The sequence below is a fragment of the Schistocerca serialis genome, chromosome 9 (genome assembly GCF_023864345.2).
Source record: "Schistocerca serialis cubense isolate TAMUIC-IGC-003099 chromosome 9, iqSchSeri2.2, whole genome shotgun sequence".
Taxonomy (NCBI): domain Eukaryota; kingdom Metazoa; phylum Arthropoda; class Insecta; order Orthoptera; family Acrididae; genus Schistocerca; species Schistocerca serialis.
The window spans coordinates 70,538,195-71,691,627 of NC_064646.1; the positions used below are offsets into that span (position 1 = coordinate 70,538,195).

The 1,153,433-nt window shown below is 43.5% G+C and overlaps 3 protein-coding genes, 2 non-coding genes and 1 pseudogene across 5 annotated transcripts; 4 read left to right on the forward strand and 2 right to left on the reverse strand.

The window, feature by feature from the left end:
• Nucleotides 1–14,094: 14,094 nt before the first annotated feature.
• Nucleotides 14,095–188,121, forward strand: LOC126418937 (sarcoplasmic calcium-binding protein). The gene is made up of 6 exons (XM_050085973.1): nt 14,095–14,268; nt 151,545–151,664; nt 168,747–168,914; nt 169,108–169,248; nt 180,051–180,131; nt 186,471–188,121. Exons 1-6 carry the CDS (start codon nt 14,155–14,157, stop codon nt 186,618–186,620), a joined length of 774 nt encoding a protein of 257 aa, XP_049941930.1. The 5' UTR covers nt 14,095–14,154; the 3' UTR covers nt 186,621–188,121.
• Nucleotides 65,607–65,723, forward strand: LOC126419957 (5S ribosomal RNA; annotated as a pseudogene).
• An 82,805-nt stretch (nt 188,122–270,926) lies between the features above and the next one.
• Trnal-caa (transfer RNA leucine (anticodon CAA)) lies at nt 270,927–271,000 on the forward strand. Its single transcript has one exon. It is a non-coding gene; the product is annotated as a tRNA-Leu (tRNA).
• A 19,526-nt stretch (nt 271,001–290,526) lies between these two features.
• On the reverse strand, nt 290,527–836,368 carry LOC126419212 (nuclear pore complex protein Nup88). The gene is made up of 15 exons (XM_050086347.1): nt 836,126–836,368; nt 539,715–539,884; nt 332,875–333,000; nt 327,196–327,328; nt 310,102–310,220; nt 307,207–307,399; nt 306,417–306,580; nt 305,650–305,735; nt 304,708–304,997; nt 304,231–304,344; nt 303,024–303,103; nt 298,161–298,307; nt 295,950–296,109; nt 295,571–295,659; nt 290,527–290,755 (listed from the first exon to the last, which is right to left on the reverse strand). Exons 1-15 carry the CDS (start codon nt 836,336–836,338, stop codon nt 290,692–290,694), a joined length of 2,148 nt encoding a protein of 715 aa, XP_049942304.1. The 5' UTR covers nt 836,339–836,368; the 3' UTR covers nt 290,527–290,691.
• On the forward strand, nt 540,507–540,581 carry Trnat-ugu (transfer RNA threonine (anticodon UGU)). The gene has a single exon. It is a non-coding gene; the product is annotated as a tRNA-Thr (tRNA).
• Nucleotides 836,369–896,643: 60,275 nt separating the features above from the next.
• Nucleotides 896,644–900,912, reverse strand: LOC126419376 (uncharacterized). The gene is made up of 2 exons (XM_050086563.1): nt 900,839–900,912; nt 896,644–896,947 (listed from the first exon to the last, which is right to left on the reverse strand). Exons 1-2 carry the CDS (start codon nt 900,910–900,912, stop codon nt 896,644–896,646), a joined length of 378 nt encoding a protein of 125 aa, XP_049942520.1.
• Between the last annotated feature and the right edge of the window lie 252,521 nt (nt 900,913–1,153,433).

Genomic DNA, 1,153,433 nt, shown 5'->3' on the forward strand with positions numbered 1-1,153,433 from the left:
CACATTGCCAACTTAGATGATCCTGTGATTGGACTGGACTTTTTACACCACTACGAACTTTCGCCACACCTGCAGGCTGAAAGGCTCCGCCATGTGTCTGGTTCTACCGTTCCGTGCTCAAATGAGTTCAGCATGACTCCGCTCTCCAATTTGCCACTACGCTTTTCATTTGTGTATCTCTGCCCGAAGGTATTACTGGATGTCTCTCTGACTTGGGGGACATCTGCAAGTAGATCGATAACAATTTGAGTTATTGTGATTGCATCTTAGTTTTGGTTATTGATAACTTGACACCAGTGTCTGAGTTTAATGTGTACATCACCAAAGGTGATCACTACGTGATCGAAAATCGATTCTGCTATTAATAAAACATCAATATTACGACCAACGCTGACCTTCCTTTTTAATTTAACATACATGGTCGTTGCGCACACAGCACTCCATGGAGTCGCCAATCAATAACTCCTTAGGTTAGTCAGGTTTAAGTAGTTCTAAGTCTAGGGGACTGATGACCTCAGATGTTAAGTCCCATAGTGCTTAGAGCCATTTGAACCATTTGAAATTCCACAGTGGATTTCAAGTGGCGGTACTCACACTGATTATCAATGGTGCGTGAAAACATTCCACAACACATTTCAAGTAGGACCATTCACACGGAGGGAGACGTGACAGTGTGTCGTTTGCTAACACAAGAAGTTAGGCTATTGCCGCCGTGCTCACACACTTTGTAGCCGTGGATTTTGTGCACTTGTGTATCTTTACCTTGCATTTTATTATTTACTTCGTTTTCTTGACACATTTCAAAAGTTTCAAGATGAGTCGGTTATTTTCTCAGTGAGTGTACTTCCACAAAAGAGGCCAGTTACATGAAAGCGAAAAATGACTGAAGTTTTACAATAGCTGGTCAAATAAAATGCCTACCGTTTGCCTAAATAAGAACATAAATTGATCACATAATTTTCAGTAAATAACATTTTTTTAACAATGGTATAATCAGCTTTACTGAAGGAGAAAAATACAGTTGTTTTTCAGCTAATCTGGTATCAGGTACTGAGAATGAAAGAAAAAAATTGAAGGGCAGTCAAATGAAAATCGAATACCCGCCATAATGGAACCACGGAATGGTTCCGTTCAGAAATAATCACCACACACGTTAAGACATTTATTCACTGGGAGACAATACGATCAATTCCTGTTTGGTAGAATGCAGTTGGCTGCTGTCGGTCGGATTTATCCTGTTGTGCTATAACACCTGCCCCCATGCTGCCAATTGGACGAAGACTACACCTCACCGATTTGGTTAGGGAACACTCCATACTTCCTCCTTACAGCCTGGATCTTTCACAGGGTGATGTTTATATCTTTGGCGACCCGAAGAAAGAGACGCATGGACGTCGATTTCAGTCATAAGAGGAAGTGCAAGAGTGGTGCAGTTATGGGATGAGTCAGAGGCTGACTGCGTTCTCCCAAAAGGAACTGATCGTCTCGTGTGTTAGTGAGGATGTTCGGTTTTCGTTTGACTGTCCCTTGTTGTGTACATAGTTCCGCGTAGTCAGCGCGTACACAACTTTCCCTCTAGAGCGCGCCCCGCTAAGCACAACAGCACAGGCGCAGCACTCGTCCGTCTCCGCACTACGAGATGGCGCTGCCATAGAGACGGACCAAATTCTGCTTCTGCCGATCTGCGTATTAATATGTAATGCAGCCAATGAGATTGCTGCTAACGTAGAACCTTTTCTCCTCGCGGATCACACTTGCGCAGTGATACATGAACGCGCGAGGTATTATAATGAGTGTACAGACCTCCGATTAGTCAGTGTGCATTTGTCTGCACCAGTTTGTACCAGTCTGCATTAGTCTGTACCAGTCTGTACGAGTTCTACATTTGTCTGTACCAGTCTATAGTCAAGTTTCAGTCTGCGCCTAATAAGATTACCATATTCCTGTACATAACCATGAAGATAAATGTATAGACACTCTTGTCAAGTATCAGAGATATATGTGAGAATAAGATTAACGTACCAATACCAAAGGAACTTCAGATTGTCAATTGTAAATAGCATCCAGAACCAAGTTAAGTAATTTTTATGCTTGTTATTATTTTAATAAATGTGTGTGAAAATTAATCAAGTTCTGTTTAAAGTTGGTCACTGTCAATCTGCTACTCTAAGCATGCAAGTGGCATTTCTATCATCTGACCTAACGGCAGAAGATAGACATGCCACGATAAGACCACGAGACATATTGTTGACACTCGCCTACTTCGTTGGATCAACAAGTCAAATAATCTGATGGTGTGTGTACTGAAGGTCTTACACTACGCACATCACATCCTAACACACTGGTGTGCAAAATTAAAGCAACAAACTGAAATTTTGCAAGGTCGCGTTTATTTTGCCACAGAACAGTATAAAAAAGGTGAGAGTAAAGTAGAAAGAACGTAAAGAATACACAACGTAGTCAACTGCAACATGCATAACGGTAGACAAAAATGATCTTCGGTCCCCCCCCCCCCCCCCCCTCAACTTACAGGATTTGCTCACACAACTGGTTAATGTGCTCAGCATGGGGTGTGACCACCTCTGGCATCAATACAGGCCTGGCAACGATGGGACATGCTGTGAATAACGTCATCAATCTCATGTTGAGGCAATTACGGCCATTATTACCGCAGAGCTGCTCACAAGTCTTGGAAAGTGGTTGGTGGATGCTGACATGATGCAACCCGTCTCTCTAGTGCATCCCAAACGTGCTCTATGGGATTCAAATCGAGAGAGTGAACAGGCCACGTCAAGCGTGCAATATCTTCTGTTAAGAAAAAAAAGAAAAAAAAACATCGACCACCTGTGCTCTATGAGGTCGTCGAGCATTATCGTCCATTAACACGGAGTCTGGGCGCACAGCACCTCACAACAACAGTGCATGAGATCCCAAGATCTCCTCACGGTACCTGAAAGCAGTGAAATCTTGCCGACTCAACTGTATAATTTCCTGAAGAGGTATTTGAGTGGTCAGCATAATCCCTGCCCACGCCATTAGAGATTCTCCTTGATATCGGTCTCTTTCCACAATGTTTGGGTCCCGAAATCGTTTTCCATGTGTCCTCCAGATGCGAGTCCATTGAGAATCACTCTTCAGACCAAATCGGGACTCATCTGTGAAAAGAACATTGGCGCACCGTTCGATCGTTCAGGTGCCATGTTGACCGTTCCACTTTAGACGTTCCCTTCTGTGAAGACTTGTCATCCTGCTGAAGCCTTCTGGACACTGTTTTCCTCGATACAGCACGTCGAGGGGATGCTGCGAGCTCACATGCAGTAGTAGGCGCTAATGTCGTGTCCTTACACCCAAACAAAGATCCACTCGTTCTGATGTCAGACGTTGTCGGCCCTGTCCTGGTCTCCGGGATACAGTTGCAGTCTCTAGAAACTGTTGCCTTATCCGAGAAACAACAGAACGACCCACATTAAGCCAAGGGCCACATCAGATAGCGACTGTCCTGCTTCCATTCTTCCTACGGCCCTCCACAGCAGAGTCTGTAGGCATCTTCTGTATGCCACGATACACCGTCTGTGACTGTGTACACAGCGAATGTGAATGTGGGACTACCCTGCAAACACTACCCTGCTTGAAAAGTGACCTGACATCATTGCTGGCGTGGTTGTCCCTTGATCGGAATCCCATCTTCCACGCAGAACACGATCGGGACGATATCTGTTGACAGTCTGTATTATTATGTCGTGAATTAGATACAGGACGGGGAAATAGCAGTTTGTTGTTTTATTTTTGGACGCCAGTGTATATATTTTTCCCAGCAAGTAAATGTCGATTAATGGTGTGTTTCCGGGTATTCAGCCAAGTTGTTTCCATTGTCTGCACAATATTTCCGACACCGACGCAATCATATTCTTGAGGAGCTGCGAGTTTTACTGTTAATGTGCACTCGCTGCCTCACTGGCAAAATACTCGTAGCACCTGAAGAAGGTGACTACGGCGGTGTCCGAAATACTGTGAATAAAAAGAAAACAAAAACTTGGCTGAACACCCCGAAGCACACGAGTAATTAATTATCCCGAGAAAACCCGAGCTACCACAAATTAATATGGATGTTTTGAAATCTTTGGGTAATATTTCGCTTCTCAACAGTTTACTATACAAAATGTGTCACGAGCGATCATTATGAGTTTTCCTTTGGCCATTAATATACGTTATCATTGCTAGTTGCTCAAAGATACTATATTGCGGCTTTGCGTATGAATGTGGCCATTTCGTCATCTCACTTTCACCATTCGGTACTGGACAACGGGAAGTGATGTTGTGTTGACGCTGCATCTAGTACCTCCATTTGATGGTACTCCATTGTTCCCAGAACAGATATGGAGTCGCCCTGGTTCTGAGTAGAGTGGAAAGCTTGGGCCAGAGACCCCGAGGGATCTGTCACAAGCTACGCTGTGACTTCATAGATCTTCGCCATAGGGTTGATAGTTGTAGCTCCCCCTTCCCCCCCCCCCCCCCAAATGGGTCAGGTGTGCACTACACATCAGAGGCAGCACCCAAGTAGCTAACTGTGTCTGGGCTGGGATGCACTGTTTTTTTTTTTTTTTTTTTTTTTAGTTAGGTGAGTTTCCATCCAATCCAATCCATATAACGATAGCTGCAAGAATCCCAGAAGCGTCAGGATAAGATCCAAAGAAATGCCTTCCATAGGTGAATAGCGGATAACTGTCGGAGCATTCGCAACAGTGCCAGAGTTTGAAGGGCCCATAAAAAGCACTGTAGCTCACATAACACTAGGCCCAGAAAGCTCGTTAAAGTCTGAAGTTGATGGTAGTGAGATCTTCAGAGAAAATTTAAGCGTATACCGAAAGGATATGGATATGAGTAATGGAATATTTGTCTCAGTAGACAAGAAACTCAAAAAAATGGTTCAAATGGCTCTGAGCACTATGGGACTTAACATCTATGGTCATCAGTCCCCTAGAATTTAGAACTACTTAAACCTAACTAACCTAAGGACAGCACACAACACCCAGCCATCACGAGGCAGAGAAAATCCCTGACCCCGCCGGGAATCGAACCCGGGAACCCGGGCTTGGGAAGCGAGAACGCTACCGCACGACCACGAGATGCGGGAAAGAAACTCAAATCAAACGAGATAAAAATTGTGCTAAACGCATTCTCTGAAAGTTATTTCGAGCAGTTAGTTCATGAGCCCACGCGAATAGTAAACGGTTGTGAAAACACACTTGACCTCTTAGCAACAAATAAACCTGGGTTAATAACCAGCATCAAAACCGATAAAGGGATTAGTGAACACAGGGTTGTCGTAGCGAGGTTGAATATTGTAATCACCAATTACTCGAAAAATAAGCGAAAAAATATACCTATTCAAAAAAAGCAGATAAAAATTCACTTGAAGTCTTCCTGAGAGACAATTTTCACTCATTCCAACTTATATTATTAAGTGTAGACCAGATGTGGCTTAAATTCGAGGAAATAGTATCGGCAGGTTTATACCAAAAAACTAACAAACGATGGAGCTGATCCTCCTTGGTACACAAAACTGTTGCAGAAACAACGAAACAAACATGCCAAATTTAAACAGACGCAAAATCCCCAAGATTGGCGATCCTTTACAAAAGCTCGAAACTTAGCGCGGAATTCAATGCGAGACGCCTATAACAGTTTCCACAACGAAACTTTCGAAACCTGGCAGAAAATCCAAAGAGACTCTGGTCGTATGCGAAGCATGTTAGCGGCAAGAAACAATCAATGCCTTCTCTGCGCGATACCAATGGAGATACTATCTGAATTGCCCCCTCTTTTTATTGATTGTATAGCCACTGAAGTGCTATTTATTTATTTAATGGGATAATAATATTATTAAAAGGTGTCAATTTTATTTAAGCATTGATTTTACTCTTTCGATTGTTGCGAGTCAGCGATGTGCAGTGCTGCTCGCTTTGGAAAATACACATTTTATAAGAATTATTTGGTCCAGGAACCACTTTTGCGATCACGGTTGCGATTTAGACGGTATTCGCGTAATTGTACTGATTAAAAGTTAGCGTTTCCGAAAGACGCAGGTTCGATTAAAGCTGTGTGCACTTTTGCGCGTATAATGAAAATATTCATAAAACGTCGCGTAACAAAAAGAAACATGCGAATCACAACCGTGGTCAAACGAAGAAAATATATGATAACATAAATGTTCTTCGCTGTTATTCTGGACACGCTCAGATTAGACCTTGCAATTTTTAGTTAAAGGAAATGACAAGACGTTACACTTGGGAGATATTTGTTTTGAATAACTTGTATTTACCTTCTCTCCCTGTTCTTTTTACAGCCTTTCTACCTTCACATCGATTAAGGAACTTTTCCTTCTCTACCGACCAGTACGAAAACAAAATTCAGACTCAACAAAAATGTCTTACATCGAATTATTACATGCTTAACCCTTAACGATCATATATAGTTTCGTAGTACAAACAATACTAATTTATTCCGTGCACTAGAAAGCCTTTGATATACTGAGCACAAAAATGAAAATAATAAAATTATAATTACATTTTTAATATCATGAATACTTCTTTAAATCATGAAAATAAGGTTTGCCATCGTAATATTAATTTTCATCGTTGTAGCACTACATTTACTATCGAAGACAGTACTGCCAAAGCAGATTTACTAAACACAGCCTTCCGAAATGCCTTCACAAAAGAAGACGAAGTAAATATTCCAGAATTCTAATCGAGAACAGCTGCCAACGTGAGTAACGTGGAAGTAAATATCCTCGGAGTACTGAAGCAACTCAAATCACTTAATAAAAGCAAGTCTTCTGGTCCAGACTGTATACCAATTAGGTTCTTTTCGGAGTATGCTGATGCATTAGCTCTATACTTAACAATCATTTACAACCGTTCGCTCGACGAAAGATCCGTACCCAAAGACGAAAGTTGCACAGGTCACACCAATATTCAAGAAAGGCAGTAGGAGTAATCCATCAAATTACAGGCCCATGTCGTTAACGTCGATATGTAGCAGGATTTTAGAACACATATTGTGTTCGAACATTATGAATTACCTCCAAGGAAACGGTCTATTGACACACAGTCAACATGGGTTTAGAAAACATTGTTCCTGTGAAACACAACTAGCTCTTTATTCACATGAAGTGCTGAGTGCTATTGACAAGGGATTTCAGATCGATTCCGTCTTCCTGGAATTCCGGAAAGCTTTTGACACTGTGCCACACAAGCGGCTCGTAGTACAATTGCGTTCTTATGGAATATCGTCTCAGTTATGTGACTGGATTTGAGATTTCCTGTCAAAGAGGTCACAGTTCGTAGTTATTGACGGAAAGTCATCGAATAAAACAAATGATTTCAGGAGTTCCCCGAGTTAGTGTTATAGGCCCTTTGCTGTTTCTTATCTATATAAACGATTTGGGAGACAATCTGAGCAGCCGTCTTCAGTTATTTGCAGATGACGCTGTCGTTTATCGACTAATAAAGTCATCAGAAGATCAAAACAAACTGCAAAACGATTTAGAAAAAATATATGAATGGTGCGAAAAGTGGCCGTTGACCCTATATAACGAAAAATGTGAGGTCATCCACATGAGTATTAAAAGGAACTCGTTAAACTTCGGTTACACGATAAATCAGTCTAATCTAAAAGCAGTAAATTCAACCAAATACCTAGGTGTTACAATTACGAACAACTTAAATTGTAAAGAACACACGGAAAATGTTGTGGGGAAGGCTGCGTTTTATTGGCGGGGTACTTAGAAAATGTAACAGACCTACTGAGGAGACTGCCTACACTACGCTTGTCCGTCCTCTTTTAGAATACTGCTCCGCGGTGTGGGATCCTTACCAGTTAGGACTGACGGAGTACATTGAAAAAGTTCAAAGACAGGCAGCACGTTTTGTATTATCGCGAAATATAGGAGAGAGTGTCACAGAAATGATACAGGATTTGGGCTGGAAATCATTAAAAGAAATGCGTTTTTCGTTGCGACGGAATCTTCTCACTAAATTCCAATCACCAACTTTCTCCTCCGAATGCGAAAATATTTCGTTGACACCGACCTACATAGGGCGGAACGATCACCACGATAAAATATGGGAAATCAGAGCTCGTACGGAAAGATAAAGGTGTTCATTCTTTCCGCGCGCTATACGAGATTGGAATAATAGAGAATTGTGAAGGTGGTTCGATGAACCCTCTGCCAGGCACTTAAATGTGATTTGCAGAGTATCGATGTAGATGTAGAAGTAGAAAGCTGCATGTGAGATTGTTTGAGTAAGATACAGTATAAAGTGTGGTCATAAAATTACCATAGGGTCCTACTGACAACACCACTCACCTCCTAATGTAACCGAAAACTTCAGAGAAAGCCTTATTTCGCTTGTACTGTCATTACTGAGGAGACTTTAATCCTCCAAAAACCAACTGGGATAATTACAGTTAGTCGTGGGCGTGACAAGACATCCTGTGAAAAATTACTAAATGCCCTCTCTGAAAACTATCTAGAACAAATAGATCAGAACCCCACTCATGATATAAATATATTAGATCTGAGGGCAACAGACCTGATCTCTTTGAGGAAGTTCATATAGAACTGGTATCAGTGACCCTGATGCAGTTATTGCAAGAATGAATACCAAAGTACAAAAGGCTACTAAAACGAGCAAAAGTTATAAGTTCAGCAAACTAGATATAGAAGCAGCAACGTCATATCTCAATGAGGAACTTGAAACTTTTGGCTTAGGCAAGGAACTTGTAGAAAAACTATGGCTCAAGTTTAAAAGAATAGTCGAAACAATAGTTGAACATGCACTACATAGATATGTACCTCTTAGAACAGTTCAGGGCGGGACAGATCGTCCATGGTAAGCAGTCACTGTAAAGAAACTTCTACGAAACAGAGACTACTGCATAATAGGTATAAAACAAATCACTCGGCTATAGATAGACAGATGCCGAATGAAACGCGTTTGGCAGTCAAGAGAAAAATGCGTGAACCCTTCAGTGACTACCGTAACAGAATATTCTCGAAAGGTCTTTCACAAAACCCAAAGAAATACTAGACGTATGCAACGGCTGTTAGTGGCACCAAAGTTAGCATCACCCACTCATGGACAAGGAAGAAACTGAAATTGAGAGTGACAAAGCGAAAGCAGAAATGCTTAACTCTGTTTCCGACTGTATCTTTACAAAGATAAACTCAAGAGTATCTCCCCATTTTAATTCTCACACCACTAAAAACAAGAGTGAAATAGATATTAGTCTCAATGGCGTTGAGAAATAGCTGAAATGATTAAAATACATGGCGTACAACTTTGCTTCCGCCGTTTTTTCCCCAACATTTGAGGCTTTAATGAAACAAATTGGTTACACATGTATTTTCCATCGCTGGACACTACTTTCTCCCATCTTTCGGGCAGAGTACGAATCCCGCGTCGGAAAATTGTTCTTCTTTTGAAGCGATCCACGAATCGATTCAATTTGTGACTTCTTCATGATCGGAAGTGGTGGTCAGCCAAGCCATGCGCCATTGATCTAAACAGGTGATAGTCAGAGGGAGCAATGTCTGGAGAATAAGGCGGGTGGGGTAGGACTTCCCATTTTAGCGTTTCCAAGTACGTTCTGACCACTTTTGCAACGTGGGGTCGAGCATTGTCGTGCTGCAAAATCACTTTATCGTGCCTCTCGCTGTATTGTGGCCTTTTGTCTTTTAATGCTCTGCTCAGACGCATTAATTGCGTTCGATAACGAGCACCTGTGATCGTTTCACTTGGTTTTAACACCACATAGTACACGACGCCGAGCTGGTCCCACCAAATGCAGAGTATGAACTTGGAGCCGTGAATATTGGGTTTCACCGTCGACGTGGAAGAATGGCCGGGATATCCCCATGATTTTTTGCGTTTAGGGTTATCGTAATGAACCCATTTTTCATCCCCGATCACAGTGCGATGCAGAAATCCCTTCCGTTTTGGCCTCTGAAGCAACTGTTCACAAACACACAAACGCCGTTCAACGTCTCTTGCTTTTAGCTCACACGGGACCCAAGTTCCTTCTTTCTGAATCATGGCCATAGCCTTGAGTCGTTTCTAAATGGCTTGCTGTGTCACTCCCACTAATCGTGCCAATTCTTCTTGAGCTTGACGCGAGTCTTCAGTCAGCAATGTCCCCAATTCTGCATCTTCGAAAACATTCTCTCTTCCACCACTATGCCGGTCTACGACGTCAAAATCACCCTTCTTGAAGCGTTAAAACCACTCACGACACGTTCTTTCACCAATAGCGTCCTTACCATACGTACTTGAGAGCATTCGATGAGACTCAGACGCTGTTTTCTTCATACTGAAACAAAACAGAAACACCTCCCGCAAATAACGATAATTAGGCTCGTAAACCGACGTTTTCAATCAAGAGCAACTTTATGTTGCAGACACAAATCGACTAATGTTTGAATTAGATTATGTTGACCGAGGTCCAAGCTAACTGCCTGACATCTGCGATCTGTTTCTTTCGACCACTACTTACAGTTGTCACCACCTATCGGCAAACGGCGGAAGCAAAATTGTACACCTTGTACAATAAAGCATCAGTGCCTGATGGAATCCCTATCAAATTCTACACCTAATTTGCAGCTGAGTTAGCCCTTATGTAAACTATAATCTATCGTAGATCCCTCGAACAAAAAAAGAAGAAAGCATAGGTCACACTTGTTTACAAGAAGGGTAGCAGAAGTGATCCACATAACTACCGTCCAATATCCTTGACAGCTATTTGTTGTAAAATCTTAGTACACATTCTTAGCACAAACATAATGAGATACATCTAACAGAAGGACCTCCTCCACGCTAAACGGCGTGTGCTCGTAGAAGTAACGCCGGGTGTACCCCAGAGAAATGTTTTGGATCCCTTGCTGTTCATTTTGTATTTTAAATGCTCTTGCGGACAATATTAACAGTAACCTCAGCTTTTTCGCAGGTGTCGCAGTTATGTACAACGAAGTACAGTATGAACAAGACTTACAAATATTCAGTCATACCTTGACAAGATTTCAAAGTGGTGCAAAATTGGCAGCTTGCTTTAAATGTTCAGAGATGTAAAACACTGCACTTCACAAAAAGGAAAAAAAAGCTTAGTATGCTATGAATATAATATCAGTGAGACACAGTAGGAATCTTTATACTCATAGAAATACCTGAGTGGAACTCTTAGTAGGGACATGCAATAAATAATAATAATGACGTGTGGCTAGGGCCTCCCGTCGGGTAGACCGTTCGCCTGGTGCAGGTCTTTCGATCTGTCGCCACTTCGGCGACCTGCGCGTCGATGGGGATGAAATGATGATGATTAGGACAACACGACATCCAGTCCCTGAGCGGAGAAAAATCTCCGACCCATCCGGGAACCGAACCCGGGCCCTTAGGATTGACATTCTGTCGCGCTGACCACTTTTTTTTTTTAATTTAATTTTGTTCGTTTTTTCGTTCGTTGCATCTGATCGGGCCGGACGTCGTAAGACACCCTTTTAAGTTCGTTGTTGATCTATTAACTCAGTTTTTTTTATTACAGAGGGCAGCTACCCCTCTGACGGAACACGCTGAGCTACCGTGCCGGCAACGCGCTGACCACTCAGCTACCGGGGGCGGACAGAGATGCAATGGAACGACCGCATAGGGTCCGTGGATAAAGCAGGTAGCAGAGTCTGGTTTATTGGTGGAATAATATGGAAATACAATCAGTCTACAAAAGAGATTGCTCAGAAATCAGTCGTGAGACCGGTTCTAGAATATTGCTCAAATGTGTGGGACCCGTACCAAATAGGACTAGCACGGGATATTGAACGTATACAGAGAAAGGCAACACAAACGGTCAAAGGTTTGTTCGACGTGCGGAAGAGTGCGACAGAAATGATGAACGAGCTGAACTGGCAGAGTCTTGAGGGTAGACGGAAACTTATCCCGAGAAAGTCTGTTTACAATATTTCGAGGACCAGCTTTAAATGACGACTCTGAGTATGTACTATAACCCCCTCGCTGCCGTAGGGACAGTGAGCACAAGATTAGCTTAACTACAGCACCCACAGAGGCATGTAAAACAACCATTCTTCCCGCGCTTCGTACGTGGATTGGATGGGATAGACCCTAATAACTGGTACGGTGCGATGTAGCTTCTGCCAGGCTCTTCACATTGGTTCGTAGAGTATAAATGTAGATGTAGAAGTCCCGTTCCGCTATGTTCCATTGATGTCCAGTGTGAATCGGCCTTTAACACTTTCGCTGCGGCATCGGTGCAGGCGCACAAGTCTCCAGTGCGACCTGGCAATGTGCGAGTGAGTGCGGGCCGGTAACACTCCGAAAGGGCAGCTACCGCTCGTAACCGACGCTCCTAAGCACACCTGAGCTACAGGCTGGCGTCAAGGCCTTGTAAGATCTGTAGGATCATGTTCTATACCGACTTAATGGCTCTGAGCACTATGGGACTTAACATCTATGGTCATCAGTCCCCTAGAACTTAGAACTACTTAAACCTAACTAACCTAAGGACAGCACACAACGCCCAGCCATCACGAGGCAGAGAAAATCCCTGACCCCGCCGGGAATCGAACCCGGGAACCCGGGCGTGGGAAGCGAGAACGCTACCGCACGACCACGAGATGCGGGCATACCGACTTAATGATGACACCTTAGATGCATTACTTCAAATAAGCGTGGACTGTACTGTGGTTATGTTTTAAAGTCTGTTTGCTGTCTGACACCTACAGGGGTCACAGGCGTCATTCAAATGTTCGTGATTTGTTGATAATGTAACAAAAAATACAGTTCAAACAAGCAAAAAATCCACTGCATTCAGGAAAAATTTGGATTCCAAACGCAAATTCTTAAGAAAGAAAAAAAGGAAAACAGGAAACTGGATTCGTTTGAAATTATATTTACTTCAAATGCGCATTTTTAAGATTGTCTCTGACAGAGGTCTTCAGTTTAGTAGTATGTTTGCTCCTGGTATGAGAGAATTAGCCGTCTACATTTATCATAGACGCCCAGGGGACGCCCGGATGTGTAGAAATTAGTAAGCGAAACATACACTACGTGGAGGCTTCTCTCGTGTCCCCCATCACTTCAATTGCGGTGCTATTAAAACAAATTTAGCACAACAAATTCTTTCGCAAAAATCTGGGAAATTATAAAACTGTTCAAGCAGTATCCAGGTTTGTCTGGGCAGGTTGTACACTCGTATGGTGTATCAGGGTGCTTGCCCTGTTCCGCGCACTTCTTACACCGCTTCCTCATAAGTTGCTTCTTCCCTGCAGTAGCTTCCCGCTTTTGCACAACGTGTGTTTGTTTGTGATGTTTCTTGCTCACATTTCGTGGAACGTCCATTGGTGGAAGGAAGCCCTTTATAATGTTCATTCTGTAATCGATCAAAGTAATTTTATTTCCTGAGTATTTGTTGTACAGATATAGAGAATTGAAAACTAGCATGTCACTGACATGAAAGAATAGCTTTTTCGGCCAGCGGATAGTGTTTAGTTCACATAAACAATACGATAACATCTGATCTTGTTTATGAGTCCCAGACATACACGCATTCAGCCGGCCAGAGTGGCCGAGCGGTTCTAGGCACTACAGTCTGGAACCGCGCGAAAGCTACGGTCGCAGGTTCGAATCCTGCCTCGGGGATGGATGTGTGTGACGTCCTTAGGTTAGTTAGGTTTAAGTAGTTCTAAGTTCTAGGGGACTGATGACCTCAGATGTTCAGTCCCATAGTGCTCAGAGCCATTTGAAAAAGAATGTAACGTGTATCGTAGGAGACGTTGACCCGAAGTCACAAAAAATTAAGCTGGAATTGTTAAGCATCGATACTCATGCCCTTGTGATCTGGGCTGACGCGTTTGATTCGTTTGCCCCCCAATAATAAGACGACGCTGTACTGCTTCCCTCCCCCTTCCGCTGGTTCCCGCCGCTCGGCGTGTTGATCGCGCATGCGCTCTGGTGGCTGCGGCGGGGTTGGTAGCTTAGCCGGCGCGGGTCCGCTGGCCAGGCTTCATTCCAGCGTTGCGTCCTGACACAGACGCTACAGGTATCGCGCGTGTTAGGTGTGGTGGTGAACTCGTGACTCCCTGCAACAATGGCGTCCTTCCTGGTGAGGTCCGGCGTGCGGGCGGTGTTGGAGGCGGCGGCGTCGGCGGGCGTCGTGACGCCCAGGCGTCTGGTGGTGGAGCAGCAGTGCCTCTTCAGCAAGGTAAGTCTGCAGTCATCTACTTTGCGACGCGTATTTTGTACCCGGGCGATTGCTGCCTTTCAGAAAGAGAGTGTGAGTAAACAGGTTTTTCAGGGACCGTTACTCGTTACAGTTTCCAACATGTTTTCAATTACGGCCCTACCTTCAAACACAAAAAAGAAGTACAAAAAATTTGACATGAAACCACACAGATCTTTGTTTTCTATGTAGGCACGTATTTTGAACTTCTCTGTGCATCATAGATATTTGTCCTCTTGCAGCGTACTCTGTGTGTTCTTCACAAGTTTGTAAACAGATAGCCACAGCGAATGGAAGAAACTCAATACGACACAAGAATACAGCAATTTCTGATTAACAGAGTAGACCAGAATACTTGCCAAGATAAAACCATGTATTTTCATGTTAAATGTTTTTATATTACCTTTTTTTTGCCTGATGATGGGATCGTACTTCAAAATATGTCGCAATATTAAATAACTAGCGTAGCGCCCGGTGTTTCGCTCACGCAGACTGTACGGTTTGCACAGATTTGCTTTTTTTATCGAATTTTTATGTTGTTTACAAACTGCAACACGTTTTAAACTTTACACGCTAATTAAAGCCATAGTACAAGGGTCTTTTCCGAATGAACTTCTGACCAAAAAGCAGTTCTGGTAGGTGGAGTCCAAGGTTTTCGTTGATCATGTCTTTTGCGTTCTTGTCGTGATATTTCCATAGAAACATTCAACCCCTAACGCAGATTTCTTTATATCCAACCAAGAAGTCAAATACCAATTTTCGTAGTTGTATCTTTAAAATGCTTAGTGGTTCTTTAATAATGATTTATTTTCGAAGAATCTTTCACTTTCGTAAAATCCTTCTTAAACAACGCCTACAGTACAAGATCAACACTCTCTCCAAAGTTCAAGACTCTGTCTTGAACGGTTTGGGCTGGGCCTTGATGAGTCAGTCAATCAGTCAGGACATTGCCATATATAAGCAAGTTAACAACAAATTGTGATTGATAGCGGCTCTCAGTATACTGCCACTCCATCGCCTTGTATCTCTTCTAGTACGGTATGTGTCAGTATTATAGCAGTCGGGCAACAGTACCTCCGTTTCAATAAACTTGCGACTAGATTCCTCTTCACTTTCGGCTACGACTGACTTGTCATCAGTGTGCAAAGGCGGCCACACACATGACTGCAAGTCTGACAAACATGCACGAGCAAGCATTCTTGACTGTCTGTGGCGCAATTTTGTGCATTATATAGGACTGTTTAAGCTGCTTGACGCTTCATCGATTTTAAATCATGCAAGCGTATTAAAATACGTAGCAAAGGTTAGTTCCAATGCAACCTTCCTAGCGCTCTTATTTCGAGAAACTTGAAGCAAATCAAGGTGGACAAGTTTATTCGTGTATACGAAAACTAGCCCTCCTTCAACAGCCGGCCAGAGTGGCCGAGGGGTTCTAGGCGCTTCAGTCTGGGACTGCTACGGTCGCAGGTTCGAATCCTGCCTCGGGCATGGATGTATGTGATGTCCTTAGGTTAGTTGGGTTTAAGTAGTTCTAAGTTCTACGGGACTGATGACCTCAGCTGTTAAGTCCCATAGTGCTCAGAGCCATTTGAACCATTTAACCCTCCTTCACAACATGAAATCGAAAGGCTATCACGGCAATTCAAAGAGGAGTGTTGCATATGCTAAACTTTTCACAAAATACCATCCATTCTTAAAGAAACTTGTCATTATTAAACCGATAAATTCTCCTGGAATCGATTGCAGTACGGGAAAAATTGAAGGACGAGCGAAATTACTCAAATAAACAACCGCGTATTACAGATGTGTATAGGTGAAAACACCCAAAGGCAATGGGACGGAAATCGCGAGATTTGATGTACATATACAGACAAAGAAATGATGACAGTTTCGGAAAACTGGATAATTTATTCAAAAGAATGAAATTAAGCAAGTCAGTAACGTGTTGATCCACCTCTGGTCCTTACGCAAGCAGTTATTCGTCTTGCCATTGATTGATAGAGTAGTTGGATGTCGTTCTGAGGGATATAGTGCCAGATTCTGTCCAGTAGGGCACGTTAGATAGCCAGAATCCCGTGATGGTTGGAGGGCGTTGCCCATAATACTCCAAAGGTTCTCAATTGGGAAGAGATCCGCTTGCCTAGCTGGCCAAGGTAGAGTTTGGCAAGCACGAAGAGAAGTAGTAGAAACTCTCGCCGTATGGGGGCGGCCATTATCTTGCTGAAATGTAAGCCCAGGGTGCCTTGCCGCGGAGGGCATCAAAACGGGGCTGTAAAGGCGCCGCGGGTGCCAAGCAAAGAGGTCCCACTATGAAAAGAAATGGCACCCCAAACCATCATTCCTGGCTGTAGGTCCGTATGGCGGCCGACGGTCAGGTTGGTATCCCGCTGTCCAGGGTCTCGATAAATGTCTTCAACCTGGAATCTTATTGAGTGTAGTAGAATTGTCCTCTGTGACGAGTCCTGCTTCGGAATGGCGAAACGTTTCTGGAGATGCCCCGAACAGCAGTGGGATGTCAGCCTAACTGTCGCCACCACTACGGCACGACAACAGGGAGTAATGGTCTTGGGTGCCATTTCTTTTCAGGCCTCCTTCGGTTATCATCCACGAAGCCCCTACAGCATATCGGTATGGCGACGATATTCTACGCCCTGGTCTGTTGTCCTTCGTGGCAAGCCGTCCTGGGCTTACATTTCAACAAGATAATGCCCGGCCGCACATGGTCAAAGCTTCTACTGCTTGTTTTCGTGTTTTCCAAATCCTACTTTGGGCAGCAATTTCATCTGATCTCTCCCCAGTTGAGAACGTTTGGAGCATTATGGGCAGGGCCTCCAACCATCACGGGATATTCACAATCTCATGTCCCTATTGGACAGAATTTGGCACGATTGAATAATAGCTTTTATAAGGGCGAGAGGTGGACCAACGCGTTACTGAGTTGCTCAGTTTTTGAAGCTCTTTGTCTTGGATAAATCATCCCATTTTTGTGAAATTGTAATCATATGTTTTTCTGTACATGTAAATCACATCTAAGGATATCCGTTCCATTCTTTAATTCCTTCGTCGTGCGTTGCTCTTTTATTATTTGGTGTCATGATAGAGATTGTTCTGTTTACCCCGAAATAACTATGAGTCATATAGTCATGTGGATACATCTTGAAAGCAGACTCTTTGTTTTTTCTTCTTCTATTCTTTTTTTTCGTACCGGAAAGGGAAAACCAGCCGAAACTAGCAAATCAAAATGGTTCAAATGGCTCTGAGCACTATGGGACTTAACATCTATGGTCATAAGTCCCCTAGAACTTAGAACTACTTAAACCTAACTAACCTAAGGACAGCACACAACACCCAGTCATCACGAGGCAGAGAAAATCCCTAGCCCCGCCGGGAATCGAACCCGGGGGCGGGAAGCGAGAACGCTACCGCACGACCACGAGCTGCGGAGTAGCAGATCATCTTCCTTCGAGCTCTACGTATTGCTAGCACAGGTTGATATTTGAGCGAGCTTGCTTGGACTGTGTAGAAGAGTATTCGTACATGCTCGCACAAAACGCTTAACAATGCCTGCTTGTCAAGTTTGCAGTTATCTGTCTGGCCACCTTAACACACCATTTGCTGTAAACCTCTGTCGGCTCGTGCTGGACGCAGTTGTAAAAGCCAACGGGTCCTGATCAGAAGCGGCTTCAACTGAATTCTATTAGTCAGAAATGGAATGGGCCATTGAAAGTGTTTGAATTCTGCCCCTTCACTCTGATTGGTTCGAAGGCCTAAATGTTGAACAATTTCGTGGAGCGGTTTTAGAGCTCTTGAAATCAAAGTGTCGGCGGGGGACGTGTTTTCGCCGAATATTTCAGGTGTCGGGGGAAGGCGACCGTGCTCGCCGAGTTATTTCTTGCAGTAAGCAAGGAGTGAGAGGTTTTCATCGAAGATAATGAATCATAAGCGTTTCCTTGGACATTTGAGGGTTTTTCTCGCGAGGCACGGAAGGAAGGTTTCAAGTGACCCGTTATCATGCTAGCGCTTGCGGCTGCGAGACGTCGAACCCTAATCTTGCTCCCTTTTCTTTGAGCACACAAGGAGCGTCAAAGCTGTTAAGAGAGCCAAAGCGGGGGCTGCCGCCTGTAAACAATGCTTGTCTACTCGGTGACAGATAACACTTGCTGAGGCGAACGTCCGCTGGCTCCTATAAACACACTGCTGGGTGGCCGCTGCACTCACTTCCTGCATCGGAACCGTTGGCCGGTTTGGGGGGGGGGGGGGGGCTGGGATGCAGTCCCAGCAGCAGTTACGGGCCGTGTCCGCTGTCAGCGGGGGACAGGGGTGGCCAAGGAAGGCGTGTAGACCGCAGCATTCATCCTGGCCAGATGGCCTAGACAAAGACCCTGTGGCGGCGGTCAGAGAGCGCCTGTCTGACGGAGCTCCCTCCACATTGTTAAGCCATCAGGTTCATTCGAGTAGAGCCGTCGGCACACGGACCGTGCTGTCGAACGTTAACGTTGAGCGTGCCAAGTTCAACGTGCTGCTGAACGCTACGCTCAGGAACGATGCGACTTGTGTATACCGTACGTGGGCCCCAACGTGGTATACGCGATCGCAACGCACTCCAGCGGTAGTTGAGGGATGTTTCTAGTTTGTAAATCACACTGTTTACTCAACAGGCGTGCCTAAAATTCCCATGCTAGCTCTATTAAACCCACATTTACTCCATCGTCCACGAAAAGGAAAGTACCATGTCCAGTCAATAAGGACATAGGCTTATAAAAGTTCCATTACAAACAGTGCATTACAAATTTGGAATACTTCTCCGCATAAGATAAACATTATTTCATCATTCCCACATTTTAGTGAAACCCCAAGGTCAGTCTTGCTTGATCACTGTTCCTACCCAGTAGCAGAATCTTTGCAACATGTGAATTACGAAGCGTAAAAGAAAAAGGAGCAAAATATCTTTATGTAAGTAGCACAAGCTGTCCTCTAGATTAAGCCAATCAAACAGTCACCCCTCAAAAAAAGGTGAACTTATATTTACATAACATCAAATATTATAGTATATATTTATATTAACCTAATATTAAAGTATCAGAACCTAATAAAAACGCGAATGTTAGGGGGGAAAAAAATTGGTAGCGTCAAGGGCGCGAACCACCGCCTCAACTAACAGCTGAGTACAGGACCGTGACGTCATTACGCTAAACCAACATCAAACTGTATGCGTCTAATCATATTGTGTTACGCCTTGCTGAAAACCATAATGGTAGATATGTTACTAATTGAAATTTAATTATAACAAATTGTACCAAGAACAATACGTTTTGGGTGCATCTTCAGTTTGTCGCTGCCTTCAAATAGCCTACTCTCAATACGCAAATTACAGTAATTCTTTTGCCACGAATATGATGTTTCTCATTATTTTATTGGAACGAATCACACTGTTAACAATGGGTTTTCCAGTGATTCTCAATTTGCTGGTGCTCAGAAACGGCATATATACATACACCTATAGGCTTGAAATGAATGCCAATATGGCACCTCAGAACTCTGTACTGAAGGGAGACGGCGTGCTTGCGGCGTAGGTGGCGTTGTGCTCTCTCATTGGTCAACGCTCAGACGCACGCTCAGAATATCTGACATGCCAGATAGTGCTCTGCACATTCGGAGAGACTCCCGAACGTGCTGTTCCACGCTATGACGTCAGAAACTCGGCACGCTCAACGTTCGGATGCACGGTCCGTGTGCCGACGGCTTAAGGCTATCGAAGCCGAATGGAATCGTTTTCAAACTGACTCTACTGCACATGCGCAGAACTCTTACTCGGAAGCATGATTTGCGCGTTTCGTTGCCTGACCACCTGTAGCATTAGTTGAACCTCTGGTCTCTTCGCTTTGCTCAAATGTTTCTGATGTAAATAATGAAACAGTGCACCAGGTACGTATTTTTTTTCCATACATTTACGTAAGTATGTTGTGTGGTGTTTGTAAGTGTGGCCGAAATACTAAATGTCTTCTTCCAAAGCTGTTTCACAGAGGAAGACTGCACTGTAGTTCCTTCTCTAGATTGTCGCACAGATGACAAAGTGGTAGATATCGAAATACATGACAGAGGGATAGAAAAACAATTAAAATCGCTCAAAAGAGGAAAGGCCGCTGGACCTGATGGGATACCAGTTCGATTTTACACAGAGTACGCGAAGGAACTTGCCCCCCTTCTTGCAGGGGTGGACCGTAGGTCTCTAGAAGAGCGTAGCGTTCGAAAAGATTGGAAAAGGGCACAGGTCATCCCCGTTTTCAAGAAGGGACATCGAACACATGTGCAGAACTATAGACCTATATCTCAAATGTCGATCAGTTGTAGAATTTCGCCGGCCGGGGTGGCCAAGCGGTTAAAGGCGCTACAGTCTGGAACCGCGCGACCGCTGCGGTCGCAGGTTCGAATCCTGCCTCGGGCATGGACGTGTGTGATGTCCTCAGGTTAGTTAGGTTTAAGTAGTTCTAAGTTCTAGGGGACTAATGACCATAGAAGTTAAGTCCCATATTGCTCAGAGCCATTTGAACCATTTTTTTTTTTTTTTTTTGTAGAATTTTGGAACACGTATTATGTTCGAGTATTATGACCTTTCTGGAGACTAGAAATCTACTCTGTAGGAATCAGCATGGCTTCCGAAAAAGGCTTTCGTGTGAAACCCAGCTCGCACTATTCGTCCACGAGACTCAGAGGGCCATAGACACGGGTTCCCAGGTAGATGCCGTTTCTCTTGACTCCCGCAAGGCGTTTGATACAGTTCCCCACAGTCGTTTAATGAACAAAGTAAGAGCATATGGACTATCAGACCAATTGTGCGACTGGATTGAAGAGTTCCTAGATAACAGAACGCAGCATGTCATTCTCAATGGAGAGAAGTCTTCTGAAGCAAGAGTGTTTTCAGGTGTGCCGCAGGGGAGTGTCGTACGACCGTTGCTATTCACTATATATATATATATATATATATATATATATATATATATATATATATATATACTCCTGGAAATTGAAATAAGAACACCGTGAATTCATTGTCCCAGGAAGGGGAAACTTTATTGACACATTCCTGGGGTCAGATACATCACATGATCACACTGACAGAACCACAGGCACATAGACACAGGCAACAGAGCATGCACAATGTCGGCACTAGTACAGTGTATATCCACCTTTCGCAGCAATGCAGGCTGCTATTCTCCCATGGAGACGATCGTGGAGATGCTGGATGTAGTCCTGTGGAACGGCTTGCCATGCCATTTCCACCTGGCGCCTCAGTTGGACCAGCGTTCGTGCTGGACGTGCAGACCGCGCGAGACGACGCTTCATCCAGTCCCAAACATGCTCAATGGGGGACAGATCCGGAGATCTTGCTGGCCAGGGTAGTTGACTTACACCTTCTAGAGCACGTTGGGTGGCACGGGATACATGCGGACGTGCATTGTCCTGTTGGAACAGCAAGTTCCCTTGCCGGTCTAGGAATGGTAGAACGATGGGTTCGATGACGGTTCGGATGTACCGTGCACTATTCAGTGTCCCCTCGACGATCACCAGTGGTGTACGGCCAGTGTAGGAGATCGCTCCCCACACCATGATGCCGGGTGTTGGCCCTGTGTGCCTCGGTCGTATGCAGTCCTGATTGTGGCGCTCACCTGCACGGCGCCAAACACGCATACGACCATCATTGGCACCAAGGCAGAAGCGACTCTCATCGCTGAAGACGACACGTCTCCATTCGTCCCTCCATTCACGCCTGTCGCGACACCACTGGAGGCGGGCTGCACGATGTTGGGGCGTGAGCGGAAGACGGCCTAACGGTGTGCGGGACCGTAGCCCAGCTTCATGGAGACGGTTGCGAATGGTCCTCGCCGATACCCCAGGAGCAACAGTGTCCCTAATTTGCTGGGAAGTGGCGGTGCGGTCCCCTATGGCACTGCGTAGGATCCTACGGTCTTGGCGTGCATCCGTGCGTCGCTGCGGTCCGGTCCCAGGTCGACGGGCACGTGCACCTTCCGCCGACCACTGGCGACAACATCGATGTACTGTGGAGACCTCACGCCCCACGTGTTGAGCAATTCGGCGGTACGTCCACCCGGCCTCCCGCATGCCCACTATACGCCCTCGCTCAAAGTCCGTCAACTGCACATACGGTTCACGTCCACGCTGTCGCGGCATGCTACCAGTGTTAAAGACAGCGATGGAGCTCCGTATGCCACGGCAAACTGGCTGACACTGACGGCGGCGGTGCACAAATGCTGCGCAGCTAGCGCCATTCGACGGCCAACACCGCGGTTCCTGGTGTGTCCGCTGTGCCGTGCGTGTGATCATTGCTTGTACAGCCCTCTCGCAGTGTCCGGAGCAAGTATGGTGGGTCTGACACACCGGTGTCAATGTGTTCTTTTTTCCATTTCCAGGAGTGTATATATAACCTCGTGGATAAAAACTGAAGTTCACTCAGGCTTTTTGCGGATGATGCTGTAGTATCTCGAGAGGAAAATTGTACTGTAATGCAGGAGTATCTGCAACGAATTGACGCATGGTACAGGGAATGGCAATTGAGTCTCAGTGTAGACAAGTGTAATGTGCTGCGAATACATAGAAAGAAAGATCCTTTATCATTTAGCTACAGTACAGCAGGTCGCAACTGGAAGAGTTAATTCCATAAACTATCTGGGAGTAGGCATTAGGAGTGATTTAAAATGGAATGACCATATAAAATTAATCGTCGGTAAAGCAGATGGCAAACTGAGATTCATTGGAAGAATCCTAAGGAAATGCAGTCCGAAAACAAAGGAAGTAGGTTACAGTACACTTGTTCGCCCGCAGCTTGAATACTGCTCACCGGTGTGGGATCCGTTCCAGATAGGGTTGATAGAAGAGATAGAGAAGGTCCAACGGAGAGCAGCGCGCTTCGTTACAGGATCATTTAGTAATCGCGAAAGCGTTACAGAGATGATAGATAAACTCCAGTGGAAGACTCTGCAAGAGAGACGCTCATTAGCTCGGTACGCGCTTTTGTTGAAGTTTCTAGAACATACCTTCACCGAGGGGTCAAGCAGTATATTGCTCCCTCCTACGTATATCTCGAGAAGAGACCATGAGGATAAAATCAGAGAGATTAGAGCTCACACAGAGGCATACCGACAATCTTTCTTTCCACGAGCAATACGAGACTGGAACAGAAGGGAGAACCAATAGAGGTACTCAAGGTACCCTCCGCCACAGACCGTCAGGTGGCTTGCAGAGTGTGGATGTAGATGTGTTGTGCCTCTCTGGCGCTGTATTGTGTTTTTGACGTTAATGTACAGTACTGTGCCTACTACATTATGCAGCACACACACACACACACACACACACACACACACACACACACACACACACACACACTGTGAAATTTCACTAACAGCAAGAATGGGGGCTGCATGTGTCTTGTTTTCTGCATAATGGAGAAGACAAAGTATCTTATAACCATAAAAAGACGGCTACAGCACAAGACAGGCAGCACGACACAAAAATACTAATGTAAATATTTGATCATGATGATGTGCAATCCTCGAATTGCGTCGTGCGAAACATGAAAAAATACGTAAGTGGTGCAGTGTTGCATTACCACATTTAAAGAGTGAATGACAGTTGCAGTCTTAACAAAAAACATCTAATACACTACTGGCCATTAAAACAGCTACACCAAGAAGAAATCCAGATAATAAGCGGGTATTCATTGGACAAATATATTATACTAGAACTGACATGTGATTACATTTTCACGCAATTTGGGTGGACAGATCCTGAGAAATCAGTACCAAGAACAACCACTTCTGGCCGTAATAACGGCCTTGATACGCCTGGGCATTGAGTCAAACACAACTTGGATGGCGTGTACAGGTACAGCTGCCCATGCAGCTTCAACACGATACTACAGTTCATCAAGAGTAGGGACTGGCGTATTGTGACGAGCCAGTTCCTCAGCCACCATTGACCAGACGTTTTCAATTGGTGAGAGATCTAGAGAATGTGCTGGCCAGGGCAGCAGGCAAACTTTTCTGTATCCAGAAAGGCCCGTACAGGTCCTGCAACATGCGGTCGTGCATTATCCCGCTGAAATGTAGAGTTTCGCAGGGATCGAATGAAGGGTAGAGCCACGGGTCGTAACACGTCTGAAATGTAACGTCGACTGTTCAAAGTGCCGTCAATGCGAACGAGAGGTGACCGAGACGTGTAACCAATGACACCCCGTACCATCACGCCGGGTAATACGCCAGTATGGCGATGAAGAATACACGCTTCCAATGTGCGTTCACAGCGAAGTCGCCAAACACGGATGCGACCATTATACATATGACGTTTTGCCATTCGTGCACCCAGGTTCATCGTTGAGTACACCATCGCAGGCGCTCCTGTCTGTGATGCAACGTCAAGGGTAACCGCAGCCATGGTCTCCGAGCTGATAGTCCATGCTGCTGCAAACGTCGTCGAACTGTTCGTGCAGATGATTGTTGTCTTGTAAACGTCCCCATCTGTTGACTCAGGGATCGAGACGTGGCTGCACGATCCGTTACAGCCATGCGGATAAGATGCCTGTCATCTCGACTGCTAGTGATACGAGGCCGTTGGGATCCAGCACGGCGTTCCGTATTACCCTCCTGAACCCACCGATTCCATATTCTGCTAACAGTCATTGGCTCTCGACCAACGCGAGCAGCAATGCCGCGATAGGATAAACCGCAGTCGCTGTAGGCTACGATCCGACCTTTATCAAAGTCGGTAACGTGATGGTTCGCATTTCTCCTCCTTACACGAGGCATCACAATAACGTTTCACCAGGCAACGCCGGTCAACTGCTGTTTGTATATGAGAAATCGGTTGGAAACTTTCCTCATGTCCGCAAGTTACAGGTGTCGCCACCGGCGCCAACCTTGTGTGAATGCTCTGAAAAACTAATCATTTGCATATCACAGCATCTTCCTCCTGTCGGTTAAATTTCGCGTATGTAGCACGTCATCTTCGTGGTGTAGCAATTTTAATGGCCAGTAGTGTTTGATAAATCAAATTGTGTGAAACGGTCCTTTTCCCCACATGTGGTCAGCATTTCTTGGAGAACCAGTGATAGAAAGTGTTGACTGAAGACGTTCGTAATTACTCGTGACACCGCTTTCCTCATCAACATACTGTTTTCTTTGACATATTTTGATTATATGTATATGATCATAAAATTTGATCAGCTTATCTCATTTATTACCAATTAGTACCAATATTAACAAACAATAATTTAGTAAATGTCCAAACGTTACAAATGCCGGAAATTATGTAATTTGAAGAAAAATTATCGTTGGTTTAATTGGTGGGGAGTGGCCGCAGTGTACCCACTGATTAAGAATTTGGTATGCAGCTTAATTCTACTAATATACAGGGTGAGTCAAGAGGAAAGGTACAAGCTTTGAGGTGCGATGGTATTAGTGATTCTGAACAAAAAGTTTATGTGGACATATGCCTATTGCGAATGGTTTCCGAGATAAAACACGTTTAATATCACTTTCATAAGCTTTTCTTTAATAACTCGAAAACCGCACGTGTCTCAGAACGCAATTAAATTAAATTTGCTACATTTAATTTGTCGAAGAGACCACGAGAATACTGAAAATCTCGCGCGACGCGAGTGCGCCGTAGCTTAGCTGCTTTTTGTAGGCCAGTTAGAGGTAGTTTTCCGACTTGATAGACCACAAGCGTCCTGTATCAAAATGTTCGTCTCAGCTTCCTCTATATTACTGCAGTACTTTGTAAACAATGACAATGAATAATGCAGAAAATAAATAGAAATGCACATTAAAAGTGTTCTATCTCGGAAACCATTCGGAATAGGGCATATATCCACATCAACCTTTATGCTCAGAATCACTAATGCTATCACCCGTCAAAACACGTACCTTTCCTCCTGATTCACCCTGTATGTGTATCAATCAGCATAGCATGCTTATTTCTCCGAGCGTCACCTCTCCCGTAAAGGGAGCCAACTTAATGTGCGAGTGTCATTTATAGTAATGAGTGTAGTATGTGCCCCCCAATTATCGGCTATTCTGATTGTATCCTTATATGGAAGAGAGAAAATTAAAAGATAGTAAGATCCTTTTGATTGTGACACCCCAGGCTTTAAGCGAGAACTCCGGGTTCGAGACCTTGTCCAGCATAAATTTTCACTGACGTCATTCCATTCTTCATCTGATGGTTGTCCGTACTGTGAATACATGTAATGTTTCATAACGGCTGTAGTCGCACTGCCTGTTCCTTTGGACACGCTCGCTCGTCGAAAGGAACACTGCATCGTAATCAGAATAACACAGGCACTGCAATATCGCAGCACGTGTAGGTTTACTGACGAAGAGTTAGCCGATGTGTACCTGGTTTATGCTTCACCAAATCCAATGCAAGCATGGCATGACGACACTTTGCTGAGCTTTCCCCACAGCGACGGCAACCACATCACGCTACTTTTGCACCTGAGAGTTTTCTCATTGCTTTCTGTTTAGTGTTGTACGTTTTGGTAATTGCATACTTTTTGTTGGTCGTTGATTGATTCGGGAGAGGGGACCAAACAGCGCGGTCTCTGTCCAAACGTATTAGAGAAGAATGGGGAAGGAAGTCGGCCGTCCTCTTTGGAACGAACCTTCCCGGCATATGTCTGAAGCGGTTTAGGGAATTCACGGAAAACCTGAATGGGATGGTCGGACGCGGGATTGAACCGTCGTCCTCCCGAATGCTAGTTCTGTGTGCTAACCACTGCACCATCTCGCTCGGTGAGACTGCTCTGCACATGCGCGCGCTGATCTCTGGAACAGGCTTATTAAAGGCTTGGGAGCCAGTCACAAGAATTTCCTGTGATCAGTCGAAACTAGTTGCAACCGTCCATTGGCCGCAGCTCGATTAGTTTTCTCCCAATCACAAACCACGGAAACTGTGAGAATGCCCGCGTCGAAAGTATTCGCGTGGATGCAACAGTATCTCGAACGAACCTGATCGTCACACGGGACAACGCAGCTAACATTGACGTGACGCGGACGGGAAATCCAGCGTCTCGTGTCATGGATCGTGTTTGTTAACCCTCTCACGGGCGGATTTTTTGTAGCAATTCAATGAAGATAATTTTTTTGCTATCCTCTTAGAATTGTGATCACTATATTTATTTTTTGATAATTTTCTTGTAATTTAGGTCCAAAAACTGTGGTTGTACATCCATCACCCTGGTACTTTTGTGGGGTATTAAAAATATGGTGGTAAATGGATTCTCCACTTTTTGTGGGCTGCCATGTGTTGCCACTATACGTAAAACAATAATGAAAAGTGTGTTCTGTTTTTATTTTATATTTTCTTTTACTTTATTGTAAAAAATAATGTTGCCGATATTAAAATTCACTTTCTACAACGTGAAAAGAAAGCTAGAAACTTTATCATGCAATAAAGGTAAGAGCTGATACATGTCACAATAATGTATATTGCATAAGCGAAGCAATGTGTCCCGACAACAGTAGTGATCCTACAACAAACAGAAACTGATTGTTGTATCAGTTTTCATACACCAGGTGCAGTATACTACCACAAGATTTCAGGCATAGACAGAGGTGGTAAGAAGTACCCCTAAGTTGGTGGTAAGTACGCTTCGCAAAGACCACAAATGACATTAATTTTGTGGTAAGCATACTTCCCAAGCCCCTTCCGGAAACTACTTTGCTGGTAACCATACTTTCCTAGAACCATTAAAACATTTTTTGGAGGGATACATACTTCCCACAGTCCTGAAGGCTGTATTTCACAGCAAACAGAAAGAATGTACGGCGGACTGCCACTAGATGCCAAGAGCATACAGAAGCGGTAACCCATGTCCCGTAAACGTTGTAAAGAAATGCATGTAGTGGGAAGTACAGTATATCCCCCAGGGCCAGCGAAAGCGAAGCGTTATCCTGCTTTGCCATTGTAGCGCTACCCAGCGGCAGCCGTCGGCTGTATCTGGCTCGCAAGTCACACATATTGTTTATCTGTTACACAATGGACACGCGTAAAATTTCTACGTCAGCTCTATTAAAACGCACAGTTCCTCGCATGTCCACACGCTGGTTATGTTGTTCCGTAGTATACATAACGGAAAACTTCAATATCCATGAACGTCTTATAAGACACAAAGGAAAGTTGTCTGCATCGAGCCGGCCGGTGTGGCCGTGCGGTTCTAGGCGCGTCAGTCTGGAACCGCGTGACCGCTACGGTCGCAGGTTCGAATCCTGCCTGGGGCATGGATGTGTGTGATGTCCTTAGGTTAGTTAGGTTTAAGTAATTCTAAGTTCTAGGGGACTGATGACCACAGATGTTGAGTCCCATAATGCTCAGAGCCGTTTGTCTGCATCGACAGTGAGGACGTGAGCTTATAGTACTTCACAGCATCGGACAAGCTCACTCCCGAGAGAGAGGTCTCAAACTTAGCTCCCGCCGTGATTTCTCAAAGTTTGAGGCTTTATTATGAGAAACTTACAATAACTTTTCAATGCAGAGTACTGACCATCATTGGCCACTACTTCCTTCTGTCATTCGAGTAGCATACGAATCCTGCGAGAGAAGAACTGGGCGTCTTTTGAGGAGATCCATGAATAGATCCAATTTTGCACTTGTTCGAACAACCGGAAGTGGTTGTCGGTCAGGTCGTGTGGTATTGATCGAAAAACGTGGTAGTCAGAGTAATGTCTGGAGAATACGACGGGTGGGGTAAGACGTACCATTTCAATGTTTCCAAGTATGTTTTGACGAGTTTTGTGACCTGCCGTCGAGCACCGTCACGCTGCAAAATCACCTATCGCTGTAGTGTGGCCCTTTGTCTTTCAGTGGTCGGCTGAAACGCATCAGTTGCTTTTGATAGCGATCTCGTGTGATTTATGGAATATTCCGTCGGTCGTTGGAGGAACATAGACATATTAAAACTTGAATAAACAGTATTAATGTTCCACTATAATAATTATTTAATGGTTCATTATAAACCGGCTTTATGCTTCATAGGCTATCGTCAGACAATTTAATACTAAACAGATAGTCGACACAACTTCAGCGTGAGCTTATCATCTCCTGTAATTGTTTCCATCGGATTCACTAGCTTTGGAAACTTTCTCTTTCCCACAGCATTTTCTGAGCCTCAGTCGCAGATTTCTTCATGTTAACCCTTAACTACTATCGACTGTCTCTCAGACCGCTACTAATTTTTGTGTCGAGACATTTCTCACACCCCTGCAAAGCCAAATGGACTCTTCCATGTACCTTCCTATTGCCTGTCAAGCTACACGTGCCAGCATTCTTGCTGCTCTTTGTTTCGTAATTATTAGCCTTCAGAGGTCTCACAGACTTACCATAGTGTTTGCGTGCCGCGTTTTTATTGCATGCTACTGTTTCTCCATGGCGGGGAAAGCTGGGCCTTCTGCACAACGTGTGTTATGCGAGACAGATGTCTTCACATGTAAGATGAGCCTCAGACACTGAAAGAAGAATTCGAAAATCGAAAAACGTGCACCTTTTGCCCTCCTCGTCTGAAGAGGAAAACGAGGTATCCATGTCAACAGCGTGGTGTTACGATTTGTTTGGAGTGTTCCAGGAAGGTCTGCGTGAAGTGTTTGCAGGTGGAAATTGACTAAAATATGATTCAGTGGCACATGAGAACAAGTATTTAGTTTTTACTTGTAATTTTAGAAGTAAAATGGTGGCAAAGTTTCTCCATTCACTTATGGACTGAAATATTCGCTCTACGTCGCAAAGTGAGTCGTAAACCGAAAGCTGACTTCGCACACAATTTATCGTAAGTCATGTCGGATTTTTCCACCTAGTTATATTGCCTATTTGTAATATAATACCTCTTATGAAAATCTGTATGTGAGTAGAGAGCTAACTATTTGCTGTTATTTTCGTAGCTCATAAAATAAAAATACACTCCAGTTTTCGCTTTGTTTTAATTGTCGAAGTGTTTAAAATACCGCAGTGTTTAAAAAAAATCAAATTTCTACAAAAGCCACCTCTAAGAAGTGTAATGAATGACTGGAAGACAAGAAACTATATATTCAGCAAAATTCTGGGTTGATGTATAAAATAGAAAAATGCGGTCTGTGAGACCCCTCCATAGTAATTGTGTTCCTGTGAATGAACATAGTAGTTCAGGGTTTAAGCAGAAAATTAAAATTTCCGCCAATGACAAGAATTTGGCTCGTAAATTGGCAAAATCAATCGACAATAACTTTACGATGCAATCACAAATCGACTAATATTTTCATGGCGCTTTGTTTGCAAATATTTGTACTAATTTAATAAGAAAGACCCACACCTTCTAGAAAACGTAGGGGCGAAAAAATATTCGACAGAGCAAAACGAGAAACCTTTACCCATTGCTTCATAGCTCGGCATCTCGACCAATAATGCTACGCTGAACTTCTACATAACGATTTTGCAATTTAGGTTACGATGTTTTGGAGGCTTTAATCGACGATATGTTATTAACTGGCATTTGATCATAAATCCTACGAAGAACGACGCAGCAATAGGAAGGCGTAGTGTGGCACAAGCGAAAGTTGGTAGGCCTAATTCTACATCTGAAACATGATGTCTATTCACATTTTGCGCCAGTCGCGTAAGAGTGGCGCTTGTACTGCCGCTATGAGGATGTAAACCATGTTTGATTTAAATACACGCTCGAAGGGCCGTGAGCGTTAGTTAGCTTTGCGATTGGACGTGGTGAGTTGATCTTACTCAAGAATGCCTTTAAGGCAACAAAGATGCCTTTACGAACACCTCACTGAGTTGAATAAGGTCGTGTAATAGGGCTACGAGAAGCTGGGAGTTCCTCCTACAATAGGGTCATTGCAAATTTTGGCGATATACGTCTGAGTAAATTAGCTTACCACGCCTATTTTCATTCTCTGCTTTCCTATGGCATCATATTCTGGGGTAGCTCATCATTGAGTAAAAGAGTGTTCATTGCACAAAATCGTATAATCAGAATAATTGCTGGAGCTCATCCTGCAGACACTTGTTTAAAGAGCTAGAAATCTTCACTGTAGCCTCACAATATAGATATTCACTTATGAAATTAGTTATTAACAATCCGAACGAATTCAAAAGTAATAGCAGTGTACATGGCTACAACACTAGGAGAAAGGATGATCTTCACTATCAAGGTTAAATCTAACTTTGGCTCAGAAGGGGGGAAATTACGCTGCCAAAAAAGTCTTTGGTCACTTACCTAATAGCATCAAAAGTCTGACAGATAGCCATATAGCATTTAAAAGGAAATTAAAAGAATTTCATAATGGCAACTCCTTCTGCTCATTAGATGAATTTTTGGATATAGTAAGTGGGTAATTTCCCAAACTCCACAAAAAAAAATTGAGTGTCATGTTACGAAGTGTCGTATTCATGATCTATGGAACAAGTACTAATATAATCTACTCCAGAAAGACTTGGCAGGAATGAACCACTGTTCATGATTGCTGGCAGCGGTGATCACGAGAATGTACAATCGCAAGAAGAGGGCTCCGAACCACCACATGTCACTACCGAGAGGGAAGACCATCGTGTCTCGAAGTGGAAAGCTTTACATTTATATACATTTGTATACAGTTGCGTATTTTTAATACCAGACCGACTGGAAAGATTTGATGGGGGATTCAATGCTGGAATGTTGGAAGCTTGCGTTTCGAGGGACACACGACTGCGTATCGTGAAGGTATCCCAGTACGTCGTCAAAGATTTTATAAACCATATTTTATTAAAAAAGTATTTAAGGTTACTTAAATGTATAATAAATACATTATATACATTAAACTGACGGAGCCTTGCAAGTGTACTCACAACCTTCACAAAGCATGCTCCAGTGCGTGTTGAAATATTCTGTCAAGAGTATTACTAGTACGAGGTACTCCAGAACAGCTTCCGTACAGTTTGGAAAACAGGATAGAGACCCTTGTAAGCGGTGGTCAGCACAAAACTGTCCAGAAGAACACTGCCCAAGGCTGGAGAGAATCCAGGTACGAGTCACAGTCCGGCACACAGTTTTAATCAACCTTTCTTAACTCGGATTCACAGTCATGTAAACTTTTTGAAAGACATGTTTACGCTAGTGACTGTTAAACTTTTTATTTCCAGTATTGCAATTTCCGCCTTAGGCCATTATCAAGTGTAGATGTTTTGGATTTAAGCCATGTCAACTTTACACACGCTGGCACATTTATATGTCGTTGTCGTCTGCTGTTACATACATTCGTAACGCTGCGAAGTAGTATTTGTGGACATGTGTGCTCGCACTACTTCGCAGCGTTACGAATGTATGTAACAGCAGACGACAACGACATATAAATGTGCCAGCGTGTGTAAAGTTGACATGGCTTAAAGCCAAAACATCTGCACTTGATAATGGCCTAAGGCCGAAATTGCAATAGTGGAAATAAAAAGTTTAACAGACACAGTCGTTAACATGATGTCTTTCACAAAAAAAGGAAAAGAAAAACAGTTTTAATTCACAAGAAAAATTCTAAATAGCGTACACTCCCTCTCAGACGGAAGGATTTATTTCAGCCAAGAGCAGATTACATACAGCACGATACCTATTAATAGTGCCCTCCTATTACATCTTTCTGGCGCAGACGGTATGAAGTCAAACTAATTAGAGCACCCATAAAGGTATACAAGCGAAATGGCCTTATCACACTCGCTGTAGCCGACCGGTGTGGCAGAGTGGTTCTAGGCGCTTCAGTCTGGGACCGCGCGACCGCTACGGTCGCAGGTTCGAATCCTGCCTCGGGCATGGAAGTGTGTGATGTCCTTAGGTTAGCCAGGTTTAAGTAGTTCTGAGATCTAGGGGACTGATGACCTCAAATGTTAAATCCCACAGTGCTCAGAGCCATTTGAACACTCGCTGTATATAAAACGGAAAGAAAATTTAATATATGATTTCATGAGAAAGTACCTCCGTCGCCGACTTAACAGTGATATGTGGATTTGGAGAACAGTTTCTGGGACCCATTACAAAAGCAGCATCCCCCGTTCCCCTCTCTGAATTGTGCCACCCGGTCACGTCTTGTCATTCGATAACGTTATCTTGTCCGCTATGTGAGCTCTTCCAAGTCCTACTGTTCCGCTATGTCTATAAACAGACGGCTGCTGCAACTCCGTTTCTACGTGAGCGTTCAACACGTCACTGAGCCGTTTACAAAGCAGTTTACGCTTTGCTCATCATTCTGAAACGAACACGGGGAATGTATAGTAAACTAAATTTGAGCCAAACTTAGAAGAGACAATGACTTAATCATTTTCTTAAACCGTTTCTGCTTCGATCTTTTCGGCCACCTCTGCTTTGGGCGTGCTATGGCAACGCTGTATGGTTTCACAGCACTGTCAGTTTACAAAATAGTCATCTTTTTATGCTTGTCTGTTACTAACAGTGGTGGTGGTTGTGAAGGAAAGAAGATTAGAGTTTAACGTCTTGTCGACATCGAGGTCACTAGACAGAACACGAGCTAGAAATGTTTCAAGGATGGGGAAGGAAATTGGTCGTGTCCTTTCAAAACAACCACGCCAGCAATCGCCTGGTGCGATTTAGGGAAATCACGGGGAATTTAAATCAGGCTGGCAGGACGCGGATTTTAGCGGTCGTCCTCACGATTGATGACGGGGACATAGAAATGTCATATTTCATACAAATTCGCGTGACCGATGCTGTTACTAGGTCTAAAGCCTTGTGTGACAGTGGTTAAAACAACTGAATTTATATCCACTGATCCTTAAAACTCTGTATGAGTCTGATATAGTGCCCAGAAAACTTAACGATTTTTTAAAAATAAATAAATGTATATTCGTTCGGCTTCATGGGCCCATATGTTCCTGTACCATACATTAAATACATCCCTGCAAGTTTCTCTAATAAGAAGTACCCCATTTTCAACAACCAGACATGAACTTTGAACAGCTGTAAAATGCACCGTGGACACCTCAGTGAAAATTTGTTTCGTTTTTCAAGATGTTGTCGTCAGCACCGTTGCGACAGGCATCTGTTTATGCGGAAACACAAGTGCTTTATAAAACTTTTTTTCTACTTCAGTTACTTGTTTTATTAATATTTTTTAGCACGACGCGCTCTGATAGCATGCTGCAATCATCAGATAGTTTACAGCTACATTTGGCAGTGAGGTTATGGATCGAATTTTACCGCTTGACAGAAAGATTAATTTATTTCAGTGTATGCTTTAAGTGGTAGTTTTAAATTATCTCACTGGTGTCCTTACTTACATTTTTGCTGAATTCCCACGCCCGGGTTCCCGGGTTCGATTCCCGGCGGGGTCAGGGATTTTCTCTACCTCGTGATGGCTGGGTGTTGTGTGCTGTCCTTAGGTTAGTTAGGTTTAAGTAGTTCTAAGTTCTAGGGGACTGATGACCATAGATGTTAAGTCCCATAGTGCTCAGAGCCATTTGAACCATTTTTTTGCTGAATGTGAATTTGTCTGGCACACAGAGCACAGTATTTAAAACAACATCACCTAAAGCACTTTCACATTCAGTTGTTTCCATTCCAAAGATTCTTAACTGTTAAGATAACACTCATTTCAGTTGCTAAGCTAGCACAAACAATAAAAATATAATAAGACTTTTACTAAGGGGCTCGTACAATTCATTCATGTATGACCTCCTAACACCTGAAATATTCATAGTAGGCCATTTGTTTCCTACGCATAAGTACTCATTTTAGAATGGTCTGCTGTCCGTTTATTTTTGATCACGCTTTGGGATGTACTGTACGTTCCAATATCGTACTTCCTTTACCAGGCAGGTTAGTGAGTCAACAAATGGACCCAAAATGTATCTAGCTCAACAGAACTATTTACGCTTACAGTGCCTGCTTTACTGCTGTTACAGCTGAGGCTATTTAACACATCAGAAAAGTCTGAATGAACATCTGCCGTTCTTGAAAGTGACGTTCTGGATAATCGTATGGACGTTTCGATCATTTCCTAGCTCGACTGATCACTCTAAAATTTATATATCAACCATTTACCCCAACTCATCTGAAAGTACTCTTCAATGATTTTGCACTGGTATTGTCACTACTAAGTTAAATTAAATAGAAGAGGAAAACGGAGAAACTGAGAGAAACTTCCTTTTACAGATAGGAAATAAACTTGTACACAGATTATTGAACTACTGTGTTTCAAGGCTTCCGTTCCACTAGGTAAAAATATAAATAAAAATCTCTGGAGTACTGCTTCTTTCGTCATTATCAAGTGGACGTCTTCTCCAAAGAAAAAATAAATCTTTCACAAATGCTACATTGCTGACAGAATTGCGTATAGGATACAGGCCAACTGCGCGTTTTGTTGGAAGTCCCCTGCTTTGCCGCGGGGAGAACTGTACTGTGTACTGCTGGAAGTAGGTGGCCGATGTCAACAGGTTGTTCCGCGTCCGGTACCAGTCCTTTGTAGCAACAGGTAGCAGACGTCTGACGTCTCACCAGGGGAGGGAACTTCAACGTGGCAACAGGGGAAGTGGTGTTCCTTAAGCTTCCCCAAGGCCTCTGGTGCACCGGCGGTGTCAAGTAGTCCCGTCTGGTAACAGTTCTCCAGTCCAGCAAGACACAGAGCAAATGCCGTTCTTGAAACACGCGAACGATTCTCTCTAATCCTTGTCAGGAATTTGGTAAGTTTTTGTTGAAGGGGGAGGGAAGACAGGGCGAGTTGTTGAGGCGATGAACATTACAACTGAGTCACCTGTGGTTCATCTTGCATTCATCTCTTGGTCCCCCTGTACCATTTTTAACCCCCACACTTCCCTCCATTTCTAAATTGATGATCCCTGACATCCCATACTGTGTCAGAGCAACCGAACCCGGCAAAGCAAAAGCAGAAACGCTGAAGTCCGTTTTCAAATGTTCCTTTACATACGAAAATCCAATTTAATAATCGCATCACTGCAAACTACCACCGTCATACCTTAGCAAAAGATCTTGTTGAAAACTCAAGGAAATTCTGGTCTTACGTAAAATCGGTAAGCAGGTCGAAGGCTTCCATCCAGTCACTCATTGATCAGTCTGGCCTGGTAACGGAAGACAGCAAACCGAAAGCTGAAATTGTAAATTTAGCATTTGAGAAATCTTTCACGCAGGAGGATCGTACAAACATACCGCCGTTTGAGTCTCGTACAGATTCCCGTATGGAGGACATAGTGATAGTCATACCTGGGGTTGTGAAGCAGCTAAATGGGTTGAAAATAAATAAATCGCCAGGTTCTGGTGGGATTCCAATTCGGTTTTACAGAGAGTACTCTACTGCATTGGCTCCTTACTTAGCTTGCATTTATCGCGAATCTCTTGCCCAACGTAAAGTCCCGAGCGACTGGAAAAAAGCGTAGGCGACGCCTGTATATAAGAAGGGTAGAAGGACGGATCCTCAAAATTACAGACAATATCCTTAAGATCGGTTTGTTGCAGGATTCTCGAACATATTCTCAGTTCGAATATAATGAATTTCCTTGAGACAGAGAAGTTGCTGTCCATGCATCAGCACGGCTTTAGAAAGCATCGCTCCTGCGAAACGCAACTCGCCCTTTTTTCACATGATATCTTGCGAACCATGGGTGAAGGGTATCAGGCGGATGCTATATTCCTTGACTTCCGGAAAGCGTTTGACTCGGTGCCCCACTGCAGACTCCTAACTAAGGTACGAGCATATGGGATTGGTTGCCAAGTATGTGAGTGGCTCGAAGACTTCTTAAGTAATAGAACCCATTACGTTGTCCTCGATGGTGAGTGTTCATCGGAGGTGAGGGTATCATCTGGAGTGCCCCAGGGAAGTGTGGTAGGTCCGCTGTTGTTTTCTATCTACATAAATGATCTTTTGGATAGGGTGGATAGCAATGTGCGGCTGTTTGCTGATGCTGTTTTGTACGGGAAGGTGTCGTCGTTGAGTGACTGTAGGAGGATACAAGATGACTTGGACATGATTTGTGATTGGTGTAAAGAATGGCAGCTAACTATAAATATAGATAAATGTAAATTAATGCAGATTAATACGAAAAAGAATCCTCTAATGTTTGAAAACTCCATTAGTAGTGTAGCGCTTGACACAGTCACGTCGATTAAATATTTGGGCGCAACATTGCAGAGCGATATGAAGTGGGACAAGCCTGTAATGGCAGTTGTGGGGAAGGCGGATAGTCGTCTTCGGTTCATTGGTAGAATTTTTGGAAGATGTGGTTCATCTGTAAAGGAGACCGCTTATAAAACACTAATACGACCTATTCTCGAGTACTGCTCGAGCGTTTGGGATCCCTATCAGGTCGGATTGAGGGAGGACATAGAAGCAATTCAGAGGCGGGCTGCTAGATTTGTTACTGGTAGGTTTGATCATCACGCGAGTGTTACGGAAATGCTTCAGGAACTCGGGTGGGAGTCTCTAGAGGAAAGGAGGTGTTCTTTTCGTGAATCGCTACTGAGGGAATTTAGAGAACCAGCATTTGAGGCTGACTGCAGTACAATTTTACTGCCGCCAACTTACATTTCGCGGAAAGACCACATCCATGCCCGAGGCAGGATTCGAACCTGCGACCGTAGCAGTCGCGCGGTTCCAGACTGAAGCGCCTAGAACCACTCGGCCACACCGGCCGGCATTGTACAATATAATACGCTTGACATCCACTTATTTTACAATATGAGAGTATGTTCTGAGCTCAAACATAATGAGATATCTCGAACACAATGGCATCCTCCTTGCTAGCCAGCATGGATTGAGAAAACTTCGATCATGTGAAAGCGAGCTCACACAGCTTTTCTTACGTGATATCATGAATACTATGGATCAAGGCAGTCAGGCAGATGCACAACTGTGCTTATTATCAAAACTACACTATCACGTGGTATCAAGCGAAAGTTGTGACGGGGTTGAGGATTTTTTGGTGAGGAAGACTGCTTGTTGTTTTGGGTGGATACATAGCGGCAAGTGTAGAAGCAACGTAGGGTGTGTTGAGGTTCTTGCTGTTGATGTTGTAAATTAATGCTCCTGTAGACAATATTAACAGTACCCTCAGACGTTTAGCAATGATGCAGTTTTCTGTAACCAAGTAGTGCCTGACAAAAAGTTGCAAAAATATTGTCGGATCTTAACAAGATTTGAAACTGGCGCGCGGACTGGCAACTTGCTTTAAACATTCAGAAATGTAAATTTGTGCACTTCACCAAACGGAAAAACATAGTGCCCGCGCGGTCTGGGGCGTCCTATCACGGTTCGGGCGGCTCCCCCCGTCGGAGGTTCGAGTCCTCCCTCGGGCATGTGTGTGTGTGTGTGTGTGTGTGTGTGTGTGTGTGTGTGTGTGTTGTCCTTAGCGTAAGTTAGTTAAAGTTAGATTAAGTAGTGTGTGAGCCTAGAGACTGGTGACCTCAGCAGCTTGGTTCTGTAAGATCTTATCACAAATTTCCAAAAACATAATATCCTATGACTGGAATATCAATGAGTCACAGTTGGAATCGGTCAACTTATACAAATACCTCGGCTTAAAACTTTGTAGAGATAGGAAATGGAACAATCACATACGCTCGGTAGTAAGTAATGCAGGTGACAGACTTCGGTCCATTGATAGAATACTAGGAAAAAAAACAGTCTACAAAAGGGATCGCTTACAAATTATTCGATCGGCCTATCCTAGAATATTGCTCAACTGTGTGTTACCAGTACCAAGTACCACTAACAGAGGTATTTAACTTATACATAGAAGGCCAGCGAGCGTGGTCACATGGTAGCTTGTGCCACAGAGATGATGAATAAACAGAACTGGCAGACAGTTGAAGACAGGCGCAAACTATCCCTAAAGTTTCATGAGCCAGCATTAAATGGTGAATCTAGGAACTTGCTATAACTCCTTACGTGTCGCCCCCATTGGGATCGTGAGGAAAAGATTAGATTAATTACTGTCCGTACGTCGGCTGTAGTGGCCGAGCGGTTCTAGGCGCTACAGTCTGGAACTGCGTGACCGCTACGGTCGCAGGTTCGAATCCTGCCTCGGGCATGGCTGTTTGTGATGGCCTTAGGTTAGTTCGGTTTAAGTAGTTCTAAGTTCTAGGGGACTGATGACCACAGCAGTTAAGTCCCATAGTGCTCAGAGCCATTTTGAACAGTCCGTACAGAGGCATTTAAACAATCATTTATCCTGCGCTCCATAAGTGAATGGAACGGGGAGAAACCCTAACTACTGGTACTGTAGTCTGTACCTTCTGCTATGCGCTTCACACTGGTTTGTAAAGCATAGATGTACATGTAATTGGTGTGAAGCTGTGGTAAGAAGTGTACACTACATGACGTAAATGCTGCATGGGCGGAGATGTGACTACATTTGTTATTTAAAATTATGTACTATACAGTTTGATTTGCTTTGAAGCCAACCCAGTACAGAGAAAGTACAACGCTTTACGCATCGTGCACGGGTGGAGATTGACACGCCGGTAAGGCTGCTAGTCTCACTTTCAGGATGAGCTGGGTTCAGATCCCATCGTCGTCCGCCCACATTTCGCTTTCATGGTGTCTCCCAAGTTTTCTTCTCCCATCCAAGTCCAACCTGGATGGTTGTCAGCCTTTAATGGCTTCGCTGTTGATGAGATGTTTAATTCTCCCCTTGCTTCCTATTCGTCGCCCCTAATTATACAATATTGCAATCAGGTTTTTTCTGTAGCAACTTGACAACTCATTACACGAAAACTGGAGTGAAGTTAATTACTTTAAAATTAATAATAGTGTTTAAAATTTCTCTTGGAAATTGGAAATTTGTGGTAAGGACTGTGGGACCAAACTACTGAGGTCATCGGTCCCTAGGCTTACGCACTACTTATTCTAACTTAAACTAACTTACACTAAGGACAACACACACAAACGCGCACACACACACACACACACACACGCGCACACACGCCCGAGGGAGGACTCGAACCTCCGGCAATTTTTCTTGTAAGCGCGTTATTTAGCTTGTGAAAGACTCCAACAACACTGTAAAACATAACAATATTTTCCGAAATTTCTAACGGTTATTTCGGTTAACGCTATTGTTAGTAGTGTGGCTTCCTCGTCGAATGTCATACAGATGCAAAGCTTACTCGGTGGTTTGTAGTCACTGCGAAGGAGTAGTACTAAACGTAACAGGATAGTGAACCGGTGAGTAGGTCGGAAGAACCAAAGAAGTATACCAACTCGAGTACCGTAGAATAGTTACGGTTCTGGATTCGCATTCGGGGAAACGGTAGCGCAAACACCCGTGCGTTAATCCTGAATCAGGTTTTCCGTGATTTACGTCAAATGCCTTTGAAATGATTCCCTTTGCCATCTTTGTTCACTCCGAACTTGTTTTCTGCCTCTGATGACCTCGTTATCGACGGGACGTTAAATACTAATCGGCTTTCCGTTCTTCCTTTCAACAGAGTCACACGTTATGCAGCTCTGTGTACCTTTTACCAGCCATCGTTTTCATTACTAAGTAACGTATCTTATTGGGAGCCAAACTTCCTGTACCAAAAACTTGTAACACAAGAATTGTAGTCATGACTAGACAGAACTTGATGAAGACTTGAAACTAGCTGCTGGTGGAGTTCATTACGCGATTAATGCGGCTCAGCTGCAGCCAGTAATGCTACACAAATAGTTGGGAATGAAACAATTGAAAGACAGCAGGTAAAGAAACCTGATGAGAGATGCATTGGGAGAGTCCGGATGACACTGTCACTGCAAAACATTTGTAGGCCTAGATTGATAATGACGTGTTTGGGATCAGTGAGATAGAAATAACATACACAAATAGGGTGTAGAAAAAACAGTTTGAGCAGAAGTGTAGGGCAGAATGACTCCATAAAACGAAGGGCTTTGAGTATTTGAGCTAGAAGTCTGAACTAAACTCCGCCCGAACAGGCCAACGGTACCGACCGGCCGCCGGGTCATCCTCAGCCCACAGTCGTTACTAGATGTGGATATGGAGGGGCATGTGGTCAGCACACCACTCTCCCGGCCATTTTGTCAGTTTACGAGACCAGAGCCGCTACTTCTCAGTCAAGCAGCCTCACAAGGGCTGAGCGCACGTCGCTTGCAAACAGCGCTCGGCAGACCCATCCAAGTGCAGGCCCAGCCCGACAGCGCCCAACTTCGATGATCCGACGAGAATCGGTGTCGCCACTGCGACAAGGCCGTTGGCATTGAACTATGGGTCTCAGTTGCATATTTTCGGCGCCACATGAACGTAACTGAAACCTGAAATATGGACATCTTTACTTAAAATGGAAAAGTAATACAGACAAAATGTATACGTAAACAAAATGTTTGGACCAACTAATCGTCAGGATGAGAATAAGAAAAACTTCATCACATACTCGTGCACGTGTTTCGTACTTAGCTGACGACCCATACACCACTTATTTAGAAAGGAAGACAATCGTCCATGTGAAATGGTGAAAGTAAATGGAAGAGGAGTATGTTCTTGTATACAGGCTGGCCACGATTTAACTGACACGAGTATGTTGCAGCAAATGTTCAAACTGACCACCGTTTCCACTCTGGCGTATAACGCTACGGCTATGAAGGGATTGGTGTTTTCTCTGAAATACACCAGGTATAGTATGAATCACTTATGCTGCTACCACAGTGCGATCCACCAACTACCGTCCACTCGCAGCTGATGGTGCACACGAGCAGTTTTTCATGGTATCCCAGAGGAAAAATTCCAGCGGTGTCAAGTCTGGCGAACGTAGAGGCCACCGCGTTTTCTACCGTGTCCGATCCATGTGCCAGCAAATCTTCTCGAACAGCATGTGCAACATGTGGAGTTGCGCCGTCATGTTGGAACCAAAGGTTCTGCCTAACTCCAAGCGGTACATCCTCCAGGATTGCAGGCAAAACTTGCAACAACACAAGGTACGTGTGAGCACTCAACCTTTGAGATTACGTATAGGGCTCAGTGAGAGGAAGAAGAGAAGGAGATCGGTATTTAACGCCCCGTCGATAAAGAGTTCATTAGAGAGGGAGCAATCTCAGATTAGGGAAGGATGGTGAAGCAAATCGGCCGTGCCCTTTCAAAGGAACCATCCCGGAATTTGCATGAAGCGACTCAGGGAAATGACGGAAAACCTAAATCAGGATGGCCGGGTGCGGGTTTGAACCGCCGTCCTTCCGAATGCGAGTCCAGTGTGCTGAACACTGCGCCACCTCGCTCGGTCCCAATGAACGAGTCATTCACAATTCCCGCATATGTGTTTGACCACGGACATTCGTTGCGTGACGTTAATGTAGTGCCCAAACATAGCTGTTGTGTGACTTGAAAATGCCTTCACGGGTAAAGAGAGCCTCTTACAAAAACTCCACACCTTCAGGGAAATGCGGCTGTGATGCTACTCGTTGTAAGAAGCAGTTAACAAATTCAAGACGACTAGGGAAATCGTCCGGACCCTTAGCTTGTGCCTTCCGTCGCTGGAGAGGATGTACGCCAATCTCATGAACGACATTCCACATGTGACACCGATCCACGTCAAGTTCAAGCGCGATTCGACTGCTATCTGTCGTTGGATCTTGCTCTACGCGATCTTCGTCAAGCTCAACTGTAGCCCTCAGAGATCCTTTCTCTCATTCTTCTGTCAACTGACACAAAAGTGTTTTTTTCTGAGGAAGCCTGCATTGTGGATAACATTCCTTGTAAATCCTCTGAGCCTCCCTTGAATTGCCATGAGCAGTGCCTTAGGCCAAATGCACATCACTTAGCTCATTTCAGGTGAAACCGTATTCCATGTTGTTTCTTCACAAAATTCACTCAGTCGTTGGTACCTACTCTAGTCGGACCACTGCAGTTACTGTGTACGATGGAAGGGTACTTAAAACCGACATTCTGCTCTGCACATCAATCTTACCCAGTGACAGTGAGTAGAGTGCAGTTTATTTACATTTGAAACGTCCCCTTAGAAAAATTACTGACAGACAATATTTTTTTGTGCAACGCAATCTGACTTTCAATAATCCACACAAAAGAATGGCCCTGACTAACATTAACCTATACCTTTCACAAATCACTTATCTCACAAAAATCTTCATTACTCGAACTACTGCAATACAGCGTGCGCCAATACTGCAAGCTGAATAAAAGATTCCAACTTAATAGTCATAATATATATAGCAGTTCATGACATCCAGTCTTACAAATTTCAAAACTCCGCCATTTCTCTCCCCACATCCACCACTGCTGGCGGCTCACCTCCAACTGTGCAACGCTACGCGCTGTTAACATCCAGCTGCCCAACGCTACAATGGCAGATATTCCAACAACAATGCAAACCAGCCACAGACTGCACACAGCACATACAGAGCGCTACGTGGCGTTACCAATATAAAAACTTAAACAGCCTATTTACATAGCCCCCATGCTCCCCACAAAAAATTTTACAAATTGTTTTGGGCAGTGGCCAATACAGATTTGAAAAAATTTTTCATAATTACAATAACAAAGAAATCAAATGCACACACTTATTGATACAATGTTGGTCAAAAGCTAAAATTTTCTCACAGTCCATAAAGACAGTCCTGATCGTTCATCACAGTAAAATAGCAGTGTTTTTCTCAAAGTCTGAGCAGTAGAAGAAAATGCACACGGAAGTAGTGGATTTCCATGCAGTCTTGAAGAAATAGTGTTGTCCTTCCAACGAAAAGACAATGCTGACTCTTGACATGCAGACAGATAATGGGCCACAACAGAGCAAACCCACCGCAGAGTCAGTCGAAGTTTTGAAGAATATTGGTAGGTAGGCCATCACAGAGCAGACCCACTGTAGTCCTGGTAGAGATTACGGTACTGGTGGGCCACCAGAGGTGGAGACCCACTGTAGTCCTTGTAGAGATGGCCAGCAGCCATCTGCTAAGACTGTGCAGGTGCACAATCACCATCGAAGAGTCTTGCAGACAATATAGCAAGTCCATAACCACCACTCGTGCACTCACAAAGTTTTTAGAATTGTCCTTAGAACCAGCAATGCTGTTATCCAGTCCCTTGCTGAATTTTTAACACACATGCAAACGCTAACAGTCCCTACTTCTCACATATTGTCCATGTACTATGACCAACAGAAACGTGTGCAGTGAAATGTAACTTACAAGTTACTTAATTTGATGAACTGGTGTCAATTACAATTTTATAACATAAGAATACACTAACAAAGGTACAAAATACATCATTAAAGAACATAATAGTACAGATAACATTTGTAGTAAAACAGGCTTTACAAAAGAATAGAAATAAACATGCACATCAGTGTTACAAGAATTATGACATAAGTTCATACATAAAAGATCAGAATAACTTTCGAAACATCAACTTCACACATGAGCATTAAAACAGAACAGAATAAATAATGTCTAAACATCTTTACAAAGAAAATAACATATTATCAGAAAAATTCTACAACATAACTCTTATTAGCTAAACACGTTAAGACAGGAAAAACACAAATTCACATAGTGTAATAACACAAAAATACAGGACAGGGTTTGTTTTCAGTGTGACATTTGGTACTGCAGTCCACCCCAAAACTTCATTCCATATATCTTTCCTCTTATTTCAACATTTGTTTCCACCAAAAAAGTTCTATCCAAGCATGCTTTCTGTTTTTATATGTTCACACATTTCTTACCTCATTATTTATTTTCCATTACCTACCTCATCATTTATTTCCAAGAAAATCCTACCTAAACCTGTTGTCCCTAAACCCTATTTTTCTGGTTCATATCCTCTTTCAAAATACCTTTTTGGCCAAACCATTTTCTTATAGCTTCTCAATGCATTTCTTCCAATTCATCACAACTTGTTCTCTTATATGGCCTACCCCATCTTAAGCTAACTTAAATCTACTGAGCTCAGATGCTAAACTAAGGAACGAGGCAATGCAGCAGCACAAAACAATTAACACAAACAGCAATGATAAAAACTACAAATGGCAAAGCAAGCAGCATAAATTAGCAAAGCAAATGCAATATTACAACTAATATAAGGCAATGTGCAGCAAACAAGAAAAATAAATCAGTAGTAAAACTAGATTAACAGAGTAATACAAAGTGAAATTTAATAACACTATGCCTGGCAAACAGCAGCAGCAAATGCAGTAACTTACATCTAATCATGAAAAAGTTCAAGCAGAAAAAATATTACAGTAAAGATGGCCATGTCTAATACCTACGTCACATCTTAACACTAGAGTGATGCTTCACTGTAACTTGATCTAGCATACAAGTTACCAAGTCACTGACAAAAATTGTGTATGCAATTCCTGTGAAGTGAAAATATCTCTCTGTGCTCCCTCATTTTTTGGGAGTAGATCCATCATAAAGTTATTTTTTACTGGGTCTGTAGGCATAAAATATCTATATTAGTACATCTATTAAATTTTATTTTAACCAATGCTGCAGTACAGCTAGAAACTAGATATCAAACAAAATGAGCAATCTCTCAACTAGAAAGACAATAGATGTAAAATGCTTCTCATCATTTCATTAGGCATTTTAGTAAATATCATAAATTAAGAGCTCCACAGTGTAAGCATATATTTTCAAGTTTGAGCGTGTCGTATTTGTGATGCTTTCTACAAAGAGATGTCAATAGCGAGGATAATGCCTGTGCCTCTGAAAGGCACACACTAATGGCTTTTTTTGAGGCGACTGTTGCGCAGCTGCCCACATAATGCATCGTGACCACGACGCATTATGTGAAAGTCACTTAACTTTCTTACCGAAATATTTACAACACCAGTTTGCACTACAGTGGCAGTCTCATAAACAAAATTTCACGGGTCGAGAATTTGCATTGCAATTGCAAATGTGGAGAAACAAAATCTTATGAATATAACAGTGTCCAAAAAATTTTCGCCGGCATTGTGATACATTCACACACATTTCATAACTCTTAAATTACGATTCTTGGTTTCCAACATCCTTTTCCACAAATCAGAGTCCCTAACCACTACTCATTAGTCATATACGTATTCATCGACACTTCTTCAATATTTCATCAAAATAAATACGTAGCATAATCAAATTCCTCATTTACGGTAGCATCATCTTATTGATCATAAACATACATCAACACCATAATACACATCGTTGTCGTAAAAATAATGTCATAACACCTCAGTCAAATCTCAAAATCGTCGTAGCTTTCTGCAATAATTTCAAAACCTAAAAACAATTCTCTGCTCATTTCAATAGTGTCATCTGCCTCAAACTTACTTTAAAAATCATGATCTCATACCAAATACATCATTCAAAGCTCTCATAGTATCACAATGGTTCTGAAAAAATATGAACAGTTCACACAGTACAGACAAAATACAGTTTCATAAGTGTGACGTTATCCAACTGTGTAATTGTCTACACATGTGTCACTGATGTAGTAAAAAAAATGTTTATCTCTCAGTTAAATGATCAGATAGCTGTGTAATTTATGTGTTAGAGAAATATGGCACTGGTGTGTAAAGTTGTATAAGCAAATACCATATTAGGTAGGGCTCCTTGTGCTTGCCAAACACATGGTACACAAAGTAAACGTTTACTCCCCTGAGGATTAATGTAATTATACCCTCAGGTGTTACAGATTACAGCAATGGATTGAAATGTATCACGGAAAACCTTTGTATCATGTAATTCAAAAATCTTTAAAAATAAATGTTTTAAGTACAAAATTAATCACTCAAATACATGTACTGTAGCGCTAAACTGTGCGTCTTGTTGTAAGATAATTCTGTGGAAGTGTCGTAGTTATCGTCGTCTGTAAGCAAAGTTCTGCTGAAGTCAATGTACTCAACTCATCGTAAACAAAAGTGAAATGTTTTGCGTATAGATATCTTAGTTATTACGTACCTTACCGTGATCAATAAAGTACTATAATGTAACGTATTGTTGTGCCACGGAAAAGGCTGTCTCATTGTAGCTATACCACAAAAGTTACTAATAAAACATGTTTTACTTTCCAGAGTAATTCAGAAAAACTGTGCAGATATAAAACAGGAACACCGCAAAAGCAACATTGTAAATTGTCACTCATTAGTAGTGTCGTGATTTTCATGAACAATAGTTTGCAGTTTTTTTATGGCTGCTTCGTGATTCTGTAATACATTTTCATGACGCGAAAAAATAGGTTGGAAATGCTCACAAATTTGTGTTTTTACGTCATTACACACATTTTGACATTTCGATTCAATGTTATGTAACTCTGTAGTTAAATCTTCAGGTGTTTGTTCAAGTGTGGTGTCTAACTTTTGAAGCTTTTGCTGTGTTTGTCTCTGATTTTGTTCCATTGTGTCTAACTGTTGCTGTGTTTGTCTCTGATGTTTTCCGTGGTGTCTAACTTTTGAGATTTTGTCCCATTTGTTTCTGATTTTGTTCAAGCATTGTGTCTATCTTTTGTAGCCTTTGTCCCATTTGTTGCATTAACTGTAATAACAATGCTCTGGTGTCTGAAACATGTTCCTCAGTGCTTTTCGGCAGTGAAGTTGCACCGGCAACGTTCACATTTTGACAAGCAGAAAATGTGTCTTGGCTTATTTGAGAAAACGGTGAGGACCCAAACCTGAATCTGCAGTATTTGCAAGATTGTGTCCTGTCATTCCCGATTCCTAGGGCGAGCTGTTGCCGACCGATCGATCGATAATGCTTCCCTGTTCACTAATTGTTTCACTGTCTACACCATTATTTGCCGCCCGCTCCATTTCCCTATGCACAATTACCAAATTACTACTTTGAACATTAGTTAATTCATTACTCGGTGGCGCTAATACACTGCTTTCGTCTTCACTGTCATTTCTCAGTTTACTTTGGAGCCTAGTATTACGTTTTTCACACGCTATTATTGTCACAATAACACAGAAAAACACAATTGGAAGAGTAAAATAAGAAAACACATTAACATAGCACTGAAAATAATATCTAGTTAATTGCAAGCGCAGCTGCGAAATATTTGGTGCAAATCTACATGCATGCCACAACTGTTTTGCTGTACAAGAATGAAAGACTGCAACTACAAAGGAGATTCTCTCTACAATTACGTGCTAGCAATAAACAAAATCTACACTAATTACACAAACTACAAGAAAAAATCAGAAGATTCCAGTGAGGTATCCTCGGCTAAGGGTCGCCATATGAAACGTCCCCTTAGAAAAATTACTGACAGACAATATTTTTTTGCGCAACGCAATCTGACTTTCAATAATCCCTACAAAAGAATGGCCCTGACAAACATTAACCTATACCTTTCACAAATCACTTACCTCACAAAAATCTTCGTTACTCGAACTACTGCAATACAGCGTGCGCCAATACTGCCAGCTGGATAAAAGATTCCAACTTAATAGTCATAATATATATAGCAGTTCATGACATCCAGTCTTACAAATTTCAAAACACCGCCATTTCTCTCCCCACATCCACCACTGCTGGCGGCTCACCTCCAACTGTGCAACGCTACACGCTGTTAACATCCAGCTGCCCAACGCTACAATGGCAGATATTCCAACAACAATGCAAACCAGCCACAGACTGCATACAGCACATACAGAGCGCTACGTGGCGTTACCAATATAAAAACTTAAACAGCCTACTTACACATTTAGCAAACACGAACACGTTTCAGACTTGAAGACCGTGACGCAGCCGGAGTTGATGTTGATGCATGTAAATAGTAAATATGCTACAGCGACCCCTAGTTCTTATACTCAGATTCCTTTGCTTGATGCTGTCTTTCTGTCCTGCATTGCAGGCCTTTGTGGCCGAGCGGTTCTAGGCGCTTCAGTCTGGAACCGCGCGACTGCTACGGTCGCAAGTTCGAATCCTGCTTCGGGCATGGATGTGCGTGATGCCCTTAGGTTAGTTAGGTTTAAGTAGTTCTGAGTTCCAGGGGACTGATGACCCCAGATGTTAAGTCCCATACTGCTCAGAGCTATTTGAGCCTTTTTTTTTTTTTTTTTTTTTTTTTTTTTTTTTTTTTTTTTTTTGTCCTGCATTTCTGGTCAAATTGCTTTTCCGCGCACTGCAGAAGATCCGCGCGAATGATCACAGGATTGGAGGTGCCGTGTGTTTACTCTTTAGTAGAGGATAAACTGCATGTAAATTTAGGAGAGTTAAAACTGTATACCAGCAGAGGGTTCGAACTCCAGTTAGCTGCTTCGTGTTTATTCTTCTACTAGCTGCGCTATCAGACTATACCTCACGGACTGACTCTTAACTTTCCTCCATCAGTCTCTGCAAACCTTTAGAATACCACGGGGCTCACCGCGTTGTTCTCATGGGAGAGTGATGCATAAATGATCCACAATCGGATTAAAAAAGGGCGTAAAGCAGTGTTCAATTCCTTCTCCTCTGCTACTTCAACTGTATGTTGAAGAAACGACGAAGTAAAAACGAGAAAGATTCTGAAGTGGGATTAAAATTCGTGACATCAATAGTGACGTTCGCTGACGACAAGGGTATCTTCGTGAAACTAGGTAAGAATTCAAGACCTGTGGAATGGAAAGCACAACCTGCAGAGTACATACACTCAGGTGGTAAAAATCATGTATGCGCATGTACAGATAGCGGTAGTATCGCGTGCACAAGCTATAAGAGGGCACTGCATTGGCGGAGTAGTCATTTGAACTCGGTAAAATCATGTGAACAGGTTTCCGACGTGATTATGGCCACATGACTAGAATTAACAGACTTTGAAAGCAGAATGGTAGTTGGAGCTAAACACATGGGACATTCCATTTCGGAAATTGTTAGCCAATTTAATTGTTCCGCGATCCACAGTGACAAGAGCGTATCGAGGATACCAAATGTCAGACATTACCTCTCACCACAGATTGCGCAGTGGCCGACAGCCTTCACTTAACGACCGAGAGCAGTGGCGTCTGCGTAGAATTGTCAGTGCTAACAGACAAGCAACATTGCGTGAAATAACCGCAGAAGTCAATGGGGGACGTACGACGGAACGTATCCGGTAGGACAATGAGGCGAAAATTAGGCTTTAATGGGCTATGGCAGCCGACGACGGATGCGAGTGCCTTTGCTAACTGTACGACATCACCTGCAGCGGCTCTCCTTGGTTCGTCACTGTATCGGTTGGACACTAGACGACAGGAAAATCGCGACCTGGTCAGATGATTTCCGATTTTAGTTGGTAAGAGCTGATAGTAGGGTTCCACTGTGCCGTAGGCCCCAGAAGCCATGGACCGTAACGTGCGCGTCATTTACGAAGGCGGCCGAGTTTAGGTTCGTTCTGCGCATCTGACGTCACAAAACACAGTCAGCCAATGAACAGAGAACGACGTTGCCAGAGCTCGACTGCAGTGCAGAGCACGGACGAGTGTCTTCAGTTTTAGAAACGTTCAGTCATGAATAAAGTAATTGAACAAAAGCAATGTCTTGATAGCAGACTTTCTTTTATAGAAAGTTTGGAAAAAGCATTCCTTATGGCAGTTGCTTCATAATCTACTAATTAATTAAACAAAACAAGCAATAAGCCTCCTAATTCAGGCGATAGCAAGGAAAGGCGTTTGCATCATTCTCACTAACCGCCTTTTCGCAATAAAGAGCATCGGTAATTGTTTATTTCCTATTGTACTTCGACGAAACGTCATACCAACAGCGTTTATCGTTTTTTTGCGTGATATTTTAAAGTCCTCCGGTTCATACATTGAATGACGAGCTGTGTTAGTGTAATGGTTAAAGTGTATGGCTGCTAAGCGAAAGGTTCTGAGTTCAAACCTTGTTCGATGCTGAATATTTTTAAAAACAATATCGAAGTGTCTTACTTCATGAATTTTATTCGTTTGAATGTAATTTTTTGAAATTTCTAGTGTCAGCTAAAATCGACCATATGGAAAGTATACGCTATGGACTTTTACCTCTGCAAACTCTTCAAAATTTCGTGCAGTGGTTTACTGCATCTAATGCTGCACAATAACTGCGTTGAACATCGAAACAAATTAAGTCATTTATGGGGGGAAGGTATCAGTCAAGAAAATGTGTACAAATCAAATTTTTGGGCCAAATAGTTTTTATGAAATCGAATGATAAAGTGTGTCAAAGCAGTCGAAACACCATGTGTCTGCGCAGGCGAGCAGTGCAGTGATCACAAAATTGCGCACAGCGCGCAATACGGGCAGCACGTCTCTGTAGCAGCGAAAGGGTTAATGCGGCCGTGGTGGCTTTACTTCATGAACTGCGCGCTCCCCCCTAAACCTAAGTTTGCGAACTATACTATACTATGGCGCTGCTTCTCTTGGCGCGTGCAACTGGCAACGCAGCAATCTCCCGCGTCTGGGAGGGCATGCGCGAACCGCCAAGATAAAAGAATTGAACTATAGTTGCTAACAAGGCGGTATGCAAGCGGATGGTAGCTCAATAATGGTACGGGGTGTGTTTACATGGAATAGACTGGGTTCTCTGGTTTGACTGAGCCGATCATTGACTGTAAACGGCTGGGTTGGGCTACTTGGAGACCATTTGCAGCCATTCGTGGACTTCAAGTTCTCAAACAACGATGGAACTTTTTATAGACGACAGCACGTCATGTCACCAGGCCACAATTGTTCACGATTAGTTTGAAGAATATGCTGGACAATTCAAGCGAATATTTTGACCACCCAGATCGACCTACATGAATCCCGCCGAACATTTATGGGGCATAGTCGAGAGGTCAGCTCGCGCGGAAAATCCTGCACCGGCAACACTTTCGCAGTTATGGCCGGCTATAGAGGCAGCATGGCTCAGTATTTCTGCAGATGACTTCCAACGACTTGTTGAGTCCATGCTAAATCCAGTTGCTGCAATATGTCGGGCAAAAGGAGGTGCGACCCGATGTTTGTAGGTATCACGTGACTTTTGTCTCCTCACTGTATATGGATTCAGCGTAAACCAATGAAGAAGTAATTGAAGACCACCAGAAATGAGATTAGCGAGAAATTTTGCATCGAAATTTGGGACCATTTGGTGGGCTATATGAAGGAATTTTGCAACCTTGGAAACAAAATCAGTCGTGGCAGACCAACCAATCAGGACATAAGAGGCAGACTAGTGCAGACAAAGAGAGTACTCCTCGCCAGAAGAAGTCTAATAGTACCAAGCATAAACCCTAACCTGAGAGCCGGCTGCTGTGGCCGAGCGGTTCTAGGAGCTTCAGTCCAGAACCGCGCTGCTGCTACGGTCGCAGGTTCGAATCCTGCCTCGGGCACGGATGTGTGTGCTGTCCTTAGGTTAGTGAAGTCCCATAGTGCTTAGAGCCATTTGAAACATTTTTTGAACCTAACTTGATAAAGAAAATGACCGGAACGTACGTTTGGGGCACAGCATTGTATGGAAGTCGATCATGAATTTTGGGGGCACCGGTAAAGGAGAGAATCGTTGCGTTTGAAATGCTGCCTATTCAAAAAAAAAAAAAAAAAGTTTGCACCACACACACACAACTACCTTGATAACAGCCTCTGATGATTAGTGCTCACCTGACTCGTTTTGGGAGAGCCTATAGTTTTCATTCCAATGGCACGCGTCAAAGAAATAACACCTTAGCATGTCACAAAACTTTAAAGCGTAAGTCTGGGCAGGTTAAATAAGCGAATAAACAAGTACAGTTAATTAGGTTACTGGTATAGTCATTAATGTTGTTCCTAATGATATATAATCGAGATTAACCTCGACAGCATACAGGTTGCAACATTTCTTTCTGAAATCGACAGTACAAGAAATCTGTTGTCGTCTTGCCACAAAAAAAAAAAAAAAAAAAAAAAAAAAAAAACTAAGGTCCAGCTTTCTTATGGTGCGATTTGTCGTTATTAACATAGGCTAAAATCAGAAGAGCACTATAGGCATTTGAGCTCGGTTCCTCCGTAATGCGAGCGCAGAGCTTTGGACCGGTGGGCACTAACAGGTTGAGTGTAATCTCCCATGTAGCCGGTTCCTGCCTTGCAATAGAGAACGGCGAAAACTTCCACGCTTCTTACAAGACCAGTCCACTGGTTGCGCTAGTGGTGCTGTTATTAAGGCCGCATTGTTGGGTAATTAAAGACTCCGGCCTCCCATTCGAGAATTTGCCCTAGAATTTCAACGAGCCTTAATAACATCGTTTGCTGTGACATTTAACTGCGTCCCGGCCAGGTGCAGTGGAATCGGTACGGCGCAACTTTCTCTGCAACTCGCGAAGGCATTGCAGTGTGTGTGTATCGAATAGCGCACGCCGACGCAAAAATTGAGTCTGGCTAACTGCGTCCTCCATGGCTATCAAGACTGCCGTAGCTGTAGGGCCAACGCGTAGCGAATGAAGGTCGAGTCACAATAGGGACGCATACACTGAGGTGACATGAGTCATGGAATAATTCCTAATATCATGTCCGCCTCCGTAGCGCAGCGGTAGCGTTACCGTCTACCAAGCAAGGAGGCCCGGGTTCGATTCCTGGCAGGTGACTGGGTGTTGTGTGTCTTTCATCATCATTGACACGCAACTCGCCGAAGTGGCGTCAACTAAAATAAGACTTGCAATATGTCGGTCGAATCCCGAAGGGGATATCCTGGCCAATAAATGCCATACGATCATTTTATTCTGTAGTGGACTGACAAGACAGCCAGTCCACAGTGATGGGTAACCGAAAGGCACGCGCTTAAACTCACGCAGGCTGGCGTGAGGTCTGAAACAGGATACGTAATGAATGCTATAAAGAAAAGTACGTAGCTTCTGGAATACTTAACTTTAATCCACAATTGGTGAACATTGGTCTTGTTACTGTACATGCTTCATTAGATACATACCAACGGATAATTGGCGCCTTGCTAGGTCGTAGCAATTGACTTAGCTGAAGGCTATGCTAACTATCGTCTCGGCAAATGAGAGCGTAATTCTCAGTGAACCATGGCTAGCAACGTAGGCTGTACAACTTGGGCGACTGCTAGTAAGTCTCTCTAGACCTGCCGTGTGGCAGCGCTCGGTCTGCAATTACTGACATTGGAGACACGCGGGTCCGTCGTATACTAGCGGACCGCGGCCGATTTAAAAGCTACCACCTAGCAAGTGTGGTGTCTGGCGGTGACACCACATATTCCATGTCGAGCCTCCTTTTGCCCTGCATAGTGCAGAAACTCGGCGTGGCAAGGACTCAACAAGTCGCTGAAAGTCCCCTGCAGAAATACTGACCCATGCTGCCTCTGTAGCCGTTAATAATAGCGAAAGTTCCGCCGGTGCAGGATTTTGTGCACGAACTGACTTCTCGATTATGTCCCACAAATGTTCAATGTGGTCCAATCTGGGCTGCCAAATCATTCACTCGAATTGTCAGGAATGTTCTTCAAATCAATTGCGAGCAGCTGTGGCCTGGTGACATGGCGCATTGTCATCCATAAAAATTCCATCGTTGAATGGCTGCAGATGGTCCGCAGGTAGCCGAACATAACCATTTTCGGTCAATAATCGGTTCAGTTGGACCAGAGGACCCAGTGAATTGCTTGCAAACACAGCCCACACCATTGGGCAGTTAGCACAGTGCCTTGTCGACAACTTGTGTCCATGGCTTCGTGGGGTCTGAACCACAATGGAATCCCACTGTCATCTCTTATCAACTGAAATCAGCACTCATCTGACCAGGCCACGGTTTTCCAGTCCTCTAGAGTCCAACCGAAATGGTCACGAGCCCAGGAGAGACGCTGCAGGCTATGTCGTGCTGTTAGCAAAGGCACTCGCGTCGGTCGTTTGCTGCCATAGCACATTAACGCGAAATTACGCCGCTTTGTCCTAACAGATACGTTTGTCGTACGTCCCACATTGAATTCTGCCGTTATCAACGCAGTGTTGCTTGTCTCTTAGCACTGACAACGCCACGGAAACGCCGCTGGTTTCGGTCGTTAAGTGAAGGCTGTCGGCCACTGCGTCGTCCGGAGTGAGCCATGATTCCTGAAATGTGGTATTCTTCACACGCTCTTGACAGTGTGGATCTTGGAATATTGAGTTCCCTAATGATTTCCGGAATGGAATTTACCATATACACTACTGGCCATTAAAATTGCTACACCACGAAGATGACGTGCTACAGACGTGAAATTTAACCGACAGGAAGAAGATGCTGTGATATGCAAATGATTAGCTTTTCAGAGAATTAACACAAGGTTGGCGCCGGTGGCGACACCTACAAGGTGCTGACGTGAGGAAAGTTTCCAACCGATTTCTCATACACAAACAGCAGTTGACCGGCGTTGCCTGGTGAAACGTTGTTGTGATGCTTCGTGGAAGGAGGAGAAATGCGTACATCACGTTTCCGACTTTGATAAAGGTCGGATTGTAGCCTATCGCGATTGCGGTTTATCGTATCGCGACATTGCTGCTCGCGTTGGTCGAGATCCAATGACTGTTAGCAGAATATGGAATCGGTGGGATCAGGATGGTAATAAGGAACGCCGCACTGGATCCCAACGGCCTCGTATCACTAGCAGTCGAGATGAAAGGCATCTTATCCGCATGGCTGTAACGGATCGTGCGGCCACGACTCGATCCCTGAGTCAACAGATGGGGACTTTTGCAAGACAACAACCATCTGCACGAACAGTTCGACGACGTTTGCAGCAGCATGGACTATCAGCTCGGAGACCGTGGCTGCGGTTATCCTTGACGCTGCATCACATACAGGAGCGCCTGCGATGGTGTACTCGACGATGAACCTGGGTGCACGAATGGCAAAACGTCATTTTTTTCGGATGAATCCAGGTTCTGTTTACAGTATCGTGATGGTCGCATCGGTTTTTGCGACATCGCGGTGAACGCACATTGGAAGCGCGTATTCGTCGTCACCATAGTGGCGTATCACCCGGCGTGATGCTATGGGGGGCCATTGGTTAGGGTCACCTCTTGTTCGCATTGATGGCACTTTGAACAGTGGACGTTACATTTCAGATGTGTTACGACCCGTGGCTCTACCCTTCATTGGATCTCTGTGAAACCCTACATTTCAGCAGGATAATGCACGACCGCATGTTGCAGGTCCAGTACGGGCCTTTCTGGATACAAAAAATGTTGGACTGCTGCCCTGGCTAGCACATTCTCCAGATCGCTCACCAATTGAAAACGTCTGGTCAATGGTGGCCGAGCAACTGGCTCGTCACAATACGCCAGTCACTACTGTTGATGAACTGTGGTATCGTGTTGAAGCTGAATGGTCAGCTGTACCTGTACACACCATCCAAGGTCTTTTTGGCTCAATGCCCAGACGTATCAAGGCCATTATTACGGGCAGAGGTGGTTGTTCTGCGCACTGATTTCTCAGGATCTATGCACCCAAATTGCGTGAAAATGTAATCAAATGTCAGTTCTAGTATAATAAACTTGTCCAATGAATACCCTTTTATCATCTGCATTTCTTCTTGGTGTAGCAAATTTAATGGCCAGTAGTGTATTTAGCTCCAACTACCATTCTGCGCTCAAAGTATGTTAATTCCCTTCGTGCGACCGTCTTCACGTCGGAAACCTTTTTACGTGAATCACCTGAGTACAAATGACAATTCTGCTAGTACGTTGTGTACATATACTACCGCCATCTGTATGTGTCCCATGAATTTTGACACTCCAAAAGGGTCACAGAGTTTGCTCATATTTCGCTCTATTCTGGTACATACTTGGGTGTAACAAACGCTACTGTTATTTGATGCGCTTCTCAAGCATTTGCGAGAAATCGACGTCCTAAGGCTCGCGGGTTTATTGAGTTCCACGAGAGCGCCAGCCGTCGTGCAGAGGCTATAGCTCAACGGGCTGAAGATGCGAGTAGATTCACACTTCAAGGAACGGAACACCAAAAAATCCACAGTGCATTCACATTCACTCAGGCGGCCAACGGAACGGAACGGAAAATCGACGTCAAGGTTGAATTGTCGACGATGAGGGACAGTGCCGTCGTATACTGACATCGCGTCCCTTTGCGTCTTCCTAGTCTTTATTTTTCATTATTCTGCTTTGTTTTTGCAACAGTTCCATGGAACTAGCACCTTTTTCCACTGACTGTTCGCCCAGAAGACAAATCAAAATTTGAAAGCGAAGTATGATTTAGGTTGTCCAACAGATCAGATAAACAGAGCGAAAGCCTACCCGGTGTGTAATACAGGACATTAATTCATTATGTAATTTTCATTAGATAACATTTTTTAATGGTGAAAAAGGAGTAAATTACAGTTTTTTACGTTATTTTCTTTATAAAAAAGTCTGTTGTGAGCATGTTCTTTTCCTAAGAACAATTTCTCATTACAATATTAATAAAGTTTCATCTGCATCACAATTTTTGTATGATCCATTACGCCTTGTGAAGGAGGCAATTTGAAAATTGTCGAAACTAGCTCAAATGTTCAAATAAACCTTTAGTGGCAAATTGTTGGCTAATTTTCTCAGCCTCCCCAAATTTCCCTTTCATTATTTTCTCTATGTATTGCCTTACAGCTTACAAATACGTTTTGCTGTTCGCATATACGAGGGTTCCAACTTTAACAGTATCAACCATTTATTTACAGCTCGTACAAAATAGAAACGTGTTTCAAAGTTTTACTGACCTTCAAAGTAGTCACTAGCATTGTGTATAACCCGTTGCCAGCGATGTGGAAGTCGTAGGATACTCTTAGCAGTGCCACTTGTGTTGACAGTTCGAGTAGCGCGACGAATTTGTAGCAGTTCTGAAGCGAATGCCGTAAAGTGTTTCCTTCAGTTTAGAAATCGAGTTGAACTCACGAGGAATTATGTCAGGGGAGTGCAGTAGGTGGTACAGGCACTTACCAGCCCGATCAGTCAAATAAATCAGTAACAGCTTGCACTGTATGTGCTTGAGCATTGTCCTGCAAAATGATGGTCAAGTCCTGCAGAAAGTGTCATCACTTCTGTCTCTAAGCTGGTCGTAGGCTGTGTTCCAACAATAAATAGCATAGAGACAACAGCATAGAGACAGAAGTGATGACACTTTCTGCGGGACCTGACCATCTTTTTGCAAGACAATGCTCAAGCATCAATTACTGATTTGTTTTGACTGATGGGGCTGCTAAGTGCTGTACCACGTACTGCACTTCCCTGACTTAAGCCCTCGTGAGCTCAACTAGATTTCTAAACTGAAGGAAACACTTCACGGCATTCGCTTCAGAACTGCTACAAATTCGTCGGGCAATAGACCGCGCCGCTCGAACTGTCAACACAACTGGCACTGCTAAGAGTATCCTACGACTTCCACATCGCTGGCAACTGGGTATACTCATTGCTGGTGGCTACTTTGAAGGTCAGTAAAACTTTGAAACACGTATCTATTTTGTACGAGCTGTAAATAAACAGTTGCCACTATTAAAGGCCCAACCCTCGTATTTTCCCTAGCAAACGAACGTCAGTGTACTGAAACGTCTGGATGACACTTTTCTTGTTGCTTCGCTTCTCAGCAGTTTACAATAAAAATTGTGTCAAAAAGAATTGTTATGAATTGTGCTTTGTTCCTTAATATACTTTGTCATCCCTAATCCTTAATTCTGATACTAGATGCGCAACAGAAAGGATGACTTCTTTGAAACCGGTAATTGTCCCCCATTACGACACATAAGTCGAAGGTGCCTACAAACTTCGCCTGTTAGAGGTAAAAGCGTGACGTGTTGCGACGTCACCCTCGGGTTCGGCGACGCAGCAGACAGTAAGGGGTCGACACACGCTGGCATGTGGAATGTAAGGGGTGTCGAAGTGGTTACCCGGCCTCAGACGCTGCAAGACTCAAGTTTCACACGGAATTTGCAGTCTCCCCTCCACAACGGACACGTGATTCCACCTCCACACGGACAGGAGGCGCAGCAGTTCAAATGGTTCAAATGGCTCTGAGCACTATGGGACTCAACTGCTGAGGTCATTAGTCCCCTAGAACTTCGAACTAGTTAAACCTAACTAACCTAAGGACATCACAAACCATCCATGCCCGAGGCAGGAGTCGAACCTGCGACCGTAGCGGTCTCGCGGTTCCGGACTGCAGCGCCTTTAACCGCACGGCCACTTCGGCCGGCTGGCGCAGCAGTGGAACGCCCGTTACCTGAATGGATATCGTAGCACATTCTTAATGTTGTCAACGAAGGTGAGCGAGTTGTAACAAGAGCGTTGAAGAACTGGGGGTACTTAGAGAGCCCTTCACCGTTTTATTGACGCACATGTCAATGTGCGCGTCTCTGTGATCACACCACAGAAGAGCGCGAAATGTGAGGGCTGAAAAGGCTCAAATACCCTTTGCTGCTTCGGATTATGTTCGAATTTTGTCGAATGGTTTTGAAAGGTCACTAGTGGTTCCAAACTGTGCAGTCTGTTTGAAAAAGAAGTGTCCTAGAATCTGTAAAAAGTGACATACGCTATTCTAGTTTGTGGTGCTTGATTCATCAACTCTGTAAGTTTGGACCGCCTGCAGTTGGCAGGTCTGCTTGACCTTGAGACGACACCAGCGCTGTTATTTCCTCTGTTCCCTCAGTTCAGTCCAATCGTGCGTGCAATGCAGTGCAGTGCAGTGCAGAGTAACTCAGCAACAATGTGTACTCCGCAACAGAAAGAGCAGTGTGTTATTTGGCTTATGAAAACTGAGTCAGTTATAACAGTGCAACGTAATTTTAGACGTCAGTACGATGGTGAACCACCCACATCAAAAACTATCCGTCATTGGCTAAAGTCTTTCAAGGGACCAAACGGGACGTTTACTGTGACATGTTGAGAGAGTACGTTTTTCTCCACATGGACGATATTGAGGCGGAAAAGGGGCTTGTGTTTTTCCAACAAGATGGCGCCCCCACAGCAACCATGTGCATGCGGCTCTTGACACTCGCTTCCCAGAAAGGTGGATAGGCAGGACTGGCCCAATACCTTGGCCACCACGAAGCACAGTCTTAACCCCACTGGACTTTTCCTTTTGTGGCCACATAAAAAAATGTTGTGTACAGTAAAAAAAATCAGACTTAAACCATTTATTAGAAAGAATCGTCGCGGCAGTTGGGACAGTTACACATCAAGTGTTGGTGAACACGTGGCGAGAAGTGGAATATCGTCTCGATGTGTGCAGGGCAGCAAATGCATCTCACGTTGAAGTCTACTAATACGAAACAAAACTTGAAGGAATTCTCTTTCGCGATATGTACCCACTGATGTAATTTTTCATGAATTTCCCCATTAAATTTATACTGAAAACTACGGAGTTTTTTTAAACACCCCGTATATCAGAGCAACAATTACGACCCTTCTCCAAAATGGTCAGATGACATTCGATAGGACTGTAGCCCCGATGTCCTGAGAGGAGTGTTGAATCGTCCGGGAGTCTCAGCAGTGCTGCAAATTGTCATCAACGTCGGCTTATTGCTCATCACACGTAAAGTGCCCTCCGCTACACACCGTTGGGTGGCTTGCGAAGTATAAATGTAGATGTAGACACATTGTGAAATGTTTTCAACGGCGAAATATGTGGGTACCAACGCTCCAAATAAAGAGGTGGATTCATTCACACCCTATACGCCACCCGTGAGGACTTTTTGGGTGGACTCAGAGGGGGCAGAATGCCACCTTCAGGTCCACGGTAGCGTTGGGCAGCATTGTTGAGAAATTTGGCATGAATCTGACGTCATTAACCTATCTTATACGTCACGTGAACTTTTGAGCTTTGGCCTTTTTTTCCGCATAAGTCAACATAGAGCTGTCTGAAGCGTCAGCGAGACCGAGGGTGACGTCGGAGGGCTCCACCCTTTTGCACCATTACAGCGGAAGATTGTACACACCTTTCAGCCAAATTTCAATCTTACCCGTTGTAATGCGATACAATTACTGGCTTCCAAAAAAGTGATCCTTTGGTTGTGCCTCGCAACGTATATTCCGGAAATCAGTCATAAAACCTACTCATCTAACATGTTCTCGCCAGAAATAACAAAGAGTGACATAATTTCCTGTTCCCTTTCCATATGTGACAATTTAATAACTGAAAGGTAGTGGTAACATCGAGAGTGCAATGGGAATTCCACTGATAAATGCGGAGGAGAGAGCGGATAGGAGACGATAGTGAAGAGATAGCATTAGAGTCTGATCATAGAATGAAGGCTTTCACGACCAGGTGACACAGCTGCTGGTAAACCTTTCGGGGTGTGAGTTCGTGGTCCAAGAAAATCTTCTGTTCCTGACCGTCAGGAACAGAAGAGTTCCTTGGACCACGACCTCATATCCCGAAAGGTTTTACCAGCAGCTATTAGAGTCAGAATTTAAAAGATAGTTGGGAACCCTAATATCGGATAAGGCAGAAGGGACAGATAACATTCCATTGGATTTTCTAAAATTATTAGAGAAGTGGCAACAAAACGACTATTAACGTTGGTGAGTATTGTGTATGAGACTGGCGATATAGCATCATACTTTCGGAAAAAAGTCACTCGCACAATTCCGAAGATTGCAAGAGCCGACAGTTGTCAGAATTATCGCACAATCAGCTTAGCAGCTCATGCAGCCTAGTTGCTGGTAAGAATAATATACAGAGAAATGGAAAAGAAAACTGAGGATCTGTTAGATGACGACCAGTTTGGAGTTGTTGCCCGCCGCGGTGGTCTCGCGGTTCTAGGCGCGCAGTTCGGAACCGTGCGACTGCTACGGTCGCAGGTTCGAATCCTGCCTCGGGCATGGATGTGTGTGATGTCCTTAGGTTAGTTAGGTTTAAGTAGTTCTAAGTTCTAGGGGACTGATGACCAAAGCAGTTGAGTCCCATAGTGCTCAGAGCCATTTGAACCATTTTGGAGTTGTTGTTGTTATTGCTGTTGTTTTCCGAAGACTGGTTTGATGCAGCTCTCTATGCTGCTCTATCCTCTGCAAGCATCTTCATCTGCGAATAACTACAATAACTTCCATTCTTCTGGATCTGCTTACTGTATTCGTCTCTAGGTCTCCTACGAGTCCCCCCCCCCAACACACACACACACACACACACACACACACACACACTCTTCCCTTCAATACTAAATTGGCGATCCCTTGATGTCTCAGAATGTGTCCTATCATCCGATCCCTTCTGGCAGGGCTGTGCCACAAATTTGTTTTCTCCCCAGTTCTATTCAGTACCTCCTCATTAGTTATGTGATCTGCAATCTGATCTAATCTAATCTTCAGCATTCTTCTGTCGCACCTTATTTTAAAACTTTTGTTCTCTTCTTGCCCAGCTGCCTACCGTCCGTGTTTCACTTCCATACATTACTAGACTCCACACAAATACTTTCAGTAAAGAGTTAGTAACACTGAGTAAATTTAATTTTAACAAATTTATTTTCTCAAGAAACGCTTTTCTTGCCATTGCCAGTCTACATTTTATATCCTCTCTATTTCGGCCATCATCATTTACATTACTGTCCAAATAGCAAAAGTCATCCACTATTTTAAGTCCAAATAGCAAAAGTCATCCACTATTTTAAGTGTCTCGTTTCCTAACCTCACCTGATTTAACTGGACTACAATTTCATTATTTTTGTTTCGCTTTCGTTGATATTCATTTTATATCCTCCTTCCACGACAGTGCCCATTCCGTTCAACTGCTGTTCAAGTGTTTTGTTGTCTGTGACAGAATTACAATGTCATCAGCAAATCTCAAAGTTTATATTTCTTCTCCCTGAACTTCAACTCCTTGTCTAAATTTTTCTTTGGATCCCTTTACTGCTTGCACAATGCGCAGATTGAATAATATCGGTGCTAGGCTACAACCATGTCTCACACCTCTCTCAATCACTGCTTCGCTTTCATGTCCCTCGACTCTTATAACTGCCGTCTGCTTTCCGTACAAGTTGTAAATAGCCTTTCGCTCCCTATATTTTGCACCTGCTAACTTCAGAATTACAAAAAGAGTATTCGAGTCAACATTGTCAAAAGCATTCTCTAAGTCTAAAAATGCTATAAACGTAGCTTTGCCTTTCCTCAACCAAGAAGAATGGGTAGCTCTGAGGGATGAAGTAGTGAAGGCAGCAGAGGATCAAGTAGGTAAAAAGACGAGGGCTAGTAGAACTCCTTGGGTGACAGAAGAAATATTGAACTTAATTGACGAAAGGAGAAAATATAAAAATGCAGTAAATGAAGAAGGCAAAAAGGAATACAGACGACTCAAAAATGAGATCGACAGGAAGTGCAAAATTGCTAAGCAGGGATGGCTAGAGGACAAATGTAAGGATGTAGAGGCTTATCTCACTAGGGGTAAGATAGATACTGCCTACAGGAAAATTAAAGAGACCTTTGGAGAAAAGAGAACCACTTATATGAATATCAAGAGCTCAGATGGAAACCCAGTTCTAAGCAAAGAAGGGAAAGCAGAAAGGTGGAAGGAGTATATAGAGGGTCTGTACAAGGGCGATGTACTTGAGGACAATATTATGGAAATAGAAGAGGATGTAGATGAAGATGAAACGGGAGATATGATACTGCGTGAAGAGTTTGACAGAGCACTGAAAGACCTGAGTCGAAACAAGGCCCCGGGAGTAGACAACATTCCATTAGAACTACTGACGGCCTTGGCAGAGCCAGTCCTGACAAAACTCTACCATCTGGTGAGCAAAATGTATGAGACAGGCGAAATACCCTCAGACTTCAAGAAGAATATAATAATTCCAATTCTAAAGAAAGCAGGTGTTGACAGATGGGAAAATTACCGAACTATCAGTTTAATAAGTCACGGCTGCAAAATACTAACGCGAATTATTTACAGACGAATGGAAAATCTGGTAGAAGCCGACCTCGGGTAAGATCAGTTTGGATTCCGTAGAACTGTTGGAACACGAGAGGCAATACTGACCTTACCACTTATCTTAGAAGAAAGATTAAGGAAAGGCAAACCTACGTTATTCAATCTGTATATTGAGCAAGCAATAAAGGAAACAAAAGAAAAATTCGGAGTAGGTATTAAAATCCATGGAGAAGAAATAAAAACTTTGAGGTTCGCCGATGACATTGTAATTCTGTCAGAGACAGAAAGAGGATATATCAGAAATGTAGCAAATGAAGCAGCCGAAAGGGAATACAAACATCTAAAAAATGAGACTGATGGGAAGTGCAAAATGGCTAAGCAGGAATGATTAGAGGACAAATGTATAGATGTAGAAGCATATATTACTAGGCGAAAGGTAGATGCTGTCTACAGAAAAATTAAAGAGCTCAGATGGAAAACCGTGCCTTAAGAAAAGAAGGGAAAGCTGATAGGTGGAAGGAGTTTATAGGTCTATACAAGGCTGGTAAATTTAACGTTTTTGGGTCTGATGGTGGTTACAGTCACAAATATTGAACCGACTGTAAAGCACGAAGGTGGCAGCGTTCTTGTCTGGGGCTGTATGTCAATATTTGGACCGGGCGAATTGGCGTTCATCGACAATATTATGGACAAATATGTCTGATTGAACATATTAAAGAACAATTTACGAAAAAGTGCTGAAATTATGGGGATATGTGCGGCTGGTCCCGGCGGAGGTTCGAGTCCTCCCTCGGGCATGGGTGTGTGTGTTTGTCCGTAGGATGATTAAGGTCAAGTAAATGGTTCAAATGGCTCTGAGCACTATGGGACCTAACTTCTGAGGTCATCAGTCCCCTAGAACTTAGAACTACTTAAATCAAACTAACCTAACATCACACACATACATGTCCGAGGCAGGATTCGAACCTGCGACCGTAGCTGTAGCGCCTAGAACCGCTTGGCCACACCGGCCCGCTAGGTTAAGTAGTGTGTAAGCTTAGGGACTGATTAACTTAGCAGTTACGTCCCCTAAGATTTCACACATTTGAACATTTTGAACGTGGGGATATCAAACACGTTTAAGTTTTAACAGTACAATGACCCGAAACATATGGCTCGCATTGTGCAGGAATATTTGTTGTACAATTGCCCCAAAGTATGACAGCCACCACCTCAATCACCAGATCTCAACCCCATTGAGAATGTGTGGGAAGAACTGGAGCGACGTATTAGAAAACACCAGTATCGTCCAAGGAAACTCTGAAGCGATTAAAAGAAGGGACAGTCTACATGCGGACTATTTAAAAAAGATCATTTCCAGTATGCCGCAGGGTTTGAAAGAAGTGATAAAACAGAATGGCTACCCGACAAGATACTGAAACATTTAATGTTCCACAAAATCTTGTCTTGGAATGATTAGTTCTGCAAAGTGTCCGAATATTAAAGTAACGTGAATATAGGATTGAGTTATATTTAAACTGTATTATAAAAGAACTTATGTACGAAATCTTAATAAAGTTTATGCTATTAATTACAAGGGGGCAACGGCCTTGCCGCAGTGGATACACCGGTTCCCGTGAGATCACCGAAGTTAAGCACTGTCGGGCGTGGCCGGCACTTGGATGGGAGACCATCCAGGCGTCATGCGCTGTTGCCATTTTTCGGGGTGCACTCAGCCTCGTGATGCCAATTGAGGAGCTACTCGACCGTATTGTAGCGGCTCCGGTCAAAGAAAACCATCACGACGACCGGGAGAGCGGTGTGCTGACCACACGCCCCTCCTATCCGCATCCTCTACTGAGGATGACACGGCTGTCGGATGGTCCCGATGGGCCACTTGTGGCCTGAAGACGGAATGCTTTTATTAATTACAAGGCACATCACGGAATATAATACTTGGTTATATGTTTTGTTACGAATAAAGCTGTGATGCTACAAGGTTAACATACCATGGTGTTCGAATATTAAAGTGACTAACTGTATATCATGATTGCCCTATTTTGTGCGAATGCGTAACACCAAGCCAAGCGTATAGAGTCAACAAAGTGTGGTATTTACCTTTATATAAATACGATGAACTTTGTATGGCTTATTACTTTGACTGTATCATTTTTACATGTGGCGACTCGGTGTGATTAAAAAAAAAAATGTGGAGTCAGGTCTGAAGATGGTCATTACTGACGGAATGTAATAACTTGATACTAAAATTTTGTGATCCGTAACCATAATAAATATGTAAACATATAGCTGGAAATGGCCCTTGTATGGTTTGGGAATACTGCGATCTGATATCCAAAACGTTGGGACATTCAGCTCAAACGTACCGCCGGAAACCGCTAAAATGATAATGACCAGATGAGGTCTGCGTCCTGTGATAATTTGTCCATAAGGGGAGAACAATACACAGGCAAATGGGTGGAGGAGGGGTGGAATTAGTCTCGGCTCTGAAAGATATTATTAAGGAATCCATATTGGTTCTAATAGAGTTTTAAGCTGTTTTTAAAAAGCTGTCTGTTGACAGCAGTTCGGTAGATTAGGTGTGGAACATCCTTCTGATCATCCACTTATCACTTTGTAACACGCTCGGAAGTACAAATGGGTGGGGTACTTTAAACTGACTTCTCGTTTCGTGACCGTTGCTTTTCTTGACCGTGCGCCCTGTCCACACCACGTACCTGATAATCCCGCGGCGGTCGTACTGTTCTGCTCCACACTGCTGTTGGCTTGCCTGGAATTATCTATCGAAATATGCAAGCGGGTTTAGGGGAGCCACTCAACGTTAAAACACAACACTGTGCTATGTCTTGGTATGAACATCTATATTCTGAGACCATAAGAAATCACATGTTGCACTGCTTACACTCTAATTCGTAAATGTTTATCCCAATTAACAATCTTGATGAGTAACAGTCCAATAAGATCATTCGGACGAGCGTACGCGTAACCGACACGACGCCGGTGACTGTTGATGATGCGGAAGCCGAATGATCGAACGGAAGTTCTTACGCTCGTCACACATACAGATATCTGGTAATAGTCCTCCTTGTCACACTGTTCGTAAAGTTAATTTTTCAGTTCTCTGTTCTCACTTGTACGAGCGTGCGCGTAACCGTCCCGGCGCGGCTGATCGTTGATAATGCGGAAACGCGATGATCGAACGCACGTCCTCACGCTCGCTACAACACGCTGGCATTTGACTACACTCTTTTATGCTAACTGATTTCTACTGATTCACATGAGTTCATTCTGGGAGACCGAACACGGCGCGGGTGATTGATGCAGTGCGGCACGCAACTAGAGGATACACAAATACGTTATCGGCGGCACTGCCCATTTTTAATTACATCTTGACGCGCTTTTCTCTGAATTACTTCCATATTTAACACTTTCCTGTAGTAGCACTTGTAGCAACACTTCAACCTGAATACTAACAATGCTTCTTGCATGCATAGCTACACACTACACAACATAACAGTTCCGTGTCCCGTGCTCGACTCTCTACAGACGCGGCTGCCCGCAAAGATACTCCACAACTAAGCCAGCGATATGACAATACGCTTACAACTTCAGCTCTACATGATGCCCCAACTGTATAGGATGACTCGTTGCTTGTGACAAACGAAAAGTTTTGGTAGACGTGATAGTGTTTCATATGTCTGCTACTGACTTTTCCCTGTCCTTCCTCGCTCTTCACGCGGCCTGTAAACATCTGCTTCAGTTTTATTGTTTAGTTACAGCTGCCATACCTTTCTATCCACCCGTCTCCGTCGCTGATCGGTAATCGCTTCTGACTGCCATGCTGCTTCAGTTCCCGGTGGAAGTAGGGACTTTTCCTTGGTGGGAGGAATGGAACGGGGTGCCTTCAGCCTGGGGTCGCTCACTGAGGAGAAGTGGCGGCTTAAATGTCTGGACAGCCGACAACGGCTGGTAGACCAGGATAACACACCATGTGCCTCCATACCGCATCCTAATGACGCTATTTGGCAAAGACTGACACGGCGGTCGGTCAGCATCGCACTGCCTTATGGGTCTCTTTGCCTTGTTTATTATAATTTCTTTTTATTTGTAGATCTGTTAACTCGCCTGCGCAGCCAAAGTCGCTAAAGTACGTTCGGGCGGTGGCGCTCGATTCAGAGATGCGCCGGTTCGAACCCTAGTGTTGGAAAATATTCACTGCCAGTATTCGGTGGCGTAAAGTTCCTGATCACCAGTCTTTGCGCCAATGTCCTGGATTAAATTTCAACCCTCTTCGCAGTGAAGTGAGGGCATGTGACGATACTGATGTGATCCGTCCGTGGCTGTTGGTTGGCTATGACCCAGCGTCAGGTTTCACGCTCTGCCTTTTTCATACATAACACAGCAGCCCAACACTACACCGTACAGACACTCACCACAGCCGTCCACACGACACAGATACATGCTTGACACTTCAAAACAGACCAGAGGAAGACAATGGCTAACCTCCCCTACGCCATTGCCTATAACTGCGATGCAGGATTCGTGCAACCGCTCCCCTGCGTTAATTCTCCGAGTATGGGGTTACGCTGGATTTGACCTGTCTGTTATTACATCATTATTCGTTTGATAGAAATGTTTTGAGAGAAATATGCTCAACAACATGTTAATACAACAGAAATTATAATACTTAATTTCTTCTTCTTCGCAGATGGATCACTTAAGACCACGCGTAATCAACATTTGTTGGCCTTCCTTTTCGCCCAGTATTCCTTCATAACCAACGAATGGGCTAGCTTTCGTTGCATAGACCACGTATGTCGGTTAGTTTTTCTCTCTTCTTCCTCAAAACCCCGTCTGTTCGTGATTTTTCTGATTTCATTTCTATCATGTAGATTTGGAGACCCTAATTCTCTCAGGTCTTTTTCCGTGTGTTTGTACCAGTTCTTTAAAAATGTATGGATTATGTGCGTACACCTGTTTGAGTCCATTCTTTCTAAATGCCCCATGAATTGGATTCTTCTCATGCGCATTGTGTCTGTTATTTTGGAGATATTTTTTATATATTCCTGCATTGGGTTTTGGATAATGCACACCATTTTTAGTTCTTGGTCCTAGGATTTTCCTCATTATTTTACGTTCTTTCACTTCCAATTATTATTATTAGTTATATTTGTAATTATTTTACAGAGAATCTTTAAGGATTCTTAATTATGGGGATGAAGAGGGCTTGAGGGCCCTGATTTATTCAGTTATCAGAAAGCATAAATAAATAATTGGGTGAGTCCTGGGACAGCACGTCCAACACTACTTGCGTCCTGTATCTATCCACGGCGCGAGAAACTGAAACCACCATCAGGGCCCTAAGGGAAATAGTCTTCACGCCTTGCTGGAGAGTTGACTCGGATTCTGTGTGTTCGTCAGGATACGTCGCGCGCCTTGGTATCTTCATCACTGTCATAAACGTATGATGTAACGAAGGTTTCGAATTTGCTTTTGATGTGTATTTGTTCATCATAGGAGCTTTGGTGAAGGTGGCAGGGGTAAAATACAGGGAGCGAAAGGCTATTTACAATTTGTACAGAAACCAGATGGCAGTTATAAGAGGCGAGGGGTATGAAAGGGAAGCAGTGGTTGGGAAGGGAGTGAGACAGGGTTGTAGCCCCTCCCCGATATTATTCAATCTGTATATTGAGCAAGACATAAAGGAAACATAAGAAAAGTTCGGACTAGGTATTAAAATCAATGGAAAAGAAATAAAAACTTTGAGGTTCGCCGATGACATTGTAATTCTGTCAGAGACAGCAAAGGACTTGGAAGAGCAGTTGAACGGAATGGACAGTGTCTTGAAAGGAGGGTATAAGATGAACATCAACAAGAGCAAAACGAGGATCATGGAAGTCGTCGAATTAAGTCAAGTGATGCTGAGGGAATTAGATTAGGAAATAAGACACTTAAAGTAGTAAAGGAGTTTTGCTATTTGGGGAGCAAAATAACTGATGATGGTCGAAGCAGAGAGGATATAAAATGTAGACTGGCAACGGCAAGAGAAATTTGTTAACATCGAGTATTGATTTAAGTGCCAGGAAGTCGTTTTTGAAAGTATTTGTATGGAGTGTAGCCATGTATGGAAGTGAATCATGGACGATAAATAGTTTGGACAAGAAGAGAATAGAAGCTTTCGAAATGTGGTGCTACAGAATAATGCTGAAGATTAGATGGGTGGATCACATAACTAATGAGGAGGTATTGAATAGAATTGGGGAGAAGAGGAGTTTGTGGCACAACTTGACTAGAAGAAGGGATCATTTGGTAGGACATGTTCTGAGGCATCAAGGGCTCACCAATTTAGTATTGGAGGGCAGCGTGGAGGGCAAAAATCGTAGAGGGAGACCAAGAGATGAATACACTAAGCAGATTCAGAAGGATGTAGGTTGCAGTAAGTACTGGGAGATGAAGAAGCTTGCACAGGATAGGGTACCATGGATAGCCGCATCAAACCAATCTCAAGACTGAAGACCACAACAACAACAACAACGATGTATGAACATAACCGATGTAATGATTCATGGAGCGAGTGGACGAAGCTTGTGCCAGGAAGAGAAACGTCTTCAGCAGGTACATACAGTATTAACTCTCCCTTGTAGCAGCACTTTCGACACTACGTCATACTGCGGCTACGCATAGTCAATGTGGAAAATATACGGAGAGATAACACAAGTCATGGGATACCTCCTAATATCGTGTCGGATATCCTTTTGCCGGGCGTAGTGCAGCATAAATGTTCGACGGGATGCATGTCAGGCGATCTGGGTGGACAAATCATTCGCTCGAATTGTCTGGCATGTTCCTCAAACCAATTGCAAACAACTGTGGTTTGGTGACATACCGTACAAATTTCATCGTTGTATGGGAATATGAGATCTGTGTGTGGCTGAAAATGGTTTCCAAGTAGCCGAACATAACCATTTCCAGTCAATGCTCTGTTTAGCTCGACCAGAGGATCCAGCCGATTCCACGTAAATATAGCCCACATCATTACGGAGCAACCACCAACTTGCGCAAATTGGCCTCATGGCTTCATGGGATCTGCGTTACATTCGAGCCCTATCATCAGCTCTTTCTAAGTGAAATCGGCTCACATCTGAGCAGGTCAAGGTTTTCCAATCGTCTAGGGTCCAACCGATATGGTCACGAGTCCAGGAGATGGTCTGTAGGCAATGTCGCGTTGTCAGCAAAGGCACCAGGGTCAGTCGTCTGATCCCAAAGCCCATTAATGTCAAATTTCGCCGCACTCTCTTAACGGACGCGTTTCGTCGTACGTTCCACATTGATTACTGCTGTTCTTTCACTCGCCGTTGCTTGTCTGTTAGCACTGACAAGTCTACACAAAAACCGCTGCTCTCGGTCGCTAAGTGAAGGCCATCGACCAGTGCGTTGCCGTGGTGAGAGGTAATGTCTGAAACTTTGGTATTCTCGGCACACTCTTAGCACTGTGGATCTCGGAATGTTGAATTCCCGAACGATTTCCGAAATGAAATATCCCACGCGTCTAGTTCCAACTACAATCCGCGTTCAAAGTCTGTTGACTCTCGCCGTGCGACCATAATTACGTCGGAAACCTGTTCACATGATTTAGCTGAGTTCAAATGACTGCTTCACCAATGCACTGCCTTTTTGTACCTTGTGTCCGCGACACTACCGCCATTTTGCATGTGCAAATCGCCATTCCAAGACTGTTGTTACCTCAGTGAACAGTAAAGCGTCAGGTTTAAAAGTACTTCTCCGATGGGATATAAAACTGGAATCTCATTGGGTCACGTGTATAGTAAAAATCGACGATTTCAACATGAGAAAGGTGACTGTTTTCTTTCAGAATGGTAGAAAATGAACTGTGTCGAAATTGCAATCGCAATAAATAATTTTTTAACAGTAATTGCACTAAGGATTTTGACTCAGGCATTTGTTGATTTTTACCACCTCGTAATGACGGGCCGTGCTTGTAGCGTTTAAAACTTCTTATTTGCATTCTTCACAGACGATTCTAAGGAACTGGAAAAGAACTTCATTTCTATCGTGTACATAACCTTCACAAGCGAGGCAGAACAAGCATGCAACGTTCGCAGATAGGAATCATCTGAGCACCTACGCCAGCGGTTTCGCGAATCGAAACGAAAGTGAGATTGCTAGCCTTTACGTCTCCGGTGCTACGGCACGCATGCCTTCGCCGTTCGCCTCTCGCTAGCAGCAAAAGTCACATTGTGTGCATATCGAGGTTAATCGCTGCAATTTCAGCGTCGCTCGTGCAAAAAGAAGGTGTCGACACGGCTGTGAAACCGGGTGGGGTAGCCGCGAGTGTGCCTGACATCGAACCTAGGATGGCGCTTGGCGGAGAGGGGACTGTTTTCAGTATTTACACTTTATCGAGACCCTATGTGTAATGAGATGCTACATTCTTGCCAAGCGCTCTCTGGCAGATCGGGTGCGATATACTCGGTGACTGCAGTAGTACGCATCCTGAATTCTGCCTAAGTTCGACGTTGTTAAGAACTATAACCTGTAACAAAACGCCATCCTCCTTACAGTTATAGGTATGGGTTTACGAAACTACTGAAAAAAACAGGTGATCACCATCGACACTAAATACCTGTATTCTCTCCCCTGACCTCTCAATTCCTGCTAAACCTGCCTGACATCTTTTTCTGTCTTGACCGTGAACAAGTCTTCGCCTCCCATTTCCTACTGGCAGGTGTAATTAACCCCAGACTTTTGCTTAGTCGCAATTAACACAGTTCAAGCTAATATTAGAGATAAAGGACATGTGAGGAGCTTACAATACTACTCAGATAAAAGTCTTAAATCGCAGAAAGACGAAGGTGATGAGAAGTAGTAGAAATGAGAACAGCGAGAATCTTAACATAAGGATTGATGGTCACGAAGTCAGTGAAGTTAAGGAATTCTGCTACCTAGGCAGTAAAATAACCAATGACGGACGGAGCAAGGAGGACATCAAAAGCAGACTCGCTATGGCAAAAAAGGCATTTCTGGCCAAGAGAAGTCTACTAATATCAAATACCGGCCTTAATTTGAGGAAGAAATTTCTGAGGATGTACGTCTGGAGTACAGCATTGTATGGTAGTGAAACATGGACTGTGGGAAAACCGGAACAGAAGAGAATCGAAGCATTTGAGATGTGGTGCTATAGACGAATGTTGAAAATTAGGTGGACTGATAAGGTAAGGAATGAGGAGGTTCTACGCAGAATCGGAGAGGAAAGGAATATGTGGAAAACACTGTTAAGGAGAAGGGACATGATGATAGGACATCTGCTAAGACATGAGGGAATGACTCCCATGGTACTAGAGGGAGCTGTAGAGGGCAAAAACTGTAGAGGAAGACAGAGATTGGAATACGTCAAGCAAATAATTGAGGACGTAGGTTGCAAGTGCTACTTTGAGATGAAGAGTTTAGCACAGGAAAGGAATTCGTGGCGGGCCGCATCAAACCAGTCAGTAGACTGATGACCAAAAAAAAAGTCTTATTCAGAGTAGAATCAACAGATACATTTATATCTTCAGCTGAATTTACAATCCTGATCACTTTTTGACAAATGCAAGCACAACACGATAGATAGCAAAGCGTTCTTAAGTTAATCAACATTTCAGCAGACATTTTTCGGGTAAATGGAGGATAAAATTCCAAAGAGGTGAAGAAAACGACAGATAATGGGGCAAGATACAACAACAGTAGAACATTTTGCATTACCTGAGCGGCGGCACGGATGAAACAAGTTGGCACGACTAGCGAGCAATAAAATTATAAAACAACTGCGAATTGTAAATCGACAGCCTTTCTTTAGCTTGTGAGGCTTCAGCACTGAGGTAAACTTCTACAGATACGACATATAAGCTGCTATACGAATTGCAGAAGCGCGTGTGGTGTTCTCTCGAAGCCAGCTAAAAAGTAGGGACGACAGCTCTTCTCTGGTTATTTGAAACCTCATCATAGTGATCCTACTTTTTTTTGTCTGACATAATTGAGTCTTTGAAGCACGTTCTGAAAGGACCATTTTGGATTTTAGGTTGGCAGGCTCCAGTGACTTTTCACCAACCATGTCACCTTGCAAGTGTATCACTGCATATGAAGTCAGGTTTGTATCGCATAAACTCTTCATTTTAACGGAAATCGTCACCTTTTAGATCATTAAGAACTGACCCGATGAAATTGTGGAAAAGTGCTTCTTTGCCTGTTGAACAGCATTATACCCTAATTATCATCGCCCACGAAGCACAAGCGAAATTAATATCAAACTTTTCTACCCATTAATTAATAAACATTTTCATTAGTCTCGGTGGCTTCTCTTACTTAATTCTATGCAATTGAAGAATCCTGATATAACCGCTCATTGAGGTTGTAGCAGCAGACGACGAGCCAGAAAGCTCGAGAACTGACATCCTACAACAGCTCTCTAGGCGAAGAAAAACGAAGCAGACACATGTCATTTAGACATTACACAGAACACACTACATTTAGATTGTCACATTCGATCACAACTGCTCGGAATTTCCAAGATCCTCATATCCTGTCCATATACCTATTGTCTTCCCCAGATAAGAGAAATGTTGTTTCACTTTTTCAGTACACTAATCGTGTTGGGTAATGACCATCAGAACCTCATAAATTACCTCCCCCCACCCCCGTTTCAAAGAATCACTAGGCTGCATTATGTGTACCACTTCTTAATGTGCATATCCATCATCCAGCAACTTGAAATCATCCAGTACAAAGCACATTTTTGTGAAGCGTTTACTATTCCCATGAATGCAGAGGTTCTCCAGGTTGTGGGAATTGAGATATAAATAAATAACATACTGAAACTAGATAAAAGGCCGACATGCACTCGATCTTTCTCTATAGTGATCAAATAATCTACTGGATCGATCTGGTAAGATGGAAATGAACCGTATCTACCATCCACTCTATGGGGCTTACGGTACATAGTATTTCTAACACTGACTGAGGGTAATAATATATTACTTTGCTTCTGCCTGTGGGCTTTTTAAAAGCGTCTTGCCTAAATTATCTTTCTGGCCTTACTTTCCTGTAATTTTGGATCAAACTCCCAAATTTCTAAGTTTGTTTGCGTCACCATCTTCCGCAGCAGCTGTTAAACTCTGTTACTATAGGTTATTCGTCTTGAGCTGACTGCAGTTTAATTAAAAAGAATCACACCAGACGCGTTTCGGTTTTATTAAAACAAATAGTTTCACAAGTTGGCGACACTCACAACGTGAACGAAAACAAACGGACAGACATAAACACTGTTGCAAGCAGATTATGCAAAAAAACACCGTAAGTAGCTTGCAGACTGACTTTATAAGGAAAACGCTGTTGTTAATTTAAAACAATCAAAAAATGTACGAACGTATGTATCCAATTTACAGAATAACCACGAAAGATGCTTTGTAAATAAAAGCGAAACGCGTCTGGTGTAACTCTTTTTAATTAAAATTGCAGTCAGCTCAAGGCGGATAACCCATATTAACAGATGCCAAAATTCTAAACGATCAGCGTTAATACTGACGCCACAGTGCAAAATTTCCGGTTTCGTGTCACACTGATCTCTGATGTCCATTTTCTGCAGTGTTCTACCGACGATTCTTCACCAGTTTCGTGCCCACCTCGTATATTTTTCTCTTCAGTCTCATCCGTAACGAATACATGTCGAAAATTGTCTGTTATGGACATAACGTCGACGTTTGAAAAGAACCTGATCTTGTTCTCGCTACAAACTGCTCTTAACTACTGTTTTACCTCTGCCTCTGGTCGGTAGGCCTCATCATTGGCTGTTGCTTGATTTGTAACAATTTACGATATAATCGCTTGCTTTGTACATTGTTTCGTTTCAGTTGATTACTTTTGGGTAATTTTCTAATTGTTCGTAGCACTTCCAATGCGTTTTTCTGTTCGTTAGACTGGAATCCTTGCTAATCATTTTCAGCGTAAGAACTTAGGGCCACGTAGTTCCGAAGTCGTTGCTGGAGTAGAGAAGCTATCATCAATCCGAACGTTCGTTTAGCCAGCACAGAGCTTTACTAGGCATCATTTGGCAGCATTAGTGGCAGAACAACTGAGAGAAAATTTGGAATACATTTCACATAAATTTTCTCAGCATGTTATAGTCTTAGGTGGAGATTTCAATTTACCAGATATAGACTGGGACACTCAGATGTTTAGGACGGGTGGTAGGGACAGAGCATCGAGTGACATTATACTGGGTGCACTATACGAAAATTACCTAGAGCAATTAAACAGAGAACCGACTCGTGGAGATAACATCTTGGACCTACTGATAACAAACAGACCCGAACTTTTCGACTCTGTATGTACAGAACAGGGAATCAGTGATCATAAGGCCGTTGCAGCATCCCTGAATATGGAAGTTAATAGGAATATAAAAAAAGGGAGGAAGGTTTATCTGTTTAGCAAGAGTAATAGAAGGCAGATTTCAGACTACCTAACAGATCAAAACGAAAATATCTGTTCCGACACTGACAATGTTGAGTGTTTATGGAAAAAGTTCAAGGCAATCGTAAAATGCGTTTTAGACAGGTACGTGCCGAGTAAAACTGTGAGGGACGGGAAAAACCTACCGTGGTACAACAACAAAGTTAGGAAACTACTGCGAAAGCAAAGAGAGCTCCACTCCAAGTTTAAACGCAGCCAAAACCTCTCAGACAAACAGAAGCTAAACGATGTCAAAGTTAGCGTAAGGAGGGCTATGCGTGAAGCGTTCATTGAATTCGAAAGTAAAATTCTATGTACCGACTTGACAGAAAATCCTAGGAAGTTCTGGTCTTACGGTAAATCAGTAAGTGGCTCGAAACAGCATATCCAGACACTACGGGATGATGATGGCATTGAAACAGAGGATGACACGCGTAAAGCTGAAATACTAAACACCTTTTTCCAAAGCTGTTTCACAGAGGAAGACCGCACTGCAATTCCTTCTCTAAATCCTCGCACAAACGAAAAAATGGCTGACATCGAAATAAGTGTCCAAGGAATAGAAAAGCAACTGGAATCACTCAATAGAGCAAAGTCCACTGGACCTGACGGGATACCAATTCGATTCTACACAGAGTACGCGAAAGAACTTGCCCCCCTTCTAACAGCCGTGTACCGCAAGTCTCTAGAGGAACGGAGGGTTCCAAATGATTGGAAAAGAGCACAGATAGTCCCAGTCTTCAAGAAGGGTCGTCGATCAGATGCGCAAAACTATAGACCTATATCTCTGACGTCGATCTGTTGTAGAATTTTAGAACATGTTTTTTGCTCGCGTATCATGTCATTTCTGGAAACCCAGAATCTACTATGTAGGAATCAACATGGATTCCGGAAACAGCGATCGTGTGAGACCCAACTCGCTTTATTTGTTCATGAGACCCAGAAAATATTAGATACAGGCTCCCAGGTAGATGCTATTTTTCTTGACTTCCGGAAGGCGTTCGATACAGTTCCGCACTGTCGCCTGATAAACAAAGTAAGAGCCTACGGAATATCAGACCAGCTGTGTGGCTGGATTGAAGAGTTTTTAGCAAACAGAACACAGCATGTTGTTATCAATGGAGAGACGTCTACAGACGTTAAAGTAACCTCTGGCGTGCCACAGGGGAGTGTTATGGGACCATTGCTTTTCACAATATATATAAATGACCTAGTAGATGGTGTCGGAAGTTCCATGCGGCTTTTCGCGGATGATGCTGCAGTATACAGAGAAGTTGCAGCATTAGAGAATTGTAGCGAAATGCAGGAAGATCTGCAGCAGATAGGCACTTGGTGCAGGGAGTGGCAACTGTCCCTTAACATAGACAATTGTAATATATTGCGAATACATAGAAAGAAGGATCCTTTATTGTATGATTATATGATAGCGGAACAAACACTGGTAGCAGTTACTTCTGTAAAATATCTGGGAGTATGCGTGCGGAACGATTTGAAGTGGAATGATCATATAAAATTAATTGTTGGTAAGGCGGGTACCAGGTTGAGATTCATTGGGAGAGTGCTTAGAAAATGTAGTCCATCAACAAAGGAGATGGCTTACAAAAACACTCGTTCGACCTATACTTGAGTATTGCTCATCAGTGTGGGATCCGTACCAGATCGGTCTGACGGAGGAGATAGAGAAGATCCAAAGAAGAGCGGCGCATTTCGTCACAGGGTTATTTGGTAACTGTGATAGCGTTACGGAGATGTTTAATAAACTCAAGTGGCAGACTCTGCAAGAGAGGCGCTCTGCATCGCGGTGTAGCTTGCTCGTCAGGTTTCGAGAGGGTGCGTTTGTGGATGAGGTATCGAATATATTGCTTCCCCCTACTTATACCTCCCGAGGAGATCACGAATGTAAAATTAGAGAGATTAGAGCGCGCACGGAGGCTTTCAGACAGTCGTTCTTCCCGCGAACCATACGCGACTGGAAAAGGAAAGGGAGGTAATGACAGTGGCACGCAAAGTGCCCTCCGCCACACACCGTTGGGTGGCTTGCGGAGTATAAATGTAGATGTAGATGTAGATGTCCTGTTCGACACGATATATCTTTGCCTTCCTGCGATCTTTGAACTGTTTTGTTCGACCAGTTATAGGAAGATCAACGTTTTAACATGGTCTCTGCAGCGCGATGCAGTTGGACACTGACAGATCATTGACGTTGTGAAAAAACGGAAAGCTGCATGCACCACATGATTGTATTTGCTGCCTGGTACGTATCCACCGAGCAGCACCCAAGCGCCCGAAAAGACTTTCTTTTTCCTAAGGCTCAATTTTTCGCAAGCTGTTTTTCAGTAGGTACATATTTTTAGCTCTTAAACCATTTATTTTCTAAACCCTACTTTAGTTTTCACTGAGTAGTGGTCCGTGTCATTGTAGCTTCTCCTCTATACTCCTGTACCTGTAATCCAGTTCCACAAATTTTAATCTGTTACTGACCTAATTTTTAAGCATATTTGCGTGCATCTGTGCTGGAAGAACGAGCTTTCTACCCAAGACCAGTTAAAACTTCAACGAAATAACCGCACATGTTAATTTACAGCTAGTTTTTCGTTAACGGCAATTAAATTTACCAGTTGATTCTTTAAAATCTGGCGTTGAAAGTTCTTTCTGTTGGCACGTAGCAAATTTGATTAGAATCTTTGATCTTCCTGAGTTGTTTGTAAAAATTTGGTTTTTCTTACGACTTTCCTCTGGTGTAGTCACGTAGTTGCTCCACGATTTTTCATTCCCCCCTCAAAAATAATGAAAAAAGAACAAATTAATTTTCTCTGATTCTCACTTAAAGGAGCTACAACCTCAAAATGTACTGCAAATGGACGAGTGTGGAATATTTATTGACTTAATAAGCCATAGTTTTAGTCAACTCCCACCTAATCATAACTATAGTCACCCGTCCGGTTCCATAAGAGTGATTTTTCACAGCCAAAAAGTAGAAGCGGCATTAATTACGGGCCCACATTATTTTGCCGAACTGCTAAGAAATCACGTGCAACAGGAACAACTCTTATTTGTTTCTCACCATCACATTATATTCCGTATTAGTATGCCAGGAATGCTGAGAAAAGGATAGATGATCAGAATTAATTTGTATAATGAAAATTTTTTCATATTGATATGGTCACCCGAAAGTCTTCAGCTAACACACAAAATTTGCTGTATGCTTCCAACTGTACCAAACAGCAAAAGCGGTGCAGGCTCCCAGTTGCACGTTGCCTGTCTAACCGCAAAGATTTGTTTTTTATTATTTCATGTAATTGATGATGATGATGATGATGAAGTCCCATACTCCGTGACGGAGCGTAGGGGAACGATGCAGGAGATCCGCACCGCCGTACTAGGCAAGGTCCTAGTGGAGGTGGTTTGCCATTGCCTTCCTCCGACCGTAATGGGGATGAATGATGATGAAGACGACACATCAACACCCAGTCATCTCGAGGCAGGAAAAATCCCTGACCCCGCCGGGAATCGAACCCGGGACCCCCTGCTCGGGAAGCGAGAACGCTACCGCGAGACCACGATCAGTGGACTTCATATAATTAGGGATATTTAGGACTCCGCTGCGGTCGCAGGTTCGAATCCTGCCTCGGGCATGGATGTATGTGATGTCCTTAGGTTAGTTAGGTTTAATTAGTTCTAAGTTCTAGGCGACTGATGACCTCAGAAGTTAAGTCGCATAGTGCTCAGAGCCATTTGAACAATTTAGGACTCCTGACACTCCTGAGCAAAAGAATATGTGCTGCCTCATCCCGCCCCCCCCCCCTCTCCCCTCCCCCAGTGGACCTGAAATATAGATAATTACAAAAATTTACTCATTAAGATGTCTTGAGGCATCCTAATTCACCGCGCGCAGATTACTCAGGCTGTATTATACAGTATTTCGGAATGAGAGCAGTTGGCGACACTTACACGTCATTTCAAAGCTTTTCGAAACATTTTCTCGTTGACAACCTCCACAAAATAATGAAGACTTCATCGGTTTCTACATTTTCGCTGTTCATACCGTTTTAATTTATTATTTCTTTACTACCAACTCTTCATTTCCCATTTTGTTGGCAGCATCCACATATATCCCTGAATGTACCTCAAAAATTGTATCATTGCACGACACATAATCCAGGAAATATGACGTCATAACGTTTCAAGCGGTTTTACACGGGGAAGTGCGCTTCTTTAAGTTTAAAGAATCCATTCGGGAGGACAACGGTTCAAATCCGCGTCCCGCTATCCAAATTTAGGTTTCCTGTGATCTTCCTAAATTGATCCAGGCAAATGCCACGATGGTTCATTTGAAAGAGCAAGGCCGGTTTCCTTCCCAATCCTTGAAACTTTCCGAGTTTGTGCTCCACCTCTAATCACCTCAGTGTCGACGGGACGTTAAATCCTTCCCTCCAATTTTAAATAATCAGGGGTGTAGCGCGGGGGGGGGGGGGGGTCACTGATTGATTACTGAATGCGTACATTATCATGCTACCTACTTCTCTCGAGTTTTAAACGGAGTATTGTGTATACACTCGGCATGAATATTCATACGGAGAGTGTTGCGGCTAATGCATGTGCTTACCAAGCGAAAGATCTTGGAGGCTCGTTAGCGTTCTATCTGGCATTTTACGTAGCATCAGGCGAGCTGCTTTTGAAGAACGAGAACTGAGACTTGTAAACAGCCCGAAACCTTTGGTAACAACAAGGTATTCAGCATGTGCCCTGGCAGCGTGTTTACATACATATTCTTAACTGTTCATTAATCTTCTTGCTGGTGACTTTGAAAAAAGCTGTGTGGCAGTTTGAGGAGATCCTAGAGTCTACATTCAGGCTCATCTGATTCTAATCCACAAATTAGGGCAAAATAAAGTCTGGCCTTCAGGTAGTATTTTATTGGTATTCTTTTTGTACCCATATGGAGTCGAACGTTGAAATGGTCCGCTTGTATGACAGAAATACAGCTTTTGGCTGAGCACTTGCCCGCGAAAGGCAAAGTCCCGAGTTCGAGTCTCGGTCCGGCACAGCCGGCCGGAGTGGCCGAGCGGTTAAAGGCGCTCCAGTCTGGAATCGCACGACCGCTACGGTCGCAGGTTCGAATCCTGCCTCGGCCACGGGTGTGTGTGATGTCCTTAGGTTAGTTAGGTTTAAGTAGTTCTAAGTTCTAGGGGACTTATGACCACAGCAGTTGAGTCCCATAGTGCTCAGAGCCATATGAACCATTTTTTTTCGGTCCGGCACACGGTTTTAATCTGCCAGGAAGTTTCATATCAGCGCACACTCCGCTGCAGAGTGAAAATCTCATTCTGGAAACATCCTCCAGGCTGTGGCTAAGCTATGTCTCCGCAATATCCTTTCTTTCAGAAGTGCTAGTTCTGCAAGGTTCGCAGGAGAGCTTCTGTAAAGTTTGGAAGGTAGGAGACGAGGTACTGGCAGAAGTGAAGCTGTGAGGACGGGCCGTGAGTCGTGCTTGGGTAGCTCAGTTGGTAGAGCACTTGCCCTCGGAAGGCAAAAATCCCGTGTTCGAGTCTCGGTCCGGCACGCAGTTTTAATCTGCCAGGAAATTTCATATCAGCGCACACTCCGCTGCAGAGTGAAATCTCATTCTGGTCAATGAGAAATATTTGTCATAGCATTTTCACTTCGTGGGAGTGACTGATACGCTACGAGTGTGCATGGTCATATAGGCAAAAAACAGTAACTTTAAATTAAAGGTCCTACTCGTTAAACATGAAAGTATATTGTATTTCCTTTAACCTTACCAAGGCATATTCCAACAGAAGGGCAATGGAAGGTCGCCACTCATCGGATATGCGCTGTATGGTAACCTCGTCCCCACTGCCAGTCCAATCGTAGGCACTGAATTAATATTTTCTTGAGTAGTAGGAACGTTGCAAGCATCGTTTATGAAGGTGGAAACGGTAGTCGTGGGGCTATGCATGTGATCCCCGCGTGTGCGTCGGTGATGTGCATTGACTAGTTACATGAGATGAAATAGGGGTCTGGCTCTTAATTCTCGAAATACTATAACTCATAATGAGAAAACCGCGGTACGCTAAATGAACACTGCATGAAGAAGTAATTTGTCATTTTATCCTCGCTTTCCTCCAACGTGCCTAACGGTTCTGTTAGTCCATTCTTGGCGTCAGTTACGAACTATCGGGAGCGGCAAGAACTGAATATGTCACCAAAAAATTCTCACAAGGGGACAGTAAGAACTTTCACCAATTTGATTCATATTCACAGGGTGTGTAGTGCACGACTAGGAATTCAAAATTTGTACTCAGGAAGACGCAACTCGCAAGCGTTTTCGAGAAAATCGAGTTCGAAAAATTTATGCGTGCTAATAAGGGAGACGTCTGTTTATCCAATCCCTTTGCAGGTAACTGCTTTTGTTTTTCATTCCACTTAAACTTTTCAGAAAGGAGATGTTCTGACCAGTGCAGTATTAAAGTAATTCCACCAAAACGTCCAAAACGTCCGCTATGTAGCCCTGCGAGGTTTATGTATACGGTCATAAAAAGTACCTTATAAAACGATTACAAAAATGCGCGTACGGCATCGAAAAGAATAGAGAGACACCTTCTAGAGAAGGCAGTATAAAAATTCAATCAATAGTACGCCATCGGTTGTATGTACCAATATTTGGTGAATTGCTTCGATATGCGTGGTTCACCGCGAAATTATGTGTTGAAAAAGAAAAGCTTGTCTGGCAATAGAAAAAACACGAACATGCAAAAATTCGGTGTTCATTACATACACTCCTGGAAATTGAAATAAGAACACCGTGAATTCATTGTCCCAGGAAGGGGAAACTTTATTGACACATTCCTGGGGTCAGATACATCACATGATCACACTGACAGAACCACAGGCACATAGACACAGGCAACAGAGCATGCACAATGTCGGCACTAGTACAGTGTATATCCACCTTTCGCAGCAATGCAGGCTGCTATTCTCCCATGGAGACGATCGTAGAGATGCTGGATGTAGTCCTGTGGAACGGCTTGCCATGCCATTTCCACCTGGCGCCTCAGTTGGACCAGCGTTCGTGCTGGACGTGCAGACCGCGTGAGACGACGCTTCATCCAGTCCCAAACATGCTCAATGGGGGACAGATCCGGAGATCTTGCTGGCCAGGGTAGTTGACTTACACCTTCTAGAGCACGTTGGGTGGCACGGGATACATGTGGACGTGCATTGTCCTGTTGGAACAGCAAGTTCCTTTGCCGGTCTAGGAATGGTAGAACGATGGGTTCGATGACGGTTTGGATGTACCGTGCACTATTCAGTGTCCCCTCGACGATCACCAGTTGTGTACGGCCAGTGTGGGAGATCGCTCCCCACACCATGATGCCGGATGTTGGCCCTGTGTGCCTCGGTCGTATGCAGTCCTGATTGTGGCGCTCACCTGCACGGCGCCAAACACGCATACGACCATCATTGGCACCAAGGCAGAAGCGACTCTCATCGCTGAAGACGACACGTCTCCATTCGTCCCTCCATTCACGCCTGTCGCGACACCACTGGAGGCGGGCTGCACGATGTTGGGGCGTGAGCGGAAGACGGCCTAACGGTGTGCGGGACCGTAGCCCAGCTTCATGGAAACGGTTGCGAATGGTCCTCGCCGATACCCCAGGAGCAACAGTGTCCCTAATTTGCTGGGAAGTGGCGGTGCGGTCCCCTACGGCACTGCGTAGGATCCTACGGTCTTGGCGTGCATCCGTGCGTCGCTGCGGTCCGGTCCCAGGTCGACGGGCACGTGCACCTTCCGCCGACCACTGGCGACAACATCGATGTACTGTGGAGACCTCACGCCCCACGTGTTGAGCAATTCGGCGGTACGTCCACCCGGCCTCCCGCATGCCCACTATACGCCCTCGCTCAAAGTCCGTCAACTGCACATACGGTTCACGTCCACGCTGTCGCGGCATGCTACCAGTGTTAAAGACTGCGATGGAGCTCCGTATGCCACGGCAAACGCTGACACTGACGGCGGCGGTGCACAAATGCTGCGCAGCTAGCGCCATTCGACGGCCAACACCGCGGTTCCTGGTGTGTCCGCTGTGCCGTGCGTGTGATCATTGCTTGTACAGCCCTCTCGCAGTGTCTGGAGCAATTATGGTGGGTCTGACACACCGGTGTCAATGTGTTCTTTTTTCCATTTCCAGGAGTGTATGTTGTACGCCGGTTGGGAGTTGTTAGCGGGAAGAGACCAAACAGCGAGGTTATCGGTCGTTGTTCGCCGGAATAATTATTGTTTTCCATGTTTCTGCGATCATGGTTGGTTGGTTTTGGGGAAGGAGACCAGACAGCGTGGTCATCGGTCTTATCGGATTAGGGAAGGATGGGGAAGGAAGTCGGCCGTGCCCTTTCTGAGGAACCATCCCGGCATTTGCCTGGAGTGATTTAGGGAAATCACGGAAAATCTAAATCAGGATGGCCGGACGCGGGATTGAACCGTCGTCCTCCCGAACGCGAGTCCAGTGTCTAACCACTGCGCCACCTCGCTCGGTCTGCGATCATGATGATTCATGCAGTGCTCCATAGGTTACAGTAATGTAAATAAAATGAGTGTAGTGATTTGATTGGAAGTTCTCGTGTATCCTTTTTTAATTCCATTTTACATAGTAAAAGTTGTTTTCTCCTTTTTTCAGGATGTTGTTGTTGTTGTTGTTGTTCTTGTGGTCTTCAGTCCTGAGACTGGTTTGATGCAGCTCTCCATGCTACTCTATCCTGTGCAAGCTCCTTCATCTCCCAGTACTTACTGCAACCTACATCCTTCTGAATCTGCTTAGTATATTCATCTCCTGGTCTCCCTCTACGATTTTTACCCTCCACGCTGCCTTCCAATGCTAAATTTGTGATCCCTTGATGCCTCAGAACATGCCCTACCAACCGGTCCCTTCTTCTTGTCAAGTTTTGCCACAAACTCCTCTTCTCCCCTATTCTGTTCAATACCTCCTCATTAGTTATGTGATCTACCCATCTAATCTTCAGCATTCTTCTGTAGCACCACATTTCGAAAGCTTCTATTCTCTTCTTGTCCAAACTATTTATCGTCCATGTTTCACTTCCATAAATGGCTACACTCCGTACAAATACTTTCAGAAACGACTTCCTGACACACAAATCTATACTCGATGTTAACAAATTTCTCTTCTTCAGAAACGCTTTCCTTGCCATTGCCAGTCTACATTTTATATCCTCTCTACTTCGACCATTATCAGTTATTTTGCTCCCCAAATAGCAAAATTCCTTTAGCACTTCAAGTGTCTCGTTTCCTAATCTAATTCCCTCAGCATCACCCGACTTAATTCGACTACATTCCATGATCCTCGTTGATGTTCATCTTATATCCTCCTTTCAAGACACTGTCCATTCCGTTCAACTGCTTTTCCAAGTCCTTTGCTGTCTCCGACAGAATTACAACGTCATCGGCGAACCTCAAAGTTTTTATTTCTTCTCCATGGATATTAATACCTACTCCGAATTTTTCTTTTGTTTCCTTTACTGCGTGCTCAATATACAGATTGAATAACATCGGGGAGAGGCTACAACCCTGTCTCACTCCCTTCCCAACCACTGCTTCCCTTTCCTGCCCCTCGACTTTTATAACTGCCATCTGGTTTCTGTACAAATTGTAAATAGCCTTTCGCTCCCTCTATTTTACCCCTGCCACCTTTAGAATTTGAAAGAGAGTTTTCCAGTCAACATTGTCAAAAGCTTTCTTTAAGTCTACAAATGCTACAAACGTAGGTTTGCTTTTCCTTAATCCTTCTTCTAAGATAACGCGGGATCAGTATTGCCTCACGTGTTCCAATATTTCTACGGAATCCAAACTGATCTTCCCCGAGGTCGACTTCAACCAGTTTTTCCATGCGTCTGTAAAGAATTCGCGTTAGTATTTTGCAGCTGTGACTTATTAAACTGATAGTTCGGTAATTTTCACATCTGTCAACACCTGCTTTCTTTGGGATTGGAATTATTATATTCTTCTTGAAGTCTGAGGTTATTTCGCCTGTCTCATACATCTTGCTCACCAGATGGTGGAGTTTTGTCATGACTGGCTCTCCCAAGGCCGTCAGTAGTTCTAATGGAATGTTGTCTACTCCCGGGGCCTTGTTTCGACTCAGGTCTTTCAGTGCTCTGTCAAACTCTTCACGCAGTATCGTATCTCCCATTTCATCTTCATCTACATCCTCTTCCATTACCATAATATTGTCCTCAAGCTCTTGACATTCATACAAGTGGTTCTATTTTCTCCAAAGGTCTCTTTAATTTTCCTGTAGGCAGGATCTATCTTACCCCTAGTGAGATAAGCCTCTACATCCTTATATTTGTCCTCTAGCCATCCCTGCTTAGCAGTTTTGCACTTCCTGTCGATCTCATTTTTGAGACGTTTGTATTCCTTTTTGCCTGCTTCATTTACTGCATTTTTATATTTTCTCCTTTCCTGAATTAAATTCCATATTTCTTCTGTTACCCAAGAATTTCTACCAGCCCTCGTCTTTTTACCTACTTGATCGTCTGCTACCTTCACTACTTCATCCCTCAAAGCTACCCATTCTCCTTCTACTGTATTTCTTTCCCCCATTCCTGTCAATTGTTCCCTTATGCTCTCCTTGAAACTCTGTACAACCTCTGGTTTAGTCAGTTTATCCAAGTCCCATCTCCTTAAATTCCCAACTTTTTGCAGTTTCTTCAGTTTTAATCTACAGTTCATAACCAATAGATTGTGGTCAGAGTCCACATCTGCCCCTGGAAATGTCTTACAATTTAAAACCTGGTTCCTAAATCTCTGTCTTACCATTATATAATCAATCTGATACCTTTTAGTATCTCCAGGGTTCTTCCATGTATACAACCTCCTTTCATGATTCTTGAACCAGGTGTCAGGATACAGATTGTGAAAATAAAAAATGTTTCATTAGATATTGATGTATGAAGAGTCGCAATAAACGTGTTGTTAGCATTACGTCGTAATCAAAAAAATAAGTACCAGCAGCTAGATTCACCCAGAGAACTCGCACTTACAGAACTACGTGCTTACTCGCTTGGGTGCTGGGGACTCCTGTGATACAAGTGACTGTACGGAGCTTATACGTAAGTCTTAAATTTTCAAATTCGATTTTTTCAAAAACAGTTGAGAGTTGCGTCACCCGCCAGGATAGCCGAGAGCGCTAACGCGCTGCTTCCTGGACTCGGGTAGGCGCGCCTGCCCCGGATCGAATCCGCCGGCGCATTAACGACGAGGGCCGGTGTGCCGGCCAGCCTGGATGTGGTTTTTAGGCGGTTTTCCACATCCCGCTGGGTGAATACCGGGCTGGGCCCCACGTTCCGCCTCAGCTACACGACTCACAGTCATCTGAACACATGCACACTATTCCATGGATTACACTAGACACAGAAAGTTGGGGTACACTCATTCCTTCCTGGGTGGTACCGGGTGGCGACGGGAAGGGCATGCGTCCACCCCTTAAAATTAACATGCCACATCCGATTAATCAGCAGACCCCGGCAGTCGGACTAATGCTTGGAAAGAGAGAGAGAGAGAGAGAGAGAGAGAGAGAGAGAGAGAGAGAGAGAGAGTTGAGAGTTGCGTCATCTTTTTTACCCATGTTGAAGTTCTAGCCATGCACGCCACACCTTGTCTATACGGATCAAATCAGCAAGTGGAAGTTCGTACAGTCTCCGTGCCCGAAGCAACTTTTTTCAAACGTGAAGTATTAGTTTCATACTTCAGCGCGTAACAGCAGCATCATGCTCTTTGATTCTGAAAAGAACGAGGTGATGCTGTAAAGGCACTGGACTCTCATTTGTGAAGACAGTATCTCATATGCCAATCCTACAGCTAGATTTAAATTCTACGTATGTTCAAATGGTTCAAATGGCTCTGAGCACTATGGGACTTATTTTCTGAGGTCATCAGTCCCCTAGAACGTAGAACTACTTAAACCTAACCAACCTAAGGACATCACACACATCAAGGCCCGAGGGAGGATTCGGAACCTCCGACCGTAGCGATCGCGCGGTTCCAGACTGTAGCGCCTAGAACCGCTCGTCCACTGCGGCCGGCTACGTATGTTCCCTAAACAGCTTAAGCTAAGTACAGGGATGGTGCCTTTGAAAAGACGTCCTCCTCATCTTTCCCCACGCCTAGTTTGTGCTCCATGTCTGTCAGATCCCGTCGTCTTTGGAAATTAAAACCTAATATTTTTTTTTCCTGGCCGTAGCCAGGAAAATAATGGGTGGAAGACCGAAATACTTGCGATTTTTTGACAGAGCGGAAAAAGTTCTTCTGTAAGGACGTTCTCATTCTGAAACTCGTGATCGGAAAACAAGGTGAGCTGAATTTCTTAGCAATAAGAATGCAGCATACCGCAGTCGTTTTTAAAGGCCTTTACAATATGAAGAGGACTTTAAACTGGAAGCTCCTTTGACTTGAAATTTTGTTTACTTTTAACAGCTATCCTGCGAGAATTTGCTTATAAACCTTTGAACGGAGGAAACTAAGAATATACTAAACCCTCTACGTGTCGATGAACATAAATACAAAAATAAGCTTTAATGAGAGTAGTTAGGAGGCAGGTAAAACGGTATTAGACCAGATGCATCGGACACTCCTATGCGATGCGAAATTGACCTCACCTCTAGGCGTTAAGAGAGGGGGACCCGCCAGCATAAGAGGTGGCGGGGGGGGGGGGGGGGGAGGGGGGGGGGTTGTGAGCATACAAGCAGGAACAGCAGAATGGGTCGGCAAAGAGAGCTCAGTGAATTCGAACGTGGACTAGTCACTGGATGTCACCTGAGTTACAAATCCATCAGGGCCATCTCACCACTTCTAAAGTTGTCCTGGTCGATTGTTGATGATCTGATTGTGAAGTTAAAACACGAGGGAACAACCACAGCTAAAGCAAGACCAGCCTCGCCTCACGTACCGACGGTCAGGGACCACTGAGCATTGCCGGGGGCAGTTGTAAACAATGGCACGAAATCAGCGCAAGGAATCACTCCTCGGTTCCAAGGTGCTACCAGCAGCCAGCTAGCACAGTGACCCTGAAGAGCGAGGTAAAAAGAACGGGGTACACTGGTGGAGCAGCTCCTCATAAACCACACATTTTGTCTAGTCAGTGCTAGGCGACGCTTGCGGTGGTGCCAAGAGCGACGCCAATGGACAGCGGATGACTATTGTAGAAACGAGTGATTTCGGTGATGAAACGCGGCATCTACATCTACATGGATACTCTGCAAATCACATTTAAGTGCCTGGCAGAGGGTTCATCGAACCACCTTCACTATTCTCTATTATTCCAATCTCGTATAGCGCGCGAAAAGAATGAACACCTATATATTTCCGTACGAGCTCTAATTTCCCTTATTTTATCGTGGTGATCGTTCCGCCCTATGTAGGTCGGTGTCAACAAAATATTTTCGCATTCGGAGGAGAAGTTGGTGATTGGAATTTCGTGAGAAGATTCCGTCGCAACGAAAAACGCCTTTCTTTGAATGATTTCCAACCCAAATGCTGTATCATTTCTGTGACACTCTCTCCCATATTTCGCGATAATACTAAACGTGCTGCCTTTCTTTGAACTTTTTCGATGTACTCAGTCAGTCCTACTTGGTAAGGATCCCACACCGCGCAGCAATATTCTAAAAGAGGACGGACAAGCGTAGTGTAGGCAGCCTCCTTAGTAGGTTTGTTACATTTTCTAAGTGTCCTGCCAATAAAACGCAGCCTGTGGTTAGCCTTCCCCACAACATTTTCCATGTGTTCTTTCCACTTTAAGTTGTTCGTAATTGTAACACGTAGGTATTTAGTTAAATGTACGGCTTTTAGATTAGACTGATTTATCGTGTAACCGAAGTTTGAGTTCCTTTTAGCACTCATGTGGATGACCTCACACTTTTCGTTATTTAGGGTCAACTGCCACATTTCGCACCATTCAGATATTTTTTTTTCTAATTCGTTTTGGAATTTGTTTTGATCTTCTGATGACTTTATTAGTCGATAAACGACAGCGTCATCTGCAAACAACCGAAGACGGCTGCTCAGATTGTCTCCCAAATCGTTTATATAGATAAGGAACAGCAAACGGCCTATAACACTATCTTGGGAAACGCCTGAAATCACATCCGTTTTACTCCAGGACTTACCGTCAATTACTACGAACTGTGACCTCTCTGACAGGAAATCGCAAATCCAGTCACATAACTAAGACGATATTTCCATAAGCACGCAATTTTACTACGAGCCGCTTGTGTGGTACAGTGTCAAAAACCTTCCGGAAATCCAATTATACGGAATCGATCTGAAATCCCTTGTCAATAGCACTCAGCGCTTCATGTGAATAAAGAGCTAGTTGTGTTTCACAGGAACTATGTTTTCTAAACCCATATTGACTGTGTGTCAATAGACAGTTTCCTTCGAGGTAATTCATAATGTTCGAACACAATATATGTTTTAAAATCCTGCTGCATATCGACGTTAACGATATGGGCCTGTAATTTAGTGGATTAGTCCTACTACATTTCTTGAATATTGGTGTGACCTGCGCAACTTTCCAGTCATTGGGCAATCTGATGGGAGGGGTTTGGATTTGGCATATGATTGGAGAACGTTATCTGCCATCACGTGTAGCGGCAAGAGCGAAGTGTGGAGGAAGTGGTGTTATATTATGGGGGTGTTTCCCAAGGTTAGGGTGTGGTCCCCTTATTGTGCTTAAGAAAACGCTACGTGCTGAAGGTCATGAAGAAGTCTTACAGCGCTGTGTACTGCGTCCACTAGAGGAACAGTTCGAAGACGGTGATTATTTGTCTCAGGATGACAATGCACCCCGTCAGAAAGCACTAAATCTGACGCAATGGTCTGTGAACAATATCATTCCTTTAATGGGTTAGCCGCCCAGAGTTCCAACTTGAACCCCATGGAACGTATTTGGAATGAGTTAGAGCGTTTCCTTCCTTCCAGATACCAAGGGCCAGCCGGCCGGAGTGGCCGAGCGATTCTAAGCGCTACAGTCTGGAACCGCGTGACCGCTACGGTCGCTGGTTCGAATCCTGCCTCGGGCATGGATGTGTGTGATGTCCTTAGGTTAGTTTAGTTTAAGTAGTTCTAAGTTCTAGGGGACTGATAATCTCAGATGTTAAGTCCCATAGTGCTCAGAGCCATTTGAACCAAGGGCCAACATCACCATCTTCTCTGGTTGCGGCTCTCGAAAAAGAATAGTCTACGATTCCTCCATTGAGACACCTCATTAAAACTGTCCCCAGCAGAGCTTAAGCCGTCATAAAGGTGAAGGGTGGGACACACCCCACATTAATGTCCGCTCATAGCTGTCCAGATACTTTTGTTCGTAGTTTCGTTACTGTATAGGCCGTGCATCTGCTGCCCCGTTTAAAGCGGATTTCTGTGCTTTATTCGGCCCTTCTCGACTTCCGCAGTAAGTGCCGCTTATCTCGATCACCTCTGGACCTGTAGGATACGAGATAGTGCGTCTGCCTGGGACCTGGGAGAAAAATACTGCAGCAGAAACTTCTTCGAAGATAGAGCAGTAATGGCGACTTGAGGCTGTACGGAAAACAGTTTCGGTTCAGTCACAGGGTAAGTTCCCGTTCCAACTACAATCCGCTGCAAGTTTTTCCTGTTAAACTGCCCTACAAATGCTTCAGTATTTTTTCTGCTAAGAGACATTTGTTAAGATCGATGCCCGTATGTACAATGTGATATTGTCTTCGGGCATCATGCTACAAATAAAGGTTTGGGCTTGTAATCATGCTTGGCAGAAAGAACTCTTCCCCCCTCCCCTCTTTCTAAACTATCTTCCATCTATGGTACAACTTTTACTTGTATTTAAAAAGTGTGAACGTCCACGCTGATTTGGTTATCACGTCAGAAATGAGCGGGGTGAACCTGTCCACAGTTTGGAGGAAGACCAGGGCATACCATGCCATCTCGTCTACAACAGCGCCTACAAAAAGCAGAAAATTTGGAGTCCGCCGGAATATTGTAATAATCAGTGAAACATCTGGACCGATAACTCCTTTAAGCAAATAAACTTATGTTCGATGATAATTGTGGAAACTGCTAGCGTTAAGTTTTCTTTTTCCATAAAATAAAAATATTCTTGTTATGAGATTTGAGCTTTTATGTATGTCCTGCAGTGCTTGTCTTGAGTAAGCGTAGAATTGTCATTCTAAAAGCAGTATTTCTCTTGAGAAACGCACGCATATGATTCGAAACAGCTTGTGTGGAACGCACACCTTGTAATGCTGCAAACTATGCTGATATCTCTTATTACCAATAGCATATACGTACCTAAAAATAAACCAACAATGATTTTTCCAGTGAAAAGACAAATGACACCATTCTGTTAGCACGTTATTCAACATCGGTTGAGTGCTGTGCTTGTGTTGATTACTTGCATCTTTATACCTGGCTACCTGTTAAAATTTATCATTCTCAGAGCTCTCAGTACCATTGCAAATCTGTTACTTCGAGCAAATGCAGAGTCTGGAAAGTCGCGGATTCCTTTTTCTGCACATCCCTTGTTCTGTATTTCAGCTTGTGAAATGATCAACCACGTTTCCTCCAGAATATTCGAGACTCCGCTGTGGATAATCAGGTACACTACTGGCCATTAAAATTGCTACACCAAGAAGAAATGTAGACGATAAACGGGTATTCATGAGACAAATATATTATAGTAGAACTGATATGTGATTGCATTTTCACGCAATTTGGGTGCATAGATCCTGAGAAATCAGTACCCAGAACAACCACCTCTGGCCGTAATAACGGCCTTGATACACCTGGGCATTGAGTCAAACAGAGCTTGGATGGCGTGTACAGGTACAGCTGCCCATGCAGCTTGAACAGGACACCACAGTTCATCAAGAGTAGTGACTGGCGTATTGTGACGAGCCAGTTGCTCGGCCACCATTGACCAGACGTTTTCAATTGGTGAGAGATCTGGAGAATGTGCTGGCCAGGGCAGCAGTCAAACATTTTCTGTATCCAGAAAGGCCAGTACAGGACCTGCAACATGCGGTCGTGCATTATCCTGCTGAAATGTAGCATTTCGCAGGGATCGAATGAAGGGTAGAGCCACGGGTCGTAACACATCTGAAATGCAACGTCCACTGTTCAGAGTGCCGTCAATACGAACAAGAGGTGACCGAGACGTGTAACCAATGGCACCTCATACCATCACGCTGGGTGATACGCCAGTATGGCGATGACGAATACACGTTTCCAATGTGCATTCACCGTGATGTCGCCAAACACGGATGCGACCATCGTGATGCTGTAAACAGAACCTGGATTCATCCGAAAAAATGACGTTTTGACATTCGTGCACCCAGGTTCGTCGTTGAGTACACCATCGCAGGCGCTCCTGTCTGTGATGCAGCGTCAAGGGTAACCGCAGTCGTGGTCTCCGAGCTGATAGTCCACGCTGCTGCAATCGTCCCAATCTGTTGACTCAGAGATCGAGACGTGGTTGCACGATCCGTTACAGTCATGCGGATAAGATGCCTGTCATCTCGACTGCTAGTGATACGAGGCCATTGGGATCCAGCACGGCGTTCCGTATTACCCTCCTGAACCCACCGATTCCATATTCTGCTAACAGTCATTAGATCGCGAACAACGCGAACAGCAATGTCGCGATACGATAAACCGCAACCGCGATAGGCTACAATCCGACCTTTATCAAAGTCGGAAACGTGATGGTACGCATTTCTCCTCCTTACACGAGGCATCACAACAACGTTTCACCAGGCAACGCCGGTCAGGTGCTGTTTGTGTATGAGAAATTGGTTGGAAACTTTCCTCATGTCAGCACGTTGTAGGTGTCGCGACCGGCGCCAACCTTGTGTGAATGCTCTGAAAAGCTAATCATTTGCATATCACAGCATCTTCTTCCTGTCGGTTAAATTTCGCGTCTGAAGCACATCATCTTCGTGGTGTAGCAATTTTAATGGCCAGTAGTGTACCATGTCTTTCGTGATTTACTTCCGTGTTCATCACGTCCGATCGGGAGGACGTCACAGATAATTATTCGAGAAGATACATTCCAAACGCTGTTAACGTAGACCCAAGCATGGGACCGGGTTGCCACATCTGTGAGTGGCTCGAAGACTATTTAGTATTTAGGTCCCGGACTGTGACTGTTCAGCAGAGACGAGGGTATCGTCAGGAGTGCCCGGGGGAAGATAGGATCGCTCTTGTTCTCAATGTACACTAACGATCTGACGAACAGGGTGAGCAGCTGTCTGCGACTATGCAAGTTTGTCATATGATGACATGGTTGGAGACCGTGGCCGTTATTTGAAGACAAATGTTGACGTTGTTGGGACAGCAACCAGCCACAAATTTACTTTCAGTTCCTTTATTCAAAGGGTACCGTTACCGGTTTCGAATCGTTGTGATTCATCTTCTGACGGTTTACACGTTTTCTTTATAACATGTGGTGTGTTTTTTACAGATTAATTGTCCTAAAATATAAATAATACATAATTGTAAGCACGCCACACACAGATGGTTGCGTTACAGATTTTCGTTGCATGTGACTTGCGTGAAATGTCGGTTTGGAGTGATTGTTGTCATAACATTCGCCCAACAGATGTGAATACATTCCCACTGCATTCGTATTGTTGCACACGTAAATTTTCTCGTTGAACACTTTAGATTTGTCACTGAGAAGATTTCTACCACGCACCACGTATTTAGATACATACAAAGAGCTTAAAAACATATGAATATCAAAGATGCTATGATATATCGTAACATTTGAAGATGTCCTACGTTTGGAAAGGATCATATTTTCAATTACGCAACTGAAATGCATTTTACACTAGTATAGAGACATTGATTTTTTGAGTTGATGCTGTTACATTAATTATAAAGTTGTTCCTTTTTTTGTTACTGTATAGGTAAGATAGTACATTATTTAATTACATTTAGCATCATGAGAATTGTAGTAACATACAAATTTGCTACTTGATCTGCAGATAGGCGTACTAATATTATTTGCTTTGGAGGTTGGAAAATAATTTTTGGAAGTTTTTCAGCCGGCCGCTGGTGGCCGAGCGGTTCTAGGCGCTTCAGTCTGGAACCGCGCTACCGCTACGGTCGCAGATTCGAATCCTGCCTCGGGCATGGATGTGTGTGACGTTCTTAGGTTAGTTAGGTTTAAGTAGTTCTAAGTTCTACGGGACTGACGACCTGAGATGTTAAGTCCCATAGTGCTCAGAGCCATTTGAACCATTTTTTTGAAGTTTTTCCGGAAAGGGGTGTTAGGTAACTCTGTTTGTTCATTAAGGATATAGTCTGGGGTGCTGTTTTTGTATGTATGTATTTCTATTTCTTCTAATATATTCATGGTGGCTCCTTTTTCTGCTAGACGTAAAAATTTTAAGTTGTTCTCAATGTTTCTCACTGAAAGGTTTTCTTCAGCAATATGGGCTGCAAATGCAGATTTGTTCAATTTACCAAGTCTGCGACTGCTTACTGATGACGCTGTTAGTGTACGTCAAATTGTCGTGGAGTGACTGTGGGAAGATAGAGAATGACTGGGCAGAATTTTTATTTCGTGTAATGGAAGTAGGTTATTCTAAATATGGAAAACGTAAGTTATTGCAGATGGGAAGAAAAACAATCCTGCAATGTTCGAAAACAGTTTGACACTGTCATATCTATTACATATCTAGCCATAAAGTTGCAAAGCTATATGAAAAGGAGCGTGGGCCTAAGGTCCGAAGTAAGGCAGGCGAATGGCCGACTTGAGTTTACTGGGAGAATTCTTGGAAAATGTAGCTCATTTGTAAGGAAGAGCGCATACAGAACGCTTGCGCGACCCATTCCTGAGTATTGTTAGAGTATTTGGGATCCCCACTAGATCGGATTTAAGGGAGACATCGAAGCAATCGGCGGCTGGCTTCTAGATTTGTTACTGGTCGTTTCGATCAGCACACGACTATTACATAAATGCTCCATGAACTCAAATGGGAATCCGTGGAGGGAAGAAGGCATTCTGTTCCGAAACACCGTTGACAAAGTTTAGAGAAACATCATTTGCGACAGACTGTAGAACGAATCTACTGCCACTAATATCATGTAAGGACCGCGAAGCCAAGACGAGAGGAATCACGACTCGTGCGGAAACACACGTGTTAGGCTACAGTAGCGACGTGTAACGAGCTTATGATACAACCACATTTTTGTGCTAACTGTACCTCACTTTATGAACATTAATGTTGTTCACAGGATGACTTGCCGGTAACTTGGCTTAGTTTACATCCTATCTTAAGTATGTCCGACGTTGCTGTAACCTCCCAACAGTTTATTTCCGTAACCTCGGAATACAAATGGTGACTAACCTCGCAATAAAAATGTGACTAATATAAAACCTTTCAATAATTAACTAACTGTGAATCTAAACTGGTAAATCTAGACGTCAGCAATGCTGCGTCTCATGGCCCTGAAAAGTCATTCTGAATAAACTGAAAATTCTTACCTCAATTATGTCGCCGGATAACGCGTATATATCTGCTCCTATAAGAAATTTTCCATGGCACAGGCCAGTGCAATGCTGGCCACTGGATTTTGTTGTGTATGAAAAACAACTGATTTTATTTAAGATAATTGGCATGACTATGGATAGGAGAAATTAGTAAAAACTTTAAATTCAGATAAATGACTGTCAAAAGTTATGTGTATAAGAAAGATTATTATTGAAAAATTATTTACATGTGACTTTGATATAAGAATAGTACAAAATGAGTTGCTGCAAATTACGTATGCGCGCGGCAATAAATAATAATTTTTGCTTTTACCGTTTACTACATCGCTCAGGCACCGCCATCGTTCTCTGCGACCGGCCTTGGTAATTCCATACAGGACACAAGTGCTCTCTGTGAGCTGTACAACTAGACAACTGCTCTCTACGAGCGACCTAACCCAACCGCCCGACTGAAAGCTACTACCACTACTGCTGCCGACCCTGCTCTCTGGTTTGCGATTCTATTGTAGCTTACATATCGCAGGCAACGCGTGATCTATCCATCAAAGTTACATCTGCTCGAGTGCACCAGCAATAAATACCTTAGTCATGGACCTCTTACAACGCTAAGCTGATTTTATGTGTATTTTTTGACGATAACGCGACGGCTTTATTACACACTCTAAGAGAAAAAAAGGGGCGCACCACGAACGAATTACTCGAATGGGGTGGAAATAGGTGGATGTGATGTTACATGTATAAACAAACAAATGATTAAAGTTTCAGAAAAATTGGATGATTTATTCTAGAGAAAAATTGGTTCAGAAATTGAGCAAGTCAGTAAAGCGTTGATCCATGGAGGATGCTAAGTTCACCCAACCTGGATATGATGTGACGTCATTAACACATCTATCGACTTTTACGAACGTTCGAGATTCTAAACTGTCGTCAGCTAGTGGCTTGTTTTGACACGTGCGATTCTGAAAGCAGCTCAGTGTGGTGGCGTATATGTATTTCACCAAAATAAAAGAGCTGGATATTAACAGAAATATTCCTGACCGTGGCCTTGAAAACACCACGTAAAAAAGTGAAGTCTTCTTATGTCCCAACCAGATTAGATTGTGTGATTGTTGTACTGAATGCTTACGCCGAAAATAATATTTATTTATTATCAACATTTTAGTATGGTTTCATACAATTGGTCTTGTCAGTACATATTAGATTGTAGCAGCATACTCTTGCCGACTTTTTTTCTTAATTTATATAGCTGAAAGAGAACTCGTGCAAGTTTGTTAGCTAAGTAATTTACATGTCCATACCAAGATAGTCTTTTATCAACCATAATTCCAACTAATTTTACACTCGGACCGCAGAGACAGGTACCTTAGTGTCCAGTAATTACTGATGTGTAGAATGATTGAATTTCGAACTTAAAAAGAAAAATATGAGGCATTGTTGAAGAAAAATCGTCGACCGGAGATGAAATACGAGGGGAAGTGGATTTCTCCATGTAATCTTAACCAAAGGTTGGTGTCTAGTACTGATTGACGTATGAAATGATTGAACGCAGTGTCAAAGCATTCCATGGTGGTAAGCTATTCTCTCATTAGACTCTCGAATGCTGAACACATAATTAGAGACGAGCAAACGAAAAACAACGCACATGACACAAACACAGTACAATACACGATTTAAACGCAAGGAACGCAAAACACATTTAAACGAATGGCGCAGAGCACAGCTCTACCCTGTCACAATCTCTCGAAAGTTCACAAAAGTCGAATAGTCGATATACCGTTTCTATCGTTTTCGATGTAGCGTGTATACGTCATAATGACGTCACATCGTATCCAAGTCCGGTGAACTTAGCATCCTCCTTGATCCATCACTGGCCTTTATGCAAGCAGTTATTCGGCTTGGCATTGATTGCTAGCGTTGTCGGATATCCCCCTGAGGGGTATGGTGCCAAATTCTGTCCAATTGGCGCGTTAGATCATCAAAATCTCGGGATGGTTGTAGAGCCCTGCCTACAATGCTCCGAACGTTCTCAACTGGAGAGAGATCCGGCGGCATTGCTGGCCAAGGTAGGGTTTGGCAAGCACGGGGGCAAGCAGTAGAAACTCTAGCCGTGTGCGGGCGAGCGTTATCTTGCTGAAACGTAAGCCTAGGATGTCTTGCCATGATGGGCAAGAAAACGCGCGTGCAATATCGTTGTGCTACAACGACGCCGCGGATGACATCCAAAGGGGTCCTGGTCTGAAAAGAAATGGCACCCCACACCACCAACCACTCCTGGTTGCCGTGCAGTATGCCAGGTGAGTCAGGTTGGTATCCCACCAATGTCCGGGGATCTCCAGGCACCCCTTAGTCCTGGAATCTCACTGACTGCGTTAGAATTGCCTTCAGTGATGAGTTCCGCTTCGAAATGAGTCCCAGTGACCAGCTGATAACATTCAAAGTAAGGTTGCCGGAATCATGCTAGTTTAGAAATTTCGTAAAACATCAGATGGCAGACAGACACTGGCAGTAGGGCGTTTGTCGTTGCTCGAAAGCTTGCTTAAGAGAACGCGTTAACATCAGATGGCAGACAGACACTGGCAGTAGGGCGTTTGTTGTCGCTCAAAAGCTTGCTTAAGAGAACGCGTTATCCGGAATGAATCTACGAATATACCGGGTGATCAAAAAAGTCAGTATAAATTTGAAAACTGAATAAATCACGGAATAATGTAGATAGAGAGGTACAAATTCACACATGCTTGGAATGACATGGGGTTTTATTAGAACAAAAAAAAATACAAAAGTTCAAAAAATGTACGACAGATGGCGCTTCATCTGATCAGAAGAGCAATAATTAGCATAACAAAGTAAGACAAAGCAAAGATGTTCTTTACAGGAAATGGTCAATATGTCCACCGTCATTCCTCAACAATAGCTGTAGTCGAAGAATAATGTTGTGAACAGCACTGTAAAGCATGTCCGGCGTTATAGTGAGGCAGTGGCGTCGGATGTTGTCTTTCAGCATCCCTAGAGATGTCGGTCGATCACGATACACTTGCGACTTCAGGTAACCCCAAAGCCAATAATCGCACCGACTGAGGTCTGGGGACCTGGAAGGCGAAGCATGACGAAAGTGACGGCTGAATACACGATCATCACCAAACGACGCGCGCAAGAGATCTTTCACGCGTCTAGCAATATGGGGTGGAGCGCCATGCTGCATAAACATCATACGTTCCAGCAGGCGTTTATCAGCCAGGCTGTGGATGATACGATTCTGTAACATATCGGCGTACCTCTCACCCGTCACGGTAGCAGTTACAAAACCAGAATCACGCATTTCCTCGAAGAAAAATGGCCCGATAACGGTAGATGTGGTAAATCCAACCCATACCGTGACTTCCTTGTCGTGCAAAGGAGTTTCCACGACAGTTCTAGGATTTTCGGTAGTCCAAATTCTGCAGTTGTGGGCGTTGACAGACCCTCGGAGCGTGAAATGAGCTTCGTCGGTCCAAAACACGTTACTCAACCAATCGTCCTCTTCCGCCATCTTTTGAAGCGCCCACACCGCAAATGCCCCCCGCTTCACTAAATCGCCAGATAACAGTTCATGATGCCGATGGATTTTGTACGGATAGCATCGGAGGGTACGCCTAAGTGCCAACCAAAAAGTAGTGTAGGGAATGCCGGTGCGACGTGCGACTGCACGAGCGCTGACTTCCCCGTGCATAGATGAACCCGCTACAGTCTCCATTTCTTCCTGAACTGTCTCAGCAGCGTTACGCCTTGTGCTGCGTCGGCCACTACGGGCTCTATCGTCTAAACAACCCGTGGCTTCGAACTTCGAAATCATTCTCGCCACAGCTGCATTTGTCAACGGACCTTTACCCGTTCGAATCCCCTTCCTATAGCGATAGGATCGTAACGCTGAACTACCACATTCCCCATTCTGATAATACAGCTTCACTAAAAGAGCGCCTTTTCAGGTAACGTCAACATGCTGCGACTGCTGGCGCATCTGATTCTCTCTCTCATTACAGCTCCTTTTATACACGATTGTCATGCGCAGTCACTGACGTTTTGCTGTCCAGCGCCATCTGTCGGACATTTTGTGAACTCTGTTTTTTTTTTTTTTTTTTGTTCTAATAAAACCCCATGTCATTCCAAGCATGTGTGTCAATTTTTACCGCTCTGTCTACATTATTCCGTGGTTTATTAGGTTTTCAAATTTATACTGACTTTTTGATCACCCGGTACTTCAGCTCCTTACAGTCAACGGCTGTGGTGGTTACACCAGTTTCCGTTGAATCACCGAATTTGAGCAGCGTCGGGCGCGGTTATTGTTTGAAAGGTTGACCATCCGGGTATGCCGTGCGCCGTTGACAATTTTCCCTTTTCCTTTACGGTAGAGGGGACAGGAGAGGTGGCGGCTTAAAGTTCCTGGTCACCAGTCTTTGCGGCAATATCCTGGATTAAATTCCAAACCTCTCCGCAGCGCCTCATGAAGTGAAGGTATGCGACACAGTCGACGGTGATCCGTCCGTCGGAAGGGGACGTTAAGCTGAGCTGCCCCTTTGGCGCTATTCAGAAGAGTAGGCAGGTGCCGGTAATAGGTTTCATCTTTCCCTTCTATTCATCATCTCAAACAAGAACATCACACTACACTACACATACACACCATTAAAGTAATCTCACATAAAAATGAATATGAAGTCACAACTGCAATAAATTTTTTATGTAAGGTTAGCAGTTTCGCTCTGTTCTAGACCATCTTCAGTCCCACACCATGGTGGCTGTGAACGGAGCCAACATCTACCACCATAGTGTAGGTCTGAAGATGGTCTAAAACAGACCGAAACTGGTAACCTTATATAAAAAAAACGTTTATTGCGGTTGTGACTGTTCATATTCGTGCGGTAGCGTTCTCGCTTCCCGCGCCCGAGTTCCCGGGTTCGATTCCCGGCGGGGTCAGGGATTTTCTCTGCCTCGTGATGACTGGGTGTTGTGTGATGTCCTTAGGTTAGTTAGGTTTAAGTAGTTCTAAGTTCTAGGGGACTGATGACCATAGATGTTAAGTCCCTTAGTGCTCAGAGCCATTTGAACCATTTGTTCATATTCATTTTAAGTAATAAATAAACCGCTGTATTCCAGAGAGACATGTCCTCAAAAATTACAAGGTCATCTACACTTAACCGAGACACCTCTCATATTTTGCGAAGGAAAGGTGCCTGCGAAGGCAGAGGATAGGGATAACTTTTCGAATTAGGCAGCTGAAACTGTCCTTTGTGGTCTTCCAGCAATTCGGGCTGTACGACTTTACTTACTAGCTCATTACACGTCTAGCTCGCGGAGACCATCAAGGTAGAACTGAGCTGACAATATGTCACATAGGTGCCAAGACAACCATTCTACTTACGCCCCATCTGTGAACTGAACGCCCGGCTTCCCGGGTTCGATTCCCGGCGGGGTCAGGGATTTCCTCTGCCTCGTGCTGACTGGGTGTTGTGTGATGTCCTTAGGTTAGTTAGGTTTAAGTAGTTCTAAGTTCTAGGGGACTGATGACCATGAATGTTAAGTCCCATAGTGCTCAGAGCCATCTGATCCATTTTTGTGAACTGAACGAGGTGAAACCTAAATACACAGCACAATGAAAAACACACTCTACCGCGCACTTCTTAGTCATTTGCAGAGTAAATATGTAGCTCTGATAGTATTAACCCGAAACTTCGTCTTTCATTTAGTAGCACTTTGTCATGTGTGGCTTTAATTATCAGCTTCGCCGATGATTACTTCATGATACGCAAATATTTCTTCTCTGCAGTCCAGTCCTTGCTAATCTATAGCAGTAATACGGCAAGTTCGTATTTTAAAAATGTCTCTCCTAAACTGATTTCAATAGTATCAAATCTTGCGGCTGATCGCTTCTTCCAAACTACTCTCAGACTGAGTCGTCTTCATATATGCATTTTTAGGGTTCCGTCCACAATCGGTAAAAGCAGAACCCTTATAGGAACACTTTGTAAAGTGTCCAAGTTTTCAAAACCCTTTTTCTCACGAACGCGTAGACGTCTCACGTTGAAATTTATGTCACGTCTTAAGATCTACACACCCTGGCGATGCAAGAAAGTGAAGCTTCTAAGTCAATGCAATCAAAAGATACGCCTTTTATTTCACATATGTTGATACTTGCAAACTCACTCATTAAAAACGTATGGGTACTTCCCCTTGACGTAGAATCATAAAATTTGGCAACAAGAAAGGTTTCACAGTACAAGCAAAGGGAAAAAATTAAGAAATTGTTTATTTGTAGTAGTATCACACGAAAAAATATTTCTTTTGTCATCCGTTATTCGACTTCAAACTTGTAATTAAAACATTCTCGAAAGGCTTGGAATCTGTGGGACGATATCTTGCCAGTATCAATGTCGATGACAAGTAAAAATTGTCGAGATTCTCGATTCCCGGAGTGTATGAACTGTCTAGATACCGGTACATAATTAAGTACGGAACCCTCAGTGCTCGAGTACTACTTGCACGTGGACAGTTTTTCTATTTTCGAACCTCACTGCTTCCACCAACACCGGCGCTATCAGAGAAACTTGTCGATGGATAGTATCATTGTTCTTTGTTCTTCGGGACCTCTTCAGACAAGAAACACTGTCCGAGCTTCTCAACCGTCAAATGCGCTTGGCGCCTGAAAGGCTTGTCGAGGAGGGGGGGGATTCTGGAAATTCTGTTGATTTTTTCCACTGGTCCTCCAGTGGCTCGTTCCTCTGCCCTCAACCTGCCGTCAGAAAGGAAATGTGAGCCGTCAGCTCAAGGGATTAGGGACCAAACCGTGTACCCCACTAAGTGTTTTTTTTCACCCATGTCCCGCCCCAGTCCCAGAGCGTATTGTTCCGTGCCCAAGAATGTGGTCGGCTCCTTCGTTCAGTAGGCCTGCAAGGTGGCCACCTACCTTTGTATGAAAATACGACAGTAACGCTGTCTCTGGTGGAGGGGTTTATGCTTCCTGAAAGCTTTGCCTCAATAAGTTGAATCCGAAGACCACTGACAAATTTCGAAGGCTGTTCAAGGATGCGTTCTTAGTGTTTTGGCGTGGTCTCCGGTGGCGCGTTACAGACTAACAACATTTCGATTGATTTCTTACCCCCTCTGTCCTTGTATCCGTGTTGCACTGAAAATAACTTCACAACATTGTAAATGTCGACCACGCCGCTATGTATCTTGCTTGGCAACAAAATTTTGAAAAGTGGATATTTCGTTTTTGATATGTGGTAATATATGGTTATATTTATTGGTATTTTGCATGCCTGGTAATATGAAGTTGAACTCGTGATTAGAGAAGCAGTTAAGCTCGTATTCAAGTTCGTAAGTAATATGGTAATTCTTGAAAAGTGATCAGCAATGCGTAAGTTTATGGGAAATGCAACATTAAACGTGTACTGCAGAGCTCATGGCGAGAGTACAGTCTGTTCTGTTAAATTTAAGAAAACTGTCCTGTTAGCAATAATACAAGCAATCTGACTACGAGAAAAATAGAAATATAAATAATACCACAAATGCCCTGTCTGAAATGTATGTCAGTGTTGAAATGTTGGTTGTATCAGACGAAGATTATTAACGGCCTACCTGTTTGCGCAACGAACAGATTATGTGCTGCTGCTATCTCCAAAATACTGCGGCTGCTGCTGCTATTCTAGTTAAAAAATAAAAATTTAAACTACTAGAAACGTGATGTGCAATGCGTGCTTTAAACTATAGAGACATCCACAAAACTTCTGTACCAATAAATCTCATTACTACAATGATCATTGTCAATTAAAGTTCTGTTACTGGGAAACCCAGGAAAGCTAAATTATATATGTGAAACTCGAAATAAAGAGACAAATGCTGATTTATGGGAAAACAGCCAAGTAACTGTACTAACCAAACTTTACATCACTAAGACAAATTGTTTTAACACTTGGAATATTAAAAATTCAACTTTTCGTTAATAGTGGAACAACGTGAATAAATTTTACTTTCTTACAAACACGAATGATATCCATCTTTGAAGAAATATCATTAAATCACACATTGTTACGTTATCACAAAAATCTCCAATTCTAAATCCCTGACTAGATAATTACTACGTTTTGATGGCTCGGCAAATGTGCTATTAAAGTACCTTTCAAAGTCTTCTGAATGAGTCTACAAAATATCTCTCCATAAATGAAAAATAATGTAAGAAAATTATTCTTATCACACAGCACCGCCTAAACACATCATACTCAATCACAAGATACAACTCGACTCCTCTCTCTCTCTCTCTCTCTCTCTCTCTCTTTCTTTCTTTCTTTCTTTCCAAGACTGACTGCACTCACCAGCGAAGGTCTCTCGCACTCGCAGCACAACCTCTTTGGCAGAGATGTTGCCCGTTATTGCTCAGATGCTATTGAAGTGAAACTTTTCCTTGTGGCGTCCAAAATATTACCAAAATCACAATTTTCAGTATGAAACAAAACTCTTACAACTGTTCCATTCAGTCACGGTACTTGTTGCCAGCAGTAATCCCTCACTTAACATGTCGCCCTCAAACATGCAGTTAGTACTCTTCGTTTCTGTCTCGGGCTTGTTTAACCGGCAGTGTCACTTCTGCGTAAACAGTAACAGACAGCAGTACGGGCGTATTAAATGTATTCGCAGTTGCGAATATCGACGTCCATCAGCTGCAGAATGGAATGACGACAGTGAAGATTTGTGCCGGATCGGGTATCGAACCCGGATTTCCCGCTTAGCGCGAGCGGTTGCCTTACCATTTGGCTATCCGTGCACAACTCAGGGCCAGGCCGAAACTTCCATATGTCGCCAACAATGCGTCTACAACGCACGCGTACATCCATTGTGTGTATTCCCTTACAGGTGGGACATTTTAATTGAAAGTCGCTTGCTCGGTATCAGCACGTCCGAAGGAACATTGGGTCGTAATTCGGAATAACACAGACACTGCAATACCTTACTTATCTGCCGACACCGGCCGAGGGTGATTGAAGTAAAATGTCTCACCTTTACGGGAATATACGAGGTGCATTCAAGTTCTAAGGCCTCCGATTTTTTTCTCTGGACTGGAAAGAGATAGAAACATGCGCATTATTTTAGATTGAGGCCGCGTTCATTGTCAATACGCCCCTGAGACGGCAGCACCGTACGGCAGATGGAATTTTACCGCCAGCGGCGAGAATGAGAACTGCTTTAAATACTGAAAATGGCGACGTTTTCCTTACTTGAACAGCGTGCAATCATTCGTTTTCTGAATTTTCGTGGTCTTAAACCAATTGAAATTCATCGACAGTTGAAGGAGACATGTGGTGATGGAGTTATGGATGTGTCGAAAGTTCGTTCGTGGGTGCGACAGTTTAATGAAGGCAGAACATCGTGTGACAACAAACCGAAACAACCTCGGGCTCGCACAAGCCGGTCTGACCACATGATCGAGAAAGTAGAGAGAATTGTTTTGGGGGATCGCCGAATGACTGTTGAACAGATCGCCTCCAGAGTTGGCATTTTAGTGGGTTCTGTGCACACAATCCTGCATGACGACCTGAAAATGCGAAAAGTGTCATCCAGGTGGGTGCTACGAATGCTGACGGATGACCACATGGCTGCCCGTGTGGCATGTTGCCAAGCAATGTTGACACGCAACGACAGCATGAATGGGACTTTCTTTTCGTCGGTTGTGACAATGGATGAGACGTGGATGCCATTTTGCAATCCAGAGACAAAGCGCCAGTCAGCTCAATGGAAGCACACAGATTCACCGCCACCAAAAAAATTTCGGGTAACTGCCAGTGCTGAAAAAATGATGGTGTCCATGTTCTGGGACAGCGAGGGCGTAATCCTTACCCATTGCGTTCCAAAGGGCACTACGGTAACAGTTGCATCCTACGAAAATGTTTTGAAGAACAAATTCCTTCCTGCACTTCAACAAAAACGTCCGGGAAGTGCTGCGCGTGTGCTGTTTCACCAATGCAACGCACCCGCACATCGAGCTACCGTTACGCAACAGTTTCTTCGTGATAACAACTTTGAATTGATTCCTCATGCTCCATACTCACCTGACGTGGCTCCTAATGACTTTTGGATTTTTCCAACAATGAAAGACACTCTCCGTGGCCGCACATTTACCAGCCGTGCTGCTATTGCCTCAGCGATTTTCCAGTGGTCAAAACAGACTCCTAAAGAAGCCTTCGTCGCTGCCATGGAATCATGGCGTCAGCGTTGTGAAAAATGTGTACGTCTGCAGGGCGATTACGTCGTGAAGTAACGCCAGTTTCATCGATTTCGGGTGAGTAGTTAATAAGAAAAAAAATCGGAGGCCTTAGAACTTGAATGCACCTCGTACATAATGGATGTACAAGTTGTGGGTGCATGGTTGACGACATATGGAAGTTTGGGTGTGGCCCTGAGAGGTGCACGGATACCCAAATGGTAAGGAGACCACTCTCGATGAGAGGAAAATCTAGCTTATAGTCCTGGCCCAGCAAAAATTTTCAATGTCGTCATTCCATTCACAGCTGATGGTTGTCCCTATTGACAATTGCAAATACATTTAATGTGTTTCATAACGGCTGTAGTCGCAGCGTCTGTTCCTTCCGACATGCATGAACGTCCAAAGGAACTTTGCATCGTATTCAGAATCACACAGCCACTGCAATATCTACTAAGGGTAGGTCTACTGATGAACGCGTTAGTCAATGTGTACCTGGTTCACGGCTTCACCGAATCCAATGCAAGCATGGCACGACGACACTTTGACGAGGTCTTCCCGCAGCGACGGCAACCACGTCACAGTACTTTTGCACCTGAGAGTTTTTTCATTATTTTCTGTTTTGTGCTGTACGTTTTGGTGATTGCAAATTGTAGACTTCTTCACAACTGTTAAGTTGTTCACAGGAATAAAGGTAATAAGGATAACAAACCGCCGGCCGGCGTGGCCGAGCGGTTCTAGGCGCTTCAGTTTGAAACCGCGCGACCGCTACGGTCGCAGGTTCGAATCCTGTCTCGGGTATGGATGTGTGTGATGTCCTTCGGTTTTTTAGGTTTAAGTAGTTCTAAGTTCTAGGGGACTGATGACCTCAGAAGTTAAGTCCCATAGTGCTCAGAGCCATTTGAACCATTTGATAACAAACCGAACAAATCGATGTTACATTATCACTTTGGAACGATTTGCTGGAGATTAAGGAGTCCCCATAGCAAAGTATCCCTAACAACCTCCAGAATTTTGTGGGTGGTGTTCACCCTGTACACTTTACTTCCGAGGTGTAATGGATTAGTTACAGATTCCAAATTCAACAATTCGAAATTCTTTGGCCTGCTAAATTTTTTCTGGCCCTCGACGTAGGTTTTGCCTCTGGCAGCCTACATGTTTGGATTTCAGATCCTCTGTAACTAATAGGCCAGGTCGGTCGATTCGTTAGATGGAATATGGTAAGAACACACTACGAAGGATCACTTCCAGTAAAGCACCGTGTAGTTTAACCCGTTCTTAGGCTGGTGACAGCTTTACGTAATGGGGTACTACTATTACTTCTTGTTTAGAGCAGGGAACAAATACGCGGATTTTATATTACTCTTTAGTTTCTAGTGGAGCAGTGTGTCCAGTGCTCCAGTCCAGTATATAAATAAAGATATTTCTCGATCTGCTCTGATAGTAAGAAAATCCCTATTTCTAAAATTGGCGGTCGTTTACTTGCTTCAACAAATGGCGAGCAGAGAAAGCTTCTTGAGTGGCGAGAGTAAACAGGCTGGTTTGGTTCAAATGGCTCAGAGCACTATGGGACTCAACTGCTGAGGTCATTAGTCCCCTAGAACTTAGAACTAGTTAAACCTAACTAACCTAAGGACATCACAAACATCCATGCCCGAGGCAGGATTCGAACCTGCGACCGTAGCGGTCTTGCGGTTCCAGACTGCAGCGCCTTTAACAGCACGGCCACTTCGGCCGGCGGCTGGTTTGGTTTCCGCCTCGTGTCGTAACTCCGTAGTTTACGGTATGAAACAACAAAAACGTTCAAATATGTGTGAAATCTTATGGGACTTAACTGCTAAGGTCATCAGTCCCTAAGCTTACACACTACTTAACCTAAATTATCCTAAGGACAAACACACACACCCATGCCCGAGGGAGGACTCGAACCTCCGCCGGGACCAGCCGCACAGTCCGTGACTGCAGCGCCTTAGACCGAATGAAACAACAGGTTTACTGTAGCCAGTCACTGCTGATTTATTTCCACAATGCGTTTCGGAAGGTTAATAAACTTCCATCATCATGTGGATTAATAATACAGGTATGTGTCGTGTTAAGACAGAGGGTAACCTGAGTCACAGTCGCCAATGGCCAGGGACTCCTTTTCCTGTCGTCACGTCACACACACACACACACACACACACACACACACACACACACACACGCCATCATCACCATACTTTTTAAACCCTATAACTGTTACAAAGTGTGATGTGCGTATGATGTGACACGACAGGAAAAGGAGCATCTGACCAGTGGCGACGGTGTCTCAGGTTACCCCACAGTCCTAAAATTACACATACACGCCATATTAATCCACATAAATCCACCTATTAATCCACATGGTGACGCAGGTTTATTAACCTTTCGAAAAGAGTTGTGGAAATGATGGTGTCTGGTAACAGGAAACGTGTTACTTCATTCGAATATCAATAACAGTCACGGTAAAGCCCAATCAAAAATGTTCGCATTCTGTTATTTACTTAGAGTGTGAGAGTAAAATAATTAAAATGTTACTATGGTTTCTTTCAACAACCTGTCCGTAACGCGTAGCACGCTATCTTGTGACACTGAGGGTGGACCGGGCACGTATCCAATCCATACGTCGGCTAAACGACCGTTGGTCTGGTACGCTTGCGAGCTGGAGTGTTGTTTTAATCGGTTTCCCACGCTCGTTTACGCAAATTCTCGGCTGGTCCTCCAATCTTCAAAATGGTTCTAATGGCTCTAAGCACTATGGGACTTTACATCTTAGGTCATCAGTCCCCTGGACTTGGAACTACTTAAACCTAATTAACTTAAGGAATCTCACACATCCAAGCCCGAGGTAGGATTCGAAACTGCGACCGTAGCACCCCAGTCTTCGTCTCAGAAAATACGATAACTACTACTACTACTACTACTACTACTACTACGTGATCAGGCCCAGTGGACCGCACGTATCTACAAGTTTCCTCCTCCACTGTATTCTGTTCATTGCTGCTATCCGCCATCCGTTCACATCTATTGACACTTGGTTTAAATCTTCATGGAGTCCATCCCTCCAACGCTTCTTGGGTCTTCCTGGCGGTCTCTTTCCTGTAGGTGTGAAATCCAGGAGCTTCCGAGGCCATCTGTGATCCTCCATCCGGGCCACATGGCCGGCCCACTGCATTCGTTTGGCTTTGACATTTCCTGCTATGTTGGGCTGCTGGTATAGTTCCTCAAGCTCTTGGTTGTGTCTGATCCTCCATTCCCCTGTACCTGCATCCAGAACCGGACCGAAGATCTTCTGAAGCACTTTTCTCTCAAAAACAAGGAGCTTATGGAAGTCCTGTTTCCGGATACGCCATGTCTCACAGCCATATAGAACAACAGGCTGGATCAGGGTTTTGTACAGTCGAATCTTCAACTGTCTGGAGAGATATCTGGACCAAAGCAGTTGTGCTAGGCTGTGGTAAGATCGGTTTCCTGCTTGTATTCTGGCATTGATATCTGCTTCACATGACGAGTTCTCAGTGAAAAGTACCCCTAGGTGTTTGAATCCTTTCACTCTCTTGTAGGACTGGTCCCCAACCTGCAGTGATTGTAGATGATCAGCAATCTGACAATGACCACGCGTTATAAAGAGGTACTCTGTCTTGGCTTCGTTTATGTTTAGCCCAAATTTGCTGGCAGCCTCTTTTAGTGCTTTGGTCATTTGCTCCAACTCCTCTTCCGACCTAGAGAGTAAACAAATGTCGTCTGCATAAGCTAAGTATGCCAGTCTCTTTCCTTCGATTTCAATCCCTTCGTTCTCTTGGAAGGTCTCGCGTACGATCTTCTCGAGGGCAAAATTGAATAGGATAGGGGACAACCCATCTCCTTGCCTGAGTCCTATCACAATTTCAAACTCCTCAGTTACGCGATTTCCCATCTTCACCTTTGCACGTGTTTCGTTCAGTTCAGACAGTTCTTTATCAGACTGATGAGTTTCTCTGCTATGCCAAACGATAACTCGCACAAAAAATTTTTACACGTTTCACACAGATGACGCACACGATTTCCGTTCCCCCCCCCCCTCCCTCTCCCCACCTACCACCCTTCCAAACCCAATGTTAACTGAGGACTGTAGCAACACGAAGGTGATCCGACCCCCCAAATTAAAATAAAAAGTAATTTGACAAACTCTGAAAACAGCGGCCCCTTCCGACGGGACAAGCTATAGGAAACAAATATTACGTTTTGCTGTCAGTAGCAGTTGTGTATTCTCAACAAATGGTTATTCTTAGTAAATTGTCTGCCTGAGTATTTGAAGATTGTAATTTGAACGTTATATGAAAATAAGTGAAGTGAAAGATAACGACCCACCGATGTTGAGGTCATCAGAGACGGCGACAGTGTCGACAGGAAATAAACTGCAGTGCTTCTCAAGGAACCGTGAAGGTATTCCCTTAGCTTATGATGAATGGTGCAGGCTCTGGCAGTTAACACTGAACGTAAATAAATGTGACATATTGTGCATACATAGGAAAAGAAAGTCACTACTGTACAACTACGCTATTCATCAGAAACTGAAGGAAACAGTATCTACCGTAAAATATCTAGAAGGAACGATCCAGAGCGATCGTAAGTGGAATGACCACGTGAAGCAAATAGTAGGAAAAGTAGATCCCAGATTGAGATTCGTAGCAAGAATCTTGGGGAAATGTAATTCATGCACGAAGGAACTGGCATGCAAAGCACTTGTTCGACTAATTCTTGAGCATTATGCATCAATCTGGGATCCTTACCAGACAGGACTGATAGAAGAGACAGAGAAGGTCCAACGAAGAGCGGCGTGTTTCGTCACGGTATCGTTCAGTCTGCGCGAGAGCGTTATCAAGTTGCTCAGCGAACTCCACTGAAGCAATGTGCATCACGGAGAGGTTCAGTGTTGAAATTTCTAGCGAGTACTTTCCGGGAAGAATCGAACAACATATTACTTCCTCCCACATACATCTCGCGTAATGACCACAACGAGAAAATTCGAGGGATTAGAGCCAATACAGAAGCTTACCGACAATCATTCCTCCCACGAGCCATTCACGAGTGGAACAGGGTGGGGGGCCAGTTGGTAGTGCCAGTAGTACCTTTCGCCACACACCATTAAGTGGCTGGCGGAGTGTGACGTAGATGTAGAACGTCGGTTCCCGTCAGATCACCATAGTTACGCGCTGCCGGGCTTGGCTAGTACTTGGTTGGGTGACCGTCTGGATCTGCTGAGCGCTGTTGGCAAGTGGGTTGCCCTCAGCCCTTGAGGCCTATTGAGGAGGCACTTGACCGCGAAGTGGCGATTCCGGTGACGAAAACGGACAACGGCCGGGAGAGTGGTGAGCTGGCCACATGCCCCTTCATATCCGCCATCACCCGGAGTAGACAACATTCCATTAGAACTACTGACAGCCTTGGGAGAGCCAGTCCTGACAAAACTCTACCATCTGGTGAGCAAGAGGTATGAGACAGGTGAAATACCCTCAGACTTCAAGAAGAATATAATAATTGCAATTCCAAAGAAAGCAGGTGTTGACAGATGTGAAAATTACCGAACTATCAGTTTAATAAGTCACGGATGCAAAATACTAACGCGAATTCTTTACAGACGAATGGAAAAACTGATAGAAGCCGACCTCGGGGAAGATCAGTTTGGATTCCGTAGAAATGTTGGAACATGTGAGGCAATGCTGACCCTACGACTTATCTTAGAAGAAAGATTAAGGAAAGGCAAACCTACGTTTCTAGCATTTGTAGATTTAGAGAAAGCTTTTGACAATGTTGACTGGAATGCTCTCTTTCAAATTCTAAAGGTGGCAGGGGTAAAATACAGGGAGCGAAAGGCTATTTACAATTTGTACAGAAACCAGATGGCAGTTATAAGAGTCGAGGGGTATGAAAGGGAAGCAGTGGTTGGGAAGGGAGTGAGACAGGGTTTTATCCTATCCCCGATGTTATTCAATCTGTATATTGAGCAAGGAATAAAGGAAACAAAAGAAAAGTTCGGGGTAGGTATGAAAATACATGGAGAAGAAATAAAAACTTTGAGGTTCGCCAATGACATTGTAATTCTGTCAGGGACAGCAAAGGACTTGGAAGAGCAGTTGAACGGAATGGACAGTCTCTTGAAAGGAGGGTATAAGATGAACATCAACAAAAGCAAAACAAGGGTAATGGAATGTAGTCGGATTAAGTCGGGTGATGCTGAGGGAATTAGATTAGGATATGAGACACTTAAAGTAGTAAAGGAGTTTTGCTATTTGGGGAGCAAAATAACTGATGATGGTCGAAGTAGAGAGGATATAAAATGTAGAATGGCAATGGCAAGGAAAGCGTTTCTGAAGAAGAGAAATTTGTTAACATCGAGTATAGATTTATATGTCAGGAAGTCGTTTCTGAAAGTACTTGTATGGAGTGTAGCCATGTATGGAAGTGAAACATGGACGATAAATAGTTTAGACAAGAAGAGAATAGAAGCTTTCGAAATGTGGTGCTACAGAAGAATGCTGAAGATTAGATGGGTAGATCCTTTAACTAATGAGGAGGTATTGAATAGAATTGGGGAGAAGGAGTTCGTGGCACAACTTGACTAGAAGAAGGGATCGGTTGGTACGACATGTTCTGAGACATCGAGGGATCACCAATTTAGTATTGGAGGGCAGCGTGGAGGGTAAAAATCGTAGAGGGAGACCAAGAGATGAATACACTAAGCAGATTCAGAAGGATGTAGGCTGCAGTAAGTACTGGGAGATGAAGAAGCTTGCACAGGATAGAGTAGCATGGAGAGCTGCATCAAACCAGTCTCAGGACTGAAGACCACAACATTCGCTATCAGCGACGCATATACGCTGGGACGACACGTGCTCGATCGGTACACTTGGGCCTTAAGGCTTGGTGGGAAGGAAGTTTTTATTTTCGGTGTAGCTACCCTTTCAGCACATCCCACCAGTCTTCTTTCAGACCTACAGCGAACGAAAGTGTAATTCTGTAGCAACGCCAACACTGTCACAGCTTTTCTTATCCCAATATTTTTTTTTCTCGTTATTCACGTCCTCTGCTAACTTGATTCTATTTCTACTCACCCTTCGCGAGATTAGTTAACTTCTAAAGATGTTATTTGTTCTGCGCTGCTGCCATGCATTTCTGTTCATATATCATTGTTCGCATTCAATAATGATATTATATCATGAGGAAGTTACTTGACACTGTATTGACGATATTGCAATACCGGTTATACACTGCTATACTACTACTACTACTACTACTACTGTTACAGTTTTTTAAATCTTTCTAGCGGGTGTGATGAATCAACATGTTTCTGCCTCATTGTTTTCAGCTGCTATTTACTTTGGGCCCACATTTCTTTTATTTTTCGAGATCGAGAATGTTGTTTCCTCTTTTCTTCTGTCCAGTTTCTTTCTGTCTTGAAAACGTTTCTGTTGCGTCTACACAAAGTGTCCTGTTTCTTATTGTGTCTATGTCGACTCCCACATTTTTTATCTCTCTTCCAACTCCTATCAGTCACGTGATTTTCGATTTATAATTCTTTATTAAATCAAACATTTTTGTTTAGTTATTCTGTGATTATTCATCGTGTCTGTGTGTCCATATAATTTTAATCTTCTTTTTCTCATTACCTCTCCTAATTTTTAAACTTTCAGCTATAGTTGAGTATTAGATCTTAATCTGTATTCTCATTCACTGCTGCTTTTATTTATGCATTGCTTAGCCCTCTCTTACTTCTGACCAGGAACAACACGTACCAAAGATATTACAAAACTTTCCCAATAATAATAATAATAATAATAATAATAATCCTTCCTGGTTCTGTCTTGCTCTGAACCCACTATCCAACATGCTAAATAATACAAATTATGGATATAATATTACTGGAACATACCAACACAAAATCACACCTTTGCTGTACGTGGATGATCTAAAACTACTGGCAGCAACAAATCAACAACTCAATCAATTATTAAGGATAACAGAAGTATTCAGCAATGATATAAATATGGCTTTCGGAACAGACAAATGTAATAAAAATAGCATAGTCAAGGGAAAGCACACTAAACAAGAAGATTACTTATTGGATAACCACAGCGACTGCGTAGAAGCGATGAAAAAAAACAGATGCCTATAAATATCTAGGATACAGGCAAAAAATAGGAATAGATAATACAAATATTAAAGAACAACTAAAAGAAAAATATAGACAAAGACTAACAAAAATACTGAAAACAGAATTGACAGCAAGAAACAAGACAAAAGCTATAAATACGTATGCTATACCAATATTGACCTATTCATTTGGAATAGTGAAACGGAGTAACACAGAACTAGAAGCACTCAATACACTTACACGATCACAATGCCACAAATATAGAATACATCACGTACATTCAGCAACAGAAAGATTCACATTAAGCAGAAAGGACGGAGGAAGGGGATTTATCGACATAAAAAACCTACATGATGGACAGGTAGACAATTTAAGAAAATTCTTTATAGGACGAGCAGAAAGTAGCAAAATACACAAAGCAATCACTCATATAAATACATCGGCTACACCATTGCAATTTCATAACCACTTCTACAACCCTTTATATCACATAACATCAACAGATACAAAGAAAGTAAATTGGAAAAAGAAAACACTACATGGCAAGCACCAGTATCATCTAACACAGCCATACATCGATCAAGACGCATCGAACACATCGCTAAGAAAAGGCAATATATACAGTGAGACGGAAGGATTCATGATTGCAATACAGGATCAAACATTAAACACCAGATATTACAGCAAGTATATTATTAAAGATCCCAGTACCACAACAGATAAATGCAGACGTTGCAAACAACAAATGAAACAGTAGATCACATCATAAGCGGATGTACAATACTAGCAAATACAGAATACACCAGAAGACATGGCAATGTAGCAAAAATAATACATTAACAACTTGTCATACAACATAAACTAATAAAACAACGCGTTCCCACATACAGGTATGCACCACAAAATGTACTGGAGAATGATGAATACAAATTATACTGGAACAGAACCATATAACAGATAAAACAACAGCACATAACAAACCTGACATCATACTCACCAATAAAAAGAAGAAATCAACACAACTAATCGAAATATCCATACCCAATACAACAAATATACAGAAGAAAACAAGAGAAAAAATTGAAAAATACATCCAACTGGCTGAGGAAGTCAAGGACATATGGCATCAGGATAAAGTTGACGTTATACCAATTGTACTATCAACTACAGGAGTCGTACCACACAATATCCACCAGTACATCAACGCAATACAGCTACATCCAAACGTATGTATACAACTACTGAAATCTGTAATTATTGATACATGTTCAATTACCCGAAAGTTCCTAAATGCAATGTAACATATACCGTACAGTTAAAAGGAAGTCACGCTTGATCTAGGTCCGCGTCACTTTCCATTTTTAAGCAGACATAACGTCTGAGAAAGGAAAGAATAATAATAATAGTAGTAGTAGTATAGGGCATTTAGAGTGATACAGATTAGCTTAGCACATCTGTAGTCATGGTCAGTATTACCTGAAGCGGAATGGATAAAGGAAGAGAAGATTGAAATGACAGTGACAGTGGCTGTTAGGAAATAAAAGAATATGCATAGAGAACTCTGCAGATAAGGGGTAGAGAAAAGTTCTGGGGGAGGGAGACTGGCGAAAATGAGCTGCAGGAGGAGAGGGCTACTGTGATAGAAGGTGGACCTCTAGCTGTCTTTTGGACTTGAACGAACTTTAATTTCCCTGCTACTATGAGAAATATTGTTCCAAAGCCTGGTTTTTGATACAGAAAGTGATTTACAGAACATGGCCGTGCTGTGCGATAGTACAGAAAGATGTCACGTTGTCGAGAACGAGTTTTTCTGCCGTGCTGTTGATGTAGTAAAGTAAGAGTTGAAGACAAATAGGAGGGGGTGCAATAATTGAGAAGAGGACAGAGCAGATATAGAGTATGATAGTCTCTACACTTATCGGCACGTAGCCATGATAACCATTCGTAGGCTGCTGTGATATGGCCGAGAAACTGTACACAAGTTCCAGCCTGCGTGCGTGTTTTTACAAAAGTCCTTTGAGGATAGAATCAGCTTACTCAACTATGGTGAGTATTAGTGTCTCCACCAGGTGCTATTTAAGCTCGAAAAGAAATACTTTACTTTTTATATTTCTGTAGTGAGTGAAGTGACGCTGACACCTTCTTACAGACTCCAGTTGCGTGTTCAGTCCAGTCTAAATGATGGTCTAGTATTATTCCCAAGTTCTTTGCTGAAGAAGAGGAAGAGGTTATTTCTGTGACGTTTAGGATAAATTCTGGAAGATATTCTCCGAACTGGGTGGTAATAAGTCTTTTATGAGCAACTGAGATTGCTTGTGTTTCAGATGGGTTAAGTTTCAAACGTCTGCTCTGCGGCCGAATTGACAGGGCAAGCAAATCGAGATTTACATGCCGATTGGCTGTGTACAGGTTCGGTGGACTTGCAATTAGATATAACTGAATATCGTCTGCGTATATCTGCAGTGGCGGAGAATAATGGACACACCATTAACAAATAATTAGTAGAGTAATAGGCCCAGTACTGATCCTTGTGGGATCCGTGATGCTGCAACCCTCCATTGGGACCTTCTTTTTCCAGCCATTAAATACTTTTGGCGAGATGTAAGGTATAAGAGAACAGCAATTTAAGACAAATTTCGACTTCTTGATCCTAGTATTTTTCTGAGACTTCTTCTGTCAGTCTTTCCTAATATTTAGAACTCTCATTTCGTGGTCAGTTCAAGAGTTTCCACGACACAGAATATTTCTGTTCTGACCGTTGTTTCAAGGTGTTTCGCGTTTGCGATCCAAGATTTTTTTAGTCTACCTGTTTCTTATTATTTGAAGGATCCTCTCCATTTTATGTATTTTGTGGTCTATTGCTGTCTTTCTTTCATTTGTTTGCGTCCATCCTCCTCCTAGATATTTAAAAGAGTACATTTTAGACGTTGTGTTGTTATTGCGCTAACGATGGTGTGCGGAAGGGGTGGTGTTACGGTAAGAGGATGTTTTTCGTGGTTAGTGTGGTCCCCTTATTACTCTTATGGAAACCCTCAATACGAAAGGATATGAACACATTATACGGCACTGTGTTCTGCGTACAGTACAGAGACAGTTCGGAAACAATGACTGGCTGTATCGATATAGACAATGCAGCCTCCTTTAAAGCAGCATCTTTGACGCAATAGTTTGTGGACAATATCAGTCCTGAAATGGATAGTCTCTGCGTAGAGTCCCGATCTGAACCTAGTTGGAGACCTTAGCGATGAGTTAGAACGTTGACTTTGTTCTAGACCCCAGATCCCAACCTTCTCTGATTTAGACTCTCGAGAAAGAATGGGCTGCCATTCTTCCACAAACATTGAGAGACCTGACTCAAACTGTCCCCTGCGGAGGTGAAGCCGTCGTAAATGCCAAGGGTGGGCACACCCATATCAATGTCTACTAAAATGTATCAGAGCAGTCTTTATCAGATAGTGTACCTTAAACGACTTTAGTAAACCACGGGGAATCTAAATGTGGATATCCAGGTGGGGTCTGAAGCCACGCCTGCCCAAATGCCCTAAATCTGGAGACCCGGCCGGGAATCTGAACAGCAGTCCTCCGTAGTGCGAGTCCAGCTTCTTGACCACCGTGCCACCTGGGTCGGTGCGATCACGGCACTGTAGACGTCGACCTTGACACGGCCGCTGCTGCTGCCGCCACGGTGGGACCCTCTGCGTGGCGGCCACTGGGGGTCACTGAACCCCGGTCCCACGCGGCAGACACGTGGACGCGAGCACCAGCCTTTATCGGCTCCAATCTCGTCTGACCTACATCATGAGGGACGCCAGCATCTTCTCCCAGACGCGTTTTCTACTTTGAGCTGGATCCTGTCTCCCTACGACGCCACGTTCTTCACCTCAGCGAAAAAATGATGTTACGCGGCTCATCAATATAAGTGACAAATTATGTGCGAAGAGGGAACGTCGCACTAGATTTGACCATATTTTCGCCCAAGTTGTTTGTTTTAAAGCAATGACAATATGACGGAAGCTTTTGTTTGTCTGAGAAATCTCATAATACGCCTTCTGTCGTAAGTTATGGACATTTTTCTGTCGTCGAAGGTGTTTGGTGACACATAGCGAAAACGAATTCGTGAGGGGAAACCGTTTCGTCTTACCTCCAGTCGGTATGATTGAGCCTTACTTGGTTTCCAAACACCTGTCTGGGTAAACGCGGGAATTGTCCCTGCAAAAGGTGCACTGTGTGTTTACAAAGAGGTAGTAAATTAGCCGTAGAATAAGAACATCCAGACACTAGCTCTTCTGAACACGCACATTACGAAACAGCAATTTATTTTCGACAGTACAGGTTCTAACAACCCTACCACAACAAACGTGAAAAATTAATTATGATTGTAGTGTTGCTCACGCTGCTAAATAGTGCATTTTCGGACAACAACAAAGTTATATTATGTAGCAGGTGTCATTAGAGCACAGTTAATAAAGTCATTTCTTGGAATAATGGATAAACTAGGCACTCATTTTTTCGTGTTTCCCACGCTGGTCTCGTTGTGAACTCATGGCTCAGCCGTCGAAAATCTAGGTAGTGATGATTCCAAGCTCGGATGCAAAGAGGCCTAGGTGTTATTCTGCGATATTCAAAAGTTTTATAGATATGTTTCATAAACTATTCTTGAAGATTAAACTTTTGCAACTTAGGACAATGGTGATGTAAAAAAAGTAATCAGCACTCCGAATTTAAGTTACACTTCTTTTTTTATTACTTTTGTTGCAACATCACGTAACTCGTTCCAAAACATCACTTCACAACATTAAACATGCTTGAAAATATCTTCCTCACTGTTAAAGTTCACATTTCATTAACTGACTACAATTTGCGTCTTTTTAACATGACGACCAAAGCTTGACTCTTTAATAACCGCTTACGCGCCCAAAAATCAGAGTTACAAGTACGTCAATGATCATAGTGACAAAAGAAAGAATACACATAAGGATAATATCATTGCAATACATACATATCGATGTATCGAAGTACCTCTACATTAATGAAATCAAATCTGGATGTTGTCACACAAATATGTTAACTATTTTACGGAAACACAGTAGAATATTGCTGGTATCGAGAGGTTGAGGTGAGGTGCCGTAATGGTTACGTAATTCAAGTACCATTACAAGGTGCTTATACAAGAAACAATTCATTTCGCTTTTGCTCTAATGCAAGGCTTGCGAGATAACAAAATAAGCGCAACCAGCAGTTAGTTGCTACTTTGTTGCGATCGTGCAAACAGACGTCACGATTTTTGGGAAAATTTTGAATTAAGAGTTGTGATACTGCACTTAGTTTTGAAAGATTGAGCTCCAGCAGTATACAGGACCAAACAGGTTCCACATTAAGTGAAGAATCCATTATTTTCTGTAGGCAGCTGAATTTGAGTGATCGCGCATCCACTGAAGCGCCCGAATCCTCCTTAAACCCAGGAAATCCCTCAGTGACATCTTCTCTTGCGAATCAGTCAACGTCTCCTCGGTGTTGGGCAGAATCAATTCTCTCCCACGGCAACCATGAACACGTACATGTGCACACCTCTCCCCCTGTCAATTAGAGTGGCTTTGACCAACTCCTAACCAACTTCATCTGTCTCCCGTCCCATCATCTCAGTAACAGGAAATTCTCAATCTATGTGCACCTTGATGTCGAGCAGGCTATTAAGATACGTGGCATTCCGGTCCGTTCTTCAATCTCCAGACAAATGCTTTTTCAATCAAATTTTCGTCTTATTGCTCCCTTCCAATCCAACCACCAACGTACGTAATCATAAGTAACACCGATTCTCACATACTACATCCCATTCGATGTGTGTCCCCAACGCCATTTCTTTTTTCTACTCTGTATATTCTCTACACTGTTGATATGCTGGAATTTCCCGTAGCCAGTTTGACATGGACTGCTAACTAAAACAAGCAAACTGTTTTATTAGGTCACTGAATATTATAAATGCCCACACTTTTTCATTGGTGGAGTTCAAAATATAAAGCAATTATTGCATTTTTCGTTGACAAGCTCTTTTTGAAACCATATTAAATTTTTCTGATTATGATAATGATGAATTCTGACATTCATTAGTTCCTCCAAGAGCTTGTGAGGCTGGACAAGTAGTTACGAACTCGTCCCTCATCTTCGCTGTTATACAATGATTTTACAGCTGTGCGCTTGAGGCGTTCAGGAATTATTCCTTATTTAAGTGACGCATCAAAAATATGGTTCAAATGGCTCTGAGCACTATGGGACTCACTATCTGAGGTCATCAGTCCCCTAGAACTTAGAATTACTTAAACCTAACTATCCTAAGGACATCACACTCATCCATACCCGAGGCAGGATTCGAACCTGCGACCGTAGCGGTCGCGCGGTTCCAGACTGAAGCGCCTAGAACCGCTCGGCCACACCGGCCGGCAATTACTTACTTAGAAAACAAAATGGCCGCTAATAAAAGTGAAATATGGCAGTGTTTTGATAAACTGGACAATAATTAAGTGAAGTGCAAAATCTGTTCCTAAAGTTTGAAATCCTCGCGAAATACAACAAACGTGAATAAGCATTTGAGAAAACACTACAGCAGCAACAAGCTAACGTTATCTGTTTAACAAGATAATAGGAGACTGCATAGAGCTTAGCATATTTGTTAGAATAAAGTTCCAAAATTTAAAAAAAAACGTAATTTGTAACGAAAAGAAAAACACTGACTGATTATTCTACTTAAAACTTGTGAAAATGGACTAGCTCTCTCTGTTATATAGGGCTAACATCAACAAAACCGACGAACTGCACGGATAGATTCCTGACTAGAAATGAAGGATTAAAGGTCATATGGACATGTGTCCAGAAATCATCCCAGAACACAGTGGAGAGCTGCATCGCATTCACGTCACAACATACGTTCAAAGTGCTCTCTGTGGTATCGGTTATCATGCAAGATACACATAATCGTACTTTGGCTTGCGCTATGTTGGCGGGCCACTTCCCTGGAGCTTTCACTAGGATTCGTCTCAACATCCTGTAGGACCAGGTCCTCCATACCCGGTGTACGCACTATCCGCCGCCTCCTTGCCCGTTCATCTGTCTGAGAGGACCCATGATCACACAAACGCCCAAAAAGGGCTCCGAATGTTGTGTGATGTGGTTGGTGTCTATGAGGTTACTTGTTTTGGTATAGCCGTGTTGCCTCTCGACCGTTTCCATCTGCTTGGCCGTACACAAATATCATCTCGGCTTGTTCCCAACATGAATACCGGGCCCTTCTGCTGCTTAGAGTACGCCGCGTCAATCACACAGTCGGCGACACCCATGGAACCATGGAGGTAAAAATAAGAGGAGTTGTCATGACGTCACAAACTTTTGTTAGCTACCCCAAAACATTCGCTTCGGGTAGTTTGATTCCGTGTAGTCGTGAAATGTTTTGATTAACTGGTGTACTAATCGTTCTGAATGTAGTCTAAATTTTAACAAATCACATTTCATTCGTAAGTGGACTTATTTAAGCGCTATTTTCTTATATATACTTGAAATTCTGATGCACTGTAAAGTTTTACAGTATGGTTTTATTTCTGTGATTTGACTTTAGATTTCCTATCAATCCAACGCGAAGAGCTCTCTGGAGGTGAGTAATACAGTTGGTTTTCATTGTTTGGGTATTCCCAAATAACTGAAAAGTCCTGGCAAGAAATATCCTGGAAATGAGGACTAATGTTTTAAAATGGGATAATTTTATATATAAGTAATGTAACTACATGTAGTTAATTAAATACTCAGTAAAATGTGTGGAACACCTGTCTCAGTGGTTAAATTACAAGTACTTAAAGGGTTACATATTTGTTAAAGCACAGTTCCCTATCTCCAGGCTATTTAGATCATTACATTAATCACTGTGCTGTCGTGTTACCCTGTAACTTGCTGTTATCTGCCACACTGAATGTCACTTGGTAGGTACAGTTTAAAAACAAAACAGACGGGCCTCGCAATCTTAAATTCAGTTCTTTTCCTTCGTAATTTAACGAATCTTTCACTTTGTTGACATGACAGCTGGCTTGTTTATATCATCCCTGCATACCTCAAAGGGACACCAAAGGAAATAATGCAAGTTTCTTGCAAACTTGAACATTTAAAATTTGCATTTGACTTGAAAATGCAACGAATACAAATCGGTGCCTCTAAACTATCAATCAATGCTTTTGGAGTTCTGGTTTTATCAATTATCGACACAAACCCAATGAATGTGAAGAGAAATGAATTACGAAAGCACGCTTTTCATAGCACATACTTCTCTTCTCGGTTATTCAAAGTGTATAAACAAAAAAAGAATTGCAGTACTGAGGCCAGAAACGTCATATTTTCGTGTCGTATTACTGTATCGAATACGCGTTTAAGACCAGAAAAACGTTTGAAGTTTCGTTCCTTATGCTGTGTTGTTCCTTAAAACAGTGTAGCATTTACTATGTAAAATAAATATCGCGTGCACACGACAGAAATAACGAACAAGTAGGAATTGTAAACACTAAGGAACACACGGCACGTGGTCAGAGGAACTTGCAGTCGTCAGCGCCATCTACCGTGGTAACGATGCATTTCCGGACTCATGTTCATAGGACCAATTTTTCTCCATTTCCAGCCAGGAATCCGTCCCTGCAGCTTGTCGGTTTATTAATATACACCCTGTAGATACATTTTTCAAAACAGTGATGGAGAAATTGAAGCCGCTAGAATCTACCCTAATATTTTTATTAAAGAATCGATACTTTTCGTTTGGTACCGTGTCCCCATGTGACTAGCGCCAGTGGAGTCGCGCACGTATTAAGTGAGCCAAACTGACGCCTTTAACGGTAGTTTCACTTCAGTACGAAGCAACGTTGCGGAGGTCGTAAGGAGAATCCACTGGCAGTGAAGCTGGTTGGTCAGCCATTCGGTGCTGTAATGCACCGCAGAGCGCAGCGTATATTGAAACACGTAGTCCGCCTGTGGTGTAAGACGGCGTGGAATGAAATGCTTTCCTGCGGGTTGCAGCAGCGGCGCCGGTTGTGGCTGCAGAGGGGGAAGCGCTTTCAGCTGGGACCGGCTGACCTTGGACTGCACCCTCCTCTTCCTCCGCTGACCCACTGTCCTTTGTACGTTCGCCCCGTCCCTCGCGTTCCGTAGCTCTGCCTGGCCGACAATACTAACAAATCAGTTTTGTTTACTAGCGCACAGTTACTTCACACTAATTTTCCACTCATCTGAGTGTTTACTTACCATATTTGCGATCGATTTTTCACCTTTGTATTACTTCATCTTGTAACGGAACCTATTAAAGGCTTTACTTTACCGAAGTATGCGATACCCTCCAAATTCAACCGGTTTAACGAGTATTTATGATTATAGAAAAGTTATTGTGTATGTTAACAATGATTGCATAACATGTCTCCATAAACAGTCAATCCATTAAATTATACTGAATAACTGACCCACACAAAAGTTAATATCACTTGATCACTGATACAGCAAATGTCATCATGTAAAAACACTAAGTTCATCTTAAATAATTAATATGAAGTACGAAAAATAGTGGCCAACTTACGTATTTTAGATCTCCTTAAATAAAAATCTCCCAGTGGAACCTATTTGTTCACTAGGACCGTTTTCACTCAGTATTCACGTAAACACTCCTATTTTAGACGAAAACCAGCGTAATTCTTAATAATTCATGTTATTTACTTATTTATGCAAATTACAGAAGTCAATTGACAAACTTCTAAAAAAACGTCCTTTTTGTAACAAAGATTTATTCTGTCAAGTCAACAAATCTGTCTGTCATTTTAATAACCTGTTAAATTATGTCACTCGATATAAATTAATAACTTTTCTGCACAAATTACGATAACAGATGTACATGTGACTTATAAACTATATCTCTTTTTAGTAGTTCTTTGACAAGGTTATAAATACAAGCTGCAAGAAGGGTCGGGAGCGGAGTCTGAATGTCACTTTGGTAAAGTGTATGTGTGTTATTGTTCGAGGTGGATAAACATTGCAAAGAACATGTAAAAGAAGTGCTACATTGTGTTGTGTCATTGTCTTTGGTGGACAGTGGATTTAAGATGGCCTCCAGAGTAAGAAATATTTGAAGTTTAAATATTTGTTGGTTTCGCTCATTGTTCATCATCAAAAGCACATCAAAAACACGGGACCTCATCTTTTTACCCCTAGACAACCAGATTTAGAGCCAGCATTAGCATCGAGACACAGCAGCGATCCAGCAAGCAGCAGCGATTACCACAATGCATTTTAATGGCGCCAACCTAACATCAAGTGCTAACAAGCTCCGTAAATGGGAGTGAAATAGTGCGATTATAGAAATATCTACGACTAGGCGAACATTATAATCTTAAGGTAGAAAAGGCTTCGAAATTATGTGCAAATAAAGAAAACAACAGACACAGTAGAGTGGACAATATGTATAAAAGCAGCCTTCTTGCTCCAGCACAAAATCTACCGAAAACCAGCGAAGCAACAACAAAACACAGGTACTGGCACCGGTTGAGGACTGCCACGAACAACTAAACACGTATAAATTTCTACATCTGTATACATATTCCGCAAGCCACCATACGATGCTTAGCGGGGGCTTCCTTGTACCACTGCTACCCATTTCTAAACTTGTCCCACTCGCAAGGAGATGAGGTTAAAACGACTGTCTATATGGCTCTGTGCGAGCCCTAATTTCTCTTATCTTGTCTCGGCGGTCCTTACGTGAGATGTTGAGATGTACGTCTTCGGCGGTGGGATCGTTGTGCAATCAGCCGCAAGTGCCAGTTCAGTAAATTTCCCCGTTTCATTTCACTAAACGTCTCCTTAATACTCGCTTGTTGATCGAACCTGCCGGTAACAAATCTAGCAGCACACTTCTGAAATACTTCGATGTCTTCCTTTAATGCGACCTCCTGGGGCTCCCCGACACTGGAGAGGTACCCAGGAATGGGTCGTACTAGCGTCCTAAACGAGAGCTCCTTTATAGAAGAGTTCTACTTCCCTAAAATTCGGCCAATAAACTCAAGTCGACCATTCGACTTCCCTCCTACCGAGATTACGTGCCCGTTCCATTACATACCGCTTTGCAATGTTACGCCTAGATATTTAAGCGACGTATTAAATAGCACAGCACCAGTAATACATATTCCAACATTTAGGTTTGTTTTCTGAGTGAGGGGAGACGGGGGAAATACCGTCGTACCAGCCAACACCGAAAGCAACATTTTCTCAGTTGAGTAGCGCTGCAGTCAATGGGAGACAGTGCTGCAGCGTAGCGGAAGATGGTAGGAGGCAGAAGCGACGAGTTCACATAACGACAGTCGTCTTATGGCGCTGTAAGTGTTAAGGATTTTTTTGTTGTTGTTATTTTAGGTTTATACTTATCTCGAAGTACAAACCAAAAATAAATATACGTATACCAAAAGTAAATATACGTATACCAAAAATAAATACACGTATACCAAAAATAAATATACTTCGAGTTAAGTCTTTCAATACTTTTTAACTCTAATGTAGGTAGATAGTATGTTTTCTAGTCTTTTAGCATGGAATTTGTAATTTTTCGAGCCTTAGCAAAGCCATTGAAGTCTGATCTCATTGGGTTAATACTGACAGACGAATTTGGAGCAATGTCGACACCTTTAAGGGAAGTTTGCAGGGTCTATGCAGGCAATGTTAAATTAGCCTACTTCATGTACCTTTATCTCTAGAACAAATGAAGATAACAGTGTACAATTTTTACAGCTGTCTTATCCATGTTATTTATGTCTGCTGAACCAGAATTAAGAGATGAGGTACAAAAGAAGGAGAGATATGTATGTATTTTCAGTTATGCTATTTTTTATTAGAAATAATTGTACATATAATGCCCTAGATGGCCTTCTATTCAAGTTATTGCTATGGTTGTGCTTCAGTAGGTACAATATATTATAATGAAATAGGTTGCCAAAGTTTCAAATAGCTATCACAAGTAGGTTTTAATATAAAGGAACATAAAGCATAAAAACGTCGTTTTGAGAAAATCGCATTTAAAGCATAAAATGATAAAAATTGACTTGTAATTTTAAATTAAGCCTCAAAAACACCCAGCAGCATAGTCAGCATCACCATCTTTGCCAGCTTCTTTCTCCAAAAGATTCTTTCTTCTGATTGATCTTGCTTCTTTGGTGGTGAACAGAACTGTACACTGTGCCTTGGTGAGTCTTATCTTCTCCAATAACTTCAAGCCCTTTCCAGTGTGGTAGCCTGGAGTGATGATGTTTTAGAACCCTTATTCTTCCCATATATCCATCATTAAATGTTAATACAGCATCGCCAACTCCCCATTTTAGTGTACTGAGGCCTAAAAAAAACATTTTTGGGCACTCGTGTCCAGATAATGTTATGGAATGATTCATTAGGATTCTGTGTTCGTCCATGTAGACACTTTTGGAGGAGGTCTGAATGAGCTAGGTCCCTATAAATTGGTTTTATTGCTTCCATAACAGCTTCAGGAATAGAGTTCTTGTGTTCAAAAGACACTCCTGAAATTTTAGGCTCACGGAATTTACACCTCGATTCAGGTCCAGGTGGGAAGAGTGCATGTGTTAGTTTTCTGTCGATTGAAAGTTTGTGGAAGTATGTGGCCCAGACTGCTTTTCTCATACTTTCTAAATCATTTCCGTTATTTCTGATGACCATTCCATAATACTTCTGGAGCTGGTCTATTGTTTTACCAGTCACCCGACCTCTAAGTGGCTTGCCATCAGACAGTGTGGTGGTGCGAAGAGATAGTTTTAATTTTCTGAGACGTGTACCCATCCTCTTTTGCACATGCCCAACACATTCCAATTTCTTTATCACAATATTTTCATATGGATTTGCTTCAACAATACACTTATACGCCTTAGAATCTCCATCACCAAGGAACTGGGTGTATCGTACACCCCCTTCCTGCAGTGATCTGCTAAACATTTTCATTGCGGCATCAGCTTCCATTCCTCCGCTAGTTCCTTCATAATTTTTCTGGCAGTTTTCATGTTCAAAAATGGTTCAAATGGCTCTGAGCACTATTGGACTTAACATCTGTGGTCATCAGTCCCCTAGAACTTAGAACTACTTAAACCTAACCAACCTAAGGACATCACACACATCCATGCCCGAGGCAGGATTCGAACCTGCGACCGTTTCATGTTCATTTTTTCCATTTTTGTCACAGGAGCTATAGCAATGTTTTGTAAGTGCCTCAAAGTCAATTACTTTGCTCGTGTCTACACTTGTGATTGTGGCAACTGAGTTTTTCGACGTGTGACCACGCTTTTGACATGCCCCATCAAACGCAACTGGTATATCAATGTTGCCTTCGTTCACTTTAACAGCTTCATTTGTTGCAGCCTTCATTGACAGGGAAGCGACAGATTCAACAGCTTCTCCTATAATTTCAGTATACCTCTGATTTTTTGTAGGTGGTGGTGGTAGATTCATAACCGAACAGGAACACTGAGCTGCACTAAGACTTTTTCTGATAGCTCTCATGGCATAGAAAAGTCTTACATTTACCTCATAAAGATTTTTCTTGCATTCATTTGACGTTACTAATGACTATTTGTTGTCACAGCCAGTGCCAATAATTACTGTTGTCGTAGTGAGTCCTATTCTTGCAGAAAAATCTTCTTCAAAAATTACTTTCCTACCACAAATATTGCAGCACAATGTATCACGCAATTATTGAATTAGAACGTTCATATCACACAAAACATAGCCCAGACCAGAAGTACTATTTTCTAAATTATTCTGCAGCAATCCTAGTTCCTCGAATTGTTTATGTAATGTAGTTTTACTTGCATTGGGTGAGGTCGCATCTCCCTTGTTCTCTGGTGGCACATCAAGGTTATTTGAGTTTACACTGCTTGTGGGTACCAACTCTTGAACAGCACACGGTTTTACACTTCTAGTGTGTTGGTTTCCACTAAACTAACGTTTCTTGAATAGACTAGCACTTCTAGGCATGTTTATACTACGTCAAACTACACCAGATTACGTCGAAAGTCTGTTTTACTCCAAACAAACAAACAATTGCCAAGCTACTGCGAAACAGCAGTGTGACTAACATCGAGCGTCACGTGTTTTCTGTCAGAGATGAAAATCACAGCCTTCTATCAAATGTAGTTTCCGATATATTCACATATAAACAGATGCACGTCCGAAATTTGGTGATCTTGCAGATACGCATGTAAGACTTCAAAATTAAAAATAAAATACTTCTAAACGTCACACACAGATAATTTATGCACTATTTTGTGCAGGAAAGAGTACATAATATTCTATGGCATGTTTTGTAAAATGTGAAAATTTTCGAATTTTTGCCTGCAAACTCCCCTTAAGTTTAGCAATGTCAAGGAGACGCGCACAGTTTACAAACGTAGCCATTTCGGAAATGCTTCAACTTTTGGCCCGAAAGCAGATGATCATATGGTTCTGGACGTCAGATAAATCGCTTCGTTCCCGCATTATGGCAGCAACAGCACTGTTATCCACATCACCCCGACAGGCTTTCTACATTCTCCACTACTGGTGTTATGCACGTTGACGTTGAACATAGACGGTGGTCACATTAATATAATTGGGCCGTGTACATCAGTAATGTATTTTAGTCGATGCATTCGCACCTAGTGCTAAGTATGTGTGATAGTTAACGCGACTGTTTTATTAAGTCCATTATAACTTATCTCTGTAACCAGCTAAAAATACCGCACAAAATTTTCGCTTATAAGAAAGCACTGTATACATATAAGTACAAATATCTCTGGATTCTTTGTTTGTGGGAAAATATGTAATTTTATGCACTTCTCCACCTACTGCAAAAGTCAACGTGATACCAAAGACTAATTATTTAGAATAACTGAATTTCCTAGTATTTCACAAACTACCTTCTACGAAATTTCCGTCGAATTTATTCTCTTCTACTCTATTTATATCGAAGTAACGTGACAGAGAGTAACACAATGAAGTGACCACAATGCACCATCTGAAGACGGAAATTTCTCACCGAAATGCGCTGTTAACATTGAAAATGGATTCAACAGTGACTGATCGCTGTTTGTGAATAAAAAGTTATAAACCTTATATGTTGTCTTCTATGTTTTACGGCCTCTTTCTGCTGTCATATGCCTTGTCACAGACCTTGGATGTACATCATTATTATTTTTATTAAAAAAGTATGTGGAGTCATAGGTGACCGCAAAGGGTGGCTAATGGGGGCTCTTGCCTCTCCTGGAATCTGAAAATATAGGAGTACCTTACAAGATCCTCTAGCAATGATTTGATTGTAATTCTTATCAAATTTATTTCCATTTTTGCGCCCAGGGGAGTATTAATTTGCCAGCATTAACTCGTTTGTTTTATTACATTTCAATACAATTTTCTCCAGCGTTCTGATTGTTTTGATTTCAGGTTATTTTCAACGACAACCTAACATAACTGGTGTATTAATACAAAAATGTCTGCGTAAATAGCTCGAATACACTGAAATTAATCATAAAAATCATGTAGTTTGAGATCGGTAAACCAAAACGATAGCTTTCATTTTCATATTAATAATTTAGATATACACTCTTCGCTTGAAATTGGCTTACTATTTTGTTTTCAAACTATTCTACTTCAAAACGTCGAATGGATGTCTATTAATCGTTTAAGACACGCTAAGGTTTTAGTAATTCCTGTTAAATTTAGTTCTTGGGGAAATATACTTTCTCATATTAAGTGTATCAGTTCTATAAGGAAGCAGCAATTTTAGAATATTGCCCCCCTCTTGGAAAAATTTCTGTGGACACCCATGTGTGGAATCCCATTTTGATGAAGTGATTATTGCTTAATCCCAGTCGTAATCTCATCACAAAACTGCCGCGTTTTTACTTATTACAGTGTTTCTTCTCTTGCTAGTTTTGCATTTGTGTAATGTTATTTTGTAAAATACTCCATGACGCCGAAAGCGTATGGACTCTGGTGAGTTATCGTAGCAAAGAAGCCGTGCATGTAAGAAAGAACTTACTTTCCGGCAACATTACAGCGTGTGTCGTTATAACCAGGAAAGCACTTGGGCCCTAACAAACAGATCTGTATGAACGTTTGGTTACAGAACCATTATGTACCTCTGAATGTGCTGGTGGGTGTCGTTTTTCTGCAAAACTCTGCAGTCATGCTCCAGATATCACTGTAGATGTAATTGTAGAGGCCATACGCAATGCAGCAATCTTAACTATAAATGTAATTGCGGAATGTCAATAAAATGCTCCGAGCAATACGAACGACTGCAAAACGCACAGTGAAGAAATGCAAGTTGATCGCATGGCGTATTTGCACGTTCTATAATATCATTGTTGAACGCCACGTCAATGACACTTTTGAAGTTATTCACTGGTTCACCAATATCGTAGCCAGCGTTCTGCCACGCGTAACGAATCAATGGTCTGTATAGTCCCGCAGATAACTGATGGTAAATGACAGAACGCATATTCATGATAAAGAATCTGTCGTGCAATTTCGGCTGCATATTACTGGAACGCAGTTTAATGAAGTCTGTTATTCTCTTGGCATATATTTTATATTGCCTGAAGAAATACACATCCAGAGGTTGTGCATATTTTGTAGTTTTAGGCGGAATGATTTTTAAATCTACATGTTTTCCGCCAGATGCTTGCAGTAGTACTCGTTCATCCTTATGTCCAGACCAGGAGTCACAAAGTACTAATGACTTTCTCGACAAATGTGGATTCAAAGCTGACAGAAAAAACTTCTTCAGATGTTGTTTCGTCATCTTCCCACTCACACTTGCATCGACGACGACATTTGGAGGGCACCGCGTTTCTATTTCCCTTGACAAGCGGGGTCCAAACTTTCCACTGGATTCTTGGAAGCAAATATAGAGTTTGTCTGCCAATCGTCCGTCCACTGATATAGCAACATCGATCGTGTAACTATGTGTTGCACAGTAATCTGATTGCAACATCGCGACAGTGTTTCTCTCCCCTTTCATGGGCAGTGTTCTGTCACAAGAAAGTTCATAGTTGAACTGCCTCTGATCACAGTTCCATACAGAACTAATATCGATGTTTTCTCTCTTGATATGCTCATTGACGTCAGCAACAAACGTTTGAGCTCTTTCAATCAGCTCTTCTTCGTCATCCTTATCTTTTGGTGCTTGGAGCATAGTGATACGGCGTGATGTTATCCTAAACTTCTTTTTCAAATTAGTAATAAATCCTAGTGAAGCTCTAAAGTTTGTACACCCGAGATTTCTGGCTACATCCAATGCCCAATGTTGAAAATGCCAAAATGAACGGCGGAACCGCATTCTCGCGCTTCATCGAATTTCGCCATTACACGCTCCTTGGTAGTCTTGAACAGCAGTGTACGATTTTCTTTGAACACTGTATTTCCTTCTCCTTTCTTTGCCACTTAATCCAGTATGTTTTTAATATTGCTTTTACACTTTAGTTTAGGGTATCTTTTCAAAATGGCTCTGAGCACTATGGGACTTAACTTCTGTGGTCGTCAGTCCCCTAGAACTTAGAACTACTTAAACCTAACTAACCTAAGGACATAACACATCCATGCCCGGGGCAGGATTCGAACCTGCGACTGTAGCAGTCGCGCTGTTCCGGACTGAGCGCCTTAACCGCGAGACCACCGCGGCCGGCGGTATCTTTTCATAAGCTTGCCGTATGTGTCGAAACCTCTTACGTAATAATCATCGTACATGTTCTCCAGTGTGTTGTCCTCAAACGCCGTGATGATACTTGCAACTTTAACCTTCTTCTTGGGAGACGGTTGGTATTCACTGTCACTGCTTCCATCACCTCTTACCGCACTTGCCGTAGCACTACCGTTTGCAATGAGTTGCTCGTCATTATCATCCCTATCATTCCTATCATCATCATCATTATGTGTTACAACAGTATCTGTTTCTAACTTATGCTCATATTTCTCCACTACAATAGATGCCAGAAAACATGCGAATGATTCGTCTTCTACACCAATACCATCTTCACGAAGAAGGGTTCTTCGTAACTTCATCTCAACCAATCACAGTACATTAGCAGGATTTATTACCAATCGCCGAGGCATCTGACACTTCAATACACAAATAATGTCACAAAACACAACTTCAGAGGCACACTGCACTGTCCCCTACCGGTCCCGACTGGCGTACCGGCAGGTCGGTGTGCAATGCGGCAGGGCATACGCAGAGGCCTCTAACGGACGACTGCAGAGTTTTGCAGATGCGGGAGTATCACTAGTGCAATAAGAGACCTTTACATTATTTCTCACACGATTTTGGTGTATTTGTGTTTGTTCGAGCCCAAGTATTTCCTGGTAAGTAGTTTTCGTTCTACGTTCTGATACACTGAAGGCTGAGTTTCCTTCCGTTCTACGTAGCATGTGCAAAATGCCCATAGCTTTAGTTGAATTTTCGAGTGTACTGGTATCCCAAGCAAATGATATCCGAGCAATGGAGGTCAGGGCTTTCTGTAGCAAATCTCAATGGTTTGCTTACACTGCAGTTCAGTAAACCTAAGCAATTTCATGGTGATACAGGAGAGGCCATGTTGTCCGTATGGGAAGTATGGTGTTGTATCAAGTCCTTTCCTAAACGTCTGCCAGTAGTCGGAGTCCAAGCCAAGGAAGACATTGTCATTCCATAACATCACCGCCCTCTACTGAATATCCCTGTCGCCTAAACTTTCTTCCCCTGGCATCCGCCCGTCTGATTGTGGGTGCGTCATAGGCGGTGACTCACCGCTCCACAAAACCTTGATCCGCTTCTCCACAAATCATTGACAGCATTGTTTGCACCACTTAAAACGAAGTCGCGCATTCGTTCTCGTGATTAATGCTTTCTGGGCAATAGACCGACCAAGAAAACATTGTCCTAACGGCTCTCGATGGATCGTTCAGTCACTGACCCCTTTTTCTGACATACGTCACATCCTCTTCGTATACATTTGCGACGTTTTTACATAATTACAGTGAGCTGTTTAACCAGGCCGCTAATAAATTCTCCTCTAACGGTAGACCTGTGCTTTGACGAGAGAGATACCTTACTCTGTGGAAATTATTCGAGTCTCAGATGTACCATCAATGACCATTTACTTATTTATTTTGCTATAGTTACATGCTCCCACCATATAATGATGTAAGGCGCGCGATAAACGTCATACATTTAGCAGTGTTAAAGTACAAAATTGAAGGTGATGCTGGGTGTTCATAAATTAAAGTGCAGTTATTCTCAGAAGCCCAGTGTGGGCTGCAATTATCGTATGGCAGCGAAACTCGTTAGATACGTCAGCGCATTAAATCGGAACCGATTTACCCTGGAAAAAACTTATTTCCAATTTTGACCACCAGGTACAAATCTGTGGATGTACAGCATCTCGTCGACGCCTGTGATGCTCATACTGAAATGAACCAATTGTGTAAGAAGCTATTATCAATGAAAAACATTATTATGCACTTCTGACTTGTTTGACCTTTTCTACCCATGTCCCTTTTACAGTCCATCAGATACGGAAACATTTATGTTCGTACTTCTTGCATTCGCGGTGCCAGGTTTGCCCTTGGTTGCCAAAACTGGGACTATTTTTTTTTTTCCTAGCATAAATAGGTTCCGCATTAACGCATTAGAATACCTACCAACTTTCTCTGCCATTTGATAAATACAACCCACTCTGGACCTCTCTGAGCAGCTGCGCTTTAATTATAACCACCCACTATGTATGATTCGTTTTCTTCGAACAGGGGTCCACATTTACTAAAATTTCTTGAATGATTGCACACTATCACACCGCAACGTTTGGTATTTTTATCTGCTATCGTACAGCTTCGCGGCACAATTTCCAAGTGCCTAGATACTGCAGGACATCAAAAATGTGTGATGGCAAATACTGCCACACTTTAATCCAGCGCCGGCCGAAGTGGCCGCGCGGTTCTGGCGCTGCAGTCTGGAACCGCGAGACCGCTACGGTCGCAGGTTCGAATCCTGCCTCGGGCATGGATGTGTGTGATGTCCTTAGGTTAGTTAGGTTTAACTAGTTCTAAGTTCTAGGGGACTAATGACCTCAGCAGTTGAGTCCCATAGTGCTCAGAGCCATTTGAACCAATCTTTAATCCAGCGACTGTGTTTCCCGTGGAGAGCGGGGAACAGCAGTCAAGCTCGCTCTCAATCCCCGTGTCGTTCATGCTACAAAACACAAACAAATTCTTTGTACTTTCACTTTATTACTATTAAAAATCATTAACGTATAGTGTCGAAAATTCGTGATACAAACTTCTAGGGCTTGTAGAGGGGAGTGAGTAGATAGTATTCTGAATTGGAATCCACGTCCGGAAACGTACCGTTTTCGTGCTACAACTATTTGAAAAATTTTTTGTAACGCGACTATTTTTACAAGTAATTGACTAGGTGTGACTCAGTAGAGCACTTGTTTTACAATTACACGCATTAATAGCGAAAGACACTGGGCGTGTACTGGTTGACTGGTTATCTTCAGCGTGATGCAGTACGACCTCTTCAAATGCGTCTCCTTGGAGCACCACAGTCGCGCCTGATAACCGTGAAGTTACTCTACGTGTGGCAAAAACGATCTCGATAAAGGCGACGAGCAGCTCTTACATTAATGTGAGCTTCGCCGTTGAGGAGATTCACGTCGGTGTTGCTCTGACGCTCACACATGAATGAGGCTCGAATCAAGTCAGAGGGGTAGGAGGGACGTCAAATGACGTCAGGTGGTCCGACGTAGCCACCCTGCCACTATGACTATCCTGTTGCATATCTACCCAGAGTGGCCGAGCAGTTCTAGGCGCTACAGTTTGGAACCGCGCGACCGCTAAGGTCGCAGGTTCGAATCCTGCCTCGGGCATGGATGTATGTGATGTCCTTAGGCTAATTAGGTTTAAGTAGTTCTAAGTTCTAGGGGACTGATGACCTCAGAAGTTAAGTCCCATAGTGCTCAGAGCCATTTGAACCTACCCAGAAAACATGTTTTCAAACGGCTGTAGCACAGAAACGGTACGTTTTCGGGCATGGGTCCCAATTCAAAATGTGATGCGTTCATTCCGCTCTAGACGTCTGAAACGAGAATTTCAGGATACCCTGTATATCGCGCAGACGGCCAATTTTTCCGTGGTACAATACAAATATCTGTATCGCTACAGATTATGATTTAACTGTACCAAAAACGATGTTGAAAATAATTTTCTCGTACTTCCGGAGGCACTGTATGCATCTGAAACAACGCAAATAAGGGGCAAACTAAAATCAAAGAAATAGAGAAACAAGAAAGGAAAATTCTCAGGATAATTTTTGGGCCAATACAAGAGCAAGGAATCTGGAAGAAGAGACCAACATCAGAATTATATAAATAACCAGACATGATTACAGATACAATAAGGAAAAGAAGAATGCAGTTCTACGGACATATCCACACGATGAATGAAAACAGAATTTCAAAGCGAATTCTTAGTCATCAACTCAGGCAGGGGAAAAACAAAATGGATAAAAGAAGTTGAAGAGGACCTCAGACAAGCACACATAACAATAAACGATGCAGAAAATAGAACTGAATTCAGGAACATCATCAAAAAACATAAATTTGACACCACAACACAGAAGAGACCAGGATGCAAATGGACAGCGGAGCGAAAGAAACAACACAGTGAACACATGAAGAAAATTTGGGCTCAGAAAAAACATAAACAATCATCATAAAGGAATTCAAGTTCAGACGCTCTCTTTAAATGGGAATAATCGAAAATAATAATAATAATAATAATAATTTTCTCAACAGTTTTAACGCGTGAACGTAATAGTTGCCATATTGTTTGTGTTATGGATTTTTTTTTTTTTTAATTTGTAGTAAGTTCCTATGGGACCAAACTGCTGAGGTCATCGATCCCTAGGCTTACACACTACTTAATCTAACTTAAACTAACTTAGGCCAAGGACAACACACACACACCCATGCCCGAGGGAGGACTCGAACCTCCGACCGGCGGGAGCCGAGCGAACCGTGGCAAGACGCCCACGACCGCACGGCTAGCCCGCGCGACTCTTGTTATGGAAGTAACACTTCTACATTAGCAGTCGATCTGCAACAAGTATTGTTTGTTACAGTTCTTACACACTCGAATATGCTCTTTCTATGACTTCCGTTTTCATGCTCATGACAACACTGAGGCAATAATGTAATAGAGGCATGAGGGCGAAGCATCTCTTGGAGCTAACAAATAGCATCACATCTGCTCTATGTTCTGAATTGCGCTGCAAACACCGTTAGTGTAACTAGTAACAAACGGAAACTTGTGATTGGGATGACAGCTGCTGTGGACAAAACAATAACTGTATGTTCACTTAAGAGCCAAAGAAACTGGTATGGGCATACGTATTCAAATACAGAGATATGTAAACAGGCAGAATACGGCGCTGCTCGGCAGCACCTAAATAAGACAAGAAGTGTCTGGCGAAGTTGTTAGATCGGTTACTGCTGCTACAACGCCAGGTTATGGGACACAGCATCTCCGAGGTAGCGAGGAATCCGGTAAAACATCAACTATCCAACATCGCTGCAGCCGAAAAAAGTTTCTGCAAGAACGGGACCAACGACAACTGAAGAGAATCGTTCAACGTGACAGAAGTGCAACCCTTCCGCAAATTGCTGCAGATTTCAATGCTGGGCCATCAACAAGTGTCAGTCATTGATATGGGCTTTCTCAGCCGAAGGCCGGCTCGTGTACCCTTGATGACTACACGACACCGTCAACAACGACATTAGACTGTTGATGGCTGGGAACATGTTGCTTGGTCGGACGAGTCTCGATTCAAATTGTATCGAGCGGATGGACGTGTACGGGTATGGAGACCGTGCATGTCATCAGGGGGCTATTAAAGCTGGTGGAGGCTCTGTAATGGTCTAGGACGTGTGCAAGTGGAATGGTACGGGACCAGTGATACGTCTAGAAACGAGTGTGACAGGTGACAAGCACGTAAGCATCCTATCTGATGACCTGCATCCATTCATGTCCATTGTGCATTCCGGCAGACAATGCGACACCGCACACATCCAGAATTGCTACAGAGTGGCTCCAGGAATACTCTTCTGAGTTTAAACACTTCCGCTGGCCACCAAATTCTCCAGACATGAACGTTATTGAGCATATCTGGGATGCTTTGCAACGTGCTGTTCAGAAGAGATCTCCATCCCCCCCCGTACTCTTATGGATTTATGGACAGCCCTGCAGGATTCATGGTGCCAATTCCCTCCAGCACTACTTCAGACATCAGTCTAGTCCATGCCGCATCGTGTTGGGTACTTCTGCGTGCTCGCGAGAGCCCTACACGATATTAGGCAGGTGTACTAGTTTCTTTGGCTCTTCGGTGTTTATACACTCATGTTCAGAAGAAATAGAAACCTTGAACGACTAGAGATAGGACGTTCATAGTCAGGACATGTACATCAGTACGTTCTGCAGACATGATTAACGCTTCAGTCACCTCCGTTCAGCATGTGTCCTGTTGCCTAGTAAGTACAGTCATTTTTAACTTTCCTGAGTTTGATGAAATTGTTATTCGGTCTATGGAGGAAGGTATCAGTGATATAGATCAAGAAATAAACAAAAAAGACGACGATTTTACATTAGCCAGTGATCACAGTTCTGCTATCGAACAAGAGTGTAATTCGGAGGAAGAGCTCCAGGAAAGGTGTGATGGGAATCTGTCTGTTTCTTCAATGAAATACTTGAAGTGTCGGTTAAAATCGAATGTGTTCTGAGTGGCGATAAAAATCTAGTTCCCAGCAATGAATGTCAGTTTTACAGACTTTCTTTTTGTACCTTTCGAGTGGAATTTTTTATGCGCAAATTTAAACCCTGGAATTTAGTTTTATTTGGAAATTTATTTGCTACAGAGATTGTATAATTTTTCAGAATGTAAAATTCAATACTCTAACCGTCCATTTATGTGTACTATTTAAAATAACCACACAAAATTATGTGCTTTTGCGTGATAAATAGTAAAATGCTGCAGGCTTTGTTTAGTGCAATAAAATAAACTAGAAAGATTTAAACAACACTTAAATAATTGTAAAAATAAATGTTATGTAGCATAAATTAAAAAATTCGAATGATTTTTGCCTTAAATCTAGGTGTAAACATAGAGGACCCAGAGACCCCACCTCGTAGTATACGTTACAGGAAAGTCACCTCGCGAGTTAACGGTTAAAAGAAAAACGCCTTTTTGCTTGCTGCATGCCAAGTTTTTTATTTAATTTGTTCGCCTAGACGCGTTCCACCTTATTTACAAGGCATTTTCAGTGAATGGCCTGAAATATTAGACGATTTTTTTCGTTTGCAGATATAGGCTGTCGTATGCACATACAGGTTGTAGATGGTTGTAGATTTAAAACAGTTCATTGTTATAATAAAAGGGAAAGAGCTGTACAGTTTGGTGCCTGCTGCACTGTTTATAAGCCAAACAACTTTGTCTGATGTGTCAAACTGGCTGGAAGTTTGCAGTTTTCCTTGTGGTCACTCTGTTTACGAAATATAGCACTGTAACTGCCATTTTCTTCGTCTAGAATGTACTCGTTTAAGCGTTGCCAACTTTCTGAGCTTTTGCTTTGAGTTTTATTGTTTTTGTTTGTGTGTGTACTTTTCCTATTTTTATTTATTTTTTATTTACTTATTTATACATTTTTGAGTTTACGTATGTATATATTCTTGATTTGATTACCATTGTTACCGTGTTCCGACCATTGTCTGCAGAGGCTTGGTGATTACATACAAAAAAATAGTCTCATTCGTTTGCGTCACCTTGAAATGTAGTGCAGCATTCAATAAATGTTGTTTGGCTTATCATGGTGACGTGTAACTTACTTTTTGAAGTCTCCTCGTAGTTGGAGATTTTACTACAGGGAAAACTCCAGAGCAGAGCTTTATCCAGCAGTGGACATCGAATTGCTGAGAATGACGGTGTAGTGATCCAATCTGATGTAGTGAACGAAGCTGTATATCGTTACAGAATTGTTTCCGTTAAGATTTGTGCAACGGAGAACGTCTACTCAGCATCCCATGGGAAGCGCCAATAGCTTTTATTATCTACCACTGGACATGATGCGCGGAAAGGAGAATCAATACAATGACAATCGGAGTTTCAGTGGACATGTGTGGTAACAGAAAACAAAATTTGTTAGTAGCCTAAGACTGCCGAAGTGAGGACTTGGTTATCTGTTGTTAAACAGCGTGTGTGCGTCACGGAAGACCACGCCGTGGTCTGAGGCACGTCAAACGCCGGAGTTCTGTTTGCCTACGGATCCTGAACTCGTTTTATCAAACAGCTGCGGCTCCTTATTTACAAACAATAGAACGCAGCCCGAAGAAGTGTGTGCGTGGCGATACGGACAGCACTGTGCTGCTGTCCATTACAAATAAACCAAATAGGAAGAGGTCTGCGCCGATGCAGATATGCTCAATAATAAATGCTTTGTGGTTAAATGTTAGATACGGAGAAGTCAAAGAAATGGCTTACCATAAGGAATTTTTTTTTCAACAATGTTATTAACACGTATACCAATGACTAACTAACTACTTCCGGCGAACATAAGGGGTGTCCTTTACGCCGGCGATTTGGCATTAGAGAGTCAAGGGAAACCTTCTGAAGATGTTGAAGCTCATCTGAAAGATGCGTTGAGAGAGTTGTGTGTCTACTGCTTAAACAATCAACTTCTCCCAAACCCATCTAAAACTTAATTTCATCTTAACCACAATGAGGCACGTCGCAAACTTAACATCACATGGCAGGGGATACAGTTGAGTCGCCTAGATGCAAAACTGTCCATGTCCTCCATAACCGGTTTTGAGATAAAGTGGAAAAACTGTTTTCACTGATAAACACAAACTGACCTACACTGTATGTTGTGTACATATATATGGATTAGTACAAAACCATTTGGGCTATTGAAAAAAAAAAATCAGGAACTCAATGCATGTAAGATATAAGCAAAATAAAAATGGACTTGGACAGTTTTGCATCTGACTTTGCAGATGGCCACTTTTGCATGCAACTGAAATGGACATGGACAGTTTTGAACCTGACTAGCTGTACATGAGGAGAGGATATGGGGTGAACATAAAACTGTGTATTCAGTTTTAATTTCTTTTAATATTTCTGAAGGTACATGGTGTAACAACTGACAAACTGCAATCCACTTAATACATCATATCTGGAGCAATGTCTTCATCTTCTCCTGCTAGGCATTCTGATTCAACTGATGCCCCTCACCCGCTGAAACCTAGTAATGTCATGTACCGCGACAGGGATTTACGTTCCCTCCAGGACTCACCATAGTGTTTCTCGAGGAGTTTTGAAACATCCTCCAGTTTCTTTTCATTAATAGGAACAACCATGTTCGTAATGCAGCTCGAGTTTATGTGTCCCAAGTTTTTCCCACGTTTGCATACGGACACTGGTAGGTTGATTTCAGAATTATAATTAGGCTCCCCTTGGACTTTTATAGCATTCTGAGAATGTGTATAACTTTCAGAATAAACAGCTGTAAGAGACCACACAAGTACAATGTTTACATGCTTATTGCAGCCATCTTGTATTACAGTCACATGACCCCAGCCTTCAATGCGATTCGTCAAAAGGGACAAGGCAAGTTTTGCACCCAACTTACTGATGGACATGGACAGTTTTGAATCTAACCACACTTTTCTTGAGCTGTTTTCCACAGGACATGGAGAGCTTTGAGCATAAATAGCATTTCAAGCATGTGTAAAATGTCACGCTCTACAATCCAGAGTTGCCAACTCATTTTCTTTTAAAAGTGGACATGGACAGTTTTGCATCTAAGCGACTCAGTTAAAAACTACGCCCCATCCGGAATATCTAGGAGTCACTCTGGACCGAACTCTGACCTACAGGCAGCACTGCGGGAATACAAGAATGAAGGTGGAAGCCAGAAACAATAATCTCGCAAGATCACTGGGTATCTCGACCACAAACCCAGAGGACGACGGCACTAGCGACATGTTACAGTGCTGCAGAGTATGTGTGCCCAATCTGGCACCAATCTATCCACGTAAACATAGTTGTATCCACATAAACATGGTTGACAGGGCGCTGAACGAAACGTGGAGGCTTGTGACATGGTGTCTGAAACCCACGCCACTTGTAAAATTCTTACATTTAGCTGGCATATCGGCACCAGATGCTCGTCGTGAAGTTGCTGCGAACGGGGAAAGAACAAACCTGGAAAGCTATCCCTTCTATAGGCACGTTGCGGAACCCCCGAGGTTGAGGTACAAAAGTAGTTCCCTCAAGACCAATTCAATCTTGTGAGGAGCAGCAACTACAGCAAGGAAGCAATTGTGGATTTCTCATCTTGAGAATAACACTACCTGGCGTCTCCATTCGAAACCTCCTCCCACCTGGGCACGAACATAAATGATCGTCTGGAGGTCACTCAACAGTTTTGGTTCTGGAGCTGGAATTGGTAGATCCAAGAGTAGCCTCCAAAATGGCACTTCCCTGTGGATACCAACTGCGACTGCGGGGAACCACACACCATGGAGCACCTTGTGGGTTGTCGACTGAGTCCTGCATCTCACACAGATGATGTACTGCGTGCAACTCCGAGCGCAGTTGTAGTTGCAAAATTCTGGCGGACAGTAGAGTAACTTGATTATTCTTCCTTTCATATGCTTTTAATGATAATAATCATGTATTGTTTATGACTCGAATAAAAAAATTATCCATTTGGGTCGGAGGGCCATTATGTTGGATGGAAAGCACAATGTCCCGCCACTAGAAAGAGTGGGCGAAACATGGTGACGTCCCCTTTTTCCTGCCTTTCCGTACATTTGTTCGTGCAGGGTCGCTATAATTAAACTTTCTCTACTTGAGAGGGCCCCCCATGACAAACGAGTGATCCTCGGAGGATGAAACTTTGTGGAAACATTTGTAAGAACAGGCGGAAGAGACATGAACAAACTATTGAAAGAAACACATTTTAATTTCCACATGAGAGGGTAACGTTTGTTAGTACTATGCTTACGTTCCGTGTTACAAATGTTGCTTAATGTGACGCCTACCTGCATCCACGACAGCTGGAACCGCACAACAGGTACCGTTTAACAACCGTTAGCGGCACTTCTCGAACGGTGAACCTTGGAAGCTTCAGCTGCCGTGACACTGCTCGAGCACTGCTTCAAGATCGTACGTTGCTTCCAGCATTCTCAGCCGTTGTAACAGTAACTTCTTCAACGATCTGTGGCGCAGTTGGACGTCGGCCTCTTCCAGGAGCAATTCCCCAACCGCTAGTTAATTCGAACTTCCAAATCCTGTTCTTAAACCCTGGTGCGGATAGAAGACCTCTCCGTGTCGTTTACGGTCTCTATACTCGCGAGGAGTAGCAGTAGTAATGCTATTGTTTTGATAAAACAGCTTTATGGGTATGTCCCTGCTCACGTTGTCCAGACCCACGTTGACTGCTTGTAACTGCAATGAACACTCATGCTTGTGTTCCAACCACACATCGCCGTTCCAGTACTGGCACCTAACATCAAGTCGTGACACTAATGCTATTAACAACGCAAATCCTGCAGCGCACATTCTGAACATCAGAGTACCATGTAGCTGTAGATGTGGATGTAGATGAAAAGTCCCTACATGTAGGGCATGTCCTTACGGTTGGCAGCTGTGAGTCGAACTCATCACAGACTCGACTGATTGTCTCTCTACCCGTTTAGCGCTAGCTATGTGCCTACCATCGACCTGTGTAAGGCAAAAAAAAAAAAAAAAAAAAAAAAAAAAAAAGAGTGTATCGTCGGGTAAGGGATCGCAGACCCTTTGCAGCACTGAGATGAAAACCGTAAATCATGGAAAAGTCCAGAGCAGTGGATGTCTAAGGCTGACCACGATGATGATGAATACCAGAGCCAACTGTGTGATGGCCTGGGTGTTCTCTCCCAGTTTTGAATCCACACGAAATTTTCGTCATTTTCCTCAGAATGAATTTTTCACGAACATTTTAAACAATAACACATAAGATGCAACAAAAAAGAAAACGAGCAGGAGAATGTGAATTGAAAACTTCTGAAAGGATCGCAATGTCGTTGTGGAAGAGGGTTCCACCCCTATAAGACCGCTCAGTTTCCACACTTGCCGCTAGAGGACACAGCCGCAAACCCATGTGACTACAAGAGTGAACACGCTCAAGCGTTGATCGTCCACTGCATTCAGTCGTGCTGAAAGTAGCGTAACGGGGGCTTCATAAGAAGGGCAACTGGCGTGTAGTGCGTTTCTTGACGGCGGAAGGACTCCAGGAAACGGAAATTCCATCAAATAATGGCACAAGCATACGGAGAGCACTGTATGTCCGTTGCAGGGAAGAATGGATGTCGTTGGCTTATAATGCACGATCTGCATTGCCGGTGCCATTATACAGAACATCGGTGCAATCATTATTCAAGAGCGGCGAGTTACTGCAACAATAATTGTCGCAGAGATCGGATTGAACACCAGAAATGTTCTCGCGTCCAATGGATGCCTCACAGTCTTGAATCAGCGCAGGACCGAGCAAGATAGCGCAGTGGTTAGCACACTGGAATCGCATTCGGGCGGACGATGGTTCAAACCTGCGCCCTGAAATCCTGGTTTATATTTTCTGTGATTTCCCTAAATCGGTTCAGGCAAATGCCAAGATGGTTCCTTTGAAAGGGCACGACGGACTTCCTTCCCATCCTTCCCTAATCCGATGGGACCGACGACTTCACTGCTTGGTCCGTCTCCCCGGAACGTACCTACCTACCAACTAGCGCAGAAAGCATGTCGAATGGGACACTGTCTCGAACATCTTCCGGCGCTATGCTACGGATGGGGATGATTTCCTGGCTCGAGTAGTCACTGGAGACGAGATATGATGTCATCACTTTGAGCCCAGCTGAAGCATGCAGGGTCACTGCCGCCCAGCGATCCAACAATGAAGCATAATTTATTACAGTTATGGTTATGCCTTTTCCCAAGTAATCCACGAGAATTATTCCTTGGGAATCAAAAAGAAGAAAAAGAAAAAAAGACTGGCCATCGTTTCACCAGCTGACAAAACGGGCTTGTCTTCCTCAGTGTACTTTCATCAGCATTTGTCCTTGTTTTGAGTGCCGTTTTGACTCTGGTGTGGAATGATGGATCCATGTTTTTTCAACTGTCACAAATCGGCGTAAAAAGCCTTGCAGATTGCGATTAAACATCGCCAGACATTGCGTGAAATGTTGTACCGGATGCGCTTTTGGTCGACAGTGAGCATTGACAGCACCCACCTGGCAAACAGCTTTTTCCTAGCCGATTCTCGGTGCAGGATATTATGCTCTCGCTTAGTTGAGATGCCTGCAGTCTTAGCAATTTCACGAACTTTTGTTGGGGAGTCTTCCATTACCATACCACGGATTTTGTCAGTGGTTTTCTTCGTGGTGACCTCAATTGGACGGCTTGAGTACGTTTCGTGATTGGTGTTTGTCCGACCACGTTTAAATTCATTAATCAAAAAGTGAACAGTCTTCACCGATGGTGCAGACTCTGCTTGAACCTCATTCAAATCTGTTTTGATTTGTGCGGCAGTTCACCCTCCAAATGAAATTGTTGAAAACCAGTCGACACACTGACAAATTCCGATAGCTGTCAGCAATGAACGCTGTACATTATTGTAATTTTTAATCGATCCTGGAAATAATCAAACTTACCAACGAAGAAGGCGCAACAAAAATGTTCAGTTCTTTCATGGGAATTTGCCTTATCAAAACATCCCTGTACAAGTTCCTGTGTACAGGTCTCCAGCTCGACCTTTTTCTTCTTTTTCTGCCCCACATACTACCCATAACAGTGTGGAATGGGACCTTTTCCACATCATCTTGATAACGCTACAGTCCGCAACGGAAGCGCTACTGCAAAGTGCTTGGAATAAAATATGGCGCATTGAATCAACTGGCCGCTTCACAATCCCGACCCGAACTGCATCTTTTTGAGCCGAACTAGACAATTGGTCGCTGGCCGCATAAATTCAAAACGACTACAACTCTTCACCACGTTTCAGAAAAAACTGAATAATTATCCCATTCACTGTGTCAGAACTCAATAAGCATTCGCCGTAGAGAAAACACTGTAAAAAATAATGAAAGCTCGTTCTTCATCGTCGACAATGTCTTCACCATTTTGAGTATATGGGGTAGTCAGTATTTGCAGAGTATCAACATACAATTACAGTTTCGTCTGTCCTAACAGTTTAAACCAATGTTCTTTCGACATTACAAGAACATGAGTTGACAGAGGACTAAAAAAAATAACCTTTCCATTTAAGTGTGCGTGCTTGTGCAAACTTTCAGTCTTGTTGATATGCTTTCACATTCAAAGAACGATTGTACATTCTGCAGCTCGGACAAGTATACCTCGCGATGTTGAAACATACTTGCATCAAGTGCTCGACCACTATCAGTCCCTTCTCGTGTGACAGCCAGTATTAAAGCGACATATACACTCCTGGAAATGGAAAAAAGAACACATTGTCACCGGTGTGTCAGACCCACCATACTTGCTCCGGACACTGCGAGAGGGCTGTACAAGCAATGATCACACGCGCGGCACAGCGGACACACCAGGAACCGTGGTGTTGGCCGTGGAATGGCGCTAGCTGCGCAGCATTTGTGCACCGCCGCCGTCAGTGTCAGCCAGTTTGCCGTGGCATACGGAGCTCCATCGCAGTCTTTAACACTGGTAGCATGCCGCGACAGCGTGGACGTGAACCGTATGTGCAGTTGACGGTCTTTGAGCGAGGGCGTATAGTGGGCATGCGGGAGGCCGGGTGGACGTACCGCCGAATTGCTCAACACGTGGGGCGTGAGGTCTCCACAGTACATCGATGTTGTCGCCAGTGGTCGGCGGAAGGTGCACGTGCCCGTCGACCTGGGACCGGACCGCAGCGACGCACGGATGCACGCCAAGACCGTAGGATCCTACGCAGTGCCGTAGGGGACCGCACCGCCACTTCCCAGCAAATTAGGGACACTGTTGCTCCTGGGATATCGGCGAGGACCATTCGCAACCGTCTCCATGAAGCTGGGCTACGGTCCCGCACACCGTTAGGCCGTCTTCCGCTCACGCCCCAACATCGTGCAGCCCGCCTCCAGTGGTGTCGCGACAGGCGTGAATGGAGGGACGAATGGAGACGTGTCGTCTTCAGCGATGAGAGTCGCTTCTGCCTTGGTGCCAATGATGGTCGTATGCGTGTTTGGCGCCGTGCAGGTGAGCGCCACAATCAGGACTGCATAGGACCGAGGCACACAGGGCCAACACCCGGCATCATGGTGTGGGGAGCGATCTCCTACACTGGCCGTACACCACTGGTGATCGTCGAGGGGACACTGAATAGTGCACGGTACATCCAAACCGTCATCGAACCCATCGTTCTACCATTCCTAGACCGGCAAGGGAACTTGCTGTTCCAACAGGACAATGCACATCCGCATGTATCCCGTGCCACCCAACGTGCTCTAGAAGGTGTAAGTCAACTACCCTGGCCAGCAAGATCTCCGGATCTGTCCCCCATTGAGCATGTTTGGGACTGGATGAAGCGTCGTCTCACGCGGTCTGCACGTCCAGCACGAACGCTGGTCCAACTGAGGCGCCAGGTGGAAATGGCATGGCAAGCCGTTCCACAGGACTACATCCAGCATCTCTACGATCGTCTCCATGGGAGAATAGCAGCTTGCATTGCTGCGAAAGGTGGATATACACTGTACTAGTGCCGACATTGTGCATGCTCTGTTGCCTGTGTCTATGTGCCTGTGGTTCTGTCAGTGTGATCATGTGATGTATCTGACCCCAGGAATGTGTCAATAAAGTTTCCCCTTCCTGGGACAATGAATTCACGGTGTTCTTATTTCAATTTCCAGGAGTGTATGAATGGATCTCTGAAGAACGATCTACACTGAAGAGTCAAGGAAACTGTTACACCTGCCTAATATCGCTTAGGGCCTCCGCGAGAAAGCAGAAGCGCCGCAATACGACGTGGCATGAACTCGACTAAAGTCTGAAGTAGTGCTGGAGGGAATGGACACCATGAATCTTGCAGGGCTGTCCATAAATCCGTAAGAGTACGAGGGGGTGGAGATCTCTTCTCAACAGCACGTTGCAAAGCATCCCATATATGCTCAGTAATGTTAGTGTCTGGGAAGTTTGGTGGCCAGTGGAAGTGTTTAAACTCAGAAGAGTGTTCGTGGAGCCACTCTGTAACAAGTCCGAACGTGCTGGAATGGCCCAAGTCCGCAGGATGCACAATGGACGTGAACGGATGCAGGTGATCAGACAGGATGATGACATACGTGTCACCGGTCATCGGCACATCGAGACGTATCAGGGCTCCCATATTACCCCAACTGCACACGTCCCACACCATTACAGAGCCTCCACCAGCTTAAAAAGTCCTCTACTGACATGCAGCGTCCATGGAGTCATGAAGTTCTCTCTATACCCGTACAATTCCATCCCCTCGATACAATTTCAAACGAGACTCGTCCGACTAGATAACATGTCTCGAGTCATCAACAATCCAATATCGGTGTTGACGGGCCCAGGTGAGGCGTAAAGCTTTGTGTCGAGCTGGCCTTCGGCTGAGAAAACCCATATCGATGATTGACAATTGTTGATGGCCTAGTATTGAAATCTGCAGCAATTTGCGGAAGGGTTGCACTTGTGTCACGTTGAACGATTCTCTTCAGTCGTTGTTGGTCCCGTTCTTGCAGGATCTTTTACCGGCCGCAGCGATGTCGGAGATTTGATGTATTACCGGATTCGTGATATTCACGGTACACTCGTGAAATGGTCGTAAGGGAAAACCCCCACTTATTCACTACCTCGGAGATGCTGTGTCACATCGCTCGTGCGCCGCCTAAAACACCACGTACAGACTCACTCAAATCTTGATATTCTGCCATTGTAGCAACAGTAACCGATCTAACAACTGTGCCAGACACTTGTCTTATATAGGCGTTGCCGACCGCAACGTCTTCTGCCTGTTTACATACTCCGTATTTGGATACACATGCCTATACCAATTTCTTTGGGTCCTCAGTGTATATGTATATTTGTTCACGTGTTTCTAGAATAATACGCGAAATTACTGGGGCATGTGAGTAGTATATTGCAAGCTGGAATAGCTTTCGCCTGTTGCTAAGAATTTTAACTGAACCATAAGATGATATTTAGCAGACATGGCATTCATGATTTAAATAATGAAACGCTGCCCCAATTACGTATTTGATAAAACTTGGTATGACACGTTTCAAGAATTACTCGTACTATCAACTGGTGATATTTTCTTAGGTAGTTTATGCGATATTTGGATGTGCGTTGTTCTCTCTCTCCCCCTGCCGTCGTCTTTTTGTGGTTTACTGCAATCGGAAAATGGGACAAAATAACACCTATCCACAGTTTTACCAACAATTGTTTCCATTTCTTTTTCACTTTAAGAAACGCGCTCACTAGCATTTATTAAGTGATGCTGTATTGACGAGTAACTGTCCGGCATCCATTCCGGAGCAACAACGACGAAAAATTTTACAGTAATGTGAAGTAGTTTAGATTAGTTTTTCGATCCATAGATCCGTGCTGAGGAGATCCTCGTGGATGTAGAACATGTCAAAATTTTTTTTTGAAAAAGCTGAAATAACAATACTAATAGTATGAATATATACAATACATCATTTGTTTCTATTAAAAAATTCGTCAACGGAGTAGAAGGAGTTGGCCACTAGTAAGTCCCTCAGGTTCCTTTTAAACTGATCTTTATTTGTAACTAAATTTTTTATGTTTACTGGCAAATAATTGAAGATGAGTGTTCCTAAGTAGTGGACCCCTTTTTGAACTAAAGTAAGTGCTTTTAAGTCTTTGTGCAGATCATTTTTGTTCCTGGTATTGTTTGTATGAACAGAGCTGTTTGTTGGAAAAAGAGATATATTATGTTGGACAAATTTCTTTAAGGAGTAAATATACTGAGAGGCAGTAGTTAGTATACCCAGTTCTTTGAAGAGGTTTCTACAGGACGGCCGTGAATTTACTCCACAAATAATACGTATTACACGCTTTTGGACTCTCAAAACTTTTGTTTGACTTGAAGAGTTACCCCAAAATATTATACCATATGACATTATGGAATGAAAGTAGGCAAAGTATGCAAGCTATTTCATTTTTATGTCGCCTATGTCTGCTAACACTCAAATTGCTAATACAGATTTGTTAAGGCGTTTTCTGCAGTTCTGTGGTGTGCTCCTTCCTCCCAACTGAATTTATTATCAAGTTGTAATCCCAGGAATTTAAGAGTGTCAACCTCTTCTACCTGCTCTTCTTCATACTTTATGCATATGCTGGGTGGAAACCTTTCACAGGTTCTGAATTGCATATAGTGAGTCTTTTCGAAGTTTAATGTCAGTGAGTTGGCTTTAAACCATTTATTAATATCCATGAAAATATCATTAGTACATCTTTCTAAAACTACACTCGACATACTATTTATTGCAATACTTGTGTCATCTGCAAACAAAACGAACTCTGCTTCTGGCAGTGTAACTGGTGAGAAATCATTAATGTACACAAGAAAAAGCAATGGCCCTAAGATGGATCCTTGTGGGACACCACATGTAATTTCTTCCCATTCTGATGATGACTGATGACTTAATTCACTAGTCCCTTGCACTGACACCCTTTTTTTCCTGTTAGCGAGGTATGACGTGAACTATTTTGCAGCACTGCCCGTGACACAATAGAATTCTAATTTATTTAAAAGGATGTTGTGGTTCACACAATCGAATGCCTTTGACAAATCACAGAAAATACCTCGAAGAAGTCTGACGATACCTTTGACAAAGACGTTTGCCGATAATCTTTTACAGCGTAATACGGACGTTAAGCCGATGACGATGCAGCAGACAAGAAGTTTCACGTATTGCCTACCTTTTTTGTTGCAGAGCTTCCCGGCGCGGCTGTACCGGAAGGAGGCGGCTGGCCGGCCCAGCGCCCTAGAGCGCCACCTCTCAGACTCGGAGTCCGACAGCGACTCCGATGATGAGCACCGGCCCAGGGAAAAGGTAACCACAGCTGTCGATACGAAACAGTCCTTGTGGCAACAGATACGAGCGTGCTTAAAGATTTACACTGTCCAGTCACGTTAATGTGGCCACCCTGAATAACCAACTTTCGCAGCTCGGACTGTTGCGAGACTTGAAGGAAGAGAGAATGACCTGGAAGGTGCCAACAGAGGTGGTTCCACTCCTGAATCTTCCGTTTATTTCCATCATTGCTTCTTCGATGTACCGATTGAACAGTAGGAAGAGGGGGGGGGGGACTACATCCATGTCTTACACCTGTTTTAATCCGATCACTTCGTTTTGGTCGTCCACTCATATTATTCCTTCTTGGCTCTTGTATACAGGGTGAAAAGTATTTTAACCGACAAACTCTGGGAGGTTTCAGGGGACATCAAAACAAATATTTTTCCCTAATGTCATTTTTTCCTATGAGGATTATTTAAACCGGTGGAGGGCGTATTACGCTCTTCTGTTGTTAGAGGCCGTATTACGATCTTCAGTTGTTAGAGGGCGTATTACGCTCTTCAGTTGTAGGCAACTGCTGTTCACCAATGTAGCAGTGCATTGTCTCTGTTTACTAATGGAGCGATACACCTGGAGTGAGTACACTGATATGGTTGGTGCGTACTGCGTAGCGCACCACAACGGATGAGCTGCACAGCGGGTTTATCAACAACAATATCCGAATCGCTGTATCCCGGATCATACGACCTTTGCTACTGTGTGCCAACGTCTGCTTGAGACTGGGTCATTTAGCAGATTACCTGGACAGGGACACCGTCGCACGGTAAGAGCGCTGCAATTTGAGGAAGCTGTCTTGCAGCATGTGGAGTGGGATCTTTCAATCAGCACTCGTGCAAATGCACGTGACATTGGGACGAATCAGACGAATGTAAGAACAGTCCTTCGAGAGCAATTGTTACGTCCATTTCACTTACAGTGTGTCCATAACCTGGAACCAGTTGAATATCCACCCAGAGCACAGTTCCTCTACCGGTTTAAATACTCCGCATAGGAAAAAATGACATTAGGGGAAAATATTTGTTTTCATGTCCCCTACAACCTCCCAGAGTTTGTCGGTTTAAATACTTTTCACCCTGTATATTGTATATTACCAGTCCCTCCCTATAGCTTATCACTATTCTTCTCGGAATTTCGAACATCTTGCACCATTTTACATTGTCGAATGCTTTTTCCGGGTCAACAAATCCTATGAACGTGTCTTGATTTTATTTGGTCTTGCTTCCATTATCAACGGCAACGTCAGAATTGCCCCTCTGGTTCCTTTCCATTTTCTAAAGCCAAACTGATCGTCATCTAGCACATCCTCAATTTTCTTTTCCATTTTCTGTGTGTTGTTCTTGTCAACAACTTGGATGCGTGAGCTGTAAGCTGATTCTGCGGTAATTCTCGCACTTGTCAGCTCTTTCTGCGGTAATTCTTGCACTTGTTAGCTCTTTCAGTCTTCGGGATTGTGTAGATAATATTTTTCAGAAAGTCAGATGGTATGTCCCCAGACTCGTACATTCTACAACCAACGTGAATAGTTGTATTGTTGCCACTTCCCCCAATAATTTTGGGAACTCTGATGGAATGTTATCTATCCCTTCTGCCTTATTTGATCTTAAGTCTTCCAAAGGTCTCTTAAATTCTGGTTCTAAGTTACTTCAAACCCGTCTTTGCAACTACTAAAATGCGTGTTTACCATGACGAATCAAAACATTATGGCCATCAGTGTAAGAGTTTGTTGATCCGCCTTTGGAGTGAAGTACAGTAGCGAATCTCCGTGGCACAGTTTCGACAAGTCCTTGGTAGGTTTCCGGAGGTATGTGGCTCCAGATAGCTACATCTACGCAAAGGTCACGCAATCCTCGTAAATTACGGGCAGGTGGTTTGTGACCGTGGAGCTGGTGCCCAGCAACGTGCCCGATGAGTTCCATCAAATTCAGATCAGGCGGATTGGGTGGCCGAGACATAATCATGAGTTTGCAGTGACGATCCTCGAGCCACTGCTGCTTTGTGACACAAGAAGTTACCTTCCTGAAACTTCCTGGCAGATTAAAACTGTGTGCCGGACCGAGACTCAAACTCGGGACCTTTGCCTTCCGCGGGCAACTGCTCTACCAACTCAGCTACCCAAGCACGACTCACACCCGTCCTCACAGCTTTACATCTGCCAGTACCTCGTCTCCTACCTTCCAAACTTTACAGAAGCTCTCCTGCGAACCTTGCAGAACTAGCAGTCCTGAAAGAGTCTCGGTCCGGCACACAGTTTTATTCTGCCAGGAAGCTTCATATCAGCGCACACTCCGCTGCAGAGTGAAAATCTCATTCTAGTTACCTTCCTGCAAGATGCCATCGTCGCCTGAGAAAACGTTAATCGGCTAAAAGCGCATCTGGCAAACGTTCCAACACAATGTCTGGCGATGTTTAATCGCAATTCACTAGACATTTTGCGCCGATTTGTGACTTTTGATGAAACTTGCAGCCACCATTACACAACAGAGTAAAAGCGTCTGTCAAAGCAACGGACAAAGGCTGCTGAAAGAGCATCGAAGAAGGCAAAGACCGCTTCATTAACTGGTAAGATAAATTTTCAGTAAGGTAATGGTCAGTACTTTTTGGGACTCCGAAGGAGTAAACCTCATAGATTACTTGCAAAAAGGAAAAATTATAACTGGACCCTCTTATGTTTTATTGTTGGACCGCTTGAAACTTACGTTGACTGAAAAAAAGACTAAGGTTGGCACGCAAAAAAGTGATCCTTTACGAGGATAATGCACCATCCCACACATCAGCGACAACAATGGCGAAAGTGCATGAACTGGACTTTGAATTGGATCCTCATCAACCCTATTCAACAGACTTAGCCTCAAGTGACTTCTTTCTGTACTCTGACTTGAACTTTTGGCATGCTGGGAAGAAATTTTCATCAAATGGGAAAATGATAGTGGCAGTTAACGATGAGATGAAAAATCTGGAGGATCGCTGAACAAAGTATGTATCCCTCGAAGGAAACTATGCCGAGAAGTAAAGTGAGTTGCTTAAGAAACAACATTTTTCTTGCTTTTTTTTTATCAGAATTATATAACTAACCAGGTATGAAGGGTGATTCACGAATATATGCAAATATTTTACTACGTTATCCTACAAGTAAAACTAAAGAAGAAAGTTCATATAAACATAGGTCTGCAAATGTTTAGTTACGGAGTTACGGCTAATAAAAGATTTTGCATGACGTTTCGCTAGTATGAAGCCATCACAAAACTGTACAAGGTTAAAGTAAAGCACGATTTCCATTTATTTTGTTGTTATTGGTCTGGTGACTCTAATAAAACACGTCCCAGACGTGTATCTGCAGTAGTTTTCCAGAATATCCAGGGAAAGAAAGATTATTACTTGCTCGAATTAGCCGAGCGGTTCTAGGCGCTTCAGTTCGGAACCGCGCGACTGCTACGGTCGCAGGTTCAAATTCTGCCTCGGGCACGGATGTGTGTGATGCCCTTAGGTTAGTTAGGTTTAAGTAGTTCTAAGTTCTATGGGACTGATGACCTCAGAAGTTAAGTCCCATAGTGCTCAGAGCCATTTGAACCATTTGCTCGCATTATGAATGCAACAGATGAAATTAAGAACAGCCCTGTGAAACTGAAACAAGCAACAAAATCTGTTCAGACACGTGCAGCTGAATGCATTGAACGCGGTGGAGGCATTTTTGAACATTTATTGTGAATGTATTGTGAAACTGTATGCACACTGTACAACTTCCTTAACACTGAGCTTTCTTTTTTCCGATTTAACACGAATTCAGATATGTGCTGTGGTATTAATAAAAGCAGATTATCTGACACATTCATACAGTATCAGTTAACGTTATTGCCATCATTTTTCCAAAATTAAATTCTCTACAACTTATTTTGAAAACTTTGTGCAGTTGTCTGGAATTTAAAAAAGCAATTGGGCCAAGTAGTTAATAAATTAAAAAATTTACGAAATTACGTCTTTGCTTCTATGGATGTTCAGGGAAACTACTGCAGATAATCAATAACAACAAAATAAATGGAAATCGTGCTTTACTTTAACCTTGTACGGTTTTGCGATGGCTTCATATTAGCGAAGTTGCTAAGTTCCAAGCAAAATCTTTTATTAGCCGTAACTCTTTAACTAAACATTTGCGGACCTATGTTTATATGAACTTTTTTCTTTAGTTTTACTTGTACAATAACATATTAAAATATTTGCATGTCTTAGTACATCACACTGTATGTTCAAAGTAATTCCAGCAGAAATTGTGTTACATTTCTCAGTGTCTTCTGTTGCTACCAATGCAGATTTGTGCCGCATTAAACATAGTGTCTGTTTGACTTGTTTTGTTGAATTTTCTCAAAATAACTTTGATCGGCCAGAAAATTAAAATGGTGCTGTTTTCTCAGAAGTAACATGAGCAGTTGTGTAAGAACAGTTATAACAATTTGTGGAATGGCATTTGACATCATACATACTGCCTGCGTGCAGAAGGCCAGAATAAGTAAGCGTGAAAAAGTTTTGTGTTACCCTGTAAAATTTGCTTTCTGTTAGGTACAACAGTGTTTGGGTGAACGATTCAGTTCTAGGCTGTGAAGATGGGTGATTATCTGCAGGTGACGCGCAGCAGACTTGGTGGAGGGACGCCCTCAGCAGCACGCGGGCCCCGGCACGTACGCCGCGCGGCACAACGGGAAGTGAATAACAGGGGGCGCGGAGCTGCGTGAACCGCTGCAGGGGGAAAGCGTCTAGCAAGTAGGACAACGCTGCAGCTAGATGGTCGTGGTGGTTAGTGTTTAACGTCCCGTCGACAACGAGGTCATTAGAGACGGAGCGCAAGCTCGGGTTAGGGAAGGATTGGGAAGGAAATCGGCCGTGCCCTTTCAAAGGAACCATCCCGGCATTTGCCTGAAACGATTTAGGGAAATCACGGAAAACCTAAATCAGGATGGTCGGAGACGGGATTGAACCGTCGTCCTCCCGAATGCGAGTCCAGTGTGCTAACCACTGCGCCACCTCGCTCGGTGCTGCAGCTAGAACAAGGAAGTTTAGGTGCAAAGATCTGACGGAAAAGGTGCTAAAAAGTTGTCAGTTCAAAAAGCGAAAACTTTGTTATGCCTCTGCCCAGTGTTTAACAGTGATTTGCGAAGTATGTATGCAGATAGGTCGAGAAGTAATTACGTCACAAACCGCCCAAGGGAATGCGCTCGTGCATTGAAAAAAATACCGGGCGATCAAATAGTCAGTATAAATTTGAAAACTTAATAAACCACGGAATAATGTAGATAGAGAGGTAAAAATTGACACACATGCTTGGAATGACGTGGGGTTTTATTAGAACAAAAAAAAAGTTCACAAAATGTCCGACAGATGGCGCTGGACAGCAAAACTGCTACCGTGACGGGTCAGAGGTATGCCGACATGTTACAGAATCGCATCATCCCCAGCCTGGCTGATGAACACCTGCTGGAACGTACGATGTTTATGCAGGATGGCGCTCCATATTGCTAGACGCGTGAAAGATCTCTTGCGCGCGCATCGTTTGGTGGTGATCGTGTGCTCAGCCGCCACTTCCGTCATGCTTGGCCTCCCAGGTCCCCAGACCTCAGTCCGTGCGATTATTGGCTTCGGGGTTACCTGAAGTCGCAAGTGTATCGTGATCGAACGACATCTCTAGGGATGCTGAAAGACAACATCCGACGCCAATGCCTCACCATAACTCCGGACATGCTTTACAGTGCTGTTCACAACATGATTCCTCGACTACAGCTATTGTGGAGGAATGATGGTGGAATATTGAGCATTTCCTGTAAAGAACATCATCTTTGCTTTGTCTTACTTTGTTATGCTAATTATTGCTATTCTGATCAGATGAAGCGACATCTGTCGGACATTTTTTGAACTTTTGTATGTTTTTGGTTCTAATAAAACCCCATGTCATTCCAAGCATGTGTGTCAATTTGTACCTCTCTACCTACATTATTCCGTGAATTATTCAGGTTTCAAATTTATACTGACTTTTTGATTACCCGGTATATTCAAACACGTCACTGAAGACCCTGGCCAACTTCAGTCACTCATTCTGAAAGCTATAAACAAAAAACTTTCAGAATATTGCTTCTCCAGTTTTCTCACGACTGTTTTCAGGTTGGAGCGACCGTGTACGAAATGAAGTTCATCTGGCAGAACATCTAAAAATGTGCAAGCAGCCTGAAAACTAATACAGAAACACGACAGCTTTCAACCGAGTACTCATCTCCCCATCAAGTGCAGATGAGCGAAGGTGGTAACGGAAGACGCTATAGTGTGTGATAGTTTTGTATTCTCCCAGCAGATTTTTCGATATTTTTAACGCAAAATTCAAAATCGTTCACCTATCAAAAGAATCAGCACAGATATTTGAAGTTATATGTCACTGACTTCTGATTTAAAATTGCAAATAACATGTGAGACCTGTGTGACTTTTGATACGTAAGCATTAGCCATACTCGGACCACAACACACTTTGTTGAAATTTTTTATCATGGTGACACTAACAGCCAAATTCCTTGAGAAAAGGGGCAAAAACATTGGCTTCACTTGTTCTTCATCCAGGGTTTCCACTACCATATTCCAAACATACCTCCTTCGCGGCACCCACCTCACACACACCTTCGTAGACAGTTCTGCGTGCAGGATATTATGCACTCGCCCAGGTGAGATGCCTACAGTCTCAGAAGTTCCACGAATTTTTATTCTGTGATCTTGCGTTACCATGCCATGGATTTTGTCAGTGATTCGCTTTGTGGCGACCTCACTTGGACGGCCGGAGCGCGCTTCGTCTTTGGTGCTTTTAAATTCATTTAATCCAAAAGTAAATGGTCGTCAGTGATGTTGCAGAGTCCGCGTGAACTTGCAGTTCTGTTTTGATATGCGTGGCAGTTCAACCCTTCAAATGAAAATGTTTAATTACAGCATAAAACTCCGTATTTCCAAGTGCAGTCGACACACATACCAATTGATATGGCTGACAACAATGACCTGTACGCTGTATTTTGTTGAACTTCTTTATACGGTCCTTGGAATAATCAAGCGCGACAAAAATGTTCCATTCTCTTAAGGAAATTAACAGACTCAACCAAACCATCCTCGAACATTCAGCATCGCGTACCTTACCGATTCCTAAATGGAAATGGGGACGAGATACACTTTCTTCTATTGTTCATCTCTTCGTGTCAGACATATCAGTGCACTGGAGAACCAAGAATTGTGTCTGCTGTCACAGTTAAGTGCGTAAAATCTCCGAAACAGCTATGCTTTATGATCTGCCGATACATCTCCAAATGAAACTGTCAGTGGCAAATTTCTTCCTTAAAAAAGTCCAATCGTATTGATTTGAATATCCCTCTCAAAAAACTGCGATATTTAGGGAATTCAGGGATACGTTCGAATGACAGCATAGGGGAAAAAAAATCAGAATTTTGGTCAAAACATACCAGTTTCGGCTTAGTGCTCCATTACTATAGTAAAATTCAACAAATTCAAGTTCTTTTGGCCTTCTCTCGTTACCACGACGTTCAGTGCATCTGCCTTAAACATTGTTCGCCGCAACAAACAGCTTAATACCTCGACAATGGTACCAAAAATAACGCTAGGCCTAATCAGTTTAACCCTTCACTTCGCACTTTGTTTAGAACACCACATAATTTTTTGTTGTATTTGAAATTGTCCAGTGACGTCAGGAAAAATGTTGAAAAAATTATACATTATTAATTTTGGGGGAAAACATGCACTGCCCAAGAGAATCAAAAGACTATTTTTTTCGAAATCCTGTAATTGTCTCCAACTGCTACGCATAAGTTTGAAATTTGGCTCATAGGTGCCTACAACATTCTTCTTTAGTGCTGCAAACGCGAGGCACCCTGCGACGCCGCCTTCGAGCTCGGCGATGCTTCGAACAACAATGTGTCGACATGCGAAAAAAGATCAGGGCTCAGAAGTTATTGTGATGTGTAAAGTGGGTGGCAACGTTGGCACCAAATTTCAATGCAATTCTGCCTAACTCCACCGTGGACGTGCCATGCGATAGGAATGTCGTCACATACCCTCTTACCCACATTTCACACCTTTTTTGACGCTTCTGTGATGGAGATCTGAAACGCGACACCCAGAACTGAAATCAAACCACTTTGTTATGAGTGGCTGAAGGAAATGTTTGAGACACACTGCTGCTCAGCATCCATACAAGAAAGGCCTTAGGCGATGGTATAAAGGGCGTCAATGAAGCCACCCCTTTCCTTGGGACGTTCATTCCCTTTCGTGGTCGAGAATGACAGTTTGCTGTTTTACGAGCAACAGGAAGACATTCTTGACAGTCTTGGATACTGCTGACATCACCGTGATGCTTCAGCCATTCTGTAAAGGACGTAGTGTGCTAGCAATACTATTGAATGAGATTTCACCTCTTTGTGGCTCTGTGTGATCGGAGTTTTCGGTCTGGTGTGAGGGTGGAAACTTAAGTGACAGTTGAAAACCGTTCAACGGAATTTGAATCAGTTATTCAATACTCCCGTTTCACGCCATCCTGTGAGATGATCATGGAGGAGTGCGAGATCGACACACGTCTGAAAATAACAGCAAGGTGTCCCTCTAACACTGCCCAGTTCGGCAAAACCATCAGTGGTACCTAACCACTTTTATTGAGAATTTTAAAAATGCATCTTTACAGAGAAAATCTGTGAAGTAGCACTAGGCTCCTGCAGGTAGGCAACCAATTAGCACCCATCCAATGCTAGTTGCTTGCCTGCAGGCATCTGTGACTGCTTCTCAGTTTTTTCCTCAACAAGGTGCGGGTTGCGGACAGCAAAAATGAGCTTGATGGTGAGACAATACAGTCCATAATGAAGGACAGAAAAAACCTTAGACAGATTTAAGAAAAAGAACAACAAAGAGGAAAGAACTATCAACTCAATTGCTGTGCATATCACATATACTACTTGTTGCCATATTTTTATGTATCTTAGAATTTTGCAACCTGAGGTTTAATATTGGTCAGCCATTCTGTCTCCTTTTAATTATAGTTTATCCAAGTGAATTTTTCTTTTGATGTAATACACAGAGAACATGAGGAACTGATGAAATGTGTGAGAGGGAATGGGAGTCTGATGGTCTTGGAAAGCTGGAATGCTGTAACATAAATATCAATAATGTGGTGTTGAAGAAAAACATGACATAGGAGAAAGATTTCTGAAGTAATGTGGGGTAAATCTCATGTGGTTGTCCCTGATGTATGCAAAATGACTCATGTGAGAGTGGAAATTGTAAAATGTTAAGAATAAGGCCGTTGAAGAGATGGTGCTGTCAAAATGCATCATGTTAATTTTAATTAGTGACAGTATTACGGAAAGGACAGATGGCTAATGACCACAGTCTCTGGCTGCTGAGACCAGATTGTGAGCAACAGCACATGATGGGAGAAGCAGTCTGGGTGTTGTGGGTAAGGAGGAGGCTAGGATGGAGAGGGGGAGAGATAGCAGGGTAGTGGTGGAGGATGGTGAAGTGCTGCTTGCGGAAAAATACAGGGGTGAGGTGGGGAGAGGGTACGGCAGCTAGATGCAGTCAGTAGGTTAGACAGAGGGTGGTAGAGTGGGGAGAGGGGGGAGGGGAGGGGAAGGAGAGAAGTAAAAAGATTGTGGTTCCATTAGTGGAATAGAGGACCATGTAAGGATGAAGTAGGAACAGGGAAGTACTACACAGTCGCTATGCCACTAACAGACCCACAGTCTTTTTACTTCTCCCCATTTCCTTGAAAGAAACGTGTTAGGTAACTGAAGTAATGCACGCACACTTGAAAGCTGTGCACATTAGCAGTGTGTTGTCATCCCCGAGAATGTGCCACAAAAGAGCAATACTGTGAACTTTCAATAGAGCCCGCCATGGGCAAGTGCCTATTTGAACCCTGCTGCACTATGCTCGCACTCAGTTATCATGGTATTACTGCTTGCATACATTTGCCTTATCTTACTGTGTTCAGTGTATGTTAAGGTGATTGGCATATGTGCCACAGTCCAATAAAGTTGTTCTAACATTTGTGGTTGCGTTGTGTGTCCAAGTTACAACACAAGTGACAATGAGAGTGGTTTTGTTCTCTGGGCGGTTTGCAGTCTCTGGTTGGCCCTCCCTTGCACCTATGATGTCTGACAGTGCTGCTGATGAGTTTTTATGCTGGCTGGTTGATCAACAAGTGGTTCTTACTGTGGCGTTTCAGCATCTCAGTCAACAGGGGGAGTCAAACCCAGGTATTGCAAATGCATGCCTCTGTTTTGGCCTGTTCCGGTCTGTCTCTGTCTACATTACCTGCCGCGTCACCCCTTGCACCTTCTGTTTTGCCTGTCATTACCCCAGTCATTTATCCCCCAACTATTTACAGCTTATGATGAGTCTGGTGAAGATTGGGAAGCCTATGAAAAATGGTTGCAGCAGTATTTTCATGTATTTGGATTGACTGATGTTGCCTTATGCCATGCTTTCTTTTTGTTTTGGTTATCACCTCACATGTATCAACTCCTTTGCGAATTGGCCCGCTTGCAGGAACAGTCTTCACTCTCATTTGATAACATGTGCAACCTTCTTTTGAAATACTAATGTAAACAGACACACATCTGCTGCTCATGTCAAGTTTTAATGGTGTCGCAAGAAACTAGAACATTCGTATAAGACTTGGGCAGCTGAGCTTCACGGTTTAAGCCATTGTTGTCACTTTGTCACTGATAGACATAAGGAGTCATATGCCAACCAAATGGTTGATGATGCAATCATTTGTTTGGCTCTCAATCATGAGGTGAACGGACCCTTCAATGCGAAACCCCCTCCAATGTTCTGACCGTTGCACAATCTGAGATATCGAAGGCTGCAGGTGCTCAAATTGAATTGTGGTACAAGGTTGCAGAAGTTTAACCCACTTGCTGTTGCTGTTTGTCAGACGATCCACAGGGGAACAATATAGTGGCAGCGGTCCGTGCATGAGCAAAACATCCAGCCAGCTGACCCAACTCACTGCAGCAGCCACGGTCACAGCAGCAGCACAGAAAGCCTGAAAATAAACAACAATGCAAGCGCTCCATGCTTCCCTTTTGTCCATTGTGTTTTGTCAGTCATGATAGGCTGGATTTCCTAAGTGGTGGGCTGTTTACTGCCAGTGCAACAAAATGGGCCACATTGCTCCTGTTTGTAATGCAAAATTCCAACAGCCTATTACAGATGTCGAGATGGATTTCAGTTGTGTGTCATGAATCTTTGTTGCACCCAATAAGCTTTTTATTGATATCAAAGTTTATCAGAGAATTTTGCAGATGCAAGTTGATATTGGTGCTGCCGTGTCATTATTCAACTTTCAAATGTACATGGACTTTGGTTCTCCCCCTTTAGTGCCATTGTCACATACATTAGTCACCTACAATAAACAAATCATTCTGATGTTAGGTAGTTTCTTGGCCCCAGTCACATACAAATCTGTGGTTCGTCCACTGACTTTTCAGGTGGTGAATAATCACTCACTGAAAATTTGTTAGGTTTGGACATCTTTAATCTTTTTGGATTTCCCATTTCTGATGAAATTAATCTTGTCTCTGGTCATGTGCCTTATACACAACTTGACACTTAATTCTCTGAATTTTCTTCCCTGTTTTCTGCAGGTTTGGATTGTGCCGATAATTTCAAAGCCCACATCACCATGAAACCTTCAGCCACAGACCCCATTTCTTTCAGGCTTGTCCAGTGCAGATGGCTCTCCGTGACCAGGTCAAGGCAGAGCTCGACCACCTCTGGGCCTCTGGGTCATCCAACCAATTGCATCCAGCAAATGAGCTACCCTCTTAGTCATTGTCAAGATGATGTTGGGATGGTTACTCCTTTGCACTGATTTCAAAGTTTCTGTCAATGCTCAGTCTACCATTGACACATATCTCTTGCTGCACCCTGATGAACTTTTTGCTGAGCTCATTGTTGGCCAATATTTTTCCAAGATTGACCTCTCCAATGTATATTTGCAGCTTACCGTTGATGCTGACTCTCAATGGCTCTTGGACATTAACATGTCTTTTGGCTTGTATCAATACCTGTGGTTACCATTTTGTGTGGCCAGCACCCTGGCAATTTTTCAACCGTTTCTCGAACAACTCACAGGGTCTGTGCCTGTTCGTGCTAACTATGTTGATGATATTGTGGTGTCTGGCTCCTCCACTGCTGAATATCTCAACAGCTCACATATGCTCTTTTCAATGTTACAGGCTGCCAGGTTAAAACAGAATTTGGAAAAGTGCTGCTTCTCTCACCCTTCTATTGTTTATCTTGGGTTCTAGGTGTCTAGTGCTGGTATCAGACCCCCTTTGTCAGAATGTCCGTTCTGTGTCCTACATCGGTCAAGGAACTCCAGGTCTTTTTAGGTAAGAATGCTTATTATCATCAGTTTTTACCAGGGGTAGTGTTGGTTGCACAACTGTTACATGCCTTGCTGCCTGAGGGGATATCTTTCCACTGGTCACTGGTGTGTGAAATGGCATTTTCCAAACTGAAATCTATGTTACAATCTGTATCTTGCCTGGTAACGTACCTACCGGGTCAATATTTAGTGATAACAACAGATTTAGCCCAGCATGGGATGGGGGGCAGTGTTAGCTCATAAATATTCTGATGGCTCTGAGCGGTCTATTGCATATGCATCAGAGATGCTTAAATTGGCTCACACTAAATATTCACAAACAGAGAAAGAAGCCCTCACCGTTATTTATGCCTTAAAGAAGTTTCATGTTTTCCTGTACGGTGTAAAATTCCATCTCCTCACAGATCACAAGCTGTTAGTTTTGCTCTTTAACTCCTCAGCGTCATTTCCAGACAAAGCAGTGCATCACCTTCAACGTCAGGTGTTGTTCCTCTCTCGGTACAACTGCTATGTATTGCTAAACATGTGGACCCTGCCGTTCTCTCCCATCTTCCAGCCAGTCTGAGCCAGTTTTTGATCAGGAGGAGTTACTCTGTTTCCACTTGATGAACGCGCTCAGTGAACTGTTGTCAGTTTCCCAATCACTTGGTCATGCAGGCTAGTGCTACTGATCTGATTTTACGGAAAGTGGTACACTGCATATAACATGGCTGGCCTGAGGCCCTAACCACCATGCGTTTCAGCATTGTTTCTCTGTCACTGGTGGTGTTCTATTTCTTTATATGGATTATTCAGCTCCTCACATAGTGGTTCCCTCTGCTCTCCATTCGGAGATCCTGCAATTGCTGCATGCTGATCACTGGGGGTGTCACACACCAAGGCATTAACCCACTGTCATGTTTTTTGGACTGGTTTGGACAGTGACATCACTCATTTGGTAATGACATGTTCTCAACGAGCATCACAGCAAGCTGCCCTGTGAGCAACAGTGTCTCTGTGGGTGCAGCCTTTGCAGGTCCGGGACTGTATCCACATCTATTTTGCCGACCCTTTCCTTAAGGCATGCTGGCAAATAGTAACTGATGCAGTCTCTCGGTTCCCACATGCTGTTCATTACCTGTCCACTTTGGCCTCTGCCACCATGGCAGCCCTGTCAAAATTTTTTTCCATCAAAAGACTTTCAGCAACATTGGTCTCTCATAACAGGCCTCAGTTTGTGTCGGAGGAGTTTGCCTGTTTCTGCAATGCCCACGTGTTTTGCCACATTTTCCCCCCGCTTTTCTACCCACAGTCCAACTGTGAGGCCAAAAGGTTAGTTAGAACATTCAAAATGCAAATCAAAAAATGCATTACTCAGTCCCTGCCTGATGTTGCCTGAGATCAGTTTCTGTCTTCCTGTCAGTTCATGCCATTCGGCAACAACAGCCCAGCAGAAATGCTCAAAGATTGTCAACCCTGGCCACTCCTGCATCTCCTGTGGTCCTGCCACGGACTCCAACCTGTGCAACCATCATCCTGTTTCCAGCCTGGGGTGGCTGTCTGGGCACATGGGTTTGGTCATCACCCAAAATGGATTCCTGCCATCATCTCCTGATGCCGTGGCCACTGTCTCTATGATGTCCATATGGAGGAGGGTCTCTGTGCACATCATCACAACCAGATGCACCTGCACATGGACGACCAGACAACCCTGGCTGGGGCACTGACGGTGCCACGCCAGCCTCCATCACCCAATGGGTCATCTGAGTCTACTGGGTCTCTGCTGTGACATATGAGGGGTCCTCCATCACCAGTGGATGAACATGGCACAGCTTCTCCAATACCGTTATCAGTACCAGAACCGTCTCCCCTGCCTGCTCAGTCAACTGCAGGGGCATCCTACTGTATGGGTTGTTACGAAAAGATGGACTGCACTGCTGCCTACCCATGCCCCAAGTACTTTCAGCCATATCCCCTCGTATCAGCACATCATCTCAGTGAGAGCCTCACAGAAAAAGAAGTCATGGACATCTTGTGAATCTGAGCTGTTCCCCAAGGGGAGAGGAATGTGAATGTGCGCACATTGGAAAGTCATGCACATTAGCAGTTTGTTGTCTTCCATGAGAGTGTGCTGTGAAAGAGCAAATAGTAACTGATGCATTCTCTCGGTACCCCCCACCCCCCACCCATGGGCAAGTGTCTATTTAAACCCTGCCATGCTATACTCATGCTCAGTTATTATGTTATTACTGCTTGCATACATTTGCCTTATCTTATTATGTTCAGTGTATATTACGGTGATTGGTGTACATGCTACAGTCCAATAAAGTTGTACTATCATTCTAGGTCATTTGTGTGTGGAAGTTACAACAGTAACATTTCAGCTTACTGCCACTGTTGTTTAGTATGTATGTTACAGAAAAAATGGTGGAAAGGAAACAACATTTCAAATTAGAAATAGATATTTCAAAAGAAGCATGTCCCAGTGCTAAGATTAACAGACAAAATAGTCCTGCTGGTAAAAACTAAAGAAACTTTATGGGAACTGTGTAACGGTTAGAATACTTGGCACAGGATTTTGATTAATGATTAACAAAGCAAATACAGAGCTAGTGAAAAATAGTAGCAAGGAGTGATTTATTAAGTAATCGATATTAGGGAAGGCATTGTAGATAAATTCACCCATCTGAGATGCAAGATAACAGAAAATTGCCGAAACAAAGGAACATGAAAAGCAAATAGGGACCATCAGATAACGATTTTGTCAGTAAGTATTCTGCTGGTTTCAAATACTGACATATAATCAAAAGAGAAGTTTCTGAATCTTTATGTCTGGTGCATCATATGGAAATGAAATAGGGATTGTGTGAAAAGTGGTGAAGCAGAAGCCAAAAGCAATTAAATTTTGATACTAGAAATTAATTGAACAAACACAGTGTGAAATAAAATGAAGGGTTAGTCAGAAAAGGGACAGGGGGAGCAGTCTAAATAAAACACATTAGCAAATGATGCATCAGGAATAAGATTAAATGTACCACAAGGCTTGGTAATTGGGCTGTTTCTGTTCTTGTCTACATAAATTATTCATCCAGGACAATTGGGGATCCTTCAAAAACAATGATGTTTGCTGTTAACGTAAGTGTATTAATAATCTGCCTAAACAGACTGCCTAGACAGACTGGAGAATAATGGAACAGGCTTAGGATTGATTCACAGACAACAGCTTACCTCTTAATAATATAAAAAATGGCATTATCCAATTCCAAGCAAATCGAAATGATTTACAGATGACAGAAGTAGAGGTCAATGGGCAAACATCAAATGAGGCTTTGTGTATGATGTTTATAGGCATCCAGATGAATAATAAATTTTGGTGATGCCGGCTTGTGAATAAGTTGACTAAAAAACGTGATTACCATCTGTTGTTAAGTCATGCGAAGATAGCTCAGCTGCTAAGAGCTTTGCCAGAGAAAGGCAAGGTTTGGGTTTATGTCCTGGTCTGTCTCACAGTTTTAATCTGATAAGAAATTTCAAAAACAGCACACACTTCACTGCAGAGAGAAAGGTCCATTGTGCAAAAAACATGTTCCAACATTAATTTTGTATAATTGTACTGATAATCAATAAATTTGTATCTTTTCCAATCAATATATTAATAAACACGAAAAAAAGTTTAATTTGGTACAGGAAAGGCAGTTGTTGTCATGGCTTCCAATGGCTCTTCAAACATATCTAAGCAGTATTGTACTTCACTGATTGCGCAACACACTATTACAAAATGTTAATTTATAAGGTGCTAATATGTGAAATAAGGGAAAGAAACCATGGTGAGACTCGTAGCCACAGGATTATGCATTTGGGTTTTTGTGTGTGTGAATGTGTGTACCTTTTTTTAGAAAAAGAGCAAGAGCTCAAAAACAAGTGTCATTAGTGCTTTCTGTTCATACACATGTGTGCCACACATCAGTCTACTGTAGGTGAGTGGTTGCCTTTCCCCTATTTTACAATTTCTTTTAGAAAGGTATGTGGCAGAACAGTCTTTATTATTACTGGAATGCAAATGCTTATGTAACAGGACAGATTATGAGGAATTTGGCTTTTATTGCCATAAATAATGTGTGTTTGCTATCAAATACATCAGCATTAATGAGCCTGTTTTTCTCTTACAGGAATTATATAGCCATTCATTTTTTATTTTTTACAAATTCAGATACTTAGTTTTTTCTGTAACAGGATATATTAATGATGGTTAGAGCCTCTTTGCTACTCTCGTTAGCCCATTCTTGACTGTTTTGTACTACTTAAATGCACAGAAAATGCTGAAATGTCAGAAAGAAGTTGTATCCTACAAAGAAAAGCAGGGCAGATTAACTAAATGCATAAATTACTGTATTTTTCCAGTCCAAAGTGCAGTAAATCTTATTTTTTTATATTGTCCTATGGTAAAAATAAAGTCTTGCTCATTCACAGCTTTGTATAGATTTGAGCGCATGGAAATATATTACAAAGTCTGTATTTGTTCACAGTCACATTTATCATTTTCAATGTAACCCATTTCACAATATTTCTCTTGTATTGTCCACTCAGACAAATTTCTTAAAAATTATGTAACTTATATTCTCTTAACATTTCAAAATAAAACTTTCATTATTTTTTTGCTGTAGGGTAACACAGAATTTTGGCGAAGAAAAATTCGGACGTTTCATGGACTCATTGATTTGAATCATGATGGTGTAGTATCAATGGATGACTTTAATATTTTGGCAGACAGATTCATTAACCTGGGACACCTGACAAAGAAACAGGAAGAAGAGTTCAGAGCAGCTCTTCAGGTATTATAAAGTATTTTTAACAATATTCAACACAAAGCTAGTCAAACAATTGACTTTAGATACTTTTTCACTGCAATCCCATGAAACTACAGATGCTATTAGCATTACAGAAATACATCTGGAAATAACTTAAGACTGTTTGTATGGAGTAAAATGCTGTTGTTATTGCTGATACTAAATCTGTTTTTCCCAGGTGGTGTGGGAAGAGCAATGGGGTATTGCACACCCATATAACTTGGTTACCACAGAACAATATTTGGAGAATATGCATCATGTGATCAATGACAAGTCCCTTAAAAGGAAATCACATCATTTTCTTCCGCATCTCTTCAAGGTACGTTATGCACTAACACATTTTCATGTGCTGGTTGCATAATTTGCAACTTTTTAATTACAAAAATAATCCATTTGCACAATTTTCTGTTCTGAAATTTTTCATAAATGTTTGTTATCTACAGTAGGCATACCTTGGTACTTGATACAGTAACTGACTGTAATGTCAACATTCTAGTCAGAGAACACTTAGACGCTTTCCTTATATTTTGTGAAAAGGTTTACAGATACACTGTGAATTAAATTGCTTCATGAAAATGAATACTGTATAAGAAGAAGACTGAGTTACTGACCAATACTTACCTTAAAGAGGTGGAAAAAGGTAGGAAATTGTGTCGTATGAGTGGTGTCTGGAAAGTAGTACCGGTTTGTTCCAACACCACCACAGCACTGATGTTGCTCTTCTGCATATTCACAGTCATCTCTCTGGATCATTTCCTTCGATTGACACCATTACAGCTGGATTCTGTTGTGTTTACATTTGTTGCTGATTTTTCAAAATGTTTAAGATGGTCTCTGAGCCCACAGACAGTGAAGTGCATTCTGTAATATGATTTTTGAGTGCAAAGAATTTTAAGCCTGCTGAACTTCATCTTGTAAAGATTTATGGTGAAAATGTAATGACTGGTGGAATGGTGAGAAAGTGGGTGAGACAATTCAATTATAGATGAACCAATGTTTATAGGGTGGGTGGCCTTCTGTCATCAATGACAGTTTGGTTGAGAAAGTGAATGACAAAATTAGTAAAGTATGGTTCACAATAAGAATGCTTTGTGATCAGTTTCCACAAATTTCATAAACAGTTTTGGATAAGATTGTCAATCACTTAAATTTTCAGAAATTGTGTTCCCGTTGAGTTCTGAAAATGCTTAAGTGTGTCCACAAAAATGAAGCGACTTGGCAGTGCTTTGACATTTCTTACCCAATGCAGTGATGAGGGAGACGAATTCGTAACAAAACTGTGACCAGTGATGAAACTTGGATTGCTCATGTCACTCCAGACTCAAAACAACAGTCAGTTGAGTGGCGGTACTGATTATGCACCAAAAGACAAAAATTCAAAACAATTTTGTCAGCACAAAAAACATGTGCACTGTGTTCTGGGACAGGCAGGGTATTCTGCTTAATGAGTTCTTTCCCATAGGTCAAATTGTCAGTGTAATATTATTATGAAAAAAATGAGAAAATTCCAGCATACAGTTCAAAACAAAAGGCATGAAAAAAATTGAGAAAATTCCAGCATACAGTTCAAAACAAAAGGCATGGAATGCTGAGTCAAGACGTGTTGCTTCATGACAATGCACGTTCTCATTGTGCTTGTGTCATTCAAAAGATTACTCAGCAATTCGGTTGGGAGCAGTTCAATAACCCATCATAAAGCCCCCATCTCACACCTTCCAGCTACCACTTTTTCTTGAACTGGAAGAGTGATTTTGGAGGAAGACACTTTGACAGCTATGATGGTGCAAAAAACTGTTTTCAGAAGTGGCTGTCTTCACTGGTGGCATCTTTCTATGAAGAGGATATAAAAAAGTTGGTGTCCTGCTGTGACAAATGCCTGAACGATGGTGACAAATATATAGAAAAACAGTTTAAGAAGTTCTCTTTCTTCTGGAAATAAGTTTTTGTTTAAAAATGTTTTACGAGCTTTTTTTCCAAAATGGTGCTTACATTCCAGACATGCCTTTCACTTGGGATTTTGCCTCTCAGCGATTTATACTTATCATCCATTCTGTCTCCTTGAGAGTTTATAACTTTTTCAGATGATATTTCCTTCTTAATTATAATAATTACAAAGTGAACCAGAACTCCACTGATAAACTTTCAGAAACTGTTCAGGGACTCCTTATGAATATCTTGGTCTAAGGGACCCATGGTCTCAGTCAGCTCATTGCAGAATTACTGCATTTCTTTTTGTTTCTCTTCCCAGTCAACTTTGTTCTGTATCACACTGACAATATCTGCAAAAGATTGAAAATGATTATATTATGCACTGTGTGTCTCTTCACTCTCAAACTTGTGTTCAGTAATGAGCTGTTCTTCCAGTGACACTAATTACACTGAGGTACTTATGCATCTGAGGATTGTTGCATAACTCTGTATTGTGCGTTATACATTTTGGTTATTGCCTATAACAGGCTTCTTCACATTTTTAAAGGTATTTTCACTGGAAAAAGGGTGATCATGGTAACAAACCAAATAAATAATAATCACGCTCTGTAATATGCTGCCAGAGACCAAAGGCCCTTGCACCAAAATACTCAGAAGGTACCCCTGAGCAACCTCTGAAGTTTTCAGTGGAATTCTGGCTCACTCTGTATAAAATTATGACACAGAATTGCTGGCCAGTACTTAATTTCAAGACAAATTTCAGTACCACTTATAAATACATACACTATGTGATCAAAAGTATCTGGACATCTGGCTGAAAATGACTTACATGTTTGTGGCACCCTCCATTGGTAATACTGGAATTCAGTATGATGTTGGTCCATCCTCAGCCTTGATGACAGCTTCCACTCTCGCATGCATACATTCAATCAGGTGCTGGAAGGTTGCTTGGGGAATGGCAGCCCATTCTTCATGGAGTACTGCACTGAGGAGAGGTATCAATGTCGGTCGGTGAGGCCTGGGATAAAGTTGGCATTCCAAAACATCCCAAAGATGTTTTATAGGATTCAGGTCAGGACTCTGTGCAAACCAGTCCATTACAGGGATGTTATTGTCGTGTAACCACTCCACCAAAGGTCGTGCATTATGAACAGCTGCTCGATTGTGCTGAAAGATGCAGTCGCCATCCCTGAATTGCTCTTCAACAGTGGGAGGCAAGAAGGAGTTTAAAAAATCAATGTTGGCCTGTATTGTGGTAGCGTCACACAAAACAACAAAGGTTCAAGCCCCCTCCATGAAAACACAACCACACCATAACACCACCACCTCTGACTTTTACTGTTGGCAGATGACGTTCACCAGGCATTTGCCATACCCACACCCTGCCATTGGATCACCACATTGTGTACCATGATTTGTCACTCTACACAACATTTTTGTACTGTTCAGTCGACCAGTATTTATGCTCCTTACACCAAGTGAGACATCGTTTGGCATTTACTGGCATGATGTGTGGCTTGTGAGCAGCCGCTTGACCATGACATCAAAGTTTTCTCACCTCCCACCTAACTGTCGTGTACCTGCAGTGGATCCTGATGCAGTTTGGAATTCCTGTGTGATGGTCTGGATAGGTGTCTACCCATTACTCTGTCAGTCAACAGATGAGGTCGGCCTGTACGCTTTTGTGCTGTATGTGTCCCTTCAAGTTTCCTCTTCAATATCACATTGGAAACAGTGGACCTAGGGATGTTTAGGAGTCTGGAAATCTTGCATACAGACATATGATACAAGTAACCATGTTCTAAATCTGTTAGTTCCGCGGAGTGCCCCATTCCGCTCACTCATTATGTCTAATGACTACTGAGGTTGCTGAAATGGAGTACCTGGCAGTAGGTGGCAGGACAATGCAGCTAATATGAAAAACATATGTTTTTGGGGGTGTCAAGATACTTTTGATCACATAGTGTATAAAAGTACACACAGTTACCAAGCCTTCAGGATTAATACACTCCTGGAAATTGAAATAAGAACACCGTGAATTCATTTTCCCAGGAAGGGGAAACTTTATTGACACATTCCTGGGGTCAGATACATCACATGATCACACTGACAGAACCACAGGCACATAGACACAGGCAACAGAGCATGCACAATGTCGGCACTAGTACAGTGTATATCCACCTTTCGCAGCAATGCAGGCTGCTATTCTCCCATGGAGACGATCGTAGAGATGCTGGATGTAGTCCTGTGGAACGGCTTGCCTGGCGCCTCAGTTGGACCAGCGTTCGTGCTGGACGTGCAGACCGCGCGAGACGACGCTTCATCCAGTCCCAAACATGCTCAATGGGGGACAGATCCGGAGATCTTGCTGGCCAGGGTAGTTGACTTACACCTTCTAGAGCACGTTGGGTGGCACGGGATACATGCGGACGTGCATTGTCCTGTTGGAACAGCAAGTTCCCTTGCTGGTCTAGGAATGGTAGAACGATGGGTTCGATGACTATTCAGTGTCCCCTCGACGATCACCAGTGGTGTACGGCCAGTGTAGGAGATCGCTCCCCACACCGTGATGCCGGGTGTTGGCCCTGTGTGCCTCGGTCGTATGCAGTCCTGATTGTGGCGCTCACCTGCACGGCGCCAAACACGCATACGACCATCATTGACACCAAGGCAGAAGCGACTCTCATCGCTGAAGACGACACGTCTCCATTCGTCCCTCCATTCACGCCTGTCGCGACACCACTGGAGGCGGGCTGCACAATGTTGGGGCGTGAGCGGAAGACGGCCTAACGGTGTGCGGGACCGTAGCCCAGCTTCATGGAGACGGTTGCGAATGGTCCTCGCCGATACCCCAGGAGCAACAGTGTCCCTAATTTGCTGGGAAGTGGCGGTGCGGTCCCCTACGGCACTGCGTAGGATCCTACGGTCTTGGCGTGCATCCGTGCGTCGCTGCGGTCCGGTCCCAGGTCGACGGGCACGTGCACCTTCCGCCGACCACTGGCGACAACATCGATGTACTGTGGAGACCTCACGCCCCACGTGTTGAGCAATTCGGCGGTACGTCCACCCGGCCTCCCGCATGCCCACTATACGCCCTCGCTCAAAGTCCGTCAACTGCACATACGGTTCACGTCCACGCTGTCGCGGCATGCTACCAGTGTTAAAGACTGCGATGGAGCTCCGTATGCCACGGCAAACTGGCTGACACTGACGGCGGCGGTGCACAAATGCTGCGCAGCTAGCGCCATTCGACGGCCAACACCGCGGTTCCTGGTGTGTCCGCTGTGCCGTGCGTGTGATCATTGCTTGTACAGCCCTCTCGCAGTGTCCGGAGCAAGTATGGTGGGTCTGACACACCGGTGTCAATGTGTTCTTTTTTCCATTTCCAGGAGTGTAGTTCCGTCCTTAGGGAGAAGAGAGTTCTTCACTTGTCCTCAAAATATGTGGATCCCTGTTGTCCCGTGGCCTGAGTAACCTGCCCTCACTTTTTAACTTTCCCCAGGCTACAACTCTCTCCTTCCCAACAAATGCAATATTAGTTCTGAAAGCAAGGATAATGCATGTACTGCTTGTTATACATATCTATTGACAGTACTGACAACTAGCCTGAAGGTAAGTACAGGGTAGCAATTTTGTTTCATAAATTTAGTTTCCTCAAGAGACTCTTCCTTTTGATACGTTGTACCAGCTGTCCTCCAGTAATAAGAGATTTGAAACAGTCAAGCTATGAGATAAAGAAGTCATTTTCTTGTTGTTCATAGTTTGTATTTCCATTTCACAACTGCCTGTTTGATTATATGTTGCCTCTTGATGTGTTGCGCATCCTGAGGCCATGCAAGAAGTAATTGTGTTAAATAAAAATCAACACCACTAAGCTACAGCAAGTCTTAAAAAATATTAACTGTCAAAATTTGAGACAAACTTGAAAACTGTAAGCTAATTAATCTTTACAGTAGCAAATAAATACAACCCTTTGCCACTGCTGATGAACTTAACTATATTTTAAAAAAATTATAGTTGTTGAATATTTTTATCTCCTTTTTGTCTACAACCATGTTCAAAAATTTATATCATTGAATACAGTGTGTTTTAATATATCAGGGGAGTATGATATTCATGAAGAAAAGCTGTTTGACTATTACTAGGAAGGTTGTGCCACTTTGTACCCTATAAGAATATACGAAGACACATAACACGCAGGAAAGGAATATAAAATAACTTTCTTCTATGCTTGACAATGTGCCTTATCAATAATACTGTTGAAGATGTGACCTTGTCACAGTTTATTACACCTGTTCTTTATCTCTAACAAAAACCACTAAACAAACAAATTACCATGGTAAAGCAAACAATATGTCAATAATGATGTGATTGTTCGCCTGTCCTAGCCCTTTTATAGTTGGTTAATGGAACAGTTACAGAAGCTGATCAAAAGAAAATTTACTTTGAGCCTTACAGACTTGTGCAGTATACAACAACATTTCTAATTATTGTAACATCCAAAAAGACTGGCCTGAAAGAAGTAAAATTCAACTCTATTTCTGCAGAAATGTCTGCTATCTAGCAGTGTTTCTGGACTCGAGCATTACATACAAGAATGTTGCTCTCCCAGTGGCAAGACATTAAAGTAACAAAATATGCCTCATGGTTTTACAGAATGGTTATTGTCTTTTATCTCTGACTGCTTCCTGTCATATGAATCAAAAGGCATATACAAGAACTAAGAACATAGATTTCCTGAAAGTTACAGTTTTGGTGTCCCTCTTGTTCAATGTTTACACTCCTGACACACTTAGTATATTCTTAGAGAAGGTGAAAGTTCTTCAGTATGATGCATGTTTCTACTTCAAGGGTGTACCTCCAGAAGGGTGTGGGATTCAAATGATTACTACAATATCTGCACTCAAAAAATGCCTTACAAGAAAGATGCCTATGGAACATCCCTGCAGCTAACTTTTCCTGTAGTTTTCTTTCCAATTTGCACTGACTCTTTCTAAGGTAGTTGAACTGTGCCATGTCCCTGTAAAGAAATTGTGAAATAGGACTCATGATCTATTAATGTGGGAGATGCACATAAGTCACATGCTGACAGAGTGGTTACCAACGTAATCATATCAGTGATAAGATTTCGGTGGTGCTGAGCATCTGGTCAGCTCCATAGCCCCACCAGTAGATGGTACACCCAGTCATTCATTAACCCTTGAGCGAGTGTGCCTATATATAAAGTGAGCCAGTCACAAATGACATTGTCTTGTACTGTTCCATTGTTGTTTTACAATTGCAAGCCTGTACCTATTCTTTCATTATTGCTTCACCCAACATACTGCTATGTTATGCTATCAAATGTCCAAGTGAGCAGCAGCAGTGTAAAATAAACAGTGAGGTAGATGAGAAAATATTTATGGTCCGTGCAAGAAAATGACTCAGAATCCAAGCTAGCAGTGCAGTCCCACAGTGAGGCAGTTGTCTGTGAGATAATAAGCAATTGAATAAACAGCTGGCTGGGATCTGATGCAACTGCACTGTTTAATGCTGCGAATGGGTCATTAATATGGGATAACACTTGTATGTATAGTGAACTATTGTATGTATAATGAACTATTTATATAATTAATTTTAATTTTACTATTGTTTAGTGAAATAGTGATTTAGCTCGCATAATGTAAGTTTATTTCATCATTGTTTGATTAAATTAAGATTAAACTGTGATTCTGTTCTTATTTGTTTACCTTGGTAACATAACAGATGGCGCACCTGTCCAAGGGTTAAAGGAGTATCTGTTATGGACCTGCATTGGAAAATTGTTTTGAGAGAATTAACAACTGTCAATACAGAGTGGCAGGTTTCTGTGGGGGCAATCCAGTCCAGTCCACTCCTCTCCAGCCAATGCACAGTTAGTTTAAGCACCCAAAACTCCAACTGTAACTCCAAGCCAATTTTCTTTTTAAAAGAGCTCCAAATGTATAAAATAACCTCAGACCAATTATTTCAAATTTGACTAAAAATGCTTCACTGGACACTTTGAGATAGCTAGGATTATTACTCCTCTAGTATAAACACATTTACACATTCAGGAGATCTCTGGGAAAGCTAACTCAACTAAAAATCTTTAATATACCATTCCAACTAATATCTGTCGTTTCTTCTGAATATTGTGCCGACATAAATAGCAGCATTATGGTGCAGTCTTTAAGACAGAATCCACAAATAGTCAATATCCTCACTAAAGGCTTTGAAACTACCAGCTCTATTGGAAGGGCATTCTACAACCCAAAGTTGTTTTATTCAACAGACACAGACCTCATGAATGAGGAATTTGTAGCCATACTAGAAGCTGTACATTTATGTTTGTTAAGACAACAGCTCCATAAATTAAACTCAGTGATTCGCTGTTGGCCCTAAGAGTTCTAAAGAAGTAATTCTTGACCCTTCCTGATTTACACTGCGAGATGTTGGGTGTTCTGCCAGACATCAGTGTCATCCTTGCACAATGTCTCGACAACGTGGTTCATTTCCTTCATCAATCCTTTCCTTTGTCATAGCTTGCCCAGCTTCTTGATATTCCTGTACCTCTTCTGCCCATAGTGTCTCAACCCTTTGCTTTGTCAGAGTTCTTCTGCTTCTTAAAATGTCAATATATTGTCACCATAGAGTCTCTACTGCCTGGCGAACACAAGTCACACTGTTTAAGTATTGTACATGGATGACACATATCTGGCAGAACACCTGATGCCGCAAGATTTCATTTCTAAAGAACTTTAGTGCCAGGAGATAGAAAACCTTATTGTATACAGGATCAGTGAAGTGCTGCTACCAATGTGTGAAAAAGACATATTTGTTATCATCACCTGGAAGAAACCACATATTGGAATTATCAGTAATGAATTGTTGATCATGGAGCCAAAGAAACTGCTCTTGCAGCAGATGTCACTTGGATTGAATTTCTAATTATGGATTATAGGCATGCATTATTTAGAGATATGATACAAGATGTCACTGTAGATAATCACATCTAGCGCAATACATCCAAGATGTGTACAAAAAGCAATTATCCATGATGTGCAAGATTTGTGTACTGGCCATATGAATAAACTGGCAGTATGTTGCAAACTAAAAGTTATAAAATGAAAAGAAACCCTACTTGAAAGGTGTGCACAACTCTGGGGCCATAAAAGTGACTGTTAGGTAAACCTTAGTCACTAGCAACCTATTAAAAAAATGCAGAAAGGTGAAAGAAAATGCCAGTATGCTCCATCATCAAAGGTGTGTTCAAGTGGCACTGAACAAATGGCCTACAGGAATGAACTTGCAATACCATTATAATTCGGACTGTAAAGGGAATACTGCTTGCAAGTGATGTGTGTGTGGAATCAGTGGCCTCGGTTTTCCTCAGATTATTCCAAGTATTTGCTGTAATGATTTCTAACAATAGGCTGTGGTTGCCAGCTTTCCCATTTTGTGCCCATTCTTAGTACTTTCAAGTTAACATATTATAGAGATACTTTATAATGATTGTTATTATTGTTATTATCACAATAATAATACTAAATAATAAATGATCTACCAAAGTATCAGAAATAATGGCAAAGTTAAGCTTACTATTCTTGGGTACCTCTTCTGAATGAATGAGAACATGCTTACAAAGCAAATATTGTTCTATATCTGGAAAAAAGAAGTTGACAATAGCATAGATTACACAGTATTACAAGAACTAGAATGAAACACTATCAAATAATTGTATATGACATAAAGAACCTTTTTAGGATATAATAACAAGGCTTTCAAGGACAAAAGTGCCATAAGAAATGGGAACAATATAAAGCATGGTCTACATTCCTGTGCAATAACATGATACCCATAGTCAAGACTAAGTGTAGCTTATTTTCTTCTCAGTTTTCTTAATAGCTCACAGTAAGATTCGGTATTGATTGTCCTTTCACATCCCATAAAACACACATACAGTAAAGAATTACTGTTTCAAAAAATTGTATCCATATGGACTTATAAAGCTTGGCTTGTGGGTTTTGGTTTGATGTGTGAGGCAATAGAAACACACACCACTGACTGACATTGTGTCTCCATGTTACCATTGGTAAACTACCTCTCACCATCAGTCATAATTCTGTTCAGTAGGGCTTTTCCTTCCACATCATAAAGGAGAAGAAAATCTAGACAAGCAGTAATTCATTGACATTGCAGTTTTCTGAAAGGATGCTTGGAACCCAACAAGCAAGGAACTTATGGTATACTAATTATTTAGTCACAACCTCATTCAAAACACCCATAGAAAACTGCAGAAAGTTGTGTGGCACTAAAGATATCATGTAATACAGGTTTTCACAAGGTTTTCATCAATTTTCTGTAGTAGTTCATAGTTGACAACAAACAGATACACGCTTGATGTCTTCTTGAATTTTCATCCTTTCTTTTAACACCTTCACGGAACACTTAGTTCACATACAACGCAAACTTCATGATAAATTTCAATAGATGAGAGTAAGTTGTTCTTTTTTTCCACTGAAAACTATACTACAGAACAAATTTCACAATTGGTGGGATTTGCAATTGCAACATTAAATTTGAAAGGCTGTTGCAGGCGACTGGGAAGAAATGTGGCTTTCTCACTATCACAAGTCTAAGCACACTGACCTACTGCATGAGTCAGTGTACAGTGTATTGAATGTCTCCTGCCCCCCCCCCCCCCCCCTCCCCAGCTACTTCTCTTGCTACATAAAAATGGATTTTACTTTCCAGAGAGCTCTCATAACATCCCATTGGATCTTCAACCACAAGCTGTGCTTCTCTACAGCTCGGAATAAAAACTGACCAGAAGCAAGATCGAAACTGAACTCTCTCTAATTACCTCACAATCTAATTACAGATGACCAGTCTTACAACTGTTGTTGCATTTTTCCTATTCTTCTACTGATTACACATGGTAACTTCTCACATATTGATGCAGCTATGGTTTGTAAGTGGATCAAATGTAGCTAGAAATTTTTATCCCACTGTAGTACTTATGTATCATTTATCATTGCAGAATGCTTTACCAAATCTGCCATAATTATTCTGTAATTCTGTTTTCAGTAGTGCAAGCTCAGAACACTGATTGTCTAATTGAGTGAACAGCTTGAATGTAAACAATTCAATGAAATTCCATCAGAGGAAATTTAACAACACTTCTTGTTTCAGGCTATTGACAAGGACAAGAGTGGTGACATATCTGTTGAAGAATTCAAATTGTTCTTTCAGTGCTTGAACCTAGGACCAGAGGTAAGAAACTGATGGTGGCTGGTTGTGTTGAACACCACAGATATTCATGTATTGAGCAATAGTCACTCTATTGTGATTCGTTATGTTTCCTCAAACTGAGAGTTATGGATGACATGCTTCACATTTCCTCTGGAATTGATAATTCCAGTATAGTAAGAAACAGATTTATCAACCGCCTGGAAGACTGGGAAGATACAGTCAACTGTTTCTGTTCTTTTTCAAAATCTAATTATATTCTGTTTTTATTCTGTATGTAAACTCATCCAGTAGGACATGAGAAATGTACATAATGAATATTTATTTAAGAATAAACCAGATTAAAGTAAGGAACAAGCTAGCATTTCAGGAATCATTTAACAAAAATTCTTTAGTAAACTGCAAAAGATGAGAAAAGTCAAACAGAACAAGGCAACTACTAAAGTGAAGACCAGAATTTCTAGTGAACAATAACAGGAGTTTTTTGAAAGACATTATGTAGAAATTATTTATTTTCATAATTGGACTTACCATACTTATAAAATGTTATATTGCAAAAGACTGCTTCAGCATGTGTCAAACTTTAAAAATCCACTCAATGTACATATGTCATTGTTGTACCAAGCCTGTTAACAGTGTCAACACCCGCAACACAAATCATAGTAAACCACTGTTCTTATACACAGTTTACAAGTTAATTGTGCATTTGGTGTCAGCTGCCACAATTAAGATGTAAACAGTGTACAAGAACAGTGGTTGGGATTTGTGTTAAGGGAGCTGACATTCTTAAAAGGCTCAGATATGACAATGAAATAATATTCAGAATGGAGTGTTACAACATTGTGCAAGAGTCTGCAGCACATTACCAACAGACATCAGTCAGAAAATTGAAAATCCCTGAATATTCAAAACTAAAGTAAAAGAATACATTATTAGCCAACCCTACAATATCTTATCAGAATATCTGGATTCTAGTACTTAACTTAACCATACAATTCATAAAGAAGTGAAGATTTTAAAAGAATATAAATATATCTTGACTTTTTCAATATGTAGACAGCCGATAGTGGTCTGTATAGTGTTACATAAATGCTCTGAATGTTTAGGTGATAACAGCTGCTGAGTAGTAGGAGAAGAAGAGCCTTGGCTTTTTTTCAAAGTAGCTGCTTTTTTTCAAAGTAGGTGCTTTTTTGCCAATATGTATAACTGTACATGGAAGCAATTCCCTTAATTATTAGTGTGGTAGATGAGCACTATCATAATTTGTTGCTAGCCTCCTTTACAGAAGTATTCTGCTGCACCTGTTTCTGCTTATTAACCCTTTCACTGCTGTGGGTGTGTATACATATCCTGTTACTCCCTTCCCCAGGTGTTAAGGATGTGTATCTGCATGCCTCTTGGGTTTTCCTACAGTGCTATGAACATCTGAATGCATCCTCATTGCTGACCTGTCACAACTGCAGCAAGTTACTTCCATATCTGAATGAAAAAGTTTTGAGTATTTTAAATATTTATCATACAATATATGTGTATCATTGTGTTCTAACATTTGCAAAAAAAAAAAAAAAAAAAAAAAAAAAAAAAAAAAAAAAAAAAAAAAAAAAAAAAAAAACTCATTTCAACACCTTGAGTATTTTATAAGATATGATTTTTACGATCACATGATTCTTGGTGTGCAAGGATGTGAGTAGATGCATTGCACCTGACCACCCCTCAGATATAAAACCCCATAACTCGAGAGCAAAATGAGATATCCTTCTGCTGTCAATTTTAAATAAAATTTAAATATCTTATCTATATTAGATTTACTGCAATATACTAACTAAAATCAACCATACACAAAGTTTATGCCATGTATTTTTCCTCTGTGAGATCTTTAAAATTTTGTGCAATATTTTATGTAATTTGATGCAGCACAATAAGTATGATCGATAATGAAAAGAAATTCAGTTAAAGAAATTCAGTTCTTTATCAATTGAAGGCCCCCCATGAACCATTGACCTTGCGGTTGGTGGGGAGGATTGCGTGCCTCAATGATACAGATAGCTGTACCGTAGGTGCAACCACAACAGAGGGGTATCTGTTGACAGGCCAGACAAATGTGTGGTTCCTGAAGAGGGGCAGCAGCCTTTTCAGTAGTTGCAGGGGCAACAGTCTGAATGATTGAGTGATCTGGCCTTGTAACACTAACCAAAACAGCCTTGCTGTGCTGGTACTGTGAACGGCTGAAAGCAAGGGGAAACTACAGCCGTAATTTTACTCGAGGGCATGCAGCTTTACTGTATGGTTAAATGATGATGGCGTCCTCTTTGGTAAAATATTCCGGAGGTAAAATAGTCCCCCATTTGGATCTCCGGGCGGGGACTGCTAAGGAGGATGTTGTTATCAGGAGAAAGAAAACTGGCGTTCTACGGGTCGGAGCGTGGAATGCCTGATCACTTAATCGGGCAGGTTAGTTAGAAAATTTCAAAAGGGAAATGGACAGGTTAAAGTTAGATATAGTGGGAATTAGTGAGGTTCGGTGGCAGGGTGAACAAGAGTTCTGGTCTGGTGGATACAGAGTTATAAATACAAAATCAAATAGGGGTAATGCAGGAGTAGGTTTAATGATGAATAAAAAAAATAGGAATGCGGGTAAGCTACTACAAACAGCATAGTGAATGCATTATTGTGGCCAAGATTGATATGAAGCCCACGCCTACCACAGTAGTACGAGTTTATATGCCAACTAGCTCCGCAGATGAAGAAGAGATTGATGAAATGTATGATGAGATAAAAGAAATTATTCAGATAGTGAAGGGAGATGAAAATTTAATAGTCATAGGTGACTGGAATTCGATAGTAGGAAAAGGAAGAGGAGGAAGTGTAGTAGGTGAATATGGAATGGGGTTAAGGAATGAAAGAGGAAGCCACCTGGTAGAATTTTGCACAGAGCATAACTTAATCATAGCTAACACTTGGTTCAAGAATCATAAAAGAAGGTTGTATGCATGGAAGAGGCCTGGAGATTTCCAGGGGCAGATGTGGACTCTGACCACAATCTATTGGTTATGAACTGTAGATTAAAACTGAAGAAACTGCATAACAGTGGGAATTTAAGAAGATGGGACCAAGATAAATTGAAAGAACCAAAAGTTGTAGAGAGTTTCAGGGAGAGCATTAGGGAATGATTGACAAGAATGGGGGAAAGAAATATGGTAGAAGAAGAATGGGTACTTTAAGAGATGAAATAGTGAAAGCAGCAGAGGATCGAGTAGGTAAAAAGATGAGGGCTAATAGAAATCCTTGGGTAACAGAAGAGATATTCAATTTAATTGATGAAAGGAGAAAATAAAAAAAAGTGCAGTAGATGAAGCAGGCAAAAAGGAATACAAATGTCTCAAAAATGAGATCGACAGGAAGTGCAAAATGGCTAAGCAGGATTGGCTATAGGACAAATGTAAGGATGTAGAGGGTTATCTCACTAGGGGTAAGATAGATACTGCCTACAGGAAAATTAAAGAGACCTTTGGAGAAAAAAGAACCACTTGCATGAATATCAAGAGCTCAGATGGAAACCCAGTTCTAAGGAAAGAAGGAAAAGCAGAAAGGTGGAAGTAGTATATAAAGGGTCTATACAAGGGCGATGTTCTTGAGGACAATATTATGGAAATGGAAGAGGAGGTAGAAGAAGATGAAATGGGAGATATGATACTGCTTGAAGAGTTTGACAGAGCACTGAAAGACCTAAGTCAAAACAAGGCCCGGGACTAGACAACATTCCATTAGAACTACTGATAGCCTCGGGAGAGCCAGCCCTGACAAAACTCTACCATCTGATGAGCAAGATGTATGAGACAGGTGAAATAACCTCATCTTCAAGAAGAATATAAAAATTGCAATCCCAAACAAAGCAAGTGTTGACAACTGTGAAAATTACCGAACTATCAGTTTCATTAGTCACAGCTGCAAAATACTAACACGAATTCTTTACAGACGAATGGAAAAACTGATAGAAGCCAACCTCGGGGAAGATCAGTTTGGATTCCGTAGAAATGTTGGAACACGTAAGGCAATACTGACCCTACGACTTATCTTATAGAATAGATTAAGGAAAGGCAAACCTACATTTCTAGCATTTGTAGACTTAGAGAAAGTTTTTGACAATGTTGATTGGAATACTCTCTTTCAAATTCTGAAGGTGGCAGGGGTAACATACAGGGAGCAAAAGGGTATTTACAATTTGTACAGAAACCAGATGGCAATTACAGGAGTCGAGCGGCATGAAAGGGAAGCAGTCGTTGGGAAGGGAGTACGACAGGGTTGTAGCCTCTCCCCAATGTTATTCAATCTGTATATTGAGCAAGCAGTAAAGGAAACAAAAGAAAAATTTGGAGTAGGAATTAAAATCCGTGGAGAAGAAATAAAAACTTTGAGGTTCACCAGTGACATTGTAATTCTGTCAGAGACAGTAAAGGACCTGGAAGAGCAGCTGAACAGAATGGACAGTGTCTTGAAAGGAGGATATGAGATGAACATAAAAAAAAGCAAAACGAGGATAATGGAATGTAGTCATGTTAAATTGGGTGATGCTGTGGTAATTAGATTAGGAAATGAGATGCTTAAAGTAGTAAATGAGTTTAGCTATTTGGGGAGCAAAATAACTGATGATGGTCGAAGTAGAGAGGATATAAAATGTAGACTGGCAATGGCAAGGAAAGCGTTTCTGAAGAAGAGAAATTTGTTTACATCGAGTATAGATTTAAGTGTCAGGAAGACATTTCTGAAAGTATTTGTATGGAGTGTAGCCATGTATGGAAGTGAAACATGGATGATAAGTAGTTTGGACAAGAAGAGAATAGAAGCTTTTGAAATGTAGTGTTACAGAAGAATGCTGAAGATTAGATGGGTAGATCACATAACTAATGAGGAGGTATTGAATAGAATTGGGGAGAAGAGAAATTTGTGGCACAACTTGACTAGAAGAAGGGATCAGTTGGTAGGACATATTCTGAGGCATCAAGGGATCACCAATTTAGTATTGGAGGGCAGTGTGGAGGGTAAAAATCGTAGAGGGAGACCAAGAGATGAATACACTGAACAGATTCAGAAGGATGTAGGTTGTAGTAGGTACAGGGAGATGATGAAGCTTGCACGGGATAGAGTAGCACGGAGAGGTGCATCAAACCAGTCTCTGGACTGAAGACCGCAACAACAACATCACTTGAAGATAACCAGATTGTAAGATGAGCCAAAATCACAATTTTTCATGTAATAGTTGTTGAAAAATGAGATGATGAGTATTTTTTACTGGCCAGAATGCCATCTCTCAGCACAGGAACTGGCATTTGGCGAGCAGTACAGCCATCACAAAAGACGCCTCAGCACAGAATGCAAAGAGCATGTCTGAAGCAGTGAGAGGGTTAATGCATTAACATGACTCATTCCACATCCCTGATTGCTTCTGTTCTCCATGATGTGATGTGTGGGATGTGATGTATGTATGTATGTATGTATGTATGTATGGATGGATGGATGGATGGATGAATGAATGAATGAACTGCAACAAATATTTATTTGTGGACTGGAAATTGGAGCGCCTGAGGTATTATTGAATACTGCATTAAATGAAATTATCTACAATATACCATGAAAGTATTTTGACATTTCAGGTAACTGTTGTACATACATAGTATATGAGGTAGAAAAAGCCAAAAAAATACTATTTGCACTAAGCGTGTTATCAAGTAATGTTGATTTGTTCCACCTTTCTGTGTTTCACATTTCTTCTATATCCATGCCATATAGAAACTCGACCCCCCCCCCCCCCCCAGCCCTCTCCCACCTGTCATTACACACTCCTAAATTGTAAGCTACTAACTCCTCTGAACTGTGCAAGTGGAAACTGATACTCCAGCACACTTGGCCTAAGACTGTGTTAAGTCACTTCCTCAGTCACCCATTTACCTCTCCTTTACCACTTTGTCACTATCTTTGTACTCACTTTTTTCTCATTTCTCATTAGTTTTGGAATCATTGCCGACATTTTCAGCAGTTGCTGAGAGCCTTCAATCTTTCCATCTCAAAATACTTCGCTATCCATAGTTTTACCTCAGCACCTCCCCTTCTTCTTGCTGCCCCAATCCTCAGTCATTTCCTTTCTCTGCCCCCTCCCTATCCCCACAACCCCACAACACACATATGTTCAGCAACCACTCCTAGACAGTGTTATTCCATGCAAGGACACACACACACACACACACACACACACACACACGGAGAGAAAAAGAGAGCGAGAGAGAGAGAGAGAGAGAGAGAGAGAGAGAGAGAGAGAGAGAAGCTTTGAAGACCTTACAGAAGAAAATATTATTTGTTTTGTTTCAGAAAGCAATTGAGAGCTTCACTGCTATTGATCTGAACCATGATGGACATCTTAGTGATGAGGAATTTATTAGGCTTGGAAGGGAGTATTTTATCACAGAAGATGAGTCAAAGCCAAGTAAATACTTCTGGGGTCCTCTCATCAAGCCTTAATATGCTGAAATATCTGGCAAGAACTGATAATGATGGTGGTAATAACTTTAATAATGCAAACCTGAACATTCGACAAGCTTGTCATTGATGAATGTACTTTTGTCATGCTGAGTTTTTATTCAGCTAATAATAGAGAGAAGTTACTGTTGCCTTGTGACAACAAATATGACACCAGAAAATTACTACATTGTAGAGGCAGAGTAAAGTGAAGAGACTGTGATCTTCACACTGTGGGATATATGTTAAAATGTAGGATAATGTTTTATAGTGTAATGAACTACAGAGTAACTAATTTTTAGTTGTTTAATTTCAAGACGCTGTTCAGCAATGAATTCAGAGGGATATTACATTCTGCAAATTTTGGGATAAGAAAATTACACAACATTTTTTTTCTGAAAACGTAATTGGATCATCAGAGACTAAGGAATAAAAACTGTTCAGAGCATCAATTACATCTTATTCAGAAAATGTGTTGAAATAGTGTGACTGCCATGATAAATTTTCTGTCATTACCAAAGTAAAAGTCTCAACCAGATCCGTATATATTAAATGTATTTTCTTTTATAATCTATAAAATTATGTTTGATAAAGAAATTGTGTTAATCAGGATATTCTAACTGCATAATTCACATGCAATATATTAATAATATGGACAATACTAGGAGATGTTACAAATTTTATTTTAATGTGAAGATGGTGTAGGACTTCTAATAATAGTGTGTAATTATTACGATAGTGGACAATTTTGGATGGGGTGAAATTATGATTGAGGGAATAGACCTTAAAGTGATGAATGATGAACAGGCACGTTAAAAAGGAAGTGAGTAATGCAGAGCAGTGTAAATTTCATAAACCAGCAATATTCACATATTTGTAATGTCTGTCTCTCATTTGAAAAGAGGAATGATTCATCTTCTCAGTCATTATTAAGTACATACATTAATGTGTGTTTGAAGACAGGTGAGGCATTTTTGGGTTACTGGATGATTGGCTGTGGCGAATTAAGGTATGTTATACCTTAATATTTAATGAGCTGTATTCACTGCCATTTGCATTTAAGTGCAAAGTGATCATTTATGTCAAAGTGGACACCATCTCTAATATTTGGTAAAGAGATTGTCCTGCACTCACAGCTTAACTCTTTTAGTTTGATCTGTTAGGGTGGGCAGTCATTTCCCATCTGAGGCTTTTAGACACTTTATGTGTGTAATACTTTTTGAGTGAATCATCACCTTGTATTGCAGTAATTAAAAAGAGATATTTACACAGAAGCTGAAGCTGTTGATAAGCAAAACCAACATTTTATATACAGTTTTAAATATTTTATGCCTTGAGTAAAATACAGTAAGCAACACATTACGTGGAAAAAAAATCTGTCTTCCAATATATTGGGTGTATTTCCTATTTTTATATATTTTGTAATTTCATGTTTTGTAAGACATAGAGATAATGGATGGTCTGTAAGTGACAAAGAGACTAAATAAAGTATATAGTCCATGTTTTATTTCAGTGCTCATGGAGAACAATTTCTTGTTTTTGTTATTGTTATTGTTAATATATGACTTTACTCAAATCATTTAGATGACATTTTTCATGAATATTAACATAAAAATTAACAAGTGCTGAAACTCACCAACTAAACCATAAAACCCTACATACTGGTAGCGACTTGTTCAGTGGTGAAATATGTTTTTTCCTGAATGTTTTGGCTTACTAGGTTTTGTCACTGCTTATGTGTTGTGCAGAACTCATCAAAATAATAATTTTTTCCCTTTTTTACAAACTACTCCTATGTTGCTAATAAAAAATCACCAATTATTCTTGTGCACTTTATTGGAAATAATATTGCTAAGTTTGTACAACCATTTTAAGCAAGAAGGAAGTTCAAAATAGTACTTAAGTCTAGAAATATACTCAAGTGTTTCTCATGAATCTTTGTTGAAAATATGGCTCATTGAAAACAATGATGTCTTGGTGTATGATTGGGTTCTTTTGAGTTTGGCAGTTTGGACACTGCATAATTAAATTTGTTCATCAGCACTTTTATTTTATTCACCTCACGTTTCAGTAAAATGTCGCAAATTCGGTTTCCATTCTGATACAATACTTTTGTTTGAGTATAATAATTTCATATCAATTCATGAAAGCCACTTCACAACAGCTCAGGCCATAACTCACTAACAACTTGTTATGCGAATCAACAGGTACAAAGACATAGAAGTCACAGTTCAACGATTTTATAATACATAAATCTTTCACATCCAAGGAGCTCCATACACAACTGAATACTTCTTTTATAAATTTTTCAGAATAAATTATTATACAAATAGTAATAATGACAGTAATTTTTAAAATATAATTACAATTTCAAATTAAGCTGGAAATTAATCTTCTGTTTCCAGAATGAGATTTTCACTCTGCAGCGGAGTGTGCGCTGATATGAAACTTCCTGGCAGATTAAAACTGTGTGCCCGACCGAGACTCGAACTCGGGACCTTTGCCTTTCGCGGGCAAGTGCTCTACCATCTGAGCTACCGAAGCACGACTCATGCCCGGTCCTCACAGCTTTACTTCTGCCAGTACCTCGTCTCCTACCTTCCAAACTTTACAGAAGCTCTTCTGCGAACCTGGAGAACTAGCACTCCTGAAAGAAAGGATACTGCGGAGACATGGCTTAGCCACAGCCTGGGGGATGTTTCCAGAATGAGATTTTCACTCTGCAGCGGAGTGTGTGCTGATATGAAACTTCCTGGCAGATTAAAACTGTGTGCCCGACCGAGACTCGAACTCGGGACCTTTGCCTTTCGCGGGCAAGTGCTCTACCATCTGAGCTACCGAAGCACGACTCACGCCCGGTCCTCACAGCTTTACTTCTGCCAGTACCTCGTCTCCTACCTTCCAAACTTTACAGAAGCTCTTCTGCGAACACATTGCAAAGGTCCCGAGTTCGAGTCTCGGTCGGGCACACAGTTTTAATCTAATCTTCTGTTAATTTTATATATTATTTCTGTGTATGAAACAATATAAGTGTGGATTATGTTATCAGATTTATGATTTTGATTTCATTGATTGTGTTTTGAATTTAATGTGAATATCATAGTCTACAATACATGAGAGAGATAGTAGCGCTGACCGGTTCCATTACACCTTATTGACTGAAAGAAAATGCTTAATAACATACACCCTGATTTACACAGCCAGAAACTTGACCTGGGGAGAGGAACTGTACAGAGTTAGCAAGCCCTGTCTTCTTCTTGTGGTGCAGCCACTACTTGTATGCTTTGTGTTTCATATGAAGCATTTACACTCTCTGTGGGAAGTGTTATATATGAGTCATAGGTAGAACCTGTGATTGACAAGGAACTCTTGCATCATTCCAGTAGAAACAATCATAACACTAGCCAGGAAAGTAGAACATGCTGGTCAACAACATCTGCTGCTGTGTTTCTATAGATTGCTTGGTTGGATCACTGAGAGTGGCAGTGAATAGACATAAACACAAAGGTCCTGAAGTTATCTGAGTTTTACTGATTCATAAGTAGGGATCCTGATATACAGGAAACAGTTTACAAGACAGTATTAGAACAAGTGCACATGTAAAATGGAGTCTCTCATAATTTTACAGCTATTTTCTGCGCCCTCTATGACAAAAGTACTGTGCTAAGTCACTAGCTTTCTTTAATTATAACTATTATTGACAATTAAACAATTGTTAATTGCAGTTAACTACATAGATGGTAATTAATACATAGTACAATCTGATCGACACTCTAAGGAAATTGTTTTCCATTAAGACCACATTCTTTAAACTATACACTTTTACATCAGAATAGTTGTAACATTTCTATCTGTTGTGTTGGCTGAAGAGCCAACACTGTGTTACTAGAGGAGGCCGAAATGCACGCGTTCTAGCTCACGCAGGCTGGCGTGAGGAGGGAAGAACTATACTGACGTGAGGTCTGGAACATGACAAGGAATTAGAATTCAGAAATCGGACTTAATTAGTTTGATACTTAACTGTAATCCACTAATGATGAACATCACTCTTGACGGTACATGATTCACAATATTATCTGTTCAGAATTCATTCTAATTACTGAATATGGTGCCTTGCTAGGTCGTAGCAAATGACGTAGCTGAAGGCTATGCTAAACTATCGTCTCTGCAAATGAGAGCGTATGTAGGCAGTGAACCATCGCTAGCAAAGTCGGCTGTACAACTGGGGCGAGTGCTAGGGAGTCTCTCTAGAGATGCCGCGTGGCGGCGCTTGGTCTGCAGTCACTGACAGTGGCAAAACACGGGTCCGACGTATACTAACGGACTGCGGCCGATTTAAAGGCTACCACCTAGCAAGTGTGGTGTCTGGCGGTGACACCACACTATCTTTCCCCATTCTCATGCATTTATTCCAGTAGCTAATTTCTTTAAACAAACTTCTGTCGAGATCGACTGTTCTCCCATCCAAGAAGCAAAATAGATATATCTCAATTTTACAATGACTCAACTAAATTTGTTTCCAAACCAACTTCAAATATGTAGAGGTCCAGGACCACATAGCCCAACAATCCCTGAGTTATTAATATTCTCATGCGAGGATCACATCTGTGCTTCAGATTACATCAAAACACCATCTATGCTCAGCAGAATTCCCAGTACACTCATAGTTGAGAATTACTCTACACTCTTGTTAATCCAGCCATTCCCTGCACATATGGATGCCATTTCATTGGAAGTGCTGAATTATTGAGTGTCTGTAATTTAGCTCAGACACCTTCGGGGCATACTTTATTAAACCCAAAGGCACATTGCTTTTCACATAAAACTTAAGTCATGAGTGTGTACATCTACGATAGTATTAATCACTATGGAACATGTCCTGAACTTATAGTTGTCAGAATGATGATAGATGATGGCAGCATTCTTTATCACACAAATGCTTTAAAAACATTACTTTGGTACTGCATGTATGTGGTTATTGCATTATATACTCCAGAGAGATGCCTGCAGCTTCAGCACTAGCAGTGTGAGAAATCTTCACACTCTCTCCTCCCCTTTCTTCTTATTCTTTATTCTGATCATTACTTTTGTGCAAACTTTTGATTGTTTTTCATGTGTTAAAAGTTTTAACTATCTCACAGTTTACTTTGTCTGGCCATTTAGCAGCACGTTCTTCATTAATTTCTCCTTCTGGAAACTTACGGAACATGTCAATCCACAAAGTGTCAGCAATCAATGATTTCAAATCGACTGATTCATAACTGTCACTCAGTACTGGCTTCATGACTTCATGAGGGAATGGCCACATTTTCCTCCAGCTCCTCATTATGGTACCATCCTCCACTTTATCCCCATACTTCTGCTGTTTGGAAAGCAACATCAGATAGTTAATTGCTTTCCACACCTTCAGTATAGTCTCAGTAGAGTCGTTTTCGTATTCATTCAGCTAGGTGCCAAAAAGGTGGCATTTGATAATATGTTTCAATGACTTCAACATCCCCTGGTCCATGGCCTGAAATGATAGCTGTCACATTGGGTGGAAGAAAGAGTGCTTGTAAACCACTGTACACTTACAGAGACACATTAAAGAATGACTGGTAGCATTCAGAACATACTAATTTGGACTTATTCCATCTGTTATGATTTCAACTCCTGATAATAATTAGATTTTCTTTTTCTTTACTTGTTGTTGTGGTCTTCAGTCCTGAGACTGGTTTGATGCAGCTCTCCATGCTACTCTACCCTGTGCAAGCTTCTTCATCTCCCAGTACCTACTGCAGCCTACATCCTTCTGAATCTGCTTAGTGTATTCATCTCTTTGTCTCCCTCTACGATTTTTACCCTCCATGCTGCCCTCCAATACTAAATTGGTGATCCCTCGATGTCTCAGAACATGTCCTACCAACCGATCCCTTCTTCTGGTCAAGTTGCGCCACAAACGTCTCTTCTCCCCAGTCCTATTCAATACTTCCTCACTAGTTATGTGATCTACCATTCTAATTTTCAGCATTCTTCTGTAGCACCACATTTCGAAAGCTTCTATTCTCCTCTTGTCCAAACTATTTATTGTCCATGTTTCACTTCCATACATGGCTACACTCCATACAAATACTTTCAGAAATGACTTCCTGACACTTAAATCTATACTCGATGTTAACAAATTTCTCTTCTTCAGAAACGATTTCCTTGCCATTGCCAGTCTACATTTTATATCCTCTCTACTTCGACCATTATCAGTTACTTTGCTCCCCAAATAGCAAAACTCATTTACTACTTTAAGTGTCTCATTTCCTAATCTAATTCCCTCAGCATCACCCGACTTAATTCGACTACATTCGATTATCCTCGTTTTGCTTTTGTTGATGTTCATCTTATATCCTCCTTTCATGACACTGTCCATTCCATTCAACTGCTCTTTCAAGTCCTTTGCTGTCTCTGACAGAATTACAATGTCATCGGCAAACCTCAAAGTTTTTATTTCTTCTCCATGGATTTTAATACCTACTCCGAACTTTTCTTTTGTTTCCTTTACTGCTTGCTCAATATACAGATTGAATAACATCGGGGAGAGGCTACAACCCTGTCGTACTCCCTTCCCAACGACTGCTTCCGTTTCATGCCACTCGACTCTTATAATTGGCATTGTAAATAGCCTTTCACTCCCTGTATGTTACCCCTGCCACCTTCAGAATTTGAAAGAGAGTATTCCAGTTAACATTGTCAAAAGCTTTCTCTAAGTCTACAAATGCTAGAAACGTAGGTTTGCCTTTCCTTAATCTTTCTTCTAAGATAAGTCGTAAGGTCAGTATTGCCTCACGTGTTCCTGTATTTCTACAGAATCCAAACTGATCTTCCCCGAGGTCAGCTTCTACTAGTTTTTCCATTCATCTGTAAAGGATTGGTGTTAGTATTTTGCAGCTGTGGCATATTAAAGTGATTGTTCAGTAATTTTCACATCTGTCAACACCTGCTTTCTTTGGGATTGGAATTATTATATTCTTCTTGAAGTCTGAGGGTATTTCAACTGTTTCATACATCTTGCTCACCAGATGGTAGAGTTTTGTCAGGACTGGCTCTCCCAAGGGCGTCAGTAGTTCCAATGGAATGTTGTCTACTCCGGGTACCTTGTTTCGACTCAGGTCTTTCAGTGCTCTGTCAACCTCTTCACGCAGTATCGTATCTCCTATTTCATCTTCATCTACATCCTCTTCCATTTCCATAATACTGTCCTCAAGTACATTGCCCTTGTATAGTCCCTCTATATATTCCTTCCACCTTTCTGCTTTTCCTTCTTTGCTTAGAACTGGGTTTCCATCTGAGCCCTTGATATTCATACAAGTGGTTCTCTTTTCTCCAAAGGTCTCTTTAATTTTCCTGTAGGCAGTATCTATCTCACCCCTGGTGAGGTAAGCCTCTACGTCCTTACATTTGCCCTCTAGCCATGCCTGCTTAGCCATTTTGCACTTCCTGTCGATCTCATTTTTGAGACGTTTGTATTCCTTTTTGCCTGCTTCATTTACTGCACTTTTATATTTTCTCCTTTCATCAATTAAATTCAATATTTCTTCTGTTACCCAAGGATTTCTACTAGCCCTCGTCTTTTTACATACTTGATCCTCTGGTACCTTCACCACTTCATCTCTCAAAGCCATCCATTCTTCTTCTACTGTACTTCTTTCCCCCATTCTTGTCAATTGTTCCTTTATGCTCTTCCTGAAGCTCTCTACAACCTCTGGTTCTTTCAGTTTATCCAGGTCCCATCTCCTCAAATTCCCACCTTTTTGCAGTTTCTTCAGTTTTAATCTACAGTTCATAACCAATAGATTGTGGTCAGAGTCCACATCTGCCCCTGGAAATGTCTTACAATTTAAAACCTGGTTCCTAAATCTCTGTCTTACCATTATATAATCTATCTGATATCTTCTAGTATCTCCAGGGGTCTTCCATGTATACAACCTTCTTTCATGATTCTTGAACCAAGTGTTAGCTATGATTAAGTTATGCTCTGTGCAAAATTCTACCAGGCAGCTTCCTCTTTCATTTCTTAGCCCCAATCCATATTCCCCCACTATGTTTCCTTCTCTCCCTTTTCCTACTCTCGAATTCTAATCACCCATGACTATTAAATTTTTGTCTCCCTTCACTACCTGAATAATTTCTTTTATCTCATCATACATTTCATCAATTTCTTCGTCATCTGCAGAGCTAGTTGGCATTTAGACTTGTACTACTGTTGTAGGCGTGGGCTTCGTGTCTATCTTGGCCACACTAGTGTGTTCACTATGTTGTTTGTAGTAGCTTACCCGGACTCCTATTTTTTTATTCATTATTAAACCTACTCCTGCATTACCCCTATTTGATTTTGTATTTATAACCCTGTATTCACCAGACCAAAAGTCTTGTTCCTCCTGCCACCGAACTTCACTAATTCTGACTGTATCTAACTTTAACCTATCCATTTCCCTTTTTAAATTTTCTAATCTACCTGCCCGATTAAGGGATCTGACATTCCACACTCCGATCCGTAGAACGCCAGTTTTCTTTCTCTAAATTGCTGCCAATATTTATAGTCCTTCTGAGTAGCAAAATCTAACCCAGTCATTTTTCCGATGATTATGTAATTTCTGGAATCACTAAACATCTTTATGCCAGTGTTTAAATATTCAAACCCCACCCAAAATCCTCAGTACTTGTCAATCTGATAATCTGATTTTTGTCAAGTCTGTTGCCAGAATTAACTCAAGTAAATCTGTGTAGTGGAAAAGTCTGTGACTGGCAAGCACTGATGTAATGCCTATGTAACAATTCCGTGTATTTGCAAAGTATGTGTCCGATTAGCTACCATGTAAAATCTGAATATGTACAGTGATTAATTTACCTATTGATTCTTTCTTTATTGAAAACATTATCAAGTGCACTTTTTCCATTTGTCATGCTATGACTGTGTCAAGCTGTTATTGTGTTCACTGATTATCTTGTCACTTTACTGAGATTATGTCATTAAGGTTACGTTTGGAGATAGAAGTATAAGACTTCTGAGTGTGAAACGAACTGTTCATTGCATTATTTACAGTGGTAATAAATGGGAAAGAGCCACTTAACCATAAAAAAATATGTAGTGTACATCACTTATTTGATCATAGAAACCAGTTTTCAGCTATTTCACTAGCATCAAGCTATGAAACACTGACTCGACAGGATATGCAAGCAGGAACACTGTTCCAAATAGTCAGTTATGATGGTAGCTTTTAGTGAAAGGTTCTCCTTCTACAGCTCTTTTCTCACGCCTGGTAAAAATGTTTCATGGAATCACTAAAAGAATATTTATCTGTCCATACACGTTTTCTTCTGAACACAATGTTGCACTGGTAGAGTAGTTCTGTCACTGTGTTGAAAACAGCATGGATGTTTGGATTTCCCAGTCACCATGAGTTGTGGTTTATGACTCCCATTTGTGTTACAACACTCATTAATGTCAGGTGATGTTTTTTGTACCTATGAACTTCCTTCTCAGTCTTGGCTGCTAATATTTTTGTATGAACCAACTTGTAAAAGAGGCCAGTTTCATCAGCATTGTACAAGGCATCTGCAGCTAAATCATCTTCCTCTCTTAACTTCTGTATCATCATTAAAAATGCTTCTGCTGCATTTTTTCATCAACTGTGCATCTTTTCCCAGTGACTGTAGCTGCCACATGCCCATGATTTTTTTTTTTTTTTTTTCAGTTGGTAGCCAACCCTTGCTTGGTGCAAACAAGTGACTGCTGCCAAGTTGTTTATTAAATGTAACTTCTTTATTATCAGACCACTGACTGAAAATCCTTTACTGCGATGTCATATGAACCACCTATATATAACTACATTCAGTTCTTCATTCTCATTCTTTCACATAACCTTCTGTTTTCCCAACTCACTCTCCATTTTGGTTGTGTACCATTGAATAACATCACCTTTATTTCCATTGTCATAAATAGTTGCTTGTCTGACATTGTAATCAGCAGTAATGTCTTTCTGTAAAAAACCATGGTTCGTGGTACCAAAAATTTTGAGTTTATGCTTGAGGTTTAGTGTAACAAGTTTCCTTTTAGAAGTAATGATAAGGAACTGAAAATAAAGACTGAATTTCAGATACGATATGTATAGCATTTTGAACATTGTAATTAATTAGCAACACTCTTGTGCACAATAATTATATTCAATACACAGTGCTTGCACATGCCCACATCTCTTGGGGTTCCCTGCAAAGCTCAACTCTACACTTTTTTTTGTGATAAAGTTTCTTCTCCACCCCCCCCCCCCCCCCCCCCCCCCCCGCCTCCCTCACTCTCTCTCTCGCTTTCGCTCGCTCTCTCTCTCTGCAATGACAAATAGTAACCCTCAAACTCCGTACTAGATAGAATTGCTATACTGCTATACATCAATGCCGAACATGAACTGTTCATTACTGCCTGCAGCTGCCGTGTATCATGACGTGGAAGTCCATCTCATTGGTGATAGTATGTGGAGATTGCTGATTGAGCTACGCTTGTGGTTAGCAGTGAACTTCAAAGTGCTGCCCATGGTGCTGAAACATGGACGTATACAGGTGTATTGTACATCTATTTGTGAATAGATTTAGAATGAGTGTAAATTTCATGTTACAAGAGTGAAGCAGTCACATGTGACATCTGTGGAATAGTCACCTTATGTCAGTGACTGTAGTATCTCTGAACTTGTGTATTTTTGACTAAGTTTTAGAGTGGAGAGTGGTTGAATGCTGGACATGTAGTAAGCTGGAGGAACTTTTTTCATAGTGGGTATTGGAGGAGGATTTCGCTAAGGAAAATTGTTAGGACTTACTACTCTGATGGAAGGACTTACTGATGTCATCCATTCATAGACATTTACTCATTAATGAGTATGAAATGTCTTATGGTAATGTTATCTGTACATTCTTTGGTGGCTAAATAGTCCTATTCTGGAGCCACAGATTCTCCCGCAGTAATGGCATACCCAGTTGGTGTTGACTGAATCATGTAACAGGTTTGTTCCTCTCAAGAGCTCCTGTTCTCTTCTGCAATCTGTCTTCCTGTTGTTCTGCAATTGTCTCTACTTTTAAAAATTAAGTGTTCCTTGGTGAACAATTTGTCACCATTTGGATGTATCCAGGGCTGCAGTTTCCCGATCATTTGTGTTTATTTTACATTTTGTCATTTTTTACTTGGGGACATCTTCATATTGTTTTGTTTACCTTCCCTGATTGTGTCGGCTATTCTTCAGATGGGGTGAACGTGATTTGATTAGGGAGACAGGAGTTTGGCATGCAGATGATATGACCAGCCCAGTGAAGTTGATGTTTGACAATTTTTGCTTCAATGCTGTTGTTCATTCATCAATACTGCCACTTTACTTTCAGTATCCTCCTTAGGCAGCGTTGGTGGTATTTTTCTAAGGACTTTAAGTGATGCCTATACGTGGTCCAGGTTTCACATCCATAAAGAAGTGTAGGCATGGTAATGGCATTGTAGACTATAAGCTCAGTTTTAACACTCAAATCATGGTTATCAAATACTCTTGTCAAAAGACGAGCATATGCAGTACTTGCACACTTTAGTCAGTGTAGAATTTCTGCATCTATGTCTGAATTTGTAGAAAGATGGCTTCCCAGGTATGGAAAATACTCTACGATCTCTAGAGGTGTTCCATCAACTGTGACAACTGGAGCTGCTGCAGTGGGATTTGGGACTGGCTGATAGAGGACTTTCATTTTGTCTAGCTCTATACCAGTGGATTTGTATGCCAAACTGAATGCATTTGGGTAATTTGTAGATCCTCACCTGTGTTTGCCAAGATAATGTTATCATCAGCGTACTGAAGTTCGGTGGCAGCTGTTATGGTTATTTTGCTTTTAGCTCAGAGTCTGCTAAGGTTGAATAGCTTACCATCAGCCTTATAAGCTATTTCCACACCCAACTGTAGGTTTTCCTTAACAAGGTGAAGTATGGTTCCCACAAATAATGAGAATAACACATCCCTGCTTGACTTCTGTGGTAATCTTAAACGTTTCTCCAGGTCCGTTGCAGGCAAGGACAGCGGCATTCATGTTGTCATGTAGAAGCTGAAGCATTTTGATGTATTTTTCAGGACATCCATTTGATGCCAGAATTTTCCAGAGTGTTTGTCAATTAACAGAGTCAAAGGCTTTAACAAGGTCTATGCATACCATGTACAGGGATTGGTTCTGTTCTTTAGATTTTTCTTGCAATTGCCTTGCACAGAAAATCATATCCAATGTTTCTCGATTATCTCTAGAGCCACACTGAGTTTCAGGTTGAGTTTTTTCAGCCAGAGGAAGTAGTCGGTTGGAGAGAATCCTAGAATGGATCTTTCCAGCTGTTGAGAATAGTGATATTCCTTGATAATTTCCACAATGGGTCTTATCATCGTTTTTAAATATAATAATAACAGCAGTGACATGGAGATCTGCAGGTATCGTCACTTATCTTGGTGATAAGGATACGAAAGTTTTTGGTTAGTTCGGTGCTGCCATTTTTAAATAGTTCAGCTGGGATTCAATCCAGTCCAGGTGCTTTGTCATTCCTCAGTTGGTGGATAGCTTCCTCAACCTCTTGAAGGGAAGGGTCATCACTCATATGGTCCTGAATGGGTTTCTGTGGTATTTCTGTAAAAATGCCGTCATGCACCTCTGAATCTCTGTTTATTTCTTCAAAGTGCTCCTTCCACCAAGAGCTGTTAGATGCTGAGTTTTAAAAAAGTTGTGTACCGTCTTTAGATCAAAGGGGGTTTAGGCTTTTTGTGGAGGGACCATAGGTCACTTTTGTGGCAGTGAAAAAGGCTCTGAAGTTGTTGGTTGCTGCTAAGTTTTCCATTTTGGCTGATTTTTAGTCCATCATTGGTTTTTGAGAGCTCTGGTTTTCCCTTGAATATTAGCTTTGACATGGAGATAAACTTGTTTTCTGTGAACTGATTTTGGATCATTTTGCCAGGCGTTGTAGGCCTTTCTTTTTTTATATCTAACATGCTTTGAATTTCATCGTCATTTACATCAAACCAGTCTTGAAGTTTCCTTTCAATGAATCCAGTTGATTCTTGGCAAGCCGAAAGCATGATGGTTATCAGTATTGACCAGTGTTCTTCAACACTGTCAGAGTACTCAGTAGGCAACTTTTGGTCCACAGTGTTCTGGAACTTCTTTTGGACCTCTATCTTTTAGTTGCAGATGTTTTGCTTGTTTCTTTTGCTTCCACCATTCGAGTGGCACTTGTAGAGCCATTGCTGAACGGACCATTTGATGATCTGTCCAGAAATCATCAGCCTCAGCTACAGTTCTTGTGATCCTCACATCACATTGATCTCTAGACCACACAATCACATAATCTATGAGATGCCAGTGTTTTGATCTGGGGTGTTGCCAAGTGGCAAACTCTTACTGCAGAACTACTTCAAGGGATGGAGGATCATGCATTTATATCAGAAAAAAAACACAGTTCAAATCAAGGCATGACCTCAGTACAGTAAGTGAAGACATAAACTTTGAAATATCAGCTATTGAATTAACAGTGCTTGATATCACCAAGAAATTAATCATTTTGTGCGTGTATAGTTCTTCCAGTGGTAGTGTGGACACTTTTTTCAATAAATTAACAGAAGTTCTAGATAAAGTCTCAAGTACAAGGGTCATCATAATTCCATGTGGAGACATTAACATACCAGCCGGTTTGGCCGTGCAGTTCTAGGCGCTTCAGTCTGGAACCGCGTGACTGCTACGGTTGCAGGTTCGAATCCTGCCTCAGGCATGGATGTGTGTGATGTCCTTAGGTTCATTAGGTTTAATTAGTTCTAAGTTCTAGGTGACTGATGACCTCAGAAGTTAAGTCCCATAGTGCTCAGAGCCGTTTGAACCATTTGACATTAACATCAACACAAATATTGTAAATAAATCCAGCAGCACCCTCATGAATATCCTTCGAAGTTTTGGCATGTCCCTATTGGTCAATAGTGCAACAAGAGTTACTACAATGACTGTGTAAGTAATTGACCATGTGACCACAAATGTGGACAGGGAAAAACATGACATAGCTGTAAAAGATCTTGGACTATCAGACCATCTCTGTCAAATAACCACAGTAAAATCAGGCATCAAATCATTCCCTAAACTACAAGCCCTCAAGTGACATCTACCAGAAATCAAAATAAAAGATTTTTCAAAAGGGCTAGAAAAGCAAAGCTGGGATAAAGCATATAAGGAAACCAATGTGAATACGAAATTCTCCACATTGTTTAAATTGAACTTCGAAAAGGCATTTCCAAAAGTATCCGTGTCTGTATCAATATCTCACAAAAACATATGAATAACAGCAGGTATTAAGAAGTCCTCCCAAACACCTCAGTTCCATGAAAAAGATTCACAATGATCCAGAATTCTTAAATTTCTATCATAGATACAAAAAGATCTATAGGAAGATGCTGATTGCTGTAAAAAATTCATTTAATGACAAAATAATATATAATGCAGAGAGTAAAAGCAAAGCCGTCTGGGATGTTATAAAAAAGGAAATGGGGATAGGCAAACAAATGCAGAATAACATACTGCTAAGGGAGGGAAGATAAGGTAATAAATGAGCCACAACACTTAGCAAACTATGTAAATGAGCATTTTTCAAGTATTGTAGAGAAGTTACAGCAAATGTAACACCTGTAAATAATGTTGCACTAAATACAATGATGTTACTTCTAACCACAGAGAATGAAGCCAATAAAACTGTTCAAAAACTAAGAAAATAAAAAGTCAGTAGGCTTAGATGAAGTTCCAATGTGTGTACTGAAACAATGCATAGCGATTGTACAAGATCCCTTAACAAATATAATAAGTGAATCCTTCATCAGGGACATTTCCAGAGCAGTTAAAACAGGCAAAAGTTGTACCTTTGCTTAAGAAAGGTAATGCAGAAGACACAGAAAATTACCAGTCCATTTCCCTGCTGTCAGTATTCTCAAAAATAATAGAAGCAAGTATGAAAGACAGATTAATGAATTACCTAATTAAATACAATCTTTTAAGCAAATCACAGTTTGGTTTCCTAAGTGGCAAAAATATGAAGTCAGCCATAGTAGAATTCACAAAAGTTGTACTTGATGCTCTTGATAAAGATGAGTGTGGATCTTTTTAAGGCATTTGATACAGTCTACCACAAGATTCTATTAAATAAATTAGAAGCATTATAATAACAGCGGTAGCTAATGACTGGTTTCAATCATACCTAACAGATAGCGTACAAAGAGTAAAGATAACACATACTTCAAAATACTAGTAAAATACTTATCAGAATCAAAATACATTAATATAGGGGTTCCACAAGGTAGCATATTAGGGCCAATACTGTTCCTGATATACATCAATGACTTTCCCAGTGGTGTTACTCATGGTGAAAAAATTATCTTCGCTGATGACCGCAATATTATAATCACTGAGAAAACAAGCGAACTCCTTGCTGAGAAAGCAAATGAAACTCTCAAGGAAGTTTGTGATTGGTCAATAAGCAATAAAGTGATATTGAACATAAAGAAAACTAATGCCATGAATTTCAGCTTGAAGAGGAAGAATGACAATGTTAAATTAAATGTAGATGGCACCTTTATAGACTGTGTAACAGATGCAAATTTCTAGGAATGAATATTGATTCTCAATTGAAGTGCTGTGAAGGTACTTGCAAACAGAATGTCATCAGCATGTTATGGCCTTAGAATCCTATCATCAGTGTGTAATATGCAGTGTCTTTTAGTTACATATTATACATACGTACACTTAATTCTTAGCTATGGCATTCTTTTTTTGGGGAACAAGCACACAGAATATGAACACAATTTTCAAATTCCAGAAAAGAGCCATAAGAATAACAACCAAAAATACTAGTTGAGCTCATTGTAAAGATCCATCCAAAACACTTGGGATTTTAACTGCTCCATGTGAATACATTTACCAGTCAGTTGTACACATCAAAAATAACATTTGTAATTACTGCACAACAGGTCTGTCCATGACCATGCAACAAGAGATAGGCTCAACTTAATTTACCAAGAAAAAATAAACACGAAACTCAAAACAGCATTTTCTACCAAGGAATAAAATTGTCCAATAAATTACCAAAAGAGATTAAAGAAATTGCACACAGCTGCATTTCCTGTCAATGAAACAAAATAGGACGTCACACCTCTCCACCACTCTGCAAGTTTGACATCCCTAAGGGACGTTTCTGTCATGTACATATCAACCTTATTGGTCCCCTGCCTCTGTCAGAGGGCCACAGGTATATCCTGTCCACAATAGACCGAATGTTGGAAGCTGTCCCCTTACCCAACGTCACAGCAGAAACTGTGGCCAAGGGATTCGTTTCTTCTTGGATCACTAAGTTTGGCTGCCCATCCACCATCACAACCAACCAGGGTCGACAGTTCTAATCTGCACTTTTTACGATTCTCTGTAATCTTTGTGGTGTTAAAAAGATCCATACAACAGCCTACCACTCGTGAAGCAATGGGTTGGTGGAACGATGGCACCGCACCCTTAAAACTGCACTCATGTACCATGACTGTCTCTGGTCTGAGGCACTTCCGTGGGTGTTGCTGGGCCTACGTTCTACATTTAAACTAGATTGACAGGGGACGATTTCCGAATTCGTTTTCGGCAAAAATGCAGTTTTACCTGGGGAACTAATTCTCCCCCAAAATCCCGGGGATTCTCCCTCCTTCCCGGACTTTATCGGAAGGATGCGTGCACACTTTAGAAACACCTGACTACACCCACCTATCAGCCATTCCCCACTTGACACGTGCCTACCGCACTCTTCATTTGCTCACACTTCATGCTCAGGGATGACTCTGTCAGACAACCCCTACAACTACCTTTCTCGGCCCCTTCGAAGTACTCCGGAGGGGCGAGACGAAGTTCGACATTATGATAAAAAATCACCCGCAAACCATTACTCTACACAGGCTCAAGCCTGCCTTCATAGACTCCGACACCCCTCTGCCATCCCAGTCGGACTGTCCGAGCACATGTTATTTTGACAAACCCACTAATGAGTCCTTTCAACCTATGGTTGGGTTTTCTCCATCCAACAAGTCACCACCACAGTTCACGGGTTCCTCAGGCATGTCATCATCATCCCCATTCACAGGTTTTGAAGACATTTCAGGCACTAGAGACATGGATGCCCCAACCTTCATTTTGTGCTGCAATGTACCACCTGACTGCATCAACAAAGTGTCGATTATAGTGTTAGATAATTGTGTGCTTGTACTGCTCACCGACAGCACAAACCCAACCCTCACCGAGGAACTCAACGTCAAGATAGTGCACAGCTTGTCCCTCCCACAAGAGTGTGACCCATGATGTGTTCGAGCTTTCATTTCTTCGGACAGCTCAGTATGCATTCGGGGAAGGCACACTCACACACTGCCTCCTTTCCCATACCGCTACTCCTGAGTTGGCCAACTCATCATCCCCCCTGCTGGTTTTGAGATTATGAGTGGGACCAGTGACCACCCGCCGCACCTTCACACGCCGACCCAATGGAGGTGGAACTTCCGCCGACGCTGACACTCACACGACACCCCCTCAGGGCTCATAGGCCACGGCCATACTCTGTACTGCGGGGGGGGGGGGGGGGGGGGGGGGGGTTGTGTGGCATCGATAGGTCACATTGACCACACAAATTATAATCTTTGGAACATTAACTGCTCTGATCAGCTGCCATGTTTAATTCAGTCTACCTTTGTACTTCATGCAGTTTTCTTGTGTATCAGTCTTTATGGTAAAATATATGTGTATATAGAAAACTTGGGAACTGTTTATTACGTATATTATGATCCGTATCCAGAATCCCATAATGTTCTTGTGAAATAAGAGTTTAAAATACAACATTGTCATTATAAGAAATGGATTAATATTTTCATTTGAAGTAAGAAGTTTTTTTTAGTCTTTCTCCCAGTCATTTAGTTTTACTGTAGCATATTTTAGCTGGCATGATTTCTTCATTCTGTGCTGTTGCTTTGGATTATACTGTAATTTTCTGGTGAAATTCTTTCCAAATTCCATTGTTGCTTTTGTTTCTTGTCCCATGTTTCCATTGTGCAAGCTCTAAGCATTTCCATTGTAATTCAGATTTTTAATGGCTCAATGAACAGTGTGAATTTCATAGTGTTGCTGCATAATTTCAGTGTTCCAAATTATATATATATATATATATATATATATAATTTGGAACACTGAAATTATGCAGCAACACTATGAAATTCACACTGTTCATATATATATATATATATATATATATATATATATATATATATATATATATATATATATATATATATATATTTTTCTATGTTTTCGTGTACTTGGCATGTGACGGATATTTATTATGTGTGACAAATATTCAGTACATGTGACAATGTTTCATCATGTGTTTCATTGCCATTATTCAATGGTTACATCATTTTTTAGAAATTTATTCTGCATGATAAACCATATTACAATTTTAACATTTGTAGTATAATGGTTGTCAATCTCACTTCGTTACGACAATGAATACCAGATGCGTCAGCGCATGACAAACAGCAACAGATCCTGATGCAACACAACAAAAGTATGTCATCTAACTCAGTTAATAATGATCAGTTACCATTTAGAATCAATACAGTAAATGACGTGGAATGTAATCTAATTATACAAATACAGGGAAATGTGCCGATACCTGAAACAGAAAAAAAATTCTGAAACAAGTGATAATAGTCAAACTGAACAAGAATCACTAGCTGACAAGTTGCTATTCTATAATACGCAAACCGGGCTGGAAACAGTGAATAACACAGATATGAAACTTCCTGGCAGATTAAAACAGTGCGCCTGACAAAGACCCGAAGTTGGGACCTTTGCCTTTTGCAGGCAAGTGCTCTACTGACTGGGCTAGCCTTACTTCTACCAGTACCTCATCTCCTCCTGGAATCTTGTCTCATTCTGGAAACACAGATATGGATATGCAGTTGCATAACACAGATTCAGGTCTTGCATCATTTGTTTCCAGCAGATTGGATGTTTGATGGTATTACTAACTGATTAGTTTTAGAAACTGACATTAAGCAAATTAAAAACACACAAAATACTGACCGCGCAGAAATAATGGCAAAAATTAGCAAGGTCATCCCCAATGAGATAGTTATCAAGGTAAAAGAGCAGACTACATTATTACAACAGAATGTCAAAGAAATTACCGAAAAAATCAAACCCTTACACTTACGATTTGAAGTACAGGAAGAATAAACAAGTAACATCTCCAAAAAAAAAAAAAAAGATGGAATATGCACAAAAATGACAAATTTGGCTGCCGACTGTGATTGAGATTCCAATGACTCAGGGACTGTGCACTTTGTGGACACAGCTGAATACCAATATCTGAAACATTTCAAGAAAATAAGGTAAAAATCAATAAACAACAAAAGAATGACATTGCAACTGTACACTCACAGTTTTTGTCTATTGAAAAAAAATTGAACAATAATAGCTGTAGACAAGAGTTTATACCTAATAACACATGTCCACACATGAAAACCTAGATGACAATAATAAATTATGGCACCTGGGAGATTACCAACATGAACCATTTCATACGTCAGGACATGACAAGGAACAGAGCACTTGGTGCAACTGTGAAAACACTGCGCAAAGGTGCCAAGATACATTTGATTATATGCAATTCCACAAAATGTGAAAGTTCAAGGTTTTCGAAAATTTCACTAACGAAATGCATCCTAGGGCATAGCTTGTTCAATTTATCTGTGTGTTACCACTAAATCGGCCCCTTGAACACAAGCTAGAATCATACATGGATACCTAGAAAATGAACCAGCAGTCAGAATGTGATCAATTATAAGAGTTTGTTAATCAGAAGAGGACATTTACCAGGCATTTTTAACTGATAATGGTTTACATCAAAACAGGATAGAATCAAACACAGTATAATTATGTTGAACAGCTTTGAACAATCGGAATTCTCAAGTCCAGTACAGTATTTTGAGGAAATGATAGTGCAGAATCAATACCTGTACCATCCGCTCAGCCCACCTGAGTAAATTAGAATTTGCCTCATGAAATTACCTGCCCCTTTGTGTCAAATTATCTAGGCAAGCAGGTGTAAGGACGATTTAGAAGAATTTTTGAGCCTTTTGCAAGAGTTAGAATTAGACAATGATCATACTCAAACAGGAAAATCAGCTGATTACAAGTTTGATAATTATGATTGCTTATACTCACAACATGATGATAGTAGATCATATAATAAATTTCATGATAAAAACAGTCACAAACATGACCATAGACACCATCCTTACGGCAAGCAAATCGGACACCAAAACAACTACAAAGACAGCCACAGTTTCAGAAGCCACGATTTGAATTCTTATTCTGGAAATAAACATTGTTTTGGAAAAAAAAACCAGTTGTAAATATAATAACAAACACAATAATTATCATGGACATTCATGTAATCAGCAGTGTAATAAGTTGGGTCAAAACAACACCTGGCATAGCTATGGAAATTCAGGCAACAACAAATATCAGAATAAAAGTCAGCAAAACAAGTCTATATGGTAGAACTCCAGTAGACCACCATCACACTGGCAGGTAGAAATAGTTGGAATTAGATCACCAATACCTAATGACCGTTAGTGACAGGGTAAAAGGAATGAACAATGACTTCAGGTCCTGGCAGCTGAAGGGAAAAGGCAGCGAACAGATGACTCTGCTGCTAAACTATTAACTTTATGCAATTCGAAGATGTTAGGGCCATTCTGCTTCAGGAAAATGAAGTTGGACCAAAACAAATTATACAACTTGTAATCAGTATGTGCAGTGCTAATAATATTTTTGCTGCAGTTTTGGACTCAGAGCGATATCAGTTATCAGTGAGTCAGCATACAATAAATGTACAAAAACAATATTTTTCCCTAAACTACCTCCTAGGAAAATTAAAATGCAAGTTGCATTTTGGGAAAAACTGTTGATGTTAAACATGAGACCTTTCTAGAATTTACTTGTCAGGGAAATAGTTTTGCTATTAACTTTCTCTTTGTGCCATTGATATCTACTTAAATAATTTTAGGTGTCAGTTTCTGTAATCATTTCTAACCAATAATGAACTTTAATGATGCAGAAATCAATCTAACAATTTTGAATCAACATGTTGTTTTAAAATGTCATTTAAGATTGGTTAAGTCCACAAGAAGAGATTAACCATTTATGTTTGTTGTATAATGATTCTTTTCAATGCTCACCCAATTTTGTTGATACTAATACAGCTTATCATTGTACAAACAATGACAGTTACTATCAGGAAATCGGTTTAAGTACATTAATCCAGCAAAAGATTGAGGAACCAGAGCATTTTGATGAACATGACGGGAAAAAACTAAGCAAATTTTTACAAGTAGACCTGGCACCATCAAGGGATTTCAGTACTGGTTTCAGGTTAGCAAGCACAACAAATTCTATGTAAGACTTTATGTAACATTGGTTCATTACTGAGAAAAGGTGAAGGTTGAGATACAGTTAATGTTAGAAAATGGTGCTATTGAGCCAGTTGCCGCCTCCTACAACAGTCCATTGCACATCATTGACTAAAGAGATGGTTTAATTAGGTTGGCCCTGGACTCAAGTCAGATCAGTACTATCATTCTTCTGGAAACAGTCCGACCCCAGACACTTGACGAATTGTTACAAAATTTCTGTGGCATACAAGTATTGTCGTCTACAGATTTACGGTCCAGTTTTTAGCAGATAGAGTTACATCCTGACTGCAGGAAGTACACAACCTTTTTATGCTTGGGTCATGGTACCAGTTCTGTAAATTGCCTTTTGGTTTAAATATTTCATCAGTAGCATTCATTCATGGACTAAACACTGTTCTTCCAGACCAACTAAAGAGACAAATTATCACCTAGGTTAATGATATTTTGATAGCAGAACCATCTTGATCAACAGATACCAAAATATTAGAAAATTTGTTGCACATTTCTGAAGATTCAGGTTTGACAGTAAACTTAGATAAATTACATTTTGGTAAGATGTGTGTAAAATTTTTAGGCCATAATCTTTTCACCAGAAGGTATTGCACCTGACGCTGCAAAACTTGAAGCAATCAGAGCAATCCCACCGCCTACTACTAAATGATAAGTCAGAAGCTTTTTAGGAATAGTAAATTTTTTCCATAGATTTTCAAATTTGAAAATTTTGACTGCACCATGATTATGTTCTTCAACAGACAAAATACACCATTTGACACTGGAATGACCAAGCTCAATTAGAGTTTGATATACTGAAAGAGGCACTGCTTACCATACCTATTTTAGCTCATCCTGAGCTCTTGAATGATTTCTGGTTATCTACAAATTCTTCCAAAATAGGACTTGTAGGCCACCTTTCCCAAGAGCATATTGATGATAGAATCATTGTCCAAAAGAGTATTGCATTTGCCAGTAGAGTGTTAAGTAAATCAGAAAGAAATTACTCCAGTCACAGAATTAGAGGCCTTAGCCATTGTCTAGGATTTTAAAAAATTTAGGTTTTTTTACTTGGCAAGCATACAAAAGTTTTATTTAGACCACAAAGCGTTACAGTTTTTAATGACCTCCAAGTTAGACCATGAAAAATTACATCAATGCACACTAACCATGCAGGAATATAATTTCACTATCTGTTACATTCCAGGAAAAGGTAACATCATTGCTGATATTTTATCTCGTACCCCAATTGGTTTAACTGTTAACAACATAGATACTTCACAAGATGCAAATTTTAGCTTGCTTTATCAACAAAAAGTAGCTTTTGAAAATTTTATCTCAGTTTCATTACTCAACATAGCAGAAGAACAAAATCAAGATCCCATTTAGAATGGTGTTAAATAAAAATAGAAATCGAGGAGAAGTACAGCCATCAGACAATTTTGTTTGGTCAGAAATGGTATTTTCTTTGAATGTAGCATTGTAGACACTTTGGGTGATGTGTATTCCAGAGGAATTTGTCAACAAGCTGATATGGAACATGCACTTAAGCTATGCATATTTCGGTCCACAGAACTGTTTCCACAAATTATGGACCACATGCTATTTTAACAACATGGAAAAAAGAATATGAAAATTACTTGCAAAATCTAAACACTGTCAAAAGGCCAAACCTTCCACCATTTCACATTTTGCCACAGTGTTTCCAATCATCTATCCAAGTAAGCTAACAGAATTAGTAGCCATAGATTTATTAGGGCTACTAGTTAGATCAAGAAATGGTTTTTCTTATGTCTTTGTTGCAAAGGAGTTGACGTATAAATTTGTATCACTCGCCACTTTGTGTAAGGCAACAGCTTGACACTGCCTAAAGCTTTCATTAAGAACTTTTTACAGCATGTAGGACATGTTGGCAAGGTCATATCAGACAACAGTCCTCAGTTTCGATTCAACATTTGGCTATGTACATTAAAGAGAAACAAGATCAAGCCAATATTTATTTTATTATATTCTCCACATTCGTATCGATCAGAAAATGTAATGAAAGAGATTAACAAGTTGTGCAGACTGTACTGCCACTGTCAACGCACAAACTGGGACAAATATATCACTTGATTTCAAGATGTCTTAAATGAGCTTCCTTGTGACTCAACTTCTTTGCCACCAGTCTTAGTATTAAAATACCAACAGCCACCAGGCAAAATCAAATAACAACATACAGTTCCCTCTCACCAGAAAATTATGGCACAAAGATATCATACAACTGTTGTTGTTGTCTTCAATCCTGAGACTGGTTTGATGCAGCACTTCATGCAAGCTTCTTCATATCCCAGTACTTACTACAACCTACATCCTTCTGACTCTGCTTAGTGTATTCATCTCTTGGTCTCCCTCTACGATTTTTATCCTCCACACTGCCCTCCAATGCTAAATTTGTGATCCCTTGATGCCTCAGAACATGTCCTGTTAACCGGTCCCTTCTTTTTGTCAAGTTGTGCCACTTACTCCTCTTCTCCCCAATTCTATTCAATACTTCATCATTAGTTACGTGATCTACCCATCTAATCTTCAGCATTCTTCTGTAGCACCACATTTCAAAAGCTTCTATTCTCTTCTTGTCCAAACTATTTATCGTCCATGTTTCACTTCCATACATGGCTACACTCCACACAAATACTTTCAGAAAAGACTTCCTGACACTTAAATCTATACTCGATGTTAACAAATTTCTCTTCTTCAGAAACGCTTTCCTTGCCATTGCCAGTCTACATTTTATATCCTCTCTACTTCGACCATCATCAGTTATTTTGCTCCCCAAATAGCTAAACTCATTTACTACTTTAAGCGTCTCATTTCCTAATCTAATCCCCCCGGCATCACCCGACTTAATTAGACTACATTCCATTATCCTTGTTTTGCTTTTGTTGATGATTGTCTTATATCCTCCTTTCAAGACACTGTCCATTCCGTTCAACTGCTCTTCCAAGTCCTTTGCTGTCTCTGACAGAATTACAATGTCATCGGCGAACCTCAAAGTTTTTATTTCTTCTCCCTGGACTTTAATACCAACTCCGAATTTTTCTTTTGTTTCCTTTACTGCTTGCTCAATATACAGATTGAATAACATTGGGGAGAGGCTACAACCCTGTCTCACTCCCTTCCCAACCACTACTTCCCTTTCATGCCCCTCGACTCTTATAACTGCCATCTGGTTTCTGTACAAATTGTAAATAGCCTTTTGCTCCCTGTATTTTACCCCTGCCACCTTCAGAATTTGAAAGAGAGTATTCCAGTCAACATTGTCAAAAGCTTTCTCTAAGTCTACAAATGCTAGAAATGTAGGTTTGCCTTTCCTTAATCTATTTTCTAAGATAAGTCATAGGGTCAGTATTGCCTCACGTGTTCCAGTATTTCTACAGAATCCAAACTGATCTTCCCCGAGGTCGGCTTCTACTAGTTTTTCCATTCATCTGTAAAGGATTGGTGTTAGTATTTTGCAGCTGTGGCATATTAAAGTGATTGTTCAGTAATTTTCACATCTGTCAACACCTGCTTTCTTTGGGATTGGAATTATTATATTCTTCTTGAAGTCTGAGGGTATTTGGCCTGTCTCATACATCTTGCTCACCAGATGGTAGAGTTTTGTCAGGACTGGCTCTCCCAAGGCCGTCAGTAGTTCCAATGGCATGTTGTCTACTCCTTGGGCCTTGTTTCGACTCAGGTCTTTCAGTGCTCTGTCAAACTCTTCACACAGTATCGTATCTCCCATTTCATCTTCTTCTACATCCTCTTCCATTTCCATAATATTGCCCTCAAGTACATCGCCCTTGTATAGACCCTCTATATACTCCTTCCATCTTTCTGCTTTCCCTTCTTTGCTTAGAACTGGGTTTCCATCTGAGCTCTTGATATTCATACAAGTGGCTCTCTTTTCTCCAAAGGTCTCTTTAATTTTCCTGTAGGCAGTATCTATCTTACCCCTAGTGAGATAAGCCTCTACATCCTTACATTTGTCCTCTAGCCATCCCTGCTTAGCCATTTTGCACTTTCTGTCGATCTCATTTTTGAGACGTTTGTATTCCCTTTTGCCTGCTTCATTTACTGCATTTTTATATTTTCTCCTATCATCAATTAAATTCAATATTTCTTCTGTTACCCAAGGATTTCTACTAGCCCTTGTCTTTTTACCTACTTGATCCTCTGCTGCTTTCACTACTTCATCCCTCAGAGCTACCCATTCTTCTTCTACTGTATTTCTTTCCCCCATTCCTGTCAATTGTTCCCTTATGCTCTCCCTGAAACTCTGTACAACCTCTGGTTTAGTCAGTTTATCCAGGTTCCATCTCCTTAAATTCCCACCTTTTTGCAGTTTCTTCAGTTTTAATCTACAGTTCATAACCAATAGATTGTGGTCAGAGTCCACATCTGCCCTTGGAAATGTCTTACAATTTAAAACCTGGTTCCTAAATCTCTGTCTTACCATTATATAATCTATCTGATACCTTTTAGTATCTCCAGGATTCTTCCACATATACAACCTTCTTTTATGATTCTTGAACCAAGTGTTAGCTATAATTAAGTTATGCTCTGTGCAAAATTCTACCAGACGGCTTGCTCTTTCATTTCTTTCCCCCAATCCATATTCACCCACTATGTTTCCTTCTCTCCCTTTTCCTACTCTCAAATTCCAGTCACCCATGACTATTAAATTTTCATCTCCCTTGACTACCTGAATAATTTCTTTTATCTCATCATACATTTCATCAATTTCTTCATCATCTGCAGAGCTAGTTGGTTTATAAACTTGTACTACTGTAGTAGGCATGGGCTTCGTGTCTATCTTGGCCACAATAATGCGTTCACTATGCTGTTTGTAGTAGCTTACCCGCATTCCTATTTTCCTATTCATTATTAAACCTACTCCTGCATTACCCCGATTTGATTTTGTGTTTATAACCCTGTAGTCACCTGACCAAAAGTCTTGTTCCTCCTGCCACCAAACCTCACTAATTCCCACTATATCTAACTTCAATCTATCCATTTCCCTTTTTAAATTTTCTAACCTACCTGCCCGATTAAGGGATCTGACATTCCACGCTCCGATCCGTAGAACGCTAGTTTTCTTTCTCCTGATAACGACGTCCTTCTGAGTAGTCCCCGCCCGGAGATCCGAATAGGGGACTATTTTACCTCCGGAATATTTTACCCAAGAGGACGCCATCATCATACAACTAGCCTTAACAAATATTGCAAACACAGCTGAATAGTGCAGGAAATCTCATAAGATGAAGACACAGATCAGGAAATTCCATGTAGGACAACAAGTTTTGGTCAGATCTCATCTGATTTCAAGTAAAGGTAAGTCTCTTCATTTAATTCTTCCTTCTCTACAATGGGCCCTTCAGAATTAAAAACAAAAATAGCACACAAGCAGGTAACTGAAGTTGAAACACCACGTACACAGAAATTCAAAGGAATGCATCACATATCACACAGAAAGCAATTTGTTCAGTACGAGGACAGTTCAATAAGTAATGCAACACATTTTTTTTCTCGGCCAATTTTGGTTGAAAAAACCGGAAATTTCTTGTGGAATATTTTCAAACATTCCTGCTTCATCTTGTATAGTTTCATTGACTTCCCACAGGTGGCAGCGCTGTATGGAGCTGTTAAAATGGCGTCTGTAACGGATGTGCGTTGCAAACAACGGGCAGTGATCGAGTTTCTTTTGGTGGAAAACCAGGGCATCTCAGATATTCATAGGCGCTTGCAGAATGTCTACTGTGATCTGGCAGTGGACAAAAGCATGGTGAGTCGTTGGGCAAAGCGTGTGTCATCATCGCCGCAAGGTCAAGCAAGACTGTCTGATCTCCCGCGTGCGGGCCGGCCGTGCACAGCTGTGACTCCTGCAATGGCGGAGCGTGCGAACACACTCGTTCGAGATGATCGACGGATCACCATCAAACAACTCAGTGCTCAACTTGACATCTCTGTTGGTAGTGCTGTCACAATTGTTCACCAGTTGGGATATTCAAAGGTTTGTTCCCGCTGGGTCCCTCGTTGTCTAACCGAACACCATAAAGAGCAAAGGAGAACCATATGTGCGGAATTGCTTGCTCGTCATGTGGCTGAGGGTGACAATTTCTTGTCAAAGATTGTTACAGGTGATGAAACATGGGTTCATCACTTCGAACCTGAAACAAAACGGCAATCAATGGAGTGGCGCCACACCCACTCCCCTACCAAGAAAAAGTTTAAAGCCATACCCTCAGCCGGTAAAGTCATGGTTACAGTCTTCTGGGACGCTGAAGGGGTTATTCTGTTCGATGTCCTTCCCCATGGTCAAACGATCAACTCTGAAGTGTATTGTGCAACTCTTCAGAAATTGAAGAAACGACTTCAGCGTGTCCGTAGGCACAAAAATCTGAACGAACTTCTCCTTCTTCATGACAACGCAAGACCTCACACAAGTCTTCGCACCTGAGAGGAGCTCACAAAACGTCGGTGGACTGTTCTTCCTCATGCACCCTACAGCCCCGATCTCACACCGTCGGATTTCCATATGTTTGGCCCAATGAAGGACGCAATCCGTGGGAGGCACTACGCGGATGATGAAGAAGTTATTCATGCAGTACAACGTTGGCTCCGACATCAACCAGTGGAATGGTACCGTGCAGGCATACAGGCCCTCATTTCAAGGTGGCGTAAGGCCGTAGCATTGAATGGAGATTATGTTGAAAAATAGTGTTGTGTAGCTAAAAGATTGGGGAATAACCTGGTGTATTTCAATGCTGAATAAAACAACCCCTGTTTCAGAAAAAAAATGTATTGCATTACTTATTGAACTGCCCTCGTAAATACTATGTTGGCAATACCCGATACTGTAGATAGTGATATGTATGAAATTTTATGTAGCTCATTATGCAGCGAATGAAATTTTGTCTTCTGCTAAGTTGGTACACGGTAAACAAGTATACTGAGAGTGTTGTATACAATTCCATGAAATATGTTAGGTAACAGCAGTAAACATTATTCAGATTTCTTGGTTTAGAATGATGAATGGAAGTATTACTGTAAGTAATTTTCTTAGCAAGCAGCTAATGACATAACTTTTCTAGTGTTGTATTGGAAAAGTGATGAAGTTTTATGAGATATGAGGTTATTTGTGCATTGAAACCAATGTGGCTATATTTTGGTGGTGATGTATGATGAAGTTTATGATGAGTAGTATGATGATATACATTATGATATTTGAGGTAATGATGGTTAGGGACTTTGTTTTGTGTTGGCACACGTTGTTGGAAGAATGGTGCATTTAGTAGGTTGCAAGCTAAGAAGTGAGTAAGCGTTGATGTCATATGAAATAAATGACGTGAAATGTTTTACACACTCTACATGAAAATTTTTGCTTGAACACCTGGAAGAGTTAATGTATGAGTTAGTAAAATGTTAAATGGAATTTGGTTTGCCACTTAGTTGTTTTTACTGACCACATTTCTTGTGGATGATGTTTTGTTTGCATGACAGCAGTATTTCCTGCAATTTTCCTTTAGATACTTTTGTAAACTTAAAAATAATTTTATCACTTGGTACTGATATTCTACCTTTTCTTTTTGCCAGACATTGTGAAAGTTCATGATGATAAAATTTTTCTGAAAAATGATCACATTCTGAAAGATCATGGGGCAGACTTACTCAAAAACTATGAAAAATGAGAGAGGAAATCTGTCACAAAGATAAAGAGCAAAATTCTAGTAATTACTAACAGTAGTTTTCAAAAAACACTTTTAACTTATTATACAACACATATTTAGTATAGGCAGCACCTTGGGGCACCAATCTAATTAAGCTAGCATAGATAATCAAATATTTATTGTTTACTTTTCAATGTCATCTTTCTTTTCTTGACAGGGAGATTGATTTATGATGGTATGCACTACATTTTGCTCTGGATAAACCAAGTTTTGCTATGATGTGATACACTTATGGGAAACGGGAATACGGATAACTGTATATGCAACAAACTGTTCCCGTAATGTCTATACATACATATATTCAGCACAAAGAAAGATACATGTGTACACTGTACAAGGTAAAAAGGCTTACTGGAACATTAACATGGCGGCTCGTCAGAGCAGTTAGAGTTCAAAAATCATGCTTTACGTTGTCGATGTGACCTATTGACGCCACACAGTCACACAGTCGTCCCCCCACCCCCCACCCACACTACGGAGTATGGCCTGTGATGAGGCCTGAGGGGAGGCCATGTGGGCATCGGCGTTGGAGTGAGTAGTGTGAGGTGGCAGGTGCACATCCAGAAGCTCCATGTCAGTCAGAGCAGCGTGCGAAGTTGCGGTGACGGGCTGCAGGTCCATATCATAATTAGACAGCCAGTGGGGGTGGACTATGTGTTGGCCGGCCCGGGAGTAGAGGTGTGGGGAGGGGGGTGCAGTGTGCGAGCGTACGTGCCCCTAATGCAGATCGAGCCATCCGAGGAGTTGAATGCACAAACTCTTGATGGATTGCACTCTCGGGGGAGAGACAGGCTATGCACTATCTTGACATCTAGTTCCTTGTTGACTGTTGAGTTCGCAGTATCTGTAAGGAGCATGAGCACACAGTTGTCAAAAGTGACAATCGACACATAGTTGATGCGGTTAGGTGGTACAGTGCAGAGCAAGTTGAAAGTCGGGGAGCATGTCTCCCCAGTAGATGAAACATCACCAAAACCTGCATGTGGGGTTTTTGACAACATGCTTGGGAAACCTGCAAACTGCGGTGACGAATCATTAGAAGGAGAAGACCCAACCATGGGATGAGCTAACTCATTATTGGGCTCGGCAATTGAAAATTTGTCTGGATGGTCCGACTGGGATGGTAGAGGGGCACCGGAGTCCACAAAAGCAGGCTTGAGCCTGTGTAGCAAAAAGGTCTGCGGGCGATCTTTAACCATAATGTTGAACATCATCTCGCCCCTCCAGACTACTTCAAAGGGGCCGAGGTAAGGGGGTTTCAGGGGTTGTCTAACGGAATCATCCCTGAGCATAAAGTGGGAGCATGTGTTGAGTGTGGCTGGCACGTAAGTGTCTGGTGGGGAATGACTGACAGGTAGGTGTAGCCATGTGTGTCTAAAGTGGGTGCGCATACTATAACAAAGTCTGGGGAGGTGGGGAAATCCTCAGGTGCTTGAGGCAGAATAAGTTCCCCAGGTAGAACCAGGTTCTTGCTGAAAACGAATTCAGAGATGGTTTCCTGTAAGTCAGGTTTAAAGGATGAATGGAGACTGAGTAACACCCAAGGAAGCGCCTCAGACCAGAGGCAGTCATGGCATCTGAGTGCTGTTTTAAGGGTGCGGTGCGATCGTTCCACTAAACTGTTGCTTTGTGGGAGGTAGGCTGTCATATGGATCTTTTTAATACCTCAAAGATTACAGAGAATTGTAAAAAGTGCAGATTCGAACTGTCGACCCTGGTTGGTTGTGATGGTGGATGGACAGCCGAACCTAGTGATCCAAGAAGAAACGAATCCTTTGGCCACAGTTTCTGCTGTGATGTTGGGTAAGAAGACAGCTTCCACCCAAAGAGACATTCCGTATATAGTGGACAGGATATCGACAATGCATGAGACTGTATTGATCTGCAAAAAGAAATCAGCGGGGATGTTAACCGTGCCTTTGATGTAGCGTACATCTGTAGTAAATTGAGAGACCAGGTCGAAGTGGCAGAAACACTGAGGGAGTGGGTCCTCGGGAGGGTTGCAGAAGGCGTCTGCCAGTGGTTTGTGGTCAGTAAGGATGAAGAAAGAACAGCCCTCGATGTCAGGGTGAAAGTATTTGACGGCTTCATAGACCACCAGAAGTTCTCTATCAAAAGTGGAGTATTTCTTCTGTGCTGTAGACAGTTTTTTAGAGAAGAAATGAAGGGGTGAAACTGTGTTGCCTTTGCGTTGCTGTAATACTACCCTGACCGTGATGTCGCTGGCATCCGTAGTGATGAACAGCCCAGCAGATGGATCGGAGTGGGCGAGTACAACGGTATGAGCTAACGCTGTCTTTAGAGCCCTGAAGGCCTCTAGCATAGGTTCAGAGGTTCAGTCCAATGAACTGGCTTAAGGCCCGAAGTCTCTTTGCTGGACAGTGAGTCCATCAGAGGCGTCTGCCTGGCGGAGGCAGAAGGTAGATGTCGGCGGTAGTAATTTATAGTACCCAGGAAACGTTGGAGTTCTTTGTAAGTAGCTGGGAGTGGGAATGACGTGATAGCCTGCACGCAGGGTTTGGGAGGCTGTATTCTATCTGTGGAGACAGTGTAACCCAGAAATTTCACAGAAGTCTGGCACAATTGAAATTTATCTTTGTTGACCTCGACACCGTAGGAGTTCAAGGTCTGGAAGACCTGGGATAAATGATCTTCGTGGTCCTCAGTTGACTTGCTGAAAATGAGGACGTCATCCAGGTATGCAAAGCAGAACTTGAACTGTCGTAAGATTGAGCCAATGAAACGTTACCACGTTTGTGCCACATTCTTTAAGCTGAATGGCAAGAAGTTGTACTGGAACAAACTGAGCAGCATGATGATAGCAGTCTTTGGAATGTCTTCCGGCGCTAAGGGAATCTGGTGATAGGCACATTTACAGTCAATCACACTGAAGATTGTGGCGCCCGATAACATATGGGTGAAATCGTTTATGTTTGGCATGGGGTAATTGTTCATGACGGTATGAGTGTTTAAGCATCTGTAATCACCACACATTTGAAAAGACCCATCATGTTTGGTGACGAGGTCAATTGGTGAATACCAATTGCTGTCTGATGGCTGCAGAATGCCTGCCTCCAGAAGTTCGTTAATTTGCTGCCAGGCCGCGCACAACTTAATGGGGTTGAGGTGTCTAACCTTGTGCCTAACAGGAGGGCCGGCAGTGGTGATTATCTTGTGTGTTGTTCTGTCAGTGATGGAAGAGACTGAGAACTGCACACGAGGCTGAGTAACTTCCTGACATGAAGTTTTGGGACGAGTGGGGTGCGATGAGGCATAACCGTTAGCGCGAGTGGGAAAAGGCAGCATGAAAGTCGCATGCCTATTACACGAGTGTGGCGAGCACTTGTTTGTAGAGGTCAGCTGTGCATGCAGCACGGAGCGGATCAGAGCCCGCAGCAGCGGTCTGTTGTTAGCTTCGCCTTAAGTAACAGGCGCGGGTGAGAGAGGCGTTGGCATCAAACGAGGCATGGTGATGGCTGCTGAATCACGTGGTTGGCACGCGAGAGAGGGGGAATGTTTACCAACATGTGGGCCAGCTGCCTGCCTGGTGGGCGTGTTCGCATCGTGCACGCCACTGTCATTAGAAGCACTGTTTGAAACACATGGCACTGCACGTAGCGGGTGTGTGGCGGGCACAGAGATCACTGAACGTGAATTATCACACGCAATGAATGTTTCTGAACTAACCTGATGTGTGTCTGTGCTGGTGTCTGCTGATGAAGGTTGATCAGTTGAAGGAACTGTGGATTGCAGTTGCAGCAGCAAGGTATGGGCCGCAGTGAGCTCGTCGAAAGTGTGAGCAATGCGTTCTTTCAACTCGTCGTTTTGCTGACAGAGTTGCACCACTACACTGTACTCTGATAGTGGATTAATGATGCAGGTCACAATTTTGTATGTGAGGGTGGAGCACTCACGAACCAAATCACGTGTCGCGATGGAAACAGAACGACGAGCATAAGTGCCTGAGCACGGTATCTGAGGGTCAGAAGAGTGGTGAAGCACTGAACCTTGGACTGTGTTTGGGGAGAGTTTGTAATGGGACAAGAAATCCATACCAAGAATTGGTTCATCAATGTCAGCGATGTAAAAAGTCCACGGGAAACATAGAGAAGTAGATAGATACACCATAACTTTAGCACAGCCAACAGTTTGTAATGTTGATTCGTTGACAGTGCGTAGAAGCGACTTCATCAGTGAAAAATTGGGAGGAGCCAATGAAGTAGGTATGATGGACACATCAGCACCTGTGTTGACTAGGAAAACAAGCCACGACAAAATGTTGGTCATGTATAAACGACCCCATGGCCAAGAGGACGAGTGGACGGAGTGCAATGTTTGAGGACGCCTGTGAAGATCCCCGCAGGGCTCGGCATCTTTTAGATCCTGCGGTCAGTGTTTGGGTGCTGGCAATGTGATCTGGACTTCTTGGCCTGATCCCAGAAAATCTTGTGGTACCAACACTATGAATGAGCTGGATGTGGCGGTAGTGGTGATTGTGACAATGGAGGAGGTTTGTCCTCATTGATTTGTTCCGGAATGTAAACCAGGACGTATGGTGCATGTGCGATTCTTGAGTGCTCGGAAAGAGGAGAGAGTGAACAAGTACTGCCTGGTGGTGTAGATGGCGTGGAGGCAGAATGAGCCCTGCCTCTCCCCACAGATAGCCGGTAAACAGGTGGCATAGCGCCAACCAGTAGTGAGAGGTGTGCTGGTTGATTTTGTCGCAGTAGTGCATAGAGCTGATCTGCAATATGAAGGCGAGAGCCGATAGACTCAAAGGAGTGTGGTAGAAATTTAGAGTTGTCATCGGTCACCTGATGTAACTCAACTCGAAAAGATGCTCCACAAGAGCGAACCATGAAACAGGGTTGTCCTCATTCTCATTTAAAGGAGGTAGCTTCGGCTGATGGCCATGGGGGGGGGGGGGGGGTGTGTTGAGGTGGCTTCGGCATATCATGGAAGGCCTGCTGTCCCGTGGTGGTAGAGTAGGCTGTCCTGTAGCCCGGCACTACTGGCGTGAGCGTGTTACTAGCAAACACGTCCCGAACAATGGCCGATTGCAATGTCCCTGATGAGTCACCGAAGCATGACGTGGCAGGCACGGTTGGTACCGTGGGAACAAACAGATGAGCGGCGCATGTGGTAGGCCCGTAAACTGGACCGGAGGTTAAAGGCACTTAAGTTGTCCACCTCAGAAATGACGCTGAAGGCCAGCAGGGCAGGTGCAGATGGTACTGTGGAAGGAGCGAGCTGCTGTATGGTCGGAATCAGGGGCTGTGACTGAGGGAGGAGGGGGTGGGGGGTGGGGGGTGGCTTGGTACTTGGTGTGGCAACAGCGAGAGTTGTCTGTGCTCATTGGGAATGCACCCCATGTGGTAGGACCATAAATCACTGGTGAAACCTGCTGGCTGTCACATTGTCATGGTACAACATTTCTGGATGTCAAAGCACCATCAGGTTGTGCTCAAACCCACGTGGTCGAGAAACTGGGAGACTGATCTGGTGGTTGAGCCTGGTGAACTTTATATATAAAAATGTCCATTATTAAATTGTGATGAAGGCAAAACTGGCATAGCTTGATAGCAGTTGACCGCATGTGCATTTTGCACGAATGGTGGCGTTGTACACAGCACTACTGTAACCGACATTGTGGTGCATAGAGGATCAAAGCACATGTGCGAATTTGGGTCTCTTTGAACACTACACGAGCGATTGATCGTTACACAATTCTGGAAAACGTCCACTTCACCTTTCACATGTTGGCGTGCATAGTCCAGCGACATGAAACATAAGTCCATTGTTTGAGGTAAGGGCATAACACTCAGCCATTGTAGAGCTGCAAAGTTTGATGTTAATTTTATTGGAGATCACGAATCACTGTCCGTTAGTGGTGAAACAACTGTTGGCAGGGGATTGGTGGCCTGGTAGTAGTAGCTGAGCCTCCACATCCTCATATAAAACATTGGATGAGGCAGCCATGGCGTTGAACATAAAACCTGTTGATTCCACACAGCTGGCACGGAAGTCACGGAAGACGTAGAAACTTTGGGGTCACCAATATGGGAAATGGGAATACGGATAACTGTATATGCAACAAACTGTTCCCATAATGTCTATACATACATATATTTCAGTACAAAGAAGATACACGTGTACACTGTACAAGGTACAAAGGCTGACTGGAACATTAACACGGCAGCTCGTCAGAGCAGTTAGAGTTCAAAGATCATGCTTTACGTGGTCGATGTGACCTGTCAATGCCACACACTGTTGCACGTGCTATGACAACTTACTTTTCTATGATTTTGTGTTTTTCAGTGTTTCTTTGTGTCCAGTTGCATTAATAATGAAATTTTTTAAGATGCCATTCTGTATAGTTTTGCTTGGCACTTCTTTTTCTTGTAGTTAGATGCTTTGCTCTTTTTTTATGTTGTGTGAATGAGTCTGATGTGCTACTCTGTCAGTGAGATCTCCATACTTAAAGTAATAGATGTAATTTAGAAAATCATGAGTTACCAATAAGCTACAGGGGTATAAGTTAAGATGATGGTTAAACACGGTTGAGAAAATGAGAGGTAATGAAATGATTTGAAGTGATGATGCAAGATTTAAGGTTTGAGAAAAGAATTTGGTTTTACATGAGGTAATGATCTGAGAATTGCATGGGTAGCAAAAAAAGGTTTTGAGTTTATGGTTCTAATAATGTGGATATCCTGAAGTCTACGTATGAAGTTTGAGCAATATTTTAGGTCTAATTTGAGTACTATGGAAGTTATATGATTGAAAAATGAAATTTTAGGAAAATGTAAGTGATGAGAGGTTTTAGAAGTAAGTTCTGCGAGATTTAAGAAGTTGAAGGATGGAAATAATTTGATGAATTTTTGAAGTGATGAAATACGTATTTGATGCATGCATGGGGAAGTCTGACAATTTTGGGTGAACATGACTTGTTGACACATGACTATATGACAGCTCCCTTTCCCCTTCCCTAAACACATGATGATGAATCCAAGGCAGATATCTGAAATTTTATAGTAAAGATAATTTTGGTGCCAAAGAATAAATGTTTCTAATGATAAGTTATATTTCATTGATTTTCATGGATTGATGTAAAGCTGCTGAGTTGTAATATGTTTTTGATTTCTTCAGAACACGTGTGAATTTGTTGTTATTGCACTACTACATTTCTTATTTTGTAGATTTCTTATTTGTATCCTATGTGATTTCTTTGCTTGTTTATTATTAACAGTTTATTCTCAATGTTTGAATTTTCATGATTATCTATGTCTAGCATAAGTGTATATACCATTTTTATGTAAATTATTATATATCTTTGTGTATTCTTTTTTTGTGGATGTAATTCTGTATCGTGTAAAAAGGCTGTACATCATTTTCATATTTTGAAATATTTTTGCAAGTCCCAGTGTGACAAAGCAAGCTGGGGTCTTTTTACTTCTTCTCTTGTTTTGTCATTTGCCTCCTTAAATTCATTTTATTTTCGTTTTTGCCTAATTACTTTAATATAAATGAGTATATTCTAAAGGTGGCAGGGGTAAAATACAGGGAGCGAAAGGCTATTTACAATTTGTACAGAAGCCAGATGCCAGTTATAAGAGTCGAGGGGCATGAAAGGGAAGCAGTCGTTGGGAAGGGAGTGAGACAGGGTTGTAGCCTATCCCCGATGTTATTCAATCTGTATATTGAGCAAGCAATAAAGGAAACAAAAGAAAAATTTGGAGTAGGTATTAAAATCCATGGAGAAGAAATAAAAACTTTGAGGTTTGCCGATGACATTGTAATTCTATCAGAGACAGCAAAGGACTTGGAAGAGCAGTTGAACGGAATGGACAGTGTCTTGAAAGGAGGATATAAGATGAACATCAACAAAAACAAAATGAGGATAATGGAATGTAGTCGAATTAAGTCAGGTGATGCTGAGGGAATTAGATTAGGAAATGAGACACTTAAAGTAGTAAAGGAGTTTTGCTATTTGGGGAGCAAAATAACTGATGATGGTCGAAGTAGAGAAGATAAAAAATGTAGACTGGCAATGGCAAGGAAAGCGTTTCTGAAGAAGAGAAATTTGTTACCATCGGGTATAGATTTACGTGTCAGGAAGTCATTTCTGAAAGTATTTGTATGGAGTGTAGCCATGTATGGAAGTGAAACATGGACGATAAATAGTTTAGACAAGAAGAGAATAGAAGCTTTTGAAATGTGGTGCTACAGAAGAATGCTGAAGATTAGATGGGTAGATCATGTAACTAATGGTGAAGTATTGAATAGAATTGGGGAGAAGAGGAGTAAGTGGCACAACTTGACAAAAACAAGGGACCGGTTAACAGGGCATGTTCTGAGGCATCAAGGGATCACAATTTTAGCATTGGAGGGCAGCGTGGATGGTAAAAATCATAGAGGGAGACCAAGAGATGAAGACACTAAGCAGATTCAGATGGATGTGGGATGCAGTAAGTACTGCGAGATGAAGAAGCTTGCACAGGATAGGGTAGCATGGAGAGCTGCATCAAACCAGTCTCAGGACTGAAGACCACAACAACAACAACATGAGTATAATCTACATTTTCATAAAACAGAAAGGTTGGCCCTCAGTCTTAAGAAATATTGCTCCAGATCTAATTTTGTGGTTAGTTTTGTGTATGTAATAAATTTCCTAATTTATTTTGACTATTCCTAGTTAATATCTTTTGTTATAGGCTGAAATCAGTAATGGTTTCATGACTTAAATTCTATTGTTTGTGGGAAGATGAAGAATGAGTGAGACCTGAAAAGGAAAGAAGATCTCACACAGCTGGGACTGCACAGCTGCCATACTGTGTAGAGGTTACAGAACAACCTCCTCCCTACAGAATTCATTCACTATCTATGAACTTCTTTAGGTCGATCACGTTCCTGAGACCAAATAGCTTTTTACTCTTAGGGTACTCTAGCCTATATGCATTGGCATGTGGTTTTCCTATGATCCTGAAAGGTCCTTGGTATACAAACATGAATTTCTTTGTTTCTGCATTTATTTTCTTTGATTTTTCCTTGGTTTTGACAAGGACTAACTGACCTATTTCAAAACTGGTGGGTACAGCTTTTGCGTCATGACGCTTCTTTCTTTCTAATGTTCTTTTCTTAGAATAGGGAATTCTACCATATCTGCAATCACATTGTGTGGTTCTTGGCCAAACATCAATTTGCAAGGCGCAAAACCAGTTGCATCATGCCTTAAGTTGTTAATTACATTCTCAAAATACTTTATGTGCTCTGCCCAACTTGAGTGTTTCCGAGCACAATAAGTCCTGCAAAGCCTATTCAATTCTCTCATAATACGTTCACTCATATTTCCTTGGGGGAAATTCGCAGATATTTTCAGATGTTTCACTCCGGCCTTATCCAGACCTTCTTTAAAACTATCAGAAGTAAATTGAGGCCCATTGTCTGACAGCAAATTCTTCAGAACACCAACGTTCATGAAGAAATCTTTTTCCAACTTTTCTACGTTATTGCATTTGCTCTTTTAATTGGGTATAGCTTAACATATTTACTAAATCCATCCACAACAACAAAAACATGGGTGCACCCACCTCTCGAAGCAGGAAGAGGGCCAAACAAATCACAAGCCAGTAATTCTAGGGTTTCCAGTTGGCTCTACTAAATGCATATCCCTTTGTATTCTGGTGTTAACAGCACGGACTTTCTGGCACACTACACAAGATGCTAGACGCTTGGCAACACGGCGGTACATGTTGTCAAACACAACCTTCTCTTTTAATTTGGCAATGCACTTCTTTGCACCATAGTGCCCATACCTCAGGTGTACATAGTCGATTAGTAAGTCTACATGTTGTGAGGGAAAGCACAGCTTCCACTCTGAAAATCCTACATTTTTCCTTCTAAACAGAATACCTTTATGCAGACAATAGTATTGTGAAACCTTAGGATAGTTCGCATTTCCTAAATAGCTCTTCACTAATTTCAGCTGGTCATCTGCATTCTGCTCACGTCTCAAGTTCTTAATCACCCTGTTTAATGCACTTTCTCCCTTTACTTCGTGCAACGCAAACATTCGTACTTCACTTAGGTCAGTTGCTATAATTCCCATGTCATCACATAGCTCCGCACTTCTAGATAACCCATCAGCTACCAGATTGTCTTTCCCTTGAATATATCTAACCTCAAGGCCAAACTGCTGAGGATACAATGACCATCTTACCAAACAATCATTCCTCAACTTACAGGTCTTTAAAAAGGTCAACGCCTTATGGTCACTGTAAACAATTATCTTGTGACCTAATAGATACTGCTCAAATTTCTGTACCCCAAATACAATTGCCAATGCTTCCAGTTCTGAGATGCCATAATTTCTCTCTGCTGCTTGTAAAGATCGACTTAAAAGTCTTGTGCACTTCTTCTTCGTTCTCTATTTCTACTTGGAATATCTCCACAGCTATACCATAGCCACTAGCATCAACAGACATACAGAATGGTTTTTCAAAATCAGGATGATGTAAAATAGGACTATTAATTAAAGATTGTTTAAGCACCTCGAGCGCCTGTTGGCATTCTGCTGTCCAAACCCAAGGGGTATTTTTTTTCAGCAGGAGGTGAAGACAGGGTGCATTAAAAGCTTGATCACTAACAAAATGCCCATAGAAGCCTAAAAGACTGAACATCGATCTCAACTGCTTCTTGTTTCTGGGAGCCTCAAATTTTTCATTGACTGCTAGCTTGCCTGGGTCTGGCAGAATACCTTTTCCACTTATCATATATCCCAAGAAACCTATTTCCTCTTTAATGCACTCTGTCTTTTCAATCTTTAGTTTCATGCCACCTCTCTCAATAGCCTCTAACACTTCCTCTAATAAAACTGTGTGTTCTTCCCAGGTAGGAGTTGCTATTAACAGATCATCTATGTAGACTGTGATTTTATTAATTAAGGCTGGTCCTAAGACATGGCACATCATACATATGAAGGCACAAACAGAGATATTAAGTCCGAAAGGTACCACATGGTATTGGTAAAAAACTCCTTCGTACAAGAAAGCTGTGTACTTCCTTGAACTTTCTGCCAGTGGCCAATGCCAATATCCAAACGTGATGTCCATAGAAGTTAAGAATTTTGCTCCCCAGAACTTTTGCAATAACCCGTCCATGTTCTGCGGTCTATCGCTTTCCCTAACCACTATTTCATTCAACCAACGAGCGTCCAAGACCACTCTGACACTCCCGTCTCTTTTTGGTACAACAACAAGAGGATTATTGTACTCACTGACTGCTTTTTCAATCACACCCCACTCTAGCATTCTCTGTATCTCCTTTCAAACCGCCTCCTTCCTAGCTACATGTATTTGGTACGACTTCCTAAAAAACACTTGGCCAGGTTTCACCTTTAATTGACATTCATAACCTTTGACCACGCCAGGTCGATTTGAAAATACCTTATTATGCCTTTTTAAAACCTGTCTCAGTTCTTCCTTCTGATTAGCTGAAATTTTATCAATTTCCTGCAATTTAGCATCTATCTTGTCCAAAATAATTGCTTCTTCTTCTGTGTTTAGCTTACTTTTACTAAGATTAACACCTTCGTCCCAATATCTCCCATTTTTCAGAACTCGTATAGGCAGCTCCCAAGTTTCATCATTAGTTACTACATGTTTATCAATGAAAGGTACCGTAATTACTCTGGTTATCGGCAAGACCATTTTTAACTGGCTTCTTTCAAAGTCAACAACACTCTGATATTTTGACAAGAAATCTATGCCAATTAAAACCTCAATACTGAGATTATTTACAATTAAGCATGGATGATCAATTAAATTACCATTAATGTTAAAGGGCAGTAAAGCTTCTTGCTTTACCATTTTTGACACCTTGCCAGTAGCACCAATTATTCTTAGTCCTGATACCCTCATTACTGTAAGCTTGTCTTTACCAGGTAATGCATCAAAGAAGGACTGAGATATCGCACTCACCTCACTTCCACTGTCTAAGAGACAACGTACATTGATACCCGACATATTCACTATTATTATAGGATGGCTTATTCTAGGTTGTACAGGTGGTTCCTCAAACTCATCCAATAGTTCCTTTTGGATTTGTCTCCAACGAAAGTGATCAACATCTGCCTTCATTACATTTAGGTCAAAGTGTGTAGGGGTTTCCTGAACTACATTTTCAGCTGCCTTTTCCAGTCGGTCTATTAATTTTAAATCGAAACAACGCATGACTTTATTACATTTAGTTTGCTGAACATGACCCTAACTACTGTAGTCTGAGCAATTCTGCACCTCCAGACCGGGCATAACACTAGTTACATCTAAACCACTTTCACTATTATCGTCGGGTTCCTTCTCCAGTGACAACTGGTCACAGCTGCTGGGTTCATCGACCCCCAACAGGCTATCCTCTACATTCTCACTTACCTCCTGTCCTAAATCTGTTAGTACAGTGTCAACATCCTGCACAGGCACTTTAGATAAGAGCACATCATCCTCACCGTAAATATGAGCATGAATTTCTTCTGCGTCTTCACGTGACAATTCAGTATTTTGTAGCTCTTCCCTACCGTTACACTGCTGCGCCTTCTCTTTCTCTTCCCACTTAGAAAGCGTCTCTAACACAGTATCTATCAAATACTGTGAGTGGTTGAATATTTCTGCAGTATCATTGGGTGCTACCGACCCATCATCCAAATCCTCAGTTTGAGTATTCTGATCTGTCATACTAATTACTGAAATTACTAGCTTAGGAAAAGCAACCGCCTGGTGAGCGCCAGTATCCTCATAGACAGGAACTAGTTTTCCAGCCTCTGCCTACTACTGTTACCTTTATTTGCATTATAGTTAACTGGCACAGCATTGCTTTCAACATTGTTGTTTACTTGCATATTTTTGTTAGGAACAAAATTACTATCATTTGGATGCCATTGTTGGTTCTGGTAATTATTTCTCCAATTCCTACCTTTCTTAGGATGGCGAACACCTACTGTTCTGATGTTTACATTGCCATTCTGCTCGTTCTTAAAATTACTACTAGTGTTATTAGCATTTCTTTTATTACATGCTTGCTCCTCATTGGCAGCCACATGCTCTACATGCTCCAAATATTCAATGAAACGATCCAGATTGTCTCTAGGGGCAGATATAATTCTAGTTTGCCTATACCATGGCAGTTTGGTTTCAAGACCTAGTATTATCATTTCAGGTTTTAGCTTTTCGGCCAAATGTGACAAACGTGAGATCCATGACCTAGCAAACTTTTTAATAGATTCCTTGCCTGCATTGAAGCGTTTTCCACTCCAAAATTCTCTCAACACTTCATTTTGCTTATTGCTAGACCAATACTCATTAATGAAAGCTGTTTTAAATTCCGCTAATGTTTTACACTTCAACATAATATCAGCTGACCAACGCATGGTGTCACCTGCTAAATGGCTTCTAATAAATGAGATTTTCTCTCGTTCAGACCAAGTTGGTGGAATCACATCTTCAAAATCGTTCCAGAAATCTAGTGAGTGGATTTTTTTTATCTGGATCGAACCACAAGAACTGCCGACATCCAATAAATGCGGCGTTTGCAGCTACAGCTTGTTGTATACTACCATTACCAGAAGTTACTGAAGCTACTTTACTCTCAATGTTAGCAATGTTAGTACTAATATTTTCTACTCTCATTTCAACATTATACTCTTTGCACAATATGAGTAGTATCAGTTTTGATTGCATCTACTTCTGCTTGACATATGTTTACTTTTATATTAACATCTTTAAACCTATCTGAACACAGTTCAGATTCCGCCTTGATCTTTTCTGTTAACTCGTGCTCCAGCTTCGCATCTTCCATTTGGAAGTCTTTGCGAACCTGAGCAACTTCAGATTTTACTGTTTTATACATCTCAGATAACTGTTGGGCAACCTTTTTCTTAATATCCTCATGGTTGTAATCAATTTTATAATTTAAACTGTCCAGATCCTCTTTCAACTTACTGCAGCCAGTCTTGAAGGAAGTTTCTAATCCAGCTTTATTGGATTCTAATTTATTGTCCATTGCCTCAAACTGTTTATTAAAATTGGTTTGGCTGGCCACAATCCTGTTATTTACCTCAATTATACCAGATTTTAACTCGGCTGTCATTCTAGCATTACTGGCTGACACTTTTGCATTACTGGCAGCTATTGCTTGTAATATTACATTTAAATCAATAGCACCAGTATCTTTGGGTTGCTCACTAGCGGGCTTTTTATCACACTCAGGTGACAAAAAACTAGCTCCAACACCAGAATCATCAAAACTAAATGAAACTTCTGATTGATCAGTCATATCTAACTTTTCCTTTTTAAACTCTACCATCTCTGATGACTGTTTCATTTTCAATTCATCAGAGAAACTATCATCCAATAACTTAACACTTTCTGATTTCTGCTTTACTACAGGGGTCTCTACTATTGAATCGTTGCCCTTTTTCACACTACTGTCAGGAGACACTAGTTCGGATTTCACTTTAACATAACTATTTTCATGCATATTTACACTTGAACCGTTGTCTGGATTTACAGTTCCTTCCATCGCCGACAGTCTTTTAGTGCAGGTTAGTAAAAGTTTTAACAGATTTTCACTTAACTTAGTTCCTTCTGCACGACATATGGTGTTGCCGGCGCGGTGTACCAGGATTACTGATGTGATGCGGCACGTTGAACTGCAGACGGCACCTCAACAACTGCTGTGTTGTGGGTGTAGCCCGCAACAGCAGACGCAGCTCCGGTCGCTCCGACGGATAACTGCGGTGCGGCGAGACTGACTTCTCGCGATGCCAGCAGTGCATCAAGACTCAGCGCCAGCCCTGTCAATCCAGATGCATTGTTAATCCAATTGCATCATCAACATGCACACGTAACACTGTCTATCACTGTTCCATTGCTCAGTTGCATGTCGCATTTCACTTCCGAATCCGAATATTTAAAAATCACTTTCACTTTTACTCAGTTTGTTTCCCGGCCGATTAGCAACATATGTGGGGCCGCGGGTGGAATAATAGAATAAATGTTTTGTATTTATGCTGTTTGCTGTTCTCAACACTGGCTCTCTAACTACAATATTGGCAACCAGAAAGTGATTAGCAAAACGTGAAGCCTGTAAATAGAATTCCTAGTGCCCACTTCATCTGAGAAATACATTTATAGCTACAGCTTATAGCTCTGAGGAATTAGGAGATTGTCTGGGATTCATAATCAAAAACCATTCTCTCTAAAATGTTCACTATATTCTGAAAGTCACAGACGAAAAAGAATCCACACAATCCAACTACCAGAGCAGTTCAGAGTCTAATGCACTGATGCAGCTACAACTGTTCAAATTAAATGTTTAAGTGAATGATCACCATAATTTGATGATAATGTTCATCAAACGCCACGCTAATAATAGTAGAATGTCTGTCCTGTGGCGGCACGTGAAAATACAACATACGCAAACTAAAGATAGATCATTAACATCATCCCAAAATTAACACTTCACTCAAAAATGATTTCATGGTTACGCATATCCCGAGTAACTTATTACTGCATCCGAGGCTGTTTATATCAACGATATCGACGCGACGCGACGCGACGCGACACGACGCGACTCCCGGCACAGGTGGTGCGCTAATCAGCATCTGGAGAGAACTGGGGCCTTCCTTTTCCCACGCAGCGTTCTTACATATAAAGCCACGGTGCGGACGGCTAAGGGAACGCCTGATCAAATCTGCTCTCCCGACTAGCCGCTGGGCTAGTAATGCACCACTTCAAGTTATCGAATAAATCATTGCTTCCTTTGCTGATGGCCGATGAAGCTTTCAATTTAATTGTGCAATCAGCACACAAGTAAGTAATCATAATAAAAGTCTGATGTGGCTAAGTCAAATATTTTGGGTGAGAGAATTAATTTAATTACACTACATGCAGTAGACGAGCTCTGAACTTGCTCTTTGGAGATACGCTATAGCTATAGTTTTATAGTTAATCTGTTGAAACTTCTCACATCTTTATGATTATAGCGGATCTCCCTTCTACTGAAATTTAAACATCCTAGCTTTGTTTATTTGCCTACTTAATCTATCTTGCTTCCTTAATTTCTAAGACAAAAACCAGAAAATCATGAATTTCAACTAAAATTTTAATTTGTGAGATCCAGAATACTGTTTCTACTAAATTATTATGCAAAAGGAATCTAAATATAAATTTTTAAGTTTCTAGCTCTTTTCTGTTGCGCCAATGATTTTTACAGAAAAACATCCAAATTTTGAAAATGGTTAAAGTTATTGAACTGATATCCAACACATATTGATTTTGTATTACTCCTGACATGCTAGAAATGTTTCAGGTTATTTACTTCATTTTAAAGTATTGCGCAATATTTATGACGTCAGAGCTAGTTACAGCGGACTAGGCAGGCACACAATGGAAAGACTGATGTGAATTTTATAAGGCTTGAGTATGCTGCTTCCCTACATGTTGACTTACAAACAACTATAAATTCTGTCCTAATTATAAACATTTTGAAGAAGAACTACTAGGATTCTTTAAGTATTTATTTGGCTCTATTCAAAAACATATTAGCAAAGCCAGCCAAAAGCATTGTTTGCATAACTATATCTTTTAATTTCATTATTCAAACAAATAATTCAGCCTAACCTTTGTGATAGAAGGAACTGTTAAAAAGGAGGCATTTCTCAATGTACTCAGTTAATTGAATGAGTCATGTTTTAATTGTAATTTCTGTAACTTAAACATCGAACAATATATAGTTTCAGTGCCTATTATTGTAGGATATATAAAGGACAGTCAGTCCATGGCCAATTTTCAGATGGGAAGTCTCTATCAATTAGAGTAATGTGCCAACTGAACAGTGCAATTAGTGTAACATGAATAGGCCATGTGTTAAAACAATGACAGTGTCTGTTCAGTGTATTTGAGAAATAGTGAACTGTGTGGTTAGGTATTTACTGCTCATAGATGTTCAACAGAAACTATTGTAGCAGTCTGCTGATGTTTGCCTGCAAGCTATTAATGAGGCTTATCTAAGTTTACCGATAGTGAACTGGCCATATATCTGTTTAATATTGGTGGGTTGTGAACATGAGAGCAAAGAACTGTGAAGCACAACTGTGCAACTGTCAGCTACATCATTAATAGCAGTCAGTGTTGCACTTCCACCCCCCCATTTTTCAGCCAGTACAAAAATGCAGTACGTCAACACTGAGGACTATCAATGAAGAAATAGAGCAGGCAAACACCACACCAGGGGTAAAACAATTAATGCACACTTTTCTCAGATTAGGTGTAACATTCTGTTTGGTTAGCGAATGAAGGACTGTGTTGTTATCAGCACTGTGATTTTCTGTGCATCACTTAGTTTTTCCACCAGAATGTGCTGTTAGCAGGCAAAAACATCATTTGGCACTGGTATGTCCTCCAAAAGGTGCCTGTGCATGTATTTTTTAATGAGAAAATGTTCCTGCACAACAACAATCACATGGTCCCTGACAGCTTTGTAATCTTGTCCCAGTAGCATAGTGTCTAGGACAACTGGAGATGTGCAAAGTGCTGAGGTGTTTCAGCCCCTGGGACAGGTTGAAGCAGAAGGAAGTAGGGATGGGTAAGGAAAGGAAAGAAAGACAGGTTGTTGTAAGGCACATTTGGTCTGGCTTCTCTGCTGAGGCCTGTCTGGTTAGGTTGCACCTGCCAGTAGCTACGCTACCACTGGCATAACTCCCTGCTTCACTGAAGCACACAAACTCTCCCGCTTGCACAGACAGTGCTACGATAAGGCGGTGCCTCCTGGGAGAGGACTTACTGATACAGCATTTATGGAACAGAGAGAATTGATTTGGATTATGGATATGTTTTTGAGGTGATAATTTTTGCTGGTGTGTACTGATAATGTTAGCAATTCTTGCAATGGAGCAGTTCACCTCCCCACCTCAGTTTAGGTCAGTTCAGTTTAATTCATTTCAATTTGCATAATCGTAAAAGCATTCCCTTGTAAGACTTTTGTAAAGAAAGTAAAATTTTTGGTTTTCTGTGAGTTTTATGTTCTTGTGAAATAAGAGTTAAAATACAGCATTATCATTACAATGAATGGATTTATATCTTCATTTCAAGTAAGAAGTTTTTTTTTAGTATGAGAAAATCAATCTTTCTGCTAGTTGTTTAGTTTTTCTTTAGCATATTTTAGCTGGTGTGATTTCTTCATTCTGTGCTGTTGCTGCTGATTATGGTGTAATTTTTTGGGTGAAATTCTTTCCATATTTTGTTGTTTCTTTCATTTCTCATCTCGTGTTTCCATCACGCAAATTGTAAGCACTTTCTTTGTAATTCAGATTTTAATCAGTGTGTGTGTATCATAGTGTTGCTATTTAATTTCAAAATTTCAATTTTTTGGCAAGGCACTGTTTGTTTTTGGTAGTGGTTTTTGAGTAACATTTTTGATCTAATTTCCTGCACAGTGAAAGCCAGTTAGTTTTGTCTCTATGTAAATGTATACACTGAGACACATTGTTTGCATTAGTAATTTCAGTTCAACTTTTTATAACAGAGAACAGTACATTCAGTTTTGAGTAAAAGCAGGCAAACATTTTAATGCTCTTGAACAAACAAACCATCAAGCTAGAGAAAATAAGTTTCAGCGCATGTTGAAAACTGTCTCAGGGCATCAGCTCCGGTTGCATCCAATGATGAGGACACAACAATGCACAGATACAAGACCTGTCCAATCCACTCAGCACATCCTACATCCTACTCTATTTCTATGACAGGCTTAGCCTATTTCATCAGTGGTAGTGCAATCTGTGAAAGTAATGTCATATACAAGCTCTGCTGCAATTTTTGCACAGCATTTCATGTGAGCATGCCTACCAACCAATCCCTCATCAAAATGAATGGCCACTGCCAAACGATGGCCAAGAGCAGAGTGGACCACCCAATGGCAAAACAAGCTGCTGAGCACAACATGATCATAGTCATTGGGTGCTTCACATCTCATGTCATCTGAATCCTCCTCCCAGTACTATATTTTCTGAACTACATAGATGGGAGCTATACTTGCAAAGTGCTCTTTGTTCCCATAATTCTCCTGGCCTCAATCTCTTTGGCACTCATACACTCTTCCCCTCAGTCTCTCCTTTGGACTCTGTTCTGTCAACCTGCCCTAATCCACTATTGCATGTCATCATCATTGTGTGCTGCACAAACTAAACAGTTCTGGCACCAGTATGTCAAATTGCTAGCCATTACATCTGTTGTCTTCCTTGAAGTTTGAGTCACCAGCCACCGTTCCTCCCCAACCCTCCCTCTGCTCCTCAATTTCTTTCTTCCTCTCCCCCCCCCCCTCCCCTCCAACTGACACAACTCTCCCCCCCCCCCCCCCCAGTCTACCTGCAGAACTGCAGTTCCGGCATTGTGTATTAAGCCAGCATAGTGGAGCTGTGCAGAGTGTGTGGAGCTGTGCAAAGAGTGTGTGTGGGGAAGGGGGGGGGGGAGGGGGGGAGGAGGGGGGGGGTCATGCACGGGCACATGTGCATGTGCGCCCACCAATAGCATGTTTTCACATTTGACAATACAATGAAATTCTGTTAATTTTTGTTGAAATTCCTGATTTAACTCCTACTGTAATATAGTATTACAGCATTCACAAACAGGAAATGTGGCTGTTGGAAGATTACATATAACCAAAAGGTAGTGAAGCATGTTTGCTTGCACTTTCTATGAGTGCTCTTTCACCATCTTTTCCTGCCACCTTTGCAACTGCATTTACAGACTCGAAAAATGTGATCTCCTGTACTGCCTCTCGATAACCTGCTGATATGTCCTACTGTAATGACTCAAAATAATCGGAAGCATGTACATTCACATCTGTACTCCGTAAGATATCTTACAGAGCATAGCTGAGTTGAGGGTAATTTGTGCTCCCCCCCCCCCCCCCCCCCCCCCAAAATCCCAATGACGTAGCAAGCTGGGATATTTTTACTTCCCCTCTTGTTTTGCCATCTGCCTCCTTAAATTCATTTTTTTCACTTTTAAGTAATTACCATTAACATATGTGAGTATAACCTGCATTTTCATAAAAGAGAAAGGTTGGCTCTCAGTTTTAAAGAATATAACCAGATCTAATTTTGGGCTTAGTTTTATGTATGTATTTGATTTTTCTAATTTATTCTGATTATTCCCAGTTAATACTTTCATTATAGGGTGAAATCAGTGATTGTTTCATAAATTAAATTCTATTGTTGATGTATAAACAAATATAAATTCTGTACTAATTATAAACATTTGCGGGAACAATTAACAGTATTCTTAATGGATCTATTTGGCTCAGTTCGAAAACATGTTAGCAAAGCCTACCCTTAATTAATTCCAAAGTAATTAACAGTTTGTCAAAAGTATTGTTAGCATAACGATATATGTTAATTTCATGATTTAAACAAATAATTCGGCCTATCTCTTGTAGTGGAAGAAACTGTTAAAAAGAATCAATTTTTCAATGTATTTGGTTAATTTAATGAGTTAAGTTTTAATTGTAATTTCTGTAAATTAAACTTTGAACCGGCTGGTCCCGGCGGAGATTCGAATCCTCCCTCAGGCATGGGTGTGTGTGTTTGTCCTTAGGATAATTTAGGTTAAGTAGTGTGTAAGCTTAGGGACTGATGACCTTATCAGTTGAGTCCCATAAGATTTCACACACATTTGAACATTTTTTAAACTCCGAACAAGCTGTAGTTTCAGGATCTACTATTGTGAGGACATATAAGCGCCCGATTTTTGGTCCCGAGACAGTCAGTCAACAGCTGAGTTTCAGACGAGAAACCTACATTGGTTAGAACAACAACACAGCTTCAACTTAACTGTGAAATAAGTGATACATAATTAGGCTGAGTGTTAAAACAATGACAGTGTCTGCTACATATGTACCTGATTATTCTTCAAGAACTGTGAACTTCATGGTTAGGTTTTCACTGCTCATAGGCGTTCAATAGTGAACTATTGTAGCAGAATGTGGTGGTTTGCCTGCAAACTATTAATGAGGCTCTTGGAAAGTTAAAACAATAGTGCACTGGCCATATAGAACTGTGTTTTATTGGGGGGGGGGGGGGGGGGGGTGAACAGTGAAAGTAAAGTACTGTGAAACACAAGTGTGTACCCGTCAGCTACATTATTTAAAGTAGTCAGTGTTGTACTTCCACATCCCATTTTTCAGCGAGTATCACAATGTAGTACATCTACACTGAGGCTCCAGTCCCAAATAATCCATGGGAGAAGAAACTGCTGCTGAGATACATCTATTTTATCTTGATGAAATTTTAGCAAGATATACGGAATAGGAAACAATGCAATGATTAACTCTCTTCTAGGAACATATGATTTCATAATTTTAACAATGAACCACACCACAATGCACAGTGCTTTTCTTTGTAGTATTTGCCACTGGAGTTGGATGAGTATCTCTTTTGCACTTGCTTAATTATTGTATCCCGTGGGATCTACCATTAATCAATATAGATGTGACCTGTAGACTGCCACCTCTCCATGCCGCTGGCAACACCACCGCGGGAGATGCAGGATAAACAATATGATGGCAATGTAAGCACACCATGTTTGTCATCAACAACATCTACACAGCTGACACGGTAACAAGGAGCACCAGGTCCCTTGCTAGAGGCATCAGAGGTGCCATAAATAGTGCTGTCTTTACAAGCATCAATTCTTCGCCAGTGATCTGATGCTCACTGACCACCACTAGTATTCTTCCACTAGGCACTATAAATGATGTCACCCAGCCACCCAGAGGAAGTTCACATCAGGAGTTGCTCTGAGACAAATGCCAATCAAAATATACAGTCCCTTAATCGGAGCTTCCTTTGCCTCAGAGCAGTCCTTTGCATAGAATTGCAACCAAATCTACACTCTGTATCTCATCCAGTTCCTCCATGCTGGGCCAGACATTGGCCACACCAGTGGGCCCCTAGCACTCAACTCACCATCACTCCTGGGTCATGCTGGCTGTGTCTCCCACCTGTCTGACAGAGCCATCACTCTACAGTAGCCAAACTATGTCCAGCAGCTATGAGCTTCCACCTCGCTGGGCCCCCTCTCCTGAACCATTCTCAAGCCCTACCACTCTGCACTCTTCATCGATTTGGCCACACTGATTCTTAAAGTAATCAGTGAAATGCAGTGAATAATGAGGATAATGGGCAAGGGGCACTAAATTAGTAGTGTGTGGATAAGTTGAGTGCTTGGTTCTGATGGGCAGTGTGCTGGGGTTGTCTATGCAGTTGTGATGATTGCTGAATCTGGCTCAATGGTAAGAGCATCATCCTAGTAAGTAGGAGACCTGGGTTTGAATCCCAGTCTGGCGCAAATGTTCAACTTTCCCCACTGATTTCAATTGATGCCTGCTTGCAACCCAGATCACCTGTTTACTAGTTAGACACTCTGACCACCGAGCCATTGATTGCAATCACTGCCTGTGTGCAGCCAATATCTGCACTTCTTTTGTGTCTATAGTGGAGGTAAAACATTAATAGTACATATTTTTATTTGTATAAAAATATGGTTAACATATATCATTACTATACATGTTTTTCTTTCTTTTGGGGTGGGGGGGATGCATGGCCTGATTTTGCTGTGCTGAGGACCCTGATCAACCTAAATCTGCCACAATACTAATCACTCTGTTGAGGGTTACTTGAGGCATGTCATATGCCCCCTGACAACAAAATAGTTATTAATTCACCCATGAGCATCTTCGCTTGGATTAGAATAGGAGGAAAGACTATGGTTTAACAACCTGTCAACAGCTTCACTACAGCACAATCTATGTGAACTTCTGTATCTCTTGATGTATAAAGTATTCAAACAGCTTATGGGAACACAGTCAGGTGGCCTCTCTGATAAGCACTGATATTCTGACAGATGCATGCCCTGTCATTTTCATGGCACAGATGTATGCAGGGCATCCACTGGCATGTGACATGCTCACTGTGAACAGCTATCACCTCCAAATGGCCAAAGATGACCAACATCAAAAGTTATTGAAAGCTGATATTAATCACCAATTGGTGAGCAAGTGGCATTGTGGCTGTCTCTCTGTTGTTTGATCATGAGAGAGTAGGATTCAAGGCAGAATTTAAGCAAAACTTCCTGTAATTAGAAGGTCACTTCTTTAATAACACAATCCCATTAGCTAGAACTGCATGCTAGAATCTCTGTGTTATTATGTTCCCTAGGATGACCAATACCAAGGCAATGTTCTTCAATAGCACATTTTCTCAGCTGTTGTAAGCAGGTGTGACACTTACACTCAGTACATCAGTGCCTTGCAGTTGATGGTCTAACCAACGTATGACAACACAACTCCAAGACACCCGCCTTAACACAAATCATGTCACCCTTTACTTATCCTAAGAAGCCTTCTTCTTTGATGGGAATTGAAAAACACACTTCATGTGTTTCTGCAGAATATGACCAATCACGCTGGAAATGCTAGCTCTGTAAGGCAAACATCCCATAGACTTGGGTGCCACCTTGTTATTTTCATCGCTTACCCAATTCACAGTTGATTGATTGAATGATGAATGTGTGATCTGTCATTCACTGTAACTATTCTGGTAAAAGATGATTTTGAGATGAGATAACTCAGCTAAAAAACTTTCAGGGTCTGAGATGATGTGGGCTCTATGAACCAAGGTTCGAAGTGCCCTCTCATGATGGGCTGGATGATGTCAACTGTCAACTGCTAGCCTGAAGATATGAACCAGTGAGAGTTAGCTTCCTACATATTATTTGCTCACTCACTGGTGACTAATATTCATCACTGTGTGTGTGTGTGTGTGTGTGTGTGTGTGTGTGTGTGTGTGTGTGTGTGTCAAAAAGAAAAGAGAGAGAGAGAGAGAGAGAGAGAGAGAGAGAGAGAGTTTTGCTTGTGCTTGTGTGAATGTCTTTTCTGTTTCTGAAGGAGGACTGTCTGCAACTCAGTGTTTTCTCTTTGTGGTGAGTAGCAATCTTTCATTTTCACAATATTGTTGTTATAATTTATTCATAGATAATTTATCAATCGTACAGTAACTAAATGTTTTAGAAAAATTGCTATACACTAGTTGGTTATAATTAAACTGATGGTGTTCTGAGTGCTGCAATGCTGTCTGTATACATCACAGAATCCTGAAACATTATAGGTATGTTCATTAATTGGTGAGCTCACAGAGTATGCTGGGAAAAATAAGTGTTCCACTTTCTGCCACGAGGGGAAAATATGGCACTGTAAGCAGTCAGAATGTGAAATGTTTCCTGTTTTGACATCAATATGCTGTTTGTCTCTTGATGACACATGTTGATATCTTTTGTGAAATGACTGTTAACGTAAAGGGTTAATGAAGGCAGAAGTTTTCCATATGAAACAAAATTGCTATTGAGAAGAAAGACCATCCACTGCTGGTAAAGGTGTTTTATTGCAATAGCAGCAATGTGTGGCAAGAATAAATAGAAAAGGCTGATAAGAGGCCTCATGTTAATAAATGGCCTAATGAATATGATCAAGAAATTTGAAGAAACAGGTGAATTAGGTAGTACAACAGGGAGAGGGAAGCGGCACATTCCCATGGCAGTTGTCTTCGAAGTTGCTGAAGCTATAACCAACCAGGCAGCACATGCCTCACTTTCTGCAGCCAGTGCTTGAGCTGTGTAACGGGAATTGTCCCTCCCCTAGTCATCAGTTCAAAAGACTTTGTGGTGCATTTTACATTGGTATCCCTGCAAGATACAGAAAGTTCACCAAATGAAGCCTCAAGATACACTAAAACACCATGACTCTGCCCTTCATTTTTTGGCATGCATAGAAGTGGATAACATGTGGCTGGGAAATATTATTAGGAGGGACAAGGCACATTATACTCTGCACTGTCCATGAATGTACAGAACTGTTTTACATGGGGTTTTACTACACCGCATGTTTTCTAGGAACATTCATTGTACTCAGCTTTTCCTATGGTGTGGTGTGGATGCACGTGCTCCTTCATTCTCAGTCTACTTTTCTTTTGAGGAGGTGATGCCTCACTGGCTTGTTACATGTATAGTGACATCTGCAACACTTTATAAGGACCTCCTAGTGCAATACATGATCCCAGCTTTGTAAGAACACAACTGTATCCACAGCACTATTTTCATGCAAGATGTGACACCACATGTTGCTTGCCAGGTGAAAGATTTGCTTTGAGAAACCTGTGGGAATGACTGCATCACCTGTAGGCAGTTTCAAGATGTGTGGTCTTCCAGATCTTTGACCTAAATTCATGTGACTTTTGGTTGTGGGGATATCTGAAAGACTGTGTTTGTTAGGGATGTATCTGGACTTTTCTTGGTCTGAAGGATAACATACAACAACATATCACTCTGTTTACACTGGATATGCAGTGAGCAACTGTCGACCATGAAGTGGTATGGGTGCAGCATGTTGCTAAGTTGGGAGACCATATTGACCCCATGTTGTAACTTGTGACCATATCCTAATAAATATACCAGAACCACTGTTATAATGTGTTTGATCATTCCTCTCCTTTCCCTGCAGCCACACCACATTCTGACTACTTGCAGTGTCACTTTTTTCACCTGGTGGTAAAAAGTGGAACTATTATTTTGTGCAACCTACTCCATGATTCATCAATTAATGGACGTTAAACCATGAATTTACGTTCAAAATCTTTTCTTAAAGAATTTATTTTATTTACTATTGATTCATCAAGAACATTAGCACATTTAATCGCACTAGGTGAGCATGGAAGTAGTTGCCCGGAAGTAACTGATGGAAAATGAAATTACTTTTAACAAATTTGAATTTTATTCCTAAAAACTTTTTCAAAAACAGATTTAAAATTATAAGCAGAAAAGCACCCTCAAAATATCAAGTTTTATTTAGAGGCGGAAAGAACAATATTAACAGTATGAGCCTTCGGGCTGAGAAGTTTGCATGCTCCCTTTCAACATGGCTGTAGTTATGACCGCTCACAACAACCTCTGAAAGAGTGCACTGGTGCAAATCTGCAACACTTTACTTTAAATAAAATAATTTTTAACAATTAACACAAACATGTAAACTATGCACCCCGTAAGAGGGATGGAAATGGTACAACTCTCAAATTATTTGCCACCGAAAGTGCATTTATTTATTTATTTATTTATTTTTTTTTTTTTAGGGACTCTTATGGTGGAAGGGTGGCAACCTTATAACCTAAAATGACTATGTAAATAAAACCCATAAAATGCAGACTTATATAAAATGTACAACATGCTCTACATTAACACCTATACCACCTCACAAAATGATAGGCAAGATAAAAACATATTTCAAGAATTCGGCCTTTAAGCAATAAATTCATTAACACCGAATTTGACAAACATGACAGAGGCACCTATTAACGTATGGCAGACCGACAGACAGACAGACACTAACTGCCAAACAAATGCAGACGAGAGACAAACGAGCAAAAACAAGTAGAATTTAACAAGTAACTGAAACAACATATCACAGATCACTTAACTTCTAATAACTGTAATTTCTGGTGAAGACCTGGTGCAGCACCCCCAATGTTCTCCCGAACCGTCCGCTGCCAGCTGCTTCAACGGACGCAGGAATGCGCGCCGATCTCCCGTCTCACAGTGTCGCAGCTCACCCTGGCCAGACCGATGTCATGGGTTGACTCCTGTTGCTCTCATGTTGGCCACAAAGCCACTACCCCTTTCGATATGGCGCTGCCCACAGGACTCACATGGTGACCTCACATGCGCCGATGCTCCAGGCAGACAAGTCATCTTGTGTCCCAGTGCGCGACCGACCAACCGATCGATCCAACTGCTGATGCCCATTGCCTGAGCAAACTCGAGCAGACTGGCGGCCTAACATATACTAACACCCCAGACAACCGACAGACACTAACCGCCTCACCAATGCAGACGAGAGACAGACCCAGACTAACTTGGCTGACCAACTGACCAGACTCGCCCAGACTGACAGACTGCTCTGGCTGACCAACTGCCTCCGACTACTGACTGGCGAGCTCATAGCCCCCTTAAATGCGCGTGAACAGGCAACCTTTCCTGTTTCCCACCAGAGGGAGGCACCAAAGCTGTGATTGCCTTAGTGGTGCCACCGCCAGAAACGGAGGGCGACTGCTTCACATTATGCGCTGCGGAGTGCTCTTCAAAACAGCAATTTTTACCACAGCTCAGACGTAACTAAAATGTATCTCAGAACATCATCAATTTAATTATAATCACTTGTTACCAAAACTTATGTAATGAACATTCTTCATCATTACCATAATTATCAGCATTTGGCATCATCTAATTGATAATTGCTTCCTCCAGACTTCTCCGTGCATTATAGTCTTCAGCTGCATGGATAAAAGGTGCTCTGAATGGACAAAAATTGTCAGGTTGCCAACCAGTCATATTCCAGATATGTTCAATGGGCAACACATCAGGTGGACATTCAGGCCAGGGAAGCAACGATAATGATTGACTTCAAAGGAGGCGTGCACATTCCTTGCCACATGTGTCCTGCTGAAATATGGTATGTGGAATTGCCTAAGGAGGGGCCTTGCCTCAGGCTCAAAAACCTGCTTAGGGCAGAGGCTGCTGTTTGGGGTGTCAGTAAAAGTTTTATGTGAGTGTCTTTTAATTGTGCCTGTCTGCAACTTGACATGTCTTCTTTACAGTAAGTAGCAACCTGTCTTTTCCTACAATGTTGATATTCCTAGTTGATATTCCTACCTGGAGTTCCCATTAATTGATTCTATTTTTAGTATTGCTCTTTTAATTTTAACTATGTAGTGTTACCTTATGAGTATTCATCTCACTTACTTCTTCTGTTTATCTAATACAGTATGACCACTCTTTTTACAAAGGTAGATATATCATTTTAATATGTATATGAATGTTCTTGACAAGAATTAAATAAAATAGTTGTTAAAACTTGTTATTGTGGTTTGTGTATTTATGCTATTAGCTGTGGTATCTAGATTTCTTTTCATTTATCTATTACTGGAGAATTACAGTCTTATTTGATTTGAAATTATTATGTGTATGTGAGTTTCAACGTACTTTCCAAAACTTTCTTATGTTGTTGTTACCTGGGGAGTTGCCTGTCGGACATATGTCTGCTATACGATCTTCAGAGTCAAGTCTCAGAACAGACTCTTGTTAACTTGTGTGTAACATCTCTGCTCCAAACCATCCTTTTACTTGGTTATTGGGTAGGTCTATTCAGTTTCATAGCTAATTAGGAGAAAACTTCCATATCATGACAATCAGTCACTATCAACTTCACACTTATGTATTAACTGTACTTTCACTCATTCTAAGGCCAGACACTATGTCAAACACACACACACACACACACACACACACACACACACACACACACACACACACAAATGGTGCAGGTCATTCCCCCAATGACTAAGCTATAGACCATCCCTTCCATGGGTTTGCCTATCCTTACACCTTTCGTACAGTACCTACATAAATCAGTACAAGTCATTCTGCCCATGGATTCACCTGATCAAGGATCTGCCTGTTCTTTTCTTCTCCTAAACCTATTTTGCGATTTTGGGTATGCTTCACCTTAATTTCATCATTAAACACAGCTACTAGCCTTTTTCTACAATCTTTATTCACTTTAAATGAGAAGTTTCCCCATAACAATTTTACATTGACTTTACCTGATTACTCTTTACCTCTGCATTTTAACTCCTTTTTTATTTATTTATTTCTCTCCTTTTCTGCTTCTTCCACCCCCCTCCCCCTCCTGCCCCACCTCTCCCCTACCCGTTGCCCAACCTGCAGCACTTCACTGTCCACCATCCCCACCATACTATCCTTCCTCTTCCCTGCCCCAGCCGCCTCCTTTCTCCCACCCAGTCGCCACTCCCATAACGCACTGGTGCTTCTGGTTGCAGTGTGGTTGCAGCTACTTGAGACTGCAGTCGTGTGTGTGAGTTGCATTTGCATTTGCGTGTGTGTGTGTGTGTGTGTGTGTGTGTGTGTGTGTGTGTGTGTGTGTGTGTTTACCTATTGGAAGCTTTAAGTGTGAAAATCTTTTTGTTGTGCCTATCTGCGACTCAGCATCTCTGCTACATGATGAGTGGCAACTTTCCTTCCCATAATATTTTTTAAAATTTATATTTTTTTACTTGTTAGTCTTGTTCATAACATGTGTAACAACACCACATACACGTAATTCTCACCCCTGTGTATTCTGCTTCTGCTTACTGATACATACTTTCTTATCTTTCGCTCTCTCATATCTACCAGATTTAGATAAAACTTGATTATTTGAGTGTATTCAACATACTTCCTTTTAATATGCTAGTAGAACGTTAGCATATCATCTCCTCTTCTGTATAATACTTCATTGTGAACATATGTGTGTTGTAACGTCAAGTTGAACAAATATATTTCTAGGACGACACAATACATGTAAGTCACAGATCAAGTAAACAAAGTAAGTTCTGTGTACACTGTAACAGTCAAAGCAGCACTGAGTCCAAGTCTAGCGGCCGCTGGCTGGCTGGCCGCTTAGGTGGCATGGCCGCTGCACGATTGGCAGACAGCGCCGACTGTAGAGGACGCGCGTAACTGCACGGCGGCACTTTGAAAGATCGGCGAGTCACAACACTTTTCCCCCCCCTTTGAATTTTTTGCACTGATCTTGATGGAGGTGGCCTGTAGATTGCTAATGTCCATAGGTATTGTTTGACTGGCCGTAAAGTCTCAAGCAGGAGTCTTCCCGTACAGACGGAAGTGTCCCCGATGATAACGGGTCGAGATGACAGGAGACGTGGGGGTCGAATCTGCTGGGGCCCCGTGCCCACAATCTCCCCATTGCGGCAAGTCTGGTTGTTATAACAGGAGACATGGGTGATGTGTCGGCGTCTGTAGGAGAAGGAGGCGAGTAGATTGGCTCCGACAGATGATGGTCATCTGGTTCCTGCATGGGCATGTCTTCTGGTGGCATCAGTTCTTGTGCTGGGACTGAGATGATGGATAGAGGATTGCATTGTGAGTAATGAGAGATTCCCAGATCCCGAGCATCAGGTAGAGCCGAAGGTGGTGTAGCGGCATTCAGAACAGGTGGTGCCGGCACATGAGGCTGAAGCTGGTCTGAATGATGCACTGCAACACCCGTGTACGTCTGGATTTCATACAGGCGTCGGCCACGGTGTCGTAAGATGCGGCCAGGACTCCATTTTGGCCGCCTGCCATATCCCCGTACCCATACAAGGTCGCTAGAGGTGAACCGGCCAAGCGAAGGCACCCACAGCCATGAGGTGGAAGGCCACAGAAGATGAAGTAGTCTGCGGGGCTGTCAGCCATGCAAGAACTCAGTCGGGCTGTGGTCGCCCATGAGGGTGAAACGGTAAGAAGCCAGAAATTGGAGAAGCGCATCATCAGCAGCAGAAGAAGTCAGGAGTTTCCTCATCTGAGCCTTAAACGTGCAGATCAGTCATTCAGCCTCACCGTTTGACTGTGGATGGAACGAAGGGGCCGTGACATGCATGACGCCGTGATGGGCACAAAAACCCACAAAATTGGAAGAGGCAAATTGTGGACCATTATCAGTAACAAGAGTAGAGGGAAGGCCTTCCAAAGAGAAAATGCGAGCTAGAGCATTGGTGGTTGCCGCGGTGGTAGGCGATGAGCAACGCACAATGAAAGGAAAGTTAGAGTAGGCGTCAATAACGAGAAGCCAATAAGTACCTAAAAAAGGTCCCGCGAAGTCAGCATGAATACGCTCCGAGGGCTTATCAGGCGAAGGCCACGGTGACAGAGATGACTTTGGGGCAGCAGCCTGTGATGCACAAGGGCCACAGGCAGCGACCATATGTGCGATTCCAGAGTCGATGCCGGGCCAGAACACATGACGGCGTGCCAGAGATTTTGTGCGAGAGACACCCCAGTGCACTTGGTGAAGGAGGCGCAAGACCGAAGCACGTAAAGATGCAGGTACCACAACACACGGCGAAGCATTGTCGGTGGAAAGGAGGATAACACCATCCCTAGCCGTGAGGCGGTAGCACAAAGCGTAGTAGTTCCACAATGGATCAGAAGTCTTAGCAGACAGACGATCTGGTCAACCCTTCTGAATACAGTGTAAAACCCGGGAGAGGGTAGGATCAGAACCCGTAGCAGCCGCCAGCCGGTCCCCAGTGATGGGGAACCCGTCCACAACCCGCTGCTTGGCAACATCCAGGTGGAAACACAAAAGTTTGTCCCTATCGAATGCCAGATCAGGACCCATGGGAAGGCGAGACAGTGGATCAGCATTCACATGTTGAACCGTCGGCCGGAAATGAATCTCATAATTGAAACGAGACAACACTGGAGGCGATGTGCAGCCTTGTCAGGAAGCGACGTTGATGGGTGAAACAAGGAAACAAGTGGTTTGTGGTCCGTAACAAGATGAAATTTGGAGCCATAGAGAAAAACACCAAACTTATGAAGAGCATAAATAATGGCCAAAGCTTCTTTTTCAATTTGAGAATATTTTCGTTGGGCATCCGTGAGCGTTTTCGAGGCATAACCAATGGGTTGTTCAGAACCGTCAGAAAAATGGTGTGCAAGGACTACACCAAACCCGTATTGAGAGGTGTCCATGTCAAGAGCAAGATGTTGGCCAGGTCAATAAGTAGCCTGGCACGGGGCCTTTTTCAGCATAGTCTTCAATTTCTGGAAAGCCGCATCGCATGATGCGGACCAGTGAAAAGGCACGTTTTTATGCAACAGGCGATGCAACGGCTGAGCCATCGAAGCCGCAGATGGTAAAAACTTGTGATAGTATGCTATTTTCCCCAAGAAGGCCTGCAGCTTCTTAACAGATGTAGGGCGATGAAGGGCATCGATCACAGCGACAGTTTGCTGAAGCAGACAAATACCACCCCGAGAGCATTGAAACCCCAAGTATGTGATAGATGAGTGAAAAAGTTTTGATTTCTGAAGATTACACTTAAGACCGGCAGTCTGTAAGACATGAAAAAGTGTGCGGAGATTCTGAAGATGTTCTTGAGTGGTGGAGCCAGTGACAACAATGTCGTCCATGTAATTTATACACCCAGGGACAGGGAGAAATGATTGTTCCAAGAATCGCTGAAAGAGAGCAGGGGCGCTGGCAACCCCGAATGGCAATCATTGGTATTGATAGAGACTGAAAGGTGTGTTAAGGACCAGGAACTGCCGGGAAGCAGCGTTGAGAGGAAGTTGATGATAAGCTTCTGACAGGTCAAGTTTAGAAAAATACTGGCTTCCAGCAAGTTTAGTGAACAATTCTTCAGGTCGGGGCACAGGGTAAGTGTCTATGGGGCATTGAGCATTTACAGTGGCTTTGAAATCGCCACAGAGATGAATATCACCATTGGGCTTAGCAATGGCAACAACAGGAGAGGACCACTCACTGGAGGTGACAGGAAGCAAGACCCCTGAAGCAGTGAGATGATCCAGCTCCCATTTGATCTGATCACAAAGGGCCACAGGAATGGGCCGAGCCCGAAAAACATAGGCCAAGCAGTGGGTTTGAGCGTGATATGAGCTTCAAAGTTGTCTGCACGGCCTAACCCAGGAGGAAAAAAGGGACAAAAACATCGTTGACAAGGAATCCAATTGAGCACAAGGAATAGCATCAGAGACGACATTGACAGAGTCATCTATGGAGAACCCAAAAACGTGAAAGGCATCGAAACCGAAAAGATTCTCCACATTACTATGATCGACCAAAAATATGGGAACAGTGCGAACAATGGATTTGTAAGATACCTCAGCATTAAATTGTCCCAAGAGAGAAATCTTCTGTTTATTGTACGTTCGTAATTGCCTAGTGACAGGTGATAGGAGTGGAGAACCCAACTGAAGATACATCTTAGAATTGATGATAGTGGCAGCAGAACCAGTATCCACCTGCATGCGAACATCCCAACCAAGGATTTGGACAGTGAGGAATAACTTCCCTGAAAGGGAAGTAGTACCATTGACAGACAACACAGAAGCAGAATCAGTATCACATTCATGAATGTCAGGTATGTGGTCAGACTTGCAATCGGATGACACATGACCCTTCTTTTTGCATGTGTAACACATGGCCCAACGTTGGGGACAATCCTCCCGTGAATGTTTCGTAAAACACCGCGGACATGAAGGAAGTTGCCATGGGTTTTGCTGCAGTTTCTTAGAGGTTTGTTTATGGTTAGGCCGAGGCTGCACTTGGGAGCATACTGCGGCCTCGTCGGTCAGCGGGAACAAGCCGCACGCTTTGTCAACAGCGCACAGAGGTTGTACTTCCCCGATGTCACCCCATGCCTCTATTTGTGCTACAGCGGTGTGAGAAATTTCAAAAGACTGAGCGATGGATAGGACTTCATCTAGAGTCAGATTTGCCAATTGAAGGGCACGTTGACTAACTTCTTTGACGGGCGCCGACCGGATAATAGCATCCCGTACCATGGAATTGGCGTAGGATTCTTTGTGAATGTCAGTAACAAATTGACACTTTCGACTGAGGCTGTGACGAGGCTGTGACGTTCAGCAGCCCAAGCGCAATAGGATTGATTCGGTTGTTTTTGACAATGATAAAAGACAACATGAGAGGCTACCACATGCGTATGCTTTTGAAAATATACGGACAGAAGTGAGCACATTTCAGCAAAGGACAAAGATGCAGGATCTTTCAAAGGAGCCAATTGCGACAACAACTGATACATTTGAGGGGAAATCCATGAAAGGAACAGAGACTTACATGTTTGGTCATCCGCAACATGAAATGCCAAGAAGTGCTGTCGAAGACGTTTTTCGTAATCAGACCAGTCTTCCGCTATCTCGTCGTAAGGAGGAAAGGAGGTAGAGACAACGATGAAAGATGCCCTGCATTGGATGCCGTGACAAAATCACTAATCGCAGATGTGAGAAGCGTTTGCTGTTCAACGAGACCTTGCAATAGTTGCTCTAAAGTAGCCATGGAAACCTATGGTTCAACGATGAAAAAGAAAAATTCACTACCTCGTCACCAATTGTTGTAACGTCAAGTTGAACAAATATATTTCTAGGACGACACAATACATGTAAATCACAGATCAAGTAAACAAAGTAAGATGTGTGTACACTGTAACAGTCAAATCAGCACTGAGTCCAAGTCTAGCGGCATCTGGCTGGCTGGCCGCTTAGGTGGCGCAGCTGCTGCATGGCTGGCGCAGCGGCTCTTTGAAAGATCGGTGAGTCACAACAATGTGAATGGTCTAACTCCTACCCTGCATAACATACTTTTTGGTGAAGGTAGCTCAGTACACCTTCTCGTTAGCTTGTGACTCTTTAGCATACCATTTCTTATTCTGTTACACATGGTAGCATGCCATCAATTTTCCTAGCCTTCTATGTCGTCCATGGACTCTCCTCCCCTACAGCATGTGGTGTGACTAACACCATACTCCATAAAATTCTGTCAGTCAGTTGTTGTCATCATACGTGAAATACTCTCCAGTGCAGTCCTAGTGTTGTAGGCTGTAACTTCAATTATGTGAACTGTAAAGAGAAAGGATCCTGCAATTGGGATTTCACATATGGACAGAGGGATGATAGATTTGATACTCCTGAGGGAGAAATAAGAAAAGGAAACAAAAAGACAGGTATGTTAGGATTGAAGAAAAAAATATGACAAAAGTGCCCCATAGACGGATTCCCTTACCACCTCCTATACCACTTTTCTGTATATTTTAAAGTAGTATATATTCCTCCAACTCCTAATACTATCATATGAGAATAAAACTAAAATCGTTCTTATTCTTAGTTTTTCATGTAGCACGTGTACATGGTAACATGCAGTTAAATAAATGGCATGGAAATATTACCTGTCATATGTTAATGATAAATTTAATCTGTGGTACAGTTAAGTTTATGGACTAATTGATTGTCTGTTATCTTAAAAAAATAGTTCAGTAGTCACGAAACAAACACTGGAGGCTACACATATAGCTACTGTAGAAGTAGGGGCCTACATGATTGTTTTCACGTCAAGCTTAGTCCTCTTTCATCTTCTTACTATCGTTTTTGTGGAAGAAGTGATAGCAGAAGATATTTATTAAAAGATATTTAAAACATATTTATTAAAAGATACCAGAACAGTTGAGGAAGAAAAAAATTGTTTCCTAGGAAACTAGAGAGAGAAATATGGAAACAGTTTAACTGGGACAACTGATGGTAATCATTCCACTGAATTCATAAAGGACATGAACCCTCCTGAGGCCTTGAATGTTTTAAGCATGTCTATATTATACGCTCCCTTATTTTGTACTGTCAGTGTCTACCAAATATACTGTTTTCGGGGTGGTATGTCTTATACTTTGAATGGTCCACCGTAAGGAGGGAAAGCTTTATTTGTGTCCTCCTCTAAGTTTGAGCTATGATGAAAATCATGCACTAATACCAGATCATCCATTCGGAAACTAGATGTAATAGCTTTAATATTAAAAGCCTTGATTCTTTTCTGTGCCTATGTATGAAGGTTCTGCTGCACCCTCTCATGCATATCAGTCTCTGGTGATAATGGCCAGGTAAACATTTTCAACAAGGGTTCTGCTATAAATGTTTATGTCATAATCTCTACTGGAGCTAATCCCATTGACATATGCCGCAGTTCATTTAGGATTACCTGAAATTCTGCTACTAGCTGTGCCCATGTAGTATACCATGTTGACATTTATTTATTTATCCTTTGACAAAGTACATTTTATGGATCAAGATATATTTTCATTTCATGCACCGACTGGTACATTTTTTTACTGTCTACTGTTTAACAAAAATATAGTTTATTACAAAATTATTCTAGGGCAATTTATATTAAATTAGATTTGTACAATTTTTCTTTTAATACAATAATGGTATGGCAATTGTCTTCAACTGTAGTGCACATAAATTCAGTAACACTCTGTCTGCCCCCCAGTAGCTGAGTGGTCAGTGCAACAGAATGTCAATCCTATGGGCCCAGGTTCAATTCCCAGCTGGGTTGGAGATTTTCTCCATTCAGGGACTGGGTGTTGTGTTGTCCTAATCGTCATAATTTCACCCCATCAACATGCAAGTTGCTGAAGTGACATCAAATTGAAAGACATGCACCTGGCTAACGGTCTACCCAACAGGAGGTCCTAGTCACATGACATTTCCATCTCCGTTAACACTGTAATAACAACTTTCTATTAGAAAATTTTTGAGACATTTTTTGAAAATATTTTTATTGCATATTTCTCTCAAGCTTGAAGGAAGTCTTTCAAGCGCTTTTGGTCCAGTGTATGAAGACTTTTTTTTGTATTTTGTGGTGTTGTGTGTAGGCTCATGGAAGAGATTCTGTTTTCTTGCGTCATGGTTGTGTTGTGTGTTGTCATCTCTAGTATTGGCAGAATATTTGAATTTTGTCCAACAGAGGAGTTTGTATAGGTATGTTCTGGGTAATGTTAGTATTTTGAGAGCGTTAAAGGCTGGTTAACATGAATCTTTACATTTAAGGTTGGCTATCATTCTTATGGCTCTTTTTTGTAATTTAAATGCTTTATTAATGTTTTTTTTCGAGGTACCTCCCCACAAAATTATGCCACAACTTAATGTCATATGAATTAATGCATAGTATATTGTTTTCATAAGGCCTGCCTCTTTTAGGCAGCTGAATTTGTGCACGACATATAGGTTTGTGCTGAGTTTCTCCCTTATATATTAATCATGCTTATCCCAGTTTACATTTTCGTCAATAATTATTCCAAGGAATTTTGTACATTTGGTGTTCTCTGCTATGCACTCATCTATGCATACATTGATATCTTCACTGTGAAAGTTTCAAAGTCTGAAGTTTACACAAAGTGTTTTAGTAATATTGTCGTGCAGGTTTAATTCAGTAAATCTTTGTATGGCATTATTTACTTCTACATTGGCTTTTATTTCTAGCTTTTCTGTGTCTTTATCCTTGAACAGAAGAGTTGTGTCGTCTGCATAGGTAACTATACTACCATACCTAATCATATTTGGGATGTGATTTGTGTGTACAATGAAGAGTATTGGGCCAAGAAAGGAGCCTTGTGGCACAGAGTAGTGCAAAATTCTTGTTTTAGATCTTATTTTTTCACCAACAGTTTTTGTAATTTCAGTATATTGGCTTCTGTTTGTCAGGTATGAGAGAATCCAGTCTCTTGCATTTCCTCTTATGCCATATATAGTCCTAATACTTCTACTAAAGTTTTGTGGTCCACACAGTTGACTGCCTTTGTTAGATACATAAATACTCCTACACATTTATTTTTAGAGTCCAAGTTTGTTATGACATTTTCAGTGAGATCTATTACTGCCTCTATGGTGCATTTATCTTTCTGGAAGCCAAACTGATTCTTGTTGATTATTTCATATTTCTTCAGAAAAGCAACAAGTCTCTGTGCATAAGCTCGTTCAAATATTTTTTATATGACTGGTAAAAGAGCTATATGCCTATAATTTTCTGGATTGTATTCTTTCCCATTTTTATGTATTGGTTTTATCAGCACTTTGGAAATGTGCCTTCCAGGAATGATGAGTTGATTAGTTGTGTAAGAGGTTTGTTGAATTCCTGCATACAGTGTCTAATTTCTTTACTTGATATTCCGTCAATTCCAAATGACTTTGTTTGTTTTAGGTTTTTTATTATCTTTAGTGTTTCTTCTTCTGTCACTGAGAAAAGTGCCATTGTTATTCCATGGTGATTAATAAATGTTTTCCATGTGTTTTTGTAATTTTTGCTATTTCTTTTTTTTTCTTTTAGTTTTTAGCCTACTGTGGCAAAATAGTCTATGGGATTCTGGATACAGATCGTAATATATGTAATAAACAGTTCTCAAGTTTTCTATATACACATATATTTTACTATAAAGAATGATGCACATGACTGCTGCATGAAGTACAAAGGCAGACTGACTTAAACTTGGCAGCTCGTCAGAGCAGTTAATGTTCCAAAGATTGTAATTTGTGTGGTCAATGTGACCTACCAATGCCATACAGCTCGCCCCCCCCCCCCCCAAGCAGCACGGAGTGGAGACTATGAGCCCTGAGGGGGGGGGGGGTGTCATGTGTGTGTTGACATCAATGTGAGTGGTGCGAGGAGGCAGGCGCACGACCTGAAGCTCTATCTCCATCAGGTCAGCATGCGAAGGTGCGGCAGGCGGCCGCCAGTTCAACTCATTGTCCGAAAACCAGTGGGTGGGGGAGGAATGATGCGCTGGCCAACTCAGGAGTAGCGCTATGGTTAGAGGAGGCAGTGTGTGAATGTGCCTTCCCTGAATGTATACTGAGCTGTCCGAAGAAATGAAAGCTCGAACACATGATGGGTCACACTCTTGTGGAGGGACAAGCTGTGCACTATCTTGACGTTGAGTTCCTTGGTGAGGGTCGGGTATGTGCTGTCAGTGAGCAGTACAAGCACACAATTATCTAACACCATAATTGACAGTTCATCGGTCAGCTGGTATGTTGCAGCGTAAAACGAAGTCTGTGTCTCTAGTATCTGAAATGTCTTCAAAACCTGTGAATGGGGACGATGATGACATGCCTGAGGAACCTGTGCACTGCGGTGGTGGCTCATTGGATGGAGAAAACCCAACCGTAGGTTGAATGGACTCATTGGCAGGTTCGTCAAAAGAACATGTGCTCAGGCAGTCCGACTGGGATGGCAGAGGGGTGTCGGAGTCTACGAAGGCAGGCTTGAGCCTGTGTAGAGAAACAGTTTGCGGGCGACCTTTATCATAATGTCGAACATCGTCTCGCCCCTCAGGAGAAATTCGAAGGGGCCGAGGTAAGTGGGTGTAAGGGTTGTCTGACGGAGTCGTTCCTGAGCATGACGTGTGAGCAAGTGCTGAGTGGGGTCGGCATGTAACTGTCAGGTGGGGAATGGCTGACAAGTGGGTGTAGCCAGGTGTTTCTAAAGTGTGCACGTATGCTTTCGATAAAGTCTGGGAAAGAGGGCGATTCCCCGGATCTTGGTGGAGAATTAGTTCCCCAGGTAAAACTGGGTTTTCGCCGAAAACGAATTCGGAAATTGTCCCATGTAAATCTAGTTTAAATGTAGAACGTAGGCCCAGAAACACCCAAGGAAGTGCCTCAGACCAGAGACAGTCGTAGCACCTGAGTGCAGTTTTAAGGGTGTGGTGCCATCATTCCACCAACCTGTTGCTTTGCAGGTGGTAGGCTGTCATATGGATCTTTTTAATACCTCAAAGATTACAGAGAATTGTAAAAAGTGCAGATTCGAACTGTCGACCCTGGTTGGTTGTGATGGTGGATGGACAGCCGAACCTAGTGATCCAAGAAGAAACGAATCCTTTGGCCACAGTTTCTGCTGTGATGTTGGGTAAGAAGACAGCTTCCACCCAAAGAGACATTACGTATATAGTGGACAGGATATACCTGTGGCCCTCCGAGGGAGGCGGGGGACCGATAAGGTTGATATGTACATGACGGAAACGTCCCTTAGGGATGTCAAACTTGCCGAGTGGTGGAGACGTGTGACGTCCTATTTTGTTTTGTTGACAGGAAATGCAGCTGCGTGCCCATGTTTGACAGTCCTGTTTCACATCTTTCCACACAAAACGCTTGGTGATGAGATGAGTGGTGGCTCGGTCGCCGGGGTGGGCGAGATTATGCAAGGTGTCGAAAACCTATCGGCGCAGCGTGGGTGGGAGCAAAGGCCCCAGAATGCCCGTAGAAGAGACGCACCACACTTCATCCGAAATGCCAGGGAACTTAGCCTTGGTAAACACGAGTGAAGACTGCGGGTCCATGAGTAGAACCTGAGTGTCCATGTCTGAAGCCTATAGAGCGGCAAGGTCGGGTAAATCGACGATTCTTGAAATGGCACAGATCTGTGAGAGGAAATCAGCGGGGATGTTGTCTGTGCCTTTGATGTAGCGTACGTCCGTAGTAAACTGAGAGACCAGGTCAAAGTGGAGGAAACATCGGTGGAGTCGGGGGAGGATGGGGGGGGGGGGGGGGGAGGGACTCCTCTGGCGGGTTGCATAAGACATCCGCCAGCGGTTTGTGATCAGTAAGAATGAAGAAAGGACGGCCCAAGATGTCAGTACGGAAATGTTTGATGGCCTCGTACACTGCCAGAAGCTCTGTATCAAAAGCAGAACATTTCTTCTGTGCTGTAGACAGTTTTATGGAGAAGAAATGAAGCAGTGAAACTGTTGAAACTGTGTCACCTTTGCTCTGTTCTAATACTGCCCCAACTGTGACGTCGCTGGCGTCCATAGTGATGAACAAATCGTCAGACGGATCAGGGTGGGCGAGTACGACTGTATGAGCTAAAGCTGTTTTAAGAGCCCTGAAAGCCTCTAGCATGGGTTCAGTCCAACGGACTGGTTTAACACCTGAAGTTTGTTTGCCGGAGAGCGAATTTGTCAGTGGGGCCTGCACGGCAGCGGCAGAAGGTTTTTGCCGGCAGTAGTAATTTATAGTACCTAGCAAATGTCTGAGTTCTTTGTACATAGCTAGGGGTGGCAATGACGTGATAGCCTGCACGAGGGATTTGGGAAGCTGTATTCCATCTGCGGAGACAGTGTAACCGAAGACCGATGCAATTGGAACTTGTCTTTGTTGACCTCGACACTGTTGGATGCCAAAGTTTGGAGGACCTGGGATAAATGATCTTCATGGTCTTCAGTCGATTTGTTGAAAATGAATATGTCATCCAGGTATGCGAAGCAGAACACGAATCGTCGTAAGATTGAGTCAATGAAAAGTTGCCACATTTGTGCTGCATTCTTTAAACCGAATGGCATGAAGTTTTACTGGAACAAACCGAGCGGCGTGATGATCGCAGCCTTTGGAACGTCTTCCGGCGCTATGGGAATCTGGTGATAAGCACGTTTGCAGTCAATCACACTGAAGATTGTGGAGCCAGATAACATGTGGGTGAAATCGTTTATGTTTGGCATGGCGTAATTGTCCATGACAGGGCGAGCATTTAAACATCTGTAATCGCCACACATTCGAAAAGAACCGTCATGTTTGGTGATGAGGTGAATTGGTGAAGACCGATTGCTGTCCAATTGGCTGTAGAATGCCTGCCTCCAGAAGCTCGTTAATTTGCTGCCATGCCGTGCGCAACTTAATGGGGTTGAGATGTCCAACCATGTGTCTAATAGGAGGGCTGGCAGTGGTGATTATCTTGTTTGTTGTTCCGTCAGTGACGGAAGAGACTGAGAACTGCACATGAGACTGAGTAATGTTCTGACGTGGAGTTTTGGGACGAGTGGGACGCGATGAGGCATAGCCATTAGCGCAAGTAGGAAAAGGCAGCATGAAAGTCACATGCCTATTACGTGAGCACAACGTGCACTTGTTTGTAGGGGTCAGCTACGCACGCAGCGGAGTGGGGCGCGTAGTGACTGTCTGTTGTTAACTTTGCCTTGGGCAACTGGCGCTGGCGAGAGAGGCGCTGGCGTCGCGCAAGTGACAGTGATGGCCGCCGAGTTGCATGGCTGGTGCGCGGGAGACGGGGAATGTTTATCAACAAGCGGGGCGGCTTCCTGCGTAGTGGGCGTCATCGTGCTGTGCGAGTGGCTGTTATTAGAGACACTGTTTGAAACACGAGGTACTGCGCGTAGTGGATGCTTGGGCAGTGCGGAGGTCACTGAACACGAATAGTCACAAGCAATGAATGTTTTTAACTAACCTGATGAGTGTTCGAACTGATGCTTGATGATGAAGTTCGATCCAGTGAAGGAACTGCAGACTGCAGTTTCAACAGTGAGGTGCGGGATGCAGCGAGCTCGCTGTAAGTGTGAGCAATGTGTTGTTTCAGCTCGTCATTCTCCTGGCGGAGGTGCACCGCTGAGTTGTATTCTGAAAGTAGGTTAGTGACACAGGTCACAATCTTGCCTGCAAGGGTGGAACACTTGCAAACTAAATCCCATGTTGCAGCAGAAACAGAACGAGGAGAATGGGTACCGTAGCAAGGTATCTGAGTGTTGGACGGGTGGTGTAACACTGAACACTGGACTACGTTTGGAGAGAGCTTGTAATGGGACAAAAAATCCATACCGAGAATTGGTTCATCGATGTTGGCGATGTAGAAGGTCCATGCAGAGAAGGGGATAGGTGCACCATCACTTTCACAGAACCAACAGTTTGTAACGTTGATGTGTTGACAGCTCGTAGGAGAGACTTCGTCAGTGAAAAGTCAGTAGGAGCCAACGATCGAGGTATGATAGATACGTCAGCACCAGTGTCAATTAGGTAGATAAATTGTAATGAAATGTCTGTCACGTATAAATGACCGCTCAGCCGAGGGGATGAGTGGACGGAGCGCAATGTTAGGGGACGCCTGTGAAGTTCCCCCCAGGACTCAGCGTCACTTACTTCCTGCGGGGGCATTTAGGTGTTGGCAAGGTAATCTGCACTTCTTGGCCTCAGCCCCAAAAATCTTGTCGATGAGTCGGATGTGGCGGTGGCGGTGATTGTGATAGCGGGGGAGGCTTGTCCTTATTGATCTGTTCTGGGACATAAATCAGGACGTACTGAGCGTGGGCGATTCTTGAGTGCTCGGAAAAAGGAGAGAGTGAATGAGTACTGCCTGGTGGCTTAGAAGGCATGGAAGCGGAACGGGCCCTGTCCCTGCCTGATGACTCCTGGTAACAGGAGGAGTAGTGTCACACAGCGATGGTGGATGAGCTGGGTGTTTCTGGCGCAGGAGCGCATACAGCTGATCTGCGATGTGTAGGCGAGAACCGATAGACTCGAAAGAGTGTGGCAGTAAGTGTATCGTTGGTCACTAGGTAACTTGACAGACCATACCGCCCACAGGGTGACATCTGGCATCATGTATTCACTCATGAGTAACCTGAGGCGGCACCAAAGTTGTGACAGAGTGCTGTCCTCCAGGTGCTCCTTGTACAGAATCTTGATTATCAATTCCTGTGGCGAGCAGGAAAGTCAGTCCAATATCGTTTTCTTGGCGAACTCATACTTCGGTGGTAGTGGAGGCGAAAGTAGGAGATCACAAATTAAATCCGAGTGGTCGTGAAGGTGTGTGACCAAACATAGGAACTTGGAGTTGTCATCAGTCACTTGATGCAGCTCAAAGAGGTGCTCCACCAGTGCAAACCATGAAACTGGATTGTCCTCGTATAGGGGAGGTAGCTTGGGTAGGCGGCCTGGATGTGGAGACAAAGGTGGCTTTGGCATGTCTTGGAAGGCCTGCGGTCCCACTGCACAAGAGGTCATGCTGCGATCCGGCATCACCGGAGCGGAAATGTTACTAGCACACACATTCAGAACAATGGCTGGTTGTTATGTCTCTGAAGACCCCTCAAAACACGACGCGGCAGGCACGGTCAGTACCGTGGGAGTGAACGAGTGAGGAGTGGCGCGTAATGAGGGCCCGTAAACTGGACTGGAAATTGTAGGAACAGCACTGACATTGTCCAACTCAGAAATGATGTGGAAGCCGGCGTGGCAGATGCAGACAGTACTGTGGAAGGAGTGAGCGGTCGAGCAGTTGTACGGTTGGAATTGAGGCCCCCGCCGTGGGTGAGGGGGGGTATGGGGCATGGCCTGGAGCTTAAAGTGACAACAATGAGCGTTTTCTGTGCACACTGGCCTGGCCATGCACCCTTTGTGGTGGGACCATAAAACACTGGTGAAACCTGTTGGCGGTCGCACTGTTGTAGTATAACGTTGCCGGGTGAAGAGGCTATGTTGGATGCACTCATACCCATGTGGTTGTGAAACTGGGCCGCCGATCCAGTGGTTTGTTGTGGCGAACTGGATGCATAAAAATGTCTGTTACTGATCTGTGAGGAAGGCGAGGCTGGCATAGCTTGGTAATAGTTGACTGCATGTGTGTTTTGCACAAATGGCAGTGTTGCATATGGAACTATTGTAACTGACATCATGGCATGTAGAGGATCAAAGCACATGTGCAAATTTCGGTCCCTTTGAACTTCGTGCGAGTGATCAATTGTCACACTATTTAGTAGATTGTCCACTTCACTTTTCACTTGTTGTGTGTAATCCGGTGAAATAAAGCCTGAGTCCATTGTTTGAGGTAACTGCATAACACTCAGTCATTGTGGAGTTGCTAAAGTAGAGTCTGTCCTCATTGAAGATCATAGATCATTGTCTGTTGGCTGCAAAGTAACCAACGGTGGAAGGTTGTGTTGGCCTGGTCGTAAGAGCTGGGCCTCCAAATCTTCATAAAGAATGTTCAGTGATGTAGCCATGGCATTGGACATGAAACCTGTTGATTCTATACGGCTGGCGTGGAAGTCGCGGAAGACACAGAGCTTTTTTGTCCAGGATCACCAATATGGTATTCTGGATACAGATCGTAATATACAGTTCCCAAGTTTTCTATATACACATATATCTTACCATAAAAAATTGTATATGTCTGCTTGTGTCTGTATATGTGCAGATGGATATGTAGTGTGTGTGTGTATACCTGTCCCTTTTTCCCCCTAAGGTAAGTCTTTCCACTCCCGGGATTGGAATGACCCCTTACCCTCTCCCTTAAAACCCACATCCTTTCGTCTTTCCCTCTCCTTCCCTCTTTCCTGATGAAGCAACCGTTGATTGCGAAAGCTTGAATTTTGTGTGTTCGTTTGATAAGTTACATCATCTTTGTTTTTAGATATATTTTTACCATAAAAACTGATACACATGAACACTGTGTGAAGTGCAAAGGCAGACTGACTTAAACATGGCAGATCGTCAGAGCAGTCAATGTTCCAAAGATTGTAATTTGTGTGGTCGATGTGACCTATCAACGCCACAAGTCATTGAAGAGATTTATGATTTTATTCTGTTCAGTTATAGTTTTTTTGCTGATCATGAACTGTATTTTACTCTGTTCCTGTGAGTTAGAGGGTTTGCGATTTGTATTTATAATAGACCAACAAGCCTTGCTTTTATTGGTTCAAATGGCTCTGAGCACTATGGGACTTAACATCTGAGGTCATCAGTCCTCTAGAACTTAGAACTACTTAATCCTAACTAACCTAAGGACATCACACACATCCGTGCCCAAGGCAGGATTCGAACCTACGACTGTAGCGGTCGTGCGGTTCCAGACTGAAGCGCTAGAACCGCTTGGCCACATTGGCCAGCTGCTTTTATTATCAGCACTATTTATGTACTTTTTTGCTTCCAGTCGTTTGGCTGCTTGCAGTACTTTAGCATACATTCTTTTATATTTTCTGTAGTACTCTTTACAGTTTTCATCAATGCTAGTTTTATATATCCTGTGCATCATTTTTATCTTGTTCCTAGAGACCAAAATGCCTTTTGTTATTGATTTTTTGTTTTTATTTATGGTTTTGGCTTTATTTTTTATTACTGGGCATGTAATATTGAGATGATAGGAAAGTGTGTCAATAAAATAGGTCACTTTATGATCCATTGATGGTGAGTCTTTTTCCAATATTTCCCATCCTTTTCCAAGTTTAATCCTACGGAGTTTTAAGTTTTGCTCATTTAAACTTCTTTTTTCCCACATTTTTTGTGTCTTGTCATTTGTGGTGATATGATTTAGACATATTTTTATTGCATCATGGTCTGACAGGGCAGTTTCTATAACTACACTTTTGTACTGAAAGTCCATTAAGTCTGTGAAGATGTGATCTATTTGAGTGCAGAAGTTTGCAGTTATTCATGTTGGAGTAGCTATTGCACTGTATAAGCCGTATGTTTTCATTGTGTTTAGGAGCTCCCTGTGCACAGTTCTTGCTTAGGATGATGTGTAAGTGCTCTCCTATGTTGTCAATGAATGTTTCTATGCACCCATTTGGCGGTCTGTAGATGTTTAAGATGTACAGTGAGGAACTACTTAAAACTATTTTTTGTCCTGTTACTTCGACTACATTTTCAATGTTATATTTTTTACAAAAGTCAAGGCTGTTTATAATGGTTTCTGTTTATATTGTTATGGGTTAGTATAGCAGCTCCACCACCCTTACTATTCCTCCTGCATGAACTAGCTGTTACATTGTAATTTGCCACAGTAAGATTCAGAATTTCATGCTCATTTAGACCATGTTCCGTCAGAGCTAGAATGTCAAGAGTTTCTTCATTTAACATTATTTGTAATTGGGTTACCTTATTTTTTATGTATTTTATATTTTGGTGCATTATTCTTATAACTGAATATCCTGATTCTATGTTTGTTTTTGTCCTATATTCTTTTTTGTTATCACTGTTTTTTGTGGATATCCCATTTCCTGATTTTTCACCCCCACTACACAATGTTAGTTTCCCTTGTTCCTAATAATTTTACATACATCTGCATACATTCTGATGAGTGTTACCAAACCTAATCTATTTAAATGTGTAGCACCGAGACAATCACACTGTTGTTTGATGGCACTGTTTATTTTGGATATGTATTTGTCACTCACTGACCTCCTTTTTACAAGTATGAGCCTGGATTCTTCACAAAGACTTCTTGCTGCACGAATCATGTTTGTTGTTTCATTCACCAATTCATCTTCGCTGTTGCTTTTAAGTGAGTTTGTTCCAATATGTATAAAAACACCTTTGTGATTTCGTTTGTGTACCCCCTGTTCTGTGGCCGCTTGTTTTGCAATATTTTTGAAATGTTTGTCGAGTTGTTGCACTCTAATCCCAGGTTGCACGTCGTTTTCACAGTTGGGGACAGCAATATTTTTCAATAGCGAATCTCCTATTACTAGAAACTCGCTATCTTGTACAGCTCTGGGCTTGTTTCTTCTTTTGGTGTATGTCACCGTCTTCCACTTATATTTATCTGCTGATGTTTGGCCTGTTGACTTTTTTGTGTCTTTTCACTTATAAACCTATTATTTTCTTTCTTTGTGTTTATATTTTTTGTTTTTAACACCTCAATATCCTGTTGTAGGAATTTTATAACTTCATTTTTTGAGTCTACTGTATTTAAAAGTTTCAGTGCGTAAACAAACTTGGCATGTCCATGAAATATCGTCGCTGATGAACTTCAGGTTTACCTTCACGCACTTTTCGTGTAGCCAGTAGTTGCGCTTTATACACAATATACCTTTCATCACTCGCTTTTTGAATTCTCTACACAAATAACTGTTTGTTTTTTGCTTTTTTGATGAGAGCAAAGTGTCACTACACTTTCCTAATGATGCCATGAAGAAGTATCCGGATACCTGGCTGAAAATGACTGACAAGTTCGTGGTGCCCTCCATTGGTACTTCTGGAATTCAGTATAGTGTTGGCCCACCCTTAACATTGATGATAGCTTCCACTCTCGCAGGCATATATTCAGTCAGGTGATGGAAGGTTTGTTGGGGAATGGCAGCCTATTCTTCACGGAGTGCTGCACTGGGGAGAGGTATTGAAGTCGGTCGGCGAGGCCTGGCATGAAATAAGCGTTCCAAAACATCCCAAAGTTGTTCAGTAGGATTCAGGTCAGGACTTTGCAGGCCAGTCCGTTACAGGTTTGTTATTGTCGAGTAACCACTCTGCCATAGGCTGTGCATTATGAACAGGTGTTTGATCATGTTGAAAGATGCAATCGCCATCCCTGAATTGCTTTTCAACAGCAGGAAGTAAGAAGGTGTTTAAAACACCAATGTAAGCCTGTGCTGTGATAATGCCATGCAAAACAGTAAAAGGTGCAAGCGTCCTACATGAAAAACACGACCACATCATAACATCACCGCCTTCGAGTTTTACTGTTGGCACTACACACACTGGTAGATGTCATTCACTGGGCATTCACCATACCCATCTCCTGCCAGAGATCACCACATTGTGTACCGTGATTCATCACTCCGCACAAAATTTTTCCACTGTTCAATTGTCCAATGTTTACGCTCCTTACACTAGGTGAGGCATCGTTTGACATATACTGGGGTGATGTGTGGCTTATGAGCAGCCGCTCGACCATGAAATCCAAGTTTTCTCACCTCCCGCCTCACTGCCATAGTACTTGCAGTGGATCCTGAAGCAGTTTGGAATTCCTGTGTGATGGCCTGGATAGATGTCAGCCTGTTACACATAAAAAACCTCTTCAACTGTTGGTGGTCTCTGTCAGTCAACAGAAGAGGTCAGCCTGTACGCTTTTGTGCTGTAGGTGTCCCTTCACGTTTCCACTTCACTATCACATCACAAACAGTGGATCTAGGGATGTTTAGGAGTGTAGAAATCTCGCATACAGATGTATGGCACAAGTGACACCCAATCACCTGACCATGTTCGAAGTCTGTGAGTTCTGTGGAGCACTCCATTCTGATCTCTCATGATGTCTAATGACTACGGAGGTTGCTGATATGGAGTACCTGGTTTGGTAAAACAATGCACCTAATATGAAAAATGTATGTTTTTGGTGGTGTCCGGACACTTTTGATCACATAGTGTATGTATCATAGGACAGTAAGTTCTACACAATGATCCTAATTCCTTTTGTTGTCTGCTGGAGCTTCCTTAGAATGAGGGCTAGTGTTAGTTAATTCTACTTCTCTCATATTGTATGATTTACAAATTCCTGTAACCATTCCTCCAAATTAGATGAAGCCTTTGGTGTTCTGATTATTTCCCCAAATTCTTTGCATTTTTCTAATGCCATAACATGTAATTTGGTCTCTGAGATTTGATCCTTTACCTGTTTAAATTCCTTTAAGGCAAACTGACCTAAGTTATTTATCTTGCCAGCTATTTCCTGAAGCTGCTCTTTGACTTCCTCTCGAACTTAATCACATTGGTTATCTACTTCATTCTTCAGCTCCTTAGGTATCTTTGTCAAAGTGTTTTCTAAATTCATTAACTTGATTTCTACTGTATTAATTAATTTGTCCTTAGTTGACTTTAACTTGGTATTTAAATCCTTAACTTTCTGCATCAGGGCTTGTAGGCAATCAGGAGCCTCTGCAGCCATGCTGCATGTGCCTACTGGCATGTAACACAAATATACCCTTTCTTTTGTTCAGCTACTACTCTTCTTCTTCTTTTGGTGCCTGGTAGACATGTTGGCTATTCTTCTCTTGTTGGTTGCAAATATGGAATAGTTCTGTTGGAGACATAATGAACCAGCATGTAAGGTTGTCAAACCAAGAGATTCGTCTTCTTTCAGGGCCTCTTTTGCTGTCGATTTTCCCTTTAAGTGTTTTTTTTGTAGCAAATTATATCTGTTTGTATTACACATTATATGTCCTAGATGTTGCAACTTATTACTACATTGCAACTTTTGGCATTTCACTATCTTGATTAATTTAGGTGTTGTGTTCATTCTTCTCAAAACTTCTACATTTGTCATTCTCTGGGTCCAAGGTATTCTCAGAATCCACCAATAAAGCCACAATTCAAAGGCCTCCAGCTTCTTATCCATGACTTTACTTAAGGTCTGCGTCTCCACACCATAAAGGAGGACAGAATATACATAGCAGTGCAAAAGTCTGATTTTTGTTCTTAGAGTTAGGTTATGGCTTTTGAAGACAGCACTCATTTTCTGAAACACACTTCTTGCTTGGTTTCCTGAGTACAATCCTAGATTTCTTGAGTTACCCCAATTCCATACTGACTGCTGATTCTTATAATTCTAACCATTAATAATTGTGACACTTGAATAGGATCAACAAATATAAAAGTATCAACAGCATATTGAATGTTGCTTAATCTTATTACATTTATCAAAATTCCTTCTTCTGCTTCTTCCAGGGCTTCTTTAAATATGAATTTTGAGTACATATTAAATACTATGGATGACAAGATACATCCCTATCTTACTCCTATGAGAATTTTGACTCCTTCACTGTGTACTCCATTAACAAACAACACCAGTGTTTGATTCCAGTACAGGTTCTTGATGATTCACATTCAAGATAGTGTGCTCCCTGCCGCCGTTGGATAAGCAGCTGCAGCAGCAAGTCGTATACTCCTAGCTCACTCATTTGTTACATAGTTTAATTCTTAATTTCTTTGCGTGTTTTTGGTTCTTGCATTGTTTAATTCATAAATTTCGGGAGTATTATAGTATTTGAGAGTGTAGCATCGCGTTTTAGTACCTGAATAGTGTAAATTCGCGTAGTCGTTTGTCTTCTGTTTTGTTTTGAACGGCCAGTGTCGGTTGGTCAGTCAGTGTGCTCCCTGCCGCCGTTGGATAAGCAGCTGAGCAGCAAGTCGTATACTCCAAGCTCACTCATTTGTTACATAGTTTAATTCTTAATTTCTTTGCGTGTTTTTGGTTCTTGCATTGTTTAATTCATAAATTTCGGGCGTATTATAGTATTTGAGAGTTGTAGCATCGCGTTTTAGTACCTGAATAGTGTAAATTCGCGTAGTCGTTTGTCTACTGTTTTGTTTTGAACGGCCAGTGTCGGTTGGTCGCAGTCAGTGTGCTCCCTGCCGCCGTTGGATAAGCAGCTGCAGCAGCAAGTCATATACTCCTAGCTCACTCATTTGTTACATAGTTTAATTCTTAATTTCTTTGCATGTTTTTGGTTCTTGCATTGTTTAATTCTTAATTTCGGGCGTATTATAGTATTTGAGAGTGTAGCATCGTGTTTTAGTACCTGAATAGTGTAATTTCGCTTAGTCTCCTTCCGCCGCCGAGCAGTGTTAGCAGTGCGCAAGTAGCAGCATTTACTAGGCAATCTTGTATTTTAATAACCGTTTAAATTTTGTCAATTTGTTTGCGCTCTCTGTAGATTAGTTCAGACGTTCTTTGCAAAACAGTTTTTAGCATGGATAGGGACTGCAACTGCTGTGTTCGGATGCAGGCTGAGTTGGCATCCCTTCGCTCCCAGCTTCAGGCAGTGTTGGCTTCGGTCACACAGCTTGAGGCTGTTGCCAATGGGCATCACTGTGGGGGTCCGGATGGGGGTTTGTCGGGGACGGCCAGCTCGTCCCACGCATCCCCTGATCGGACTATGACTGTGGTTGCCCGGGATACTGCCCGCATTGAGGCTGATCCCTCACCTGTGGTAGAGTGGGAGGTCGTTTCAAGGTGTGGCAGGGGGCGAAAGACATTCCGGAGAGCTGAACGGAAAGCCTCTCCAGTTTGTCTGACGAACCGGTTTCAGGCTCTGTCTCAGGCTGATACTGATCTTCGGCCTGACATGGCTGCTTGTCCTGTTCCAGAGGTTGCCCCTCAGTCTGCAAGATCCGGGCAGTCGCAGAGGGTGGGCTTACTGGTAGTTGGGAGCTCCAACGTCAGGCGCGTAATGGGGCCCCTTAGGGAAATGGCAGCAAGAGAGGGGAAGAAAACCAATGTGCACTCCGTGTGCATACCAGGGGGAGTCATTCCAGATGTGGAAAGGGTCCTTCCGGATGCCATGAAGGGTACAGGGTGCACCCATCTGCAGGTGGTCGCTCATGTCGGCACCAATGATGTGTGTCGCTATGGATCGGAGGAAATCCTCTCTGGCTTCCGGCGGCTATCTGATTTGGTGAAGACTGCCAGTCTCGCCAGCGGGATGAAAGCAGAGCTCACCATCTGCAGCATCGTCGACAGGACTGACTGCGGACCTTTGGTACAGAGCCGAGTGGAGGGTCTGAATCAGAGGCTGAGACGGTTCTGCGACCGTGTGGGCTGCAGATTCCTCGACTTGCGCCATAGAGTGGTGGGGTTTCGGGTTCCGCTGGATAGGTCAGGAGTCCACTACACGCAACAAGCGGCTACACGGGTAGCAGGGGTTGTGTGGCGTGGGCTGGGCGGTTTTTTAGGTTAGATGGCCTTGGGCAAGTACAGAAAGGGCAACAGCCTCAACGGGTGCGGGGCAAAGTCAGGACATGCGGGGACCAAGCAGCAATCGGTATTGTAATTGTCAACTGTCGAAGCTGCGTTGGTAAAGTACCGGAACTTCAAGCGCTGATAGAAAGCACCGAAGCTGAAATCGTTATAGGTACAGAAAGCTGGCTTAAGCCAGAGATAAATTCTGCCGAAATTTTTACAAAGGTACAGACGGTGTTTAGAAAGGATAGATTGCATGCAACTGGTGGTGGAGTGTTCGTCGCTGTTAGTAGTAGTTTATCCTGTAGTGAAGTAGAAGTGGATAGTTCCTGTGAATTATTATGGGTGGAGGTTACACTAAACAACCGAACTAGGTTAATAATTGGCTCCTTTTACCGACCTCCCGACTCAGCAGCATTAGTGGCAGAACAACTGAGAGAAAATTTGGAATACATTTCACATAAATTTTCTCAGCATGTTATAGTCTTAGGTGGAGATTTCAATTTACCAGATATAGACTGGGACACTCAGATGTTTAGGACGGGTGGTAGGGACAGAGCATCGAGTGACATTATACTGAGTGCACTATCCGAAAATTACCTCGAGCAATTAAACAGAGAACCGACTCATGGAGATAACATCTTGGACCTACTGATAACAAACAGACCCGAACTTTTCGACTCTGTATGTACAGAACAGGGAATCAGTGATCATAAGGCCGTTGCAGCATCCCTGAATATGGAAGTTAATAGGAATATAAAAAAAGGGAGGAAGGTTTATCTGTTTAGCAAGAGTAATAGAAGGCAGATTTCAGACTACCTAACAGATCAAAACGAAAATTTCTGTTCCGACACTGACAATGTTGAGTGTTTATGGAAAAAGTTCAAGGCAATCGTAAAATGCGTTTTAGACAGGTACGTGCCGAGTAAAACTGTGAGGGACGGGAAAAACCCACCGTGGTACAACAACAAAGTTAGGAAACTACTGCGAAAGCAAAGAGAGCTCCACTCCAAGTTTAAACGCAGCCAAAACCTCTCAGACAAACAGAAGCTAAACGATGTCAAAGTTAGCGTAAGGAGGGCTATGCGTGAAGCGTTCATTGAATTCGAAAGTAAAATTCTATGTACCAACTTGACAGAAAATCCTAGGAAGTTCTGGTCTTACGTTAAATCAGTAAGTGGCTCGAAACAGCATATCCAGACACTACGGGATGATGATGGCATTGAAACAGAGGATGACACGCGTAAAGCTGAAATACTAAACACCTTTTTCCAAAGCTGTTTCACAGAGGAAGACCGCACTGCAGTTCCTTCTCTAAATCCTCGCACAAACGAAAAAATGGCTGACATCGAAATAAGTGTCCAAGGAATAGAAAAGCAACTGGAATCACTCAATAGAGGAAAGTCCACTGGACCTGACGGGATACCAATTCGATTCTACACAGAGTACGCGAAAGAACTTGCCCCCCTTCTAACAGCTGTGTACCGCAAGTCTCTAGAGGAACGGAGGGTTCCAAATGATTGGAAAAGAGCACAGATAGTCCCAGTCTTCAAGAAGGGTCGTCGAGCAGATGCGCAAAACTATAGACCTATATCTCTTACGTCGATCTCTTGTAGAATTTTAGAACATGTTTTTTGCTCGCGTATCATGTCATTTCTGGAAACCCAGAATCTACTATGTAGGAATCAACATGGATTCCGGAAACAGCGATCGTGTGAGACCCAACTCGCCTTATTTGTTCATGAGACCCAGAAAATATTAGATACAGGCTCCCAGGTAGATGCTATTTTTCTTGACTTCCGGAAGGCGTTCGATGCAGCTCCGCACTGTCGCCTGATAAACAAAGTAAGAGCCTACGGAATATCAGACCAGCTGTGTGGCTGGATTGAAGAGTTTTTAGCAAACAGAACACAGCATGTTGTTATCAATGGAGAGACGTCTACAGACGTTAAAGTAACCTCTGGCGTGCCACAGGGGAGTGTTATGGGACCATTGCTTTTCACAATATATATAAATGACTTAGTAGATAGTGTCGGAAGTTCCATGCGGCTTTTCGCGGATGATGCTGTAGTATACAGAGAAGTTGCTGCATTAGAAAATTGTAGCGAAATACAGGAAGATCTGCAGCGGATAGGCACTTGGTGCAGGGAGTGGCAACTGACCCTTAACATAGACAAATGTAATGTATTGCGAATACATAGAAAGAAGGATCCTTTATTGTATGATTATATGATAGCGGAACAAACACTGGTAGCAGTTACTTCTGTAAAATATCTGGGAGTATGCGTAAGGAACGATTTGAAGTGGAATGATCATATAAAATTAATTGTTGGTAAGGCGGGTACCAGGTTGAGATTCATTGGGAGAGTGCTTAGAAAATGTAGTCCATCAACAAAGGAGGTGGCTTACAAAACACTCGTTCGACCTATACTTGAGTATTGCTCATCAGTGTGGGATCCGTACCAGGTCGGGTTGACGGAGGAGATAGAGAAGATCCAAAGAAGAGCGGCGCATTTCGTCACCGGGTTATTTGGTAACCGTGATAGCGTTACGGAGATGTTTAATAAACTCAAGTGGCAGACTCTGCAAGAGAGGCGCTCTGCATCGCGGTGTGGCTTGCTCGCCAGGTTTCGAGAGGGTGCGTTTCTGGATGAGGTATCGAATATATTGCTTCCCCCTACTTATACCGCCCGAGGAGATCACGAATGTAAAATTAGAGAGATTAGAGCGCGCACGGAGGCTTTCAGACAGTTGTTCTTCCCGCGAACCATACACGACTGGAACAGGAAAGGGAGGTAATGACAGTGGCACGTAAAGTGCCCTCCGCCACACACCGTTGGGTGGCTTGCGGAGTATCAATGTAGATGTAGATGTAGATGTAGATGTCTTGTGATGAGGAAAGCTGGGATATTTTTAATTCCTCTCTTGTTTTGCCATCTGCTTAATTAAATTTGTTTTGATACTTTTAGCTATTTACCATTAGTATATGTGAATAGAATCTGCATTTTCATAAAAGAAAAAGATTGGCCCTCAGTACTGAAGAATATAGCACCAGATCTAATTTTGTGCTTAGTTTTGTGTATGTAATTGATTTTCTAAATTATTTTACTATTACTAGTTAGTATCTTTTGTTAAAGGGTGAAATCAGTGATTGTTTCAGAAGCTCTCATACAGGAGAGCTTCTGTAAAGTTTGGAAGGTAGGAGACGAGGTACTGGCAGAAGTAAAGTTATGAGGATGGGGCGTGAGTTGTGCTGGGTAGCTCAGTTGGTAGAGCACTTGCCCGCAAAAGGCAAAGGTCCCGAGTTCGAGTCTCGGCCTGGCATACAGTTTTAATCTGCCAGGAAGTTTCAATTCTGAGATATGGCTCATTAAAGAACTGAATTTCTGCATTGTTTGGCATTTGGCTTTTTGGGCAGAACTTTGATTTCAGGCACTCCAATGGAATTTTCCCTTATTTTACATGATTTTCATCCATCAATTTTAAGAACTCTAAAAATCAATAAAAACAGTCTTGAATGTGTTTTCAGTTTTTTAATTTGCTACCAACCAGTTTTAGCCCTTTCCTCAGACCATCCTCCAGCTTATTACCGCCATTATGGCTGCTGGTGGTGGCAGACAGAGCGAGACCCATAGTACTGTCACTGCACTTATATGGATCTCCCTCCGTCTGCCACCTCCAGCAGCTGTAATGGCAGTGATAAGCCTGAAGATGGTCTGAGGAAAGGGCCGAAACCGGTTGCTAGCAAATAAAAATTCTGAAAACATGATTGAGATTGTTTTTATTGATTTTTAGCATTTTATGCAGATCACTGTGCTCCAATCACGAATGGTTTCTAAAATTTTAAGAACTCTGCTTCTGCTTTATCTGGTCCCACAGTCTTTCCATCCTTCATCTAACTGATGGCTGTTTGAACCTCTACTTGTAGTATATCTGTGCCAATTATTTCATTTGTACTTGAATTAAAAGCACATCTAGTGCCATGAAATAAATTTTCTATGTATTTTTTCCATGTCTTGTAATTCCTCCATCAAGTTCCCTGCTTTGTAAGGTGACTGGTTTCAGTCTGTTTTAGACCATTTTCAGACTCACACCATGATGGTAGAAGGTGGCTGTGAATGGAGCAGGTGCCACACTTCCACAAATGCTAACTGCAGTTAGCATTCATGGAGGTGTAGTCCCTGCTCTGTTCACAGCCACCATCTGCCATCATGGTGTGTGTCTGAAGATGGTCTAAAACAGACTGAATCTGGTTCAAATGGCTCTGAGCACTATGGGACTTAACATCAGTGGTCATCAGTCCCCTAGAACTTAGAACTACTTAAACCTAACTAACCTAAGGACATCACACACATCCATGCACGAGGCAGGATTCGAACCTGCGACCGTAGCGGTCATGCGGTTCCAGACTGAAGCGCCCAGAACCGCACGGCCACACCGGCCGGCAGACCGAATCTGGTAACCTTATATATATAAAAAGGACACTTATTGAAGCTGTGACTGTTCATACTCATTTCTATCATATTTACTTTGATAAAACTCAATTTCCTTGCATTGCTCCACTTTTTCCATTTTCTTTTCCCTCCCTTACTTTCCTTCTGATGTTCATATTTATCTTCCTGTATTCCATTGGATTGCCCTTATTTAATCTCTTTTCCTCCATTAGATTCAGCATCTCATCTGTCATCCATGACTTTCTCTTCTTTCTCTCTGGTTTCATGTACTTTTCTTTTATTTGCTGTACAATATTCTGTAGTTTGTTCAATTCTAAACTGACATTGTTGCTTGAGATCTGTTTGTATATTCTATTTGACTATTGGGTCTTCCATTTTCCTCAAATTGTAGATCTGCTACTCAGCTAGGCAAATTGTCACCTCACAGAGTTTACACTAACCCAATAACACAAAAACAATGTCACACTATCTCCACAAAATATTTAACAGATTCAAATTTAAACAGCTCATCATTTCTGTCAAACCACACCCTTCAGTTGCATAGCGAATGCAACAGCATGTATAATGTGATGCACCATGATGTGTTAAGGAGATGGGATCTGGATAAACTGAAAGAACCAGAGGTTGTAACATGTTTCAGAGAGAGTATTAGGGAACAATTGACTAAAATGGGGGAAATAAATACAGTAGAAGAGGAATGGGTGGCTTTCGGAGATGATATAGAGGAGGCAGCAGAGAATCAAGTAGGTAAAAACATGAGGGCTAGTAGAAATCTTTCTGTTACAGAAGAGATTTTGAATTTAATTGATGAAAGGGGAAAATATAAAAATGCAGTAAATGAAGCAGGCAAAAAGGAATACAAACATCTCAAAAATGAGATTGACAGGAAGTGCAAAATGCCTATGCAGGTATGGCTACAGGGCAAGTGTAAGGACGTAAAGGCATATATCACTAGGGGTAAGATAGATACTGCCTACAGGAAAATTAATGAGACCTTTGGAGAGAAGAGAACACTTGTACGAATATCAAGAGCTCAGATGGAAAACTAGTTCTAAGCAAATAAGGGAAGGCAGAAAGGTATAAGTAGTATACTGAGGGTCTATAAACAGGAGTTGTAGTTGAGGGCAATATTAAGGAAATGGAAGAGGACATAGATGAAGATGAAATGGGAGATATGATGCTGTGTGAAGAGTTTGACAGAGCACTGAAAGACGTAAGTCGAAACAAGGCCCCGGGAGTTTACAACATTCCATTAGAACTACTGATAGCTTTGGGAGAGCCAGCCCTGACAAAACTCGTACCATATCATGAGCAAGATGTATGAGACAGGCGAAATAACCTCAGCTTCAAGAAGAATATAATAATTCGAATCCCAAAGAAAGCAAGTGTTGACAGCTGTGAAAATTACTGAACTATCAGTTTAATAAGTCACAGCTGCAAAATACTAACACGAATTCTTTACAGACGAATGGAAAAACTGGTAGAAGCCGACCTCGGGGAAAGATCAGTTTGGATTCCGTGGAAATGTTTGAACACGTGAGGCAATACTGAGTCTAAGACTTATCTTAGAAGATAGATTAAGGAAAGGCAAAGCTATGTTTCTAGCATTTGTAGACTTAAGAGACAGCTTTTGACAATGTTGGCTGGAATACTCTGAAGGTGGAACGGGTCAAATATAGGGAGTGGAAGGCTATTTATAGTTTGTACAGAAACCAGATGGCAGTTATAAGAGTCGAGGGGCACGAAAGGGGAGCAGTGGTTGACAAGGGAGTGAGACAGGGTTGTAGCCTATCCCTGATGTTTTTCAGTCTGTATATTGAGCAAGAGGTAAAGGAAAGAAAAGAAAAGAAAAATTTGGAGTAGGAATTAAAATCCATGGAGAAGAAATAAAAACTTTGCAATTTGCCGATGATATTGTAATTCTGTCAGAGACAGCAAAGGACCTGGAAGAGCTGTTAAACAGAATGAACAGTATCTTCAAAAGAGGGTATGAGATGAACATCAACTAAACAAAATTAAGATAATGGAATTTAGTCGAATTAAATAACGTGATGCTGAGGGAATTAGATTAAGAAATGAGACACTTAAAGTAGTACATGAGTTTTGCTATTTGAGGAGCAAAATAACTGATGATGGTCAAAATAGAGAGGATATAAAATGTAGACAGGCAATGGCAAGGAAATCATTTCTGAAGAAGAGAAATTTGTTAACATCGAGTACAGATTTAAGTGTCAGAAAGTCATTTCTGAAAGTATTTGTATGGAGTGTAACCATGTATGGAAGTGAAACATGGACAATAACTAGTTTAGACAAGAAGAGAATAGAAGCTTTCTAAATGTGGTGCTACACAAGAATGCTGAAGATTAGATGGGAAGATCATGTAACTAATGAGGAGGTACTGAATGGAATTGGGGAGAAGACGAATTTGTGGCACAACTTGACTAGAAGAAGGGATCGGTTTTGGTAGGACATGTTCTGAGGATTGAAGGGATCATCAATTTAGTATTGGAGGGAAGCATGGTGGGTAAAAATTGTAGACGGAGACCAAGAGATGAATACATTAAGCAGATTCAGAAGGATGTAGGTTGCAGTCATTACTTGGAGGTGATGAAGCTTGCACAGGCCATGCCTATTTTATCGTAGACAAAATGGAAATAGCCTTTATGTGGCAATCTACGTTGATGATGGCCTGATTGTCGGCAGTAACAAGAAAGAAATTGCTGTTTTTATGGATGTTTTACAACATGAATTCGAAATAACAACTGGCAGTCTTGACAATTTTCTTGGCATAAAAATAAAGCAATATGAAGATGGAGCAATAATGATAAGTCAAGAGAAATACACAGAAGAAATTCTGCAAAGATTTCGAATGGCAGAATGCAATACAATCTCAACTCCTATTGGACGTGAGGACAATAATCAAAACGAAGAAGTTTCGTCATCTGTACCCTACCGTGAAGCAATTGGTTGTCTCATGTACCTTTCAACAGTAACTCGTCCAGACATCACTTTTGCAGTCAATAAAGCTGCTCGAGCTATGGAGAAACCAACCACTGAAGACTGGAATAGAGTAAAGCGCATTTTCCGGTATTGGAAAGGGACCTTAAATTTTGGTTTTTGTATATAATAAAAAAGAAGAGTTAAAGATTTACGCTGATGCAGATTTCGCAGGTGATAACCGGACAAGGCGCTCAACAACTGGAATTCTTGCAAAGTACTCAGGTGGTGCAGTGTCATGGACAAGTCAGTTGCAGAAAGTAGTGGCCACATCCACAACCGAGGCGGAAATAGTTGCAGCTCGTGAAGGAGCAAAAGAGTTAGTTTGGTTACGTCGTCTGCTATCAGAATTAGTGGAAATGTCGGGGCAGCCTCCAGTTCTTTACATTGACAATGCTAGTGCATTGAAGTTGGCAAAAAATCCAGAATATCATCGACGTTCTAAACATATAGAGGTCCGACATTTCTATGTTCGTGAAAGATATCTGAACGGTGAGATTTTCTTGGAACACATTGATGGACACAACCAGTTGGCAGATATTTTGACGAAACCTCTTGAACGAGTTCGATTTAATTTTCTATGTTCAGAAATTGGCATGCAAGAGACAAAGCAATAATTTCATGATTTTTTCTTTTGGAGGAAGTGTTAAAAGAAAAGAAAAAAATCCTTGACATCTATATTTATGTGCTGCTCCATGACTCTGCTGTCAATATCTTTATTCTTGGCTTGTGTGTAACTTCTGTGTTTTTTCTTACAGTAAATGTGTTTTTTTTTTGTATCCAGGGTGTAATTACAAAGCCAACAAAATGTTTTCTTGCCTTTAAATAATATTTTTCAGTAGCATGGAGAGTTGCACCAAACCAGTCTCTGGACTGAAGACCACAACAACAACAATTCTTTTATGGCCCCCTTCAGTTGTAGTCCATTTTTCAGCTCCATAAAGAAAAACTGAAACATCAGAGATTTCACCACTCTCAATTTAGTAAGTCTAGAGTTTGATCTTTCCAAATCACTGTCAGTTGCAATAAAGCATCTCTACCCAGAGCAATTATATGGGATATTTCTTGTGGAGAACAACCCTGTTTCTGAACCACAGAGCCTACGTAGACAAAGTGGTCAACTCTTTCATACTCTGATAGTTCATCAGTAGCTGGCTGTGACTCACCTCTATCAATTATCATGATCTTGGTTTTTTTCTTTTTCACTGACAACCAAAGTTTCTCACTTTCTCTTTTCACCATAGTCAGTAGTTTGTTCATATCCAACAGTGATTCTGCACATAGAGTGGTGTTATCAGCACTTCTTTAATCGCTGGTTCTTCATCGTCCAATGTGGATTCCACCAGTCCAGCCTTGAAGACTTTTTCTCACAAAATATTCTTCAAGATGTTAAATGATAAATGATAAAATGCACCATTGTCTAACTCCTTTACATGGTTCAAAATAACCTGAAATTGTCTTTCCTAGTCTAATTACTGCCTTGCTATTAGAACACAGATTTCTGATAAGGGTAACAAGGTGAACAGGAACACCCATTTCTGCTAGTACACCCCACAGTACATTCCATCAAACACGGTCGAAAGTCTTGCTATAGTCCAAGAAACAAAGAAATAAAGGGATACTGAATTCTCTACATTTCTCTATCTGCCATTGAGAATCTGCTCCCACGGTCCTTTACTGCGCACAAACCCAGCTTTCTCTGGTGGTATTTCTTTATCTACGTACAATCTCAGGCATTAATGGACGACATTTAGAAGAATCCTACTTGCATATGAAACCAAAGAAATTGTTTTGTAGTTTCTCACAATGCTGTTATCATTACCAACAATGTTCAGTTTTCTATCCATGTTCCATTTCCCCATGCATTGTTACATGTGTCATGCACACCCCAAACCTAGATCTCCAGACACTTTGATCATTTCGGCAGTAATAAGGTGAAGTCCAAATTATTTTTGAATTTAGCTACAGCTTTTTGAACTTCTGCTTCAAAATTTTAAGTTCCTTCTCTTCTGGAATGTTTGCATGGCCAAGTTCTCCATTGTTATCCGTGTAAAACTTTTTGCAGTATTTCTCCACCAGTCAGCTGCTAGTTCCATATTGGTTAGAGGTGTGCCACTTTCGTTTTCTATAACCCACATTCTTGATCTGAAGGATCTTGTGGATTCCTTTATTACACTGAACATGCTCCTGGTCTCATTGCAGTCCTAGAATTTCTCAATACTCTTACGTTTCACTGACATAATTATTCTTGTCTCTCCAGCAACTTTTCCGCATCAACTCAGATAACTTGCAGTCCAGGCAGTTCTTTTGTCTTCAGAACTTTTCTGTATTCAATGATTTTTTATGGTCTCATCAGTAAGTCAGTTACTTTCATTCTTCACTTTTCTGCTACTCTTGACTGCTTCCTGAGCAGTTTTAACTAATGTCTCCTCCAGGAAGTTCCATACCTCTGGGGATGTCATATTATTTGACTGGTTGAAATTTTTTTCTTGCACTCAATTCCGAAAAATTTCATTTTCAGCCATTTGCTCTAGTCTTCTTGTCTTTGGAGGTGTACCTCTACATTTTGACAGTTTCATTCTTGGTTCAAGACACAGAGGCTAATTGTCAGAAGCCCAGTCGGCATCTGGAAGATTCCTAATGTTTTCAATGCATAATTTCCATCTTAGACTAAGCAAAGAATCATCATACTGATAACAGTAAGTTCCAGATGCAAAGTCTTCATGGATGTTGTTGGAAGCAGGTGTCGCTGATAAAAAACTTTTTTTCCTGACAGAAAAGAGTCAATCAATATCCTTTTGCCTAAACCTTGACAGAAAAGTACTTCATCTGCTAAGTCACCTCAGCTTAAAAATGTTCTTGCACTGTGGTACTTTTTGGCTAGTGATTAAAGATGGTTGAAAAGCGACTCATAAAACTCTTCCAAATCTTAATGATCAGCTGCTGAAGTTGGTGCATATGCCTGTGTGACATTTAACTTGAAAGATCTACAGTTTTGACCATCGCTGTTAGCAACAATCCTAAGTAAGTTTCCGATTAATAAAGTAACCAGCCAATCAGTTGTCCAAAGGCCTACTGTTGAATTTTGGCTCGTATTATTTGGTGGCTGACAGGTTTGTATTCAATCACTGCAGCATTCCAAGGTAATAGCATTAATGGAATTATCTCATCTACTAGAAAAATGTACTGTGTTGTCATTCACTCTCCTGATATGTCCACTGCCTTTCCAATTAGTTTCTGCTAATCCTAGTATTTTGATTTTAGTTTGTTAGTATTCCCTTCCCAAAATCTGTAATTTTCGATTTGGCACAATCCTTATATGTTCCAAGTCACAGTCTTGTGTATATTCCTTTGGATGCTCATAGTTTTGTACCACTGGAATGGTTTCCTATTGCTTTCTCCTGTTGGTTGGGACTATAAAGGAAAATGTAAAGGATTTAGTAAATGTGGATAGGATCAGTGGTAAGGTCATGGTTGATCCTGGATAAGGAGATAGGATAAACCAAGAGGTTGTGTAGGTACGCTCACTAACTCTCTGAAACAGGATTGTCCTTCATGGGATTGTGAAGCAGTTGATATCTGCTACCAGATGTATGTTATACATATTACGTATACATACTACACTAATAACATTATATCAACCTCAGAATTCTGAGATAATGTCTGTCCTATCCTATTGCTTCGACACTTTTCACTACTGTTGTGACTTGAAGGGATTCTCCCCATCTTTGCCAGACTCTGATAGCGCTGAACAATTCTAGGTGTACATGGTGAGGTGAGGCCACATCTGTCCACTAGGCAGAATCAGCTTTGATAAAACTCCTGAACATTCAAAATGTGTTCTAGCAGAGCACCTCCAAGATATGACCCAATGGAGTACTTATTTTTTACAGAATGACAGGGTAATGAAGCTACATTATATTCTTTGTTCAAAATTCAACCAGTGGGGCTCAATAACATTAAAATTATGTGCAGAATGGTTGCAGACTATTCGTAAACTCACAACAGAGCAGTGCTGCTGTTAGGGGATGTGGCCTCTTGCGACTGCACTACAGGGGCACTAAAAATCAGTTGTCCATTTCATGTCTAGCTGCGTAGGGTAGTGTATGGTGAATTACATTGGTTCTGGTTATGTGATTTTAGTTACTAACATCAGTCAGCTCAGTTTATATATTTAGTGATGGATAAGCATACTACATTGCTGAAAAATGTGCACCATATGAAGAAGATCAAACAATGGAAAATCCAGGATGGAATGTATCAATACGAGAGAAGGAAAGTTGCTACTCACCATATAGCGGAGATGCTGAGCCGCGATAGGTACAACAAAAAGATTCACACAATCAGCTTTCGGCCATTAAGGCCTTTGTCAGCAGTACACACACATACACACATGCACACACACTCACGCAAGAGCAACTTGCACACACATCTTCAGTCTCAGAGAGCTGAAACTACACTGCGAGCGGCAGCACCAGTGCATGATGGGAGTGGCGACTGGGTGGGGGTAAGGAGGAGGCTGGGGCGGGGAGGAGGAGGGATAATATATTGGGAGTGGCAGACAGTGAAGTGTTGCAGTTTAGACGGAGGGTAGGAGAGAACGTGCGGAGGGGGGAGGGGGTAAGAAGCGGAAAGGAGAGAAATAAAAATAAAAATAAAAGAAATTAAAAGACTGGGTGTGGCAGTGAAATGATGGCTGTGTAGTGCTGGAATGGGAACAGGGAGGGGGCTGGATGGGTGAGGACAGTGAGTAACTAACGAAGGTTGAGACCAGGAGGGTTACGCAGTCCACCATCTAAAAACTGATGCCGATCTTATAATCCCACCTGCAGACAAAGGCTCCACCACCGTAGGATCTCCAGTCACTACTCAAATCCTTAGGCCCATCCCAGAACCTCTCCCCAGAGTCCTTCTCTCTACTTCCCCAACCACTCCTCACACTCCCACCTTCTACATGCTTCCTAAAGTCCATAAACCCAACCACCCAGGACGCCCCATTGTGGCCGGTTACTGTGCCCCCATTGAGAGAATCTCTGGTCTCGTAGACCAACACCTTCAACCTACCGGTATTACCAAGAACCTATCCTCCTATATAAAAGATACCAACCATTTCCTCGACCAACTCTCCACAGTTCCTCTCCCTTTACCACACGGTGCCCTGCTCGTCACTATTGACGCTACCTCCCTGTACATTAACATTCCTAATGTCCATGGCCTTACTGCTATCAGACACTACCTTTCCAGACACCCTATGGATTCCAAACCAACAACCTCCTTCCTAGTCTCCATGACCAACTATATCCTCACCCACAATTGCTTCTCCTTTGAAGGCATTACCTACAAACAAATTCGTGGTATGGCTGTGGGCACCCGCATGGCACCATTCTATGCTGACCTATTCATGGGCCATCTAGAGGAATCCTTCCCAAAAACCTAGAATCCTAAACCCCTCACCTGGTTCAGATTCATTGATGACATTTTTGCTATCTGGATTGAAGGCGAGGACACCTTATTCACATTCCACCAGAACCTCAACAACTTCTCCCCCATTTGCTTCACCTGGTCCTACTCAACCCAACAAGCCACCTTCCTAGATGTTGATTCCGCCTCAGAGATGGCCACATCAGTACCTCCGTCCATATCAAACCTACTAACCACCAGCAATACCTCCACTTCGACAGCTGCCACCCGTTTCATACCAAGAAGTCCCTTCCGTACAGCCTAGCCACCTGTGGTCATCGCATCTGCAGTGATGAGCAGGCCCTCTCTAAATATACCGAGGGTCTCACTGAAGCCTTCAGTGACCATGATTATCCTCCCATCCTTGTACAAAAACTAATCTCCTGTGCCTTATCTTTCCAGTCTCCCACCACCTCCCAAAGTCCCACAGTCGGCCGCAGAGGAGCATTCCCCTCGTAACTCAGTACCATCCAGGACTGGAGCAACTGAATTACGTTCTCCGCCAGGGTTTCGATTACCTCTCGTTGTGCCCTGAAATGAGAAATGTCCTACCCACTGTCCTTCTCACCCCTCCTACCGTGGTATTCCACCGTCCAATGAACCTACACTATATACTTGTCCATCCTTACACAATCCCTGCTCCCAGTCCATTGCATCATGGCTCATACCCCTGTAATAGACCTAGATGCAAGACCTGTCCCACACATCTACCACCACCTACGCCAGTCTGGTCACTAACATTACCTATCACATCAAAGGCAGGGCTACTTGTGAAACCAGTCATGTGATCTACAAGCTAAGCTGCAACAACTGTGCAGCATTCTATGTAGGCATGACAACCAACAAGCTGTCTGTCCGCGTGAATGGCCACCGACAAACTGGCCAAAAAACAAGTGGACCACCCTGTAGCTGAACACGCTGCCAAACATGATACCCCTCATCTCAATGACTGCTTCACAGCCTGTGCCATATGGATTCTTCCCAGCAACACAAGCTTTTCTGAATTGCGCTAGTGGGAACTTTCCCTGCAATACATCCTACATTCCCGTAACCCTCCTGGCCTCATCCTTCGTTAGTCACTGTCCTCACCCATCCAGCCCCATCCCAGTACCCATTCCAGCACTACACAGCCATCATTTCACTGCCACACCCAGTCTTTTAATTTCATTTTTATTTCTCTCCTTTCCACTACTTACCCCCTCCCCCCCTCCGCACCTTCTCTCCTACTCTATGTCTAAACTGCAACACTTCACTGCCTGCCACTCCCACCACACTATCCCTCCCCCTCCCCACCCCAGCCTCCTCCTTACCCCCACCCAGTCGCCACTCCCATCATGCACTGGTGCTGCCGCTCGCAGTGTAGTTTCAGCTCTCTGAGACTGCAGATGTGTGTGCTAGTTGTGCTTGCATGAGTGTGTGTGTGTGCACGTGTGTGTATGTGTGTCTACTGCTGACAAAGGCCTTAATGGCCAAAAGCTATGATTGTCTGAATCTTTTTATTGTGCCTATCATGGCTCAACATCTCTGCTATACGGTGAGTAGCAACTTTCCTTCTCTCATATTGTTACAATATGAAGAAGAGATACTTGTAGAGTAAAGAGTGTTTGGTCATCTCTAATGTGACCACAACTTGTATTAAAGAGTTGACACAAAAAGAACTGTTGGATAATATTGCCAGTCCCAATAAAAGCACTGCAATTTATACAAAAGTCAGCCTTGCCACAACAGCATGTATTGGAAAGGAAGACAAATATAAACTGTATGGTTTAATGAAATTGCTAAAAAAAAAAAGAGATTTGAGAATTTTGAGAGAAAACCGTTTGTTACAGACAGCTATAAAAAAATGGTAATTTGATAAATGGTGGAGGACTTTTACATAAGTAACAAAATAGTGGTGATATTCTGCAAATTACTTATTTCAGTAAAATAAAAAATACATTTTCCTCAGCACAAGGGTGTTTTGCACAAGACTCTGTATGGAATAGGATTAATGAGGACAACATCTATGACAGAACTGATGTAACTGACTGGCAACGCAAACAGTTGATACAAATAAGGAAATTGAGGGAGAAAGACAGTTTTTTTTTTTTTTTTTTGTAACTATGAAACTTGGGTGGATCATTTTACCTTGTGGCAAGAGCTCTTGGTGCACTATACTTTTCAAATTGAAGAACACAATGAGGATAAGCTTCTCATTTGACTGCACTTTTCAAACATTTTTCAGCGTTAACAATCCAAAATACTTCCACTGGGTCGATTGAGCTCTATTTTCAACATCATATCCATAAACTCACGTTTCATCATCTGTTATGATCCAATTTAGTAGTTCTGCATTGTTCTTGATTTCATCTGGTGACTCCTGAGCAACTTGTATTAATCTCTGTTTTTGTCATAAATTCAACAATTTTGATGCAAAATTTACCCAAAACATCTGAACCAATTTCATGGCACAAGGCAGCTTGATGCAGTGCTCGCATGCTTTATTTATTTCTTCGTTTGTTGTCCTTGGTGTTGACGTACTGCGTTGCTACACTGGCTGAAAAATGGGTTGTGGAAGTACAACACAGATTGCTTTAAATGATGTAGCCAACAGAGGCATGCTTGCGTTTCACTGTCTTTTACTTTAACTTTTCACAACCCCCAATATTACACAGTTATTTGACCAATGCACTATTGTTTAACTTTCAAAAAGCCTCATGACTTCTAAGGAGGCAGATGGTAAAACAAGAGGGAAATTAAAATTATTCCAGCTTGCTTCTTCACAAGCTGATATGCAAACATCATCAGCCACTTCCCTGAATGTAATTTGGTGATCGATCATAATCATTTCTTTACCTTTTTCCACAATTTCATTGGCTCATATGCTGGAGTGTCCATGGGGCTTGTCACCTCCAATGTCTTCATGACCTCCTTTGTAATGCTTAAACCACTCATAAGCCATTTATTCATAACAGACTCAGAAAAAGCAATATGTAACAGTTCTAAAACTTTGATAAACTATATTCCCTTCTTATCGCAAAATTTAATACAAATTCTATGATCCATTTCTATATAAAATAAATAATCATTGAAACTACCAAAACACGTGTAAACCTTCTGATAGTGACAATAAGACTAAATATCTGATATGCCTAATTTTGAACAAATACTTTTAAAACTTATTTACTAACTCAGTGACAAAAAGTTGTGCAAATTGGACTAACGCAGTATGTGAAATTACCATTTTTCCATGTTTTTAACACTCTTCGTATAGAAAGAATTATTGCATTTCAACACAGTGCAGCTCATCAAAGGAAACTTTTACCTCTTAGAGGAAACACAACAAAGGAATAAGCCTTTAATTCTACAGATTATTTTGTTGAAAATCCTATTGAAATATATCCATCAGTTTAAAAGGAGATGGTACATGAACTTGTGTTCAGATGAACACTCATTCTGTTCCATATTTACAGTAGACGTATGAATCCTGATGGATGACTTTCAATTCTACATTAATGTAATTTACTTTACAACACTGTGTTTCATAAGAAGGGAACTGTCTTCTACATGCCATATAGTATTGACTCACTTATTTAAAAACAAATGCTGCCCATATGTATCTGCACATTGTGCCACTGCTAATTTAAAGTGCATGTCACAGAAGGGCCAGTGCAACATTGTGAAACAGCTTGTAGAAGCACCTTGTCATGTGACTGCTTGTTCACAAGTTTAGTAACAGACTATACTGTGTACCGAGAGAATTCATAGAAATCACCCCTGTTAGACAGCAACATCTCACCATAATATCCATTCCGATAACTGAAACCCTTCCCATTTCAAAAAATACCTTCATCATATTAGCCTGGCACCCATGGATACTGCATCTGCAGTGAAAAACAGGAGTTATCTAAATTGTTGACAATCTTGGTACAACTGTTAGTGATGACAACACACTGTCCAGCAGCACATAAACAGATTTCCTGTTTCCACTACTATCCAGCCACTGATTGTGGCTCACATTCCCCACAGCTTTCACAAATTCTTGTCATGCCTATTATTGAGGAATACCCACACAAGATATTGTCTCCACTCCCAAAGTGGTATTACACCATTTATCCAAATTATACAATATCCTAGTGGATTCTTATATTCACTCCTGTTCCAAATCTTGGGCACCAAGTGTCCTCAAAGTAAGTTTATAGCCCAGCAGGGGCAAGGTGACATGTGAAAGCAGACAAGTCATCCACCAGCTGTGCTATAGCTACTGTAGAGATGTTTATATGGATGTTACAGCTAACCAGATTTCCACTCTCATGAAAGGCCGCCACCAATTTGTGGCTAACCACAAACTCAACCACTCCATAGTTCCACACGTTGCACATAACATCTACAAGTTCAACAGATATTTCAGCACCCATGCCATTTGGATCCCCCTCCACCCAGCATCAGCTCCTTTGAATGGAATGGGTGTGAACTATCTTTCAGACATCCTTAACATATCCTACCATCCTGCAACCCCCCCCCCCCCCCCCCCAGACTGAGCCTTTAACAGTCCTATTTTCAGCCACCCTCTTTCCATTCCCTTGCCATCATCATTTCCTCTCTGGACATTTTTTAGCCCATTCCTCTGCATCCCAACATTGTACACTCCATTTTGCCCTCTCCACACCCAGTGTTACCACACCAGTGCAGATGAGCATTTACATGTTTATATTTGCATGTATATACACTAAAGATAGAAGAGGAGCAGTAGTTAGTGAGCTGACACCATTTGTGAGTGAGTCTCTGCTTCAACATACATCTGCATTTTTACTCTCCCAGTCACCTTATGAACTTATGCCATGTGTCAGAGAGTGCTTGGTTAATCCTCCCCCCACCCCCCTTTCTTGTTCCAGTTGTGAATGGTGTGCAGGAAGACTGACAGTTGGCAGGACACCATCTCAAGATATACTTAGGAGGAAGTTGGTTGATCCTTCTAGGAACATACGCTTTTGAAATTTTAACAGTAAACCACACTGTGTCACATATCATCTATATTGTAGTCTGCCTTTTCCATGATTAGTGTTATATGGTGACTCTACTTTAAATCACTCTGTACTCCCACATATTTAATGCATGCAATGGTTTCCAACAACTATATGGAAATCATAAAGTACTGTTTCTTTGTTTTACCCCCACCTATTAATGGTCAATATGTTACATTTGTTTACACTGGGTTAATTACCAATCCCTGTACCAAGTGTCAATCCTCAACAAGTCCTCCTGCATTTTGTCATAGTGTTTCCATATCCGGCAGCATCATCCATAAAGTGCCATGCAGCTTCGAATGTTATGCACATCATCATTTATGTACAGAGGAGTCCAAAAAAATGTATCCACTGTTTAAAAGTCCATAACTGGCAAACTAACTGACGGAGTTGTCTCATCTTTGGTAGTGTAATAGTTTGTAGTTCTGGCAATCGCCACACAAGTGTTGTATTTTGTTGTTTTGTTTTGTCAGATGACAGTCACCAGATAGTCAATGTTTTGTTCTTAGTTGCACTTAGTTACCTGAGTAAACATGGCTGGCGCAAGGCTTACATTCGATGAAAGGAAGTCAGTTTTGAAGTGATATTTTAAGTACGAAAACGTTAATGAGGTACAACAGCAATAGCGAAATGAGTATAAAACAGAGCCACTGATACGTTTAACAATTCGTCGCATTCGAGACAAATTTGAAGCCGAGGGCTGTGTTAAAGATGTACACAAACAACGATCTGGACAACCTGTAACAGTAACATATCCAGCTAACTCCCATCGTGTATTACAACAATTCACTCGCTCACCACAGAAGTCTGTGAGACAGTGTGCCTGTGAAACTGGAGTGAGTCGCTCAAGTGTTCGGCGAATTTTGAAGACAGCAAAGTGGAAGTGCTACATCCTACGATTGCTACAAGCAATGAACAAGGATGACCCAGATTGTAGAATGGAGTACTGCGAGTGGTTTACTAACATGGTGCGCAACGATGAAGAGTTTGCAGAGATGATTGTGTGGTCTGATAAGGCACAATTCAAACTCAATGGTACAGTAAATCGCCACAATTGCATCTACTGCACCACCAAAAATCTGAACATCCATGTAGACAAAGCCGTGAATTTGCCAGGAGTAAATGTGAGTTGTGGGTTGTCTTACTGGGGCTTGACTGGGCCATTCTTCTTTGACGGCATCACCAGTGAGGTGTACCTTCAGAAGCTTCAGACATTACACTTTACCTGCCATCCGAGACTTGTATGGAGATGGAAGAGTTTTCTTTCAACAAGATGGTGCCCCAGTCCACTACCAAAATCGTGTTAGGGCGTATCTCGACGAAAATCTACCAGGAAGATGGATAGGCCATAGAGGTGCTGTGGAGTATCCACCACGTTCCCCAGACCTAACTCCTCTGGACTTTTACCTGTAGGGAACACTAAAGGACATCATTTATCAATAAAAATCATGCACATTGGATGAACTTCAAGAATCCATCGTACATTCATGTGCAAATATGCAACTGAACACGTTGCAGCCAGTAGTTTGTGCTGCAGTTTGGCAGCATCGTTTGTGTGTGGATGTTAATCGTGACCATTTTGAACAACTACAGTGATATCTTCAAGTTGGATTTTAAGCTACACCAGTTTCACCAAAAATGAGACAACTCTGTCAATTAGTTTGCAAGTTATGGACTTTTAAACAGTGGATACATTTTTTTGGATCCCTCTGTGTAATGTGAAGAGTAATGGTTCCGTAACACTCTCTAGGGGCATCCCAAAATCTAATTCTATGCCTAACAATTTCTCTCTGTTGCGAATGATAGGCTGTGTTCCATTTGCCAGGAACTCCTAAATCCAGTTACAAAGCTGGTCCTGTATTCTGTATGCTTGTACGCTGATCTTTAGACAAACCTACTGCATTGTGTCAGACATCTTCTGGAAGTCTAAGAAAATGATATCAACCTGGGTGTCGGTATGTATTCAGTTCTGCTCCTTGTGGACTATTCATTTGCAGGCAAGAGGGCAATCCTTACTTTCATATATTGTCTCATCTAAAATATCTGCATGATTCTTGATAGCATAGCACCTGTAAAACCAAGAGAAATAAATAAAAGGAAGCAGAGACTCACCCAATTAGAGCCCCTCTTCGTGTGTAACAGGACAAAGTTGGCAGTCCTCTTCCAACCACCCTTGATTCATGCTGAATGGTCTCGGTATCATTTACACTATGACAAAACTTAACAGACTCTTGGTGGTGATCATGATTTTGGGAAATGACACCCCAACATTGATGTTCAAGTCTGTGCAGCTCCCTTTGGTCTGTGATTATAAAGTTGGCGGAAGCATGAACACATTCTAATGCCACTTGAGTTGCATTATGCGCACAGTTCATTGCTGCCATCTTCTCCCATATTCAGAAATAATGAAAAATTTGTTTTCAACCATTATTGCCCTCTGCTGCTGATGTATTTTAGGAATAAGTATCCCTTCATCACCTGGTATGTTGTTGCTCTTGATACATGTAATACGATGATATTTTTTATTGAATCATTGCAAGCAAAAGCACTTTAACAACATGCCATCATTGGAACATGTAAGAGGTTACCTATTTTGCACCACTTCTGTGTAATAACAGTACACCAAAATGTGTAATAGATCATTTCACATTCTGTAGACTTACTTCCTTTGCAGCAATAGATAGTGAGAATCAAATGGCACAAATTTCCATTAAACAAAATAGCTGTTTCCATCAGACTTATTGATGAAACTGCACTGTGAAATATTAGCTGCTGCTTAATTTGGTTTAGCTCAGTTTAGTTATGATGTTATGCATGAGCTTATTAGCAACAACTCACTATGGTTTGAAGCGCATTCGTGGGTTTACAAACATTACACATTTTGTCAGCGAAATATAGTTAGCTGTTGATAATTTAAAATCTTGGATTTTTTGTTTAGTCTTGAGCTATAATAAAATTTTATAAACGTAATCTAATGACACACAGGTATTAGTTATTCAGAAACTGATATCAGCAGGAGGAGGAGGAGGAGGACGAGTTGTCTACCAGAAATGATTGCAACTAATTTTTAAAATTGTTTTCACTGTCTAACCAGCATCTCTAATTCATAAAGGAGATAGTCAAATTCTTTGTGGCTGGATAATTTGCTCCTTTCTGGGCAACAGTAAGTTTTGCTTGTCAATAGTGGAGATCACTTTTTGTCCTAATGTTATATTTGTGAATGCTACCATTATTTTCAAACTGTGACTGATTCATCACAACAAATTTCATAGAAGAGCAAATGTGCTGTCAGTTATTTCAAAGATAAAAGTTTTTCAGAAAACTATGAACTTATAAGACACAATTTCTGGTAAGTACTTGCCTTCAGGCGAAGTATCAATACAGCCAACAGACACACGTAAAAGTACATATCCTATCCTAGCTTTCAGAATAAATAGTTCCTTCCTCAGGGAGGAGAAAGCCTGTCCTTCTCCTGACAACAGGTGGGAACTTCTCATTTTTGAGGTCTGGGTGACCAGCCCTTCCTTTTACGTCTTCCTCAATCTATCCTCTCTCTTTCCTGAGGAAGGACATGGAACTATTAGTTTCAAAAACTAGGATAGTGTATGCCCTTTTACATATGTCTATTGATTGTAATGGCATTTCTCCTAAAGATAAGTGCTGGTCAGCAATCCAGTTTCACAATTTTATATTTTTTAAATGTATTGTCAGGCTGTTGTTGTTAGGTTAGATTTTTTTACAACAAACAATCCTGTTGTAGGAATTTACAACTGAAGTGGTATTTTCAACCTCTGCTAGATTTTTTTGTTTAAGTAGCTGTTTATATGAGGTTTTAGGGTGGACTCTAGATGATATCTTTGCACAACATTTCCTTGTAAGGAATACTTCGAGTCTAATGCAGAAGTGCTGCGGAAATTTTTTTCTGTCTTAGTATGGTAAAGGAGAATGCAAAGAAAGCCCACTTTCAGATACTTTTAATAGAAAAATAAACAATCATGCACAGAGAATATGTCATTGAACTTGAGCATTTCAGATCTATAATACATAATCTCCAATTCAACTACTGGTCAAAATGCAAATCCATGCATTGTGAATATGCAGTTTTACATAAAGTAATTCCTCTGAATGCTTGTATTAAATCTGATGTTCCTTCTGTTGTTGCACCTCTATTGGGTTTGATATGACACCAGCATCACTGACAAAGACCACCATTTCTGCATTATCAGTGCAAAATTGAAAATCATTTGCAAAGATACTCTTTTTTATACCTTTGGACCAAACTGTATTTGGCAACCCTGAAGAGGTTGTTTTAACTTCTGTCGTAGAATTTAAATTATCATGTCATGACAGTTACCTGTAACTTATGTCTCAGATAAGAATAGTATTACATGGCCAAGATGTACATTTTACCACTGAAATTAATTCTCTTGCCATTCTTGATGGTCAAAGGAGTCCTTATTGGCAAGATGATCAGTCCAAGGAAAATGAACATTCTGCAGTGGAGCACATTTAAATAGAAGCCAAGAAATTTATTTTGAAGGCACATGTCGCCACTCTGTACAAAAATATGGCCTGAACAGAATATCCAGCCATTCAATGTCTCAGATTAATATTTAAGTTTTTACTCCATGACAGCATTCTTCCTTTTACAAATTCAGACTTTATCACTTCGATATGGCTATTAGGGAGTTATCTGAGTTATGTGAGAATGTATTATCATGTCTTTGTGTAATTTACTGAACAGGATAGAAAGGAAAAAATGAATACAGAAGATGGTATACCTGTAATACAGAAAAAAAGCAAGGTACAATGTGACTCATTTGCAAGACACTTTGAAAATATTTGTCGACATTTCACTGTGTCTGAGAAAAGAAGCAGCCAAGAACATTTGCTTTCACAATACAAAACAACTGCATTTTATTTCTTAGAAAAATAATTTAATACAATTGGTACAAAATCAGTGTGCCATACAAAATAGGAAATACGTTGCACTTTAGTAATGCTTTCAACCACACAACATACTATTAGTACTAAAATAAATATTTTCACAGCAATTCTTTGCACACCACAGAAATTTCATTAACAGTAAAAACTAGCAATCATGTATTCAATTCCTTCTTGATAAAATTAATTGTCTTGACTAGTTCTCCAATGCTATCTTCCCTGTAATGAAAACAAAGTGTCCAATGAGCCAAACTCAGATAGTATAATAATAAATTCCATCTGCTCACACAAAAACATTGTCAAAGAAAGGTAATTGAGCTGCGTTATATAGTATCTGAAGGTAATTAATTAATAATGAAAAGCTAATACACTGAACAATCTATTATTTTTCTAGTACAATTACTTGAAAATCAGGCTAAAGCTCACTCTTTTATTGATTTACATTTTTTTGTATTTGTTCATTAAGCTAATGATATGGTCAAATTTTACACTTATCAGTAACAGTAACTTCGCTGTCTTCTGAATAAAGGAAGGGAAAAAGGGAGTCAGCTACAAAATAGGTCACACATTTCTGCTTGGAATAAAATAACTTTTTGACAGACAGACTGCTATAGCAGGAAGCAGTGTTGTTAGTGTGCAGCCAGCCAAGCTTGACAAGGATCTGCATTTGTGCACGACACAGGCAACACAGCAGACACCTGGCTCTCAAGCAAGAACTATGCTTGGCTAGCAGTTGTCTCCTACCACTCGACTCAATGAAAGGTGAATCACATCAAGCTGTAATAACCTCGTCTGTCTCTACGTATATATTATAGAGCAGCTACAGGGGTATGTTCTGAAATGAAACATAAGATGATACGCATTAGATGTAAAAACAATGAGATTGCTTTGGCAGCTGTTAGTTGTGGTGGCCTAGAGGGACTGGCAGACATGTGACACCAGTGTTTGATGAGTGCATAGGGCAATTATAATTATTTTCGTGCACACAAAGCTTTCTGGAGGTGAAACTATTTAATGTTGCCTTGGGTGTCTAAGTGATGCTGGCAACTTTCCTCCAGCAAATACTTCACAAGCAGAGGAGTGTGGGAAATTAATGTGGGAGTTGCTGGTTTCTTTCCGTAAACTACTGAGATGTAATTACATCATATAGTGAATTTCCATGGGACCTATCTTGTCTGAAGAATGTGGACTGCAGCACCAGACACTCCTTTCATGATAATAGGGATGAAATGAACATTTTTAAACACACACTCACTCTTAATAGAAAAGAGAGAGAGGTGCATAGAATGAATGATAAACTGCTTAACTTCTAGACAATGACTTTTTTCAGATGTTGTGGAAAAAAACCACACACACACACACACACACACACACACACACACACACACACACACACAATTATCACATGTTAACAAGGGTGCTTAACTTTAACACTGCAGTGAGCTCGGCTGAGGTGGTGGCAGGGAAATAGGAACAAAAGACTCTCACAGCTTATGTTGCTGTGACCATATGTAGCCCAAAGATGGCTTCTGATTGGTCAGCGTACATCATCATTACATCCCGTCTGCACTGATGGTGAGACTGTGAAGGTGATGGAAGATTTCACTGAAAGCTTGAGATTTCACCCAGATTTGACATAACAAGTAAACTGAGTGTGTTTTATATATTGATGTCACTGATGAAACTTCAGTCACATTAAAAATTTCTGATTTTCATTCTTCGTACTGTCTTTCTTTCACACGTGCTCTTTGTATAATAAAATTAATATGATGTCGTACCCGCAACAAAGCGGGGCGCACACGTGTGCGTCACGCAAGAAGACACCCGACAGTCGTAACGATTCGTATACTGTAGGTAATATCAGAGCACTGTCGGAGGAATCACTTTTTCGTAAACTGCTTCAAGACTTTCCAGCACTTACTGAACCCGTCAACGCAACCAGGAAATGCAGACACAATACTCAACACCACATCAGCACGACACAAGGTCAACCCGTTGCTTTCCGCCCGCAGCATCTGCCTCCAGAGAAGCTGCTCGCGGTGCGAGCTGAGCTCGACAGACTTCTAAAAACAGGTATTGTAAGTAGGTCTGATAGTTCATGGGCATCTCCAATTCACATGTTCCGTAAAAAAGACAATTCATGGAGAGTATGTGGAGACTACAGGGCGCTCAATGCCTGCACAATTCCCGACCGCTACCCAGTACCCAATGTGACTGATTTTAACAGTACGATTAGCAATGCCAAAATATTTAGTGTGATTGATTGCGCCAAAGCATTTTCCCAGATTCCCATGGAGGCCAAAGAAACAGTAGAGTCTCGCCGAGCCCTTGGTTTCAGAAGAGGACAACGAAGCAGCAAGTGCAGAACAGGAGCAGCCATTTCCTGCACCAGATGTTTTCACGAGAGCTGGTAGAAAAATCAAGTGCAAGTTTCCCCACATACCTGGTGCACACGGTTTCAAAAGGAGTGGGGCTGATGTGGCGACGTCATTTATCCACTGCGCCAAAAACAGCGGGCGAAAGCTGCAGCTGATAGATATTTATCTTTGCCGTAGTCGGCTTGGTTACGAGTTGTTTATTCTTGTTAGTTTTTTATCTGTGCTTAGGAAATAAAATGTTTTCTCATCTCATGAAAAAGCTGTTACTTCATAAACATGCCAGCGTAATAAAATCAGCAGACATATCTTTGCACCTATTGCTGACTTCCCGACGCCATCTGCAAGATTTTCACATATACATGTGGACATTGTGGGCCCGCTATCATGCTCTTCAGAACAACGCTATTTGCTCACAATCATTGATCGTTTTACCAGGTGGCCAGAAGTAGTTGTAATACAAGACATTTCTGCGGAGTCGGTTGCAAAAGCACTGTTGCATTCATGGTTCTCCAGGTTTGGCGTTCTGCAAAACATAACAACAGATCGCGGAAGGCAGTTTGAAAGCCAACTTTTCAATGAACTTTTACTACTGTGCAGGTGCAACCACCTACGCACCACAAGCTATCATCCATCTAGTAATGGAATGGTGGAACGACTACACCGCACGCTCAAAGCTGCATTAATGTGTAGTTCCACTTCATGGCCTAAAGCACTACCACTGGTCCTACTCGGATTGAGAACGGCCGTGAAGGAGGACTTACAATGCTTTTCCGCAGAATTGGTTTATGGCGAGCAATTGAGGGTTCCTGGAGAATTTATCGTTCCGACATCTACACAGCCGTTCGCCCCTGAGCTATGCACGCAATTCGCGAGACAACTCAGCGTTAGAATGAGAAACATCAAACCCACTAACCCTGTCAGACACGGAGAACGGAGAGTGTTTGTACATAAAGACCTGCAAGCAACGTGCCACGTGTGACTTAGGGATGATACGGTGCACCCGCCGCTTGTTTCGTCTTACTCTGGACCATACAGGGTAATCACAAGAGGAAGCCACAGCTTCAAAATCGATAAGGATGGTAAAGAAGAGACAGTCTCAATTGGGTGGCTTAAACCTGCTTACACCGAAGAGGGTACACTCCTTCCTCGGTCTGCAAAATCACCCTAAAACGTGGAGGCCAAAGAAACAGCAGAGAGTCTCGCCGAGCCTTTGGTTTCAGAAGAGGACAACGAAGCAGCAAGTGCAGAACAGGAGCAGCCATTGCCTGCACCAGATGTTTTCACGAGAGCTGGTAGAAAAATCAAGTGCAAGTCGTAAGGAAGAACTGTCAATTGGAAATCCTCACATGATAACATGACATTCATGAATTTATGTGCAAGCAGGGTGACCCAAAAGCCAGTTAACATTTGGAAATGCATTAATTCATGGAACAATGTAAGACGAGATGTAAAAATTGACACATGCCTGAAATGAAATGGGGTTTTACTGAAACCAAAAACGAGAGCAAACACTGGAAAACAGATGGACCTAGATAGCAACGTGTCAGTGATGCCACATGAGAATCACGTCAGCATGACAAGTGTTACAGAACTGCATTACCCCTCGCCTGGCTGACGAACACCTGCTTGAAGGTATGACTCTTATGTTACACTTAACAGGGAGTAAATGATACCCTAACCCCATATTTTACACATAAAATAACTATTGATTTACATGAATTTGGTATGTGTAGTCATCCATGGAACACACCTACTGCGTATAATGAAATTTATCTGTACACGTACAGACAAACAAATCATTATAATTTCAGAAAAATTAGATGATTTATTCAAGGAAAGAACTTCACAAATTGAGCATGTCAGTAACATGTTGATCCACGCAAGTAGTTATTCAGCTTGGAATGGATTGATAGTGTTATGGGATGTCCTCCTGAGGGATATTGTGCAAATTCTATCCACCTGGTGCAACAGGTCATCAAAATCCCGAGATGGTTGGAGGGCCCTGCCCATAATGCTCCAACTGTTTTCAGTTGGAGAGATCTGGCAACCTTGCTGGCCAAGATAGGGTTTGCCATGTGTGGGCGGACATTGCCTTGCTGAAATGTAAAACTCGGATGACTTGCCATGAAAGGCAATGAAATGGAGTGTGGAATAATGACCTATCACTGTGCTGTAAGAGTGCCATGAATGACAACCAAGTGGATCCTGCTATGAAAAGAAATGGCACCATAGACAATTACTCCCGGTTTTCGGGCTGTATGACAGGCGATAGTCAGGTTTGTATCCCTCCACTGGCAGGGGCTTCTCCAGTCATGTGTATGACCTGGAATCTCATTGGCTGGTGTAGAACTGTCTTCAGTCCATTTCAAATTGAGCTCCGATGACCAGTGAAGATGTGTCTATTTTTATGCGATCACGACTGTTTTAATTTAAAAAAAATAACATTACTAAATACCAAAACTTAATACATTATGTCCAACCTAAGAAATTGGTTTTGGAAAAAGTATTCCACCAAATTTTAGAAAAAAAGGAGAATGATGAAATAAAAAGATAAACATGTTTTCTTCTTTGGTTTATCAAATAGCAATTCACACTGGAGGCTGTGATTCATTTACAGTTAATTGTATTTTATATCACGTAGAGGGATGACACTTACATTTGCTTGAGAGTTACTTTCAGATTATTTATTCGGCCTGGTCCTAGTTGAATTTCCTTCTCCTTCAGCTGGGCTTGCCACTGCAACACCTGAAATCATTAATATATTTTAAAGCATGCATATGAAATGCATTTTAGTGCTATTAATCTCAGCTACTATTAGATCTGTGAAATTATTGTACAGTGTCCACTTTTAATAAACTATGTGGCTCAGTCCGTATGTGCCAGACTACAAATCCAAAGTACTGGGATCTGAGAACAACTTTACTACATCACATCAATAAATTATACTTTTTAGAGAGTACATGACCACTGATGAAAGCATCCAGAAATAAGTTTATCTTGATTTTTAAAAGCTTACAAAGCTTAACAATAACAACCTGCTCTTTGTGATAGGCTTCCTTTGCTTTTACTTGCTTCATTGCTCTCTTGTAAACCTTGAGTTTCTCTTCCACTTCTTTAAGTTGTCTCTCTAATTTTTTCTCAGCAGCAGACACCAAAGGCTGACATCGGACAACCTGACGAAGAATCTTTTCTGCCCTGAAAATGGAACAGTAATTATTTTTATAACAGAAAAATTTAGTAACACTATCATTCCACATGAACATCCAGGGCGTTACATAATGAATTATTAGTTAAGAGAAAATATGGCAGTTCTAAGTGCAAAATAAATTTCTGATTGGAAAGACAGAAGTTTATCATAATAAACAAAAATAAGAAAATGCAGCCATAACCTTGTAAGGAACCAGTAACACTTTTACATGCATATAATGTTTAGTGAGTTTTGCTTGTCATCTGCACGTATTTTTGCCAGCAAGAAATGCAGTTACTTCCTCAGCACCCAAATGAAATCATAATTTAAGTCAAAAGCTTTTTATTTTTTAAGTTATGTAGAAAAAGAGGGAGTAGAAGTTAATTATGTTTTTCTTTGTGTTTGCATGTTACAAAGATGTTTGTTATATGTTTTTGAGAGAGAGAGGGATAGTGGGGGGATGGGAGGTGGGGGAGAGGGAAGGGGAGGGGGAAGGGGAGGGGTGAGAGGGGGTGAGAGAGAGAGAGAGAGAGAGAATGGTGTTGCACCTGCAACACAACAACTCTATTATTGCCTCCCAGAAGCATTAATATTTTTGTAAAACTTGGACACACATTTTTAGCAGACTGCAGCTTGTTACTCTCTTAAGGCCATCACACCAATATCACAAAACAAAAAGGGTATTTCTCATAAAATGTGTATAGTACAATGTACGAGCATCATTGATAATGAGCTTTGTAACCACAAACTTGTCTTATTTTTTGGATAATACAGGTCTATTGGCCTGCTATCCTGGTGACTGAATTTTCCTGATATTTTACAGCATACAGTACTTTGTTCACTTCACAAACGAAGTCTGATTTACATGGTTACCACGGTTGGACTGTTACTGCTACAAACACAACAGTACCAGCACAACCTGCAATTGACTGATGTGACATACGTAGACCCATGCAACAGTACAGAGACTTTATTAGCTTTCACGCCATCACTCTTTTTCCAGTTCATGCAAGTTCTCCCACATGTGTAACAGACACTCACACCCATGCACCCATTCATGACCATAGTGGCACTGACCACTTATGAGTGGTTTCTCTCTCTCTCTTTCTCTAACCCCCATCCCCTCCCTTGCCCGGCCCTCTGCATTGAAAAATCTTCACAATGTGCTGCATTTAAGAGATCAAGTGGTAAACAGGAAGCAGAACACCAGCTATAAGAATACACTACCACATTGCTAGAGTATGACCCACCATTTATTAAAGTAACACAAAGTTATTTCACTTAAAGTAAATCTGCTCAATCTACTCAGAGGATGTCAGTTTTTCACTTTGGTATACCTTCATAAGTAGGAGATTCGCAGTGTTATTGCAGTACCTCGCTTATGTGTCAGAAAATTTTTTATGACAATTCCCGATTATCAGCAGACATTAGTCTGCTCTCGGTAGCTGAGTGGTCAGCACGACAGAACGTCAATCCTAAGGGCCCAGGTTCAATTCCCAGCTTGGTTGGAGATTTTCTCTGATCAGGGACTGGGTGTTGTGTTGTCCTAATCATCATCATTTCATCCCCATCGACGCGCAAGTCGCCAAAGTGGCATCAAATTGAAAGACTTGCACTCGGCGAACAGTCTACCCGACAGGAGGCCCTCATCACACGACATTTACATTATTTAGCAGACACTAGTAATTAGTCATTTTGAGAATTCTTTTCAGCTTTAGTACTTGGTTGTCTCAACGGTGGTACCAAAGTAAATTTCATTTAGGTTTTAACAATATAATGAAAAGGACAGTTGCTACTCATCATAAAGCCGAAATACTGAGCTGCAGAAGGGTCTTTCTGCAACCCAGCATCTCTGCTATATGGTGAGTAGCAACTATTCTTTTCATTGCATTCTTACATTCTATCCTGGATTTTCCATGTTTCATTTTGGTTTTAACAGTTATCACCAAGGCTGGTTGAAATACTGAGAATAATAACAACAACATATTAGACTGACGCTACAATTTAATTCCAAATCATTACTAACTCGTCCAGAATATAAGGTTTTTTTTTATTTTACCTTTTACTGAGCTCCTCCTGTTTGTCCTTTGTGTCCTCATACTTTTCAGCTAACTGTTCTGCAGCTTGTTTTAGCTGTGTTTTTTCTTGTTCAAGATTTTCAAGTTCTTTTAACTGTCTTTCCTTCATCAAACGCAGTGTTCGTGCCCTGCATGTAAACAAGTATTATGAAATATCTTTGTTTACTACTACTAATAATAATAATGTTTCTGAATAAGGTTTAAATTTTGTATTATCTATAAGGACAGGGTAATGTGAATGGCTTATTATTAACAGCAAGGTAGCATATGTCAGCATTTGGAAAAAACCAACAGAAAATACATATTAGTAAGGCTGGTTGCCATTTTCATTACAACAATATTCCACAGTTTTTATTCATGTTTAGTAAATAACAATAGTAATAATAAAGTTAAAAGAAGCTTAGTTACTCATATGTAGAACAGAAGTAGTTTCCTGATAAAAAAAGAACTTATAGTGTCAATGATCATCTTCAATTCTTGGAAAATTCTGTTAAAAATAGGTACTGCACAGTTACAAATACTTTTTAGAATGGTAGTGAAGGATGTGGTTCCCATACAGAGACTGCCTTGTACTCAGCTGTTACATTTAGCTCAAATGGTTTATAGTAGTGTAACAATAATCATTAAATAGTTTCAGACAAACACTTTGTTGATGTGTGCCTTGACTCATTCCACATCACCGGAGAATCTTCTTCAAGGTGGGATCTATGAACATGATGAATGAATGGGGGATGAATTGTGAACTGAATAGATTCTGCTGTTCCTGCTATACAAAGTATAACAGGAAATTGTCAACAGCAAATTGCATAATGCGGAGACTAGATGAAACACAATATCAGTGTTAAATAGTAGTCTACATGAAGTTCATGAAGTAACATGCTTATGGCTGGATGACACATTTTATTACAGAACATTGCTATAACAGAATAGTCTAATGCTCAGAATATTTCTAGTGTTTGCAAGAGATGGGATAATTATAATTTTATGGAGTAATATTGCAATAGAAGTGTTAAAGTGCTATTGAGATCATGATGATTACAGTGTTATGCAGTTATAAAGTTATTAGTCAAACACCAATACAGTTCGGAATTATAGGAAAATAATGTTGTTGGAGACATGATGCTTAAGGATCTGATGTGCCCGATGGACAGCTAAAGGCAAATTCAGTTTGCAGAAAAATAGAAGAGGGAGGAGGAATTCATCCTGCAACTATATGTCAACAATAACCTCTACCATATTTACCCAAATGTAAGTAGACCTCAAATGCAAGCTGAACCTCAGAAATGAAACTTCGTGGGGGGGATTTATATTTAGCCTATTACAGTTACATTAAAAATGCTGACAGCAGTTAGAATTCATGATATCTCTCAAAATATTCTGAGCAGAACTAGGGTAGCTGGGGCCACTAAGAATTTTACAGATGATAGCGCTACATGTGTAAGTCATATGTCAGTCTTCCCATATTACATTAATGTCATACAATGTATTTCTTTATTTTAATGAAATATAGTGTTTTCATCCAAGAAAGTTGCAGTTTGGCTTGACAGAGGATCACTACTGATTTAGAGAATATAAATTTGGTGAAGAGCAGACTACATATTCAAGACACTGATTTGTATAGTTTTTTGTTAGATGTCAAACAGTGTGCTTTATTAGATTACCTTTTTTTAACATTCTAAACAATATAATTTGTCTACACAGAATCATTTCCAACACAAGTGGTCAGTACAAACGGCGAACTGTAAGTTTTGTTATAATGCAGAAAATCTTTCCCCAGCCGTGTCTCCTATGTCTATCCATGTTGTTCGACAAACAAGTTAGGGCACGGCCACCTAGAAAACAGGTGGCCATAATTAGCAACCACATACAGTTAGAAGGTGAGTGGCAATATTATGCGAGTCTCCCTCTGCCGCATGCTTAAAAACAGTTGGTATTTTTCAAGATTTCTTATATGCTTGGTGAAATGCCAGTACAAATCCTCCCTCCTAAGGACATCAGCCAACAAGAAGAGCACATCCCCCCTCCCTCCATCCCCGGAGAAGATGCTCAAACAGGCTTACGGTAGACCAAACTGACAGAGAAACCTCAAATAATGTGGCAAACATGAATGCAAATTTACAACACATAACAAACAAAAAGACGTAAATAGCTACCACATACACATGCACATAAGAAACATACATCATAACTTCTCATTTGTAGTAGCACAGGCTCATTGACTGGCAGGATACCATCAAATATCTACAAAGAAAATAACTTAGAAATGGAAAGTGAACTATCATAAACGCATCTAGGGTGTTCAGAAATTCCTGGTACAAACTTCTTGGAATTGTAGAGCAATGTGTGTAAATAATATTTTTGGAAGCCATGTCCAGAAACGTACCACTTTTACAAGTAACTGATTAGGTGTGACCCAGTACATCACTTGTTTTACAATTTCACTCATTAATAGCCAAAGAAATTGCTTCTGGACTTGCTGACAGGCTCTCTTCAATGTGATGCAGTATGGTACCTTCTGATTCAGGTATGCAGCGTCTTCTTGTAGCACCTCAGTCAAGCCTGCTGACAGTGAAGTACCCCTCCTCAAAGCTGTTGGATGCTGTGATGAACGATCTTGATAAAGGCGACGAGCATTTCTTCTGTTATTGTAAGCTTTGCCATTTCAAAGGATCTTGTCAGTGTATTCTGCATATATGTACTGAAACATGTTGCTCTAACACTCACAGACACATGAAAGAGGCTCAAACTAGGTCAGAGAGATAGGATAGACACCAAATGGCATCATCTGATCCAATGTAACTGATGTCATGTTGCATACCTACCTAGCAAACATGTTTTCAAATGGCTCTATGTTTTTAGACATGAGTTCCCCTCTACAAGTTCTAGAAGTTCGTGGTAGGAATTTCTGAATATTCTTTAATTATTAGCAGATGATTCTGAGTCATCACCACTTGATTCCTTGTCACTATTCTCCTCATAGAGAGCATCATCCTTTGTGGTATCAAGCATGTTAGAAACACAACATTTAAAAAAAATGTGTGATAGATAGTTTTATTCGAGATAAATTTCCACGCTTGGTCAATCCACTTGCAAACCTGAGACAAACAGCCTTGGGATCAGTAGAAGAAACACAAATGAAGTTAGGAGGGATTTGCTGCTGTGGAAAGGTTTCACCCACTGTTTGCAGTGTGGCTAACATATGACTCATATCAGTCATTTGCTATGGCAGAAATCTCTCATGGAAGTAACATGGTTTCATAAAAGTTCACTTTTAAGAGCACTTATGTTCAAATGTGGAACTTATTTGTACTCATGAATACATAATTAAATTACGGCAATGAAACACTTATTATTATTACGTAGAAAACAATGGCAGCACTGTTAAAGGGCTTGATGTACATTGAAGTGTGCTGACAGCTTAAGAACAGAGCTGGAACTGTCAAAATGTAAAACTGTACTTATCATGCTTGCCAACTTGTGAAAGTTTCTTAAGAGCACCTGTTTTGATAGTGTGTAGGTAAAGAATTTTTTTTTGTTTTGCTATGAGTATTTGAAAAACTGCTAATTTCAGAGATAAGCAACATTAAATTTGAATTTTCCCCATGATAAAAAATAAAAAAGATGCAACACTCTAAAAACGAACACAACAGCATATGTGGCAAAATAACTACTTACGGCAGCTTCTAGTACATTGTCTGGAATTGCCTTAGGCTCTGATCTTGACTCTAAGCTGCAGTCGCATTTCTGGACCATGAAAATTGGGAAAAAAGGTCGGATTTGATTTGGGTACAGGATAGTCTGAAGCAAGAATTAAGAATCACAAATGCCTTTCTCCATTTTGGAAGTTGTCGTTCTTTCTGTGCTTCTCAAACTTGTAGCATTTTTCTGATACAGTTTTGTCTTTTACATTGCTGTTGTCTCATAACACAGGAATCTTGGTTTTAAAATTTTAAGGTGGATCCTCTGTTGATACTTCTACACAACTGTTTGCCATGTTCTTGTTTCTTTGGCAACTCTTACGCACATGATTTTTCACAGTCTGTATTTAGTATATAATGTCATTCCTGGGACTCATGTTTTCAAAGCTAAATTGACAGTTTTATAAGAAATGAATCTGATTTTATAGTAAAGAGCAGTATGACTACCAAGCAATAAACAAGCAATAACTGATAAGTACAGTGCAAAGTATTTTAACATTATCTTGAAGCCATTAGCCAGATGCATTTGTATAGAAAACAGTGAAAGAAATATTATAACTATATTATCCCATAAATAACAAGGGCCGACACTGAAAAAGAAGTTTGGAATGAGAGACAAGTATGTACTTCAGAAATAAAATAAAAGTCCTGAAAACACTAAATTAATTTTAACATATAGTACTCTCGATAGAAATAATTAAAAGTGGAAAAAAATCCTTGCTTTTGGAGCTATTAGCTCCCTCCTCCTATGGGAAAGAGGGATAGGTCAGCAAAGGTGAAGAGGAGTTTCATGACTCTCGTACTTGACGATGGAGGAGCCCACCTGTGGTGGAATCAAGGGGAAACAAGCAACCTTTACCAACCTGCACCTTTTTCCTTCCTCAAGAAGGAAATAATAGGTCCAAAAGATATAGTTTTTCTCACTTTTAAAAGTGTCTATTGGTGGTACAGCAATTTTGCATCCTAAAGGTAAGTACTAGCCAAGCAGCAAGTTACAAGTGTGTCTTTATGAAATGCTAATAATATCACATCAGTTCTCATTACATTAACTTGAAAACATAGTGGTAAATTAACTTGAATACTGTTTTATCTTTTTCACTTCACAGAGCTAAAGTGACTTGAAATGGGCCGATAAATGCAACATACCGTTTATCAATTTCTTCTCGGACTTGGTCATGCTTCAAAAAATATTCTTCTCGCAACAGCTGTGTACTCTGGTTTACAAGCTGTAATTGCGAAAAGCATGTATGTTGATATTATAAATTTAAATGGAATAGTTTTGTCGAGATAAATCTACAAAATAATACTGAAAATTGCTGAAATAAACCAGCAATGTCAACTATGAAGTAAGTTTCAATAACACAACTGCTCCAACTGGCCATTAATCCCAACAGAATGTGTGTTTTATCAAATAAAATTTTAGGTATAGAGGAACAATGGAAAAATTGGGAAAAGAATTGCAGGTCACAAAGGCTGAAACTGAATGTAACATACAATACACAGAATATTTGGATTGTTTCAGACTGGAGCTAGTGGAAATATTTACACAGGGTGTAAAAAAACTATATATATGAAATTTGAATACATTCAGACGAGATAAAAAGAAACACTGTTTTCACTGTTTTATAGGACAGAAATGTCACAGGTCCACCAGCCCCCCCTCCCCCCCAAGCTAGTGGTCTATGAAAGGTCTGACACAATTGATGTTCAGACATGGTGTTTGAACTGCTGCAGCATGAATATTGTTTTAGAGATGTTGCTTACCTCCTGTGGATTTCTTTATATGGTGAGTTTGGGATAGGTGACACCAACAGACACTCCAGAAGAGTGGACTACCTGTTTGACTTAAGCTGTAGCCATTATTCATGAAACATCTGGTTGTTTCAAGCAGCAAAATCTCTAAAACAATATTCATCACACAGTTAGAACACTGACTCTGAACATGTCTAGCAGCAAAATCTTGTGGACCCCTAGTTTGGAAATAGTGCACCTGTGACTTTTTGTAACATTAAAAAAATTATCTTTTTATCTCCTCTAAATACTCTAAAATTTTGTACTCATAGTTTTTTTGCACACTGCATGTTACATGACACAACAGGCTACTTTAAACACCCTGGTAAATATGCATAAATAAAAAGTAAACTCAACTAGTGCAGCATATATTTAAGTTTATAACTTTATAATAACAAGTTAAAGCACACTCAACCGTGCAATAGCCATATTTCTAATACAGAACCAAGATTCTACATTGGTGAACAAGTAATGCCTTCATATTAGTAATAAAGCTGGTTGTCAGTTACATTAAGCAATAAAAACTTTAATTTGTGTATCAAAACTGTGAATTAGTAAATACCTCCATATACTTTTGAGGTGTAGTGTTTGCTTGAGGTCCCAGTTTCAGGATTGGCTGTGTTACATCATGTTTTAACATATTTGTAATACGCATGTTGAAAGGTTCTTTCAGCATCTATAAATGAGAGAAAACGTTGAAATTACAATTAAAAGGACAGGCTAATTGGTGATCAAGTTCAGGGGCATTATAAGCTACATACGTAACTACACCTACTAGAAAAATAACCAATACATCCTTTTCACTAAGCTTAACCAAATAAATCAAGTGATACATGTTGTAGGTATGCAACGAACTATCATATTTAAATTGTAAATACATAACTATAATATATTTTTTTTCTTTTCATACAATTTTCTCTTGCTTAAGGATTCAGTAACAAAGGTTTACAGCCTTGTGCCAAAAGACTGATGAAACAAAACAAAGAGACACAATACATATAACAAGCTGTCTATTGTGTCCTAAGATGTATAAACTTACTGCTTTGAGTGGTGATTCAGTTTTTTCTTTTGTAGATTCCAGTCTATCTGCAGACTCTAGTGGAAGTGGCAGGGGAATCGAGGCCAAAGTAAGGCTGATAACCTCTCCACTAGCCAGAAGGGCAACAAGCATAACTGGTGTTCCAGGTGTCTGCACCAACCCAAGAACAGGCAACACTGACCCTTCCTGTGGTATGCCTGTTTCTGACGAGGAAGCTGCAGCCCGAGTGCACACTGCGTACTCCACCACAGCATTTTGTGACAATATTGATGTGCACAGATGCAGTTTGTCTGACAAAAGTTTTGGACATCATTAAAGAAATGAAAATCAAATTTCAGATACATTCACTACACAAAATATGCCAGGTTTTAGCTTATTAACACATAATTTTTAAATTTAGTGTTAAGAGTAAATCAAAGTATGTTATGAAGTAATTTTATTTTTATGGAAAAAGTCACTGGACTTTTGTAGGATTTGTATTTTAAGAGGTTTAGAGTTTCCAAACACAACTGCAACCATTTTACTATTTTATGATATGAGGAAACTGTGCAACATCAAGTTAAAATAAAAAAGACCAACAGAAACACAATGACTGTCTTGAAAACAAAATTCTCTTATTGTATCTTTACAGCCAGCCAGTTCAGACAACTTAGCAAACTATCATCTTTTGGTATGAAAATGTTACACAGTAATTCATCAAAAGGATGCATACTAAAGTAATTGTAATCATAACTGCACAAACCAGGCAAGACATTCACTCATCAAATCATTTAATGATTTCTTTTTAAGGGACGATACCAATTAGGTGACCCAAGGCTGGAAAAAATAGAGTAACAGAATTTTGTTACAAGCTTCCATAGCTACCTATGCACAAATAATGTAATAAAATATTACTGGCGAATCACCTATAACAAAAGCAGATTATTGACTGAAGGTTCTTACCATCATCACAATCTAGAAACTGATCAAGCTGAGAAACAGTAGGTATGAAGACAACATGGACTCCAGTATCATGACTGCAAAAGTATCTGAAACAGAAAAATATCACTTCTGTAAGCTTGTTTCAGCAAATAAGAATAGATCCCAAAATCTTGAAAAACAACCTTAATAACCATATGATCACGAAATGGGTAAAAAATTTACCCAGGTTTTTAAATATAATATCACCAAGCCAAAACCAACTGCTGCAGTCACTAACTTACGTTTTCGCTGCTGTGGCTAAATGGGTCTGAGCACTATGGGACTTAACATCGGAGGTCCCCTAGAACTTAGAACTACTTAAACCTAACTAACCTAAGGACATCACACACATCCATGCCTGAGGCAGGATTCGAACCTGCGACCATAGCGGTTGCGTGGTTCTAGACTGAAGTGCCTAGAACTGCTTGGTCACTGTGGCCGGCGCTGCTGTGGCTTCCTGAAATTTTTTCGTTACAACTAAAGGGAAAAAACCATCCTATACTCTACACTCATGTAACAGTGGGACATTTACAAGTGGTATGATTATCTATGAAGCATAAGACTAAACAGTAATTAATAACACTTACATATTATGTAAGAATTCATGGTTGCGGCCTGTTATTCAAAAATTAAATTTCGCAGTTTAAATGCTTCACATTCAGTAAATCTCTGTTCATATACGACAGTAACATTTTCTACTTTCACATTATAATCTGAAGAATTATTAAACACAGGCAGTAAGAAATCACCTTGAAGCTGAGATACAGTCAGCATGTAAGTAGATGGGGCATGTGTAGGTATCAGTAGAGTCATTCAGTGCCAATCCAAGCTCTAATTCAACAGCCTCAAACACATGCAGACTCACATCAGCAGGATGAATGGTGTATGCCGAGCTCTCCTGTGACACCAGTGACTGTAACATAATTAAACAGGATTATTTACATTTTCCAGCAATGATTTTTTTTTTATTTCAGTAAATGTCCCAACTATCTTATTTTTACAAAATGCACATAATCCAAGGATGAGCCACAGTATGCATTTAAACATATTACTAGTCAACTTTGTGAGAATATTGTTCATACTTTCTAAACACGTTCTGTGCCAGACACAGCAACACACTAACGACATACAAAATGCAAAAATTCCACTACTTGTGCTTTTTGACAGAGTTTCAAAGTTTGGTGTCCAACCATTAATATTGCTACCAGTTCCAGCAAGTAATTCTTTCTATCTTAGTTGGCAGCGTTCTCCTGCATCCAGCCATTTTAATCATCAATTATTGTCTGAACTGAGAATGTACCAAACAATTCTGCACAGAAGAAAATCACCATGGGCTTATAGACTGGGACTGGCACTCTCACCTTTCTTTTGCTGACTGATAAGTTATTTTAAGTTTGTTTTGTGAGTATTTTACATTATTATTCTTGTTACTATTTTTATTTTGATGATCCACATGTAAGCACCTTCTTTGATACATTCAATCAATGGAACAAACTAAGAAATTAAAAGAAGGACAGAGAAATTAGAACAACAAATTACCTTGTCATCTTCATTATCAGATTCTGCATCATTATTCAGCAGAAAACAGTGATACAAGGTTCCAGAGCATGATGCAATCACGACAACTGGAGGCACACATTGGAGACAAAGAATGGAACAGGAGTCCACACCATAATTATCATCAGCAGGTGGAAACATTGATATTGGACCTTGCAGCAATGGTTTTTTGAAGCTGAAAATAAGATCAAGTAATCAATGATTACACAAATAGATTCAGGAAGAGCAACATAAATAAAACAAAGAAGCATGGATTGGGAAGCAAGAGTTCACATTTTATTTCTTTCAATTTTTCTCCTTCTCCAATATCTACATGAAGTATACTGATTACACTGTCTACCATATGTTTTGTATTTTTTTCTTTTCCTTACTCTTCCAAGCAAAATGTCTTTGCTGTAATTGTTCCACCTAATTATCTCTCTATTACTACTTATCAGTTATTGCCTGTAGTTTATACAAAGGGCTTTCATTAAGACTACACCTTTGGGTGGAGGGAGGGGGGGGGAGGGAAAGGGAGAAATTTCAACTTTTATTACTTATTTGTCTTCATCACATAAGTTCCCTGCAAATTTACATAACTTTACAGTGATCTACAATCTGAAAGTTCACCACTCAGCTCTGGAAAAAGTTTTCCACTCCAACAGTCACCTCATCACTGCCAAAATGTTGTCAACATGATCGTTACTTCTCTTTCTGAACTCAAAAAAAATTGTGGGTGCCAGGTATGGTGAAAAAGAACGATTTCACTGTCTAGATATGAACAAAGACCAACTGTTCATTGAGCAGTGAGAGCAAAAACACTGTCAAGCAAGAGTCAGGAGTTGCACACCTCTCGCTATCATTCCTCACCTATTTTGCTACATCTTAGGCAACAGACTGGGCTGAAGATTTTGATAATTCTTCAAATAATGGACAGTTCCTTTTGTGTGTAGTCGCCAAGACAGACACCATAACTTCCGACAAGTCAGCGCACCTTTGTCTTCTTAGGTGGAGGGAAATTTGCTTATTCCTATAGTTTACTTCATCCATTGTGATTAGTAGGCTTCCTTCAAACAGTAGTTAACAAACAGGGATTCATCAGACCAACACTTTGTCATGTGAAGTTATTCAGGAGCTTGAAGGCCAATTATACACTAATATCAGTCTGTCTAACTATTTCTTGGATAGTAAGGCAAATGTTTTGTAAATGCTGGGTTGTCATTTCTACTTTTTATTTCACCATAGATTACGAATGATGAAGGGCACATGTAGCAAAACAAATTGTGAATCTAGCCTAAAATCATTTCTTCAGGACAACTCCTTGTATTCCATATCTGAATTTTTGATTAAAAACCGGTAGCTTATGTTGCTTAGTGAAAGTGGAGTGTATTTAAAACTGAAATGTTCATTATTATCAAATTTAAGCCAGTGTTCATATAACTAATCTGTAAATGGTGAAATTACAAACAAGTTGTTTATACCTAGCTTGTAAGCTGACTCATTCCACATCATTTTACAAAAAAATTATGGAAATGATCAATGGCTCATATAACGTCTACTTTAGGAGAAGACATTGTGGTCAAAAGCTCAAATGTCTAACAGTCTTTTTGTTGTGTCTATCTTAAACTCAACATACCCTTTATGTGAACATTGCATTACAGGCTGATATTTCCGGAAGCAAATCAACAGTGAAAGAAAACCAAGATTCAGAAAGCAGTCACAAATATAGATATAGCATAAATTGTTTGACAATACTGCAGCTGAAAACTGTGATGCAGAAACAAACACAACAATAAATATATTTGAAATGGGAAAAAAAAGTGAATGGGCAGAAGAGGGACTCTGATACAGACTTGGAAATTTATATGGGCAAGGGGAAGGAGTGGGAGGAGAGGAAGAGGGAATTGGGGAGGAGGGGTGGGGGGTGGGGTGGGGTGGAGATGTGGCTTTTCGTTAAGTATGAACCACAATTTTAATTATTTAATATTCAGAGTAATCACTTTCACATAACAGATTGTATGTTATGGCACCTGTTGCTTTTTTTTTCACAACAGAACATTTCCCTTTGGAAATGTTGTATTTACCTTAACTTTGTTCATTATGTGTTAGCCATGGGAAACTCTGTGACAATGTGAATATATCATCATTTCACACAAAGAATAAAAGTAGTTACTTGTACAAGAAATGTTGATTCTCAAAAAGAATTAACCTACAAAATAGTTGCTAATATATTCTACAAACGTTTCATTAGAAAGTAACAGTGTAAAGAGTGTGTTTCTTACAATGATAAGATAGTTAATAGGGCCTCTTGTTGAAACAAAGAAAGGAAAATATTTACAAATACAACAACAATATGAAATATGAGAGATTGTTACCAACCATGAAGAGGGGGCATCAAATGGCAGGGAGTAGACTAAGCTATCGGACAAAGACCTTTAGAGATGTATTACCTATGAAGTGGTTGTATCTGAATCTCTGAATTTTCCCCTACAGCAATGAAAGAGTTAGGTATTAAAAATACTACCAAGAAACCTTTCCTTATAACAAATATTTTCATAACTAATTTCAAAATATGACTGCAAGATAAGATTCAGAATGACTAAATAAAGAAAGACTCAAGTGTCTGACATGTGGAGGAACCAAAGCCTGTTGATGTTAGTGAGTCAATATATTATCTCTTTATTCCTAGCTGAGCTAACAATGAAAGAGATCCAAAACATTATCTTTCAAGATTTCTTAACAAAACTGTTTGTACGCTCAGATAACATCAATTCAGGTATAAACTTGGAAATATCATGATTTCAAAAATATTTTTATGTGATGCAATACACACACTGTACTGTGCAGGACTGACTATGTAACAATGATCATGTAATTCATCTGAATGATTTCAGTCACCTTTCTGAGTCCACTGAAGTTACAACATAATACACATCTCCATTGCCATATAAAACAAGGATGGGCCACTGAAGAGAAGGAGATGTATTGCGACCACTAGTTATCTGTGAGGTAGTTTCCTGAAACAAAGGATTGAAAACCATGATAACATGTCATTTCTTAGCAAAATACAAGACAAAATAAGCACCATTATATTAACTGAGATACAACCACAGACACTACCTACTGCCAGTCTAAAGATAGTTAAAGAGCTGGCCACAAAAACACCACCATTTGTTGTGTAATAAATATTAGCATTTACAAACTGATTAGTTTTCAAGCTGAACCCATCCAAAAGCTTATAGAATTTTCAAGTCTTGGAACCACAGGATGACTGCAACAGGGTTTGTGTATTCATATAATTACACATGTGGTATGGAACAGGAAGCTTGTGGAAGATAAGGGATATGTGGTATGGAGTATGTAATGCAGCATGATCACTGAGTGTAGAAAATTCTCATGACTGTCAGTAGCTGAATATTTTCCTATATAACTGTTGCCTCTTCCCACACCACAATAGGAAGAAATACTAAGATGTCTTTGGAAAACATAATCATTACAATAAATCTTAACTGACAGAATTGCCCTAAAGCATTTCCAATATTTTGCACTCTCAATAATCATTTCATGAAGTGTGAAATTTCCATCATTTCTGAGGATGAATAATCTATGAAACAGTTTGTTTTCCCTGAAACACCATCTTGTTCATAAAAATTCCTAACCAATATTAGTCTGTGTGCAAAGTATTAAAAGAAAATTATATTGCTAACCTTTAGTACGGGAGACAGCAACTATAACATATATATGTCATACTTTAAATTATATAACATTCTTTGGAGAAAACAACAAACAAGCAGCTTTATGTGACATAACAGCTGCCTTAAAACCCTATAATACAAATTTAAAGGATATAAAAAATTGGACAGAAATCATTCTGACAATGTAGTTTTACAATTTTTCAAAATTATTTCATATAGGTTTAGGGTTTCTGTGATTTCCTCGAATCTGCAAGGTGAATCCCAGGTAGGCTCAATTTCCACAAATCTTGCCCAACTGAGCAAGTGTTCTTCCTATACTAACTATTCTGCCAGAGGAATGTTACACATTAACCTTCCTTAGCCTACTACTCTCTCCAGGACAAAAAATTATGAAATATAAGGAGGGAATGTCTTCTCAACACTGGAAATGTAAAACATACAGAATGCATTAGTGCAATAAAACACTGAGTCTCTGTGTACTATGGAAAGCTACAAAATTGTTTAGGGCACTGGAATCATATTCGAGAGGACCTGCTCTGAACTGGTTTTCTCGATTTGGAATTTGCATCGAGTAAAAGCACATCAACTGAATGATGGTAAGATTCCTCAAGGGAGGCAACACTTATCATTCCTTCCAAATGATATAATTCAGGGGTCCTAGTTAGTGAAACAGCCTAGCAGCAGATTGTTGCAATAATTTCCTAAGGGGCATTTCTAAAAAGATAAAGGATTACACATTTACATATTATATTCTAAGTTAGCTACCATACAGTAAATGGAGGAGGATGTTTTGTACTAATATTAGCTACTCCTGATCAGGTTCTACCAGTAAAACAGTCTAAGGAAGAATGGTGGATAACAAAAGTGCCTTAATATTTCTTATAAAGAACATCTGTAAAAAGTTAAAATTGCGCACTGAACTGGGTTTCAAACCTGGATACCTGCACATTTTATGCATTATCAGGTATCTCATTTGTGCATACTTCAAGGACCAAATCAAAGTTTAAATCTGTAACTAGTTTTCATTCATGTTTCATGTGCACTGATAGTGCAGTTATTCAGTGTTATGAATGCCAGGAATCTGAGTTCCAGAGACAGTTCAGCACACAGTTTTAACTTGTCATATTCAGTTTTTTTTAGGTGCTGGGTATCATATTTGTAACTGGTTGCTATAATGTGGAATTTGTCAGTAGGTTTACAAACAATGAAAGTTTTGTCAAATAAAATGTGACAATATGTTCATCATTTATGGAAGTGGACTTTCAATTCTAATTTATAATAAAATTTAATAACATTACTCAATCACTTAAAACAGAAATTAATCTATGAAATTTGAGTACTTCTCAAACAAAAATGATTTCCATTTGTTTTTAAGACTGTTTTCATTGTCTGTGAAAACCTTTAATTCACTACGGAGGCAACAATTTTTTTTTTTTACTGCCCATTTTGGTCCCTTTGTGGCAGAAAAATTAAGTTGTGGATAGTGGAAGCTCATTTTGTGCCTACTGTTGTATTAATGAATGCTCATTTCAAAATATGGCTATTCACAACAAACTTCATAAGAGGAAGCTCTCATATGAGCATGTTGTTAGTATGCCTGGTTTCTCCGGTTTGAGGGTGAACTCCAGATGATACACTTGCAACATGCAGTATATCAGTAGAATGAATAGTTTGTGTTTATGGGTGGAAATGTCCCAGAAAATTATTCCATTTGACATTAATAAGTGGAAGTTGCTTTTACCAGCAGACTCGCCAATAGCACTGTAGAATAGAGCACAACAGTTTTTTGTGTCTCTTGCTAAAAATTTGAACTGCATTTTATCATAGTTCTTCAGAAAAATGCGTCTTACATTAATTTTCTGCACTGCTGATCTCAGGTGGTCCTTCAATTTCATATCATTTTATAGCCTTACCTCTACCTATTTGAATGCCATCACATGCTTTAGAATTTTACCACCATTGTTGTAAATTGTTACACTTCAGTTCTTTCTGTTGTTTATGTACACTGCCTGATGTTTATCGAAGTCAAGCTGCTATTCAACAGACCAAAGGGTAATTGTCTGAGTCCATTCTCCATTTCAATAAAATAGAGGAGGCGTCGAGTTGCCGACAGACACAATGATCCTGGACTGTAAATCGTTTGTTCTGGATTTTGTTACAAAAGTCCAGTGGCGTTGCCTTCCAGCAAGTAATAAGATCACCAGTGAACAATCTGGGTGTTTTGCTGACTCACTCTGATAGACTGTTTATGTATACTGAGAACATTAGTGGTCCTACTACAGTTTCTTATAGTACCGTTTCAGATAATTTTGTTTCTTTTGGAAATCCCTCCTCCAGGGTACCATTTTGGGTTGTGTCAGTCAGTAAATTTTCAAATTAGTTACATATTTGGTGAAATACTGTAGCTGCTACAAGAGCGAAGCTGGGTTCGCACACAAAAGTAATGTGATGCCACCGCTCATGGCATTCTGTAGTGGCACCATGTGTTACCATTCACACAGGAGACTACTAATTCTATACTGTTGAACAGCTTTCAGTATGGTGGCAAATGAAATCACATTAGTATTTAATGTCCTGTCGACAACTCGTTCGTTAGAGATGGTGCACAAGTTCGGATTAGGGAAGGATGGAGAAGGAAATTGGCCACGCTATTTTGAAGCAACCATCCTGGTACTGACTTAAACAATTTAGGTCTATAATAGAAAACATAAATCAGGATGGCTGGATGCGGATTAGAACTGTCGTCCACCTCAATGTGAGTCCATCGTGCTAACCACTGTGCTATCGTGCTCAATTATTAATGTTATAGAACAGGTTATGGCGTTAGAGCTGTGACAAAAGTTAACTACAAGGAATTCGAAAACCAAATGTTGGATCCGAAGACAGACTTCATGCAGTATTAAATTATATGCCACAAACACTTTTACAACAGAAATAACACTATAAGATGAAAATACTGTCAACTATGACAAACCAACCAACAACTGGCATGTAAATTCATCTGCAGACACACCACTCTCCAGGATTTTAGAATCTTACTGTAATCCTGATGTAGGCAGTTCGAATAAGGCTAACATCACGCTCCGGGGCATTTCCTGCATAAATCCACAATGTATACAGTGCTCAGTCGCTCAGGCCAGAATCACCCTTTTGGTCACATTTTCGAGACTGTGGGATACATCTTTCATTTGCAAATACAGCATGCAACCCCCCCCCCCCCCCCTCCCAAATATCTCTCTCTCTCTCTCTCTCTCTCTCTCTCTCTCACACACACACACACACACACACACACACACACACACACACACACACACACACACACACACACACTTTTCTAGATGAAAAAGCTGTGAAGAAAGTGTGTAACTGCTGACCACTGTTTCGACCTTTTTCACACTGAAATCGAATTGGGTACAGCAGCAATTACTCCACAATAACTGCGACAGAATACTCTTGTTTCCAAATACAGTCACTAGGGAGCAGTCGAATGGTGCTATTCAATGGCAGGGAAAGGCCAGAGGCGTCACAAAGTAGAACCAAGTTGAACTTGTGGCATGACCGAAGTTGCATCACCTGAGTAACACCATGCTGTGACGTCACTTCAGTTACATGTGTGAACCTGGCTTAACAAAGAAAGATGAAGCTTCACATGTACGCTGAAGCAATGGGTTTGATATTTTGCGAAAAAAATGCACAGGAAAGTATTCGGAAAGCCTGGAACTCGCAGCCCTTGGCACGCTCGATCGGATGCGCTGGGAATAATGACGGAAACATTTTCGGACCGCAAGGCGTGAAGCTCGCGTTCCCTTTCTTCATCCTGGCGCAAACAGATCGCCGTTTCTGCGAGTTATAAATAACGCCCTTTATGGCAGCGGAAGGAAGCGGGAATAGAAGCGATAAAAATGCACGCCACGGCCAGGGCGGAGGAGGGGGCACCGCGACTGTTACCAGGCAATCAATTAGACAAAATATTTCAAAGATTAATAAATTCAAAACTAATGGCGCATGGACTTAATGGCGTTGAAAATCTCCCTTCCTCCTCCTGCTACCCACCCTTTCCGACTTTCGTCTGGAGGAGTTGCCAGCGAAGTGTTTCAGAGCGTGGTGGTGGGGGGTTCCAGGCGGGCGAGTTGCCGGCCGTTGCCTTATTGATAGAATTATAAGGCGCGCCAGAAGGCTGCGGCGGACTTTTTAAGACCCGTAAAGTTGGGACTTTTCAATAACTCTGCCGGTATCCGGGAGGGGAGGAGCCGGGCTCGAGGACCCGTGCGGTGCATGGCTAATCAGGAAGAAAATTAATATGTTTCAATTGGAGAATTCTGGTTTAAGATCGCGGGGGCGGGGAGGCGGAGGTGTCGTCAGCGCGCTCGCGAGGGGCAGCGCCGCCGAGGAAACCGACCGACAAGGGAATTGGACGGCACAGAAAATTAGGGCGGTTGGGGGGCGGGGACTCGGGTGGAATATAGATATCAGGAGATGATGGCGTTTTTATCTTGTTTTACGCCGCTTATTTCTTCGGGGGAAGGTCCTCGAGACATCGTAATTTTTAAATCAGACGTCCTCCTCGATCCAATACAAACGAAAATAGATGACGCGGCCAGAGTTTAGCGGTCGGGTCGGCGCGGTCGGGGGGTGGGGGCGAGCGGTGGGAAAAGGTGGGGGCGGCTGGATTGGGAGAAGAGTGGATGGAAAGAAGAGGGAGGCACGGGAGAAGCTTATTGCGATTGAACTTTTTCTAAATGCAACTTTTACAATTTCCTCTGCAAATGAGTTTTCTCCCATAATTGGCAATTATGGTCGAGAGATCCGAATTGCGCTGTCGCTCTAATGTTATAAAAAGACACGCACACTTCTCTTTAATACAAGGCGGGGCCGAAGTCTGCTCGCGAGGGCGGCGGACGTTTGAAGTTCTCTCTTTCTGTTCGTTAACGGTCACAGAATACAACTCGCCGGCCAGGGGACATTTCGTTTCTTACACTACCGGTCCTTAACGACTCTGTTTCAACTAGTGTCTCCCCCCCCCCCCCCCCCCCGCTCACAGACATTAATTGTTCTCTCTACGAAAATACGGCGCGTTGGCTCTGACGGGAGCAGCTGTTTCGATAAAAGTCGGAAGACTTTATTTGACTGTGGGCCCATATTCACACTTTTCACTCGCAACCTTTCTTAGATTTTATGTCTGCTAGCACACTGACATTGTCGTAGCCATATTGTTAGTGGCGGCAGCCGTGTAAGGGCACAAGTGCATGTGAACACCCTAACCTTCCACACCTTGCGGATTTATTGGTTATTTTTCTTTGAATGCTGTTAAACGTAACGTAGATGCTGCAATCTGAAAGATACGGCACTTAAATCTATCGCGCTACTGCTCCTCTAGACTCGGGGCCGCGAGCAAACCCTCAGTTGTGAACGTTTTAAGTAGCTTATGGCCGGCCGAAGTGGCCGTGCGGTTAAAGGCGCTGCAGTCTGGAACCGCAAGACCGCTACGGTCGCAGGTTCGAATCCTGCCTCGGGCATGGTTGTTTGTGATGTCCTTAGGTTAGTTAGGTTTAACTAGTTCTAAGTTCTAGGGGACTAATGACCTCAGCAGTTGAGTCCCATAGTGCTCAGAGCCATTTGAACCAAGTAGCTTATGTGGATGCGCAACTCGTGTGACGTAATTGCCTCACGGGCCAAATACATACAGATTTGATAAAACTTGCACAGTTCACTCAACTAAAAGTTTACGCCAGTGCTACCAGGTGGCAGCAAGCTGCGGCGGACGTTTAGCCCCCTTAACTCGGTATAAATCCTGCTCGATGATGGCACACGCTTATTCACTCACTATATAATGCTGTAAAATAAGACAGGACGTCAGTACATGTCAAAGTTGTACTGGCAGTAAACTTATTTTGTGGGTTTCTGAATGAGTTGTCGTGTATTAAGTTATGAATTTTATCACACAGTACTCCAATCGAGGTGCTGAGACTCGTAAGGGCCTAAAGCACATCACCGTCGATTGTGAGATGGCATTTATTCATGCTTCTGAAATATGTTGGTCTTATGATCAGTCAGGTTTATCCGTGCCGTAGGCCCACACTGTATACATGAAAGCACATGAATAGCTGTATCACTGGTTTCTCTGATATTCACTTAAATGTGGGATCGACAGCGGTGCGCTTTAAGCCCTTATGGATCTCGGCGCCTCATTTGTATTCTAGTCAAGTGACCATGTTTGTAGAAATTTCTACTTGAGTTTCATTATTTCCACAAATGGCACTTTGTGTGCAGTGTAAACATGAACTATGTTGAATGCTAACAAAAAAAGTATAGCTGTCAGGACGGATCGTGACTCCTGCTTGGATAACTCAGTTCGTAGAGCACTTGCCTGCGAAAGGCAAAGGTCCCGAGTTCGAGTCTCGGTCCGGCAGACGGCTTTAATCTGTCAGGAAGTTTAATCTCAGCGCACACCCCAATGCAGATTGAAATTATTATTCTGGGAACAGAAAAGTAAATTACCAGGGAAAGTTAGCCGCAAAGGGGCTAGCGCCTCCGAGAACGCATCCTTGGCTTGAGAGCGACGAAATCAAACGAGTGTGACTACAAGCTAACCTTTAACAAGGAAGTGTACAGTTAGCACAAGTTGTTCTGTGGATGCAGCGTAAGAATATCTGACTTTTAAGCCCGGAAGTAAATTCGTGAACTAATAGATCTGTTAGGAATCTTGTACATTTGGCCGGCCGGTGTGGGCGAGCGGTTCTAGGCGCTTCAGTGTGGGACCGTGCGACCGCTACGGTCGCAGGTTCGAATCCTGCCTCGGGCATGGATGTGTGTGGTGTCCTTCGGTTAGTTAGGTTTAAGTAGTTCTAAGTTCTAGGGGACTGATGACCACGGATGTCAAGTCCCATAGTGCTCAGAGACATTTGAACCATTTTGTACATGTGTCCGAAAAAAATGGAAAGCCACGAAAACTCCCACTTACACGGAAGTTCGAAATGGAGAGTTGCGAAAGCTTACACATTATTTCGTTATTGCCCTAAACTGTACTTAATTATGTACAAAACAACAAACTTCCACAAAAACAGTTGTTCCTTTTGTTAGATAATTTATGGGTTTCATTATTACTGTTGTTATTGTTACTGGCAGTGGCTGTACCTGTATAAACTTATTGATAATCATAACATATAGGAGACTCTCAAATTTATCCGAATCTAAAAATTTGTGAACACCCAGAATGTACACTCATGAGCAGCCACTGCATATTGTTTACGTGTAAACGTCGAACAGTGGCTATGTTCATATGCGGAGCACACCCACTTCCCAATACTTTAATAACACAGTTTCCTTTATCTGTGCGGAGGCGCGCTGAACTGGGTGAGCATGATGAAGATGACTACGTTAACTGCGACCGAGGCCGGCGCCTTGTATCGTAGCAACCTTCTTTGGTTGGACACTTCAGTACGTTGCGCGGTATCGTCTGCAACCTCGTCGGACAATTTTGTCTGATACGCGACGAATCGTGCCTGAGTGCGTGGAAATAACTACGTTCTTTTATACGTTGAATATAGCGTTATTTAAATCCTCTAATGTGTCACACTGGAGGTTGTATAATATTTCTCTTGGCACCCTCGTGCCAACTTGACAAATGAGTATCCGTCTGCAATTTTCCTCTTCCGTTAATCTAACTTCAGGTTACGAGACTTATAAAAAACATGCTAGAAGCTGTAGACGAAAGTTTTTCTAGGTACTCCCCCCCTCTGTTCATACGGTCTGTCGAAACGGCCTTCTTTCGACACTATTTCTGAGTTTTGAAACAAAATGAAGCTACACTGCATGGCCTGAAAACAGTGGCCGCTGGGGGCACATGTCGTGTCCATTGAGAATTATCTCGTTCTCGTTCATCATTTTCAAAACAACTGCATAAAATGTTCAAATGTGTGTGAAATCTTATGGGACTTAACTGCTAAGGTCATCAGTCCCGAAGCTTACACACTACTTAACCTAAATTAGCCTAAGGACGAACACACACACACACACACACACACACACACACACACACACATATCTAAGTTTTATGATATTTTGTAAAGATACTGAAATATTCTGACCGTGTTGTAGAATACGATAAAATATCAACCAAAAGTATAAACTACTGACACTAAAAAAATCGTACCAGCATTCACTGAAATAAAACCTCGTAAGCTCGATGAGATACGAAGCGACCTAAACAGTGGTACCAACACCACGTTGCTAGGACGCTTTGTCGCTGTCTAAGAGAAGTCAGTATTTTTTAAACGGACCTCGTACGTGTGGCAACGCTTTAAAGTTCTCACTTTTAATCTCCTTAAAAACTATCATGTTTCATAGTATGTATTTTTCACTTTGATTCTATTAGCTCGTTATTTATATACGACGAGTCTCATTTCCGCTATTATGCCTATTTCAAGTGATGGTTTTAGATGTCATAACATAGCGCCCTGGAGTGTTTTGCTGCGAATTTTTGTCAGTTTTTGTGCTGTTGGAGTACGTTAGAACTTGACCTATGGTATTCACTTTTTATCTGCACTTACCTTGATTTGACAGGAAACTTACTTCCGCATTAAGAAGTAGCTGAACACTCAGGGCGAAGGGAAAAAAGGGGGGGGGGCGAACTTTTAAGACATGGAAAGCTCTGTTTGATCATTTACAATCAAGTAAGCACTGTGTGCCAGGCGTTAACTGATCCTGTTTCTTATTACGTTAAGGAAAGGCAAACCTACGTTTATAGAATTTGTTGACTTAAGAGAAACCTTTGACAATGTCGACTGGAATACTCTCTTTCAAATTCTAAAGGTGGCAGGGGTAAAATACAGGGAGCGAAAGGCTGTTTACAATTTGAACAGAAACCAATGGCAATTGTATGAGCACGAAAGAGAAGCAGCGGTTGAGAAGGGAGTGAGATAAGGTTGTAGCCTGTCTCCGCTGTTATTCAATATGTATATTGAGCAAGCAGTAAAGGAAACAAAAGAAAAATTTAGAGTACGAATTAAAATCCAGGGAGAACAAATAAAAACTTTAGAGATATGCCGATGACATTGTAATTCTGTCAGATACAGCAAAGGACTTGGAAGAGCAGTTGAACGGAATGGACAGTGTCTTGAAATGAGGATATAAGATGAACATCAACAAAAGCAAAGCGAGGATAATGGAATGTGGTCGATTTAAATCAGGTGATGCTGAGGGGCTTAATTAGGAAATGAGAAACTTAAGGTAGTAAATGATTTTTGCTATTTGGGAAGCTAAATAACTGATGTTGGTCGAAGTAGGAAGGATATAAAATGCAGACTGGCGATGGCAAGAAAAGCGTTTCTAAGGAAGAGAACTTTGTTAACGTCGAGTATAGATTTAAGCGTCAGGAAGTCCTTTTTGAAACATGGTGCTACAGAAGAATGGTGAATATGAGATTGGTAGATCACATACCAATTAATGAGGAGGTACTGAATAGAAATGTGGTACAACCTGGCTAAAAGAAGGGATCGTTTGGTAGGACGCTTTCTGAGGCATCAAGGGATCACCAGTTTAGTACTGGAGGGAAGCGTGGGGGTAAAAATCGTAGAGGGAGACCAGGAGATGAATACAGTAATCAAATTGAGAGGAATGTACGTTGCAGTAGTTACTAGGAGATGAAGAGGCTTGTACAGGATAGTTTAGCATGGAGAGCTGCATCAAACCAGTCTTTGGACTGAAGAGCACAACAACGACAACAACATCATGAAGAGTCTGAAAATGGCTCTGAGCACAATGGGACTTAACATCTATGGTCATCAGTCCCCTAGAACTTAGAACTACTTACACCTAACTAACCTAAGGACATCACACAACACCCAGTCATCACGAGGCCATGAAGAGTCTATCAGAGAGCCTAGCATCATACACGTTGAAGTTGTTCACTGTAAGGGCGCGAGAAAACTGACCGCTCTTTTAATTCTAATCCTCTGGTAAACGACCGGTCTCTAAGAGACAAAAAAGAACGCTCGACGTTTGTGTGACGACTGTCGGAAAGTACTGCCTCGTACAGCGAGCGCTAGGCGAGAAAACAGGCGGCGAGGAAACGCAGACAGGGAAATCCGTGTGGCGGTGGGCGTCTATAAACAGGGGGCTTTTATTTTTTCTATCTGGCGCACCTATCGGCGCCTGGTGGCCTACCTACGCCGCGGCCCTTTGCCTGCCTGCCTGCCTGCGTTCCGGTCCCTCGCAAAGGGCCAAGGAGGCCGCAGCAGAGAGCCCGCGGGCCCTGCTGTTTAATTCATCAATCCGTCTCTGACGGCCAGAAAAACACGCCCGCGGCGGCCGCAGCAGCCACGCTAAAACGCCCCTTCGATTGGAGCGCTGGCACAGACTCCCGCCAGACAACCAGCGGCAACTCTCCCTCCCTATCCCTCCTGTGAGCAACCGCACCGAAAAAAAAAAAGAGTAGGGGAAAAAAAAGACGAGCGCGGAACGTGCTGCCGATCACTGCTGCAGCAAACGCTCATCATTAGCACTCGTGAATGGGCGTAAAAGAAAGAAAAACAACGGAGGGGCCAGAATAAAGACAGACTAGGCAGGTAGGTAACTGAGCCTGGACGGTTAGGGAGACAGAGAGGAATTAACTGAGGTGCTTTGGTGCTTGCAAATTGGGGCTCCCCCTCCTCTCTCTCTCTCTCTCTCTCTCTCTCTCTCTCTCTCTCTCTCTCCATAGCGAGCACGATTTCCCACACCGCGTCCGTTGCTGTCGCCCTCCGTCCAGCCAGCACCACTTCTGACTCATTCGTAATTTGAATAAACAAAGCGGCGTCACAATTGACAGCGAAGCAATGCGCTTGTTGTTCGGCCGGCATTCGATACTCTTTCCGCAGTCGGTCAAAGCCGGCTGAAATCTTCGAATTACGAGGGGACAGCTGTATAAATGGCCAGTCGATGCACAACGCTGGTGCCGTCGTAAGCGATGAGGCGCTTCCGTGGTTGACTTTATACTCTTTTCCGCTTCTAATCTTTGTAATACAGTGTCCATTCAGACAGTTAACAATATCAGACCCAGCTGCTTTTGCTTTTAAGCGCAGATGATTAATACGAGGGGAGATAAAAGAGTAATGCCTCATGCGTCATAAAAAAAAATTAATAATCGACGTGTAACAGCGGAATTAGTACAGATCATAACCTGAACTGCCCGCTACACAGCACTACATCTACATACATACTCCGCAACACATTGTATTGCGCGTGTTGGAGGGAACCCTGTACCAATCGTTTCCTTTCCTGTTCCACTCACCGACAGAGCGAGGGAAAAAGACTGTCAATATCCCTCCGTATGAGCGCTAATTTGGTGTATCTTATCTTCGTAGTTCTCAAGTGAAATGTATGTTGGCGGCAGTAGGATCGTTCTTGTAGCCAGCTTCAAATGGCGGTCTTCTAAATTTTCTCAATAGTGTTCTTCGAAAAGAATGTCGTCTTCCTTCCAGACATTCCCATTTGAGATCCCGAAGCATCTCCGCATACTTGCGTGTTGTTCGAACCCACAGGTAAGGAATCTAGCAACCCGCTTATATATTGCTTCCGTGTCTTCTCTTTAATACGATGTGATGCGGATCGCAAACAGTCGAGAACAGGTGGCACTAGCGTCCTACACAATGCGATCAAAAGTATTCGGACACCTGGCTGAAAATGACTTACGAGTTCGTGGCGCCCTCCATCGTTAATGCTGGAATTTAGTATGGTGTTGGCCCAACATTAGTCTTCATGACAGCTTCCACTCTCGCAGGCATATGTTCAATCAGGTGGCGGAAGTTTTCTTGGGGAATGGCAGCCCATTCTTCACGGAGTGCTGCACCGAGGAGAGGTACCGATGTCGGTCGGTGAGGCCTGGCACGAGGTCGGCGTTCCAAAACATCCCAAAGGTGTTCTATAGGATTCAGGTCAGGACTCTGTGCAGGCCAGTCCACTACAGGGGTGTTATTGTTGTGCAGCCACTCTGCCACAGGCCGTGCATTATAATCGGGTGCCCGATCGTGTTGAAAGACGAAATCGCCATCCCCGAATTGCTTTTCAGCAGTGAGAAGCAAGAAGGTGCTTAATACATCAATATACGCCTGTGCGGTGATAGTGCCACGCGAAACAACATGGGGTGCAAGCCCCCTCCATGAAAAACACAACCACACCATAACACCACCGCCTCCGAATTTTACTGTTGGCGCTACACACGCTAGCAGATGACGTTCATCGGGCATTCGCCATACCCGCACCCTGCCATCGGATCGCCACATTGTACACCGTGATTCGTCACTCCACACGTTTTTCCACTGTTCAGTCATCCAATTTTTACGCTCCTTACACAAAGCAAGGCGTCGTTTGGCAATTAACGGCGTGATGTGTGGCTTATGAGCAGCCGCTCGACCATGAAATCCAAGTTTTCTCACCTCCAGCCTAGTTGTCATAGTATTTGCGGTGGATCCTCATGCTGTTTGGAATTCCTGTGTGATGGCCTGGATAGATGTTTGCTTATTACACATCACGACCCTTTTCAACTGTCGGCGGTCTGTCAGTTAACAGACGAGGTCGGCCTGTACGCTTTTGACCCGTACGTGTCCCTTCACGTCTCCAATTCACTATCATATCGGAAATAGTAGACCTAGGGATGTTTAGGAGTGTGGAAATCTCGCTTACAGACGTATGACACAAGTGACACCCAATCACCTGACCACGTTCGAAGTCAGTTGAGTTCGGCGGAGCGCCCCATTCTGTTCTCTCACCATGTCTAATGACTACTGAGGTCGCTGATATCGAGTAGCTAGCAGTAGGTGGCAGCACAATGCACGTAATATGAAAAACATATGTTTTTGGGGGTGTCCGGATACTTTTGAACACCTAGTGTATTGCGATCTGCTTTACAGATGTACCACACTTTCGTAAAATTCTCCAAGTAAACCGAAGTAGACCATTCGCCTTCCGTACCACAATCCTCGAATGCTCTTTCCATTTCATATCGCTTAGCAATGTTAGGCACAGATATTTAAAAGACCTGACTTGTGTCACGCAGAACACTACTAATGCTATATCCCATCGTTACGAGTTTGTTTTTCCTACTCATCCTCACTGACTGACATTTTTGTACATTAAGAGCCACATGCATGCATTATACCAACTAGAAATTTTGTCTGACATCTTGAATCATCCTACTATTTCTTATGGAGCTGGTCGTCTTCTAGTAAAAAAATGTGGATGCAAAGTTGCCTTTACTACTAACAATAACTTGTACATAAATGTTATTCACAATCTCAAGTCCACAGTTGCTCTTAAACGCAGTTCAGGAATTTATAAAAACACTTGTGATACGTGTCCTGTTTATTATATAAGATAAACTGGAAGATCTTTCTATGTCAGGTATAAGATACATTTATTCGAAAAAAAAAGAGGCATTAATGTACATAATTCCATGTTTGCTGATCAGCTGTCACAAACCGAAAATTGTTGAAGAAATTCATTTTACATAGGGAAAAGAAATGTTACATTCTCGACGTGCTCGAAGAGCTCTAGATTTTTAAGCACATTTCGAAGAACGATGGCCTCATCCTCAACGAACAGTCACAATTAGCTAATAAAAATTTTTTCAGTGTCTTTAATCCACTACTCGTGAGTTTTTGATTCCTGTATTTTTTACTATGTTTTCTTGCCTGTAGTTTCGACACCTCTTTTTTTCACATCTCATATAGATGTGTACTACTAAAGTTTCCTTCATGCAGATGCGTTTGGACCGTGCAGCTGTTTGTGCAAATATTCTTCAATGCTCTGCACTTTATGTAATGGGCATTTCATTAAAGCCTAATAGATGGCTCTCAGCTGTACTTCATTTGTATTTTCAAAAATACGTTACGCTCTCACCCATTGAATTTTGTTTTTATAATTAACAATTGTTTAATTAAATTATTTGTAATGTAATGTCTAAAGTGGGCACACGTCACTCTCCGCGAACGATAAACAGCGCAACTTCGTGGCAGCAATGTAAGCCACGGGCCGCTCAGCCTGAGGTTCCTTGCAGAATGTACGTACCAACGGCTGGAACGTTTTTAATTTTTGACTTCAGCATGTCTGCTCTAAACTTTGACTACTGCCTTCCCGCAAAATAACTTTACGTAAGTAACCTTTCTATGTTATAACATTTTTTCATCTTGGTTAATGTTCTGTCGAACTCATTTTTCTATGCATTATTTTATAAGACTTTTAAATGTTCATTCTGATGACATCCTTAGAGGTGTCGAAACCTAGGTAGTAAACGTACTGAACAATTATTTGCAACCGGTTGGCTGTGTTGTTTCTCCATTGAAACTTATGCACGGTTGCTGCAAGACAGAAATGTTCAAAACTGTAAACTTTCGGTAGAGCATACAGCCCGATGAAGCCAGCAGACTGTTTCATTACAGGCCTGTGCAGATCATCAATACATACTTGTACTAACTGGTAGTAAGTGAAAGTACAGCCTAGTCACATATGTCACTAAAGCATAATTACATACATTTCTCTTACAAGTAATCTCACATCAACAAGGTTAGTACAACAGACACATCTTCATGGGTTATAGACAGTTTAATCGTTGTTGTTGTTGTGGTCTTCAGTCCTGAGGCTGGTTTGATGCAGCTCTCCATGCTACCCTATCCTGTGCAAGCTTCTTCATCTCCCAGTACCTACTGCAGCCTACATCCTTCTGAATCTGCTTAGTGTATTCATCTCTTGGTCTCCCTCTACGATTTTTACCCTCCACGCTGCCCTCCAATACTAAATTGGTGATCCCTCGATGCCTCAGAACATGTCCTACCAACTGATCCCTTCTTCTAGTCAAGTTGTGTCACAAACTCCTCTTCTCCCCTATTCTATTCAATACCTCCTCATTAGTTATGTGATCTACCCATCTAATCTTCAGCATTCTTCTGTAGCACCACATTTCGAAAGCTTCTATTCTCTTCTTGTCGAAACTATTTAGCGTCCATGTTTCACTTCCATACATGGCTACACTCCATACAAATAATTTCAGAAACGACTTCCTGACACTTAAATCAATACTCGATGTTAACAAATTTCTCTTGTTCAGAAACGCTTTCCTTGTCATTGCCAGTCTACATATTATATCCTCTCTACTTCGACCATCATCAGTTGTTTTGCTCCCCAAATAGCAAAACTCCTTTACTACTTTAAGTGTCTCATTTCCTAATCTAATTCCCTCAGCATCACCCGACTTAATTCGACTACATTCCATTATCTTCGCTTTGCTTTTGTTGATGTTCATCTTATATCCTCCTTTCAAGACAATGTCCATTCCGTTCAACCGCTATTCCAAGTCCTTTGCTGTCTCTGACAGAATTACAATGTCATCGGCGAACCTCAACGTTTTTATTTCTTCTCCATGGATTTTAATACCTACTCCTAACTTTTCTTTTGTTTCCTTTACTGCTTGCTCAATATACAGATTGAATAACATCGGGGAGAGGCTACAACCCTGTCTCACTCCCTTCCCTCTCATGCCCCTCGGCTCTTATAACTGCCATCTGATTTCTGTACAAATTGTAAATAGCCTTTCGCTCCCTGTATTTTACCCCTGCCACCTTCAGAATTTGAAAGAAAGTATTCCAGTCACCATCGTCAAAAGCTTTCTCTAAGTCTACAAATGCTAGAAACGTAGGTTTGCCTTTCCTTAATCTAGCTGCTAAGATAAGTCGTAGGGTCAGTATTGCCTCACGTGTTCCAACATTTCTACGGAATCCAAACTGATCTTCCCCGAGGTCGGCTTCTACCAGTTTTTCCATTCGTCTGTAAAGAATTCGCGTTAGTATTTTGCAGCCGTGACTTATTAAACTGATAGTTCGGTAATTTTTGCATCTGTTAACACCTGCTTTCTTTGGGTTTGGAATTATTTTATTCTTCTTGATGTCTGAGGGTATTTCGCCTGTCTCATACATCTTGCTCACCAGATGGTAGAGTTTGTCAGGACTGGCTCTCCCAAGGCCGTCAGTAGTTCTAATGGAATGTTGTCTACTCACTAAAGCATAATTACATACATTTCTCTTACATGTAATCTCACACCAACAAGGTTAGTACAGCAGACACATCTGCATGGGTTATAGACAGTTTAATCGTAACAGGCCGTTAAGAAAAACAACATACTTTATTCATTATAGTTCCAATCTCACGTCCACCTTACGTGAGATACGCTGCTAGCTTAAGCTCACGAGCTTTTAACGCCATGCGAAGCGACGTACGTAACTATGAACGACAATTTATGTTTAGCAGAAGCGTTGCTACTGAGGCTTACCTCGGGCGGGGTAAACGTGAAGTCGACGGCGGTGTCTCCCAGGGCGGCGAGGAACGGCAGCGAAGAGGCGGGCATCCGGCCCACGACCCACACGTTGTGCAGGGCCGGCTCTCCTTCCAGCGTGTCGTAGACCCTAAAACCACGTGCGAGCAAAATCTGTGATTCAACGACTGTCCGCCGACAAGGTAATACGCATGGAGGTAAGAATAAGGGGAGATGACTCTACGTATCCCAGCAGTACTACGTTTTGAAGCCATGGGGGCGTGGCTCGCTGCCATGACACTCTGACCAAAACATTGCCAGTGTGCTATAACGCTGTGTGTATTAAAGTCGCTAATTGCACCATATACGCATGTAACATCATCAAATTGGTTGTTTCAAAGTTTTTGTTTAAAATAAAATTTTGTAAAGGCGAAATTCCGCGTTTCTTCTGATTAAAAATAGTTTTTAATGTAATATTACGAATAGTATATGGCGGTCTTCAATGTAATCGATACAATTTTGTTAATTCAGTAATAAACGTGTATCACAATCTCGGGCTCTTTCTTTACTTATTCTTCCGATCATCTGATACAACCATCTGATTGGACGAAGCAATGCCAGCTTTACGAAAAGTGACGACGTTTTTTCCGATTTTCGTGACATACAAACCAAAACTTTTCAGTTGTTTGAGTTCAGAATGATGTATTGGAACACTGTTATACTGCCTTGGCTAACAGACATGTCATGTAGGTGCTGCTGGCGCAGTTGATTTGTTAGTTACTAAAAAAAAGTGCCCTAGTCTCATACTAGAGCTGCTGAATACCACTTAAGAGAAGAAATGTGGGTATGTGTTGAAGTGTGTATGAACTGTATGGCAAAGAGTTTTGTTTTCTTCCTCAGGGTCAATGTTATCCAAACTGAAAGTACCTTTTTTGTGTATAACAAACATCTAATTTATATTTCTTGGGATTCTCCGCAGTTCTATTCCACTTGATAACAGAATAAAGTTGTGCACAATGTGACAGGTTGTTGACTAAACATTAACTCACACTGAGTTATTTTATCAGACTTATTTATCTGCTGCTTCATTGTTTAAATAATTAACAACAAAGACAGATCATTTGGTTACCCCTTCAGATATGTGTGGTGGTCAGAACCGCAATCAGTCTGTTACACATTAGTAAATAGCTGCTACAATAGTTGTAAAATCACACTTAGCGAGACAACTTACACATGAAATGTTATTCCCTTCGATTTCGCATCACAATCAGAACGATTCGTACACCCGAACACAACACAAGTCACCATAATAGCGCAAAAATCCTTCCAAAAGCGAGCGACAAGCCTATGCACACAAGCTTACAGCAGCAATGTTTTGGTCGGATTGAGATCGCCACCCTCAGCTTCACATAGCTTCGCAGCTGTGACGTCACGGCGTCTCCCTCTATTCTTACTTCCATGGTAATACGTTCCACTCTCTCTGAGGGAATCTAATGCTCTCACTAACCGTACTCCAGCGAAGCTCTCCTGCTAGCAGGTAACGCTTTTAATTTTCTCACCTGATAGTTCACGCTGTGCTTTTATACGGCCCAGTCGCATTAATGTGATTACCTGCCAGATGCCTAAATAACCACATTTAGCGTCGCGCACGTGCAGTAAGAGAGTCAGTGATGTTCTGGAAGGTACCTACACGGATTTGGAGCCACGCCGACAGCAGCGCAGTGTGGTCTCACAGATTCTCGACTGGGTTTAAATCCGGTGAGGTTGCGGCCAGGGGTAATCTCATCCTGGTGCTATTGGAACCACGCACGTACACTGCGAGCTGAGCGACACGTTGCATTGTCCTGCTGGTAGATGCCATAGTTCGGCGAAAAAACAAACCCCATGCAGAAGTGGACATAGTCCTCAAGGATAGATAAGTACTTGTGTTGACCTTTTATGCGTACCAGAATGACGAGATCACCCAGGGAATGCCACGAAAACATTCCCATACCAGAAAGCACCGACGATTGTTGCGATCCCTACGGACGTGGCACCGGAGGGGGAGGGCGGCAACTGGAGTACTTTTTCAGAGTGTTCACTTCATACTGCGACTTGGAAGAGCAGTTGAACGGAATGGACAGTGTTTTGAAGGGAGGATATAAGATGAACATCAACAAAAGCGAATCGAGGATAATGGAATGTAGTCGAATTAAATCGGGTGATGCTGAGGGAATTAGATTAGGAAATGAGACGCTTAAAGTAGTAAATGGGTTTTGCTATTTGGGGAGCAAAATAACTGATGGTGGTCGAAGTAGAGAGGATATAAAATGTAGACTGGCAGTGGCAAGGAAAGCGTTTCTGAACAAGAGAAATTTGTTAACATCGAGTATTGATTTAAGTGTCAGGAAGTCGTTTCTGAAAGTATTTGTATGGAGTGAAGCTATGTATGGATGTGAAACATGGACGATAAATAGTTTCGACAAGAAGAGAATAGAAGCTTTCGAAATGTGGTGCTACAGAAGAATGCTGAAGGTTAGATGGGTAGATCACATAACTAATGAGGAGGTACTGAATAGGACTGGGGAGAAGTTTGTGGCACAACTTGACTAGAAGAAGGGATCGGTTGGTAGGACATGTTGTGAGGCATCAAGGGATCACCCATTTAGTATTGGAGGGCGGCGTGGAGGGTAAAAATCGTAGAGGGAGACCAAGAGATGAATACACTAAGCAGATTCAGAAGGATGTAGGCTGCAGTAGGTACTGGGAGATGAAGCAGTTTGCACAGGATAGATTAGCATGGAGAGCTGCATCAAACCAGTCTCAGGACTGAAGACCACAACAACAACAACAACACTTCATACTGCTTCTTAAAATTTTGTAAGTAGGCTTCTGCGGGTTAACTGCGTCTGCCGATCTAGGTTCTCCAGTATCTCTGCGACGCTCTCGCGTGTGTCAAACAAATCTGAGACTATTCGTTTCGTCCTCCTTTGTATACGTCCAATGTATCCTGTTAGTCCCCTTCGGTGCGCGTTCAATACACTTGAACAATCTTCTGAAATTGGACGCACGTTTTGTGAGCGGACTGCTTTCTAGACTGACTACATTTTCGCAGTATCCTGCCAATCAACCTACGTCTGACACCTGCTTTAGCTACGGTTGAGCCTATGCTGTCATTCCATTTCGTATACATACAAACTATTACACTCAGGATTCTAACTGTGCATCACTGTTAGCGTACTCAGAGGAATTTATATTTTTTTCCCTTTTGAAAAATGCACAATATAACATTTCTGAACGTTTAACGCACGTTGCGAATCTCTGCACCACTCAGAAAAGAGATGCACAAATATTCAATCACGTGATGAGAAGTATTCAGACAATACTTCAACAGAGAAAACTGTTTCAAATGCGAAAAGGCTGACGTTATTAATACTGTCTGGCAGGTCGTTGGTACACGAGGGTTCAAATGAAAAGGCGCGGAAAGCCTTAACAACCAAACCGGTTGAAATTTGAATATGCCGCTTTGGGATAATGTAGTGATGTATGCATGCAGTGGAAGCAAGCGTCGTCACCTCCCTCTAAAAAATTCAAATCTGTCGCCTCAACAGCTTTTTTCGAAGTCCGATACTCGTCGAATTACTCGAACAAAAAACACACTAACGGTGAAGTGTACTGTGAGACACACTGTAGCTTGCTCAAGTCCATCAAGGGTAAACGACAGCCAGGGCTGTTCACGGAGAGAGTGGTTGTGATCAGAGTCTCCAACGTAACACAAAGTGTAACGGTCAAGTTCAAGTTCGGGCAGCTCGAACGTCCGCTCTACAGCCCGGAAATGTCGCCTGCGACTCACATGTGTTTGGTTCACTAAAAGAAAGAAAAAAGATCTCAAAGGGAATAGCTTCAACTCTGACGAGGAACTGAAGGACAGTGGAGAATTAGTTCCAGGGATTCGGAAACAGGGAATCCTTCGGCTGGTGAAACAGTGGAATAGCCGTGCTGAGGCCTCTAGGGATTACTTTCCAATGAAGATTTCAAACATATCCACATTATTGCTTCGTACCTTTTCCTTTGAACATTCCTCGTAGGGACTGAACAGCAAGTATCCCAAGACACTTTCCCAGGGCGCGCCTGAGGTTACATCTACCGCTGTCGATGTAACACTATCTGTCCTCCTTACTAAAAAAAACCTCAATCCGGTCGCAAATCTCGCCTGATACCTCATACAATCTTACTTTCGATACCAAGTGTATGTACGGTAATGAGTGAAGTGTTTTTCGGAAGTTCGGAAATACTGCGACCACCTGACTGGCTTCATCAATGGCTTTCAGGATATCACGTGAGAAAAGCGCGACTTGGGTTTCACATATCGATGTTTTAGAAATCGATGCTGGTTGGCATGAGACCGTTCCATTCGAGATACTTCATTATGTTTGTTATCAATTATGCGATAACGGTACAAAGTAGCCTAGTAAAATTTCTCAGATACACCAAACGACATAGTTCTGTAACCAGATAGCGAACTTTTGGAAGCTGTCGTCGTCTCCGTGCCCACATGTCATACAGTAAAGACTCCCACCCCCGTCCTCGTTTTCTTTTTCCACCATATCGCAGTAAACGTTATTGTCGTGTACGGCCTCAGTTCTGTTGGTTCCATGCTTTGACCATATTTCTTCTCTCTCTTTCTGTTACACACACACACACACACACACACACACACACAGACACAGAGAGAGAGAGAGAGAGAGAGAGAGAGAGAGAGAGAGAGCTACGAGGTGTGTGAAAAAAGTAATGAGACTTGTTTTTTATCTACCGAAGTTTTCATTTTCCAAACAACAATACTGTCCCCTTCAAAGTAGTCCGCTTCCGCAGCTATACATCGGCGGAGTCGTCGTTCCTAGTTTTGGTAACAGAGCTATTTGTGTTAAATGGTAGGGCCTATAACATGTCAGTCACATTCTTTTTAATGTTCTTCAGAATTCTAAAATGACGTCCTTTTAAGCCCTTTTTCAATTTCGGGAAAACAAAAAAGTCACAAGGACTCAGATCAGGTGAATAGGGGGGCTGTGGAAAAAGGGGAATGCCTTTTGAGGTCAAAAGGTCTGTGCTGGAAGTGGCTGTGTGACAAGGGGGGGTTATCATGATGCAGAATCTACACGTCTACAATTTCCGGTCTCACTCGATTCACCCTTTTCCTGAGCCTTTCAAGGGCATCTGGGTAAAACACTTGGTTGACCGTTTGTCTTGGACGAACAAATTAGGTCTGATCTCACAAAAGCACAGACACGTTTTCGTCGGTTTTTGAAGGCTTCCCTGAGCGAGGTTCATCTTCACCGTGTTCTCGGCCTTCGAAAAATTATTTCTTCCGGCGAAAAACTTGTGCTCTTGACAAGGAATGTTCCCCATAGGGTTGTTTCAACTTTTCAAAGGTGTCATACTAGTGGACTCGCCAAGTTTAACACAAAACTTGATGGGATACCGTTGCTCTAAATTCCGCTGTTCCATTTTCGTAACACACAACAAAAACACATCTTCGCTGAGGGCTCTCTGAAAAGTCAGGTGATGACTGTACGGAGCTGAAACTCGGACCGACCATGTAGAGGACACGATCACACCGGTCTACAGTAACAGAATAGCGCAGCCCTGCCGGGTCCGCCACAGTGTTGTCGGCCTGATTACTATTGTCCGAGACGGCTGGGCTAGCGGCGGGCGCCTTACCTGATGGTGTTGTTGGAGGCGAGCACGACGAGCAGCGAGTCCGCGTCGGAACCGGGGTGCCACTGCGCGGAGCGCACCTCCACGTGCTGGTTGCACAGCCAGTGCCGCTGGTCCACGCCGCGGCACCTGAAACACGTCGCACAGCTGGTCAGCCGATCCAAGGCGCGGTGAGGAGGCCGTGGGACCCCCTCGCAAAATACTGAAACAGCTTATGTCAAATTACTAAATTTCTCACCTAAGTTTAGGAGAATACAGTAACACGAAAACTAAGAATCTCGACAATGGCAAGGAACTCTACACAATCGAGTTCGGTTTCTAGTCGACGGGGATGGGCGTCAGGCAGCCTACTGCTGCTGCTGCTGGCAACGATACGGTTCCTGAGTCCACAGTCAGAACCGGCAAGGCACAGGAGCTCGAGTGAGCCACGACCAAAAGGGAAAGACCCCTCCCCTTCACCGCCTCCCCAATAACAGAAAAAGTTTTTTTAGAGGTTAACATGTAACAACAGTTTTGCAGAAACGAAATAAACAAATCCAGTGAAGAAAAGAAAACTACCGAATGTCTTGCATAAGGCGCAATTCCTCATCACGTAACACACGCAGGTTACCTGAACGTAGCAGAAAATGACTGAAGGAAACAGTATTTCCAACCATTTACAACTATCGCAAGGCCATAGTCTACAGACCTATATTCACAGTCGTACTGCAGAGCGACACTGAGAAACTGGTGAATGAGAGTTTCCATTTTAATTTGTGTACATTCTGATGATGTCAAACTTCTGAGAGATTGTTGCTATTGTAGTTCTTAAATCAATTCTATGACACTTCTCAAATGTACAGACGAATGCTTTTGAAATGCTGTAGGCCGTTTCTCTGAAATTAAAGTTCTTGGCAGTTACGCTAATGCGATACACTAACAAGGGGAGGCCACGTACTAGTCCGCCCCCGGTAGCTGAGTGGTCAGCGCGACAGACTGTCAATCCTAAGGGCCCGGGTTCGATTCCCGGCTGCTTCGGACATTTTCTCCGCTCAGGCACTGGGTGTTGTGTTGTCCAAATCATCATCATTTCCTCCCCATCGACGCGCAAGTCGCCGAAGTGGCGTCAAATCGAAAGACTTGCACCAGGCGAGCGGTCTACCCGACGGGAGGCCCTCGTCACACGACATTATTATTATTATAATACCGATTTACTTCCAACGTTGTACACCTTTAGTAGGCAATTAAAACAACATAATGCAGTAGGTACGGGGAGATGAAGAAGCTTGCACAGGATAGAGTAGCATGGAGAGCTGCATCAAACCAATCTCTGGACTGAAGACCACAACAACAACAATGTGGAAGTAGTAACGTGTACTCCACTGGCAATTCCGAAAAAATTGCAAGAGAAGTTTTACGCGTCTATGATGTAAACCATGTACCGCTGAAAAGGTGCAGACCGTAATAATTCCTTGTGGTCACGCGGTTAGCGTTCGCCCATGGGTCATGGACAAAGCGGCGGTTCGAATCCTGGTAGCACTTATTTTTTCCATCACTGGTCTCATTACTAGAATGACATTTGAGAGGTAATGTAATGAAACAAAACCCACCAACATTTTCATGAAGTTGTAGTGAATTCCATATGTTACTTGACTATTTACTATTGGTAATTACATTTTCAAAGACGAAGGACCGGCCTGGAAAGCCCAAGTGCAAACGCGATGTATAATGATGCGAATGACGTTATTCACAATCAGTAATACAGTACGTCACAGTGTGCCAGTGTAATGTAGAATTACTTGTGCTCTCCACATCACACGTTGAAGGATGTTATTTGTCATATAGACATGGAAAACATAAATTTAACTTTCATGCAAATATACGTGTTTTTTACATTATAGTACTTTTCAACTGTCAACGAGGCCAGTGATGAAAAAAATATAGATTAAAAAATAAGTGTTTGCGGATTCGAACCATTACATCGTCCACGACAGTCTTGCCACGCGCCAACGCCAACCACGTGACCACAAGGGATTCTTACGGCCTGCATCTTTCCACGGGTACATGATTTACATAACAGACGCGTAGAACTTCTCTTGCGATTCTCTGGAAATTGGCGGAGTAGTGCACATAACTACTTTCAAATCATGTTGTTTTACTGGCCTATTAAATATGCACAAAGTTTGAAGCAAATCGGCGATCCCAACGTCGTGGCCTCCCCCTCTGTAAGCACTGATGTGGACAAATTATTATTATTGCTACTTCTATCATAGGCATGCGAGGCCAGTTAAAATTGGGGGTGGCCGGAGCGACTGTCCCCCGTACTGCCGTAGGGATCGACGAGTATTCGGAGCAGAGGATGGGGGCACTCATCTCACTGGAGCACAGCTAGTTAGCGGGCCCGATTAACTGCCGAGTAAATCGGAGCTTCTAACTAGAGTGCTGCCCAGTCCCCCTTCCGCCTCCACGCAGCTGCATCTAAGTAACCTATTTAACTACTGGCTTAAAATTATACAGATCACGTCGTTTCAAGGAGAATGGGATGATATTTACAAACACTTGTCGGCAGAAAACGTTATGTTGTGTATCTTGCGCACAATTAACAAGCCTCGTTGTGTATTTAACAAGAGGTACCTAACTGTTACTACCAAAATCTACTTACAAATGCTTAACGAGTGTATCTGTGAGTTAAGGCAAATGTAATACATTAATATGATCAAAAACATCACGTTAAGACAGGTGCAGTAAAGTTGTGGGATACCGTTTGTTGGCTGGGCGGTTCACAGCGATACTTCAGTCGTCGAAAAGCAAGAAAGTTTTCTTCACTTGAGCCCACTGGAAACTTTCCTTGGCGAGTGTAACTGTAGCTTCTTAATGTAACTGTTTTCAGTGTAACTGACTGCGATAAGTAATTGTTGAGCGAACTGTCTTGTCTCTTCTTCTTGATTAGAGTGGAGGCGAGAAGACGACAACAGCCACCACACAGTCCAATCCTAACGTAAAAGTGCCAGGAAGCAGCCATTACCGACTGTCGCATCGTAATCTACAGTGACTTCCGAGATGACTGCCTGGAACACTACGGAGAAGTTTGGAATTCAAGTAAGATTCTGGTGGAAAATCAAAAACTGTGCTCCATATCGCCTACCGCCCATAGTTAACGTTATTCTTGTAACGAAATTTCGTCACTGGGAAGGATACTCACCACTTTCCATGCCGAGCGGCATCGAGTTCAGCGACCGCGGACTCAATAAGGATCACTTTTTAAATAGGAAGATTACTGATATTGATATTTTTTCACGCGAAAGAATTTTGAAAGTGTCTCAGCCTAGAACACTTTCCCGGCCAAGTCCGCCTCGGTAGCTGCAGTGCGGCAGATTGCTAACCGAAAGGGCCCTGTTCGAGTCCCAAACCGATAGAGAATGCCGTTGGTCCATATGCGAGGACTATCCATTAGCCTGGTAAATCTCTGCTTCACTTGCGTCACCGTCATAACAACATCTTCCACTCCAGTCTGTTCCGTGATTCACTTGTTTTCCTGTCTCTTCTACTAATTCCTATTGTGCATCTGTCTATAGCTCGCTGAACAACCCTCAGCTTTTGCAGTAAAGGTTGCGACTTTTTCTATACTTCAGGTCGTCAAAAAATCAAATTCTGAGTCCTCACTCAATGAAACCACAAATTCAACTTATAGATTATATCCATAACGTATAACGAATTAAACTGGCTGCAGTTCATTCGAGGATTTTGGTCCCAGAGTTCACTCATTTCGTAAATACAGTTCACAGTAACAACATGCATCGGCCATGTTCTCACACTGTTGCCAACCTACATTTGTGTTACATTCATAGGATTAAAAGTGAAGTAGGTCTACACGGCCTACCTAGTGTCGACATATTCTGAACTGCTTTTGCGCGCGTCTCAAGAATCTACTTATAGACATACCTCGCCTCACCAGTTTAAAGGGTGTGAAGTCACAAAGAAAGTATAAATATGTCCTCCACAGTATAATTAAACTGCCTGAAGGCTTGCGCTATTTACATTAGTATTAGCTTAAAAGAGTTTTTCTCTGATATATTAAATTAGTCGGAAAGTATATTAATATGCTAGCATTGCACTATTCTTTCCACAAGTAGTTGTACCATCGTAGCAAAATAAAATAAATTAATTTGTACAACATTTAAAATGACTGCGAATTTGTGAGTAAAGTGACTCATATTCGAGGAATTTTTGAGCTGATTCCAAAACTCATCTTAGATTTAGCAAGCCTGTAACATATTTGAATTTACTGAGGACTTAATATTATAATTAATATTTACTAATATTAATTCATCTGATGCGTTTGTGTTACAGCAGCATGTGTGACACATGTTCCAAACAAAGTGGCCTGACACGTTTACAAACTAAAACGTCCTTAGAAGAATGGGTGAGAAGAAATGCCTGTGGAAATCAGCTATCCAAAGAAGTGTGCAACGTATTGGACGTCTGAAGAGACATCAGGGACTCAGGTACATAGACCACATTATGAAAGAAGAATGGAGTTCCGCAGCGAACTTGACTGCTGCCGATCAGTCCCGGCACTGATCATCACGGAAGGGAAAAAGGCGCACCTGTGCAGTCAAAGGTAAGCTATGTTCATATTTTCACGTTTTTACCTGCCAAATATCAGCGGATTCAGGTGCCCTCGACAGACTAAACGAGGGGGTGCAGTGTCTGAGAGTCTTGTGAAGTATACAGGAAAGGTGGTTCAAATCCACGACCGACCATCCTGATTTAGAGAATTCGTGATTTCCATTGTATTTTCAGGCGAATGCCGAGACAGTTCCTTGACGAATTTCAACTATGAATTTCTTCGTCAACCTTGTCCAAGGGATTAAGGGTTCTTGTCAGCAACGAGCCCGATGTTTAAAGAGGCAATAAACCGTAATCTTGTTTCTTTCTCTGCTTATCGCTGAGACACACCACTGCCTGCGCTTCGACAACAGTTTAAGAGGCAATGCGCTACAGCGAGTACTTAGGCACTAGAGAGGTCCAGAGGGTATCGGCTGAGAACTGCAGCTCGACGGGTGTAAATAGCGACCGGTCGTGAATCCCACGGAACGGTCTCGAACTGCCGGAGCCCCCACCGGCAGTAGCGGACCGGATTAAAAACCAAACTCTGCAGGGTCCCCCTCGGGCCGGCGGCCGATCTCGGTCGAAATGCGATACACTTGGCGCCCTAATTCTTTCCCGGTGCGCAATTAACGTGCCACCGAATAAGAAATACAGCTACGGCGTTTTATTGCCCAAGGTAGCGAGTGTACGTTTACCGTCACGGGCAGTCAAGTATTCGGCGCATTTTATTTTCAAGATTAGCCCGGCGCGCTCCGCCGCTATCCCGAGAGCAACTGTATATCCTCGGCAATAAAACGAGCCACTGCACCATAAATCGAGGTTTCCCCTCGGTCGGCTGCCGCGCCGGCCAGACTCGAATCCCAATCCAATTTCCGCTAAATACCGCAATAACCAAATATAAAATCAATTCGCCGAACGCTCTCCTGTTCTTTTTTTTCGCCACCCCTTTCCTCGTCCCGCCTAACCCCTTGTGTGTGTGTGTGTGTGTGTGTGTGTGTGTGTGTGTGTGTGCGCGCTGAGCCGACCGACTTCTCTTGCGGACTCAGACCGCACAATACCGCGGTGTTCTCCTCCTTTTCTGCGACCTCCCCTCTCCCCGCCTGCCGCAGTCCGTCCAACCCCTGGAGAATTCGCCGGCAGAAACACACGCGAGTGGAGCCGCAAAAATCCGAATAAAAATCGCGCAGACTCGGGGATGGGGCGCCTGCCTGTACGGGAAGGGGGGAAGAGAGGGTTTGGGAGGGGGGGGGGGCGGTGTAGCTGTGGCCGACCGTAGCTTAATCCTTGATCCCCGAACGAACGCTTCCTCGGGGCGAGCGAGGACGTCGGACGGGGAGCAGGGTGGGGGTGGGGTGGCAGCGGAAAAAAAGGGAAAGACCGACCGAGGGTGGAGGAACGGCAGCGGCGGCCCTTTAGCCGGTAGCGGCTATAAAAATTGAAATGGTCTCCGGCGCTGGGTCCGGGCCGTGAAATACGTCTCGGGCGAACGCTGGCCGCAGCAAAGCTACATTAGTAGGCATTCCGCGCAGCCGGCCCGGGCTCTCAATCCGGGAGAGGAAGAATATTTAACTGCGCGGGATCCGGGGCGATTGGACGCGGCCTACTGCACGCCGCGTTTGTTTCGTGACGCCTGGCTACAATCACTGTCCAGTCCGTTCGTGTGCGGCAAGTTCTGCGGCAATTCAGTTGGCATCCGTCTGATTTCCCCCTACGATCAATAACGGTACACAGCGTGTACACGATAAGCGTTTACAATACACCACAGTGAACTAGCTTCAAATGGTTCAAATGGCTCTGAGCACTATGGGACTCAACTGCTGTGGTCATAAGTCCCCTAGAACTTAGAACTACTTAAACCTAACTAACCTAAGGACATCACACACATCCATGCCCGAGGCAGGATTCGAACCTGCGACCGTAGCGGTCGTGCGGTTCCAGACTGTAGCGCCTTTAACCGCTCGGCCACTCCGGCCGGCTACAGTGAACTAGGGCAGGTCGAGAACAACAATTTGATACATAACATTTGTGGTCTGTAAATCCGCGAAACTAGACTGAAATTTTCAGTCTGCAGCGGAGTGTGCGCTGATATGAAACTGTGTGCCGGACCGAGATTCGAATTCGGGACCTTTGGTTTTCGCGGGCAAGTGCTCTACCGACTGAGCTACACAAGCACGACTAACGACCCGTCATCACTCCTTTACTTCTGCCGGTACCTCATCATCTCCTACCTTCCAAACTTCACAGAGCCTCTCCTGCGAAACTTGCAAGACTGTACAGCACCTGCCCACGAAACGCAAAGGCTCAGAGTTCGAGTCTCGGTTCGGCACACAGTTTTGATCTTCCAGGATGTTTAAACGTCAAGCTGCCCTACAAATGACGCCAAAGCTATGTCGCTTGCTCGCGAAATTTTGAAAACCCTCCCGACTTTTAAGTGGTCCTCACGCGCTCAGTATTTATTGCACAGTAATATTGTGTCAATATAATGAACGGAAGTGCGAGACCAAGAACGGCACAATATTATTGAGCATATGTATTGCGACTGAGTTGTTTGCCTTGCAGAACACAGCTAAAATATTGTACAGAACGGGCTCAGAAAGTCTGAGAAGCTTCCAGTAAACATTTAAATGGACCAGCGGGTTAATCAATGCTAAATAAGATTCGTAAACTAAAACAAATTGCAAATTAAACGAATGAACTGTGCGATTTATAGTGTACATGTACTGTTTTCTGCGTATTTTCCTACTGTAAAAATTATCGCAAACTAAATGAAACAATTATTTACTGATTACTGATTGAGAGCTTACCTGATAATATGTCCGTGGCGTCACAAATGTAGTAAGAAATAAAAAACATGTATGCTCACTGTCACGACACCATGATCTTCAGATTTCTGTTGCTATTGTGCGCAACGAGATATTAAGGGTGGCTACTCCAACTTGGAAAAGAAAAAGAAGTCCCTGAGAATTCCAGCCGTATGTAGGAAGATGGTATCAAGAACCTCCTGATAAATTAATGGTAAACGGGGAGGTGATTGGGGGGAGTGCATATCACAATAATGACTTTTCTTTCTTTCCTCTCAGCTGAGATATACTAGCCACAAGCAATAGTTTACTCGTAGTTTTTAAACATAGTTAATTTGTATGGAATAATATTCACACAATTAAGAGACTTTGGAACATTTAATATTTTAAAACTTGTGGTTTATAAAGCTCAAAATTTCAGTGCTAAGTTAAAAACACAGAATTCCCTCAGGTTTTACAAAAATCCTGAAATTCCCTGAGATTTACCGTATTTTTCCAGTTAAAATGTACTTCCCAGAGAATTTCAGGTTTTCCAGAAGAATCGCCGTCACGTATTTGGTGTTTCCTAAACAGCTGGGAATTTCATTTCTCACAGTACCGCATGGTGCTTTCATAAACGTCCTATAGCATACGCCCTGATCTTTCGACATTTATTTTTTTAATTCCTTTGCAGAAACACGTTTGGAGCAAATTGGATTTGTCTCGATCTCGGCAAGTACTGTTGTTTATTGCGCAGTACTACCCCTAAAAGGGAAAAAAAAAATTTCGTAATATCTTGTGCGGGCTTCTAGGTTTTTAAAGATTCGCATCCTCCCTTAATGTATTGCGCAATCCGTCCATACCGCTCTCAGACGGTCAATATTATTGCCCAATAAATATTGAGCGGAACAGGACGCCTTTACGCCACCGGCCTCAACCTTCTGAAGCTCATTTCTTTTTATCGTTAGCACCGTCTTTGAATATTCAACACACGTTGTTCTTCCGCTTACAAATCGTAAAAATTGACGTTTGTGTGAACTTCACTTCAAAATTTTCTCAATTTTAACGGCGTGAAATTAACAATTAAATCGTTTTGTTTCTCTGGTCGTCTTACTGTGAGACTACTGTGTTTATATGCGTTAAGTTTAGACTGAATTGTAAATGTGATTAGTTTTTGCATAACGCCTACAAAAGTCTTTTTTTCTTTCATTAATCTCACGCCAAAGTTTAAATTACTATTGTTAACGACAAAGAAGAATAAAAAATTTGGTTGCCTAAGACGATGGCACAAGAGGGCGAGAGGCCATTCAAAATCTCAGCGCGTACGCACTGTAGGTTAGGTGGCTTTTGTAGGCCAATTTGAGGTTCTTTTCGAGCAAGTAAGGCCACAAAAATTTTCTACACCGTTTTGTTCGTTTCGACTTCCACTACACAATTCTGATACGTTACCATTTACGTCCAGTACGACACGATAACATGGTGCAAGGCTGTCACCTGGAAACACTGAACTGTAGGAGCCCATATGAAAGTGCAGCAGATGTGCTTCGGGTTGGTACGGCAAATGAGAGAACTTGCATTCGCAGAAGACTGAGCGACCATGCTGCTGCCACAGTCTATTTTCAAGAACCTAAATAAGATGTAATTCATTCACGAAAGAAGTTTCTACGAAGCAAATATACGACCAATTCCAGAGAGTTGTCCGTCAGTCTGTGACTTTTACCTGTGCGGACCAATAAAGATGTTCAATGAACGTCATTGGCAGACGGCCGGCCGTGTGGCATAGCGGTTGTAGGCGCTTCAGTCTGGAACCGCGCGGCCGCTACGGTCGCAGCAGGTTCGAATCCTGCCTCGAACATGGCTGTTTGTGCTGTCCTTAGGTTAGTTAGGTTTAAGTAGTTCTAAGTTCTAAGGGACTGATGTCCTCAGATGTTAAGTCTCACAGTGCTTAGATCCATTCGAACCATTTGGCAGACGCTACAAGGGAGGCGCTGTCCATCACGGAGAGTTTTACTGTCTGTATTCTGAGAGTGTGCGATCTAGGAAGAGTCGGGAACCACATTTCTTACTCCTACATACGTCTCGCAAAACCACGGTCACGACGGGAAAATCACACGAATTTGAGCACAAGTAGACTCTGCCATTCACGGTAAGGCGGCTTGCGGAGTATAGATGAAATCTCGCGTATGGATCATGGAAATAGAGATAGATTATGGCACGTGCAGAGAAAAGACAGTCATTTTTCCGCCACTCGATGCGGAAACGGAATAGAACAGAAAAAAATAACTAATACTGGCATGAGGAACAATCGGTATTACACTGTGCAGCGACTTTCGAATTATACTTGGTGTCTTTTCTCTGATATTTCGGCAGATATCTGCAGTTCACTTTTTGCAATGTGAAGCGGCAGTGAGCCCAAAAAAATACTCATCACGTCTTTCATGTGACGTCCAGTGTCGACGGAAAGCAATTTGTTTCCCGTTACAAACAAAATTATTTTTAAAGCGAAATTTTACGTAGCCACTAAACACAGCGGTCCAAAATTAGTCTCGTACGATATTCATTTTATCGGTATATAAGAACAAGGGTAACTAAACAGGAAGACTCGTGCGCACTCCAACAGCGACTTGCAGCGCTGCTGCACGGCGATAGCAGTCAGCACAGGCCAGGGCGATGCTGTCGCTGATGCAGTACCGGTTATTCTTCATATTTTACTGGAACTGTTAATACGAGGGGCGTGCAAAAATAAAAACTACTCACGTCACGTGTTTGGGGTAAACCTTTTTTGTTTATTTTTCGACGTAGTCTCATTTTAGACTTATACACTTCGTCCAACGCTGTTCTAATTTGTTGGTCCCCTCCAAATAATAGTAATTGTCCAAGTCTGAAAAATAGCTATTAGTTGCTGCAATCACTTCCTCGTTTGAATAAAATCTTTGTCCCGCCAGCCATTTCTTCAAATTGGGGAACAAATAGTAGTCAGAGGGAGCCACGTCTGGAGAATAGGGGAGATGTGAAACGAGTTGGAATCCTATTTCCATTAATTTTGCGACCACAACTGCTGAGGTGTGTGCTGGCGCATTGTCGTGATGGGAAAGGACTTTTTCGTGGTCCAATCCCCGGCGTTTTTCTTGTAACTCGGTTTTCAAACGGTCCAATAACGATGCATAATATGCACCTGTAATAGTTTTACCCTTTTCAAGATAGTATGAGGATTATCCCTTGCGAATCCCAGAAGACAGTCGCCATAACCATTTCCGGCCGAAGGAATGGTCTTCGCCTTTTTTAGTGCAGATTCTCCCTTGGTAGCCCATTGTTTAGAGTGTTGTTTTGTCTCAGGAGTACAGTAATGTATCCATGTTTCATCCACAGTGACGAAACGATGCTTAAAGTCCTGCGGATTCTTCCTAAACAGCTGCAAACCATCCTTGCAACACTTCACACGATTCGGTTTTTTGTCAAGCTTGAGCAATCGCTGAACCCATCTTGCGGATAGCTTTCTCATGCCCAAATGTTTATGCAAAATATTATGTACCCGTTCGTTCGAGATGCCCACAGTGCCCACATGGCCACTCCGAAAATTTTGAAACCACTTATGAACTGTTCTAATCGAAGGTGCAGAGTCACTGTAATGTTTAATCATCACACGAAATTCGCTTTCGTCCATTATTTGATAATCACTCGACTTCCTTGTTCGCATGGATGCCAAACACAAAGAAATAGACGAATATGGCTGAAACTTGGTGTGCGTTCTTTCCAAAGGTGCTACTAACTAAACATGACCTCGATAAACGCTGGCGGTGTCCTCTCTCGGACTTTGCAAGGACTTTTCAAACGCCCTTCGTACATACTGATAAAATTAACATCGCTCTAGACTAATTTGAGACGGGTCTATCGAATGGGCAAGTAAAATTACGCTTTGAAATCATTTTGCTTCTAGCGGGATACAAACCGTCGGTTTCCGTCGACACTGGACGTCGCAAGATACACACGATGAACGGTTTGTTTGGGCTGACTCCAGCTACATAAAGCAAAAACGAAACTGCACATTTCTGCCGTTACAGCTGGGCAAATGCGCCGTACGACTCTTAATAGGGACACCCTGTAAATGTGGACGCAGTCTTTGTACAATACGATACCACTGACTACATAATAATAACCAACAAATGCACAATAATATGTGTTCATACCTTCAACGCAGATACACGGCACCGTCGAGCTTTAAATCTTTTTTATCAATGATACGGCCGCATAACTACAGCAATAGTTGGGCGTAATGCTATCTTGTACACGAAACATGTACATAAGCACAAGGAAGCCAACAACTCTGGCATTACTCTAATAGAGAAATACCCTTAACTGAGGTGGCTGTAACATGTGATGGATTATCAGTGGCAAAACGGCGAAGAGGAAACAGTAGAGCAGAAACACCAGAACATGATTTATATATTTTTTAATTTTTTTTTTGGTCACTGGTTTGACGTGGCTCACTGTGAATTCCTCTCCTCTGCCAACCTCTTCATCTTCGAGTAGCACCTGTACCCACCGTCCTCAAATTATTTGTTGTGATCTCTACTGTCATATGAATCGGACAGAAATTGCTTGTTATAATTTTTATTCTGCAGCGATTTAGAGATTTATATGTTGAAGAGGAACATTAGGATTTGGCGTTCCGTCGACGACGCTGTCATTTGAGATGGAGCACAAACATGGATTAGAAGAAGATAAAAAAGCATTCCGTCTTGAGGCCACGAGTGGCCTACCGGGACCATCCGACCGCTGTCATCCTCAGTAAAGGATGCGGATAGGAGGGGCGTGGGGTCAGCACACCGCTCTCCCGATGGTTATGATGGTATTCTTGACCGAAGCCGCTACTATTCGGTCGAGTAGGGGTTAGGCAAAGATGGAGAAGGAAATCAGCAGTGTCCCCTTGCTCGGGAAACATCAAAGTTCCACACTGTGGTTTACTAGGGATGTCATGACGAGATGGGCAGAAAATCCGTTTTACAATCTGAGGAAATAGTTTGAGAAGAATGTGACAAATGCTTAGCTTTCGTCGACCGTCACAAAGTAGTTTTTCCAAATATGTGGTAGTTTGTGGACATTTTCAAATAGGATATCATTTCTACACTGTAATTACAACCCTGACTGTAACCTTTTAATGTTTTATAGAATGAAACATCGCAGTAAATTTCTGTTTCGATTCGTTTATTTTGTTTGGTCACGACGGGAAACTTTAACATCATTTGCTGTATAGAGTCTACCATATCCCACGCGTAAAAGAAACTGCGTTAAATTTTTTTTTACACACATATGTATGAAACACATCATTAAATACAATAATTAAGGCTGAAAACATAACATTATCAACGAATGAAGGGAATAAATTCCGAATCAGTGTTCCTCCAGCTACTTTTAATATTTGTTTTGTTTCCATACGGATAGAAGAGCAACCAAACGTCTTTGTCGTCCAGCAGAAGTACATGTAATATCATTCCTGCAGAATTTATTCTATAATTATGTTGCTGAGAGGAATGCCTTGTACTGATATCGACTTTTAGTGCAAAGGAATATATTTTTTACAATAGTTTAATGACAGCCCTTGCAAAGTGATCCAATGTAGATTTAATGCAACGGACCATTTTTTGATCACGGAACTCAAGTCGGTCGATAAGATCGAATCCAGTTACTGACGTGTAACACTGACGGACACCAAACTGTTATTAACAGGTAATACTTCAGTTAATTAGAATATCAGATGTCCAATGGTTATATCACATACCATATTAAGTACAAAATGTCCTGTTTTACACCTTACTGCGATTGCAGTAAGGTACACGAAACATGTACATACGGATCAACGACGGAAGTCAACTACTCCGGCATTTTACGAGGGTTTCGTAATCTAGGGTTAAAAGCGAGAGACGAGAGATTGCAGGTGTTACTGTAAAAGTTGTAAGTAGGCTGTTTAGGTTTTTATGTTGGTAACGTCACGTAGCGCTCTGTATGAAAATCACTGGCTGTGCTGTGTGCAGTCTGTGGCTGATTTGCATTGTTGGAATTCGCTATTGTAGTGTTGGGCAGTTGGATGTTCGTGAACTATATATATATATATATATATATATATATATAAAATGACTTTTGAACATTATTAAGGTAAATACGTTGTTTGTTCTCCATCAAAATCTTTCATTTGCTGACTATGCCTGTTGGAATCTTTTATTTAGCTGGCAGTAGAGGCGCTCGCTGTATTGCAGTAGTCGAGTAACGAAGATGTTTGTGAGGTAAGTGATTCATGAAAGGTATAGGTTATTGTTCGTCAGGGCCATTCTTTTGTAGGGATTATTGATAGTCAGATTGCGTTGCGCTAAAAATATTGTGTGTCAGTTTAGTGTTGCTCAGAATAAGTAAAGAGAGAAATGTCTGAGTACGTTCAGTTCTGCTCAGTTGGTTGAAAATCAAATAATGTAGAGGTTTGTCAGCACAGTAATTCATTAATTTTTCAAAGGGGATGTTTCAAAGTGTCTCCTAATTAAGAAGGAGGCTCTATTCTAAAATACACTGTGAACAAATGAAGCCAATCGTCGGGGCCTTGCGCTTCGTATGTAAAAAAAAGTGGACATTGACTGTAGCCAGTCAGATGGACAGTGGACGTTCTAAGGGCGTTCGTTTGCTACAAGAGAGAAGAATATGCGGAGACGACGACTAGATGGAGGTCGACGGATGACTTCGAAAAAGATGGAGGAACAGCACAGATGTGTATCGCTGAGGACGTTAATGGATGGAAATGGTCTGCGGGAGCCTTTACCCAGTAGAGGATGCCAAATGGACGATCGCGGTCTCTATTGGTGTACGTCGTTTAGAGCCTAAAGGCGAGTTCTGGTACGCGGCTGCCGCTACTCCTGCTTGCTCCTGGGGGGAACCGCGGACGCTGCGTGAGTCAGCGTGCCACGCCTCTCCACTCACCCAACCACGAATCAGGCCTGGTGCTCTGCGATCGATATCCATCCTGACCTACTGCCCGACTCTTTCCGCGAGCCACGCACGGCTCGATTCGAAATGAACCGAACCGCACCGCACAACAGGGAAAGTCTTTGCGCTTACAGTGCAGAGCTGTGACGACACGAGCCGAGCGGCAGTTTCCGTGCGCTTTCCAATGGCACTCCTTTAACGTAACTCAATGCAACACCTTTGTAGCAGCGCGACAGCAGACACGCATGCGGCGCGCTACCTGACAGCTCGACCGAGACTTGCATTCACTTACGTCTAGGAAATGCAATTTGACAAGAGCACGGCGACTCCCGGGCGGGCTGTGTCCCTACGAATGCCGGACATTTGCCACACTTGCCCTTTCGCCAGGTAGCGATCAATCAGGTATGGGACGCACTTCCTCGTACTACTTCTGTCCGCTTTCAAACCGCCGACTCCACATATTACTCGATACAACCAATAGGTAAGGGACCTTCTTCTTCGACATCTTGGCCAAATACAGAGCTTCTTTTCCGAAATCGATATATTTTTAACTTTTGGGAAACGAAAGCAATACCGACGGTTATATCAGTATGTAATTAGTTCTGCCAAGTATAAATATAGATCCTTCTGCCTGTACGGTACCTTCCTTTCACGCTTACTGATTGCGATAGAAACAGTCCATCGCCATGGGAGCAACAAGAAAAGAACGATGTAAAGAGAATGCGAATGTACGCTAATCATTTCTTTTCGGTCACTGCATTTGTGCCTACTTTAATTACTACAACTGCATGCCAAAAAGACAATATGGATAGAAGAAATGGGTATGTGAATAAGTGAAAAGAAGAACGACATACTCCATATTAATTTACTCCCTAAAACGCGATATGCGGTGAAACATTAGTTAGTAAAGTGTAGCGGGACAATGTTCAAAACATGACTGAAAATACGTTCACTAAATAGAGATAAGAAAATCAATGATTGACCATCTAAAGTCGACGTACAATTTTGAAATCTTAGAAATATGGAAATGAAGTAATACAGAATGCTATGCTTGTAACGTATGTTGTTGTTCTACATTGTCTAGCTCTGGTATTTACAGCGTCACAGAGAAAGCATCCTAGGTTTAGTAGGGCAAAGCCGTAATTGTAATGATCTACACTACAACAGAAAAAAGAAGCACAACTTAAGGGAAAATAATGTAATGTGTGTTCCAGCTCACAAGCGACATTGAAGCAGGTATTTCCTGTGACTTAGTATGGACAGAGGCTATATTAGACAACCGGAATAAATTAATAACTGGCTCCTTTTACTGACCCCTGGTGTCAGATGAAACAGTTGCTGAACATTTCAAAGAAAACTCGAGTCTCATCACAAATATGTAGCCTACTCATACAATTATAGTTGGCAGTGACTTCGATCTACCTTCCGTATGTTGACAAAAATACATTTTCGGATCCTATTGTAGATAGAAAACAATTTCCGTAATTGTTCTACATGCTTTTTTAAAAATTATTTTGAACAATTAGTTCACGAGGCCATTCAAATTGTAAATGGTTACGAAAACACACTTGACCCCTTAGACACAAATAATCCTGAGCATCACGACGGATACAGGGATTAGTTGACACACAGTCGTAGCGAGGCTCAATTCCGTAACAAAGAAATTCACCAAAACTAAACGAGAAATACATCTATTTACAAAAGCAACCACAAATTCGGTTGACGTCTTTCTAAGAGACAGTCTCCAATCCTCCCAAACTATGTAAGTGAAGACCATATGTGGCTTAAGTTCAAAGAAACAGTATCAACAGCACACGAGAGATTCATACCAAATAAATTAATAAAAGACGGAACTGATCTCCCATGGTACACAAAACACGACAGAAAGCTGCTGCAGGAGCACCGAAAAAGGCAAGTATAATTTAGACGAACGCAAAATCTCCCAGATTGGCGAAGTTTTACTGAGGCTAGAAATTTGGTGCCGATTTCGAAGCGAGATGCATTTAATAGTTTCCACAACGAAACACTCTATAGAAATGTGGCGGAAAATCCAAAGATATTCTGGTTCTACGTTAAGTAAACCAGCGGAAAGGCTCAGTAAGCGATTAGGAGGAGGAGGATGAGGAGGGGGAGGGGGAGACAAGGGACCCAACCCTTCGGAGCAGGTAAAATCGTGGCAAATGTCCGTACACCGTCCATACAGCCTCCGAGATATAATCGCATCTCTTGCGTTGCTGCTGTTGTCCTCAATCAGAACGTTGGTTTGACCCAATTCTCCACGCTAGCCTACGCGTCTTCATCTCACAAGCAGAGGTCCCCAGTGATGCAATCGACTTTTCACAACCACCAATATGGTGGTGTAGGTGGGCTGTCGCTTCTTCGAATAAAAGAGAATTAAATTAACACCAGTGTTTTCGCCTGTCACAGCAGGGTAATGGCTAGCGCAACAACCTGGAAAATTTAAGATGGCGGGTTCGAATCCTGTTACGTTCCTATACATTTCTTTTTTTAAAAAAATAATTTTTCTTCAGTTATTTGCTTCAAATCTAATGTTTTTCAATTTTCTAATCCTTTGCTAAGTAGTTTTAACCACTGTATTAACTTTTTTTTGTTCTCATTTCTCCATTGGGCTCAGAATCACTGGTGGATTTGCAGTTACCCATCACAAATCAGTTTTTTTGTTTATTTTTTGCGTTTTCCTCACACATTTGTTTTTTGTGAGTGTGGCATTTAAAATGTCAGACATCGCAAATTCATCAACCAGTATTTGTCATGACGAAAGAATGGAGGAATTTGATGAAGAACTATGTGGATGTAGAAAGATAGATTTTATAGTTTGTCCATTACGAGAGAACAATCTGTGTTTCAAATGTTTGTGTGACGATTGCCAACTAAAAAACTGTACATCTCGCAACGAAAAACAAATTTTTCTGACTGTTGCACAATCAGTATGAATGCTAATAACTATTGGGTTTTTTAGTCGCCTGATTGGTATTTTTAAATGATTAAATATTACAATGGATACATATGAAGAATTAAAACCATACGGACAAAGATTTCAAATCAAAAGAATGACAGCAAGACAATATGAGAATGAATAAGAAAGTTAATACAATGGTTGACTTGGTAAAGGATTTCGAAAATTTAAAGACATTACATTTGAAGCAAGTAACTGAAGAAAAATAAATTTAAAAATAAAACAAACTTTGTAGGACCGTGACAGGATTCAAGCCCGCCATCTTCAGCTTTCCAGTCTGTTACAATATCCATTACACTACGGTGGCAGTCGAAAATCCGGTGTTACTTTAATGTTCTAGACAACAGGCAAAATTGTTTTTCGGCTTTTACTCGTAAACGAGGGCCCAGCAGGGTGAATGGCTTCATGGTGTTATAACTGGGTTCTTAACCTACACCACCATAAGGTGGTTGCAGAAAGCTAATTCCACCACTGGCGAACTCTCCTTGTCAGCTTAACTGTTGCGCCCTACGTCCGTTTGAACCTGCCTACTGTAGTCAAGTTTTGGTATTCTCCAATTTTTACCCTCCCCCCCCCCCCTTCATCATACCTCCCTCCATTATCAAATTAATTGACCTTCACTTGGTGCCACAGGATGTATCCTATCAACCGATCCCGTCTTTTAGTCAAGTTGTGCCATAAATTTCTTTCCTGCCCAATTCGATACTGTTACTCCCACGTTAGTAATCCTATCTACCAATCTAATCTCCGCCATTCTTCGGCAGCACCATGTTGCAGAAGCTCTTCTTGTCTGAAATTATTCTCGTCCAAGTTTAACTTCTGTATAATGATACACTCCAGACGAATACTTTGCTGTGGTTTCGATGTAGTTCGAATTAAGCACTGATGGAGATACAACTTCTCATGTCCTGTAAGACACGTCATTCTATACCTCAGTATGGTCCGTTGTCTGATGGAAACTGTTATTTTTTAGTAAAGTGGTATACAACTACTGTACAAAGAGTTCTTGTCATGGGGCAGCCGCAACTCTGTAAGGCCACTTTGTAAAATTAAGAAACCGCACAACAATTACTGAATCAACAGTCTTATTTTGTGTACACGACCGGTTTCGGAAGACTTAAAAGCTCCATCATCTAATGTGAAGATATTGCGTTAGCAGACAATGGGAGTGGATCCTCAAGTCTGAAATTTATAGCAGGTTTTCTAAAAGACTATCTTTACTTTAGGGAGTCTACAGTAATAAAAAACCGGCAAGTTTTAATCACAGTTCTTCAGGATACCAGCATCCCACTAGGTACCCAGATGGCTATCTTTGACGTCAGTAATACGTATACTAATATACCTACAGACAAAATATGTGGCATCGTTCTTTAAAGCAGACTTAGCACCAGCTCATCCGATAAAGTCGAGGAGATTTTTAACCTTTTAACTTTCGACTTGGGTTTTAATTACGTCAAATTTAGTGATCGCAAGTGTACTGGCAAAACGCGGTGTGGTCGTGCCAACGCCCCCCCCCCTCCCCCCCAGCTTCCCTCTTAGCGAATTTTGTACGTCTCATTTCGAGTATGAACCACGAGTCCGCCAGAAAAATGTACACACACTATAAGGAACGAAAAATATTACTTATGTGTTTATTTTACATTTCATAATTGATCACACTTTTGTATAGCCTTCAGTTTAGCACATGGTTACTTTAAATGTTCAAAATGTTCACAGTTGGCGGCTGTACACATAACAGAGCGACGAGCCGTCGCCGAAACTGAGTCAGTCAATGTTACAGTGGAGATCGCTGCACACGTCGCTGTAATCTGGCGAAGTTCCTCCAGCGTGTGTGGCTGACGGCGACAGACGTCATCTTTCACAGTTCCCCACAAGTAAAAGTGAACAGGTGTTAAATCTGGCGACCGTGGAGGGAACTCAATGGGCCCTCTTCGTCCAATCCAATGTGCCGGAAAATTGTCGTCCAGGAAAGTTCGTACGGCTAGCTGGTAGTGCTGTGGCGCCCCCCTCTTGTTGGTAGAAAACCTCGTCATAAGCTCCATAAAGCGCACGTATACCTGGCAAAATTGATGTGTGTAACATTTCCAGGTACACTTCTCCAGCGACAGTAGCATCAAAGAAAAAGGGTGCTACTAAGCCCTTAGATGATACTCCACACCACACACGAACCCCTGGTAATTTGACCACTTTATCCACATAAACATGCTGATTTCCTGGTGCCCAGTACACACTGTTGTGCCTGCTCACGGTCCCATTATGTTTAAATTGTGCCTCGTCACTCCACACTACCTTCATCACAAACTGTTCGTCATCGGTTACCATTTGCAGATACCATTGGCAAAATTGTATTCGGCGATCAGGATCGCCATCATTAATCGCGTGCAGTAATCGTGGAATGTAAACTATCAACTTTGCAACTTTCACAATTCTTCGTACACTTGTACTGCTAACCCCCACTTCACGTGCACATTGCGAAGCAGACTTCTGAGCAGAATTAACAAACGTTTTCAACACGAGAGCCGACGAAGCAAGACTTGTAGCTGTACGCTGTCTTCCTTTGTGATTATCACAAATCGTTTCATGCTATTCAAACTTGTCAATGATGCGTTTAATTATTAGGCGGGTTTGCAATTCTGTTTCAAACTCCCGCCTCCACAGGCGTTGCACTTCCACGGCATTATAAAACTTGAAAAATCACTTCACAATACATTTTCGTTGCTCGAATGTCAAGCGTGTTCTGGCCATACCGAGATGAAAGTACTAACATCTAGCCAAAGACCATACTACAACACACCAGTAACTCAATTCGAACAATATCGATATCTCGATAGAGACTGAAAAAGAGTGTATACATTTCCCTGGCGGACTCTGTATGTTGATATTTTTGTTCTATATGGCGGCAGCAAGGAAGAGTGTAACATGAAACTTCCTGGCAGATTAACACTGTGTGCCGGACCGAGACTCGAACTCGGGACGAGACTGAAAAAGAGTGTATACATTTCCCTGGCGGACTCTGTATGTTGATATTTTTGTTCTATATGGCGGCAGCAAGGAAGAGTGTAACATGAAACTTCCTGGCAGATTAACACTGTGTGCCGGACCGAGACTCGAACTCGGGACCTTTTCGTTTCGCGGGCAAGTGCTCTACCAACTGAGTTACCCAAGCACGACTCACGACACGTTCTCACAGCTCTAATCCCGCCAGTACCTCGTCTCCTACCACCCAAACTTCACAGAAACTCTTCTGCGACGAAGTCATGACCATTTCGAGTCCGAGGGCAAACGGCAAAGCCAACGGTCGGAAAACCACACGTCTCCCTCCCCAGAAATCGACAACTGTTCACACAAGTTCCGGTAAGGTCGTGATGACTTCCTTTTTCGACTGCAGGGTGCTTCTGCTCGTCAGTTCCTCGAGCGTCGAACCACAATCGATGCGCAGCACTATGAGGGCATTTTGCTGAAACTGCGACGCGGCATAAAGTCAAGACCCCCAGGAATACTGTCGGACGGAATCATCACAACGGCCGGCCCTACACTGCTTCAGAGATTTCGTTGGGAAACACTGCAACATCCTCCGTACAGCCCGGATCTTGTAATTTTCACATCTTTGGCTACCTGAATATTGGTTAGTTGATTTTGAGGGAGGGGACCAAACGGCGAGGTCATCGGTCCCATCGGATTAGCGAAGGATGGGGAAGGAAGTCGAAAGGGCACCTTTCGAAAGAACCAACCCGGCATTTGCCTGGAGTGTTGTAGGGAAATCATGAGAAATCTAAATTAGGATGGCCGGTCGCGGGTTTGAACAGTCGTCCCTCCCTAATGAGAGTTCAGTGTGGTAACCACTGCGCCACCTGGCTCGATGGAGCTGAAGAAAGACACGCAAGGACGTCAGTATCAGTTCAAAAAATGGCTCTGAGCACTGTGGGACTGAACATCAGAGGTCATCAGTCCCTAGAACTTAGAACTACTTAAACCTAACTAACCAAGGACATCACACACATCCATGTCCGAGGCTGGATTCGAACCTGCGACCGTAGCGGTCGCGCGGTTCCAGACTGAAGTGCCTAGAACCGCTCGGCCACACCGGCCGACTCAGTTTCAGTCGGGAGCAGAAGTGGAAGAGCGGGTGCGGGTGTGGATCAGTCAGCGGGCGACTGCGTTCTACGAAATCGGAATTCATCGTCTCGTCTCCCGGCGTTCGGGTTTTATTTAACTGCCCCTCACAGAAGCAGAAATGTTTCTATTGTGAAGATACCAAGCATTTGGCACCGAGACGAACTGCCGCCGATCGATGCCCCCGCGGCAAGTGGCGGACGCAGGAGCTCAAAGATTTTAACAGGGCGGCGGAACGGCGTGCGGGCGAGGGGCTGAAGACTCGGGCAGAGCGCGCGCGGGCTGCGGCCATTTCTTGCTGCACTTTCACCCCCGGCCGCCTGAGGGAGCCTCTGTCCGGCAAGGAGGGGACAGCCGCGCCGCGCCGCACCGCCCAGCCTCTGTCCCGCTATTTAAAACAGTGATAAATGGATTTCCCGGTCGCCGTCCCCATTTCTTAGCGCCCGGGTCTTTCTCCCCCACCCCTATTAACGCGGGGGATCCGCGGCTGCTCGCGTGTGTGTTTTTTTTTCCTCTGTCGGTTGATTCCTTTTGTGCGCGTTCCCTTCGGCCTCTATATATTTTTTGTTTACTCGGACATTTGCATGTCGCTCCGTCCTCCGTCCCGTCCCACCCCAGAGGCGTCGCACGCACGTGTGTGTGTGTGTGTGTGTGTGTGTGTGTGTGTGTGTCCGCTTCCGTCGCTGTTCGCAGTACGCTGCGCATACCGATAGCGGGCCCGCCGTCCAGAAATGAGGAAGTCCCCCAGACGAACCGTTCATGCCCCGCTGCACACTTTGTTAAGACGCGAAAATTACCTGCTTTTTTTATGGGGTGTCCGATTCACAGTGGTGAGCAAGTAATCTCCGCTGGTGAGGCTGGTCTTTAGCACCGAAAAAGGGCGAAGAGAGGCAAGCACGATGGTCTTGGCCGGAATACAAATGAAGGGAAATAATGGTTTACGACCTCTATGGTTCAACGTTCGTGATGTGGCAGACTAAAAAAAATTACAGAAAGCTTCTCCATCTCCATTTTACTTTGTTGCTAAACCTATGTACAATCTATGTTGCTGGGATGTCATCTTTATCACGTTGTTGTTGTTGCTGTTGTTCTTCTTCTTATTCTTCTTTCTCCTCTTCTTCACACGTACCCTGAATGCCACTTTCAACTTAACAAAGAAGAGATGTTGGTTCGCCGCTTTATCGGCAGAAATAAGATGTTCCAATGACCGCTCAAATATAACGAACAAAAAAGGCTGTTCTAAGAAAGGAGGTAGCTAAAACGTGAATGTATCGCAAAAGGAGCGCCATCGACTCCTTTGACTTTAAATCACTCTCTTTCTGGAATTTGCAATCTCTCTGTCTTGCAGTAATTTATTTTCTGTTTGACGGGGATCTCTTCGGATAGATCTCTAGAAGTTACCGTCGGTAAATACGCAGTACCAACTTACGACGTACAGGACGTCTTAGCAATGCTAGTAGCTCCGATATTTCACACACACGTCAAGCTATCACAATAACCGCCCTGTCAAGAGCGAAGGCAATTTGTTACATTGTTAAAGCTTGTTACGTTTTTTATTGATGAGCTATACAGGGTGTCACAGGGTGAATGGTAGATATTCAGCGATGTGACAAGAACGATCGTTCGAAGCAAAAGAGTCTAGCAAACATGGGCTCTAAAATGGATACCTTAATGGCTATGAGCACTTGTTTATCCTCGCTACTGTCAAACACATTTCTTCTATTGAACAAGTGCTCATATCTGTTAAGGTATCCATTTCAGAGTCCATGTTTACTTGTCACGGCATTTGTCTTAAGAGATTTATGGAAACAATGGAAAATATAAATACGGATCCAGAACGGTAGAGCACTTGCCCGCGAAACGCTAAGGTCCCTAGTTCGAGTCTCGGTCCGGCACACAGTTTTAATCTGCCAGGAAGTTTCATAAAGATGGATGGCCCCATATCCGCGACTCCTACGCCCCTGTCACTCGTGTGAGGCGTACGCGGTAGTCTACTGCGCATAATTACGGCCAAATAAACAATGACGTCACCTAATAATTACATACCTGCTGTGCACCGTAGTTCGAATAAATTGTTAAAAAAACTGTAGTAACTTCAACATCCCTGTCCTCAACCTCACGTGAAAATGTTATATTAACCAAAACTGTTCATGTGGCATGCGCCGAAAATTTCAGTTGTTAATGAGATCACTAAATTAGCAACAGCTCGAGTATTGACTCTTAGCTAATTTCTGGTCTTCAGAACAAAAATACTTTACATGAAATGCCGCTGGTATTAGCACCTTCCCAACGAAGGCTATTGACCAGCTACAACTAAGCCGTTTTATTAAGAACAGCGTTGAAAAATTTAAGTGTTTTTTAATAGCAGGGTGGTTGCCGACAAGAAATGCACGGTAACAATCCATATCAACTATTTGCTGTAAGAAGCGTTTAACACGGAACAGGCAGAGGCCGGGTGCTTAGAACAGCGGACCTGTGAGGATGATAGGGACCCAACTGGAGATCACTGCACCCAATCGGAGAACCTCGTAACTTTACAGGCAGAAATAGTGACTTCTGTCCGTGGGAAGTGGTGCAAGTGTGGACATGGTATTCATCTGCCATCTGCTCAACAATCTAATTTCACATCTATTAAAAAAAAAATACAATACGGGAAAACGAAAGGGGATGAAGAAATATTGCTGGGTACCAGCTAACCTCCTACCCACAAATGAGTACGGATTTAGGAAGCAAAAGTAATGCGAAACGCGGCTCGATCTTTCACACGCGATTTTCTTCAGACGGTAAGATAACAGATTTCATATCACACTTCCGAATACGTCATTAGGCTGAAGAATTTTTGATTGAAAGGACCTAGTACGCTATTCCAAAAAGTCACCAGAAAGAAGCGTGACTCTTCTCTGTAACTGTGGGCAGCACACTGAGACAGTTTGCCGATCACGTAGTTTACGTTCTGATCCCAGAAGTTTAACGACGACACGTGTTCTGTCTTCGTGCGCGAACGGATCGAGGAGAAACCCAAACGTGTGGTACTCCTACCATGCTACGTACCCTCTGCCATGACCTTCACAGTGGTTTGGAAAGCATACTTTTAGATGTGGACTGGTTAAGAAATATGAGTACCTTTGTTTTAAATGTATGCATATTTTTGAAAGCAACGGTTTTTTTCTATTTTTTTACAAATTAATTCAATTGGCTGATCGCCAGTTCGACATTATTTTCATTTTCGTAATTGGTAATTTGGTTACCAGCAAAGGCGATGTTAAACAGCATCCGCTGAAGGTTACAACCTTGCTTCAGAAGTCGACGAGTATTTAGTGTCTAGTCTTAAATTACACCTCTCCATTCCTACAAGCGCTATGGAAAATCTTGTTTCCCCTATTTAATTATTTTGCTTTAAAAATCTATTCGTTTCATTGTTACATATTGATTATCTAATGTCAGGTCCAAATGCAATTGGCCAACGAAATTAAAGAACGGAGCAAGGATTGTGAACAATAAATCTGTCTAGGATTCATATATATTGAGAAAGCTTTTGGTTGTCAGCTATTATACGAGGGTAATCCCAAAAGTAAAGTCTCCTATTTTTTATAAGTACATAGACCTGTTTAATTCTACAATATCAGTTTACAGCTTGAACATTTAGCTATTTTTCGACATAATCACCATTTCTGTCGATGCATTTTTGTAGACGCTGTGGCAGTTTCTGTATGCCCACGTCATACCAGCTCGCCGCCAGCTCCGCGGCATTGGCAAAGAAGGATGCCGCCAGTGGCGTGATTGTTGCTTGGTCTCAGGTGTAAAGTAGTATGCCCAGGTTTCGGTCACCCGTGACAACTGAGTCCAGAAAGTTGTCCTGTTCGGCTGCAAGGCGGTGAAGAAATGCGCGGGAAGCATCAACTCGTTGCCGCATGTGGTCCTCAGTCAGCATGCGTGGCACCCATCTTGCGCACACCTTCCAGTAGTTCAATGTTTCCGTTACAATTCTGTGAGCGATGCTTCGGGAAACCTGAGCAACCAACGTGCAGAGATCATCCAGGGCGATTCGCCGATCTTCACGCATGCTTTGCTCTACCTTCAACACTGTCTCCTCAGAAACTGATGGTCTCCCGCTCCTTTGTTCGTCGTGAATTTCGGTCGGACCAGCTGCAAATTCTTTACACCACTTACGAACATTTTTGACATCCATGCACGACTCACCGTACACTTCCGTCAATTGGCGATTGATTTCAATCGGCGCAGTGCCCTTTGCGTTCAAAAACCGAAAAGCTGCGCGCAATTCGCACTTGGCGGTAACATCCGACGGGAGCTCCATTCTCAACGGCTGCCAAGCCAAGACTGAGCGCCTCAGCGCGGCGTGCGCATGTTTACACACAGCGCGTGAAGCACTCTTCATAACAATGTGACCGACTGCCACACAAACAGAGTTCTGTACTTATAAAAAAATAGGAGACCTTACTTTTGGGATTACCCTCGTATATAGAGGATACTTCAAAGTCTTTGCGACAGACGTCTGTGGGTGATAAATCACGTCATGGGGAACAACTTTTACGTTTGTTTATGCCTCTGAGAGGAAAGAGGCTATCAGCATACGACGGCTTGCACCTACAGCGCGTGTTGCCTACAGTCCTGTCATCTACTCCGCGTGGAAGGGGGTAGAAAGAGGAAAATTAAAAGTTCTTGATTCGCTTTAAAACACACTAACGGAAAAAAATCGGAATGCTAAAAAGGAGTTGCGCAACATAAGCGAAATATGGTAGGCGTGTTTATACATCTGAAACATGATGTCTAGCCAAATTTCGCACCGCTATGAGAATGCAAATCAGATTTGTTTTAAATACAAGCTATAACGGTCGTGAGCGTTAGTTATCTTTGAGATTGGACGTGGTGAGCTGACGTTAGTCAAGAATACCGTTACGGCGACAAAGCTCCATTGTCAACATCTCAATGAGTTTGAACGAGGTCGGGTAACAGGACTACGAGAAGCAGGATGTTGCTTCTGCGATACTACAGAAAGACCTGGCAGGAATGTAGCCGCTGTTTATGGTTGCTGGCACCGGTGTTCACGGGAATGTACTCTACGGTAGCAGGAATCCCGTGCTCCGGACGCCCACGTGGCACTATCGAGAGGCAAGACGATCGTGTTCGGCGTATGTCTCTGGCGTATCGTACCGCATCTGCAGCAGCAGTCTGAGCAGCTGTTGGTACCACAGTGTCACAACGAACTGTTACAAATCTGTTACTTTAAGAACAGCTCCGAGCCAGACGCCATGTAACGTGTATTCCACTGATCCCACATCAGCGTCATTTGCAACTTCAGTGGTGGCAAGCATAGCTCATTGGAGGGCAGGGTGGATGTCAATTGCGTTTTCTGATGAAACCTAGTTCTGCCTCGGTGCCAGTGATGGCCGAGTGTTGGTCAGAAGAAAGCCATTTGAGGGTCTGCAACCAGCTTGTCTGCGGGCTGGACACACTGGACCTACACCAGGAGTTATGGTCTGGGGTGCGATTTCGTATGACAGCAGGAGCTCTCTCATGGTAATCCCGGGCTCCCTGGCTGAAAATGTGTACGTCAATCTGACGATTCGACCTGTTGTGTTGCCATTCATTGACAGCATTCCAGGGGTTGTTTTCCAACTGGATAACGCTCGCCGACATAACACAGTTGTAACGCAACGTGCTCTATAAGAGTGTCGACATGTTGCCTTGGTGTGCTCAATCACAGCTGTTTCCAATCGAGCACATTTGGTTCTTCATCGGACGACAACTCCAACGTCCCTGTATTGACCGACCACGTGCAACAGGCATGGCACTGCATCCCACAAACTGACATTCGGCTCCTGTACGACACAATGCATGCACATTAGCATGCTTGCATTCAAGATTCTGTCGGTTACACCGGCTATTACTGTATCAACATTTACCATTTTCAATGTCTTATTTCGAGCTTACATTAACCTGTGATTTTGTAAGCGGCGCGGTTTGAGGCGTCATGTCAAGGACTGCGCGGCTCCTCCCGCCGGAGGTTCGAGTCCTCCCTCGGGCATATGTGTGTGTGTGTGTGTGTGTGTGTGTGTGTGTGTGTGTGTGTGTGTGTGCGCGCGCGCGCTTGCTTGCTTGCTTGCAATATTAATCACTTAAATATGTTACCTCAACAAACGTATTCCCGAAATTTCATTATTCCGCATTAATTATTTTCTGGTGTCGCGATTTTTTCCCCATCAGTGTATCTTTCTCCACTTGGAGACACTCAGTTTGAAGGGTCCATTCTGCTCAGTCAGCTTCAAAAAATCGATTTTCCGTTTTATGACTTCCTTAACCCTTTCCTGAGCCATGGAAAATATGCTTCCCACTACAATGAATTCGCTCCTAGTCCCGTGGGATTCACAGTTCCCACCTAGTGAACAGTATAGGGTACTACTTCCAATCGAAAGTTCCCGCCGTTTCTGCTGTACTTTCGCGCAGAGGCATTGTATGGCTCAGCGTTGCTCTGTACAGCAGCCTTTCAGTGTTGTTTGCGTGACATTTCGTGATTTTTTCCTCAAAGCTATAGTTTAAGGTAAATACTTTTGATTTACCCAAATTTATGAAGGAAAACGTAAAATTGGAACCAGGAGAATTCCAGTTTGAAATAAAAGGAACCATTTCTGCAGTAAAATGGATGGATAACCGTCACTTTCCTGTCCTCAATTCATGAGCCATAAGAAACAGCCACAGTGTAAAGGAAAAACAAGGATGGTACTAGTACAGAGATTTCTTGTCCTGAAGTTGTGGCAGAATACAACAAAATAATGGATGGTGTCGATAAGTTTGATCAGTTACAAGAAAGGTATGCTATTGGCAGACGTTCTGCAAAATGGTGGCACAGAATATTTTATTTCCTGGTGGACGTTGTTGCAGTGACAAGTTTTATCCTGTGGACGATAAGTAAAAGAGAAAGTGGACAGCATGATCAGCTCACATACAGGATCCATCTAGCCAGACAATTGATCGCTGGCTTCTCATCCCAAAAAAGGCGTGGACAAAAACCTGTCTTTCTGGCAAAAAGGGGTAAAGTACCAGAAGATTTTCGTCATGTGGCTGTTGGGGAGCATAAACCCATTTTAGGAGAAACCTACTGGACCTGCCGTCATTGTAGTACCAAAGCTGCGGAAAAGAGCACTCGATGTGTTTGTACATATTGTCAAACACCACTTTGCATAGACCCATGTTTCAGAAAATTTCATGGCAAGTAATTGTGAACAATCACTGTAACAAGAGAAGTACATTTGTAAAATAAATACGACATATATTGAAAAAGTTGTTTTTGTCATTTAACTCCAAGGACGGGCAGTGGGAAGAATCTTCCCACCTCACTTTCACAGTTGGAGCAAATTTGATAGTCTGTATGATAAATATACCTATCTGTTAACTATCTGCTCTCCATTCACTAAAAAAAAAAAGCAGCTCAATAATTTTGCTCACGAAAGGGTTAAAGCTACAAAGCCGCGAGTTCATATCACACGTAGGAACAAAGTTGCGCGTCATTCAGTTGGAGAGCTCTGGGGCTCCCTATGGCGCGTCGGAGAGCAGATGGGAATGGAATGTGGACACGCTCGACAACCCTTGGTGAAATATTTGATGGTACACACGAATGCCAGTCGGTATGGGACATCCGGCAATTCGCTCCAAGACACACCAATTGCGTCTCTAGAACCACAGCAGTATCGTGTTTTATTTATGGTAGCTTCAACTTTCAGTGAAGGTTGCAAACCCCTTTTGAAAATGCTGCGAATCACGAGGGTCGAACATGGACACCACGCCCAAACATTAGCCGCCGATCGTGGTAATGATCGTTAGCAGGACGTTCACCGCCGCCGGTTGCACGATTCGTGCGAAGCGCTGGGGGCCAGACTTCTGCGAGAACCGAGGAGCGGCAAGGTGCCGAGGTCGTGGAAGGACTCGTGTACGGTACCGGCATAGCAGGCTGGCTGCCATTATGAACATTTTCACACAAATTCATTTGTAATCTGACAGAAATTATCCTTTTATCTTTAAACGCGCATTTATCGATACACTGCTCTTCAAGCTGACGGAATGGACTGTGGGCACAGTAATAAAGATGTCTTTCTGAAATTTGGCCGAATTACTCCTCGCGCGTGTCCGCAAGAAGTAACAGGCTATTTTTTTGTATTTTAATTTAATCATTAGTTACTGCGAAAAACGTGACCAAACAAACAAGACAAAACTAGATCTATGTATCAAACGTCCGCCATTACACTATTTTTCAAATTTCAAAACAACTGTGCAATTAATTCGTGCGGAATTTCATAAAGATAAAGAAACAGTTTTGTTTTTGGGTTCAAACAAGATTTGCAGACTGCAGGACTTCCGACATACACATACACACACGTCACTCTGGAAACAGCAACTTTAGCTCCTCGGATACGGGGCTTAATAATGACTGGATTTATTTAAAGAATGAAAAAAGTTGTCCAAGGATCAATAAAAAATGTACAAAAAGATTACGTTGATTGGGTCATTAATTTTTCCAAAAACAAAAAACGCTTATTTTATACGCTGAGTGAGGAGAATAGACCCTTACGCTTTTCTTGTTGACAACCACTTTATCAGTGTACTGGGGTAGGTATTATACAGATGCAGTATAACTGGTTAGTAAACCCTGCTAGTTCGGCGAAATCTCGTCGTCCCACGTCTGGAGAATTCAGTGGAGAGAGGCCTAACGTCTCCTTGGAGTGTCAGCGAATATTGTGTCTCTAACAAAAGTTATTTCCTATCACCCCTAGACGTTTGAGCTGTAGATATCTGAGTTTGAAAGTGTCCTTTAACTGTATTTAAAGGTCTTGTTTTATTTGCTATCGATTCCGGTACTAGAATGTACATACTTAAGATCCCTCCACGATGAACCGGATAAACATGTTAATAACCGGGCAACCGCCATAATATATCTCGATACAGGGCAAAACTAATCGACGTCCACGATTATTATTAATTCTACCTTTCTGCTTATGATAATGACAGCACCAGAACATAGATGGGCCTGAAGATAGTGCACCGTAGCGCCGACATTGATATCAAATACAGCTCAAGATGTGTACGTACATTTTTGTTTTGTTTTTGACAACATAGTTGTATGGAGATAAAGAGCGATTAATTTACTTATAATCAATTATTCAAAATGACAGTCACAATCGCATTATTTATTTTACCGCCAACCGGTTTCAACCAGCGATGAGGTCATCTTCAGGGCAATTTACACCATTTGGTCTATGTTACCAACCGTGCACAGGCAGGGTGACGACTCCAGCGAGCGACCAAATGGTGTAAATTGCCCTGAAGATGACCCCATCGCGGGTTGAAACCGGTTGGCGGTAAAATAAATAATGCGGTTGTGACTGTCATTTTGAACGATTATGTGTACGTACAGTTGAACGATTCCTTAGTGATAATTATTTAAAAACATTAAAAATTTTTTGTTTTCGATGAAATTTGTCCTAACAGACGTACAGAATCTTAGAATTCATAAAACTGAGAAAAAAACCAGTTATCTCAGATTACACGGTTTACGGTGAACATCTTGAGCATGTCACGTATAATAAATTGTTTAGGGATAATATTAAAAAGCGATGTGAAATGGGTCGATCATATAATGTCACTATTAGAGCAGGAGAATGGAATACTTAGTTTTGATGGGAGTAGTCTGGGAAAACGCAATCCTTCTGTAAAGAAAATGGCTTGCAAGGCTCTCAAGTGCACTTAACTGTAGAGTACTGTTCCAGAGTTTGGAATTCGTATGGAGTAGGCACGACGCATTGCTAGGATCGGAAAAACAAAAACACACTATAGCGCATAAGAAAGTGCAGCAGATATATACGGGGAACTTAAATGGCAATCCTTGTAAGAAAGTTTACAAGAAACGCTGCTGAGTAAATTTAAAACAGCTGTATCCAAACGAGACTGTGCAACAATCGCGCTGCCACGGATGTCTATCTCGCTAGGGACAATGAGAATAAGAGTTTATACTTGTACGAGGTACCCTCCGCCATCCACTGTACTGCGGCTTGCGGAGTGCATGTTCAGATCTACAACTTATGTTAATACACCGACGAAAGTACGTCTTTATTTCAGTTACAAACCACAATCTTATACAGCTTCAACTTTTGTAGTGCTGTCGTCCTCAGCTGCGTATGTGATACAGTATGTTTATAATTTTTTCTTTTGGACCGTCCAATCGTTCCAAAATGTAAACTAAATAGTATAAACAAACTAATCACAGACGGCAGCACTAACATTGGGGGGTATATGAAGCGTGTCGATTGGACGCACAAAACATTGCAGTCCTCATCGCAGTGTGGAAACGGATTTCCGAAATGGCTAAGTTTTGTAAATTGTTCGCATGCCACCGTGGTTAAAGAATACCGTGGTTGGCAAAGTGGCACTATCCTAAGCCGGAGCCGAGGCAACCGTGGTGCACAACGGGCTACAGATGAAGGGGAGAACGACGGCTGTCGAGACAGGTACAAGCGTAAAGACATGCAACTGTTGAGCTGCTGGACGCCCAGATGAACCGAGGGGCTACCAACGGCGTCTGCTCAACAACCGTTCAGCGAAAGTTGATGCGTCTGGGTTTCCGCAGCAGGCGCCTTATTCATGCACCAATGCTGATGGTTGTCCATCGGCGACGAAGGCTGAAATTCGCACGCCTCCGCAACTAGACATCCACTTAGTGGGCACAGGTGTCCTTTTCAGATGGATCACGCTTTATGCTCCATCAGAGAGATGGAAACGCATGAAAGGAAACACCTTGCAACAATTGACGATAGGGTCTAGGCCGGAGGTGGGAGCATTACGGTCTGGGAAATGTTTTGTGTCGTTCCCTGGCTGATCTCGTCATTCTGGAAGACACAATGGATCAACACAAGTCTGCCTGAATCCCTGGGGAACATGTCCAGTAAAACGTGCAGTTTCTTCTGCCTCGGCACGATGGCTTTTACCAACAGGTTAGTACGACGCGTCACACAGCTCGCACTATACGTGCTGGGTTTGAAGAACACAATTATGAGTTTACCCCTGGCCTCCAAACTCCACAATGGACTCGCATTCGAGAGGACGACGGTTCAGTCCCGCGTCCGGCCATCCTGATTTAGGTTTTCCGTGATTTCCCTAAAATCGCTCCAGGCAAATGCCGGGATGGTTCCTTTGAAAGGGCACGGCCGACTTCCTTCCCCAACCCGATGAGACCGATGACCTCGCTGTCTGGTCTCCTTCCCCAAACAACCCAACCCAAGCCTCCAAACTCACCGGATTTAAACCCAATCGAGAACCTGTCGAGCTGCTCGCGCCATGGATCCTCAATCGAGAAACAATGCACAGCTGTCAACGGCACTCGAATCAGCATGACTCCACATCCCTGTCGGTACCTTCCACAACCTCAGTTACACTCTTCCCGCACGGCATCGAGCGGTCCGCGCTGCAAAAGTTGGTTATTCAGGCTTTTGACACGTGATCACATCAGTGTAACTGGACAGTGTATTTGGCGGGCAAGGGGTGGAGAAGTGGTGGCGTGAAGTTCGTGATCAACAGTCTTTGTGCCAAAGTCCTAGATTAAATTTCCAAGCTCTCCGCACTGTTTCAAGAATGTGACTGTGTTGATGGTTATCCATACGTCGGTTCAGGAAGTTAAGCTGGGCGGCCCTCTTGATGTTATTCGAGAGGAGTGGATCATGTGCTGGCACAGGGTTTCACTCTGTCCCTTCTCGCAACATCGTCATACGACACACGCGTAATATTACACAGTACACGGTTCCATTAGACTCACCTACACTCTACAAAAACATACGCAAGTCTCACACAGCCGGACGGCGGGAGATGAGTGCGCGCGTAGTGTAACACCATTCCCAACAGACGGCTGAACCCACCCCGTCGGACATCCCAGCCAACAAAGCCATACGTCATTTACGTAAAAATGACCTACACCTTCAGCCTTACAAATTTACTGTTGCGCACGAGGTAAAGCGTTGCGACGAACTGTCGCCTGCTCAGTGTTTCAGGTGGCCCCTCAGTGAAGTGGAATTTCGACTTTTGGACCTCAGTTTTTCCAAGTCTTCCAATGAGGCCTCGTCTGGCCTGTCAGGGTACGCGAACTCGCCAAAAGTGCGCCATTATCCATCAGAAAATCCCCGTCCCAGTACGGGCCAGGTTTTACGTTGCCCCTGTGCAGCGGCGGAACGCGCAGTACGTGGCCACGGCCGCGCAACCGGAGAATGGAAGGCGACAGCGCGATATTGAAACTGCGCGCCCAGGCAGCGCGGCACGGCACGATACGACACCGGCGCCGGGGCCCGCTCCGTTCTGCATAATCGCTCTATCCGGGAGAAAGACGCGGAGGAAGGGTTGCGGGGGCGGCCGCTAATACACGCGCGACCGCAGGGGGTGGATCTTGACCGGCGGCCGCTGTGAAAGAACTCCATTCCGCCCCCCGGCCGCCGCCCCCGCGGTCGGCCGGCCCTTCCGATGGTATCTCCTTCCTCCTCCCTCTGCAGATCCGGACAGCTCGGGGGCCGCCGGCACTCTGCCTCCACCCGCGCCGGCCCAAAATCATAAATTATACAATAGAAGCAGATTACTTAAATTGGTTATTTGTATCCATGGCAACCCGATAGCGGGGCGCCGGCTAGAGGAGGAGGTGGAGGAGCGGGAAGATCAGAGGCGAGAGCTTAGGGCGCGGGCCAATCCCCGGCGACCGCCGAAAAATAAAGCGCTGCCCGCCGACGGCCGCAAGGGCCGGGAGGGGGGCGAAAACGGCCGAAAGGGACGCGAGAGGAAGGCGGGCGTTTTATTCCTGTCTTCCACGCGGCTTTCTCGCAATTTTTGCTCTCTCTTCGGCAGGCGGCGAGGAGCGCGCGCCTGCTCCGGTTCCACCTCCTCCACCGTCCTGCTCTCCCTCGCTCCCGCGGCCGTCCATGTGTCACTGTATGCGTGCGTTCTTGTTTCCCCTCTCTTGAGGGGTGGGGGGAGGACGGCTGCTGTCCAGTACCGCACCGCGCCTCTGTGTGTGTGTAAGTCTTTCTTTTTAATTGAAAGCAGTCGAAGTGTGGGTTTATTGATACGGCGCGTTTTTCCGTGGAGTGGCTACCAGCGCTACAAATTAACGATCCTGTCCTTGTCTTGCGACCCTCGTACAGCAATTTCTCCTCTTTTTTACATTCCCCCCTTCCCACCCTCCCACAGATCTTGTATCCCCGTCTGCATATCTGTATCCTCATCCCCTCTTCCACCCCAATTCCGTCAGCGCGCCGTCGAGGAGGCGGCGGCTTCTGTAGTTTTTACTGTTTCTTCCTCCCCCTTCTTTTTTTTTTTTCAATTTCGTGCTGTTCTTACTTGTACGATGGGACGAGTAGGAACGATTAATGGCGACCGAGGCTTATTACTGCAGGGAATTGGAATTTATGGCGGCAGGGGAAGGATTAAGGACAACGGAGATTTTCACTTATGCGGATGGTGCGATTGGCGATATAGGGAAATTAATGTGGAGACCGTCGACGACTGCAAAAGACCGGCGGAAGAGGGAAAAGCGAAGTCTGTGGAGCCGGGAACACAGAACTCGTGGGTAATGATCAGAGCAGACAGACCAGACACAATTTCAATCGCCTCTACTCAACAAATCCAACGATACTACCTACCACAGTACTCAAGGCATCACGAAAACGAAACTCAGTAACTGCACTGACAGCAAAGACCGTTGCAAACCCGGGAACAGTTCAAGTGCGTCGCTCCCAACATGCTGCTCGTTTTTGAGAATAAAACATAAATATTACAGAAGGTCGAGCTTCAATCATTTGTATACCCATGTAGCATACAGTTTAGTCTCATGTATCCTCCTTCCCGTAATGTTAACTACGCGCCTGGTTCAAATTTGGGCCAGGTAGGTCCGGGCCTAGACAGTCGACAGACCTCAACTGACGCTTTTGTGCGCACACACTAATCAAAGAGTTGATGTAACTTAAAAGAAAAAAGAGAAAAAACACAAAGGAGATGGCAAGCCAGCAGTGCTGCCGTAAGCCTAGCGTTTGGTTCACTGATAATTTCAGTTGGAGAACGATTTCTAATGTCGCTGGCTGTAACTTGTGAATAGTTGTATTTCATACCTATTTTTGTCCAAGTTTATAGTCCTTACTTTATAACTTCTTCCGAATTTAGCGACTTTTTTTTTCTAACAGTGTATTCACCACGATGAGCAGAGTTAACGACAGCTGTTAATTTATTAGAAGAAGATGTATTACTACATGTTATTTACGACATGTATGACGTTCTCCCCGTAAGAAATGCTAGTTAAAGATAACTTCATACAGTTTTACCCATAATCCATGTGTTCTAAAGCAAAAACAAATGTTGACGCGACAAGTCTGTGTCAGTGAAATACATGCCGAAATATTTGGGCGACAACAGCACACTTGCACGTCAGACAAGCTGTGCATGGTTACTAACAGTGGCAAGGACGACGCTTAGGCGACGCCAGAATCAAAAGTCCAAAGTTCTTATTTGTTTGTTGTAATACTACCGAGTGTTATGTATGTGATCTCTTGAGTGGAATTTAGGAGATCTGTGAGACAGCAATTCTGTACCGAATTCAGTAAACAACACATCTCTCTTAGCACTCGTCGAACAAATGCTAAAGAATAATTTTAATAATGCATATCCTACAAAATGTGACCGGTGGCGTGAACACACTACAACATCGAAAAATAATTTTAGAGCATCTTCATTGTCCTTGCAGAGTGCGGCCGAAAATTGTCACGAAGAACGAAACGCATGACAGTTATGTTATGTGGTCTGCACAACATCAGGCGAAATCTCTCACCAGGCCATCACACTTGGGTGAATGTTTTGCACTATCACGTATTTTTCGATGTAAACAGAAATATATGCAACCGTCTACCGTACAACGACCATCGATAGCGCTTGTAAACTGGAGTACGGTATTCATTATAAAGCAAGGTAATAGGTTTATATCGTCTCATTATGCTGCGTTATGTTATGGCGAAGAATTACAATAGCTTTAACGGTCAAGGGAATATTAGCGGTGTGCACATTCTTTGACACTATATCCTTTTGTTTTAGTAAAAAGGGAAGAGCCACGAAAACAGCCGACTGTTACTGAGTTCCAATTATCCATTGTAAACTACTGCCGAACAATCATCACACACTTATCCACGAGTTTTAATGGAATCGCGAATATGATTTGCATTTGGGTCATACTGTATTGCGCTACTTACTACAACGACTTCACAATTCGTGTGTTTTTTTAATCCTTTACTTGCATCCTTTGAATTATGTAATGGCACGTTCTATGCTCGACTACTTTTACTCAGTTAATCCTATGGAATACAAAATGGGTGTTTCCTATTTCTGTGGCTCGTGGTTTGCATACATATGAAACATGAAGTTTGCAACATTAGAATTCCCTTGACTCTAGGTACTTACGAGACAGCCCACTCTTCGCCTGCTGAGATTAATTTTCCTTACGGAGGCCACCTCTTACCTGAAACAAGAGAAAGTAGTCTTAGGAGGCGAAGACAAATGAAGAGCTATGAACGATTTACATAGTCACAAGCTAAAAAGGGAATAAAACAATATTACTGAAATTTTGTTTTAAATAAGCAGAACTTAGAAACATCCTGCCGTTAAGTCATAACAACCGTAACTACGATGTTTGTACGATAGAAATCGCTAAAGCCTTGTTAATCTCTATCCCTTTCACATCCTGTCGCTACAATTGTGTACTTTTACTGTATTTTAGCTGCAACAGCAGTATTTTTCCCCACGCAAACCTGAGGTACATATTTGCAAATGTTCAACTTTTTCAACAGGCGCAAATACTGCCAACTGTTGGGCATCAATATGAAAATACACTGTGTGACCAAAAGTATCTGGACACCCACAAAAACATACGTTTTTCGTATTAGGTGCATTTTGCTGCCACCAACTACCAGGTACTCCATAACTGCGTGCTCAGTAGTCATTAGATATCGTGAGAGAGCAGAATGGGGCGCCAGGGAACTCACGGACTTTGAACGTGGTCAGGTGATTGGGTGTCACTTGTGTCGCACGTCTGCACGCAAGATTTCCACACTCCTAAAGATCCCTAGGCCCACTGTTTCCGATATGATAGGGAAGTGGAAACGTTAAGGGACACGTACAGCACAAAAGCGTGCAGGGCGACCTCGTCTGTTGACTGACAGAGACCGCTGACAGTTGAAGAGGGTCGTAATGAGTAATAGGCAGAAATCTATCCAGACCATCACACAAGAATTTCAAACAGCATCAGAGTCCAGTACGGGTACTATGACAGTTCGGTTGGAGGTGGGAAAATTTGGATTTCATGGTCGAGCGGCTGCTCATATGCCACATATCAGACCGATAAATACCAAATGACACATCACTTGGTCTAAGGAGCTTAAACAATGGATGACTAAACAATGGAAAAACGTTGTGCGGAATGACGAGTCACGGTACACAATGTGGCGATCCGATGGCAGGGCGTGCGTATGGCGAATGCCCGGTGAACCTCATCTGCCAGCGTGTTTAGTGGCAACAGTAAAATTCGCAGGCGGTGGTGTTATGGTATGGTCGTGTTTTTCATGGAGGGGGCTTGCACCCCTTGTTGTTTTGCGTTACTATCACAGAACAGGCCTATATTGATGTTTTAAGCATCTTCTTACTTCTCTCTGTTGAAGAGCACTTCGGGGATGGCGATTGCATCTTTCAACACGATCGAACACCTGTTCATAATGTACGGCCTGTGGCAGAGTGGTTACACGAAAATAACATCCCTGTAATGGACTGGCCTGCTTAGAGCCCTGAACTGAATCCTATAGCACACCTTTGGGATATTTTGAAACGCCGACTTCGTGCCAGGCCTCACCGACTGTCACGATACCTCTTCCTCAGTGCAGCACTCTGTGAAGAATGGGCTGCCTTTCCCGAAGAAAACTTCCGGCACCTGATTGAACATAAGCCTGCGAGAGTGGGAGCTGTCATGAAAGCTAGTGGTGGCAAACACCATACTGAATTCCAGCATTAACGATGGAGGGCGCCACGAACTTGTAAGTCATTTTCAGCCAGGTGTCCGGATGCTTTTGGTCACATAGCTTATCAACAAGTGCGCAGCTGATCTTGACCACCGGAATACGCGGATATGGTTGGTTCGCTGCATTCCACTGTATAACTGAATATTGTTAGTTATTTTCCATCGTAATTAGTGAATGATCATTTTACTACTTACTAAATAGGGAATACTTCGTAATTAGTTATTTTAGTCAATAAAATGAAACCAAGTATACAATGTATGTTTTGAAAAAGGGTACATATTTTTTTATAAATCTTGCATCAAAAATCATTAAGAAAATCACATCAGAGCACTACCACATGAAGCAAAAGTTTACTTCTTGCTGCCCGCATCTCGTGGTCGTGCGGTAGCGTTCTCGCTTCCCACGCCCGGGTTCCCGGGTTCGATCCCCGGCGGGGTCAGGGATTTTCTCTGCCTTGTGATGGCTGGGTGTTGTGTGACGTCCTTAGGTTAGTTAGGTTTAAGTAGTTGTAAGTTCTAGGGGACTGATGACCATAGATGTTAAGTCCCACAGTGCTCAGAGCCATTTGAACCATTTGAACTTATTGCAGAAAACGTCCAGGTCTGAAAGGGCTATAAAACATTTCAAAAATTTGGAACACTTCACTTCAGATTTAGTAGTTTTGTTCCGAGCAACTATACGATCCTTCAAGTTAGGAAAGTGACTTAAAACCACTTACAGCTGCAAGCTCACAACTTTGTACACTGAGGTGACAAGGATCATGGGATAGTTACTTGCACATAAACAGATGGCGGTAATATCCCGTACACAACGTATAATAGGATAATGCATTGGCGGAGCTCTCAACTGTACTCAGCTGATTCACGTGAAAAGGTTTCGGTGATTATAGCCGCACGGCGGGAATTTACACACACTGCACGGTAGTTTGAACCACACACATGGGACACTCCATTTCGGAAATCGTTAGAGAATTCAATATTTCGAGAGCCACAGTGTCAATAGCGTGCCAAGAATATAAAATTTCAGGCATTACCTATCACCACGGACAACGCAGCGGACGCTGGCCTTTCTTAACGACCGAGAGCAGCGGCTTTTGTGCAGGGATGTCACTGCTAACAGACAAGCAACACCGAGTAAAATCACTGCCGAAATCAATCTGGGACGTACGACGAACGTGTCCTTTAGGACAGTGCGGCGAAACTTTAAGTCAATGGGCTATGGCAGCAGACGACTGTAGAGAGTGCCTTTGCACGATATCGCCTGCATCGTGTCTCCTGGGCTCGTGACCAGATCGGCTGCACCCTAGACGACTGGAGAACCGTGTCTTGGTCAGATGAGTCCCGGTTTCAGTTGGTAAGAGTTATGGTGGAGTTCGAGTGTGGCGCACACCCCACAAAGAAGCCGTGGACCCAAGTTGTCAACAAGGCACTGTGCAAGCTGGTAGCACCTCCACAATGGTGTGGGCCGTGTTTATATGGAATGGACTGGGTCCTCTGGCCCAACTGAACCGATCATTGACTGAAGAAGACCATTTGCAGCCATTCGTGGACTTCATGTTCGCAAATAACGATGGATTTTTTTGAGGATGACAACGCGCCATGCGGGCCACAATTGTTCGTGATGATTTGAAGAACAATTCGAGCGAATTATTCGGCCATTCAGATCGGCCGATATGAATCCCATCGAACATTTACGGAACGGGATCGACACGTCAATTCCTACAAAACGTCTTGCACCGGTAACACTTTTGCAATTGTAGACGGCTGTAGAAGCAGCATGGGTCATTATTTCTGCAGGGGACTTCAAATGATTTGTTGAGAACATGCCCCATCGAGTTGCTGTACTACGCCGGGCAAATGTACGTCCGACACGACATTACGAGATATCCTGAGACTTTTGTCGCCTCATTGTATACTGAGAGAGAGAAGAGACTGTGTTCCGCCAGTATACAATTACAACATTCCTACATAATGGAGGAAGGAGGTTACACGTACCTAATGAGGCAAGAATTGTATTTACTATTGTTCTGTCAACCGCGGAACTTGGTCGCAGGTTCCTTTTTAGTTGCATTTACGTCTCGTACTATACACTGAATGAGCAAAGATTCTTTTAACTCGAACACTGTACACTGGCCTGAGCAGAGATTCTTTGTTACCCAACATGTCTCATTGACATAAAATTCACATATAGGCGTGGTGGACAGTTGCGATATTGCATTTATTTTGTCGAGGAATCACGCTATAATTTAAAACCAAATAAACCCGACCTCCAGACTTTCTGTTTGCCTCGAAGACGAGGATGTGGTGGCAATTACTTAACATTATTCCCGCTCTATACAGGAGCTATTATGGGCCAGGGGCGCCTTCAACTCAAACTGCAACGGTCTCTAAAACAGCTCGAAAAGCGATGCAAGATTGGGAATGTCCTCAAAACGTTTACGAAACTATCTTTGTTATTCATCAAAGGTCACAATGCATTCTTTAGACATCATGTTTTCTTTATGAGCTTAGGGAGGTGGACTGTAAATTTGTCAGAATGTGTCCCTTCTACAACGCGATTTGATTTTTAAATGCACCCCCCTCAAATCAGAAAGTAGGTGTTTTTCACCTTGCAGTGTCTTACTATGGGTGGCGTGCAGTCAAGTCCATTTAAAACGCAAGGTCTGCAATCAATTCCGAATGTTCTAATTTTCGTTACTGGACTCATTTTTCGTTCATTAATTCAACAATAGCGAGTTTTAAATCAAAAAAAATCTTTCCAGGTATGCCCCTTGACTTTCGCAATTATAAAGTTTCCATGTAAGCTACAAGGACACTGGAAAGGAAATTGTTGAATACACCGTCGAAGACTGTTGGGACTGACAGTGGAATAACGCGTGCTACTTCAGAAATTTTACTATTAACACCACCAGTTTCTACACGTGCTGCGTGCTTACAAATTTAGCAGTGCTTCTTGATGTACAGGACAATGAATCTCGTTTGTCCATCGTTGTTATTTTTGCTCTTTCATTGTCACTACATCTTTAAATTCATTCTGCACTTTAATATCGTTTCATAGCAAATTTTCTGTATCCGTTACTTACGCGACTGCATAATATATATTCAGAATTCTCATCTCTCTAATCTGTTATTACCACTGATTTTTAAAAACTTGTCACGAGAGAACGTTAGACTACATCTTTTTTTTGTACAAACTGCCACTGGACCTGTGAAAGTCCGTCATACCAACGAACAAATACCGCTGACACCGCCTTTCTGTCGAAATGAAGAGAGTTATGCCGACCGCAATGTGCCACATGGCAATACTAGAGCCGGCCGCTGTGGCCGAGCGGTCTAGGCGCTTCAGTCTGGAACCGCGCGACGGCTACGGTCGCAGGTTCGAATCCTGCCTGGTGCGTGGATGTGTGAGATGTCCTTAGGTCATTTAGATTTAAGTAGTTCTAAGTTCCAGGGGACTGATGAGCTCAGATGTTAAGTCCCATAGTGCTCAGAGCCATTTGAACCATTCTTTTTGCAATACTAAACGAAATGTAGCGCTGTGCAGGGTACTTCCGGGAAGGAACGAGCAAAGCCTGTACGCGGTCCGCGAGCAATTCGGCACGCCGTGGGCAATCCTGTTACTTTACTGACTACATTTTTCTTTCAATTGATGCTTGATAATATGTGAACCGATACTGACACGAGTGCACTATTTCCTACAGATTTCAGTGCTTCATATTTGTTTTCTCTTCCCTTGCAAACCTTGAATGCAGAATATACAGCAATTAAGGAGTCGAATTTGTGCTCTTCCCACTTTTATGACTGTCACGGTACCCTTTCTGCACACTTACATCCACATGACTAACTTCGATTAACCTGTATTGAAAGTGGCTGCTTTACTGACAAATGCAAATGGCTCTGAGCACTATGGGACTCAACTGCTGTGGTAATCAGTCCCCTAGAACTTAGAACTAATTAAACCTAACTAACCTAAGGACATCACACACATCCATGCCCGAGGCAGGATTCGAACCTGCGACCGTAGCAGCAGCGCACTGACAAATGCAAGTAGAATCGAGTGCGGTGCTCCCAGGGCCACACGATATGGTATCACCTACCTTGGGTGCCATGTGTTAGCGGGAAGGTGGGCAGGCGAAGTGTGACACCACGAAGTGTGTCATACACCGTCCAGTCACATTAATGTGACTACCTGTCAAAAATCTGAATACCCGCCTTCTGCAGCGTGGACCTCTGCGAGATGTGCAGGACGACAGTCAATGGGGTTCTGAAAGATACCGACAGGGATATGGAACCATGTCGATTCCAGTGTGGTAGCCAGCTTGTCGGTTTGGGACCCATGGTGCAATCGAGGTGGTTTCATCGATTCTTGATTGCATTTAAGTCGAGGAGTCTGTTGCCCAGTGAAGTGCGCAACATTCATCCTGGTTATCTTCAGACCACGTAGGTATGCTGCGAGCCGTGTTACACGACGCATTGTCCTACCGGTAGATGTCCTGGCATCGAGGGAAAGCAAACTGCATGTAGGGCAGGACATGGTCCTCCAAGGATAGATGCATAGTTGTGTTGATCCGCTGCGCCTTCCAGAATGACAAGATCACCCAGGGAATGTCACGTAAACATTCCGCAGACTCTAACGTCCCCTACTCCGGCCTCGACCCTTCCGAAGACTGTTCAGGGTGTTTGCTTCCAGACGTTTCACGTCGTAGACGACAACAGCCATTTATCTGATGGATCGTAAAACTTGATTCATCTGAAAAGGCCACCTCTCGACACTAAGTGGACGTCCACTTGCGGTATTGGCGTGCAAACTGCAACCTTCGTCGCCTATGAACAGCAGTCAGCATTGGTGCAAGAACCAGGCCTGCTGCAGAGGCCCGTATGCAGCAACGTTCGCTGAACGGTCGTTGACGAGACACTGCTGGTAGCGCCTCGGTTTCTCTCGGTGGTCAGTTGCGCAACAATTGCACGTCTTTTCGCCCGTACAAATCTCCGCAGCCGTGGTTCACCACTCTCATCTATGGCCCGTGGCGCACCCCAGTTGCCTTGGCGCCAGTTTGGATAGCACCATTTTGCCATACACGGTATACTTTAACCACAGTGGCACTCGGAAAGTTTACGAACTTAGCCGTTTCGGAAATTGTTCCTGCCTTGGCTCGAAAGGCAAAGATCATGCTCTTTTGGACGTCAGATAAATCGTTCCGTTTCTGCATTATGACAACGACTACTGCACTGTTTTCTGCGTGCTCCCCACCCCTCCCCTACAAGCTCTATACAGGGTGTTACAAAAAGGTACGGCCAAACTTTCAGGAAACATTCCTCACACACAAAGAAAGAAAATATGTTATGTGGACATGTGTCCGGAAACGCTTACTTTCTATGGAAGCACACAGCAACAGAACGTACCAGCGTGATTTTAAACACTTTGTTACAGGAAATGTTCAAAATGTCCTCCGTTAGCGAGGATACATGCATCCACCCTCCGTCGCATGGAACCCCTGATGCGCTGATGCAGCCCTGGAGAATGGCGTATTGTGTGGTGTCACCGCCAGACACCACACTTGCTAGGTGGTAGCCTTCAAATCGGCCGCGGTCCATTAGTATACGCCGGACCCGCGTGTCGATTTAAAGGCTACCACCTAGCAAGTGTGGTGTCTGGCGGTGACACCACATACTGTATCACATCTGTCCACAATACGCGCACGGGGTTGCGTAGACAAGAGCTTTCAAATGCCCCCATAAATGAAAGTCAAGAGGGTTGAGGTCAGGAGAGCGTGGAGGCCATGGAATTGGTCCGCCTCTACCAATCCATCGGTCACCGAATCTGTTGTTGAGAAGCGTACGAACACTTCGATTGAAATGTGCAGGAGCTCCATCGTGCATGAACCACATGCTGTGTCGTACATGTAAAGGCACATGTTCTAGCAGCACAGGTAGAGTATCCCGTATGAAACCATGATAACGTGCTCCATTGAGCGTAGGTGGAACAACATGGGGCCCAATCAAGACATCACCAAGAATGCCTGCCCAAACGTTCACAGAAAATCTGCGTTGATAACGTGATTGCACAATTGCGTGCGGATTCTCGTCAGCCCACACATGTTGATTGTGAAAATTTACAATTTGATGAAGTTGGAATGAAGCCTCATCCGTAAAGAGAACATTTGCACTGAAATGAGGATTGACACATTGTTGGATGAACCATTCGCAGAAGTGTACCCCTGGAGGCCAATCAGCTGCTGACAGTGCCCGCACACGCTGTACATGGTACGGTTCAAAATGGTTCAAATGGCTCTGAGCACTATGGGACTTAACATCTATGGTCATCAGTCCCCTAGAACTTTAACTACTCAAACCAAACTAACCTAAGGACAGCACACAGCACCCAGCCATCACGAGGCAGAGAAAATCCCTGACCCCGCCGGGAATCGAACCCGGGAACCCGGGCGTGGGAAGCGAGAACGCTACCGCACGACCACGAGATGCGGGCTACATGGTACGGAAACAACTGGTTCTCCCGTAGCACTCACCATACAGTGACGTGGTCAATGTTACCTTGTACAGCAGCAACTTCTCTGACGCTGACATTAGGGTTATCGTCAACTGCACGAAGAATTGCCTCGTCCATTGCAGGTGTCCTCGTCGTTCTAGGTCTTCTCCAGTCGCGAGTCGTAGGCTGGAATGTTCCGTGCTCCCTAAAACGCCGATCAATTGCTTCGAACGTCTTCCTGTCGGGACACCTTCGTTCTGGAAATCTGTCTCGATACAAACGTACCGCGCCACGTCTATTGACCCGTGCTAATCCATACACCAAATGGGCATCTGCCAACTCCGCATTTGTAAACATTGCACTGACTGCAAAACCACGTTCGTGATGAACACTAACCTGTTGATCCTACGTACTGATGTGCTTGATGTAGAGCAGTGAGTCGCATTATCAACACAAGCACCGAAGTCAACATTACCTTCCTTCAATTGGGCCAACTGGCGGTGAATCGAGGAAGTACAGTACATACTGACGAAGCTAAAATGAGCTCTAACATGGAAATTAAGCGTTTCCGGACACATGCCCACATAACATATTTTCTTTCTTTGTGTGTGAGGAATGTTTCCTGAAATTTTGGCCGTACCTTTTTGTAACACCCTGTATACTCTCCACTGCTAGTGCTGCTACCTGCCCTACGTGAGTAGTTATTGCACGTCGACGTAGAATATAGGCGACTGTCACGTTAATGCGACTGGGCCGCGTAATTTATATTTTCAAATGGAATATACGTTTTAGGTACTTTGCACCTTTTACTTTCTTTGTTTTTTGATATTACTGACGAATTTTTTCGGCGCACCTTGCATTTCACGCAAGATACCACTTGCGGCAGGTGCAAGATCTGCAACTACTCGTGTAGGTGCGCGGACAACACGCGGCGGCAGCGCGGCAGGTGCCGTGCGGACGGTCCGAAGACTGCCCAATAAAACAGGAGCGTGGGCGGCGGGCACCGCCCCCTGCCGTCCGCGAGCAACACCGGACCGGGCCAGCCGGGATAAAAGAGGGGAAGGAGAGCCCGAGAGGAAGGGCACGGCACGCCAGGGAAGCGAGGTTTATTTTTATCGCAGTCCCGCTATTGGTCGCCGGCGATTCTTCGACAAGTTACGCTCGATCGGATCGGCCGAGAGCCGCCTCCACAAAAAAGGGACGAAAAAGAGAACGGGCCAGAGAGAGGCGCCGGGTCGCCGGTGTATTTTATCGGCGGCGCCCGATTGGCTGTTTTCCGATCACGAGGCGGGGCCGGCGCAGGGGGTGGGCGTCCTGCACAGCGGAGGGAAAAAAAAAAATCCTCTTCCGCGGCACGGGAAAAGTCCGCGCTCGCAGCGGCGTCGGGGTCGCTGCTCTATCTAGGTGGCGACACTTCCGATAAAACAGAATGTTGCGAGCGGTGTATCGAGAATACGTGGCTGGCGGCGAAGTAAAGTGTCACATTGGCATACTTGCCAAACTTTCAAAAATCAAGAGATCCAGTTTTTTTTAAAAAAAACCAGGAAGTACATATTATCAAAAACTGCGGTTCATTTTCAGTATAATCCTAAGCAGCTGAGGGTAATTCTTCATTTATGTAAAACGACTACAAAAACACAAATGGAAACCTTAGAAGTACCCAAAAAGTTGATTCCATACTCCTAGTGTACCCCAGGTAATAGGTTGGAATGTTTTTTGGTTATTCACACAATCAACATTTTCTTGGTGCTTCTTTGTTTCCACGTGTTCTGAAACATCGCTTTTTTTAATCACGTGATACACAAATGTCACATCGGCAGAAAGTACAAAATGCTAGCAACAGACCTTTCATAGAATCGGTAACGCACGGAAACTGTTCTGAATATTGCTTCAAGAGAACAAAATTACGATGTTTTGACATAATGAAAAACAAAACACCGAATCAAAATACTAAGAATATGACGAATAAGATACAAGTGAAACAACTTATTACCCAAAATAATGCTTTTAGGCATTCGTGTAACAAAATAGCCTAACGCTCATACCACCTACTCTAATGATTTATGCCGACTACAAAAACATCGTACAGTAAGCGATTTCACTTAATCACAATGATAATACACAAACACAAGTCCAAACAGAGCAAAACACTCAGCAACACGACTATACAGTCCGAGCAGGAAAGAGGAAAAGTAACTATCGATACACAAGTCGTGCGCCACTTCCCAATTTCGATAAACTTCCATACATATATTGCTTAGAAACTACTAGTGAGCGAGGGAATTCAGCACACGGGTTAAAAAACTGAAATGGTGGATTTTAAACACAAATATCTTCGCATTGACGATATTTGCAAAAAACTGGGAAAAATAATAGCATAACCCGGAGACGGGAGGAAAAGCGGGAATTCGGGAGTCCCCCACCTGAATAGGGAGAGTTTGCAGGTACGCACACGTATAATTTTTGACAAAATGTTAGTAGTGGTACGCTTGAACTTACCGATTAATATTTTGTACAAGTGGTCTACACAAATATTTATCTATACATGTGCCACATACTTGAAAATACCCTCTTTGGGAGTGTTTTGGATAGTTTTTGATTTTTAGACGCTTTTGAACTTTTCTCTGTTACGTAGCTATATGTAACTTACAATGTCCGTCCAAAAAGTTCCGAGAATAAATTTACTCCCGGCGCATAAGTGACGCCAGTGCGGTAACTATGGCGATAGCCTGAAGTAACAAGTGTAAACAACAGGTGTGCCAAGACCACTCAATTGTGAGCAGGTGGTGTGAGACAGTGGTTGTGAAACATCTCTAAATCTCTAAACCAATTGTTAGAGACATTCTCCAGAATATTTTGAGGAAGAAAAAGAGCGTGTGCAATGCTTGTCCCGCACACCTTGACTCCCGAATAAAAATGACGCATGTCGCGACTTGACTGACATACAAAATGCGGACTATCATGTAGATGAAAAAAAAAATCATCATTACTGATAAGACTTGATATTATGCAATCGAGCGTGCCACAAAATGGCGCAACGCAGAAATTCACATAAAGGGTCAGCGCTCAGACGACACAGTCAACATTCGAGCCAAAGTGACGCACGAGTTTAGCACAAAAAATTAATAGTTCCACAAGGAGACAGTATTTAACGTGCAGTCGATCGTTGGCTGTTAATAAGCCCATTGCCACCACATGTGTCCATAAAAACAAACAATCATACATGGTTTTTGATCCTCTAAAAATACTTACATCCTTGAAGAACAATTTACAGGATTAGGGTTCAATATCTTTTTCGGAAGAAAGTAAATTCTTCGTATGTTACTTATGCTGCCTATACATGTTGCAGAATGTATGTGCTATGAACAGTGAGCCCTTATTTCAATGAGAACTGGGAGTACAAGATTGTTTTTGATAAGAGTTTTAGACAAATACTTAAATAATATTAATTCTGATGCGTATCTATCCTTGACAGAGAGATGTGAGAATTTTGTTTGGTTTCCACATCGAGAAATATGTGCACAGCACTGCTATTAGTCTGAGCAAACGACCTCTTGTAGAAACTAGTTTTTTCTTGAAAAACAAAAGTAATTTATATTAGCAAGTAAGAGTTGCATATTCATTCTAGCAAGTGGCAAACAAGTCATTCCTACACGCCAGTAGTCACTAAATTCCTTTTATATACCCTTTGACAGTTTGCATAACCGCTGTCATTTAATTCAGAGATTTTTCGTCACCTCCGCGTCAAGCAGCCCCCACTGTACGTCCGCAACATGTGATGTATCAGATTCGCTGCCGTTCAGCTTCAGACATTCGAGCTCGCCAGCAGAAAAGCTCTTTATTGACTTTACACTAAACCACGTTTTTGTGCTCTTCGAAGCATCTCTATTCCTTAACAAACAATATAGTTGAACTGTAAATCAGGACCATAATACTGTTACTGCGTCTATTTCTGGATTTTTCACAGAACGTTATTTCGAGTTCCAGCAGCAGCGCACCACTTTCACATTCCCAGCAAGTCTAGCACTGTATATTAACTGCTCCGTCGTATAAATGTTTGTGTTTCCCATACCATTATGTCACTTCACAGCAAGAAGCTAATTCGTATTTATGTCGGGTCAGATATAACTGAGATCTCTATGTTGTTCAGTTTTGATGTTTGCAATAAGTATTTAGACTCACGTTCAAGACGTATCACGCAACATGTTTGTTTTAGTGGTTTTAGGTCTGCGTAGCAAATAACGAATGTCATCTTCGTTATGAAATTATTTTGAAATAACTGCAATAAGTAGTCTAAACCAGGACGTCATACATATTTCACTATTTACGTAAAAAAATTACAACTCTAATGAAAGTTTTTAAGCGATGAAGTAAGGTTATAGTTTATCTTCACAGACAGTTTTCTTCGTTAGTTTTGTAGCTCACTGCAGAAGCTACATGGTCTTAATACCTTTAGGCTGCGTTCACACTGCCGGCCGGGCCGAGCCGAGCCTGGCCGGGCCGCCGCCCGCTTCGAAATCAAACACATGGTTTTGAATTGCGGTGTTCACACCGGCGGCCGGGCCGCGCCGACACGGCGTGAGCCTCCCGGAGCCGAGCCGACGACATTCGGAGTGTTTAATATTGCCGGCGCGAGCCGACCGCAGGCGCGAGCCTGTGGAGCAGCACTACAGCTTCTGCAGTACACGCGTCACACGTCTCCCTTCTGCTTTCTTCACAAGTGTGACTGCACACGTCTTATTTTAAGATGTTACCTCACATTTCACAATCAGTGAGGAAAAATTACGTTTATTATGATGATACATGCGAAATTACTTTTATTTCATTTATTTAATCTACCGTATTTGCATGCATTTACAACAATAGCTTGCCAGCGATCGCGGCATTGCCGCCACTGAATAGTTCGCATTTACTTGTAAACGGAGACAGATATGAGTGTCACTGAGGGACGGAAAGGTGTCCCTACCAGATGATAATGCATTGTAAAGTCATGCTGTGGCAGTTCCTTATCAGTGGAGATAGAACCACTGAGTCAAAGGGGATTATCTCAAAACTCTTCGCCTATCAATCTGTCTATCTTACAAGGTAATGAAAAGAATTCTGTGAGGTCATCAGTGGCTCCACATGATGAACCATCACCACTGCCAAGCGCTGCATCATGAAGAAAAAAGAAGAAAAAAGTTGGAAAATTCTGAAGGAGTATTTCTGCGATTCTTCGTTGAAGGCACAGCAAGACATTACCCAAAATGACGAAGCTAATTACTTCCTAATGATTCTCAGGAGTCCCATAAACTCTCTTCCCCTCAGAGGTTAGTGTTTGTGAAATTTAAAATACAAAAGCATGACTACAATTAACTGGAGGTAGCGAATGCTGTACAAAGTTCTACTGCAAACCAAAAAGTGTGTACTAACGAATCTTACCTTATCGTTATACACAATTTTTCTTCTGCTGTTATACTTCTGCGAAAATTTGTGTTCTGTTTAGAAATTTTGTCTTGAATGTTCTGCAGCACATACTGAAATGTATGATGATTCATTCTGTAGCTTGAATAAAATTTTTCAGGATAGTTTTTAAGTTCTTCATATAAAGAGAAAAACTCTCCTAAATGCAGAGTCAAAACAATACCAATAAAAGAGTGAAGACATTGTTCTACACAGCACAGACTAGGTAAAGGCGAGCAGCTGTTGGCTGCAGCTGCGTTTTCTACTGACTTGCTTGTCAGCTGTCGAAGGGTGGGGATTTTTTAAAATTTATTTATTTGGCCTCCGGCAGCTGACATCCATTTAGCCAAAGAGTGGGTATTACCTTGACAGTGCAGCGCAGCCCGCCAAGGAAGAAAAAAAAAAAAACAATGAAGAACAATGAAACGCACATCTGTGTCGATGTACAGTAGTTTCATTAACTCTCCATTATTTTTTCTGTCAAAGTAGACAACGAGACTACAGAATTGCGCTTCAGTTTCTGCAGTAAACGTATCACAAATCTCCAGTTTGTTTTTGTGATTAGTTTTACACCACTGATCACTAGTAATTAGTTTTTTTCTGTCCTGCATTATATGACTACATTAAACCAAGCTGTAACCGCTCGAACTCCGTGGCTTGCGGACGCGGCACTGACGCCACTGAATATCTCGCATTCCTTGTGACCAGAGACAGATATCAGTGTCATTATCATTTCAAAAACTTTTTGGTACTTTTAGCTACATTTCATTCGCAACATTATATGGTGTAAAACGCATCTAACAGTAAGCTACCCGCTACATAACTTTTTCACTACAAGATTTGTAAATCAAGTGCACAACGTTGACAAATAGCATCATTTCACAATGACTGTTAAGAAATATGAAAAGATAAATGATTCAATACGAAGCTAAGATGTTACACTAGCACGTGTACAAAAATCAGATTTTTTAGCCGCATACTTTCTTCAAAATCAGTTGGGAAGCGTTACGAAACTAAGAAATCACGCGAAACGAAAAGTAGACTTTTTCTTTTTTCACGACGTAAGTAACGCTTTTTAGGAAAAAATGAGTTCATAAAACGATGTGGCGTAGTCTTATATGCCGCTAAGAATTTTTAGAACATGAAAATCGGAGAAGTGGATTTTCCCCCATTTCGCCGACCCGGCTCGGCGCGGCGCGCAGTGTGAATACACTACTCGTCGGCCTGAGCAGGATAGGCACGAGCCGAGCCAGTACGCGTCAGCCCGGCCCGGCCCGGCCGGCAGTGTGAACGCAGCCTTAGACGTAAGACGTCTTTCAAAGTTTTATCATTCTATGCGTGTTAGGCGTGTCATATGATGATTAAGGTGGCAGACAGAGAGAATCGCCCTTCATTGCTAAATGAGGATCAATTATAATGGTGTTAGTGAACGCCGGCCGGAGTGGCCGAGCGGTTCTGGGCGCTACAGTCTGGAACCGCGCGACCGCTAGGGTCGCAGGTTCGAATCCTGTCTCGGGCATGGATGTGTGTGATGTCCTTAGGTTAGTTAGGTTTAAGTAGTTCTAAGTTCTAGGGGACTGATGACCTCAGCTGTTAAGTCCCATAGTGCTCAGAGCCATTTTTGAGACCTAGACGACGACCTACTAAGTGGACAGACGACATCAGAAAACATGCAGCAGCGACAGGCTGCCGACGGCGACGCAGAAAAAAGAGCAGGGAGTGGCAGTGTGTGTTGGCGTTAAGAGCGTCCTGAGGTGCATCTTAATGGAGCTTTTCTCGGAAATAGGTCCCCACATCTTGTTTTGCAGTCAGAAGGAGAGAAGGCTTGTGTCTCGCGAGAGGAGACAGCGGGGAGACATGGCGGCCACGCCACCTGCGGCCGCTGACCAGCGCCGCGGTATTGACTCGCCGCCGCTCACACACACACACACACACACACACACACACACACACACACACACACTCGCCGCCCGCCATCTTGGACTCGGCGCCTGCCCTCTTTCCTGCGACGAGTGGCTCCCACTCCTCTCTTTTTTCTTCTGCCTTTTGTAGCGCGTCTTACAGGAGCAGCCGAATGGGAACTGTGGAAGTGAACTGAGAGGTCCGCACACGGTCCAACTTCAAAGTTATTGCTTTGCTTTCCCTCCTTTCTTGGCTTTGATAGGCAGCTGAAGTGAGGCAGGTGCAAAACCATCGCGTTTATATCACACTATCCTCTACGCAGCATTCAGAGCAGACACTTTTCAAGATTCGTGCGTGGGATCAGAACAACGTACATCGTTGTTGTCACTTTTCTTATATTCTATATTCCAGGCCAATTAAAGACCACATTTAAGATGGTTACGTCAAATCTGCGCTTTCTCCAATATTCCTTCAGCACTTCATTTTTGTCTTTCCTATCTTCTGTGCCCCATTTGTTTTACTGTATTCTTCGTTTTGTTTTGTATTAGCAAGCTCCTTACTTATTAAGTTTGTCTCCCTTGTTTCTTCCTTATTTACATAATTTCCTCCAGGGTTGCATGTATCTCCCTACGTGCATTAAGCACACTTCCAAATTTTTCGAAGCAAGTAGTTTTTTTTTCTTTTTGCGCCTTCCACATTCCTCGAATGTAGCTGTAAAATTTCAATCTTTTCCCTAATTTCTTAGGCAATTATTTCTAAGTGTGTGTACATTTTCGTATAACTTCATAACTTCAAAGTTTATGCTGTTGTTCTATACCCTCCACCAAGTATCCAAGAACGCGCAAAATATGAAACAAAGTACTTGACATATATGGATATAAATCGCTGGTACGAATGGCTTACTATCGAAACTTCCAACGCCCATACGTTTGTTGCTGTCTTTAAGCAAAGAGTGTGGTACGACGGTGAAATGTAAAGTGTAATTCTATTTCCTATAGAGCATTACTTCTACAGCAGATTATCCATCCCAGACGCTCACAGATATTTCAAATTACTGTTCGAGTAAACTGTTCATTTACCTCTGCTTTTAACTTTTACTCTCCCCGGCAATTCCAAAATGTAGTTTCATTTTTATACGACTGATCCGCTGTCCAGCTTTACAAATACTTTTAATATACATTGCTACACTCAGCAATATTTTGATTACCGTGCGAGGGTAAAGATACTATTGGTTCACGACTATCATTAATAACTAACCTGTGCGGCTTCTCTGTCAATTTTTTCTGCGCTTCTTCCCAAAATTTTGGAGCACTCAGAATATGACTCAGTTCGCGCTGCGCGGGCTTTTCCGCATTTATCCGCACGTCACAATTTCAAGGAGGGGGAGAACAATTTTTATTTCGGAATTTTATTAAAGCTGTATGTGTTTCTTAGCCTCGACCGTCATCTTGTTGAAAGTTAAGGCATATTGCCGCCACATGCAGTTTCTTTTTTCGTTCATTTCAAAGCTCTTTCAAACTGCGACTATATACCAGGGCATCCTACTTCTTCGATATTGATAGCTTACCTGTCCTCTATGGCGTCATTCCGTAATTCTGCACTTCCTTCACTTCTTCAGCGTGTTTTGTGGGGCAACAGGTGAGCGTCATTGTGCAAACTAATATTCGAGTAAGTTTAGGTCCGTATTTCTTTTTTCACAATAACGCCCTTATCGACTGCAATTGACGCTTCATAGTAAAGGACTGCGAAATAGTTACACAACTTCTGAAATATCTTCGTTGTTTGACTTTCGTCTTTGTTCGCTCCTCTTAATTCCACGGAGGATCGTAGTCACTCTTAAGTTATCCACTTAATCCTGCAGTCGCACATTCACCCCTAGTGTACTAGTAAATGTTTGTGATTTTCTTGCAAATGACTACAGAACCCATCATAGGAAGACTCGGCTCATAAACAATAGGTGAGTTTCAGAAACAAGGAAAATGTGCCCCCACGATTCTATAATTTCTAAACATAACTTTTAACACAACAATTGAGAACAGTAAGATTGATTTTCAGAAGCGTGGAACCTTACTACAGCCGAACATATTAAATCAGTCGCGCCGCAACGATTTTACTCACAGGAAGTCCTAGTCGCCTGCTCGCTCTCTGTTTTGTTCTTCTGTGAATAACACTAATGTCTCTCCCTACTCCTGATATTGATACATTTAGCTCAATTTTTCCACTGTCATGTCTAATTCTGCAGTCCTGGGAAAAGGCTGTGTATTTATCTCTTAATCACGCTTTTTATGCTTTGTAGTTCTGTCTTCAGTTCTCGTAAGCCACTTTTAGTGGCGCGTTATACACATTTCATACATACATTTTTATTTTTCTCCCGGTTTCATTCCTTCCCAGAACCCCTACCTTCTAGAGATTCAATCCGCCCCCTCCCCCCCCCCCCCCCCCACCCAGCGATTCCCTTTAATTACTACATGCAATTCGCCCTTTGCTAAGACGCCTTTAGCAGTGTTGCTTACAGCTTTAAGTGTTAGAAAATCCAATTCATTTCTCATTTGAAGTACCCTTTCTCAGATCACAGATTTTTATTCTCTTGAAACCTAAACCGTTCTCCGTGATTATCGCCGTATTAAGAGTATATCATATGTAATTGAAGTTCAATATTTAATTACTACGTCTCTTCTAAACTGGTGCAAACTATGAAATACTATGCACTCCTTTTCTGTTTTTCCGCATACTTCTTACTTAATATGGGACTCCTACGGCCACGTAAATAACTGCTTCTGATTTAACTCACAATTTTTGCAATACATTTTCATTCAATCCGAAATTTTGCCCATTTTGCACCAGTTTTCTCTGGAGACACAAATTTAAAACGTTCTTTCGAAACGTATCTCTGTTCAGAATTTCATGTTCTATGGTCTTAATTTCTTTTGGTTTCTTTGAGCCGCTGGCACCAGGGCGAGGTTTTGGAACTGGCATTTTCGAAAATTCTCTTACATGTGCTATAAATCATCAGCTAACGTTTTGTCATCGTTACATTTAGTTATTCAATTTTTTTTGTACAGATCTTCATTACTTCTGTTCCTGTTCCGCCTTTATAATGAAGTACACGAGTAATTACAATCCGAAAACACAACACGATGTGGACACAGATTGTGGGAACAGTTTCCCAGATACGTAAGTGCTGGGGCAGATTCCCCGTTTCCGCAGCACAAAGGCGTTTAATACACACAGCCTTGGCAGGTTGATTGTGTACCCAACTTTACTCTGTTCAATCGAGTTGAGTTTTGCCTCCACAGCTGAGTACCAGAGACGCAAGGGAGCTTTAGGCACTTGGGTCTGCCGGCACTACGTGTGCCACATCGGGGATGTAGTTCAACTAGTTTTAAATCACCTTGTTGATCTGGCCCCATCCGGCCACAAATGAGACATTAGTCGTGAATACTTCAATTAAAAAATTATGTTTGCTGCTGTTTAACGCGCTTTGTTAAGACAACGTGTAGACTGTTTTCACTAACTACTCGTACGAAGGACAAATTACACGACAAACCGACAGGTAAACAATCCATGTGCCGATGAATCCGTAGCAGGCTAGTATCCCTAGCGTATAAAACGCATGGCACTAACTTTACAGTAGCGTCGGAGCTGCCTCACGTAAGGATCAAGTGCCTGTGCATGGCCACTATGTGGCATACTGCTGTGCACGTATGACGTAACATCATCGCTTTGATTTCATCGAATATACGCATAAATTTGCTATTACAGCATCGTTAGAAAATTCGTAGCACATTCGACAGAGCCATATTTTATTAACAACATAAAAGATCCACACATGATTCATGCAACTGACATACTGACGGGTGGTAATTCGACAATTTTGGATTTCACAAAAAATGCAGCCATTTTTATTTTGAAGTTCAATCTCTGGGGCCGGCCGGTGTGGCCAAGCGGTTAAAGGAGTTACAGTCTGGAACCGCGTGACCGCTACGGTCGCAGGTTCGAATCCTGCCTCGGGCATGAATGTGTGTGATGTTCTTATGTTAGTTAAGTAGTTCTAAGTTCTAGGGGACGGATGACCTTAGAAGTTAAGTCCCATAGTGCTCAGAGCCATTTGAACCATTTCAATCTCTGGGGTCCAATCCAGACAAACGAACCTAGTTGAACACATTCTGTGAGAACACATTCTGTGACTAAAAACACATACATTTATAAAACCGGGAAACGAAAGATTTTGAAACACAGGCGAACATACAACACTGTAACGGATAGAGCATATCGGGCAAAGAGTATGTGTAGTTCACATTTTAAAAAATAAAGGCATCTCAAGCGACCAACTGGAGTTATAATTAGCATCGTATGCGTCACTATCAGACAGACAAGTTGTAGCATGTTTTCAGATTTTAGTTATTTTGGTTGGCATTATGGCTTGCAGTCGATAACTTTACTTGTCTTCGCTTGCATGACGAAAAAAGACGCAAATCTACAGCAAATTCTTTTTTCCATTTGATAGATGGATAGTAATTAATGTGAATATCGTTATTTAGGGAATAAACGAAACCTGTAATTCCGAATTGATTGAATTTAAACGTCCTGTGGGGTTAAAACTCAAACCGAGAACCTTTGCTTATCGTGCGCAATGCTCAGCTGACTGATCTACACAGGAAAGATTTACGAACCGCCCTCAAAACTTTAATTTCATCAGTATCTCTTTCAAATTTTCCACGCATCAGAGAGGTTCTCCCGCATGCCTTACGAGACTAGCACTCCTGGAAGAAGGGATACTGGAAAGGAATTGGTTGCCCAAGTAGGTAACGATGGAAATAGGCAGGGAGGGCGGGATGAAAATAAAAATCAAGCCTGAATACCTCAGTTAGCTGAGCATTTGCCCTCCACAGGCAAAGGTTACGCGTTCGAGTACCTGTTCGGCTTACAGTTTATAATCTGCCAAGAAGTTTCAAATCAGCAGATAATGCAATGCGAGAATATAATTCTTTTTTGAGAGAATAACAGTCATGTGGGACTCAGAGCTCCACAATCTACTTTTTAAAAAAATTTAAATGTTCGTTTATGCATAACACATTCGAATACGCGTGTGTTTTTATGTACCTACTAGAGCGCCAGGTATAATATATAGATAGATAAGTAATAATTATGGATTAAATCTACGTGAAAATGTAAATGTTCGTTTCTTTAAAATTTTCATCCCCGAAAGATCTTCACCGATGGCTTCGTAATTTTGACACAACACTGTAAAGAATACGCGCGTGTTCTTATATACCTACTTCCTTAATCTATAGCCACACAAATCCAGAAAAATTATAAAGATGTATGTATGTTCCACATCTCCTACACCAATGTATCGATTTCGACCAAACTTAGTACGAATATCATTTACTGTCTCTAAAGAACCACTGTGGGGGTAAGAACCGACCACCTATCACAGGGTTGGGGACGGGAATGAAAAGGTAGAGTCATCCACGACGCGAGACTACCCATACTTCAGTTATCCAGCATTTAAGAATGAGAGCTCTTAAAGGCTTGCAAAACACTTAACTCCATAATTTCAAACCTTTACGTAACTTTTTCTAGTTGACGACCTTAAAATGATGAAAGGAAAAAGGTTTCTCGCTAACTGTATTTTCACTGTTCCTGCAATAAAACTGCCACATGAAGTATTACTTTTTAGTTTACCACTGCCTTATTACAAAACTGTATTGCTGGCACATTTTGCAGACAGTTTTCACATACACACTAAATGTACAGAAAAATGACATCACTGTACGACATTTAGTTCGGGAGATACGATGTCATAAACACTGAATGCGAGGAAAAAAAAAAACTGCCACAACATGCACGACGTTTCAATTTACTACTTCGTCGCTACTAACTATTAGTAACATATTTCGCAGGCACTATCTGCATATGCCGCTAAATGTACCTGCAAAATTATATCATTGTACTGCAGGGCGAAATTCGTTAGACATACAGGTGAAAGAAGTGTACAAATACGTGTGAAATTTATTAAATGTGCGTGACATGTGCGTATGCGAGCAAAGCCATGGGTGAACAGCTCATCCTAAACCCCTGGAATGATTTCAGTCAAATTTGGTACATATGTTAGTTACAGTCTAGAAATTTATACTGCTGTATGGGTAAGAACTACAAGCCTGCTATTGGGGTGTCATCACTTAGAGAGAGAGAAGGGAGCACGAGTAGGTGGACAAACAACGAGGGATAAGGAAGAGATAGGCAGAGATAGGGGGAGAAGGAGGTGAACGAAGAGAGGGGCAGGAGAAGGAGAGAGAGTGGGGGGTTGAGGAGGTGGGCAGAGAGAAGAGGTGTTAAAGATGGACACAGGGCTGGAAGTGACGTACAGGGAAAGGAGGGATGGACAGAGAGAGGAAGGAGAAGAGGAGGATAAAGAAAGAGGAGACGGTTAGAGAGAGGGGAGTAGGTGGATAGAGAAAAGGGCAAGAGGAGATGGACTGATTGGTTCAAATGGCTCTGAGCACTATGGGACTTAACATCTATGGTCATCAGTCCCCTAGAACTTAGAACTAATTAAACCTAACTAACCTAAGGACATCACACAACACCCAGCCATCACGAGGCAGAGAAAATCCCTGACCCCGCCGGGAATCGAACCCGGGAACCCGGGCGTGGGAAGCGAGAACGCTACCGCACGACCACGAGATGCGGGCCAAGATGGACTGAGAAGGGGACGAGAGGAGATGGACTGAGAAGGGGACGAGAGGAGATGGACAGAGAAGGAGAGCAGAAGATTGACCTAGAAAGGAGGGAGAAGGTGATGGTGAGATTGAGAGATAGATAGATAGATAGGTAGGTAGATAGATAGAGATAGAGAGAGAGAGAGAGAGAGAGAGAGAGAGAGAGAGAGAGAGGAGGAGAGGTGGGGGAGATGGACAGAGACAGTTGGGAGGAGGATATAAGACCGTATATCCAGTACCCATTGATATTATAAACGTGTGCTTTCTCTTTCCTTGCTTTTCCATTTAACCAGACTGAGCCACAGTAACGCGCTTCCAGGAACAGCTATTTGATTAATACAGGTGGACACCGCTAGAAACAGTAAAGAACTAGGATGCAGCCGTTCGTTCGTCGCGTGATACTGTTTCAACTGACGACACTGCACATTTTAAGACGCCTAACCGCGCTTGCAGCAATCACAAAAAAGCCAAAGCCGAACTGGAAGGCTCTTATCACTCATTCCGCTACGTGGCCGGGCCTAAGTTAGATGAGATGAGAGGTGGCTAGGGCCGCGGAGATAAAAGGCGTGGGATGGGTCCGCTTCCCCATTTTTATTCCCTCGAAAGGAATCTATCAGAGGTGCGGCGAGCCAACTCGCTGGAAGAGGAAATTAAGATAATTCCCGGGCGCCTCTTCTCGGCCGCACATAAATTCCTCGCGAGTTGCGGAGGCCGCCTCCTCGGCGGAGCGGTGAATTCATTAGATTACGTAACCGCCATTAGGGCCGGGCCGGCGGTTAACCGAAGTGCGACAACCGCCAGAGATCGTCTCCGGTTGCCGCGAGACGCGCCGGCCGGCCGTGTGTGACGCCCGCGAGGAGGGGTTGGCCAGAACCAACTGTAGCGCCGCTTCTGTTTTTTTCGTCCCTTTTTCGCCTACCCCTCGCTCGGCCGAGCGCTCTTTCTATTTCCGCGGGCGAGACGGGGGAAGGTTCCTGACGTTATCTGACCACGCCGGCGTGAGGTTTCCTCGCCGCCGGCCGCAATCTGAAAAGCGTCGCCGCCATTTGCATGCGGCGTCCCTCGTCGCCGCTAAGAGTGTGCAGTCGCCGGCGCCTACCTGGTAGGCAACCGCGCGAGGCGCGGCGCAACGCGGGCGCCGCCGGTTCACGAGGCCAGGCGCTCTTCCCCGTTGGCCCCATAGCCCACCAAGGGCTTGGTACGGCGGACTCGCTCGTAATGGCCTCCTCGAACAGTTTTGATAAGATCGCCGCTAAATACACAGTGTCCCAACACGTGTATTCTTACTCTGAATATACCAATTACAACGTTCACCGGACAAAAGAAATATTGAAAAGAAATATTCTTCCCCAGCAGAGATCACGCTAGCACCGTACAACATCCCCGCTCACCTTGATAATGGCCTAAATTCGGCAAGGAAGTTTCTTCATCTAAAGCAACTCACTGACGAACTAAAATTGTGTGCTGGACTGTGACGCAAACCTACGACACTTGCCTTTCGCGAGAAAGTGGTCGATCGAGAGAGATAGACAGGAGCGACTCACGGCCCGCTCTCACAGTTTTACCTCCCCCAGTATCTCAGCTCTTAACTTCCAAACTTCTCGCAAAGTCTCCTCCATACACAGCGCGACTCGTAGTTCTGGAAGAAAGGATATTGCGGAGACATGGCTGAGCCACAGTCTGGGGGATTGTTTCTAAAAGGCGCGTATCACACATTCTGTGGTTATGCTATGTTTCCGCAATATCCTTTGTGTCAGGAATGCTAGTCTCCCAAGTAATGAAGGAGAATTTCTGTGACGTCTGCTAGTTAGGAGATGAGGTACTGGCGGAAGTAAAGCTGTGAGGGCGGGCTGTGAGTCGTGCTTGGATAGCTCAGTGGGTGCACTATTCCGTCGGAAAACTCGTTGAGATAAACCTACATTCACTGACGGCAGCAAATCCTGACAGGTTTGAAACTAATTGTCATTGACAAATCGTGACAATGTAGTTTAGCAACTTTTTACGACTACTATTCTAAAGCGTTGTTACATGGCTGCGATTGGTACACCATTCCTTGTTGACACCTTGGATGATCCACACTGATACATCAATAAATAGGACAACTTTATTCAAAGTGTGCTCACCAGTAGATCCGAATGGGATAGCTCTCCGTTCTACCGTTCTGTCACATCTACTCATCTTATTGTAGTGATCCGTACGATCGATAGGCACACTGTTTCACTGTCATGTGCTACATCAGCGGTGGAGGGTAACAAGCAGTTCGTTGTTTGTCCGGAAAGCTTACATTAAAATGTCCGAAAGTCTGTGAATACCCAAAAATGTTAGCAGTGCTATTAAAACGGCAAAGAAAATCGCTTTGGGACTACGAAGGACAAGATCTAACTTAGAGGTAGCACGAATATAGCTGCTATACTGCGATCTTTGGAAAGTATATCTCTTAAGAAGGTCCGGAGACGCACATACAGTTGCTTGCCCTTTATCTTGCTTTATCCGTCTTTTGCAATTGACTTTTTGTCGTAGTTTTTATTCATACACATTTCACGTAACTGTATCAAGCATCTGGAATGGATTTTTAAGTGTTTTATGCATTATGTGTGTCCACTGGCTAGTGTGTAAACACTTTTGGTCTCAACTCCAAGAGATAGCTTTGCACGTAACCTTGCTGCCTCAACCATGAAATGTAAACTATAACACAGCTGGAGGTCTAGATTACCGTGGCGGTAGTATCGCGTACACAAGATAAAAAAAGGGCATTCTATTAGCGGAGCTGTCATTTGTTCTCTGGTGATTCATGTAAAAAGGTTTCCGACGTGATTATGGCTGCACGACGGGAATTAATGAACTTTGATCGTACTAGACCCTTGCGACATTCCATTTCAGAAATCGTCAGCGAACTCAGCATTCCGAGATACACAGTGTGAAGAGTGTGGCGAGAATTACCGAGTTTCAGGTACTGCCTCTCACCACAGACAAAGCAGTGGCGACGGCCTTCACTTACCGACCGACAGTTGCGGCATTTGCGTAGAGCTCTCAGTGCTAACAGACAAGCAACACTGCGTGAAACAAACGCAGAAATCAATGTGGGACGTACGTGAGTGCCTTTGCGAAGAGCACGACACTACCTGCAGCGCCTCTCCTGTGACCATATCGGTCGGACGCCAGACGACTGGAATACCGTGGCGTGGTCAGGTGAGTTCCGATTTCAGCTGATAAGAGCTGATGGTAGGGTTCGAGTGTGGCGCAGATGTCACGAAGCCATGGACCTAAAAACTATCGACAAGGCACTGTGAAACCTGGTGGTGGTTCGATAATTGTGTGGGCTGTCTTTGCATGGAATGGACTGGGTCCTGTGGGCCAACTGAACTACTTGGAGGCCATTTGCAGCCACCCATGGACTTTATGTTCCAAAACAACGATGGAATTTTTATGGGTGACAATGCGCCATGTCACCGGGACACAACTGTTCGCGATTTGTTTGAAGAACATTCTGGACAGTTTAGCGAATGATTTGGCCATCCCGATCGCCTGATGTGAATTCCATGGAGCATTTATGGAACACGATCGAGAGGTCAGTTCGTGCACAAAATCTTGCACGGCTATAGAGGCAGCATGAGTGAATATTTGTGCCGGGAAATTCCAATGCCTTGTTGAGTCCATGCCACGCCGAGTTGCTGTACGATGGCGGGATAAAGGAGGTCCTACGTATTAGGAGGTACCGCATGACTTTTGTCACATCGGAGTATAAGACAAAGGCCCAAACGAAGTCCCTCACGAATGTTTTAGAAACGCCCTAGGATGCACAGTACGATTACACTCGAAACGCGAACTGTGCAGTTCTGGGATGACTGTTGGCGACTTTGCGTATGCGCTGAAGACTGCGGTCGAGCGCTAGATAATCTTTCCAGCGGATGACGGGGATGGGGGGCGAGCTGTGGATGAGGGCGATTTGTAAGGGCGCGATGTCGCCAGCGCGGCGCAGCCCGCAATCTTGGTGGTGGACCGCCGCCTCCGCCGCCGCCGGGGCAATCATTAATGCTGGTTGGCCGCTGGCTAGCGGCGCGGGTGCCACCCTCTCCCCCAACCTCACTCCCCCCCCCCTCCCCAGAAGCCGGTCTTAACACACCATTTACCGGGATCTCGCCATATTTCTAATTACTTTTCCGCGACCGTCCTGGCATGGCCGACCGAGCCTTCGCTTTCTCTATCTCTCTCTTTCTCTCTCTCTTGCTTGCTCGCTCGCTCCAGCTCCCTCCTGGTTTTAAAACGCTCCCTGCCGGACCAACGATCCGGAACGACCAAGAGGAAAAGGGAAAAGACAGAGGGAACCGCCGATTACGGATTAAAAACAAAGCAGGAAAAAAAAGAGGGGAGCAAGAGAAAAAGTAACGGGGGAAGAGCGTGCGACGGTAGGAGTTAAAGCAGCCACCGGCGACGGGGAGCGGGCCCTGGAAAGGGTTGTTACGAAAATAACGACTTTATTTTACATCTAGGATTGGATGAAGACGTAGCCCGGAACTGATATAGGGGCGGACGAGGCACGTATTCAAACGAGGATGTGGACCCGTCCACATTGCGTAACGAAAAAGAAAGATATTTTCCCGTGTCCGTTTTCTTTTCTAAGAAAGAAAAAAAAAGACGTTTCAAACGTAAGAGGAGCCCCGGCGGTCGCGAGAGGTGGAGTAGCGAGATGAGGGGGAGCAGGGAGACGTGGTGAGGGAATTCTGAGGTAGACGCGACCACGAAGACTCGCGCGGACCGAGTAGGAAGCCCGTTCCGTAATCCAATCCATTTACTGCAGAAAAATAAACCCACGTATCCACTCGAACAATATATACAATAAAAATACCGAGGGGGACCCCGGTCCTGCTCGGATCTATGAAAAAATAATCTAATGAAACAGAGTTCGCTGCCACATCAACGTTCCTCTCGAGGAGCACACTTGGTCCCTCCATTATTGCTCTTAACTCCGATCTCGAGTGGTCTGGCTGTGGGACGGTGGTAGTGTGGCAAGACCGAATACGCTAATAAGAGTGCACGGCAAGGCTAAATGCGTCATTTCCACCTGCATCGATTCGTATTAGTAGCGACAGAGCAGTAAATGCACTGCCGTAACGTACGACGAAGAGAAATTCTTGAAGCTGATTACAAGGTGCTTCAGTTCATGGGTATAATAGAAGCTTGTAAATTAACCTCGTTCATGTCGATGAAAAGAGTTGTTTGTCAGGAAGAGTACTTAAGAACTATTAACACGGGGCAAAACAATACACGACAAGTGAATGAGATTAACAAGCACCGTGTGTGTGTGTGTGTGTGTGTGTGTGTGTGTATTGTGTGTGTGTGTGTGTGTGTGTGTGTGTGTGCGCGCGCGCCTATGAGCGTTTAGCGAACATACACCTCCTTACTCAGTTCTGACGCGTTATACTTGTGATCTAAAATAGAATTGTTGTCAATGTACCACGCCCGGGTTCCCGGGTTCGATTCCCGGCGGGGTCAGGGATTTTCTCTGCCTCGTGATGATTGGGTGTTCTGTGATGTCCTTAGGTTAGTTAGGTTTAAGTAGTTCTAAGTTCTAGGGGACTGATGACCATCTATGTTAAGTCCCATAGTGCTCAGAGCCATTTTTTTGTCAATGTAACTACTATACACTGGAATCACTAACGACGGAGAGTGAGCTGAATCTACCAATGCAGAAAACTATAGTCTTCGTGATGTTTATACAGGTGCGGAAAAACAATCTGACCAAAAGTGTAGGGCAGAAAGAATCCATCAAAGGAATTTCAGTATATGAACTAAGGGTTGCAACTGCATATTTTCGGCACTACAAGAACGTAATTGAAATCTGACAAATGGAAGACTTTATTCAAATTCAAATAAAAGTCACGGAAAATGTAAATGTAAACAAAATGTTTGGACTAATCAATCGTCACGATGAGAACAAGAAAAACTTGACGCGTAACATACACGTGTACTGTAAGTAGCTGACGTGCCTTATAACAGAAATGAAACAAACACATGTCCGTGTTTTATGTTTCAGTATCTCATAAAAAGGTCAAAGTAATTGAAAAATGAATATCCTATTGTACAGACTTGCCACCACTCAACTGACATAAGTATCTTGTAGCAAATGTTCAAACTGTCGGCCGTTTTCACGTTGACTTCGCACCGAAAATATTCAACTACGACCCTTAGTAAATGTACCCAATTTCTTCGTTTGATGCTATCTTTCTGCCCCACACTTCTAGTCAAATTGTTTTTTTCGCACCTGGTAAGTGTCAACACTCGCTAAGATGTTGAGTGTGTCATAAGGTTTACAATATATAATACACCTCAGTGAAATTATCGCTACATACTAACCACGTACACAACTGGATTTTTTACTTTAACGAAATGTACAATGTAATTTAAGAAACGTAAACCTCCGCGCACCCAAACACAGCACAAAATTTATACGGAAATTCATTATTAATGTGCGATCTCGAGCAGATCAAAATAAAAAGAATTGACATTCCCATAGCATAAAAAGTATTTGTAAATTACTCCCTTTAAAACTACAGACCAATCGAGGAGTCGTTTCTGACCATCTGTAGCCCTAGATTACTAAACCCTCGTAAAATTTACGATCTCAGACGGGCATAACATAGGATACTTCGTCCTTAATTTGATATGTAACATACAACTGGAAATCTAATAATGTTAATTAACTAATGCATAGCCTACAAATTATAACTTCGTTTGAATAAAGTGCTTGTAAACCTTACGATGAACTAGTAGCACTGTAACATTTGTCCCCTTTAATGTTCTAGGGTTAAAAGTGTTGATATTGAAGTTCGGACAGTGACAATTCGCTCACGGCTACAGAATCAAAGGGAAACAATGCCGCAACTTTCCACTTTGCAAAAAAGAATATTGGCCTCGAAATTCGGTAATTACTACGTTTTGAGTATAGCAATTGCATATTACGCAGTTTAAGGAAAATAATTTTGCACTTAGAAACGTTTCCAGTAATTAGAAAGTATTCTGAAACATTGAATGTGGCTGGTTTTAGAATTTTACTTTATGAAAATGGGAAGTTTTTTTTCTTGTAACTGTAAATGGCGACTATGAACACGCTACATTTGATATTTAATCAAATACCATAATTGCTCTTTCTTAGGAGGAAGGCAAATTTCAAATAAATGAAAAAGCAGGCGATCCCCTAGGCCAGAAAAAATGATCTCCTCCTTGGAAATGTAAGAGTTAGGCGGCTGCAAACAAATAACGTTTACGAGGTCAGCTACACTCGACGGAGCGCATCTGCTACTCAACCACGGTATTATAACACTCGGCCCTTATGGAAAATACGCGATGACGTTACAATAAACCAGTACATTAGTGACTAAGGAAAGTCAATGTTTTCAGTTCAGTTTTGCATATACCAACCCCAACCACATGCTGACTCAACGATAAATCCAGCGACGCGTCCTCACTTCTAGGTTCAATAATACTGTGGTCGACTAATAATCAATTAGTCGTCGTTGTTTTAGCACCGACTGGCTGCTTGCGGAATTTCCAAGCGGGTTTTCGTACAAAATACTACCCATGATAGTCCGCGCGGTTAGCCGTGCGATCTAACGCACTGCTTTCCGGGCGGGAAGGTGTGTCGAGGTCCGGTGTGCCGGGATTTTTAAGGCGGTTTTCCATCTGCCTTGGCGAATGTGGGCTGGTTCTCCTTATTCCGACTCAGTACACTATGTCGGCGGTTGCTGCGCAGAATTTTCTCGTGTAATTTAAGGAGAAGGGGCAGAGACCAGATGACAGGGTTATGTGCGGGACATTATTTATGGACTTTCACTGATACCGTTGTGCGGGAGCTATTTCTATTCTGAAATTTTCGATGCCCATAGTACAGCAATTTTGTTTCTTGTGAACAGTTGCGATACTGGACTTAGAATTATTCCAATGGTCATGTCGTGTATGGTTGGAGAATATACTTGTTTAGATTATACTTAATGGACTTTAACTTTCCGAGCGAGTTTCTTTTTCTATCTCTGGATTGCAACATTTTGAACAGATTTTGTTGAATTTAAATTTAAATTTATTTTGTCGGAAGCTAATTCCGGGCAATGAAAAGAAAAAAATCAAATGGCTCTGACCACTATGGGACTTAAATTCTGAGGTCATCAGTCCCCCAGAACTTAGAACTAATTAAACCTAACTAACCTAAGGACATCACACACATCCATACTCGAGACAGGGTTCGAACCTGCGACCATAGAGGTCGCGCGGTTCCAGACTGAAGCGCCTAGAACCCCTCGTCCACAGCGGACGGCTATACTATGTGTACGTGATTCTATCGCCATCTGTATATTTGAAAATCGACTGCATTTATTTATCGCTATACCATGGCTTTTGTGTCAGCTCAGTGTAATTCCTTTGGCATGGCTTGATTTAAATCCATTACTATTATCTTTTTAAACTCCTGTTCATACTGATATTACAGTCTGTTTTGAAAACACTATCCATTCTATTGAAAACAGAACTAACAAAATCTAAAAACGGTGCACTGCAAACCCGTCTCAATGCTGGACAACAACGAGCTGTGTAGCAGACCGAACGCAGTAATATACGATGAGGTGCCGATTACGGTGGGTTACAAAGGAAAACACAGCCGTTCAGTTCAACAGCTATGGTCACAGCTGTTCAAAATTTCGACTAAGACGACGACGACTTACCAGTACCACACGTAGATCCTGATCTGCGTCATTCTTTTCCAACAGGTCCTATCTTTAAGACACAGTACAGCAACTGTTCTGAGAGGGGGAAATGTAAAAATTAATAGACAATCCACATGCTTCAATGTACAACTCAGTCATTTATACCTACGCTTAAGGTAAACTATTACTGTAGATTCTTTCTTCGCTGGCAGTCAGGACAAGCGCTGATCAGCTGCAACTGCAATACTTAACAAAAAGCACGAGTGGACCTAACTTTCTTACCACATATATGTTGTATTAGGACTGGCATAAAATGCGTGGAAGACGCTGTTTAATGTATGAACAAGACATTAAAAAAATCTGCACAGTAAATCGGGTAAAATGCTTCCGGGCAACATGAGTATGGAAACAAAAGATAGTCCACATGGCTTACGGTGACATTTCTTAAGTTACTGATCCATCATCGAAATATGAAACATTACCGAGGTGACTTATTGGCAACCTAGCACGGACTCGAAAGCAGGAAATACCTTTGTAGTGTTTGAAGCGATGGACTCGCTCGACATGTTCGTGTTACCTCGCCCCTATAGTTGGAGTCACGAACCATGGCCGTCGAGTTTAGGCTTGTTCTGCGCACCTACGTCACGCATTCCCTGACAGCCGATGAGCGTTCAGTAGTGTTCTGAACGCTCTGCTGTGAATGTCGTAGCTAATGCGACCATTAAACGTGATCGTAGCAGGTTGTTCAGAGAAGTTCGATTCCATTTATTGTGAGTTGTCTTAACTGATGGTGATGATAAGTGATAAATTGTGCGTAAGCAAGGGAGAGGCATAATTCGCAGGATAAACGCTTTCTTCATGCGGAAAGCACGCGCACAAATCACACCCGTTAACCTACTACTAAATGCATGCTTTGTTAAATTAGTCACTTTTACTGTTGGTACATAAATTTGTAAGACTGCCACCATCACAAAATTTTTAACTCCCAACTTCATTTCCCGCGAATCACAAACGCCACCTAACGGATAACATACATGTTTTTTTTTCGGTATTACCGACTTATCGTGCGAAGAGACGATGCTGTTGATTTACGGGATATTTAAACAATAACAACCAAGTATTTTTTTCTCGTCAGCGCATTACGTAGTCGGTGTGGCAACCGGCACCAAAGTGAGATTCTAGTGACGTGCATTTCAGCCAGCACCAACTGCGGAAATGGACACACCCCCAGTATTGAAGTAGGAACCGCGCCCTGGAGGGAGTAAAAAAGGTTCATTTACGCAGTTTCGTTGTCTTCACAAGTGCAGCAACGGTACTTCCAATGATAAGGTGGGGGACGGCCTAATAGCGACACGCCAACTGACCAGCCGACTTTCACCATCGTCATTAACCGAGAGCTGCGTACTCAGCTGTCGCTGCGGGCGAGAGTATGACGCTTAGCGGCGCCGACACCTCAGTACACCCCGCGCCACAGCTGCTCAAGTTCCCTCGTCTCGCCGCTTCGCCTTCCAATGAATAAGATGATTGCTCATATGTATTAAATCGTATGTAGGCTTGTTTGTAGCGACGAGAATTGAAAAAAAAAAGTCTCTGAGCGCTCACACCACATCTGAGGTCATCAGTACCCTAAGAACTTAGAACTACTTAAACCTGACTAACCTAAGGACATCACACATATCCATGCCCGAGGCAGGATTCGAACCTGCGACCGTAGCGGTCGCGCGGTTCCAGACTGAAGCGCATAGAACCACTCGGCCACACCGGCCGGCCCTAGAATTCACATTTATCACACTGTTTCCTAGCTATGTCTTCAGGTTATTTACACAAGTCTATCAGTCAAGTAAAATCTTTTTTTTAAAAAATAATAATCTTTTGGGAATTCAACAGTTTTCAATATTCACTTAGAGAGAGTGAGTGTATCGATTTCCCGACTATAACGTTTGTTGGGTGGAATGAAGAGCTCACATCACTCACCCGCTAAATACGACTAATTTTCGTAGCTCACTGTAGACAGAAGTTTAGACTTAACAGCAATAATCTTGTTTTCCAGTGTTTTAAAACTCCGGCATCTAAGCTAATTTGGTTGTTTTTATTTATTTGTGTCGAGAGTATGTCCTCGATACGTATTATTCGATTGTAGTTTAGTAGCTCGGATAAGTTTTCAGGGAGTGCATCACGTAGCTTCCACTGTGCTAGAAACCGTTTCGTCTTTCTTTTACGAACTATTCAGTGATAATCTGCGTTAATGGACTAAAAGGGCCTGACACACGGTTTTCTTGGTTAAACTCATTGTTCTGTATACATGTCTTGAAGAACCGAAACAGCGCAGTGTCCATTTAATTTACTAGTAAATGTGACATCCCTCCCGAGCCGCAATATTCGACCTACACTGGGTCACGATTAGGGAAAAAGTTTTGCAGTAAACGACACGGGACTGGGAGCCTCCCAACATTTAACGCTATTTAGCCTCACAAATGAGATTCCTCTGATTTTCACAAAAAGAGGACTAAGGTGTAAACCATAATCGAGTTTGCCAATGCCTTAAGAACCAAGTCAAGAGACGCCACTAGCGAAAATATTCTAGAATTTGACGCACCAGCGTCTTATGAGATTTCCTTTAGATGGGCCACACTTTCTCAGAACCCTTACAATAAATCTACGTCTTCCATTCGCATATCCCTAATGCGATAGTCCCACTTCGTATCGCTAAGCCATTAATATCGTAATCAGATGCTACACTGTTCTCATTATCTGTTATAGTCATTATCTTACATCTATCCACACTGTAGTGAGCTGCCATTCATTACACTAACTACAAATTTTGTTCCAGTATTTCTGCATTTTCTTAAGATCGTCTGTGATATTTTGATGTACACAACCGCATCATCAGCGAACGATCTTATAGCGGCGCCGATCTTATTTGCTAAATAATTTATGTATACTGGAAATGTTAGGCTTCTTATTATACTTTCTTGGGGCACACTTGCTGTCACTTTCGTTAGTAACATGCGCTGCCCAGTATAACGTACTACGTTCTAGTAGATCTATTAGTCAAATATTCATCTGGCCAACCACATATTCGCGAAGATAATCCGTATGACCGCCTCGCTGCTACAGACAGCAGTTTATGTCCTTCTGGATGCATGGATGATACCGAAATCTTTTTTTTCTTCTTTTCATTCGTCTGTAATAATACAAAACTACAGTATTGGAGATTTTTTTTCAGAAGCTCGAAATTTATCGCTGACCTCAATGCGAGGTGCTTATAGCAGTTTCGACAACGAAACTTTGTCTCGAAACCTGGTAGAAAATCCGAAGTGATTCTGGTCTTACGTAAACTATGCTAGCGGCAAGACACAATCAAAGCATCCTCTGCGCGATAGTAATTGAAAGACCATCGATGAGAGGGCTGCTAAAGCAGAGTTACTAAATACAGCATTCCAAAATTCTTTCAAAAAAGAACACGAAGTAAACATTCCAGAATTGGAATTAAGAATAGCTGCCACACGAGCAAGTTAAAAGTAGACACCCTCGGAGTAGTGAAGCAACTTAAATCACTAAATAAAAGCCAGTCCTCCGGTCCAGACTGTATACCACCTAGGTTCCTTTCAGAACATGCTGATGCAATCGTATGCAACCGCTCGCTCGACGAAATATCCGTACCCGAAGATTGGAAAGTTGCACATATCACACCAATATTCAAGAAAGGCAATGGAGTGTTCCACTAAATTATAGGCCCGTATCATCAACACCGATATGAAGCAGGATTTTGGAACATATATTGTGTTGGAACATTATGAATTACCTCGAAGAGAACGGTCTATTGACAAACAGTCAACACGGATTTAGAAAACATCATTCTTGTGAAACACAACTAGCTCATAACTCACACGAAATATTGAGCGCTGTTAACAAGGGATTGCAAACGGATTCCGTATTTCTAGATTTTCAGAATGATTTTGAAACTCTAACGCACAAGCGTCTTGCAATCAAATTGCGTGCTTATGGAATATCGTCTCAGTTACGCCAATGGACTTGTGATTTCCTGTCAGAGAGGTCACAGTTCGTAGTAACGGACGGAAAGTTATCGAGTAAAACAGAAGTGATTTCTGGCGTTCTCCAAGGTAGTGTTATAGCCCCTCTGCTGTTCCTTATCTATATAAACGATTTAGGAGACAATCTCAGCAACCGTCTTAGGTTGTTTGCAGACGATGCTGTCGTTCACCGTCTAGTAAAGTCATCAGAAGGTCACAATAAATCGCTAAACGAATTGGAAAAGGTATCTCCGTGGTGCGAAAATTGGCAGTTGACCTTAAATAACGAAATGTGTGAGGTTATCCACATGAGTGCTAAAAGGAATCCGTTAAACTCCGGTAACACGATAAATCAATAAAATCTACAGGCCGGAAGTTCAACTAAACACCTTATATTACAATTATGAACTATTTAAATTGGAAACAACACAGAGAAAATGTTGTGGAGAAAGCAAGCCAAAGACTATATTTTACTGGCAGAACACCTAGAAGATGCAACATATCTACTAAAGAAACTGTCTACACTATGGGTTCCATCCTTTTTTGGAGTGCTGCTCGCGGTTTGGGATCCTTAACAGATAGGATTAACGGAGTACATAAAGGAAGTTTAAAGAAGAGCTGCACGTCTTGTATTATCGAGAAATAAGAGGGGGGAGGGGGAGAGCGTCACAGACATGATACAGGATTTGGGGTGAACATTATTAAAACAAAGACGTATCTCGCAAATTTCAAACTTTCTCGTCCGAATGTAAAAATATTTTGTTGACGTCGACGTACGTAGGCGGAAACGATCATCATAATAGAATAAGGGAAATCGGAGCTCGCGAATTTTTTACGCGTGCTGTTAGAGATTGGAATAATAGAGAATTATTGTGAAGGTGGTTAGATTAACCTTCTGCCAGGTACTTAAGTGTGATTTGCGGAGTAGCCATGTATATGCATATGTACATCCCCAGCGTTTGAATTTGCACTGAACATACCGAGTGTAGTACCAGATAGATCCGAAAACTCCGCCCATAGGCCCTGGCAGCCGCCATAGGTCGGACCGACCGCCGTGTCATCCTCTGGTAATACCGTCAATGGATGCGATATGTGGGGGTATGGGGTCAGCGGTCAGCACACCGCCCTCCTTGCCGCTGCAAGTTTTGATGACCTGGAGCCACTACTCTGTCAAGTTGCCCCTCAATCGGTATCACGGGGCTGAGTTCACCCGTTCCAGTCCTCCCAACAAGGTAAGATCCCTGGCAGTGCCGAGCATCGAATCCTGGCCCTCCACATAGTCAGTCGCGCTGAATAACAAACAGGTGCTCAAGCCTAGACACAAAGAGTACTCTCGTTCCTCGAAGCTCGCAAACGCCAAGTGCAGTCAGCACCCGTCCCTTCAGTGTAGCGCGTGTGCGGAACTGCGCTATCGACAGGTAGTCGGTAACGAAGTCAACTCTCTCGAGTAGCTCGGCATGCGCGCGGGGTTAAGAGTGAGGTGCCAGAGACAGGCAGGTGAAGACTGGAAAGAGCTGAGTGGAACAATAGAGCCGGCGGCCGGCAGTACTGTGGAAGTGTGTTTCCGTTCCGGCGCGGGCGAGGACAAAGTCTGCGTTGTCTCCCGCCATCCCGCCTCGTCACAGGGTCGCAAGTGCGCTGACCGCACACCACGCCGGGTCAGCCGGCTTTCTTTCGCTCAGGAGCAGCAGGCGAGCCGCGCGTCTCTGGTTATTAGTTGCTCCGACCCCGCGGCCGGGCTTATTTCATCTCCACGAGATGCAAAATACATATATAATATAACGTGGGGAAGGGGAGGGCACAAAAAAAGAGGGAGAGAGAGAGAGAAGAGGGCGAACGAGAAAAAAATCGCTTGCGGTTGGCTTCGGACATGTCTAAAAACAAAAGCGCGTGTAGCGGTCAGGCTCTGGTTCCCTCACACACACACACACACACACACACACACACACTCGCGGACTCATACGCGAGCTCCGGAAAACACAGAATACGAGGAGCGGAGGGGAGGGGAGGCGAGGGAGGAAAAAAGGAATAGCAGGAGGAGGTGGAGGAGGAGGGGCTGAGGGAGGCAGGGGCGGGCTTGTGAGCTAAGCGTTTCCGTGCGTTATGAATACGAATACATTCCTTAATGATGGCTCCCATGTTAAAAAGTGGAGGAAAGAGGCACGGCCGTATCCAGCCAGCCCTCACTCTGCCGAATATGCGCGCGCGTGCTCGCTTCAAAGAGGGCACAAGCGGTGTCTGCCGGTGGAAGGGGATGTGTATTTAGACTTCAGCCGTGCACACTCTTATATGGATTTCATATCTGCTCCTTCCTCATTTCCCTTGCCGGACCCGTCTTTGTTTTTTATATTATTTTTTTGGGGATATGGGGGGGGGGGGGGGTGCCGTCCTATACTTCGCAACGCCCCCGTCTGTCCACCCCAACCCACCCCTCCGTGTGTGTGCTGCGGCCGCCTCCGTCCCCCTCCCCCACTAACTCCGTCATCTCTGTGAGTGTCTGGGACCGGAGTCCTCAGCTTTTTATATATATATATAGAAATGACGGCATTTCCATGTAGGAGGCGTCGTGTCAGCGCCTTAGGGGTTGCGGTAAAACTGGGAAACGCACACGGGTACAGCGGCTTGTGGCGGACAACCGTGGAAAGGAAAAGCAAACTCTACAGGGTCCAGGAGGCTGTTCCCGAGGCGGAGGCGGTCGGCACGTATTAAAAGTATAATTTAGCGCGTGCACCAGCACCCGCGGCGAGCTCCAACCCCCCCCCCCCCCGCCCCCGTCCACCCACCCACCCACCCACCCACCCACCCACCCACCCACCCACACACACACACACACACACACACACACACACACACACACACACACACACACACACACACACACACACACACAAAAGTAATGCCGCCATCGAAAGTCGTACTCGCGCCCCTGAACACTTCCTCCGCTTGCATGTCAAAATGCACTCCGTCCTCCATAAGCGAAGCGCGGTTCCCCGATACGCTATAACTGCACCTAAACAGCTCTACGGGTACGAAAGTCACGCATGATGTTAACAGACCATACATTTAGAGGCAGCGATGCAGCCTGTCACTCAAACAAAAACAGTAGCAATAGTTCAAAGACTTACAAAGAGAACACGACAAGTACCGTAATCTGATTTCCCAGAAACTTCGCTCACTGGAAGAAGGGTCAAAAGAAGCGAAAAAGTGTTTTGGATTATCCATAGATACTCGACAGTTTCTGAAAAAACAAACAAAAAGCAAGGTCTAAGTTTTCGAGGTATTTTCGAGGTACTCTATGTGCCTTTCACCACTCCAGACGAAATGGTGGCCGTGGTCAAAAGTCGATTATTACTTTATTTTCTTTTTTCATGTACATATCCTTGTCTATAAAGATTGCTTCACGAATGTTTTCCGTGTATATGGATATAACGTTGCCCTTAATAGTCTACTAATTCCGTATCAGATGAACGAATCAGAAAATTAATTGAAATTGTTTTCGGTGAAATTCCTTTAGTGTATCTTGATTCATCATCAACTGCGAGTACCCGTTTTCGAAAGAGTGATCCGGTATGCATGGTTTGCCACGAAATTATTGCCAGCACGTGAAATCGTCACTGGTCTTAGCGACGTTTCTTTCCCCAGTGAGACTCACACGAAGAATGTCACTATGGCAAACCTGCCTTCGCTTGATGCCCGTGATGTTCCAAATATCTTCATTCCGAATGTTCCTATGGTTGGTATCGTCCCAGGTAATGCACCACACCTTCCTGAAGAGTAAACATAAGAATAAAATATGAGAATTGATATGAGACTGTGACTGTAACCCCTCAACATATAATGCACAAATATACTACATAATAAATGTTTTGACGCTGATTGTGAAATCCAGTTGTAATTTTCCGACTGATATAACGCCCTCATATCCCTAATTTGGTAAGACACATTCGTGTAGTAACCTTCTACGGACATAAGCAGATAAATGAACACAATGAAAATAAAGTAAAATAACATAAATAAAAACAATAATCGGGTTTCGAACACGGGGTGCAAAATTAAGAAGCCGCGACGCTAACCTCTGAGGCATCATTTCGTCTGAGAATACGGAGTGGTAAAAGACACACAAAGTACCTCGAAAACTTTGACGTCGCTTTTTCAGAAACAGTGGAGTATCTACGTATAAGCCGAGACACGTCTTCGCTTATTTTGACTCCTCTTGCACTGAGGGAAGTTACTGGGAAGTCGGGTGATGCCACTTGCCGTGTTCTCCTTCGTAGTTCACTGTCTCAGCGACCATGGGGCACATCCGCTTTATCTCCGTTGGGCAGGGAAGAGAGAATCGGCAGTAGGTCCAGGATCTCCAGAACGTGTCCTGTCTGAATGTTCTTCCCTCGTGCAGGTTGCCACGGAAACCAGACAGCAGTTATAAACAAAAGACACGACTGAGCTAGTACCTGACCATGAGCAATAACCGTCCTTAAACGAACTCCCTAATGGAGTCCTCAACTATGCTCAGTTGGAATATACTGCATAGAAATGCTGAAGTCGAAGTGGCGTATAGGTTTCCTTAAATCGACACGGTGACCACAAAGATCCATAAATCTCGAACGACGCTGTTATCTAGTGTGCGATTAAATTAAAATAGGCAGATGGGGACGGCGCTATAAAAGAGTGCTGCAGCATCGTCATCCTTGTATAACAGAACTGAGTAGAAGAATAAAAAGATAAGCTCCAGCTTACCAAATGTGTCGAAGACTCTACAGTAGTCGATTAAAACGGCGTCAATTTGAGCTCCGCATCTCTGTAGGCTTTGTAATATGAGAAATACGAAAGCTCTATATCCTCCTCTCGGCGGCATCGACTTTTTTCATCTACTAGGTTTATTAAGGCCGGTTACTTAGTTACTGCAATGGACAGTATAACACCGTTCTACAATCATGCACTCAATAAATGTACAGTGGTTAATTATACCCGTACCTACTTCTTTTCATTTGTTTATATATACTGCCTACTTAGGTACATACATCTCGCTACACCAGACGGGTTTCCGTCCTCTACTGTTGTTAACTATTGCGTTAGTTTCCTTAAAAACACATCTCCAGAAAGTAACATACATAACTCACTTTACAGTCTCCTTTCAGATAGCGCTACTACAATACGAAACGCAGTTTTACTTTAAGCAACTGAGCGCTACTTCTGTTACACTTGCATATAACACGTGCTTATAATTAAAGTGCAGCTGCTCACAGAGACCCATTGTGGACTGTAATTATCGTATTGCAGTGAAACTTCGTAGATGTTCTAATGCGTTAATGTGGAGCCGAATTATGCTGGTCAGATGTGAATGCAAGAAAGACGTATGTTTTCATATGTAATGGATTAGAAACGGGACGTCGCCAGAAAACGCCAAACAAATGAGAAAGGCATAATGTTGATATTGTTCACGGCCACTTACACAGTTTGTTCAATACGAGCACCGGAGACGCCGACGAGATGCTGTACACTGCCAGATTTGCACATAGTGGTCAAAATTGGGACTAATTTTTTTCCAGCATTAATCGGTTCCGTATTAACGCATAGCTCTTCACACATGTAACAACTGTCAACCAAACACCCAGAATGAACAGTCACAGATCTTTGATTGGACATTCTGGGTGTTTAGCTGACAGTTATTGTTACATGTGTGAAGAGCACACATTGTTCGTGAAGTCTTCTACGGAAAGCAGGATCAAATATAGGTTCCTTGTTACAGATACGTATACGACTGGATGCTTTGTGCCGTTCATGCTATAGGGCCTGAAATGACTACTGCGCAGACGAAACTGGTAGCCTAAATAAAAAGTTATAAAAATAACGGCTGTTGGAACATTATTGTTACAGTTCATCGACCAGTCGCTGTCCCACACTCTTCAACTGCAACATAGATGTACGATCACTGGAAGGAGTCACTTCAATTAAATATCCAGGAGGATGCATAAGGAGCGATTGAAAGTGAAACGATCACATCAAACCAACCGCAGATAGGACAGATTTCAGAGAGGTTCACTGGAGGAATCCTCAGGAAAGGAGGTAGTTTACAAAATCCTCGTTCGACCGGTACTTCAGTACTGTACGACAGTCTGGGGCACTTACCGGATAGGAATGATAAAGGAAATAGAGAATATCCACAGAAAAAAAAGGCGCGCATTTAGTCATAATAGGTTCGTTCAGCACAGAATGCGTCAAGGAGATGTTCGGCCAACGTCAGTGGCAGTTGCTATAAGAAAGCGCTGTGCATCTAGGTGGGAATTACTTTTGAAATTTCCCGAGCGTATGTTCCTAGCAAGTTAATCAATATATTGTTTTCTCCCACGTGTATCTCGCAAAAAACCACTATGAAGGTAAAATTAGACAAATACGAACTCAGACGGAGACTTACCAACAACGGCTCTTTCCGTGGTTCATTCGCGACTGGAACAGGAAAGGCGGAAATGGCCCTGGTACATGAATTATCCTTTGTCATACAGCGCACTGTGTCTTGTAGAGCATACAAGTCGATTAACGTACCAAAGCGAGGCCGGCGCAGAACTCCGTCGTTATTTGTGCGTGACAGAATCAGCCGTTGTGTTCACAAAGCAGTCTCTTGACTGGAGGAGAACACAGCAAGTGCCACTACACCGTTTCCCAGAACCTTCGTTCAATGGAAGAGGGTTCAAAATAGGTACCCGACAGATTCTGGGAAAACGACGCTCAAAGTTTTCTAGGTACTGTATGGGCCCTTTAGCGAGTAGATAGTCTAACTGAAGCGGTGGCAAAGTGGCTGGCGTCATGGCTTCACACATTTACGCCTTATGTTCGGAAACCAATTGTTATTTTTAATTTTGTTTCCTATTCATCTACCCACGACTAGAAGATTACTACACGAATGTTCTCCAATGTATAATGAAATAACATTCCCATTATTTGTCTATTAACTGTGTGTATGTCGAATGAACAAAAAAATAAAAATAAACGGATGGAAAAATACTTTGGAATGCTTTTGGCTGAAATTCCTGTAATATATCTTGGTTCATCATTCATGTGAACTCGGCAAATGCTGCTGAAGAATAAAGATGAGGATGAACTATATGAGTTAAGAACAGATAGAGGGTGTTCGGAAATTCCCCTTACAAAGTTATAGGACTTGTACGGGGGAGTGAGTATATAATATTCCGAACTGGAGCCCATGTCCGAAAACGTCATACATCGACACTATAGAGCGCCAAGATTATAGGCACCGGCGGCTGTAAATCTATGTATACACAGGAGGATTACGTGACGGTGTAACAAACTTTTGCAGCGCGGAGTGGCCGTGCGGTTTGAGGCGCCATGTCACGGATTGCGCGGCCCCTCCTGCCGGAGGTTCGAGTCCTCCCTCGGGCGTGTGTGTGTGTGTGTGTGTGTGTGTGTGTGTGTGTGTGTGTGTGTGTGTTTTGTTCTTAGCATAAGTTTGTTTAAATAGTGTGTAAGTCTAGGGACCGATGACTTCAGCAGTTTGTCCCCTTTGGAATTCAAACACATTTGAACATTTACAAACTAAGGATGATGGAAACTGATAACTGTATCGATTTAAGGTAAGGGCGCGTGTTTCGGAAACGAACGAGTCGAAAGCTAAAAGAAAAAATCATTCTGGGACCTCTACAGTGGAATACGAGCAAATGTACCGAAACGAGTACTTGCTGCTAAGAATATAGGGCAGGTGTGGAAAAAACGTCAAGTAAACATAGGTCTAAAATGTATATCCTTCGAGTTATGAATACTTCTTCAATAGAGTAAATGTGTTTCACACTCGCGAAGATGAACAAGTAATCATAGTTCCTCAGTTACGCATTTTAGAGCCCATGTTTGCTGGACACTTTTTCCTTCTTTTGGTCCATACCGTCACCTCTGAAAGTTGCCTATCCTACGATCTTAGCAAGAACAGTACCGATACATGTGTTCCATTGTCAGAGGTACCAGAACGATTTTAGCTTTCAAATTTGTTCGTTTCCAGTACAAGACCCTAACCTCAAATTGATACATTTATCCTTCTCGATCATCCTAGCAAGTTTGTAACATCATCACGGAATCACCCTGTACCTCGTATACACACATTTACACGCGCCGGTGCCTATAACGTTTCCGGGGGCATGAGTTCCTATTCAAAACATCATGTACTCACTCCGCTCTGCAAGCCCTACAAGTGTGTAACGGGAATTTCCGCACGCCCTGTATGAGAATGAAATACAAAAACGCGAGAATTTAAAAAGGATTGCAAACCCTGAAAATACCAAAGAAACAGATATTACGTAGGAAATGTTTGACGCTTGTGAAATCCAGTTGTAGTTTTACAATTAATATAATGCCCTTGAATGCGCTAACTTGATAAGGAGCATTTGTGTAGTAACCTTCCAAGGACGTGTGTAGATAAATGAAAAAATTAAAAAATGGGAAACTATTGGGATTCTTTGGAAACAGAAGAGGATGTAGATGAAGATGAAATGGGAGATACGATACTGCGTGAAGAGTTTGACAGAGCACTGAAAGGCCTGAGTCGAAACAAGGCCCCGGGAGTAGACATTATTCCACTGGAACTACTGACGGCCTTGGGAGAGCCAGTCCTGACAAAACTCTACAATCTTGTGAGCAAGATGTATGAGACAGGCGAAATACCCTCAGACTTCAAGAAGAATATAACAACTCCAATCCCAAAGAAAGCAGGTGTTGACAGATGTGAAAATTACCGAGCTATCAGTTTAATAAGTCACAGCTGCAAAATACTAACGCGAATTCTTTACAGACGAATGGAAAAACTGGTAGAAGCCGACCTCGGGGAAGATCAGTTTGGATTCCGTAGAAATGTTGGAACACGTGAGGCAATACTGACCTTACGACTTATCTTAGAAGAAAGATTAAGAAAAGGCAAACCTACGTTTCTAGCATTTGTAGACTTAGAGAAAGCTTTTGACAGTGTTGACTGGAATACTCTCTTTCAAATTCTGAAGGTGACAGGGGTAAAATGCAGGGAGCGAAAGGCTATTTACAATTTGTACAGAAACCAGGTGGCAGTTATAAGAGTCGAGGGGCATGAAAGGGAAGCAGCGGTTGGGAAGGGAGTGAGACAGGGTTGTAGCCTCTCCGCGATGTTATTCAATCTGTATATTGATCAAGCAGTAAAGGAAACAAAAGAAAAATTCGGAGTAGGTATTAAAATCCACGGAGAAGAAATAAAAACTTTGAGGTTTGCCGAGGACATTGTAATTCTGTCAGAGACAGCAAAGGACCTGAAGAGCAGTTGAACGGAATGGACAGTGTCTTGAAAGGAGGATATAAGATGAACATCAACAAAAGCAAAACGAAGATAATGGAATGTAGTCGAATTAAGTCGGGTGATGCTGAGGGAATTAGATTGGGAAACGAGACACTTAAAGTAGTAAAGGAGTTTTGCTGTTTGGGGAGCAAAATAACTGATGATGGTCGAAGTAGAGAAGATATAAAATGCAGACTGGCAATGGCAAGGAAAGCGTTCCTGAAGAAGAGGAATTTGTTCACATCGAGTATAGATTTAAGTGTCAGGAAGTCGTTTCTGAAAGTATTTGTATGGAAGTGAAACGTGGACAATAAATAGTTTGGACAAGAAGAGAATAGAAGCTGTAGAAATGTAGTGCAACAGAAGAATGCTGAAGATTAGATGGGTAGATCACATAACTAATGAGCAGGTATTGAATAGAATTGGGGAGAGGGGAAATTTGTGGCACAACTAGACTAGAAGAAGGGATCGCTTGGTAGGGCATATTCTGAGGCATCAAGGGATCACTAATTTAGTAGTATTGGAGGCCACGTGGAGGATAAAAATCGTAGAGGGAGACCAAGAGATGAATACACTAAGCAGATTCAGAAGGATGTAAGGTGCAGGAAGTACTGGGAGATGGAGAAGCTTGCACAGGATAGAGTAGCATGAAGAGCTGCATCAAACCAGGACTGAAGACCACAACAACAACATTGGGATTCAAACACGGACGCAAAAGTGAGAGTCAACAACGCTAGTCACTGTGCCACCAGTTCGACTGAGCTTACTGTGGGCCAAAAGGCTTCTAAATTACATCGAAAACTATGACGGTCGGCTTCTCAGAAGCGATCGAGTATCTTCGGACGCGGCGAGTCACGTGTTCGCTTACTTTGACTCCTCTTCCTAACGCGAAGTATCCGGGAAATCGGGTTACGGCACTTGCCGCGTTCTCCTCGCTGGAGCCGACGGCGGGAGGCGCAGCAGGCTAGGCCAGGCTGTGCGGGAAGTCGCCAGCCCCCGCCCCCGCCCGGCGCGGCGCTCAGATCTCGAGTTTGGGCGGCGATCGTGTCCGTGGCTAATGAAGAAGCGCTGCCGAGGGCATTAATTAGGGCCATCGAGGGGCGACGAGGGCTGCCGAGAGGCGCGGGTCGTGCCTCACCGCCGGTGCTCCGCCGCGCAATTGGCTCTCCAGCGGGCCCGGTTTATCAGCCACTCGTCCAGCACTAACTGCCGCACTACATTATACTGCACGCCCACAGCTCCGTCGGTGGGACGCAGTTCTCATTCCTACAGCTACACTCCCTTAAGCTGTATGATTCTATGATAGCGGAACAAACACTAGTAGCAGTTACTTCAGTAAAATATCTGGGAGTGTGCGTGCGGAACGATTTGACGGGGAATGATCATATAAAATTAATTGTTGGTAAGGCGGGTACCAGGTTGAGATTCATTGGGAGACTCCTTAGAAAATGTAGTCCATCGACAAAGGAGGTGGCTTACAAAACATTCGTTCGACCTATACTTGAGTATTGCTCATCAGTGTGGGATCCGTACCAGGTCGGGTTGACAGAGGTGACAGAGAAGATCCAAAGGAGAGCGGCGCGTTTCGTCACAGGGTTATTTGGTAAGCGTGATAGCGTTACGGAGATGTTTAGCAAACTCAAGTGGCAGACTCTGCAAGAGAGGCGCTCTGCATCGCGGTGTAGCTTGCTGTCCAGGTTTCGAGAAGGTGCGTTTCTGGATGAGGTATCGAATATGTTGCTTCCCCCGACTTATACCTCCCGAGGAGCTCACGTATGTAAAATTAGAGAGATTCGAGGGCGCACGGAGGCTTTCCGGCAGTCGTTCTTCCCGCGAACCATACGCGACTGGAACAAGAAAGGGAGGTAATGACAGTGGCACGTAAAGTGCCCTACGCCACACACCGTTGGGTGGCTTGCGGAGTATAAATGTACATGTAGAAGTTCGAATTTTCTCTGTCCAGCAAGACCCATTTTTGGGGTAGTTTTCCTTCAAGAACTATAACGGATTTATGACACGATTACCTCTATCGAGATGCTTGTTATTCTGATTTTCAAATACCTTATAGAAATCTAGACCCTTTCGTTGCTATATGAAATTTTACTACTAGAGCTGATAGTTTCGAGACCTATCCGTAGCGTTACATCGCTAGACAGAGAGGTAGTCGAACGGCGCATCGACTACCCTCCTAGGATTAAAAACCGTGGGCGCCTTGGTCTGATTATTAGGCGATTACGTTACACGTGATTCAAAATGAAGTCTTACTCTACATCACGGCTTCCCAATCTTTTCAGCTGGTGGACCCCTTCTGGAGTCGATAATCCATGGCGGACCCCTAGTCTGTTCCCAATGACTCCCCCCCTCCCCCCGAAGTATCAAGTCTTTGGTTTAGAGATGAATGAAAAAGGTGTCAGCGCATCTACCGCCGTGAGCCGGCGCACAAACGACCCCCATATTGTTGCGAAACAGTCGATCAGAGAAGCCGCATTCTCCGGCACTAAACTGTGTAAGCGTCCTCACTTAGGAACCGCAAAGGCTGCTTGGGAATACGACCTGACGTAAAAGTACACATTTTTTTCACACGAAAAAAAATAGTGATGAATTTGATTTTCACATTTTTATTGAATAATTTTACTCATTATTTTACACGATTTTGTGAAGGGTGGCCGCGGACCCCCTAGAAAGAGCCGGCGGACCCCTAAGGGGTCCGCGGACCACACGTTGGCAAGCCATGCTCTACATCATACAAACCCCCCCCCCCCCTCCCCCAAACACACACAATTCCATATATACTCGTATGGGCCCTACTGCGCCATTCGATGTGTTATGAGAACTGTTTTGTTTTTGCTTTTTTGTGCCCATATTACTTTCATTTTCTCAGAACGGGATATTTTCCGCCCGTCAGACTAACCCGTTGCAATTTCCTTCGGATTTCCTGCCACGCTAAGTGTCCAGTCGTAAATTTTCTGTCCAAAAATATTTCTGTCTGGTATATCACTACTTTTTTCAGCTCTCCTCTTACTGCATCGATCTCTCTTATTGTTTTGATTTTAGCTTTTGTGTGACTTTCGTAGAAGTCCACAACCTCTCTAGTTAATGTTCCTTTAGTATCTTGGTACCGTTTTCAGTATCTTACTTTGCTCTTAGCTTACATCTTCTTTTATCAATATATTTTGAACTTAAAATTTTCCTAATTACTTCTCGCTCTCCCTTTCGGGATCGGAAATAAAACAAACACCAACCAGCTATGAGAGCGAGCGAATCAGCACTCGCCAAGAGCTTGTCTCAAGAGATTTTCATGCCGCGACAGACACTCGCTAAGGCAAGGAATTTTCAAGACGTTGCGCCGATCATTTGGTCAACGGCATCAAAATAAATAAATAAATTTGCTACAATCTACCACAAGAAAACGTGTAAAATTTAATTTCTGTTTTATTCCTCACCACCGCGTTCCTTCACACATATTGAACAATTGTATTTGACGGAACACAAGTTACTTCATGCTCTCTGTACGTTAGGAAAAATTAAACATTCAGTTTTCTGATTTCGTTAATAATAATAATAATCATGGCATTGCACCTTACGACGCCACATATGGATTACGTTACTGTAGGGCGGTTTCTGCAGTACAGCTTATTATCTAAATTTAATAACATTACTGTACAGTTAGCTTAGCAGATTTAACAGTCAGGATTTAAACCAGTACTCTTCGCAGAAAATCTGCGTCCGAAGTAACCAGCTACGGACAGGGATTTACAGTTTGCGTAGTTTTGGCTGTTCAGCTCTACCCTTTATATTCAGCTAATTTAATTAGCAACTGAGCTCAATAGTGTAAAGGGTATTAACTGGGGCAACACAGTTTAGATACACTCCCGCACGCTCGTTGTTCATTGGTGGTTCTTTTATGGCTGTAACTCCACAACGGTGCATTTCGGAACTACGGAAATCCAGACAATTTCACCTGATACGGCGCCCTCTACTCTGCTCTCACCTTACTGCCATGTTGTTTTTCTCCAGTCTCAGAATAATTTTTGAACAGAAACTTTCTGAACAAATATATGCATTTGCTGTTCAATTACGTGTTCTAATTCACAGTGCTCATCGCAGATTTAATGTGTAGGACGTGCAGCTAAGTAACTAACGACTACCCGTGGATGTACTTGAATGACTTATTTATCCCTTGTAGGAAAGAATTATAGTAATCTGTAAATGGAGCCGCACAAAGAAGAAAATATTGGCAAGTAACTGAAAGTCTTGTGTTTAAAATTACATTTTTCTGATGACTGCGTACAATCTTTTATCTGGATACGGCTATGCAGGGAGCTTACGTTTCTCTGTTTTGCTGGGCGAAGGTACGTAACCGGAAGTATCATATGGTATGCTGCTCCTCCACCAGCCCTCCCCCCCCCCCCACCCCCTCCCCACCCATTCATCAAAAATTTCTATAACAACAAAAACGAAACATGCGTTAAACTCAAGATTAGTATCTGAGAAATGGCATACGCACGCCGCAACCGAAAGCGAACACCTTCGAGTCCGCACCTCATCACGAATGGAGTGCGAAAGCGAAAATTTGCTGAGGACTGCGGGGGTGGAAAGGTGGTGCGGCGGAGAGACAGACAGAGAGAGAGAGAGAGAGAGAGAGAGAGAGAGAGAGAGAGAGAGAGAGAGAGAGAGAGAGAAGAGGGAGGTGAAGGAGCCTGGTTAGCGAGAGAAGGTCGTGCATCATAATGAAGCTGAAATAATATCGCGCGCGCTCGCGGCCCTGTTGGAAATAAAGGGCCAAATCTAATTAGGAGAAAAACCTTTAAATCTTGGCGATTTTTCACACTTGGCCAAAAACACGGAAATTCTGTTAAGATAATCATTCCTCGCGGCTCCAGGGGCGGCCGCTGGAAAGTTGCGACCATCTTCGCCACCCTCGAAGCCAACTTTCCTCTCGCCTCTCCTTCCCCTGCAGCGCTGCCGCCGCCGACTACGCACAGTCAGCGGCGGTCAACTGACCACGTCACAAGCTGGACGTCCAACACACTGCCACGTCTCAGGTCTGTGTCCTCAGTTATCAGGCGGCTGAAGCGTATTATTTATTCTTACTTGTGGTATGCGGCGTACCTGTCAAGTGATGGCTGTTAATACATAAAAATTTCGAAATTTTAGCTCTCCACATCTACGAACCTGAACGACGCTGCCGAAATTGTTTATATTATCGACAATTCTTGTCGCTTGTGGTTGGGCATAAAACATCTGCGCAAATTTTCCAGATGGTGCAATTTTCAGTCTATTTTATCGCTATCCACATTTCCCTTTCGTCTCTTAATTTCACTTTAGTCGTGCCAAAAACTGAGTGCAACTACGACTGCTCGTTCATTTCGTAAAAGTAACTGTCTTCATGTTGATCTTTCCGTCGCTTAGTAGATAAGACGCAACACTAAAAGAAAACCAATTATTACGAACATGTTAATACATTCAGAGTAAAAAGGAACCTCACAAATGGCAGCACAGAAATTACAGATCATAAATCGACTAGGGATTTACACAATCGGCCGCGCCATCTTAGAAGCAGCCCTCCAAGCGCTGGCTACGAGCAATTCGGAGAAACACCGGAATACAAAAATACGGATAGGGAAACGATATCAACATCCGTGTTTCACTCGAATTCGAGTCCCATTGCACTCTGTAGTTCTCCACTCCGCCACCACCACAAGTTTCACGTCCACAGTAAGTAAAGATCTCTAGACCTTTCTGCTAATTATAGTCTTCAGCAGTAAGCATCGATTTTGCTCTTTTTTCTAATGTGATCAACATACCTTTCGTTAGATCGTCGTCCAGTGTTTTCTCATCTCCTGGAATCCAACGAAGACCCTCCTTGGTCCATCCTCCAGCTATATGCTCAGGTCATCTCCATCTCATTTTCATTACGGTCAGTATTATTTCTTCCACTCCAGTCGTTTCCGTTATACATTAATTTTTTCCATATCTCTCACAGTAATTCGCAAAGCGCATCCCTCCAAACCTATAGTTCTTCAATGGTTTTTGCGCTGAAAGTCGACGTCCAGTTATACATCAATTCTGGTAACACACACTGGATGTAAATTTTTCTTTGCAAACGCATCCCAAACTTGGAAGCTCTTCTTAGTTTACCAAAAGCACACAAGGACATTTCTCCTCTTTTGTTTATAGATATTACTGCACTTACGATATACAGCTAAAAATTTCATGGTATATAACTCGAAATAATGGACAGGGACTGCAAGAAAATTCCGTCATAGTGCGTGCACCTAAAAAGGAGGAGAAAGCGCACATTTACGAAGAAGAATTAAAGTGCCGAAGTACATTCGTTTGCAGCAGTGTGGGTAGGCAAAGAATTAGTGACTGCGATCAGTATTGTTTGAAATAAGTATTGGAGCGCCCATCCTATTTTGATGAGCTTCTTTTCTGTCATTCCCCTTTCCAGTATTCTGCATTGTCACAAATTCTTATAAACTCCTTCGCTGCTATGTCTATGACGTTTTCGATCTAGCTAATTCTGTCCTCGACACCTGTGGTATCTGTGGTTTTCAGTTTGAAATTTATCACGTTGTAAATCCCTGTTTCAAGTATTCCCATTGTTTTGCCAAAACAGCTTTGTACCTCTTGCATCAAGCGTACTCTGGTTTTCCCGCTCACAGTAAAACTGCAATATTTGTTATGTTAATCTCCCTTGGCTCAATCTACGTTTGTGTCCGAAGAAAATATATCTCCTTTTTCAGAGAGTCCGTTTCTTACGGATGTACTGTTCTTGGTCCGCTCATCTTGCATATAAACCGCGCACTACTCCTCGGCGTGCGAATTTCTCAACGAGAATCCTTCCTTCCACATGTCATAGCTACCTAATTAATACTTACACTCTTCATGTTGTAGATGTTCATAGTGATTTTTGTATAGTTTTGTATAGTCTTGCTGGTTAGTACTCCCATTGCTTCTTTTCCGTCAGTACTCCTAGATATTTAAATCTCTCTCATTTAAATCTCATCTTGCATATAAACCGCGCACTGCTCCTCGGCGTGCGAATTTCTCAACGAGAATCCTTCCTTCCACATGTCATAGCCACCTAATTAATACTTACACTCTTCATGTTGTAGATGTTCATAGTGATTTTTGTATAGTTTTGTATAGTCTTGCTGGTTAGTACTCCCATTGCTTCTTTTCCGTCAGTACTCCTAGATATTTAAATCTCTCTTTTTTTTAATCATCAGACTTCTGACTGGTTTGACGGGGTCTGACATGAATTCCTCTCCTGTGTCAACCTCTTCATCTCAGAGTAGCACTTGCAACCTAAGTCCTCAATTATTGCTGGATGTATTCCACTCTGTCTTCCTCTACAGTTTTTACCCTTAAAGCTCCCTCCAGTACCGTGGAAGTCATTCCCTGATGTTTTAGTTGACATAATATCATCCTGTTCATTCTTCGTGTTTTCCACATATTCCTTTCCTTCTAGATTCTGGGGAAAACCTCCTCATTCCTTACCTTATCAGTACACCTAATATTTAATACTCTTCCGTGGCACCACATCTCAAATGTTTCGATTCTCTTCTGTTCTGGTTTTCCGACAGTCTATGTTTCACTATCACACAATGCTGTGCTCAAACGTACATTCTCAGAAATTTCTTCCACAAAATGATACCACTAGATTTATTTTGGCCAGGAATGCCCTTCTTAGCAGTGCTAGTCTGCTTTTGATGTGTTCCTTGCTCCGTCCGTCACTGGTTATTTTGCTGCCTAGCTAGCAGATTTCCCTAACTTCGTCTACTTCGTGGTCCCCAATTTTCATGTTAATCTCTTATTTCTGCTACTCTTCATTACTTTCGTCTTTCTTCGGTTTGCTCTCAGTCTATAGTGTGTGCTCAGTTAGACTGCTCATTCCAAATTCTTCCTCACTTTCATTGAGGACAGCAATGTCATGAACAAATCTTATCATTGATAACCTATCATGCTGCAGTTCCATTTTTATTTTTGTAAGTGCTTATTCGAAATACAGAGTGAAAAGTTGAGGGGAAGGACTAAATCACTGTCTCAGTTTCTCATTTTTTGCAGCTTCTAATGCCATCTGTTTGGGACGTGTTTTGATATACGTTAGATACTGTGTTTTTTCGATGGAGATACGTTTTTTCCTTATAGCAGTGTGGGGCGGCGGGTAAAAATTATGAAGATTGTTTTACGCTGTCTTTCTCACACGAGCCTGGCAACTAATTTTGTGGTCAGTCAGAAAGCGAAGGAAAACATACAGACTTTAGTTTCCAGTCAGCACGGCCAATTTCTGGTCCGGCCCACTGAAAGAAATGTTTCTATTCTCCTTCTAATTGGCGGGATCAGGACTATGATTTTAAATGAAAGTATAAAGTTCTAGTTCATACATATATTGAGTAAAGTTTCTCGCGTACAACACTTTGAAATTCACTATGTTCAATTGACAGTAAATCTTTCTATACTAAGCAGCACTATTACCAGTTCAGAGGCGACCTCTACACTATGTTCCTACCAACTTGTATTTCGCCCTGACAAATGTTCAACATAAATGTTCAAAATAAATGCTCGCCATAAAAGTGGAAATAATAGTCGCCACTTGCACGCGGATTTGTAATTATCACGGACGGCACACTAACAGTTACTTTGGCGAATTCTAAGCGATCCAGGATGGTGTACAGTCCTCGCGAGCTCACTATCCGTTTTCACCGCAAGATTCGTCAACAGTCCAGCTCTGACGTCAGCCGAGGCAGAGCGCGATCCGACGTTTAACAGACGTGGGTCTTAAAGTGGCTGAGTGCGAAGTGAAACTTCTCCTGCCTCTCGGGCTGTATTTACATAGGTGCCGCAGCGGACGGCCGAGGTAACATCTATTGTCTACTGCCTGAACACACGGCAGCAGCCTCAGAACGACCGCTTTCTCGGACACAGAACCTTTAGTAACATAGTCATGAATTAAGAGTCTTCTTAATTTTTACTTCTATTCAGATAAGTTGTTTGAAAGCACAGAAAAAGTTTCAGCTCGCTTGAACAAAAACTTTGCGTTCTAGAATTTTTATAGTGGGACTAACGATAGATCGTTACCTCTGAACCATATCTTTACTAGAACTTGTATAATGTTACTGTTATTAAAGTTCTAAAGTTTAGTATAATTCTATTATTTAGTAGGTTTTATCATGTGGTGTAATCAAAGTTCTCTGCTATTAAAATACAGGTACTTAATCTACTACAGTTGGGTATATTTTAGCTACAAATCTGGTTTCCGTTAAATTGCTCTAAAACTATAAGAGGTAGCTTAAAACGGTCTCTAAGTTATGATTTTTATGCTGAACTGAAGCACAAAACAAATTTTTACGTTTCTAAGTCCAGTTTTTAGCGCCTTCCATTTTTCTTAAAAACGTGGATTCTGGTCGTATTTTTCGTTCTTTAGCTTTGAAACTTGTACCAGTTATTTATGAGCTCCATAGGCACATTCTGACGGAATTCTGGCTTTCTAGCTTTATTATTTAGCACCACTTATTTTTATTTTTTTTCTTAAAACGGCATTTTTACGGAAACTATCAAGTCTTGTTATATAAAGATTTGATATTTGAAACGTTATTACAATAAAATATATGATACAGTTTTAAACGTAAATTTTGACTTTTAATTTTATACTTAATTGTGGTGGAACACTTGCGTGCTACGCGCAGACGCGTTAAGGTGACGTGGCGCTACTAGCAGTGAACTGGGTAAGTCACGGTGCACTCGCTCGTCTCTGTACCACACACAAGATACAGCACATGTTTCCTTCAATAGCAAAAGAAAACAGGACACACAGATAAGCGATTTCTCAACATTTCAACAGCAATAGTCAATTACTGAAAATTATTCTAGAGGGAAATGTTGTTTTCATGTAGCAAATACGTGAAATTATTCACCACTTTCGAGTTCACCTCTCCGGTGTCGTCATTTATGAGACGGGTACAAGGAAGGCACCCTTGCGAAACGCCAGTCGAATTCACTGACGAAAGGGCACCTCGCTGTAAGTTCCCCTGCCATCTCCCTCCTCCCCAGCCCCTCGCCCTTTCCGATACGACCTGCAGCGCTGCGCTACGCAACGCAGACAGTGAACTGCGGAGGCGCGCTACCCGGGCAGAGGTACAGTGGCGCGGCTTGTAGGGGCGAGGTGGTAATGGCTGCGACTGGGAGCTGCAGGCGGGCGGGCGCAGCAGAGGCCGCTAATGACGGCGCTGTACGCCGGTCACGACATCCGCTGGCCGCCCGGCGTGTACCCGCGGCGCGGACACAGGCGCAAAGGACTCCGATTCGCCGCCCGACAACGCCCCTTTTCCGCTGTAGCGCGCACACGCCGCAAAGAGCAAACCAAAATAATATTCCGGCGGATCAAAGTAGCTCCCATAATTACCTCGTTGTCTCGCCTCGGGCGGTGGCCGCGACAGAGCTCATCTTACTCCGAGGACGCCATCGCCCCATCATCATCATCGTCGTCATCATCATCCCCGTCGTCATGATATTCACTGCCGTGACCGCTGTCGGCGACATCATATCTGCAGTCACACTGCCGACCAGACGACAAAATACGCTTCACCCTCACAGTTACACAATGACTACGTAATGAACAGGCAGGTTCGAATCCTGCCTCGGGCATGGATGTGTGTGATGTCCTTAGGTTAGTTAGGTTTAAGTAGTTCTAAGTTCTAGGGGACTGATGACCACAGCAGTTGAGTCCCATAGTGCTCAGAGCCATTTGAACCATTTTTTTGAATGAACTGGCGCAGTGGTGAAACACTGGAAACGTGTTCGGCAGGGCGGCGTTTTAAATTTAGCTTTTCCTCGATTCGAGTAAATCGGTTTTTGAAGAAAAGCTGAAAGCTTGCTCTAAGAGTCGTAGGCTGACTGAATTCCCCTATACTTCCCAAGTACGAGAGTGTGTTTCATCTCTGATGACCTCTTCATCGACGGTAGCACAGGTTTGACCGCATCTTACAACCCTTCTGATCTGAAGGTAACTACAGCGTCACAACAGGAAGAGGCACACTAGCAGCAAGTCGACCACTCGCCGCTGTATTTCTGAAATTTTGTCGATCAGTCAGTACCCTTGGAGAGTTCCAAAACTGTCAGGAATTTGTCTGTAGTTTCAGAGCCGGTCGGTGAGGCCGTGCTGTTCTAGGCGCTTCAGTCTGGAACCGCGTGACCGCTACGGTCGCAGGTTCTAATCCTGCCTCGGGCATGGATGTGTGTGATGTCCTTAGGTTAGTTAGGTTTAAGTAGTTGTAAGTTCTAGAGGACTGATGACCTCAGCTGTCAAGTCCCATAGTGCTCAGAGCCATTTTTTGTAGTTTCGGAGCGCAACGACGAGGAGGAGTTCGCACAACGCTTACAAGCATACAAAATACACTGACAGAACTATGAAGAACCATTCCCATATATATCAAAAATGGTTCAAATGCCTGTGAGCACTATGGGACTTAACTTCTGAGGTCATCAGTCCCCTAGAACTTTGAACTACACTCCTGGAAATTGAAATAAGAACACCGTGAATTCATTGTCCCAGGAAGGGGAAACTTTATTGACACATTCCTGGGGTCAGATACATCACATGATCACACTGATAGAATCACAGGCACATAGACACAGGCAACAGAGCATGCACAATGTCGGCACTAGTACAGTGTATATCCACCTTTCGCAGCAATGCAGGCTGCTATTCTCCCATGGAGACGATCGTAGAGATGCTGGATGTAGTCCTGTGGAACGGCTTGCCATGCCATTTCCACCTGGCGCCTCAGTTGGACCAGTGTTCGTGCTGGACGTGCAGACCGCGTGAGACGACGCTTCATCCAGTCCAAAACACGCTCAATGGAGGACAGATCCGGAGATCTTGCTGGCCAGTGTAGTTGACTTACACCTTCTAGAGCACGTTGGGTGGCACGGGATACATGCGGACGTGCATTGTCCTGTTGGAACAGCAAGTTCCCTTGCCGGTCTAGGAATGGTAGAACGATGGGTTCGATGACGATTTGGATGTACCGTGCACTATTCAGTGTCCCCTCGACGATCACCAGTGGTGTACGGCCAGTGTAGGAGATCGCTCCCCACACCATGATGCCGGGTGTTGGCCCTGTGTGCCTCGGTCGTATGCAGTCCTGATTGTGGCGCTCACCTGCACGGCGCCAAACACGCATACGACCATCATTGGCACCAAGGCAGAAGCGACTCTCATCGCTGAAGACGACACGTCTCCATTCGTCCCTCCATTCACGCCTGTCGCGACACCACTGGAGGCGAGCTGCACGATGTTGGGGCGTGGGCGGAAGACGGCCTAACGGTGTGCGGGACCGTAGCCCAGCTTCATGGAGACGGTTGCGAATGGTCCTCGCCGATACCCCAGGAGCAACAGTGTCCCTAATTTGCTGGGAAGTGACGGTGCGATCCCCTACGGCACTGCGTAGGATCCTACGGTCTTGGCGTGCATCCGTGCGTCGCTGCGGTCCGGTCCCAGGTCAACGGGCACGTGCACCTTCCGCCGACCACTGGCGACAACATCGATGTACTGTGGAGACCTCACGCCCCACGTGTTGAGCAATTCGGCGGTGCGTCCACCCGGCCTCCCGCATGCCCACTATACGCCCTCGCTCAAAGTCCGTCAACTGCACATACGGTTCACGTCCACGCTGTCGCGGCATGCTACCAGTGTTAAAGACTGCGATGGAGCTCCGTATGCCACGGCAAACTGGCTGACACTGACGGCGGCGGTGCACAAATGCTGCGCAGCTAGCGCCATTCGACGGCCAACACCGCGGTTCCTGGTGTGTCCGCTGTGCCGTGCGTGTGATCATTGCTTGTACAGCCCTCTCGCAGTGTCCGGAGCAAGTATGGTGGGTCTGACACACCGGTGTCAATCTGTTCTTTTTTCCATTTCCAGGAGTGTATTTAAACCTAACTAACCTAAGGACATCACACACATCCTTGCCCGAGGCAGGATTAGAACCTGCGACCGTAACGATCGCGCGGTTCCACACTGTAGCGCCTAGAACCGCTCGGCCACCCCGGCCGTCTATATATCAAACTTTATACAGACGTTCACAACATAATGTAAACGAAACTCTGAACTGACGGCCACCATCAAGACCAGTATGAGGCGTGACACCACGGTAACGAATGAATTCTTGAATTCGTTGCAACATGGACGCAAACAGGCTTCGAAATTCATCCTGCTGCATCAATTTATGAAGATTGTTGGCTGAAGGTTGGTATGAAAAAGTAAGTCTTCCCGTCGCATTCCAGACGTGCTCTACGGGTGATAGATTAGGAGACCAGGCCTCCAAGCAAGGATACGTACATTTCCTCAAGGAGTTTGTTATGTGAACAGTATTGTCAGGTCCTCCACTACCCCGCTAATGCCGTTTCGTACCCTGGTCGTGAAGGTTACGACATCATGGTTTACCATGCTTACTACGTACTGCCAAGCATTCATCCTGCCTTTAGCTGTCATCTGTTTATTTGTCAGAGCTAGTCGAACAATCCTTACGATCTCCATGCGGTGCAGGCCTTCTGGAAGGATGTATTCCTACTCCTGCTGGCACGCTGTTATCCAGAATCGATCTCGTCACTGATCGTTCTCTCATCGCTGTACTGTAGGTGTGATCTGTCGGTAAGGTGCTCCCATGCCTTTGGAGTCTATGACTCGAACTTAAACACAGTCTGAAATATGGTAAGCTGCAGGTGTGCATCCTATGGGCAAGCTATGAAGCGATTTCCACCGTAAAATTTTCAGTAGCGCTAAACATTCCCAAAAGCGACAGTACACTTACACCATTCTTCACCAGTAGGAATGGTGTTTTTTCGATGAAAATACTAAATCTAAATTTACAAATGCACTCGACAAGCCATTGTACAGAGCATGGAGGAAGGTACATCGTATTAACAACATCGTTTTTCCTATTCCACAGCCACAGTGAGCGAGGGGAAAAATATCCATCTATATGCCTCTGTACGTGACGTGTCACCTCTTTACCTTATTCTCCCGATCCCTACGCCAGATATGTTACTTGGCCCATAAAGTTGGTGCTTTTTCTCTTTAAGTTTAGGTCCACACAAAAATAAACAAGGAATGAACAAGAAATTAATCAATAACGTATTCTCTGTTGTTTACAATATCTTCACTACATTCAACAAGCTGTTCAGTGTATCGACGATAGAAATCACCTGCTTTGCATTCGAAGAAATCGTCCAGCCAAGCCTTCAATTCCACGTCATTATTAAGCGAGACGCCATGCAATGCATTCGAGAGAGACCGGAACAGAGGGAAAGGCGAAAGCGCCAAGTCAGGAAAATATACGGAAATATGGCGGCACTTGCCAGACAAGCATTTTAATGGCGTCCTCGACAATGTGATGGTGTCGTGTTACAGGAGAACGCCATGTCGCCGATCAGGTCTTTCTGCTGGATAGCGTTGTTAAATCTTTGCGTCTGTTGGACGCAAAGTTCCGCATTCGCTGTTTGGTTCCGATCAACCAATTTGTGGTGGTCGTGCATGTCCTTGAGGTCGAAACTGCCGTCTCTCGAATCTTTTATATCAATTTTGAGGCGTCGCAAGAGACAAATCATTCTAGTAGCTTATGTGGGTTTGGCAACTCGATTAAAAAGGCAAGAATTGTCGAAAATGCTCTTTTGTGTCGACTGACTACAGCAGTGGAATAGGGTGCACACGCAGAGTTTCACGAAAGTAATAGTACATTGAAGCACACATGTATCGAATTTACTATGGAAGTCATCGATACATCTTTTGTGACGCGAGTAACAAAATAAGGCGTTTGCATTTCCTGGATAGTATGGACGCACTCACTGTCCTGTTGTTGCACTTTTAGTACTTTGTCCAACCCCCGTACTTTCTCATTATCTAAAAACATTGTTTCGGCATTAATTTAGTTAGAGCTTGTACCTCTTTGAGTGAAACTGCCTGCCACTCATCTCGTATCGCTCTTTTCAGCTTACGTACGGCCAGAAGTTGCCTTCCATTACGATAAACACGCCTTACAAGCATTCCCCAAAGATTTTGCACGGGGCTCAAATACAGGTTGCGTGGAGGCCGGAGCAAGATAATGATATCTTTGTCTTCAAACGACTTTTTTTTGTTGTAGCAGAAATATGCACAGATGCATTATGTTGCTGATACATTAGAATTTCGTCCTCTAGGTCCTCATACATTCCAATCCATTCGGTACATATCAGAGTTCATTCTAGCCTGTTTATATTTGGGTGTTAGAGAAGGTTTCTTCAGTCGTTTCTTGAAAGCAAGACAAAATTTGCCGTGCATGTCTGGTACGGACTGGCAACTGTAAATCAGCAACAAGCTGACGAAAATAATGGTTTCTGGCCCCTTGGTTTGCGCAAAAGTAACTGTTTCTATGCCTCAGATAACTTTCTACATTGCCCATCGTGCGCGAAATTCACTGTACTTGAACAGTTCATCATCTTGGCAGTTAGACGATCACAGAGTCCCATTTCCTCGTTCGTGCAGATTTCTGCTTTTTCCTCAAACGATAACTTTTCTGAGTGGCTTTGTCTCAATCGTGATTTACGTTCATAGAATTCACTGTCACTAACGGTGTCTTTCCCATCTGCAGTAAAGGCACGCAGGCACAACCAACACCGGACAGCACAGAGCTTATACAGAGTTCCACCTTCTATCAGCTGAATCCTTTAGGCCTTCACCTCCTCTAGGGCCTTGCCTAGTCGGCGGTGCGGGTCTCCTGCATCGTCCCCAACGCTCCTCGGAGTGTGGGACCTCATCATCATATAAAATACTGCTGAGATAAAATGCGATACCATTTGACTGCATTTGTCAGTACACTAGATTTCACAGTATTCCATATACACTGTGCACAACTACTCCAACCGACAATCTTAATCTTCCTGCAAATACCCATGCCTTTATACTGATTATTGTATTTAAATGACCTGTAGAGACTAGAAAGTTGTTGTTGTTGTGGTCTTCAGTCCTGAGACTGGTTTGATGCAGCTCTCCATGCTACTCTATCCTGAGCAAGCTTCTTCATCTCCCAGTACTTACTGCAGCCTACATCCTTCTGAATCTGCTTAGTGTCTTCATCTCTTGGTCTCCCTCTACGATTTTTACCCTCCACGCTACCCTCTAATCCTAAATTGGTGATCACTTGATGCCTCAGAACATGTCCTACCAACCGATCCCTTCTTCTAGTCAAGTTGTGCCACAAACTTCTCCCCAATCCTACTCAACACCTCCTCAGTAGTTATGTGATCTACCCATCTAATCTTCAGCATTCTTCTGTAGCATCACATTTCGAAAGCTTCTATTCTCTTCTTGTCCAAACTATTTATCGTCCATGTTTCACTTCCATACATGGCTACACTCCATGCAAATACTTTCAGAAACGACTTCCTGACACTTAAATCTATGCTCGATGTTAACAAATTCCTCTTCTTCAGAAACGCTGATAACAATGTTATCAGCGAACCTCAAAGTTTTTATTTGTTCTCCATGGATTTTAGTACCTACTCCGAATTTTTCTTTTGTTTCCTTTACTGCTTGCTCAATATACAGATTGAACAATATTGGGAAGAAGCTACAACCCTGTCTCACTCCCTTCCCAACCACTGCTTCCCTTTCATGCCCCTCGACTCTTATAGCGGCCATCTGGTTTCTGTTCAAATTATAAATAAACTTTCGCTCCTTGTATTTTACCCTTGCCACCTTTAGAATTTGAAAGAGAGTATTCCAGTCAACTAGAAAGTGCATCAGCTTAAAAACACTAAACACAGTATTTTGTAGAGCACATAATTCTCTATCGAATAACATAAAACGCATCGCAAAAACGTTTTATTTTTAACGCAAAATTTTCACTGAAACCAAAAAGTCAGGACTTCAGGACGAACCCAAAACGACAGTAGCTTACTAGTAGTAGAGTCTTCTTCGAATATTGGTTCTCTGAACCTACCCAACAGATTCTCGCGAGAATTACGTTGTCTTTCACCCGAGAATCCCCATTTACTGAACTGTAAGTGACTTGGGTTCGGAATCCTGTTCAATTTTTTGAGCGACATTTTCGTCATGGACTGCATTATTCATTATAATTTGTACATTTGTAATTCCGAGCTTTAAGTCATCTGCAAGTGGTTAAGGTGCATTTGCCTTGGGTTCCGTCAGCGAATTTTCAGCAGCGAGTCCAACGTAAGACACGGCGTCTCAACTCGAGGAAGAGCTCACACATGTGCACAGTGTCAAGAGAAGTCGCGAAGTGACGTTAGAGCACGAGCGTAATTAGGAACGACGGAAACAACTCCGAGCGTGTGATAACCGAGATTATCTCGTATAGCGCGGCGCACTTTCGCCGGCGTTTCGCCACCTTGTACCCATCCACAGCAACTCGCAGCCGCCGCGCCCTTCAGAGCGCCACGCCAGTTCTCAGGGCACTGATGCTGCAGAGACACGGTCTGCGCTTCTGCGGCAGAGAGTCGCGTCGCTAAATATATTTATTTATTTCCTCACCTAAAGCCGGCAGCGGCAGCACTCCGAAGTGTAGCGAAAACTTTGGCCGTTCCGCGACGCACCGACGAGAGGGAAGGAAGTAAGCGAGGAGGAAGGAAGGGGGTTTTATGACTTAGTTCGAGGAATAAAAGTCGTCGTTATAAATTAGAATTAAGTAACGGCTTGCACGGCGCTGGAAGGCGGCGGGAGTGGGGGTGGCGGCGAAGTGGGCGTCGTCTGAGTCCGCGACGCTGAGTGCGGGCGGCGTCGTCACCTCGCGCCTTAATGCACGGTAAATCGTGATTCCGCGAAGACGGTAACGCCGGCGCAGGGAGCCGGCTGATTAGGCGCGACGCCGTTTTAATTGTCTTGCGGAGAACTTGTCAGCGCGCGCCGCCGACACAACTTCACACTTAGCGCGCGCGCGCCCTGACCCGCCACACTGGGAGGCCATATTGATTAAGCTAATCAGCGCCGGTACATAGGCTGCCCCCGCTCGGACGCCGGCGGCAGCGTCTTACGTGCTGGGCTGCTGCGGCGGCCCCGACGTCTCCCGGCACAGAACTCGCCCCGTGTGCAGCAGAGAACTCTGCTAACAGAAGGCGCAGCGGGTGTCGGAAAAGCGCTTTACAGCGCAGCCGATGGTGTTTGTAAACATTCAGAGCGGCTACGCGGTTACAAAAGGATACTGAAGATACGAGCACTGCTAAGAAGCGACTAGCTAGGAATGTGGAGAAAGCGAACTAGAAGAGACGTTTGTTAAGAGATTATGGCACTAGATACCTTGGCAGTTTACACCGTAAGGGTAAAACCGGTATGAGAAGAGAGAGACCGAAATGTAAAGGATTAGTCCGTGATGATGGTATTAACTTTCATCGATGATGGAGAGGGGTAAATGTATCCATTTGACGTAAGGGCACCTGGCCTGGAAAGACAGGTCAGAAGTTATAATCGAAAATCGTTCTGATACCTCTGACAGTGGACCTCTTCTACTGCAACGTCTTTGGTTTCTAAATTTTGGGACCAGGTAGTATGGACCAAAACAACCAAAAATGTCTACTAAACATGGGCTCTGAAATGCATACCGTAAGAGCTATGGGCACTTGTTCAGCAGCAAAGTTAGGTTGCAGAGTAGCAAGGATGAGTAAGTGATCATAGCTCTTAAGATATCCACTTTAGAGCGCATGTTTACCGGACTTTTTTTTCTTATTTCGGTCCACACTAATTGCCTCCTAAAATATGGAAAAAAATAGCCTGCAGTAGAAGAGGCCTAGTGCCAGTGTGTCAGAGCGATTTTCGATTATAACTTTCGACTCAGCTGTTTCCGGACCGCTGATATCCTAACCTGAAATTTATAAATTTACCCTTCTCCGTCACCCCTAAAAGTTTGTAACTTCATCATGGAATTATCCCATGTACAACAATGTCAAATGGTTCAAATGGCTCTGAGCACTATGGGACTTAACTTCTGAGGTCATCAGTCCCCTACAACTTAGAACTACTTAAACCTAACTAACCTAAGGACATCACACACATCCATGCCCGAAGCAGGATTCGAAGCTGCGACCGTAGCGGTCGCGCGGTTTCAGACTGTAGCGGCTAGAACCGCTCGGCCACTACGGCCGGCAACAAAGTCAAGTTACTGCATACAACCTACGACACAGAAGCTATGCCATCGGAGTTTCGTAAGAATATCATCCATACAATCGCGAAGTTGAGTAAGCGTAAATTAATGTGACCACACAAGCAACTGAACAGATCACACAATAAGTCGCTCGACAGTATACTATAGGAGGCATAGTCAAAAATTTGTAATTCTCATTTAGAAAATTTACGTAACGTAATTATTTTTATTTTTATATATTTATTATTTTTTTTTTATTTGCGGGTAAATACCTGCAGTCCTGGTATACATTAACAACCTTGCGCCACAGTACCATAGCACGCCACCTGAGGAGCCAAAACAAGAAGTTGCGGGGGGCCGAACCGCACAATAACCCTGGATTCTGTGCGGGGCGGGTGGACTGCTGTGACTTGTTGAAGGGTTGTGAGCCACTGAGGGCTACGGCGGGACGAAGCCACTGCGTCGTTTCTTGGTCCCCAGTTTAATACATAGTCCGAGATGAAGGGGCTGTCGGAGGAGATAAAATGGTGGCGGGCTTCACCAAAGCAGTCAAGTCTGACGACGATACTGAAAAAGGCGGAAAAAACCCCTAAAGTAGCACCAATGGCCTACGTTAGATCACTCAAAGGTTAGTGAGGCTCAACAAAAAAAGATACTCCACACTTATTGTTTAATTACGTTCTTGGCTCTGAATATATGTAAATCTTATACTTCACATTTCTATCTAAAATACACTCATCACAATAAATTCGGATAATTTTGATACAGATAAATGAACAGACTGCATTCTTAACCCTACAAAGGCACCCATCGACAGCCGCAGCTAAACTGCTAATACGATGAGTGATATTCAATTCATAAGCACCGCATCAGCTTCTTTTAGCTTTAGATTTATTACAAAGTCATCGCCCGATGATCTGTTTTAAAAAAAAAGAAGAAAGGAAATACTAAAATAAATGGAATCATTTTTGAGACTCATATGTCTCAAGGAAAATCTAATTATATAAGATCTATAGATCAGTTATACCTGAGGTACGGCAGGATCTCCCCATTACTTACAAAGCTGAGGTGCTATTCCAACACCGGAGAGCTTCGGGAAAAATAGGCTGAAGGCGTGAATTGAAGTTTGTCTTAGGGAGGGCACTGGACTAGGGTAGTTCGCTCAGCTGTGCTTGTTACCTACACTGCTACGGTGATGTAATGGCTAACACAGCTACCTAGCAAGCAGGAGACCTGTGTTCAAGTCCCAGCGCAGGCACAAATTTTAATTCATTTTTTCAGCTTCCATCACTTCAATATGTTGAACAGTGACTCGTCAAAGTGCGACTGAACGGGCTAGGGGAAACGCTCACAACGGAAACATATCTCGGCGTTCTGACAGATCTGAAGATTACAGTTACCAGCACATTAGTGCACTATCTGTTCAAAAGTATCCGGACAGCTATTAGTGGACAGTAATAAGCGATGTGTCCACCCTTAGCCTTTTTGATAGCTCGAACTCTGCTGGGAAGCTTGAATGAGGTATCTCAATGTCTGTGGAGGAATGGCGGCCCATTCTTCCTCAAGAGGCGAAACCAGAGAAGGTAGTGATGTTGGACATCGCAGCTTGGAGCGAAGCCGACGTTTTAACTAATCCTAAAGGTGGTGTTCCATTGGCTTCAGGTCGGGATTCTGGACACATCGACGCATTTGAGGAATGTTATTGTCCACAAACTATTGCCCCACAGGCGCTGCTTTGTGACAGGCAGTACTGTCAAACAATCTTCGTCTTCAAACTGTTCCTTTATTGTGCGCAGTACAGAATGCTGTAAAATGCGTTCATATCCTTCTGAATTTGGCCTTTTCTAAAGCGCAACGACAGCCCCCTAGCCATGAAAAACACCTCCACACCGTAACACTACCTGCTCCGTACTTCACTGCTGGTACCACAGATGGCGGCAGGTAACGCTCTCCAGGCATTCGCCAAACCCAAACCTGCCATCGGATTGCCACAGAATAAAGCGATGATTCATCATTTCAAATCTCTCGTTTCCAGTCATCCAGAGCTCAATGGCGTCGCTCTTTCCACCACCTCGAGCGTCGTTTAGTATCGGCCACACAAACGTGTGGCTTATGAGGAACTCTTACCTCCTTACGCACTTTGAGTGAGCTAGGTAGACAGGTGGTAACACACTGGAACTCACCAGTGATTCTAATAACAAAATGATCTAGAGAGAATTTCTGTATGGTGCGAAAAGTGGCAATTGGCACTAAACAAAGAAAAGTGCGAGGTCATCCACATGGGTACTAAAGGGAATCCGATAAATTTTGGGTATACGATAAATCGCACAAATCTAAGAGCTGTCAATTCGACTAAATACCTAGGAATTACAATTACGAGCAACTCAAATTGGAAAGACCACATAGATAATATTGTGGGGAAGGCGAAACAAAGACTGCGATTTGTTGGCAGAACACTTAGAAGATGCGACAAACCCACTAAAGAGACAGCCTACATTACACTTGTCCATCCTCTGCTGGAATATTGCTGCGCGGTGTGAGATCCTTACCAGGTAGGATTGACGGAGGACATAGAAAAAATGCAAAGAAGGGCAGCCCGTTTCGTGTTATCGCGCAATACGGGTGAGTGTGTCACTGATATGATACGTGAGTTGGGGTGGCAGTCACAGAAACAAAGGCGGTTTTCTTTGCGGCGAGATATATTTACGAAATTTCAGTCACCAACTTTCTCTTTCGAATGCGTAAATATTTTGTTGACACCCGCCTACGTAGGGAGGAATGATCATCGTAATAAAATAAGAGAAATCAAAGCTCGAACGGAAAAATTTAGGTGTTCCTTTTTCCCACGCACCATTCGAGAGTGGAATGGTAGAGAAGTAGTATGAAAATGGTTCGATGAACCCTCTGCCAGGCACTTAAGTGTGAATTGCAGATTAACCATGTAGATGTAGATGTGGGTCTGCGTGGTCTCCGTTTAGCTTCTATGTTGCTTCACATTTCCACTTCACAATCACGTCGCCAGCGGTCGAAATGCACAGCTTTAGAAAGGTTGAAATGCTCCTGATGGATCTGTTACTCGGGTGAAATTCAATGACTAGTAACCGTTCGAAGTCACTCAAATCTCCTGATCCATTCATTCTGCTGTTATTTCTTCTCTAATGATTACACAATACTTCCCGCCTCGATTTATACTGGTGGTCCGCCTCTCACAACATCTTGTAGTCATTTCCACACTGCACAGAAGTTTTGACTGTGTAAAGCTTGTGCCCTTCTCAAAGCGAAAACTAGTAAAATTACGTGTAACTTGTGGTGTAGGTTAGTTAGACGTTCACCAGAAACAGATTCTCGGCGCTTCTCTTAGTTCGTTCAGTCGTACTATTAAGAGTTAATATGTGATGTATTCAGGAGAGAACAGCTGTATAGAGATATTCTTATGAGTTTGTAATGTAGTTTCCTAGTGATGTATATAACCTGCTTTGTTTCTTTTTAAGAATTTGAAATAGGTTATGAATGTCTGTCGTCCTAGCCTGAGAAACACAATGCAAACGCACTCCGTCAAGAATTATTGAGTCAATTCGGAGTGCTCCTTTCCGGAAACGCTGCCACAAAACGGGTCGGGAGAGTTCTAACTCCCACAAATGATACTGACATAAGAAGTTCGTATGCTGTAAGGCAGCACGATTCTTAACCAACGCACGACGAGGTATCACAAAAAAACATCCACCTCGGATACGTAGGCGGAAGACGGAAATACGTAGTCCGAGCGCGCAAGTCCAACATTTTAGGAAATTATCTTAATTGCATGAAGCGCAATAACGAACACCCTCGCAACGTAAAAACTGGGCTCGAGTTTCAAGGAAACGGGGCAGAGTTTTACTTTTTCTTTTAAAAAAAAAAATTATCCTCATAGTCGGCACACAAACTTAATAACAATGAAACGCGCACGGTTAACTAAAGACGCTACTTATATATATACGGCCGCGGGAGGCAGCGCTGCTCGCTTTGCGAATCCCAACACCGCTCTTAAATAAAAACTTGGCGGTGCAAACACTCGAAATAAGATACGGAGATACTTAGCGCTCGCGAGGGCTAAGACGCGTTTAGCTGTTTACGGGGGCGCGCCAACTTGTTCAGCCACTTCTGCGGTTTTCTGGAGGCGCGAGCGCTGGATGCGGGGGTGAAAGGGGGGAGGGGGGGAGGTGCCGAGGCGCCTGCGAAGGGTTGCTCGGTTACAGCAACAACCGGAGATACGGCAGCCACGCCCGCGCCCGCGCCGCCTCGTACGTTTGCCAGCCTTTTCTTATTACGGCCGCGGCAGCGCTACGGGCGGCCTCCCAAGTTTTCGTTCCGCGTATTTTACACATACACACACGCGCCGGCGACATACGCTACACCGCCTGCGCAGCGCGACGGCTGCATGAGACAGAAGGTCGCGGGATATCGTCGCCGAGACTAACGGCTACAAATTTACGGTACTGTAGAATTCGCAGTAATTATACGAGGAATATCCAGAAAGCGAGGCACTGCCTGACAACAAAAATGACGTACCCGAAGAGATGGAGGAGGAGGAGGAGATTAGTGTTTAACGTCCCGTCGACAACGAGGTCATTAGAGACGGAGCGCAAGCTCGGGTGAGGGAAGGATGGGGAAGGAAATCGGCCGTGCCCTTTCAAAGGAACCATCCCGGCATTTGCTTGAAGCGATTTAGGGAAATCACGGAAAACCTAATTCAGGATGGCCGGAGACGGGATTGAACCGTCGTCCTCCCGAATGCGAGTCCAGTGTGCTAACCACTGCGCCACCTCGCTCGGTACCGAAGGGATGGTCGGATGTCAATGTAAATCATACTTGTGCACACCGTCGGCAGGTACGTAAGTCATCAGAGTTGTTTTTCTCTCTCACAGTGTATTGCTGTTGTTTCTGTTTAGCGTTCTTACCAGGCCGAGCACGGTATACGAAGCTGACTTGGTAAGTCTGGTTAAAAAGCGAGAAAAATGTGTGTTTCGTACGGTAATTTCCAAGAATGATTGCCTATGGAAGTTGGAACGCTCCAAACGATACATATCGAAGTTGCGATAGTAAATCGATTACGGAGGTCTCGTGGCGCGCGTTACGAGTATGTTTCAAGTTGTCACTAGAGAACGACAAAAGAAAACCGTTAGAGAAGCACTGGTAAATTGAAAGGAGACGACTTACCTTAGTCGCCGTCGGTGTTATCGTCTTGTGAGAGTCCGCTCGATGTATAAGCTGCAGGGACAAGTCCTTTTTTGCCATACCCGGGGTATACTCTGCCAATATCGCGTAGGAATATCGGCAGTGTCGCAGGCGTCGACTTTTCTCTGGAGACACAAGTTGTGAAAGTATAGGTACTGGAATAAATATGGTTCGTCCCTCTGTCCTGGACGGCCTTCTCTTTTTACGGTTGACTTGACAGACTTCCACAGGCGTTCTATGTTCTGGGTATGGACACTGGCGTCATCTGAAGAGACAAACTCGACAGAGCGGTTCACAAATTTGTGCTCGAACCCTTCAGCTTTGAGACTGTGGTATGACTGAAACCCGTCGGTGATGACTTTTGTTCCTGGCAGTCTGAAATGCTTTATAAGACCCACTACAGTCACCTTGTCTAGCGACAATACCCTGACAACCATACCCTTGCGTGACTCCCTCTCTATGCTACCAAAAACCCAAATATGATCTACTTCAGTTTTAGTGGGCCGTCCTCTCTGATTCTTTCGCCTAGAAATGTGACACTCGTATACTTCCACAATTTTATGCGGTCCACCAATTCGCACACTGTCGTTTGTCGCTATGACGTAGCACACTTCTCGGCAAAATCCGAAGTAATCACAGACGGTATTCGCCAATAGACCAGTTTCTGATGCTGTGGCTTGCACAGTGTAATCACGAATCCACCACGACACAAGAATTATGCTCGTCTCAATCATTAATTTAGAGGACTCGAACTATGTATTTTTCCCGGTTGCTGGTTCGTTTTCTACAAAGCCCGCAATGAAATTGCAATGGAATCTCTGTGTCCGCACTCCTCTTACGCAGTATCAGAGACTTGGCAGCACCACAGTCAATACAGTCTCTCGTGACTTCGTCGGGCAGAAGTCCATATTTCCGGGAAAAAGTCAAACATTTGTCTACACTGCTTATGCATGGGATGAGGGTTCTCCATGTGAGGCAATCCGCAGACGAAACTTGAGAAGCATCACTCATTACACTCGCTATGAAGGGAAAATGTCACAAACAATTATGGCCGGAACGTAATTTACTGAAACGGAAGAAACAACGCAAAACTGATACAAATGACGATCACAAGTAATTTATCATAACGCGCGCCACGAGATCTCCATAATCGATTTACTATCTCAACTTCGATATGTATCGCTTGGAGCGCTCCAACTTCGATAGGCAATCATTCTTGGAAATTACCGAATTTGCAGTAATTATACGAGGCATATCCAGAAAGCGAGGCATTGCCTGACAAAAAAATGACGTACCCGGAAGGGATGGTCGGGTGTCAATGTAAATCATACTTGTACACACCGTCCTCGGGTAGGTAAATCATCAGAGTTGCTTTTCACTCTGACAGGCAGAAACGCAGCCAGAGTGTATTGTTGTTAGCTTTCTTACAAGGCCGAGCACGGTATACGAGGCTGATTTGGTAAGTCTGGTAAAAAAACGAGAAAAATGTGTGTTTCGTAAACAATTCGCTTTATCTCTCGAGTTAGTCTCCTATGAGGGATATACATGTCGTCCATCGATCCTCCAGCTTTTCAATCCCATCGGAAAAATAAGTTCTGTCAAACTCGTTGATTGCCACTATCACTTCCTTATTTGATGAAAGTTTCTTTCCAGCAAGCCAAAGTTTCAAGTTACGGAATAGGAAGAAGTCACTTGGGGTGAATACGGTGGATGAGGAGGCAATTCAAAGTCCAATTCATGCACTTTCGCCGCTGTTATTGCTGATCAGCATTGTCCTGGTGAAGGAGTGCTTTTTTGTGTGTCAGCCTTGGTCTTTTTTCAGGCAACGCAAGTCCAACAATGAAGCATAACAGAGCCAGTCATGCTTCTGCCTTTTTCCAAGTGATCTGTTGGGATTATTCCTTCGGAATAGTGGCCACCCCCTTACCAGCTGAACAAATGGTCTTTGCCTTCTTCGGTGCACTGTCACCAGCCTCTATCCATTGTTTTGACTGCCGTTTTGGCTCTGGTGTGTGACGATGGATCTGGGTCACAGCAACAGCCACAAATCGGTGGAATAAGTCTTGCGGACTGTGATTAAACATCGCCAGACATTGTGTTGAAACGTTGTGCCGGATGCGCATTTGGTCGACCGTGAGTAATCGCAGCGCCCAACTCGCACACAGTTACACAGCCTATTCTCCGCGCAGAATATTACGAACTCTCACCGTTGAGATGACTACAGCCCAGCAATTTCACGAATTTTTATTCGGCAGTCCTGCATTACCGTATCATGGATTTTGATGACTGTTTCCTTTATGGTGACCTCAACTGGACGGCTGGAGCGCCCATCAGTGCTTGTCCGACCACGTTTAAATTCACTAATCCAAAAGTAAATGGACTTCGATAATGTCGCAGAGTCCGCGTGAACTTCGCCCAATTCTGTTTTGATTTGTGCGGCAATCCAACCCTGGAAATGTTTAATAACGACACCAAATTCAGTTTCCTTCGTTTTCAATCCCAGTCAACACACTGGCAAATTCAAACGGCTGTCAACAATGAACTATACGCCGCACATTGTTGAAATTCTTTATACGACCCATGGAATAATCAAGCTTACCAATCATGAAGGCGCTACAAAAATGTTCCATTCTTTCATGGAAATTTACCAGACTTCTCAAAACACCCTCACACAAGGGGTGTGTACAGTGTCAGATATTGAGTAATCACTGAAGGACACGAACATGTCGCGTACCCATTTGGGACAGCGTTATCAGCAGCTGAAGGAGTTTGAAAGGGAGCTCATTGTGGGTCTCCATCGATCCTGTGAGACCCGGATTTGTGGGGCATACGTAAACGACAGAGATCAACGTTGGACTGCATGGGAACCTGAGAACAGGTATACCAATTCTCAGGGATACAGGCGACCACCACAAGGGAGGGTCGCCGTCTTGGGCATCAACCACATCGTAGCACCTTCACAGTTGCGCCTACTGTCCGAGAACAAGTAAGCGACTTCCTGCAGCATTCTGTGCACCCTGCAGTACTGGTCGGACGTAAGCAGCAACGGGACTGGGCTCTGAGAACTATGGGACTTAACATCTGAGATCATCAGTCCCCTACAACTTAGAACTACTTAACCTAACTAACCTAAGGACATCACACACATCCATGACCGAGGTAGGATTCGAACCTGCGACCGTAGCAACTGCGCGGTTCCAGACTGAAGCGCCTAGAACTGCTCTGCCACAACGGCCGGCCAACGGGACTGGGAATTACCGTAAGACGCGTGGGCTTTGTTAAGACTACAACCCATATGGCTGCTTTTGGACTGGTGACGTGACTGAGGAGCAAGGATTGCTGATGAAAGGCGTCACTCTGTGTTCACCACTATTCTGGATGACCATCGTCGCGAGTATGGAGGAGACCTGGGGAGGGGTCCCATTCTTCCAATCTCTATGAGAGGCACAGCAGTGTTCCATTCCTGGTATCGTGGCGTGGGCAACCATTGGGTACCACTTCAGGCCACGCCTGGTAGTGACTGAAGGAACTCTGACGGCAGAACGCTACGTCACGGGCATTCTGCACCCTCATCTGTTACCACTCATGCGACAGCATCGTGTTTTTTTTTTCTTTTAACAGGACAGTGCTCGTCCACACAAGGCACATGTCTCTATGAACAGTGGGTCTGATGTTGAGGTACTCCAGCAGCCAGAAAGATCTCCAGACACGTTCCGGATAGAACATGTGTGAGACCAGCTCGGATGTCAACTCCGTCCCAGTGTCAGTATCTGTGATATCGAGGACCAGTGACAACAGCTGTGGACATCTTGTCTCAGGAGAGCAGACAACAGCTTTATGACAATCATCCTAACCTAATCAGTGCATGCTTCCAGGACATAAGGGGTGCAATGCAATACTGATAAATGTGCTCATATTGTCAAGTTCCACTCGATTATGTAATCACTGAAATATCACAGACCCTCTCTCAATCAGTGAAGTTTCAAGTGTTTTTTCTTTTTTTTTTTTTGGCAGTGTATACTCGTCAGAAATATCTATTACTAGTGGTATTAGTTTTCTACACAATCGCTGTTCACTTCCAAGCAATCTGCTCTAGTTTCTAAAGCATCCCTGCATAGAAATTTATTCGCCTGAAAAGTAAACCACTTTACAATGACGGTATCGAGTCCGTCGTCGTATTGAAACCATTGTCCGCCAAACCAATGTTTACAGCGCAAAAAGTGGTAACAGTCGTTGAGTGCGAGGTGGCCACTGTAGGGTGAGCGATCGAAAAACTCGAATATATGATTCAACGTAAAACTGCGGAATTTTCCACTTTGGGAACAACAGCTGGCCGAAAATTCATTTGTTAACCTGTGAACTGATACTGAATCACAGAACGAGAGGGAAACGCCAGTTTCTCACGCGTATGTTCGGTCTCAGTGAAATGTAGCTGATGTAAATTACTTTTGCCTACGTTCGCTTGGAACAGAAAGACAACAAGGAATTTATTGTTTTATTTTCCTTCACGCGTTCTTCCGTTTGCGATCACGCCTAGGCTGCATTTTGGCGGGCACACCAACAGAGGGCGCTGATTTCTTACTACGATCTGTTGTTTCATCCATTTGGCTTCTTTCCCCAACTTATTTCATCATTTTTATAATATTCTGTTAGCTCGGGACGCTTGTTGTGTATTTATTATATTTTTATCTGAACTTCACCACCAGAGCGTATCATAATCACAGTCATTTAACAATTTATACTTTTCATAATGACCTCCTTTATTGTTTTAAGATGTAGACACTCTACTAGTTGTGTTTTCTTCCCATGTTCTGCTGCAGATCTGAAGATCATCGCTGGCGGTAAATATCTAAGGACGCAACAATTTTGTGATCATAGGCGGAAGTAAAGAATTTTGTTTTACTCCAAATCGGTCACAAGATTATGAGTCTCGTTGGAGTTACAACTGGCCAGTACTGGCTGAGGATTTGATATTTGGTGCTTTATATATCCAACATATGAGGTATACACAGTGACTCACGAAGATATGCAAATATTTATTAACCTTATTCTACAAGTAAAACTAAAGAAAAAAGTTCATATAAACATACGTCCGCAAATGTTTAGTTACGGAGTTACGGCTAACAAAAGATTTTGCCTGACATTTAGCAACTTCGCTAATATGAAGCCACCACAAAACTGTACGAGGTTAAAGTAAAGCACTATTTCCATTTATTTTGTTGTTATTGATCTGGTGAAACTAATGAAACAAGTCCCAGACGTGTATCTGCAGTACTTTTCCAGAACATCGAGAAAAGTAATTTCGTATTTTTTTAAATCTATTAACTACTTGGCCCAATTTTCTTTTTAAATTCCAGACAATTGCACAAAGTTTTGAACAGAAGTTGTAGAGAATTTAATTCTGGAAAAATGATAGCAATAACGTTAACTGAAACTGTTTGAATGTGTCAGATAATCTGCTTTTATAAATACCATAGCACACGTGAATTAATGTTAAAGCGGAAAAACAAAGCTCAGTGATAAGGAAGTTGTACAGTGTACATACAATTTCACAATACATTCACAATAAATGTTCACAAACGCCTCCACCGAGTTCAACGCATTTAGCTGCACGTGTATGAACAGATTTTGTTGCTCGTTTCAGTTTCACAGGGTTGTTCTTAAGTTCGACTATTGTATTCATAATGCGAGCACAAACTATGCCTTTCATCCATCCCCATTCATAAAAATCCATTAGTGTTAAATCGGGCTACTTGGCTGGCCACAGACGTGTAGCACCACGGCCAATCCATTTCTTGGGAAATTTTTCATTTAAATGTGTAGTAACGGCGTTGGTGAAATGTGGAGAGCGCCTTCATATTGAAAATACATTTGCAATCGCGTAGCAAGGGGGGCATATCTTCTTGAAGGCATTGTAAGTACGTCTTGTCAGTTAGACGCCTGGGAAAATGAATGGTCCAATAAAGTGTGCTTTTATTATACCACACCACACATTTATGCTACATCGCTGCTGGAAATTGCGTTGCAATTGCGGTTTGTTTCAGCCCATACGCGTTCGTTATGTAAATTGTTTATACCATCTCAAGTAAACTGTTCCCCATCAGTACATAAAATGTATTTGCCGATTAGTATTTAATCACTTGCACAACTCCAAGCGAAAGAGCAGGATCTCCCGGATGTAAATCATGCACTTTTTGTTTATGGTAATGATACAGATTACTGTACTTCAGTGTAAGCCATACCTTACATTGTGAAATGCTTAAGCGTTGAGAGATATGTCGTGTACTGGTGCACGGGCTACGCTGAACAGAATCCGTAATATCCTCATTATCATCTTCACATATCGAGCGCTCGTACTGATTTTATGAACGCTAGGTAGAGAACCTGTCTCCCGTAACATTCGAAATACTCCACTAACGGTTCGTGCATTCTGAATCCTCCGAGTTGGATAACGTACGAGATATTCGTTAACTGCAGTCGTAGCATTACCATCGCATTTGCCATAAATAAACACCTTATCCAGAATGAGATTTTCACTCTGCAGCGGAGTGTGCGCTGATATGAAACTTCCTGGCAGATTAAAACTGTGCGCGCGACCGAGACTCGAACTCGGGACCTTTGCCTTTCGCGGGCAAGTGCTCTACCAACTGAACTACCGAAGCACGACTCACCATATCGGCGTATTCATCTGTCGTAAATTTAAAAGGCACCCGTATTTCATAAATAATCTACGAACTACAACAGTTACTATGTGGTTTCATTTTAAATACACTGTTGTTATTACGTTCTTTCACTGAACAATACAGAAAACTTACTCGTTTCAATGTTAGGAAACGACTGAAACAACTCACTAACGCTTGCCAACAATGACATAAACGTTTCTACATTCTAAATGAGAAGTAAAATAATTACTTGTGTAACAATCTTTGCTTCTCTCGATGTTCTGGAAAACTACTGCAGTTACACGTCTGGGACATGTTTTATTAGATTCACCAGACCAATAACAACAAAATAAATGGAAATCGTGCTTTACTTTAACCTCGTAGAGTTTTACGATGGCTTCATATTAGCTAAGTTGCTAAATTTCAGCCGTAACTCCATAACTAAACATTTGCGGACCTATGTTTATATCAACTTTTTTTCTTTATCTTTACTTTTAGAATAACATGTTAAAATACTTGCATATCTTCGTGAATCACCCTGTATAGTCACGTGTGTGTGTGTGTGTGTGTGTGTGTGTGTGTGTGTGTGTGTGTGTGTGTGTGTGAGAGAGAGAGAGAGAGAGAGAGAGAGAGAGAGAGAGAGAGAGAGAGAGAAAGAGAGAGAGAATGTGAGAGTTAAGGGAGAGGACTGTAGCGCTCAAGACGGCAACTCATTAATGCGAGCAGCAGCAGCAGCCCTGTACAGCAGTGTGTTTTATCCCGCCGAGTGGTGCTCGATGCTCAACAGTTTCGAGCTGAGCAATAATTATTCCAAGTTGGAGAGCCACTAAGGGCTTGCAAGAGGATAAAGCTAATCGAAAACGACGCGAGGGGAGGTATCTGCTTCAGTGGGCTTCGAGTTTCAAGAGGACGGAGAACGCGGGGGAGGGCGACGACCATTCACGAGAATTCAAAACGCGATGAATCCGAGAATCAAGCATTTTTCATCACGGGTGGTCACGCCCGACTTCAGCAGAAAAATAAGTTCTGAAAATCACCTTATACTTCCTGAAAACTGAAGTAAAGTAATACGTATCATCCAAAAGAATGACAACTCTGAGCAAGTTGCAGGTTAACACAAAATCCCAATACGATATATTTACTGTTGCAGCCGTCTGTTATTCAACGTGCACGGTTGGAACATCCCCAGATCGGGAGAGAATAAATTATTTGCGGGCAGTTATTGTGATGGGCTTAGAATTTCGTTCGGGGAAGGTTAGTTGTGGAGGTTGAAACTTATGCGGTAAATAAGCGTCAGAGTCATTCCGTCGAAAAATACTGTCATATGATTTATTATTATTTGCAGCACCTGCACATTTTGTTGATTTGCTTCACACGTCTCCCCTAGAATACAAGCCAGGCGAGCCACGGCCTATACAGTAAAAAGATCGTTAACATACAGAATAATCTCCAATACACGCTCCGAATGCTGATGTCTCTCGGCGGGGTTTCCAGTCAACTGCCAACTTATTGATATCCTTTTACGTGTTTTACCTATTCTCTGTTTATGAATGAGTAAACGGTGGACGAATAATTAAATTTTTACGATTGGTTAATCGCGTATCCAAATCTGACTATCAGTGACTGTGGTACGTTTTCAATTCTTACTCGAGCTGACGATTCCATTTTCGAGTAAAGGAAAGAAAACTATTCGCAGATGCCTTCTGATCCCTCTATAACTCAGCAGCAGTAGCAAGCACCAACACGTTATTAATTCACACACACACACACACACACACACACACACACACACACACACACACACAGCGTTACCTATAAGTGTTTACTTATTCACACAAAGGACATTAGTTATATAAATGTATGTTCAGTAACCAAGAAAAATACGGATATGTTCGCTTTTAAACCAAACAACAAGCGATTCACCTTGACTTCAATTACAGTTACGCCGTGGTCAAAAATATAATTTCATTAGTTAGAATTCTGACTTTTAATATGGATCTATCGTTATTTGTGCTTTAACAGAATTATAGGAATCTAGTGCACGTCTTTGGTTTATTTTACTATGACTTCATTATGATCTTGTTCGTAAATTTCATCTGTGTTATCGTTGCTATCATACTACTGTTACCCAATTGTGCACGTCCTTTTATAATTTGAGTAACAGCAGCCTCACTGAAGGCTGCAACCGGTTGTGGATGGACGAACAAACCACTTGCGACTGGAGATTTTTGTTTACATAATCATTACTCAACAATGGCAGAGCAACTCACATTCTTATTATGTAACTGACGTGTAGATAAGGGTTAATCAGAAGAAAAAGTAGTGTACCCACTTTCAAACGCATGCCCGTAGCTTAAAGTCGTACTCTTGGGACAACACCCCTGCTGCAATCAGTGGACCACTTCATTCTGACAGTTAATGCAGAAATAAACAAACACCGGCTGGATCGCAACTTCTCATTTAGTGACTACCCGTTTGAATCTGTGCTGCAGATTATCTTCAGATCTGGTGCTACAGGGTGCAGTTTATCAACAGCTGTGTAAAGCTAATGTGCATTAGCCAGTAAATAAAAACTATGATCCAGATGGTGTTTGTTTGTTTATTTATTACAACAAAAGGGTCACGGTTCCCAACACATGGCGTCAATTATATAATTCAGAAACAATGATCAGACACTGGGCGCTGTAAAAACTAATATGAAACATAAGAAAACCTCTTCGAATTTTAAAATTCCCTTCTACAAAAACGAATGAAACACAAAATACTTTTGGCAACTGACCTGTGGTTGGAACTAAAACCTACTCCAAGATAAAACTAATACTTAATTTCTAAACTGTTTTACAGTGTAATTGTTCGATGATTGTATTTGTCGCATTCTATTAATATATGTATAATTTCTCGTCAATGAGGCACGAATCACAGGTTGGAGAGGGCATTAATTTTAACTAGATTTGTGAAACTAAGATAGGCTACGTATATAAGTGTATACTACGGTAATTTTCCTAGAACGTTTTGCCATGTTTGTAGAAAAACTGAAACTATCAATGTTTAATTCAGGCTTTATTCGAAAGTTCTTGATTTGAACGTGAAACCGAGGGATGTCGAAGTAAAAATAAAGGAAACAATACAGATTTATCATACAGCTCTAGACAATGCAATTTCCTACACAAAAATATGAAATAAAATAACAGCACAACAACAATATATAAAAAACAGCTGCAATACTTTATCATACTTCTGTTATTCATAAACAACTTTTGCATTTATCGATAATAACAAGTAACTCTTGCCTTTGATCATGATGAAGAAAACAACAATAACGTTACTGTGTATATATATTTTTATGTCTGGATATGTAAACAATACCTGCATCAAAAGTAATTGCTTCGGTTACATAAAAGGGCAGAAGTTACAAGGTGAACTAATTTTTATTACTTATTAATTGCAATTTTTATTCTGAAACAGGATGTAAAATACACAATGGACTAACACTGCATGGTGTGCGGTTCTAATTACGTGCACATCAAACAAATAAACAAAGAAAGAACAACGAGAAGTTGTCGGTTCCCAGTTTCTTTGCAACACATTCATTTGCATTTCTTTCCCTATCAATGCTACCACTACCATCGATAGTCGTACCATTTACTACGTCATTTCCGTAGTGTATCAAAATTAGCGAACTGCAGTTTTGGTAGAGCGCAACTCTAATTTTAACAAAGTTTCGTTAGTATTCATGTGTCCTGATCGGTGTCTTAACAGTGAAAATTTATTTTCTCGTGATAGCCGAGTTGAGAAACGAAAGAGGGCCTGGAATCTGTTGTTGAACCGCCGAACACAACTGTCTAGTTGGACGAAGATGGAGAATAAAATAGCGGCTTCATCTAAGGAACCATCCAAGCGCTAGCTTCAATTGATTGAAGAAACTACGAACAATCTATATATTGTCGGTCAGACAGATCGTTTGAACACTTTTCTGTTCAACTTCCACTGCAAGGAGTGTGTGCGTTCGTATTACCAAGTCGAGACTAAAAGCCATATGGCTGCCTCTTCAACAGCAACAAAGAAATTCATTATCTCAAGTAACACTAATTTTTGTTTTATAGTATCAGGTGCAATTTGGATGGCGGCAAGAGAAAATACTCGTACCCTTATGAGACTAACAGAAAAACACGTGCCTTTGTCGGCAGCAGCACACCACGTTCGCAGTTGTCCGGCGCGAGGCTGACCACTGCCGCACAGTGCTGCCGCCGCGCGGTGCGGCGTTCCGCGCAACTAGCAGCAAACGAGCGGCTTCCTCGTATGCAACAGGGGGGCGCCTCGCCGTCAGGACTCTTGTTATCGACTGACTTGTGAGATGCCCCGACGCCCGCACGCGCAACACTGCGAGAGTACCACACATCGAGCGACGGGTAAAGGAAACCCGGTTGGACTGGAGAGAAAAGTGAAATTCTTTATTTTTTTATTAAGTCTTACTTTATGTCTGCATTGCCAAATGAACTTTCCCCGTGTCACATACTTCTCTGCGATGATGTTTGGTTTGTGGGGTGCTCAACTGCGCGGTCATCAGCGCCCGTACACAGTCCAATTTTCTACGCAGTCCAATCTAGCCACTGTCACGGATGATAATGATGAAATGATGAGGACGACGCAAACGCCCAGTCCTCGGGCAGGGAAAAATCCCCAACCCGGCCGGGAATCGAACCCGGGACCCCGTGATCCAGAGACAGCAATGCTAGCAACTAGAACACGAGCTGCGGATTTTCTCTGCGATGACTAGCTTAAACACATTAAATATTTCAACAAAAACTGAAGTACGTTACTTGCTAGGTAACACAAGTTTTTGGTATTTGAGGATGTCAAAGATTTAACCTCCCTTGCTCCGTAATCACAAAAACAACTTGGAAAGTACAAATCACCATATTTCCACATGAAAAAACACATTAGGAGTGAGTATTCTCACAAAGAAGGACACCATTTCGTGATCATAGCTTCAAAGCTGATTAATGATATTTTTAGAGGGGGATAAATAAAACTTTGCATCTGGCCATTAGCAAAATATCGAACCATGTGCTTCGTCTCCAACAGTAAGATTAGTCAGTTGTCAACTTCATGTACGGAGCTGTTCTGTTTATAAGGCTTTTTAAAATAGCCGTGCTGCGTTCAAATGGCTAATGTATAACACCAAGCCGGTTTACATTACTCTGTTTCTCGACAATTTATCGGCGACGACAATTTATCCGAAGCTGACGAAATTTTAGCACAAGTCTGTCGCTCATTTTACAGAGATAAGAAATGTTGCACAAAGTTTTACACATGTTTCACAACGTAGAACTCCTTTCTAAAAAAATATTGTTTATGTTAAATTTCGTGTACAGATTTATGACCAAAGAGTCGATGTTCTTATTTTCGCAATCCGTGTAATAAAGGAAGATATATATTAGCAGCTGGGAAAGGTCTGACTGCTCGCACTTGCCTCTCTGCTTCCAGCTACAAGAATATTAACATCGTGGGCTCTAGCTGTTAATGATCCTTAACATACCAAGATATTTTCAATTACTAATGTGCTGCTTCTTTATTAATCCGCGAGATCACACGTTTATCTCAATATTTATTGTATTACGAGTTTTATTTTTCCGCATTTCTCGCAGGAAAGACGAAACACATCAATGCGGCATGTGGCACCCATTCGCCATTGGTGTGACTTCATTGCTAAATTTCAATGTTCATTTTTACAGATTGTGTCCACGGAACCTGCAGGCATTCATACTCGTACAATAAGCCCCGAGTTTTTCAGATCAATCCCAACATGAGAGCGGTTATCAAACTGCGATATGCAAGTTACATTGTCTAAAATTCCATCGGTCCACATCCTCTGTTGCGCTACTCCACACACCGATCTGTGAAGCTTACAAACTTCATTCCGGTAAAATTCTCAAACATTTTAGTTGGAGGATGTGGAAACCTGGAAACCGACACACAATAGCTTTTTATTTCACGTGACCTAGGTTTCGGATTTCAGAAACCAGTATTTTACTGTTACTGTTCGACGTGTGGCATTGGTGTCTTCTGGTGCAGTGTGAAAAAAGGAATCTTCAACAACTACGGAAATTAAGTCGTAATTCAAAATACATCAAGACCTTGCAATACACAGCAAACGATATGAGATGTACGAAGAGTATTATCTAGTATATACAAAGTTATCATATTGACAATATTATGTTTAAAATTGAAAAGAAAAGCAATCAAACTGCGTTTTGTTCCACTGATGTTTATTACGCACAAGTTTTCGGCTTATAAGGCCATCATCGGGCGACAAATGACTGGACTGGTCACATATCACCTATGAAGCCCTGAAACCTCGTAAACTGGTAAATATTTGCGGCTACACGAACAAAATAGTCTATATTACCTGCTGGTCAAATTAAGCCATCTCCAGCTTTGAAACTAAAATAGAGGGGACGGCTGCTGCCACCTCCTTTATCTGGTTGCGCATCGCTAGGACAGATCTTTGAGTTTTAGATCTGAAGCAGGCCTAATTCTGCCCAATCTGTAAATATTATTGTAACAAAGCGCAGCTTGTTATCTCTTCAATCTTAAATATGAAATTGTCCTACCAACGAATGACAGAAGAACCCACTGTTGAGAGAAACTGTGTAGTAACCGGTAATTTGCTTAAAACAATGTTAATACTGTGCAGTAAGAAATACCACATTTAACCTGTAATCTATTAGATATTACACTATGAATGTCTCAGATCATCACTTAATTTCTTTTTTGTATATTTTAGGATCTTCCTGTAATTCGAATAGCTACATAATCCCTTTGGTGGTTGTAGACTATGTTTCAATGTATACCAGAAGACGTGAGTAGCACATATTAATCTCATAGGCGAATGAGAATAATTATCTGCATTACAGGTACAGCCATACTCTGTAAACCACTGTGATGTACACGGCGGAGGGTACTTCGCTCTGTACCAGTAATTATCGTTCAATTCGCTTACGGAGCGCGGGAAGAATGATTGCCTGATGTCTCTTTAGGCGCTCTAATTAATAAAATTCCGCTTTGGGCCCCTAAGACAGCAATACGTAGGGGGTCGTAGTACTTAATAGATTCATCACTTAAAGTTAGTTCTGGAAACTCATCCAAGTACGCTTTCACAGGACAGTTTGCATCTATCTTCAAGTATTTGCCAGTTCAGGTTTCGAACTAGTGCCCAATCGGGGTGTCCTTCCTTTGATACGTTCAACACTCCCCGTCAGTCCCATCTGATGCGGGTTCCACACACTAAAGCAATATTCTACGATGGATCGCACGATTGATTGGACGTGCGTTACCTACGACTGAGAATATATGATAATCCCATTTCATATCCCCACTAACCACTTCACCCAGGTGATTGTAGGAGATAAGTGATTCTAACTGTGACTCAATGATGTTATGATCATAAAGTACTACTTTTTGGTGTTTCTGCTAGATTTTACATTTCTGAAAATTTAAAACAAGTTGGCAATCTTTGCACCAAGATCGGACTGGATACTTGTACAGCTCTTTTCGGACAGTAATTCATTATAGGTAACTGCATTGTCTGAAAAAAACTTACGGCGTGCGTTTGCGTCGCTGACCGATTCTTATAGATTGACCGCAAAGGTAAGTTGCAGAAGCCACCTTAGGTGAGTTTGAAGTGACTCCACAGAGATACGGCCAGTCCCTTAGAGCCTCAGTTATTCTGCAATCTAGGGTCGCACACCACAAAGTGGCCAGCACATCAAACATTTAAAATAAAGCAGCATATATGTATTAAGCCGTCACTGACACCTCAAATCCCACACTCCTTCGCATAAAGGTCCCAGTGGTGTCCCATAAAAGGCGTCACGTTTCAGCTGCCAAAATCGGCAAGACTTTTAAACGAATGGTTACTAGACTTTTGCCAGTCTCCTATTTCCAGACGTGGATTTATGAACTCCAGCGACAGGGGAAATTTTTTTTCAGATACCTATACCCGTTAACAAGAATTTGAATTAAATACACACATCATAAAAAGTTTTGCATCACCTCGGTTCCGAGAGTTCCGGAACCTGTACAGAAAACTGGAATAGAGATCAACATAAACATCGTTTCCGCCCTTTTTATTGCTCATGAAAACCACACATTGCATGTTGTACCACCATGCAGCGAGAACTTCAGAGGAGGTGGTCCACATTGCTGTACACACCGGTACCTCTAATACCCAGTGGCACGTCCTTCTGCATTGATGCATGCATGTATTTCGTAGTGGCATACTATCCTCATGTTCATCACGGCACTGTTGGTTCAGATCTTCCCACTCCTCAACGGCGATTCGGCGTAGATCCCTCAGAGTAGTTGGTGGGTCACGTCGTCCATAAACAGCCCTTTTCAATCTATCCCAGGCATGTTCGATATTCCCCTTCTCGTGACTGTTGTGACTCTTCTCATGAGTTTCAGGGACTTCGGATGTTGGCTCTAATGGCTCTGTGAAATTTCCCTTGTGAAGCGCACTACATTTGTGCTGTGATGATATTTAGAATCTTTTGGAGTGTACCGTACTTCCGCAAGACGTGCCACAGCATTGTAATTTCTACCAGACACAAAGGGGAACAGACTGGATGAGTTAAACACAAAATTGGTCAAGATATGAAGGAAGGAGTTAGTAAACTCTGCTGCCAGCAGGATATCAGGAGCACTGCAGTATGAGTTCTACAATAGGAAACACAGGGATATCAGCGCCGAAGTACGGGGCAAAATATGTAGTACGTACATAGTTCAAGGTGAATCATGTTTGCAGGGTTCGTGTACGAGAATTACAGCAGCAGTACAACTATCTGCCGCGCGGGATTAGCCGAGCGGTCTGGGCGCTGCAGTCATGGACTGCGCGGCTGGTCCTGGTGGAGGTTCGAGTCGTCCTTCGGGCATGGGTGTGTGTGTTTGTCCTTAGGATAATTTAGGTTAAGTAGTGCGTAAGCTTAGGGACTGATGACCTTAGCAGTTAAGCCCCATAAGATTCCACACACATTTTAACATTTTTTGTACAACTATCTCGAGAAGGAATACAACTGAGGAACGATGAGGAACAAAACTCATAAGATATTCTGTGCTCGGACAGAGATGATGATGATGATGATGATTATGATGACGACGATGACAACTCGGAACGGGATTCAGAACAGTAGGGTAAATTGCTGTTGTAGTGTGTTCATTTCGAGTACCAGTAAAACCTACTTTTTTTTTAAGTTGAATCAAACCGTAATTCGGAGGCTGGACTGCTGTCAACCCACGCAAGGGCATTTGACAGCAGTGTCGTTTAGGGATAGCCACCGATACAGAGGACTGCACGGTCAGCAACCCTGACCAATTCCAAGACTCCTGACCACCACTGTAACTGAACAGGGACAGAGGATCCTATGGTGGACGGTTTTACTTTCACTACTACTTAATTCTTATTTTTTTCATTTCTGCATTTTTCTGGTAGTATGGCTGTACAGTTTAGCTGTATATGTTTGATATTATATATTCAATGTCATACTGAAAGAAATATAGAAAGTGCAGAATATGATGACAGCCTCAGAATCAAAAGACGGCGGAGTCAGCTGCACGAGCAATAAATATATACACTAATGTGCACTAAAATTTAGTAGAAATTAAATAATAGCGTATGATGACAATGATATACAATCTCTCATCAATATTATGAAAAAATTCCGTTTAGATCCAAAAACTACCAACATTGTCCACGATAAATTAGCAAATACTTAAGCGAAAATCAGGTACCGTACAGCAATCTCCAGAAACATTTAGATAAAAACAGGGGTCAGGGAGGGGATGGATTACCACCTTTGGTTTTCAACTGCGCCCTGGAGAAGGTGATCAGAGAGTGGAGGAAGTCCGACGCGAAAGGCATCGAATTGGGAAACCAAGGAGATAACATCTGTGTCGACTGCCTGGCATTCGCAGATGACACTGCCTTGATAACACACATCAGAGAATGCCGAAATCCAAGTAGTAAATGTAACTGTGAGCAAGTGGGAAAAATCGGTTTACAAAATTCTTTTCTAACGATAGAATTTATAACAAACATTACAAATTGTCCACAGAAATTACTCATAAGTCAAAACAAAATCAAGAAATTCAGCTCCATTTAGATATTTATGTGAGTGGCTAAGCATGAACAACAATGAGGACAGTCCAGAGACAAGAGGAAACAAGATGAGCATTGCATTTCAGGACACAAGAAACACATTCAAGAAGAAAGATTTATTGTGGAACACCAAAATTAATCATTATAACACAGTAGCGAGACATGAGGCTCTGTACGGCGCCGAAACACTAAAACTGGCGCGGAAAAATGGAACAAACAGAATCATGAAAATAGGTAGAATAGTGGTGAGAAGCATACTTGTCCCACGGACAACAGAAACAGAATACAACATGTGGTGTCATTCGAAGAGCGAGGTGCCAAAGTAATGTTAGTACCTCGCAACGTAACTACATGAAAAGTCAGTGCGTGCCGCATCGACGTATGAGCGACACCGGCGAAGCCACGCCCAGAAACGTTTCGCTACGCCGCCGCAACGGCTCTTCCACTCACGGCCGAGCACAGTACTGCTCAGTCCACTCCGCGAGCATCTCATCGACTAAGACGTCAGTACGGTCTTCTTCTAGGTCAGCTGTGTGATCAATGTATTAGGCAGAACTCAACGTCGAAGTTACTGCTAAATGTACTCTGTGTGAAAGACTTTTACTTTGTCAGTTTCAAAATAGTATGTTACTGTTGAAAGACAGTTGTAAATACTCTTGTGCAAGTGGATTGTACGAAGTTAAGTAACTCTTCTTATCTACGCTGCAATAAAGTGGACTAATACTTCATGTGTTATAGTATCCATTGGGGCAGACCAAAAATACTCCATTGTACAAACGAGTGTATCTTCGTCCGGTACAACATACCAAGCCACGACCTAACAAAGAACTTTATGAACATGTCGAGAACATAATACACCATTCGTATAAGAAGAATGCCATTCTCCGGACTTTTGGTTACAACGGATGACAATTGACAGACGAAGAAAAGCTTTAGAAAAATTACGACTCTGAAAGAACAAAATGGCACTGAGCACTATGGGACTTAACATCTGAGGTCATCAGTCCCCTAGAACTTAGAACTACTTAAACCTAACTAACTTAAGGACATCACACACATCCATGCCCGAGGCAGGATTCGAACCTGCGACCGTAGCGGTCGCGCAGTTCCAGACTGTAGCGCCTAGAACCGCTCGGCCACCTGGCCGGCTGAAAGAACAACCGGCATGGTTTACACAGAGACAAACTGACACCAAAAAGGCAAACATCAACGTAATGGACACACATAACAGGAATTTGTTTTGGAACAAAATTCAGAACGTTATCTTCTGGGACTAACAAAAAAGTAAACGAAAACAGTCTCATAGAGTCTACAGAGCCGCAGATCATTAGTTATCAACCTAATGTAGGCGAAGAGGAAGAATACACAGGGTGTTTGTTCTAACTTGGGATAGCTAAATATCTCAAAAATGATGCACCGTAAGAAAAACAAAATAATTTAATGAAACGTTAACATTCGTAAATGGGACATCTGTCTGGTACAATTGGACATCTCCTAACCACAACTCCTACGTGGGCGGGGTCAACTTTGTAGTTTCAAATGGGAGTCCCTCATTATTATTACGTATTCGGGTTCTACGCCAAAAAAATACATACGGTTTAATCAAACTACTGTTTCCCATTCGTGGTAGGTGGCGCTGTAATCGACAAATATCAAGTGTGCCTGTTTTTGCGATTAACAAGCGACGCAGTTGATTCTACACTCCTGGAAATTGAAATAAGAACACCGTGAATTCATTGTCCCAGGAAGGGGAAACTTTATTGACACATTCCTGGGGTCAGATACATCACATGATCACACTGACAGAACCACAGGCACATAGACACAGGCAACAGAGCATGCACAATGTCGGCACTAGTACAGTGTATATCCACCTTTCGCAGCAAAGCAGGCTGCTATTCTCCCATGGAGACGATCGTAGAGATGCTGGATGTAGTCCTGTGGAACGGCTTGCCATGCCATTTCCACCTGGCGCCTCAGTTGGACCAGCGTTCGTGCTGGACGTGCAGACCGCGTGAGACGACGCTTCATCCAGTCCCAAACAGGCTCAATGGGGGACAGATCCGGAGATCTTGCTGGCCAGGGTAGTTGACTTACACCTTCTAGAGCACGTTGGGTGGCACGGGATACATGCGGACGTGCATTGTCCTGTTGGAACAGCAAGTTCCCTTGCCGGTCTAGGAATGGTAGAACGATGGGTTCGATGACGGTTTGGATGTACCGTGCACTATTCAGTGTCCCTCGACGATCACCAGTGGTGTACGGCAAGTGTAGGAGATCGCTCCCCACACCATGATGCCGGGTGTTGGCCCTGTGTGCCTCGGTCGTATGCAGTCCTGATTGTGGCGCTCACCTGCACGGCGCCAAACACGCATACGACCATCATTGGCACCAAGGCAGAAGCGACTCTCATCGCTGAAGACGACACGTCTCCATTCGTCCCTCCATTCACGCCTGTCGCGACACCACTGGAGGCGGGCTGCACGATGTTGGGGCGTGAGCGGAAGACGGCCTAACGGTGTGCGGGACCGTAGCCCAGCTTCATGGAGACGGTTGCGAATGGTCCTCGCCGATACCCCAGGAGCAACAGTGTCCCTAATTTGCTGGGAAGTGGCGGTGCGGTCCCCTACGGCACTGCGTAGGATCCTACGGCCTAGGCGTGCATCCGTGCGTCGCTGCGGTCCGGTCCCAGGTCGACGAGCACGTGCACCTTCCGCCGACCACTGGCGACAACATCGATGTACTGTGGAGACCTCACGCCCCACGTGTTGAGCAATTCGGCGGTACGTCCACCCGGCCTCCCGCATGCCCACTATACGCCCTCGCTCAAAGTCCGTCAACTGCACATACGGTTCACGTCCACGCTGTCGCGGCATGCTACCAGTGTTAAAGACTGCGATGGAGCTCCGTATGCCACGGCAAACTGGCTGACACTGACGGCGGCGGTGCACAAATGCTGCGCAGCTAGCGCCATTTGACGGCCAACACCGCGGTTCCTGGTGTGTCCGCTGTGCCGTGCGTGTGATCATTGCTTGTACAGCCCTCTCGCAGTGTCCGGAGCAAGTATGGTGGGTCTGACACACCGGTGTCAATGTGTTCTTTTTTCCATTTCCAGGAGTGTACATTCCTTTACAATTTAAAGGTAAACCTTTGTGTTCTGACGATTGATACTGATGCAACCAAAACCACTGCAATATGGTAAAATATCATGAAGCGACAGTGACAGGCACACATGCCATGGGTACTCATCGAAACCTAGCACCCCAGTGGTGAGATGTAGGGGGACTCATCGAAATCAAGCACGATGGCAACGGGAAACTATTACACCTACTTCGTTGTTCCTGGATCACGCTTAACGTAGCTTCAAGCAGAAATTCAAACGGCTGACCATATTGGCTGGTTGGTTGATTTTGAGGGGAGGGGGGGGGGGCGGAAGGGACCAAACCCGACCCGAGGTCATCGGTCCCATCAGATTAGGCAAGGATCGGGAAGAAAGTCGGTCGTGCCCTTTTAAGGGAACCATACTGGCATTTCCCTGAAGCGATTTAGGAAAATCACGGGAAACCTAAACCAAGATGGCCGGACGCGAGTTTGAAACCGTCGCCTGCCGAATGCGGCTAACCATATTGTACCGTAGAATCACATCTGCAGCGCTCATTTAATGTCTGATCATCAGTATTAACATTTAGAACACAAAGGTTTACATTTACATCAGAAGTGAAATATAGAATCAAATATGTCGGTTCTTAATTGCAGAAACAGGCACACTTGATATCTGTCGATTAGAGCGCCTTCTGCCATGAAAGGGGAAACAATGGTTTGTGTAAACCGTACGTATTTTTTGGAGTAGTATACGAATATGCAATAAAATTGAGGGTTTCCATTTGAAAATAGAGAGTTGTCCCCACCGACGCATGGGGCGTGGTTATAAGATGGCCTGCTGTAGCACTGACACATCTTCTCTTCACCAACATTAACTTTCCGCCTACAACATTTTTTTCGTGCGATGCGTCGTTTTCGAGATACGAGGGAAGTTTGAAAAGTCCGCGCAAAGTCCGAGAGATGGCACCACCGGCGCGTATCGAGGTCATGTTTAGTTAGTAGCATCTTTGGAAAGAGCGCACACAAAGTTTCAGCCATATTGGTCTACTTCTTTTGTGTTTGGCATTCGTGTGAATCAAGGAAGTCGAGTGATTGTAAAAAAGAAATGGTCGAAAAACAATTTCGCATGGTGATTAAACATTACTTTATGAAAGGCAAAACACCTCAGGAGACTAAAGAGAAGCTAGATAAACATTAGGTGACTCTGAACCTTCTATTAGGACAGTTTATAAGTGGTTTCAAAATTTTCGGAGTGGCCATATGGGCACAAGTGATGCTGAACGTTCTGGACGCCTTGTGGACGTTACGACTCCAGAAATCATTGATAACATCCATGATATGGTGATGGATGACAGAAGAGTTAGGGTGCGTGAGATTGCTAGTGCCGTGGGCATCTCGAATGAACGGGTACAAAATATTTTGCATAAACATTTGGACATGAGAAAGCTATCCGCAAGATGGGTTCCGCGATTGCTCACGCTTGACCAAAAACGGAATCGCGTGAAGTGTTGCAAGGATGGTTTGCAGCTGTTCAGGAAGAATCCGCAGGTCTTTAAGCATCGTTTCGTCACTGTGGATGGAACATGGATACATTACTATACTCCTGAGACCAAACAACAATCTAAACAATGGGTTACTAAGGGAGAATCTGCACGAAAATAGGCGGAGACCATTCTTTCGGCTGGAAAGGTTATGGCGACTGTCTTTTGGGATTCGCAAGGGATAATCCCCATCGACTGTCTGTGAAAGGGTAAAACGATTACAGCTGCATATTATTCACCGTTTTTGGGCCGTCTGAAAACCGAGCTGGAAAAAAAAAAAAAAAAAAAAAAACCACACACACACACACCGGCGATCGGACCGCAAAGTCCTTTTCCATCACGACAATGCACCAGCACACACCTCAGCAGTTGTGGTCGCAAAATTAATAGAAATAGGATTCCAACTCGTTTTACACCCCCCACCCCCCCTATTCTCCAGACTTGGCTCCCTTGGACTACTATTTGTTCCCCAATTTGAAGAAACGCCTGGCGGGACAAAGATTTTATTCAAACGAGAAGGTGATTTCAGCAACTAATAGCTATTTTGCAGACTTGGACAATTCCTATTATTCAGAAGGGATCAACAAATTAGAACAGCGTTGGACGAAGTGTATAATTCTAAAAGGAGGCTATGTCGAAAAATAAAAAAGATGTACCCCAAACACGTAAGTAGCTTTTATTTTTGCACGGACTTTTCAAACGCCCCTCGTATTTAGTTGCCTCAAGCTAAAATCAACGCCCTGTATATAGCATAAATAAATAAACAATAAACGGTGTGTTGCAGATTTTTAATTCAAAGAGTGTTCCCAAATGCTATGTTTATAGGTCGGTCGCCACAAAATTCCCTGTGGTTGGGCCTTGTGACGGTACGTCACATAAATATTGACATTTTTATTGGTTGTAAACCGTAATTAAGTATTATATGAATATAATTAGAGTAAAAGATATAGTTAATGTTCTTGAAACAACTGATATGCAGTGATAGTATCTTTATTTAACGTCTATGACAATAAAAAAAGGATCGAAAGAGACGCGATTGTACGGCCGCGGAGGAAGGACGTATTTTGTGGTACACACACTGTTTTGTTTCGCTATACGGAATGCAGCCATTGAGCGGAGACACATATTTTATGTAAGTTATTTGTATTTATTGCTAAAATAAACTTGTTATTATTATTACAAAACGAATTTCTTTGTAATAGTTGTCACCTGAAATGCTCGCAGTGGCTAATTATTTTTAATAAGCATTTTTTCAATAATTTGCGCTGCGAGAAGCTCATCTTACGAAGCAGCCTCTGGTCGGCCATTACGCGCCGAAGTATTAATTTATTTTTCAGTGTCAACAGTAACTGTAAATGCGGGAGATTTCGTTATAAGAACCTTTTTAAATTGCAACAGATAATTAATTTACGTTAAAGTTCGTGTTTTTAAACTATACAGATTCCATGAGTTCGGTAAGTTTTATCTTGGCCGCTCCACGGCAACAATCGAAATTTTCTCAAGCCTTGCTTTGCAATCAGTAAATAGAAATTAACAAAATTACATTCAGTTCAGTTAACGGCAACTATATTTTAGTCATCACGTTCAAAATCTAAAGTTGGTACATGAATAACTGAGGGGCTTCAAGAACCCGTTTCATATTTACTTATGCACGTAAGTAAAAGTGATAAGAAAAGACAAATCCCTGAGAGAAAGAAGCATGCTGATAAATCAAAAATAAAAATATATAAAATATATATGTAATTTCGTTTGTTTATGATGTAACGAATGCCAACGACGTCACAGCCTGCACCACTGGTTCACATGGGTGTGGGTGTACACCCCAAACGCGGCCGTGGCACCTCTGGCTCTGGTTGACAACGACCCCCGTCACTCGGAGGAGAGCGACGCCAGACACCGATGCAGCCCCCTACAGGCACACGTGCACGCGCGCTTCGCCCTCTTGCGGCAGGGCGCAGGGCGGCCACCATTACGCGACAAGCGGCGATTTCGTGGCGGCTGTGCATCGTATAATTAATGCGGGGGTGGTTGGGCCCGGCAGGGCAGAGCAGAGCAGGGTAGAGGTTCGGTATGCCTCATTACGGCGCCTCGCCTCGCCTCGCTTTGCCCCGCGGGGACCGCGACAAAAATCTCGGCCGCTAAATTACTAATACCTCGCCGGAGCAGGCGGCGGCCAATCTGCTCGCTCCAGGCTGGCCAACTTATTTCCTTAAAACACTCCCCCCGGCCCCTCGCCCGCAACAACCGCATCTGCCTATCAATCAGCGAGTCATACTTAGCGAAATTAACCTTACCTATGGGCAACAAACGCAGCTTCACCACGAGGTTGCGGCGGAATCTCCCCTCCTGCCCGAAGGACAAGCGAGTGGCGGGCAACAAGATGGGAGGACGCTGTTTGGGGCTCTCCCGGGGATTGGACCACATAAGAAAATTATGATTTAATGGGACCGCTCGCTGCTTCTGTCTCGGCCTCGCTCCCGCCTCCCCCTGAGCGCGAGGATTTTTCTCCTGTGCTCAATTTGCCGTCTCTCATTCGCCTCTGGCCTTGAGGCTAAACGGCTCGAAATGGAAATTTGCTTGATTAACGCGATGAGGGGACAGCGCAGATTCTCCTTCATCCCCCTTCCTCACTCTTTTTCTATCCAGAGGCTTGTTTTTGTATTTTTTTCCCCTCTTCTCCTTAAACTGGCATCCTCGAGTTGTCAGCGTAGCAAGCGTTCAAAGCCAACACGTGTAAGTACGCCCCGGCAGAAATGATACGTGCCACGCGGGGGGACGCAATCAGCGTGTGCCATTCCGTTACAGAACATCTCTCCACCTTGCCTCTCCTGCTTTACCTACATGCTTATGGACGTTCTAACCTGAGGAGTGGCATGAGATTCGCTGAACAGTAGAATTTCAAGCGCGAAATCGAACAACGTCTTCAGGATGTGTGGCAGCGTCAAAGTGTTAATTTTTCCACCGTTTCGTAAGAAATGCCAGCAGCGGCGTATCAAGATCGACCGATTGCATAGCTCTGTATATGCTCTCTTATTATGACACAGAAAATAGGAGACAAAGGAGAGCCGGAGTAGACGAAGAATCGTAGCGCTGCGCTTTAATTGGGCCAGTAAGTACATCTCATGATCTGCAATAGTCACTGAAAAGTTGTTCCGCTTTACAGCATTACGTGGCCACATAGCCAGAAGAATTTTACTGAAACCGACAACGCAATCGTACGCCTTCACTTAGAGTACTGGGCCAATATTCAACCTGAAGTGAAAGAGAATCTGTAATACACGAAGAGGCAGCTAAAACGAGTGCTTCCTCTTCAACGGCACAATTAATTTTAAACAGAACTACACTCAGGTAAAATATTATTCGACGATGAACGAAATTGTTTCAAATTGAGTCACCTGCGTGTTTCTGCAACTACAATGACCACTGTGAAAAAATATTACGGCTGATCAACCACTGCGATTGACTTTTTTCTTGCACTTTCCATGAAAGTTTCCTATCTGTACCATAAATGTTTGAAAACAGCGGGTTTTTGTGTATAACGTTCATAGGCGGCAGCACTCTCGTACACGAAAAACTGCAGCAAGCGCATGGGGAAGATGCGCTACCTCGTGTAACAGTGTTTAGGTCGTTCAAGGACTTCATAGAAGATCGACTCGCCTATGTTAACCGAGGTAGCCTGGTCTTTCTGCTTCTGCTGTGACTGAAGTGAACGCCAACGCAGCTACTGTTATTATCAGTGAGGATCAGCGGATAACAATATGTAATCTCAGCGAGGTGTGGAGAATTTCATATGGCACTGTCACATCTGCTGATTCCCGAAAAGGCTGTGCGAAAGAAGTCCAGCAGTGAGGTGCTGAGTTTCTGGAATCGATTATCAACGATGAGGAGTCATGCTGCATCATTATGACCCTGAAGGAAAACGAATGAGCACAATGTGGACACTGCCACGTAGTCCAACACAAAAAAGGCGAAAGTTGTTCCATCTGCACGAAAACTGATGGAGATGATTTACCAACATGCAATTCCCCTCATACTACTCTACAGCAACATACTACACGTCAATATTAGCAACAATGAGAAAGCCCATTGCCGGGAGAGGACCAAAACTTTCTGGGACTGGATGGCGACTTCATCATGACAATGCGCGGCCCCACGCCGCTAATCAAGTCATGCATTTTCTGTCTCGGTTCAAAATTTCATATTTACCACGTCCATCTTGTAGCCCCAATATTGCGCTCTGTGATATTTTAATATTCCAATCACTAATGGCAAAGCTCCAGGTTATTCGATTTGGGGACTCTGAAGCAGTGCTGAAGAAAAGTGAGAAGATTCTCAAGGACCTGTCAAAGAATGGCCTGCACCATGTGTTCGAGGACTGGCACAGAGACTATGAAAAGAGGATCATATAAACATTAAGGTAGAGCAATAAACATTTGTGTAGGAAAAAAATCAAGTGTTTGTTGATCAGCATTGTAGCATCCGAATTATGTTTTGACAGCTCATGGTTTGTGTTGTGATTGAACTTTTTATTACCACAGTGACATTACAGCCTTGGATATGGCAAGGATTCACCACTATAGTGATTAGAGAAAATACAGTAAAAAAAAAAAAAAGACAGAATGGCTGGGCGACGTTTCAACTCCCCTACTTCTGCATGAGAGTTCATTGCCTTCACCATTGTGGTACTTGCTTCATTGTATGTATCAGACAGGCGTTTGCCGCCGGTAAATCATGCCACAGAACTGGATGGAGAGATGATTATCCAAAACGCTGTAACGACTTGTTTCCGCGTGATCTACTGCGAAAACGTGCGCCACGAAATAGTGCCGTATTTCCTTGATCTATGATGAGGTGTCAGCATCGCTGATTATCTGGTTCAACCATCAACTGTGCTCGCGCCCTGTGTAAAAACTACACTACCTGCCTTTCTCCTTGTATCTTTGACGAAAACGATTAATCCTTATATTTCAAACGATGCTGAACGGGAAGTGATCGGAAAGATACAAAGTCAGCAAATAAAATTTTAGGTAACTTTCTGAATACCCCGTAAAAGTGTATACACGGATTCACCTGCCAATTGTAACAAGCGACCATGCGGTAGTAGCAGCATCCAAGAAATTGCATACTGTAGCAAAACACAAAAAATTAGGGTTACCCCTTAATGAAAATACGGTTACCCCTTAATGAAAATACGTCCGCGACCACTTCCATCCTTGAAAGGGAGGGGGGGGGGGGGAAGGTGGTGAGAAATCATGAGCCGCTGCGTCGATCGGACTGAAAACTTAATTTATCGTATTCTCAAGCCTCAATAATAATAATAATGAAAAAGTAATCAGAAATACCGCATTATATGAAACGGAGGCGACTACCTTCGGCAAAAGAGCTTATATCCAGATGCAGGAGGAGGACAAGAATAGAATTTGGGATATATCTTCAGTGAAGTTTGGATACGAAGGTGAAGAAGAGTTTAGCACCAATTTACAGCACGATGCGAAGGCGAAGAAAGGTTTTCCTCCACATCATCAAGACGGGCGATAACATGTTGACCAATAATATAATATATGGGACATAACATGTTTAATAGGGAATAATTGCATGACACAAGTCAGGGACGATGGGAAGAGATTGGAACAAGGCACAAAAATCAATGAGCAGCACTGCATAATAGATTTAGCTACAGGATATGTTTGCAGTGGTATGTGTTTGCTTTTCGAGGAGTATACGTCACCTCAAATATTACCGCGACTTGGTATAACTACAGATTTCAGGCCATCTTCAACAGACATATGTTTTTAATACCGCATGAGTTTCGTTATAGATTGGGCAGAAGCCGGTTGGAAGAAATGTACTGTGAAGGACAGACTTAATTGATGTATTTAGTGAAAACTGACCAGAATACTGAGATAATTATTTAAATCTGAAATATTTACATAACAGTATACATGTGAATTTAGCAAACAATCTGTGATATCTTACGAAGGAGCTCTGCTACTGGCTATAATAAACTACCGGCAACATCGACATAAGCCAGATAAGCTTGTTCTCAATACCTGTATAGAAAGCGCAATATGTGGTTTTCTTGGGTCATATTGTACCCAAGTGTTAATTTTATTGATCCATGTAAACATATTATTTGCCACAGGAAATAGGAGGCAGATGAAGATGATATGGGGGATACGATATTGCTAGAAGAATGTGACACAGCACTGTAAGACGTAACTCGAAGCAAGGTCTTTGGAGCAGATGACGTTATCAAAGAATTATTAAAATTGCTAGGGTGTTTATGATGCTGTTTCATGCTTCAATGTTGGTGTAACAAGATAAGTGGATGTTTTGGAAGTATTGCGCATAAAATATAGTGGAAATACTGCAAAATCTTTGGTGCAAATAGATAAAGACAGAATATGCAAAGCAGAAATTGATAATTTACAATGCACACAAGAAGCTAGACAGAAAATTTGGTCAATTTGTACTCAGGATGGTAATAAGGTATTACAAGTAAATTGAGAACCACGATTCCAACAGAAACTCTTCAATAATAAATATTGTATTTATAAAAGTGAAATTTTATTAGTGAAAGAATTAAAAATAATTTTCTTCAAAGCCAGAAGAGGTTTTTGTACGTTTTACTTGTAAATGTAGGCATATGTTATATACGTTCAGTAAAAATTTCAATATTTTAACACTTTAGTTCTTTTGAAAAGTGTACCTTTTCGAAGGCAGAATAAGGATAAAAATTACCTTCCGTCTCCCCTTAAGTGTTAGGAAGCATTTTCTGAAGGCACATTTCTGAAATGTAGCCTTGTACGGCATTAAAACGTGAATGATAAGGAGTTTAGACCAGAAGAGAACAGCCGCTTTTAGAATGCGGTGCTACGGAAGAAGGATGAGGATTACACGGGTGGGTTGAGTAACAAATGAGGTGGTACTGAATCGAACTGAGGACAAAATAAATTTATCGCACAAACTGACTGAAACAAGGGATCGATTGGCACACACTGAGGCATGAAGGAATAGTAAAACAAGTGGTGTAAGGCTTTTAGGGAGACAAACGGCCAAGTACAGGTTCAAATAGATGTAGGTTGCAGCAGTTATGCAGGGATTAAAGAGCTTACAAGGGACAAACTTGGTGAAGAACTGCACCAAATCATCTTTGCGCAATCGAAGACCACAGCAGCAACAATGAGAAGAACGATAACTTATTGGAGAAGGCACTTTTGATTTTAAATAGTTGAAGCAAACCAAGCCCTCCGGACCCTATCCGGTAATGAGATGTCGCTTCGGAACTACTGGATGATGTTGTGTTCTTCAGTCCCGAGACTGGTTTGATGCAGCTCTCCATGCTACTCTATCCTGTGCAAGCTTCTTCATCTCCCAGTACCTACTGCAACCTACATCCTTCTGAATCTGCTTAGTGTATTCATCTCTTGGTCTCCCTCTACGATTTTGACCCTCCACGCTGCCCTCCAATACTAAATTGCTGATCCTCGATGTCTCAGAACATGTCCTACCAACCGATCCCTTCTTCTAGTCAAGTTGTGCCACAAGTTCCTCTTCTCCCCAATTCTATTCAATACCTCCTCATTAGTTATGTGATCTACCCATCTAATCTTCAGCATTCTTCTGTAGCACCACATTTCGAAAGTTTCTATTCTCTTCTTGTCTAAACTATTTATCGTCCATGTTTCACTTCCATACATGACTACACTCCATACAAATACTTTCAGAAACGACTTCCTGACATTTAATTCTATACTCGATGTTAACAAATTTGTCTTCTTCAGAAACGCTTTCCATGCCATTGTCAGTCTACATTTTATACCCTCTCTACTTCGACCACCATCAGTTATTTTGCTCCCCAAACAGCAAAACTCCTTTACTACTTTAAGTGTCTCATTTCCTAATCTAATTCCCTCAGCACCACCCGACTTAATTCGACTACATTCCATTATCCTCGTTTTACTTTTGTTGATATTCACCTTATATCCTCCTTTCAAGACACTGTCCATTCCGTTCAACCGCTATTCCAAGTCCTTTGCTGTCTCTGACAGAATAACAATGTCATTAGCGAACCTCAAAGTTTTTATTTCTTCTCCATGGATTTTAATACCTACTCCGAATGTTTCTTTTGTTTCCTTTACCGCTTGCTCAATATACAGATTGAATAACATCGGGGAGAGGCTAGAACCCTGTCTCACTCCCTTCCCAACGACTGCTTCCCTTTCATGCCCCTCGACTCTTATAACTGCTATCTGGTTCTGTACAAATTGTAAATAGCCTTTCGCACCCTATTTTATCCCTGCCACCTTTAGAATTTGAAAGACAGTATTCCACTCAACATTGTCAAAAGCTTTCTCTAAGTCTACAAATGTTAGAAACATAGGTGTGCCTTTCCTTAATCTTTCTTCTAAGATAAGTTGTAAGGTCAGTATTTTCTCACGCGTTCCAACATTTCTACGGAATCCAAACTGATCTTCCCCGAGGTCGGCTTCTACCAGTTTTTCCATTCGTCTGTTAAGAATTAGCGTTAGTGTTTTGCAGCTGTGGCTTATTAAACTGATAGTTCGGTAATTTTCACATCTATGAACACCTGCTTTCTTTGGGATTGGAATTATTACATTCTTCTTGAAGTCTGAGGGTATTTCGCCTGTCTCATACATCTTGCTCACCATATGGTAGAGTTTTGTCAGGACTGGCTCTCCCAAGGCCGTCAGTAGTTCTAATGGAATGTTGTCTACTCCGGGGGCCTTGTTTCGACTCAGGTCTTTCAGTGCTCTGTCAAACTCTTCACGCAGTATCGTATCTCCTATTTCATCTTCATCTACATCCTCTTCCATTTCCATAATATTGTCCTCAAGAACATCGCCCCCGTATACACCCTCTACATACTCCCGCCACCTTTCTGCTTTTCCTTCTTTGCTTAGAACTGGGTTTCCATCTGAGCTCATGATATTCATACAGGTGGTTCCCTTTTCTCTAAAGGTCTTTTGAATTTTCCTGTAGTCAGTATCTATCTTACCCCTAGTGAGATAAACCTCTACAGCCTTACATTAGTCCTCTAGCCATCCCTGCTTAACCATTTTGCACTTCCTGACGATCTCATTTTTGAGACGTTTGTACACCTTTTTACCTGTTTCATTTACTGCATTTTTATATTTTCTCCTTTCATCAATTAAATTCAATATTTCTTCTGTTACCCAAGGATTTCTACTAGCCCTCGTCTTTTTACCTACTTGATCCTCTGCTGCCTTCACTACTCCATCCCTCAGAGCTACCCATTCTTCTTCTACTGTATTTCTTTCCCCCATTGCTGTCAATTGTTCCCTTATGCTCTCCCTGAAACTCTGTACAACATCTGGTTTAGTCAGTTTATCCATGTCCCATCTCCTTAAATTTCCACCTTTTTGCAGTTTCTTCAGTTTTAATCTACAGTTCATAACCAATAGATTGTGGTCAGAGTCCACATCTGCTCCTGGGAATGTCTTACAATTTAAAACCTGGTTAATTTAAAACCTGGTTCCTAAATCTCTCTCTTACCATTATATAATCTAATACCTTCTAGTATCTCCAGGGTTCTTCCATGTATACAACCTTCTTTTATGATTCTTGAACCAAGTAGTAGATGAACACACAACGATATCGAAATGTTGTAGTGTTTCCCGAACCCAGTGAGTGGTTACCGAAGGAGCCTGAGAAGAAAAGATGACAGGGGCAAAATAATGGTGATCGCAGGGATGGGGGGACGGGGTGTCTGCACTCGCGCAACAATGTGGCCAGCGCTCCGTGTCGCTCTGGATGTGTTGCGAGTGACACACGGCAACAGGCGAGCCTGCCGGGCTGCCGGCAGCACGAGGCCCATATGACGTCACGCAGGAGTCCCGGATCCAGCGGAGGGGCCGCGTATTTCGTGCGTGGCGGCAGTGAGGGCGCTCCAGGGACGCGGACGAGGGCCTGGCGGCCCCACAAGGCAGCTGGGCGGCTGCAAGATGCATGACTGTCGCCGCGCCGATAGCCGGCGCCGGCTGTAAAATTAAAGAAACCTGCGAGGCCGGAGCTACGGCTGCTGCTGCTGTTTTATTCGCCGGCCCCGGGGACAGGTGCCTGCGCGCCGCGTGGCGTGCCCGGGCCCGATTCGGCGGCCTGGCATGCGCGCGCCGCGCCGTAAAAACGGCGGAACGGCTGCCCGGAGGACGCTGCCGCTGCTGGCGCCGGCGTCGCGACGCCCGCCTTTATGGGTCGCCGGGACGCAGCGATACCGTACGGCTTTGTCTCGGCGGGGCACGGGGGCGCAGCTCTATCTCACCGCGTCACCACCTTATACAGGCTGTATTCCTTTTTTTTTTTTTACCTTTAACAAACAGGACAGTCACGAAGGTGAAGGAGGTGACACCTCCATACATTGCAAATTAGACGCGGGGTAGACCAACTGTGTTATAGGTAAAACGTTACCCTGCCCTCTCCTGCTTATTTTTTTACGTTTATCAAAAATGGTTCAAATGGCTCTGAGCGCTATGGGACTCAACTGCTGAGGTCATTAGTCCCCTAGAACTTAGAACTAGTTAAACCTAACTAACCTAAGGACATCACAAACATCCATGCCCGAGGCAGGATTCGAACCTGCGACCGTAGCGGTCTTGCGGTTCCAGACTGCAGCGCCTTTAACCGCACGGCCACTTCGGCCGGCCGTAAAATCGGTTTTGAGGTATAAAATTATAGCGTAATTGCGTCACGTAAGTGAACTACCAAATTTTAACTGGCCTATCAAGTTCTTTTCATATGACTGACGTGCGCTGCTGTAGCAGGGAAAAGGTGGAATGCGTGTGTGAAATCTTATGGGACTTAACTGCTAAGGTCATCAGTACCTAAGCTTACACACTGCATAACCTAATTATCCTAAGGACAAACACACACACCCATGCTTGAGGGAGGCCTCGAACCTCCGCCGGGATCAGCCGCACAGGCCGTGACTGCAGCGCCGGAGACCGCTCGGCTAATCCCGAGCGGCGAAAAGGTGGAAACCGGACAAAAAATGCTCCGACTGCAGCACAAAAAAGGCGAATATATTTCTGTTTAAAAGTGGGGTATCAGCTGCCTCATTCTAAATATCTCAGCAGCTTTAAAAACTTCCCAAAAATTGTGGCTTGCGAACATTTTTATGCGGACAAGGAAGGAGACAGTGGTAGTGGGAAAGAGACGGAAAAGTAATAAATACTGGGTGATGGTAGACAGTGGCTAAGGTATAGTAAGAGTGAAAGAGACAATGGCAGTGCCATGAAAGAGAGGGTGGTGCAACACAGATGACAGTGGCAAAACTGTGCTAGGAAAAGATACACAGTGCCAGCTGGAGAGGAGTAACGAGAAGGAGGAAGTGGAAATGAGTGAGAGCCAGTGATAATGAGAGACAGAGCACATTACAATGATTACGAGGAAGAGAGAGGTAGTGGCAACGATAAGATACAGCGGCAGAGGGAAGGAAGGAATGAGACAGAACCGGTGAAGTAATTAGGACATGGACTGACGAGCAATTAAAGTCGTTTCCTAAATAGTGGGGTCCGTTGAACTTCTCGTCGTAGGGACGGAACGTCGCCTCTTTCACGGAAGTGTTGAGTGGCGAATGTACAACAAACGCAAATTATACCAGGAATCACTTTTGTAATCAATAGTAATGTTTACTATATTTACATCCGCTTAAATTAGTTGACAATGTAATTTTTCTTAAAGGTAAAGGGTTATTCTCGTGTATTTTCGGATCCCGATTTCAAGTAAAGTACTTGAACATGCAGTTGTGACACAAATTTAGAATTTCTGTGGGATATGCAACATGTAGCTATTTAATTGTTAAAATAACGCCAGTATTGTTTTGTGGAGGTTTGCAGTGTAATCTGTAACCCAAAATGATGTTGAGCATTATAGTCTATGATACAGCTACCTGCATATTTCAGAAGCCTATACATTTTACATGCCGTTTTACTCGCAAACTATAGCAACGAGTGATAAGTCGCCTGGTGCCTGCTTCAAGAGCTTATACTACTTCTGTTGACCACTTCTGATGCATCTGTGGGAAACTTGTAGCGAAAAGGCAGCACCGACTAGCTGACACTTTCAAGCATTTTCATCAGGCAACAATTATCATCAATATATTTGGAAAAATGCATGATGAACACAGTGCTGTCTTGTAAATTATTTATTCACAATTGGCTTCGCAACCGACAATCTTCGCGGTGGAAAAATATCGGTTACAAAGGTAACAACACATGACATTCATGCTTTTAAACATGAAATGAACACTGATGACTTGAAAAACTTCAGAAAACACAAGTACTCAGCAGTATAGCAATGGCTCAAAGAACCGCATGTAGACTACTCTACTTGGTGTTGTTTGAGCCAGTGCTATAATGCCGAGAACTTGTGTCTTCTGAGCCGGCCGGAGTGGCCGTGCGGTTCTAGGCGCTGCAGTCTGGAGCCGAGCGACCGCTACGGTCGAAGGTTCGAATCCTGCCTCGGGCATGGATGTGTGTGGTGTCCTTAGGTTAGTTAGGTTTAATTAGTTCTAAGTTCTAGGCGACTGATGACCTCAGAAGTTAAGTCGCATAGTGCTCAGAGCCATTTGTGTCTTCTGAAGTTTTTCAAATCGTCAGTGTTCTTCACGTCACGTGTTGTTGCCTTTGTAAAAGATATTTTTCCGCTGCGAAGATGGTCTGTGACCGAAGCCGGTTGTGAATAAATGATTTACAAGACAACACTGTGTTCCAAATGTCAGACATTGTCAAAGAAGTGTACTTTACGTGCTTTGGCGTAGAGGTTGGGTTTCAGAACAAGTTATGGGCCATAAATCGAATGTGTTCAAATGGTGAGGAAGGTTACCTGCTTCCTATGCAAGTGAGGCAATCAAGCTGAAGACAAGCACTGGTCTCAAAAGAGAGAGAGAGAGGTAGAGAAGGAAAGAAAGTTTCTGCGCCCACATAAAACTTGGCATTATGAAACACCTAATTTAAGTACTACCAGAAGATGGTGACACTTCTAAGTATGTGGCAAGTAAGTTACCGTGGCTGTTGGAAACTAAGATGAAAGAAAGCAGTTTTCGTCAGGCCTGACGTTCGGAAACTTCTATAAAGCATCTGTGAGCCGTGAGTGAGGAACAGGGAGAAATGTTCCATCAAAACAAACGTATGGAAGGAAGATACCAGGGCCGATGGGATGTCAGCATGATCGCTGACTACTGCTGGATACTGCACAGGGAGTGTCCTCTGGCAATGCACAGAAGGAAACCCAACGGAGATCTGAGGGGAAAAAAAAAAAAAAGAAATTACGATTTATTTTTCGTATTAGACCTGAAGAACTTATTACTTCATTATAACGTCAGGAGTGCCTTATTTTATCATGCTGTTTTTAATAAAGCTTTTTTCAATGTGTGTGATTGGTACGAATTTCTGGTTCCTCATCATTACCTTATATGACAAGAGGAAATCCCTTAGCATTCCTGACTTAACTATTAAAAAATTTTAGAATCACTTAAAATGATCAAAGAAAAAATTACAAGTTACAAATTTTAGACTTGCGTTATTGTGTCTATACAACGGCCAACAAGGCGTTGTGTATCGGGGACAGGTTTGTTGTTGAAATTTCGAGAGCGTACGTTCCACAAAGAATTGGACAAAAAAAAAAAATGGCTCTGAGCACTATGGGACTTAACATCTGTGGTCATCAGTCCCCTAGAACTTAGAACTACTTAAACCTAACTAACCTAAGGACATCACACACATCCATGCCCGAGGCAGGATTCGAACCTGCGACCGTAGGAGTCGCGCAAAGAATTGGACAACATATTTGTTCTCCTCACGTACTCGTACTTCTCGCGATTTGAAGAGAACGACAAAATGAGAAAATTAAACCTCATATGAATGTTTATCGTCAGTCGCTCTTTCCACTCATTATTCCGGAATGCAACAAGGACGGGGGAAACTGGTAGTGCCACATAAGGTACCCTCTGCCACACACCATAACGTGGCATGCAAAGATTACTCGCGGACACAAATAAATGTAACCACCGAACAGCTCTACGCCCTACGATCTACACCAACCTGGAGAAAGTCCCTTCTTACAACCAGCTGCAAGATTCATTTTCACGTAGTCTTGTCGCACTTTGCACTCACACATTTCACTAAACCATTATCCGAGAAATTTGCAATGTGGCGCTACAGGAATTTGCAAGATCCTGTATGAAGTAGCAAACAACGATTTACAACATGAAACTGAACTTGGAGTTAAAGGCACGGACTATGGGGAAGTCGTGGAACAAACCACAGGTCCAGTTGACACTGGGATATTGTTTAATTTTCCCATTTCTCTGCTTAACTGCTCTTTCTATTTCCGACATCATTCAACTTTTAGTGTGACACAGTTATCTTTTCACAGCTGACAGTGCCACGTTAGACAAACAAAAACTGTGAAATAACTGTCACTGCCATCTATAGAAAGCTAAATAAATAGTAATAATGTATTCATGAGAATAGGAACTGGGTTAAAAAATGCTTATATGCATGTATCGATACCAAAAACTGTCAGTGTTATTTGATACCGTTTTTCGGCGCTCGTTAAGTTAAAAACAGGATGCAGCTATACTCGAAGTCTTCCGAGTTGAAATAGTACAGAAAGGTCCAACCACGCTCTTTGAAGGAACTTTGAAGACTCGTCTTCTCAAAACCACTTAACAAGTCACCCACTGTCGTTGTTATGCAATATAGGACCGGAGAACTATCGAACACGAGGTCACTCAGCTTACAAATGTGAAAACATTGCACATATCTATAAAAGAAATTAACGAGAAACGTATAACCGTGTTGCTGAGTCTGAAATCTGCGTCGTTTAAGCTCAACAGTGACAGACTCGAAATCCTAATGGAATACAGTCGATGAATTGTGTCCCTAGATGACATTAAACGGATCTGGTAGCTCTAAAGGTCAAACCAAGTGACATTTACCTCCAGGAATCGCTGAGTTACCGACTGACGCTAAGTTCGAATTTCTGGCTGGTATGTCGTAAACTGCCATTTTCTTCGCCCGCTGCCGGCTGGGTAGGTTAACCACCGGGTGAAAAGTCAGAGGGAAATGATCAAATATGCGGAGTGAAAGTTATCAATTACCGCTAAGACCATTACTCGTATCAGAAATCGCGCAGTCAGCGAAAGCTGTTGTCTTCCGCAGGAGCATAGCACGGAGGCGCTCCTGAGGCAACGCTGAAGAATGGCCGTGCCGTGCGCAATAACACACAAAGACCCGCAATTTATTCGTCTAATAAATAATTTAAAGTTTCGGAGGGAAAAAAGACGCGTAAATTTATGGCACACATTAGGCTGTAGTTGCAAAGATGTATAGAAGAGCGTAAACGTAAATTAAGAACTTGTTTAGCAGTTTATTTTGCACACGCCGGCGAGAACAAAAGACACAACTTGGTACGCCATTAAAACAGCAATTAAAATGGGAGAGGGGGGAACAATATCTTCAATGAACGGACGGAGGAGGCGCAGCCGACAGTACCTGCTGCACAGGCGCCGGTGTAACACTTGCTGTGCTCCGTGACAGATAGCGAGGAACTTATCTGCTCGCTGCACCGGAATGCGTAAAAGCGCTACACGCGGCCCAATACTGGACGTGAAAGGGACGACAGTAATCAATATATACAAGGCCAGTCACGCAGTCTGTTCGTGCTATATGTGTGGTGTCTGTTCTTTCGGATACGTCCAAAAGAAAAGACACCACATACATAATCAAGGTGATGACGGCCAATGATCCCTTCAGTGCAGATGCGCAGCAAGGTCGTACTCGTACGGGAATCGGCGAGGTGCCGCGAGTAACAAGGCTAATGAGCTGGAGCACGAAATCACTAGTGTGTGGTACAGGTTGAGAATTCGTGTCTGACGGAAGGCGCGCAGGGACAGTCTATGCGGTTGTGGTGACCACTGTGTCTTGATGGTGTAGTGCTTAGCGCAACTGCGTAGTAAGCAGGAGACTCTGGTTCGCATCCCCGTCCAGCACAAATTTTCAACTTGCCCATTGATATAAATCAATGCACACTGGCAGCTAATGTCTTTCCTTCCATTGTGTCTGTTGACGTTATCCGTCAAAGTATATGTCCACTTAGCTACAAGAATTTGACACCAGTAAAAATCCCATTCGATGCAGGCAGATTTGCCAGGTTTCCCTTCAAGATAAGCAGAAATAAGAAGTCGATTTCCGGTGACAATGGAGCGTAGCGTGATTGTATTTGGCACAAAAGGTGACTCATCACAAGGATACGGCGTTCAGTATTTCACTAGTAAGGAAACATTCACCTTTGCCTTAATTTTAAAACAGATAACGCAATAAAAACACCAATATGCCTACAGACCGATTACTTCACTTAACACGAAACAACTAACTCACAAACTATTCATAATTCTGTATATCGATCCAGCTGGAAGATCCGTAAACCGGACCTAAATTGCAGAAAAGTTTTCTGAGGAAATTAATTACAACAGAAAACTCGCACTAGAATACTCTGCATCTTTAGGAACTGTAAAAGAAAAAAAATTTATGTTATGATGCGCATAGTTCCTCTTAATGTACATAAAGTCAAGTTTTCTAATTTTTTAAATCAATACTTGTAAATCAATCTACTTGGAAAATTTGTATCTCAGCTGAAATTTAAATAGCTGCACCTTTCATGCACGCACAAATTTAGACTACAGCTGCTCACAAGCTACAGTAAGCATTCTTTCCCACGAAAAAGTGACAGTGAAAGAAAGAGATTCAGACAGAGTAGCTGGCTTTGGTGTTCAGATACTTGAAGTAATGAGAATAACCTAAATTCAGATCGATATGTTGTAACTGAACACCGAGAAGCTATTTATTCTACTGCAGTCGCTTTGGGACCTGTACACAGTCTCCTGCTCCCTGGGTGATCAGTAGATCGTGCCGCACTTCCGGTATACACCAAACCTTCCGAAGTTTGAACAGCCATACGAACTGAGCACAAGAAGATAAAGCACAATCATACACATGACGACATTATAGATTACAATGGCTTGAAATTAACGTTGTTTCTGCAACAGACAGATAAATCTTGTACGCTTTCAGCCAAGAGAGGAACGGAGGAAGGTCTGCAATACGTCCACAATGAAGAAGCGTAGCCTCGTGGCTGAACATAAAAGTCTCATGAGATCGAAATCAATGATGATTGTGTGAACCCAACGGGATTAAGGCAGTCGTTATGAATAAACAAAACCAGTTTTCATAAAAACGAAATAGAAAACATTAAATTTTGGACACATTTATTTTCATCGACAGTAGGGAGTACAGCTTGTTAAATAAACACAAGATTATGTTTGAATAAACGAGAATTGAAGACTACGAATCGAAATACTGTGACTCTTTGATCAGGGAAGCAGATGAAATTAGATTTTGTGATGAGAACTTAAATAGAGGCGCCGTCTATGCACTTAGCAATACGTGGGAACATGAACCTGCTAAAGAAAGATCACAGAGGAAAAATTCTCATAGTTTACAGCCCGATGTAAGCGGTAGCGCTGAAAGCGACGCAAGACCGTAAGCGAAAATGTAATCTATGGATGCAGAAGGCATCTCCGTGACGCAATCCAGCCAATCAGATAACGTCCGCTGGGTAAAAAAGGGTGAGCCTCGCCAGTCCCACGACACTGAGACTTAGCCCCTTTATGGCGTTTGTGCCACATCCCTCTACACGTTTATTTCATTTTTGTTGCTATGTTTTAATGCACAGTATAGAAAGATGACGTACGAGAAGCTAGCAAGAAGGTAGGCTCACGTGGCAGACTCATCAAACAACGCACCAGATAGTCACATTAACGTTAGAGCGGCCGGACGATCAAGAGCCGTATCGAACTGGAACAGAGCCAGTGGGGATTCACTTACAACGCTGGGCGCGAATAAGTGAATCGTGTGTTATTTACATTTACTGTTTAAATATTAATATACATTTCCAACCACGTTGGTGACTTTACCTGTACTGAGAACTTGTCTATATTAATCTCAATATCGCTCAGTTCATCAGGAAATGATAATTACAAATTTTAGTTACTGTCAGTGCTGATTGATGGAAAGGATGGACCAATCACACATGCGCCCTGAGAGGGCAGCCACCAAACTGCTACAATAACTCACGACTAGTCTACGATCGCTTTCTGAGGAGGTAACACATGAATCCTTGTATAAAATATGATCTCATATAAAAACGAAAGAGTTTGTTGAAAAATGGGTTCGGATGACGTGCTTGTGCGAAGTTGTGTTAATTCAACAAAGTCCACGATTGGTGGCACACTGGAACTAGTGTGTGAATTGTTAAATTTGCCTCGGAAAGCATATTTGTGCGACCTCATGTTGATTCTAAGGTCGTGTGAAGCATTTTTTGACTTTGCGGTGCTCGTGAACTAACGATTAATGACAAGGAATCTTGGGTGTTCGTGAACTGACGATTAATGACAAGGAATCTTGTTATTAATTTTACCGATAGACTGGCCCTACAAATCGTTTTAGTAATTCTGCAACTGGCGAAACAAAACAAAATTAGTTTTTACGATTCTTATAATGCTAAGCATTTAAACTTACCCACTTGTTACATTATTAGGCACCGTTTATGGCACAAGTGTTAGAGGTCGCGACCGACGGAGATGTAAACAACTGGGACAGCATCTATGAGACGCAACGCGAGGTAAAACAAGTTGGCTACAATTCAGTTACGGGAAGCAGGGTGCTGACGGAATAGACTTTCATCTGTAAATCCCATGTCGCATCACAGTGTGTCCCCCTGAGCATACTATGACGGACGACATTTCGAACATTCATTCTCCTTGCCTGCTGTGATAGTGTTACACTTGCCATCCTTTCCGTAGGGAAAAAATGCCTTTAAGCTGCGGTTAATCTTAATACGTTCCATTATACCCTTATTATAGTGTCACATCGTAGCGACCTTGATAGGGGTTCAAAAAATGGTACAAATGGCTCTGAACACAATGGGACTTAACTTCTGAGGTCATCAGTCCCCTAGAACTTAGAACTACTTAAACCTAACTAACCTAAGGACATCACACACATCCATGCCCGAGGCAGGATTCGAACCTGCGACCGTAGCGCTCGCGCGGCTCCAGACTGAAGCGCCTAGAACCGCTCGGCCACTCCGGCCGGCCGTGATAGAAGCAATTTTATCCAAATTAAAAGTGATTTCCCTAAATCGAATAAGGAAAATGTGTCGGGATGGTTCCTCTGAAAAGGGCACTACCAAGTTCCTTCCCAATCTTTCCTGGTCCGAGCTTGCGCTCAGTCTCTTATGACCTCGTTGTAGACGAGAGGCTAGATTAAAATAATCTTTCCTTCCAAATTTGACGGGCCAAGTTCACCGACAATTTTTTGTCCAAACTGCTGTGATGTTTTGTAGGAGAACTGATCGGAGTACAGTGGCCGTCACGGCGAGGATTTCCGTGTCTCGCAGCAACGGTCCCGTAACGGTTAGTGGACGCGGCGGCGGCGGCGGCGGCAGCGGCCAGCGTGGCGTCGCCCAAACTTGTTAGGTATTCCAAAGTGTCCCTTCCTTCCTTCCCATCCTCCCTCCGCCCATAGTCCGCCTGGCAGGCGCGCGTGCGCGCACACACTCTCGCCGGCGTCTTAATGTAAACTTGGCCGGTGTAATCGGAAAGTTGGAGCCATAAAACACAGGTGTTGCGTCGTTTTAATAGCTTGCAAGATGTACTGGCGGCGGATTTATAGCGCGGCCCTGACTGGGAGATAGCTCGGCCCGCCGTATGCCGCTGCTGTGCCTTCGCTTCTTGCCTCTTGGGAAGAACTCACCACCTCCCCCCCCCCCCCCCCCCCCCAACTAACCACGGAGGCGGCGCCCACGGCCGCACGGCGCGCCACCCGCCGTGATATATGGGTAATTAATAAACAATTTGTAGCTATCTGCATCGGGAATTGGCTCGCGGGAGTAGCGGCCGCGTGTGCCTCCCCGCCTAATGACACGTATAAACTTTCCCGGCAATAAATAAGCCGCACTAGCGCGCGCCGGCCTCCGTGGAAATCCGCAAGCGACTCGCGGCCTCACGCGATGATGATGCCGAGGTAACTGCCGCTTCTCAATACCTGTTTCCGGCGCACAAACTTCAGTGCAATTCATTTTCTCTGCGCCGACAGACAAAGAACTCCTAGCTGCAGCAGTGCTAGTTTCAAGAGTCCGTACGACTATAGCGTAGTTTCAATTGGTCGGCATCAGATGTTTAAAGTCCGGCGGCGATAGGAAACTGCTTTAAAGCCTACTTCTCCTACAAAAATCACGCATTAATCTGAAATTCTCCTTGGTACGCTACGGCGCCTATACGTCTGACAAAAATTCTTACGTCTTAGCAAACATGGGCATCGTCTGCCTGAACCTCAGAGAAGGCTCTAATTAATAATTAATATACGGATAAAACGAGCCACAGGATGCACACAGTTGGATGCACTACCGTTGGTTTCTCTCATGAGAAGCGTGGACCATCAGATAATCACTGGCCTAGCAGCAGTAAGTCGTGCGATAAACAATACGCCTCGGTACTGGAATCAAACACCCTAACGCAGTGGTCGTCAAACTTTTCAGGGCAAGAGCTAATACTGACATTGTGGGGCGGTACCTCGGGTCCCACATTTACCGATCCCATTATTAATTGGTTCAAACGGCTCTGAGCACTATGGGACTTAACATCTGAGGTCATCAGTCCCCCTAGAACTTAGAACTACTTAAACCTAACTAACCTGAGGACATCACACACATCCATCCCCGAGGCAGGATTCGAACCTGCGACCGTAGCGTTCGCGCGGTTCCAGACTGTAGCGCCTAGAACCGCTCGCCCACTCCGGCCGGCATTAACTGGTATCCTGCAAAAGTTAGTATTTTATGGGCCCCCAACAGACTAGCTTATATTAAATTACCCGACCCCTCCAAGTACAATCGTTAAATGTTGGCCTTATTCGTAACGATTGGTATCGACTGTTTTGTTTGAAACTGCTTCCATCCTTAGCGATCCCAATAGACGTGACACTGTAACTGTCTGACGAAATGGTGTTTTGCTGTCCGTGTGAGCGGGTGATTAATATTATTAAAACCTTGACTGCAGGCCATATAAAACTTGGACGAAGTCAGGATAATCAAATGAATCGTCGATACCGTCTTTCTCACTGTTATCGTCAGCAAAATCTTGATCCAATTCACGCAAAATTTCGTCGTCCGTTAGACAACGTAAAGTCATGCCCTCCATCAGCTTGACTTCGCACAATAAGCGGTTGTTTTAGAAATTACAAGTCCCTCGCAACACAATGAAGACCGATGGAGTCCGTCTATATAGGTGGTTTCGTATACAAAAAGCCGGAGGAGAAGTCTGTCAGTCTATCGGAATTTACGCGTCCCGTCATTTGACGGGGTTGGCAGTCGTAATGTTAATAACTGTAACTTCACTTGCATTTAAATGCATTATGCAGTATAAAAAACGATCACAAATGTTTATTAAATGTTTTGAATTTCGTTTTTCTTCTACTCATTGTGTTCTATTACAACAACTTAATTTAATTCAATTTTTCTTGCTGAAAAGACGCACCGCAAGTGAAGCTAAGCATCTTTATAATGTGCATTCACTAATTCATGTTACTTCCGTTGGAAATTTAAACCATAACAGCTGATCGGTAAGCGGCACAGGTGTTGTCACGCCGCACACGAGTTTTCAGCACAGAAAGTCGAACAAGGTACTCGTATTGTAATGCTTACCGAAGGAGAACCGAAATAGCTATTTTACTAAATGACTTCCCTAACTAAGAAATTGAGAACTATGCGATCTGAGTTACGTCGGACGTAGCGTCGCAGTTAGATCATTTCTGTCTGAAGTTCATGAATAAGCAACTTCAGAATTTCGCCAATTCGATGAAACAGATAACTTCGACCGTAATTAAAATTAAGAATAGATTTCTGATATGTTTCAAGAAATTATAAAGTTCTGTACCATTTTAAAGTTTTTACGTGGTTTTCATACAGGACAGAGGGACTTTAAACTTCATACTTGTTACGAGTTAAATTGACAAAACTGCGGCAAAAAAGCGCCGTTTTTCGAGGGTTGCACATAGCAAACGGGATGCGATGCGAAACATTGAAACGATCCTTTGCCGAGATAGCTATTTTGATACTCATCAAAAAAATCTCTCTCTCTATTCTATAGTTTTCTATGGAACAGAAAGAGATATCTTTTTATTGATTAACAGAATAGCTATCTCGGCAAAGGATCTTTCCAATGTCTCATACCGCATTCCGTTTGCTAGTGCAACGTTCGGAAAAAGGCGGTTTTTTGTCGCAATTTTGTCAATTTAACTCGTAACGAGTATGAAGCTTAAAGTTATGTCTTATATAAAAACCACGTAAAAATTCTGAAACGCTATAGAACTCTATGATTTTTTGAAACACGTCAAAAATCTCTTCTTCATTTTAATTACGGCCGGAGTTATATTTTTCTTGGAATTGGCGAAATTCTGAAGTTGCTTATTTACGAACTTCAGACAGAAATGATCTAACTGCGACACTACGCCCGACATAGCTCATATCGCATAGTTCTCAGTTTCTTAGTTAAGAAGGTCATGTAAATATAGCTATTTCGATTCTCCTTCGGTAAGCATTACAATATCCGTGAGATCGTACTTCTAACTAAATAAAAACCTTTTCAAATGCAGCCTATTGGCCAACATTTCCTATGTAGGTAACCTCGAAGCATCTGATCACGAAGACGTCAAGGCCGCACGTTCAGGAAAATGTTACTATACTCCACGTGTCGGTCTGACTTTCAACGAAAGCTGGCACAGCCAACTGTGATCTGCACCTCAGTCAGCATACACTGCAAAAAGCGGCTCGTGCGGCGGGGAGCAGAGACTGCGCGGCCGACTTTGACTGCGCCGGGACTGTACACCCAGCCAGCCTTCTACCTCATCTAGCCTCATTGGCCGGCGAGCCGAACCTTATTGCTCGTCTATATTTAATGATTCATCAGCGACGGAGAAAAGGGGGGCGGTGCCTACGCGGTGGACGAAAAGGGCCGGGAGAGGGGAGTAGTGGAGGTGGAGGGGGGGGGGGGAGGGGATGGGGAGCAGCAGCTGAGCGCGGCCATGGAACGAGATCTGATAGCCGCAAAGGGAAAGAGCGGCTGGCCCAGCAGCGCGCGAACCAGCCTGGCTGATTACCAATCGACGTTCCCTCACAGGGCGCCAGCGACACACTGTATTACCTTCTTCCCCAATCAGCGGGAAATGTTCGTGTGAGCGAAGACATGGTATCAGGAAAGTGAAAGGCACAGACTGGGAAATACTAAGTGATAGTGGTCGTAGAATGATCATCACAAATAGTAAAGCATACTGTATGGCTAAATGGTTCAAATGGCTCTGAGCACTATGGGACTCAACTGCTGAGGTCATTAGTCCCCTAGAACTTAGAACTAGTTAAACCTAACTAACCTAAGGACATCACAAACATCCATGCCCGAGGCAGGATTCGAACCTGCGACCGTAGCGGTCTTGCGGTTCCAGACTGCTGCGCCTTTAACCGCACGGCCACTTCGGCCGGCCATACTGTATGGATGAGTGCCTTGAAAAGAGATTACAACATGTATATCAATAGAAGTAAAACAACAGTAATGGAATGTAGCCGGCCGGAGTCGCCGAGCGGTTCTAGGCGCTACAGTCTGGAACCGCGCGATCGCTACGGTCGCAGGTTCGAATCCTGCCTCGGGTATGGATGTGTGTGATGTCCGTAGGTTAGTTAGGTTTAAGTAGCTCCAAGTTCTAGGGGACTGATGACCTCAGAAATTAAGTCCCATAGTGCTCAGAGCCATTTGAACCATTTTTTTAAATGGAATGTAGTCGAATTAAATTACGTGTTGCTGAGGGAGTTATGGGCCCTGCACACTTCATTATTTATTGACAATTCTAGTTTGTCAAACCTTCAATAAACTGAAAAGACCTCTCACTGCCAAGTTGACAATGCGATTTTACAAGGTTAAGATGTCGAACAGCTAAAAGAACGCGTGCGCTGCAGTTATGTTAGCTTACAAGTAACAAAAAACAACGAAAAAGACGAAATGGGTCCGAGAATGGTTGGAAAAATTGAGCGATTGCTCACTTGTTAATTTACTGACTGAAGTCCAAGCCACGGTCCCAAAGATTTCATAAATTATTTTGCGAAGTCCAGCATCGTAGTCACGTTATTAGCGCTGATATGAGATAAAAGAGAGAAACAAATTACGTTAACGAGAGAGGCAATCGCAGTCGACAAGAGATTAGGAGTAATTTACAGATTTCCGGCGACAGGCAGGTCATTCTAATGCTTGAAGTTTAGTTCTGTAATATCAACTAGCACAATTAGAAAAATTCTGTGGAAATCTGTGAAGCAATTAAACCTGCTTCGGAAGGACCTGTTCAGGCAATTAATCTAAAACAGTTTTTCCTTACGCTTTGTAACAATTTGGTGAAACTGACATGTATTTCGAAGACCTCTTATAAGTCATTGCAGATACATGAGGTATTTTTCAAAATGAGAGGTTTTTCCAAACTGCTATGTAAGACGCAAATCTACGCTAGATTCTCACATTAATGAAGTAAGTATAGTCATACGCAATCCTCCGTTAATCACCCTAAAGTGGTATATGCAATGATTATCCTTACATCGGCATATTAAAACTACTTCCTGTTAAAAGACTCCTGAAAAATTGAATCTGAGGTATGATCTCATAATAATTAGTGTACACCAACACCGCGTGGCTGGTTCCTGAAGCTCTGCCAACATGTGAATATTGCCAAACAGTCATAACTTCACCTCACACCTTCAGTATGTATTGACAATACTGAAAATATATTGAGGTCCATCAACACTGCTCGTCAATATTTCTAGTACTGACAATACGGCAATACGCGCCCTCAGACAGTCAATAAACTGACAGTTTGACAATATTATTGAACATGTGAGTGCCCCATCAGATTAGGAACTGAGACACTAAAAGTAATATATGAGTTTTGGTATTCGGACTGCAAAATAACATGACTGAAGAAGTTCAGAGGATACACAATGTACACTCGCAGTAGCAAGGGAACTTTCTGAAAAAGAGGAATTTGTCACACGAAGGAGTAAGGAAGATTAGGTTTTAAGTACCACATATATCGAGGTCATTAGAAACGGAGAAGCAGTTAAGGATATCGAGCTTGTCCTTTCAAAGGGACCATCCCGGCATTTGCCTGGAGCTATTTCGGGAAATCACGGACAGTCTAAATCTGGATGGTCGGACCGGGTTTGAACCGTCGTCGTACCGAATGCGAGTCCAGTATGGTAACCACTGCTCCACCTCGTTCGGTAGGAACTTGTTAGATCAAATACAAATTTTAAGTGTTAAGAATGTATTTTCTGAAAGTAGCTGTCTAGTGTGTACCCTTACAGGGGCGATAAAGAGCTGAGCCAAGAATATGAGGTTCTGATACATAATGCTGCTGATGAATGCTGAAGATGACGTGGGTTGCTCGTATAAGTGACGAAGAGGTACTGAATCGAATCGACAAGACAAGAAATGTATGGCAAAAGTTGGCTAGAAGAGGGGCTCGTTCGATAAGAGACATCCTCAGACTTCAGCAGTTCTGAACAGGTAAGATGCTTGCACAGGGTATAATAACGTAGAGAGGTGAATCACACCGGTCTTCGGACTGACGACGACGAGAAGATCACGTTCTGAACTTTCAATGAAAAGATGAACACTTTTCGAAACTTCAAAGTGCAGTGATCTACACAAAGAAAAATCAATTACCGCTTGTATGAAAGATCATCACCTGAGAACGGCTTGACCAATATAGTTGATCTTTATGTTGTGTTTATAACCGCAAGGAAAAGGTTTCTACGAAAGAAAATTTTTGGAAAATCCAAAGGAAAAGTCGGAAAGTAAAAATAATTGTGAAAGATCATCACTTGACAACGGCTCGACTAATTTTTAATTTTTTTGTTGTGTTCGTAATTGTTTTTGGTAAGGTTCTATTTGGTACGACGAAAAAATAAACAAAATGGCGTCTAGTTTGACAGTTCAGCTATCACATGTTTTCATACAAAAGGAATCAATTTGACAGTTCTATATATTAAAAAAATGTAAATACATATGTGATATATAAAGGAGAATCGTTGTTAAGGAAAATGTCGAAAACATTTTGGTGGATTTACTTCAAATTTTTACACGGTGCTCAAATGAACATTCAGACAAAAGTGGACATAGAGGAGGAGATGCAGGGAGGGGGGGGGGGGGGGGGTGCAGGAGATTATGCACAGATATATGGGGAGAGGGGGATGAAAAAATGGGCACATAGAAAAAGGGAAAGGGCGGGGGGAGGGCCAAATCCCATCCATATTTAGCAACTGCGAAGCATTGCCGGGTTCGCCAGTTAAAATATAAAATCTTGTTTCTCGGCATCTGGAAAATCACACCGCGAAAATGGGTGATCTGTTTTTCGGGAATCATTTGTTGTCTTTTGTTTTACACATACTAAAAGTGCCAACCGGGAAGCAATCTGAATTTTCTAGTGCATGACGACAATTAGGGTCCGCGTGAAGTACATTTCTGCACTGACGTACGCAATATCTGGAGCTTACGCGGCTTTGCAAGTGAGAAAGCTGCATCGTCGATCGCTGGACTGCAGTAATTATAGATAATTAGAACTGCCAATTCAACTCCCTACTGTTGCTAAATCTGTATGGCAGTACGATTCTTGGCGCAAAACGTTTTCCCAAGTCTCCTGTTGACGCCCACATAAAGCAAGCAAAAGTCGTTGGTTGCTGAATCCCAGTCGTGTTCTTGCTTGCCCTTATTCTGTTCGGTGGAAATGCCTGCGCTTCAATGTCTGTGGTATTGATGCGCGTTGTCGACTTTGGTGTGGCATCGAGTTCTTTGGACGATACCATAATGGTTTCTTGAAGACCACAAAGTGCCTTACTGATCTGACAGCCAAGAGAGATGATGAGTTCTAAGGAACTGAAGCCTCATCCAACTATCATTACGAGAAATTTAAACGAAAGCGCCGATTCTCTGCGTAAAGCTGCTTCGAGAAACGTGACTTCCATAATGCATAAAGATTATGAAGACTATGACGATCGGACTTTATATTCCTAGTCCATGTGATGTGATAATTTGAGACAGGCGCAAGTCTGCCGTCACAGCACCAAGGTACCGAATGGGTTGAAGTTTATTACAGTACTGTAATATGCTCGCGTGTGGTTATGAACAACAGATTTCCAGATGGGGCAGCGTATTTCTTATTTGTGCATACTTGTAGCCATGGATATGCAGGGTGTCCACAAATGTTTACTGTGGTTTCAAGATTAAATATTAATTATATTTACGATACTAACGTTTGTTTTCGTTAGAGGTCTACTAGGGAACCCATGAAGTTTCAGTACAGCTGTATCTCATTTCGCCACAACGAGCGCTGCCTGAGCTGCATCGTAGAGTGCAGAGTGAAATCTCATTCTTAAGCATGCGCCATTTGCCTGAAGCGATTTAGGGAAGTCACGGAAAGCGTATATCAGGATGCCCGAAGGCAGATTTGAACCGTCGGCCTTCCGAATGCGAGTCTAGTCTGCTAACCACTGCGCTACACCGTTCGTTTCCAATAAAGAGTTAAATTGTTTTGTTATCAGGGTAAACATTTATGGACACCGTGTTTTAACACGGAATGGAAACTGCTGAGCCATAAAAATACTAATACGGAAGAAATTACTCTCAACAAGTGTTATGCACTGCAAATATATAGAAAAAAGATCCCTTACTATTTAGCTACAATATAGTAGGTCAGCAACTGGAAGCAGTTAATTCCATAAATTATCTGGGAGTAGGCATTAGGAGTGGTTTAAAATGGAATGATTATATAAAGTTAGTCGTCGGTAAAGCAGATGCCAGACTGAGATACATTGGAAGGATCCTGCGGAAGTGCAATCCGAAAACACAAAGGAAGTAGGTTACAGTACAATCATTCGCCCACTGCTTGAACACTGCTCACCGGTGTGGGATCCGTACCAGATAGGGTTGATAGAAGAGATAGAGAAGATCCAACGGAGAGCAGCGCGCTTCGTTACACGATCATTTACTAAACGCGAAAGCGTTACGAAGATGATAGATAAACTCCAGTGGAGGACTCTGCAGGAGAGACGCTCAGTAGCTCGGTATGGGCTTTTGTTGAAGTTTCGAGAACATACCTTCACCGAGGAGTCAAACAGTATATTGCTCCCTCCTACGTGTATCTCGCGAAGAGGCCATGAGGATAAAATCAGAGAGATTAGAGCCCACACAGAGGCATACCGACAATCTTTCTTTCCAAGAACAATACGAGACTGGAATAGGAGGGAGAACGGATAGAGGTACTCAAGGTACCCTCTGCCACACACCGTCAGGTGGTTTGCGGAATATGGCTTTATATGTAGAACGTCGGCAACATTAACTCGAATACAGGTCGTTTCACGCACCGTGTAACACAAATTCTCCGCATAAAACTGTACTCTTCAAACCGAACGCTAAGCCCGAGTTGGCCGTAGGCTCTCCTCGCGCGGGCCGCGTATTCCTCGGGGGACGTCTGCGCAGACAATGACGACACGGCGACTTTATTAATCCGCGACACTTTTTGTTTTCCTCTTTTAATTTTTCGGGCGGCGGCGCGTATCAGAGAGGAGAGCCAAGTCGGGCGGGCAGCGCGGAGAAGCCAGCCAGCCAGCCAGCCAGCAGCGGACTGGCTCAGCGCCCTGTACGTGGCCTACAGATTAGGCGCGCCTGATACGCCAGCCGGCCTTCCATGCATTAAATTCCCTTATGCGGAGTATAATGAGGAACGCGGGCGCGTGTGCGCGTGCGGGCCGTGCTGCAAGGGTGGATGTTATATATCAGAGACGCTCAGGCGGGCCGGCTAGGGAAAAGGGGTCCCCACGTCATAACGTCGAGATAGAGACATTTCTGAAATCCCTTTTCCGACCCTCTCACACACACGGCGCCGGGGACATGAGGGCACCAACACGCGCGCGCCCACAGGGACAGGGAGAGGGCGCGGCGGCGGCGGCACGTTACTTACTTAACCCCCATAGCCGCCCGAGGCGATAAAATACGGGCGCGGGCGCTCGCGCGCGCGCGCACACACACACGGGCCGGGCTCGCAGCCAGTGGATTATCAGAGATACATACCCGCTTACCCTTTGAAATCAAACACGACGAAAAGAAAAAGGGACGGGGTGAGGCGAGGCGAGGGAGAGGGCAGGGCAGGGCTGCAGCGTGGGCGGTGGACGTGCCGCTGACAGCCCGGCCGGGGCCCTTGGGCTGTCCAGTGGTCCGGTCGCGCGCCGGCGTTTTTAATAAACGGCGCGCAAGATTACCGAGCTCAATAGCGCTGGTTGCCGTTGGACGCTGCCACCGATAAAGCCCAAGACATTCTTCTCCACGAACAGTATGCGTTACTGTTTTTCTCTACTCATTTCTTTTTATCCTATCAAATGATTTCTTCTCCTCGCCAATCTCTCAATTTTCTAACAGCCTTGTCAAGCGAAATTAACAGGGAAGCGCTTCAATAAGGCCACCCTCTTGCGTTTTGTATTTGAAGTTACTTTCCTTAAGTAAAATTCCATATTTTTACCTTCACTAACAACTGTAACAAGTTTTACTTAAAGGCATATCTCAAAGAAAAGAAATCGTTGACGATCCACAAGATCGCTACTCAAACTTAAATAAGTCTCTGAGAAGTTCAGGCGTGAGGAGGAAGACGGTGTCAATAAGCTCTTCATAAATTAATGGTGAGCGGGGAAGGAGGGCGCGTCGTGGCATACCACAATAACGATTTTTCTTTCCTCTCATCTGTGCTATACCAGCCATAAGCTGTAGCTTAGCAGTTTTACCCCGGTTTTTAGACGTCGATAATTTATATAGAATAATATTCATACAATTAACACACTCTGAAATATTAAGTATTTTAAAATTAGTGATCTCAGTTAAAAAGACAATTCCCTGAGATTTTATGAAACTCCCGAAATTCCCTGAGATTTCCCTGATTTTTCCCGGCAATATGTAATTCCCCGAGAATTCCAGGTTTCCCAGAACAATCGCCACCGTGGGTGTAATTCGAAATTAATTCGCCGAATGCGAATTCCTTGGCATCAGCTATAGATCTCCTAGCCAACAGTCACATACGAAAGTTTGTGTCGCACCGGCAATCAAAGCGGGATTTCCCGTTTATCGAGAGCGGTCGCCTTAAGCACTTCGGCTACCCGTGCACGCTCGCAGACCGACTCAGCTTCCACATGTCACAATGTCTCCATCCTTATATCGCAGTGCACTGAATTCATCACATAATGTTCGCAACATTACTTAGATTGCAGAACCAGGAAAAGCAAGACAACGGGGAATCGAGACCAGTGTGGTTATCGTTGTGTGCCCGTCCAGGCTTGTAAAACTTACACACGTGTCTGAAACCACAGACACTGTTGACCATCCACAGCTGTAAGAAATAATTGCATCTAGTGCAGCTGATGCCAAGGAATTCGCACTCACCGAATTAATTTGGAATTATAACAAGTTTATGAAATGATAACAGGACTCTAAACAAGGATTAATTATTTCTCTTCGAAAAAGAAGAATCACAAAAAACTTGTAAAATAGCAATAAAGGGAATCGGGTGCAAATATGGGCCCCATGGAAAAAAATCACATAAGTCTTAAAATGTTTTAATAAAGCTGGATTAAAGATTACAGAACAGTAGACTAGCTCCATGTTTTTCGACCCTTCCAAGTTTGAGGCACACACCAAAGTAAGTTACGGTTGGAAATGGCCAAGTCTTCGCCGGGTCACACTTTTCTCCCCGAAACATTTCGGGATAGGACAGCGCTGCGCTACAGGAACTGTATCGGTACGTCTGCCGCAACCAAACAGGCAAATTGGAATTTTTTTCCTCCTTCACAGAAGGAAAAAAAAAAAAAGACGAGAGGGAGAAGAGAGAAGCAGGCTGTCTTGCGCCGGCGAAATCGACACGCAAAATTAAGTCTAAATCGCAGTTTTCTTTTATTAATTTTTAATTACGGCGGGCCCGGTGGCAAGATTAACCTGCGAGCCGCGCTAATGACCGCCGCAGCTGGATTGGGTGGGCGCCTTACCGAAGCGGAGCAGGGCGTAGCGAAGGGTGGTCGAGCGAGTGGCCGGTCGAACGAACGAACGAACGAACGGCCGACCGGGACCGAAAAAGGAAAAAAGGAAAAAAGTCGAGGGAGGAAAAGAAATTGCTGATCCTCAATTAAAATTGCTGCTTCGCCTCCCCGCGCTGCCGCCGTACCTTGGCCCTGCAGCCCCCGTCCCCGTCAGCCAATCGGCGCGCTTACCCATCACTCTTCCTTCTATACTTTATTCATTATCGGCGCGCCCCGGAAAGTGGGTTCATCAGCAATCCTCAAAGACAGCGGCGGCGGCGGGGGTCGGGCAGAAACGCGACCGCCCGGCTCAAGGGCGCGCCGGCGCGGTCGCCATCTATAATTTGTATTAATTAACTGCCGAAGCGCTCGCAAGGAGCCGCCGATGTTGCGAGTCGCGCTATCGCGCTAGAGCGCACGCATCGTTCCTTCACGGCTTTACCGTACTAAAATAATTCCCGTATGTGCTTCTCAACCCTCTGCTCGTCCAATACGGACTACAGCGTCGCCTTCACACTAAATGTGGACATTTAGCCTACGCTGTTACTGGCCTACAATAGAAACGCTTCCAAAAGCCCACTGCCACCGTTCGGCCTCCATACCTACCCCTACATCCACATTTATACTCGGCAAGCCACCTTTCGGTATGTGGCGGAGGGTACTTTGTGTGTCAGTCTCACTTGACCGTTTTCCTCTTCCAGCCGCGTACGGTTCGCGGGCAAAGCGATTGCTGGTAAGCTTCCGTGTGGGTTTGAATCTCCCTCATGTCATCGTCATAGTCTTTTCGTGGGATACACGGGTATGGAAGTAGAATATAGGTTGTCACTTCTGGGAACGTACGTTCTCGCAAAGTCAACACTACACTCTGCCGCGATGCAGCACGCCTCTCTTACAGCACTTGCCACTGGAGTTGAGTGACGAGGAGAAAACGGCAAGTGCCATCACCCGATTTTCCAGGAGCTTCGCTCATTGGAAGAGGAGTCGAAACAAGCTTATCCGAACGTACTCGACCGCTTCGCAAAAAACGGCGGTCAAAATTTTCGAGGTACTATATGTGCCTTTTAGCGCACGATATCCTCAGATGACATAGTGGTACTGTAGTAGCGGCGCAGCTTCTTGATATTGCGCCCTGTGTTCTAAACCCGATTACTGAAATTTCAACTAGAAATCACAATAAGTGATACACACGTGTGTGTGTGTGTGTGTGTGTGTGTGTGTGTGTGTGTGTGTGTGTGTGTGTGTGTGTGTGTCGAGGGGTTACAATATTTTTGATTTCTCATATTCTGATATTCCATTCGCATATCCGTTCTTATATTTTTCTCGTATGTCTTCAATAAGATTTGGTGTATTCCCTTGGATAATGCAGATCGTAGGAACATTCAAAACGTAGATATTCCAAACACCACGAGCATCGCGCGAAAGCATGTTTGCCACAGTGACATTTCTTCGCATCAATCTCATTTGGGAAAGAAACAATTCGTTCATCTGACCCAATTTGCAGACGAATAAAGACAACGTTGTACCAATATACACTGAAATTCGTTCGTGTAGTAATTTCTACAGACCTTGCTATATATATGAAGAACAAAAATGAAAGTAATAATCGAGTTTCGAACGCGGGGAGAAGAAAACTTTGACGGGCGTTCTTTGTCGTCCCCGGTTTCGTTACTAGTATGATATCTGAGCGAGTAGACAGACTATTTTGATCTATATACTGACTTTTGGTTAGCCAAATTGCAACAAGTTTGGCCAAGGACCGCAAATAATTATAAAAAAACACTGTCTTCTACATGAAAAGAAAAGATCAATGACGGGTCTCAAGCCAAGACTATCTAGCCCTTTATTTTAACCGTCGAACCTCTACGTGATCCGCAAAGGAACAAAGTTCAGTGTTTAAGATACCGCCCAAGCCGAGGGAACTGAAGACTGAGCACAAGCCTGTAATGTACGAGGAAGGATATCGGCTGTGTCGTTGTCAAAGGACCGTCCCGACATTTCCTTGAAACGATTGTTTGACTGCTGGAAACTGACAGGCCAAAGACTTGGCAATTATATTTCACTCTCAAAAATCTTAATATTTGAAGAAAGAAGGAAATCGCTCATAATACGTTGATGAAATAATTTCTGTGGAAATGGCAAAGGATCAAACACGTATTACAGAAGGCAAACTCATGTGAAGATACTGTCTAATGAATAGCTGAAAACACACAGGCTGCTTTCTACAGACACCAGAGCAGGAATGAAAAGGGGGCAGAATGCACGCTACGTAACGGAGGTCAGTGCGTCACATCTATCTGCAGCGGCGCAGACCGCTAATCAGTAGCATCCGCAAATACGAAGCGGCGAGGGCAACAAAGTTGTGCCGTTAACATCAATTACCGGAATGCCTCCTCGAGGAATACTGCATACTTTCCGACCCAAGTTGCACACGATGATTATTCCTAATTCGTTCGAGGCGAGCGCCATCGCAGCTAAACTTCGCATCAGACAAATAGACTGTTTAACTGCCCCGCGCGGTCCTCCTCTTAATGCTTGCGCCGGTATTCTTGCATAATGGCGCAATTATATTTGCGATTAAGTCTGATTTAACTTGGTTAATGACGGTCTGTATCTCGCGGCCGTTTGCGGTGTTAACGGGCGCCCTGCCGCAGGTATCCCCAGCGCATTCTTGGCGGATTTGTCGCGAGGATTAGTCCCCCGCCGTTAATCACGGACATTAACAGGTGTCTGGTAGAGCCTTGGAAGTGTAACTCGAACACAAACAGGACACGGGGAGACTGGGTTGTGAGCCTTTCCAAAACGTAATTTACTAAACTAGAATTAATTTCGTTTCCAATCCGTCACAATTTCTCTGAGAATCAGTTGTTATTAGTAAAGACACCAAGACAAACAGTTTGCAGCTTTATGCGATGTGAACAATTTGCCTCCACGCTACAATCCGGAGCTACGATACATCTACGAAGAGTGTTCAATAACTAATGCAACACTTTTCTCTCGGCCAATTTCGGTTATGGCGCCTGTAACGGTGGTACGTTCCAAACAGAGAGCTGTGATTAAGTTTACTTTGGTGGAAAATCAGAGCTCCGCATGTATTCATAGCCGCTTGCAGAATGTCGACGGAGGCCTGGCAGTGGGCAAAAGCGTGGTGAGTCGTTGGGTGACGCATCTGTCATCACTGCAACGAGGTCGCCGAAACCTGCTCTATCTCCCGCACAAAGCTGGACTCCTGCAACATTGGAACGTGCGGACACACTCATTCGAGGTGAACGATGGATCACATTCAAGCACCTCGCTGCTCAACTGGACGTCTCTGCTGGTCTGCGCACCCGAGAGGAGCTCACAAACTTCACTGGACTCATCCACTCTATAGCCCGGATCTCGCATCTTCCGACTTCCATGTGTTTCGCCCAATGTAGGATGTACTCTGCGGAAAGCAGTAAGTGGACGGTGGGGAGGTTATTGATGTCGACCAGTAAGGTGGAGTTAGGCCGTCGCATTGAACGGAGACTGTGTTGAAAAATTGTTCAGATGGTTCAAATGGCTCTGAGCACTATGCGACTTAACTTCTGAGGTCATCAGTCGCCTAGAACTTAGAACTAATTAAACCTAACTAACCTAAGGACATCACACACATCCATGCCCGAGGCAGGATTCGAACCTGTGACCGTAGCAGTCGCTCGGTTCCAAACTGTAGCGCCTAGAACCAAAAGAGTGGTGAATGATATGGTGTACTGGAATCCTGAACAAAACCAGCTTGCTTTCAGAACTGAACGTCCTCGTATTTGCAAGTGCATTTTCTTTCTTCCATTTTGAACTCAATGTCCATTAGACTTGGATATCCTGTACTGTCGTAATATCATCTCATAATGATAAACAAATGAAGCCTAAATTTACTTTAGGGAGTGTGGTGGCAGTTACCTGTCGTGATTCATGAAATAACAGAAGAGAATGACAGAATGAGAGAATGGACTAAGAGTTCAAACTACACCTACATCTATACTCTGCTAAACCACTGTCAAGTGCGTGACAGAGGATAAGTCCGAATGTGCCAGTTATTAGGAATAGTTTCCATTCCATTCACCTATGGAGCGCGGGAAGAAAGACTGCTTAAATGCCTCCGTGCGCGATGTAATTAACATAATCTTGCCCTCACGATCCCTTCCGGAGCTATACGTAATGGAATTCTTGTATGTCCCCGAAGTCATAATTTAAAGCCGGTTCTGAAAAATTTAAAAGTAGGCTTTGTTGTGATAGTTTAATCTATCTTCAACAGTCTGCCATTCCAATATTTCGACCCCACTGCGCTTCTGGGTTCTATTTACTATGGATTACAAAAGACTCACCCACCGACCAAAGAAGCAACGTAGTTTTGGCTCTGCAACTGCCGCATCCATTACATACCTCCATCTGTGTTTTTTTTTCTGGATTCTACATGTTGAACATTTTTAACTGGTCTGTTAGAACTACACATTTCGTCTTACAGTGAATCCTGTAACTTCAGAAACATTTACCAGCAAAAAACTGCACACTGAGACAAATATTGGGAGTGTGTGTGTGTAGCACGGGAATCCCACAATGCGGCGCACGGTGCTCTCGCAGGCGCTTCGTTGTCATTGCCTGCAGCGGGCTACAAGAGAGTGCGGCTACATTGTTGTGCTGTAACGCCCACCGTCCGGAAGATTTGCGACTACAGACCCAGATTTAAAAGGGTCGAACATAAATTAAATCTGAGACTTTAGCTATTTCTCCAATGAAGACTTCGATAGAGACAGAACAATCATAACGAGAAGCTGAAGGAAGAAATGGTAAAATACACAAAAGAAAATTATGTAAGCCGTAAAAGCACAGGTGCGTGCGTGTTTGTTGCAGAGAACGTAAAGAATGAGATATTTTACCTTCGGGTCCCAGTGATGTGTTTTACATGGTCAGCAATGGGTGCAGTGTATGCAATGCAAGCGAGAGGCTCACTCAAATTGTTCCAAAGATTATCCATATCGAGTTTGCCTTGACAGCAAACTAGACTACGAATTTTAAGAGTTTAGTGATTTAGATACTTAATAATATTTGAGTTCTACATAAATATACGCAAATGTGCCTTAAAAAAAATTGTAACAACTTACCCCCCGCACTAAAGAGTTACCTCACCGAAGGGGGACGAGCTGTTACGATACACATACATCACCTTAGCTCGATAAAGCTATATTAAATACAAAATCTACAAAAAAGATTGTTCTTTCGAACAGTCTTACAACAGGCGTTTTCTAGCAATTGAGATCTTCATAAAAATAGGGTTTTCGTAGATTTGTCACAATAATCCCCACCCTCCCCTACACAGGAAGAACAAGCTAGGAACATTTAAACATGAAGACGTTTCCCAGAAATGATATGACACGAATACCACAGTATGCATGGCAATAAGCGGTGTGCAGTGCGCCGACGGCGACATAGATTTTATGGACATTAGGTCGAGGTGTGAGGCACGTTTTCATGCCTCGCCTGTCATCTCCTTATGCGGGACACATCCTCAGAGGCTGGAAAGAGGACGGAAGTTTAATTTTCAAATGCAAACTTGTGCTAGCCGACGCTGCAGAACTGTTTACTGATACCTGCTGAACAGCAGAGTCGATTTACCCACGCACGAAGAGGTGCACCCCTGGGAACCACCGCAAACATATTTCCATGAAGGTACTGACTGTCTTGTCACACATTGGTATAAATGTCGTAACAATTATGGTGATTACTTCTGAAATAACAAAGAGTTTACTTATTGTTTTCCATTTGCCTCATTTTCATCTGACTGCCCCTGGCATTTCTCGAACTACTTAGCTGCGAAACATTTTATTATGGCTCTTGGTTGTATGTAAGCTAGTGGTCGCTGTGGAATACGATAGTAGTGATCTCAACATGTAATTCAGTGCAAGCGATGAAGCAGCCTCGTGCGGAGAGCGTTGCCTGCGACTGTACGTGGGCAGCGTCCGAGGAGGCAGAGCACGGACTCAATCTGAGAGGGCCGCCGCCACGAGGAACAAATTAATTAATGAATAAATAAATCGGCGGCGGTCCGGCGGCGCTCCATCTGCCGGCACGTGGCCACGCCCCGGCCCGCCCACACACTCTGGGCGTGAAACTCCCTCCACCACCTGTCAGCGAGCGTGCTGCACCTCGCTCAGTAACGTTCTACACGGCTCGCAGAACAGCACAACAAACACACTAAACCTGCTGATTCTCTTTACCGCTGACATTTTTCGTGCCAACGGAGGAATGCACACAGCATTACGTCAATAGGATCCCTAGTGCCAGACGAAGAAGTGGACCTCAGACGCAGCCGGTGGATATGACAACCGGCTTGTCAAAATCATGAAGACCAGCTTCTGCATCTGCTAGAATGAAAAAAAAAAAAACCTTTGTATTCTGCCTTACGGCGGGTCTTGTCGTGGGGGAAGCCTTGTCAGACAGGTCCACCGCATGAGCGTCTACGGAAGTGATTCCAGTGGTGGTTTCCCGTTGCCTTCCACTGATGAGGACAACACAACACCCAGTCCCTGAGCGGACAAAATCTCCGGCCCAGCCGGGAATCAAACCCGGGCCCCTTGGCGTGACAGACCGCCGCGCTGACCACTCAGCTATCGGGGCGGACGCTAGAATGAAGGAGACCACATTTTATTAGTCCAGCGCCGAGTGCCGGGCATGCAGCAGCGCTCCGTAGTCACGGACTGCGATTGGTGGTCTGCCCTTAGCCCATTTACTGCTGAGTGCGCTGTCGGGCCGTTCCACGCCGCTGTTCTTCCATTGCTAGGCACGATACGTCATATATCACGGCAGCGCCTTTTCATCGTCGCACGCTACTTCTGTTTTTATTCTCGCCAATAATTTCTTATACTAGTATACGATGAATATTTTATGTTTTTAAAGTTCCTGGAACTAAACACCGCCCGAACATGCCATGAAGGTCCAACCGACCGGCCGCTGTGTCTGCGAAGCCCACAGCTGTCACTGGATGCGGATACGGAGAGGCGTGTGGTCAGCACACCGCTCTCCCGGCCGTATGTTAGTTGACGAGACGGTGAAGTTCCTGAAACGTGATAAAATTACGAAGAAGCACAACGAAGAAAGTTTCTTTTGTGTGATATATTTCGAAGCAAGGCCCAACACGCTCTCACATCACATTCTTTACAGCAGTAACTCAATCCCTTTCGCTTGTTGCTGTCGCTACACACAATGCATCTCTCAACAGGCCGCTGTTGTTTTACTGATGATTCAACGTTGCTTGCCTTTTTCGAAGCTGCAATGGATTTTCCTCGTCTTATCGATGACCGCTTGATGCTTTCCTTCGTAGTATATCTTTAAAACCTCACGACTGAGGCTGAGATGAAATTCGCCTACTGATGTACTCTTTCCCTGTAAATAACGTGGGAATTTAACCGGCACACGTCTAATTTTTTTTTTGGTAACCATTTCAGTATTTTGCGAACACATTCCGTTGAGCTAAGTAGCACGTCGCATTTGTCCACTGCAATCATAGACTAGCGTAATACAACACATATTTTGGTTGAAATGTTTCGCTATTAGTTTGACGGTCCATGATATGTCCAAGGACGGGAATGTAGAGACACAGTGTCCTCAGTTATAGACGAAGAAAAAATGGTTCAAATGGCTCTGAGCACTATGGGACTTAACATCTGAGGCCATGAGACCCCTAGAACTTAGGGCTACGTAAACCTAACTAACCTAAGCACATCACTCACATCCATGCCCGAGGCAGGATTCGAACCTGCGACCGTAGCAGTCGCCCTGTTCCGGACTGAAGCGCCTAGAAGCGCTCGGCCACCGCGGCCGGCTAGACGAAGAAAGGGGAAACACTTTCTCATTATCACTTTACACGAGAATAGTTTCTATTTCCGCGTCAGACAGCACGCCCTTACACAGGCTCGATCACAACGCAGTAATACAAAGCGAGTCACGCGACCGACAGACTGCCGCTTCTGCCGTCAGAGTCCCACCGAGTAACCACTACTGATCCTCCAAACCGCTTGGGGTGCTACAAGTGACGTAGTGTTACCATTACCTACGACAATCTCTAAAAGTATGTATCCGACGTTCGCACCCCTGGCATGCTCAGCTCCTGTCGCATATAAACGTCGTTAGCTCTGGAGGCGCGACGATTCAGCACGGATATATACGTCGCTGGCAGTTAAAGGATTAATCAAGTGCACGTAAAACAATAACACAATAATTACTATCTAGATCTAGAATTACGTTCCAAATCTTCTTACCCTTTTTTATCAGTGCTGCTAGTTTCTTTCCGTTATTTTCGACGATTTTTCGCAGCTACATGGGAAACTTCTTTTCTCAATCTCAGAATCTTCTTTCATCTACCTTTCCTCGTCCTCTACATCACCGTCTTTTCATTTAGTCTTTTTCTTCTTTCTAAGCGGTTTGGTAGTATAAGGTATTGTTGGCTTTTGCAACTGTACAGATGGCTCTTTATAAAAGAAGGAAAGAACTTTATTAATGTACCGTGTATTATAACGACGTTGATGATGATTATAATAACAAAAAAATAATAATAATACGTGCAAAACACGACCTACAGTTTCTTCTAGGGTGCAGCTCGTACGTAAATACACCACTAATAAATAAAGTATAAAAATCACACGACTAGGCCTATCTACACAGTATCGCATAAGGCAGTAACAATTGTGTGCACGGTAGCCCCTGCCAGCACTGTAGACCACAAAATACTGCTGCACGCAGTGCATAGTAAACGCCATCATCAATGCTATGGAGTCAGTATATAGACATATCGCTTCCGACAGGCAGCGTTGTACTGCCTATGACGAGAAGATGTATGTAACGTCTATCAAATTACAGGTTCCAGACTAACGTACCTTAAAATTTTGGAAGGTAAACTTGAGTGGAGCGAATTTACATATGATAGAAGAATTTATGGCATTTTCCCGAACAGCACGGGAAGGATACATCTGAATCCAATCCAGTTCATGGTACATCTCATTAGCGGCCATGGTTCAATACCCGCAATATTGGTTTAAATTTCTGAAACGTCACTCACAAATGTGTCCACTTATGGCTGACGTTAGGGAGCAAGTTTCTTCTAAAGATTTGTACAACCTTCTACGATACCGAGAATTATGTTCATCAGTGCACACAGAGCTCTTTAACCTCCTTGCTTGATCTCTTACCAGCAAAATTTGTTATTTTATATTTAAATGTTATCAGTGTGTAGTTGACTTTTCTGTACATTCTCAGATAATTAGTGTGTAGAACGTAGTATAAGAATCAGAATAGCACTAGCCGAGCAGACTAAATATTGTGCAGTAACTTGTACAGAAACACGACAAGAGAGCCTACATTCAAAGACTTCTGGAAGATTAATGAATTCATGAATGTGGGGAGAAGATGAGAAACAAAATAACAGCACATTGATGGGACTCAGGTTTTTCTGTCCTTGGTGATGGGTTAATGCCAGTTACATTCCAAGTCATTTTATTTTATTTGTCACCACATTATACGAAATATTTTGTTTTCCTACAAATAATGTTATTATTGTAATTTCAACAATAATTGATTACACATAATATGGCGCTACTACTGTGCCAAACGACCTGCAATAGAAAATCAAGAGGGCAGACCTTAACGAAGTTGCAAAAAATAATTTTTTTTTGAAAAAGTTGTCTCTTCAGCCAACACTTGATCTTGCGGAGACCACCCTCAAATGTCAACAAAGGCTGTAAGTATTATCTTTAAAGCCGTAGAACATCTCTTCACCTGACGTATGTTGTAATTGTAATTCATTTTTCTATGAACATGTAATCATTTTCTGCCACAAAATCTTTTCTCTCCATGATGCACAGTGATTAGCAACCGCAACATAAGAAATCACGAAACTGGTAAAACGAGGCGTTTTTTCTATCTCGAATAAAGGGTTGTTTTTTTGCTATTTCCGTTTACAAAAGGTTAATTTCTCGCTTCTGCACAGACCATTTAAAAACCCTCCCGAACAACGGATTTTGCAACAGCAAACACAGTAAACGAGATCGGTAAGCTGGATTTCGAATTTTATCATTAGTCGGACACTTTCAAAGCGTCTCGGACTGTGAAATGTATTGGCGAATAAATCGTACAGATCTCAGTGAAATGGCTTTCTGTAGTTAGCAAATGGATATTTTATCAGTGTCAATTGTTTTCAAGAGCCAACTGCGATCTGTTGACACTGCTCTAAGTGTATCTAGAAACACTTTTCAGTGATTTATATCACAGTCGGTGGAGTTCCTTTTTGAAATGCCATCATCTGGGATGGCAAGGGTTATTGCCCATACCCCCTTTCTCTGCACAACTGTGCTGTATGGTGTACTCTGCTCAAGCATTTAATCTGTCTAATGTCAAACAGTAACTTAGCAAGTTTGTTATCAACAACTGTTTCTGACTTGTGCTCCTACCAGTTCACGAGTCATAGGCAGATGATAATTTTGGCATAAGCTCCAGGGGATCATTAGTGTAATATCACTGTGTGTCTGCTCATTATCAGCCCGAGCGATATTTGTGCAACAGCTCAACATCTGCTCAACTGTGTCCTCAGCTCCTTTGCAGAGTCTGCAATTGGGATATTCTGCTCACTTCTTGATTTTGTATTTGATGGCGTTAGTTCTGATGGCCTGCTCCTTTGCAGCCAGAATCGGTCCTACAGTTGCCTCTTTTGGAGTTCCGTTTGCCAGCCAAAACCAGGTCCTTTCACTATCTCTTTTGCCTTCGATTTGCTCCAAAAACTGTCCATGCAGCGTCTTACTGTGCAGGGTGTCATTCCAGTACTAGGCTGCAGCTTTCCTTTTCCGTCAGTCGAGGGCCGTATTATTTCAACAGCGTCTTTCTTTAAGCTGAACTTGCACCATGTACTCTGTCATTCGTTTTCTGTAATCCTCCCTTCTTTTTTCATCCAAGATTCAGTCCTTCAACAAAGGATTTGTACTACAGCGTTTATATTTGATGTTGTGTAATAGACGACTCATCGTTATTGTAGTTTACGTGCAAGTTACAGCAAGGAGCAGCAACGTGTTTTAATACTTCTATATTCTAACTCCCAAGCGAGAGTGTTGCTGGGGGAGGGGAGAAACTGTCTGCATCCTAGATACGAATGAAAAATGAGTGACAGTCTGCATACGGCAAGCAACTACTTGAGAGAACATTTCGCGTGCTGTTGATGCGTTATCTGTCGCGCGCAGTGCCCTCCCTTTGGTGCGCGGGTCAGCCTAGCGGCCAGGGGCTCACCCCACAGCGGGATAGGACAGGAGGCTACACTTTCAATTAGAGAGCGTTGCGCCTCGCGCGTTGTAACACGGCACGGAACTGCGGCAAAACACATCGCCCCACCGCACGTTCGTGGCGATAACAAATTACTGAGTTAAAACAATAGTGAAAGTGCTGCACTCACACGCGAATGAGCATTCGTGTACTGAGCGCATAAAACGGAAGGTGGGCGTGCGCTTTCATCCCGTTGCGTTGTACGGACAGAGTGACCAAAAATGGCGAGAGCTTTGGCGATTAGCGTGGGATGGGCGTTGTTGCTTTATCACGAGTGCTGTGGAATACACTCAGTACACACTGTAGATAATTTTCGGTGTGCTCTTATTAAGAACAACTGCTGACGCTGAAGGTGTTTTGCGCTATTTCCGGTTTTGATATGGACAACGTAGCTGACGTAATCAACACCGAAGATGCCTACTGGGAACTACGTGAGAATTAAATTAGTGCTGAGAATCTTGCCTATCAGTTGTGAGTTTTTTCACGAACAACTCGGTAAGACTTCATCAGTTCTTTCCCAGTCACTGAAGTGTGAAGCAAAGGGGACATTTTTTGTACCACATCTTCATATTTATTCTCGTTCCATTCACGGATGGACCGCGATAAGAATGACTGGTGTACGCCTCCGCGCGCTCACAGTCGGATGGTGAATATACATTACAGTTTTATATCAATATTATTAAATGGCTAACCTGACGTACGGTTCAAGTTTCAGGCTGCCTGTGTACGGCATCCCAGGGCAACAAAATTTTTATTTTCAATATTTCATACTGTTATTAACAGAATCTAAAAATTTAAAATGCTGTCATACTCTACGCATTTAGAGAGTTACAATTTCAAGCTAAAGGTTTATCACAGTAACACAAATACTACTGTGTGCATGTATCGAGGGAGCATAGCTCCTGGTGCGCAAATTTCCCATATTATATTCATCCAGTATTTGAGAATGAGAGCATTTGACGACTTCTAAAACAACTTTACCGATAATTTCAAACCTTTTCTAAGCTTTTTCTCGCTTACAACATTACACATTAACTAATCAGAAACGTCATGGTACATTTAAAGTTGTTTTATACATGAGTTCAATTACTTAAACAATTTGAGGTCGGGTTATTAATTTTGCACTACGTGTATCTAGTCGTTTGGATTGCGCAGACGGCATATAAACTTGGAAGCTGTGAGTATGGCGCTTCAAATCGATCAGTTATATAAGTTTGGAAAACACAACTTCCATACATGGGATTTAACATGTTTAACAATATCACTGTTCAATGGCCAGTATGGACCAAATAAATTTAGTACTTTCTTCCTTTAGTACACCGCCACTGAATGTGCTGTCAACTGACAGTATTTCTTTGACCGCTGAGCTGTTCTACGATCTACCACATATCAGAAGTCCGGCGAGGCCAAATCGTCGGTACTCGATCAGTTTATGAACCCCTGAGCACGCTTCCAGTTCTCTAAGATTTTTCTACAGATGATGTATTTGATGTCAAGAGAATAGCAAAACGTCCTCAGCTAAACATAACAGTGGAAGAAAACCTGATGTTCATGAGAGAGACAGGCGACCATTAAAAATTATTTTGTCTCTGATAAGACTACAGACAAGATAGTGACTGCGCAGTGTCAGTGAGAACAGTGCGACGAGAAGTACATAATATTGCGAGATCCCTTTTAAACAAAGTGAATGAAAAAAAAAGTGCTGGGTGTATTTACTTTACTGGAAGAGTAACAGTCCACACTATTCCAACTATGAAACTATGAAGGGCTTTCGTGTTTGCAGCGTGTACAATAGTCACAGTAAAACTGATGGTCTGTAACCATCTACGTGGCCCGTTCGTTCAATAGTTATTCACTCTTCGCAGTGGGGGATCGCGTTTCCCAACATGATGATGTACCGATACATATCGTTGAAAAAGTTCATTATTTGGTAGAAAGAGGATGAAGTTACATACATTATGTCATATATGCAACTGCGATATTTCAAAATTATCGAAAGAAGTGACGGGAGAAAGGAAGGGCGGTTAGGGTCATTTACGTCGGTACAGTTCGGTTGGACGAGGATGAGTTTCGGAGATAGGCCGTGTTCGTTTCAAACGACGACGAGCAAGCGATGAACAAAGAAAAATAACGGAAAATTTAAATGCGGGACGGAGACCTGAAGCTCATTTCTCCCGATTCGAGCGTCTTAACCACAGTACCAAGCCTTTTGGTGAAAGCGTTGAGAAAACTTTGAAAGTACTGAAGAGTACATAATAACGCAAAATTCAGTAGTAGAACCGGTCAAACAAAAACTGCCTTAACAAGAAGAGGAAGAAGATCCGAACTTTAAAAAGCTCCAGAGCTGAAATCACGAAAAGGTTTCTCAAAGCCGAGAACTAATTTTGGCTTCAAAGGAAAATAATAACATCCACATGTTGGGGTTACATCACCTTCATCACTATTTGGCTGAAAGCGAATAAGGAAAACAGACTGTCAATAATGAAAGGTGGTAATTCATGGTGGCAAATGAAATTAAGTATCATTACTCCAAGCTCAATCCTCTCAGCAATAAAATAATTGTTACTGTTAATACTTTTGTGCAAACCGTTGCATGTCGGCGCGAACAGGGATCAAAAAGAGAATTTACTATCTGGCTCCGCTACGGAGTCAAGGGGTGAGTGGGGTGGTGCAGTAAACGTGGAACGGGAGAGTGGAGGCAAATGCACGAGAGTAGAGCAGCCAGCCGTGCAGACCCGTGTTGACGTCAGCTGGTGCGCGGCAGAAATACTAGTAATAGCAATAGCGCACGGCAGGCGGACCAACTGACCAGACGGCTGCAGCACGGACACGGCGCGGCCCTTGTTTATACACAAGTTATCGCGGGCGCGGTGGTGGCCGCGCTCAGGGCGATTACGCCGACAAATGTAGCCCCGGGACATTTTTTACGCTCTTTTGCTGCACGTACGGCGCGCGGTACCTCCGCCAGCAAGTATTTATCTGCGTATCTGCACGCCCGGCACGCTAGGTGAACGCGCGAGGTGCCGAACAGCCGACGAACGAACGGCGGCGGTGAGTAAAGAGTGAGGGGGGAACCGCGAGGATATATAACTTTCCGATATCCGGCGATGGGCCGCCCGCGCTGTCATTGGCCATTGACGCCGTTACTCAATAGGGTGGCGGTATTCTGCTCTGGCGGCGCAGAGGCAACACACCTCTTATCGGCTGGTCGACGCAGACGAACGGGCAATACTATCCCTCCCCCATCCCCCCACATGGCGGGCGCGCGGGCGTGTGTGTTTGCTCCTGCCGCTCTTGCACGGCGCATACGCTACGTGCGAGCGTGTGTGTGCCGGCGCGGCGTGGCGGAGTGCGAGGAAGATAGAGCGAATAGCCAATACAGGCGAACAGCGAGGGTTGGGGGCTGAACTTCTGCCGCCGCGCGGTCCGTGGGCTATAAAATAAGGAAAAATTACATGCAAACCGCGTATGGCTTGAAAAGATAAAAACAACTGTTGCAAACTCATCGAAAAAAATGAACTACGATGTACAAAAAAATGTTAATTTTTTTCCTTTTTTTTACCCTCCGCGTTCCGCGTCGGGACCCTCCACGTACGTTAGGGGTTGTGGTGGCAGCGACTGATACGCGCCGCGGATGGACGCCAGAGATTTATGCTGCAGCCGAAAGTCCCGAGCAATACTGTGCGTCGTTACGACTAGAGCTTAGGTGTGTAAAACACAGACCAGATGCAGAAGTCTTCCCCCTCCACCACAAGCATCATTACAGACGCGCTCGTCAACATGTGACCACTTAAACGGAGCAAACATTTGACCGCTCGTAGGGGAACAGCTGAAGCTGATCATTGTTTCATAAAATCTGGCTGCTGATCCGTAAAATTAAACGTAATGAAATCACAGTGTGAAAGATACCGACGCTGTTTGGCTACATGATCACAGAGCAAGAAGTAGAGGCAGTCGCTCGGTTTCGCCAAGGGTATATTTACATCTACATCCATACTCCAGAAGACGACGTACGGTTCGTGGTGGAGAGTACCCTGTTCCACACGACCAATTGTTTCCTCTCCTATTCCACTCACAAAAAAAAGGAAAAACGGCTGTCTACAGGGTGACTCGGATGCCCCTACCACTGAGTTTTACGCAGCCCGTAACGTCTTAAAAGAACACGCGCAAGATTTTCGTATTATCCCCCTCGATATGAGCAAACTTTTAGTCCTGTAGAAAAGATAAGTAGAATATTTTCACAGGAAATTTAATATGGTTAAATTTTTTCCCTGGAGACCAAAGATTTCGAGTTATTCAACAAAAACGCGTTTGAAGGTCCCTTTTGTACGTTTTTGTTGAATAATTCAAAAACTACGACCTCAAGCGAAAACATATCCCAGTACGAAGCTTAAAGACACAAAATTTCTTGCAAAAGGTCCTGTTCATTTTTTCTGTAGAACAAATAGTTTGCACATAGCGAGCGAGAAAATATGAAAATTTGCGAGTCGTAATTGAAGACGTTGCGGTTTCCATAAAACCCATTGGTAGGGGCAGCTGAATCACCCTATAAATGCGTCCGTACGAGCCCAGTATCCATGCGGACCAAATTAAGGTACAACAAGAACAACGTGCTAACGGAAAGTAAATCATGTAGCAATGTGACTTACGAAACAATTGTCCGACTGGTTGACTACTGTAATTCTGGGACCATGAAGAACTCATTATGTCACTTCAAAGGGACCATCTCGGCACTTGCCTTCAGCGATTTACGAAAAAAAAAAAAACAACGGTAAATCTAAACCTGGATTGTCGGATGAAAATTTGAAGAAAGTATACCGAGCAATCTTTTTCCCCGGGCATCATAATGCAAGTGGCTCTGGAAGCACACAATACACGAGGGGGTTACGGAGTGTAGATGTTGATCGAACAGTTCGTACCTTCAGCCTTCATATAGCGTGTCATATTATCTTTAATTTTTTTTGTTTCTAAGATGCAGCTCCAGCTCCAGGGTGACCCTGTAGGCAACTTGCCTACAACAAATAATTGCATAGCCGTACGGTATAATGTATTAACGAAAAATTATTTATTCGCAAAAATTCACAATGAGAAGAAACTAAAAAACAACAGAGAAGTAACAAAAACTAGGAGACTCTATAGTCTTACGACAAAGATAAAAAACAACACATGACCCGAAAAAAAACTCTCGCGCACTTTTGATATCACTTTGCACCAGACATGAAAAATATCACTGCCACAACCCTCATGCTTCCTCGGTCGTTGCAATTATATGCCATCCGCTGAGAGTTTCACGTACATCATATGCATCGGAGAAAACTGTGTCGCTCACACTGAATTACACGAATACAATGGGCAATAAACAACATATTAAAAAAGATACGAGACGGAAAATTAGTTAGATCTGCAGCGGATTCCAGAACCCGTAAATGTGCACCCACTGAACATTTTCACAAGCATTTATTCAAATGAAATCAAATTCCTTGCCGCCAAATTTTTTATTTTGATGTTATTTCATATGTGAACTAACGATTTCGAGACAAGATTATCTGATCTACAGCCACCTGCGCAACAGAAATCACAATTGGGATCGTCTATAATACAGTCATCATCTAACTACACATAGTGTTAAAGTATACTTCGGTTACCATTCATCTACGTAAACATGACAAAGTAGTGAAATAAAATAATTACAGATAACAATAGCTGTGGGATTTACATAAAATATTATCAATTGTATAAGTACTTGTGATATACCCGTATCTCCAGAAAACACATTTTAGAGTATATATAGAATCATTATGCGGGGTTCTAACTGGGAATGCCAATAAAAAATACTACAGTACATATATACTCTCACATGCGTTTCCTGGACATATGGGAATACTATAAGTACCATATTGTACAATCGACACATACTACCTGTAATTATTTTATTCGTCTATTATGCCACTGTTCGGCTATTATATTAACTGATGAATACCTGATCAATAGCTTTAGTTAGATGTTGAATATAATGTATGTGATCGCTTACGTGTTTTGTGTTAGACAGCTGAAGATGAGAGAAAATTGTCTTCAAATCAATAGTACATACGTGACATAAGCATCAAAATAAACAAGCTTGAACGCAATTGGCTTCCACTGCAATAACAACAGAATCTCCGAATAGTTTAACTTTCTTTGAATTTAGAGTCGTACGCCAGTTGCCGTACACTGATGGAAACTAAACGCCATTAGCACTTAGGAACTCAGTCCGACGCTTAAAACAAGTGTTTGTACGCCACTTAATAAACACAGTCGCAACCGAACGACATCGCTCACCGAATGAAACGATGGATTCGCATTTCATAAGAGCAGGGTACCGATCTCCATTCACTCTGATTAAGGATTTGCGTTGTTTCCTTGGTGGGATAGATCCAACAACAATGAAACGGCAAATCCTCCACCTCCCCTCCCCACACACATGTTACAGACGAAGCTGGAGGTAAGTGTCTAAGGATTTGGACATCGACAGCGTGTTTAACTGCAATAAGTAGTTGTAAAGGAAGATTTCTGGCATGTTATTTATTTTATTTAACAAGTGTAATGAACACTGATACTTTCTTTGTAAAGTATTTTTTAATTTTCGAATTTGGAATAAATCAAATGTAAAGTATTGACGTGTTGGTGGTAATATCCATTACTGTTCTGTAACAACAAAAGCTGTAAAATACTGGAAACAGTAACAACCGTAAAATATGTAGGAATGACTGTCCGGAGCGATTTGAAGTTAAATAGTCATACAAAACTAGCTGCAGGGAAAACGGGCGTGAGGCTAAGGTTCACTGAAATGGTCTTAACCCAATCTCATCAAAGGACGAACTGCAATCGCAGTGAAAGCGGATGGCAGTGGAGAAAGAGTAGAGTTGTTCTACATTTAGAAGACTGTTTGGATGTCTACCATACCAACAATCTTACTGACACCTAAAACAGTTATACTAGCTGATAGGTATTAAATCTGATATCACAGCAACCGGTAGAGCATTGGTCGTCAAACCTTTTTTGTTATTAACTTTGTGGGGCGACACCTTGGGCGTCATACGAAGGGGCGGGGGGTGGGATTTTAAGGGGCCACTCAAGGAGAAATTCAATTTTTACCTACCTTGGTTATTGATAGAAGCTTACCTTTTACACATTTTGAATCTACATATTACAAGATATCACACCAGATATTTTAAAGTGGAAAAGAAAATAATATACTGGAAATACATGCATTTTATCTGTAGGCTTAAATACTTATCAGTTTTCCGAAACTAAGCGGCTACTATGGCCAGTACCAAAGCAACAGGATCCCATGTTTGTTTCTCTCATTTCCGGGCACATTTTCTAGGCGTCATCACGCCCTGTTATCTGAAAGAATTCCAAGCGGTTGCAGCAGACCGTTTTCAATTGCATTTTTGTATTACGCCAAATATAACAGAACAGAGACATTTTAAATAATATAGTTCAATCAATAAAAAAATATCACAGAGGTATAGAATCACGGATGGTAGTCTGGTATGTAAAAGTATTTGGAAGTCAGTTTTGCCTATTGTATTATTCATGTTTTTTGGAAGTAATTAACTCCTATCAGGGTGAATGCCTTGGACGTTTTCCCAACTAGTAGTAAGGCCTCTTTTTTTATCAGTGATCCACAGAAGAAACTATCAAACTGAGATAAATAACAAGGAACTACATTTGTAGGACAAAAGACGATGTTTAAACATTGATTTGGTAAAAAAAAGTTATTACTCTCCATATAACTGAGGTAACAAAAAGTAATACAAATGACTTCTTTTATCTCAGATGACTGAAAAAAAAATTTTTTTTTGCTACAGGTAACAGAACGAGCCTCCTCTGTCAATCTCAATAACAACTATGCCGATATGTATGAGAACAAGTCTGACCACTTCTCCACAGGCATCAGCAATGTTCAGTGAACAGAAATGTAATGGCCACTTTCCCCATCCTGGCCACCTAACCACACCTTCCCCTACCGATCTTACTATTTATTGGTAATCTACATAAATTTGTATATTATATCCACTAATACCAGTAACTGCAATATAAGACACGATTCCAAATGTTTACTAAATGCTCTGAATGTCATTTTACTTTTACTCTTTGCATTGTACTAGAAGAGTCTAACTTGATTTCATATTACTTACCACAAACATGTTCGACATTTGAAGATCATCGTCTCTGTAATGTTCATTCACGAATCCATGTTACTTCCGTTTGATCTGTATATCGTAGTTGCTGATCGGTGCAAGTGGCGCACGCTCGTGAGTTGTCCACATTGGAAGACAAACACTAAAATATCCCCCCTCCCAGTTGTATTAATCCTTCAGGCGCCGCGCAACGTTACCACTCTGAACCTGACGTAAGCGGCAAACTTAGCTCGCGGCCGAATTCACCAACGGCAAATAAAATATGCACATCTAAAAATATTAATGTCTCTGCAAGTATTTTTATTAGTTACTGAGCAAGACAAATTGGCTGAGAACTGCGGCCCGCACGAATACTTGTTTCGGGCCGCACGTGCCCGCAGGCCTCGGTTTGACGACTACTGCGGTATGGTGGTTAAATACGATGCCATTAGGCGAAGGAAATGTAATTCACGTCAGAAAGAACCGACTGACACGACAATCGTTTGACCAATTCTGGAACGCTGTTCGTCAGCCTCGGGCCTTAGCAAACAGGATTAACAGCAGTGAGCGCTCGTTTTAGCAAGACACAAAGCGTTACGGAGAGGCTCAACAAACGCCATTTACAGTTGAAATCCGGAGAGCGTACGCCCCGAGATCAGTCGTACTACATATTACTCGGTCCCACAGGTATCTCAAAAAACGACCGCGACGGGGGGGGGGGGGGGTGGGGGGGAAATGGTTCAAATGGCTCTGAGCACTATGGGAGTTAACTGGTGAGGTCATCAGTCCCCTACATCTTAGAACTACTTAAACCTAACTAACCTAAGGACATTACACACATCCATGCCCGAGCCAGGATTAGAACCTGCGACCGTAGTGGTCGCGCTGTTCCAGACTGTAGCGCCTAGAACGCTTGGCCGCGCGACGGGAAAAGTGAGAGACATTACACGGAGGCGTATGGCAGTCGTTATTCCCAACCATTAGCGAATGAAAGAGAAAAGTGGCGAACTACAGTGGTTCCGCCACTCTCTGCAAGATGGCCTGCGGAGTATAGATGCAGATGTCGTATGGAACAGTTTCACACTCCGGGAAAGGGCGTATGGGGAGCAGACGCAGGAATCCTGCACCGCCGCTAGTGTTAAGGTCGTAGTAGAGGTGGATCTTCTTCGTCTTCCTCCGACCTGTTTAGAAAGGCCAATTTCGTACCTGCGTCGTGTGAAGGATGTAACGAGTACTTGTACAGTGTAGCGTTGGATTTGCGTTTCTATGGATGAAGGGAAAAGAAGAGGGTGAAGCTCGGCGCCGGCACACAGTGTACTTCTCCGAAAAGCACCAAGGAGGCTGCCGCGCTCCGACGGACTAATCACCATCAACGGCGTCACTCGCCCTCACTTCATGACACACTGCGGAGCGTTTTGGAATCCTACCCAGGACACTGGCGCAAAAACTGGTGATCAGAAACTTTACGCCACCACCTCTCCTTCTCACGCTAGCAGGACTGGGACCAGCTTATCCGCGAGTCCAGCGGGACCGCAAAGGCGTGCGTTAGCGATCTCGGCTACGGAAACAATATTCCAGATTTTGAGACGTGGTGGTATGGGTCGAAAAAGAAAGAAATGTCTACAGGTTCAAAAATGGTTCAAATGGCTCTGAGCACTATGGGACTCAACTGCTGAGGTCATTAGTCCCCTAGAACTTAAAACTAGTTAAACCGAACTAACCTAAGGACATCACAAACATCCATGCCCGAGGCAGGATTCGAACCTGCGACCGTAGCGGTCCTGCGGTTCCAGACTGCAGCGCCTTTAACCGCACGGCCACGTCGGCCGGCTAAATGTCTACAGGCTCTGCTGTTTCACAGTAACAGTATAATGTGTTCTCATTTGTCTGCAGCACCATGTAAGTCGTTAGTAATGGCAAAGGGCTTACAGCAGAAGAGAAGTCTTTCACAGCAGCGAAGACGAGCAAATGCTCACAGCTCTTATGGTATGCATTTTAGAGCCCATGTTTACTGGACATCTTTATCTTGGTTTGGTTTCTACTAATACCTCCCAAAATATGAAATTTTTTTGTCACATCATAGTCTGCCGTCTCGAATTCCTTTCGATGTCTTTCCCTCCTCTTGCATGGAGATAATAGTGGGGCCAGTTATTTTCCTTCCGAGTTCTTGCCCTTCAGTGTGTGAACATGATAACCGGAAATTAGACAAGGGCTGGGAATGCCAGTGCATGAGCAGAAAGGCACACCCCGAGGTCGGCCGCCACCCCCTTAGTACTAACAACTGCTCGCGCGAAACGAACACGCGAGTAATTAAACTACGCTAGCCGGCCACCAACACAAGGGGACAATTAAGGGCAGTAACCCTTATCTCGCATTTTTAAGTCGGCCTGCTTGTACTCGAGTTGCAGCTGCTTACACCACACAACACACTCCGACACGGCGAGCCGTATCAAATATCTAATCTTTTAATGAACAGTCGTGGTTAAAACACGGATAGCAATTATCTTAATACCGTAAATAAAGCCCGCAAGACTCATTTTTGGGGAAGGAAGGAGCGAAACGAAAGGGTAGGGCGCAGTTCTCCGGGCCCGGCGCTACATAATTTCTGCTTCGCCCCACGCCTCCCAGGCACTCTCTCTTAGAGCCGCCGCCGCGGCACATTAAAATGAAGCAGTTATAGGAGGAGTTTTCGGGAGCCCTAAATACCGGCGCAGATACCGAACCTTACTCGCCGTCGCCGCCTCGCGGAAACCAGAGAGGTGGTGTGAGAAGGGAGAGGTAGCACTGCAGTTTGCCCTGCGGTCGCGCGAAAGAAATGAGCCTCACCGCTCGTTCTGTTATTGCCTGCTAATACCGAACTTTAAGAAAGTGTAATACGTTGGTCTCTTGCCGCACGTCGCCCTGGTAGGGTGTGTACAGTTTTCGGGCGGGCGACAATAGATTGTGTAGAGGTCGTGGGGGCTCGAACGCTAGCGGAAAGGAAGGGGTGAAGAAAGAGAGGAACACGCGGCGGCCGGAAACGGCTGTGGGAAGACACAGCGTGGCGTGAAATAAAAAGTAAACAAAAAAGGGAAAACGAATGAAAGAAAACGCTGTCGAGAGAACGAAGCGCGGAAAGCGGGTGACGGCGGAGGGGAGGTGTTGGGGGCAGGCAGAGGGAAGAAAAAAAAAAGAGTTGAAGATGGTCTGCCACCAAAGGGGGGTGGGAGGGCGGGATGGGAGGGGCCAGTAGGGGAGGGGGGGGGGAGGAAAAGGAAGTGGGCGGTGGGGCAGAAGGGAGCGGCTTAAAAGAGAATTTAACGATGTCGCATTATTCTAAGTGGATGTTGGGGCCTTGGCGGCGGCGCGTCGGTATAGAGTTTCCAAAAGTGTTGATTAGCTAAATTAACCGCGGAAGAGGCGGAGGGCGCGCGGCTGGCAAGAAGCGAGCGCCCCAGACCAGCCCATCCCAGCCCAGCGGAACGTCGCGGCGCGGCCGGCGGATTCTCGATAGCTGGCCAACAGCGACAGCTGGGTGTTGTCAAAACACCTCCTGTATCCATTCTCTCAGATACTCAGTTCTGGCACAACTAAACGAACATTGTCTTGCCATCACGTTCCACTACGAAAATAAAAATACCACATTATCTCACTTATATGGATGAAGCCTACTGACAGTCTGGGGAGAGCCAGTCCTGGCAAAACTCTACCATCTGGCGAGCAAGATGTACGAGACAGGCGAAACACCCTCAGTTGCAAGAAGAATGTAATAATTCCAATCCCAAAGAAAGCAGATGTTGACAGATGTGAAAATTACCGAACTATCAGTTTAATAAGTCACAGCTGCAAAATGCTAACGCGAATTCTTTACAGACGAGTGGAAAAACTGATAGAAGCCGACCTCGGAGAAGATCAGTTTGGATTCTGTAGAAATGTTGGAACACGTGAGGCAATACTGACCCTACGACTTATCTTAGAAGAAAGATTAAGGAAAGGCAAACCTACGTTTCTAGCATGTGTAGACTTAGAGAAAGCTTTTGACAATGTTGACTGGAATACTCTTTCAAATTCTGAAGGTGGCAGGGGTAAAATACAGGGCGCGAAAGGCTATTTACAATTTGTACAGAAACCAGATGGCAGTTATAAGAGTCGAGGGACATGAAAGGGAAGCAGTTGTTGGGAAGGGAGTGGGACAAGGTTGTAGCCTATCCCCGATTTTATTCAATATGTATATTGAGCAAGCAATAAAGGAAACAAAAGAAAAGTTCGGAGTAGGTATTAAAATCCACGGAGAAGAAATAAAAACTTAGAAGTTCGCCGATGACATTCTCATTCTGTCAGAGACAGCAAAGGACTTGGAAGAGCAGTTGAACGGAATGGACAGTGTCTTGAAAGGAGAGTATAAGATGAACATCAACAACAGCAAAACGAGGATAATGGAATGTAGTCGAATTGAGTCGGGTGATGCTGAGGGAATTAGATTAGGAAATGAGACACTTACAGCAGTAAAGGAGTTTTGCTATTTGGGGAGCAAAATAACTGATGATGGTCGAAGTATAGAGGATATAAAATGTAGACTGACAATGGCAAGGAAAGCGTTCCTGAAGAAGAAAAATTTGTTAACATCGAGTATAGATTTAAATGTCAGGAAGTCGTTCCTGAAAGTATTTGTATGGAGTGTAGCCATGTATGAAAGTGAAACATGGACGATAAATAGTTTAGACAAGAAGAGAATAGAAGCTTTCGAAATGTGCTGCTACAGAAGAATGCTGGAGATTAGATGGGGAGACCATGTAACTAATGAGGTGGTATTGAATAGAATTGGAGAGAAGAGGAACTTGTGGCGCAACTTGACTAGAAGAAGGGATCGGTTGGTAGGACATGTTCTGAGACATCGAGGATCAGCAATTTAGTATTGGAGGGCAGCGTGGAGGGTAAAAATCGTAGAGGGAGACCAAGAGATGAATACACTAAGCAGATTCAGAAGGATGTAGGTTGCAGTAGGTACTGGGAGATGAAGAAGCTTGCACAGGATAGAGTAGCATGGAGAGCTGCATCAAACCAGTCTCAGGACTGAAGACCACAACAACAACAACATGGATGTAGAATAGGGAAATATTAAATATTGTGTCCCGCAAGGTTCAGTACTTTGTCCTATCCCGGTGTCAATCGACATAAACTTTTTACGAAAGACATTGCAGGAGTCTTCAAAAATTGATGTCTGATTATGATACAGTTATACTGATAAGGACGCAAACGTTCTCACACAACTAGGATATTAGTGGAACAGGTTTACAACGGGTTCAGAGCGAACTGCTTAACTCTTTATCACTGGCTACTTGTCGCTTGTCGTCAACTGACCTGACATACACAGTAGACAGTCTTCGTCGGTTGCACTGAAGACGTCTGGTACGTGATCAGCAGAAAAATCTTGCGTGGAGAAAACGACGACCGTCTGGACTTCCGAATCATCATCGACTGTTCACTACGCAGGGAAGTTTTCTAGATTCACAACGTAACTTTTAACATTACAAAAAAACTCATACTGTGCAAATGAAAATTACTTACAGTAACGAGAAACAGAAACAGTTGGTGTACACACTAAATGATTCTCACGTCAGCGTTAAGTTCTTAGACATCCAGATGGATAATAAACTGAGATGACAACAGCAAGTAGATAAGTTAACTAAAAAGCTCAGTACCATCTGACTGGCGTTAGAAATAATGTACTGACCTGCGAATGAGACTGACACATTAGTTTGCATACTTTTACTCAGTACTGTCCTGCGAAATAATCCTCCGGGGCAATGGAGCAAAGATAATAGGGAAAAAAGAAAAAAATATACTGAAGACCGCTCTAGGACTTTGGGATTCTAACAGCTATGTGCCAACAGGTTAACTCCCTAATGGTATTTCTATATAAAAATGAGACTGGAAAGTGAAATGTGAAATTCACTACAATATTATAGGTAGAAATAATTTCCTTATATACTACGCATCCCTGTCCAGCATTCAGATCTGAAGATTTTTTTCTTTTTTTAATAAATAAATATTGGTACAAATGTCTAACTGCTTGAAAGCATTCATCAGCCACGAAATTGGAAATCCTCAAATGTTCAATTCCATTCAACATTAGTAAGAGCGTTTTAACAGCCACTCCTATACCACACTGTTTCGACTCGGGGGTGTGAATTAGGATTAACATTAATCTGTATTAAACATCCTATAAATCTGCTGCTAGTATAGCGACAGCTGATAAGAGTTCAGTGTGAAGTTACATAATGCTTAGTTTGAAATATCAGACAAAAACAGACCTAAGTAGTTTTTACGGTAGAGCAGTGTTTTATTTTTACAAAGTAGCTGCTTAAATAATCTAGAAACAATTCCCACATTTATCAATGTGAGTAGATGATCACTAGTGTAACGGGGTGTTAGAGTGATCTGCAGAAATTAACTGCATTGGGTGCTGCTCCCCGTTTGTTTCACATGCCTGCAAGGTATCCTGTATGGCAGATTTTATGGAACACGGTGTGGTAAAAACTGCAGCACAGGGTTAAAACGCGTCTGGAGCTGCACGCAATGTTCCACTCTTCTCGTGCGTTTACAACCAACTGATCACACAATGGCCGCTTCTATGGCCGGTGTCGGTGTTCACTTCCTGTGTGGCCTTTTTTTTAAATTTGTGGTAAGGTCTTATGGGACCAAATTGCTGAGGTCATCGGCCCCTAAGGTTACACACTACTTAAGTTAACTTACGCTAAGGGCGAAAAACACACACACACACACACACACACACACACACACACACACGCCCGAGGGTGGACTCGAACCTCCGGCGGGGGAAGCCGCCTCTGTCACAGCAGGAGAAATCATCGTCAGTGACAACGAAAATCGGTGGCCACTTACCCCGATGATAACTACTACGGAATACGAACCATTCGAATACTGTTCTCGCTATCTGTAGTAGTAGGCGCCGAAGTATTCGTCTTTCGTAGCAGTAAACATCAGATAATCTACAAATACTTTCCTAATCCCCGCTCAATGGTGCAACAAATGGAGACAAACCTTTGGCAGTATATAACAGAAATTCCTTATCATCAAGGCGAAAAACGCAAAATTCAGATGTACCAAGTAAGATCACAAACTCTGTGTTTTCTCAGATCAGCTAGGAAATCGTAACGCAAACAACAGTACCGGATCCGCTCCTGGGATTAACGAACGTTGGGATAGGTACATTAGGTAACCTATTTACCTATAACGAAGGCTTTCACGACTGGTTGTTTTACTTGCTGCCAGTGTTCTGGGTTGTATGGTCGCGGGTCCAAGAAACTTTTCCGTTCCTGATGTTCCGACCACAGCTGCAATGGACATCTTCGGATGTGCTCCTGGCGACGTAGAAACTTGCCGACTCACGAGTCCGACGTCGGGGAGCGACATGTAGGGTGACAAATACTGAACTATATGAAAAGAAACGCAAGTTAGTCACAAACTAAGGTGTGCACACACTTTATTCAACATGTAAACGTCACTACAGATATTCGGATTTAGTTATGACATGTCTGATATGCCTGTCATCTCTGGTGATGATGTGGCGCAAACGAATAACGAAATTCTGCATGACCCGCTCAAGTGTCGGAACATCGATGCTGTCGATGACCTCCTGAAGGGCTGTTTCCTGCTCAGAAATGTTTTGGGGTTACTGCTGTACCCCTTGTCTTTAATATAACCCCACAAAAAGGAGTCACATGTGTTCAGATCCGCAGAATATGGCAGCCAATCGAGGCCCATGCCAGTGATCTGAGGTACCCCAGAGCCAGAACGTGGTCCCCGAAATGCTCCTCCAGGACATGAAACATTCTCCTGCTTCGATGGGGCCGACCTCCGTCTCGCGTGAACGACATCCTGTCGAAATCAGGGTCACTTTGGATAATGGGAATGAAATGATCTTCCAAAACCTTCACGTTCCGTTCGGTAGTCATCGTGCCATCAAGGAACATCACACCGATTATTCAGTGACTGGACATTGCACACCACACACGGTGAAGAGACTTCTCGATCCCAGAGCACGGCCTTCAGTCAGGAAACCAGGAAGTGAAGTTTCCCAAAACTATAATTTTATCTACAGTGAAACTATTATCCACAACTATATAGAGAAGCCGTCGAAATAAACAAACAAGGGGATACTTTTAACAGAAAAGACGAAGCCATTAAACTTAACTATATAAGACAGTGGCTCTTCAAAATCGATACGCAAGTTTTTATTCTCGACAGGCGACAGTCGATAGTTCAGTTATATCTGTGACAAGGATTATCTCTGCTGATCACGGGTAAACTCGACCACGCCCATCGTACACAGTATTTATGTCATTTTCTGAAGTCCGACTTGTCAGTCGCCAGGAGCACCTCCGAAGATGTCCAGCTTAGCTCTGGACCGAACATCAGGGACCGAAAAGTTTCTTGGACCACGGGCATACATCACGGACGACGTACCAGCAACCAACCTGTTTACAGCTGTTCCACAACAAGTTAGGTGCATTACAGAATTGTTCCCTTCCACACCCTTGAAACACAGAAGACAAATATTTAAAGGATAAAAATTCGATTGTATGATTCTCTCACAAACGTCTTTGATGTCTTTGCTGCCCTTAGGCAACATTTAAGTGATGTCAGCCCACAGAAACAACCGCTATGTCTATGAACAGCTAACAAGGGAACCTCCCCATCGCACCCCCCTCAGATTTAGTTATAAGTTGGCACAGTGGATAGGCCTTGAAAAACTGAACACAGATCAATCGAGAAAACAGGAAGAAGTTCTGTGGAACTATGAAAAAAATAAGCAAACTATACAAACTGAGTAGTCCATGTCCAAGATAGGCAACATCACGGACAACTAGAGCTCAGGAGCGCCGTGGTCTCGTGGTTAGCGTGAGCATTTGGGGAACGGAAGGTCCTTGGTTCGAATCTTCCCTCGAGCGAAAATTTTAATTTTTTATTTTCAGACAATTATGTGACGCACGTGCCATCACCAGTGTCGTATAGAATATATCAGACGTGTTTTCCTGGAGGAATCGGTTGACCTCTGACCTTGCGATCAAATGGTATCGGTTCCCATTGGAGAGGCACGTCCTTTCGTCTACTAATCGCACGGTTTTGCGGTGCGGTCGCAAAACACGGACACTAAGCTTATTACAGTGAACAGAGACGTCAATGAACGAACGGACAGATCATAACTTTGCGAAAAAAAAGAAGCAAATTTTTCACTCAAGGGAAGACTTGAACCAAGGACCTCTCGTTCCGCACCTGCTCACGCTAACCACGGGACCACGACGCTCCTGAGCTCACATTGCCCTTGAAGTTGCTTATCTTGCGCATGGACTACTCAGTTTGTATTTTTTTCATAGTTCCACACAACTTCTTCCTGTTTTCTCGATTGATCTGTGTTCACTTTTTCAAGGCCTATCCACTGTGCCAACTTATAACTAAATCTGAGGGGGGTGCGATGGGGAGGTTCCCTTGTAAGTCTAACACAGCGATGTGTGTATTGTTTGCCGGCCGGAGTGGCCGAGCGGTTCTAGGCGCTAAAGTCTGGAACCGCGCGACCGCTACGGTTGCGGGTTCGAATACTGCCTCGGGCATGAATGTGTGTGATGTCCTTAGGTTAGTTAGGTTTAATTAGTTCTAAGTTCAAGGGGACTGGTGACCTCAGAAGTTAAGTCCCATAGTGCTTAGAGCCATTTGAACCATTTGTGTGTAGTTTCAAAATTCCTGATGACTTACGTTTATCCGCTTAAGAATTGTTTCGATGGTGAAATTGATACACTGCAAGTCAAAAGAAAGATGCACCACGAAAGAGTTGTGCAAATTGGTCACAAACTGATATTCATACAGGTATCGACGGAATATGCAAAACTGTAAACGTTGTTGGCCGATGGATGAATATGTGACGCTGCAGCGCAATTTCACCGCGCAGCTGGCAAGGGATGGTGAACAGGGAACATGTCGATACCAGGGCATTAAAGACTTTGCGAATTTCATTCCGTATACTCAGTTGGACAGTAGCTTGGCCTCGCAGACAGGCGTGTGAACAATATACGCTGATGTCCGCATTTGAGAGGGGACGCGTAGCTGGGCTCAAAAAAGCCGGTTGGAATAATCGGCGAACCGCTCGACCTTTGTGTAGGAGCGTGCCACTATTCGACGATGTTGGCAAGAATACCAGGGGTACCGGTATGAAATGAGCGTTAAGATACAAATGTGTCGATATGGAACATTTGTTGTGAACGAGCCTTAATTTTTTTTTTGTTTCGTTGGTATGACATCTGTCAAAGATATTTAGTATACATCAAGTCATGGAACAAACAACATCATATGTTTCCATCGTGGTAACAATGTCGAATTTTGTACCAGAAAGTGATGATTTGCGTACAGCATTAATTTTTTTGTTTTCATTTGAAAAAAAGTGCTGCAGAGTCGCATCGAATGCTTGTCGAGGTATATGGTGATCATGCTCTATCAGAAGCAACATGCAAAAGATGGTTTCAACGGTTCAGAAATAATGATTTTGATGTAAGAAATGAAGAACGTGGAAGACCACCAAAAAAAGTTCGAAGACGCCGAATTGCAAGCAATATTGGATGAAGATGATACTCTGAGTCAGAAGCAAATGGCGGCAATGCTAAATGTTGCACAACAATCAATTTCTGACCGTTTGAAAGCTATGGAAAAGATCCAAAAGTGTGGAAAATGGGTGCCACATGAATTGAATGAAAGATAGATGGAAAACCGAAAAACCATTTGTCAAATTTTGCTTCAAAGACATGAAAGAGAATCAATTTTGCATCGAATGAAAAATGGATTTATTTTAAGAATCCTAAACGGGAAAAATCATGGGTTAATCCGGGACAACTATCAACATCGACTGCAAACCAGATCGATTCGGCAAGAAGACAATGCTCTGTGTTTGGTGGGATCAGAAAGGTGTCGTGTATCATGAGCTTTTGAAACCCAGTGTAACTGTGAATACTAATCGCTACAGACAACAAATGATCAATTTGAACTATGCATTGATCGAAAAAAGGCCAGAATGGGCCAGAAGACATGGCAAAGTAATTTTTTACACGACAATGCACCTGCACACAAAGCAAAACTGGTTCAGGATACAATCAAAACACTTGGCTGGGAGCTGCTACCCCACCCGCCATATTCACCAGACTTGGCCCCTTCCGAATACCATTTGTTTTCATCAATGGGACACGAATTGGCTGAGGAACACTTCGATTCCTACGAAGAAGTAAAAAATTGGGTGTCTAATTGGTTTACTTCAAAAGACGAACATTTCTATTGGCGTGGTGTCCACAAAGTGCCAGAAAGGTGGTCAAAATGTATAGAAAGCAATGGTCAGTGCTTTGAACAAAATGTTTTTACTTTTCAATTCAAAATTAGTGTTTCATTTTAACAAAAAAACGCTCATTTCATACCGGTACACCTGGTAGATGAATCATAGTCGATCACAGCGTCAAGAAGGAAATGATCGACCTAGAGAGAAGACAGAACATGAGGCCCGAGCCACAGTCAGAGAGGCACTCAGAGCCCCGGATTCATCACTATCATCGATCCGACATGCAAATGGTGCTTAGTGAGCACAAGGATCATTGATAGGCGGCTCGTAGAAGGGGGCTGAGCTCACAACGCCCCTAGCACTGACTGCGATTGTACTTCAACAAGCGCTTCTGCAGTGGTGTGGGGCACTTTCGACCTAGAATCCCATTGACTGCAGTAGATCTGTCTTCAGTTATGAATCCTGGTTCAAACTGAGCACCGACGGCCAGCGAAGACGTGTCTGGAGACGGACGGGACAGTGATGATATACCAGCTTGACTGTCGCCCGCCATACGGCCCGATAGTCACGAGTAATGGTCTGGGGTGGCATTTAGTTTCATACCAGGAGCCCTTTGATTGTTGCCCGCGGCAGCCTTACAGCACTGCGGTACGTCGAGACATTATACCCCCCGTTTTGTTGCCCTTCTTGGTGAGCTACCCTGGGCTTATGCTTCAGCAAGATAATACCCGCCCGCACACGCTGAGAGTTTCATCTACATCTACATGATTACTCTGCAATTCACATTTAAGTGCTTGGCAGAGGATTCATCGAACCACAATCATACTATCTCTCCACCATTCCATTCCCGAACACCGCACGGGAAAAACGAACACCTAAACCTTTCTGTTCGAGCTCTGATTTCTCTTATTTTATTTTGATGATCATTCCTACCTATGTAGGTTGTGCTCAACAAAATATTTTAGCATTCGGAAGAGAAAATTGGTGACTGAAATTTCGTAAATAGATCTCGCCGCGACGAAAAACGTATTTGCTTTAAGGGGATACGGAATCGGATTTTGGGTTAAAAAATCGAATTTTTTTTTATTGGTGTATTATATTCTGCCATGTTTCCTCTTTAAAATGACGTATCATACATAGCTCTACTACAATTATAACTATTTTATTTTTATATATTTGTGAGATCGGGTATTGCGCTTTAGTTATACACGTCTCTCGTGGCTGACCATGAACTTTTTGGCAGTACCTTTAAAGTGACATGAATTCAAATATCCCGGTTTCCAGCGACTATTTATACACTAGTTGCCCGAAAATGTTTCTCTCTGGTTTCCTCAAGTTACTCTTTGACTTTGTGGCGGGACTGTTTTGTAAACAGTGTGATATAAGAAAGTAGTTGTTGTTGAGTTATTTCGTATTTAGTGCTTCATTTTTCGCAGTGAAAATGCCTAGAGCTAAAGAAAAAGTATTTAAAAAGCGTGTGAACTGGCAAAAGAAAAGAAATAATGATTCATTAGCAAAGCAAAGCAGTTCATCATCATCACTGTTGGAAAATGTGAATCCACTTATTACTGATTTGCCGAACGAACTTACACCAAATGAAAACAGTGCTTCTCATAAAAAACTAAGAGATTTGGAAGAGAAATATAATTCACTTGATAGAGGGAATGAAGTTTTTGAACTCATTGATACGAATATATTGTGTGAAGCTCTTGAAAACAGTTTGTGCTGCAAAAAATGTCATGGAAACGTTTCTCTGAAAGTAGAATCCCATGTTGGCCTGGCTGCCCAGTTTAATTTAATATGCAGTGTTTGTAAATACAGCTGTAAGTTTCCAAGTTCGGTTTCAGTAACTGTAAATAATGGATACAAGAAAACTGAACTTTATAGTGTAAATATTAGGTTAGTTTATGGATTGCGAGCAATTGGTAAGGGCAAAGCAGCTGGTGATATGCTATGTGGTGTTCTAAATCTTCCAAGTGCACCTTCAAAGTTTGAAGCTTACAATTATGTACTAGGATCTGCAGTTGAAGATGTACCACAGAAGTCAATGCAGGTTGCTGTGGAAGAAGCAGTGGAAGAAAATGACGGCAGTCGTGACCTCACAGTGGCGTTTGATGGCACGTGGCAGAAAAGGGGCCACACCTCCAACAATGGTGTTGTAACAGCAAGGTTATTGATGTTGCAATAATGTCTAAATACTGTAGGTGCACAGGCAGGCTGAAAAATGAACACAGTGATGACTGTATTGCTAATTATTATGGTAGTAGTGGTGGCATGGAGGTTGCTGGGGTGAAGAAAATTTTTCATCGCTCTTCACAGTGGTATAATGTTCGCTATGTCAAATATCTGGGAGATGGTGACTCTAAAGCATTCAAAGAAGTTTTGGAAAGCAAACCATATGGGAACAGTGTAAATATAAGCAAACTTGAATGTATAGGACATGTGCAGAAGAGAATGGGTGCCAGGCTGAGAAGGTTAAAATCAGTTATGAAAGGGAAAAAACTAGATGATGGGAAAACCTTGGATGGCAGAGGAAGATTGACTGATTCCATAATAGACCACATTCAGAACTGCTATGGCCTTGCAATCAGGCAAAATACAGGCAATCTTGAAGAAATGAGGAGAGCTATATGGGCTTTATATTTCCACACCGCATCCACGGATGAGCATCCACAACATGGTTTGTGCCCCAAAGGTGAAAACAGCTGGTGTAAATACAATAGGGGACTAACAACAGGAGAGAAATACATTCACCACCACAGTCTACCATCAGCCATCATGGCAGAAATAAAGCCCATTTTCAGAGATCTGGCTGACAGAAGTCTTCTGATGAAATGTCTTCACGGAAAAACGCAGAACCCCAACGAGTGCTTGAATAGTGTGATATGGCATCGTCTCCCAAAAACAGTGTTTGTCGGAATTAATACACTACATTTTGGTGTGTATGATGCTGTGGCAACCTTCAATCTTGGAAATATAACTAAATGCCAGGTCCTTCAAAAGTTGGGTATGTGTGTTGGTTCCCGTACGGTACGTGCTATGTTCTTTTTAGATCAGCACAGACTAAGGCATGCTGATAATATAATCAAGACATTAGTGAAAAAAGCAAGACAGGTGCAGAGGGGTGCCAAAAGAAGACTTGAAGATGATTATGAAGACTGTGAAGGGGGTATTAGCTACGGATCAGGAATGTTTTAATCTTCTTTCTCCGTTTCCCGTAAGTTTACTTTTTACTTCATCTAGGAACATTATCTCAGGTACTGGTCAACCTAGAAGTCTGAAATTTTTATGCCGTAGTGACATAGGTCCCTATTACATATTGAAACAACGATTTTTTAATTACTTGATTTACAAAAGACTTAGGGGTGATAGTCTAGTAAAAAGCGATGGAAAAAATTTACTTAAAAATAAATGTACAATATCTCTGTAAGAAAATACTTTGACAATAAACTGTTGTTTCAGTATTGTTGTAACATATGAATGCACATACAGTAAAATTTTTACCTCTCTGTCTCCAGTAGTTTGTGAGAAAATGTTCCCTATAGTAGGCATATATTAACATTGCGGGGATAGGTGATTCCGTATCCCCTTAAAGACTTCCATCCCAACTCGCGTATCATATCTGCCACACTCTCTCCCCTAATACGTGATAAAACAAAACGAGCTGCCCGTTTTTGCACCCTTTCGATGTCCTCCGTCAATCCCACCTGGTAAGGATCCCACACCGGGCAGCAGTATTCTAACAGAGAACGAACGAGTGTAGTGTAAGCTGTCTCTTTAGTGGACTTGTTGCATCTTCTAAGTGTCCTGCCAATGAAACGCAACCTTTGGCTCGCCTTCCCCACAATATTATGTATGTGGTCTTTCCAACTGAAGTTGTTCGTAATTTTTACACCCAGGTACTTAGTTGAATTGACAGCCTTGAGAACTGTACTATTTATCGAGTAATGGAATTCCAACGGGTTTCTTTTGGGACTCATATGGATCACCTCACAATTTCGTTATTTAGCGTCAACTGCCACCTGCCACACCATACAGCAATCTTTTCTAAATCGCTTTGCAACTGATACTGGTCTTCGGATGACCTTACTAGACGGTAAATTACAGCATCATCTGCGAACAACCTAAGAGAACTGTTCAGATTGTCACCCAGGTCATTTATATAGATGAGGAACAGCAGTGGTCCCAGGACGCTTCCCTGTGGAACACCTGATATCACTTCAGTTTTACTCGATGATTTGCCGTCTATTACTACGAACTGCGACCTTCCTGAAAGGAAATCACGAATCCAGTCGCACAACTGAGACGATACCCCATAGGCCCGCAGCTTGATTAGAAGTCGCTTGTGAGGAACGGTGTCAAAAGCTTTCCCGAAATCTGGAAATACGGAATCAACTTGAGATCCCCTGTCGATAGCGGCCATTACTTCGTGCGAGTTTCTACAGCTTGTCTTCGTGCTTGTCAAATCCTACCTTGGTCACCGTGGTCGATCGATCTCTTCCAAACTGAGAGCGTTTGGAGCATTATGGGCAGGACCGTCCAACTTGCTTAGAATTTTGACGATCTAACTGACCACTCAACAGAATTTGGCGCGATATCCCTCAGGATGATGTCCAACAACTCCATCAATCAATGTCAAGCCGTATAACTATTTGCTTAAGGACCACAGGCGGACCAACGCGTTATCATCTTGCTCAATTTGCGATGGTCTTTCTCTTGAATACATCATCCAATTTTTCTAAATTTGTAACCATTTATTCGTCTGTAAATGTACATCGTATCTACCAAATTTCGTCCCTTTCAGATAATTGCTTCATGGCGCGTCTTCTCTTCTTCTTCTTTCTTTTTTTTTGATTTTTGTTGTTGTTGCTTAGAGTGTACGCTCCGCAAATGTGTAAGTTTTTAATCCATCGATGGTAACGCAGTAAAGCTAGTAGATGAGTTCACGCGAAAGAAAAACGTGCACGATTCGTGTTCTACTGGGGCCAGCAGTAAAAACTGGTGGTAATTACGGGAGCAAAGTTCGACACGTCAGCCTGACGTCAGCCGCGCAGTTGTCGCAATGCAGAGCGAGGTGCGTGGCAGAAGCGGCGGCGGGCAAATCGGATTTGCAGGTTTTGCGGCGGCGCCTTAGCTGCCTCCGCAGATCGCTAATATTTAGTGTGGCGAGAAGCGGCGCGGAGTCTGGGAGCGGTTAACAGCGGCGCGGGAGATTAAAAGCGAAACGTCGTTAACATTAAGCAAGGCGCGCGCGGGTGAGGGTAAGGAGGCGCCGCGGCACGGGGACTTAGTTTTACGAGGAGGCGCTTCTTATCTGGCGCGCGCCAACCGCCCGCGCAACGAATCAAAGCTTAAAGCATGGATTTTTGCTAATGTTTATTATGTTAAGACGGACGTATCTCGCTGTTGCCAGGGCCGTTGGCGCCGCTTGCGGCGGCTGTTTGCCGCCGGTCTGCGGTAATGGCACGCGGGCGATATTAAGCAGCGGCGGGTGAGTGGGAGGAGTGCCCTCCCCTCCAGGCACAGTGTCGCTTTATTGGTTGCTGCGTGGGAGGCTCGTCTCGGGCTTAGCCGCAGCCGCCGCTTCTTGCCGAGCCGAGGGCCTGCGCGTCGCCGGGTCGGGTTTTGCCTGGGTTGTCGCCCGCCTGACGTCTAATAGCGAAGGGGGGATATCCTCCATCCCTTCCTCCACAGCTAAGACGCAGCCCGTTCTGCCGGTCAGCGGAAGGTACAGCCGTCAGTGTAGGAGGCCTTCCGACGAACGTGTTATCCCCTTCCATTCCACTGATGCTAAAGTAGGGAAGCTGCAGCAAGCTCCATTGCCAATGGTAACAAGCCACGGCCTACTCCAACACCCAGATCTCAGTATCAAACGTCGTATGCCGATAGAGTATCAACCAAAACTCCGATTTAGTTCGTACTATGTGCTGCCGTCAAGCAGAACGGGCGTAAACGTTAATTAAAAGTAACACCAAAACTACGCAGCACCTGAAAAGCATAACTGTGTGTCACTGTTAGGTATAGCTTCCGTGGAGAAGCTGGTAGAGCGTTAGATCGTCGTACCAATGGTTTTGGACTTTTAGTAAACGCTTCTTGTGGAATCGCTCGAGGCCCGTGGTGACGCGTTGTTGGATATCCGCATCATTGCAGTAGGTGAGACCTGGCGCTACCAATACGAAACGGAGACAAAGCGACACTCAATGGCACGGTGTTCATCGTCTTCCCCGCCTGCCGAAAAGAGCTTATTGAGAAAATCTAAGATCAAGACGAGATTCATCGCCTTTTTGGACAGGAAAGGTCTTATCCACCACGAAGACGATGAACACCATGCCATTCACTATCGCTTCGTCTCTCGATCGTATTCGTAGCAACAGTTCTCATCCCCGGTATAGCACCAGTTCTTAGGAGTATCTCCTGTAATGATGCGTATATCAAACAGCGTGTGACCATGATGTTTCGAGCGAACCGAGAAGAGGCGTACGCTGAGAGTTTCCAAGAGCTTTACAGCCGATGTCGGAAGTGTGTTGTAGCTAACGGTGATTACTTTGAAGGCCAGTAAAGGTAATTTCTTTCAACTTCCTTTATTGTTTGAGACCATTCACCGATCTTTTCAGTCACATCTTATATCATCCGGATATACAGGGTGTTTCCGCAATAGCGTGCTAAAATGTAGCAGGACACAGAGAACGCCTCAATGAACAATTTGAGGTGGGGAACCTGAGGTCGGAGAGATAGGTTGAGGAGATAATGGAAGAAAGCTTGTCTACCACTTTGTCTAACACTAGTGCTTTCCAGCTTATTTACAACTAACATGCGTACACGTTTACACGTAATGCGCTGTTTATTTACATGTACAATCTTTATTTCCTGCAACGAAACAGGGAGGACGAGCCCGACTACTAGGAACTCATGATGCAGGTTTCGTTTACTGTACTTGTCCATAAGGTGGCTCTGCTGTATCGTATTTACATTGTCCCATGACAGAACGTGCTATGAATCAACAACAGACCCATTCATTACTCAGCGCTATTCATAGACGTACAGTACAATACGTGGGAGCAGTACCGGTACAGTATTTCCTGGTCGCTGGATTGGAATGGGAGGTCCTATTCCATGGCCTGTGTGGTTACTTGGCCTGAATACTTTTTGTTATTTCCATGGGCTTATCTAAAGCCACTTGTGCATGAGACCCAAGTGGATACGAAGATGGAATTAGTTGCCGGAATTGTAGCTGCCTGTGATCTGATTCGAAACACAACCTTGTTCGCCGATATCATGCTTGCATTGAGGTTGATCGCAGCCAGTTTCAGCATAATTTGGTATGTTCACTGTGCCAATGATAGTATTTGCAGTTAACTAACGTAAATAAAAAGGTACACAATAATGTGATTTTATTCCTGTTAACTACTTAAGCAGGCTTTTCCAATCCCAGGTTCCCTACCTCAAATTGTTCAGTTGGGCATCCTCTATCTCCTGTTAAATTTTTGCACCCTCCTACGGAAACATCATGTATTTTGTTTCGTCAGTTAAAAATCGAATGCGTAACGAATGAAGCGTTTTCCTTGGAGGGTGAGCGGCGTGTTCGCCTGAGGGCGTCGGCGGATGGTTGGCTGGCTGGAGAAGGGAGTAACTTTTTAGGCCGATCGGCATCACTGTAAACACGCTTACTGGCCGCTACCGGTACACGCGACGCTTCGGCACTATGGCGTGCGGCGTCGACGTCCGCGCGCTGGGTGTTGTCGCGTTCCGTGCTCGCCGGAGACGCGTCGCGCCCTTACTGCGGCCCGACACGCCACAATCAGATAAAAAACACGAAAATAGTGATAAAACATATGCATATTAGCCGTATTAATTTAATTGCGCAGCCCGTTAATAGCTCTTGATTGCAATTAGAGTAAAAGCAAACGGCGCGGGCCCGGCAGGGCCGCGCGAACAGTCGCGGGCGAGCAGAAAAATTAGTGTCGGCGGCGCCGCGCGGATAAATGGCTGAGCGGGCTTTACATCGCGTGTCGTGGCCCCGTCTGTCTCTGCGAGCGACCCGCGCCTCTCCGCGGGGACCGAAAAATGATTCGAATTAGTGATGAGCACACCGCTCCCTGCGATCTTCCGTGTAGAGCGATAAACGAGCGCAAAGATTGTGGCGAAATCTGCCCTTTGCGGCAGAGTTGTAAGGACGCTGGTTGCGGAGTCTGCTCGACCGTCGGTGATCTTCTGCGTTTCACAGCGTGGCACCTATGCGTAAACGATCCATTTAGGCAGTGTCTGACATGAACACAGATCAAACCAAAGAAACACCTCTTATGATATAATAGTCGCCGCTTACTGTACCATGTGCCATGTTAAATCTGTTACTAAATAACATAGATTTTTTAACATACAGCGCAATTTAGAATAAGATTTTAACACAATAATACACAAAATACAAACACATCAATAGTAATTCCTAAACGCATAGTACGACGAAGTGACAAGTTATGGGATAGCGAAATGGTTCAAATGGCTCTGAGCACTATGGGACTTAACATCTGAGGTCTTCAGTCCCCTAGAACTTAGAGCTACTTAAACGTAACTAACCTAAGGACATCACACACATCCATGCCCGAGGCAGGACTCGAACCTGCGACCGTAGCGGTCACGTGGTTCCAGACTGAAGCGCCTAGAACCGCTCGGCCACACCGGCCGGCGCAGCGAAATGTTCATATAGCGATGGCGGTAATATCGATTACACAAGGTATTGGCAGAGCTGTCATTGGTACTACGGTGATTCATGTGAAAAGGTTTCCGGCGCGACTGTGGCTGCAGTACGGGAATTACGAGACTTTGAACGTTGGGGTATTCAATACGCCGAGGTCCACAGTTTCAAGAGTGTGCTGAGAATACCAAATTTCAGACGCTGCCTCTCTCCACGAACAACGCTGTGGCCAACGGGCTTCACTTAACCAGCCAAAGCAGTGGCGTTTGTGCAGAGCTGTCAGTGTTAACAGACAAGCAACATTGCATGAAATACCCACTGAAATCAACGTGGGACGTACGACAAAGTATCCGTTAGAAAAGAGCGGCGAAATTTTGCGTCAATCGGCTATGGCAACAGACGACCGACGCGAGTGCCTTTGCTGGGGGCACGACATGGCCTGCAGCGAAAGTCCTGGGCTCGTGACTATATTGGCTGGACACTACACAACTGCAATACCGTGACCTACTCAGATGAGTTCCAGTATCAGTTGGTAAGAGATGGCGATATGATTCGCGTGTGGCGTAGACCCCACGAAGCCATGGACCCCAAGTTGTCAACAAAGCACTGTGCAAGCTGGTGGTGGCTCCGTAATGGTGTGGTTAGTGTTTACATGGAATGGAGTGGGTGGTCTGGTCCAAATGAACCGATCACTGACTGGAAATGGTTATGTTGAGCTTCTTGGAGACCATTTGCAGCCATTCAGGGACTTCATTTTCCCAAACAACGATGGAATATTTATGGACGACTGTGCGACATGTCACAACTGTTCGCTACTGGTTTGAAGAACATTCTGGAGAATTCGGACGAATGATTTGGCCACCCAGATCGCGCGATAATTATCCCACAGAACGTTTTAGGGACATAATCGAGAGGTCAGTTCGTGCACAAAATCCTGCACCGGCAACGCTTTTGCAATTATGGACGGCTTCAGAGGCAATATGGCTCAATATTCCTGCAGGGGACTTCCAACGACTGGAGTCCATGTCGCGTCGACTTGCTGCACTACCCCGGGCGAAACGTTGTCCGACACGATATTAGGAGGTATACCATCACTTTTGTCACCTCAGTATACAAATAAAGCGAAGTGTCAGGTAGCACCAGGAAACAAACACATAAAGACACTTCTCTTTGGCGATGGCTAAAGAATTGTTCAGAAGGTAGAAAATTACTTCCACTTTGCAATATACGAGGGTCACTCCAAAAGAAATGCACACTATTTTAAAAAAAATACAGTTTTCATTCAGCATGTGTGAAAGATTTACAGTGTGTAGATACATCCTTCCCACTTGTTTTCAAACTTTCTTCAACCTGTTACCATGAGTGGCGCCGTCACAGCGTGGCTGCTACACTTGACGTTCGTCAGAAGCAACGTGCTGTCATAGAATTCCTGTGCTGTGAAAACGAGACAGTGGGAAACATCCACAAGAGGTTGAAAAAGGTGTATGGAGATGCTGCTGTCGATCGCAGTACAGTTAGTCGGTAAAATGGAAATGTCGTGTGGCTAGGGCCTCCCGTCGGGTAGACCGTTCGCCTGGTGCAGGTCTTTCGATTTGACGCCACTTTGGCGACCTGCGCGTCGATGGGGATGAAATGATGATGATTAGGACAACACAACACCCAGTCCCTGAACGGAGAAAATCTCCGACCCAGCCGGGAATCGAACCCGGGCCCTTAGGATTGACAGTCTGTCACGCTGACCACTCAGCTACCGGGGCGGACAGTTAGTCGGTGGGCAAGCAGGTTACGTGATGAAAGCGGGCACGCCAATATTGAGGACTGTCCTCGCAGCGGCAGGCCTCGTACTGCACACACTCCAGACAATGTGCAGAGAGTTAGCGAACTGGTGACTGCTGACAGACGTATCACAGTGAACGAATTGTCACGCTACGTTGAGATAGGGGAAGGAAGCGTTTGCAGAATACTGAAAGTGTTGGCGTTAAAAAGGTTTGTGCCAGGTGGGTTCCACGGATGTTGACAGTGGTGGCTCAAAAAGAAACAAGCTCGAAGAAAAACGGTATGCAGCGAACTTTTGGAACAGGACGAGAATGGTGGAGATGAATTTCTTGGAAGAACTGTGACAGGTGATGAAACATGGCTCCATCACTTTTCACCAGAGATGAAGAGGCAATCAATGGAGTGGCATCATGAAAATTCACCCAAGAAAAAAAAAATCCAAACCACACCTTCTGCTGGAAAAGTTATGGCTACGGTGTTTTTCGATTCCGAAGGACTCTTGCTTCTGGACATCATGCCAAGTGGAACCACCATAAATTCTGATGCATATGTGACGACACTGAAGAAACTTCAAGCTCGACTGAGTCGTGTTCGACCACATCGGCTGTGGTGTCACCGCCAGACACGTGGTAGGTGGTAGCCTTTAAATCGGCCGCGGTCCGTTAGTATACGTCGGACCCGCGTGTCGCCACTATCAGTGATTGCAGACCGAGCGCCGCCACACGGCAGGTGTAGAGAGACTTCCTAGCACTCGCCCCAGTTGTTAACCGACTTTGCTAGCGATGGTTCACTGACAAAATACGCTCTCATTTGCCGAGACGATAGTTAGCATAGCCTTCAAGCTACGTCATTTGCTACGACCTAGCAAGGCGCCATTACCAGTTACTATTGAGATTATGAGTAATGTACCGTCAAGAGCGATGTTCACCATTTATGGATTAAAGCTAAGTATTCCAGCAGCTACGTACGTTTTTTGCTAAAGTCTAATTTCCCTGTCCTCTTCCAGACCTCACGCCAGCCTGCGTGAGCTAAAACGCGTGCCTTTCGGCTTCCTCTCATAGTGGGTTGGCTCTCTTGCCAATCCACAACATCGGCAAAAGCAGGATGTTTTGCTGTTGCACGACAATGCACGGCCACATGTCAGTCAAAAAACCGTGGAAGCGATCACGAAACTCGGATGGACAACACTGAAACACCCGCCTTACAGTCCTGACTTGGCTCCATGTGACTATCTTCTCTTTGGGAAACTGAAGGACTCTCTTCGTGGAACAAGGTTTGAAGATGATGACTCCCTTGTGCACGCTGCCAAACAGTGGCTCAAACAGGTTGATCCAGAATTTTACCGTGCGGGTATACAGGTGCTGGTTCCAAGATGGCGTAAGGCAGTTGAGAGGGATGGAAATTATGCGGAGAAATGAAAATATTGTTCCTAAAGATGTATCTACACGCCGTAAAATTTTCAAACATGTAGAATAAAAGATGGATTTAAAAAAAATAGTGTGCATTTCTTTTGGAGTGCTAATATCTGCATAAAGCCATTAAATCCTCCACCAGCAAGCCATGCCAGCGAAGTCGCGAAGCTCGGAAGGAGGCGGATTGGGCGTGGTTAGGTTGTTTGGGGGATGGAAGGGGGTCAGGAGAGGGGGCAAGGCGACGAAGGCGTTTACACTAGAGCGTCGGGCGGCACTTATTTTGTATTCGTGTGCGAAAAGGCGGGCGAGCAGGCTGCCGGGGGCGAAGCAAAGTCTGGCCGCCGGATTATGTAATCGCCGTTATTGGACTTGGGAATATTGTTTTAATGTTGCCATAAGCTCTTATAATATAGGGGATTCCGGCGGGCTTGCGGGTGTTAGAAAGATTGCTCATTACGGGGCAATTTCCAGTCCGCGCAACGGCGACATGGCCGACCCACTGCCAACAATTGGCACCGCCGCGGGCTAAGCTCCCACTTGCCTTCTCTCTCAGGGAGAGGACTTAGACGCAAACACGCGCAACGGCAGACGAACCGCCACCGCAAAATGCTTTGCGCAGCATTTTCTCGGCCCGAGCGCGACCGCAATCCCTCTCGTGCAGTCGACGCCAGTACAGACGAAACTTAGCGAGGCGCCGCAGTTATGCATGTTAAATAATATGTAGCCGTTTCCTCGGCGCGCCTTTCCTACGTGTGAATGAGCCCGGAGAGCGAGTCATCTTAAGGCGCCCCGCACAGGATAATGCGGACTGCTGTTATGCATCCGGAATCGACACAACTTCTGCCCCCCTTTGAGACAGTACACGCTGCACGTTTCTTCGAGCCCGGCGTAATCAGTGATACCAGAACCGCCACAGTATCCGCGCCCATTTTAACCCTGAGTTATTATATGGCGGCCACGCGAGTCTGATAGTTCTCGATGTTTGACTAATAATTATGGGTGCGACAGGAAATCAGAGATGGCGGCTATCGCTGTAGCAACCGGTTTTCGTTTATACCGATTTTTCTCTTTTACACCAGCTTGACTGTTAAAATCGTTCAAAATATTCGGTTTCTGAAATAACAAGACTTTTGCTTTTTATTCCTATTATTTCCTGTAACAAATGTAGAAATCTAACGAAGATTGAAATATTTTGACTCCCTCAGCTTAAAAATATACAGAATCAAACTGTTATATTAAAGAAGCCAATAAGAGAAAACTTAAGTGTGTCCACCATTCGCTGCTTTTCTGGAAAAGTGGTAAATGGTTGAATAATGTAAAAAATCATCAGTGTTCTTTTACTGACTCTAATTTTTAGAAACTCTGCTCAAAAATCATGTTGCAATCGGGGATCCTAATACTGTTTAGACATTACGAATAATCAGTCCAAGAGGCTAAAAACTGAGGTTGAAGAACTTCGACGGTTTCCAAGCCGTACAAGCAGATAAAGGCATATTACGTAGAGACAGGCGCAGACCTGCTACTTTCTGTTTTTATTGTATACTATGAATGAATTGCTGTTAGGTTTACAATTTTAAATGTTACCGTAATTTCCTTCCAGTTTTATTATTTCATAAAAATGGTATATAAATCTTTTAAAACAAATGACTCATTACACTAGATTGCTACATCACTTCATAGAAATATTTCCAAATTTGGGTTGGTACCGTTCTGCAATACGCAACGGGTGTGAGGCGACGACAGCGAGTAACTATCGTACAGACCAGGAGGAGGCAGGTCTTGCAAACTGCGTGTCCCCGCGTACCTCAAGCCACGACACAGGGCAACAGGGACATTACTGTCTCAGCAATGCTGTACTAATTCTTATGCCACGTGTTTGCTGCTCATTTCTGTCGGTATTGTTATTAAAATAGCACTGACCGATTTTCTCATTTTCTATAATAACGAACGCATTATTTCAAATAAATGGACATTTTACGAATAACAGTTACTCCTGTTTTTAAAAGAACGGTAAATTTAAAAAGAAAAAAAGTTAGCGCTATTTCTATCGCTAATAGATATTTCAGTTTTTTAATCGGTTATTAGTGAAAATTATAAAACACCTGTTATAATTGAGACCAAACAAATATCGAAAAATACCGGTAATGCAGAATTAAAATACCTGTATCGGTTAGGCAGTATCTTTAGTCAGTTCTGAGGGAACGGTTGAATCTACTGCTAGAAGTGATCGCAAAACAGCCAATCTCTTAGAATGCGCACACAGTGGCACCCACATCGGTGAATTCTGGCGACGACTGACACTGGCCAACCATTTCAAACTAATGCGCCATTGCGTGCGCGGCCAGACTGCAGCCGATCTCATCGCCCGAACGTACAGACTTTAGACGAAGATCGATGAAATTCAAAACAGTTTTTCTTCGGTCGAATCGCCCGACATTCTCACATACGAAATATGGACTGTGAGAAACTGATAATTTATGTGAAATAGAGGATGAGGAAGGAAGGGGGAAAGGATTTGTGGGAAATTCCTGACGTCCAGCTGGACAGGGCATTGCCGTAATGCAGTGGTCAAACTTGAAAAGTTGTGCCGGGCCGGGACTCGACTCCGAATGCTCTGCTTCTCTAGAACGGTTGCCTTAACCGCCTCGGTCATCCGGAAACCTCTCTCCGTCCCATCCAAATTCTCAGTTTATCACATGTTCCAATGCAGCGTCCGCCGTCCAAATTAAGGCGCTACAGTCTGGAACCGCGCGACCGCTACGGTCGCAGGTTCGAATCCTGCCTTGGGCATGGATGTGTGTGATGTCCTTAGGTTAGTTAGGTTTAAGTAGTTCTAAGTTCTAGGGGACTGATGACCTCAGATATTCAGTCCCTTAGTGCTCAGAGCCATTTTGAAATAAACGCCACGAAGCTGTTGCGCTCATGTAAGTGGTGTCTGTACTGACCGACATGCCCGATCCCGGCATTAATATTCAACTTACGTCATTGCATTGCCACAATGTCCTATGCAGCTGAAGTCAATTCCCACCCATCATTTCTCTTTCTTTCCCCACCAGCGACGCCATCACGAGTAGTGTCTGTTCTGTTAGACATGTCTTACAGAACAGACACCATTCATATGTACGAGGTGTGTTCAAAAAGTAAGGTGACTTTGTATTTTTATGAAAAAAATATTTGTGTATTCATCAATATTTATGTTGTCCCCTCATCAATATTTATGTTGTCCCCTTCAAAGTAATCCGCCTCAGTTACAATTTACTTGTGCCAACGCTTCTTCCAATCCTCGAAGCACTTCTCATACGCACTTTTTGGTACAGCCTTGAGTGCTTCCAACGATGCAGTTTTTATTTCCTCAGTCATTGATAATCTTCGTCCGTTCATAGGTCTCTTCTGTTTTGGGAACAGGAAAAAGTCTCAGGGGGCCAAATCTAGTGAGTATGGTGGCTGAGGCATGACTGTCGGGTTGTTTTGGCCAAAACATCTCTCACAAGCAACGATGAATGAGCAGGTGCATTAGCGCGATGCAAAAGCCATGAATTATTTTCCACAATTCCGGACGTTTTTGCGTATTGCTTCTCGAGATCGGCGCATAATATCACGGTAATACTGCTTCCTAACCGCACGACCTTGAGGCAAAAATTCATTATGCACACGCCAGGGTAATTGAAAAAGCAGTGAGCAAAACTCTGACATCTGATCGACCTTGGCGAGCTGTTTGGGACTTGGCTCTCCGGGATGCTTACATTGCGACGATTGGGCTATGATTTCGATGTCATAACCGTAAACCCATGTTCCGTCATCAGTTTTAAGCAAATCAGGATCATCATTGATGTCATTCAAGAGCTCCTAAGCGATGCTCGCTGACATACGTCTCGCGCAAAAAAAAAAAAAAAAAAAAAAAAAAAAAAAAAAAAAAAAAAAAAAAAAAAAAAAAACGAAAAAATTGCATGACACGAGCCAACCGATATGCCGACATCCTCAGAAACTTCTTTTACGGTAATTCTTGTAATGCAGAAACGGAACTATTTATCAGACGTCCAAAAGGGCATGATCATTGGCTTTTGGGTCAAGGGTGCCGCGCGGGATTAGCTGAGCCGTCTAAGGCGCTGCAGTCATGGACTGTGCGGCTGGTCCCGGCTGAGGTTCGAGTCCTCCCTCGGGCATGGGTATGTGTGTGTGTGTGTGTGTGTGTGTGTGTGTGTGTGTGTGTGTGTGTGTGTGTGGTGTGTTTGTCCTTAGGATAATTTAGGTTAAATAGTGTGTAAGCTTAGGGACTGATGACCTTAGGTGTTAAGTCCCATAAGATTTCACACACATTTGAATATTTTTTTGGGTCAAGGGTAGAAGCATTTCCAAAACAGCTAATTCTGTAAACTATTCATGTGCGAAAGTGGTTGAAGTATACCGTGCATGGCAAAATGCCGTTATCAAAACCGGCGCCGAGGCAAGCGTGGTGCACCAAGGGCCATATGACAGATGAACGACGGCGGTGATGTGTACGCGCGAATAGATGTGCAAACGTTGAGCAACTGACCCCCAAGATGAACCAAGTGTTTCCTCAACGAGCGTTCACCGAACGTTGCTCCGTATGGATCCCAGCAGCAACCGCCTGGTTCATGCATCCTTCCCGAGTACTGTTCATCGTCGACGAATTTGAACTCCATTACCGCAACTGGAGTCCACTTAGTGGCGACAGGTGGCCTTTCCAGATGAATCACGTTTTACCTTCCATCGGACAGATAACCGTTGGCGTGTACAGCATGAAATGTCTGAAAGGAAAATGGAGCAGCGCAAGTTTGCATCTACCCTTGGGGACCATGTCCACTCCCCCCCCCCCCCCCCCCCCTACAGGTAGTTCATTTTTCCTCGACACGATGGTGTCTACCAGCAGCACAATCCAACGTGTCACACAGCTCGCAGTGTACGTGCGTGGTTCGAAGAGTAGCAGGGTGAGTTTACCGTACTCCACTGGCCACCAGACTCTCGGATTTAAACTCAACTGAGAATCTGTGGGACCAATTCGATCGCGCCATGTGGATCCTAAGCTAAGAAACCTAGCGCAGCTGACCACGGCAATGGAAGTCGGCATAGCTCCACATCACTGTCTGTAGCTTCCAGAACGACAAGTGACTCCCTTTCTGCAAGTCTCGCAGAAGTCGGCGCTGCAAAATGTGATGGTTCAAATGGCTCTGAGCACTATGGGACTTAACATCTATGGTCATCAGTCCCCTAGAACTTAGAACTACTTAAACCTAACTAACCTAAGGACATAGCACACATCCATGCCCGAGGCAGGATTCGAACCTGCGACCGTAGCAGTCGCGCGGCTCCGGACTGAGCGCCTAGAACCGCTAGACCACCGCGGCCGGCTGCAAAAAGTGATTAATCAGTCTTTTGAAAGGTGATCACATTGACGTGACTGGACAGTGCAAAAAACCACCAAACACGGAGTTCAGCTCAGTATGACGTAATAGAATGTGGTGTTGGATTGCACTGCTTGAGGGAAGAGACCAAACAGCGAGGTCACCGGTCTCATCGGATTAGGGAAGGACGGGGAATGAAGTCGGCCGTGTCTTTTGAAAGGCACCATCCCGGTATTTGCCTGGAGCGATTTAGGGAAATCACGGAAAACCTAAATCAGGATGGCCGGACGCGGGATTGAACCGTCGTCCTCCCGAATGCGAGTCCAGTGCGCTAACCACTGCGCCACCTCGCTCGGTGAATGTGGTGTCTCCTAAGTTCTGCTTGCGGCGTAAAACAGACGTCGCATCTCACTGGCAATGTTCCTCTCCACGAGGCAAAAATCTGACACGGCAGACTCTTCCTCCCACGCTTCGCAATGTAGCGGGACGGGACGTGGAATTCCACGCTGTGAGGTCACCAGCTCCCTTTCCGCGAACGTTTCCAGGTCCCGTGGGAGGACGCCTACAAGCCGTCGTTCAGCAACCGGCCACCGGCTGACAGGAGGCTACCTACAGTGGCACGCTGCGCTGCTCCCTACCTGCAGGTGACGGACGGCTTGCCGCCCAGGAAGCCGCCCCCGCGGCCCCAGCGCCGCGGCAGCTCCAGCACCGAGATGCCGTGCGGGCCCACCAGCGCCAGCTGCGTCGCCGTCTGGTTGGACCGCAGCAGCTCCACCTCGTGGATCGGAGGGTCTGTCGGCTGCAGTGTCTGCAACAACACCACCAAAACACTAACCTCACAACATCGCACTGACAATCTTTCATCTGGCTTGCGAACTGCTACTCTCTCTATTATGAGTTTGCCAACATTATTACCGTTTTAAGCAAACATCATCACAGGCAAGTTATATTTGAGCACAGTCGCTCGAAGTTCGGATAATAAGTATTTGGGTAGTCATCATATCCTCGCTTTTAAAATGGTTCAAATGGCTCTGAGCGCTATGGGACTGCTGAGGTCATCGGTCCCCTAGAACTTAGAACTACTTAAACCTAACTAACCTAAGGACATCACACACATCCATGCCCGAGGCAGGATTCGAACCTGCGACCGTAGCGGTCGCGCGGTTCCAGACTGTAGCGCCTAGAACAGCTAGGTAATTCCGGCCGGCCCTCCCTTTTAAAATTATGTTGCATGCCTGTAGCAAAACGCGTCGTTCTGTGCTCAGTAAAAAAACCCGCATTTAGTTACAAAATCGGTAGATTGACTGCCGCGAGTAATGAGTGTAGTGGGCATGGCCACTACAAATGTAGTGTGTGGACAGTATGTTGGGTATGTTTGTCTCACGGGGAGCGTGCCAGAGATAAGTCCCTGCAGTCGCACTATCCTTTATGTCCTCGATGGCTCAGTCGGATAGAGCGTCTGTCATGTAAGCAGGAAATCCCGGGTTCGAGTCCCGGTCGGGACACACATTTTCAGCTGTCCTCGTTGATATTTATCGACGTCTGTAAGCAGCCCAAGGTCTGGCTTTCATTGCAATTTCATTCTTCGAAGCTGCAAGACATATCCGAAAGAACAGATACCATCTGCAGAATGAGATTTTCACTCTGCAGCGGAGTGTGCGCTGATATGAAATTGCCTGGCAGATTAAAACTGTGTGCGCGACCGAGACTCGAACTCGGGACCTTTGCCTTTCGCGGGCAAGTGCTCTACCAACTGAGCTACCCAAGCACGACTCACCCCCCACCCCCCCGGCCTCACAGCTTTACTTCTGCCAGTACCTCGTCTCCTCCCTTCCAAACTTTACAGAAGCTCTCCTGCGAACCTGGCAGAACTAGCACTCCTGAAAGAAAGGATATTGCTAGTTCTGCAAGGTTCGCAAGAGAGCTTCTGTAAAGTTTGGAAGGGAGGAGACGCGGTACTGGCAGAAGTAAAGCTGTGAGGACGGGGCGTGAGTCGTGCTTGGGTAGCTCAGTTGGTAGAGCACTTGCCCGCGAAAGGCAAAGGTCCAGAGTTCGAGTCTCGGTCCGGCACACAGTTTTAATCTGCCATATACCATCTTCATATAAAAATACCTGTATGTTGCGAAAAGTGGTAATTGTCTCTAAATAAGAAAACTGTGAAGTTATCCACGTGAGTAGTAAAAGGAATCGACTAAATTTCGGTTATAAGATAAACACACAAATCTAAAGGCTGTAAACCCAACTAAATACTTAGGGGTTACCATAGAGGATAACGATCACACAGATAATTTTGCGGGGAAAGCAAACGAAAGACAGCGACTGATTTGCAGAACACTTAGAAAATGCAACAGGTCTATTACAATAGTAAAGAGACTTCTTACACTACGCCTGTCCGCCCTCCTCTACAGTACTGCTGCACGGTGTGGGACCCGTATCAGATAGTATTGACGGAGGACATCGAAAACGCTCCAACAAGGACAGCTCGTTTTGTGCATCGCGAAATAGAGTAAAAAATGCCACGGGTATTATACGCGAATTGGGGTCGCGATCATTAAAAAGTAAGGGCGTTGTTCGTTGCGGCAGGATGTTCTCATGAATCTTCAATCACCAACTTTTTCCTCGGACTGCGGAAATATTCTGTTGGCGCTCACCTACATACGGAGAAATGATCATCATAATAAGAGAAATCAAGGCGCTCAAGGGAAGGTTTAAGTGTTCTTTTTCCCATGCACTGTTCGGAAGTGGAACAGTAGAGAAATAGCTTGAAGGTGGTTCGATGAACCCTCTCTGTCAGACGTTTAATTGTGAATTGTATCATGTAGATGTGGACTACCACAGTCGCTCACGTATACGTATAAGTTTAATGTACCTACGATAATGATTGCTGAGTTCTGTGGCTCTGGATCGAATTACTAGACACATTATTTACAGCTCTCTTCATGACAAGTCACCTTTCGGGTTCTCATCCATCTTTAATTGGCCAAATACCGTCATATTTTCTTCGTTATTATCTTTCTGTTAACTACATTTCGAAACACGAAAACCGTAATTTGACCCTACGTGTAATTTTCGGCGTCTGCAAACACGTGAGTCGGCCATTTTCCGAATGATATGCTACAGCACTATATCAGTCAATACATACATTATTCAAAATAACGAGTTACAAGATACAGTATAAAAGTAGGAGTACTTAACCATAGATTAGATGTAAATACACGGGTTGGCAAAATGGGGTAGCTAAACAGATTTTTTTATCTCTTTTTATGTACAGTCCAGTTACAGCATATGACATGCGGTTCACATGCCAGATATCCGTCCTTGCAATTGGTAGTCCGTAACTTCACGGTTTGTTTCGTTCTGACTGCGTTTTAGAGCAGTTACTGTAACAGTAACTGCACCAGTATCGTTGACTTCTAACGGTCATAGCTGTATCTGGCTTGTTGTAGCCACTTGTCTTACCGGCCAACACTGGTCGATAGGCAAAAAGAAAATATCTGAATCTACGTAAGGTGGAGTAGTGATGTATTTATAATTGGGTAGTGCCTCTGCTTCCCAGTAACCAATGTCGCATAACCATTTGCTGGTATTATCGTCATAATGAACACATTACAAGAACTATTCCACTAAATTAAAAAAAAAAAACAGTGTTTTGGAACCTATTTTGGTTTTGTACTATTTACGCACAATGTGAACAGAACCCGTCGTTCACAAACTAAATTTAATAAATTTTCTGAAAAATCAGAGAAAAGGCACCCGACGACACTTTCGAGCCATACTGGTTTGTAAGCAACAGTGAGCGCCATTAATTCTTAGCGGGAGGCTCTTTAGGATGCGATTCAATGAAATGCATGATCATCAGGTCGTATAATGCTTCTACAAACTGTCCTAAATTCTCCTTCGGAGTAGTCAGTCCAGAATGGGGCGAACTATCGTGGGATGAGTGGGGAAGATGACGCGCGAAATGTAAAATTAGATTTAGTAATTGAGGATTAAATCTGTTTGCTATGTATGTACTACTAGGTTTTGTTTAGTCATATTCTTCAGTAACCACACCATCCTCTTTCTGTTTAGAATTTCCAGTTTTCCGAGTGACCTTCCCGCACAATGTATTGATCTTACTTTTGAATTGTTTAGGTGGGATATACGAAGTAACATTGTTCTGAAAACCACAAAGAGTAATTAAGCGTATGTGTATTGTTCTAAACCACTATGTGATATCATGAAAACTTATATTACCCCAAAGTTGGTATCCGCTTTATAATAGGCAGCAAGAAAGGAAGGAAAGACAGTCCCGTCTCACTAAGACGTTGCCCCTAGTGGCAATATGTGATTTGCAAATCTACTTCCAATGCTTATTTGCTGTGTATGGCACTGAACTGACACTGCTGTTGTCACTAATGACGTTAATTTTGCAACTGTTCTGAATTATCTCAGCTTGATTCGATCATTCTCGGTATTCTCCTTCGTTTGTGAATTTTAAAGTTTGTTAACTTCTTCCATACGGCAACAGACTAATTAGGACGATGTCTGTTTAGCAGTAACTAATGCCTGCAAGATGACACCGGACAGCGACTAGTAACTACATGTTTTTCGTGCATTTCGTGATGAGAAAACTATAAACTCTCTACTGTGACAGTATTTCGTGGGCGTGCCGCCCGCCACGCATCTCAGTTCTCTCCCCTAATGATACATTATAATAATTAGTTAATTATATTTACCACGCTCTCACCAGGGACGCGACTCCCTCATTTTTTTGTGTCACTTTTAGCTTAATAAATACGCCGCTAACGAGTGGCAGAAACAACAGGATGTTACACTGACGAATACAGGAACGACACCTACGGCGAACCTGTGTGTGGAGACCTAATGAAAAACAACTACTGTGCTTTTGTCGCATATGAGCTATGTACACTCACAGTCTCCAAAATACACACTTTCAACGTAATTCATCTTTGTCCATCTAGTGACACATCTGGAAGATAATGCAGTGACAAGCATCGAGTTGAGCGAAGCCTATGAAACAGGCACATAGAGTATCTGGTAGTCGCAAATATTTACTACGCTTACATTACTGCATCTTGCTTCAAGAAGCTAACTGTTTGCAGGTAATGCCAGTAGATTTTGGATTAATTAACCATGATTATGTAAGAGATATTGTGGAAGACAAAGAAGGAAGAAAAATTCGAGTTCAACGTCACGTCAACGACGACAGTATTAGAGGGGTACCACTAAGGTTGGAACGTGGATGATGATGAAAGTATTCCGTCAGAGCGATGTAGAGGGAATGGTCTGGCATTCGTCTAGTTCATCGATTTAGCAAAATACCTCATCTCGAGTGAGAGTCCATGAATAACCTAGACCGGTGTGGATTCAAGTAAATTCTTTAAAAACTGAAAGTACTGAAAGTTATGTAATTTATTTCGTTTATTATTAGTCTTAATACATTAGGTGACAGGCACTACAGAACACTAAACTGTAGGCTACTGCAAGGAACGATTTTTCACACATTCTTGCAAGCTTTCGTAGAGGACTTTCCTTGCCGCTCAGCTGCACACAACGGTCCGACGAATGGCTAACTCTTCTTTCCGCGGTCTTGCTTATGCCCTGAAGCCGCTGATCGCAAGAACGAATGTGCGGAAGTTGCTTACTACGGCGCAAACAATGCCATATTTGGCCGGTGAACACTAAAAGGAGGTCCTACAGATTTGTGAGGAACAGTACATCTGGTTCGTTCTCGGCGTACGACACTTACCTACGTATGTTCTACTTCTGTATCTACATAGCTACACCGCAAGCCAGTATACGGAACATGGCGGAGGGTACCTTGTACCACTGCTTCCTTGTTCGATTCGCAAATGGAGCGAAGGAAAAACGACTATCTACATTCTTTCATGCGAGCCCTGATTTCTTTTATCTTCTCTCGCGTTCCATACGCGACGTGTACTGTTCCCTGAACTTTCTTGATAGTGTTTTCCGAAAAGAACGTCTTCTTCACTCCAGGGATTCCCACTCGAGTTCCCGCATCATTTCTGTAGAATTCACTTGATGTTAAAATCTGCCGGTAACAAATCTAGCAGCACGCCTCTGAATCGCTTCGACGTCTTCCTTTTACCCGACATACAAAGTGTGATCAAAAAGTAAAGGAATTTTTTTTTTTTGAGTTTGCGGGCTTTATGCATCCGATTTTCAATTTATTTTATCTTGTTGGTATATGTTTGCATTTTCAGCTTTTTGACTATTTGGTTTACTGTTGACAGTCGAAAAGGTTATACGTGTTTTCGAGGGCTCCGCGAATTTTTACTTTCCAAAAAGATGGATCGAGAACCTGCACTAACTTTTGTTTGAAAAATGCAATAAAGTGCAACACCACATTCGAAATGTTGACTGTGGCTTTTGGCGACAGCCGCCATCTCTAGCGGTGGTTTGAACTCTGTTCCTCCCGAGTGGCAAGTCCATCGTCTGAGACAATGTCACGCCTACACAAGCGTCTATGCGACATTATTTTCTTTCGGCCCCGTTATGAAAAACAATAAAAGAGTAGCAGCCAGGCTAGGAATGAAGAAAACGCTGACGGTTGATTTGAAGACAATAGTGCATTCATTACCTGATACAGTCCCTATGAATGTGATGTGTCCTTGTCTTCTGGATTCCCCAGCCTATTAAAGGGCTTGGGTAAAGGTGGTAGAAAGCTCTTCCAGAGAAAGGTAACGGAATACTGATACTGAGGGTATCCCCGTGGCTTCAGAAAGCTTCTCACAAGTCGCACTGCAATCTTCTTGAACAGCATCTGTCACTTCGTTCATCTGTACACGTTTTTGGCCTTTCGGGTATTGGATTATCGTCTAAGCTCGTACGACCATCACGAAACGATTACCCCAACGTGAAACTGTACTATGGTCCACTGTAAACTCACCATAAACTTCACTTAATGTACTGGGGATTTCTGTAGGGATTTTGCCGCGTAAAGTTTCGATCGTGATGTACGACTTCTGGTCTTCAACAGGCACAGTAGCTGACACCCCTGCAGGGTCCATTTCTCTCTCTTCCAAATTTTATCGTACAATATAAACCGAAAAAACAAAAACACATGCTTCTTCCTCAAGCCCCTAACTACAACCACACCATTAGCGAGTGGAACAGGGTTGGAGGGATTAAACAGTGGTACAGACAGCACCCTCCGCCACACACCATTAGGTGGTATGATGTAGACGTAATTTTCGTTGGTGATCAAACAATCCACAGTAACACCAACCTACCCATTATTTACGAAATGACCCTCGTATTTCCCATCCCTAATAACCATACAGCCATTTAGATTTAGGTTTTCTATAACTCCCTAAATCACCCTAGCTACCGCTAAGACCCCTCTAACAGGCCGTGGTCGATTTCCTTATCCAACAGACGCTACGCTATACGTTTGCCTACCCCGCTGTCGACAGGACGTAACACTCTTGATTTTTTGGTCCTTTGCTTCTGTCTTTGACACACACAAACTCGATAGGTGTGTACTGCTGTTTTAAGACCTACTGTCAATACTTTTCTGATGAATTACTGTATTATCATCATTATTGAATCTTTTCTGTAGTTCCATGTAAATAAAGGCCAGACAGTCTTCTCATAATGCCATATTTGTTCAGTTTGAAAACCTTAATTTTCTGGAAAGCGTTCCTCACAGTTCTTATTCACGAAGTCCGGAATGTGGTTCCATTCTTTCGGAATTTCTTCAGTTGCTCGAGGCTGCGCCACTCACTTCCCGCGACAACGCTCGCCCACCTAACGGCAAAGCTGTAGCCTTAAAACTGCGTGAATGCAGATGAGAAGTGTTGCCGCATCCTCCCTACAGTCCGGAAATGTTTTCACCAGACTTCCCGAAGATGAAAGAACATAGCAGCTTAGGAAATTTACATTTTAACAAATATTGTGAGAAACGTGCGAATAACGACAAAAAAAAAAAAAAAATCCATCGCCGTCTCAGAACTTCATCATGAACATTTGGATCTGTGGTGTGACGTCCTCGAGCTATGGCTAAAAGATAATTTTCCATAAGCTATGAGCAGTTATGTGATTTACGGAACCTTCTCCATCGTGATTTAGCAAGTGAACAAATTTGCAGTTAATACGTTGAAGTCAAATATCCTGTAATGCCCAGTTTCATCTATGGCAGATGAAAGACTGATGAAACTAGAAACGTACTCTGAAGAGTAAGGCGCTCTTGAGAAAGTTTGTATTGCCTGTAGCAATAAATTGGGGAAATTTAGAGTTCAAGGATATGACTGAACTGGATTTACATGCCGTTCTTATAACGGACGTAACAGGCGAAAGTTTATAACATACAGTAAATCACAACAAGCCGCTGAACTATGTAAAATTAAAGATGAGCCAACGTTGGAGAGCCAACATAAAGCTGAAAATAAATTGTTTCAATGTGCAAATCAGTTTTACCAAGGTATTCTTGTATTTGGTGTAGAGTCTAAGAAAGATTCAAAACATCAAAGTGAGGTTAAGTACCAATCATTTACGTGTAACATCTGTGTGTAAGAATGTAGTGTACATGACATATTTTAAAAGGAAAGAAAAGGCGAATTCTAAATAAAGGAAACTGTTTACAGCCTATGATTGCTCTTCAGGGCTTTTTTCTTTTTCTTATTTTCCTTTTAAGGAAAAAAAAAAAAAAACAGGAATGGAACCATATTAGATTCTATCCCGACGACCTCTGCCTGGCATTCTTAGTGCCAAACGATGCAAGACTGGGTGAGCTGGTTTTCACATTATAAGGAAATAAAATAAATGGTCTGCTGCAGCATCTGTGTTGGAAGAATTATGATATTATAACCCAGATTGCGACATCCTACTAAAACAGTTTACAGACTCTTACAGGAATAATGCATACATGCCTAACGGTGTTAGGTGCGCACACAGACAGTATGATTTCAGATTAGGGCGTTGCCGACAGTTGTGGTTAACGTTTACTATAGCCTCAATAGATAAAGAGAAGTCCTCAGACACACAGCGAAGCACGTCTACAAAATGGCCTCTTGGATAAGGAGGCGTCCTTTTGACGGTGAAGTATTGGCTTACCAATAAGTTGAACAAAGTAAAGAAATACTGCAGTATAAATATGAATTTTGTTTACATATTAGGTGGCAGGTGTTGGCTAGAATGTATTAGATATTGTATGGCGTCCACCATACGTTTCGCTGTTAGCTGCACTCGGCAACAATTTCAAAAACTCTCAGAGACGGCAGGGATTGAAAGACAATTTTACATTACCGTCAACAACAGTGTATGAAAGTAAGGTTTCACACGGTGAAATGGACGAAAGATGGGTATGCCGTAGTCGTCCATGCCAACGTACCTATACGCGCCTGCGCGAGTGGGGAGGGGGGGGGAGGGAGGGGGAGAGGGGGGGGAGGGGGAGAGGGAGAGAGAGAGAGAGAGAGAGAGAGAGAGAGAGAGAGAGAGAGAGGGGGGATCAGAAAAAAGAAACCGAAGTCGTTACGTTTGCTGCTTGTTAATATTGCCTTTTTTTCTCTCTTGAGTTTCGAAGCCAATAAACTGGCGTCTATTGCTGTGTTCACGTAAATAATAAAAGAATATAAAAATTTGATGGCAAGACTTAGCGGAAGCATCTTAACTCACAACGCACTCAAGGAAAAAAAAAAAAAGAAAAAAAGAAAATACGCTATCTCGTTCAAAGTTTTCCTTGCCCCTTGCCGATGCCGCTGGGTATTACATTTCTTGCAGAGTTGGGAATCTGTTCCCCGAATAGGAAGAGCTGGCAGACTTTGGTTATTTATTTTATGCAATCAATGCACGCAATGAATTGCAAAGCAGGAGACAATCCCGCGGGCCGTATTACAGACGCTCGGCGCGCCACGCCGGAACTATTGGATTGTATTTTTCAATCAAAAACCGGCGCTAAACGTCCCACGCTAAGGCGGCGATGGGCGAAGGGAGCGAAATGAGGACCGAGAGTTTCAAGGGGAGGAGATGGGAGGGGAAGGGAAGGGGAGGCATTCCGCTACCTTTCGTATCGCATCTACATCAATACTCTGCAAGTCCCCTGATGGTGTGTGCCGGAGAGTACTTGTGGTACCACTAACTGACCCCCAAATACTTGTTCCGCTCACAAATGGCGCTTGGGAAGAATGACTGTCGGCAAGCCTCTGTGTTAGTTCTAATTTCTCGAATTTTCGAGTCATTTTCGTTTCGCGAGATGCATGTGGGAAGAAGTAACATGTTCTCCGACTCTTTCCGGAAATTACTCTCTCGAAATTTCTGAAACAATCCTCTCCGAGATGCACGAAGCCTCTTCTGCAGTGTCTGCTACTGGAGTTTGTTCACGACTTCATTGGTCCCGAGACAGCTGCTCGCCATCTTCAGGTGCTTACTGACATGTTGCTGCAGTGGCTCGCCAATACATACGCTGACTCGCTAGAAAAGCACAGGCACCAAAGGGTGGGGCTGTAACGTCACCGTAGACGAATCATAGAGCTCGGCGACATCCACTACCACTTGTCGGAGAAACAGGCCACGGTATTCGCATGCACATCTCTGTAACGCCCTCGCGCGGGCTAATGGATCACGTGACGAAACGCGCCGCTCTTCGTTGGATCTCCTCTATCTCTTATATCAGTCCTACCCGATAAGGATCCCCAGATCGACGAACAATACTCTAGAATTGGACGAACGTTTATTTATAGGTATTTAAAATGGACGTTGCAACTTACAAATTACTGTAAGAGACAGAAATGACGTGTAACTATTCGCGATACAACTACGGCTTATCAGCTACCGACTGGTGGCAGGGGTGAACAATAGTCGTTTCTAATAACGGAATGGGAAGTTACTGGCAGCACGAACTGCACCAGCATAAACGTTGGTTGTTTCGTTTTACAACAATATGAATAATACGAGAGGAGATTATTTGACGGTACAGGCACATGGGTAGTGAGAGCAAGCGAGGTGAAACAAGTACTGTATGTATTAGGCGAGGTTTACACCAGAGCGAACACGTGTGTGCGAGCGTCTGGGAATGAGAATTCTCTATGGTGCAGACGGTAGGTGAGCGCCAGCGAATTGCAATCGGTCGTGTTCGGGTCGCATTCGCTAGTGTTCGCTTCTGCTCCGCTGGTAGTCGGGCTTTTAGTGAACATCAACAAAAGTTCTACATCTACATCTACATCTACATTGATACTCCGCAAGCCACCCAACGGTGTGTGGCGGAGGGCACCTTACGTGCCACTGTCATTACCTCCCTTTCCTGTTCCAGTCGCGTATGGTTCGCGGGAAGAACGACTGTCTGAAAGCCTCCGTGCGCGCTCTAATCTCTCTAATTTTACATTCGTGATCTCCTCGGGAAGTATAAGTAGGGGGAAGCAATATATTCGATACCTCATCCAGAAACGCATCCTCTCGAAACCTGGCGAGCAAGCTACACCGCGATGCAGAGCGCCTCTCTTGCAGAGTCTGCCACTTGAGTTTATTAAACATCTCCGTAACGCTATCACGGTTACCAAATAACCCAGTGACGAAACGCGCCGCTCTTCTTTGGATCTTCTCTATCTCCTCCGTCAACCCGACCTGGTACGGATCCCACACTGATGAGCAATACTCAAGTATAGGTCGAACGAGTGTTTTGTAAGCCACCTCCTTTGTTGATGGACTACATTTTCTAAGCACTCTCCCAATGAATCTCAACCTGGTACCCGCCTTACCAACAATTAGTTTTATATGATCATTCCACTTCAAATCGTTCCGTACGCATACTCCCAGATATTTTACAGAAGTAACTGCTACCAGTGTTTGTTCCGCTATCATATAATCATACAATAAAGGATCCTTCTTTCTATGTATTCGCAATACATTACATTTGTCTATGTTAAGGGTCAGTTGCCACTCCCTGCACCAAGTGCCTATCCGCTGCAGATCTTCCTGTATTTCGCTACAATTTTCTAATGCAGCAACTTCTCTGTATACTACAGCATCATCCGCGAAAAGCCGCATGGAACTTCCGACACTATCTACTAAGTCATTTATATATATTGTGAAAAGCAATGGTCCCATAACACTCCCCTGTGGCACGCCAGAGGTTACTTTAACGTCTGTAGACGTCTCTCCATTGATAACCACATGCTGTGTTCTGTTTGCCAAAAACTCCTCAATCCAGCCACACAGCTGGTCTGATATTCCGTAGGCTCTTACTTTGCTTATCAGGCGACAGTGCGGAACTGTATCGAACGCCTTCCGGAAGTCAAGAAAAATAGCATCTACCTGGGAGCCTGTATCTAATATTTTCTGGGTCTCATGAACAAATAAGGCGAGTTGGGTCTCACACGATCGCTGTTTCCGGAATCCATGTTGATTCCTACATAGTAGATTCTGGGTTTCCAGAAATGACATGATACGCGAGCAAAAAACATGTTCTAAAATTCTACAAGAGATCGACGTAAGAGATATAGGTCTATAGTTTTGCGCATCTGCTCGACGACCCTTCTTGAAGACTGGGACTATCTGTGCTCTTTTCCAATCATTTGGAACCCTCCGTTCCTCTAGAGACTTGCGGTACACGGCTGTTAGAAGGGGGGCAAGTTCTTTCGCGTACTCTGTGTAGAATCGAATTGGTATCCCGTCAGGTCCAGTGGACTTTCCTCTATTGAGTGATTCCAGTTGCTTTTCTATTCCTTGGACACTTATTTCGATGTCAGCCATTTTTTCGTTTGTGCGAGGATTTAGAGAAGGAACTGCAGTGCGGTCTTCCTCTGTGAAACAGCTTTGGAAAAAGGTGTTTAGTATTTCAGCTTTACGCGTGTCATCCTCTGTTTCAATGCCATCATCATCCCGTAGTGTCTGGATATGCTGTTTCGAGCCACTTACTGATTTAACGTAAGACCAGAACTTCCTAGGATTTTCTGTCAAGTCGGTACATAGAATTTTACTTTCGAATTCAATGAACGCTTCACGCATAGCCCTCCTTACGCTAACTTTGACATCGTTTAGCTTCTGTTTGTCTGAGAGGTTTTGGCTGCGTTTAAACTTGGAGTGAAGCTCTCTTTGCTTTCGCAGTAGTTTCCTAACTTTGTTGTTGTACCACGGTGGGTTTTTCCCGTCCCTCACAGTTTTACTCGGCACGTACCTGTCTAAAACGCATTTTACGATTGCCTTGAACTTTTTCCATAAACACTCAACATTGTCAGCGTCGGAACAGAAATTTTCGTTTTGATCTGTTAGGTAGTCTGAAATCTGCCTTCTATTACTCTTGCTAAACAGATAAACCTTCCTCCCTTTTTTTATATTCCTATTAACTTCCATATTCAGGGATGCTGCAACGGCCTTATGATCACTGATTCCCTGTTCTGTACATACAGATTCGAAAAGTTCGGGTCTGTTTGTTATCAGTAGGTCCAATATGTTATCTCCACGAGTCGGTTCTCTGTTTAATTGCTCGAGGTAATTTTCGGATAGTGCACTCAGTATAATGTCACTCGATGCTCTGTCCCTACCACCCGTCCTAAATATCTGAATGTCCCAGTCTATATCTGGTAAATTGAAATCTCCACCTAAGACTATAACATGCTGAGAAAATTTATGTGAAATGTATTCCAAATTTTCTCTCAGTTGTTCTGCCACTAATGCTGCTGAGTCGGGAGGTCGGTAAAAGGAGCCAATTATTAACCTAGTTCGGTTGTTTAGTGTAACCTCCACCCATAATAATTCACAGGAACTATCCACTTCTACTTCACTACAGGATAAACTACTACTAACAGCGATGAACACTCCACCACCGGTTGCATGCAATCTATCCTTTCTAAACACCGTCTGTACCTTTGTAAAAATTTCGGCAGAATCTATCTCTGGCTTAAGCCAGCTTTCTGTACCTATAACGATTTCAGCTTCGGTGCCTTCTATCAGCGCTTGAAGTTCCGGTACTTTACCAACGCAGCTTCGACAGTTGACAATTACGATACCGATTGCTGCTCGGTCCCCGCATGTCCTGACTTTGCCCCGCACCCGTTGAGGCTGTTGCCCTTTCTGTACTTGCCCAAGGCCATCTAACCTAAAAAACCGCCCAGCCCACGCCACACAACCCCTGCTACCCGTGTAGCCGCTTGTTGCGTGTAGTGGACTCCTGACCTATCCAGCGGAACCCGAAACCCCACCACCCTATGGCGCAAGTCGAGGAATCTGCAGCCCACACGGTCGCAGAACCGTCTCAGCCTCTGATTCAGACCCTCCACTCGGCTCTGTACCAAAGGTCCGCAGTCAGTCCTGTCGACGATGCTGCAGATGGTGAGCTCTGCTTTCATCCCGCTAGCGAGACTGGCAGTCTTCACCAAATCAGATAGCCGCCGGAAGCCAGAGAGGATTTCCTCCGATCCATAGCGACACACATCATTGGTGCCGACATGAGCGACCACCTGCAGATGGGTGCACCCTGTACCCTTCATGGCATCCGGAAGGACCCTTTCCACATCTGGAATGACTCCCCCCGGTATGCACACGGAGTGCACATTGGTTTTCTTCCCCTCTCTTGCTGCCATTTCCCTAAGGGGCCCCATTACGCGCCTGACGTTGGAGCTCCCAACTACCAGTAAGCCCACCCTCTGCGACTGCCCGGATCTTGCAGACTGAGGGGCAACCTCTGGAACAGGACAAGCAGCCATGTCAGGCCGAAGATCAGTATCAGCCTGAGACAGAGCCTGAAACCGGTTCGTCAGACAAACTGGAGAGGCTTTCCGTTCAGCCCTCCGGAATGTCTTTCGCCCCCTGCCACACCTTGAAACGACCTCCCACTCTACCACAGGTGAGGGATCAGCCTCAATGCGGGCAGTATCCCGGGCAACCACAGTCGTAGTCCGATCAGGGGATGCGTGGGACGAGCTGGCCGTCCCCGACAAACCCCCATCCCGACCCCCACAGTGATGCCCATTGGCAACAGCCTCAAGCTGTGTGACCGAAGCCAACACTGCCTGAAGCTGGGAGCGAAGGGATGCCAACTCAGCCTGCATCCGAACACAGCAGTTGCAGTTCCTATCCATGCTAAAAACTGTTTTGCTAAGAACGTCTGAACTAATCTACAGAGAGCGCAAACAAATCGACAAAATTTAAACGGTTATTAAAATACGCGTCCTCTCCGCTTCAGCCCTAGCAATACAGAAACCTTTCGTCTGCTATCTTGTCTACTTCTGTAGTTGACATTATCACCGCCAGCTATGAAGTGGTCTGAAGACAATAGAATATAGATATCACAGAGGCTTCTAAGATCCAAGAGATCCACAGAACAAATGTCGAAGAAAAAGGAATACGTTTGGTAGAACATTGGCGAAGCACTCAAAACTCCAATCGGGAATCCGAGAAAGCTGATAGGTTCGATCAGGCGAGAACGGAGTGAAGAAGCAGAGGCTTTGTATTTATTTTTATTAAAATTGAAAAGCGCAATAAATCTACTTTAAAGTAAACAAGCGCCGTCCGTAGTGGCCGTGCGGTTCTAGGCGCTACAGTCTGGAGCCGAGCGACCGCTACGGTCGCAGGTTCGAATCCTACCTCGGGCATGGATGTGTGTGATGTCCTTAGGATAGTTAGGTTTAAGTAGTTCTAATTTCTAGGGGACTGATGACCTCAGAAGTTAAGTCCCATAGTGCTCAGAGCTATTTGAACCATTTTGAAGTAAACAAGCGCGAATATGTGTATATTATGCTTATTAAAATTAAAAATACAGAAAAGACCTGATCTTGGTTACGTTCACAGTCACTGCAAACACATGGCTGATGTCTCATTGTTACTTTAGATATTTTTTTATTATAAATAAAAATGGTTTACCTCGTACCACGCTACCCGCCCTCTAGCGAATTACGTAACAGATTATAATGTCACATTTCATTAACTGTATTTTGTTTATGTTATCTTCCCTATATAAACTTTTAATAAAATCCTTGCTGTGTCTCGCATATGTCACTGCAGACATCAAATACATGAGCTACTGAAATGCGAAACAATCACTAACGTAAATATCTCTCTAGTTGCTAATAACCAGAGTGTAAATGTTACCCTTTCTTCAGGTTATGATGGTTCTGCGTTTAAATTCTCTCATCAACTGCAATGAGAAGCCGATGTATGTGCAGAATTTTCGAACAATGCTCATATGACAGTAGGTGACTCACAGTAATGAATTCAGTACTATAATTGGAACCGGACTCCGTTTTTCATCTCTCCGTGTACTCCCGGCTGGGGCACACTGAACACACTTCACGAATCGGTGTGGCGAAATACTTTCACTTCTCTTCCAAAAGTGTTATTTACATTTTATTATCGCAAGTTTTCACCCTCGGTGCAATTAAATTATTTACAGAGCGTAGAGCCACTGTCTGTAGGTTGACATGCGTCGAAAACGAGCTTCAAAAATTATTATTATACAGTACTGCAGTGTTTACCTGCGCTTCGAATACACAATGGTAATTTAGGGAGAATAATTACACAAAGATCGTATTTATATAATGCGGAGGCGCCTGCTTACGTTCGTGACTCGTTTGTTGTTTCTGGTTTTATAGCGCAGCAACACGTCACCGTTGCACAAGCTTGCGGACGCTCCCCGCAGTAATTTGCAACCGAAAACGAATCGTCGCTGACGATTTCATAATTACATGCGTGACAGAAAAGCGTCATTACGATTAGTGAAATCAGTGAAAGCACAAGATCATGCAGTTTGTGCCCAGAAACTCATCAAAACAGTGCCGCTAAAGAGTCAATTCCAATCATTTACTCAAGGGGCCGGTCGGAGTGGCCGAGCGGTTCTAGGCGCTTCAGTCTGGAACCGAGCGACCGCTACGGTCGCAGGTTCGAATCCTGCCTCGGGCATGGATGTGTGTGGTGTCCTTAGGTTAGTTGGGTTTAAGTAGTTCTAAGTTCTAGGGGACTGATGACCTAAGCTGTTAAGTCCCATAGTGCTCAGAGCCATTTGAACCATATACTCACGAGCTGGAGTTTCTTCCCCGCCGCACAGCAGTTTGATATACTCATCTCGTCTAACTGCCCTTAAATCTGTACCTACCGGTTCTGCACCTCGTAGTCTGACAGGACATTTCACTACTGTGAATTTATGTTCTTACTTCACTACGCCGCACAATTCTCTTTGTTTAAGTGGGAAGGGGTTTATGTAAAATGGCTCAAAAATTTTGAATTTTTTTGCCACCAGGTAGTTCTGTAGCATATTAACAATAAGGTCCCCGAATTTTCAGAGTTAAATTCGTGCTAAAAATGATGTAAAAGCCATTTGTTTCAACCAATGCGCAGTGCCAAGCCCCCTTTTCTACAAGACTCTGCCCTTGTTTGGGGTATAGAAGGCAGTAAGTCCGTTCAAGATGCGATTAATTACGATTTATTAAAGACATGCACACGCGTTGGAACACCAAACGAAAGCTTTAATATCATTTAGAAATTACAACATTTTGCTCATCTACCATTGTTACAATTTCCTCTATGATGCTTGTCTGGTGTTAAATTATGGTAATACTGGAAGAATCAGGACGATTATGAGGTTCACTGAAAACCTACTGATGATGTGCGTATTTGACAGCTCTGGAACGTCAGTAAAGGATACTGCTAAAAGGGCACGCCAATGACCACACTAGAAGAAAAGAGCTACATGAAGACCAAAAAGATCGAATGTATGCTAATGTTCAACATTAGGCACATATTTCTTGTATTAATGCCAAAAAAAATTTTTTTTCTGCATTTCACACAACTTTAATTTTTTGGCGTATAGAGATCATCCGCTCAACCACTGCAGATAAAAAGGTGAAATTTGCTGCAGACTTTGAACATATTATTAAAAAACTTCTTGTGGTGCAAAATATTTCAAAATGCAATATTACAAAATTTATTTAAACTTTTGTGAAGTAGAAGTCATACGCACAAATTTAAAAAATTGTTTCGAGAGTATTAAGACCGATATTAAAAAACTGATACACAAATTTGTTCATCTAATTACTAAGAATAGGGTACCAAATTTTGAAGGTGGTAAGTACAGTAACCTTTGAGAAAATGTTCCTCATGTTATACAATGTGTTCTACAAGTAACCAGCAATGTCTTACATTATTTGACAAAAAAGTTGAAAAACTTTCAGATTATAGCCTACAACATAACGACAACAAGTGCAAACTTTGATTCGATTCTCATACATTAGCTTATACGTACCCGTGTAATTTCTCATACCCCCTAAAAACTGTTTATCTTTTTTTTCCCATAATTTCTTTAAATTACTATAGTGAATTCTGATTTAGTTTCTTTGTATCCTTATGGGTCAACCAGGAAAGCTCAGTAACTCCGAACATGTATTAGTCATTCGACGTCACCTGAGTAACACATCCATGAGGGACATTTCAACCTTTCTAAAGCTGGCGACGTCCACTGTTGGTGATATCACCGTGAAGTGGAATCGCGAGGTAAACGAAAACCACGCAATCGGCGAAAGAAATCACTCGTCAATATCAAATTGCTACCGGCAGTCCGGCCAGCACAACGACAAGGGTAAGAGGTTAGAAATCATTGGCTACACTGCTCGAGGAACTCCCCGTAAGCCGAAATGGAAACGAGTGATTTGGAGTGATAATCGGGCTGTATCCTGCGGCAACTCAGTGCACGGCTATGGGCTTGGCCAGTACATGGAGAACTTAACTTGCCATCACGTATAGTACGGAGGAGGTGGTGTGCGGTGTTGGGGTGTTTTCCTTGGATAAGGTATGATCCCTTCACTGCGCTTAAAGAAAGGACAAATTCGGACTAACACAAAAAAAACTGCATTCTAATACAGAATCCCCTATGTCTTCCATATCGTCTACCATTCCTTCGTCAATTAAGTCAACCGACGAGCCCTCCTCGTCACACCCGACTTTAAAGAACTCTTTTCACCCATCCACTTTCTCACGTGCGCACAACAGTGGAATACTCGGTGCACTCCTAATGTTTACTCCCTTGGTTTTCGTTTCACCAATGGTGGTTTTGAATTTTCTATGCTGTGCTTCAGTTCTTCCGAGGACCACTTCTTTCTATTCCTTCTAATTCTTCCTGCATCTGTTTCGCTTAGTCTTTCTCGCTCTTCCTACACTATGTGATCAAAAGTATCCGGACACCTGGCTGAAAATGACTTAGGAGTTCGTGGCGCCCTCCATCGGTAATGCTGGAATTCAATATGATGTTGGCCCACCCTTAGTCTTGATGACAGCTTCCACTCTCGCAGGCATACGTTCAGTCAGGTGCTGGAAGGTTTCTTGGTGAATGGCAGCCCATTCTTCATGGAGTTCTGCACTTTCGTCCACTGCTCGATAGGTCAGGTTTTATGCCTTCGACACCACGTGGCCCTGCTTATGGAATTCCAGTTCGCCCTGAAATAACCTGCTCCAGAAACTCACTCCCTGTTGACTGGGTTCACGAGTGTGACATTTAGTTCTGCAGTGACTTTTCCAGCTGTTGTCCCCTTATTTTTCCTTAGAAACCTGTTCAATGAGCGTATGTCACAATCACTTAACACATACTTCAGTCAGAGTTGTGGCTTAGCAGATGGTGTATTTTTTTTTCCTTTCCCTCTACTCCCTATAAAAGTTCGATATGGTGTGGCAAACACTTCCGCTGCCTTGATTACGCAAGCGCCCAATGTACGAGCACCGACAATTCGTCCACGTTCGAATTTACTTAGCTAAGACATACTACACTCATAACTACACAGAACATTGTTCTGACCACGACTGACACTTGACACGTGTTGAGGACATTGCACACGAACAGTTCATGACCAAATACAGCAGCGCAACCTGCACGCATGGCTAGTATCTGCATTTATCTTGAAGCATACATTTCTGAAACCGCTGTAGATGCTATTACTGATATACAGGGTGTTACAAAAAGGTACGGCCAAACTTTCAGGAAACATTCCTCACACACAAATAAAGAAAAGATGTTATGTGGACATGTGTCCGGAAACGCTAAATTTCCATGTTAGAGCTCATTTTAGTTTCGTCCACCTACGCTCAATGGAGCACGTTACCATGATTTCATACAGGATGCTCTACCTGTGCTGCCAGAACATGTGCCTTTACGACACAACATGTGGTTCATGCGCGATGGAGCTCTAGTACATTTCAGTCGAAGTGTTCGTACGCTTCTCAACAACAGATTCGGTGACCGATGGATTGGTAGAGGCGGACCAATTCCATGGCCTCCACGCTCTCCTCACCTCAACCCTCTTGACTTTCATTTACGGGGGCATTTGAAAGCTCTTGTGTACGCAACCCCGGTACCAAATGTAGGGACTCTTCGTGCTCGTATTGTGGACGGCTGTGATACAATACGGCATTCTCCAGGGCTGCATCAGCGCATCAGGGATTCCATGCGACGGAGGGTGGATGCATGTATCCTGTGACAAAGTGTTTGAAGTCACGCTGGTACGTTCTGTTGCTGTGTGTTTCCGTTTCATGATTAATGTGATTTGAAGAGAAGTAATAAATTGAGCTCTAACATGGAAAGTAAGCGTTTCCGGACACATGTCCACATAACATATTTTCTTTCTTTGTGTGTGAGGAATGTTTCCTGAAAGTTTGGCCGTACCTTTTTGTAACACCCTGTAGAAGTATTAAAACACGCTGCTGCTCCTTGCTGTAACTTTCACTTATTTTTAACTGTGAATTAGTAGTATTCCATTGCGAATTTGGTATATTTTAAGTAGCAGGAAACTACAATAACGATACCCTGTATGTTGAGCAGGTCTGTTGAAAGGTTAATGGTTAATATATCTAGACATCTAGTACGCGCTATTACAATTTGCTGTTTCTTGCATGCCGCCTCTATGGTGTGCACTTTTAACAGCCAGCAATGTGCTAATTGAAAGATATCGTGTGTGAACAGAGCGATACGTCAGTGCTCCGTAAGCCCTTCCCCCAGCAGAATGTGAGCAGTTGGAGGCTCGGACACTGTGGGCATGGGACGGGCTGGGCTGCTACCGAACCGAACGGGCCAGAACCCAACGCAGCGGCAGAGCAAGCGGCGCGCCAGCGGCCGCTGCCGTAGCAATCTGCGCAGTGTTCCCCGCGGCTGGCAATCTGGTGTGGCGCGTATCGAGGCGCCGGGGATTGGTTTCATCGCCTCGCCACGCTAGCGTTTGCTATCTTGTTCGGTGCGCCACCCCCGGCGCTCTATTGATTAAAAAAGACGGTGCACGACGGCGGCAAAAGAGGAAAAAAGAAAAAAAAAAAAGAGTCGCCGGCGCGCTCTTCCCGCCGGCAATTTGACGCCCCGTCCCGCCTGAATCGCTCCCGCGGGCTCGCCGGACCGAGCCGATCGCCCCCCGGTGGCGAGGGAAACGTCGCAACGACCCGCCACCTCGGACGCTCAAAGCTATACGGACGAATTTTGCGCCGGATGATATGCGCTCGGAGATACCTGTTGCCGCATTAAGTAAAGATAGCATTCTGTTAGTAGAAGCTTGCACGATGCCAAGTACTGTTGGTTAACAGCCGTTGAAGTTCGTGTCACACGGAGAAAGTGTTTGCTTGACCTGCCCCGCACTCAGTTCGTTGTCGCCTATCTTCCTCCTCCTTTTAATCAACCTAATTGCAGATTCCCGGGCCTTACTAAGAATGTAACCGCTATTACGATTGATCAGTAGTTTGCTTACTCCAATTTCGACTGATTTTCTAAGGACACAGTCCCAGACGTTAGACGTCTGTTTCAGGACCTTAGTATGGTCGTAATCAATTACCTGGGATTCCAACAGGCAGTGTTCTGCGACTACCGACTTGTCAGGCTGCTGCAATCTGGTGCGCCGTTCGTGGTCTCGACAACGATCTTCGACCGTAGGCATTGCCTGACCTAAAGACGTCTTGGCACATTGGTTGGATATCTTCTAGATGTCGGAGTTCCGTTGTCCGAGATTGTCTCTGATACTACCACGCAGTGCCCGTGCAGAGGTAGAGATAAAAGCAACACGACGGCTTCCAATGGGTCATTTCATCAGCGCATCTGATGATGGCAACGCGGTCGCTTCCTGAAATATCGTCCCCGGTGGACACTCACATCCGGCAGTTTACCCGTGAACTATTTTGTCATATTACAAGCTTCTCTCTAAAATTTTAGGCAGCAAGTCGGAAATTTCACAGAACGACAGAAGTCGTACCACATTTGTGTCACTGTCAGTTAAAATAGAGGACAAATATGTGGGTAAATTGGATGGTGCCTTCTTGTCTGAATATAAAACACAGTCAACTAAAGTTTGGCGCACTGTGATCTGAATCTTACAAACACTACAGATAGGAGGGTCATCCCACCGAAGCAAGAAGCTACGCGTCATACGACTCAGTCCTATGCAAAGAGTGAAAAGGATCTCATGTTTCTGAAATAAACCGCTTTCAGTTGCACACGAGCCTTTACAGAAACACGGCCGGTTTCGTGATGTCAAATACATCTTAAGGTGTACGTGTACAAGATAGGAAACGTAAAATTAAGATTATGATTAAAAAACAGATACCTACCCTAATAATCTCTGCTCTATGACAACCAATATGAAATACAACAGAGTTAACCATTAAAACCCCGATATGGGAAGGAGGGGAATCAACCTTCTCCAAATAAAATACTGTCAGCCGCAACAATTAGGGCGTCATAGTTCATACTGACCACCTGAAAAACTGACATTTTGAAAGCTCGTTTACCTACGACGAAAAGAGCAAAATAAGAAAACAAGAAAAGGTAGAAGCCCCAGCTAGCAACACTGAAAACCATTGGTTAAGAAAGCTCACTTCATACCAGGAACCGACGGACAGCATTCCTCCAACAGCCTCGGGTGCAGGGCTGCACAGCTAGTCAATCTGCTCGTGTGTATCTTGGAGGGCAGTAGCGGCACCGTACACACAGCAGGGAAAGTTACAAACATTTTCGCGAGTTTCCAAACATCATGAGAATGATTGAGGCCCCCGTTACACAGCATAACCTTAGAAACTATAAAATATTTCAGTGTAAAAGTTGTTAAAACGAACCAGACCAGACAGCGTCAATAACCAAGCAGTCTAACAACAATGACATTATATTCTTGAAAAGCAATCAAAGTTCGACAGTATATTTTAATGCCTTAACTCCACCTGACTGTTAACGGTGTGTTGGGGGGGGGGGGGGTACAGTTTTAAACTCCGGATAATTTTAATCTCTTCCATAATGTTTGTTTCGCAGCCGTTAGCCACTAGTCACTTGAATCAGCAGTTGTCTTGTGACAGCCAGAGCGAGAGCACCAGCAGCAGCGAGTACTGTTTGTATAAAGCGTTTTTGTACTTATTTGCTGCGCTTAGCTTTTAAATAGTTTTTCTGGGAAAACCTAGCGTAGTTTTCGCGTCTCGTATTTCAGTGAGTGTTTCTTGATTATCAGAGTAGCTCATCAGAAGATTATCTTGGGAATTTGTCACCGTATAGAGTAGGGTAAACATAGTCACGTGTAGGGACTGTGGTGGTTGTGAGCGGACGCAAGGAGAATTGGCCACTCTTCGGGGGCAGGTGGAGGCTTTGTCTGTTAGGCTCATCGAGCTCGAGGCGCAGGCGTCGGCTCGTAGTGGCGTTGGGTCAACTGTGGTGAGACCTATGCCTGCTTCGGTGGCCTTGGAATCACATGGAACCCCTGATGTCGCTGCGTCTCCCGGCAGTGAGCATCTTACCGGTCAGCCATCACTCCAGGGTGAATGGCGGACAGTGGTGGGCTCGCGCGTGCCTGGCCGAAAGGCGAAGGTGGGATCTGGCCGCGTGGCAGCTGCCTTACCCCTTTCCAACAGGTACGGGGTGCTTCCTAGTGGTGATGACATCGTTTCCGAGCCACCACAGGATGCCTCGCCTGTTGGGCCAGTGGCCGATTCTCCGGCAAGGTCCCGACAGTCACAGAGGGCGGGCCTATTAGTTACAGGGAGCTCCAACGTTAGGCGGGTTATGGAGCCCCTCAGGAAAATATCGGGTAGGTCGGGGAAGAATGCCAGTGTGCACTCGGTGTGCTTGCCGGGGGGTCTCGTCCGTAATGTGGAGGCCCTTCCGGCAGCTATTGAACGCACTGGGTGTGACCGGCTGCAGATAGTAGCACATGTCGGAACGAATGACGCCTGCCGCTTGGGTTCTGAGGCCATCCTTGGTTCCTTCCGGCGGCTGGCTGATTTGGTGAAGACAACCAGCATCGCACGCGGAGTGCAAGCTGAGCTTAATATCTGCAGCATAGTGCCCAGAGTCGATCGCGGTCCTCTGGTTTGGAGCCGTGTGGAGGGTCTAAACCAGAGGCTCAGACGACTCTGCGACTATAATGGTTGCAAATTCATCGACCTCCGTTATTGGGTGGAGAACTGTAGGGCCCCCCTAGACAGGTCAGGCGTGCACTACACACCGGAAGCAGCTACTAGGGTAGCAGAGTACGTGTGGCGTGCACACGGGGGTTTTTTAGGTTAGAGGGACCCCCGCCTTGGGCGAAACGATAAAATACCTGACGGCTTACCAGAGAGGACATTATCATCGTTGATAAAGAACGTCCGTCCTCAGAGACCAAAAACAGGAAAAGTTAACGTAATATTGGTAAACTGCAGGAGTATCCAGGGCAAGGTTCCTGAATTAGTATCTCTTATTGAAGGAAATAGTGCGCATATAGTATTAGGAACGGAAAGTTGGTTAAAACCGGAAGTGAACAGTAACGAAATCCTAGACACAGAATCGAATATATACCGTAAGGATAGGATAAACGCCAATGGTGGAGGAGTATTTACAGCAGTAAAGAATTCAATAATATCCAGTGAAGTTATTAGCGAATGCGAATGTGAAATAATCTGGGTTAAGTTAAGTATCAAAGGTGGGTCAGATATGATAGTCGGATGCTTCTATAGACCACCTGCATCAGCAACCGTAGTAGTTGAGCGCCTCAGAGAGAACCTGCAGAACGTCGTGAAGAAGTTTCGTGATCATACTATTGTAATAGGGGGAGACTTCAATCTACCAGGTATAGAATGGGATAGTCACACAATCAGAACTGGAGCCAGGGACAGAGACTCTTGTGACATTATCATGACTGCCTTGTCCGAGAATTACTTCGAGCAGATAGTTAGAGAACCAACTCGTGAAGCTAACGTTTTAGACCTCATAGCAACAAATAGACCGGAACTTTTCGACTCCGTGAATGTAGAAGAGGGTATCAGTGATCATAAGTCAGTGGTTGCATCAATGACTACAAGTGTAATAAGAAATGCCAAGAAAGGAAGGAAAATATATTTGCTTAACAAGAGTGATAGGGCACAAATCGCAGAATATCTGAGTGACCACCATCAAACGTTCATTTCTGAGGAAGAGGATGTGGAACAAAAATGGAAAAAATTCAGAAACATCGTCCAGTACGCCTTAGATAAGTTCGTACCGACTAAGGTCCAAAGCGAGGGGAAAGATCCACCGTGGTATAACAATCATGTACGAAAGGTACTACGGAAACAAAGAAAGCTTCATCATAGGTTTAAGAGTAGTCGAATCATAGCTGATAAGGAAAAGCTGAACGAAGCGAAAAAGAGCGTAAAGAGAGCAATGAGAGAAGCATTCAACGAATTCGAACATAAAACATTGGCAAACAATCTAAACAAGAACCCTAAAAAGTTTTGGTCATATGTAAAATCGGTAAGCGGATCTAAATCCCCTATTCAGTCACTCGTTGACCACGATGGCACCGAAACAGAGGACGACCGAAGAAAGGCAGAAATACTGAATTCAGTGTTCCGAAACTGTTTCACTGCGGAAAATCGTAACACGGTCCCTGACTTCAGCCATCGCACGGACGCCAAAATGGAAAATATTGAAATAAACGATATCGGAATTGAAAAACAACTGCTATCACTTAGTAGCGGAAAAGCATCCGGACCAGACGAGATACCCTTAAGATTCTACAGTGATTATGCTAAAGAACTTGCCCCCTTTCTATCAGCAATTTATCGTAGATCGCTGGAAGAACGTAAAGTACCTAGCGACTGGAAGAAAGCGCAGGTCGTTCCCATTTTCAAGAAGGGTCATAAATCAGATGCGAATAATTATAGGCCTATTTCGCTTACGTCAATCTGTTGTAGAATAATGGAACATGTTTTGTGTTCTCGTATTATGACGTTCTTAGATAATACAAATCTCCTTCATCATAACCAACATGGATTCCGCAAACAGAGATCATGTGAAACTCAGCTCGCCCTATTTGCCCAAGAAATTCACAGTGCCGTAGACACTGGCGAGCAGATTGATGCCGTATTCCTGGACTTCAGGAAGGCATTTGATACGGTTCCGCACTTACGTTTAGTGAAAAAAATACGAGCTTACGGAATATCGGACCAGGTTTGTGATTGGATTCAGGATTTCCTAGAAGAAAGAACACAACATGTCATTCTTAACGGTTCAAAATCTGCAGATGTAGAGGTAATTTCGGGAGTACCGCAGGGAAGCGTGATAGGACCTTTATTGTTTACAATATACATAAATGACTTAGTTGACAACATCGGTAGCTCCGTGAGGCTATTTGCAGATGACACGGTTGTCTACAAGAAAGTAGCAACATCAGAAGACTCGTACGTACTCCAGGAGGACCTGCAGAGGATTAATGCATGGTGCGACAGCTGGCAGCTTTCCATAAACGTAGATAAATGTAATATAATGCGCATACATAGGGGCAGAAATCCATTCCAGTACGATTATGCCATAGGTGGTAAATCATTGGAAGCGGTAACGACCGTAAAATACTTAGGAGTTACTATCCGGAGCGATCTGAAGTGGAATGATCACATAAAACAAATAGTGGGAAAAGCAGGCGCCAGGTTGAGATTCATAGGAAGAATTCTAAGAAAATGTGACTCATCGACGAAAGAAGTAGCTTACAAAACGCTTGTTCGTCCGATTCTTGAGTATTGCTCATCAGTATGGGACCCTTACCAGGTTGGATTAATAGAAGAGATAGACATGATCCAGCGAAAAGCAGCGCGATTCGTCATGGGGACATTTAGTCAGCGCGAGAGCGTTACGGAGATGCTGAACAAGCTCCAGTGGCGGACACTTCAAGAAAGGCGTTACGCAATACGGAGAGGTTTATTATCGAAATTACGAGAGAGCACATTCCGGGAAGAGATGGGCAACATATTACTACCGCCCACATATATCTCGCGTAATGATCACAACGAAAAGATCCGAGAAATTAGAGCAAATACGGAGACTTACAAGCAGTCGTTCTTCCCACGCACAATTCGTGAATGGAACAGGGAAGGGGGGATCAGATAGTCGTACAATAAGTACCCTCCGCCACACACCGTAAGGTGGCTCGCGGAGTATAGATGTAGATGTAGATGTAATGTTTAATGTCTACTCCTTTACTTCTCTGTGTACGATTTCTAAATTATGAGCTACACTTGTTACGGAGTGGCCAGAATCACGCAAGTGGCTACTTAAAGTAGACTACGAATTCCTCCGAACCTGGTGTTCTCGCAACATAGTACCAAACCCTCTGCCAATCTGCCCCACATACCTGGCAGTACAACTGATGCACTATATACCATTAACGTCGTACTTTTGACAACATATCTCTATGTAGAAGCCTCTGACAAAGATTCTGTGGGATTAAAAACGCTGGTTTTATCTTTTTTGTCCTTATCTTTTTGCTTCCTTTCTGTGAAACTGTGCCAAAGTATGGTATCCTATTGTAACGAATGAATTCGTCGTTTCGTCGTCCAACCACTGTAGTGTGATTTCATTACCATTTGACCTCTGCTTCTACCTAGCGAATTCCTTTTACACAGTATACCACTATTAATATTCATAATATCATATCCACTGACCACGTGCAATGTGCAAAATCCACTAAAACTCCCAACCATGTGCCTCCTTAGACAAGGGTACACTGTGAAGGCAATAAAACATTGATTTAGAAGCTGCCACCTTGTCGTACGGGGGTCATCAGACCTGCTGTGTATAACAGTATCCGTCATTGTAGTCTCTCTAAAAATGTCATACTCAATCCTTGTATCCTGTAAGGATTTAGATGTAAATAAGGTAGCCATCCTTCCTCACTGTGTTCTATGGTAAATTGCACCTTATCATGTACAGCATTTCAATAGACAACTATTTGTTCGGCCTGACAGGAAGGAGGTACCACATGGCCGAGCTGTTGCCTTTACTCGACGCAACTAACTGTCTGTCACTTGCAGCCCCTCTGCTTCCCGTCTGTCCCTGACTACATACTTTAACAGTAAAGGGACAGCGTGTAGGAGTACGCCACCGAACTATCTGATTATCGCGACACGCCGCCTCGGCTACTACATCTGTCGCTTCAGTTCCCTTAATACCCACGTGCCTGGCACCGGTCAGAAAGACACCTCCTCCCCCGCTCTCACAGAGAGAATAACTCCAGCGATTAATCGCAGCGAGAGCGCCACGTGTGCGGCCCGCCCCCGCAGGTGGCGGCAAGGCGGACGCAGGTCATCTCACGCGCGGCTGGCCAGCCCACGCCCTCGGCCGCAGCAGTCATCTGGCCACATCACACGGAGCCTCCCCGGGGGCCGGCCGCCGCCCTCGGACACGGTCGAAGGCGCTCTGATGGCTCATCGCGGCTTCACTTTGACGGCTGCGAGATCCGCCGGCTTTTATCTCTGTCGCGCAGATTCCCCAGGAGTCGCCACCCGATAACATCTGGCCGCCCGCCGCTGATGGCGCGTCAGGCGGCCGAGTGCTGACACCAAGAAATGAAATCGTCTTCCGGGGGGCAGCGAAAAAAAAAAAAAAGGTTCCCTTCCATCCTCCACCCCCGAACAGGCGAACGACCCCGCCCCGCGGCGAGGCTAAGGAACCGAGCCACACTGCGCACTGTACCGCGGAGAACTACAGAAAACTTCACTCACTACCCTCGCAACGAGTGCTTCTTAAATACGAGACATCTGCCACCTATAACGCGACAGCATTTGTAAGACTCGTACACGGTAAATGTGCGGAATGTAGTTGGTGGTTGGAACGGGCGTTCTTTTTCTCCGGGAGACAGAAGGGGTTTGCTCAGGTTCCTGAACGCAGGATTTGTGCTTCTGCGTCTACCTGATGAGAGGCGAGTTGACGAACATGTTCGAAAACTTTTTATGTGATTCAGCGGAAGGTGTTACTACAACAGTTACATCCGACTTATGGCAGTTAAGGTAAAGTTGCGCTAATCTTGAGCACTTGTGTCGATGTTCTAACGGCAGACACTTTAATTTGGAGCGCGAATAAACTGTCGTTTTAACTTGGAAACTTTTCATTCGCCTACGTCATTTTGTATCTCTGCCCTACAGCAACTGTTTTACCTATATTATACACAGTGGAAGAGACACAGTGAGATTGTCGGACTTTATTCGAGGGTTCGTGCAAAAACTGGGACGGTACGCTCCTAGCACACTTGATTATCCTATTTCTATTCGTGTACCGAGCGAGGTGGCGCAGTAGTCAGCGCAATGGACTCGCACTGGGGAGAACGACGCTCAACCAGACTTAGTTTTTGTACGTCCATCTTGTAATTGATGGTCTATGTGACTTTGCCCGTTCACTTACGTAATAAAATAAAACTGCAGCCTTCGTTTTGATGTTGTTTATTTTATATTGCAAGGCGTACGGTGTACTGAATCACCGAAACTGATTACAATATAATGAAACAATATCAAAACGACGGCTGCCTGTGTCTCATTTTATTACGTAACCAGATATAGGTTTTCCGTGATTTCTTTATCTCGCTTACTACAAATGCTGACATGTTTCCTTTTAAAAGGGGGCCGAATTCCCAAAATCCATCTTGCACTCCTCATTCTCTAATGACCTCGTTCTCGACGGGATGTTAAACTCTAATCTGCCTTCCTTATTCTATTTATGTACGCAAAATTAGCAGAAGCGTACGTAAAAAAACGCAGTTCTCTATACTCTGACATCTGTGGTTTATTTATCACGAAAAAACGAAGGTTCAGGTTTAACGTCTCTGAGCCCCACGCTAATTAAATATAAATCAGAGAGAGCATGGCCCTCCGAATTACAGCCCAGTGCACCTCTCTCAAGGAGAACTACTATCTAATTTCGCGATCATGAAACAAAAACAGTTCAGATTGCTATTTTTTAAAATTTGTAACCGGTTTTGGTTTCCCAAAACCATATTTTTTCGTCGTTGAGATACACCAAAACCTGTTATAAATGTTGTCGTGCATCCCTTCATTCATCCGATTTTTTTTTTCTAACATAAAATACCGAAGCGTGTTTTCTTCTGCAGTAAGGCGCTACGACATTCTTTAAGCCATGGCTTCTTTCGCACATGGAAAGATAGAAATATTTGAGCACTGAAACTGTGGCAAACTGCCTACTTCTGGCATCTGCCTACTGCCTACCTTTGGGACTCAGTAGAAATGCTTGAAAGTTTTGCGAGATAATAAAAATTTCCTCCTGTGCCTTATACACAGTGTATAAAAACTACGTTTCCACAATTTGACACACGCTTCCAAGATCTTGAACTCTTCCATTATGGGTAGCGCCGAAGGCAGGGTTGTGCAATGATCACGGACGGCCAATACGGCTTTAGAAGAAGTGTGGCCACCCTACAAGCAGAAATCGGCTTACGAAAATTAAAGAAGGCTAGCGACACACACATTGCTTTCGTCGACTTAGAAAAAGTGTTTGACAGGATAGACTGGCAACGACTTTTTGAGATACAGAGGTAGCGCAACATGAAGTGTAAGTTTAGAAGAGTGATAAAGAGACGGTGTAGAGAAGAGGTGGCTTCGATAAGACGTGAAGAACATCAAGACGAAGCAACCATTCAGCAGGATGTACGACAGGGCTGCTCACTCTCTCCCGTCTTTTCCAATGGACATATTCAGAGGACAACTGATGAAGTCAGGGAGAAAAACTAGGGGCTGTACAAGGAATTAACATCCACTGACATATAGAGATTTGATTATGATAATGCAGTGTTATGGGAAGATGCGGAACAGATTGAAACCATCCTAAACTATGCCTATAACATGGAAAATAATAGAGATAAAACAAAAATCTTAGTGGTCAGTATAACACCGTTGCCCAAGGATCACTTAACAATGAGCAACTGTAGAGCATTGAATCCTTCGCCTACCTAGGGAGTAATATCACGTCAGATGGAAGATCAAAGAAGAATACTGCAAGCCGAATCTACCAGTCAAAGACTGTTTTCAATAAGAGAAGAAACGTTTTCACATTCAGCTGCAGAGTGAAAAATCTAAAGAAAGACCTTTAAGAAGTGTCGGTGAGTTTTGTTTCATGATCAGAATTAGCTGGCTTGGATGTGATCTGTGCAGCCGCCATTGGCTATCTCACTGATGTGACTATTGACTGTAGTAATTATACAGAGCCTGCTGGCTATATTACGAATTCCTATTCGCCAGTGAGAACAAGACTGGCCCACCCTTGATTTTTAAAACTCACGGTCGCAGAATAATTAACCGAGCCAGCTACTTCTAAATCCTAATAATTCGTGTTCCCAATATTTGGTTTCAGCTGTTTGTGCAACGTGCGTCTTAAGCTGAACGGATGTGAAACATGGGCACTCGGAGAAGCAGGGAAGCATACAATAAGAACACAAGAGGCAGACGGAGACTGGACTACGTAAACCAGATCGTGGAAGATACCAGCTGCACCACTAATATACCTCTCGAACAGGAATGCCGAAGATATAAAAGGATGGCGAGCTGTTGCTAACCAACCTGATGATTTAAAGCCGAAGAAGAAGTGAAGGACATGAAAAGAATTAATTTTTTCAATTGCCAAATGTGACATGTGCACCGTTTCGCTGCTAGGGGTCAGTGAAGGCATTAATACTAGTGATGTTCAGACACGGTGTTCAAACTGCCGTGTGATAAATATTGTTTAAGAGATATTGATGACAATGTCGTCCGTTTACTTTTTTTTCCCGGATCCTCAAGTCCTGAGAGTGGGAGTCCCACTTGGAGCCAAATATTTCCCTTCATATTTTTCTCTCGACGACTATCAGGTTCTGTTTGTCTGCTTTCCTCAATCTAAATGTTTCAGCCCCGTACAGAGCTACTGGGAGAATTACACTCTGGTATATTCTGATTTTAAAACAACTCGGGAGGGCTCTACCGCACAGCGCGTTCCGCACGTCAAAATATGCTCAATTTGCTGCTGGGATTCTTGCCTTAATCTTATTTTCGATTCTATTCTGTCCTGTTCGCTAAGGATCCATCCCAAATAGATAATATGTTTACTCTCTTAAAACTGCATTCATGAGCCGTCAGCGCAGTACCGTCACTGGGTGCCTTGCTCACGACGATGTTAATTTGTAACCGTAGACGGATAATAATGCACCTGCCTTGTTTTTATCACTTAGAAGCGTGTTTCTTTTTACCTCTTCTAAACACATTAAAATTATGTATGCCACACGTCGTTTTATTTGCACCGCGTACAGTGACATCATCTTAAAGCCCTGTTCTTCAGTTTGTACATTCCAATGCAATTTCCCTTTGCGCTAACAATAAGTGAAGGCTACACTACGTATCTGCCAGGGAATGCTGTTTAGTAATGCTTATTTATGGTTATACACACCTGGAGGCAATGTCCACAGGAAACAGCTACCACCCAAACGAAAATCTCAAGTACTTATTAACATAACTTTGAAGAAAAATGATCTAATTTATTACGTTACGTGGCCTTGTGAGACACGATCTAATTTCTCATGGGAAGTGGCCTTTTGACCTAATAGATTATACATAGTATTTGTCGAAGTATCCAGTATCAGGAAACAGCGAGATTATGACATTCCTAGCTCTCCTAGGATGAAATAGGGGTACAGGAAGTAAGACGGTAAAATGAAAGCACAACTGATCGAGTACGACTGTGCTCCCATTCACGATAATCGCAGGGGATCTGAAACGTTCGTGTTTCCCCGAAGGGCAGCTTTATGTTGTTTGTTCCGTAGCAATTTCCCCCACGAATTTATTTATTATTGCACTTTGAGAGGAAACGCAAAATATCGCAAATAATCAATTTTTGCGTTGAATTAATATTAATGCGAAGATATAACAATATGGACTGATTTCATTCATTTCACAATCTGAGTAGTCATATAGTTTTAATTATCACTCTGTTTATTTGCAGGTACATGCCTGTACTGGAGGTACACGCTAAAATGCCAGCGCTACAGTCCCGCAGAATGCTACCACAGGAGTCCAAATAAAATTACGCAGCTGGCACATAAAGAGGATTGCTGTGCGATAATTCGTTTTCCGCAGCAACGGAAATATTGCAGCGGTGTCAGGCCAATCCAGAAGGTTACAGAAACCAATTGGATATTTCACTTCATCAAAGTGCGGCGTGCCGCCGTAATTCATTGTGTACCAGCACTGCAGACACACACCTGCAGACAGACAGACAAAAGTTAGTTAAATGGCTCTGAGCACTATGGGACTTAATATCTGAGGTCATCAGTCTCCTAGAACTTAGAACTACTTAAACCTAACTAACCTAAGGACATCAAACACATCCATGCCCGAGACAGGAATCGAATCTGCGAGCGTAGCGGCCGGCCGAAGTGGCCGTGCGGTTAAAGGCGCTGCAGTCTGGAACCGCGAGACCGCTACGGTCGCAGGTTCGAATCCTGCCTCGGGCATGGATGTTTGTGATGTCCATAGGTTAGTTAGGTTTAACTAGTTCTAAGTTCTAGGGGACTAATGACCTCAGCAGTTGAGTCCCATAGTACTCAGAGCCATTTTGCGAGCGTAGCAGTCGCGCGGTTCCAGACTGAAGCGCCTAGAACCGCTCGGTGTTCTGTGTCGTGGCCGAGAGAGCCTCAGCAATTAACGTGCCCCGCGTAACAAGAATACATGATCTTTACATACGCTCATGAACCGAATACAACCAGTCAGTCATTAGGACTTTCATCGTCATCACGTGACTCCAATTCTACGATACTCAGTGGCGTTGTACTGGAAGTGTTCTTACAAGGGCGAGTTTGTTATTACTGAATGAATTAGATTGTAGCTTTGGATTTTAGTAATGCTATTGTTTCGGATTTTAGTACTGCCATCAATGATACTAATCGAAAATTTTCAAATAAGAGTGCAGTGGGCCCTGTGTAGAAAATTACAATATAGAAATGTGTAGAAATAGAACGACTGGAAGTACATGAAAGGTTCACACTAAAACCTGTGTTTGAATAATTCTGAGCTGCGCTCGTTTCGACGCCAAATATGTCCTGTTAGTAGTGAAATGTGGGATGTAACTTACATATCTGGCATTAAGTGCAAGGTAACCCATCTGGTGTTGCTTTCGAATTTAAGTGGAGTTGAAGCGTCATGAACTTTGTCTTACCGTAGCGCCTTATTGCTTGTAAATTTTGATGAGTTTCGTGACATACTAGGTAAATGTAGTATTAGCGTCTTAATAAATGTCACTCTGTATTCATTTTCCGAGTTTAATTTGAGTAGTTGAAGATGGACGGCACAGTGGCATCGCTAACTGTGGCGACTCTCGCGTCACGCGGATCAGTGGCGGCTGTGGGTGATGTGGCCGACAACAACTCTGTGCGCTTATGTTACTGCGGACTGACCTACATCTTCCGCGGTGGTGACACCAGCGGGCTAGAGAGGCGGCAGCCCGCATTGCACGCCTGTGTTGCTTAACGGTGGATCTCATGCAGATACAATAATGTGATAATTAACATTTAACGACTGATGGTAATTAACATCTTATGACTGTCTCTGAAAATTGGGCAACGCTGGATATCCAAGTAGTATTTAATATTAAAAGGGAACATCAACGTTAGAAGAGTAATCGCAAGCAAAATCTAAAGCGCAGTTTAGGCGATAATCACAGAGTTCTCTGCGAAAGTCGGGCTTATTGATACTGCAGCAAGTACCCGTCTGCTAGCCGCAAAAGGACAGGAGATGTCGCCGTCAACATTTCCTCCGAGGTAATTAAACAGCGAACAAGAACGCCCTGATTTTGCTACGCTATTATCCGGAAGTACGGGCCCGGCGATTTAACGAGGCCGGAAAAGTTGTACATGTTGCGCCATTAAAGAGCGCAGACAAGTCTCGGCTGCCGAAGTTCGGGCAAGTCGGCCGATACCAGTCGCAAGACGGGGCGCCGCTGTCCCTGCGGCAGCGATACGAGTCCGCCGATAAGGCAGGATCGGGGCGGCGGGGCGGAGCCGACTCATAATTATGCGCGCTGTCCCGTTCGGCGCCCCGAGGCCCACGCAGGTATATACGCGCAGGCATCGCGTGGCGGCGTAATGAGCTGCGATGCCGGACCGTGCGTGCGTGCGCGGGTCGCAGCGGATAAATTGGGCGAGGACTGCGGCGGCCGCGTAATGTTTCGGCGGCGGAACAGCTCCGTCACGAACGGCGGAAGCGCGCCCTGCACGAAGAGCAAACACGACCGCGACGCCAAACACGTACCTTTTTTTTCCTTTTTGCTTTTTACTTTGTGTCCGCGACCCGGCGGGGCTGCCGCTCTTGTCGACAAACGCTGTTAACCAGCGCGCTAATAAGACAGTCTGTGTTTCCGGCCGGCCGCGATCAATTAGTCTGCGCGCTTTCGTCGTCGCTGTAGGTATTAACTCTATGCCAGCTCTGCCCACTGGCCCTGGCGGGCCGCCGGCCGCGGTGGTCTAGCGGTTCTAGGCACTCAGTCCGGAGCCGCGCGACTGCTACGGTCGCAGGTTCGAATCCTGCCTCGGGCATGGATGTGTGTGATGTCCTTAGGTTAGTTAGGTTTAAGTAGTTCTAAGTTCCAGGGGACTGATGACCATAGATGTTAAGTCCCATAGTGCTCAGAGCCATTTTGAACCTGGCGGGCCATTCGGTAATGAGCGACCCCGCTGCCAGCCACTGCGTCATTCAAATGCGGTATACGAGGACCGTTCAATAAGTAGTACAACAAAAGCTTTTCTTAATACAGGTCAGTTTTATTCAGGATTCCAGTACACCAGATTATTCCCCATCCGTTGGGCTACAAGACCCTATGTTTCAACATAATCGCCGCTCAATGCGATACCCTTACGCCACCTCTCTGATAGGGCCTGTATGCCCGCATGGCACCACTCTAGTGGTCGGCTTTGCACCCAACATCTTGCCGCATTAATAACCTCCCCATCTTCCACGCACTGTTTCCCGGGGTGTGCATCCTTCATTGGGATGTTTGGATGGAAACCAGGCCGGCAGGGGTGGCCGAGCGGTTCTAGGCGCTACAGTCTGGAACCGCGCGACCGCTACGGTCGCAGGTTCGAATCCTGCCTCGGGCATGGATGTGTATGGTGTCCTTAGGTTATTAGGTTTAAGTAGTTCTAAGTTCTACGGGACTGATGACCTCAGAAGTTAAGTCCCATAATGCTCAGAGCCATTTGAACTATTTGATGGAAGTCAGCGAGTGTGACATCCAGGATGTAGGCTGGATGAGGAAGAACAGTCCAATTTTATTCTCGAATCAGAAACATACAAATTTACAATAGCCATACACATGAATAAATATGTACATATATATATATATATATATATATATATATATATATATATATATATATATATATATATATATATATAAAAATTGTATTTATATTACATGTACCCAGTACTTTGCAACCTCCACTGCGCTTGGAGTGGCTTGCAGGAGATCAATCTTCGTGCAGGATGTAGGGCACAAAAGGCACTGGAGCATGTGGCTTGTGGTTTTTTCTTGTCCACAATCACAGGACGTATCTTCTGTTATGAAACCCCATCTCTTCAGATTGTCTCTGGATCGATCAACTCCTGATCGTAATCTGTTTAAAGATTTCCACACCAGCCAGCTCTCGTTGTGTCCAGGTGGTAGTTCTTCAGCTTCTGGCGTCTGCAGGTGAGGCGTCGACTTCTTCCGTAACTCCAGCCTTGCCTTCTCTAGTGAAATGGTGAGCTTCTCGGGTGTTCTCAGGAAGCTCTTTCGCGATCTCAGCCGTTACTGTGGATGGGCACTGTCCTGTTCCACTTTCAGTCTCTCCTTGTTGGCAGCCACTGTTCTGCGTATCCATGGTGGCGCTATTCCAGCCAGGCAGTAGAGGTTATCAGTTGGGGTAGATCTTAAGCAACCTGTGATCAACCTGCAGGTTTCGTTGAGAGCAATGTCTACTTGTCTGGCATGAGATGACCTGTACCAGACTGGAGAAGCATATTCAGCAGTAGAAAAGCAAAGTGCCACTGCAGAACAGCGAATGGTTTGTGGATGTGATCCCCACTGTGTCCCCGCTAGTTTGCGAATTAGGTTGTTTCGAGCGGAGATTTTCATTTTGGTGTTCTTGCACAGGAGACCCACAGAAGCTGTGAAGTGCGCAGACCAAAAATAAACAGTCCAGTGACGTTTTGTAGGCTGGCAACTGGTGGACGTGTGCATCAGCACTACCAATAAATACGTCTAACTGTGCACCAAGGTGTTCGATTGTGATCTGTCGGTCACCTCGAATGAGAGTGTACGCACGTTGCAATACTGCTGGAGTCACAGCTGTGGGCGGCCGCCGGCACGCGGAAGACCGGACAGGTGTGTGCGACCTTGTTGCGATTATGGCACGGGCCTCGTCCAACGTCTCACTGTCCCTTTGTTCACTGCCAGATCTCCGTAGAAATTCTGCAACCGCCAATGAATAACTGCGATACTCCTCCGCCAAAAGAAACTCAATGACAGTTCTCTGCTTGGAACGCCCCTCCGTTCGAGACGAGATTTTGAAGGCTACGTACAGCGCCGCCACCTGTCAGAATTTCATGAAACCCTCAAGCGGGAACATTCGACGATGCTCCACAACAAATTTCGCATTATTTCAACCGAAACTGGCAGAGAAAAATGAGTTGCATTATTTACTGAACGCCTCTCGCAGAAAGGCATGGGGTCCGACACACCGCTCCTCCGGCTTCTGCCTGCTTTCGAGACCTGCGAGCCGCTACTGAAGTAGTTCCACTGTTGGCATCAACAGGCTGATTGCACAACGTTCCCCAAAGGAAAAAAAGATCCCTACTCTTGCTGGAAATTTAAGCCGGGTCGGCCGCGTAGCAGTCACACACGCTGACCACTTAACTGTTGGGGTCTCGTTTTGTACTATCGCGAAATAGGGTAGAGACTGTCACAGGTGTGTTACGCGACTTAAGGTGGCAATCATTAAAATAAACGTTTTTTCGTTGCGGAGAGATTTTCTCATGAAATTGCAATCACCAACTTTCTCCTCTGAATGTGAAAATATTTTGTTGACTCCCGCCTACATAGGGAGAAACTATCATCACGACAGAATAAGACAAATTAGAGCTCGCTCGGAAAGAAGCGTTTTCCCGAGCCTATTTGAGAATGGAACGGTAGAGATATAACGTTACTGCCTCTAACATTACGTAAAACTTAAGTTAACTATAAAATCTAATAACAAGCAAACTTGAAATTAGGTAAATTATTTATTGAAAATGCTATCTTCAAATGGTTCAAATGGCTCTGAGCACTATGGGACTTAACTGCTGAGGTCATCAGTCCCCTAGAACTTAGAACTACTTAAACCTAACTAACCTAAGGACATCACACACATCCATGCCCGAGGCAGGATTCGAACCTGCGACCGTAGCGGTCACGCGGTTCCAAACTGACGCGCTTAGAACCGCACGGCCAAAATGCTATCTTCGGCGGCAACGTTATAAGAACAGGAACGAAACAATGATATATGTTTTTTTTTTTTCATTTTCGGAAAACATTAACCAGAAAGATTATGGGACTTCGAAAAATAAATATGACTGTAGGTTCTAACGAGTGTAACAATTAAATGGTAATCACGCACAAAATGGCTCATAGAAAGATCGCGAACCAAACGAGAAAGTCTCCGTATTTAAATATTTCACTTTCTTTCACTGGTATGCTTTTACTATACTTTTCACTGAAAGGCTGATTAAATAACAGTCGATATGCAGAAATATTTTTTTTTAATTTTTTAATGTGACAAAGATATCACGACACATCAATTACCACAGCCAAGCGACAACCTCGTATCGGCACTGATAACAGAGGCAATAGCGTAAGGGAGAGTAAGATGATAAGAGCGAGTGAGATAGCAGGAGACAAGAACGACCAGAACCCAAGCGCAAGAGACAAGAGATCTGTTCACACTGGTACACGTCTTTGAACAGTACTTCAACATTATCATCTTAGTGTATAATTTATCTTGGTAGTAGTTACGAAGTTCATGCATCGCTGTTTTAGATTGCTGCCAGTAAGAATAAAATTAAATATTACTTCACTTAAGCTTACTATATGTTGTCATTTCATAACTATTTCTCTTGATATAGGGGGGGGGGGGGGCGGAATTCTTTAAGACTGGCTGCGACGCCACAGAAAAATAGTCTGAACGTAGTTCGATGAACCCACTGCCAGGCATTTAAGTGTAGGTGCAGATGTACAGGTAGGCGGGTGCGAGTTAAAACTGCAGTATCATTTAATCGCAACGACAAAACAGTCGAATTTACCAAAAAAAGCCTGTTTAGCATCTTCAAGTTAAATTAATTAGGGAACACATGCTGCCCAGAGGGACCAGCAACCATTCGTGTTTAATAACAGTGGGACGAGTCACAATGTAGGGCAGCGCTAACTCAAAAGAGGGGCTCGCGGTGCAGGAGCGACACGCTTATACACTCCTGGAAATTGAAATAAGAACACCGTGAATTCATTGTCTCAGGAAGGGGAAACTTTATTGACACATTCCTGGGGTCAGATACATCACATGATCACACTGACAGAACCACAGGCACATAGACGCAGGCAACAGAGCATGCACAATGTCGGCACTAGTACAGTGTATATCCACCTTTCGCAGCAATGCAGGCTGCTATTCTCCCATGGAGACGATCGTAGAGATGCTGGATGTAGTCCTGTGGAACGGCTTGCCATGCCATTTCCACCTGGCGCCTCAGTTGGACCAGCGTTCGTGCTGGACGTGCAGACCGCGTGAGACGACGCTTCATCCAGTCCCAAACATGCTCAATGGGGGACAGATCCGGAGATCTTGCTGGCCAGGGTAGTTGACTTACACCTTCTAGAGTACGTAGGGTGGCACGGGATACATGCGGACGTGCATTGTCCTGTTGGAACAGCAAGTTCCCTTGCCGGTCTAGGAATGGTAGAACGATGGGTTCGATGACGGTTTGCATGTACCGTGCACTGTTCAGTGTCCCCTCGACGATCACCAGTGGTGTACGGCCAGTGTAGGAGATCGCTCCCCACACCATGATGCCGGGTGTTGGCCCTGTGTGCCTCGGTCGTATGCAGTCCTGATTGTGGCGCTCACCTGCACGGCGCCAAACACGCATACGACCATCATTGGCACCAAGGCAGAAGCGACTCTCATCGCTGAAGACGACACGTCTCCATTCGTCCCTCCATTCACGCCTGTCGCGACACCACTGGAGGCGGGCTGCACGATGTTGGGGCGTGAGCGGAAGACGGCCTAACGGTGTGCGGGACCGTAGCCCAGCTTCATGGAGACGGTTGCGAATGGTCCTCGCCGATACCCCAGGAGCAACAGTGTCCCTAATTTGCTGGGAAGTGGCGGTGCGGTCCCCTACGGCACTGCGTAGGATCCTACGGTCTTGGCGTGCATCCGTGCGTCGCTGCGGTCCGGTCCCAGGTCGACGGGCACGTGCACCTTCCGCCGACCACTGGCGACAACATCGATGTACTGTGGAGACCTCACGCCCCACGTGTTGAGCAATTCGGCGGTACGTCCACCCGGCCTCCCGCATGCCCACTATACGCCCTCGCTCAAAGTCCGTCAACTGCACATACGGTTCACGTCCACGCTGTCGCGGCATGCTACCAGTGTTAAAGACTGCGATGGAGCTCCGTATGCCACGGCAAGACACTGACGGCGGCGGTGCACAAATGCTGCGCAGCTAGCGCCATTCGACGGCCAACACCGCGGTTCCTGGTGTGTCCGCTGTGCCGTGCGTGTGATCATTGCTTGTATAGCCCTCTCGCAGTGTCCGGAGCAAGTATGGTGGGTCTGACACACCGGTGTCAATGTGTTCTTTTTTCAATTTCCAGGAGTGTACATTATCCGTAATCGAAGACAAATTACAGTTTGCATATTACTAGAATGTGTGTGGACTGAATGTGAAGGACTTATCTTGAATTTGTGACCAATTAAGCATGTCTAAGCATGTGAAATACTGTTTTCTATAGAGGATTCGGTCACGTACACTTAAGTGAAAGGAAAAATGTGATGATTATATGGCTATCAGACGTTGGTTTGGCATTATGGAAATAATTTTTGGCCGTTTATACAAATTATATTTCAGAATTATGATTGGTCAATTAGAAGAGTTTCTTTGTCATATGAAAACACGCACTCCAGGCGCTGGTAAAGACTAGAATCAGCCAACCAGAGAAAAGCGTGTACCTTCGTTCAGGAGTGAGAAGGTGTACGTCATGCATGTAAAATTACTGCAGAATTTTAAATAATAATTATTGGGCAGTTCAGCAGAGACTTTTTGCAATTAGAGTACGGTCTTGAAACCAGTTCTGTAATTTGGCTATTCTGCGAATATACCTCCCCCTCCAGTTCAGTAAGTTGCAGAGACTGGATTAATAAAAAATAAATAAACGTTATGATTGGGGTTTTATTGCTTCAGGTTTTCTACATTGTGTGCCCCCACTTGAGTACAAAAAACACAACGTTCATACAACCACTGGAAACTGTAAGAAACGTCCTTCTTTGGAACGATGTTCAACTCACGCGTTACAATGGCTCACGGTCAAAGCGTTGACTCCCATTCATATGAATACCTGCACTTCGTCGTTCTGTGGTAGGTTCGTATTGGTAACACGTAGCCTCGTAATCTGCAGTGATTTTTTTTTTCCTCCACAAAAGGAATTGTCCGCGCTTTGCATTCCAATGAAGTCGCGGCAGGCGTCCACGCGTCGTTTTTGTTCGGGAGTCAAGGTGCACACACTTTTCTCTCATTTAAAACAACTCTTGTTTTACATATGTTTCTCCATTGTGGTTTGTGACACAATCACGTTGATACACACTACAGCCGCACGGCCGCTACTCAGCACCGCCTGTTCGCAGCTCACTGGTCCAATGCACATCTGCTGCTTACAGTTGTTAGTTAAGGCTGGTACTGCAGTTACTGCGCTGATGTCGCTTATAAGTGAGCAATGAAATCAGTCTCGGGGCTTTTGGACGGACGTGTGTCGCAGCGGAAATGCGGAGGTTAATGAGGTGAGTGAAACCATCTCACTACAGCCACATGACTTACAGCCGCGCCGTTGCACTTAGAGATAAAAGAGGATATACTGAGGTGACAAGTCATGGGATACCTCCCAATACCGTGACGGACCTGCTTTTGCCCGGCCTAATACAGCAACTCGTCGTGGCATGGACTGAACAAGTCGTCGAAAGTTCGCTGCAGAAATACTGAGCCAAGCTGCTTCTATAACCGTTCATAATTGCGAAGTTGTAGTCGGTGAAGGATTTTGTGCACGAAATGGCCTCTCGATTACGTAATGTAAATGTTCGATGGAATTTATGGCGGGCGATCTGGGTGGCTGAAGCATTCGCTCGAACTGTCCAGAATGTTCCGCAAACCAATCGTGAACAACTGTGGACCGGGGACATCGTGCATTGTCATCCACAAAAACTGTCCGCCCCCGGTAGCTGAATGGTCCGCGTGACGGATTGTCAATCCTCTGGGCCAGGGTTCGATCCCCGGCTGGGTCGGGGAATTGTCTCCACCCAGGGACAGGGTGTTGTGCTGTCCTCATCATCATCCTATAATCCTCATCGACTGGAGGTCGCCGAAGTGGCGTCAAATTGAAAGACCGGCACACGGCGAAAGGTCTATACGACGGGGGAAGGAGGGGGAGGGGCTAGCCATACGATTAAATAAATAAAGTCCCCAAAAACTACATCGTTGTTTGTGATCATGAAGCCCATGAATGCCTGTAAATGGTTTCCAAGTCGCCGAACACAACCATTTCCAGTCAATGGTCGGTTCAGTTGTACCAGAGGACCCATTCCATTCCAAACGAACACAGCCCACACCGTTATGGACCCACCACCAGCTTGCACAATGCCTTGTGGACAACTTGGGTCCATGGCTTCGGGTGGTCAGCGCCACAATCGAACCCTACCATCAATTCTTACCAACTGAAGTCGGAACTCATCTGACAAGGCCATGGTTCTTCAGTCTCCTTGGGTTCAACCGATGTGGTCTCGAGCCCAGGAGAGGCGATGTCGTGCTGTTAGCAATGGCACTCGTATCGGCCGTCTGCTAACATACCCGATTAATACCAAATTTCGCCGCAGTACCCCAACGAATACGTTCCACATTTATTTCGGCGGTAATTTCAGGCGGTGTTACTTATCTGTTAGCAGTGACAACTCTACACAAATGCCGCTGTTCTTGGTCGTTAAGTGAAGGCCGTCTCCCACTGCGTACTCCGTGGTTAGAGATAATGACTGAAATATGGTATTCTCGGAACATTCTCGACAATACGAATCTCAAAATACGGAATTCCCTAACGATTTCCGAAATGGAATGTCCCATCCGTCTAGCTCGAACCACCATTGCCGTTGTGCGGCCATAATCACGTCGGAAACCTTTTCACATGAATCAGATGACAACTCCGCCAATGGTATATGTGAATATCGCTATACCATGACTGCTGGCCGAGGTGGCCGAGCGGATCTAGGCGCTACATATGGAACCGCGCGACCGCTACGTCGCAGGTTCGAATCCTGCCTCGGGCATGGATGTGTGTGATGTCCTTAGGTTAGTTAGGTTTAAGTAGTTTTAAGTTCTAGGGGACTGATGACCTCAGAAACTAAGTCCCATAGTGCTCAGAGCCATTTGAACCATTTATAATGTGACTTTTGCCAGCCCAGTGTATGTTTTTGGAAATTGGAAATTTGTGGTAAATTCCTGTGGGACCAAACTGCAGAAGTCATCGGTCCCTAGGCTTAAACATTACTTAATCTAACTTAAACTAACTTACGCTATGGACAACACACACACCCTCATGCCCAAGGGAGGACTCGAACCTCCGATGGGCGGAGCCGCTCGAACCGTGGCAAGACGCCTTAGACCGCACGGCTGTATGTTTTTATGTATTTTTCAATAAAAAAAAAACAAAACCAAACAATTGCTTCACCCACATTACATGACACTTTTCGTTATATTTACCTGAATAATTTTGCTAATTGCTTGCTTGAATTAGTTATGAATTACACATAAAGCAGTGCTTTTGAAGTGACTCTTTTATGGAAAGCTATGTACCTAACAAGGGCATCACTGGTATTATAATTTGGAAATGGTGGGCCCCATTCATTCGGGAGCATTTTGCTAACGCGGGCGGCCATATCTGGCGGGCAGAGCGGCGCGGATCGCGGAAATGGAGATTGCCGGAGCGACTGAATTATGCGAGACTCCCACCTCACCCGCATAAAGGTCCGTTTGGGATTCAAACGGTGGAGCACGCCTCACCCGCATTCGCATAATAGCGCAAGACTATAGGGCAAAAAAGGGGAAAAAATTGCCGAGTAAACGAATATCCGGGCAATAAATTTTCGGTTAGACAACGGTCTTATAAGATAAAAAAATAATGCCGGGTATATTTCATTACTAGGTAATAGCTTCGCGCGATCCGGAGCAGCCAGATAGATCTCCCTCTCCACCGAGGCCATGTGCGCTGAAACGATCCGCATCTCCCTTTATAAAGTAATAATTTCAATAATTTATAACGCCTTGTTCATTTAAATTAAGCAATATTACGGATTAAAGAGTTCCAATTTTCTGAAGCTCCGTTTCCTCTTTCTCCTCTCGAGCCCTCCTCGTCCTTTTTTGTCAAGAGGCTACATAATGACTACCGCATACGCAGCGAACGATAAACGTGGCAAGGGAGAGCGAGATCGCAGCTCGATGCATAAGATGATTCCAGCCCGTCCCGTCCCAGATGCCCGTGCGCGGTTTCTTTTCCTTCCATCCACTTAATTTCTTAAAAAATGAAGGTAATTTTTTACGTTAAATGAAACGATATAATGAGAAGATCGAGGTGTGGTGCGCCTGCCCCCCTCCACAACGCCTCTCAATTTCGCCTTGGCCGCAGGACCCTCGCCTTCAAGGAACTGGGCACAGTGGCAAATGATCGAGCTCCTTATTATAAGCACCGCCAAAAGGAGAAAACTGCAGAAGACTCTTCCGGAAGACTTATCGAGGACTTTAATAAGAACATACAATGTTTTGCTCTAAACAAACAGAATACTGAAATAGCGACATAAGAGACGATTCATGCTTATATTTACTACAACTGTGGTAAACTACTTTTTTTTTTAAAAAAAAGGCAGGTATATGCGAATACAAAATTTACGCACAGAAAACTCCAGTGTAAGCGACTCTTAACACTTAGCTTTCGACCGGCGGGGCAGCCCCGACCGCGTAAATACCGCAATAGACAACCATGTCGGGCTTCGTCCGACACAAATTTCAATTCGCTGTTACTCGTACTTTGCATGTCGGGGATCCCACCGCCGAATTTCTTGTACGGCAGTGTTCTGACATCTGTTAGCAAGAGGTATAACTGTGAGGAAACACATTTGTTGAACACATACCGCTACTTTTCGTGTTCAAGTTTCTAGTTCACTTCGAAGGGCGCAGCCGGTGTTCGGAGCTATAACAACAAAAAATGGCGAATTTACGTGACAATCCTAAAGCAATACTGGAGATAGTGGAAGAAAGTGTTAGTGATATAAGTGACTTGAGCGATAACAACAGTAATTATTCGACAAAACCGTGACAGTGAAGGTGAAAACACAGAAATTGATAGAGATGAACACGCAGAATCTATAAGAAGTAGTAGTAGTAACCATTATATCGAACAGCTTCATCATGCAACTAAAAGAAGTGGTTGTCTGAGATGTTTTTCTGGCTGTTGGAAGTAGTAGAAGTAGTTAATAGCTTCATTCTGTACAATCTGGATGCTACTTCCAGCCAGACACTCGAGTTAAGCCACAAGAGATATAGAATGGCACTTCTGAAAGCCCTGTTTACGGAACACAAACGGAAGAAAGAGAGGAAGACCCTCTAGTTTCGACGACGGGAAGAGATTGCCACAGTAGCCGCGTTTCACTCAATCTAATGAAAAGGGTAACAGTAAGTATTACGCTGTAACACGTAGATAAAAGCTGGTAGAAGGGACTCCGTGAGAGTTTTCGGAAAGAATTACACCATGAAAAAATATAGGATCTAAACGACGAAATACACGAAATGAAACACAAAACATGACATATTCAGTGTTTTAATGTATGTGTAATTTGTTCTGTTCTATAGTTTTAGTCAGTCTTCACACAATTTCATTGCATGTAATAGAGGCTGCTTTCAGAGCAAATATTACGAGCACAGGGGAAGAACAGATTGGAAAAAATCGAGTGGAAAGTGTTACGTCCCTCTAAATTACTGACAAAAAGTCACCCTACACGGCTAAGAAGAAAAATTGTTTTTACGAGGCTGAGTCATGTATTTGCACTTTTCGTTCTAATCGTCTTTATGTTGGCAGTTCGGTTTAGTGCTATAGCCTGCCGTTGGGTGGCAGGGTTATCTTTGCTTGTGGCAGACATACAGCGTTGTAACAACTACAGTTAGCTTTGCGCGCTTGCTAAACAAACATGGCTGCGCCACTACGTCTGCACCAGTGAGGAACAGCGTTCCATAATCTCCCGTTTTTGTCTAGAGCTGAAATCCACAGATGACTTTCAGGACAATACAGGGACAAAGTTTCGCTTCAGCGAAACGTTTACGCATGGATTAAACAACTCAAAACCGGCCAACTAGCGTGAACGACGAGGGAAGAGCAGAAGAACAGAACGTTAAGTCACATCCGCTACTCATGCCAGGAATGAGCAAATCTGTGACCTGACTGAATAACCTACGGATACGAGCACGGTGTGGAAACACTCAGAATCTCCAGTCAAAATGTATTCAAGAGTTAACTCTCTGCAGAAAGAGTAAGGGTGACAGTATTTTGGGGTACACAAGAGCCAATTCTGGAACACTAGGTCGCAAACGGGTTAATAATCAACATTACAGAAATATGCATGGTAAAGAGCTGAATCCTGTAATTCGAAACAAACGTCGAGGCCTACTGTCAAACAATATTCTTTCTTTTGGGTGACAAAGCGCCTCCACATACTGCTGCCCACACAGTTCAAACTCTTCAAAATATGCATTTCGAAATGTTGGAGCATCCTGCAAACAATGCTGATCTTGAAACTTCCTGGCAGATTAAAACTGTGTGCCCGACCGAGACTCGAACTCGGGACCTTTGCCTTTCGCGGGCAAGTGCTCTACCAACTGAGCTACCGAAGCACGACTCACGCCCGGTACCCACAGCTTTACTTCTGCCAGTATCTCGTCTCCTACCTTCCAAACTTAATACAGAAGCTATCAGCGCACTCTACGCTGCAGAGTGAAAATCTCATTCTGAAAACATCCCCCAGGCTGTGGCATATCCTTTCTTTCAGGAGTGCTAGTTCTGCAGGTTCGCAGGAGAGCTTCAGAAAGGAGTAATATGTATAGCACGTCTTATTTTCAGGGCAGGGGGAGCAGTCGGACAGTGTTCTGCCACTCCGAAAGATTGCGAGATTTGATACTCAGCAAGAGGGCGTCTTACGGAGGAAAAATCCCAGGCAAGTGTGACTTCACTATTCTACCGACAGAAATTATAGACAAATCGTGCTATGTCTGAATTTTCACCCGGGTTAGTGAGCCTGCAATGAAAATAAGGAAAGTTGTTGAAGTAGAATAAAATTTGGTACACTTCCTTACAGCCAGCACTGTGTATTAGGTACCAGAATTCATGTAGCCACTACGCAAGACAGTACACTGATGTCCCTCATTTGTACATGACTTATACAACATACTATATAATAAAGCTTAATACTCACAGTAACTTAACTATCTCACTTATATACAAAACTGATTATGTTTATGGTAATCAAAAGATGACAACTATTACGCATTCGTAGCGTTTGCGTTATAATTATTAACAAATTGTTTATTTTCGTCATACCGCTTGATGTGAAATACGAATACGTCGTAATTTTATAGGCTAACGTATGGTTTTATGGTATACAGGAGAAAGCACACGGTACTTATTTTATGCTAGAAGTTCCATCATAACTGTGTAATAAGGCTGAAAACGTAAACTGGTTCAAACACTTTAACGCAGATTTAGCTACGTTCATAATCTCAACTGGCTCCCGATTTATTTTGTTATACGATTTCAGTCATAACAATACGCCGTATGGGAACAACTAACAACGAAATCTTAACCGGCCTCTACTTTGCTGTTATTCAAAACTTATCCAATTTTCTGTGTAACGGATAAGTGAATAATTAATTATTTTATGAAATGAGGTGAGCAGCTCATCTCTCTATGCCGTGTCGTTACAGCGATCGCCCGGAATTTTCTTCTATTGCGATTCACGACAACGGCGGAAAAATGCGATCAGAAGGAGGTGGAGAAAAACGGTGTAAATGGCACATGATTAAACCTCAAACTTTTGATTAGGTGTTGTATGCGGTTACGTGGTACGGTCAGATGCCAATGTCAACAAAAGTAAGAATAAATTCGCCGTTCTGTGTCAGCGTAGAAAGTCGCCTGGAGTCACCACCATTTCGCCGCAGAGTCGCGAACGTTCGTCGACGACCTGTCATAGCGCGGGCGAGCATCAGAACCTAATCCACCCCTCCGCCCCACTCTGCAGAAGAAAGCAGAAGGGGGAAACGTGGGAGTGAGGGGGGAGGGGGAGGGGGAGGTGGTGGAACGGATGGAAAAGTGCGGTGTGGCCAGGCCGGTGGAGGGGGAACTGCTCGCTCCAAGTCGTTAACTCCATTCTGCCAATTTTATAGATTTATGCAAATAGCATCCAATATCGGAAAGTTCCCACCCACAAAACCTAGACACACACATACACAACAAAGCCGAATGCTTACAAATAAAGACGGGGAACGACGAGGAGAATAAAGGGTGGAGAAAGACGGAAAAATGAGGGATGGGTAAGCAGGCGGGGAGGTGTGGCGTCGTGGCCTCTCGCAGTCCCGCCCTGGAGGGTCGAGGCGGCAAAAGAGCGAAAGTTGCGCTCCGCAAACAAGGCACGTAGTGTGAGGAAATAACCAAAAGACAAGTGTGTTATGGCCCGCATAAATCAGCGGCCGAGCGCCGGGAATACTGCCCGAATAACCAGCAGTGACAATAAAACGGTCCAATCTCCATTTTATACACACGCGGGGGCCTGCTGAACGCGAGTGCAGTTCGGTGCAGAGGCCTCCAAACTGTGACGTCTACCGAGTACTAGGCAATACTTCTTATGCGCGCGCGACTAAAGGTAGTACACATGTGAAGAAACGTTTCTTTTCCGACGTCTTGGCTAATCAGTCGGTATCTGAAACTTTCGAAGCACAACGATGTCATTAGAGACTGAGCGTAAGTTCTGATTAGGGAAGGATGAGGATGTAAAATTGGCCATGCCCTTTTAAAGCAACCATCCCAGCAGTTACCTTAAGTAAATCGGGTTAGCCGGATGGGAATCTGAACCGTCGTCCTCCCGAACGCTAGACCTGTTTGCTAACCACGGCGCCAGCTCGCTCGGTTGGAACTCTCGAGACTGATGGCTACAGTCCGCAAGCTTCAACCAATATTCTACGTAAAACTAGTACGAAGGAAGTCCCAAACATGTACTCGTTTCTGAGCGGTCAGTAACAGAGGGATGCGGTAAGAACGTTATTCACAATAATGACAGATAGTACGAAAAATCCGTTGTAAATCAAAATGCCACTCAAGGAAAAGCTCAGATAGTTTTAATTATCTTCCTCTTCAAGAATTGCCAAGTTTTTTGCCATTACTGTTCCACGGCAACGTCACACAATTTTATATAGTTTACTGAGTCATAAGTTCATTCAAAAAGTGAAATTTATATGCTTATTGCAAATGTAACATTGATAATTTTTAGATGTACGAATCACACGCTTTTCTACTTTCTTTTCCGATCATGATAGGAGTATCTTTTTAGTTTCAATCATACAGTGATAATTTCTTTCCAGGATACGTATTCGCAGTTGCGAATAAGAACCAACATCGGCTGTACACTGGAATGACGACAATGAACATTTTTGCCAGACCGGAACTCGAACCTAGATTTCCGGTTTTACGCAAGAAGACGCCTTAACCGTTTCGGCTATCCGTGCACGAATCACGGCCGGACCCCAACTTCCATATATAAGCATGTGCCTGATATCTTACTCATATATCCATTATGTATATTCTAGTACAGGGGAGTTATATTACTTGAAAGTTGCTTTCCCTGTGTCGACGGAAAAATATGAAATTGCAGTGGCTGCGTTATTTCGAATTACGTCGCAACGTTCCTTCGGAACAGGCGTTCAAAGCATCAGCCGGCCGCGAAGATTGTATTACGTGATTGTGACATGCGTTTTTCTTCCTTCTCTCTCTTTCTCTCTCTCTCTCTCTCTCTCTCTCTCTCTCTCACACACACACACACACACTGTAAAGTAAATTTATCTTAAGTTATTGTAACGTACATTTGAGCTTGTACTACTGCTTCTATGGGTGGTTTCGAAATGCAACCACTGGGGCAGTAAGTACTTTTGATACACATTTATTAAATTTTAGGCCCATTTTGCTTCTTCTTTAGGACTATAATTTGTTTTAGGCACTGTGACTTCACGAGAGTTCCGAAATGTGGGATTGCGTCTAGGAGAAATGCTAACCTACTTTCAAATATATCACGTGAAATGGTGGGTGGTCAAAAGTTGTATGTCTCAGTGGTTCCAAAGTGAAACCACTTTCTTCTTGTGTTCGTTGCTTACTATGATGGGTTTAATTTTGTGAAAATTTTAAATTTTTTCGTATTGTTGGGATCCAAAGGGTTTAGACTGGCTACGCCCCTCGAGAGGCTGCACGGCGTTGGCACTCTGTGACGTTGGTATGCAATGTGTGTTGCCTATCATCCAGTCGTCTGCTTCGCGTGAAAGGCAGTAAGCCGCACAAAACTGAAATCTCTGATTCGCTTCTAAAATATCTTCCCCCGATTGGAGACAGTCATTCTAATGGTTTCTTTTTGAAATGAATCTCTGTTTTTCTGGGCTCGGTACTATGCTGCACACCTGGTTAGTAGACCCTACCAGTTGGCTGAAATTTCATCGTCTCAAGGATGGCGAACACTAAACGGACACTTAGTGTTGTCGCTGGGAAGCGACAGTGAACATGTTGTAACGGAAGTTATTTTCCATAACGTGATCCATCTTCCCTAGATTTTTGTTAGCGCAAAGACTTTGAAATACGATTCCTCTTTAGCACTTACATTTAGAATCATTCCCTATCTATGATGGAGAAATACGACAATGTATTGATAAAAAACAGAGAAATGTTGAGATGATGGTTTTTAATGGTTTTTAATGGTTCAGGTGTTGTTCATGGGATTCCCCCACTTGGGTACCATGCACAGAACCTTCATATAACCATGTGAAGCTGTCAGAAAATCAATTAAACGTTACATTGACTTTAATGTAAGTTATGTCGTCAAAGCGTTGAGCTTTCATGGGAATTTCTGCACTTTGTCGTTTTGTTATGGGTTAGTGCTGATAACAAGTCTCGTCAGCCAAGATGATTCTTTCCAAAAAAGAACTGTCCGCAAGTTTGAATGAAGTCGAGGTAGGGGCCCACGTGTCGATTTTGTTCGGGAGTCACGGTGTGCGGAGCAAACTTTGTACAAACTTTTCCCTTCTTCAAAACATTCTGGAGAGTATCGTGAACACTTCATTTAGAAATATCTAGTTCGTTGCTCCAGTGCGATTTGTGACATAATGTTGACACATTACGGCCGCACGTCAACTGGTTAACACTGCCTGCTCACAAGTGAGTAGTCTAATGCATATCTGTTGTTTACAACAATTGTTAGTTCAAGCTGCCACTGTTGTTACGGCACTGACTTCGCTTGTACGACAGGAATAAAATCAGTCTCGAAGTTTTTCGACAGACGAAGCATGAATCAGTGGTCAGTACGAATGGTCAGTAGACTGGATTCAGTATTCGGGCTCAAGAGAATGAATGCTCGCGAGGCAAAGGATACCGGCTGGAATTGAAATAAAAGGCATTACTTTTCAGCACGCCCTCGTTGTGTGAAATATTATTTTGTTCTAGAAATTACATGAAAAAGTCAATGTGAAATTGTCATTAAATGTGACAAATTTCGAGGGCATATAAAACTACTTTCATGGTTCAAGTATAACAATAACAGAAATAGTTCACGCTACATACGTGCATGTATCATAAACACTCCTCTTACTGTTTATTTCTTAAATGTTATCGGGATTTACTTTCCTGATACGCGAGAGATTTCTATTTCGAAGTTCTCCTTTCGGGCCAATCAACCACCTATCTAGTTTTGACTTCTTATTCTCGGAACACTTTACTCCAAGTAATGTAGACGCCCAGATATTTTATATACAGTTCCACACACAAATTTTTTTCCAGGGAGTCAAGGTACGCAAAGAGAGGAATGTTTTACTGCGCGGTTAACAACTTAGTCTTATCTCCCGACTCCCTGAAGCTACAATCTTTCTTTTTAACGATACAAATTACTATTTTAATGCAATTCGATAGTTCTTTTAATACTTATTACTGCTTCCACGCCGGCTGGGGCGGCCTAGAGGTTCTAGGCGCTACAGTCTGGAACCGCGCGACCGCTACGTCGCAGGTTCGAATCCTGCCTCTGGCATGGATGTGTGTGATGCCCTTAGGTCAGTTAGGTTTAAGTAGTTCTAAGTTCTAGGGGACTGATGACTTCAGAAGTTAAGTCCCATAGTGCTCAGAGCCTTTTGATTTGAAATGCTTCCACAGAACGGTTTAGAAAAATATGAGGCCCACGTCTGACGGCATGGCGCAGCTTCAACTCCACTGTCCATTGTTTATATGGAAATGATGTAAATTACCTGTGAAAACAACGTTTGTACTAAATTTTGGGAAAAAAGGGGCTGCTTTTACAAAATACTAAGTGAGAGGTTCTTTACGTGTGGAATTACAGCTTCTTCTTCTTCTCCTCCTCCTCCTCCTCCTCCTCTTCTGGTTTGATGCTGAAATCGGGAATTACTGGTGCTGTTTTGCTGCTGTGTCATGTAGGTTGACGGTAGAACGAACGTAAGACCACGCGACTTGGCAAACATATCACTAGATCCAATGGATGGAGCATCCGGATCGAAGGGGCCTATTATGAGATGCGTTATGCTATAACTTCCTTGATTCAGTAGTTTTAATTTATTAGCATGGTTTATGATGGCTTTGTAAACCACCCGTTTTTAAATGAATAGTAGTTGTACGAACCTCAAAGCATAATCATTTAGTTATATCACCTTCAGTGACATGTGGAGTTTTTTTTATTTATAAAGGGGGCCGAGACGGTTTATATGGAAGTGACGTGCGTGCAAAAGGTACCGAAGAACGAGTCATCGCCAGCTCCCTGAACGTGATTGATGCAAGGTGTTACGAACAACTTGTCCATAAAACTGGCTCTTTTCCACAAATTTTCGTACTACACATCGTAGAAACGCGAGAAGATCAATCTACGCTGGCAGCAGCGATGGGAGTGGCCGTAAAAAGAGACACATCAACAAACAAGAATTCATAACGCAGCTAACATCCGTCACAACAAAGGACCACGGTGGAATATTTATCCCGCGGAATGGAGGGGAAGAGGCAGAGGAGGGGAGGGGAGGGAATAACAACCGCGGAAAAAATGAAGCCTCACGCACACAAGCGAAAAAAGAACTTTAAACGACAACAGTGCTTCTCGGTGTACAAATAGTGTGTCATTACGCCGACGCGGCAGTCGCGAACGACGGAGTGATGGTAGGGGGTGGGGGGGACTGGAGTGGGTGGCGCCGGGTGGGGGGCAGGGGTAGAGGAAATGCTTTCCGTAACGATTTATACACAGCCACCTCGGCGTCGACGGCGCGCCTTCACTCCCGCCACAACGCGACGGCGAAATGGCAAGGCAATGGTGTAGAACCACAGCACAAAATGAGAGTCATTTTATGAAAATGTCAGAACAAATTGATTCCTGACGATACGGGGCGCCGGGCTCGCAGCGAGAGGTGGGAGGGCCGTAGAGAGGAGATTTGGGGGGGGGGGGGGGGGAGGGGGCAGGGTGCGTCTGACGTGGTGCTGAAAATATTCCCCAGCTCTGGCCGGAAACGTCGCCGTCGCCTTCCACCGCAACATTTCGGCCTCAGAGCTCGTAGCGTACGTCACCCGGATCCTATCTCCCTCCCACGTCCCCCCTCCATCTCACATACATCAGACCGCCTGCTCAACTGATTATAAATGTGACGTATGTGCAGCTAAATAACGGCTGTAGAATATATAATACAGAAAAAAGGACATTCCACCGCAAGAGGAATGTATCTAGACATCACGTGCAAGTGTCAAGGATTTGCGAAAGCGCTCTGGCATAAATGGGGCAGTGCGGGAGGAAAATCACACATGCATACACGTTCCCTAACAGGAAAAATATTACTGTGCTCCAGCGTGTCGCAACGGAGACATGTGGCAATATAATATCGGGTAATTTATAAATAAAAAAAGCGTCCAGAATGATGCAAGATGTCACCTTCAGCTTGGGTCGATCCCCGTGTACCCTCTCCCTCCGTCTCTTCTAACCGTCTGTTTCCGGTGTCTGGTTGCCACTCTACAGCACACGCAGAGAAAGAAGTGTTATTCGGTTTGGGTTCACAGGCGCACAGCTAATGTCCTGACGTTCAACCAAATTTACGTGAAGCTGCAGCTTATCTCGAGTGCAGTGTCTGGTTTTCGCTTGATATAATTTGGCCTGCACGATAAAAGACATGTCCACTTTCAAAAAACCATTTATTGTCACGACTGTCACTGCCGAACCTTCCTTTTTCTTAAAACTGATTTTTTCTTTTTCTCTTTTTTCTTTTGTGTTCCAGAACACAAAATGCAAAAAACAGACGCTTACCACTCATTGGCTTAATTCTGCGTCCAAAATGAGAGCTTTCATAATGGGAGTAAAGGCGCGAAAAAAAAACTATAATTAGGCGGTGTGAATGCTTGGAGGAGTCTTCATTGGTACTAGTCACATGCCGTCCCTCTTCTGTTTATAATGTCTAGGATTAAAAAAGAACAGTATAGTACCGCTCATTCTCAGTGACTATATTTCTGGCTTATACATTGCTAAGGCTTCTTTTGGACGAGAATATCAATCTCTCTTTTGATTGTTCCTCAACCAGTTACTTACAGACGGAACATCAGGGCAGCTTAATGATAATGTAAGAATAGCTGTGAAGGGAGCACCATCATGAAGTTCAAATCGTAACGGGAGCCCTGTGATGAAGTGCAGAGATGATGAAGGACGACAATTCTCGGACTGTCTTCTAAAATTTCATCTGAACCCAGTAGGAGATCAACTGTTGTGTACCACTCTGTAGTTACTATCCCGAGTCAGATGTCAGTCTTTTGTCTTATGACAACTTTGGTGAAGGAGGACAACGTCCTTTAGTTTTTCAGTACTGTCTTCTCTGTGGATTTCACTACGATGATAGTAATCGAACAAAGTCTAGAAAAAGGCTTCACGGTTTCTTTCTTACATTAAAATAGTAAATTCAACGTCGAACAGCTCACCTACTGAACAAATTACGAGGCAACTAGAAACAGTTGCATATGATTACATGATGAAGCGAGCACATTATATACTAGCATGGAGAACTGCATCGAACAAGGCGTAACATAGGATTCCGATCTAGAGATATAGTTTCTGCTAGTATGTTAACGGCTGTGCATTGACACGAGAAAATGCCCAGAATTTGCTCTGGAACGCTGCTGGTTGTCAATGAGTAATCTTCTTTGTTGAGCTACGCTTCCTGCTTCGCAGACAGGATGTATGTAGACGTGTCTGATGAGACAAAAAACGAACACACATCGTGTAGCAATTTCTGCAGTATATGGAGTATAAAGACGGAGGAAAGTGGTCCGAGGAATATTTTCGCTGCATCCTCCATGGCTAGTAATCGTTGCGTAAGAATCTATTCACCGATTTGGTAACGGGTCAAATTCACCCACGTAATGGAAGATAATGCGCGTTGGCAAACTGCCACAGGTGTCCGAAAATGAATACAGTATCACAGTACTTACCTACCTAGAGTCATATGAATATCTCTGACTCCACCTTAATTACTGAGTTGGACGCAAGCTCCAACACCTGTAAGAAGGAATGCAGACGGCCTGGCTCCAGAAACCTATGACGAGCGGTAAGCACCTGATTGAAGTTATCTTATGGTTGTTTACGTGCCGTGTATCTGCTGCTAACTGTAGTGAATCGGATACCTGCATGTGGTCGCAATTCTGACTCGAGGGTGTAGCTTGTAGAATGGACCACAGTAGAGTATTTGTGACAACTATGTAGCTAATAGATATAATACATGAAAGAGGAAAATGAGAAAGGATCAAGAGAAATAGGATGTAGGGAAACGTGTATGAGTTTAAGTATCTGTTTGAGACTGAAGACCTTCGTGTATTACGGATCCAGTAATTACGCTACAACTATTTCACGAGATAACCCATGAGGATATTTTTGAAACTGTGAAAATGTACGTCGTCTCTTATGTTATGGACCAGGCTATTCCATACTATGGGATCTTTACTACACAGAAGCAGTTGGCGTAAATGCTTGTAGTATGATGTGGAGAGATGAGTGTGGGAGGAGTAAAGAAACCGGTGATGTCAAAGCGTCAGGACTTGTTACTGTATGGACCTGGGTGTAAGATGCTACAATAATCGAAAATGGGGAAAAAACTATGATCATAATCACTATCCTTGTGACGTCTCTGAAACGAAAGCTTGTTATATTTTCTGAATTCAGCTTCGGGAGTGAGCGCACCCCGAGAGATAGGAATTAAGGAGACGCGTCACAGGCACAGCCAGCACACAGAGACGACATAAACTCGGAAACTCCTACCCGTCTTACTAGGGGCCGCGAGATCCCTCCGCGCTGAGAGTCAATTTAAATCGCGGGGAAATGTCGCAGACGTTTCACCGCGCGTAACAACCGGAAAAAAGGGCGGGGCAGCTACGCATCATCATGTCTCTTAATTATTATTATTTTTTACTCTCTCGTGTTATTCTTTCCGTCTTTTACAGCAATTTAAGAATCTTGTGCTCCCTCGCAGGTCCGGTTTCACCAAATTAAATACAAAAGGGCGACGGCCTGATCCTTATAAAGAGGCCGTAAATGAAGACGTTGTCACTCAGAGACGGGGGGGGGGGGGGGGGGGGGGGGGGAATGAAAAAGAAAGGGCAAAAAAACGTTCCGAAAAAGGAGGTAGTAAGCATTCTTACTTCTGTAGCCAGAGAAATTTAGAGTCTCGGAATAAATGTCTTCTTGATTCCTGTTACTGATGTCGCCCTTGCAGAAAGCAATTTTAGTGGAATGTAATAATAAAGATAAAAAGGTGTGTCACGATTTCACAGGACAGTGAGTGAAGGAAAAAAGGACATTTGTTCTTGGTACATTTAATTTATCTGGGGACCAGGTAGAGGGTACGTTAATTACCGAGTGAACGGATACTATTTGCGCCACACTGCGTCTGCATGCGCCCTATGAGCTAAATGATCCAGAGGCGGAAATCACATTTACAAATACGGTAACTTTTTACAATACTAGTATTATGTTAAGGCAAAACGTACATAATGTAGCCTCATTACAGAGGTCAGACGTCATAGGCTGGGCAGATTGGTAAAACAGTACAGGCAGCGAACTGTGGCGGGACTAACAGCAGACTTAAATGCTGGGCAGAGTACAAGCGAGTGCGAACATACAGCGCACTGGACACTCCTAATGACGACCCATGCATGTCCCCATGTTAACACCACGACGTCGACAACTACGACTGAAATGGACACGTGACCATCGGCACTGGACGTTGCCGCAATGGTAGAGTGTTGAATGGTCTTACGAAATCCGATACTTTCATCATCAAACCGACGGTAGCGCGCGAATCCATCGTCTTCCAGTGGAACAGCCCCTTTACACCTGTACCGTGGGACGGAAACAAGCTGGCGGCGGCTCCATTATGCTTTGGGGAACATTCACGTTGGCATCCATGGATCCAGTTGAGTTCGTGGAAGGCACCTTGAGGGCCAAGGAGTATCGTAGATTGGTTGCAGACCACGTACACCCGTTCATTGCGATCCTGATTCCCGACAGCAATTGCATTTTTCATTAAGGTAGTGCGCTATGTCACAAAGTCGGGCATGCGATGGAGTAGTTTGAGGAAAACAGTGGCGACCAATTGATGTGCTGGCCCCCTAAATCGCCAGATCTAAAACCGATTGACCACATCTGGGATGTGATTGAACGTGGCGTCAGAGGTCATCGCCACATCCCAGGAATATACGGGAATTAGGTGGCTTGGGTGCGCAGATGCGGCGCCAACTCCCACCAGTGATCTACCACGACCTTTCTGCTTCCATGCCACGACACATCGCCGCTGTTATTCCTGCGAAATTTGGACATACCGGCTGTTAGGTAGGTGGTCATAATGTCCTGGCCTATGTGTGTGTGTGTGTGTGTGTGTGTGTGTGTGTGTGTGTTTCTCCTCCTATTAATTTTCCAAAAGAATACGCTCTGGGTTAATATACAATAATGAAACTTTCAGTATGTACGCCTGGCGTAATATTAACCAAACTAGAGATACTTACTGAACTTAGCACTGGATGTGGAAAAAACTTTTACAGTTGAGTCACCTCTAGCACCAACAGGTGAAGAAGCTGGACAGCGCCAGGTATTCATGTTGAGTTGCTTGACACAATTACGTCGACTAAATGAAATGATGGAATGACATCGTTGACTGGGGCTGTTCGGCCGTCTAGTGCAAGTCCTTTTATTTCACTCCACTACGGCGACCTTGTGCGTCGATCATGACGATAAAAACATTACGAGGACTACACATCCGCGAGCGGATGAAATCTACGACCCGACAGAGAGTCGAACCCGGACCCCTCGCACGGCAATTGGCCGGTCTGATCACTCAGTCACGGAGGCGGACACGTGGACTAAATATCTAGACGACATCAAATGGATCCGTACGCAGTGTCAGTGGCAGGCAATATGAATGGTCGTCTACAGTTTGTTGGGAGAATTCTAGGAAAGCGTTGCACATATATAAAGGAGATTGAGTGTATATGCGTAGTGTCTCTTCTTTCTAAAATCAGCGAGTGTGGAGGACATGGACGGGAAGTGCAGATAGGACGCGCTATGTGGAAATGTGAGTCGGCCGGAAAGCGTGCCGAGATAGTCCGCGCCTTTTTCAATAAAGGCTGTGTGCGGACGGCGCAGCTGTTACCGCAAATGGCTAATAAGAGGGAGATCCCGGGTTCGAATCCCTGTCTGGCACAAATTTTCAATCGTCGCTGCTCATTCCGATGTTGCTGATATCAATAGTTTCCTCACTTTACTTTTTCTCCCTTTCTAGCTACAATAGACGGAGTAGAGAAAGTTAATGCGACATATTCTTGAGTGTTTGGGATCCACAACGGGTCTTATTAAAGGCAGACATCAAATCAGTTCAGAGGCGGTCTGCTATATTGGTCACCGGCAGTTCGATCAACTCGCGTGTATTATGGAGGTGCTTGGTGAATTCAAATGGCAATCTTCGGATGGGAAACTACGTTCTTACCTCTAAACACCGTCGAGAAAGTTTAGAGAAGCAGCATTTGCGATTGACTGCGGAACCATCCTACTGCAACGCGCGTGGAGCGCGAAGGCAAAACAAGAGAAACGAGGACTCTTACTGAAGCATACAGACAGACGTTTCTCCCGTGTAGAAGAGGGAAGGGAACGACTAGTAGTCGTACAAGGTACCAGTATGGTGGCTTGCCCAGTGAGAGTGTAGAAGTAGATAATAAAAAAATTCTTTATTATTCAGATGTAACTATTCATAAACCCAGTGGTACCCCACGAAGTACTGCTTAAAGAACAGTTAGCGACAAAGGGACCATACACCTTACATCTTTTGCGAATGGAACACTACGAAACGTTTCTAGAAACGAATGAATAGATAAAATATTTAAACCAGTTCACGAAAGTACCACCAATGTACAATAACCAATAGAAATGCAATAAATGTTGGCCTGGAGTGTGATATTGGCCAGACTGAGGTAATCTAAACTATCTCCGTCGTCGCTGAGAAACAGCGTGCGAGGAAAAAAAAAAAAACAAAAAAAAACGGGCTAGTGAAGAATAAATACAAAGTGTCAAACAATTCCAAGAAGGGAGAGCGACAAGAATGGTCTGATTGAAATGCAAATTTATAACTGCAAGTACTGTACAGTAATTTCTCCCTGCTGATTAACCGACTTGTAATAAAACAAAAGTGGGCCCAACACAAAGATGGCGAAGAGTTTTACGTCGTCCCGTATCTCGCGTTTAATCAGCGCCGGGTGCCGAAATATCCAGAATAAGGAAGCACGCGGGGTAAGTATAGGCCCCAGAAGGGCGCCGGGTGGCCGGGAAAATTAAATAAAATTACGCAGAAACTTTTCCAAATGGTCATTTGCTGGGAAGGAGCCCTGCTGCGTATTAGGCCGCGAACAGCGGCAGGTGGGAGGCGAACAAATTACCCAGGGACCGGACCCATTTGCTTAAACATTCAGCACGCAAATGTCGCTTTCAAGGGAGGGCATCGCGTTCTCCTCTGCCTTCTGCAACTGGTTAACAAAAAGAGCGTGTACATTTGATTTTGGTATGGTTTTTGGGTGTGCCGCCGGATTAAAGATTTACTTATTATGCATAATATTTCGCTGACTGACCTACTCTTTCCGATCGGTCGGCAATGTGCAGCCGTTGCGCAGTTTGCTATCATGCTACAGGCAACAAACACACGAAAAAACACCATTTACATTATCAAGTGAAGGTCAGATCACTCAGCAAAGCGCTGACCGAGCAAGGTACCGCAGTGGTTTTTCAAAATAATAATTTAAGGTTGAAATATAAATAAAATTTTGTTGTTTTTTAAGAAGAATATAAAAAGGAAAGAAAACTGTAAAAAGATGAAAAACGAAAATTGTAAGACGTACGACCTGTTTTAAACATCAGGTAACAGGTCTATAATTTGGCAATAAATAAATAAATATCGCAATGGTGAGGCGACGGCAGTTGAAATCCACTTCGGGCCAGGTTCGATTTAGTGTTTGTTCTCCTAAATTCCTTAATCTAAACGACCACGTCAGTTTCCTTTGCCATTCATCCGTGCCCGAGCTTTTACACTGTCTCTAAGGACCTCGTCGTCAACGAAACGCTACATCCAAATAAATGTTGCTTCTTCTGTTCGAAATGTTGCCCTCCGAAAAAGAATCGTCGACTTAGATGGACACTCAAAGATAAAAATTTCCGACGTATTTTACTTACAGATATCACTCGAAAAACGTCTTTTCTGCGACAGACCATGGTTGCTGGTAACGAAGTAAGGGAAAACATGGGGCAGTTTAAGAAACACGCACATGCACGTTTTTTATAAAAGAAACTCAAATGTAAACGAGACAGATGAAAACAGTAAGCAAACTGTTCATTATTTTACAAGTACTCGCCATAACTGTTAATACATTGATCATACTGTGAGACAAGCCAGTCAATCCCTTCATGAAAAAATTGTTTGCGGTTGTCAACGGAACCATGATTTTACCCAGACATGCAACTCTTCGTCCGAAGCAAATCGATGGCCGCCATTGTCTTCCTTTAGGGTTCCAAAAATATGGAAATCGCATCGGGAGGGATCGGGACTGTACGGATTTTGTGTAAGGGCTTCCCAGCGAAACTTCCGGAGCGTAGTCGGAACAATCCTGGTAATATGTAGCCAGGCCCTTATATTTTTGTAAAACAATTTGAGAAATACCAGTTAGCGAAAGGGTACTGCTGTATGGCGCAACTGCTATATTGAAAATAAAGACGATCTTCAAAATGGCGACGGTCATGTCCAACGTAGTGTCGAATAGTAGGCATCTGCCACAAAGGATTTATCTACCGAGCAGCTGAATTTTGTGAAATTACTGTTGCAGTGGCGGCGTTTGTGCTTGCAAATTAGAAACGAAGTTTATTTTATATTCATGTTGCTGCTGCAGTTATGACTAGTTCAGATGTCTCTGTATAAACTAAAAATTTCCTGCGAAACTCATTCCTTCTTGGGCGGAAGGGTACAAATCGAAAATCTAAAATATCACAGGAAACACTTATACGCTACTTTGCAAACCTACAAATCTTCAGAAACAGTCTTATTACAAGAACAATAAAACTCTTAGTATGTAACTCCCCAACTCGCCCAGTTGTCACACATGAGTCAGAGGTATGGACGCCGACTGAGGACGACAAAAATGTTTTAAGAATCTTTGAGCGAAAAAATACTACATACAGCCTATGGCTCAATAAAGGAGGAAACCGCTTGGAGCATACGCTATAACACCCAGCTAAGAGCATTAATACGAGGGTCAGAACTTTAATAGAGGCAACTATTTATTTGCAGCTTATGCAAATCATTTACATATTCAAAGTTTTACTGTTCTTCACCAGCATACGACGAATATCTGTAGCGGTTCTCAAGTCAGTGCCACCAGGTGCCTCCTTCGACTTAGGCTGTGTTCCAAAAATGAACACAGAGAGAGCAGCGGTGACGCTATCTGCAGCACCAGTCAATTTTTCCCGACAATGCTGGCGCGCATATGGCGCAAGTTGTGAGGGATGAGTTCGATCTATGAGACTGGGGAAGTGCTGTACCACCGACCACATTCCCCCAACTTTAGCCCTTGTGACTTCAGTTTGACTCTTAAATTGATTGGAGTTCTTCATCGCGTTCGTTTCAGAACTGTTCAGAGGTTCGGCGCGCAATACACTGCTCCATTGGAACCATCAAAATAACTGGCGCTGCCACGGGTATCCTACGATTTCCATTTCGCTGGCAACGGGCGATCTACAATGTTGCTGAGTAGTGTGATGGCCAGTAAAAACTTAGATACATTTTTCAATTTTGTGTAAGTTGTAAGTAGATAGTTGCCGCTATTAAAGTTATAACCCTCGTACAACGAAGAGATCTAGTAAAATACGATGGATAGGACACTTGGAGAGAATGGCGGAGGGCAGAACACAAAAAAGTGATGAAAGGTGTGATCCATGCTACTAGACGAAAAGGGAGATCTAGAAGGAAGTGTATTGATGATGCAATACGGAGAAGCATGGAAGAAAATAGTTGAAGAAGCCAGGGCTCCCCGAGAGCTGTAGTGCTACAGCAGCGGTGGTGGTGGTAGTAGTAGTAGTAGTAGTAGTAGTAGAAGAAGGAGGAGGAGGAGAAAAAGACTTCTTTGCTTCTGCCTGAAAGTTATTTATGCTTGTTCATGTTAATTCCAAATGAGAACAGAATAAAAAGCTTACATCTACATGATTACTCTGCAATTCACATTTAAGTGCTTGGCAGAGGGTTCACCGAACCACAATCATACTATCTCTCTACCATTCCACTCCCGAACAGCGCGCGGGAAAAACGAACAGCTAAACCTTTCTGTTCGAGCTCTGATTTCTCTTATTTTATTTTGATGATCATTCCTACCTATGTAGGTTGGGCTCAACAAAATATTTTCGCATTCGGAAGAGAAAGTTGGTGACTGAAATTTCGTTAATAGATCTCGCCGCGACGAAAAACGTCTTTGCTTTAATGACTTCCATCACAACTCGCGTATCATATCTGCCACACTCTCTCGCCTATTACGTGATAATACAAAACGAGCTGCCCTTTTTTGCACCCTCTCGATGTCCTCCGTCAATTCCACCTGGTAAGGATCCCACACCGCGCGAGAATATTCCAACAGAGAACGAACGAGTGAAGCGTAAGCTGTCTCTTTAGTGGACTTGTTGCACCTTCTAAGTGTCCTGCCAATGAAACGCAACCTTTGGCTCGCCTTCCCCACAATATTATGTATGTGGTCTTTCCAACTGAAATTGTTCGTAATTTTAACACCCAGGTACTTAGTTGAATTGACACGTTTGAGAATTGTACTATTTAACGAGTAATCGAATTCCAACGGATTTCTTTTGGAACTCATGTGGATCACCTCACACTTTTCGTTATTTAGCGTCAACTGCCACCTGCCACACCATACAGCAATCTTTTCTAAATCGCTCTGCAACTGATACTGGTCTTCGGATGACCTTACTAGACGGTAAATTACAGTATCATCTGCGAACAACCTAAGAGAACTGGTCAGACTGTCACCCAGGTCATTTATATAGATCAGGAACAGCAGAGTCCCAGGACGCTTCCCTGGGGAACGCCTGATATCACTTCAGTTTTATTCGATGATTTGCCGTCTATTACCACGAACTGCGACCTTCCTGACAGGAAATCACGAATCTAGTCGCACAACTGCGCCGATACCCCATAGGCCCGCAGCTTGATTAGAAGTCGCTAGTTTCAGTATTCAGTCTCCTGTTGCAAATCAACTACATCAGCCAACAGTAGCAGTAGATAAGGCACTAGGGTTGTTCCACGCATGTTGATGTCTACATAGGAAGACAGAAGCAGGTGATTAGTTGTTTCACAAGTTATACCAAAGCGGAGTGGAAGACATATTTAGAAACGTCTTTTATGTCCCGAGGATGCTCAGATTCTGACTGAAATCGATTGTCACCATAAAAACAAGCACAGCCGTGTACTGCATGGTGCAATTCCTTAACTAATAAAAGTTTATTATTACCAACAGACGACCCCCAGAATTTCAGTTCAAATCTGCTTGTATTTCTATTTCTCCACACGATATTCTCCCTCCAGAGAAGCGGAAAAATAATTACCAGTCGAGGGATTAAGGTTTTTCGTCCCTCGCCTCGGGAGCGGACAGGGAGACTTATTTTAGTGTGTAAAACTTAAGCCGACTTCTTTTTCTTCGTCCGTTCGGCTTTAACCAGCCGGCGCGGGACACGGATGCGGCGGGGTTGTAGAAAGAGGGTGATGCCGAATAAATGATGATGATGACACGGCTGCTGATGTGTTTAAGCACCGAACCCGTAATGAGACAGGGTGCGGGCGAAATGAAACCGGCAGCAGGAGAACATCCATTCTTGTAATGAAGCGGGGGCACGCCGTAGTTTATTCGAGAATGCCCTTCCCTGCCTTTTCTCAGGTAGGTCTCCTTAAATACACTCCTGGAAATGGAAAAAAGAACACATTGACACCGGTGTGTCAGACCCACCATACTTGCTCCGGACACTGCGAGAGGGCTGTACAAGCAATGATCACACGCACGGCACAGCGGACACACCAGGAACCGCGGTGTTGGTCGTCGAATGGCGCTAGCTGCGCAGCATTTGTGCACCGCTGCCGTCAGTGTCAGCCAGTTTGCCGTGGCATACGGAGCTCCATCGCAGTCTTTAACACTGGTAGCATGCCGCGACAGCGTGGACGTGAACCGTATGTGCAGTTGACGGACTTTGAGCGAGGGCGTATAGTGGGCATGCGGGAGGCCGGGTGGACGTACCGCCGAATTGCTCAACACGTGGGGCGTGAGGTCTCCACAGTACATCGATGTTGTCGCCAGTGGTCGGCGGAAGGTGCACGTGCCCGTCGACCTGGGACCGGACCGCAGCGACGCACGGATGCACGCCAAGACCGTAGGATCCTACGCAGTGCCGTAGGGGACCGCACCGCCACTTCCCAGCAAATTAGGGACACTGTTGCTCCTGGGGTATCGGCGAGGACCATTCGCAACCGTCTCCATGAAGCTGGGCTACTGTCCCGCACACCGTTAGGCCGTCTTCCGCTCACGCCCCAACATCGTGCAGCCCGCCTCCAGTGGTGTCGCGACAGGCGTGAATGGAGGGACGAATGGAGACGTGTCGTCTTCAGCGATGAGAGTCGCTTCTGCCTTGGTGCCAATGATGGTCGTATGCGTGTTTGGCGCCGTGCAGGTGAGCGCCACAATCAGGACTGCATACGACCGAGGCACATAAGGCCAACACCCGGCACCATGGTGTGGGGAGCGATCTCCTACACTGGCCGTACACCACTGGTGATCGTCGAGGGGACACTGAATAGTGCACGATACATCCAAACCGTCATCGAACCCATCGTTCTACCATTCCTAGACCGGCAAGGGAACTTGCTGTTCCAACAGGACAATGCACGTCCGCATGTATCCCGTGCCACCCTACGTACTCTAGAAGGTGTAAGTCAACTACCCTGGCCAGCAAGATCTCCGGATCTGTCCCCCATTGAGCATGTTTGGGACTGGATGAAGCGTCGTCTCACGCGGTCTGCACGTCCAGCACGAACGCTGGTCCAACTGAGGCGCCAGGTGAAATGGCATGGCAAGCCGTTCCACAGGACTACATCCAGCATCTCTACGGTCGTCTCCATGGGAGAATAGCAGCCTGCATTGCTGCGAAAGGTGGATATACACTGTACTAGTGCCGACATTGTGCATGCTCTGTTGCCTGTGTCTATGTGCCTGTGGTTCTGTCAGTGTGATCATGTGATGTATCTGACCCCAGGAATGTGTCAATAAAGTTTCCCCTTCCTGGGACAATGAATTCACGGTGTTCTTATTTCAATTTCCAGGAGTGTACAAAACGACACGGATATCACGGGGCCAACAATTTTCACAACATAATCGAACTGCACAGACCGTAATATCTGGGCACAGGAAAGGCTTTGATTGAGACCTCTTTAGTACATACCATGATTCGTTTAACAATCTTAAATTTCTCCTTTCGGACGGAATCAATGAAATACAACGAATTTATCAGTGACCCAATGACAGAATCATGTCCCTTACAAACCGAGTGGTCCCAGTAAGGCTTGACCCAACTGAAGATGTGTCTACTATGACGTCCCGATGTTGTGACTTTGAACGTTAGATGATAATCGGCGTCATACGCATGGATCGTAGCACGTCTAAGATTACAGAAGAGTTAGGATTTTCTTGGCCCACAGCGTTAGGCACGAATCTTTCGTTTCGCAATGACTTTCGTTTGAGCAGACGTGGTCAACGGTCTACTGCGAGTCGTACTGGCGCCGACTTGAGGCGGAGCGTCAGAAAAGCGTCTTTGGCATGACAAACGCAGCGCACAGGCTTCTGCAGCGTACGACGTAGCCGCGTCGCAGATCTTACCCATCACTTTTGGCCACTCACTGCATAAGCAGAAACGTTTCTGTGTGTTATCCTGCGCTACATCATCCGCACGTGATGCATCCTTGTTGCTCCTCGTACATATGGGACTTCGTCACTACGGTCGGATTTCATTCTAGAAGATACATCTCTTAAGGAAGTTAAGAACGGGAAAAATTCTTTTCACATTTTCGGATTTTTATCTCTTTATAAACTTCTCAATTTTCGGAATAAAACTATATATATATATATATATATATATATATATATATATATATATATATATATAACTTGTAAACTCACATGGGAAGTATTTTACTTTACTTTTTTAAATATAATCTACTCCGGTGAAAATGTTAAATTTTTTACGTGCATTACTTCAAGATCTAATAAAATGGATAATTTTTTATATAGAAGGCTGTGGACTGCTGTGTTATAAACGTCATGTCCAGAAGAGGACAGGCACCAGGCTGCGGAAGTTGAAACGAAGATTGAGAGACAAGAAACTTTCTGATGGCAGGCTGACAGAAAAAATGATCGATGAACTACAGCAGTATTATGGGATGGCCATTAGAAATAATACTGGGGATGTGTTGGAAATGAAGCAGGCAACGTGGCCTGCCTTCTTCCACAGATTCTCAAGTGATGAAAAACCAGGACACCATCTTTGCCCTCCTGGACCTGATTCATGGTGCAATTACCGCAATGTCCAGTACTCAAACAGTCCATACAGCCATAAACATTCCATCCCAGCAGCAGTCATGATATCATAAAACCTATTCACAGAGACCTGCCAAATCCTGAATCACTGAAGAAATGTCTGCATGGTCAGACTCAAAATCCCAATGAATCGTTCAGTAACCGTACACGGACTCGCTTACCAAACAAATATTTTTGTTGGAATGAAGATACTAAAGTGGGGGTCAGTGATGCTGTTATTGCTTTTAATGGTGGCAACATTGGTAGGGTTAAAGTGCTACAGCATTTGAAAATTAATCCTGGAGCACACTGCACCAGAGAACTCGAACGGATGGACAAGGTTCACACTGATAAAGCAGAGTATGCAGCACAGTTGGCCACTAAGGAGTCCAGAAAGAAGAAAAAACTTGAAAAAAGATCAAGAGGATGATAGTATGTTGCAGGGTCCTTTTGAGTGGCTAAAAATAAAAAATCAAGCATATATTAAGTGAGTTGCCGTCTTTTGAAACTTTAGAAGCCGTTCCTGGAAATTTATATTTTCTTTTGCATTTTTCCCTAAATCTCAGAAACCACTTTGATCAGAGCATTCAAATTTTCAGGGAGTAATAACATACATGTCATGAGTCTACTGAACTAGAAGAACATAATGTCATGTATAATTAAGATTATTTAGGATAACATACAAAAGAATAAAAAATTTTAACCGAATAATTAAAAAATGTATTTGCGAAAGCAGTAGCTGAAATGCAATTATTGTAGTTCAGTACGCTCAGAACACACAGTTTAATGTCCTGTAAAGTTTCATGTCAATGGTTACAGTGATTCCTGAAATAAAGGGAAGCCACTTCATTAAAATTAACATTGTTGGGATAGGGCGCTCCCACTCCCCTTAAATCTAGAGCGAGGTCGTACTGAACTGTCAGACTTCAATTGTGGAAACTCTGTACTGTGGTTTATGTATTCTGTTTCCATCCAGTTTGCTATGCAGAAACTATTCGGTATTTATATGGGCCGGAAAACTGTTTAAAAACATAAGCAGAAAGGAACACGGATTATCAGAACAACTGTGTGATTGGATTGAAGATTTTCTGCAAACAGGACACATGTCGTTCTGAACGGAGAGATCTTCGGACGTTAAAGTAACTTCGGGTGTGCTCCAAGGGATTCCTGTAGGACCATTACTTATTTATCGTCGGAAGTTCCGTGTGGCTCTTAGCGGATGATGCTGTTTTATAAAGCCAGGACGCAACGCTAGAAAATTACGGCGAAATACAGGAAGGCCGGCAGATGACTGACGCTTGGTCAGGGAGAGCCAACTGACACTCCAATGAACAAATGAAATGTATTGTGCATAGACACACACTTTATTGAACGATTACGCGATTGCAGAGGAATCACTGGAAGCAGTTTCTTACACAAGGTATCTATGTGTATGTCTACGGAGCGGTTTGACATGGCACGACGACATAAAATAAATGGTGGGTAAGGCAAAAGCCAGACTGAGATTCACTGGAAGGATTCTCGCGAAATGCAGCCAATCAACGGAGGAGGTAACTTACGAAACGTTCGTTCGACCAATACTAGAACATCGCTCGGCATTCTGGAATCCGTACCAGATGGCACTGGCAGACGAAATAGAGAACGTCCAAAGAAGCGCAGCACTTTTCGCTACAAATTCAATGAGTAGGCACGAAAGCGTCAACCAACTCCAATGGCAGAGGCTGCCAGAGAAGCGTACTGCAACAGTGTTTGATTTAACAGTTACGACAGCGTATGTTCATGGAAGTGTCAACTAATACATTGCTTCCTTCGGCGTATATCACACGAAAATACCACGAAGATAAAATCGGAGAGATTCAAACTCACGCGGAGGGTTACCAGCAATCATTTTGCCCGTGAACCGTTCACGTGTGTAGCAGCAAAAGGAAGTGAGACTGGCAGACAAAGAACCCTCCGCCACAGTCCCCGAGGTGGTTTGCGGAGTTGTAGATGTAGGAAGGAAGATTATGTTTTAACGTCCCGCCGACAACAAGGTCATTAGAGACGGAGCACAGGCTCGGATTCGTCGAGGGTGGGGAAGGAACTCGGCCGTGACTACGTGAAACATTAACTCCAGCTCACGTTGTCATGTTTCTTAAAAATGATATTCTGTTGCACGCTATAAACAAGAGCCTCACTTTTCGCTCAATATGCACTGGGTCACAAACGTGAACTGCGTCAATATGCTGTGATGAGACATTTTGTGAACAGACAACATTTCGCCACAAGATATATCGCAACTGCATATTCAATCTTTGCAGAACAGTTTGTTTTTATACAACTAGTTTCACGACAAAGGACTGATGAGCAGTTTAAATCATACATCAGAACTGAGTGTTCACTATTAGTGATCGGTCAAAATTTTTGGTAAAAGTGATCAACTTAGAGTTGTATTGTGTATTAAACTGGGGACCTAGAAACGATGGAGAGGCTTCGTCCCGCCGTAGCCCTCAGTGGTTCACAACCCCACAACAGGCCACAGCAGTCCACCCACCCCACCGCCGCCCCACACCGAACCCAGGGTTATTGTGCGGTTCAGCCCCCAGTGGACATACAACTGATGTTTCTCTTTGCTCAGGATTTTATGCTGTGGATGCCTTCGTTCCCAGAAGCACATTACATATACTAGTAGCACTATTATCTTCTCTCCAGACCACCGCATCGTTGCCGCAACAATGACAAAAGTAGATCACGCGCAAACAGCATACCAATGTTAAGCCCCACGCGCGCGAAAGTGGAATGTACGCGAACTTCATTTAACGGTACGCTGAAACACCAACGACCAGCGGAACGCGAAGGAGCTCCTTTTAAGAATGCGAGCCGAAAATGACCGAAAGCCGGCTAGTGTCTACACCATTGAGAACGCTCTGTCCGCCAGAGACGGTGTGAGACGGCCTCAAAGAGGCGGGTAGGCAGCATGGAAGTGACATTTTACTCGACACATTTATTAAATTCGTCCGCGCTATCCGCGGGGCACGCAGGGAGGAATTACTCATTCGGAAAGAATAAGAAGCAGAAGAAAGAGAGAGAGAGAGAGAGAGAGAGAGAGAGAGAGAAGCTGTAGTCTCTTCCCCCGACTCCTTAACGGGAAACCGATACTTGCTGCGGGCATCTACTTTGTCAAGATCTTTCCCCCGCCGACTTCTGGGCTGTCACGTTTTAATTGATTCAATCAGTCGCACGAGACGAGGCGGCAGGCGGGACGCGGCCAAACGATCGGCCCGATAATGGAGTAGCACGCGAGCGATCGTCTGTGGGCGATACATCAAGCGGGCCGCGAATGTTAATGTCACCGGGCGGGAGCCGACGCGCGTAATCAATGCGAGGGCCGCTCCAGCTCCAGAGCTCCGGCTCCAGCTCCGGCGCCGCCCGCCCCCTCTGCCGGTTGTCAGACGCAGTGCGCGGCCCGCGGAATAATGCCGGCCGGCTCAGACTGTTTTAATAAATACGGCAGACGGCGACGGCCGCATTAACCAGCGGCGTCGCTTCCGCTCAGATGGGCCCCGAAATTCGACTTCCGGCGAGACGGAAAGTTGGGGATTAGCGACGTCAAACACGGAAAAGGCCGGCGCTGTCCGCTGCAGGCCGGGGTCCGGCCTGTCATCCCGCTGCGGGGGGCCGAAGGCCCAAGGTCGCTGCCAAACCGCGCCACTGAGCGACAAAGTCAGACAACGCGAAAACTCATCACATCTCCTGTTATTTTTTCCCCATGCTTTGCTGAGCTTGTAACATGATATTAGAAGAAACTCAGTATGCCATTGGACAGTGAGTAACACAAGCATCTACAACATCCATGGCGGACACACACACACACACACACACACACACACACACACACACACACACACACACACGTTCGTATTCATATAGCGTTGGACGGTTCTCAAAGCTGCATCAGCTCTTTTTACTACGGTCGCTGAAGCTCCTAAAATTACAACATATATGGGTTGGTCATAAAGATTTTTTAAACTGGATTTTCAGTGTTTATAATACGTCCAGCTTATGTAAATAGATGCGCTACTGTGTACTACTTTTTTCTGATGTAACGAGCATCTGTGAGCGAGCTATATATACAGGGTGTTACAAAAAGTTACGGCCAAACTTTCAGGAAACATTTCTCACACGCAACGAAAGAAAATATGTTATGTGGACATGTGTCCGGAAACGCTTACTTTCCATGTTAGAGCTCTTTTTATTGCTTCTCTTCAAATCACATTAATCATGGAATGGAAACACACAGCAACAGAACGTACCAGCGTGACTTCAAACACTTTGTTACAGGAAATTTTCAAAATGTCCTCCGTTAGCGAGGATACATGCATCCATCCTCCGTCGCATGGAATCGCTGATGCAGCCCTGGGGAATGGCGTATTGTATCACAGCCGTCCACAATACGAGCACGAAGAGTCTCTACATTTGCTACCGGAGTTGCGTAGACAAGAGCTTTCAAATGCCCCCATAAATGAAAGTCAAGAGGGTTGAGGTCAGGAGAGCGTGGAGGCCATGGAATTAGTCCACCTCTACCAATCCATCGGTCACCGAATCTGTTGTTGAGAAGCGTACGAACACTTCGACTGAAATGTGCAGGAGCTCCATCGCGCATGAACCACATGTTGTGTCGTACTTGTAAAGGCACATGTTCTAGCAGCACAGGTGGAGTATCCCGTATGAAATCATGATAACGTGCTCCATTGAGCGTAGGTGGAAGAACATGGGGCCCAATCAAGACATCACCAACAATACCTGCCCAAACGTTAACGGAAAATCTGTGTTGATGACGTGATTGCACAATTGCGTGCGGATTCTCGTCAGCCCACACATGTTGATTGCGAAAACTTACAATTTGATCACGTTGGAATGAAGCCTCATCCGTAAAGTTGGAATGAAGCCTCATCCGTAAAGAGAACATTTGCACTGAAATGAGGATTGACACATTGTTGGATGAACCATTCGCAGAAGTGTACCCGTGGAGGCCAATCAGCTGCTGATAGTGCCTGCACACGCTGTACATGGTACGGAAACAACTGGTTCTCCCGTAGCACTCTCCATACAGTGACGTGGTCAACGTTACCTTGTACAGCAGCAACTTCTCTGATGCTGACATTAGGGTTATCGTCAACTGCACGAAGAATTGCCTCGTCCATTGCAGGTGTCCTCGTCGTTCTAGGTCTTCCTCAGTCGCGAGTCATAGGCTGGAATGTTCCGTGCTCCCTAAGACGCCCATCATTTGCTTCGAACGGCTTCCTGTCGGGACACCTTCGTTCTGGAAATCTGTCTCGATACAAACGTACCGCGCCACCGCTATTGCCCCGTGCTAACCCATACATCAAATGGGCATCTGCCAACCTCGCATTTGTAAACATTGCACTGACTGCAAAACCACGTTCGTGATGAACGCTAACCTGTTGATGCTACGTACTGATGTGCTTGGTGCTAGTACTGTAGAGCAATGAGTCGCATGTCAACACAAGCACCGAAGTCAACATTACCTTCCTTCAATTGGGCCAACTGGCGGTGAATCGAGGAAGTACAGTACACACTGACGAAACTAAAATGAGCTCTAACATGGAAATTAAGCGTGTCCGGACACATGTCCACATCACATCTTTTCTTTATTTGTGTGTGAGGAATGTTTCCTGAAAGTTTGGACGTACCTTTTTGTAACACCCTGTATATATAAACACATTTCGCAACAAAAAGATTTTTAAGACCTGGAGATGACACCAAAGTCTGTCGACACCGGCTGTCTTACAGAAATATTAATGCTAACTAGGCTGTCGAATGTTTTTAGCAAGTAAAACAGATCGCTTCTTGGATATTCTCAAAATTGGAAAATTCAAGCTCGCTCTCTCTCGTCGAGAGATATCACTAGAACGCGTCTCTGCGACAGTTTGATCCTTCCGCACGTGGACATAACTGTCTGTGATAAGAAACAACAATAGAAACCAAAATGATGTGTGTGAAAATGTACGATCTGTGACGGTGAAATAAATAAAGCTGTAGTACTCTTTCCTGCTTGCCGCTGCTAAAAGTAAATGGAAAAATGCTAACTCGTTGAAGAGTCTGTTATTGGGGCTGAGAGGTCAGCAGGTTTGAGCAGACTGTGCCGAACTCCTAACGAGTGAGGCCTCGAAGCACACCGTTGTGAAAGGGGGCATTAAGATGTTCCAGAAGAGTAGGCTCACATGCTGCGCCACAAAGTTTCACTGTTTCCTTTCTGATCGCTTGCAGCAGCTGCATCATCAGCAAAACCAGCAGATGAATATCCGTGGTCGAGTTTGAAACGGGGACTGGATCTCCGGTGCCTTATCTGTTACAAAGGTGGAAAAAAAGCGAATATTCTGCACAGTCGACTTGGTTCCGGACCCACGAGAAGTCTAAAGCTACTGCGAAGAGGAAATTGGACGTACAGCAGTACCCTAGCCAGTGAGATTACTAGATGTTACTCAAGATTAGAACTTATCACCTTCTCTATGTATTATTTGTAAGAGTGGCAAATTGATTTACGTTATTTCTCTTTCTATTGTTCTTTCCATTTCCTCTCACTTTCTGAAAAAGAAACGACTTTCCGTTGATTATTGTTAATTTCCTCTCATCATTATATTTTTATACGAGGGTTAGAACTTTAATAGTGGCAACTATATATTTACAGCTCGTACAAAATAGATACGTGTTTCAAAGTTTTACTGACCTTCGGAGTAGTCACCAGCATTGTGTATAACCCGTTGCCAGTGGTGTGGAAGTCGTAGGATCCTCTTAGCGTTGCCAGTGGTGTGGAAGTCGTAGGATACTCTTAGCAGTGCCAGTTGTGTTGACAACTCGAGCGGCGCGATCTATTGCCCGACGAATTTGTAACAGTTCTGAAGCGAATGCCGTGAAGTGTTTCCTTCAGTTTAGAAATCGAGTTGAGCTCATAGGGCTTAAGTCAGGGGAATGCAGTAGGTGGTATAGAACTTAGCAGCCCCATCAGTCAAATCAGTAACAACTTGCACTGTCCTGCAAAATGATGGTCAGGTCCTTCAGAAAGTGTCATCACTTCTGTCTCTATGCTGTTAATTTTTCGAACACAACCTACGGCCTGGTTAGAGACAGAAGTGATGGCACTTTCTGCAGGTCTAACGGTGAGGCGAGAGCCTGAAACAGAAAGGTCGCAGTATCGAATCCCAGTTGGCCCACAGGTTTCTGAGTCTGCGTTTCAACCTACCCTCGGCCTCTCAACTATTTGAGGAGTCGCCAAAAACGACAGGTGATTCGGATTCCACGTTATACTGTAGGTCCTATTTTCCCGGTTGGATAACTGAGGTAGGTTAAGGACACCCAAGTCGCCGAAGAGGGGCCCAATACAAAGGCTTGCACCAGGGCATTGCGCCACACGAAGTTGTTATTATTATTATTATTATTATTATAATTATTAATTACATTGGGAGCCCACTTCAGTGTGGAGATTGCTTTTCACTTGAAAGGAAATGCTCTATCGGGAGAACAAGTTTTCTACATTCACAAACATACTCCGCATGCCACCGCAAGGTGCATGGCGGAGTGTACCTTGCACTACTTCTAGTCATTTCCTTTCCTGTTCTACTAGCAAATGGAACGACCTCTAAGTTCCCTTATCTTCCTAATCTTTACATGAAACGTTGGTCAGCAGGAGTAGAATCGTTCTGCAGTCAGTCTCAATCTTCCCTTGCTTTGATGTCTTCCTTTAATCCGACCTGTCGGAGATCCAAACACACGAGCACTATTCAAAAATGGCTCGCACTAATGTTCTACACGCGACCTCCATTACACATGAGCTAAACTTCCCTAAAATTCTCACTATAAACCGTACTGCTATCTTTACGCGCTCGTTCAATTTCACTTCGCTTTGCAACGTTACGCCCAGGCACTTAAACGACGTGACTATGTCAAGCAGTACACTACTAATGCACTATCCGAACGTTACGGGATTGTTTTCCTACTCATCTACATTAACCCACATTTAGAGCAATCTTTCTTTTGTCACAATAACTAGAAATTCTGTATAAGTCGTCTTATATCCTCCTACAGTCACTCAGCTTCGACACCTTACCGTACGCCACAGCAGCAGATTGCTGTTGACCCTATCCGTCAGATTATTTATGAGTACAGAAAATAACAGCAGTCCTATGACACTTCACTGTGTCACTCCTAACGTTCAAATTTCTGGGTGTTCAGATAGATAGTAAGCTGTCGTGGAAAGCCCACGTTCAGGATTTTGTTCAAAGACTTAATACTGCCATTTTTACTATTCGAACGGTATCAAAAGTGAGTGATACTTCGACACGTAAATTTGTCTACTTTGCTTATTTTCATTCACTTATCTCGTATGGTATTGTGTTTTGGGGTAACTCTTCCCATTCTAGGAGGATATTTTTGGCTCAGAAACGGGCGGTTCGGGCAATTAAGTGGTTTGAGTTCACGAACCTCTTGTCGACCTCTGTTCACGAGTCTGGGTATTTTGACATTGGCTTCTCAATACGTATATTCCTTATTGGCGTTTCTTGTTACCAATATTAGTTTATTCCCAGGAATAAGCAACTTTCACTCGGTTAATACTTAGGCAGAAATCAATCCTCCATTTGGATCGGACTTCCTTAACTCCTGTGCAAAAAGGTGTGGAGTATACTGCTGCATCCATTTTCAATAAGCTGCCACTCGAATTCAAAAATCTTAGCAGTAATCCACGCGTTTTCAAATCGAAACTGAAGATTTTCCTCATGGGTCACTCCTTCTGTTCTGTCGAGGAGTTCCTTGAAAAATTAAGCTGATTCTTGTTGTATTGTTGATTACGTTTAGTTTAACTTATGGATTGATTTTTTTTCGGGCTCATAAACATTTTATTTTTATCTATTATTACTTTTATGTTGTAAGTTCATATACCGACACGTTCCATGACCTTGGAGATTTGCTCCTCAATTTGGTCCTACGGAACTTGACGTGTAAATAAATAAAAAAAATAAAGTTACCATTATCTCTGACGAACACCCGCCATCGAGGATAATGTACGTGGGTTCAATTACTTCAGAAGTCTTCGAGGCATTCATATATCTGGGGACCTAACCTGCACGCTCAGATCTTCGTTAATAATCTGCAGTGAGGTTCGACGTCAAACGCTTTTCTAAAATCTAAGAACATGGAATCTACCTGTCGCCCTTCATTGTTCCAAGATATCGTGAGAGAAAAGGGCGAACTGACTTTCGTACGAGTGATGATTTCTAAATCCGTGTTTATTTCTGTCTCGAGGAAAATTAAGTCTTAGGCTTCTCACCTAGAATGAAACATACGCCAGATTTGTTTTTCTGCAATAAGCTACATTGGCCTGTTCTATCCACCCGAGTAAATGTGAAAGATTACAAATTTTGTTCCAATGAGTGTCTGGTCTGTAATGTTAAATACGGCTACAATATACTGGCGTCTGTGTGAAGTTAATGAGCAGTACGACTGAAGAACGACAAACGCCCTAGCCGTGTAAGAACAATAAAACTCTTCACATTCACGCACACGGAACGAAGACACCGTGCTGTTTCCAGAAAAAGACATGCGAAATGGAAATACAGATGACAACATGCTTTTCGGTGGTGCTGTCAACGCGACACTTTCATTTCGGAAGATAACAGTTACCGGGCTGTCAACAGGGAGACGGGCCCGTAGGCGCGTACAGACGCTTCATTTCGGCCGCGAAAGGAAACCCGTCGCCAGGCAGCGGCAATGGCGCGCAGGCGAGAGGCGTGCGTGAGCGAGCGGCAGGAAGCGAGAATAATGTTCAATTGCAGTGAAAATTTAAAGCCGCGTTCGGGGGCGAGACTGCGGGATCCGGATGCTGACAAACCTCTCCTCGGGGACGCGCGGAGTCGCAGAGTCGCGCCGAGCCGCTTATTAATACGATAACGAAGTATGAAATAAATTATCACCGGCGGCTTCCCATATGTGCGCCATGTATTATGCATGTGGGCGGTGCGCGCTTTCCTGCCAGCTGCCTCTAACTTATCCTCCGGTGCGGGGCGGAGAGCCGCGCACGGCCAGTTTATTAGTGGACAGAGAGCGGTCGCGCGGCAATCTGCAGGCGACGCCACGCCGACTGTGTCGCGCCCACACCTTGCCGATGAGTGCTCCCACACTCACTTGTTTGGCGGCGCATCCGCTAAATAAGTAAACACCGGCTGAAATGAAAACAGTGTTCCAAAAGGTTCAGTCTTAGGTCCAGCGCAGTTACAATGGCGCAGAAAAATGAAATGGCGTTCCACGAGGATCAATTTTTGGCCCACTACTGTTTGGGGCGTAGTGCCTTTACATCGTGGGCACAGCAGTTAATACGAGCTGAGGCGTAGCGCCGTATAACGATCCTGCCTTGGAGGCGGTTAAGTGGGAGATGTGTCTCAGAGCTGGAGAGTGACAGATGGTGACGCGAGACTGGACGCGCACGTAGTTTATGTATCAGCCGACAGTGGACAATATTGGATAGGGGGACTGTGATTTTAGTTTCGATTGTGACCACTAGAGTGCACTAAAGTAATAGAATGTTTTTCATAAACTGTTCTAGTATTTTCATAAAGTGTTGTTATGTCTTTTTGTGTACGTAAAATGTTATAAATGTGTTTTAGCAGTATGAATGATGCGCGAGTGTGATTTAAGGTTAATATGAAGATAATTGTTTAACGAGTTATGTAGTAGGATTTAGAGTGGGAACATTTCGAAGAAGTATGGATATGGACAAAGGGGATTTTTTTAGAATAGCTTTGTAAAGTAAGTTTATGGTAAAGGGAAAGTTCATTCAGGTATAAATAACAATAGTAAATAACTTTATGCATACACAAAACTTCAGCATATTAGATAATTACGTCGGTAAAAAGTGCAGTCGTTATGTTTACTATTTTGCAATTGGTTATTGGTGAAAAGCGCGGATTGACGCGGGAGAGTGTTGTTTTGCTATTGGCTGTTGAGTAAACTGATCAATGGTAAAGCAATATTCTTCGCGCGCCTTTCTCTGCTGGCAGAGAAGAATTAGAGTATTCTAGAGAAGAGTGGAAGCCTAGCCATGAAAGAGATCGGACGTGTTCAGTAGTAGTCCCGATGGAAATGATAAGTTGCCGGATCTAGCAGTGTTTCATACATCAAAAGTGTTGGAAAGTGACGGCATAATTATTCCGATGTATGTGTAGAAATTTCGGAATTTTGAAGTGAATTTTGTGAGGAGAAAAGACATAAATTCCGCGTGGCGTATTGAGCAGGTCGGTGGCTAAAAACTGTGACTGCATTTGGTACCGACAGACTTAATATTTGGCGAGCATTCTCAATCAAAAACAATCAGTATTTTTGCAGCTATTACGTTTTCGGGAAATGCAACACCATAAACTTGCTAACTTGAGTGAAAGGGATTGTGAGTGACTGTGTTAAGACTAGCACGGGCTTGGCAGATACTTGTTCACCTAAGTTTCAGAATATATTAATTGAGGACAAAATTTCCAACCTTTCATTTCGTGTTCCTCCCGAAATGTAGATTAGTGACTTTAATTGCAGCCTGGTTCACGTCGAAGTACAGTAGGTTTCACTCGGCTTTCCTACTGATGATCTGCTGAGACAATGTTCACAGGTAGGTGCAGGTCCGTCGTAAAGGGACGGAAAGAACCGCGCCGCCGCAGAGCGAGCTGTTTTCCGCACAGATGAGTCATGGCGATCTCGTAACAGATGTACGATCAGCTCCAGTAGCCTGATTCATGTAGTTACGGCTGTGGCCGAACGGTGACAGCAGCTTACCGACCATAAAATTTTTAGTAGCCAAAATAATATATTTCGGAAAAAATTATTTATATTTTATAAATTTTATGTCTTCTATTAATTATTTCTCATTTAATACGTTTAGTTATTAATGTGGTTGAAGATGTGAATGTAAATAATGTAGTAAATGAATATTGTTATTTCTATTAACTAATAAATGGTAGCATGCGAGTTATATCAGAACAAAGACAGATAACCATACTCACAGCCGGCCGGAGTGGCCGAGCGGTTCTAGGCGCTTCAGTCTGGAACCGCGCGACCGCTACGGTCGCAGGTTCGAATCCTGCCTCGGGCATGGACGTATGTGATGTCCTTAGGTTAGTTAGGTTTAAGTAGTTCTAAGTTCTAGGGGACTGATGACCTCAGATGTTAAGTCCCATAGTGCTCAGAGCCATTTGAACCATTTTTTGAACCATACTCACAGGGGAAATTTGCAGAGTGTAACTAGCCAGTTTATGGTACTGGGAAAAACAAAGATTTTACAGTAACTCAGTTATTTACACAGGGAGCTATTTCGATATTTGTGGCTTTATAAATATATTGTATTAAGCTGCTCATAAATACTACTTAGTCGTGATTGGTTCGTAATAAAAGAAGTGGGAAGGCGCGGTGTACTACTGATGCCCGATTGGCTATGATGTATATCAGCCAATCACGGAACAGTACGTTCGCGGGTATTTTGTGGCCCACAGCGGAGCTCAGCCATCATCATGCTCAGACGCGTACATTAGGAGCTCTGAATCGATGCAATAATTCTGCGGAACGATGAACAAAACTTGATCGTGGACTGCCGCATACTGATCGAGAACGTGTGAGAAAGACGAACACGCAAAATTCAGATTTTTATGTGTAAATTGTGACTTTCAACTATCCAAAATTCGCGTGGCGTCTTATGCAAGTAGGGAACTAAACATTCTTAGTGCTCAATTTGAGCGGACATTCTGTCACACGTGATCCGTTTTGTAATCGTTTTAGTAACTGGTTCGGTTAGGTACCAAAAGCTGGCTATTATGAGTTGTGATTGCGAGTGAGTGCCATAATCAGAATTACTCATGTTGCTGTCACGTGTATAGCAACACAAAAATATGTAAATTATAATTCTAAATAATGGTGTTGAAACAATTAGTGACTCAAGTTATTTGTTATAACTCATGACACACACACACACACACACACACACACACACAAATATACGCACCGCGCCGCGCGTTTTCTGTATCAAAAAGTACAGTATCACTGCCAAATTTAGGAAAGCGCGCTGAAAAGTAATGCGTTCGAATATTGATGTGAAATTCTTAAAGCATTTAAAATAAAATAAACGATATTAACATTCTACGTCTTTATTCTTCATGTCTACCTATTTGCAACCCTCTGCCACAAGAGGGCTCCGAATTGTAGCGTGTAACGTACCTATGTCGGTGCGTGAGAAACAAAGCGTGCTGTAATCGAGTTTCGAATTCGTAGAGCTCGTCCACACATGGCGCACCCTCTCCTTCAGTATGACAACGCCACACCACACCACACACGAATGCTGCGTAGGTGCCATTAACGTCTTTCACTTCTTTTTTTGGAGCTCGTTTTTGCTATGTTATGACGGATTGGGGACTTACTACTTTTTGTTTTCTTATCTTTTGGTTCATTTCATCATCTGAAGTAGTGCTGTGTTGTGAATCTACATCATAGTCACTGACGTTTATTGCCTCCTCACTCCCATCGTCCGTGTCTGGAGTTTATTCATGTAACACTTCCACAGTTTCCACTGAAGTACTTCGCTTACTCGAAGTCCTGCAGTAGAAGTAAAGCACGCTCTCATGTTCCCTTCAACGTAAAACGATAATGACAAAATATATGGTAAATAAAAATTGATCAAAATTGCTATAAAATGATAACCCACACGGAAATATTTTTACATAACATTGCACAAACATGGAGTTATTCCATGATAGTATGTACTCTGCACAAACGAGGGACAAATAGGTCACCAGGACGAATTCACTGACAAAACCGTAACGGCCGCTACAAAAACACTCGCGTGGTGTACTGCTTACACCACGTGACGTCACGGGATTTTTCCACGTATTGTACATTGGTGGATTGCACCATGTGGGAAGAAAAGCACACAAGCCAAGTTTGCCAACTTCAGTGACTTGACAGGTGTATCGCCAAGGTACAGTAACAAGGTTTCTTTAGAGAATAAGCAAAAATGGAGAAGTGGTTTATGCAGTACACCAGTCTGAGTATTTATGGGTTAATATTCACTCCCTGTAACTGTTGTTAAATCTCTTTCTTTCCAGAATCAACACAACAGTAATATGGACAGTAAAATGTGTGAAGTAAACGTAATGTTTTTCAAAATGTTACTAAATGCTTCTGTACGGCTTGAACTTAGAAACTACACGAAATTCCAGCTGCGTGCCGTGCTGTTGTCATGAGGTGTCGAACAAAGTAAACCGGAAAAATATTGGGCGCTTTCTGCTTCTCCACCACGTAGAATATTCAGAAAGCACCTAGTTACAGCCGTGTTTTCCGAGGAGCAGGAATTTTCCTATGCGTAGTACGTAATGCGCCCGGCCTACTGCGTCATCCACACAGCAGTGACCAAAGGCTGAAGGTGTTTTCGGACACAGATCAGTGCGTAGTTCAAATTCAAATGTGTGTGAAATCTTACGGGACTTAACTGGTAAGGTCATCAGTACCTAAGCTTATACACTAATTAACCTAAATTATCCTAAGGACAAACACACACACCCAAACACTCGAACCTCCGCCGGGACCAGCCCCACAGTCCATGACTGCAGCGCCCTAGACCGCTCGTCTAATCCCGCGCGGCGGAAGAGTAACCGTGATCGCCACAGAACAGACAGAAAAGAAGAAAAAGGAATCACAGAATCTGGTGCAAAGAAAGCTGGGATAAACTGGGATTTCTAGAATGTAAGGAAGATAGAAAAAAAAAAAACAATTTTCACACGTTATTCCGCATACTGGAAATATGGAAAGGTGTCCTAGGGTGTCGGCGGAATCCAATAACAGCCTCTGCAACAACGCTGATGATAAACACCCAGAAATAATTTGAATCGGAAACACTTTTCCCCGAATCTCAACAAATATCGGAACCATCTCTTTCAGCCACATGCCAATTTCCTTCGACCGAAAGGAGGAAGGAAAGTTGTCGTCCTACTTAAATATTTAATTGAGAACCAAGAGCACAGACTTCACTTTACAAACCGCCTGGAAGAGCTCCCGAAGCCACCATCACAAGAGGATAAAATCGAAATGTTCTTCAAAATCATGGCTACGACCGTGGAAAACGTTCGGACAGATCCCATTACGCAGACCAAGATTCTCATTTTTCGAATGGTCACAGAGACGGATGTGTGAAATTGACAGCGTCAATAATGTTCCAGTTAATTATATCATCATCATCATAATGAGTCATTCGACCCGCCAGCACTCGTTAGCCCCGTTCCCGAGGTCCACCACTGACAGATCCACAACAACTCTTGGTCACGTTACGACACTGCCACTGAAGCATTTGGTTTTTCACCAAATGACCTTACTGATGAGCAGCACTATTACAACGAATAATACAGCGCGAGACAATGCGTTGTGTAAGGTTCCATAATTTACTTGCATTGTAACTCACTAGAATATACGGAAACTGTTTTGTGGTTGTACCGGGTGATCAAAAAGTCAGTATAAACTTGAATACTGAATAAATCACGGAATAATGTAGATAGAGAGGAACAAATTGACACACATGCTTGGAATGACATGGGGTTTTATTAGAACCAAAAAAATACAAAAATTCAAAAAATGTCCGACAGATGGCGCTTCATCTGATCAGAATAACAAGTAAGACAAAGCAAAGATGATGTTCTTTACAGGAAATGCTCAATATGTCTGTGGTGTCACCACCAGACACCACACTTGCTAGGTGCAGCCTTTAAATCGGCCGCGGTCCGGTAGTATACGTCGGACCCGAGTGTCGCCACTGTCAGTGATTGCAGACCGAGCGCCGCCACACGGCAGGTCTAGAGAGACGTCCTAGCACTCGCCCCAGTTGTACACCCGACTTTGCTAGCGATGCTACACTGAAAAATACGCTCTCATTTGCCGAGACGATAGTTAGCATAGCCTTCAGCTACGTCATTTGCTACGACCTAGCAAGGCGCCATTACCAGTTTATATTGAAATTGTTATTAATGTATCAACAAGAGCGATGTTCTCCAATTATGGATTAAAGTTAAGTATTCAAGCAACTCCGTACTTTATTTAGTAGACTCAACTCCTTTAACTGTTCCAGACCTCACGCCAGTCTGCGTGAGCTTAAACGCGTGCCTTTCGGCTACCCGTCATTGTGGATTGGCTGTCTTGCCAGTCCACAACAATGTCCACCATCATTCCTCAACAATAGCTGTAGTCGAGGTATAATGTTGTGAACAGCACTGTAAGCGATGTCCGGAGTTATGGTGAGACATTGGCGTCGGATGTTGTCTTTCAGCATCCCTAGAGATGTCGGTCGATCACGATACATTTGCGACTTCAGGTAACCCCAAAGCCAATAATCGCACGGACTGAGGTCTGGGGATCTGTGAGGCCAAGCGTGACGAAAGTGGCAGCTGAGCACACGATCATCACCAAACGACGCGCGCAAAAGATCTTTCACGCGTCTAGCAATATGGGGTGGAGCGCCATCCTGCATAAACATCGTATGTTCCAGCAGGTGTTTATCAGCCAGGCTGGAGATGATGCGATTCTGTAACATATCGGCGTACCTCTCACGCGTCACGGTAGCAGTTACTGACGTTTTGCTGTCCAGAGCTATCTGTCGGACATGTTGTGACCTTTGTTTTTTTGTTCTAATAAAACCCCATGTCATTCCAAGCACGTGTGTCAATTTTTACCCCTCTATCTACATTATTCCGTGGTTTATTAAGTTTTTAAGTTTGTGCTGACTTTTTGATCACCCTGTATATATATTTGAGGTTTTTGTTTTGTGTTACATGCTTACAAAAAGTATAGTTTTCAGTGAAATAGTTGCAAATAATACTAATAATAATAATAATAATAATAAAGAAGGCCTGACCTCTTCGCGCGGCGTAAAATTCCTGTTCCTCGGAAAACCAGGCTTAAGATCGCTTCCAAGTAAGTGTAAGCATGCTTGTTTCATTCGTCAGTCCGGTGACTGGCGCAGGAAGGATACGTGGCCGCAATGGCTCTGACCTCGGGGACAGCGGACAGGAAGCGTGCACAAACACGACGTGGAGGGCACGCAGGGTGGGAGGGAGCGGAAAAGATCGGGAAGCGGCGATGATGGCGGCTGGGTAGGGCGCGGCGGGGCGCGTTGTCGCCATTTGCTAGCGTGTATTTACGGCGGTTTAATATACCGCTAGCGGGCCGCGACCATAAATCGCCTACCGCCGCGCAGCCGAGCCGGCAAGGGAAGGGAAGCGGCCTGTGGAACGCCGCGAACAGAGCCGCGCCGGCCGGCCGGCCGGCCGGCCGCCTGCCTGCCTGTTGCGGGGGCGGTGTAGGCGGCTAGCTGGCTGCAGCCGCGTCACAGCTTTGCGCCTCCCTGAGGGTGGGGAGCGCCAAACACGCCCGACTGCTGCTACCTCCTGTGCAGCGCTGCCACTCCGGTCTGGAGCCACGCTGAAGGCAAACTAAACGCACTCGCGTTCCATTGCAATCCTGGCACGAATCAGTCTTTTATCCGAGAGGGAACGTCGAGTTAATTTCGTCTACTGCAACAAAATCCTTACAGTACTTTGGGGGCCAAGTACGGAACTCCTACAGCATCACTTTGGTGTCCGTCCGTCCGTCCGTCTACCAAAGACCCCTTTTATCATGAATGAGTTCTTGTACGGAGTTGAAATTTATGTCATATATCAAGGTCTACCGTCTCTTAACAGTGTCAAAAATTAAAGCTTCTACGTCAATGCAATCAAAAGATAGGCCATTTATGTCAAATATTTTGATACAAGTTCACTCATCAAAACATACAGGGTTCTCCCGAGGACCTAGAATCATTAAATTTGGCAAGAAGCAAGGTTTAGCGATAAAACTAAAAGAAAAAAATCTGAAAATTGTTAATTTGTAATTACATCGCACGAAAAAAATTCTTTCATAATTTGTTATCCGACTGCGTCTGTGTCCGTCTGCTAAAGCCCTTTTTATTAGGAGCGGATGGACGTATATCTGGCCTGTATCTACAATGAAGAGCCAAAGAAACTGGTACACCAGTCTAATTTCGTGTAGGGCCGCTGCGAGTACGCAGAAGGGCGCAGAACGACGTGGCATGGACTCGACTAATGTCTGAAGTAGTGTTGGAGGGAATCCACTCCATGAATCCCGCAGGTCTGTCCATAAATCCGTATGAGAACGTGGGGATGGCGACCTCTTCTGAACAGCACGCTGCAAGGCATCCCCGATATGCTCAATAATGTTCATGTCTAGGAAGTTTGGAGCCAGCGGAAGAGTTTACACTCAGAAGAGTGTTCCTGGAGCCACTCTGTGGCAATGCTGGACGTGTGATGTGTCACATTATCCTGCTGGAATTGTCCAAGTCCGTCGAAATGCACAATGGACATGAATGGATGCAGATGATCAGACAGAATACTTACATACGTGTCACCTGTCAGAGTCGTACCTAGACGTATCAGGGATCCCGTATCACTCCAACTGCACAAGCCCCACACCATTACAAAGCCTCCACCAGCTTGAACAATCATTTGGTGGCATGTTCAGTCCATGGAGTCATGAGGTTGTCTCCATACCCGTACACGTCCATCCGCTCGATACAATTTGGAACGAGACCCTTCCGACCAGGCAACATGTTTCCAGTCATCAACAATCCAATGTCGGTGCTGATGGGCCCAGACGAGACGTAAAGCTTTGTGTCGTGCAGTCACCAAGTGTATGCGAGAGGCATTCGGCTCCGAAACTCCATATCGATGATATTTCGTTGAATAGTTCGCACGCTGACACTTGTTGATGACCCAGCACTGAAATCTGTAGCAATTTGCGGAAGAGTTGCACTTCTGTCACGTTGAACGATTCTCTTCAGTCGTCGTTAGTCCCGTTCTTGCACGATCTTTTTCGGCCGCAGCGATGACCGAGATTTGAGGTTTTGCCGGATTCGTGATATTCACCGTGCACCCGTGAAATGGTCGCTACCTGCGAAATGATGTGTGCCATCGCTCGTGCACCGACAACAACAACACGTTCAGACTCACTTAAATCTTGATAACCTGCCGTTGTAGCAGTAGTAACAGATCTAAGAACTGCGCCGGACACTTGTTGTCTTACATAGGCTTTGCCGACCTCAGCGCCATATTCTCCCTGTTTACATATCTCTGTATTTGAATACGCATGGCTATAGCAGTTTCTTTGGCGCTTCAGTGTGTATCGGTAACAAGCAAAAATCGAGATCCTTGATTCCTGGGATGGGTTAGATATCTGTAAACATGACTTTTTACGGAACCCTCGGTGGGCGAGTCGTACTCACACTTATCCGGATGTTTTTTTCGTACTCCTGCGCAGATCAAGACACGTCAACTCTTCTTGTTCAATACTCCGTTGTTGATATAATCTACACTTTTTCCTCTTACTTAAAAAATAACACCATTGCAGCAGCCGACTTTTCACGAATACGAAGTAAACTTAACAATTCTAATAATTAAAGGTGACTAAATATAGCTATTCTGACTTCATATGAAATATCTTGAGCACCAGATCGTAAAGAACGTAATGAATTTGGGGAACTAACAGCAACTGTTGTGGTCTTCTGATCATAGGCTGGTTAGATGCAGCTGTCCACGTTAGTCTAGCCCAGGGCTTAAGAACCGGCCGGTTTTGAGCGCGAGTACTCGCGTGTGCTCAGGCACGTGCTCGCGAGCAGGTGCAAGGTCACGGAGTAGGGAGTGAGGGGAAATGCGCGCGCACATTTGAATGTGATCTTGCGTTCTTAGCAGATTTAACCAGCCATCTGAATGCTTTGAACATTTTACTACAAGGTAAAGCCCTGCTAATTACTCATTTCATAGATCGAATACGAGCTTTTAAAATGAAATTGACACTTTGGGTGAGTCAGCTGGTAACAGGAAATCTAGCTCATTTTCCTAAATTATCATCCATGCAAGATGTTCACAAAGACTGTGAACGTTATTCGTATAGTTTAGTTGATCAGCGCTTTCAAGATCTGACAGCACTAGACAGTGATTTTGATCTGTTCTCTCCATATTCAGCGAATATTTAAGAGATTCGTCCTGAGCTGCAGCAAGAAATTATTGACCTGCAGTGTGACAGAGAATACAGAGACAAATTTCAGAACAAAAAAAAACATTTTGGAATTCTACAGGCACTGCCCTCACGATAGATTTCCTCGTTTGTACAAACTGGCGGCTACAATAATATCAATGTTCGGTTCCACGTATGTTTGTGAACAACTGTTCTCTGCAATGAAATGTAACAAGACGCGCCTGAGAAACGCATTGTCTGATCGAAATTTAAACTGCATGCTGCGCCTAAAATGCATACAAGAACAATTACTCCGAACATAGACGCAATTGTAAAGGGCAAAAAGTACAAGATAACCGAGAATCCCACACTTCAGTGACACCTTTTATTGTGTAACAGTTTACAAATTAATGCGAATGTAGAGGCATACACTAAGCTAATAAAATTATGTGGCATGTGTACATTCTCCTTTATTTGTTTCATTTGTCGCAGTAATATAGTGATATCCCTGCAGGTGGCCGCGGATTTACATTGACTGGCGGCAGCTGTTGTCTGCCCCACGTGACTCTCCCCACTCTCCGCTCTGGTCTGGTAGTGGGGGTAGCGTGCTCGCGCTGCTCCGTGCTCGCGCCTTACTGCTCACAGCTTGTTCCGCTAGCACGTATGTTGTGAAACCCTGGTCTAGCCTAAGCAAGTCCCTTTCTCTCTGCAACCTATATCCGTTTGAAACTGCTGACAGTATTCAAGTCTTAGTCTGCGTCTACAATTTTTAGCACACTTCTCTCCATTACCAAATCGACCACTCACTGATGCCTCATGATGCGTCCTATCAATCAATCTCTTCTTTTAGTCAACTTGTGCCATAATTTTTTTTTTCGATTTCGATTCAGTACCTCGTAATTAGTTATTCGATCTACCCACATAGTCTTCAGTATTCTTCCTCTTAGCGCACATTTCAAATGTCTGTTTTCTTCTAAGAAATACTTTATCGTTTCATGTTTCACTTCCGTCTACAATGCCCGGAAAAGACTTTCTGATACTTAAATTTACATTTCATTTAAAAAAAAAAAGAGTTATCAGAAATGCTCTAGCAGCTATTGCCACTCTGATGTAACTTCTCTATTTCTGCTAGCATCAGGTATTTTGTTGCCCAAGTAGTTATTTTTCCGTCCAGATAGCAATACCCGTGTACTACTTTTCGTGTTTCGTTATCTAATCTAGTTCCATCAACATCGCCTTATTTAATTCTACTACACCCCATTACCCCTGTTTTACGTTTGTTGATATTCCAGGTCTTGTGACGAGCTGATCATTGCGATTGATGGCATTCACAATAACAGCAATCGGTTCCTTGGTAACGATTCTGCAGTGAACGTGTGTCTTAGATGCTCCTGCACTATCTATGAACTAGACGAAAATATACCCAAGACTTGGGCCACCACCAGGTGAACTTGATGCTGCTCACCGCCTACCATCTACTGACGGAGAAACCGACCGTCTTCCGACAACACCACTACGCATAGCAGTGCGGATTTCGACGCAGAAGCCAGCAACAGAGCTTCTTGTGGTCCGTGTTCCCGTTAAACTCTCAGGCGTCTTCGGGCGCTGACACCTGTCACGGGTTGGGAGCAGATCAATCGACCACACGACTACCGACACCCAGTACATCGCGGCTGGGTTAACGTAGAACTCGGAGTGGGGCAGAGTGCACTCCGCAGCCGGCGCGATAAACACTCGGCGCTGGGTTAGAATCCGATACGCGGGCGAATTACACAACAGCCGAAGCTGTTGCAAAAGAACGACGACTTATAAACATTGTGAATAAGTCACTGAATTCTAATAATATCTAACTGGCGTCGTTGACGCTTCACAGTTTGCCAACAGCTATCTTGTCTCGCGTCTGACGCCCGACCCATTTTACAGTAATGACACATCTGGCACCAGCGACCTGCCCCGCAAACGACGCAGGACAAGACAGGACCACACGGGCTCCGCCCCTCGAGACAACCCTCGGCTAGCTCGCCTCCCGCTCCTCCCCTCATTTAAAAGGGCTTATCATTAAACGGTGGCAAACGGAGAGCGAGGAGAGAGAGGAAACATAATTTACTGGACATTTTGATACACAAACAATCTTTAATGAAATTCTTGTCCTTCATTAATAACACATTATCCGGCGGCGGCGGTGGCGGCGGCGGCGGCGTGCCGACCTCTGGGGTATGCCGGGCGGGCCGGCAGAATTTACAGCCCCGTGCCTCACGCCGTCCCGGCTGCCACGAAATAATTTCGGCGCCGCGGCAGAGCGGGGCCGCGCACAGTAGCAGATGGCTGGGGGGCGGAGACCAGCATCTCGCACAGACCGGCCGCGCCCCCAGGCACTGACCGGCAGCGGCGTCGCGTCGCCCCGGTGGTGCGGCATTCCACGGACCGCCCGTCTCTCTGACTGACACTGTCCGCCCAGAAATATATCGCGCTGGCGACGCCGCGCCCGCGGGGCGGCAGCGCTGACGCTTTAAACGGCCGCGGAGGTCGTTCCAGCTATTCATTCCGCATTCCAGCGTCGCGGGCTTCACTGCAGAATCGATACCCGCTTTAATGAACACTCCAGTCCCTACGTGGTACAGTGTTTAGTGCCGTTACTAAAAGAAAAATAAACCTGAACATCGCAACGTTTAGAATGCACGTCTTTTTTCCGCTCCTGGGCTTAATGTTTTAAAAACACAGAAACAATCATTTAACGAGACACTAAAGAACCTCAGTATTTGAACATAAAATTACGAACAACTTCAGCTGGAAAGACTACGTAGATAATATTGTGGGGAAGGCGAGCCAAAGGTTGCGTTTCATTGGCAGGACACTTAGAAGATGCAACAAGTCCACTAAAGAGACAGCTTACACTACACTCGTTCGTCCTCTGTTAGAATATTGCTTCGCGGTGTGGGATCCTTACCACGTGGGATTGACGGAGGACATCGAAAGATGGCAAAAAAGGGCAGCTCGTTTTGTATTATCACGTAATAGGGAAGATAGTGTGGCAGATATGATACGCGAGTTGGGATGGAAGTCATTAAAGCAAAGACGTTTTTCGTCGCGGCGAGATCTATTTACGAAATTTCAGTCACCAATTTTCTCTTCCGAATGCGAAAATATTTTGTTGAGCACAACCTACATAGGTAGGAATGATCATCAAAATAAAATAAGAGAAATTAGAGCTCGAACAGAAAGGTTTAGGTGTTCGTTTTTCCCGCGCGCTGTTCGGGAGTGGAATAAGAGAGAGATAGTACGATTGTGGTTCGATGAACCCTCTGCCAAGCACTTAAATGTGAATTACAGAGTAATCACGTAGATGTAGATGTAGACGTAACGCACAACACTCTACTTTCTACAGGATCCGGCGCAAAGACCTCCCGTATTTGGAGAGGCCAATGAGTTGTGGTGGGAGCACTAAAGCCGTGGGTGTATACATCTACAGCGGTGTACATGCCATTCTCAGTACGAGCAATGGCTTGGTTAGGCGAGCATCGTGTTGTTGGAGAGAATTCGTAAAACCGATTCGAGTTTGTGTATCAAACTATGAACCATCAGGTTACGCACTGAAAATAAAATCTACTGGCCGACCTGGGACGAAAACAAAGCCGGGAAATGTAGCGCGTGTGAGAGCGTCCGTCCAGCAATCACCAAAGCATTGACCACTTAAACATGAAACTGGCCTGGCAATGTTTGACAGGAGTGTAAGAAGAATCCTGCACCCATAGAAATATCACTGAACAACTTGTAGTTCGGGAAATACGACGTCATAAACGTTACGATGCGGGGAGAACTAGGTTTCGCTCATAACGGAGCGCAAATTACCCAATCTCTGCTCATCAACCAGTATTTGATAATGACAGCATTAGCGACTCTGAACATAATTTCAAACCTTCTCTATACTTTCTCTCGCTTAGATGCTCAACGTCAAAAAGTTAAATAATTTGTAAATCAATGATAAGTTTGAAGCTATTTTATACACAGGAATTCGATTCTTTACAGAATCAAGTATTTAATGATATGAAACTAACGTAGGGCTAGTGGCGTCGTGATGTTAATGAAAATTACAACAGTCAAACGTTCGAAACCATGAATTTGATTATAATGGAGCTAAAAATGCTATAGCTAGTGTCAATTTGGAAGAGTACTTAAACATCGAAGCGATTCTACAGTGTATGAGATCCTTCATCCCAGCAGTTTATCATTCCAGTGATCATGCTAAACAAATCAAACGTTGGATTTAATATTTGCATTTTCAAAACTTTCCAAATGTTTCTACGACTGTAATTCGATATTATCGGTCTGCAACAAAAATGGTTAAAATGGATCTGAGCACTATGGGATTTAACTGCTGAGGTCATCAGTCCCCTAGAACTTAGAACTACTTAAACCTAACTAACCTAAGGACATCACACACATCCATGCCCGAGGCAGGATTCGAACCTGCGACCGTAGCGGCCACGCGGTTCCAGACTGTAGCGCCTAGAACCGCTCGGCCGCCCCGGCCGGCGGTCTGCAACAAAAAAGCACACGGTTTGTCGGCCACGACAGAACTGGCAGTCTGGCGAACGTGACAGGATAAGAAGTCCAGCGCTGCTCGCAAAACGCAGCGACGGCTTCAAAAACTCTGGTGCGCTGTTAGCCGAGGATCGTGATGGTGGGACGGTGGGCGGAGGCCCCGCTGCGGCTGATCGGATCAGCCGCGTCGCGCACGGAAGTGGCGCCCCGGCCGGCCTCACGCATCGCGAGGTGTCGCTTAATTAGGCCTGCGGGCCACACCTCGCCTCACGCCAAGGAGACATTAGGGCCGGGCGGTTCCGACAGGCGCCGCATCGCTGATTGCCTCGCTGCTGATGCCCGCCCAATTATCCGCTGCGTGCTCCAATTCAATCCACTCTCAGCCACCGTGTTTTAAAAAATCGCCCTCACACTTTATTAAGCACGCTTTAATACGCGCCGGCGGGTAGAGGTACAGTGCAGACATATCTGCGGTAACGAAAAGCTGAGTAACACAACACTAACAACATACGCACTCCAGTTCTCACGTAATGTAGTGAAGCAGCAGGTTTCCATCGAGATAATTATTGATAATGATTGGAAATAGAAGTCCACCTCAATAGCCAAGGAACCTGGCTTCGATTTCCGGCTGGGTCGGCGATTTTTTCCTCTCGGGAATTGTGTGTTGTGTTGTCTTCATCAACATATCATCTCCATCGACAGGCAAGTCGCTGAAGTGGTGTCAACTAAAAACGACTTGCACCATGCGACCAGTCTACCCGACGGGAGGCCTAGCCATATTAAATTTCATAGGAAATAGAAAATAGGTGGTGGTGGTGGTTAGTGTTTAACGTCCCTTCGACAACGAGGTCATTAGAGACGGAGCGCAAGCTCGGGTTAGGAAGGATTGGGAAGAAAATCGGCCGTGCCCTTTCAAAGGAACCATCTCGGCATTCGCCTGAAACGATTTAGGGAAATCACGGAAAACCTAAATCAGGATGGCCGGAGACGGGATTGAACCGTCGTCCTCCCGAATGCGAGTCCAGTGTGCGAACCACTGCGCCACCTCGCTCGGTAAATAGAAAATAAAGAAATACATTTGTCGCAGGTGTTTCGTATACAACCCTAGTCTCTGATACCAATTACAATAGTCCTGATACCCCTTACAATAAATATCATAGGAAAGGAAGGGGGCTACACAGGGAAGGGACTCTCCAATTATCTTTCTGAAGGCACCGCCCCTGAAATAGTCTGAAATGATATTGACGAACTACAGGATATCCAAAAGGACGGGACAGAACCTCTCTCCATATAAATAAATTCTGTCAAGAAAGATCGAGGCCGGCATTACACACTGATGGTAAAAGATTTGCCTTAGTTCTTTCACAGCCGAACAGAGGGAACCTTTGTCCTTCATGCAATGGCCAATAAAGCAGAAGTTTACTTTGAATTCTTGACTGGGATACACAAGAACAGACACGAGTGCAGCTTATGCGTCGCGTTTATCAAAGATGTTTAATGCCGACTGCTAACTGCTAAACGTTGCTTCATCGACAAAAAGGAAGATTGGATACTGCGGGGAGGGCAACGATCCGAAGCATCGCAGTAGACTTTTGCAGCGACTGGAAAATGGAGAAAGCTGTGCAGGTGCTGGATTTGCTCTCACAGCCGCCTCGCGCTAATCCTATTGAAAATGTGTGGTCTTACATCGAAAAGAAATTGCAAGGAGAAGAGATCACTTTAATCGATGCATTTGTAGGTCTCTTTCAGGTGAATACGCGGAATACTTTGTTTCAAGCCTTTCTCGGAGGTGACGAGAAATCATTGACGGTGCGGGTGATTGGACGTTTATTAATTGTAATTTTAGTTTTATTTTGTTGATATATGATGTGCGTACATGTTTTCGTTTGTTGTCAAACACATTTTTCTACTGATTAACCTGACCACGATCTTACTCAACAGGTTGTGTACTACCACTGCCTGAGCCAGTGCGCCACTTCGAATGAAGAGTATATACTGTAATCCGTTCAAATTGTGCCATTGTTTCACTAAAACTTCAAAGTTTTGATTTTTTTCTTATCAAGTATGACTACAGTAGAAGAAAATGGGTAGCTTTCAGAGATGAAACAGTGAAGGCAGCGGAGGATCAAGTAGGTAAAAAGAGGAAAGTAATAGAAATCCTTGGGATACTGAATTTAACTGATGAAAGGAAAAAATATAATAATGCAGAAAATGAAGCAGGCGGAAAGGGATACAAACGTCTCAAAACTGAGATCGACAGGAAGCGCGAAATGGCTAAGCAGGGATGGCTAGAGGACAAATGTAAGGATGTAGAGGCTTATCTCACTAGGGGTAAGATAGATACTGCCTACAAGAAAATTAAAGAGACCTTTGGAGAAAAGAGAACCACCTGTATGAATATCAAGAGCTCAGATGGAGAACCAGCCCTAAGCAAAGAAGGGAAAGCAGACAGGTGGAAGGGTTATATAGAGGGTCTATACATGGGCGATGTACTTGAGGGCAATATTATGGAAATGAAAGAGGACGTATGAAGATGAGAAGGCGGATATGATACTGCCTGAAGAATTTGACAAAGCACTGAAAGACTTAAGCCGAAACAAGACACCGAGAGTAGACAAAATTCCATTAGAACTATTCACAGCCTTGGGGGAGGCAGCCATGACAGAACTTTTCCAACTGGTGAGTAAGAATTATGAGACAGTCGAAATACCCTCAGTCCTCAACAAGAATATAATAATTCCAATTCCAAAGAAAGCTGGTGCTCACAGGTGTGAAAATTACCGTACTGTCAGTTTAATAAGTTACGGTTACAAAATACTAACACGAATCCTTTAGAGAAGGGTGGAAAACCTGGTAGACCTTGTCTAAGATCAGTTCGGATTCCCGAGAATGTTGGAACACGTGAGGCAATACTGACCCCACGACTTCTGCTAGAAGCTAGGTTATGGAAAGGAAATACTACGTTTATAGCATTTGTACACTCAGGCAAAGCTTTTGATAATGTTAACTGGAATGCTCTTTCAAATTGCAAAAGTGGCAGGGGTAAAAAATAGGGAGCGAAAGGCTATTTACAATTTGTACAGAAACCAGGTAAGAAGTGGTTGAGAGGGGAGTGAGACAGGGTTGCAGCCTATCCCCGATGTTATTCAATCTGCATATTGAGCAAGCAGTACAGGAAACAAAAGAAAAATTTGGAGCGGGAATTAAAGTCCAGGGAGAAGAAATAAAAACGTTGAGGTTTGCCGATTATATTGTAATTCTGTCAGAGACAGCAAAGAACTTGTAAGAGCAGTTCAGCGTAATGGACAGTGTCTTGAAAAGAGGATAAACGATGAACATCAACAAAATCAAAACCAGGAAATGGAATGTAGTCGAATTGAGGCAGGTGATGCTGAGGCAATTAGATTGGGAAATGAGACACTTAAAGTAGTAGACGACTTTTGTTATTTGGTAATCAAAATAACTTATGATGGTCGAAGTAGAGAGGATATAAAATGTAGAATGGCAATGGCAAGGAAAGCGTTTCTGAAGAAGAAATCTGTTAATATCGAGTATAGATTTAAGTGTCAGGAAGTCGTTTCTGAAAGTATTTGTATGGATTGTAACCATGTATGGAAGTGAAACATGGACGATTAATAGTTTAGACAAGAAGGAAATAGAAGCTTTCGAAATGTGGTGCTACAGAAGAATGCTGAAGATTAGATGGGTAGACCACATAATTAATGAGGAGGTACTGACCAGAAAAGAGGGGGAAGTGGGATTTATGGCACAACTTGACATGAAGAAGGGTTCGGTTGGTGGGACACATTCTAAGGCATCAAGAGATCACCAATTTAGTACTGAATACAGCAGGCAGATTCAGAAGGATGTAGGCAGCAGTAGTTACTCGGGAGATGAAGAAGGTTGCACAAAATAGAGCAGCATGGAGAGCTGCATCAAACCAGTCTCTGGACTGAAGACCACAACAACAACACCACCACCACCACCACCACCACCAACAACAACAACAACAACGACTACTGAGTGATTTGATCATCCATGTAATTCTTGAACGCATATGCCGAGCTTCTGAGCCCTGGTGAATGTTTCGTATCTCACCTGTGTAAGAACGTCTTATTTCACCTTCTTTTTCTCCTTCTCCTCCTTCTTCTTCTTCACAGTGATCTCCTCGTAAAAGAATGAAATCAATTCTGGTATATTCCACTAAAAAATTACAACAAAACTTGAGTTACCTGTCAATAGCACAAAGGAGGAAATATCGGATTATTATTAGCTGACAATCATTTTTAATGGATTATGCATCAGGGCTCCTCATGGAATCATCAGCGTGCAACGAATATCCATCTAAGTTATGCGACGATGACATGTATAGGGACAATTTCTATATTTTTTTTATTCCACAGAAAATAGAAATTAAAATTTTGTTTTAATATACAGGGTGCTCAATAGGTGACACATATAGCTACATATGATAGTATTGGTCAATTCTATATGAAAAATCCGTATAATTATCTGTCCGAAAAAACAGTACCTGTTGCGATGTACGCCGTTGAAGATCCGCAGTCCACAGCCTGCATTTTATTTAGAGATGATGCAATATGCAAAAGATATGGCGTAATAAATTGCCACAACACGCTTCTGTGGGGAGATGCAAATTCTCGAGCAACCATTGAGATGCACTGGAAAGCTTCAGTATCAATGCAATGGGAGGAAAAGTCGTTGACAGATTACACTTTAGCAGACAGATTAAGAGGTGCTGTGTATCGCAGATTCCTGCGCGATGAATTACATGCACTACTGACAAATGTTGCCCTCGCAGAAAGACCACGACTGTTGTTTATACAAGAAGTGGACCATCCCACTTTCTACAGATCACGCGGAAATACCTCACCGCAACATTTCATGGGCGATGGATTGCTCCAGGAAGTCCAGTAATCATTGCCTCCCGTTCGCTGCACTTAAATCGACTCGATTTCTGGCTATGCGAACACTTAAAGGGAAAGGTGTATGTCCAACCCATCAACAATGTGCAGACGTTACAGGAGCCTGTGACCAATGGATGTGGCGAAGTCCGATCGGATCTGAAGAGTGCGTGGTTCACTGCGAAGAACGCCTGAAGGATGTGTCAGGATGGCGTAGTAACTACCTGCACCACTGCCTGTAGTGTCTCTTCTACGTATACATAGTTTAGAGAACTTTCAAGCAATGAAATACAGATGTTAAGATGGGTAAAACTGATGAACATATAAAAGAATTAAAGCGTGTTAATCCACAGTAGCTGTATTTATTAAAGTCCTTGAAGTTTCGCACTACCAGTTCCACAACACTTTCAATTGCATCTTCTGGTGCATCTGCTGCTGTTACACGTAGTTCTTGTAGTTACCGAGTGACAAGGTGTAATGGTCGACGCCGACCCGCAGTATCACCAGCGACTGTGAAAATTACGCAATGATAAACGAGCTTTAATTCAGCTATATGTTTTACCCATTTAACATCAACTTGGAAGTTCTGTAAATTACGTATACGTATTGTGGCCGTTGTTACCCTTTGTTTAAAATTATCTGTATTTGTGTGACGAGATTTCGAGATTGCAGCCGGTCGTCGTAAACTTCGCTCCACGATACTTCAACCGGACACATGCCAGTCACCTTCAGGTGAGCCACCGAAGTCTCCGATGGCTCCCCTGAAGACGACAGATAGGTGTCCAGTGGACTGAAGTTAACGACGACCGGCTGCAATCCCGAAATCTCTTCGAACATTTAATTCGCCGGGAAAATTTTTACATTTCACATTATCTGTATTCCTACACGGTAGACGAATGGGAATGAGAGAAATGATTGACCGTGTCTCAAGACGTACTGTTCTTGTAGTCGGCCTCCGTAGCTCACTGATCAGCGTGTCTACCGGACAGTGTGGCCGAGCGGTTCTAGGCGCTACGGTCTGGAACCGCGCGACCGCTACGGTCGCAGGTTCGAATCCTGCCTCGGGCATGGATGTGAGTGATGTCCTTAAGTTAGTTAGGTTTAAGTAGTTCTAAGTTCTGGGGGACTGATGACCACAGATGTTAAGTCCCATAGTGCTCAGAGACATTTGAACCATCACCGTGTCTGGGCTGCTATATACTACTGGCCATAAAAAATGCTACACCAAGAAGAAATGCAGATGATAAACGGGTATTCATTGGACAAATATATTATACTAAAACTGACATGTGATTACATTTTCACGCAATTTGGGTCCACAGATCTTGAAAAATCAGCACCCAGAACAACCACCTCTGGCCGTAATAACGGCCTTGATACGCCTGGGCATTGAGTCAAACAGAGCTTGGATGGCGTGTACAGGTACAGCTGCCCATGCAGCTTCAACACGATGCCACAGTTCATCAACAGTAGTGACTGGCGTATTATGACGAGCCAGTTGCTCGGCCACCATTGACCAGACGTTTTCTATTGGTGAGAGATCTGGAGAATGTGCTGGTCAGGGCAGTAGTCGAACATTTTCTGTATCCAAAAAGGCCCCTACAGGACCTGCAACATGAGGTCGTGCATTATCCTGCTGAAATGTAGGGTTTCGCAGGGATCGAATGAAGGGTAGAGCCGCGGGTGGTAACACATCTGAAATGTAACGTCAACAGTTCAAAGTGCCGTCAATGCGAACAAGAGGTGACCGAGACGTGAAACCAATGTTGGCACCCCATACCATCACGCCGGGTGATACGCCAGTATGGCGATGACGAATACACGCTTCCAATGTGCGTTCACCGCGATGTCGCCAAACACGGATGCAACAATCATGATGCTGTAAACAGAGCCTGCATTCATCCGAAAAAATGACCTTTTGCCATTCAGGCACCCAGGTTCGTCGTTGAGTACACCATCGCAGGCGCTCCTGTCTGTGATGCAGCGTCAAGGGTAACCGCATCCACGGTTTCCGAGCTGATAGTCCATTAGTCCATGCTGCTGCAAACGTCGTCGAACTGTTCGTGCAGATGGTTTTTGTCTTGCAAACGTCCCCATCTGTTGACTCAGGGATCGAGACGTGATTGCACGATCCGTTACAGCAATGCGGATAAGATGCCTGTCGTCTCGACTGTTAGTGATACGAGGCCGTTGGGATCCAGCACGGCGTTCCGTATTACCCTCCTGAACCCACCGATTGCATATTCTTCTAACAGTCATTGGATCTCGACCAACGCGAGCAGCAATGTCGCGATACGCTAAACCGCAATCGCGATAGGCTACGATCCGACCTTTATCAAAGTCGGAAACGTGATGGTACGCATTTCTCCACCTTACACGAGGCATCACAACAACGTTTCACCAGGCAACGCCGGTCAACTGGTGTTTGTGAATGAGAAATCGGTTGGAAACTTTCCTCATGTCATCACGTTGCAGGTGTCGCCACCAGCGCCAACCTTCTGTGAATGCTCTGAAGAGCTAATCATTTGCATATCACAGCATCTTCTTCCTGTCGGTTAAATTTCGCGCCTGTAGCACGTCATCTTCGTGGTGTAGCAATTTTAATGGCCAGTAGTGTACATTCCTGATACTGTCTCATTGGTGGCAGGGGTCCACTCAGCTTTGCGATGTCAACTCAGGGGCTACTTGAGTGATAAGTAACGGCTCCAAGGTCGAGAGAGCCATCGGCCGGGACAGCGATGTGCAGACCCCCTGCCCCTCCATACCGCACCCGAATTACGTCACTGGCCAAGGATGACAAGACGGGCGATGTGTCCCGATTGGCTCTCTGGGACAGAGCGCGGTGCTGGTTTCCGAGCGCATCATTATGGGCACTTTTCTTCCAGTTTTAAAAGATACTACCTACTGGAGGAATATGTGACAATTTTTAACCACCCTACATATGGTTCCCAGCTCTTTAAATGTGGTCGTTGTCGGTTTATCTCCTGTGGTTTGGTGCCAGCAATCTTTACGAAGACTCACTGGTTCAAATGCCTCTGAGCACTATGGGACTTAACTTCTGAGGTCATCAGTCCCCTAGAACTTAGAACTACTTAAACCTAACTAACTAAAGGACATCACACACATCCATGCGCGAAGCAGGATTCGAACCTGCGACCGTAGCGGTCGCAGACTGTAGCGCCTAGACTCGCTGGACAGGAGACTCAAATAACAGCGGTTTACCACTGCAGGGCCAGTAAAACCACAACTAATTTAGGACCCAGCGTTGGGCCCACTCAAGTAAACGTTACCATGTTTTTTTCGCTGCTACTGCCCGTGCCAAGTAAGCGACAGGTACGTCGATAGGCGCGACGGACGGCTACGGAGGCCGCACAGGGTAAAGGGAGCGCTCGGCGTAGGCGTGGCGGAAGCCGCCGCCTCCCACACTCACTCTCGCGCCTCCCCCCCCCCCCCCCCCCCCTCCCTTTCCCTCGCAGGCCCAGTAATTACGGCGGCCGACAATAATCGGGCCGTATTTATGCGTCACCTTGGAGAAACACTCCCCGTGCCGTTAATACCGAGTGTAATCCCCCAGCCGGCGTGTCTCATTACGCGCTGCCGTCTTCGGCGTGCGTGCCCCGCAGCCGCCGGAGCAGGAGGAGCAGAAACGGCCCGCGGGCAGCCAGCTAGTAATTGTCGCGCCGATACACGCGCCTCCTGCCGGCTGACAGCCTAACGGCGAGCACCAACCCACCCCAGACTTCTGGGCTGGTCCCTGCCGTACGATGCCTGGCACCCGCGCTCCGTCACTCACACGTGTTTCTTTTACCATGCTGTTCACCAGCGTGCGGTAAGAATGACTTAACTATATAAAGCTACACAGGTCATCCTTTAACTGCTTCTATTCCTTTTTTTTTTTTTTGGCAATCACTCTCTTCCCAGCTGTCCTCTGGATAGGTAATAGCCGTAGTTGTTATCTGGAAGGCGAAATAATACATCCTAGAAGAATGGTGGTCGCCACGACAGTCTTCCGTAAAATAATCATCAGATTCGACCTTCTCATTTATATTGCTCCAAGAAGTGCCTTCACTTCTTGCGATGATAAATCTTTCAATCTTTTATTTTTTTTAGTGGAGTCACCTTTTGTACTTTCTCTGGGCGAAAACATTCGAATTCCATTATTGGTCGAGTGGTATGTGAAGAAACGAGAATCTTAGTTCAGGGGCAGACTACGGTAACATCATGAAGTCACCATCAGTATCAAGATAAACTTACTTACGATTCACGTCACATTATCATCGCTTTCCTCATCATCGGGTACTTAAAGATTCACTTGGGCCAACATCACGGGGAGAGGGGGGGGGGGGGGCGGGGAGAGAGGGAGAGAGAGAGAGAGGGGGGCGACCATCACTTGCGCACTTCTAGGTAGATTCGTTACTATTGTACAATCCTGCGCTATGTGAGTCTGTACAAAACGAGGAAACATGTTGGACTGCCTGCGAAAGCAGACTAAGCGAAAGGATAAAAGCATGTCGGGCGTTGTCCGTCTTTGGAGCCAAAGCGGAAAGATCAGTATACAATTTGAACTGAGATTATCTGATGAATTGTTTTTCATCTTTTATTTTCTTACCACAAGAATTACACCATTACACAATGCAATTACCGATTCACCCAGCCGCTGGTCGTCATCATCATACTGTTTTCAGATGAAATAGAGGACACATAATACAGGGCTACTATAATTGATTGGCAACGGCCTTGCCGCAGTGGATACACCGCTTCCCGTCAGATCACCGAAGTTAAGCGCTGTCGGGCGTGGCCTGCACTTGGATGGGTGACCATCCAGCCGCCATGCGCTGTTGCCATTTTTCGGTGTGCACTCAGCCTCGTGATGCCAACTGAGGAGCTACTCGACCGAATAGTAGCGGCTCCCGTCAAAGAAAACCATCGAACGACCGGGAGAGCGGTGTGCTGACCACACGCCCCTCCTAGTCAGCATCCTCAACTGAGGATGACACGGCGATTGGATGGTCCCGATGGGCCAATTGTGGCCTGAAGACGGAGTGCTTGCTTTTACTATAAGTGATTCATTCGTTTTCAGAGTCCTATATTTTCCAAGGTATTAGGTGTATAAATACGACTTACGCACGAACTGAACCGTAAACTCACAGAGTTTGTGTTGTGTCCATCGGCTGGCGTTGCGACTGCGGTGTCTTGGCAAAATGACATCAAAGGAAGAAAAGATTTTTTTGTGTGTTAGAATGTGCGAGATTTTTATCTGTTCTAACAATGCAGTGTGCATTCTGTGCATTCGGAAGCAATGATGCAGAAGAACCGCCATGTAAACAGGGCTGTGCGCGTTGGCGTCGACAATACAGGTCGACCAAGTGTGCCAACCGTGGAGAGAATGAGAGTATTCCTTAAAAATCAACGGTACGCACAAGCTACGAACTTGGAATACTGTATCCAAATATGTGGAAGATTCTGCGACGACAAATACATTTCAAACCGTACCTTCTACAGCTCGTGCAACATTAAAAGTAGGAGATTATGGCCGGCACCTTTCATTTTGCATCAGAATGCAAGAAGCACTTGAGGATGAATATTTCGTCTCCAACCTGATATTCAGCGACGAAGCACCCTTCCATTTACCTGGGAAGGATAATCGTCACAACGTAAGAAAATGAGGCGCTGAACACTCATGAAATTGCGACGTACGAACGAGATTCGCCGAACGTTAATGTTTTCTATGCAATATTGCAGAAGAAACTGTATAGGCTTTTTCTCTTCTGTGAGAAGACTGTGACAGGTACCTCTTACCTTGATATGTTGTAAATGTTGTTTCCACAACTGATTGCTGATTCTGAGAATTTCATCTTATAACAAGACGGAGCACCACCTCACTGGAGAATCTATGTTCGTCGCTACCTAAACAAAGAACTTCGGTATCGTTGAATTTGGCAGAGTCGTGAAGATGAGGGGGCTCTATTCCCTCACCCAAGGTCGCCTGACTTAACGCTTTGTGACTTATATTAAGGACCGTGATTAAGTATCTCCATTGCCAAGAACATTGGAACAGCTCAGAGAAACCATCAATGCGGCTGTGATGACTACTGACAGGATGTTGCCACATAAAGCATGGAACGAATATGACTGCCGCTTGGACCTGTGTCGTGCGACCAAAGGAGCACTCATGGAACATTTGTAAAGTGCAAAATGCAAACTTGGTGAATTAACAGCTCTGCTCATGTGTCAGTTATACCTGCATGTGTAATACTTTGATAAAAATAGATCTCTGAAAATGAATTAATAATTTATAGTAGCCCCGTACACTGACAACGTAAGTACAGGTACCAGAATGAGGAACAGGACTGCAAAGTATGAGCAACAGGATTGTGATTCTCTCTTTGACCTTTCCTGCATGTCTACATTCACGAAATTACGACACTCCTCTGAACTGATGTCACAAATGCCACCTTCTGCTTGGAATACAATGAATTTGATCGCGAGAGACTGACTTAGAATTTTGATTCGATTCCTGTACCAGTCAGTGAATGTGGAAACAAGGTGGGTGACGGACAAACGAGAATGTTTGGAGGGCGGTTTCCACCAGCCATGCCGTGTCATCAGCTCAGGTTACTTAGTTATTTCTCTCAGAAGCACCGAAAACGATGACAGCACGAGGACTGTCAGTAATGAAACGAAATATTCAGCCAAGAAAAGTAATTACAGTGGATCAAAGACGAGTAATTGAGTTGGCCGCCGTGTTTCATCCTGCGCACGCCACGGAAAGAAATTATGGGCCCATTCTCCTTGCGCGGAAGGTGATAGCGAGGAGGATGCGTGACCGGCCAGCGGCGGTGGCGTGCTCCCGGGAGATTGGGCCGTTTTATACGGCGCCCTCTGTCCCTCTTACTCATCCTTTTCAGGCGCTGCGCCCGAGATACTTGTCGCCGACAACAAGGACGGCGCGCCGAGGCGAGGCGGTGTCATCGGCCACGCAAATAGCAGTATACATCACTGCCCAACGCGAACAAAACAACAAAACCGAGCGAAAGGCACGTCACAGTGTCATACGCACCTGTCCCTGTCTATAGCGGACTTCCACTGTGCGAGCAATACTGGCAACACGATTAAATCGAATAAACGACAGGCTATCTCCTGAGATGAAGGACCTCATCTATGAGGGGTATTAATTAAATTTTAATTATCACTTCGAAAATGTCAGAACACGTAATTGATTTTTGTTCGTTTACAGGTGTGAGTCTGGAGGACTGGTTAACACTGAGGGCTTTAGAACTGCCCCACGCACAACATTTCTGAGACACAGTTGCCTTCCGCATACTAGATGTCATTTCGAAACAAGTGCAGCATTTAGCCGAAGCTGTCATTATTGATATGTGGAAACATATTTTCACAAGGTGTTTTTCTGCCGTCAACATTGAATACTTTTTTCCGCCTCCTCGGACGCAAAATGCATAACATGAAAGACGCTAAGTCATGTGACGAAGTTACAGCTTATATTATGTACGTCCGCATACATCGTAAACTGCACCAGATACAAAAATTTTAAGCTTTTTATCTATGGAATTTAGAAAAAAATTATGATTTTACGAGAAAGAATATAATTATAAACGGAATGGCAATCTTTACGGCGTGAAAGAGAATTTCCGCGAAATAACTGGTTTCGGCGTCTTTTTTAGCACTTTTTTTATTGATATCGAAAATGGTTCAAATGGCTCTGAGCACTATGGGACTTAACATCGGAGGTCCCCTAGAACTTAGAACTACTTAAACCTAACTAACCTAAGGACATCACACACATCCATGCCCGAGGCAGGATTCGAACCTGCGACCGTAGCGGTCGCGCGGTTCCAGACTGTAGCTCCTAGAACCGCTCGGCCACCCCGGCCGGCCATTCATATCGTTTGGGAATGTTTCACCACGATCATTGATAAGTGCTGTTGTAATGAGGTGTTCAGTTCGTGAGACATCGAAAGCCAGGTAAAACTGCACACAGTTCAATTGTTCATGAGTTGATACATTTATGAAATATTTTGGACGGGAAAGGGTGTTAAGGGCAGACTGAATGGTTGAAGTACAATTTTCGACAAGGAATCTACAGCCCAGGATAAACTCCTGCGTCACTGCACGCAGAGGATGGTCACGAACGCCACTTAACTGAACCGATGTTCACTCTAATACAAAACCCACGAAGGAACTGTCAGAATGCATTGGAAATCCACAGACGTGTTGTACATGTACAGACAAACAAGAGGATGAGCTTCACTATTAGAACAAATCAACAATGCGTTCGTCCCCCTCTGGCCCTAATACAAGCAGTTACTCGGTTTGGCAGGCTTGGCACTGACTGATAGATGATGATGATGATGATGATGATGATGGTGATGTTTGGTTTGTCGGGCTCTCCACTGCACGATTATCAGCGCCCGTAAAAATTACCAACCTTTGCTCAGTCCAAACTCGCCACTGTCAGGAATAATGAGGACACCACAATACCCAGTCATCTCGTGGCAGGTGAGAATCCCTGGCCCCGTCGGGAATCGAACCCGGGACCCCGACTGACTGATAGAGTTGTTGGATATCCTCCTGAGGGATAGCGTGCCGAATTATGTCCAACTGGCACGTTAGATCGTCAAAATCACGTGGTGGTTAGAGAGCTCTGCCCATAATGCTCCAAAAGCTATCAACTGGGGAGATTTCCGGCGACCTCACTGGCCAAGGTAGGGTTTGGCAAGCACGAAGAAAAGCAGTAGAAACTCTCGCCTTGCGCGGGCGATTATCATCTTGCTGATGTGTCAACTCAGGATGGCATGTTATCAGGGGAAATAAAACGGGGTAGAATATTGTCGACTTACCACGGATGACAACCAAAGGAGTCCTGTTATGAAAAGAAATGGCACCTCAGACCATCACTCCCGGTTGTCTGGCCATACGGCGGGCGGCAGTCACATTGGTGCTGTTCGGGTATCTCCAGACACGACCACGCTAGTCATCGGGGCTCAATTCGAAGCAGGACTCATCACAGAAGACAATTCTACTCCCATCAATGAGACTCCAGGCCGAAGAAGTGTCTGGAGACGTCCCTGACGGCGGTGGGGTACCAATCTGACCGTCAGCGGCCAACCAAGAGTGATTGTATGGGGGTGCAATTTCTCTTCAGAGCAGCACCCATTTGCTTGTCATTCGTGGCTTAAACCATAGCGGTAAGTCGACAATGTTTTACACCTCGTTCTGTTGGTCTTGATGGCAAGCCGTCACGGGATTACATTTCAACAAGGCAATGCAATACACGCCTCCGCACGGTGAGAGTTTCTACGGCTTGTCTTTGTGCTTGTCAAACCCTACCTTGGCTAGTAAGGTTCCCGAATCCTTCTCAATGGAGAACGCCTCGATCATTACGGGCAGAGCCCTCCAGCCAGCTCGGCATTTTGACGATCTAACGCGCCAATTGGACAGAATTCGGCACGATAGCCCTCAGGAGGACAACCGACAGCTCCATCAATCAATAGCAAGCCGAATAACTGCTTTCATAAGTGCCAGAGGTGGACCAATGCGTTACTGACTTGCACAAATTGTGAAGATCTTTCTTTTGAATAAAGCATCGAATTGTACAGAAACTGCAATGATTTGTCTGTACATGTACATCACATCTATGGATTTCCGTCCCATTCGGATAATTCCTTCAGGGTGCGCCATTATTTTCAGTGTATTCACTTGCCCAGACTGCTCTATTATTGCAAAAATGCGAAAGGTGCTTGTACATACGAAGAATTTTAGATACTGGACACAGAATGTTGTTTACAAAAGCCGTGCGAATGGCTGGCCACCATGTACTACTCATATGAGTCATTCGCGCCTGGATGTGTTACTCCCTTTGCTTCAAATTTCTGTGCAATCTCCTTGCGGCTGCACTGGGGCCCTCGCCGTTTTTGGCTTCTGGTAGAGCGTAAGAACACATATATCGTAAACTGCTTTCCCAATGCCAGTGACTTGATACAATTTGTATGTCGTCGCAGCGTAACGATGAAGTTCACGGTGGAAAACCAGCCGTATACTAAAATGCCACGACCGACAGCCCTTCAGTAAGTGACCGTGTACGTTGTACACGCATCGGTGTGGTCAATAGTGGGATCGAAGTATATCTGCTTTACAATTCCAATAAAAGTGGAATACGCCCATGTGTGTGTGTGTGTGTGTGTGTGTGTGTGTGTGTGTGTGTGTGTGTGTGTGTGTTGCAGGATTGTGCAGGTGTTTTGTCCGCGGCTGGTGGCTGGTACACGCTCGCCCTCGCCGCTTGCAGACTAGTTCGCCAGAATTTCACGAGTGCACAGGCGGCACGGCTGCTCCTCTGCGGCCGAGGACAATTCGCCAGAGTTTGTCTTTGGGCGGGCTGATAGCCATGCATTAATCGCGTAACGGCGCTCTGCCCACCGCTGAGGAATAGCCAATGTCTTGAGAGTCTTCGCGCCTAAACAAGCAAACTTCGCACCTGCTACTTCCCTATCCCATCACAACTTGGATAACTAGCTTATCTTGAACCTCAGCCGGGCCCATAAACAAACTTTAAGGTGGCCGCGCTGCAGCACTCGCCGGAACTTGAGGTCGCCGCCGATACCGCGCATTAACTTTCGATTTATCGCGCGCCCAGCCACTGCCGACGAGGTGACGCAATATTTGCTCTTTCCTCGCTTGTTTCCCAAGTAATCAGTTCACTTCAAAGGCTTCTAACAAGCGGAAAATACTCGGCGATCATCTGTCAGAGGTGGTTCGCCTCGATGTTCAGAGAGACATAAAAAAATTAGTGGTAACAGCGTCATTGTGATATGTAAAGTGAAGAACAAAGCCTGCCTGAAAGACACCGGTCAACAGGTCAAATTACGAGGTGAAAAAAAAAAAAAAGATTCATTAACTTATGGAGGGAAAATGCGTAGTTCCAGGATCTCCTAGAATACCGCATTCGTTTACAATAAACCGTTCTTCGACTACTATGATGGTGGCCACCTCTTCCTACCTTCGGCTTCGAAAGCCCTTATCGATGATGTTTCATTAAATGGTTCGCACGCTGATACTTGTTGATGGCGCAGCACTGAAATCTGCAGCAATTAGTGGAAGGGTTGCACTTCTGTCACGTTGAACGATTCTCTTCAGTCGTCGTTGGTCCCGTTCTTCGAGGATCATTTTTCGGCCGCAGCGATGACGGAGATTTGATGTTTTACCGAATTCCTGATATTCCGGTACACTCGTGAAATGGTAGTACGGGGCAATCCCCATGTCATCGTTACCTCGGAGATGCTGTGTCCCATCGCTCGTGCGCCGGCTGTAACACCACGTTCAACCTCACTTAAATTTTGATAACCTGCTATTGTAACAGCAGTAACCGATCTAGCAACTGCGCCCATCACTTGCTGTCTCATATAGGCGTTGCTGACCGCAGCGCCGTATTCTGCTTGATACATAATTTGTATATTCTGTATATGAATACGGATACCTATACCAGTTTTTTTTGCGCTTGTGTGTATATTTATATACCGCGTGGCACTTCAGTAAGAAAACAAAAACGCGCGTATTAGAACGCTACGTTATGTCAAAATTTGAAATCAATGGTGCAGAACTTTCGGAAATTTACGATTTTGTACAAACGGACATTTACTTTTTCATTTATATATATAAAATCTGCAGATGTATATTATAAAGAGATATTTTCTGAGTGATGTTAAACACATTCTTTTCAGCAAGCAACTCGTCAATCCTTTCGTGGTTGATGAGTCATATATGTCCCACTAACTTTGAGCGCCATTTCGAGTGTCGGGATATATGTTACCCAGCTCTGCACGGTGCTGCCATCTAGGGACGACTGTACTGAACCTGAGAAAAAATCGGGACTGCACTGCAAAGGCAGGAGTGCTAGTTCTGCAAGGTTCGCAGAAGAGCCTCTGTAAAGTTTGGAAGGTAGGAGACGAGATACTGGCAGAAGTAACGCTGTGGAGATGAGGCGTGAGTCGTGCTTGGGTAGCTCAGTTGGTACAGCACTTGCCCGCGAAAGGCAAAGGTCCCGAGTTCGAGTCTCGCTTTGGTACACAGTTTTAACCTGCCAGGAAGTTTCATATCAGCGCACACTCCGTTGCAGAGTGAAAATCTCATTCTGAGAACAAAAGTTGTTTGCACTGCTTGTGGTGTACCACTTTGTGCCACACCATGTTTTTCCAAGTTTCATGGAATGTAAAGTTTTGTAAGTATTGGTTATACATCATGAGAACTGAAATGAATGAATATTTTTTACACTGGCTCTACACAAATAAAAAGATTACATGCATGTATAATTTGTAGTTATTTTATTCTCCACAAAATCCAGTTTATGGCTAAAAAAATTAAAATTACAAAATCAGTCAGTCAGCAGAAAAGGTATCTCGCGTTGGTCCATGGGACGTATGTGTCCCACTTCCTGTTGTGAAAAAATGGAGAACTTAAAAAATATTTTGGTGGTGAAAATATAATAATGGGACTGAAAAGAAAACGTTATCACCTTAATATTTTAAAAATCTGTAAAAAATTAATTTTATCCATGGAAGGGTTAAACAAATTTGTTAGTATTCCACGTGCAATGTACTCACACACTTAAACGAAAAACTAATGAATCATGCACTATTTAGCGGGAACTTTTCACGGTGGAGATTTTTGTCGTCTACTCATAGCACAGCGTTACGGGAATACTCCAGTGAATAGCGCAGACGTCTCCAGCAATGAAGTACTCGAGAGATTTAGCGCTCCGGAACACATTTAGTGCGAGAAGAAACGGCGCGTCATTTTGGCGCAGTCGGACACAGGAAGGATCCGAGGGTCTCGTTGCTTGGAAAGAAGCGAAACACCGTCCGGGAGTCGTATCCTCCAAAAAATTTTAACTGGACGCGACTGCTGGAACAGTGAGAGAGCCCACGCCGCAATGGAGACAGAGTCTTAACGACAACGGCTTCAGACTAAAAAAGTCTCGGCGAGCTGAAGGAAGGAAGACAGACCAATCAGCGCGCGGATGCGAACGTTCAAGAAAATCTGCATACGAATGGTGGAGCCGCTCAAAAATAAAAAGGGCACGCGGGGAGAGGGAGGTGGGGGCGTGGCGGCGAGGAGAAAGGAGCGGAAGGCAGAGGATAACGGAGGTCCACCCGGGCACCCAGGCAGTGGCTGATCCGGCGGCCGTGAAGAGACGCCAGCCGCCTAGGTACAGGTGGGCGCGGCAGCTGGGTACTAGTTATGTAGATGCGCGCGCCTCGCTCCGATAAACGCCACCGCGCGCCGGCCGACGGCCCAGCGGAAAAGGGAAGAGGGCGGAAGGGCGGACGCGTCTACTGCTGGCGTCTCCACGGCGACTGTCGTTAGCGAGGTCGACGTCTACTGGTTGCTGTCTGGCGGCAGGTAGGAACGGGAAAAACCGACCAGTTAAAACCGATACCGGTATTTTGGTTCTGAATACCTTGCAATTTTCGGTATTTGATCTCGGTTATAACAGGTGTCTTTTTATTCTGTACTAATAGCCGAGCTAAAAAACCGAAATATCAATTAGCCATAGCAGCAGTGCTAAAATGATTCGTTTTTTAACAAACATTTTTAAAAAAAGGAGTAATTTTATTCGTACAGTCTGCGTAGGTTTGAAATATCGCTAATTGCAGAAAATGGGAAAAAGACATCAATGTTATTTTACTACAAATATCAAAAGAAATGAGCAACAAACACGTGACATAAGAATTGGTACAATACTCCTGCCCTGTTGCCGTGTGTCGCGGCTTAAGATGTGCACGTGGGTGCAGTGGGCAACACTTCTCCCCACCTACGATAGTTTCGCACTCTCGTCGCCAGACACCCGTTGTACTGCAGAATGGTACCAACGCTGGTCTGGAAATATTTTTACGAAGTGAAGTAAGAATTAAGTACAATACTTCGTTTGATTTTAAAAGATTACAGATTTCACTGCCACTTCTGTTAAATAATAAAAGAGGAAGGAAATTACGGTAACAATAATAAATTAAAAACTTAACAATTCATTCACAGTAAACAATAAAAATATAAAGTAACTGATTTGCTGCCTGCTTATACAAAATACGCCTTTATCTGCTTATAGCCACTGAAAATGGACAAATTAACATGAGTAACAGTGTTCTGCAACATCAGTTTTCACCCTGTAGCATTGACTATTCGTAAAGCCCAAATAGTGGCATGAGCACTGATTACAACATGATTTGTGAGCAGGGTTTCAAAAAATTAGAATTAATAGAAGAAAACAGGTGATTTTTTGTAGAGTTCTTGCCTATTTAAAATTTTGATTACATGTATCTTGAAACAGAGTCAAAATTTTTCGATCCTTGTTCGATTTCTACGTTTACTAAGGGAAATAATAAGAATGAAAAAAAAAAGAAAACGATTATTTCAGAAATCGGTTATTTTGGGTGGTCTTGCTAAACTAGCGTGAAAAGACTCGATATAAGCGAAAAGCGGCTGTTTCACTGACAATCGCCATCCCAAGCGGCACGACGACACTATTTCAAACGGACTATTGGACTCAACATCTGAGGTCATCAGTCCCCTAGAACTTAGAACTACTTAAACCTAACTAACCTAAGGACATCACACACATCCATGCCCGAGGCAGGATTCGAACCTGCGACCGTAGCAGTCCCGCGGTTCCGGACTGAAGCGCCTAGAACCGCTCGGCCACTAAGGCCGGCAAGTTATTTCTTTCTGCACCCTGATGATGACGAGCATCATAGCGATTATTATGTAGCTGTTGTGACTCTACCGATTTTCTCAACCGTTATTTTTTGTTAACTGTTCTACATCTACATCCATACTCCGCAAGCCACCTGACGGAGTGTGGTTGAGGGTACCCTGAGTACCTCTATCGGTTCTCCCTTCTATTCCAGTCTCGTATTGAACGTGGAAAAAAGGATTGTCGGTATGCTTCTGTGTGGGCTCTACTCTGATTTTATCCTCATGGTCTCTTCGCGAGATATACGTAGGAGGGAGCAATATACTGCTTGACTCCTCGGTGAAGGTATGTTCTCGAAACATAAACAAAAGCCCGTACCGAGCTACTGAGCGTCTCTCCTGAAGAGTCTTCCACTGGAGTTTATCTATCATCTCCGTAACGCTTTTGCGATTACTAAATGATCCTGTAACGAAGCGCGCTGCTCTCCGTTGGATCTTCTCTATCTCTTCTATCAACCCTATCTGCTACGGGTCCCACACTGCTGAGCAGTATTCAAGCAGTGGGCGAACAAGCGTACTATAACCTACTTCCTTTGTTTTCGGATTGCATTTCCTTAGGATTCCTCCAATGAATCTCAGTCTTGCATCTGCTTTACCGACGATCAACTTTATATGATCATTCCATTTTAAATCACTCCTAATGCGTACTCCCAGATAATTTATGGAATTAACTGCTTCCAGTTGCTGACCTGCTATATTGTAGCTAAATGATAAAGGATCTTTCTTTCTATGTATTCGCAGCACAATACACTTGTCTACATTGAGATTCAATTGCCATTCCCTGCACCACGCGTCAATTCGCTGCAGATCCTCCTGTATTTCAGTACAATTTTCCATTGTTACAACCTCTCGATATACCACAGAATCATCCGCAAAAAGCCTCAGTGAACTTCCGATGTCATCCACAAGGTCATTTATGTATATTGTGAATAGCAACGGTCCTACGACACTCCCCTGCGGCACACTTGAAATCACTCTTACTTCGGAAGACTTCTCTCCATTGAGAATGACATGCTGCGTTCTGTTCGCATGACGTCCGAACCTCTAGGAGCCAGCAGCAACGTCACAGCTCACTCTAGCACGCGACATGAATCTTGTGCAGCGTGCCCTGCGGAGGCAACACGGAATACCGGAGGAGCAGCCGGCAGTGGCTGCGAGGGGCCGTTGGACGTCGGTCTCCGAGACAAACGGGCCGTCCCGAATCTCGATATCGTCTTGTTCTGCTCCCGGCCGGGGCTCCGAGGTCCTGGGGACCGCTTCTTAATTAAAGATGGGACTGGTGGAGGGGGCAGGGGGTGGGGGCGGGGGGCCACTGCGCAGGCAATCCCCGGCTGCAGCCGCGGCTCGCAGTAATTATGGCGCAGGCTGTACCGCGCCGACCAGCTCGCAGTGGGACGGGGCGGGGCGAGGCGGCGGGGACAGATTAAACCTGTACTGTTGCCGTACTGTGCCGCCGCCGGGCCACATCTGTATCATCTGTATCATCTGCGCGCCCTCACGCCTGCCTCTCGCGAGCGGACCGGTTACAGCCAGCGTCCTGCACAAGAAACCGAGCACCGCGCCAAACGAGTGCTTGTTTTTGCAAATTCCTCCCTGTGGATTGCTCGACCTGTCCAGCTAGGATTAATTTGCGCTAAAGAAAGGCGCAGCACAATCGAGCAGCTTCTTGCGTCCTGGTTAAGACGCGCAAAGGATGAAGAAAGTTCATACCCCGGCACGGCCACGTCAGCCTCAATTTCTCGTGGTAGCTGAGATCAAAGGCCGCTATTATATACTTTTATCAAGCGGCGGGTGACATACAAGGGTCATTCGGCAGATAAAGTACGTTTTGTTACGACACGTGACCGCGTCCCCCTCCCCCCCCCCCCCTCCCACTACTGCCAACGACCACTGACTTTGGTACTGTTGAGTGGTACTTAAGATAGGTAAATAAATTAGTGAAACCAATGTGAAGTGAAGTAGGAATAAGAAAATAAGTGGAAAACTTAGTTTAGTTTAGAAGAATTACACATTGGCGAACAGCGGGCAGAGCATCAGTGACAGAAGAGCCAATGACCGTGAAGTCATCGCCCTCCCCACATAAGCGGACGCTGCCGATTCAGCCGTCAGGGCATCGCTCGACCGGCTCACGTGTTTCTCAATTGTCACAGGTGATCACAGGCCCTCGCGTACATTCCAAGAGCCAGTGACCGACATTAAGAAGATTCTTCGAGAAGCTTTTCAACGTGACAGAGGAGGCAACGACCGTGAAGTCGTTCACCTCCAGTGAACTGAAGTAAACGAATACGCGAGACGCAGTGGGCCCAACAGTAGTTTTCAGTTCAGTTTCGGTTCGAGTTCAGTTCCAGTACATTCAGTCGGTGCTGAAGACCGTCATGCAGGAGGAGACTACATCGCACACAGAAGCACCAAGTCCGCCGCTGTAATGGAATAGCAAGCAGCAGCCTCGCCGCCAGAAGACAGAAGTTAAAAGGTATTTGAAGACTGATTTTTACGTATTCGGGTGACTCGTGAGGACGGGAAGGAGACGGCCTCACATCAACAGTCACCTGTGAGCTGAGACGAAGATCTGACAGCCGAAGACTGGCAAGCGGGAGTCCGTTGTTCGAGTCCGGGACACTGGCGTTCCCCCGCCGCGCCGGAGCGGCCTACGCACAACAGACACACGCGGCCGCTTAGAGAAGAAAAACACTGGGACGCCACATCCAAGGTATCACCATCCGATTCACGACTTCTTTCTCAATAATTAAACGGGCCACAGCACGATGCGCGTCTCCAGTCAACTGGGCGAGACGGCGACACGAGATACACATCTCCACGCGTAATCAGATGCCGCCGCTGCCGCAGCAGAAGGCTTCGCAAACGACACAGCTGCCGCTCTCCGAGCCAGAACATCCAGTAAAGAAACTGTTGTACAAAACTTTCAATAAAAGTTATCTTATGTAAAAATGCTGTTTCATTGTACCTCAAACCCGGGCCAAGGAAGAACCCACCCTGCCCACATGTTGTTCAGAGAGAAAAATTAATTTATTTAGTATTTTCACCCTGACATAATGCTTTAGAATCAAATGCCCTTTGCAGTAATGCTCATCCTGACAATTGACTAGCATCAAAAGAGAAAACCCAGTTACATTTAGTGTCAGAAGTGTTACAGTGCTCATGCGCTTCGCTTCGGCGGCAGCTACGATCCAACTTACTGCTTAGCTGTGCGACTTTAAAATGAGTGACAAAATTGACAATCCCGCCAAGTGTGGCGTGCGCTGTGTTTTTTGCTTTTTAAATGCACAAAAAGTCCGATCCATCGAAATTTATATACAGATAGCTGAGGTTTACGATAATGTGATTAACGAAGCGTCAGTTCGGAAGTGATTCATCATGTTTAACGGTGGACGGAAAAATATTCGCGACGAAAATCGCTCGGTCTGACCCTCAGTAGTGACTGATCGACTCAAACCGAGAACTGAAATAAAAATCCAAGAAGACAGGCGTTTCAAATTTAGTATACTACACTAATTCTTTCCAGACATTTCAAGTACTTTGTTTCATGAGACTGTTAGTGCAGATCTGGGCTACAAAAAAGTATGTACCAGGTCGGTCAATCGAAATTTGTCAGACGAACACAAAAGCATACGAATGATAGATTCATTGACATTTCTCAGTCGCTATGAAAAGGATGACGATAAATTTCTGAATCACATGGTCATGGGTGATGAGACCTGGAGATCAAATTTCACACCTGAAACAAAGCGCCAATCAATAGAATTGCACGATTCGAATGCCGAGGGAAACCGAAAAAAGCAAAACAAATTTTGAGCACCAGAAAGAGTAGGGCTACGGTGTTCTGGGATCGTATGGGTGTCCTGCTTATCGACTACTTGCCTACAGGTGCGCCCGTAAATGCAGCAGCCCATTGTCGGACGCTTCGACTTCGGCGCGCCATTAAACACAAGCGGCGCGGAATACTCCTTAACGAAAGAAACCCTTGTCCACATGCAGCGGGAGTGACACAGGACATACTTTATCGGTTTCGTGGGAAATTTTTCAACACCCGTCATACATGCGGACTAAGTATGCTGAAGGCATAGAAAAGCAGGTAAAACGGCACAAGTGCCTAAGTTTGAACAGTGACTGTGTAGAAAAGTAGCTTGGTTATCAAATTGTACGTAAAATACAGCTGTGTTTAATTATATGAAATAAAAATTTCTGCTAAAAAAGCTTTCTTTACTTTTCGTATGACCCTCGTACTGCAAAGTTGAACTACACGGATCAGGATGACTTTCTTGGATAAAAATGTCTAACTCGCACATACCTTCACCTTGAAATTCTGACGGTATATCAACGAAATATCCGGCCGTAGCGAAGTGGTGCCAACAGTTTGACCAATGTCGCACAGCCGTGAGGGGTAAAGGTAACTGGGAAGTCTAAATGTTGCACCATGCTATTTCCATCTTTTCGGCAAGCTGAAAGAACGTCTGAGGGAAAGAGATTCTCCGACTATGAGTAAGTTCACACATTAGTTCTTAAGTAGCTTCATGACCAAGCAGCGGATTTCTATGGTCGATGAATTGAACGACTGGTACAACATTCTGACGTTTCTTTATACAGACTACCTTTACAGTGACTATGTCAAAAAATAGTGATTGTGTTGAAAAATAGTGTCATCTGTCTATGGTACATAGAAATGCAGTGCAGAATTCAATGTAAGTTACTTGACCTTCCATAATGTGTGACTTATTTAGGTCTTTAAGTTACTAAAAATATTGTACATTATAATTTGCAGAATATCATGTATCGGATGCTGGTTCAATCGACAGTGAGTGATGGCTAAAATAAAAATATTACACAATATTTTTCTTCAGCTGTTCACTTTGATGTCCACTGTTCGTCAAGTCCTACTAAGCATAACCTTAAAATACGAAGGAATGTAGCATTGCCCTGTATTCTGCTAGGACATACCAGGTGCATAGATGATTCAAATACGATATACATGAGTTTGGGACGTTCCGAATCCGCCCTGTTTAGCTAAGTGACCGTTTACGATCAGGGACTGGCAAAGTAACTGATTTAGTAATATCACGAAAAATTTATAATAATTCACCGAGAACATTATAGAGAGTACTTCAGCAATAATCTGGTAACTATAAGCACATTCACAGAAAGATCTGAGTGACGTACAAAATAGGATCTAGAAGTTCGATGGGAAAGACATTACATTACTGTCTGCAAGGGAAAAAGTATTCTTACGTAATTATCACTTTCGATATAACAGGAATTCTATGGGAATTCAGTTATTTGTGGAATTTGAGCCGACATACCGGACAGCATATCGCCAGTTGTTGATATTCTTGTAAAGACTTGACGGAATGGCAACCTGTAATAATGCGATACAAGGAAAAAATCTACAGCAGTCACAGTAATGAAACTGGACGTCCAAGATTATTTATCCTTTAACGATATGAAACATCACACACTATTATGTAAGTTACAGGAAGCGTCTGGTATACTCGTATCAACCATTTATCCTCAGTACGTTCTTAGAGATATAGCTAACTATTGTAGCACTTGGTGGGAGACATGTGCATATGCTAGGAACAACCTTTGTCATCACCATTTATATTCTCCAATCTAAAATCTCGATCTACTTGAATTTAGAATACGTTCTAAATATCCAGATATTCCTTTCGAAGCAATTTTATGTTACATCGGCAGGCAACTTGTACAGATATAGCCAATTCCCTTGTTTGCTGAAGCGTTCTGTGTGTAATCATCTACGAGGGCTGCACGTACAGTAATGTCCGTTTATTAAAAAAATGTGAATCAAATTACAGAATTTCTTCTACGATACTGTGAAAGTACACACACCAATTTAATTTTCCGTATTGCTGCCAGTTGCATTGAGACATTTGTTGTAATTTTGAAATTCAGCAATCTTAGAATTCCGCAACCTGCACCCATCTGGCATTAAATTTACAGCAACCCAAATCTTCGGTAATCACTCTGTACAGAATAGAGGGACTAAGCTGTGGAAAATAAACACGAAGTCTAAGATGGTGAATCTGCATCAACCAAACGAATCAGATCTGCTTTCAAGATACTCGGTCAACCACTTTTATCTTCATCATGGACACTGGTTCGCCCATTTTTGAATATACGGCACCTGTCTCACACGTTCTTCACTCATTACCGAAGATCTGGGCTATCAGAAATTTACCAGATTGGTGAAGGCGGCAGAATTCTACGACTGCGGACTCTCAAATGTCGCCAAACGCTACGACATATGTCCCAATACGGCTAGAAAAAAGGTGGAACAATAAATTAGAATGTGTATTTTCGTAGTCCTGTGAAACAAATACTGTAACTATAATCACATTAAAAAAATATAAACGAGAGTCACTTTACGAATAGTTCTCGCATATTTTCGCGAGCTACGAATAGGCAAAAGTAACTGACAGTTTACTCACCCCTTCAAAAATTGCCGGCCGCGGTGGTCGAGCGGTTCTAGGCGCTTCAGTCCGGAACCGCGCGAGTGCTACGGTCGCAGGTTCGAATCCTGCTTCGGGCATGGATGTGTGTGACGTCCTTAGGTTAGTTAGGTTTAAGTAGTTCTAGGCTCTAGGGGACTGATGACCTCAGATGTTAAGTCCCATAGTGCTCAGAGCCATTTGAACCTTCAAAAATTAATTCTGGCTACTCATCCACCCTAGTTCCAAAACGGTAAAATACACAAAATTACGCCTCACGCCACTTTGTTTTATTAATGTTATTCTTCCTATTAAAACGTATAACGAGGGAGAAAATATAAAACAAACTCATAAAACTTCAAGGATATTTCATTCCGAATACGCGTTTGCCTTTCATTAACAAATATTTAGCGTTGTCGCTGACTGAATAGGGAGGATGAGTTTCTCAAACACACATCAAAAACAGTTTTGAATCACCCCGCTTCCCAGAACTCCTAGAGATAGACATTGAATGTGAATATTGTATCACAGACATACTCCCTTTGACAGTTCAGAGACGTCACTAAACCCGCCCAAAGATGGAAACAATCATGCAAGAGCAGCGCATATTAGATGGGCGAGGTTCGACAGACGATAAGTTACAGTCACTCCACCAGGAAGGAGATACACGGCTCGTGTTGTCTGTAGTTCAACCATGCCTAGACGGTTAATACAGCAGCTCGATCGCGTCCGCATTGTTACTTTGTCCCAGGAAGGGCTCTCAACAAGGGAAATGTCCAGTATTTCGGAGTGAACCACAACGATGTTTTTCGGACATGGAGTTGGTACATAGAGACAGGAACTGTCGATGACGTGTCAAGTTCAGGCCGCCCAAGGGCTACTACTGCAGTGGATGACCGCTACCTATGGATTATGGCTCGGAGGAACCCTGACGGCAACGCCACGATATTGAATAATGCTTTTCGTGCAGCCACAGGACGTCGTCTTACGACTCAAACTGAGCACAATAGGCTGCATGATGCGCAACTTCACTGCCGACGTCCATGGCGAGGTCCATCTTTGCAACCACGACACCATGCAGCGCGGTACAGATGGGTCCAGCAACATGCCGAATGGACCGCTCAGGATTGGCATCACGTTCTCTTCACCGATGAGTGCCGCATATGCCTTCAACCAGACAATCGTCGGACCCGTGTTTGGTGGCAACCTGGTCAGGGTGAACACCTTAGACACACTGTCCAGCGAGTGCAGGAAGGTGGAGGTTCCCTGCTGTTTTGTTGTGGCATTATATGAGGCCGACGTACGCCGCTGGTGGTCATGGAAGGCGCCGTAACAGCTGTAAGATACTGAATGCCATCCTCCGACCGATAGTGCAATCATATTGGCAGCATTTTGGCGAGGCATTCGTCTTCAGGGACGACAATTCGGCTGACATCGTGCACATCTTGTGAATGTCATCCTTCAGGATAACGACATCGCTCGACTATAGTGGCCAGCATTTTCTCCAGACATGAACCCTATCGCACATGCCTGGGATAGATTGAAAAGGGCGGTTTATTGACGACGTGACCCACCAACCACTCTGTGGAATCTACGCTGAATCGCCGTTGAGGACCAACACTGCCTTGATGAATTTGTGGATAGTATGCCACGACGAATACAGGCATGCAACAATGCAATAGGACGTACTACTGTGTATTAGATGTACCAGTGTGTTCAGCAATCTGGACCACCACCGCTGAAGGTCTCGCTGTATGGTGGTACGACATGCAGTGTGTGGTTTTCATGAGCAATAAAAAGGGCGGAAATGATGTTTACGTTGATCTCTATTTCAATTTTCTGTACAGGTTCCGGAACTCTCGGAACCGAGGTGATGCAAATTTTTTTTTGATGTGTGTATATACAGGCTACTTATGCATTACGAACGGTCACACCTTAAAGGAACTTCAGGTATTCTTGAATGCCACATGAGGTCCATACACGTTTCCGACAACAAGTTCTCTATTTTTGTGTTTCCGCTCCCTAAACACTAAGTTTCCGTGACCCTAAACCAAAAAGGAAATACACATGAAACCCTACTCCTAAATATTGTACTAAACGTCGTGTTGTACTTCAATGAGGTAAACATTACCCGTCAACCAGTTTCTGCTGAGCAACTAGAGGTCTTCAACAATGAAATTGTCATATGGAGTCTCTTTCTCTCTCTCTGTCTCGCGCGCGCGCGCGCGCCCACACACACACACACACACACACACACACACACACACACGCACGAACTTTTGTTAAAAATCCTTTAATTGTGCTTTAGATAATCATTTATACGACTGGGATACCAACCGCGAGGTAAGTTTCACTGTATGATTGGGTGAGGGCAGTAGAATCCCTCCTGATCGTAACCCCTGTTTGTACTGAGGGTCGTGAACAGTCACGAAATGGTGCGTTATCAGTCTCCGTGGCAATGGAGTCGAATCGTGAAAGTGACGTAGAGCCAGAAGCTCGAAACAAAGGGACAAACGGGAGGCTATCGCTGTCCCCTGGGACTCCGAAGCCGCTCCTTAATACGGTCGCCCCGTAAAAATAAATTTCATTCGCACAAAAAGAAAACGACGTAGCGGGAGAGTCCCCGACAAGGGAGAAGAAAGTAATTAATCGATCCGAATTTGAGATAGGAGTAACAAAAGGGGTGCATCACTCCATGAGAAAGAGAAGCCTCGGCATTTTTCGCTTTTTTGATTCCTTTACTCTCGACTCCTTTCCCTACAGCCGCCACTCTGAGTAATGCTCGAGAGATAAGTATGTGTGTTTATTTTTCCGTCTCTCTCCAATTTCGTTCCTCTCTGTTCCCGCGAGCAGCGCCAGTGTAGGCCGGTCGTAATTCTGCAGAGGTTCTCTCCCTCTCTGTCTTCGTGCCATCCTTTACAATTATCTTTTGTTCCAAGTAATACCCATTATTCGTATTGCAGATACAGGAAGCCGGAGGGATGGCCGCGGCGTGAGGAAGCCGTGTGGAGGAGGAGAAAGAGGAAGAGAGACGGAGGAGGAGGAGGAGGAGGAGGAGGAGGAGGAGGAGTAGGTGATGGTGGCGGCGCGATTAAAACTAGAATCCAACATGCATTGAAGATATGGCTCCCGCTACCCCTTTATCGTCCACCAAAGGCTCAGTGATGCGATTCGTATGCAAACTACATTTGATTATCCCCGAGAGTAAATACCGAAAGAAGGGTAAGGCCGTGAAATAAGAAGGGCCCTGCACGGAGGTGAAGCGGAATCGGTGGGGGGAAATGGTCCGGCAGGGGGCGAGGGCGGGGAGGGGAGGGGAGGGGGTGCCGGGACGGAGGTCGGAATGAACCGGGGCGAAACCAGCAGGCATTACGCAGCCGCGGGATCTCTGACCTCGCTCAGTTCTCCTGACCAGCTCCGACCTCGAGAGGAGGCGCGTGGGTAAAGTGTACAAACGACGACGAAACGGTGCGCCGTCCTCGTGACTTCCGTACACTATTTCGAAGCATGTCTGTGGAATGCTACACTTTGGAGACACCAATCGGCCATCACCAATTTAAATGTTTGTCGACTTCAGGAACCACCCTATACCTACCATTGCTTCGATTTCAAATGAAGTTCTTCGTTGAGGAAGAACAGGGAGACAACTATGAAAATCAGTGTTATCGTAGCGTATCAATGCAATAAAAGTTTTTCGTGTTTCAAATGTTTCCTTCAGGAAAATGTCAGTAGCGGATATATGTTGCAAGAAATTTATGACACATTTATTAATTTATTACGGTTATCGGTCACTGAACATCATCTGGCACGAAAAAATTGGCTACTGCAAGTCACACGTCGATTACGCTGAATCATGAGATCGTAGTAACTGTCAGTTTCATGAGCAATAACATACAAGACTAACACTTTTCATACATCAGCAACCTGCCTCATGCGCACACAGCTTGAATCTGCCCATATCTAGTCAGGACAATTCAGCATATGGCCTGTTTCCAACGCTCATTTCCATTTTGTTGTGTGTGCATGAGGCAGGTCGTTGCTGTATGAGAAGTGTTGGTCTTTATATTATTGCTCATGAAACTGACAGTTTAAAACGATTGGATGGTTCAGCATAATCGATATGTGACTTGCAGTTTCCAATTTTTCCGTGCCACATGATGCACAGTGACCGAAAACGGTAATAAATTGTTCTAATGCAGCCAAGTGTCATATTTTTCGGGTTTCCTATCGCGTCAATTCGCAAAATGAGAAGCGATGTGCCCAGAAACGAGAATTTTATTGCAGTAAGGCAACTAATTACAATCATAGACTGTACGAAAATTACATATCCGCTGAATTCATGTTTTTTTGAATAGAGTAAAAGTAATTCAATCTATGGGCATCGTCGTCGACTTTTTTAAGTTTATATGACAGGTTCGAGCCCCTTCATTGGAATGGGTGTCGATTTTAAATGCCGGCCTTACTTTATATGTCCGATATAGCTAAGGAATTTGATATAATGATATGAAAATCTACAACAATAACGAAGTATAAAGAGATACATGTAATGCATTACACATACAAATTTGTCTTGGTCGCAATATTAAGAAGCAGTTACACAATTTGTTTCAGTTATCGAACAGCCATCTTCAAATCTACAATTAATAAGACGGAAACAATTATCAGTAGGAGAAATCACACTACTAAAACTCAAGCAAGACATATAAATTTGAAAAAAATTAAAATTCATGCAAGATAACGTACTCTATCTCCTAATGCCACTGGCATTTGATAAAATACTGCGACACGTTGCCAGTAGGGGTGAACCGAAAACAGCCTCATATTGTAACGGCGCTCAACACAAATTTATGGTGAACTATTATAGATCGCGCTTCTCCTTAACTATGTCCGCTGTTGCTCACAAATTTAATGGGTGATGCAGTGAGTTCAAGGAATGGTGGCTGGAAAATTCGTTTTAACGGGTCTTGGGCGAGCCAGAAGCAATAAATTATAATTTAAGGAAGATGGTTCTCTTCTAAATGGCTGTCACTATTTAAAAGATCGAGTAGGGTACATAAAGAAGAAGATTAGCGACAAAATTCTGTCGAGCCTTATAGCCTGAGAAACCACTTTACATCTGCTGTTTATCAAAAGTATGTGCTTCATCCTGACTGACTGTGCCTCCAAGTCTCTAACGTGGAAGAAATTCAGTAGCACTCATAACGCTACGTTCAACTACCTGAAGAATGATTTCTACTTGACCCTTTTATTCCACCAGGTGCGCCTTCAGAAGAACTGCGCGTACTGAGAACTCTTCCAATCTAGTCTCACAAAGCAGCTGTAAACACAAGAAACAACTCTAGAATCCTGCACTTTGCTGCTTCCCACCAGAAAGAGCAAGACCATTAACAACCCCGTGAACACGTATCGTGTCGGTACGTACTGCACGTGTAATAGTACCAGTAAATGGTATTATTATTATTATTATTATTATTATTATTATTATTGTTGTTGTTGTTGTTCATGTTTGGGCCCTACTGGACCACGCAATGTGCAATACTGAGCATTTTCAGAGATTTGTTTCAGCTTTTCTTTTTGCCCATGTTACTTTCATTCTCTTACAATGGGCTCACCTTCGCTCGTCAGATCAAGCTAGTCCGATCACCTTGGGTTTTTCTGCCACATCCACTGACCAGTCGTTAATTTTCGGCCTAATTTTTATGTCTAAAAATCAAGTTGTGTTTAACCTGCTTCCTTCCACTCTCCTTTTACTGCACCATTCAATTTCTTTGAAATTTAGCTTTAGTGCAGTTTCCATACAATTCCACAATCCGTATAGTTAACCTGGTTGGTAACAGTCTTTCATTAAGCCCACAGAACTTTGGCCTGCGTTTCTTTCATATCCGAATAAATGCTGGTATATTTCTCAGTTTCATCATTTGCACTTAGTCTGTATGTTTCTTCTTCAGTATAAGTTGGACCTCGAATTTTTCTTATTACTTTCGGCGCTCATTTTTGTAATTCTTCAAAACGGAGTGTTTTATCCCCACAAAGACAGTCTGGTTTGACGACTGCGATGTAGCGTTTCGGTGTGGTGTATCCTGAATAGCATTTTTTTTTAAAGATATCTTCTGTATGCTTGACAGCTTTTCCCACTTTGTGACAACGAATTTCGTATCCAATCTTTTATAGGTCAGGTTCCTCAACCGTTTCGCCTAAATATTTGAATCGAGAAATATCGGAATTTATCGGTTTTTAGTTTTTAGACGTTTAGGCGCTAGATAGTTGCTAAACCTGTATTTTCTTTTTTCAAATGACATTTGGACTTCTACTATTTCTGATGTTTCTTTAAGAATTTCTTTGTGGTGTTTCAGTGCCCTGGCATAGAATCGCCGGTAGTCTGCGACAGCTAAGCAGTCTTGGTTCTTCCTAATTTAATTGCTTCGTCAGTTTTAAGCTCTTATGAAAGTTTTCACCACTGTTGAATTACGTTGCTGAAATTCAATGGCAAGAGTCCATCATCTTGTCTCACTCCTGTTCCCATTTAAAACTGCTGCGGAAATTTCTCTCCTGATATATACCTGAGATTTTGTATCATTTACTGTTTCGCTAGTAACTACAGTCGTTTTGAGGTCCAGGCACTGTTCTTTCAGTATTGGAACAGAAAGTAACGGTACACTAACGCATACTTTTTCTTCACTCTATGAACGTACAAAGTACTTTTTTACTACAAATATTTTGATGCCTGAGTATTAGTTTCAGAACTAAATTTTTTTCTGGCCATATTAGTCTGAAGCGTGCTTGATATTCACCAACTCTGCATTCAAGTCGTCGTTGTGCTCCGTCTTGGAGACAGAGAGATAGAATTTTGTATGGGACAGTAAGAAGGGAAACCCCTCCATAATTATAAATATTAGTTCTACTCCCTTTTATATGGGAGGTGTAAAGATGTAATTTTCCAGCCATCCGGAATTTTCTCAGTATGCTAAACGTTTTGCATGATCTACATGATTTATCTTCAAGTTTTTGGGCCTGCTGGAATTTCTGATAAAAATTTTTCTGTGGGTTCAGGGAAATTAGCTTTTTTTTACAGATATTTGCATTTGCCTTCCTGAAGCAAGGTTTTGTTTTAAAAATTTTATAAGAAATCCTGTCATTTTTAATGGACATCTTCGTTAATTGCACGGAGTTGACTGTTCTCATATTGTCTTTATTTGCCAGATTTTGTAGCGTCTTTTCTACCTGACAGAAACACTCATGTTCTTTTTCTGATCTGTTACTATTCTATGTTTTGAATGTCTTGTATCGAGATTATACCGCCTGCTCATAATCTTCATTTTATCAAGCAGTTTTTTGTCTTTGTAGATGACTTTTTCAGCCTTTGTAGATGACGTTTTGACCAGTTCTGATGCGCTCCTGTTTGATTTGTTACCAATTTTACCCTTGCGCTTTGTCGAGTTAGTCTGTTAACAGCAATGGTTTGATTTTAGTAGTACCAAATTTAGAAAGTACTGACATTTTGCTGAATTTCTGGTATTTTACATTTATTTTTACTCGGATTAGGTAATGGTCTGAGTCAGTATCTGCTGCTTTGCGTAAGTCAACATTTAACATTTCCTTGCGATGTGATTACGACATTGCAATATTACCAGTTTGGAAATTCTCTCTTAAAATGGCTTGACACAATTTTGAGGGTGAAATTTCTACACAGTTTCACAAGTCTCTTTCCGTTCTGATTGATCACTGACGTCACCAATTGTTTTACTGAATTTTCTCGCTTTCCCTTACTGCGCATTAAAACCTCCGTCACATTGTTTTTCGGAATTTTAGAGATTGTATTTTCTGCTGCCTACCACGACGTAGTTTTTTCTGGGTTTGTTTTATTTCCTTGATTGTTAGGTACATGGGTGTTAGTTATGCGTACGTTTTACGTGCACGTTTCAAGGAAACTTTAATTAACTTGTTGTTCAGACCTTTACTTCGATTATGATTCTCATAATGTCTTGTGAAGCTGCGAATGCCACATCCAAAATTGTTATAATGTTCGTGTTGCGACAGTTAAGATAGGATAAAAGGTAATCTCGCTTTTGCAAATAAATACCCCGATTCAACACTAGCTATTTCCTCGTTAATAATTGCTCCACCTTTAATAGAAATAATGACGCCTTGAATCTTTGATCATGCGAACTTCAAAACGAAATAAATGACTGAACAATCGATAATGGGATACAAAGTACAAAATCGTGTATAATGGTTACCTCGCCCATTAACAAGAGATAATGGCGAAAAAGTAACATGTTCAGAGAGGCAACTTGGAGGAAGAACGTAAAAGTAATACCTCAAGAGAGGATCGAGCACGATAAGTCTGGAGATACTCTCCGTGAGGTATAGTGAACAGACAATGGAGTTTTCGATTAAGTGAAGGAATCCAGCTGTTAATTGAAAAATAATAGGTTTTGACGCAAGAGAGTTCACGGAGTCCTACTACCGAAATATTTCGGCATTTACAGAACAACAGGAATTATACGAAAGAACAAATTCAAAATAACATAAAGAGACTTTACAACTCCGTAGAAGACGTAAGAAAAACTTCAAAAGGCAAAAGAATAATAATAAACAGCGAATAGGACTAACCGGCTGTTATGTGACGAATATTGTAGAGGGTAAAATATCGGAAAGGGAGGAAAAAAGTTGGGGTTTAACGTCCAAACGATGAAGAGGTCATTACAGTTGGAGCAGAAGCTCGGATTGGGGAAGGAAATCGCCCGTCCCCTTTCAAAGGAACCATTCCGGCATTCACCTTAAGCGATTTACGGAACATACGGAAAGCTAGATCTGTATGGTCAGTCGCAAATTTGAACCGCTGTCATCCTGAATATAAGTGTCGCACTGTAAGATGTAAGAGTCAAAGGAACCGATGTCCGAAAACGTACACAAATAAATCGAATAATTATTAATTACTTATTAATTTCTGTGCACGTCTTTAACGCGCTTCGACTAGCGCAGCATAAGAACACAGTGTGTGTTTAATACTTCCGCTTATTCAGTTACTCATTGTAATGTTGTGACGAGGTATGTAGTAATACATTTACAGTTATCAGTAGAGATAAATGAAACTGCAGTTGCATTCGTGACACGATCAAAAGAGTTACGACTGCAACGGTAGGGCTTTTGGGCGTGTCCCGGTGCAGGCAGGTTCACTACAACAAAAAGTCCCGCTGATGCACGGCCACAAATAAACCGGACGGTTTTAATTTTAGAAAGTGTAAAAATATTTGAGCGTGACTGTAGCGTCGGGTGACACGGCCAAACTGGGTGTGGCAAGCCACAATGATAGAAGCTAATATCTATATGCTCACGGACACACGTCACGCTAAAATTATAATTAATTAATGAGTTAAACAAAAAAAAGGGGGAGGGAAAGGGAGCGGCAGGAGCTCGAAATGGGGGGGGGGGGGGGGGGCGGCTAGGGAGGGCCGTGACATGGCAGCAGGCCGAGGGGAGAAGGCGGCGACGGGGCAGGGAGATAATGAAACCTTATAAGGCAAATGAACCACGCCCAGATGATAATTATATGAGAGAAATACCTGTCAAACAGAACGCCGCCTTAAAACGATGGACAATTAAAAAGAGGAGGCGGTAATTTGCGCGCCGACATCAAAGCGGCCGCGGTAATAACCGTTCGGGCCGCGAGTGGCGCGGCACGGCTTGCCGGAAGGCCGTCCGCCCGCCAGAGGCGCCGACTAATTCTTCGGCGGCCTCGACAACGCGGGGGCGATAAATCAGCGACGCCCGCGCCCCGCCCCGCTGCACAACTCTTTGGTGACAATTAGAGGCATTCACGACAGCCGCGGCGAGATTTGTGGCCGCAGCAGGGCTCAAACGCAAAGGGGACACGCCCAGTCACCACCGGCTGATTTCGTATTAGCTGCATTTCAAAGAGCGGATCGTCCGTGAGACCGCGTACTACGCGCCGCTTCTCCACCGCCTACGTATTAACCCTAGGACGTCTAAGTGGGGGGGTTCGTTGAACCCATAATTTTTTTATGTCCCCTGCTTTTGCCCAAGTAACTTTCATACTACATATTCCCTTTGAGTTATTGTTTGTTGGCTATTTTATGAAACGTTAGTGTCAATATATTTTATAAAAAATTCCTGCTTTGAAAGAAAAAATAAATAAACTTATTATAGGTCCAACAAACTCTCTCCCCCCCCCCCCCCTCCCGCTTAGGCTTCCATGCTATAGAAAATTTCCCTTACTAGGATTTCGTATTTCTTATCTCTACAACAATTCAAGTTAGTTTCTTGTTGGTTGGTATTCTTGATATTCACAACAATCGGTTTACTTTCAGAGGACGTGATTGTTGATGTCAGTCAGCTGTTATTTATCTTCTAAACTTACAGTAAGTTAGTGCAGTTCCCAACACGTAGGCCTCCAGTAACTTTGGTGTCCTACACAGCAAAAACCAAACCAAGTAAAAACTTACTGATGCTCTCAACAACGCACCAAGATAAAGGCACTGTTGGAGGAGAGAAGAATAAAACCGAGATAAATGCATATTATAATTCCACTAAAGGTGGAATTGATACCATTGATCAAATGGCGCGTATGTACACCTGCAAGAGGGGAACAAAGAGATGGCCTCTATCTGTATTTTACTCTCTCATCGACATTTGTGCTATCGATGCACCATATTCATCCAGCAACATCCAAGATGGAATGAGAAGGAACACAACAAACGGAAACTTTATCTTCTGCAAGCTGGGATGGCACTAGTGAAATTGCAGGTAGAAGAAAGAAGTGTCAATGCAAGAGTGTTATCTCACCAAATTGTTCAATCAATGGAGACTATTCTACAAAAGAAAATCAAAAAAGTGACAACAAGCACGTCAGCCTCCTGCAGGGAAAGGTCGGTGCCACATTTGTGCAAGAAAAGCTAAAAAAAGAAGCAGAAGTACAACAATCTAAGTAAACCAAAACAGTATTGTCGACAGTGTCATAAACATGTGTGTAACACACATTCAGAAAAAATTGTGAAGTGTGTCTCTTGTCTTGAAGTTGGGGACTCAGAGTAGTCTATTGTATATGAACACATCTGTATTTTGTATTGTAATATGTCAATTTTTTATTCACTCAATCCAATATTTATAACAATTAACAACATTATTAAACCGATGTCTTAGATAAAATACATAAACCATTTTGAAAATTGTAATTTTTCGTCAGTAAACTTATTTAATATCTGTGGGCTCGCCGAACCCCCCCCCCTCCCCCCCCCCTCCCCCCCTCCCCCTCCCCATCTTAGGCATCCAAGTTAGAAAAAAAGGCTTGGGCGTCCTACGTTTAAGGGGGCGTGTGATTCACTACACTCTTTTTCAGAATGACTTCCCGACTGACGCCTCGGCAGTAACAAGTGGAGGCGCTGAGCACAGTTGCCACATACGGAACAGAACACACGCGTAATCTTACGTCTCATCCAACTCGAACTCGTAACTGTTCAATCTACAAAAGCGTAACTGGCACCAGTGTCTTCAGGATAATCTGCATTAAGTTTCCACATTAGTCTTATTTGCAGAAACAGTTTTTAAGGTGACATACGGAAACCTCTAGAAAATTCATCTTTTTCACATTAGACCACGATTTCCCAAACTGTGTTCCGCGGAGTGTGAATAAGTGCTACTGCAATACTGTACATTAAAATTGCTACATCGCGAAGATGATGTGCTACAGACGCGAAATTTAACCGACAGGAAGAAGATGCTGTGATATGCAAATGATTAGCTTTTCAGAGCATTCACACATGGTTGGCGCCGGTGCGACTCCTACAACGTGCTGACATGAGGAAAGTTTCCAACCGATTTCTCATACACAAACAGAAGTTGACCAGCGTTGCCTGGTGAAACGTTGTTGTGATGCTTCGCGTAAGGAGGAGAAATGTGCACCATCACGTGTCCGACTTTGATAAAGGTCGGATTGTAGCCTATCGCGATTGCGGTTTATCGTATCGCGACATTGCTGCTCGCGTTGGTCGAGATCCTATGACTGTTAGCAGAATATGGAATCAGTGGGTTCAGGAGGGTAATACGGAACGCCTTGCTGGATCCCAACGGTCTCGTATCACTAGCAGTCGAGATGACAGGCATCTTATCCGCATGGCTGTAATGCTTTGTGCAGCCACGTCTCGATCCCTGAGTCAACAGATGGGAACGTTTGCAAGACAACAACCATCTGCACGAACAGTTCGACGACGTTTGCAGCAGCATGGACTAATGGACTATCAGCTCGGAAACCGTGGCTGCGGTTACCCTTGACGCTGCATCACAGACAGCAGCGCCTGCGATGGTGTACTCAACGACGAACCTGGGTGCACGAATGGCAAAACGTCACTTTTTCGGATGAATCCAGGTTCTGTTTACAGCATCATGATGGTCGCATCCGTGTTTGGCGACATCGCGGTGAACGCACATTGGAAGCGTGTGTTCGTCATCGCCATACTGGCGTCTCACCCGGCGTGATGGTATGGGGTTGGTTACACTTCTCGGTCACCTCTTGTTCGCATTGACGGCATATTGAACAGTGGACGTTACACTTCAGATGTGTTACGACCCGTGGCTCTACCCTTCATTCGATCCCTGCGAAACCCTACATTTCAGCGGGATAATGCACGACCGCATGTTGCAAGGCCTGTACGGGCCTTTCTGGATACAGAAAATGTTCGACTGCTGCCCTGGCCAGCACATTCTCCAGATCTCTAACCAATTGGAAACGTCTGGTCAATGGTGGCCGAGCAACTGGCTCATCACAATACGCCAGTCAGTCCTCTTGATGAACTGCGGTATCGTGTTGAAGCTGCGTGGGCAGCTGTACATGAACACGCTCTGTTTGACTCAATGCCCAGGCGTATCAAGGCCGTTATCACGGCCAGAGGTGGTTGTTCTGGATACTGATTTCTCAGGATCTATGCACCCAAATTGCGTGAAAACGTAATCAATTGTCAGTTCTAGTAAAATATATTTCTCCGTTGAATACCCGTTTATCATCTGCATTTCTTCTTGGTGTAGCAATTTTAATGGCCAGTAGTGTATTAATAACATGGCAGTTTTTTTCGACAGTTTGATGAAACTAATAATTTTTCAAAAAACATGATGATTTAAAGCTGAAGTAATCACTGAATAAAACAATTTTTTCTGTTTTTTTTTTCAAATTTTATTATCCTTCAAAATAAACAAGGTGTTCCCTCAATGTACTAGGATTCTCAACGTATTCTGTTAGGCGAAAAGCTTGGGAATCCCTGCCTTAGACAAGAAGTTTTTGAGGGGGTCTGCGACCATGCTGGCACTTGTCTTGGTAGCCAACATTTGTTTTTCTTTATTTTTAACTTTCCATGCCGCATTTAGGTTTACTTCGTCATCGTATCTTTAATACTGATAAACACTATCCTGTCATTTAGAATCACACCATTATAACATCAGTGTCCAAACTGGGCAAAGACATGATGGAGAATTTTTGAAAAGCGGGAAACTTTTCTGTTTTTCAAGATAGACGAAGGTACTACCAGGGCGTGCTGAAAAGTAACGTCTCCGAATTTTTTGTGTGTAAGCTCTTAAAGTTTTTAAATAAAACGTTCTTCGTCTTTATTCTTCAAGACTACATATTTATTTCTCAACTGTCATCCTGACGACGAACACATTTCTCCCAATGAGAGACCAGTTCCCTGATGCAGTCACTGTAGAATGTTTCACTCTGTTGACGGGGACAGCACCTCACCTCTACTAGCACCGCTTCGTCACTATCAAAGTGAAGTCCTCAGAGGTGCTCTTTACGTTTTGGAAACAGATGGAAATCGGATGGGGCCAAAAAATGGTTCAAATGGCTCTGAGCACTATGGGTCTTGACTGCTGAGGTCATCAGTCACTTAGAACTGCTTAAACCTACCTAACCTAAGGACACCACACACATCCATGCCCGAGGCAGGATTCGAACCTGCGACCGTAGTGGTCGCGCGGTTCCAGACTGTAGTGCCTAGAACCGCTCGACCACTCCGGCCGGTGGATGTGGCCAAGTCGGGACTATATGGAGGACGAGCGATGACAGCGAACGCAAGGCATTGGATTGATGCAGATGTCGCAACGATCCTGTGTGGTCTCGAATTGTCATGCTGAAGAAGAGGGTGCTCAGTGTATGGAACAACTCATCGAATTCTAAACACTATTACTGCACGCTGTTTCTCACGCACCGTGATAGGTTAGCAGCACAATGCTCCTAATATGAAAATCATATGTTTTTGTGGGTGTCCGAATACTTTGGATCATATCGATTTCGAAGCAACGAAGCATGGATGAATCTTCAGGCTTTTCGATTATGTCATCGATATAATATACCATTGTAATGATGTGGCGCATAACTGGATATTCTTTCAGAGCTACGAGGGTCACTCCAAAAGAAATGCATACTATTTTTGTAAAAATACAGTTTCCATTCTGCATGTGTGAAAGTTTTACAGTGTGTAGATACATCCTTCCCGCTTGTTCTCAAACTTAGTTCAACCTGTTCCCGTGAGTGGCGCCGTCACAGCATGTCTTCAAGATGGCTGCTACACTTGAACTTCGTCAGAAGCAACGTGCTGTCATAGAATTTCTGTGCTGTGAAAACGAGACAGTGGGAAACATCCACAAGAAGTTGAAAAATGCGTATGGAGATGCTGCTGTCGATCGCAGTACAATTAGTCGTTGGTTACGTGATGAAAGCGGGCACGGCAATGTTGTGGATTGTCCTCGCAGCGGCAGGCCTCGTACTGCACACACTCCAGACAATGTGCAGAGAGTTAGCGAACTGGTGACTGCTGACAGACGCATCAATGTGAACGAATTGTCACGCTACGTTGAGATAGGGGAAGGAAGTGTTTGCAGAATACTGAAAGTGTTGGCGTTAAAAAGGTTTGTGCCAGGTGGGTTCCCAGGATGTTGACAGTGGCTCAAAAAGAAACAAGCTCGAAGAAAAACGGTATGCAGCGAACTTTTGGAACAGGACGAGAATGGTGGAGATGAATTTCTTGGAAGAACTGTGACAGGTGATGAAACATGGCTCCATCACTTTTCACCAGAGATGAAGAGACAATCAATGGAGTGGCATCATGAAAATTCACCCAAGGAAAAAAAAAAAAAAAAAAAAATTCAAAACCACACCTTCAGCTGGAAAAGTTATGGCTACGGTGTTTTTCGATTCCGAAGGACTCTTGCTTGTGGACATCATGCCATGTGGAACCACCATAAATTCTGATGCAAATGTGACGACACTGAAGAAACTTCGAGCTCGACTGAGTCGCGTTCGACCACATCCGCAAAAGCAGGATGTTTTTGCTGTTGCACGACAATGCACGACCACATGTCAGTCAAAAAACCATGGAAGCGATCACAAAACTCGGATGGACAATACTGAAACACCCGCCTTACAGTCCTGACCTCGCTCCATGTGACTATCATCTCTTTGGGAAACTGAAAGACTCTCTTCGTGGAGCAAAGTTTGAAGATGATGACTCCCTTGTGCACGCTGCCAAACAGTGGCTCCAACAGGTTGGTCCAGAACACAGACGCTGGTTCCAAGATGGCGTAAGGCAGTTGACAGGGATGGAAATTATGTGGAGAAATGAAAATATTGTTCCTAAAGGATGTATCTACACACTGCAAAACTTTCAAACATGTAGAATGAAAGATGGATTAAAAAAAAAATAGTGTGCATTTCTTTTGGAGTGACCCTCGTATATCCCATAGCACACATTGCTGAAGTGTCTGAAGACGAAGTCGTCGTTAGTTGCTACATCTATAGCAAATAAATAAATAAAACATAAAGCACGACCGAGAGGAGGAAAATTATAAGAGAACAACAACAATAACATGTAATAACTGATATACCCAATTTTGTAGCATTATGGAAGCAACAAGATAATAAACATAACTTAATACACGTTTATAGGACAAAAATATCCTACGCCGTCTGACGGCTATCACACATCACATTCGGCCACAAAATTCAATTGCCTACGAGTTTCCTTTCGACCGATAAGAGGCAGAACGACCACAAAAACACAGCTGGGGGAAGGCAAATGTTCCACGTTGTTGTATGATACCAAACACTATATATACTCATAATTCACGATACGGCGTGTAAATTGAGCGACTTTTTGACGCTGGATGTATTTATTGTATTCTTATTACTACTGGAATACGTCAATTACACTACCTGATCGAAGTATCCCGGCACCGCTATGTAATGCGGAATCGACGTCTAGATGTCACGAGAGGCCGGCCTGTTGGTATAAAAGGAGGCGGGGCGTACTGTCTTGTGAGTAGAGAAACAATAACAGCAGAATTGGTAGACTCCACTGTGGACTAGTCAAGGATTCGAACTGGGTAACACGTCCATCACGTATATTCCAACCCTTCTAAAGCCATCCAGAGTCGACTGGAGGTGATGTGATTGTGAAGGGAAACGGGAATGAACAACCACAGCTGAACCAACTCCATCCAGACCTCATGTACGGACGGACAGGGACCATCGAGCAATGCGAAGGATGACTGTAAAAATCGTACAAAATCATCGGAAGGAATCATTCGTGACCTGCAAAGTGCTACTGCAGACTGCAGTTCAGGTAACACAATGACTGCGCGTAGAAATTAAAAACAATGCGGTGCAACAGTCGAGCAGCTCCTAGAAGACACACAGTTCTATAGTCGTATGAGGCTTTGTGAAGAGCGGTGAGCGGTTCTAGGCGCTTCAGTCTGGAATCGCGCGACCGCTACGGTCGCAGGTTCGAATCCTGCTTCGGTAATGGATGTGTGTGATGTCCTTAGGTTAGTTAGGTTTAAGAAGTTCTAGGGGACTGATGACCTCAGATGTTAAGTCCCATAGAGCTCAGAGCCATTTGAACCATTTTTGAAGAGCGGTGCCACTGTGTAGTATACGAATGGAAAGGAGTGATTCGGAGTGATGAATATCACTGTATACTCTGTGCCAATCCGATGGAAGTGGATCGTCCCCCCCCCCCCCCCCCCCCCGGACAGGAAACAGTGGGCTTTAGTGCACTATGTACTGTGCGCAGTCTGGTGAGCAGCGCTTCCTTCTATCGTCGTGGTTGGCATGAAGTCCACCGTGCCTGCGTGGAGGATTTGAGTGACCGCAGTTCTTTGAAAGTGTCCTCAGGAGAGTTCGAACTGTCGTAACAGCGAAGGGTGGACACATCGCATATTTATGTCCACTTATAGGTGTTCGGATAGCGTATACGGCAGATTGCTGAGGTATGATGCAGTCCTTACGCTGAAATGAATACCGGGCAAGCGAAGGAACTGGAAAACTGCTTCCGATTAACTTTACGATTGCTGCCCGAAGCAAGAACTCAGCCACTGTATTCCAAACAACTCCAAATGCAGTTTTTCCCCAAGGATTTTTACTGGTTGACGAATACCGCATCGCCGGCCGCTGTGGCCGGCCGGTTATAGGCGCTTCAGTCGGCAACAGCGCTGCTGCTACAGTCGCAGGTTCGAATCCTGCCTCGGGCATAGATGTGTGTGGTGTCCTTAGGTTTAAGTAGTTCTAGGTCTAGGGGACGTCCCATAGTGCTTAGAGCCATTTGAACTACCGCATCTACCAACTGCACTTGGCAACTCAGATTAAATACGAGTTAAATGTTGTACATACGTATGTCGCTTAATATGTGGTTATGAGGCAATTAGTATGCTATGGAGCTGTGCAGACGCGAATTGCGGCGGTGGAAGCATTTTATCCGAAGTGATTCTGTCACGACGTCTTAGCGGACATTGCGACGGAACAGCAACGATCGGCATTTGGCTTTACCAGAGATGTAATTGTATTCTCAGGTGAAGAGCCACTGGTAGTGCTTCGAAGCGGCAGTCACCAGGCCGGAGAAGAAATGTTTGGATGTGTGAGATCGTGGAACGAGAGCGCTTATCATTTGAACACAATGCCGAACGGTCAGCACAACGACATACACAAGCATGACAACTGTCGCGATGTTGACTGGGTCGGATAGTGCCTCATTTTATATTTCAGACGCATAAACAGCAGGTGGTTTAGGAATTTTGGTATGGTGTGCAGTAGGCATGTGTGTGTTTATCGCTTAGTATTACTTTTTTTATTTTGAGATGACGTCTGACAACAGTGAACGGCGACCGGTATTATGAAATGTTGCAGAAACTCCTCAGTCTTGAATTGCAGGCATACTGATTGCTGGATATCTGCTTTCAGCAGGATGGTGCAACGTGTTACACAGTACGCCCAAGTATGACTATATTCTGGCAAAAATTTCCAAACCTTGTGATATCCCGATTTTCGATGTGTTACTTGCTATGGAGTTATGTGCAGGATTGGGCGTTTACTAATTGTTTGCGGACCACTGATCAATTTAAGACTGAAATTTGCTGTGAAATAAGCGCCATTCGGCAGGATATGTTACAGCGTATTATGGGAGACTTTAATTGGGAACGTATTTGCCTTGGCTTTACCGTAACTGTTACTGATATCGAATGAAACAACAAGTTTAGTGTTACCAGTCACTCATTTTTATTTCCAAAACGCGTTTCGGAGTTTCAGACCTCTGTCATCAGGGGGATTTATATGGATTAGTACGGCATGTATATGCTGTGTTACACCTTTAGAGTAACTTGTGACACTGTCTAGCAGAGAGAAACAAAACACTGTTTCAGCACCCGGCTCATAGTCTTGTGTCATACACTAACAGTGCCACAGGTTACTCGAAAGTCGTTAGACAAACATACATGCCAGATTCATCCACGTAAATCCACCTGATGAGGGAGGTCTGAATCTTCGAAACGTCTCGTGGAAAAAAAAAAAAACTGGTGACTGTTAATAGTAAACTTGGCATTCCACTCGGTTTTCTGGAAGCAATCCCTGCGACCCTTTCAGTAGTGCAGGCAGGCAAAAAGTGGTCACTTGGATAAAGTTATTTTAAAGTTGTAATGAGGTCTACCGACGTTTTACACTCTGCAGAAATTGCCCGTTTACGTAGTTGTATTGCATGACTGAAGTTACTTCTTCCATTCGGCATGTTTCTGTTAGTGATGTTGACAGATTCATTACGTATCACCCAGTATGTATACAGAATCGTTTGTTGTTCTGATCGCTGTGCATCTCGTATTAGGGGAGGCTATCCTATGGAAACTGTTCGGCTCTGTGGGATGGCAGCTGCCCAAAAAGACGGGTCGCGGTTCTTCACGTCTGAAGTATGGCGACGCCCTGGAGTGGAGGGGAAGGAAAGGGAGCTCTCTGCCGATATCATCGGCGCTTTCTTCCCCGAGCAAGCGCCGCTACGCCAATTACTCAAACCGGCCGCCTCTCGTGAAGAACGTCTCTCCCAAGGCGGTGCGTCGCTTCCCCCTTCCGCAGCCCATCCCTCCGCCGCACACGAAATATAGACGCATCGAAACATTATTTACGACATTTTTTTCCCTAACAAGGCCTCTTTCTTTCCTATACAGAAGACTAGTGTGCCCACCCTTTTACGATAAAGACGAGAATAATGCGAATTTCTTCCCCTCACCAAACGAGGAGAAAAAAAATAGTTGGTTTGCATTAGTTATCTCAACTGCGATGTTATTTCGCATGCAGTGTAAGTGGTAGATGCTTATAATGAATGCGGCAGTCTTTTTTTCCTTTTCTGCGATAAATAAACGTTATTGATACCGCTGTAATTGTCAGTATCTTAGGCGAGCCTTTCACCGTGGGCTTCCAGCTCCTCTCACAGGACGTGAAAACACATGTGGACGAGGAACTGCTGACGTCACAGCGTGGAATTCCACGTTCCACTACACTGCGGAGCGTGAAATCAAGAATATGGCATATCAGATTTTTCCATGTGGAGAGCAATGTGGCCAGTGAAATGCGACATCGTTTTCCGTCACAAGCAAAACATACGAGCCCCCATAGTGTACGGCGTTAAACGTCGTATTTTGTGGGTTTTCTTTTTCATCGAGTACACGGAGGCACCAGCAACTTGAGGATGTCTCGAAAACGTGTCGTTTTAGCTACGTTCCCTTAGTGCTATTCGAATGGAGTAAGCTATTTACTGGTTAGGGATTTTACATTCTTCACTCTCATTTACATGACACCGCAGTACATGTATCTCCGTTACTGGCATCTGTACTCGAGAGATACGCGTAAGGTACTACACACCGCGAGATAAGGGGTCTCTCAGCGAACATTGACATTCGACTCTTTTTATGGTCACAGTGGAGGAATCCAACAGCGGTAAAGTTTCGATTTTTTGACGTATGGGTTCTCTAGCGCAGTGTTTTTCAACGTTTTTGAATACGCGGCCCCTTTCCAAGTAAAAACATTCTGGCGACCCCCAGAACCATCATAAAAGTATGTCAGCGATTTCAAAGGCAACGTATTTATTTTTCTTTCTACTGATACTACTCTGATCGAGTGCAATGTGAAAAGAGGCTGCAGTGCTCTGCTGCAGGCAGAGATGTATAATTATATTCTTTTCCGCGTTACCAGCCATGCTGCAATTGCTTTCTCCTGCTACCGCGACCCCCTTATCAAGGCTTTTGCAAACCTCCTCCCCCCCTCCTCCTCCCCGGGTCGCGTCCCACAGGTTGAAAAACACTGCTCTAGCGGATAGGCGAGGCAGCTCCAGTCGCTTTTCAGCTTCGAGACAATTGTTTGATTTACTTATTCACGACCGTTCACACAGAAGACTCGTGCCCATATGCAGTGGGTGGACGTCGAACCCACGGCCCTCGTGCCCGCCGCGTAGTCAAGATGCCTGCACAAGCTACGCCCAGTGCGGCCCAGGAGCGAAGTGCCGCTGCGGTGTAGGCATTCCAGGCCGGGCGGCGCGCTACGTCAGATGCTGGCGCTGCTACGCTGCAATTAAGGCGGGCCGAAGGCCTGCCCCGGTTGTGAGGAATGATGGAAGCGTAACATCCGGGGCGCGAATTCTGCCCCACACGTCTGACAGGCGGCGCTTGGCGGCGATGGATGCCCAGCGGATCGGCAGCTGGGAGGACCTAAGTTCGATCCTCGAGCAATTGTGCTGTGCCTGGATCTCCAAGTAAGACAGTCACATAGGACGGCGAACGGAGGCAGTTGTTCCAGGGGATCGAAGGTGAGCGACGACGGTCTTACGGCGGTAGTCCGTTCTACACAGGTCGCTCATTAGCCAAGGCGGTCATCGCTGACACAACCGGTTTTCTGTTACACTGATCTCTCTCCACGTCGATTTAAGCGTGCTATCAAAACTGATCAAAATAACCAGTTCCTGAAGTAACTGTTTTTCGGTTTTCTATTCCTGCAATTTCCTGTACTAAACGTAGAAATCGAACAACGACTGAAAAATTTTGATTATCTGAGTTTCAAGCTACATAGAATCAAAATATTAAATTAAACAGGCAAATAGAAGACACCGTTCGCTGCTTTTCTAGAACAGGGGTAAGTGGTCGAATACTGCAAAAAAATCACACGTAGTGTTCTATTGATTTTAATTTTTTGAAACTCTGCTCAAAAATTATATTGTAATCGGGGATCATACCACTATTTGGACATGACGAATAGTAGGAGCCAAAGGGTGACAGCTGAGATCGAAGAACTCCGATTTTCGTTTTAATTTGTACGTTTTTATGGGCTACATGGAATAAAGGCATATTGTGTAGATTGAATTGTTAAGTGTTTTAATTACTACTGTTACCATAATTTTCTTCTTCTTTTACTATTTCATAGAAATGGAAGACAAATCTTAAGCTTTTAAAACAAATGGAGCATTGTACTACTTTCCTACATCACTTCGTAGAAATATTTCCAGACTTGGGTTTGTGCCATTCTGCAATACAACGGATGCCAGGCGACAGCGAGAAACTACCGCACAGACCAGGTGACGCAGGTCTTGCACACTGCTCGTACACACGTGCCTTAAGCCAAGACACACGGCAACATGTTCATTATAGTCTCAGCAGTGCTGTACCAATTCTTGTGCAATATGTTTGTTGTTCGTTTCTGTCAGCATTGTTATCAAAATAACACTGATCGATTTTTCCACTTTCTACAATAACGCACTATTTGAAATCAATGCAAATTTTACGAACAAAAATTACTCCTTTTTTTTAAAAAAAATGTTTATTAAAAAAAATTCTGGCACTGCTGCTATGGCTAATTGATATTTCGGTTTCGTTACTCAGTTATTAGCAAAAAATAAAAAAGAGACCTGTTACAACCGAGACCAAACAAATACCGAAAAAATGCCAGATATTCAAAACAAAAATTCCGGTATCGCTTTTAACCGGCCGGTTTTCTCCATCCCTATCGCTCATTCGATGCTGCTTGCCAGCTGGACACCCCTCTACTTATGAAAACCGGGGCCAGTCTGTTGCGCATACGCCCCAGGAGTCACGTAGTCCATTTGTTGCAGCGCCACCGTGGCGTCCTGCGTTCGGTAATATCATTGGCTTAGTATGGTGGTGTGGTGGCGGCATGCTGCTCTAACTGTAACAGCAAGCAATTACAACATTGCACCAGCTATGGTCACTACACCTGTGAAGGGACAAAATCCTGTATCTGGAAATAACCATGAGGTCGAAATTGAAATGTTGGTGACTGGAATTAAACTGACAGTCAACGACGAAAATGATGTCCATCACAACATTTCCAGATTTGTACAAAGAAAAAACAGAAGATAACTTCATTGAGTTACAAACAATCTCTCCTGTGCCAGATAGTACAGTCTTGACCGACACCTGTAGCTGATACAGTGGATTTTGTCACAAGTCTGACCACGTAACAATGACAGAGATTTACAAACGAATTACTGTGGGTCGTAGGTGAAGGAATAAGTCTTGAGCATTACTTTTCTGGGTCAAAGATGAGCAGAGGAGCCATGAGGATAGGCACCAGAAATACCAACAGTGTATCAACGGCTGTGAGCGGCGGACTCCCGAACAAAAACGAGCGGCAGAGCGGGAAAAAAGGAATAAAGACGTCGACTGGGACGTACACGTCAAAATTTTATCTTACGAGAGCAGCAGCGAGAAACTGCGGAGCCCTGATTGTGGCCCGGGCCGTGGGGGGAGTCGGCGCAAATCGCCGGCCACGGGAGAGCGGCTTACGACGCCTCCACTCGCTCACGTAGGCGGAAATGCCAGCGCGACATTTCTGCGCCGGGAATATCTGATGTACACGCGCGTGTATATTTTCCGATGAAAAATTCGCAGTCGTATATCAGTCACAATTTGGGCCCCGCTGCGCTGTGCGGCGGCGGCGGCGGCGACGCCGCGCCCATCAGGGCAGGGCGGCTGGAAAGTCGAATTGATGACTCTGGCGAGGTAGGGGCGGCCGCACTCGCGCCTGATTAGGCGAGCACGGGTGTTCCCGCCAGATAACTGCCGCTTCATCGCCATTCGTCACAACGGGCGTTAGAAGCGATCGATGCACGGCCGTCGACTTGCCTGTGACGGAGGCTCTGCTTTCCACGACTTCATTCCAAGGGCCGTGTCTGCTACAGAGCGAAGACACGTACCACTTAACATTCAGTCCACAGTGAGATCAAAAGGCGGGGAGAAACACTTCAGTGGGACAGGGGAAAGCTCAAATGCCTCTGAGCACTATGGGACTCAACATCTGAGGTCATCAGTCCCCTAGAACTTAGAACTACTTAAACCTAACTAACCTAAGGACAACACTCACATCCATGCCCGAGGCAGGATTCGAACCTGCGACCGTAGCGGTCGCGCGCTTACAGACTGAAGCACCTAGAACCGCTCGGCCACACCGGGGAAGGAAGGAGATCGACCGTGGCCTTCTCCAAGATACCATTCATGTTTCACCTGAAGTGCACTGCGGAAACTAACCATAACCTAAATCAAATGCAGTTAGTACTGCTATGGCAGCCATCAGTCACAAACACGGGCGGAAAAAAAAAAGCAACACTACGAAGGAGTTGTGCGAGATAAACGAAAGTCGGAAGGCGTGTTTCTACATCTGAAAGATGATGACTATTCAAATTTTGTGCCAGCCGCATAAGAGTGGCGCTAGTAGCGCCACGATGAGACTCCAACGCTGTAACGGACGTGAGCATTATTTACCTTTGAGATCGGGCGTACCGAGTTGATGTTAATCCAGAATGCCTTTAAGGCGACAATGACACCAAATTTGAACGAGGTCGCGTAATACGGCTCCGAGTAGCTGGATGTTCCTTCTTTGGCACTACCGAGAGCGAAGACCAACTTGTTCTGCGTATGGCAATGGCGTCTCGTACTGCATCTGCAGCAGCGATCTTAGCAGCAGTTGGACCACAGTCACACAACGAATTGTTACAAATCGGTTACGTCACGGGCAGCTCCGAGATATACGTCCTCTAACGTGCATTCCACCATTCGACTTCAGTGGTGTCCAGCGAGATCTCACTGGAGGGCAAGATGAAGGTCTCTTGTGTTTTCTGGTGAAAGTTGGTTCTGTCTCGGGGCCAGTGACGACCTTGTGTTGGTTGCCGACGTCAGTTCAGGCCCTGCAGCTGGTCGAGCGGTTCTAGGCGCTTCAGTCCGGAACCGCGCACTGCTATGGTCGCAGTTTCGAATCCTGCCTCGGGCATCGATGTGTGTGATGTCCTTAGGTTAGTTAGGTTTAAGTAGTTCTAAGTTCTAGGGGACTGATGACCTCAGATGTTAGGTCCCATAGTGCTCAGAGCCATTTGAACCATTTTTTAGGCCCTGCAACCAACCTGTTTTCGTGCTAGACACACCGGACCTACACCTAGAGCTACTGTCTCGTGTGCGATTTCGTATGACAGCAAGACCACTCTCGCAGTTATTCCACGAACCCTGACAGCAAAACTGTACGTCAACCCCGGTGGTTCGGCCTGTTGTGTTGCCATTCACGGCCAGCATTCAAGGGAGTATTTTTCCAACAGAATAACGCTCGTCCACATATAGCTGTTGTAACTCAATACGCGCTACAAAGTGTCGACATGTTGCCTTGTCAGGTCGATTACCTGATCTGCCTCCAATCGAGCACATACGGCATAACATCGGACAACAACTGCAGGGTCCCAGGGTCCCTGTATTGGCCGACCCAAGTGCAACAGACATGGAACGCCAACCCATAAAGTGACATCTGGCACCTGTACAAAACAATGCATGCATGCCTGCTTTCTTCATTCTAGCTGTTACACCAGTTATTAATGTACTAACATTTGACGTTTGCGATGGCTTATTTCGCGCTTACTTTAACATGTGATCTTGCAATGTTAATCACTTGAAAAAGTTACCTACATAAATGTATTCCCGAAATTTCATTACTCTACATTAATCATGTTTTAGTGACACGATTTGTTCCGTCAGTGTGTATCTCAGGCATAGTGTCTGAATATGTCGTGAGAAATGGGAATTTGTGACAGGCTGGGATTCGAATCGGATCGCCAGCTTATAGCGTGCAATCACCTGAACCATTAGGCTACCTGAACACGTTTCCAGACCTGAAGCATTGTCACTGATGTTTGCTGCTATTGCTTCCGAAAATTACAACAGGAGGTTATGCAAAGTGATAAGTTAAAACAGTATCATTGGGAGAATGGGGTTGATTGGACGGGAGAGAATCTGGTGGACGACCGTGGCTTACAGAATTGAATTCAATCCACATTTCCCAACCTCCAAATGTAGTGTTCAAACTGAATACCAAGGCCACAGTTAAATTGACTACAACTACAATCTGGAATAAATTTCCATTTGTCACGATATATTCATTATACTGTAGGTTCGGCACCTCTCAGAGCATTTCACGATTTCATTTTTTTGCGGTACACTTAACTCATCTCCATTCATTTCTGTGGATTTAATTAAACTGGTCTAGAATTTTATTTCTTTAAATTGTGATCGTTCAGAACTATTTTTCCCCGCTGATCATCTGCTAATTTACATTCATACGAATATAGTATGCACTCGACGCACATTTTACAGGTCACGCTCAATTAACCTAGTAATATGGAACGTTATGATAAGTCCACAATATAAGTGAGGTAGGTCTCACTGTGACGCAACGTTAACTGGGATCGTCTTACAACCATCACCCATCTTCAGCGAACGATTTGCCCACCACACTGCAGAATAATTTCTCATAAAGTACAAAACGAGAATGAGAGAGAAGAACTTTGAAATCCAACGATGTTCAGTTAATGATGCAGGAATACATACTTGTAGTCAGTTGTATCACTCAGGATGTTTCATTCACGAGATAATTGTTATCGCAAGTTTATATCGATTAAGTAAGCCACCTTACGCACGAGTAGAGTGCTGCTACCTGTAAGATTCCCCGCCTCACCTTTTCCCGTTATGAAGTTGACCAGCTGCCGGCGATTATTGAAAGACAATAACCCCAGGCGAATAAAAAGCCAAAATAGGTATGACTTTCTGAAGACGACATAAACGTCGATGCCGGCGACTGGTATGAAACATGTTTGCGACTGTGATCGAAATTAAAATTGTTTTGTAATTTCCTCTTCTGTTCGCTAATGACAGGAAAAAAAAGCAGCTGTTGTTAAGCCTTTGTATCACATTTTTCTTATTTTACCAGAACGGTAATTTCAACAAACGTTTGTGGGAGAACATATATGCACTGAATCTTCCTGTGTGCATGGCCTCGGAATTTTAACAGTAACCTTCTCCGTAATGCACAACGCCTCTCCTGTGGAGACTGGCAATGTCCTTAACGCCGTCTAGCTTACTAAATGGATCTGCGATGAAGCGCATTACTTGTTTTGGGATTTTCTGATCCTATTCTATTAGTCCTATTTCGTAGGGATCCCACACTGAACAAAAGTAAAGGCCGAATGGTAGCAGGCTTGATTTTTCTGCCAAAAGTTGGCATTTTCATATTGAACCCTTTTCGTGGTCAAAGCAGAGAGAGCTACAGATTCCATCACTTGTCAGCCATCGCCTTTAAACGGTTCGCTAAGTACAATATAATAATGGGGTAATATCTTCCGTGATTAGCTTTCCATGGACAAACACGTATCTTCAATTAAAAATCGTCAATGATAATGAAAAATTAGTGGTGTATGTAATTATAAAAAGAATACTACTTAATTATGTTTGAACTGGAATTTAAAAACTTCACTGAAGTGCACATGAGGCATGTTATTCGACGAAAGCAAAACATTTACGAAGTATCGCCACAAGTTTTCAGTTTATACAACCCGTAGTACTGCAGATTGAAACTGCCGTCAACCTCAAATCCATGTTGTGCGTCTGCCGTCTTCATCTCCATCCTGCTAACTATTGTGAAGTGCACTGCAGAGGATAATCCCCAGTGATCACTTCTTAGGGCTTTTTGCCGTTCCGTTCACGTCTTGAGCACAGGGCAGAATAACAGTTCCTATGTCAACGATACGCCGAGGATTGTAGTGTATTACTAGCGCTGCTTCTGAAACTTTGTAAGCAGGATTTCAAGCGATAAGTGTCGTCTATCTTCAAGCACCAGCCAATTCAAATTTTTAAGCATTTACGGCGTCTCGAACAAGACTGTGGCCATTCGTGCTGCCCTCCTTTGCATACGCTCAACACCCCTACAATTTGATACAGGTCCCACACACCTGAGCAATATTCTAAGATAGGACGCGCAAGTCTTTTGTAAGCAATCACCTTTGTACCGTCAGTTTCTTTTCCCAGTATCCTGCTAATTAACCGAAGACTGCCATCTACCTTTCCGACGACTGAATATGTGAGATAATTTCATATCACTACGAACTGTTACACCCAGTCTATTGATTCTGACTGTGAGTCACTGATATTCCAGTCATAAAAGCCGGCCGGTGTGGCCAAGCGGTTCTAGGCGCTTCAGTCTGGAACCGCGCGACCGCTACGGTCGCAGGTTCGAATCCTGCTTCGGGCATGGATGTGTGTGATGTCCTTAGGTTAGTTAGGTTTAAGTAGTTCTAAGTTCTAGGGGACTGATGATCTCAGATGTTAAGTCCCATAGTGCTCAGAGCCATTTGAACCATTTTTGAACCAGTCATAAAAAGACAACGGTTATGCTTTTTGTGAAGAGCAAAATTTTACATTTCTGAACATTTAAAGGCAGCTGTCAATCTTTGTGCAGCCAGCTGTCAATCTTTGTGCCACCTGGAAATGTTATGAAGATCTGACTCAATATATACGTTTTTTTTTTCCCCCAGACAGTACCTCTGCAGAAAGTGTGACGTTACGATTTTCTCCCAGGTCATTAATCTTCCTGCCACAAGGTGAATATCGGGACACATGTCACAAGGCCGTGTCGTATTCGACACCTGGCTGAAAAATGTTTTCCCCTTATACATCACGTTCATTTCGATTACATGCATAACACACAGTAGCGCACACTAGCGCTGTTTCCTGTGCAACGAAAAACAAACAAGACGTGTTGGATCCCACACCGCCTTGTGGTGGGAAGGTTAATATACAGCATGAAAAGTGTGGGTTCCAACACACTTCCCGGGGATACGCCTGAAGTTGTCTGGCTGCACCGTACATCAAGTTAGTGGCCTGACCTTCGGAAGTGACCTAAATCGCTGCCGCTGTCACCCCCAGGCAGCAGCTGTGAATGAAGCACGCCTTATCGGCTATTGTGGGGAGCGTGAGCAGTCGTTCGGCAGTAGTGGAGTTGGACCGCGAGTTGGCCTGTTCTGAGACGCCAACGTGTCGTCGACAACTCGCGGAGCAAGAACCGCTCAATGGCTCGTGTACGTCGCCGGCAAACACAACACCGACACCCATTGTGCCCGCGCGCGTCTTGTTTACAAACAAACAAAGCGGGCGACCTGGCCGTCTATACGTGTCGGGCGTCTGCGGCGCGCAGTTGGTTCCTCCCTTTCTCCGCTGGGAGTTCCGCCCGCGGCGCCGCAACGCGATTCGTCTTTCCGGCGCTATTAACCTATGGAGGCGGTGTTGTCATCGGCAGGAACCCGCCCGATAAATCAAACGGCCTCCGCCTCTCCCTCTTCGCGGCCTTCCTCCGCTTTCACCTTTATCTCCGTCCCGCTCGAACCGGAGGGACCCACGCAGCTAGTGCCGCCGCCGCTACCACTTCCGCAAGCTCCACGCCAACTGCCGCACAGCTTCCTAATGGCTTAATTGAATTCCGATTAGTAAAAGATGGCGCGCGCGGGTCGGTGGAGAGGGCGGGTAGCGTGTGCCGAGTGCGCGGGGGCGTGCCGCCTCAGTACGTGCCTTCCCGATGAACTAGCAGCACTTCCTCAGTACGCCTGGGGCGCGAGGAGGCTGCCGCTTTTCCAGAACACCGGTTCTCGTCCACGGGCGCATTATATACAATGGAGGTTTCGATCTTACACTGTAGGCGTCGCTTAAGAAGGGATTTTTTGAAATTCGACCGCTCGGGGGCGGGGAGTGGAACAGGGGATGAAAGTTAGTTTTTCTGAAAAATGTCGCTATTAAGTCAATTTTGAAGCTAGACCTACGAAAACTGGTATTTGGCATTTGGTTTTACGCTCAGAAGTGAAGAAATACGTATTCCAGAATTTTTGGAAATTTAACCCTATGGCAGTGAAATAGTGGGTGAAAGTTATTTTTGAAAATGTTTTATTATTAAAGAACTACTAAAATATTTTTGAAGCTACGTCTATGAACACTGATATTTTACTTCTCGGTTACAAATAAAAAATGTGTGTTTCAGTGTTTCTGGAAATTGAACCCTTAAGGAACTGAATTTTTCAGTAAATATTTCGTTACACTAAAACAAAATTTAACGCTAAATTTATGAAATTTCGTATTTAGATTATTGGTCAGATATAATGAAATATTTGTTAGGGGATGGAAGTTGCTATGGAAATATCTCCACAAGAACGCAAAAGGCACGATTAACAAAAACTTTGGACTTTAGCTACCACACTAGCTTTTTGGTCAGAGGTACATTCGGAAGAAACCATGCTTATATGGCCTCAATTAGCGTGAAAACTTACAAGGTGTTGCAGTTTGTCAACAACATAAAAATTCGATTAGATAAAAACAAAAGAAATCTCCGCAGGCCAAACAGTCTACAAAAGCGAAGAAGCAGACGCTAAGCTACTCTCTCTCTCTCTCTCTCTCTCTCTCTCTCTCTCTGCGTGTGTGTGTGTGTGTGTGTGTGTGTGTGTGTGTGTGTGTGTAGTCGAGCTTTAAGTAGTAAATATTTGTAAGAACGACTCCACAGCCTGTGGACGAAAAATGGCCAAATCTGACACACAAATTCCTTGCCACAAGACAACCAACAAAGAAGGGCTTTTAACGCTCTTTCTCTAATATTTACACAGATACAGACATGCGTGTTATTTAAACCCCTATCATATAGGCTGCCCTGTCTGACACGTGTGTTGTGTGGGAAAAGTATTGACCTTCCTTTTATCGATCTGCTTTGCATGGCAGCCTCACAGGTGTGTGGTGTGGGAACCATAATGACCTGTCTTATCGATCTGCTTTACAGAGCAACCTACTCGACATGGAGAAGAAACAGGTTTCGAGCCCTTGACACACAGGCTGCTTCGCACAATAGGCGTGCTATGTCAAAGTAGTGCCGGCTTGCTTTGCATGGCAGCCTACACATCATGGGACAAAAAGGATTTACAAGTCCTTGGCCTATAGGCTGTGCTGCATGAGGGGCACGTTGTGGGAGTACTACCAGCTTGCTTTATCGACATCTGCTGCAGCAGCTGGATATATGCGGAATGACTGGGATGGGCAGGTGTGTGACAGGGAGAGAGGGGGGCAGGGGGGCAGGAGGGGATGGACAAGGAGAGGGGAGGAGATCGACAGAGAGAGGGGAGGATGAAATGATCAGTGGGAGGGGATGATGGTCATGGCCAGAAAAAAGGGAGGGAAAGAGAGATCGGCTGAGATGTTGGAGGAAGATACTGACAGATAGGGAGGCACGGTGGCAATGGGCAAAGGTAGGGGGGAGAAAAAGATAGACCATGAGATGTGCGCAATATATGTGACTTTATATGTAGGCAGGTGAAGCAGAGGGGGAAAGGCTACTATTTTATTAAAAAATCAATTACGCATTAAATCGTCTTATTTTTATAGTACACGATGTATATGCTCAAATCTTTTTACCTTACGAAGCTAGAGGTAAATACTCAGTCATCCAACGTACCTGAAAACAAAAAAGAAAGTCGTCATTAGAAAAGACAGATAGCAGTCATGACAGGTGGTTAGTGATGCAAGAGGACAATTTATTTAATGGCCTCTTTACCAATTATTGAAACAGTGAACATAAAACGCTAAAGTCAAAGAATCAAGACGTGTGTTAAAATATGGTGTTCGATGACTAATGACGACTGAAGTTCGATTTAGATTCGCTGTATATGGCTTAATATTCGAATACTGTCTGTTTTTTTTTATTAAATGGTACAGTAATGTTTGCCTAAGATAAGCAGGTAGTTAACCTTTCGTAAATGCTGTTATTGTGTCCGTGCACTAAAACAGATACTGAAGTGCGGAATGTTACTCCTTGTTTTCCATATTCCTTGTGTAGCTCCTCTTGTTCTTTCCTGTACTGTTTGTATGCAAGAATTATATGGCTGATTTTCGCTCTTCTGAAAGGGCTCTTCGAGGTATATGGACGTCTTTAATTTTTAGCCTATGGGGATGGCTCAGATAATAAGCGTGTCCCAGGTACATCCTAATAACCGATGTAGTATGCCATTTTCTATAATTCATCTTTACTTTCTTGGGATGACAGGTGGCATAAAATCTTGTTCTACCCATATGCGTCGTGACCCAAGAGGTGAACTCGGTTGATTAAAGTGTTTCTTGAAAATGGCCTTTTTCCAAGGACTGTAAAAGCTCTAATTACTGATGACTGCACTATTCGATGTGGAAAACGTATCACGAACACAATTTTCGTTATCGCTTCCAGGTATGTGCTACTCGACTAATTATATTACCCGTAAAAAAGAGACGACCGATTTTCGTGAAGCTGATCACAGTGCAAGGTCGCAATCCAAAGTCAAAAAACTGTCAGTCACGATTCATGGTTCATTGATAAAGGTAGCCGTCTATATTGTGGCTATATAATAAGCATAATTTGTTATGTTTAAAACGTACAATTTATGCACACAACACAGTAAAAACAATAGTGCCTACGATTTAAACACTCTGATGTTCATACGGATGACGTGTGCCATTTCAAATACACAAGCAAGAGTATACACGTACAAACAACTATTCGGTGTTCATACTTATTGTTGCACAATGTGTGTTGTATTGCTTCTAGTGTCGGAAATTAAAGTTTCACACAAGCTTTCCGAACGAAGCATGCTGAAATTTGTCTTTGGTGACTTAGGGGAACCACGGGAACCAAACCTGGGCGACTGGAGTGGCATTGAACTGCCGCCCTCCCGGATGCGAGACAAGCGTCTTATCGGCTGCCTTGACCTCCTCACTCAGCGTCATCTCCTCGTGTCTATTCTTTACAGTACTTCCTGTCAATCTAGAATTTATTTTCCTCTTTGCTTCCCAGTCCCATTTCTTAGATAACGTAGCCACAACCTTTTGGTTTAGGGAAGTTATTCAAACCGGAACTGCCAGTTCGCCCTTAGTCATATACGTCTCATAGTTTCTTCTTATCTTATATTCGATACCACATAGCGCTAAAGCGAAACTTCCTAGCAGATTAAAAGAGTTTCAATCTGCGAGGAAGTTTCGAATCAGCGCACACACTGCGGCTGAGTGAAAACTCATTTTGGAAACAATCCCCAAGGCTGTGGCTACGCCTTTTCTCCGAAACATTCTTTCTTCCAGAAAAGCTAGTAGCGCAAGGCATGGAGTACAACTGAAGTCTGAACTGTAGGGGACGAGGTACTGGTGGCAGTAAAGCTATTTAGGGCGGATTGTTAGTCGTGCTTTGGTAGCTCACGCGGTTACAGCACTTGCCCACGAAAGGCAAAGGTCCCATGTTCGAATCCTGGTGCTAGTCACAGAATCTCTCAGGAAGTTTCAAATCGATGCAAACTCCCGTGCCGACCGAAAATTTATTCTTGAAGTGCTATATCCTTGCAATCCACATTACTGCTTACGATGGCAATTAAATCATATTTAAGACATGTCGTACCAATAGTTCCTTTTGCAACCAGCTTGGCGTTGGCTGCTACAGTATTATAACCACCCTATACAAGCAGACTTTGGGTCAAGTAATTCTTTGTATTTTCCATTAATATTTTTCCCTGCTAGAATCGGACTCTTTGCGTCTCTTCTGCCCATGTCACGACCCAGCCTGATTGCTGTGAGATTCAACTACTAATCGTACAAAATACTCTGTGTTCTAAAAGTAAATGTTTGTCCTTTTATTGGAAATTTACAATCGCAACATGATCAAATTTATCACTTCAAGATGGAGCTTCACCTTTAACGGGGCAACTATCATGCTTCCATGAATGTTAATTCTTACCTGAGAAATTAAATTTTTAATTCCCTATTCTTTCATACTTAATGAATATATCACTACTAATACATTGATGCGGGGTCCAATCTTCGATCAGTGCTATGAGTGGGCTTCGAAAATTAAGTTACCCCTTATTATGGCAGTCGAAATAAACTTCACTTAATGCCACACCACACTTCAAAGTTACACAGTTACAAAACACTATTTTTCAAAATAGTCACCAAGTCTCTGTAAACAATGGTAGGAACGTTATACGAATCGTTCAGTCCGTCGACTACAGAGATCCGGTCCTTGGTAACGGAACCATTCTCGAATGGTTCAAATGACTCTAAGCACTATGGGACTTAACATCTGAGGTCATCAGTCCCCTAGACTTAGAACTACTTAAACCTAACTAACCTAAGGACATCACACACATCCATGCCCGAGGCAGGCTTCGAACCTGCGACCGTAGCGGTCACGCGGTTCCAGACTGAAGGGCCTAGAACCGCTCGGCTACAAGGGCCGGCGGGAACCATTCTCGAACCGCTGTATAAACTTCCTCATTACTCTGAGACGGCTGTGGCTCAGCTCTTCGATAGCCTGGACATTGTCGTCTGTGATCGATATCCATCGGCTTCCTTCCCCATCACCATGAAACACGTCTGTGCGGCCTTCGTCAAATTGTTGGCACCATTTCACTAAGGCTGGACGCGACACTGCGTTTGTTCCATGTACCGCCAGAATTTTATGGTGAAGCTGTGTGCAATTTAGACGTTTTGCCCTCGACAATCGTACTGTCCTGTGTACTTCCAACTCTGGCGTCGCGTTTCCAGTTGTCGCGCCATTTCACTCCCATGGTGTTACGCTTCTGTTGCCTGTAATGCAGCAGAACTAAGTCTGCTGGAAACCTGAACCTGGAACAATCACTTCATCCTGACAATGTGCTTTTTTATAAATATTTTTTAATTTTTGGTTTTTGGAACGTGCCTATTCAGCTATCTCATTAGTGGAATGTCAATTATGACGTTACCAGCGGACGACAGAACACCCAGTCCCCGAGCGAAGAAAATCTCCGACTCGGTCGGGAATCGAACCTAGGCCCCTTTAATTGGTAATTAATCCGCGGTGCTAACCGCGCAGCTGCCGAAGCGGACCGCCAGTCTTGCTGCACAATGGTCCTAGCGTGGGACGACATGTGTAACTTCCTTCCTGAAGTCCCTAAGCAGGTCACATCGCTTCTTTCATATCTGACCATGGTTTATTAATGTGAGAAATGCAAAGGTGCTCCGCCGCTGGGCACCCACGTTAAACTGCAGGTCCACCTGCAACTGACTGGAAAGGTCTGTTCAAAAGTTGGGGGAAGACATTGGCGTACTATTTCTAATTGGGACATGCCTAGAGCAGAACGCACCGCAGTGTTCAAACCAATCTCCGGATTGAGCAAGCTTCAGTTTATTTTAGCACATCACTTCAGGAACAGATTATAACTTGCGGGAATGCAACCGTGTGACATTTTCGACAACCGCCGATATTTCTAAAGGTTGTTGCGTCCCAAACGTCTGTGTTATCGGGGATTAAGCGACAGAGGCTCGCGGGGAGTAAATTAACCGGCTGGCCTATGTGAGAGGCAGTCTTGACCTAGCTATCCCTCCTTGCAAAACAGAACAAGGACTAGAAGGTAGCTTGAATTGATCTCAACAAGAAGTGCGTTACAATTCTTCGTTTATTTTCTAAAGTGGCTTTTCTTGTGCTGCTCTTACTGGTTGAGCTTCGTAACCAAAAAGATAAATTCTTTATGCAGGGTCGGTGATTTGATGGCACCGTTCAGTCTATACCGAATATCATTGTCAACTGGTACTGTATCTACTCTACAAGAAACACAGCTCCTTAACACTGGTCCCTTTTAGAGCTTCCAGCTGCTCTGACTCTAATTCTCCATTTCTCTCAGACTCTCTCAAGCAGCACCGATCTCCTTAGCTTTGTTCGGCCTTTCCCCTTCCCGTTTGTCTTTGACATGACGCGATCCTCAAGGCGTGCTGCCTACTCATTGGCTCTAATTTGCACACGTCCTTAGTACCTTTCCACAGGATGGGTAGAAGGGGAGAGGAATAAGCCCATATATTGTGTTTCTGTTATTGGCTTCACATGACGTATAGGTTCCCTTTCCAGACCACCTCTCTCTGAGAGTCTTCCTCTAGCCCTGTGCTCGCTGTTACTTCAGAAAGTTTTCCGTTTCCTTATACTAGGCACACTTGGCTAGAATACAATGTAATGCTGCTGTGTTCACATCCCATCCGGTGGTCGCGGCCATCCCGCACTCGCCGTCGGATTACACCTGACACCCTGCGATTCCCGCTAAAGCATCTTTTTCTTTACAGGACTATTCAAGCCCCGAATGATACGAATGTTCAATTGTCGGAAACGAATGTTCAATTGTCGGAATATAGGCCTGTTGCCGAAAAAGTCGCCCGGCTGCACTGCCGTAAGTTGTTGGAAAAAACGTCGGAACTCAAGTTTCAGAAGATCAAAAGGTTCAAATGGCTCTGAGCACTATGCGACTTGACTGCTGTGGTCATCAGTCCCCTAGAACTTAGAACTACTTAAACCTGACTAACCTAAGGACAACATACACATCCATGCCCGAGGCAGGATTCAAACCTGCGACCGCAGCGGTCGCGCGGCTAAAGACTGTAGCGCCTAGCACCGCTCGGCCACTCCGGCCGGAGTTTCAGAAGAACAGATTACATAACATTTTCTTCAGATTCTTTCAGTTCAGCTGATTTCAGTGAAATGTCTACCTAGAAATTTCAAATCGAAGTTTTCCGTAGCTGAATTTACTGGAGAATCTAGGCATTTTGGTGCATTTATTATTAATCACATTTATTGAGTCATTTTGATGAACAAGCTGTACAGTCTCCTGACTGTTAGACACAAACCTCCCTCACACTAACAGGTACCTGAAACTCTAGTCGCTGCCAGACGAGCTGGCTAGCAGCTACGCGGCACAAGCGGACGTCTTGGAGGCAGGCTATCGGCGGAGAAGCGGTATCTTGCGCCGCCGCTGCCGCAGGATTGTCCAATGCGGTGGCTCCGGTTACCCGGGCCGCGCCCGGTGCTTTCTTGCCGCCAGCCAACGACAGACAGCAAACATAAATACCGAAAGCCGGCTCCTCTCTCCCGCGCAGAGGGAACTGCGGCCGTGCGGGGGAGGGGACAATTTAATTACTGCGGGACGTGATATCTGGGCTGCGGTTGACAAATGTCCGGAGCCGCTAGCGGGCGGTTCGTTACGGCTGGCGGGCCTGCAATCTAATCTGGCTCAATCTGCAGGTGGCACTTGCTGCCTGCTCAAGTAAGAATTCCTCTGCCTCCTTCAACCCTTGCCTTGCCGGCAGTCTTCCCCTCTCTCTCTCTCTCTCTCTCTCTCTCTCTCTGTCTCCATTTTCGGCTCGCGTCGGTAGTAGTACACAGAACTTGCTCGTTAATTGCAGGCGGAATTAAATCGGCGGCGCCGCAGAGCGTCACAAGAAACAACTCGAGACGCCTTCTGAGGAGAGATGCCCCCACTCGTGCGTCTGAGTCTCCACCGCAACATCCTGCCCGAGCTTGCAGCGCCTTCGTAGGCATCCCTGGCCTGACCTGGGGGATCATTAGCTTTTCTTCGGCTTTCAGACTACGGACACTCCACTCGTCGACGGGCCGCACGGCGTGAAATAGACAACTCTGCTCCTCTCTGCAGCACTACCTAGACAGAGCACATCATCTTCCTCGCGGACCTCGTGTCCTAATAACCACGATATGGATGTACGGAGCACCCTCGTAGACATGCGAGGGGGTCGATGAGTGTTCTCTTGTAGCACCCAGCTTAACACTGTGTGCATGACATCATTAGCTACTGTGGATGATCTACATAAACGTACATAATCCTCAAGGCGCCGTACAGTGCATGGCGCATGGCACCCTGTGCCACTATTAGTCATTTCCTTTCCTATTCCACTCGCAAATAGAGCGACGGAAAAACGACTGTCTACACGCCTTCGTATCAGCCCTAAGTTCTCACATCTTATCTTCGTGGTCCTTACGTGAAATATATATCGGGGGCAGTAGCACATTCTGCAGTCAGCTTCAAATGCTGATTCTCAAAATTTTTTCAACAGTGCTCCTAGAGCAGAACTTCGCCTTGCCTTGACGGACTCCCATTTGAGTTCCTGATGGATTTCCGTAGCACTTACGTGTTTTTCGAACCTCCAGGTAACAAATCTAGCACCCCGCCCCTGAATTGCTTCGATGTTCTCCTTCAATCCGACCTGGCACGGATCCCAAACACTTTAGCAGTACTCAAGAATAGGTCGCACCAGCGACCTACATGCGGTCTCCTTTAAAGATAAATCACAGTTTCCTGAACTTCTCCCAATAAACCGAAGTCGACTACTCGCTTCCCCTACCGCAGACCTTACATGCACGCTCCGTTTCATATCGCTTTCCAACGTTGCGTCCAGATTTTTAAACGACGCGACTGTGTCAATCAGGACACTACTATTGGTGTAGTTCGGGTTTGTTTTTCTCTAGTCAGCATTAACTCACATTTTTCTGTATTTATAGCAAACTGCCGATCGTCACACCAACTAGAAATGGTTTTCTACGTCATCTTGTATCTTCCTACAGTCGCTCAACGACAACACCTTCCCGTACACCAAACCGTCATCAACAAACAGCCGCAAACTGATGCTTACCCAGTCCGCCAGATCATTTATGTTTAAAGAAAATAATAGCAGTCCTATCACACTTTCCTAGGGCACTCCTGACGATACCCTTGTCTCTGATGAACACACTCTGTATAGGACAACATACTGAGTTCTATTACTTAAGAAGTTGTTTAGCCACTCATGTATCTGGGAACCTATTCCATAAGCTCGTACCTTCGTTAACGGGGCAGTGGGGCATCGCGTCAAATGCTTTTTGGAAATCTTGAAATATGGAGTCTGCCTATTGCCCTTCATCCATAGCTCGCGTAGTATATTATGCGAGGAAAGGGCAAGCTAAATGAGAATATATTAAAGGATTCTGCAGCGAACTGGTGTTAGCGATATTGGTCTGTAATTTTGCGGGTCCGTTCTTTAGCACTTCTTATAAGAGAATCACCTGCGCTTTTTTCACTCGCTTGGATCTTTGCGGTGAGCGAGAGATTCGCTATGTTCTACGGTGGGCCATATTTCACAGGACGACTAGGCTAACAATGGTAATTACCTCCCTCGCGGCGTAGTACTGACGAAATGTACACACAGAAACGTAAAGGTTAACACGTTGGTAAGTAAATACGAGCTCAAGTATGGCTGACTGGTTATCTTCTTCCCTCTGGTACGATACCAGGAGACTGGGGCACGCTCTCGAGTGCTGCACGCATTACCTCCTGCAGAGGTGTAGACGGCAGTAAAGACGCTGCCACCCAGCATTTGCTGAGGGTTCTTTACGAGCGGCGACACGTGTTGACAAGGCGGTGTCCTGGCGTCTTGCTCCTCTGCGGTGACAAGCGCTCCTTCACCCTCACTCGGCGGCCCCCAGACGCTGCTTTATCATTCCTCCCTCATCCGTGGCCCCGCCAATAAGGAGTATCGGCCGGGCAGGGGCAGGGGCAGAAACGGGTGTGGGTGTGGGTGTGGGTGGGCGTTATTGATTACAGGCGGCACAACAAGCCTCCGGCGCGGCCACACGAGGATACACAAATAGCCTATCGATTATTCCATCAATCCGTCAGGGTGACGCGGTGGGCGTCTTGATTGTCGGGGAGCCGCCACGCGGTTCCTCCGGAAAGGTCAGCGGACGTCCCTAAGCGAACGGCGCATTTGGGGCCAGCTGCGCGGCCGCACATGCCTAACGACACTCGGACACGAATACGACAAAAAAACTCCGCTCCCGCACTCAGTAGTATCCAGAACACCACTAAAAATAGTTTCCGATAAAACGATGCGAGTGCTCGTGTTGATACATTTCCTTAAGTCGTTTCCGATTCGTGTTACCAAGAGGAACGATTCTGTTCGTTTCTTTCACAGTTCCTCACATGACGCTAATGGATTCTAATCAGTGGCTTCTTGGTTTTCTTCTCCCTCCTCCTATCCTCCTGTTTTTCTTCATCCTGTTCCAACACATTATAACATTACCATTTTCCTGTGATGTCTCTTCCATATCCTTGGACGCAAACAGGAATCAGCGGAAAAACAGAATTGATCGTCGCCGTGATTTACAAGCGCTTAGTCCTGATCACTCGCCAATCATTCTAACCGGGCACATGCAGCCAGTTATGTCCGACTTCCTGTTGAAAGGCGTAATATGTCCAAAATACTGCAGTGTCAGTTTCAAAAAAAATTTTTGCACTTATTGTTACATTTTTATCTCTTCTGCTCATTAATTTTTTCTGAAACTTATAAACGTCATATGTAATTTTTGTTTATTTCACTGTCATATCAGTCCTTATAAATGACCTCGAAGTATGACACAAATAGTCTGGTTGTCAGAAAGTATATGCAGCTGTATACTGTTAAACAAAATTTATTATTCCACCACGATTCGAACTAGCTAGCTCCACGTCTACAGCTACAGCAGTGTAAGAATTAGAAATACCGATTAACGAGATGTGTCACTATACTTGGGCGAATTTTGTTTCACTTTGCAGATGCTTTTGTGAGGGATTATTCTCACTTTCTTGTTCAGAATGTTTTAAACATACTGCGAACAAGCCATTTATCAAAAACTGTTTCCAAAATAAATAGTTCTGGCCCTGTCCGAAAGCTTATCTAATGTTTAGAATTTGTTATCGATCTTACAGATTTTATTCTTTCTTGCCGATATTCAAAATAGCCTACAGCTTGTGGACTGCAAAAGGGTGTACATGTAGAATTCGAGACATTCAAGAAGTGGTTCAAAAATACTTCTGTTGACTCTCTCAAAAAATAAGAATGAATTGGAAAAAAAGTGTGAAAATGAAACATCACGGAAAAAAATTTGATCGTAATAACAGTGTCTTACAGCAGTCAAAAACCGTGATGTATAATTATTCGCCGGCCATGGTGCCCAAGCGGTTCTAGGCGCTTCAGTCCGCAACCGCGCGACCGCTACGGTCGCAGGTTCGAATCCTGCCTCGGGCATGGATGTGTGTGATGTCCTTAGGTTGGCTAGGTAGTTCTAAGTTCTAGGGGACTGATGACCTCAGATGTGAAGTCCCATAGTGCTCAGAGCCATTTGAACCATTTTTTTTATAACTATTCAAGAAAAGTCCGTTTTCCTTATTAATATTTCCGACACATGTAGAAACCAGATATTTAAGTACTTTGGATAAAGTACCAGATGGATAGTTGGCAAGAAAATCAGCTACTCAGAATAAAACGTAAAGTAGTTGGCCAGAAAGAAGCTGCCTAGAACTACCTGGGAAGGCACATACTCAGAAAGAAGGTGCCTAGAGTAAAGGACAGCTTTCTGGGAAGACTCGTACGCACGAAGACGGCTAAGCAGGAATATAGCTCACAGCAAAACGTTCTGCAGGTTAGAAAGTACAAGGCCATTAAAGTACGTTTTGCTTAGGCAGTGTCTTGACTCGGCAGCCAGTAGTAAATCAGCAGGATACAATTTGCCGGCGCCCGCAGTGAATATCGGAAATGAACCGCTGGCGGGAGGGCGGAGCTAGCTAGTGTTCTAGCTAGGGCTGGGGAGCCAGGGCCCGGGGCCACAAATCGCGCGGGCAGAAGCGGCCCGCGGCGCGCACAATGGCGCAATGAACTCCCGGGGCATTCCAGCGCTCTCCCATAAACACACTACAACTCACCTCCGGAGCCGCTAATTGAAATCAGCAAATTAAATTAACACGGTATCCGCCGGCGGTGGCGGCGCGCGTGATATATCAGCGCCTGGGCATTATCGGCTATAATCGCTGTCTGCGCCGCTCCGTGCACCGCTGCCGCCGCCACCGCACGCATCGAATTTCCCGGAATTTATTGCGCTCCAGACGGCGGCCGGCCACACAAAAGGCTCCGGCCGCCATCCCTCTCCTTAGCTTCGCCACCGGGGCGAGTCTCGCTTTAGTCAATTTCCAGCAGCAACCTTTAACCATTCGGCGCCGTGAACACTGTAATTGAATTTTGCGACAAATTAAAACAGAGTCGATACAACGGCACGGCACGACACAGCACAGCCTGCAAAGAGGCGGTGGACCAGGTACCATTCCCGCTTCTGCACAACGTTCGAATATGCCAAGAACTTTTATATCGATGGGATTGAAAGTGGTACATTCTTGTAACTGAATCTCTCAGCAATGTCCAAATTGGGAATTCAGGAGAAATATATGGTTAGTAGGCGCCTACCCGCATATGGGGTTCCAATTTATCCGAGTGCTGGAACGTTTCCTTCAACACGACTCCAGTCATTTCCTTACCCCTGTCCTCGTCAAAAATCAGGAGGTGTTCCATCCGTAACGCTATCACTACAAATGGAATACCATACGCTAATCAAAGTAAACAAAGCATTGAATAAAACGCTCTGCACTGATTTTCAGAATTCTTTAGCTTATTTATCCACATTACGGTTTTGAGACATTCATTCTCAGTACCAACTATTCTTATTTGAACAACATTTAAAAAAAGATCACGCAAAAACATAAGAACTCACGTGAATTATTTATATCGGAAAGAGTAATTTACCGAAGTCGTATTATACAGCTAAACGAGATTTTATGTGAGAGAAGCATTCAACAGACTTTTTTTTCTGAAATCACGTTGATTTTATTCAGGATTCCAATACACCGTATTAGTCCCAACCTTCTGGCTACTTGTGCCAATAGCCATACAATGTTGCCGCGCGGGGTGGCCGTGCGGTCTTGGGCGCCCAGCCACGGTTCGTGCGGCTTTCCCCCCGTCGGAGGTTCGAGTCTTCCCTCGTGTGTGTGTGTGTGTGTGTGTGTGTGTGTGTGTGTGTGTGTGTGTGTGTGTGTGTGTGTAAGTGTGTGTAAGTGTGTGTGTGTTGTCCTTAGCATAAGTTAGTTTAAGACAGACAAGTAGTATGTAAGCCTAGGGACCGATGACATCCGCAGTTTCGTCCCACAGGAAATTACCACAAATTTACAGATTTTCTTTTGGCTACAAAACTTTACTTTTCAACATAATCTTAATGGGAGGGCGCGTCTGCTTGCATGCTACCGCTCTACCGGTTGATGTCGAAGCCAACGACTTGCTGCACAATAACCTACCCATCATCCACATACTGCTTTCCGCGGAGTGTATTCTTCATTGGAATAAACAGACGAAAGTCGGAAGGTGCGAGATAGGGACAGTAAGATAATGAGGAAAAAGAGTCCAGTGAAGTTTTGTGAGCTCCTCTCGGGAGTGCAGACTTGTGTGAGGTCTTGTGTTATTATAGACAAGAAGTTCGTTTACCTTCTTGTAGCTATGAACACGCTCGATTGAGTGTCCGCACATTCCAACATCGCAGGAGTCACAGCTATGTGTGACCAGCCGACACGTGGGAAATCAGACCAGTTTGCGCTCACTTGCTGCGATACTGACAGATGCCTCGCCCAACGACTCACCGTGGTTTTGTTCACAACCAGATCAGCGTACTGAGGTACTCATATGCAACGTATGTCATTAAATAAAAACTTTATACATTTTTGGGGGTGATTAAAATTTAATATGCATTTTGCACCACCGACAAGAACACGCTTCAAACACTTGCATTCCGGCATAAGGATACTTCATATGCTACTTTCCGGTAATGCTATACATATGTATTAAAGCTTGATTCATGTACTTTATAACTGACAAGTTCAAAGAAATGTAAGAAACTCTTTGCCATCTTAATAACAAATTCAGTGTTGCTGGTGATACAAAATGTTCAAATTTTGTACAACTCTTTTTGAGTTTACCTTCAACTACTCAACGACGATACATTCCAGCTCACAGCCGCATTGCGGTTGGGGAATAAAATCTTCATCGCGGGATATTTCTCAAATTTACACAGTAAATAAATATTACTTATTATAGCACCGGATTCGAATTGTAGGTATCCATTATTAGTTCTAGAAAAAGTTGTGCCTCTAATGAGTGTCTTGTAGAAGTAGCGTTCCGGTGGAACAGTTGTTTCTCGAGTATATGAGAGGGTGATGTATCTGCAACTCCCATTGTCCACGGAGTCGCTAGTGACACACACATTAAAGGTGCAACTTTTCAAGGAACCTGGTAGTGACTAACTGGTCGTGACAATAAAATCAATACGCAACAGCTACACATTTACACAGTTGCAGAACACTCTTTTGACTTACATTAGTCACAGACAAAACATTTTTCCCCCTTCATTTCTGCACATATATTTGATCCGCCAGCGGGATTTAAATTCTTTTACGTGCCTGCAGGAGGAACTTCCAGCTAAACACCTCTGTCGATTGTTTTCTCCATTAAAAGAGTTTTAATCATCACTGGGAAAGACTTTTTAAAGTACGGGTTTAACCGTCATTTGTTAGTAAGTTGTGTTAATCATTTATTAGAATTTCAATAAAATTGGACAATCAAAATTAACATTTTCAATGAGTAACAACACATACAGTGATATAAAACGTTACAAAGACAACACAACTGATTATACTCAGATTTATCTCTAAAGGCGAGTCAATAACCACTTATGATACAGAACTAAGTTTCGTAACTCAAGTTTACTTGTATTATCTACACCAATCATTAATTATGACAGTAAGTTATTTGGAGCACATTTTATTACATTACAGGCAAAATAATGAAAATTTAAGTTTGGATGTTTTACACTATTCTTTTATCTTGTGAAACGCTTTTTGGCTCGCAGTACTACTGTCCAGCAGTAACTGAGTACATACGATTTACAAAGATACCTAAATAATCAAGAATATTCAAAGATCGCATATTCACCGATAAATACAAAATTGTTGTATCAAGCAATGAGTCCATTAATTTTTTTACAAACGGAAACATGATGAAATACATTCTCACATATTCAACAAAAATAAACCAATTAATTATTTTACTTGCCATTAAAGTTTGTAGGATAGAGATCAGTGAAATTATTTATTAATAAGTCTTATCTGAAAAGGAGCGAGTGTTAATACGTTTTATAGAAGTCGTGGCATTCAAACACTTACAACACTATTTGTCCCGGAAATAATTTATTTCAACGATTCGCGAACTACAAACTTCAGTGAGGTTAGCTTGGGGGAAAGAATAGTAATACGCAGATTAATCAACACCGCTGGATGGAATTAGATTAGATACACTGTTCACTCCATATGCACAAAATGAGCCTGGAGTATGTGGAAGAAGTCAAAATAAGGAATGAATGTTAACAAAGTTTATACAGGAACTGTTATGCTCATCTTCCTTTGATAGTTCCTGATCAATAACCTGAAAAAGCTAAAAAAAAAAGTATTTACACATAAATCAAAAATCTTCAACACACATTTAAATGTATCATACTGAAGCGTTAAGATAATTCCTACGCTATTATAGTCAAAACACAGTTTACAAGTCTTACAGATTGCATTACTGCATGGAACTGTGCCAAAGCCAGTTTTCAATAGCAGTCATGTACCGTGAGATAATTAATAATACACATATCAGCCGGATCAATTAAGAAACTTATCAGTGATGCAGGATATCAATAAATCGTTAAGGCACTCTCAACATGTACTTTATTAGTAAACAAGATGCATAAATTTGCTGGTAACCTACCGGAAATGTGAATTTCTGAACGATGTACACCCTATACCAGAATGAATGACCTTAGTGTAAAGTACTTATTAAGAATGTTCTTATTTCTGGTATTGATTCCGTGAACCGAGCTGTTGATTTAGAAGAGGGATTTCATTAAGACATAAATACACTGAGAAGTAATAGGCTGCTTACCAATTACACTGAACAGGGTTCTGCAAGACATTCTTTAATTCACACCACCAATAATTTATATAACGCTCTTGGCCTCTTGGCTTTATGGTTTATCCCACAATGTAACAGCGTGAGACACTGTGGAATGAGAGGTTAGAAATATGGTGTAAGTTCATTTGTGTGGTTTGTGTTACAGCTGTGTTATGATGTCTGGCTTTTGTTTAATTCTACGAAAACGACCGAAGCACAAAATTTCTCGTTATTTTCAGCCAACATCTGAGACACTTTTGGAACAGTTAACTGTACTCTTGGTATGCACCTGGGCTCTGGAGACCAAAAGGATGCAATCAATACAGAACACACCACGAATTCTGGAACAGGTGCAGGAGGCCAGGTGCGGAAGGGTCGCGCCACCGCTGGAACTAGGGAGCGGAGTGGATGGCCCTTTGATGAACGCCTCCGCCTCAAGACGCGATGCGATACGACACTGGCGAGGGTGGGGGCGTGCCGTGCTCCGTATTGATTGCTGGTGCCGCTAATTACCTGCCCTGGCTGGCGTTGCCGCTGGAAGAGGATCGATGAGTTCATCAATCATCTCGCTTCCGATGCTGTGGCCGCGCACCAGCGCCTGGACGCCAGGCCGCCCGACAAACTCGGGACCTGCGCGGTCCACCCTTCCCTTCCTCTCAAGGCGCCTCCAATATTCCAGAGGACGCGCCCGGATAGGCTACAGTGTCCTTTGCGTCACACGCTGTCGGCGTTCGATACACACTTAGTGGTCTGCAGCGACATATACCACAAGCAGAATTATCTTTAATCCACTGCTGATTAACCTGTCATTACAATAAAGGCAAAGCCTTCATCTACATGGAGGTTGGTTTGAACATCGAGTAAATAAAAAGCACGGTACTATTTCAGATGGGTATGTCGTTGTCTTCCTCCAACCTTTGACAGGCTTACCCTATCAATTATACGGTGTTTAAACGACTACACATTCGACGAAACTATTGAATTATTTATAGCTCTATTATTGTCCAATTTCGGAATTTACCATTCTCTAGTGCTTACAACAGTATTCAGCAACAACACAATAAGCATCTTACAGGACAGAAAGTATGTACGCTGTATTTAGAGAAATTACGCCCAGAAAAGAAAAAAAACGCCTAACTAGCGGAAATGTTCTGTGATACTTTATACTGGAACAGTGTCGCACAAAATTTCTCACCTGTTCGTAACCATAAACATAGATATACATTTCAGAGCAGCGAACAACTTCAGGCACGTACTGAGACTCACCAAGGATTGTGTGGATGCACAGGATACATCAGGTATTTATAGATCATTTCTAGGCCATGTCACAATAATTATATAGATCAGACCGGACGATCCTTCAACAGACTTTCCATGAGGTACGTCAGAATGATCGCACACATACATGACGTTAAATGCAGACTTACGAGATTCAGGACATAATGTTATTGGAAACCTAACAGATAGTTCACAATTTGTACACATTGCTAAGATGGGGAAAAACAATATACTAGAGGAAAATGAGATCTATGGGCACATAAAACGGATCCTAAAGCGATTAGGAACATACAAACTGACTTGCGTAAAAGGAAATTCTTAGAATCGTTTAATAAAATTTTCGAGTACTCATCAGAACAATATTTGATACATAGTATAGTAACTACTGTGCTAATTTCATGAACCAAGGTGGACTTGTTCTCCTGCTCTCAATGTATATGATGACCATTATTTATTGGTTCCTTATCTTTGAACTTAAACAAACGTAAAATTGATCTTATCGTTCGAACAGAGCGTCTCACGTGATTGATTCCTCTATGTACACTGGTCAAAACAATTAGGGGATCAGTTGAGATATCTAGGTTCTGAAGTATTGTCATCGGCAGAATGAACTAAAATGGTTCGACGTCTTTCTGTCGGTTTTACGGAGTGGAGACAACAACATTACAGTCACCGAGATAGTGGTAATAACGGAAAGTTGCTGCAGAGGGGGTGAGCCGTAGTTGCGTCCGGCTCTTCGAAAAGCGCGCCAGGCGTAGTGCTTTCGCTTCACGTCTAGTGTTTGCGGTGGCGCTTTCGGTTTGGCGCGCTGTTTGGATCGCTACCGCCCTCTGGCGGGAGGTGGGGCAAGTGCACGGTCGTTTGACGATGGAGGAGTACGCACTGGGCTGTGACCGAGAGAGGTGGTGGCGCGAGCGTGGTCCTGTTGCCTGTTGCTGGGGGTCGTCAACTGCTCGCCACGTGCTTTGCCCGACCTCTTGGCTGTCAGGGGCTAAGTCTGCCTTACCCGCATGTACGTGGCTCATGAAGCTTAGAAGCCGTGGTGCAGGAGATCAGCGCGTGTGACCGTATGTCTTCTTATCCGCCGTTGAAACCACTGGCAGCGGTTGGCTCTGACGAGCATTTGGAAGTGCAACGTGTTCCCGGCGTTGTGGTGGAGTGTGACAAGTTGAGTACTGTTTTTACGTAACAGAGTTAGTTAAGGGGTTTTTCAAGTTCTAGTGAAGTGTATGAGTTTCTTCACCAGTGGTTTTGTAGGGGTCTTCCCACCACAGTTTTCGTTTGCCTGTCCGCGGGAATGTGGTAATTGCTTCTTGGTCGGGCTGTTTCAGTCACACCTCGATTGGGTGATTTAGGGTCGGTGTCGTGTGTCTCTGTGGTTCAGAATCTGTACAGGCACCGCCCTTGCCACATCTTCTGGTTTTGAGTAACTCGAGGAGATGGTGGCTTGTAATGCAAGTTTTGGTGCTGATCTGCTGTGGCCCTGTAGACCACCAATAACTATTCCGACTATTGTGATCTGGGCCCCTTTAGAGAAGGTTTGTATGCTGGCTTATTCACATTTATCTTATAACAATTGACAGGTGTAATATAAGTTATTTAACTGGCAAGAGACAACGAAAGGAATTGTTCTGTTACAGATATAACAAGTGTAAAATATTCTTGGGAAGTTGTTAACGTCATACCTGGCAATCTCCTTTTCATAAGGATAATTTGTCACCTATTCGAAATTGTTTTTGAATTTTTTTTTTAAATTCCAGACTTAGAAATTTATTATTGAGAAAGCCCTTTAAAATAAAAAGATAACCTTAGCAGTGTGTGTTATTTCACCTGCACCTCCTGGCCCCTACTTCCACGATAACGTTATGGAATAATATGTGTACTTGAGTTATTGTTTGTGAATCGCCCTAATTGACGGTTCAGGGGGCTGGTGTTGCCTTGTTTTTACTCTACTAAACGAATTACACAAGCAGTTGGGTTCAGATAGTGTAGTGAGCAGGTAGTGCAATGCAACAACAATGTGACTTACCCGAAGCTATTTCATGGAGAGCCATAGGACGATTGGAAGCGGGACAGACACACAGGGACGTGGCTGCAGCTATTGGAGTGTCCCAAAGTGTAGTTTCCGGGACCTGGACGCGATTTCAGACAACAGGAACCGTTAAATGAAGGCAAGGCCAAAGTCGTCCATGGGTAACATCAGCAAGGGATGACCGTTATCTCCGGTTAACAGCCCGTCGAGACACGAGGCTAGATGCAATTCAGCTGCAACGCACCATCCAGGCAGCAACAAGACGCGCAATATCAACACAGACAGTTCGAAATCGCATTCGGCAATGTGGCCTCTTCGCACGGAGGCCTATGGTGTGTGTCCCATTAAAACCACGACACCGTGTTTAGCCCACAGAAACTGGACGGAGGAACATCAGGATTCGAGTCGTGACGCATGGCGCTGTTCACAGATGAGTCAAGATTTTGTGTTCAGCCGGACAATCGTCGTTCCCTCATCTGGAGAGAACGTGGAACTCGGAACAATCCTGCGTATGTGCAGGTAACACCACCGTATCATGGAGACAGACGAATGGAGTGGGCAGTAGTCAGTATTGGCGGACGTACGGACCCCACAATGGCGCTTTGACTGCTCAGAGGTATAGAGACGAGATCCTTCGACTTTTTGGTGTACACCACGCTGGTGCTATAGGAGAAGAGTTCCTTCAGGTGGACGAAAACGCTCATCCCCACAGAGCTGCACTGGTGGACAACATGCTTGAAGCTGAGGGAATTGAACGAATGGAGTGGCCAGCTTGTTCACCGGACTTAAACCCGATTGAACATGTCTGGGATGCACTTGGCAGACGCACTGAAGCCAGACCAGCACCTCCCACAATGGTTGCAGAGCTAGATATTGTACTCACGGAGGGGTCAGGGATTTTCTCTGCCTCGTGATGACTGGGTGTTGTGTGATGTCCTTAGGTTAGTTATCCAACAGGTGTAATATAAGTTATAAGTTCTAGGGGACTGATGACCATAGATAATAAGTCCCATAGTGCTCAGAGCCATATTTGTACTCACGGAAGAATGCCCAAATATCCCTCAAGAGCTGATTGATACCCTAATACTGTCCATGCCACGCCGGTGTGCAACTTTATTGGCCGTCCGAGGCAATCACACACCATATTAGAGAGCAACGAGGTTGACAGTTTCACTATTATGGTAGTTCCATGGTGCCTCGCTCTACGTAAAAGCCATGTAAACCTCAACTAAAGAGCTGACACAGAAAAAAAACTATACTGTATCGCACACAAATTACAATTAAAACGATATCTGAATAAAATACGTTACCTCATGTCTATTGTGTATGATATCTCACCTGATTCCCTAATTGTTTTGACTTTTCTCATGTTTAATAATCGAATTATTCGCTCACATTCGAAATCTAACAGAAATAATAACGCACAATATATACTGAACTTACGATATCAAAGTAATAAGGATATTTAGGTCATAAAACTGTATTATTATTTCATTGTGCAACAATTACGCATTTAATGTTATCAACTTTGTACTCGTATGGCATAACGCTTATTATGTTGGTTGTAAGTATACTCCAGTGACCACCTGATGGGCAGTACAGACAGTAAGTAATTGTCTTTTTGGCTAATGTGTTGTTTAAACAATTCTGTATGACTGCAGTACCTATCGTATAGAAATTAAGAAGTTATAGGGACTCTAAAGTTGAACAAAGACCCCGAACCACAATATAATTCAACATTTACAAATCACAGCCAAACATGAAAGAAGGGGTAAGCGATAAAAACTCCTCGGACCGAGATGGGATTGAACAGAGACCAATCGGAAACGAAATTAAGAAATTTTATTTTACTGCAGAATAGATATTGGAGTTGTCCCCTGATCTGCCAATGTACACATGAGGATTCTAGCAAAGCTAAAACTCTCTTTTATTTCATCTATGGGACAATATTGACTAAGAGTGTGGATCGCTTGGTAGCACACATCCTGAACAATCTAGGAATGATCATTTTGGTGCTCGAGGAAAGAGTGCGGTATATTACGAACTTACAGAAATAGTTTTAAACCAGTTAAAGACCGAGGGAGGAGTGTGGCAACATTGGGGGGGGGGGGGGGGTTGAGGGGTTGCAGATTACAAAAGACATTCTGAAGCCAAATGTCGAAGTAGTGCCAATGGTTTTCGTAGTGGAATAAAAGCCCACTCCTAGACGTGTATGCGTGCCATCACTGAAAAACGCGAGCCTCCACTTCCAATTCCGGTTCCACGCATCACTTAAGGTCACAATCGCTGCAGCAAAGCACGTTGCAGTAGACAGGCAAACTCTCCTTGGACAGCAAAACCCTGGAGCGATATTTCTTTTGACTTCACCCGCGGTCAACGGAATTCTGTACGTTTTATAGTTTGCGCATTTCAATTGCTTGGGAATGTACGCAGTTCATACCAGACTCCCCATGACCATAAAATTTTTAACTGCATGATAGGCAGCTATTTAATCGTCTTTTATTGTAATTTCTGGTTCCATTTTAGACCATCACCACGGTTTCTGTATATATCAAAACAAAACAAGAAACAACTAGAAAACATACAACCAAGTCAATTACATACAGATAGTATAAATTAATACTTACAGTATTAATCACATGCCATCTCATATCATATCGACAGTGCAATCCGTATAATAAATGCCCCATCTACAGAACCGAACAGATATTCCTCCACAAGAGCTGGTTTCTACAGTTTCAAATCACACTTATAACTGAGCAGCAGCTATGTGTAAACATATCAAAGACTATCGAACCAAAGATATTTGTTATGAAGAACAAAGCAAAGAAAAGGTATAACAAACGCTTCTTCATGCATTCAGTGTTACAAGTTATTAAACATGTTACATAAACAATTGACTAGACATATGAACAGAATATTTCTTTCTATAAAATTACAAACCAACTGTACAAGAATATAATGAAAAACGACAAAAGGTAACATCTCAGATCCAAAAATGAAACACAAGAATGCATGAAAAAGACATTACTTACATCTTTGGTTTGGATTAGTCTTCATAACATACATCTTTGATTCTATACCCTTTGATATGTTTACACATAGTTGATGGTCAGTTACACGTGTGATTTCAAACTGGACATACCACTTTTTGTTTGGTTCAGTACGCGTTCAGCAGTTCATATGACGCAGTACTTATACTGATCGCGATACTGACATCATATGCTATGACGTGTGATTAACATTTGATGTTTTGTAAGTAATAATTCATACCACTTACATACGACTGATTGGATTTTGTGCACTTATTGCTGCTTCGTGCTTTGTTTAGATGTACACAGATACCGTGCTGATAGTGTAAAATGAATCAGAAGTTATCATACAAGACAAATATTAGGCAATCGACTGCAAAAAGTTCAATAAATTCTTTTGCATAACCAGTTCAACCTTGCAATTCTGGAATTGACGCACGGTCACGATATTGCTGTATAATCCTGCAAGTACAATGGAACAGCTGCCTTTCCGTCCAGAACATTTACGTGAATACCATTTAGAGTGATGTGGGCGGTAATCTTTTTGAGGACTCGTCGAGTGACAGGAGTCTGGGGGGTTGGGTTGTTTGGGGAAGGAGACCAGGCAGCGAGGTCATCGGTCTCATCGGATTAGGGAAGGATGGGGAAGGAAGTCGGCCGTGCCCTTTCAGAGGAACCATCCCGGCATTTGCCTGGAGTGATTTAGGGAAAACACGGAAAACCTAAATCAGGATGGCCGGACGCGGGATCGAACCGTCGTCCTCCCGAATGCGAGTCCAGCGTCTACCCACTGCGCCACCGCCCTCGGTGACAGGAGTCTGGCGACCGTCTTTTATTCACGTATTTGAAGTAGCCGCACAGGGACAGTCGGTCGAAATAATCACTGAGCCAGACGCTATAAATTAATCTCAGGTGGAGAAACATTACAAGTAAAAAACTCTTCTGCACAACATATGGTATAAAGCATCCGCCTTGTAAATGATAAAGTCGCCATTGAGAGCGAGAAACCTTCGTCGTCAACAGGTTTTAAAAACTCGACACGTTGCCAGCGCGACGCCTGCAAAAAGGTGGAAAACAAAACACTACGACAATGGCAACACGCAAACACGGAGGGGGGGGGGGGGAGGGAGGGAGGGAGAGACGCACAATATAAATGCTCGGCGCCGAACCATTTAAAAACGAATACAAGGGGTTTTGTGAGGCTTTATAGGGCAGGCCATACGTGCACCTTCATACATGCATGTGTACAACAGTGTGCGTACAACTGGTATAGATTATGTGATGCAGAGAGAGAAAGAGAGAGAGAGAGAGAGAGAGAGAGAGAGAGAGAGCGATCGATTATCTAAAAAAATGCCAGCTGCAGAGGGGAAAGGCTAAAAGATTAAATTACCCAAAGAATCATTAAGTACTTTTCAATTTTCGGAGTCGATGAAACGAAGCAGTGAAATGCGAGGTGTGTGTGTGTGTGTGTGTGTGTGTGTGTGTGTGTGTGTGTGTGTGTGTGTGTGTGCGCGCGTGAGTCCCACACCGCAGTGCACGACTGAATGAAAGGCTATCGCAGTAATCGCCAGCGCGGGGGTGCTAGTGTAGCCGTTTCTGCTTTTTCTTGCTCTCTTTTGCTTCTCTTTCCATTGGTATGCAATAAAAATCGCACCACAGTGAAACTGCTGTGTGAAGGGCAAAAAATAAAGGTACAGAGGGAGAGACGAGGCAGTGCGTATAAGCCAGGTCCACCACAGTCGCAGCTGGATATACACTGCTAAAGCAGACAGTCCGTACTATCCTTCTCGCTCTACAGCGTCTATTTATGCACAGTGCTTTGCACCCATCATACTCCTCCCAATAGAAAATAAATGGTCAAGTCGATCGCACCAGCGATGCCCGTGGCAGAATTTAACGACTATCTGGAATACTAAGGAGCATATATACAAGTCATTTCGTCTGTGAGATAACACTAGCGATTTTCACGAAAATAAAGCCCTCACTAGTGAACAAACGGGACAGCCACAACATAGAAATATCTTAATTTCCAGTTTTATTATAAACTTATATCCTGAAACAGGTTTTGCACTACACAAATCATGCTGCACTCAATGGAAGCCTGTTACCGTGGCAATTCATAAAAGTTAAGCACCAGTAACGGAGACATTGACACTTGCTACTCGGTTAACAAAAGACAAGATGTACTTACGTTAAAAAACCTAATAAAAGGAAGCCAATTGTAAAATGCTAACTAACCAACAGAACAATCAGGAAAATAAAAGCAATGATCCTCGAAAGGAAGGGTACTATACGATCGCTCAAACAGTATGAACAAGAAGAAAAGTAAATCGTAAAGCAGAGGCGTTTTGTAACTTTGAGATTTCGTAACAGACAATCCCAAACGCACAGTCATCCTCAATAAATGTGCTACACGAAAATGAACATAACACCTGTAAAGGGAAAAGCTGACAAACTGACTGAAGACGAAAGCTACCAATTTCGGAAAGACTATTTATGGATTCGACATGGAATCACTATCTCCATAAATAATAATAACAAGCCCACCAGTCCGCCGAACGAAGCGGACCAAAACTTTACTTATTTTGCATTCTTCTGTGAAGGCTTCGTGTGTAGGAGGGAGCGATACTCGAGACGTGTGGGCACATGGCTCCATCTTGCTCTCAAAGGCAACACTCGTTATATATGTTCGTTAATCCGATAGCAGACGTTCTCGAAAATTTGAAGATAAACGTCTGTAAGGGCACTGGTTTCAAAGAACATTCGAAGTTCGACCTTACGTCTTAAGGTTACCCCTTGAATTAGAGACACCTCCATTAGACCGTCACTTTATAATCGACTTCTGAACATTACTTTTTGCAGGAATATTGGAGTTCAGGAATTGTTCATGAAAAGCTTCACAAATCATCTTAAATGAGCCACTACGAACGTAAGATTCAACTATACGCACCCTTTCATTCACAATATTCGGCATGTTTACTTGATGAAATCAGAGACCGCTGAACAGAGACTCGCAGCACTTTCAAGCAAGAATTGAAACTGTGACAATAAACTACGACGCGATCGGTACGTGATCGGAAGATTGGGCGAGCGGGAAAAAGTGAAAGAACAACAAATTGCTTACGGAGAGGTACCGCTTCTGTCTTGGACACAATTTTACTGTCCTAATGGTAAACAGTGTGTTCCCCAACAATTTTTACACTCAACAGCTCCCTCTAATGCGATGGAAGTCACTCCCTGATGTCTTATCACATGTCCTATTATCCCGTCCCTTCTTCTTGTCAGTATTTACCATATGTTTCTTTCTTCGCCGATTCTGCGGAAAACTCCTCATTCATTGCATAATCAATCCACCTAATTTTCAAAATCCTTCTATACCTCCACATCTCGAACACTTCGACTGTCTTATTTTCATGTTTTGCCACAGCCCATGATTCACTACCATACAATGCTGTCCTCCAAACTACATTCTCAGAAATTTCTTCCACTCATTAAGTCCGATGTTTGCTACTAGAAGACTTCTCTTAGCCAGAAATGCCCTTTTTGCCTGTGGTGGTCTGCTTTTTATGTCCTCGCTTCGTCTGTGATGTGTTATTTTGCATTATTGCTGATATTTGTTTTATGGACGTAAGGCCATGGTCTAACGCGTACTTGCCTGGCTAACGTTCCGTCTTCCAATGCTGGCGGCATCATTAGAGGCTGTAAGCCTCAGAAAGCAGTTGCAGTCTCAAAAAAGTTCATCAAGCCGAGCTGTTGACACGTATCCACGTAATTGACGGTTCGTGTCATCATCACACCGCTTTCCGAAGCCGACGAAAAAGACAGTGACAGTGCATGTGTTACGAATGCCAGCAGCCGTCTTCGGCGAGGAGCGAGTAACTATTTTAGACGAGTTTAATAATTGTTGACTACGCGTTTAAACGCATGCAAACTCTCGATAGCACGCGACCGCACTTTATGACTTTTGGTGGACACCTTTTCAATTACTTATTGACTTTCCGTGGGCCCTGCATGGAGCAGAGCGATCGCGGAGTATGGCGGACAAGCCGACTAATATGACGTCATAAGTTCACCACGGGGCCCGTATTTCTCGTGGGCCCGCTACCTAAGATCGGGGAATCGCCCCCATGCGTGTTATGGAGCTTGTAGTGAGGAAGGCTGTTTGCTTTATTTAGCACTACAGCCCACAACATTTCAGATTCCGATCGTTTTTCTTTTCTATTAAAGTTGGTTTTGTGCTTCTGAATTCCAATGGCCCCTCTACGACATCATGATGACGCTACGAACAGACTGCTGCGTGGGCAGATGTAAACAGTTTCGCTTGCTGAGCTTGTTTGAGAATGTAACTGCTTTCCGTGTCGTTAAAGCCTTTGATTGTGTCCGCAGGACTGAGCGACGAAACATTAGGCAGAGAATTATGTCTTGCGGCACGGCCTCATGCTTATAAAAACACATATCAGCAAAAAGGCAAAAACCGGTCGCGAAAGCCTACATTTGTGTGTTATTTTGCTTCCACGGTAGCAGTATTCTTTAACTTCATCTTCTTCACGGTGACGACATTTGATATTAAGCTTGTGGCTAAGCTCATTTCCGCTACTCGTCATTAGTTTCGTCTTATTTCCGTTTAATCTCAATCCACATTCTGTAACACATCTTCAGTTCACTGGGCATCTAGGTAAGACGCAATAACTTTAATAAATATTTTTCATTTACACGTACGACTGAAGCGCCGAATTAAAACCTGTACCCAGGGTTAGAATCCCGGCCTTGGTACAAATTTTCACTCCGTGCTTCGGTCTGCGTATAATCTTAGATGTATGAGAGTCTTGAAAACGTCTCTGGAACCATATACATACCTGCTAGCCTTCAAAAAATCGAGTGATTCAGTTTTAAAAACCAGGAGATATGAATGATCAAAAAGCTGCGGCTCACTTTTATATAAACTCAAGACTGATTTGAGTCTTTCTCTATGACGTCACATAGCTATATAACGGCTACAAAAATACAAATGGAAATACGGAAAGAGGACAAGTACAATTGATGTACAGGTCGGGAGCACTTCGTGGTTTCTTAAACATTGATACGTTGTTGTTGTTGTGCTCTTCAGTCCTGAGACTGGTTTGAGCAGCTCTCCATGTTACTCTATCCTATGCAAGCTGCTTCATCTCTCAGTACCTACCGCAACCTACATTCTTCTGAATCTGCTTAGTGTATTCATCTCTTGGTCTCCCTCTACGATTTTTACCCTCCACGCTGCCCTCCAATACTAAATTGGTGATCCCTTGATGCCTCAGTACATGTCCTACCAACCGATCCCTTCTTCTAGTCAAGTTGTGCCACAAACTTCTCTTCTCCCCAATCCTATTCAATACGTCCTCATTACTTATGTGATCTACCCATCTAATCTTCAGCATTCTTCTGTAGCACCACATTTCTAAAGCTTCTATTCTCTTCTTGTCTACACTATTTATCGTCCATGCTTCACTTCCATACATGGCTACACTCCATATAAATACTTTCAAAAACGACTTACTGACACTTAAATCTATACTCGATGTTAACAAATTTCTCTTTTTCAGAAACGCTTTCCTTGCCATTGCCGGTCTGTATTTTATATCCTCTCTACTTCGACCATCATCAGTTATTTTGCTCCCCAAGTAGCAAAACTCCTTTACCACTCTCAGTGTCTCATTTCCTAATCTAATTCCCTCAGCATCACCCGACTTAATTCGACTACATTATCCTCGTTTTACTTTTGTTGATGTTCATCTTATATCCTCCTTTCAAGACACTGTCCATTCTGTTCAACTGCTCTTCCAAGTCCTTTGCTGTCTCTGACAGAATTACAATGTCATCGGCGAACCTAAAAGTTTTTATTCCTTCTCCATGGATTTTAATACCTACTCCGAATTTTTCTTTTGTTTCCTTTACTGCTTGCTCAATACACAAATTGAATAACATCGGGGAGAGGCTACAACCCTGTCTTACTCCCTTCACAACCACTGCTTCTCTTTCATGTCCCTCGACTCTTATAACTGCCATCTGGTTTCTGTACAAATTGTAAATAGCCTTTCGCTCCCTGTATTTTACCCCTGCCACCTTCAGAATTTGAAAGAGAGTATTCCAGTCAACATTGTCGAAAGCTTTCTCTAAGTCTACAAATGCTAGAAACGTAGGTTTGCTTTTCCTTAATCTAGCTTCTAAGATAAGTCGTAGGGTCAGTATAGCCTCACGTGTTCCAAAATTTCTACGGAATCCAAACTGTTCTTCCCCGAGGTCGGCTTCTACTAGTTTTTCCATTCGTCTGTAAAGAATTCACGTTAGTATTTTGCAGCCGTGACTTATTAAACTAATAGTTCGCTAATTTCCACATCTGTCAACACCTGCTTTCTTTGGGATTGGAATTATTATATTCTTCTTGAAGTCTGAGGGTATTTCGCCTGTCTCATACATCTTGCTCACCAGATGGTAGAGTTTTGTGAGGACTGGCTCTCCCAAGGCTGTCAGTAGTTCTAGACTAAAATTGACTAGTGCGCAAACGTAATCGAACCACTGGCAAAAAACTGAAATTTTTTCAAAACAAATATCTTAGGTTTGACGATAATTAGCAAAAATCGAGAGAAATAGTGGAGTAATTGGGAGGCGGAAGAAAAAGTGGAAAATTGGGAGTCTCTCATCTAAATTAGGGGAGTTGGCAGGCACGCACGTAGTTTCATTGAACTATTTTACGGTCAGTTATGATCAGCAAGTCGTACACTGGAGCTGTGCAGCACTGACCTCAGAAACAGACACAACCGAATAAATGTTAGTGTTCGAGTGGGACTGTGTCGTGCATTACTATAATACGATCACACGGTGTTGCTCGGTACCACAGTGGCAAATATTGCCAATATCAACAAAGCTCGACAGCACCGGTGGGGGCGAGCAGACGTCGTAACAGATAAGGTGGTCGTTAATACGACAGGGGCGAATTCCGCGGTATGCATATGGAGGCCGCAATCTGTGAGGCGGCTGCAGCGGCCGCGGGGCCTCGGGGCGGCCATTCTGCGGGCCGGCGACAGAGCCCGGCGCCGCATTATGCATGCGGGGCGCGCGCGACACCGCCGCCGAGCAACACTGATTTGTTACTGGCCGGCGGCGGCGGCGAGGTCGCCGAATTAATGATCGGATGCGGCCTGTCCGATATGTATGCGGCTATGCGATGAGGGGGCGGCGCCGTGTCCGGCAATCGAGCGTGAGGGACGCCGCAGCGGCGGCCGCGGCGTCGCCGACAGCCGGATGGGGCCGCAGAGGCCGCGGCCGCTACCTGTCGCGCTGGCGCGGCGCAGCCGTCCCGCCTCCTGCCAGGTAGGCTGCGCCGTCAAACAGATCGCTCTGCAAATTTGTGGTTGTCTCCACAGGGTGTTACATAAAGGTACGGCCAAACTTTCAGGAAACTTTCCTCACACACAAATAAAGAAAATATGTTATGTGGACATGTGTCCGGATACGCTTAATTTCCATGTTAGAGCTCATTTTAGTTTCGTCAGTATGTACTGTACTTCATCGATTCACCGCCAGTTGGTCCAATTGAAGGAAGGTAATATTGACTTCAGTGCTTGTGTTGACAAGCGACTCATTGCTCTACAGTACTAGCATCAAGCAAATCAGTACGTATCATCAACAGGTTAGTGTTCATCACGAACGTGGTTTTGCAGTCAGTGCAATGTTTACAAATGCTGAGTTGGCAGATGCCCATTTGATGTATGGATTAGCACGGGGCAATAGCCGTGGCGCGGTACGTTTGTATCGAGACAGATTTCCAGAACGAAGGTGTCTCGACAGGAAGACGTTCGAAGCAATTGATCGGCGTCTTAGGGAGCACGGAACATTCCAGCCTATGACTCGCGACTGGGGAAGACCTAGTACGACGAGGACACCTGCAATGGACGAGGCAATTCTTCGTGTAGTTGACGATAACCCTAAAGTCAGCATCAGAGAAGTTGCTGCTGTACAAGGTAACGTTCACCACGTCACTGTATGGAGAGTGCTACGGGAGAACCAGTTGTTCCCGTACCATGTACAGCGTGTGCAGGCACTATCAGCAGCTGATTGGCCTCCACGGGTGCACTTCTGCGAATGGTTCATCCAACAGTGTATCAAACCTCATTTCAGTGCAAATGTTCTCTTTACGGATGAGGCTTCATTCCAACGTGATCAAATTGTAAATTTTCACAGTCAACATGTGTGGGCTGACGGGAATCCGCACGCAATTGTGCAATCACGTCATCAACACAGATTTTCTGTGACCGTTTTGGCAGGTGTTGTTGGTGAAGTCTTGATTGGGCCCCATGTTCTTCCACCTACGCTCAATGGAGCACGTTATCGTGATTTCATACGGGATTCTCCACCTGTGCTGCTAGAACATGTGCATTTACAAGTAAGACACAACATGTGGTTCATGCGCGATGGAGCTCCTGCACATTTCAGTCGAAGTGTTCGTACGCTTCTCAACAACAGATTCGGTGACCGATGGATTGGTAGAGGCGGACCAATTCCGTGGCCTCCACGCTCTCCTGACCTCAACCCTCTTGACTTTCATTTATGGGGGCATTTGAAAGCCCTTGTCTACGCAACCCCGGTACCACATGTACAGACTCTTCGTGCTCGTATTGTGGACGGCTGTGATACAATACGCCATTCTCCAGGACTGCATCAGCGCATCAGGGATTCCATGCGACGGAGGGTGGATGCATGTATCCTCGCTAACGGAGGACAATTTGAACATTTCCCGTGACAAAGTGTTTGAAGTCACGCTGGTACGTTCTGTTGCTGTGTTTTTCCATTCCATGATTAATGTGATTTGAAGAGAAGTAATAAAATGAGCTCTAACACGGAAAGTAAGCGTTTCCGGACACATGTCCACATAACATATTTTCTTTGTGTGTGAGGAATGTTTCCTGAAAGTTTGGCCTCGCCTTTTTGTAATACCCTGTATAACGTAAATACATCTGAGTGCTTGTTCCTTACCTGCCTGCAATCAATGAGTACTTCAGCTCTCTTTCTCAGTAGCGCCCTGTGGACTACATATGTACCTTTATCACTACGACGACACTTCTTACCCTGTCACGGATCAGCTGACTGCCGTAAAAACTTCGTAGGATTGTTTCAGGAAATCTCAATGAAAAATAACGGGTGATCTAAAAGTCAGTATGAATTTGAAAACTGAATAAATCACAGAATCATGCAGATAGAGAGGTACAAATTGACACAGATGCTTGGAATGACATGGGGTTTTATTATAACAAAAAAAAAAAAAAAATACAAAAGTTCAAAAAATGTCAGACAGATGGCGCTTCATCTGATCAGAAGAGCAATAATTAGCATAACAAAGTAAGACCAAGCAAAGATGATGTTCTTTACAGGAAAGGCTCAATATGTCCACCATCATTCCTCCACAAAAGCTGTAGTCGAGGAAAAATGTTGTGAACGGCACTGTAAAGCAAGTCCGCAGTTATGGTGAGGCATTGGCGTCGCATGTTGTCTTTCAGCATCCCTAGAGATGTCGGTCGATCACGATATACTTGCGACTTCAGGCAACCCCAAAGCGCATAATCACACGGACTAAGGTCTGGGGACCTGGGAGGCCAAGCACGACGAAAGTGGCGGCTGAGCACACAATCATCACCAAACGACGCGCGCAAGAGATCTTTCACGCGTCTAGCAATATGGGGTGTTTGTTTTTTGTCATTCCAAGCACGTGTGTCAATTTTTACCTCTCTATCTACATTATTCCGTGGTTTATTAAGTTTTCAAATTTATACTTACTTTTTAATCACCCAGTAAATAGCGAAGGAGTTTTCCGCCTATTTACTAGTACAGGGGTTCCCAACAAAATTTTGTGGAGGACCTCCTCATCGAGCATGATTGGTACCTTGTCATATCCCAGTATCAAGTACCTAAAAAAGCCAAATTGAGAGTCTTTTATACGTTTTCTAGTTTTGGCACTTGGAAAAAACATTGACATATTCGTTACTGAAAAAATATTGAGCGTGTCCCGCATTTGGTTTGCTTTCTGGGCGGGTCAATTAGGCGCAAATTCACATCCGACAAATTTTAGCTCCACCTCCTAAATTCTTTAAAAAACAGCATATCGCTGGGCCCGCGCTTGCCCGTGAACACCTGCCACGGGCCGTGCGCGCTACCTGTTGATCGGAACGCAGCGCCGGACGAGGCTTAGGGGCGGATCAGGCCGCCACGCAAACAGCCGCCGGCTGCCGGCCGGATCGGCTCGATAGCTCCGTTCCCGAGGTCCGGGATTACCGGGGCTTCTTGCCGATGCCGCTGCCGCGTGTCCGGACTAAGATTACTCCGGCAGCTGCTCCGTCCCTCGAGGGACGCGCTGCGGGGGCTATCGCCGGATGACGATGGCAGAATATGTTAAAGAGGAAATCGCGCAACGCGCAGGTGCATGCGTAAATGCCTTCCTCACAAGGTACGTGTTTCTCGATGGAGAAGGTGGTTTCGAATGTGATTGGTTCACGCACAGAAACGAGCTAGTACAGAGGAAGTTTTCGGCTTCGTATTTCAACGTGAAGCATGTTACGCGAATTTCGGAATCTGCTTTGGAACTTCTGAGGCAATAGCTCCAGCCCAATGCATTTTATATTTTTCAGACACCCGCGAAAGCACCTCGCCGCGCAATGTTTATTGTTAATTATCCTCGTTCGGAGCATTCTCTTTTTCTGCAACTGTATATTCAATTAATGAAAGGCCGCTACAGTTGCTGGTACAGTATGTGATCGAAAGTATCCGGACACCCCCAAAAACATACGTTTTTCATATTTGGTGCATTGCGCTGCCACCTACTGCCAGGTACTCCATATCAGCGACCTCAGTAGTCATTGGACATTGTGTGTGTGTGTGTGTGTGTGTGTGTGTGTGTGTGTGTGTGTGTGTGTGTGAGAGAGAGAGAGAGAGAGAGAGAGAGAGAGAGAGAGAGAGCAGAATGGAGCGCTACGCGCATCTCATGGACTTCGAACGTGGGCAGATGATTGGGTGTCACTTGTGTCGTACGTCTGTACGCGAGATTTCCACACTCCTAAAGATGCCTAGGTCCACTGTTTCCGATATGATACTGATGTGGAAACGTGAAGGGCCACGTACAGCACAAAAGCGTACAGGCAGACCTCGTTTGTTGACTGACAGAGGCCGTGGGCAGTTGAAGAGGGTCGTAATCTGTAATAGGAAGACTTCTATCCAGACCATCACACAGGAATTCCAAACTGCATCAAGATCCACTGCAAGTACTATGACAGTGAGGCGGGAGGTGAGAAAACTTTGATTTCATGGTCGAGCGGCTGCTCGTAAGCCACACATCACTCCAGTAAGTGCCAAACGAAGCCTCGCTTGGTGTTAAGGATCGTAAACATTGGACGATCGAACAGTGGAAAAACCGTGTGTGGAGTGACGAATCACGGTACACAATGTGGCGATCCGAAGGCAGGGTGTGGGTATGGCGAATGCCCAGTGAATGTCAACTGCCAGCGTGTGTAGTGCCCACAGTAAAACTCGGAGGCGGTGGTGTTATGGTGTGGTCGTGTTTTTATGGAGGGGGCTTGCAACCCTTGTTTTGCGTGGCACTATCACAGCACAGGCCTACATTGATGTTTTAAGCACCTTCTTGCTTCCCATCGTTGAAGAGCAATTCGGGGATGGCGACTGCATCTTTCAACACGATCGAGTACAGCCACAGCTGTGGCGAAGTGGTTACACGACAATAACATCCCTGTAATGGACTGGCCTGCACAGAGTCCCGACCTGAATCCTACAGAACACGTTTGGGATGTTTTGGCACGCCGACTTCGTCCCACGTCTCACCGGGCGACATCGATACCTCTCCTCAGTGCAGCACTCCGTAAAGAATGGGCTGGCATTCCCAAAGAATGAAAATTCTGAAAACAAAAAATAAAATAAAAGGAGAATTTTCAAATCCACTTGAAAATTTCCTGGAATGGAAGGCCGAAACCCATCGTAGATTCAAAGTATATATATCAGCAACTGGAGCTGCCTTTCGTTCAATGTTTATGGTGGTGTGTGTGTGTGTGTGTGTGTGTGTTTTGTTCTTAGATTAAGTAGTGCGTAAGTTTAGGGACCGATCACCTCAGCAGTTTGGTCACATAAGACCTTACTACGAATTTCCAATTTTCCAAAAACCGTGAGTTCTTTTATATATCTTCATCGAGCATGTGCCTTGATATGGCGTACTTTAATACCACGCAAGTGTAGAATATGAATAGCCTATACCACCGACATGTCGTTTCCCGTGATTTTATCAGAACAGCTCATACCAAAAACGCCGCGTTTTCAAGGTATCTTCAGTGAGATGATACCCTGAAACAATATACAGGGTGGACCACTGATCGTGACCGGGCCAAATATCTCACGAAATAAGCGTCAAACGAAAAAACTACAAAGAACGAAACTTGTCTAGCTTGAAGGGGAAAACCAGATGGCGCTATGGTTGGCCCGCTAGATGGCGCTGCCATAGGTCAAACGGATATCAACTGCGTTTTTTAAAATAGGAACCCCCATTTTTTATTACATATTCGTGTAGTACGTAAAGAAATATGAATGTTTTAGTTGGACCACTATTGATGGAGATACGGTTAGCGCATGCCTAACTATCTCATCTACTCCTTTCTAAGTGACGTATTTAGGCACCTATGTGTTTCATTTCAAGATGACAACTGAATAATATAAATTAGTTGTTAGGGGTAAGCTATCTACATCCCGTTAACATGGTGGGACACATGGATTGTCTTCGTGAAAGAAGGATGGTGAACAAGTTCTGTCACGATATTGGGTACCTCGGGGAGCGATAGTGCATAAAAAATATAACGAAATCGGACGCTGTTCGCAGAACCTTTTTACACAGTGAAGACTCGTCTAAGCTGGTGAAGTCAGCCATCTAAGGTTCACTCGTCACTGAGCTGCGTAGTAAACTCGGGACACTTTCTCTGCTTGCCTGGACGAATTTCTGGTAGATACCACAGCGTAAGATAGTTCCATTTCCTGTGTCTCGAGCTCCATAGCAAAAATTACTGCGGTTACTGTTGCGGTACGGTACTTTATTCCACAGGACGGTATAAGGTGAGGTGGCATAGTGGTAAAGGTATTGGAATGGGTTCTTTATTGAGCAGGCTACAAAATGATGCCCGGCGTCATCGCGATTAGTATACTCTGGTAACCGAAATCAGCGATCACTCCTTGAAAACTACGCTATACCGAAGGGTTGCTGCGTCACCGACTGCCACTTGCGTTATTTGGCGCTATATGGAGGGGCGTATGGCCTGCACACCGCTCTCTCGGTCGTTGTCAGTTCTCCGAACCTTGGACTTGCTAACAACTGTCATTCAGATGACTTCTCACCTGGCCTCACGTGGCTGAGTGTAAGCCGTTCGAGTCCAGTTACCAATGAAAATCTCTTATAAGTACTGGGAATTGAAGCCAGGCCCTCCGCGTGGCCCTCAGACAAGCTGATCGTTCAGCTACGGAGGCGGACTGGGGTTTTATATAACATACTCTCGAAACTCGACATATTATTCAGTAGTTAAAAAAAGAGGATGAAGAAGACTGCTGTTTCAGTCCGATCACGTGGTTGTGTACAGTGTAAACACTCCGGACTGGCGAGGAAACTCGCCGCTGTTTTCCGTTTGAACGACGCTCCATGAAAGTGCAGAGGCGGTCTGCGGCGGGCTTCTTCCCCCCGTACGTGTTGCAGACGGCCACGCACGCAGCCGTAGCAGTAGCCGCGGTGGTGGAGCGCGTCCGGTTATTGCCCACCGACTCTGTCGGCGAGTTCTTTTCGGCGCTCGAGTGGTAGGAAAACACACTCGAGGAAACGCGGCCAGCGCCGTTACATACATGTATTGCACGCATATCGCCCTCCTCCAAACGCGCTCGCTGCGGCCTGCAACACGGGCACACGTCATCATCTCAGACCGCTGGCGGTGATTTCGGGGGCTCCAAAAAAATTTCCATGTAGTCCCATCAATGGCCGTATCCCGAATGAAGGCAGCACACATCTCTTGAACCCCTCCACAGGTAAAACCTGAAAGACTTTCGACAGAGTAGCGACAGTCTCGCCTCGAACGCAATTTGATTCGCTGAAACCTGGTGTGTATTTAAGAAATTCGTGTTCTAGCTGCAGCTGTCCAACGCATACTCCAAATATGGACTGAAAACTTTGACGGGAGGCCAAGTAGGCGCACCAGAGGACAGCTGCAAACACATATCCGGAGTATCTCTACATCCAGCTTGAGAAAGGGTCGTAGATGATACACGAAACTCCCGAGAGAAGAGGAGGTAGGCCTGACCTCAAAGACCAAATTTAAGTTATTCGTGATAGAGGGAAGCCCCGTACTGTGTTCACGACAAGATGCTAGTGGTGCACCACGATCAAGACTGGGACCTGTTGCCTCCTCCTGGCGTAGGGCGCCTATTCCGGAATTCGTCTGAAGTGATTAGTGGCCTCACGAAAAACTGAAGTAAGGGCGGAGGCTTGTTATCTGAACTTACCGAGTATGTCTTAATCGTAGCGACAAGTTATTCTATCGTACCCACATACGGTCAGGCGTTCCCGGAGTAATTTGAAGGCATGGACCAGAGATTACAGAGAAGCTGACACAATGAGAATGGGTGGAGTTGGAAAGGCTTATACTGGCAAAGTCTGAACATGAAGATAACTTCAAATTACTTGCACAGTCAGCTGGAGTAGAGAACATATATAAATTCATGTACTGAATTCCAAATCTCTCTCTCTCTCTCTCTCTCTCTCTCTCTCTCTCTCTCTCTCTCTCTCTCTCTCTCTCTCACACACACACACACACACACACACACACACTCTTCGCGAAGTAAAGGTGACTACACGCGACAGAAACGTACCATACGACTTACACATTTTTAAATTAATTTATCACTAAACAGTGGACATCCGTGAGCGAGCTCTATAGCCATCGGTCAAATATTTACGGGCGAATAAAGGGATAATGACGTACCTTAACAACTGACTCCTGATACAGCAGAGAATTGACATCTTGTTTTAGGACCACAGAGATCTCTTCGCACGTACTTAAACAAGTGGAAATCGAGTCAGACTTTCATAGAGTGAAAATCAATTGTATTTATCATTATTAGGCCATGTGGGCCATCAGTTTACTTTTACCTCGATTTTCTTTTACATGACGTTTGCATTCAAGTTACAGACCTACAAATTCTTGATTTGTAGAACAGCGAAGAAATTTCTTTTTATTGTCCCCTTTTATATCGAGGCAGTCCCCTCCCTGGCACCCCCTTCGCTCCATCTACTAACGCAGCTTATTTCGTTGTGTGGCCCAACAGTTTATAAACCGACATTAAAAATACTGTTCCCTTCCATCCAATAACACGGTGCAGGTCCACCGTCCCCCTTTTTTCGTTTTTATTCTCGCCGTGTTATTTATTGGCGTGCCATTTATAACGTATCGGATTTAGAGCAACAGTAAAAGCCGCTTGGCTTATGTGCGGAACTGCGGGGCAGCTTTCCCCATTCTGAGATTTATTAGTTCCCCCCAACGTTCACACCCGGTCATGCCGTGTTGCAGCCACATTTTTATTCATCCAACGCTTTGGCAGTGCCATGAAAAAAGGAGAAAAAAGAGAGAACGGGCGCGGCAATGCCGCGGGATTACTCGCGCCGTCACTTTTCAATGCGCCAGCTGTTGAAGCGTTCACTTGCTCGCGCCGCACGCTGATCCCGATAAACAGTTTTTTTGAATCGTTGGCTTTTGGACTTCGATTGCGCGCCGCGTGTACGGACTGCAGCAGTGCCCGCTTAGCGCCGGTCTCCGTACTGAATGTGCCATCGGGCGCGTGGCTTTTGTCGGATTACCTGTTGTTTCCATTCCACGCACTTGTTCTGCCTGCATGTTCAGTTGCGGAAGATTAGTGAAGACAGATCAAGCGCCGACTATCTGATAAGGAGTTAAACGTCGAAACCGCCAATAGCTGCCAAACTTTTGCGACTGGGACTGAAAATGAAAAGTTATATGATAACATAATCGCTGATGCTCAGCCACCACAAGGCTAATTCAAGGCAGTCGACAGCAGAAAGTGCTAACATAGAAGAACGTATTTTGATAATTGTATGTTATGTATTTACTTAACTGCCGGCCGGAGTGGCCGCGCGGTTCTAGGCGCTACAGTCTGGAGCCGAGCGACCGCTACGGTCGCAGGTTCGAATCCTGCCTCGGGCATGGATGTGTGTGATGTCCTTAGGTTAGTTACGTTTGATTAGTTCTAAGTTCTAGGGGGCTGATGACCTCAGGAGTTAAGTCGCATAGTGCTCAGAGCCATTTGAATCATTTTTTTATTTACTTAACTCCGAGTACAAGAAGACTGATACAATAAGACAGAACTATTTGTATAGTAGACAGTACATTAAAGCGTTAGATATGGAACCATTCGTTCCGAGCAAGCGGTGTATTGGAAACGATAACAGGTAGACTGAAGCTGGACGCTTAAGATAGGACAATGTTTTCATTCTCAAAATAATATGAATAGCCTCCTTACTAAACTGGAGGTTCGCACTGTCTTGCACCCCTACAATTTAAGCAACTCCTGGTTATAGTTTTTATTTGTTTCGTCTTTCCTCAATATTAACAGCATTCTCTGACGCGGAAACCCCACAAGTCGCGGTGCAGTCGCTCCGTAAAAAAACGTTTCGGCCTGCGATGATGGCAGGTAGTGTCAACGTCGCGATATGATGAGAAAATGGAGCAGAGAAGACTATGCTCACTTACTGTTCCGGAGACTGGGCGCCAAAGTTATGGATCACATTCCAAATACCTACATGGTGACGCAAGAAATGAATGAATGAATGAATGAATGAATGAATGAATGGTGGGAGGGAGTAAGTTGAGCGATTAACGACTTGTCGTCCGTGAGATATTTACAAACAGAGCACTACATAAGAGAATTATTGTGAAAATAAATGACCATGTACTATTTAACTCTTCATTTAACAATGTTAAAAGAGAAAAAGAAGAAATATTTCAGTATTTTTTGGACTATATGGGGCTCGCTGAACGTGATGTATGTATAAAAATTTATTTTTATAAAACATGTACATGTACTTTTATTTGCATAAAAACAAAGTAACATTTTAATTAGTTGAATGATCTACTTGCTTCTGAGTAGCATCCTATAGTCCTTAAAAACGTATAAAAATAAATTGTAATACATTTTAAGAATATAGTACGTTGCTCAAATGCAAGCAGTTCATTCCAATGCTTAAAATATTACTTCATTTTCATGCAAATCAAAGTAGATGTACCTGTATCTGTTTTGTAACAGTGAACTGACAATGCTTGTGTGAAAATCTTCCTTCTTTGCGGTCAAGCCATCTTCTTTTACGCGCATCTTGACGTACAGTGCCACCTGGTGACAAAATACCGCGCTCCAAATGTTAAAGAGCCGCTAACAGCGTGCAGGAGCCTTACTGTTCGCACAATGATGCTGTACGTCAAGAGTTCCTTCAGAGTGACACTGCCAAACGGTTAAGGAACATTGTCACCATTCGCCTGAAGCTATTTAGGGAAATATTATGGAGAGATAGGTTGGGCACAGGGGTACAGAAACCTGTTCGTCCCAAAATGGATGGAGCGTGAACGGGAGATTCAAAGTTTACCTCGGCCGCAAGGTCGTTAGAGATGGGGTCCTAACTGCATTGGACAGCGGTGACGGAAGCAGTCACCGGTTGTCCTGTTTGAAGGAGCCATCCCGCCATAAACATGCAATGACTTAGAGACACCATACAGCATCTAAATCAAAATTTTAACGAAGAAGAAGAAGACTACGGTATTACATCCGCTCCACGACGTAGTGATTTAAGTTTGCAGGAGTCCGGACCGAACAGAAATTAGAAAGGAAACTGGCCGTACCCTTCGCAAAGCAAGAACTCCATCACTTTTTTTCGCATCAACAGCATATTCATAGCCGGACGTCTGAAAGAACCTACATCTTCTCCAAAGCGAGTCGAGCATATCACCAATGTCGCACCAAAATGTTACCGAGAATCCACTCTACAGCCGCTGCTTACGTGGCAAAAACATATCAGAGAACTACGTCCAGATAGTCTCGCGGCAGCCGCCTTTTTTGCGACGTGTTTCAGTACAATGCACTTGAATAGCCACATCATTAATCTTTTCCTTTATAGCGTCCGTCGAACACCAGTTAAAAAATTCACACTTACTTTCACATTTCAGTACACATCGCACAGAAAAAGCCCTCGTTCGTTTGAGTAGAGTATAATATAGCAGATGCTTTAAATTTTAGAGGAAGTATGGTTTTCAGCGGCAAAACATTGCAATATCTACTGATTTATAAAGCAGACATTTGGGAATTAGATATGGAAGAACACATCTGGTCAATCAACCGCGACGGCTTTTGGGGCAGACGCATGCTCTTCCGGTGAAATTTTCAATAACAGTTTTGCATAAATGCCGTGGTGTCTCGATGATACAGCGGTCAGTTTCGGCGTTTGTTGCTTGGATGGTTGTGGGCTTGTTGACGTAAACTTGGTCCTGATCACCAAAATGGGAGGTGATATGACTAGGGTAAGTCGTGCATGATCGTCATTGCTTTATGGGCGGTGTAGCAAGCGGCGCCGTCCTAGGGAAACCATACGTCTTCAAGAGCAGTATCTTGCAACTGAGGAGCAAAGAACTGGGTTATCATGTTAAATAACGTTAGCTATACCGTTAAATGCATAACCTGGATCGTTTCCAAAGAAAAATGGTCCAATGGCTCCTCCAGATTATAACACACACCTAAGAGTGACATGTCGTGGATGCATTTTTTTTTCCTCTCTCCAATCATTTGTGAATTTTCTAAGCCCCAAATGCGGCAACAACGCCTATTAACGAATCCACTGAAGTGAAAATGGGGCTCGTCGCTGAAGATGATTTTCTCCAGAAATCAGCATTCACTTCTTGTTGTTCACAAGATCAGACTGGTGAACTCTCCTCGATAAGTGTGATCTGTTGGCACAAGTTGTTTATTAACTCTTTGTCTACAGTCGACCTGTCACACTTACCGACCAATCGAATCGTGACAGCAAAAAAGTGTGGAATTCAAATCTTGCACTCTTATTGCATCACCCTTTGTTACTTTATTCTTTGAAATTCTTATCGATGCGAACTTTTTTTCCTTTTCTTTTTTCGGTTGACAGCTAAGGTGGCTCACACTCTAAACAAGCTCTTTTGTTCGACATGTTTTTTTTTTCCCCCTCTCCCCGCAGTTTGAAAAGAGGTCCTTCTCTATTTGAGTGCACTCGTTAAGCCCGTACGGTATTATAAACAGTTCTTCCAGCGTGGCGGCGCAAATCATAAACGACGTCTACGACACCAGATACGAGGAAGACGCGGCCAGTTTGCGAGCGTGGCGCCCATTTACATATTTTGGAATGCCGCACCGCTGGCAGCTCTCTAGTGGCGGAACACGTTGCGGTGCGGAAGACCGGCGCACGCCGTTTTACGACGACGCTCGGGTCGCAGGTAGGGCAGGAAGCGGGGGCGGCCGGGATAAAGGCGCGCCTAATAAATCCGGCGGCAATAATACACTTGTCTAACGCCGCCTTTTATTGGCTGTTCCCGGCGCGCGGCAGAGCAGCGAGCGTCGACGTGCCCCTCGCTCGCGCGATAGCTTATTGACAAGTAGGTGGGCGTAACGGGGTTAGGGCGCCATCAGCGGCGCGGTATAAAACAGATTATGACGGCGGCGAAGGGCTTTCTTTATGGGCTCCGGCGGGCGGAAGCATATTGTCGCGCTCTAAGCGGCCGGCTACGTGCAGCGCGCACGGCTGCTCGGTCACTGGCGCCAGCGCTTCGATCAGCCAGCAGCGCCGGGCCGTATAACAATATCAGGCACCGCAGCAGCCCCACCACCGTGCCCCATCTATCTTCGTTCTCCTGCAAAATCGCAATTTCCTCCAATATGTGCGGCGCCGCACGTTACTAGGAAACACACCTTTGTAGACGAGCGACTGATTTTGGCGGGAATAGAAGATTATCTACAACAAGAACGATGTACCTGCTTGTGAATGTAGCAAATTAGTGTTATCTAAATACACCGAAAAATGACAGCGACGTTACAGAACTGCAATTATCAGATGTCTCCACTTTTGGCCGAAAATAAGTTTTACTATCATTGTGTAGGTTGAAAACTGTTAGAATATACACTACTGGCCATTAAAATTGCAACACCACGAAGATGACGTGCTACAGACGCGAAATTTAACCGACAGGAAGAAGATGCTGTGATATGCAAAAGATAAGCTTTTCAGAGCACTCACGCAAGATTGGCGCCGGTGGCGACACCTACAACGTGCTGACATGAGGAAAGTTTCCACCGGATTTCTCATACACAAACAGCAGTTAACCGGTGTTGCCTGGTGAAACGTTGTTGTGATGCCTCGTGTAAGAAGCAGAAATGCGTACCATCACGTTTCCGACTTTGATAAAGGTCGGATTGTAGCCTATCACGATTGCGGTTTATCGTATCGCGACATTGCTGCTCGCGTTGGTCGAGATTCAATGACTGTTAGCAGAATATGGAATCGGTGGGTTCAGGAGGGTAAAACGGAACGCCGTGCTGGATCCCAACGGCCTCGTATCACTAGCAGTCGAGATGACAGGCATCTCATCCGCATGGCTGTACGGATCGTGCAGCCATGTTTCGATCCCTGAGTCAACTAATGGGGACGTTTGCAAGACGACAACAGTTCGACGTCGTTTGCAGCAGCATGGACTATCAGCTCGGAGACCATGGCTGCGGTTACCCTTGACGCTGCATCACAGACAGGAGCGCCTGCGATGGTGTACTCAACGACGAACCTGGGTGCACGAATGGCAAAACGTCATTTTTTCGGATGAATCCAGGTTCTGTTTACAGCATCATAATGGTCGCATCCGTGTTTGGCGACATCGCGGTGGACGCACATTGGAAGCGTGTATTCGTCACCGCCATACTGGCGTATTACCCGGCGTGATGGTATGGGGTGCCATTGGTTACACGCCTTGGTCACCTCTTGTTCGCACTGACGGCACTTTGAACAGTGGACGTTACATTTCAGATGTGTTACGACCCGTGGCTCTACCCTACATTTCAGCAGTATAATGCACGACCGCATGTTGCAGGTCCTGTACGGGCCTTTCTGGATACAGAAAATGTTCGACTGCTGCCCTGGCCAGCACATTTTCCAGATCTCTCACCAATTGAAAACGTCTGGTCAATGGTGGCCTAGCAACTGGCTCGTCACAATACGCCAGTCACTACTCTTGATGAACTGTGGTATCGTGTTGAAGCTGCATGGGCAGCTGTACCTGTACACGCCATCCAAGCTCTGTTTGACTCAATGCCCAGGCGTATCAAGGCCGTTATTACGGCCAGAGGTGGTTGTTCTGGGTACTGATTTCTCAGGGTCTATGCACCCAAATTGCGTGAAAATGTAATCACATGTCAGTTCTAGTATAGTATTCTAGTATAGTATATTTGTCCAATGAATACCCGTTTATGATCTGCATTTCTTCTTGGTGTGGAATTTTAATGGCCAGTAGTGTATGATGCAAGAACTAGACCTGTCTATGGAGCCAAGCCAGAATAACATAGGAAGTGGACCTGTCAACGTCAGATGTTTGGGCCAAGTAGCCGACATGTCCAAGGCTTTCCTTGTCATTGCACGAAACAGTAGTCAGATTCTGGCATATGAAACACATGGAAGAAGTTCTCTGTGGCTGATGTTACACAAGATATATTTTTACACTTTTCGACCAGTCAAAAAAGGCTGTTTCATTCTAGCATTAAGAGTGCTGATAATATAAAGTTCATTATTTGAAAGTACAGGTTCTCTGACACTCCACTGGACACAAGTAGTAGTTCGCTGTTGTGCATTATTACCACAACTTATCTATCATGGTTTCGGTAATTAAGAAAGCCTCAAAAAGCGACGACTTTTCCTGACGAAAATGTTTATAAAGTGCCTCTACCACTTACATCTGAGAAATATAGCGATGTCTTGACGTTCCCCAAAAGCTACATGCCAGCCTCAGACATGTAATTTTATAATAAGCTGGTCTGCGACAGAATCCTTGAGAACGCTACTTACGGTTCATCATCAGGAGAAGTACAATGAACTATTTATTAATCTTTTCCACCTATGACTGTTATTAGGATACTTAATATTTGTTTTTAGTTCTCAGACCCCCCCCCCCCCAAATACTCAGCTAAACATTCAGTAACCTGTAAAGTGATAAATCTGTTGTTTCCTTAATTGTATACGGACATAACATTATAATTAAAAAACAAAATTACTTGCTGCAAGAATGAGACAAGTTCAATCTTCTAAAATTCAATACAGCCATACATATTATAAAAATGGTTGTGTGTGTGTGTGTGTGTGTGTGTGTGTGTGTGTGTGTGTGTGTGTGTGTGTGTATATTTTCCACATATCCATTGCCGTTTTTTCGGTTCGAGGTGTTGACTCCATGGCGATGTTCGACAAAAATGGTCACAATTAGCCGCGTAACGCGCAAGCAATTCCGCGGATGGTGTTTCGTTGTTCTTTATCGTCTTCCATTAGACGGCGAGGAACCCAGGGGGCAAACAGCTCCCCAAGTGGTGGAAGAGTGTGTCAGCACTACGAACACAGACGCCCAGTTGTGCAGTGAACCGATTGATTGTGATCCGTTTATCACCTCGAGTGAGAGTGTCCGCACGTTCCAACATTGCAGGAGTCACAGCTGTGTGCGGCCGGCCGGCACGCAGGAGATCGGACAGGTTTGCGCGACGTAGCTGCGATGATGGCAGACGCCTAGCCCAACGACTCGCCGTGCTTTTGTTAACTGTCGGGTCTCCATAGAGATTCTGGAAGTGCCTATGAACATCTGCGATGCTCTGGTTTTCCGCCAAAAGAAACTAAGTGACAGCTCTCTGCTTGGAACGCACCTCCGTTACAGTCGCCATTATGAACTTTACGAAACTATAGGGACTACAGCGGGAATATTCCACGACGTCCCACAATAAATGGCGCCATTTATTTCAATCTAAATTGATCGAGTAAAAAGACGTTGCATTCCTTAAAGAAGGCCCCTGGTAGAAGTCAAAGCAAGGAAAAAGGCAGCTCTCACTTCCAAAGAAAAGATGGATATGGAAGACTACTTGAGGGTGATACAAACCAGGGATAGGTGAAATCTTTTTGTAGTAGTTGTAGTAGTAGTAGTAGTACTAGTAGTAGTTGTTGTTGTTGTTGACGACGACGACAATGGTGACGGAGCATCAGGAGAATATACGAGGTATCCTCAATACGACTTTCAATTTGAGCCCATTTCTCGGAGATTTTTGCGAAACGTTTGAACGTGCACATTAACAAAAGTGTGCTGTACTCTTATTTTCTATAGCTTTCGAATGCCGTAAAAAGTGGTCCCTACGGAAGAAACACCATACTTTATTTAACATCGCAAAAGATACAAGAGTTAAGTAGATTACACATGCAACAAAATTACTTATCCCTTTCCATACCGTCATTTGTTAAAAACCTCATTTCGTTATCTTGAACCGCTCACGAAATAAAAGCGTGTCGTATTCTACGCGGCTCAACCTATATACATATGGCACACACACGAGAGAGAGAGAGAGAGAGAGAGAGGGGGGGCGGGGGGCAGGTGGGAGGTAGGCACGGTTATATTACTGCGCCAATAACATTCTCGTCACGAGCGAGCGGTGGTCAGGACACGCCAGACGCCGCGCCCACTTTTCGCCTGCGCTGTGCACGACGCGACACACACGTGCGCGTTGGACGAGAGAGATGCCGGATCGCGATCCTCTCGCAGCCCAGCCCAGCACTCTGGGGGTGGGGGGAGGGGGGTGCGGCCCCGTGATGGGTCCCAGAGCCGATGTTACCGCCGCTTTCATTGGCCATTACCCGTAATAGCTGCCGGAAAACACTCAATCCGCCGGCCGCGCCTGGCCGGGGAAGCCTTTACTGTCATCAGATACTTGAGTGCTCCCGACACATTACCTAATCCTTTTCCCGGTTTTACGAGCGGCTCGTCCTGCGGCCGAAGATGGGCGCCGCGGAAAGCAACCTTCCTTCCTTCCTAGCCCAACGTGATCAATAATGGAGTAACGGCTGCAGGTGCTTCCACCGTGCTCTGCTTCCCTTTTTCCCTCGAACTAATATCCTCAGCTGTTCCGTGCACAGTGCGACAGTAAAAGTAACCAGGAAACTACGAGCCGTGTCTTTCCCATAAACTCGTTAGTGCTAGAGGCAGAACCAGGCGACAGTATCGAAGAATCCCTGATACAGCAAGGTAACGCATTTCTGGCTTGCTTCTCAATAAAGTCACCAACGCGACAGAGCAGCTGTCGTAGCAGCAGACCGTCGGTTTCGTAACACCGTTGTTACAATAGTACCCAGCTTAACAGGACCACTACACAGGTCTCTATAACGAGATGTCAGAAGCGAAACTGATGATACAAATTTTCTCACTTTCGGCAATCTGCCGCATTGGCTGTCGTTGGCTGAATTAAAATATTCTTTTACTTTGGATACTCCACTGCTAAACAGTTTTGGCCGTGTAGCCATTTTTAAATTGAGGAATGCATAATAAAACCGTCAAAAGGACCTGCTTCAGTTACAGTCTTGACATCTGTCTAGAAGTACATTATTGTAATGTTGTGGGTTGGCAGAAGTAAGAGCGTTCGTGTACCGAAAACACCGCGGCCGTCTGGTTCGGATCTGACCAACGTTTGGTAAAAAGTCTGACCACACAGAAATACAACGCATGCAAACATAACCAAGGTATCATTTGACCATACTATCGACGATCAATCCCCACACTCGTCAAGTACGTCTTTGGAGGGAAATGGCGCTAAAGTCCTCACCGTTTAGCGCCCTAAAACATAATCACAACCACCACCACCACCACCAATATTAGTGTGAAGAATCAAAAGGCCAAACGTTCTAAATGTCAGATCTCATATTTGTTAAAGACAGTGTATCTCTTTCTGTTCATAATTTATTTGTATCCAAAAAATTGAGAAGGTATTCTCTGCTGCTCGCCTGATCACTGCATTAACTAATGAGACAAATCAGAAAATAAATAATTTATTAAGAACGTCCCACGTCCCATATCAAGGAACTCACTGATTCAAAGTGCCAATAAGAAGGATTTTGTTTCAAACGCCATTAATACTGAGGCACTACATTTTACTTGTAATAATACAAAAACAAAAAAACAGCACTTCTGTTTCCCGTGTAGAACTGTAGTCGACCAAAACCCTGTATCACATCTCTTAAATTTTCACACGTGAATAATAAAATTAAATCCAAGAAAAAAACTCTTTCCGTATTGATTTTTTTTTAATTTATTGATTTTTTTACACATCCCCATTCTTGTGAAAGGATGATGATAAGTTTACTGCAAAACTCCCCGCACTGTTAAGAAAAAAAATGGCAACATTGTCAATAGATTTCTGTTTTGCAACTGACAGACACGGCTGATTTTACAGATGAAGTGCGGTACAGCATACAGCAGCCATCGTCTTTTCTCTTTTGAATAAACTTTTCCATTCTTCTGTTTCAGAGTAAGAATTTTTACAAGCTATTTGAAATGGATTAGTATGAGACACTGCAGTCATACTGCTTTTTTACTTTTCTTACTATTTTTGAAACCCAATTTGTCTCCTTCCGTTACAAAGATGTTTACTGATGCAAACAAAAGCTTATATGCACTCTAATTATCACACAAGCTGTATATAAACCAAATGGAGGAGAGTTTGACCCACGGCACTTACAAAGCCAGAGTGAGCCACTGCTTAGCACAAAGACCAACTGTCACCTTGTAATGAATGCCTGCAATATTTTCTCCATGACTTGACAATCGGAACAGGTCTACGTACAAGCAACACTGCACCGAAAACACAAAAGCACTGAAAGGTGAAAAATGTCACAACGTTTGACTTTTCACTCGTATAACATACTGCTAGAACCGTCACAAATTATTGCTCAACCACTCACTCCTCTTACTCTCGTAAAACATCCGACTTCTACCCACCGTTCCATTAGTTATGTTCGATAACGCAAAGGTAACGTACCGTCACTGAGATATTCTGGTAAAATTGAAGCTGTGAAGGCGGGTCGTGAGTCGTGCTTGGGTAGCTCAGATGGTTAGAGCACTTGCCCGGGAAAGGCACAGCTCCTGAGTTCGAGTCTCGGTCTGGCACAGTTTTGGTTCAAATGGCTCTGAGCACCATGGGACTCAACATCTTAGGTCGTAAGTCCCCAAGAACTTAGAACTACTTAAACCTAACTAACCTAAGGACATCACACACACCCATGCCCGAGGCAGGATTCGAACCTGCGACCGTAGCAGTCCCGCGGTTCCGGACTGCAGCGCCAGAACCGCACGGCCACAGTTTTGGTTCAAATGGCTCTGAGCACTACAGGACTTAACATCTGGGGTCATCAGTCGCCTAGAACTTAGAACTACTTAAACCTAACTAACCTAAGGACATCACACACATCCATGTCCGAGGCAGGATTCGAACCTGCGACGTAGCGGTCGCGCGGTTCCAGACTGTAGCGCCTAGAACCGCACGGCCACTCCGGCCGGGTACACAGTTTTAATCTGTCAGGAAGTTTCTTATCAGCGTACACTCTGCTGCAGAGTGAAAATCTCATTCTATAATTTTATTCTTGTTTCTTCATTACAGAGGTAGCCACATCGCAGTTTTTCAATGTTCTATAATGATTCTCTTCTTTTTTATCGATTGACAGTCTGAGGAAGACTGTTGGCAGGTCGAAACCGATTTTTGTCTTCAGCCTGATTTGATGCGAGCCGCCACGAATTCCGCTCCTGTGCCGGCCTCTTCATCTCAGTGTAGCACTTGCAAACTACGTCCTAAATTATTTGCTGGGTGTACTCCCATCTCTGTCTTCGTCCACAGTTTTTATCCTCTAAAGCCCTCTCTAGTGCCATGAAAGTTATTCATTGGTTGGGGTTGGGTTGTTTTTTGGGGAAGGAGACCAGACAGCGAGGTCATCGGTCTCATGGGATCAGGGAAGGACGGGGAAGGAAGTCGGCCGTGCCCTTTGAAAGGAACTATCCCGGCATTTGCCTGGAGCGATTTAGGGAAATCACGGAAAACCTAAATCAGGATGGCCGGACGCGGGATTGAAACGTCGTCCTCCCGAATGCGAGTCCAGTGTATTCACTGGTGTTTTAACAGATGTCATATCACACCGTCCCTTCTTCTCATCAGTATTTTCCATATATTCCATTCTTCACCGATTCTGCAGAGAACCTACAAGTCTACCAATTTTCAACATTCTTCTGTAGCACCACATCCCAAATGCTTCGAGTCTCTTCTGTTCCGGTTTTCCTACAGTCCACGTTTCACTACCGTAAAATGCAGTGCTCAAAACATACTGTCTCAGATATTTCAACCTCAAATTAACGTCTATGTCTGACACTAGTCTTGCCCAGGAATGTCCTTCCTGCCAGTGCTAGTCCGCTTTTTATGTCATCCTTGCTCCGTCCATCATGGGTTATTTAGCCTGCAAGGTACCAGAATTCATAACTTAGTCTACTTCGTGATCACCAATTCTAAAGAAACCGGCTGCGTATTGTGAAACGTTTTTGTGAATATGTCCTAAGGAAATAAAAAAGGTAATCAATCTCTCGGAGTTTGGTTGGCAAATGGAACGGGAAAGAGGAAGGGAGAGGGAGGGGAACGAGTACTTCCCACTATACACAGTATGCGGCGACTCGTGCAGCGAAGGCGTAGAGGGCTTCCGCCCAGCAATGTTCTCTCATTGCAGCGGTTGGTCGCCTCGGCCTCGCGGTCGGCACTTGAAGGAATTAGGTGAGCTAGCAGCGGACAGGAAGTGGCCACCGGCAGCGGCTGGGCGGGACGGGACTTCCCCCAGATCCCAGATGAAGAAAAGCGAGCGGCGCAGAGCGCAGAGTGATGGCGCGCCGGCGCGGTCATCAGGGCCGACGTGTAATAATCCGGCCGCGGGGGACTCCCCGCCCCGCGGTAAACAATGTATCGGTATTTGTCTTGATCAGCGCCGCCCGTGGGGACCTCGGCGCGCTGATAATGCAATTTTCCTCGTATCCGTCGCGGCCTGGATTCCTCCCATCTCTCTCTCTCCCTCCGCCCACAATTCCTCAGGTCTTCCCGGAGGGGGAAAGACGACAAAGTTCCGCGTGAGCTACAAGCAAGCAAGCAGTGCTGGTGTTGTCTTATTGCGAGGCTGTTCTCTTCCACAGCAGAATTACCGTCGGATGAATGCGCGAGAACTTGTAAGCCCTCGTAATATTTATATGCTTTTTTAGTTGATCATTCCTTGTTGTAGCGTGATGGTCGGAAAATTGGGCTTTGGACATCACTAAGTAACCCATTATAGAGACGGAATTTACTGCCGAGTATATACGCTAATAATTACAGATCTGACCCCAAGCCTACGAAGCATGCCCTATCTATTCTCCTACACTGTTCTACGATTCTGTCTCTTCCAAAATACTATATCAATAATGTACAGAACACTTCTGTACGACTCAGTCAATTTTATTCCACTTTAAATTCATATAAAACGTCCCTACTTGTTCCGATTGCGCTCATTCTACGAACGCAGTCACATTTATCAGGAGCCTGTATGAGTTTACCACTGCAGGTTCATTACCGTACGATCGCATTTTCATTACGTAACAAGTCTGTCGATACGAAGTTTAAATCTGACTTCGTAACCATCACTTTTACACACTTGGGAGCTGCTCTGCAATCATGCTCCGGATCTACTTACAACATTTCGCAGTATCACAAAACTAACTCAGTTTCTTACGCGCTCCGAGCTCTCGGGACCTGCCCTGCAGGCTTCCTCGGACTCGACTGACTCATCTCTTCGCCAACCTGTCCCTTCTAGAATGTTGGGACATCCCCTTCAGCGATACTGCACCGCTCAAGCAAACAGAGTAAGGGTAGATTCGATCCTTTAAGTATACTATTGATATCTGTATGTCTACAACCTTCACTGGAAACATTTAGTTTCGGCGTTCTTACTGTCTATTACGCTGCAATTTTTTTTTTTTTTTTTTTTTTTTTTTTTTTTTTTTCATCCAGCAACTCGCTCTAAAACCTTAATTTGTGAAGAATGTCGCATTCCAGGCGACATTAATGGAATAATTATTCTTTCGCCATCAAAAAACAATGTGCCCGAGTATACGCTCCCAACACAGTATGTATTACCGAAATGGATTTGCAAATTAAGTCAACACGGCACAACACATATTTTGGAGTGTTTCATCAGCACTCCGCTGTATTTCATTAACACATTGACATCTGATAACCCATTCAGCTGTTTCAGTGAAGTATTAGTTCAAAAGAACGATTGCGGAATTAAAAATTTCATCATCTGTCCTCGTTGCGGTATTCCAACACAACCGAAACCTTCTGAGTGTAAACTGAGCCAAAACGTAACGACATCGAAAATCAGTACGTCATAGAAAAAATAAAATGTTCCGTTTCTTGTGTACACAAAGGCGTGAAACTTCCGTAATGTACGTTTGGTAAATTTTTTGTTTACGTTATTATGTTAGTTTTCGATGTACTTACGTTTTGGATCACTTTATGTACTCGAAATCTTACAATGAAAGGCACTGCTACAATCACTGAATACGAAACTGTATAATTTAGAAAACGATCAAGTAAATTAAATACTAATCATAAAATAGATGAATGGACATGCTCGAGTACTCTACCTTGTCGTACAAGAAGCGAAAACTCTGTAGTTCGAATAGCATGACCGGAAACAGCACGACGTGTGCGCGAGGTACCTATCGGTGCATTTACAAGGCAACACAGCTTAATGCAGTATGTAGTTTATCCCCCAGTGAACCCTCCCCTCCGGGGAACGTCTCACACCAGATGATCGTAACCCTAATGTTTGCGTCGTAGAATAATGATGGTGTACGAGTACGTGGAGAAAGTGTTTATGCAGCAATCGCCGACATAGTGTAACTGAGGCGGAATAAGGGGAACCAGCCCGCATTCGCCGAGGCAGAAGGAAAACCGCCTTAAAAACCATCCACAGACTGCCCGGCACACCGGACCTCGACACTAATCCGCCGAGCGGATTCGTGCCGGGGACCGGGACGCGTTCCCGCCCGAAAGGCAGTGCGTTAGATCGCACGGTTAACCGCGCGGGCTAGTCTTCACCCGTAAGTGATGACATTACTAATTAAAACTGACAATTCTAATCCAACTCAGTCGTACTCTTTAGCAACAAGTGGCAATAAGCGATGGGCCGCGTGTCTCCCACAAACTGTATCGTCAATTGGCTTGTAATTATAGAAAATTTGTTCGTAAACTGAGCGACAGTAGAACACTACATTTTTGCTTTATCTTCAGATATGTAAAATGGAATAAAATAAATTCTGACAACGACCGCACCTGGGGACTGAAATGAATTCAGTGGCGAGAAGCGAAAATTTGCCCTGGGTCGGTACTCGAACCCAGATTATCCGCTTTCCACTTCGGCGACGTCGCAAGCTGAAGATGAACAGATAGAGAAAGTGTATGAGGATATGGAAAGGGTAATGCAGTATGTAAAGGGGGACGAAAATCTAATAGCCATGGGCGACTGGAATGCAGTTGTAGGGGAAGGAGTAGAAGAAAAGGTTACAGGAGAATATGGGCTTGGGACAAGGAATGTATAAGGAGAAAGACTAATTGAGCTCTGTAACAAGTTTCAGCTAGTAATAGCGAATACCCTGTTCAAGAATCAAAAGAGGAGGAGGTATACTTGGAAAAGGCCGGGAGATACGGGAAGATTTCAATTAGATTACATCATGGTCAGACAGAGATTCCGAAATCAGATACTGGATTGTAAGGCGTACCCAGGAGCATATATAGACTCAGATCACAATATAGTAGTGATGAAGAGTAGGCTGAAGTTCAAGACATTAGTCAGGAAGAATCAATACGCAAAGAAGTGAGATACGGAAGTACTAAGGAATGACGAGATACGTTTGAAGTTTTTTAACGCTATAGATACAGCAATAAGGAATAGCGCAGTAGGCAGTACAGTTGAAGAGGAATGGACATCTCTAAAAAGGGCCATCACAGAAGTTGGGAAGAAAAACATAGGTACAAAGAAGGTAGCTGCGAAGAAACCATGGGTAACACAAGAAATACTTCAGTTGATTGATGAAAGGAGGAAGTACAAACATGTTCCGGGAAAATCGGGAATACAGAAATACAAGTCGCTGAGGAATGAAACAAATAGGAAGTGCAGGAAAGCTAAGACGAAATGGCTGCAGGAAAAATGTGAAGACATCGAAAAAGATATGATTGTCGGAAGGACAGACTCAGCATACAGGAAAGTCAAAACAACCTTTGGTGACATTAAAAGCAGCGGTGGTAACATTAAGAGAGCAACGGGAATTCCACTGTTAAATGCAGAGAAGAGAGCAGATAGGTGGAAAGAATACATTGAAAGCCTCTATGAGGGTGAAGATTTGTCTGATGTGATAGAAGAAGAAACAGGAGTCGATTTAGAAGAGATAGGGGATCCAGTATTAGAATCGGAATTTAAAAGAGCTTTGGAGGACTTACGGTCAAATAAGGCAGAAGGGATAGATAACATTCCATCAGATTTTCTAAAATCATTGGGGGAAGTGGCAACAAAACGACTATTCACGTTGGTGTGTAGAATATATGAGTCTGGCGACATACCATCTGACTTTCGGAAAAGCATCATCCACACAATTCCGAAGACGGCAAGAGCTGACAAGTGTGAGAACTATCGCACAATCAGCTTAACAGCTCATGCATCGAAGCTGCTTACAAGAATAATATATAGAAGAATGGAAAAGAAAATTGAGAATGCGCTAGGTGACGATCAGTTTGGCTTTAGGAAAAGTAAAGGGACGAGAGAGGCAATTCTGACGTTACGGCTAATAATGGAAGCAAGGCTAAAGAAAAATCAAGACACTTTCATAGCATTTGTCGACCTGGAAAAAGCGTTCGACAATATAAAATGGTGCAAGCTGTTCGAGATTCTGAAAAAAGTAGGGGTAAGCTGTAGGGAGAGACGGGTCATATACAATATGTACAACAACCAAGAGGGAATAATAAGAGTGGACGATCAAGAACGAGGTGCTCGTATTAAGAAGGGTGTAAGACAAGGCTGTAGCCTTTCGCCCCTACTCTTCAATCTGTACATCGAGGAAGCAATGATGGAAATAAAAGAAAGGTTCAGGAGTGGAATAAAAATACAAGGTGAAAGGATATCAATGATACGATTCGCTGACGACATTGCTATCCTGAGTGAAAGTGAAGAAGAATTAAATGATCTGCTGAACGGAATGAACAGTCTAATGAGTACACAGTATGGTTTGAGAGTAAATCGGATTAAGACGAAGGTAATGAGAAGCAGTAGAAATGAGAACAGCGAGAAACGTAACATCAGGATTGATGGTCACGAAGTCAATGAAGTTAAGGAATTCTGCTACCTAGGCAGTAAAATAACCAATGACGGACGGAGCAAGAAGGACATCAAAAGCAGACTCGCTATGGCAAAAAAGGCATTTCTGGCCAAGAGAAGTCTACTAATATCAAATACCGGCCTTAATTTGAGGAAGAAATTTCTGAGGATGTACGTCTGGAGTACACCATTGTATGGTAGTGAAACATGGACTGTGGGAAAACCGGAACAGAAGAGAATCGAAGCATTTGAGATGTGGTGGACTGATAAGGTAAGGAATGAGGAGGTTCTACGCAGAATCGGAGAGGAAAGGAATATGTGGAAAACACTGATAAGGAGAAGGGACAGGATGAGAGGACATCTGCTAAGACATGAGGGAATGACTTCCATGGTACTAGAGGGAGCGGTAGAGGGCAAAAAATGTAGAGGAAGACAGAGATTGGAATACGTCAAGCAAATAATTGAGGACGTAGGTTGCAAGTGCTACTCTGAGCACAGGAAAGGAATTCGTGGCGGGCCGCATCAAACCAGTCAGTAGACTGATGACAAAAAAAACTTCGGCTAACCGAGCAAGCTTTCCGTCTCACCCAAATTAACAACTTGTCGCACACTACTTACGTAGCGTTCCCTGTCGACCTTACCTATTGCTGGCCGTATCACGCTGGATTCCCGCAAGAGTTCAGGTGAGACAGTGCATCTGAACGATCTTAATGAATCTTCAGCGATGTCTTGATTATGCCTTTCGTTACCTACACCCCTTAATGAACATCAATCTCTAAATGTTTTCTGAACGAGAATCTGATCCTTTCTTCTATGCTTGCTCTCGTAAAGTATTTTTACAACTGGGTCTGCAAGTCTTTCGAATCGCGTGTGCGTTCGGATCTGAAAGCGAAATGAAGTTACCCGGTGCATTATCGGGTCTGTGCGATGAACTTGTCACAACTACCCAACCGTCAAGATTGAAACAGCGTGTGCTTTCCTCACGATGTGTATAGAACGGGGTGTGCACTAAAGGACATTTCGCTAGACCATTTATTTCACGTACTCATAACATATTTACCAGAAAACAGAACTGAGGGGGCAATCAATTTTTGCGTTTGATAACTTCCGAAAATGAAGGAACGTTAGAAAAAGAAAAGGAAGAGTAGCGTTTAATGTCCCGTCGACGACGGGATCTTTACATACGGAGCACGCGCTCGGATTTTGGAAGGACAACAAAAGAAGTCCGCAGTGTGCTTTTCATATTAACTGTCCCGACATTTTCCTTAAGCATTTGTGGGAAACCAATCGAAATCTACATTTGGCTGGACAGACGGGGATTTGAACCGTCGTTCTCCAGAATGCGAGAGCAAGGAGTTATCACTGGAGAAATGTAAGAAAGTAAGTCCTGGGCTCCCTGAATTACTGAAGGGGGAGTGGACCTGCAGTGGTGTTCTTCTGGTAACAGTACTATCATTTATCTGAAATCATGTAATCTCAGTGGGGGTGAAGCTGACTCCTGCACGTGGTGCCCCTGCATAGGTACTGGACTAGATTCTCCAGTACTGAACTGAACGTCAGCATTCCAAAAGCATTGCATTATAGGTTTCACTATGAATGGAAACCAAAGGTCTTTATCAAGACCTCACCTTGTGATTGTATCAATCAACATAGAAGGATTGTCTGTTGCCAAAGAAGAACTCCTGCAACATATTGCCAAGGAACCTAGGTGTGATATTTTATGTATACAAGAAACCCATCGAGACGACACCATGAGAAGACCAAAAATCCTTGGGATGAAACTGGCAGTTGAGCGACCCCATAGACAATATGGCAGTGCTATCTTTGTGAGGAACGATATAGCTGTTCTCTCTACCTCACTTACAGAATTCAACAATATTGAAATACTGTCTGTAGAACTGAATGGTTGTATTGTGTCGTCAATTTACAAACCCCCAGGAGCAGATTTCCAATTTTCACCTACAGACAACTACACCAATCAACAAGCTCACTTTATTGTTGGAGATTTCAATAGTCATAGCAGTGTTTGGGGTTATGCTGAGGACGACAGTAATGGTGAAGCAGTTTTGACTTGGGCTGATACCAACCATCTTAATCTTGTCCATGATAATAAACTCCCACCATCTTTTAACAGTGGGCGTTGGAAACGTGGGTATAACCCCGACTTAATTTTTGTTAGCGAGAACATAGCTCACCAATGCAGAAAAACTGTTCTAAATCCGATACCAAATACTCAACACCGCCCCATAGGCTGCCAAGTGTTTGCAGCCATTACTCCTAGAATCACATCATTCCGAAGGCGATACAATTTCAAGAAAGCAGACTGGCAGAAGTTTGCTGATCTCCTTGACTCAGAAGTTTCACGCATAGAACCCTCAGTTTCCAACTATGATGAGTTTGTAGAAGCCGTGAAAAGATGCTCAAGACTCTCAACTCCCAGAGGCTGTCGAGTTAACTACATACCTGGCTTGACAGAAGAATCCGTGAAGCATCTACATAACTATATCCAACTTTTCAATGATAATCCTTACAGCATTGAAACCTTAACTGCTGGCCAAAATTTATCCTCAGCCTTAGCCAAATCCAAAAAAGAACGATGGATAGAGCTACTCGAGAACCTTGATATGTCTAAAAGCAGTCAGAAAGCCTGGCAGTTGCTGCGACGCCTGAACAACGACCCTGTCCACAATCATGGCCATGCAAACATTGCACCAGATCAAATTGCTCATCATCTAGTTCAGAATGGAAGGGTCAATTGTTCTAAAGATAGAACAAAACTCAAAAGAGAACCTGAACGTGAGAACAACCATATATCAAATGATTTCATCTTACAAGAACTCAGAACCGCAATTCAGAAATGCAAAAATGGTAAAGCGCCTGGTCTAGACGACCTAATGATTGAGCAAATTAAACATTTTGGTCCCATCACGGAAAGATGGCTTCTGCAATTCTATAATGGTTGTCTGAAGCGGAAACAGATCCCTGCCATCTGGAGGAAAACTAAAGTTATTCCCTTACTAAAACCTGGAAAGGGTGCAGCTGATCCCAAGAACTACCGACCGATTTCGCTCCTTTGCCATTTGTATAAAATCTATGAAAGAATGTTGCTAAATAGACTCACTCCCATTGTTGAAAAACAACTCATACCTCAACAAGCAGGTTTCCGACCTGGAAAGAATTGTACAGCACAAGTCCTTAATCTGACTGAACATATTGAAGAGGGATATGAGAAAGGATACATTTCCGGGGCTGTCTTCGTGGATCTCACAGCAGCATATGACACCATTCAACATCGACAATTATTGCACAAAGTCTATTACATCACTAGAGACATTAATTTCACCAGAACTGTGCAGACACTTTTGGAAAACCGGCGATTCTATGTGGAGTTCCAAGGAAGAAAGAGTAGATGGAGAAGTCAAAGGAATGGCTTGCCTCAGGGTAGTGTCCTTTCCCCCATATTGTTCAACATATTTACAAATGACCAGCCTCAACCTTCTCTTACAAAGAGTTTCATCTATGCAGATGATCTTGCCTTAGTCACACAAGCCAGAGATTTTGACACAGTAGAAAACCAGCTTACTGTTGCTCTCAAGGACCTATCTGAGTACTACAGAGTCAATAACTTAAGACCGAACCCTGCTAAAACTCAAGTTTGTGCTTTCCACCTACGCAATCGAGAGGCCTATAGAAAACTTACAGTGGTTTGGGAAGATCAAGAGCTTGAACATTGTTTCTACCCCAAATATCTGGGTGTCACCTTAGATCGAACGTTGACCTACAGAAAACACTGCACTAACACCAAGCAGAAAGTTGCTGCTCGTAACAACATCCTGCGGAAGCTCACTGGCAGCGTTTGGGGTGCAGATCCCAAACTACTAAGAACATCAGCCTTGGCCTTGTGTTATTCCGCAGCTGAATACGCATGTCCTGTATGGTACAAGTCATCTCATGCAAAGCAGGTTGATGTGGCCCTGAACGAAACCTGCAGGACAGTAACGGGATGCCTCAAAGCTACACCTATTGATAAACTCCATAAACTAGCAGGTATTGCTCCTCCAGACATAAGGCGTGAAGTCGCAGCCAAACTTGAGAGACATAAAGCAGATCATAACACCGATCACCTGCTACATGGATACCAGCTACCAATTAGTAGACTCAAATCTAGGAGGAGCTTCATGAGAACTACTACACCCCTCACCGGTCGGACTGGAGCAGCCAGACTATCTCAGTGGACAGCAAAATCTGACAGTAACGATTGGATGACTCCTTCTGAGACCCTTCCTCCTGGTGGAAATCAAGTCTGGACAGTGTGGAAGTCTCTAAATCGGCTCAGGAGTGGCGTCGGACGAACTAAGGACAATCTGTTTAAATGGGGCTTCATGAAGGAATCTTCCACCTTGTGTGACTGCGGAGAAGAACAGACAACCAAACATTTAATTAACTGTCCTAGATGTCCTGTATCATGTTCCACACAAGAGCTTGTTGATGTTTCAGACAATGCTGCTGCCGTTGCACAATTTTGGGCTAATACCGTTTAGTTTGTTCTTTTATGATTTGACCTGATTTGTTATATTGTATATATTGTAAATATTGTTGTAATGTTTTTGACTCGAAATAAAAAAATGTAATCTCAGTAAGGTCAGGTGGTCTCGGGTTGCACCCCAGTTTCGCCAAAGACGAGACCAGTGTCTGCGTACTACAGTGCCAGAAAGCGTAGTCAAATGTAGCCCACAATCATGTTTACGACAGTCATTATTTACATTCTGACGAAAAACTAACAGGAATAAAAGATGTTCTCTCCCACCGTACCCGAGGCAAACAGAAAGCCACAGATACCAAATCTTCACCGGCCGTACTCCCCGCTTCGAAACTCGCAGTTCTTATCGAGAGGAAGCGAAAATTGGCTGTCGCTCTAAAGTCTGAAATATTTTCGACGCTTCTCCCACTCACGAAGCGCGAGCGCATCTCCGCTGAAGTAGTGGAAGGCCTAGCTGATAAATTATTTTGTTTTTCGTTCACAGTATAAGATGGAAACGGGGGTCGGGATCGCTCGCAGTTTTTTAAGTTTTTTTCCCGGTTTCAGGGAAAGGGAGGGCGTAAAAAAAAAAGTTTCGCCTTCGCGGCAAGTTCGGGTGTGAAAAATGAGTAGCTTAGTTAGGGGGCCAGGACGGCGCGGCGGGACGGACTCGAACATAAAGGCGACGAAGAGAAATCGCCGATTTAGAAAATGCTGGGAAGTGCGTGGGCGGAGCGCGGGGCCGGTGCCAACAAATGCCGCCACTTAATCTAAATTGAGTTAAGACAGAAGCTATCCGGCAACGTCTATATAGCGGAGGCGGCAGCGGCGGCTGCCCCTCGGGACGCACACAAGCTCCCCCTAGGCCCGCCCTGGTCTGGCCGTGCAGTCGGTGCTCGTCCCCGACCACTCTGCCATGCAAGACGTATTGGGCTAGCTGACGGCTGTCACTGGTCGCAGAATTCCTTCGTGTCTTCTATTGCCGGATGGAATGGTACAGCAACTACCCCACAAACAGAGTTGTTAATAATCACCTCCGGCGTTCTGAAAATCGCCAAGATACGGTAAGAACATGGAGGTCCACAGTATAAAAAGTCTGTCACCTTCACCACATCAGAGGGCAATACCTTCACGAACCTTTGCAACATCATGATGAGGTTTGGCTTGTGGGGCGCTCAGTGGCGTGGTGGGGTGCTCAACGGCGTGGTTATCAGTTTCCATACAAATCCCCAATCTTTTCACTGTCCACTCCCGCCGTTTTCCTGAGTGACGATGGAATGTGAGGACAACACAACGGCCGGGAATCGAAACCGGGACGCCGTGATTCAGAAGCAGAAACGCCAACCACTTGACCACCAGCTGCGCGGGTCCTTGGTAACATCTGCGACTCGCTGTGTTGTGGATGCACGAGATATCCATGTCTACCTGTTCACGGTATGTCCAGAGAACTTCATGGAACGCAGCTGGCTGCATGTAGCACATTTACTGACAACATTACTTTGTCAAACCTCCAATCGACTGTTGAACCACAAAAAATCTTCCATGTTGTCCGACGTCAATTGGTAACGCCACTTAAGAACCTTAAAAATGACGTGGAACACCCAAGAGTGTTCCGAAAATTTATTAGCTACAGCTGCGTCCGAACAGGCCTCGGAAGGCGCAACGGTACCGACCGCCGCGTCATCCTCAGCGATACGCGTCACTGGATGTGGACACGGAGGGGCACGTAGTCAGCACACCTCTCTCCCGGCGGTATGTCAGTTCACGAGACCGAAGCCCCTACTTCTGAATCAAGCACTTCCTCAGTTGGCCTCACAAGGGCTGAGTGCATCCTGTTTGCCAACAGTGTTCGGTAGACCCGAACGGTCACCCGTCCAAGTGCTAGCCAAATCCGACAGCGCGTAACTTCGGCGACCTGAAGAGTACCGATGTTACCACTGCTCTTGGCTTATTAGCTAAAAATTGAAAACAATGAAACAGAGGAAATTGGTTTGAGAATTGCTCTAAAGATCCGACTTGTTGCATGCTGAAATTAAAACCACGGACCCGAAAGGTCTCTTATGCTTTCACACAATTCCTGCACTGTGCCACACTTTATCAATGTTTACAAGGCATAAAGTTGAGAAGCAAAATGTGTTAATGGGAGAAGCGATCGCAGTCGATGAACGGTTAGGGTCTGGCAACAGGCAGGATATACGAACGAAGTTTAGTGATGTATATCTGCAAACACAATTAGAGAATATGGTAAGACTGACGCATTTCGTAGAGCTCTTACTAGTCACTGCAAAAGGAAGAGAGAAACACCGACAAACTTTAGGGACAGGTTCCTTACACCAACACAAGAAAAAAATTTATAGTAAACGAGGGCTCTAAAGCGCATACCTTAAAAGACATGACCACCTGTTGAGTACAAGATACGTGCTTCACTATCGTGAAGACTGTTAGCTATTAAAGAATGCATTTCAGATTCCATGTTTATCAAACATTTTTTCTTTTTTTGGTCAATACTTTCTCCTCCCAAAATATGGAAAGCAAAGACCTTGCTGTACAAGAGCTCTGTTTCGTGGTATCGAAGAAGGACAAGTCCTCATGTCTCCTACGGTATACATTTTAGAGACCATGTTTACTAGATATTTTTTACTTATTTCTGTAGAAGGAACCTGTCCCTAGATAGTGTAGGTGTTTTTTGGGACACCCTACGTATGAAGTGCTTTTCAAAGTAGAAATGTTTTTCCATATGCTTCACACCTGCGTAGTGCAACAGGAAAACAATGTGAGTTAATAAACAAAGCAATACCATAGTGAATCATCCACTCACCGTCCTAAAGCGGCAAATTCACCGTCTATCCCGATATAGGCCTACTAAAAGTATTTTGTTTTAAAAGAATATTTAAAAAATTGAATGAGGGTATGATACGCATGAACTGAAATAATAAACAGTACAGCCCAACATGGTGTGGCTGGTTCATGAAGCTGTGTCACATCTCAGTTGAGAATATCGTCAAACCGTCAATACTCGACCACACACGCTCAAACATTCTGACAATATTTTTGTGGCCAACCATCTGCCCAATGCGCGTACTCAGACGGTCAATATATTTGCGGTTTGGCAATTTCATTGGAACGTTTGAGGACTCCTTAATGACCTCGACAACCGCCGCACTAGTCTCGTTGCAGTGAGAATTTGCACAGCTTTACTGAACACGTCGGTCTAATTCGCAGAATATTTGCTTCGCTCTGGAGATGAAAAATGATGGCTGACTTCCAGTATTTGATGCGTTGGTCAGAGAGAAGGATTTAGTACAATGGGAAATTCCATTTCCAGGAAGCCAACTCAACTTACTTTTATCTTCAAGCAAATAGTTGTCACAATTCGGTTATGCGTACCTTGGTTCATACAGCCCTGGTCATTTCATGTCATGAAACTGTGTTGGCTGATTGGCGACTCCATGGAGTGCTGTGTGCACAACGACCATATATGTTAAATTAAAAGGATCGTTTCTCAGTTTTGCTTGCTGATAACTTGATACTAGTGCCTATGAGTTTAATTTGTACACACAGAACTGAAGATGATCACGATGTGATTGAAAATCGATTTTGCTATCAATAAACCATCAATATTACGGCCAACGCTGACCTTCCTTTTAATGTGTCAGCTGAGTTAGCCCACTTCGAAATTATCTATGGCCATAACGGATAAAGCGACGGAGGTCAGGACTTCGTTGCGCTAACGTCAAACCGTGAATGCTGAGGATAATGAGGTGGAGCCTAATTCTGTAGCTTTTTGCCTTATGCAGGTAGTGTTTCTAACAGGATTAATAGCAATCTGAGGGATCAGGGTAAGAAGGATGTTTCTCGACCACTATCTATGATCAGAGCCCTTTACGGAGCTTTAAAGTACGGTCTAGGTTTGCGTAAGGCAGTTGGCGGGTGTCTACGACATCTGCGAGTGCACAAAACTGCCTTGGTTCAAAATGGCTTTGAGCACTAGGGGACTTAACATCTGTGGTCAACAGTCCCCTAGAGCTTAGAACTACTTAAACCTAACTAACCTAAGGACATCACAGACATCAATGCCCGAGGCAGGATTCGAACCTGCGATCGTAGCAGTCGCGCGGTACTGCCTTGGTGCCGGTCATCCTATGGAATAGTTAATATATATAACAACAACAACAGAGATTCTTGCGTGCACTTCCTGCTATTGGGATAGTGTTAAAGGAAGCAACTGAGATTACTCAACTGGCAAGCGACATTATAAATGGAGGTTTTTGTTTAAATTCTGCTTGGAATCCTGCATCCCTCCCTGGTCAAATGAGAGAGGTACTAAGCTAGCGCAACTTGCTCACATTGTTCATTAATATTTCACTATCGATAAGGCCTGACGCTGGTTGTTTGGTTGGTTTGTTTAAAAGAGTGGGAGGGGGGGGGGGGGAGGTCATCGATCCCTTGTTCCCAGTAAAATAATTACACAACGGAAAGAACAAGGACAGAAGGACAACCAACGCTACTATGGACAAAAACAGGAAAAGAAACCATAGAGAGAAGCAAGAAACAGGTAGAAGGGGTAAAAACAAGAGAGCAGATGACCGTGGCTGGCCGACCACGAGAATAAAAAGGAAAAGCCAGCCACTCTGCGACACATTAGAACATTCACCCTAAAAGCATTAGAGTGGAGAACACAAAGGGACAAAGGACATGTGCTAAAAGTTATATAGAATGATAAAACCCACCGTCGCGTATAAAACGTAAAACTACATTAGCCGATGAGGCGTTGTCAGCTAAAATTAATGGCAAGGAGTCCGGTAACTGAAGAGTCCGTCGCAGGGCAGCCAAAGGACGGCTCACCAAGATATGGGCCACTGTCAGCCGGGATCCGCACCGACACTGAGGTGGGTCATCACGGCGCAGGAGGTAGCCGTGTGTCACCCAAGCGTGGCCAATGCGGAGCCGGCTGAGCACCACAGAGTCCTTGCGAGAGGCCCGCATGGAGGACTGCCACACATTCGTAGTCTCCTTAATGGCACGAGTTTGTTGTGCGTGCTGAGGTTATGCCATTTCGTCTCCCAAAACCGCAAAACTTTGCGGCGTAGTACTGAACGCAGGTCAGCTGCAGAGAAGCCGATCTCCATAAGCGCTTTCCGCGTAGCCTGTCGGCAAGTTCGTTGCCTGGGATTCCGACGTGACATGGGGTCCAGACAACACCACTGAACGACTGGACCGTTCCAAGGCATAGATGGACTCCTAGATGGTTGCTATCAAAGGATGACGAAGGTAGCACTGGTCGAGAGCTTGTAGGCTTGTAGGAGTCAGTACACAGAAGAAATGCCTCCCCAGGGCATGAACGGATATGCTCAAGAGCACGAGATATGGCCACCAGCTCGGCAGTGAAAAGACTGCGGCTATCGGGCAAGGAATGCTGTTTAGTATGTCCTCCATGGACATACTCGAAGCCGACGTGAGCATCAGCCATCGAGCCGTTGGTGTAAACCATTTCGTGGCCTCGGTACTTGTCAAGAAACGAGAGGAAGTGGCAGCGGAGAGCCGCGGGGTTAACTGTGTCCTTAGGGCCATGTGAAAGGTCCAGGCGAAGCTGCGGCCTAATTGTACTCCTTGGAGGTGTACGTCAATGGACCTCAAGTATAGGTGGTAAAGGCAAGGACTCCAGTTCAGAAAGACGGGATCGGACACGAACCGCAATTGGAAGCCCTGACCTGGGCCGCCGATGTGAGGGATGAACCGCCGTGGGTGGGAAAAGGAGACGGTAATTAGGATGCGCAGAAGAATTGTGAACTTGTGCTATGTAACTGTCCGGCAGCTGTGCATGCCTAACCTGCAATGGAGGCACTCCGGTTTCCACAAGGACGCTGGTCACTGGACTCGTCCTAAAAGCTCCTGTCGCTAGGCGAACACCACAGAGGTGTACTGGGTCGAGTAAACACAACGCTGAGGGCGCAACATAAAAATCCATGAAATCCGCAGCATGCGGTAACAAGGTATACATAGAAAACTTTGTATTTAAAATGTATAAATATTGTCATAAAAACTCGAATTTATGTGTGTACATTTAGTAAAGAGCGTTTTCCTGCCTTTTTTTTCAGCCTTCTGACTGGTTTGATACGACCTGCCAGGAATTCCTCTCCTGTGCCAACCTCTTCATCTTAGAGTAGCACTTGCAACGTGCGTCCTCAGTTATTTGTTGGATGTACTCCAATCTCTGTCTGCCTCTAGAGTTTCTGCCCTCTACGGCTCCCATTAGCATCATGGAAGGCATTCCCTGACATCTTAACAGATGTCCTATCATCCTGTCCCCTTCTCATTGTCAGTGTTTTCCACATATTCCTTTCCTCTCCGATTCTGCGCAGAACCTCCTCATTCCTTACCTTATCACCCCACCTAATTTTCAACATTCGTTCTGTTTTATGGAACGGCAATAAAGAACCCAATGATGGTGCTCAAACTTCACCGGGACATATCTGGGGTATAAAAAGTAAAAGAAAAATTGCGTTATACTCAAGGCGGACACTCTCCAACAGAAATCGATTTATAAGCAAATGTGGACAGAAGAGTTTCCACCTCAAGACGATTAAAACCTCTTTCATATTATATATGCAATTATACTGCCAGAGAATTTAATCTTTGCAGGCCTACCTCATACTCAACATGTATTTACATGTCTTGGCGATGTTTCTGTGCTACCGTTTCAATGTTAGGACGCTCAAATGATCTCCGTTTGGAAAGCTGGTCCCTTGTGGTGCCAACGGTTTCCCTGTTATGGCGAATACAGAGTGTATGGTCAAAGGATAGTGAGAAAGGGCAGCGAGCAGCGTAATGGCTGGAAGTACCTCAACATCATTTCACAGATGCTAAATCAATCTCTCTCTCTCTCTCTCTCTCTCTCTCTCTCGCTCTCTCTCTCTCTCTCTCTCGTCCCAAATACTATACGTGTCTGCAACGTGTCAGTTCCCGAAAGATGGGTGCAAAATAACATCGAAGTCTAGGACGCGTGTAATCATCTGGTGAACAGCATGCCACAGTTCAAGATAGCTGCCGTCAGAAGAGGGCGTCCGCTAACCGGTGTGTATTGGCGGCAGGGAGCTTGCGGAGTGGAGAGCTGAACTGCCCGCATGTTCGCCACTCGGCCCCGATAGTTGCGTCGCCGCGTCAGATCGCCAGGGGGACTTCGACGTTCCTCGGTCAGTTGGTCGCGCAGCTGGACCCGCATGCGGACATCGATAGTCCTCACCGAGTCTCGGTCAAAGGCGGGCAGTATGAAGGGGCGGAGACAATGCCGGCCGCTGGCTCACAAACGCTCTCGTCACGAGGGGCGCTACTTCATACGCAGATCTCTTAGTTTTCTCTGCAGCGGAGAGTACGCTGCAACGAGCATTTGAGAGCAGTTACTACCGCGCCCTGGATCGGGACTTGATCTTGAAGTCCCGCAATTCGTGGGCTGTGAATTTCACAGCTTCATTCTGCCGCTGGTTCAGTAAGGTAAAAGCTGCCATCAATCTATAGATAAATCAGAATATCAAAGCCTTTTCCTAGGAGGTCATGCTGAAGGTGGGATACGCTTGCCTTCCTCAGACGTCGAAATGACCAGTTATTGTGGTACATGCAGTTTTAAGTGGACTCCGAATCACGGAGCTACTGGGAATTTTACACACACACACACACTGACGGAAATTACAGAAGCAACAAGTAACGGAAGATAATCGACCCACGACGTATTGCTTTGCAATCTGACGTTTACCCTCTTGGCCCCTGAGCCACATATATTCCGCTAAGCAGTAAAAATGTACGATTTCAGTAATGTTTATATGAACGCTTGTCTGAAAGGACAGACACCACGCAGAATACGTAGCTGTGAAACATTACATGTAAATTGAACGAGGATTACTGCTATCAGCTGCAGCGGGACATCAAGCGGAATCAGCGGCAACAAGTGAAAATGTGTACCGCAACTGCACGGAGTACCTCGGCACGCCTCACGGCCGATCCACTATCTCACCGGGCGCCACCAACCCGCAGCCCCTGTCCATTAAACTTCCGTTCGCTACTCAGAGATTCCAAGAGAAGGTAGGATGTATTTGTGCATTCGCACTGAAGAAAGGGGATCCACTGCACAGCTAGGCTTATCAATTATATGAATGCGCAGTGCCGGACGGGGTTCGAATCCCGGTCCCGCACACATTTTCGCTCGTCGCCGCTGAATCCTCCTAATATCCAGCTGCAGCTGACAGCAGTAATCCCCATTCAGTTTACATATCAGCAATGTTTCTCACGCTTTGGTTAAGTCAATCTGTGCGATCTCCTTTTTCCCCATGTGTGTCGGTCCTATCGCCCCGCGAGGGAGATTCTTGTCATGTTTGGAAGGTATGGAGAGAAGCCAACAGGAAGTTGAAGCTTTTGATTCTGTTTTTGAGCAGCGCTCAGACAGAAGGGGTAGAAGCGCACGGCCTACGAAAGGCTTGTATCCGGATTCGAGCCCCTGTCGCAGCTTTTTGTTCCAAATTTTAAAAATGGTTCAAATGGCTCTGAGCAGTATGGGACTTAACATCTGAGGTCATCAGTCCCCTAGAACTTAAAACTACTTAAACCTAACTAACCTAAGGACATCACACACATCCATGCCCGAGGCAGGATTCGAACCTGCGACCGTAGCGGTCGCGAGGTTCCAGACTGAAGCGCCTAGAACCGCTCCGCCACTCAGGCCGGCCCAAATTTTAAACTAAATGATACTCTAGATACTATTCAGTAAGAAAACGGAATGTGTTTTCACCGTATAAATGAAATATTTAACAGGAAGGAAGAAAAATTCGGGTTCACCATAGCATCGAAGCTGAGGTCGTATGAGATCCAGCAGTAGCTCGGACTGTGGAAGGAAATAAAATGTGTCCTTTATGAAGGAAACAACCGAATATTTGCATTAAACGATTTAGGGAAACCACGGCAAACTCACACGCGAATGGCCGGACGGGGATCTGAATCGTCGTGCTCCCGAATGAGAGTGAAGAGGAAAGCTCCAAAGGGGAAGACAAGCTACGGGGACTGCAAGAATCTTAAGGCATTTACGGGGCATATGATGTACCTTTTGCATTTCTTGCTTTCATGTTTTCGTTTTGTTTAAAGGCAAAGAGAAAAGGTGAAGCCGTAGCCCAGTGTAGAGCCTGTGCCTACCGTCATGTATTTTTGATTTTCAAATGTTAAAAAACTAAGAGTTTTTTTCCTGTGCCTCGGTAAGAGGAAGGACTCGCTCTCTGCCAATGAACGAAGGTAAACGCACGTTATTTTAGAGCGTAATCGGCGGTAGCCATTTTGATTATGGGAATAAGTGAAAAGTCTGTATTTTTTGTGTGTGTCAAGAAATAATACATTCATATTTCGTTAGTGAAAAACTGAGTTATTATTCCAAGTAGTACTGTAACAAGAACTGAAGCCCACCTATGTACTTCGGAATTATCACGAAGATTCGATTACCATATCAGGCACACGGTCAAGATTTTGTAGGAGGATACGGCGATCGGACGTAGTATTATTAATTGGTAGGCATAAATTCACAGCAAGAGAAAGACTATTTCGTTCATTCAGAACTAATATGAGCTCATTTACGGGCACAGCCCAGCTTACTGTGCTTCTCCGAGCGCCGAAAAATTGATCTCAATAATTCCATACATCTAAACATATTTTTTATTATATTATAGACACTAATTCCATAACAATCCTCTTTTTCTCTGATAAGAGTCAGTATAATCTGCTGACAACAAGAAAACTGCCATTCAGATTCCACAATAACTTTATCATTTTCACAACCACTTCAAGGCTATCACCTGCTCACGTAGACAGATATTTACGAAACGTTACAAAGGTTATCATATGTCTCTTCTGGACATGGAAGCTATGAACAGCGTTTGCTGGGAGACATTGTTTCGGAGCGTCCAGTTCTTCCTCGTTCCATTAAGGCGTTTCAATGCAGGTTTTCGTTTTCGATATTCAAAAACTATGTTTATTGCTGAGTATATCTACCTCCTTGCAAACTTTTCCTTACCTAAGCACAATTCTGCTGCCTGAAACTTATACACCAAGATAATGACAGTAACAAGTTTATTAAACTGTTGTAATTTGCGTTGCTTTATTTTTCAACGTTCATGCAATGACAACACAAATAGTCTAAAATTTGACTTCTTATGCACATCACTGTTATTTTTAACGCAAGGTACTTTAGACTCTACGTAATGAATTGTGTGTACTTTTACAAGCCCTTAAAACCCATCTCTGGAACATCTGGAAAGTTGCCTTCAAATGTCATAATTTTCTTTCTTCTCCCTCTCTCTTTTAGAGCATCGTTAAATATGTGTTGTACATATTTTATTCCGCAGGAACAAAAAATACTGATGAGCGAGCTCTGTGTTGTAAATTGTTTGACTATCTGCAAATAAATTTGGCTCTACTGAAAAATTGTGTCATGGATCCAGTACCTCCTTTTCATCTTTTTTCCGTGTTTTGAAACTTCAGCTAGTACTGGCCTCATCTGAATTAAGAAGATTTGGTTTGTTTTAATCTTGGGTACACCGTGCATTTTTTACTACATGAGTTATGTGCCATTTCCTTTACGTTTTTAGTATTGTTCTGGTACTTAACACCAATATATAAATATTTATTTATTAAAATGACGTAGCTTTCGGAGATGATTAATGATAACGCATTTGAGTGGGGCATATACTGAGCCATGAAATTCTCCTGCACGCCATACTGTAATCTTTGGAAGTGGGTTAAAAATGGAAGATGATGACACAGAGGAACGAACATGAGGCAGATACCGCAGGATCGCAGGACTTAGGGCACGAAACATGTCGGTAATTGCAAATGTGGATCCAACGATCATGTTGCTTAGAGAGCTGCAGAAAATCAATGCTATGGTTGTGAACTTAAAAGTTACGCCAGTTACAGAGCACCCAACAGACAAAATTTTCATTTTATGCAACTGTGGCTACAACAAATTCTCATCGATTGGGGGAAATGTTGAGTAGTAGAAACAGGAGTTATATAACTAGTGCCGCTCAGGCTTTCACGTGCTGCGTTGGCGAACGTTAGGCCTAAGTTATACAGAGCAGTGCACGCGTCCCAACAAGCGAAACGGACCTTACACCAGAGCATTTCGTATGAGTCGTACACGCAAATGCTGAGAAGTAATTAACTCGCATAAACAAACCGGGGATCCCGTATTGCAGAAGGGCAATACAAGTCCCGCCTCGTCCATAATACAGGCGCGGACCGTTAATTATGTATCGGCTGGAGAATACACGCGCCAAGTGTTGCGGGCGATGCTAAGTGGCCAGCCCAGCTGTTTGCACGCAGCCCCCTGCGCTACGCTTCGCCTCTTTTAGGCGCGCCTGCATTATTCATCGCAACATTGTGTGGCACAGCGCACTAAAATTTCTGTTAACTCGGCGAACACCGAGAGCTAGTCCCGAGTGGCTAGTCGTGCCTGCGGAAAAGCAATGGCGTTCGTCAAAATTGCACGGCCGAGAAAGACCTAAGTGACAGGAATGAACTTTTGTGCCACAGATTAGGTACATATGAAAGCACAAAGAATTAAGATTATAGAACTTTACATTATAAGAGAATCAAATGATATGCATGGCAACGCTGCAGCACCAGAAGAAACTAGCAAAGCGCAAGAAGGCCTGCAGAGTATCTATGCTTGCTGTGAGAACTGACAGTTGACCCTGGACGTAGATAAATGTAACTTACTGCAAGTAAATAGGCGGAACGATTCACTACTGTTAGACTACACCAATTAACAGAGGAGAGGGGTAAGGTCAAAAGATGAACGTCGCGTTTCTTCACCGATTCGTTTATTAAGCACGAGACCTTTACGAATATGGTTAGGAAACTCAACTGTTAGTCGCTGCAAATGAAGTGTACTACATCACGAAGAAAGTTATTGTTGAAATTCCAGGATGTCAGGCAACATACGCTTCGGAAATTACCAGACGGGAAAAGCGGACTAATAAAAAACTCATATGAAGCCTGACCGACAATTCTTCTTCCCTAACACCATTGCTGAGTGGAACAATCATGGTGATGCCAGAAATACCTTCCGCCACAAACCGTAGGGTGGCTTGTGCAGTTCATACACTGACGAACCAAAACAGTATGACCATCTGTTTAATACTTTTGGAATACAATACAGCAGTGATTCCGGAGGTATGTGGCGCCAGGTCACGCAATTCACCTAAGCTGAGCGCCGGTGATTTGTGGGCGTCCCAGCTGTGTTCATTCAGATTCACATCAGGCGAATTTGGTGGCCACGATATCAACGTGAGTTCACCATCATACTCGCCAAACCACTTTAGCACGACTCTGTCCTTGTGATGCAGACAATTACCTTGCTGGAAGAAGTCATCGCCTTCGGGGAGGACATCACGTATGAAGGTGTGCAAGTCGTCCACAATAACGTACACTTAGTTAAGAGCTGTCATGAATCCTTCCATTACTACAACTGGTCCCATGGGAGCCCAGGTGAATGTCCCCTATAGCATAGCACCACCCCACCAGCCTGCGTCTTTAGTGCGGTGCATGTTTCGAGCAGCCACAAATTACAACACTGCATTGGCGTGGTGTTAGCTGCAGGCGCATAACGGTGTCGGGCGTGGTACCCACAATGCGTATTGGCCGCGTTCACGACCATCAAATGGTCCATGATGTGTAGGGCCATCGAAAGATGTCTGGAAGATGTGTACCGAGAAACATGACCCCACATCACAAGAGTGCAAGAATGGGAATCAGCTTCGATCATCTGAAGCTGTGCGCGCGAAAGGGGAAATGAGTTCCTGTTCACATTTATCACAGGCTATGAGACGTAAGTGCACCACTCTATCCAGAATCCAAGGAAGCTCCAGTGACGTGAAAGCATCTCAGTTCACCAACGAGGAAAACTTTCAAAGTGTCACCCTTCGCAGGAAAGGATATGGCCACAGTATTCTGGGATGCGAAAGGTGTGATTCTGCTCGATTCCTTAAAGCAAGGGACCACCAATACGACACGCTACTGCGACATCCTCATCAAACTCAGGTCGATGAAACATGCCAGGGCTCTTCAGTGAAGGTGGTGTGATCTTGGACGAAAACACAAAACCACACACAGCACTCTTCACACAGTATCAGATCCGTCGCTTCAAATGGGAGAGTTGGATCACATGGCGCTACAGCCCGATTTTTCCACATCGGACTTTCACCTGTTACCTGCACTGAAAGCCGCACTCTCGCAACGTTACTCTCAAATCAATGCTGAGATGACAGGTTGTGCGAGAATGCCTTGCTCGCAAGGCACAGAGTTTTACCACAGTGGTTTCTTCAAACTGATTGCACGCTATGACAAATGTCTCAATGCATGTGGCGATTATATCGAAAAATAGTGCGATTTGTATAGACCATGATGGCATGCTGCATTTGTTTTTGGCAATAACTTTCCGTACGGAAAAAACAATGACGGAACTTACTTCCGGAAAGTCCTGCGTACGATGAGGCAAGGTCATCAAACACCTTGTCGCCTACTAGTGGTTTCGTCTTTAAACTACTGCCATGGATACTAATGACGGTAGCAGGCGAACAGTTCCGCCATTTAAGCGGTGCTCGTGCTCAGGCACCAGGCCAATATAGTCTGCGTTTCATCAAAGTCGCTTACGTAAGTGGTGGTGGTGGTGGTGGTGGTGGTGGTAGTTAGCGTTTAACGTCCCGTCGACAACGAGGTCATTAGAGACGGAGCGCAAGCTCGGGTTAGGGAAGGATTGGGAAGGAAATCGGCCGTGCCCTTTCAAAGGAACCATCCCGGCATTTGCCTGAAACGATTTAGGGAAATCACGGAAAACCTAAATCAGGATGGCCGGAGACGGGATTGAACCGTCGTCCTCCCGAATGCGAGTCCAGTGTGCTAACCACTGCGCCACCTCGCTCGGTCCTTAGGTAAGTGGATTTCCCCATTTCCGGCCGGTATCGTCGCTAGAATGATTTCTCATTCAACACTGTTCCGCTTATATGCTTTTCTTACAGTATCACTTGCCCGAAACAGGTGGCATTCAGCCTGAAATGGTCATGACGTTTTGGCTCATCAGTGTGTGTTCCGGTAGACCATCTCTATAAGGGTCTGTACAGAGTCCTGTGGACTACCGCAGAGTGCGCTTTACATGCGAGTCCACAACGTAGGAACACTAATTTGAAGGAAAACATTTCGATTGAATGTGCTGGTCACGGAAACCGAGGTATTCCTTGTTCTTCGACGAGGGCTTCCTAACTCCAAATGGAAAGGAGTTTTGTGACTCCTCATGAGTACTGTTACACCCCAAGGTAGTATCCACGGTGGACCTTAAAAATTCATCGAAATGCTGAGCGAGTTGCGGCAAATAAGGAACCTATTGCAGCACGGGGGAACGACCGAGCGCCCAGACTGCAAGCGAAGCTCAATGACACCATGGAAGCCGAGAGATACCGTCACAATAGTGACAAAGCAAAATTTCGTAAGGAAGACTATGTACAGAAAAGAACCTCAGAAAGGTGAAGATGCGAAAGTCTGAAGTCACTTCCGGGCGTTTCTTTGCACCGGGCGTTTCTTTCCACCGGGCGTTGGAAAACATTGACCGTAATGGGAAAAACCACTCGCGCCTTTTAGCTTGGTTGGTCCTGTCCACAACCCACTTAGGATGATTAGAGGAAGACACAGTCATCGTCTCCAGCCAAAGATACGACCCCATCCCCTGACTACTGGTAACTGGCTCTAAGGAAACAAATATTGTGTGAGGGCAGTTTGGGTCCGCGCCTTATATTTATTGTGAAAACGTCGGGATGAAATGGTATCAATGGTCTGTTGTAGCTTAAGCATCACACTTACACCTCATACTGTGTTCCGACGTAAGCGCACTGATTACCGACGTAGGAAGTAAGGAAGATCAGGGTTTAACGTCCCGTCGACATCGAGCCATCAGAGACGGAGTACAGGCTCGGAATGTTTCACGCATTGAGAAGGAAGTCGGTTGCGCCGTTTCAAAGGAATCATCAGGCGTCTGTCTGGAGCGATTTATGGAAATCACGAGAAACCTAAATAGCCGACCGAGGTGGCCGAGCGGTTCCAGGCACTACAGTCTGGAACCGCGCGACCGCTACGGTCGCAGGTTCGAATCCTGCCTCGGGCATGGATGTGTGTGATGTCCTTAGCTTAGATAGGTTTAAGTAGTTCTGAGTTCTAGGGGACTGATGACCTCAAAAGTTAAGTCCCATAGTGCTCAGAGCCATTTGAACCATTTGAGAAAGCTAAATAACCATGGCCGTACGCGGATGTGAACCTCGTCCTCCAGAATTCGAGTCCAATGTTCTGATCACTGGCCGCGGATGCCCGGCGAGTCGACAACACAACGATATTTGGCGGTCGCGATACATACTTGTCTGGAGCTGGCACATTGCCATCTATGTTTACAGGGTGTTACAAAAAGGTACGGCCAAACTTTCAGGAAACCTTCCTCACACACAAAGAAAATATGTTATGTGGACATGTGTCTGGAAACCCTTAATTTCCATGTTAGAGCTCTTTTTAGTTTCGTCCACCTACGCTCAATGGAGCACGTTATCATGATTTCATACGGGATACTCTACCTGTGCTGCTAGAACATGTGCCTTTACAAATGAAGATAAGTAATAAAATGAGCTCTAACATGGAAAGTATGCGTTTCCGGACACATGTCCACATAACATATTTTCTTTCTTTGTGTGTGAGGAATGTTTCCTGAAAGTTTGGCCGTACCTTTTTGTAACACCCTGTATATTATCACTATTTTTTATTGCCATCCAACTACGATTCGCACACGTCTGGATTGTCACTGGCTACTGTATGCCCAATCTATATCTATATACATACTCCGCAAGCCACCGTGCGATGCGTGGGGGAGGGTACTATTCACCAGAATTAGTTGTTTCCTTTCCTCTTCCGCTCGCAGACAGACCGAGGCAGCCCTAATTGCTCGTATGGTGTCTTCGTGGTCCCTACGCTAAATGTATGTTGGCGGCTGTAGGATAGTTCTGCAGTCAGCTTCACATGCCGGTTCTGCAAACTTTCTCAGTAGCGTTCAAGCTGTGCAGTAATTCATTTGCGCAATTTTTTTCACTCCCTTTTCGACGCTGGTGTATCTCTCGCATTAAATCGGCACTGGATATTTAAGGCCTTTTTGGATTCCTTACGATGTGAGCTTTCTTCTGACTTGCGTTTTGTATAATTCCGAGCAAATGTACACACATCAAAAAAAGTTTTGCATCACCTCCGTTCCCAGAACTCCTCAAGGCGGAGGTTAACTGTGGATATTGCATCACTGGCACAGTCCCTTTGACTGTTCAGAGGTGTCACTAAACCCTCCCAAAGATGTAAACAACCATGCATGAGCAGCGCATATTAGACGGAGCCGACATACGATCAGTCCCAGTCATTCCACCAGGAAGGATGTACACGGCTCGTGTTGTCTGTAGTTCAAACATGCCTAGACGGTCAATACCGCGGTTATATCGCGTCCCCATTGTTACTTTGTGCCAGGAAGGGCACTCAACAAGGCGTCTTGGAGTGAACCAAAGCGATGTTGTTCGGACATGTAGGAGATACAGGGAGACAGGAACTGTCAATGACATGCCTCGCTCAGGCCACCGAAGGGCTACTACTGCAGTGGGTGACAGTTACCTACGGATTATGGCTCGGAGGAACCCTGACGGCAACGCCACCATGTTGAATAATGCTTTTGTGTAGCCACAGGACGTCGTGTTACTACTCAAACTGTGCGCAATAGGCTGCATGATGCGCATTTTCACTCCCGACGTACATGGCGAGGTCCATCTTTGCAACCAAGACACCATGAAGCGCGGTACAGATGGGCCCAACAACATGCTGAATGGACCGCTCAGGATTGGCATCAAGTTCTCTTCACCGATGAGTGTCGCATATGCCTTCAATCAGACAATCGTCGGAGACTTGTTTGGAGGCAACCCGGTCAGGCTGAACGCCTTAGGCATAGTGTCCAGCGAGTGCAGCAAGGTGGAGGTTCCCTGCTCTTTTGGAGTGGTATTATGTGGAGCCGACGTACGCCGCTGGTGGTCATGGAAGGCGCTGTATCGGCTGTACGATATGGGAATGCCATCCTCCGACCGATGTGTAACCATATCGGCAGCATATTGGCGAGGCATTCGTCTTCATGGACGACAATTTGCACCCCCATCGTGCACATCTTGTGAATGACTTCCTTCAGGATAACGACATCCCTCGACTAGAGTAGCTAGTACGTTCTCCAGACATGAACCCTATCCAACATGCCTGGGATTGACTGAAAAGGGCTGTTTATGGATGACGTGACCCACCAAACACTCTGCGGGATCTACGCCGAATCGTCGTTGAAGAGTGGGACAGTCTGGGCCAACAGTGCCTTGATGAACTTGTGGATAGTATGCCACGACGAATACAGGCATGCATCAATGCAAGAGAACGTGGTACAGGGACTAGAGGTACCGGTGTGTACAGCATTGTGGATAATATGCCGCGACCAATACAGGCACGCATCGATGCACGAGGACACGCTGCTGGGTATTAGGGGTACCACTGTGGTCACCACCTCTGAAGGTCTCGCTGTAAGGTGGTAGAACATCCAATGTGTGGTTTTCATGAGTAATAAAAAGGACAGAAATGATGTTTATGTTGATTGGAATACAGATTCCAATTTTCTGCAGAGGTTCCGGAACTCTCGGAACTTAGGTGATGCAGCACTTTTTTTGGTGTGTGTACGAGTCATCTGAGACGACATCTTTCATTACTTGTGATTTTCAATTTAATGCCGATTTTCAATTATATTGCGGAGAATATTTTTGCGTCGCTCTGTGTCCTAGCACTGTTCCGCAGGCTCTTCACAATGACACGAGAATCAAAGTCCCAGCCAAAAATCAAAGTCCTAGCTAAACGTGTTTCTAGTCTACATCAGTTTGTAACTTCACAAAAAAGCTAATTCGTAACAATCACGAGCACGTGCCTACAGTGGCACGTTGACGTCACAGGCAAAAAGGAACTGCGCGAAAGACTGTTGTGGGGTCAAACACTGTATTAGTCTCGTAGTTATTAGCGATTCAAATCTGACGGTATTTTGTAACACGGGAATGTTCAACTGACGAGCGAATGGACGTTTTCACGTCAATAATGTGTCGTAATTATTCAACAGCTATAAATGTTAAAAATTTCTTGCGTATGTGAGACAGTTCGCCACACTGCCAGCTGTAACTTAGCGAAAACCGCGCCTCGATATACCGGGTGATCAAAAAGTCAGTTTAAATTTGAAAACCTAATAAACCACGGAATAATGTAGATAGAGAAGTAAAAATTGACACACATGCTTGGAATGACAGGGGGTTTTATTAGAACAAAAAAAGTTCACAAAATGTCCGACAGATCGCGCTGTCAACGCCCACAACTGCAGAATTTGGGCCACCGAAAATCCTAGAACTGTCGTGGAAACTCCATCGCACGACGAGAAAGTCACTGTATGGGTTGCATTACCCACATCTACCGTTATCGGGCCCTTTTTCTTCTAGGAAATGCGTGATTCTGGTTTTGTAACTGCTACCGTGACGTGTGAAAGGTATGCCGATATGTTACAGAATCGCATCGTCATGCTTGGCCTCCCAGGTCCGTGCGATTATTGGCTTTGGGGTTACCTGAAGTCGCAAGTGTATCGTGATCGACCGACATCTCTAGGGATGCTGAAAGACGACATCCGACGCCAATGCCTCACCATAGCTCCGGGCATGCTTTACAGTGCTGTTCACAGCACTATTCCTCGACTACAGCTATTGTTGAGGAATTATGGTGGACAAATTGAGCATTTACTGTAAAGAAAATCATCTTTGCTTTGTCTTACTTTGTTATGCTAATTATTGCTATTCAGATCAGATGAAGCGCCATCTGTCGTAGATTTTTTTGAACTTTTGTATTTTTTTGGCTCTGATAAAACCCCATGTCATTCCAATCACGTGTGTCAATTTGTACCTCTCTATCTACATTATTCCGTGATTTATTCAGTTTTCAAATTTATACTGACTTTTTGATCACCCGGTACTTACTCTTTCTGGGTATAGTTGGAAGGGCCTGTTTTACTTGCTTCGCCCAGTGTCGCTGGATTAGCGTTCTGATGACACCACTGGTGGCACCAGGTGGCAGCGAAATGACGCCATATTCTGATAAAGCACTCTCTTTGGAGTTGAGAGGAACCACCAAATTGTAAATCCAGTTTTTCTCGGGCGGTGGAAATTGTAAGAATCTCCAGTGCGGGTCGCTAGGTCGAGCGCCGCGCGTCTTACGTTTCTCGCCACCTCGCTCGGTCGAAGAGAACAAAGGGCGCTGCCGAGGGTCCGCGGAGCGGGCGTCGAGATAATTGGGGCCCGAACACGGGGCCGTGGGGGCGGCCACTCGGCCGTCGAGGGCGTCACTCGAGCGCCGGCGCGCCCTCGCCGCCCGCTTGTTCGAGGAATCTTTAGCAGCGACCACTCGTCCGCGGCTCTGCCCGGATGAATAAAAGAAACGGCCAGCGTAATAACGATGCCCGGCGGCGCCGAGGTGGCACGGGGGAGCAATTACACAGCTCGCAGCGTCGAGTAAACCCTCGACAGCGGGTCACAGAGGTGGCGACGGGGCGAGGGCGGCGCCATTGTCGCGAGATCAGATCGTGCAGGTGGGCCCGCGGCAATTAGGTCGCGATCGTCCGCTCGACGGCGGTGCCGCTGCGGCCTCTCCGCGGCCACGAGGAGCAAATTCCGTTCTCCGAGCGTTCCGAGGAGAGGCCGCTATTGTTCCCCGAGGGCCTGGGGAGACGCTTAAGAACTGCGCCGCTGCTCGACCGCGGAAGAGATTAAACGCTGGATAATTATATGCTACACCAAATCGGGGAGTAATTTCTGTTCTTCACAATCGAATAATTTCATACACTTTCCACGGGGGCACGTATTTTACGTTGCAGTTGGAGTGTTTTCGACAAATAAGTGGCAACCCTCGTAAGCAGTTCAAAACACTGGAGCAATTCCAATGTCGGATCCTTCACAATAAAAAAGAAAAAAAGAAAAAAAAGATCCATAAGTACGTCCTAACAATCGAAAAATGACAGTTAAAACTTTTAACACTGCAGCGCGTCAGCAAACGTGAATAATTTAATGATTATAAAGAATCCGCCTGGATTGCAAATAGAAGCCTGATGTTGACCTAGGTTGGTTGGTTGGTTGGTTTGGGGGATTAAAGGGACCAGACTGCTATGGTCATCGGTCCCTTTTTCCAAAGACAAAGAACACCCACAGAGAATAAAAACGAGGAACAGAAGAGATCACAGACGATACAGAACAAGAGAAACTGAGACAAAGACAAGACAAAACGAACTAAAACCACACAGAGTGTGACGGTGGTTGGCTGACCATAGAAATAAAAAGGAAAAGCCAACCACTTGAAACACATTAAAAAATCAGTTTAAAACCGGAGACCAAAGGCCAGAATCAACACAAAACAATAAGATAAAAACAGAAACACTCAGATTAAAGAATAAAAACCCCCTGCCCGAATAAAACGTAAAACTAAGTCAGCCATAGCCGAGTCATCTGTTAAAAGGGCAGGGAGCGAGTCAGGCAGTGCGAACGACTGCCTGAGCGCAGCTAAAAACGGACACTCCAATAAAACATGAACCACGGATAAAACGGAGCCGCAGCGACATAGAGGCGCGTCCTCACGACGCAATAAGTGGCCGTGCGTAAGCCGAGTGTGCCCAATGCGCAGCCGGCAGAGGACAACAGACTCCTTGCGAGAGACCCGCAAGGAGGAGCGCCACACATCGGTAGCCCCCTTGATGGCCCGAAGTTTGTTGCGTGAAGGTAGGCCGCGCCATTCAGTGTCCCAAAGGGCCAGAATTTTGCGGCGCAGGAACGCTCGCAAATCTGTCTCCGGGAGGCCAACGTCCAGAGATGGTGCACTAGTCGCCTCTTTCGCCAGCCGGTCAACATTCTCGTTGCCGGGGATCCCAACATGGCCTGGGGTCCACACGAAGACCGCTGAACGGCCGCAACGCGCAAGAGTATGCAGGGACTCATGGATAGCCATCACCAGACGGGAACGAGGAAAACACTGGTCGAGTGCTCGTAAACTGCTCAGGGAATCGCTACAGATAACGAAGGACTCACCTGAGCAGGAGCGGATATACTCTAGGGCTCGAAAGATGGCGACCAGCTCAGCAGTGTAAACGCTGCAGCCAGCCGGCAAGGAACGTTGTTCGGAATGGTCCCCTAGAGTGAGCGCATAACCGACTCGACCAGCAACCATCGAGCCGTCGGTGTAAACAATGCCAGAGCCCTGATACGTGGCCAGGATGGAATAAAAGCGGCGGCGGAAGGCCTCTGGAGGGACTGAGTCCTTCGAGCCCTGTGCCAAGTCTAGCCGAAGGCAAGGGCGAGGAACGCACCAAAGGGGTGTACGCAGAGGTGCCCGGAAAGGAGGCAGAACAGGGACAAGCCCAAGCCCGTAGAGAAGCTCCTTGACGCGTATGGCGATCGGACAACCCGACCGGGGCCGACGTTCCGGCAGATGGACGACCGACTGCGGGAACAGGAGACGATAGTTAGGATGCCCGGGCGAGCTTAGAACATGGGCAGCATAAGCGGCCAGCAAACGTTGGCGTCGGAACCGCAGTGGAGGGACACCTGCCTCCACGAGTAAGCTGTCCACAGGGCTGGTGCGGAAAGCACCAGTGGCAAGGCGTATCCCGCAGTGGAGAATTGGGTCCAGCACCCACAACGCAGACGGGGATGCTGAGCCATATGCCAGGCACCCATAATCCAGACGGGACTGGATTAACGCCTGGTAGAGCCGTAACAGGGTAGAGCGGTCGGCTCCTCAGCGGGTGTGGCTCAAACATCGGAGTGCATTGAGATGCCGCCAACACGTCTGTTTGAGCTGCCGGATATGAGGCAGCGAAGTCAACCGGGCATCGAAAACCACCCCCAAAAACCTGTGGGTCTCCACCACAGCAAGGAGTTCGTCGGCAAGATAAAGCCGCGGCTCAGGATGGACTGTTCGGCGCCGGCAGAAATGCATAACGCAGGTCTTGGCTGCCGAAAACTGAAACCCATGCGCTACAGCCCAAGACTGCGCCTTACGGATAGCGCCCTGTAGCTGACGTTCAACAGCTGCAATGCCAGTAGAGCTGTAATAAAGGCAGAAGTCGTCAGCATACAGGGAAGCGGAGACAGAATTTCCCACGGACGCAGCAAGCCCGTTAATGGCTATTAAAAACAGACACACACTTAAAACAGAGCCCTGTGGCACACCGTTCTCCTGGACGTGGGAGGAACTATACGAGGCCGCGACTTGCACGCGGAAGGTACGACACGACAGAAAATTGCGGATAAAAATCGGCAGAGGACCCCGAAGACCCCATCCATGAAGCGTAGAAAGAATGTGATGACGCCATGTCGTATCGTACGCCTTCCGCATGTCGAAAAAGACAGCGACCAGGTGCTGACGGCGGGCAAAAGCAGTACGGATGGCCGACTCCAGACTCACCAGATTGTCGGTGGCGGAGCGGCCTTTACGGAACCCACCCTGAGACGGAGCCAGAAGGCCCCGAGACTCCAGTACCCAATGCAAGCGCCGGCTCACCATCCGTTCAAGCAACTTACAAATAACGTTGGTGAGGCTAATGGGACGGTAGCTGTCCACCTCCAGAGGGGTCTTCCCAGGTTTCAAAACGGGGATGACAATGCCTTCCCGCCATTGCGACGGAAACTCCCCCTCGACCCAAAGACGGTCGTAAAGATCGAGAAGGCGCCGCTGGCAGTCCACTGAAAGGTGTTTCAGCATCTGACAGTGGATGCCATCTGGCCCAGGAGCGGTATCAGGGCAAGCAGCTAGGGCACTGCGAAATTCCCACTCACTGAATGGAGCATTGTAAGATTCCGGGTGGTTGGTGCGAAACGAAAGGCTCCGACGTTCCAGCCGCTCTTTAATGGAGCGGAAGGCCTGGGGGTAATTCGCAGAAGCGGAACTCATAGCAAAATGCTCTGCTAAGCGATTTGCAATGACGTCGGAGTCGGTACAAACGGCTCCATTCAGTGAGAGCGCAGGGACGCTGGCAGGGGTCCGATAGCCGTAGACGCGTCGAATCTTGGCCCAGACCTGCGAGGGAGTGACATGGAGGCCAATGGTGGACACATACCGCTCCCAGCACTCCTTCTTGCCTTGTCGGATAAGGAGGCGGGCCCGCGCACGCAGCCGTTTGAAGGCGATAAGGTGGGCTAAGGAGGGATGTCGCTTGTGACGCTGGAGCGCCCGCTGGCGATCTTTAATCGCTTCAGCGATCTCAGGCGACCACCAAGGCACAGCCTTCCGCCGAGCGGACCCAGAAGAACGGGGAATGGCAGATTCGGCGGCAGTAACGATGCCGGTGGTGACAGATTGAACAACCGCATCAATGTCATCAGTAGAGAGAGGCTCAAAAGCGGCAGTGGAGGAGAACAAATCCCAGTCAGCCTTATTCATAGCCCATCTGCTAGGGCGCCCAGATGAGTGACGCTGTGGTAGTGACAAAAAGAGCGGAAAGTGGTCACTACCACACAGGTCGTCATGCACACTCCATTGGACAGACGGTAAGAGGCTATGGCTACAGATGGAAAGGTCAATGGCGGAGTAGGTGCCATGCGCCACACTGAAGTGTGTGAAGGCGCCATCATTTAACAGCGAGAGATCGAGCTGCGACAACAAATGTTCAACGATGGCGCCTCGACCTGTGGCCACTGACCCACCCCACAGAGGGTTATGGGCGTTGAAGTCGCCCAATAGCAAGAAAGGTGGCGGCAATTGGGCGACCAGTGCAGCCAGGACATGCTGCGAGACATCACCATCCGGTGGAATGTAAAGACTGCAGACGGTAACAGCCTGTGGCGTCCATACGCGTACAGCGACAGCCTCTAAAGGCGTCTGGAGAGGGACAGACTCGCTGTGCAGAGTGTGAAGGACATATATGCAGACGCCACCAGACACCCTTTCATAAGCTGCTCGGTTCTTGTAATAACCCCGATAGCCACGGAGGGCGGGGGTTCGCATCGCTGGAAACCAAGTTTCCTGGAGAGCAATGCAGAAGAAAGGGCGAAGGCTGAGAAGTTGGCGGAGCTCAGCTAAATGGTGGAAAAAACCGCCGCAGTTCCACTGGAGGATGGTATTGTCCATGGCTGAGAAAGGCGTGAAAGGACTGGGAAGGCAATTTACGCCGCTTGTTCACTCACTGCCACCGATTCAGTACCCGTACGAGAGGCATCCATGGCGTCTGAGGGACCAGCGAGATCAAGGTCCTCAGCGGACGCTAGAATCTCGACTTCATCCTCAGACGCAGAGCGCGAAAGGTGCGGTGGGGTTGGTGCCACCGCAAGTTCTTTGGCCTTAGAGGTCTTTCTCTTGGACTTCTCTCGCTGAGCTTTGGGTTTCACCGGCTGGGAAGGCTTCACCGATTCAGTCTCCGGGACAGAGGAGGATCGTGAAGACCTACGCCCGGCCGCTGGTGAGGACTTATGCCACTGGTGGCCGTCATCCTTCCCGCTGGTGGAACCCTGGGAAGGGAGGGTCCCAAGGGAACTCTTACGGGCGAGAGTAGTCGAAGAAGTGAGACGCTTCTCCGGCTGAGAAGCGGGGACGGACGTCCCCGACGGGTGGGAGGAGGTTGCTCCTGAGGTAGGTGGTGCAGGAGCAACCTGTTGGGTAGAGCCCCCCACGGGCAAGGGGGCAGGAGGAGTCTTACTGCTTATCGAGCTGGCTGGAAGTCTCGAAACTGATGGAGCTAGCACAGTTGTTGTAGCAGCTGCATAAGAAGATGTCATTCTCACAGGATGGAGTCTGTCATATTTCCGTTTGGTCTCAGTATAGGTCAGCCGGTCCAGGGTCTTATATTCCATGATTTTGCGCTCTTTCTGAAAGACTTTGCAGTCAGGCGAGCAAGGTGAATGGTGCTCCCCGCAGTTGACGCAGATGGGAGGCGGGGCACATGGAGTATCGGGATGAGATGGGCGTCCGCAATCGCGACATGTGAGGCTGGAAGTGCAGCGGGAAGACATATGGCCGAACTTCCAGCACTTGAAGCACCGCATCGGGGGAGGGATATAGGGCTTGACGTCACATCGGTAGACCATCACCTTGATCTTTTCCGGTAACGTATCACCCTCGAAGGCCAAGATGAAGGCACCGGTAGCAACCTGATTGTCCCTCGGACCCCGATGAACGCGCCGGACGAAATGAACACCTCTACGTTCTAAGTTGGCGCGCAGCTCGTCATCAGACTGCAAAAGGAGATCCTATGGAAAATAACACCCTGGACCATATTTAAACTCTTATGTGGTGTAATAGAAACGTTAACATCCCCCAACTTGTCACAAGCAAGTAACCTGCGGGACTGGGCGGAGGATGCCGTTTGTATCAGTACTGACCCAGAGCGCATTTTAGACAAGCCCTCCACCTCCCCAAACTTGTCCTCTAAATGCTCGACGAAGAACTGAGGCTTTGTGGAGAGAAAAGACTCCCCATCAGCTCTCGTGCAAACTAAGAATCGGGGCGAATAACTGTTACCTCCATCCTGAGACTTACGCTCTTCCCACGGCGTGGCCAGGGAGGGGAACGTTTTCGGATCGTACTTCTGAGCATTAAATTGAGCCCGAGAACGCTTAGAGACTGCTGGCGGCTGGCCGCCAGCGAGAGATGATGTACCACGCTTCATTGCGGGTCATCCGCCCTGATGCCACCTACTCCGACCAAGGGCCCTCCCCACGGGCGCCACCCAGCCACAGCAATAGCCACCTGGCAGGATGGCCATTGCCGGGAGTCCTGATGCCCCAGGGAGATGGGCATCTACTCCTTGGCATACGTGGGGAGTGAACGGCGCAGGCATCAGTAGAGCGATCCCTGTGTTGTCAGGGGGCTACAACCAAGAGGGTACATGGCGGCCCCATCACAACGGACTGGCTACCGTGCTGGATGTTAGGTGACATGTGGTCCATGGGCGTCGTCAGTGCAGAAAATGGCCCTGCACAGTGCTTGGCAGAAAGTGCACGCAGGGGCGCATCGATGCCCAAGAGATGGAGAGCGGGCAAGACTGCAATGCAACGACGAATAAGATGGCGAAAGTTCTCAACACAACACGGACACAATGCACCAAGTAAGGCGCCCTTCCCCAATCGGCTCGCTCTTCGGAAAAATTTTGAGATATGGAGGTCAAACCCGACAGGGGACCATCACATAAGGCCGAAACGTTTGAGATTCCTTTTAGTCGCCTCTTACGACAGGCAGGAATACCGCGGGCCTATTCTAACCCCCGAACCCGCAGGGGGGGTTGACCTAGGTTTCGGGGCGGATAACCACGCCTTCTTCGAAACACACTAAAACTACAAACTGCCTAAAGAGGAATGGTCCAACATTAATACAGAATGCGAGTCTTTTGCCCTTTTGGGCGTTCTATCTTAATGTTGGACCATGCCTCTTTAGGCAGTTTGTAGTTTTTGTGTGTTCCGAAGAAGGCGTGGTTACCCGTGCCGAAACCTAGGTCAACATCCTGTTTCTATTTGCAATCCAGGCGGATTCTTTATAATCATTAAACGAGAGTTAGTTAGGGAGGACCAACAAAGTGGCACACCCGCAATACGCAACCAAGCCTGCTGCACACTGGGTAAATGTTCTTCCTTTCTAATTTTTATTTAAATTTTGGTTATCGACTTACCACCGTTCACTGTAAGATTCTCATTCGCTGCGCTTACACTGACCAGTGATCTGGTTATCTAAAATGGGTAAAACTGATTATGTGATTTATTTGTGAATAAACGTGTAAACGGTCAATTTCTTGGATTTTTGATACGATTTACTGCATCGTTAAATTGTTTTCGAGTCATATTTACATTCCTAATAAATCGTCAGTGTAAATCACAGCTGCAGTTCGTCATCCATAACGGATACCATCAAATTTATTTGCTTATAAAATTGTAGAGAGAGTTGTAACACATTTATTTTGTGATCTGAACAAAATAGTATTAAGCATATATTGTACTACACGTACCATTTAAGTCTACGAGCATGCATGTTTGTTCGTTTGTTTATTGAGGATTTAAAAAACAGGAGCGCTCAAACCATGACTTAAAATTGGCAATTTTCTAGGGAACATACGAACATACTCCGTAGTTCTTATTAATTAACACTTAGAAGACTAAACGGCATTAGTAGGTGTCTAAACTCGTAATGAATAGCAACAGAGAGACTGGAACGTTAGTTACAAACCAACAAACACAGTGGGTATGTAAAATGAACATCTACAACCACACCCATTTTTAAGTGTCGCAAATTACAGCGCTACGTCGTTCGAGTTTTCCTGTCTCTTCCACTGAAGAGAGTTCGCACCAACCAAAAACACACTGATTCCTCGATTGATACATTTGGAACGTGAGAAACAGTCCTGTCAGACATGCCAATAGACTCCTATTAAATTACTCGATTGTGTTAACTCGATCGAGCGCATAGTAAGGTGTAACAACATTTGTGTGCCCGCCATAGCTCGGCCAAAATTTTCGACAGAAACAGAGAAGTGCATTCTTGATGGAGAGTTTGCCATTTCTTGCGTTTCATCAGGCACTACAGACTTTATATGATTCCACAGTGAGACTATCTCCATAACTGTACGAATAAAAGTCAAAACGGAACTACATCATTTAACACATTAAATATTTCTTTAGACCATGAGTAAATTATCGATGCACTGGATAAATACTTAGAAATTAATGCAATTTAAAGCTTTTTAAAAATTTGAATTCCAGCCGATATTACTATAGCAGTATTTAAATTCTGAGCAAGTGGCAATTATAAACTAAGCTTGGAGAGCAACCAATGTAATGCCCAACGGTATACCAACTGCGTTGTGAAATATCGAAGAATGCTAGCCTATTAAAAATGGACAACGTGGATATACCTGTATGGCCAAAGTTGAATGATTCGTCATGGGGTTAACCGAAAAACATAGAAAAAGCGAATGTTTGTATCTTAAGAGAAGCAAGCAGCAAAAACCTTGTTCAGTTCAGTCTACGTACCTGCACATGACTACTGACGACTCGTGATTTTCGGGAGATGCGCTCTAACCTACGCAAATACCAGCCAATGCCTCACTGCGTTTCAATCTGACAATCTCTCTCCCCAGCACTGAATGTTACGGTGCAACGAAGAAACCATTTTGTTTTCACTTTAGGCCGGCCGGTGTGGCCGAGCGGTTCTAGGCGCTTCAGTCTGGAGCCGCGCGACCGCTCCGGTCGCAGGTTCGAATCCTGCCTCGGGCATCGATGTGTGTGATGTCCTTAGGTTAGTTAGGTTTAAGTAGTTCTAGGGGACTGATGACTTCAGATGTTAATTCCCATAGTGCTCAGAGCCATTTGAACCATTTCACTTTAACTATAGGGGTACCGAATCAATTATGTTTATACATATTTGTATGTATGGTGTGTTTATTGTGGACATGCCCGAAAAGACAGACGCCACAAATATAAATACACCTACAAGCTGAAACACTGTGACCACTGCCAATCCCGCGACGTTGGAGACCGCCTGACGGCGTTGCGGGCGCATGACGGGAGAACGAAAGTACATAAGCGGAGCAGAAAGAGACAGGGGATCACGTTAGCGAAGATATCGGCTGCAAATGGGGGAAACCATTGAGATAAACGACTTTAACATAGGGCAAATTATTATTACGTAGAGCCTGTGAACGAGTGCCTCGAAAACGGCGAAGCTGGTTACATAATCAGGTGCTATTGTCATGTGCATCTACGGAAAAAGGTAGGGCAGTGAAATTACCACTAGGCGCTAAATGGTTGGATGTCCACGGCCCTTCAAAGAACATGGGGGTTCGGAGGCATGGCTGCTCTGTAAAGTAGGATAGATTGTGATCTGTGACATCTCTGCCGAAAGAGCACAATGCTGGTGCACGCACAAATGATTCGGAGAACACCATTCATCATACAGTGTTGAACATAAGAGTTCTGCAGCAGGTCACATGCTGACCCAACGACGTCATCAATTACGGTTGCAGTGGGCACGGGACCATCGGAATTCGACCGTAGATCAATGGAAACGTTTCGGCTCTTCGCGTTGATCACATTTTTGCTACACTAGGTCGGTGGTCGTCTCCACAAACGCCGTCATCGAGGCGAACGGCGACTCGGAATGTGCAGCGTGCCACGGACTCAGCCTGGTGGGCACACTATTATGTTATGGGAGATATTCTCCTGTGCTTGCACGGGACCTGTGGTAGTAATCAAAGACACGCTGACAGCTGTGAACCACCTACACGCTTGATGTCTTCCCCAACGGCGGTATCATCTTTTAGCAATATAAATGTCCGTGTCTCGTAGACAGAATCAAGCTACAGTGGTTTTAGGAGCATTATAATGAACTTGCGTTGATGTCTCGGCGACCTTTCGGCATGCTGGTCTATTGATTAATCACTGAGGCAGAAAAATGAACAGGACACCATTTTATCACGAATATCAGCCAATCGTATCACTACTCGTTTAGTCTACGTCGAAGTATCTCTTGTCTCCAGTAAATTTCGCTGCGGCCTGAGCAGTCTCACGATGACCGTGCACCGAAAGTACGAGACTGGAATCGCACCGCCAGTGGCGCGCCCAGATAACGCCAAAGACGAGCGCGCGGAGACCTGGAAGCCCCCGCGTTCGTCAAGCAGTGCGCCGAGAACAAAGGGGACTCCAAACACCGGCTGTTGGGGGTGCCCACATCATCGGAAGGACCGCGCCCCGCATAGCGGCCGCTACCCGCAGTCGCGAGGGGTGCGCCGGCCAACTAACAGTTCTGTTCGTCCGCCCAGAAAACTTTAATAAGAGAGAAACAATCGGCCGGCTAGGAACAATTAGCTAAGCTAAGCGAGCGCGCCAGTGTGTGCGCTGTAGCAGATAGCTTGGCGGGCCGGCTCATGCGGGCAGCACAAAGAACGGCAATTACAGGGGCTGCTGCGGCGGCGGCAAGGGTTCCTGCCGGCGAGGGCTCCGTGGCTTCTGCCGCTGCCGTCGCCTCAGGGCGCGCGCGCGCCATGCGGGGGGGCTCTTCACTGCGAGGTAGAGCGCTCACGTTCCAGCTCAATAACGCTACGATTCGCCAAATCTGCATTTACTACTTCCGCGAAAGTAAGTTTGGTAAACAGCTAAGAGACAACGTAAGGCGACACGGTTGGTAGCGTGACTCCTGCAACAATTTTATTCGAACTGTCAACAGGTCCAAGAAGCAATTGGTGAGTAACATGTCGCTAGCAACTGCGCGGTTGTGTCGCCATCTTGGCTATTAAGGCACCAAGAGGCAGCTGGTGGAAGCGGAAGTTTCTCTGTCTAGCCCAGAGCTGGTCCTTCCTTCAGTCGCCTAAGTTGGCAGTGGTCGCAGCCACTATGCTATTGACTTCCCCACGACAGCAGCTGTTTCCAGCACGTATTGGAGTATTGGAAACGGACTTGCGAGAACTCCTGGCAGCAGATGGCACCTTCCACAGGAGGACTGTAGTGGACGCACGAAACGAGCAACAAAAAAATGGCTCTGAGCACTATGGGACTTAACATCTATGGTCATTAGTCCCCTAGAACTTAGATCTACTTAAACCTAACTAACCTAAGGACATCACACAACACCCAGTCATCACGAGGCAGAGAAAATCCCTGACCCCGCCGGGAATCGAACCCGGGAACCTGGGCGCGGGAAGCGAGAACGCTACCGCACGACCACGAGCTGCGGACAAAACGAGCAACAAGAAGTGTGTAAGTGGCTTCATTTTCCGCTTGAAAAGGCTGTAAAAGCTTTTTTTTTTTTTTAATTGCAATGTCGGCGTTGGGCCAAAGTCACGCGTAATTCACATGTACTGACCCACGATCAACAGGGGACATGTTATTTTATTTTGACTCTGTTTCGGGATTCCATTATACCATCTACAGGCCCCATATGCATTTCTCAAAAGTAAGTGAAATTGTCATACAGGGCCATATATTCCTGAAAGTCGTGAATTCACGATATATTACTGGTAATTGTGAATTGACGACTTCCAAGAATACACGGCACTGTATGACAATATCATTTCGTTTTGAGAGATGTGTATCGGGCCTGAAGATGGCACAATGGAAGCTGGAAGTCAAAATAAAATAAAATCTCAATTACACGGCTGTTGGCAAATTTCACTGATAATATGCATTGTTAGTGTTTTCTATGCTCTGTGGGTTTCACTTGCACATTTCAGTAGACGATGGATGGATTTTTAACAGTTACGATCTAAATAGCTTGATTATCGCCGCCTTTCACAAGATCTTTGTTACGGTGAATGAGGAGTACTCTTAAAACGAAAACCAAAAGCCATATAACGATAGCCACAACAACAAGAAATGCTACATTAAAATTCCATAATATTCGCGCCAACAAAGATGACACTCGGCACGGTGGCTGATGCGAGCGACTGTAGATGGGAAACGCCTTTACGGTCGCTCTCGTCGCCACCGCGCCGAGTGTCAACTTTGCGCGTGTAATAGATGTAGTTATACTGTTGTTAAAAGAATTAATAAAAGGGTTGGGGTCGGCAAGAAAGGTGGTTGATCGCGGAACTACAAGGATGCGCAAGCCACTAAAAAATACATTAAAAATCTACGTCCAATTTTGTGTAGGAGTCCTGACACCACAAAAAATGTCAACATTGGGGGGGCGATTGTTTCGTCATCGCCTAAAATGGACAACAAGTCTCTCGGTACGCCAAAAGCATCCGTCTTATTAGCCGAGGAATCAAGTAATAAAAGTCTTCTGCTTCAGCAGTGAGGAAATAAATGTGCATTTGAAACTGCGCCTTTCACAGTTTTTTTATACTGGAATTCTCATAAATTTACATGGGAATAAATGTGTAACGTACTACTCTATACTAATTCTTTAAACAACTTATCTTCTAAGAACACTGGCAATCAGTACCAATGTCTGCTGTTTGTCTATGGTTTTCTGAACAGAAATTTTGCGCTCAATCCAAATCTTTGGCTTAAGTTCTTTAGCCAGAATAATCTTCTCCGTCCTTGACCACGTCTGCCGTCAATCTTTCCTTGAAGTATTAGCTGCAACAGGTTGTATTTGTTCGGAGCATTATATGACCAAAATATTCGAGTTTTCTTCTCTAGATGGTATTGAGAACTTCTAAACCTTTGTTCATATGTCACGGCACAAACACATGTGTGACTTTTTATCGGACCATGGTATCCATGACACCCTTCGATTTCATCCCTGTTTCTACTGACTTCAGTAGTAGTGTTTAGCAGTTCTTGCAGATCATCTTGTTTGGTTGCAATTAGAACAGAATATAACTCCTTTAACCACCTTGTGCTTTCCATGAAGAGTATCTCGGAAAATCTTTTCACAACAGATGCTGACAAATAAACGATACCACTTCTGACAGCTGACCCTTGACTCGCACACCATCACTTTGGTTCGAGGACAGGTTTCTAATCAATCTAATGTCACAGCCACACAGCCCCAGTTCACCTAAGATACACATAGGTTTGTCAAGCTGAACAGTATCGAAAGCTTTTTCGTAATCGATGAAGCAAGCATAAACACCGATAGAAGCATCACAACAACTTTGATACAATACCGGAAGACTGATACTCTCTCCGTAGTCCTAAACCATTCCTGAATCCAAAATTTTCTACACTTACATGTTTCAAATTTCAGTTAATAAACTAATGCGAATATTTGCATTCTGTTACTGAGGCTGACTGGCTAAAATGTTGGAAAATTTAAACAGGGTCGCTTGGAGCTCGCGAAATCGAGTAGTTAATCGGCGGATCTCGAGGGTTATCAGTCATCGGCGTTCTACAAGAGAGGTGCTGTTTCCATTGCATTACTGATTTCTGGGGTTAGTGACTCACTGCGGTAAGTAAAGTATATATTCCACTACGGAAAACTTACACGAATTTGCAGCGAGTTTCTACGGTCGCAGGTTCGAATCCTGCTTCGGGCATAGATGTGTGTGATGTCCTTAGGTTGGTTAAGTTTAAGTAGTTCTAAGTTCTAGGGGACTGATGACCTCAGATGTTTAGTCCCATAATGCTCAGAGCCATTTTACAGCGAGTTTCCGTGTGCAGTCCTGGCGTGCTGCGCTGTTTTTTTCTGGTTTTTGCATGCAAGTTTGCAGCTTAGAGTATTTGTACATCTTTGGTAGGAAGTGGCCAATATGAGGCCGTTGAGACATTAGTAGATGCGGATGGTACTTTAGGGACGAGGTGTAACTCACGCCAATAAAATGATTTGTGGCTGTGGAACTGAAGGTTCCGGTGTCACCTTTCACTTAAATACCTTTGAACCACTACCCTGTTTCATACTTGTGGAGATTTTCTGGAAAAGTTGAAAGGAACCAGTGGAGGACTAGGTAGTGACAGTTGGCAATGGTCGGACCCAGTGGTCTTCCTGAAAGCAACTGGATTGCCACACACCGTCCCGTCTTTCATAGCGGATTACTGACAATCTTAACCGGTCTTTCTGGCTAAAGCTGGCGACCCTTCTTTAGAATGATTCCCTTAGTGTAGCAGTGGCGGTAACTTATCTGAGCCCACCGACAAATTTACTGGGTATATAATATTCTCACTGAAGTTCACGATGGCTAATTTTAACACACTGAAACTCCACTGAAAGTCTTTGCCTTCACTTTTTATTAAGCGCAACAGGATCGTTCAACAAAATCGGCAGCAACTGAAAATGCTCTAAAATTCAGGTAACCGTGTCAGTCATGTAACCCAAACGACAACGACTTTTTCTTTAGAGTACAGAAATAGCGTCTTTTCTAAACTTTTTTGCGCCCATGTAGTTTCGCAACTAAAATCGAAGTAATTCGTTTCTTGTCTCTTCAATTTTTCCGGTAGAAAATATTTGTGATAATCGGCAACACGAATAAAACTTTATACATCTGTCTAACTGATAAACACAGCAAAAACAGCAAATCACAGAGACACTACTGACGCGAAACTATGAAAGATTACAAGCCGCCTGTCTTGCCTCCTTCCATTCCTATGCTTTTCATCTGCCTCTTGTCACGACTGGCGATGGGCAAGATACTTTAGATTCACCATGCTAAAATGCTCATGACGTTACCTAATGCTGGGGGATGTATTTTAGAAAACTGCAGTGGTTATCGGCCGAGGCGTTTAGTTCCATTCCATGAATGTGTGAGTACCGCTCAGTTCGCGGCAGAGGAGTCCGCACGGCATTCAGAGGCTTTGGTCTGACTTACGCGTGTCAAGAAGCCACCTTGAGAGGGCTCACCAAACTACTCTGTCAGTCAAGCTAAGGCGGGGTTCGCGGTGTTCGGCACGGTTCGGTTCTGTAGAAGTCTGAGGGCGGCAGTCTCAACTGCTGGATGCCACCTAATAATTTATGTTGGGAATCCCACATCCCGGAATGTCTTGGCCTGCGCGTTTGGTGGAGATGCTTCGCGCAGTTCCCGTTACGCTCGGCAGGCTTCCGCAAATTAAGAAGTATATAAACAACGCTCTGATTCACCCACCGCCTACTGACCTGAGACTGGAATGTCTAGAGCAAACTGTCGAGGAAGACGTGCTCCGACTGATCCGCTTGTGGAGACATTCTGTGATGGGAATTTATTAAACGTGTCAGTATTCAAGCTGTTGGCGGAAACCAGTAACATTTTTCCTGAACAGTGGTTGCGGCCGGAACGGCACAAACACCAGAGTCGGGAGCGGACACGTGAAGATGAACACTCGAGGTTTGGATGTGGAAGGTGAAAGGTCACTAGTTTTAGACGTCGAGGATTCTTGAGTTCAGACGGTGGATAACACTTCACGGTGTCCGAATCCTGATGAGCGAGATCTGGTTCTTCAAATGCGACAACGCACGGCTGACTTACCGCCACGGCAGATTTGAGAGAGTATGCATCAGCACCGGCGATAGGTGGGCATTCATGTTTGCAAAGTGGGCGTACCGCTGACATACTGATAATATCGTTTTCACTTATTATTCAATCAACCACTGGAGTAACTAAAAAATTTTGTAATTCTGAAGAAGAGAAATTTGTTAACATCGAGTATAGATTTAAGTGTCAGGAAGTCGTTTCTGAAAGTATTTTATGGAGTGTAGCCATGTATGGAAGTGAAACGTGAACGATAAATAGAAAATAGAAGCTTTCAAAATGTGGTGCTACAGAAGTATGCTGAAGATTAGGTGGGTAGACCACATAACTAATGGGGAGGTACTGAACAGAAAAGGGGGGAAGTGGAATTTGTGGCACAACTTGACATGAAGAAGGGATCGGTTGGTAGGACATGTTCTGAGGCATCAAGGGATCACCAATTTAGTACTGGAGGGCAGAGTGGAGGGTAAAAATCGTAGAGGGAGACCAAGAGATGAATACACTAAGCAGATTCAGAAGGATGTAGGCTGCAGTAGGTAGTGGGAGATGATGAAGCTTGCACGGGATAGAGTAGCATGGAGAGCTGCATCAAACCAGTCTCAGGACTGAAGACCACAACAACAAAAACAAAAAGTGTGCAGCTACAATATAGTAGTGCTCCATGCAATTGCTTCGTAACCTTATTGCAATCACTTTTTCTAACAGTCTTGTCACTGAGTCTTTTCCTATATCATTGCTTTTAATATAATAAAACATCAGTTTAATTTTATTTGTATTTCATTTGAAGTAGTTTGTATTTTACTTCAATTCATTATTATTGTTATTACTTCTTTACTTTCTCAGACGTTAAGTCTGGTTAAAAATGGAAAGTGACGCGGACCTTGATCAAGCGTCATTTCCTTTTAACTGTACGGTGTTATATTGCATTTAGGAACTTTCGGGTAATTGAACATGTATCAATAATTACTGATTTCTGTAGTTGTATACACAAGTTTGGATGTAGCTGTATTGCGTTGATGTACTGGTGGATATTGTGTGGCATGACTCCTGTAGTTGATATTATAATTGGTATAATGTCAACTTTATCCTGATGCCACATGTCCTTGACTTCCTCAGCCAGTTGGATGTATTTTTCAATTTTTTCTCCTGTTATCTTCTGTATATTTGTTGTATTGGGTATGGATATTTCGATTAGTTGTGTTAATTTCTTCTTTTTATTGGTGAGTATGATGCCAGGTTTGTTATGTGGCGTTTTTTTATCTATTGTAATGGTTCTGTTCCACTATAATTTGTATTCATCATTCTCCAGTACATTTTGTGGTGCATACTTGTATGTGGGAACGTGTTGTTTTATAAGTTTATGTTGTAAGGCAAGCTGTTGATGTATTATTTTTGCTACATTGTCATGTCTTCTGGGGTATTCTGTATTTGCTAGTATTGTACATCCGCTTGTGATGTGATCTACTGTTTCTATTTGTTGTTTGCAAAGTCTGCATTTATCTGTTGTGGTATTGGGATCTTTAATAATATGCTTGCTGTAATATCTGGTGTTTATTGTTTGATCCTGTATTGCAATCATGAATCCTTCCGTCTCCCTGTATATATTGCCTTTTCTAAGCCATGTGTTGGATGCGTCTTGATCGATGTGTGGCTGTGTTAGATGATACGGGTGCTTGCCATGTAGTGTTTTCTTTTTCCAATTTACTTTCTTCGTATCTGTTGATGTTATGTGATCTAAAGGGTTGTAGAAGTGGTTATGAAATTGCAGTGGTGTAGCCGATGTATTTATATGAGTGATTGCTTTGTGTATTTTGCTAGTTTCTGCTCGTTCTAGAAAGAATTTTCTTAAATTGTCTACCTGTCCATAATGTAGGTTTTTTATGTCGATAAATCCCCTTCCTCCTTCCTTTCTGCTTAATGTGAATCTTTCTGTTGCTGAATGTATGTGATGTATTCTATATTTGTGGCATTGTGATCGTGTAAATGTATTGAGTGCTTCTAGGTCTGTGTTACTCCATTTCACCACTCCAAGTGAGTAGGTCAATATTGGTATAGAGTAAGTATTTATAGCTTTTGTCTTGTTTCTTGCTGTCAATTCTGTTTTCAGTATTTTTGTTAGTCTTTGTCTATATTTTTCTTTTAGTTCTTCTTTAATATTTGTATTATCTACTCCTATTTTTTGTCTGTATCCTAGATATTTATAGGCATCTGTTTTTTCCATTGCTTCTATGCAGTCGCTGTGGTTATCCATTATGTAATCTTCTTGTTTAGTGTGTTTTCCCTTGACTATGCTATTTTTCTTATATTTGTCTGTTCCAAAAGCCATATTTATATCATTGCTGAATACTTCTGTTATCTTTAGTAATTGGTTGAGTTGTTGATTTGTTGCTGCCAGTAGTTTTAGATCATCCATGTATAGCAAATGTGTGATTTTGTGTGGGTATGTTCCAGTAATATTGTATCCATAATTTGTATTATTTAGCATGTTGGATAGTGGGTTCAGAGCAAGGCAGAACCAGAAAGGACTTAATGAGTCACCTTGGTATATTCCACGCTTAATCTGTATTGGCTGTGATGTGATGATATTTGAATTTATTTGGATATTAAGTGTGATTTTCCAATTTTTCATTACTATGTTTAAGAACTGTATCAATTTAGGATCTACTTTGTATATTTCCGATATCTGTAGTAACCATGAGTGGGGTACTCTATCAAAAGCTTTTTGGTGATCAATGTATGCGTAGTGTAGCGACCTTTGTTTAGTTTTAGCTTGATATGTCACCTCTGCATTACTATTATTATTATTATTATTATTATTATTTGTAGACTGAGTAAAAATAATTATTCAGCAGGCTTTTATAGCAATTCCCCACCTAAGGTTTCCATGTTAGGGTCATTTCTGAGTTAGTGATTCCGTTGGGCATTGAAAATTGATCTTTGGGTCATACTGGGTATGTGACGGAGTCTGGGCAGTCCCATTATTCCGGCACCACACACACCACGGGGTTTTGCAAATGGACTGATTGTTTACGTCTTCCTTCTCCCCCTGCCCCCAGTCATGTGTATGAGACGGCAGCAATCTCATTTAATGGGCACACAGTAACCTCAACGAACACACGCAACTTCAGCAAAAGGGGCACACCAAACTACACTCTGCTCTTGGCTACTTACACAACAACAAGAACACAGCTCAAAATATTCCAGACCACTATCACTACGAATTTTATACTATACACTGCACCAAGCAGCACAGAAAAATGTTACAAGTTGGAGCCCCGCACGAATACTTGCTCGAAGCAAAATACAGTACAAAACATTCTCGAATTTAAGAAGTAAAACAACAGAGTGGAAGTCACTAAATAACTTTCTTTCCTTCTGTCTAGTTCTTGTGTAGTACGAAGCCCGCTTTTTCAGGATTCGGTGTCTAAATTTAACCTTATGGCCGAATGCTCTTCCTGACGCCACATCGTCAAGGTAACCTAAGCGACCGAACACCGGTGCACAATCAGTCTTTGAATCGTGCAAACTTTATTGTGTGTTAACGCATTTTACCTGTTTGTGTAGAGTATTCTCCGTGGCGGAATTTGGGAACCAGCGCAGCATTTGCCATAACAAGCATGAGAAACCGGCCGTTACGAGGAGGTCGTAAGAATCTCAATAACGAATGTATTAATTTTCTTTACCATGATCAAGCGTATCATTGCAAGAATATCTTCAATTTTTACGAACTTACTCTTCCAGCAGCAGAAGGAGAGACAGTACAACATCGAAAGAAAGAAGGGAGTTATGCAGTGAAGGTACCTGCAACAAAGAAGAAAATGGTTTATTAAATCAACAGTGGAAATGTCGAATGAATATGAAGTAGCAAAACGGTCTAAATATTTTACCAATGACTGCAATGAACCAGACATATGACGAATGTAAATTTAGAAAATCACACTGTAACAAACGAACGAGTACGCACTTCTAAAAATTACCGGAAAAAAAGAGTCAGTGCCAGACTAAATCCTGAAGAAACATCAATGACAGCTCTTCTGAGGAGTGCGAAGTATGAGCTGCTCTTACGGAAAGCACTGAACTATAAAATTTCGCGAGAGCACGGAAAATGTTGTTTAAAATGGTTCAAATGGCTCTGAGCACTATGCGACTTAACTTCTGAGCTCATCAGTCACCTAGAACTTAGAACTAATTAAACCTAACTAACCTAAGGACATCACACACATCCATGCCCGAGGCAGGATTCGAACCTGCGACTGTAACGGTCGCTCGGTTCCAGACTGTAGCGCCCAGAACCGCACGGCCACTCCGGCCAGCAAAATGTTGTTTAAGACAAAACAACCTGCGTGCACATGGAAGGTGCATTTGACATCAAAGGCACATTAGTTTCCTTCAACAATTAAATCATTGGTGGCTGAACACCGCATTTGCACCCGCTACTCGAGGAATCAATAACCTTCGGACCCTGCTCACAGTTTCCTTTCTACGTAATGCATTAGATCTACATAAAACTTATCTTTTTCCACAAAGGAATTTGTGCTCCGAGTTTTCGCTGTTCGGGAACCAGGTTTAACTACAACCCACCAAACTTACAATCAATACAGGTTCACAGCTCCACAGAGACAGGCATGTGTGTGTGTGTGTGTGTGTGTGTGTGTGTGTGATCAAAAATCTGTATTCTGCACAAAACAGCAGTAACAGCTGTCGGATATGCTGCACAAGGTCGAATGAATCGCGTCAAGATTTTTTGAAGTCTAAATACAAGACAACAACTACGTATTTTTTCTACACATGCTAATATACAACACTACATAAATGCAGTTCATATTTTACAAAATTAATCTTCAAGTAAGGAGAGTAGGATAATAAGCCCAGCCTATACGTTCAGTACAAAAATGTCTGTATCTAACTAATTTAACACACGTTCCACAAATAAACCTCTCCTTCTCCACTGCAAGAACACGTTTCTCACAGCACCATTCCTTGCCGTTGCCTTGACACTGAATCCAGTCAACATGTTCCGCAGAAATTAGATTTTCGTATTTAATCTAGCAGAGCTCACAAGATATGTCATTATCTTCATCTGTTCCTTCAGATGATTGTGATGATTCATCCTATAAGTGCATTCCCTTCTTAACCTGATGTTTCTTCGAAATGTCGAACTCAGAAAACGCTTGTAGAATGAAGCCCATTTTCTGTAATCGCTTTGATCCGTTTACCATTGGAAATGTTTCCAAATCGGAATTTGTTGATCTTTCTTGTCCCTTACTAAAGATTGTTTCAACACCTTTTACCTTTGTTGCGTAATCTTTTCCACTCTGTAACTGGATTTGTAGAAGGGAGTCAAGCATCGGGAATAATTCTGCCTCACGATAAGATTAGCATGTAATTTTCGGTCCACAAACAATTGGTCTTTCTCTTTTACTTACCCATTTCAAAAGCAAATAAAAAATAAACAGACCTATATAAATAAAAATGAAAATGTTCGTCCTTTCAAACTCGTATATCTCCCAAAGTTTTTCACTGATTGCTTTGAAATTTTGACACAATGTTGCATTCGAATACGCGCGTATTTCTATATAACTACTAGAGCGCCGCATAGTATATATATTACTTAATAATTATACGGGAAATAAATAAAAAGGTAAATGTTCGTTTGTACAAAATCGTAAATCTCCGAAAGTTCTTCGCCGATTGCTTTGAAATTTTAACGAAACTTTGCACTCGAATACACGCATGTTTTTATATATTTATTGTTAAATATATAAGATACAAATAAATATGTAATATTTAAAAGGGAAACGTTATTCTTCCAAAAATCTCAGAAAAATCTTGACCGGTTTACTTTAATTTTCACACAATACGCTAGTTAACATTCGGATGGACACAAGCTATATATTTTTAATGTATATGGCATGTAAATATAAAACATATAATAGTTGGACGTTGTCAGCAAGCAGGAAAGTTGTATTTATGGCTTACCGGCTTATGATTTGAATACTACACAGAATTTGAATACGCAGTAACAATAAACGACGCTCTAGGAGGGTGAGGGGGAGGGGGAGGGGGAGAGGCAGAGGCAGAGGCAGAGGGAGAGGGAGAGGGAGAGGGAGAGAGGGTGGGGGGGGGGGTGGGGTGGGAATGGGAGATGGAGAGAAAAGGGGGAAAGAAAGTGGGCAGAGAGGGGAAAGGAGGAGGAGATGGGCAAAGAGGGGGGGGGGGATTACAGGAAACGGACAGAGATAGGGGGAGAAGTGGATTAGGGACGCACATCCAAATCTAATACATATTAGAAACATGTGCTTTTTCTTTTCTTTTCTTTACCATTTAACCTGATTGAGCCACAGCGATGCGTGGCCGGGAACAACTAATAAATAAATAAATATTAACCTTTTGCAAATGCACTGTACTGACCCGATTCGCCGGAAAATCTTCCACAAACTTCAATGCAGGAATGAAAGAACCTGGCAATGTCCTCCACTTAACTTGTACATCAAGATCCAAAAGTCACTGTAGAGTAATGCTTCCTTTAACACTCCGTAGTTGACGATAAGGCGGGTTTTCCTAGAATTGGTCCTATTCACTTTCCGACCCGATTCGACCCATCTTACACAATACTGGCATATCGTTTTCTTTCCCGTCTTTGGCTCACGCGGTTTATTCTTCTGTATGACAGGTAGCTTACATTGGTCTTTAAGGCAGTATTTAAACGCCTGTCGTTAGAATACACTATCCTTTCTACTCACGGTACATTCATTTGAACACTCACCTCTTCGGGGCAATTAAATACGGCTAGCGGTAATCTCCGATGCTCCGGCGTCAGCGGAGTGTTAAACGTAAATACGACCTCTGTCCGCTGTATAACGCCAGAGAGAACACCGACTAGGAGCACTTGTTTTCCCAGGAATAACACCGCATTCGGAGAGCAATAAAGCGACTGTGAGCACTCAGTCTTCAGTGAACGAAAGACGCCGCCTACGCATAAGAACAGGTCATCCAAATTAATCCCACTGTGCCTCTCTGTGATCAGGCCGCGGTTGGCCGTGTTTGGCATTCCTGTAAACACAGGCGGTAGCGGCAGAGGACAAAGGCTGGTGCAGTCCCTCCCACGGGAGGACAGAAGCGTACCGTCGGACCAAATCGAGACGGACCTTCGCTGCGACACAGCGAGAGGAAGTTGGAACCCTCCTACTCGAGTGGCTCCAGATCTGAATAGTGGAAGACTTCATCGCACGCAGCTGACATCTCGCCGTCATAAAAATAAGACCACTAACCCGAGAAACTGGGGGAAAAACAAATTTATGGCACAACTTGCCAAAATGACAGACTGATCGACAGGATGCACCTTGAGGCATCAACTTGTAGAGAGAGACAAAAGCACGAATACTGAAAGCAGGTTCAAAAGAATGTAGATTGCAGTAGTTATGCAAAGGAGAAGAGAAACACACAGCTCAGGCTAGCGCGGAGAACTGCATCAAACAAGTCTTCGGACTGTAGTCGACAACGACAAAAAAGCAACAACCCCGAAGGCTGAACACCCTCACAAAGCTACAGGCCGAATCGAGAATTGTATCTCCTCCTTTCGGCGCCATCGTTGAAATCTGAACTTGGTGAAACTTATGTACAAAGCACTACCAGCAGTATAAATGATTTTAAATAATGAAAGAAAAATATCCATACCATGGACCAGCGCCTTTGATTTTTTTTTACCGCATTACCCATTGAACTAACAGAATAATAGGGAGTAATATGCCGTAGTTTCATTTACTGCAAAAGCAAAACAGTTTCCCCTCCGAATACATACTGCGTGTCCCACTCATATTATAAACGGTTTACGATGGTAAAATAAGGCTTTTGAGGGGTCTTACTAAATTAAATAAAGAGGGGAGACCGCGTAGTTTTCTCTATGTTTAATGCTCAGAACTTTCCCCACGTAACGGGACACAGAAAAGTATTAATACTTTTCTGAAATAGAAGTATCACCTCCGAATACTGTAAGATTCCATCAGCACTATTAGCTACAATATAATGTGTAGGGCGTTCACGTGGTTTTCGTCAATGGTCGGTTCTGTTTCACTATGGTGTGCCAGAAGAATTCGGCTGTAAGTCAACATACTCGGAGTGACTAATCGATCGTCGTAATTTACACGATAATAATAACAATAATAATAATAATAAAGTGTGTGATTGTGTGACTAAGTGGGTGTCCGATTACCGACACATATGTCCGGGGTTCGATTTTCGCTGGTACTAAGCATTTTTTCTGTTACTGACCGCTTCTTTCGCTTCTGGCAATGTTTCTCACGTGAGGAATACCTAGTTGGGCCGCGGTAAACAGTCCACGTTAAAATGCAGGTACCCAAAAAACTGGCTGAAAAGCTCAGTGCTGTGATCGTGTGAAGCCAAGGGCATAAGATCTTCATGAGCATTATGAGTTGTTACCACGGTTAGTATTATTGCGTTGACTGCGAAGTTGGCCGTTAAGCGTCGTAACAGTGTTTCTCCGTAATGTGTGTTATGTCACTTGATAGCCCATAAAACAGAAGAAACACGACCTCGCTCCGAAAAGCTATGTGGCGATCAAGTTATAGGACAGCTTTACCTTTACTTTTAATAATAATAGATATAATAAGACTATTTCATTATTTTACAGAAATGCATCTGACTAAAGGGAAACTGGACAACCACAATAATAATACGTGAACCCTTTTCAATAATTTGGTGACACCGCTCCAGAATCGACGCTGAAAGAAAGTAATTATAGCAACATGTAGCACTGTCTATCTTAGATATCCTTACCATAAAAGCAGGGTTTAAAAAAAAAAAAAAAACATAAATACGAAAGCATAAGAACTGAACTTCTAAAATTGCGCGAAAATAGATTTGCAAGTGTTGGCATCAAGAGAAATATCTGTAACCTTAAGATGCAGCCAAAATTCATAGAATAAACATAGAAAATAAGGAATCTTTACTTAACAACAAAGTCAATGCATAAAATGCCGTGTAATTGTAACCAGCACTTGAAAGCGTGTCTACAGCTTTGGAAAACAATATAAACCATTTAGGGACGTTATTTTGTGATCGAAGGTTGCATTTATATATCACTGAGTAGTTTTAGTCACGGATGTAAATATTTTCGTTATGGACCAAATTAACTACACCACCTTACTTCAACGGCTCCATGTTGGGCTCACTCGACATCAAAGATTGTAGACAAAGTATGGTCATATAGTGTGTCTCGTACTACAAGTACCTACACGAGATGCTTGAATGTACTGGAAGAGAAAATACAGCTCAGAGTTTGTCTACAGAAACTCGATAAGGCCTACGGAGGAACTCACATCTACAACAAAAATGTCTCTCGAGACACACACAAAAATGAGACACCACAACACTTATCAAATCAGAAGCAGTGTATGCTAGCGAAACTCTCATACTTCACAGGAAAGGCGTCATGGAAAAAGTCCTGAAAGAGGAACTCAAAATTCTTCATCGAAATTGAAGAGAAGGTGGCTACAAACTAAAACCTCTGTAACATCTGAAAAATTAAACAGTATCGCCACACATACGGAAAAAAGAAGATTAACATTTTATGAATGCATCCGTAGACTCCCAGCAACAAGACTTACGCAAAAACTTAAAATACGTGGAACTACTGAGAACTGGCCTCTAGAATCACGAAGAAGAGATAAACTCCTACAAAGTTTTAGAGAGAAACGCGTACAGACAAAATAACTGATAGGTGGGAAGTGCAACTGGAAACGACATTGTAAAGAAAATGGACTGAAGGAAGAAGAATAATTCACGGACAAAACTGGCCACGTGCGACTCGATCTCGCGCACTGAAGGTTCTGTACAACTTAATTAGGTATACAGACTGTCTATCCACCATGGGAATCGAAAATCTCCACGATTTTTGCCTGTTATTGATACTGGCAAGATATTGTTCCCAGGAATTGCAAGACCGTATCAAAATCTCTACAGTAGTTCCTCAGACTAACCCGCCCATACAAAAAAAAAAGCGAGGAGGGGTCTTCAATTTATACATGCAGAGGGAGACAAGTTACAATAAAACATTTTTTTACTAATTAGAACACGATTACAATTTACATTCTATGTTTTCATGCAGTAATGTGCGTCTGTCATGCTTTTAACGGATAATGAATGCAACGTATGTTCTAATGGCAAAAATATATTTTTATGTGAGATAATTACAGTTTAACATTTCTTTTTTACTTTACTTGTACTATGAAACCATGCAACTTGCCGAATTTCTATGATTCTAGGTCAACGTGAAGCACTCTATAGCTTTTTTCTTTCTTTTTTTGACTAAAGTTCAGTCTTGATCACACCATTTATGTTTCAATGATATAGGTAACCAGTTTCGGTTATTTTTACACAACCATCATCAGACCATGGCTCTCTTAGGAAGGTAGGCGGAGCTCTCCTCAGCTGCTACGAAGTTAACTTCGTAGCAGCTGAGGAGAGCTCCGCCTACCATCTAAGAGAGCCATGGGTCTGATGACGGTTATGTAAAAATAACCGAAACCGGTTACCTATATCATTGGAACATAAATGGTGTGATCAAGACTGAACTTTAGTCAAAATATAATAACCTATTGATCACTGATTCCAAAAAATGTTTACCAAAATTACACTCTATAGCTTTTGATGAGAAAGTTTGAGAGTGCCAAAAATGTTACATAAATGGTCATATACCGGGTGATCAAAAAGTTAGTATAAATTTGAAAACTTAATAAACTACGGAATAATGTAGATAGAGACGTAAAACACATGCTTGGAATGACATGGGGTTTTTATTAGAACAAAAAAAAACCCTTATTGCTAGACGCATGAAAGATTTCTTGCGTGCGTCGTTTGGTGGTGATCGTGTGCTCAGCCGCCACTTTCGTCATGCTTGGCCTCCCAAGTCCCCAGACCTCAGTCCGTGCGATTATTGGCTTTGGAGTTACCTGAAGCCGCAAGTGTATCGTGATCGACCGACATCTCTACGGATGCTGAAAGACAACATCCGACGCCAACGCCTCACCATAACTCCAGACATGCTTTACAGTTCTGCTCACAACATTATTCCTCGACTACAGCTGTTGTTGAGGAGTGATGGTGGGACATATTGAGCATTTCCTCCAAAGAACATCATCTTTGCTTTGTCTTACTTTGTTATGCTAATTATTGCTATTCTGATCAGATGAGGCGCCATCTGTCGGACATTTTTTGAACTTTTGTATTTTTTTGGTTCTAATAAAACCCCATGTCATTCCAAGCATGTGTGTCAATTTGTACCCCTCTATCTACATTATTCCGTGATTTATTCAGTTTTCAAATTTATACTGACTTTTTGATCACCCAGTATATCGTTTGAAGTAACTTTGAAGTTCAAAATTTTTTACACCTCCGAGAGACCATAGATATTCATATATGATATAGATTTGACTTGATACGACTACCCGTTAGGCAGAAAAAGAGTTCTTAACAGACAGACAGACAGACGGACGAACAAGAAAGTGATCCAATTAGGGTTCGTTTTTTTACAGATTGAGACACGGAATCCTAAAACGAGAGCTGCAAGGAAACACATAGACAACAGAATCATGTGATCCAATGAGGTCCAATCGAACATAATAATAATAATAATTGTTGTTGTTGTGGTCTTCAGTCCTGAGACTGGTTTGATGCAGCTCTCCATGCTACTCTATCCTGTGCAAGCTTTTTCATCTCCCAGTACCTACTGCAAGCTACATCCTTCTGAATCTGCTTAGTGTATTCATCTCTTGGTCTCCCTCTACGATTTTTACCCTCCACGCTCCCCTCCAATACTAAATTGGTGATCCCTTGATGCCTCAGAACATGTCCTACCAACCGATCCCTTCTTCTGGTCAAGTTGTGCCACAAACTTCTCTTCTCCCCAATCCTATTCAATACTTCCTGATTAGTTATGTGATCTACCCATCTAATCTTCAGCATTCTTCTGTAGCACCACATTTCGAAAGCTTCTATTCTCTTCTTGTCCAAACTATTTATCGTCCATGTTTCACTTCCATACATGGCTACACTCCATACGAATACTTTCAGAAATGACTTCCTGACACTTAAATCAATACTGGATGATAACAAATTTCTCTTCTTCAGAAACGCTTTCCTTGCCATTGCCAGCCTACATTTTATATCCTCTCTACTTCGACCATCATCAGTTATTTTGCTCCCCAAATAGCAAAACTCCTTTACTACTTTAAGTGCCTCATTTCCTAATCTAAGTCCCTCAGCATCACCCGACTTAATTAGACTACATTCCATTATCCTTGTTTTGCTTTTGTTGATGTCCATCTTATATCCTCCTTTCAAGACACTGTCCATTCCATTCAACTGCTCTTCCAAGTCCTTTGCTGTCTCTGACAGAATTACAATGTCATCGGCGAACCTCAAAGTTTTTATTTCTACTCCATGAATTTTAATACCTACTCCGAACTTTTCTTTTGTTTCCTTTACTGCTTGCTCAATATACAGATTGAACAACATCGGGGAGAGGCTACAACCCTGTCTTACTCCCTTCCCAACCACTGCTTCCCTTTCATGTCCCTCGACTCTTATAACTGCCATCTGGTTTCTGTACAAATTGTAAATAGCCTTTCGCTCCCTGTATTTTACCCCTGCCACCTTTAGAATTTGAAAGAGAGTATTCCAGTCAACATTGTCAAAAGCTTTCTCTAAGTCTACAAATGCTAGAAACGTAGGTTTGCCTTTCCTTAATCTTTCTTCTAAGATAAGTCGTAAGGTCAGTATTGCCTCACGTGTTCCAGTGTTTCTACGGAATCCAAACTGATCTTCCCCGAGGTTGGCTTCTACTAGTTTTTCCATTCGTCTGTAAAGAATTCGTGTTAGTATTTTGCAGTTGTGACTTATTAAGCTGATAGTTCGGTACCGAATAATAATAATAATAATAACAATAATAATAATAATCTACATCTACATCCATACTCTGCAAGTCACCTGACGGTGTGTGGCGGAGGGTACCTTGAGTACCTCTATGGGTTCTCCCTTCTATTCCAGTCTCGTATTGTTCGTGGAAAGAAGGATTGTCGGTATGCCTCTGTGTAGGCTCTAATCTCTCTGATTTTATCCTCATGGTCTCTTCGCGAGATATACGTAGGAGGGAGGAATATACCAATTGACTCCTCGGTGAAGGTATGTTCCCGAAACTTCAACAAAACCCCGTACCGAGCTACTGAGCGTCTCTCCTGAAGAGTCTTCCACTGGAGTTTATCTATCATCTTCGTAACGCTTTCGCAACTACTAAATGATCCTGTAACGAAGCGCGCTGCTCTCCATTGGATCTTCTCTATCTCTTCTATCAACCCTATCTGGTACGGATCCCAAACTGTTGAGCAGTATTCAAGCAGTGGGCGAACAAGCGTACTGTAACCTACTTCCTTCGTTTTCGGACTGCATTTACTTAGGATTCTTCCCATGAATCTCAATCTGGCATCTGCTTTACCGACGATCAACTTTATATGATCATTCCATTTTAAATCACTCCTAGTGCGTACTCCCAGATAATTTATGGAATTAACTGCTTCCAGTTGCAGACCTGTTATATTGTAGCTAAATGATAAGGGATCTTTCTTTCTATGTATTCGCAGCACAATACACTTGTCTACATTGAGATTCAGTTGCCATTCCCTGCACCATGCGTCAATTCGCTGCAGATTCTCCTTCATTTCAGTACAATTTTCCATTGTTACAACCTCTCGACATACCACAGCATGATCCGCAAAAAGCCTCAGTGAACTTCCGATGTCATCCACAAGGTCATTTATGTATATTGTGAATAGCAGACATTCCAGACAGTTGGTACAGAGGCTTGGGGAGGCTAAGAGTAAATACAGGAGCTTTCGTATTTGTAACAGTGAACATATGCGACGTGGCGTTGTAACACAAACGTGACACTGTGCGGTCTGTTCGCCCCACTTGTGGCCTCGATGCAAGTCAGCTAGCGGCCGTAAAGCAATGTGGCTAAACTGTCGCTGGGGCGGCGCGGGAAGACGAACAGGCAGACGCGTCTGCTGGGCAGTACACAGTAATTGCGACCATACGGCGTCGGCGTCTCGACTGCCGGGCAAGATGGCGCCAGCACGACGCCTCCGCCGCCGGCGCTGCTGCAATTTTTATTTGGGCAGAGGACACAGCAGCGGGGGCGGCAGCTGCTGTCTAGCAGACGGCCCAGGGTAATGAGACTCGTCCTCAAGTCGACCCTTGATGGCATTTTTAACTAGTGTTTAAATGGGAAGCACGTCCAAATACACTTGCTAAGGCTCGCGGGGGTGGCGGCAGGGGAGGGGTGGGCGGAGGGGCGGTGGCACGCGAGGGTTTAAGTGGCGACACGCGGTGGATGGCTGCGTCGGGAAAGGGGGTTAAGAGGGGCCGGAGGAGCACGGCCGGGGGGGAGGGGGGAAGAGGCTAAACCGGCGCCTCCCCCTCCCCCAACAGCCGGCTCGGTCACGCCGCTGGGAGACTCGTTACTGGGGAGGCAAAGCTGGCAAGGAGCGTGCAGGAAGGGGGGCGAGCCCAGCAAAGAGAACCTTACCATGTCATTCACACTTCTTTAACCCGACACAGAAGATTACGCCTGAAGAAGTCCTTCCGCGGGCGACTCCGCAAGCCGGAGGCTGAATGTTAACTAATACACAAGGAGCCGGCCGTGGCGGCTAATCTGGCGCAACCTCGGCCCCCGCCCGCAAGGGGGAGGCACGACGGTGCTCGATCGCGTCTTACGGCTGGTCGAGCGCCGAGAAAAAACATTCAACAAGTTCGAAGGGGTAGACAAACGGAATAATAACGCTGCTGCAGTGCCCACTGCCACCTCGAAAGTTACAAAGTATTTTCACTTTTTAACAGACAAGCGCGCCTCTTCTTCTGTGCGACTCCAACTCTGCAATCATCTTGCTTAAAAAGGTGAGTAAGGGATGCTCAAGCGATCTAATAGCCTACTTGATACTGACCTGCCTGGAAATTTGTCGGATCAATGTACCAAGTAATGAAATGCGTGAGGCTGTTCCGAGGAAATCCACTTAAGATGGCAAAGAAGAACAGAAACTAATACCGTCGCAACACTTCCTGCACAAGATAAAGCACGTTGCAAGAAAAAGTGTGGAGAGAAGACTGGAGACCCTCATAATGACACTGGAAAGAAGCTAGGCCACGATAACGCCAACGATAACAACAAGACCTCGGTACCATGGGCTCAGTTGCGAATGGACTTTCCTATCATTAGATCTCAGACTAGAAATTTAAGTATTAACATTTTTCTGAAACTATTTGTCAGGACCGTCATTGACAAGGTGTGACACTAGTCTCCCACCTCTGTCAATTAGAATCTTATTATGACCATTGTTCTTATGCCACGTTTCATGACTGCGAGTCGTACATCATTCATTGCATACACGTTCGACAGTCCGCGTTGATACACCGACAATTTGAGCAACTTCATTCTTTGGCACGTCCGAACACGACAGCTCCTTTCTGCCGCGACTCCACGTCGTCCCATCTTATCGCGCGAAATCCATACAGCCGCCGGACTCACAGACACCACGTAACTGCTATACCACACGGCCCAGCACTCAACGATCACATGACCGCTGGGTACCAGTTCTAGGCATCTGTAACGCTCCAAAGTGACTAGTGCACTATTTCAACTGGACGACTAACATTTTGTCCGTCTTTTAAAAAGCTTCAAATCAAGAGAGAAAATGAAAAGATCGTGTAACATTATTTGCCGGCAGTGCCAATCTGAGGTCGTCGGGCGCCTGGTGAAAGTCATTCTATATAACGCCACATCGGCGACTTCCGCATCGATGAAGATGAGCTGAAATGATTAGGACAACACAAACGCTGAGTCCCCGAGCGAAGAAAATCTTCGACCCCATGATCTAGAGACTGCGATGCTAACCCATAGACCACGAAAGCACCAGATATGTTCAACTTTTTCTGTACCGTAGTTGTGTAATAAATTAAGGGGACAGACAAGGGTGATGCTTGATTTTGGAATCGATGTTCACGAATTTTTTTCAATAAAATAACAAATAAATTACAAGACGGACGTCAGATCTTCAGTGTACACCCTTAAGATTGTATTACGTACTTTTTTAGGTAAAAAACTTGCACCCAGAGTACACTACATGACGTCGACCAAAGGCTTTTGCAGAATGCAATGCCGGTTGGTGGGAGCTCTGAATGCCACAATTTTCAATCTAGGACAACACTTCAAAAACTGCTTTGGAACTGGTGATGTTGTCCAACGTATTACGTAGGAATATTTAAAAAAAGGTGTTTAACAAAATGGTGACACACGGAAATACAAGTCAAATTTTTCGACAAAAATTCTATATAAGAACTTGTATCAAAAATGTAAATTAAAGTACATCGCAAAAATCCTACGTACTGCAGCAGAAAAAACGCCGACTCACAAATTGCAGAAAATTATAATGCAATTGTATGTACACTGATACGCCAAAACATTACTATCACTGCCCACCGCAACGTTGGATACAACTTAGTGGGGTTGCGGGCACAAGACACAGTAATATAAGTATGTAAGTTAGGTTTAAGTATGTAGTTAGGTTTAAGTAGTTCTAAGTCTAGGGGACTGATGACCTCAGATGCTAAGTCCCAAGGTGCTTAGAGCCATTTGAACCATTAAGTCGGTGGTCGTCTCCACAAACGTCGTCATCAAGGTGAACGGCGGCTCGGAACGTGCAGCACGCCATGAATGCAGGCTGGTGCGAGCAGTATTATGCTATCAGATAAATTCTACTGCACTTCTGTGGTAGTGATCGAAAACAGCTCCGAACCAAATGCATCCCTTCATGCTTGATGTCTTCCCCGACAGCCATGTCATCTTTCAGCAGTATAACTGTCTCTCTCTCTCTCTCGGAGCCAGAACCTTGCTACACACACGTTGATGTCTCGGCGACCAAATTCGCCTGATGTAAATCCTATGGAACCCATTTGGGTCGCTATCGGTCGCCATCACCGCGTACGCAAATCATAGCCCGTTACTTACACGAATTACATAACCAGTGCATAGGAATCTAACGGCACTTACCTCCACAAACCTACCAACAAACTGCCGGATCCGTGATACACAGAATCGGTGATATATTTCGTTCAACACACGGACAAACAAGCTATTACGCATGTGGTCCTAATGTTTTGGCTCATCAGTGCATATTTCACGAGTCACAGGTCCCGTCAACTTGAAAAATGTTTTAAAACAAGCGTTTAAAGTCGCAATCTGTCTTTTTCAATATTAAAATTGGCCAAACCTTTAATCGGAAATGCCTGCACTGTACAGTTGGCCTTGGTTTCGCCAATGCCGAAACACTGTCATTTTGACGAAGTTAAATCGATGAAATGACTTCCGCTTACCAACCGAAATGTTTTTTGCAAAACTTAGTTTACTTTTCGAACCTCTTCTACCCGTATATGAAATACGTTAGTTTGTCATTTTCAAGCACTGAAGTTTTACTTCGTATACAAAAGAAGCGAAACGACTAGTTCAGCAGATGCGAGGCAAGCTCGTGCTTTCATACTGTTTACCATTAAAACAATGGTTCAAATGGCTCTAAGCACTAAGGGACTTAACACCTGAGGTCATCAATTCCTAGACTTAAAACTACTTAAACCTAACTAACCTAAGGACATCACACACAGCCATGCCCGAGGCAGGATTCGAACCTGCGACCATAGCAGCGGCGCGGTTCCGGACTGAAGCGCCTGGAAACGCTCGGCCACCGCGGCCGGCTGTTTACCACAAACGAATAATGCTACGAAGACAAATCATGTTGAGAATAGTATTTTAGTTGATATTACTGCCCTCTGTGATACTATCCGAAACTAACAGGACCCATATTTGGTCGGTAACTTTACAGTATTACATCTGTTGCATTCCATTCGAGCGCCGGGATGCGATGGACCCCAATGACGTAAATCGCTATCTTAGCACATTTTAAATAAAAAGAAAAGGCTAAAAGAATTGCACCCTTAATTTTAACTTCTCACAGCCTGTAAATAGTTTTCGCGGATTTGCCGACGGATAATATCGTGCAAACTCCACAATATTTTCGGTGCCATGTCGTGAAGAATCGGAAAAGTCCTCGGAAGATATGACATTAAGTGTGTTTTTCGACCATCTGCAAAACTGAGAAACCTGCTTGGTTCGATTAAGGAAGATCTTGGCCTAACGAAACGTGGTATGTATATGATTCTCTGTCAACGTGGAGCGGCATATACAGGGTGTTACAAAAAGGTACGGCCAAACTTTTAGGAAACATTACTCACACACAAAGAAAGAAAATATGTTATGTGGACATGTGTCCGGAAACGCTTACTTCCCATGTTAGAGCTCATTTATTACTTCTCTTCAAATCACATTAATCATGGAATGGAAACACACAGCAACCGAACGTACCAGCGTGACTTCAAACACTTTGTCACAGGAAATGTTCAAAATGTCCTCCGTTAGCGAGGATACATGCATCCACCGTCCGTCGCATGGAATCCCTGATGCGCTGATGCAGCCCTGGAGAATGGCGTATTGTATCACAGCCGTCCACAATAAGAGCACGAAGAGTCCCTACATTTGGTACCGGGATTGCGTAGACAAGAGCTTTCAAATGCCCCCATAAATGAAAGTCAAGAGGGTTGAGGTCAGGAGAGCGCGGAGGCCACAGAATTGGTCCGCCTCTACCAATCCATCGGTCACCGAATCTGTTGTTGAGAAGCGTACGAACACTTCGACTGAAATGTGCAGGAGCTCCATCGCGCATGAACCACATGTTGTGTCTTACTTGTAAAGGCACATGTTCTAGCAGCACAGGTAGAGAATCCCGTATGAAATCACGATAACGTGTCCATTGAGCGTAGGTGGAAGAACATGGGGCCCAATCAAGACATCACCAGCAACACCTGCCAAAACGGTCACAGAAAATCTGTGTTGATCACGTGATTGCACAATTGCGCGCGGATTCTCGTCAGCCCACACAAGTTGATTGTGAAAATTTAGAATTTGATCACGTTTGAATGAAGCCTCATCCGTAAAGAGAACATTTGCACTGAAATGAGGATTGACACATTGTTGGATGAACCATTCGCAGAAGTGTACCCGTGGAGGCCAATCAGCTGCTGATACTGCCTGCACACGCTGTACATGGTACCGAAACAACTGGTTCTCCTGTAGCACTCTCCATACAGTGACATGGCCAACGTTACCTTGTACAGCAGCAACTTCTCTGACGCTGACATTAGGGTTATAGTCAACTGCACGAAGAATTGCCTCGTCCATCGCAGGTGTCCTCGTCGTTCTAGGTCTTCCCCAGTCGCGATTCATAGGCTGGAATGTTCCGTGCTCCCTAAGACGCCGATCAATTGCTTCGAACGTCTTCCTGTCGGGATACCTTCGTTCTGGAGATCTGTCTCGATAAAAACGTACCGCGCCACGGCTATTGCCCCGTGCTAATCCATACATCAAATGGGCATCTGCCAAATCCGCATTTGTAAACATTGCACTGACTGCAAAACCACGTTCGTGATGAACACTAACCTGTTGATGATACGTACTGATGTGCTTGATGCTAGTACTGTAGAGCAATGAGTCGCATGTCAACACAAGCACCGCAGTCAACATTACCTTCCTTCAATTGGGCCAACTGGCGGTGAATCGAGGAAGTACAGTACATACTGACGAAACTAAAATGAGCTCTAACATGGAAATTAAGCGTATCCGGACACATGTCCATATAACATCTTTTCTTTATTTGTGTGTGAGGAATGTTTCCTGAAAGTTTGGCTGTACCTTTTTGTAACACCCTGTATACAGAGGAGTCGACGTGCGGATACCGACAGTCGTACCTAGCCACCAACACGGCTCCACCATCTGAAGATGTCGCACAGTTGTTCCGAGGAAATGTAGAATTTGCATAACGTTTTCCGGCGGCGAACCCCTGAAGACTATTTACAATATATACGCCAGGAAAGCTTGAAGAGTCACTTCTCACCGACTTATTATAGAACTCTCTCCACAGACTGGAGTGACTATTAAATGACATAAAATGGTGACTAATAGTTTTTTTTGCTATTTATTGGTGCAGTATCAACTACTTTAACAGGCGAGACAATAAGTAGCACACTGACAAGGGGAGGCCGCCAATTGTGAAATTCAGATTCGATTCATACTGCGCATAATAAAAGCTCATGGCCAGAGGTGTAATGTGGCAAAGCACCAAGATGCACTTCTCAGCCGTTGTCGAGAAAATCGGCAGTTAAAAGAAACCGTTACGGTGAAATACTCTCGACGATTAATAATTTTCTACAGCGTCGTGGCGCAGCGGTAAGCGCTCGGGTTCGTAATCCGAAGGTCGCCGGATCGGATCTCGCGCCATGCAATTTTTTTATTATTAGTTTTTTGTAATTCAAATATATATATATATATATATATATATAAGTATTAATGAATTGCTTATGCATGTTGGTGAAGGCGGATCGCTCCCCAATTGTACCGCCTCCATTTTTCCGTTTTTTTTAACAGGGTGCACCAAAGCTCTCCCGTCCGCACTGATTTTCGATAATGTTATAAGTTGCGCTAGGGACCGCATCTACCTTCTTTCGAAGTTAGCAGGCAACTACGCTGTTATGCAGCGGCTCGTTTCGGCCCATTCAACATCTGTCATTCAAGTGTAACGAGCGAGTAACGGAGTTTATATTTCATACCTGCCACAGCAAATTTGTGTTCGTGGGGTCTCTATTCTAATTCGAACGTTTGACTTACGCTATACGTATTCGTTTCGGAATATCGTTTCTACGTCTTCCGTTAACTATACATGGTTAACATTATGAAGACAATTAATAACATTTGTGAAATACAACTTTGTTTGCGGAAAACATAATGATGTCGCCAGTTTTTCCACGACAAACGACTTTCAACAACTTATTATATGCATAATTGTTGCAACTGATTGCCGGGAATTATATATATAATACTAAAAAAAATTGCATAGCGCGAGATTCGATCCGGCGACCTTCGGATTACGAACCCTAGCGCTTACCGCTGCGCCACGACGATGTAGAGAATTATTAATCGTAGAGAGAATTTCACCACAACCGTTTCTTTTAACTGTCGATTTTCTCGACAACGGCTGAGAAGTGCATCTTGGTGCTTTGCCACATTACACCTCTGGCCATGAGCTTTTATTATGCGCAGTATGAATCGAATCTGAATTTCACAATTGGCGGCCTCCCCTTGTGAGTATCCTATCCGGTAACTGACAGTAGCGACAAGCGCTGTGGCCGCGTACGCACTCTGCTATCCGCTTACCACTCTGCCCCCTCTTCCCCCCCCCCCCCCCTTAACAGTCCCACCTCGCGTGGCACGAGAAGCAGAAGAGAGTGAACGGGAGGAAGACTACGAGGAACAACACGAGGCGGCTGGCGAATTAACTGCCACGCAAAATAGAATTAACTGGCGGACAAAAGTAGAGGCCGGTGAATAGTAATCAAGCGGGACGAGCGCCGGCAGAATTAAGGAGCAGGGGAAAAGGAGGCGGTAATTGTCGTCGGAGAGAAACGTTCGAAGGGGGGCGGGCCTGCAGAGGCCGCATCAATCAGATTAGCTGCCGCAGAGGCAGGCGTGGGGGCGGAGGCCGGGGCGGCGCCGTGGTCACCGCCTCGGCTCGCTGCAGGCGTCGATGTCGCCGGCGGCCGGCAGCGGTGTCCACCCCCACTCTGCCAACACCTTAAAAAATCTAATCCCTAGTACACAGTGAGCAGACAAGTGTCATGGTATAGCAATATGTACATACAGGGTGAAAAGTATTTGAACTGACAAACTCTGGGAGGTTGTAGCGGACATCAAAACAAAAATTTTCCCTAATGTCATTTTTTCCAATGAGGATTATTTAAACCGGTGGAGGCTGTATTATGCTCTTCAGTTGTTAGAGGCCGAATTGCGATCTTCAGTTGTTAGAGGGCGTATTACGCTCTTCAGTTGTAGGCAACTGCTGTCCACCAGTGTAGTAGTGCACTGTCTCTGTTTACTAATGGAACGATACACATGGAGTGAGTACGCTGATGTAGTTGGTGCGTACTACGTAGCGCACCACAACGGACGAGCTGCACAGCAGGTTTATCAACAACAATATCCTAATCGCCGTATCTCGGATCATACGACCTTTGCTGCTGTGTACCAACGTCTGCTTGAGACCGGGTCATTTAGCAGATTACCTGGACAGGGACACCGTCGCACGGTAAGAACGCTGCAATTTGAGAAAGCTGTCTCGCAGCATCTGGAGCGGGATCCTCCAATCGGGGACGAATCAGACGAATGTAAGAACAGTCCTTCGAGAGCAATTGTTACGTCCATTTCACTTACAGCGTGCCCACAACCTAGAACCAGTTGATTATCAACCCAGAGCACAGTTTCCGCAGTGGTACCTGGAACAGTGTGAAATACATCCTACATTTCCATTCTCTGTGTTTTTGACCGATGAAGCAACGTGCACAATTCGCATGTTTGGAGTGAGGATAACCCACATGCCGCAGTTACTAGTGCTCATCAATTGCGGTTCTTCGTTAATGTGTGGGTCGGTGTTGTTGGGGACTGTTTAATTGGGCCGTATCTGCTACTTAGGCCATTAAATGGCAGGCACTATTACAATTTTCTCGCCAGAGCATTGCCAGAATTGTTGGAAGACGTCCAGCTCCCTACAAGACAACGCATGTTGTTCCAACATGACGGGGCGCGCAGGCACTTTTCAGTCATTTTGTGCGTCGATTCCTGGACCAACGATTCGCAGAAACGTGGATTGGCAGAGGTGGTCCTGTACCATGACCTGCTCGATCCCCAGATATGTCCCCTCTGGAGTTTTTTGTGTTGGGAGAGATGCGCAATCTTGTTTGCGCAAGTCCTGTTGCATCAGAAGAGGATCTGGTTGCCCAGATAGTAGCAGCAGCAGGAACATTTCAGGATACTCCTGGGGTTTTTGCCCGTGTCAGACAGAACATGATCCGACGGTGTAACCTTTGTTTACGTATCAATGGAGGCATTTTTGAAAATCTACTGTAATTGAAATTGGGTTGTGTCTATGTATTGCCTCTTGGTCATAAAAAAAAGGAAAAGTGTTTGTTGGTTTTATTAATTTGCCGCCAGAGAAATCGTCCTGTATCGGTTTGAATACTCCTCATAGTAAAAAATGACATTAGGAAAAAATATTTGTTTTGATGTCCTCTACAGCCTCCCAGAGTTTGTCGGTTTAAATGCTTTTCACCCTGTATACAGATGGCGGCGGTATCGCGTACACCAAAGGTATAAAAGCGCAGTGCATTGACGGAGTTACCATTTGTGCTTACTTGATTCATGTGAAAAGGTTTCCGACGTGATTATAGCTGCAGGACGTGAATTAACGGACTTCGAACACGGAATGGTAGTCGGGGCTAGATGTATGTTTGTTTGTTCGTTTGTTTTAGGGCGCAAAAATAACTAGGAGCTAGGCGTATGGGATATTCTGTTCCATAAATCGTTAGGGAATTCTACATTCCGAGATCCACAGTGACAAGAGTGTCCCCAGAGTACCATTAACATCAGGCATTACCTCTCAAATGGTTCAAATGCCTTTGAACACTATGGGACTTAACTGCTGAGGTCATCAGTCCCCTAGAACTCAGAACTACTTAAACCTAACTAACCTAAGGACATCACACACATCCATGCCCGAGGCAGGATTCGAACCTACGACCGTAGCAGCAGCGCGGTTCCGGACTGAAGCGCCTGGAGCCGCTCGGCCACAGCGGCCGGCTCTGTTAGCAGTGACATTTGCGTAGTGTTGTCAGTGCTAACAGACGAACAGCACTGCGTGAAATAACAACAGAAATCAATCTTGCAGGTTCGACGAACGTATTCGTTAGGACCGTGTGCCGAAATTTGGAGTTAATGGGCTATGGCAGCAGAGGTCCGACCCGAGTACCTACGCTAACAGCACGACATCACCTGCAGCGCTTTTCCTAGGCTAGTGACCTCACAAGACCACTGAATGTTAGTTGCCTAGTCCCAAATTCAGTTGGTAAGAGCTGATGGTAGGGATCGAGTGTGGCGCAGACCCCACGAAGCCATGGGCCTATGTCGTCAACAAGGCATTGTGCGACCTGGTGGTGGCTCAATAATGGTGGGGGATGTGTTTACATGGTCACCTGGTACAACTGAACCGATCGCTGACTCGAAATTGTTACGTTCGGTCACTTGAAGCCCGTCTGCACCATTTCTGGACATCATGTTCTCGAACAACGGTTGAGTTTTTATGGACGACAATGCGTCATGTCACCGGACCACAACTGCTCGCGATTGGGTTGACGAGCATTTTGGAAAAATCGAGCGAATGATCTGGCCACCACCCGAACATTTACGGGGGACAGTCGAGAGGTCAGTTCGTGCACAAAATCCTGCACCGGCAACACTTTCACAATTATTTCTGCAGGGGACTTTCAACTTGTTGAGTCCATGCCACACCGAGTTGCTCTACTAAGAAGTCCGACACGATTTTAGGCCGTTTCCAGTGACTTTTGTCGCCTCAGGGTAAGGAGAAGCCACCTAGATAAATTAAAAGAACCAGATAGTTGTCAAGAGTTTCATAGGGAGCTTATTAGGCAACGACTGACTGAAACAAGGGTGAGTGACCCAACAAAACGGGAACGGCTACAGATCCATAGAAATCCTTGTGTGACGCTCGAGATATTGAATGTAAGTGACTAAAGGAGGAAATATAAAAACGCAGGAAGTGAAATGGCCAAATGGGAATTTACACGCACAAAAAATGAGACTGACAAAGAGAAAAATGGCAAAGCACGAATGGCTAGAGGAAAAATGCCAGACTGTAGAAGCTTGTATGACTATGGAAAGGTACATGCAGGTTGTATGAAAATTAAAGAATCTGTATGAGTATTAAGAGCTTACATGGCATGCAACTACTAAGCAAAGAGAAGTAGTCTGTAATTGGAATATATAGAGGGGTTATACAAGGGATTTGAATTTGAAGACAATATCACAGAAAGGGAAAAGAGCAAATACATGAATATGAGATGGGAAATATGATACTGACAGAAGATTTTGACAGAGAACTGAAAAAAAACTAACTGAGACTAGGTATCTGCGGCAGACGACATTACATCAAAATTATTGAGACCCTTGGGAGAGTGAGCCATGACAAAGCTATTAGGGTGCAAGATGTATGAGACGGGTGAAATACCCTCAGACTTCAAGACGATTGTAATAATTCCAATTCCATAAAAGGCACGGGCTGACAAGTCTGTATACAAGCGAAATATCAGTTAGAATGGAAAGCCGTAGAAGCCGACCGCGGGGAAGATCAGTTTGCAGGAACACGAGAGGCCATACTGACTCTACGGCTTATTTTCGGCAGAACTTGTGTAAACGAAGTGCCAGGTTCATAGAATACATTGTAACGTCACAACCCCGACAAGGATCGTCGTGAGTAGGGACGCGCGCGATTTCGGACCATACTTTCCAGACTTATCCGTGTAGTTTTACTTCTCATTTTCAGGATCCCCCAAAATCCCTTCCTTCTTGTAATAAACTTGAAAGTTTTTCGCAATCCTTGTTTTGTGTGTGGGCAAGTCGCCAGATTCGACAGAAAAAAAAACCCTTATATGAATTCCGCCGACCGTCCTCCGAAGTCTGTACGTTCGGGTACTGAGATCGGTTGCTTTGGGAGCAAGCACGTACGGGCGTGCTGATTTTAAAAGATCGGCCAATGTCGGTCGTCGGCGAAATCCTCCGATATCGGTGCCACTGTGACCGCAACCTGAGCTGCCGCTGTGTTAATGCTATGGTTGTTGAGCTCCAACGCACTTTTGGCGTGTTTTGCAGTACCGCGCTGGCTCAACATCAACAATGCAAGAGGCAGAAATTTCGTTCATTTTCTGTAAAAAACGTAATTTCAGAAAAAAACTGTTTAAAACTTAATTTCTGTTTCCTTTTCCACTTTTATTTTCGTTCACACTTACTGCTACAGTAAATGTTAAAATAAATCTACATTCATGCTCACTCTGCACTAGAGAAATTGAAACACGTGAACTTTAGATTCCATGATTAAAACAATTGCACCTTACAGTACAACATGTCGCCACCTTACCGTGGTGCTGTCTCTGCAATACAGCTTATTTATTATCTTAGCAGACATAATAGCATTACGGTACTTTCACCGTAGTTGACTTGCCAACTTTACCCAGTAGAAATAACAGCAAATTTGCGTCTAGCGTAACCAGTCATGGCTATAAATTCAAAATTTATCTAGCTTTGACTGTTCAGATGAATCCAATAACTTTAGTTAATTTAATTAGTAACTGTACTCCTTGGCGTAATAGGTATAAGTCGGGGCAAGTTAGTTTAGATGCACACTCTTCAATGTTCTTGCCTCTGATTGGATGACGCTTAACGGCCGCAAACGTACAAAAATGGTTCAAATGGCTCTGAGCACTATGGGACTTAACATCTGTGGTCATCAGTCCCCTAGAACTTAGAACTACTTAAACCTAACTAACCTAAGGACATCACACACATCCATGCCCGAGGCAGGATTCGAACCTGCGACCGTAGCAGTCCCGCGGTTCTGGACTGCGCGCCTAGAACCACTAGACACCGCGGCCGGCCGCAAACGTACAACGATGCGTTTTCGGCCCATGGTTGGTTGGTTCGCTACATTCGAAATTCCCTATCCTGCTCATACATTAGCAACAGGCTGTTTTTCTACATCCAGCACAGGAAAAAAAACCTTCTTGAAAACGTACACTAATGTCAAAGATGCAATTCTGTTTAAAACTATATGTTACAATGAGGGCAATAATGATCCCCTAACAGCAGCACGTGCCGCTGTGCAAAATCACCCGTCTTACATCTGTAACTTAGATTACCTGCAATTCATGGTCTATCATTATTTTATAACGGACTGCACGCATCGTTGATTTCACCACTTTCAAGAGACAGAGTGTCAATGGCACTACCTTGCTGAATACGACGGGATACTTTCCTAGTTAAAACTAATATAGATTAATTACGATGTTTTGATATTAAACCTAGTTCTTTACATGATGGTAATTGCGTAGCAGTAACATTGGTTTTTATTTTTCTGTGCAGGTTTGAAGTGAATATGGCACAAGAAAACAGAGAATTCGCAGTGAAACAGAGTCCAGATGAGATTAAGTATTTTAAGGTAACACGACCAAACAAATTTATGATGATATGCCTGGTTACATTGGGTGGTAACTGCCCTTCACATTCCACCATCAAGAATTAGGTTGCTGCATTTAAAACAGGGCATTTCAGCACTGAATATGAAGAGAGTCCTAGAAGATCAATTCAAGTCATAGTTCCGGAAACTGTGGGCACTGCTCATTCCATATCCTTGATGATCGGAGTGTAACTGCCAAAAAAGATAAGAGATTCCTAGAAAGTGTGAGTCATTCCAATAACGAGATTCTGGACAAAAGAAAGCTCTCAGCCAGACAAGTTCCAAACTGCCTTAATCCAGACCAAAGATGTGAACGAGTGGTTGCTTCACAGTCCAATTTGGTCCAATTTCGGAGGGATCCTGTCGGATTTCTGTATCATCTCGTCATCATGGACGAAAGATGGCTATACAGTTATGATCCAGGGACCGAAGAACAATCCAAAGCGTGGGGACACAATGGTTCTCCATGTCCAAAGTAGTTCAAACTAAAAAGATCAGCAAACAAGTTGCTCGCATCTCTGTCTTGGAATAAAGGTGGACTCCTACTTACTAATTACTTACAACATGGTAAAACCATCAGGGCAATGTACTTTGTTGAACTTCTGAACAAACTGAAGCACCAACTGGGTCTCCAAACGTCGAGGAAAGCCGAGAAAAGGAATCTCGCCTCCGCAAGGCAATGCCCGTCCTGAGGCGGCCACCACCCAGCAAAAATGGCAACCTTCACTTTGAAATCCTCAAACATCCACCCAGTTCACCTCACGTGACTCCCTCAGACTATTATCTGATCCCAAACCCCATGAAGCATCTCAATGGCAAGCGATTTCTAAAACTTTGAGGGAGCCCGAAGGGATGCAGATGACTGGTTTGCAGCACAATTCAAAGGACCCCTTCGTACACCGGTTCTTGTCCGATCACCGAAGTGAAGTTAAGCAACGTCGGGCGTGGCCAGTACTTGTACGGGCAATCGTCTTGGTGTAACTACAAGCTGTTGGCTGCTTTGCCTTTATGGCAAAGGAGTGGTGGTGGCGGCGTAAAGTTCGTGATCACCAGAATATGAGTCAATGTCCTTGGTTAAATTCCAAACCTCAACGCAATGTCTCACGAAGCGAGGACACGTGACGCTTTTGATGGTGATCCGTCCGTCGGATATGGACGTTGAGCTCGGCTGCCCATTTATACTATTGGAGACGAGTAGCCTGTGTGTCAGCACCAGATTTCACCCTCGCCCTTCTCTTATTATCATACAGCACGAACATAGCAAGACTAACAATTACACTTAAACACATCGCTGTCACACTTCGCGACGCAAAGGTACTAATGTCCGCGAAGGACAGAAAAGAAAGTTTCCAATTACGCGGCAGAACCTGGCCTTCGGGGTTTCCAAGTCAACAATGCCATACGACTTCACTCTTTTAGGAGACACAACGGAAGTAAAGATGTAGTTTGCGGAAATTCTACGACGCCAGCTCCCTCTCATTGCATTCCGATCTCGAAAGTGCAGCTTTCTTGACTGTTTATGGGCCCGTTTCAAACGCGGAATTCTTTCCCACGTGTGGCGCGTGCCCGGTGTTTACTGCCTGAGCCATCTCATTCCGGCTCCAACACATCCCCGCCCTCTGCACCTCAGCGAAGACACGTGTGCACGGTAGACGCACGTCGCTCCCCTCCGCGCGATTTCGTATTCGGCCCAAATTCGCGCCACCCCTCCCTTCCACCTCTCCCTCTCTCCTCACCGAGGCCTCCGCTGTGCATCTTATTCCCATACATACACATGCGCGCCAGTACGCGAGACTATTTCGCCTTCCTCCCCCGTGCTCGAAATACAGACATTTGTCACCTTTCATATGCAAAATAAGGAAGAACGTCGCTACTTTTCACCACCAAGGGGGTAATATTGAAAGGGGGGCGGCGGGGTGTGCGACGAGCGCGGAGCCTTCCCTTAAGAGTTGGTAAGGGAGGGTGGCAAGAATGTTTATGTGAATTCAGAGACCAATATTCCCGTATATATATACTGCGAACATGGCGGCGCGGCGTGGCGCCGCTCTATAGACAATACTCGCCGGCATTCTATACGCTCGCCAGTCTCTCTATTTCTGCTGCCGCAGTCTGGGAATAGTTCCTTTCTGCTCGCTCTTCCCTCGCCTCCCACACTGCATTCAGCTCCGGCTTATTTTATGTCTTTCAGATGTGCGAGCCGCGCTCCATTCACCCTGTCAGTCATGATTTTTGATGTGGGTTTGAAATATAGTTGCCTACATTTTAGATTATTGCCGCCCGTAAAGCGCGCTCTTTTTCGCCTTTATTTTAATGCCGCCGTATATTTGTTCGGCTGCTCTTTCCCGTGCTTTGCGAAAGGGTCGTTCCTCTTCTTTTTTTGGAATTTCGTATCAGATGAACAATAGTTATACATTTGCCGGAGTGTCATGAGCCGCTTTCATCCATTTCTGGGAACGGGCGTGATACCCACATTTCGGTCCTCGATTAGCCACAAGGCAGCGAAAAATTGGCATGAGAGATGAAATACTTTCAACTTATTTGTTTTCTGGTGGTCGACAGTAATATAAAATAGTCTTTGTGATAAACGTCATAAGCTTAAGCCCGATTCATAATCTGACTGTAAATAACCGTTATAGTGTTGCACAACACAGAGCTGTAGAGAGCTGCATGAAACAAGATTCGGACTCAAGACCGCAAGAACGGTTTCAAATTTAGAAACAATTTCTCCTGAACCCTATTATTGTTTCACCGTAACTTGTCAGCTAAGAAGCTAAATGGCCTCCACATTACAAAGCGCCGGCCGTTGTGGCCGAGCAGTTAAAGGCGCTTCAGTCTGGAACCGCGCGACCGCTACGGTCGCAGGTTTGAATCCTGCCTCGGGCATGCATGTGTGTTGTCCTTAGGTTAGTTAGGCTTAAGTAGTTCTAGGGGACTGATGACTCAGATGTTTATTCCCATAGTGCTCAGAACCATTTGAACCATTACAAAGCAAACAAATCATAATTCCTTTGACATGATGAGGCTACGTTTTATTACTACACTACTGGTCAATAAAATTGCTACACCACGAAGATGACGGGTTACAGACGCGAAATTAACCGACAGGAAGAAGATGCTGTGATTTGCAAATGATTAGCTTTTCAGAGCATTCACACAAGGTTGGCGCCCGTGGCGACACCTTACAACGTGCTGACATGAGGAAAGATTCCTCACACACAAACAGCCGTTGACCGGCGTTGCCTGGTGAAACGTTGTTGTGATGCCTCGTGTAAGGAGGAGAATGCGTACCATCACGTTTCCGACCTTTATAAAGGTCGGATTGTAGCCTATCGCGATTGCGGTTTATCGTATCGCGACATTGCTGCTCGCGTTGGTCGAGACCCAATGACTGTTAGCACAATATGGAATCGTTGGGTTCAGGAGGGTAATATGGAACGCCGTGCTGTGTCCCAACGGCCTCGTATCACTAGCAGTCGAGATGACAGGCATCTTATACGCATGACTGTAACGGATCGTGCAGTCACGTCTCGATCCCTGAGTCAACAGATGGGGACGTTTGCAAGACGACAACCATCTGCACGAACAGTTCGACGACGTCTGCAGCAGCATGAACTATCAGCTCGGAGACCATGGCTGCGGCTACCCTTGACGCTGCATTACAGACAGGAGCGCCTGCGATGGTGTACTCAACGACGAACCTAGGTGCACGAATGGCAAAACGTTATTTTTTCGGATCAATCCAGGTTCTGTTTACAGCATCATGATGGTCGCATCCGTGTTTGGCGACATCGCAGTGAACGCACATTGGAAGCATGTATTCGTCATCGCCATACTGGCGTATCACCCGGCGTGATGGTATGTGGTGCCATTGGTTACACGTCTCGGTCACCTCCTGTTCGCATTGACGGCACTTTGAACAGTGGACGTTACATTTCAGATGTGTTACGACCCGCGGCTTTACCCTTCAATCGATCCCTGCGAAACCCTACATTTCAGCAGGATAATGCACGACCGCATGTCGCAGGTCCTGTACGGGCCTTTATGGATAGAGAAAATGTTCGACTGCTGCCCTGGCCAGCACATTCTCCAGATCTCCCACCAATTGAAAACTTCTGGTCAATGGTGGCTGAGCAGCTGGCTCGTCACAATACGCCAGTCACTACTCCTGATGAACTGTGGTATCGTGTTGAAGCTGCATGGGCAGCTGTACCTGCACACGCCATCCAAGCTCTGTTTGACTCAGTGCCCAGGCGTATCAAGGCCGTTATTACGGTCAGAGGTGGTTTTTTTGGATACTGATTTCTCAGTATCTATGCACCCAAATTGCGGGAAAACGTGATCACATGTCAGTTGTAGTATAATATATTTGTCCAATGAATACCCGTTGATCATCTCCATTTCTTCTTGGTGTAGCAATTTTAATGGCCAGTAGTGTAATTCATTTGCCTCGGTCAACCTAACTATAGAGCAAGACTCTTCAACCATTACAGACTCAGTAATTCAACAAAGGCTGAATACCAGACAATAATAAATATAAGAATAAAGAGAGATGTGCTGCATGAACAAGGACTATCAGTTAAGTTTCTTAACGCTTTTATTAGATGGCTTGGTAAGAACTGAACAGTGTCGGATCAACTTTTAAAATGAAGTTTCCCCTCAGGAAAACAAGTTTTGCAAATAGTGTCATTGCTTGTAGGCTGTGGAAATAGTTTCAAATATCTCAAGGATACAGGAGTTAATACGAAGGCTTTAGCCAAATCTCAAAAGTACTGAAAGCCGATGGCTCATTTCGGAAGACACAGCGTCCCACAAGGGGCCACGTCTATGGGGAAGTAGAAGAGTGGATGAAGTCTGGGTTCTTCACTGTTATCGATCAGTACAAATGGGAAACGGAAAGTGATCCTACAAGGAAAGGAGCGTGCAGCAAGAAACAGAGCCTTCGAATTTATTACAAAATTGATACTTAAGGAAAGACTCTGTGGCATTTAAGAGCATTATTTGGTAAAATTAATGGAATTGCAGAATCCAGAAAGATCGTGCGTGTCTATTTTAGTTTCGGTGGCAATCACCGTCACAGCAACAGTCCAAATCCAAAAGCAGTGAATTCAATGAAATACAACACTCAGCACTGAAAACACATTTATCGCGAACATCTACTACAGTAACAACTGAACTGAACTCCTGGGAGGAGGGGAGGGGGGGGGGGGGGTGCTGCTACTTACACAAACATCGAATATTCCAGATTATATGAACATAAAATACTTCGAAAACTTTCCAGAAATGATAACTACTAAATAACAAATAACTGGTGGTGGTCGGGTTTGCACTGACGACCTGCATCACGATAGACAACAACGCTAATCATTACACCACACTGCATGCGGCATGGCTCGCAGCAAATTTTTAGCTCTTCTCATGCCGCATGCGAGAAACACAAACACCGTGTATTCTCATAATTAATTTATCACGGTCAGAATGGGCGTAAACCTGTAATAAGTGTCCAGCATTCAAGGCAATTCTTCATTCTGTTGCCTTGTAAAATTTCGTGAAACATTCAGTTCATAAAATATGCCACATGGCACATTAGAACATCAGGCGAACATCAAGCAGAGAACGCCAGGTATCACAACTGGCGTAAGATAGTTGGAGCGTACACCAGCGATTAGCACGATATTGGCCATCGTACTGGAAATTTAAAAACGTGACTGGCGGCAGGTTTCTTTTTACACATTTTTCATATACTAACGATCTCTCCCCCGCTCTATCCCCTCCCTCTCTCCCCGGAACACACACACACACACACACACACACACACACACAGTAGCTTGCCGGCTTAACGTGTGCATCATGTACATTATGGCTATGGTCCACAAAATTTTTAGTGCCGACATGACACTTATGGCAAGTAACAGCTTCATTTCAAAATGTTTTAACCCAATGGTCGCAACTTGTTAGTATAATATTAATACTTACGTCGCAAACTAATTAATTAACAATCAGTGAATTATGAAGAGACACCCAGCAAATCTATTCATTAGCTAGCGAGCAGAATTACGAAATGACGCCGAAGTTTATAAAAAAATGTAATAATCACTACGGGATCGACAACAATTCCCTTTCATTTGACCCACTATTAATTTAATTGCAGCATGGTGAGAAAGATGTGCTATCAATCCTCAACGTTCATTTCTTTCCAATACCCTGTTCTGTTTATCCCTGTTAAGCAGTTGAGAGTGCTCTGTTACTCGCCGTCGCGCGATATTTACACTGCCACACGCGGTCACTACATAATTCGCATCGAATTTTAAATAGAAGTACCTACTTTCATAACTGTCTTTGCAGTCATGCTTCCAAGAACTACCGATTCTTCACTACCCTTGTCAATAGAGAGAAATATATTTGAAACATCAGAAGCCAACGGTGATAATTTAACAGATACATATTATAGATTTACAGCGCGCTGTACCACTATTAAAGACACGTACCTTACAGCAAATATTTCAGAACACAAAAGTACTACATCTTTTTGGCGGAAGACACACGAACGTCGTTCTGTCAAAGGCACGCACCGTTTTTCTGAACATTCAGATGCAAAGAAGCTTACCTTTGAACTTCGAAATAAAAGGAAATTTCGCGGTAATTAATCATTTAATTAGAAATGCTGATACCGCAACCCCGAGCTGATGACTCGATAGGTGTAATGGAGCGTGTGATTAAGAATGATGAGGACTTTATACTCAATACAAGATGGCCAACCGTGCCGTGAGACTGACAACACCTCCAGGTTCCCTAATTGAGTAATTAGCCCATCCCGCGGCGGCCACACCAAAAGCGAAACAATTACCTCGTCGTGATAAATGAAATCTGATACCAAGATCATAAATACCTGACAGAGATTCTGGAACAAAAAGACGAGGAACTGTAATTAGAAGGCCGCATCCAGTGTAAAGGACGGAGGTGAAAATCTGCAGCCACGTTCCTTCTGAAGTATTTAGTCAATGATTTTATACTATAAAGTAAGAATAATGTTTGACTAGAATCTTTGAATAGTACTGTACACCTTTGATGATGATTATTGTTATTATTATTAAATTAGGTTTGGCTTTTTCGCCATAAAACCATCTTTCATACACACATTTACTTTAAATACAAATCGAGGATATCAAGATTGATTAAGGTACTGACCAAGTCATATAATAACAAATGAGTGTGTAGATTCAAATTTTACGATAGTAAAACTACATCTTTGATCTATCATCACAGCCAGTCACGTTTGCCAACGGCGGATGTTGACATGAGGTCTAAAAATTAAAAAAAAAAAAGTTACATCCTAATTTTGAATACACGAGAAGAAACAAATAAAGCTGACGAATCTGATAGCTTTTCGATCAACGCAGTTATCAATATGGTGGCAATTAAATCTCACGTTGCTATCATATTAAGCCCCGTTTGTGCATGAGTGAACGGAAGCCAACACAAGAGACAGTGCATTCGCAAATAATAATCGGCACACAGCATACAACACCACATAGTTAAGAGCCACAGTCTAATGCATCATAGTTGCCAACCGTAGGGGCACGTCCCTATGCATGTGAAATTTTTTCCAAAATGTAGAGACTTTTTGCCCAAAAAAGAAAAATTACAAAATAAGAAATTAAAACGGCTGCAACCTGCATAAATTTTAAGCAATGTATACGTATGTCACCGCTGGCCTAAAATACGTGACGGGGGGAAACACTAACATATTTGCAGCTTACCGCTCCTCGTGCCGATGAGTTGCTGACTCCTAAGGTAAAAATTTAGCACAGATATAACACAGATTCGGGAATATGCATTAAGAGACAATCCATTTTCAAATGCGATACTTGTTTGGAGCAAATAACGTAAATTAAACTACAGCTAATGTAACTGCGTAGGCTTCCGCGGCCAGAGTCTGTCGACATAAAAGTTTTCTGGGTAACGTACCGCGTCATAATGTATATTTACATGTATTTTATACATTATGACGCGGTACCATACCCAGAAAACTTTTATGTCGACTAAACTACAACTGTTGCGATACAACGCAATGATTAGAAGGCAAATGGCCACTGTTCAGGAAACCCTGACGCTGGCAACAATGGTGAACATAAACCAATCAACGCAAAGTGCTTCGAACGGGATCGGCATGTGACGACCGAAACCAGGGGCCCATCAGACAACTTTTAGTGCGTCCACTGTAATCTCAGTAACATTGTTACTTCCACATGCACATTCTTAACTTCCGAGGAGGAGACTGTGTTTCTGTCTTTGTTGTTAGTTCACTTGTTGAAAATTAAGGATAAACAGCTCGCGCAGATGAGTTCAATTTCTTTAGCCTTAACATAAACTTCTACTTTTTTTTTTGAAGGGTGTGTAGATGTAGTATTAGCATTTTTTTGTTCTGGCTTCTGCACCGAAAAAGAAGAGAGAGTTACAAAACAGTGACAGTAAAATGAGAGTAACAGCCCACCGCAGATGTGCATAAACGTCTCTGTAACGCGGTTTTATGGAACACTGATAGTTCTGTGTCACATCAACCACAGCATCTGTTCCGTAAGAATTACGAGCTGTGTAAGTTGTTATAACTGCGGAACATCTTGAGAATCTTGGCAGTGGTACTGGTATCAGCACTTATCCTGCACGTGTTTTATTTTACCTTTATACAAAAAAAAGTCAGGTTTCAGACGCAAATTTTTCTCTCTTGAAATACGACTTTCGGGATTTCACAACATAATAATCTGAAGATTGCGACTTTGTGAAACCCGGAAACTACCTATTTGAGGAAATAAAAATTTGCATTTGGAGGTAAACTTACTTTCTTTGTACAACGTGGAATATCTATTCCTCGCCGCACCTCTACCCGCATCCCTGCGCTTCCCAAGTACCCCTGGCCAATAGCCTAGATTAGGGGAACAGACTATATATTCTTTCCAAACACCTCCAATGGAGAATAAAACAGGAAATAGTGCGACATTTCCAAAAGAAAGACTCCTTTCGCTGTGCGTGTTGGCGCCTTTAGTTGTTGTTGTTGTTGTTGTTGTGGTTTTCAGTCCTGAGACTGGTTTGATGCAGCTCTCCATGCTACTCTATCTTGTGCAAGCTTTTTCATCTCCCAGTACCTACTGCAACCTACATCCTTCTGAATCTGCTTAGTGTATTCATCTCTTGGTCTCCCTCTACGATTTTTACCCTCCACGCTGCCCTCCAATACTAAATTGGTGATCCCTTGATGCCTCAGAACATGTCCTACCAACCGATCCCTTCTTCTGGTCAAGTTGTGCCACAAACTTCTCTTCTCCCCAATCCTATTCAATACTTCCTCATTAGTTATGTGATCTACCCATCTAATCTTCAGCATTCTTCTGTAGCACCACATTTCGAAAGCTTCTATTCTCTTCTTGTCTAAACTATTTATCGTCCATGTTTCACTTCCATACATGGCTACACTCCACACAAACACTTTCAGAAACGACTTCCTGACACTTAAATCTATACTCGATGTTAACAAATTTCTCTTCTTCAGAAACGCTTTCCTTGCCATTGCCAGTCTACATTTGATATCCTCTCTACTTCGACCATCATCAGTTATTTTGCTCCCCAAATAGCAAAACTCCTTTACTACTTTAAGTGTCTCATTTCCTAATCTAATTCGCTCAGCATCACCCGACTTAATTAGACTACATTCCATTATCCTTGTTTTGCTTTTTTTGATGTTCATCTTATATCCTCCTTTCAAGACACTGTCCATTCCATTCAACTGCTGTTCCAAGTCCTTTGCTGTCTCTGACAGAATTACAATGTCATCGGCGAACCTCAAAGTTTTTATTTCTTCTCCATGGATTTTAATACCTACTCCAAATTTTTCTTTTGTTTCCATTACTGCTTGCTCAATATACAGATTGAACAACATCGGGGAGAGGCTACAACCCTGTCTTACTCCCTTCCCAACCACAGCTTCCCTTTCATGTCCCTCGACTCTTATAACTGCCATCTGGTTTCTGTACAAATTGTAAATAGCCTTTCGCTCCCTGTATTTTACCCCTGCCACCTTTAGAATTTGAAAGAGTATTCCAGTCAACATTGTCAAAAGCTTTCTCTAAGTCTACAAATGCTAGAAACGTAGGTTTGCCTTTCCTTAATCTTTCTTCTAAGATTAGTCGTAAGGTGAGTATTGCCTCACGTGTTCCAGTGTTTCTACGGAATCCAAACTGATCTTCCCCGAGGTCTTTAGTAGGAAGCATAAAACGATGTACTGCCGCACTTGGCATAAAGACTAACAGCGCAAGATTTCCAAATAGCACTGCGAATATTTTGTTTGAAACAGCGACCGTACAGAGTACAAAACTGTTAATAAAGGTGAAATTTTACTGCACAATAAATGCGTGATTAGCTTTTTTCCATTCAGTCTAGAATTTTTTGAGTCCTTAGGGACTTGCAAACATACGCAGTCGGCGACACTCACTGCTGCTGAAATTGTTCCCGTCTATCAGTTGGAACAATACGACCGCCCGAGAAGTCATCGGTTAGAAAAAATGTTTGTTTTTAATTACTTTTCTACTACACTAAAGAAACAGCCACTATAGTTTTGGTTCCAAGTATTAACAAATTATCGGGGCTTAAAAACAGACGCATCTCACTGACTACGTGGACATAAGCTACAGCTTATTCATAAAAAAATATTTTCGAATGTGTGTTACTTTCTCTGCTGGAAAGCAAGAGAATATAAACACAAATTTCATGCATGAGAAGTATATACTTCTCTTGGTATCTGTTCTTACTGTGATACGCCCTTCCTTTGACACAAAATTTGCGTGTGGAGTCTAATGATCCACATGTACTTACACTCCATTCGACTCTGTAACAAACGAATATTTTTGTGAATGTATTTACTTTTTCTTCAAACACATATGTCTTGAAGATCCATGCCGTTTGTGGCCTCGATGCAGCAAATGTTATGCAATTGGTTTCTTCTGCGTTGGAAACAGTTTTATTGTTTTTGATGTATTATCATCACATCTGAGTGGTTTTTCCTTCAGCTTCAGTTGTGGCGGCTTATTTGGTACGTTAAATAATATAGTTATTCCATTTCACGTAAGTTTTAGACGTTCCAAATCCTCTAATTTGTGTAGCTTCCAGGAGAATCGTAAATAAACTGTCCTCATACCTCCCAGGGTCCACAGGATACTAAAGACAGGCAAATATGTTGTCATTTTTTAATTGCTGCTGACGTTTATAGCACTACATACAGTCTGTGTTGTGAAAACTATGTTAGAAATCTATAATTACATTCACATGCGACCATCTTCCGAAAGACAAAAACCAAATTTCGGACACCGTTTTTGGCTGTCTCATTTGCATGTTAAGGTCTGAAGCTGATTTGTTAGCCCAGCTAAATATGGTGTCTGTGAAACAGCTTCCAGATTCTGATTTAGTCAGCACAATTGCTATATCCCTTCACTTAGATACTAGAGGTAGACGGTTTCGTAAAGTGCATGGTCGGAAATGCTTTCCTGGAATGATAGTGACGGCAAAACATACAAGAAAGGAAAGCCAAGAACATATGAGAAAACATCTTCATTATGCTTACAAGGGAAACTCCCCATAGTAACTCCCTCAGCTTTAGTGATAGCCCGTCAAAAACTGAACACAGAGCAAGCATGAAAACAGGAAGATGGTGTACTGAACTATGAAAAAAATATGGAGACTAGAAACAGTGGACGGTCCAAGCTCAAGATATGCAACATCAAGCAAACTGCAAGAGCCAAGGCGTCGTGGTTGCGTGGTCGCGATGCTGGACTACGGAGCGGGAGATTCGTGGTCAAATCTCAATCGTGTCCTTTCTTTCCACGAAATTATGAACTTTCCGTCCGTTTATTGATGTGTCTGTTTTCTTCCGTAGTCATGGCAGTTCTCATACTATTTACTGGCTGTAGAATATGAGTCATGTGGTAAGAATATATTACCGTCGAACATTATGAATTACCTCTAAGAAAATGGATTCCGAAAACATCGTTCTTGTGAAACACGCCTAGCTCTTTACTCGCACGAAGTGCTGAGTGATATTGACAGGGGATTTCAAATTGATTCCGTATTTCTGGATTTCCGGTTGGTTTTTGACACTGTACCACACAAGCGGCTTGTAGAGAAAATTGCGTGCTTACGGAATATCGTCTCAGTTATGTGACTGGATTCGTGGTTTCCTGTCAGAGAGGTCACAGTTCGCAGTAACTGACGGAAAGTCACCGAGTAAAACAGAAGTGATTTCCGACGTTCCTCAAGGTAGTGTTGTAGGCCCTTTGCTGTTCCTTATCTACATGAACGAGTTGGGAGACAATCTGAGCAGCCGTATTAGGTTGATTGCAGTTGATGCTGTCGTTTATCGGCTAGTAAAGTCATCAGAAGATCAAAAAAATTGCAAAACGATTTAGAAAAGATATCTGCAAGGTTCAAAAATTGGCCATTGACCGTAAATAACGAAAAGTGAGAGGTCATCCTCATGAATGCTAAAAGGAATTCGTTAAACTTCGGTTACACAATAAACCAGTCAAATGTATAGGACGTAAATACCTGGGAATTACAATTACGAACAACTTAAATTGGAAGGAAGACAGAAAATGTTGTGAGGAAGGCTAACCAAAGACTGTGTTTTATTGGGAAGACACTTAGAAAATGTAACAGATCTACGAAAGAGACTGCCTACACTACGCTTGTCAGTCCTCTTTTAGAATACTGCTGCGCAGTGCGGGATCCTTACTAGATAGGACTGACAGAGTACATTGAAGTTCAAAGAAGGGCAGCACATTTTGTAGTATCGCGAAATAGGGGAGAATGTGTCACTGAAATGATACAGGATTTGGGACGGACATTATTAAAACAAAGGCGTTTACCGTTGCGATGGAACCGTCTCACCAAATTTCAATCACTAACTTTCTCCTCAGAATGCGAAATGTTGGCGCCGACCTACATAGGCAGAAACTATCACCACAATAAAATATGGAAAATCAGAGCTCGCACGGAGAGATATATTTGTTCGTTTTTTTCCGCGCTATACGACATTGGAATAACAGAATCGTGAAGGTGGTTGGATCCGTCCTCTGCCAGGCACTTAAACATGATTTGGAGAGTGTAGATGTAGATGAAAGTAAATATTACGAACAGTGAGAGCAGGCGAGATTCCGCATAGCTCTCTCACATAAATGAAAACAACAAATAAACGGGTGTTAACTATGCTACAACAAAGAAATTCAAGAGTCAAAGCTTCCAAAACGCAATGCGAGAGTCATAACATGTGGCACGTGGATAGACCAAATAGGAGGTACAGGGTCCCTTCCTTACACCTCGCTGCTGCAAACGGATGTTACACCACGACACAGACACAAGTACAGCGAACAGATTCGTCAGTGACAGTATGGCCAGTTCATAATTTTGAGGGGAAAAAATGGGGCACACGAAAGGGAAATTTGAACACGGGTCTACCACTTCGCAGTCCAACACCGTGACACAACCACGACGCCGATGTTGCTAATCGTAAGCGTGGACCGTTCACCGTTTCTATTTTGCTTCTTTTTTCACAGTTTGGAACACCTCCTTCGTGTTTTCATCTCTGATCCATGTTCAGTTTTTGACGGGCTATCCAATGGGCCATCTTACCAGTAAATCTGAGAGGGGTGCGATGGGGAGTTTCCCTTGTTAGTACAGTTAAAATGCCGGGATGGCTTTTGTTGAGGCTCTTGTTGCACGCCCGTTATTTTCGAGAACGTAAGATCTCCTAGGCGCTGGGGATGTGAGGCCTGCAACACGGTCCGGGGTCTTAATTTCGAACACATTCTTTGATGACGATCGTTGCCTGTATTTGTTCTTATTTCTTGCTTTCTGCTGTACTAACAACGGAACCTCCCCATCGCAACCCCCTCAGATTTAGTTATAAGTTGGCATAGTGGATAGGCCTTGAAAAACTGAACACAGATCAATCGAGAAAAACAGGAAGAAGTTGTGCGGAACTACGAAAAAAATAAGCGAAATATACAAACTGAGTAGTCCATGGGCAAGACAGGTAACATCAAGGAGAGCGTGAGCTCAGCAGCGCCGTAGTACCGTGGTTAGCGTGAGCAGCTGTGGAACGAGAGGTCCTTGGCTCAAGTCTTCCCTCGAGTGAAAATTTAATTTTTTACATAATCACTTCGCTCTCCAAACTTCCAGGACATGTTCAGATTTGCTTGGACATATGCAGGATTTGACGGTCTACACATAGAAAACCTTGAAAACGTTAAAAACATATGTTTTGACAGAGCACAGGAAAAACTGTGCGACTGTGAAACAGTTGCATTCATTTGTTGCAGTTTTTGTGCCAAACTCTTATGTTTTCATCACTTTTTTGGGAGCGATTATCACATAAACAAGAAAACCTAAATCGGGCAAGGTAGAAGAATCTTTTTACCCATTCGCCAAGTGTACAAGTTAGGTGGGTCGACAACATATTCCTGTCATGTGACGCACATGCCGTCACCAGTGTCGTATAGAATATATCAGACGTGTTTTCCTGTGGAGGAATAGGTTGACCTATGACCTTGCGATCAAATGTTTTCGGTTCCCATTGGAGAGGCACGTCCTTTCGTCTACTGATCCCACGGTTTTGCGGTGCGGTCGCAAAACACAGACACTAAACTTATTACAGTGAACAGAGACGTCAATGAACGAACGGACAGATGATAACTTTGCGAAAATAAAGAACATAAACTTTTCACTCGAGGGAAGACTTGAACAAAGGACCTCTCGTTCCGCAGCTGCTCACGCTAACCACGGGACCACGGCGCTCCTGGGCTCACATTATCCTTGACGTGCCTATCTTGCACATGGACTACTCAGTTTGTATATTTTGCTTATTTTTTCATAGTTCCACACAACTTCTTCCTGTTTTCTCGATTGATCTGTGTTCAGTTTTTCAAGGCCTATCCACTGTGCCAACTTATAACTAAATCTGAGGGGGGTGCAATGGGGACGCTCCCCTGTAAGCATACAATTGTAAGCATACAAAACGGTCTTCTCACTCTGTTCGTGCCCATCTTTTCTTGTGTTTGGTGTCGTCACTATTCTGCCAGGAAAGTGTCACGGTGTTAAGTCAAACGCCGGCACGCCAATCGGGGGCGAGAGAGCAGAGAGGGCTGAAGAAGGAGTCAGCCAACCGCACGCTGACCGACGCCTCTCCAGGACAACAACGCGACAGCAGCGGTCTCTATGCGAAGAGGACATGAACCCGACTGGCCGCGGCCCAGTTCTACAGCAGCTTGAAGACTAGCGACTAGATAGAAGCGTCAAAACTCATTACTTTCCTCGTACTTTCTATGTAGCTCAAACTTGGAATTGTTATACTGAAGAGATTTCTTATTTTGCCTATCGTCCTTTGCTTGCGACTCATCTGTACAACACAAAATTAAGTATTGTATTTTTTTTTTCCTTTCGTAATGAAGCTCATTAATACGATTTGTTTGAATGTTGTCTAGAGATCCGAAAAAGCAGGTTTCCTGCACACCCCATATTCGACGACTAGGTAGGAATTCAACAGAAAGCGTTTTCGATTATGTATTGCTCTGCGATTTTCCAACGTCTAGGTGTGCTCTGTGTCTCCTGAAAACTTGTAACCACTGTGCTGAAAGACCCTGTGTAAAACTGTATTCGTCAGGCTAAATTAAAGACCCGATAGCTATACGAGGAAAGACGAGTATTGAAACAGATCAGGACAGTGGCATGAAGTAAAAGCACGAATTACATTCACCACTAAGGAACCTGATGCTGCTCCGAAAAAATACGCAAACTGGAAAAGTGAGCCTGGTGGGAACTGGATTCAGCAAATGAAAAACTCTTTAAGTTTTTAGGAAGAAACTGCTAAAATGTGACTCCACTAACTCGATAAACTTTGAATTACAATACATCTCACAAGCGAATAAATATACTGTGAAGCTGTAGTCAGAATACCCAACTCCTTGAACAGATGTGTACAAAATGATCATGAGTGAGCATGACATACTATTCTTACAGCTCAGTTTTGAGCAATGAAGACTGTCTTTCTTTAAGATGAGTAACCTCAGAACATTATTCCATATGACATTACTGAACGAAAATATGCAAAAAAAACTTCCTAAATTTTTCTCTCCCCATGATTCACAATAAGTAAAAATGTGGCTGAACTATGCCATACAATTTTGTCTCTAGGGGGCTTATAAAAGGTCATGTCTACATTCAGCCACCACCTAATGATTTACCACAGCCGAGACGCGGAAGAGACTACTGCTTCCATTACTTCAGACTTTTTATCCAAAGTGTGCGAAGATTTGAATTTTAGGCTGGACATCTGCTGTATAACTAAAGGTGCACAAACTGCACATCTGTAAGAAAAACTAGGTTAGTTCATCTTCAATTTGATGTAAAATTTGTTGTAAATAGTCAAAATTAAACTGTTACAACATATCACAGAAAATGGGACATTCTTTTATGGACAATGAAGCAACCAATGGCAACATATGGGCCTGAGATTTCTAGCATTCAACTAGAAGATGACTCCATATCCCCCCCCCCCTCCTTATATAAAAAAAAGGATGCACTTGAATGGCAAAAAAATAGTGATTTTTACATCAGGATGCTAAACACACAAAGTTCTGCAAGTCCTTCTGTGAATTTCTGGGTGGATAGAACTTTCAGATCACACTCATAATCAACCAACATAAACCCATCAGCGACATTTCCAAAACTATGACACCCTGTTTGGTCTACATTTAATAGTTCTTTAATACCCTGGTCAGGAAAGAAGCCAATCATTAGAAGGAATAACTATTGGAATACTATTAAATTTTGCTATAGGATGGTAGTGTACTTAGCTAATACTGCCCTACAAGCACTCTCTTGATTGCATGAAATGAAATTTTTCCAGCACAGATGCATTGTCTAAACACTTTCTTCAATTTTCCCTTCTATACATCTGAAACATCAGTCACTTACTGGATACACATATAGGCTTCCTGTGACTGAGAATACGAATGAAAACATAAGAGATTTAAAGCACACTGTTCTTTCAACAATACTCATGTTACTAAAATGTTGTGAATACAAACTCAGATTGTCGGGCCATGACCTCACAAATATTTCGTATGTCTTAGTGCGACACTGAACACAACATTACACCAGAGACTAGGCTAGTTTTGCAGTTATTGCCATTACTATGAAAAATATTCACAGTAAGTTATCTGTACAGACTGCATGTAATGCGCTGCACCTCCTTTTTTGCTCATTACAAGATGGAAACACAAAATGTCTCCATCTGTTTGAGCATATTTCAGGATTTACGTAATCTGAATATTGAGTCATTGGTTTACTTACTGCTTCACATCTATATTTAATTTAGAGCTTTTAACGTACATCATCATCAGGAACCTGAGTGGAGCTCCTATGGAAGCCAAAATTTAATATGGTGAAAAGACCAAGAATAAATCTTGACCGCATACCCATATATAACACAACATATTTTTTGACCCATTAAATTACACATTATAAGTAGATCCACAAGAATAACCTGTTAAAAATAAAGTAAAAATGTGAATTATTAAGCTTAGCGTGACAATATGAAGAACGTAAACTTAAAATATTTATTTTACCGATCACATAAAATATAGATATATAATTGACAAGGAACACATAGGGTACTATATATATCACGGTCTTCTCTCTACCCACAAACGATGCACAGAAATAATGACTGTAGGTAAGCTTCCATGTGAGCTCGAATTCCTCTCAGTTTATTGTCATTGTAATTTTGTTAGACACATGTGGGTGGAAGTAATACGTTTCTTGACTCTTTCTAAAACGTACACTATTGGGATTTTAACATTGGCTCATGTCATTGGCTATTAATGCAGGCCCCCTGCATTCAATACCCAGTGCCAAATTTTTCTGTTGTGGATAGGTCAGGAAAGGGATGTACTCAGTTTTCTTATAAGCAACTAATGATTGTATAAAAACTATGAGATTTTTTATCTTTACACAGCAAATTACATTTGTGTGTAGTTGTTTCAATTGGTAAGCAAGTGGGGAGAAGCACAAAAAACTACCAAGCTGTTAAGCACCTGGATACATTAGCAGTGCAGGGCGAAAAGACGAGTAAACATATGATTATGAACCTCAACAATAAGAATGGTTGACTTGGCCTATAAGATGTCATGCTGTCATTCCCATGCCCTCTATGCAATAATCATTTATAATTCAGTGCAATCATGATGAAGTATTTGTGACACGCTGCTTGAGATGCCATAAATTATATGAATAAGAGGGAAGATTACTTTGACATCCAATATGGCCAGTAGACAGAAAATGAGTGTATCATTAGCTTTTGACGATGAGAACGGGCTTTGTTGCAACTGGCATTACCTAAGTAATATGTTGATCTGTTTAATCTTTCACTACAGAGAACGCTGATCACAAACTTAAATATCCACTGAACATTTCAATTTGTGGTCATGGCACTCATAGACTATGCCCGAGAAAGCCATCTAACTAGTAAACAAAAATTAACAATTATTAGTACTGGTCAGCTGAAATTTCTCTCCAACATAATTATACTTTGTATGGCAAAAGAGAGCCCTGATAGTAGGCAGCACTGTTGCCCAATTTTAACTGTGAAGCACAAAAGGCTGCTGGAAATACTCAAGCTATGTAGCTGAAAACAAGTCATTGGTTCGGCAGTTGCAGCACTCAGGTATTAACGTATTCACATATGCAAAATCACATTTCACACTTGTTGTAATAGTTGCACGAAGCACTCACACAAAGCCTCACTAAACTGTAAGGGCTCATCTTCCGCTGTATGGACTATGGAAATGGAATGATAATGTGTTTTGCTAAGCAGAATTTATCAGCCTGTACCTATATGTTTGATTATTAAAATATATATGAACAAAAGTATTAACATGGCCATGTCTCTAAACAATAGTTTTCTAACTGAATATATGTTCTCTCTTTTCAACTTGGTATTTTCACTTTTTTTTCTTATATATTTGCAACATGCTCCATTAGAATATTTGTAATAGTGTGTGTGTGTGTGTGTGTGTGTGTGTGTGTGTGTGTGTGTGTGTGTGTGTGTGTGTTGTACGACGATGATGATGATGACGATAGAAGGGAGAGGGTGCGACCCAGCGGTGGCACTGTTCGTGAATAATACCGAGGAGGCCATCAAGCTCCATGTCCCCCACCGACAGACGAATCACAGTCAAAAGAGTCACATGCCTTCACTTCACGAGACACTCTGGAGAGGGTTAGTATTTGAACCAGGAAACTGCCACAAAGTCTGATGATCAGGAAGTTTACACCACCACCTCTTATCCCCTTCCAAGCCAAATACTGTCAATGAAAAATTTTTTCAACTCCAGGATTCGAACCGGCTTACCCCCGGGTCGAGTGCTACTGTACAAAGGTGCCTCAAATGACCTTGACCATGGAGACAGGTTCACACCACTGCTGTGCTGCTTCTCTTTTTAACTGTATCTCACAATGTTTGCAAGTGTTCATTTGTATATATAAAATCCACAAATTATATACACTTAAGTTGCCTTCTGTAAAGCAAACAGCCTATCAAATTATTAAGCTCAAATCACACAGAATAACTCTTAGGTAAAATTATGGCCAGTTAATATTATTAAGAGTCAAATTTAAATCTTGACATTTAAAATTTTCCAAAATGGCTTCAGCAGCACATAATGAATTTCTTCTCCAATCATTGAAGAAACTTGTTATATAGTCTGCTTTCTTATGACCTCAATACTTAAGTACTTCAGTTCACTGTTCAAAAAGTTACTGCACTGATTGAAAAATGGCTCACCTAAATAGCTCAGTAAGGCTTTTCACATTTTATTGCACATTATTTTGTGGAATGTTATGACATCCTTCCTTATTCATAACAGCCCTTGTAAAAACTGGATTTTAATATCAGACATGTAAATGTAAATACTTTTCAAAGGAATTTAATTTTACAGTACATATTATTCACTTTGTCTTTTGGTACCTTAGAATTTTATGTCACAATCTATTTATAGGTGGTGGAAAAAAATAAGGGAACACCAAAAACGACACATTGCCATGCCCAGTATGGTGTACAAAAATTATTTGCATTAAATACAGCTTCCAGTTGTCTTGGAATGGATTAATACAGGTCTTGTGTTGTTTTTGACGGAATCTTAACCATTTTTCCTGCAAAACAATGGCAAGTGCAGGTGGATAGCAATCATGCACCCTTCTCTTCAAAGTAAACCACAGAGGTTCATTAATATTGGGATTTGGTGACTGCGACAGTCAGGGGAGATGCAACAATTTATCCCTGTGCACACACAAAAAAACGCTCTGGATGTTGCAAGCTGTGTGAGCAGGGGCCCTGTCAATTTGAAACATAGCACTGCTGCCACTGAGGAATAAATATTGTACCATGAGATGGACCTGATCATACAAATGGATCACATAATCCTTGGCAGTAATCCTATATTGCTGAGTCACTACGCGGTCCAAGGAACACCATAAACTGGCTGCCCAAACCATCACCAAATCACCTTCATGTTACATTCTTGGCAGCAAGCAGTCTGCATCATAGGCTTGAGATGCGGTACATCAGATGTAAATTTGACCAGAAGTTGGAAACAGTGTGAAACAAGACTCACCTGACCAAATGACTTTTTTCCACTGCTCTGCAGTTCAGTCTTATGGCTTGAGCATCTTGTTTTTCTGTTACAGGCATTTGCATCACTGATGTGTATTCATACTGCAAGCTACCATTTTGTTATTTTGGTGCCGACAGGGTTTGCAAGCACGACTTTCTTATCTGCAGTGGCTTTTGCAGCTGTCATCCTCTTACTTTTCATCACAATCATCTTCAATGATGATCTATCGTGATCACAAGGCACTACTGAGGGAATTTAGAGAAGCAGTATTTGATGCTGACTGCAGAACGGTTCTACAGCTGCCAACACACATTTTGAATAAAGACCACGAAGATACAATGACAGAAATTAGGGGTTGTACGGAGGCTTAAGACAGTTATTTTTCCTCGCTCTATCTGTGAGTGGAACAGGCAGGACAGGGAATGACTAGCAGCAGTAAGTGATACCCTCCGCCAAGCAACTGTACAGCAGCTTGCAGGGTACACGCACATGTGATCAGTCAAAACACACTTTCATTCACATTATGGCTTATCAGATGATATTTTTTTGCTTTGTCTGTTTGTGGTGTAAATCATCAATATGGTGCCTCTTGAAACACCAAATACATTGGCTACCTTGGTTACGGAAGTACCCACCATAAGAGCACCAACACTTTACCCAGGTTCGAATCCACTTAGCTCTGACACAATGCACTCCCAATTACGCAGAATATTGTTCTAACCACAGCTGACACTTGCAATGTACAGGTGCCATTTGTGGTCAATTACAACAGCACCCCCCCCCCCCTGTAGGAATGGCTAGCATTTACATTTATGTTCAAACGTGCAGTTCTTGTGGTGTTCCCATATTTTTGTTCATCTCCTATATATACTGACATAAACCCAAAAAAAAATGAAAGATGTTTGAAAAACTGTAAAGAAGCAATGATGAAAAATGACAATTTATTGTCCAGTATAGAAAGAAATAAAGTATACAGCTAAACGACACAGTGGACCTTCCAGAACCCAATGCACCCTTCCTATTCGCGTCAATAAATGACCAATGCATGGGAATAAGGTAGCTATACAATTTCTTTCCTGAAGTCTATTGGGAAAGATAAGTCACACGAAATTGCACCAATATCATCTCGCCTATTAAGTTTCATTAGAAACAAGAACCATAGGCAGTATATTCCCAATTTTCTCAACATATAATTTGACTGAGATTCCAAGTTCAATTAATTTGACTGAGATTCCAAGTTCAATCTTCAATTTGATCAGTTATCTATTGTTGTAGAATGATAGATGCACCTAGGTTGGATTTTACTCATCTAATCCGAAGATTAAAAGAATGATACTTTCTTCCCAAAGTCACTGTACAACCTGTCACCTTTATGGGATCTTCCAGAATGTCTCCAAGTTTTAAGACATACATACATTTTAAGGCAGTCTGCTGGGTGGAGGATTTCACATTCTTGTAACATTCTGGCCACAGTCGAGGTAGCAGTTGAAACACAGGGCAATAATGAAACTATAATCATGATGTATGCCCAGCAATGTATGCATCACTTCAACACGCCTGCAAGCAAACACAAATTTCACCAAGCGAGTTGCTGCCTATTTAGTGACATGGTGAAAATACTGCAGTTTCAGCTGACAAATTTAATTTTATTGGTAGGGCTGCAAGAGTGGAAGGACACCCCCTCCCCATCAAATGAAAACATAGGAATGATGGCATCAAGACAACAAGCATAAAGTAATTTTTTAGCTACATGTATACATAACCCACATAATTGATTGCAGAAGGAACCTACAAATATATAATAGAATGACTGTCAAATGTACAAAATCATGAAAAATAACTAATTTGTTTATAAACAGTTCCTAGAAGTTCCAGCAGTAAAAAGATGGAGCACAATAAGGGGCAGGGATAAAACAATAAAAATGTGATCAGTGTATCAGCTTTGAACACAATAAGAAACTAAAACTCATCTGTATATAATTTAAAAAGAGACTACTCACTGAACAGCAGAACCCATGAGTCCCCCCCCTCCCCCCATATGTCTGTGCCCCTACATGGTAATGCCTGGACACACAATCAGCACTATGTAGTGGTGTGTGTGTGTGTGTGGGGGGGGGGGGGGGGGGGCAGGGTGGTCCCTTTTGCTCCTAAATTATTTACCTTCTGCCAAAACTTACCTACCATATTTAACTCATTTCTATAATCAGACATACTTTCCTGAAACCCTTAACATGTGCTGAGGTTTAAAATGTATATACCTTTGCCTCCACTTACTAAAACAAGAAGAACACATGTTGTGCCTCGAGTAGAACAGAAACAAATGTATGATAATAAGAAGTGAATTAGTTTTCACAATTCTTCAGCATTAAGTAGTAACAGTCAGCTGCACATTCAATGGTAACAACAAATTCTAGGCAATGGCACTATCATACAGCACAGATTTTTCAGTCTGCACACTTGATGAAACTACAGGTAGCTCTGACAATTTGTGCAAAACAAACAACAAATGCTACAATTTATATTTGATAGCTACTAAGGGTGAATGGCTTTGCTATAGTAAAAAAGGTCCCCGAGTTACTTGGTTTCATGTTCTATGGATTATTTGCATGACTAAAAAAAGAGTATACACTTATGAGTCAGTGATTCCTACCCACCACCTTTTACATGCTACACTAATAAAAATACTTCTATGGAACAAAATGAGTGGTCAAGGAGAAATTTTTCCACTTTGTTATAAAATTTCACTTTGTTGTCTGTCAGAAATTCTTCATCACTAGGTAAGCGAACAAAAATTGTGGTTGCAGCATTGTGCACCCCTCTTTGCGCTAAAGACGATCTTAATGCGGCACAATAAATGTAATTTTTTTCTTCTGGTTACTGTTCCTTCTTGACTGCAGTGGATTATTTGCAACAAACTTCACGAGGAATAAATATATTGTAAAGCAGTAGACAAAATGCATAAATCCTTGATGTCTACAAGACGATCATGGGTGATCACCATATGCTATTCGCACAGCAAGTTTTTGAACACTGAAGACTTTCTTTCTTAAAGATGAGTTACCCTAGAACATTACCCCATATGACACTACCACATGAAAATATGTCGACTTACTGGCTTCTCTCTCCCCAGGCTTTGCATTGGTTCTAAGTGCAAACATGGCTGAACTAAGTTGTTTTAGGAGTTCCAAAATGTCATTTTTCCAGGTTAAATCCTCATCAAAATGGCCATTTAAGAATTTTGAAGTTGCCATCCAATTCATTATTTCTTTACTATATGTTACACTTATCACTGGTGTAGTATCTCCAGATGTGAAGAACTGAATATGTTGTGTCTTTTAAATTTGAGAGTGAGGCTTTTAAAAAGACTGTATAACATTTCTTCTGTGATTACAATACTAGTTTTCCCCAAAAAGAAATAATTCTGGTTGTAGCACATTAGATGGAAGGTTGTTTACATATATGAGGAACAATAGTAGATCCAAGATTGACTCTTCAGGTACCCCATATGTGATCTCTTGCCAGGTATAATAAGCTCTCCTGACTACAATGGTTGAATTACTAAATACATCTTTCTGCATTATTTTTGTTAAATGTGATAATATCCACAGGATGACTATACCATCAGTTCTATAAAACTTCAGTTTATGCGGGAAAATATTGTGATTCACACAGCTAAATGCCTTGGATAGGTCACAGAAAATAAAACCAGCATTGTTTTTATTTAACACTTGTAAAATTTGGTGAGTGTTGGTGTAAGTGGCATTCTCAATAGAGCACCTCTTCTGAAATCCAAACTGTGATTTTTGAGAACATTATTGTTTCTCAGTTGGGATACTATTCTAGAATAGGTCACCCCCCACAGAAACTTTGGAAAAATGTGTCAGTAGTGAAAGAGGTTGGTAGATAATGACATCTCGCCTGTCATCTCTTTTATGGAGGGATATTTCGGTCTCTCTGGAAAAATGTCTCCAGTTAATGATGCTTTACATATTTAATACAAATATGGCAGATCACATAAGCAGCAGTTTTTTCAGCACAACACAGTATTTTATGTACTGAACAAGTGTGGGTACCTGTTGTTTGACTTGAAGGATGGGACAGAATCAACTCTACAGCATATCAAAAGGTTTCTACTTGGCCACATTATGCAGCAATTGGATGTTAAAAGTACACAGATGGTTTATAAAGAAAATGTTCTCCCTATATAATTTTGCTTAGAACATTCCTATTGTAACTTCCAAGAGAGTATGTTCTTGGAAGGGTCAACCAATATAGGCCTACTGCTTCGTCCTATGCATATCTTGTAAAAAGACCATGTAGATCAAATTAGAGGGACTGCAGCTCACACTTAGCTTACCGACAGTCATTCTTCCCACGAACAATTCACAACTGGAAAACGAAAGCACGAAGCACCTTCCGCCACGCAGGACCCGTATGGGCAGAACAAGTAAACTTAGCTCCTGTAAGGACCACTGTGCAAAATAAAGTCTTTGCTACTGATATGCAATCATAATCTTGATCCCTTTTTCCTGGTGATCACTAGTGTAAAGAGAAACTCTAATTTTACTTACTTTCATCCACACCACCACCCTTCCCTCAATGTAGCTAATGCAAGGAAAAATTTCAAAATGAAGCTCGGTCTGTGTTGCAACATTAGGTACGGTATACCTCTAAGCATCACAAATTCAGTAAAATGGGGAAACATATGAGGAGTAAGTTTCATGGTTAGGTGTGGCACAACAGAAAAAAGTCTCATCCACATCATGCATGTACAAGCAACTGTAAGACCATATGCGAGTGACTGTGAACTACTTGCACTGAACATCACTCACTGAATGATAAAATGTGGTGTTCACGGCAACAAAAACAAAACAACTTATGAAGTGGATGAAACAGAAACACAAATACATTTTTACTCCACTGAAACCCCCGTTAATAATATTTGTCAACTGTTCCATCTGCCAAATAGTATAGGCTAGCGATTTTCAGAGTAAAAATGTAAAATGTGTGACTAATAATTTGCAGCTTGGCTATTTATCATATCAATAATTTTTCCTAACCAAGATTTAAAAAACAGCTAAATTCAAATGCTGGCTATTGTTTTATGACCTACAAACAATTTTTGAAGTAAACTTCTGTCATAACATTAAATGTAAGACTATTTAGGCTACTTAGTGCAACAGTTCTACTCCTTAATGACAACATTATTTTTTTATATATAAAAAAATATGTACAACACCTTTAGAAATATTCCAATGGCAATAAAACTGATAAAATCATGTGTCAAGGTATTCCTATGCCACTTTAAGAAGAGTTCCTTTATTTTCTGTAAAAGTTCCACAACAGAAGTTCACTCATGTCCTTAAACTATTATCCAAATAACGCACATGATAATGGGCAGAGGCAAGACACCTGCTAGACACACCAAAACCTTTAACCTCACGTATCACCTTTACCACCTATGAAGCTTTATTTTGTTAGTTTACTGAATCTCCATGCAGCTGCATATTTCTGAATGAGGAAACTGTATTTACATGTAGATATGTTTCCTGTTTGCTTATTTCTGTATGTGATCTCATTAACAGCACAAATTTGCTTCACAGGCTATTTTTCATTAATAGGCCTATTATGAGATAAGGTAACAGGACTATGAGGCCAAAAATATTACCCTTTTTATGTTTCACGCTACAAATGCAACAGACATGCAATTAAAAACTACTATCTAGCTGAGAATAGAAATAACACTGTATTTTTAGACTGTACTGTTGCTGAGATGTAGAAAAATCACACTCAACAATTTATAAAACAGTTCCAATAACCTTTAATCATTATAAAAATAATTATCACATATGGTGCTAGTTGAAAAGCAAGCTCTAGCTTTAAAAGTCAGCAACTGACATCTAAATCCTGCCACTTATAATGTTTATCTAGGGCAGTAGCTTTTTCATTATGAAGTTCAAGATACAGGAATAAACAGCAAGTAGTTGACACAATAATAACAGTACACAGCGGGAATTACTACACAACCGATGGTGCTACAACAAGTAAATGCTATTTAGCAGAGAATTATGTGAGCCCAGTGGAGAACGTACATGATAAATATCGCCCAGTTATTTTATTTGTTGTGTAATACCCATCAAAGTATTCATAACGTCGAATTTTTGCAACTAACAGTAGTTCATTCAACAGAAACACATTATTATCTAAACACGCTTCTTTCGACAAACAACAGAATACTTCTCGCTGCCCACATCGTAATCACGAATGACAACACACATAATGACAAAATAAGTGCAAAATCTAAATACACAGAAAACAACTGACCTTTGATAAATTATCCTTGATATTACAGTCATAACAACCGATATGCCTTTCCACCGCAACTGTCTAAAAGATAACATAAACTCTACGGGAACACTGAGTACTGTAAACAACTAGCACGATTTGTAAACAATGCGTATGTAAACAGTTCCGGAGACTGTACAGTAATCACACACAGTTGTAAAGGATGAAACGACATTCCGGGGAAATCTGGCACCTCTACAACGTATAAATAACAATTATTTACCTGATGCATGAGCGGTCTGTCCGGTTCTTCATCTCTGCAAAGCTTCAAGTTCAGCGTCAATACACAACTTTCCTCGGGATTCCACACGTAAAGCATATCGTCCTTGCATTCTAAAATGTTCTGTGTTTTGCAATTTACTTTTTTCAGATGTTCGCGCAATGTTATAAAAAGATAATGGTTTGACAAACCAAGCCTATCCGCGGGAAGCGCCATGTTTGTTTGGTTTCTATCTCCAACGTGCGTGCCAAGCAGTGCTGCCAACGGAAATCAGCAGATGCCAACTGTTATCCAGTGCTCTCTAAAGAAATGAATCTAAATCTACATGATTGCCAACGATAATGAACAGAGGAAAAACATTATACTTTTCCCGGTGGCTATACAGGTTATCCGAAGTCACAAGTAAGGAGAAGAAAGACTCATTGTAATTTTTAATTAGAGATTCACTTAATATTTTTGTAAACGAAGAAACCTTCCTTCTGTGAGTATAAGAAATAGTTTTGTTTAAAGAACAACTACATTTATAATTTGTAAAACGGACCTGAGTTCCTGGTAGAGGTGTGCTACCATAGTAACAGTACCTAAGACAGTGAATTTAAAAATGCTGGGAAGTCGCATAAGTAATACGGAACGAGATGATACTGAGTTCTTTATTGTCCTCATGACGCCTTTCGGGCACAGCCACATCATCAGATGACCTGATAACAAAGAACTGCAAATACAGCTTCACCAGAGAAATGAATTTATATAAATCTCACATTAATTATACAAATTTTGAATAATATAAGTGCATTCCATCTACGGTCATGACTGTATATGATTTGACAGGGACGTTGAATAATGTCCGTACAAATGTCATTCAAAACACGTGCAATCGTATACAAGAAGTAGGCCTAACCAGCAGCTGACAACTACAGTGTCAAGGCACTGCTAACGGAGCGTTTGCATAAGCTCGTACCGCTATGTTATGGTTCCGTTAGGGGTGCGTTGTCACGTAGCTACTGGCTACGTCTACTTCTTGTATACGACGGCACATGTTTTGCTTGACGTTTGTACTTACATTATTCAACGACCTTGTCAGTGCATAATGATCCTAGATGGTATGATGGCTCTTCAAAATTATGCGCAATTAATTTCATTTGAGATTTATGTAATCTCATTTCTTTGGTAAAACCGTATTGTATGATATCTTTATTTGCACTACTCTTCATTATTTGTTATCAAGCCATCTTATTTTGAGCTATGCCAGAAACGTGTCATGAGCACAATACTTACTTACTGCGGAGGCCACACAAACCACAGTCAGTCTTTGGCCTCACTAATCAGCCTCCTTCAGCGTCCTCAGACCATGCACTTCTTCTTCAGACAGCTCACGGCCGCCTGTATTAGAGGCCAGAGGACTGAAATGTGGCAACGTTACGTTAAGGCCTGCCGCATGGCTGTGGCCATAAGGCAGCGAACGGAAGCAGTTGTTTACGTACTTTCGCGGTGTCTGTTTTATCCGACATTACAGCGTAATTATGCTATACTGGACTCTGCAAAAATTATAGCAGGTAGTCGTGACTACAGTAGAAGATATAACACGATGTAAGTATACAATTCTGTGAAGTTTGTAGTGTTTTTACATGTATATGTGAAAGTGTGCTACGTGAACGACTTTCGTCTACACAATTGCAACAAAAGTTCTACTATATTCTAGATACAATTCGAAAATAAAGTTTTGAATTCATAAGGTTAGTATCAGAATCTTCTCCTAAGTGATTTGTGTTAATATTATGAATATTTCTACACATTTGATTCTATTGTATATTTGTGTTCCGTGATGTCCAAGCAGTAGAAAAAACCAGTCCACTTAAATTCTCATTTGCTATTTTTACATAATAGTATTTTGATTTAAGATGTTAGCAATTAATGCATCATTCTATTTGCAGATGCCAGAAAAATGTTGTGTTCCTGGTTGCAACAGCAACTACAAATCCAGCAATGAAGAGGGTTACATCTCAGTGTTCAGATTCCCTACTGAAGAGGAAAACAGAAAACGATGGACAAGAAATATCCCCAGAAAGGACTCGACTCCATCAAATATAAGTGTTGTTTGCATTAAACATTTTGAAGAAAGTGGCGTATCAAGAGTGGAGATTTACAAGGATTCTGATGGGAACTGTCACGAGTTTCCTCGTCAAAGACCAGCTTTTACCAGAAGCTGTGCCAAAAATATTCCCTGGGTTACCATCGTATTTAAGTAAGGTGCAGCCTCCAAGAAGGTGTTTGTCATGTTTGTCATTTATATAGGAAGGAATATGATAATACATTCCAAATAACAGACTGAAATAATTGCAAGTCTGCAAATAATGTTAGTAGGCAACTCACAAAATTGTTTGCTGAACTTGTATATCCAAATCTCGGGTAAGAAACGTCATAATATGAAGAACATGTGAGTTATTGAAAAGTTCATCGTTGCAAGGAAACGAGAATAAAATGCGTAATTCCGACATAAAGTCGGCGTAATACTGCGAGAAATTAGCTTTTCTAGGTTACTGTCTTATTTATAGGGACCAAATCTACAAAAAAAAGTGATTGCGTATTTATATCTGACACGTCTTCTCCATTCGACGAAATCTAAACTTTAGTCTCGGCCTAGCTGGTCACGCTAGCCGGCCTACTGACGTCACAGGCTACGTCGTCGTCAGCTTGACGACTCCGGCCTCTAATACAGGCGGCCGTGGACAGCTCCAGCGTACTCATATCCTCTCTGACCTGGTCGATCTATCGGAGTCGTGGTCTTCCCCGTGATCTTTTGCCTCTAATATCTTTCTCCACTACCTGCCTGATGATCTGGCCTTCTCGACTCATTACATATCCATATCACTTCAGCCTTCTTTCTTTGATCACTGCCACGATGTCAATCGACTTGTATAGCTCTTTTCCTCCACTCATCTCCATCCTTCACTGGCCCAAACATCTGTCTGAGGATAGCATTCTCAAATTCAGGAGTTTTCTTTCCATCTTTTGGGCGATGGTCCAGGCCTCTGTTCCATATAAGACTACAGGTTGTATGATTGTCTTGTAGATCTTGGTCTTTGAGGATCTCTATAGGAGCCGGGACTTTAACAGCTTTCCCAGAGCAAACCTTGTCCTGTTTCCTGCTTGTATTCGTGCGCTAATTTCCTGGTCTATCTCGTTCCTTTCATTGATTATAGCTCCAAGATATTTAAAGTCTTTTACCCTTTCAAAGACTTTGTCCTCCATTTTCAGGGGTCTCTCATCATTTTCTCTGCTAACTACGAGGTATTTTGTCTTACACATATTCAACTTCAGGCCTGCTCTCATTGCCTCTTCCATTAATGTTCTTGTCATCTGAACCAGGTCTTGCTCTTTCTCTACTATTAAAACTACATCATCCGCATAGGCTAGGGTGTTGATCCTTCTTTCCAGTCGTATTCCTGTCTCTAGGCTTGCTTCCTTTCTCACGACTCCCTCCAGTACCAGGTTAAACAGAAGAGGGGAGAGTTATTCTCCTTGTCGCACTCCAGTCCTCACCTTGAAGTTCTTTGATATGTTTCCATTTACTTTCACCATGCATGTTGTCTCCTGCGTGTATATCAGAGTCGGTTTTATGAGTTATCTTGGAACTAGAGCCCTTCGGGTTCTTGCCATACTGCTTGTCTATTCACACGATCTTGTGCTTTTTGGAAGTCCACAAAAAGGCAGTAAACATTTTTGCGGAATTCCCAGCTCTTTGCTAGCACTTGCATTGTATGTAAAAGGTCTACAGTTGACTTTTCATTTCTGAAACCTGCTTGTTGGAATCCCAGTACTTTCTCGACATGTGATGTTAGTCGCCTCGGTAACAACATGCTCAAGATCTTATAAGCTGTACATAGTAATGTGATTCCTCTATAGTTGCTACATCTCATTGAGTCTCCTTTCTTTAGTATAGTGCAGATAACAGACTCCTTCCATTCTTCTGGAATCCTTTCCTTCTTCCAAATTAAGGAGATTAAGTGGTATAGTCTCGCTTGTAGAGTAGCTCTTCCCTCCTTCAGCATCTCTGCAGGTATGGCATCTATTCCTGGTGCCTTTCCCCTCTTCAGCAGTTTTATGATCGCTCTTACCTCTTCCATTCTTGGTAGTTCATAGTATCTCTGTTTTCTCTATATGATTCTTTTTCTTCATTTTCTGTTGTGGCACTTATGGTGTTTCTATCCACATTCAGGTTGTTTTCGAAGTAGTTTTTCCATTCCTCCATAGCTTTCATTTCATCTGTGATTATCTGTCCTTCTTGACCTTTGATCACGTGAGTCCTTGGATTGTATGGTTTCTTGAAGAACCTGTCTGTCCTGTTAAAGCCTCTTGTACTTCCTACTCTCCGGTCAGCTTCTCCCAGTTTTATTTTACTATTTATGAGCTCTCGCTTTTCTGTTCGAAGGACTTGTCTTGCTTCTCTAGCTGCTTCCTTGTATCCTAACCTTGTTCTTTCATCCTGTTCGTTTGTCAGCCATAACAGTTTCGCTGCTTTTCTCTTGATGACTGCGTCTATACACCTATCATTAAACCATCGTCTGATCGTCTGCTCTTCCTCCTTTTCTCCATTGGTTTCAGCACCTCACCTGCAGCATCTTTTAAACCTGTCTTGTTTTTCGACCATGAGCACAATAAAGGATTCAATACCATCTGGATCTGTATAACTTACGCGACTTACCAGCATTTGTGAATTCATTTCCATAGTTACTGTTACAATCCCTAATCCCCAGGAATACAGTGTAATGCGTCACTTGATATGTATGACAGGTGAAAACAGTATTGCAGGCCGTATCCGAAGTCGTATCATTTCTATCACAGACTGTTATTCATTCGAACAGTTAGGAATTTCTCAGATGACCTCACCCCTGCTACATAAATTACTGGAATTTACGTTCAGGAACTAATACTGCTAATTCAATTCGTCGACTTTTTTCTTCATTGTAGTCTGTTAGTCCTTCGTTGTTGACAAGGAAGGAAGTATCCGAGATATTGCCGAAAACGTATTCTTTATTCTTTTACTCGTGGAGAACCGCTATTACAGTTTGACGTGTCACAATACTGAGTGCTTCATAAAGGAATTCTATCAGTAATTTCCAAGCATTCATGGGGGAGGGGGAGGGGGGCGAGCGGGTGATCGCCTCTCGTCTCTCGTTCCCCGTCCCCGAGAGGTAAAACTAAATTGAAACGCGAATCAGTGCGGAAATTGCGCAAGGAGATTTAAAGCGTTGGTCAGTTGATTCAGTCATTTACCTCCATATTCCCCTAGCCACCATATTTTGTGGGCCTGGGAGAATGCACTATATTCATATACAAGTAGCATGTGCTTCCCCCTCCTGTTCGGCTCTCCAATTGTCCATGCCAAATTTTAGCAGGGTTTCCCGATCTGCCACGGCAGCGGGAGATTCGCGTCGCCCCAACACCAATTCAGGTCATTTGCTTTCCCCCGTTATTTTCATTGCTACTGTTGTTGGATCATACAGAATTCGGTAGCCTGTCCAGACAGTCCGTCCTGATGGTGTCGAGTTTTTCAGTTTTGTGCGTCATGAAACGAGTTCAAACAATAACATCTTTCTTGTCTAAGAAACAGAAGACGTCATGTAAGTCTACCATAGCATAAGACTAGGTTCCATACGTGCTATGTGGAGCAATGATTTTTTGTTCCTATATTAATTTCGGAATTAAGGTTATTAAAGGAGATTATTCACCATTTGCACGTTTTCATCCACAGTGGACTATTTTTGAAGTCGCTGCTGTAAAGTTAAAATAGAAAGTATTACTGAGTCAGTCGCTGTACGTGGTAAGCACAGAGTATTGTGATGATCACCCAACATCTTCAGATGGTAAATGGATCAAACTAACTGACAAAATTAAATTAATTTTATTTGCTTAGGCATCAAAAAATGGGCTTTCATGGCTGCCCCCGTCAAATGTTCGAGTCTTCCCTCGGGCATTGGTGTTTGTGTTGTCCATAGAGTAAGTTGGATTAAGTAGTGTGTAGGCTTTGGGACCGATGATCTCAGCAGTTTGGTCCCATAAGATCTTATCACAAATTTCCAATTGAGCTTTCACGCACGAAAGTATTTGTTGATGTAATGAGTCCTCTTGAGCCAACTGTAGCATACCTTCCCTTGCGTTATTCCGAATATCCATCAGATCGTGCGTCGTTTAGTATGACGCGCGCGCGCGCGCGCGCGCGCGTGTGTGTGTGTGTGTGTGTGTGTGTGTGTGTGTGTGTGTGTGTGTGATTTTGTTTACATATCCGTCATAAATATAGCTGCACATAATTATGTAAAACAATGGTATCTTCCTTGAATATTTTCCTTTTTATGACAATTTCGTTTTCTTCAATAAATGCGTGGAAATTTTCTGGTACACATGTATCTGGTTATCCTGGTTTATACGTGACATTTAGGTACGCTATGCCCATGTCACTGTATAAAACATCAAGTTTCCTTTTACAAGTATTTTATCACTTTGATAATGAAGTCTTTACATTATGTATATATAATTACCATTTTTACCCTTAGCCTTAAATAACCAGATTAGCCACGATTCTAATTAGAATTCAAAATAAAATTACATCCTGCCGGATTTTTATCCTAAATAGAAAACTTAAGTAGTCAATCACTTTTTTACAAAAAGCATAATATTCTCAAAAGCGCAAGATGTACAGCATAATTTTTTATCGAGCTCCCCCACAGGGAAAAAATTCTCGATGCGTCATTGGTCAACAGTGGTAAACTCTGGGCGTCCATGTAGACCAGTAGCCGTCTAGTAGGGCGAGAGGCTAAGTGTTTATTTATGCCAATAGCTACTTGGGGGTGCTAACTGCGATGCGTACATACATGTCTGTATGGTGACAGGGCTAAAAACATAGCGTTTATGAATTTAACGCTACATATGCTTTCTTGCTCCAGACCAAATGAACATGTTGAGGATTCAGAGCCTGCAACGACCGACACATCGCAAGATGATTAGATCAGATGTCCTTCAGCTTCGTTATGTACAGGTTAAACTTCGGTTTCAGGCATTATGAAAACTTTCTCCAAAAAGAAATGCTGCATTCATACAGCATCTAGGGGATCAGCTAGACCCCACGTATGAAACCATGTAGGATGAAGGCATTTGTCTGTAGAGTTACTCCGATTTTTTTTTTTTTTTTTTTTTTTTTTTTTTTTTTTTTTTTTTTTTTTTTTTTGAGAAAAAGCATTTCATGTCCTGAGGAAATTTAGCAGTGGGCAAATTTTTCAAGTGACACCTCTATATATTCGAACAAATACTTCAGACAGAATACTTGCTACATACTTCACAGTAACTGGGAACCTCCTGCTGAATACAAATTTCCGCATTCTAATCACAACAAGAGAGGGAAAGCTGAAAATAGATTTTGGGAAAGACAATGCTTAGATAACTACAAATCATTGTTATCTTTGTCACAATCAAAGCACAGCCTGTTTTGCAAGGTATATATTTCTCTTGCGCCTGCTCGTTAGGGTGGTCGTCATAGAGGAATGAAGCTAAACACATTAGTGATAGTACCCCTAGCAAAATTCTCTAAGTTTCTAGGAAAAGATGAATACTTCAAAAAACACTGCAAAACGTTAAGTCGTCAGTAAGCTTTACAACGTGCTAACGAACGTTTAGTTTCTTACCAAAACTCCCAGAAATCCACAGAAAGTCAAGTGAACATGTGCAGAATATAAAGAGCAAATATAAACTGAAAAACCTGTCATTTCCTTTGCAATACGTTGTATTTCTTGGTAGGTAGAATATATCTTTTAGAGGGCACCGGGATGATGGTTCTTTTTGATCAAAATGCGTCCAAAACGTCAAATAAAGGTAACTCGAAAATCCTGTGAAACTTCGTGTCGAATAATGTGGAGATATTGTATTAGCCACACAGTATATTAAAGGAGATAACTACATTTCTCAGTGAAGCTGTACAAAGTATTTTTTGATTGAATGCGGTGGCGAACAAATTATTTCGCAAAAATTACACTGAACCAAAGAAAACTGATTCTACAGTATTCGGCTTTTTGAGACCACTGATAATACTCACAAAACTCATTTGACCATTTTCTGAGATTTGTTTACCAAGATATGATCGGAGAAGACTTCATATGTTTGGCCAATCTGCGAAAGACAGAAAGAAAATCTGTGGGAACAATCTCTCAAAGTTCAGCACAAGTGTAAAGTAAACAAAGATTACTCTTCAACTTGTGAAAGTGGCAGTAGCCAAGAGGAGTCTTTTGAACGTGACAAAAATGCCAATATTTGTGACAAAAAAAAGCAGATGAAAAGAATAAAGATCCCTGAATGACTGGAGAAAAATTAAGTGAAACTGTGGTAAATACTATGTGGAGTTTTGATCTCGCTCTTAGTAAATGCATTGGTATTGCAGTCGATGGATGCTCTGGCTTGTCTTTACTAGGTGCTCTGACGCGCAACTAGCGCAGAATTCAATTGGAATCGTTAAAGAAGTTGTCTGTTTTTTACACTTTCTCCAAAAAGAAATGCTGCATTCATACAGCATCTAGGGTATCAGCTAGACCCCACGTATGAAACCATGTAGGATGAAGGCATTTGTCTGTAGCGTTACTCCGATTTTTTTTCTTTTTTGAGAAAAAGCATTTCATGTCCTGAGGAAATTTAGCAGTGGGCAAATTTTTCAAGTGACACCTCTAGCGTAACAACTAGGACCCTTTTACATGCAGACAGTGATGGAGAATTCAGCATACTCCTCGTGTGCCTCTTTGTAGGTTCTTCCAACAAGAGATTATTGATGTTGGCAATGCAGCTGCGATCTTGACTCATATTTTCTCAGTTTTAGGAACAAAACGAGGAAATGTGGTTGCAGAATTCATCCTGCTATACAATCAAGCCAAAAAAATATGCGGATATTATAGGAAGCACCATTCAAACACAGAATATCACATCTCGACACGTTAACAGGCCTAACGCTGCTCCATGTGCTATGGAATGTTATTTTAGGGTGAATATGTTTATCCCTATGCTTGGCACAATAATCCCAGATCTAAAAAACAGAGCCTCCAAAAATTTTGTCAGTCTCTACAGTCTCTGTACACTTCTACCAAAAGTCTGCTCATCTTCAACAAGGTCCATGGAGTAAGTGATTAGGAATGAAGAAACTGTGGCAACTAAGTACTACAAAGGGAATGAGGTGATGCAAGTGACTGGATTTCTCAACTGAAGGTAGGAGTCAGGCTGCGGATGCCAAAATGGAAAAGGTAAGATGCAAACAAAACACTTCCATCAAACAGTGAAGCTGAGTGTTTTTTCTATGTTGCACTCCAGCAATTTCCCTTCAACTAAATTTTTAATGTTGATCCTTTTTTTTCTTCCTGCATCAACTGCAACAACAGAAATATCTTCCTCAACACTGTAACTAATGAATATTTTGTCGAAAACCACGGTGGGCAAAACCGCTTAACTGGACTTGCCTTGTTGTATGGTATGTCCGTAGAGACACCACTGTTAAAAAGAAAAAAATATATAGACAGCATATTGGTGGTTCATGGCGTGGGTTCCTGTGGTCATGTCCTAGCTCATGAACCACGGGCAACATATGAGTGGCCAAGTAACTGGTCCCGAAAGTTGGGATACCAGTTACTTTGGAATAAGGCTGAGCATCTCGGACATATTCTGAGTCGTGGTCACCTTTACGCTCATACGGCAAAGCCTACCAAATCCACCGGTTAGTCCCTCAACCGTTAGGGGTAAAACTCAATGGGACTCGGGGCAAGTAAGGCTAGCAACCTGCTTCCCTGGTACTTTAAATATGATGCTGGCAACAATCAGAGCAAAATGCCTCGGACCTTTGGAGGTGACGGAGTCCCACCTCTAACTGACAAACCAGGGACTCCTAAGATACGACTTGGCAAACAAATGGTAATGAGATGGGGAGCTATTAATATCAATGGGGCCTACTCTGGGAAGAAGGTAGAGCTGGCAGAGGCTGCAAGTAAGATGGGGCTGGACGTTTTAGCTGTTAGTGACATTCGGGTAAGGGGTGAGCAAGAAGAGGAAGTGGGAGAATACAAGGTCTACCTGTCAGGAGTCAAAGTAGGAGTAGCACAATGGGGTGTAGGGCTTTACATCAGAAAAGAAATGGAACCCAGTGTATTTGCAATAAGGTATGTAAACGAACGACTGATGTGGATAGATTTGACAGTGTCTAGCAAGAAAATTAGGATTGTGTCAGTATATTCGCATTGTGAAGGGACAGATCAAGATAAGATGGATAGTTTTTATGAGGCACTCTGTGATGTAGTTGCTAGAGTAAAGGACAAGGACAGTGTTCTGCTCATGGGTGATTTTAATGCCAAGATTGGAAATCGAACAGAAGGGTATGAAAAGGTTATGGGTAAATTTGGAGAGGATATGGAGGCCAACAGGAACAGGAAACAACTCTTGGATTTCTGTGCCAGTATGGGCTTAGTAATCACAAACTCCTTTTTTAAACATAAGAACATTCACCGGTATACTTGGGAAGGGATGGGAGCCAGATCTGTCATTGACTATATAATAACAGATCAGGAATTCAGGAAGGCTGTGAGGGACACACGTGTATTCAGGGGATTCTTTGATGACACTGATCATTACTTAATCTGCAGTGAAATTGGGATTGTGAGGCCGAAAGTGCAGGAGGTCAGGTCCATATATAGGAGGATAAGAGTGGAGAAACTTCAGGATAAGGAAATCAGACACAAGTACATAACAGCGATCTCAGAAAGGTACCAGTTAGCTGAATGTAGTCAATTACAGTCATTGGAAAAGGAATGGACAAGGTACAGGGACACAGTACTAGAAGTGGCTAAAAATGTCTTGGAACAGTAGTGTGTAAAAGTAGGATGAAGCAAACAGCTTGGTGGAATGACACAGTCAAGGCAGCCTGTAAAAGAAAAAAGAAGGCGTATCAAAAATGGCTACATACTACAACTCAGGTAGACAGAGAAAGTTATGTTGAAGAAAGAAACAAAGCCAAACAGATAATTGCAGCATCCAAGAAGAAATCTTGGGAAGACTTTGGAAACAGGTTGGAGATTATGGGTCAAGCTGCTGGAAAACCATTCTGGAGTGTAATTAGCAGTCTTCGAAAGGGAGGTAAGAAGGAAATGACAAGTATTTTGGACAGGTCAGGAAAACTGCTGGTGAATCCTGTAGATGCCTTGGGCAGATGGAGGGAATATTTTGAAGAGTTAAAATACGATCAGTAATGTTTCAGATTTCGAAGTAGAAAGGGATAGGAATGATGATGGAAATAGGATCACATTTGAGGAAGTGGAGAAAATGGTCAATAGATTGCAGTGCAATAAAGCAGCTGGGATGGGTGAAATTAAGTCGGAACTCATCAAATACAGTGGAATGTCAGGTCTTAAATGGCTACACAGGATAATTGAAATGGTCTGGGAGTTGGGACAGGTTCCACACAGACTGGACAAAAGCAGTAATCACACCAATCTTTAAATATGGAAACAGAAAAGATTGTAACAACTACAGAGGTATTTCTTTAATCAGCGTTGTGGGTAAAATCTTCTCAGGTATTGTTGAAAGGAAAGTGCGATTATTAGTTGAGGACCAATTGGATGAAAATCATTGTAGGTTTAGGCCTCTTAGAGGATGTCAGGACCAGATCTTTAGCTTACGGCAAATAATGGAGAAGTGTTATGAGTGGAACAGGGAATTGTATCTATGCTTTATAGATCTAGAAAAGGCATATGACCGGTTTCCTAGGAGGAAGTTATTGTCTGTTCTACGAGATTATGGAATAGGAGGCAAACTTCTGCAAGCAATTAAAGGTCTTTACATGGATAGTCAGGCAGCAGTTAGAGTTCCGACAGTAAATTGAGTTCACTGTTCAGAGTAGTTTCAGGGGTAAGACAAGGCTGCAACCTGTCTCCATTGTTGTTCATATTATTTATGGATTATATGTTGAAAACAATAGACTGGCTGGGTGAGATTAAGATATGTGAACACAAAATAAGCAGTCTTGCATATGCGGATGACTTAGTTGTGATGGCAGATTCGATTGAAAGTTTGCAACGTAATATTTCAGAGCTAGATCAGAAATGTAAGGACTATGGTATGAAGATTAGCATCTCCAAAACGAAAGTAATGTCAGTGGGAAAGAAATATAAACGGATTGAGTGCCAAATAGGAGGAACAAAGTAAGAACAGGTGGACGGTTTCAAGTACTTAGGATGCATATTCTCACAGGATGGCAATACAGTGAAAGAACTGGAAGCGAGGTGTAGCAACCTAATGCAGTGAGCGCTCAGTTACGATCTACTCTCTTCTGCAAGAAGGAAGTCAATACCAAGACTAAGCTATCTATGCACCGTTCAATCTTGAGAGGTGGCATGAGCCCCCTCTCATATTTCTATCTTATGACTTTCCTCTCTAATTGCATGCAGTGAAAAGTCGCTATTCCTTCACACGCGGACTTCCCACGCAACGTCTCTCGTCTACCGGGTGGTCCGGTGACAGGCGGGATCTGCTGATCTGGAAAGGGTTAAGCCGACAGGTGTGAGGAAGTCGAGTGAATGCTTTGCAGACGCCGACATTGTCAAAAGACACGCCCGGAGGGGTCTGAAGTAGCGGCTGGGCTAGAGGTTCCGTTACTTCGCAGAAACTTAGCGAAAACCCTTTCTGGCGGGCTACCAGCGAGGCGTGGGAATGACTTGTGCACCCAGGCAGTTGTGGCGGGAAAATTCCCGCACTTTCTGCAAAATAGTAACTGTGATTGGCTTGCTCAGGGCATAGCTCCGTGACGTAGCTAAATCAGCGCAGAAATTGGCGCCAAGAATCTCCATTGGTGGAATGGTAGTGCTCCGGCAATAGAGTGGAATTTTCCGCCGGTTTTCGAGTTGCTGATTGGAACATTTAACCACGGCCACTGTCGTGGGGGCGGGAATGTTGTGTGTTCGGCCTGTACGGGTGCTCTAGGTAGTCGGCTCTCGCCTTTCAGTCGAGGACGTCGAAGCAACCAGCCATCGCCTCCGGTACGCCAAATCGTGTTCTTGCAGTTAAGAAGCAAGAAGAAGACAGATTGGTAAGGTATATCCGCAGCACTGGCAGACAGGGATTTTCCTAGGTGATAATCAGAGCTCAGCAGAGCGCGCCTGTTCGTCTTTTTCTAACTTTGTTCTGTCTTGGGTAGCAGCAATTAATGTTGGGTTGGCTATGTGTTTTCTCTTAAGATTTGAGTTGTAAGGAATTGGCTCCACATACCACTTCGTCATAATCCTCACAACTTCACATTCACAGCGTTTGTTTGAGTATCCAATTTGATCCAATTTGATGTATTGTAAATGTTTCATGTGTTTTTGTTTATTATTTTGTGTTTAGTCTTAATAAATCATATTGTTATTTTGGACAGAACTTTCATTCTGTTAATCGTTAGAGCAACCCTATCATTCCTCACTATGTTAATGAAACCTTCGTTTATTTAACTTATTTATCAAATTAAATTATTGCAGGTGCCAAACTCTCTTCTACTCCACTGGCAGGGTTGATTAGAGTCAGTTCGCGTATTTTTTTTAATCCTTGTGCAACAGCAAAAGTCGGAGTTAGAATAGGGGGGGCTTAGAGCATCATTTACATATGTAGATTCTAGAAAAATTTAGTGTTAAATACACTGCTAGCCCCGGCACCTCGCATAAAATGGCGACCCTTAGCCTCGGATCTTTCCTGTGAATCGCTGATAAGCAAGTATTATTAGTAGTAGGGACATTCAGAATTTTTTGCTTAATTTTTTTTATTGATTAATACCCAAGTTTTTTTCTGGTAGTTCCGCGTTTAGTTTTAAGAAGCGGCGCATGATTACAGTTTTTGTTTTCAGTGTATATATTCTTTTGTTCATTGTTTTTGTGTTTCTTTGATGGTGTGTCCGTATCACATCCCACTTTGTCGGGTTTGTGTGCGGTTTCTGTACCACAACAAATCGTGCGTATAATTACAGCGCTGGAGAGGCGTTGTTGAAATTTTATGTCTATGTGTAAAAAATATGTGGAGTAGGTTAATTTTATTGTGCATTTTAGATAAATTTGTTTTTCATGAATGATAACGAGAAGTAAGGCACGACTATTATCGAGCGAAGCTAAAACAAAAGAGGATAGCATAATGGATAAGGGGCAGTTTACTGACGGGAATAGGTTCAGAAATGAGATGGGCACATTTTTAGCAGGACAGGACGCCAGGGTCATTGATGAGGAAGGTGATTTGGACGCGATCTCAGAGCAGCGTTGCGGCCGTGATTATGATAGTGAAGCAGAGGATGAAACAGAGACAGGCACACAGATCGAGACGGTAGCAGAAGTTTATAATCAAACGAACGAGAGCAGACAGGGGCTAGCTCGACCACGTCAGAGCTCTAGCGCCCAGGTGTCCAGAGTTACATCTCCCACGTTTGAAGAGGATCAAAAAGATGACGTAAACCCAATACTGAGCTTCCTACGATCAATGAAAGAAGAAGCTGACGAACAGCGTAAGAGGGAGAAGGAAGAAGAGGAGAAACAACGTAAGAAGGAGAAGGAAGAAGATGAGAAACGACGTTAGAAGGAGAAGGAAGAAGCTGACGAACAGCGTAAGAGGGAGAAGGAAGAAGAGGAGAAACAACGTAAGAAGGAGAAGGAAGAAGCTGACGAACAGCGTAAGAAGGACACTGAGGCAATAATTTCCCATATAGGGGAAATTCGTGGAGAATTACTAACAATAAAGAAAGAATGTGGAGAAGTAAAACAAATGTCAATGGCTGCACAAAAAGTAGCAAGCCTTGCCAAAACGGCAGCAATAGGGGCAATGAAAATCGCAAAAGTAACTTCTAAACTCGCAGGGCGCTTGCGACGTACAACACAATCCTACTCAAAATCCCTAGCATTCTTAAAAACTCAAGGTAATATCGCGGTTGCGAACACCACGAAACGAATGGAAGAAGTAGAGAGTCGGATAGCAAAACTAGAGCAAAACGGGCACACGAGCACTGCGCGTTCGGATACAGAATTGTGTCTCCGAGGAAAAGCCCGCCGTGCTCTAGCCCAATGACCGAGTGCGGAACTAACAATGCACACGCAGAAACAGCGAGTAATAGCTCCAATAACTATAGCCCACTTAGGAGAGTGAATTCTGAGTGCCACTTACACTGTGATACAGAGGTAGCACATCACAGTTATCAGCAAGATAGAACAGGACACTCAGCAGACGTGCAAGTATCGGAAACGAGTGACAACACCAGTGCGAGGATCAGACAGGATTTTGATCACAATCACTTCCTGTCGATATTAAAATTCCAGAAGTTCAAAGAAAATGGAGGGTCGATGCATCCGAAGAGCTGGGTGATGCAGTTTACAAATTCATTACCGGCATCATGGCCAACCCAGGCAAAATTAGAATTCATGTGTGTACACATCGAAGGCCAAGCCGCGGAAAAGATGCGGGGTGTGGCAGTGACGTGTCGGACTTATCAGGAATTTGTTGGTGCATTCCTGCCGACCTACTGGTCAAAGGAAACGCAAGACAGGATTAAAGAGGAAATAATATTTTGTCCTGACCTAGAAGTGTCCGGGCATAGGAGCGCAACCAAATTTCTTGATGATTTACTCAAGAAGAATCAATTTTTAAATAGTCCATATAGCAACGGAGAAATCATTAAATTTTGCTTTTCCAAATTGCCAGTTAGGTACCAACAGACACTTGTCGGGATGTGTGGATCTGACATAGAAGCATTCAAGAGTCTATTGCGCGAACTCGAAGTAGTCTTTGATAAACAAGACGCAAAGGACAGGAAGAAGGGGCAAAGTAACAAATACCACGGGCCAGGAAGGGAAGACGACAACAGATCGCATAATCGCACTGGTCAGTTAGGAAACCAGGGTTACGGAAGTCAAGGTTACGCTATTCAAGGTTATGGATACCAAAGACACGGAAACCAGAACGTCAGGAAGCAGGGTCAATCTAGACAAGGAATCTGGGATAGGAGGAATAACGAACGGCAAAGCGACCGTAATTGGAGAGAGCGAAACCAAGGACAACAGTGGAACCAGGAGACTGAAACTAGACCCGCAAATCCTAATGCACGTCAGAGGAGGGGAAGCTTAACAAGGGATTGACGCCAGACTAGTGCGAACACAGGCCGCCGGAATTTCGCACGTAATCTCGGACCTGGCCAACTACGGATGATACATTACGAAGATTTATCAGAAATCCTGCTCGAGGAACATAAAGCAACTCCTCGACAAGATCGGCAGCCTCTTATCACAGTAGCAATAGCTGAAAAGAGTATGAATGCGATAATAGATAGTGGAAGCTACATAACAGCAATATCTGAGGCAGCATACAAGAGGTGCTCTCAGGAGATGGACTGGCCTGTCCTATCGGCTAAGAAAACCAAAATAAAAGGGGCATTAGCGGGTAAATGTACGGAGGTCACCCAACAAACAAGATGGAATTCTACTGCCAAGGACACAAAATAGAGTCTAACTTCTGGATCGTGCCAAATCTGGCGATCGACATGATAATAGGAACGGACTTCCTAAATGAACATGAAGCGATAGTTGATCTAGGACGAGGTGAAGTGGTTTTGAGGAAAGGGAATCCCGTCCACATTAAGTTCGACGACCAGCTGATCCCAGCTCAACTACCGTCTAACTGTGTATGGATAAACTATGCGTGTCTGAAAGACAGAAAGGAAGAACAGGTCGACGTTGCGGGTAGGGGAGAGGACACGGATGAGAATGAAGTCGGAATAATGGGAGAAATAAAGGAGAAAATAGGAGAAAAAGTGGAAGCAATAAAGAATATAAGGTGCGACCACCGCAAAGAACTTCATAAATTACTAGTAGAACATGCGGAGGTCTTCCTTCCCAAGACAGGATCAATAAAGAACTTCCAATATGAATTTCGTGTACGTCCGCACAACCAGTTTCGTGTGCCACCCTATCCAATCCCCTTGACATATCGACAGAAAGTAGCAGCTGAAATTGCGCGAATGCTGAGTGAAGGAATAATAGAACCTACGGCTTCACCCTATAATAACCCGTTAAGAGTAGTCGAGAAGGCAGATGGTAGTATTCGTTTAGTCTTGGACTCGCGACAAATTAATACCATAATAGAACCCGAAACAGACAGACCGGAACGATTAGAGGAACTCTTACAAAACTTCCATGGAATATCAATCTTCTCATCAGTTGATCTAAAATCGAGTTTCTGGCAGATCGAGCTCCATCCAAATTGCAGACAGTACACAGCCTTTTTAGCATTTGGAAGATGTTACCGGTTTCGTCGTCTACCATTTGGTTTGAACGTTTCATCTGCCGCATTCATTCGGGGGCTGGACGGCATACTAAGCGATAATTTGAAACGTCATGTCACCAGCTATGTGGACGATTTGCTGATCGCGGAGAAATCTTGGGGAGAGCACAATGCGGTCCTCGGTGAACTCCTTGCGACATTCAAGGAATACGGAGTGACTATCAATATCGAAAAATCGAATTTTGGGACGTCCTCTGTCAAATTTCTAGGACATATCATCACGGGTGAGGGCATTGCGCCAAATCCCGAAAAGATCGAAGCGATTGAAAAGTTTCCCATTCCTACGACAAAGAAGCAGTTAAGGGGGTTCTTGGGGATCATAAATTTTTACAACCGCTTTATACATGTCAAAACTCAGAGCAGTCCTAGGTTGCATCAACTTACAGGAAAGAAGATTCCTTGGGAATGGGATGAGGCGGCCGAATCCGAATGGAAAGCATTAAATTCGCATTATTACAAGCACCCATCCTATCACACCCTAATTTAGCAGAAGAGCTTTGCATAGTAACGGACAGTTCATACTCAGGTCTGGGTGTCATGGTGTTCCAAGACTATGTACATGAAGGAAACAGGGTGTGGAAGACAATTGCGTTTGGTAGCAGAGTACTAGCCAAGAGTGAGAGGAATTACTCAGTAACCGAGTTAGTGGCGCTGGCTATTGTATGGGCGTTTGAAAAATTCAGATACCTTCTGTTTGGTCGCAAGACGAGGGTCTACACAGACCACAAGGCACTCGAGTTCTTGATGACTGCAAAGCTTAATCACAGGCGGCTCATTAGGTGGGCATCATATCTGCAGCAGTACAACTTTTCGATAGAATATATCCCCGGCAGTCAGAACATTATTGCAGACGCCTTATCACGGTCACCGATCGGATTTGAGCACAACATTGAAGAAGATCTGGAGGAAAATCACTACTGCCTTTTCTATATGCAGAAAGTAGCCTTTCAAAATTTTATTACCTGTAGTATGCAGGACATCAAGAAGGAGCAAGACAAGGGCCCTGCCCTAGTGTTATTGAAACAGAAATGGATAGACAGAAGACACGCCACCATCAGGCAGTTCTACCTCTTGCGGAAAGGCATAATTTTCCACCGAAATTATGCAAATGACACTGAATGGGGGGTATGCATCCCTGAACACCTAATAAACAAGGTTATATGGCATACTCACCTCAGCTATGGACACTTTGGACCACGCAAGTGCAATCTCAAGCTAAGGACCATGTGTTACTTTCGAAACATGGAGCGTCGAATTCGGAGGGTACTGTCGGTGTGTAATGACTGCCAAAAGGCTAAGCACACCACTGTGAGCATGCAGGCACCATTATACCCAATCGTACCGACCAAATTAAGACAATTAGCAGCAACAGATTTGATGGGACCTTTGCCAAGAACAAGAAGAGGATATACTTACGTATTAGTGTTTGTTGAACTAACGTCCAAATACGTTACCTTTACACCACTGAAGAGGGCGACAGGACGAACTGTATCACGAGCCCTAATCCGGGATTTCCTACCACAGGTTGGTCATGTGAGTAGAATTGTTTCTGATAACGGGCCACAGTTTAAGTCAAAAACATGGAAGGAGACGTTGCGTCGATGTAAAATTGATCCCATTTTTATATCTTCACACCATCCGAGCTCGAATGCTGCAGAACGGGTTATTAAAGAACTCGGAAACTTGTGCCGGTTGTACTGTAACAAATAGCACACGACATGGGACGTTTTCCTTAAAGACTTCCAGGAGGTGATCAATGAGGCACCCCATGGGATAACAAAATTGGCACCCATTACAGTACTGAAAAACCGGATTCCTAAGGACTTGATAACCGAGGTCGTAAACTTCCCACCAAGGGCGCGAACGCAGCACCAAGCCATAGTGGATTTGGCTCTCAAGAGGATACGGGCTGCAGCAGAGGTCAGGAAGAGACGTGCCGACAGGGGAGCTCGTCTACGACACTTCCAAATTGGACAAAAGGTGCTCGTTAAGTCTTTCCGACTTTCGAACAAACAAAAAATGAAATGCCAAAAATTCTATTCTGTTTACAACGGCCCGTACCGTATAAGGAGAGCAGCTCACCACAATGCTTATGAATTGGAGACGCTGAAAGGAAAGAAGTCCATAGGACTCCACCACATCTCTCACATAAAGGAGTTCGTGGAATAGTAGTAGTGTAAGTGGTGTACATAGTAGAATAGGCAAAGATATGAACCTTTCTTCGGGGAACAATAAACGTTGCATTAATAGATTAAGATTGTTAAAGTATTAACACGCTGCGTTTTCTCGCATAAGAATTTACTGCTGTTAACTTTTTTTGTCTATGATCGGGATCTCCTCTGTCGTTGTGATAAGAGGCAGTACCTTTCCATGAGCAATGTTTTTGTCCTTTCCTATCTGGTGTCCATGTTAAGGGATAAAGATGAGTGACGAGATGTCGCACAAACGGGCGCATACAAGAACGTGCTCTTAGAAGCGTTCTGAGAAGTCGTGATACGCTCCATAGCGGCCACAACCAGTTCGTGAGACGTTCATACCAATGCTTGCAGGCACGCGTCAGTGCACTGTAAGATTGTGGTATATTGCGTGATTTCGAGGATGAATATGGGCAGTATAGTTTTTGCAGAGCTGCGCCAGCATCGTTGTCTTGCAAGTCGGGGTGAACCTGTGAGCGTTTGACTCCAATGGTGCCCTAGACGAGAGAAATGCGGGCATAAAGCCTACCATGCCAATGTGCTGGTTGGGGATTTAGCGTGCTGCTCGTGACTGTCACAGATGAATAACCAGGGACTTATACTTGGATATTCGTGACATACTGTGTAGCTGGCGTGTGTTGGGCGACTGAATCCTCAACAGGAACCAGTCCTGGCTTGGTCATATTACATTGCCTCTGGAAAGGTGTGCTTTGATCGCGAAAACCGCATCACATAGAGAAGGAAGTTGCAACTATAAATTTATTGTCGTGTATAGCCATGGCTAACCCAGTCTCTGGAGTTTCAGTGAGGCGTAATGAAAACTCGGAGGTCATGTCGTACGGCGCGCACATCACTGTCGTCAATAGCGGCGAGCAGCGAGACATCTCAACGTAACAGGAATTATGTAAGAGTATTGTATAAGGTAAACAAAAAAAAAAGGTACGATATACTAGGATAAGTTAAACTGTAGGATTTAACAATAACTAGATTAATATTGTGGGGGTTTTCTACCACAAGTGTTTGGCGCGCGCCTGTTGGGATGTTATTTTTCACGTCATCAAATCACAGACCCAAGATGGAGGGACGACCGGCGAGCTAACCTAGAATAGTTGCTTGTTCTTTATAAGCTCAGTAAAACTTCGACCTGCATAATAACATAATTTATTCAAAAGACATAGAATGTAGATCGTTGGCAAATGGTAGTTAATTATTGAGGATGTCTACTGTCGATCTATATAATTAATAGTAATATTGTAAGTAGGCTGTTTAGGTTTTTTATTGGTAACGCCACCTCTGTATGACAATCACTGGCTGTGCTGTGGGCAGTCTGTGTCTGCTTTGCATTGTTGTAATACTCGCCATTGTAGTGTTAGGCAGCTGGCTGTGAACAGCGCGTAGCGTTGCACAGTTGGAGGTGAGCCGCCAGCAGTGGTGGATGTGGGGAGAGAGATGGCGGAGTTTTGTAATTTTTCATGAACTGGTATATTTATATATGATGATATCAAGGTAAATACATTGTTTGTTCTCTATTAATATCTTTCATTTGCTAACTATCCCTATCAGTAGTTAGTGCCTTCAGTAGTTTGAATCTTTTATTTAGCTGGCAGTAGTGGCGCTCGCTGTATTGCAGTAGCTTGAGCAGCGGAGATTTTTGTGAGGTAAGTGATTTGTGAAAGGTATAGTTTAATGTTAGTCAGGGCCATTCTTTTGTAGGGAATTTTGAAAGTCAGATTGCGTTGCGCTAACAAAATATTGTGTGTCAGGTTAAGCACAGTCTTGTAAAATTGTTCAAAGGGGACGTTTCAATATTAGTGCGGGCCCGCACATTTAGCTGTTCATCCAGTGTAGCGTCACACACCATGTACAGTAGTGAGACCGGTCTCTACACAAATATCAAGATAAATTATTTCCATGTCTAAATTTGATACACCAAGATTTTGTTATAATGATAGCCATAGATTAATAACTATAAAAGTAAAATAAGAGTGTCTGAAATGACAGACCATCAATGTATCATTATGTAAATTTATTATAACTTAGAAGGTCATGGGAAAAAGTTAGGCATAAGATTTTTGTCAGAACTGTGCAGATGACGGGTATCGTGGCAATGCAGCTGCAAGAAGGCGAGCGTGCGATCCTGCAAGCTGACAGTCACCGGGCCGTATACCTGAGGGATTAGGAGGGATCCTCGCCGGGCCACAAGCGAAAGTGAGGCTGGCCGTTGACACTGGCACGCGACCCACACGCGACAGCCTGCTAGCTCTCCGGATGCGGCAGCCGTTTGGAGGGATTCCCTGCGGCAGACCACGTTGTCGTGAGTACACGAAGAAATCACATATCGTGTCAGAACCTGCGCTTCATGTGTCTCAGGACAGAAAGGGACGCTATATACTCACCTGTTTGGGTTTTTACAACTCACTAGCATTGACCGATCTGCATACACAAAGCAGTATCGTGCCACACTAACAAATGTATGGTCTAATTTCTAACTTCTCCTCTCTATTAGAGAGCAGTTTTAGCAATCGTCGCTCCTAGTTCGATCCTGTATGGATGACCTCACACACTTGTGGAGTCACTCCACGTGCCATCATCCCTCGTCGAACTGCAATATTGGGAAACGTAAAGTACTGTCCAGCGAGAGAAGAGACCTAAACTAGTGATGTATCCCAACAAGTAGACCTCAGAGACAATTAATCGACGTGAGGAGAGCCTATCACTGTGTCTTCCTACCGTACTGCCGTGATCATATGCGTGGGTCTTGGTGCAATCTCAACAGAGTACTTCAGATGCTCCAGAACACCCTATTGCCGTTGTAACAACGTAGCAACAACACCCGACGTTTAGCCCTATGTGATGTCAGTACTGTGGAATTTGTGAAGTGCTTCGAATATTTCTAACAATGTGATTTAGTGCCTCATTCTCAGCACAGTCGTGAACTTTGTGCAATGTGCACACACAACTTGATGCCCCATGAACCTTGTTTTTTTTCTTAAATTTCTTTCTCTTGTGTTGTTTTTGTAATGTATGTTATACCTTGTATGTGTTTGTGTTTTACACTGTAATTCTTATTACAAATTACTGTATTGTTCTCCACACCATGTTTTTTTTTTTGTATTTTGTATTTATTGTTGTGTGTATGCAAACAGTGTGTCTGAAGTCCCCATAAACTGAAGCAGATACCACCACTGTCATTGTGAATGGACCATCAGTTCAGGGAACATTATGTAAAGGTTATTCTTGCTGCAGGGAGACAGAATGAATCGGAGGTTGTAATTAGATTCTGAAAGCTCACAAAGAGATTGTTAACTTAAATAGTATCATGTGTGAGTGAGTTCAGGTTAGTTTAATGATTAAAATCGTTGTAACATCTTGGGCATTTAATTACGGAGCACTCCAACTCTGATTGTAAAGAATAAATTGCTCCATATTTGGCACACATGCCCGGGCCATATTTAGAGAGTGAATGTCTGTGTGAATCGGTGTTTGGAAGGGGCTCCCTGGGTATGGATGTGTGATGTGAGTGTTAGTGTTCCGTATTAAGAAGGTGAAGTTGGCTACATCATAAATAATCCTCCCTCTATGAGCTGCATTTTTCAGTTGCAGTGATTTTCTTTATAGAGTGCGGCATGTGCAGCCAGTTTGCGAGATTGTTCTTGGGCGATTGACTCACTACCTTGCTCCTAAGTGAGCCAACCGCTCACCAATTACAATCTAAAATGGCGTAGGGGCTATGAGAGGTGGCATGAGCCCCCACTCGTATTTCTATCTTACGATTTTCCTCTCTAATTGCATGCAGTGAAAAGTCGCTATTCCTTCACACGCGGACTTCCCACGCAGCGTCTCTCATCACCCGGGTGGTCCGGTGACAGGCGGCCTCTGCTGATTTGGAAAGGGTTAAGCCGACGGGTGTGAGGAAGTCGAGTGAATGCTTTGCAGACGCCGACATTGTCAAAAGACACGCCCGGAGGGGTCTGAAGTAGCGGCTGGGCTAGAGGTTCCGTTACTGGCGGGCTACCAGCGAGGCGTGGGAATGACTTGTGTACCCAGGCAGTTGTGGCGGGAAAATTCCCGCGCTTTCTGCAAAATAGAAACTGTGATTGGCTTGCTCAGGGCATAGCTCCGTGACGTAGCAAAATCAGCGCAGAAATTGGCGCCAAGAATCTCCATTGGTGGAATGGTAGTGCTCCGGCAATAGAGTGGAATTTTCCGCCGGTTTTCGAGTTGCTGATTGGAACATTTAACCACGGCCACTGTCGTGGGGGCGGGAATGTTGTGTGTTCGGCCTGTACGGGTGCTCTAGGTAGTCGGCTCTTGCCTTTCAGTCGAGGACGTCGAAGCAACCAGCCATCGCCTCCGGTACGCCAAATCGTGTTCTTGCAGTTAAGAAGCAAGAAGAAGACAGATTGGTAAGGTATATCCGCAGCACTGGCAGACAGGGATTTTCCTAGGTGATAATCAGAGCTCAGCAGAGCGCGCCTGTTCGTCTTTTTCTAACTTTGTTCTGTCTTGGGTAGCAGCAATTAATGTTGGGTTGGCTATGTGTTTTCTCTTAAGATTTGAGTTGTAAGGAATTGGCTCCACATACCACTTCGTCATAATCCTCACAACTTCACATTCACAGCGTTTGTTTGAGTATCCAATTTGATCCAATTTGATGTATTGTAAATGTTTCATGTGTTTTTGTTTATTATTTTGTGTTTAGTCTTAATAAATCATATTGTTATTTTGGACAGAACTTTCATTCTGTTAATCGTTAGAGCAACCCTATCATTCCTCACTATGTTAATGAAACCTTCGTTTATTTAACTTATTTATCAAATTAAATTATTGCAGTTGCCAAACTCTCTTCTACTCCACTGGCAGGGTTGATTAGAGTCAGTTCGCGTATTTTTTTTAATCCTTGTGTAACAGCAAAAGTCGGAGTTAGAATAAGGGGGGGGGGCTTAGAGCATCATTTACATATGTAGATTTTAGAAGAATTTAGTGTTAAATACTCTGCTAGCCCCGGCACCTCGCAATCTTTCGACCGACTTTGTTCTATGGGAGCGAAAGTTGGGTGGATTCAGGTTACCTTATCAACAAGGTTGAGGTTACGGATATGAAAGTAGCCAGGATGATTGCAGGTACTCATAGATGGGAACAATGGCAGGAAGGTGTCCACAATGAGGAAATCAAAGAAACACTGGGAATGAACTCTATAGATGTAGCAGTCAGGGCGAACAGGCTTAGATGGTGGGGTCATGTTACACGCATGGGAGAAGCAACGTTACCCAAGAGACTCATGGGTTCAGCAGTAGAGGGTAGGAGGAGTCAGGGCAGACCAAGGAGAAGGTACCTCGATTCGGTTAAGAATGATTTTGAAGTAATAGGTTTAACATCAGAAGAGGCACCAATGTTAGCACTGAATAGGGGATCATGGAGGAATTTTATAAGGGGGCTATGCTCCAGACTGAACGCTGAAAGGCATAATCAGTCTTAAATGATGATGATGATGATGATGATCATGATGACAGCATATTGAGAAGGGGAGAATGAACAGAAAATGTACGTTTTCGTAAGTGAAGCTAGTCTGATACATTCTACATTACTTCCTCTCGTATTTGAAGTTAATTTGATTTTTCATTTTTGGTACTAATAGAAACAAAGCATACTGGTTGGCAACTGTCATCGAGAGAAAAATAGCCATTGTCCAAATCGTAACCAACAACGTATCGTGAACAACCTAACAGTACCAGGAAGGGGAAACCTAGCAGAGGTGTGTGACTCAATTGAAATGAAGGGCCATCCGCACAATTTCTGCTTGTTAAATTTACCTGGCGTTACCTGCAGTGCATCTCCTAATACGTTGTGCTCCGCTATATGTACTCTGATAATGAGTTATTCTAAGACAAAAATACTCTGTGGGATATTGGTCCACCCATAAATGAACAGCAGACAAATCTGGTAAAATCTAATATATTGCTGAAGCCCAGTGTCCTCCTATTTTGTAGGTGTACATTAGTTACATTAGTTGCACAAAATTACGACTGCTTTTATCAGAACCGCAAATCTTTTCTCTCAACACGACACTACTACAGAAAAAGTTACTCACGTACGAATTTACAATTCTAAGCTGCCACAACTCTGCTTTGCTGTGCAGAAAATCATTTGTGGTGTCTGCGAGGTGGTACTTCAGACCACATTGCCAGGATTCTGTAGGATCTGCAGGGAACTAATAACACTACAGTCTTCAAGAGACACGAAAATAACCTAATCCCAGCGTCTTGAGCATGTAGTCATCTGGGACGATAAAGTTACAACGCTGGGACAGTGAACGCTGGAATAATGATAGCATCCTACTCACCGACATGAGCTGGAGTGATAGCATTTACCTAAGCTTTGTTTGTTACCTACCCTCGTCTGTGTAGCTGTCACAGGTAATTATGTTCTCTGTCAACACCAATCACATTCACTTCTTACGCAACGATACTTAATTAGACATGAGCAAAAGCAAAGCTTATAACGCCACAGAAGTGGAGCTGACATTTGCCGCATGTCTGAGCTGTTCCAATGCCAACGTCGTTCTCACCAACAGTGACACATCACCCCTACGGCTGCCCATCCTGGACTACAGTGACAGACCATCCACTTTAGAAATATTAATTCTTCTGATATTATACCAGCTTAAATTGACCGCTGCACTGGGGACGCTCTCAGAATGATACCTGACGTAATTTCTCCTCCATCCTAACTATGATAATTCGTAACTTTATAGGTTCCCTTGGATTGTTCAACGACGTCTTAACTGAGGCACGACTATTCCTACAAAACTTTGCGGTATTTTCGTTTCATTCCCTGTTAGTAATCTTATCCCAGTCTTCAAACTTCCAGAAGTCTTAATCTGAATTCCCATCATGCTGACTTGCTTTTTTATGGGCGCCCGCGCTCTTCTCTGCAACCATTGCTGTCGGTGGTCGCCACCAGCTCTCGTGCATTCCAATTAAAATTCAGATGTCTTGCCATTCTTTGCTCGCACCATGACGTGGTCTTCACTCTAATAAAATTTTACGTCTTTCTATATATGATTCCTTTTGTCTTTCATTATTATAATTTATCAACTTACTGATGTTGAGGCGACTGTAAACTGTGGGAAGACATTCCACTGCCATGTCTCGCCCCCCTCCCCCCTCCCCCCCTCTCCCCCACTCACCCGCTGTTTCCAAAACTTCCATGAGTTCTGAATAACAGTATCATAAATTCCTCTTTCTGTTATTACTCTATCATGCAGCTATACATCACTGTGATTTAACCAAAATATTTTTTCTGTACTCTATATATTTTTGGGTTCTGGTGGTTACATTCCCTTAGCTAGCATTACCAATTTATTATAAATTTCATCAGTATTTAACACTACTGACTGCAAGAAAACATTACATGATACTTATCACCATCAGTTTTCATTCCATATAAAATGTATCTATCACCAAGCATAATTATAACACACCAAATTACACTAAGATGATGTCTTTATGTGGTCTGTGTATAGTTTTCTCTGTTATTCTGTCGCAGTACTTAACACTTCTGCTCTTGCATCACTATACAGTTTCTCACATTAGTGTTGGTACAGTGATCAAAAGGACATGGGGGAATCTGATTTTTCACCTTGAGGTCTATCAATAACATCGGATACAGGACGGCACTGCTGTGTACTGCATAGCTGCAACGATGTCGCCTCCTTCCTCCTTACTGCTACTGTCTGCTCCAATCCCTACTCCGTAGCTTTCTTTTTCAGCTGTTGGCTAGTTTACAAATCTCAGAATTTTGGCCTTGCCATGGTGCCTAAAGGGCACCAGTTGTCCTGCCACATAAAAAAGTTTGTTTCCGACCTAGAGCCAGGTTTCCCTTGTTGGATTAACTCTCCATATAGTTCTAGGATAGCCTTTCGGACGGTCAGGAAAACGTTGGAAGTTTGCCACTCTTAATAATCATGATATATTCCGGCTAATGACTAAAACTATCAACTGCATCGACTCTTCTCCATCAGTTACTGTACCATTCTAATCTTATCGACTGAATATGACACTTTCTTGGTTCTTAATCTCTAGACCTCTGCATATACAAGGTGTTAAAAAAACCTACCCAATATTCCAGGGGATGATATAATGTATCAAAACAAGACAAAAATGTCTTATGATCATGTGTCCTACAAAGCATACTTTCTGATATGTGACATGGACACAAATTCATAGGAGGCGCTCTTGTGATGTCGTCCATGGCAATGCATTACTTGTCCTACTAAAGACGTCTACCCGAAATTTAACGTTAATTACAACCCTTGGCATGGAATACTACAAGGTAGAAAGGCATCACGAATATGGCTGCGGATATGAGCACCGTTGTTGCGTCGGCGCTCCGTATCATACCAGGGTCAACAGCTTACTGGGATACTGCCGTGCAGTATCGATGTGAACATTGGTTGGCTCAGTGGTGTGCAGTGAGTTGTTCCGTTTATGTTGAGTGGTTGTACAGTAGCCTTGTTACATCCGTTTACGTTCACGTACATTTCTTCTAATTCCGGATGCATACTGTGATATTTAGCGTACTTACAGATCACGTTTAAAGTACATGTTATTGTGATATTTATGGAGTGGTACAACACATTTACTCTCTTGGAGATACTCTGACACTACCTAGCAATTGTGGTGTAACGACGTATTATTTGGGTTTGCGTTTGTTATATGACCATGTGCAGACTTCGTCACCTACGTCAGTTACAACCCACTTCAAAAATGATTTATATTCTTTTTAAATTGTCATAGAATGGTTCTTGAACGAAACTGTAAAACATCAGTTGAGTCGTGTGCAGAGAATTACATCACTTGGGCCAATTGGTTTTCGTAACTTTTTCGAATTTAAAGTTCGTTTGTTTCTCCTCAGAAAATTATATCGACACACGTTATCTTGATCTAATCGATATCAGAATCACACATTAAATAAACTTTTTAGATTCAAAGTTTCGGCCAACGCTGTCTGAATCAATAATCTTGTCAAATATATTATTAATCCGTTCACATAACTCTTCATAAATAAATCTTCAAGACACGTGTTTAAACTTTAGTAGCATACACTATTTTATTAGCTTCCTACACATACAGATGTGAACTTGAGCGTTGACAGACAGTGACTAACATTTTAATAAGATTAAGATCTACATGATGTCATTGTTGTACAAAAAGAGTATAAAACTTCATTTTTAATTTTTAGAAGCACGACGCAACAACTCGGTTCCAGGATCTTCTGTTGCTCCTTGGCTGTCGACCCGCGACGTATGGCGGCCAGCAATTTCCTCTCTGGTCGCGGCAACGAAGATGCTGTCCCCGTTCGTTGCGCCGCCCTCTCCGTACATGAAACACATAAAAAAATACAAAACTTTTAGATAATTCACATCTATTACAAATAATAAGAAAACACATAAACAAAAACTAAATTAAACTTATAGTCACCTGCAAACTGGGCTGACTTTGGTGGATGGGTGACGCTTAATTTCGTCCCACTACATACCCCACCCACAAGCTCAGTTTGTCAGGTTTTAACCGGAATTAAAACTGTTCAATATACAATATTTAACTGTTAATACATTTTCCTCACATTTTACGTAACCTAGAGTCCTTGCTATTAGATAGATTTAATCCTTTTAACACGATACCGTTGTGACTATTTGTCATTTACTCTTAATTGTGCTCTTATGGTAATTCGTAACCGAATATAGGGAGATTGCTCCTCTTCAGTTAATAGTTGCTAATAAATACTAATTTAGTACGTTCTTTAACGTTGTACATTAGGACAGAGCGTTCAAATTGTGATAGATTAGTTTCAGTTTCATTTATTTACTAGAGTTATTCTTTTCAAGAATGTATATTACTAATAAGTTTCTCACAATAACTAATAGTACTATTTACTTTACGTCATCCTCTTCCCTAATGCCTTATTTATGCCTGAGGTCAAGAAGAAATCAAGCAAAACTCTCTTTAGAATCTCGGCACGGCTTTCTTTACCTTCGGACACCTTGTTGGGTAATGGCCCTTTATTTAGGAGAAACAAGCGAGAGAGCCCCGTTTGGTGTGTTCTATATTAACACTATTGCAAACCTCTATTAAAGGCACTCTGCTATGTTCTCGTGAGCCATATAGCTCTGGACGCCCATGGTCCCTAAAACTATTAACCATCCCCTTTGGTTCCTACTATCCGAGTAAATTTAAAATATGCAAAATTCCTTTTGACCTAAGAGCAAAGTTCCCGCCATATAAATCCCCCTTTTTGGTTATCTTTCTCTTTTTGAAGTACCAGTAGATTATTGCAGAACACTTGTTTAAGCTTTCTGTGCTATTCTTTAAAATAACACGTAACTATCACGAAAAACTTCACCTGAATAAACTATGAACGCTCTTCCGTGTGTAACATATACTAAATATTAACTTATTTAGGAATGAAGGGTTTCATTTGATGAACACTATATAATCCTTTAATTACACCTGATGAAGGTTCCATAAGAAGTAATGCTTTGGGATGTACAATCTTATGTACAACATATGGACCTTCAAAGATAAAGAAGAATTTTCTACATTCCTTATCGATCTTAGAGCTTTTAGGATGAGATCGTACTAACACAAGATCTCCTACCTGAAATGAGGGTTCTACAGCCTGTTGATTATAACTTTTAATTCTCCGTTCGGCATTTTTTACAATCTGTTCGCAAACTTTTTCGTCTGGAATATCTTGTTGTATCTCATTTACTGGTGGCCAAGGTAAAGCAGCTAGTAAAGGCTCACCTATAATTCGTTTACCTAAAATTTCTATAGGTGATAATCCCGTCGTTAGGTGAGGTAATTCATTTAATATCTTTTCGAATTCAGGCATTAGTTTGGCCCACCGAGTATGTTTATGTGCACAATAAGTTCTACATAATCGTCCTAATTCTTTCATGACTCTTTCTACTAAATTACTTTGAGGGTGATATTTCGAAATTAAGATATGTTTGATTCCATATTGTCTTATCATATCTTGAAATCTTTGACTAATAAAGGCACTACCGTTGTCAGACATAAGTCGTTTAGGAATGCCCCCAGTTAACAAAGTAATTTCGGGTGAGGCAGCGTATAACGCTTGCTGTATTCGCTCGTTTCAAAGTATATAGTTTCACATGTTTGGACCAACATTCCATTACAACAAACCCATATGTTAATCCTCCTGAACTCCGAGGCAGAGGGCCGAAAAAATCTAATGATAGTAGATCCCACAAACCTCGAGGAATTACAGCATATAATTTATAACGCTTGGATTTGTTATTAACTTTAACCTTTTGACAGGTTTCACAAGCCCTAATAATACTTCTCACAATACGTGACATATTTTTGAAATAATAATACTTTATTAGATGTTTAATACATTTATGAATTCCAAAATGCCCGTAACCTTCATGAATATAGGTAATTAACTCGTCCACAACAGTTTTCGGAATGCAGATTTTCCATCTCTGGTGTTCCCTCTGTGCTTTCCAATACAACAAGTCGTTAAAATATAACCACACACCCCGGGTGTTAACTGTTTCGTCCCCATTATTAAGGTTTTGTATAATTCGTAGAATAACATTTTTCCCTTCCCTTATGTAATACGGTAACCTACTACTTAGGACTCGTATTAGATGACTGTCCATAATTGGTTCTTCAATTAATTTAGCACAGTTTAAATTCCATTCAAAATAATTCCTATAACCTCCCCACCGTTTAGAATATGGAGGAGGGTCTAACAACTCTAAAGTTAAGTGTTGTTGTTTTCCCCTTGACCAATAATTTTGTTTAAACTGCTTAACAAAATCATCCCAATCCTTGAATTCATTTCTATGCAGTACTGCCCATTCCGCAGCTTCTGCTTCTAAATGTCCTATTACAAATTGAATGCGTTTTTCATTACTCCATTTAGGAGATAATGATGTTTCAAAAGCTTTTATAAAGATTATAGGGTGCAGTTCGCCTCCTGGTTTGAATACAGGAAATCGACTTGCTACATTTGAATTTGTTGTTATGTCATCCAGACATTCTGCGAGAGAAATAGTCGGATTTTGTTTAGCTGGCAGAGACGGAGTTGCATCGGATTGGTTTGCCGTGACTGCCTTATTCATATTGTTGCCATCCGTGCTAGCAAATTCGATGCGACTGTTGTCTCTGATTATGTTATTACCTCTGCTACCTGAAATGTTCTCGTTATTATCTAATTCCGATAACCGTTTCGTAATTTCCTGTATCCGCATTTCTGTATTGGATACGCGATTAGCTAATATCGATTCTTCACTGTGTTCACGATGTGAACGCTCGGTACCTTCGTCAATATTATTATCTTTGGCAGTCTCAAGATTACTGCATATTTCAGTAATTAAAGATTTCATGTTTTCGATTTCGGTATGGTCCTTTTCTACTTGATGAGTTAATGTCTCTAATTCTACATTATCTATTGAAGAAATCTCTACAGGTTTGGTAGAGACCTCTTTAATAGATTCCAATAATTCTCTACGAACAGTTTCCGTTTGCATAGAAAATTCATCTCGTAACATATTGTTATTTTTCTGTATTTCATTTACAACTAAGATATTGACACTATCTAGTCTGTCGGTTAAGTCAGTAATATCGTTTCGCATGCGAGCTTTTTCCTCGCGCGATTCCTGGATATGTTCTTCTAACCTTTTACAATTATCAGCAATCTTGTTACTAAGTCCTACTAATTTTTCCTGCATTTCAACTTTAGAAGACTCTATTTTATCACTTAATTCTCGACTGGTTTCATTAAGATATTCCTGCAACCTGTCTGTTGATTTTGTTAGCTCCCCTTTAAGTCTAGCAGTAGATTCCTCGTTAGACTGTTTTAATTCCTGTTTTAGTTCCTGTTTCAATCTAGCAGTAGATTCCTCGTTAGACTGTTTTAATTCCTGTTTTAGTTCCTGTTTCAATCTAGCAGTAGATTCCTCGTTAGATTGTCTTAATTCCTGTTTTAGTTCCTGTTTCAATCTAGCAGTAGATTCCTCATTAGACTGTTTTAATCTAGCCATAGATTCTTCGTTAGACTGTTTTAATCTAGCCATAGATTCTTCGTTAGACTGTTTTAATTCCTCTTTTAATCTAGCAGTAGATTCTTCGTTAGACTGTTTTAATTCAGCTAGGAAATCCCCGTTAGATTGTTTTAATTTAGCTATCGCCCTAAAAAGGGATCTCATGCTCCTATCGGACATAGATTGCTCTTCGTCTGACATTTCACTTCCCGACATTATTGTAAGATATTAACTATTTACACACGCAGACTTGTAATCAACAATCCTATAAAAGCACACTTCCTATGTACAACACTCCACTTCCAACTTGAAACAAACTCACCGGACACTTAATATTGTAATTTGTAGTTCTCGATGATCAGTGAGCTGCTATGGGGCTGCAGAAGCAACAGCCGTCGATGCAGCCGCTGAGATGCTGCGACCCCGTTTCCGCAACCGGCAGGACGCTGAGTCGAACACCGGAAACGTCGCTGGCTGCAACCACGCCCGGCACCGCCGTAGACAGGCGAAGCCCTCAGCAACACCTCTAATACCAGCCGGAGGAACGCCCCGCAGCTGACGTACTGGGCCTATTAGTTTAGGGAGAAAAAAGGTTGTCGGGGTTTGCAGCGTTCAGCTGCTGCCCAACAGATGCGCCTTCTCGTGGAACAACTGCGTGACCGTACTGCTTGGCTGCACTCCGTCAGATGCCCACACCCGCGAAGTCGCCGCTGGCTGGTGAAGGCTCCACGAAAACTCGCGTTGACTTCCGAAGGACTCTTGATGTTTTGTTTCGTACCTGTGTGCCTTAGTTGCACACAAGTCCTGTTTCTAAGGTCGCCACGGTGTGGTGTAACGACGTATTATTTGGGTTTGCGTTTGTTATATGACCATGTGCAGACTTCGTCACCTACGTCAGTTACAACCCACTTCAAAAATGATTTATATTCTTTTTAAATTGTCATAGAATGGTTCTTGAACGAAACTGTAAAACATCAGTTGAGTCGTGTGCAGAGAATTACATCACTTGGGCCAATTGGTTTTCGTAACTTTTTCGAATTTAAAGTTCGTTTGTTTCTCCTCAGAAAATTATATCGACACACGTTATCTTGATCTAATCGATATCAGAATCACACATTAAATAAACTTTTTAGATTCAAAGTTTCGGCCAACGCTGTCTGAATCAATAATCTTGTCAAATATATTATTAATCCGTTCACATAACTCTTCATAAATAAATCTTCAAGACACGTGTTTAAACTTTAGTAGCATACACTATTTTATTAGCTTCCTACACATACAGATGTGAACTTGAGCGTTGACAGACAGTGACTAACATTTTAATAAGATTAAGATCTACATGATGTCATTGTTGTACAAAAAGAGTATAAAACTTCATTTTTAATTTTTAGAAGCACGACGCAACAACTCGGTTCCAGGATCTTCTGTTGCTCCTTGGCTGTCGACCCGCGACGTATGGCGGCCAGCAATTTCCTCTCTGGTCGCGGCAACGAAGATGCTGTCCCCGTTCGTTGCGCCGCCCTCTCCGTACATGAAACACATAAAAAAATACAAAACTTTTAGATAATTCACATCTATTACAAATAATAAGAAAACACATAAACAAAAACTAAATTAAACTTATAGTCACCTGCAAACTGGGCTGACTTTGGTGGATGGGTGACGCTTAATTTCGTCCCACTACACAATGGAGGCCTTTTATTCCACAAGGGAAATGGCAGACATGATTTACTGCTGTGGTTTAGCAGATGGAGTTAACCTGAGAGCCTGTACACTGAACGATTTGCAACATGCCGTTCAGCTGATCGTTCCCAAGTCTTTGGAAAACGGGTTCTGTAGCACCCAATGTAGTGGACAGTGAAAGGCCTCATTAAGTTCCCACGCCTGAAATTGAGGAGAGTGTTCTAGGTACAGTGGACTACAATCATAAAACCAGTGTGTGATGAATAGCAGCATCTGAAGGTGTTAGTCATTCTCTGGGGTGTCTGGGCGGTATTTCATGAGCAACTGTTGTATCCGTACCATGTTCAGCGCGACCGCTCTGCCACAGTGCAGTTCTGCCAATGGTTCTTGCAGCAGTTTGGTGTGGATCCAATGTTTTCCTCCAAGATTTTGTTTACTGATGTGGGGTGTTTACATGAGATGGCAGTGTAAATTTCCTTAATCAGCATATGTGGGCGATGAAAATCCCCATGTGGTTCAAGAAACAAGACATCAGGATCGATTACCAAGCAATGTGTGGGTAGGCATTCTTGGAGATAGATTACTAAGGCCATACGTGATACCACAGAGATTAACCAGGGCTGGTTATCATCACTTTCTGACGAACATACTGCCTGTCTTGCTAGAGGATGTGCCATGTCAGGACAAACTGCAGATTTAGTTTATGCTTGATGGCGCAACAGCACATTTTCTCTGCATTGTGCGTCGGCACCTGACGAGGACATTTGAAAACTGGTGGATTGGCTGGGGAATTCTCATACTTTGGCCTGTTCGTTACCTGGACACAAATTCACTAGACTTCAGGTTATGGGAACACACAAAGTATTTCTTCTACGCCACTCCAATAAACGACGAGCAGACATTTCACAATTAGGTCTTCTGTGCCTCTCAGCACTTTCAGAATAAACCAGGGGGATTTCAAAGAGTGTTTAAGTCCTTACACCAAAGAACAGAAGCATGTGCTGAGATGAATGAACACCATCTTGAGAACCTCCTCTGAACAAGTGGTCATATGCCAGAATATAGTTTGTATTATCCATAGTTATAAGACTTTTTTGTTGTTTTGATGCGTACAGTCATCCCCTTATATATTGGATAGACTTTTAACACACTGTATATGTGCAAAAGTTATTCTCCGCCTATTCTGGCGCTCTGTGCTGCTCAGTCTCTGTTTCCTCAGGCTGTTGCATAATATTTACAGATTAATCAATTGTTTACGACACAGAACACTCATCTTCTTGAGACAACAACCCCGTCCTTGTACATATCCTACATTTCATACTTTTACCTTACTTTCAAGCTACATTTCCTTTATACGTAGGCTTAATTTAACCATTTAATCTTAAACTGTGGAAACACTATTAATACATAAGTATCTCAGAATACTGCTTTCAGTATTCTGGTTTATCTGGACTTATGCCTCATTTCTGCTTAAAATCAACTTTGTTCATTTCCCTATATTTCAGACCTCTATTCACAATGATCTAACATTAGTACTTCACTTCTTTCAAGCTACCTCTCACCATACTATGTCTACCTCTTATTAAATTGCCATGTTCTCTTGCCACTTCAATAACTTCCCCACCTATTACTTCATGGAAATATTTCTGATGCCTGTATGTACACTAAAAAGAAAAACAACTATAGATCAAACAAGAGTGAAAGATAATAGGACAAGAAAAGAAAGAATTTTTCTGCACAGCTCAGGTGCACACAGTTAATCAACTGTGGAGCTTCCCAAAGCCCACAGAAATCCCTTACACTTTTCCATTAAGGTAGCACCTTCTCCACCGTCATCTGTTCATCTGCCTTCAAAATGTCTGTTCCTGGTTCCCTTACTACATACTCTTTCTACTTTCCTTTTAACTCTAAAAACGTATAGATTTATACTTTATACTTCTTTTTAGTTATTGGGTTCAATACTCCTCTGAAGTTCAGAGGTTCCCAAATCCAGCTCATTTTACTCTAAGAACGGTACTACTTCCGATTTTTTTTGCACGTGCGTTTTTATATGATCCAAATCAGAATTTACATCACAAAAAATTCAAAAAAATCTACAAATATTAGCGTATTAACACTGAGTTTTGGAACAATAAAAAATATGTGCTCTATGACTACACGCTTAAATTACACAGGTAGTATTACTTCATGCAGGATTGCTTTGGACAACTTCTCTGTAGCACTGAAGATTTTAACATTGGAGACTGGCCATATACACAGTGTTTGTCAAGGCTGTAACGTATTCATCTGAAATCGGTGAAATCTCTGAAGCATTATCAACGAATAACTCGCTTTGCAAACCACCTACTAGTACTGTTACGATAGGATTAACATCATCTGAATGTGCAATGTCTCTTCTTCATATAACAATACTTTAAACGTGGCTTTTCTATCAAATTCGAGTGTACCTAGCGTATTTTCTAGCTTTACTCCTATAGAAAGGCATTTGCACTCTCTTAGCGTCCTGTCATGACGGGACAGTTCACAAAGATTTTTGGCTTTGCCCCACTTGGCTTGGAAGCCTAAACGCATTGCATGGCCATTATCCATCATTAAGGGCAGATAATATTTTGAATCTCCATCGAATATTAGTTTATAAATAATGTGACTTTCCTCCAGAACCATTTTTATACTATCACTGTAGTTGCTTTTACAGCTTCTCTCGCTTGAAGCTCTGAACCCATTTCACGTTTACATTCTTTAATATTATGGTTTGGCGCCCAAGTTCCCACACTTGACAGCTTAATGCATTGTTACGGTTTATTAGCGGCAGGAAATTCGTGAAGATTGTCGTGATAGTTTACTCTACTGACAGACAGGTCATGCTGCGTTGCAGTCAAACTCGGCACTGGAGACATGCCTCACTCCCACTCTTCGGGATACTAGCCTACTCACTACAACCAAGGTCACTAGAACACCCCAGCAACCGGTTGGCCAAGCTAGTCGGCGAACCTATTTCAGCCATCAACCGCTCCTGCTTGCCACCAGTATCACCTTTGGTCCTGCTTTCTGCACTTCATCTACATTCAATTTGTTGATATTATCTGCCAGTTTCCTGCTTGAAACTGGTACCTCAGTTCTCGTTATCTTTGGATGAGCCCGAATTGAGACACTGTTTAGTATAACGGGTCATGCGGAATATGCTAATCGTCATATTCAGCATTGTCATCACAATGGCTGCGACTCTGTCGCATGTTGCTTGCTATCTTATTCTTATAGGCAACTGCATCATCTGTGAGCAGCCTCTGTGTATTAGCATAAGCCGCATACATATGCTCTGCACACATATCATTTCCGCCCAGGCAATGCTCCTTCCTAGGGAGGAAATTTAGAGGTGCATATGTATTAAAATGACAATATATCCTAGCTTGACGGGTATGTTGTATCCTTGCACAGTAAATGATAAGTACTGTAAAACCCCAATCTCTCTGTAACGTTTTCCGGTACTTCTGATCCTGCACAGGAAACAATGACCGATTGCAAAGTGTTTTGATGGCTCCTTAGCGAAGCGCACCTCTGTCTAATCCACACTTGTAGTCCTTTATCCGATGTCATCTCCTTCTACATTGCCTTGTAATCTTATTTGACAACATGTGCTTACATAGTTTATTCGATCCATTAACTTAGAATGCTTTGTCATCTACCCTGTGTTAAAGTGCACATATGTGGGGTAATTTCCCTTTTATATCTAGCAGTTATATTAAAACTTCCCAAGCTTCTGCTGCAAATTCCAATTGCCTCCACTGTACATTGCTTATTCTAAGTGTATCTATAAATTAGTGTGAAATTATTAAAGTAATATGACATATGGGTGTAGGCAAAAAATTATAATTGCTGTTTCTCCATGCAATACTTGCCAATGTAGCACTGAGTTGGAGTGTATGAGCTGCCTCTAGTGTGCTAATCTCACACTGCAAAACACTTGTTAACAGATGATGTGAAACTGCGTGTTACAGGGCAGTTTTTTCGAAGAAAATGTTAAAATCACGATGTAATCACATCCATTAGATTAAGAGTTGATAAATCTAGGTATTACCTGTCTAAATGTAGAATGTTGATGTCTCACTCTAACAAAAACCAGCTACATACTTTAGATGTGTATAATTATACAGCATTTTCTGCCAACCCTACCATAGCATCTATGACTTTGCATTTCTAATGCAATGTAAACCATATAGCACATCCAAAACCTTTACTTATATTTTATGTCTCTAATGTCCAAAGTATCGTGTAAATCAAAGTGTATTGCTGTATGTCGCAGCAGTGCAACGTTTTATTACCAGCACGCTTACAAGATGTAGCAGATCTACTAAAGGGAGGCTGCATAAACTATGCTTACTATTGTATGCTTGCTGTTGGTATGAGAAATCTGTATTTTTCTGCTGTTACAGAACAGTTAAATAGTACTAAATATGTGGTTTTATACTCGAAATCTTTAACAATCTTTGTTGGTGCACCAAAAAAAGTAAAACATCACACATATCAAAACAGGGAACAGGTGTCTCAAGATAAACAAACGTCTAAAACCAATTAGATAAGACACAGTATGCCATAGATTGTAAAAGGTAAAACGAAAATGCTATTGCATTCAGCTAATCTATCCATCTAAATTATTTTTTTTTTTCCATTACATCAGAATATCCTGTCACTTTTGCATTCAAAACAGGTAACTATATTATCAAAAGGCCCCAGTTGGACTGGTCTATTTCACAACAAAAATTAATTAAATGCTTACCATAGAAAAGACATATGTCTGCATATCCATTGATAAGTAAATCGACGTCTGACCTGTCGTAAAAGAAGTATGTGTATGTATATATGTATACATTGCACATCCCATAGTTAGATGGAGATGGCCATAAATAATATATACATGTCTCATGATGGCTAGAACTTCACTGAATATTTATAAAAATGCAGAGTCAGCGATTTACATGGAATATCATTCCCATCACAGTCACATTAATTATTTATACAACAGGCATTAAATACATATACTGTACATGTAAGATCATAATGGCATAAATTAAATATGACATTGTACTAAGTGTTTTTTTAGAACGTGTTACAAGTTGGTAGGTCTTATTTTAGGAACTTGACAATGACACAAACATATTGTTAAAAGGGAAACAGGGCAACTGAGAGCACAAGAAGACTGTATTTCTATCAAATACAATGAAACGTTTGTTAACAAGAAGTCAGAAGTAGTAAATATCTTTAACAATCATTTTTAAGTGGTGTAGAGAAAATAGGATCCAGCTACTCATTAGAAAATGCAAGGCACTATATGGCTGTTGGCAACACTGCGCCGACACGGACTCTTCGAGTATTTGCTGCACTAAATAATTATAAAAAGCGTTGTTATTAAGCTATTTTTAAACGTGTGCTGGTGTTATAAATATAATATAAGTGTTGTTGAATTAGTGGAAGTGTTAGTGAAGTATAAAATAAGATTAAACGGGGTAAGAAGCGTATTTTTCTTCTCGCGCCTGTAGCACGAATCCTAGGCCTAATTTCACGCGCGCGAATCGTAAGTAAGCAGTGAATTAAACTTATAGATAAACGTTTCCAGTTGGTATAAATATAATATAAGTGTTGTTACATTAGTGGAAGTGTTAGTGAAGTGTTAAAGAAGATTAAACGGGGTAAGAAGTTTATTTTCCTTCTCGCGCCTATAGCACGGATTTTAGGCTTAATTTCACGCGCGCGTATCGTAAGTAAACAGTGAGTTATATGTAATCACCAGTTTTTTATTCAGTACTCTTTCAATTTATTTATATCTGCCTGAATAGTTTCTAGGGTCCTTTGTTTACGTTTTAGTCACTACTTAAATCAGCTTAAACGATTTCTGTTTTTACCATGAGTGAGAAGTGTGTGACAAGCCGTAGGATCGTTAGTTCCGGGGTATGGTGTGATGGGTGCTGTAGTTTCTTTCTTTGGGGCGAATGTAGTGGCGTGGGAAATGGGGACATAAATGAGGATCACCAGTGGTATTGTAGGATCTGTAGTAGAGACAGGAAAATACTGGAACAGGAAGGGAAAATTGCAGCTCTTCAAGCTGACCTAGACAAGGCAAGGGAGGATCTGGACAGGTTAAAGAGGGAGAAGGGTGAACAGAGGTGGGAAGTGGCAACAGGTAATAGGGGGAACAGGCAAAGGAGAGCATCAGACAGCTTTGTCATAAATCTTGAAAATAGATTTGACCTGTTGCCTCAGTCAGAATCGGATGAGCCTCATGTAGCTGAAGCTGTAGAAAGGGCACAACAAGCTTTCAAGGACTTGAAAAAGGTAGGGAAATTCGTAAAGAGAAAGAAAATTCTGTTGTTAGGTAGTTCCCATGGTAGAGGTGTTGGCCAACTACTGCAGCAAAATCTAGGTCCAGAGTACCAGGTCACAAACTTTTTCAAGCCTAGTGCAGATCTGGGTCAGGTAACAGAGGATGTAGGTGCTTTATGCAAGGATTTCACAAAGGAGGATGCCGTGGTTATAGTGGGTGGACCGGGAAATAGCATTGACAGAGACTCTGAATATTCCATAGAGAGTGACCTGGTGAAGATAGCATCAGCAACGAAGCATACGAGTGTGGGATTTGTGTCTGTGTTGAGACGCCATGATCGGCCTCATTTGAACTCTTCCGTAGGGAGGGTGAACTTGGAGTGGCTGCTTAGGACGGATATAGGGTCCCATATTGGTTTGATTCCTGTGGACGCTATCGATAGGTGGGACTACACTAGGCATGGCCTTCACCTCAGTAGGAAAGGGAGGGGAAAACTGTCTGGGTTGATTGTAGAAAACTTAAGGGGGGACACTGGCACAAGTGGTAAAATACCAGTGGTCACATGTGTCAGAGGGATGCCTTTCCTAGGATAGGGAAGGGGGAAGGAAAACGAGTTTTAAGAGAGATTGGCAGACACACTCAGTTTGAGAAAACAGACGAACAGGAGTCAGATTGTATCATACAGCCTCCATTTAAACAGTGTTTAACAGAAACTAATCAGAAACTGCCAGTTCATCTTCGCCAAAGCAGTTACAATCCCATTAGTATGCAGTATCAGTTATCTTTATTACGCCAGAACATTCCGGGACTTCGAAATATAGTTGATGAACTACTCATTTGTATCGATGAAATGAATTCATCTAACCAAATTGACATAATCTGCCTCTCTGAACATCAAGTGACCACTGATATAGATATGTTAGACATTTCAGGATTTAAGCTAGCTTCCTACTTCTGCAGAGTAGATATGGATGGAGGAGGAGTTGCCACATTTATCAAAAACTGCCATAAATTCAAGAACATTGACATTAATAAATTCTGTTTAGGGCAGCAGCTAGAAGCATGTGCAACAGAAGTAGAGTTCCATAACAGATCCTATATAATAATAACTATTTACCGAGCACCTGCAGGAAATTATAATCTATTCTTAGATCATCTAGAAGCTCTTTTGGGTTATTTAACAGGAAGAAACAAAGAAATTTTGGTTGCTGGTGACTTTAATACAGATTTTCTAATGCAATCTTCCAGTAAACATTCACTGCAGTTAGTAATGTTGTCTTTCAATCTAACTCACACTGTAAACTTTCCACCTAGGATCACTAAATCCTCAAGGACAGCCATTGATAACATTTTTATAGACAAATCAAAGGAACAAAATCATATCATAAAACCTGTTATAAATGGACTATCAGATCATGACATGCAGCTCCTTGTTTTAGATATAAATTCTAAGCAGATTATCAAGACTGCTAAATCTGAGTACAGGAGAGTAGTCAATCAACCAAAAATTGAGTGTTTTAGGAAACTCCTCAAAGATATGAACTGGAAAGATGTTTATAGTGCTCATGACATGAATGAAAAATACAACACATTCATGAACAATGTCAGTACCATGTCTGAAAACTGTTTTCCTCTAAAAGTTACTCAAATTAAACAGAAGTCTATAATAAAACCATGGATTACACAAGGAATAAAGATCTCCTGTAAGACAAAAAGGAAAATGTATCTGTTGACCAAGAATAGTTCCAATGCTGATGATTTAGCTAACTACAAGGAATACTGTAAAACACTAAAAAAAGTAATTCAGACATCTAAACAAAAGCACTACGAGAAGAAGATAGCAATGTCAGGGAACAAAATAAAAACAATATGGGATATAGTGAAAGAGCAGACTGGTAGAACCAGAAAGGAACAGGAGCAAATAGCACTAAGGGTAGATGACACATTAGTAACTGATGGGCATAGTGTGGCAAATCTATTTAACAAGTACTTTATATCCGTTACTGACAGAATGGGACTTTCAGGATCAGTAAATAATGCCCTTGAATATCTGAAACTAGCCTTCACAAATAGCTTCAAGTACATGAATATATCACTCACTTCACCAAAAGAAATAACGTCCATAATAAAATCTTTAAAAACAAAGCATTCTAGTGAGTACGATGAAATATCAACAAAGTTAATTAAGGCATGTTCTTGTGAGTTTAGTACAATTCTAAGTTACTTGTGTAACCAGTCAATTACAACTGGGACATTTCCTGACTGGCTAAAATATGCAGATGTTAAGCCTCTATTCAAGAAAGGGGATAAAGAGATACCATCAAACTACAGACCGATTTCACTTTTGCCAGCATTCTCAAAAATTTTAGGAAAAGTAATGTACAGGCAGCTACTCAACCATCTGACCACAAATAACATATTATCAAGAAGACAGTTTGGATTTCTGAAGAGTTCTGATATCGAGAAGGCTATTTACACCTACAGTGAAAATGTACTTAATTCATTAAATAACAAATTACAAGCAGCAGGTATTTTCTCCTGATTCGTCGAAGGTTTTTCATTTGTGAACCACAACATCCTTTTAAATAAATTAGAATTCTATGGTGTCACGGGCAGTACTGCAAAATGGTTCAAGTCATACCTCACTAACAGGAAACAAAGGGTGTCAGTGCAAGGGACTAGTGAATTAAGCCATCAGTCATCATCAGAATGGGAAGAAATCACATGTGGTGTCCCACAAGGATCCATCTTAGGGCCATTGCTTTTTCTTGTGTACATTAATGATCTCTCATCAGTTACACTGCCAGAAGCAGAGTTCGTTTTGTTTGCAGATGACACAAGTATTGCAGTAAATAGTATGTCAAGTGTAGTTCTAGAAAGATCTGCTAATGATATTTTCATGGATATTAATAAATGGTTTAAAGCCAACTCACTGATATTAAACTTCAAAAAGACTCACTATATGCAATACAGAACCCATAAGAGGTTTCCACCCAGGATATGCATAAAATACGAAGAAGAGCAGATAGAAGAGGTTGACAGTCTTAAATTCCTGGGATTACAACTTGATAATAAATTCAGTTGGGAAGAGCACACCACAGAACTGCAGAAACGCCTTAACAAATCTGTATTTGCAATTCGAGTGTTAGCAGACATAGGCGACATAAAAATGAAAAAGCTTGCATACTTTGCCTACTTTCATTCCATAATGTCATATGGTATAATATTTTGGGGTAACTCTTCAAGTCAAACAAAAGTTTTGAGAGTCCAAAAGCATGTAATAAGTATTATTTGTGGAGTAAATTCACGGACTTCCTGTAGAAACCTCTTCAAAGAACTGGGTATACTAACTACTGCGTCTCAGTATATTTACTCATTAATGAAATTTGTCCTAAATAATATATCTCTTTTTCCAACAAACAGCTCAGTTCATACATACAATACCAGGAACAGAAATGATCTTCACAAGGACTTAAAACACTTACTTTAGTTCAAAAAGGGGTCCACTACTCAGGAACACTCATCTTCAATAATTTGGCAGTAAACATAAAAAATTTATTTACAAATAAAGAGCAATTTAAAATGAGCCTGAAAGACTTACTAGTGGCCAACTCCTTCTACTCCATTGACGAATTTTGTAATAGAAACAAATGATGTATTGTATATATTCATACTATTAGTATTGTTATTTCAGCTTAAAAAAAATTGACATGTTCCACATCCACAAGGATCTCCTCAGCACGGATCTATGGAACGAAAACTAATCTAATCTAATCTAATCTCTGGAAGAGGCAGTACCTATGCAATTTGATAAAACTGAAATTCAACACACCTCTCCTACTGAAATTAGGAAAATTGTAAATTCACTCAAAAGTAAAAGCTCACTTGGAATTGATGGCATTTCCAACAGAGTACTAAACGCCTGTTCCCAAGAAACAAGTAGGATTCTTAGCCACATATAAAGTAGCTCACTGAAACAGGGAATTTTTCCAGACAGCTTGAAATATGCTATTGTTAAACCACTGCATAAAAAAGAGGTTAGATCTGATGCTAACAACTACTGCCCAGTCTCACTTCTGACAGATTTATCCAAAATTCTTGAAAAAGTAATGTATTCAAGAGTAGCAGCACATATTTGTAAAAATGAAGTATTAATGAAATGTCAATTTGATTTTCGGAAAGGCCTTTCAACAGCAAATATACGCTTTCACTGATCAAATATTAAATGCAGTGAATATCTGAACATCACCCATTGGGATATTTTGTGATCTCTCAAAGGGTTTTCATTGTTTGAATCATGAAATTCTTCTAGATAAGCTTAAGTATTGTGGTATGAGTGAGACAGTGCTCAAATGGTTTAATTCATACTCAACTGGAAGAATTAGAAGGTTGAAATTGACAGTATAGATAGTCTACAAAAACCAGCAGCGTCCTCTAACTGGGTAGGTATCAAGAATGGTGTGTCACAGGGTTCAGTCTTGGGTCCCTTATTGTTCTTAATATATATTAATGACTTGCCACTCTATATTCATGAAGATGCAAACCTAGTTCTTTTTGTTGATGATGCAAGTATAGTAATCACACCCAACAAACAAGAATCAGCTGAGGAAATTGCAAATAATATATTTCAGAAATTTATGAAGCACTTCTCTGCAAATGGACTCTCATTAAATTTTGAGGAAACACAGTTTATATAATTCTGTACAGTAAATGGCATAACACAATTAATAAATATAGACTATGAAGAGAAGTCTGTTGCTAAGGCAGAATACTCAAAATTTCTTAATGTGTGCATTGATGAGAAATTGAATTGGAAGAAACACATCGATGATCTGCTGAAATGTTTAGGTTCAGCTACTTTTGCTATTAGCGTTTCGCAAATTTTGGTGATAAACATATCAGTAAATTAGCCTACTATGCCTATTTTCATTTACTGCTTTCATATGGCATCACATTTTGGGGAAATTCGTCATTAAGAAAGAAAGTATTCTTTGTACAAAAGCGTGTAATCAGAATAATAGCTGGAACCCACCCAAGATCACCTTGCAGACATTGTTTAAGGAACTCAGAATATTCTCAGTACCTTCGCAATAAATATATTTATTTATGAAATTTGTCATTGATAACCCATCCCAATTAAAAAATAAAAGCAAAGTGTATAGCTATGATGCTAGAAGAAAGAATGATCTTCACTATTGTGGATTAAATTTCACTTTGGCACAGAAAGGAGTGAAGTGTGCTGCCACAAAAATCTTTGGTCATTTGCCAAATAGTATTAAAAGTCTGACAGATAGCCAACCAACATTTAAAAGCAAATCAAAAGAATTTCTGAATGACAACAACTTCTACTCAATGGATGAATTCTTAGATATGAAGTAGTAACTGTAAAAAAATAGTTATTTTGTGTAAATAAAAGATGTTTAAGTGAAATTTCCACATCATTACGAAATGTCGTATTCATGATCTATGGAACAAGAATTACTGTATGTGTGTATGTATATAGAAATCAGCTGAGTGAGCAATTAATAAAGAGTGTTACAGCCCACTGTGGGCGATATTATCCTTTACTAATTTGGTAATATCTCTATATTTGACAGTACTATGGCAAATAATGTTCTGGATTGAGAAAATTTCTCTCCTTATTTCTTGTTACACTTCCATATCGCAGGCATTTAATACATTTAGAGAGTTTTCCACAAGGTCAAACATGAACAATCCATTCCATGGTTATAAATTCTAGCTTAAGATCATGTACTCTAGCCAAGGAAGATATTAAAGTTTCTGCTAGAAGTGTGTCAGTGCACATGTTAAAATTGATAATATGGCTACTGGTAATTTTGTTCTCTCCTGGGGTTGAGTTTTGACAAATAAATTTGTTATAATTCCTTAATATACAGCTTGACCTCATCCAAGTTAAACAGTCTTATCGTTGTTCACAGTAACATTATTATTCCCATGGTAGTACACTTATTACACAGAGAAGTCGTGATTCGGTATTTGGTAGTGACACATCTCAATTTTATTAAAAATTGTAGCAAATTCCTGTGTTGTATCCACGTCCACAGGCAAATAGTCGTCTATATAAAGCTGTGGCAATAATCCAGACAGCTGATTCATCTTGATGTTGGCCAATTCGATTTTATATGGTGTGTTTCCAGATTTCCTTGGAAGAATCCGCAGTGCTCACCATTTTTTGATAACATACCTCTTGCTGCCAGAGTATTGCTTCTTTGTGGGAGGAATCTTAGTTTCATCTTGACATCAAGTCTCTAGAATGTATCGCCTTTCCTCAATTAAGGTATAGATATGTGGTGCCATTCCTCTCTTATATCTATTACTAACAACTTCAACCACAAATTCCGAGTACTTCCACTGTATAATGCTTTTGCTAGGTGTCTCTGTAAAATAAGTGTAGCATTACTAAAGGATTCTGACATATAGGCGTGGGCAACGAATTATAATTAACGTGAAACATAGTCTGATATCCCCCAGGTATACATCCCACTGCAGCCTCAAGTGGTTACTAGCTTAGCAAGGTGTACAAGTTGTTGCTGGTGGGCTATTCCCACATCGCAAAGCATCGAATGTGGTAGCAAACTGAGCAAGGAATAAAATGGTGTTTTTTTTTAAGCTTTTGGACGACTGTATATGTCGACAAATGGTGGTATTTTCTGTTACTTCTACGTTTTTAGAATAAAATCATGGCTCCTTAATGTCAACCAGTTTTTTTGAAGGATATGTTAGGATCAAGTTGTAAGCATATTTATGATATTAAGAGTTGACCCATCTGTCTTGATATGGAATGCTGATATGCAGTACATCATTTTTCATAAAAAAAGCTACTTTTCTTTATTCGTTTGCTGTACCAGCCAGCCTACTGAAATGGGAAAAGTTTTATATGAAAACAGCTACATGCTTTGTGTGTATGAAATTATACTGCATTTTTTAGCTAAAATTACTGTATGATTTGCGATTGTGTACATATGTTGCTATGTGAACTGTTCAGACTATTTAAAAGTTTCCTATCTTTCATAGAACTCAAGCATCATGTAAACTAAAGTGCATGTGGTAAATGCCCTCGAATTCATGATTTTTCTTCAAGTACACAATTCTCAGTTAGTATTTACAGTGCTTGGAGATATATCCCCCACTTGTACACAGATTTCTTTTGTATATGCTGTGTTTAGAGCAATTTGTAAGCCCTGCTCGCACGTTGGTAATGACCTGCTCTTTATCGAGTAACTGTCTATAGTTTTTCTTTGTGACAACTGTTTCCGACAAACATGGCAGCTATTGCGTTTTCTGCTGGAGATTTATAAACTCATTTTTCATATGTTCCTTACTTTATTAAACTCTCTGAGAATAAGATTTTTTGCAAGTATATATATATATATATATATATATATATATATATATATATATATATGCAAAGACCGATAAAAGAATTAGCCATCCTTCCAGGTGTGGGTTGGTTCCTTTCGCATCCAACAGTGATTCTGCTTCCCCCAGCAAGCCAGAGTATATACAAAGTGTTTGCAGGAGCATATATTCTTCTTCCTCCAGATGTCTACCCAGAAAAAACTTCCTTGAACACGTACAATGCTAACTGATAAAGTCAGCTGTTGTGTAAACTAAAGCACATTGACTGTGGGGAGGCGGAGTACATTACAATGTTAAATACCCGACAGCTACCTTACATGCAGCTTTATGCTTACTGATTCTTACAAAATCCCGTCCCATAACAGTTTAACAAAGTCAAAGACTTTATTGTATAACAGTAACACAAAACACTAATGAAATGAACAGTCAGAGCTTAGTATGTACTCTAAAGATCCTACAAGGTGTACAATTTTGCTTCCACCGTTTTCTCCCAACATCTGAGTCTATAATGAAACAAATTGGTTACACTTGTATCATTCAAAGTATTTTCCATCACTGGCCACTACTTTCTCCCACCTTTCGGGCAGTGTACGAATCCTGCGTCGAAAAAATTGTTCATCTTTTGAAGTGATCCACGAATCGATCAAATTTGTGACTTCTTCATGAGATCGGAAGTGTTGGTCCCGGGCCATGTGCCATTGATCTAAACAGGTGATAGTCAGAGGGAGCAATGTCTGGAGAATACGGCGGGTGGGGCAGGACTTCCCATTTTAACGTTTCCAAGTACGTTTTGACCTCTTTTGCAATGTGGGGTCGAGCGTTGTCGTGCTGGAAGATCACTTTATCGTGCCTCTCGCCGTACTGCGGCCGTTTGTCTTGTAATGCTCTGCTCAAATGCATTAATTGCGTTCGATAACGAGCACTTGTGATTATTTCACTTGGTTTTAACACCTCATAGTACACGACGCCGAGCTGGTCCCACCAAATGCAGAGCGTGATCTTGGAGCCGTGAATATTCGTTCTGGCCGACGGCGTGGAAGCAGGGCCGGGATATCCCCATGATTTTTTGTGTTTGGGTTATCGTAATGAACCCATTTTTCGTCCCCGGTCACAATGCGATGCAGAAATGCTTTCCGTTTCTGCCTCTGAAGCAACTGTTCTTTGTTTCAGCTCACACGGGACCAAAGTTCCTTCTTTCTGAATCATGGTAGCCCTGAGACGTTTCTAAATGGCTTGCCGTATCACTCCCACTAATCGTGCCAATTCTTATTGAGGTTGACGTGAGTCTTCACTCAGCAATGTCTCCAGTTCTGCATCTTCGAAAACATTCTCTCTTCCACCACTATGCCGGTCTACGACGTTAAAATCACCCTTCTTGAAGCATTGAAACCACTCACGACACGTTCTTTCACTAATAGCGTCCTTACCATACGTACCTGAGAGCATTCGATGAGACTAGCCACTGTTTCCTTCGTATTAAAACAAAACAGTAACACCTCCCGCAAATGACGAGAATTAGGCAAGTAAACTGGCATTTTCAATGAAGAACAACCTTATGATGCAGACACAAATCGACTAATGTTTGAATGAGGTTATGTTGACCGAGGTCCAAGCTAACTCCCTGACGCCTGCGACCTGTTTCTTTCGACCCCTAGTTACCGTTGTCACCACCTATCGGCAATCGGCCGAAGTAAAGTTGTACACCTAGATGTGGGCAGCACATGGAAATAATGTTTGACAAAATGACTTCATACAATTGTAAACACTTTGCCCAATAACACTATTTTGTACAAGTGTTGGTTTATCGTGTGGGGTCCTGGTGCATTAAGTATTCCCACCTCACACCATATGAAGGTACATCTAACATTCTGAATGGTGGGCTCCATGTGGTTCCCAAGTTGTGCAGCGACCGTAAACCATAAAATTACCAAATAATCAGCAACCAGTCGCAAAAATCATGTTTTCTTTATTTACTTTTGCAAATCAATTTCAACTGATTAACAGCCATCATCGGTGCTACAAATACAAGAATAAAAATAAAAATAATTAATAACAGTGACCTAATGAATAAATGTACATAAAGAAACGTATAACCAATTAAATGTATATAGACACATTAAACCATTTAAAATGCACATGCAAATTTACCTGTCAACGAATGTGTGCCCTGAGTGGTAACACTGTCTTAAGCGGAGGTCAAACATAAAGTGATGCATCGAGAATTGACTATGAGAACGAGAAACCATAAGGGGGGTGCTGCAAAGCAAACCCGCCACCTATGCGAAAAGATACAGCTAAAATAAAAATGAGAAGAGGAAATGACATACAAAGTGAGGTACAATATAATGATAAAATACTGAAATATTTACAAAAATGGATATATTGACAAAGATTTACTCAACCACATCGTTCAGTTGTATACGCCAAAATGCGATCGTACAAATTAGTAAAAAAGGAACAAACATAGGAGAGAAGCACTCACACACAAAAAAATCCGGTCTCCCTGAATATCATTAACTGTACGCTAGATGGATGCCAGCACCGTTTTGCGTTTTGGCATTATGATTAACTTCTGCTCTTCGATAATACGATAAATAATTTTAAATTTTTTTAAAAAGTTTTTGAAATTTTTTCCATTGTGTGCTTCTCACCTATGTTTGTTCCTTTTTTACTAATTTGTACAATCGCTTTTTGGCGTATTTAACTGTACTATGTGGTTGAGAAAATCTTTGTTAATATATCCATTTTTTGTAAATATTTCAGTATTTTATCATTATATTTTACCTCACTTTGTTTGTCATTTCCTCTTCTCATTTTTATTTTAGCTGTATCTTTTCGCATAGAATGCGGGTTTGTTTTACAGCGCCAACCTTATGGTTTCTCGTTGTCATAGTCAATTCTCGATCTATCATTTTATGTCTGACCTCCGCTTAAGACTCAGGGCAAATATTCGTTGACAGGTAAATTTGCAAGTGCATTTTAAATGGTTTAAATATATATATTTAATTGGTTTTACGTTGCTTTATGTACATTTATTCATTAGGTCACTGTTATTAATTATTTTTATTTTTATTCTTGTATTTGTAGCACCGATGACGGCTGTTAATCAGTTGAAATCGATTTGCAAAAGTAAATAAAAAAAACATGATTTTGCGACTGGTTGCTGCTTATTTGGTAATTTTACATCTAACATTGTACAAAACGATCGTTGTGGTGGCCCAGTGTTATGGACATGGGAGACGCAATGTGCGTAGGTGTAATGGCCACCAAATCTTTGAACACGGTGCACTTGCTGATCAACGTTGTTGTGACACCGTACGCCTTCTCCACTTGTGTTTTTAAAGGTTGCATTCAGCACTGGCTTCCTTTTCATGGATGACAATGCACGATCGTGTCGAACACCGCAGGTGGAGGAGCTTTGGAACGGGAGGATATTCAGTGAATGGGCTGGTCCGCTCGTCCCCTGACTTAGATGCCGTCAAGCATATGTGGGATGCGTTGGAGGGACGTACTGCTGCACTTCCTCATTGACCAGCACCCATCCAGCAGTTATCGGCTGCACTGGTGGATGAGTGGATTGCCCTACCACAGTAACTCCTTACCAACCTTGTGGCCAGCATGGGAGCACGTTGCAGAGCATGCATTGCTGTCCATTGTGATCACACACCTTGTAAAGAACCATGGCCGACCTTTGTGACCGACAGGTTCTGACGTTCAGTACGGAACCACGCAGCTGCTACGGTCGCAGGTTCGAATCTTGCCTCGGGCATGGATGTGTGTGATGTCCTTAGGTTAGTTAGGTTTACGTAGTTCTGAGTCTAGAGGACTGATGACCTCAGATGTTGTCCCATAGTGCTTAGAGCCATTTAAACCATTTCGAAAGAACCATGTCTCCGTTTATAAGGTTCAGGGGACCATCAGGAATAGCAGTGGCTTCAATATAATTATTATAAAATTGTCAGTTTTGTTTCTCTCACTGAATACTTCTTTCAGTTACACTACTGGCTATTAAAATGGCTACACCAAGAAGAAATGCAATTGATAAACGGATACTCATTGGACAAATATACTAGAACTGACATGTGATTACATTTTCGGGCAATTTGGGTGCATAGATCATGAGAAATCAGTACCCAGAACAACCACCTCTGGCCGTAATAACGGCCTTGATGCGCCTGGGCATTGACTCAGAGCTTGGATGGCATGTACAGGTACAGTTGCCCATGCAGCTTCAACACGATACCACAGTTCATCAAGAGTAGTGACTGGCGTATTGTGACGAGCCAGTTGCTCGGCCACCATTGACCAGACGTTTTCAATTGGTGAGAGATCTGGAGAATGTGCTGGCCAGGGCAGCAGTCGAACATTTTCTGTATCCAGAAAGGTCCGTACAGGACCTGCAACATGCGATCGTGCATTATCCTGTTGAAATGTAGGGTTTCGCAGGGATCGAATGAAGGGTAGAGCCACGGGTCGTAACATATCCGAAATGTAACATCCATACGTCCGTCAATACGAGCAAGAGGTGATCGAGACGTGTAACCAATGGCAGCTCATACCATCACGCTGGGTGATACGGCAGTATGGCGATGACAGATACGCGCTTCCAATGTGCGTTCATCGCGATGTCGCCAAACAGGGATGCGACCATCATGATGCTGTAAACAGAACCTGCATTCATCCGAAAAAATGACGTTTTGCCATTTGTGCACCCAGGTTCGTCGTTGAGTACACCATCGCAGGCGCTCCTGTCTGTGACGCAGCGTCAAGGGTAACCGCAGCCATGGTCTCCGATCTGATAGTCCATGCTGCTGCAAACGTCGTCGAACTGTTCGTGCAGATGGTTGTTGTCTTGCAAACGTCCCCATCTGTTGACTCAGGGATCGAGACGTGGCTGCACGATCCGTTACAGCCATGCAGATAAGGTGCCTGTCATCTCGACTGCTAATGATACGAGGCCGCTGGGATCTAGCACGGCATTCCGTATTACCCTCCTGAACATACCGATTCCATATTCTGCTAAGAGCTATTGGATCTCGACCAACGCGAGCAGCAATGTCGCGATACGATAAACCGCAATCGCGATAGGCTACAATCCGACCTTTATCAAATTCGGAAACGTGGTGCTACGCATTTCTCCTCCTTACACGAGGCATCATAACAACGTTTCACTGGACAACGCTGGTCAATTACTGTTTGTGTATGAGAAATCGGTTGGAAACTTTCCTCATGTCAGCACGTTGTAGGTGTCGCCACCGGTGCCAACCTTGTGTGAATGCTCTGAAAAGCTAATCATTTGCATATCACAGCATCTTCTTCTTGTCGGTTAAATTTCACGTCTGTAGCACGTCATCTTCGTGGTGTAGCAATTTTAATGGCCAGTAGTGTAACTTCCTGAGTGCTAGAAAACACGATGCAAAGATCATGCGGGGAGTGAAGCGTACATGTGAGAAAAAGCAGTTGGCACTTTGGTACTACTATCTTACGCTCTGCCAACTCACCCACAGAAGCCATACATATTGTTTACTCACAGATATGCTTTCCCTTGCTCCATTACTACTGGTGTTATTTTTCATTAACGTTTACGCCCTTTATGCTGGACGACAGCACATAGTGCGAACTAAATCGGTTTTAATTCGTACTCCATCGATACACAACGTTTGGTACGCATCTGAGTGTCTGACATCTGGAGGTTGGAGTGTTAGTGTGTAACAGTGTTTTCGTTGTGCCTGTCTGCAACTCGTCATGTAATTTTTACAGTGAGTAGTAATCTATCTTTTTCATTGAAGGGGCCGATTTAAAGGACAAATACTGAGGTATCAAGGGACTTTCAATTTGGTAATGGAGAAAAGAGTGTGTGCGTCTGTATGTGTGTGTGTTTGTGTGTGTGTGTGTGTGTGTGTGTGTGTGTGTGTATGTGTGTGTGGAAGGGGGGGGGGAGGTGGAGGGACTGGAGAAAAGAGTATGTGGGTGTGGGGTGGAGGGCAGGTGGAGAGAGTTTGGCAGAAGGGGGGGAGAGGTGGAGGGGCGGTGGGGGAAAGTGGGGGGCGACAGTTCTGGAGAGCGACCTAGGATCGAAAGCAGCAAGCAGGTTTCATTGGATGTAGGTTGCAGTAGTTATGTGCGGAGCTGAAGAGGCTTACAGAGGATAGAGTGGCGTGGAGAGCTACATCAAACCAGAATGAGGACCACAACAACAGTGTCACTCTGGAATGTGTCCATGAAAATTACTGACGTTTAAATTAAATATTGTTTGGGACAATTACCGTTTCTCATAATGCGCGTGCGACCGTTAATGAATCCGACGCAGTCTCCATGATAACTTCTTGTAACCCGACTTTTCCCTTGAATTCTTTAACTAATATGGTTTCTTTTACCGTATTTCCACTTCTTATCTTCCGTGGATATCTGTCTTCCTTTTAATATTCGCTGCAGTCAGTATAACTTTGCCCTCGCGACACGCTTCCCTATAAAACTGCCCGCGCATCCTCAGTGACCCCTCGAAAATACACGGGCGCTCAGCTGCTCGGAAAACTCGCATTATACATGCTACGATCGTCAACAATGGTCCGAATCCCAAAAGAACTTGGAGCCCTGGTCTGTATGTCACCGATACAGTGTACAGTATTGACATTAATTCCGTACACTTTATTGAAATAGTCATTCTTTTCAGACTCACAAGACGTGGGTAAGTTGTGGTACAGTATATCAGTGAATTATGTTGCTGTTTTATGTTTGCGATATATATACTCAGTATTCATCTTTTTCGAAAAACGTGTGTGTTACGTCTATTTTTATGTTTGCTGTGCACACTCGGTACACCTTAACTTCCTTCTTTCCAGCCACATTTTCCTCATATCCCATTGTGCTTAGCTAGTGCACTCTTCTTAAATTTCCCTTTCCAAGAACTCACTACATCAAGAAATATCTGATTTTTACAGCTAGAAATTATTTTATTGTTATTGTCATTAGGTATTGCAGTGCTAGACGTATTGAGAAGTTCATACTCAGCATTATTTATTCATGTTGTCACTACAGACATTCAGATCATTTTATTACTATTTGTTACATAAAAATTATTGTTGTTTCTTAGTAAACTAACATTTAAAAAAGGTATTGTATGTGTGAAACACTCATCGGATGTAATAGCGGGCCTGAAGGCCCTAATCTGATTGAGATAAATAAATAAAAAGGTAGACACAACTGACAACAGTTTAAAAACTGTTATTTTACATGCTGGTGCAGCTAAAAACTAGTCTGTCGTTTGTTCTGCTCAGAGAAATCAAACAATGAATGAGTATTATTATTGCTCTACCCAGTGAGAAAAAGTGTTTTGATCATACTTGCAACTATAGTAGTCAGCAATACATTGTCGCCGAAGTGTAAGATTTCTTTAAAATGAGCCGAGTAGAGCCGAGTATAGCAAAAAAGTTGGGTCGGGTGTGAGGAATGTCGGAAAAACTTTATGAAGAAACTGGAACAACCAAAACTGTTCCAAGAACCGAAAGAAATCCATTACCACCTGCCCAACACTCTCATGGAATCTGTCATGTTCGTTTACGAGATACTTACCTTACTGCAAAAGCTGTAAATGCTTATTTGGAGACTTCAGGGGTTGAAGTTTCTCATCGGAAGGTCAGACAAATACTTCGTGAAAATGGCTTCTGAGCGAAGAGTCCAAGACAGAAGCCTTATCTCAGGAAAATGCAGAGGCAGAAACGTATGCAATGGGCTTTACCACCCAGGGACTTAACGCAAGAAGACTGGTCTAGAGTCATTTGGAGTGACGAGACCAACATCAGAATCTTTGGAAACTATGGAATTAGATTCGTGCGTCGTCGACCAGTGAGGGCTTGTTTCCTGAATGCATCACTGCCACTATGAACCATCCCATCAGTGTCGTGCTGTGGAGCTGCATGGCAAAACATGGCATGAGGCGGCTGCGAGTGTTACAGGGCAGCATCAACACCAACAAGTACCAAGAAGAAGTCTGACGTAATCGTTGAAATTGCTGCCTGTACCAGAGATTTCTTTCAAGGTAATGACGATCGCTCAGCTTTAGCAAGACAGTGCGCCGTGCCACAGCGTTGTAATCAATAAGAAACGGCTTACTGACCGTCAACTGATTTACTGATGTGGCAACATTCCCGATCTCAACCCGACTGAGAACCTGGGGTCGAGGCTGAAAATTACGAGGTGCGGCTAGAAAAAAAACCGGACTGATGCTGGAAAAAACATTTATTTACAATTATTTACAATTTCATGTTATCTCCTTCAATGTACTCTCCTCCTCGGTCTCTACACCGCTCCATACGAATTTTCCACTGTTCATAGCAATGCCACAGATCATTTTCGGTAAGTCCATCCATTACTTCCGTCGCTTTTTCTTTTACTGCTTCAACAGTTTCAAATCTAGTTCCTTTCAAAGCTGACTTGACTTTAGGGAAAAGATAAAAGTCACAGGGGGCCAAATCAGGTGAGTAGGGTGGATGATCTAGGATGGGAATGTTGTGTTTTGCCAAAAACGTCTTCACTGACAACGCACTGTGAGCTGGGGCATTGTCTTGGTGAAGGATCCATGACTTTTTTCTCCACAAATCGTTCCGTTTTCTCCGTACTCGCTCACGTAGGGTAGCCAGGACGCTAATGTAGTAATGCTGATTCACTGTTTGTCCCTCTGGTACCCAATCCCTTTGATGTCAAAAAAAAAAAAAAACAATCATCATTGCCTTGAATTTCGATTTTGACATTCGTGCTTCTTTTTGGCGTGGAGAACCAGGAGTTTTCCAATGCATCGATTGGATGTCAAAAAAAAAAAAAAAAAAACAATCATCATTGCCTTGAATTTCGATTTTGACATTCGTGCTTCTTTTTGGCGTGGAGAACCAGGAGTTTTCCAATGCATCGATTGGATGTCAAAAAAAAAAAAAAAACAATCATCATTGCCTTGAATTTCGATTTTGACATTCGTGCTTCTTTTTGGCGTGGAGAACCAGGAGTTTTCCAATGCATCGATTGGATGTCAAAAAAAAAAAAAAAAACAATCATCATTGCCTTGAATTTCGATTTTGACATTCGTGCTTCTTTTTGGCGTGGAGAACCAGGAGTTTTCCAATGCATCGATTGGCGTTTAGTTTCGGGATCGTAAGTAAAAAACCACGATTCATCGCAAGTAATAACATTTTGTAAGAAGGTGGGATCACTTTCAATGTTTTCCAGGATGTCAGAACAAATCATTCTTCGGCGTTCCTTCTGTTCAATTGTGAGACACTTTGGAACCATTTTTGAACACACTTTGTTCATGTTGAAACTTTCATGAAGAATCTGCCAAACACTTTCCTTGTCAACTCCTGTTAACTCAGACACTGCTCTGATTGTTAAACCGCGATCTTGCCGAACAAGTTTACCGATTTTTTCAATGTTTGCATCAGTTTTTGCTGACAATGGTCTGCCAGTGCGAGTGTCATCACTGGTGTCTTCGCGGCCATCTTTAAATCGTTTAAACCACTCAAACACTTGTGTTCGCGATAAACAATCATCGCCGTACACTTGTTGTAACATTACAAACGTTTCACTTGCAGATTTTCCTAGTTTGAAACAAAATTTGATGTTAACACGCTGTTCTTTCTGTACACTCAACATTTTCCGACGCACAGACAAAACGTCAACTACTTAAAACAGACGCCACGGGCAGACTGAGTGCAGGAGGCAGATGAAACTCGAGCAGTAGGCGGAGCGAGAGTCACGTGACAGGCCACGCGACTTTCAGCCTTATTGTATTCGTTTTATTGTTTCACCAGTACTAGTCCGGTTTTTTTCTAGCCGCACCTCGTATGGTTCCGCGACGGAATCCCAATAACAAGAGGGAGATGCCAAGGTCATCGTCGTTTCATGGTTCAGAGTGATCAAGCCAGACGTCTCGGACATTTGATAGATTCGGTGCTACACTGAATCGAGACCATGATTAAACCAAGAGGATGTTCCGTAAAATGCTGAGAGACATAACAGTAAGTCATCGCTTAATGGAATAGTCAGGATCGTGAGTAATCACTTATTGAAAAGTGATGACCGTTCTCACCTTTAGTGCTGGCGCATTTAAAACACCATGTGGTTGAAGCGGTTGGTGCACAGAACGGTTACTTCAGTAAACGATAGTGACTTCTTGCCACCGTTCTGTGCACTGCGGACTTCAGCCACATGGTGCTTTAGATGTGAAGACGGCCAGCGTTAAGGGTGAAACCGGTCATAATTTTTAAATAAATGTTTATTTACGATGTTAAGTGATAATCTGTAATAAATGGCTCTGAGCACTATGGGACTCAACATCTTAGGTCATAAGTCCCCTAGAACTTAGAACTACTTAAACCTAACTAACCTAAGGACATCACACACACCCATGCCCGAGGCAGGATTCGAACCTGCGACCGTAGCAGCCTCGCGGTTCCGGACTGCAGCGCCAGAACCGCACGGCCACCGCGGCCGGCTGATAATCTGTAATAGATCGCTGTTTTATCTCCAACCATGTTATCTAAAATAGCAGTAACTTTTGCACTAAACAATCTGTAACTTTCTGAGATTATTGGGTTGTAAGCATTTTGTTTTACTTAATTTAAATTTTTATATTTTATCTTAAATTTCAGACAGTGGACACCAGGGAACGTTTCATGAAAATTTATTATAAATTATAATGCATATTTAAACTAGGATCAGCTCATCATCATCTGCATCAAGGATTGCGCCTTTTGGTTCGTTCTGTCTCCTTCGAAATTGGTCAAGTCACCTGTTCATTGGTCCTCCTAAAGATCTTTCACCTCTTGATGTATATTGTTTTACAGTTTTAGCAATTCCTGCACTTGGCATACGGTCTGTAAGTTCTTCCCATTTTAACTGATATTGCTTTATTATGCCAGTTATGTTTTGCATATTCAGTCAGCTCGGATGTCATCACTTCTCTTTTTATCCACCAATGTATATCCAGCCACGTATCTAAGGAACTTGTTTTCCCACAAGTCTCTCATCTCTCGCCTTAAGAGTCCAGTTCTCGCATCCATACAGTAGCGTTGGTATCGCCATAATCTTATAGAACTTTAGTAGAGTATTTCTGTGAATTTTCTTTCCTAATGTTCTGCGTTAAGTTCCACAGTAATAGTCAAATAGTTCTAACTTACTTTGTACTTTATTGTTTGCCCTGTGTATAACACTGCTTCCTACATATTTAAATGTATTAATATGCTCTATGATCTGTTTGTTCAATTTCAGTCTTAATTCTCATGGATTGGTGTCCTGAAAATACCACTGATTTTGTCTTTGTGATGGAAGCGTTCATACTGTCTTCTCTGGCTATTTTACTTAAAGACAGCTCCTTGTAAATCATTTTCATTGTGACTAACAACTTCTGGATCGTCAGCAAAAAGTAGTATATTAACATCTACATCGTTAATTTTAAAATGTTTTATTGCCGGTACCCAAGCTAACATCGTCGACATACATATTAAAAAGAGTGGGTGAGAGGGGACACCATTCTCTAACTCCTTGTTTTTTTTCAGCCATACTATTTGTTGCCTGCTATTTTTATTTGTATTTTGTTAGTTTTATAAGAACCCTTCACAGTTCTTGTAACATGGAATGGAATTCCCCTGTTTCTAAAAATTTCCCACTCCTGAATGCAATATTCAGTAAATCTCTACAAAGCGCCCAGAATTAATGCCACTATTGTACGCAGATGTTTGAAGTCCATGTTTCCCTGTGACTTTTATTACGGGGTTGTTATTTCACGTATTAGCTTTCTCTTTGTTTACTTTTTTTAAACAGTTCTCTGAGGATGCCGCCGTATAAAGATTCATTATAATTCGCGACTAGTGGTGTTATTCATTACATGAAGTCTGCCATACGAGTCGGAAAGGCAGGCTGAAGGCGTGCGCCGCGCGAGAGGATGTGACGCGGGGATTTGGAGCGGATGGAGGCGGGGAAGACAGGGGATTACACAGGACAACCGCAATGTTACGCGCGCAATATTTCTTAAGAGAATTCGAAATTAACGGCTCCAATCTCCTCTCCCAGACAATGCAAATTGAAATTTTATTGGAAAAAAAGCACGAAAATCCACTTAAAAGGAGGTTAAAATGAAAAAAAATAAATGATAAAAGGGGAGGGCAGAAGAGCCTGCTATGGTGGGAGTTGCGCGGAGCGAACGTGACACACAGAGGAGCACGGCTGTACGAGAGATCGGCTGCGAAATATATTGCTTTTAGAAATGAGTGAATTAGGGACACGCAGGTTTAATTGCAAGAAGTGTCGTTATTTTTTTTTCTTTTTTATTTGTCTCTCCGGTTTCCCCCGCGTCCGCGAGTTGCGGCAGTGTCTTTGTGCGGCGGCGTTGCCGCCCCACCCCGTGTTTTAATAAGCAGCTCCACTCGCGGTCCGATCAATCTTGGCAACGAAATTTAATACAAGGCACAAAGACCCGGCATTAACGGGGCTCAATTGCTAATCCCGCAGAATCGATCTTGGCAACTTTTTAATATGCGGGGGGTGGGCGGGGGGCTGGCGGCAGCGTTAGCGAGAGAACCGACAGAGAGTTTGGAGCCACGGCGACGGCTTCCGTAGGGGGTCGAGGAGCGCCAGTGGGGGTGGGGACAGCAGGGGCGGGGGTGGCGCCCGGATCGGGAAGGGGTGAAATGGGGGGTGCGGCGCAGGTGGCGCCGGCGTCTGCCGTTGCTGCCGCGGAAACAGCCGAGCAATCGACGGCGGCGATATTGTCGTCGTCCGCCGCCGCGGTTCCGCCGATGGACGGGCAGAGGGCGGGGGAGGGGGCGGCACAGCTGTTTGAAGTGACAGACTGCCGCCGCTGCCGTGGGTTTTGAACTCCTCCCCCGTGCTTTGCCGGGTTAAAAAACAGAGTGGCGCGGCGGGGGAAAGAATGACGGTCGCAGGGGCCGATTATCTGGCTGCCTGAGCCTGTTTTCGTTTACCGGCTAATAACAGCCCAGCCACAGTCTCTCTCTCCACTGTTCTCTGTCGTGAACGACGTGTGCCGTTCGTCGGTGCGAAAATTCAGTGGCACCTGGTAGTTTGTCGATACAAAGCGTCTGATATGAATATTGGCAGGCACAACTTTGTGTTAATATTGTCTACAGTTATGTGCAGACTTAGGAAGGCGTCTGTTACGCTCCAATCTGTCTGTAGGGTAATATGACCTAAATATGATATAAAATCGCAAAGATGTCTGTATTTTTGAAAGAAAAAGAGTACCATAACAGTGAGGAAAAAATTGCAAAGTTAGAGAGTCTAGAATGCTTTAAAATGACGCTGTATTTAATTATACAGTTGGCAGCGTAGACTAGAGAAAGAAATAGTGTATCACTTTTTGGGTTGAAATTCTTAAACATTATACACCTCTTCCAAAATATAACACATATGTAATATTTTTAATGAAATTATATGTTTAGTAAGCCAAAACGCTGTTATATATACAGACTTTTTACGATATTTCTTTTTTTGGTGATATAAGATTATTTCGGCTCAAAGGCCACGACCAAGTTATCTTCAAATACATGGCGTTTTTAGTGGATATATCTGCATCTGTTTGTAATTAATGACAATTTTTTGTATATCTGTCATGGTACTTACTTCCGAAAGAATCGTTAACGTTGTCGCTCTCTAATATTTAGTACTGCTGCTTATCGTGGGTGTAGCTGAAACGAAATTTTGGATATGTAATGTGTCAGCAGTGGAATTTGTTGCTGAGACGTTACTTATCTACAGTTCGGCAAGTATCTCTAGGTGTCTAACAATGCCTGATTTTTCTGTTCGAGATTTTTTTTTTAGCTGAATTGTCCCAGCTAGCAAAGCTAGCCAGATTTAAAAATATATATAACGGCAAACGGCCAGATATCGGTGTCCAACGGGCATTTCCACCATCGGGCACACTAATGAAGTGACTGTTTGAGGTTCTGTGTGGCGCTTTCATTTCTTCTGCCGTCCCTCCGACCATTCACTCCCTCCTCCCTCCTATCTGCTACCTCCCCCCGCCCCACCCCCTCCGCCCTTCTACAGTCGACTTCCTGCCCAGATACACATGGTGGCAGCATCTCTGTTCTCGTTCCGAGACAGCCTCAAAAGTAAGTTCGTTGTGGGATATATCTTTCGGGTATGTAGATGTCACCTTCGTCATATGGTAACATGAAGAGCCAAGCTGAATGATTTCCTCATCTCAGTTCCATGCACCAGAACATTAATTTTATCATGGAAGTTGGAGTGGATGGAGTGCTCCCCTTTCTGTTCGTCCTAGTAATAAGAAGGACGGAGGGCACTTTGAGCCACAGCGTACACCAGAAGAAAACTCAGACTGACCTATACCTACATGCTGACAGCTGCCACTACCCGAGGCGGAGGAACGGTTGCTAAAAACATTGGTACACAGGCCTCGCAATCCGTTAGATAATGAAAGTTATATATTTATTCAGCCTCCCTAAAGCTGTACCCTTGGAGTTTCCAAACAAGACCTTCAGCACATACCGGCGACAATTGTACTGTGGTGTAAATATTTTTGTGTACTGGAGATAGGGGAGGGGGGCGGTAAGAAATCAAATGAAATGCACTAAGTGTGTAGCTAGTTGCCAGCGACAATAGATTCCTCACTCCAAAGTACTCAGAAAATGCCTCCGAAAAACCGACAAATTTTTCTCGGAGTTCTGGTTCAGCCCATACAGCGACACACAGCTAAGTTTGCTAGCAAGTCTTCAATCAAACAGCGCAAGTGTGGAACACGTTTAATGTACATCGTTACTTATTTTTTGTATTAGTCAAACATTATCATTGTCAACAACATACCATATTAGGAAGTTGAGATGGACAGTTTGATACCGGAGACTTGTGATCTGTCAGTCGGGAAACTACCTCAGACTGGCCTACAGAAACTACCTAATGTACAGCCCATGTCGTCGCACGATATTTTCAGTATTCTCTCTCGCTCTTCGAACAAACTACTAGCCCTAGAGAAAAAATGAAAAGGAGCTTTTTTTGTTGGAAATATAATGTAGTCTAATTTTATAATGCCACATGTTTTCTCTGGATTGTGATTTTTTACGAGTTGTTCAAGAAAAACGTACAGAAATAATATTAAATGTGTTCTTTCTTGGAAACCAGTTGGAATAGGACGTATTTCCATTGAAGGTTTTGTTCAGAATCACTGTTGTTGTTGCTGTTATGGTCTTCAGTCCTGAGACTGGTTTGATGCAGCTCTCCATGCTACTCTAACCTGTGCAAGCCTCTTCATCTCCCAGTACCTGCTGCAGCCTACATCCTTCTGAATCTGCTTAGTGTGTTCATCTCTTGGTCTCCCTCTACAATTTTTACACTACACGCTGCTCTCCAGTAGTAAATTGGTTATCCCTTGATGACTCAAAACATGCCCTACCAAGTTCTGCCACAAAATCCTCTTCTCCCCAATTCTATTCAATACCTCCTCATTAGATATGTGATCTATCCATCTAATCTTCAGCATTCTTCTGTAGCACCACATTTCGAAAGCTTCTATTCTCTTCTTGTCTAAACTATTTATCGTCCATGTTTCACTTCAATACATGGCTACACTCCATACAAATACTTTCAGAAACGACTTCCTGATATTTAATTCTATACTCGATGTTAACAAATATCTCTTCTTCAGAAACGCTTTCCTTGCCATTGCCAGTCTACATATTATATCTTCTCTACTTCGACCATCATCAGTTATTTTGCTCTCCAAACAACAAAACTCCTTTACTACTTTAAGTGTCTCATTTCCTAATCTAATTCGCTCAGCATCACCCGTCTTAATTCGACTACATTCCATGTTCCTCGTTTTGCTTTTGTTAATGTTCGTCTTATATCCTCCTTTCATGACACTGTCCATTCCGTTCAACTGCTCTTCCAAGTCCTTTGCTGTCTCTGACAGAATTACAATGTCATCGGCGAACCTCAAAGTTTTTATTTCTTCTCCATGGATTTTAATATCTACTCCGAACTTTTCTTTCGTTTCCTTTACTGCTTGCTTAATATACAGATTGAATAGCATCGGGGAGAGGCTACAACCCTGTCTCACTGCCTTCCCAACCGCTGCTTCCGTTTCATGCCCCTCGACTCTTATAAATGCCATCTGGTTTCTGTACAAATTGTAAATAGCCTTTCGCTCCCTGTATTTTACCCCTGTCACCTTCAGAATTTGAAAGAGAGTATTCCAATCAACATTGTCAAAAGCTTCCTCTAAGTCTACAAATGCTACAAACCCTTCGTTCTGACTCACCCTGTAGAGTGTTTCTCCGTCACGTCTCTGTAGATGTCCTCGTTTTGCACTAGTGTGAGTGCATCCGGAAGTATCTATAACGCGTATCGCCCGAGAAACGAAGCTGTGGCCAGCGTGGCGTAACTAATAACTAATCAAGGAGCGAGGAGGCGGCGCCCTCCCCAGGGTAGGCAGCCCGGCAGGGCACAGGGCGCGCTCCTGTTTGCCCGGCTGTGTCGGCTGCGCTGTGTAAATCGTGGCCGCTCCTCGGACGGCTCCTTCAAGGAGGGGGTGGGCGGTCCTTCCGCCCCAGCGGCCGCTGACCAATAAATTAGGGCCAGGGAAGCAGCCCGCGGCCGACGGTAATTAAACACACAATTTACTGGACGCCGACGCCGCAGCCGTGGCCGCGGCCAGGAACGCGACGCCATCACGACGACGCCGTCACGTGACACGGAGGTCGCCCACGGCAGGGGCGGTGGCGGCGCTGCGGGTGCGCCCCATCTGCCCTGCCCACGACATTCTGAGGCTCCGGGCGTCTATTCACCGAGGCTTCCACAGGCACACCGCTGACCATTAAAATTTCAGCATAATGAAAGGCAACTTACACTACTGGCCATTACACTTGCTACACCACGTTACACACGCGAAATTTAACCGACAGGAAGAAGATGCTGTGATATGCAAATGATTAGCTTTTCAGAGCATTCACACAAGGTTGGCGCTGGTGGCGACACCTACAACGTGCTGACACGAGGAAAGTTTCCGATCGATTTCTCATACACGAACAGCAGTTGACCGGCATTGCATGGTGAAACGTTGTCGTGATGCCTCGCGTAAACACGTTTCCGACTTTGATAAAGATCGGATTGTAGCCTATCGCGATTGCGTTTTATCGTATCGCGACACTGCTGCTCGCGTCGGTCGAGATCCAATGACTGTTAGCAGAATATGGAATCGGTGGGTTCAGGAGGGTAACACGGAACGCCGTGCTGGATCCCAACGGCCTCGTATCACTAGCAGTCGAGATGACAGGCATCTTATGCGCATGGCTGTAACGGATCGTGCAGCCACGTCTCGATTCCTGAGTCAACAGAGGGGGACGTTTTCAAGACAACAACCATCTGCACGAACAGTTCGACAGAGTTTGCAGCAGCATCGACTATCAGCTCGGAGACCACGGCTGCGGTTACCCTTGACGCTGCATCACAGACAGGAGCGCCTGCGATGGTGTACTCAACGACGAACCTGGGTGCACGAATGGCAAAACGTTATTTTTTCGGATGTATGCAGGTTCTGTGTACAGCATCATGATGGTCGCGTCCGTGTTTGGCGACATCGCCGTGAACGCACATTGAAACCGTGTATTCGTCATCGTCATACTGGCGTATCACCCGACGTGATGGTATGGGGTGCCATTGGTTACACGTCTCGGTCACCTCTTGTTCGCATTGACGGCACTTTTAACACTGGACGTTACATTTCAGATGTGTTACGACCCGTGGCTCTACCCTTCATTCGATCCCTGCGAAACGCTACTTTTCAGCAGGATAATGCACGACCGCGTGTTGCAGGTCCTGTGCGGGCCTTTCTGGATACAGAAAATGTTCTACTGCTGCCCTGGCCAGCACATTTTCCAGATCTCTCACCAATTGAAAAAGTCTGGTCAATGGTGGCCGAGCAACTGGCTCGTCACAATACGCCAGTCACTACTCTTGAGGGACTGTGCTATGGTGTTGACGCCGCATGGGCAGCTGTACGTGTACCCGCCATCCAAGCTCTGTTTGATTCAATGCCCAGGCGTATCATGGCCGTTATTACGGCCAGAGGTGGTTGCTTGGGTACTGATTTGTCAGGATCTATGCACCCAAATTGCGTGAAAATGTAATCACATGTCAGTTGTAGTATAATATATTTGTCCAATAAATACCCGTTTATCATCTGCATTTCTTCTTTGTGTAGCAATTTTAATGTAGTGTAGCTGCTCACTACAGAAATAAATCAATTGCCGATCTGTTTTGTTCGAAAAGATCGATGTAGAGAATCTTGCTGATCCGATACGTTGCTGCGTTTCCCCCTAAGCGATCAAAACTATCCGGACAGCCTTACGTAATGCGAAATCGACCACTAAATGTCACGGGAGACGGAACCGTATACACTGAGGCGACAAATGTCACGGGAGATCTCCTAATACCATGTCGGACCTCCCTTTGCCCGGCGTGGTGCAGTAGCGCGTCATGGCATGGACTCAACAAGTCGTTCGATGTCCCATGGGATGACTTTCGATCTTCCACCATAATCGAGTCTATCAACATGAGGTGGCAAATATGAGGTAGCCAAAGGGGTGGAAACGTCGGTTCTACTATGCCAAGAGTGCTTGGTAGCTACAACAGGAAAACACAATTAACTGGAAGGGTACAAAATGAGAAAGTATTTATTACCTAACTTTGCTGTAGTCCGTGATAAGTTGGTCGACAATTATAGAAGACGCGAATAGACTAAGGATCTGTAGAATGAGATAATTTACAAGTCACAAATCTTGCAGTGACGAATTGATCTCTCGTAATCTTGAATGTCGAATCCGGTGAATTTGAAGACTAACTTGGAGCGGAACTACAAAGACTTGGTGACTGCAATGACTAGGCTGCAAACGATGACTGACGAACATCGGCGCTGGCTGACCACTGAGCGCGGCTACGAACTAGACTGGCACAACTGCACTACTCTCGTGCTGCACATGAAGTGGTCTAGCGGCGCCTCGCGGCGAGCGTAAGTACTGCGACTGGCTGTGTACTCTTTGGCTAACACAGAGTTTCTTCTGTTTATCGAGAGAATCGCATCCGGCGGATCGATCTCTCGGGCGGCGGTGTGGTCGTATGACTGACGACATCACACCCTGCAGAAATATTGAGCCACGATGCCTCTATACCCGTCCACAATTGCGAAAATGTTGCCGGGGCAGGATTTTGTGAGGAACTGACCTCTCGATTATATCCCATAAACGTCCTACGGAATTCATGTCGGGCGATCTGGGCTGCCAAATCATTCGCTCGAATTGTCCAGAAATGTCTTCAAACCAAACGCAAACAACTGTGGCCCATCGTTGTCTGGGAACATGAAGTTCATGGATGGTTGTAGATAGTTTCCAAAAAGCTGAGCGTAACCATTTCCAGGCAGTTGGACCAGAGGACCCTGTCCATCCCATGTAACACAGCTCACACATCTATGGAGCCACCACCAGTTGCACAGTGCCTTGATGACAACTTGGGTACGGTCGCAGGTTCGAATCCTGCCTTGGGCGTGGATGTGTGTGATGTCCTTTGGTTAGATACGCTTAAGTACTTCTAAGTTCTAGGGGACTGATGACCTCAGATGTTCAGTCCCATAGCGCTCAGAGCCATTTGAACCATCTTTGACAACTTGGGTACATCGCTTCGTGGGATATGCGCCACTCTCGAACCCTACCATCAGCTCTTACCCACTGGAATCTGGAGTGATCTCACAAGGCCACAGTCTCCCAGTTACCTAGGGCCCAATCGATATGGTCACGAGCCCAGGAGAGGCGTTGCAGTCGATGTCGCGCTGTTAGCAAAGACACTCGCGTTGGTCGTCTGCTGTCATAACCCATTAACGACAATTTTTTTGGCCACACGTTCCTAACGGATACGATCGTCGTACGTCCCACATGGATTTCTGTGGTTATTTCACGCAGTGTCGCTTGTCTGTCAGCACTGAGAACTCTAGGCAAGTGCCGCTGTCTCGGTCTTTAAGTGAAGACCGTCAGCCACTGCGTTGTCCGTAGTGAGAGGTGATACCTGAAACTGGGTTACTCTCCACGCAATCTTGACACTGTGGATCTCCGAATGCCGAATTCCCTAACTATTTCCGAAATGGAATGTCCCATGCGTCTCTTGTACAACGAAGTGGGTATCAGTTGTCACAGGAAAATTTTGGACGTCCACGCTGCACAGACGCCCGGCAGGATCGTCGAATTGTAAGGGCACCAACTACCATAGTGCAGATAAGAGGACTTGTGAGCCCATACGTGTCAACACGAACTGTTGCGAACCGATTGTTAGTAGTGGGACTACTGGCACGCACATCTGTAGTCCATCCTCCACTCGTGCCACAGCATCGGCGAGCACGGCTCGACTGGTGCCTTCGGGGGATCACTTGGAAGATGGAATGGCGCACTGTGGATTTCAGCGATGAAAGCAGATTTTGTCTGCTCGCAAGTGATGGTCGTTTGCGCATGCGACGTAAAACAGGTGTATGTTGCCTCGTAGAGTGCATTCGTTCAACATGGTCTGGGATGCGATAAGTTGCAATTCTCTTTCACCTCCGTTGTTTCTGGAGAGGACTCCATATAGCACTCGGTATGTGCAGAATGTTGTTAGACCTGTTCTTGCAACACAAAGGTGATGTGGTGTTCAAACAGGATAATGTTCGTCCGACATGGCTCCTGGACTTCAACGTGATTAGAAAGACGTGTGGCAACTTTCCTGGCCAGCACCATCCCCGGACTTGGACGAGCAAGTGTGGCAGATGATGTGACGAGGAGTGACTCGTGCGCCTCGCCAACTAACTCTTAGCACTCCGTCTTCAGGCCACGAGTGGCCTACCGGGACCATCGTCAGTGGAGGATGTGGATAGGAGGGGCGTGGGGTCAGCACACCGCTCTCCTGGTCGTTATGATGGTTTTCTTTGACCGGAGCCGCTACTATTCGGTCGAGTAGCTCCTCATTTGGCATTACGAGGCTATTCCATTAATACTTCTTCATAAACCGAATTGAAATGGCCAGTGTTATTGAATATATTTCCGTTTTCCGACCTAGAAGAATAGATAATTGTTTATTTTGCTTAATGACGAGTTTACTTTGGCGTAAAATTGTCTTTGGAAGATGACTAAGTAATTAAGAAGCCTGGGCACTTAGTTGCTATCGTAATAGCCAAATTATGACTTCTTTTTATTGTTTTTTAGTTTAAGGTTGATTTCACAAATTGACTGTAACTGATTATTTAAAAACGATTGAAAATACCCAAAACCTCAATTTCTTTTTGAAATAGCTAGAGCGGCTTTTAGGATAAATGTTCAACTAAATATAGCTCTGAGTAAGGCTTTTATATTTTTGGACCTGGCAAACCTGGCTGGGATGAGTTTTTTCTGCCCGCAAAAAAGTCACATAGACGGTTAGTCTGCAACATTTTCTCGTCGGGTGAGCAAATAGGGATTGGGGTGCAGCCCCACGATTGCGTAAGTTGGGGAGCGTAGAATTTATTCTACGGCTAATATCGTGCAATTATGAAACAATTATATTTTTTCTTCAAGGCGGGCGAACGAAATCTTAAAGAGCAATGGTTAACTTAAGTAAAAATGCGAATAGTGTATGTGATCCAGTAAAGTGAGGAAACTTCTAGATCGACGCAGGGGGCTTTTTCGTGAACTCAATATACAATAAAAACAGTAAATAATAAACTGTTGAATTTCACCACAATATTTCATTATACACTACTGGCCATTAAAATTGCTACACCACGAAGATGACGTGCTACAGAGGCAAAATTTAACCAGCAGGAAGAAAATGCTGTGATATGCAAATGATTAGCTTTTCAGAGCATTCACACAAGGTTGACGACGCACCTACAACGTGCAGACATAAGGAAAGTTTCCAACCGATTTCTCATACACAAACAGCAGTTGACCGGCGTTGCCTGGTGAAACGTTGTCGTGATGCCTCGTGTAAGGAGGAGAAATGCGTACCATCAAGTTTCCGACTTTGATAAAGGTCGGATTGTATCCTATCGCGATTGCGGTTTATCTTATCGCGACATTGCTGCTCGCGTTGGTCGCGATCCAATGACTGTTAGCAGAACATGGAATCGGTGGGTTCAGGAGGGTAATACGCAACGCCGTACTGGATCCCAACGGCCTCGTATCACTAGCAGTCGATATGACAGGCATCTTATCTGCATGGCTGTAACGGATCGTGCAGCCACGTCTCGATCCCTGAGTCAGCAGATGGGGACGTTTGCAAGACAACAACCATCTGCACGAACAGTTAGACGACGTTTGCAGCAGCATAAAATCCGTTTCTTTATGTAATTTTGACTAATTGCTTGTAGATTACGTGCATGATGACTTACTAATATTATAACTTTATAATGTAAATTTCCACGAGGGTGACCCCATCGCCGGTTGAAACCGTTTGGCGGCAAAATAAATAATGCATTTGTGACTGTCATTTTGAATAACTGATCAACTTCATGCTGCTCACCGCCCACTATCTACTGATGGAGAAACTGGCGTCTTTCGACAGCATCACATCGATGATTGCTGCCAGTGACGGGCTTCAACGCGGAAGCCAGCAAAAGGGCCTCTCGGGATCCGCGTTCCTGTTCAACACTCAAGCGCCTTCGGGTGCTGACACCTACCAAAGGTAGCGCGGAGATCACCCGACCACGCAACTACCGACACTAGGTACATCGCGGATTGGTCGAATTCGGAGTGGGTCCGATGATACTACAGTAGCTGTTGTGGATTGGCAAGACAGCCAACCCACTATGAGAGGAAGCCGAAAGGCACGCGTTTTAGCTCACGCAGGCTGGCGTGAGATCTGGAACAGGTCAAGGAAATGAGACTAACAAAAAACGTACGTAGCTGCTGGAATACTTAACTTTAATCCATAATTGGTGAACATCGCTCTGGACGGTACATGTTTTACAGCATCAATAGTAACTGGTAATGGCGCCTTGCTAGGTCGTAGCAAATGACGTAGCTGAAGGCTGTGCTAACTATCGTCTCGGCAAGTGAGAGCGTATTTTGTCAGTGAACCATCGCTAGCAAAGTCGGCTGTACAACTGGGGCGAGTGCTAGGAAGTCTCTCTAGACCTGCCGTGTGGCGGCGCTCGGTCTGCAATCACTGATGGCGACACGCAGGTCCGACGTATACTAACGGACCGCGGCCGATTTAAAGGGTACCACCTAGTAAGTGTGCTGTCTGGCGGCGACACCACAGTAGCCAGGACGCAACAGCCGCGCCTGTTCGCCAGCAGTCAGCCGCGGCACCAGGCTCGCTGACATCTTGGCGTGGCTGGGCAGCCGCTGAGGTGGTTGGACAGGTGTCAGCTAGAATCCAACACGCAGCTGAATGAGCAACAGCCGAGCCTGGTGCGGAAAACGTCGGCTTGTAAACACTGTGTGTAAATACACTATTGGACATTAAAATTGCTACATCAAGAAGAAATGCAGGTGATAAACGGGTATTCATTGGACAAATATATTATACTAGAAATAACATGTTATTACATTTTCACGCAGCTTGGATGCATAGTTCCTGAGAAATCAGTACCCAGAACAACCACCTCTGGCCGTAATAACGGCCTTGACACGCCTGGGCATTGACTCAGAGCTTGGATAGCATGTACAGGTACAGCTGCCCATGCAGCGTCAACACCATACCACAGTCCCTCAAGAGTAGTGACTGGCGTATTGTGATGAGCCAGTTGCTCGGCCACCATTGACCAGACGTTTTCAATTGGTGAGAGACCTGGAGAATGTGCTGGCCAGGGCAGTAGTCGAACATTTTCTGTATCCAGAAAGGCCGTACAGGACCTGCAACATGCGGTCGTCCATTATCCTGCTGAAAAGTATCGTTTCGCAGGGATCGATTGAAGGGTAGAGCCACGGGTCGTAACACATCTGAAAGGTAACGTCCACTGTTCAAAGTGCCGTCAATACGAACAAGAGGTGACCGAGACGTGTAACCGATGGCACCCCATACTATCACGCCGGGTGATACTCCAGTATGGCGAGGACTAATACACGATTCCAATGTGCGTTCACGGCGATGTCGCCAAACACGGATGCGACCATCATGATGCTGTACACAGAACCTGCATTAATCCGCAAGAATGACGTTTTGCCATTCGTGCACCCAGGTTCGTCTCTGAGTACACCATCGCAGACGGTCCTTTCTGTGATGCAGCGTCAAGGATTACCGCAGCCACGGTCTCCGAGCTGATATTCCATGCTACTGCAAACGACGTCGATCTGTTCGTGCAGATGGTTGGTATCTTGCAAACGTCCCCATCTGTTGACTCAGGGATCGAGACGTGGCTGCACGATCCGTTACAGCCATGCGGATAAGATGCCTATCATCTCGACTGCTAGTGATACGGGGCCGTTGGGATCCAGCACGGTGTTGCGTGTTACCCTCCTGAACCCACCGATTCCATATCCTGCTAAGAGTAATAGGATCGCAGCAATGTCGCGATACGACAAACGGCAATCGCGATAGGCTACAATCCGACCTTTATCAAAGTCGGAAACGTGATGGTTCGCATTTCTCCTCCTTACGCGAGGCATCACAACAACGTTTCACCAGGCAACGCCGATCAACTGCTGTTTGTGTATGAGAAATCGGTTGGAATCTTTCCTCATGTCAGCACGTTGTAGGGGTCGCCACCGGCGCCCACCTTGTATGGATGCTCTGAAAAGCTAAACATTTGCATATCACATCTTCTTCCTCTCGGTTAAATTTCGCGTCTGTAGCACGTCATCTTCGTGTTGTAGCAGTTTTAATGGCCATTAGTGTAACTGAAATCTAATAATGCTTTACCAGAGCCGAGCACGCACCGCAGGTTTCCTAATGCTATCCTACCTTCATGCGGAGGTTCTCCGCTCAGCTCTCTGTAGCAGGTTGGCAGGGAATCGAATCACTGTCGAATACAAGAGAGGTATTTGACCACACATTGTCCGACCATCCTGAGAACAGAGAGAGATGTAAAGACGGGTGCAGCGTAGCGAGGCCTCGGGCTGGGCCGCTAGCGGCGGGTGGCGCAGCGCAGCTGACGCCGCAGACGGGGGCACTCGCAGTGATTGATCGCGGGCCGGCCGAATCATCGGTCAGGACGGATAGCGGATAGCGGATTGCGGGCCCTGCCGGCGCGGGACGGAGATAAAGACGTGGGCACAGGTGTCGATGCGGCCGATATTAATGGATCCGCCGCCCCCGCGCCGCCACCTATCGCCGCCGTCTTTCTTGCAGGCCCTCCAGATGGGCGCCCCAAGTGTTTCGTCGGCGCCCGCGATCTGTCAGCTGTCTCTCCCCTGCTTGTGTGTGTGTGTGTGTGTGTGTGTGTGTGTGTGTAGGTGCTACTGGGCGATCGGAGCCGCCTCGTCTTCTGCCCGCCCTGACACACATATCTCTCTTCCAAACTCAACATTGACGAATTGCTGCGTAGCACTACACACAATCAGATCCTTCTCAGCCAAGGAGAGATTCTAATCCTTCTGTAAGGCGTCGTGGTCTCCTGTCATTCATTGCTTACATATTCCGCCCTCACAATCATATTCCGCACATCAAGACGCTTCATTCGAACCCAAACTCGATAAGATAAAGTCAATGTTGTATGAATTCATGTAAAAGATACACAATTAACAAGTAAGCGCATCGTGGTTGAAACACTAGAGGCTGGTGTACAAACATACATTCCAGACACGACGGTCACAAAAGCTTTTAGTGCGGGAGAGAAACCGCACAACAGGACGCCGGGCCCTTCAGAGGACGACCTGGCCTATGTCGGCCGGTGACCGCACGTGTAGCGGACAGCGTGGGCCCGAGTGAAAGGGGGGAACGACCCCGTGTTAGGCTTAAAAGCAAATTCCCCTACATTGTGTGGGAGCGGCCAGCCTACGAATTCTTTACACGTAGCACGCAGTTTCAGAGATTTTCACAGGGGGACAGCAAACGCCAAACGCCAATGCTACAGGTTCCCGGATTGGTCGCCTTAAACGAAAAGTCATTCTCTCGTTGTAGAAGAGCAATGCTGATTGGCAGACGATATTTCTGACACCTTCAGCTGAAGGAATAATGGAAGAGACCGAAAGACATACCCCTTCACGTCTGGCGTGGAGAGGCGCCGTTCCGTTGTCGCTCTTGGAGCGAGGAACAAGTCTCTCCTCAGTACTTCACCGGAGAGCACCTTTGTCGAGAGCGAATCGAAGTGCGACTCTATATTGAGTCCTTGCGGTTAACTGTTGTTCACTGTGTTGGCCGACACACTTATTGTGTGGTGTGAACGGACAGAGTTATAGTTAAACGCCTGCGAGCGAATTTTGAGTGGCATCGCGGTGGACTGGTTATCTGACCGGTGTACCACGCCAATAGTTAGACTAGGGGCGAATAGGAATCCTTGACTTCATCAAGGCGTAGGGAGAGTTTGATTGGCGATGGTCAATACAGATAGAACGAGAGTTATCTTATTTGACAGCAGCGAGCGGCGCAGACAGCAGTCATCGCAGCTTACGGTATTGTGCGCTACAGCTATTGCGAGCCCCATATTTCCTCCACAACAGTACACTTCACTGCATTTCACACGCGACAGCCTCGACCGTACCTAGCAACATTCTAAAGGATAATTATTCAAGTTGAGTAGGCGCGCATTTCAGCCATTCTGCCAAGTTAACAACCATCTTAAACTTTGTATAGAAATTTCATTAGCGAATCCTATCCTTGAAAGGTAACTTCACATTCCGAAAGGAACCAGGATATAACTTGTTCAATTCATAACTAAAAATGCCATTGTGATTTCTTAGAATTTTTGCAAAATAAATAATATCTTTCGTTAGTTTCATGTTTTTCTTACACTAACTAGTACTACTCCAGTACCCAAGTGTCCCACTAGTTACGTATGAAATTTTGTGAATTTTTGTGTCATTTCCTTACAAGATTTGGTGGAAACCATTGCAACTAACGGAAAAAAATATGGAATGAAAATTAACACAAATAAAACAAAAGTATTGGCACAGGGAGGAAATAAGAAAATAAAAATTGTGCTGAATGGAGAAACACTAGAACAGGTGAAAAATTTGAAGTATCTTGGAAGCAGGATAGACACCGACTGGAAGTGCACCACAGAAATTAAAACAAGGATAGCAATGGCAAAAGAGGCGTTTTATAAGAAAAGGAGAATCTTCTGCAGCGGTCTGGACAGAGAACTCAGAAAAAGACTCATAAAATGTCTTGTATGGAGTGTTCTCCTACATGGCGCTGAAACGTGGACTATGAGGAAAAAAGACGGAGAAAGGATGGAGGCTTTTGAGATCTGGACATGGTGGAAGATGGAAAGAATAAATTGGATGGACAGAGTAAAAAATGAAGAGGTACTGAGAAGAGTGGGAGAGAAAAGACAGTTCCTAGATGTAATAAAGAGAATAAAAAGGAACTGGATTGGGCATATATTAAGAAAGAATGACGAACTGATAAAAACAGTTTTAGAAGGTTATGTAGAAGGGCAAAGGAAGCGAGGAAGGAAGAGATTACAGATACTGGATGACATGATGGACGGTACAACATACAGCAGCCTTAAGAAGGAAGCAATGGATCGCAGAAAACGAAGAGGCAAAGGACATGTTAATATAGCAGATAACTGATGATGATGTTCCTTACAGCGGACGACTCCAGAAGATATTCAATGCTGAAAGTTTTTCAGGCATTTCTCTTTAGAACGTTAGGAGCGTCTGTCTGACTTCTGTAGTAGTGTGGGGGTGGAAATTGCTTCTTGCAGGAGCCACAAGGTGAAGGGTACGTCTCAGATTAATCCGTTGCGCAGAAGAACTGAATAACAGATCAACACCATACCTCAGACTTCTAACGACGCATCGATTTCTTTTCCTGTGTATGTCAAACGATTCTTCAAGTTTTATATATTTTGTATTATAAATACTCTCTAATATCAGTAATTCAGTGACCTTTTATGCAAAGCCAGACAAGGCAAACTTAATGTACATCTCAATAACTGCGAGAAAAATCAACATAATGTTATCTCTGAATTTTTGTAAGTTGTACATCACTTGTCTTTGATAGACCGTCATTCTCGTCTTCTTCCTCAGCTGGATTGCTCTCTCCTGCCTTGCCCATTGCGTGTGTAACCATTTGTGATTATTAGACAATAATAATTGCAACGAAGTAATAAGCAAAGGACCTGGAAGAGCAGTTGAATGGAATGGACAATGTTTTGAAAGGAGGATATAAGATGAACATCAACAAAAGCGAAACGAGCATAATGGAATGTAGTCGAATTAAATCGGGTTATGCTGCCGGAATTAGATTAGGAAATAAGAGACTTAAAGTAGTAAAGGAGTTTGCTATTTGGGGAGCAAAATAACTGATGATGGTCGAAGTAGAGAGGATATAAAATGTTGACTGGCAATGGCAAGGAAAGCGTTTCTGAAGAGCAGAAATTTGTTAGCATCGAGTATAGATTTAAATGTCAGGAAGTCGTTTCTGAAAGTACTTGTATGGAGTGTAGCCATGCATGGAAGTGAAACGTGGACGATAAATAGTTTAGACAAGAAGAGAATAGAAGCTTTCGAAATCTGATGCTACAGAAGAATACTGAAGATTGGGTTGGTAAATCACATAACTAATGAGGTATTGAATAGAATTTGGGAGAAGAGGAGTTTGTGGCACAACTTGACGAGAAGAAGGGATCGGTTGGTAGGGCATATTCTGAGGCATCAAGGGATCACAAATTTAGCAATGGAAGGCGGCGTGGAGGGTAAAAATCGCAGAGGGAGACCAAGAGGAATACACTAAGCAGATTCAGAAGGATGTAGGATGCAGTAGGTACTGGGAGATGAAGAAGCTTGCACAGGATAGAGTAGCATGGAGAGCTGCACCAGTCTCTGGACTGAAGACCACAACAACAACAATAAGCAACCAGTTCCATAAAAGATATTTAATTTCTTTCCTGGTGTCGGATACTTAGTGCCGTTCTTCATTAGGTTATACTTATCGCATTAATGTAATAGGTATAACCTTCTCCTAAATGGTGCTAAGTGCCCATGTGGTGGGTGTAACCTTCTGAAGAAGGGCACTAAGTGTCCGAAACTAGTAAAGAAATTACTGGTTGCTTATTATTTCGTTGAACATGACTACAGTTGCTGAGGATGGATAAAGTACTAAATAATGTAATTAATTAACTGGGGATGGTGTACATGTATTTATTGTAAAACTATTTAGCAACGTTTTCGCAACTGACAGTTCCTGGTTCCTGCAAGTACTTACAATACTTTCAGGAATAACGGGTTTGCCGACCAAAAATTAACAGTCATTTTCTACATCTCATGCAGCTCGCTCGCTACTAACGGTTAGCAAACTTTATCAGAACCTGCAGTTATTCTTTTATTACGAGGTACTATGTCTAAGAGCGAGTAAAGCTGGTGCGCCTGTAATAATTTATATTCGCACACTCGTGAATTAGGAACTGAGAGCCTGTTATTCTGGGAACGGAGTACTAGTCTACACTCTCTCATTCTCAAAACATATTTAATTTTCTTTGTCAATCTAATTCTTCTTCTCGGTCAGAGAGGGAGAGTTACCGTCATCACCAACCCGTTGGTACGCCTAGTAGGCAGTGTTGGCTCCGATCATGAACTTAGTGACAGTGTTAGCCGTTCTCTGCATGTTCATCCTTTAAAGAGGCACTTTTTTCCCAACAATGGATGAAGTGGCGGAGTGACGGAAGACATTGGTAGTAGAATTTAGTATTATGGCTGTTGAGGAAACGTTCCATCGCGAAAATCACCAGTTTCCTAGGAATGTAAACCACATCGTGATGCAGAACACCTGTTTTGCTGCATTTGCCACTGTATTTGGCTGAGCCGCTCCACGACACTATCGTGCTTACTAAACGAACCTGTAGCGAAACGAATTGCTCTTCTTTGGATCTCCTGTACTGTCAATCGGTCCTATCTACCATGGATCCCTTACTGACGACCAATATTCAGGTATTGGTCGAACTACTGTTTTGTAAGCTACTTTCTTTCTCAGTGGATTACATTTCCTGTGGATTCTTCCACTGGATCTCAGTCTGGCATCTGCCATTCCTGTAATTAGTTCTACGTAGTCGTTCCACATTAAACTGCTCCTTACGAATTCTTCTAAATATTTTATGGATGTGGCAGCTTCCAATGATTGTTTTGCAATCGTGTAATCATATAATGTCTGTTTACGCGCAGTCACAACCACTTTCCGTCTTACATTGCCTGTTTTAAGATTCTACACGCTATGAGCACTGTGCCGTGTGGTAATTTGGAAACTTATGGTAAGTTCTTATGGGTCCAAACTGTTGAGGTCAGCCGGCCGAGGTGGCCGAGCCGTTCTAGGCGCTACAGTCTGCAACCGCGCGACCACTACGGTCGCAGGTTCGAATCTTGCCTCGGGCATGGATGTGTGTGATGTCCTTAGGTTAGCTAGGCTTAAGTACTTCTAGGGGACTGATGACCTCAGCAGTTAAGTCCCATAGTCTCAGAGCCATTTGAACCATTTTGTTGAGGTCATCGGTCCCTAAGCTTACGCACTACTTAATCTATCTTAAAACTAACTTACGCTAAGGGCAACACACACCCATGCCCGAGGGAGGACTCGAACCTCCGGCGGAGTGGGGGGGGGGGGGGGGGGGGAACCACGCCGACCGTGACAAGGCACCTCAGACCGCGGGGTTACCCCGCGCAGCCCTGTGTCGAGTCGATAGCTTGTGCCCGGCGAGTTGAGCACTGCCTCTGCCGGTTAGTGTTCTTGGTTTTCTGCCTGGTGGAAGAGAGAAGTGGATTTTTGGAAGAGGAAGGGCAGTCGGAACTGGTCGGTTACGGTAGATGGTGTGTCCGGTGGAACGTAGGGGACTCCTGGAGAGCACTTGGTCAGGACTGCTGGCGCACTGTTTTCTTGGTGTGAACGCTGGCGGTCGGCGTTCTCCGTGCTGGACCAGGACCGACTGTCCTGGCGTACTTGTTCGCGCATTACCCAACTTCCTCCCGGAGACTCTGACGCGATTCGGCGAAGCCCATCGCTCGTGTCCCCTTCTTCACAAGATCACGGAACGCCTTCACCACAGGATTTTGCCGGGCACCGAGTCAGCATCTTCTTTGGGTTCCTTGATCGAGGAAAGAGCCCGGTTCCGCTTCCCTACGTTTATGGTGAGCGTCAGTTTAATGTTCTCCAGTGACTTTTCCCCATCGCTAGCAGCTGGTTATGCTTGAACCAGCTTGGCGCTGGCATTCTGCTTGGTTTTTCAATTTTTGACTGCGCCGCGCTTCCCCATTTCCACGTAATGTGATTTCGGACGGATTTGCGGCACGTGCTTAACTCGCTCGAGTGGGGAAATTCACATATGTTTTTAAAAATTTTTGGACTCCTAGTTTTTAGTAAAGTGCACAGTGTCGTTTTGATGATTTGATTTTAAGGCCTTGAGGCTGTGAGGGTACTGGTGTGTAGTATCTGTAAGTGGTTGGTCTTTGGATGGTGACAATGCCCAGTGGCGCAGAGAGTCGCAAGCAGAGGCAGTTGTCGAGAGGCTGTGGAAGGTGTAGGCTGCGTGGGCCAAAGGCGGTTGCGTAGCGATGGATTTATCTCTATGTTTAATAGTAGTGGCACACAGTTTGAATAATAGTGTGTTTATGTTTCTGCAGTGTGATAAAGGAAATAAATTAAATTTTATCAGTTCTTAATGCGTCTCCATCAGATAGTACCACCCCATTGCATTTAACAAAGGACGAAGTCTCGATATACACGGTCAACTACAACAAGAGGATTGTAACATAATAATGATAAATTAACCCATATAATCTCCAAGGAGAAGGGAGCTTATAAGGCCTGTCCCCTTAGATACCACTACAAACTTTACGAAAAATAAGTGGAATTTTTATATGATGCTTAAATGATGCTTGTCTCTGTTAAATGGTATGTACACTGTGCTAAAAACAATTCCACGAGGACAGTTGAAGTTATTAAGAGCCTCTGATTTGATCATTAATCTAACAATAGGCCACTGGTATATCTTGGGTTGTTGATGCTAGTTTAAGGGTGATATTGTGGTGGAATTGATTCTACATTTTAGATACTAGTAATTTTGATCCTTGGGCGGTAGAAATTTCTGCTGTAAGTCTGTATTTCGCTCGAACTTCTTAACTTCAACCACCATCACGAAGCGAGTTAATAGTCAGTGGTGCTTTAATCTTAACAGTAGTTTTTGAATTTCTTTTAGAGCCGGGGCAAAAGCTTTGGTTTCATTAAACCTGATCACTGACTAAAAGAGCTCTGTTGTCGCTGGGGAGCTGGGTCCCGATGTCTACGTCTGTGGTCCGACGTGTTGTCTTCGGGTTTGTGTCCAGACCTGACGTGGGGCCGCACTTTTACTTAATGGCAATGTTCAGGTTATGGTGTGCCTCAGCATGGCTTTCAAGGTAAGTTATTAAAATTTATTGTTTAGATTAATTGTATTATTTTGTCAAAAAATACAAAGAATATCTAAATTGTTTGCTTCTGATGTTTCACATTTAATGCTTTTTTTTAAAGGTGAAAGCTCAGGTTTAATCTGTAATGTGTTTTCTTTTTTTCGTTGAGCCTTGTATTGTTAATAGGTAAACTGTTTTAAAGTGTAATTGGTAACAAATGATGTTCAATAATTTTTCCCAATCCTCCTTCTAGGACCTCTGTTGGTTGGTGTCATCCTAAGATACAAGCCCTTGTTATCTGTGATACGTCATAAGATGCATTAGGCGAACAAACGTTCACAAAGTGTAGTGTCACGAAAACATTTTCGTACTTTACCCATTGGTAAGAAGAATTTGTGAGCAACAACGCAAAACACACAAATAGTTAGCCTCTTAGTTAGTGGATAAGTAATAATATAATGTTCAAAGTGTTGTATTAACAATGTGATTTTGTCTGTGTATGTATGGAGAGGGAGGAAGAGCGTAGGAGGGGGCCAGGCGGGGGGAGGGTGTGCGTAGACGTGCGAGTAAATATAGGACTTCAATCACAATGTAACTGGGTAATATTTTGCTTCGAATCTTCACATATTCTAGTCTAGTTGAATGGATGATATTCCATAGTAGAAAGAAAAAAGTCTGAATGTGATTTGCGAATATTTAGAGTTGGTCACATTTGTAACACTCTGATATTGACTTAAAGGACTTTGTTAAGCCACTGAAAAAGAACAACGCCTGTAAATGGTTATTCTTTATTAACGACGACGTGTTACCTCCTTCTTCACGTGACAGTTTCAACTCTTCAGCGTGGATCAGCGACGCAACATCGGAACAAGATCTTAAAGTAAATTTGTCACCGAACGAGACAGAACAATGATTGAAAGCAGTGGCATTGTACCTTAGGACAAAAAGAGCGGGGCTGATACGCTGAAGTGGATGGAGAAGACACTCAGAACGACGTAGTCTAACCCATAGGATTCCGGGGTGCATGTGTATCCGCGTCAGGGCGTTGGCTAAGTCAGATGGGGAGTGTGATCTTTGATATTGTGCGTTTCTAACGGTCCATAACACCACCAGTGTCGAATTTCTTAGATTTTTGGGCTCAATTTGATGTCGATGATATTGTGAGACACATAGAAACACAACACATTGAAGCGCTCCCCAGCTAAATACTTTACATCCCGAGGAAGGCCATTGCAACACGTCAGACACAGCGGACATTTTAGCATTTTTATTACTTTATAAGATGGCTCATTTTAATGACTCTGAACATAATATTCATTGCGACAAGGCCTGCAGCTACGATGGATGTTTTAAATGATTTTGTGATGCTGTCAACTGACTTTTCTTTATTAGATGTACGATCGTAGAATTTTGGCCTTGTGCCATTTTCAAGCATCTAAAACGGAAGGACTTTGCATTGAATGCATTATTATCGCTGATGAATTTAACGTAAGAACAAATCATGTCCCAAGATATACTAGGAGGATTATAACTTACCTTATAAAACATTCTTTAATGATATATTATACTGTATACGTATTTGTTCCTATATTGTAATTATGACTGTGTATAAATATCACAGCCGACCGCTGTGGCTGAGCGGTTCTAGGTGCTTCAGTCTGGATCCGCGCTGCTGTTACGGTCGCAGGTTCGAGTCTTGCCTCGGGCATGGATGTATGTGATGTCCTTAGGTTAGTTAGGTTAAGTAGTTCTAAGTCTAGGGAACTGATGACCTCAGATGTCCCATAGTGCTTAGAGCCATTTGAACCATTTTTATTAATCATTATTATGAAATGAATTGGAAATGTCTTTTCATCGTGGCAGCACGTCACTGTGGAGCAGTTGTTACGAAGATCTTATCTCGTATAAATTCGATGCTTTCCTCACCTACCTTGATACTGGTTTCATGCGGTCCGCCACGAATTTCTCTCCTGTGGCAGCCTTTTCATCTCAGAGTAGCACTTGCACCCTATATCCTCAATTATTTGCTGGATGTGTCCCAGTCTCTGCTTTTCTCTACAGCTGTTAACCTCTGCAGCTCCCTGAAGTACCGTGGAGGTTATTCCCTGATGTCTTATCAGGTGTCCAATCACCCTGCACTTTCTCTGTCAATGTTTTCCGCATATTTTCCGTACCGGTCCTACGGAGAACCTCCTGTTTCCTTACCTTATCAGTCCACCTAATTTTCAACAATCTTCTGTATCACAACTTTTCAGATGTTTCGATTCTATTCTGTTCAGGTTTTCCCACAGTCCACGTGTCACTCTCACCCAGTGCTACGCTCCAGGCATACATTCACAGAATTTTCTTCTTTAAATTAAGGCAAGGAATACCCTGTTTGCGAGTGCCAGTCTGTTTCTTATGTTCTCGTTGCTCCATCCGTTATCCGCTATTTTGCTTCCTAGGTACCAGAGTCCCTTAACTTCGTCAATTCTCATGTTCCTCGCTGTTCTCATTTCTGCTACTTCTCATTACTTTCGTTTCTCTTTGATTTACTCTCAGTCCGTATTCTCTTCTCATTATACTGTTCATTCCATTCACCAGATCCCGTAATTCTACTTCAGTCCTCAGCGTCTACAGCACACCAGTTCTGTCATAGAGTTGAAGAAGTAGCATAGATTTACGTACCCGTCTCTATCGTACAAACTCAGTTCAGCAGTTTCATCCTCAGCTGGGACAGAGTCATTATTGACGCTCGAGGCTGCAGCTCTGTGCACTAAATTTAGCGCCCTGTATAGCCTGACAGCCTGCAAATGTAGTTGCGTACTCTTCCCACAATACGAGATGCAACGCAAGATTTCCGAAAATATTCCAGTAAAAATCAGAGAACTTACTGTCTGATTTCTAACATCACCTTCAAAGTAGACCCCTCGCTTCTTGTAAGCAACACTTCCGGCTGCTTCTCTGTAGTTAGAAGCAGCTGGGAACTCTTCTGAGCGAATCATGCTCAGAATTAGTCGTGATTCCGCTTGGATCTCTTCCGTGCAGTCAAAACGCCGCACTTTCAGCTTCAGTTTCATTTTTGGGAAAAGGAAGAAATTGCATTGGGTAGGTACACTCAAGTGACAAAAGTCATGGAATAGCGATGTGCACATATACATATGGCCGTAGTAGTGGGTACACAAGGTGTAAGAGGGCCAGTGCATTCGCGGTGCTGTCATTTGTACTCAGGTCTCATGTGAAAAGGTTTCCGTTGCGATTATGGCTGCATGACGGGAATGGTAGTTGGGGCTAGAAGCATAGGACATTCAGTTTTGGAAAGCGTTATATATATATATATATATACACACACATGTGGTGGAGCCCCTCCACGCCCCACACCGGCATGATGGCCAACTCAACAGGTCTACTGCCATCTCTGCATAAGAGTTAGTTTTCACTAATGTGAGGTGTCGCAGGATGTGGGTACTGCGATGTTTGCATACGTCTGGTTAAGGTTAACCATTAATACGCGCTCATCTGGAGATATATTGGGTCGAAATCGAACGAAGGGTAGCGGTTTGAAGGGCAGAGGAAAAGAAGTGCCAAGGCAAGAGCCAAGGGAAAAAACCTCTGCGATAGTTAGGTCGGGTGGTAAGAGCAATAGCGGTTGTCTTGCTGCCTGCGACAGGTCGTGCAAGGATAGGCTCTGTTAGTAGTGGGTATCATGCATGTCGATACCTTTGACGTTGTGCGGTTGTGTTGCTCGGAGGCTGGCGCTGGGTGCCGGTGTAGAGTCCTCGTTCAGCGTCAGCAACCTGCAACAGTTAGGTTTATTATCATTCTTGTGTCCGATAGGTCATATATCGGATGCACAGTGTAGGGTGATGGTGGCGAATTGTTTGTGCGCCAGTGGGCGAGCTCGTCGGTGTCCCTGCTGTGGCCTGTTGGCCGGCTCTAACAGCAGCTGGTAGTTACCAGTCAGTGTTGCTGATAAGCAGGGGCTTGCCGACGTTTGTCGCTTGTTTGTGTATGTTAGTTCACCATAGGTGGCTATGCCCTAGCTAGCAGTGTCTTTGGCCACTTGTGCTTCCACCTATGGTTGTGATCGTAGCTTCCCAGAGTGAGGATGAAAGGATTGTCTCGAGTTCCTGTATAGTTGTGTGGCGTGTTTTTTGAATACTTCCTTGAGGGTATCAAGGCTGTATTCATGGTGAATATCCACGGTGCGTGTGTAGCGTGGAGCGTTGCTAATGATTCGTAGCACTTTGTTCTGTATGATGTGCAGGCGGCGCACTGGTGTAGGAGCTGCATATCCCCAGATGGGAGCTGCCTACGTCATCAGAGGTCTAATCAGTGTCATGTATATGGACCTCGACACCCTCCTATTCAGTGTAGAGGTGTCAGTGATACCAGACAAACAACACTGCGTGAAATAACCACAGAAATCAATGTGGGACGTACGAAGAACGTATCCGTTAGGACAGTGCGGTGTAATTTGATGTTAATGGGCCATGGCAATAGACAACCGACGCGAGTACCTTCGTTAACAGCACGACATCGCCTGCTGCGACTCTCGTGGGTTCGTGAGCATATCTGTTGGACACTAGACGACTGGCCCGCAGCTCGTGGTCGTGCGGTAGCGCTCTCGCTTCCCGCGCCCGGGTTCCCGGGTTCGATTCCCGGCGGGGTGAGGGATTTGCTCTGCCTCGTGATGGCTGGGTGTTGTGTGCTGTCCTTAGGTTAGTTAGGTTTAAGTAGTTCTAAGTTCTAGGGGACTGATGACCATAGATGTTCAGTCCCATAGTGCTCAGAGCCATTTGAACCATTTTTGAACGACTGGAAAATGGTGACCTGCTCGGATGAGTTGCGATTTGAGTTGGCAAGAGCTGATGGTAGGGCTCGAATGTAGCGAGGAGCCCACGAAGCCATGGACCCAAATTGTCAACAAGTCGCTGCGCAAGTTGGTGGAGGCTCCATAACGGTGCTGGATCCTTCTGGTCCAACTGAACCGATCATTGACTACAAATGGTTTTGTCTGGCTACTTGGAGGCCACTTGCAGCCATCCATGGACTTCATGTTCCCAAATAACGATGGAATCGATGAAATTTTTATGGATGACAATCCTCCATTTCACAGGGTCACAGTTGTTCGCGTTTGGTTTGAAGGACATTCTGAACAGTTCGAGGGAATTATGAGACATGTTATGGAGGTCAGTTCTTCACAAAATCCTGCACCGCAACACTTTCGCAATTATGGACGGCTATAGAGGCAACATGCCTCAAAATTTCTGTAGTTAACTTCCAACGATTTGTTGAGTCTATGCAACGTCGAGCTGCTGCACTATGCCGATATTAGGAGTTATCCGCTGACTTTTGTCACGTCAGTGTAAAGCAAGTAGTAGTTGAGGTAGAGTTGTCGTGTTAGATTTTGCGGGGAATTCTGCAGCTGCTTTGTTGAGATGCAACAACCAGTCTTTGTTCTCTCAACTCTCAGGCCGCTTGCGTCTAACATCTTCTCTGTCTCCTCAAAAATCACAGTAGAACTTACCTCTGGCGGTCTCATGATATGGACGGACTTCCTTACATTAAATTCCATGAATGAAGAGAAGAAGAAAAGCGTTGATGTTGCTGTGAACGTGGCGAGAGCTTTTTGTCACAGAGAGGATGATGTGTTCCACTGCGAACATTACTGTTTTGTTTGAGGGTCGAAAGTCATAACAGTACGACCTCGATTCTTCGGCACTTATGACCCTGGGTAGGAAATCTGAATCAGCTCGAACTGTTGTTTGCAGTTTAGTGCACCCTTGAACACAGTAGTTTTATTGGTCAGAGTTCAAAAGTCAAGGAACGAATTTCGCTGCAATTCGTTTTACGTTCAATTCATCAGCTAGAATGCATAGATGTGCTCCTTACGAAATTCCAACGATTTCACGAACATCACGGATTGTATGCATTCTATCTTCGTGAGGAATTTAACCGCACTTTCGAACACGTGTGTGATAGGGTTCGGCGCGAATGTTTCTTATCTTTCACAGACTCGAGGCCATTTGTAAATTCCTTGTTGTTGTTGTGATCTTCAGTCCGAATTCTTGTTTAATGCAGCTCCCCTTGCTATTCTGTGCTGTGTAAGCCTCTTCATATCTGTATGATTATCGCACCCTAGATCCACTTGAATCTGCTTATTCTATTCAAGCCTTGGTCTCCCTCTACAATCTTTAACACCCCACACTACTTTTCATTACAAAACTGACAGTTCCTTGATGTATCAGAATGTGCCCCATGAACCGATCCCTTTTTTTTAGTCCAGCTGTGCCGTAAATTTCTTTTTTCCCGAATTCGATACTATTCCTCGTCATTTGTTATTCGATCTACCCATTTAGTCTGGAGCTTTCTTCTACAGCAACACATTTCAAAAACTGGTTTCTCTGCTAGTCTCAATGGAATCACTTGTTTCTTAAACGACACAATTCACGACTGATAAATAATTCACGAGAAAGAAAGATAAAAGCATTCCACATCATTTGTTCAGAAATTTAATGGTGAATTTCTTTCTGCCGTGTAAAACAATTCATTTTCTCGACTATGGAAGGCTAATATTAACTTGTTTCAAAAATATCTGTAGCTGCAGTGGTTATTTTTATCACCTGGAGTTCTCCTCTTACAGCAATAAATGAGATAGCGGATATTCCTGAAGGCACTTTTTAAAATTACGTAGTAATAAGAACTTATCACTAAGGAATGACAGTATTCTGAGTGTAATAAATATAATATAAAGTAAATACGTCTGTCCTGAGCGTAATGTTACACAGAAAAATTCATTATTACCGTAAATAATCACGTTATTAAGTACTTTTAAATGATAACGAAAGGACTTACTGCTTCTAAATGCTTTTGAACCTAAGCCAACAAATATGTTTAATGTTAACTTTATAGCTCTTAAATATTCAGAAATCCTCCGTAATTTGGTGCAGAAATGAACACAAAACATGTTAGAAAAGATGATTGGCCGCTTGTTCAGAAAACTGTCTTAAGTTTATTCATAAATAAATACCACATGTGTTAAAAAAGATAACTAGTTCTAGTCACATTCCAGTCAACTTCACCCGCTCCTGTGGGAGTCTGTCTTTTCTACTAATTTCAAAAGACTTGACCCTGTGGATCTGTAACATACTATTTTCCTAAAAGATATTTCTTTTCCTTGTTTATGGGAACTTTCCCATCATCTACTTCTGTTTGAGGAAGCCCAATGTTCTTGTTGAAAAAATACGTCCTGGCATTCTGTAATGTTGCGGTGTGGGCTTCGAGTTTTCCGATACGGCGCTTTGGAACCATTTGCTCCTGAACTCTCAGGGCAGACTGCTGGGGAGCAAACAATACTTTGTCCTTTTCTAGTGCCTTTTCCCCATGGTTTCATCTGATATGGCGAGATTTTTGCATAACGGGATCCACCATCATTTAAAATCCACTATTTCGCTTGTTTTTGCTGAATAAACTTTAAAGCGACCAACGTTGCTGGATTCGGTGATAAGTGGCATACTGTATATTGATCTGCAGTAAGCATTTGGTCTTACATTTGCAACTTCCTTTACGCGACACCAAACTCACAGTCAGGTGGTAGATAAGAGTGCCCTCTAATGGGGAATTAATGATAGATTTTTTTAGACCTGTCACTCTCTGTTAAGATCAATGACGTTCTTGTAACCGTATGATTCCGATTTTGGTCTTCGCATGCATTGCTGAACAAGTGGAGCTCTCTTATGTTTTTGGTGACACACTTCTTAGTGTAATGGTATAGAAAGGTGCACGCGTCTCTAGAAACTTTCTTACTTTGGCCATCATGATGACAATAAAACAGACCTTCATCTGTTTTGTATAGTGTATGTGAAGTTAAAGACCCACAATTGCCTGAGATAAAAAAAATTTATTGTATTCTTTTACTATCTTGTTTCTTCATCATTTTCGAACTCTAGGCTCGTCATCTTAGTAACTGAAGTCTACAACAGAAATCACCAGTTGGTTTAACATGGTTTAGGACCTGCCTCGCGTTTATTTCACAAACATGACAACTCCTGGAGTTTCTGTCGGTCCATTATGGCCAGGTTCAAATGGTTCAAATGGCTTTGAGCACTACGGGACTTAACATCTGAGGTCATCTGTCCCCTAGAACTTAGAAGTACTTAAACCTAACTAACCTAAGGACATCACACACATCCATGCCCAAGGCAGGATTCGAACCTGCGACTGTAGCGGTCACGCGGTTCCAGACTGTAGCGTCTAGAACCGCTCGGCCATTGCGGCCGGCTTATGGCCAGGAGACATCGGCTGGTACGTACTTCTCAATTCAATAAACTTTACCAACAGCCGTATACTTTAGGTTATTTTATTTCGAACGCTACCAGTATCGGCAATTCACTTTGCCATCTTCAGGCCCCATACGCTTTTATCGTATCAACAAGCTTATGGTATAGTGCCATAAAACTGGATACCGTGAATCCGAATCGTGCAACTGATTCATACGAAAGGGTGACGCCCTCTTGTATGAATCAGTTGCACAAAGATTCGTGCGCAAATTGCTCATTATTTCAAGTCGATACTGGTCTTATCAATGAAAGAACACTGTTAATTTGACGTGAACTATATGGTATCCTGAACCACTGCATAACAAATAATTTACCCACAAAATATTCAAGAAACTGACAAAAATGTCAAGAATCGTTGGATGAATGAAGAGGGGATTTATAAAGTTAGCCTGTGATTCATACACTCCTGGAAATGGAAAAAAGAACACATTGACACCGGTGTGTCAGACCCACCATACTTGCTCCGGACACTGCGAGAGGGCTGTACAAGCAATGATCACACGCACGGCACAGCGGACACACCAGGAACCGCGGTGTTGGCCGTCGAATGGCGCTAGCTGCGCAGCATTTGTGCACCGCCGCCGTCAGTGTCAGCCAGTTTGCCGTGGCATACGGAGCTCCATCGCAGTCTTTAACACTGGTAGCATGCCGCGACAGCGTGGACGTGAACCATATGTGCGGTTGACGGACTTTGAGCGAGGGCGTATAGTGGGCATGCGGGAGGCCGGGTGGACGTACCGCCGAATTGCTCAACACTTGGGGCGTGAGGTCTCCACAGTACATCGATGTCGTCGCCAGTGGTCGGCGGAAGGTGCACTTGCCCGTCGACCTGGGACCGGACCGCAGCGACGCACGGATGCACGCCAAGACCGTAGGATCCTACGCAGTGCCGTAGGGGACCGCACCGCCACTTCCCAGCAAATTAGGGACACTGTTGCTCCTGGGGTATCGGCGAGGACCATTCGCAACCGTCTCCATGAAGCTGGGCTACGGTCCCGCACACCGTTAGGCCGTCTTCCGCTCACGCCCCAACATCGTGCAGCCCGCCTCCAGTGGTGTCGCGACAGGCGTGAATGGAGGGACGAATGGAGACGTGTCGTCTTCAGCGATGAGAGTCGCTTCTGCCTTGGTGCCAATGATGGTCGTATGCGTGTTTGGCGCCGTGCAGGTGAGCGCCACAATCAGGACTGCATACGACCGAGGCACACAGGGCCAACACCTGGCATCATGGTGTGGGGAGCGATCTCCTACACTGGCCGTACACCACTGGTGATCGTCGAGGGTACACTGAATAGTGCACGGTACATCCAAACCGTCATCGAACCCATCGTTCTACCATTCCTAGACCGGCAAGGGAACTTGCTGTTCCAACAGGACAATGCACGTCCGCATGTATCCCGTGCCACCCAACGTGCTGTAGAAGGTGTAAGTCAACTACCCTGGCCAGCAAGATCTCCGGATCTGTCCCCCATTGAGCATGTTTGGGACTGGATGAAGCGTCGTCTCACGCGGTCTGCACGTCCAGCACGAACGCTTGTCCAACTGAGGCGCCAGGTGGAAATGGCATGGCAAGCCGTTCCACAGGACTACATCCAGCATCTCTACGATTGTCTCCATGGGAGAATAGCAGCCTGCATTGCTGCGAAAGGTGGATATACACTGTACTAGTGCCGACATTGTGCATGCTCTGTTGCCTGTGTCTATGTGCCTGTGGTTCTGTCAGTGTGATCATGTGATGTATCTGACCTCAGGAATGTGTCAATAAAGTTTCCCCTTCCTGGGACAATGAATTCACGGTGTTCTTATTTCAATTTCCAGGAGTGTATATATAATACAGAGAAAGCGGATTCTGGCCTATGTGAACCGAAACATATTGAATACTATAATGTAAAATGGCTCAGCACGGATGTGAATTGTTTGCACTCACCTTACGCGCCAAGCTGTGCTATGCAGTGCGCTATCTAAGGAATCGTAGCTCGTGACAGTACATGAAGCAAATTCCGTTGCAACTTGGGTTGGGTTGATTTGGGGGAGGAGACCACACTGCGAGGTCATCGGTCTCATCGCGTTAGGGAAAGATGGGAAGTAGGTCGTGCCCTTGCAAAGGAACCATCCCGGCATTCGGCTAAAGCGATTTAGGGAAATCACAGAAAACCTAAATCAGGATGGCCGGACGTGGCAAATATTCATATACAAGCGCAGGCAGCAACTGCTACGCAAACTGTCCGTCTACATGCAAGCCACAGTCAAAGGACAGTACAAGATTCTTTCTGTCCCGTTCGAATACGCTGCACCAATGCTGGCCGCGCTGCTCTCTTATTGACCGACACACACAGCTCGTCAAAGAACGTCGCTTGGACAGCCCGTCTCGACTGAGCACAGACTGTCTTCACCTCGGACGTCGATTACTGGGCTCAGATTGTCTTAACAAAAGTGCTCGCGAGTTTGCAGACGTGGAAAATACACGGTCCAGTCTCATTAATGTATCGGGCGTACGCGGAAAACAGTGCAGTCGTTGTAACACGGAAAGAACACGACCATTGGTTTTGGGACCAAGTATGAAACATTTCCGAAACGTTGGAAGGAGTCTACTGCGGCACAATTGTATGTGGCACCCGAATATGACAATAATATCAATGTGAATTAAAATGTAACTATGATATTATAAACGATGTCTGTCTCTGATAGGCTTTATAATGCGGATCGCTGTCTGTGCACGACCTCAGAGCCAAAGATGCTGCTTCTGGTCTGAGATTGTAGTGTTGCAGTAAGAGAGGGCTTGGCGCACAATTGCAACTAGCAGTCTGTGAGCGAAAGACGATAGAATAGGCAGCTTTTGTGGTCAGCTCTGTGAAGCCATCCAGTGTTAGATTAATGCAGGAATTACGAGAGCATGCAAGCAGAAGTCTTCATGCAAGCAAGAACCAATGTACCGAAGTCTAATTGTATCTAAATGAGACATTATGCTCGTAAATAGAGGCACATGAAAGCGTGAAATGCGCCACTCGTAAAGGTGTGCAGGAACTACATTACATAGAAAACATAACATAAGAAACTTATATGAATACTAAACACCGTTGACACTCCCCAATCTGTTTCCTGGCAGGCCTTTATAAACTTTTTCCTGTTAGTGTACTAGGTAAATTAGGCAGATTACCTATAAAGATTTAGGATTAAGGATATTTTTTCGTTGCATTTTATGTTAGATATAAGAGTAGTGTTTACTTAATGAGTGTTCATGCCAAAATGAGCTGCACCAGTTTTATGGAACAATGATGGAATGTTGATGTGTGGTGAGTGTTCATGTCATGGGCTGCACTCCAATAATGAGAATTATTCATTCACACATTCGTTTCGTATAGGCCATCTTTGGACCACGTTATTTCAACTGTCTTACTTTACGTGTTCTGGTGTTTGCCCAGTGCTCCCGCATCCGTTCTCGGTGTTGCTCCTTCCTGTCCTGGGTCCAAGCCTTTCCTGTTTTTGGTTTTGGCTTGTCTTGGAAACACTGCTACGGCCGTAAGTTTCTCCTTGAGTGGGGCACGCTCCAAGATGTCATCATGGGTGAGCCCCACTTCTCTGTGAACCTGGCCCATTTTTTCTTCTCCTGAAAGTAGGTGATCATACGATTGGTGAGTCTTCCAGGGCTCATTCGGCTCATATGTCCATAAAACATAATCCTTTTTTTCCGGATGGTATCGGTTATCTTCTCTATGTGGGAATGCAGTTCATGATTATGACGTCTTCTATATTCCCCATTCTCTTCGATGGGACATAAGATCTTTTTCAAACTCTTCCTTTCCTTGGCCTCCAGTTTTTCTATTAGACCTTTTTTTGTTCATTACTAGGCATTCAGAAGCGTACAAGACCTCCGGACAGACAACACTGCAGTAATACCCTAACTTTACATTGAACGACACTGATCTTTTGTTGTAGACGTTTTTGGTTAAATGGAATGCCATTTTGTTCATGCTTTATACGAAGGCTTCTTTCTCTTATAAAGTGGTTGTTATCCATTCCCCGAGATATTTAAACTTTTCAACTCCCTTAATTTTGCCTTGACCCACTACAAGCTCCCTTGGTGATGAATTTATGTTCGTTATAAACTTGGTTTTCTCGAATGAAATTTGGAGCCCAGTTCTCTGTATTTGTACGTTAAGCTCATTAATCTACCCCTCAGCTGTTTCCATGGAATCAGAAAAAATTGCGAGATCATCTGCAAAAGCGAGGCAATCGATTTCAGAATTTGGTTTCTTGTAACCCAGCGTAACACCATTTTTAATTCCATTGTTTTCCAGTTCTTTGCGCCACTCACGAATCACCTTTTCGAGGGGGGCACAGTCGAAGAGCAGAGGTGAGAGATCATCTCCTTGCCTCACTCCAGTCTTTATTTCAAAAGCTTCTGATGTTTCTCATACAAATGTCACTTTTGAGGTTGTGTTGGTTAGTGTTTGCTGGATTATCGCATTGGTCTTCTTGTCTGGGTCAAGTTCTTCTAGAATTCTGATCAGGGTTTTACGATCAATCGAGTCGTATGCCTTTTTGAAATCCACAAAGGTCACAACAAAATGTTTACTCCTGAGCTTCAGGTACGACAGGATGGATTTAAGGTTCATTATCTGTTCCACACATGATCGCCCCTTCCTGAAACCTCCTTGATACTCTCCCAGCTGTGGGTCTAGCTGTTCTTCTGTCTTAGTTCGCAGAGCTTCCGATAGATTCCTATAGGTTGTTGATGTGAGAGAGATACCACGATAGTCATTTACATCTGTTCTGTCGCCTTTCTTATGAAGAGAATGAATTAGAGCAGAATTCGAGCCATGTGGGAGTCTTTCAGTTTCCCAAATCTGGCTGATAATTTCTGTTAGTTTATCTACTACCTTATCCCCTGCATACTTCCAAAGCTCAGCAATTGTAGAATCGCCTCCTGGTGCTTTGTTGTTTTTAAGTGAGTGAATAATTAGCTCGATTTCCTCTTTCGTGGCTGGTGATGAATTTGGATATACTTCTACATAGTCGGTAACGGGAAATGTGGAGTTTGGAGGTTCACAATTCAGAAGAGCTGTAAAATAATTCGCCAATATCTATCAGCTGTCTTTATCATTGTGAGCTAGCTTCCCGTTTGGAGCTTTGAAGCGTAGGCTTGGAGGATTGTACTTGATGAGATTGGCCTTAAAAGTTCTATAGAAGTTTCGGGTATTTGTCTTCTGGAAGTCTTGTTCAATTTGTGCCAACTGCATTTTTTCAAATGTACGCTTCACTACCCGTATGATCTTTGCAGCGTGTTTTTTAGCCCCCAGGAAGTTAGTTTTGTTAGCTTCATTTTTCTTGGCATTCCATCTCTACCGCGCATGCTGTCTTTGCGTCACTGCTGCCTAACAATCACTGTCCCACGAAGCATGCTTCTTCGATTTCAGAAGCGGAACAGTTTCCTTTGCTGTTCTGACCAGGGCTTGTTGCAACTCTTCCCAGCACTCTGGATCTAAGGATTCAAGTTAACGAGTGAATTCTCGATTGGACATCAGCTATCCGTGTCATATCTATCTTCTTTGCCTGTGTTTTTCTGTAATTTCTCGAAAGTAGCTTCATTTTAATCTTTGGAAGATTATATTGATATACTGATGATTTTTCTATAATAATGATATTGTATGATGTTAACATGTATTTTGCGTATGTTGGGTCCTTTCTAGGAATATCTGTCTTACCTTGTGCCACATGACTGAAGGTGTTTGTGGAAGACTGTCACAGAAGCTTTGCACCTAAGAACATATTTTCACCATTTCTTATGAGATTGCGTGTAATACTGCCTTCTTATGTCAGCATGTATCAATGATTTTTTTTAGGTTACTGATCACATATGCAGGTTCTCCTATGTCTGCAGTTCACCTCATCCTTGTATATTTATCTCGTAATTTACTGTGATATGTTACATTTATCTAGTTAGTAAGCTATATTGCTCTGAGTATTCCTGCCTTTGTGCTTGCATACTACTATACCCACATTTTTTTCTTTGCTTTGGCCATAGCAGCTCTTGACTCAAGACGAATGACTATTGACTGTTCAGCATTTTTTTTTTTTACAGACAAAGTGCACTGCCATGATCAATCATTCCCGTATCCCTCCCTCTAGCTATGCGCCTTGTTAGATATAGGTCACTTACCAGACTGAAATTTATGAAGTCCTGACGGCGCTACACAACTTAAAAATATTGTGTATTTACTAGTACATTGCCATACTTCGATTTTATGATGCTATTTGTCTAATCTTCCCCCCCATGAACCATGGACCTTGCCGTTGGTGGGGAGGCTTGCGTGCCTCAGCGATACAGATAGCCGTACCGTAGGTACAACCACAACGGAGGGGTATCTGTTGAGAGGCCAGACAAACGTGTGGTTCCTGAAGAGGGGCAGCAGCCTTTTCAGTAGTTGCAAGGGCAACAGTCTGGATGATTGACTGATCTGGCTTTGTAACAATAACCAAAACAGCCTTGCTGTGTTGGTACTGCGAACGGCTGAAAGCAAGGGGAAACTACGGCCGTAATTTTTCCCGAGGGCATGCAGCTTTACTGTATGATTAAATGATGATGGCGTCTTCTTGGGTAAAATATTCCGGAGGTAAAATAGTCCCCCATTCGGATCTCCGGGCGGGGACTACTCAAGAGGATGTCGTTATCAGGAGAAAGAAAACTGGCGTTCTAGGGATCGGAGCGTGGAATGTCAGATCCATTAATCGGGCAGGTAGGTTAGAAAATTTAAAAAGGGAAACGGATAGGTTAAAGTTAGATATGGTGGGAATTAGTGAAGTTCGGTGGCAGGAGGAACAAGACTTCTGGTCAGGTGACTACAGGGTTATAAACACAAAATCAAATAGGGATAATGCAGGAGTAGGTTTAATAATGAATAGGAAAATAGGAATGCGGGTAAGCTACTACAAACAGCATAGTGAACGCATTATTGTGGCCAAGATAGATACGAAGCCCACACCTACTACAGTAGTACAAGTTTATATGCCAACTAGCTCTGCAGATGACGAAGAAATTGAAGAAATGTATAATGAAATAAAAGAAATTATTCAGATAGTGAAGGGAGACGAAAATTTAATAGTCATGGGTGACTGGAATTCGAGTGTAGGAAAAGAGAGAGAAGGAAACGTAGTCGGTGAATATGGGTTGGGGCTAAGAAATGAAAGAGGAAGCCGCCTGGTAGAATTTTGCACAGAGCACAACTTAATCATAGCTAACACTTGGTTTAAGAATCATGAAAGAAGGTTGTATACATGGAAGAACCCTGGAGATACTAAAAGGTATCAGATAGATTATATAATGGTAAGACAGAGATTTAGGAACCAGGTTTTAAATTGTAAGACATTTCCAGTGGCAGATGTGGACTCTGACCACAACCTATTGGTTGTGAACTGTAGATTAAAACTGCAGAAACTGCAAGAAGGTGGGAATTTAAGGAGATGGGACCTGGATAAACTGACTAAACCAGAGGTTGTACAGAGTTTCAGGGAGAGCATAAGGGAACTATTGACAGGAATGGGGGAAACAAATACAGTAGAAGAAGAATGGGTAGCTTTGAGGGATGAAGTAGTGAAGGCAGCAGAGGATCACGTAGGTAAAAAGACGAGGGCTAGTAGAAATCCTTGGGTAACAGAAGAAATATTGAATTTAATTGATGAAAGGAGAAAATATAAAAATGCAGTAAATGAAGCAGCCAAAAAGGAATACAGAAGTCTCAGAAATGAGATCGACAGGAAGTGCAAAATGGCTAAGCAGGGATGGCTAGAGGACAAATGTAAGGATGTAGAGGCTTATCTCACTAGGCTTAAGATAGATACTGCCTACAGGAAAATTAAAGAGACCTTTGGAGATAAGAGAACCACTTGTATGAACATCAAGAGCTCAGATGGAAACCCAGTTCTAAGCAAAGAAGGGAAAGCAGAAAGGTGGAAGGAGTATATAGAGGGTCTATACAAGGGCGATGTACTTGAGGCCAATATTACGGAAATGGAAGAGGAGGTAGATGAAGATGAAATGGGAGATACGATACTGCGTGAAGAGTTTGACAGAGCACAGAAAGACCTGAGTCGAAACAAGGCCCCCGGAGTAGACAACATTCCATTGGAACTACTGACGGCCTTGGGAGAGCCAGTCCTGACAAAACTCTACCATCTGGTGAGCAAGATGTATGAAACAGGTGAAATACCCTCAGACTTCAAGAAGAATATAATAATTCCAATCCCAAAGAAAGCAGGTGTTGACAGATGTGAAAATTACCGAACAATCAGTTTAATAAGCCACAGCTGCAAAAGACTAACACGAATTCTTTACAGACGAATGGAAAAACTAGTAGAAGCCGACCTCGGGGAAGATCAGTTTGGAATCCGTAGAAATACTGGAATACGTGAGGCAATACTGACCTTACGACTTATCTTAGAAGAAAGATTAAGGAAAGGCAAACCTACGTACCTACGTACCTACGTACTTAGAGAAAGCTTTTGACAATGTTGACTGGAATACTCTCTTTCAAATTATAAAAGTGGCAGGGGTAAAATACAGGGAGCGAAAGGCTATTTACAATTTGTACAGAAACCAGATGGCAGTTATAAGAGTCGAGGGACATGAAAGGGAAGCAGTGGTTGGAAAGGGAGTAAGACAGGGTTGTAGCCTCTCCCCGATGTTGTTCAATCTGTATATTGAGCAAGCAGTAAAGGAAACAAAAGAAAAATTTGGAGTAGGCATTAAAATCCATGGAGAAGAAATAAAAACTTTGAGGTTCGCCGATGACATTGTAATTCTGTCAGAGACAGCAAAGGACTTGGAAGAGCAGTTGAATGGAATGGACAGTGTCTTGAAAGAAGGATATAAGATGAACATCAACAAAAGCAAAACGAGGATAATGGAATGTAGTCGAATTAAGTCGGGTGATGCTGAGGGAATGAGATTAGGAAATGAGACACTTAAAGTAGTAAAGGAGTTTTCCTATTTGGGGAGCAAAATAAGTGATGATGGTCGAAGTAGAGAGGATATAAAATGTAGACTGGCAATGGCAAGGAAAGCGTTCATGAAGAAGAGAAATTTGTTAACATCGAGTATTGATTTAAGTGTCAGGAAGTCATTTCTGAAAGTATTTGTATGGAGTGTAGCCATGTGTGAAAGTGAAACATGGACGATAAATAGTTTGGACAAGAAGAGAATAGAAACCTTCGAAATGTGGTGCTACAGAAGAATGCTGAAGATTAGATGGGTAGATCACGTAACTAATGAGGAAGTACTGAATAGAATTGGGGAGAAGAGAAGTTTGTGGCACAACTTGACCAGAAGAAGGGATCGGTTGGTAGGACATGTTCTGAGGCATCAAGGGATCACCAATTTAGTACTGGAGGGTAGCGTGGAGGGTAAAAATCGTAGAGGGGGGCCAAGAGATGAGTACACTAAGCAGATTCAGAAGGATGTAGGCTGCAGTAGGTACTGGGAGATGAAGAAGCTTGCACAGGATAGAGTAGCATGGAGAGCTGCATTAAAAACCAGTCTCAGGACTGAAGACCACAACAACATTTGTCTAATATGTACTCGTACAGACCATACAGAGCCATGCTCTCATATAATACTGCTATTATACACTTTGTTCTTGTTAAAGCCATATCGAATTGCATATTCTCATTATGAATTATGCATAGGAGTAGGATTCTGAGTGCAATATACAGTTATAAGTAAATGACATTTTATGGTGATTTCTCAGCTTTGGCATATATGCTATGTTAAAATAGGCCACTTTGGGTCAAAAAGATCATTTCTGTCACATTTTTAGCTCCTAAAATCAGCACTTGGAACCTCTGATTGATATTTTCTTTAAAATTGTTTTAGTTTAGATTTGCATGTATTCCAAGTACAAGCCCACCTGGGGCCATTCAAATCTTGATTTGACTGTTTGGTTTTCTTAAGCATTTATATCCCAATATTGCATATACAAGGCCACTGAGAGCCACAGTACAATGTTATGAATCAGTGACGTTCTCTGTCATGTTGGCAGCCTGATTGATTTATTCAGAGTTCACTTTCAATTTTGCGTATTCACTCTGATGTAAAGCATTGCTACTTCATCCAGTCTGTAGTTTCATTAGGATATTAAACTTTTTCTGATCAAATAGATTGCTCGATGTTGACGTAGGTAGAAATGGTCATGTTCCATTACCTTATCTTAGCTACCCTTTCATACCTTCCGTTATCCATTCTCCTACCTCTGTTCGTGGTATTGGAGCAATTTATTAGTGCCGGCCGGGGTGGCCGAGTGGTTCTAGGCGCTACAGTCTGGAACAGCGCGACCGCTACGGTCGCAGATTCGAGTCCTGCCTCGGGCATGGATGTGTGTGATGTCCTTAGGTTAGTTAGGTTTAAGTAGTTCTAAGTTCTAGGGGACTGATGACCTCAGAGCCATTTGAACCAAGCCAATTTATTACTAGTATTCATACTTCAACATAAGTGACCATATACGTCGTTTGGATCTCAGAAGAATCTCTACTATGAAGAGAAATGACGATGATGGTCATCACATTACTGATATATTGATAATCGCCAACTATGGTTGTTGGTAATTGGTTGCCGAGTACCTGTTATATCACTGCACATGCCTGAGGAAAATAATACAGAATTCCGATGTCTTGGTACACCGAATGCAATCCACATTGGTCACTGCTCATTTGTTGAACCCGCACAAAAGAAAAAGAAATGGACTTCATGATGCAGTCACTTCATCATGCTCATAGGCTTTAGCCATGACTCTTCCTTTCCCTTGCTCAATCCCATACCATTATTTCTACGATTAGAATCGTATACTGATTCTGCTTTACATGATTTATTTGTCAGCAACATTGTTTATGAGACAATTTACTCATATTATAACCAGATTATAATTAACATTAGTGCATCTGCGCACTCTCAAATCTTTAAAGTTAAATGATGTTATACAGTTAGATTTTTTTTGTACAACCATGACATGTTACTTTATAATGGTCCTCAGGACAACACTGTAATGGTTTTATACCACTCAAGATTACTACTCATCAGTAACACGATAAATTTACCACACATTTGTTGTACAAAGTACTTCCAAATATGTGCCAAATTTCTTGTGAAAGGACTCTACTGGGGCACACAAGTATGTGACACCCGAATATGACAATAATATTAACTTAAATTAAAATGGAACTATGTTATTACAAATGATGTATATCTCTGATAGACTTTATAACGCGGATCGCTGCCTGTGCACGACCGCAGAGCCAAAAATGCTGCTTCTGGTCTGAGATTGTAGTGTTGGAGTAAGAGAGGGCTTGGCGCACAGTTGTAGGAAGCGGTCTGTGAGCGAAAGACGATGGAGTAGGTAGGTTTTGTGGTGTGCTGCGTGAAGCCACCAAGTGTTAGATTAATATAGGAATTAATATAGGAATTAATATAGGAATTAATAAGCAGAAGTAGTCGTACAAGCAAGGTAAAAATGTTAAATAATTATGATTTTTGTTTTACCAGCGCGATAGCATAGATAAGTTGACTGATAGCTGTCAATTGTTGAGTAACCTCAGCATGTTTGTAAACTCATTTGATAAAAAAGGTAGTTAGATATTTCATTTTTGTAATGTTTCTAAGATGTGTTAACAGAAATATATGTAATTTGATTATCTGCATTTATGCTCGTTTGGTGAGGTCATATAATACTGTATAAACTCATTGTTCGTAAATCAGTTAGTAAATAAGATGTATTTTTCTGACCAAATTCAATTGTCGAATGTTTTGAAAAGACAAACTTAACTTGCAATATATTTTTTCTAAAAAAAAAAAAATCTGTGTTAGTAATTCACCACAATCAGTACCGCCTCCCTGTCTACCTCATGTTTTTTCAAAGAAGTTGGATTTTTCATAAATGTTTTTTTATCAGCCAAAACAATTTCATGCCCATTTGAAAGTGTTGCAACCAGCATTACACATCGCTGAGCCATTAGCTAGCATATTTATATTTTTTTCTTGAGAGACCAGAATATATCGCGTTCGACCGTTGTGGCTTTAGAGGTAAGGCAATTTAATTTATTTGTTATGTGCACAGGGACCAAAGTTATTAGTTTTGAACAGGGCCAGTGGATTCAATGCCTAAGTGGTTGAATGTATTTTGCAGTGACAGTATTTCTTTATTGGTACTGGGAGTTGCATTGCACAATCAATGCGTATGAAGCTTTTGCTAACAATAACACAGAATAAGCACACCACTTGCAGTCACAACACGCTACAAAATAATTCGAGTTTAGTATCGATTCCACAGTTCAGTCTCTCTTTCAACGTAATTGAAACGCCCGCTAAACCCGCTGGGCAGAACAGGTAATAGGATTGTGGGAAGGGGTCAAAGGAAGAAGTCAGTTTCTCCTTGTAATTGTCATTTATTGTAATTTAATAACCTTTACATCCAAAGCGGCATATAGCCGGATCTTAACCGAATCCAACTCTTTCACGGCTGAAGGCCTCCATCAAGAAATCTTAACAAATCAACAAGATAAAAATCCAATTAAGATAGTATTAAAATAATTTTAAAAAAAGCAACAAATGCAAGGTGCAATACAAATTGCTGAGGGTCACAATTACATTTCAAAATTTTAGAATATATTACCATAGACCTTTATAGGCAGAAGGCCAGAATATTTAACAACAAGAAATCTTAAAAATCAACAAAATAAAAATCCATTTAAGACAGGAATAAAATAATAAAAAAGGTAACATGTGCAAAGTGCAATACCAATGGCTGAAGGCCACAATTAAACTTCAAAATTTTAAAATATATTACCATAATCTTTTAAAGGTAGAAGGCCGAAGTGTTCAAGCTTGAAAGGTAAATTTAAAAATTAAATTTACAAAATTTTAAGAAAACAAAACAAATAACCATAAGCCTAAAATTTAAGGTAGTTGACCACAGATAATTAAACACCGGCGGCACTCAGAAAGCCGCCAGGGAGGTCGGTCTGCCATCGTTCTCTTAGGCGAGACAGGTGGTGGGCGCAACTATACTTGATCCGTCGGAACCCAACCAGGGGACAGCCAGGAACCGACCAACACAACGACTTGCTTCCCGCCAATCGGTACACGAGAAATCGAACAGGAAAGGTTACAAACGTGATTATCCACAATGTACCACCGAAACGAACCACAACATGAATGGGCGGGGCTTGGGTACTTGAAACCACTACTCAACCTTGACACCTGGGTCGGTGAGCCATGAAGCTCGTAGCGATCGGAGAGCTCCACACACGCTCCGACACTGCTCAGGGACCGCCAGCGGACCCAGCCGACCGCGCCGCACGGTGATCCTCCCTGGTCCCCACCAACCGACCGACTCCTCTCAGAATGCCGACAACATCTCAAATGGTCATCAGTGGAAATACCACCAACTACACACACAACCTGACAAACACTTGCACAAAGATCTGAACGATAGGCAACAGTAACTATACACACACGAAGACAAATCGGGAGTCGATGTACACACACACAGCCGACTCACGAACGATCGACGAGTCCAAACGCGTCGTACGGTAGGACAAAATTGATTTTTTTTATTTATTGACAAATTATAGATCTGTTACCTGATGTATGAAACAGGTCGTACATCTTACAATTTTCGTTTTTCGTCTTTTTACAGTTTTCTTTTCTTTTGTTTTATCTACAACTTTTACAAAGAATGATACTTTTCAAAATAACTATAAATTTAAGGTTGAAATATAATTAAAATTTCGTTGTTTTTTAAGAAGAATATAAAAAGAAGCTAGGATAGAGGAGAAATCTGTTAGTCTGTTAGTACCATCACCGAATGTGACTGACGGTGAAGACCTCAGAATGGTTTCTTCGAGCTGCTGACCGCCAGTCACACACACACACACACACACACACACACACACACACACACACACACACACAAATGGTTATTAGTAGAGAAATAATGTTGCTTATCCTATTTATCACTAATCCTATGTATTAACTACTTCAGGTGCCCATCCATGTACAGCATTTGGTTGGTTGGTTGTTTTGGGGAAGGAGACCAGACAGCGAGGTCATCGGTCTCATCGGATTAGGGAAGGACGGGGAAGGAAGTCGGCCGTGCCCTTTGAAAGGAACCATCCCGGCATTTGCCTGGAGCGATTTAGGAAAATCACGGAAAACCTAAATCAGGATGCCCGGACGCGGGATTGAACCGTCGTCCTCCCGAATGCGAGTCCAGTGTCTAACCACTGCGCCACCTCGCTCGCTCAGCATTTGGTGTTTTGTTGGCTAGATCGCCAGCACTTTTGCTTATTTACTGTCACATCTCAGCATCCTCCTCCTCTTCCTCCTCATTGTCACTATTTTCGCTGTCACTGTGGGTATCGCCGTCCATCCTCTGGAGATTGTTGTTACGCTGCACACAGGCATGTCTGTAATGTCGTGTCCACATGTACTCTTCATGTGTTGTTTTTGAAATACTGTTTGTCAGTGCGTTTAATTGTGCTCATAGTTCTTCGTCTCTTATTGCTGTGTATATATCTGTGTCTGGATCTGTGTAGTCTAAGTGTAGTGTACGTCTATTGTACGCGTATTACTCGCAGAAAAAGGCAGTGTGTTCTGGGGAACCTTCTTCCCCGCATGTGCATGTAGGTGTCTGCCTCAGACTCACGCGGTTTATGTGCGTGGGATAAGGTACCGTACCGCGGCTGGGATCGATATGTCTGATTCTCAACCGTTCCCTTATGACAGGGAGGAAGTCGTGCAGTCTAGTCCCTTATCACTTACATCCCACACACCTTGCCATGTATCCAAATGCCAACTTTTAAGGTGACGAATCGTCTCTATCGGCACACCGGTTGTTGTGTGTACGTTATCTAGTCTCCCCACCTTTAACCAGTACCTTGCAGCTCTGTATTTGATCGTGATAACTATGGGGCATATTTCGAGCACCACACACAGTCGGTAGGACAACCTACCGACGATCCACCAAGACCGTGGCCCGGCTCAAGTGATGCGTGGTGGCAATGGTCGGGCGAGCCATGTCGACGCAGACCTCACTGCTGCTCCAACCCGACTGCACTATAGTCCGTGAGACGAGTGATTGGTACTGACAGTTCCGGCGGGCAGACGGCGCTGTTGCCGAACGTGGCTCACAGCACGCGGCGCCCTGCAGCAGGAATAAAAGCGAGACAAAATACAAGTCGTATTGGTACGCGTGAATTTATTTAAAGTTGATGCTTGAAATATATTAACTCGAAAACTGATAAGAGCTATTTAGTACAAGTATCTAAGATGCTGAAACATAATAAAGTTATTTGTTAAACTTCACAACTGAAATGAAAACTACTTTCGCAAGTTGTTGAACATTAGCAGTTTTGGTTTCCATTGTTAAGTATTAGCATTATTAATTTGTTCTACTACAAGCTACAGAATAATTGGTCAGTGTATTAAGAGTTATAATCTGAAGAAAGTACTCACAATATAATGATCTGGTTGTAGATCGTGAATTTTTTATTGTTTGCAGCAATGTATTTTTTTATCTGCGCCCACACTCCTTCAATTGCATTGAAGTGACAGTGGTATGGAGGAAGACGAACGATTTCATGCCCGTGCCTTTTAGCAAAATGGTTCAAATGGCTCTGAGCACTATGGGACTCAACTGCTGTGGTCATAAGTCCCCTAGAACTTAGAACTACTTAAACCTAACTAACCTAAGGACATCACACACATCCATGCCCGAGGCAGGATTCGAACCTGCGACCGTAGTGGTCGTGCGGTTCCAGACTGTAGCGCCTTTAACCGCTCGGCCACTCCGGCCGGCACCTTTTAGCAATCTCGTCAATTACATGTGTTGGAAATGGGGGTTTCTTTTGTGCCACAATGTCGAGCAGTTCCGCCTTCCTTAAATCTTCTCTGAAATCTACTTTTCGCCGTTTCAACCACTGAATGATATCGTCTTTTTTTGTTGCCAAGGTTGGTGCCTTATCGTGAACAACGGAATGATAAGGCGCATTGTCCATAACAATCACTGATGGACTTGTCAGATTCGTCATAAGCGATGTCTCGAACCATTCTTGAAATACTACACTGTTCATTTCTTCATGGTAATCTCCCGTCTTTTTTGACCGAAACATTTTCAAGCAGTTTGGCACAAACCCTTTCGATGTTCCTGCATGTAAGACAATAATACGCCCTCCTTTGCCAACAGGCACTGCCATTGTCCCCTCGGGCGTTCCATCATTCCAGCCTCTACGTAAAGGATGGCTGGCATTGACCCAAGTTTCATCTAACCACACTATACTTTCGAATTCCACACCCATGATCCTGCGCAGAAATCTGCACCGCCATGCAACTACATCTGTCCTTTCCATTAATATTTTGCGTCCGTTAAACAGTGAATAGCTGAAGCCTATGTCTTTCAACACTGTACGCAATGAAAATTTGCTCCCTTTAAAATGATCGTCTTTCTGAAGCGACACCTGTAATTTAGATGGAGTGGGATGTTCCCTTCTCTTATAATAGCTGTATATATGACGACGAATAGCGTCTTTCTGAAAATCGTCCAAAGCTGTCACCTGCTTATTTCTCGGTCGCTTCTTTCCTGGTGTGTGCAGCTTTGTTGTGCCACTCTCGTCACAATCTGCACTATACTGTTCTTTCCCTATCTTTACAACAGTGTTCTTACTTATTTTCAATGCTGCTGCAGTTCTCTTCACAACCTGAACAACAGGAATTAAGGGCCCACCTTTGTCCTTTTCTTTCTCAAAGTAATCCCTCACAGAGCACACGAATTCACGGGCCTGGGTGTGTAGCACACTTTTCTTCCTCCGTTTCAGTTCTTGTGTTGGGCTGGTACTACCCGCCGCACTAGACATTGTTTACAACGAAACATAAACAAAGAAACACTAAAAACAACAAAAACGAAATAAACTGCGAATTCAACTTCAGACAAACGACGAGCGACCGCACCGCCTGCACACGAGACACTGGTAAGTTTCATAAGCGCGCGCGACCGGGTTTCAGAGCGGCAACGTGGCCCTTGCTACCCGCTCAAAGTCAGGCCGTCATTGGCTGCCTGCCTGCGGTCGCTAGGCAACGGAAAGACGCTACCGAGCTGTCAATACCAAAGACTCGTCTCCCAGACTATAGCGCCGCATTGCACATAGCCGACTCATGAACTATTGGCGAGCCAAAACGCGTCGTCCGGTAGGATGACCGACCGACGATGCACCAAGACCGTGGCTCGGCTCAGGTGTTGCGTGGTGGCAATGGTCGGGCGAGCCATGTCGATGCAAACCTCACTGCTGCTCCAACCCGACTGCACTAGTGCAACATTGCCACTCCCCGACGGGCAGGTCCGGACTGCGCTCCAGACGCATTCCAACTGACTGGAAGACCCGTACTCGCAACACGAACTCCCGACACGAACTGCCCTTCCGAACTGGGTTACAACAGACAACGACCGCGATGTAATAGCAGTCACGCAAAGATACTACGAGAGGGGATATATCGATACGCGCTGCCAACGCCGCTCACGGTCAGGCAAAGCAGCCAATTAGTGACAGTAGTAATTTAAATTAACGTAGTGCGGTGGAAGTATGTTAAAAACAGGGTGTACAACAGATGATGGCGGGAACACGAGCCATGCACGGCTCAGTACTCCTAAAACTTTCTTTTTAAAGAAGATCACAGCGTGTGAGCTTGGAAACTGTTAGCGTGCTGCTGTTGTTAAAGTACACCGTGCATGGCGAAATGGCGCTATCCAAACCGGCGCTGAGGCAAATGTCGTCACCTCAGGCCATACATGACAGGGATGCTCGACGGCTACAGAGACGTGTGCGGGTGATTAGCCGCGCATCTGTTGGGCAAATGACCGCCCCGATGAACAAAGGGGATACCGCGAGTGTCTCCTGAATGACAGATCAGCGAACGTCGTGCGTCACTTATCTGGTTTTGGCAGTGTCGACAGGTGGCCTTTCCAGATGAATCACGTTTTATGCTCCATCATACAGTGTAACACCCCACCCGTCACTTATCTGGTTTTGGCAGCGTGGACCGGTGGTCTTTCCAGATGAATCACGTTTTATGCTCCATCATACAGTATCACACCCCACCTGTCACTCATCTGGTTTTGGCAGCGTGGACCGGTGGCCTTTCCAGATGAATCACGTTTTATGCTCCATCATACAGTGTAACACCCCACCCATCACTTATCTGGTTTTGGCAGTGTCGACAGGTGGCCTTTCCAGATGAATCACGTTTTAAGCTCCATCATACAGTGTAACACCTCACCCGTCACTTATCTGGTATTGGCAGTGTCGACAGGTGGTCTTTCCAGATGAATCACGTTTTATGCTCCATCATACAGTGTAACACCCCACCCATCACTTATCTGGTTTTGGCAGTGTCGACAGGTAGCCTTCCCAGATGAATCACGTTTTATACTCCATCATAAAGTGTAACACCCCACCCGTCACTTATCTGGTTTTGGCAGTGTCGACAGGTGGCCTTTCCAGATGAATCACTTTTTATGCTCCATCATACAGTGTAACACCCCACCCATCACTTATCTGGTTTTGGCAGTGTCGACAGGTGGCCTTTCCAGATGAATCACGTTTTATGCTCCATCATACAGTGTAACACCCCACCCGTCACTTATCTGGTTTTGGCAGCCTGGACCGGTGGCCTTTCCAGATGAATCACGTTTTATGCTCCATCATACAGTGTAACACCCCACCCGTCACTTATCTGGTTTTGGCAGCCTGGACCGGTGGCCTTTCCAGATGAATCACGTTTTATGCTCCATCATACAGTGTAACACCCCACCCGTCACTTATCTGGTTTTGGCAGCGTGGACCGGTGGTCTTTCCAGATGAATCACGTTTTATGCTCCATCATACAGTATCACACCCCACCTGTCACTCATCTGGTTTTGGCAGCGTGGACCGGTGGCCTTTCCAGATGAATCACGTTTTATGCTCCATCATACAGTGTAACACCCTACCCATCACTTATCTGGTTTTGGCAGTGTCGACAGGTGGCCTTTCCAGATGAATCAAGTTTTATGCTCCATCATACAGTGTAACACCTCACCCGTCACTTATCTGGTTTTAGCGTGTGTTCACCCCAGCTAATTGACTAACAGATCAACAGAGAGTGCAAAACAGCTGCTATATTGGATAACGCAAGGAAAGTATTAAGGCCCTGTGACTCCTGATTGAACTGCGGTGGCAGTGTTGACATTAATTGATTCAGAACTGATCACTTTTAACTAGAAAGGGGTGCACATTGATGTTATATTCAGGTATTGAACAGCAGATGCAAATGTTGAACATAAAATTAATTAAGAAAATGACTAGGGATTTCAATTACTTGACTGAAAACAGATGCAGTCGATTAGCACAAATTTATTTTAACTCACGACCTTCAGTCATCACATTACATGATTCTCCCACCAGGCAGTGGTAATAAATTGCGTTTGTGTGGAGTAAAGCGCGATAACTCAGAAGTAATTCCTATCGACTGACCCGGGCGTAATGCGAAGTGCGAGAAGAATTCTACAATACACGGTCCATGAAACCCTTGTGGAAACTTTGCCAACGTGATCCAACAAATTAATCAGAGGCCGGAGTGGGCGCGATATCGCCGAATACAGCGTGGCGGAGCGTCGTCGTTGTGTGGACATCGGCCCACCTCGTGGTGCTGCAAGGCTGCGCTCGTCTATTCACTCCTAGCTATCTTGATCAGTACATAGCTGAACCAAAACTTTCTCTCTCCAAGCTCAATCGTTCCCTTTGCTAAGTCCTAAACTGCAGAGATGCTCACTCTTTCTCAGGCAAGCTGATTCAAGAACGCCACGTCCGCACTCTAGGCAAGCTGGAAACAGAAGACCTCTATGGAGACTTCTCACAGTCCGCTCTTTGCCTCCGTTTCCCCTCCAGCAAAATCACTTAAGCCAATTGCAGCGCAAGTCGCGTTAATTATGCGTCGCTTCCCAGCGCTGACCAATGCCTGCTCTGGGAAGTGAACAAATTTCCACAAAATTTCCCTTCCTCTCAACTTCTGCTATTTAGCCCCTCCTAGGCCACCCATTAAGGTTAGTGTCTGCACAAACACCTATTTTTCCAGAATTCTGACTCCCAGGAGAGTACTTCAAATTCCTCGGTCCTACGTTCCCATCGGAGGCCAGCGTATTTCATTCTCTCGCTCTTCACCTGATTTACTTCAGACTCTGCGGACCGTGAATTCAGCGTGAAGTTGCTATAGTCATGAACACGCATATTTTGACCTCTGTGGACCGCTCCACAGTAGCTTCGCGCGGCTTTCTCGCATGTTTCACTGAAAACGGGATGACGGACATTTATCAACTGGTGTACAAGTTCTCCGTCTGCTTCCCGGTACATCAGCATGGGGTCAACCACCCATTCACTGTCACTCATCTTAAGGCAGCTGGAGGCCGTGCCCTGTTACCGCCTTCTCAAGAGTTCGAGCCGCCCTAAGCTGCCTATTGTCGCTTCCCTTCACCGCTCCCCAGCCACGCGCCATGGTCAACTCTGCATACTTCCCTGGGAATTACTTTAAAACCATCACCTGACATTAATTATTCCAATACATCCAAACTATACCCTCTACAAGATGCATTGTACCTTGTCAGTCATTTTTTGTTCAGCCCTACTGTTCGCTCAACGTGAGTTAGGTGATCTTTAATGACTTCATGTAAGGGGCATAGTTCTTGCCATCTTACAACAGAAAGAAACAATCATCGGAGGACCCAGGCCAGACGAAGGGGGGGGGGGGAGGGCTCTGTGGTCTGGGGATATGTATGTGTCATTCGTCATTCTGTAACTCACAGTAGATCAACGCAAGTATGCATCTATCCTTGGAAACAGTGTGCACTCCTACATACAGTCTATTTTTCCTCGCCACAGTGACATCTACCAGCGCGACAACGCAACGTGTCACACAACTCGCAGGGTACGTGCATAGTTGGAAGAGCTTACTCTACTCCACCGGCCACCAAACTCCCTGGATTTAAACCCAATTGATAATTTGTGAGGCCACCTCGATCGGGCTGTCCGTGCCATGGATCCTCAACCACGAAAGTCTTACGCAGCTGTCCACAAACCTGGAGTAGGCATGCTCCACATGCCTGTCAGCACGTTCCAGAACCTCACTGACTCTCTTTCTGCACGTCTTACAGCGGTCCGCGCTGCAAAATATAGTTAGTTAGGCTTTTGACAGGTGGTCGCATTAATGTGACTGGGCCGTGTATTAGAAGCTATCAGTCCCCCGTAGCTGAGTCGTCAGTGCGACAGAATGTCAATCCTAAGGGCCCAGGTTCGATTCCCGGCTGGCTCGGAGATTTTCTCCGCTCAGGGACTGGGTGTTGTGTTGTCCGAATCATCATCATTCCATCCTTACCCACACGCAAACCGAAATCGAAAGACTTGCAGCCGGCGAACGGTCCACACGACTTGAGGCTCTAGTCACACGACATTTAGATTAGAAGCTGAGAGTTGACAAACGTTAGAGGCAACTTTCACAATGTACTTTTCACTGAGCTGAAATAGCCACAGACTGTGGCCATCTCGTAACTTTTGCGCTGTCGGAGAATGCGGTTTTAATAAAAGGAAATCCAAGTTCATTTCGCAGTGTAATCTCGCGTCCGTCGGCCGTCGTAATTTAATATATTATTATTATTATTTTTGATTGTTGCCGACTTACGTGGTGGGCCTTAATAAAAATTATATTTCATTCAATTTTGATTTACGATGAAATGCTTTTGTGAAGTTCTCCTTTTTAACAATATTAATCTTAAATTATTTATTACGTTAATGAATGTTAGACTCGCTGAATCTTAAGACATGAGCATATAAGTTGGACAATGGAATAAAGTTTTCATATTAATTTTCTCGGCTAGCCAGCTCACTTTAAAGCAAAAAATCTTTAGTTATTAATTACAATTGCGGCCCACACACGCGCGAGAGTATTTGTCTTAGCTCCGTTAACCATTACATTGTAGTCGGAGTCCTGGCTCTGGCTCTCGGCTGTGGTACTGAAAATAAGAACCTTAAAGCTACGTATTTTCTGCAACGTCGGGCGGCTGTGGAGAAAAATGTATATTACGTTAATAGCGGGCGAGTTTTCGCCGCCGCTAATTTTTTATAAGTTAACATTGCCACGTAATGGCGTCGTTGGCTGCATCGGCCACTGCGACCGTAGAACTTTAAATTACTCGAATGCAGGTTAATTCAAAGGAAGGCGGACATGAAATCGGGATCACCTCTTACAAATTAAAAGTGAACAATGATATTAAATCAATATATTATCTGCTTAATTAGAACAAATATGCTTACATTTTCCAGCAGTCGCAAGATGTCCGTCTACACACAACCAAGACAAGAGAAAAAGTGAAGACGACTAAAAAATTAACAAAAGAGCGTATCTTGTCGTCTCTTTAGATCATTTTGTTACATTTCTACGCACTCGAAACTTACACAGGTAAATTATTATTTTACGGGTACATTATAAAATTTATATATATTATTCAATTTTTAAATGTCTCTTCCTTATAAATACCGTTTTTTAAGTCTTTTCGTAATATAGCACTGGTGACGCTGTATGTATTTTAGGCGGTGCAGTCTCTGCCGCCGATGTAAGGTCAGGGCAGTAATACGTGCAAGGTCGGGACTGCAGTTAAGCGAGATTTACGCAGTGCAGTGCCAGATCGCAGGTGTTTCGCCGAACTGACTAGCGAGGACGACGGACAGAGCAGGTGCGCTGGAGATGGGGTGGGTGGTGGGGTGGGGGCAACGGTCCCTGCAAAGAGGTTCGCGAACTCATTAAAAGCGCCGATAAATAACAGCTGACCGCGTGCTAATATAAGCGCCGAGGCGGGTCGTCGCCGGCGCCGCACCCATAATCGTTTTTAATGCGAGCGCGGGCGTCCATCACGGTCGCCGTACGTGTGGCCTCGCCGTGATAAGTGAACCGCCGCACACACAATATAAAACACAATCTTTATATGCGCCACCGCGGCCGACAGTTTTTTTATTATATAATTTTTTGTAGGTGCCGGTAAAAAAGAGGAAGGGCTAGCTAGCGCTTCGGAGCAGCCCCTAACACGATGCTTATAGCAACCCTCACCCCCTTTCGTCCCCCTCTCACTGACCAATTCCGTCCTTCTCCTTCCCCTCTCTCTCTCCTTTCTCTCTCTGTCCCTCAGGCACGCGCGATCGTACGCACACGGGAACACACGTATACACACGTGTGCGTATGCGCGAACGGTCCCGCTTATGCAAACTTCTCTCGCGTATGCGGACGACCCCGGTGCGAAAATAGCCGTGTACACACAACCTAAATCTTCCTGTGCTCGCGGGAGTGGGGAGGGGGGACGGTTGGAGGTTCGGTTCGGGCACTTCATGGCTGCGTGATTTGTGGCCACCAGAGTCAATATTACGCGACCGCACTGACATCATGTGTGTGAGCGCGCGCGCGCGCCTGTGTGTGTGTAGGTGGGTCCTACTGCGGCTACCGCACTGGCCTCTGTCGGCCCACCTGACATTTTTTACACCTCTCTTTCTCGCCCCCTAGCCTTGCCTTTTTTTTTTTGTATTAATGTGGTTCCGCCCTTAGCGCACGTCGTCTGTGCTCGCTGAGATAATCTATGGCAGATTTAAAACTTCGGCTCCGTACCGGATTTATTGGCAATTAAGGCGCGGCCTCTAAAGCGCGATTTAACGTTTCAAGCACGAAAAAAGGGTTCTTTCTGGTGCGAAAATAATAAAGCGTGAAAATCTGATAATTTAGTTACTCTAATAAACCGTTTTAATCGCTTAAGAGATCACGGGAAGGGCTTATCACACGATGAGGTTCCTTCTTTCTCCACGAAGCTTTTTTTATTTTTTATTTTTTTGTACTCTGTGACGTGAATTGTTTCAGTTGTCTTGGCGACGACATTAACACTTGCACTCTCTGAGAAGGAAGCATCTAACAATTTGAAACGTCCCCTTAGAAAAAATTAAAAATGACAGTGCTGGAAAATCTCTTCAGTCATTTGATACAGTAACTGCTGAGTAAAACTGAACGTACTCAGACATTTCTCTCTTAACTTATTTTGATCACTAAACTGACACACAATATTTTTAGCGCAACACAATCTGACTTTTAATAATCCCCACAAAAGAATGGCCCTGACTAACAATAACCTATACCTTTCATGAATCACTTACCTCACAAAAACCTTCGTTACTCGAAGAACTACTGCAATACAGCGAGTGCCAATACTGCCAGCTAAATAAAAGATTCTAACTACTAAAGGCATTAACTACTGATAGACATACACTCCTGGAAATGGAAAAAAGAACACATTGACACCGGTGTGTCAGACCCACCATACTTGCTCCGGACACTGCGAGAGGGCTGTACAAGCAATGATCACACGCACGGCACAGCGGACACACCAGGAACCGCGGGGTTGGCCGTCGAATGGCGCTAGCTGCGCAGCATTTGTGCACCGCCGCCGTCAGTGTCAGCCAGTTTGCCGTGGCATACGGAGCTCCATCGCAGTCTTTAACACTGGTAGCATGCCGCGACAGCGTGGATGTGAACCGTATGTGCAGTTGACGGACTTTGAGCGAGGGCGTATAGTGGGCATGCGGGAGGCCGGGTGGACGTACCGCCGAATTGCTCAACACGTGGGGCGTGAGGTCTCCACAGTACATCGATGTTGTCGCCAGTGGTCGGCGGAAGGTGCACGTGCCCGTCGACCTGGGACCGGACCGCAGCGACGCACGGATGCACGCCAAGACCGTAGGATCCTACGCAGTGCCGTAGGGGACCGCACCGCCACTTCCCAGCAAATTAGGGACACTCTTGCTCCTGGGGTATCGGCGAGGACCATTCGCAACCGTCTCCATGAAGCTGGGCTACGGTCCCGCACACCGTTAGGCCGTCTTCCGCTCACGCCCCAACATCGTGCAGCCCGCCTCCAGTGGTGTCGCGACAGGCGTGAATGGAGGGACGAATGGAGACGTGTCGTCTTCAGCGATGAGAGTCGCTTCTGCCTTGGTGCCAATGATGGTCGTATGCGTGTTTGGCGCCGTGCAGGTGAGCACCACAATCAGGACTGCATACGACCGAGGCACACAGGGCCAACACCCGGCATCATGGTGTGGGGAGCGATCTCCTACACTGGCCGTACACCACTGGTGATCGTCGAGGGGACACTGAATAGCGCACGGTACATCCAAACCGTCATCGAACCCATCGTTCTACCATTCCTAGACCGGCAAGGGAACTTGCTGTTCCAACAGGACAATGCACGTCCGCATGTATCCCGTGCCACCCAACGTGCTCTAGAAGGTGTAAGTCAACTACCCTGGCCAGCAAGATCTCCGGATCTGTCCCCCATTGAGCATGTTTGGGACTGGATGAAGCGTCGTCTCACGCGGTCTGCACGTCCAGCACGAACGCTGGTCCAACTGAGGCGCCAGGTGGAAATGGCATGGCAAGCCGTTCCACAGGACTACATCCAGCATCTCTACGATCGTCTCCATGGGAGAATAGCAGCCTGCATTGCTGCGAAAGGTGGATATACACTGTACTAGTGCCGACATTGTGCATGCTCTGTTGCCTGTGTCTATGTGCCTGTGGTTCTGTCAGTGTGATCATGTGATGTATCTGACCCCAGGAATGTGTCAATAAAGTTTCCCCTTCCTGGGACAATGAATTCACGGTGTTCTTATTTCAATTTCCAGGAGTGTAGTTAGCAAGTGAAAGATTTTGATAGAGAAAAAACAATGCATTTACCTTAATAATATTCAAAAGTCATTATATAAATTCATGACCTCCATCTTTACAAATTTCCTTTTTCTGGCGGACACACGTCCAAATCGTCCGCTTATATCAACCTCTCAAAACTGTGGCATCTCTCCCCCCACATCCACCACTGCTGGCGGCTCGCCTCCAACTGCGCAACGCTACGCGCTGTTCACATCCAGGTATCCAACACTACAATAGCGAATATTCCAACAATGCCAACCAGCCACAGACTGCACACAGCACAGTCAGTGATTTTATTACAGAGCGCTACGTGGCGTTACCAACATGAAAACCTAAACAACCTACTTACAAATTGCTAAGCAGTCAGAGAACTAGCAATAGCTTGATTCATAATTTTGTTTTTAAAAAGGAGACTAAGAGTTTAGAGATACTACACGGAATCCGGGTACGTCGGATAACATTTGTGTATACTGTGAAGTAAAGCATTATTCAATTGAAAGGAAATAGAGCTTGATAAAAATATGACATACATGAATATACTGTATGTGGAGTAACGGTAGGCCATTCTTTCTGAAGTGCCGAAACCAGAGAACATAGTAATGTCGGACGTGTGGGTCTGGGGTCACAGATGCTTCTTTATCAGACGGTGCATTGTTATGTGGAAACAAACAATACCCTTCCTTATTTAGCGTTTTGTTAAGTGGAATGGTTCAAATGGCTCTGAGCACTGTGGGACTTAACATCTGATTTCATCAGTCCCCTAGAACTTAGAACTACTTAAAGCTAACTAATGTAAGGACATCAAACATATCCATGCCCGAGGCAGGATTCGAACCTGCGTCGGTAGCAGTCGCGCGGTTCCGGACTGAAGCGCCTAGAACCGCTCGGCCACCGCGGCCGACTGATAAGTGGAATAAAAGGACCACACACTAACCACAAAAATCCCCATACCATATCACCATCTCGTTCGTACTTTGCTATTGGCGCCTCACGTGATGGCGGGTAACGTTGTCCTGCCACTCGTCGAAGCCGAACCCTTCCATCAGATTCTGTGCGGCTGGTCCGGGCGGAGGTTCGAGTCCTCCCTCGGGCATGGGTGTGTGTGTTTGTCCTTAGGGTAATGTAGATTAAGTAGTGTGTAAGCTTAGGGACTGATGACCTTAGCAGTTAAGTCCGATAAGATTTCACACACATTTGAACATTTTCTTCCATCAGATTACCGTGGAGTACAGAGGTTCATCACTCCAAGTCGTTAGATTAGATTAGATTAGTACTTGTTCCATAGATCATGAATACGACACTTCATAATGACGTGGAACGTGTCAGGTTAACAAAAGGGAGAAGCAGTAACAGCAGAATTGGTCCGTCAGATGAATTCAGTGACTTCGAACGTGGACCAACCATGCATGTCACACCCGAGCAACTAATCCAGCAGGGACTTTTCAGCCCTTCTAAGGCCGGCCAAGGCTTCACAAGATATTACATTACACAAAATAGTACATGACACTCAATATTTTTAATTTTTTTGTGGGTGTTGGGGAAATTACCCACTTACTATATCCAGAAATTCATCTAATGAGAAGAAGGAGTTGCCATTAAGAAATTCTTTTAATTTCCTTTTAAATGCTATATGGCTATCTGTCAGACTTCTGATGCTATTAGGTAAGTGATCAAAGACTTTTGTGGCAGCATAATTTACCCCCTTCTGTGCCAGAGTTAGATTTAACCTTGAGAAGTGAAGATCATCCTTTCTCCTAGTGTTGTAGCCATGTACACTGCTATTACTTTTGAATTCGTTCGGATTATTAATAACAAATTTCATAAGTGAATATATATATATATATATATATTGTGAGGCTCCAGTGAAGATCTCTAGCTCTTTAAATAAGTGTCTGCACGATGATCTTGGATGAGCTCCAGCAATTATTCTGATTACACGCTTTTGTGCAATGAATATTCTTTTACTCAATGATGAGTTACCCCAGAATATGATGCCATACGAAAGCAGAGAATGAAAATAGGCGAGGTAAGCTAATTTAGTCAGATGTATATCTCCAAAATTTGCAATGACTCTAATAGCATAGGTAGCTGAACTCAAACGTTTCAGCATATCCTCAGTGTGTTTTTTCCAGTTTAGCCCCTCATCAATGCACACATCTAGAAATTTTGAATATTCTACCTTCCCAGTTCGCTCTGGGCACCACCTCAAGTGTCACTTGGCACTGGCTGTAGGAATGTGTGGTTTACGAGGAGCTTCTCGACCTCGGTACCCCGTTCTTTTGAACTGCCTATGCACAGTGTTTGTGCCAGGTGAACTGCCGGTTGCGTTCCTTCCGCTCTTTTCATCAGAGTTTTTACAACCGTCCTCCCTACTGTTCGCCGGTTTCTGTCCGTCAGTACATGGGATCTGCCCGGTCTTGTTTTAGCTCTGGTTGTTCCTTCACGTTTCCGCTTCATAATCACATCACCAGCAGTCGCCTTGGGCGGCCTTAGAAGGGCTGAAAAGTCCCTGCTGGATTAGTTGCTCGGGTGTGACATGCAATGGTTGGTCCACGTTCGAAGTCACTGAATTCATCTGACGGACCAATTCTGCTGTTACTGCTGCTCCCCTGACAGTAAAATACTTTTTTTTCTTTATTGTTATTTTGACACCTTACATAAAAAGGTGGGCCGGCAGCGGCATAATTACGCCGCTCTCCGGCCACAGACAGTACAAATAGAATCAAGGAAGACAGAGAAACATAAAACATAACGGTGGACAAAAACAATAGACACATGAGCAAAAAACACGAAGCTGTCTACAGGCGTAGTAAAATAAAAAACTGTCAGCACTGTACACGAACACTGATGATTGAGATGACACATGTGAACGATAGAGCTTGGGTGGCGAGAACACTGAAGCACTAACACGACGACACACACACAGAACCGATGGTGATGATCTCCGGCGCGCGAATGTTCACTTGACGTGTGCGAGTACGGGGACCTGCCAAAAGGGAAATGGTGGGGAGGACGGAGAGGGGAGAGTGTAGATGCCAGTGGCAGAGGAGATGGGGGGGGGGAGGAAAGAAGGTACAGATGGGTGAGGAATCCCCGGGTGAGAAGGGGGGAAGAAGGGAGGAGGGAGGGAAGGGAGAGAGGGTGCCCTGAGGAAAAAACACAGGTTGTGGAAGAGGACGATCAAAGTTGGTAGGAGGGGTAGATGGAGGTGTGAGGGCATCATCAGGGAGGGGGAGTTGGTGGAAGCCACCTTGGGCGAGGGTATGGAGAGTGGAGAGACGGAGAGCATGTGGGACGTGGGAATACAGGTGCGGCAGTGGATGGGGGTGGGAGAGGATGGGAGAGACAAGCGAGTGAGGGGGATCAAGTTTACGGGAGGTGCTGAGGTTCCGTATCCATTCGAGGAAAAGGAGGAGGTGTGGGAATGGAATAAGGTCATACAGGATCCTTCGTGTTGGGGAGGGGAGACGGAGGCGGAGAGCATGGCGTTCTAGGATTTGAAGGGATTTGTAAAAGGTAGGAGGGGCGGAGATCCAGGCAGGGTGGGCATAGCAGAGGAGAGGCCGGATGAGGCATTTATAGGTGTGGAGGATGGTGGAGGGGTCCAGACCCCATGTGTGACCAGAAAGAAGCTTGAGGAGGCGGGAGTGTGCCTTAGCTTGGATTGTCCTGAGATGGGGGGTCCAGGAGAGGCGACGGTCAAGGGTGACGCCAAGATAGTTAAGGGTGCGGGTGACGGCGATAGGACGGCCATAAATGGTGATATAGAAATCGAGGGGACGGAAGGAAGGGGTGGTTTTGACTACAATGATCGCCTGGGTCTTAGAAGGATTGACCTTGAGCAACCACTGGTTGCACCAAGTGGTGAACTGGTCAAGATGGGATTGGAGAAGGTATTGGGAGCGTTGCAGGGTGAGGGCGAGGGCGAGAATGGCGGTGTCATCGGCGTGCTGGAGAAGGTGGATGGGGGGTGAAGGTGGCGGCATGTCCGCTGTGTACAAAAGGTACAGAAGGGGGAGGAGGACGGAACCTTGGGGCACATCGGCGGAGGGGTAGAAGGTGTAGTAAAATACTCTCCGCTTCCTGTTATATTGGCGCATTCGCCTCTCCTCGACAATTCCCCATTACCATTGCAAAGGGGTATAAGTATACAGCGTGTTTCAAAAGGACTTCACAAGTTTTAAAATTCTTATAAATTAATTCGTAGTACCTACAGAGGTGGTCGTAGTGTCAATTTGTAAGTAAATACCACAGTCCAACATAACAGTCGCGACACTCACTGGTGGAAAAGTTGTTGCCGTTTGACAGATGGAGCGACACTAGCGCTCCATGCGGCTAGTAAGGTGAACTTCAGACACGTCGTAAGCATAATGTTTGTTTGCATCCTTTTCCTACGTAATTTACGAAATATATGAGTTATTTTCTTGCCTCCAAGGATTTGTGTAGTATTAGAAGGTGCAAATGTTGAAAGGTCTCTGTTGGATTCCTTTCATGTTAATTTCTTAAATCTGATGTCATTTACGGCATAAATTCCTCTTCTAAATTTACTGTGGTGTTTCTGACTATCTGGGAGGAGACTGAGCAGTGGAACGTGTTACTTTCACACATAAACAAGAACGATCTGTCACACTACTACACTTTAAAACACAGTTTATATGTAATTCATGTCACACAGTCTCATACGGAACCTACATCCGCTTTCTTTTATATACTGTATATGATAAAATACTGTCATTCCCCTTCCCTTCTGCGTGAGAGGATGAATGAGCAAATGTATTTCTAGTTGCATACTGGATGGCAGCAGACAAGCCTGTCTGCTAGAGAACAGTAAGACCAACGTCGGAACAGGTAGCTACGCTTTCTAAAAGCAAAGAGGTTTCTATCCGTAGTATGGTCCTGTCTGTCCCTTGTCATGTTGGTATAGGAAGCTGCCTCTCTGGTCACTTCCGTTTTGTATACGGAAGCACCCTTGGTAGGAGCCCAGGTCAGTCTGTCCGCGGCGAGCGTCTGAAGTGGTAAGATCTCCGGCTAAGCGCGTGTCTGCTAAGTCCGTAGGACAATGGATTTCTTAAGATCAGCCTAACTGAAAATTTAATCACCTTTATTTCGGGTTTAGCTCTACAATATCTAATGTTATCTTAAATTGCAACGCAGTGTAATTCGCGTGTGTAGTTCAGAATATATTCCGGTAGTTGCTTTGTCACTACTTTGTGAGTAAAGTGGAACCACGTGTTGATCAGTAACTCTAACTAAGATCATCAATCTTAAATGCGAATGTGCGTGAGATTATAACGTCTCGTCTTGACAATATTTTTCAATATAGCAACTTTTCTTTATGTTCAACCCACGTGGGGTGTACTTTGTGAGACCAGTACCAAGTGCTTATACAATTGTTTGACCCATCAGGTTAATAGTAAGACGATAGTAACCAGTTCAAGGTTTTTCTTTTGTAAATTGCTTTTCGATCTAATTTATTTTAATTATCAAAATTGTTGTGGAGTTACACTCTTTGTGTAAACCAAGTTGACCACGTGAAGTATGTGGTGTAATCATCAAAGTAGCCCTCAGCTATTCTTTTCGGGAAGATTTCACAGAGAGTTAGTATGAATTTAGTATACCAGTGTGTGGTAATTACATGACGGACAGGATTGTGCTACGAACGTAACTTCTTTGGGTGAAAATTGAATCGGTTGGTTGTGGTTAATTTCCTCTTGCATATGTTTCAACATTCTTCGTGTGTTATTTTATGAATGCAGTGTTGTATGCAGCCTCCCAATCTTGGCTCCATATTTGATGTGTTCCGTAAGATTGCAATCTCACATTTTCACAATCCTAAATAAGGCACCAGTTTAGTTATGAATCAAGTTTAATATGCTGAAATTTCAATGATCAACGTTAAAATGAATTTCCAAATATAAACTGATTTATTTCTTTTTATTTAAATTCTCTTTTACATATATATATATATCACCGATTGTTGTATGACTATTAAAAGATTACAATTAATGTTAGTCCGGTTGGGAATTTGGTAAGCTACACTGGATACCTGGTGAAACAGTTGCTCAGTAATGCAAGGTTAACTTCCCCAGACAGCTCACAGCTTTTAACCCGCTTTTATTGTCCATCAGCACCGCTTTCATAACAAATTAAAGCAACAACGTTACAATGTTTCTAAAAATGATTCTGAAATAAGCGCAAGGATGGACAAGAACAATGAATCGAGTAGCAAGCTACAAAACATTCGTGAAAAAACACTTGTGATGTTGGATAGAATTGCAACTTACCACGTTGATATCAAAAGAATATTAACACACAGATTCACGGGTAAGAAGCACAGACATATACCACTACATGCGAAAGCGATCGACAGCTCATTTAACGTTCTCCAAGCCTACTGTGTTTGTCATTGTCGCCTGTTGCCACAAGCGCGACCTCCATCTTTATATTATTTTACGCGAGACAAGCAACTGCCAAATAGGGGGGAAAAACGTTGAAAACTTTATAATGTGCTGATTACATAACATTTCACGCAAAACCAAATATTTGAATGATTTTCAAACCATCTGTCAGTGAACGAAGCGCTAAAAAAATGTCATCACACGAAGGGAGCAAGGGAAATAAAGTGACTAATAACAGAAGTGAATGAAATACATACCAACAGACTTCAACATTCGTTTTTCCTTGTTCACTTCATCCTTCTGATACAATTTCTGTCGCTGTCTGTAGTCACTTTCCTTTTTCTGTTTTAATTTTGCTCGAAGTCTAGCGATCTGCACATTCTGCCACTTCACACGCTTTTGTAAGACAAGAATAGCTCCACTTAATCTAACCACTTCGCCGTCAAAGCAGGTCTGTGTTGACGATTCACACGAATCTGGCACATGGAGAGTTGAACTAACTGCTTCTGTGTCATACGACTGTTTTACAGCTTTAGATGGATTGTCGAATCTTTGTGGCCGTTTCCTCTTCATCGTTAGTTTAGGTGGCTTATTTGGGATGTCAGTGTGGGTACTGCATTCCACACGAGTTTATTATTGTTGCTTTAATTGACTGGTTTTGTTCGCAATGTAGCGAACAAAACCTGATATTATTATACAGGTAAACTTGGTCTTTTTTCATAAGTTCTTCTCGTCTGCTATTAACAAACCATTTTCGGCTCCTAAAACGAAATATTAATCATTAATACACATGTAGTTGGCAAGTGAATCCTGACGATACAGTTTAGTAACATGGTGATATATACCTCTCAGGACCCTTAGGAAACCTAAAAAAAAGACAGCTGTCGTGTCTTCTTCCTGTTGTTGCTGTAATTTATTGCGCTACAAACGCTCCCGCTTGTAAAAACCATTCTATAAATCAAAACAAACAACCACTATTCGCTTTCATGATCGCGCCCAGCTCACAGTTTAACTTACTGGCCGCTTTGGGCGCTGCTGGCGCGGTAGGCAACAAAATCGAGGCGAAGTGTCGCGACTATTAAGTTATACTATGGTAAATACATCAAGTTTTGTCTCGCGTAGTTCTCTAGTGCCGAATCACACTGTAAGGAGCGCTAGCGGCAGTTGCGTTAAAGATGGCTGCCTTCACCTGACCGGAGCGTGATAGCTGTGTGTTTTGGTTTGAGGAATCGAAGTCGGCGAGAACAGTTCGGCGTAATTTCCGTACCAAGTATGCTAAAGATCCATGTAGTAGGCATACGGTTTATGAGTGGCCTCAATGTCTCGTAGAAGCAGGGTGCTGGGTAAGACATGGGAAATCATCAGGTCGTCCAAGCACATCTGACGACGTCGTTGAGCAAGTGAGACAACGTTTTGTCAACAGCCCTACAAAATCGAGCCGGTGTGCATCTCGCGAACTGCAGATCCCACTTACGACTGTTTTGGCGTGTGGTGAGAAACCTTTAGCATTTGAAACCGTACAGTTTGACGATCGTACAAGCAATAAAAAACACTGATAAAATTGCTCACAAGAACTTCTGTGCGCATATGTTAAATCGATTACATGAGGATGAACATTTCGTGGACAAAATCATCTTTTCTGATGAGTCGACTTTCCACTGAAGTGGCAAGGTTAACCCACATAACTGTAGGATTTGGGGCAGTAAAAATACACATCAGACGTTGCAACATATTCATGATAGTCCTAAACTGAAGGTTTTTTGTGCTTTGAGCAAGAACGAAGTGTACGGCCCCTTTTTTTTCCGTGAGAGAACCTTCAACGGGATAGTGTAACTGGATATCCTAAAACAATTTTTGATACCACTGATCGATGAGGATGACCAAGAACGCAATGTTTACTTCATGCAAGATGGTGCACCACCCCACTACCTGGCTAATGTCCGGGGTTTTCTCACAAGGGAACCTCCCCATCGCACCCCCCTCAGATTTAGTGTAACGGATAGTGCAGCCACGTCTCGATCCCTGAGTCAACAGACGGGGACGTTTGCAAGACAACAATCATCTGAGCGAACAGTTAGACGACGTTTGCAGCAACATGGACTATCAGCTCGGAGACCACGGCTGCGGTTACCCTTGACGCTGAATGACAGACAGAAGCGCATGCGATGGTGTACTCAACGACGAACCTGGGTACACGAATGGCAAAACGACATTTTTTTCGGATTACTCCAGGTTCTGTTTACAGCATCATGATAGCCGCATCCGTGTTTGGCGACATCGCGGTGTACGCACATTGGAAGCGTGTATTCGTCATTGCCATACTGGCGTATCACCCGGGGTGATGGTATGGGGTGCCATTCGCTACACGTCTCGGCCACCTCTTGTTCGCATTGACGGCACTTTGAACAGTGGACGCTACATTTTAGATGTGTTACGACCCGTGGCTCTATCCTTCATTCGATCCCTGCGAAACCCTACATTTCAACAGGATAATGCACGACCGCATGTTGCAGGTCCTGCACGGGCCTTTCTGGATACAGAAAATGTTCGACTGCTGCCCTGTCCAGCACATTCTCCAGATATGTCACCAAGTGAAAACGTCTGGTCAATGGTGGCCGAGCAACTGACTCGTCACAATACGCCAGTCACTACTCTTGATGAACTGTGGTATGGCGTTGACGCTGCATGGGCAGCTGTACCTGTACACACCATCCAAGCTCTGTTTGACTCAATGCCCAGGCGTATCAAGGCCATTATTACGGCCAGAGGTGGTTGTTCTGGGTACTGACTTCTCAGGATCTATGTACCCAAATTGCGTGAAAATATAATCACATGTCAGTTCTAGTATAATATATTTGTCCAATGAATACCCGTTTATCATCTGCATTTCTTCTTGGTGTAGCAGTTTTAATGGCCAGTAGTGTACGGTTTTTGAGCCACTGGGGAATCCAGAGTTCATGGTCTCCTCAACGTACATGACCCATGGCGGTCTTCCTCTTTGAATTCCCGCCCCGGGCGCCTGACGTGCGCCAGTTCTCGCGCCTCGGAGCTGATGTGGCCAGCGGGCCTTGTGTGGTGGAGCCTTGCTGGGCTGCGAGGAGCAGCAGCCGATCGCACGGGCAGTCGGTGTTTTGAAGCCGGACTCCAGGGTGAGGTGCGTGGGCAGTATGTGCCGTTCGGCCGAATTTGATGTGTCATGGACTGTTCGGTAGCCTTTTAAACGTTTGGTCTGGTTAATAGTTGTGGGCACGGGTGTTATCTGAAGACGGACCGTTTGTGTGATCTTGGATATCCGAATATGCTGTTGGTAAGAAGGGAGTCACGTTATGCAAGGAGCTTTCCGACTCGATAAATTGCCTGATTTGAGTCGTGTGGCGCGACTTAATACCTTGAAACGTTGCCTTGGAAGAGGTTCAAGAAATGGCTGAAATGGCTCTGAGCACTATGGGACTTGATAGCGGAGGTCATCAGTGCCCTAGAACTTAGAACCACTTAAACCTAACTAACCTAAGGACATCACACACATCCATGCCCGAGGCAGGCTTCGAACCTGCGACCGTATTCGTCGCGCTGCTCCAGACTGAAGCGCCTAGAACCGCTCGGCCACTCCGGCCGGCTTTGGAAGAGGTTACGGTAACGCGTAGCAACCGGAGACCCTTGTTATTGCAGTTCAATTTCCCATGTTCAGCAGTGGATTCGATGATTTGGTAATACTGTACATTGCTTTAAGTGCAACCATGTTTCGCCTTAGACCAAGTGTTTCAAGAGCATCATCTGAAGTGTCCATTGATCTGCACAAGAACAGTGGTCATGGGGTTGTGTTAATGAGAATGACATTGGAATTTAAACGCTCCCTTAGTCTGTTCCAATTTTCTACTGTTGTGGCACGCTTTGACTGTCTTGGACCTGGACTCACTCAGTGCTCATCGTATTGCGGCTATTAACATCGTCTCTGTACACCGGTTTCGTGGAATATACCACCGCCGGCTACACTTCGGCTGCCTTCACTCAAGTTATGTAAATTATTGTTTGAAATTTTGTATTAAATTGTGTATATTTTGATGTTTTGGGCTTTGTGGACTCAGCTGCTCTTGTTGGACCCTCTTGTTGAACATAGTGTCGAGCTCCGTTAGGACGGCCACATGTTGGTCGGTTCTACATGAATCGCACGTGTCATATTGAGATGTCGTATGGAATTATGAAAATATAGCCCGTTGATTATAACCAACTGGCACATTTGAGGTTCACCGGGTGTAAAAAGGAAAAGGTTGTAAAACTGTTAAGTATTACTATGCTATGAAGGTTACTTATGTGTTAGTTCGCTAGCCATTTGTAAGCTGAAGAGTAAAAGAAATTTATTCCCTCTTTCACGGTTAGTTACAGCTTACTAGATCTAATTGTTCAACTATTTGTTATTTAAATGTTTTCATGGGATGACATTCCCTCACCTTTTATTTATTTATTTATATATTTACCTTTTGCTACAAGTCAGTTCTGATCACTAATTACTGGTTCTCTTCGTTTTTAAATGGCGTTCTTGAGCCGCTATGCATAATCGTTAACTTACTGACTCACTTATGTGTTTTCTAGGATATACTTTAACATAATTTTCACTGTCTGATGACAGTTATATCAATAATTGCACACTCGTTCTCTTATTAATTAGTTAACTGCTCATTGGGGCGAGATTTACGGAAACTTTCTCTGTCTCCCTGAAGGCAGCTCTATAAATTTGTGCACCTGTTAACGTTATTAAATTAGCTATATGACCTTGGAGGTGTATTTTAAGAATGTTTTTCCTAGTTGTCTCGAGGCAGCCGCGAGTTACTCTGACTTCCTGTATAACTATTAAGTTTTTAACCTTTTGAAATGAATTGTGCTTCCGTGTTGTCTTAAAGAGGCATCTGTTTCCAAATATTAATTATTTGTTCATTTGTTGAGGCATTTTCTGATCTGTGTTTCGTAAAGGTGGAAGTTTTTGACTCTCAGATTAAGAACCGCTGTCAGACAGAGCTTGTGGTATTTAACTATTAGCTTATTTAAATTGTCACTAAACTAAGATGTTTAATTTCTTAAATTTGAGAAGTTCAGTGTTGTTTTTAATCCTGTTAATTGTCATTATCTGAATTTGGATACTGTTTCTACTAAATATATTTTAATTAACAATGGTGAATGATGTGAACCCCAATCCGGCCAGTCCTTCCACTTAATTTCCTGTTTGGCTGCTTGAGGCTTGAAGACATTAATCGGTCAGGAACCGCCATCGAATATGGAGAAGTATTTCCACTGTTGCCAAGAGTAGCTCATTTAGGATGTGTGGTCTACTCAGCGACAGAAAGCAATGATCCTTAATAAAATCTTTCCAGAGGACAGTGAACTCGTTACCCCTTCGGCTCGTAAACACCCGGAGCAGGCGTCGGGTCTCGTGTCGGAGTCTGCACTGGGCGCCTTTGAGAGCCAGACCCCTGCCGACGTCAGCACAGGTGCGGGCCTGTGTTCACGGCAGACCCACGAGCCGGCAGCAGTCAATCAGTCGACACTCGCTCGCAGTCGACCGGTCGATGGTTGTAATCAGACCTGACGGCTTCGCGCTCCGCTGATTGGGACTCGCGAGGTCAGCGCCTGGGCTACAGAAAAAAAGACGGCTTTTAACGACGGCTGCCTCCATCCGAGGCAGTAAATGTCCCCCCTGCTCCTGCCAGTCTCTGTATAAATACAATTAACCGGGGAGGTCGCCGGGAATACATCGAAATACGTGTCCCTGCGTCAGCAAACTGGGATGTCGGAAGTACGGTTACAGCTTACTGCCTTTAGATTAGATTAATTATTCATTCCATAGACCCACGAAAGAGGGGATCCACCTGGGTGTGGAACATGTCAGATAAACACATTACAAAAATGTAATTAGCAAAAGTTGAGTTTCATTAATTTTAATGATCCTCAGTCAATAAACAGTAAATTTATGTACATTAATTAAAATTAAACTTCTAATATTTACAGGTTTAGTACTTACATCTGCTTTCATTAAATCCATCATTCACACAGTAGCTAGTTACTTGGCTATTACAATTTAGTATTGTCAAAAATTAAAGTAAATTGTTCATTTCAGTGATCCTCAGTTAAGAACAGTCAAATTATGTACAAGATTTAAAACTAAACATCCACTGTTTACAGACTTAAGACTTACATCTGCTTTCCATACATACATCATTCTTACAGTAGGTAGTTACTTGGCTGTTACAACCAAGTATTGTCAAAAATTAAAGTATAATAAATTTTCTTTAAAATGGTCTACTGCACTTACTGAGAAATTCATGGATGGAATAGAAGGAGTTGGCCACCAAAAATTCTTTTAAATTATGTTTAAATTGTGCCTTGTCTGAAACTAAACTCTTGATGGTTGCTGGTAACTTGTTGAAAATATGCATTGCTGAATACTGGACTACTTTCTGGGCAAGAGTAAGTGATTTTAAATCTTTATGTATATAGTTCTTATTCCTGGTATTGATACTGTGTACTAAGCAGTTAGTTGGAAAAACAGATGCATTATTTACAACAAACTTCATTAAGGTATACGTATACTGAGAAGCTGTGGTTAGTATGCCCAATTCTTTGAATAGGTTTCGACATGATGATCTAATAATAACTGAAGATTTGTAAAACAAAAATGGAAAATGAACTATTTGTAAATTGTATTGACTGGACACCAAAAAATTAATGAATGCAGAGTAATTAAATGTTGGGAATACATTTGCCTAGGTAACTTATTTAAGTGATTAACATTGCAAGATCACAGGTAAGTACGAGATAAGCCATTGGAAATGTGAAATGCTGGTACATTAATAACTGGTGTAACAGCCAAACTGTTGAATGCAAGCATGCTTTGTGTGGTACACGTGCCGGATGTCAGTTTGTATGATGGAGTTCCATGCCTGTTTCACTTGGTCAGTCAATACAGGGACGTTTAATGCTGTTTATGGATGACGATAGAGTAGTCGTCCGATTATGTCCTTGATCGAGCAGGCCAAGGCCCTATGTCGACACTCTGTAGAGCATGTTGGGTTACAACAACGGTATGTGGGCGAGCGTTATCTTGTTGAAAAATATCCTGTGGAATGCTGTTCACAAATGGCAGACCAACAGGTCGAATCACCAGACTGACGTACAGCTTTGCCGTCTGGGTACCTGGGATATCAACGTGAGTGCTCCTGCCGTGATACGAAGTCGCACCCCATACCACAACTCCGGGTGTACGTCTAGTAGGTCTAGCCAACACCGACTCAAAGGAAGGCCTCGGCGCTTGTTGGTGACGTCACGTCAGCTAGGCACGGCGAACGCCAGGTCTGTTGCAGGCAGAAGCGCCTGGGCGTGCTTATCACTATAAATCTCTTATTTTTGGGCAAAATGTTTGGTATTGTTTTGGATTATGCAGTTCTATTTAGACGAAAGATTTTCTTACTATCGTAAAGCTACAAATGAAGATCATAGTTCTGTATTAGTGAATCCTCTAAAAACAAACGTAGATCAATATGAGAAGACGCTTTGCCCCATTGCAAGCTTCGGAAATTTTACATTCAAGTAACTATATTTACTTGATCCATTTTGTTATCGAAACTTACCCCAACCCCCTTACAATGAACTCGTTTCTTTTATTTATTTATTTTCGTTTGACATCGTCACTGGAAATGTGAACTAATTTACATGGATAAATGTCCAACTGTTGCCAGTCATTAGATTACAGTCGTTTTCAACGAAAGGAATTCTAAACAGGAAACAAAATAGCTTCATACATCGAAAATACAGCTGAGCTTAAACTTTTTTAAACATGCACATTAGAAAAGATAAATATTCCCCTCTTGCAACTGAAAGGAGAAACTTTATAAGATAAAAAAAATTTTATTTGATAAAACAAGTATCTCTCTTTTGCCTCTTCTTCTGTCCCCCACCCCCTCCCCCAACGTGTACAATCGCAAGATATTTCATTAACATTCAGTGGTCCTCACCCCATAGTCAACCAAGATACCTAAAGAAGAGCACCAATATGTTCACAGTTTCTTGTAAAAGCAATCCAGTACAAACGTAACTTCCGCAGATTTACAAATAAGGTAAAGAAGCTCGAATTCTGTTGCTGCTGGACCATGAAGTTGTTTTTGTATGTCAATCCTTAAAACAGGTGGAAATTTAAGTTCAGAAGTACACTATTTGTTAAGAAGTGTAATGAATTGCACAATTAATTGATTGCAGAAATCTCTCAGAACAATGTGTGTTGGTCAACTACCGCCAATAGTTTCACATTTTCCTGTGTCAGAGAGAGAGAAACAGCCATTATGAGTATGCCTGCAACAGACTTGGCGTTGGCCGTGCCTAGCTGACGTGACGTCATGAACAAGCGCCGAGGCCTTCCTTTGAGTCGGTGTTGGTCTAGCACACAGACAGGCTGGTCGCAGGTTCTCAATTGGCCTCCTGACCATCACACGGCCATCATTGGCACCGAGGGAGAACCGGCTTTCCTCAGAAATCACAACAGAACTTCACCCTGCGCTCGCTGACGCCACAGAAGTTGCAAACGGCGATGATTTTGGCTCACAGTCGGTGGAATGCACGCTACAGGGCGTCTGGCTCGGAGATATCACTGAAGCATCATAACAGTTCGTTTTGTCACTGTGGTGCCAAATACTGTGAAACCTTCCTGTCGTCTCCTCTATATCTCGTTTGTTAACGATAACATTCCCTTTTACAATAAACTATGAAACCTTGCCTCGGGATTTCTATCTCTTGCTTAATAATAACAAATGAAATCTTCCCTTTGAAATTTATTCTCTTTCTCTATCTTTGCATATAAATTTAATTGCTGCTTATTAAAAGTGATTTTCGGATTATTTCGACGAAACATAGAACGTGTCGTCGTCGTGGCCCTCAGTCGTTATCTGCAATTACCCAAAACTGTTCCTTACCTTTTTTACTGTTACTGGATCGCCATCTGACTGCTACATCAAACTGCGACATGAATATACTTACTCTGTTTTACTATACTCTTATTAGCTGCTGGTGGGTTTTCATAACAAGTGGCTGTTTTTATTACCAAAGCTGATGTTATTCTTTAATAGCAAAGCTGACGTTCTTATTAATTTGACTGAAATTACGTAATTCATAGTTAAACTTTTTCTTGACAACAAATTTTGCAAAGTTTTACGTTGATGGTTTTTGGGATGGACTATAATTAGAAATGCAATATTGCTGGCAAAAGTTAATTGTATTCTGAATAAAATGATTTTACAAACGTTCAAATGGGACTTACTTTTTACAATAATCTTACAACTAGCAATGCGCAAACATACCTTCAGTAGTCTTGAGTTTCTTAAAAAAATTAATTCAATAATATTAGTTCCTCTTATTATAATAGTTAGCTGATGTCTCTGTACATCCGTTTATAATCTCTTGTAAATCATAGCTAGTGGCTGGCAGGCACACCGCTCCTCTCAACCTCTCGCTTCAGACCTGCTACCGACTCGCTTCACTTCTCGCTTACTACTCTTCCTACGAACGCTAAAGTGCCGTTTCTCCTGCCAACAATGCTTTCTGGTGCAGACAATCCCTGCTACCATTACAAAATGTATAAATGCGCGGTCCTTCCCGCTCTTTTCTTAAAATGTATCCATACGCGGTCTCTCCCGCCCTTTTTAAAATTGTATCAATTTGCAGTCTCTCTTGTCAACAATACATTGGTGCAGACATTCCCTGCTAGCACAATTATGTCCAACATGACAAATATTAATTATTCCTACTTAATCCTATTAATAAAATATACACATCTTTCATAAATTGTGATTTGACAATAAACAATAGAAATATACACGTCTTACAACTGTTCGAATTGTTGTTGCACAAGCTGTACGATGCGCCTGAGCCATACGCCGAACACGATGGTCTTCGCTCTCGGCAGTGCCACGTGACCTTCCGGAGTCCGATCTTGCGACCGCACATCCTCGTTAGTACCGCTGCTAGCAACCATGTACAGTGGCTACATTCCTGCCAAGTCTTGCTGCAGTATAACAGTAGGAAGATCCAGCTTCTCGTAGCCCTATTACAGGACCTCGTTCAAATTCAGGGAGGTGGTGATAACGACAGGATTATCGCCTGAAAGGCATTCTTGACTGACATCAGTTCACCACGTCCAATCTCTAATGTAAATAACGTTCACGATCGTTTCAGCGTGTATTTGAATCAAACCTGATTTGCATCCTCATAGTCATGCGACTAGCGAGAAATTTGAATTGACACCATGTTTCAGATGTAGGTACACCCCTACCAAATTTCATTCATATCGCACAACTTCTTCTTGTGTTGTAATTTTTTGCGTCACTGTGTTTGTAGCTTAGTTTGCTTTCAGTGAAGGTAGAGTTAACAGAGACACAATATTAACTTTGAATTTAGTAACAGAAACAACAATAATAATAAAAAGACTGGGGGAGGGGGTTGTTTTGGGGGAAGAGACCAAACAGCGAGGTCATCGATCTCATTGGATCAGGGAAGGACGGTGAAGGAAGTCGACCGTGCCCTTTCAAAGGAGCCATCCCGGCATTTGCCTGGAGCGATTTAGGGAAATCACGGAAAAACTAAATCTGGATGGCCGGCCGCGGGAAAAACACTAGTGTTATGTTAGTAGTAGTTTTGAAATACTGAAAGTGAAAGTGAAGTACAGAGACAAACGAGTGAGCTACGATATTTAAAAGCATCAAATACACCGCATGATAGTAAAAAATCGAGAAGACAAGTTTCCATTAAAATGATGTTTGAGATATTGCATTACCTCATCTTCACCTTTTTGTAGCTTGGTAATTAAAAAGTGATGACGCAGTTGAAGGCAAATTTCAGAATCGAATTAAAAGTGCAAAGATGCTAATTCTGAGATTCTACGAGGTCGAAGAACACCTATACTTTTACATTTTATGATGTTTATTGTCATTTCACTTATAATAATTAAAACAAGTGCCATCAACACGTTTTTGGTCCAGTAGTATTTAAGAGTTTGTTGAGAATGGGTTTTGCAAGCTACCCGCTACATGACACACATATCAGACAGAAAGTAACCGAGTGTGGTGGTGCAACGGTCAGCACGCTGGACGACGGTTCAAATTCGCGTCCGTAGGTTTTTCCCTAAAACTCCATGAAAATTCCGGGATGGTTCCTTTGAAACGGCACGGCTGGTTTCCTTCCGCGTCGTTGAAAGAGCCCGAGGCTTGCGACCCGTCTGTAATGACCTCGATGTCGATGCTGAACACTGATCTTCCTTCCTTCCTTACAAACTCTTAACACAAATTTCAAACTCTTCTTGGTAAAGTTCATGCATATTTATTTACTACTGCAGTAACAGACTTTGGGCGTGACTTGAAGAGCAGTTTTATTTTTATAGGAGCATATACAAAGTCATCTTATTGCCCCTATTTACTGACTCGTACCTGTCGTGTTCTGCTACGACAAAAGGTTTCTCCAGAGCTTGTTCCTTTCCGCATACAACAGGATGACTTTCTATTAGTACAAGAAATCTCTCTACTGAATAACGCAAATCTCCAATAAATTGGGAGTGTATACTGTTACTTGTTCTGTTCTGAATGTCTTATTGTAAGTCAATTAAGGCTCATTCTCAAATTCATTAATTTTCACTTGTATGTGCATATTTCACGTTTTTATCAACGTAACACTTAAACACATTGCTGTATTCGGCAGTGAGGAAAAAACTAGGACTGTCGTTGACATGAATCCAGCGGTGCGAAAAGGATGGGGAGTAGCAGAAAGCGGAAATGTGTCTAGACTAATACGAAAACTGTTAAATACTCTGAAGCAGAAACTGAAATGATTTCTCTGTATGGAGATCTAAAATGATAGAAGCAAGGAAGAAGGGGGCAAGTATAGTGGAACAGAAAAACTTTATTCGCTATAAATAGCTCTGCCTATATTCAACATTGACATGAAATTGAGAAGGAAATTCCTGAAACTCAGTGCAAGGAGCACAGCGTTGTATATATGTGTTTGAGAAAAAGAAACCGAACGCATTTGAAGTATAATGCTGGTGTGTTACAGGAGGACATTAAAATTAGGTGGCTAGATTAATAACTGAAAGGATAGGTTGTAGAAAAATAAACAATGAGAGAAGACTGTGAAATATAAGACAAACAAATATGTGTAAGCTTCTGCAAATAGAAGTAGAGTGGAAAATTGTAAGAACAGACAAAAATCTAGTATCACAAATTGTCAAGGAGAGAGATTGACTTAATGTGTGTGTCTGGAGCTTAAGGGCGCTCAAAGGCAAGAGATTAACGTAGAAAGAAAATGAAGACGGCATCATAAAAGTTCCAGGACTGAAGACTACACCAAGAAAGGAAATAAGACTTTCATGAGCACTGAGCAATGGCTTTCTCACAGGAAGTACAGCAACACATCTTCAGAGGGCATATAGAGCTTACAGAAGAGCAGTTTACATCAAATTTAAGTCTTCTTTTATTAGTCGTAAATATGGTCGACCCTATCAACTGCGGGCTTAATATTGGGCCTAGTCGTGCAGAATTAACTGTTCATCCTTAATTGACTGATAGCAAGTCATTTGTTATAAATCTGAATAGGTTTTATTACAAAATATACTCGCTGTCAAAAATTTATACCACTGTCCTTTCTTGTGTCTCTGCTACGTTGGGGTAGTTTGCCTTATTTACCAACAAATGACATAAGCCTCGCGTAATCTGCGTACCTAGCTTAGAAACGAGCAAGGAGGCGAAAAATAAGAACAGAGGAAAAACGGAAAAAACCTTCAGGCCGAAAGTTGATAAATTTGTATTTTCGTTGGAGTATGGACGTTTACCTGCTTCCGGACGTCGACGTGTTCAACCCAGCCCGCGGTAGGATAACATAAATCTCGTGGGGTGAATGTACTGAGGGCCATGTGCAATGATAGCATTGTACACAAGCGCACATCAGCACGAATCAATGTGATAATTCATCTCCATCACAGTGTCGCATTAAGTGAAGATTTTTAAGCGGCTTCTAGTGTTACACGAACGCGGTATGTAATTAAATTTAGATTACCTACGTATAACTAACTCATTGAGGGAATTACTGTTTCGTATCATCAGTGAGACGAACAGAAATGAGATTTTTATTCAAGGACTGTAGTTATCCTGAAGTCTCTGCGATTGAGACAGTCCCTTGGACACTGCAGAAAGCCAAAAGCGGGATATGACTCTTAACAGGGTGTGTGAACACCATGGACGACAGTGCATGCTCTGTAACGTGCTGTCATGCTGACTACAAGCTTTGTAAGAAGTTGTAGTGGAATAGCGTTTCATTCCTCTAACAGCGTGGTTATAAAATGCCGGATGGTCGTTTGGTGCATGTGGACATGTTACAATACGTCTCCATAACGCATCTCACACATATTTGATGGGCTTTCAGTCGGAGACTGGGCAGGCCAGTTTCATTACGTACCATCATATGTCACACTGTACGCTGCATAATGTTACCGTTTTGGTCCAAGTGTTTGGTTTGGGGAGGAATATTACGTTACATTAATACTTGCGCCATAGATCATGAAAACGACATTTTGTAATGATGTGGAACGTGTCAGTTTAACATAAGTTTTCACTATACAATATAATTTTTTTTACAGTTACTACTTCATATCCAAAAATTCATCTATTGAGTTGAAGGAGTTGTTATTCAGAAATTCTTTTAACTTGTTTTTAAACGATGGTTGGCTTTATGTCAGACTTTTGATGCTATTTGGCAAATGACCTAAGATTTTTGTGGCAGCATAATTCACCCCTTTCTGTCTAAAAGTCAGATTTAAAACAGAATAGTGAAGATCATCCTTTCTTCTAGCGTTGTAGCTACGCACTTCACTATTGGTTTTGAAGTGGGATGGGTTATTACTGACAGATTTTGTAAGTGAATATATTTATTGTGAAGGTACTGTGACCATCCCAAGTTTCTTAAATAAATGTTGGCAAGGTGATCTTGGATGGGCTCCAGCTATTATTCTCAGTACACGCTTCTGTGCAATGAATACTTTTCTCTTAACGAAGAATAACCCCAAAATTTGATGCCTTGTGAAAGCAGCGAATGAAAATAGGTGTAGTAGGCTAATTTAGTGATACGTTTATCGCCAAAATTTACAATTACCCTGATAGCCTAAGTAACTGAACCTAACTGTTTCAGCAGATCATACATGTGTTTCTTCTGATTTAATTTCTCATCAACGCACACACTCAGTAATTTTGAATATTCTGCCTTTCCAACAGTCTTCTGTTCAGAGTCTATATTTATCAAGAGTGTTATGCCATTTACTGTACAGCGTTATATATACTGCGTTTTCTCCCAATTTAGTGAGAGTCCATTGCAGAGAACCACTTAATAATTTCGTGAAAGGCTTTGTTTACAAGATCTTCTCCTAATTCTTGTTTGTTGGGTGTGATTATTATACTTGTATCATCAGCAAAAGGAACTAGTTTTGCATCTTCATGAATACAGAATGGCAAGTCATTAATATACATTAAGAACAACAAGGAACCCCAGACTGAACCCTGTGGGACACCATTCTTGATGCCTCCTCTTTTAGAGGAATCTGCTGATTTTTGAAAACTATCTGTACTGTTAATTTCAACCTTCTGCATTCTTCCAGTTAAATATGAATTAAACCCTTTGTGCACTGACTCACTCATACCACAATACTTAAGTTTATCTAGAATAATTTCATGATTCACCCAGTCAAATGCCTTTGAGAGATCACAAAATATCGCAATGGGTGATGTTCGGTTATTCAGAGCATTTAATATTTGATCAGTGAAAATATTATCTGTTGATAAGCCTTTCTGAAAACCAAACTGATATTTTGTTAGTACTTCAATTTTACGAATATGTGAAGCTACTCTTGAATACATTACTTTTTCAAGAATTTTGGATAAATCTGTCAGAAGTGAGATTGGGCGGTAGTTTTTAGCATCACACCTATCCACTTTCTTTAACAATATTATATTTCAGTCTATCTGGAAAAATGCTGTGTTTCAGTGAGCTACAACATATGTGGCTGAAAATCCTGCTTGTCTGCTGGGAACAAACTTCTAGTAGTCTGTTGGAAATGCCATCAATTCCAAGCGAGCTTTTACTTTTGAGTGAATTTATTATTTTCGTAATTTCAGTAGGAGAGGTGGGTTCAATTTCAGTTTTATAAAACTGTGTAGGTATTGCGTCTTCCCTATACAGCCTTGTATTTTCTAATGAATAGCTGAATCCTGTTTTATCTACATTTAAAAAAATATTATTAAAGCTATTTTCTACTTCTGACTGTTTGTTAACAAGCTTTACATTGAGTTTGATAGAAATATAGTCTTCCTGTGCTCTTAGTTGCTTTCTTTCCTTTTTAAGAATATTCCAAATTGCTTTAATTTTTCAGAGGAACCTGAACTCCGCACAAACAATAATTTCCTTCCATCTGTCTGATAGACAGAACAACAAACAATCCAAGTTTTTCAAAAATAGATGAAAATTTCCCAATGGGGACCTACACACAGCTATAATTATAAAAGTACCATTATTTGGTTTAAGCCCACATGCATATGCTTTTATACAGGGTGTCCCAGCTATCTTGTCCACCCCAAATATCTCTGGAACAATAACAGCTATTGGAAAATGACTTTCACCGGTATCAATGTAGGGCTGGGGCCCATGAATGTACATATTTGGAAACATTCCAAAACGAAAGTATATGTGTTTTTTAACACAAACTTATGTTTTTTTAAATGGACCTCCTATATTTTTTCTTCAGCAACCCATAGCATGACAAAGCACATACGCAATGGCGTTGATTGCATCGCAATATTCCCATTACATCCCGAGATATCGAGACGCGAAGTTGGCGTTTGAAACACCCGACATGCGCTGCTAGCGCACGTCCTGAGGCTCAGACGTAACCCCATGCTGCCCGTAATCGCGATGTGATTGACATGCGTAATCACACTTCCATACTTATCAAGAGGTCCGAAACGAATTATACGGTCTGCTGCCATCCTGCATTAACGTCGTACACTCCAGCAGGTATTGATCCCATAGGCTAGGGTTGATGCGGTTCTGTAACATATCTGTGTACCGCAACGTTAGTCACAAAGTTAATTTCGCTTATCGTTAATCTGTTACTAAAAAGGTAATGCCGTTCAACGTTAAAACTTTACTTTACTGTAGATCTAACGCAGGTGACAGTTAATCATTCACTCGTAATAGTAAAATTCATGTTGATGGTTTTAGTGAAACGAGCAAGTGGACTAAAAGTTTTACCGTTGTTTGGGTAAAAATGTTTTGATTTGGGAAGTTCAGGTAGGACATAGAAGATGAATGTAAACATGTTTAACCAATTAGTTTTATTATCACATAATTATCAATGTTATGTTTATTTAATGCGTTAAATGACAAATTGTTGCAAACAAATGTTTCTTAACATCACTGGGTAAAATGGCCCTTTGTAGAAACTTCCACTGTGATACCAGCACTACACACTAAACATAGCGTTCACATCTCATGCTCAAAGTGATGCCCATTGGCTTGCATACATAGGGTCACTCTGCGGATGAAGGATGCCCTACTTCGTGCTACTGTTTCCTCTTTGATGGCTGTACAAGCATAAATAATGCGTTGCTTCATGTCCTCAGGTGTTGTTGGTTCATGTTGGTAAACAACATCCTTCACTGTTCCCCAAAGAAAATAATCCAGCGGTTTAAGGTCCGGAGATCGGGCAGGCCACCTAACTGGGCCACCTCGCCAGTCCACCTACCAGGGAACTTACGGTTCAGAAGTCGTCGTGCTCGTAAGGCGTTATGTGCAGGGCATTCGTCATGCTGATACCACATGACCATTCTCCGGTTCAGAGGTACGGTGTCCAAGAGAACAGGAAGATTGTGTCGTATAAATGTGGAGTATTGTCTGCCATTTTGGATGCCATATATAAAGAAAGGTTCGATAATGGTATCTCCAATAATCCCACACCAAACATTAACTTTCCACGGACGTTGATGCTCTACCTGACGGAGGCATTTTGGATTGTCTGCGGACCAATAATGCATATTCCTCATATTGACAATTCCTTTGTTGGAGAATGATGCCTCGTCGGTAAAGAGAACATCTGCAAAAAAATTTGGATTAGTCAGAAGTTTCGCTGAGCCCACCGACAAAATGTTACCCTATTGCGGAAGTCATTTCCATGAAGATCCTGGTGTAAATGAACATGGTAAGGATGAAATTTATGACGTTTAAGAATACGCTGTGCACTTGACTTCGACACACCAACTTCACGTTCAATTTGACGTGTGCTGATTTGAGGATTCACAGCTATGGTAGCGAGCACAGCAACTTCAGCACGTTCATCTGTGCGTGTTCTAGGACGATGTCGAGGTCTTGGATTTAAGCTTCCCGTTTCACGTAGACGAGATGTGAGACGACCAAACATCAGGCGCGAAGGCGATGGCTTGTCAGGGAATCGTCTTCTGTACAGTCGTTCTACCTGAACAGAATTTCGTCCACCTACAACAGGGTACAGTACAGGTATGTAGAGTAGGTAGAAAACAGACATATTAACTTAATAATCATAATGTTCGCTAATAGTACTGTCAACAAACAAGCAATCTCATAACGTATTTCCCGTCAACGTACATTCTCCATAGATCAGCAGCATTTCTACCATATCTTCATGTGTGTACATTATACTGTACAGTATAAGTTCCACAACACAACGTTTATTCACAATGTGTACTACCTCCGCGCCGTCACTAGATTACTCTGATGCACGACTACACTGGCAAGCGGTGTACTGCACGCCAAAGCAACAACAAATGGGATGCTCGGAGGGTGGTGGAGTACAGGAGTTTGCATGGGTCGCAAATCATAAACAAGGCGAAGTGGTAACTGTGGCAGTAGTGGGAACTACATTGGACACTTGACTAGGTGGAGCCAGGCCCTGCGCGACAGGCACAATGGGTCATATAACGCATTAGGTAAACCTTATTTTGGGTGTGCAGGATAAATAAGACAACCTGACGGGTGTACACCGATCGGTACTGGTTCATATTGTGTACGTAGATACGTAAAACGTGCAAGAGGGAAACCATTATGTGCTTATGAGAGTTGGTGGCAGCAGACCGTATTATTCGTTTCGGACCTCTTGATAAGTATGGAGGTGTGATTACACATGTCAATCACATCGCGATTACGGGCAGCATGGGGTTCACGCCTGAGCCTCAGGACGTGCGCTAGCAGCGCATGTCGGGTGTTTCAAACGTCAACTTCGCGTCTCAATATCTCGGGATGTAATGGGAATATTGCGATGCAATCAACGCCATTGTGTATGTGCTTTGTCATGCTATGGATTGGTGAATAAATAATATAGGAGGACCATTTAAAAAAATATAAGTTTGTGTTAAAAACACATATGCTTTCGTTTTAGAATGTTTCCAAATATGTGCATTCATGGGCCCCAGCCCTACATTGATACCGGTGAAAGTCATTTTCCAATAGCTGTTATTGTTCCAGAGATATTTGGGGTGGACAAGATAGCTGGGACACCCTGTATGTTGCTCTACACAAAATTTTTTAGTTTCTAAAGTTTTCACATTCTGATAGATTTTAACATATATGGCAACTCCTCCTCTATCTATATTATCTCTATTTACATTTGCTGAAATCTTATATCAACCTACATTTACCTTTTATGTAAGAAACTATCAGCCTCGATTGCCCAAAATGAAACCAACCTTTACCTAGGTTTCAGCCCAAGTAATTGAGCCTTCTTCAGAAGATAAACCAGATTCTATAATATGTCTATGAGGGCATGGTCTAAAATAAAAGTAAAACAGCCTGAACAGGCGTAGTTACATTTTAAAAATGTGGTACAAAGGTCCTAAAATGTGAATACGCCTATTCAGGCTGTTTTAGTTTTATTTCTAGACCATACCCTCGTAGACATACTATAGAATCAGGTTTATCTTCCGAAGAAGGCTCAATTACTTGGGCTGAAACCTAGGTAAAGGTTGGTATCATTACTGTAATCGAGGCTGATAGTTTCCTATATATTAGGTAATCACGACTGCTCACTGGGGTGCAATGTTGAGAGTACTAAAATACCTTTCCCATATCTGTGACTATATGACTTTCAGACAGACGTAGTATATCTATTCCTCCATCAGTTTCTAAATCTTCTAAACAAACAAGAAGTTCATCTGCCTTGTTTTTTATTCTCCTGATATTCTGATGCAATATCCTAACATTATTTTTCACTGCGCCTTTATGATAATATTGTGATATACTAATATTATTTTTCACTGTACTTTTATGAGAATCTTGTGATATTTTAACATCTCTAGTACATGCCTGTCTGGGCTTCTCATTAAGCTTAATTTCATTCAATGTTAAATCCTTGGACACTGAACTTAGCCTAAAAAAGAGTTACTCCCATGAGTTTCAGTGACCCCCACCCCTCTTAAAGACTTTGCTACTATCCCAGTCAATCTACCCTTCCCTTTCCTACCGAGATGCAGGCCTTGCCTACCAATAGCGTCATCAGGGACCAAACCTGTTCAAAAAATGGCTCTGAGCACTATGGGACTTAACTGCTGAGGTCATCAGTCTCCTAGAACTTAGAACTACTTAAACGTAACTAACCTAAGGACATCACATACATCCATGCCCGAGGCAGGATTCGAACCTGCGACCGTAGCGGTCGCGCGGTTCCGGACTGTAGCGCCTAGAACCGCTCGGCCACTCCGGCCGGCGACCAAACCTTTGCTTGACAAAGTAGCCGCCAGGACCAGCTAATCTAGCTCCATATTGGCCCTCCTGACAGAGCTGTTCAATTAAGGCCGATCATGCCGCATGAAACCAGGAACCAAGCCAACATTTGTATGGTTTGTTGCGGACGCTATTTTTACCAGGTCACACTCAATATTGTAATCCTGATACCTATCAATATTGTTTCCTGCTCCACCCATTATTAAAATATGATCCTGCTTTGTAAATCCCTAGCACAATGATCCTACATCCTGTATCACTTGGCCAAGATATGCACTGGGCTTGAAAAAACCTGTGATCCGGTATCTGTCACCTAATTTTTCCTGCAAGATCCGGCCCACACCTCTTCCAAGGCTACTACCTAACAATAGAACTTTCCTCCTACTTTCTACTTTTTTTGAAACAACTGGTTTCCTGGCGAAAGTCTGTTGAGTGTTAACTACGCTTACTTCTACATGAGTCTCTTCCTTAGTTAACTAGGTAGCAAGGCAAATCTATTGTTTGTACCAATGATGAAACTGTCAGATACTGTTCTCCTTCTGTGGCCCCTGTTCCTTGCTACCACTTCCCACCTGTCTTCACCATTCTTCCCCTTTAACGTCATCACTTCCTCCCTAACACTATCCAGTTCTGCCTTAAGGGCTCTAATCTTCCCTTCCAGTTCAGCTACTTTCCTATCCCTTGAACATACTCTGCAGTACCTTGGAAGAGACTCAATGTTGCATAAGTGTACTGACTTCCAAATCTCTGAACAAGATACAATTACAGCTCGACGATAATACGGCACTGTACTCCTTGCCGATGTGCGTCTTTTCAGGGGTGGATTCGGCTATCTTATTGAGAACCGTCCCCCGCCTTTTTTAATGTCCAAGGGACGAACATGAATCCCGATGACTCTGAGGTAGTTATTGTCTTTGAATAAAAATAATTTGTGTAAGCCTCACTGCGTATTTCTTTCAGTTACCTTCTGTACTCTATACTGCAGCAGTCCTTTCAATGTTTGGTCCAGGTTTTGTCGAGCTATGTTACTTGACAGTGATACATCATGCGAAAGTTTCTTTTGTCCTTAAGTACCACTGTACTTTGTCCTCCAAGTCGCAAGTACTGACAAAAATTACACGTTACGTTTTCTCTAAGGAATCCTAAGACCTTCTTGTCGTTCGTGTACCCATAATCACTTAACTTCATGGTATAAGTGTTTTGCTTCGCATATCTAACGAATTTTGTTTTTTTTATTGTTCTTTTTCCTTGTAGCAATTTTACATAAAATTTTTCCTTCATTTCTGGAATAACTGTTGAAGAGTTTCCAACAGGTGCTATCATTTATAGATAAAAGCTGGACTTATTTCTTAGTTAGAATATCAAATGCCAATTTCGGTTCTAAATATTCCAACGAAAATTGTAGACAATCATTTTCTGCCTATGTTAAATGAGACAAAACCTTTTTAAAATTGGTATTCGAACGATAAAATGTATTACTCTATCATGAATTGTAAAAGACGATATGTTGCGTGAGAGTTAAAATTAGGGTGTTCTTACTTTCTAATAAGATCATTGTTTGACTATACAAGCACACCGATATTTGCTCACCAGCGTGCCATCCACTAAGAGTTTCTTATGGGGCCAATAGCCAGCTACATCCGTGTGGAAGAACTTCGTTGATGGTGTTGTCATGGGCACGTCCAAACACGATAACTTGTAACGGTCTTCTTATAGTGGTCGTATTAATTTACTTTAATAGCCAAACCATCGTGCTAGTCGTCTGGGATGTTGTTTAATGTATAGTCAGCTGCAAAGACAACCGCGGACTCTAATTTGGGGGGGGGGGGGGGATTTCTTTATCTAATTGTAGTATAAGAATTGTTGCAGAAAGGGCGAAGTAAATAACTAGGTACCGCTGTTCGCTCCCCGACCCGTGAAACAGTGGTGTGTTGGGGCTTATGGGCGCTCAACATCGAGGTCATCAGCGCCCTGACACACACTAAAAGGAACGAATGTGGACAGACCTAAGAAAACTAGAGCACACACTCAAACAAAGCAGGAAAAGAAGGAAAATGCTACCTAAGAAAGTAAAACCTAAGGAAAGGGGAAACATAGCAACAAGAATGTCACAGGAAATTGTTATTGGCTGTCCACTTACATAAAATATGGGCGAGCTTGTCACACAATGAGCAAATTAAAATCCTCTCCCTAAAATCTTTGTAAAAACACTTGACAGGGCACAGAACTTTAAAACTTTAACCACATTCGTTCGAGTGTTGCCTAAAAGAGATGGCAGGTCCGCTGGCAAGTCAGCCGCGACCCGCTGGTCAGAAAATAAAACGCAATCCAATAAAACGTGGCGCACAGTGACCTGGACGCCGCAAGCACCACAAATTGGAGGGTCCTCTCGCCGGAGCAGGAAGCCGTGCGTCTTAGGGCTGTGGCCTATTCGAAGCCGAGTGAGGAGAACCTCGTCCCGTCGATGGGGCTGAAAGGAAATACACCACACACGCGTTGTGGGCTTGACTATACGGAGCTTATTGTCAGTCACTTCCAGCCACTCATCCTCCCACCGACGCATGACCCGTGAGCTCAACAGCGAGGTGAGTGCGTGCAAGGGGATAGCACACTGAGATACTTGTGGGGCGAGACACGCCTCCTTGGCTGCGAGATGTGCCCTTTCATTCCCAGCAATGCCAACATGCCCCGGAACCCAGCAGAAAGCTACAACTTTCCCCAGTCGCTGTAGTCGGAGGAGGGCATCCTGGATGGTCTGGACAATTTTGTCTGCCGGATACAAACGTTGCAATGAGTGAAGGGCACTGAGTGAATCGGAACAGACAAGAAATTTAGGAGAGGAAGAATGTCTCATGTGCTCCAGTGCCCGCAAGATCGCAAACAATTCTGCATCAAAGACAGAAAAAGTCTGAGGCAGTCGGACCTTGAGGACACGATATGGAAAAACAACTGAGCAACCAACAGAATCCCCTTGTTTCGACCCATCCGTAAAAACAGCTGCATAGTTGTGGTGTTCATCTAAAATGGCAGAACAGACCGCTAACAGCGGGCATCCCGGCGGAGGTTCGAGTCCTCCCTCGGGCATGGGTGTGTGTGTCCTTAGGATAATTTGGGTTAAGTAGTGTGTAAGCTTAGGGACTGATGACCTTAGCAGTTAAGTCCCATAAGATTTCAAACACAACAGCGGGCAATCGACGGCACGGCGAGGAAGAGACACCCACCAAAGAGAACATGACCTCACCGGTTGTAGGTTGAGTTTATTAAAAATATTGTAAAATAAAGGGGTCCTCTGTCGTACTTTGTCTTGCAAAGATGTATGCGCCTAGCTCGAACTGATTCCAGATGGACATAAGAGTAGCTTGTGAGTCAATTCCGATCAGTGAATAGCGTAAGCTCACCCTTCTCCCCCTCCCCCCCCCCCCCCCCCCCCCCCCCATGCCCGTCAACGTTTTACTAAACCACCAGAATTGTCTCAGTTTAGTTAGGGAGCCCGTAGAAGATAGTATATGAGGCGTAGAGTATGACTGACCGTGCATTTCCATCCGAGACTTACAGAGATTAAGACAACCTGTCCTCGGATTATCTTAGTGATCGTCTCGTAGGATTACTTCCTAGCTCTTCTGGCCCAAAGCTTTTGTGGTTGATATCCTTCACAGAAGCTATATCAGCGCCGTCAGATACTCTGGAATTTCTAAGCGATGAAGCAGGAAGCTATATAAGTCGAAATAATGTTCTTGGACTTCCTTATGTTGCGTTTATTTATGTAAACACCGTTATCTGACAATAATGAAACAATCCATCACTTTTACCTCAAAACTATCTATTTCTGAGAGCATGGTCTTACTACAGAACTAGATCGAAAGGCATACTACCGGTGACTGGCGACTGTGGTGCACAGTCTAGATCCCGTGGAACATCGCAACTGTTCGTACAACTTCGTTATCTTAAACATTTTTCATTTGTTTATTGAAATGACTACTTTCTTGCGTTATGATGTTGTAAGAAAGCGTTTATTACTAAAAGGCTTCTTCTAATATCTGTAGTGGAAGCGGTGGCTTTTGTTGGTAAATGTCTGTTAAGCAGAATCACTCATTTCGAGCCAGAATGGCTGTGGTTTCTGAAATTGGCATATTACGCCCCGAGGAATTTCTACGAAAACACTCTCATGGAAGGACTTGACCCCAAGTTGTTCAACAACATTCAACGTTTAATTTCACACACAAATATGTAAACGTCATAACCATAAAGAAAACAACAATACAATTAATGAATTAAAATTAATCCAGAATTGCTTTGCAGATCTCAAGACTGTGTAACGTGACTCTAATTAATAACATCAAAATCAAGGTTCACAGTTTAACTAATATTCAGACTAAAACTATAATTAATTTTTTTCTTTTAAGAAATACAGATCAGATTCATTAACCACGGGGAATAGGCCCATTAAGTGGAACTATTTAACCAAAAATTGCACCCTGTCGGAAATTAACTGTATCAAAATTACAAGAATGATTAAAATTTTATTAGTAATATTGCCTTAGAGAAATAAGAGTCAGAACAATATAAAATTAAGGAAAGACTAGGCCACGAAAACTATTAATCAACACGGTAACAGACCGGAAGCAAGAACGTAGAACAGCAGAGTAAGCAACTTCTTGGAACACCAAAAACAGATAACTTTCAGTTATTACAAGAAATGTCAAAGGCCAGAGGCCAGTTTCCAACCACAGTGAACAATAACTTGACTTTGCAAATTAGTTCGTGGACTCTTTGCAACAGGCACAATGTACAGACGGAGTCCCTGTGTGATGGTCTCACATACCAAGGTGTGTCGCCCGATGTCTACGTGTCTCTTTGGGATCGCAAATGTGGGGACTGGCCAGCGTGACCACTTCAGCGACGCATAACGCAAGCAAGGTAGCCCCACACAAGCATTTACATTAACAACTAGGACGGGAGGTAGACTTAGGATGCACAGCTTATTAGTTGAGATCCAAGAGGGAAAACTCGCGGTAACTGCACAGGGAGCTAGGCCAAATTTGAATTACAGAATGAAGCTTAAATTTTTATAGAAAAAACTTGCACCAGACCACTAAGCTTGGGAGTGATACAAATTCAAGAAACTGCTCGAAATATATGGGCCTTACTTCCTTGAAACCTCAATAACATGAAAAAGTTTACAGACACGATAAAATACAATGAATCTGCTGACTAGGCAGCAGAGCAGACTTCCAGAAGTCTTAAATATGTAATTTGCAATAAAGTATTAGCTGGGTTACAAGCTTACATCACCAAGATCTGCAGTGCCGACTAAATGAAGGGGTGTTTATGATGTGCCATACGCATTTCGTTTCTTTTTATTTGTGACGAATTTTCAGTGGCGACTTGTGGACTTATCATCGCATGTATGGCGTCCTGGAGTTATACTTAGTTCGTCGGCGTAAGGGGATGTGTGATTTTCTGCATTTTATGCATACATTTCGACTTAACGCCTCACTTTCACTGTTCACTGTGGTTTGATTGGCGTGTTTATTGTATGTAATGTGCTTTCACAAATGAAAAGAAGCGAAACGCGCATGGTACAAGACAAACAACCTTTAATTTAGTTGTATTAGTCGAAGCACACACCCCAACATTGAATTTACGTGTTAGGAAGTATTTTCTGAAAGTGTTAGGTTGGGTTGCGGCCTTGCACGGAAATAAAACGTGGACGACAAATAGTTCAGAAAAGAAGACAATTGTGTCGTTTGAAATGTAATGCTACTGAAGAATGCTGAAGATTATGTTGGTGGGTGGGATAACTAAGGAGGAGATGCTGAATAGAAATGGGGAAAAAAGAAATTTATGACACAACTTGACTAAAAGAGGGGATCGCTGGATAGGACACATACAGAGGCATCAAGGAATTGTCGATATATTTATTCAAAGGACGTAGGTTGCAACAGTTATGCAGAGGTGAAGAGACCTACACAGGATAGACTACATCTACATCTACATTTATACTCCGCAAGCCACCCAACGGTGTGTGGTGGAGGGCACTTTACCTGCCACTGTCATTACCTCCCTTTCCTGTTCCAGTCGCGTATGGTTCGCGGGAAGAACGACTGCCGGAAAGCCTCCGTGCGTGCTCGAATCTCTCTAATTTTACATTCTTGATCTCCTCGGGAGGTATAAGTAGGGGGAAGCAATATATTCCATACCTCATCCAGAAACGCACCCTCTCGAAACCTGGACAGCAAGCTACACCGCGATGCAGAGCGCCTCTCTTGCAGAGTCTGCCACTTGAGTTTGCTAAACATCTCCGTAACGCTATCACGCTTACTAAATAACCATGTGACGAAACGCGCCGCTCTTCTTTGGATCTTCTCCATCTCCTCCGTCAACCCGACCTGTTACGGATCCCACACTGATGGGCAGTACTCAAGTATAGGTCGAACGAGTGTTTTGTAAGCCACCTCCTTTGTTGATGGACTACATTTTCTAAGCACTCTCCCAATGAATCTCAACCTGGTACCCGCCTTACCAACAATTAATTTTATATGATCATTCCACTTCAAATTGTTCCGCACGCATACTCCCAGATATTTTACAGAAGTAACTGCTACCAGTGTTTGTTCCGCTATCATATAATCATACAATAAAGGATCCTTCTTTCTATGTATTCGCAATACATTACACTTGTCTATGTTAAGGGTCAGTTGGCACTCGCTGCACCAAGTGCCTATTCGCTGCAGACCTTCCTGCATTTCGCTACAATTTTCTAATGCTGCAACTTCTCTGTATACTACAGCATCATCCGCGAAAAGCAGCATGGAACTTCCGACACTATCTACTAGGTCATTTATATATATTGTGAAAAGCAATGGTCCCATAACACTCCCCTGTGGCACGCCAGAGGTTACTTTAACGTCTGTAGACGTCTCTCCATTGAGAACAACATGCTGCGTTCTGTTTGCTAAAAACTCTTCAATCCAGCCACACAGCTGGTCTGATATTCCGTAGGCTCTTACTTTGTTTATCAGGCGACAGTGCGGAACTGTATCGAACGCCTTCCGGAAGTGACGGAAAATAGCATCTACCTGGGAGCCTGTGTCTAATATTTTCTGGGTCTCATGAACAAATAAAGCGAGTTGGGTCTCACACGATCGCTGTTTCCGGAATCCATGTTGATTCCTACATAGTAGATTCTGGGTTTCCAGAAACGACATGATACGCGAGCAAAAAACATGTTCTAAAATTCTACAAGAGATCGACGTCAGAGATATCGGTCTATAGTTTTGCACATCTGCTCGACGACCCTTCTTGAGGACTGGGACTACCTGTGCTCTTTTCCAATCATTTGGAACCTGCCTTTCCTCTAGAGACTTGCGGTATACGGCTGTTAGAAGGGAGGGCAAGTTCTTTCGCGCACTCTGTGTAGAATCGAACTGGTACCCCGTCAAGTCCAGTGGACTTCCCTCTGTTGAGTGATTCGAGTTGCATTTCTATTCCTTGGACATTTATTACGATGTCAGCCATTTTTTCGTTTGTGCGAGGATGTAGAGAAGGAACTGCAGTGCGGTCTTCCTCTGTGAAACAGCTTTGGAAAAATGTGTTTAGTATTAGAACTAGCGGGGAAACCTGCAACACACCAGGCTTCCGACTGAAGACCTCAGTAAACAACATCTGGAATTACCGGAAAGTCAGTGACATGAACATTGTATTAAGCAATTTTTCGTAACGATTCTGTCGGACGAGAGAATGACACACTGCCAGAAAGAAACAAATCATTTCCGACGTTTCATGGCATACGCGCCAACGGCCATCTGTCCGGTGAAGCATAAACCGTGATTCATTTGAAGAGGCCATCTGTCGCCAATCAGTGGGCGTTTAGGTGCTGTATTGGCGTTAAATTCCTCTGCGCCGAGGAACAGCATCAACCAGGCCCCTGCTGCAGATCCCCACACGCAGCAACGTTTGCTGAACGGTCGTGTGGGAGACACTGTCGATAGCCCTCTTCTACATCTACATCTACATCCATACTCCGCAAGCCACCTGACGGTGTGTGGCGAAGGGTACCTCGAGTACCTCTATCGATTCTCCCTTCTGTTCCAGTCTCGTATTGTTCGTGGAAAGAAGGATTGTCGGTATGCCTCTGTGTGGGCTCTAATCTCTCTGATTTTATCCTCATGGTCTCTTCGCGAGACATACGTAGGAGGGAGCAATATACTGCTTGACTCCTCAGTTAGGGTATGTTCTCGAAACTTCAACAAAAGCTCGTACCCAGCTACTGAGCGTCTCTAGTGCACGGTCTTCCACTGGAGTTTATCTATCATCTCCGTAACGCTTTAGCAATTACTAAATGATCCTGTAACGAAGCACGCTGCTCTCCGTTGGATCTTCTCTATCTCTTCTGTCAACGCTATCTGGTACGGATCCCACACTGCCGGGCAGTATTCAAGCAGTGGGCGAACAAGCGTACTGTAACCTACTTCCTTTGTTTTCGGATTGCATTTCCTTAGGATTCTTCCAATGAATCTCAATCTGACATCTGCTTTACCGACGATCAACTTTATATGATCATTACACTTTAAATCACTCCTAATGCGTACTCCCAGATAATTTATGGAATTAACTGCTTCCAGTTGCTGACCTGCTATATTGTAGCTAAATGATATGGGATCTTTCTTTCTATGTATTCGCAGCATATTACACTTGTCTACATTGAGATTCAATTGCCATTCCCTGCACCATGCGTCAATTCGCTGCAGATCCTCCTGCATTTCAGTAGAATTTTCCATTGTTACAACCTCTCGATATACCACAGCATCATCCGCAAAAAGCCTCAGTAAACTTCCGATGTCATCCACAAGGTCATTTATGTATTTTGTGAATAGCAACGGTCCTACGACACTCCCCTGCTGCACACCTGAAATCATTCTTACTTCGGAAGACATCTCTTCGTTGAGAATGACATGCTGCGTTCTGTTATCTAGGAACTCTTCAATCCAATCACATAATTGGTCTGATAGTCCATATGCTCTTACTTTGTTCATTAAAAGACTGTGGGGAACTGTATCGAATGCCTTGCGGAAGTCAAGAAACACGGCATCTACCTGGGAATCCGTGTCTATGGCCCTGTGAGTCTCGTGGACGAATAGCGCGATCTGGGTTTCACACGATCGTCTTTTTCGAAACCGATGCTGATTCCTACAGAGTAGATTTCTAGTCTCCAGTAAAGTCATTATACTCGAACATAATACGTATTCCTAAATTCTACAACTGATCGACGTTAGAGATATAGGTCTATGGTTCTGCACATCTGTTCGACGTCCCTTCTTGTAAACGGGGATGACCTGTGCCCTTTTCCAATCCTTTGGAACGCTACGCTCTTCTATAGACCTACGGTACATCGCTGGTACATCTGGACGGTCAGTTGCTCAAAAGTTGGCCATCTCTTCCACCGTACACCTTTCCGCAAACGTCAGTCACCTCTGTCAACTATGGCCTGTGTTGCGCCACAGTCGCCTCGGCGCCGATTTCGTGTAGCGCCATTTTGCCATACACATTATACTTCTACCATGGCGGCATGCGAACAATTTACAAACTTAGCCGTTTTGGAAATACTCCCTCTCTTCACCCGAAAGCCAACGTCCATGCCCTTTTGGACGCCACATAAATCCCTCCGTTTCCGGATTACGACAACGACTGTGCTGTTGTCCACATCCCCCGACACGCTTTATATAACCTCTGCTGCCAGTGCTGCCACGTGCAGTCTGTAAGTGGTTATTGCATGTTGACGTCTAACATATGTCGTGGTCACTTTACTGTGACTCCGTAAACGACAGTGAGAATACGATGGTGGCTGCATAATGGTCACATAATATTGTTCAAACACAGGTTCTCTAAATTTAATCGGGAGGGTTTGATAAGAACTGCGTCGTCTTCTTTTAAATTCCCCGTGCATCCCTTCTACATTTTCGTATGGACTGTACCGATCTCTTTGAACTGTAGCAATCAGGCTCTAAATTTGTGTGTTGCCTGTTGCTGTACCTACTGATAAGGATTTCCAAACACTAGAACAAAACCTTAGAACTGGTCGTATTAGCGTCTTGTAAGCGATTTATTTTAGCGTATGTCAACACTTTCCCAGATCCATTTCAACTACAGTACTTTATCCATTCGCCTTTCGTAATATTGATTTTTGCTTGATCGTCCCTTTTCATACCGCTTCTTAATGTCTTTCTTAGCGTCTAGACGCTTTATTGGGGTTTGTCCTTCCTTAGGGGTCTGTTGCTTTCATGATTTAGCAGATTTATTTTGTTTCAAACTGGGTTTTTCTCCATGCTTTCGCCAACACAATTATTCGACATCTCCCCCTCCCCATCCTTCTGTCCATCCCCTCCCTACCCCTCCCTCTGTTCATCCCCTCCACCACCTCTCTGTGACGTCCAGCGTCTCCTTCTCCTCACTCTCTGCCTGTCTCCTTTTCGTACACTCTCTGTCCTCCTCTTCCCCCCACCTGTAATCCTACCCTACTTCTCCCTGCTCTCTATCCATCCCCTCCTGTCTCTATCTCTCCCTATCCATCCTTCCATACACGCTGCTACTATACTGACACAAATACATCTGTCATGCAGAGCAGCCAACACACTGGGGACTGGAAAACCATTTCTTGCCACTGATGTATAGTGGATAAATTTGAACAATGTGGTCCAGAGGAGTATCACGATTTGGTGATACAAATGGGTTAAATAACGGTCTAGACCACAATTATACTTTGTAAGTGACTGCTTTCGACTTCTACACAAAATTGAAACTGGTCGTTAATAAATTTTTATTGTGATGTAGACTGTTGTTTTAAACTTGATGTACAGGCTGTCATGTAGGGCAGGTCTATGAAACAGGCTGATACTGTTCCTGCACAGCATGCCTGTTGTGCAGTGCTGCCTGCATGTTGGGGATTGAGAACTGTTTCTTGCTTCTGACATGTAGGCTAGCCTGCAAAGCAGGTCGATCAGGCAGCAGATACTGTTCCTACGCAATATATCTGTCATACAAGGCAACCTGTACGACAGTGCCTGGAGAAAACGTGTTCCTGTGCGCATATCTGGTCCTATAGAAGCTGAGAGGTTATAAATCACACTGTGCTGATACTTGTGAGGCCTACTGTTTATATGCCAAATCTGGATGAAATCGATCCAGGGATTTGGCAGGAGATCCCTTATATACATACAGAATATGTAGATTTATGGGCGAATTCCCCTCCTGTCACCACAATCTTCAGTTAACGTAAGGGAACTATGAATGGTGGAAACTTTTTCTGTATGTTATCGTATTTTTACTCTTCTTTTGTTATGGCTGAGGTTGAGAAGTGGCCCATTATCTGTTTAAAAGAGAGTGGAAACCCACTTAATCACCATCCTCAGCATGGTCCGTATACCAGACCATCATTTGTTAATCTAACTCCACGGATTTGATTTGTGTTTAGCTCATATCCCCGTCTCTCGCGAGTTGGTCATTATACTTCCTACCTAAATACTTACACATTATAGTTTACATACTATCGGGTTATTTCTTTTTGTTACAGGCATTGTATTTAAGGTAAACCTGTCATCAGCCTGAAGATTTTTTTTTCAGTTTGTCCCCTACAGTCATCTTAGCAGGGGAAAGACTGTACGACAGTGTGATTGAGGCGACTTCAGTGGCAGTTATGACGATACGAGTACAAGGACAACATGACACCCAATCCCCAAGTGGAGAAAATCTCAGATCCGGTCGGGAATCGTACATGGGTCCCTTAGGTTAACAATCTGCTGCCCTGATCCTGCAGCTGCTGAGGCAGACACGATGGGTGATTTCAACGCCACAGTGCTTTCCTAGGCAACGTCGTATTAGAACTGATGCCTTCCTCCGGTGTCTGAACAGACTTTTACCGTCAGCTGTAGGGTGGCGCACTGTTTAACATGGACGCCAACGACTGTGCAACTCGAATACACCACAGGCCATTAAAATTGCTACACCAATAAGAAATGCAAATGATAAACGAGTATTCATTGGACAAATATATTATACTAGAACTGACACGTGATTACATTTTCAGGCAATTTGGGTGCATAGATCGTGACAAATCAGTACCCACAACAATCACCTCTGGCCGTAATAACGGCCTTGATACGCCTGGGCATTGAGTCAAACAGAGCTTGGATGGCATGTACAGGTACAGTTGCCCATGCAGCTTCAACGCGATACCACAGTTCATCAAGAGTAGTGACTGGCGTATTGTGACGAGCCAGTTGCTCGGCCACCATTGACCAAACGTTTTCAATTGGTTAGAGATCTGGAGAATGTGCTGGCCGGGGCAGCAGTCGAACATTTTCTGTATCCAGAAAGGCCCGTACAGGACCTGCAACATACGGTCGCGCATTATCCTGCTGAAATGTGGGGTTTCGCAGGGATCGAATGAAGGGTAGAGCCACGGGTCGTAACACATCTGAAATGTAACGTCCAGTGTTCAAAGTGCCGTCAATGCGAACAAGAAGTGACCGATACGTGTAGTCAATGGCACCCCATACCATCACGCTGGATGATACACCAGTATGGCGATCACAAATACACGCTTCCAATGTGCGTTCACCGCGATGTCGCCAAACACGGACGCGACCATCATGATGCTGTAAACAGAACCTGGATTCATCCGTAAAAATTACGTTTTGCCATTCGTGCACCCAGGTTCGTCGTTGACTACACCATCGCAGGCGCTCCTGTCTGTGATGCTGCGCCAAGGGTAATCGCAGCCATGGTCTCCGATCTGATAGTCCATGGTGCTGCAAACGTCGTCGAACTGTTCGTGCAAATGGTTGTTGTCTTGCAAACGTCCCCATCTGTTGACTCAGGGATCGAGACGTGGCTGCACGATCCGCTACAGCCATGCGGATAAGATGCCTGTCATCTCGACTGCTTGTGATACGAGGCCGTTGGCATCCAGCACGGCGTTCCGTGTTACCCTTCTGAACCCACCGATTCCATATTCTGCTAACAGTCATTGGATCTCGACCAACGCGAGCAGCAATGTCGCGATACAATAAACCGCAATCGCGATAGGCCACAATACGACCTTAATCAAAGTCGGAAACGTGATGGTACGCATTTCTCCTCCTTACACGATGCATCACAACAACGTTTCACCAGGCAACGCCGGTCAACGGCTGTTTGCGTATGAGAAATCGGTTGGAAACTTTCCTCATGTGAATGCTCTAAAAAGGTAATCATTTGCATATCACAGCATCTTCTTCCTGTCGGTTAAATTTCGCGTCTGCAGCTCGTCATCTTCGTGGTGTAGCAATTTTAATGGCCAGTAGTGTAATTAAGAAACATTGCCAGGGATAAAACAAGTAATAATTTACATATATAAATCATAGGACTGATGGGGAATTGAACACCAGTCTTCTATATCTATTGGTTGTTTGGTTGATTTGGAAGAGGGCACTAACAGCGAAGTCACCGGTCCCATCATGTTGGGAAGGATGGGAAAGGAAGTCGGCCGTGCCCTTGCAAAGTAACAATCCCGGCTCTTGCCTGAAGCGATTTAGGGAAATCACAGAAAGCCTAAATCAGGATGGGCGGACATGGATTTGAGCTATTGTCCTCTTACATCTATTGACAAGACCTTAATCAATGAGCTGTCTAGCTACACTCTTTATTAACCTACTTTTAAATAGAACCACCATTCATTGAAGCACGTGGAAATTGTGCGCAAATCATTTTGGATTTTCTTATGATCGTCCAATGGCGATGGAAGAAAAAAATGGAAATGGATAGGGCTGAATAAAGCTGGGACTGTGTTGACGGTGTGACGGGAGAAGAGCTGTTTCCTGTTGGACATAAGACAGTGTACCGTATCTTGCTTCGTCGTCGGCGTTGTCGTTGTTACCGTGAGGCACCGTTATACCAAGCGGAAAGGCGTGTCGATCTTAGAGCATGAGATATAGTAACCTTAAGTCATTGACAACACACAACGGTCACGGTAGCACCTGATTCCAGAATAGCTGCAGTAGTTAGGATCTACGAGCTACCCTCTCTTGACCAGGTCCCCAAAGCATAACTCGTAACGAGATCCCTTCGAAGCAAATTGTCATATCGATCGTCTATAAAGGCATCGTACAACGATAAGAAATGTTACAGTTCATGGAATAACAACAGATACGAGCAAACTGCCTTGTCTCTTTTGTTTTATTTAACGTAACTTTGTTCACAGTTTTATTTCGCATTCATTTCTCATTCACACTCTGATGTGGAGTATATGCGAGTGCCTGAACGCTAACTCCCAAGTTCCATCGAAACCTTTTGATGAACAGTTTTGGTTGCTCGACACCAACAGTCAATGATAATGATACAGTTTTTCTCCTTTTCATAAACTGGAACCCGCTTTCCGCGATACAATAATAATAAAAAAAAGCGGTCTCAATGCCGCGTTCCTCGTGAGACGCGTATAGATTTATCCCGGAATTGACCGCCCTGTAGGTGTACTCAATTTAATGACCACACTTCGCTATCCGCGATTTCGTGTAACTAAATGTCCTTTTTTTTACTCTGATTGTATACCGTAGTTATTTAAAACTCGCCCCTATATTTTTTCACAACGCACAATTAGCACTTCTTTACTTGTTTATTTCTAAGAGTAAACGAAAAAAAATGACGCCGTATCATCGGCTTCGTCGGTATAAAGTAAAACACCTTAATATGCCCAATTTTAACTCTTCTTATAGGACCGGCTACCTTACTCATTAATTTACTACATATTATTTCCAATAACACTAAACAGGTAGCCGGCCGGAGTGGCCGAGCGGTTCTAGGCGCTACAGTCTGGAGCCGCGCCACCGCTACGGTCGCAGGTTCGAATCCTGCCTCGGGCATGGATGTGTGTGATGTCCTTAGGTTAGTTAGGTTTAAGTATTTCTAAGTTCTAGGGGACTGATGAACACTGCAGTTAAGTCCCATAGTGCTCAGAGCCATTTGAACTAAACAGGTATCGCCGTTATATTTTAATTGTATTCGAAAGCATATTATTATTATGACCGACCAAATCGTAACAAATTGCGCGGCGTGCGTTTTTAACGATAGCTTTACACTCGCCCAGCCTTTATTCATGCAACATTATATATAAAAATACAGACAGGACGCAAAGATCGATCTCTCTACCGTAAGCAATAGAGGCAAATACGCTATTCAAGTTCCGTTACATCTATCTTGACTCGTATTGTTACAACAGACAGCTGGATTATGACGTGAATGTCTCTGGAGATCTTAGCACAGTGTCCAGTCCCCTTGTTCCTTTTTTCCTCTCCGGAAATATTTTCCCCTTCCATCATTCCTTCTTCGATGTACAAGGTCGAGCTACACATTCCGGCATCGGCATTCGGATGACGCGAAAGCCGTAGGAGCAGAAGGGGCCAGACGGCCGGACAGCATCGAAGCTGGAGTGAGGCGGCGGCGTCTGCGGTAGGAACCGACCGGCCGGCCCCCGGGGGACTGCGCGAATGCGAAATGTTTTGCATATGAGCCGTCGCTCCGGCAGCCGGGGCGAAGCGGCCGATGAATTTCCCCTGACGTCGGCCGGGCCTCTGGGGCCGAAACGAAACCGGACCGCCGGGATGGCGTTAAGGGTCGAAAGGCGTGGGCCGTCCGGGCGATACGGGCAGCAGGAGTTCGGAGAGCGGGCGGCCCAGAACTGGCGGATAACAGCGGTCCGCACTCCGGCCGCCTCACTGGCCCCGGCTCCAGGCTGGCCGGCCACCGGCTACAGGCGCGAACGACCGGCGGCGCCCTGGAGACTCCAGCCGCTGCCGACGACGCCGACTCTCCCCGGGGAACTGTACAGCGCGCGCAGCTGTTTACCGGGGCGCTAGTAGCCAGGCACTGCCCAACTTCGGGCACTGCGCCCTTAACTATCCATATCTGCATAACAAACGGCCTCGGAAACAAAAACAAGTGGCAAAACTTTCCTTTAAGGCTCAAATGGTTCAAATGGCTCTGAGCACTATCGGTCTTAACATCTGAGGTCATCAGTCCCCTAGAACTTAGAACTACTTCAACCTAAGGACATCACACACATCCATGCCCGAGGCATGACTCGAACCTGCGACCGTAGCACTAGCGCGGTTCCGGACTGAAGCGCCTAGAACCGCTTGGCCACCGTGGCCGGCTTCCTTTAAGGTGGATCCTTCCGTATGTGAAAAGAATCAGGATAACTTTTGATATAGGATACTCCACAGGCCACCTTACGCATGTGGCGAAGAGTAGTCCTGATACCGCTATCACTTCCTCATGCAACCCTGTCCCATTCATCAGTGTCGCGAGGAAATCGTCAGCAAACTTCGGTTGTTGTTGTTGTGGTCTTCAGTCCTGAGACTGGTTTGATACAGCTCTCCATGCTACTCTATCCTGTGCAAGCTTCTTCATCTCCCAGTACCTACTGCAACCCACATCCTTCTGAATCTGCTTAGTGTACTCATCTCTTGGTCTCCCTCTACGACTCTTACCCTCCACGCTGCCCTCCAATACTAAATTGGTGATCCCTTGATGCCTCAGAACATGTCCTACCAACCGATCCCTTCTTCTGGTCAAGTTGTGCCACAAACGTCTCTTCTCCCCAATCCTATTCAATACTTCCTCATTAGTTATGTGATCTACCCATCTAATCTTCAATATTCTTCTGTAGCACCACATTTCAAAAGCTTCTATTCTCTTCTTGTCCAAACTATTTATCGTCCATGTTTCACTTCCTTACATGGCTATACTCCATACAAATACTTTCAGAAATAACTTCCTGACACTTAAATCTATACTCGATGTTAATAAATTTCTCTTCTTCAGAAACACTTTTCTTGCCATTGCCAGTCTACATTTTATATCCTCTCTACTTCGACCATCATCAGTTATTTTGCTCCCCAAATAGCAAAACTCCTTTACTACGTTAAGTGTCTCATTTCCTAATCTAATTCCCTCAGCATCAATCGACTTAATTCGACTACATTCCATTATCCTCGTTTTGTTTTTGTTGATGTTCATCTTATATCCTCCTTTCAAGACACTATCCATTCCCTTCAACTGCTCTTCCAAGTCCTTTGCTGTCTCTGACAGAATTACAATGTCATCGGCGAACCTCAAAGTTTTTATTTCTTCTCCATGGATTTTAATACCTACTCCTAATTTTTCTTTTGTTTCCTTCACTGCTTGCTCAAAATACAGATTGAACAACATTGGGGAGAGACTACAACCTTGTCTCACTCCCTTCCCAACCACTGCTTCTCTTTCATGTTCCTCGACTCTTGTAACTGGCATCTGGTTTCTGTACAAATTGTAAATAGCCTTTCGCTCCCTGTATTTTACCCCTGCCACCTTCAGAATTTGAAAGAGAGTATAGCAGTCAACATTGTCAAAAGCTTTCTCTAAGTCTACAAATGCTAGAAACGTAGATTTGCCCTTCCTTAATCTAGCTTCTAAGATAAGTCGTTGCGTGTAAACCTCGGTATAAGCCCAGATTTCTATGGTTTTCTCGTCGTCGTCATATCGCGAGATGTACGTCCGAATGTACTTTCTCGGAAAATTGGAAATATGTGGTAAGTTCCTATGAGACCAAACTGCTGAGGTCATCGGTCCCTAGGCTTACACTACGGCAAGAAAAAGGAATAAAAGTGAGATAGTGTTAATACTTTCATCCTTCTTTACCTCCTCTGCATTACTGCAGATGAAAGTGTCACTGAGCACATTTGTTCTGTGCATGCAGTACACGTGAGGCGCCTAGTCGTTTCCACTGCCCTGTGTGGAATACATAAGTTCTTGTACACTTCACTAACCTGCTGTCTTCATGATGATGATGTCCCCAGCGCAGAAAACAGCACGCAGGTCGTGGATTCTTTTTCGTCAGGCTGAAATTAACTTGGCAAGGAACTGCTGCTACGAATAAACTATAACTCATTTGGGATGCCACTAGCGTTTTTATTGATATAGACACGAGAAACTATTATTGATCACAACGTACTGAACATGTCTTTCCACAGTCATTACATCTGGCTAAAATAACATGAAATATACCCTGCCACAGACAACATGTCTGTCTACTGGAACCGTCAGAACTGGAGAATAAAATTACATGAATCAAATACTACTATTACAGACAACATGTGTGTACCTAGCGACGGTCGGAGCTGTAGTAAATAAAATTGCGTGAAACAAATACTGCTATAACAGACAACATGTCTGTCTACTGGAAGGGTCAGAACTGGAGAGCCGGACTGCCCGAGACACTTCGCGCCCCCAGTCAGCAAGGCGTGACCCGAACGCCACCGAAGTGCATCGGCAGTAATACCGTCAGCCTTTTGTTTTAGTAATACTTTGATTTTAATAATTTTGAAATGACTGATTGATAGCTGGCTGTTGAGTCATGTTTATTTAAAAAATGAAGTAATTTGGATGACAGATTTAATTAATAATAGCAACTAAAGTTTAACGTTTTGGCGCCCTACCGCCGAACACAGCAGCCAATCACAGAGCAGCAGCATCATGCAAGCGGTCTTTCTCACGGGAATGGTACCGAATCTAACATCTGTCACCGGTACCTCATCCCACATTGCGTCATCTCTATGCTTCTTGCATCTCCACTGCCCTGGGAATAGCTTCCTGGAGCCTAATATGATGGCTGAATAAGCCAGAAATATTAAAACACACTACATAAACTAACTTACGCTAAGGACAACACACACACACACACACCCATGCCCAAGAGAGGACTGGAACTTCCGACGGAAGAAGCCGCGCGAACCATGGCAACGTGCCATCGCCTCCGCCGTGCACATCTGCCTCGGGAGTTTCTTGATCATCTCATAACCGCCTCCGCAGCTTTACTTCCGTCAGTACCTCGCTTGTATCTTTCAAACATCGCAGAAGCTCTTTTGCATACACTAATGAACTAACACTCCTGGAAGGCAGGATAATACGGTGAAATCGATTAGCCACAGCCTAGAGCATGGGTGTCCAACCCATAGCCCAAAGCAAGTATCAGTGCGGCCTGAGAAGTGAACCTCCATCATACGACCGGAAAAAATCCATAAAATTCCGTTTATTTAAAGTTGTGATATTGAAGATTTTCAATTTGAAACGCCACCACACGGTGCTGTTCTCTCTTATCTCATTTGTCCGTAGATCGTGGTCTAGAGGCTAGCGTTGCTGCCTCCAGGGTTCGATTCCCGGCCAGGTTGGGGATTTTCTCCGCCTGGGAACTCGGTATTTATGTAGTCCTCGTCGTCTCATCACCACTCGGGAAGTGCTGAGACTGGAAATGGAAAGATTTCGAAGTTTTACTGGCTCTGATGACCGCGCTGTTGAGGGCTCCACAAACGGACACCAGCATCTTTAATTTTTTTTCACTTTTTACCTCTGCAGTTCTTTTCAATGTTAAGTATATTATGTGCGACCGAAAAAATACTCGTCTTATTCTAATGTGACCCAGGCAAGCCAAAAAGTTCGCGACTCCTGGCCTACAGGATTGTTTTCAGAATGAAATTTTCATTCTGCGGTGCAAATGGTTCAAATAGCTCTGAGCACTATGGGACTTAACATCTATGGTCATGACTCCCCTAGAACTTAGAACTACTTAAACCTAACTAACCTAAGGACAGCACAGAACACCCAGCCATCACGAAGCAGAGAAAATCCCTGACCCCGCCGGGAATCGAACCCGGGAACCCGGGCGTGGGAAGCGAGAACGCTACCGCACGACCACGAGATGCGGGCATTCTACGGTGGAATGTGCCTTGATTTGAGACTTCCTAGCAGATTAAATAGTATATGCCGGACCGAGACTCGAATATGGGACCTTTGTCTTTTACCGTCTGATGTACGGCTGCGAGGGCGGGTCGTGAGTCTTCGTAGGACAGTTCAGCCGGCGAGAACACTGCTCGTGAAGACAAAGTTCCGAGTTCGAGTCGCGATCAGGCAAACAGTTTTAATCTGCCAGGCAGTTTCAGATCATGGCACACTCCACTCAAAGTGAAAACTCATTTTGTAAATACAAAAAATTTAATTTTTCTTACATGCTGATACGGTACAAGGCATTTCCATAAAGATCATACACACATCAAAAAAAAGTTTTGCATCACCTCGGTTCCGAGAGTTCCGGTACCTGTACAGAGAATTGGAATAGAGATCAACACAAACGTCATTTTCACCCTTTTTATTGCTCATGAAAATCACACATTGCATGTTGTACCACCATACAGCGAGACCTTCGGAGGTGGTGGTCCAGATTGCTGTACAGACCGGTACCTCTAGTACCCAGTAGCACGTCCTCTTGCATTGATGCATGCCTGTATTCGTCGTGGCATACTATCCACAAGTTCATCAAGGCACTGGTGGTCCAGATTATCCCACTCCTCAATGGCGGTTCGGCTTACATCCCTCAGAGTGGTTGGTGGGTCACGTCGTCCATAAACAGCCCTTTCCAATCTATCCCAGACATGTTCGATAGGGTTCATGTCTGGAGAACATGTTAGCCACTCTAGTCGAGCGATGTCGTTATCTTGAAGGAAGTCACCCACAAGATGTGCACGATGGGAGCGCGAATTGTCGTCTATGAAGACAAATACCTCGCCAATATGCTGCCGATATGGTTGCACTGTCGGTCGGAGGATGGCATTCACAAATCGTACAGCCGTTACGGCGCCTTCCATGACCACCAGCGGCGTACATAATGCCACCCCAAAATAGCAGGGAACCTCCACAATGCTGCATTCGCTGGTAAGTGTGTGTAATGTGTTCACTCTGACCGGGTTTCCTCCAAACACATCTCCGACGATTATCTGGTTGAAGGCATATGCGACACTCATCGGTAAAGAGAACGTGATGCCGATCCTGACCGGTCCATTCGGGATGTTGTTGAGCCCATCTGCTGTCGTGCTTGCTAAGATAGACCTCGCCATGGGCGTCGGAAGTGAAGTTGCGCGTCATCCACAGTTTGAGTCGTAACACGACGTCCTGTGGCTGCACGAAAAGCATTATTCAACATGGTGACGTTGCTGTTAGTGTTCGCCCGAGCCATAATCCGTAGGTAGCGGTCACCCACTGTAGCCCTCGGGCGGCCTGAGCGAGGCATGTCATCGACAGTTCCAGTCTCTCTATCTCCTCCATTTTCGAACAACGTCGCTTTGGTTCACTCCGAGACGCCTGGACACTTTCCTTCTCGAGAGCTCTTCCTGGCACAGAGTAACAATGCGGACGCGATCGAACCACGTTATTGACCCTCTAGGAATGGTTGAACTACAGACAACACGAGCCGTGTACCTTCTTCCTGGAGGAATGACCGGAACTGATCGTCTGTCGGATCTCCTCCGTGTAATATGCGCTGCTCATGCATGGTTGTTTACGTCTTTTGGCGGGTTTAGTGACACCTCTGAACAGTCAACGTCTATCTTCAGGACCCCTGGGAACCGGGGTCATTCAAAACTTTTTTAATGCGTGTATAAAACTTCAGGAGTGGTATGGAAGGATAAATATACAAATCTGAGACAGAGAAACCCGGTCCGGAAATTTACAACGGAATGGTGAAGATGTTAAAACTCGAAGTAGACAGTTATGCGTAAAATTTTTGTTTAGCTGCACAACTTACGTAAGATTCTACAATGAAAGTATTTGTTTAAATCCGTATCCTACGGATTTTATGCAGACAGGGAATGGTCCCTCGAAGTTCAGCCGGCCATACCCATCATCAGGTGACTTTATGTCATTAAATAAGACATGGATGAATTGTATTTACAGCTTTTGGATGACCTGTAGGTCTGTCTTTCAGTAGCCACGGGATGCTCTTCCGGTCGTGTTTACACCGATAACGGGTTGCATACAACTGCACATCATCTGATAAATATCATCCGGACACTCCTATGCAATGTGGAATTGACCAGTGGGTGTTAAGAGAGGCGGACCTGTCATTATACGGGGAATGAGTCGGAGGAATCACTTGTGGTTTACAAAGTGTTGCTAGCACAGTTACTGTGCATATGGAGTTAAAAAGAATGGGCTACAACGGTCGAGCAACACATTTCTGTAGTCAAGTGACACTTTAGGTGGTGCAAAGAGGTACACTAGTGGTCAGTGGATAACTAGAAACAAATGATTTGGATTGATGATTCATACTGTACCCTGTAGCATTCCAATGAGGATCCATGGAAGAGGTGTTACGGAACGGGGGTGTTTCTCGTGGTTGGGAGGTAAAGGTCTGTGGACAATAACATGCCTGACATGGACTGACCTGCCCCGAGTTACGACCTGAATCTTGTGGGACACCTTTCGGGTAGGCTAAACCGCCTTCACTCGAGACACCGGTGTCCAACATCACTAACGTCTCTGGTGAAAGAATGGCTGCCATTCCTCCACAGACATTGAGAAACCTCATTGAAAATGTCCCCAGAAATATTCAATCCGCCATTAAAGCGAAGGGTAGACAAAGCTTACATTAGTGCCTACTAACAAGTGTACAGATACTTCTGATGAGACAATATGTAATGTAAATACGACAGCAAAGGAACTTGTGACTTCGTATGCAACTGTATCTGGTGTAAAAACGAGTGGAGAGCAGCGTCTTGACGACTGAAAGGCAGTGCCTCAGGTTGTACAAAAGGAGTACATACAATACATTCATGCCTTATTAAAGGACATAAATATACCTGATGATGAGATATGGACGTCCGAAACGTGCAGTGGAAATAATAAAAAAAATATGACTCCATGCAGTAATTTTTTGTTCCAATTAGTTTTATTAGTGCTGATCGAAAAATATCACAAAAGACCCTCTTCTCGGCCAACGTTTCAACACAGGACTTTTTATAAAGCCTTGCTTGGAGAAATGGAATGAGATCCGACCAGGGGACGAATTCGACGCAAAATAGTGGCCCTTTCTTCCTATCCACCTCCCAGCGAATGGCTTACGACGTTAGCAAGGTATTTCATTGCATTAACAATGATTTTCAGATTTCGGTATCCCACAACACTTTTCCTTCCGCAACTTTCGGCTCTGTCATTTCTACCATCTGTATATTTTGTACGGTTAGTTAGTTCCGTATTCCACGCATGAAATTCACGATAGACGTTATGAGGTGGAAGGTATCGACTGAACAAACATAGAACACGTATTAAAAAATGTAACTACATACTGGTCATTTACAGTTTTTTTCTGGATAAACGGCTAATTATTCTTAGTCAAGAATTCCTCTACGGTATAAAAGGAGAAACATCTTTACGCTATTTTGCAGAAAACGCCCGCCGTCTGCCAGGCATTTTATCTCCATGAATAGGTTGTCAGTTGTTTTATAGCAGCATGTTTGACCCCTTTCTGTGCCAATGCTGGGTTCATTAAAGGGTATTGCAGATCATTTATCATCATAGCATTGTGCTTGAGAATATCTCTGTTCTCAAACTCAGATGAATTATCAGTTACAAATTTCATAAGTGAATTAAAGTACTGCGATGCTGTGGTTAATATTCCCAGTTGCTGCAGTATGTACCTATGTGGACGCCACACATAAATCTTAATACTTTCATTTATGACATGAATACTTTTTGACTGAGTGAAGAGGCATTTCAGAATATCTCGTAACACATCAGCAAACGAAAATGTGTAAGATATGTAAATTTGCTGCTTTCTATATCCCCAAGAAGGCAATTATTCTTACAGCAAAAGTAGCCAAACCCAAATGTTTTAGGAGATCCACTATACGGTTTTACTGTTTAAATTTTCAGCAATACGCACCCCTAAGAACTTAGAACTTTCTACCCTGTTTATTATTGCTTGTTAATATACTGTGGTAATAGGAGGTGAGATATTTTTGGCAGTACAGAACTCGATGAGCTACGTTTTTTCAAAGTTTGAAGCTACTTCATTTATGCAGAATCAGTCAGTAACTTTCACAAAAAATCATTTCTTATTATGGGTTGATGGCTGTTTGCTCGGCTCCATAACAAGGCTTGTATAATCTGAAAACAGTGCTACTTTTGTCTCTTCATTCAAATAAAATGGTAGAGCAGCAACAAAAAACGAGAACAGTAGTAAATCAGTGACCAGACCCTGTGGGATTCCCCATGGAGACAATGCGCCGCACCTCTTTGTATTACTCGGAGCAGCAAATGGTAAGTTTTTGCATTCTGTTTCTTAAACAAGGATTAAACTAGGCACGAGCTGCACTATGCGTTCCACATACACTTACCTTCTGTCATATAATATCCTGGCTGACACAATCAGATGCCTTCTGTAATTCACAGAAGAACCCAACTGGTGATTGTTTAGCATTTTAAGATTTTATCATGTGTATAGTAAATGTGTCAACAGCCCTCTGAGTAGGGGGCTCTTTTGGAATCCAAACTGTGATTGTCTAAGTGCTCCATTACTACATAGGTAGTTGACAACCCTGGAATACATTATCTTGTTGTAGAAAATCATGTGAGGAATGACACAATGTCAAAGTTGTTGACATCTATGGAGTTACTCTTCTTTTAGTGAGGCTAACAATGGTACATTTTAATCTATCTTGGAAAACACCCTGAAACAATGATGCTTTATGTAAGTGATTAAGAACATTAGATATTATAGGGCCATAAGCACTAGTACCTCGTTAGAAATATTATTCACCCCATATGAAATTTTACTTTTTAGAGTGAAGACAATTTTCCTTCTTTCAGATGAGGATGTGAACTCATTTTTATTTCACTAAATATCTACTCGATTGTTTCTTCAATTTACTGTTTTGCTTTATCTTTTCAACTGTATGCATCAACTTTCTCAACTATCTTTACAAAATAATTATTAAAAATATCTGCTATATATGAACTGTCTCTTACAGTGCTTCCTTTCTCTTTGACGGCAGTATTGTCGTTTTCTGTGGCTTCTTTCTCTCTGTCTCTTTTAACAATATTCCATATTGATTTGATTTTGCTATGTAATCTATCAATTCAGGCAAGTTGTGCACGCTCTTGGATTTTTTTCTGCTTCTCTTAAAAATGTGTTACATTAACGATTATGATATGAAAGTATTTCTGAATGGTTACTTGTTCTGTCCCTTTTCTTTGTGAAGATACTGTGATTCCTGTAGTAATTACAGATTTTCAATTACTTCTCAGTGTTGTGCTGAATTATGCTTTTAGGAAAACTACTAACACAAATGAATACAAACTCGTTAAGAAATATTTCGAATTAGGGCAAGCATTAGGCTCACTATAAGTTCCACCCCAGTCAACATTTCTGAGCTTTCTTTAAAATCTTCAGTCTTTTGTTATTAATCGGCCTTACCACTTTCTTTGAATGTTTATGAACTATACATGGAACTGAGTAAAGTAATATGACTAACTGTGTATCTTGATTTGACAATCCGTTTGCCGTATGATAGGCACGAATTTCTGTACCTTGCATAAATACATAATGAAGAACGATACTACTGCCTTGAGCAACACAGGTAGGGAAATATATGACTGATACTATATGTAGCTAACAGCACTTCTACAGCGCTTTTCCTGTCAGATAATAAACCGTTACAACTTTTCGTGATTATCTCCCAATTTTACAGTCAGGACCAATTCCCCGTAATAATCACAAGTACAACATTTGTCGATAATAAGTCCTGAGCTCATTCCTCTATATCGAAATCTACACTAAATTCAATTATTTCTAAAATTTTGTGTTTATATTTCTCTTTTATGTATGCAACAACTCTTCCCTTATTCTTAGGTATCTACATGAATATGCAGCTAATTTATAAACAGTTTCATTAAGATTTTGTATCCTTGTGGTTGTATGGTATTTAGACAGACAAATTCCATCGATTTCTTTCCAGCTACAAAGATCTTTCAAACAAATTATCAACTCATTTACTTTATTTGTTGCTTCTGTGACATTCTGATCAAGGAAACTGATTTTACCCATCCTTCTATACTTATAAAATGAACTGGGGGTCTCTGTTAATTTAATTTCCTGTAATACTGTTTGTATGAATTCTGAATTTGACATAAAGTCTGTGTCTCACCTGACATTAATAGTCACAGTGATTTTCCTTTTTTTTTTTAGTGGTAGACGCCCTTATATTTGACAGTAACAGACTTGCTGACTTATCCTTACACCTCATATTCTGCTGAAGGCCATGAGAAGTATAGCCCCCAAGAAAATAATCCGCATACTCTAATCTTTGCACCTGGAATTCTTCCTCTACACTATTCATTATTGTTCAAAATTAGCTATTTCTATATGTCTTCGTAGATATCAGTTGTGATATACTCGTAATTAGCTGGCTTGGAGTCGGTCGATCTATGTATAGAACTTCGGTTCCTCGGATGTTGGAGGTCCGTTGACATTGGCATAGGGTCCAGTGGGTACATATTGTCCATACGAGTTCTTTGCAGAGACGCTAGGGTTTGACATTTTCTTTGTCGTCGGTTTTGATGCACAGTAATTTTAGACCTGTTTGTTAGCAGCCATATTTAATCTGTTTGCTTAATCCATATGCATCCTGGAAGTACAATTAAAGTACGTTACAGATCATAGTGTTCACATTTCTAAACACTGTTCATTGAAGTACTCTTAATAGAAAACTTTCAACTCAGATACAAATTTATTTCAAGAAAGACGTCATCTTAAGCAATTCAGATCTACATTAAAATCGATGCCTGTCTAACTCTAAGCCGTAAAATCGAGTTAAAAATTAAGCACTCATTTTTTACGATAAAGTCTATCACAACATGTACTGGACACTTAAACTATTGCTTTTAACATGACGGAAAAGGAGAGTAGTCTCAAAGTCATGTTTACTTTTCTTCTACTAAACGTTGACCTAGGCTTCTTCTTGTGTCTAGTATTCGTAGAGCATAACTCCAAATCAGTTTTAACATCCTCTTATGGCTTTGTTATTCAAATACTTCTAGTTTCCGCTTCTCCAATTTTTGTCGCGGCCCACAGTTCACATTCCTACAATTCTGTGCTACAAAGATATTTTTACGAAACCTCCAGCTCATTTCTGTACAACAGTGCAGCTTTTTCAATTAAGAAATCCTTTTTTAGTGCGTCAGTGTACTTCTGATGTGTCCCATGCAGTAGTTATCTTGTCTAATCTTACTTCCAAGTGAGGACACATTTTTCATTTTTTTCTGCTGTGTCAAATTCTTTGCCAGTTAACCTGTGAATTGTCTTTAATATTCTACCTTCTTAAATTTTGGATTAAGGCTATATCATCAGCGGATCTTATCATTAGTATTTATTTCTCGTATTTTCCAAAAATTTATTTCCAGTTCCATCATTGCATCTTCGACACACTACTTAAATAACTCTAGAGCTAAGTGACAACCCCATATTCACATATGTTTTTAGTAACCAGCCTTCCCTGATATTTCACGCCATACTCGCATGACGCTATTCCTCCATTTTCGTCATTAGACTTCTGTTAAATTGAATTCTGTCTACGATTTCTTCCTTTTCTGCGACGACCTCTTCGTCCTTTATTCCATTCATTCATGTTCCTTAGCCTTTTTGAAGATAATATGTTCAATCTGTACACAAATTAGCAAGTCTAGGATTTTGTAGTACGAGTGCCTCCAGCCTCTAAACTTCTCTCCTTTTTTCGAATATCACTCCACTCTGCACTATATTGCACACTTCGTTTTGGTGTCTTGCATTTCAAATGCACCGAGTTTGTACTTTTCTATATTTGTTACATTCACCACTTCACTTGCAAGCTCTTTCGTGCGCCAAACGTCACTTTGAGGAACATGATCTGAGTGATCCAGAAAAAACGATTTTTTTTTTTCAGCAGGGAGATCCACTGTTGAGGAGTAGTGTCACGTTTAGTACGACTTTCATTTGCTTGTTTTTTGGGTGTCAACCTGTATTGGACCTAATGTCATGCTACTAATAAAGGAAAATTAAATTCGTCTTGAGTGAACTGCAAGGGATAATAATTTGACAGTTGTCAGAAATATTTGTGTACGTATTGCGCTTTGGCGTTTGTCTTGGGATCTTCTGCCAACGTTTGGTGAACGGTTTTTCCGACGTACTTTCATTGTCAGAGATTCAGCCTCCACCGGCAACGGAGTGGCACCACGATAGCAGCAACAATTTCGTAACATTTGTTTAACTTATCTTGGATCCCTTGAACTCGATTTCAGTTCATATCACTCTCCTGCAATTACCACATCGGAAACATAACCAAGGAAGTAGGAAATTGATTTTCTGAGGGTAAAAAAAGAATTCAGATAAGCGCCACGACGGATTCTGTCTCTTCTAGGGTACGAATCCAGGCAGAGTCATATCCGCTTGCACTTGTTCAAGGGACTTGCTTTCATCTCACGGGTAGACCAGCAAAACGCGTGTGAAATGTGTTTGGAACTTACCCGCAATCTCTCTTGTTCCAGAAGTTATTATACCGGCCACAGCGAGACCCGAATTCCAGCATTCGGTCGGACGCTAATTCGGCAGAGTAAATACCGACCCCCACCGAATGTTCAGCCACTGTGCGGGCGATATTTTTTATTCCTGTCCAGAAAAACGCGAAAGCGGCCGAAACGACTTTGGTTTTGTGTCCTTTTGCACATTAAATAATAATAAAGTTTGATAACAGCGGATGGCGGCCGTATGTGCTGTTGTTTACAGTGCATTATGGAATTCAGAATATTATGTATGCAGAGACAAAATATTACGATAGCTCTTCTGATATATCGGTGGAAATGAAAGAAGTGCTTGCAATATTTTAAGCGAGTGTGATTTATAAGCAAATAGCATTAGCGCCAGTCCCATTAAAATGGATATTTCTTGTGTTACGTATGCGTAGCTGGAGAGCTTTTTCCGACCGTATGAAGATTCGTTTCACGTTTTCTATTGTGCTCTCCTGGCTGCAATCTGTCTAGCAGTGGTAATGCTCTGGGAGACGTTGGGAAAACATACTGTAAATATTTACTTCCTTAGAGTTTACAGTACATCTGTATTATATGCTATGATAGGCAGCTGGAAATCTTTATAAATAAAAATCAGTTGTCGCAGTATACAAAAAATCGTCATTTCAGAACGGTTCGATCGATTTGGTTGATTTCTTCACGTGTTTGTCTGTCAGCACAAATTTCTATGAAAGAAAATTTTGAAAAATCCACAGGAAAAGTCGGAAGTTTGGATTGTATTTTTGTGAGAAAGTCACAATGAAAGAAATGTGATGGTCGGTTTGTTTGACAATTCTGCTGTCATATGTTTTCGTAACAAGGGATTCCGCATTGAGCATTGATATTTTGCGAAAAAGAATACGATTGAAAGCGACATTTCAGTGCGTTATCGGTGGTAATCAAATCGTTGGTGTGTTGCAAACATTAAATTGACGTCTGTTCGTGGTAATTTGGTGTGTTGCAAATATTCAATTGATTTCAGTTGGTGGTGTATTTGTTTGGAAAAATGCCACCAGTGAGGCTTTGAAATACTGGTCGGCGTACGCGCAACCTAAGTCAACAACATAAAACATGATCGTCGAGTCAGTGAGACTGACAAAGAGTGTAGACAGTGTTTGGAGGCAAATCGAATAACAATTTCTCAAGTGCCATCTATTTTGACTCCGGAACAACGGATACAGTCGAGTTCAACTCTCTCACTTGGAGCTTACGCTCAAAATCATTTAGAATGTCAAACGTGACAATTCGAACTGATCGTTTGGCTTCCAGATACGATCCAGCAGTCAATTACGCCGCGGTTGTATTCGTCAGCCGCGCGGCTGGTCCCGGTGGTGGTTCGAGTCCTCCCTCGGGTATGGGTGTGTGTGTTTGTCCTTAGGATAATTTAGATTAAGTAGTGTGTAAGCTTAGGGACGGATGACCTTAGCAGTTAAGTCCCGTAAGATTTCACAATTTTTTTGTATTCGTCAACTACGAAACAATGAACAATGCTTGTCAATAATGCAGTGCTTTTAGTTTCGACACGAACCGCCGAGATTGTGTTGTGCTAGCGGAAAGGTCGAACTACCACAACTGACACCGCCACCAGAGCCACTGGCATCCCTGCTTTCTGACCAAGAACCTCGATCGAAACATTTCTTGCAGAATATACAAAAGTATATCAGTTCCTACTAAAGACAGCACTTGGGGGTACTATGAAAATGTTCGCTTTTGTTTTCGTTTTTGCAATCAGAAAGCAGGTGTTGACAGATGTGAAAATTACCGAACTATCAGTTTAATAAATCACAGCTGCAAAATACTAACGCGAATTCTTTACAGACGAATGGAAAAACCGATGACATTGTAATTCTGTCAGAGACAGCAAAGGACTTGGAAGAGCAGTTGAACGGAATGGACAGTGTTTTGAAAAGAGGATATAAGATGAACATCAACACAAGCAAAACGAGGATAATGGAAAGTGGTCGAATTAAATCGGGTGATGCTGAGGGAATTAGATTAGGAAATGAGACACTTAAAGTAGTAAAGGAGTCTTGCTGTTTGGGGAGCAAAATAACTGATGATGGTCGAAGTAGAGAGGATATAAAATGTAGACTGGCAATGGCAAGGAAAGCGCTTCGGAAGAAGAGAAATTTGTTAATATCGAGTATAGATTTAAGTGTCAGGAAGTTATTTCTGAAAGTATTTGTATGGAGTGTAGCCGTGTATGGAAGTGAAACATGGACGATAAATAGTTTGAAGAAGAAGAGAATAGAAGCTGTGGTGTCACCGCCAGACACCACACTTGCTAGGTGGTAACTTAAATCGGCCGCGCTCCATTTAGTACATGTCGGACCCGCGTGTCGCCACTGTGTGATCACAGACCGAGCGCCACCACAAGGCAGGTCTCGAGATACGGACGAGCACTCGCCCCAGTTGTACGACGACATTGCTAGCGACAATACGGACGAAGCCTTCCTCTCATTTGCCGAGAGACAGTTAGAATAGCCTTTTGCTAAGTCCATGGCTACGACCTAGCAAGGCGCCATTAGCCTTACCTACTTTGAGAGTTATCGTATAAATGTCTCAAGAAGAACGTTGTAAACCAACAAAGATTAAAAGTTAAGTATAAAGCAGCTACGTACTTTTCTTGCTACCATTCAATAGTTATCCTGTTCCAGACTTGACGCCAGTCGGCGTGTGTGTACGCGTGCCTTTCGGCTCCCTTCTCAGTGTGGCGTAACTAGCTTGTTATGCCACAACAGATTGGCGACGAGAGAAGTGTTCTTTCTGATTGCTTACATTTACTTGTGTCATGACTTCGCCAGATGTACTGTCCAAATTTTATCGCTTGCAGAATCAGCAGACGCAGGCATTATTGGATGCCCTTGGACAGCTCGTCCAGGTTCAACGTGCCATTCAAACCGATGCGTCAGCTGCCGCTTCACCGCTACCGCAGCCACAACTCGCGGTTGCACCGCCTTTTAGGCACTACGATCCAGCGCAAGAATCGTGGCCAGAATGGTCCCGACAGTTTGGCTTTCATCTAGCCGCCTACAGAATTCAAGGTAATGAGCGGCAGCCGTTTTTGCTTTCTTGTGTCGGTGTGTCCACCTACCATGTGATAGTGAAATTGTTTCCCCGACGCGACGTAGCAACGCTGTCCTACGAAGAAATTTTGTCGGCTTTAGATGCCTATTTCAAAGAAACAGTTAATGTGGTTGCAAAACGGTTTCCTTTTTTTCGTACGAAACGTACGGCCGGTCAGACTAATAGGGAGTGGGTAGCAACATTGCAAGGACTTACTAGGGACTGTGCCTTTGACTGTGACTGTGGCCTTTCTTATTCAGATACAATGGTACGTGATGCAATTGCACAGAACGTTTCTGATGTTCGCATACGGGAGCAAATTTTGAAACTAGTTAATCCCTCCCTTCAACAAGTGATAGACATATTGGATAGACAAGACACACTTGACTGTGCTCAGGAATCTTTTGAAACTTCGCCAGCAGTGTGTAACATTAACCGGCCCGCCGGGCGAGCTGCGCGGCCCGGTAACCTGCCCTCGCGCACTTCGACGCAGCTGCCGCCGCGCTCTAAACCTGGTGTGCCACGCCAGCACACAAATGCAATGAAATCATGCCCGCGGTGTGCTACTAGACATTCGCGTGAACATTGCCCATCACGCCAAGCTATTTGCTTTTTCTGCAATAGGAAAGGACATGTTCAAAGTGTTTGCCAGAAAAAGCTCAGATCAGACAATCACAACCATTCCCGGCCCTTTGCTTCGCGCCGGAATCGAACCGAGGACGCTCAGGCTCGTGGACCTTCGCCCATGGACATTCATGTAGTTAATTCCACTTCGTCCAGTTCCGCTGTCTCTAACTGTGACTGTGTTCGTCCCACAAAAAGTGTGCGTCGACGTCGCCGGAAATCACGTCAATTAGCAAGTGATTCTGTACCAGTGTCTGTTCAAATTGCCCAAAACAGTCGCTCTTGTCGTCAGCAGGACAATAAACTTTTTGTAGATTTGGACTTTAATGGCAAGGTCATACCATTCCAGCTCGATACCGGTGCTGCAGTTTCATTGCTCAATCACGACACGTACAAACAACTGGGCGCACCTCCGTTGCGTGCCGCAAATGTTACGCTAAAAAGTTATTCAGGACAGCTCATCCCTGTGTCAGGACAGTGCACTCTTCTTGCAACATATAAAGGACAAACAAAACTTGTGTCATTTTACGTTCTTTGTTCTTCTTCTGCAGTGAACTTGTTTGGTTTAGATTTATTTCAGTTGTTTAACATGTCTATTGTAAATCAGGTCCTATCAGTGACTCAGACTGTGCCTTCAGACAGTGTTTCTCGCTTATGTGAAGAATTTGCAGACATTTTTGCATCGGGCCTTGGTTGCGCTAAAAACTATGCAGCACATTTGGAACTGCGAGTCAACGCGCAACCGAAATTTTTCAGAGCGCGCAATGTTCCTCACGCATTGCGTGATGAGGTCGCCAGAACATTAACTGATTTAGAATCACAAGGTGTGGGTGCATGTACGCAATGGCCTTTGTCAAAGTCTCGGATCGAGGATCCGTTGGTTCGCCGATTTTTTGCTCACAAGGAGAGACTTTTTGTTCGACGTGGTGTTTTGTTGTTGCGTTCTGATAATGATCAGTCCAGAGTAGTGGTCCCACGTTCGTTACAGTCCTCTGTTTTACGGCTTCTTCACCAAGGACGTTGGGGTATAGTGCGAACGAAACAACTTGCTCGTCAGCACTGTACTTGGTTCGGAATCGATGCTGCGATTACGAATATGTGTTCTTCTTGCATGCCGTGTGCCGAACAACAATCCGTGCCGCCGCGGAAAGTCTTTGCATGGCCAAAAGCCACTTCCCCTTGGCAACGCTTGCACATTGATTTTGCTGGTCCATTCTGGAATGCTCGATGGTTGGTTCTGGTCGATGCCTTCAGTAATTTTCCTTTTGTTGTCCGGATGTCTTCCACGACGTCCTCCGCCACCATCCAAGCGTTGTCTGCTATCTTTTGCATTGAAGGTCTTCCGCAGACTATTGTTTCCGACAATGGCCCACAATTGATGTCCGCAGAATTTCATTCTGCCAGGCCAATGGTATTCAACATCTGACATCCGCGCCGTTTTCGCCTCAGTCAAACGGTGCCGCTGAACGATTGGTCCGGACTTTCAAGTCACAGATGTTGAAGTTGAAAGAGTCACAATCTCGGGAGGACGCGTTGTTGCTCTTTTTGTCCTCGTATCGCTCTCAGCCCCGAGATGGTCGCTCGCCAGCTGAGTTGCTCCACCGTCGTCCTCATCGAACCTTGATGTCTTTGCTGCATCCGCCGCTTCAGGTTCCTGTGCAGCGGCAGACTCCTGCTTTTGCTCCAGGCGACGATGTATTCTATCGCAACTATCGCGGTTCACGGCGTTGGCTCGCAGGGCGCATTCTTCGCTGCCTCGGCCGCGCGATGCATTTGGTTTTGGGGGCCTCTGGTGAGGTGCGTCGGCATCTCAATCAGCTGCGCCTCTGTCGTCGCACGGGTTCTGCCGCTCCCCGTCTGCTTTCAGCGACGGTGCCGTCCGGTCAGCGCCCTGGGGACCCATCTACTGGCTCGCCTCATCCCCAGGTGTTATCGACGCTGCCTTCCATTTTGCCCCATGGCGACACGCCGCCGCAGCCGCCGCCGCCGCCGTCTGTTCTCCCGCCGGCACCGCCCGCATTCGACGCTTCGCAGCAGCCGCCAAACGCCTCCCTGGGTCACGCGCCGCCGACCGCTTCCCGTGACCAGCTGTCTTCCGCCATGGAACTCTTGCCCGCTCCGGACCCCGTGACGTCATCGCGCGTCGGATACCCCGACGCAATGGAGGTCGACCCTTCGGCCCCTCCTGTCTCTTTACGGGCGCATACACCGCATGTTGACGTGCACCCTGGACTAGGTTTTCAGGCGTTTCCTAGCTCCCCTCGGACCGAATGGCCGGGTGCGGGTGGCACAGCCTCGCCTGTTGTTAGGCTTCCCACCTCATCGCATACGTCAACATGGGGTCCTCCCCACGGCGGGCGGAAGCCTTATCACACGACCGTTCACCGATTTGCGGGGGAGGAATGTGGTGTCACCGCCAGACACCACACTTGCTAGGTGGTAGCTTAAATCGGCCGCGGTCCATTTAGTACATGTCGGACCCGCGTGTCGCCACTGTGTGATCGCAGACCGAGCGCCACCACAAGGCAGGTCTCGAGATACGGACGAGCACTCGCCCCAGTTGTACGACGACATTGCTAGCGACAATACGGACGAAGCCTTCCTCTCATTTGCCGAGAGACAGTTAGAATAGCCTTCTTTCATGGCTACGACCTAGCAAGGCGCCATTAGCCTTACCTACTTTGAGAGTTATCGTATAAATGTCTCAAGAAGAACGTTGTAAACCAACAAAGATTAAAAGTTAAGTATAAAGCAGCAACATACTTTTCTTGCTACTATTCAATAGTTATCCTGTTCCAGACTTGACGCCAGTCGGCGTGTGTGTACGCGTGCCTTTCGGCTCCCTTCTCAGTGTGGCGTAACTAGCTTGTTACGCCACAACAGAAGCTTTTGACATGTGGTGCTACAGAAGAATGCTGAAGATTAGATGGGTAGATCACATAACTAATTCGGAGGTACTGAATAGAATTGGGGAGAAGAGGAGTTTGTGGCACAACTTAACTAGAAGAAGGGATCGGTTGGTAGGACATGTTCTGAGGCATCAAGGGATCGCCAATTGGTACTGGAGACCAGTGTGTAGGGTAAAAATCGTAGAGGGAGACCAAGAGATGAACACACTAAGCAGATGCAGAAGGATGTAGGCTGCAGTAGGTACTGGGAGATGAAGAAGCTTGCGCAGGATAGAGTAGCATGGAGAGCTGCATCAAAGCAGTCTCAGGACTGAAGACCACAACAACAACAATCATTTTTAACAGAATATTCGAAAGTTGTGTTTATGTCTAACTTTATAATCCTTCTTGTTTGTAGATTAAAACCCTAAGAAATAACGTCACTAAAACTACTGTCCTCACAGATCTAGGTTCAAACCGATGTTCCTATCAATTCTGACTTCTATTTCCAATCAAGGTCCTGTTTGCAACAACAATAAATAAGGTGAGAAAGAGGGAATGACGGAGATGGACAGAGAAGGGAAAGGGAAATGGATATGAAGAAGGGGAAGAAAGATATGAATATCGAGATGAGGCAGGAGGAAATGGATAGAGAGACTGTCGTATAAGAGATGTACAGGGAGCGGGGGAAAAGTGATGGGCAGAGTTGAGGGGAGGGGGTGGAGGAGATGGACGAAGGGAGGGGGTAGAAGGAGAAGTATAGAGAAATGGGGGAGATGTACATCCAACTCCCATACATATTTAGGAATTGAGAAGCATCGTCGGGTTCGCTACTGTGAAATAAAGATCGATGTCTGTCTGTTAGAGCGAAATTGTAACAGTATGATATTACGGACTTGAAAATCACGAAATCAGATGAATCATTTTAGGGAAAAAATCGAAGAATTATTGTGTGTTATATGACTTAGTCACATTGGAGATAAGCTACCAGTGTTTATTAAAATTTGTGGATTCAAAAAAATTTCTTATTAATAAAGTTCGCAAGTATGTACTTTTTATACTCTTAACTAGTTTCAGCTACATTAACCATCGTCAGATATAATGGAGTCAACATTATATATTTTTTAAGGTGCAATATCTTCAGAATAACATATGCATTTCAGTTATGTTCTCACTTTGTCACTATGCGCACGTGGGAAGTCTTTGATCTTGTTGTTATAGATGGCACTTAGAGGTCTCGTAAACTTCAATATGAAAACGGCTAATTGATGCAGCTGAAACTAGTGATCAGTTTTGAAAAATGTATATACTTGCAATCTTGACTAATGAAGGACTTTTTTTTGCATTCAGAACTTTTAAGGTTAAGCTCATGAAGGTAGTTGTAGACGATGTGATGGCTAACTAGGATAACGACGGTGTAAGAACCGTTGCTGTCTCCGCCGTGAGAGAAGCACCCCATCTCGGACTGATGGTACAACTCAATATATTGCGTATAGATACTTGAGGGAACCATCTCAGGTGCGGAACGGATGTCATGAAGAGCGCAGGGAGCAGCCAACTGCAGACCATGACTCATGTCGGTACTAATGACGTGTGTTGCTGTGGATCGGGAGGGACTGTCTCTGGTTACAAACAACTTTAATTGGAACTATCAAGTATAAAATATTGTGGGGAAGGCGAACCAAAAAGTAGACTTTGTTCACAGAAAAAGATACAGCAAATCTACAAATCTAGTAAGCCTGTCTGTAGTGTTCTGGAGTAAAATGGTTCAAATGGCTCTGAGCACTATGGGACTTAACATGTGAGATCATCAGTCCCCTAGAACTTAGATCAGCCCGGAGCCGCGCGACTGCTACGGTCGCAGGTTCGAATCCTGCCTCGGGCATGGATGTGTGTGATGTCCTTAGGTTAGTTAGGTTTAAGTAGTTCTAAGTTCTAGGGGACTGATGACCATAGATGTTAAGTCCCATAGTGCTCAGTGCCATTTGAACCTTTTTTTTTTTAAGAACTTAGAACTACTTAAACCTAACTAATCTAAGGACATCACACACATCTATGCCCGAGGCAGGATTCGAACCTGCGACTGTAGCGGTAGCGCGGTTCCAGACTGAAGCGCCTAGAACCGCTCTACCATAGCGGCCGGCGATCTGGAGTAATGCACGCGTCATTATCAGTATTTCACTAAGTACTGAGATTTTGAACACAGGTCTGCAGACTATGTTTACTAACTAAAACTGCCTTGTAACAGACATCGGAACACCCAGTGGTACCAACCGACCGCCGTGTCATCCTCAGGGACGGGCGCCATCAAATGCGGATAGTGGAGGGGCGTGGGGTCGCAGACCGCTCTCCTGGCCTCTGTCAGTTTTCATGACCTGGAGCCACTACTGCGCGGTAAAGTAACTCCTCAATTGGTATCACCAGCATGAAACACCTCTGTAGGTGACCGATCCAATTGACAGTCAAACTTACTTAAGTGATATGACGGGAACCGGCGTGTCCAACACTGCACGGCCTTTGACAAACGATGTCTGTGGCAAGGAGTGTTGCTTCTTTCAGTCGTTACAGTCTACGTTGAAGGCGTCTTTCCCTGTCTATCTTTTTTAACTCCCTGTGGTTTCCCACTATCTTCTCTTAACTTCGTGTGGTTTCCCAGTTCTGCCTGTGGACTAGAGGACCGTGTCATACTTGTCGCTGTCAGGTGTTATGGTCATCCTTTGAATGTGCACCTTAATCTGGCTGGGATGTTACCAGCCAGCCTCTCACACAAGCAACCAAAAAGAATCCTGTGCAGTTGTAGAAATATATCCGCTACCAGTCACAATAAAAGGTTGTTTATTCGTCACACGACCGGTTTCGGGCTTGCGCTCATCTTCAGGTGTTTATCCATCCATGTACATGTTTGTACTGTTGGAGATCATTGTATAAATACAAAAAAAATATTTGCTGGTGACTACACAAATTCAAGTGAGACAATTGTAAGTGGTAAGGCAGCATTTGACGAAAATATATCTGCACTTACAAAAAGATGAAGCACCATTATTACAGTTACGCTGTGGTGATAGTTTTGCAACTTAGTTACACACTTATGGTCATTTTCATGTCCATATTTCAGTTTTACCAAGTATAGCTCATTATTACACTATTATGATGTGCACTCGTGAAATATGAAACGTCCCCTTTGAACAATTCTACATGACTGTGCTTAAACTGACACACAATATTTTATTAGCGCAACGCAATCTGACTTTCAAAATTCCCTACAAAAGAATGGCCCTGACTAACATTAAACTATACCTTTCACAAATCACTTACCTCACAAAAATCTTCGCTGCTCAAGCTACTGCAATACAGCGAGCGCCACTACTGCCAGCTAAATAAAAGATTCAAACTATGGAAGGCACTAACTACTGATAGGGATAGTTAGCAAATGAAAGATATTAATAGAGAACAAACAATGTATTTACCTTGATATCATCATATATAAATATAGCAGTTCATGACAAATTTCAAAACTCCGCCATCTCTCTCCCCACATCCACCACTGCTGGCGGCTCACCTCCAACTGCGCAACACTACGCGCTGTTCACAGCCAGCTGCCTAACACTACAATGGCGAGTATTACAACAATGCAAAGCAGCCACAGACTGCACACAGCACAGCCAGTGATTTTCATACAGAGGTGGCGTTACCAATAAAAAAACCTAAACAGCCTACTTACAAATACACTATGTTTACATACAAACATGTGGACTGTGGTCAAAGAACTTAGATGTAGCAGATGTAAAGATGTTGGTCACACAGAAACTTGTAGGTTCTGGTCAAAGAACTTAGCCACAGGAAGTGCAAAGGTGTTGCATATATTGAAATTTAAAAATTAAAAAAAATTAAACGTTTAAAAAACTTAAAATAAACAACCTTTTATTGTGAGTGGTAGCGGATATTTTTCTACAGCCCCATAAAGGACAGTCACGGAGTTCGACAGCATCCACTATGGATAAAATTCATTCAATCCTGTGCAGCCTGAAATTTCAGCCCCATTTTCGACACTCTCATCTCTCATGCTACTTTATTCTTCGAAAGTTAGCTGTGAGATCTGTAAACTGATTCATGCAAAAATTTCATAGCTTCGTCTGTGATATTACACTTGTGTAAATAAGTGCAACACTCTCTAGGATGTGTTCAGTGGTACCGGGATACAATATATGCATGTTGAGGAGTTGTAGTGATTCGCCTGTCACGGTCATCGACGATGGGATAACGTCCAGGAGGCCCGTATGTGCACCCTTTGTTTTGACTCTGCAGGCATTAAGTACTCTGAGTAGAGTGCTGAATACAGTTTGCAACACCGATACATACGTACTCCCTTTAAAAAGCTTCGGCCATTTGAACGATGTCGTACTGTGGGCCTGCCTGAATCTGAACGGACTTATCGATGTAACTGGTGCGCATGTCGGGCACATTGTATCGGTGGTCCGTCGCTGTGGGGCATTCCTATACGTGTAGACCAGTTTTTGGACGTCCGCGTAGTGCAGACACGCGTGGAGGTCTACGTATTGTGTGAGCTGCGGTGGTCGACCGAGCATCATCCAGGCGAAAAAATCCGGGAACATGTTACACTTACTGTGTTTTCGGGGACAATGGGGAACCGTCTGTTGTAGCAGGATTAAGATCACACGTTCCTCTGGCCAGGTTACCACTGACACCAAGACATTGTGAAGCATGGCTACTTGGGTGTCGTGAAAGAGGTGACTGGAGAGTGTAAGGGCATTCTGTTGCCCTTAGTGATGAGAATAGGCTCTGCCAGTATGCGAGTGATGGACGTGCACGTATATGGCGAAGAACTGATGAGAATCCTAGGCTTCATGGGGGCCATCAGTTACAAATCGTGGTTACGTTTGCTGTTGCTGGAGGGTAAGATAATCACAGGCCGCTACACTGCACAGGATGTTGTCCCCATGCTGCTATCATTTCTTCGACAGGAAGGTGATGAGCTTTTTCAGCAGGACTATCGACGTCCATGTACGGCGGCTGCGGCGCAACGTTCTCTTCGCGGTGTACAAGTGCCCTGGCCAACAAGATCACCTGATATCACACCAATTGAACACGTGTGGGACATGAAGAAGCGGGGTCTTACTCGCTCTCCAGGGCCTGTAAGAAATACTGCCGAATTGCAACAAAAGGTGCTAGATGCTGGCCGCGCGGTTTGAGGCGCCATGTCACGAATCGAACGGCTCCTCCCGCCACAGGTTCGAGTCCTCCCTCGTTCATGGATGTGTGTGTTGTTTTTAGCATAAGTTAGTTTACGTTAGTTTAAATAGTGTGTACGTCTAGGGACCGATGACCTCAGCAGTTTGGTCCCATACGAATTCACACACATTTCAACATGTTTTTGCTATATGCTAGTGACAATTTGTCGCAGGATGCCATTCGGTACCTTTAGCGTCGTTTGAATGCGAGAACACAGGCCTGTGTTGCCACCAGAAGACGATACACTGTGTACTGACGCGAGTGTTTTGGACACTTTACTATGACACGTGTGTTTAATTTATTCTGAATTTATCATATACTCCTACCGTGATGAACTACCTGTCACCTTACTTGTCAATAAAATGACCTTGTGAGACGCCCTACTATACCCGCAGGACAGGACAGGTAGTTTAAGTTGTGGAAAGGAGCCAAAATAAGTTACACTCGAACATACAACCTTTTATTTGATCAAACGTTACAAGGGCCAAGAAAATTAAAAAAAAGAGCCACAGCTTTAGTTTTGGAACTTAATTAGCGGCTGAATGTTCCGTACAATCTTCAGTTTTTAGCAAACAGAACACAGCATGTTGTTCTTAATGCAGAGACGTCTGCAGACGTTAAAGTAACCTCTGGCGTGCCGCAGGGGAGTGTTGTGGGACCATTGCTTTTCACAATATATATAAATGACCTAGTAGATAGTGTCGGAAGTTCCATGCGGCTTTTCGCGGAAGATGCTGTAGTATACAGAAAAGTTGCAGCATTAGAAAATTGTAGCGAAATGCAGGAAGATCTGCAGCGGATAGGCACTTGGTGCAGCGAGTGGCAACTGACCCTTAACATAGACAAATGTAACGTATTGCGAATAAATAGAAGGATCCTTTATTGTATGATTATATGATAGCGGAACAAACACTGGTAGCAATTACTTCTGTAAAATATCTTGGAGTATGCGTGCGGAACGCTTTGAAGTGGAATGATCATACAAAATTAATTGTTGGTAACGCGGGTACCAGGTTGAGATTCATTGGGAGAGTCCTTAGAAAATGTAGTCCATCAACAAAGGAGGTGGTTTACAAAACACTCGTTCGACCTATACTCGAGTATTGCTCATCAGTGTGGGGGTTGAGAGAGGAGATAGAGAAGATCCAAAGGAGTGCGTTATAGCGTTACGGAGATGTTTAGCAAACTCAAGTGGCAGACTCTGCAAGAGAGGCGCTCTGCATCGCGGTGTAGCATGCTGTCCAGGTTTCGAGAGGGTGCGTTTCTGGATGAGGTATCGAATATATTGCTTCCCCCTACTTATACCTCCCGAGGAGATCACGAATGTAAAATTAGAGAGATTCGAGCGCGCACGGAGGCTTTCCGTCAGTCGTTCTTCCCGCGAACCGTACGGACTGGAACGGGAAAGGGAGGTAATGACAGTGGCACGTAAAGTGCCCTCCGCCACACACCGTTGAGTGGCTTGCGGAGTATAACTGTAGATGTAGATGCCTTAAGGGCAAGACCATTTTAATTTAAAAACGTCTGAAAGCCAATAACTTCAAGCATAACTAAAATCAGAAATTTAAATGGCAAAGCCTTATCTTAAAACAGTTCCTTAATTAGGCTGAAGGCCCAAAGCATCTGACACTTTAAGAGCAAACAACTTAAATTCAAAATCGGCTGACGGCCCAACGCTTAAGACTCAATAACTTTAATTTCCAAAATGCCAAAGGCTTTAGGTAAAACAGTTCTTAAATTAGGCTGAAGGCTCAAACCATCTGACCCCTTAAGGGCAAAACAACCTTAATCTAAAAATCGGCCAGAAGCCATACAAGTACAAATAACAAGAACAAAGAAGAAAAAGCGGTACACCGAAGGGCGCTCAGAAGTTCCGAGGGTCGGCCTGGAATAGAAACACTAACGCTCGATTAGGTGAGACAGGAAGTCGGCCCAACCATTGTCGATACGACGGCAACCCAGCCGACAGACAGTCAACGGACCCACCGACAAGATACCCCAGCAGGCGCGGCCAAACTACGCGCCGCGGAGATTTCCTCGCTGCTCCACGCTAACCGTCCAACTGCCCAGGCCCGGAAACGGTGAAAGGACAAAGTATACGTCGGCCGATCACACGAACAACCGAACGACCAACCAACGGTCGTCCCGCTCCAATCTCCCTCTGGCGGACAGTTCAGGTCTGTCGCCAGCGGTCGGCGAGCACTGGCTGTCGGCAGGAAGTTAGTGACATCGGTAAATGAAATAAGAAAACGAGGCGGCAGTACCCTAATAGAAGATGACAAACAATTAATGGGATGAACACGAGCCGTGCACGGCTCACCTTGTCCTTGGATCCGTGTCTGTTTTGAAACACCGCGCATGTTTAAAACAAGTTTGCCTGCTAGATCTGAAGTCCAGTTTTGTGCGAAAAACGCTGTGGATTTTTCACAAAGCTGGTATTTCAGTTTATTGTTCTTAATATCGCAGAAATTGCTGCCTAGTTACACATTCATCCATATCGTCTATTTGCAAACCACTGACTTACTCAGCCTAGGAGGAGGAGGAGATTAGTGTTTAACGTCCCGTCGACAACGAGGTCATTAGAGACGGAGCGTAAGCTCGGGTGAGGGAAGGGTGGGGAAGGAAATCGGCCGTGCCCTTTCAAAGGAACCATCCTGGCATATGCCTGAAGCGATTTAGGGAAATCACGGAAAACCTAAATCAGGATGGCCGGAGACGGGATTGAACCGTCGTCCTCCCGAATGCGAGTCCAGTGTGCTAACCACTGCGCCACCTCGCTCGGTTACTCAGCCTATTTATTTTTCTTATACAGGGTGATTCACGAAGATATGCAAATATTTTAATATGTTATTCTACAAGTAAAACTAAAGTAAGAAGTTCACGTAAACAAAGGCCTGCAGATGTTTAGTTACGGAGTTACGGCTAATAAAAGATTTTGCCTGAATTTTAGCAAGTTCGCTAATATGAAGCCATCGCAAAACCGTACTAGGTTAAAGAAAAATGTTCCAGACGTGTCTCTGCAGTAATTTTTCAGAACATCCAGGGAGACAAAGAAGTAATTTCGTAAAGTTTTTAATTTATTAACTACTTGGTCCTACTTGTTTTTTAAATTCCAGACAATTGCACAATGTATTCGAGAGAAGTTGTAGAGAATTTGATTTTGGAAAAATGATGGTAATAACGTTAACTGAAACTGTTTGAATGTGTCAGATAATCTGCTTTTATTAATACTATAGCACACGTGAGTTCATGTTAAACCGGAAAAAACAAAGCTCAATGGTAAGGAAGTTGTAGAGTGTACTTACAATTTCACAATACATTCAAAATAAATGTTCAAAAACGTCTCCACCCGAGTTCAATGCATTTAGCTGCACGTGCATGAACAGATTCTGCTGTTCGTTTCAGTTTCATAGGGTTTTTATTAATTAATTTCAGGCAAAATCTTTATTAGCCGTAACTCCATAACTAAACATTTGCGGACGTGTGTTTATATGAACTTTTTTTCTTTAGTTTTGCTTGTAGAGTAACATATTAAAATACTGGCACATCTCCGTCAATCACTGTGTATATTCCATTTCCTTTTCCGCTTCTCCGTTGGCATTAGCACTCCTTTCTCCCTCTCACTGTCAGTAAATTTACTGTAGTTAATAGCAAGACGTCGTGCCTGGCGTTGGAGACAATTTTCGCACTTCCCATGCCTGACCTGTTATGTAATAAGGCGCGCTACTCTGAACTGCAACTTGGTTGTACCTGGTCAGGCGTCGAGTGATAGCAGCAAGGTAAACCTACAGAAGATACTCGTATATCTGGGATAATGTGTCACGCTACCTAACTCAGCTTGGAACTTAAGGATGAGACAATTTCATATAGCTATGAAATGTTGTTTCAATCTCTGCCACTGTTTCAGGATTATTAGTTCCTGAGCACCGGATTGTATGTTTGAGAGAAAAGCTTCGTGTTTTGTGCGCTGGGGTGGTGTACGACGGATTGATTGGAGGTCCAAATGTTATTCATGGACTTCATCTGAACTTTACCTGTGATGTACAAGCAGTGTTTGGAGGTAGTACTTGGCTGACACTTGCTGTTGTATGGGGCAATCAAGCAGATTATGGTGGCCTTGAAGCATTTCCAGATGCTAATATCTTGGCTTGGAAGACATGGAGTATAGCTGAGACTACAGGTCTCTTGGCTAAACAGCCTTATGGTACTCTTGTTCCAAGTATGCCATTTGTTTTGACTACGAGAAGGAAGAAGAAATTAAATGCTGATGAGTACCTATTTTTATGGGCTAAAGTCGGCAATGGCAATTGTAAAATAAAGATCAACGGTGACTGTATGATTTTTTGTTCTGTCCTTTCCTGCTGCTGCGCGACCGCTACGGCCGCAGGTTCGAATCCTGCCTCGGGCATGGATGTGTGCTAGTTAGTTAGGTTAGTTAGGTTTAAGTAGTTCTAGTTCTATGGGACTGATGACCTCAGAGGTTAAGTCCCATAGTGCTCAGAGCCATTTGAACCATTTGTATTCTGTTGTCAGCAGAGGGCAGTCGGTGAATCACATTAGGTTTAGCCTACCTCCCCACGAGAGACAGGCAGTTTTTGCGGAAGTGAGGCTGTTGCCTACTTTGTGTTGCCTACTTTGTCCCATAGTCGGCTACGCGGGGTAGCCGTGCGGTCTAGGGGCGCCTTGTCACAGTTCACGTGGCTACCCCCGTCGGAGGTTCGAGTCCTCGCTCAGGCATGGGTGTTTATGTTGTCCTTAGCATAAGTTAGTTTAAGTAGTGTGTAAGCCTAGAGGCCGATGACCTTTGCAGTTTGGTCCCATAGGAACTTACCACAAATTTTCCCATAGTCGATGGATCCAGTAGCATGGTCTAGCTGGGGGCAGGCGGCACTGTGATGCAACAGCCATCCCTGAGTTTGACCTTTTTGCCTTTTCTGCACAAATATCAAGTGCCGAGACAGCATGGCACCACCTGCTTACATGTGGGGAACATGGATCCCCAGAACACATACTTTTTCACTGTCACCGATACAGAGCAGCACACCAGACACCTACACAGTACAACAATGACAAGTGTTGTGGCCACATGTAGTAAGCATTGCTTCACGCAGTGGAGAATGACAAAACAGAGGCGCGCCGGCGACCGAGGCCTTGCGAAGTATGCAGGCACAGATAGCCTTGCTGACAGCAGCAGTCTACCCACAGGCTGACGCAAGGACGCACACAGACCGAGCGCAGAGCAAAGCCTGGAGAGTGCTGAGTAAGGGGAAGTGAGGCCAGCATGCTAAGTTACGCTGCAATATGCTACGGGAGTAATAACAAAAAGCTACCACTGAGGGAAAAAAACGTCCTCCTGCCGGGTAGAAATATTGGAGCGCAGGCAGCAACGCACAGAAGCCATTAGGAAGCAGTTCGGATCTCAGGACAGACGTGGTCCGTGTCCGAATGTTCAATCTTCGTAGGTGACGATTCCGGAAGTCTGTTGCAGCTCGCAGGAGTCATCCGTTCACCGCCAGATGCCAACTTCAGCACTGGAGGTCGGCCTGAGTTCGGTCGGCACCACGGCTGACTAACTACAGCCAGAACTTCCAGCAGGACCGGCCGCAGCGCGGTCTCGGTCACAGGCGCCGCTAGGGACTGACGCCCGGACTTCACGGCAACCCGACCCCTTAAATGGACCTCGCGGACATCGTGACTGACAGCTTCCCAGCCGCCGGTGCAGCAGGCGTCGGCAGCTGACCTCACGGCGACGCGGCGACGAGTTCATCTCAACCACAGGGCATCAGCGGAGCACTGGCGGCCTGAGGGTCCGTGTGCGATCAGCGGCGCGCGTTGCGCGCGTTGTCGGAGAATCCACACAGCAGCAGCCAGGTGGAGAGATCCGCAGGGCTGGGCAGCGCCGTCGAGAGAGAAATTGTAATGAAAGTTCAGTAAATAACTGTAAAGCTCCAAGCCGTCTCAGCCACTGTGTCTGCTGCTAACAAGTGGTGCAGAAGTCGCAACACAAGATACGGGCAATAAGAGACAAAGACGAGTGGGAAACAGTAAATAAAATCGCTGATGATTTCTCAAGGACATTACGTGACGAATACAGACAGACACGCCGTTTAACAGAACACTGCAACACACACAAAGCACATAAGACAACAGTTCCAATTCATGCACCAACACAGACAGCACCACCGAAACACACGTTCACTCAAACAGCAAACACTTTCACCAAAACGTACCACAGACAACCTTACACAACATCTAAAATAATTAAACTGCATCAGAATAAACAATGTTATGCAATCAGTCCTGTAAACCTGTTCTCGCTTAAGTATAAACAGCAGACATATCCATCCCGCGATCATTACACCGCTGTCGGGATGTAACATTCATAACTCAACACTTAGTATATAAGCAACGTACAGGTAAAATTCAAGACACTTAATACAGGAACTGAACGTTAATTAATAACCCCAAGAAACATCATACTTCGTACTCACACACCACTGCGCTTTCCACGATGTACATAATAGTTATAGTGTTTTTGTAAATAGTGTTTAGAAATGTTAATCCGTAAATTAAACTGTAGCGAACTGGGACTGCAAAGCTGGAAGTAGTTCAGAGGCTTTCAGACCAGGCTGACTCAGATAGGGCAACATTTCTCTCTCTCTCTTTCTATTCAGGTCTTTCCTATCATCTATCATCATATCTTCTTAATATCTGAATATTTTTTATAGTTTCTTTCTTTCAATTTCTAATGCATTTTTAAAGTATTATTACTTTCGTTGCAGTTGCCGACAACAACAATACTATGGAACATGTTTTTTAGTCTACATGAAAAGCTGTGAAACGAACGACCTGTTATAAAATCCAAGACAACAGGTCCTAAATGTGCAATAAATCAAATCAAATCAAAATCACCACACTAATCAATCACAATAAAGTTTCCCACTCCTTTTACCACAAGAGACCAATTACACTGATGAGCCAAAACATTGTAACCGCCTGTTTGATAGCTTGTTTTCCGTCTTTGGAATGAAATGCATCACTGATTCTGCGTATAACGGATCTGAGAGTTTTTTCGTATGTTTGTGGAGATATGTGGCGTTACAAGTCTGCGCTCAGGTCATCTACTTCTCATATACGAGGTGAGGCTAGAAAAAAACCTGACTGATGCTGGAAAAAAACATTTATTTACAATTATTTACAATTTCATGTTATCTCCTTCAATGTACTCTCCTCTTCGGTCTCTACACCGCTCCATACGAATTTTCCACTGTTCATAGCGATGCTGCAGATCATTTTCGGTAAGTCCATACATTACTTCCGTCGCTTTTTCTTTTACTGCTTCAACAGTCTCAAATCTAGTTCCTTTCAAAGCTGACTTGACTTTAGGGAAAAGAAAAAAGTCACAGGGGGCCAAATCAGGTGAGTAGGGTGGATGATCTAAGATGGGAATGTTGTGTTTTGCCAAAAACGTCTTCACTGACAACGCACTGTGAGCTGGGGCATTGTCTTGGTGAAGGATCCATGACTTTTTTCTCCACAAATCGTTCCGTTTTCTCCGTACTCGCTCATGTAGGGTAGCCAGGACGCTAATGTAGTAATGCTGATTCACTGTTTGTCCCTCTGGTACCCAATCAATGTGCACAATCCCTTTTATGTCAAAAAAAAACAATCATCATTGCCTTGGATTTCGATTTTGACATTCGTGCTTTTTTTTTGTCGTGGAGAACCAGGAGTTTTCCAATGCATCGATTGGCGTTTAGTTTCGGGATCGTAAGTAAAAAACCACGATTCATCGCAAGTAATAACATTTTGTAAGAAGGTGGGATCACTTTCAATGTTTTCCAGGATGTCAGAACAAATCATTCTTCGGCGTTCCTTCTGTTCAATTGTGAGACACTTTGGAACCATTTTTGAACACACTTTGTTCATGTTGAAACTTTCATGAAGAATCTGCCAAACACTTTCCTTGTCAACTCCTGTTAACTCAGACACTGCTCTGATTGTTAAACGGCGATCTTGTCGAACAAGTTTACCGATTTTTTCAGTGTTTGCATCAGTTTTTGCTGACAATGGTCTGCCAGTGCGAGTGTCATTACTGGTGTCTTCGCGGCCATCTTTAAATCGTTTAAACCACTCAAACACTTGTGTTCGCGATAAACAATCATCGCCGTACACTTGTTGTAACATTACAAACGTTTCACTTGCAGATTTTCCTAGTTTGAAACAAAATTTGATGTTAACACGCTGTTCTTTCTGTACACTCAACGTTTTCCGATGCACAGACAAAACGTCAACTACTTAAAACAGACGCCACGGGCAGACTGAGTGCAGGAGGCAGATGAAACTCGAGCAGTAGGCGGAGCGAGAGTCACGTGACAGGCCACGCGACTTTCAGCCTTGTTGCATTTGTTTTATTGTTTCACCAGTACTAGTCCGGTTTTTTTCTAGCCACACCTCGTATAACGGGCAGCTGATTTGCGTACTCGGTGATGCGCATTCGGGAGGACCACGGTTCAATCCCGTCTCCGGCCATCCTGATTTAGGTTTTCCGTGATTTCCCTAAATCGTTTTAGGCAAATGCCGGGATGGTTCCTCTGAAAGGGCACGGACGATTTCCTTCCCAACCCTAACCCGAGCTTGCGCTCCGTCTCTACTGACCTCGTTGTCGATGGGACGTTAAACACTAACCACCACCACCACTCGGTGATGGTGCCCGATAGCGATCAAGATGGGTTATATGGGCTCCATAGGAGTTACATCAGGCGAATTGGTCTCCGAGACATCAATGTGAGTTCTCTACAATGCTCATTAAACCACCGCAGCACCGTTCTGGCTCCGAGACACGGACAATTATGCTCCTGGAAGATGACATCGCCGTTGGGGAAGAAATCAAGCAAGAAGGGATGCAGGTGATTCGCAGCTGTCAGGGTGTCTTCGATTACTACCGAAGGTCCCACGCAAGCGCAGTACAATGTCTCCCATAGCGTAATACTGCTCGCACCAGCCTGCATCCCTATCGCGCTGTCCGGCCGGTGTGGCCGAGCGGTTCTAGGCGCGTCAGTCTGGAACCGCGCGACCGCTACGGTCGCAGGTTCGAATCCTGCCTCGGGCATGGATGTGTGTGATGTCCTTAGGTTAGTTAGGTTTAAGAAGTTCTAAGTTCTAGGGGACTGATGACCTCAGATGTTAAGTCCCATAGTGCTCAGAGCCATTTGAACCTATCGCGCTGCACGTTTCGAGCCGCCGTTCACCTCGTTGACAGTGTTTGTGGAGACGACCATCAACCTAGTGTATCAAAGGTACTTCATGAAATGGATGTTCGGGCTCGAGTACCCCGCAAAAACTAGCTGCACACAGCAGTACGTAAAGGTGAACGTCTGCATTGAGCCAAATAACACAGAAATTGGACATTTGCCGGTAGGGAATGAGAAGGGGGGTCCGACGTATCACGACTTTGTGTCTTTTTAAATGATGCTGAGCCACGAGTGTACTCAGGCCCATTGAAGCTTTTAACCAGCAGCGTGTGGAGGGTGTTGTTCAGGGTGGAGTTGTATGAAGTTTCGAGGGGGTTTTCGTACCACTGCTTAGGCCTACTCATTCAGGAGGATGAAGTAGAATCCTCAGAGACCAAATGCTACTCTTTCTTACAGAATAGTCTTCATCCTGGGTTCAAATGGCTCTGAGCACTATGGGACTTAACATCTGTGGTCATCAGTCCCCTAGAACTTAGATCTACTTAAACCTAACTAACCTAAGGACATCACACACATCCATGCCCGAGGCAGGATTCGAACCTGCGACCGTAGCAATCACGCGGTTCCAGACTGAAGCGCCTAGAACCGTTCAGCCACCAACGGCCGGCATTCATCCTGAGTATACTGAGGACAGCTGCGTCTTCCAAGTTGACAACAACTTTGTTGAAAGGGCCGCACACGTTCGCTGCAGGTCTGACGAACCCCCTGTCGCACGTCTGTTGAACTGCTAAATCGCCCGGTATTAATCCTACAGAAAAGACGTGTCTGGGGTTGTTCGGAACACGGGCGAAACGTAGCAATCATCATCCCCCCAGTTTGGTAATTATACGGGATCTAATCGTCAGTGAGTGGCTTCAGGATCACAAGGTATGCCTGAAGAAACTTGTGAACTATAATTCGCCAAATTGATGCTATTAGGACTAGAGCGATGTTACTCGGTATTAGGACAGTGTGTCCTGCTTTTTTTTTTTGGCAGCTTACTGATGATCATTTATAGCACAGATACTACAATTATTTCCGTCGTCGGCCAGCGTAAAGCTCAGACAGATGTGAATACCGACGCCTTGTGGCTTCAAAAACGGTTCAAATGGCTCTGAGCATTATGGGACTTAACATCTGTGGTCATCAGTCCCATAGAACTCAGATCTACTTAAACCTAACTAACCTAAGGACATCACACACATCCATGCCCGAGGCAGGATTCGAACCTGCGACCGTAGCGATCACGCGGTTCCAGACTGTAGCGCCTAGAACAGTTCGGCCACCAACGGCCGGCATTCATCCTGAGTTTACTGAGGACAGCTGCGTCTTCCAAGTTGACAACAACTTTGTTGAAAGGGCCGCACACGTTCGCTGCACGTCTGACGAACCCCCTGTCGCAAGTCTGTTGAACTGCTAAATCGCCCGGTATTAATCCTACAGAAAAGACGTGTCTGGGGTTGTTCGGAACACGGGCGAAACGTAGCAGTCATCATCCCCGCAGTTTGGTAATTATACGGGATCTAATCGTCAGTAAGTGGCTTCAGGATCACAAGGTATGCCTGAAGAAACTTGTGACCTCTAATTCGCCAAATTGATGCTATTAGGACTAGGGCGATGTTACTCGGTATTAGGACAATATGGCCTACTTTTTTTTTCTTTTTTTTTTTTTTTTTTTGAAGCGTCCTGATGATCGTTTATAGCACAGGTACTACAATTATTTCCGTTGCCGGCCAGCGTAAAGCTCAGGCAGATGTGAATACCGACACCGTGTGGCGCTGGTTCGTAGAGACAAACTGCAATATAGCTCGCAGTGCTATTGCTTAAGTTTGAGAATCGTTAGATTAGAATAAGAAGAACATATCTAAAGTAACAATGTGTGGCCGAGCGGTTCTAGGTGCTACAGTCTGGAACCGCGCGACCGCTGCGGTCGCAGGTTCGAACCCCTCCTCGGGCATGGATGTGTGTGATGTCCTTAGGTTAGTTAGGTTTAAGTAGATCTGAGTTCTAGGGGACTGATGACCTCAGAAGTTAAGTCCCATAGTGCTCAGAGCCATTTGAACCATTTGAACCATCCCAAAAAATTTCAAATCTCTAGTTCAATTTTTTTGGATAAAATAAGCATGTTACAAAATTTAATTTTTAGGGAATTCAGTTCCAAGTTACATTTGATCTATGGCTCACCTTTATTGTTGGTAATACGGTCCAGCTACATATCTTTTTTGTTTACCTCTCATTCATCTTCTGTTTCCCTTTTCTTGTTTCTCCTTGTTATTCTGGTCTCTTTAGTTGCCTAAGGACCCATTTTTCAGGTAAGGTCGCTCTCATTGAATCAACTGCGACCAGCGATTGCCTCATACTGAACCCAGAATATATTTCTAGCAAATCTGTAACTTCACACCAGTACCAAAACAAGTTTTTGGAAGCATAATATCTTTCGAGAATGTCAGAACAGCAAAAATGGAAATACAGAAATGTTCATAAGTAAAAGAACGCTCGAAAACTAAAGATATACAAAGAAAAAGTAAGACCATCTAAGAGGGGTGCCAACCCGAGTTGTATTGTATATCTTTCTCGAATCGGAGTCTAATGACATTTGATGTGTGAAAGCAGCGGAAACACGGGTGTGGTTGATCACAGAGAGATTCTTAAGTTGGTTTTTAAATAACTTCCCGATGTTCAAATCGGTTATTGTAACTACCATTTTGTTCAAACAATCAATTTTCTCAAGCGGATTCACAAGGAAGTGACCTTAAGCACGGTGAAGGCTATCGAACGCCTTTCGAGTACTCTGCAACGCTTCGTCTGCATCTACATAAATACTCCCCCAGCCACCGTACGGTGCGTGGCGGAGGGTACCCTGTACCATTACTACTCGTTTCCTTTCCTGTTCCATTGGCAAATAGAACGAGTTAAAAACGACTATCTATATGCGTCCTCATGAGCCCTAATTTCTTGTATCTTATCTTGTGGTCATTACGCGCAGTGTATGTTGGCGGCAATAGAATCGTTCAGCAGTCAGCTTCAAATGCGGGTTCTCTAATTTTCTCAATAGAGTTAGTCAGAAAGAACGTCACCTACTCTTCAGGTATTTCCATTTGAGTTCCTGAAGCATCTCCGTAACATTTGCGTGTTGTTCGAACCTACCAGTAACAAATCCAGCAGCCCGTCTCTGAATTTCTTCGATGTCTTCCTTCTCTCTGACCTGGTACAGATCCCAAACACTCCGGCAATACTCAAGAATAGGTCACACCAGCGTCCTATATGCAGTCTCCTTTAAAGGTGAACCACTCTTTCCTCAAATTCTCCCAATAAACCGAATTCGACCATACGCCTTCCCTACCACAGTTACGCCCAGATATTTAAACGACTTGACCGTGGCAAGCAGGACACTAGTAGTACTGTATCCAAATTAATTATGAATTACTGTGCTGGTAAACCTCTTACGTTGTTTGATTTTCAAACAGCTGAGCAAAACTGAACGTACTCAGACATTTCTCTCTTTATTTGTTCTGATCATCACTAAACTGACACACAATATTTATAGCGCAACGCAATCTGACTTTCAATAATCCCCACAAAAGAATGGCCCTGACTAACAATAACCCATACCTTTCATGAATCACTTACCTCCCAAAAATCTTCGTTCCTCGAACTACGGCAATACAGCGAGCGCCAATAGTGCCAGCTAAATAAAAGTTTCTTACTACTGAAGTCGAGGGACATGAAAGGGAAGCAGTGGTTGGGAAGGGAGTAAGACAGCCTCTTCCCCGATGCTATTCAATCTGTATACTGAGCAAGCAGTAAAGGAAACAAAAGAAAAGTTCGGAGTAGGTCATAAAATCCATGGAGAAGAAATAAAAACTTTGAGGTTCGCCGATGACATTGTAATCCTGTCAGAGACAGCAAAGGACTTGGAAGAGCAGTTGAGCGGAATGGACTGTCTTGAAAGGAGGGTATAAGATGAACATCAACAAAAGCAAAACGAGGATAATGGAATATAGTCGAATTAAATCGGGTGATGCTGAGGGAATTAGATTAGGAAATGAGACACTTAAAGTAGTAAAGGAATTTTGCTATTTGGGGAGCAAAATAACTGATGATGGTCGAAGTAGAGAGGATATAATATGTAGACTGGCAATGACAAGGAAAGCGTTTCTGAAGAAGAAAAATTTGTTAACATCGAGTATAGGTTTAAGTGTCAGGAAGTCGTTTCTGAAAGTATTTGTATGGAGTGTAGCCATGTATGGAAGTGAAACATGGGCGATAACTAGTTTAGACAAGAAGAGAATAGAAGTTTTCGAAATATGGTGCTACAGAAGAATGCTGAAGATTACATGGGTAGATCACATAACTAATGAGGAGGTATTGAATAGAATTGGGGAGAAGAGGAGTTTGTGGCACAACTTGACTAGAAGAAGGGATCGGTTGGTAGGACATGTTTTGAGGCATCAAGGGATCACCAATTTAGTACTGGAGGGCAGCGTGGAGGGTAAAAATCGTCGAGGGAGACCAAGAGATGAATACACTAAGCAGATTCAGAAGGATGTACGCTGCAGTAGGAACTGGGAGATAAAGAAGCTTGCACAGGATAGAGTAGCATGGAGAGCTGCATCAAACCAGTCTCAGGACTGAAGACCACAACAATAACAGCAGCTACTGAAGCCACTAACGACTGATAGGCGTAGTTATCATATGAAAGATTTTGATAGAGAACAAACAATGTATTTACCTTAATAGCGTTCAAAAGTCATTATATATATATATATATGTTTCAATTCATGACATCCATCTTTACAAATTTCCTTTTTCTGGTGGACAGACGTCCAGATCGTCCGCTTATAGCAACCTCTCAAAACTCTGGCATCTCTCTCTCCACATCCACCACTGCTGGCGGCTCACCTCCAACTGCGCAACGCTACTCGCTGTTCACATCAAACTGCCCAACACTACAATAGCGAATATTCCAACAATGCTAACCAGCCACAGGCTGCACACAGCACAGTCAGTGATTTTCATACAGAGCGCTACGTGGCGTTACCGACATAAAACCTAAACAGCCTACTTACACAAACATTACAGGTTTGATCTTTCTACTCATCCGCATTAATTTACATTTTTCCACATTTAGGGCTAGCGTCACACGAACTGGAAATTTTGTCTAAGACGTCTTGTATCTCCATACAGTCAATAAACTTCGACACCTTACCGTACACCACGGTATCATCAGCAAACAACCGCAAATTGGTGCCCACCCTGTCTGCCAAATCAATTATGTATATAGAGAAAAACAGCGGCCTTGCGGCGCTCCTGACGACATCCTTATCCCTGATGAACACTCGCCGTCGAGTACAACATACTGGGTTCTATTATTTAAGAAGTCTTCGAGCCACACAGGTTTCTGCGAAGTTATTCAATATGCTCGTACCTTCCTTAACAGCTTGCAAGGGACACCGTGTCAAATGGTTCTGGGAAATCTAGAAATACAGGATCTGTCTGTTGCCCTTCATCCTTGTTGTTGTTGTGGTCTTCAGTCCTGAGACTGGTTTGATGCAGCTCTGCATGCTACTCTATCCTGTGCAAGCTTCTTCATCTCCCAGTACTTACTGCAACCTACATCCTGAATCTGCTTAGTGTATTCATCTCTTGGTCTCCCTCTACGATTTTTACCCTCCACGCTGCCCTACAATGCTAAATTTGTGATCCCTTGATGCCTCAGAACATGCCCTACCAACCGATCCCTTCTTCTAGTCAAGTTGTGCCACAAACTTCTCTTCTCCCCAATCCTATTCAATACCACATCATTAGTTATATGATCTACCCATCTAATCTTCAGCATTCTTCTGTAGCACCACATTTCGAAAGCTTCTATTCTCTTCTTGTCCAAACTAGTTATCGTCCATATTTCACTTCCATACATGGCTACACTCCATACAAATACTTTCAGAAACGACTTCCTGACACTTAAATCTATACTCGATGTTAACAAATTTCTCTTCTTCAGAAACGCTTTCCTTGCCATTGCCAGTCTACATTTTATATCCTCTCTATTTCGACCATCATCAGTTATTTTGCTCCCCGAATAGCAAAACTCCTTTACTACTTTAAGTGTCTCATTTCCTAATCTAATTCCCTCAGCATCACCCGACTTAATTCGACTACATTCCATTATCCTCGTTTTGCTTTTGTTGATATTCATCTTATATGCTCCTTTCAAGACACTGTCCATTCCGTTCAACTGCTTTTCCAAGTCCTTTGCTGTCTCTGACAGAATTACAATGTCATAGGCGACTCTCAAAGTTTTTATTTCTTCTCCATGGATTTTAATGCCTACTCCGAATTTTTCTTTTGTTTCCTTTACTGGTTGCTCTATATACAGATTGAATAACATCGGGCAGAAGCTACAACCCTGTCTCACTCCCTTCCCAACCACTGTTTCCCTTTCATGTCCCTCGACTCTTATAACTACCATCTGGTTTCTGTACAAACTGCAAATAGCCTTTGGCTCCCTGTATTTTACCACTGCCACCTTCAGAATTTGAAAGAGAGTATTCCAGTCAACATTGTCGAAAGCTTTATTTAAGTCTACAAATGCTAGAAACGTAGGTTTGCCTTTCTTTAATCTTAAGAGGAGGTCACCGTGGTCTAGAGGTAGCGTCTTTGATTCATAATCAAAAATGTCTTCGGTCCCGGGTTCGATCCCCGCCACTGACTAAATTTTGATAAATAATCAGCATTGGCGGCCGAAGACTTCCGGCATAAGAAGTCAGCCTTATTCTGCCAACGGCCTTGTCAAAGAGGGCGGAGGAACGGATAGAGGTTCAGGGCACTCTCTTGTCCTAGCGGTGGGAAACTGCCCCTAAAGGCGGAAGAATCAGCAATGATCAACGAAATGAGGATGTAGAAGGCAATGGAAACCACTGCATTAAAGATACGTAACGTGTATCCACAGGACATGTGGCCTGTAATTGAAGAAGTGTCATGATGATATCTCCATTGGCAAAAGATATCGGAATAGTCCCCCATTCGGATCTCCGGGAGGGGACTGCCAAGGGGGAGGTTACCATGAGAAAAAGATTGAATAATCAACGAAAGCATAACGTTCTACGAGTCGGGGCGTGGAATGTCAGAAGCTTGAACGTGGTAGGGAAACTAGAAAATCTGAAAAGGGAAATGCAAAGGCTCAATCTAGATATCGTAAAAGTCAGTGGAAGGAAGACAAGGATTTCTGGTTATATGAGTATCGGGTAATATCAACAGCAGCAGAAAATGGTATAACAGGTGTAAGATTCGTTATGAATAGGAAGGTAGGGCAGAGGGTGTGTTACTGTGAACAGTTCAGTGACCGGGTTGTTCTAATCAGAATCGACAGCAGACCAACACCGACAACGATACTTCAGGTATACATGCCGACGTCGCAAGCTGAAGATGAACAGATAGAGAAAGTGTATGAGGATGTTGAAAGGGTAATGCAGTATGTAAAGAGGGACGAAAATCTAATAGTCATGGGCGACTGGAATGCAGTTGCAGGGGAAGGAGTAGAAGAAAAGGTTACAGGAGAATATGGGCTTGGGACAAGGAATGAAGGAGGAGAAAGACTAATTGAGTTCTGTAACAAGTTTCAGCTAGTAATAGCGAATACCCTGTTCAAGAATCACAAGAGGAGGAGGTATACTTGGAAAAGGCCGGGAGATACGGGAAGATTTCAATTAGATTACATCATGGTCAGACAGAGAATCCGAAATCAGATACTGGATTGTAGGGCGTACCCAGGAGCAGATATAGACTCAGATCACAATATAGTAGTGACGAAGAGTAGGCTAAAGTTCAAGACATTAGTCAGGAAGAATCAATACGCAAAGAAGTGGGATACGGAAGTACTAAGGAATGGCGAGATACGTTTGACATTCTCTAACGCTATAGATACAGCAATAAGGAATAGCGCAGTAGGCAGTACAGTTGAAGAGGAATGGACATCTCTAAAAAGGGCCATCACAGAAGTTGGGAAGGAAAACATAGATACAAAGAAGGTAGCTGCGAAGAAACCATGGGTAACAGAAGAAATACTTCAGTTGATTGAAGAAAGGAGGAGGTACAAACATGTTCCGGGAAAATCAGGAATACAGAAATACAAGTCGCCGAAGAATGAAATAAATAGGAAGTGCAGGGAAGCTAAGGCGAAATGGCTGCAGGAAAAATGTGAAGACATTGAAAAAGATATGATTGTCAGAAGGACAGACTCAGCATACAGGAAAGTCAAAACAACCTTTGGTGACATTGAAAGCAACGGTGGTAACATTAAGAGTGCAACGGGAATTCCACTCTTAAATGCAGAGGAGAGAGCAGATAGGTGGAAAGAATACATTGAAAGCCTGTATGAGGGTGAAGATTTGTCTGATGTGATAGAAGAAGAAACAGGAATCTATTTAGAAGAGATAGGGGATCCAGTATTAGAATCGGAATTTAAAAGAGCTTTCGAGGACTTACGGTCAAATAAGGCAGAAGGGATAGATAACATTCCATCAGAATTTCTAAAACCATTGGGGGAAGTGGCAACAAAACGACTATTCACGTTGGTGTGTAGAATATATGAGTCTGGCGACATACCATCTGACTTTCGGAAAAGCATCATCCACACAATTCCGAAGACGGCAAGAGCTGACAAGTGCGAGAATTATCGCACAATCAGCTTAACAGCTCATGCATCGAAGCTGTTTACAAGAATAATACACAGAAGAATGGAAAAGAAAATTGAGAATGCGCTAGGTGACGATCAGTTTGGCTTTAGGAAAAGTAAAGGGACGAGAGAGGCAATTCTGACGTTACGGCTAATAATGGAAGCAAGGCTAAAGAAAAATCAAGACACGTTCATAGGGTTTGTCGACTTGGAAAAAGCGTTCGACAATATAAAATGGTGCAAGCTGTTCGAGATTCTGAAAAAAGTAGGGGTAAGCTATAGGGAGAGACGGGTCATATACAATATGTACAACAACCAAGAGGGAATAATAAGAGTGGACGATCAAGAACGAAGTGCTCGTATTAAGAAGGGTGTAAGACAAGGCTGTAGCCTTTCGCCCCTACTCTTCAATCTGTACATCGAGGAAGCAATGATGGAAATAAAAGAAAGGTTCAGGAGTGGAATTAAAATACAAGGTGAAAGGATATCAATGATACGATTCGCTGATGACATTGCTATCCTGAGTGAAAGTGAAGAAGAATTAAATGATCTGCTGAACGGAATGAACAGTCTAATGAGTACACAGTATGGTTTGAGAGTAAATCGGAGAAAGACGAAGGTAATGATAAGCAGTAGAAATGAGAACAGCGAGGAACTTAACATCAGGATTGATGGTCACGAAGTGAATGAAGTTAAGGAATTCTGCTACCTATGCAGTAAAATAACCAATGACGGACGGAGCAAGGAGGACATCAAAAGCAGACTCGCTATGGCAAAAAAGGCATTTCTGGCCAAGAGAAGTCTACTAATATCAAATACCGGCCTTAATTTGAGGAAGAAATTTCTGAGGATGTACGTCTGGAGTACAGCATTGTATGGTAGTGAAACATGGAGTATGGGAAAACCGGAACAGAAGAGAATCGAAGCATTTGAGATGTGGTGCTATAGACGAATGTTGAAAATTAGATGGACTGATAAAGTAAGGAATGAGGAGGTTCTACGCAGAATCGGAGAGGAAAGGAATATGTGGAAAACACTGATAAGGAGAAGGGACAGGATGATAGGACATCTGCTAAGACATGAGGGAATGACTTCCATGGTACTAGACGGAGCTCTAGAGGGCAAAAACTGTAGAGGAAGACAGAGATTGGAATACGTCAAGTAAATAATTGAGGACGTAGGTTGCAAGTGCTACTCTGAGATGAAGAGGTTAGCACAGGAAAGGAATTCGTGGCGGGCCGCATCAAACCAGTCAGTACACTGATGACAAAAAAAAAAAAAAACTCTTTCTTCTAAGATAAGGCGTAAGGTCAGTACTGCCTCACGTGTTCCAACATTTCTACGGAATCCAAACTGATCTTCCCCGAGGTCGGCTTCTACCAGTTTTTCCATTCGTCTGTGAAGAATTCGCGTTTGTATTTTGCAGCTGTGACTTATTAAATTGATAGTTCGGAAATTTTCACATCTGTCAACACCTGCGTTCTTTGGGATTGGAATTATTATATTCTTCTTGAAGTCTGAGGGTATTTCGCCTGTCTCATAGATCTTGCTCACCAGATGGTAGAGTTTTGTCAGGACTGGCTCTCCAAAGGCTATCAGTCGTTCAAATGGAATGTTGTCTACTTCCGGGGCCTTGCTTCGACTCACGTCTTTCAGTGCTCTGTGAAACTCTTCACGCAGTATCGCATCTCCTATTTCATCTTCATCTAAATCCTCTTCCATTTCCATAATATTGTCCTCAAGTACACCGCCCTTGTATAGACGCTCTATATTCTCCTTCCACCTTTCTGCTTTCCCTTCTTAGCTTAGAACTGGGTTTCCATCTGAGCTCTTGATGTTCATACAAGTGGTTCTCCTTTCTGCAAAGGTCTCTTTAATTTTCTCATACATCTTAATCCATAGTTCGCAGTATATCATGTGAGAATGGGGCAAGTTGAGTTTCGCAGGTGCGATGCTTTCTAAAACCATGGTGATTCGTAGAGCTTCTCAGTCAATAAAATTTATTATATTCGAACTGAGAATACGTTCAAGTATTCTGCAGCAAATAGAAGTTAACAATATTGGATTTCCGTTGTTTACCCATTGACTGCATATTCCCTGCCGATTGCAGCGCGGCGCTCGTGCGTTTGTCGCGCGTCGCCAGCGCGCAGCAGTCCCGTGTCGCGACTTCCGGCGCCGTCGCCAGTAATCAGTGCGTGGCCAGGGCGGGGCCGGCTCTGCCCGCAGCGCCGCGGTAATTGAAGCGGCCGCTCGCGGAACTGCGGCCCGTCCCGGTGACACGCAGTGCGTGACGCGCCCACGCCTCGCGTGTCTCCCGTCGGCGCGATTGTGGGCGGGCCGGCGAGCGCCCGATACCATCTGCGCCGAGCAGTGACTGATCGGCCGGCGCCACTCCTCGTACGTCGACGTCGGCGGGCGCAGCGCTCCCGGCGGGGGAAAGGCCGAGTCTTGGAAGTCACCCGGGGGGCGGAAGTCTACTTGCAGCTGGAACCTTACTCTGCGCAACAGGAAAGAAAGGACACTTCCTTGGAAAATGATGAAATCCGTCAGCTACAAACGCCTTAAGTGTTAGGTATCGACGCGCGAGTTGCGAATTACTTTTCGTCTGCCCTAGAGGTCTTATCTTTCGTTCGGTAGACAGAAGCATGCAGGGGCGGATCCAGGATCTCGGTCAGGGGGGGCGGGGGGGCGAATTTTTTGGTACCTGCCTTCCAAAAAATTAATTCCAAATAAAATCATTAATACTCTATACGCGCGCGCGCGCACGCGCGCACACACACACACACACGCACACATCGGCAGGGAACGTGCACTCCAGGATAAACAACGGAAATCCAATATTGTTAACTTCTGTTTTTAGTTTAATTGTGTATCGAAATGTGTTAAGTGTGTTTAATGAAATAAATTACTGCAGTACCTAAAACATATTCTTCAAAGACGACACGTGCACTTGAAAAACTCTGTGTTTGTCTGATAATGTAAAATAATCTATAGAAATGCTAATGTTCATTTGTTTCCATTCTTAAATCTCCGAAATTACTTCACCAATTGCTTTCATTTGACAGAATGTTGCCATCGAATTCGCGCATGTGTTTATACGTAGCAATGACGATACGACTGCGAAAAGTTATAATAGCGTATTTGACTGTGTTCAGGAAACCATCTTATATTGTTAATTACGTCATTTTATGCTCATAATTAGGTGTTTTTTCTCATGAATGTAAATACTAACAATAAGAAATTTCTTTCTTTCTTCGTGTAAAAAAAAATAAATAAATAAAATAAAAATTCAAAAGTATAAATAAAATGAAATTTAATATTAAATATGTACATTCACAATACTGCTCTTAAACATTAAATTCTAATCTCCTTTTACGCCCACTTTTTGAAAATCTTGTAATTACTTTTTCTACGTCTACAGGAATCTGGTAATGAATATGCATAAGTGCAAGACCAAGGAGGCGGTTTTCATTCATCGATGTTCTTAAATAAACAGATTCTTCCTTCTACTCCGGCAGTTTCCTTGTGTATTTGCAAACACCAGTTTGTTTCTTCAAGATTTGACTTCCGAAATAAGCAAACAGTTTAGAGCAAGGCCACAACTCCAAGTTCTAACACTGTTCTGAAATTCATGCTTTTTTCAGATTGCGATAGAAGAATACGCTTAGTACCTCAGAATGAATTATATTGATGAGGAAAACGCATCTTCCTCAGTCTTTGGCAGAGTTGCCCTCTGCACTTTGGAGAAAGAGAAATGAATCTGAGTTTTCTAGATTTCAGTATCTGTTTGAATCTGCTGACCGTAACATCTATATTCTCACCGTATGAGAGAATGGATTGTGAATGAATCCACAGACGTTATTTTCGTGTACATTATTACATTTGGCTAATTATTCTTTGATCACATTCCGCATCAAAAGTGAGAAGAAAGCCAAAATGGGGGAGAAGCGTTCATCCAAATCGAAAATGTGCAATTGCAGAATAAAAGGGACTGTCGTAAGGTTCTCACTATTTGCAACAAATGAGAATATTTTCATGTATTCCTTCGGTGTTCATCGCTTAATTATTAACACCATCTTTTTGCAAATTGCCTCTAGAAACAAAATCTTACATACGCGCTGCGGGGAAAGTGCTAAAAAAGGGACACAGATCGCTCACGCCTTAGCGAATATTATCATTTTATTCGTAAGTATAGTTGTTTCTTCTGTAGTTTATTCGCTAAATGGAAGAGGTTTCGAGGTCTCTTTTTGAATTGTTACTTCAAACTGTATGGCATTGTTTACATCTTCGACTTCAAGTAAAACATACTAGAGAGGCCCCTACAGCAGTCGGAAAAAAAGATCGGTCACGCACCGGGGGGGGGGGGGGGGGGGGGGGGGGGGGGGAAATTGCCCCCATTGCCCCCCCCCCCCTCCTTGGATCCGCCCCTGAAAGCATGTCTTCTTGCAGTACCTCAACCTTAGCAATATTAGTGGAAGTGGAAACTAGGAGAGCTATTGTTACATGAAGTAAACCGTAAGGGGAGAGCCTTGCGAAAATGCAGACGCCCCCAGACGCGATGCCAGGGCGTTAGCTACTCTTCAAGGAATTAACATGTAACTCCATATGTCGTCTAGACGCTGTGGTAGGTTTCCAACGTAGATCTATGTAACCAACAGGCACGTACTAGCGTATAAAGCCAGCTTGATACCAGCCCTGAGAACAGCAACGTCAGTACACTCACAAGGGTTAGAAAGAGAACGAAAACGCCAAAAACTGTTGACCTACCAGTCCCTACTCCGGGGAGCCCGAGGGGCGGGGCTAAATGACGTATAACAATAATGTTGCAAGCCTTATTTGGCAGAGCAGTTACGTTTAGCTTTCAGCTGAACAATATTGATACCAAATACGGACTTAGTTAATGCAACTGCATTAACATCCCCGCCTTAGGAGCAGTAGAGGGGACCTAGCAAAACCGTGATTGGCAGGCACCTGCAAGAGACCTACGGGATGGGCTGGGTGGCTTTAAGTGGGAAAAACAGTGCCCCCACGCGACTCTTTAAAACCCTAGATCCGCATTTTGGCAGAGTTCTCAGTCAGACGATCTGGGCGCCGAATCCGCGTCCGTCGACTCCAGCCTCGGTCCAGCTCCGCGTAAGTCTGCTCTCTCACTTGGAGTGCCTCATTGAACAGTGTCACATTCAGTATGTTTTGTTTTGCAACTAAGTTGTTGCCTTAAGGTGCTGCTAGTGTTTGCTACTGTGGTTAGCATCCACTTCTGGGTCTTCTGCACTGGCTTCTGTTGTAACAGTGTTATTCATGCTTTTTCTAATCCTAGAACTAGCCTCCAGTGTATTAGTTAGCCCTGTCTGGAATAAACAACTATTTCAAAACCCTGTTTGTCCAAGAGTCTCCACAACGAGTTCCCTGCCGAGTCTCACCACCTGCATTTATAGTAAATGCCTATACCAGTGTTGGCTCAGATAGACGAAAAGAATCAAATGTCTTCACTGTGAATTGTCTTTCTGACTTCAGCTCTGTACCGCTCGGGAGCGCAGACTGACCAGCAGCCCTTTTTTTCCCTCTCCCACCTATGTCAGGACACGACAACACTACAGAACATGTAAAAGAACACTCCATACCAAGACAACACCGAGATGACAAGACTACAAAGGGATGTAAGAAAACGAAAATTATACCAGGTAGCTTGGTAGAGACAGACAACTGAGACATGCTACATATCGGTCGGTCAAGGAAACCTTCTAAAATACGACTTTTGCCACAAGGAAATGTCACTGCAACCAATTCGTGGCAAGACATACATAACAGAACGTTTGAGGAGAAGCATATAAAATACTAACAGGAAACTTTATAAAACTCCGTTAGTTCTGGATACGCTACAGCAGGATGACACTACAGTGGCTGGAGGATGGAGAAACACTGCACAGTTTCTCCTCAGTAAACTCTTCCCCGACGATGTCATTCACACAGACAACAAACCACACTCAGAGGACACCTACACACTCCGTACAACACAGCTACAGTCATCTGCCTGGTTAAACACGAAGGAGCTGCTGTAGCAATAACAGAACTAAAGACCAAAAAACACACCATGTCCGACGGGATCCATCCAGAGACACTCAAAAGGCTGGCACCACAGATGTTTCCTGAAACGAACTGGCCTACCCAGAGTCCCGACCTAAACCCAATGGATCACCTTTGAGGTCGTTCGAGACAGCAGCGGCCATCGCTACCTTTTCTAGATTCGGCTCTTGACAAAGAATGGGCTGTCATTTCTCCTGAAACATTCAGATACCTCAATGAAAGTGTCCTGAGCAGAGTTCAGCAAGCTATAAAGGCGAACGATGGACGCGACCCGTATTAATGGCCCCTAATATGTTTCCGTATACTTTTGATCAGTTAATGTACGTTACATAAAAATTCTGTGTTTCAAAATTTTTATTAATTATTGTAATTGTGAAATGGACACTTAAATACGTCCTGTAGGACCCGAGGGTGCTCCGATTACCAACTAAATCGATTAGCAGAATAAAAAGAACTGTGTATTGCGTGATGCAGTTCTCATCCTTTATTAAAGCTGTTCACCACCGCCTACACAAAATATCTGTAAGAATAAGTTCACCTTACACGTTTAGTTTAAAACTGAGGACTCTCTGCAACTGCGTTTGTGGAAGACGACATCATGACGTTAAACAGCAAGTGAGGCTCAGAAGTCTCTTGCAGACGTCGTAAAGCAGAAAAGTCGGTGCCGTCATTTCCGAAATCCACACCAGTGCACACGCTACATTTCCGCCTCGAAAAGCAACCCAGCTATTCAGGCACAAGCACCATGCACGGTGGTGCTTTTTTTCTACTTTTTTTTTTTTTCAAAAAGCCTCATCCACCTTTTCCGTTCCTCTCCACCGTTACTGCCACGAACCAAAGTCGTAATTCTCACATTGTTTCCGCACAGATTTTTATAATGGAACAGTGAGACGTAGCGCAGTAACTCAGACGGACTTAATAAACCGCGGCCGAGATACATAATTTTTTTTTTTTTTGAAACGGGGCCCTGGTGGAGCAATCTTTCGTCCGGCCGGCACACGCGGCCATGGCCGCCCGCCCGCTACGTGTTTGCACTGGCCGCGGAAAGAAAATAGCGGTCGGGCCGGACGACGCGTGCAACGTATGGAAATGCGATATCCATAAACTTAACTAACCATAATCCCCGATGCGGTCGGCGGCCGTCCGTCTCCCGCGCGCTCACTCTCCCGGCCGCACACGACCTTTCCTCGCACTCCCCGTCTTCTCCGCTGACCGCGGGCTTCGGCCCGCCCCCGCCGCGAGGGCGTCGCTCAATTTACCTGTTTAAAACATTCAAATCTGAATTTCGTTCTCGTACGGGTGGCAGCTCGACGGCCACACATTAACGAGGGCGGAAGTGGAAGGACTGTAGGGAGGGGGTGGAGGTTCACTTGCGTAGCCGGCGAGGTTACGGCCCGACCACAGAATTGCCCGTATCACCTTCCCTGGGCGCTTTATCGAACGCTCTCCGCCACTCCGCCCCCCCCCCCCTCCTCCACCCACCAGAGAAAAAAAAACCCGGACTTGCCGAAAAAACCGGCGCTGTTCTCTTCTGTTCTCTCGCAGCCAGCAGCGGGCGGCCACCCTCCCTTAACGCAGTGTAGCGGCCCCTTTCGGTCCTCATAAACAAACGCCGTGCGAGGGTACAGACAGCAGTCGCGCGCTTGCGCGTGCCCGTTTGTGCGAGTGTGTACCCACCCGCGTGTACGCAGCGCTGTACCTATACACAGTCTCCAGTAGAAATGAGAATTTAGTGCACGCGTATTACGCGACAGTGCGACCCTCGCGAAATGCCCTCGCGCGATCATCTAGAATACAATTTTAGGAGTTTCCAGATGCGCGCGGCAGCGCCCGCTGGAATTTATAATTATTATTGCCGCCACCGCGGCGCCGCCGTCGCTGCCTCGTTGTCACTCCCCACCCCCGCGATCATCAGGCAGGCCCCTGCCCCCCTCCCTATCTCCACCCCTACCATCCACGCATCGCTGTGTACGCCGGTCGTCGTGTCGGTTTAATAACTCGCCGAGGCTCGGAGCGTCCCTGTCCCGGGCCCACGTTTCCCCTCCACGTTCCTCTTTCCTTGTTCCCCTACCACCCCCTGCACTCCCTCCCACCCCATTTCACCCCACTCTGCCTTGGAACACACTCTCTTTCTTGGAGGACGTCTCGCGGACAGGCTCGGCGCCCATGAATTCTTGAATGTGTTCATGAATAAAAGTCTGACCCAATGATGCCTTCCTTGCCTCCCACCCTGGGCTAGACAGCGACACGACAACGGTGTTAATACCCGCAGTGACGGATCTCAACACGAATAATTATAATCCATTATTGAAGTTGTCACTGGCCCAGAGAGGAGTTCAATATGCAGCAATAAAAATATTTGATCGTTTGTCCAACAACATAAAATTTCTGACAGTTAGCGAAGCGGGTTTTAAATATAATTTAAAATTATTTCTCCTGGACAACTCCTTGTATTCCATTAATGAATTTCTACTTAAAAACTAGTTGCCAGTAAGAGAATAAAAAAAATTAAGTGTAGTTGCATGGACAACGGCCTTGCCGCAGAGGATACAACGTTTCCCGTGAGATCACCGAAGTTAAGCGCTGTCGGGCGTGGCCGGCACTTGGATGGGTGACCATCCACGCCCCCATGGGCTGTTGTCATTTTTCGGGGTGCACTCAGCCTCGTGATGCCAATTGAGGAGCTACTCGACCGAATAGTAGCGGCTTCGGTGAATAATACCATCATAACGACCGGGAGAGCGGTGTGCTGACCCCACGCCCCTCCTATCCGCATCCTCCACTGAGGATGACACGGCGGTCGGATGGTCCCGGTAGCCCACTCGTGGCCTGAAGACGGAGTAGTTGCTTGAGTAGGAATAAAATGATAATGTCTTCATTAATGTTAACGCTAATGGTGTACGTTGTTGTGATCTTCACCCCGAAGACTGGTTTGTTGCAGCTTTCCACGCTGCTCGTTCCCCTATAAGCCTCTTCATCTCCAAATAACTATTGCAACCTAATTGTACATCTTTCTGAATGTGCTTACTGTTTTTATCTCTTAGTCTTCCTCTACGATTTTTAGCCCCCTCACTTCCCTCCAAAACTAAAATAGTGACCAATTAATGTCTCAGAACATGTCCTATCAACCGATCCTATCTTCTAATCAGTTTGTGCCACAAATTTCTTTTCTCCCCAATTCCATTCAGTACCTTCTATTATCTTTTTGTCTAAACTGTTTAACGTTCACTTCCGTGCAAGGCTACGCTGCAGACAAATACCTTCAGAAAAGACTTCGTAACACTGAAATCTACAGGGTGATCAAAAAAGTCAGTATAAATTTGAAAACTGAATAAATCACGGAATAATGTAGATAGAGATGTACAAATTGACACACATGCTTGGAATGACATGGGGTTTTATTAGAACCAAAAAAATACAAAAGTTCAAAAAAATTCCGAAAGATGGCGCTTCATATGATCAGAATAGCAACAATTAGCATAACAAAGTAAGACAAAGGAAAGATGATGTTCTTTACAGGAAATGCTCAATATATCCACCATCATTCCTCAACAATAGCTGTAGTCGAAGAATAATGTTGTTCACAACACTGTAAAGCATGTCCGCAGTTATGGTGAGGCATTGGCGTCGGATGTTGTCTTTCAGCATCCCTAGAGATGTCGGTCGATCACGATACACTTTCGAATTCTGGTAACCCCAAAGCCAATAATCACACTGACTGAGGTCTGGGGACCTGGGAGGCCAAACATGACGAAAGTGGCGGCTGAGCACACGATCATCACCAAACGACGCGCGCAAGAGATCTTTCACGCGTCTAGCAATATGGGGTGGAGCGCCATCCCGCATAAGCATCGTACGTTCCAGCACGTGTTTATCAGCCAGGCTGGGGATGATGCGATTGTGTAACATATCGGCGTACCTCTCAGCCGTCACGGTAGCACTTACAAAACCAGAATCAAGCATTTCCTCGAAGAAAAAAGGTTCGATAACGGTAGATGTGGTAAATACAACCCATACCGTGACTTTCTCGTCTTGCAATGGAGTTTCCATGACAGTTCTGGGATTTTCGGTAGCCCAAATTCTGCAGTAGTGGGCGTTGACAGACCCTCGGAGCGTGAAATGAGCTTCGTCAGTCCACAACACGTTACTCAACCAATCGTCATCTTCCGCCATCTTTTGAAACGCCCGCACTGCAAATGCCCTCCGCTTCACTAAATCGCCAGGTAACAGTTCATGATGCCGATGGATTTTGTACGGTACGCCTAATCTATCGTCTAAACAACCCGTGGCTTCGAACTTCGAAATCATTCTCGCCACAGCTGCATTTGTCAACGGACCTTTACCCGTTCGAATCCCCTTCCTATGGCGATAGGATCGTAACGCTGAACGAGCACATTCCCCATTATGATAATACAGCTTCACTAAAAGCGCCTTTTCAGCTAATGTCAACAGGCTGCGACTGCTGGCGCATCTGATTCTCTCTCTCTTTACAGCTCCTTTTACACACGATTGTCATGCGCAATCACTGACGTTTTGCTGTCCAGCGCCATCTGTCGGATATTTTGTGAACTTTGTTTTTTTTTTTTTTTGGTTCTAATATACCCCATGTCATTCCAACCATGTGTGTCAATTTTTACTTCTCTATCTACATTATTCCGTGGTTTATTAAGTTTTCAAATTTATACTGACTGTTTGATCACCCGGTATATTCTGTGTTAACAAATGTCTCTTCTTCAAAAAGGTTTTTGTTGCCATCGCCAGTCTACATTTTATATCCTCTCTGCTTCGGCCATCATCAATTAATTTGCTGCCCGAATAGCAAAATTCATCTATACCTTAAGTGTCTCATTTCCCAATATAATTCTCTCAGCCTCACCTGATTTAAGTCGACTACATATCATCATACTTGTCTGCCTTTCAAGACACTGTCTATTCCGTTCAAACGCTCTTCCAAGTCCTTTGCCGTCTCTGGCAGAATTACAATGTCGCCGGCAATCCTCAAACGTTTTATTTTTTCTGCGTGTAATTCCCACTCCAAATTTTTCTTTTGTTTCCTTTACTCCTTGTTCAATATACAGATTGAATGGCGTCGGGGTAGGCTACAACCCCGTTTCACTCCCTTCTCAACAACTACTTTCCTTTCATGCCCCTCGACTCTTGTAACTGCCATCTGGTTTAATAAATAATATTTCGCTCGTTGTATTTTATAGTTTTATCAGGCTATCAGTAGTTCTGATGGAATGTCGTGTACTCCTTGGGCCTTACTTAGAGCTATGTCTTTTAGTCTGTCAAATTCTTCTCGCAGTATAATATCTCCCATCTGATCCTCATCTACATCCTTTTTCCTTTCTGTAATATTGCTTTCAAGTTCATCTCCCTTGTAGAGACCCTCTGTATACGTATTCCACCTTTCAGTCTTTTGCTTCTTTGCTTAGGATTGATTTTTCATCCGAGTTCTTCATATTCACACAGCTACTTCGTTTTCCTCCAAAGGCCTCTTTAATTCTTCTGTAGGCAGCATCTATCTTTCGTCTAGTGAAATTTGCTTCTAAATCCTTACTTGGGTCCTCTAACCATTCCCGCTTAGCCATTTTGCACTTCCTGTGAACCTAATTTTTTAGTTTGTATTCCCTTTCTCCTGCTTCGTTTACTGCATTTTTAAAGTTTCTCCATTCATCAATTAAATTCGATATCTCTTGTGTTAACCAAGGATTTCTACTAGGCCTGGTCTTTTTACCTGTTTGCTCCTCTACTGCCTATACTACTTCATCTCTCGAAACAACCCATTCGCCTTTTACTGCGTTTCATTTTCCTGTTCTAGTCATTCGTTGCCTATTCCACAACCTCTGTTTCGTTCAAATTAGTCAAGTCGCATCTCCGTATTTTCCTACTTTTTTCAGATTTTTCAGCTTTAATCTACAGTTCATAAACGATACACTGTGGTCGGAGTGACCATATACCCCTGAAAACGTTTTACAACTTAAAACCTGGTTCCGAAATCTCTGTCTTATCATTATATAATCTATTAGAAACCAGAATGAGATATTCACTCTGCAGCGGAGTGTGCGCTGATATGAAACTTCCTGGCAGATTAAAACTGTGTGCCCGACCGAGACTCGAACTCGGGACCTTTGCCTTTCGCGGGCAAGTGCTCTACCGAAGCACCGTCTAGAGTTCCAGGTCTCTTCCACATAAACGACCTTCTCAATTCTTAAACCAAGTGATAGCGATGATTAAATTATAGTATGTGCAAAATTCTATGAGACAGCTTCCTCTTTCATTCCTTTCCCCCAGTCCACATTCACCTGCTATTTTTCCTTCTCTTTCTTTCCCTACTATCGAATTCCAGTCTCCAATCATAACTAAATTTTCGCCTCCCTTGGCTACCTGAATTTTTCTTTTAATCTCTTCATTCATTTCTTCAGCCTCTTCACCATGTGCGGTTCTAGTTGGCATATAAACTCGAATTAGTGTCGTGTGTATTGGCTTTGCGTTTATCTTGGCTATCGTACTGTGTTCGCTATGCTGCTCAGAATAGCTTACCAGCGTTCCTATTTTCTTATTCATTATTAAATCTACTCCTTTATTATCCCTATTTGATTTTGTATTTATAACCTTGTATTCACCTGCCACCGACCTTCGCTAATTCCCAGTACATGTAACTTCAACCTAACTATTCCCATTTTTAAATTTTCCAAGCTACCTGCCTGTTTAAGGGTTCTGACATTCCACGCTACGATCCATAGAACGCCAGTTTTGTTTCTCCTGATGACACCCTCCTGAGTAGACCCCGCCCGGAGATCCGAATGAAGGACTATTTTTCCTCTGGAATATTTTACCCAATGAGATGCCGTCATCATTTAAGCAACCAGTAGCACTGTAGGACTTCGGGAAAAATTACAGCTCTAGTTTCGCCATTGCTTTCAGCCGTTCGTAGTGCCAGCACAGCAAGGCCGTTTTAGTTGATGTTACAAGGCCAGAGCAGTTAATCATCCAGATTGTTGCCCCTGCAACTACTGAAAAGGCTGCTGCCCCTCTTCAGGAACCACACGTTTGTCTGGCCTCTCAACAGATACCCCTCCGTTGTGGTTGCACCTACGGTACGGCTATCTGTATCGCTGAGGCATACAAGCCTCCCCACCGAGATGGGCGAGATCTATGATTATCCTGTTAACTGGATTTCGATACAAGAATCGTTCAAATGATCTTGATAGGATAGGGAGCACGGCACAACGTTGCTGGAGTGGAATGCTGAACCACAATTTGACAAAAAAAACACACACAGTTACAGAATAATACTATTATAAGCAGCCGGTGGTATACTCATGGTTATAGGATTAATTAAAACAAAATTTTTAAAAATTTATATTCCATGAAGCAAATAGTTGTTGAAGGGATGGAAGGTACGGCCCAAAACATCAATAAAACTGTATTACTATTATATAGAATTAACTTCAAAATTAAAATTAAAAAAAAATTCTGATGTAAGTTGAATGAACGAATTTTGATCCAGGTGATAATCCCTTACGAATGTCAATACGGTAATAATTTCTACCAAGCAAGATTTCAAACTATTCAAATTGGCTTAGCAGAAAAAGTCTATCGCATCTGAGCAACCTGATTAATCAATAATGAATCTGTAATTTATAGAGAAAAGCATAACAACAAATATCGGCAACACAGTTTATAGTAAACAAGGTTTCAAACTATTCAAATGTAAATCGTCTTAACAGTAAAAGTCTCTACCACATCTGAGCAAATTGATTACTCACCAAAGAATCTGCAAGTTACAAAGAAAAGAATAAAAACAAATATCGGATGTAGGATGATTATAACATAATGCAGCAGTCTGAAAAGAGTAAACACAAAATAGCATACTATTGACGGCTGGCGTTCAACTTCGGCGGCGAGTCTGAATTTCAGGCGCAAGACCCGACCGGAAACAACAACCAGCACGGGCTGCACACTGACAACAGTTTCTATAACACACACAAAATAAACATTAACTTACAATTCACTTAAATCACCAAAACGGTAAAATACAGGATCATCAAGGTAGCAAACCAGATGGAGATAAGATTCGGCTCAAAGTTTCTTACATTCGGTATTGCGTAATAAACTGCAGCCGCAGTTGACATAAATTCTGCCGTTCCGACAGCCTGAATCAAATTGACATTCATAAAAGGTAATCTGCAGAACCACTCAGGACTTTGACCTCGTAAAGAACTAAAACCTGCACACAGTGTTAACTACACACATCAAAAAAGTTTTGCATCACCCCGGTTCCCAGAACTCCTGAAGATAGACGTTGACTGTGGATATTGTACAACAGACACAGTCGCTTTGACTGTTCAGGGATGTCATTAAATCCGCCAAAAGATGTAAATAACCATGCATGAGCAGCGCCTATTAGACAGAGGGGCCCCATAGCCGATCAGTTCGCCGCACGGGATTAGCCGAGCGGTCTGAGGCGCTGCAGTCATGGACTGTGCGGCTGGTCCCGGCGGAGGTTCGAGTTCCCCCTCGGGCATGGGTGTGTGTGTTTGACCTTAGGATAGTTTAGGTTAAGTAGTGTGTAAGCTTAGGGACTGATGACCTTAGCAGTTAAGTCCCATAAGATTTCACACACATTTGAACATTTTTGAGCCGATTAGTTCCAGTCATTCCTCCAGGAAGGAACTACACGGATCATGTTGTCTGTGTTCAACCGCGCCTAAAGACGGTCAATCCGCGGTTCGATCGCGTCCGCATTGTTACTTTGTGTCAGGAAGGGCTCTCAACAACGGTAGTGTCCAGGCGTCTCGGAGTGAACCAAAGCGAAGTTGTTCGGGCATGGAGGAGATACAGAGAGACAGGAACTGTCGATGACATGCCTCGCTCAGGCCGCCCAAGGGCTACTGCTTCAGTGATCACCACTACGTACGCCGGCCGCGGTGGGCTCGCGGTTCTAGGCGTGCAGTCCAGAACCGCGCGACTGCTACGGCCGCAGGTTCGAATCCTGCCTCGGGCATGGATGTGTGTGTTGTCCTTAGGTTAGTTAGGTTTAAGTAGTTCTAAGTTCTATGGGACTGATGACCACAGCTGTTAAGTCCCATAGTGCTCAGAGCCATTTGAACCACTACGTACGCATTATGGCTCGGGGGAACCCTGACAGCAACGCCACCATGTTGAATAATGCTTTTCGTGCAGCCTCAGGACGTCGTGTTACGGCTCAAACTGTGCGCAATAGGTGCATGATGCGCAACTTCACTCCCGACTTCCATGGCGAGGTCCATCTTCGCCACCACGACTCCATGCAGGGCAATACAGATGGGTCCAACAACATGCCGTATGGACCGCTCAGGATTGGCATCACGTTCTCTTCACTGATGAGTGTCGCATATGTCTTCAACCAGACAATCGTCGGAGACATATTTGGAGGCAACTCGGTCAGGCTGAACGCCTTAAACACACTTTCCAGCGAGTGTAGCAAGGTGGAGTCTCCCTGCTGTTTTGGGGTGGCATTATGTGGGGTCTACGTACACCACTGGTGGTCACGGAAGGCGCCGTAATGGCTGTACGATAAGTGAATGACGTCCTCCGACCGATAGAGCAACCATATCGGCAGCATATTGGCGCGGCATTGGTCTTCATGGACGACAATTCGCGCAACCTGTAGTGTAACGACGTAAGTTTTGTATAAATGATTTTCTTTTGACATATGACCATGTGCAGACTTTGTCACCTTCGTCAGTCACAACACACTTCAAAAATTATTTAAATTCTTTTTAAATTGTCTCTAAATGGTTCTTGAACGAAACTGTAATTAAAACATCATCATTTGAGTCGTATGTTTTTCAATTTAGTTGTCGTTTGTTTCTTCTCAGAAATTATATTAATGCATGTGATCTGATTTAACAAATATTAGAACCACATTGAATAAACTTTCGAGATTCAAACTCGCGATGAACGTTGTCAAAAATTACTAATCTTGTCAACTAAATTACGTAACATAATTCTTCATAAATAAATTGCCGGAACACGTATTTAAACTTTAGTAGCATCCACTACTTTATTATCTTCATACATATAGACGTGAACCTGAGCCTTGACAAGATAGGACTAACAGTATCAATAAGATTAAACTCTCTACGACGTCATTGTTGTACAAAACATCACAAATTATTCATTTTCAATTTTTAGAAGCACGACGCAACAAATCGGTTTCAGAATCTTCTATCGCTCTTTGGCTGTCGACCCGCGACGTATAGTGGCCAGCACTTTTCTCTCCGGTCCCGGCAACGAAGATGCTGTCTCCGTTCGTTGCGCCGCCCTCTCCGTACATGAAACATAAAAAAATACAAAAACTTTAGACACTTCACAACCATTACAAATATTACAAAAATACATAAACAAAACTAAATTAAACTTATATTCACCTGCAAACTGGGCTGACACTGGTGGATGGGTGACGCTTCAATTTCGTCCCACTACAAACCATCGTGCATATCTTGAGAATGACTTCTTTCATGATAACGACATCGCTCGACTAGAGTGGCCAGCATGTTCTCCAGGCATGAACCCTATCGAACATGCCTGGTGTAGATTGAAAAGGGCTGCTTATGGAATAAGTGAACCACCAACCACTCTGAGGGATGCACGCCGAATCGCCTTTGAGTAGTGCGACAATCTGGACCAACAGTGAATTGAGGAACTTGTGGATAGTATGCCACAACGAATACAGGCATGCATTAATGCAAGAGGACGTGCTACTGGGTATTAGGGGTACCGGTGTGTATAGCATTTTGGATCACCTCCTCTGAAGGTCTCACTGTATGGTGGTACAACATGCAATGTGTGCTTTTCATGAACAATAAAAAGGGTGGATATGATGTTTATGTTGATCTCTATTGCAACTTTCTGTACGGGTTCCGGAACTCTCTGATCCGAGGTGATGCAAAACTTTTTTTGATGTGTGTACTAAGAATTCTGAGGGTCATTCCGAAAGTAGTGTCTCCTATTTTATATAGTGACTTTGGATGTACGCGCCAGATGTCGTTGGTGTGATGCTACTGTTTGAACCTTCCTATTTCCCCTTGCAGGTGGTTCCGTTGTTCTGCTGTAATTGATGCCACCAGAAGAGTGTTCCAGAATGGAATCTGATATGGACGCGCGTAATAAACGTCGAAGTGTGATTGAATTCCTATCTGCTAAAGAAATTGCGCCGATAGAAATCCATCGACGATACAAAAGGCGTGAGCAATGTGAGGCGATGGGTACGGCATTTTCAAGGTGGTGAAGAGGGTGTGCATGACAAGCGACGGCTCGGTCGACCCTGCACAGCAGTCATCACTCACAGTGAAGACCGTGAAACGTCCCCTTTGAACAATTATACATGACTGTGGTTAAACTGACACACAATATTTTTAGCGCAACGCAATCTGACTTTCAATAATCCCTACAAAAGAATGGCCCTGACTAACATTAACCTATACCTTTCACAAATCACTTACCTCACAAAAATCTTCGTCACTCGAACTACTGCAATACAGCGAGCGCCACTACTGCCAGCTAAATAAAAGATTCAAACTACGGAAGGCACTAACTACTGATAGGCATAGTTAGCAAATGAAAGATTTTAATAGAGAACAAACAATGTATTTACCTTAATAGTGTTGAAAAATCATAATATATATATAAGTTCATGACATCTAGTCTTACAAATGTCCAAACTCCGCCATCTCTCTCCCCACATCCACCACTGCTGGCGGCTCACCTCCAACTGCGCAACGCTACGCGCTGTTAACATCCAGCTGCCCAAAACTACAATGGCAGACAACAATGCAAACTAGCCACAGACTGCACACAGCACAGCCAGTGATTTTCATACAGAGCGCTACGTAACGTTGCCAATAAGAAAACATAAACAGCCTACTTACAACCGCCTTGATCATCTCATTCATGCTGATCGGCGCATAACGAATAGAGAATTGCGTGGAAAGCTGAATGTCGGCTGCAGTGCCTTGGAAACAATGTTTGGACATCTTGGTTATCGCACAGTCTGTGAGAGGTGGGTCCTGCAGATGCTTACCGAAGAACAAAAAAATCTTCGAATGGAAATTTGTCGGGATCTGCTGGACCAATATGAAGCTGAAGGTGATAATTTTCTAAATAGCATCGTCACCGGAGATGGGATGTGGTGTCACCACTACGAGTCTGAATCCTAAAGACAGTCGATGGAATCGCGACATGCGAATTCTCCGTCAAAGAAGGAAATCAAGACACAGTCGTCTGCAGGCAAAGTTATGTGCACAGTCTTCTGCGATAGTGACGGTGCGATTCTTTTGGATGTCCTGGACCTGGAGAAACTGTCAATTCAGCACGCTACAAGGTGACACTGACTAAGCTAAAATCCCGAAATTCCAGGGTAAGGCCAGAGAAGAAGACCAACTTTCACATGAAACATGATAACGCCAGGCCCCATACTAGGTTTGCGACCACTGCAAAAATCGGCTGGACTGTCTTACAACATCCACCGTACAGTCCCGATTTAGCGCCTTCCGACTTCCATCTCTTTGGTCCTCTTAAAGATGGACTAATTGGCGAACACTGTCAAGACTTAAATGCTATTGTCAAAGCTGTAAGAAGGTTATCAGCCTCAGCTGGTTACAATTTTTACAAGCGCGGACTGCAGGCTCTGGTTCAAATGGTTCAAATGGCTCTGAGCACTATGCGACCTAACTTCTTGGGTCATCAGTCGCCTAGAACTTAGAACTAATTAAACCTAACTAACCTAAGGACATCACACACATCCATGCCCGAGGCAGGATTCGAACCTGCGACCGTGGCGATCGCGCGGTTCCAGACTGGCTGTGGTTCATCGTTGGCAAAATGCATAAAGAATGGTGGTGATTATGTGGAAAAATGACAGTATGTAGCTGAAATATGGCTCTATTTAGCTGTGCTGTTGGGATTTATTTATCTCCTGCAGTTTACTTTCGGAAAGACCCTTGTACAACCGCCCACAGGCAGAAAGCGGCACAGAAAAATTCAAATTCAGTCGAAAGTTAACGTTTAGCACGCAGTCGAGGAATTAACTGACAAATCGCGAAAGTAGCAGTTCACTCAGTTAAGTTACAAATTTGCCAAATATTGGCTGCAACTGGCAGCATCAAGAACTGACAGCAAAATCACTCAGTGCACAAGTCAGTTAATTCCACTCGCGAATAAAAGTGATGCAAACTCAACACTCAAACGATTTAAACTACCCTCGAACAAACAGAGCGGCCATGCGGAGCAATCACGGTTTGAAAACGATCCACCAGACAAATAGCTCACTATTTGAAAATTAATCCAGGTAGCGGGCGTTGATGTACAAGCCAGGCCAAACTCTGGGGGTCTCGTCACAGCGCAAAGGCGGAACGACTCTTGAGCAGGGCCTACGTTTACTGGTCACTGCAGCCACACCCCAGTTCCGCTCGCCAACGGCCATTGATTGCCAGCACGGCACAGCAGTAAGTCGCGCGCGAACTGAACCCTCTGCGAAGGCCCGTGCAGACTCTCTGCCTGCTCCTTCCTTCTTCAGAGCGCCGGGCCCCGCATATGGGGAGCACTCTCGCCAACGAGCGTCCGCAAAGCATATCGTTTAGACAGAGAAAACGCCGTGAAAGCAAGAGCATCGCAGGAGGTCACGGCACAGATCTATGGAACATGTAACTAACTAATGCCGGTATTACACTATCAAATTTCTTTGTCAAAGATTTGATCAAAGATGTGATCAAATATTCGTCAAACATATTTGACAAAGATCTTTGACGTGGCGCTAAAAAGAGGTATTACACTGTCATAATATTTTTCCTCAAAGTTCAAGATGGCCTAAAACAACAACTCGTTGTCAACAGCAGTTGCATGTACCACAATTGCACTGTGTGCACATGCGGATGAGAAGCGGGGGAAAAAAGGAAACGTACCTGTTTTTTAACATTTTTATGCAGCGACAGCAACTGATATTGTTTCTATAAGAATATACAGCCTACAGTTGCAAGTTAACTTTATCGTTTACCTAGGTTTCAACGTTAGAAATAACGCCTTCTTCAGAACCTGTAAAAAGTTGTATTATAATGTCCTAGTAAATTATATTAGATATGGTCATCCTACAGGATGCAACGTGCAGTACTTACATAAAATATTATTTAAATGTTTGCCTAAAACAAGCCATGTCCTAAGTCAACTTTATAAAACTTGATGCATAACCATAAGGTTTTGTCACTTCTATTAAACAAGCTGTAGCAAATTCACTTTAAGCCCGTTGTATGGGCCTCTTCGTGTGACTAGAGACTGCGCACCGCGAGAGCTTCGCGGTCTGCCTCACAGAGGGCGGCGTGCATGCGCGAGACGTATACAATCAAACTATTATTACGCACGCGTCACATAACATCTTTCCTATGAATTAATTTTGTACTTTACTAGTGTACTTTAATTACAGTATCAAGCATGACTACGTTATAAGGCTCTGTAGTAGAATGTAAAACGTAGTCATGCTGGATACTGTAATTAACTTACAATAGTAAAGTATAAAATTAATTCATAGCAAAAATGTTATCCGACGCGTGCGTAATAAGAATTTGATTGTATATATCTCGCGCATGCGCGCCGCTGTCTGTGAGGCAGACCGCGAAGCCCTCGCGGTGCGCAGTCTCTAGTCACACGACGAGGCCCATACAACGGGCTTAAAGTGAATTTGCTACAGCTTGTTTAATAGAAGTGACAAAACCTTATGGTTATGCATCAAGTTTTATAAAGTTGACTTAGGACATGGCTTGTGTTAGGCAAACATTTAAATAATATTTTATGTAAGTACTACACGTTGCATCCTGTAGGATGACCATATCTAATATAATTTACTGACACATTATAATATTAACTTTTTGCAGGTTCTGAAGAAGACGTTATTACTAACGTTGAAACCTAGGTAAACGATAAAGTTAACCTGCAACTGTAGGCTGCATATTCTTATAGAAACGTACCTGGGTGAAGCCGTGGGTTTTACGACGACGCGATAAAAGAATGCAACAAAACTTGTTAGCTGAGCTTATAATGGAGGACGTTAAGTCGTACATCAATTACTTAAGAATGGATGAGCATACATTTCTGTATGTGCTCAGTGAAGTGTATCCTCATATCACAAAGTACAATGCTCACTTAAGAAGTGGTATATCTGCAGAAGACAGGCTCACTGTAATACTCAGACTACTTGCTACAGGAGAAGGTTAGTTTACGTTAGGTTAGGTTAGGTCTCCAATCTTCCTAATCTATTTTTGTATTCAGGGTGCCTCACGTTGTAAAGCGTCTTATCAGCTTCATACATCTCTATTAATTTTGTAGTTGTCAGTACACACCAATTGTGTTTACCAGCAATGTTTATGAAAACACTACAGATGACAGAACGCTGCAGCGATGCTAGCGCCCCACGTGCTAACATGTCACATTGCAGTGAACAGAAGACAAGCGACTTCTTTGATCAAATCTACAGCGATGCCCTAGATTTGATCAAATATTTGACGACAATTGACAATGTTCCCTATTACACCAACAAATTTCTTTGATGAAAATATTTGACAAAGATATTGGACAAAGAAATTTGATAGTGTAATACCGGCCTAACCAACAGCCATGACACCGATCTAGGAGACGCATTTTATTCGATTGGACGTCACTTACTCCGCTCTTACTTTAATATCATGCGGAGTTATTTTGATAAAGGAGAAGTCCCATATTAGTGCTGAATGGTTGATAAAACTGACATAAGAAGGGCATTTGCTGGTTTAGCTGCAGCTCAAGGGATATTTCAAGAACATAATTATTTGATTAACATGGCTGTATCAGCTAGTACGGCATTTGCACAGCGCACTAGCTTGTGAGAATGGGACGCGAGCCTAGCCATGGATTAACGATTGTGGGTTGATATATAGACCAGCATGAGAAAAGATTTTAGGTGGTTTCCCATGTTCGATTTTCCGCATCCGTCATCCAGGTTTCTTCTTTCTGCAGAGCTCTAAGCTAGCTATCATCTCGGAAGCTCTTTGACGAGGACATGAAACAGACTTTCACCGAAATGATTAATAAAAAGATTTTCTTCCCACTTGTCATCCTTCTCCCGCCACTCAGCAAACAACTCAAAGTCATTATCCTAGCCTTACATTCAGATGTAAATTTTTTTTTGGGGTCATCCGTCTTCTGACTGGTTTGATGCGCCATGAATTCCTCTCTTGTGCCAATCTCTTCAACTCAGAGTAGCATTTGCATCCTACTACCTCAGTTATTTTCTGGATGTATTCCAGTCTCTGTCTTCTTCTACAGTTTTTGTCCTCTACAGCTCCCTCTAGTACCATGGAAGTTATTCCCTGATGTCTCAAAAGATGTCCTATCATCTTGTCCCTTCTCCTTGTCAGTATTTCTCATATATTCCTTTCCTCGCCAATTCTGCGGAGGAACTTCTCATTGCTTACCTTATCATTCCACCTAATTTTCAACATACGTCTGTAGCACCACATCTGAAATGCTTCGATTCTCTTCTGTTCCGGTTTTCCCTCACTCAGTGATTCACTAAAGTACAATGCTGTGTTCAAAATGTACATTCTCAGAAAGTTTTTCCTCAAATTAAGGCCTATGTTTGATACTAGCAGACTTCTCTTGGCCAGGAATTCCCTTTTTGCCTGTGCTAGTCTCCTTTTGATGTCATCCTTGTTCGGCTGTCATTGGTGCTTTGCTGCCTAGGTAGTAGAACTCCTTAACGTCATCTACTTCGTGATCATCAATTGCCGGCCGGAGTGGCCGATCGGTTGTAGGCGCTACAATCTGGAACCGCGCGACCGCTACGGTCGCAGGTTCGAATCCTGCCTCGGGCATGGATGTGTGTGATGTCCTCAGGTCAGATAGGTTTAACTAGTTCTAAGTTGTAGGGGACTGATGACCTCAGAAGTTAAGTCCCTTAGTGCTCAGAGCCATTTGAACCATTTGATCATCAATCCTGATGTTAAGTTTCTCGCTGTTCTCATTTCTGTTGCTTCTCACTACCTTCGTCTTTCTTCGATTTACTCTCAATCCATACTCTGTACTGATTAGACTGTTCATTCCATTCAGCATATCATGTAATTCTTCTTCACTTTCACTCAGGATAGCAATGTCACCAGCGAATCTTATCACTGATATCCTTTCACCTTGGATTTTAATTCCACTCCTGAAATTTGCTTTCATTTCCATCATTGCTTCTTCGATGTACAGACTGAACAGTAGGGGCGAAAGTGGTGTAAGAAGTCCATTTGCTGGTTGGGCTCTAGCCCATACATGCGAAGAAAATGTAATTTTTTAACGTCTATTGCTACTCGATCACATTAGCAGTAAGGATATTTCAAACACGTAACTGAACCGTGCGACTGCTACGGTCGCAGGTTCGAATCCTGCCTCGGGCATGGATGTGTGTGATGTCCTTAGGTTAGTTAGGTTTAAGTAGTTCTAAGTTCTAGGGGACTGATAACCACAGCAGTTGAGTCCCATAGTGCTCAGAGCCTGCCTGCCTGCGAAACACGTAACTATTTGAATAACACAGCTGCATCAGCTCGTACGGTGTATCCGTGGCGCAATAGCTTGTGACAGTGGGAGGTGGACTTAGCCCCGGATCCATCGTGGGCTGATACATCAACCAGTATGAGTGAGGATTTTAGGCGGTTTCCCGTGTTCGAATTTTCGCAACCGGCATCCAGGTATCTTCTCTCCACAGAGCAAAAAGCTGTCCATCATCTCGGACGATATTTGCCGAGGATATGAAACAGATTTTCACTAAAATGATTAATAAAAGGCTTTTCTTCCCATTTGTCATCCTTCTCCCTTCACCCAGCAAACAACCGAAACTCATTATCTTAGCCTTACATTCGGATGTAATATTTTAGGGGGAAATAGAGAAAACAGGTGTGACTGAACTGTTATACAACCGACTGCCTCGCACATACACGCACCAGTTCACTGTTGTTAGTCGCGTCTGCGATGGGGGACTGCATGACCACTTGCTACCAGTTCTACCAAGTTTACGGCGCTACAGAGCTACGGACTTGCTCTTTCAAGGGGGTGATTAATATTTTCCCCAGCGAAGGTATCCTTTGTAGCGGCGTCACCGCAGAAGATAATTTTCGTGTGAATTTGCGGCAGTGGGTTACAGCTTTACAGCTGTACTCGTAAGCTAGGGGTGGGCATATTGATAATAACTTTGTGCAACATGAAGTAGCAAGGTATGTCGAGCCGACATGGGCGTAAGAGCTGTCGAAACGGCGTGCTCAGTCGGCTGCATGTATTGTGTATTAAACTGGGGACCTAGAAACGACGAAGAGGCTTCGTCCCACCGTAGCCCTCGATGATTCACAAGCTTACAACAGGCCACAGCAGTCCACCCACCCCACCGCCGCCCCACAATAACCCAGGGTTATTGTACGGTTCGGCCCGCAGTGGACACCTCCCCCTCCCCCCGCCCCCCCTCCCCTGGGAACGTCTCATACCAAACGGGTGTTACCCCAAATTTTTGTGTGGTAGAGTAATCGTGGTGTACCCGCATGTGGAGACAGTGTTTGCACAACAATCGCCGACATAGTGTAACTGAGGCGAAATTAGGGGAACCAGCCCACGTTCGCCGAAGTAGATGGAAAACCGCCGTAAAAACCATCCACAGGCTGGCCGGCACACTGGACCTCGACACTAATCCACCGGGCGGATTCGTGCCGAGTGCGCCGCGGCACGCTACTTTTTACGGCCCTGCCAGTGTCCAGCAATGTTCATTTGTCTAGCTAAAAGCTGTAGTAGAAAATACTAGACCACTACTGTCTACTGCAGGTCGCAACATACATAGAATTGTCCGGTAAACGGGATGTGGCTAGCTACTGAAATAAAAGTTTTAACTTGGCAATGTAAATTTTCAGGTGTATTTTTACGATAAAGATCACAGTTAATACTGCCAAGTCCGTACTAAGTGGCAACACAATGTAAAGTTCACACGTACACCACAATCACACACGTAGCCAGTTTATGGTATTTACACCCGTTACCGAAGTTAATAGAGTTCATCTGATTGTTTAGTTATGAAAATGCTCGCTCAAATGTTGTGCACTCTTCTCTACATGTAATATCTGTTCCAGTCTTAGATCGCACAACACGCCACGCGGTTTTAAACTAACAGTCAAAAGCAATAATTCTGATACTCCGTCCGAAATTTCACACGACTTCCACTATACCGTTCACTTAAATACACTTTGTACTACTTCTCTAACTTGTAATTAGCATTTTCCGCAATTTTACAGTACTTTCGTCGGAGCTGCTTTCCATGAGATGTTACTAGTTCGAACCCTCAGCCCCGACTTCCCTAGATCACACCAAAGGCTTTGTTCCCAGCACATATTGGCGCGAGCCTGCATTTTTCTGATTGGCTGATATCACAAACAGCAAATCAGGTTGCAGTATTATCCCACGCTAACCCGCGCTTTACTTCAATGACCAACCATAGTAAAACATTTCTTTCTATGTCAATTGCTAAATAAATAAATTTAGAAAAGTATCAAATATAAAATTACTCCTTCTGAAATTACCGATTAATTTGTGTTCTACTCACGATTTATTAGTACCATAAACTGACTGCACATTTAATTATAGTTAATCCCCTGTGTAGTTTGACTGGTACTTCGTGAATAAACAAAACAATTTTCATTTACTTCTGTTCTTCTTGACTCATACAACACTTACACTGCTAATTACTACAATACAAAACAATTATAATTATGCAAATACATTAAATAATAATCAAATATAACTTTACAACATTGTTTTGACTACGACTGCTAGCACTGTCCGTCAACTGCTGACCTCTGCCGCCTACTAGTACAACTACGTGCAGTTCTGTAACTCAGGTCCATGTCGGCTGGTGACATCTGTCGATGACTCATACCTATAACGATATCGTCCTAACAAGTGACAGGGACTAGCACGCCCTCCCGCTCGGGAAGCAGCGTGTTAGACTGCGAGGCTAGCCGAGTGGCTGGGCTGCATGTAACTGTTGTTGCAAGCCGCCATCGAAACCAGCGCACTGGCGCTGATGTAATGCGTGTCAGTGCGTGGCTTGAGCAGATGCATCCGAAGACATATGCTCAATGCCTAGTACAAATAGGGGGCAGTCACGTGTCACGGTTCTCTTGGACGACGGTGCGGTGCTACACGGGTGACCAAAGGAAGCTTCCGACGGAGACCGCCGTTCCAGTGTGTGGCGTGACCATGGTTGGACCCTCTGAGTTCTGAAGGGACTCGGAGCCAGCCCGCAGCGGGCCAGACGGCGCCTTCCAGCAGCGCGGTCGACTCCTGCCCAAAGGCAGGGGGATCGCATCCCGGCTGCTTCACCGGAGTTCCACTCACCAGCATCCGCTTTACGCCGTCTCGGGAGCGGGTCGGTGTGGCGCGAATGCGACTTGTCAGCGAAGGCCGGCGCGCGGTCATCATTGAAGAGTTCGCAGCTGGGGTGGCGTGCCTCGCCGTGGCTGTCGAGACCGGGCCACGGGCAACGGGCCTGCGTCCTCGGCAAAGCACAGCGACTAAACCGCCGAGCGGGCGGAATTCGACTTGAGCGGGACGACGGACACCTTCTCCGTAACGGAGGCTCAAATGGTTCAAATGGCTCTAAGCACTTTGGGACTTAACATCTACCGAGCAAGGTGGCGCAGTGGTTAGCACACTGGACTCGCATTCGGGAGGACGACGGTTCAATCCCGTCTCCGGCCATCCTGATTTAGGTTTTCCGTGATTTCCCTAAATCGTTTCAGGCAAATGCCGGGATGGTTCCTTTGAAAGGGCACGGCCGATTTCCTTCCCAATCCTTCCCTAACCCGAGCTTGCGCTCCGTCTCTAATGACCTCGTTGTCGACGGGACGTTAAACACTAACCACCACCACCACCACTTAACATCTGAGGTCATCAGTCCCCTAGACTTAGAACTACTTAAAGCTAACCAGCCTAAGGACATCACACACATCCATGCCCGAAACAGGATACGAATCTGCGCCCGTAGGCCGGCCGGAGTGGCCGTGCGGTTCTAGGCGCTACAGTCTGGAGCCGAGCGACCGCTACAGTCGCAGGTTCGAATCCTGCCTCGGGCATGGATGTGTGTGATGTCCTTAGGTTAGTTAGGCTTAAGTAGTTCTAAGTTCTAGGGGACTGATGACCTCAGATGTTAATTCCCAGAGCCATTTGAACCATTTTTGAACGGACGAACAAGGAGTACATCAAAAGGAGACTAGCACAGGCAAAAAGGGCACTCCTGACCAAGAGAAGTCTGCTAGTATCAAACATAGGCCTTAATTTGAGAAAGAAATTTCCGAGAATGTGCGTTTGGAGCAAAGCATTGTATTTTAGTGAAACATTGTGGGAAAACACGAAGAGAAGAGAATCGAAGCATTTCAGATGTGGTCCTACAGACGGATGTTGAAAATTAGGTGAAATGGTAAGGTAAGCAAGTTAAGTCGCATAGTGCTCAGAGCCATTTTGCGACCGTAGCAGCAGTGCGGTTCCGGACTGAAGTGCCTAGAACCGCTCGGTCACAACGGCCGGTTCTCCGCCTGAGGCAAAGGAAAATGAAATGTTCACATGTTAGAGCGGCGTCTCTCTGCATTGTGCCCCGCCCCGCAGCCTCTATTCCAGCATCCCAATACCTCTGGCGACTTCACCTTATAGACAAGTCTAGAAAGTGGTCGAACAACGTGCGATGACGGAGAAGATGGTTATTCCATGTCGGCATAAGAGAATGTAATATCGTGAATGATAAAATGCGTGTTGAAGGCATGCGAGAAATCGTTATTGCCACATTGCCCGTTCTGTTTTTGGAGGCAGCCCCGCCTGCATGTTGGCTTGGTCTCTCCATTACGGCGCGTAGTGCGCCAGGAAGAGGCGTCAATTAGCGGCGCGAGCTTTGCGCCCAAAGCAGGGAGGGGGTCACGCGATCCGAGCCAGCCTGCGCCGTTTTTCTGTGTCGAAGCGTCAGAGAGAGAGAGAGAGAGAGAGAGAGAGAGAGAGAGAGAGAGAGAGATGCAGGCGGCGATGATTACCTAATGGACGGGCAGCGCTGACTGATTGCGATTAATCGTGTGCCGCTAATGCGGCAGCGCGCACCTCCGGCTCTGACTCATTCTTGACAGGCCGGCGCATCCCGCGGGATGTCCCACACGGCGCAGTTCATTGCCCTCGCAACCTGAAGTCAGTATTGTCTCTAAGCAGGCAAGGCAGAAGAAGGATTCTGAGGAAGAGCTGCCGGCCATTGTGGCCGAGCGGTTCTAGGCGCTTCACTCCGGAACCGCGCGACCGCTACGGTCGCAGGTTCGAATCCTGCCTCGGGCACGGATGTGCGTGATGTCCTTAGGTTAGTTAGGTTTAAGTAGTTCTAAGTTCTAGGGGACTGATGACCTCAGATGTTAAGTCCCATAGTGCCAAGAGCCATTTGAACCATTTGAGGAAGAGCTGCGATTCCATGATCCTTCCGGATCTCCCAGCGATCGTAAATCCGAGCATGTCAGAAGGCAGATGACCAGGACATAATATTACACTGAGGACACGGTTTAAAAAGTGAACCGTTTTCAGCAGTTGTTGGGGAGCAAGTACGTTGGATAGCAGGTGCGAATTAACACCGGGAGGTAGTGGGACTATCTCCGCCCATCTTCCCCAATGAACTAACAGCACAAACTACTGTCTGGACGTTTCGCCATACTCTTACGCAACAGCCTGTAAGTAGGTTTTTGTGTTGGTAACGCCACGTAGAGCTCTGTATGTAAAATCACTGACTGTGCTGTGTGCAGTCTGTGGCTGGTTGGCATTGCTGTAATATTCGCTAGTGCAGTGTTGGGCAGTTGGCTGTTAACAGCGCGTAGCGTTGTGCAGTTGGAGGGGAGCCGCCAGCAGTGGTGGTGGACGTCGGGAGAGAGATGGCAGAGTTTTGAGAGCGGACGATCTCGACGTGTGTCCGTCAGAAAAAGGAAATTTGTAAGACTGGATATCATGAACTGATATATATATATACAATATATATATATATATATATATATATATATATATATATATATATATATATATAATGACTTTTGAACACTATTAAGGTAAATACATTGTTTGTTCTCTATCAAAATCTTTCATTTGCTAACTATGCCCATCAGTAGTTAGTGCCTTCAGTAGTTAAAATCTTTTATGTAGTTGGCGGTATTGGCGCTCGCTGTATTGCAGTAGTTCGAGTAACGAAGATTTTTGTGAGGTAAGTGGTTCATGAAAGAAATAGGTTATTGTTAGCCAGGGCCATTCTTTTGTAGGGATTATTGAAAGTCAGATTGCGTTGCGCTGAAAAAAAAATGTGTTTCAGTTTAGTGATGATCAGAATAATTAAAGAGAGAAATGTCTGAGTACGTTCAGTTTTGCTCAGCTGTTTGAAAATCAAATAACGTAAGAGGTTTATCAGCAGTGTCATTTTATAATTTTTCTAAGGGGACTTTTCAAGCCTACTAAAATCTTTGATACACTCCTGGAAATTGAAATAAGAACACCGTGAATTCATTGTCCCAGGAAGGGGAAACTTTATTGACACATTCCTGGGGTCAGATACATCACATGATCACACTGACAGAACCACAGGCACATAGACACAGGCAACAGAGCATGCACAATGTCGGCACTAGTACAGTGTATATCCACCTTTCGCAGCAATGCAGACTGCTATTCTCCCATGGAGACGATCGTAGAGATGCTGGATGTAGTCCTGTGGAACGGCTTGCTATGCCATTTCCACCTGGCGCCTCTTTTCGACCAGCGTTCGTGCTGGACGTGCAGACCGCGTGAGACGACGCTTCATCCAGTCCCAAACATGCTCAATGGGGGACAGATCCGGAGATCTTGCTGGCCAGGGTAGTTGACTTACACCTTCTAGACCACGTTGGGTGGCACGGGATACATGTGGACGTGCATTGTCCTGTTGGAACAGCAAGTTCCCTTGCCGGTCTAGGAATGGTAGAACGATGGGTTCGATGACGGTTTGGATGTACCGTGCACTATTCAGTGTCCCCTCGACGATCACCAGTGGTGTACGGCCAGTGTAGGAGATCGCTCCCCACATCATGATGCTGGGTGTTGGCCCTGTGTGCCTCGGTCGTATGCAGTCCTGTGGCGCTCACCTGCACGGCGCCAAACACGCATACGACCATCATTGGCACCAAGGCAGAAGCGACTCTCAGCGACCACTGGCGACAACATCGATGTACTGTGGAGACCTCACGCCCCACGTGTTCAGCAATTCGGCGGTACGCCCACCCGGCCTCCCGCATGCCCACTATACGGCCTCGCTCAAAGTCCGTCAACTGCACATACGGTTCACGTCCACGCTGTCGCGGCATGCTACCAGTGTTAAAGACTGCGATGGAGCTCCGTATGCGACGGCAAACTGGCTGACACTGACGGCGGCGGTGCACAAATGCTGCGCAGCTAGCGCCATTCGACGGCCAACACCGCGGTTCCTGGTGTGTCCGCTGTGCCGTGCGTGTGATCATTGCTTGTACAGCCCTCTCGCAGTGTCCGGAGCAAGTATGGTGGGTCTGACACACCGGTGTCAATGTGTTCTTTTTTCCATTTCCAGGAGTGTAGTTTAAAATTTGAAACTCCCTGGCAGATTAAAACTGTGTGTCGGACCGAGCCTCGAACTCAGGACCTTTGCCTTTTGGAAGGTAGGAGTCGAGGTACTGGTGGAATTAAAGCTGTGAGTACAGGGCGTGAGCCGTGCTTCGGTAGGTCAGTCGGTAGAGCGCTTGTCCGCGAAAGGCAAAGGTCCCGAGTTCGAGTCTCGGTCCGGCACACAGTTTTAATCTGCCAGGAAGTTTCATATCAGAGCACACTCCGCTGTAGAGTGAAAATTTCATTCTAGTTTAAAATTTGTTACTAACATGGTTTAGATGCATGTAAACGTAATTAATCTTGAATTTGAACCTCCTCAGTTCAACATGCCGCTAAAATCTGAAGACACAAAGCTGAAAGTTTAATAGCACACGTGCTTCGGTGTAAAAGCATTATGTAGCAGTTTATGTAGAGTTCTGCTAAGTATTTTACAAGTTTTCGACGCTTTACCGAAATTTTAGATCCACTGAAATCTGAAGCTAGAGAGGTGAAATTAAAATAGTGGGGTGTTAAGCATAAAAAGATCGTTTGGAAGCTTTTGTAGAACTATGTCCAATATTTTAAAAGTTATCCCAAAAATTTTGGATTTTGGTAGAAAATGTAGTATATTTATTATTTATTTTACTATTTAGAATTAAATTGTGATCTAGATATTACACAACCGTATTCTCTCTATAACCTTACAAAAATGTGCCCAGTTTCCAGGAAATTAATGTATTGTTGGTGGTGTAGGGTGTATAACAACTACGTATAATAATTATGTGTTATTTATGGCTGTGTATAATACGGCCGGCCGCAGTGGCCGAGCGGTTCTAGGCGCTTCAGTCTGGAACCGCGCGACCGCTACGGTCGCAGGTTCGAATCCTGCCTCGGGCATGGATGTGTGTGATGTCCTTAGGTTAGTTAGGTTCAGGTAGTTCTAAGTTCTAGGCGACTGATGACCTTAGATGTTAAGTCCCATTGTGCTCAGAGCCATTTGAACCTTTTTTTGTATAATACGTTTGTCTCATTCATGGTTGTTCAAAGCACAGATCCAGCAGAAAAATACGTAGTGACTTATTACAGATTAAACGAAACGTTTTAGAGACTGTGAGACGTTAAGCCACAATATTCGGAAGCGGCAGCAGTCTAACAAGGAGACCAATGACAAGCGGAGTTTGGAAATGGCTCTGAGCACTATGGGACTCAACTGCTGAGGTCATTAGTCCCCTAGAACTTAGAACTAGTTAAACCTAACTAACCTAAGGACATCACACACATCCATGCCCGAGGCAGGATTCGAACCTGCGACCGTAGCGGTCTCGTGGTTCCAGACTGCAGCGCGAGAACCGCGCGGCCACTTCGGCCGGCACAAGCGGAGTTTGCGTAGCAGCAGTCAGCACTTCGACAGATCAACGACTAAGCAGATGGGCAATGCTTCCAAGGACAACGACGACCAGTGCAGTTCACACATCGTCCGTGAATGTTCCAGGAATTGTCAGCGTGGCATATCTGGCTTTGTGGAGGACCGTAGGGCCATGCCCGATCACTCCATGATAGAGGCAAAACAAGCAAAGCCGGAACGTGTGTCGACGATGTCACGTTTCTGCCCAACGTGAGAAGCATGGATCAACTACCGCAGAGTGAGTAGCTGCCCCCTAGAAACTTCGCGACGTTGGAGAAAACAACTAATAAAAACCTCCGACAAACGGGCATGAGGGGTACTTTGAGGGAGACGAAGAAACGTCGCCTGGACGGACGGACCGATGGTTAGTCGGAGGACATCATAACGCGCTGCAGTGTCTTAGCAGCTATGCAGCGCGGTGTGGGATCCTTACCAGGTAGGATTGACGGAGGACACTGGAAAACTGCAAAGAAGGGCAGTTTGTTTCGTGTTATCGCGCAATAGTAGTGAGAGTGTCACTGATATGATACGTGAGTTGGGGTGGCAATCACAGAAAAAAAGGCGATTTTCTTTGCGGCGAGATATATTTACGAAATTTCAATCATCAACTTTCTCTTCCGAATGCGAAAATATTTTGTTGACACTCACCTTCGTAGGGAGAAATGATTATCATAATAAAATAAGAGAAATCGGGGCTCGAAAGGAATGATTTAGGTGTTCCTTTTCCCCACGCGCCATTCGAGAGTGGAATGGTAGAGAAGTAGTATGAAAATGGTTAGATGAACCCTCTGCAAGGGCACTTAAGAGTGAATTGCGGAGGAACCATGTAGGTGTAGATAGAAGAAGTTGTCGGTACCACGCCAGTAGGTCCACACAAAGATGGAACCAGTAAGAAGTTCGTGTGTTACTTACCCAGGTGGCTTTTGGAGACGAAGGGACTGCGGCCTCACCAAATGGCCCACCTGTGAACCTAGAGGTTGACGAACTCCGCCAGAAGACGCCGAACCTTAGGGTCGCTGGTTCGATTCCGGGATGGAGCATTCCTCACTATACGTAGCCGCTTGTTAATAACGCAACGAGCGAATTGACTAGGAGAAGACCGTGGCGCCGCCGCAGAGAGTCAGGGGCACCGTACTGAAAGGAAAAATACGCCTCCTGGCGTTCCACTGCAGCATGAGACGTAGCCGTATCAGCGATCACTGGAATCTGCACGCTATGACTCTGCGCCGCACCGCTCCCGCAGGAAATTGAGCGAGTTAAAACACATTGTATTAATCTGTTTGTTTAAAGGATCTTATGTGTCAATAAATGTCTATAGTGGAGCTACCAACGTTTCACTCATACATCACGCACTGAGCCAAGGAAAGAACCCATTCCATCGTCCACAAAGTGTCGCTTTCCCTCTCTCTCCCCCTCCCCCCTCCCAATCCCTGACCAAACAATGACCTATGCTCCCCTCTGTCATGTCACTGACGCTCAATGTGTTGTTGTTGTTGTTGTGGTCTTCAGTCCTGAGACTGGTTTGATGCAGCTCTCCATGCTACTCTATCCTGTGCAAGCTTCTTCATCTCCCAGTACTTACTGCACCCTACATCCTTCTGAATCTCCTTAGTGTATTCATCTCTTGGTCTCCCTCTACGATTTTTACCCTCCACGCTGCTCTCCAATACTAAATTGGAGATCCCTTGATGCCTCAGAACATGTCCTACCAACCGATCCCTTCTTCTGGTCAAGTTGTGCCACAAACTTCTCCAAAATCCTATTCAATACTTCCTCATTAGTTATGCGATCTACCCATCTAATCTTCAGCATTCTTCTGTAGCACCACATTTCAAAAGCTTCTATTCTCTTCTTGTCCAAACTATTTATCATCCATGTTTCACTTCCATACATGGCTACACTCTATACAAATACTTTCAGAAATGACATCCTGACACTTAAATCTACACTCGATGTTAACAAATTTCTCTTCTTCAGAACCGCTTTCCTTACCATTGCAAGTCTACATTTTATATCCTCTCTACTCAGACCATCATCAGTTATTTTGCTCCCCAAATAGCAAAACTCCTTTACTACTTTAAGCGCCTCATTTCCTAATCTAATTCCCTCAGCATCACCAGAATTAATTCGACTACATTCCATTATCCTCGTTTTGCTTTTGTTGATGTTCATCTTATATCTTCCTTTCAAGACACTATCCATTCTGTTCAACTGCTCTTCCAAGTCCTTTGCGGTCTCTGACAGAATTACAATGTCATCGGCGAACCTCAAAGTTTTAATTTCTTCTCCATGGATTTTAATACCTACTCCAAATTTTTCTTTTGTTTCATTCACTGCTTGCTCAATATACAGATTGAATAACATCGGGGAAAGGCTACAACCCTGTCTCACTCCCTTCCCAACCACTGCTTCCCTTTCATGCCCCTCGATTCTTATAACTGCCATCTGGTCTCTGTACAAATTGTAAATAGCCTTTCGCTTCCTGTATTTTGCCCCTGAAACCTTCAGAATTTGAAAGAGAGTATTTCAGTCAACATTGTCAAAAGCTTTCTCTAAGTCTACAAATGCTAGAAACGTAGGTTTGCCTTTCCTTCATCTTTCTTCTAAGATAAGTCGTAGGGTCAGTATTGCCTCACGTGTTCCAACATTTCTACGGAATCCGAACTGATCTTCCCCGAGGTCGGCTTCCACTAGTTTTTCCTTTCGTCTGTAAAAAATTCGCGTTAGTGTTTTGTAGCTGTGACTTATTAAACTGATAGTTCGGTAAATTTCACATCTGTCAACACCTGCTTTCTTTGGGATTGGAATTATTATATTCTTCTTGAAGTCTGAGGGTATTTCGCCTGTTTCCTACATCTTGCTCACCAGATGGTAGAGTTTTGTCAGGAATGGCTCTCCCGAGGCCGTCAGTAGTTCCAATGGAATGTTATCTACTCCGGGGGCCTTGTTTCGACTCAGGTCTTTCAGTGCTCTGTCAAACTCTTCACGCAGTGTCATATCTCCCATTTCATCTTCATCTACATCCTCTGCCATTTCCATAATATTGTCCTCAAGTATATCGCCCTTGTATAGACCTTCTATATACTCCTTCCACCTTTCTGCTTTCCCTTCTTTGCTTAGAGCTGGGTTTCCATCTGAACTCTTGATGTTCATGCAAGTGGTTATCTTATCTCCAAAGGTCTCTTTAATTTTCCTGTAGGCAGTATTTATCTTATCCCTAGTGAGATAAGCCTTTACATCCTTACATTTGTCCTCTAGCCATCCCTGCTTAGCCATTTTTGCACTTCCTATCGATCTCATTTTTGAGACGTTTGTGTTCCCTTTTGCCTGCTTCATTTACTGCATTTTTATATTTTCTCCTTTCATCAATTAAATTCAATATTTCTTCTGTTATCCAAGGATTTCTACTAGCCCTCGTCTTTTTACCTACTTGATCCACTGCTGCCTTCACTACGTCATCCCTCAGAGCTACCCATTCTTCTTTTACTATATTTCTTTCCCCCATTCCTGTCAATTGTTCCCTGATGCTCTCCCTGAAACTCTGTACAACCTCTGGTTCTTTCAGTTTATCCAGGTCCCATCTCCTTAAATTCCCACCTTTTTGCAGTTTCTTCAGTTTTAATCTACAGGTCATAACCAATAGATTGTGGTCAGAGTCCACATCTGCCCCTGGAAATGTCTTACAATTTAAAACCTGGTTCCTAAATCTCTGTCTTACTATTAGATAATCTATCTGAAACCTGTCAGTATCCCCAGGCTTCTTCCAGGTATACAGCCTTCTTTTATGATTCTTGAACCAAGTGTTAGCTATGATTAAGTTGTGCTCTGTGCAAAATTCTACCAGGCGGCTTCCTCTTTCATATCTTAGCCCCAATCCATATTCACCTACTACGTTTCCTTCTCTACCTTTTCCTACTACCGAATTCCAGTCACCAATGACTATTAAATTTTCGTCATCCTTCACTATCTGAATAATTTCTTTTATTTCATCATACATTTCTTCAATTTCTTCCTCATCTGCAGAGCTAGTTGGCATATAAACTTGTACTACCGTAGTGTCACACAACCCCGACCCGCTACATTGGGTGCAAATACGACAGAAAGCGCATTTCAGAGCACAATAGGTACTCAAAGTTCTGTTTAAGAAATCTTGTAAGCTATCTTTACTAGCATAGAGAGTATAAACTTATGCGATTTGTTCTTTAAATATTTATCTACTGAAGGGAAAATCTGAGGTAAATTTGATCCCACTTGGAACAATATAAATTTAATGCATCCAGAAGGTTGCTTTTCAAGCACATCTACGTCTACATCTACATGGATACTCTGCAAATCACATTTAATTGCCTGGCAGAGGGTTCATCGAACCACCTTCACAAGTCTGTATTATTCCAATCTCGTATAGCGCGCGGAAAGAATGAACACCTATATCCTTCCGTCGAGCTTTGATTTCCCTCATTTTGTCTTGGTGATCGTTCCTCCCTATGTAAGTCGGTGTCAGCAAAATATATTCGCATTCAGAGGAGAAAGTTGATGATTGGAATTTCGTGAGAAGACTCTGTCGCAACGAAAAACGCCTTTCTTTTAATGATGTCCATCCCAAATCCTGTATCATTTCTGTGACACTCTCTCCCATATTTCGCGATAATACAAAACGTACAGCCTTTCTTTGAACTTTTTCGATGTACTCCGTCAGTACTATCTGGTAAAGATCCCAGACCGCGCAGCAGTATTCTAAAAAAGGACGGACAAGCGTGGCGTAGGCAGTCTCCTTAGTAGGTTGTCTTGTGACAGCCAGAGCGAGAGCACCAGCAGCAGCGAGTACTGTTTGTATAAAGCGTTTATTTTGCATTTTGTTTACGACCTTCCACTAAGGAAGGGATTCTATTTGTGTTTATCTGCTCTGCATAGTAACTAACAGTTCTTGATAAAACTTTACGTAGTTTTCGTGTTAGATTTCTTAGTGTTTTCTTGATCGTTTAGAACAGAAAGCGCCCTAAAACCGTCTTTTGTTTGTTTCGCGGCCGTTAGCCACTAGTCACTTGAATCAGCAGTTGTCTTGTGACAGCCAGAGCGAGAGCACCAGCAGCAGCGAGTACTTTTTGTATAAAGCGTTTTTGTACTTATTTGCTGCGCTTAGCTTTTAAATAGTTTTTCTGGGAAAACCTAGCGTAGTTTTCGCGTCTCGTATTTCAGTGAGTGTTTCTTGATTATCAGAGTAGCTCATCAGAAGATTATCTTGGGAATTTGTCACCGTATAGAGTAGGGTAAACATAGTCATGTGTAGGGACTGTGGTTGTTGTGAGCGGACGCAAGGAGAATTGGCCACTCTTCGGGGGCAGGTGGAGGCTTTGTCTGTTAGGCTCATCGAGCTCGAGGCGCAGGCGTCGGCTCGTAGTGGCGTTGGGGCAACTGTGGTGAGACCTATGCCTACTTCGGTGGCCTTGGAATCACATGGAACCCCTGATGTCGCTGCGTCTTCCGGCAGTGAGCATCTTACCGGTCAGCCATCACTCCAGGGTGAATGGCGGACAGTGGTGGGCTCGCGTGTGCCTGGCCGAAAGGCGAAGGTGGGATCTGGCCGCGTGGCAGCTGCCTTACCCCTTTCCAACAGGTACGGGGTGCTTCCTAGTGGTGATGACATCGTTTCCGAGCCACCACAGGATGCCTCGCCTGTTGGGCCAGTGGCCGATTCTCCGGCAAGGTCCCGACAGTCACAGAGGGCGGGCCTATTAATTATAGGGAGCTCCAACGTTAGGCGGGTTATGGAGCCCCTCAGGAAAATAGCGGGTAGGTCGGGGAAGAATGCCAGTGTGCACTCGGTGTGCTTGCCGGGGGGTCTCGTCCGTAATGTGGAGGAGGCCCTTCCGGCAGCTATTGAACGCACTGGGTGTGACCGGCTGCAGATAGTAGCACATGTCGGAACGAATGACGCCTGCCGCTTGGGTTCTGAGGCCATCCTTGGTTCCTTCCGGCGGCTGGCTGATTTGGTGAAGACAACCAGCATCGCACGCGGAGTGCAAGCTGAGCTTAATATCTGCAGCATAGTGCCCAGAGTCGATCGCGGTCCTCTGGTTTGGAGCCGTGTGGAGGGTCTAAACCAGAGGCTCAGACGACTCTGCGACTATAATGGTTGCAAATTCATCGACCTCCGTTATTGGGTGGAGAACTGTAGGGCCCCCCTAGACAGGTCAGGCGTGCACTACACACCGGAAGCAGCTACTAGGGTAGCAGAGTACGTGTGGCGTGCACACGGGGGTTTTTTAGGTTAGAGGGACCCCCCCTTGGGCGAAACGATAAAATACCTGACGGCTTACCAGAGAGGACATTATCATCGTTGATAAAGAACGTCCGTCCTCAGAGACCAAAAACAGGAAAAGTCAACGTAATATTGGTAAACTGCAGGAGTATCCAGGGCAAGGTTCCTGAATTAGTATCTCTTATTGAAGGAAATAGTGCGCATATAGTATTAGGAACGGAAAGTTGGTTAAAACCGGAAGTGAACAGTAACGAAATCCTAGACACAGAATGGAATATATACCGCAAGGATAGGATAAACGCCAATGGTGGAGGAGTATTTATAGCAGTAAAGAATTCAATAATATCCAGTGAAGTTATAAGCGAATGCGAATGTGAAATAATCTGGGTTAAGTTAAGTATCAAAGGTGGGTCAGATATGATAGTCGGATGCTTCTATAGACCACCTGCATCAGCAACCGTAGTAGTTGAGCGCCTCAGAGAGAACCTGCAGAACGTCGTGAAGAAGTTTCGTGATCATACTATTTTAATAGGGGGAGACTTCAATCTACCAGGTATAGAATGGGATAGTCACACAATCAGAACTGGAGCCAGGGACAGAGACTCTTGTGACATTATCCTGACTGCCTTGTCCGAGAATTACTTCGAGCAGATAGTTAGAGAACCAACTCGTGAAGCTAACGTTTTAGACCTCATAGCAACAAATAGACCGGAACTTTTCGACTCCGTGAATGTAGAAGAGGGTATCAGTGATCATAAGTCAGTGGTTGCATCAATGACTACAAGTGTAATAAGAAATGCCAAGAAAGGAAGGAAAATATATTTGCTTAACAAGAGTGATAGGGCACAAATCGCAGAATATCTGAGAGACCACCATCAAACGTTCATTTCTGAGGAAGAGGATGTGGAACAAAAATGGGAAAAATTCAGAAACATCGTCCAGTACGCCTTAGATAAGTTCGTACCGACTAAGGTCCAAAGCGAGGGGAAAGATCCACCGTGGTATAACAATCATGTACGAAAGGTACTACGGAAACAAAGAAAGCTTCATCATAGGTTTAAGAGTAGTCGAATCATAGCTGATAAGGAAAAGCTGAACGAAGCGAAAAAGAGCGTAAAGAGAGCAATGAGAGAAGCATTCAACGAATTCGAACATAAAACATTGGCAAACAATCTAAACAAGAACCCTAAAAAGTTTTGGTCATATGTAAAATCGGTAAGCGGATCTAAATCCCCTATTCAGTAACTCGTTGACCACGATGGCACCGAAACAGAGGACGACCGAAGAAAGGCAGAAATACTGAATTCAGTGTTCCGAAACTGTTTCACTGCGGAAAATCGTAACACGGTCCCTGACTTCAGCCGTCGCACGGACGCCAAAATGGAAAATATTGAAATAAACGATATCGGAATTGAAAAACAACTGCTATCACTTAGTAGCGGAAAAGCATCCGGACCAGACGAGATACCCTTAAGATTCTACAGTGATTATGCTAAAGAACTTGCCCCCTTTCTATCAGCAATTTATCGTAGATCGCTGGAAGAACGTAAAGTACCTAGCGACTGGAAGAAAGCGCAGGTCGTTCCCATTTTCAAGAAGGGTCATAAATCAGATGCGAATAATTATAGGCCTATTTCGCTTACGTCAATCTGTTGTAGAATAATGGAACATGTTTTGTGTTCTCGTATTATGACGTTCTTAGATAATACAAATCTCCTTCATCATAACCAACATGGATTCCGCAAACAGAGATCATGTGAAACTCAGCTCGCCCTATTTGCCCAAGAAATTCACAGTGCCGTAGACACTGGCGAGCAGATTGATGCCGTATTCCTGGACTTCAGGAAGGCATTTGATACGGTTCCGCACTTACGTTTAGTGAAAAAAATACGAGCTTACGGAATATCGGACCAGGTTTGTGATTGGATTCAGGATTTCCTAGAAGAAAGAACACAACATGTCATTCTTAACGGTTCAAAATCTGCAGATGTAGAGGTAATTTCGGGAGTACCGCAGGGAAGCGTGATAGGACCTTTATTGTTTACAATATACATAAATGACTTAGTTGACAACATCGGTAGCTCCGTGAGGCTATTTGCAGATGACACGGTTGTCTACAAGAAAGTAGCAACATCAGAAGACTCGTACGTACTCCAGGAGGACCTGCAGAGGATTAATGCATGGTGCGACAGCTGGCAGCTTTCCCTAAACGTAGATAAATGTAATATAGTGCGCATACATAGGGGCAGAAATCCATTCCAGTGTGATTATGCCATAGGTGGTAAATCATTGGAAGCGGTAACGACCGTAAAATACTTAGGAGTTACTATCCGGAGCGATCTGAAGTGGAATGATCACATAAAACAAATAGTGGGAAAAGCAGGCGCCAGGTTGAGATTCATAGGAAGAATTCTAAGAAAATGTGACTCATCGACGAAAGAAGTAGCTTACAAAACGCTTGTTCGTCCGATTCTTGAGTATTGCTCATCAGTATGGGACCCTTACCAGGTTGGATTAATAGAAGAGATAGACATGATCCAGCGAAAAGCAGCGCGATTCGTCATGGGGACATTTAGTCAGCGCGAGAGCGTTACGGAGATGCTGAACAAGCTCCAGTGGCGGACACTTCAAGAAAGGCGTTACGCAATACGGAGAGGTTTATTATCGAAATTACGAGAGAGCACATTCCGGGAAGAGATGGGCAACATATTACTACCGCCCACATATATCTCGTGTAATGATCACAACGAAAAGATCCGAGAAATTAGAGCGAATACGGAGACTTACAAGCAGTCGTTCTTCCCACGCACAATTCGTGAATGGAACAGGGAAGGGGGGATCAGATAGTGGTACAATAAGTACCCTCCGCCACACACCGTAAGGTGGCTCGCGGAGTATAGATGTAGATGTAGATGTAGGTCTGTTACATTTTCTGTGTTCTGTCCATGATTGGGTGCACTGTCGGGTGAGAAGGTAGTGTTTCGTTTGCAACCGGCACTGATGACATACTCGTATAGATAGTCCGGCAGAGTATTTGGGGTCAGTGTGTTGCAGTCGGTTATCAGATGAGTCCCATACTATCGCCGCGCGGGATAGCCGCGCGGTCTCAGGAGCCTAGTCATGGTGCTCGCGGCTCCAAAAAATGCCTCTGAGCACTATGCGACTTAACTTCTGAGGTCATCAGTCGCCTAGAACTTAGAACTAATTAAACCTAACTAACCTAAGGACATCACACACATCCACGCCCGAGGCAGGATTCGAACCTGCGACCGTAGCGGTCGCTCGGTTCCAGACTGTAGCGCCTAGAACCGTACGGCCAATCGGGCCGGCGCTCGCGGCTCCCCCCGTCGAAGTTTCGAGTCCTCCCTCGGGCATAGGTGTGTGTGTCGTCCTTAGTGTAAGTTAGTTTAAGTTAGATTAAGTAGTGAGTAAGCTTAGGGAACGATGACCTAAGCAGTTTCATCCCGTAAGCTCTTACCACAAATTTTTAACCAATCCTATCAGAGCCTCTTGATATGTGGAGAAACTGTAAGTTATCACGTGAGAGACTGAGACCGTGGTTGATTCACATTGCATAAAACTGAACATTCAAGTGAATATTAGACAGCCATTTGCCTCATTCCTTCCTGTTTAGCGGATGTTTCAGTGCCACTCGTACTCAAAAACTAGGTGGCGATTGGCGTGTTAAATTTTCCGCTTTAAGAGAGCTAAAGTAGATTAGGCAGGCTGATGTTTGGTAGAGAATGAATTTGTAAAACTGTGCTGATTTCGAACTGTGATGGCTGCTGTAGGAAGAAAACAATAATATTTAGCTGAAACATTAGTTCGAATGGTTCAAATGGTTCAAATGGCTCTGAGCACTATGCGACTTAACTTCTGAGGTCATCAGTCGCCTAGAACTTAGAACTAATTAAACCTAACTAACCTAAGGACATCACACACATCCATGCCCGAGGCAGGATTCGAATCTGCGACCGTAGCGGTCGCTCGGTTCCAGACTGTAGCGACCAGAACCGCACGGCCACTCCGGCCGGCTCAAATGGTTCAAATGGCTCTGAGCACTATGGGACTTAACTTCTCAGGTGATCAGTCCCCTAGAACTTAGAACTACTTAAACCTAACTAACCTAAAGACATCACACACATCCACGCCCGAGGCAGGATTCGAACCTGCGACCGTAGCGCCTAGAACCGTTCGGCCACTCCGGCCGGCTGAAACATTAGTATTTTGTGCTTGTATTACAAATGAGATATCAATATATGAATTCTTTCTTGTTTAAATTATTTCATTAGCTACTTCTTCACGACCTCATAGAATCAAGTTAGAACATTTGTTTCAACTGCGGGAAAGAGGAGTACACGTAACTCGTTTACGATTCTTCGCAATATACCTATCTCAGTAGCGTACAGGCTCTTAAAGGCCAGTGTATAAAATACTAGGACAAAGCAGAACAGTTTAAAATCAAACCATTCGCTCCACCACAGGGTATATACGCTGTAACTTCCAGAACACTTAATAATACTTACGTAATATTCGTGAAGTTTAATTCATACTACTGCCCCATAAAGGAAAGAAATGTGGAATGAAAATCAGCAGAAATAAAAGAAGTTACTAAAATTAAGAATTGCTCAACTTCCTCTTTGTTTGTTCGCTTCTGAAATGTTCTTGTTCTGGTGGAGGCGCTGGCCTCGAGGCGGCAGCTCAATTTCAGCGACAGTGGTCGCGAGAGAGCGCGGTCGGCAGTACGCCGGCCGGAGTCATCGATGCAGGGTAGTCTGATGGAGCGGTTCGGTCTGACAGAAGTCAAATGGGTCAAATGGCTCTGAGCACTATGGGACTTAACATCTATGGTCATGAGTCCCCTAGAACTTAGAACTACTGAAACCTAACTAACCTAAGGACATCACACAACACCCAGTCATCACGAGGCAGAGAAAATCCCTGACCCCGCCGGGAATCGAACCCGGGAACCCGTGCGCGGGAAGCGAGAACGCTACCGCACGACCACGAGCTGCGGACTCTGACAGAAGTGGCAGCGGGAGTTAAGATGCGACTGCCGGAATGGACAGGAGGATGCCCGAAAGGTTTTCAGAGCGAGAGGCCCACAGGTGTTTGCGTTCGGTTGAAATGGATCATCGTCTGCCCTGGCCACTTTCCACTACTTACAAGGGAACCTCCCCATGGCACCCCCCTCAGATTTAGTTATAAGTTGGCACAGTGGATAGGCCTTTAAAAACTGAACACAGATCAATAGAGAAAACAGGAAGAAGTTGCGTGGAACTATGAAAAAAAATAAGCAAAATATACAAACTGAGTAGTCCATACGCAAGATATGCAACATCAAGGGTAATGGGCTCAGCGGCGCCGTGGTCCCGTGGTTAGCGTGAGCAGGTGTGGAACAAGAGGTCCTTGGTTCAAGTCTTCCCTCGAGTGAAAAGTTTATTTTCTTTATTTTCGCAAAGTTATGATATGTCCATTCGTTCATTGACGTCTCTGTTCATTGTAATAAGTTTACTGTCTGTGTTTTGCGACCGCACAGCAAAACCGTGCGATTAGTAGACGAAAGGATGTGCCTCTCCAATGGGGACCGAAAACATTTGATCGCAAGGTCATAGGTCAACCGATTCCTACACAGGAAAACACGTCTGATATATTCCATACGACACTGGTGACGGCATGTGCGTCACATGACAGTAATATGTTGTCGACCCACCTAACTTGTAAACTTGGCGAATGGGTAAAAAGATTCTTCTACCTTGCCCGATTTAGGTTTTCTTGTGGATGTGATAATCACTCCCAAAAAAGTGATGAAAACATAAGAGTTTGTCACATAAGCTACAGCAAATGAATGCAACAGTTTCACAGTCGCACAGTTTTCCCTGTGCTCTGTCAAAACATATGTTTTTAACGTTTTCAAATTTTTCCGTGTGTAGACCGTCAAATCCTGCATATGTCCAAGCAAAGTCCTGGAATTTTGGAGAGCAAAGTTGATTATGTGTGAGTGCCTGAACTTTGATAATTGTCTGAAAATAAAAAAATTAAACTTTTCACTCGAGGGAAGACTTGAACCAAGGACTGTCGTTCCGCAGCTGCTCGCGCTAACCACGAGACCACGGCGTTTCTGAGCTCACGCTATCCTCGATGTTGCTTATCTTGCGCATGCACTACTCAGTATGTATATTATTCTTATTTTTTTCATAGTTCTACACAACTTCTTCCGGTTTTCTCGATTGATCTGTGTTCAGTCTTACAAGGCCTATCCACTGTGCCAACTTATAACTAAATCTGAGGGGGGTGCGATGGGGAGGTTCCCTTGTTAGTGATCTTCTTTAACTTCTGGTATTCGGTGGAGTGGCTGTAGTGCTGTGATCCCGGATACAAATTTGATCGCAGTTCCAAAACTCTGACTGGTGGCTTAGCTGAATTTCCAAAAGAATGAGCCTGGGTAGTTTCGCCTTTGTAGCAGTTGCTTCATGTTTATTCAGTTAATCTGAAGCCTCGCCTGGCGTTCTCTTCTAGATATTTCCTGACATTTGTGAGATAACCGGTGTGTGTCCCTAAACTCCACCCTTGAACTGTGCAGGTAGCTGTCTTCTCCAGAGTTGACCTAAGTTGGTTTAACCTTTGCGTCTGTCTGCCACCTCTCAAGTTGTTCTGGGTCTCCGTAGCGTCTCCCCTGTGGTTTGGTTCGATACGGCGGCGTGGGGGTTGCGAGCCTTGGTTTCTGCCCATTCCCTTTTGAGCCTCTGGTAGCTCGGTGCTTTCATACAGATTGTAGTTTCACAAAGGCACTGAGCTATTTCGTACCGGACTTACATTTCCCTCCCGCGTGTATTTACTAGAACTATTTTTGGGCAAGTGGTATGGAAGCGACCGTTAACACAGGCCTTAGGGTGTTCTAATTTTGCCAGCATGAGGGCCACGCCTTGCGGAAGAGGACGCCGGTCTGACGGGGTGGAAGGACACTCAGATCTGCCAGAACTGAGGGGTGACGCCTCTGCAAACGGCTCACCGAATCAAGTGTTACTAATGCACTTTATACGCATTTTTTTAAATTGTCTCTCAAATGGTTGTTTGTTTCTTAAATGGTTAATATCTTAAGAATTTTTCCAGTTTGTTTAATTGAAAGAGAATTTAAGGTTTTATTAAGTGTGGTGGAAGCTGTGGGAGCCTGCCCATACGTGTAACATAGTGTGCCTAGATGGAGAAGAAATAAAAACTTTGAGGTTCGCCGATGACATTGTAATTTTGTCAGAGACAGCAAAGGACTTGGAAGATCAGTTGAACGGAATGGATAGTGTCTTGAAGGGAGGATATAAGATGTACATCAACAAAAGCAAAACGACGATAATGGAATGTAGTCGAATTAAGTCGGGTGATGTTGAGGGTATTAAATTAGGATTCAAAAATGGCTATGAGCACTATGGGACTCAACTGCTGAGGTCATTAGTCCCCTAGAACTTAGAACTAGTTAAACCTAACTAACCTAAGGACATCACAAACATCCATGCCCGAGGCAGGATTCGAACCTGCGACCGTAGCGGTCTTGCGGTTCCAGACTGCAGCGTCTTTAACTGCACGGCCACTTCGGCCGGCTTAGATTAGGAAATGAGACACTTAAAGTAGTAAAGGAGTTTTGCTATTTGGGGAACAAAATAACTGATGATGGTCGAAGTAGAGAGGATATAAAATGTAGACTGGCAATGGCAAGGAAAGCGTTTCTGAAGAAGACAAATTTGTTAACATCGAGTATAGATTTAAGCGCCAGGAAGTCGTTTCTGAAAGTATTTGTATGGAGTGTAGCAATGTATGGAAGTGAAACATGGACGATAAATAGTTTAGACAAGAAGAGAATAGAAGCTTTCGAAACGTGGTGCTACAGAAGAATGCTGAAGATTAGATGGGTAGATGACATAACTAATGAGGAGGTGTTGAATAGAACTGGAGAGAAGAGGAGCTTGTGGCACAACTTGACTAGAAGAAGGGATCGGTTGGTAGGACATGTTCTGAGGCATCAAGGGATCACCAATTTAGTATTGGAGGGCAGCGTGGAGGGTAAAAATCGTAGAGGGAGACCAAGAGATGGATACACCAAGCAGATTCAGAAGGATGTAGTTGCAGTAGGTACTGGGTGACGAAGAACCTTGCACAGGATAGAGTAGCATGGAGAGCTGCATCAAACCAGTCTCAGGGCTGAAGACCACAACAACAACAGTGTGCCTAGGGAGCTGCTTTCTCGGATAGCTACACAACATACAAGGAAATCTTATTCTTGGAGTTTATTACAGTAAACTGAAGTGACAATACTTAACTTTGCCTTTTTACAACAGGTGTGGCAAGCAACTGGCGACACGCCAATAATCAGTGTCCTTCAATATGTACAATTTCGATGCAAGCAGAACATAAGTCACGACTAAAGAGTTAGGATGACTGTTCGTCTCCTAGTGCTGCTGAGGCTAGCTTGTTCGGCGCTTGTATTCTCTTCGTACAGGTGCCGCTACTGCCGTGGTGTCGTCCTGGTCTGCGCACTATGGGCTGACGTCGTCTCGCAGCCTTCTCTGCGGTTAAGTTCCAGGCCGACGTCCCGGCGCTTTGTGTTACGCCGGGACAGAATCGCTGAGACCTTAATATTTTAAGGTAATTGTACATAATGGGAAGCTTGTCTTCAAAACACCTTGAGGTATCCCTTAATTGGTTTTTCTTAAATCGTCAATACCTTTACAAAATTCCTGTTGCTTGTTTATCGCTAAACATTCTGGACAGATTGGGAGTTTTAAAGGATATGAAAACATATTTTTAGTGAGTCTCTTAAATTGCTTTTTTCTCTAATGTTCCTTTAAAACCTGGATAGTTGCAAACCTTTCACAAGCGCTTTAGTAAGCCTGTAATTACCCGCTCGCATCCCATGATTGTGCGGTAGCGTTCTCGCTTCCCGCGCCCGGGTTCCCGGGTTCGATTCCCGGCGGGGTCGGGGATTTTCTCTGCCTCGTGATGGCTGGGTGTTGTGTGCTGTCCTTAGGTTAGTTAGGTTTAAGTAGTTGTAAGTTCTAGGGGACTGATGACCATAGATGTTAAGTCCCATAGTGCTCAGAGCCATTTGAACCAATTTGTAATTACGCAACGTGTTTTTAATTTAATTTCTTTAAACCTTGTTATTATATTTATTAAAATACTGGAAACGTTTTCTTATTAAAATTTTTGGGTCTTGTTTAAATAAAGTGTATAAACTAAAGGGTGAAAGTTGCTTTCCCTGATCCTTGGTTAGCCGTTCCATGTTCCCTTGGGCTTGTTTTAAAACTGTTATTACGTTTTGACTGGCCATCTCAAAAATAAACTGGTAAACATGACGCTGAAAAGCACGGCAGAAAGCGACAGGAAGGGCAGTACAAAAAATTAAAATAGGTATTTTATAAGAAAGGGAGAGATTTTTATGGCTGGAGATTTGTGGAAAAATTGATAAAATGATTTGTATGCTGTATACGCCTGTATGACACTGAAAAGTGAACAATATAGACGAAAGACAGAGAAAGGATAAAGGCTTCTGAGAATGGAGAGGGTGGAGGATCTGAAGAATAAGAGGCATGGAGAGTGGGAAAAATTAAAAGGTCCTGAGAAGAGTGGGAGGGAGGAGATGGATGGTGTAATAAAAAGATGTAAAAACTTGTTGAGGCATTTATTAAGCAAGAAAGAGTGTCTTACAGAATCCTGACAAGGTTATGTGGAAGAGGAGGTGAAGGACGTGGAGATTTAGATCTTTTACGATGAGCTGGACAGAACCATATACAGTAGTGTTGACAAGCGGGCCCAAAGTAGAAACGCAATGTATCTGTTGATTTCAAGTGCCGTAAATAATATAAGAATATAATAATTCCAATCCCATAGAAAGCAGGTGTTGACAGGTGTGAAAATTACCGAACTGATGGTTTAATAAGTCACGGCTGAAAAATACTAATGCGAATTCTTTACAGGCGAATGGAAAAACTGTTACAAGCCGAACTCGGGGAAGATCAGTTTGGATTCCGTGGAAATGTTTGAACACGTGAGGCAATACTGGCCCTACGACTTATCTTGGAAGATAAATTAAGAATACACAAACCCACGTTTCTAGCATTTGCAGACTTAGAGAAAGCTTTTGACAATGTTGACTGTGAAATACAAGGGGCGACAGGCTATTTACAATTTGTACAGAAGCCAGATGGCAGCTATAACAGTCGAGGGGCTTGAAAGGAAAGCAGTGGTTGAGAAGGGAGTGAGACAGGGTTGTAGCCTATCCCCGACGCCATTCAATCTGTATACTGAGCAAGGCGTAAAGGAAACTAAAGAAAAATCTGGAGTAGGAATTAAAATCCATGGAGAATAAGTAAAAACTTTGACGTTCGCCGATGACATTGTAATTCTGTCAGAGACAAGAAAGGCCCTGGAAGAGCAGTTGAACGTAATGGACAGTGTCTTGAAAGGAGTATATAAGATGAACATCAACAAAAGCAAAGCGAGGGTAATGGAACGTAGTTGAACTAAATCAGGTGATGCTGCGGGAATTAGATTAGGAAATGAGGCACTTAAAGTAGTAAAGGAGTTTTGCTATTTGGGGCCCGCATCTCGTGGTCGTGCGGTAGCGTTCTCGCTTCCCACGCCCGGGTTCCCGGGTTCGATTCCCGGCGGGGTCAGGGATTTTCTCTGCCTCGTGATGGCTGGGTGTTGTGTGCTGTCCTTAGGTTAGTTAGGTTTAAGTAGTTCTAGGGGACTTATGACCACAGCAGTTGAGTCCCATAGTGCTCAGAGCCATTTGAACCATTTTGCTATTTGGGGAGCAAAATAACTGATGATGGTCGATGTAGAGAGGATGTAAAACGTAGACTGGATATGGCAAGAAAAGAATTTCGGAAGAAGAGAAGTTAGTTAACATCCAGTAGGGATTTAAATGTCAGGAAGTTCTTTCTGAAAGTATTTGTATGGAGTGTAGCCATGTATGGAAGTGAAACATGACGATAAATAGTTTAGACAAGAAGAGAATAGAAGCTTTTGAAATGTGGTGCTACAGATGAATACTGAAGATTAGATGGGTAAATCTCGTAACTAATGACGAGTTACTGAGTAGAATTGGGGAGAAGAGGAATTTGTGGCACAACTGGAGTAGAAGAAGGGATCGATTGGTAGAACACGTTCTGAGGCTTCAAGGGGTCACCAATTAAGTACAGGAGGGGAGAGTGGAGGTTAAAAATCGTAGAGGGGCTCCAAGAGATGAATACACTAAGCAGATTCAGAAGGATGTACGTTGCAGTAGGTACTGGCAGATGAAGAAGCTTGCACAGGATAGAATAGCATGGAGAGCTGCATCAAATCAGTCTCTGGACTGGAGACCACAATAGATAATATTGAGCCCTTTCCACTATTTTTTACGAGCAGCTTAACGTAGGGGGTTGGTAGAATAGTTGTGCAATAGTACCATGCTCTGATACGATCCAGAGCATATAATTCTTAAAAAGACGTATTCGTTATCTTCACCAGTTTTTCTAGCCCTATTTAGTAAACATACTGTCCTCATACTGGCCTAATTTATTTTTCATACGACATTATTATGGTTCACATGAATGAACATAAAGTAAGAATACCATCGGTAAAGAAACACCTGGTTTACAAATATAGTTAACTGAAATATCAGTCGTACTCAGGAGAGCTTCAAATTGTCCCCTGCAGGCTTTTAGTGAAGATGTCTTCACTATATGCCGGGTTGTCTGCCTTTCTGCACCACCGTCGCACTTCAGAGACGTCTTCAGTTTCCTATTATACAATGAGTCTTTGTATTTGCCGTGGTTGCTTATAATTTCATTTAGAATTACCCTGGATTTTCTTGGGAGATCAAAGCTAGTCTATGTTTCGGAGATATATCAGAATTTCTTGGGAGCCACATTTCCAGTATGTTTCCAGACGCTCTTTCAGTATTCAGCAATATCCAAATTTATTTTCTAAGCGTATAGCTTCCACAAAAAGTAATTTTCTGTACAATAGTGATTTAATATCTATGATTTCAGAGAACAAATGGAAAGGAAGCCGTTGATTGTCTTGTGGTGGAGATATACGACTTAGAACTGGTAGATGTACGCTTTGTGTGCTTTACTTCGGCGTCTGTTTTCTTCATAGGGGAGATGTTAAGTCGAATGAGGCAGCAGTATTCTACTGCTGAATAAACCAGAGGTAAAGCTGTTGTTCGTAATGTAGATACCAAAGAGCCCCAAATGACGCTACGTACCTTCCGTACAATGTTATTGCTTGTACGGAGTTTTGCTGCTGTCTTTGTCAGGTGTTCCTCTTGACAGCTTAAAGTCCTGTCTAAATCAGCATCTAGATAGTTAGGAGTTCTATTATGAGTTAGGGTGACGTTCTAAGTTCCATGTTCGTAATTTTATTATTCAAGTGAAAGCCGGAAACTTTTGTGTTAATTGAAATGGGCGAGGCCTCCGTTGAAGCAAAGAGTTTCATATTCAACCAAATATTTGTCAGAACGTCCTCTGTTTTCTTAATTTTCTTTGTGTTGTGTAGCTAGTGTCAAATAATCACCGTATCAAAATCTTAGAGATGTTGTTACAGGCGTATTAGCAACTTACATGCTAAAAAGCAGACGAGCTAATTTTTTACCCATTTAATATTAATTTCTATTTTATTTTCAATTTTAATGTTTATCATTCCCTTTCGAACTGTTCAGTCTTTTACTATGCAATTTTCTGTTAGAAAGGTAAGCACTCAGGAGTCGAGGAGGAAACGAAACGAAACTTCACGATTTGAAATGGTATGTAAAGCCGTTGGCACGGGGACCGCGCCTTCGAACGTCAACTTTGACCGTGCCGATCTCAACGTATTGGTGAACGCTCAGAAACTATGGGACTTGTGCTTATGGTACGTGTGCCTCAACGTACTTTAGCGGCAGTTGTCGGCTGTAGCTGCCTCGCAGATCGCACTGTTTACTAAATGGAGGGGAGTAAAATTCATACGTTAACTCTATCAAAATGCTCGCTTCCCCCCTTCTCCACACGCTAGTCATGGTGTTCTGTCTGTAGTATACATAAACAAAAACTTCAACATCCATGAACATGTTATAAGATAAAAAGAAAAGTACCGTTTCCAACTATTAAGGGCGTAGGCTTCTAAAAGTTCCATTACAGATAGTGCGACGAAAATTTACAGCTGTTCTCCACGTAATAAATAAATTATTTCATCTTTCTCACTTTTTAGTAAAACCCTAACGCCATTCTAACTTGACTACTGTTCATATTCATTAGCGGTATCTTTACAGCGTGTGAAACACTAAACTTGATAAAAGAAAGTGCAAAATATCTTACTGCCAGAAGTGTAGGTTGTCTTGTAGATAACGGTGATCGAAGAAATCGACTGCTCAGGAAGAGAGCACTTATATTTACATAACATCGAATATTATAGTATATCCTTCTATTACACTAATAAGAAAGTGTCAGAACCTATCAGAAAACGCTAAGGTAAGTGAAAAGATCTTTGGATCCAATGGACGCCAACCAGCAACGTATCATTTGGTATGGCACTGATCTTCAGCTCTCGGCTGGTCCAGGCGGAGGCTCGAGTCCTCCCTCGGGCATGGGTGTGTGTGTTTGTCCTTAGGATAATTTAGGATAAGTAGTGTGTAAGCTTAGGGACTGATGACCTTAGCAGTTAAGTCCCATAAGATTTCACACACATTTACACATTTTTTTCTGCAGCCCTACACGCTGCGCTACAGGTATCGTAGACGTTTTATGACCATATTTTATTTGTTAGCATTTCCTGAAATCTTTCACTGTAGATGTGTTACTAACCGACATTTAATTATAACAAATTGTACGAAGAAAAATGCACTTTTTGATGATCCTCAGCATTCCGTTGCCTTGAAACGGCATACTTTCATAATATGCAAGCTACAGTTGTTCTTTGACCAGCAATATGACGTTTCCCGTCGATTTATTTCAACAAATCGTACAATTAATGAGGCCTTTTGGAGAGACCTGTAATTTGCTGTTGCTTAGAAACGGCATGTATTCATATAGACTTCAACTACAAGCCAGAACGGTGCCTCGCGCCCTAGTTGCTATACGTAAGTAGGAGCCGAACTGTGGATGGTACCGAATTGTAATAATATTCAGACACGTAACGTTATCTGTGGTGCTAGCAGAAATTGTTATTCCAGTCATGGATAACGGAATGTTGTTCAAAAAAATGACTCTGAGCACTATAGGACATAAATTCTAAGGTGATCAGCCCCCTAGAACTTAGAACTACTTAAACCTAACTAACCTAAGGACATCACACACATCCATGCCCTAGGCAGGATTCGAACGTGCGACCGTAGCGGTCGCGCGGTTCCAAACTATAGCGCCTAGAACCGCTCGGCCACCCCGGCCGGCGATTGTTGTTTGTTAGTTGTGTGTACTGCAATATACTTCTCAGTTAAAATATTTCATATTTAAGAAGAAGGATTCTGTAAAATCATTTAAGTTGTGCTTCTAACTTGGGCAACCGAGTCATAAAATTATACCATAGTTATTAATTCCAATTAAGTATTTTGACATTATGGCTTATTATAATTGAATGTGACATCATCGTAATTAACGTTTACTGGGGGTTTTGCGACTTGAAAATTGTTCTAAGGAAATTGTTAGTGGAGGTTTTAAAATTATTTTAAAGAAAATTTTTTCTTGGATGTTGAAACTGTAAAAAAAAGGCAATGCCGTTTTCAAAATCGCCTAGAGCGGCTAATAAAAAGATTCTTTGTTTACTAAGTTTCGATCATCTAATCATCTTTAGGTGTATTAAAATTATTTACAGCAGCCTGTATGACCATGGTCTTATATTGGTGGCAAATAAAACAAAACCCAGGGTTATGGCCTCTCCCCGATGCTATTCAATCTGTATATTGAGCAAGCAGTAAAGGAAACAAAAGAAAAATTCGGAGTAGGTATTAAAATCCATGGAGAAGAAATAAAAACTTTGAGGTTCGCCGATGACATTGTAATTCTGTCAGAGACCGCAAAGGACTTGGAAGAGCCTTTGAACGGAATGGATAGAGTCTTGAAAGGAAGATATAAGATGAACATCAACAAAAGCAAAACGAGGATAATGGAATGTAGTCGAATTAATCATCGTGATGCTGAGGGAATTAGATTAGGAAATGAGACACTTAAAGTAGTAAAGGAGTTTTGCTATTTGGGGAGGAAAATAACTGATGATGGTCAAAGTAGAGAGGGTGTAAAATGTAGACTGGCAATGGCAAGGAAAGCGTTTCTGAAGAAGAGAAATTTGTTAACATCGAGTATAGGTTTGAATGTCAGGAAGTCGTTTGTAAAAGTATTTGTATGGAGTGTAGCCATGTATGGAAGTGAAACATGGATGATAAATAGTTTGGACAAGAAGAGAATAGAAGCTTTCGAAATGTGGTGCTACAGAAGAATGCTGAAGATTAGATGGGTAGATGACATAACTAATGAGGAGGTATTGAACAGAACTGGGGAGAAGAGGAGTTTGTGGCACAACTTGACTAGAAGAAGGGACCGGTTGGTCGGACATGTTCTGAGGCATCAAGGGATCACAAATTTAGCATTGGAGGGCAGCGTGGAGGGTAAAAATTGTAGAGGGAGACCAAGAGATGAATACACTAAGCAGATTCAGAAGGATGTAGGCTGCAGCAGGTACTGGGAGATGAAGAAGCTTCTACAGGATAGAGCAGCATGGAGAGTTCATCAATCCAGTCTCAGGACTGAAGACCACAACAACAACACAACAGTAAGACTTAAATAAATAAATAATTACTTCCTGAGCAGCTCTCCTAATACTATTCGTGGGGCATCACCTGGTCCAAATGACAGAACTTACTATTTTTATTGCAAATCAAAGATGTCTGCTGTTAGTTGGTGTTAACACGACCTCCCGTCTTGGCTGTCGGAGGCGGCGGCAGCGAAGAGGCTGACGCTGTGACGCTCGTTGTAGCGAGGGCGCATGGAGCGTGGGGCGTGGGGCGTGGGGCGTGGGGCGTGGGGCGTGGGGCGTGGGGCGTGGGGCGTGGGGCGTGGGGCGGCCCCTTCTGCTCGGCTGGCGGCCGCTCCTCAGGCTTCAACCTCACTTCCCAATCATGGTGGACGCTCACCGGCGCAGCCCAGCGGCGCTCCGTCGATGCTGATGCGATTAGACGGCCGCCGCCCTCGCCGCCCCCGCCGCCCCTCCAGGCGGTTCCACGTCGCCGACACATCGCCGCCTTCGATCGGCAACTTCAGGGGACGCACTTGCCCTGCAGGAGTGCCCGACCAAAGGTCTCCACTAGCCGCAGGATAGCACGTGTTCACAGACAGGGTGACCCAAAAGTCCATTAACATTTAAAAATTCGATACTCAGCGAAATAATGTAGAGAGGTAAAAACTGACACACATACTTGAAATGAATTGGGATTTTATAGAAACCAAAGAAAGTGCAAAAAATGACCAACAGATGGCGCTTTTTACGACACAAAATCAATAATTAGCAGAACCATTTTTAGCAAAGATGATGTTCTTTATAACATATGTCCAGCTTGGTTGTTCGGCTGCTGTCTTTCAGCTATCCTGATGAGGCCGGACGATAGCGGTAGACTTGCGACTTCAGGTAACTCCACAATCGGTTTGTTGTTGTTGTTGTTGTGGTCTTCAGTCCTGAGACTTGTTTGATGCAGCTCTCCATGCTAATCTATCCTGTGCAAGCTTCTTCATCTCCCAGTACTTACTGCAACCTACATCCTTCTGAATCTGCTTAGTGTATTCATCTCTTGGTCTCCCTCTACGATTTTTACCCTCCACGCTGCCCTCCAATACTAAATTGGTGATCCCTTGATGCCTCAGAACATGTCCTACCAACCGATCCCTTCTTCTAGTCAAGTTATGCCACAAATTTCTCTTCTTCCCAATTCTATTCAATACGTCCTCATTAGTTATGTGATCTACCCATCTAATCTTCAGCATTCTTCTTTAGCACCACATTTCGAAAGCTTCTATTCTCTTCTTGTCCAAATTATTTACCGCCCATGTTTCGCTTCCATAAATGGCTAGACTCCATACAAATACTTTCAGAAAGATTTCCTGACACTTAAATCTATACTCGATGTTATTAAATTTCTCTTCTTCAGAAACGCTTTCCTTGCCATTGCCAGTCTACATTTTATATCCTCTCTACTTCGACCATCATCAGTTATTTTGCTCCCCAAATAGCAAAACTCCTTTACTACTTTAAGTGTCTCATTGCCTAATCTAATGCCCTCAGCATCACCCGACTTAATTCAACTACATTGCATTATCCTCGTTTTGCTTTTGTTGATGTTCATCTTATATCCTCCTTTCAAGACACTATCCATTCCGTTCAATGGCTCTTCCAAGTCTTTTGCTGTCTCTGACAGAATTACAATGTCATCGGCAACCACACGGATTGAGGTCTGGGGACCTGGGAGGCCAAACACGATGGAAGTGGCCGCTCGGCAAGCCATGCTCACCAAACGATGTGCGCAAGAGATCTTTCACGCGTGTGGCAATAAGGACATGTCCGTGGTCAAGGGCTGCCGGCACTGTAGCTCAGTGGGTTTGGTCACGGGGCTAGCTGCCCTCTGCAATAACATTAAAAAAATAAAAATGAAAGAGAAAATCTGAGTGAATGGATCAACGACGCATTTGAACGTGTTTCACGGGACGTCCTCCCCGAACAAAATGCGATCAACAAAAAAAAGGGGGAGTAGCGTATTTAATTTGTAATCAAAACGTCCTCGGTCCCAGGTTCGATCACCGCCACCGCTTTCATTTTGAATAATAATCAGCGTTGGCGGCAGAAGACTTCCGGCATAAGTCACACTCATTCTGCAACGGCCTTGTTAAGAGGGTGGAGGAGCAGACACAGGTTCAGGGCACTTTCTTTCCTTTGGGGTGGAAGAATCAGCAATTATCAACGGTATAAGGATGAAGATGACAGTGGAAACCAGTGCATTAAAGACACATGGCGTGTGTCCACAGGACGGGGTCTGAAAGTGAAAGATTCCGGAATAGTCCACCTTTCGGATCTTCGGGAGGGGACTGCCAAGGAGGAGGCGACCTTGAGAAAAAGATTGAATAACCAATGAACGGATAATGTTCTACGAATCGAGGCGTGGAATGTCAGAAACTTTAACGTAGTAGGGAACCTAGAAAATTTGGGAAAGAGAATACAAAGGCTCAATCTAGATATAGTGAGCGCCACTGAAGTGAAATGGATAGAAGACACATGGCGTGTGTCCACAGGACGGGGTCTGAAAGTGAAAGATTCCGGAATAGTCCACCTTTCGGATCTTCGGGAGGGGACTGCCAAGGGGGAGGCGACCTTGAGAAAAAGATTGAATAACCAATGAACGGATAATGTTCTACGAATCGAATCGTAGAACTTCTGGCCTGATGAGTTTAGGGTAATATCAACATAAGCATAAAATGATATAACGAGAGTAAGATTCGTTATGGATAGGAAGGTAGGGCAGGGAGTGTGTCACTATGAACAGTTCAGTCATAGGGTTGTTCTCATCAGAATCAACAGTAAATCAATATCGACAACGATAATTCGGGTATAAATGCCCAATTTGCAAACTGAAGCTGAAGATGAAGACACAGAGAAAGTATATGACGACACCGAACGGGTAATGCAATACGTAAAGGGAGATGAAAATCTAATAGTCCTGAGGGACTGGGATGCGGTTCTAGGGGATGACGCTGAAGAAAGGGTTACGGGTAAATATGGGCTTGGTACTAGGAATAAGATAGGAGAAAGAGTAATTGAGTTCTGTAATAAATTTCAGATAGCAATAGCAAATACTCTGTTCAAGAATCACAAGAGAAAGAGAGATACTAGGAAAAGGCCAGGAGATGCGGGAAGATTTCGGATAGATTACGTCAGCGTCAGGCAGAGATTTCGAAATCAGATATTGGATTGTCAACAGCACCCAGGACCAGATACAGACTCAGATCACAATGTAGTGGTGACGAAGTGTTGGCCGACGTTCTCGAACAATTAGTCAGCAAGAATGAATTCGCAGAGAAGTGGGATATGGAAGTACTAAGGAATGAAGAGTTACGCTTCAAGTTCGCTAAGCCTACAAATACTTTGATAAGGAATAGCTCAGTAGGCTGTTCAGTTGAAGAGAAATGGACATCTGTAAAAACGGCAATCACAGAAATTGGAAAGAAAAACGCTCGTACAAAGAAAGTAACTGCGAAGAAACCATAGGTAACAGAAGAAATACGTCAGTTTATCGATAAAAAATGGTTCAAATGGCTCTGGGCACTATGGGCCTTAACATCTGAGGTCATCAGTCCCCTAGAACTTAGAACTACTTAAACCTAACTAACCTAAGGACATCACACACATCCATGCCCGAGGCAGGACTCGAACCTGCGACTGTAGCGGTCGCGCGGTTCCAGACTGAAGCGCCTAGAACCGCTCGGCCACACCGGCCGGCTTATCGATAAAAGAAGGAAGTACAAAAATGTTCAGTGAAATTCAGGAATACAGAAATACAGGTCGCTGAGGAATGAAACTGATAAGAAGTGCAAGGAAGCTAAGGCGAAATGGCTGCATGAAAAATGTGGAGGAATCGAAAAACAAATGATTGTCGGAAGAACTGACTGAGCATGTGGGAAAGTCAAAAGAACCTTCAGTGAAATTAAAAACAAGGGCGGTAAAATTAAGGGTGCAGGTAGGGCCCGTGGCTCCGCTGAAGTGTCAGGGACGCTGGTGTCCTGGCCCAAGTCGACACGGACGACCCCCAGGCCTTCCCTTCTGCGTTGGAAGCTGTCATCAGTGCCGAACTCCTGACTGGTGCTTACGGAGAGGAAGACATCTCTCCGGCGGCTGTTGGCGGTGTTCAGTACCAACAGTACAACAGATTTATACCCCGCGTTAATACCGTGTCTGGGAATCGAGTACCCGCATCCTGTACGCCATCGATCCTTCTGGCCGACTCCCCTCTGAACTCAAATACTGGAGTATTTACAGTGTGGAATATTGGCTGGTGTTGACCCACTGGGCTTTCCTACTACGAATGTATCAGCAATTCATATCGCGCCCTATTTATTTGACACATTTTTTACATCAACAGACTGGTCCGTAACAATATTCGGTACCCCTTCTTGCGTTAGCGAAGCGGCTTCTTACTTCACGTAACAAGCTGAGGTGATACTTCTCAGTCATTTTGCTTTACTAAGCCGGCCGGATTTGGCCGAGCGGTTCTATGCGCTACAGCCTGGAACCGCGCGACCGCTACGGTCGCAGGTTCGAATTCTGCCTCGGGCATGAATGTGTGTGATGTCCGTGGGTTAGTTAGGTTTAAGTAGTTCTAAATTCTAGGGGACTGATGACCTCAGTGGTTAAGTCCCATAGTGCTCACAGCCATTTGAACTTTTTTTTTTTTTTTTTTTTTTTTTTTTTTTTTTTTTTTTTTTTGCTAATCTCCTGCTGATGGTAGCTACCCAGTTCACGCAAAGCGCTGATGTCCTGCTTTCCATCTGACCTGCTGACTTGATGAAACGATGTCTGTTCGTGTCGCGCTTGTTGACACTCCCGCAAGGGACACAAAGTGAACCAGGTCACGCAATTATGAAATTCTGCGGCCAGCTGCCTGATACAGAGTTGGTACGTAGCAGTGGATACGTGGAAAGAGTGCACAAGGCCTCTATGAGGGGGAAGATTTGCTTGATGTGACGGAAGAAGAAACAGGAGTCGATATAGAAGAGATAGGGTATCCAGTATTAGAATCAAAATTTAAAAGAGGTTTAGGAGACTTTGAAACCTCCCCTTAGAAAAATTTATGAATGATTGTGCTGATAAACCCCTTACGTTATTTGATTTTCAAACAGCTGAGCAAAACTGAACGTCCACAGGCATTTCTCGCTTTACATATTCAGATCATCAATAAACTGACACAATATTTTTAGCACAACGCAATCTGACTTTCAATAATCCCTACAAAAGAATGGCCCTGACTAACAATAACCTATACCTTTCATGAATCACTTACCTCACAAAAATCCTCGTTACTCGAACTACTGCAATACAGCGAGCGCCAATACTGCCAGCTAAATAAAAGATTCAAACTACTGAAGGCACTAACTTCTGATAGGCATTGTTATCAAATGAAAGATTTTGATAGAGGACAAACAATAAATTTACCTTAATAGTGGTCAAAAGTCATAATATATAGCAGTTCATGACATCCAGTCTTACAGATTTACTGTCTCTGATGGACACACGTCCAGATCATCCGCTCTCAAAACTCCGCCATCTCTCTCCCCACATCCACCACTGCTGCCGGCTCACCTCCAACTGCACAATGCTACGCGCTGTTCACATCCAACTGCCCAACACAATAATAGCGAATATTACAACAATGCCAATCAGCCACAGACTGCACACAACACAGCCAGTGATTTTCCTACAGAGCGCTACGTGGCGTTGCCAATATAAAAACCTAAACAGCCTACTTACAACAAGATCAAATAAAGCATAACAGGTAGATAACATTCCACCAGAATGTCTAAAATCAGTGAGGGAAGTGCAACAAAACAACTGTTAACGTTGGTGTGTAGAATGTATGAGTCTGGCGATATACCATCTGACTTTCGAAAAAATGTCACCCACACAATACCGAAGAATGCAAGAGCGGACAAGTGCGATAATTGTCGCACAATCAGCTTAACATATCATGCACAAAGTTGATGATAAGGATAATATACAGAAACATACAAAAGAAAATTGAAGATGTGTTAGATGACGATCAGTTTGGCTTTGGGAAAGGTAAAGGCAATTCTGACGTCGCGATTGATAGAGAAAGCAAGACTGGAGAAACATGAAGACACTTCCACGGGATCTGTCGACCTGGAAAAAGCATTACAATGTAAAATGATGCAAGTCGTTCGAAATTCTGATGAAACTAGCGGTAAGCTATAGGGAGAGACGGGTAATATACATGTACAAGAGCCAAGACGCTATAATAAGAATGGAAGACCAAGAACAAAGTGCTCAGATTGTAAAGGATATAACACAGAGATGTAATCTTTTGCCCTTACTGTTCAGTCTATACATCGAAGAAGCATTGACGGAAATAAAAGAAATATTAAGGAGTGGAATTAAAATTCAAAGTTGAAGGATATCAATGATATGATTCGCTGATGACATTGCTGTCCTCAGTGAAAGTGAAAAAGAATTACATGATCTGTTGAGTGGAATGAATAGCATAATGATTACAGAATATGGATTTAGAGTAAATCGAAGAAAGACAAAAGTAATGAGATGTACCAGAAATGAGAACAGCAAGAAACTTGACATTAGGATCGATGGTCACGAGGTAGATGAAGGAATTCTACTACGTAGCGCACTTGCCTGTGAAAGGCAAAGGTCCGATTTCGGGTCTCGGTCCGGCACACAGTTTTAATCTGCCAGGACGTTTCACATCAGCGCACACTCTGCTGCAGAGTGAAAATTTCATTCAGGACCTTTAGCCACTCGAATATCCTTCTTATGGGGACCGGATCGTAATGCTGCAGTAGCGGATTCTCCATTGTTAATAAAGTTTCACTGTGAGCTTTCTGGTAAAGCCAACATGCCGTGACTTCTGACGCATCTGACTCCTTGTCTCACTACAGCTCATTTTATACACGATTCTCATTCGGCGTCACTGATGTGTAGCTGTCCAACGCCATCTGTTTTCAAGTTTTTGCACTCGTTGTTGGTTTCAATAAAACCGCATGTTATTTCAGGCAAGTGAGTCACTTTTTTACCTCTCTACCTACATTATTTCGTGGATTAGTGCATTTCCATATGTTAACGTACTGTCTCTTTAAGTCCAAATTACATGATTCTCAAAGTCTTTGTTGTTTATTCGTGTATTTACACAGTTGACCTATAAAATTCCAACATTATGGAGGAGAGTACATTAAATTATCATGCAAATACTGTGTAGGAGAAAGAATAAATGATTAAATTTATCACTGATTTGGACCATCTTCTTCTTTTTCTTCGTCTTCTTCTTCCTCTTCTTCTTCTTCTTCTTCTTCTTCTTCCTTGCTTTGTCCCGTTCTACTACGTGGTCATCGTTGTCACATGTGTTGAAGCAGCACCGTTGCCCTCGGAATTCATGTGCCCCGTGCTTCTGCGCCTGCAGCAAGCAAATGATCAAGTAGAGTCCATCGTAGAGGCTGGTCGTGGGAACCAGCCCGATATTCACCTTGGTGGATAGCGGAAACATCCTGAAAGCCACATCGAGACTGGTTGGCTCGTCGACACTCTTCGCTAATCGCCCGGGCGATTTCGATCCGCGGCCAGTGCGGCTCCCCGATTCCCGAAAGCGACGTGTTAACGCACTCGGTTATCCGGGTGGGTCGTGATTAGGACGTGAACAGGAACAGGGTGCCAATTTTTGACACAGGTCTGCCACCGTAGGCGGCAACAATGACACTAAGCCGGATGGGTATCAATCAAAGCAAAAGGAAAAACAGTTCGTTAATGCCTTGTTGCCTAGATAACCAGTTGACGTTTGTATGATGTCATGCTTCATGCATTTGCACAAATACTTCAGGGTATTTCATTGTACATGCTCTGTCAGTTGGCAAGAGACAGTACATCGGTTTCGTTCTTGCTTCCTAAATTCTAAATTTCTGTTATTGCCATTTCTGATTATAACTGGAAAATGTGAAATCCTCATGTAAAATTCATTATCCATATTTTATTAAGTTGACAGAAGAATATGAAACATGCACTTTTGCTTATAACGTTACAGCTTACACTAAAAGAGTTTCTGACGTCATAGCGTGGAATAGCGCGCTCGGGAAACTTTCCGAACGTGCAGAGCAATATCTGGCATGTCAGATATTCTGAGGGTGCGTCTGAGCGTTGGTCAATGAGATGGCACAACGCCGCCTACGTCGCAAGCACGCCGTCTCCCTTCAGTACAGAGTTGTGAGGCGCCATATTGGCATTCATTTCAAGCCTATATGTATATATGCCGTTTCTGAGCACCAGCAAATCGAGAATCACTGGAAAACCCGTTGTTAACTGTGTGATTCGTTCCAATAAAATAATGAGAAACATCATATTCGTGGCAAAAGAATTACTGTAACTTACGTATTATGAGAGTAGGCAACTTGAAGGCAGCAACACACTGAAGATCCACCCAAAAAGTATTGTTCTTGGTGCAATTTGTTATAATTATATTTCAATTAGTAACATATCTACGATTAAGGTTTTCAGCAAGGGCTAACATAATATTATTAGATAGAGTTGATACTTAGGGCAGTGGTTCGCGTCTTGGCACTACCGAATCTTTTTTCCTAATATTTACGTTTTTATTAGGTTCTGATACTTTATTATTAGTTTAATATAAATATATACAATAACATTTGATGTTATGTAAATATAAGTTCACCTTGTTTTGAGGGGTGACTTTGTTCGTGGGAGTGATGAAATAATGTATATCATATGCGGAGAAGTATTCCAAATTTGTAATGCACTGTTTGTAATGGAACTTTTATAAGCCTGTGTCCTTATTGATTGGACATGGTACTTTCCTTTTCGCGGACGATGGAGGAAATGTGCGTTTTAATAGAGATAACGTGGGAATTTTACCCGCGCCCGTTGAGTAAACAGTGTGATTTACGAACTAGAAACATCCCTCAACTGCCGCTGCAGTGCGTTGCGAGCGCTTATACCACGTTGGGGCCCACGTACCGTATGCACAAGTCGCATCGTTTCTGAGCGTTCAGTAGCACGTTGAACTTGGCACGTTCGACAGCATGGTCCGTGTGCCGGCGGCTTTAGGTAACGCAACTTCACTTTCATTTTACGATATATCACGTATGTAGACGTGCAATTTAAGCCTAACGTTTATTATCATTTGTGACATATTGTCATAAATGATGGCGACTCGTTTTCCTGATTATTTTAGATTGCGTCTGGCCATCGCTGATGGACAGTAATATGTATCGAACCAGGTGTCATCTCCTAGGTAACCACATGGTTTCCTGTCAGCCATATTTAGGCTACATGTAGGTATGGTAACGTCCTTCAGAGGACCTTATGTTACAGCATATGACGTGCTTTAGAGTCTCTACCGCAAATAAAGTTTCATATCGTTTCATAATTTACATATTTTGCTGTTGCATCTATAATACTGCAATCTTATCATTAATTTATGTCATACTTTGTGACTACTGGCTGAAATGGCGTTATGGGGGACGCAGTGGGCGGAGTCTCGGTTACCAAGCGGTCGTACGTTGGTAATCAGTGTTTACCGTTTCTACATAGAAGACTATTTCTCGCCACTCTCTGCAGCCACCATCATGGGTAGATAAGATCAAGGCATCCCACTCTCTTCACAGCCAAGACTCTGGTGGAAACTGAATTCAATACCATCGATAGATCGAAACTGGCAATAAAACTGTCCTCCACAATGTATTGCGAATACATAGAAAGAAGGATCCTTTATTGTATGATTATATGATAGCGGAACAAACACTGGTAGCAGTTACTTCTGTAAAATATCTGGGAGTATGCGTGCGGAACGATTTGAAGCGGAATGATCATACAAAATTAATTGTTGGTAAGGCGGGTACCAGGTTGAGATTCATTGGGAGAGTGCTTAGAAAATGTAGTCCATCAACAAAGGAGGTGGCTTACAAAACACTCGTTCGACCTATACTTGAGTATTGCTCATCAGTGTGGGATCCGTACCAGATCGGTTTGACGGAGAAGATAGAGAAGATCCAAAGAAGAGCGGCGCGTTTCGTCACAGGGTTATTTGGTAACCGTGATAGCGTTACGGAGATGTTTAATAAACTCAAGTGGCAGACTCTGCAAGAGAGGCGCTCTGCATCGCGGTGTAGCTTGCTGTCCAGGTTTCGAGAGGGTGCGTTTCTGGATGAGGTATCGAATATATTGCTTCCCCCTACTTATACCTCCCGAGGAGATCACGAATGTAAAATTAGAGAGATTAGAGCGCGCACGGAGGCTTTCAGACAGTCGTTCTTCCCGCGAAACATACGCGACTGGAACAGGAAAGGGAGGTAATGACAGTGGCACGTAAAGTGCCCTCCGCCACGCACCGTTGGGTGGCTTGCGGAGTATAAATGTAGATGTAGATGTAGATGTATTTTTGTAATCTTTGTATATGTATTGCCATTTAGTAAATAAGTAATTAATGAAATCGTACTTGAAATTAGTTACAATATATAGATTTATACCTAAGTCTTGTACTCTGAACCCTTGTATTACTTTTTTCACATAGTTTTAATGGTGTGATGAAGATCGTACCAAGATCGAAACAGGCCACCCGATTACTAAATGTTAAATTTTAACTATTTGCATGGGATCATATTTAAAAACGTTTATTCTAATTTTTGATTGATGTTTCCCACGAACAGTGTTCCAGAAGATGCCCAAAGCATTGAGATGGTATGGACATGTATGCCGTTTGGATGATAGTATGGAAGAAGAGGACGGCCGAAAATAACAAGGAAAGAGAGACTCAGAAGAGCAATTTTAGAGAAGAATTTGCAGACGTAAAATCGGAAAGATAGGTCACTTTGAAACCTCGGATAGAATAAATAGCTATGATGTTTCACTAAATCACAATACAAAACTTAAATAGTGAATTTTAAACGAGGCTTCTAAAAACTGGTGTCAGTGGTCAGCGAGGTAGCCTCCCTGTCATACAGAGGACCCGATTTCGATTACCGGTATTGCGAGGGGTTTTCCCTCGTTGGTGGTACTAGAACGGGGCACCCTCTGCCTCGCGAAGCCAATTGAGGAGCTACTTGACCCAGTCGTAGGAATCCAGGTGCCGAAAACTGAGAACTGCAGGAAGAGCAGTGTGCTCACTGTACTCCCCTACGTATCGCATCTAGTGACGCCATTGGCAGAGGAGGATACGGCGGTCTGTCGGTACCGAGGGGACCTCTGGACAGAGTTTAGTTAGTAGTTCTTAAAAGCGGTGGTACATCCATTTGAATGGTATAGAGAGGAGTAAATTTCATTGATAACGTTGGCTCTTAGGATGAACTCTGTATCTGTTTCACTGGAGTAGACTTACGGAACCGCCACATTGTCGTGGGACAGCGATAAGCACATGTACAAAGAGGGGGGGGGGGGCAGTATTGCGTACACAAGGTACAAAAGGGCAGCGCGTCGGCGGAGCTGCTATTTGTATTCAGGTGATTGATGTGGAAAGATTTCCGACGTGATTATGGCCGCATCACGGGAATTACCAGACTTTCAACGCTGAATGGTCGTTGGAGCTAGACTCATGGACATTATATTTCGGAAATCATTAGAGAATTCAATATTCCGAGATGCACAGTGTCAGGATTGTGCCGAGAATACCAAATTTCAGGCATTACCTCTCACCACGGAAAACGCAATGACCGATGACCTTGTAAGTAGGCTGTTTAGGTTTTTATGTTGCTAACGCCACGTAGCGCTCTGTATGAAAATCACTGGCTGTGCTGTGTGCAGTCTGGGGCTGGTCGGCATTGTTGCAATACTCGCTATTGTAGCGTTGGGCAGTTGGCTGTTAACAGCCCATAGCGTTGCGCAGTTGGAGGTGAGCCGCCAGCAGTGGTGGATGTGGGGAGAGAGATGGCGGAGTTTCGAGAGAGCATGATCTGGACGTGTGTCCATCAGAGACAGTAAATTTGTAAGACTGGATGTCATGAACGTATATATATATATATATATATATATATATATATATATATATATATATATATATATATATACTACTGGCCATGAAAATTGCTACACCTCGAAGATGACGTGCTACAGACGCGAAATTTAACCGACAGGAAGAAGATGCTGTGATATGCAAATGATTAGCTTTTCAAAGCATTCACACAAGGTTGGCGCCAGTGGCGACACCTACAACGACCTGACATGAGGAAAGTTTCCAACCGATTTCTCATGCACAAACAGCAGTTGACCGGCGTTGCCTGGTGAAACGTTGTTGTGATGCCTCGTGTAAGGAGGAGAAATGCGTACCATCACGTTTCCTGCTTTGATAAAGGTCGGATTGTAGCCTATCGCGATTGCGGTTTATCGTATCACGACATTGCTGCTGGCGTTGGTCGAGATCCAATGACTGTTAGCAAAATATGGAATCGGTGAGTTCGGGAGGGTAATACGGAACGCCGTGCTGGACCCCAACGGCCTCGTATCACTAGCAGTCGTGATGACAGGCATCTTATCCGCATGGCTGTAACGGATCGTGCAGCCACGTCTCGATCCCTGAGTCAACAGATGGGGGCGTTTGCAAGACAACAACCATCTGCACGAACAGTTCGACGACGTTTGTAGCAGCATGGACTATCAGCAAGGAGACCATGGCTGTGGTTACCCTTGACGCTCCATCGCAGACAGGAGCACCTGCGATGATGTACTCAACGACAAACCTGGGTGCACGAATGGCAAAACGTCATTTTTTCGGATGAATCCAGGTTCTTTTCACAGCATCATGATGGTCGCATCCGTGTTTCGCGACATCGCGGTGAACACACATCGTAAACGTTTATTCGTCATCGCCATATTGGCGTATCACCCGGCGTGATGGTATGGGTTGCCATTGGTTACACGTCTCGGTCACCTCTTGTTCGCATTGACGGCACTTTGAACAGTGGGCGTTACATTTCAGATGTGTTACGACACGTGGCTCTACCCTTCATTCGATCCCTGCGAAACCCTACATTTCAGCAGGATAATGCACGACCGCATTTGTAGGTCCTGTACGGGCCTTTCTGGATACAGAAAATGTTCACCTGCTGCCCTGGCCAGCACATTCTCCAGATCTCTCAGCAATTGAAAACGTCTGGTCCATGGTGGTCGAGCAACTGGCTCGTCACAATACGCCAGTCACTACTCTTGATGAACTGTGGTTTCGTGTCGAAGCTGCATGAGTAGCTGTACCTGTACACGCCATCCAAGCTCTGTTTGACTCAATGCCCAGGCGTATCAAGGCCGTTATTACAGCCATAGGTGGTTGTTCTGGGAACTGATTTCTCAGGATCTATGAACCCAAATTGCGTGAAAATGTAATGACATGTCAGTTCTAGCATAATACATTTGCCCAATGAATACCCGTTTATCATCTGCATTTCTTCTTGGTGTAGCAATTTTAATGGCCAGTAGTGAACACTATTAAGGTAAATACATTGTTTGTTCTCTATCAAAATCTTTCATTTGCTAACTACGCCTATCAGTAGCTAGTGCCTTCAGTAGTTGGAATCTTTTATTTAGCTGGCAGTATTGGCGCTCGCTGTATTGCAGTAGTTTGAGTAACGACGATTTTTGTGAGGTAAGTGATTCATGAAAGGTATAGGTTAATGTTAGTCAGGGCCATTCTTTTGTAGGGAGTTTTGAAAGTCAGATTGCGTTGCACTAAAAATATTGTGTGTCAGTTGAGTGTTGATCAGAATAGGTAAAGAGCGAAATGTCTGAGTACGTTCAGTTCTGCTCAGCTGTTTGAAAATCAAATAATGTAAGAGGTTTATCAGCACAGTAATTCATTAATTTTTCTAAGGGGACGTTTCAACCTTCACGTAACGTCCTAGAGGAGCGGCGTTTGCATATAGTTGTCAGTGCTAACAGACAAGCAACGCTGCCCTGAAATAACAGCAGAAATCAATGTGGGACGTACGAGGAACGTATACGTTGGGACAGTAACGTGAGAGGTGGCGTTAGTTGGCTATGGCAGCAGACGACCTAGCGAGTGCCTTTGCTAACAGCACGACGTCGCCTGCAGTGCGTCACCTGGGTTCGTGACCATTTCGGTTGGATCTTAGACGAAAACCTTGGCCTGGTCAGATGTCCCGATTTCAGCTGGTAAAAGCTGTTGGTAGGGTTCGAGAGTGGCGCAGACACATGGACGCAAGTCGTCAAGAAGGTTGATGGTGGTTCCATGACGGTGGGGGTTGTGTTTGCATGGAACGGTCTGGGTCTTCTGGTCCAACTGACCCCATCATGTTCGGCTATATGGAGACCACTTGCAGCAGTCATAGACTTCCCAAACAAAGATAGAATTTTTATGGATGACAATGAGTCATGTACCTGGACACAATTCTTCATTGGTCTGAAGAACTGTCTGTACAATTCGTGAGAATTATTTGGCCAACCAGATGACCCCATGTGAATCTCATAGAACATTTTTGGGACGTAATCGAGAGGTCAATTCTTTCAGAAAATCCTGCACCGGCGACACTTTCACAATTGTGGAAGGCTAGAGAGGCAATCCCAAAGAATCCCAAAAACAGCAGGTGTTGACAGATGTGAAATTTATCGAACTATCAGTTTAATAAGTCACAGCTGCAAAATACTAACGCGAATTCTGTACAGACGAATGGAAAAACTGATAGAAGCCGACCTCGGGGAAGATCAGTTTGGATTCCGTAGAAATGTTGGAACACGTGAAGCAATACTGACCCTACGACTTATCTTAGAAGAAAGATTAAGGAAAGGCAAACCTACATTTCTAGAATTTGTAGACTTAGAGAAAGCTTTTGACAATGTTGACTGGAATACTCTCTTTCAAATTCTGAAGGTGGCAGGGATAAAATACAGAGAGCGAAAGGCTATTTACAATTAGTACAGAAAGCAGATGACATTTATAAGAGTGGAGGGGTATGAAAGGGAAGAAGTGGTTGGGAAGGGAGTGAGACAGGGTTGTAGCCTATCCCCGATGTTATTCAATCTGTATATTGAGCAAGGAGTAAAGGAAACAAAAGAAAAATGCGGAGTAGGTATTAAAATCCATGGAAAAGAAATAACAAACTTTGAGGTTCGCCGAAGACATTGTAATTCTGTCAGAGACAGCAAAGGACTTATAAGAGCCGTTGAACGGAATGGGCAGTGTCTTGAAAGGAGGGTATAAGATGAACATCAACAAAAGCAAAACGATGATAACGGAATGTAGTCGAATTAAGTCGGGTGATGCTGAGGGAATTAGATTAGGAAATGAGACACTTGAAGTAGTAAAGAAGTTTTGCTATTTGGGGAGCAAAATAACTGATGATGGTCGAAGTAGAGAGGATATAAAATGTAGACTGGCAATGTCAAGGAAAGCATTTCTGAAGAAGAGAAATTTGTTAACATCGAGTATAGATTTAAATGTCAGGAAGTCGTTTCTGAAAGTATGTGTATGGAGTGTAGCCAAGTATGGAAGTGAAACGTGGACGATAAATAGCTTAGACAAGAAGAGAATAGAAGCTTTCGAAATGTGGTGCTACAGAAGAATGCTGAAGATTGGATGGGTAGATCATATAACTAATGAGGAGGTATTGAATAGAATTGGGGAGAAGAGGAGTTTGTGGCACGAATTGACTAGAAGAAGGGATCGGTTGCTAGGACATGTTCTGAGACATCGAGGGGTCACCAATTTAGTATTGAAGGGCAGCGTGGAGGGTAAAAATCGTAGAGGGAGACCAAGAGATGAATACACTAAGCAGATTCAGAAGGATGTAGGTTGCAGTAGGTACTGGGAGATGAAGAAGCTTGCACAGGATAGAGTAGCATGGAGAGCTGCATCAAACCAGTCTCAGGACTTAAGACCACAACAACAACACAGAGGCAGCATGGCTCAACATTTCTGCGGTGGATTTCCAAAGACTTGTTTAGTGTATACCACGTCACGTTTCTGCACTAGGCCCGACAAAAGGAATTACGACACGATATTAGGACTTTTGTCGCCTCAGTGCATGTCTGGTATTACCAGTAATACAGAGGACCACTCGACTGTAAAAGAAAAATGGCATGCCGCCAGGCAGGCAGGCCGGCCTAACAAATGAGGCAGCCCCGGAGGACGGATGTGCCCGGGCGGCGGCGGTCCGTCCAATCAGACTGCGCGATGGTATCGGTCCGCGCGCTGGCGGAGCCCGCCGTAGCGCTAATGAAATGACGGACGCCGGCGCTCTCTGTTAGCGGGCAGATTTTAATATCAATCACGCGCCGGACCACACCCACCTGCCCTCTACCTGCCGCCCGCTGCCGGCTGACACCTGCCTGCTCTGCCAGCGAAACGTCGCTGTGGGTGGCCGCCTCACGAGTCGGACAGCTACACAATCGAAAACAAGGCTACAACATGTAAATATGACGCGATTACTCCTCTGATAATCATCTTTCTGAAAACGGTGTGACGTTTCCCGCTATCACAAAGGAATCTGACCTCGCTTCACGGAGCTACAAATGGTGTAGAAGCGTACGAAATACTGTGTGACGAAGCAAGCTGGGACCGATGGCCCTAGTAGTTTGGTCCCTTTAATCCCACAAACCAACCAACCAACGAAGCAAGCTGGGATAATTTCAATTCCCCTCTTGTTTTGCCATCTGCCTCCTTAAATTCGTTTTTTCACTTTTTACAATTTACCATTAACATTAACAGGCGAAATTCCCTCAGACTTCAAGAAGAATATAGTAATTCCAATCCCAAAGAAAGCAAGCGTTGACAGATGTGAAAATTACCGAACTATCAGTTTAATAAGTCACAGCTGCAAAATACTAACGCGAATTCTTTACAGACGAATGGAAAAACAGGTAGAAGCTGACCTCGGAGAAGATCAGTTTGGATTCCGTAGAAATGTTGGAACACGTGAGGCAATACTGACCCTACGACTTATCTTAGAAAAAAGATTAAGGAAAGGCAAACCTACGTTTCTACCATTGTAGACCTAGAGAAAGCTTTTGTCAATGATGACTGGAATAATCTCTTTCAAATTCTGAAGGTGGCAAGGGTAAAATACAGGGAGCGAAAGGCTATTTGCACATTGTACAGAAATCAGATGGCAGTGTTGTTGATAATTGTTCCGGGTTATATGGCCGTGGTCCATGGAATTCTTCTATTCCGAACGTTTCGTCCAATAGTACATTGGACATCTTCAGAGGTACGGCTGGTCCTGCTGAGTCCTGCCGACCAGCCATACCTCTGAAGATGTCCAACGTAGTATTGGACGAAACGTTAGGAGTACAAGAATTCCATGGACCACGGCCATGTAACCTTGAAGAATTATCAACAACAGTACCATCCGGTTCTGAAAGCCTTCATTGTATAATAAGATGGCAGTTATAAAGAGTCGAGGGTCTTGGAAAAGCAGTTGAACGGAATGGACAGTGTCTTGAAAGGAGGGTATAAGACGAACATCAACAAAAGCAAAACGAGGATAATGGAATGTAGTGGAATTAAATCGGGTGATGCTGAGGGTATTAGATAAGGAAATGAGACACTTAAAGTAGTAAAGAAGTTTTGCTATTTGGGGAGCAAAATAACTGATGATGGTCGAAGTAGAGAGGATACAAAATGTAGACTGGCAATGGCAAGGAAAGCGTTTCTGAACAAGAAAAAGTTGTTAACATAGAGTATAGATTTAAGTGTCAGGAAGTCGTTTCTGAAAGTATTTGTATGGAGTGTAGCCATGTATGGAAGTGAAACGTGGACGATAAATAGTTTAGACAAGAAGAGAATAGAAGCTTTCGAAATGTGGTTTGTTGTTGTCAGCCGTTAATTAATTTCAAAGTAATTAACAGTTTTGTCAAAAGTATTGTTTGCGTCACTATATTTGTTAATTTCACGATTTAAACAAATAATTTGGCATAACTCTCGTAGTAGAAGAAACTGCTAAAAAGAACCAATTTTTCGATGTATTCAGTTAATTTAATGAGTTAAGTTTTAATTATAATTTCTGTAAATTTGACTTCGAGCAATGTTTGATTTCCGGGCCTATTATCGTGATGACATATAAGGGCCCGACTTTTGGTCACGAGACAGTCAGTCCACGGTCGAGTTTCAGACGAGTAAACTGTGCTGGTTATAACAAACTACAATGCTTCAATTCAGCTGTGAAATCAATGTTAAATAATTAGGCCGTGTTTAAGAACAGTGACGTACGTACCTGATTATTCTTCAAGAACTGTGAATTTTGTGGTTAGGTTTTACTGCTCGTAGATGTTCAACAGGAAACTACTGCAGCAGTATGTGGAGTTTCGTCTGCTAACTTTTAATGAGCCTTATCAGAAGTTAAACAATAGTGCACTGGCCATATAACTGCGTAATATTTGGGGTTTGTGCAAAGCGAAAATTAAAGCACTGTGAAATGCAACTGTGCACCTGCCGGCTACATGATTTACAGTAGTCTGTGTCGGAATCCACAACCCATTTTTTCAGCCAGTGTAGCAACGCAGTACGTCGACACCGAGCACAATCATCAATTGACGAATAAATAAAATCAGATGGAACCGCCACAACTGGTGATCGAAGAATGCGTCGAAGAAATTCCCCTGGTAGGCTGGGTAGGTGAGTTGTTTCCCGGCTTTTTGCAGCGATGCACATACTGATCTGGGTTTCTCTTCTGGCCGTAGGCGGAACCCATGTCACATCCTGCCATGTGGTCGCCAAATTTCTGGCGTGGTACGTCCACCGGCTACCAGGTGGACTACCGGTTGTTCTATTACATCTACACAATCTACATCTACATCCGTACTCCGGAAGCCAGCTGACGGTGTGTGGCGGAGGGTACCTCGAGTACCTCCATCGGTTCTCCCTTCTATTCGAGGCTCGACGGAAAAAAACTGCGACGCAAGAAGGCTTTGTGTAACATAAACGAAAGTTGTTATGTCTGTTTCCCCATCAGAAAGGTGATGACTATCCAAATTTCGCACCAGTCGCTTAAGGGTGACTCTAGTAGCACCACTAAGAGGATATAAATCAGGTTTACTTTAATTCTGTAACGGTCGTGAGCGCTAGTTGCCTTTGAGAGTGAACGTGGTGAGTTGATGTCAGTCAAGAATGCCTTTAAGACACCATTATCAACGCCTCACTGAGTTTGAAAGAGGTCGTGAAATAGAGCTCCGAATAGCTGGACGTTCTTCGTGCGATATTTCGGAAAGATCCGGCAGGAATGTAGCTAGTGTATAGGGTTGCCGGCAGCAGTGGTCTCGAGAATGTACGGTCGCAAAAAGACCAGGATACGGAAGGCCACATGGCACTACCGAGAAGGAAGACTATCTTGCTCTGTGTATGGCTGTGGCCAGTTTTTAAGCATCTGCAGAAGCAATCTGAGCAGCAGTTGGCACCACAGTGACACGCCGCAATGTTACAAATCGGTTACTTCGAGAACAGCTACGAGCCAGGCGCTTTATTGAATACGTTCCGCTGACCCCAAGCCACCACCACTTAGGACTTATATTGGTATCAAGCGTCAGCCCCTTGGAGAAATTATTTATTTCAAGTTTATGCTACCAGTAACTTTTTATTTTATGCTTAATCTAACAAAATGCAACACGTTTCGAACATGTTTTGTTCATCTTTAAGCGTTTGTACATACATACATACATCGAGAAATTTTACTTAAAAATAAACAGTCTTAAACTAGATTAATCTACACTCCTGGAAATTGAAATAAGAACACCGTGAATTCATTGTCCCAGGAAGGGGAAACTTTATTGACACATTCCTGGGGTCAGATACATCACATGATCACACTGACAGAACCACAGGCACATAGACACAGCCAACAGAGCATGCACAATGTCGGCACTAGTACAGTGTATATCCACCTTTCGCAGCAATGCAGGCTGCTATTCTCCCATGGAGACGATCGTAGAGAAGCTGGATGTAGTCCTGTGGAACGGCTTGCCATGCCATTTCCACCTGGCGCCTCAGTTGGACCAGCGTTCGTGCTGGACGTGCAGACCGCGTGAGACGACGCTTCATCCAGTCCCAAACATGCTCAATGGGGGGACAGATCCGGAGATCTTGCTGGCCAGGGTAGTTAACTTACTCCTTCTAGAGCACGTTGGGTGGCACGGGATACATGCGGACGTGCATTGTCCTGTTGGAACAGCAAGTTCCCTTGCCGGTCTAGGAATGGTAGAACGATGGGTTCGATGACGGTTTGGATGTACCGTGCACTATTCAGTGTCCCCTCGACGATCACCAGTGGTGTACGGCCAGTGTAGGAGATCGCTCCCCACACCATGATGCCGGGTGTTGGCCCTGTGTGCCTCGGTCGTATGCAGTCCTGATTGTGGCGCTCACCTGCACGGCGCCAAACACGCATACGACCATCATTGGCACCAAGGCAGAAGCGACTCTCATCGCTGAAGACGACACGTCTCCATTCGTCCCTCCATTCACGCCTGTCGCGACACCACTGGAGGCGGGCTGCACGATGTTGGGGCGTGAGCGGAAGACGGCCTAATGGTGTGCGGCACCGTAGCCCAGCTTCATGGAGACGGTTGCGAATGGTCCTCGCCGATACCCCAGGAGCAACAGTGTCCCTAGTTTGCTGGGAAGTGGCGGTGCGGTCCCCTACGGCACTGCGTAGGATCCTACGGTCTTGGCGTGCATCCGTGCGTCGCTGCGGTCCGGTCCCAGGTCGACGGGCACGTGCACCTTCCGCCGACCACTGGCGACAACATCGATGTACTGTGGAGACCTCACGCCCCACGTGTTGAGCAATTCGGCGGTACGTCCACCCGGCCTCCCGCATGCCCACTATACGCCCTCGCTCAAAGTCCGTCAACTGCACATACGGTTCACGTCCACGCTGTCGCGGCATGCTACCAGTGTTAAAGACTGCGATGGAGCTCCGTATGCCACGGCAAACTGGCTGACACTGACGGCGGCGGTGTACAAATGCTGCGCAGCTAGCGCCATTCGACGGCCAACACCGCGGTTCCTGGTGTGTCCGCTGTGCCGTGCGTGTGATCATTGCTTGTACAGCCCTCTCGCAGTGTCCGGAGCAAGTATGGTGGGTCTGACACACCGGTGTCAATGTGTTCTTTTTCCATTTCCAGGAGTGTAGAACACTTTATTTTTTACTGTAGCTGCTGGTGTGGCATTTGGTGGGAAGGAGGGGGGCAGTGTATATCTAGAAATCGAAGTCAGTGACGTCTTCTGCTGGTTTTCTTCTTTGTTGTCGACTATGTATATCCCAGCAGTTACATCATCTTCCTGCTTTACTTGCATCACTACGGCGGAGCTGTAGACTGGCATTACACTATTGCAAATTATATTTTGTCACTGACTGCCACTGCACAAACTGCTTCGATGTTATACACACAACACAAGATGGCGGATTGTAGCATGTGAGTCTGTATCGATTATCGAGGTTTTGTATCGATATTCTTGGTTCTAGTCAATTAATTATATTGACATTTCTTGAATCTATTGAATTAGAACTGGCTTAAGACTGTTGAAGAATTTTGAGTTTTTGAATACGGTTATTTCATTAAGAATGTTATCTCCATGCTTTGTGTTATGTATGAAAATTGCCATTTCTTCCATGATATCCATTCTTTTACTCTTTCCTATTTTGTGTGAAATTTCGAGGTTGTCTTCGATTTTCAAAGAGTGGCCTGTCTTTAATGTGAGTTGCTACTGCTGATGTTACATTTATCAAGTGTTTAGCAGTCTAAATGTTCTTTGAATCGGGTTCTGATATTTCTGCCTGTTTGGCCGATATAATATTTATTGCATTTGCTGCAGCTAATTTTGTAAATGCCAGATGCATCAAGACTTATATCTGGTGGTTTTATATTGTAAATAAGCTTCATGCTTAGGTTGTTGTTGGTGCTGAAGCTAATTTTTGCTTCTGTGTTTGTGAATAGTCTTGCTAATTTGTCAGCATGTGGCATTTTTACATATTTGACTGCTGGGGCACTGTCAGTTGTGAGTAGTTTAATGTTGTTTGTTCAGTTAATTTTTTATCTGTTGTGACATGGTATTAATTAGAGAAGGGTCATAACCATTGTTTATTGCAGTATATGTTATGGTTTCTATTTCTTGTTGGAGTTCTGTATGTTGAAGTGGCAATTCGTGTGCTCTGTACAGCACTGATCTGTAAGCAGCTTTTTTGTGGGAGGAGGGATGTGTTGAGGAGTTTGGTATAGTGGTGTCAGTGCCAGTAGGTTTTCTGTAAACATTGAAAGCTATCTTTTGGTTCTGTTCTGATATTTTGTGTCAAGAAAAGGTATGGTGCTGTCTTCTTCTTGTTCAAGGGTGAAGTGAATATTTTTATGTATGCTATTGAATTTGTTAAAAAGGTTTGTCACTTCATCCTCTGTGCCATCAAATAGAATGAGGGTGACATCTACATATATCTTATAGAATTTAACTTTGCTTGTGATGTTATCATTTAGTGTTATAATTTTATTTTCTATATGGTTGATAAATATTTCAGCTAATAGGCCAATGAGAGGGCTTCCCATTGCTTGTCCTTGGTCCTGCTTGTAAATTTTATTGTTAAAAGAGAAGTAATTATGTGAGAGCACTAGATTAAGTACATCTACAAGTTCTTTGGAGGGCAGTTTGATGGTCTGTTATGTTTTCTGATGTAAGCTGGTTCTGCCAAGTTGCCAGTGATGACGGTGTGTTGGTAAGAAGGAGGCCAATTGAGGGCGTGGAACCGACCTGTCTACGTCCTGGACACACTGGACCAACACTTGGAGCTATGGTCTAGGGTGCAGTTTCTTGTCACAGCAGGAGCACACTCGTGATTATCACAAGGACGCTGACTGCAAATTTGTATGTCAGTCTGGTGATTCTACCTGTTGTGCTGTCATTTATTAATAGTATTTCAGGGGTGTCTCTTCCAACAGGTTAACGCTCGGCCGCATACCGCTCTTGTAACCCAACGTGCTCTAAAAGTGTCGACATCTTGCCTTACTCTGGTTAATAACCGGGTCTGTCTCGAGTCGAGCACATATGGAACATCATCGGACGACAACCTCAGCCTCATCCACAACCAGTATTAACCATCTTGTATTGATGCGCAAAACTATAGGCCTATATCTCTGACATCGATCAGTTGTAGAATTTTAGAACAAGTTTTTTGCTCGCGTATCATGCCATTTCTGGAAACCCAGAATCTACTCTGTAGGAATCAGCGGAAACAGCGATCGTGTGGGAACCAACTCGCTTTTTTGTTCATGAGACCCATAAAATATTAGATACAGGCTCCCAGGTAGATGCCATTTTCCTTGACTTCCGGAAGGCGTTCGATACAGTTCCGCACTTTCGCCTGATAAACAAAGTAAGAGCCTACGGAATATCAGACCAGCTGCGTGGCTGGATTGAAGAGTTTTTAGCAAACAGAACACAGCATGTTGTTATTAATGGAGAGACGTCTACAGACGTTAAAGTAACCTCTGGCGTGCCACAGGGGAGTGTTATGGGACCATTGCTTTTCACAATATAGATAAATGACCTAGTAGATAGTGTCGGAAGTTCCATGCGGCTTTTCGCGGATGATGCTGCAGCATACAGAGAAGTTGCAGCATTAGAAAATTGCAGCGAAATGCAGGAAGATCTGCAGCGGATAGGCACTTGGTGCAGGGAGTGCAAACTGGCCCTTAACATAGAGAAATGTAATGTATTGCGGATACATAGAAAGAAGGATCCTTTATTGTATGATTATATGATACCGGAACAAACACTGGTAGCAGTTACTTCTGTAAAATATCTGGGAGTATGCGTGCGGAACGATTTGAAGTGGAATGATCATATAAAATTAATTGCGGGTGCTAGGTTGAGATTCATTGCGAGAGTCCTTAGAAAATGTAGTCCATCAACAAAGGAGGTGGCTTACAAAACACTCGTTCGACCTATACTTGAGTATTACTCATCAGTGTGGGATCCGTACTAGGTCGGGCTGACAGAGGAGATAGAGAAGATCCAAAGAAGAGCAGCGCGTTTCGTCACAGGGTTATTTGGTAAGCGTGCTGGCGTACTCAAGTGGCAGACTCTGCAAGAGAGGCGCTCTGCATCGCGGTGTAGCTTGCTGTCCAGGTTTCGAGAGGGTGCGTTTCTGGATGAGGTATCGAATATATTGCTTCCCCCTACTTATACCTCCCGAGGAGATCACGAATGTAAAATTAGAGAGATTCGAGCGCGCACGGAGGCTTTCCCGCAGTCGTTCTTCCCGCGAACCATACGCGACTGGAACACGAAAGGGTGGTAATGACAGTGGCACGTAAAGTGACCTCCACCACACACTGTTGGGTGGCTGGCGGAGTATAAATGTAGATGTAGATGTAGACCGACCAAGTGCAGCAGGCATGAGACTCCATCTCACATAAAGGCATCCGGCACCTCTACAACACAGTTAATGCACGTTTGCATGCTTGGAGTCAACATTCCGGCGGTTACATCCATTATTACCGTACCAGCATTTCATATTTGCAGTGGCTTTTCTTGGACCTACATTAACCTGTGATCTTGCAATGTTGATCACTGCAATATGTTACCCAGACAAACGTATTACCGAAACTGCATTGCTTTACAGTAAATACTTTTTGGTGTTGTGCTTTTTGTTCCGTCATTGTGTATAGGAGTATTTAAATTCGGTAGAATGATGCACAAGTGATAATCAGATTAAATGATGGAATACTAGTTTTGATGACTAATGGTCAACTTTTTCTCCTATTTCCTAAGGATCTCCTATTACCTAAGGATCTTCCTGTCACCTTGACTGTTGCAGTATCAGAAATCGAACCTACAACAAGTGTTTCAGTCAGAAAATGTAGAATAAGGAACAGGGAGGAGGATGGAAATTCTTAACATATTCAACCGTTCAACATAGTAAAATTCCAGGCGGCATTTTCAGAATTGGACAACACTAATCCAAACTGTTGGTTTATCCCTAGCATTAGCGGTCCTCCGCAGGAACAACAATTTATAAGAGAAAATATCCAAAAATGATTAAAAGATTCGTCCAATCACTAGGGAGTTTCTACGCAGTAAAACTTAGGGAAAGCTATCTCAGAGGAGGGGTATGTTAGATGCTGTTGACCATGAGAGAAACGAAATTTGGCTGCAAAGGATGGCACGGAAGTAACATCAGTGTGTGGCGTGCAATCAGCTGGCTGAGCAGACTGAATACGCGTGTAATTTTAGTGATCGCGATAGTCACATGCATCATTTCGCGTGACAACTGAATTGTTACGGATATGACTCTACACATGATTGAACCCAAGTAGTAGAGGCCATCAGATGCCAAGCAAAGCTGGAGATACATTTCCGCAGTAATTGCAACCAGCGACCTAAAAACCAGATGGTATCGATAAGAAACTACCGTCAGGGAGGGGCTGGAGAGTGTGACTCGATTAGTTTTATTGCCTTACTGGTTGCCTCCATCGGTAAAAATGTTGTTGGTACAGAGTGATGTCCCTAAATCGCCCCAGACAAAAGCTGGGATGGGTCCTAAGCAAGGGTACAGCCGATTTCCTCCCCATTATTGAAACATTCCGTGCGTCTCGAATGATTTCAATGTCGACGGGACGTTAAATCATAATTTTGCTTCCTTGCTGCGAAGGCTGTGCTGACCTCAACTACTGCTGGGGCCGCGGTGACTCTCTTGCCCGTAGATTGGTCATTCTGCAGTGGAGCCACTCGGAAAGCCTCCCTAAAGGTAGTTCTTCGTCCACAATAGGGTGGATCCGTAGCAGGTAGTGTTGATAGAAGAGATAGAGAAGATCCAACGGAGAACAGCGCGCTACGTTACAGGATCATTTAGTAATCGCGAAAGCGTTACGGAGATGATAGATAAACTCCAGTGGAAGACTCTGCAGGAGAGAAGCTCAGTAGCTCGCTACGGGCTTTTGATGAAATTTCGAGAACATACCTTCACCGAGGAGTCAAGTAGTATATTGCTCCCTCCTACGTATATCTCGCGAAGAGACCATGAGGATAAAATTAGGGAGATTAGAGCCCACACAGAGGCATACCGACAATCCTTCTTTCCACGAGCAATACGAGACTGGAATAGAAGGGAGAACCGATAGAAGTACTCAAGGTACCCTCCGACACACACCGTCAGGTGCCTTGAGGAGTATGGATGTAGATGTAGATGTAGACACAGAACCAGTTTGTACTAAACAGCTATATTCTTCAACACTCCATGACAGATTGGCTTGGTAGGTAACAAAATTATTTTGGCCTGTACTTCAGCAACATTTCGATAAGTCCAGGAAACAGAGCAAAATTGATTTTATAGTGGGAATTTGTGTATTAATGTTTTCGACTTACTATATATGCATGAAATCGACCCGTCATCGTGGTAGTTGGTATTTCTCCTTCTGTACGAATCTGTGATTGCATTTTATACTAGCCGAATAATTTTATTCACTTTCTTTTTAAAGACTGGATGAACAGCCGCCGAGGCCTCTGTATCAGTGTGTGAAACATCGAGGATAAGTCTGACTCTTACAGCTTTTTCCATAGCAGATTGGGGAGCCATTAGCTAACAGGTGGTGTTAGATAAAACTATCTTGGCTAAATTCATTCCCGTTAATTTCATTTTTTCGTGCAAATTTGAGAATGATGCTTTCATCTGACTCTTCCCCAGCTGACTCTGAATTGTAATCCTGTTTCTTTGTTTCAGCGATCATAGGCGAGAGTTGCCGGTAGTCAGATGGAGATATAGTGTAGAACTGTTAATGGTGAACACATTCCAGTCCATCGGTCGGAACTCGCCATCTTCCCTGACAGTAAGAAGATAGCTACCGTGTTTTTAGTTACTGACTCTGGAATTGCAAGAATTTTAAGACCGTCTCTAGGGTGAAAGCTATATTGGCAACTCTAATTTGCAATGACTGGAAGTGTAACAGCGCGGAGAATTTATTTCCGTCCACGAGAACACGTTTCCGATTACTAGGAGCAGTTCGTGGCGCAGTTCTCTTTGCTGATGATACAAGTATAGTAATCACACCTGACAAACAAGAACTAACTGATGAAATTGTCAATAACGTCTTTCAGAAAATTACTAAGTGGTTCCTTGTAAACGGACTCTCACTGAATTTTAATAAGACGCAGTACATACAGTTCCGTACAGTAAATGGTATAATGCCATTAATAAATATAGACCTTAATCGGAAGCACATAGCTAAGGTAGAATATTCAAAATTTTTAGGTGTGTCCATTGATGAGAGATTAAATTGGAAGAAACACATTGACGATCTGCTGAAACGTTTGAGTTCAGCTACTTATGCAATAAGGGTCATTGCAAATTTTGGTGTTAAACATCTTAGTAAATTAGCTTACTACGCCTATTTTCACTCATTGCTTGCATATGGCATCATATTTTGGGGTAATTCATCACTGAGGAATAAAGTATTTATTGCACAAAACCGTGTAATCAGAATAATAGCTGGAGCCCACCCAAGATCATCCTGCAGACATTTATTTAAGGATCTAGGGATATTCACAGTAGCTTCTCAGTATATATACTCTTATGAAATTTGTTATTAACAACCAAACCCAATTCAAAAGTAATAGCAGTGTGCATAACTACAATACTAGGAGAAAGGATGATCTTCACTATTCAAGATTAAATCTAACTTAGGCACAGAAAGGGGTGATTTATACTGCCACTAAAGTCTTTGGTCACTTACCAAATAGTATCAAAAGTCTGACAGATAACCAACAAGTATTTAAGAAGAAATTAAAAGAATTTCTGGATGGCAACTCCTTCTACTCCATAGAGGAATTTTTAGATGTAAATTAAGAAAAAAAAGGAAAAAAAAACAAACAAAAAATTATAAAAAAAAATTAAAAAAATAAAAAGTTGTTATATTAACTTAATTATGTTGTTAAATTAACTTAATTATGTCACGTATTGGAAAATTTGACTCGTTCCACATCATTACGAAATATCGTATTCATGATACATGGAACTAGTACAGGGTTATTACAAATGATTGAAGCGATTTCGCAGCTCTACAATAACTTTATTATTTAAGATATTATCACAATGATTTGCACACACATACAAAAACTCAAAAAGTTTTTTTAGGCATTCACAGATGTTCGATATGTGCCCCATTAATGATTCGGCAGACATCAAGCCGATAATCAAGTTCCTCTCACACTCGCCGCAGCATGTCCCCATCAATGAGTTCGAAAGCATCGTCGATGCGAGCTCGCAGTTCTGGCACGTTTCTTGGTAGAGGAGGTTTAAACACTGAATCTTTCACATAACCCCACAGAAAGAAATCGCATGGGGTTAAGTCGGGAGAGCATGGAGGCCATGACATGAATTGCCGATCATGATCTCCACCACGACCGATCATCGGTTTTCCAGTCTCCTGTTTAAGAAATGCCGAACATCATGATGGAAGTGCGGTGGAGCACCATCCTGTTGAAAGATGAAGTCGGCGCTGTCGGTCTCCAGTTGTGGCATGAGCCAATTTTCCAGCATGTCCAGATACACGTGTCCTGTAACGTTTTTTTCGCAGAAGAAAAAGGGGCCGTAAACTTTAAACCGTGAGATTGCACAAAACACGTTAACTTTTGGTGAATTGCGAATTTACTGCACGAATGCGTGAGGATTCTCTACCACACAGATTCGCACATTGTGTCTGTTCACTTCACCATTAAGAAAAAATGTTGCTTCATCACTGAAAACAAGTTTCGCACTGAGCGCATCCTCTTCCATGAGCTGTTGCAACCGCGCCGAAATTTCAAAGCGTTTGACTTTGTCATCGGGTGTCAGGGCGTGTAGCAACTGTAAACGGTAAGGCTTCTGTTTTAGCCTTTTCCGTAAGATTTTCCAAACCGACGGGTGTGGTACGTTTAGCTCCCTGCTTGCTTTATTCGTCGACTTCCGCGGGCTACGCGTGAAACTTGCCCGCACGCGTTCAACCGTTTCTTCGCTCACTGCAGGCCGACCCGTTGATTTCCCCTTACAGAGGCATCCAGAAGCTTTAAACTGCGCATACCATTGCCGAATGGAGTTAGCAGTTGGTGGACCTTTGTTGAACTTCGTCCTGAAGTGTCGTTGCACTGTTATGACTGACTGATGTGAGTGCATTTCAAGCACGACATACGATTTTTCAGCTCCTGTCGCCATTTTGTCTCACTGCGCTCTCGAGCGCTCTGGCGGCAGAAACCTGAAGTGCGGCTTCAGCCGAACAAAACTTTATGAGTTTTTCTACGTATCTGTAGTGTGTCGTGACCATATGTCAATGAATGGAGCTACAGTGAATTTGTGAAATCGCTTCAATCGTTTGTAATAGCCCTGTATTAATCTAATCTAATCTAGTTTGCCTCGCGCGACGTGCATCTCCGAGGGTACTGTGGATTCTGGGCGCCTCACGCACTATGACGTCCCGCAAAGCTGCGTTTTAGAGTGTGTTGTAGCCAATCAGTAATTAGTAATGTATGTAGCGATCGATACTCTAGTAGTTTTGTAACTTTCATTTTGCTGAGAAGCTGAGTAGTTCGGAAACTGATGGGATCCACTGCAAATAATCCTATCTGAAAAACTGTTTGCGTGTATCGAGAACTTTAGCGGTCCTTAACGTGCCTTCCTGGGACACGCCCGATATTACTCTGGATGCCACTGACCAAGCGACATCGAGTATAACGTACATGGTGCTATTAGGCGGAGACGCTTTAACCACAATGTGAAAACACAGACCAACATGACAAACCCTCAGCTTTCACTGCCAAAATGGTCGAATCAGAGCCTATTCTTCACTCTTTGTCATTAGTCTAAATTACACTCCTTCTCCATCCAGTTCAGCAGACCAAGTGACCTTTCATGCCGTTCGAAATTATCCTTCTCTGTTTCACAAAAAGGGTTGTGTAAATAGCCAATCATGAGGCTTCCAGAATGAGATTTTCACTCTGCAGCGGAGTGTGCGCTGATATGAAACTTCCTGGCAGATTAAAACTGTGTGCCCGACCGAGACTCGAACTCGGGACCTTTGCCTTTCGCGGGCAAGTGCTCTACCAGCTGAGCTACCGAAGCACGACTCACGCCCGATACTCACAGCTTTACTTCTGCCAGTACCTCGTCTCCTACCTTCCAAACTTTACAGAAGCTCTCCTGCGAACCTTGCAGAACTAGCACTCCTGAAAGAAAGGATATTGCGGAGACATGGCTTAGCCACAGCCTGTGGGATGTTTCCAGAATGAGATTTTCACTCTGCAGCGGAGTGTGCGCTGATATGAAACTTCCTGGCAGATTAAAACTGTGTGCCCGACCGAGACTCGAACTCGGGACCTTTGCCTTTCGCGGGCAAGTGCTCTACCAACTGAGCTACCGCAGCACGACTCACGCCCGGTACTCACAGCTTTACTTCTGCCAGTACCTCGTCTCCTACCTTCCAAACTTTACAGAAGCTCTGCCAGGAAGTTTCAATCATGAGGCTTCTTTGCCTCCACTTTTCTGACCTGTGACGGGAAATAGCTGGATGCTGGACAAAAGCATAAATGATTAAAAGTACACATAATCTTAGTGACAATAACTTAACTTAACTTGAAGAGCAAAAATGGTTGAAATGGCTCTGAGCACTATGGGACTTAACTTCTGAGCTCATCAGTCCCCTAGAACTTAGAACTACTTAAACCTAACTAACCTAAGGACACCACACACATCCATGCCCAAGGTAGGATTCGTACCTGCGAGCGTAGCGGTGGCGCAATTCCAGACTGTAGCGCCTAGAACCGCTCGCCACCCCGGCCGGGTTGAAGAGCAGATCAAGAGGTTCCATATACAGAGCTTAGTCGTCGTAAATAATCACGAAACAGAAACTGTAATTAAACTGCTGATGCTTCGACTGACTCCCTTCGTAGACTGCAAGTCGACTGGTTGGCGTCGTGGCGGCTTCTTCTTATGTCGGCTCGATGGTGGCGCTAAGTACGCATGCCGCAGAAGATTTGTGTTCATGACAGCCGCGGATTGGCGAGGTAGTTACATGGCTTATTGCCAACCTCCAGATGTGTGTGTGTGTGTGTGTGTGTGTGTGTGTGTGTGTGTGTGTGTGTGTGAATTTGTAACGGACCAAACTGCTGAGATCATCGGTCCCTAGAGTTACTCATTACTTAAACTAACTTATGCTAAGAACAACACACACACCCATTCCCGAGGGAGGACTCGAACCTCCGGCGGGTGGGGCCGCGCAGTCCGTGACATGGCGCCTCAAACTGCGCGGCCACTCCGCGCGACACCTCCGGATGCTTTTTGCCTGGTGTGGTACTGTGCGACACCACAGTTCCTGTCATAATCACTGCTATATACACTACTAAATTACTTGCAATAACTTTTGAGTCTAATGTTCGAGAACAACCACGTTTCCTTCTTCCACCCTGGTTTCTATTTATTAATGATTAAATTAGATTTTTTGTTGTAGCCTCATACCCAAAGACAGATCGCAGAGGTCACTGGAATCTCCTGTTCCATCCTGGCAGACTTCGTTTGTGGCACGGGAAGCTCACCTTCACTATGGTCTATCAGATAGGCCTGATAGACCAAACAGAGAATATCCAAGTGGTTAGCACACTGGACTCGCATTCGGGAGGACGGCGGTTCAATCCCGCGTCCGGCCATCCTGATTTAGGTTTTCCGTGATTTCCCTAAATCGCTCCAGGCAAATGCCGGGATGGTTCCTTTGGAAGGGCACGGCTCACTTCCTTCCCCGTCCTTCCGTAATCCGATGAGACCGACGTCCTGGCTGTTTGGTCTCTTCCCCCAAACAACGTAGAGAATATCCAAAGAAACTAAACTAAGCTCCGTCCGAACAGGCCTTGGAAGGCTCAAGGGTAGCGACCAGCTTCCGTGTCATCCTCAGCCCATGGGCGCGCTGGATGCGGATGTGGAGGGACATGTGGTCAGCACACCGCTCTCCCAGCCGTATGTCAGCTTACGAGACCAGAGCCGCTACTTCTCAATCAAATAGCTCCTCAGTTTACCTCACAAGGGCTGAGTGCAGCCTGCTTGCCAACAGCGCTTGGCAGACTGGATGGTCACCCATCCAAGACGACGATGATGATGATGATGATGACGTTTGGATTGTGGGGCGCTCAACTGCGCGGTTATCAGTGCCCGTACCAATTCCCAACTTTTGCTCAGTCCAATCTCGTCACTTGCAAAAATGATGATGAAATTATGAGGACAACACAAACACCCAGTTATCTCGAGGTAGATGGAAATCACTGACCCCGCCGGGAATCGAACCCGGGACCCCGTGTTCGGGAAGCGAGAACGCGACCGCGAGACCACAAGCTGCGGACATCACCCCTCCAAGTGACAGCCAACAGCCAATCCCGACAGCACTTCGGTGATCTGACGGGAACCGATGTTACCCTGCGGCAAGGCCGTTGGTAAAAATATCCAAATAAGAGCATCGCATTTCGTTACAGGTTCATTTAGTGAATGAATCGAATTTGTGGCAAGACCATATGGAACCAAACTGCTGAGGTCATCGGTCCCTAAGTTTACGCACTACTCAATCTAACTTACGCTAAGGACAACACACAAACCCATGCCCGAGGGAGGATTCGAACCTCCGACAGGGGGAGCCACGTGGACCGTGACAAGGCGTCTCAGACCACGCGGCTACCTCACGTAGCGGTTCATTTAGTAAGGGCGACGGCGTCACGGAGATGCTGAGACAAATCCAGTGGTGGATGCTACAAGAGAGGCATTATCCATCACGTTAAATTTCCTAGAGCGTACATTCCTATAAGAGTGAACAAATATATTTCTTCCTCCCACGTAAATATCGCGAAAGTTACATAAAGATAAAACCGGAGAGATTGCAGCCCACAGAGAAGCTTATCAGCAACCGTTGTCCTCGCGAGCCATTAGCAACTGGAACAGTAAACGGGGGAGTGACACTGGTGCACGAAATACCCTCCGCCACACACTGTGAGGTGGCCTGTGGAGTATAGGTGTAGATGTAGGTGTTGATGTAGATGTAGATGCAGAAAATGAAAGCGACCACCGTCCTCACTCCATACGCTGGAGTAAACGGCCGTTGCTTCCACTTTGGAAGTCAACGACTCAGGGCCACCATGACAGAATGTATTCTCTGGTGCTACGAACATGCACTCTCACATTCAGCTGTTATGCGATACCTCATAACCTGCATCCGTTATTTGAAGACTTTGTGTATGAATAAGGCATGGTGCATTTTACAGGAGTGGTTTCCCCTGAATCCGTGCTGATTCTTAGGCAGGTTCCCCATGATGAGACATTTCTTTAAACTATCTATACTGTGCTGTCGGTAAGGACCACGGTATCACAACCTGCACCCAGTCAAACTGGTGGGCCATCGTTTGCAAGTAACCGACGGAAAATAAAATTGGAATTTCGTGTGATTCTCCTCAGCTTTAATCAACCAGGCTGTTGCTGTAGCGTGACAGTCCGCATGTGGTCCTTCCACGCAAAAAGTTCTAGTTTCGAATCTCGTCAGTTGCTTTGAAATTTTTACTGTCTTGATCAAAATGCATTTGATCGTTATTTTTATTCAGTTAACTGATTCATATTTAGTTTTCTTATTTCTATTCCTTTGTTATTAGGTCTACAACTTTGCTTTCTCCGTTTTGCGATAGACGGCAGTAGCGGCAAGTGGGGTTCAGGTGGTGGGTTATAGGTGTATTACAATAAGCTTAGGTATCTGCGAACATAATGCCATAAAATATTAGTCGATTTGTGATTGCATCATAAGGTTATTCTCGATTAAGTACGTCAATTTACGTACCCATTTTTCGCCATTTGCTGGAAGTTTTAATTTTCTGCTTTAACATGAAGAAATCTGCGGCTGTGGCTCTTAGAATGCTGAGTAAGACCAACGGTGAAGGAAATATTAGTGGAAAAAAGTGCAGATAATGTTTTCAATGACTTAAGAACGGTGATTTTGATGTCAAAGACCGGCATGGCAGTGGAGGACAGAACGTTTTCGTAGCTACTGAAACAAATGAAGACAGTCGCAGGACATCATTATCGAAAGCAATTGATACGTTCGAGCCCACAAACGGCCACAATACAGCGATAGTCACGTAAAGGTAATTTTGCAGCATGTCAGTCCTCGACCCCATGTCGCAAAACTCGTCAAAATATACATGGAAACGTTGGAATGAGAAGTCCTATCTCTCCTTCCGTATTCTCGATAAGTTACTCTCTCTGACTACCACCTTTTTCGATCAATGGCATACAGTCTGGCTGACCAGCACTTCCTATCATATGAACAAGTGCAAAATTGAATCGATTCATGGATCCCCACAAAAGACGCCCAGTTCTTCCACCACGGGATTCGTATGCTATCCGAAAGATGGGAGAATGTAGTGGCCAGCGATGGGCATTACTATGAATCATAATTTTTTTGTAAGTTTCTCACAATAAAGCCCCGAACTAAGAGAAAAAACGGCGGAAGCAAAGTTGTAGACTTAGTACATCATCTTAATCAACGAATTCACTGTTTCAATTGCTCTCCTTCTTTTCCCACTTCTAATCTTTGTGCATGGCAATTTAATTATTATCATTTATTGATTTCGATTTAATTTCTTCCCTTTTATCATCTTATATTCACTTCCATTTTATTGCATTCATTATTTTTATTCCTCATTTTCGTGGAATTTTATTTTATTTGTAATCCCTTCCTTGGTTTAAATCTTTGTCAGCGTTAGTTTTGTGAATGGTGGAATAATAATTTATGTTTTAAATGTTTATACGACAATTGCCACCGAAAGAAAAGTACAACTTGTAACGAAAAATACATTTTTGACACCATTGCGGAGTCTATATGAACGGATAATTTCATTTTTCGTTTTCTGACTGATAAATCGTCATTTTCAAATGTTTGAATATTATGGTAGATAACTACAAATAACGAAATTCAGATGAAAAAATATTTCAGGTGGAAAAACAATGACAGGTCGAAGAAATGACAGCATCTGACGCAGTTAAAACGCTAATTAAAATTACGTGACAAAGGAAACGAAATTAAAAAAAATTACATTTATACCAGTTAACTGAATAAAAATAACAGTGAAAGTTATTTCAATAAAGATTAAAAAATAAAGAATTTCAAAGTACCTGACGAAAATCGAACACATAACGTCTTGCATTTGAAGACTGCACAATAACCGTTACGCTACAGCAGTCTGACCAACGGTGCTCTTTTTAAAGCTGTAGAGCATCACGTGAGATTCCGAAATATTTTTGTCGATTACTCGCAAACGTGGGCCCACCAAGGTGAACGGGTCCAGAGTGTAATACCTTGCACCACAACCTACATCATCGCGTAGATGGTGCGAGGCGCCGGGGCTAGCACTGTATTTAACACTAAATTCTTCTAGAATCTTCATATTGAAATGTTGCTCTAAGCCTCCCCTTTTCTAACTCTGACTTTTGCTGTTGCACATGGATTAAGAAAAAACGCGAACTGACTGCAATCGACCCTGCAAGTGGAGTAGAAAAGAGTTTCGCACCTGCAATAATTTAATTTGATACAAATTAATTTGATAAGGGAAAGTTTCATTAACATAGTGAGAAATGAAAGGGTTGCTTTACCGATCCACAGAATGAAAGTTCTGTCCAAAATAACAATTTGATTTATTATGACTAAACTCAAAATAATAAACAAAACACATGAAACATTTTCAATACGTCAAATTGGATACTCAAATAAATGCTGTAAAAGTGAAGTTGTCCATAAACTAGCTTGTGACATTTATGACCAAGTGGTATGTGGAGCCAATTCCTTGCAACTCAAATCTTAAGAAAAACACCCAGCCAACCCAACATTAATTGCTGCTACAGTAGTGAGAAGTCAGACAATGAACATCCAAGACAGAACCACGTAAGAAAAGATGGGAACAGGCGCGCTCTGCTGAGCTCTGATTATCACAGAGCAAAATTCCCTAATCTGCCAGTGCTGCAGACATACATTACCAAGCTGTCTTCTTAACTGCAAGGACACGATCTGGCGTACCAGAGGCGATGGCTGGTTGCTTCGACGTCCCGTCGTGGTGATGATAATGTCGCGAGTATAGCCCAAAACAAATTATCTTGGTCTGGTTGTTCCAGACTAAAGACTTCGTATCAATACAAATACGCCTCTGAGGGAGACAAAGAAGGCTCGCCACACAATCACTGATGGTACAGTGAATGATTTTTAACAAGCGAAGTTACACAGTAACTCCAATACAGTCAACTTTAGCCAAAACTGCTCAAGATGGACAACATAAGCCACTTGTATGCAGAACGCTCAATTGCCAACTGTACTCGGAAAGTTACGTTGAGGTCGAAACTTCAGAAACCTCGTCAAACAGTTACAATTAAATGAAAGTATATTAGACAGCCAGGCAGGCTCTCCAGAGCAGCGAGAGCTCAGTCTTGTCACCTACTCCGACCGAAAGGCGAGAGCCGACTCTCTCAAGAGCACCTGTACAAGCCAAACACAGAACATTCCCGCCCCCACGACAATGGCCGTGGTTAAACGCTCCAATCAGCAACTCGAAAACCGTCGCAAAATTTCACTCTATTGCCGAAGCACTACTGTTCCACCAATGGAGATTCTTGGCGCCAATTTCTGCACCGATTTTGCTACGTCACGGAGCTATGCCTTGAGCAAGCCAATCACAGTTACGATTTTGCAGAAAACGCGGGAATTTGCCCGCAAAGACTGGCTGGAAACACAACTCATTCCCACTCCTCGCTGGTAGCCCGTCAGGAAGTGTTTTCACTAAGTTTCTGCGAAGTAACGGAATCTCCAGCCCAGCCGCTCCTTCTGACCCCTCTGGGCGTGTCGCTCCTGCTCTTAAAAAAATGTCAGCGTATGGAAAGCATCCACTCGACTCCCTCACACCCATCGGCTTAACCCTTTCAAGATCAGCAGAACCCGCCTGTCACTGGACCATGTGGGTGACGAGAGACGCTGCGTGGGAAGCCCGCGTGTGAAGGAATAGCAACTTTTCACCGCATGCAATTAGAGAGGAAAATCGAATTACTCAGAGTAAGATAGAAATATGAGAGGGGGCTCATGCCACCTCTCAGTGGCTTCAAAAATTTGGTCCCACAATCGGGGACCTGTCCTTGTTAGACAGAAGTCGACGATATTGGTATGCAACTCCGTGTGTGCGGTTGTTTACCGTTTTTGTAAACGGGAGTGCCTGCACTCCTTTCTAGACACTCGAGACTGCTGATTGCGCAGAAGATGCTCGACAACCGCGACCAGCACTGTGAGGTCCGCAGCGGTGGAGGGAGGCGCAGACGGCGTCGTGACCACAGCTTTGTGGCAGTCGGCCGGCGCGCAGTAATAAGTCGCGGGCGGAGGGCGGGGAAGTCCCCGAGGACGCCGCAGCGCAATCGATAGTCGACGGCGGCGATCAGAGGAGAGCGGGCACGCGGTGGCGGCGTACGTGACGGCTTCATCTGCCGCCTCCGGGGAAATGCGGGCCGCCGCTGTCGTCCATTACTGGCGACAACGCCTGAGGGGGGAGGAAGGCACGGCGCAGCACGCGCCGGTCGATACGTGTCGCTCATCGCTTGAGATCGCGCTCGGGCTATTAAGGGACCACACGCCACGCGTCTGCGTGGCTTGCAAATTCCGCACTGTTTCACTTTCCACGGATACCTTGCTTCCTATCAGGTCTGCTACCTTTCGGGACCGACTTTTTTTAAAATTCATGTGGACAGGAGACAGCATCATGTTGTAACACGATGTGGCGACGTTTCGGCAGTATTATAAGTGGCCTTCATCTTCGTGTGCAACACTATGATCTTCACTCAATCCATTATAATTCTATTAAACAAGTCTAAATAAAATATGAATGCATGGTTTTACGGCGGTATACAGGGTGAAAAGTATTTAAGCTGACAAACTCTGGGAGGTTATAGGGGACATCAAAACAAATATTTTTCCCTAATGTCATTTTTCCCTATGAGGAGTATTTAAACCGGTAGAGGAAGATTTCTCTGGCGGCAAATTAATTAAATCAACGAACACTTTTCCATTTTTTAGAGACCAACAGACAACACATTAACACAACCCAATTTCAATTATAGTAGATTTTCAAAAATGCCTCCATTGACACGTAAACAAAGGTTACACCGCCGGATCATGTTCTGTGTGACACGGGCAAAAACCCCAGGAGTATCCTGGCTCAAATGGTTCAAATGGCTTTGAGCACTATGGGACTTAACTTCTGAGGTCATCAGTCGCCTAGAACTTAGAACTAATTAAAGATAACTAACCTAAGGACATCACACACATCGATGCCCGAGGTAGGATTCGGACCTGCGACCGTAGCGGTCGCTCGGCTCCAGACTGTAGCGCCTAGAACCGCACGGCCACTCCGGCCGGCGGGAGTATCCTGAATTGTTCCTGCTGCTGCTACTATCCGGGCAACCAGATCCTCTTCTGATGCAACAGGAGCTGTGTAAACAAGGTTGCGCATCTCTCCCACACAAAAAAGTCCAGAGGGGACATATCTGGGGATCGAGCAGGCCATGGTACAGGACCACCCCTGCCAATGCACGTTTCTGGGAACCGTCGGTCCAGGAATCGACGCACACGACGACTGAAATGTGCCGGCGCCGCGTCATGCTGGAACCACATGCGTTGTCTTGTAGGGAGCGGGACGTCTTCCAGCAATTCTGGCAATGCTCTGGCGAGAAAATTGTAATAGTGCCTGCCATTTAACGGCCTAGGTAGCAGATACGGCCCAATTAAGCAGTCCCCAACAACACAGACCCACACATTAACGAAGAACCGCAATTGATGAGCACTAGTAACTGCGGCATGTGGATTATCCTCACTCCAAACATGCGAATTGTGCACGTTGCTTCATCGGTCAAAAACACAGAGAATGGAAATGTAGGATGTATTTCGCACTGTTCCAGGTACCACTGCGAAAACTGTGCTCTGGGTGGATAATCAACTGGTTCCAGGTTGTGGAAGCGCTGTAAGTGAAATGGACGTAACAATTGCTCTCGAATGACTGTTCTTACATTCGTCTGATTCTTCCCCATGTTGCGTGCAATTGCACGAGTGCTGATTGAAGGATCCCGCTCCACATGCACCAAGACAGCTTCCTCAGATTTCAGCGTTCTTACCGTGCGACGGCGTCCCTGTCCAAGTAATCTGCTAAATGACCCGGTGTCACGCAGACGTTGGTACACAGCAGCAAAAGTCGAATGATGTGGGATACGGCGATTAGGATATTGTTGTTGATAAACCCGCTGTGCAGCTCGTCCGGTGTGGTGCGCTGCGTCGTACGCACCAACCATATCAGTGTACTCACTCCAGGTGCAACGCTCCATTAGTAAACAGAGACAATGCACTACTACACTGGTGGACAGCAGTTGCCTACAACTGAAGATCGTAATACGGCCTCTAACAACTGAAGAGCGTAATACGGCATCCACCGGTTTAAATATTCCTCTCAGGCAAAAATGACATTAGGGAAAAATATTTGTTTTAATGTCCCATACAACCTCCCAGAGTTTGTCGGTTTAAATACTTTTCACCCTGTAGACTGGTAAAATTCTCTCGCTCCTCCAGCCACGTTAGGTGGTTTAAAATCGACGAGCTGTCGGCCGAGAACTCCGGGGTCATCGTCAAGAGTGCACTGTACACCCGCGCTGCCTTCTGTGACGTCAGTGGTGCCACATGAGGTAATATTTTCGTTGCACACTCGCCGAGGCCGCTTCAACGTTCCGACGGCTGGGCCGCAAGCCGTGCTCAGCTGCAGGCCGGCGTTGCACTTCACCACACGTCAGACTTGCTGCTGCCCCATGACGGACACAGATCGGTCTCTGTTGTCCTGTGGAATTCAAGCCTCCGAATTGACGATAGAGGTGTTGTGAGCCTGGCGTCTTGGTGTCGTCCTATTGGCTGACGTGAACCGTTTTGTCCTGGGCTGCTGACGAATTCCTCGTCACGAAGCTGGTGAGACGCTGCACCGTTGGTCCCAGAGTGCGGATATGTCTATTTCTTGACTGGTCGTTACTCTCGTAGAAGGTTTCTGTCGAAACCTGTCTTTGACGGTAGGTATATCTGAGATATACGATTCGCTGATGACATTGCTATCCTGAGTGAAAGTGAAGAAGAATTAAATGATCTGCTGAACGGAATGAACAGTCTAATGAGTACACAGTATGGTTTGAGAGTAAATCGGAGAAAGACGAAGGTAATGAGAAGTAGTAGAAATGAGAACAGCGAGAAACGTAACATCAGGATTGATGGTCACGAAGTCCATGAAGTTAAGGAATTTAACTCAAAACCAAACGCAAACACAGCTGTGGCGAACAACAACAAAGCACACAAAGCCACAGCAGTGCCCATACAACACAAGACTGGTTTCCCCCCGGTTGTTATACAAAACTACGGGAACCTTAGTGCCCTTAACACTGCATTCGCGGAGAGGCACATAAACAGCACATTACATGCAAAGTACTCGGGGGATAGGGCCTCACTGTACGTTGCCACAGACAAAGAATATAAAGATCTTCTGACCTTCCTCAAAGATCGGAAGATTGAACATTACACGTACAGAACGCTGGACGAGAGAACCCAGCAGTACGTGATCAAGGGAGTGGACCCCAGCACCCCCAACGAGACAGTACATGCGGCCCTCTGTTATCTGGGATTCGACTGCAAAAGTGCCTCCCGGATGACAGGGTTCCGTACACACGCACCGTTACCACACTACATGGTTGAGTTAGCCGACACGGCCGATTCCCGCGCCATCCTGCAGATAAAGAGCTTTCTGCGGATGGACGTACGTGTAGAACACTATGAACCACCCAACGTCCCCCAACAATGCAACAACTGCCAGCGGTTCGGCCACTCGGCCCTTCGCTGCGGCCTGGCAACTCGCTGCCGCGGATGCGCTGGCAATCACAGATCCAACACATGTACACAAATACAACCAAACCAGCGACGCTGCGCCAACTGCGGTGGGCCCCATGCGGCAAACTTCAGACAGTGCAACTCATACAAACAGGCGCTGAAGCGAAAGCGAGACATAAGTAGGGTACTGTACGACATACCACGTCCAAGGCCAGCGCCGAACCCAGTAAGGAACGGCGTAACGTTTGCCACGGTTGCACACCCTGGCGGGACGGCACAGGCTGCGGAACCTCAGCGCCCTACACACACACGTGAAACAACCGCTGCAACAGCCACACAACAACCACAGACAACACCTGAAACCCAGCAAGCATCGGTACCAACACCTATGCCCCCAAACAACACGACCCCACTCCCGGAAATCACGCGCTGCGAAGAAACGCATCGTATACAAGAAAACACACCCACACAAGAACCCCCCGAACCCCAAGCCCAGAGGAGGAATAGACGCACACGCAAACACAGGGCGGGGAACACGAATCCACCACAACAGGCCACACAGCAACAACGGAACAGCAACACACAGGAAAACAGTCAACAAGACACCGAGACTGTAACTCACACTACCATCCCCCTCACCACAGAAGTAACACAGGCGCCACAACATCTGCCACAAAGTACAAATGCCGCTCCTAACAACACATCAATACCCGCACAAGCGGCCGCTAACTCCACAACAGCACCTCAGGCTGCCACACCCAACACCAGCACACCACCTGGGGGAAAACTGGAAACACTATTCCCCCGACACACGACCGTTCAAATCCTTACCAAGGTGCTGACGGCCGTCACTACACTCATCACCCAGCTCATGAGCGCCGAACCCGGGCAATACTGGGCTGTCATACACACTGCCATCACAACACTCTTTCACACTCTTACATGAATAATACACCACACCCGGCCCAAAACGCAGACCCGCATACACTATCACGGATCCTGTTCTGGAATGCAGACTCGATCCACAGCAAAAGGGCAGAATTTGCCGCGTTCATGGAGCGCAAGGGAATCCTTGTCGCGCTACTGAGCGAGACTAAACTTAAACCGCACAAACAATTAAACTTTCCTGGCTATTGTGTCTATCGTACCGACCGACCGGGCGACGCCGTGGCAGGTGGAACTGCAATCGTCATACACAAAGACATTGAGCACACAAACATAGAGCTCCCCGAACTGGAAAAAATCGAGGCTACGGCCGTCAGAGTCAAGTTCAACGGAGCCTACACCACGCTGATATCGGTATACAACAGCCCTGTAGGCATCTCAACACGCGATATCAGCACATTACTCAACATTTCACCGCGAGTAATAGTCGCTGGAGATCTGAACGCAAAACACCCAGAATGGAATTCACGCATACGAAATCCCAACGGCAAAAAATTGTACGAACATTCGCTAGGTAGAAACTACATTACACTAGCGCCGGCTGAACCGACGCACATTCCCTATCAGAGGGGACACAGGCCAGACGTGATAGACATGGCCCTCATCAAGGGCATTACAGCGACACTCAACGTTGCCGTTGAAAACGATCTGCCCTCAAACCACCAACCTGTAATACTATACATCGAGGAAACACTGCAGCACACAGAACAACGCAAGATGTTGGACTACGGGCGTGCGAATTGGACATTGTTCAAGCAAACGCTTGATAGCCACATCCCACCTATACACGAAATTAACGAAACAGCACAAATTGACGAGGCAGTAGAAACCCTCACTAACGCCGTCCAGGACGCAATGGCAGGCACCATACCTGATCGCACCTCACAACAACGCAGTGCGGCCCTGCCCCAGGAAATCCTGGGCCTAATCTCAATGAGGAATCGCCTCAGGAGACAATGGCAGCGCACCAGGCGTCCGTACTTCAAACGGCACATTAACAGACTACAGGGCATCATACACGATAAAATACAAACACACAGAACACAACAGTGGAACCAAAAACTCGAAGGGCTGGACACCGCACGACCTGGCGTGTGGCAGCTAGCCCGACATTTCACCAGGGAGAAAATATACACCCCAACGCTTCAAGGGCCTGACGGACCTGCATACTCAGCGGAAGAGAAAGCAGAACTAATGGCTCGAACACTCGCAGCGTCATTCACACCGAACCTGGTACCATCAGATCCAGTGTTCACACTTGCTACTGACCAAGAGGTTACACGCATTCTAGCCCAACCATCGCGCGACGACATTCGACATGCTAGCACAGCCGAAGTCTCCTGGGCTATAATGCATTCCGCTGCTAGGAAAGCCCCTGGTCATGATGGCATTCAAAACCGTGTCCTCCAGGAGTTCACGGATAAAGCAACTGAGTACCTAACACACATAACGAATGCCATACTAAAACACCAACACTTCCCCGCCTTTTGGAAGACGGCCAAGGTCCTGATGTTCAGGAAGCCGGGGAAAGACCACAGCCTCCCACAAAATTACCGACCCATCAGCCTTCTGAGTTCGCTCAGTAAGATTGTTGAGAAGGTGATTCTCAAACGCATCACTAGGCACTGCATAACAAATGACATCCTGAGACCGGAGCAATTCGGCTTCAGGAATCACCACTCCACAACACAACAACTCCTACGGGTCGTCGAACATATAACACATGGCTTCAACATAAACAAAGCTACAGGGGCAGTGTTCCTGGACATCGAAAAGGCTTTCGACCGTCTATGGCACAACGGCCTCATCCGCAAACTCAGCGACGCGGGATTCCCTGACGGGCTGCTGCGTCTAATACACTCATACCTCACAGACAGGAGTTTCAACACTGACGTGCAGGGAAAACAATCAACACAACACGGTATACATGCGGGAGTACCCCAGGGAAGCATCCTAGGGCCCCTGCTGTTTAACCTCTACATAAACGATCTCCCAACCACACACAACACAATGATGGCAATCTACGCGGATGACACAGCCATCCTTGCGCAAGATTGGAAACCATCAAACATTACGTCACGCCTACAGACTGCACTCAGAGTGGCCGAGCCTTGGTTGGAGAAATGGCGTGTTAGAGTAAACGTCGACAAGTGCGAAGCCGTTCTGTTCACTAGAAGACCGAAGCAACTGCGCAAACACCGCTACTGCAGACCAATAACTCTACATGCACGCCCAATACGTTTCCGTGAGAAAGTCAAATACCTCGGTGTCTGGCTGGACCGGAAATTACTCTGGGGGGACCACATACAACACATGACCAACCGAGCTAGCGCGAGGCTCAAACAGCTCTATCCTATGCTCAACAGGCGTAGCACACTGAACAGAAGGGTGTCGAGGTCCATGTACATGACACTTATCCGACCCCTGATGACGTACGCAGCTCCTGTCTGGGGATACGCTGCGCCTACACGTCTGCGCCGTCTGCAGCTCATACAAAACAAAGTACTCAAAATCATAAGCAATGCTCCACGATACACACGCATCGCGGACCTTCACCGGGAATACCGACTTGAGACTCTCACGGAGGTAATCCACAAACTCACCACAAGACTATACAGAAACTCCAGACATTCGCAGAACCCGTTTATTCTGAATCTGGGGAACTACGACCACAACCATAGATGGAAACATAAAAGACCAAAAGACATACTTGTAAGGACATAACATCTATGGCCAAGCATACGCAAACATAACGGCACAGGCGAGCCCCTGTTAATCAGACCCATTACTGGATATCCAGCTGGATTGGAGTACACTGCCGAATAACTGGCACCACACAGGGAAGCCGTACCGTACACTGCATGCAAACAAGCTCCACACATCCCCCACACAGTGAGATGATCTATGGCCGATCTCCCACTACTGTATAATGATCTTGATTGTTCCAGGAATGCAGCAGCAGCAACAACTGGGACACATCGCCATCGCTTGTCATGGTAATGATGCATGATACCTATACTAACAAATCCAACCTTGCATGAACTATCGCAGCTAGTAAGCCACTACTGCTCTTACTACCCATCCCACTGTCGCAGAGGTTTTTTTCCCACGGCACGAGCCATGGCACTTTTTTTCCTCTGCTCTTCAAATCGCTACCCTCACTCGCGTTTCGTCCACTATCTATCACCTGATGGACCGTGTTAATGCGTAGCCTTACCCAGACGCACGGACAACATCACAGCCCAGCATCCTGTGACCCACATACTAGACAACTAACATGTTTACGGAGGTGACAGTAGAACTTTTGGTTTGGTCACCACGTTGGTGCGGGCGTGGAGGGGCCCCATCTCTTTCAAAACCTAGGCAGTAAAATAACCAATGACGGACGGAGCAAGGAGGACATCAAGAGCAGACTCGCTATGGCAAAAAAGGCATTTTTGGCCAAGAGAAGTCTATTAATATCAAATACCGGCCTTAATTTGAGGAAGAAATTTCTGAGGATGTACGTCTGGAGTACAGCATTGTGTGGTAGTGAAACATGGACTGTGGGAAAACCGGAACAGAAGAGAATCGAAGCATTTGAGATGTGGTGCTATAGACGAATGTTGAAGATTAGGTGGACTGACAAGGTAAGGAATGAGGAGGTTCTACGCAGAATCGGAGAGGAAAGGAATATGTGGAAAACACTGATAAGGAAAAGGGACAGGATGATAGGACATCTGCTAAGACATGAGGGAATGACTTCCATGGTACTAGAGGGAGCTGTAGAGGGCAAAAACTGTAGAGGAAGACAGAGATTGGAATACGTCAAGCAAATAATTGACGACGTAGGTTGCAAGTGCTACTCTGAGATGAAGAGGTTAGCACAGGAAAGGAATTTGTGGCGGGCCGCATCAAACCAGTCAGTAGACTGATGACCAAAAAAAAAAAAAAAAAGAAAAAAAAATCTGAGACCCGTATGAGGTCGGCCGATGGAAATTCCCGTGGCAGATGTAACGCCAGCGGCAGAGCCGTGTTCTGGAGTCGCTTAGGCGTCCATTGTGAGTCTACGCTGCGTTGCCCCCGAACCACTGCGGCGTATTCGAATATGAGTCAGATGAGGGTGACGTAAATCGCCACACCTAGGTGTGGAGGTAGTGTCGTCGATGGGTTCAGAAATGGGTACATTTGGATGAGTAGACCCCTGGCCTTTAGGACGACGTCGTCAATATGCTGTCTCCACGTTAGCCTCCTGTCCATCGTTGCTCCCAGGTACCTCGCTGTAGTGCCCCAAGGAGCTGCGGTTCCCCTGACCGTAAGTCTTGGAAGGTGGGCTACCAGCATTCTTCGTGATGAGGAGCGCTTGCGTTATAACTCCACTGAAACTATATCACCACCTTCTTGTTCGCAGCTCGTGCTCTTGCGTTAGCGTTCTCGCTTCCCGCGCACGGGGTCCCCGGTCATGCTCGCAGCAAAAAAAAAAAAAAAAAAAAAAAAAAAAAAAAAAAAAAAAAAAAAAAAAAAAAATGTTCAAATGGCTCTGAGCACTATGGGACTCAACTGCTGAGGTTATTAGTCCCCTAGAACTTAGAACTAGTTAAACCTAACTAACCTAAGTACATCACAAACATCCATGCCCAACGCAGGATTCGAACCTGCGACCGTAGCGGTCTTGCGGTTCCAGACTGCAGCGCCTTTAACCGCACGGCCACTTCGGCCGGCCCGCAGCCAAAACAGTGTCAAAAGTATGCCCAGTAGTACTACCAGTTTGTTCTTTCTTTAATCAATTTTTTCATTATTTGTACTGTACTGTCTAGGAGACAAGCATTACTTAGTGGAAAGTGCCACCAACTCATAATTATTATTTTTTTAAAATGATTTCCTTTACTTTGTGCCTATAAAATTCTATTGTTTACTCACACTCTCCTTTCTGCTTCTCTTATATATGACAAAATTTTCTCTCTTCTTCAATTTAGTTATAATCTGTAGTATATGTAAAAAAAATTTCTTCCACTTCTGCTCCATCTATCATGGTGATGTTTCCCTCATACTGTCCCACCTAACAGTGTAAACCAGAGGAAGAGATCAAACCAGAATACACAATGTGCCTGTGGCATCACAAGTGCACCACATACAGGAACATAAACTCAAAATCAATGCATCGATGCTAAATATAAACTGTTGTGCCTGTCCTGCAATGTCTACCCCCCACCCCCCCACCCCCACCCCCCAAAAAAAGATCACAAATGGCCATGTAAAAGGGTTTAAGGGACAACAATAAGAGAAAAACGAAAAAGGAAAAATATAAAAACGAAAACCTATAAAATGACAGTAATATTAACCAACACTTGGAATATAATAGGTTAATAGAATAAAATGTCTTTTTTTAATATATCGTTGTTAATATATTTAAATAAATATATATATATAGTTACAAAAAAAGGTTCGATTCCCGGCGGGGTCAGGGACTTTATTTTCTGCCTCGTGATGACTGGCTGTTGTGTGTCTTTTATCATCATTTTCATCATCATTGACTCCCAAGTCGCCGAAGTGGCGTCAACTAAAAAGGACTTGCAATACGGCGGGCGAACTTCCTTGCATGGGGCCCGGCCAATGATGCCATACGATCATTTCACCACCTCCTTGCCCACTGACGGAGTAGGGCAGTCGCTTCTTGCATTCTTCGCTGGAGTAGGGCAGCGTTCATACTGCTCGTAAAGAGCGCCAGTCAAACTTTGAAAATCTTCTGAGCCTTTTAAACTGTAAGAGGACAGCAACATTAAACAAGCGCGAGCCTACGTACATCTTGGAAACGGTATAAATTATTACCATCTTTAACATAACTCGCAACAAACCACTGATCTTAAATGCTGCTTACATGAGAAGTGAGGCAACTGTCGTAAAGATACAGTCACAAGTCATAGTGTCCTTGCTCTTGTCTGAGAACATACATCCCAGACATCGCAAATGAAGACCAGGTCTATAAACAGTGGTAAGGGAAAATCCATGAGAAGCAGAGTTAGTACATGTGAAACATGGTACATCGTCTACTTTATTCAAATTTATTGATAGTTCCACGATAAACCGAGAAATAGCAGCTCTATCTCTAACTGCAGGTTCTCACTAATAACATTGTAAACATTGGGAAGTGCCAGAAATATTGCTGTTAGTAGGGGTAACATGTACGGTGTTCGTGCAACGATCAGTTCTAGGCGCTTCAGCCTGGAACCGCGCGACCGCTACGGTCGCAGGTTCCAATCCTGCCTAGGACAAGGATGCGTGAGATGTCCTTAGGTTAATTTGGTTTAAGTAGTTCTAAGTTCTAGGGGACTGATGACCTCAGATGTTAAGTCGCATAGTGCTGATAGCCATTTAAACCATTTTGCTCGTGCCAGGAATAAACTTTTCGGAAATGATTTATACAAATTTGAGGATGATGTGGATGACTAACACTCAAATAAAGCTTCTGAATTTATTCTCGAACGCAAATGCTCCTCAAAAATGTTTGCTAACAGTTAAACGTGAATAATTCTTGAGCCAAGTATACAATGTTGAGTTGTGACCCTTTCTGTAATTTACATGAGTGTACGTGACTTATTAGGGCAGAAATATTAAAGGGCATCCTTAACATTGTTTGCGTGGTGCTGTATGGCGATACTGAAATTAATTTTATATTTCTCTCAATCATAGATCGATTTTTGAGGTTCTTATACCACATTATTTCAGTACTTGGTAATGCAGATCTTAGCATCATAAAATGAAGTAGTTCGAACCTTTCAAATTTTTACTCAAAATGTTCAAATGTGTCTGAAATCTTGTGGGACTTAACTGCTAAGGTCATCAGTCCCTAAGCTTACACACTACTTAACCTAAATTATCCTAGGACTCGAACCTCCTCCGGGATCAGCCGCTCAGTCCATGACTGCAGCGCCCTAGACCGCTCGGCTAATCCCGCGCGGCTAATTTTTACTTCTCAGTGGTTTTTGAATAATGTTTTGATAACTCGCCCAGCAAGTAAACATTGGTAAGTCAATGGTAACTGATTTAAGTTCACTCAGTTTGCAAGTAAACAAAGTTAATTAACCAAAGTACTTTTAAGAAACAAATTTCCGATAGAATTTACAAGTTTAAAAATTTGTCTTTACTCTAGAAATATTTGAAAACAATGACTCCTCTGAATAAAAATTTCACGGTGGATGCAAGTGAAATACATTATTTATGAGACGTTCAGGGAAGACATTGTCATACGCAGGACAATGGAGCGGCTGTGGACCCATGTATATAACAGATTAAGTATCAGATTTTACTGGAAATTTACTGCGCAATTTCTCAAAAAAACCGACTTTTCACTACCTATTCTTTACAGCCGAGGTGTTCAAATGTAATCACACTGTCATGATATCATTTTACGTTTGTTGACAGAACACAGGAGTCTAATAATGATACTGTCACACAATGACGGGAAAAAATCGCAACACCGAAATATAATTAATGTAGAGCAATGAAATTTTCGGAATATATTTGTCTAGCTAACCTTCTGAAGTGGTTAACACTGCATGATCACAGGTTAATGTAAAAGCGTGATTAGTCATTGCAAATATGAAATGCTGGGACATTAATAACCGGTGTAGCCGCCAGAATGTTGAATGCAAGCATGCAGACGTATATGCATTGTGTTGCACACAATGTTTGTGTAATGGAGTTCCACACCTATTGCTCTTGGTCGGTCAGTACAAGGACGGTTAATGCTATTTTTCGGTGTCACTTGAGTTGTAGTGCCCGCATCTCGTGGTCGTGCGGTAGCGTTCTCGCTTCCCACGCCCGGGTTCCCGGGTTCGATTCCCGGCGGGGTCAGGGATTTTCTCTGCCTCGTGATGGCTGGGTGTTGTGTGCTGTCCTTAGGTTAGTTAGGTTTAAGTAGTTCTAAGTTCTAGGGGACTGATGACCATAGATGTTAAGTCCCATAGTGCTCAGAGCCATTTTTTTTTGAGTTGTAGTCCGATGATGTCCCATATATGCTCGACTAGAGACAGATCTGGTGATCGAGCAGGCCAAGGCAACTTCTCGACACTTTGTAGAGAATATTCGGTTACAACAACGGTATGTGCGAGAGCGATATCCTGTTGGAAAACTCCCCCTGGAGTGCTGTCCGTGAATGGCGGTAGTAGAGGTCGTATCACCAGATTGACGTACAAATTTGCATACAGGGTTGCGGTATAACCACAAGAGCATAGCAAATCACACTTCAGATAGTATCTCCAGGGGCAGGTCCAGTGTGTTTAGCAAGCAGACAGCTCGATTTCAGACTCTCTGCTGGCCTCCTCCTAACCGCATGCGGCCATCATTGGCACCGAGGCAGAACCGGTTTTCATCAGATACCTTCACCCTGATCACCAACGAGTTCTCGCTTGACACCACTTGTCACAAATGGCGGTGATTTGGTGCCGATGAAATGCACGGTTCAGAGCGCCTAGCTCGGAGCTGTCCTTGCAGTAATCCATTTATAACAGTGCGTCGTGTCAATGTAGCGCCAACTGCTGCTCAAATTGCTACTGCGGACGCAATACGGTGCGCTAGAGTCATACGCCGAACACGATTGTCTTCGCTCTCAGTAGTGCCAGGTGACTGTCCGAAGCCCTCTGTTCTTTTGACCGTGAAAGGTATGTGCAAAGGTCTGATCAGGATAGATCCAGAAAATAAAGTCGATAGTTGCCAACCGCAAGGTGGAATGAGTAGAACATCTTTGAGTAGGAGGATCTTTGATGGTTAAGAGAGCCGGGCGTGCGCAGTAAAAAACTCAGTAGTCACAGCTAGGTGCTCGGAGGAAGCAGACGTATGGTGACAGCTTTAAGGTGGGATTCGCGCTACGCAGTTTTCAGGCTGTACACTGAGCAAACTTAGCACGTTAATGGGAAAAGCTATAAAATAACTTCAAAATGGTTTTTGTTAGATAATGTTCAGAGTTAGGATTTGTATGTCCAAGTTTTGAAGCAGTAAGTGTTTTGTAAAATTTTTTGTAAGAATGATTTGTGCTACAAAAATGTTGGTAATGGTAGTGAAACGTCCCCTTAGAAAAATATATCAATTACTGTGCTGATAAAACTATTACGATATTTGATTTTCAAACAGCTGAGTAAAACTGAACGTACTCAGACACTTCGCTCTTTACCTATTCTGATCAACACTAAACTGACACAATATTTTTAGCGCAACGCAATGTGACTTTCAATAATCCCTACAAAAGAATGGCTCTGACTAACAATAACCTATACCTTTCATGAATCACTTACCTCACAAACCATCTTCGTTACTCGAACTACTGCAATACAGCGAGCGCCAATACTGTCAGCTAAATAAAAGATTCTAACTACTCAAGGCACTAACTACTGATAGGCATAGTTAGCAAATGAAAGATTTTGATGGAGAAAAAACAATGTATTTACCTTAATAGTATTCAAAAGTCATAATATATATAGCAGTTCATGGCATCCAGTCTTACAAATTTACTGTCCAGATCATCCGCTCTCAAAACACCGCCATTTCTCTCGCTACATCCACCACTGCTGGTGGCTCACCTCCAATTGCGCAACGCTATGCGCTATTAACAGCTAACTGCCCAACACTACAATAACAATGTTCCAACAACGCAAATCAGCCACACACTGCACACAGCACAGCCAGTGATTTTCATACAGAGCGCTACGTGGCGTTACCAATATAAAAACCTAAACAGGGTTACAGTAGTTCTTCTATATGACTTAAAATTTTAACAATATATTGAGATCAACATTGTGTTTAAATCTAACAGCCTGAATCATAACCCACATCCTTTGCTTGTATTAAATATGAAAATGAGTAGTAAAGTTACCCACCAAATGAAAGAAAGTAAAGAAAATGAGGACTCTGTGCAATATAGATCTGGTATGATTTTTAGTAATTTAATTGAAAGCTTTGTTGCTTTGGTACAAATAAAATTGTTTCTTTTTGTCGTGACAGAATAAATTACTATTAATCACACCAGATTTGTCGGAGAACAGCAGCAACATGCGTAATTGATCCAGCTTTAAGAAATTCTATTACCTTTTAGCGGAAAATTCGTGCGGTACTCTCCGACGTTAGAAAAGTCGTGGTGTTCCGTTCGGAGCAGGAGGCGGCTGTCTTTTCTCATTCGCGATATCGAAAATTACTAAAAAATGAACAGAAATTTTTTTTTTCGGAGGAAGATCGCGCGGAGAAAACAGACAGAAGTTACATGAAAGAAACCTAAGGGACCAACTAATTGGATTTGTACGAACATATAAACGGAACTGAAAGAACTTGGAATAAATACTATAACGATGTCGTCACGACAGCCTCCTGTTCCGACAGAACACACGCTGGATCATAAGCTGCATAAATCTTTTAAACAGAAAAGATTATCACAAGTATAATTAATGAAAATAAGGTTGAGAGATTTTCTTTGAAATTAAATAAACTTCAAGGCTTCAAGTATTATATTATGAAACGGAAACTTACATTAACATGGCCACCCATTGTGGCGGTGGAGCGAATTTTTCACGATATACATTCTCGCTTGTTTGTGGCTACATATATTTTTAAACTCTTAACTTTACAATAAAATGATTATATCAGTATGGAGCACAATACTTCTGCGTCCGACTCGCAACACATTCACAGAACAGCTAGACAGCGGCGCGGCTCCCTGCAGAAGTAAAAATTGGCAATTGTTATTTTGAAACACAGGTGCATCGTTTTTTTTTTTCACTTATCGATAGCAGCGTATAACAGTTTATAGCTATCGTGATATTCTGCGCTTTTCAGGAGCGCGGCAAAGATATCTGGTTACAACATTCATTGGTATATGTTAAAAGTTCGCACATACTGACGCGAATACAGAAAAAAAACTTTTACACGTTAAAAATCGCAGTGATAAAGGCTGTAATGTCACAATGCCTCCCATGTGAGGCATGATGATTCCGGAAGGATCATCAGGACTCACATGTAGTTTCAAGACATTACTGTGTTTTGTCATCTGTTTACTTTCGTTCTAACATAAAATTGGAATAAGTTTGTCATCTAGTTATTTTACGCTTCCAGTACAGTTATGAAAACAAATAGTCTTTCAGTGTCTTTTGTGCACTTTGGCACTTCTCTCAGTTCATTGTAAGGTGTCCATGCACTGTTATCTTAATTGCTGTTACTGCGAAACAAAATATGACAAAAAACAATCTTAAGTCTAACACACACAAAGATAAATGAATAATACTCTATATAGGAAACAAAACATGTCAGTAGACAAACATACAAAGATACATTGAAATAATTACTTAAACAGTCCTCTAAAATTGTCTGTGACCTGTTTGGTCTCGTAATGTTTTTTTTATCCGTTTCATTAGATTCTTTTAGAATGTCGTTGTTAATCAGGACGTTTCACTTGACACTACACTGTACACTTTTATTTGTCACACGCTCACTTAACCGGAGTCTGCAACGTCTATTCTCGTTCGGTGAGCGGCGTCGTTCGCTCGTGTTGCCTTTCCAGTGTCTCGCATCAAGCGTCATGTCGTTTACATGCAAATAAACAGAAAGAAACCTGTGTTAGGTTCATGCTATAATGTAGACTTACAGGTAAAGGTTTTATAGGATTCTGGACAGGATTGATAACCTTCCCCTCCAGTTAACGTTTCAGTGCTCAGTAATGCCTTGTCTTTATTTAACTATCTATCGCAAAATATCCGACGTGACTGATTAAATGGAAATTAATTTGAAGCTAAGACTTCTCTTTTTACAGAATAAATAAAGTTCATAATTAAGTTTCACTGTGATAGCTTCAGCAATGTCTCTTGCGTAGTTGTGAGACGGAAAACATTCTAAGGTCAATGACACGCCTCCACAGCGCGCGCGTCGGTTGTGTTTCAAATGTTAATTGTTGAGTCCAACTGCAAGCAGCTCCGCGCTGTTGCCGGTTACTAGTCCAGTGCAACACGCGCTCGTGTATGCTCGTATGAAGTTTAACGTGTGTCACTCGCGCTCTGCTAAAATGAGAACACGCGGAAAACACACGTCTAGTGTCCTTTCTCCATCGTCGATCGGCGTATCGAAAACTTGGGTAGAAAATACCACCGTCTGTATCGAGGATTTCACACGACAGTCCCTGCGACCTGCCATGCTGCTTACACACAGGTCAGAGAAGCCAACGTTTTACATATAGTTTGCAAAATAATTTTGCTGTGATCGCTGTCACTACCCGCACTTGCGTGTACACATGTCACTGCACACGTATTTTGTACACTTTATCACTCGCATTTTGTTTAGAACGTCTTAGTGTCTGCAAATTCACATCTCCCATCTCACATTGTGATTTCAAAGTTCACAGTTCAAGTTACTCACAGGTAAATACATTACAAGATTAAACAATGTCCATAAATTACATACATACATTTCTTAAGTTTGCTTACAGTCACAAAATTCTGTTAACCTTTTCAGTCACGCCACGCCGGATTAGCGTATTGAATACCACTACTTGTGCATCAAGGCACGATTATTTCGGTTATTCTCTCTCCCTTTTACAAAGGTAATTTTTTTTAAACAAATCTTTTAAGCAGCTTGTTATTTCGTTTCTCTTCAAAATTTAGTGTCACTGTTTATGTAGAGCACAGACTGAACAAATTCTGTCTCTACTGGTCGAGCATACTCATGCATTTCTCTCCGGAAGATTCATGCTTCATAAAGTTTCTGGCTGCAAGTACTACTCGCGGAATGTATTATAATCTCTCAACATTGCTACTCGCGATACGCGATTAGAACAAAACTTTCGCTAACGGATCTCTCCCACAAATTTCGTTTCCACTTCAACCGTCTAAAGAGCACTCAGATGAGCCTGTCAAATTCTAATCCTCACTTTTTTTTAATGGGATAGGATGGGGAAGTGGAAGAGGAGAGGATCAAATATGAACATAAATACACTATATACATATACAAATTCTAGCACAACTACACTAGGATATTTTTGTGACCTTAGATGCATGACATGCGTCACGTGTGCCTTCAAGTGGTTATTCTTTAATATAATATCAGATCTTAGTTTTATTATTATAATGTGAGTCATATCTTGTGACAGCTTTCTAGTTTCTCACGCTTCCTTCTGGGCGATTGCCGGGCTTGGCTGTGAAATAGCTAATTACTTTAGTGCATCTTACATGTTTAAAGAAGAAACGTTTACCATCAGGAATACTTCAGACTTGTCAGTACGACGTATATGTTTCCATGTAGTGGCACTCTCGACTACATGACCTAACAGCTGTTGTAAAACAGAATAAAGGAAATGCTTTGTTGCTTAGCTATTAAATCTTTATGAGGCTTACTGTTCGTAGATGATACTTTGAATCTGAGATTGAATCTTCTGAAAACTATCAAATACTACGTGATACTCTCTCTCTCTGTTATTTACTACTTTTGACAGTTCAAACACTTGGCTACACAAATTGTTTAATTCTGAAGATCGCGCTAACAAAATGTATAGTTCATGGCGGTGTTACAATAACGCACAGTTTACACGCAATAGGCTGTACTCTGTACACTTAAAGACTAACATTCCATCTTGAGGGCTGAAAAAGAAATTGCTTAACCTAATATTTCACATACATATATATTCATTGGAGTTGGAAGGTGGCAATCTGCTACTTCCTTCCGTATCTCCTTTCACCAATAACGGCATTCCTCAATGCCAACAGCCAACTTGGACTGCTTACACCTATGACTAACTTAAAACTAACTGAGAATCTGTCCTCTCAAATGGAATGTGCTTTCCTTTTCGTACGCCATAATAAATCAAATCTTCAATTACCTCCATAGTTTTTCGCCAAAGTGTGAGTACTCGTATTGGTGTGTTTGAATACCGAAGTGTTTCGCAGGTTAAACCTTAGGCTAATGTTCCTTTGCTTGTTACTTTGCCTCGTTATACTTCTTGAGATCCTGGTGGTGATACAATCCTTTAATTCTGCCAGATGCTGGATCCGCTATTAGATAACATCCTGTATGTGGTTTTCTAATTACTACAAATGGTCCGTCGTACAATAGCCTCCATTTCCGGTTTCTTTTCAACAACTTCGATGGCTTAAAATGTGTCCGTAAAAGCACCTTTTCCTTAATATCATATGTAAGAGCCTTAGATACTTTCTTGTCATAAGACTTCTTGCGTAGATTCGCCTGCACAGCTAAGGATGCCAATGCTTGCCTAAGTTTTGCATCTAAATCTAATTCTGGTTCTACAATTTTAAGTATGGGATCTAACCACTCATTTATTTCCCGATGACTCGTCATTAATTCCGCAGCATCCCCAAGGAGGCGAAAAGGTGCTGCCTTTAGTTTTCCGCTTTCTTGTGATGCGACTGATTTGATTCTTCTGTCACATCACTTGACCATTCTCGCTGGTTTTTTACCCATTGTGTGTGTTGATTTGTATCAAACCCTTGTTGGTACTGCACTTGGTTACCAGGCTGAAAAATCGGTGCATTACTTGCCTGCGTAAAATATACCGGTGGATTGTATTGTTTTCTTGGTTTATTGTTATTGTATCTAAAGTCCTGTTGTGGTGGCGTGTACTGTTGTTGTTGCATGAATGGTTGTTGCTGAGGCGTGTATTGCTGTTGTTGCTGATGTTGTGGCTGCCCATAGGGTTGTGGTGGAGGTAGCTGACCTCCGCAATTTTGATTGTTGCAACGTTTACCCTTGTATTTGTTCCCATTCTGGTAGAAGTTACTACCGTTATTGTTTGATTGATATGGGGCATTCGCGTAATACTGTTGTTGCGTGTTGTATATTGGATTGTACCGTTGGTTGCCGTAATGCTTGTTTTTGTGTTTACCATTACGGTAACCATTGTTTCGGCCTCTATTGCGGTTATTGTACTGTTTGTTTCCGTATTGTGTTTCGTGTGAACCATTTCCATTACTACCGTTTCCATTCGAATACGTGCCTGCGTTGTTGTTCTTACGGTTAGCATTCGCACGCGCGTCTTCGTGTATAAGATCGAGCGAATCAAGGACGGATAAAAATGCGTCCTGATCTTCCTCTGACACGTTCACTAATTTTTCGCGTATGGAAATGGGTAGTTTTGACTTAAGAATCATAATAACATCTTTTGTTGTTATGGGAGTGTCCCAATATTGTATCTTTCTCAAGTACTTTTCAAAGTACCGGCGTAGTCCGCCACTGTTCGAACGGAAAGGTTCGGCGTTGTAGACCTCTTTGCGTAGGCGTTGCTGAACACCTGCGCTCCAAAATTTGCTTAAAAAGTTCTTCTCAAACTCGCTATATGTTTTGCACTTATCAACCATCTCGGTTCCCCATATAGCACTTTCTCCTTGTATGTATCCGGTAATGAATTGTATTCTCTGTTTGTCATTCCAGGCAGCTGGAAAGACTCCTGAAAAGTTCTTTAGGAAAACGACTGGATGAATATTTCGCTTTTCCGGTTGGAATGGTTGAAAAACTCTGTGTTTCAATACACTCTCCTCTTTCATGAGGGTTGTGAGTGTCAATTGTTCAGTGTTGTTGTTGTGTGGATCGTTAAATTCATTTTTCGGTCGCGGAATGTACTGTGGTGTGTTGTGTTGTCTGGTATTGATGTTCATCTGGCTCAGAAGGTAGTGAGTGTTTCCCGTCACTCTGGTTATCATACTGTAGTGTTTGAATTTGCTGTTTCAGGTCGGATATCTCATCTGTTACTTGCTTCCGCCATTCCGGCAAATCCCGGGTAAACACTCGTCTAATTTGGCCTAGTTCAGTACAAACAGTGTCTCCTGAACTGCCGGGTGCAGATAATATGTCTAAGGTTGCGGATTTAACAACATCTTTCAAGTCACGTGTAACCTTCTCCTCAACAAGCTTGTCTTGTACATCAATCCATTCTTTGTAATGTTCGGTAAGTGCTTTAGTGTGCGAAGCAACACTACTGTTTTTCCTCAGTAGTTCGGTCCGAAATGTCATTCGCCATTGCACTTACTTTTGATTCTACAGTGGCTACCGCTGTCGCTAACTCGTCTACCTGTCGTGCAACTGTTTTATACGCAAGTTTTACCGAATCGGTTTCTTTGCGACACGCTTCGATTTGAGTTGTGAGATTCTGACCAATGTTATCAATTTTGTTATTCAGAGTGCTTATCTGTGTTGTCAAAGTGGTTACTTGCGCCGTGACGTCACCCTTAACCGAATCTATCTGTGCTGTGAGAGAGCCTACTTGCGTAGTGAGGGTACCTACTTTCGCTGTGAGAGAGCCTACTTTCGCATCAATGGTGGTATTTACGTCATTCCTAACTGAGTCAATCTGTGTTGTCATATCCGTTTTCAACTCTGATAAAAACTTGTCTCTGTCTTTCTCACGTTGTTCCCTCTCCTGTCTGTCTAGTATCAATTCCTGTAACATTTTGACAATGTCAATTGATACCGTTATCGGGGAGGTGGGTGTTTCCTGCTGAGTGCCGTCCACGTTAACTACCTCTTGTCTGTCGTCTGTCCTGGCCGTCGTTCCGCGTGAGCGGAGTCGGTAATGTTTGTTAACAGTGCCGTCGCTTTCGTCTGCAGAGTTCGCGCTCGCTTGTCCGTCCGCCATATGAAATTCAACTATTGCCAACTTAAAATGGGTACTGCCAACTGAAATTCTGATTGTCAATTATTCTTGCCGCGCAAGTTAAAGTCGCGGCGCGTTCGTCAAATGTCTAATGTTACGTGGGTAATAACTGACACACGTTTGTAGCAAAAAGACAAGATGGAGTCAACGCCGTTGAAACAATTGATTGGCAACGCTGTTACACAGAAAAGACTGAAATGGCATCCATCTTGAACTTACACGAGAATACTAACTACAGTATAAAACAAATAGTCAAGCAAAAGGTTACAGAAAATGTTCAAATATTTACGTAGAAAAAAAAGTGTTTTTTTTTACGTTAAGCTACAGAAAGGATAGAGTGAGGTCGAATTTGAAGGTCAAATGAGCTACTCTTTAGACAGAACTATGGCAAACGAAAATTTGGTACTCACTCGGCGTTGTCTTCAAAACTGCAAATCTGTGTCTTATTAAATCCCAAGATATTTGTGTAAATACCGCGTCCTTCAATATTGCGTATATTTATTGCTCATCCGTAATTTTATGCGGCATTGGGTTCCAAAGAGCGATACATGAAATAAGACAATCATATATTAGTACCATGACACTTTCAATATTTTTAGTCAAGTCCCTGTTCGGGCGCCAGATCTGGTATGATTTTTAGTAATTTAATTGAAAGCTTTGTTGCTTTGGTAAAAATAAAATTGTTTCTTTTTGTCGTGACAGAATAAATTACTATTAATCACACCAGATTTGTCGGAGAACAGCAGCAACATGCGTAATTGATCCAGCTTTAAGAAATTCTATTACCTTTTAGCGGAAAATTCGTGCGGTACTCTCCGACGTTAGAAAAGTCGTGGTGTTCCGTTTGGAGCAGGAGGCGGCTGTCTTTTCTCATTCGCGATATCGAAAATTACTAAAAAATGAACAGAAATTTTTTTTTCGGAGGAAGATCGCGCGGAGAAAACAGACAGAAGTTACATGAAAGAAACCTAAGGGACCAACTAATTGGATTTGTACGAACATATAAACGGAACTGAAAGAACTTGGAATAAATACTATAACGATGTCGTCACGACAGCCTCCTGTTCCGACAGAACACACGCTGGATCATAAGCTGCATAAATCTTTTAAACAGAAAAGATTATCACAAGTATAATTAATGAAAATAAGGTTGAGAGATTTTCTTTGAAATTAAATAAACTTCAAGGCTTCAAGTATTATATTATGAAACGGAAACTTACATTAACATGGCCACCCATTGTGGCGGTGGAGCGAATTTTTCACGATATACATTCTCGCTTGTTTGTGGCTACATATATTTTTAAACTCTTAACTTTACAATAAAATGATTATATCAGTATGGAGCACAATACTTCTGCGTCCGACTCGCAACACATTCACAGAACAGCTAGACAGCGGCGCGGCTCCCTGCAGAAGTAAAAATTGGCAATTGTTATTTTGAAACACAGGTGCATCGTTTTTTTTTTTTTTCACTGATCGATAGCAGCGTATAACAGTTTATAGCTATCGTGATATTCTGCGCTTTTCAGGAGCGCGGCAAAGATATCTGGTTACAACATTCATTGGTATATGTTAAAAGTTGGCACATACTGACGCGAATACAGAAAAAAAACTTTTACACGTTAAAAATCGCAGTGATAAAGGCTGTAATGTCACAATATGTGCAGTTCATGGTTTGAAATCGATTTTGGTTTAACTAAAGTTATCAGAGCGAAGTTATTTCAAATAACTAATTTTATGCCATTGCACAACTGGCATTATTCAAGTCAAGATAAAATTTCATTAAGTAAACATGAGGGCAAAAAGTAAATTTTTCAGTACCATCTTAATGTCACTGCACAAGCGGCATTATTCTCTTAAACTTGATTGCTGAGTCAAATACATGTTTCATTACTGGTAAAATGGAGGAGTGCACGAAACAAGTTCACAGACGCAGTCAGATGAAGGTTTGTTGAATAATTATTTTGGAACAATTTTATCTTTGATACTTTCACTAATTAAAAAAGGAAACAATTTTGGTTAGATACTTTCACTTTTAAAGATAATTTTTGGACATTATACTTTCAACCGTACATTCTCTGACAACCGCTGCCAGCAATCATGTGCAGTGGCTATATTACCACCAAGCCTTTCGGCAGCATCACAAAAAAAAAAAAAAATAAATAAATAAATAAAAAAAAAAAATAAAAAAAATAAATGGCTCTAAGCACTATGGGACTTAACTGCTGGGGTCATCAGTCCCCTAGAACTTAGAACTACTTAAACCTAACTAACCTAAGGACATCACACACATCCATGCCCGAGGCAGGATTCGAACCTGCGACCGTAGCGGTCGCGCGGCTCCGGACTGTAGCGCCTAGAACCGCTCGGCCAGTCCGGCGGGCGGCAGCATCACAGAAGGAATATCCAGCTTCTCGTAGTCCTATTACACGACCTCGTTCAATCTCAGTAAGGCGTTAAAATCTACATCTGCATCTACATCCATACTCCGCAAGCCACCTAACAGTGTGTGGCGTAGGGCACCTTGAGTACCGCTATCGGTTCTCCCAATAATGGCGTCTGAGGCGCCTTAAAGGCATGCTTGAGAAACATCAATTCACCACATCCAGTCTCAAAGGTAACTACGCCCACGACCATTACAGCGTTTATTTAAAGGCAACCTCATTTGCATCGTCACAGTGGGGCTACTAGCGCCATTCTTATGTGACTGGCACGAAATTTGAATAGGCACCATCTTTCACAAGTAGCAAGACGCCTATCAACTTTTATTTATGTCGCATAGCTACTCTTTCGTGTTTTGAGTTTTTCCCTCAGTGTACGATACAAAGGGACGGATAGAAAATTTATTTACTTACTTTACTTTTTCGTGTCCGGAAACTACAATTTGTTTGCCCAATATTGGGCAATGTCCAATGCTTCTTCTTTAGCCAGCCATAGATCGTCGAGGGTGCATCTGTGCGGGCAGGCTGGGCATTGTAGGAAATGTTCCATGTCCTGTCGAGTGCCGCAGTCGCATTTGTCGTCATTTTCGTCCAACAAACCCCATTTGATCAGATTAGATTTCACAGGAGCCACCCCAGTTCTGATGCGGTTAAGCATTCTCCAGGTTTTCCAATCACCAGAAACGCCGCTTGGTGGGTCCTCTCTTAGTGGATAGTAGATGGGGGGCTCATCTAAGGAAAAGGCGTCTGTATTTGAGTCTGCTGGGGCCACACTCTAGGCCAGATATTGAGTGACGAGCATCAAAGGTTTGTTTTAGCTTCTCGGTATGTTCATGGGCTTTCCTACGTGAGTCAGGGTTTGTGAAACCTGCGGCCCTGTAAAGATTTTCTATGGGGGTAGGTTTCATGCAGCCTGTCACTATCCTGCATGTTTCATTCAGGCTAATATCTACCTTTTTTGCGTGGGCGGATCTGCACCATACCGGGCAGGCATATTCGGCAGTTGCGAAGCACAAATCTTGGGCTGAAGTTCTGACCACGGTAGGTTTGGCACCCCATTTGCTGTTGGACAGCTTTCTTATTAGGGAATTTCGTGCTTCTACTTTTTTGCGTGTTTTTTCGCAATGATATTTGCATGTCAATGTTCTGTCCAGCACGACGCCAAGGTAGGTGGGAGTATCTGTGTGTTCTAGTAATGTCCCATCCCAGGTAACATTGAGCCTGTACTTTGCCTGCCTCGAGTTCAGATGGAATGCACTCACTTGAGTTTTGGAGGGGTTGGGTTTTAGAGAATTCTTTTTGTAGTAGGTTGACATTATAGAAAGGGCGGTTTCTAGTTTCTCCTCGATGGCTTCAAACCTGTTGCCTTGAACTGTTATTGCCGGGTCGTCTGCATATACAAAAGTTTTGATTTTGTCTGGAGTTGGTTGGTCATTTGTATATATGTTGAATAGGATTGGCGCCAACACGCTCCCTTGGGCGAGCCCATTTTTCTGATTCCGCCATCGACTTTTTTTCCCCTCAAGCATTACGAAGAACTGTCTATTTTGGAGTAGGGATTCGATTATCTTGACTAGGTGGTAGTCTTTCAGGGTCTCGTAGGTTTTATGCAGTAGTGTCCGGTGGTCTACTGTATCATAGGCGGAACTTAGGTCGACTAGTGCCAGCCCGGTGATTAGTTTATTCTCAAACCCATCCTCGATATGTTCCGTCAATGCTAGAATTTGACTGGTACAGGACTTTCCAGGTCTAAAGCCTGCTTGGTGTGGAATTAGCTTCGAGTCAACGATCTTCTCTATTCTGTTGAGGATCAATCTTTCATAGAGCTTAAACAGATGACAGAGAAGGGTTATGGGTCGATAGCTCTGGAGACTCTGGGTCCTTCCCAGGTTTAAGGAGAGCCACCACTTTTGACTTCCTCCACAGTTTCGGGCTTTGAAAGGTTTCACGGCACACGTTAAAAAGTCCAAGTATCCAGTCCCTGGCGCCAAGACCGAAGTTTTTAATCTGTTCCACGCAAATATCATCAAACCCAGCGGCTTTCCCATTCTTCATGGTATTTGTGCCATTGTTCAACTCTCTCATGCTAAATGGTTTCTGGAAGTTGGTGTTTTCCGTTGTCAGTAGGCGTGTGATTTTAGTTTTCTGACGTTTGGAGTTGAACTTGGCGTTTAGAAGGAGTTGGTTGGCCACCTGGTTTGGAGTTACGTTGGCCGGGGCCTTGCTTAGCCTTGGGTCACCATCCAGTTTCTTAATCAGGTTCCAGGCTATTTTGCTACTTCGGCACATATCCATTCTTTCTAGGGTTGCTATCCACTTCTTCTCGCATGCCTCGCTGAGGACTGACATTAAAGCTGTGCCACAGGTGATGGTTTCGTCGCTGAATGGGTCTTCCGCGAACAATACTTGATACTTCTCCAGGATGTCCTTTGAGGCATTTGAGAGCCCTGGGATATAGTGTTGTCTGCAACCCCTAGGAATATATTGTCTAGGTACCTTTCGCAGAATCTCAACAAAGGTAAGGTAATTATTTGGTGTTGGGGTCAGACTGGCTAATTCCTCATCCAGCGCTTGGGAATATTCTGACCACCTAGCCTTTTTAAAGTTGAATCTCCTACGGAAAGGTATTTTGGTTGTTTTGATTGTTGAGTAGACTTGGATTCCAATAGGTCGATATTGTGTCTTTGGGATTGCATCATATACTCTTTTGCAGCAGGTGTCGTAGATGTTCCGGCTGACGAAGAAAATATCGGGATTGTAACCTCGCTTCCAAATTTTGCTGTTGAAGGAGCAGTGGAGCTTGGGGTCGTGGAGAAGTGAGAGGTTATTTGCCTCAGCCCATTGTTCTAGCAGCTGACCATTGGCGTCTGTCTCATCGTAGCCCCAGGTGGTGCTGTGGCTGTTAAAGTCGCCCACAACGAAGTGTGTCCTTTGGTTGTTGAAGCTTTTTGGCGTTGAAGTGTGTACGTTCTGGCCGGGGGGTTTATATACGGAGCATATTGTAAATGATCCACTCTCTATCGTTAACAAATGCAATTTATTTACAAGAGAGTGGCGTAAAACTCCCCATATTATCTGTCCTAAAAGACTTACAGTAAGTTGGGTGTCCATAAAAGTCATAGCTGTTATAATTTTCTACATCTCTTTGCATGTCTATACATTGTAGCCCAAACTACGTTAACGATAATGCTTGCACATCTACATCTACACTGAAACGCCAAAGAAACTGGTA

Excerpts from the sequence above, each read along its gene's own strand:
- LOC126419376 (XM_050086563.1), bottom strand. The coding sequence starts at position 900,912 with ATGTCGTGGGCAGGGCAGATGGGGCGCACCCGCAGCGCCGCCACCGCC. Across the intron at positions 896,948-900,838 it reads GTGGGCGACCTCCGTGTCAC|CTGTGCCGCCCCCTCCCCCG; the intron begins GTGACGGCGTCG and ends CACTTCAAACAG.
- LOC126419212 (XM_050086347.1), bottom strand. The coding sequence starts at position 836,338 with ATGGCGCTTCCCGCGGATAGGCTTGGTTTGTCAAACCATTATCTTTTT. Across the intron at positions 539,885-836,125 it reads ACAGACCGCTCATGCATCAG|ACACTGCAGCCGACAGACCC; the intron begins GTAAATAATTGT and ends GTGTTGTTGCAG. Across the intron at positions 306,581-307,206 it reads CTGATAATGAAGATGACAAG|TCACTGGTGTCACAGGAGAG; the intron begins GTAATTTGTTGT and ends ATTATGTTACAG.
- LOC126418937 (XM_050085973.1), top strand. The coding sequence starts at position 14,155 with ATGGCGTCCTTCCTGGTGAGGTCCGGCGTGCGGGCGGTGTTGGAGGCG. Across the intron at positions 151,665-168,746 it reads AGCACCGGCCCAGGGAAAAG|GGTAACACAGAATTTTGGCG; the intron begins GTAACCACAGCT and ends TTTTTGCTGTAG. Across the intron at positions 168,915-169,107 it reads AGTTCAGAGCAGCTCTTCAG|GTGGTGTGGGAAGAGCAATG; the intron begins GTATTATAAAGT and ends TGTTTTTCCCAG.